At 39.0% G+C, this 998,907-nt stretch overlaps 28 protein-coding genes, 5 long non-coding RNA genes and 6 other non-coding genes across 80 annotated transcripts; 17 read left to right on the top strand and 22 right to left on the bottom strand.

Annotated features, from left to right (window-relative positions):
* Positions 1 to 63,434: 63,434 nt before the first annotated feature.
* LOC148677002 (uncharacterized) lies at positions 63,435 to 64,047 on the bottom strand. Its single transcript, XR_015929512.1, has 3 exons — positions 63,940 to 64,047; positions 63,715 to 63,832; positions 63,435 to 63,566 (listed from the first exon to the last, which is right to left on the bottom strand). It is a non-coding gene; the product is annotated as an uncharacterized LOC148677002 (long non-coding RNA).
* Positions 64,048 to 64,053: 6 nt separating this feature from the next.
* Positions 64,054 to 87,950, top strand: bcl6aa (BCL6 transcription repressor aa). Of its 4 annotated transcripts, none has more exons than XM_088616665.1 (9): positions 64,054 to 64,189; positions 81,636 to 81,807; positions 82,072 to 82,293; positions 82,565 to 83,542; positions 84,144 to 84,322; positions 84,783 to 84,950; positions 85,359 to 85,489; positions 85,748 to 85,885; positions 86,708 to 87,950. In XM_088616665.1, exons 2-9 carry the CDS (start codon positions 81,647 to 81,649, stop codon positions 86,849 to 86,851), a joined length of 2,121 nt encoding a protein of 706 aa, XP_088472791.1. In that variant the 5' UTR covers positions 64,054 to 64,189; positions 81,636 to 81,646; the 3' UTR covers positions 86,852 to 87,950. The 4 variants fall into 4 exon arrangements, with proteins under 4 accessions (XP_088472791.1, XP_088472790.1, XP_088472793.1 ...); XM_088616664.1 differs by lacking the exon at positions 64,054 to 64,189 and adding an exon at positions 75,184 to 75,342; XM_088616667.1 differs by lacking the exon at positions 64,054 to 64,189 and adding an exon at positions 75,411 to 76,276.
* Positions 87,951 to 91,883: 3,933 nt separating this feature from the next.
* On the bottom strand, positions 91,884 to 95,751 carry LOC148677000 (uncharacterized). The gene is made up of 4 exons (XR_015929511.1): positions 95,482 to 95,751; positions 94,052 to 94,111; positions 92,892 to 92,960; positions 91,884 to 92,360 (listed from the first exon to the last, which is right to left on the bottom strand). It is a non-coding gene; the product is annotated as an uncharacterized LOC148677000 (long non-coding RNA).
* Positions 95,752 to 96,240: 489 nt separating this feature from the next.
* lsm2 (LSM2 homolog, U6 small nuclear RNA and mRNA degradation associated) lies at positions 96,241 to 101,895 on the bottom strand. The gene is made up of 5 exons (XM_088616663.1): positions 101,796 to 101,895; positions 100,739 to 100,806; positions 99,925 to 99,955; positions 99,030 to 99,089; positions 96,241 to 98,247 (listed from the first exon to the last, which is right to left on the bottom strand). The coding sequence occupies exons 1-5, from the start codon at positions 101,796 to 101,798 to the stop codon at positions 98,122 to 98,124; spliced, it is 288 nt and encodes a 95-aa protein (XP_088472789.1). The 5' UTR covers positions 101,799 to 101,895; the 3' UTR covers positions 96,241 to 98,121.
* A 930-nt stretch (positions 101,896 to 102,825) lies between these two features.
* On the bottom strand, positions 102,826 to 102,897 carry trnap-ugg (transfer RNA proline (anticodon UGG)). The gene has a single exon. It is a non-coding gene; the product is annotated as a tRNA-Pro (tRNA).
* A 1,329-nt stretch (positions 102,898 to 104,226) lies between these two features.
* On the bottom strand, positions 104,227 to 104,298 carry trnap-cgg (transfer RNA proline (anticodon CGG)). Its single transcript has one exon. It is a non-coding gene; the product is annotated as a tRNA-Pro (tRNA).
* Positions 104,299 to 104,577: 279 nt separating this feature from the next.
* On the bottom strand, positions 104,578 to 104,649 carry trnap-agg (transfer RNA proline (anticodon AGG)). The gene has a single exon. It is a non-coding gene; the product is annotated as a tRNA-Pro (tRNA).
* Positions 104,650 to 104,706: 57 nt separating this feature from the next.
* Positions 104,707 to 113,924, top strand: cep63 (centrosomal protein 63). 7 transcript variants are annotated; one of them, XM_088616659.1, is made up of 16 exons: positions 104,707 to 104,724; positions 105,215 to 105,253; positions 105,522 to 105,586; positions 105,848 to 106,025; positions 106,957 to 107,052; positions 107,331 to 107,453; positions 107,862 to 107,975; positions 108,583 to 108,783; positions 109,199 to 109,344; positions 109,729 to 109,875; positions 110,053 to 110,167; positions 110,642 to 110,839; positions 110,992 to 111,078; positions 111,797 to 112,002; positions 112,476 to 112,809; positions 113,127 to 113,924. In XM_088616659.1, exons 3-16 carry the CDS (start codon positions 105,546 to 105,548, stop codon positions 113,301 to 113,303), a joined length of 2,163 nt encoding a protein of 720 aa, XP_088472785.1. In that variant the 5' UTR covers positions 104,707 to 104,724; positions 105,215 to 105,253; positions 105,522 to 105,545; the 3' UTR covers positions 113,304 to 113,924. The 7 variants fall into 7 exon arrangements, with proteins under 7 accessions (XP_088472785.1, XP_088472782.1, XP_088472784.1 ...); XM_088616656.1 differs by having other exon boundaries at positions 104,710 to 104,724; positions 105,770 to 106,025; XM_088616658.1 differs by lacking the exon at positions 104,707 to 104,724 and adding an exon at positions 104,848 to 105,118.
* Positions 113,925 to 137,575: 23,651 nt separating this feature from the next.
* amotl2a (angiomotin like 2a) lies at positions 137,576 to 152,680 on the top strand. The gene is made up of 11 exons (XM_088616654.1): positions 137,576 to 138,012; positions 139,978 to 140,732; positions 141,546 to 141,744; positions 144,114 to 144,258; positions 144,628 to 144,720; positions 147,528 to 147,823; positions 148,186 to 148,379; positions 148,735 to 148,836; positions 149,099 to 149,319; positions 149,474 to 149,635; positions 150,467 to 152,680. Exons 2-11 carry the CDS (start codon positions 140,041 to 140,043, stop codon positions 150,547 to 150,549), a joined length of 2,187 nt encoding a protein of 728 aa, XP_088472780.1. The 5' UTR covers positions 137,576 to 138,012; positions 139,978 to 140,040; the 3' UTR covers positions 150,550 to 152,680.
* Positions 152,681 to 172,991: 20,311 nt separating this feature from the next.
* LOC148676993 (uncharacterized) lies at positions 172,992 to 179,088 on the bottom strand. The gene is made up of 3 exons (XM_088616652.1): positions 178,490 to 179,088; positions 177,893 to 178,077; positions 172,992 to 175,013 (listed from the first exon to the last, which is right to left on the bottom strand). Exons 1-3 carry the CDS (start codon positions 178,647 to 178,649, stop codon positions 174,441 to 174,443), a joined length of 918 nt encoding a protein of 305 aa, XP_088472778.1. The 5' UTR covers positions 178,650 to 179,088; the 3' UTR covers positions 172,992 to 174,440.
* A 231-nt stretch (positions 179,089 to 179,319) lies between these two features.
* sap130a (Sin3A associated protein 130 a) lies at positions 179,320 to 195,686 on the top strand. Of its 4 annotated transcripts, XM_088616649.1 has the most exons (22): positions 179,320 to 179,571; positions 180,846 to 180,969; positions 181,309 to 181,568; positions 182,599 to 182,766; positions 182,995 to 183,121; positions 183,671 to 183,792; positions 184,227 to 184,351; positions 184,784 to 184,931; positions 185,068 to 185,158; positions 185,871 to 185,975; positions 186,193 to 186,337; positions 186,833 to 186,951; positions 187,150 to 187,440; positions 187,725 to 187,899; positions 188,455 to 188,559; positions 189,285 to 189,646; positions 190,126 to 190,371; positions 190,855 to 190,980; positions 191,640 to 191,743; positions 192,727 to 192,840; positions 193,123 to 193,248; positions 194,214 to 195,686. In XM_088616649.1, the coding sequence occupies exons 2-22, from the start codon at positions 180,861 to 180,863 to the stop codon at positions 194,217 to 194,219; spliced, it is 3,174 nt and encodes a 1,057-aa protein (XP_088472775.1). In that variant the 5' UTR covers positions 179,320 to 179,571; positions 180,846 to 180,860; the 3' UTR covers positions 194,220 to 195,686. The 4 variants fall into 4 exon arrangements, with proteins under 4 accessions (XP_088472775.1, XP_088472777.1, XP_088472776.1 ...); XM_088616651.1 differs by having other exon boundaries at positions 187,803 to 187,899; positions 193,123 to 195,686; XM_088616650.1 differs by having other exon boundaries at positions 190,198 to 190,371; positions 193,123 to 195,686.
* A 6,511-nt stretch (positions 195,687 to 202,197) lies between these two features.
* Positions 202,198 to 234,883, top strand: myo7ba (myosin VIIBa). Its single transcript, XM_088616646.1, has 48 exons — positions 202,198 to 202,395; positions 204,103 to 204,147; positions 204,511 to 204,612; positions 205,070 to 205,222; positions 207,983 to 208,167; positions 209,693 to 209,814; positions 209,930 to 210,072; positions 210,497 to 210,610; positions 210,931 to 211,084; positions 211,244 to 211,320; positions 212,031 to 212,150; positions 212,671 to 212,813; positions 212,938 to 213,148; positions 213,725 to 213,860; positions 214,383 to 214,546; positions 215,088 to 215,225; positions 215,405 to 215,563; positions 216,275 to 216,367; positions 216,701 to 216,795; positions 217,045 to 217,129; positions 217,428 to 217,646; positions 217,877 to 218,071; positions 218,270 to 218,479; positions 218,821 to 218,991; positions 219,328 to 219,408; positions 219,650 to 219,780; positions 220,647 to 220,773; positions 220,907 to 221,026; positions 221,861 to 222,034; positions 222,483 to 222,710; positions 222,987 to 223,154; positions 223,248 to 223,365; positions 223,727 to 223,853; positions 224,019 to 224,185; positions 224,883 to 225,064; positions 225,595 to 225,719; positions 226,308 to 226,465; positions 227,037 to 227,190; positions 229,007 to 229,162; positions 230,111 to 230,216; positions 230,304 to 230,417; positions 230,626 to 230,713; positions 231,181 to 231,287; positions 231,783 to 231,968; positions 232,520 to 232,636; positions 233,051 to 233,134; positions 233,544 to 233,663; positions 234,615 to 234,883. The coding sequence occupies exons 2-48, from the start codon at positions 204,130 to 204,132 to the stop codon at positions 234,708 to 234,710; spliced, it is 6,441 nt and encodes a 2,146-aa protein (XP_088472772.1). The 5' UTR covers positions 202,198 to 202,395; positions 204,103 to 204,129; the 3' UTR covers positions 234,711 to 234,883.
* A 5,966-nt stretch (positions 234,884 to 240,849) lies between these two features.
* gpr17 (G protein-coupled receptor 17) lies at positions 240,850 to 243,246 on the top strand. Its single transcript, XM_088616647.1, has one exon. It carries the CDS (start codon positions 240,850 to 240,852, stop codon positions 241,864 to 241,866), a length of 1,017 nt encoding a protein of 338 aa, XP_088472773.1. The 3' UTR covers positions 241,867 to 243,246.
* A 6,642-nt stretch (positions 243,247 to 249,888) lies between these two features.
* inpp5d (inositol polyphosphate-5-phosphatase D) lies at positions 249,889 to 284,594 on the top strand. 3 transcript variants are annotated; one of them, XM_088616642.1, is made up of 27 exons: positions 249,889 to 250,176; positions 254,818 to 254,881; positions 259,085 to 259,232; positions 259,647 to 259,812; positions 260,096 to 260,236; positions 260,841 to 260,931; positions 261,631 to 261,711; positions 262,858 to 262,935; positions 263,817 to 263,940; positions 264,649 to 264,755; positions 264,900 to 265,002; positions 266,137 to 266,333; positions 266,727 to 266,844; positions 267,612 to 267,708; positions 267,993 to 268,131; positions 268,915 to 269,023; positions 269,752 to 269,840; positions 270,300 to 270,381; positions 271,109 to 271,198; positions 271,870 to 271,980; positions 272,840 to 272,919; positions 275,069 to 275,156; positions 275,774 to 275,920; positions 279,398 to 279,452; positions 280,224 to 280,460; positions 281,623 to 282,107; positions 282,715 to 284,594. In XM_088616642.1, exons 1-27 carry the CDS (start codon positions 250,037 to 250,039, stop codon positions 282,762 to 282,764), a joined length of 3,417 nt encoding a protein of 1,138 aa, XP_088472768.1. In that variant the 5' UTR covers positions 249,889 to 250,036; the 3' UTR covers positions 282,765 to 284,594. The 3 variants fall into 3 exon arrangements, with proteins under 3 accessions (XP_088472768.1, XP_088472769.1, XP_088472771.1); XM_088616643.1 differs by lacking the exon at positions 280,224 to 280,460; XM_088616645.1 differs by lacking the exon at positions 254,818 to 254,881 and having other exon boundaries at positions 250,037 to 250,176.
* Positions 284,595 to 289,101: 4,507 nt separating this feature from the next.
* Positions 289,102 to 292,313, top strand: LOC148676988 (uncharacterized). Of its 2 annotated transcripts, none has more exons than XM_088616641.1 (4): positions 289,102 to 289,381; positions 289,792 to 290,137; positions 290,412 to 290,541; positions 291,111 to 292,313. In XM_088616641.1, exons 2-3 carry the CDS (start codon positions 289,827 to 289,829, stop codon positions 290,527 to 290,529), a joined length of 429 nt encoding a protein of 142 aa, XP_088472767.1. In that variant the 5' UTR covers positions 289,102 to 289,381; positions 289,792 to 289,826; the 3' UTR covers positions 290,530 to 290,541; positions 291,111 to 292,313. The 2 variants fall into 2 exon arrangements, with proteins under 2 accessions (XP_088472767.1, XP_088472766.1); XM_088616640.1 differs by having other exon boundaries at positions 289,104 to 289,381; positions 290,412 to 290,525.
* A 740-nt stretch (positions 292,314 to 293,053) lies between these two features.
* Positions 293,054 to 300,655, bottom strand: aire (autoimmune regulator). 3 transcript variants are annotated; one of them, XM_088616637.1, is made up of 14 exons: positions 300,005 to 300,655; positions 299,250 to 299,414; positions 298,535 to 298,709; positions 297,923 to 298,072; positions 297,624 to 297,698; positions 297,237 to 297,350; positions 296,939 to 297,078; positions 296,223 to 296,344; positions 295,657 to 295,726; positions 295,121 to 295,252; positions 294,906 to 295,036; positions 294,696 to 294,786; positions 294,151 to 294,237; positions 293,054 to 293,438 (listed from the first exon to the last, which is right to left on the bottom strand). In XM_088616637.1, the coding sequence occupies exons 2-14, from the start codon at positions 299,394 to 299,396 to the stop codon at positions 293,358 to 293,360; spliced, it is 1,515 nt and encodes a 504-aa protein (XP_088472763.1). In that variant the 5' UTR covers positions 299,397 to 299,414; positions 300,005 to 300,655; the 3' UTR covers positions 293,054 to 293,357. The 3 variants fall into 3 exon arrangements, with proteins under 3 accessions (XP_088472763.1, XP_088472764.1, XP_088472765.1); XM_088616638.1 differs by having other exon boundaries at positions 294,906 to 295,033; XM_088616639.1 differs by lacking the exons at positions 298,535 to 298,709; positions 299,250 to 299,414; positions 300,005 to 300,655 and having other exon boundaries at positions 297,923 to 298,526.
* A 1,702-nt stretch (positions 300,656 to 302,357) lies between these two features.
* On the bottom strand, positions 302,358 to 392,835 carry rab6ba (RAB6B, member RAS oncogene family a). 2 transcript variants are annotated; one of them, XM_088616635.1, is made up of 8 exons: positions 391,376 to 392,835; positions 349,256 to 349,314; positions 332,660 to 332,713; positions 332,201 to 332,327; positions 330,146 to 330,257; positions 317,597 to 317,690; positions 314,848 to 314,914; positions 302,358 to 306,164 (listed from the first exon to the last, which is right to left on the bottom strand). In XM_088616635.1, exons 1-8 carry the CDS (start codon positions 391,443 to 391,445, stop codon positions 306,100 to 306,102), a joined length of 648 nt encoding a protein of 215 aa, XP_088472761.1. In that variant the 5' UTR covers positions 391,446 to 392,835; the 3' UTR covers positions 302,358 to 306,099. The 2 variants fall into 2 exon arrangements, with proteins under 2 accessions (XP_088472761.1, XP_088472762.1); XM_088616636.1 differs by having other exon boundaries at positions 332,201 to 332,306.
* A 149-nt stretch (positions 392,836 to 392,984) lies between these two features.
* On the bottom strand, positions 392,985 to 426,065 carry slco2a1 (solute carrier organic anion transporter family, member 2A1). Of its 2 annotated transcripts, none has more exons than XM_088616632.1 (14): positions 425,780 to 426,065; positions 409,087 to 409,224; positions 407,221 to 407,383; positions 405,103 to 405,330; positions 404,762 to 404,860; positions 404,275 to 404,417; positions 402,568 to 402,643; positions 401,582 to 401,746; positions 400,773 to 400,980; positions 398,515 to 398,677; positions 397,484 to 397,653; positions 395,915 to 395,979; positions 395,117 to 395,240; positions 392,985 to 394,790 (listed from the first exon to the last, which is right to left on the bottom strand). In XM_088616632.1, the coding sequence occupies exons 1-14, from the start codon at positions 425,846 to 425,848 to the stop codon at positions 394,670 to 394,672; spliced, it is 1,932 nt and encodes a 643-aa protein (XP_088472758.1). In that variant the 5' UTR covers positions 425,849 to 426,065; the 3' UTR covers positions 392,985 to 394,669. The 2 variants fall into 2 exon arrangements, with proteins under 2 accessions (XP_088472758.1, XP_088472759.1); XM_088616633.1 differs by having other exon boundaries at positions 398,515 to 398,674; positions 425,780 to 426,063.
* A 5,379-nt stretch (positions 426,066 to 431,444) lies between these two features.
* On the bottom strand, positions 431,445 to 500,768 carry ryk (receptor like tyrosine kinase). 2 transcript variants are annotated; one of them, XM_088616630.1, is made up of 16 exons: positions 500,038 to 500,768; positions 466,887 to 467,008; positions 465,737 to 465,836; positions 465,034 to 465,165; positions 463,152 to 463,211; positions 461,963 to 462,107; positions 461,194 to 461,294; positions 456,460 to 456,543; positions 452,372 to 452,497; positions 448,889 to 448,975; positions 445,445 to 445,514; positions 442,389 to 442,521; positions 440,961 to 441,070; positions 440,073 to 440,232; positions 436,474 to 436,610; positions 431,445 to 435,063 (listed from the first exon to the last, which is right to left on the bottom strand). In XM_088616630.1, the coding sequence occupies exons 1-16, from the start codon at positions 500,261 to 500,263 to the stop codon at positions 434,952 to 434,954; spliced, it is 1,905 nt and encodes a 634-aa protein (XP_088472756.1). In that variant the 5' UTR covers positions 500,264 to 500,768; the 3' UTR covers positions 431,445 to 434,951. The 2 variants fall into 2 exon arrangements, with proteins under 2 accessions (XP_088472756.1, XP_088472757.1); XM_088616631.1 differs by lacking the exon at positions 456,460 to 456,543.
* A 5,697-nt stretch (positions 500,769 to 506,465) lies between these two features.
* On the bottom strand, positions 506,466 to 547,339 carry sned1 (sushi, nidogen and EGF-like domains 1). Of its 5 annotated transcripts, none has more exons than XM_088616624.1 (32): positions 546,741 to 547,339; positions 534,943 to 535,230; positions 534,401 to 534,541; positions 533,332 to 533,494; positions 532,303 to 532,428; positions 530,833 to 530,946; positions 529,898 to 530,011; positions 529,703 to 529,816; positions 528,345 to 528,395; positions 527,977 to 528,027; positions 523,352 to 523,441; positions 522,658 to 522,792; positions 522,060 to 522,179; positions 521,188 to 521,304; positions 520,623 to 520,766; positions 519,732 to 519,905; positions 519,343 to 519,456; positions 518,900 to 519,013; positions 518,188 to 518,301; positions 517,779 to 517,895; positions 516,699 to 516,986; positions 515,630 to 515,813; positions 514,870 to 514,982; positions 514,095 to 514,373; positions 513,195 to 513,354; positions 512,476 to 512,558; positions 512,133 to 512,231; positions 510,842 to 510,958; positions 510,136 to 510,223; positions 508,621 to 508,700; positions 507,463 to 507,498; positions 506,466 to 506,532 (listed from the first exon to the last, which is right to left on the bottom strand). In XM_088616624.1, exons 1-31 carry the CDS (start codon positions 546,957 to 546,959, stop codon positions 507,470 to 507,472), a joined length of 4,140 nt encoding a protein of 1,379 aa, XP_088472750.1. In that variant the 5' UTR covers positions 546,960 to 547,339; the 3' UTR covers positions 506,466 to 506,532; positions 507,463 to 507,469. The 5 variants fall into 5 exon arrangements, with proteins under 5 accessions (XP_088472750.1, XP_088472753.1, XP_088472754.1 ...); XM_088616627.1 differs by having other exon boundaries at positions 512,136 to 512,231; XM_088616628.1 differs by having other exon boundaries at positions 520,650 to 520,766.
* A 3,566-nt stretch (positions 547,340 to 550,905) lies between these two features.
* crocc2 (ciliary rootlet coiled-coil, rootletin family member 2) lies at positions 550,906 to 591,369 on the bottom strand. Of its 3 annotated transcripts, none has more exons than XM_088616621.1 (36): positions 591,002 to 591,369; positions 590,054 to 590,204; positions 587,922 to 588,046; positions 578,035 to 578,190; positions 577,517 to 577,600; positions 577,222 to 577,328; positions 575,584 to 575,728; positions 574,720 to 574,826; positions 574,009 to 574,212; positions 571,465 to 571,561; positions 570,378 to 570,467; positions 569,468 to 569,662; positions 568,849 to 569,048; positions 568,487 to 568,669; positions 567,865 to 568,009; positions 567,014 to 567,160; positions 566,192 to 566,422; positions 565,590 to 565,783; positions 565,247 to 565,374; positions 564,494 to 564,663; positions 564,018 to 564,197; positions 563,199 to 563,333; positions 562,632 to 562,775; positions 558,901 to 559,139; positions 558,034 to 558,193; positions 557,481 to 557,648; positions 556,639 to 557,023; positions 556,222 to 556,379; positions 555,827 to 555,947; positions 555,507 to 555,670; positions 554,736 to 555,176; positions 553,601 to 553,750; positions 553,135 to 553,335; positions 552,853 to 552,984; positions 552,215 to 552,406; positions 550,906 to 551,688 (listed from the first exon to the last, which is right to left on the bottom strand). In XM_088616621.1, exons 1-36 carry the CDS (start codon positions 591,056 to 591,058, stop codon positions 551,605 to 551,607), a joined length of 5,970 nt encoding a protein of 1,989 aa, XP_088472747.1. In that variant the 5' UTR covers positions 591,059 to 591,369; the 3' UTR covers positions 550,906 to 551,604. The 3 variants fall into 3 exon arrangements, with proteins under 3 accessions (XP_088472747.1, XP_088472748.1, XP_088472749.1); XM_088616622.1 differs by having other exon boundaries at positions 552,215 to 552,394; XM_088616623.1 differs by lacking the exons at positions 577,222 to 577,328; positions 590,054 to 590,204; positions 591,002 to 591,369 and having other exon boundaries at positions 587,922 to 588,043.
* Positions 591,370 to 592,135: 766 nt separating this feature from the next.
* klhl30 (kelch-like family member 30) lies at positions 592,136 to 598,005 on the bottom strand. 2 transcript variants are annotated; one of them, XM_088616619.1, is made up of 7 exons: positions 597,232 to 598,005; positions 596,722 to 596,911; positions 595,877 to 595,963; positions 595,180 to 595,335; positions 594,324 to 594,512; positions 593,537 to 593,682; positions 592,136 to 592,799 (listed from the first exon to the last, which is right to left on the bottom strand). In XM_088616619.1, the coding sequence occupies exons 1-7, from the start codon at positions 598,003 to 598,005 to the stop codon at positions 592,551 to 592,553; spliced, it is 1,791 nt and encodes a 596-aa protein (XP_088472745.1). In that variant the 3' UTR covers positions 592,136 to 592,550. The 2 variants fall into 2 exon arrangements, with proteins under 2 accessions (XP_088472745.1, XP_088472746.1); XM_088616620.1 differs by lacking the exon at positions 593,537 to 593,682.
* A 2,260-nt stretch (positions 598,006 to 600,265) lies between these two features.
* espnla (espin like a) lies at positions 600,266 to 627,582 on the bottom strand. The gene is made up of 10 exons (XM_088616614.1): positions 626,325 to 627,582; positions 624,798 to 624,988; positions 616,840 to 617,026; positions 615,508 to 615,690; positions 614,058 to 614,189; positions 604,692 to 604,853; positions 603,909 to 604,020; positions 603,361 to 603,479; positions 602,941 to 603,123; positions 600,266 to 602,386 (listed from the first exon to the last, which is right to left on the bottom strand). Exons 1-10 carry the CDS (start codon positions 626,616 to 626,618, stop codon positions 600,803 to 600,805), a joined length of 3,147 nt encoding a protein of 1,048 aa, XP_088472740.1. The 5' UTR covers positions 626,619 to 627,582; the 3' UTR covers positions 600,266 to 600,802.
* A 151-nt stretch (positions 627,583 to 627,733) lies between these two features.
* scly (selenocysteine lyase) lies at positions 627,734 to 637,623 on the bottom strand. Of its 3 annotated transcripts, none has more exons than XM_088616618.1 (13): positions 637,490 to 637,623; positions 636,397 to 636,497; positions 635,979 to 636,088; positions 634,802 to 634,902; positions 633,052 to 633,238; positions 632,176 to 632,303; positions 631,580 to 631,735; positions 630,749 to 630,855; positions 630,257 to 630,293; positions 629,753 to 629,871; positions 629,226 to 629,328; positions 628,963 to 629,038; positions 627,734 to 628,845 (listed from the first exon to the last, which is right to left on the bottom strand). In XM_088616618.1, the coding sequence occupies exons 2-13, from the start codon at positions 636,462 to 636,464 to the stop codon at positions 628,826 to 628,828; spliced, it is 1,212 nt and encodes a 403-aa protein (XP_088472744.1). In that variant the 5' UTR covers positions 636,465 to 636,497; positions 637,490 to 637,623; the 3' UTR covers positions 627,734 to 628,825. The 3 variants fall into 3 exon arrangements, with proteins under 3 accessions (XP_088472744.1, XP_088472742.1, XP_088472743.1); XM_088616616.1 differs by having other exon boundaries at positions 629,788 to 629,871; XM_088616617.1 differs by having other exon boundaries at positions 629,788 to 629,871; positions 636,397 to 636,502; positions 637,490 to 637,588.
* Positions 637,624 to 639,214: 1,591 nt separating this feature from the next.
* Positions 639,215 to 643,260, top strand: pigx (phosphatidylinositol glycan anchor biosynthesis, class X). Its single transcript, XM_088616613.1, has 6 exons — positions 639,215 to 639,496; positions 640,294 to 640,375; positions 640,572 to 640,707; positions 641,386 to 641,599; positions 642,265 to 642,365; positions 642,785 to 643,260. Exons 1-6 carry the CDS (start codon positions 639,430 to 639,432, stop codon positions 642,950 to 642,952), a joined length of 768 nt encoding a protein of 255 aa, XP_088472739.1. The 5' UTR covers positions 639,215 to 639,429; the 3' UTR covers positions 642,953 to 643,260.
* Positions 643,261 to 644,087: 827 nt separating this feature from the next.
* pak2b (p21 protein (Cdc42/Rac)-activated kinase 2b) lies at positions 644,088 to 668,212 on the top strand. Of its 3 annotated transcripts, none has more exons than XM_088616604.1 (15): positions 644,088 to 644,357; positions 658,487 to 658,714; positions 659,385 to 659,491; positions 660,004 to 660,154; positions 660,693 to 660,724; positions 661,462 to 661,578; positions 662,397 to 662,529; positions 663,012 to 663,075; positions 663,519 to 663,567; positions 663,991 to 664,103; positions 665,038 to 665,155; positions 665,511 to 665,610; positions 665,777 to 665,973; positions 666,474 to 666,611; positions 667,027 to 668,212. In XM_088616604.1, the coding sequence occupies exons 2-15, from the start codon at positions 658,531 to 658,533 to the stop codon at positions 667,111 to 667,113; spliced, it is 1,590 nt and encodes a 529-aa protein (XP_088472730.1). In that variant the 5' UTR covers positions 644,088 to 644,357; positions 658,487 to 658,530; the 3' UTR covers positions 667,114 to 668,212. The 3 variants fall into 3 exon arrangements, with proteins under 3 accessions (XP_088472730.1, XP_088472738.1, XP_088472737.1); XM_088616612.1 differs by lacking the exon at positions 644,088 to 644,357 and adding an exon at positions 645,503 to 645,524; XM_088616611.1 differs by lacking the exon at positions 644,088 to 644,357 and adding an exon at positions 649,889 to 650,250.
* A 3,246-nt stretch (positions 668,213 to 671,458) lies between these two features.
* Positions 671,459 to 677,714, top strand: rpp21 (ribonuclease P subunit p21). 4 transcript variants are annotated; one of them, XM_088616581.1, is made up of 6 exons: positions 671,459 to 671,529; positions 673,829 to 673,929; positions 675,547 to 675,647; positions 676,013 to 676,095; positions 676,717 to 676,860; positions 677,491 to 677,714. In XM_088616581.1, the coding sequence occupies exons 2-6, from the start codon at positions 673,873 to 673,875 to the stop codon at positions 677,616 to 677,618; spliced, it is 513 nt and encodes a 170-aa protein (XP_088472707.1). In that variant the 5' UTR covers positions 671,459 to 671,529; positions 673,829 to 673,872; the 3' UTR covers positions 677,619 to 677,714. The 4 variants fall into 4 exon arrangements, with proteins under 4 accessions (XP_088472707.1, XP_088472698.1, XP_088472691.1 ...); XM_088616572.1 differs by lacking the exon at positions 671,459 to 671,529 and adding an exon at positions 672,791 to 672,921; XM_088616565.1 differs by lacking the exon at positions 671,459 to 671,529 and adding an exon at positions 673,090 to 673,486.
* trnai-aau (transfer RNA isoleucine (anticodon AAU)) lies at positions 673,024 to 673,097 on the top strand. Its single transcript has one exon. It is a non-coding gene; the product is annotated as a tRNA-Ile (tRNA).
* A 2,584-nt stretch (positions 677,715 to 680,298) lies between the features above and the next one.
* Positions 680,299 to 682,994, bottom strand: aqp12 (aquaporin 12). The gene is made up of 3 exons (XM_088616551.1): positions 682,400 to 682,994; positions 681,497 to 681,613; positions 680,299 to 680,827 (listed from the first exon to the last, which is right to left on the bottom strand). Exons 1-3 carry the CDS (start codon positions 682,992 to 682,994, stop codon positions 680,664 to 680,666), a joined length of 876 nt encoding a protein of 291 aa, XP_088472677.1. The 3' UTR covers positions 680,299 to 680,663.
* On the top strand, positions 681,584 to 684,894 carry LOC148676971 (uncharacterized). The gene is made up of 3 exons (XR_015929122.1): positions 681,584 to 682,004; positions 682,861 to 683,048; positions 684,641 to 684,894. It is a non-coding gene; the product is annotated as an uncharacterized LOC148676971 (long non-coding RNA).
* On the bottom strand, positions 683,892 to 683,963 carry trnag-ucc (transfer RNA glycine (anticodon UCC)). The gene has a single exon. It is a non-coding gene; the product is annotated as a tRNA-Gly (tRNA).
* On the top strand, positions 684,319 to 684,391 carry trnam-cau (transfer RNA methionine (anticodon CAU)). The gene has a single exon. It is a non-coding gene; the product is annotated as a tRNA-Met (tRNA).
* A 4,266-nt stretch (positions 684,895 to 689,160) lies between the features above and the next one.
* Positions 689,161 to 831,497, top strand: LOC148676969 (glypican-5-like). Of its 2 annotated transcripts, XM_088616523.1 has the most exons (9): positions 689,162 to 689,847; positions 696,402 to 696,563; positions 714,295 to 714,989; positions 726,642 to 726,763; positions 728,346 to 728,405; positions 729,931 to 730,053; positions 771,044 to 771,164; positions 790,559 to 790,706; positions 825,884 to 831,497. In XM_088616523.1, the coding sequence occupies exons 1-9, from the start codon at positions 689,679 to 689,681 to the stop codon at positions 826,081 to 826,083; spliced, it is 1,800 nt and encodes a 599-aa protein (XP_088472649.1). In that variant the 5' UTR covers positions 689,162 to 689,678; the 3' UTR covers positions 826,084 to 831,497. The 2 variants fall into 2 exon arrangements, with proteins under 2 accessions (XP_088472656.1, XP_088472649.1); XM_088616530.1 differs by lacking the exon at positions 728,346 to 728,405 and having other exon boundaries at positions 689,161 to 689,847.
* LOC148676970 (uncharacterized) lies at positions 790,626 to 805,644 on the bottom strand. Its single transcript, XR_015929114.1, has 4 exons — positions 805,515 to 805,644; positions 804,381 to 804,425; positions 798,706 to 798,774; positions 790,626 to 790,766 (listed from the first exon to the last, which is right to left on the bottom strand). It is a non-coding gene; the product is annotated as an uncharacterized LOC148676970 (long non-coding RNA).
* A 3,717-nt stretch (positions 831,498 to 835,214) lies between the features above and the next one.
* LOC148676968 (uncharacterized) lies at positions 835,215 to 839,339 on the top strand. Its single transcript, XR_015929107.1, has 2 exons — positions 835,215 to 836,631; positions 837,436 to 839,339. It is a non-coding gene; the product is annotated as an uncharacterized LOC148676968 (long non-coding RNA).
* A 13,186-nt stretch (positions 839,340 to 852,525) lies between these two features.
* gpc1a (glypican 1a) lies at positions 852,526 to 939,461 on the top strand. Of its 2 annotated transcripts, none has more exons than XM_088616494.1 (9): positions 852,526 to 853,372; positions 894,417 to 894,575; positions 916,444 to 916,835; positions 926,355 to 926,520; positions 926,859 to 926,989; positions 930,255 to 930,374; positions 932,310 to 932,443; positions 932,944 to 933,119; positions 933,547 to 939,461. In XM_088616494.1, exons 1-9 carry the CDS (start codon positions 853,219 to 853,221, stop codon positions 933,756 to 933,758), a joined length of 1,644 nt encoding a protein of 547 aa, XP_088472620.1. In that variant the 5' UTR covers positions 852,526 to 853,218; the 3' UTR covers positions 933,759 to 939,461. The 2 variants fall into 2 exon arrangements, with proteins under 2 accessions (XP_088472620.1, XP_088472629.1); XM_088616503.1 differs by lacking the exon at positions 852,526 to 853,372 and adding an exon at positions 876,175 to 876,312.
* Positions 939,462 to 940,771: 1,310 nt separating this feature from the next.
* ankmy1 (ankyrin repeat and MYND domain containing 1) lies at positions 940,772 to 957,757 on the bottom strand. 5 transcript variants are annotated; one of them, XM_088616423.1, is made up of 18 exons: positions 957,011 to 957,756; positions 955,221 to 955,367; positions 954,378 to 954,844; positions 952,969 to 953,185; positions 952,534 to 952,698; positions 951,765 to 952,144; positions 951,127 to 951,298; positions 950,576 to 950,716; positions 950,325 to 950,477; positions 949,696 to 949,803; positions 948,960 to 949,091; positions 948,394 to 948,507; positions 947,959 to 948,124; positions 947,529 to 947,655; positions 946,662 to 946,709; positions 944,966 to 945,120; positions 944,126 to 944,236; positions 941,629 to 943,013 (listed from the first exon to the last, which is right to left on the bottom strand). In XM_088616423.1, the coding sequence occupies exons 1-18, from the start codon at positions 957,266 to 957,268 to the stop codon at positions 942,835 to 942,837; spliced, it is 3,240 nt and encodes a 1,079-aa protein (XP_088472549.1). In that variant the 5' UTR covers positions 957,269 to 957,756; the 3' UTR covers positions 941,629 to 942,834. The 5 variants fall into 5 exon arrangements, with proteins under 5 accessions (XP_088472584.1, XP_088472549.1, XP_088472560.1 ...); XM_088616434.1 differs by having other exon boundaries at positions 944,159 to 944,236; XM_088616458.1 differs by lacking the exons at positions 941,629 to 943,013; positions 944,126 to 944,236 and adding an exon at positions 940,772 to 941,503.
* A 775-nt stretch (positions 957,758 to 958,532) lies between these two features.
* LOC148676965 (protein FAM227A-like) lies at positions 958,533 to 970,459 on the bottom strand. 2 transcript variants are annotated; one of them, XM_088616480.1, is made up of 17 exons: positions 970,316 to 970,459; positions 968,369 to 968,580; positions 967,987 to 968,069; positions 966,763 to 966,862; positions 966,417 to 966,523; positions 965,669 to 965,812; positions 965,258 to 965,356; positions 964,433 to 964,537; positions 963,655 to 963,784; positions 963,220 to 963,333; positions 962,374 to 962,480; positions 961,515 to 961,605; positions 961,045 to 961,136; positions 960,329 to 960,485; positions 959,650 to 959,803; positions 959,127 to 959,199; positions 958,533 to 958,710 (listed from the first exon to the last, which is right to left on the bottom strand). In XM_088616480.1, the coding sequence occupies exons 2-17, from the start codon at positions 968,487 to 968,489 to the stop codon at positions 958,639 to 958,641; spliced, it is 1,749 nt and encodes a 582-aa protein (XP_088472606.1). In that variant the 5' UTR covers positions 968,490 to 968,580; positions 970,316 to 970,459; the 3' UTR covers positions 958,533 to 958,638. The 2 variants fall into 2 exon arrangements, with proteins under 2 accessions (XP_088472606.1, XP_088472596.1); XM_088616470.1 differs by having other exon boundaries at positions 968,369 to 968,502.
* Positions 970,460 to 987,282: 16,823 nt separating this feature from the next.
* On the bottom strand, positions 987,283 to 988,523 carry LOC148676964 (uncharacterized). The gene has a single exon (XM_088643372.1). It carries the CDS (start codon positions 988,478 to 988,480, stop codon positions 987,545 to 987,547), a length of 936 nt encoding a protein of 311 aa, XP_088499498.1. The 5' UTR covers positions 988,481 to 988,523; the 3' UTR covers positions 987,283 to 987,544.
* Positions 988,524 to 998,907: the final 10,384 nt, after the last annotated feature.

Below are 998,907 nucleotides of genomic sequence, written 5' to 3'. Positions count from 1 at the left end.
TACAGTAGCCATTGCTTTTATTTACCTTTTGGCTTTACCAGGTATAATAAAATAATTAAAAAGTACTGTATAGCAAGGCGCAATGTACCTGATGCAGATCATAAAATGTATAGTTTATTTTGATATAGGCTGTACAGTATTCTGTAAGATCACTGCTATCTCTTATAAAAGAACAACAACAAAAGGGTAAAACAAAGAAATTGTTGAAAAGCGTAAAATCCTAAGATCTCATACAGAAAATTTCCATTGGTGTTAGAGTACAGTTATGAAATGAATCCTGAAAAAAAGGAGGAATAAAAGTGCATAAAAGTAGACATTGAAAAAAATTCCACTGTACCACTATGCAAATAATGCAACACAGAAGACAAAGAAAAGGAGATATGAAAATATCATAGCCACGATACCTTGGGAGAAAATAAACATGAGAATCTGATATTCTGTGTTCCTGGAGGACAGCCTGAGTGGAGTTTTAACTAAGCTCTTGAGGACTAAAACATTTTGGTAAATGTAAGAATGTGAGTCTTAGATAGCTTAGGATCAAAAGTAACTCCAAGATCTTTTTTCTTGGTTTTCAAAGCTCAGAAGGATATGGGGAGATGAGAAGAATTCCTTTGCTTGGAGTCGAGAGGTGGATAAAATCAGCCAAGATTGGCTGAAGATAACTCCTGCTCACCCAGTGCTCAATATTTTTGAGGCACAGATTAAAAACAGAGGTGTGTGTTTTTAAGATGTTTTAAAGGAGGAACCTGGGCATTATCAGTTCCTGCCTCTGACAATCTGTTAAAAAACATTCAGACCTTTGCTCAGAATTCTAAACATCAGCGTGGACAGATTTGCAGTCCTACTCGGTTTCTGAACACTTCATTCTTCAGTGCTGCATAGGGGCAAGCATATTAAGTTTTATCTGCTCATGGGTGTATAACCACTCCCAGTTTTGTTATTTGAAAAGAATAGCTTATTGGCAGCCAATTTATAGCAATCATACAGTATGTATGTATTCACAAATACTTTTTCTATTCATAAAATAAAGGATGAAGAAAAAGTATTTTTGTTTTTATTAAAATGAATATATTCATCCTTTCTTGCAAGCATAAATGCAGTATTTCACATCTTGAAGTCAACCAAAAGCAAAGTGGATTTTTGCATGGTGATTCGTGACCTCTAAAATGCTCAATTCAGTAAAAACAAACAAGACTGCAAAATTCTAAAGGAGAACGGTACACTAATGTGTATCCAGAAATATAAAGAAATAAGAATATAGAACATTTTGTTATCTAACATCAGCTTTTCCCAAGAATTCACCTCCAAAACAGAATACATGTTGTATTTGTTTTTCCGATAGCCATAGCTCATGAAAAGTTCATTATGTCCTTTCAAATGAGCCGCAAATCACACTTTGTTATTCCAGTAGACACAGTTCTTAAAACGTTCATAACCTCCTCCAAAACATATTAAAAAGGCTTTTCACAAAAAGGGGTTTAATGAAATGCTGTCTTTGACAGGGAATTAAATTTACATCATTCCATTGATGGTGTTTGTGAAATGCATGAACATTAAGCAGGAGAATACAACTAACATTATTTTATTCGTCTTAAAAAACAAAACTAATAAAATCCTAATAATCCCCATCTATGAATTGGCTTCATTACTCTCTGCTCTCCTCCCCACTAATAGCTGATGTGTGGTGAGCATTCTGGCGCACTATGGCTGCTGTCGCATCATCCAGGTGGATGCTGCACATTGGTGGTGGTGGAGGGGAGACCCCATTACCTGTAAAGCGCTTTGAGTGGAGTGTCCAGAAAAGCGCTATATAAGTGTAAGTAATTATTATTATTATTATTATTATTATTATTATTATTATTATTATTATTATTAAAACCATTATTCACTAATGGAATAGGCCTTTGTAACCTTCCAATCTTGTCAGTGCTCTGATATTGTTTAGAACATATTTCAATCCATGCTTTCACAAACAACTCTTTGGTAACAGTGCCTACAGGTATGTTACATAAATCCACTGTATTGAAAATGCTGTTAAAGATGATCAGAGAAATGGATCCAAACAGCAGCAATGTTTGAAAATTCAAGAACATCATAAAATTCATACAATTTACAATGCTGTTTTGTGCTACTGTTTTTTTCTAGGTGGACATATAAAAAAATACTACACGAAGAGCACTCTTGAGAAGTATACTTCTATTTGAAGCGACAACTAAGCAATTTGACTGGAGAAATTGTCTATATCAACCTAATTACCAATTGCTGCAAGCACTTTGTAAACTACTTTGTGCTTCATGCATGAAAAACATAGTAGAAAACTAAAGATTAAATATACAGATAAAAGTGTGGTTTTCATAGTTTCTCATTTTAAATCCCCTAAAATGTAGGTTTGAGGGCACAAAGGAAAGTAATCTTGTTTGTAATATGCAACGCAACGCCCAGCTTGCAAGTTTGTTCATTGGCCCAGCTTGCAAGTTTGTTCATTGGCAAATCGTTCTTGCTTTGCCTCCTGTTACATTTCTCTTAAAGCTGCTATCAAAAAACAACCACATAACATATCCTAAAACAGCTGACATCCCCAAAGCAGATCTCTGATGTACTACAAAATTGATTTGTTTAGTTAACAGTGTTGTAGACAAGGCATGGAAAGTGAAATCTGTCAGCAGGGCTGTGACACAGCTCCCTGTCAAAGTTGTCAGAGAACTGTGAAGGATTTCGGAGCTCCTCAATGTGTAACGTTGGAGCATTTTAATTGTCATTTGTTTAGTGATATTCTATCCCAAAATGAAAAAATAACAGAGGTGAAATATAAACGCAAGTGCAACACCCCCAACCCACCCCTCCACCAAAAGCAATAAACTCATTTATTTTTGTACAAAACAATAAACCAACTAGGATGTTGTGAAAAGCCTTTTTTAGTTTACAAAACAAGGCAAACATTTCCAGTGTCGGATATCCTGTTATATATTGTATCGGTATAGATGACGCTTTTTTTTCTGCCACTTCCTCTAGGTGCCTTACACATTACTAACCACCTCATCTGCTGTTGAAAACGATACAATGAGCCACACTCACCACACTGCAGTTATTTCTGTACAGTGCACAGCACGTTTGGCTGTTGTCAGCTTTGATACAGGCTCTATAGGCCATTCCCCCATGACCTTCAGTGATGATAGTCTACGCTTCTTTCTGAGAGAAACACGTTAAAACAACTGGTTTCAAACATCTGTCCCGGAGAATGAAGGTTTTAAAATGATCCAATTTTTTTTAAAAAAATGTTTATGTACATTTATTTGAAGAGTTTCGCAGGAAAGCATTGTGCAGCACAGCTTGCTTTCAATTGAACAACACGCCCCGAATACATGTCAACCCAAAGCCAAAATCGGGGAAAGTGAAATTTTTACAGATACTTTTCTCGTCATCTGTGTTATTGTAAAATGAGTTATTATGAAACTGCACAGATAACCTGAACTGAAAGCAGAATCTCCCGGAGGTGTTAGACTATCTAAATTGCTACAGAAGTATGCAAAATTATTGTTTCCATGGTCTGTTAACAAGTGAGGACACCAGTATGTGATGAACAATCTATTGTAGTGAATCGAAGAGAAGATTGAATAGGGTAGGACTATAATATTAAAAAAATAGAAGAATAAAACAGTTCAACAATAATAACACAACCTATTGACAAAAAGGGCAAAAAAAAACTTTATTTTTAAATATGTTAAAGAATATATCTACATTTCACAAACATTAACATCAATTGCTTTGTTACATTGTGCAGAAGATTGTATACTGTATGTGCATATCTTGTTTAGCAGTTTGTTTGAAATGTCATTTCACCAAAACCACACAAACCTTCTTTTCCGGCTATATACAGGAAATTATTCATAGGAGAAAGAAGGAGTAAGCAGAGTTCATTTAAGTGCAACACAACATCATACACCTGAAACAATATTGTATCATTTCAGCATAGGTGTATTTTGTCATTATTATTTTTTTAAATTGTACTTGCATTTTAAATACAATTTGGAGGAGCTTTTCTCTGGAGATTCTGGAGGAGGGTGTTGAGTGTTGGCCAAGTGATAGGAAATAACATTTAGAACTGCAGGAATTTGCTAGGGGCATCCAAGTGCATGATGCTTCTTAGAAACAAAATCAGTCACACAGCTGTTCCAACTGTGCTTCTGCTTAAGCTTGCTGAAGTGAGTTTGGCCAAACTTGTGTTGATTTTGGTTGCTATACGGATATAAGATAAAAATCAACTGACAGGTGTACTCTGAGCTTTTCTTTATCTGTGTGGTGTCTTTTTAAACTCCGCTGAATGTTTGAAAGGCACATCTCAAGATCTGGGAATGGACAAGATTAAAAAATGAAGACTTACGTTGAAGAACACGAGTTGCACTTTCTTGTCTTATTTAACACTTTCTCCCTCCCCTCACAACCCCCCAAAAAACCAAAAGAAAAAATACATTGAGTTTAATTCAAAACCAATTTAAATTCAAAACCTCTAATCCAAACTTGATAAAATTCAAATTACAATAATAAATCTATCAGATAATACCAAGTTAATATTTCATCAGTTTGACAAATCTGTAAAATAAGTCATGTTTCCTCTATTCATGCACCTGTAATTAAGAGTGTTGCAGTGGAGCACTCCATTTTAGATTCTTTAAATTTGACCTTTTAATGTTTAGGAACATATTGCCATGGATAACTGTGGATATGTCTACTTATTTTCAGTGGAAGCAATCTACTAAAGCTTTATGAAAAGGAACACTGTGCTAGGTTATATTTCTTAGATAACACAAGGTAACAAGACCTTTTTTATCCAACTAATAGCTATATACCTGTAGCTTGTGTTCTTTTTGTCTAGTTACTGAGCACCCTGGTCTGTTAACAGTTAATGCAAGGCTTGCTGTTAAGTCTCTCACATGATGCACTTGCAGTAAGAGTCACCAGAACAAAATCTCCTTTTATTTATGTTTACTAGCTTACATGACAAAAGAAACACCAACTTTCAGAGGGCATCAGCCCCCACCATTTTATCCTTTCTGGATTTATTTCCATGCTTGCCTTTCTTCCCAAAGACATCTGGCAGTTTAAGGACAAGAAAATGGGAGATACGCTGAAGTTGTTTTTTTCCTCCTCTTTTTATGTATCCATATATCAGCTAAAGTCAAAAAATAAAAATCCTTTGTCACTGTGTACAAGCAGCTTCTGCTTTCAGATGCTGAAAACCCCAGGCCAATGTTATTTTATTTATGAACCATTTTGAGTAATGTAATCCAGCAAATATTGTCATTCTGGAAATTATTCTGGATTATTTTGTAGGTTTTCATCATAGGGTTCCATAGGAAATGTGTTTATGGCTAACAACTGAAAGAAAGTTTTGAAAGTTGAATAAAGCTGAAATACCTACAGTAACCTGCATTGACAGATATATTGACTTTGCTGCATGGCCTTCTCTCATCTGTGACACATCTGATGTTCTTAAGTCTAAGTGGCTCCTTGAATGCGCCAAGCCTTCATCATAATATACACAGAAATGGAACATTTGACTGATGAGTCTAGATTCCCTCAGTTTCTGTGTAGTTCTATTACACCATTTGAAGCCTATGATAAAAGAAAACTTTTAAACTCATTCTTCTTTTCATTTCGTCTATGTAGAGAGGAGGACATGATGGATCCTTAAGATAGGGCTGACATTTTTCTATAGCCTTCAGGCCTTTCATTTGATTTCCTTTCGTGTCCCCTGTTTTCTATCTTGCCATCGCTTGCAGTTTTGGTTACACATTTAGACGAACAGCCACTTAAGTGTTGGTGCATGTCAACCACCTGTGACGAGATCAGTGAATAAATCGCTAGAGACAGTCCACTGTCCTGCTACTAGTTAGATTATGATTGATGTCAATTATATAAACTAGATGTTCACTTTTGTCATATGCCTTCCCAGTAAAAAATATGGTTTTGACACAGGTCAGGCGTAGAGTGTACAACATAAAATACAAACGGATTTTCTTCCAACACTTTACCATTCCAGAGAGTGAAAAATATTCGTCTTATCAGCATCTTATTATGTGTTTCCAACTTGTAAACTGTGTTCTGTATAATCTGATATTGTGTATATATATATATCCCCTGTTATTTTATCTATTTCAATTATTTCTTACTTTTAATGATAGGAAACGGCAGAAGCAAAAAACACCGGGAAATTCAGGGAAAAATAATTTCCACATGTAATGTAAATGTAAGTTGTAATGTAAATATTTATACCTCCATTCATTTCCCGGGACTCAGCTTTTAGGATTCATTACTGGAGATAATTTGGTAAGAACAGCTTGGTGACATGGAAAAATCATTCTGGGCAGAAGTAGCAAACAATCACTCATAATAGACATACAGTATCATAGCAGATGTATAAAGAAGAAAAATGAATGGAAAAGTGAAATCTGTCTTTGCAAAATGCAAAGGTTACTGGAGGTAATTTTTTTAAAGATAACCTAATGCTAAACTATCTGTGCCTTTTCTTTTACAGTATTAGATAATGTTATTGGTCCACTGATTCAGTATGTTTGTACCTGAATATTCAAGGTTCTCAGATATCAGAAAGGTGTAACTTCCCCTTGGAAAGAAGTTAATAAATACATTTTTAGTTCTTACTCAATCTGACAGAGAGTCTTTCCTTGCAAATTGTAAGGCAATATTGGACTAAATGTCTTGCAGATTTAATTCTTTAATCAGCATGCCGTAAAGATGTGAATACACCTATAGCTACATAAGATATGCAAATTTTCTTAATTTAATGTTCGAAATTATGCTTTAAGTAGAAGACACAAAATCTCACAATGTGTTCTGAGTAGAGTAAGGTTTTTCTTCAAGTAACAGAAATGAAACCATCTTTATACTAATGAGTTCATTTAATTTCCATAAAGTGAGACATTGTGACTAAATATCGATTCTATAGCAGTTTTACTTGCTTTTATATAATCTGGCCTACAGTACCACAGGAATTTCCACAGACTTTTTCACAAGAATTATTTGGTTAGCAAGCTTCAGCCCCCTCATAAGAAAACCTACTGTAAATACATTCACACAGCACACGCATAATCTTCACCTACTCACAGAAGAAGATACAACAGCAACCTTAGGAAAAGGAATAATATTTATTTTCATGTACAGTTCATATCTAAAATTGTATTGGTCCCACATAACAAATGCTATAAAGGGAGAACATTCTAGCTTTATTACGCTTATAGTGTAAATATAAACGTATTTAAAATTTTATAAAGTAATAAAAATAATATTACAGACTATACAGCACATTCAAAAATCTCATAATTCTTTTTTTATTTCACTAGATTGAAACTACAATATACATATACAGTAATTTGGTGGAACACGAACTCTTTTCTTTTAATCTAATAATAATACAGTTCTAATTAATTGTATTTATTTTTATTCCACAGGATCCCAAAGCATTTTACAAAGGAAAGGACCCACTTCATCCACCACTTACATCCAGCAGCCATTATGTGCCAGCAACTCCCCAAAGCAGATTGGTGGAGGAGTGAGGAACTGCTTCACCAATTTAATTAAATGGGATCTTTGATTAGGCCAGATTGTACTAGTCCAGAGTGGAAATTAGCTTGGATACTCGGATTAAAACACCTACTCTTACAGGATCTCCTTTTAACCTTTTATTAGACCATCTTCTAACACTGTATCCCTGGTCCTTTACTGAGGCATTGATTGTGGAAATTATTTTCCAGAGGGAAGAGTGCCCCCTACTGGTCGGCAAACATAAATTCCAACAACACCTTGGAGATCTCCCTGCCCAGTACTGTCCAGGTCCAGCCTTCTTTAACTTCAGAGATCAGGCTAGAAGGATGTCATGCTACTGCCATCTAAGTTTTAGCAGTGTAGATTTAAATTTCATTGAAGCTTTCCTTTGTCTAGTTTATTTTATCCTCCTACTCTTCTAGCAAGATAAAACATTAGTTTGAAAAGGAAGTAAAGATATGCATAAAAATAAATAATCTTCTTATAAATCTCAGGATGTTGCAACAATTTAAACTGAAGGAGGACATTAAGTTCTTCTTTTCTGTTTTATAAATACATGTGGCAGAAGTGCTTGGGAGTGAAAACTGGTTTTGTAGTAGGCACTACTAACCTCCAGTAATTACAATTGTTTTTTAGCTCAACTCTGTCCCACTTTTTGTATGATGGCATGATTACAAAGGCACAAGAAGACATTTCAAAGACAAGCTCATACAAATTGTTAGCTTGGTGAACGAAACCAGAGAGAACAGTTACTCTTTTTATGAATATGAGAGGGAAAATTGTAATTTAAGGGTGTTCATTTTGTTGTGGGCATGGCTTCTCTCTGCGCTGCGTTGTATGTTAGTAAGCTCCAGATTTCATCCCAACCTGAAGTAGATGATACCACTCTTTTAAGAATATTACCTTTGTCAATAACATTATTAAGATTTTCTTTTTTAAATTAACATGTTGTTTACTGATTCCAAATCTACTGTTTGTGAGCAAGTAAAGACAATGGTGAAGACCGCAGAAAGGCCTGGTGTAACACCACTATATGGTTCACAGGAATCATGTGGTCATTTCCAATGCTGTTGAATAGGATAAGACTGCTACTATGGAATATACCATTCCCAAATTAGTATTTTGCATTCATTGTATTTTTAATATGTATCTAGAACATTTTCGTAAAAGAATGCAAGTGAAGAACCGATTGTTACTACATGTAGAACAACCTCTTATTATATTTTATGCACTGCCCTGTTATGTTTTATATTCAGACTTCAATAACTGTCAGATGTACAAATATCCTAATAGGGATTTTTGACCTTTCTTTATGGAAACAGCAACATCTCAGGCATCAGAACTCCCTTCACTGGAAGAACAAGGGCAGCGGAGAAAAGGCCCAGTAATTCACCTCCTCGAAATGACAGCAGGTTGCTGCATAACACACATAATTATAAAATGACGGATGAAAATAGACAAAGGTTTGTAAAAAGCTTATCTTTCGGGTTAAACGTGCAGAAACTCGTAGTCTACACACAGCCAGCATCAGTAATGTCCTATTCTCTCTGGCAGCTACAAGCCAGACATACAGTTTGTTAAGGGCATACTGGCTTTAAGGTGACATGAAAAGTTCCACAATTGATTGAACATATATTCATACTCTTTAGGGTTCAGACAGCTCAGAGGAAAAAAAACAAAAACAAAAGTACTCTATACCAGGGCTTCTTACACTCTTCCTCCACTTCATCCCATTGAAGTGTTTTGCATACACATTGCTTGAATTGTTTCTTGATACTGTGAATCATGGGTTACAGTATGTAATGGAGAACCTAGGCCTGTCTGAATAACACATCTTCAGTGGTGAGTCTGGAGATTTTATCTCTGGGGTTGGGTATTGACTTCAGTGTGTTCAGTTCCTTTATGCAGGGGAAATTTAGCTTAAACGGTTTTAGGCTACAGGTTATAACAAAGCTGCGGAATGGAGTGGGCTGGAAGAAACTTCACAAACCATACTCCCCTCTATTTGTGCCTTAAAAATAAACGTTTTGATTAGAAACAGTCTGTCCGAAAGCCTGCTCGCCTTGAAGTGTTGTTGGAAAGGACTTTGCACAGGCATATGCACTGCCTACAGAAAACCACAAACAAAAATGCAAATGACAGACATGACTCAACAGCACAGTCTGAAACTCAGTTAAACACTTAAGCATTCTGCCAAAAAAAAATTTCTTTTCTTTTTATGTGGTTGATGAAAACTGCCCTTGAATAAATTCTACCTCCTGGTACAAACAGGTGGACAGAAATGAAAAAAAAAAAGACAGAAGAGGTTAAAAGATCTTATCAGTAAGAAAAAGGTTGGTATTCAAATACACTGAACTATAAGATAAGATCACTTTATCAGCCATATACAATTTCTTGCATTAGGAATTTGTGTTTTCACATACCCCAGCTTGCTCACCATGAGACACTGGGTCAGAGCACAGGGTCAGTCATTTATACAGCACCTCTGAATCAGCAGGGGTAAAGGGCCTTGCTCAGGGGCCTAACAGAGTAGGATTCCTCTGCCAGCCATGGGATTTGAACCAGCAACCTTCCAGCCACAGGCACAGATCCTTAGCCACAGAGCCACCACTCCACCTTTGCTGGACAGAGCCCAAACTCAGACCAAAGAAGAGGATGAGGTGGTGCAGTCTGATATTCTAGAATGGGAACATTCTTCTGATCATGTGTGCTGCCAGGAATATACAGCAGGTGCCTGGGCTGCTTACAAAAGATTAAGAGACTAATTAGATTCAATATGTTGAGACAGGGCTACAAGCAGGACTGGAATGTCTTCAAAGTTAAACAATTTTCTTTCTTTTCATATTCTTATTCAGAATATTGTTTTATAATAAAGACCCATATCAAATTAAGCACCCGGTTTGTAATCTGTGGTTGGTGGGTTGATTTTTTTATGTAGTCCAAACCCCAAGGAAAACTGTCAGTAGCACTGGTGCAGTATTACTCCAGTTGTTTTTAAAGACATACTGGTTTTAACTTGTCAACAGAGATCATAATTGCTTAATTAAACTCTTAATGGATTTACACATCTGAAAAATGGAACCTCTTGAAATTGTTTTTGTCTCTTAAATGTCTGAAATCTGAAGCTGTCAATAATTATATTTCAGTTACATTAAAACATGCAACTGCAAAAGACACAAAAAATTGTGTAAATAATTAATTTAACTAATTAATGGAAAGTCCAGCTTTTGGAGAAGCCAAAAGATACAGAAAATCTGATTCTTCCAGTGGGCAAATTGCCATACTAATGTATTTACTATGGAGTGGCCTATTGGCCCTTTTACTCAGAGGGAAAAAAAACATTGTGTTCCTAGTACTGTGAATGGTGTAACAGTGATTCGATAGCTGGATCTAAGCGGCGATATATGAAAGGTAAATTTGTGTGTTTTATTTGCAATGTGGGAAAAGAAATAAATGCCAAGTAAAATAAAACAGTAAGTAGAAACTGATTCTCAGTGATTGATTAATTATCCTGAAAAAGGTCATTATTATAAGAACATCTCATACTTCTTTAAGTAAAATAGTACAAATAAATTTTCCACAGCAATGTCATCTGCTTGAAAACCCAATAACAATGTAGAGCAAAACTGATCTGTCACAAAAACACAAGTAGACAGCTTAGGGAATTTATATAATTTTGAAGATTCCAGACAATTATTGAACACTTTCTGAAAACTACAAAAGTGAGCATACTGTAAGTTACAAAGAGCAAAACAGTCAATATGGTCAAACACTTCAATTAAAGTAAATGGGAGTCCTACTGCTAAATTATAATAGCTTTTAAGGTAACCTCTTCACAATTATGTATCATAACCCTGATTATTTTAAACAGAAAATGAAAGGTATTGAAGGACAACAAAACACAGTCTTTCATCATGTTCACTAGTTGATCTATTAAAGGTTTTCCCTGAAATCCTTGACTAATCTTTGTTCCTGTACTTTTAAATCAAGATGTTACAATATCTCAGAACATGTCTAAAGAATTGCTAGGCAGCTTTCTGTCTGAACAATGCCCACTTTTCTGCAACTTCAATAGCAACATCTGTGCGTTATGACGCATGTGAGACATTAGGGACTCGACAGAAACACCTCCGTGGAACATTGGCTGATTATGACACCTAATCCTATTAATTTATTATATCAATACTTCCATACACTGAATCAGCCTTTTTCTGATCATCCCCGGCAGAAGAATTCCTTGGCACAGATCTCACCTGTGCATTCATTGAGAAGAGGAGACAGAACTTGAGATGTAAGCCTTTGAAGTTCCTGCAATCATATTAAAATCCTTTTGGAATCTAGTACTCGGAAACATTGCCTTAAATAACAATGGGATTTTCCAATTAAAAACATAGTGAAAATGCACCAGTTACAAGGACTTGGCTGTTGGGCACTGTTCTATTAATTAAACTTAGGCACTGAGTAGATCAAGATTTTCAGATACCTTTCTACTGCACATTTTAAACCCAATTCTTGATGGCAGCATTCCTGTGTTTTAGAAGTAAGAAAACTCTGGTAAACAGATGTTCTATGTTAAATACCAAATGATCTGTGATTGTTTTAATTGGGACCTTAGAATAACTCTTCTTAAAATAAATAAGAAAATACCACTGATATTAATTACAGCTGATTACAGGGTTTCAAAGTGAGAAGGGCCTTTTTATGAGGATCTCGAAGATCTGAACTTGCAGCATACTGTATATGTCATTTCTTTCCCTTCCTTCAGGAGAAGAAGCTTATTGTCACCTATGAGATTGCCTCTGTCTTCCTCTTGCCTGCACCCTACACTGAGAACCATCAGGCACTTCAGTTCAAAACCATCTGGTCACTGATGTGTTACAAACCCAGAAACTTCATTTCCTTGTACCTGTGGTGAACAGGGTGATTTTGGAGAGCGCATGCTGTTCTAAATGATGGGAACTCTTCTTTAACAGGAACTGTAGCACAAAGCTGAGAACTCCTAGTGTGCATTAAATGATGTATATTAAAGGATATACATTCTCTTTAATATTTCACAGCATATGTGTAAATATGTTTTCATTGACGTTTTCTAAAATGTAGCACCCACCTTTATGAATATAAAAACATTAATGTTATCACATTATCAGGGCATTTTTTGATACTCTTTAGTTATTGTTATTCTGGTGTTCTTTGTGTTTTGTGTTAGTCTCTTGCACCAGAGTTGTATTTATCATTGCATTTAAAATTCCAGAATGAAAAGAAATAGAAAAATAGAAACAAGATCTGATAAAAAGCCCATTGATTAAGTGCATGGTGAAACATTCCTATACTAAAAAAAATAATTTTCTCTCAGTTAGCTTTGAGAAATTGTACATAACTGATTTCTGTAGGCTTGATTGGTAAGCGTGGCAGATAACATGCAGCGATACACAATACACAATACAGTATTATATCACAGCCGGGTCTGCTGTAGCCTTGGCTCAGAATATGGAAATGGTGATCAAACGTTCTGAGGATGTTGTGAAGGGATAGGCTCATCAAGGATTCTGGGTACTTACCCCCTGGGACTGAAGAGAACTTTAAATAACTGAAAACCACATTTACTGTGATTGTTTTACCAGCAATAGCCTCATGCCTGTGTTCTCTTCTTATGTTTGTGTTTCACCTGTGTCTTGTGTGTCTGATACCTGAAGGAAGGATGCTGAAGTTAAGTCCAAGTTTAACCTGCTTTGAGGGCAGTGTGGTGGCTCTGTGGCTAAGGATCTTCGCCTGTGGCGGAAAGGTTGCTGGATCGTATCCTATGGCCGGCAGAGAAAGCCTACTCTGTTGGGCCCCTGAGCAAGGCCCTTAGGCCCAACTGCTCCAGCAGTGCTTTATAAATGGCTGACCCTGCACTCTGACCCCAAGCTTCTCTCCCTGTCTGTGTGTCTCATGGAGAGCAAGTTGGAGTATGTGAAAAGACAAATTCCTAATACAAGAAATTGTATATGGCCAATAAAGTGATCTTAATCTTGTTACACTAAGCTGTTAGTTCAGTGCAGTTTAATTAAGAATGTTGAATTCTACTCTGTAGTCTGCTCCAGTGCTAGAACCCTTCAGTGCCACATTAGAAAGTATTGCTTTATTTTGTTCTATATTGTGCTGCTCTCTAGCGAAATACAATCATTTAAACTACAGATAGTGGGAAAGTTTTATGGCCTCTCTGATCAGTGGATTCAAAAATTTATGGTTGAGAAAATTGCTTTAATTCCAATGTAAATAACAAGTTCACCTGTTGATCATTTGAAATCATAGATCAGCATAGATTAACAAAATAATTATATTTTCAGAACCATTAAAAGAAATCCAATGCAACATGCCACTTTATTTAACAACAGAGACCTTTGGAAAACAGAAAATTCTCTTCTTTGAGTATCTGTTCCTGCCTCCAGCAAAAGTAGAGATGCATCAGCACAGTAGATTTACAGACAAATGGGGATTTTACATAATTTCTGTTGTTGGATCTTGTGTCACATTGGGAGTAAAGAATTTAAGGGAAGGCATCTGCTACATGTGTCTAGATAGAAAATTAAGAATATTTTTAAATTCTCAGAACAATTAAGGTCATTCAATGAATGTTAAAACACCATATTCTTGTTAACAAAGACAGTTGTACTGTATGTCAATGTCAGAAGAGCAAGTACTTTATGTAATATGACTGTTAAGGAAATATGCATGTGTTGTAGGTAGCATTATTAAACAAGTTTATTTCACAGCTCATGTTTAATTGGTAGTAGTATCACAGAAAATGCATAATGCAGAAAGTGCCACTGAATTATAGTTGTTGTATCCTCTTTTACTGATTAAATTTTACACATGTTGTTGTGAATCTATTATATAAACGCATGGGTCCTTAAACTTGTCTAGCGAGTTTCCTTTGGTGGTGGCACATTTGCCTGAAGAAGGGGCAGGATCATGCCTACGTCTTTCCCATGCTCAGATCTACCGTAAGATATTGAACGTTCTACTCAATCTGTAGTCTGAGAACCCCATGGTTCAATGCAATACAACATGTGCAAGATTCAAAGAAAAAAATACTTTACAGTAAATGCAGTTAAAGTGACTGCAGCCATCTTGGACACACACTGATATTCCTGAAAACCTGAAGCCTACAGGTAATAGCTGCACATCTGTATGAATTCAACCAGTGGTGGGCCCCTGTCCTCACCTGAACCATGACTCTGGTTTAGCTTCTTATTTGGGTTGTTCCGGATTTAACGCAGTATTACTCTCAGCCTGTAAGCCACATTCTGAGCCAGCACAAAAGGGAAAGCCTGAGGATTTTAAACCTGATGTTCAAGCGCTTAGCAAGGACATCATTGCCAGCAATTAGAAAAATCAGGGGGGGTAAATTTGTCCAGCCATTGATTTATTGACATAGAGAAGCTTAAGGCCCCTATGTATTTCAAATATAGTGTATGTGTATACATTTATATACAAATATACACACACAGGTTTATCTATAGGGCTGTGTGTGGTAAGAGCCTGAGGTGAGCTAAGTGGCTAACTGACAAATAATGCCAATCAACCAGTGAATTAATCACTAGGGGCTGTCTCAATACTATTTAAAGAAGATGAAATGTTATGTGTTGCTGATCTGTCTAGATATTCCCTTGTTAGTAGTTTGACTAAGGATCTTGCACTATGGCAGGGATCTGAAAATCTAACCTTGGGCCTTCTGGTTTTTCTTCCACCCCGAGGAGACAATTAAAAAAATGAACCAAATTATTTTCTAAATTTGACATACAGTATACTTCTTGGTACATCTGATTATTTTTAAGGTTCTTTACTCTCGATTACACAAGACGTTTAGTTCATTGTACTGTTACCTGTAAATCTCCTCAGTGCCTGGTTAGAAATATTACAATTGTATTACAATTAATAATAATATTATTAATATTGTAATAATATTACAATGATGCGGTTAATTAAATAACTAGACCTGTTCTGTTACTGAGAATGTGGTTGGAGCAAAAACCAGAAGACACCAGGCCTTTCAGGAATTGGGTCTGATAACCCTGCTCTACGGCATTATCTCGTTTCTGTAAGACACATATTCACTGTATGGAAGTTATTAACTGAAGTTCAGGAGGGATAAAAATAACACATCAATCTCACACAGCTGTACCTAATCATCATCATCACCAAATTAGCTACAGACATGAACTCCCTTCGCATCCCTGCACTGTCCCATCTCCGTCTTGCAGCTTCCCCTTGATTTACTCAGTCTGAACGGGGTTCAAGCCCATTGTGCTGTGGACAGGAGACTACCTATGAACCAAGCGGGTTAAGCCATACTGATCTCACTAAGTATTCCAAGCATTCACAATGCATTCAATCCTTGTTGTGTTGTGTTGTTGTCCCAGATGTGCATAAATTATAGCAGTTAGTCTTCACACCTTCTACTATATGTAGTAGTTGCAAAAAAAAAAACAGTAATTGGACTGATACAATTCCTAATTAAAATAACTTTACTGTGATTCAAAAATTAAATGAGCAAAGCTATATTCCTGTAAGGAGACAACATATTCCATTTGTATTTCAAAGAAGCCTACCCCACAACAAGCCAGGTGCAAGGGACAGCTGTGTTACATAATTGTCACTGTCCTGCCTTGACAGTTATAACAAGTAGTATCTGATTCTAAGGATTTAGGCAAACTTAGGTAGATTAATGTTCTAGGACATTGAAATGTTTGTTGTATAAAAGCTCTGTTTATAAAACAATGTGTCATGGTTGTGTATCAAAGTCTGTGAACTGGCAGAGAGCCTGAAGTGGAAGATCTGCTCAATATTAAAAGGAACAAAGGAAGGAGCTTAGAGTTTCTGTGTGACTGGATTTCAGATTACTCCTCTTTAAAAGATAATGTGAAAAACAATGGATTATGGCACTGTCAGGGTCAGACTGATTTCCAGTTATAATATTCGTGATAAGCAACATGAAAATAAATGCACCATACAATGGAAAGATAAAATGAAAAAAGGAATATTGGTTTAGCAACCCTAATAACCATTTCCCAAACCCTGAATACAATTGTCCTCTCTCGTCCAAACCCCCTTCTCCTGCCCTAGTTTGGACCAGCCACCTGAAATCAATTTCATACTATAGCTTATGCTGGCAAATGAGTCTTCTTAAGATGTGAATCACGAGATCAGCCCCCTTACTCCCCATGCCAAGATCTCTGAGAGTGAAGAGCAGGGCTTCCGTGTCAACCAGAGGACGAGCTGGGCTTTTACATTACAGATGACACAGATGTACTGCAGGAGTCGAGCACATGCCCTCTACCAGCTCCATTGCTGCGAACTCTAGAAAGCCTCAGTCAGTCGTGCTCCATGCCCGGGAGCTCTGAAGTAAAACAGGTGAAAGCCTCCCAGTTTACACTGACTTTGCACTCCACTTCTATTCACATTTCAGTTACAGCATGATGACAACCTCACCTTACTTTGAGTGTATAGCACATCGTAAAGGATAGGCTTTAACTGAAGCGGGGGCCCTTTGTGATACATAAGAGAACAAGTAAAACCACTCTGTTTATTTATTTGACACCTCTGTCCAAAGCAACTTGCACTTGCACCCATTAATATAGCTGTGTGTTTAACTGGAACACTCCTGTTGAAATATCTTGCTCAAAGGTACAACAGCAGCATCTGACCTGGAATTTGAACCCATAATCCTCCAATTGCAAGTCTAGAGCCCTAACCACTGCTCCCCACTGTTGCCTCGTAAAGAATATAAACATCCTGTTTTGTGTATAATGTTCATAAACCTCCTCATGTAATTCACTTCCAAGTCTTTGCTGCTATCAGGATATTTTATTATACACTTTACAGAAATAACTAGGAAAACAAACAAGAGAGAATGTTTCTACCTCCTTGGGAAGTGCCATGTCTTGAATATAAAACCTTTACATGAAGATATGTTCACTGTTTCTGGTCGATACAGACTTTTAACAGTATCTCGTTGAAGAGCAGTTTTTAACAAAATGAGCTTAAACTGTGACTAAATTGTTCCCTCAAAACAAGTTTCTCATATGAATTCTTCTTTGACACGGATAATCTCAACAAAACAACTAAGTCTGAAGGAACATGAGTCAGGACAACAAAGCAGCAGTCCACTGATACAGAAGGTCGCGTATTGGGCCAAAGGTCTCATTAGTTCACCTCTGACACTTCAGATATGATTAGTTTGATGATTGCTTGCAAGGACATCTTAATCTCTGTCAAAATCTAACAAAGGACAGTGGGAGGAACACTGAGCCTACATTTTGACAGCAAGCTAGCTGGTCACGCTGTAGCATTGTCAGCTGAAAAGTGTGTGGTAGATATGATGTGACACTTGCAGAGATGCTGTGGATGCTATTTTTAAGCCCAGCCAATATAAGAGAAGGGCACAGTTGTGTATTATTTGGTTGGTTAGCTAAGTGGATTAGTAATGCAATATGCAGCCTTTCATCTTGGGGTCATTAACAGTTTAATTTAAGACCTGCATTGAATTAAATTGCTTTCCAGATTGAAAGAAAAACGTTTGCTCAGGTGTCCTGCTCTCTTCCCAGATACTGAGAAGCCACAAAAAATTTAAAACTGTTTAACTTACCTTGCACTCCAAGGGATTTAGTCCAGAAACAAAAAAATCAAAAGCTAACCTCTGAGGATGATGAATTGTGTATTCCTGTTTCTAGAATATATCTGTTTCAGCATTTTAAGGGATTACATCTGAATATATGATGTGATGGATGAGTATCTCAAACTATAGATTCATCCAATCTATTGCAGAATATGTGTGCTTGCTTTCTGTGTTTAGAATTTCAATCGATGTTGCTCTTTAGAGGAAAGACACAAAGGGGAAAAGACTATTTTTGCTTCATAACAAATATATCTCATTTTAGAGCTCCAATGTAGTAGAAGTGAAAACTGTTGTGATTTGAGCAAAGTAGGTACTCATAGGATCTTCAATGTCATCACCTTTCTTACCACTCTATTGTTTCACCGGTGAAATGGTCATTCAAGTTCATATTGATGTAGATCATTTGTACTTATTTGAAAGTGCTTGGACTGCAGTGAGGAATTTGTCTTCTCCCTCAGAGTACACAATTCAGATGTACTCAGATCTTCAGCCAATGTTTTTTTTTCCATTCTTGAATATTAGAGCTATGGACATAATTCATTTCTTCAAATGAAAGATTACGTTTCCATTAGGTAGTTTGTCAAATTCCTTTGAGAAAACAATTACCAGCTCTAATAGAGTCAAATTCCTAGCTGGTTAAGCACATAAATCAAGATATTTATTTTTAAGTGTTTTTGCTAACAATGGGACATATATCTGGGGGGCACTGCATAAAACACTGTACTGTACATTACTGCTGCTCTATAAGAGATAAGCAGTTTGGTTCTACTGAGGACAACCTAGACACTGTTTTATCAAGATGTTTTATCAAAATGTTAGAAGGTTCTGTCACATTGCATGTCATATTTTCGAAAAAACAACTTGTTCGAACAGCTGTTTTGTAATGTTCAAACGGTTCTAAGAACCCTTACATCTAAATTTAATTTAATGCTAATGTGATGAAAGTTAGGATTCCAGCCCCTGCTTGCATCTTCCTGTCTGGGATAGGCACTATGATACACTCAGAGATTAGTCTGTGCCAAACCAAAGTGCTCAAAAGGCATAGGTAACACCAGTTTTAAAATATTTGCTGAATAAAAACCTTCTACACTACCATACCACTACACTATTTCCCACTGTCACCAAAGTATTTTATGGCAATCAGGTTATGAATTTGGCAGGTTTAAAAGAATTCACTCAAATTTTTAAAAATCAAATTACTGCTTTACTATACAAAATGGTAAAACATATCTCATGAGAACCATTAAAATAACAATAAATTAGTGCTGGAACCAATTGCATTTATTGCATATTTAATGCCTATCATTAGGAATAGTGCAGATGAAATTAACATACTTTTTGCAGTCATTTATTAATATAATTTGATCAAATAAACATGCGTACTGGTTTAACGCGTATTTCTTTTAACAACTAAATTTAGCTTCATTCATGAGAAAAGGGAAGTAATTTGAACAGATCAACATCAATTGCATTAAAATCCTTTACAGGAAACTAATAAGAAAAAAACTATTAAAAGCATAACAATAAAAGGAAATGTGGGCTATCACTTTCGCTTATTTTGGTTAGTTCATATGTGTTACAATTGTCCTGTCATTCTCAGTATTCAACAATTCCATGCTTCATTTAAGACAAGCTTTGTTTCATACATTCCAAATGTATCTGTTAACTAGAGAAATATTATATTTCATATTGGAAAGAAAGTATGAATGAGAAATGTTATTTAAAGAACAGAAGATCAAACTTGGGAGGACAAATTTGAAGCGTATGGAATTCTTAATTGTCCCTAATTTCTATTGTCTTACTATTTTTTGTGTACTGTTTGTGTATCAGTGTATATCTGTGCTGTATGTCCTTAGAAGTAATATGCAGAACAGCAGTCTGCATATTAGAGTGCCTGACTTACGTTCTTATCAAACCAAAAATGCACTATCCAGTATTTTGCTTTGAACCTTACTACTAGATCATTAAAGGCACTATTCGTAAGTAGAGGAGTTAACCTCAATGTCCCGGCAAATTTCTATTCTATCCTTCCTAAAGCTCTCCCTTCCACTTGTGAAGCAATTTTTGACTTCTCTAGCTGCACTGAGGGTGCCGGTGAAGAGATACTGTCAAGTTTCTCTCAGTAGGGGGATAGAGACTAATGTACATGTGTAACATGCTTCAGGATTCTCTATGCATTATACAATTGCAAGGCATTATTAATTGTTATTTTTGCAATTGCTGCTTTGGATCTAAAGCAATAAAAGCCAACCTTCCAGTTTAATCCCTGTAAAATCCCCCAGCTCCAGTGAAGAGCTTGCCTCTTTTATCTCGAGCTATTCAAAGCACTGAGAAAATTGTTTCTTATGGAAGACTTGGAACATGAAAAACAAAATGAAATGCTTCATATTAACCAGCTCTTGTTAATTTACTGGTATTGTAGTGTGCTTGAATAGTGTGTGTTTAGCACGTGGTATCAGTTATTTTGTTTGTTTGTTTCCTTATGCTCTCTCTGCCAGTCTTGCTGTCTGTCACTAACCCTATATAATTTCTCACACATACAGACATACAGCCTTCTTACAGTATATTGTAGAAATATCTGTGTACTTTCAATACTGGTCCTAGTGGTTTTCAATATAATCAGGGCAAATTGATTATACAACACAAATTTAATGAAAAATGTCTGCTTAGATTTTCCATACAGCTCCCCAGCATATTTACATACATTTTCATGAACAGCTTTCAGTACTTCTCTATAAAGCTTGATACAACATACAATTTTCTCACTGGTTTTACAGTAATTGCTACTAAGCGTCTGTAAATAGAAGTTATCTGTTCTGCTGTCTCTCTTCAACAAGCTTTACTAGAAAAGCGTGAGCTTTATTTTGGTAAATGCCCTGTTGGGTGATGTGGCTAACGAGCTTTTGCTAACATTTCCTGCGATATATTTTTTTGAAGATTCTTAAACAGATCACTACTCTTCAGCTTGCTCGCAGTTCAGCTAGAGACACTGCCAAAATTCAAAGAGGTTATCTTGATTAACCCTTTTCCTAAATATACAGTGGTGTAGCTGAGACATGCAGGGTATCACAAATTTGTTTTAGAAGACGTCAAACAAGCCGTTTTCTCCAACGTGATTCAGTGGTATACAGTGTCAACAAGTGGAGTCCTTTAAAGCCCTTTTTCCTGTCAGTGAAAGTTCTCATTACCTTGAGGCCTACAGGTTCTGGATCATGTAAAGCAACACATTGTTCATTTAACTAAAATGAACAATTTTCCCAGTTTCCTATAGTGGAGAATAATTTAAACATATTTATTTACCTTACTTACTAACCTTGCCTCATCTGAGGCACCTAAAGGCATAATATGCAAGCATTTCTTTGTCATAATAGCACATACAGTAAGCATTCAAATTAATGTGTTTTTATAGTTATCCTACGGTGCATTCAATTACCAAACAAAGATTACTTCAAGCCAATGTAAACTGATTCTGTAAGAAAACACTGGGGTTGGTACTCAATCAGTGTTGGAAGACTTCCAGGTAAAAATCAGGTTTAAGTTTAAGCACTTCTGAAGCTTGGTAGGCTGCTTGTCTTTGAGCTAATGATTTTGATCCAGTTCTGAGCAGGATTATACAGTTTTTGTCATGGGGATTTTTAAGAGGACAGAAAACACACAAAAAAGGAATACAACTAAGTGATGTCATGAAGATATACAGTGATGTTTTTTTTTATTAATCCTCACATGTGAAACAAAGGATGCCACTGTTGCACTTTGAAGAAATGATCATGCATGGTAGTGGTAACTTCTTATAAGTAAAAGATATTATGTTTTTTACTGCTAGGGGCCACATGCAGAAGTGATAAAGCCCCTGGACTCATTACTGGGGTCAGAGGTTCAAGTTAAGAATGCAGATTGTGTTATTGCATTATCAATTGAACTGCATTTAGAGAGTTCTATGTCAAGGTGCTTGTCAAGGTGCTGTATAATGATAGGTAGATACTGAAGGTAGTTCATATTCAAGCCATTACAGCTCATCCTGGTTTCCATGGCATTCAGCACACACAAAGCATGTGACTCTGCTCCCTGGATGGGACACCAGCCCATCACAGAGCCTGCCCCCAGAAATATTGATCCCCATTCATACAGCTGGGTGGGCTGGAGCAATCAGGGTTAAGTACCTTTTGCTCAAGGCACAACAGGAGTGCTGCAGAAGGGACTTGAACCATTAATCCACCAATACTGTGTTCAGAGACTTACCCATTACTCTGTACAAGAGAAGACAACATAAAATGTTTCAAACAACATACAATTAAGCAGAAACAATAAATACAAAGATAGTACCTAGTTGAAAGATTGTGCCTATATGTCAGTCTTTAGCCTGGGTTTTTTTTAACATCACTTTATTAACCCTTTACAATTTCTTGTGTTAGGAATTATCTTTTCACATACCCCAGCTTGCTTTCCATGAGACACACAGACAGGGAGAGAGCCTGGGGTCAGAGTGCAGGGTCTGCCATTGTACAGCACCACTGGAGCAGTTGGAGTGAAGGGCCTTGCTCAGGAGCCCAACAGAGTAGGATTCCTCTGCTGGCTGTGGGATTTGAATTAGCAACCTTCCAGCCACAGGCACAGATCCTTAGCCACAGAGCCACTGGTCCGCCCCAAAGTCTTGGTTTTGTTTTTTCCCCAGCTCTAAGAAACTGTACCTGTCTTTACTGGGTGGCATTCCTGATGGCTGTATTCCATCACCACACCCAGTGAGAGTCTTGTACTATCAGTTTAATTAACCCTGCAGAAAGTGATATAATCACCAGCCCCTTGAGCTTCTTATTTCAACTTGGATACTGTACATCACCAGGAGCTCTGAATATCCTCTTATGTATCTTGTAGATTATGTACAATAAACAAACAATCAGGCATCATCTACTGGAAAGTGTCAATCAAAAATCGTAAGGGCTCTTTGGGGAAATGGAAAAGGTTTGAGCATCATGTTTATGCAAAAAAACTTTCTTTTTTTTTCACTACCTTTTTTTGGTCACACGCATATTCATGCTCAGTGTTTCACATAGGATGATTCCTGAACAGGAACAAATGATTAAACTTTCCATCACAGATGGAAAAACACTTTCACTAACTACAAGGGAAAAGGCCTTGCTGTTATCCCTTACAACTTTTTAAGAAAAATTACCTCAATGTCAAAATCCTTGTCTCCTGCATGAAAAATATGACTCGTATTCATAAACATTGCTTGTGGTCCAAAATTCAAGAATGTATAGAATCTCGAAAGCCTACTTTTTAATTGATCTGTTTCATGCAATATACACTTAACACACTGTATTGTGAAATTAGTTTTTGGTCTCTACAGCTGTTGTTTTAGTTTGAACTGAGAATTACTTAAATTTAATTGAGAAACTTACACATGCAATTAAATAATTAACCAAGAACTGGAATCTCAATAAAGTTAATAAAAGATATTCACTCTTAATACTTAATGGTATGTCCGCAAATCATATTAGATGTTATGCTGTTCTTTAATCTCACAATACACAAAATAACTATTGCAGAATAAAAAATACAGGAATCAAGACTCTGGAGATAAATGCAAAGTCTTTTCTTGCAACAGATGTCTGCTCAATGCTTTTCTAAATTTCAAGCTTCACAAAAAATGAATTTGCTAAAAGTCTGGTTTGTTCAGTCATTTGAGTCACAATCGAAATTCTTCTTATCTTTTAGCAATTTCAATTTTTTATGTTTAGCAAAAACAGAGTAGCATGCTGTTTGACGTTTCAGTGCAAGCTTGCACTGCTTCAACAGCTCAGGAGTCTGCATCAATCATTTATCTCCGTTAGCCATCTTCATTTTCAGGTACTGCATTTTCTGCAAAGGCTCACATATGGCCATTGTGACAGTTTCCTGTCTCAGGCACTCACTGCTTCCTGTTTTCTTGAAAACTTCACACATGCTCTCTCCTCACACATGCTTAACAAGCTGTTAGATCTCTAATGGCATGCACTGATGGGAATGTAATTTACAGTGTGCCTGTGGGCTAATATTTTACATTTACCTTTACATTGTATGATTTGTCCTGTGTGGATCATTGTAGCCCTCTTGGTATAGCCAATTATTATTCATTATTCATTCATCATGTTGTTTAGTGTAACATAAGAATGATATTTTTGCAATCAAACATGAAACATGTTTCTGAAATATTTTCTCAGACCATTAATGTCAACATATGAAAAATATTGGTGCATTTTGTTTCGTCTGCAATAAAGAATATTTTACAGGCAAATACACCTTTCATCTGAACCAATGAAAATCATATTAAGTCTATATTGCCTCATTCTTACTGAATGCATTAAATGTCTGAATAGATTTCTCTCTACTTTCTATTACAGATCAGAATACACTATGTTCCAAATCAGTAACTGTCATGTGACACAGGAGTTTGTAAGCTGTTTGCATCGACCCTGGAGTTGTATTTGTCTCTCTTACGCTTTCAGTAAAGGGAATAGTCCCCAAATAGTCCCTAGATAAAGATCAATTAAGTTCTCAAGGCGTCTGCTCTTTTTTTCCAAAAAATATGTCATACATCATAACCAGAAAGAGGATCCATGTGGCAGGTGCCCAATAACAGAAAGATGCAATCTGAATACTACTAAATGGTATTACTTTCAAACGACTGTATGTAATTTGTTAAAATTTTTAAGAAAAACTTTTAAGATCACAGAATCCCCCCCATTGTACGCATTGCTCACACTTTATTTTTTCCTTTGAAGGTAACAACACTCAAACTGTGAAAGGAATCTAAGCATCTTTATTGATGATCTGATACTGTTTGAAAGTTCATGTGAAGATTTTGTTTTAAACTGTGGCCTTATCTGATTGTGCAAAATATATCTCATCCGAGCTAGCTAGCATTTGCTCTACTCAAAGTAGGAATTTGTCTTGAGTCCAAAGCCTCAGTGCCATTCATGTTACTTTAACACCAATACAAACGTTTCATATTGTTACAATTGGGGGTTCTGAAAATGGTGAAGATCTGGAACTGACTGAGCGGTTCAGTCAATAAGTAAATTATTCATAACTCCCAACTAATAAGTGATTTATCCAGAATATACCTGAGCCATTGGTATAATTAGGTATAATTGTTCTCTGACACAGCATTGGTGAAAAGAGTAATAATCCAGGCACACTTGCTTAGACACACGTTTATTAACAATGACAATACAAACACTACACTACACACAACAACAACAAAATACTTGTTGTTTTGTTATTTGAGTTCTTTTACCAACTCCTTGACTTGCTGCCTTCATACATTTGTCTGATCTCACCTTGTAGGCATGTACAATCTGAGTTTCGAACCCTGCCCAAGAGTTCAAAAACCCCTGTCAACCTCTGGTCCTAGAGAGCCTCGATGGTCCCTTAGTTCAGTCTTTGACAGAGAAGAATGCAAGGGAACCAGGTACAGATCACTCAAATGTCCTGAATGAACAATGAAATGCAAACCAGAGGACACAAGTAGAAACATCATAACCGTGCACTTAAAATCAAGAACAGGAAGCACTTTTTTTAACCAAAGGGTTTGGACGTATGGAACAATCTACCCAGTCATGTTGTTGAAGCTAGTACCTTGGCTTCTTTCAAGCAATGGCTGAATGCAATCTTTGGATCAACAACTGTGTACCAAACATTCTAGATGGGCCAGATGGCCTCCACTCATTTGTAGCAATTCTTATGTTCTGAGGTTTGGATCACCCCAAAATAACCTAGGAAGTTAGTCTAGTCACCCTAAATTACCCATTTCAAAAGTTTAGAAACACTCGCCGGCAGCCATATCACCCTGCAACTCACAACTGGCAACCCACTGAAGCTCGGCAGGTGTGAGCCTGGCCAGTACCTGGATGGGAGACCTCCTGTGAAAAACTAAGGTTGCTACTGGAAGAGGTGTTAGTGGGGCCAGCAGGGGGTGCTCACCCTGCGGTCTATGTGGGTCCTAATGCCCCAGTATAGTGACGGGGACACTATACTGTAAACAGGTGCCGTTCTTTGGATGAGACGTAAAGCTGAGGTCCTGACTCTCTGTGGTCATTAAAAATCCCAGGGTTTTACTCGAAAAGAGTAGAGGTGTAACCCTGGTGTTCTGGCCAAATTTCCCATTTGCCCTTACCAATCATGGCCTCCTAATTATCCCCATCTATGAATTAGCTTCATTACTCTCTCTCCTCCCCACTGATAGCTGATGTGTGGTGAGGGTTCTGGCGCACTATGGCTGCCGTCGCATCATCCAGGTGGGTTCTGCACATTGGTAATGGTAGAGGAGAGTCACCATTACCTGTAAAGTGCTTTGAGTGGAGTGTCCAGAAAAACACTATATATAAGTGTAAGTAATTATTATTATTAATGACTAATGTTAAATTAACAATATGCTGAGCAAATATAAGAGCAATGAAAGCAACTCTGGCTTTAAGGATTGATATTTTTCGTGCCAAATGTTCTTGTAATTTGTTAACATAGCACAGGTTTAACTGACCACAGTAACATTGTTCTGTTTATTGGTAAAAACAGTTGTGACATATAATACCTACTATACAGGGACTTTCCAGGAGACTTGATGTATAATACGTAGGTACCCTATGTCAGTTCATTAACATTAATCTAGCAAGCAAAGAACCTTAATTGGGACTTTACACAAATGAACAGAGAACAAGAACAGTTAATGAGAAAAGGTACTTCTTTTTAAGTGCTCAATTCTCTGGTGTAACATAATAAATGTGGATCTTAAATGAGATAAGCATCTTTGTAAAACAAGCTTGATATACAGTAGATATGAAGTTACCCTTTTAAAGAGGGTTCCATCAAGAATACAGACAAACACATCTAACCTCATCAAACCTTAACCTTAACAGTTCTGCCAATGACTCAGCAACCCACACAGCAACTATATTAAACTTTGAGATCTTTTTTTTCTTATTCAGTGTTATTAACTGTGTTGACTTTGAGGGTCTTGTAATCTAATATATCCTCTGTCCAGTGTCAATAATATGATTAGTTCCATAATTAGGCCCTGTCAATATATAAGGATATTTGAACTTAAAGAGCAAATTTCTTCCTAAACTTAGATAATACAAAAGCAAGATAAGAACCTATATGTTGATGTTCTCAGACACTTGAAAGATTTTCACTTTTTGAAAGTTGTTTTTTTTCTTAAAGTGGCAGTGTATTTATCTACATTCTCCAGTTAAACCATACCTGAATTGTTACCTTAATATGAGCCTGCATGATTCCATTTTATTGTTTGCCTATACTGTTTATTGGGTTTGTGAAGCAAACATTGCAATACAAAAAGAAAGTGTGCCAGAAAAACAAATTAACAATATAGTCAGCAGTGCTCTGAATCCCATTTATGAAGCACAATGCCCTAAAGTATCTGCAGTGCCAACAGACAAATCTCATTTCCTGCACTCATCAATAACTTCTATCAATATGAAGAAAACAATGTTATAGCAAGCATTTGCAGGAAAGTATTACCTCATGAAAGCCAAAAGCATAATAAAGCATTAATAATATGTATATATGATATGCATATTTTGCTACCATCCTGCCAATAAGTGTTTACAAGTAGAAACAATGATTTTAAAAAATGCATATTTAGGTTTTGAAGTTGATTTGACAGCTCTATACACAGCACAGACAGAAAGCACCCTTTCAGTATGTATCCCAGAGTAGATTGCTTCTGTCAGCATACTATTATTTCACAATGTTCCCCAATTAATTTCAAACTTCTTCAAATCTGTGAGAAAGTTATTTTGTAAAAATGCCCTTTAGTACACTAAATATGAAATTCTCCCATGCAAAAAAACAATAAAAACGTGAAACTTTTGCCCACAAAGCTAATGCAAAGTTAAGTGATATACAGTATACAGTAGTTCAAGAAGTTAAGGCACATCCTTATTCCATGCAAAGATCTACCATTTATCCTCTTCCAGGGAGAAGAGTTAGTTTATTTAATTTAATACAAGCTATGTATACATGAAAAAGTGAAAAGGTGATCTGGGAATTGACTCCACTTTTAAAGACACGTAATACTCCAATAAAAGACAATCAGTCCCACTGCATCTCTGCAGGCAAGCTTTTTCATCACACATAACGTATCTCATGTACGTTTCAGGCTATGAGATCCACAACATTTCTAACACCAATGTTTAATCTTCATTTCCATTCATTTTTCTCATACTTAATTTCTCCCAAAATTGCAAATTTCATGTGAGTGATCTTCTTTGCAATGTATCCTGTGCCTTTTGAAAAAGCCATTACAAGCAACAACAGCAAACAAAAAAAATCTAAATTTGATGCATTTAGTGTGTGTGGAATGTGCTGGATTGATAGCATTGTGAACTTGAGAGCTGGCAAATTAATTCTAAGGCATTTGTCTCCCAGCTCCTCTGCATCTGAAGGCCACAGCAGGGTGCATACACAGTGGTAAGTGGAACATTGTTATTTTATCAATGCACCCCTATTCAATCCTTTCACTCTTAATGGAAGCTAAACAAGTAGCAGGATGTGTAACATAATGAAGGCAATTTTCATCGAGGTTAGGTTTGGTCAGAAAATCAAAACTGACAGCTTTCTGCAAAGCGCATGAATGTGAATGAGGATTCACTTTATTTAAAGCTGCAGAGAATTGAAGTGTTTGAAATCAAATACATATGCATGACATACCATAGACTACATGCATAAAGAAAAAACAATGAACGGAAGTGGAATAAGTTCTTGTTGCTCAACAACAGGTAACAGAATGAGGCCACGGCATTGAAAATACACTGTTGGTAAAGAAGCTGCCTGTAGCTACCACACTGAAACCCATTACTGATCAGTTTCTCAATTTCAATTATTGTGCAGGTACTTTTTTGCATTGCTTTTGAGAGACTAGAAAGGAAATACTGTAATATGTAAAAAGGGAATCCTGAAAGTCTGTGTAACAGACAGGCCAGTGCAAAGAGGGTCTGGAGAAATCCAGACACACCCTGGTAATGAGGGACATAGGTACTGTACATTTGATGGATCAAATCTGCCATTTTGAGATACAAAATGTTAGAGGAAGCAATCCCCTCAAGCTGCTAGGTGTCAATGAGTGTGTTGGGAGATATAAAGTAAGCATAAACTGGATATAACTTTCATTGCAAATACAGTTGTTGCTTTGTCATCGTCTTACATTCTTATCAAGCAATGAATAAAGCAGTCTTCATTTAATTTTTCAAGGTCTGTGCAGTAAATGAGTCTCGGCTTTATTCTAGGTAAAATGAATGACTAAGATTTCACAGAAAATGTTGCTGGAGGAAATTTCTCCCTGAAACACCACAGGACGTAAATTTCCACTCTCAGTGAAAATGGTATGGGTGCTTTCATTGATAAATCAGTATATTATCGCAAAGCAGACTAGTCCTTAATATCTAACAATTTCCCAGAAACTGCAACCCAAGACACTGGCACAACACCAAGAAATGAAAACAATTTTGATATCTGTAGCATTCCAGCAGAAAACTAGGTGAGCTTGTGCTTTCCCTCAGCAAAACTGTTATACATGCCTTATTTAGAAAGGTGTTAGATGAAAAAACACTAAATACTGGTCCTTAATCTGCCAGATGGCATCTTGGCAGGAACACTTATTAGTGTACATTGAATTCTATTTCACAAGCTTATAATTTTACATTCTTGCTACATATCCTATATTCAGTGTTGAAACCAGACATAAATCATGCTTTGTTTTCTCTAAGCTAGCCTTCAATAGTTCCGAATTTTATGTAGTTCCACCTGCTCACACCCCTATCCTTAGCACAGGCCTATATGTTGTCCTGAGTCTAGAGACTGTACAATAATAATTCTTTGAGAACGCATGACTTTGGCAGTCTAAGTTCATGTGTTGTTAACAGAGCAACTATTCATGTTGAAACTGGGCTGAATGCACATACAATAAAGGCAACATTGTTCTTCCATTGGTATTTGTATCTTGTGCAGATACAAATACAAATAGCAAGACATTAGGAAGGCATATTTCCTTCTTTGCTTCTTCTTTTATTTTTTCTGTTATGATTTTCTATACCACTGCCAATCAGTTATCATAAAAAATGATTTACATGAAAAGTTTCTTGGCTGGAGTATATAATTTTGCTTGCACAATATCGCAACTCGTATGAATTTGATGGAAGAGTGTCAGCACAGCATTTCTGTTCAATACTTTACAATATTTGTTTATGTGTGACATGACAAGTGTTTTTGAAAATGAAGTTCACCAGCTGCAATCATACATAGCCCATAGTCACTTCAGGTTTTTGCTTGTGAAAGTTTAACTGTTGACAAAAAAAAAATACTTGCTTCCAGCTCCTTTTTTTCAGCTGCCGCAGAACTGCTTGTGTCTTTCAACGTGTCTGAGGTTTTCAAGAGGTATTTTTTTACCAGCCACAGAAAGCAAAGCAAAGACATTTTTTTCATCAATATAGCTTCAGTATATAAGATAGCTTCAGATAGCTTCAGTATATAAACAAACTGGATACTGTACTTTGCACATATCCAGGGGTCTGGAGGCTTAGCATTTAGCTCTATTCTTTCAAGAAGCTTGTACCTGTTAGGTGTTTGAGAGGTTTCCTTTGCACAACTAAATTATCTCTTTAACAGATCCTTGAGTACCAGAGATTAGTAACAGTGGCCTATAAAGCATGTGTAACATAAATTAATATTCTTGAATCTTATTTGAATACTTTTTCCTTAAAGTATTTAAAACTGTATGTATTTAATTATTTCAAAATGCATTTGCTCAATGCAAGGAGTACAGAGTATATGAAAAACAAATTGACAGGAAAAGCAATTTAATAAAGTCTTTCTCAGGATCTAGGGCTGGTTAGAGGTAATTATTGTCTTAACTTATTCTTTATAAGGCAAAGGATGCAGAAGCCAACATACATGAGCATAGTCCTCCCTCAAACTTCTATAACGTGATGTGTAGACCTAGAATAAAAAGCTTTCTTAAGTTAACTCATAAAGTAAGAATTTGAGCAACACAGTACATTGCCCCATATGGACATGAACTTTAAGAAAGGTAGGATTCCACAATTTTATTCCATGATCTCTTAGATCAGCCGCTAAATTGTTTTTCATATGCAATGACAGACTATTTTTTCATACACAACTGATCTGGGTTTCTTAAATTGTACTGTATGTGCTTGAGTAATATGGCACTATTTGACTTTTTGCTTTTTTCAACATGCTAAAAATTCCATAGACTGATTAGCTTAAACAGCTATACGGCCCAAATGGACTCCTCTCGTTTGGATCCTTTCTTGCATTCCTGTTGCTGTTGTATGCAGGGAGGAAGGATGTACAGTAACTTGGTTGGTCCCTGCCAGTTCATCCACAGAAGCCAATACCATACCACTTCCTGGATCCCCAGCCAAAAATAAGAAACTTGACAAATACTTGGTTCACAGGGATCAGATATTTCAAACCACAGAATTATGTTCATCTCAAAACTAGATGTTTTGATATGCATCTGTCCATGTAGTCCCACAACCAGAACTGGCTGAGCCAAAGAGATGCCCTAAGGCTGCTCTTCACATGGTCCATAATGAGCTGAGGAGCCCGAGTGCTTTCCCCCCAGTGACAAACCCTGAGGGAACAAATCCGGCAGCCAGTCAAACACAGCCCACATGTCTTTGGGAGGTAGGAGAAAAGTGGAGCATCTGGAGAAAACCCATATGAACCACGGGGGGGGACATGCCAACTCTACACAGATGCTTTAAAATACTTGAATTAATTTAATCTATTTCACCTTTTCATTCTTCCCAATACTTCCAGAGACACAAATATAAACAGTATGCCGCCTTTGTATATATAAATAAATAGTAATTTAGCAGATGCTTTTATCCGAAGCAACACACAGAGAGGAGTGGGTGGCTACACATTAGCAGCTGCTGAAGAGTCACAAAAGACTTTGGTTTTATGTGTCATCAGAAGGATAGAGAAGAAGGCAGCTCAGAGACTAGCTGAGAGTAAAACAGTCCAAGTCAATGGCAGGGTTAAGGCTTGTACTCGCAGATTGAACAGGAGCTCTTTTGTACATACAGATTGCAGACCTACATACTAAAAATATTACGAGCAACGTTTCACTGGTTATGTATTTTTTACCTCAAAGGAATTAATAAAATATCAAAGGAATAGTGATAATCTGTTTTCCTTCACCATCATAAATAGTACTGGGAAAACTGAATTATACTAAAATTTGCTTTAGGCTATTGCAAATCCTTTAATATGCATTTTTAAGCAGATTGTCTGTTTTATTTTCTTCAAAGTAGAGAGGGATGCTTGACCAAACAAGAAAAAAAATGCTTTAACTAAAAAATGTCTTTAAGACTTAAGCAAGTTTTTATAGAGGTCAATTCATTCTGCTTACTAAACTGAAACAAAAATGTTTTATGACACCAATTATCACCCAAATCAATAATTTAAAGAAGGGGGTTTTTAAACACATTTGTAACGATGCAGATGTGCACATGAGGCAGCCGCGGTGGCTTTCAGGTTTGAATCCAAGGTCCGGGAAGTTTCGAAGACTTCTAAAGGCCAAAGACTCCACCCAAAGGTGGAGGCGTCGAAGCTCACCAGCGACAGCTGAAGGCACGATATGAAGTGCTTATAAAAGCTGCAGCAGAGACTGGCGGCGGACTGGTAGTGGCAGTAATAGTCACAGCGCTGGCAGGCTGCCAACTAGCAGTAGAACAATGTGGCCGCAGGAGTCGCAGCAGGGCTGGGGAGGTGACTGGGGGTCAGTTGTAGCAGGCAGGAGTGGCTGTAAAGGTCACGCCATAGGTTGGCTGCTGACTTCTAGCCAACTCTTGGGGCTGTAGAAGACACATCTGGCTGGCGAAGCTGTAGGAACTGGGCCCCATCTTGGATCAATGACAGAACGCTAGCTCAGTGACATTTCAGGATTAAATAGGAGATGAATTAATTTGGTCTGCTTGGAAGATTGGGTGCCTGAATGGTTGAGGGGAAGGCGGACCGAAAGGCGACAAGTCTGCTTCCTGAGAGCCATGGGATGACCATGATGCCTAATGGGAATGTCTCGGTCCCCAGGGCAACCGCGGACTGGGAGCTACCACTGGCCCAGGGGTAGCAACGTTAAACAATAGTTAACATAGTATTTTATTCAATGTACATTTTATCTTGCTTTCACCAGTCTGTGACATAAAACTCGATCTCCATGTAATTGCTTTGCCAGGTTTGACTATTTTTATAACAGAACTGTACATCTTTGTGAATAGTCCGTTTTTAAAATGCTGGCAAGCTCTCAAGGACTGTTGGATTCATGATGCTAACAACAATCTTTTTTCTATACCTGTGATTTCTGACAGTTTCTGAAAAAAAAAAGATAACTGTTTTGCATTTTCTCCTGAGGAGAATCTCATCACACAAGACTCACTGGTTCCTAGGAAGTCACAATGTACACCATTGAAAATAGAATGCAAATGTGCTTTTTTAACTTCTCAGCAGCATATCAGCATATTGCATGTGTTTCATTTCTCTGTGAATGTCTCTAATGACCAGTACATTTTATTTGCTGTGAACACTTAATGTTGTACAACAACATACAAACCAAATAAAGTGCAAACAAAATTAATTAAAAACGTAACTTGTTTCAATGCTGTGTTGTACAATAGGAGCATGAGCACCCATGGTCCTTTTTCAATTCAGACAATGAGAGTGTTTAAAATTAAAACATATTCTCTGCCACCCCAGTGACCCAGTATTGGATAAAGCAATTAGAAAATGAATGGTTTGATGGATGGATGGATGTTAAGACCAGATCTTTGTCTCAAACTATGTCATTAGAAACTGTACTTGTATAGATAATATAGAGTGTAGCACAAAACAAGTGCCTTATGCTAACATATTACAAAGGTTATTCCTCAGCTTAGCCTTTCCATACTACTAACTTTTCCAAATATAAGACAGTAGGTTCCTCAGCTTTGTGTTTTCCTTCTGTCTGCATTTCAGTCAGCTACAGTATCTGTTGAATAGCTATGCCCTAGACACAATTGTGTTTAATGAAAATGACATCACCAGCATACAGAAACACGCTTGATCCAGTGAGCTAGATATTATAAAGGCAATTTAAAATTTGGTTAGCATTATGTTGTCTCTCTCTGCTTTCTCAATAGAACTGAAGGCACCCCACACACGGATCGTAGGCGGGATGCTGTTATTAAAATCCACCAGTTTATTTTTGCTGGAGTAAATATTTTCCTTTTTTCAATATGTTGTCAGTTCTGCAGCCCCCTGGGAAGATGCAATCATTCAGGTAAACTAATGTCACCTCGTTTGAACCCTTATGAGCACCAGAGTGCATCTCTAACCCTGAGTAAGCACAAAACCACAGCTTCACTGGCACAGTCAGATTTAGACACATAGACACAGCGGAGAGATAGGCAGCAGACTTTCACTCAAAACCCCAAGGTGGCCTGCAGCTAAAGCAAGCATCGCAAAGCTAGGTTTGAAAAGCATGCTCACAGCCTGCGAATTAATGCTCACTCAGGGCTGCATGTCATATCAAACTTTGTTGGATCACTTTTGCTTCATTTTCATAGACCCATGCTTTCAGAAGCCCAATAGAGGCATCGTGCGTGATCAATTTATTCTTCCTCTGCTATGCCTGTGTAAATCTGGAAAAGAACCATAGATTTTGTCAATTCTCTGGGCTGCAGCCACGCCACCGTACCTTATTCTACTGTCCTGGGGCTTTCATAATTCTGAAAAAAAGACGAGACAGAGAACAGCAACAGGGTGTTGATTTGGCTTCCTGTCTTAGTCTTCAGCGAATCAGGGAATCTCCCAAGGTTTAAGTAAAATACTATTCTGTCTTAGTCATGAAACTAAAATAGACTGACTTCTGCTTGAATTTTGCAAAATAGACTTGTTTATTATGCAAGCAGTATTAGATGCTGTTAGTCTTTCTGTGTACATCCTTTCTTAATTTTACCTGTATGTATAAATTGAAAAAATAAATCTACTTTTTTGCCATTGCTGAAGCTTAACACTTGCTGAATAAATCTTAGAATGTCTTAGTATTTGTGTCTCTTCTAGTAGTGTCCTTGACCTATACAATATACAGTATAACATTTCTGGCCAGCCTGTTATTTTCCATTTCAAACCATTTTTTACCCTTGTTGGATTTTTAAAACTGGACACACAAACAAACAGGGGTGTGTGAAAATGTATTTTCAAAAATCGCAAGCTCACATTACATGGGGATATAAATCAGTTAGAAATGTCACACCTTGGTATTGTGTGACAATTGAGCTGGGGTCATCAAAAATTAAATAGGGAGGACATCCAGGTTTCTGATAATCATGAAGAAAACACTTGAGCCTTTTCAGACCTTTTGTTCTCTCCTGTCAAGGTGGTTGAAAAGTTCCAGGCCACTGAATGTCTGAAACAACACCCAGCCAAGACAGTCTTTTTTTTTTAAACGGGTAGCCACATGAAAATTCAGACTTGATGTATGTATTTTCAAAGAACAAAAAAAAAAATATTTCACAAAACTTTTTGTTATTTTCTTATAATACAGAACTGTTACAAATATAAGAATCTGTGCCTGTGGCTGTTGCCGGTTCAAATCCAACAACTGGCAGAGGAATCCTACTCTGTTGGGCCCCTGAGCAAGGCCCTTTACCCTAGCTGCTCCAGGGGTGCCATATAAATGGCTATAGCTCTAATTATCTTGATGCTAAATAGTTAAGCATTGATTTCAAATCCCCTACAAAATGTAACAAAAAAGCAGAAGACATAAAAAATGTCTTATCACCACGCTGAGCTAGTTTTTATTCATTTTGCCAGAACACATGGTTACTACATTTTCAAAATTTAAAGATTTGCCAAATTATTATTAACAGAAAATTATCCTTAAGTCCTGAAAACTCATAGCCTGTTTAAAACATGTTCAGTATGGTTTCATACATGCACCTATGCACGTGTACAACTATTAAACTTTTTTCAAAACACTATGAAACCCGTTGCATTAAACCTCATGAATACAAGCTCAAATGCTGCTTTTATATCTTCTATAATTCATGGCTGCATGGCTCATCTTGGAATAATTGTTTTTTCAGGTATCCCCACCTGTCTAAACCACATGGAAACACAGAAGGTAGCAGATGGATTCCAGGAAACCTGTCTTAGCATATTCTATAGTCAAGGTTTCGTGCAGAGACTTTTTAGCAAACACATACCACAAACTCTTTGTAACATTTTCTTTAATCAGTCACAACAGGTTTTTCACTCAAATCATAATTTTTCACAAAGATGTTTTTCACTCTGTGTAATGCCACTTTGAAGAACAGCTGTTACACTGGGCTCTGATGTACCAACTCTTAACATCCCTTTTTGTTGTTGTGTTCACAAAACCGTTTCTGCTCCCAAGTTCATACACAGTAACATTCAGAATGTTTAGAACGCTCAAAGAGATATATTCCATGTGTTATATTATTAACATTTGCCTACAAAATCATTTTAACACCTTAAAGCTGCTGTTACGTTTATCTTCTATTTTCCATATCTCAAAATGAGATTAAAATGGCACAGTTTTAAAAAGAATATACTAATATTTATACTAAATAAATAACTTCTAGATAGACTGAAGGATGTGGAGAACAGTTTAATCTGAAGACAGGGCATTAAGTTCAATTTGGTGTTTTGGAAATAAACTGTGGTTTTCTAGTAGGCAGTACAATCCTTCAGTAATTGCAATTGTTCTTTATCCTGACACAGATTCTTTTTGACAGATATTATCATTAATATAGGAATACAGGACAAGTGCCCTCCTCTTATTTTTTAACATTTACTAACATATATTGTGTTCATGTTCCTTCATTGCCTTTTTTAATATTATGTGCCTTGTCTATATTAATATGTCTCTAACAATTAGAAACCTACAGTTTATAGAAGGTTAACGATAATGGTTACGGCTGATTCAGGCTGTATGACACATCCATCTCACTGCAATGATCCTTTGTCACTGTGAAATGAAAATAACACTGTTTCATGCCATGTGTTATGTACCAAAAGTAATGTTTAAACTCAATCAGTTTGGTCACACTAGAAATTTAATAAACAGTTGTTCAATGAAATAGTTAAAAAATATCCATGAAAGTAAAAAACAATAAGTTTTAATATTAGGCAAAAGAGTGGAGACACACACTGTTGAAACCTGCATTGTGGCAGAAACAGCAGACCACAAGTGCTGAATGTAAGGCATTGAAGATGGAGTATGAAGTTGCAAAAGCTCCCTCAATTACAGTAGATCAAGATTATGTAAAAGCTTTCCAGTTAAAAGAAAAGTCTTAAACTCCATTTAGTATTTTACTGGAAAACAGTGCAGTGGTTGAGAAACTGGTTTAGATTTTGTGAGGACACAAGCAGCATCGTTTTGCACAGGCTGGGGCCTTTCTCCTGATTTTGTTCAGATCACAGCCCACAAAGCGTCACAGTAGAAAAAAAAAACTTACTTCTAAGAACAAGATCAACTGGATCTGATTCCAGCAATTTTATGTAAATTAAAGAGATAATGGTTTAATGGCGCTCCAAATGTAAGGCTCAAAGGTTCAGAGCACAATCAAAAGACCCTGAGCCTACTTTCTAGAGAGATTATGGAGCATTTGGATAAAATTCATGATTCTTAAGTAACTTTTCAATCTAGAAACCTGATGGTAAGAAGAAACTATCCTAAATTGTGCCATGTCAGCATCCCATTTATTCATTTTCTGCCCTTTTATCCATGACAGGGTCACAGGGGAGCCAGGATCCCAGTCCATCACAGGGAACATATAGATACAGTATACACCAGAAACAATTTTTCCCAGACACTGCTTAACATACTCGCATGTCTTTAGAATGTGGAAGGAAACACACAAAAACAGGGAGGATCAACAAACCACACACATAACACCCAGCTCCAGAATTGAACCCAGGGCCCCAGCACCGCAAACCACCAATGCTGACCACTGCACCACCCCCTAGCAGCACCCCTCATGTAAAAAATTTGGAACATCCTTGTTTTTATGGCCAGGCTGCATTACATAAGCCATGACACTGCTGTTTGACTATCAGAATTAGAAGTAAGGTAAATGTGAGTGTGATCGGCACAGACATTATATCCATCATAATGTCTCTGAAGTATGCAAGTTAAAAGTAATCTGTATTGGGGTCAGTACAAAAGAATCTCTTTGTATTTCATTGGTCATTAAGCAGAAGAAGAGACATTAATCTTGTAACGATCCTCAAAGATAGTAAACAGGAGAGGGTCTAACATAGACCCCTGAGGCACATCATTACAAACAGGTAGTGTGACAGACATATGATAACCAAGAGATCTGTAAACTGTATCCTATTCCATAAATAAGACTTCAACCAGTAGAGAACATTTTCACTATTGCCAGCTGAATCTTTGATGAATTTAAGAAGGAGGTTGTGGTCAACAGTGTCAAAGACAAAGAAAGCAGAATCCAATGCCATTTACAGATCATTTACTAACTAAAGCTATCCCTGTGCTTTGCTTTGAATGAAACACAGATTGAAAGGTTTCACATACTGTAGCTCATTTCATGCTGGATGCCTTTGTAACAAACAGACCATAACACAGGCTAAATTGTGTGTGATTTAGACCAATTTTGTGCAAAAGGTATTTTTGAGTTATTTTGTACTTAGCTACTGAGACCATTTTGATCTATAGAAGATTTCCTCCTCAACATCCTGATTTAAGGCTGAAGAAAATACACCAGAGCACAAAAATATTTATTTAGTCTCAGAAAAAGGATGATGGCTAAAGAGCACGAAGACAACAAAGGTTCACTGTTGTAGGCAAGAGATCAGTATAAGTGATTTTCTTCATTTTAAATAATGAATCAGACAAAGAGATTTTTCAACAGACTCAAAGGCCACATCAGTTGTCTGGATGATGACCTTCCTTTTGTAATAACTGGAACTATTTCAACACTATGTGGCTTCAGTGTTAAGTACGTCAACGATTCATATTACAGAAACCAATATAACGGCAATCTGAAATATTTTTCAGGAAATCTACACTGTGTTGCCATACTATTAACTCACACCTTGAACATTTTCCAATTACAGTTGTCAAAAACGTGTTTTTTTGCATAGCTTTTTAACTGATTTACATAAGGACTATGGTACACACTGTACTGGATGTTCATATGACCACACAAATCAGAAAAAAAGGTAAAAGTGGGTTGCAAACATTCTATTTCAATCAGGTCATGTGCTATGATACTGAAAGCTAGAAAGATTGCATGAAGTGCCAGACATTAATAACAGAGATTATTTTGTCACTATCTGCTAAAAAGAAATCAAATGAATGTCAGCATTCATAACGATCTTCCTGACAGTTGTTAATCTATGAAAACAATAATAAAATAATAATACACAGTTTACATAACATACAGGTTATCCTATCTTCGAATTAACCAAGAATCAACAGAACTGCAACAACATCAACTATATCCTTGTATTTAGCCCTTTAATAGTCATTGAAAGCTAAACAGCAAAACATTGTTTTTATTTCTTCTGGTACAAAATAAAACTGGCTGCAGTGAGAAACAAAATAAAGGGTTAAATAGCCAGGACTTCAGTGACATACAATTGAGCCTGACACCCATTTCGTCTGTCTCACATGCCTAGTGTTGTGCCCATGCGCACTCACACAAACACACACTCAGACTGCCATTGCTGCTCAGTGGGTCATGCTTATCACCAGATAAGACTGTGTTACAGCTGTGAATGGGCCTGCTTATCATATAAATCATTTACATACATCTAGGAAAAACCACTTCTAGGGTTTAAGTTTCAGCACAAGTTTTGAAAGCCTAAATATGGTGATACAAGGTGCTGCCCCCACTGGAAACAGTATGAATCAAGCTAGTTAGATAACTCAAGGCAGAGTTTAATCATTTGCCTGCAGTCACCTACCATTTCCTGGAGACTTTTTTACTATTGTATTACTAAGACTTGTGCATCTATTTTAATATTTATAAAACATCTACACATTAAAGACATACAGTACATCGCCTACATTGTGGCAGATGGACATATATTACTCAAACGTTCTTCCACTGAAGGAAGGCACAGAACTACAACAGAGCAGAAAGCAAGCAAACACTTCCTCAAAACAATCAAGAGATATTCTGCCAGTAATTATTTGCTCAGCCTTTGAAGAAAAATGATAAATCCTTGACCTCCACTGAACCCAAGAGTATGATTTATTCTAGATCATTAAGATCAGAAGTGTGCAGCTCTCTTACTGTATGTGATTAGTATGTGACTTCACATAGCTCATTTAATCAACATTTTTCCTTTGTTTATTTTTCTTATGCATGTGTGATTCTCAATGCAGTACCTGCATTGAAGAATTTCTTTCTATGTTATGCATAAAATGCGGAAAAGTCATACAATTTAATCAGAGGGGAAATGACACAAGGGAAGGTTTGTTGCCCTCTTGCTCTTTCAAAGCAATCATTTGCATTCACAATGAGCAGAGGGTCCTTCATAAAAACAGACATGACACACATAAGAAACGAAACTGTAACGTTTACAAATGACTCTTCAAGAGCATGAAGTTTCTTTAAGGTTTCCTTTATTACCCATGAAGCAACATTAAGACATCTGAAGACTTAACTGTGAAAACACTGAAAGGCAGGAAAGAAGAGGATCTGTTTCACTTGAAAAAAACATTGCAGTAGAGCAAAAGTAATATTGCTCTTTAGCATGATTTCAGATGAGCCAACCGACAGCTTTGAATTTGAATTGATTCCAAATTCATGATCATTGTGTCAACAAGCTTAGTCTCAAGGGTAATTGCAAATATACTTCACCCTTTTGTCTGCCATAATAATGTCACAGGAGAGGTTATAGAAGAGAGGAAGAAGGTTTTTCAGCTCATCTTACATATCTGAACTTATATACGAACAGGAGATTACCTACAACATTCAGGGATTCAGAATCTGCAATATGGTTTTGTACTTTACGTAAAGAATACCTTTTTAAATTTAGTTGTATGTGATTTTCATTATTGTTCTTTGATTTTAGCTTAGGAGTAATGTTTGAATTTTTAAAGACTAGTTCTAGGTTTGCTCATTCCACTACATTTTGAAATCTTAAACATTTTGTTTTGTTCTATAATATGTTTAAACTCCACATGTCTATTCTTATAGATATTATCCTACAGGTTGTATGGCACTGCATTGTTTCCAGTGGTTCAATATATATACTATTAGTAATGTGATGACCAGAACTACTGTATACACATTCAACATGACCTCCACCATTCTGAATTATTGTGTTTTATGTCCAACCACTTAATCTGAGGTGTTTTCTGTACATATACATATATAAAATGTGTAATACAACAATATACCTTTTATTTATTACATCAGATTATTAGTAGAGGTCAATTCCTGAAAAAATACCCTGTATCACTTAGCAACCCTGTTACTGAATGATAGGATAGATGATGTCAGGTCCCCACCCTTGTCTTTTTCAAATCATAACTTTGTTCTCTGTTTAATTCCACATATTCTGCTACATCCCTTCATTCAGATAACTGAATATCTTTTTTGAGTGTTATAATTCATTAACATTTACTTTTAAATGTTTAAACTTTTAATTTTCTCTCTGATTCCTGTGAATCAGTAAACCTTTATATATCTTTGTGTCGATCTCTCTGCCAGCTATGATTTGCAATCTTTAAGTGCTAGAACTCTCAGATGCACTGTTTCCTCACTGTACTGGGGGACTGGCTTCAATTCCAGCTATGAGTTCCTGTCTGTGTGGAGTTCGCATGTTAATTCTGTTTTTGCTGAGGGTACTGAGTTTATGTCACCTCCCTAAGTCTGGGTTTGGTGTGATAACGATTGACTGCTCTAAATCATCCCTTACCAAACAGGGTCAAAGGGATTTCATATTTAGGGAAGGGAGGGTTGTTCTCCATTACAACAGTGCCGGTTTGTAGAAATTAAAAATATATTGTCTTACAATAGAATTGGAGTAGTTAGGGGAAGTTCCTGTGTGTTTAGCAAGGGGTAGGTGAATTTGACTGTTGACCTTAAAGCCACCCACAAGGAATCTTACCTACAATTAAAGCTCTTCTTAAGAGTTATGTACAAAGATCACTTTTCTCAGCAATTATTAACATTGTCCTCTTTTACAAACCTTTACTATAGGTGTGAACTTGCCACATTCAACATATTTATAAAAGGAGTGTAAGCTCTTGACCATAAGTCAGGTCGCAGGGTTTAAGTGTTTTTGTATGCAAGGTCAAAAACAACCTTAGCTGCTGACCTCAGGAGCTGAGTAGAGGCTATTAACTGAAGAATCAAGTCATGACTCACTCTGTGAAAGTTAGACTCCCCCAGTTATTTCCACTGTGGCTACTAGGTTTGGAACAACTCATGAAAACAACAACAAAAGGAGAATAAGCCAAGGGTCTTAAGACATACCTATAGATAGAAGACAAAACAGAAAGGAGATACTTATAGATTATAGATATAGATTTATAGACGTGTGGAATTTAAAATTGGCTGCTTTAACCAAACAAATGGGGAATCAAAATACAGAAACAACAACAACATTGCTTTTAATGGATTATTAGGAAATTTGTATTTTCCAATGACCCCCCGCCCCCATTTGAATAAAAGTAGACTATTGATATTCATATAACTATTGTCATGTGTTAATGTCTAAGGTCAGACTGGAGCAAATTTAAGGGGATTTCCAATCAATTTCCCCTTTGTGTACATCTTGAAATAGTATTAAAACACTGCAGAAATTTGTATATTTTGTGAATAGCAAGGGAACATTCCCTTTCCTTTCCTTTGATTTTCAAACTACTCAATGTTTCAGTGCCACACAGATGAGACAGCCCTACGTCAGATTCACTGTTAAGTTGTCTTCGTCAAAATGCCATCGTACAGACAACTCATTTTTGTAGGTTCATTTCTATGTATAAGATCCGGTTCTGGTTGAGGGGGAACACTGGTGTGTTTTGCTGCCGCTCCTTTCACCAATTTCATCTTTCTTGTTTTCATAACTTTTGATAACTTGTTGAACTTTGCAATTGACACAATTGAACGCTTTCTGCATTGTTTTGTTACCAACTATGTTAAGATCCCTTCAAAGGGGAAATTAATCGGAAATTCCCCTGCTTCCCCATATGAGCCACTACTGGCTAATTGCATCGACTGATTAACAGAGTTCAGTTTTCCCCATGCTCCTTCACCTGAATCGTATCATTTTGGGGAGACCTCTAACCAGCAGAGATTTATGTCGCCCCATTCCTGCGCCTCATGGAAGGGGAAATTTGCATACCTATCAACGTCTTTGGAAGGTGGGAGAAAACCCAAGCAAACACATTCAAGCTCTACACAGAAGACGCCTCAGTTTGTAACTCAGTCCAGGATCCAAGAGTCCTAAACCAACCCTTAGTGCCATGCTGAGGGATTGATGTGGCCCCTTTCTCATAAATATCTTTCCGTGGACATTGATTAAAGGGGAACTGCGGTATTAAATCTCAGAAACAAAATAAATTCACTGATGATATAGAAAAAAGTTGCAAATTTCAAATTAAACACAAAATCATGAACTTTGTGAAAGTACTGTATGGCTGCCATGTTGTCGCAAACCCCTGGTCTCACCACGGGCAAGAGTGAGAGTTTGTGCAAAATTGCAATCTGAAGCAGCCCTTCCTGCTCACTAGTCTCTGTAATGAGTAATGTACTGCGATGCACGAGTGAATAAGTACAGGTTGTGCAGTAGACATTTCACCACAGAAATGGTCGAACATGATATGCATGCAGAGTTAACAAGTAAGTAGTATTTGTTGGCAAAACTGTCTTGAAATTGAGAGCAATATTTCTATTGCATTAAAAGAGATTGTATTCACAAGCCTGCGTGTTTACAAAGTAATAGGGCTGCTTCACATCACCGGATGTTTTGTTAACTTGTTCTGAATCGCAGAATATGGTGTGGCACATAAATGGAAATGTTGCCTATTTTGTGATGTAAATTGGAGGTTTTACACATTATTGTGTACATTTTACTTTAATTGTGGTTTGAAATGCATTCATCAGTGCTGATGCTTTTAACCCCAAAATAAAAATATAATACTGCACTTTCCCTTTAATAAGAGTGACATGGACAATTAATATGAGTAATAAGAATAACAAATGAAGCTTTACCTGTTCAGATAAGATACAACTGTTCAAAATACTTGGTATCATCAATGAGGTAGTAGGTCACATTTTATACACGTGAGGCCTTTAATGTAAGATGATCCCAGTCAATATTTTTGATTGCTATCATTTTAGAATTAAATCAACCTCCTCTAGCAAAAATATCTGTACAATATGTTAGTGTGCATGAATGTCGTTGGTTGGTTGCAAAAGTGCTTTCAATTAATATTTGAAACAGTTTGACTCGTATGAACCAACTTTCTAAAATTCTTAGGAACAGAATCATTTTATAATGTTTGACCTAGTTAAGCACTTAAAATGTCAAGAAGCATTTCCACACATCAATTTTGATTACAACAACAAAATAAAAGTTTATTTACAGAACTCACCACAGATTAGTCATCCTGCGTTGGTAGTTGTTAAATATATAATAAATATACTGTATGTGTATATAAAACCCTACAAGGTAAATTAATTCTTCTTTAATACTGAAGAAATGAGGCTGATGCATTTATAATAATTTCTCACACATATCTGGCACCGATGACTGGTAAAGGCCAATGGGAAATTTGGCCAGGATGCCACTGTACACCCCTACTCTTTTTGAGAAACACCCTGGGATTTTTAATGATCATGAGATTGAGAACCTTAGTTTTACGTCTCATACGAAAGACGACACCTTTTTACACTATAGTGTCCCCATCACTGTACTGGAGAATTAGTACCCACACAGGCCACAGGTGAGCACCTACTGGTCCCACTGACACCTTTTCCCGCAGCAACCTTAACTTTCCAGGAGGTCTCACATCCAGGCACTGGCCAGGCTCACACCTGTTGAGCTTCAGAGGGCTGCCAGTTGTGAGTTGCAGGGTTATATGGCTGCTAGCTATAGAATATGGTACAGAATGCAAGATACCCACTCACACGGGTACACGTATGTCTTAGAAAAACAGTGAAATCTATTGTCATCACATGAAATGTCCTGCGTGAAGGGCTAACCGTAGGACTTTTTTTAAGCCTGTTTTAGTTATATTATCTTTTCTATATTTAACATAAGAACTGTACCAGAACCATAAAAAAACAGAACCATGAACCATACCAGGACCATGAAGGAAAATGTGTGAAACGGGCCTGAGGCCTGAGCAGTGATTTTTACCCAGATGGTCCGAGAGAACAGAAAGTTTCAGAATCTCGAAAGAGGGTTGTAGAGCTTCCCCAGTGGCTAAGGCAGTGAAGGCTCCCACCCAAGAGCAGACTGAGCTCTATGTTGACAGGTTTAAATCAGCCTCCCAGAGGAAGGGTAGGAACAGCAGACCAGAACGCTCCCAGCAGGCATGCAGTGCTATTGCCACTGCAGGGCTGTGTTGCCTGTGAATTGTTTAAAAACAAGTGACTCGGAGGTGGACTAGTCAGTGGAGTCTGCCTACACCCATCTCATTCTCCCCTGTGTGCAGGGAAAAAAGCAAACACTTTCTCACGAACGAAATGTGATGGGTTTGTAACTGCCAGCCGAGATATGAAGAACACACAGCTGGCTGTTCTAATTCAGGTGGCTATAACAAAAATAAGTGGGAATCCCAAATTTAACATTTAGAAAGTTGTACAAAAACATGTACAATCTATTGTAGTTCACTGTAGTGTTTCAGATAGGTTACATAATTTGTTCTTCAAGGTTTTTGTGTATGACATCACTTCCAGGATCATGAACATCTAAATTGTAGACTTTTCCTATGATTTCTGAATATAAAGCACATTTCGTTTATCTCATTTGTCTTGGTAATTCACTATCACCTGAAACCCACAAGCGTGTATCATTTTGAGAAGGCTGAAAAAGGTTTACAGAAAGGTTCACATTTCCAAGAAAGGAATTAATGGGCAAGACTTTTGCTTTCACACCATACATACTGTACGTTTTGTGGTTTAAGATTGTGCCACTACCAAAAAAGAGGAAGAGTTTTGGAAGATTGTGATAGCTCTGATAAGTATCACTTACACCATATTACGACAACTTTGGGTCAGTAAGAGTTTTGTTTTCCTTTTAAAAAAAGCTTACAGTGGACAATATAAAAAAACAGGAAGTGAAGCAGACCTGTTTGTCTTCAGTTCCTCAGATGTAACCAAGCACATTAGCCTAGGTGCCTTTTGAAATATATTGAAGGGGCACTGGCAAATAATCAGAAAGGAATTACAGCAAACCATGTATCCTATTCTAACTCCAGCGAGCTGAAAGGTTGAGGGAGTGCAGTTCCACTTAACTTGAGTTGAGTTGTGTTCAATTCTAAGGCAACCTCTAGATCTAGAATAGTAGTAATGGAAGTAGAATTGTGTAGCTAATGTGCCGTATTTGGGGATGCAGATGTATCGTGTAACTATGTGTAAGTTGCAACAGCAACTCAAATTTTAAACCCATAAGCAAGCAATGGAATCAAATCTAATCTTATGCTTTTGCCAAAATAAGATTTTTGTTTTTGCTTAAGGAAGAGCTAATTGTTTCCTTACCTTCCTTTATCTTTCATTCAAACTCACATAACATTGGTGATCTTCATAAAAATCCCAATCTGCCAATGTGGTCCATCTGGGACATTTGTACAAACATCAAAAACATAAAGTCTGAGTCACACCCGAAGCAGTCTCCACAGCCGAAATGTTGTTTCTTTTATTCTTTTTCAGCATGAAATAAACCTATTACTTGTTTTTTTGAAGTCTGAGTTAAGACAATTGATTACGAAAGAAAGGCCGCAGCCAAAGAGCACTATACTTCAACAGCAGAGAAAGAGAGAGTGAAAGCTTTGAAGGAAGGGAGAGTTAGAAAGAGACTGTCAACAGGTATCTTTGTAGGATTATTAAATTCTTGCCCACTTGACTTGTTTCAGTTCACAGTTAAGATAAGATCACTTTATTGGCCATATACAATTTCTTGCATTAGGAATTTGTCTTTTCGCATCCCCCAGCTTGCTCTCCATGAGACACACAGGCACACAGACAGGGAGAGAGAAGCTCGGGGTCAGAGAGCAGGGTCAGCCACTTATACAGCACCCCTGGAGCAACTGGGGTTAAGGGCCTTGGTCAGCGGCCCAACAGAGTAGGATTCCCCTGCCAGTTGTGGGATTTGAACCGGCAACCTTCCAGCGACAGCCACATTGCCACCGCTCCACCCAAATAAGATTTAAAAATAACAAAATGCAGGGAAATAAACTGGGGCAACTGAGCGCAACTGAGTTGCACTCAATATCTTTGGCATGTGACATGACCAACACAATTCTTTCAAAGTGTGCAATCAGATCTGATCTGTGTGTTTCACTTTTCAACTGGTAATAAGGATTAATAGGCAAAGACTATTAGACTGTAGAAAGTAGACTGGCGTTTTGTGTGAAATATTTTTACATATACACAATTTTATGTATACTTGGTCAGTGACAAAGAAATAAATAAAATATCAAATAATGGGGGAAATGTTACAAATTCAAGACTGGCATGCATGCACCCGAGCTGTGCTTTGAGAACTAGTTACAGAGCCTAAAGCACACCAGTCCTTCCTTTATCGTGTGGGCATCACTACCAGCCTCCACCATCTCCTTTTGACTCAAACCCCCATGACCCCTCTCCAATCATCTCATTGGAGAGCAGCCCTGAATAGAGGTGGAAGCCGAGTGTGCAGCCTTTTCCATCATCATCATCTTCATCGTCATCAGCTACACACTCCTTCCATATTCATTATCTCTAGGAGATTATGGTCAGCGTTCCATGCATTTTGTTATTTTTAAATCTTATTTGATATATTTTGTATACTGTATAGTACTGTATTTGCTGTATTACTGTTTTCATAATAATTTAAACTACATACTGTCACAAACGGGGATTTATGAAAACAGTGAACAACAGGAGTTGACTGATCGGCTCAGTCAGTATCTAAAATAAATTATCATAACCCCCAAGCATGTAAATTATTTATCAAAGAACATACCCAAGTGGTTTGTATAGTTACAGGTACATGAATTCTTTATTCTATGGCACAGCTTTGGTGAATAGAGCAACAATTCAGGCACACTTGGTTAAACAAATATTTATTAACAATGACCATACACACACTACACTACATGCAACATTAACGTACAACAAGTTTACAGACAAGGCATTCCAGAGACCTATGTCTAGACCACCCAGGAAAAAACCCAGACTGCTACGAAGTATTTGGCTTAAATAATGCCTACAGAGACCAAAAGAAGAGATAAGCTGCCTCTTAAACTAAATAGAATACAATCTACGATTAATTCTCTCTCTCTGCAAACTTGGATGCCACAAAATACATGGGAGCCTATCTCCCTATTCTAAAATGCACCCACTAAGCAGGAAAGGCAGATTTAAGCCAAGGGATTCTTCACTCAGGAATGAACTCCAAGTACCCTAAAAACTACAGAATAACAAGGTATCTTGGCAAAGTTTAGATACTAAGCTCCACTCATGTCTCTTCCTATGATTTTGAACTAAGACCTCTGGCCTGGCACACGCTTCAAGTTCTCCCCTCCTATCTCCCTCTGTCTCTCTCTTGTAGTTGGTTTTTCTTTATTTTTTCTTCTTTCCTGCTTTCTCTTTTTTCTTCCTTCCTGATCTTATATGGTGTATTTTTGGACTACCGATTGACACTTAATCATTTACCCAGAACTTAATTAACAATGGTAAACCAAGGTCAACTTTAGGATTGCTTTGATCACAGGATCTGGACCCCTTACATCTCAGCAAACATCCCTTTTGCTTTGAAGCTGGAAATGTTTATAGTGCCAGGTGTTGCACACTTTATCTAGACCCTAGAGACACTCCCTAGTCACCAAAGCTGTAACAATACATACACATACTAATACACTTCTGATTGATTTTATTTTTTCATGGGAGGGGAATGGGAGGATCTAAGGTGTTCTGATTTTTTGTGATTTTGGGTCAGGAACTTACAGTAACTACTGCATAGCATGCAAGTCTATTATATTAGCAGTTACCTAGTGGGTCCCTACCCTGCAGTAGAAGGAACAGAATGTATACTGATATTTTTTCCAGCTGGGCTCTAACTCCACAATGCTAATTGATTACTTAATTGATCTGCTTGCATGTTTAGACTTTTATTTAACTTGTCTCTTTTGTCAATCCCAATGAAATCCCAATGATATACCTGAATTCAAAAATACCTCAGCGTACAGAACTTTATACAGTCTCTCCTCATCTTTTGACCATTATTTCTAAACTATGCTGGGGATCAGTTAATCACAAAGAGACTCAGGTGGGAATGATGCTGTATCAGACACGCCCACTTTGTTATCTTTTCTGGAAAAGCCCTTGAATATGCTCTGAAACTGAGAAATTGGTACTGAGTTGATACCAATTACAGATTCTGTTTGTACTTTTAAGAGCTGAAAGCAAATTTCCACATATGCTTCATATAGACATTTGAAACTAATTTGTGATTAAGAAACCTTGTGACTAAAAACTTGGCTATCGTGCTTTTCCAGGACCAGGGTTAGGACTACTGACTTAGCCACCCACAAGTGAAAGAATACAGACATGCAAATTTAATATAAACAAAATACTTTTCTGAAAATACCATGGGTTTCATTGAACATTTGAAATGACGCACCATCTTAGACATTCGCTTTTAAAAAAGAGTAAGATGGAAATCAAGATAATTCTCTTGTGAGTGCAGAAAAATTAATATATGCAGAAATTTGAGATTTAATACTTTCAGGGATTTTTCATCAGGTCTTCCTGTTATAGATTAACCCTTCGGTTTCTGTGAGATGTGGCTAAAATTAGGCTAAATAACAGACAAAGTCCTGGTACTGTATATTGGGTAGAAATATAAACTGAGAGCAAGCACATATCTACACAACTTGGAGAGGTAGCAAAATGGAATAAAAAGAGAGTAATGCAAAGATAAACTAGAACAGCAGGGCATGAGAAGAAGATCTCATCTAACACATAATGCCCTTGCAACATCACACAAAGAGGTTGCAGCTTAGTATAGAAAGTTAATGGCAAAGCAAAGCTTTAAATGTCCTGGAGATGTTATTTTGAAAAACAATCTCATACTACTGTCACTATATAAAATACAAAATAAAAATACAAAGCTTAAATGCCTTTAGTGTTTGTAAGTTGATTGTAATGATTATGCCTGACTGTCGGACATAACCAAACTACACTCTTCTTGTAATGATGTGAAGACTTTGCGAACACTAGGGTGCATAGCTCCTGTCCCAGGGGGCAGGTCTGGATTTCTTTTCATCTGAGTCCTTAAATAGCTAATTGATTTCATTATTTGTTTAAGATGCTGGAGATTTAAAGAGGCTTATAAACCTGCTGCACAGCAGACTTTTAAGACCAGAGCTGGTCTAATATAATTATACCTCTCCTTCTTCTTCTTCTTCTTCGCATTTTCCCACTTATGTGGGGTCTGCTTTTTTGCACCGATTTTTCCACTTCGTATGGTCTGCGGCGTCTGGGCAGGTGACTTGTGCGAGGCGCATGTTGTCTTTCACCCGATCCAGCCAGCGCGTAAATGGTCGTTCACGGGGCCAGTGGCCTTCCACATTCAATTCGAGGGCGGTCTTTGCCATTGATGTGTCCTTGCTGCGGAGCACATGTCCATACCATCGCAGGCCCGATTCCCTCATTTTCTCAGTGGTTGGGGCGACTTTGAGTGTTTTTCGCACCTCTCCATGACATGATCTAGTCTTGTCAAGCCGAGGGTCCATCGCAGCATTTTCATTTCCATCGTATGGAGTGCCTGTTCATGTTTCTTTGTCGTTGGCCAGCATTCAGGTCCTTATAGGGCCACTGGTCTGACCACTGAGCGGTAGACTTTGGATTTTAGGAGCAAAGGGATCTTCTTGTCGCACAGTACTCCAGTGACCTGCTGCCATTTCATCCAAGCGGCGCTGACTCGCTTCTTGGCGTCTTGGAGAGTAGTGCAGTCGGAGTTGACACATGAGCCTAGGTACTTGGTCACTTTGAGCCTGTGTCACTTTGTTCAGTTGGACCCCACCAGCTGCGATTGTGCCATCGGTTTGATCACCGCATTCCAGGTACTCCGTCTTCTTGATGTTCAATTTCATCCCGTTCAAGGCGCTTCTTCCACTCCTGTACTTGCTGTTCGAGGCCATGTCGCGTTTCACTTGCTATCATAACATCGTCAGCATACAATAGCGTCCATGGATGCCTCGGTTGGATATCTTTGGTCACTGTATCCATGCAAAGTATGAATAGCAGAGGAGGCAAGGCTGAGCCTTGGTGGACGCCAACATTGATTGGGAAGGTGTCTGAGGTTCCAGCTGCGCAACATACTGAGCTAGTGGCCTTTTGGTACAGGAGCTTTGTCCAGCTGACATAGGCTTCAGGGATGTGGTGCTGTCGCAGTGCCAGCCAGATGAGATCGTGCGGTACTCTGTCGAATGCCTTTTCCAAGTCGATGCATCATATCTTGTTCAAATAAACCAAAGTCAAAGCTTGTTTTAACAAAGCAAATTTTACTCAATACTTTCATCACATATTATAATTTTTTTCTATGTACAGTAAAATACTGTATGCATGCAATGTTAATTAAATATGCAATGTACAAAGAGAATGAAGTATTAACATCTCAGAAATCTCAATGTTTTAATATAACTTTGCCAAAAGGTATAAAGGAGAACAGAAATACAGATGTACTGTTACACACTGAAGATATAGCTTTTACAAGAAAAATGTAATTAAATTTTACAATAACATTTTTTTTACAATTAATATTTTACACTACTCATTGATTTGCAAGTATCTTTGTTAAAAAAACAAATCTCGTTATGATTTTTTTCTGTTCATTCATTTAGATTAATTGTGTTTTTCCTGCACAAAATGCAGTTTCTCTTATATAGTGTTTATTCAAATACACTTTCCATGTGTTTGCTGCGAGATAACAATGAGAGTAAATGATATTTATCAAATTCCATGTAAATTTTGCTTGATCCAAATATTCAAATTAAAACTGCTTTTGCAAAGATAGATTTTCTGATGTCTGTGTGTTGGAGATCGAACTAATCATAGACAAATTCCCATTTCTTTTCCTTCATTTCTGTAGAATTAAAGTGACAAGGTAACATGCTTTAATTAGTTCAGACAAAAACATTATGTTCTATTTGGGGAAAAAACACAGGATTTCTAAACTGAGGATTGTGCTATTAAAATATCCTACATTCCAGTCACCAAATGCTCAATGTCTAGTCCAGCAAGCCGTGTAATTCTCTTAAACTAATCAACCAACCTGAACCTGTTAAAGGAGTTAAATTGGTAAGATAAAAGCAAATTATTAGTGCCAGTACATAAGACCTTAGGCCAAATTATAACCAGATGGTCCTGTGACTTTCAAAGAATGGCACAAAGGAACTCTAGTCTGCAGGTGTTAAATTTATAAGCTACTTGTACAGCTATTCTGGTGTTGAGATATCTCACTCATTAATTTTCAAACTAAAATAATTTAACAACCTAATTAATATACAAACAAAAAAAGAGTATTGATTAGACAATATTATTCCTCTCTAAAATGGGTCATTTATTTTAGTGTTTGTCGTATAAACACAACTTTACAAAGCTTCTGTGGTAATTATCTCAGGCTTTTTTGCCGCTTTCCACAGCAGGGAATCCTAGTGAATTACAGATCTCTCAGTAGGCCCATGGATGTTTTATAGTTCTGCATTATGCATAACCATACTTAAGCATCTTAAATAATCACCAAGTCAATTAAGGCAAAGTTGGCTCCAGTCTTTGTTTGCTACTCAACTATTTCTTATTTTTGCAGAGCTGAGTAAGAGTTCATTTTAATACCAAAGACGTATTCATTTGTATTTTTTTTTTTTTTTAGGAACCAGCTCCATTTCAACATCACTGTCTCCATCTGTGCACAGAAGACAAAACAGTTTAATCCAACAAGAATTCCTTTGCACAAATGGAAAAAAAATTGCCATAAAATTGCTTTCATGCAGAGCAGAAAAAATATATGGTTTACCCGTGATTACTGGATAAACATATTTCAAACAAATGCTCTTGTATTCCACATAGTGGCAACATTTGTTTTCTCCACACCTCTGAACATCCAGATACAAGATTCTTGAAGCTCAGGCCCCTAAATTAGAGATATGCCTTTAATAGGTGAGTGCACGTGTGTGTGTGTGCTGGAGGAGAGGCAGGCTCTAGATTTGTAGCACAACCCAGAAATATTATTTCCTCCAGTAGAATGACAAAATCAAAAAGTTTCAAATTAAGACCTATGAATTATGCAAAGTATTTCTATGTAGCAAGGGACAGTCCCTACTCTGTATGTGCCAGTAAGGGATGCGATGAAAGAAGCTAAAGAAATCATAATGCCAGTATTCAGTGATGCAGTCCTAGAGGTTTAACAGACACATCAAACAAAATCAGCTGTGCAATCCAATTAAAAATGCTATTTTGTTTCATTTTTTGTTTATTTTCCGCCTGGAATTTATTTGAAAAACACTTAATTGAGGCACATTTTAAACAACTGTTGACCAAAAAAACTTAGTATTGGCCCACACCAAATGTTATGTAATGATCTGTTTTGAAATTGAAACTGTGCGATATCCCAGTTATACATAAACACACAAGAACAAAAAAAGCAGGCGAACATTATCCTTAGTATTGTGTTTAAAGCACAGCCAAATCAAGAGGCAAGATCAGTGCAATTTCTAGTATAAAGTTATAAAGGATGTTCCTCTTGTCCCGAGTTAAACCCTGCAATTTTTGTATGTTTACAGAGGAGATCGGAAGGTAACAAGCTGATGAGACTAAAACATTTTTTAGTATTAAAACAAATTTAAAAAACGGCAAAAAGGCTATCAGTTTTCTTTACATTTACTGTAATAATACTGCACCACATACAAAAGTATGTTTAAATAACCAGTGTTATAATGTATTGCAACCTGCTCTGCCTGGAGCTCTTAAATTGTGTAGCAACACATCCTGCTGCTATGGACTGGGTATAACTCACTTTGACGAAATGTGATCTCATTACAGAAAATCCAATCAACTTTCACTAAGTCATTCTATTAACTGTTTCTTTACTTGTGTTGTCTTTTGGAATTTTTGATTACACTATTCATATTATTTCCTTAATTTTCAAGTTTGACTGATTGTTTTCATTTTTATAGATAATATTTTCCAACGGCTTATTGTTTTTACAGGAACCTTTAAAATGTTAATTTGCCTACTCAACACATTGTCTCCTACTGTGTTTATACAGTAAATGCAGTGCAGTTTCTTCCTTGTTAGTTTTCTTCGATGAAACCTCCAAAACAAAAATAAGTACACCAGAAAACAAAGACAGAAATAATGTTTTATGTCTATTTCTTTGCCAGGTTACATTCCTTTATTTTTATTTTTTTCAGCAATTTCTCAGCATGACATTTACATTGGAAAAAACTGCTGAAAACCAAGAGCTATATTTAACTAAAACTGAGACTGCAGTAGTTAAAATATCTAGGTCACTTTTTTATAAAGAGTAGGAGTGCATTTCATACATTTGCAAAACTCAAAACATTTAATGTGGTCTACTGGTTTGCAGACTTCTGTTACTGAAAAATCAACTACTATTGGTTGCCCCCAAGTCATCACACCTCTGTAGGCAGACTGGAACGGATCTCACCAAAATGGAAAGGACCTGAGATTTTCAATCGAGGGGGATTACTTGCCAAGTTTTTTTAAATGTACAAAAAAGCAACACAAAATGCATAGAAGGACAGCAAACTGGAATAGAAACGGACTATATTTGGAACATTTCTTCCTACATCTTCATATCATTTAGTGAACACCAAATAAAAAAAAGGGGTTACAATGACACTTAGGACAGGTTTGCTAGTAGTTTGCGTCAGCTACAAAATAAGAAACAAAAAACCTCACACATTACGGTCCTGAACAAAAAGATCTCTGTATGGATATTACATCACTCCCATTAATTCTGACTCTCAAAGCATGACAAAAAAGTCCCTCCAGTCAGACAGTTTAAAGAACCAAACATAAAAACACATTTCTATGAAATTATTTTTTAAATGCGTGGAATACAGTGTGGTGTTTTCTGTAGATACTCTCTGTTTTTTGGGGGGCAATTTATAACATCATAAAAGGTCTAGTATATTACGAGTCCATCCCTCTCTTGAATATCATATGACTGGCTGAAGAAACACTGTGTCCATCTAAACAATTATGAAATGTTTTTGTCTGGGGTCACACAAAAGCCAGTACAGCTTTCCTGTGCATTACAAGTGTTAAGAAATCTTGAATGTAGGTCTTTTGAAAACATCATTGCATAGCATGCCAAAAACCCTCAGGAAGTACAGCTCTGTAAACCAAAAAATGATTCAATGAGAAAACACTAATCTGAGTTATCCTGGGTCCAAGGCAGGAAGGAATGAATAAGCCACACACCCATCCATTTTCTTACCACTTCGTCCAATTCAGGGTCACAGGGGGGCCAGAACCGAGCAACAGGCACAAGGCAGAGTACACCCTGGTCGGGATGGCAGCCCATCACAGAGCACACACAGACACACACACTCCCACCTGGGCCAATTTTCCCAGAAGCCAATCCTACCAGTATGTCTTTGGACTGTGCGAAGAAACCAGAGCAGCCAGAGGAAACCCATGCGAACACAGGAAGAGCATGCAAACTCCATGCCGATAGCACCCCACATCTGGCATTGAACCCAAGCCTCCACCTCCGCGAGGCAGCAATGCTAACCAACATGACATCGTGACACCCTCAGAATGAATAATCAACTCTTAGAAATGCAAATATAAAAATGGATTTCTCCCAAGAGCTAGAGGGTTTCAGTGTAAGTTGAATGTGAATCTTCTTCATGAAAGATTGGAATGAATCAGTTACCGCTGAGTGTAATTAATTTTAATGAGCAATAAGTACAAGTCATGGCCCCCCCAGCAGACTCACACACCCCCCCACCCCAACTGTGTAACTGTTGTTGTTTCATCCAGGAGACACTTCCTTCAACCTCAATGTGTAGAAGCTGTTCTTCCATTTTTTTGCTGCATAATAGTTCCCATTCTATAGCGCTAGATGAAAGAAGCATGCCTTTATACACCGTATGATTCATTCAATGTAAAGGGAGAAAGAGTAGTGACAATGAACCAAATTTAATTTCTTTCAGCCATCGAGATGCATGCAGCCAGTGACAGTTTCATTGTAATCTGCATGCACATTACAATAGAGTCAGAAGAAATGTCTCCAGTGATCCGTTGTTTTTTAAAATGTGATATTTACCTTAATTCTTCTTTCTATCCATGTTTTTTTATATGGGTCTCACGCAGAATGTGAGTTATCTGTCCATCTATTTTCTAAGCGCGGTCAATCCTGGCATAATTGCCTCGGGTGCCTTATATACCACACGTCACCCTCTCCTCCTCCTCCTCGCTTGTTTTTGCATCCCTCCTAAACCCCATCTCCACCTTTGCAGCTAATCCTTGGTCTCCTTTTTACCAAGCATGGGAGTCCTGGCCTCCCTGTCCTACAGCCAGGAGGTTGGCCCTCAGCCAGGCAGATTAAACCAAAGGTTTCACTAAATCCAAAAAACAATTCATCTGTCACACAATCCTCGGCTGCTGTCCCTCCTTGTGAAATCGAATTCAGGGTCGCAGTGGACACAATGAATTGGTTGCCTATCCTGGCAAGTAATATAATAATGGTCTGTATTATACCTAAACAGTATTTGGTGGTGGCTCTTTGTCAGTCAATTCTTTTGTTTTCTGCCCAATGGGAACCACCATCTGTAACTAGGTGCAAAAAGTGTGTGGGTATGTGGCTCACAGTTTGTTTTAACCTAGACAGTTCCACTTATCGTCCTGTCTTTTAAGTAAAAGCGCCAGAACAATCATAAAAAAAATGTCACTAAGCAGCCTCAAACCTTAATTGCACTACATTGTGTTTAATTTCACATCGACATATTACAATAAAATAAAGCTTAATTCCTGCCTTAGAACATAAGAGAAACATTAACAGTACACCACTAATTTGGTGAGAAATGGTTATGAGCACTGAGAAAAACAAGGACAAAGCAGGTCACCAAAATAAAGCAATAAAAATACTCTGTATAATCACAAGTATGGTTTGGTATAGAATAACCTTCTAAGGTCTTGCACCAGTGTGAAAAGAATTAGCATGCTCTTATTTAAGAAAAAAAGATCATCATGCATGATCCCTCTTATCTCTGCCAAACTGCCAAATGGTTCCAGGTAGCTGTTAGTGGGATGCAAAGTGTCTTGAAAAAGACATTTACTGGGTCTGATAACTGAGGATTTCAAAGGCAAATCTATGTTGTTAACCAATCGGTAACCTCAGTCAATCATAAATGTACTCATCACCTACATGGAGATGAATAAAAAGACATCATATTTTTGTTGTTGATAGTTTTAGTGCCTCTGAAAATGACGTGGTTGTCACGATTATAGTCCCTCCTCCTTAAGGGTGCTCCAGCCCTTCACTTTAGACTTTATTCTGTGCACCTGATTCCTATTCCCAGCCCACCTTAAAAGCCAGGCGCTGACGCTCATCCTGGCTCTGCATCTGGTTTCCGTACCGTGCGAGTCCGGGACCTGGAAGCGCCTGGTCACGTTAAGGTTTTAATCTCCGGTCCCGGTCCCGGTCCCGGTCCGCCGGTTCCGACCCGGTTTCTGGTTTTAATTCTTTGTTTGGATGGATCTCCTGGTTTTGGATTTGCCCTTGTGTTTTGGATACCCTCTAAGGATTATTCTTTTGGATTGTTTGCCTCGGCCACACCTTCCCCGTGCACCAGCGCACCTTGGACACGCCCCCCTATTTTCAGTCCCGTATTCCTGCATGACGTTTTCCCAGTGTTTCCCCACTTCTTCGGATTGTGTCGTCCTCATAGGGTCCGGAAAGAACTGTTCGTTACAGTGATGGTTCATATCCCTCAAAGGTTCATGTGGTATTGACAGTGCACCACATTACAAGACTTATCCGATACTCTGGCTGTAAAAGGTGAAAAATCATTAATCATCTCATGTACTGTAGAGTTCATAGTCTTGTTAAGGGTTTTTGTTTAAAATTAAATGTTCCTTCTAGATGTTTCTATGCATTCAACAGGCTGTTTTGCACTTTCAAAATGATCACATTCAGGTCACCTGCTGCCATGAAACATCACAGTTAAGCTTTCCCTTTACATCAACTAGCATCTCTTAGAAGTCTTCCAAAATCATCTGAGTCACACTTTGGCTGAAATGAAATATACTCACTCCAGGTCTTTCAGAATTGTGTGACTGTGTTACGCTCATTGTTTTCTATATTGCAGATACAGGAAAAACTGCTTTTTTCAGAAATGATAGAAGATAATTTTCATATTAAAACATCATCACATTGGATTTTTTAAATTAAAAAAAGTCATTTCCTCAGAGCTGAATTCACCATTTTTACTAGACATTGCATCACATCCACGTGATTAAGCAAAGTAACAGGAAAGCTATTTTACACAGCAAATGTTTTTCCTGCAGTACAATATGTACTCTCCTATTTTCATAAATAATCAAATCTAGTGAAAATTAAGGAAAATGCTTACATTGTTGGAATTTTCATTTAAATTCTCTTTCTTTTCCCTAATTCCTTTATTGCTAGATTTGTAGCCTTTTAAAATTGCTTTTGAAAAATATATTAAAAACATTGCTCTGGAGCAAAATACATAGATAATCACTTGTAAGTATAATACGGAGAGGGACTAACTTGAATTTAGATCATTCAAAATTTAAGTTAGTTTATTTTGGGGTCTTAAGTCTGTCTCTTTATCGTGTGTGGTGTTTCTTGAGGCATTCATTTTTCCACATGATATTCTAAATTTAACAGTGTGTATCTTAAGACTACTGTAGTTAAACAGTGCACAACTTATAATACTTTGGTCTTTCACTCAAGGAGAATGCTCTTGCTCACAGATGTGTTGAAACAACCATATATCTGCTAATAAAAGAATATACAATAGGTATTCAACAAAAATCACTCTAAGGCATTTTTAAATTGTTTAAAGTTAAATCATTATTTAATATACCTTGAAACTTACAGGCCCTGCTTCCTAAGAGAAAACAAAATGTAATGAATATGAATGCTTAATAAATTTGAAGATGTTTTTAAAATGTATTAACAGCTTCATTCATCAAACTCTCAAAATAGTCTTGCAATAGAGGCCTATACAGATGAGATTACGGCCTTCAATAGCGGGCTAGTCCTGCCTTGAGCCCTGTGAATGCTGGGATAGGCTCACCATGACCCTGTAAGGATAAAATTGTTATTGAAACAGATGGATTCTTATTGTCATATTGTAAAGTTCTTTAAATGTAATACATGAGTATGAAATGAGGACATGAAACGTTATTGTGAACATGAACATGTATAGTTTTCTCAACCAAATATCTAAGCGATAATAGTTAGTTGCCTACAGAACCCTAGCAGAGTACAACTGTCTACTTCTTACCCTTTCTATTCAAATTATCTCCAAGAGTGTATTTCTGTTGGTTTGTTATAGTCTTTTATTTGTACTGTCCTCATAAGCCCACCCTCTTATGATTTCAAGAGTGTCCAAATCACGCAACAGAGGAAAGCCATTACATCAATTTCAAAACCTGTTGTTCTGCTTTCTGTCTTAAGTCATTTCGATTTTGGAATGGAAAAGTACTAAGAGTTGTTACCAGGTTGAATACCGAACCCTTTACCTGCATGATGGGGGTGTTATATGACATTGAGAAATGGAATGGCATTGTTCCTTTGTGGATTCATCGTCTGTTTTTATTCTCCCTCCTATTTGTACACTGGATGAAATGACCCTGACCGTCATGGTACACCTCTATCTTTTGCTACAGGCACTACAGCCCTCCCCTGCCAGAATCTTCTCACATACTATCTCTTTTATGATATACCACAGATGTCAAAAAGTGTTTGTGCTTGTAACTTTCCATTTATGCTCACAGAGAACAGGTACTGTACCTTGTGCTGACAGCATTGAGATTTCCTAAGCAAAAGGAAACAGTGTAGAAGTGCATTCAAACAAAATCTATGAATACATATTGTGTAGATTTGAATACAGTAAATACCTCCTATATGTACAGAGCAAATCTTTTGTAGGATAACCTGTAATGTAAAGCAGTCTCAAATACAATAAGTATTACAATAGTAAAACAATGTTCTTCAGTTGCTGTTTCACAACGTAAAGTGAATTTAGTCTGTCCTCTCTCTGAACAGAAATTGTGCTGATGTTTCCAAATTGCATATGTGGCAATGTATCAGTTGCTGCACTTTTATCACATATTTATTAACTCAGCCTTAGATCAGCAGCATTACCATGGTGTAGCCTAATATCTTTACACCTCTAGATCACGGGCAAGGCTGGCCATAGTCAGTCCTGGTCAGAGATGGGAAATGCGTTCTAAGGTAAACCAGGTGGTAGTGGTGGTCCAGTACTTGGCACTCTTTCCAAACCAATATCCCTGTATGTTGACAAAGGACGCCGTGCCTTAGATGAGACATTGAGCTGCGGTCCTGACTACTTTTTTTTTCATAAAGATCCCACTGCTCGGTTGGGATGTCACCCTGGAGTCCTAGCTACATTCCACTCTGGTCTTGCAGTATGTGGCTTATGTACCTAAATTCCCCCGCTGAATTGAATAGGTGATGCAGTTTCTCACTTCTCTACCTGCTAGCAATAGTGGGGCTGCTAGCATATACAGCTGCCACACTCCGCCCAGGTGAATGCTGTACCTCAGCAGCAGACAAAAGGGATCCCTTCCTATATGTGAGGCTCTTCAGGATCCTTTGGCGTGAAAGTTGCTGCAGACATTTACTGTAAGCAAATGTAGTGATTATTCACAAAAAAAATGTAATCTGTTTTTTTTTCTTCAGGCTTGAGGACCTGATCCATGTTATCAAAATCCCCAAAGCCATTGACAAGGTCTGCCTAGTGGCCGTCTTCCGAATGGACAGTGAAACACAAACCAGAGGAAGTGGAAGTGCCGAGAAGAGGAGGTATCTTTTAACCCAAAGGACTGGGAAAAGCTATCCAGACACATTGTTGAAGCTGATATCCCACCTCCTTTAAAAAAAAAGGCTGGATGAGATCCTTGGATTGATTCAGGAATAACTTCCAAACAGGCCGAATGGCCTATTCTTATTTCTAATGTTCTCATGTAAATGTACCTGATACCTCTGACAAGCTTTTTGCAGGAAGACCCCGTGCACCCCTCCCACTTGCTAAACCAAAGGTTACAGAGTTGAGCCGAGCTGATGAAAGTTTAGTGCTCAAGCTTGCTTCCTACCGAGGAAGCCTCGAGGTTCAGGAATAGAACTCATGTATATAGCCACACATAACACTCCTTTATAACTCATGTAGGCAAGGTACTGTAAGTGAACTAGAAACTAAGATGAGAGCAGTTAGCTTCTGAGCACTGTTTCTACCACTAGAAGCAACTGCAGGTTTTACAACATGAGGATAGTGAGAAAGACAGTCCAATGCACTTTAAGAACACCTCGAAACAAAGCAGAATTTTATTTGAACAGACAACATCTTCAGAATTTCACATTCGGATTCTAGTCGTTCAAAACTCAAATTCTGTTTTGAATAACTAGACAATTAAATATTTATCCTTTAAACCCTGCATTGTCCTCTGCTATGAGGTAGGACTCATCCCATCACTCGAAGCTAAGGCATCTATCAAAGAAAAGCTGTTGCTTTCTTGTTGAAATTTTTGGGGACTTCAAAGTGGTAGAATATTTTGAAGTGCAAGTTAAAAGCACCTTTGCAGTGCATACCACCACACAGTCTTCTTGTTAGAGTTTGATCACAGTGCTTTTTTTCCAGAAACACCTGCTAATCAGGAATTCACATACAGTATGGGTTCACATGAGCTTTTACAGACTAAATGCAATTAGTCATTTTCTGTTGATAGATAGTCTGTGACAATATAGATTTTATGTCTACAGAATTAATACAGTGTTTTCCAAAACGTGTTAGCCCTTTTGAAAGGCAAGTGACTATAATCTAGTTATTTGCTTATCTTTTACACATATAAAATATACAACACATTTTAAAATACTTTCAATAGAGAATATTAATTTCAGGATAAATCTTCAAACAAATTTGTGTTAATGTCTTTCCTGGTTTAACTTTGCTTCCGAAACTATTGCTTCATTAACTGGAGCAACAACTGCAAACAATCTGCAGTTAAACTTGTGATTATTAAGCAATGCAGGATTTCACATGTTTGTTTTGAAACTCAACTGTTAGTGAATAAAATCTGTTTGCTTCTTCTTCTCCTTTTTTGAAAATCTGATCCTCGATAGCATAGAATGAGTAAGCAAAAAATTAGAACAATACTTACCTACACAATGCACATGGACATGATACACGAGTTATAATAATAATAATAATTGCTTACATTTATATAGCGCTTTTCTGGACACTCCACTCAAAGCGCTTTACAGGTAATGGGGACTCCCCTCCACCACCACCAATGTGCAGCATCCACCTGGATGATGCGACGGCAGCCATAGTGCGCCAGAACGCTCACCACACATCAGCTATCAGTGGGGAGGAGAGCAGAGTAATGTAGCCAATTCATAGAAGGGGATTATTAGGAGGCCATGATTGGTAAGGGCCAATTGGAAATTTGGCCAGGACACCGGGGTTACACCCCTACTCTTTTCGAGAAGCGCCCTGGGATTTTTAATGACCACAGAGAGTCAGGACCTCGGTTTTACGTCTCATCCGAAGGACGGCGCCTGTTTACAGTATAGTGTCCCCATCACTATACTGGGGCATTAGGACCCACATGGACCACAGGGTGAGCACCCCCTGCTGGCCCCACTAACACCTCTTCCGTTATTTCGGAACGATTTATTCCGTTAAATCGTTATTTCACTCCAAACGATTTAAGCCAAGTGATGAAATCTGAATAAAAATTCCCTGCAATGGAATTTCATCCCATCTGCAGTGTATTCCATCTTTCACCCACTGCTTGCTGGGATAGGCTCCGGCTCCCCTGCAATCCTATATTGGATAAAGCCATTAGAAAAAGGGCAAGTGGACAACAGACATTATTCTCAGTGTGACACTGTTCATGCATAGAATGCCATATCCTGCATAAGTGCTTGAGCAAAGTACAGTATAAAGGCTTCTGCAAGGTAATTTGGTTTACCTCCTTAATATCCTATATAGTATCTTGTCCACATTGTGCCACATGGAAAGTAGTCTGAGAAAGCACACTTAAAGGCAAATCCCATTTTGTAGCACTGGTCACAATGCTTTGGGGCCCCCTACACAAGAAAAGGAAAGAGGTTGGTTCCATATACCAGATACACGTAAAAAAAAACAGTGACAGCTCTTTTTTGTACTGTACAAAATAAAACAAAGTGTTATTTACCTCAAAGTTTCATATACACAGTATGACACAGTACCGATTGGTAGAATGGGAGGATCCTTATCCGTAGCTGTAAGGCCTGAAGAGAGCAAGATCCTTGAGTGAGGGAAGTGAGACATGTGGCAATAAGGTGGTGAGAGTGAAATTGCCCATAGACTGAGTGTAGCGCCGTCAGAAAAAGGTGGATGTTAGCAGTCTCGGGAGCGTTCCGAGAGAGGAGATGTGCGGCCCAATCCAGAGCTTGTCCAGTGAGGTAAGATACCATGAAAGCAACTCTCTCTCTCTCTCCACGGGGAAGCAGTCTGGGCGGATGTGGAAATCCATCCAACATTGAGTCAGAAAGCTCTGACACTTGGAGGAGTCCCCATCAAATTTTTCCTAAGGGAGGAGGGAGTAGAGGATTAACAGGTGCTTGAAGCGGGGGGACAAGAATGGGAAAGGTTGGGGAGGCGGTGCTTGTGCGATGTGGTCTACTAATTGCCGGACTGCCGCAGTTAGCTGGCCCAGGGTCCGGGAGTGTTCTTGGAGAATAGAAAATTGATTGTTCTGGTCAGCTGGATCCATTTTAATTAGGCTGACTATTCTGTCACAAAACTGATAGGTAGAATCTGAGGATCCTTATGCGTAGCCGTGAATCCTGCAGAATGTGAAGTAGCACAGGGACAATATCCCAAAAGATATCGTAATCCAGTCGACAGGAGGAGCACTGAGTCCGGTAACCGGGGAAATCCGAGAAAGACAATCCCAAAAGCGAAATCCAAAGAGCGTGGTCAAAAAAGGCAGGAGCCAAGATGAGGAACTGGGGGAAACCAGTCAAAAAGGTTTAGACACGCACAAGAGAATTCTACAGGAGGCTTCTCAGTAGTGAGCATGGGTTGGTGTGTGAGGGAACTTTAAATACTGAAGGGAAAGGGATATGGTTGGATAATTGGTCTGGGAGTGAGAATTTGTCGAATCTGGTGCAGGTAAGAGTGTGATGGGTTTAGTTTGGAATAAGATCGTGAAACAGTGGATTTGGGAATGTAACAGGATTTGCGAGAGAGAGTGCAGAATTCTACAGTATTTGACACAGGAGTACTGTGTTGAGTAGGTGATAATCACAAATATAGTAAAGGAACTAGATATGATATGTAGTCTTTTAGAAATTCCAAAATCTGGGCCTTGTCCTTTTCTATAGATCTGTATGTGTATTTCAAGCATGTTTGTAAAATATGAATTGTCACTATGCATCAGCATAAAAGAACAGCCTACAGCTACTTTTAAAGGTGAAATAAGAAAGGAGTAAATTTCCATGCTGTCTTTGTGTAATCAACACTTTGTAGTCACAGGAGGTCACTGGAGTTTGTTTTTAATAATTATTACTCAACCTTGGCATGACAGATATTTCCCATTAACATAAGGCTGAAAAACTGGAATGAAGTTATTTTCCACTTATGGAATCTGGTGTAGGTACTGTATCTTACTGTCTATCATGTTGGACCACTTTCTTCTCCAATTGCTCAGTATGTGGAGGATGAAAGCAAAGGAAAATGAGAATATGGTAATAACACAAAACATAAAAAAACTAAACTGTTTTAAGAGATCAGCACAAACCCAGAATGGAAAAGTAACCTGTCCAAATCCTACTATCCCCATCCTTAAATCTGCTGTCCCTTCACTTCAATCCAAGTAAAGGTTTATGCCATGCTGAAAAGAGAACAAAGGAAAGACAATGTTTCGGCTGTGGAGCCTTCTACGGGAAAGATGTTAACGAGTATGCTGACAAAAGGCCATACATCTTCTTGCCTCTAATCTTTACCATGAAATTTCTTACTGGGACATCAGCTTATATCAGGAGTGTAACCTGATTGATCTTAACCACCAGTTATCACAGGTATGGTCTGTTATTCTATGGCATTCTTTTCCCCTTCCTGACTGAACGTTGTTTTTTGACCAAAATAATGGGGATATTTAAAATTTTCAGCATGTGTGAAAAACAAACTTTATTTATTGCATTCAGAATCATTGCTAACTAAACCCTATACTTGGGATGCAAAAGCCCCTTATGACCATATTAGGGTAACTACCCTTCCCCCAAAGTACCAGGTACATATGAATGTATCCGATGTTGAAACAGGTCTGAGGTTCACCAGTATGTGAAACATTCAGTCCAAGTGTTAGTCCAGGCCAGCACAAGGCATACAAAAGCCTCATTGCTAAAATTGTTTATTTCCTGGACATTTCATGTGGCAATTCATTACCAAAGCTAGCGGCCATCTCTAAAAATGAACACCAGATACTAGACATCTGTTTGTTAAGGACTTTTCACTTTATTTCTTAATCATTTCTGTTTTTGGAAAAAACACCACAGGGTTGCCTAAATCAGCAGCTGGAAGAAATAGTTGGCCTGCTTTTGTTGACTCATCTTTATTTTTCAGTTTTTCAAAGACTGTCAGTCATACAGAAATATAAAGGGGTATTCTATTATTTTGTTCAGTTTCTAAAGGTTATATATCCTGTAGTGTTGGATATTATGATGTTATCTATCACTTTATAAGTTTTTATTAACTATACTAGAGAAAAAAGCATGTGAAAGTTTCCCATAATATGATCACACAATCAGGGAGTGAAGAGTTTTATTGCCTTCATCCACTTGGTTTATAAGCATCTGAGCCACATGTGACAGCTTTCCCCTTGACAAAACTCTATGAGTTATTTTTTTGCTGGAAGAATTAGTTAGCAATGAAAGTAAACCAAGCATAGTAAACAGGAAATTGTTTATTACATACAGTCAGATTTTGAATTACAAGAGCTGGAGCCAAATAGCCCAGCTATTTACAAAAACAATTTACAAACTTGCTGCATCAGAAGACCAGCCCCCTAAGTCAAGGGATAAATACAGTTTTCAAACTCCAGGCGAGGGATGTCACTTTAGCCTTCTCATGACAAACAATGCGTCCAGTTTCAATTGCAAACCAAATTAATATATGGATACACAAGTAACATATAAAGCAACATGGAAATTGCAGGTTGAACGAACTCAAATCCTGTCTCTAAATATGACCAGAACCCATGGTACCACTATTGCAGAAAGGTGACATTGGCACCGCATCTAAACTGTGCTGCGTAACTCTTTGACAAACACTATCTCTTCACGCAAAACTTCTCTCCTGTCTTCTGCTTCATCGTCGGCTGGTCTCATGGTCAGGCTGTTACATGTTGTGTCACAGCAAAAAAAAAGCTGCTGCTTTATCCATATCACAGCTGTGCGTTAGTGTGTGGTAATTGGTTCTGATGGGAATTAATTGCGAAGTGCTTAGGGATACTTGAATGTGATGAAAGTCAGTTTCAAAGTAGAAGATTCATTCAATCATTCAATTGAAGTTCTAAAAGAGTTTGCGTGAAAAACGCTTGCAGCCCGCATATTACCACAGTGCCTGTTTTTTTATATAAATCTGGATGGACATTATCTGGATGGTCTGTTAGTTAGTAAAAAGATCAGGATATCCTTACATTTCAAGGATTCTCTAAGAGAATGAAGAAACTTTGTTCTCATTGCATGCTTAATGCTTAGTTTTGAGATTAAAATCTACATCCATCCATTTTCTAACCACTTCATCCAATTCAGGGTCGCAGCGGAGCTCTATGTACAGTAATTCACTTCCTGTGCAATATACTTATGCCAGCATTCATATGAAGTTTAATGTTTTATATATACAGTAGCTCATAATACTATGCAAGGTTATTGGGAGGACCTGACTGGGTCATAATGTGTGCAAATGTACAGTATCTCAGGGTGCAAATGCAAGTACAAAATTCTCTTGGTCGGTCTGATTGACAGGTTTTTTTAATTTCATTAGTAGTACATCTTTAATTACTACAAATGATTGAAACAGGCTGGTTACTTTAATTTGTATTTGACTTTCATTTTCATCACAAAGGATCCAGGAGTGTTTTTACACACTGGAGGGCCTTCACTCCAATCACCACTAAGATGTAGTACCCAGCTGGGTGACGGGCCGCAGGCAGAGAGGGAAGAAATTGCTTCAACAGTTGATTTAAGGGCTGTAATTTAAGAAATGTAGGCAGGCCAGATTATACAATTCCAAAGTGGAATTTAGATGTAACACACCAACCTTTAAAAGCAGTGCAACAGGATCTTTAATAACAGGACCTTGGTTTAATATCTCACCAAAAGATCCTTTTACAGCATAGTCTCCCCAATCACTACAATCACTATACCGGGACATTGGTTTGGAAATTCTCATCCAGAAGGAGGAGAGCCACCAGCACCACTAACAGTAGTACCTTTGTTTTCCTAGGAGGTAACCCATGCCAGAATTGACCAGGCCTAAACCTGCTTAGAAGCTGATATTAGGCTACAAGTTGGAAATGTTTCTAGCTGGTGAAAATAAGGAATGGTTGATGTCCACTAGGTTGCTGCTAATACTACTGCAATGCTTTTACAGTGGCTATATTCTTAACCACTGGTTTTTCAAATGTATGATTCTAACAAAATGAGTCATACATTAGGTCTCCATTATAACTAAAAAGAAACTATCAAAAGGTGAATACTTATTACATATCCCCTAATCTTACTCTATTTACTCTATAAATACTCTATTTATAAACCATGGTTAAATAACTGAATAAATAAAATATATTTATAAAATATATATATAGTTCCTTCGTTCCTTCCTTGAATATGTTCTCAATTTTACCCTGATCTGCTGGTTTGGCAACCTGAACCTGAGAAGCAAGAACAAACCAGGCAGCCTGGTGAAAATATGTCAGAAGCTCATTGGCGCCGATCTTCCAGCCCTCTCCTACATCCATCATTCATGTTGTTTTGCATTAAGCAAAATCCATCTATCTACGATGATCCTTCACACCCTTTGTTTCTTAATTTCCAGTTACTCCCATCAGAACACAGATACCGACTCCCCATCTTAAACCAACAGATTTAAGTTCTCATTCATACCTGCAGTCATATCGTTACTTGACACTTGACTTTCTATGTAAATCTGTATGTATGTTGTTGTTCCTGTCGTTTTTTTCTTCTGTCCGTCTGCACACTAACACTGCTACTGTAAAACAACTTGCCTCCCACCCCCCAAAAAATAATAAAGATTTTCTCTCTCTATTAGTACTTTATTATGTTAGTCTGCTTAAATAAACAACAACAGATAAAGTTTTATGAACTGCACAGAAATGAACATTAATCTTCATTTTTGTTGATAGATCACTTACCATTTAGTCTTGAGACTATATGAATTAAAACGTATTAAATGATACTGCTCATTCAAGAATCTGTAACATTTCCACCCAATACTTCAACAAATCATAAGTGTTTAAATTCAAAGGAAGTGTCATAACACCATTTCCTAAAATCAGACATCTGCAAACCACAAATTATGCCTGATGAAAGCTCGAGTAACTGTGCTTATACAACCTGTATATAAATATACAGACACACAACTATGACCTTAAATCTTACCAAATAAAAAGAATAGGATAATTTCTGTTGCCTACTTGTCTCTTATGTTGTGTACATTATGTAGACCAGATCAACCTGATCTCTTTCATTCCTAGCACAAAGTGTTTATCTATGGATTCCAGGGAAAAAAAGTTTATTTTAATGCCTTCTCAGCTCACTCGAGGATAACCTATACTTTCTGAGTGTTCTTCATTACCGGCCATGGCAAGACCAAGCTGCGATGTTGTTATTTGTTGGGGGGTGACGTCTACCACCAAAAACAAAGAAACAATACCACCCTCCTTGAACAAATGTCATGGACAGGCAGAAATCTGTCTTGAATAAATTTTGATGAATCTGGCAGAACATGCCAGCTTTGGAGGACAGTCAGCTGTGCCAAACCCGTACACAACTACATTCCAAGAGTTGCAAAAACCCAGAGGGTGGATGCAGTATCACCAATACTGCCCCGCAGGGCATCAATGGCACCTTGGTCTTGCTACAGCTCTGCCCCAAGGAGCACAAGGAGGTCATCGGCACATGGCTGCCTGCCATTTGTCAGCCTTCACGTCCCAACTTCTTTTTCGCTTGGAGGAAGGGAACTTCTTTTTTGGCTGTAGGGGGTCTGAGCTGCATGAACCATTTTTTTTTTGTTTCTTTTTGAACAAATACCAGAGCGTCAACTTGCATACCTGGATCTTATCATCACTCTTCGGCTGCGGGCCGAGCTGTTGCACTTGTCGTAATATTCTGTAAAAACTAACGGCAGACGTTTCTGAACGGGCCACTGAGTCCCGACCCTGGTCCTGAATGAACACCGTGTCTTCTGTTTTTTTTTCTCTCTAGCCGAGTTCTTAATCACAGGATCATTCCTTTTAGTTTTCTGTTTGGGTTGTGTTTGTAAATGTGATTTCAGTTCTTAAACAGTCGAAGGGGATTTATAATTGGGAATCAGTGCTGTATCAATTTGCGAGTTTCAGAACGGGCTCATTCAGGTGTCTTGTCTGAATTGTGACCAGCTGGACCTCTGAAGAAGGAAAAAATGCTCATTGTGGGCATGTCTGATACATTGTCATTCCCACTCATGTCTGTCCATCATCAGTTGATAAATTGGAAAGAGATGTTTAGCTAGAAATAATTGCAAGTACGTGGAGGGCAGCCCATTTAAAGTTCTATACTGAAGTCTTAAGTATTTGTTAAGTAATTGTTTATCTGCAACATTTTGTATTCCACTGGAAATTTATATGGCTACTACGTCTCAACTGCATATGAGTTCTGTGTTGTACAGCCTACTGTACGTCTAATCTCACTTCCTTCGCTTCCTTGATATGCAGGCCTTTGAGATGTTGCATTTTTCTAGTGAAGCATATTTATACTGTGACGAAATAAACAACAAAACATCCCCCATGCAAAGGTATTGTACAAAAAAGAGAGATGAATTGCTAAAATGCATAAGCACCAGAATAAAGATTTGATCAGGCTAGTACATGCAGCCCTTTTAACCCATTCTCAAAGAGTAAAAGCAATTTTGTTCACATTTATTACAAAAACCTTAACTTATTGTATAACTTGTTGCATAACACACGCTTAAAAATAGAATTTTTACAGCTGTTTGATGCATGTTAAAAAGCACTGAATAATTCAGACCACTTCTGTACTTCTTACCATGGATGATAATTTTATTGAGTGACATTGAATCATTTTTTTGCTAAAATGTACATGCATTTGTAGGTTAAAGCCCAAAACGCAATATTAAATTCATAATGCAGTATATATTGAAATATGCACAGACATGTAATACAAATTGTACTCAAATTACGAACTAACATCAGTTTCCTACCATAAAACACTTCTTTAGTTATAAGCTCACACCGTGGACATCAAAATGAAAAGCACCTGCCAAAAATCATCCAGTTTCAAACCTTACTTGAAAAACATAAGTCATATAGGCAAAGTGTATTTAATTGGACGTATATTATTTGAACTACAGACTTTGCTTTGTATATCGCGCTTATCCAATCAGCAGTGAACTTGTGTTACCAAACTCGCTCGCTGTATCATGCTGTATTTTTTTAATGTGGCATCTGTAGTCAACGTTAAAAGTTTTTAGAAATCGCTATGCTGAAAAAAATAAATTCTTGCAGATGTATTTTGAGTACCGAAAGAAAAACGAGTTAATATTTTACGGATCTGAAGGTGATTGTTGCAATATCTGAAGTATCATCAGATGGAAGAGGCCACAATAACAAATCGCATAACGAGGTATCACAAGTCGCCATCCACCAACATCATAAGCAATTATTTTACGTCACTTCTTCAGTGCCCTTTTAACAATTTATGTACTCTGTATAGAATATTTAATATGGAATGAAAAAGAGTAGTTTAAGGTGATATGGTTTTTCTGGTGACACGGGACTTGCATTAACTATTTTTTTCTAAAGTAAGACATTGATTACAGAATGATTTTCAAAAGAAAAAAAAATGAATGCGTCGTAGACCAGGTTTATGCAAAATGCGCTGTCAACTGGTTAGACCTGAAAGTAGACAAAAGACTCAAATCAAACCTAAAAATCATTTTACAAGTTTTATTGCAATCCTCCTGTTTTGGAAATCGCGCTGTGGTCTAAATAAGAGCTCTGAGAAAATGTTAGGTTTGTATAGAATGTGTTAACGTATTTTAAAGAACCGCTTAGACTGGATAAATGGTGTACAAGCCCGACAGCGACACTACATTTAAACGTAAAAGTGTCTGTCTTCCTGGTTTTGTAGTCCGTGGGTTAACGTTTCTCTTTTGCGAAAGGAAGCTTCAGGTATTTCAGATAAGCTACTTTCCATGCGCGAATTTATGTTTACATTTATCTTTAATACTAAAACCCAACATAGGATTATTGATATTAAGAATGCTTACATAAACATATCTGTGCAATTTCAACAATAAATGTATGAATTCAGTGGTAATTAATCTATTTTACCCTGATTATACTATGCAGTAAAAAATGAAAACATTGCTCGATTTGAAATTACTTGCACATCGTCAAGCCGCGTTGACATTATTATTCTTGGTATACCTGAAGTAATCTCTCTGATTAATTGTATTGTATTTTCACCTAAAGGTTTCATTTTTAAGCGACACGTATTTTATGCCCTGTTCGTAGGTATTTGAAGAAAGTGCAAATCGGAAAAAAAAAACTTTTATCTTGGTTTTCAAAAGACGAAGTAAATTTATTTCATAAAGCATCAGATAAAAACTAAGGCAATATGCAAAAAACACAGTATTCTGTTAACTCCAATGAGATTGGCCGTATGCCAGCCTGTTAGACGTAAGAGGGTTGTATTCTCTTTGGGTTACACTGTTACCATCTACAGTAATTGAAAACAAATTACAAACTCAGTATCTATTAATGACCTTGTTCTTCAACAGTTCTAAAATTATAGACTTGACCTTGATCTTACACGTTTCAAGGGATATATAACGAAACGTTCTTTGAGAAATAAGCAGTGTAAACAGTATTGGCACACCACTCACGTGAATATCTGAAATACCCCCGCCGCTCATCGATTTACATGACAACACGTGCAATACATTATTAAAATGTAAGCCTTTAATATAGTCTACATTTCTTGATAGCTCAATTGAGCGAGGCGCCGAATCCTCTTCTTATCACCGAACACGGGCAGAAAGTTTTAATCTGCTTTGGGAACAGTTTACCCAGCATTAGGCCTGTAATACTTAGCACGTGTTCGGTGTTATGACTTTCAACACGTTTGCCTGTTACTGAAACGTTTTATGGGTTCGGTACTATCTCGAAACGGATTTATTTTTATTATTGGTTACATTTCTAAGTAGCAGTAGAAGTTTCCTTGGATGGGAGTTCCTTGCTCAGGTATTCCTGGGTGTCCGAACACTGATGAGGCACAACACAAGCAGAAGCGTAGCAGTGTGTGCACACAACATTTTTATACAAACTCAGAACTGCAGAATAAAAAAAAATTGACGCTTTGCAACAGACAATGCCCTGTCGACACATTACGATGCGTGTTGACAGCAGTGCACACTTTGACACTACAACTTCGCAATAACACAGATGCAGGACACAAGTGCTGTATTCCAAGCACAGATTTCAAAAGCTTGTAATAATACTGTCATACTCGGCAGCACTAGACCACCGTCCAGTTGCGGAAAACCGGAGTTCCACTTGTCATTAAGTCAGACTACTTTTTTGTAACGTATTTTACAAGTCACTGTAACGAGTCTTTTGAGAATTACCACCATTGAGAACGGTAATCTACGCCTTGGGCTCCAAGGTGTTACTGAATACACCTAATTTTTGCAGGGATTCCGTGTATTTTGTTTCCGTCAGTGTTTGCACTTATTTCACTAACTGTTCAGATTTGTTTTCTTTAAGTAGGACTTCGCCGTGTTTAAGCAGAAAATGCAGAGAGGAGAGAATCTAGAAATTATTGACGTAATCATAAGCCTTATGACAACCTGTAGTTTTTTAGCAGTAGTGAGTTTCAAAGCGATACCGACAAACTATCCAAATGCTCGACTCCAGTCCACGTCTGTACACCCCATAACGTTAGGCCATTCCGGGGTGACCCATTCTGACAAAAGCGCTGGTACATTACTAAGACACAACGATCAACGATATATGACGCTGCAGTGCAAGTGTACTTTCGCCACATTGGTCGTGATATTATTAGTTTTCTTAACATTAAATTTAGGAAACTTTAGATTGAGTTTTAAATTCAGTTTTAGAGTATTTTCCCCCTAGTGCGCAATATGCAGAGTTAATTTCCGCTTTACACGTAATTTTGAAAAATTTTGAAGGATTTATTTGCACAATAAAGCAGCATTATTAGGCTTTTTCTCTCACTCAGGTTTGACATCAAAGCATTTCGTGATTTGTGCAACGAATCAATAAGTGTTCGCTACGTTTATGTGACGTTTTAATAGCACACACAATATACAGTACTTGTCAAATAACATAAAACATCACAGCTACAATGTCTTTTGGAAGTCCAAGATTAAATTCAAAGCCTCGCGTATCACGATATTCCACTTACACTTGTACAGAAAAGCACCATCACCAATGACATGCACATTTTGACAGAGATTTAACCTTGCTAAGTGTAGGGTGAAAATACACAACAGACTGCATGCTGCAGCCTGTCGCTTAGGTCTTTAAAAGGGAAAATAGATGCATTTACATGTTACGCACCTTCCAAATTAAAAAAAAGAACTTTGTAAGCACAATGTTTTTTCGGCTCATGATCTCCAGCTCCAAACAAACCCTTGTAGGATGACGGGCCCAAATCCACAGGCAATGTAAGGTTAAAAACGGAGAATTTTACCCAAAAAAAATCGGCCGCAACAGCAAAAAAGGGAACACACGGAACAAAAATAAAACACACTTATAAAAGTGAACAGTAAGAACATGTATCCAAGTGTATAACCACCCCTGCTATGTTCTCTATATGTTATGGCAATCGGTTTAGTATTAGGACGGGCAATGTGCAGACACTGTGCTTATGTCACGGAATAGCAAATTAGTTCTGAGAATTTTGAGGCAGGGCTAAATTCACTGGCTACGTCGACTGTAAGTCTACCCACGTGACCGTCTCTGTCTGGAAGCGTCCACAACCAAGTGGGACATGAGTGCAAGAGCCACTTATTTTTCCCCCGTTTTGCAAAACTTAATCATAAAATAATAGGAAAAAACGTCTCTCTTTTTATGGTAAACTCTCTGTTAATTCAGTCCCTACCCGGGCCACCAAAAGCTTTCTCGCGGAATGCTGCTGAAATGCCCCGCGGAAAACAGTGATCCTCCCCCGCCCTCTGAGAATGGTACAGTCGCAAGCTCAAATTCCGAGAATTGAGCTCTTCTGATTCTTAGAACTGGGGTTCTTAGAAGTGGTGATGCAAGAAGTTTCTAGGAAAGCCCTACCAGGTGATTTTTTTAATTCTTTTTTGCCAATAATTTGGCGCGAAGTTTTACTTTTCTTTGCAGGTGGCTTGGTTCAAACACAATGTTTCTGTGACTGTGTTTTAAAAGAGGTTTCTAGGTGATTTCAAGGTGTTTTAGACAGTATTTTGTTGCGCAGTGTTCATCTTGTGTGTCTTGGCTTCTGACAGTACTCTGACAGTTCCCTCTCTCTCTCTGGTTGGTAGCTGCTGCTCCGCCGCTGTGGTGCTGTTCTCTGCGGCTGCTCTGCCTCTGTGGAGACTGAGCAGGGGTTTGCAGCGGTGCTAATGGAGAGAGACGGGAATAGCTATTCTTGTATTCTTGCCTGGTAGTCTGAGGTGGAGAGACCTTGTTAGATCGAGTGATGAAACCACGTACAGTCTCGAAGTTTATCATTGTATCGCTTGATACGATATAACCTTGTACCGTGATCTAAAATGTGTTCCTAATCGTGCTGCTTTGAATTTGTAAATGCGTGTGAAAACTGGCACTTACTGTATTTGCACATTGTGTCCATTTCTAGTTTTTTTTTTCCAACGTTATGTCCTTTATCTTTGTTGTAAGGCACTGTGCCACCTGCACAAGTAACAGTCGGTGGGTGTCTGGGTTAGTGGGCGTCTGGTACTTTTTAGTAAGTGTTGACACTGATAGGGAGGTTGTATTTTTGGAGATCTGCGTGACTCAGTGTTGGCTCTTAAATGGCAGGCTTGAGAAACAGTCACTGCTGGAGGGGATCATTCGGCACTGGCCAAGCCTGTCTGCTCAGGTTGCAAAAAATATCATATCTGTCGCTGTGGCCCCTTCGCCGCCTCAGCTCCTGAATTGTTTTTTGGCGAGCTGGTAGCTTTCCACAGTACCACGATGATGATGCGTGCCTTTGCTAAACATTTGGATAAGGTTGGAGGCAAATCTGAAATAGGTACAAGAACATGCCGTACGAAATGTTTATTTATAGATGACGGCACTGTTCTGGTGTGGCTATATACAAAAAATGTAGCTTGTTTATACAACCAATTGAACAGGTGTTTTGTTTTTTAAATTGCCATTTTAATATAAGTAACTTTTTCTGGTTTGCGCAAGTTTTCAAAAGGCATTCCTACACGCTAAAAGAACTTACATTTTTTTAGGATTCACAAAATATTTTCTCCCCAATTGGAATTTAAATGTAACATTTCTGTGTAACCAATTTAATTTGCAAAAAAGTTCTTTATTGTGACTCATGTTTTTTTTTACGGGAGTGCGGCGCGACTGAACTTTTCTGTCTAAAACAGTTTGGAAAAGTACCGCTAAATGTTGGTATACACGCTTTAGAAAACCAAAGGACTTCTGGTTGTAATAGTGTTTACTTTCATATTGTCTCTGGAGCATTCTGTTTGCCTCTTGAAAGACTTACTGCCGAGTAGCAGCCCCAGACCTCGGGTAGAGATTTATGAACCTCTCCCTCAATCCCAGTGTCTGCGCTTGTTGGACTTGCTCCACACGCTATTCTTGGATAGCGCTTGGCTATCTGTTTTCGGGTTCAGACAGTTCATTGAGTAGGGGTCAATGTTTTTCACATAAGGTTCTTGCATAGTAAATCTATTATTTCAGTTGTTTGAATAGCTGTCGCGTTCTCAAGAGAGATCATTTTAAAAGCTGTTCATGGTCAAGTTTACGGAAAACCGCTCATGATCAATTTTATATTTTAAAATGTTAATGGGTTAAGCCGGTCCCAAAACTCTTGTGACTGCATGCTGTGTTAGTATTTAATTGCTAGAATAGGAAAATAACTGATAGTGCCCATTGTTTGTGGTGGTTTAAACTTGGCATGGAATTGTGTGTTGGAAATGAACTTGAAATCGTAAAGTGTACTTTAAGATCCATTAAAAACATTAACTCTTCTGCCATAACTAGATGATTGGGAAAGTTTAGTTGCATTTAATTGCTTGTGACTTACAATGAACCTTGTCGTATCTCGGGGAGAAAAGAAAACTTATGAGCGAGGCGATCCGATTTCTTTTCATCTTTGTAAAAAAATATATAATAAGGCAAGGAAGCTCGTGTTTTAAAGAGAGCTAACTAACGAAATCGCGTTTGCCAGAGACCGTAGCGTTCTGCTCCTCCCCACTTACAAAAAGGGAGCCTTCTGAATGCAACAGAACCGTAACTTGTTTTATTTTGTGATGTGTGCGCGTACATAGATATGTTGGTGACATCTTGTGGTAATTGCTGATATGACTTGCAAGTGTGGTCCCTTAAGCTAAATTGAAATCCCTTTGAAGTACAGGAGCGGCTTGGGCTGTGTGGACTCTGGTCCGATAGATGGTGGGCTCCTGTCCCGAGTGAGTTGTTGGTGCCTGTTACCTTGAGCAGAGTACCCCACTCAGCAGTGCCCTGCGTACTCATTGGGTCTGAATTGTAATGGAGAATTTGGTCTTAAGTGACTTACAGTTGAGTAAATGATTTATAAAAGTGTATTTCAGACCTACACTGTGTTTATAATAATAATAATAATTAATAATTGCTTACACTTATATAGCGCTTTTCTGGACACTCCACTCAAAGCGCTTTACAGGTAATGGGGTCTCCCCTCCACCACCACCAATGTGCAGCATCCACCTGGATGATGCGACGGCAGCCATAGTGCGCCAGAACGCTCACCACACATCAGCTATTAGTGGGGAGGAGAGCAGAGAGTAATGAAGCCAATTCATAGATGGGGATTATTAGGAGGCCATGATTGGTTAAGGCCAATGGGAAATTTGGCCAGGACGCCGGGGTTACACCCCTACTCTTTTCGAGAAACGCCCTGGGATTTTTAATGACCACAGAGAGTCAGGACCTCGGTTTTACGTCTCATCCGAAGGACGGCACCTGTTTACAGTATAGTGTCCCCATCACTATACTGGGGCATTAGGACCCACGTGGATCACAGGGTGAGCGCCCCCTGCTGGCCCCACTAACACCTCTTCCTCTTTATCTATCTTGTAATGTATTGTGTCGTGCTTTTATGAAGTGAAGCTTACAGTTGGAGAAATTCCGATGAGAAAATAACCCCAGATCTTTTTTTACTGTATCTTCCTCCTTCAACTCAAAACCCATAGAGGTATCCAGTGAACATGTCCAGTTTAACTTACTGTATAACTTTAATTTTTTTATTAAAGAGAGTGGGTAGCAGTGCCACCTTGTGGCACACTCCGATTTCATGGAGACCCAGAGCAGTATATTCTGAAACAGAACTATAAAACGAGTAACGTTTTCAACCCAGTGAAATATTTTCTTAGACTATCATAAACGTCCAGGATTCTTCAGTTACTGCCCAATACATGTGACATTGTGGATAGTGAACTTCAAGTAAAAAAGTAGATCAGAGAAATTTATAGCTTTACTTACGTATACTTGTGGGCAGATATAGGTGTTTAAATGTCACAAGTTGATTTTTTTTTCCTTTTACACTGTGGGACAGAAAACCTAGTAATGTAGGTTTGGACGGAGACAGTATTTAGCACTGAGCTAACGCAGAATGTACAACATGCAAATAATGTTCGTAGCGGGTGAGCGCAAAGTAGTATTTGGGGCGGGTGTTTTAACTTCGCCTCTAAATCATGGATTTTGCTCATGGGTAGACTGCTGTTTTTTTTCCCCCCTGTAAACATCCACACATTAAATGGTTTAAAATAAGATGCATGGTTTTTTTTAAGCTTGAAGTTTGTATGTGAACCTGCTTTCACAGCAGTGAACAAGTGAAATTTTGACCCTTCAAACATCTGCATATGAAAGCGGTGCGCAGCTTCACAGTACACCGTTTAAGGAAACACCCGCTGGAGAAGTTTTTACTGCCAGCGGAGGAAATACATAACCGTTCTTCCTTAACAACTTTGTCATCGGTTTTATCAATACCACAAATTATGGTATTCCCGGAAAACACCTTTAAGAAAAGGATTGCTGTCTTTAGGTTCTAGATTTTACAAAACGTAAGGTCTGATAAATTCGAAAGGAGCTTGTCTCTTGTATAAGTGCTACTGAGTTAACAGTAGTCCGTGTGAGATCAATTTTGCAACCATGCAGGGAGTATTTAATCACGACATCTAGTTCACAGTAAATATTTAATATGCGTTACCTTTCCAGAACTTCCAATAAAACTGAAATACCTCAGTCTGCTTCGGAAAACAGTAATTTGCACATTTACCTTTGCAAATTAGGAAGAGCAACCATCGAATACTTGTAACCCCTAAACGAGGTTATTGTATTTATGTGGCAACGTTCTAGAGAAATTTTTGGAAGTGTGGTTTTCAGAAGTTCAACGGGATGTTTTTTTTTCTCTCAGTGAAAACGGTCAACTGGCCGGACTGCGCCGTCTACTGGCTGTAGAAGATTTTCTCTCTGTTCTACCGTGTGAAATTGTGTCGTTTTGGGGGTGCCCTCTGTTTGAGCAGGTCTTTAAAAGCAACTGCTACTGTGTTTATATAAAGACAGCGGGGAATTCGCTGGAAATTCACTTAATCAGATTAGAAGTAAGGGTTACATTTGCACTGCACACGTTTTCGTTAAGATGAAATAAAACGACGGAAAAGAAAAGAGGTTTTGCTTAGTTTTTTTTTTGAAAATGTGGGAGTACGATGGTTTCGATGCGGGGTCTCTCTCTGACCTTAACCTTTTAAAGTCCTACGTAGGACCAGAAATCGCATTTCAGATCTCTCGCTTACCCTACAACAGTTCTGAAATTTATTATAAACAAGTTACAATCCAGAAGCGCAGTCTTGAAGCTTGTTAACTCGCCAACATATGTACAGTAACTCAGGAAAGAGAGCAAGAACTTAAGCTTAGACATAACGTTTTTTAGAAAAAAAAAACCCGTGGGTGTAAAGGGGCATTTTCTTTATTGTTGAACTCGAGATATGCGTACCGAAAAGCCAAGAAAGTTTTCATTGAAAAGTCTTCTAAATATTCAAGTGATTTCCAGGAAGGCGGCTTCTGGATCTGAAGAGAAGCAGAACTGTTCTCTGAAAATCCGCCCAGGCTGCAGTTAGCATTCCCGGAAAGGTTGAATCGCTGTATTCCCTGCTATTAAGACTCAAAAGCAAAAAAAAAAATCATTGCCATTTATACGTCTTAGTTGGTTTACAACATGTTTAGACCAAACTGTAAAATGAAAGGGAGAGGAGCCTAGGAGAATGTCTATCTTCTTGAAATAAAGGTACATATTATTATTCTATTCTACATTGCAGTTTGAATGTTTATATTCTAGTTTTAAACACTACATTACGTACAGTAGCTGCAAAGTTGCAAAGGGTGAAGAATGCGTTGCTTATGGTGTAAATTCCTGCATACGTGATATATTGGTTGCATGGAAAATTACATTTGCTATTACTACTTGTAGCCTAAACTTGCTGCTTTTAAACTTTGTGACCGCAAAACGACAGACGGTGGTAATGGAAATGGTTATGGAGGGTAAGGCAGTTCTTGATTTAGGGGTGATATTTAATGGTGGCAACATTCTTGTGATGGCATGCCACCATTGTATGATTTTTATAGTGACTTAATACAAAATTAACAGTTCCTCAACCAGAACCATTGTGTGGCCACGTTGCCATAGTAACGGGAACACTAAAACTGAAGTTCACGTCTGCCTAAACGGTGATGGGATTTTTCAAAACTGAAACTAATATTGTATTTTTTGTACAGTCTTATCGCAAATATGCGATTTTATTTACACCTCTGAAGTTTATAAAAAAATAAAACTATCAATATTACTGTTGCACGGAGGTTTTAACTACCATATAAAAATAACATAATCACAGTTCTCCTACACTAACGTTAAGCAAGAATATATCCGTTAAGTGTAAAAACGCTTCTTTCAGTTCTTCAGTCCTGAAAGTAGCTTTGTCCGAAGCCTTTCTACAGTTTAAGAGACTGCTGTTATGAATAGATTTTATATGATACATGTTACTTCATTTAATGATGTCCGGGTTTAGTAAGGAAGACTATATAACTGTGAATAGCTGCATTTAAATAGCCGACACTGTGTAACTTTGAATAGTGCTGTTTGGTTTATATCGATTGAATGTTAACGGGGTGCAATAAGTAATTACAGACTAACGACACGGAAATAAAACCCCCAAAACATGGAACGATATACATTTAAAACTTAATTCCAGTTATGCAACCAGGAAATAACTGATATACGGAATACGGCTATAGACGGAATGTGAGTGGAAGTACTGTATTTGGAAGCTTTGGTTAACAGACATGTAAAAAAGTATTCGGACTTCTCATAGACTTCTCGTTTGCCTCCTCAGATCTTGACAGAATGGCATGTGCAGCTGACAGCTGCATTCAGTTTACTCGCCATGCAAGCGACGTGCTTCTCAATTTGAATCGTCTTCGGAGCAGGGATATCCTAACGGATGTCACAATCCTGGTGAACAGGCAGCCCTTTCGTGCTCACAAGACAGTACTCATGGCCTGCAGGTAAACAGACCCCCTCCAATCCTAGCCTTTGAATTTCCAAGTCTTGCCTTGAAATTCTATACATGGGGAAAAAATAACGCTCTCCACAAGACAGAACAGGCAGGGAGAAGTTTTTCGGTGTGTGCAATGTCACCACGCGGGTGTGTCACTTCTTGAATTCCAGATATTAAGACAATTTTGTTCTTGCTTGTTATTGGATCTTTTGCCAGTGAAAAGTATTGGTAAACCACTGATTATGCACTCTTTCTTGTCTTGATTTCAAAGTGGGCTGTTCTATACCATCTTCACTGACTCCCTCAAATGCAACCTGAATGCCATTAGCCTGGACCCAAAGGTGGATTCAGAGGGTTTTGCAGTTCTGCTGGAGTTCATGTACACCTCTCGCCTCACATTGAAGGAAAGCTTGATCATGGCTGTTATGAACACAGCCATTTACCTGCAAATGGATCATGTGGTGGACACCTGCCACAGGTTTATCAAATCCAGGTAAGAAAGAAATAGGCAGAATTGAACTTCAAAGCAGATCACTGTAATGACTGAGCAGAGACTCCTGTTTGAAGTTTTGTGGGTTTTTAATTAAGCTGCAGTTGAACCTCAATAACTTCCTTTAACTGTGTGGAAGACTGGGACATTCCCCACTTACACAAGTTTGTGGTTTTACAAGCATGTCTGGAAAGGTCCAGTCAATTTTTTATTTTTAAGGTATACGTTTTAACACTCTAAGTCTAATGGTATGTTTTTGTTTTGTTTTCCTCAGTGACTCTTCAGCCAAGTTGCCCAGGGAAGAGTTTTTAGCCAGTCCCTTGCTGTTGCCTCAGGATGTCCATGGCTACAGGGCCCATGAAATCGTGGAAAACCTGCCGGGCCGGGCTGCTCCTTTCCGGGATGGGAGGCCTTACGGTCCAGGCATGTTCAACATAGTGAACCCTCCGAGCAATTCCTACCACCTTTATAACCACCTCCCAGTCCAGGGGTTCCCCTATGCTCTTGGAAAGCTGCCAGAGGCCAAAAACCCCTTCCCTGACTACAGTAAAGGAGGCACCACCCACCAGAAGCACTGTTCACCCCCTGATAACACTAGCAGTATGCTGGCAGACTACAACAGGGTAGCAACCAACACCTCCTCTGCCCTCTGCCATGCCACTGCCTACCCTGCCAGGGACATGGTTGTGGATGATGAAGCGAGAAAGGAGGCCCACAGGGTTGCCGCCCAGTCCTCTGGACTGGTGTCCAGGAAGTATGCCTTCTCTTCTCTGGGGCATGAGCAGCCTGAAGAAGGCAAAGAGAACACCCTGTCGGAAGAGGACGACATGAGCCACCAGCATTACTCCATGGGCATCTCTTCTGGCAGCCGCAAAGGTCTCATGAGCAGCCCTCAGAGCCCGCTGAAGTCCGACTGCCAGCCCAACTCGCCCACCGAGTCCAGCAGTAGCAAAAACGCAGCGCTCTCTCAGACCGCTGGCTCGCCTTCCTCCCAGGGAACTCAGGACCCCAAGGCGCGCAACTGGAAGAAGTACAAGTTCATCGTGCTCAACTCGGCCAACCAGGCCTCCAAAGGGGAAGAGGGTGGCCCCCAGGACCCCGAGACTCGCTCCCCCCGTCATCTGGGCTCTCCGGCCTACCTGCAGTCCGGAGAGGCCGAGCACATGGACCTGCAGACTCCCGCCAAGATGAGCGAGCACGGCGACGACCTGCCCACCCCTCAGGCCAGCCGTCTCAACAACATCATTAACAGGTGGGCCCTGCCTTCGGGGCTCAGTGGAGAGATGAGCCCGCTTTATCGCCGTCTGGGAAATCGATTGTGTGAAACGAAATAAGAGTTCGCTGCTTCAGGATGCCGACTTTGTTCAAAAAAAGAATCTTGTGTAGTCCGATGAATAGCACAGCAAGGGAAGTATACATTCCTTGCTGAGAATGCTTAGAATTAGAAGCTCACTAGATCATTACAGATGGGGGGGGGGGGGGAGAAACAAAACATACCTTCCATAGCTCAGGATCCACGGTCTGTCGGGTTGAAGGCACAGTAAACCAGATTCAAATAAATTATTGTTCTTCTGTTGTTGCCTGTGATGTTTAATGACTGGGAATGCTGAATGCAGCAGAGTGCATATTTCCATAGCATGTTCGCCTAGCTGAATTTTGTTTTCCCTGTCCAATCCTCTTGATGAACTCTGGATTTACCGCTGAGCTCTTGTGTTTTAAATTTGTGGAAATGCCTTCTTAATTATGGATTTTGAAAAGCTCTGAAGTCATTTATTGATTTGCGATTTTTCTTTTTTCTGATTTACGAATACTCGGGGCAGTTTTGTGATGTTTCATCTTTTTTCTCCCCCCAGAACACTGGAAGGATCCCCAAGGAACGACAGCCACTCTTCGATCTACATGAACCACTTAAAATGCTCCTCCTGTGGCTCTCAGTCCCCACAGCACTCTGAAGTTTGTCCCAACACTCCTGGTTCGCACTTTGGAGAAGAGATGTCAGAACTTCATTCGGAGTACTCGGACTCCAGCTGCGGTAAGGATTCTTTTTCGAATGCAGCCGATATCAACGGGGTTTTAAAAAGGCAGATTCAAACTGAATATTGTAAGGGAAATGGCATATCGCTCAATTCTCATTTTCAGTACGTTGGTCAAACCATGATTAAGGCAGAGCTGATGTGTGATCTGAATAGTGAGCTTTATTGGTTAAATCACCTGAGGAAACCAAAAACCCAGCTATAAAGATGGGGCTGTCAGTACCCCTACTTCTAATCAATGATGAGCCGGGGAACTGCTGCAGCAATGAAAATGAGATTGAGGGAGGACGCACTGGATTTGGACCTCCCGAGCTTTTAGGTTTAAAACTGGGATAAGATGCAATGGGGACATCCAGAGATCTGCTTCTTTACTGAATAGATATTCATCTTTATGCAGCAGTTTAAGCTTGGTGGCCTTGAACCTTCCATTTATTTTCTGTATTTTTTTTTTCCTAACAGAAAACGGAACTTTCTTTTGCAATGAATGCGACTCCAAGTTCGTGGAGGAGGATGCTCTGAAACGACACACACTTCAGGTCCACAGCGACAAGCCATATAAATGTGACCGCTGCCAGGCTGCATTCCGCTACAAAGGAAACCTTGCCAGTCACAAAACTGTTCACACAGGTAAACGTCTGAACCCCCCCTCCATCCTCCATTTCCCTCTCCCTAGTGAAGAGCAGATTACTGTATTGACCTGGTAACATTCATCATGAAGTTGTATATTGCCATGATCCTCACCCCTGGCTCTGGAGAGTGACAGTGTCTTCTGGCTTACATTCAACCGTGGACTCTTAATGATTTAATTGAATCACTTATTGACTTAATTGTTCTTGATTTACAACTGGTTCTCATCCCTTATCGATTTTGAGCTGGCTTCGAAATCTGATGGGCTGTCGCTATCCAGCACCAGGAGCGAGTATTGCTGCTACAGGCAGAACATTTGAATTGCATTTAAGAGTCCCAAAAAACAGTGCAAGGCCATGTTTGGCAGCCATAACTCTGATTTTGTTTTCCTGGTTTGTCTTATTGCAGGAGAGAAACCTTATCGTTGCAACATTTGTGGTGCTCAGTTCAACAGACCAGCTAACCTCAAGACTCACACTCGCATTCACTCAGGAGAAAAGCCATACAAATGCGAGACGTGCGGTGCTCGGTTTGTACAGGTGAGTGGCGCTGCCATACAGAAGCAAGGTTTAAGTCCTAGATTTTCATATAATTTTTCCAGCTGAAATAAAACGCAAGAACACTGATACCGTAATATCCCTAGCTACATTCAAGACTCCTGCTTTTGTCGTTCTTAAATCAAATATACGAAGCAGAAATACTTCTATCATTGAAGACAAAATGGCAAATAATGCAGAGTTTAGGACTTTCTTTTTGTTTGTTTGATCTTGACATGTTTGAAATGTCTTGTCTTGCAGGTTGCCCACCTCCGTGCTCATGTGCTAATTCATACAGGAGAGAAACCATACCCATGTGAGATCTGTGGGACGAGATTCAGACACCTGCAAACATTGAAGAGCCACCTCCGTATTCACACAGGAGAGAAGCCGTATCATGTAAGCAACTTGCTGCCAGCCTGGTGTCCCTGACCCATATAGGTTATACTTAGCGTTTCATTTTCCGTTCATTTTACAATGATGTGCAATCTACACTCATTACATCCCAATTTAACGATGTATGAATTGCCATATTGGTGTGTTTTAGCATTATCAACCGATATTTAAAGTAACATGGTTTTGATGGTGTACTACATTTGTCTTTGTCCTGTTGAAAAGAACACTGTTGGACATGTCATTCAACAACTGGCAAAAACTGATACACAAACCTATGCAAACACAGCTGTGGATAAAGTGCAAACTGGAATGCGAGTTAAAAGGCCCGTGGGATCAGTAATTGGCATCGCCCGTTATCTCTGCTTCAGGGGTTGATTAGGCAAACAGTGGCTGTGATGTGAAGCAGTTTGACTTGTTTCACAATTAGTTGACTTTTAATGCCTGTAACTGGGAAATTCAGTAAGCTAAGTTTAAAGATACTAACCATGGAGAAAAACACACTAAAAAAGGGAACACCAGTTATACTATTGGGTGTGAAATTGTTAGTTTTTCACGATTATATTACTCGGCTCTTTTTTTAATTGATGCTTCAGTTGTCAGTGAGATAACAGGTAAAAAGGCAGGTTGCAGGTATATCCAGTATTTATTTAAATAATACGTGCACAGGCATCCCAATGCGAAAAGATCTAAATTTAAAACCACGAATCCTAGTGGGTTCAGTTTAACTTTCAAAAAAAGGGATCCTTCCTGGCTGCATGTACTCAGCTGTACAGGCACGTGGAGAGATTTTAACTACGATTCTCTATTTTTGTTTTTCATCTTTAGTGTGAGAAATGCAATTTGCACTTTCGCCACAAGAGTCAGCTGAGACTTCACCTTCGGCAAAAGCACGGCGCCATCACCAACACGAAGATTCAGTACCGCATGTCTGCCGGAGACGTGCCTGCAGACTTGACCAAGGCCTGCTGAGCAGCAGTTGGACATCTTGGCTTTGAAGAACTAGTGCCACACTGCGTTGAGGAGAAACGCTTGGGCAGGCTGTGGCATCCTAGACGGGTTTAATCTACATGTGAAACCATCACAAGATATGGTCTCTTATCACAGTCACTTTATTGTCTATACATAAAGATGGGAGTGTTTATAAGCTTTCTGAAGTATATAAAGCTTTATTTTGGTGAAAAAAGGATGGAATGTACACAAATCCAGTTTTTGAGGATATTTTATATAAAAGAACATACTTTTTTGAAAGTATTAAGAAAACTTTTGAAGGATGGTATTTTTTTTAGGGAAAAGGTATTTCTGGCGGATATGGACAATGAATTTGCTCTATAAATTTATATATAGATGTACAGGATACACCATGTATAATTGCCTCTTTCATGGATGTGAATTATTGCATTGGTTGCGTAGGTCAGATACCATGCTGTGTTCAAAACTGAAGGAAGCAAACTGATGACCTAAATAGGGGACTTGTTGCTAATTTAGAACGAACGTTCACTGAATGGGCAATTTCGTAACTATTCTGTGACATAATATTGTACAATTGCATCAAGACCAGATTGCTTTCTGCGGGCAGAATCCAATCTGGCGTTAATGTTGAAATGACTTCAACTGAAATTTAAGGTATTATTCTGTATAAGCAAGAAAAATATTTTGTTTAAAGTGCTTCAGATTATTTGTCTAGAAATGTGTTTTGTTTTTTTTGCAAGTGAAGGTTTACAGTTTTCTGTCTGTTGTAGAAGCTACAGTAGAAGGGTGTGATATTGTCCAGATTTTGTTTGTATGCACACTGTGTACTCAAGGTGCCTTTACTGTGGCAAATGAAAGATTCATTCAGCCCGGTTCTATTAAGGTACGACTCAAGGACAGCACTTGTCCTGTTTTTTTGTTTGTTTTTGTTTTGTTTTTTTAATGCTTTTCATCTACCTTCAAAACCTGCAAATTCAACATTGCTTGAGCTGTAAATCTTCAGGTAACTTTTGGGGTTGGGCTTCTTTGAACTGCATTAAGCTTATATTGTAAAATATAGATGTATGAATGTAAAATAAAAGTCCTGAATTTCTATGTCTATTTTTGTGATGTACTGTATGTAGGTTTAAAGTAAACCCTGAGATTCTGAGAGCAGAAATACACAAAAAGGGAGATGTCTGAGGCAAGATGCAAGATGCAGATTATAGTGACTGCCTTGGTCTAAATTTGGAGAAGGGCAGGCATCTAAATTTCAAGAGCCAATTTACTGATGTGTTTTCTAGGCCTCTTTTAATCAGCAGCACCCGATCAGCTGGTGGGGGCTGCTGATTTAGTGAAAAATGAGCTTGTAAGGAGCTGTGCTAGAGGGAAAACATCAACAGAACTACATTGGTCCCAGCAATGTCCATCAATTCCAAAAAGAGATGACATTTTAATTCCCTCCTGTCGCACTGAGGGAAATGCAAATGGTGTTCTACACTGATGTTTTTAAAACACGTTTCATGTTGGTTTTCCATCTGGCAACACATACACTCAAAACTACATTGAAAAATACTTGACATTCTCCAGTAAGAAGAGTGGGGGAAACTGTGGACAAACCAATATAAAATGACACAAAAAATAAGGGATCCAGCTTGCGAGTTATAGTAAAGAGTAATTTCCATTAAAGTGTTCCTCATTGCACCCCAAGACTACTACATGAAGCACTTAATTCAATATTTCTTTCATGGATTCACTGTACTAAGCATCAAGAATGGTCCTAATTATATTTTTATAAAGAAGATCATTAAAAATCAGGGCTTTCTATCTGGGATTTTGGATTTTGCTCATAGTAACCAAAATATGGAATGAGCTTTAGGTCTGGTCTCATTAAATGATCCACCTTTTATCAAATTAAATTCTGACATCCTATAACTCAGATTTTGTTTTCCAAAATGTTTCAGTAATATTTTCAGAAAAAGATTAAATGCAGCCTAAGGAACAACTCAGAATTCTTCAGATTTTGTTCTTATATCAAGAGCACAGGAATGAGTGTACCAGAGCATGGAAGAGTGACACTTCGTCTTTTATCTCTAATCGTCTGTTTCCTTTTCAAAGATAATTTTGTAGTCACCACATACAGTACATAAACCAGAAATGACAATTAATGTCAGCATCTGAAGCGCTTAACTGAAGTTTGGGAGGGATGGCGATAACCAAGCCACATTCATTCCAGATGTTTTAAATCATAATTGTTCCCAACATAATTTCTCAAAATCTCTCTCTATATCTTGAGCAAAATCCCTTATTTTGCGTGCTATCTCATTATTTCATCTTTTTTTTTTGTTCCCCTTGGTCCTCATCAATCATCCAAGGCACCAGTTAATCATAAAGTGCTACAGGGTTCAGTCCTGGGCACAGTACTTTTTATTATTTATATGCTTCCTCTGGGTCCGATTATATGCAAACACGGTCTCCAGTTTATTGCCACTACAGATGATACTCAGATTTACGTTAAAACTTCTTCCCCCCCGATCTTCCGCCTCCATCACTTATCTTTTATTTGAATAACATCAGGCTCTGGCTGACGTCAAACTCCCTGAAGCTAAACAGTGACAAAGTAGAACTTCTACTGGTGGGCAGCAGATGTCAGCTGGAAACAGTAACGGCGGACTGCTTCCCCATTCAGGCTTCAGCCGTAATTGGGAACCTGGGAGTCGCGCTTGATCTTTTTTTTCCTGCTTTAGAAATATTGCCTGCAGTAGGCATTTTTTTTCTGGGTGTCTGATTCATGCATTTATAATAGCAAGGCTTGATTTCTGCAACTCTGTACTCCATGGGCTCCCCAACACTCTTCCCAGTAAACCGCAAAGTAGCTTTACAGTAAGTGGCACAGTAAGTTCCAAAACTCTGCAGTTAGACTTTCAACTCACTCCAGACCTTGGCAGCATATCACTCCTACACGTAAGTCCCTACATTGGTTGCTTATAAAGTCACGTATTCAATATAAGATGCTGTTACTGACCGATAACTGATAAATAATCTGGTTTTATCGTACATCTCCAAGCTCCTCCATGCTAACACTCCTCCCACAGGCTGCGTTCAGTTGAGGCTGGTCCTTTGCCCATTGTACCCAGGACTAAATCACAGACCATTCCTTTTCTGTTGCTTCTCCTTTTTTACAGAGCGCCATTCCACTGATTCTGCAAAAGATTAGGTTTTATTTTGACCCATGTATAATTGCCCTACATTCTATCCGGTTACGTTCTTGTGTAACTTTATCATTCGTTGTTCTTCTTGTCAATATGTACGGAGTCATTGGTTTTTGGAAATCCCACTAATAATATTAGTTATTATTATGTCCTCTTACACCCCATCTTCACTTTTGCAGCTCCCCTTGGTTAACTCCTCATTCTGCTTGGGGTCCTAGCTGTGCCCTCTCTAGGCTACAGTCCCACTTTCTGCCTTGTCTTTCTGATACAGGCTCTGTGTTGTCACAGCCAGACCCTTCCTAAGAATAAGCAGCTTTCTAACATTGGATAGACATACAGACCTCTGCAGGTCCTATAATCCACCAAAAGATGTCAGTATCACACAAGTAAAAGACAACTGTTCTATAGGTTGTTTGTTGATTGTATGATTTTCACACCTTTCTGGAGGCTCATTTTTTATTCATATTATATTCATTTGCTGTGTCCAGGGTACTAAACCACTATTTTGGCACATGTACCTTGTCAACAGGTTATCGAAACCTTAATGGTAGAAGATTAATCGACCATTGCCCAATCCAGCACAGTCCCCTTTACCAAATCTGTAATGCATTACGTTCAAACCTTATGCTTTTGTGAATGTTCTGTCATTCCTACACCTTTCTGAAGGTCTCAGTCTTTCAAGCAGAAAGTACATTACCAGAATACTCCACATAACAGGTATGCAAAGGTGTGACAATTTATGAAAAAGATACCTATGTTTAATAACCCATGGGATAACCCAAAATTCTATTTTTTACATTTCCTTTTTTATGCATATGAAAAAAAACAACAATAAAATGTCTGTCATCATGTCACATGATCAAAACAAGACTTTCAGTTAAGGATATATGAGATTTTCAAATGAGAGAGTGCTATTTGGTATATCTAGATAATTTGGTAGCTAGCAAGTAACTTATACAAGGATATGATCCAGTCATTTCTTTTTTGTTGAATAAAGCAAAAGGTATTAGCTTCAAGAACATGGCTGGTTAGCTCGTTCCAGACCTCCACAAAAGGTTCAAAAGCAAATTAAACCCTGCAGGGAGCCTATTGTATGGCACTTCTTTTCTAAAGAATTAATCACAGATAAGGGAATTCTCTGCTTTTTCATCCCATATTTCTGGTTGGGTGATTTTTTCTGCCTCTAAAACAGCTTACTTAAGGAGACTTTCTATATAGTATACTCACATTTACAAATAAAATTTAGAGATCCTAGTTTTAATGGGCTATTGTATCCACAGATATTCAGATTGTTTAACTGAGCTTTTCACAACCTAAATCAGATCATTTTTAGCATAATCAGAGCAGTTGAGGAGCTTCTCTCAATGCTTCAAGTACCAATGCTTTGAAGAGATCTAGAAATCATGGAAACAGACCAGCCATTCCAAGGATAAGATCGGGGATCTCCAGGTTCAGAGACCTACAGTACAACCACTTACAGGAATGCTTCAGTTTATCAAAGGACTCTCTGCCATCCTTGTCACCAGACCAGGCCTACTGGGCTAGTCACTCAAGACGGATGCCCTGCTACACATTATCGATCGCTTTATGCACTATTTCTCCCCAAGCTTTTAAAAAGAGCAAAACGTCTCGGTCTCACTCAGCTTCAGTGGTTTCCTTTTCCACAGACAAAATTCAAGTCACAAAATAAAAACTCTTGGAAGATACATACTGTATCTCTATGGGATGTCAATCTAGAAACTTAAATTAAAGCAGTAAGTAGAATGAATCCGAAAAGGTGCACTTAATAAAAACAGGTTAAATACTGCACACTTAATATACCTCCAGGAGTGCCATTCAAAAACTTAGAACGTCACTTTAATTGTGGACAACACAAACCAACAGACAAGGTTATTTGGATTAAAATAGAACTCCAAACTGGATCATGCTTATTAAATACATTTCTGCCAAAAAAAAATAATCAATACACAGACACTATTTGTATATACATTGAAATTTACATTAGAAGTTACTTCAGGCAAACTTTTGTTACCCACGTTTTTTCACTTTTGTAAAGAACGTCATCCTTAAGTCTTGCTCTAGGAGAAGTGCTGCAACTTCACTTTACACTTTCTGCTTTTAAATAGTCTCAATCACATGGTTTACCCAACTGTGGACCTTCATGCATCACTGGACCTCTTCTCTAGATTTTGAAGATCTTCTGATGTTGAAAGCTCCACCAGAAACAGAGCACGATCTAGTCCAGGGAAATTGTACAACAGTGTCTCATTCAGATCTTCCGGGCCAAGTCTCCAGTGTCGCTCCTTCTTGGTAGATATCTACAGAGATGTTAGTTGTAAAATAACTAGCATCATAGACCTACTTTCATCCTCTCATGTGAGATTCTTATCCCCCCAAACCACTTACTCCCTATTTAAGGATCAGTTCTAGGCAATTTGTTTCGGCTCCAATAAGGATTATGTTTCTGGGTGGGTGGGAGGACCTGAAGTTAAAATATTTAACTTTTGTGAAATTAGAGACCAAAGAGAGAAAAATGTGCAAACCGTTCTTCGAATTTTAGAACATTGTACACTCTGAGCAAAGTTACCAAGCATGAAGCTCATTCAGTTCACTCTACTGCAATGCAACCCACACCTTAATTCTTATAATGATCAATTAAATATTTGATATTTTTATTGACTACCAAAATCTCTTTTGGACTGTGTTTTGTTTCTACCTGCCCTCCTAAGAGAGCAACTTGAGTGACCCTAAATTAGGTGTTTCTGCATGAAACTGGGCAATCCTGGTCCTAGGAGGGCAGTGTGACTTCAGGTTTTTGCTCCAACACAGTTCTTAAATAGCGACTGTACCTCTTCATCTGAAAATTCTTCAAAGGATGAATTGAACATGTGGCTGGTCTCAAGCTCACTTTGATCCCCCTGCGAGTATCAAAGCAATAAGAACAGAGCATTACATAAAGACAAAAAAATACTTTCACTACAAATATGCTTTGGGATTACTTTGTGCCAATGCTTCTCAATTTGTATAGTCTCAGTGGTTGTGTCTGCTGAGCCACTCGATTACAGTTCTCTATCTGAGGCATGTTTGTAAATTTGCCTTCGGCTCTTAAATGGTCATACTGGATGTTTAACCGGCAACCACTTTCTGAACTGAACTCTTTAGGTTGCCAGAAGTGTAAATTGGATCACTGCAAAAGCAAAAAATACTAATTGTGGAAGTATAATACAGAGCCATTTCCACCTATCGGTTCAACATAAGCTGATCAACCAGTTAGAGCTCTTTGGAGAAGTTGTGTAGCTTTTGATGTGCTAAAGCTGTTGGAAACAGTACCCTTGAAGTCACGTATTCTGGAAGCTGAGGGCTAACCAAAGAAAAAAGTTAAATGAAAGTCTAAACAATCAAGCAGTTGAGTCATCAATTAGCAGTGAAGATTTAGAGCTCACCACGAGTGAAAACCAGCCGGCAGCATTCCAGGGCTGTAAACCACTGCTCTAGACATCAATAATGTCTAAGTTTTACCAAGGTTTTCAGGGAAAAAAAGACATTTTGGGTTCATTTAGCAACAGGGAGAAGAGAGATGGTATTATGGGCAGCGTAGTGGTGCAGTGGTTAGCATCACTGCCTTGCAAACGCTGGGGCCCTGTGTTCAATTCTGGACCTGGAGCGCTATCGGCATCGAGTTTGTATGTTCTCCCCATGTCCATACGGCTTCCCTTCCACAGTCCAAAGACATACTGATATGTAAACTGGCTTCTGGGAAAACTGATCCTAGGTGTGTCTGCCCTGCAATGGCCTAGCATCCCACCAAGGGTGGATCCTGCCTCACACCCATTGCTTGCCAGGATAGGCTCTGGTTTCCCTGTGATCCTGAACCGAAAGAAGCAGCTAGAAAATGGATGGAAGGAACTAGTATTGCGGATAGCTTGAAGTTTGCTTTTTGCAGTCTACTAGATCCAAAAGTGTCATTTTCAACCCCAGAGTTGAACCTTTTTTTAATGCTGAGACCTACCTGATCTTCAGAAAGGGCGTCTTCCTCTGGGCTGCACTGGAGCAAAGATCCCTGATCTCCCTAACAATTACAAGTCAATGGTGACAAGTACTTTTGTCAGTTCAGTTGTACCTCTATTTCTTGGCAGCCATCTTTGATTTTTGACAGTTCATTAGAAAAAAAGATTTTGTGTCAAGAATTGATATTCAGTGGATGCTAGAGCTAACTAAACTTGTTTCACTCTAGAACAATATGTGTGGATAATTTTGCAATAGTCATTTTCATGCATTATACCAGTCACAATTTTTGCAAAGGGTGTAAATAAAAAAATAATTTTAAAAAATTACACACGCTTCACTCCTATCTTTTTAGGTTTCTGTCTCACAGTGTTATGTTCAACATTCCTTAATATCACTGTATGTTATGCTCTCCTCTTTCTGAAACTGTGAGCTATCCTGCTGCCCATGAAGCCTTGCAAACTGATTTGTTAGTGTGGTAAATAAGATGCGTGTATGCTGTGTCAGTTCTTATATTTCACCGGCTATGATCTGCATCATGAGGCAATTGCCTGCACATTACCTTGACATGTACTGTGTTTGTTGGCACAGAATGGAGCAGAATGCTGTTAATTCAGTTGCTTGAACGTGGTCACAGAAAAACAGATGATGAATAAATGACAACAAAGAACAGCCACAAAAAATTAGAACGTTTTTCCCCAACTTAGAACCAAGAAGTGGAGAAAAAAAAAATTCAGTGAATGGTTAAGGCCTACCCAAGGAGATCCCTGTTCGATAAACCAGCATTATATGGCCAGCAAAAATCATGGTGAAATGAGGGCCGTACTTGGAAAGGCCAAAAAGCAGAAGACAATCAAAACAAAACAAAAAAATCTAAAGCAACAGCCAGTACATCAGCTTAAATATAACTAAGAATTATTGCTGTAAATGAAAATGGTTATACACAGTGTTTGTGGCATTTTTCTAACAATATCATAAAATTACAAACTCTTAAAAATAGGAACACCAGATGATTCTTTTAAATACCCGTGGACAGACCTTTATATTAGGAAAGCTTGTTTCTCAGGTGTGATTGCAATCCCCAGAATCATTTTGATGGTTTGTATAACCTGTTCTTTCGATTTGTAAGCCTATTTAGCACGAACACTGTAGACATCTAAGTAGTGTTGGTTGATTGGGAGAAAAAAAAAAGTGATGTTTTATTTATGTGAATTAAATAATCAAAGTATCCTTGCTACGTCCACGCCGGATGGGTCTAAAAGAGAAATACCTTGTGAAGAAGTGAAGGCGCGGTCTATCATTTCCATTAACAGCTAAACTGCAGTTTTCATCTCTTAAGCCAAACTCTACAATTCAGCGTTGTCTGTTACTCTTGCGGTTTCTTCTAAGCATTGAAATTTCCTTCCCATACACTGCCCCTCAAAACACTTGTACCTGCTCCATGGCGATAATGATAACAAAAGCCCGTCCAAAAAATCCTCCCAGTTCGCAGTACTACTGCACGCTAGTGGCTTGCGCCATTTTAAAGGATTTCACACCTGCATCGTCGTGTCGTAAATAAATGTTAATTAAAAGACCCTGAACCTGTTTTACGTTACGTGTGAGAGGGAGACAATCTTTCTGATTGTAAAAAAATCACTTCAAAACGTTTATTTAAAAAAATATATATTTCCTATAGAACACAAAAAAATATAACCTGCTCAACCTCGATTTGGTAGTACCTCTAAAATACGGCTTAGGCAAAACTAGTGAAAGCTGCAGGCAACCTGCCTCCTGACTGCGTCATCACCTGCGCCTCATCCTCCCGCGGTCCTCACCGTCGCCATGGATGCGAGCAGGAGCGGGTTCCACATGACACCGAGACACGCCGGGACCCGCAGCGTTTCACAAATGTTTATTCCGATATCTCAGTGTAAAGAAAATAATTCGACTAACGTCACATTGACGAAATGAGAACAGAACAGGAGCAAGGTCTAATTATTGGAAACGGTAAAACAACGAAGACCATATGATTTATTTAAGAAACACCAATTAGGGGGAATTCTGTTTTTTGTAATGTATGCCAGTAGCCTGTTTCAGATGTGATGAATGTATGTTTTAATGTATACCGTATATGTTTTCTTTCACATATACGTTTTATGTTTATATGACTTAAAAAGACCATAAAACCACTTGAAAATCGGAGACCACGGGTTGGAAAAAAAAACGTTTATTTCTACTTTTTAACAAAATAGTCTCTCAGAACACACTACATCATTTATCATATCATTGTGACTCAACCAAATAGAAAATTAACCAAATCCACCATTAAGTAAGTTTAAACATACAAACATAATTAATGGAAATGGGAATCCAACTCCTATAAATTCAATGTAAAGCTTTTACATATCCACACCACTATGAGCAAAAATTTAAACTCAAAAGACACTCTTCTTACTCCTATTTAAAGGTAAAGACTTAGTTCAGAGAGACAATACAACCGTAATTCATCCAGAAACTGATAATTTGTTTATTGTGCGAATCTGATTTGATTATTCTTTTAAATTAATTCTTCAAATCTGTGCATATGATCTTTGTGGAGGTCGTCAGAAAGCTGTGCTAACCAATTAGGTGCGTTAACTAATGTTACAATATTAGAATTGCAATACACTGTGTGTACATGGTTCCGAGGAAGACCTTGTAAAAGGAATCTGAGGGCTGTTACCAATTCTGAAAAAATGCATGCACTTTTCTATTCTTTCTATAAAAATATTACATTGATGTTTAGGAAGAAGAACTGATATTTAAGGGCCAAAATGCTTCCGTTATACACTTGGCTTAATGCAGTTCCCAGGTAAATCTTTAAATGGTAAGTTTCACTGCAGTACACTACAGCCTTGATTCCCAAAACTGCTCAGTTTTCTTCAGTTGTTCATCAGAAGAAAAAAAATGGACTGAAATGTCTTTTAAATTGGTTTTGGAAGGTCTTATCAAAATTGACATTCATGGGTGTATGCAAAAACAAATCTGTACAACTTTTTCTGGTGCTATTGTTTACACAGTTTTGTTTCCCCAAAACATTTCAAATAAACTTGACACAGCACCAAAACATAACAGAACATAAAACCATAACAATTCCTACAGAAAGTTTTTTACATTTTAGTGTGCTTTATTTTTCTTTTCACATTTCTAAATTTTAAAATGAAAAATCCCCTTTTAGGATCTTTTCATTACCCAGAAGGAAAGCAGTTGCTAAAAGCTGTGAAACCATAATTAAACAAAAATCATTTGTTTTATGTCTAGAACATAATAAATATGTTCTATCTGTATGATTTATCATAAAAAACTAACAAGTCTTCCTAAGGATCTTGCACTTTTTAACAGCATTCCTTTCAGTTTTACTTTAATAAAGCAATTTCACACCTTGTTTTCTGAACACATTTGATGCCAGGCTGATTGTGGTGATGCTATATCAATGCTTAAAGCCAGGAAGGGACAGAATAACAAAAGAAACTCCTTATAGATATTACCAACTGTTGAACAGAAAAAATCCCTGCACATGCCTGCATACACACAAAAAAACTAAGCTTTTATAAGCCTGATAATACATTGTTATAGTCTTTTCTTTAATTTAAAAATGCCAAAGGTTACTTTGATTTCTCATTAATTAGAAGTACTTTGAAAAGTGTTATGTTTAAAGTTTTTTCCCCCATTCCAGTAGTAAATGGGTTATTAGCCTGCACCCCACTTCTGTTTCAAGAAAGAAGCAGAAGTTAAGGGATACATAAATAAAGAAACAACCACCCAAGTTGCCATACTGACGAAGTAGGTTTTGGCACCCTACAAATCCACACTCTACGGCTTAGCGAGGATTCAGCATCACAGCTACAGGAAACACTGAAAGATACGATCACTGAATCAGAGCACCTATTAATTACACAAAACTGAAATCCAATTAAGAAAGCATTTACTTTAATAACAAAATTAAGATGTATTATTTAGGCTATGGTTTTACACATGCTCCAGTGAATGTGTAGCCTAGGACCCTTGTGGAAATAACAACACCCCCCTGCCCCACCCCGCTCAAGCATGTGATCACTGTTTTTGTTGCATGGCTTCTTTGCGTGCGGCGTCCTGCAACAGCTGTGTGTCCACCTCATCCGCAGGGAGCTGCACATATCGCACCACTGAGCCTCGGATAAAGCAGTTCTTCACAGACAGCTAAGGGTCACAGACCAAAGGGGCAAAAGATAAAAAAAGATCAGTCTAGCTCCTCCAGGAGTCCTTGTTTTCCGGAAGGGCAAATGTCAGTTATTAAACGAGAACAATTAGATGAAATACATCCGTCTTTCTGTAAGAACTGCCATTTCAAGGGGAACCGCAATGCTATTTTAATATTTCGGGGTTAGAAAAAAAAAAAGCATTGATGAGTACATTGAAAGTAAGATGTATGCAGTTGCATGTAAAACCCCCAATTTACATCACAAAGTACTGGAAATGTTCAGGTTTGCAGAGCACCATACTCTACAATTGCAACCAATCTTCTGATGAGGTGAAACGGCCCTATTACATTTCAAACAAGCAGGCTTGTGAATACACCTCTTTTAATCCAACAGACATTTTGCTCTCAGTTAAGACGGTTTTTCCAACAAATACTACTGGTTAACTCTTCATGCACATTTCTGTGGTGAAACATCTGCTGCACAACCTGTACTACTTCGCCCGTACATCCCATTACATTAGTCACTACAGTGACTAGTGAGCAGGAAGGGCCGCTTCATGACTCAATTCACACAAACTCTTGAACTTGCCCGTGGCAAAGACCAGGGCTTCACAACAACATGGCAACTATACACTACTTTCAGAAAATTCATGATTTAGTTCCTAATCCAGAATTTGTAAAATTTGTGATACTGTCAATTAATTTATGTTACCGAGATTAAACAACCAGTCTGAAAAACTGAGACTGCAGTTAAAGGACCAGATCTTGTCAACAGACTCACCATGTGAGGGTACTTCTCTGGATCAGTCACACTGATGTCTGTTAGTTTGATGTTCAGGTACTAAAAAGGAGAAAATGTCAGTCAATAATGATTATGGTTTTCCACCAATTAAGAGTTAACTGGGTTTGCAACAAAAGCACGGTTTGAATGTAAAAGTGCAGAACTGGCAAAACTATACTGAAGTAATGAAAGTAAAAAAAAAAGTAAAAATAAATAAATATAAGTATGCTGATATTCATACTATAATATACATAGACAGCCAACCTCAATTTATTTCCTAAAGTTAAAAAAAAGATCCTGAGGACGGTTTCCACAATCCCATTCATTTCTACAGTAGCCAATATTTCTGTATAATTAATGTTGTCATGTTTCAATTAGTGGTAAGGTACGAGTTGGCAATGAGAGTTGTTGACTGTGTTGTATTTCGGGCAACTTAACACCTGAATTATAAATTAGCAGGATAAGACGTGACGTTCTCCAAATATGGTGAGAAAATGAATATGAATATCACCTGCTTCAAAATGCATGGCTGAAAAAAATACCAACTAATAAAATAAACTCTGATTCAATGACAGGGGTTTAACTGCTTAATTTTCATGGAGAATTTTCATGCAAAGCCCCATTACCGACTGCTGATCTGCAATAGCAAGAATGAAAAGGCTGCTTGTCAAACTCCTAAGCCATTTTACAAGAGTTGTCAAGAAACTATCCAGCAAGGATAGCTTTTTATCACTCAGAAATATTTTGCAATGACACTGTAAAATACAAATACGGTAAAGCTAACCTTTCACAACCTGGAATGAAAAAATGATTTTCACTATTGCCACTTTTACATTTGTGGATTTAACAGGGAGAAGATATACATAAAAATAGAATAGTGAAACAAAATACCTACCTGGTCAACTGAATGAAGTGTCCCACAGATACTATAGAAGAGCACACAATAACAAAAAAAACATTATAATTAGATCATTTGGGCTCCGTAAAAAATTGCTTAAAGGTTTTTTCCTTGTGACTTCATCTTACAATGTTTAACAAAAATGTTGCTATGGATTATGGAACATAAGCTAATTTAATTGCTGTACTGCATCAAGTTCATACTGCCATTGTTGAACTATTTTGTGTTTGGTGGTTTGCTAATAAATTTGAAAGCGCTGTCTTAATAAAAACCTTAATATACATTCTAAGCATTCATTGAAATTGGAATCTTCTTTGTATTTCTGATATAACCACCTCATTCCTTCAGGTCTTTATGAATGCCGCCCTTTAGTATTTTAACTTTCTGCTCTGACACACCTATAAGGAGGTACAAACAATATTGTACCTGGACCTTGGATTCTCTTTTTTAAAATGGATATGATGTGCTGTTATCTTCTGTCATTTTATTCTAGACATTAAGAGATCTTAGTTAAATTCATCTGAGATTACAGGCCAGTGTAAACCCCCTATGACAGAGGAGGCCGATCACAGTCCTGCAAGCCAAGTGGATGTACAGGCTTTCGTTCCAGCTTGGCTCTCGTCCTGAAGAATAAGCTCCTCCACTGGTGGCTCACCGGGACCAATCTGACAGATTTTCCGAGGTCTTGAGCAGACTGTAAAATTTGCGGACGCCGTCTCCAATTCCGGAAACTGAGGCAAAACCTCGTTTACAAATTCACCGACTGCCACAACTTCGAAATTCTCTTTCTTTTGGCCAGTGCGGCCCTCACCTTAAATCATTTTTCAGCTCCACCACGACGTCCTTCCCCACAAGGGACTTAAAAAACGAGTAGAATAACTGCAGAGGGAAAGAAAAGGATTGTGAAACCCCCTGCCAGCAATCCAGGCCAAATCACATGAGAATCTACACGGGGTCACTACAAAAAAAGGCAGACTATGAATTGTGTCTGTAAGAACATCAGTAATACTTTTGAAACATGCCTGGGATAGCACATTAATATTGTGTGATTCTTGCTGTAAACAACACAATTCCTGGATTTCCTTCAGTAAAGGTACCAAAAAGACTACTGGAAAGCAAGAGACGGTCTGGAATAAGTCTGATTTGCAGATACTGCACTGATCAAGCTTGAAATTGAATAACAAGAAGCTGGGCGTTTAAGATGCCTTTCGGGGCAACTTGTTCGGCTCAGCATCTTTCCCTAGAGCACTAAACTAGGCCTTGCCTATCCCAAACCCATGTCCTCAGCGTCTACACTTTTCGTTAGAGATGGGCTCTCCGGCGCTTTACTTAATGAATCATACCTACCGTGTGCGGGCGCTAAAAGTTCGCAAATTTTAAGTTACTAATAACAGTTCAGCTAGTGATAGTAAGAGTTCAACTGGAATATTCAACAGAGCGAAAAACGTGATCATAGTTTAAATAGCTCAAGTTATTAAAAAAAAAGCGGAATCGGAATCGCCAAGAAACATCCGCGACACACAGACCCTTCGAAACACGTTACGAGCATCTACTTAACACAAAGCTTTCCTGCGGATTAAACGTACATCCAGCTGCAAAGAGAGGTGAATGCAAACCGTACGGCTGTTCAAAAAACAAGATTTAGCTTTATTACAATGCTCTTTCAAATTTGAATTGGTTGCCAATGGATTAAAGAAATTAATTCTGGTATTTTTAAAGATATTTTGAAGAAACGTTTGAGTAATTTAATCTCTTCACGGTGCCGGTAGTCAAAACCATTTTCAAAAATTAATTTCTGATAGTGAAAAGAAATGTACACAGAAAACATTAAAAACTGTTCTCAAAATTGAACAGAAAAGGGATCTCACCATTTTCACTCACACTCGACCCCCACCCCGCCTTTACTCTCCGTTTACATCCCAACGAGAACGGGATTAGAAGTCCTACTCACCCATTGGAGCAACTTCTTTGACGTCATAAAAATGAGCCGAAATGATATTCACCAATCAGCTTTGTCCGCTGGGCGACACGTGGTATAACCATAGAGTTTATGGAAGAAAGAGTAATGTTTTATTATCACATGCAGATTGCATCGCCATATTGGTAGAGAGAATACAGGAATTGTGTATTTTCGAAGGGACCTACACACGAAGAATTATATCAGGAAGCTTTCAACAAAAGGCTTTAACTATTATGTCAAAAAGTTACCAAAATAAGTTCTTAGTTATTTTAGGTGTAGTTAATTTTGTTACTGTTATCTGTATCAGTAACTGCAGTGGTTTGTTAACCATTAATAGTCTCTGTAATTAAAGACATGCATAACATTTGAAAATTGAAAACATAAATCACGTTTGTTTATAAAATATCGCTTCTATTTAGCTTAAAATCAAATCAATACATTTAAGGTAACGAAGATGTATTTAGTATATGTACTAGAACAAAAATGTATTTTTTTCTGTGCATTTTTCACCATTAAAATATGTTTTATTTTCCCACAAATATAAAATACACAGTAAAACCTACAACTGTGTTGGTGTTTGTGCTGTGTTCTGTAATGATTTAGACCCTTTTGGAATACGAAGGGAATATTGTTATAGGTTGAGATGTTCTGCTGCTCTGCCCTCTATTGATGAACATATATACGCATCGGTGTTTCTTAAAGTTAAAATGAAAAAAATCAGTTTGGTCATTCCAGTTCTAGTTCTAGTTAGAATACCTGTTGCTGATATTATTTCTGGCGATTTTGTTATTCTGAGAAGTGTTTTCACTTAATTTCACTTACTCTTTATTTAACGTTATTGGCTTTACGTCATTATTATCGGTGCTACTTTTTTGGAATATGAGAGTCACTCATTTAATTAAGGTCGGAAAACCATTCAAAACACAGTAAACAAAACGGGGCTCGTCCGGGATTCGAACCCGGGACCTCTCGCACCCAAAGCGAGAATCATACCCCTAGACCAACGAGCCCGCTAGCGCATATTTTTCTAGAAAGCCACATATAAAATAAAATACGTTAGGTGTAAATTAATGGGGCCCAAATGATTGCACATGATTAAAACACCATGCATGGTACCATAATAATCCACATTTCATTCATATTAAAACAACAATTAGATTGAGTTATACTGCATAATTGCAGTGGATGTCTCTATAATTTATGGCACTAAAACGTTTGCAGGTAAATCGAGAGTCACAAATAAAAAAGTGAGCCGCAAAGCGTTTAGCAGCCGAAAGGACGCTAACAAAACATCAATCGCTGCATCAAAAGCCTACATCAGCGCTTTGCTTTTTATCTGAAGACATTATAACGTCTTGAACGTATGAATTATGACTTATACCATCATGAGTATTCTAAATTAATTATGACTGAGAAATAATCTTAGCTCTAAATAACTGTGTATTACGTGTCGGCATATCGGAGCTTTTACGTTACCGTAATGGCTAGGCTGTTTGCCTTAAAAAAAAAAAAAAACAAGCATAACAGAGCAGAAAAGAAGAGAAGGCTGTGAGGCTTGTTTTCCAGGCGGGATCGCCACTGTGCAACCAGATACGATCTAATGAATGATATAGCAGCTATTAAACTCCTTAATGATAGCAGCAGCTAATAAACTCTTGTATCCCTGTTTTTACAGCAGTCACTAGAGTTTGAAAAACCCCATTTTGCCCAAACTGCCAGGGTTCTTGAAAAACCGTCCAGACGAGACTCCGGGATCAATCGACTGCTTGCAGACGCAGCTGGGCCAGTACTGAGGTGGGATAACTGCGATCTGTGGTGTTCTGTGAACCAGTGGGCTGGGCTAGGCTGGGATGGTGGCACCCTCTTCCCTCCGGACCACAAGATCCACATCTACGTCCCAGTACGATGAAAAGGGACACGGTACACTATCCGGTGGCATGCTTTAGGATGAAAATGAACAAGTGAAGGTTTATTCCGTGCTGAAAAGAAAAGAGACACAACCTTTCGGCTGTGGGGCCTTCTTCAGGTGTGCGTGGATGCTTAGGATGAGACAATACACGTCTTAATGTCTTTTTATTGCACATCCCATGCCTCTGTTCGTAAGACAGTGTCCTGTCTGAATTTAAATATCGAACTCGTACGGTCTTTCCTGCTCAGGTAGGATGATAACTTCTATTTGCGCAGGAGTCCCACAGGAGCTTCAACAATGCGCAGGAGCTTCAACAATGGATACTGACATGGGTCCCCTCCTACATTTAAAGTGCTATATACCCACAAGGGATGGTTTTTATTTAAACCCGATTAGGATAACATGCCTACTTTTCATGTTTTCAAAAGTTGGGCTCGTCCGGGATTTGAACCCGGGACCTCTCGCACCCGAAGCGAGAATCATACCCCTAGACCAACGAGCCACACGATGTCCGTCCTCCTTTGCATGTATATTTTTGTTTTCTGACGGCTACACTGCACTGATTTTTTTTAAATCTAATGTAGCCAAAGAATAACATTTTAGGTGTACCAATGCAGAGACAGACTTATCTAACTGTCTGATGAACATTTGAAAACACACTTTTAGATTCTTATGAGTAGCGAAACTACTTGCATACATCTGAATTCACACAAGTCCAGTTTATGAATTTAATTCGACATCAGTAAGTATTCGCGTTTATTAGTAGTAGTTGCATAAAACTGGGCTCGTCCGGGATTTGAACCCGGGACCTCTCGCACCCTAAGCGAGAATCATACCCCTAGACCAACGAGCCTGTACAAACAGCGTTACGTTGCATCCATAAATACTAAACGTACCCTTGTCTAGAATCGCAGGAAACGTGTTCGTGGTGAGTTTTTCCAATTTTCGTTTAAGTTATTCTTTATCCTTCCGGGGCCCGGCAAAAGAGCCCCACTCAAGAGCTTATTGTCTGCTACAGAGGACAGAAATCAGCGGGCGCGACGCTTCCGAGACCCACCATGTTTTCCCATGATGCCTTCTTCGTACAGAGCTGTAAACATTTGAACTCGCCAGAGCTGTTCGGGACTGCGTGTAGCCGGATGGCAAGTTTGAGAGCTAATGGAGAAAGCCGATAACGTTTTATTCTGAAGGCATTTTTTTTTTAATGAGCACGACACCTTTTGTGAGCTGAGCTTGCGATATTGTAAGGGAGACTGGCGAAAAGAGAGAAGAAGCGGCCCCCTGTATTTTTTTAACCATGGAAACAGCTGGACTCAGTTAAGGTTTGCAGTGTGGGAAGGATGTATTTAAGCATTGGGTTTCTGTCCGTATCGACACCTTTACATTAATCTCTTTCGTTTTCCTGCGTTTTCTTCCAGACTCTGGTTGTATTTTTGACCTCTCTAAGCGGCAACCAGGTAAGTTTGCTTCTTGGAGAAACTTAAGATGTTTTTCATCACCGAGTCTTCTCCAAATCAAATCTTTTCTTCCTGCCCGGCTTTTGCATTTAGAAGAGATATTGTCCTTGCTATTCATCTTCGTACCCCCACTAGATATCCGCTTTAACTTATAAGGAAGTATGTGGCAGTCGGTAAATGTTGGATGGCGTTGTTTTATTTTTTATTTACTTTTTGAATGAATAATACAGTGTTACATTCTTAACATCATCATGTTTTTATGTGACAGATGCCCTACTGGCATTAATGTGAAATGGAGGCCTTTTGGGGGACGCTACAGGATGAAACTGCAAGGTAGGGGGACTTCACAATTAGGCTTATCATGTTTCCCTTACAACTGTTTTTCTCACGCTTAGTGGATGTGGATTTGGAGTTTGTGTTTTGCTCCGCCACTTAACTTAAGCCACTTAAGACATGTTATGCACACCTGCTTCAGCAGCAGATGGGACAGCTTGTGTTTCCACCATTGCTCCCTAGACAAAGAGGGAGTTCAGGCAGAAACCACACAGGCAGAAGCGTGGAGAGGCTGGAATCCGCGTTCTCTCTCCTCCCCAGCGCCATCCTGTCGTCGTGTGAACCGGAGCTCCAGGAGCTGATGCGTCAGATCGACATCATGGTGGCCCACAAGAGGAGCGAGTGGGAGAGTCAGCACCGGGCCCTGCAGGGGCGGCTGCAGGTTCGAGAGGAGGAGCTCCGTTCTGCCAGGGACGCTCTTGAGCACAAGCACAAGGAGGTACTGCCACAGCTAGTACTTTTGTCAGAAGTGTTTCGCGACAAGCTTCGTATTGGCGTAGTGGACCGGGTGTAGGTAAAGACAAGCTTGGCAATTTTCATATTTTGCATGGTTGTAGGAAGATACATTTTCAGCTATATAAATGTAAGATTTCATAATCCCCGTTGGGAAATTTACTCATGGTGAAGACGTGTCAATCCTGTCAGCTTGCCTTACGGGTATACTTTTTCATTAGACGAATGGGCCTGATTTGGACCTGTGTTCTTGAAGGAAAGTATAGGAGGGTGGAAAAGAGATTGATGGTCAAATCTGTGTTATTTTCAGGGGGGATGATAAGTTGGTATGGAGAAGTGACAGTCTTTGCTAAAGAGAGAGAGCTTTCACGGTGTGTTTTGTAGATCATTATGACTGACGACTAAATACTCTTTAAAAGAATTTTTTATCAAAGAATATTACATTCTCCTTTTACTCTTGGTCAGTGTTCAGAATCAAGGAAGTCTTTGTTAGATCTTCAGGACACAGCCTTTCAAGTGAACTTTGTAGAGGACATGCTGAAGGCGAGCTGGCATGGAGGTTGTGTTGGAAGGCTTTGTATGCTTGTCATCTTAACAGACTTGGTATGAAAATATCCTATGAAATGAGTGGCAAAAACCTTTTCTCGTTCATATTAAAGCAAAATCGGATTGTTATTTGCCCAGCTATCAGCCAGCCAGAATCAATTACTGGTATGCACGTGAAACTGAGATTCAGCAGATGTTTACGTAAAATCCATGAATTGTATGTAAATGTCTCTGCCAGTATGTGCCTCCTTCTTACATGGCCAGAATGCTTTCCCAGTGCTCCTTACAGCATTAGTATCCCACAGTGAGGTGGAGAATGGGCAATGGAGTCCTCAGAGCGCACCCAGTTACTCTTGTCCATTCCTTCTTAGGTGGGAATGTTCCGACAGCAGCTGCTAGAGGCGCAGAATGAGAAGCAGGAGCTGGTCTCCAAGTACGAGGAGCAGCTGCAGCGAGTTCGAGAAGAGGTGTGTCCCCACAGGTTTTCTCCGGACATCTGTCGTGAACACTCTGAGGCAGAGCAGAACAGAGGAAAGAAAAGCCATGCTGGACTTCAGCGTTTCCGTTTTGCTGTAGGGTACTAGCACAAAGGTTAATTGAATCACTGTGAAGTGCTGCACGTGGCACTCAGTCAGTTACTCGGATACTTGGCAACTGTAAGGGAAGAAACGAACTTGCGCTGGAATCTTGTGAAGCTGTGGATTAGAGTGTGGTTGAACAGGCGCGTGTCTGAACCTTGCTGCAGTTGTCCAAGCTCAAGCGGAGCTACGAGAAGCTGCAACGCCGGCAGCTGAAGGAGGCCAGAGAAGGAGCCAGGAGCCGAGAAGAAGACAGGACGGAACTGAGCAGATTAAACGGCAAAATAGAGGTGATGTGAAGCTTTGACTCATCTCCACACCACCTTCTGAATTGAGATGATCGTTATGGAAATACTGGATCAGTAAATGGATTTGACAGTATTTGGAGTTCTTCAGTTTTACAGTATTCGGGGGCTAATAGTACAACACACGCTCTTATTTTGTGTCACTGAATGATCCTCCACTTTCCTGTCCTAGGATGAGCAGTGGTACCCTTTGCCACACATCATTGGAAGTTTATACATCTGAACCTAAAAAATAAGTCGATTCCAGAACAAGTTTTTGTAGTAAAGCAAATGAACTTTCTGTCATATCATTTCCAAAATGTGTGTATCGCACTTAGACGTCTCAGAAGATAGAGTTCAGAATTTTGCCCGTCTGCACTGTGGCCTTTCCTGACTGCCTTTTGTGCTTCTCAGGAGTTCCGTCAGAAGTCAGCTGAGTGGGAGCAGCAGCGACTCCAGTACCAGAGACAGGTGGCCGCCCTGGAGGCTCAGAGGAAAACGCTGGCTGAGCAGTATCAGCTTATGCAGGTAATAATGCAGTTTAGGAAGATGGCATTCTTATTTTTTCCCCCTCTGTTTGCCTGCCTTAAGGTGGGCCTTCTGTGCAGGACGTCAGTGTTTGAAATGATTTAGAAAACGCATTCAAGCTTTGTGCTGTGAAAGACCAAGCATCACTTTCTACAAAAGAGTGGCATTAACATTTCTTTCTGCAAGGCATTCTACAACACATAGAAAGATCTTTACACAGAAGTATATCTTTTTCAAGATGTATTCTGAACTGAGTAGCATTTTGGCAAGGTTGATTTATGTACAGTATTTGAGATTTGATTTTTGGGACACTGAATTGAATGTGGAGGAAAAATGGATTCTAGCTTATCGTTTGGAGCAGCTGGAACTAGTTTTCTGCACATTGCAGCAATGTGACTGGCATTGTCTCCAGGAGTTCTGATCAAGAGGCCAACTTGCAGTGAATCACAGGCTGCACCTCCTAGAGTGGGAACTCAGAAAAGAGCAGTCAGTTTAGCTAATTTAAAAAAAATTAAATACAATTTTGTCAATCCCCAACGTTTAATTCTCAGTGGCATTTTTCAATCAGTCTTCCAAGTCTGTGAATTCCATCCCTTTTGCGGAGCAGGAGTCGGCTGCCTACCACTCCCAGGTTTCTGGCCGCCAGCAGGAGCAGAGTGAGCTGGCCATCCAGTCGGAGGTCCAGCGTCTCCGGAGCCAGCTGGAAAGAGCCCAGGACAGACTGCACGCCCAGGAGATGGAGCTAGAGCGGTTCAGCCTTCTGTGGGAAGAACTGGGAGACTCCAGGAGGGAACTGCAGGTCAGCAGGGTAGGTGCCGGAGATGAGAACGAGGGAAAGTCAAAGCAATGGTGAAAATGAGTGAAGTCCTTAGTTTGGATGTTTGACTCCCCAACAGCAGTTTTCGATGCATAGTCCGTTCTGTAGCGCTGAACCGCAGGATTAAGTAAATGGTAGTGATTCATTTCAAAGCTATTTTCTAAATATACAAACAATGACACAAGCAAAAATCAAGTCATCTGTAGTGGCAATTCATAAGGTAATTTTTCAGTTAAAAAAAGACCCAAAATGAGTAGGTTAGGAGGTCATCCTCCTGAAGGTTCATGAATTTGTGACTTAACACATTCAATAGTGAGCACGTGAAAGAATCTCCCAGCGGTTTCCATGTGATGGAGGATGTTGAATGGCTCTTGTTAAAGCTGATTGTGCTGCATTTCATATCCAGGTGCTGAGTGAAGAGAAAACCGAACTGAAGGCCACCCTGAACACACAAGATGAGTTTGTCCGTAGCTCAGGGCTCCAGCAGAAACAGCTCCGTGCTGAGCTGGGCAGGCTGTCTGAGGCCCTGCAGGCTAAAGAGCATCTTATCAGGTGTGACATCCTAGCTTTAAACCTCCTACACACTACTAACTGCAGAATTACTCCTGTTTACAGTTTGTTAGACCATTACTGTTTTCTGTAAAGAGTTACATTTAAATTAAATGCTGTAAAACCATAAGACATAAGGGCAGACACATACAGTAGGTTGTTTTTATACTTGAGTGCATTTAACATATTAGAAAATGGTATGTGTGTTATATGGTTATATGTGTACCACAACATTTTACTTAACCTGCATTATTAATGCTATTTAAAAAAAAAACATTCCAAAATCTTTAGATTAAGACCTGTACAGTACTTTCAAAATGGGTTTTCCCAGAAGACCTTATCGCAGACAGTTTCTTATTTATTCCCTGTGGGATTTTCTTTACTCAGGTCTCTTGAAAGCTGCCTACAGAAGCAGGGTATGTCTGGAGGGCTGGCACCTCTGAGACAGGATCTGGAGCAGGTTCTAATTCAGCTCAGTGCTACACGCGCATGTGAGGGGCACCTGAAAGCAGAGGTGGCTCTGCTTCAGGAAAGGTAGGAAGTCCAGAATGAAGTAGCCTTCGCCACTTTGCATGAAACGTAATTATGCTAGGTAAATACATATACTATGTGCTGTGTAGACTGTACCCTTTCTTGATGATTAAAATATACTATGTGGAAGCTTAAAAGAGAGGACCTGATATGAATCCTGAAATTTCACCTTTTTTTTAGCCTTGAAAAGATGCGCATTCAGTCAGAGGGTCTTAAAGAAGAACTGTATGGAAAACAGCAGGAACTCCAGCGGATGGAAGAGGAGCACAACCACTGCGTGGGCGAAAATAAGAAAGTAAAGGGCAGCTGTTTCATTCTTCTGTGTGTGGTACCTTCTCTTCAAGTAAATCAGCCCTGTGCATGGACTGCTTTGCAGTAGAGAACAGTCATAGGTTCCCTCTTTTTAAAACACACTTCAAACCAGAAATAAATCTGAAATAACGGAGATCGTACTCTTATTTAGTGTCAGTTTACCTAGAAGAGCTGCATTCTTGTTTGGTTTGAATGTCTGTTGAAATGTTTTATAGTTCAGTCATGTACATGTCCAGTATATGAGGGACACCGTCCTTGTAGTTTTATAAGTTATTTATCCAGAATTTAGCTTAGTCATGTAAATTTGGAAAACTAAATGAATCCAATAGAGTAGATAACTGATGCCAAGGCTGCTATAGCTCGTATGCAACAGGAATGACCAAAACCACCCAGCTTTTCAAACAGCCTTGCAGTAGCTCTTGTTAGATTACTGAACAGGTGTGTTGTTGTCACCCAGCTGAGGGATGAGCTGCAGAGGGCACTGCAGACACATCGAGGGGAGATGGAGGGCATGAAGAAAGAGGTTTCCAAGCTGACGGGCGAGCTTCACCAGAGGGATATCACCATAGCAACTCTGAGCGGCTCTGCCTCCAGCATTGAGCGCCAGCTCCGCGCTGAGGTCGAGAGGACGGAGCACAGGGCAGCCGAACTCAAGGTGCGCGTGGCAGGGTAATCGGCCCACGGAAGAGTGGGGCACCTTGGCATGCCAGCAGGCCACTGCCATCCGCGACAGGCTTGTCTTTGGACTGCAGGAATAAGGATGCAAGTCTGCAAATAAAGACTTCATTGCTGGTGTTCTCTGTGCAGGTGGCACAAGTGCAGCTGGAGACCCTGAAGATGGAGAATAAGCACCTGACTGAGATTCTTGAACGCATGGAATCCAGGACCTCTAAGGTTTGTGCAACCTCGGAACTGTAGGGCCTACAGTCCTAAACTGAAGGAGTGTTTCGGGGCTTAAATTAGCAGTGGAACAAGTAATAGGTTTATTCCACGCTGAAAAGAGAAGAAAGGAAACACAACGTTTCGGCTGTGGAGCCTTCATCAGGTGACACCCGGAGACGGCTCCACAACTGAAACGTTGTGTTTCCTTTCTTCTCTTTTCAGCGTGGAATAAACCTTTACTTATTCCTTTGCAGTCTACACATACAGACGCAGCTACCTGCTTGAATTAGCAGTGTTCTTATTCTAAGCATGTTTGTAGTAGTTGATTTGGAGGGGTGGGGGAGGAATTCAGTTTATTTAACAGAGCTGACATGGCACATTTTTGTTTGCATTAATGGAATGTGCGTACTTTGAAATCTCTGTGATGGATTGGCGTCCAGGGCAGCCATGTGGTCTTCTGTCAACCTGCCATGTGCCATATGCTTCTAGGATGGGCTCTGTGTCACTATAACCCTCTTCGGGGAAAAGTGTCTAATCAGATAATAAATGGATGAAATTTCCAATACAAAGGTCTTCACATGTGATTTTTTTTGGGGGGGACAGACTTCAGATATCGCCATGAATATGTGACACGGCCAGTCCTTGATTTCTTTTTCATGAGGAAAGACAATTAGTTACGTGTCATTTCTGCTTTCTACCCACAATGAATGATAACCGCGGTGTGCTGCAGAAGACTGAGGGATCCCTGACGGCGCTGAGAGGCGGCTACGTGTCCTCCCTGGACAGCCTCGAGCAGCAAAACCTGCAGCTGCGGAAGGACCTGGCTGAGGTGGGTGCCAGGCTGGACACATCCATGCAGGCCTGGCAGGACAAGTACGAGAGGGCACTGGAGCAGAGCCAGAATAAGCTGACCCAGCTGGGCGCTCAAGAGCAGAGGTTAGTGAGCGTAAGCTGACTGAATGTGGGCGTGAATCTAGTCCGTTCTTCATAAGTTCTCTCCTTCCTTGGATGTAGCCATAATTAGGCACCATACCATTCTTTAGAAGTCATACCAGTTTACTGCTTAGTAAATAGGTCACAGAGTTTTACACCCAGCCTTTCTATTTAGTCATCTTGTTGGCAGTGATGATGAGTCTAGGCCTGGCTGAGCTTTATTTTCTTAGATTCTTTCATTTTCCGATGCTTGTAAAAGTGAAAGAGCCACAGATATTCCGGGTTCTGGTCTCACACTTAGATGATATCCCAAGAGGCAGCTTCGAGTGTATCATTCCGGCAGAGGAGAAAAAGATGGAAATATGAAGCGATGGCCAAGGAATTTCTTTAAGTTCCCTTTATAATAAAGAATACCCTTTGGGAGGACTTCCCTGTGATTTTCGAACAGTTACTTGCAAGCCTGCAGTCTGTTTCAGGAAAGTCCAGGAGATGCAGATGAAACACATGCAGGAGCTTCAGGACTTGAAAACCAAGATGCAAGAGACTTCTATGCATTATGAAAAGGAAATTGAGAACCTCAAACGTCGCCTGCAAGAAGCCAATCTCAAATCCTTCCCCAGCCTACCAGATGGACAGTCTCTGGCCAATAAGAGTAATTCACCAACTTCCTCGTCCTCCCAGTCATTGAAAGGAGACCAGGAAAAATCTACACGTCCAAGCACAGCGCACAGCAGGAATGAGGACAGTTCCTCTGACACTGCCTCAGTAAAATCTCTTGGGTCTGTGGAACATGAGGAGTTTACATCACTGGTTAGTTGTCTCTTGAAACATTTTTTCTAGTTTTTCTAGTTATGCTGACATGTTAAACCAATAGGTAAATCAAAAATAAAATGGCACCTTTTCACAGCTGGGACTTCTGCAACCCAGAGAAAACCCATTTCTCTGTAAAGATCTCTATAGATTACTACTTCATTACAAATTTGTATTTTTTTTGTGCTTCTCATGGAGTAAAATGCAGAGTTATCCTTTTTAGCTTTCTTCGCATCAAAAAATGACCACTATGAAAACAGCCACAGGCTTTTGCGAAACATTTAAATGGTCATTTTTTCTTCTCTTTTCCTCCCTAGGATCCTCTACCTGCCTCGCCCGTGAGTTCTGTTGCCACTCGCTTCCTTGAGGATGAGAACAAGCGCTCCCAAGACCTGCTCAAACGTCTGGATGCGCACATCCAGGACATGAGAGAGGATACCACAAAAACAGTGAAAAAGTACCTGGAGAAGGAGGCTGGGTCTTCCTCTGATTAGAGTCCTGCCTAGTTGTCATTTATGTTTACCCAGGAAACCCAAGAGCACCCCATCATTGTGCCCAGTCACTGGTTCATTCCCACAGCCAGCTTCCCCTGCTGCAGTTAATTTGCCACTCTTGTTGGACTGCAAATGTTGTTCATGAAGTGATGCTATCTGGGTCTCCTACAGTAAATAAGGGGCAGGCGGCAAAGAGACTAGGGATACACATATATATGTATGTATGAATAATTAAATAAGACATCCTGTGCAGACAAACCTCTCAACGGAAGCATTGCACTGCCTCTATATTTTTATACAAAACTGACCTCCTTTACTACTTTTTAATATTATTAGAGAACAGGAAGGTAGTCTGCACCTGATGTGTTATTTGGTTTTTAAAGTAATCGTCAGTGGAGCGGACAATGTCCTGCACTTTCATAGAAGAGCGCAACATCTCTTGGAGCACTTATTTTTTTATTGTCAACTCTTGTCATGTCTGTACCTTTATTTCATTCTTTTTTAATGGTGATTTTCTCTGTGTTTTCTTTGTCAAAGGTCAGTGGAAGGTGCTATTGTGTATTAAGAGATGTGGTAAATATTTTTGTACCTGTAAATTAAACGTTTTATATGTTTCACTGATCTAATTTGAAGTCAGAAATGGTATGTTGAGGGACAAACCTTTTGGTTTTTAAAGCAGTTTATATAGAAAAGAACATGGTCATTTTTATCATGCACAACGAGCTTCTTCTAGCATCATTGATGGGCTTTGTTTGCTCCAAGAGAAAGATGAGGTGACACAGAGGGAGTGTGTTGAAATAAATCATTACCATCATCTGGAGAACCTCCCTCTGACTGTGCATTAACATCCAAATCTGCATGACTGTTGATTTGAACCACAGTGCAGAGCTGTTCTATTGTTTCATGACTGATATTCCCTCCTGGCCTAAGTACAGTTAAAACCAGGCATGGTATGTTACAATGACTACAGCATCCTGAAAAGCTGGTCAGTACAGGGTTGATTTCAGACATTGAAAATCACATTTGTGGTCATTGAAAACTAATTTTTCCCCCCAATATGGCTATACTTTATCTCCATTATCCAGGTGAATCAGGGTATTTGGCTTCCTTTTCCCAACCTTTAAACTGAATAGTTCATTCCCAGTACTTCAACTGATGCAGAAAATTATGAATACAAATTTGTAAAGTGACAAACTGAAAGCACTACAAAGCAGCATTCAAATTCCATAGATCTGAATGGCCGTTCTGAGAATTTCTCAGCTGGGGATTTCGAACCCACATCATTCCGAAGTAGAGGGCACATTCTTCTGCTGAAGCATTCCAATCTTGACATCTTGCTCAGAATTGTTTAAGTTTGCTGAAGGAATCTGGCTGTAGAGCCAGTGCTGTCAGTGTTTTCTCCTTTATGAGCTGCATGAGAAAAAGCCTGAGGAATTTTAATGTCAACCATATGGGACTCTGAAATTTGGAAAGGGAGCATCTAAACATAATTTAGATGTTCAGACGATGGGAGGATTCATACTTATCCTAGGCTGCTAATATAAATAAAAATAGAACGTTTTAACCTTCAACAATAGAGAATATCAGCAAGAAGGGTTATTTTAGGTTTATACGTTTTGTTTTTATCTTTGGAAGGATCTGTGGCAAATAAATGTAGTTATGCTAGGCTGCAAGCCAGGGTTACTGGTGGTATTCAGTTACTATGGTTACATGCTCTGAAAGAACCAACAAATAGAAATGTGAAGGAATTTGGCATAGAGGAGGTTTTCTTTTCATTGCGCATTAAAAAATGTTTTAATATTCCCAGATGTCCTGATAGTCAGCATTTGTAACCCTTTAGGGGCAGAAAAAAACATTCCTTTGAAAGATCAGTGATTGCAAAGTTGAAAACTCATTAAGATGAGCAAATAAACACATCACTATCATAGGAAAAATACTGAACAGACATATACTTAAAGCTAGTTTGTGCTTAAAGTCTTAAGGACAATGTTACATTATTCACAATAAAATAAAAACATCCTTTAAAGCTAGACAGATCTCAGTGAAAAGTTATGAGTACAAAAATAATCAATATGCATGATTGCATGGCCCGGATGTCCAAACCAAGCAATTTACAAAGTACATTTGTTCATATAATTTAACAGTAGAGGGCACTGTTACATTGACTCTCAGCTGGCATTTCTGGGACAAGCTTTCAATCACAAAAAGTAATCTATTTGTAGATTTTACTGTGCCCTGAAAACTGTTACTTAAATTTGAAAGCTCCCTTTACTTAACTGATTATTTTTATTGTCCCAGATGGTAAATTTGCTTTGCAGGCAGGAAAAAGACAGAATACACAGTACAGTTACTGTATCACAACATGAACCCATTAACAAATGAGAGGCCTGCATGTATGAAAAATAAGAAAATATAAAATAAAGTAAAATAAATAATCAGGAAGGTCAATTAAAGCTAACTTATTTCTATTGCATTTGAATCTAAGTAGACCAAATCAACACTCGAATAGAAGAAGCTCAAATTCACTGTGCAAGGAGTGGTCATGACAGTCAATGATTATATTGGCCTCCCGCACTATCTGACGTAGATGTCTGAAAGCTACAGCTGTTGTGCACCAATTATTTTGCTGGCGACCTTCACTATCCTGCTCAATCAGTTTTCATTGTGTGTATTAAGGTTACCAAACCAGGATACCGCAGTGAATGTTGTGACGGGTTCAGTGAAAGATCTTTACTGTAGACCTTTCACATTGAAAGAGTGGAGTATCCTTAGAAAGAGCAATCACTGTTGGCTCTTCTTACGTATCGCATCCATGTTTTCCTCAGAAGTTATTTTGCAATAAGCAATAGTGCCAAGATATTTGTAACTTGACTGTTTCGATTTCTTGCTCCTCATTGTATGTTGGTTCTGCAGCTGGTGTTTGCATTCTATAATCAAGGATCATGTCTTTGTTTTGTGATACTTCTAGTACTAGTAGTTGTGATACTAGTTAAAAGTAGGAGTTCTTGCACCATTCAACAAAATAATCCTCTACAGGCCAATGATCAGTGTCTACATCTTGGAGGAGATTGACAATGACAGAGCAAAACTAACAATGTGTCTTTCCTCAAAAGGATATCTACAGCTGATAATGATAATCCAGAGTAATGATGTCAATTCATAGATGGGGATTACGAGGCCATGATTAATAAAGGCCAGAGGGGAGTTTGGCTACAGTTATACCCCTACTTTTTTCAAGAACCACCATGGAGTTTTTAATGACAACACAAAGCCAAGACTTTGGTGTTATATGTCTCATCCGAAAGATAGCGAATGTTTTACAGTATAGTGTCCCCGTCACTATACTGGGGCGTTAGGACCCACACAGACTTCAGGATGTGAGGTCCCTACTGGTCCCTCTAACACATCAGCAGCAGCCTTAGTTCTCCCAGGAGGGCTCCCATCCAGCGGGCAACCCACCGAAGCTAAACAGATGTGAGCCTGGTCAGTACCTGGATGTATTCCTGGGTAAAACTAAGCTTGCTGCTGAAAGAGGTGTTCATGGGGCCAAGTAGGGAGCGCTCATCCTGAAGCCTGTGAGGGTCCTAATGCCCCAGTATAGTGACGGGGACACTATTGTAAAAAGGCACCATCTTTCGGATGAGACGTAAAACCAAGGTCCTGACTCTCTGTGGTCATTAAAAATCCCAGGGCGTTTCTTGAAAAGAGTAGGGGTGTTAGCCTGGTGTCCTGGCCAAATTTCCCAGTGGCCTTTACCAATTACGGCCTCCTAATAATCCCCATCTATGAATTGGCTTCATCACTCTGTTCTGCTCCCCACTCATGTGTGGTGAGCATACTGGTTCACTATGGCTACAGTTGGTAGTGGTGGAGAGAAGTGCCCATTACCTGTAAGGTGCTTTGGGTGGAGTGTCCTGGGCTATAGAAGTGTAAGGAAGTACTTTCAAATGTCTTAAAGAGCATCCCCTGTACTTCATAGTTCTTAGATAAGTTGTTTTAACTTGTTTGTTTTTTCCCTGATCATTTAAGAACTAAACTTTTTAAATCTTACATGTCTTTAAACTCTCATAAAGCTATATGACTCTATGCACACTTGAATGACATCTTCTTGTTTGGCAGTTTAATCAATATTTTAAATGTTGTTTCTGTGTAAGTGACGAAGCTTAGTTCCAAACTCTCCAGTGCTGCTGTAACTTAGATCATAAGAAGAGGAAGCTTTTTATTGATCTTTACAAGAGCAAAAACAGTTATAAAGATAATTCTTTTCTGGCAAAGCAGTAAAAATTGTTAGGCAAACAGCATTTTTTACTCACTATTTTCTGCCACAGTATGTTTGTCTGTACTTTTACAAGCATTTCTTTAAAAGCTCCTTCATGATGGCTTAGTGTATGTCTATACTGTCTTGACTTTCAGTGGATTAGCAACTTAATGACTTTGCAATCATCTTTTGTATTTATACCCAAATCCAACATGGATCAGTTTTCTGCACTTACAACAAAGTGTATTTGTGAATATTAGTCCCGAGTAACAGGAGTAATAGCTCTGTGGGAGTTCTGTTGGTCATAATTTAACAGTCTAGCCAGTGAGTCGACTCGTCAACCTTTGTTGCTAACGCAGATGTACGAGCTTTGATGAAACATTACTAGTATGTGTGAAGTGCATCCTAGAAAAAGTTTTGAAAGCCACATTGCGGGTTTAAGTCTGGGCGCTGTCAGTAGCCAGCTGTGACAGCACTTCTGCAGGTGCACATAAATGGCTGAGCCTCTCAGAGTTTGAGAGGGCTTGAGTCGTCCAGGCAGGATGTCCTTGACGTGCCTGTCAGTTCCACCCACTGAGTCTTCTGCTTGCAGTCATTCAGGAGAGCTGCTTCAGTCCTCCATTCAGTGTTAACTCTGCTGTTGATACTGTGGGGCTCTGGCTGTAAGAGGGCAGATGTCTTGGCAGTGCATATTTTCTAAGTATGGTAAGCACCTGTCCTGCCAGTATGATGGTTGTGATAGTAAAATGAGCTATTTAACATCCTCCAATTCCAAATCTGGCATTTGAAAGAAAAATGTGGATATCTTCTAATTTAAGAAAATACGATTTGAAAAATCTGCACTTCCTCCACAAAAAGGAAGTATAGATAAGACTAAAATCAGAGAAGTAGAAACATTGCTTCTTATGCACAACAGGTTCCATTTACTTGATTTTCCCAAGAAATATGAATTCAGGTGTGCTAAGTGACCGAGTTAAAATCGCCTTTTGCTTTCTTCTAGAAAAGATTGGTTACCAGTTGTTGTTTTTTTTTTCATTTTTAATGCATAACTGCTTTTGTGTACAAATAAGCAGGTATTACTGGAAGATTTAGTGCCTTCATTTTCAAGCATGTTATCATATTAGCACAGTTTTCTTGGGCACATAACTGTCACAGGTTTGAAAAGTGAAAATGTAAAATGTGAAATTAAATGTGAATCAGATTTAGAACAGCAAAAATAAAAAAAAATTGAAAAAAAAGCAAGGCAAGGAAAACTATTTGGAACTTGTGCATGTGTGCAAACAACAATCTTTAAAGGCACATTGGCGTACTATTGCCAAAACAAACAGACTCACTCCATATCAGATGCTTGCAATTTTTTCAGTGTTTGCATAACTTCAGACGTACCAGAAGTAGAAGTTCTTCCTTTGGGTTCTGATAGGCTCTTCTCCCGAGTTCACAATTTTTATGCTGCCTTTTTTTTTTCTCACTGATTTACAACCACCCACATAGAGTAGCCATGCCTGTTTTGCATAACTGATGCATTCCTCTAACTGTGCCCATGATTCTTCCTTAAAGGGTAGGACACCTGAAAAAACAAGTTTTTTGTGTGTGTGGGAAGGATGAGTGGAAATATTCAACTTGTGGAAGGGAAAGGGAAAAACACTCATGGCTGAATTCAAGGTTAAAAGTCTGACTGGCTTTTGTAACCATTTGAAAGGAAAGGTACCTTAATGGGTGCTTTGTCCTTAAAATATTAGATTTCATTTTTAAAGTAACGTAAGTGGGGCACTTGAAATTAATTTGAGATGTATTTTTGCATACACATAATTAAAATCAAGCCCATGGAGTTATTTTCTCCTTGTAAACCATATAAGAAAATATGTCATAAACCTGTTTAGCTTACAGCGATTATTAGATTGTAGACTAATGTAAATTAGCATCAGTACATCTGGATTTCTGTAAGATGAATTGTGTAGAGAGCTGCAAGAATTCCTTCACACATCTGGACTAATGTGGAAAAAAATGGCCTTCCTAATGCTGGGTAAGCTAATTCCTTTCTCATTTCCTGTCACATATTTTTAGTCATGCAACAGAAATTCCTTAAGATAAAAACGAGCACAGAAACAGACTTTCCCACAATTGTTGTTCCTATACGCATTTTTTTCAAACATATTTCTGGGCTTAGAGGAATGCTTGTCATATTCAAGCCGTTAGCCATTCTCCTATTCCTATTTGTCAGGCATCCCATTGTTTGAGGTCCAGAAGGGAAGCAGGTTCTCTGGCCTCGTACCTCGTAGCCCAGACATTCAGTGCCAGAATCCTGGAATGTTTCTAAGACAAAGATCACATTCTTATCAGCTCTTGACCCTCCAGCAGATGGGAGCATGTGACAGAAGGGCTTGAAGGAAAGTCCCAATTCAGAGGTGCCAGCTTCTTGCGAAATCCGAGGCAAGAATATTAGCTTCAATGATGGACAAGTTGCAGCAGACAGTTGCAGTTTTCAGATGTACCCTGTAACTAATACCTGGTCTTTAGTCTTCTTCTGTCTTTGGTAAGGGTTGGTTCTGTGCCCAGCAGATAAAGAAAGGTTTAACTGGCAGATGTTTTTGTTTTTGAAGAGATATGACATCTCCTGCAGCTTTGCTGTCCAGCAGCTCTCTCTCTGTGTTGGGTGGTCCATCCCATGATGTCTTTTAGAATCCCAGTCTAAGAGTGGCCTTATATCTCTATTGGGCATTCATACTAAAAGAAATTGCTTTACCTGGACCATATTTATTATCCTTATGCAGGTAGGTACTGTAGTAGTACTGCTGAGCCTTCAGTAATATTCATAGAATGAATAAACAACCTTATTCAGAGAATCATATGTGTTATTAATTCTGTAATACAAGTAGGAGCCTCGAATTTTCAGAGGTCATAGGCAAGCCTCTGTAATTAATACCAGTTCATTTCTGTTGATCATGGTTTTGTTGTCAAACAGAAATTATCAGTATGGTACAGTACACACACCCATTCCTGAATTTAATCTATATTTTTTTTTAGGATTTGAAATCTCAGAATAATTTTCTGAAAGTATGGATTTTCTGAAGTCTCATTTTAAGAAGCACAGTCATTTAGGTGTATTTCGATTCTGACAGTTCCAACATGTGCCTTCAATGACAGGAGGACAGCACCGTGTTGGAGAACATGCAGTAACTGACCTCTAAAAGCAAACAAACACAAAAGTCATATGACTGTTATCCAATCTTCTTTGATAGTCAGCTCTCATGAAATGTAATGGAATGTTCCTAAGGGATTTTTTCATTTTGTTTAGTTGGCTTGTTTTCACGTCTGTGATGGAGACCTCTGCTCCTTTTTACATGAGCCATTTTAGAACAAGATAACCTTGGTTATGCAAAGTTCTTTACATGACTGGTAAGAAGAGCCTGAAAATTCACAATTAATTTTGATTTACTAAAGGGAGGTTGAGTAAAAGGCTACAATATCCCCAGCTAACCACCAATTTCCATTTCCTCGCTTTATAGATACTTATTTAATGGTTCACTGAAGTCAGTAGCACCCTCTGTCTAAGGTCATGCTGTGTGTTTAACATTTCATTGAAGTATAACAGGATGCAGAGGGATCAGGGCTACCTTCTGGCCTTGTGTCCCAAATTCCTGCTTAATGGTAAACATCTCTTTGTGAAGGGAGACTTTGTGGCTTGCCTCAGGTTCATTTCCTTAGTAAAAAATGGGTTTGTGAACCTTCAGCTTTTGCGAACAGGCTTTATGGGACCAATTTGGCAAAAATACACCAGAATTAGAATGGGGAGTATTATATGGAAATAAACTGCAATGTATTTTTGAATCAAAGATGAAGCTTAGTATTGCGAATAGCATGTCAGGTCCTTTTTCGGGTTTCTCCAGCTTCATCTTTTAAATAGCTGTGACACAGCAAGGGGTCGATTTTAGGATGCTTCTCTGACTGTGATATTTAAAGCTTTGTGCAGCGGTTTGCTCCTTAAGCAACTGGTGGCTTTTAGAGAGTGGTAGCAGCCTGAAAGCTGTAGGCCTTTGCTGTCTTTGGTCTTAGAAGTTCTCAGTAGCTCACGTTGGGCTCAGGAGCATTACATCTGGGATTATTTGGTTATTGTATCATTTGTAATTCTGTAAATATTTAGACATTGTAGTTTAGACTAACGTTTATTGCACTGTAAATTGGGGGAAATCAATAGCTATCTTTCCCTATTAAAGGCAAACATTGACATTGAGAAAGTAGTAGCTTATTTATGGTACAAGCAGTATGAATGAAACATTAGTTTTTAAACTTTCACATCTATGTTTTCAACACAGAAACATGGGATCTCTGCTTTAAGACTGGTGATTTTAAGATTTACTGATAAGCAAACTTTTTATATCCTTAGGATATTCTAGAATACCTTGGCCTAGCTCTTAACCGCGATGAGGAGGTTTAGCCATGTGTTATTTTGCCATTATATGGGGTAAATTAATATTTTTATTTGAATTTTGAAAATGGTCATTTAAGCTTTTCCAAAAATCAAATTTAAAAATAACCCTCTTAAAAAATGTTACAGGCCTTCATTTCTAGTGTTAAAAATAGAATCCCGCAAATTCCAAGCATAACAATGTCTCTCTATGCTCAGAACAAAATGAGGCTTTGTTTCTTTTATTCATTCAAGAACGTTTAAAATGTTCATGCCAGCAGAGATAAAGACAATGGATAGCTATGATTACGTCTTTTTAAAATGATTTGTAGGAAGCTCAAATACAGTGTCACAGGTGTGATATTGTACAGTTTGTTTCTGAAGACTAAAACATGAGCTGAGTGAAAGAGTTACAGTTCCTCTCAGTACTTCCTACTGCCCCCCACGAAGATAGAATTATGTGATGTACCCATGGATGAAAAACCTGAGAATCTTTTGTGGCTGTTTTAGGAATAAATCCAGATATATGTTTTTTGCTAACATAAACCCAATGCCTTTACTGAAAAGGTGACAAATGGGCCAAATGTTTTCTTTTTTATATTCTAATGTACTGAACAAAGCAGACCACCGATTTCAAGCCATACTTAAACATTGTACAGTATTCCCTTGATTCCAATTTGACCATTATACTCCAGGGCAAAGACTCCTGTTTTTTTTTTACTTTCCATGATGTAAAAAACACAGAGAATCATGTAGTAAGCTGTTTACTTTTTGTTTAAATGCTGCATTTTACATATTTTTGACATGTCTGGTACAGTAGGTACTGTAGCAATGGAAAAAAAAACCTTCTTCTTTAAATGCTAAATTACTTAAGGGAGTTAATAAAGGCTTTAACCAAGCTCTATATTAAATCTTTGATCAATCCCTTTTAGAAAACATAAGTGTGAGCAGAATAGGTATTGTAGTTGATCTTTAATATTGCTGTAATAACTGATAATTGTAATAGGACATAACAAGAACTGGTAACCTGTAAGCAGTGAACAACAGGCTCCTTATACATCTAATTAGAGGTCAATAATAGGTACCCACTACTCAGATGTATTCATTTCTCAGTCTGTTTCTCCTGCCCTGCTTTATCTAGAATTTGGCAGTTCATGTCCTTTTCTAGGGGGAAAGTAGAAACATAGATAAAGGGGAGTAAGAGAGGGAAATTCTTGTGAGAAAAAAAACTTAACGGAGGGAAGAGAAAGTGGAGATGTTGTAATCGGCAGTTATGCCTCTAACTATTAGCCCTTAGTGCTATCTGAGTAACGTCTGCAACAGTAAAGTTCAGCAGGCTTGGAATGCAGTCAACACACATTAATTATCTCTAGTAGAAGGCACACCTTCTGACTGCAACCTCCCAACATTCTGCCTTATCTATTGTGAAGGCTACTGAGGTCATAGGGTAAAGTGCAGAGGACAGATAGCTGTAGGAATGAATGTTATTTTGTGGAGGATGAATGGGGTTAGGTTGAGGACATTTATAGACCTCATCACGTTTCAAAATTGTGACATAGGCATTCTGTTAAGAGTGTTTGTATTCCATTTTTAGTCACAATATACAGAGCTTTTAAGAAAGATTTCCGATTAACAGTTCAGAGTTCAGATTAACAGTTCAATTCAGGTATAATCCAAATCCAAATTCTTTTTTATTGGTGAAATAGAAAAGCTCAGATATAAATCGATATAGAATAAATATATTTGTTTAACTACATAAACGTTTTCCTTCAACCACCTGTTTCTTTAGTTTTTCAGACTGCTCACCTCTTACGTTTTGTCAAATTCCATTATGGTTTGTTTTTAAAACATTACGCTGAACCAGTAATGCGGATAAATAGATGGAGTTGTAGAAAGTGGAGTGGAAAAATCCTGTTTTCAGGAAGAAATGTTTTGCTCCAAATAATTTCCCCATGTTTGATATAAAGGGTGGATCAAGTGACATTATTTTAAGATGCTTTATCTCCCCTGGCTGGTGTCTCTGCCAGTGAGTGTTGTCGGCCGGTCAGTTCGCCCCTCTGACAGACTATCGCACGTCAGCAGACTCCACGACCCCCTACACAGGATGTTACAGGCCCAGGGAGCGGCTGCTCTCAGCTCCAGTATGCACCAAAGTTCACGCATTTCCTGCAATCTGTCTTGAAAGTCCAGGGTGTGATTTCCTAATTCATTCATTTCCACGTAGTATTCAGATGCAGAGTTCACTAAATTCTCAAAGTGTTCCAAGATGTTGATAGAGCAGAGGTTTCTCTAGAGAGGTCAGTGCCGATGTTTTTAAGCATGCCCACATGTACAGTACTAGTATAGGCAGGGCACATCCACATACAGTCTACTGTAGTCCAACAGGTTTGTTTTGTGACCTTGTGAGTCTACCGCATTAATTCAAAGATAACTGTAGAACCATGGTTGTGCTTTAATGGTTTTGTCAATCCACTCCCACAGCCCATTTGTAATGAAAAGTAGTTAGCCTCTCTGAAATCTAAAGCGCCTATACCAAGCAATCGCATGTATTAAGCAACAGTAAAACAACGTTAAGTAACATTTTTCTTACATTTAGCACTGAAATATGCACATTACATGTCAAGATTAGTTTACTTAGATATCAGGAAATAGTCAGCAATTCCGGGAATGTGAAACTCATTTAAACATCTTCTTTCATGTCTGGAATATTTTTCTGCTAAACATGTTGCTGCCGAGATATTTACTGCTCTTCTTGGATGTCCTCCCAGTTTGTATCGGTAAACAACTTTATCCATTGTCCTCTGTTATAGCAAACTTTGACCCCATTTAAATTGAAAATCAGCGATTGAAATATTCTGGGAAATATGCAGTTTAAGGAAATGTAAATAAAGTGACTTGTGTTTGCACATTAGAGAAAATTCGCTATTTCTTTTTGATCATGGAATTTGGAAGTGTTTTGACTTTAATTATCTTTTTTACGGCTGCACTGGAATGCTGTATATTCATATTTTCAGTTCCTGAGCTCTGTTGACCAGTTCTCAATTGTAAAAAAGGTGCTGGTCTCTAGGGCTGTGACAGTGTTGACTTTCAGTTAGGAGATCTACATGAGCCTTGCTGGGTTTAAATAAGGGGATTCTCAGGTATCGGAGCTGAAAGGAATGCAGATATTCCAGTTTGTCCCAGGGTACATGGAGTGGAAAGGCTCACAGTATCTGTCTATGCCCTGCAGGCTTTGCTAATGAAAAAACTGTGTTTGAAACAAAACTCTTAAGACAGGCCTTATTCGAGCTTATTTTAAGCTTCTTCCTCTTCATATTACTACTGTTACCAATACTACTACCTATTACTGTCTTTCATCTACTACTACTTGTACTAATACTAGTAGTACATTTCAGACCACTGGTAAGTTGGAGCAGTTAATGGCAGGTACATTTTGCCTGCTAAATGATAGAGACGATAATTACAGTCACCCTTATCAGATATTCACATCACATTTGAATGGCATTCAAATTGGTAGTACAATAAACAAACCCACATTTTTAATATGTGTAAGTCACAATTACTTAAAAATAGCAGTGGCTCATAAAGACAAATAAAAAAAAAACATTTTTAAGCCTAAAAAATAAGCTTAGGAAATCAAAAATCTAATTGCACAACTTAGAACTTCTTAAAATCATTTGAGTTGTAGTTTTCCTTCAGTGTTATCTGTAATGGGGTTTGTTTATACCTCTGAGTCAATGTGAACATGCGTCTGTATATGTGATTCTTGCACTGCAGAATTTGTTGCTCACTTATTTGGAATTCCTCTAGTTGTGCGTAAAACAGACGGCAGACAAGTTCTGCATACTGTATGTAGAAGATACTCCATATGAGTCACATTCTATGTCAATGCTACTAAAACTGATCAGCAGTGGAAATACCCTACATGTATGATTTAGACTAGAGTACAGGCACTGGTCTTTTTGAGATAACGTTCATTAATCAACAGGAAGAACTTAGAAATCTGGAGAGACAATTTTGGTTTAATGAAGATCTCTTACATGTGTTACTGTATTAATCGGACTCAATCTCAAACTGCTTGTTTCATTTCAATAAAACGCATTGACTATATAGTGCCAATCTCAGGAGTGGCCTTATAGGTGTGGAAGTTCATGAGATGAACTTAGATGTTAAAGTGAAATGTGGGATTTTTTGTAGGCAGTGTGACTTTCATATTTAGCTTTCTGGTGCAATAGTGAATGCCCAGGGGCTCAGAAATATCCAGTTGTTTTTGACAGTCTTCACAGCCTCCTAAGACACATGAACAAAATGGCATTGTTAGAGCCTAAAATTGCACATATTAACTTATTGTCCCTCAATATAATGTGTTTCTGTTGTGTTCTGAAACGGTTTTCTGAAACACCTAGGTGTCTCATTATCTGCACCAATGGCTTTTTAGGAGGTGCAAGAGGATGTGACATTGTTCTGTGGCCTGTACAGCTTTTGAGTTTCTAATTTGCACCTGAGCTTTGATCTTTCAGGGAAAAAAGTATGAATGTCCTCGGGCATGAAATGCCTTGATCCATCTTTTCAGGGATTTGTCAAGAAACAGGCTATAAATGACTGCTGAATCACTCTTCAAAGACAAACACCTCATTGTCCAGTATCAGATTCATGTCTTAAATACAGCCTGTGGGGGAAAGTATTTGTTTTACTCCAGTCTCGATGGAGCATGTGCTCGGTCTTCTTTTCATGAAATCTTGGTTTCCTGATTGAAGCATAAAAAGAACTCTTTTTGCTCCGTCCCATAGCAAAGAGGCATCGTTTCATGAACCAAACAACGGTGGAGTCTTATTGGACTCATGTTTGTTCAGTTACTTGTCTGTATTGAACTAGAAAACCAATCACTTCATCCTTGAAGTAGTTAATAATTAATTCCATGCATTTATATTGTTTATATTAAACACCAATAGGTGGCACTCTTCTCTCTAGCCCAGAATTTCCCAAAGAATGCCCCAGCCCCAGTATGGCGATGGGAGATTGTAGAAATCTTCCTTCTGATGAGACTTTAAATTGGAGTTTTGATTACTGGCAATTAATGATCCCATGCTGGCGTATAATGGCTGCCAGGTGTGCAGTTTTTCAGTGGTGGGGAATGTGGATCCTCTCCAATATTTAAAGTGCTCTGAGATTTAATGGGATAAAAAGTGATATATAAATGAAAAGAAACAAAATCAGGGAGAATGGTTTGGTACTTTTTCTTATAATGACAATTGCTGGAATGGGGAAGTAACTCCATATTCTTTGTTTAACAGCTGAAACTGAAATGAAATTGAATTTCTTCATTAAAATTCACCAAAATCGTTCCATATTAAATGACATTATCTTTCATTAGAAATCAATGATGTCACTACACCTCATGAAAACTTAGGTAAGGCCTGGATTGAACCCCAGTTATGCTGTATCTGATAGCTGCCTTAAGAAAGAGAGAATCCTTTCTCTTGAGTGGTAAATATGATCTCTTGGATGGTAAATATCAGTATAAGGTAAATATAAGGGTCTCTCCATAGATGCAATGAAACAATTTTAAAGTCATTAAAACTGTGATGCGAGTCTCTCAATTTTAACACAGTGTAAAACCAAGGTTTTTGTATTTGGATATTTATTATATAACCGGAGATACAAACTCCTTAAAGGCACTGTGACAAAGAAGACAGTCATAAACCTGAAAGCAGACACCACTGTATGTTCAATGTTAAACAAATATGTACAATATACTTGTTTGTTATGCATTACTGTTTTTCATTGTGGCTACTGAGAACTCACCCCAACCCTTTGCATTACTAACATGTTTTATGGTATGTTAAATGGGTCTTCCGCCGGTCTGGCCCAGAAATCCTGGAACGGCCCAGCAAAAACCAAGGACATCCGCAACTCTAGAAAGGCATTCCACATTCCTTTGCAGTTCACTGAGTTGGGTGTCCAAAGCTCCTCCTATCAGGAAGTGGGGCACAATAGAAGCAATTTGCCAGAAGCATGTAGACAGACAGTCTGGACCGATGTGGTGGAGTGAGGGGGGGTAGTGGTTCTGAGGAAGGGGGACTAAAAAGTTAGCTAAATGTTTCAGGAATCGCGGTGTCGATCAGACCATGGATCTGTGAGCGAGGATTATAGGAGATGGCAGGCCGAGATCTGTGATAGAAAATGGAGGCTGGTGTTACACTTACCTGAATGCAGCAAGTCATTCAAATCTCTTTTGTACTCAGTGTTAAGATCTGTGGCTCAGGTAACCTCTTCACAGACATTCTGTTCGATTGTTATGAAACATAGGGCCATTTCAAAGCTCATTCATCCTGAATTGAGTAGCTGATGTAGGCCTGAAAAGAGGTTTGAGCCTGTGACTTCATGGAGATGAATTCAATGCTGAACAGTAAGAAGAAAGAAGAAAAAATGCGGCCTTTTCTTTGTTTTTCATTTTCAGCAAAGAATTTACCTCTTCTCAAATCTCAAAATAACAAATACCATTATAACTAGCTGAAAATATCATAACAGTCTAATAGGTGGCGTATTCTGTAAATAACCCCATCCATAGCAGAGGATAAACACAGAGTTGAATTAAAGCTGTTACTCCTACCTTGGGAGGTCTGGACCTTTCACAGGAATGTAAAAATGAACATGTTGAGAGCTCTGTGTTTTATTGTAGTCACTCCTCTGTTTTCTGGAAAGAGGAATGGCACAGAGAAATTCTCTCATCCTCAAGAAGCAGTCTTCTCTGTAGGAAACAGGATTATTTGAATATGATAAATAAATGCTTTTAAAATGTATCTGTATCAGTACTTGTGTAAGTGAAAGGTGATGGTATAAGCTACAAATGACAGCACCATTAATATTCTGCATTATTTCTAAAAGATCTTCTAGGGTACTTTGTTCTTAAATGAAATTTTGATAGGAGCTGTTTATCACTTTTGTAGCCCTGCCTAAATCTATTAAAGTACTATAAAAATTAAGTTGCTGTTAACTGTTGGATATTTTACTGTTAGCATATTTGACAACAGGTACAGTATTGTGCTTCATTTGACAAAATTGGAAAAAAAACCCTGGGTAACATTAGCTGGACATACAGTAAGCACTGCATTGAAAACTCCCAGGGCAACTGATACATTTTGTATGGTAAAACCTTAAAATGAATCCAGAATTACTTTAGGTGGAAAAATGGCACTTTTTATTCCAGTGGACTTGGCAAACAAGACGGTCTTATGGAAAGAATTACTGACAATGCAGATTCTATCCTGAATTTATTTGACAGTACAAGTTAGGATTACTATATTACACTTGTATCAGTGTTTACATCTTGGGTAGGGTCTTATTTTAAAAAAAAACAGTACGCTTAGCTTTTAATGGATATCCTGTTATAGTGGCTTCCAACACAAAAATAAAATACCTCAGTTAAAAATACAAACATCTCTGGGTTTCCCATACATTCCTGTTCCTAAGAATTTGGTTTCATTGTGTGAGAAGCAGATATGCATATCCTCACCTTACCCATCAGCACATCTTTTTCTTCTTGTCATGATATGATCAGATAAATAAAATTCTCAAATTACATTTTCCGAGAGGTCCTGTTCATAGCTGCGATGGAAGATTGAAGAGGAGTCAAGATCTAGAATTGGATAAGAGTGTACGGAAATAAACTATTTTTCTTGTCGCAGAAGGGGGTGAATTTGGGGGTTAGAGAAGTTTTTCATAACCCTGCCCTATTAAGTAATCCTCTTTCCCCTCTGTACAAATTTAATGTTTCAACATAGAAACAATGGGCAAAGTCCCAGAATACTTTCACTGGTACTCATAGGGATATCTGAGAACTGTAAAGAGAAAAATACATTTTAATATTTTCGCCTGGCAAGGTAAGCAAGGTTGCATCTGTTCCACGTCTTGTTATCTTCAGCCCCAGGAAAGACTGTATTAAAAACAATCTGGTCTTGCAGTATGATATACCGTATTAATTACTTACAAAGGTTTTTATACAAGTGTTTGAAAGGGTAGAAAGAAATGGTGCCCCAATTATGAAAGCATTTCTATATCCTGTCAGTTCAGAAATTGAACTGTGTCTAAGGTAAAACTGCCCTGGACACAGATGCTCCTTGGAAACAAAAATAATTTTAAAAAGGAAAATGTTTCAGAACTAAAGATCCGACGCTGCTGTCACCATTACTGAAAAACCTGGGACTTTTTCAAACTTTTTTCTCCTGTATTTTTGGTATTTAATTTAAAAATTAGGGTAGGTGGACTTCTTCTTCAGTCCCAGGGCTGTCTTCCATAATACAGAATATTACTAAGGAGATAGATGGTCACTTTGTCCATCTTGCTTGTCAGCAGCTTTATGTTTCATTAATGTTGAATAATATCGTCAAAATTTTCATTTTTTTCCACAATAGTTACACCCAGTTCACTACTACTTTGTAATGGCTTATACAATTTATTTAGTTTGTTTTTTATGTTTTCCCATGATTTAGATGAGGGGCGTCAGACTCAATTACCGGAGAGCCTATTGTCTTCCAGTGTTTGTTCCGCCCAAGCCCTCAGTTTCTTGGTATAATTATTTCATTAACTGCAAACTTAAGCCAGACTCTATGTGTTTCTAATGAAGAGAACTTTTCTGTACTAAAATAGTCAAGAGGAGGAACGTTCTTTTCATGTCTAAGAAAATTATTAGATTGGTTGGAATTAAAGTGTATAAATATCCCCAAGCCTAGAGAGGTGACAAAGTTGAATACTGTAAATCCCCCAAATATGTGAATTCTATTAAATTTCTACATCAGGCTACAGGATCTCACATTTCATTGGCTACAAGAGTTGACATGTTACCATCTTTAAATGTATTGAGTCCTCTAGTTCTTTAATTATAAAAAAAAACACAGTAACAGTGATGAATTCCAGAAATAATTCAGAATGAGGTTTTAAATGTGCTCCCAACCGCTTAAAGACAGCTGTAGCCTGTTATATATTAGAGAGATCCACCTGCCTTCCAGTCTGCACCGAGACTCCTGGGTGTCACTAAGATACGAGAAAGAAGTATGCATATAATTTGAATATTGAATGAGCACTCCAGGCTCCCCAACGATCTCCACGCCCCCAAGGTCTGCCTGGGGAAACATCTTTATCTTCTGGGGAAATGTTGGCTCAGTGTGACATCTGCCAAGAGACTGCCAGGCAGAGCAGAAGGAATATGTAACCTGATCTGTGTTGTAAGGCCGGACAGATGTCAGTCCATGTGTGCTAATCTCCCCCAGACTTGTGCCCCTGCTCCATTCTCTTCATACCATAATTCAATCAGAAGCCTATTGTGGGGGACTTGCCTCCAGCCAAACAGTCAAGGTTTGTAAAGAATGGTCTCTCGACATGAACGTTGCTGATATATCATCCATGACTTCATCCCAGAAATGAAACACAACATCATACAATCACTATAAAATTTACAATAATATACTAATGTATATTTAAATGATTTTATTCTTGTTGAGAATCAGACAATGATGAGCACAGTTCACTTATGATACCCAACCCTAAGTCATATCATGTGTACAGGAAGGATTGAACACTAGAATCTCCCATATATTATTATGCTTGTGTAAAAAAAAATCATGAATTTCCAGGAACTAAAAAAATGCTTTAAATCTGTAACTTCTTCAAAATAGTGGCAAACAAAAACAAAGTTACAGTTAATGTGACTTTTGCCAGGATTCTCCATATAATTTATTGAGTATTACTAGTTGAAAATTAAGAAATTCATTATGTTTTGAAAGGCATTTGAATTTGGCCATGTTATCTCGGAGACATAATGTAATTTATAAGTAATTTCTAGTATAATTGCATAATCTTAATGGATTGTTAATACTTTGTAGATCCATTGAGATAAAGTCGTATATAATGCACAAAACTACTGCTGCTTCTATTATAAGCTGTGCTACACGGCATCTATAGGGTTAAATAAGATGTGAATCACCTAACTTCAGAACATTCATATATGGGATCAGAACAGATACGTGAGTAGAATTATGATGAATGAGGAAAGGTTATGTTTTAAAAAATAGTAAACTTTCAAATTTCTTCATGGTCTTATTACTCGGTACTCTGTTTGAAAAGTCTGGGCATCAGACTGGGAGCGTTTGCAATTGAAGGTCATCACAATATAATCATCAGGTACATTATTGACGGGAAAAGCAGTTACATATTATTGAATAAAAGGTGCTGTTCCATTCACAGAGCAGAGTAAATATCCAGAAACGCGCATGGACATGCTTATCTGCTGCTGGATGTATCCATATCTGTATGTTATGTACAACGGCCAGCCTGCCAGATGGTGAGAAGCTGACAGGTGCATCTGTTGGACAGAGAGTGAAAAAAAAAAGAAATGAGCTTTTGTTTACATAAAACAGCAGCCATTGACTAGCCAGGCTAAATCTGGCACTCCCTAACCACTCTCCCCGAACTCACTATTCTCAGGGGCAAAGACAACATTTTTGTTTTAGATATAGAAAAAACGTTTTGCATAAATGGACACTTTTCTCAAGCATATGGAATCCAGTTATGGGACAGTATTTCTCATTATTTTTCTTACAGTTTTGGTAACATTTTGGTACTTTCCTGGTTCTGTAAAACATAACATAAAACAAAAAAACACATAAATCCATTTAAAGATTTAAGAGAATTAATGGATATCTAACTCTACTTTACTCATTACAGGCTTCTAGACCAGATAACTGGTTTATTCATTCACATTTCAAAACATAACTGTGTTTTTTGTTTATGTACATGTCAAAGGAATTCTATATAACAGGGTTTTACATACAATGCAATACTAAGGGTGCTTTGAAATAATGAACTATTTTAGATTGATTAGTGTATTGACTCTTAAGTCACACCCCAAATTAATGTCAATTAGCATAATAACACTTCTAAAACTAAATCTAAAAACACCTTTTTGTGTTTTAGGAAAATATCATTTAATGCTGTATTTTTAAGATAGGGTGTTCAGATACAAAACATGTTGTGGCCTAAACAGATCCTTTAGAGAAAAAATGTGGAAATTCAGTTAAAAAATGAAATTAGCTTGTTGTGGGGAAAACAGACATTGTTTATTATTGTGATTCTGGAAACAAAGGCACGTTAAGTTCTGTCACACTTAAAATCAATGTGTGACAGAACCTGAAATTCCTTTCTGCAACATTGAAATCATGGAATGCTTGACCTTTCCTTGTTTGTGAAAGGACAAGCTTTGAATCTAACGTATAAAAGCAAATTATTTTTTGCTCTTCAGTATTCTTCCCTGTAAGTAAGCTGAAATAGGGTTAAAAAAAAGATAGTTTACTGTAAACATTATAAAATTGGCTGCGATGATTTTCTACTTAATTACAAAGAGCTCCAGAAATAGATGTAGATCATTGAGTGAACTTATTTGTGATCATCAACGCTGATAATGAGATCATTGTCAAGAAAAGGTAACTGAGGTTGCTTTAACCTGAACGCGTTTGTTTTAATTTGGCATTATTCCTGTTCTAGGTGAAATAGCTGCATGTCTGTTAAACTTGCTGCCTCACAGCTCTCACATGTATTTCCCTTCCTTGCGCAGCCTTCCTCTGAGTACTCTGGTTTCCTCTCAGCTCCCAGAAGACATGCAAGCTTTTCCCCAGTGCCCTATAATGTACTGGTGTGCAGTTCAGTTGAGTCCTTTTGGTCTCATCCTGAACCCCTATTGTTCTGGAAAAAGCATTGTTGTTCTCAAGGCCAAAAATGGATAAGAAGCCTTCTAATAATGAATTATTTCTGGTCTCCTGAGCAGGTGCTAAAGTGTTATAAGCCCAAAATCAGGAGGTCTGGCATAATTGCCATGTTACCATATTATTCATAGTGTAATTTAAATGTCAAAGTGCCTACGTTGAAGGACTGTTACGTGTTTTCAGCAAGCAGACAGTGGAGGACATTGTTCATGGCACAGAAGCAGCGTGCGCTGACGTTCAAAACCTCCTTTAGGTTTAACTAAAAAGAAAATAGCAACCTGTCACTAAGGCTGATGTCAGAAAGTTATTTTCAGTTCAACTATGGCTCCTTTAATTTAAAGACCAGACATCAGGATCAGGTCGGAGGAGACAAAGGACCTACTATTGGTAAGGTTAAGTAAAGTCCATCTTCAGGCAACACCTGTTCATCAGTGAAAGGCATCTAGAAGCCCTTGAATTGAAAATAAAATGACTTTTAAGTGTCGACTGAAAAATACTCTGCGGAGAATCTGCCTGAAAAAAAAATCAATTAATAAATTAAAGCATTTGTTTGACTAGATTTTGTTTCTTTCTACTTTAAACTACACAATGAAATTGCAGAAGTCTGAACACTTTTTACCAATTACTTGCTCTAAAACAATTTGGGAAATGATATATCGTATTTTAGGGAAGGCCAGGGCGCAGAGGGAGCCGCGGTCGCGCTGGGCCGGGTCACCGTGTCCTGCGGGACATGTCCAGCCGAGCAGCACAAAGCGGTTCAGGGCTTCATGAAGCAGATTCCCTTCTCTGACTAACGCACTGTGAAATACACATGTAGATCAGTCTGCTTGGCATTGCGCTGTGCCGCGATTTGAATAACAATTCTCTTTGAAGTTGGAAACATATCTCATTTATTTACTATACAGTATGTTTTTTTTTTATCCGTCTTGAGAGATATCTGTGGAAATAAAAACACATTTAATAAATAAAACTTCAAAGCTTTACTATGACAGCTTTTCCAATAAAAAATTCCTTTTGTCCCCCCCTCCGCGTCTTCTTAAGCCAGATGATTGCAATTTCGTGTACATTCATATAGGGTATGTGAAGGAGGCTGTGGCAGCAACGTAGCAGATGGTAACCCTCGTTTACAATGTCTGGTGTGGATTGGGGACAATGAATCTCTCACAGTTCTGATTATTGAGAGGATTTTATTCCGAAGACAGCTGGCAGGCAGCCTCCCCCACATCACCCTCTTCTTGCACATACTTCACGGCCATTGGCATTGTGCATTAGTTAAATGTTTAAAAGACACCTGGGAGCACACGGGCCTTTTACAGAAATAAAAAAAAATCACACAATGTTTCGTGTGTGGGTCATTTACAGCTCCTACTGCTGAATTTCTTTATTGAAGTTGAACACTCCAAAATTGTTGCGACTCTTCGCCTTTACATTTCACAACACCTAGGCTGTGTAGAGTATGCATTTGAATCGTTTTCTCTGACCGCTTTACACGTTTTTCAAAGACGGCGCACAAAGAAACCGTGTACAGCAAAAGCCTTCGGGCAACTTTAGAGACGTTATGGGCGAATGATAAAAACGTAATTCTCACAAATCCACTGCCTCTGTTCATTGTGTGTACGATTAAAAAAAAAAGCTTTTTTATTCCGAGAGTCATTCTTTGTTGAAAAAGATAATAAAAGTGTTTTATCAAATAAAAACAAGTTTAAACATGCTCAGTTAACCTTCACCTGCGCTCCTTCCTCATCTTGCTAACAAAGGAAGTGAAGAGTTGGGCAATTACACCAGCTACATTGCTATCAGGGAATATTTAAGTTTTACCCGTTCTGGTATAGAATGATTCTCAGAAAAGCTAAAGTTTTAATGTATGCCCCACAATATTGTAAACAAACACATCCTGTACCATTTCAGACGTAAAAATAGTTTACATTTAAAATAGTAACCAAATAACTAACCAAACCAGGTAAGATTGATCATTTTTTCTGTAATGGAATAACTCAGTTGAGTATTGGTATCATGTTCAACATATTTAATCTAGTAGCTCACCAATAGTGTTTTATTTTATTTTTATGGATTACCTAGAAGTTTATTTTTAAGGATTTGGGAAACGTGCAAGAGAGAGATAACGCGCGCTGTATTATCTGCACGCCCACTAGAGGGGTTTAGTGGGAACTGCAGATGTTTTCTGCCTCTGTGGCACGATTAAGCGCTGTGGATCTCGGTAAAGCTGCCCTCTGCCTTAAACATCATACACAATGCCTCCTAATTCGATCGTTTGATCTACGATTGTGCCGTTAAAACATGTTTTTAATTAAAACTAAATTTAAAGTGTTGGAGTGTCAATGAAGTCGCCCCACCACAGATCTGGACAAACAGGGATTCCTAAATAATTCGTTGGTGCAGTTGAAACCAGCGTTTATGCTCCTTTGGGTTCTGAAAAAGAACGCGGAGAGTCTGCTGAAATGTGTGTCTAAAATTAGCACCTTTTGACTTAAGCGTAATATAATCCTTGAACTGGGGGTGAATTGTAATTATAAATTGTGCATCTTTGTGCAATCCCATTATTTATTTCTGTTGACCCAATAGAACCCAATGATTAATGTCTTTAAATCTGTATGTACTACATATGTGTTTCTCAAATGTTTCATGTGATGAGTGTGAACAGAAAGGTAACAGGTCTGCGATGAATCTTCATTCTACATAATTTAAGAATTCAGTGATTTGCAAGCTCTAAGGATCTTCATAATAGCGGTGCAAATTGTGTTAAAAAATAATCTAGATACACATGCATATAAAGTACACACAAATATGAGCTTTATTTTAGCTTTATAGTTAATAATGAAAACATTTAACAACTAAGTTTCCACGTTTTCATAAACAACAGCTTTATAAAAAAAACAACTATTGAAAACAAAAGATGTATTTAAAAGAAAATGTGGAAGTTACTGTTTCCAAAATGTGTTTAGTCAACAAAATTATAACAGACTTATGAAAGGTTTGTTAGTATTTTTGTTCAGGACTGTTGAAATATTAAAGTCTACATCCAAGCGTTCATAGCATTAACTGTGTTGTTTTGCTGACGTGTTTTAAAATAGTCAACTCAGTACATATTTGTGCAGTACCAGGATGGACATACAGTATACTTCAATAGCCAAGTACTGTTCTATGGTTATGTATTAGGGGAGCACTAAATAACTTAATAAACATCAGTTTTTTTATCTAAGGATTTTCTGTCTTTTTTAACCTTTTAAGATTCATGTGTTCTTTAACCCGCTCTTCACCTTTTAAAACTATTAACACAGTCGCGAATATTAAGTCTCGCTATTATTTTCAGAAAATGTGTGCACTGTGTTAACTTTCACCTGATTTTTTTTCAAATGATGAGAAGACGCATCTCTGTCCATGGTTTAATAGATTCGAGACAGTTTTATCTTTACCATTAATTCATACATGCACACGTCAAGAACAGATAATCCACCTCATGATTTCAAAAGGAGAAGATCTCCCATCCCTCAGCAGACACAGAAAGCAATTAATAGCTCTTACCATCTACTAAAACAAAACAATTTAATCCACTGTCACTGTTTTGCTATAGTGTTCTGTTCGCAGCAACACTATAAAAATTAAACAGTACCAAAGGCTCCTTTAAAATAACGAGTTAATAAATAAAATATTGCTCATTTGGGTTGATGTCTCAGTGATTATTATAGTATTTCGACAAATGTTCATCTCAGGGCTTGGCGCTATTCTGCGAACTGTGCTTTCCCTGTTCCACTGCGGTCTCAGGTTCTGCTCGTCGACTTTCAGTTCAACCATGATGCTGCTGGTGTAGGAGTGACATCACTCCCCTCAGTAAAACTTCTAATATCTCAAAAACCGAAGCAGCACTAACACCACTTTTAACGACACAAACGAATGAATCGGGGCTCATTGTTCGAGCTGTTTGTATGGGGGGGTTGGCAGCTTCAACGAGCTGCTGTAGTCTGTTATTGCTTTTGATCCCAGAGGAACCTGGAGCTCTCGCATTCCGATCATTCCAGCCTCTGTGAACAATCAGCCCTCAGTTATTTATTAGCGCACTGAGCTCTTAAACTGGCTCAGTCTACGCCAGGCAAATCCACAGAGCGTAACTACACTTATTAACAGTGGAATACATACACATGGGCGAACACGCACGTATCTGAACTTACTTTCAATGAACAGATACAGGATTACTTTCAATAATCTGGAATTTAATGAACAGAACCTACACGCGTCTCCCTTCTGCTATGCATTTAATGGAACTGTGAAAGGGTGAGTTTTATTTTTATCGTCTTTCTCTTATTTCACCGGTCACTTGCGATCTTCTCTCATTTTTGTTCAGTGGTAAAACTCATTTTTAGATTTTAACTTATTTATAGCGTTTCTGTGTATCGATTTTAAATCGAACGTTATTATTTAAGCAAGAAGAACTTATTTGAGTGATTTTAGTCTCGTATTTGATGCGAATAGCTAACCTAAAGTATCCAAAGGCATGGGAAGATTGGCATACATGTTATCATATTGCAATAAATACATCTATGAGGGCCATAAAGACTGTACCATCAGTATTGTCTCCCAAAACTAAATGCGGAGACTATTGTGTCGGTTCATGTTTAATATTTAGCGATTCGAGATTCGAGACGTGAATCCGGGGAAGGTTCGCAGCTCATCTGGATGTTTGCTGGGTCGGTCCTTAACCCGATTAGACTCACTTTGAAGTCTCAGTGAAATAAACCCTTTGCATTCTCAGGAGTAAAACACTTTTTCGTTCGGCATGGGATGTTTTACAGACAATAAAAGTGGGGAAATTTGATTTTTTTCCCCATAAACACTGCGGGTGTAAAGGCGAATTAGATTGTACCATAATTGCGTTCAGTACAGTGCCTCACGCTGTAAAATTGAATAAAAAACGCGTGTTTTCGAATGAACAGAATATGCAAGCGCTGGAAACATTAGGAGTCTTTCTTGTATTTTTTCTAAACGTACAGATGTGACTGGCGACTACACTTCCCCTTTCCTTCTTCTTTTGTCGTGTTCGTTTCCCAGACTTCGGATTTTATCAAGTCGTATAGTTCGCACATTACAGCAGCACAGTAAGTTATGTAGAAACAGAGCGGCGCCTGCCGCAGGAAGCTGTGTAATGGACAGACCAGTGCCAAGACTTCCTCTTTAACAACTGCCTCCTTTGTCAAAGTGCTTTAGTATTTCAAATCTCTGTATTGATATGTTAACTATATATGTATTTTAATGTAATGAGCTGGAAATCCCAAATAAATTGTTTCAACTAGAATTGGCTGGTGGAGCCTTGAAGGGAAAGATCTCCACGTGAAAGGTTGTTGCCCACTTCTAGAGAGCTTTTACCAGTGGGGCTTTCTTGCCTTCTGAAATGTCAAACAAGTTACCTTCTCCTTTCAAGTACGCAATTCTAGTAATTATCGACACCTTCGTTTCAGTAGAAAGGTGAGGAGGATACGTTTCCCGAGTATAGTGTGCGTGAATACTGGGATAAAACAGGTCTTGGGGAGTTTTTTAAAAACATTTTGCCGAGTTCCTGGCCACGGAATACGCATAAAGCTGGCTGGGTGCTAGAGGGCTATTTCAGTGATATTGAGGTGCAAACGTGCTGTTGCTATGGCGATGCTCTCTGAGAGGCAGACCACGCAGAGCCGCAGAGCCACAGAGACATGACTGGTATGTGCCCTGTTTTTGTATCGGGGGTCCATGTGGCCAAGGGAAAGAGATTCCACAGTTTCACAAAGCACTGCTTGGCTTAGTTTCGCAGCTGGCTCTCCTTATTTCCCTGATCTAAAATCATCTGGGGGGAGAATGAGCGCAATGTGCATACCTTTACAAAATAAGATACAGAAAACCCAAAATTGGAACCCGATGTTTATTGCATTTCAAGGGACACATGCCTTTCTGTTGAAACATATGTGCCTCAAATTATAGCTGGCCTCTAGCCAGGCTAACAAATTACTCAGAATAAAGGTCCCTCTAGCTTTACTATCTTTATTATTGGTATTGATGTTATTTCATATTAAATCATACATATCAACCATTCTATAGAAATCTCATCTAGTCTGTAACTATAATATTTTGGCTACGCTCTTCCAATTTTTTTTCTACTTCATAATTTGTTGGATATACCAAGGGATAATTGAATATCTTGCAATGTTTTATTTAGTAAGGCCCAAAGGCTGCTTTTTCATAGATTTGTCCTTTTGCTTTTCCTCCCAGATCTGAGGCTACTTCTCCGATTCGTCCCCGGCCCTAACTCGCCTCGCCAAGCCAGCATCCGCGATGCGGACGGCGGAAGACTCGTCCAGCACGGTCCTGCACCGGCTGATCCAGGAGCAGCTGCGCTACGGGAACCTCACGGACACGCGCGCCCTCCTGGCCATCCAGCAGCAGGCCCTGCGGGGGGCGGGCTCCGGGAGCCCCCGCTCCTCCGTGGAGAGCCTGACCCAGGAGGAGTCCCAGTTTCTCCAGCTGTCGGCGCGCCAGGAGCCCCAGGGGCAGGAGCACCAGGGGGACTGCCACCACTCGGAGAGCTCCCTGCGCCAGCTCTACCAGCTCCACGGGGAGGAGCTGCCCACCTACGAAGAGGCCAAGGCCCAGTCGCAGTACCTGGCGTCCCAGAGGGGCCAGGGGGATGCCTGCGGTGTGATGCTGGACGACGTCCTGCAGGACGATGGTCTGAGAGACCTCAAGCGGGGGCACGTCCGGTCTCTCAGCGAGAGGCTTCTGCAGCTCTCGTTGGAGAGGAACGGCGCGAAAAACCAAATGGCTATGAGCTCCTCGCACAGCTATCCGCAGCTCTCCAAGCATCACGTCCACCACGCCCCAAGCGCCCAGCAGCACCCTGCTGAGCAGAGAGGCCCCCCACCCGAATATCCGTTTCTGGTCAAGCCTCCGGGATATATGGTTAGCCATTCCCAGGAGCATGGACATTACAACACGCCACCTCCCCCTTTCTATTCGCAGTCTCACAGGTAAGTCGCACCTGTGGGCTTTACCCTAGCAGTTGTCTTTGAATAGAACCACTTGGGTTTTTTTTTATCTAACAATGAACTATTTTATGGTCTATGGGAAGAAATGGAGCCAAGGAGAACTTTATATCCCCTGTAGCCACATACTCATTTGCTCATCTCAAAGGGTTTTTGTAATGCACCTGGGAAATGTTTTTGAGTATTCGAAGCACTTGAAGTGGAACCACTGGAAACATGTTGTTGCATATCTGTATTCTTCATGATAGACAAGTAGAAATCTTCACAAGAAACTTAGACTGGATTTCCTTTTGGCTGGTGGCACACTTAAGGAATGTTGCACTAGTTTCCTCAGCATTGATCCAGCAAGCAAAGTGTGTTGGCACTTATCTTAGCTGGATAAGTCTGAGAACAAGGCCATTTCTACTGCGTGTGTCATTATGACTAACCTGCCTTTACAAGCAGAGCAAGAAATTGTCTGACAGTGACGTAAACCTAACAATATATATTCATTTACATATAACAAAAGATATTATATGCCATCTATTTTTTTCCTTATGAAATTGTCTAATCTAAACTCACTGCGGGCGTGATTGTACCTGCTCTGTGGCTTCTGCCATTGGCATGAATTGGTGTTTGATTGCCCTAATGTGATGAGGCACCGAGAGAAAATGTAACCCATCATACTTGTATTGTATTTTTGTGTGTGTATGTGGGTTGGATGGGAGTGTGACGTGAACCTGCTGATCTTACTACTGTGGGCTGCAACTCGTGGATATGTAAAGGAGAGAATTAAATCAACCTTTCTCTTTCCTGTAGGCATCTACAGACTCAGCCACAGGTGTTCCGCCACAGTCCTTTATCTACACTGACCCCTGCAGGTGTGGAGGCCTTCATGGCCGCTCACAATGTCTCTACAAACAGCCATGTAGCCCAGATGGAAATGCTGATGAAGGAAAATGAGATGTTGAGGCGGAATCTAGAAGGCTACAGTGAGAAGGCCGCCAGGATCCAAAAGGTATAGAGGTTTGAGACCTTTCGATGAGACTTAAACACTGAGTCTTCAACCTGTTTTTTTCAAAGCATGTCAATGCAGGTCGCAGTATTTCTATAAATGAATATACCGTGATGGAAATGTGACTGCTGGTGATTCTGTTAAGAGTCAGGAGTTTCTTCCGATTTGGCCAGAAGGAAAATCCCAATCAGGAACTCATTAAACATAATTTGAGCAACCACATGAAGCCCCAAAAGAGAGACTTAATGTCATGTTTATGGAAACAAAATTGGTTTATTTCAGTATTTTGTGTGAAGTCTTTGACTTCAGCGCATTTGTGTGCTTTATAACGGGTGTGGATTTCGGAAATTAAATGTGCGGTCTTTGCCAATACTGAATACCAGAGAGATTAACTCTGAAGCCACGCTGGAATGTGCGCAGTGGAAGGATCACAGTGTTTATGACTTGTCTCCTTTGGCACATGTAAAAGCCTTTATGTTAAGTAATAAGAGATACAAAATATCCTAAAAAGACAGAGCTGCTTCTATTGTAAAATCTTTACAATAGACACTGGTACCTGTAGAGGGAGAAAGACATTCTCCCTTAGTTTATAATCTTCAGAAGACAATGATTTGTAAAGTATTAGGACATACGTGTGTGTGTATATAAATATATAAATGAAATCATTTGTATTACACAGTTGTTAAACTCAGTGCCTCAGCCCCTTAAAGGTCTAAGATCATAAGGCGTTTTTACACTTATAGCTCTCTCAGATCACTTTTTCCAATCTTCTTCCGTCTGTCGAGATCATAATTCCAGGGCTTGCATGAATCCTGAACTTCCAGCAGAGTCCAGGAGGTATGGCATCTCAAAAGCTTCTGCCACAGTGAATGCCAAGCTCTTCCAGTGCACATAAGATTAGCTCCTCCAGATATGTTCTGTAACTACTAGGGAAGAGACGTTTTAAGAATTCAGCATCTCTGTGTAGGGAGTCTCGGTTAAAAGCAGTGTCTGTATTTGAGGGATGGCAAACAGCTGTTGCCTAGGAGACTGGCTGTTTGACTACAAAAAGGGAAAGGCGGCTCAGTGTATAAACTAGACTTTTGTCAGGACCTCTGGCAAATAAGTGCATGTGCTTGGAGTGCCTGCAGATGTCACATCTAATCCAAAAGATGTCAGACTGCAGTGAAGGGTTTCTGACCTTGCCACAGCTGATGAGATTTAGGAGAAAGCAGCAGGCTGCAGAGAACAGTTGCTATTTCAGACTGAAAGGCTTCTTTCACTTTCACCCATATTACTTGCATACGTGTTGCTTCTTGTTCATTCTTCTTTTATAACAATCCGACTTGGGCTCAGAGATCCCATTGTGAATTGACGGGACAGTTTGAGGTTTGGAAAAAGCTGAAAGAGTCTTCAGACCTAGTTAAAAATAATCTTTCATCATGCTTCTAGAATTGGGGAGTTCCTTGTGGTCCCTTTGGGTAGTTAGCTTTTTTTAACAAGTCTTTATGAAACTACTGGAATTTTGTTTACAGCCACTGTAAAGTGTGCATGTCATCAGCAGTTTTTCACATTCCATCGTTTCATTTTTATTTAGTGTGACTTCACGGAGAGGCGAGCTTTTGAATAACTTAGTTTATGGGGGAAAAAGGATTACGAAAAGTTCAATTTCTAGCATTTCCTGTGTACAGCCTTCTGAAGAGTTTTCATTGTATGTTCTGTGTTGATGAATGATCTTTAAAAACATTTAACCCTGATGGTGTTCATTCAAGGGAGTGAATGTACTTTTCTTCTATTCCCCATATCCATATCACATTTTCTTATCTGCTCTGGACTGCTTCTCATATCTTTAAGTAGCAGTGTGTACGAGCATGACATTCTCTAGCTCTGACAATATGCATCTCAGTTTCTGGTTTTGCTTTCTCACATGAAAAGAATGATAATTACAACCTCAGAAATTACACAACAGGGCTCTCTACTACTGTGGAGTAAATGTGCCCAAACAGATATGTCTGAGTAATGTTCCTGCTGTGGCTGCTTCTATGGTTTTAACTGCCAGCTCTTTTCTCTGCCTCACTGCGCTGGCATGTTGCCTATTCAAAAGAACACCTGGAACTGATGTCTTTGCTGTTAGGAATGTTGATTCAAGACACCCTTTAGAATAATCTGCACCACAATTGTTCATTTGTGGACACGTTAGAAAAGTGCAGATAGTGACTTTTGACATTGAACCTGAAATGGAAAAATGCGAGGATCATGCTTGTTTGTTCAGCAGGTACTTAGGTGTGTGAAGAGGTCAGTTAACCAAAACTGTTGTCCGTTTTTATGATTACTTCATGAGAATTTTGGAGTTTGACATGTATATTTGGGATCCTTTTATTTTTCCTCTCCAGCTTGAGATGGAAATCCAGAGAATATCTGAAGCTTATGAGACACTCATGAAGGGTTCTGCTAAACGCGAGGCTCTGGAAAAAACCATGAGAAACAAGTTGGAAGGAGAGATCAAAAGGTTACATGATTTTAACCGGGACCTGAGAGGTAAGAATTAAAGTAGATGTTAAAATGTCCCACTTGGATGGTTCTTTACCTAGCACTTCAAAGATGTATGCTTATTGAGATCCAGTTTGTCAGCTTGAAACATCTAACAAATCGAGTAACTGTGAGTGATGTAAAAGTTTAGGGACTAGTCATGTGTTGCCCTTTTGAAACTGGGATCCTCACTGAAAAACAAATGTTTATGCTTTTAAAGTAAACCACAAATCCCCTAACCCCTAATCTTTGCTTTATTTGAGACATTTAGCACTAAAACCATGATCAGCCCATGATCCTGTTGGAAGTGCTATAAGAGTATCTAGAGATTTTACTAAAGAAAAATACTGACCAGCTGCTTTCTTTGACTGTTTTTAGACCGCCTGGAAACAGCTAGCAAACAGCTGGCTGCAAAGGAAGCTGCTTCTTCAGACCAAAACCAAGATGTCTTGGCCAAACTCCTAGAGCAAAGTGAGTAACTTTAGTGCAACAGTGGTTTTTGTCTGTATATTGACCTGAAGTCTCACCCATAAATACTAGATGGCTATGAACACTTTATTTTGTGGATCCACAGTACTCAATATATATGCTGTTTCATTCCTTAAAATACATCATGCTAAGTAGTTGTGGAAATGGGTGGTTATATTTTAAGAAAACCAAACTGAGGTACAATGGTGTGGTATTTCAGTTATCTGATTAACACTAGACTCTTAAGTAATTAATATTTTTGTAAATACATAGGAGAATTTATTATAAGGTCTGTAGTGTTCTTTTTTGGCTTCGGGAATCTGGTGGTTTGTCTCCTTGTTCCAAAGTCTATGTTGACACTCACTTGTGCATAAATGTTTCATTGGAATGAGAGGAAAGAAGGAACAGACAAAAAATCAAAACAACGTCCGTAAACAGCACCAAAAAGGGAGCAATTTTCTTGGGGGGTGGAGATGGAATCTTTGGAATTTCCTTCCTAGATCTAATGCCAACAAAAAGCAACACATTTTAATCCTTGAATATCTCTGTTAAGTGCTGTTAAATTAGACATAAACAAAGCATTCCTCAAAACATTCTTTATGTAAAAATTTCACACTGAATTATATTCATACATTTCAAGTATTGTTTTCAATCTAAGGTGGATTTGTTTTTATATGTGTACTGTGCTGAGGAATGGGGAAAAAGCTATGCTGTGCCATGAGAATATTCCTGAAACCTTTCCAGCAGGTTTTAGCTCTCTACTCCTTTTTAAATCTGACAGTTGTCCTGTCAGTTATGTTACCATTTCTTAACAAATAAACTGCCTTTATTAAAGGGGTGTGCTCTTTTGCACTCCTTGTACAGTTTCAACGTGATATTAAAAGCTCTTAAAACGTATGCTGTCGGTTTGAGCTGTAGTTGCAAAGGGGAGGGGAGTGTGATGTAAAAGTTAGGAGAAGTTTGAAACATTTTCTCCATTTCTAGATATGGCGTTATTCCATCCATTATGTGAGGTGGCTGTATGGCCTTTATGTAACACTCTTGCAGATCCAGCTTCATCCAACTTAAGCGTTCTGGACATCTTGTTCCTTTAAGTGTGGTTTTACATCTGCATTCTATCGATGCAGTGAATGATAATACAAATGGTGTGCACAATCGTACACATGCCAAGAATGGGGTGGGGGGGTAGGTTAATGTGTAGTCTGATCCTTCTTCCACTCCACTGAGAGCTGCTCTTGGCACTTGAACAGCAGTCATTATTCACAGCAGCAATAAATGTGGCATGAATTCCTGGAATTCCTCAGGTAATTCAGGCTGTTCCGTAGAACAGGACAGACTCCCTCCCTTCCCCTAACCAAACAGCTCCTTTGTTTGCTTGTTGGGCTGAGCTTGTGGTACTGGCTTTGACTTTCTAGCTGTGCTGTTCTTCCCCTTTTGCGTTGGCCTCCTCTTAGGTTTGTGGTCCCTGAGGTTGGGGCATTTCAGAGGTATACATGTGGATGGGGTGGGGGTGGGTTGCTGTGCTAGTTTCCTGTTACTTCCCCCTTTTAACATATCACTTCTGGCTGATGCAACTGCTTTGGCAAATAATCCACCTACTCTCACCAAATGTTTGGATATATTCTCAATTTTTACTGGTTACCTGGTTATACCTAGTGCTGAAAGAGGAGACAGGCACCTGGCCCCCTGCATGTACCCACTAATTGTTAACGTGGTGTAAACAATGTAGTTTAACTGTGAAATCACCAGGAGGGATTGTATCATTACCCTGTTTCCAGCTCTATCAGAAAGCAACCACATCATAGTGAAGTGAATCTAAACCATGCAGATGAGCAGCATTACACAATGTAAATTCCTAATCGCATTGAAATGCTCTGCTGATCTGATGCAATTAATATGGTTCTCATAGTGTACATAACGTTGAAGACTGAGACATTATAAAATAATAGTTGAAACATTGAGGCTCATAGATCATTTAGGAAAGCCAAACCTTATTTTTAAAGGAAAATACTACTGCATGGTATATTTCCTAAGGGAAATGCAATTTGCTCCTTGAAAATTTAGCAAATTGTAAAGATATTGCTGACCTTGTTCAAGCATGAAATGCAATAGATGTTTGTTCAGAAAGTCAACACCATAAAAGGTTCAGAGGAAGTCTGCATTCCCTGGCACTGTTGGAATGTAGATTGTGTAATCAGCACACAGACAGAGGTGGGGGGTTTAACAAATTTCTAACTGTTCCAGGGATTAGATATTTACCTTGACCTTTTCAAAAGAATAACTGCAACTGGAAATGAACAACTAATGTAGTTTCCTCGGAATAAGGAAAATAAATCGATTCCAGACAATTTTAAATGGATGAATTTTGTATTTCATCTGTCCGTGGGATGTTCATGTGGTTTACCTACAGCTGTTTCACTGTGTTAATTGGGCAAATGCACAATTTAGTTTTGGGCCCACAAAATGGCTACAGTATCTGCGCTGAGGGCCTTCAGGTCTCCAGCTGTGAAACTGGTGGTGGTTTCTCCCAACACGCTAGGCAGGCATGTTTCTCTAAGCGTTCAATGCTTTAGTCATGTTCTGTGGCTGAAGAGCAGGAAGCGAGACCAGCTTCCTTAGACGAAACGGCACTCAAGGGAACACCGCGTTTGTTGTTCCCCTGATGTGGATTGTCTTGCTATCATCTCTAGTTTTATGTTGAATAGTTCCTCTCAGAACAAATACATGGGAGTTATAAACGTCCTCATGCTACTGCATAATGGAAATGGGCGGGGAAAGGAACGGGTGACCTCATGCCGCTGCCCCTCCAGGTGAACGGCAGCAGCGGGACAAGGAACGCCTGGAGCGGGAGGTCTCGGCGCTCCGCGGCACCAGCGAGGACCAGCGGCGGCGGCTGGAGGCCCTGGACCAGGCCCTGAACAGCGCGCAGTCCAAGGCCGCCCAGCTGGAAGAGGAGCTGCGCAGGAAGAGGGCCTACGTGGAGAAGGTGGAGCGGCTGCAGCACGCCCTGTCCCAGCTGCAGGCCGCCTGTGAGAAACGGGAGAAGCTGGAGCAGAGGCTGCGCACCCGGCTGGAGCAGGAGCTGAAGATGCTGCGGGCGCAGCAGGTAGGATCTGCCGTTCTGGATATGGAGTGGATTGATCATGACCAACCCGACAGCATCGTTGGAGATTTTACCTCGATCCGCTTCAGCTGACTTAGTGTTTGAAAGACTATGCCGCCATAGATTTCTTCTAATATACACACACTCTAATTGCTTAAAAACACAATAATTGCACATCCTACTACAGGGCCTTAGAGTTTAATGGTTCGTTAAAACGTACGACTGAAGTCCATTTCAGACAGCAGGCATGATAGCAGTTTCTTTATTTTAAAATTGGTGTCTCCATCTAAGAAGGAGAACAAGATGGCGATACCTGAGGGGGAGGAATTTAGTATCAACCAAAATGTTTTTTCCCCCTCCCCCAGCGGCAAACCCACGGCCCGGGTTCGGCCTCTCCCTCGGAGCTCAGCGCCTGCGCCCTGCTGGAGCGCCTGCGGGAGAAGGAGGAGCGCATCCTGGCGCTGGAGGCCGACATGACCAAGTGGGAGCAGAAGTACCTCGAGGAGAGCACCATGCGCCAGTTTGCCATGGACGCGGCTGCCACCGCGGCTGCACAGAGGTGAGGGGGGGCAGGAGGCCTGGGGAAAGCGTGTGTGGAACACCCTGGAACAAATGGAGAAGTCGCGGTATCTCATCTTGTTGAGGCATGGCTCCTGAGCCGTTGAGTTCCATGAATAGGTCATGGAATAGTACGGCCCCTTTTAGGTCTAAGCGATGGGGTTAAGATTTCCTTCGGCAGTTGGGAGTTGTTAATGGTTGTTGACACAATGCTAGAATGCAGAAGCAGAGGAATGTACTTTTAACACGTCTCGTAGCAACTTTGCTTAGTATTTTAAGATAGGAGTTGGTCATGCATAGGATCAAGTCAGGAACTGTATTGCTCCTCAGTTTTATAACAGCCCTTCCTTCTGCAGGGACACTACCATCATCAACCATTCGCCCCGGCACTCCCCCAACAACAGTTTCAACGAGGACCTGCTGACTGCCAATCACCGACACCAGGAAATGGAGAACCGGTAAAGACCTAGGGTTTTAACTCTGCTATAGTAGCTTTACCCTGCATGAGCATTAGCCATATTTTAGTCACAGTGTGAGGAAAGGTCTCCCCTAGATATGCTGGCTAAGATCGATTGGTTCTTCTAAACTGGCCCTTTGAAGTAGCAGCACATCCAGGGAGACTTCAGTCATGTGCCATCTTTTCTGCTTTGCACCCAATGCTTTCCCTCACCTGGACAAGTGTCTTGAAGGAGCTGAACGAATGGGTATTTCTCTTCCCAGAATCCGTGCCCTGCATGCTCAGCTCCTGGAGAAGGATGCAGTGATCAAGGTCCTTCAGCAGCGCTCCCGCAGGGACCCCAGCAAGGGGGAGCAGCAAGGCCTCCGTCCCGCCAAATCTGTGCCATCCATCACTGCCGCTGCCAGTGCCCACAGCTGGCACACGCCAAGCCGCCAACTTGTTGCCAACAAGGCGACGGACGCGGCAAGCAGAGACCCAATAGGTGAGCGTTTGACAGCTGACTTATCTTATTCTGGTGAACTGAAATAACTTTAGGAAGCAAAAAACATTTTTGTAATTATTTTGTAATTGTTAATTATTATTGGATAGCATTTGTTTGAAACCATTAATGACCTGCTTTTCCTTCTGTGTTGCAGTGAAAAGCCTCTCGGACGATCAGACGTTAGCAGTACGGTCAACCACCCACACTAAACACTGTAGCCAAGATGGCTGTACCCAGACGGAAAACATTTCACAAGAGTCACCTGCTACCTCTGAGCTTGCTGCCACTGAGGATTCCAGCACTGTTCCCGTCTCTGGTATGTACAGCATTTGGACTTGGACACAATCCACTTCAGGGTTAGCTGTCGCTTGCTCCCAGTGCTTAAAACATTAAGGAAGGCAGTGGGACTCGTTTTTAGTTCTTGATTGTTCACTCTTTAAAGAAGGCTCTGTGCCATATGTATTTTACAAAGAGCAATTAATCCTCTTTTATTTTGAATATTTTGAGTGGATAACTGAAAGCTATTCCACAAATTGGACCACATTCTAAAAATGAACATTTTCATAATTTTGCGATGCACTGGGGTGTACTTTACAAGTACCACAGAAAGACCATAATCAAATTGGGACACTACAGAGCCATGAGATGCTGGAACCTGCATGAGTTGCATTTTGAATAACATTTGTGGTGAAAACCCAAAACCGATAGGCAGCCTCTGGTGTCGGATGTCAAATGTTTCTTTGGAAGACTCCGAAGTTCTGTCTGGATCTGTCTGGATCAGAGGATCACTGACTAGTTGCAGTCTTGGAAAGGTTCCCCCATCTACAGCCATGGGCCTCAACAGACACCAGGAGAGTTTAATCTCCAGGAATTCCAGCTATGCAGAATAGATGAGATAGAAGCGTTAAGTAGTGTTTTTAGAGGACGAGATTGTTTTTCCCTTGTAAAGGTTTTTGCAATGCACTGGGCAGACGTACACACATCAAGAATGGTATAATGCTTTAGAATTCTAGTTCAGTGGTGGGTATGCAAATATCACAACAAGCACAAATCAGAGACCTACTTAAAACACTTAAGATTTTTGAGGAGCCATACTGTTGTGTAAATATTGCTCACGTTTTTTTCCTTTTTCCTCCTCCATTTTCAGATAACGTGGAACAACTGACACCCATTAATATGTACAAGAATTTGGATAATTTAGGTGTGGAAGTAGTTGAAATTCTTATCTAGAGAAGTGATTTTCTTCTGGGGGAGGGGTGAATAACATCTCCAGGAAGGAACCTACTGCATTTTAACCAGAAACAAAGTTCTGCACTTCATGTGGAAAGAGGTTGCGAACGGATGCTCTGAACTGTGTGCCGCTCCTGGAAATGAAACAACTATGTACTTAACTACACAAAACACTTCAGTAGAAAAAAAGACGAGCTCCAGAAAGCAGGAAAAAGGACTGGTGTAGCACGGAAGAGGAGCTGAGCTTTCCTTGTGTGTTTACCTACGCTAAAAAGGACCTCTGCTTGATATACTATTTTTAATCTGCCTGGTGCAAGAGACACTGTGAATCTTTGAGGTACTTTGAACAGTATTTCATACAGTTGCAAAAAGCAGCTGACGGATTGTATAACTTGTAAATATTTTGAAAAAATATTTATAATTGCTGCTTGTATGTGTGTGCGCCGTGTGCTATCTTTGCAGTCTAGCTATTAAGTATCCCTGAATGTGTATTTTTATCTTGTTTCCTGTATGTATGTTTGTATGTAATTTATATATGTCACTTGTAAACTGTCAAACAAGCTATCTGTAGTGTTCAGGAATTTCACATCTCAAATATGTTTTCATGAAAACTTCCCCAAAAGCCCTTGTAACTGAAGTGCACTTGTTACTATCCTCCAGAAACCCTTACTTGGTTTGTGTCTCTGAGAGTGTGACCAGGCTCCATTTTGCATTTGCTCCCATTAAGCAGTAAGGCTCCTTTTTCTTCTGCCAATACACTTCATTCCAGACCTACAGCAAAAAAGAGTTCCCATTCTTGGCAAGAGGTCAAATTTGAAGGTATAGAAGAGCAAGTCCCCTTTGATGGGTGGAAAGATATTTTTACTTGCTTTTATTGAAGACCAGCAAATAATGCTGTTTCTTCACATTGAACAGAAGGAACTCCTGTTTTTTCCAAAAACTTTCTAGAACAAAGTTCTTGCTTTATCCTTGAAGGAGAAAAGAAGCTCGACTTAGGGTGTTACGTGTTTGGCCATATTTTAATCTCGTTTCCAAATTCTAAGAAATGCAGTAATAATAAAAAACCTGGATTTGAGTGTTTTTGTCTGGGGAATGCTCCTTAGATTAACATCGGAGTGTAGTCTCTGAAATGACTGGTTGCCTTTCACGAAACCCAATTGTTCAAATGCCAGGGGAAAAGTAGGTTATCATTTTCTGGTTTTAAGCAGCAACTGCCATGCATGCCTTTCCCTATTTCAGGCAAGCTGTGGCTAATCTTGTGAAATTCTTCCTCATTGGAATGTCTCAGGGGATAAAGGCTATCTATACTTTGACCCACTTTAAAGTTGTAAGCATTCTAACGAGCATTTTTTTTTTACTTGCTCCCCCTCAGTAATGACCCTGTTCTGGCCAGGGACCTCTTAAGATGAGAATTGCTATATGGCTACTCTAGTGACCCTAACCTGGTTTATAATGTGTAAGCAGCTGGAAACAAAGTTTACTACATAGAGAAAGTACTAGTAAATTCACTTGTGAAATACTTTATTTAAATAAGATTCTAGTGGTTACTAAAAAGTCCAAATGCATTTGATTTTATGTCTTCCAAATGCATCAGTTCCTGGCTTCCACAGGTTAAGGACATAGTCAAATAAGTGCAGATGGTCTTTGTACGACCTGAGCATTCTAAGTGGAAACGCAGTTTGGTCTTATCTCTAAGGGCCCCTTTGAACTGGATGGGAGAGATTGTGTGTTTTAAAATTTGGAAATCCCTTATTTTCTTATTTCCAACGCAATGCATTTGCTGGTCAGTGCTTTGTGTTGAAATTTCACATCTGCTTACTGTTTATTTTTGTTTTGGGCTTTGTTTACAAGAAAAGAAATACTATTGTGAACTAAGAGATCTTAATATATTTTGTATAAATGTATTTGTATTCTTTAAGTATTTAGTGCCATGAGCATAATGCCAAAGACAATTTGCATAATTAAGTTATAATAGAGAGAAAAAAGCAGCTTGGTTATCTGATGCAGACCAATTCTAGATGGTCTGCCCATACGTAGATGTTGCTGTGAACTTCTATTATGTGGGAGTTTTGTATTGAAATGTCAGACCCATTTCATTAATAAAATAAACATTAATATATGCATAAGCCTACATGATATTGTTTGATTCTCTTTTATATATTGTACATTGGTCTTTGAAACAATAAATCTACATGTTTGGTTTTCAATAATCCATTGATTGAATGAAAAGGTGAACTTTATAAACAACTTAAAACTTTATTACACCTAAACATATTTAAATGTCCTTGCGCTGGGTGTATAAGTGTCCCAAGACACCGTCTTAAACACTGCAATTTGCATGTTTAGTAGTTGAAAGGGGCTTAAAACTTTCCATCAACCCCATATTACTTGCATCTATTGGACACCAACATACTGTATCCCTACACCCTGAGCCTCTTCTGGTAGGACTACAGAAGCACTGGTCACCAAGCCCCTGCACTCTTGCCCTGGCCTCTCCTCTCGAAAACGAGCTCCTTTTAAAAACTTGTTTTGCTTTCAGCGAGGAAACTGTTACCCAAGTACTTCTATGTGTGTGTGTTCTGCACTATTCTAATCATTCCCAAAATGTGGGTTTTTTTTCTTTCGGAAACGGCCATCTGCTTTCTGGTGGGTGGGCATCAAACGCATCACAACCCAGAGAAGAGCTTCAAGTAAGGTTTGGAGCTCCGCAGGAGGAATCTGTCAAGTTCAAAACCTTTCATTGTTGGAAAGAGCATTGACTTCAGGTTCTGTAAAGGTTAAAGTTTGTCATTTAATTTCCAATAATGATTGCCACCAAGCCACGGATACAAAATTTACTTGTGGACATTTAATTGGACTCATTTTACTTTGCATCCGTTTTGCTATCTAATGGCATTCATGGTGAACGTGAATTCTTTACATACCTGCAATAATCTACCACTCGCACGTGCCTAAAAAATCATACACATGCTTTTATTTTTGCTTTTTGTCTCGGGCTCTACAGGTGGTGCTGCTACATCCCTCCATCATCTAACCTCTATATCCAATGCAGGGTTACAGGGGAGCTGTAGAACAATGGCCACAGACACAAACAAACTCACACCAGGGCCAGTTTTCCCAGAAGCCAATTGACCAACCAGTATGTCTTTGGACTGTGGGAGGGGACCAGAGCACCTGGAGGAAACTCACACTAAGCAGTCAGGACCCCAGGAATTGAATCCATGGCCACAGTACTGTGAAGCAGCAATGCTAGCCCCTGCGCCACTGTGACACTCAGTGCAACAACTGAAGTCAAAGTGTTAATTGTGTTCTTTCTTTTAAAAATGCTCTTTTCATTTTATGTGGCATATGTGGTAATCAGCTGATCTCAATCATAGAAATCCATATTCATTTAATATGGAATAATCTGCCAGATGAATTATTCAGAAAAGAAGCCAGATCACCTGATTTTTTAGTCTTAAGCAATTCGCTAAATAAAAACCCCTTGGAAACATTCAGAATTCCAGCTGCCAAACACTGAATTTGCTCATAAACTGGTCTGTGCTCATGCCTTGCAACTTCTCACTATGTGAAGCTGCTTTATGCTGTTCAATTATGGCATGTTCTTTATAACTTTCTTTAATTCAATGCAAGAAATCATCTTCACGATGTCTATTTAATAATCAAGGATGTAATGTAAGCATGGATCCAGATCTTGAGAGTACAGAAGATCAGTTTAAGACATTTAGGAAGAGAAAGGTTGCTTGTCCATACATTGATATGGATACCGAGACTATGGTGTTTCATTTTCCCATTACAGGAAGTTACTCTCAGGCAAACCTGAGTCTGTATTTACATTACCTTTAAGCTGGAATGTAGGGCATGCTGTGACTGTATGGTCTCCAATGGCTATCAGATTTCAAATAAACTTAGCATGAAGCCACAAGGGTGCTAAGGTCAGTTTGTGCTCTTCACAGAGTTATTGGAGGATTAGAGGAGAATGCATACCAGGGATTTTGCTCATATCCTTAAGGGGCAGGTACGACTGTAATGTGAACCATTTGAAAGGAGTGTCTTATTAACAATGAGCTTCATACCAAAGTAGTGGCTAGTGTTGCAGCACAATATTGTTTGTTTTGGAGATAGGTTGATCTTAATGGCCATGATTGAAAATAAAAAATACATTCTGTACCAATAAAAAACCCCAAAAGGGCATTTAATTTACATACTGTATCTCAATAAAGTGGAACCGCTTCATAGAATTCAGTTCTGAGATACATGAGACACAGCATGCAATAAAGAGACATTCTTTTAATCCCTAAGACAAGACAAAGACAAAAGACAAGACAAAATTCCAATGCAAGAACCTCACCATAATACAATATGTATTATTGTATATGCTTCACATTGGGCCTAACAACGCCTTTTAACTGTGACTATTTCCATGATATGGCATGACCTCTCGTGCCTTATTGCTTAATTCACATATTATCTCTCAGTCATTTAAAAGGGTGTTCTGCTTTCATTAAAATTAAGATCTTAAAAGAACTACTATTGCCCACCCAGGCACACAATTTAATGAATTCTGTCCTTGAAATTAATTGGGTTATATGAAAACCTGCTTTTCATTAGACTCAAGTGTCAATAATCTTGCTGCACCTGTTGCAGTGCTTATCCCTTCATTATACTCTTACATAACTAAGGCAAGGGTAGCATAGTGACACAGTGGTCAGCATTGCTTCCCCACGGTGCTGGGGTCCTGGGTTCAATTGCTGGGGCGCTGTCTCCATGACATTTTTATCTTCTCCCTATTTTTGTTTAGGTTTCTCCGTTTTCCTCCCATAGTCCAAAGACATGCTGGTAGTTTAATTAGGTTCTGTAAAAATTGTTCCTACTCTGTGTGTGTGCTTGTGTCTGTGTGTGCCCTGTGATCGACTAGCATCTTGTCCAGAGTATGGAGGGTGAGCTTAAGACATAGGAATAACAGGGCTCCTTGTTCATACATTGATATGTATAGCTAGACCATTGCAGGAAAATACACTCTGGCACCTGTGAATCTGTATTCACTATACCTTAAAGCTGGAATGTGGGCTATCCAAGGTGTATCCTACCCTGCACCCATTGCTTGCTGGGATAGGCTACAGCTCTCCCATGACCCTGTATTGGATAAAGTGGCAAGAACTGGACAGATGACCACTGAGGAATATAGTGTGATCAAATAATTTGCAAAACTTACAAATTGTGAGTAATCCAAGGTGTTATTGGATGGAAGAATTTAGTTTAACCTGTTTTAGTATTATGCAAGTTTGGCAAGACCTCAGCCTATTGAAGACAATAGGCATTCCCTGTTAAAACCCTTTGCTGTAGGTTGGTGGATTAGAAGAATAGGACTGTCTATATTCCTCCAAGTACTGCCAGTCTCCAGTCAAGTACTGCACACCCCTATGTTTTCCTTCTCTTGATTGGACCCTGTTGTTGATCATTTCCACTGTAATGTAACCTTAATACACAGGATGCTCTTTGTTTATAATATTTTTATTCTGATCATCATGAGTCTCCTTTGTGGTTTCAAAATGGTGTGAAAAGAGTTTGCATTTATGTGCATTTTAATATAGCACATGTATGTATGCAGTAAATATAGCACAAGGCCAAACTTAGAGCTAAATATGCGGTTTATTTCTGATTGCAGTTGTGCTTAAACATAGAACTTACATTCTTGCAAAGTTATTTTTTCTTGGGTTTGTGAACGCTCCTTTTAAAAAACACGTTGGATCTATTTGATTTACATTCCTTTGATTTATAGAAAGACAGATGTGCAATAGATTTATTTGTCCCCCAGCTTTTTGTAAAAATGTCCCTAGACTAAATGGATCTGTATGAAAGGATTGTAATGACCTCCAAAGAAAAGCTACATTCATAAACTACTGTTGCTTGGCTTTAGTGTTTACTATTTTACAAGATCCACAAGGAAGCTAAGGGCCTATATCTGACACATTTCAGTTTTTAACTACACTGCACTACTACCATTTCTTTTGGTTTCCTGTAATGTTTGTTATGTTTGTGGTTTCAGACTAGTGTAGTTGAAATGTGTGGTATGGGCTTGTCACTGACAATGGCATTTCTTTTTAATTTGTGGCCAGAATAAAGTATTTCTGGTCAAATGTTATAAAAATCTTCATAGAACAAAGGGCCTTGGTTTGGAATTAATCCTTGTAGAGCTTTACTGATGAACAGAGGGCGATCTTTACTATTAATTAACTTACGAACAATATAAACATTGTATAAGAGCTCTTTGTTCCAGGAATTGCACAATCCCCATGACTTTATGACATTGATAAGATTGTCATTGAAAACAGCACCATAAGTTTTATAGCTAGACATAGAAAAGGGCTGTGTATGGGGGGTGTTCAAGGAACTAATGGTATAGATAGATCTCTTTGTTATATACTTAAAATGGTGAAGCATTCAAATAACCTGGGAAAGAATTTCATTTCGGCTAAACATATACACAATAAGTATGTATGCTATTTTCACAGCCATTCGAGAAGTAGTATATAAATCACCAACAGGTTATATTATAGTTATGAAGTTTTAAAAGGGTTGTATTTCCATTTAAATAATTTCATGTAATCTAGCAATATCCATACCCAAAATGTAGATATTAGCTTTTCTGTCTGGTGAAATTCTGTCACTTCTGTCAGAGGACTTGGAGGATGACGTTTATAGACTATTAACAAATTTCCATCCATAGTGTCTCAAGACAGAGGTACTGTACAAGCCATTTACTGAGAAATTGCGAATGTAGCACCCATGCACAAATAAAGTGACAAAAACAAACCAAGCAATTATAGACCGTTTGACTGGATTACATGTAAAGCTAATGGAGGCAATAATTAAACTAGATCATGTGCAAGGAAATAGGTTTTTAGGAGGTCATGAACATGGATTTAGAAAAGGTAAACCTTGCTTCACTTGTTCTTTGTTGAGGTATTTGACTAGATAAAATACATTTAGAATTTTAGAAGACTTTTGATAAAGATCCACATACAGTATTTAGTCTTAATTAGAAGTGGTAGGCGTAAAATATAATGCATTACTGGGACTGAGAAATAGTTAGAGGATAAAAAATATCAGTTAAAAGGTAAATACTCCTTAAATTTAGTATTGCATAATAAGTGGAGTACCACAGGGATGTGTATTAAGATAACTATGTTTTATGTCAATAATCTAGATCACAGTAGAGTCGGTAAACGACTAAAAGTCACAAACGACACTTAAATTGGACGTTTAGGAAACATTGTAGAAACAACAAAGGAAACTCTAAAAAGACTTAGATGAAATTCAGGTTTAGGAAAACACCGGGAGAATCACATTTATTGTAGACAAAAACAAAATGTTACATGCAAAGTAGCAAAATGTAATTTACAAATAAAAGATGGAAAACAATGAGCTTGAGTCTCTTACAAAAAAGACTAGGCTGTTTATACTGATGCATTGTTTTCTTCCTCTAGGAAATATAGGAAATAAAACAGGCAAACTACATTAAGATATGTAGCAAAAACATCAAATTTAGAGTAAGGAATGTAACATTAAAATCGACATTGCATTAGTAAGATCTCATTTAGAATATTGAGTACAATGTTTGTCAACAGTTTACAAACATATCTTGCAACTCTGGAGCAGTCCAGGGAACTGTTAGATTTTTCCATAAACCTAGAAATGCATTCATGCTATGGCTATGTTTTGTAAAAGATCAGAAATATAGGTTGAATGATATGAAGGACTTATCTTTTAAGCTAACCTTAAATGGAGAGTCATAAATTATTCTGTATTTTTTTCATCATGTATGTCAGTATTATTTATTGATATTAGTTTTGCTCTGTTTCAAATGCCCTTATTTTTAAATAACCTTTTTTAATAATGCCAAAAGTCATAACAGAATATCTAAAATGTATGAAAAGACCTCTGTCTTCTAATTAAAGCTTAATCCAATAAAACTTAATTTTCTCAGAGTAAAACGAATGTGACGTAAAATACCTATTAAATCCAAAGTACTGTGCCTGTCAGAATCACCAACAGAACAGCTCCCAGTTGTTTTTAATTAAATGTGACTCAAGTTAGCATAAAACTTGCATCATATTGGAATTTTTGCAACATGGCACAGCTGTGAATTGACATACTGTACACTGGATCTACTTACACTGAATGCATAATTTCAAGAAATCTACCTCCCTAGTTTGTATAAATGCTTACTTCTTGTAAGCAGTATTGTAAAGAGAACCACTAAAATCATGTAAGTGTTAGGTACTGTATGTTGTAATGTGGTAACGTGTAAAAATAACGTCCTCTGTTGATTAAATAAATATTAGGATTCATTAACGTTCAGATGAGTGGCACACTTCTGATGTACTATCTGTATCCCAACTGCTAAACAGGGCCACTCAATCTTACTGTAAAAACATATTGACCAAATTCAGTATGTTCAGGGCTGACTAGTTTTTTTCCTGATGTTGTAACCTATCTTAAAGGTGGGTGTGGCACTGTAACTACTAGTGCTTTCTTGTGAACACAAATGCTATTTTCTGAAGCACAAAACAAACTATCAATAAGAGCAACTGTCCCCAAACAACATGAACACCCCTTCCAGGTCCTATCTCAGGACCCCTAAAACATGGTCAAACAGCTACAGAGGAGTCCCCCACTCAGCAAGACTGACTGTGTTAGCAGAACCACTCCAAATCTCCACTGTTCCATCAATGACGCCAAAGATCCCAGTAGTCGAAAGCTCCATAAAATTATATCAAGACAGAAAAGGGTCCAGTGATGCCAGAAGTGAAAATGGGGATGCTCACAACATCATGCCAACAACTTCTGGACTGCAATCCTACCTGCCAGCCACATCTGCTGTGGGAGACCTAGATAACAGTCACTGTTCAACAAGAATACTACATGTAAACAGGGAATATCCCTATTTAAAGCAGTGGACAAACAAGATGAGCCCTGCTTCTGGGACTTTACAACCTCTGGACATGCTAGCAAATGTACATTCTTGTGTTCAATTATTTGCTCAAACTCATGCTCAGCTCCTTTGTTCGCAAGACAAAGTAACTGTATTTTGCAGAAATGTGAAACCACTGTTGTGTAGTTATTAACTCTTGTTTAAAGGCATCACACTGTGTATTTCCATTGAAGTCTTTGTGTGCGTGGACGATGTGTTGTTTTCATTGTAGCCTGCCTCTTTCCCATTGCAAATATCTCCTCCCACATTCTTCTTGGCGTAGTAGGTGCAAGATAGCATTCTATAAATACTTTGCAGTTCTCTGCTTGCTGTTTACTTGTAGCAGATCGGTGTGACTTTTCTCATTTCAGCCGGGAAATCTGAGAGAAATGCCATTACAGAAATTCCTCACCTTGTCGCTGCTGTCACTGACAAGGTCAGTTTAGCACACATCAAGGTTGACCAGCAGCCTCAAGACTTTTGTCAAACTCTTGGGAAAGTAGCAACATACCTTAAAGATATGCAAGATAAATTACCCATGAAAACTACAGCAAGAAGTAAAACATCCTCAGATTTCAGTTTATTCTCACGTGTCAGAACATTTTTTTTTTCCCCAAGGCTGGGATGTTTGTGTGGTTGAATTGTTGCCACATCACATTAAAGGAGCTGAAAATATTTTGCCTGAAATGTGAAGCTCAAGATGAAATAAGGAAGACTTTGCTTTTTTTTAGGTTCTTCCTTTCCTGTGGGTTCACAGGAATCAGTTGTACTGTTGGAAAGCTGTGTGACATCTGGAGCTTTCACTGAAGAGCCAGCACAATGGTTGCCATACCTCAACCTGTAATGAAAAATACCTACTCAACTTTGAATTGTGTCACAGCCAAATGTGGGCTTTATCTTAATAAAAACCAAACTTTGTTATAATTTTAAAACACTACATATTGTGAATGGGAGACGACTACATACTTTACCTCAAGTTCAACATTATTACAACACTGACCCAAACCACTGAAAAGCAGTATGCAGATATAATAGTCAGCATCAGAATAACTCCTTACACCTCATCAGACTAGGAAAATACATGTAACATCTAGTATTAAAGCACTAAAATGCTTAAATATTTTAGTATAGTTATTGGTTGTTTCTTTAACAATTTTTTTGTGTAATTTTGTATCTAACAAAACTCTAGTAAACAAGTGCCTGATGTGTGCAGTGATGGATGAGTCTCTCAGAATATCTTGGACTTTCAAATGCATTTTTGATCCGAGTGTTCTTTGCAAGAAGTATTTGGAAAAATCATTTCCCTGAGTGTTTTGCCTTGTTTCTATGGACACCAAAAAACTTCCTGTAGGGATACAGATTTGTTGCAGTCAGGGAATTCACTTTTCATTTCATATGCCACATAAATCAGGTCTAATTTTAGGTTGGCTATTGTAGTGAACTGCTGTCACTAACCCTCATTATTAATTGATATTTCATTTTTACATACACTCAAAACGCAAAATGTTTTCAATTATTTAACTTTTGTTCATTTTGCTTTTGCTTCCTGGATTAGTATCATCATTTATACAATAGACAACTTATCTTTGCAAGCATTTATTGAAAATGGAAATTCACAAATACAGTGAATAGCTGGACTGGGTCCTCCCTCAGTGGTGAAAGCATGGAGTGGTCAGAATTAGGTTTAGAGTGTATTGCATAAAAACCATACAGAAACAGCAAGAGTTGACAAGGCTTAGCGTATTCTACAGCCTCATCAGTCTTACTGGGGGACATTTGAACACATTGCTTTGAGAGGGCCAACTATTGGATGAATTTGACAGTAAGATCAAATCATTTTGATCAGTATTCTTTAAAAGGGAAGGGCTGGATGTGGTTAACTGGTGATTCCTAAAGGTGTGTGAAGACTGAAAATGAGATTTATAGAATTTTGTAAAAGTATTCAGGCCCTTACACAGTTATCTTAAAGCGTGCAATCATCACACTTAGAAGTAGTAATTAATAGCTGCTACAGTATATGTGTAGCCTACTCCACACATTCAAAGCAGAAACAAAAATAAAAAATAGATAACTAGTATGCAAGAAAAAATTGAAAAGTTATGATTGCATAAGTATTCAAATACTTTTTTGTGGCAAACCTAAATTAATTTAGGTGCACATCATTACCTTAACAAGTCACATAATTATTTGAGTGGCTTCTGTCTCTATGCAATAAAAGTGGTTCACATGATTTCACAATAATTGCCGTCTCTGTAAGGTCTTTCAGTCAGAAAGGGTTTTCCAGCAAGGATTCAACCATCAAGACCCAGGAGCTCTCAAAACAATTCAAAGATAAAGCTGTAAAAAAAGCACACATCAGAAGAAAGGTATATAAAATTCATAAACACTGAAGATTCCTTTGAGCACAACGAATTTGGTTATTACGAAGTTCCAGATACTGCCTAGATCCGACTGTCCCTCCAAATTGAGCAGCCGGGCAAGATAGAACCTGGTTAGGCATGCAGTTGTGAGGCCAACAGTGAAAGAGCTGTTCACTACTGAGTTCAATGCCAGATATCAGAGAAAATGGTCATGATCCAACAATATCCCAATCACCCCACAAAGCTGGCCTGTATGACTGGGAAATTTGTCAAAACCAATGGGAACATAGAGGAGAAAAGTACTGGCAAAAATTCACTTTTCATTAACAATGACCTGAAGCACAAAGGCCAAAAGCTATGCTGGACTGGTTTAAGAATAAAAAATTTGATGTCTTTGAGTGGCCCAGTCAAAGTCCTGACTTGAATCCTATATATAATCTGTGAATAGACAGCTGTCTCTAAGCAATATTCAAGCACCTCGAGAGAGCCAAACCAAATCTGCAAAGAGGAATGGGCACAAATTGCCAGTGTGCAGAGCTTGTAGAGACCCAAAAACACATGTAGCTGTATTTGCTGCCAAACTTGCTTCCACCCAACAAAGGGAGTTCACAGATCCGAATTATTATGCAATCAACATGTTTGAGGTTTTTTTTCTCTTTACTTTCTTGCTGACACTTAGAGTAATTTGTCTTACACCTACAAACCTTCGGTTTGAGCAGTCGTGTGACTAAAACAAAGCTGGAAAGAGTGGGTATGCATCGTTTTGTAATTTAAGAGGGAGGGATTGAATACTTACAGTATTTCAAGACACTGTTCATGAGGTGAGGTGACACAGTAGTGTGTGTGTTTTACAGAACGGCTTAGATTTGACAGAATAACAGCACCAGGCTCATGACGTAAGTCGTGTTTGGGTGTGTAGGATTAAATACCCAGTTGGGCGGGTTCACCTCCAGGTACATATACATTCAGAAAGATTGTTTTATGTCTAGCTTTTAATTTTAGTTGCTGTATGGTGGTTATGTCATCGTGTCTGCGAGTTTGAGTTGAGTGATGGAAACATTAAAAAAAATTACACCCTGGTTGAGTCAGTAGACAGCTCTTAAAAAGGGTTTTGGTAGTCACAGTTTCCATATTGGAAAAAAAAACATAAAACTAAATGTCATTTTGAAACATTCCCCAACTGAATTTATATGACATTAAATGTGATAAAATTACTGGAGAAATGAAATGTTCTCCCAGATGCAAAGAACATCTTTGCATCCAGAATGGTGTGGTGGCTTTGTGACTAAGATCCTGCGCGTGTGGCTGGAAGGTTGCTGGTTTGTATCCTGTGGCCAGCAGAGGAATCCTACGCCGTTGAGCCCCTGAGCAAGGCCCTTAACCCCAACTGCTCCAGGGGCGCCGTAGAAATGGCTGACCCTGCGCTCTGACCCCAAGCTTCTCTCCCTGCCTGTGTGTCTCATGGAAAGCAAGCTGGGGTATGTGAAAAGACAAATTCCTAATACAAGTATTTGTATATGGCCATTTAAGTGATCTTATCTGCCTTGCACCCTTTGTAGGGAGTAGTATTGTTGTTATAGAAATAATTATATCTCTTTCATTGGCATCACAGTTTGACTGTAGAGAATTTGTCAGAAACAACTGAGGTTGGTTACAACTTTATATTGTTTCACTTCATCTCATTTTAAGTGTTACAGGGGGTCCCGTGGTGACACAGTGTTTAGCATTAATGCCTCACAGCACTGGGGCCCCATGTTTCAATTCTGCTCCTGGGGTGCTATTTGCCTGGAGTGTTTATGCCCTCCTTGTGTTTCCAAAAACATAGCTGTGGGTTAATTGGCTTCTGGGAAAATTAGCCCTAGGGGTGAGTCTGTGTGTCTGCCCTGTGATGGACTGGCGTCCCATCCGGGTTGAATCCTGTCTTTCTGGAATGAGCCCTAGCTCCCTTGCCACCCCGTTTTGGATGTAGTGGTAAGGAACTGGATGGATGCTGTTAGTAGATGGATGGATAGAGGTAGTTATAGTGTGCGCAATGAGAATGACTCTTCAAAAACTCTTTCAATTCTTTTCTCTTTTCAAATACCAGTCTGAGAGACATGTTCCAGGAGGGAAAATAACATTCATACACAGTGATAAAATAATAATAGACACTTCCAGAGTCCAAGGAGCCTTATTCTTCCTGTGTGGTGAAGAAGGTGTTCTGAATCATAACTATCAAATATTCCTGCTGCTTCCAGACCTGTTTCCAGACACAGCCCAGGTGTTACCATGGGATCTTTTTTTTTGGAACTTCCAAGTCAGACGCAAACAGCACAAACACAAGATTAATTTTTTAACAGTAATATTCTATATTATGAATCACTTATTAGTCTCATACCAGCGCATTATTACTGAAACATGGCTGACTAATGTCAGTTCAGCATTTATACAGTACATTAACATTAACAAACTTAACATTTGACATTTTTAGTGCTTTTGACTTCTTCTTTTTCCATGTAATCAACTCAGATATCTTACTTTGCCTTTGCTTTGTTTATTGTTATTAACATTTGAAGAAGACTTGCTTGGCCATGGGCGTGAGATGAACAATACATGACGCACCTTCCCAACGGCCTGTTGCCATGGGTTGCCATGTGTTGCCTCAGGGGTGTCTCATCTTTGTAGTGATATGGTATTTCAGAAACCAAAGCACAATCCCATAGGAAATACCTCTCAGATGACATACTGACCTGAGCATGACCTATAAAGGGGTTCACTACAGCAGAACTACAGAGTTCAAAGTTTTGATGCTAACATTCACAGGAAAACTTTTAGAACATTTTACTTCAGGGTAAAGATGGCACCTAATTGTCTCTCTCCACACGAATCGCCTTTTCACATTTTTGAATATGGATTTTGTCGGTTTCGTGGAGCTCTCTTTTTATAATCAGATGTGATTATTAAATAAATTCATTTCCATGAATGCATGTCTTCTTTTAAGAAACAAACATGCTAAATGGAAATACCAAGGCAATGTGTTCTACATTGCTATATCTTAATCTAGATTTCCCAGCAGTATTAAATATAACACTACAGAAAAATGTTCAATAAAGATGAGTTAGCATGTGTCATACATTTAGGGTAATGTTAGCAAAGATCACTATTGAATGCAAAACAAGATTAAGGAAAGTTCTGTAGTTATTGGATATTTTCCTAAGAATTATTTTAGTTGAGCTAATTATAATCTCTGTACTTTCAGTTTGTCTGTTCAATTATTCTAGAATTAAACATTTTTATTTGCAATCTACGGTATCTCATTTCATTCATACTTACTCATATTTGACAGATTTTTTATGGTACGGCGTTTGTAGGAATTCAATATAATTCACTGAGCATTCCATTGGTCTGAGTTCAATGTTAGCAACTACAAAACATGTTGTTGTTTTCCACAAGATTCAATTTGCGCTACTTTTATATAACTATTGTATTTCTGTTGATTCGGTTGGGAAGGAGTAGTCTCAGCTCAATGAACCACAGGAGTTCAAGAATGAATGGTATTTGTCCAAGAGTCTGAGTGTCACATTCTTTAAACAACGAAGTCATTTTATTTAGGAATTCGATAGTTGTGTCAAACAATGAAGTATGAAAAACTTCCATCACTTTTGGTGAAGGTTTGTGTCTATTTATCCCAAACCATCCTTAGAATTTGTAAAATTCTGGAAGAAAAGAACACTTGAAAGGCCAATAGGTTCAAATTCCTGTAACTGACTGTGGATATGCTATAATTTCCTTTTGGTGGTGATGTTTTTTCTTCACTTTATTTAAGTCTGGGTTTTGGGAAACTGTAGCTCTCCTATAGAAAGAGCAAGTATTAACAAAAGCAACCACCACACAGTCAACAACAAATAGTTACAGTCATAATATATTGATATTATGATATATTAAATTATACCTTCCATTTAAAGTAGTTTTTACCTGGTTTCATCTGTTGTAATAGAGTGGTTTACAACAGTTCACATTGTCAATGGTGTTGATGGACAGTAGATGACAGTAGATTAATTTCCAAACTAATTCCTTTATAAAATAATATATACATTCTTGAATTTCCTTTTAAAGAATTTGAAAGATCCTTAAACATTATCAGCACTCAGCAGGGATCATTACACAATGGATAAGGTGGAGAAAGGGTGAAGAAATTGACTCTAAATTGGAGAAGGTGTCATGAAAGTGCAAATTGGAATTCAAGTGGGGTAGCAGGGCTAAAAAACTCATCTTTTCAAATAATGGCACAGGATCTTTCAAATAGTGGCACTGTCTGGATTGTGGTTTAAAGTACATTTCCTCTAAAAGACAATGTGTTGTGGACTATAATTCTTCAGAAACACAAATGAGAGGCAGACATCCAGCCCATTATATTCATTTGGTTCTGGTTTACTCACATGAAGACGACTGTTGACAGTATATTAGGAATAATGCCACAGCATTATTCAAAAATGCAAAATGCATCCTAGCCTTTGTGTTTTTGGAAAGAGAGAAGCCATACTGAGCACAGAATGAATATGTAAACAGTACACAGACAGGTACTGTAGGTATCCAGTGCTGAAAATGAACTAAGCACCCTATAGCTGTGAGGCAGCAGCGCTGATAGAGATGGCACTGTGCTTTATGTCTTCAAACTGGGACACTGGCTTGGAATTTCAGATCTAGTGAGAGGAGTGTCATCTACTGGTCTGCCAACAGCACTGCTGGAAACAACCTGGTTTTTGAAAGATGTTTTGTATCCAGGAACTGAAAAGGCCAAGGTTTGCTTAGCCTCTGAGTTCTTATAAAGCTGCTCCTTTACGGTACAGTACTAATGTTATTTCCCATGGAATAGTAATTAGAATATGTGGTTTGAGCCACATATTTCACCGCCACTATTTGTGTTTAGGTATAAAACATGTGGATGAATGGCTCTAGCTGTATGTGTCTGACAACAAGCACTTAATTTTATTTTTATATTGTGTCCTTTAAGGGTAATACCCAGCATATCTGATGGCACGATGACATATTCTGGGAAAATTTTCTAAATTTCAGATCTGGAATTTGTAGCATTCCAGGTTAATCACAACTAATCATTTCCAAATAAAAAAAATGTAGCAGGATGATATAAAATTGAATATTAGAGAACAACACGACTCTCTAATGCTTGACTTCTTTGTAAATACCAAAATACTGGAGAAGAATTAATTTGTATCCATAGGTTTTTAGGTAGATGAACCATTTGCAGGATGGAAGTCACACTCTGAAGATTGCAGTGATTGCAATAGTTTTATTATTGAAAAAGCATCCACAAAACTGTTGACGTATTTCCATTTTTAACACAATTTACTACAGTTTTGTAAATGTGTTACAATATGGCTGATAATACAAACCCCTGTGCAGTTGCCCTGATTGTTCCCAGTCCAGAGCGAAGAAAAAAGCATGTTGTCACATTCTCCACATTCTCCATTGCCTGCTCCTCAGGCCAAATCCATTAATATTGATTTTCCAAGCATTGCTCTAAAGCTCGGGCAACGTCCTTTTGATAATGCAAAATACTTTTAATTTTTTTCTACGTGTACAGCCTGCGAGCGATTTTCAGTCTGCTAACTCTAAATTAGATTGACGTGTCCTTACTTTGTTCCATGGAAAACACATTTTATTTAGTGTTACCGACATTAGCACTGAAACTCATGAAGGTTTATGCAGAGGAACCATCCATGATTAAATGCCATTACTCCCATCCTGCACCTAATGACAGCTAATTAGAACAGCCTGATTCCTAGCCATTGCGATTTCCTCAAATGTAAGGTACTGTAAGATATCGCTAATTGCTTGAAGTACAAACATGCTTTTATAGAAAGAGTAGGTTATTTCAGTGCTTGATTCAAACTTTAATTAAGGCATAGAAGAGGTGTGCTTTGCGTATTGATCTCTGTTGGAGTTGGTAACTCACCTGGCCGAGAGGAATGGCAGCCTATCTATAAGGACAGGGCTGTCGGAACCTCCCCATACCCCATAAATGAGGAATAAGTCAGTGATCTCAGGAGTAAAGATGACTTGTAAGGTGGGAGATGAATATGAAATGCACAAACAAATAAGCAAGAAGAGTGATATTTATAAGCAGGGTGGCAAACGTTGGTGAGTTGTATTGTCATACTGTATTGACAAGGGCCTGTTAGTGAGTATAGTATAAAAGATAATGATTATGAATATACATATTTTCAAATAAGATAAGGCAATTGATGCTCATTGTAAAAATGTGTGAGGATTGTTCATGGGGGGTCATTGTTTTTTCTGGGATGCTGTTTTCACATCACCCCCTCTTCCCAAACTAATGTGTGTGTTTTAAATAACACATTTAAAATTAGTTAAAGACAGTGCAAATTCTCAACCATCATGGAATTGAGGTACATATGCATAAATGCATTATTTTTTCAAACTTGCAGCTTGAAAACGGAGCATATTCTTATTTTCATTTGTCTAGAGCAATGAAAGCAAAATAGAAAAACAGCACAGATCCCGGTCGTTCAGTAAAATCATTCGACTCAGCGAACTCTAAACTGCAGGCCTCACAAAAACAAGCAAGTTTCTAAAACTGGGATACACTGTAGCATATTCCTTGTGCTGGTCTCTCAATCCTGCATGGTAGTAATGTTTAGACTGCCATTGTCCATGATTAACAAAAAACTACAGTACATTCATGAAAACCCCTTACTTTCCAGTCTCCCAAATAGTTGTGTCTCTTTTAGGCTATATACCATACTGGTGATTTCCCATGGTAGGTATGAATGAACTGTTCTTCATTATTCTTTTGAAAACTGAAAAGGTTGATAAAACTGTGGCCTACAGCTTCTATGGCTAAGGATTTCAGAAAGTTATTTCAGCCGGGCATGGCAAAAACTTGCAGAACTACGTACAGTCAAAAGGATTTAATGATGTAAAGTTATGATCAGAACCTTTTCCAAGCTCCATGCTGTCTCCATGGAAACACTAATATTTTTATCCCAAGCGCACTCCCTGCAGTTCTAGTGATGCCAGGCATGAATTATTTTTGGAATGGGGCCTGGTTTGGGTTGTAAAAAAAGAACCTTTGAGCCATAACAGATGAGATTCTTGGAAATTCAATAACCCAAATGTAGAATGAGCCTATTTTTTGAGTCTGTATGTTATTTATGTCGGTTAAGTCAATATATTTTTCACAATATTGACTGCACAATATTCCAAATGGCATATGTATATAATTTATCATTTTTCATGCACTTCATTAAACCTTCCAAAGCAAAGTCTAAAAATTACTTCATCAAGGCAGGCTTATCTGTCATTTCTTACCAGAAATTCATTGTATTTATCAGCCTCATTCTTGATGAGGTTGATCGTGATGTGGTTTGATAATAACAATTTAACATGAACTATATGGTGATGGAAATAGATATACTCTTAAGTGCTTTTGTTTCAATAGTGCCATCATTATTGATATAAAGGTATCCCACAATATCACAGATATTTGATTTTTTCCAATCTTAATTTGCTCATTTAAAATGGGGTTAGTTTAATCATCCATTCTTCACTGATATGTATTGAAAGCATGAACTTTATCAGTGGGGAATGCATTAAAATGCAAAGTGAATAACAGAGGACATCGTTGCTTTGTAGATTTACCATCTTTACTTTACTAGACTGCCTTATGTAATGTACTTTTAGATACACATTATAATCTCAACAACAATGAACAGCTCAAATCTTATGAATTAAAAATCCATGTTTTCTGTACTTTCCAAAGATTTAAGCAAAACACTTCAGAAAACAATGAGAGCTGTGGATTTATTTCAGTAATCCCAAAGGATTCTGGGTATAATGCGTGTTGTAGGAATCAAGCCACTGATAGACTCTGGAATTGCATCACATATTGAAGGAACAGTAGAACCCTTATAAAATGAAATTGCAGGAATAACACTCACTGGAAAATAGCTGAGACCCAGAGATCGCATACAGCCAGGCCAGACATTCCAAGTTACTTAATGACATAAGTGGAACTATTAAAGATGTATGTGCCCATAACACGATGTTCATCAGACCTAGCATGGTGCCGAAGATAGGTGATTATGATCAGTTTGGATGCTTTATCCATTTTAATGCTAAACTCTGTTCCCTGTGTCTTCATGCAAAACAGTGTCATGAGGTTTTCAAGATAAACCTATCACTTTTTTGAGAGTCATTCTGAAAAGGACCACAGCGAAATTCAATGTCCCTACTTGGAAACATTTGTGGTGAGCTCTGCAGCTTTTAAAACAAAGAGCAGAAACCATCTTCTGTGAATGGAAACCTTGAAAATTACCCTCTATTCTTCGTGGTCTTCAAAAGTTTTTGTTTTAATTTAAGACACAGAAACTGTATAATTTATTCAGACTGAGCCTTATGATTATTGACTTTTTTTTTCCACGATCTTTATTTTTTAACACTGTGAATAAGACGGTTCTTTGGTTTAGTGAAGTGATAGGGATTGAGTTACCTATGAAAGGGTAGAGATCCAAAGTTTGATTTCAGGACAAATGTTAGTACAGTACTTGCAAAAAAAAAACTGTTTATTTCATGATTTTTTTTTAATGTCCTTACAAAATGGCAGTGCTGTTAAAAAAAGACAAGTTTTCTGACCACATGCCAGTTATTTAACATTTTTTCACCAGCCTTGGCAAGGTGAGACACAAATTACTGCAGTGGCTGGAATGCGCTTTCTCAAAAGTGGACTTATGCAGACCCCTTCATTTCAGTTTGAAAATTCCAGTAAAAAATTAGGTTAGCCCACAAAGTGACATCTGGATTAGAGCCAGGCATGAATCCTAAACAGAAGATTTTTCGGATACTTTCTTAATTTTAAATGACACCCATCGTAATTTAGATTCCTCATCACGGGATACTCTTTCTGACAGTTTGTTTTCCCTCTTTAAATGGTACCGCATGTGGAATAAAGCTCCTTTTTCTTATCCTTTGGCACCCATGAATGTTAACACCAGTGTTTTGGAATGTACTGGAAAGTTTTACATACTATAATTAATTACTTAGTTTAAACTGCATTTTCCCTATGCTGGTAAAAGAAATGGCTTCTGTAGGAGTCTGTGACCTGGGACACTCGGCATGAAATATGAAGTAGTGCCAGTCACAAAGTTATTTTACAACACATCTGACAAATTTTAGAGCATGAAATAGCCTAGCATTTAGTTGTTCTGGAAATTGTATTTAAAATTGTACTCTATAAGTCATTATATAAAAAAATGACAGTTTAGCAGTTAGGTAAGTGCTTCACAATTCTAGAGTCCTAAATTTGATCTTAGGTGGGGTGTTCCTTCATTGTGAGTTTTATATGTTCTCCCCTTGTTTAACTTAAAGGTGTGAGTTTTCTTCAGGTGCTCTGGTTTCCTCCCAGTGACGTGCTGTGAAGCTGATTGGCTATAGCCTGAGACTGATTGGCTATAGCTATATTTATAGCCAGCAGCCATATCACCCTGCAACTCACAAATGGCAACCCACTGAAGCTCAGAAGGTGTGAACCAGGTCAATACTTGGCTCAAAAACTAAGGTTTCTGCTGGAAGTGGTGTTATTGGGTCCAGTAGGGGGCACTCACCCTAATGCCCCAGTATAGTGACGGGGACACTATACTGTAAAAAGGTGCTGTCCTTCGGATGAGACGTAAAACCAAGATCCTGACTCGTCATTAAAAATGTCTGGTCAAAAGACTGTCTGGTTTGCTTCTGCTAGAATTCTGACCCCAATGTGCACAAAAGTGAATAAGAAAATTAAAAAATAAAATATTCTTAGATTATAAAGATCTAAGAGTAGCTACTTCTTCACATACTGTACATCTCTTCAAAAGATGCATTGTAAAGGTCCAGTCTCCAGGATATACAGTATGTAGTCAAAAGCACTGACATACTTTTAAATAATAAAGCAAGTAGTTACAAACTAAATGGTAAATTATATTCTGATTGACATTTTAATATTAAGCTTGAGTGAAAGTTAATAAAACATTGTTTACATCTCAAGTACAGGATAATAATTGTCAATAATAATTAATTGTGGCAAACGTTGTCTCACAAAACATTCCAAAAAATACAAAATAAAATGATAACCAACTGAGGTTATGCATATTAACATACAGTATGTGAAAATATGCATTTCTTTGTTAAGGCACACCTTTATGTGTTACATTAGGCATGTTTAATCAAGGCAGTTCAATACTTACTGATGTGAGGATCACTGTTTAACATCCCTGCTTTTTCCTTATGACATGTTTGGATTGGATTTGCATAGCGCCATCCACAAGTAAGATGAACAAATACATGGCTGGTCGACAAAATAGGAGAAGTTTGTGACAGTTTATTTCTCTCAATAATAAAAAAATCACACTAATACAATTCTTTACAAACAAACGCCCTGGTAGAAGAAGTATAAGGATCCATGCCAACATCTGCATTTTTTGCTTTGACAGATGCTTACATACCACGAATACTGCACATTTCTACGAAATTTAGCTTTTAAATTCCAAGTCTGAAACTTGTTTCAGCAACGAAAGCTTTCATCTGAGATGACAAAGTGTTTCAAAACTGGTACAGAGCAAGTTTTGGCAGAAGCTCAATTCTTTCTGTGCAGTTCGTAATGGCTATGCAGATTTTGTGTGAAATTCCATCCAAATGTTTGAGTAACCTGTTTATAATTGAAAATCAATCCGATAAAAGCTAACACAATTAATGGTTTAAAAGTACAATTTGAGCAATTTTTAAAAAGGCCCAAGTAATTTCTTGAAATCAATATTATATGTTGTTAAATATTACATAAAACACTAGGAATGAAGGGAGTTGGTGAAATGCTTTTTGTCAGTTTGCTACAGACCGCCATCTAGTGGCAACTATAAGTGAGTGTCTAAAGCCTGGGTTCAGAAGGTGCATTTGCCAAACAAATTCACGAAAACTGTACTCAGTTTTCAGAAGATAATTGAAATATGGTATCATGGCATAATGGAAAAAAAGGAAACTGTTTAAACCCTTTGTTTAAACATTTTGGGAAAACGAATTCTGTTAAAATGACTAATTTCCATTCAAATTAAGAGTAGGAATGTGAAAGTTTATTGAAGTAAAAAAAAAACTTTTCAACAATTTAATCTCCAATCCTTTTATCAGAATTAACAGAAGAAAGGTTATGAAACAATCTTAGATAAGTAAATTATTCAGTATCCTACATGAAATGCACTTATGACTTCAGATAATTGTTATGTCAACTGTACTAAACAAAATCACCTCCCATACCATACATGGGAAAGAAATCAGGAAGATATTTGATTAAACATCCCTCAAGTTTTGGAAAAAGTTGATAAAAAATATTTGCACTTCTTGCTCTCAGTGAACATTTACATGACAAAAACACTTGATTTCTAAAATAATTCAGCATTTCTTGTCTTTTCAGATGTCTTTGACATATAGGGCCTTATTCAAACTACCTGGGCACTTCAGACCCCCTAGAAAGCAGAAAGGATTTAAGTGCCGAAGTTTTGAACAAGGTCCCCTTATGTTTTCAGACGGACGTTCATGGCGTAAGACTGAACAGACTTTCTTCAATAACTCAACCTACACAAACACTTTGACTTACTGTAAGGGTGACACACAGCTGTTGCCATAAGTTATGACAAACATATAAGAAAGAAGCAAATATTTGACATTTAATTTGCAAAAAAAAAACATTTGCTCTTGCAGTTGTTTTCTTGCAGTGCTCCAGCCACGTTTCCTGTAGAGCACGGCATCCCAAACACATGACTGTTGCTTTCAGCAGTCTTATCCTGTGAATTTAATGGGATGATAATGGGTTAAATTAAAAATAAATATAATTAGGTGTTTTATCTTCACCTTTGCACCTTTAATTCCACATGGTTGTGAGTCTGGAAGGCAACTGTAGAAAATATAAATAGCACTGATGGACCTGCTACCACCCTCTAGTTACAGAGTTGGTTTATCAATATTCTTGTGACTGGCCATCCAGTCAAAACTGTATTAGGGAAGGGGGGGGGGGGATTTTGTTCCTGGGGGGTGTTATTGTTTGTATATTTGTTTGATTGTTCTGATTGCAAAAAAAAAAAGTCATTCACAAAAAACAAAACTGACACGGTTTTGCTGTGGTTGCATACGTTTGGTTCATAGAAGAACCATGCCTCCTTTTTTAATAAATACAAACTGCAATATTGGATGACAGGGGGGTGTAGCAGTCAGTGTGATATTGCCTCACAGCTCTGGCGGCTTGAGGCACCTTCTGTGTGGAGTCTGCATGTTTCAGTCCCATCCAGGATGCATCCTGCCTTGTCCCCTCCGTCTGCCGAGTTAAGACTCCAGCTCAGTGCGATGCTGGAACGGACGAAACGTTCTCCAACGATGAGCGGAAGACTTAAGCTACTACCACAAAACAGCTGTGTCCCCCTCAGACCGAATGATCCCAATCAACTATCCAAAGGTCCTGACCCTCCATTCCGGTCTCACGGAAGAGAGGAATTGATGAGGATGTGTGCTCGTCCCTACGGAGAAGGTGAAGTTTTGATATACGATACTGCATTGCTTTCACTCTGGGCGTGGGTGTTCGTTTTAGAAGAATCCGGAGCAATAACATGGAAAAACGATGGCGCTGGGCTGCAGCTGGCGATGACCGGACCGCAGAGAGGGTGATGTGGCACAGGGATAGGAGGCGGCTGCGGGGCTGACCCCAGCTGGACGTCAACCAAGACCTGCTGGATACGCAACCGTGCCGTTTTTTGCATTTGAGCGTCTTCCATCAGCCTGAGCTCTGAGGCTATGTGTTTGCCAAAGATGTCAAAGGCATCCTCCTGGGAGGCTAGCCTTCCCTTAGCAAAATTGTCCGAGATTGTCTGTATATATGAAGCGGCTCTGGCAAAGAGAGCTGCTTCATTAGCCTTTCGTTTCCGTTTGTTTGTCCCTCTCGCAGCGACGTGACCGCCTGCTGCGCGCTTCGTTAAGCACGGCAGAGGGTTCCCTTCTCTGCTGTCCTCCTCCGCGCCCACGTCGTTCTCATCTTCGGTCAGTTCTCCTGCGCTTACGTCCTCGACGGTCTGACGGGCACTGTTCTCGGGAGTCTGCCAGATATATGGAAACAGGGCACCTGTTCAGGCTCAGCAGGCTCAAGGGCTTGTACAGAATAGAAATCTCAGCTTTGGGAACATGTAAACAGGCAGTTCAAGTAGGGAGCTGTGTCGGCATGCCCAGGCTGCAAAGGAACAAGGAAAGCTTTATTGCACGCTGAAAAGAGAAGAAAGGAAACACAATGTTCCACACCTGAAGAAGGCTCCACAGTCGAAACATTCTGTCTCTTTTCTTTTCAGCAAGGCGTAAACCTTTACTTGTTCCAACGTTAACAGGGATGCTATCTGCATGTCGGCGTGGGTTTTCCCTCCCACAGTCCATAAACATACTGGTGGGTAACCTGACTTCTGGGAAAACTGGCCCTGGTGTGACTATGTGCGTGTCTGTGTTTGTGACTGTGACAGAGCAAGCAGAAGCTCACTTAAAAAGATTCTTGCTTCTTGGAAGTATACCGGACACACCTGTTTGCTCGACTCATTTGCCGCCTTTGGAAAACGGAATTCCACAGGCAGAAAAGGGATCAGCTGATCGGCCCTGTACATAACTGGACACTCCTCAGGAGCAGCAGCAGTCAGGTGTAGAGGGCAGAAGTGCTGCATCTAAGCTCATGCAGTTCAGGGACAGAGAGCATGTTAGCGGCACCCACATTTCATAGTGCATTTATTAATCTCCTGTTCTTGAACATCAGCAGTGAGTCAGCAATCCTAACACCAGTTTGGGTTTGAGAAGTTAGAAAGATCTAACGAAGACGTGTAAGGGTCTTGTTATGGGTGGATGTAGTTAAGAAATATGGAGAATTTAGCGGGGTGTTTTTCTATAGTGTGTTCTGTATTCTTGGATTAATTGGAAATTTTCCAGAATCTCTGTAGAGTAGTAGTCTATAGGGTTTATTGTTGGAAACTGGGCGCCTGTGGGTGAAGCATGCCAGTAGGTCTTGAAAGAAACTGGGAACTGGTATCTTCCAATGAAGGGAAGGCTGGCAGTAGAAGGGGGAGCCCAGCTGAGTGTGACAAGGGTCCCAGAGTAGGGATGGGACAGATTCCTCCCAAAGGCAAGACTGGCTGTGGATGGGAGAGCATGGCTGAGTTTGCCGGGGTTCCAGGGAATTAAAGGGGAACAGCAATGCTATTTTTATATTTCGTGGGTTAGAAAGATTTAGCATCGATGACTGAATTTCAAACCACAATAAAAGTAAAATGTACACGCCAGCTTGTAAAACCCCCAACTTACACCAGAAAATACGCCGACATTTCCAGGTGTGCGTAGTGCCGCGATGTAGGATTCAGAACAAGGCAACAAAACGTCCGGTGACCCGATGAGGGCCTATTACATGATAAACAAGTGGGCTTCTGAATGCATCTCTTTTAACCCAATAGAAATATTGCTGTCCATTTTTAGACTGTTTTGCCAACAGGTGCTACTTACTTGTCAACTCTACATGCAGATCACTCTAGCAGTGAAATGTCTGCTGCACAACCTGTGCTCATTCACTCGTACATCGCAGTTCATTAATCATTACAGAGACTAGTGAGCAGGAAGGGCCGCATCACGTCGCAATTCGCTTGTGAGTTGCCGACAACATAGCAACTTACAGTGCATTCGCAAAGTCCACGATTTCATGCTTAATTTGCAATTGGTAAAATTCTTCTATAACATCAATGAATTTATTTTGTTAATTTTATTAAAGTTCCCACACAGAGTTTAACTCACACCCTTGTGCATTCTGTTTCCACTAACCTTCACCGAACACTCCAATTTACCAATAAAGTACATCTAATTGAAACACTATTTACAAATCTGTATAAATCAATGCTGTAATGGTCCTGTTGGTGGACTTATTAGCGGCTTTTCCATTCCAGCAGCCGAGCTCTACATCACTAGTGCTAATTGATGACTTAATTGATCGGCTTGCTTGTTTAGACTTTTATTTCAATTGTTTCTTTGATCAGTCTTGAGTGTCCAAAATACCCAACTTCAAAGGTACTGTTTCCAACCACAACTTCAGCACACAGAAATTTACACTGCCTCTCCTCAGCTTGCTGGCCATTATTTCTGACCCAGCTAGCTGAATTACTAGCCAATCAACTGATGATGAAGAAACAAAGGTGGAAATAACACATCAGAATGACACTGTATCAGACAGGCCCTCAAAGAACATTTTTTTCTGCTTTAGAGGCAACACACATGTATGAGGACTGTTCAGAGATTTAGACATTTTTACAGGGTACTAATTACAAACTGCATATATATCCCAGAACAAAAAGAAAATTTAGAAATGTTCCTCAAACAGAAACCTGGAATCAATTAGGCTGCAATTAATACCTTGGCAGCAGTGAAAACCAGCACACACTGGAGTTCCTGGGTTAGGAAACACTGGTGCACTGCATGAAACGTGCTGGATTGTGGCTCTTATGGATCATGGTTTGCCATTTCTGGTATTTACTACTGGTACTGGTGTTTTGGAATTCAGCTTGTGCTTTTGAAAGTGCTGGGATCTAACACTAATTTCCACTCATTTCTGTTGTGATCTCCCAACCTATTAAAATAAAATCAGTGCAAACACTACTGTATATCTGTAATCAAGAAGGGTAGAGAAAAGAAACATTTCCAAAAGATTTCAGTAAACTTTCAGCCTCAGAACTAAAGCATTAAGTAACACCTATTTCCCAATCCTAATTCCTGGACTAGAAAAATGCAGGAAAGCATGGCCCTGAGATTTTTTTTAAAAAGTGGAGAATTACTTTACTGTGACTTACATTCTGAAGGAAAAGCTGGTAGGAGAGAAAAGAGATGGGCACCGCTGGGTTCAGTGGAAAGGGTGTATTTGCCTAGTGCTGGAATGTGCAGGCTGCTGTTCCTATTTTGCACTTACCTTTAAATTGGGTTTCGCAGCCCGTGGGTTGGATGCTATTAAACCATCCAGAAATTTCAATAGTGGAAGCAAATACCACTTAGAGAGAAAGGCTTCACCACACCCGTTCTGAGCAGTGCTTGCCTTTCGTTTCTCCCGGGCATACTGAGTTTTCAGATTTTTTATTTTTTTGAGTACCTCTTCTCCTGGAAAATAATAGATAATTGTTAAATCTTGTCTTTTTTTTTGCTTACTTTTAAGCAACTGGACAACCGTGATCTGGAACCCAGGAAACAAAATTTGAGGGAACATAATGTAATTAATGTAACTGCACGTTCCATCTTCCTATAGCCTTAGGTAAAAACAGTTTGTACAGGTTACTTAATGCAAACATAGCTACGTATATCTATATTCCAAGACTGCCTGAAAGCCTCTCACAATTTTGGCGAATGACAAAACAAGACAACGTAACATCTCTTGTTGAATGTGTTCGTCAGGAAAGTACTGAACAGTACTTCCAGTTAAAATGGGATTTCCTCTTCAACCGTCGTAAATTCTGAATTAAGTTATATGGCGCCACCTTTGGACTAGGTACAAGGTTTTTTTTTTTACACTTACCAGTGGTACCCAATTGCTGGGCAATTTCCTCGGAATCGTGTTTTCTACACCATCTGTCGTGATATTCACGGACTTTGGGGTTGTACAGAGAGGGCTTTGCTTCCCAAAGGTCACAGAGCTCCTCCAGTTTCTTACGCGTCCAGAAATCTTTCCACTCCATGGCAACAATTCTATATTGTGATTCTGTATTCGAAAAAAAGGTTCGGCTTCTAACCCTGATCTGGGCTGTGCAGCCTAGCGGGCCACCTCTTTTATTATCAGATGGATTCGGGGCTGCAGCGTTTCACGTCTGCACGGTCTTTGTTGCGCAACTTGTTTCTGTGTTGCACAACAAATGTTTTCCGGTTTGTAGTGACCTTTTGTTTCCTCTCAGTGGACATCAGAAACCCCTTTTGACAAAAAGAAAACCCAACCCCGCTAAAAAAATAAATAAAAATCTTCACAGCCGTGTTTTTGTTTTATTGCAAGTCAAAACCTTTTTTTTTTCCCGATACTCTAGCAATGGATAGAACACGCCCTGTCGACTGTAAACAGAGAATCCATTAAAAATTCACACAAGTAGACAACTCTCCACTTAAACTCTGAGCGTTAAGGAATGGGTGGGCTTTCTGTTGGTGAATAAGGGGCGACTGTATCTGCTACTATTGGCCATTTAAGTCGCAGTACATTTTCATGCGACGCGATTGGTTAGAGATGAAGGATCTGTGTGCCTATTGGCGCTTATTCGTCTCCCGGTCCTCCTCAGCGGGCCGTCTGTAATTGGCCAGGCGCTTTGCCTTCTCTCTTGTGATTGGCCAGGCGGCCAGAGCGCCCTCCAAGGTTAGAGCCTCCCCTTCCGGTGTGACTCGAAGGTGTTGTTGCAGAGACGGATGGAGAAGCTTGAACCTGTTTAAGCACGGCTATAGAAATGAGTTTAGACTTTTAGGTATTTGTTTTCAGTACACGAGTAGCTGTAGAAAGAGAATCCCGCGACGTCGTCGGGTAGATGTCTAAATTATTTAGCGAAGTGGATATTCTGTTTTGGAATTTGACTTAAGTGTATCATTTTCATAGAAGAAGGAAAATTTGAGAAAATCTGTACGGTAAGGGACTCTTTTCATTTTTGTCCGCAAATGACTTTTCTAGTGCATTGAAGCAGTATCCTAGCATCTGTTTTAATTTAGCGTGTTTGAAAATACAGGTCGGAGAAAAGCGGGATGCATGATGTTTCCTACGTAGCGTTGTCTACTTGGTCAAATTGCTATTTTTTCGGCTGTCGTCCACGCGTCATTTTTTTCCGCATATTATCCTAGAAAGACGAGCATCTCCGAATTTTTTTTTTCTAGGTTCATGACACGTACGGGAGGAAAACAAAAGAATATGTGCGCGGATGATTCTGTAATTACTGATATGGGTTTGCTTAAGGACGTTGCAGATATGACCCCACAGGAAGCGAATCACGTTTATCCCGATTGTGGAGTGAATTAAAGTGGTGTATTGTTGGTGGCTAACTGGTCTGGTACTGCTCTTTCTTCTAAGAGTGTAGACCGTACATAACTCGTATTACCTTCACCATATCGTGAATGCGTTGGTCCTCGGAGACCACTTTCTAGTATCATGAAGGGTATGATGATCTCTGTATGATTGTAAGCATTTCGAATAACTGCATAACGTCATCCAAGCGAAAACAAAGCACTTGCGCCTAGCCAGTAAGCCTTACAATTTCCCTAAAAATGCATGCCCGGTATTGAGGTATCGTTTAATACCTCGATTTTCTTAAACAACATTTCGTTGATCATACGAATAAGTAAATATAGCTTTTCAAAATGCAACTGTGAACATCTTACCTAGAAGCAGCGACGCTTTGGATATTTTATCGAGGTTCATAAACCGACGGTTTATTAACTGTTAATTTCGGTAATCGCGTGAATGAATGAAAATCCAGCCTTATTTCAACGGTGGTAAGTGCCGATCACGTCATTCATGCAGCAGGCGATTGAAGTAAAGGAGTCGCACCTTGATATAATAGAGACTATTTCGAGTCCAGTGATATGTGGGGTTTTTTTGTCTCGTTTTTCAATACAGTCCTCGTGGGAGTCATATCAATTCTCGATGAACGTTTAAGATCTTGTATAACGTATAAGATATGGTCTTGGTTTCTCAGAATTTGAGAATTCTAACGTTGTTAAAGCAAATAGGATTCCTCTGTCGAAGGCTGTCTGTTTGCGATTTTGGCAGTGGGGAAAATCTCATTTAACACCCACCAAGAGATGATCCCAGCCGGCTACGGAGAAAAGTCCATTCTTTTCATCTTTTTTTTTTCCATCTCCTGTCCAGTTGTCTCGATTGAAAGTAAGACTCTTCTCCGCATTTACAGGACCTTCGTCAAAAGATGAGCTCCCAGCAGTTTCCAAGGGCAGGAGTTCCAGCCTCTAGCCTGGGACAAGCACAGATGACGGGGGGAAACTCCAGCCTGGCTCCAGGAAACCAGACTGGCACGGGTAAAAAAAAAAAAAAGAAAGCTTGAAATAATTAAGCCTACTGTAAGGTTCAGTGAATCTGCGTAGAGAGTAATCTTTGAGAAGCGCTTTGAGTAATTTTTAATAAGCGCTTTGAGAAGCCACCTTTAAAGGCGCTATATAAAATAAAGTTTATTATTATAATAATCTTGTGGAGCAGATTTTTTGTGAGTGTCTTGTAACCAAAGCCAACCTGCACTAATAAGTCATAGAAGGACCCAAGTGTCTCGTCTAGCTCTCAAACCTGTGACGTGGAAAAGGGCCGCAGGGCCGTCGCCGTCGTCGTTTTCTCACCCTCCGAGCTGCGCGGTTGCTTCGCAGGGGGCGGCGAGGAAGGGTGCCGGGAGCCGGAGCACACTCCACGCGACCATCCGCCCAGCGGCGGGGGGGCCCTGGCCTTCCGCGACGAGAAGCAGGAGACGGTGGTGGTCAGGCCCTACCCGCAGGTCCAGGCCCACGGGCAGCCCCTGACTCTGCCTCAGCACCTCCCGCTGCCGGCTGGCCCTTCGGCTACCGTCTCGGCGGCGCCGCCGCACCTCGCCCAGGCCTTGCCGCTGTCTTTCACCGAGGCGTCCATGAAGGTAGGGCACGGCGAGGTCATGCCGTCGAATCGGTTGATAGACTCCGCCGGCGGAGGTGTGGCATGGGTTTCTTTTACCTCTAGGACCATAGCCATTTTTTCATTTTTTTGTAGTTGTTCTGAGGTTAAATCCATTTGTTAATTTTTAATAGTTACATTTTTTGAACGTAACCCAATGAACAAGACCCCGCAAAATTGCAGTTCTCCTTAATTCTAAATCCTTGTCCCTCCCTGAGCTGTATCTTTACTGAGCGGCTTTAATACAGTTGAACGTATAAATTGTGCTATTGATCTTTTCTTGTACATCATTTAAAGCAGAATGGTGCCAAATGTATTGATTTATATTCCTGACTTTCCTCTATGCCTCCGGGTGTTCTTAGTTTTGAGTACCATGTGCATAAAAGTAATAGGTGAATTGTGTGCTTGAGTGTGGAAATCATCACCTTACGATGTTAAGTGAAGTCAGGATTAAAAAAAAAGCTTTTCTTTTCATGCCCCCCCAATTTGGGTTTCTTTATGCAGACTTAAAATCGTAAGACGGGAGAGTAGGTATTTGGCTCAACCAATTTGGTTGGTTTCTAGTTGGTAAGTTTTTGAAGAACATTTTTTAAGCCTTTCAGCTTTGTTAGTCTTGACTTCTTCTATTCACTCAAATTACAAGTCGGCGGTGCTTTGGTATAGAGTTTCTGTCAATCGGAGGAGTGACGCTTCTCTTGTGGACAATAGTGCTGGCTCACTTGTGCCCTGCAAAACAGGAGATGTTTTTCTGTGGGTCAGGCAAGCAAAGGGAGGCACCATTTGCAAGCTACCTTGCCTGGCTAAGCCAGTGAGGCTCAGTTATGGATACAAATAGCCAATGGCATGGCATTGGCACTCACCAGTGCTGTCTGGACTATAGGACTCATTCTTGCTTTCTGTTCTGGACAGGAGCCTTAGGTGGTTGAGCTGCTTGGGAGGCCCTTGATCCTCGGCATGTGGCGTGTGATCTCTGCTCCAGCATCTTTCTTGATATGTTCTTTGTGCTTTTTCAGTCTGCCCTGAAGCCAGCTATGCCCAGCCGCCCCATTGCCCCAGCACCAGCTTCTAGCCAGGGTCACCTGACCGTTCCAGCCAAGGTTCCCGGTCATGTCACAGTTACTATGGAAAGCAGCATGCCTCAGACTTCAGCTATCCCCGTGGCAACCATCAGTGGGCAGCAGGTGAGAGGATAGCACCTTTCCGTCTTCTCTCAAGGGCCTTAAGGTTGCTGTGCTTCACTGGGACGTTACACCAGTTTCAAGTATTTTGGTGTTTGGATCATTTGCCGGACCTTTTGCACGTCTGCATTTTTTTTTATCATGTCGCAGACCTTTTGAAATTTCTGTTTGAGATGTGCGAATGCGTGAGCTAAGTCCTTTGCGGATGTTTCTCCCTCTCTCCCCTCTTAGGGCCACTCCGGTAACCTGCATCCGTTAATGGCAGCTAATGTGCAGATCATCCGTGGCAGCACGCCGGCACTCCAGTTAGCGTCCCCTGCGGCACCACCTCATACCTTTACTTCCCACTTACCCAGAGGTCAGCCTGTCTGCTTTTTAAAAAGGGGAACCTGTTAATCTCCTGGCAGTTTATAGGTTGAGTGTATCTGTGTTTATTGAAAAGGCACATCGCATGGTTGCTAAGATCCTGGATTTAAAACAGTCAGGCACTTCAGATGCTTCTCTGTAAAATGAAAGTATCCCTTCCAATTAATGGATGTAATTATAGCACATCATAGTTCACCTTTCAAGGTGATGATTGCATTAATTATTGTCTTACCTGGATAGCAGTTGAAAATGTCTGATGAATGAGTTCATAGCCCTTGGTTTGTAAGAGAATATAAGAAGTGTTTGTAGGAGTCAGGAGGCCATCTTACATGATTGGTTATGAGCTATTTGATATGGATATTGTAATGTATTTTGAGCCGCCTTTACTGTGGAGGCTTTCTGCTTACTCTTTTTTTTCTTCCATAACAGTTTAGGATAGTACAGCACCTAACAAAATAGTCTGTACATTATAGCATTTGATGATGTGGGTGTCGTATTTTAATAAGGAGCCGGGGGTATATTGGTTCTTGATGTTAAACAGGAGCAGCAGCAGCCGCTGTGATGTCCAGCTCGAAAGTGACTACGGTTCTGCGTCCTGCCTCTGGTCCGAGCGCCGGGGCAGTCCAGCCCACTGTGCAGCACATCATCCACCAGCCCATCCAGGTACAGAGCTTCTCTGCCGTGACTGGAACACAAGGTGTAAGGTCTCTGTATCTCGATTAGTGGTGTCTTTCTACCATTAAAGGAATAACTGTTCACTCTTCACAGATTAACTCATTGGAGTGTTATAGATGCCTTATTCTACACACAATGTCTAGATGTTATGTTTCTATTTATTGAATTTGAATAGCTGAATTTTATTTTAGCTGATTTTCACATACTCTAGCCTGTATTTATAGCATTTCTGTTTTGCTTGAAATTAATCAAGTTTTTATAGATAAATATTGCTCCTTAACTCATTGACTGTTGCCGGATGTTGCATTAGCAAAAACGTTTAGTGCAGTCGTTGGGAGGTCTTGCATGTTACGTGGCTAATGCTTAAAAAATCGGAACCCATTAAGCTTTTCTAGACTAAGATCTTCCCCCCTCTCTTTCAGTCTCGCCCCCCTGCCACCACCTCCACAGCTGTGCTTCCTACTGTTGTGGCTCCAGTCTCGGCGACCCGGGCCCAGTCCCCAGTCATCACCACTGCGGCCACACACACGGCTGAGATGATGCACGGGTGGGGACAGCAGCAGCTCTGTCTGGACAGTTTTGCATTTCAAGAATTTAGGAGAAAGTTATTTCTGTTTGATTGTTAACTTGTTTTAATATCGCATACCAATGCTGGAATACCATTGAGGTTTGGTGATCTAGTTACCTACCTGAGTCTTGTAAACGGCCCATCACAGCCGTTCAAGATGATGGTACATGCATGTGTACCAGGGAGGCCATGACATGATCCCTGTAGGCCACCATCGCATGGCCAGGGTATTGCATTAATAGAAGGCTTCGTCACCTTGATCCATCTTGGGAGTCGTTAGCCAAAGCTGTTGATCCAAGAGAGCCGTACCAATGTGTGAAGGCATGCAGCATATTCTGTAAATCTGTCCCAAGGATGCTGATATTTTCTGATCACTTGGCTTAGCTCTCCCTTTCCTTATCTGATTTGTAGCCGCCCTGCTCTTACCATTCACCAGTCTCCTGCCACCATTAGTATCCAGCGGCAGCCCCAGTCTCGAGACAGTGCCACGCGCATCACTCTGCCCTCCAATCCGGCCATCGGTACCCAGAAGCCACAGCTGCACACCATGACTCAGCAGGTATCAGAAATAAGTGGTATCTGGATGCTTTATTGGTACATAGGCCTATTGTGGGCTTACTAGGATCCGTTCAAGTGTCCATTATAAAGTGGATAATCTTTAATCAGCATTTCATTGGTATTTCTGCTTCTTTCAGAAACCTCTTTATAGCAACGTGCCTCCTGTTGCTGCAGCTACAGTAGCCCCAATCCTGGCCACGAACACAGTGGCATCGCCAACCACAACTGGTAGGTTGCAGCAATAACTTCAAGAGCCCCAAACTGCTCTCTGGAGAGACTGTAATATTGCAGATCTCTCTAGAGTAATAGTATGATGTGTAAGTGAATATTTGAGAATTAAGCATAGGTATTTCTCAAACAGGATATGATTACTATTGCAGCACTTAGGACTTAGATTAGCATTGTTTCTGTATCTAGATTCTTATGAAAACATTACTAAAATAAGGATTCTGTTGTGTATTAAAGAAAATTAGTCTTTTGAAAGTAATGAAAGCAATTGCTGCATCTTAATTACAAATGTCTCGCTATCCAGTGCGCTGAGTGAGTAGATCGTGTAAGCCGATCTATACCAGAAAATAGTGTCTCATTCTAGGAAGCAGGGACAGAGGCAAGTCTTGAGAATGAAACAAAAGCATCAAGGGCATTTTCCTATTATGGTATGAAATACAATAATGTGAAAATTGGTATTATTATATAAACTAAAGGGAATAATATAAAGATAATCAAGATGTTTTACATCCTAAACAACTTCCTGACGTATTGAGCTATATGAATTTAGGGGTGTTGTTCCTATTTTTTATGTCCTTAACAATATCTTATGTGTTATTGGCGATCAGGGTGAATATCAATATGGTGTTATTCCACCAAGACATGGTGGATAAATGCAAGGGTATTGTTTAATTAAGGAGTCGCTAATAATATTGTTCATCTCCTGTCTCAGGATCCGTGGGCCATACCCAAACAACTACCAGTACAATAGTTACCATGACGATGCCCTCTCACTCATCGCATGCCACTGCAGTGACCACCTCCACAATCCCTGTTGGTAAGAATGTTTACTCCTTCCTCTGTACAACCCCATTATATTCTCCAAACCAACCACAGTTCCGAATAAAAAAATAATCCTCATTTAAACGTGCTGTTATTTTACAAAACGGGTGCTGCAAGAAACGCAAATTGGAATATCTAACTTGGTATTGTGGCAACCATTTCTAAATGTAAATGTATGCAGTTGGAATAACAGCTCAAAATTGTGTTTTCAGCGAAGGTGGTTCCTCAACCCATAACTCATACCTCTCCACGCCTTCAGCCTGATTACCCTGGAGAAAGAGCAAGCCTCCTACCAGGCTTAGCTGGGCACAGGTCTTCTCCAAACCCAGTCACCATGGAGGCTAGGAGTGACAACAGGTGAGTGTTGCTGTTTCCGCCCTCTGTCTCTATGTGATATCAGTTCAGTATGTCTTTACATTTGTTTTTTATTTGCAGATTCTGAAAGATTATAATTTGTGCTGTGAAATGTGAAGAGAATTAATCTTTGTCAAATTTGTATTTAATTTGAGAAGCATTAGAATAAGATGTCACACTGTGCTTTAACACCAACAAGACATGTTTGGCTTCGACCCTTCTGTTTGGACTTTCAAGCTGAGATGTGAAAGTCAGCAAATGTTGGCTTGGATTTATAAAGGAGTTATTTGGATGCCTTAATAGCTTATATACTACAATGCGGTTTCTAAACAGAAGTCTGAGCTGCTATAAAAAAAAAATTGAAGAAGGCAACTGCCTTTTGCAATTTATTCTTGTTTTACTGTTTGAGATCTTTGCTCTTAAGTGAGTGATAAACCAGTTAGATATGGATTGGTTTTCCACCCCAGTATTGTAATATGCTTTCTCTGTCCCCAACAGGCAGTCTGTGCCAATGCAAATCCAGTACTTCCTGCCAACATACCCTTCGTCTCCGTATCCCCTGACACACACTTACACGCCTATCACCAGCTCTGTCTCGACCATCCGCCAGTACCCAGGTATGTCAATAAATACGATGACCAATCTGCAGTAGCCTGTAGTTTTGCATCTTGTCACTTCTCTATCCTTGAAAGTTCACATTTGTAGTTCTAATGTGAACTCCAGTGATGTGTATTCTGTTATAAAAGGAGGGGAAGCTGTGTGGTGTGCCTTTTCATCTAAATGTGATGGTGTCGTCTGGCTTTCTGTTGTACCAGTGACTCCTCAGGCCCCCAGTTCAGCCATGCCTGCTCAGGCCGGCGTCGGCGTGGCACCTACTGTCCACCTGAACCACATGCAGCTGATGGCGGTGGACCGCATTGGTCTGCAGTCTGCACCACTCAGCACGCAGGGAATGCAGTCTGCCGCCGCGATGGGAGCGCAGGGGATCCAGCCAGCACCCATCGGAACACAAGGGCTCCATACGTCTGCGCCCATCAGCACCCAGGGGATCCAGCCAGCACCGATCAGCTCTCAGCAGCAGCAGCAGACAGAGGCCAAGGCATCAGGTAACCACAGGAACGAGAAACAACGCTTTTATCTCGCATTTCTGTGCAGCTTTGCCTGATGAAAACTATTTTACAGAATTCTTCTTGCATTTTATTAAAGAAATCTTTCTTTGAGGATTTTTATGCACCAAATGACGAAATCTCTGCCTAAATACCTTTAGCGTTCTGGGGGGTGGGGGGGGGCTAATTTTCAAGTAAACAAGTCAAATTTCCTTTTGATCACAGCATATGGGTGTTCCTGTTTTGCAGCCTAATTAAAAGAACTCCTTTGCTTTGTCCCATAGTGGTTTTGGCAGATGGTTCCACTCTTGTTTCCAATCCTATTAGCAACACGTTCAGTGCAACGCAACCTGTTTCCACAGTTGCACAAACGCACCCGCAGAGTGGCAGCTCCAGCACTCCCACGCTCATTTCCTCTCCCCGGCCTAGTATTCTCCGCAAAAAGCCCGCCGGTGAAGGGTAAGCATGCCAGTGATTCCAGTTCGCACATGCGTTCTCTCCACCCCAAACTGGTCTCCTCTTCCCTTATTTTTGTTCCAAGCGCAGCTCTGTGCTCCACTGGGTATCTGAACCAGTAGCTGATGTGGGGGGGTGGGCAGGATATCCATGCTGGTTAAAGGAGTTATTTTTTTCCCCCACTGTCACCTTCTTTCTACGTCATGGCGTAGTCTCTTGACACTGCACATTCAGGACAGTTTGTGTTTAAAAGCGGAAATTCAAACATGGATCAAGTAAAAACATAGTATGAAGTAATTTTTGGAAGCGAGCGGTCTGTTCAATATGACATGAAGTCCAGCCGCAGTTTTGTTACCACTTACTGCGGTTTGGAAGACGACCACATGAAATGGCGGCACGCGTTCAGAGCTGTTGGCCGAGAGGAAAACCTTTGGGAGGTGCCATGGAAGTTTTCCTTTGGGATCGTTAGGATTTGTTCACGACACAGAGTGGTGGTGGTGTTGTTTTTTTTTTTTGCATTGTCCCGGTGCGGTATTGTAAAAGAGCTTTTGCTTTCAGCTCCGCCGTTCGGAAAAACGCTTTCCCATCCCAGGCCGCCGAAGCCACGAGCCCGCGGCTGGACGGGGCCATCAGGAGTGCGACGGGATCGCCTCGACCTGCGGGGTAAGAGCCAAGCCCTAGCACCTGGTCGGGAAGCTGAAACAAAAACCCAACCCCTAGAAAGAGAAGCCCGTTTGTTAAATTCATGCGCTGCCGTTGAGAACCCAGGACCTCTGTCCGAGAAGAACCTAGCAGTGCTGCTTTGTGCAGATCGCTTCCCCGTTAGCTAATGTAACCTGAGATTAGACGAATTCATGATTTTCGTTTGCATTTTAAAAGCCAGGTGTCTTAAGTGGTGGGTTTATAGTACCTCTGTGTGAAAACGTCTTGCAGAACACAAGAACTGAAACGCTTAGCTTCCAGATGAGTTATTTTATATGCAGTAGTCCTGCGACGACTGGTTTTTACGTTCATTTATCTAAACTTCAGATATCTTGAATGCAGTAGTTCCTGCATTCTGCATGTAGCTTCTGGCTTTTAATGTCAGGAATTTCCATCTAATCCCGAGGTTATCGGGAAGTAGTGAAGTGATCTGTATAATAGAGCAGTGTGAAGTTATTCTCTGGATCTTAATGATTAAAGCTTGCCTTGAAGAGTGGAGAACAGTATAGTGTAAAGATGTGCCCTGTCGCTCAGGAGAAGGTGATAAAATGCTTCTGTATACAGGCACAAGTATATTAAAAACATTCACTGGATTTTATAGAAATTTATACCAAAAGATAAGCTATATCTGTATCTGTCTACATCTTTTACCTTCCTTAAACTGTGGTGGGTGCCTTCGCTTGCAGAGCAAAATCGAAACCGGAGATCCACGTTGCGGTGACCCCTCCGGTGACTGTGACGGTGGAGGCCATGTCCATCCAGAGCAGCGAGCAGCAGGCAGCCCCTTCCCCTGCCCAGCATCCCTCGCAGGCGATCCCCGCCATCCTGACGGCGGCGGCGGCGGCCCCTCCTTCGCAGCCCACCGCCGCGCTCGCCGCCCTCCCGGCGGCCATGGCGGTCACCCCGCCGATCCCCGCTTCCTTGGCCAACGTGGTGGCCCCGCCCACCCAGCCGGCGGCCAGCAGCACGGCCGCGTGCGCCGTCAGCTCCGCCCTCCCCGAGATCAAGATCAAGCAGGAGGTGGAGCCGATGGACACCTCGCAGCAAGGTGAGACTTGCCTCCACGGGTCACCACTGGCGTTCGTTGAGTTTCTTACTAACACAGGGCAGTGGCCCTGTTGTGTGCCCTGGTAAGAGAGAAACAGATGAGACTTGCTGAGATTCCCCCGCCCTTTCAGAGCAATTACTCACCTGAACTTGTCACGCAGCCCTCCTTTGTCATTGAAATCATTTTGCTCGTACTGTTCATCAGAGATGGGGTGCGGGTTTCTTCTGTGATCTTGCTTGAAAAGAATTGACTGGCGTTAAGATGTTAGGGTGGTGGGAAAGTTTGCTGTCTGCACATGCAAGAGCAGCCGTTCGGTTAGCTTTTAAAATTTGTAAAATTCCTGTGTGGGGAAAAAAAATATATGAAGAGTGCGTTCTCTCCTCCTTTTGATTGTAAAGCAGTTGCAAATGAATTATTGTGTTGCAAGTTTGGTAGGGTTAGAACCGCTTATATTTGCATCTCTTGTTTGCTTGCTTTAGTTCCTTCTGTGACACCCACAGTAGTAGCCCCTGTCCTCACTCCCCTTGGAAACTCCCTGGGGCTTTCTGCAGGAGACCTGCTACCAGGAGCTTCCCCCCGGAAAAAGCCCCGCAAGCAGCAGCATGTCATCTCTACAGAAGAAAGCGAGATGATGGAGACCAACAGCACTGATGAGGAGAAGTCTACAGCTCGGCCACTCGCAATGAAGGCCGAGAAACGCAAGTCCCCTCCGAAGGAGTACATTGGTGTGTGATCCTTTCTGCTTGAGTGTTTAAATCATGGCTTGGTAGGGGTGACCGTGGAAATACCTAAAGTTCTTTTCCATTGTAAAATCCACTTTGTAGGTATGAGGTTACTTGCAAGTGTAGCAAAGGAGATTTTGAGCTGTTTGGTGCAGAGGAGAAACATTGATTTCCAGAGGTGCTTGCTGTTTCTAACTCTTGGTAGACTTTGTGAATTGTATGATTTATGAAACTATGGATTACTTTGTTTCCCAGGCTTGTTCTTGTATAATATATTGTCCTAAATTGAGCTGTGTGCTTGCTGTTTTAAAACCCTTACATTTCTTAAATGAGTAGAATGCAACTAGAAGTTCCTAACCTTGTATTGTTTCAGGGTCCTGGGCACAGAAAAAAACTTGGCCATGTGATTGATTGTTATTGGTCTGTTAGTGCTAATGAGTTTTTGATGGTATAAAGCGTTGTTAACTGCAGGATCGTTTTTTTCAGATGAAGAAGGTGTCCGATATGTTCCTGTCCGCCCAAGACCCCCAATAACTCTGCTGCGCCACTATCGGAACCCATGGAAGGCGGCTTACCATCACTTCCAGAGATACAGTGACATCAGAGTCAAAGGTAGTAACCTTTTTTCTATGTCATTTATTTTGTTTTTATAGCCAGCAGCTATATCACCCTGCAACTTGCAGCTGGCAACCCACTGAAGCTAAATAGGTGTGAGCCTGGCTAGTACCTTGATGGGAGACCCCCTGGGAATAACTAAGGTTGCTGATCACTATAGTGATGTTAGTGGTGCCAGCAGGGGGTGCTCGACCTGCATTCTGTGGGTTCTAATATAATGGGAACATTATACTATAAAAAGGGGCCGTCCTTCAGGTGAGATGTAAAACCGACTTCCTGACTCTTCTGCTCATTAAAAATCTCAGGGCGTTTTTTCTGAAAGAGTAGGGGTGTATCCCTGGCGTCCTGGCCAAATTTCCCATTGGCCCTTACCAATCATGGCCTCCTTAAAATCGCCATGTATGAATTGGCTTCATCACTCTGTTCTCCTTCCCACTGGTAGCTGGTGTGTGACCACACGTTGGTGGCGAAGAGGAGTCGTTCATTTTATGTAGGTTTGTTTTGCTATTTGTACTTTCGAAGCTTTTTGATTCCACAACAACTCGGCTTTTAAATGTTATTGATGTAGCATGCAGTCCAGAGATAGGAATACACCAATATTAAAACAGAAGCAAAATATTACATATATATCTAATATCTTTGCATTGTGATTTCAGAGGAGAAGAAATGCACATTGCAAGATATGGCTAATCAGAAGGGGGTGGTGTGCAGAGCGCAGGGCTGGAAGATACACTTGTGTGCAGCACAGCTCCTTCAGCTGGTGAGTAAATCTGGATATCGCTGCAGTAAAGACCTGCAAGCAAGTAAAGACACGACTAAAGTGAGATGTGACCAAATATATTTGCTGAATTGTCAGTGAGCAGTAGTGAAAAGTTATTGCTGGAAAAACGGGATATTGTGAAAATCTTTGATTACAGTTAACTGAATAATTAAAATACATTGAAACCACCTTTTAAAATGAGCTTGAAAAGTATTAACGTTCGGAATATTATATTGCATTTTTTTGCACGATGTGCATGGCATATGAATAGAAATTCATTAAGAATTTGAAAGGAATTCATATGTATGATTTATAATATGTACAATTATCCATTGCTAGATGGGAAAAATGTCCTTTACCACGTTGTAACAATAATGTTGTAATATTTGCTTAATTAAACATTGAAAACCTTTCATTTGAAAAGGATCTCTGTAGAGTTCAGCATTGCCCTTCATTGAATACTGTTCTGAGCGTACGTCAGCTGCTTTGCCAGTTGGTGCCCAGATCTTGTCAGATCTGCTGGGCCGGGTTATGACTAGAAAGGAAGAGCAGGTTGTTCCCAGTGATGGTGTTGACAGGCCAGTAGATGGCACTCCTCCCTCTCAACCTGAATTTCCAACCCAGGGACTTGGCATGGTGACAGGGGACAATGTACTGTTCTTACAGTGAGGAGCCGAGGTCCTGGATAGAGCCCATGACCCTTTCTGAAGGAGCTGGATGTTGAGAAGGTTACTAACCCAGGCATCATAGCTCAATTCCACTTTGGGTTTCCATTGTCCCCTACATTTCGCCTTTAATACAGCGTGTCTTTACCTGATCTGTGTGCATGAGCTGAAACCCAGCTGCTGCTCTGTGCCACCTGGGTGGTTCCTTCCCTTCAGTGGTGGATGAAGAGGGCATTTCCTCTATGTGATGTGCTTCAGGATGAAACGCGATCTCTGAATGGACGGGATTATTAACTTCTGCTGCTGCCTTGTCCCTAGACAAGCCTGGAGCGTGATGTGTACAGCCGGCTGACTACACTCCAGGAAGGCCTGATCCCGAAGAAGAAGGCCGGAGCAGATGATGATCTGCATCGTATTAATGAACTCATACAGGTGAATCTAACACTCCAGCCCTTGTGCCAGAATTACATTTGTCTAGTTGCTCATCCATGAGAGAATTCTATTTTTAGATATTGAAAGCATGCAAAGCTGTCCTTCGCATGAAAACAATTTGTATGCTTCCTTTTGTCATGAAAAAATGTATGCAATGTTTGCGTGTATTGAACACAAAAATATCACTATTAAACCTTGGGACTGATTTATTTTACTTTGTGATAGACTGCTGAAGACTTCAATTTGCCCGTTTTGTGAAATTGTCTTTCTCTGTTCCATTAGGGTAACATGCAGCGCTGTAAACTGGTGATTGATCAGATCACCGAGGCCCGTGACGCAATGATGAAGGTTCTGGACCACAAAGACCGTGTTATGAAGCTGCTCAATAAGAATGGAGGAACCAAGAAGGTATCCAAGCTTAAACGGAAGGAGAAATCTTAGATTGGGGGAGACGTATTTGGAGGATGACATGGCTGACGATCGTGACTCCTCAATCGTGGTTTGGGATTTTAGCTTAATGTGCACAATCGCTGGGCCCGCATAAAGCCAAAAGGCAAAAGACGTTTGACAGATAGCAAGAAAAACACCGGGAGGATTCTAGGAAAGGTTGTTGAAAGAACGGTAGTGACTTACACAGGAACATTTTTTGTTTTTCAGTTTTACTTTTGCTAATTCCGCACTCATATTGAATGCCTTCAAATTATATTAATGAAAGGGTAAGCAAATATGACGTTTACCTCTGTGAATATTTAGACACTGTTTTATAAGGCCAGGTTAAAGGAAATCATATTGAGATTTAGGGTGCCTTGCATTATGTTAATTGTTACATTAAGCGATGAATGCTACTGTTAAGGGCCTGGAATCCAGCTGTTTTAGTAGTGCTATTTCGTCCTGCAATTATAGGGACCAAACATCCAGACTGCCACAGTTGCATTAAGACCTATTGTCAGCATTACAGTGTTGAAAACTGCATTAAGTGCAATTAATGTAATGACTTTGGAAGTAATCTTTTACTCCACTTAAAATGGTCCCATTTTAATGTTCATTCATTGAGTTAAATATTAAAATTTGTAATAAAGCCATTCACATGGTCTGTTACAATTTATGTAGCAGTACTTGGAAGCTGATTTTTGATTGTGACAGATTTATACAATCTCAATGTGTAAGGTGCCATAGATGAAATTCTTTATTGCATTGCACCCTGTCTTTAGTGGTTCGTATTGGGGAAATTTAGAACATATTGTGTACTTCATTATAAAAGATATTGTCCAGATTCCTGTATCATAAAGTCTCTTTAGAATTAATGGTTGTCACATTTCTCATTTATCCAGCACCTCCCAAATGTATTTATAGAGCTTATTTTTTAATTGCAGCTGTAGGTCTGGACTTCTCCCAAATATTTGGAATGAAACATTTGAAGATAGTTTCGCAGTATATGGATGGCCCAAAGGCATTTCAAAGTGTATTCTTATAAATGGCGGATTATTTAGCTGCTGCTCTTTAAATGGTAAGACATTAAGTGTGTGGAGTGATGTAACGAAGAAAGGACTGTAGAGGATGCTACAGAGTTACACAAATGGTTAATTCAAAATAGATCGTTTTCTCATTGGGCACTAGACAAGCATCGTGAATGTCTGATGTGTACACACTCTTTAAAACTCGTTTTGAGAAGAAAAACTCCAAGGAGCGGGTTTGAAGTGTTCCCCATGTATTGTTCTGTGCCTTTACAAAGTTTCAGTCTTACCTATGTAAGACAAGACTGTTACGCTTTGTAATGCCATTGCTTTACTTTGGAATAGAACTGAACATTGAAGATATACACCTGTAAATGAGCCTAAGAGAGGGTTGCACATATAACTTGAGCTGCACTCAGACCTAGAGAAAATTATTTGCATAGCTTTTTAGTACAATATTTATAGGAGTTATGAAAGAGAAGTTCTTTTATCAAGAACTCAAACTGTAAGGTCAGCCCTATTCAGATTATTTTAAGACTGTCTTTGTTCATTTTAAGTTCTTTCCTGACTGCCGCAAAACTACAGGAAAGGTTTTTGTGAAACTGGGGTGGGTGTAAAATACCACACCCACACGGAGTTAATAATACATCATCATTTAATCAAAACATAAATAAAATCTGTTTTAGGCCTCCGATTGACAAAAAAAATCTGTTGTTGCAAAGTTAAGTAGTTCACATCAGCTCAGTTCTAGTCCTTGTAGTCAGGATGAGTGAAATTGAATCCCAAACTTGTGTACCGAAGTGCTTCTTGGACAAATCTTGGCACACGTTTGTGGGGGGAAAAAAAGAAAAGATTTATATTAAGTTAAAAATCATAGAACATGTTCTTGCACTTGTGCTCTTGGAAAAGACAGCCTGGCCCTTCAGTTTTCTTCAAAGGCTGTGAAAGCATACAATACTTGTAATAATTACATTAGTCTTCTACAGCTGGTGCTCCGTTTTACCTTATTGTTGCTTGAGGTTTCTCTTGCTGTGTTTTCTAAATCTGGAGATTTGGCTGGCCTTCTGGACAATAGGAAAACCTGAATATGTTTAGAAGGTGGTTTAAAAAGTTTAATTTGAAAGAAATATACATTACGAATGTTAGAATGGCCAATCCTGTTTATTTTAAGTGTATAAAGTAGATTGTTTTGTAAATTAAAATAGCTTCATTTTATTTCTATTTTATGTTTGTTTTTGTATTTTATGAAGCATTTCTCCTGTATCAGTACCATTTTGGTCGGTTGAATTATGATTTTGTGATCTATGGTATGTAATTTTGCATATAGTTTAGTGTATGGTATGTGTTGTTAAGTCACCTTAAGAAATCTTAATTAAACTTTTTGTACATACACTATTTTTGATTGTTTCATGTGAAACGTACAGTAAATGTGTGGTTGACATTTTCTGTCTTCAGGTAGTCTTCTGCTCAGCTATCTAGAACAATTTTTTCAACATCAAAATACATCAACATACAATGCTCATACTCACAAGCAAATCTCCACCCTTCTTGGCAGTAGTGGATAAGCTGGTTCTAACTTGGATCTCTCAATTTTGATGTCTACCTTCCCATACTGTATATGTACATTACGCACGCTTCACATTAATTTTCTCCAGACCACATTGCTGCTACCCATTTCTTTTCATTGGGAGCAAATTGCTAATCCTTACATTTTTCTAAAACCATACATGCATAAGAAAATTGATTTTTTTTTTTTGTGGTATTAATGATGTGAAATTAGTTTCATCAGACAAACTATTAACATGTACTGTATGTTCGGAGCAGTCTTAATGCTGTGTGAAACTATGTAAACATTCCCCATATCACCCTGCAACTCACAACGGGCAACAATCGAAGCTAAGCAGGTGTGAGCCTGATCGGTACCTTTATATGAGACCTGGGAACTAAGGTTGCTGCTGGAAGAGGTGTTAGTGAGGCCAGCAGGGGCACTCAACCTGCGGTCTGTCTGTGTCGTAATGCCAAAGTATAGTGACAGAGACGCTATACTGTAAAAAGGCACCATCCTTCAGATGAGACATAAAACTGAGTACAGAGTTATAGAGGCATTAGAACCTTAGAAACCTCACAAATCCTTTCCAGTTCCCATATCCACGTTACCTTTCTTAATGCCTTACACGATACAAAAAATAGTTTTGTTATAATGATGAATGCCAACAAGTGATACAACTTTATCTCTTCAGTTTCTTTTCCTGTTTTGTTGGGTCTTTTGTTCAGAGAACTGTGTTAGTTCAACATTTGCCTGTATTAGTCTTAGCCAGGAAAAAGCAGACTGTAGGAGACTAGTCTCACAAGAGTCGTTTGGCTGTAATAGGATTACACAGCAGGAGCAAATGGCCTCAATTACAGAAAGAGTGGAGCAAACGACGGAAAGACCAGCAGAGAAGAGTGGGGAACTTGAGAAGCCTGTGTATTGCCTCCTTCATGGATCTAAAGGAGAGAGCTGGCTGGGGAGAGAGGTAAGAAAACCGTGCAAGAAATACAAATCTGAATCCTGTGTATGGCAGGGAGATGGGGCATTTAAGATATAGAAGGGTAAACCTCCAAAAGAAGATGTATTTTCTCGAGAGTGAATTGGGTTCAAGAGCATGTGGAGTGCAGTACTGGAACAAGCCTTTTCTGATTTCTCCTGTCTACAAGTAGAAAGCACGTTCAAGCACAATTGAGCAACTGTCCCACATCCTCAACTTGGAGCAATGTTATCAGTGGGGCACCAAAATTTGCTCGGTGCTAAAGGGATGATTTCTTTTCTTTTTAATCTTGTTGCTTTATAGAGACTTCTCAAGATTAAACATGAAGTATTTTGAGATGTGTATATTGGCATGGATCCCATTTTCTTCTTCACACTTGCTCTTTTTTAAATTTAAATTCACTGTACCTTCAGTAATATTGGGACATGCTAGTGTAAAGCTATAGTAGGGAATTCTATATTTATCTTCAATGCAATTAAAACCTGTCCATGTTGGATGTAAGACCTTGTGTTTATGCTGTACAGGTAGAAAATCCAACAGTAAGAACAATAGAAAGACCTAAAACCAATTGATGCAGATTTACTACATAAATAATTCTATGTTGACCTTATTGAGCTATTGAAACAATGTCCTTAGAATTTATCAAAAGAAACTGTTAATGGTTATAAAAATTGAATTCCAGAATCTCCATGAGGGTTTTGCTATCCTTTTACATTTATGTACACAAGGAATCTGTTGTATAGAGACAATTCCACTACAATTTCAATCAATTTTTGTAGCAATCAGCATACAGTATGTATAAGCAGAAATCCATCTTAATACTTTGGTCATGTTGCATTAAATAGAATAAAACTCCTTTGAATTTTGCCTGTATGGTTGTGCTGCCCTTTCCAGAATGTAAACATTGTTTGAAATCATTTTGTATCTCTGTAATATAATACATAAACTTCAACTCATTTTACTTTTTGCAGAAATGTTCAAAGCTGTATAAATTCAGAAGCATCCATTATACAAGTTCCAGGATTAGAAATGCTACAGCTCATTTTCATCTGGACACTCTCCTAGGCATTTTTCCAAGTGATTACACCTGCACTGTATTTTCTCAGAAAGATAACCACTAAACATAACACACTGGGGTCTATCAACTTCATGACGATTACAGGGTGAGGATAATGGCACAAGCAAGGTATAGCTGCCAATCTCTGCATTGCCGTTTGGTTTGCCGCCTTCTCTCTAGAACCTTGTTTGAATATTCTTCCTTGTGAGGAGTTTTGTGTTAAAAAATGAAAATCGGCAGGGTACCTCATATAACCTGTTTCCAAACAAATGTTGCTATGTCAGCCTCCCCGAGCACTGAACCAGGGTACTTTCAATTTCTTTTCCTTTTGATGTCTGAATCACTCAGCTGGCCTGGCTGTGAACTCTAATCCCCCAGATGTTCAAATCTAACACCCTTGACGGTTTCACTCCACAATCCTCCTGTCCAAGATCTGCCTCTGAAGTGTAGTGTGTAGCACTAATTCCAATTGGAGTTGACTGTAATCCTAGGATTGCAGCAATTTGAAAAGTGTTGGAAGACTCAAATGAACAAAATCCTGCTTTATATTCACTTCTGGTCTGGGCTTTTCATCTCCTGCAACTTCTCTTGGATTTTTCACAAGCCAGCACCATTCTACTGTAAATATATGGCAACATTCATCCATTTTCTAATCCGTTTATCCAATTCAGTGTCTCAGTGCGGGGGGGGAGTCTGAGGCTGATGCAGCAAGCAGCCGGATACGGATGCGGCCAGTCTGTTGCAGGGCACGCACTCATACCTAGGGGCTTATAGAAACAAGTTAACCTACCCGTGTGTTTGGACAGTTGGAGGAAACCGGTGCACCAGGAGGAATCACAAAGACAGGTGAACATGCATACTTGATGCAGGCAGCACTACTGGAATTAAACCTGCAAGGAAGCCTTTCTAATCACTCTGCCAGCATGCTGTCCATGTTCCAACATGTAAATGCATTTGAAGTATGACTGGCTCGTTGTTTCTTACTCTAGCAATATGATTCAGATATTCTGGAGACAAGGGAACCCACTCTAGATTATACATACCGAATTTCAGTCTTCATTTTTCTGTTCTTCCATTGGCTTTGATGAAGATTTTTGAAAGTCATATAGGAGAGACACTTGCAAGCTCTGGGACTGTATGAAGGTTCCCGAATGTGACACACTATACCTTCGAAGGTATGTTTTTTTTTCCCTGAGAAGTTTGCCGTGAATATTCTACTAAAACATTTTACTTCATTGAAAATTGTTTCAAGTCAACTTAGTTGAGAAGTCAGTTAAGTGTTTCAGTTGGCTAAGTTATGTGACAGTCACTTTGTTGCAAACAGTTTCATCATGGACATGACGTGCAGTGATCTGAGGATATTAATTTACTGTAACAATTAGAAATTGGAACAGTAAATTGCGAGAGTCCTTGATGACTTTTAGAAATCAATTTACAGTCTCACACATGAATTCCAAACATACTCCATACTATTTATTGATATAACCACAAATATATGCATAACAAACAAAGAAAGAATATATTTATGGAACAATCTGCTGTGATACAAATGACTGATTATTTACTTAGGGATTACAAAAATCAGTTTAAAAAACTTCTGTTAAAATACATTGACTCGTCTAACTTGTAATTTTTTTCACACAATTACATCTGATTCAGATACTACGATACAACTAAATATGCATTTACCATTGTGAACCAAACATCAAATCTGTTTGGAATAATAATTCAACTCTTGAGAATTATAAATGAATAAATAGGATTTATACTCTACTGGTCACACATTCTTTTTGAGTTTAAACTTCTCACTGAGAAGGCGGGATGGCTGGTTTAGTCTGTGATCTGACCTAGTAGGCACTCCCTCTGTGCAGGGAGTGTCCTGAAGCCAGAGAGAGGAGAGCACTGTATCTAGTTTTGCTGAGGACAACTGTGAGAAGTTAGCATTTTTAAACTTGTGTCTTTAAAAACATGTACAGAGTTGTCTTCTTGGGGTCCACCCACAAGTTAGACAGGTGGGAGAACTCATTTCTTCCCTGCTATAGCTTGCTACTGAACATATTCCAGATGTTGACATAAGAGGCCAGCTGTATTATTTTGTTGATCAGGGTTTGCAACTCTAGATTTTTTTTGCAGAAAGATGCATATCTTGGCCAGAATTATTATGCGCTTTACTGACTCGCTCTCCCAGTCTGGCGTCTCAGAGAAAAGTACAGTATCACAGCCGGTGAGTGGTGGGGGTGTTATCAATTATAGTTCTGGTACCCACTCTGCAGGTGCCCCATTAGTGGATTGTCCTTTGGAACAGTGACCTGTGACCAGTTGTCTAGGGGAGAAACAGACTACAGACCCACCTGCCCTATACATCAATAGATGGTTCAGTATTGGATGCAGCTTTATATCTCTTACCAGAGATACATAGCCATATAGCCTCTTAGCCAAAGTCTACATTTACAGAGAGGTCCAAAGCTGCTTGCTCAAAGCAAGCAGTAACATAGAAATCTTAGATCATAGCTATTGTACATAGATGATATATTAATAGAATAGCAAGTAGAAATCTTAATGACGCTTGATTCTAAGTGAAATAATATACCTTGCCTCTACAGATAGTACACATTTCCCAAAAAAATTGTAAACAATTCCTAACATTTTGTTATTGTTAATGACAAAATTACTTGATTTTCACTCTGATGCAGTTTCCCACAAAAGCAAAACTAACTGAACGTGTTTTTTTTCATAATAGAATTTGTAATAAAAATGTAAGTTTTAATAATAATCCTCTGGAAATGCTATCTCAAAATGATAACTTCCACCAGTACAGTTTCTTAAAAGTGAAAGACATTTCCTTGCAGGCCTGGCTGGTTTGTAGGTTATTGCCTGAATGATCCATGGACCCTAGCAATGTCATCCTTTCAAAGATCTTGGACACCTGGCCTGGAATAGACAATATGAAGAATATACCTGATTTGTGGCATGTTTGTCTGAGCTAATTTCCTTTGTAGTCTCTTCTGCTACAACAGCACTGTTTTAAATACTGTTTTTAAACTAATGACTAAATTCTAAATGGAATCTCAGACAGGAAATAATAGGTTTGTTCCATCCCTTAATTCGAATGTGTCACTTCTTGTAAAAGATGGCTTATTTTTCCTGTTTCTATGTCCTCTTCTTCTGAAGTTCCTCTACCCGGTTTTAAGAGTTCTTCATATAGTAAACATTATTCTTCAGGAGTTTATAATTTAATTTCAAACAGACAGTACATTTAAACCTTTTTTGCCTACACCGAATATTTAATTTTCTTGTCCTTAGAGTACATTACAAATCTGTGAACCATACTCATCCATGTTCACTCTGTGACAATGATCTGACTGTTCTTCGTCAGCCAGAATCACTAAAGGAGGGGTAATAATTTTAAATCTAACCTTTATCACTCTGTGGTTTAATGAATGAGATACCGTACTCTCATAACCAAGAAACTGTCCCAGAACCGTAGTGCAATATGTAGTTTCACATTCTTTAATTAAAGAAGACGTAGTCTTAGTCTATCAACTATACCTTCCAAATGTAAATATTGAACATCTTCAATTATCTTTGCTATTTACAACATGATTGCTCTTAGGGCATTAGTTTAAGGAGGACTCCCTGTTATATTGTTATACTGTTATGTAACATGTTAACGCTCCCTGTCATATCAAGTCCAAAGGGTATTGCCATTTGGTTTCCGCTTTGTAAACGAACATGTTCGGTAACTGGGCATCACCTGCGTCTAATGTAAAGATAAAATGTTTGCGAGAAATGGGTTGTATTTTTCCTCCTGTGCCATGTGTGATGTTAGGCTGCCTGGTGGTGAGCTGTGAGAGCCCCTGCTAGGAATAACCCTACTGCGTAGCTCGCAGGAGTCGGGTCAGACTGCTGCAGCACCTGGTCCATCAGGTTGGGAGTTGGAAAAAATATTTTTTTTCTATTTTTACATCTAAGACAATTTAGTGAGCGAGAGAGAGAGAGAGAGAGTATATTTAACACAACATAATTTATGCTGTGCTTTTTTTCATATGGACTGTTTTGGACAGTTTTCTGTTCTGTGGTAGACTTGATGCCATTAAATCTCATACTTGGAAAAATAATCCCTTTGCTATATTGAGCTTTTTAATAACTTCAATGTCAGTGAGAGAGATATTGATCCTGATCCTTACAGAAGCCTGCTACATATTTGTTAGTGAAGGCGGATTGCTTTTAGATTGTGTCAAAATTCACCAAAACCAAACTTGTGGTATTTACTGTAGTTCTAAGCTTGAGATCAGAGATTTGAGATTTAAATGATAAATAAGCAGGGTTTCAATTTCACCAGCTTTGCTTCTTGTTGGGTGGGGTCAAAGCTTTATCCAACAAGAGGAGCAAAGTCAAAGTGCCATAAAGAGATTTTGTAAGAGCGACCTGCTTCCTTGTTCATGTAGTCTTCACTTCTCACACTGGGAGGCACAGGCTGACACTTGAAGTGGGGCAACAGAACCATCATTCTAAGGTAAAGACTCCAGTTTGTCAGCTTTTTATAGCAGCGTATATCTTAAAGTGCTGGATGACAAGGAGATTGTTAGTTCGATCTTAAGATGGTGTAAAATGACCTTTTCACTTCCGATCTTGGGTTCTTAGAGAACGTAGTCTTGAGGAAAGAAAGTAGCAATCTGTTAAATCACAATAGAATTGTAAATAACAAACAACAGAAATGTATTTTTTTAGGGTTTACAGGATGAAGAAAAATAAGTATAAATGTTATTTAAATGTGAATAATAAGGCATACTTGGGATTCATAACGATTAGGCATCAGGTACACTATGATTTTTCATACTGTTTTAATTCTGTGATATATTCTTGTTAGGTGTTTGGTTTCATGACATTCTGTTCTTAGTCAGTCTGTTGATGTTGGTATTCAGTAATATTATATTGTATTACTACACACTAAGTAAATGCTTGTTTAACAGTAAAATTCTTTTTTCAAGCAATTTCTAGTGTTACAATTATTTTTCACTTTTCTACATCATGAGTATTAGTATTCCAATTAATATTACCAATATTAATTAGAAAATGTTTATAATTAACAGTACAACTTATACTGCAAAAGTCATAGTCATCCATTGCACTGGTTATGTGTACGAGGGTCAATTAATCACCTGAGTAAAAGTACAAATCTGTGAAGTGTGAAAATGACGCATATGAAACCTTTGAAACAACCATTTCATTTGTGAAATGTAGACCATGAAACTCAAGACACATTTTGAAAGTATGAAAGAAGAACCTCCATATAGATTGGAAAACCTATTATTTCCTGGTATTTTCCCTAGGCCTAATCAGATTAACAGTGAGGTGAAAAGTGTGGCCTAAGGTGATTTATTATTACTTTCAAATGCCTGCATGTAAAATACACAAAAGACAGATCCTTTCATGTCCATTTTGTGCCTTTTTTTAATCATAAGTCTAGGAATGACAGAGGGAGCTGTCCTTGGAAAAACAGAACATTTGACAAAAGGATTACAGTAATAGTTCACTGTAACATAGTGTCATTTCGCAAACAATGGTCTCTTAAGGTCTACAATAATCCAAAACCACAAATTATATAACAATGTTTATGATCTGCATTGAATGGTGCTAAAAATGATTATTTTTAAATTAACTGACTTGCATTTGCTCGAGCATTTTTGAAAATACATCATTTAAGGTCCACACTTAATGAAAGGAGAGGAATAAAATGTCCACATTTTTTAAAAATCAAAAGTAAGTATTCTTTCATCAGCAAAATAAAAGTGTTTACAGTTCATTAACACGTAGATTGGGAAGTATACTCCATTAGAAAAAAAAACAGATTCAACACAATATTTGAATCCCAAGGGTACAGTAAATTGCAAACACACAAGATCCTTAGTGATATGAGTGTAATTAATTTTTTTAACATTATTCAGCTAAGGTTATAAATAATTTTGCATAATCTGTTAAATTATTTTCTTTGGTATTGAACATCCCATCCTTTTCTTGATTTTTCTTATTGTTTTTTATTCTGTCAGTCAAGAATTCCAGTACAGTCTCCTCTGGGGTTGGTCATTTATCATTTTGCCTCAATAGACAAATTGAAACGGTACTCAAGAATGTCGTTCCTGTTTGTGTAACAGGTATCAATAAACCGACATTTCACAGTATCAAATGTTTAAGCTTGCCTTTGTCTTCCTGTTTATTGCAGGTTACAGGGAAGAGGAAAACATTTGACATGGTTGTTTTAAGACAGGTAAGTTACTAAATATGTTTCCAAGTATATCTTGGAAGATAAAAATGACTTCTTCTTAATTACCCCTTTAAAATTTAGAGTTATTTATTGTGGAGTGGCTTTAGGCTGAGGTGGATTTTAGTTTTAGTTATGCGAATCCATAACTGGTGTAAGAAAACACACATTGTTTATTACATATCTGAATATGGGCATTTGGACAATAGACAGTCCCCAGCTAACCTGAAAACAACATAGAGCAGTTTAAATATATTTTTTGTAACAATATTTGTTGTTTGTGCTCGGTCGTGTCAGGTGAGAAATCATTGCAGATTGGTTTTTGTCTAACCTTACCATTTTGGGCTGACGTGTTTCAATGGCTGTTAGGGAGACCATGTGTGGGTGGACTCAGGAACTGGGGTGCTGATAGGAGCAGAGGTGAAGCTCTCCGACACTGGCCAGCTCCTGCTGATCGACGATGAAGGGAAGGTACTCGCTGTACTTTTTTATGTCCTTGTGTGAATCTCATGGGAAGAGTAAAACAATCCAATGTATCACAGTATACACAAATAAAGCAAAAGACTTGTTTCTGCAAAGCCTGGTGAGTAGTAGCTGTACATTGTTAAAGAGTAACAGACGACACGTTTGGTAAATGACATCAATACAAAATCATTAATTCTAAACATGCAAGTTATTTTTTTCCCTTTGTTTATCATTTTTTTTTCTGTTCCCTTTTTATTTTTGCACACGATTTTTAATTGTTTAAATTTTTAACACATTTTTTTTCCCCTAACTATATGCTAAAATCCCATGATAGGATCCACCATAAAAACTGTACTGGGGATAAGTGAAGCCAATAAATATCCAAACGTAATGAAAACAATAAATGTCCATTTCAGCGTGCAATATAGTGTACAAGACCCGACACCTCTTCATCTAATTTCAGGAACATTGGGTCAGTGGAAAAACAAAGGAGTCTATTCGGCCCATGCACCCAACTTCTGTCAAGGGAGTGGATGACATGATCAGGCTTGGTGATCTCAATGAAGCTGGCCTCCTCAGAAACCTCATGATTCGGCACAAGGAGGGTATCATATACGTAGGTTCTTAATGTTTCTACTTTAAAGTCCTCTGTTGTGATCTGCAGGTCTGGTTTTAAGGCACTGATGAGTTAATAATAAGGATCTTCAAGGAAATGTGTGGCTAAAAGAAAACACCTAATGCCTCATGACGGCAATATAGTTGTACTCAAGGAAATTCACACGTTCTTATACAAACAGCTCAATATAATTTGATAGAGTCACCAATAGAGTTCATAACACTATGTGGGGAAAGAGCCCTGAGATCAATGGGATGAATACATCTCTAGCATTACGGACATTAAAAAGTGTATTCTGTCCTAATAGAAAAAAAATCAGACCAGACACAGGCCATGTTTCGTAACTAGAGCAAATTGTTTCATTAATTAAATGCAAACATCAACAGACAGCTTGGCAGCGGGACTGCCAGTTCTCTGTTTCAGAAACAGATGCCATTTTGTGTTATCATTTCTTCATAGATTTTATCCCGGCAGCAGACTTTGCCCTCAATACTAATTGCAGTCTTTGCCATCTCCATAGAAACGAAACTGGTATACTAGATACAAGGAAATGTCCGAGTAAGAAAGACTGTGTTAGACCTTTGATATAGTAAATCCTTTATTAATCTTTACTGGGTTACATCCGTTCTACTATTTTAAGTCTATTTCGTGATACAAAAGGCATACCTTTTTTTTGTTGTTACATTTTTAACACTTTTTTTTTTCCCTTACTATATGCTAAAATCCCATGATAGGATCCACCATAAAAACTGTACTGGGGATAGTACAGTTTAAGTTAGTTGAAAACCAGTTTTCACTTACAGTGACAACTGAGAGGCTGACAACAATTCAACAGGAAACGAAAATAGTGAAAATACAGTATAAAAATTCCATAATGCAACAGGACATGGATGGCATGATGGTGCAGTGGCTAGCACTGGGGCCATGGGTTCAGTTCCAGACCTGGTGTGCTGTCTGCGTGGGCGTTGAATGTTCTTCTGTGTTTGTGTGGATTTCCTCTAGGTGCTCTGGTTTCCTCCCACAGTCCAGAAACATTCTGGTTAATTGGCGTCTGGGAACATTGGCCCTGGTGTGAGTGTGCGTGTTTGTCCGCCCTTTGGGATGGGCTAGTGGTTAGAAAATGGAAGGATGGATGGATAACACGTCATTAACTATACAGCTGAAAACACTTTGCAATACATAGTGGATAATCCTCATTCTTCTGAAAAATGTTCCATCCACTAGCTTTTACAGTAGCTGCCGTTGCAAAGTTCAATTAGATAACAATGTTATATTACATCATAAACTATCAGATGCCACAACCGTAATGCATTGTCTTTATTGGAATGTGTTTCCCAATTAAAGATCTGGGAATTATTTTAAACCACCTGTCATATGAGAGGGCGGAGCAATCCCAATAAGAAATTGCACAAGGGATACATCCGAGGGCAGAACTGAAGCTTTCCCAATATTTCCTGCAGTAAAGGAAAGTTTATAGAACACACTAATCAAATATATACGTTTTAAATAGAAAAATATCATTAAATGAACAGAAAGAAAGAGTGGAGGATAATCTTAACAAAAAACTAGGTGGAATGACAGTCACCAAGAGCTTCTTTACCCGTGTTAAACACCTCCTTATTCCTTGCATTTGTGGTTCAGCATCTCTCCTCCATCCCCAATCTCCCCCTTTGCAGCTACACCTTGTTAACTCTTCACTCTGCATGGAGTTCCTAACTTCCTTGTTCTGTTGCCAGGAGCTTGATCCTTGCTAACTGAGACAAGGTAGTTAAACCAAAGCTTTACATCTTCGTATTGGGTGCTCTCATTCCTCGGGAACAGCACCCACTGGAAACAATGTTACCAAAGTACAAAGTATACAAGTACATGGAAAGATGGCTGTTGATCCGAACCACATTCAAACGCAATGCAAAAACATTGTAGCCATAATCCTGGCACAACTATCCCTTTAAAGGATTATTTTTGAATAGCAACGGTATTTAGGATTAATGTATGATAAGCAATGATCTGATAAGACGTTCAGTAATCATTTTTTTTGTCTATAAATATTTATGGACGATGGACGGTGAACAGGCACAAGGCTGTCTCAAGGGGTGGGTTCTTATGTGTAGTGGTGGCGGCAGGGAGCAGCTTTGAGGTGATGAAATAGCTACCTTACTGGCCTGCGCAAACAGACATACAGAACCGAACATGACTACTAATCACCGTTGTTGCAAATGCTATATCAGCACCTTCAGGTGTCTCAATGCTAACATTCCTGCGTCGTCGAGATCACCACCCGTGTCCGCTTCTCCTTCCCGCCTGGTTTTTACAACGAACCTTTCCAAAGACCCTTTAAGCGCCGCATTTGCATCCTCCCTCTTCTGCTTCCTTTATCTTTTCTCGCACCCGTTGTGGTATTTTTTAAAATTTCTTCCTATCTCTGCTTGTGCTAACCATTTTTCCACCGGCAAACGTTTTTTGTCCAAGCTAGCTATGCCGTAGTAACTTCTTAGCTCGCAGCTGATGGCCTATGACGCAGCTAGTGCGGGAGACGCCTCCAGTTCTCATAAAAAGCATCTGCTCTCCCACTAACTTGAGATTTAATCTCGATTTAAAAAAAATAGTTTTGTGTGTCGCTTTATTAAAACATTTAAACATGTCTTTATATTTTTATGCGTGTGTGAAGGAGGATTGGGGATTTGGGGGGAGCCCTGAACAGGCAGTTCTGACAAACTGCGGTCCAGTAAAGATGAGTGACAGGTCCCGCTCTGTGCTCAGACCTACACAGGCTCCATCCTGGTGGCAGTGAACCCCTACCAGCTGTTACCCCTTTACACCGCCGACCATGTGCACCTCTACACGAACCGGAGACTCGGGGAGCTTCCTCCTCACGTCTTTGCCATCGCCGACAGCTGCTACTTCAACATGCGCCGCAATCGTAAAGACCAGTGCTGCATCATTAGGTAAGGCACGACTTTTCTTTCTCAATTACTCCTTTTACAATCCCAAAGAGTTCTTTATTTGGAGTGTTTTTGCTGTAGGCTGAGGTAGATATATATGCACCATAACTACTGCAGGAAAACCAAAACTTTATTTACGTGTCTGAATACACATTGGACTCCTCAACTTAACTGAGCTCAAAATAGTTCCAATATATTTTTTATGTGTTATATACTTGTAACAATATTTTTTTTTAACTGAACAACTGTGTTAAGGTGAGAATCATTGCAGCATTTATTACACTGACAGATTATCCGTATCAGCCCAATATCAATTTCTTTCATTTCTCTTCAAGAAGGCCAGGATACTTCAACCAAGCCGTTCTTGTTTTCTGGTCCTTCTGATCTGAAACGGAGAAAATAACTTAATTACAGTGAATTTAAGAACACGTGTGCTTAATTGAAAAGGCTTTTTTATTAAGGAAGATTATAGAGGAGAGGGGGCCAATTGACCCATTCAGTTTATTTCATTTCTAGTTAATGATTGGTCCAAGGATCTCTTCCAATCCTTCTTTCAGTGAACTGCACTTCCCTTTGATTTCCACTCCTGTTCTCTGGTTCATGTGGCACTGCCGATTCTGAAAAAGTCCATGGGTTTGACTTTTCTGTCAAAGCCTATGAGGATTGTGAATGCTCAAATCAGGTCTCCTCATTGTTGTCTCTGAGCTCTTTTTATCTGTCACAGTGTGACATGATCTATGTCCTATGATCCTCTAGTTTAGTTTTAAAGTTAATTACCTAATAATAATTCCTTACACTTACAGTATATACCACTTTTCTGGACACACCACTCAAAATGCTTTACAGGTACAGGTCCCCTCTACCCCCAGCAATGTACACTCACCACACACCAGCTCTCAGTGGGGAGGAGAACAGAGTGATGAAGCCAGTTCGTAGATGGGGATTATTAGGAGGCCATCATTGGTAAAGGTCAGGGAGAAATTTGGCCAGGACACTTGGGGTAACACCCCTACTCTTTTCGAGAAATGCCCTGGGATTAATAATGACCACAGAGAGTCAGGACCTCTGTTTTGTGTCTCATCAAATGGACTTAGCCATTTTTCCAGTATATTGTTGCCATCACTCTACTGGTCCTATTAACACCTCTTCCAGCAGCAACCATAGCTTTCCCAGCAGGTCTCCCGTCCAGGGACTGGCCAGGCTCACATACTGTATATAATAGAAGTGAGCTTATTGGTTTGTAATCACTTGGTTTGGTTTTGGCACCCTTTTCATGCATGGGCAATGCCATTTATGATTATTAAATAATAAGTGTTATTTATGTGAATTGCAAAAAGCGAGAAATCAACTTATGCACTTTTGAGAAGAATGATCTAAAGAGTGCTTTGACACTTTTTGTGCATTTTGTGCGTTCGAAATATTTTCATGGCTTTCTGCTTTTTTTCACTTTTAAGGCTTAGTTTATATGCGGGATATTCTTATTCAGATGTGTGGATATTTGCAAAAGTGACTCGTTTCTTTGTGCTAGTGGCGAATCAGGAGCAGGGAAGACAGAGAGCACCAAGCTGATGCTTCAGTTCTTGGCAGCCGTCAGCGGCCAGCATTCCTGGATAGAGCAACAGATCCTCGAAGCAAATCCCATTCTGGAAGGTATTGCATTCACCTGACGCTGACAGCACTGAAACATTATTCTGTGTGCCACAGCCTACTGGTTTTATTAAAATGAAATGTTTCCATCTGACATCTACTGATATCTCTCCTCCAGCCTTTGGAAATGCAAAGACAATCCGTAACGACAACTCTAGCCGTTTCGGGAAGTACATTGATATCTACTTTAACAAGAGTGGAGTTATCGAGGGTGCCCGTGTGGACCAGTACCTGCTGGAAAAATCTCGGGTGTGTCGGCAGGTAGGTGAACAGTAAGAGGAACCTCAGGTCAGTGTTCGTTAGACCGCAAAAATGCTAACTTACAGCTAAGGTGTCTTCTTCCTTTGCGACTTTTGATTAAAGATCTTGCCAAAGGTGTTAGCAAAGGTTTTCATTTACTTTTTGCCCAAATTTAGCAAAAGAAAAATGTGATGTTTTTCAAACAGTTTAAACTTATTTCCAAAAACTTTGATTTGTTTGAACAACAGTAAAGAAGATTTGAAAACTGAGACTCTCATAAAGGTATGAAAAGTAAGTAGACTAAGTACTGTAAGTATAAACAGAGCTTAGGCCTTGATAGGTAAATAATAACCAGTTCTAAAACATCTGAAGATCCATATTGTGTCCTTTTGTTGCATTTGTGGTAGAAAAACATCTTTTTTCATTTTTATTGTCATTTGACCAGGCTCCGGAGGAAAGAAACTATCACATCTTTTATTGCATGCTGATGGGTATGACCGCAGAGCAGAAAAAACTACTTTCTCTAGGAAATGCATCTGAGTACAGCTACCTGACAGTGGTAATTCCAACATCCTTCATACAAGTGATTTAAGATTTATCATTTGAAAAAGCTTGGAACAATTCCTTTTAAAAGAGAAAATTGTCTCATTATGTACTGTACATTTATACATGCATTTATTTTAAAATATTAAAATCACTCACTTGCGTGTATTTCATCACTAACAGACAATCTGGTAAAATCCTGCTGATACTTTATCTATATATGAAAAACTGGCCCTTTATCACAAAACAATAAAACACCCTTTTTTGCTTCAGGTAATGTTATACATTCCAAAATATCTGGTATCTCCAAACATGATCTATATTAAATTCAAACAGGGAAACTGCACAAGCTGTGAGGGCCGGGATGACATCAAAGAGTATGCCCACATTCGTTCAGCCATGAAGATCCTGACCTTCACAGATAATAACTTCTGGGAAATCACAAAACTGCTTGCTGCTTTGCTGCATCTGGGAAACCTGGATTTTGAAGGTAAAACTTTAGTGTCTGCATAACATTCTCTCTCCCCCAATAGGAGATGCAAAAAACACTACTGTACTTAATGTAAAAATGACATTTTATTTCCTGTTCTTTGGGTTTCATTATATATTTTCTCGCCAAATTGGTTTCAAAGTTCGTTGTTTTTTTTAGCTGCTGTCTATAATAACATGGAGAGCTGTGATGTTCAAGCATCCCTTCATTTTACCACAGCAGCCAAGCTTCTTGAGGTATAGTTTTACATTTTTATCTCCTTGACCAAATTTCTTATTGTGCCTGTTTGATGTGTACATAGTCGTCAACATGGTCATCGCAGTAGTGGGCAGCAATTAGCACTGATGTCTTGGGTTTGAATCCAAGCTGGGGTGAATTTCGTATGGAGTTTGCATATTCTAATTTGGTTTCATGCCACCTGCTAAAAATATTTTAAGTTGTGTCTTTGGTTTGTTCGTGAGTATTTGTGGATTGTCTCATCCAGGGTATAGTTCTACCTTGTGTCCTATTTTCAGGATGTCCTATTTCCCATGTTTCCACAACACTGGGGAAAAAGCATTACTGGATAATAGTAAATGCTCACGCAGTTAAAATCACTAAGGTGAATTAATGAAGAGCATTGTGATGGTTGCTGATTGAATTAAATGGACAAATTTTCATTCAGATCATTCAGTCACAATTAGCAGAGCATCACTGTCATTGGTTTGTGTTGAATGTAGTTATCTTTGTATGAAGACTTGACTGTGTAGAGAAAGAAAGAGGTGACTCCAGTCACATTTACAAAACAGCCCAAACTGATTATATTCACACTGATTTAAAAAAAGTTTATAGAATCAAGTTATTAGATTTCCATTTAGAAAACAGGGGAATATAGTGATTGGTATAATCATTTTGTTAAAGAAAAATACTATGGTTGTTTCTAAGAATAGTACCTCTTTTTCAACAGGTTAATCCAAAAGTGCTGGAAGTCAGCCTGACAAACCGCTCCTTCATGACCAACAGAGAAAGTGTCTCTAAACCCCTCAGCTGTGAACAGGCTGTGGATGGGAGGGATGCTTTTGTCAAGGTATTAGGACATGCTAACTGATTGTAAACCAGATTAAAGTTCACTCATAACAGCATCAATGCCCAAATTAGACAAAGCTGTGGAAATCTGACTTCTCTAGTTCCATTTTTGAAAAGTGTTAAAAAAAGCCATTTAAAGAACTGTGTTCTTTAATGTTTGAAAAAAGATGTTTTTTAAAAAAAATATTGCTGACAGACAAAAAAATCATCGCTAAAGACCGTGGTCCATCTTTTTAGACTAAAAGTGAAATAAGATATTAAGTAGCAATAACAGTACTGAAATAAAAGCCCTTCTTGAAGTTTGGTGATGTAAATAGCAATAAAATACATTTACTACAAATGTAGTAGAAGTATGGTAAACATGATGATAATTGTAATATACCATGGCAATGGAAGGTAAATGCATCACATACGCATGGTAAAGCAATGGAGAATAATTACTGTTTATTAAAATAATTACTAATTCCATTGTTAATTTTCATAAAGGGGTCTTTCTGGCTTATTATTGTTGTTCTTTTTAGGCAATCTACAGCAGACTGTTTGTGTGGATTGTGAATAAGATTAACTCTGCCGTTTACACGGCCCCTCCTCCTGACCCCAGTCGTGTCCGCCGATCTATTGGCCTCCTGGATATCTTCGGGTTTGAGAACTTCAACAATAACAGGTGCATACTCCTGACTTCGAAAGGATTCGCTTCCGTCATAGACATGATAGATGAAAGAACATGATGAACTCGATGAAACGTGAACCGGGCAGTTGTCCTCTTATTGCTGGTTTCTTTCTTTCAGCTTTGAGCAGCTATGCATAAACTTTGCCAACGAGCAGCTGCAGCAGTTCTTTGTGAAGCACGTGTTTAAGCTCGAGCAGGATGAGTATGCTCAGGAGAACATTGGCTGGCTGCACATTGACTTTAATGACAACCAGCACACACTGGACGTTCTGGCCAGCAAGTCCCTTAATATCCTTGCACTCATTGAAGAAGAGAGCCACTTCCCAAAGGTAACTCTCCCTATGTAGCACTGTTCTTATTGCCATGCATACTGTACCTCTTTAATTTGGTGTTATGATAATGCCAAGGTTTAGCAAGTTACGTATACAGTACCTGTATGGATACAGCCTTGTAAATTGCCTTCTTACGTAATCTCTGAAAACTAAGACACATACCAATGTAGAGGGATGTAATTGCAGTTCACTATATCTTTGATATAGCTGGCGAGATGTCCAAAGTATAGTGAATAAGAAGAGAAATGAAAATATATTTCCCTGCTTGTGAACTGCCATGATTTTCTTCTAATAATTCCTTACACTTATATAGTGTTTTTCTGGACACTCCACTCAAAGCGCTTTACAGTTAATGGGGACTCCCCTCCACCACCACGGCAGCCATAGTGCACCAGTATGCTCCCCACACATCAGCCATCGCTGGGGAGGAGAACAGAGTGATGCAGCCAATTCATAATGTGTGATTCAGGATGTTAGGAGGCCACGTTTGGTAAAGGCCAATGGGAAATTTGGCCAGGATGCTGGTGTAACACCCCTACACCTTAATGCATTGTGTGTTTTTGCTTTTTCTAGGCTACTGACACCACCATGCTTAACAAGATAAACTCAATACATGGCAAAAGCAACATCTATCTGCCCCCCAAGAGCAAGCATGATATGCAATTTGGGATCCAGCATTTTGCTGGGGCTGTCTACTACAATGCAAAAGGTATTCAGTGCAAGAGAGAGAATTAGGGCCTTTATGTCTTAGGTGGAGCCCTGATGTTTGATTAACTCCAGTAATTAGGAATTCCTATTACTTTTCTAAAGCATTTTATTTTCTATTCATGTCTTAATTTAAGATGGTAATTTAATTTAATGCATACACACTAAATGCCATACAGATAACACTGACTTTTTGAAAATGGTTGAGCTGGATTTCTTCTTTGAAATTTTTGATCCGCATAGAGGACATAAAACTATCTTTCCTTTAACAGTTATATCTACATCAGGGAATGGGGACAGGGGATGGGAAATCATTACCCCCAGAAAACCAGTCTTGTGAAAGAATAGATTTGCTTACAAAATATTCAAAATTATTTTTTCATCTCTCTACAGATAAGTAGTATTTTTGTGGACTTTTGGTTTTATATTTCCTTGCTTTGTGATCGATTGCAGTAAAATATGAAAGTCGGACAGTGCCCTTGTCTGCTTTTCTTCATGGCATGTGTTCTGTTTTCACCTATCTCAGGTTTTCTGGAGAAGAACCGAGATGCGCTAAGTTCTGACTCCATCCACCTGGTGAAGACATCCTCCAACAAACTCTTGAAAACTATCTTTGAAGCTGATCTTATTTCCGATACTGTAAAGACTGTCAATCCCAAAATGATAATCAAGCCTAAAAACTCCGTTAAGGTTAGTTGCTTGTAGATACTACAAAACAATGGTGGATTGCTCAAATCTGTTTTGGGAATTTTGTCTATAATTAATTTAACTAATGAGGAGGTACTAATTACTAACATTACTGACTAATGAGGAGGTAGGGATTATGTCTTGTTACATCATATCTACCTCTTTCAATAGAATAAAACTCTCAGGAGCAATCCACTTTGCTCAATACAATATTTGTCAATTAGGGTTTTGTGTGGAAAGATTAATTAATTTTCTTTGCTGTCTATATTGCCCTTCTTAACTGTTTTCCAAATGATCACCTAGATTTTGGAGGTCTAGTTCCAAACTCAGTTTCCCGGCGGAGCTCCAGGTCTTTCAGTAAAACACCAGCGTCACATAACATTGCCAGGCACATCCCTGCGCAAATCTCTTCTCTGACATATTGGTGCATCATCCACTACCCCTCACCTTGAATATGATGACTCAGAAGAACCGACTGCAGAAGTGAGGTGAAAGAGAAAAGTGAACAGCCTCTGGACACAGACTATTTGTGTTTCCTCGTCAGGCCACAGATGCCAGAAAGCAGGTGCCCACACTCAGCGGCCAGTTTCGCCAGTCGCTTGACTCCCTGATGAAGACTCTCACTGCCTGCCAGCCTTTCTTCATCCGGTGTATCAAGCCCAATGACTACAAGAAACCCATGGTAATTACTAACCTTTAAGCCTGTTAAAAAGGTACGAATGTGGCAATGTACAGTATGTATGACTGCAAAAAAATAACCCCCCAAAATTACTTGTCTCTTTTGTTTTTGCAATAATCCCAAGAATTTGAAGGCACTTTCTTCTGCCTATCCGTCTTACTTTCTTTCATCACCCTTTTCAGCTTTTTGATCGGGATCTATGTATGCGTCAGCTACGATATTCTGGGATGATGGAAACCATTCGAATCCGAAAATCGGGATATCCCATCCGTTACGCATTTGATGAGTTTCTGGAGAGGTACCGTGTACTTCTGAAAACGTCTGTCTGTGATCCGAAAAAGGTGAGGAATGCTTTCTATCTATCTAGAGCATGGGACTTCCTACAGATAACTAGGCTATGGTGATGTGCAACTCTATGCATCTATACTCATTAGTAAATTACCTCCCAGGTGCATTCATAGCTTGATCTTCCCACCCTCCATCCATTCAATTTCTAACTACTTTATCCAATTCAGTGTTGTGGGGGATCTGGCATCTATTCAGAGCACAGATATAAATATGAACACACTCACACCAGGACCAATTATCCCAGAAGTCTAATAACCTACCCCTATGTAGTGCCAAAGGTAATCACTGCGCCACTGCTGCCAATCTTCCCATCATCTGAATTTTAATTCACATCATTCAAGCTGCTTAGCTGAGTACTTACCTTCAATGTTGCTAGGGTTTGTAGAGTAATGTAACCTACATGAAACAGGTGCACTGATGCATGTTCTTTGGAATCTTAAAGAGCATGCAGAGTCTCTGACAAGTTTTAATTCTGTCCCTTATATTTATAGATTATTTTTCTCTCTTTCAGAATGATTTCCATATCCTCAGTATTGCTTGCATTGCTGCAGAAAAACAACCTAACACACTTCTCAAAATGTATCAGCACTTTTCTTTTTTGCCAGTTTGTCAGTTCATTATGTACTGCAAAGCAAAATGTATTTTCTTTTGCTCCCCCCTTAACGTCAACTCACTTTTAAAGGCTTTGTCTTTCCCCTGACTAGGAAACCCCTGAGACATGCTGCGGCTCCATCTGCGAATCTGTCATCAGCGCAGAAGGGGACTGGAAAATTGGAAAAACTAAGATCTTTCTCAAGGTAATGTAGAGGTGACACATGTCCGCCTTCCAATTCCATTTCCCAAGGACCACGTCAAATACATAAAACCACGGACATAAAACACAGAGCTGTAGGCATTAACTTGAGGCTATGTGCAACTAAAAAAAATCATACATATATTTAAGTCTCAAAAATGAGCAAATACAAAAATGTGTTTTCAAAAGAAAGGTTTAAGAACTTTTCTATGTCTTGTTTCTGGGTTTAAAACACACTGCACTGGATTATGCCTGAACCATTTGAGTCTGGACTAATGTAATACTTCAAAATAGTTATATGGCTTTTTTTTTGTTGTCTGTTTGTCTGGCCCTCTAGGATTACCATGACACAATGCTGGAGCTGGAACGAGACAGGGCCCTTCATGAAAAAGCTACAATCATTCAGAGAGTCCTTCGAGGCTACAAGTATAGGTATGGAAGATGATCAGACTCTGGAGACAGTTTTTTTTGTATGAAGTGTTTACGATTTCTACAGTTTTGTGTCTTGTAATTTCATACAGCACCCTTTTACATCTTTCTGCTTAAAGATATAATTGATTTTTTCCATTATTCATTGATCTCTGTATTGGACTATCATGCCATTTATATTTATGCTCTGAGGCCCGACAATGGGCTAAATTCAGAACAAGAGCAGTGACGTTGTTATTCACTGCCCCACAGGAAACGCTTTGTAAAACAGAAGAAGGCAGCCGTGGTTATTCAGAAAACCTGGCGAGGACACAAGTGCAGGAAGCAGTACAGAGTGGTAAGAAACAGAGTGCAACAACGCAAGAGAGCTGGTATCATGACATCAGGAATCAGGTTTTGTGACAAGACTGTCACAATAGATTCCACATGTTACAGACAGATGCAGTGTTTTTTTCCCCCCAGTTGTACATTTTTTTTTTTGGGTGGGCTGAAAGGAGAAATTGTAAATAAAAGTAAAATTCAGATGCTCCTAGAATTAATCATTTGTATTTCATTAACACATTATTTCATTAACAAATTAAGAGCAGGTTGGCTGGCGTGTACAGTGACCCTGGATGTGCCTCTTTGTTCCCCAGGTCCAGCTGGGTTTTGCTCGCCTGCAGGCTCAGTGCCGGAGTAGGCAGCTCTCCCACCGCTACCAGCAGATGCGGGAGGCTGCGGTCCTGCTGCAAGCGCATTGCCGCGGTTACCTGCTGCGGAAGGATTGCCGTCGTAAGAGAGAGGCGGTGGTAGTGCTTCAGGCTCATGCTCGAGGGATGCTGGCCAGGAGGTCCGTCACTAGGATGAAGGAAGAGGTGAGTTCCACCTTGAGAACTGGCCACTTGTTCATTTTCTCATTGCCCGTCCAAATAATTCAATAAGTAGTTTTTCACCAAAACACGTGTCACAAGATGCGACGTTTCTGCCGAGGTCCTGCATATTCCTTCCCTATCCCTGTTTCCCCCTTTTGTCTGGCGGGAGTGAGTATTCTTCAGAATTGTGTTGTAGGCCTCCTCAGACTGGACATGGGCCTTTCTGTCCACAGGCACACCTCTCTGCCCAGGAGCGGCTCACCCAGGAAATGGAGAGGCGGCGCCAGCGTGAAGAGGTCCTCAGCAGGAAGTGCGAGGCCAGCTACAAGTCGGAATCCATCAGCGAACAGGAGATGGTGGACAATATTTTTGGTTTCCTGCCTACAATGGTTGGAGGGCAGGAAGGACAAGCGCCTGCTGGCTTTGCGGTCAGAATCAATCCCATTTTTTAAAAACAAAAACAGTTAAAAAAAAATACTGAGTTCTCAGTAAATTGTTTAAGGTTATGACCCACTAGCCAAAACCAAAGTAAACGATACAGATTACTAAGCCTGTCTTCTCGTAGTTATCGACACGAAATCTGACATTTCATTGAAAATTCATTATTTGGGTTTTTCACCCCTCAGGACCTCGAGGGGAGGAAGGCAGACCTGGAAGAGGTGGACTTGGATGAGGTACCGATGGCGGAGACTCCGCAGGAAGAGTACGATGACATCGATGAGTACTCCTTCTCCAAATTTGCATCCATGTATTTCCAAGGAGCTGCAACACACACCTACATCCGCAAAAGACTCCGCCAACCCCTCCTCTTCCATGAAGATGAAGGAGATTCCCTGGTACTGGTTGAGTTTGTGTTTGCACCGTATGTCATTCACCTTTCACAGAGGGTTTGATTTGTGGGATGTGGGATATTTATGTACCTATTGCAGTCATAACATACTGTTTGACGTTCTCTTTCATACTGTAGTTCCATTGTTTGAAACATCTCTTTTTGTGTGTCACTAAACTGTTTGTGAATGGTACAGTAATTTCTCAGTCTTTTTAAACAAACTTTTAGGTCATCTTTTTTCGGAGATGCCAGCGTTTTGTTTGTGGTAGTAAATGCCACTGACTTCTGTTCATGTGGTGTCTCCGGTAATAAGTGATCTGCTCCCTGACCTGCCCTTGGTGTCTCCAGGCTTCTCTCACTGTGTGGTGGATCATCCTTCGCTTCATGGGCGATATTCCTGAACCCAGACAGCGGGCTCCTGAGAACAAGGGTCTTGGCAGTCTGGGAGAAAGGTCTATTCAGGAGAAACTGGGGCCACGGCAAGGGCGACGTCTCAGCCATCTGGTTGGGCTAGATCAGGTATCTTCCCTGGACTACTGTACTGTAGGTGCACAGTGTTGCATCTTGTTCCTAACAGTTAATAACTGTTAATAAAGAACAGCTACCCAGTCTTAGTTGCCTCAGATCCATCATTTTTTACCCCATACTCTCATCTTGTTAAAAATTATTCCACTTGATGCATTTTTAAGTCCATTATGGCGGCTTTCGACAAGAAAATCTACTTTCAAGTTTGTGGACAATTGTTTTTTTTTCTTCACCACACCACATTGAGGGACAAACTGCTTAATGGAAAGGTACGCCCAGTACCTGAATTTTACAATTAACATCAATATAAAAATCCAATTTGCTTTCTAGAAACTTCTGCGAAGAAACAAAAAAGCTGCAAAGTCCTCAGGCGGGACTCGGAACAAAAGGCAGTCTGTAGTGCAGGAGGAGGTGAGAAAAACGTTTTTACTCACAGATTTGATGAAGATATTCCAAAGAAAGCATTCATTATTCTTCAGAGCTGCTATTTTTTTATTTAGCTATATTATATTTTATTAGCACTTAGTTGCTGGATCTACCCTTATGACCTCATTGTTTTTCATTTTCATTTTTCACTACACTACATTCATGTTTCAGTGAAAAGGAAGAGCTGAGCATTTATGCGACAGTGACATTTCCTGCTTACTTTCAGCCAGTGCTGCAGCCTCTGAAGGAAGAGGATGATGTGCTGGTGGGAGAAGGACCTACTTTGGATCGACCAATGACTGCCCTGGAAAAGTTGCATTTCATTGTAGGCAATGGCATTGTCAGACGAAACATCAGGTACTGAACAGGAACAGTAAAAGTAATATAGGTGTACATATGTACATTTAAATGCTTATAGGAAAAAGGATAGGTTTTTATAACATATATAATGTTATAAAATATAATATCGCATCCCCGGGATAAAAAAAACGCTTATCCAATTCAGGGTCACAATAGCAAGGAGCCTTTCACAGGAAACTCTTGGCCCAAGGAAGGATACACGCTGGATGGGACATCAGTCTATTGCAAGGCACACAAAAACAGACGCACACACACTCGTATAAGGGCCAGTTTTCCCAGAAGCCAGCATGTCTTTGGACTGTGGTACGAATCCAGAGCACCAGGTCAAAACCCATGCAAACAACGGGCAGTACATACAAACACATATCACACCCCAGCTCCAGAACTGATCTCAGCTCTGCAAGGCAGCAGTGCTAACCAATGTGCCACCCTAAAATAAAATTATATTATTAGAATTAACTCACATGCTGATGCAAGTCGCTGCTTATACCTCCTTAACATAACTATAGTTAACCAAAAAGATATTATTGTTTGGAAATATTGATGTGCTTTATTGTAATAAAAACACAGGTACACTGCTGTTGTAGAAAAATTAAGATGTGTTCTGAAAGTATGGTAAATGCTGGTAGTTTGTTTAAGGGCGTTCTGCAAATAATAGACACACTTAGGGATCTAAGAAGAGGAAATGGAATTTATAAAGATGTGAGGAATCAATAATGAGCAGTATTGTCCAGACGTATTCCCTGGTTGCTGTTTTTTGGAATGAGATGGGAGCAATTGCTGGCAGAAATGGCTGACGTTTTTTGGAATAAGATATACTGTGTAATTCGTATGCTTGGAGCTATTGGATTTTTGTCTCCCAGGGATGAGATCTACTGTCAGATCTGCAAGCAGCTTGTGGAGAATGGGAATCAAAGCAGCTACTTCCGTGGCTGGATTCTGCTCTCCTTATGTCTTGGAATCTTCCCTCCTTCTGAACGTCTCAGTAAGGTGAGCTAAGGAGAGTGCTGGAATGACTTTCCCAGAATCCCGATACACCATGTTCCTATTAATCGGCTGGAGGAAAGGCTTCCCTTTGTCGGTGTTGACTCCTGGTGCATCGTTCTCTCCTGTCTGTCCACAGTACCTCTTGAATTTCATTCGCTCTGGGCCTGCGGGCTACGCACCCTACTGCGTTGAGAGACTACGTCGTACTCTGACCAATGGAGTGCGTGGTGAGCCACCTAGCTGGATGGAGCTGCAGGTAAGGGAAAGGTGTTTCTGTGTGGGGACATATTTATTTGAATTCTGGATTCTACACAGCATTTTTCAAAATATTTCTTTATTAGAGGCATCAATATCATTTCAGCGTTTTTGGTCACAACAGTTTTTGCATTATCATTTATTTCTTTAGCTGTGTAAGACCTTTTGCATATAAAAGTACATTAACAATCACAAATAAATAAACATACAAATATCTCTTCACTATCTTGGATTTCTTGGAGACTTGGATTGGTTTTAATCTGGTTTGTTGGTATCACAGGAGCAGTTCTGTTTTTTATTAATTTTGGTTTTATCAGATTTTAGTTACTTATTTATCCTTTTTTAAGTTGTAGGTTTAAATAAGTTTTAGTTACTTATTTATCATAGCTTTAACAAGAAAACATACATGTTTTTTTATTTTGTTTATTGACAGGATAAAACCCCTCGAGATGCATCATCTCATTTTCAAAGGGTTGCTTTTAGAATACATACTGTATGTGTGTGCACAAAACTGATCGACAAAATGCAACACAAATATCACAAAACAGCAAAAATAAAAAAAATACAAATTATACATCTGTCATGCGATGACAGCTGATAAGTATGATTATTTAAATTACAACAGCATTCTGTTTTTTAAATATAGAATTAGTGTGTTTTAAAATCTCCAAAATTGAACTCATTGTGTTCAGAGCTTTTTAGCTGAATTCCTTCCAACCTCATAATAGACCCGGGTAACCTTAAAATATCTCTGCTCAGACTGCGTTAAAGAATAACCTGTATTTGGTATTGACAGAAGTTCTTTTAACTTATAATAAATACATTATTTTGAAAGGCAACCAAGACCAAAAAGCCAATAGTGGTGTCTGTGACCTTGATGGATGGCCGAATGATGAGTGTACCCCTGGATTCAGCATCTACTGCTCAAGAGGTCTGCAAGTTCATTGCCCAGAAAATAAAGCTGAGTGACATCTTTGGATTCTCAGTCTACATTGCCATCTATGAGAAGGTAACATTCTTTTTTGATATTTTTGATCCCTTGGGTCACCAGCACTTATATGTCTACTCATAACAGCATAGCAGAAATGATACTGTTGGGAATGTAAAACAGGAAGTTGTAAAACAGGAAGGCTGCTGATGATTGATTCTTACTCAGTCAACAGAAAGCGTGTATTTTGAATTTTTGATGGTTCAGTTCATCCTGAAGCTTTCTAAATGACAACTAGTTAGTTGGTTCAGCTGGTAATACCTTCTTTGTAGGATTACTTTTACGTTTTAAACCAAAGATTCTTTCCATTAGCTAGCATTTTTATTGTTGTAGCATTTTGGTCTGTTCAAAGTAGAATTTTCTTAAGTGCAAGGAGTTTATTTGCACTTGGAGGTCTTTGATGCGGTGTTAAAGGTGCTCTCGGAAAGACTTGAGGACAGTGTACAGTATGTGCGTTTGGCTTATGCAGGTGTGGTCACTGGGCGGCGGTAAGGACCATGTACTGGATGCCATATCTCAGTGCGAGCAGGAGGTGAAGAGGCAGGGCGGTCAGGAGCAGCATGCCCCGTGGCGCCTATATTTCCGGAAGGAGATTTTCACCCCCTGGCACGACTGCAGCATAGATTCCACTAGCACCGATCTCATCTACAGGCAGCTGATCCGTGGCATCAGATCTGGGGAGTACCAGTGTGACAAGGCAAGGCCATTATTCCCCTTATCTCTTTTCATTTTGCTTTAGAGGTATGCAGCCTCTTTTGACAGATAAACTAAGGGCTGAGTAGAAGGTTATCAAATTAACGGTTCTGGAATTTGCTGAGCACCTAATTGAAATTGTGTGGCCTGCCGAGCAGAGGGACGAATAGTTGATATCTGATTCTAGCAATCTCAGATATGTTGTACAGTATGTCACGGAGAAGAAATAGGAATCTGGTGATTGGTGATTTCATTTGGAGAGTTTTTTGCTTTCACCCAGGAAGATGACATGGTCCAGCTTGCTGCAAAGCATTTTTATGTGCAGTTTGGGTCAGACAGTGGTGGGGACAATGCTAAGAAAGTGGTTCAGGACTGCATCAACAACTCTCTACTGGAGGCCAAGTCAGAAGCCAAGTGGATACAGCTGGTCAGTGATGCATATGCCAAGGTAAGGAATTAGCCTCCTCTGGTGTCCAACCCAACTTTTGTTTGCAATTAAAAATTTTGTAACCTGCTTTCATTTCTGTTATTTTGCTTTCAGAGCCCTTACATCAAGACAAAGATTAATCCAGACACTGTCAAAGCAGAAGTCATCGATTTTGGTCGCCACAAATGGCCTTTATTTTTCTCCAGGTTCTTTGAAGTTGTGAAGTTTTCAGGTAACTTTGAAGCCAAAACTTTAAGGAAATCTGTGTCTTTCTGCATCCAGTAAACGTAGCATGTAAAAAAATCGAAATACAGTTAATCTTTCCAAATTTGCAATTTGGTGTAACTTTACAATGTTTAATCCAAGAGGTACAAAGAGTATAACATTGAATAATAGAGTTTTTAATTATGAATTATGAACCACATTCAGTTAGTTGTACAGTATGTAGGCTTTTAAACAGAGCTTTCCCAGAATTTGAAAACTATATTTTTTCATTTTGTTTCAGCCTCACTAGAAACCTGGAAAGTAATTCTTAGATGCTCTATATCATTGTGCGCATTGTGTTATAACTCTTAATTTTCCCACTTTGCAAGGTCCTGCTTTACCTAAAAACACCTTCATTGTTGCCATTAACTGGACCGGCATATCTTTCGTGGATGAAAAGGAGAGGGTGCTCCTGGTGCTGTCTTACCCAGAGGTGGTTGGTGTTAACACAAGCAGGTATAGCAACATCTAACTGCCTGCAGCGACTTACAGGTACAGGCTGAACCACAGAAAGACATCTTGAAGACTGGGTTTTGTAATGGAGCAAGTAAAGTAAGATGAGCTGTTGACAGAATGCACATTTACGTTTCCTCAGAGAAATGACTGTGTTTTGTTGCACAGGTCGGAAAAGACACACGGACAAACAGTCACTCTGGCCACGCTGAAGGGTGATTTTGTTCTCAATTCTCCCAACGCTGCCAATATCGCAGACTTGCTGGTCATGTTTCTTGAAGGACTGAAGGAACGGTCACAATATGCTGTGGCTTTGCAGGAAGCCAGTAAGCAGGGTAATAACAACATTATTTTATCTAGTACTTTTAAAAGCAATCATTGCAAAGCACGTCACAATATATTACACCTGCTATAAAATAAAAAAATGCAAACCCAAGAAAAAAAGGAAATGTATAGGGAAGAAAAATTTTGCTCTCTTCGTTTTTTTGTCTCCATACAACCTGGGGACGACCAGGTTTCACTTGTATGAACTGACATCTTGTTCTTCATTAGAGCTGATCAATCAGTCGTTTGTAACAGAGAATCGTGAGGGAAATTTAGAGTAAAAAGAAAGGGATTTGCTTTTGAAACACAGTAGTTTGTTTTTATGTGTGCTTTTTCAGGTCATAATGATCTTTTTCTAATGACATGGGGTAAAAGTGATAAAATAATTCTGTAATCTGTATGCAAAAACAATCTTTGATCACCACTTCTATAGGCTACATTAATACAGTGCGAGGGAAAACTATTGCAAGATTCCATTTTAATACAAAGCACTCATAATAAAGCATTCAATTCCATTTAAAGTGTCTAAATACTGTGTGTTCTGGAATGGCTGTAAAATTACAGGACATGCATATTTATAATTTTAGGTGTTATTCCATTTTGGTAACCTAGATTTTCGATGCTGTTTTGGGTTTCCTGTTATGAATACCTGCATGAAGGTTTGACTGGTTTATTAATGACTTCAAATATGTCTCTCTCTCTCTTCAGATGATGCCACTTTTCTGAGTTTTAAGAAAGGAGAACTTATTGTTCTGATCCAAGACGATGAGTATTCTCCTCAGCGTGGCTGGGTTAAGGGTAAAAACGAGCGAACTGGCCAAATGGGAGCAGTCTCTACTGATGCCATTTGTATCCTACCCACTCTCATCAAACCCACTAATGAAGTTCTGGTAGGACTTAACATATGTTGTGTTTGAATAAGATGAACATAAGTAGATACATCACTTGTCAGCCATCTGGTACTGTACTTCTCCTCTAGTAATCAGAACATGTAATAGTTCCAAAAACATAAAAATATAAAAATAACACTAGTTTATTTTTGTGTCTAGTCTTCTCTGATTTTTATAAAACATTATTTGGATAAAACTAACAGCCAACATCTTGAAGATTTAACTTTGTCATATTATTCTCTTATATAACAGACCATGAATAGGTACAAATCAGACAATTAAAACAAAAGCTCTAAGAGCTTAACTGAAAATTAGAATAGTTTTATATACAATATACAGTATTTTGAGATTTAGCATACAGTCTGAAACTGACCTATTGGTTATTTTCAGTCTTCTGTTTTTTACTACTCAATTTTTGAAGTTGTTAGAAAGTGTTAAAAAAGACATAGAAAATGAATCTGTGTTCATGGGTGAGTCAGTGAGGGGCGTAGAGCCACTGCTGATGGGTTTCTCATTGGCTCTGTCTGCAGACGCTGATGACATTATCTCCAGAGCAGAGGAAGACAGTGGCTCAGACTGCTCAAAAGGATGAAGCCACTAATGACCACAGGGTGGCTCTGGTCTCCCTCAAAGAATTTTCCTTTGATTACTTCAGGTAGCCACTTTCATCAGTGGGGCTATACGGTGGGATATGATTTGCTAAGGTTGAGAAATACCGGGTTGTGTGTCCTTCTAACATTAGACATTTTAACATTTGCATTTTTTTCTGCATGGTTGGACTGGCTGCCAAAGTGGACCCTCATTCCGCATTTAATCATGGCTTACGTAAGAATAGCTATGCAGAAGTGAAAAATATGAAGTTTTCTTTTGTTTTTGTACAGTTAACCATTTGCAAGACGGCGGGGGTTAGAATACTCTTGATTTTCCTTGGTTTACAAATGGAGCTAAAAAAATACAAAATGTTCCTTTACACTTCACGGGACCTGTGTAATAAATGCATTACACAGGTCTCATCACAGGCGACAGTCAATTATTTTTGTGTGGTTTCTTACCTGCACCCAGTAATAGAGGCAATTTGAGAATATTTTACAACATTAGAAATATTGTTATACTATGTTCTCTCCTCATTGGGTAGATGAAATCCTGAGTTGACTTAACGACTTTATGAATATTTATCTCCACTCTAGGTACTTTACTTCACTATTCCATCCTTCTTCCCATTATGGTCTTTTTGCCCCTCCAGGGACCCCCACAAGGACAATATGAATCGCCCGGTCATGACCAAGAGCAGAGCGCGGGAGAGGCTGTGGGCCAACTCACGGGAGCCCATCAAGCAGCCTCTGCTGAAGAGACTGGTCGGGAAAGGGGAGGTCAGCCACCAGGCCTGCCTGTGCTTCATTGATATCCTCTTAGCCCTGCGAGACATCAGAGAGACAGCACTGCACAGGAACAGTGCTGCGAATGTGTTCAGGAATAGAGTTTTTTAATTCTCACGGAGGAGTGCGTGCTTATTTCACAGTTATTTTAGCATAAGAGCAGGCTAGTTTTCCTTGAGTGAAAGTGCAGTTCAGGGGCTCAAGAGCAGTATTCACAGCTTTTCCCTTGGACACACAAAATTCAGTTAAAGCAGGGCAGCACAACGGTTTCATTTGAGCTGAATTAACCACTTTTTGAATACCAAGTGAGTCAGGCACCTACCTTTTTCTAATGACCTGCATGTTGAACTGCATTTTGTATATCACCTAGTATGTTGAGTTGCAGACCCTGGGTAGTGGATTGTGTGGCACTTGAAGAAAACGTCATGAGGTATAAAACTAAAATGCAGCACCGACATTTTACCAAGAGGTGCTGTTAATTTTAGAAAGGAAGCTGAAACTCCTGAACTTTACTCTGCACTTCCCTCTGAGGTCTCCCCGTAGGAAGCATTTCCATCCACAAAAAGCACTGTTCTTTTCCTTAACATGTTTTCCACCCATCATGAAGTACATGGGAGATTACCCCACTAAGCAAGTCCGCAGTCCTCTGGAGCTCACAGACCAGATCTTCGGCCCACCAACACAGGACGAGGGTCTGAGAGATGAAGTCTACTGCCAGATCATGAAGCAGATGACTGACAACCACAATAGGTACATTTCTGGTCACCACATAAGCTTTCATCATTTTTGTTTCAAAAGCCCAGACTTTAAAATACAACAACACAAGCTAGGGCTTGTGTCTGGTGCCAGAGGGTTCCAGGAGTGGCAGAACAGTCTGAGGTGTGGCGATTAGTTCGGCTCCCTCACAGCCTTTAGGCTTAGATTTGATTTTAGATTGGGTCTATGTGGAGTTGTGCTTCTTCTGATTATAGCATAATGGGCTTTTTCCTGGTCCTGCAGTTTCCTCCCACAATTCAGAGACATGCTGTTCAGGTTATTTGAAATCTCTAAATGTAATCCCTCCGCCTCACTTCCCAAAAAGCGTTTGTGCTTCCATCAATGGACTGGCATCCTATCAAATGTGCAGTCTCTCCCTGTGACCTGTGTCTGGTGGGTTATGGCTAGCCTACTACGGCTAGCTAAAAAGACGAGTCTTTTATTAAACTGACGAAGATGAATATTTTAAAAACTACAAAAGTCTAATGTTCAATCAATATATCCCCAACAATTTACGACTGACTTTCAAAGAAAATGTTACGTAACACTAAGTCAGCAGCCATATCATCCTACAACTTACACCTGGCGACCCACTGAATCTCTGCAGGTATGAACCTGGCCAGTTCCTGGATAGGAGACTTCCTGGGAAAAACTAACAGTGCTGCTGGAAGAGGTGTTAGTGGGACCAGTAGGGTGCGCTCACCCTGCAGTCTGTGTGGGCCATAAACATATACATTTACAGACACTATACTGTAAAAAAGCCGGAATCCTTTGGATGAGCTGTAAAACCGAGGTCCAGACTCTCTGTGGTCAATAAAAATCTCAGGGCATTTCTCAAAAAGGGTAGGGGTGTCACCCCGGTGTCCTGGCTATATTTTCCCCCTGGCCTTTTCCAGTCATGGCCCCCTAATACTCCCCATCTGAGTGTACTGTGTGCACTTTGGCTGCCGTCACATCATCCAGGTGGATGCTGCACATTGGTGGTGGTGGAGGGGAGTCCCCATTACCTGTGAAGCGCTTTGTATTGAGTGTTGACTGTCCAGAAAAGTGCTATATAAGTGTAAGGAATTATTGTTATAACTAATGTTTTTGGGGCACAACCAAGTTGTTTTAATTTTGGCTGTGTGAATGTATGTCTGTGGTTGTATGTTTATTTCAACCTTATAGGGTTATTTCAGCCTTATTTCAGAACAGCTTCGGAAAGCTGAACTAAAGTTGACCTTAATGAATCTGAGGCTGTAACCTAATTTCCAGAGTTGTTCTATATTATTTATATAAATGTATATAAACAGATGTAATGACATTTCTCTTAAACTGCTATTGTGATTGTCAGTACTTCTAGGAAATCGTTTTCTTATTGTTTTTCACTGGATAAGTCTTCATACTTTTTAAGTGAATTCCATAAAAGGAGACAGGTCAAGAAGAGTGCAACTGTTGTGCACTTGAGCCAAACGTTTTTTTTCTATTGTTAATTTATCTGCACTTCTTGGACAGGCAGTTCAATAAAGAGGGGGAAAGTTATGTGGCAGTGTTGCACTATTTTTTCCAAGCGAGTTTTGGATACAGCACGTTTTAGGTACAATGCAATTGTGCTGTAGTTCATTTTGACAGGTCCTATTTCATTCAGCATGAAACACATAAACCTTCACTACAACGTGGCATCATGTCCTGAGATCAACGGTTCCTCACACCATCAAGCGTTTTAAAAGCTTTATTAGAAAGTACTAATTAACTAAAACATACATCTATCATATCTGTTGAGAATACAGAAATGCAGCACTGCTAACGGTCCTGTGACTGTTGTTCCCAGGTACAGTATAGAGAATGGCTGGCAGCTGCTGTGGTTGTGCTGTGGTCTCTTCCCCCCCAGCCAGGCTCTGCTGAAGCACGCCCAGCGCTTTCTGGAGTCACGCCGTAGAGAACCTCTGGCAGCAGACTGCCTGCAGAGGATGCAGGCAACCCTGAGGTAAGGGAGACACTTGTGCCACACTGCACAACTACCACCCCGCCACCGGTTCTCTTCAACTTTGAAATTTAAGGCCTGTTTCCACACGTGTTCTGATTTATTCAGTGAATTAGGGAAAAGTTTTAAGTTGTATTTGGTCATGTAAAGGCGTGTGCTCTGTTGTGTTCGTTTCTCTTGCCGAGACACTTTCCCGTGCCCTCTGGCCTGCATGTGGCTACCCATTCGGCCCTCAGAGGGCAGTCAATGAGTCATTCTTAAGAAACTGTGCTCAGCTGCGAAAGCAAATATTGCAAACTTCTTGCTGTTGTTTGGTAATCGGCACTCCACTGCACACAGCTGCCACATGCAGGTCTTGCCAGGAAGATGTCCGCCATGATTAATGTTAAAACAGTTGCTAGACGCAGCTTTCTGCAGTAGGAGCACAAATCCCAAACCAACGGTGGGATTCCCTCAGTGTAAAGAGGAACCCGTGTCTTTACCCAATCCAGTCTTTCTCTTAGAACTGCACGTGTACAATCAACACAAAATCCATTTTGATCATTCAGACCATTGATTTCACATGTCCTCCTATAGTATAGCTCTTTAAGCAGGGGGACAGGGGTGTTTGTAAAGGAAAGATTGTATGTCTAGACATGTCTAGACTGTTCTGCACTTCAGAGAAAAGAGGAACGTAGGAATTGTCAAGAACAAGAGAAGGCTGTTCAATCCCACTTTTCTGATTGGTTGCTTAGTAGCTGAATTATCCAAGAATCCCATCAAGCTGTTTTCTTAAACGGTCCCACAGTGTCAGTTTAACAATATGACCAGACCTTTGTTTCAGACTCCCACGGCCTTTATGTAAAGAAGCATTTCCCTGGTTTTGGTTAGTTCACGTAACTACAGTAATATACTAGTCACAAAGAGTGTGGTTTTATAAACTAAGTGAGCCGAATGGATTCTGTTTTGTAGGGCTGAGCCAAGGAAACTTCCCCCTCACCAAGTAGAGATTGATGCTATTCAGCAGATGAGCACTCAGATCTTTCACAAAGTGCACTTCCCCAATGACACTGAGGAGGTAAGGATGCTTATGCCCTCACAGCTGTTGAAGCGTAATGTTTCTATTCATCTCAAACTAGCCAAACTGATACCGTTTTTGTTTTAGATCTTTGAGGTTGGATCCCACACCAGGATCCGGGATCTCTGTCATGATATTGCTGCAAAACTGAACCTGATATCAGCAGATGGATTCAGCCTTTTCTTGAAAACCCCTGACAAGGTACAACAAAGCCCTTTTCTATTCTCTGTCGAGATCATGTCAAAGAACTTCTGTTAATCACTTAGCCTATCAAGTAAAGTGTTTTTGTAGATCAATGAAAAAAAAACAATTTTCTAAATTGATCAAGTTTAGAAACATTGTTCAAGTAGGCTGCAATTTGTGTCTGATAAGCCCTACATTAATGCTAGACTTTTTCTACTGTGTTCAGGTGCTCAGTTTGAATGAAGCAGAATACTTCTTTGACAGCCTGAGACAGATAACCGATTGGACCAGAAAAGTGAAAAGAGTCAAAGATGGTAAGAAATGAACTGCTGAGTTTAGAAGAAAGTTACAATAAGAGAAAAACACTAAAACAACTTGGTGTTTAGAACAAAATACAGAAAGTCAATTTCAAAAACGTACTGAAATACAATTTAAGATTGTGTTTCGCACAATTATTTTTTTTTAAATTGGGCCGAAGGAAGCAACTTGTTTGCACAAGTCTAGATTCAATACTAACAAATTATATTTATCACTTTTTTTTCCAAAAGCTGAAATGTGCCAATAGTTTGGTCACTATAGGTATATATAACACAAGACTTAGATAAGGGAAACAGAAAAACTTGGGAATCATATAACTCTTTTTTTAAAGTTTTAGCATGAATATACAGTATACTGTACATGTTGAGTGGTTATATGCTAATGCAATCAATGCAATCTACAATGCCCATGTATTACCATCCTGGTGTCTGTCTGAAGGAAGTGCTGTGTGTTTGATGTGCAGGAGGACCAGTAAATGTGCCCTACCTTGTGTTCTTTATGAGAAAACTCTGGTTCAATGTGACCCCTGGAAAAGATATACAAGCTGACATCATCTTTCACTACACACAGGTGATGTATTTAATCTTTCCTGCTACAGGTCACTGTAATGTTATGTGCTAAAACCCATATATGCACTATCTTTATATTAGAAAACAATGTGAAAAATGGCTTTATAGGGAATAAGAAAATGTGGTATTTATTTCTTTAGCAGACTCAATTATCCATGGCCCATACCATTTTTTTTTTTGATATTGACAAAAAACATTGCATCTAGCATACAAAACACATTATGAGCTTTTTTGTGAGCTGTTAACAGTCTTTATCTGTAAGATTACTTCTGGCTTAAAACATTTTGTGAAAATATTTTTTTCTCTTTTTCAAGTGTTCAGACCAAAAACAAAATGAGTGTTTTCATTCTGTGTTTTACAATTGTGTACCAAAACATATTTGTTTTTTTGCAACAAGAAACGTTTGGGTTTTATCCTTTTTTTGAATATATAAAATATATATGTATGTAAAACGTCCCTTCAGGCTGACTTGAGCCTTTTCTGTATGATTCCATAGGAGCTGCCAAAATACCTGCGGGGTTACCACCGGTGTAGCAAGGAGGACATGATCAATATAGCTGCCCTCATCTTCAAACTGAAGTTCAACAATGACAAGTCAGAGTTTGTCATGATTCCAAAGATGTTGAAAGAGCTGGTTCCCAATGACCAGCTCAAACTGATGTCTGCGGAGGAATGGAGGAAGGTGGGAGATCGGAGTTTGGTTTCTGAAAGAAACTACAAATGGGTGCCCTCCATCCCTAATTTGTGAGAACAAGTCAAACAAAAATAATGGGGAAACACTTTTGTCACTCTGTCCGTCTTGAACGTTTGACTAAATCCAGGAAGGGGGCCCCATGATATAAGTTTTACATCTAGGGTATAAGGCACATGTTTGAATGATTTTATCCACTGAGAGCTTATAACAAGTTTAACAAGGTGAACGCTTTTTTAATAAGGGAGGCACCACAACTCCTTCTCCTTGGTTCACTTGGTTATCTTTGAAAGAGGTGGCTGTTAAGATGAATGTATGCCCAGACTGAACAAGAGAATGGGAAATCTCACCATTAGAGGAATAACAAACAAGCAACCTGTTCATCTAAAATAAGCAGAATCAGTGGGTTGTGCCTAAAAAATGATTTTGGGGGGGAAAGTGATGATGTTTCTCTTCAGGAAAAATATAACACTGGGGTTTGACATACCTGCTCCACAAGCTGTTCTTTCACAATGTAAGCATGAATATCCTTATTTCTTCAGAACATAATTGCTTCCTATAACAAGCATGCTAGCCTGACTGTGAATGACACAAAAGTGGCAATTCTGAAAATCATCCACCGATGGCCCACTTTTGGATGTGCTTTCTTTGAAGTGAAGGTAGGTTTGCACTGGGACGTTTTAGATATAGCCATTGCAGAAATATTGCATTTTGAGCCTCGTTCACGTAAGGGTCAAATCAATCTGCATGTTACTTATTGAGTAGTTGACCTACATATTGAAATAGAGACAGATGCTTATGAAAAAAATGTCTTATTGAAAATAAAAATGCATCTTAGAGTAATGTAGAAGAATTTAAATGTAAAATAATCGCAAAACATTTAAAGTCTTCAAATACTTTTAGAGTCAAACAAAATTACAATTCAGATATACTTTATCCACTATCCACTGCATAGTGAGGTCGTCATCCAAAAGCCCACAATCATGACGAAGATCAGGACTATGATCTCTGCTAAGGAAAGCATTTTAATAAACGTGTGGCACAGTGAAAAATGGCATGGTCTTCTTTTTCAGCAAACATCTGAACCTGCTTTTCCAGATATCATAATGATAGCTATCAGCAAACAAGGAGTCACACTCATTCACCCCAAATCTAAGGTGAGCTACTGTTGTGTAGTTGTTTCTTAATCCAACCAGTGCATTAGTATTGGGAATTATGAAGGTCTTGTGAGTTGCAAAAGAGTTGGATATACTCTCCCTCTTTTTACTTGATTACTCTGAAGGTAATCTTTCACTAAAAGACATCTACCAAGAACACAGAATTTTATTTGTCTTCATTTTGGTTAATGAAAGTACATACTGAGCGACCAACCTGATGTATGTATATTCTTTTTATAGAATTAAGATAGAACAATGAAATACAATTATTAAATTTACTGGGAAAATAATGTATTTTGTTCACAAAATTAAAATAAAAGTCTGAGAGAATGTATAATACATTTAACAATTTCTTACACTGCATTGTTTCTTGTATGGAATCTCTTTTATCAATCTTTCTATTTTTTAGGATGTCCTGGCTTCTTACCCTTTTAACAAAATAGCAAACTGGTGCAGTGGAAGTACCTATTTTCACATGACCATTGGTAATCTGATCAAAGGAAACAAAATTCTGTGTGAGACTTCATTGGTAAGAGAAACATACTCTCGCATGCTGGTAAAATCAGCTCTACTAATGTCATTAGTGTGTATAAGGACATAGGAAAGGCTACAATGGAGTCTATTCAGCTCATCGTGGTATTTGGTTTGGTAGCATCTTATTGCAATGGTTTCTAATCCCAACTGGAGTATCACTGTGTCTTCTGGACTTTGACCTAAATGAAATCTAAATAATCAGGGCTAATTGATTACTTAATTGACCTGATCCTTGTTTAGACTTAATGTATGATTGACTTGTTTCTGTGCTCAGTCCTGGGATTCAAAAATACCTCACTTTGAGGTTACTGTTTCCAACAGCTTCAGAAACCAGAAGCTAAGCACTCTCTCCTCAACTTGTTTATCTTTATTTCTGACTAGAAATTCTTAATATTTAAATAATTTATGATGAACAGACAGGGATGAAAATGTTGACACTTGCACAATGAGTTATTGAACCAATTTGTTACATTTCAGGATATACATCTGAAATAAATTTTGAAAGTCAGAAACTGGTACCAGGTTGATATCCATTACAGACCCTATTGGACCTTTTAAAAGCTGAAAGCAAATTTTCAATATTCCCCAGTAGAAAATGTACATCAATTAACCTGTGGTGGAATACTTAAATGAGTAAAAAACTGGAAGAGACTGTGGTCCTCCAGGAACCTCTTGCTTATTGATCAAAGGATTTTGTCGACCTGTTTCTTGATAGAGCTGCTTTCATGGTTGTGAAGTTTTACATACATCCCCAAAGCCTTTTGTATGAAGAAGTGCTTTATTATTTCAGTCCTGAAAGCACTTCCTTTTGGTTTCTACTTGTACTAGTTTCACTCTCGGTCCTGAAGTAAAATATCTTGGTTCACTCTTGGTCTAGTATTGTAGCCTCTTCCATTCAGGACTAAAGATTGAAAGTTAAGTACTTTTTGTCTTTATTTATATTAAGGGTTACAAGATGGATGACCTTTTGACGTCATATGTAACGATGTACCTTAATGAGAGGAATGCTGTCCACGCCAGGACAAATCGCTTTCCTGCCTGAAGATAGAGAGACCTCAAGTCCTGCTGGGATACAAAGGCAATGACATAACACCTGCTGATGTTATACCTGTGTCAATTGCACTATTTCCCATGCTGATCACACACTAGTAAAACACCATACCTTTGTGGCTTGTGATTCAAGGCTAACTGAATTAAACCGATTGTGTGAATGTTGTTATATGACTTTTGTATAAATCACATTTAACATAAAATAACACACATTTTCACATGGCTATAAACACACATTTCTTAAATTAGAGAAAGTATTCTTATTTATTGTATTGACAAGAAGCAAAGAAAAAAATACATCTCTTATATGCAGTAGTATGTTTTTTTGTGTGTATAAAAAAGTACATTTTTTAAATAATTGACATTTTAATTTCACTCTTATGTCATAGTTTTCATGAAATGTTATGTTGTACTCTAGCAATTAAACAGTTTAGCAGATCTTTGTTTTATCAAAAGAGAGTCTCTCACCAGAACATTAATTTAAAAAATCTTAGAACTCCATCTGGATCAACATTGTTCATGTTATTTGTAATTTAGCCTTTACAGATTAATGCTTTTGAGTATTATTTTATTAAAACTGCTGTCTCTATAGCTGCTTTTAATGTTTAGTATCAGTAACCCCTTGCACATATATTTCTTTGTTCTGCATGAAATATTGTATACTGTAGTTACTCAGATACTGTAAGTACAGCCATACCTATAGCTGTGGATAGTCTGTGGCAGTAAAACATTCGGATGAGGTTAACAAATTCTGTCTGAAATAGTGGTCTTAAGTCTGACAGTTGGTATATACCTTCATATATTTCTTTTAATCCATCAAATCCTAAAGGAACTCAGTAGTGCCACAAGGAAAAATATCTCTGGAGCTATTTCAAGATAAGGAAAAGAAGCTGTTTAGGGAGTATAGGAAGAGTCATGTGATACATTTGAAGGGAAAGGCTTGAATGCCAATGTACTGATGCTTCAGATCGAGACTTCTGAATACCTGTTAACTACATAGAGGTTATTTACGAAGCTTTAGTTTTTTACTCTTATTGCCAGTTATGTTCATCTATACCATACTCTCTTCAGTACTTTACCCCTTCTCCTCAGTTCAGAACTAGTTTTATGATAATTATTTCTCATTACACTGTTCATCAAAACAATTATTTATTCCCTGTGCATATTGCTCAGTTCTTTTTTTTTCAAGGAAAAATGTCTATAGTGTGCTGTCTTACATACACTTGTGCAAATATGAATAAACATTGCCAAAAATTGATGATGTCTAACTATTGATGTATGTTAAAAAGTAAGGGTTAATTTATTCTGTAACAGAGGATAGATGTGACATCTCAAATCAGTCATGCAGCAGATACTTTAGATTTATTGATATCAAGATGCATTTCAGTTTTCTATCACATCTCTTTCGCTTCATAAAGTAGAAATATTTAGACCCTCTCAAAGAGAACATTGAAAACATTCCTTCATTTTTGTTTCCAATTTTTTTTTCTCTGAAGCTATTGAATTTTGTTATGAACTGGCTCCATAGTCTTGGCTGTACCTATCTTCTGCGGAAACACGTTTTATTAATCTGGATCACAGAATATTCCATAGTTCTTTTGCACACAGTGTAGAAATGTGCTTCTAACTAAGGGAAAAGTTTTACATTTTTTAATAATAAATTAATAATAAATTATGTTGTAATTTTAAAAACAACAAATCACTTTTTAAATGATGTTCCGGTGCAGTATGTGATCTTAAAAGCTCCTAGTTTTTTGTATTTTCCTTCTCACCTGATGACTTTCATTAAAGAGCTTTGATTAGAGAAATCTGTTAGTCCCTTTAAAAATATTACAAAATCATCTGTGATCATTCTACAAGGGCATTAGGGTGAGAATTTTGCAGCTTTTGCGTTTTTTCCTTTAAGAAGGATACAAAAAGTGGAAATCGTTAAATCAATTCAGCTTGCTTATGTGGATGCATTTTCTGTAAATACCTTTGAGTAAAAAGTAAACTTTCTAGAGCTTAAAAACAGTCCCCATTTTGTCTTAGTGGTTATTATGGTTTCATAATGGGGTGAAACATCAACACTGTTGATATTTGCGTTTTTTGAAGTTTTATCTGATGTGCCTTGTTATATTGATAAGAAATGTGGAGATAATTCAGAATTAGCAGTTAGCAGTATAGAGCCTTTACTAGCTAACTTTTCTCAGATTGTCTCAATAGAACAGTGCTTTTATTCAAGTCACTGAATCCCATTAACATAGAGATGGGGCTAAGCTGAAAAAATAAAATGAAACGATGTGTAAGATGTGCAGCTGTGATCTTCTATAAAAGAAATAACTCTGCTTTTTAATTTTCCTCCACATCTGTCTGGTGGAAATGTGACTGATTATCAGTGGCCCAGACATAAGTCCTCCCATCAGAACCTAGCTAACAGAGCCCCTGTTTCTTTCAATCTTCTTTTCTTTTTCTCTGTAGAGCACAGGGGGCTTCTTAGTTTAAACCTTCTATGAAGAGTCATCTTTGTGGCTTTATTCATAAACCGACCAATTAACAACACAATCTCCCTTCTATTTATTGATATAGAGGAAAAAGGCGTTATCACAGAGGCTTTTGGAAAAAGTCTAGGCCTTGTTGCCATGGTGCTCATTGGTATGGAAGCACGCCATTCTTTTTTTACAAAATTAAATGAATCCCTTCTCTTGACTCAGGCTATTGTCAAGCATTCAAGGCACAAGTGGTCCTCACAGGCAAAGGGATGGTGTAAAATAGATGAGGTCAAAGTTTGCATGAGAGCCCCCTTTCAAGACCTCTAATCAAATTTGAGAAGCAACAGAACATTCATAGAGCTACGGTTTCCCAAATCAGCTCAGAATTTCTTTCTTTAATGAAATTGTTTTCACTTGCTGAAGAAACTCATAGGAGGATATGTCTTCTATCTCTTGCCTTATAAACGTGATAGAACACATTGCATTTATTTCTCTCGTTGTAACTTTCCCCTATTCACAACCTCTGAGCTGCTGTGTATTATCTTGGCTCCACCACCAGCTGTTGTTAGATGAACGCCAGCATTTCGCAGTGAGATATTTACACCCTTGGAAGCTCTATTTCAGCAAAGCTTGAGAAGAGAATCATCGTGATAAGTAAGTGCCCTTGTTTGTCTTTGTAAACTGGTTAACTACAAACCTCAAAAATTAATAGAAGCTGAAACAATGCAATTTTTGTTACTAGTCCTGTGTTGTTGATATTTAGTTTTCATTTTCTAATGACTATCGAGGAGAACAACAGTAGAGTTTGCATTGAGGTGTCCTCAAAGTTTGCAGATATCTGAAGTGTGCATTTGTCTTGTTCTAATTATCTTGAAAAGTGCTTTTCTTGTCTCTTCTGATAGCTGTAAGTGCACTGTGTCATTTATAATAAATTAAACTGAATTAAATCCGTATGATTTTTCTTTCAAAATCATATTCTCAACTTTTGATAGCAAGGGAAGCAGTGAGTAAAGTGCAGTAAAATTAAAAAGTTAGGGTCTTACAGTTACTAGTGGAAAAACGGAATTTGTCAGATTGTTATGTTGATATTGCAATATTGTAACTTGTAGACTTGTGTTAATTGTGATATTTTTTACATGATCTGTTATTACCATTGGCATTTGTGCACTTTATTTTGCAGTCTAGTTTACTGGTTACCTAATTAATAGAAATTGTCTGTTTCCTCATTTACACTGTCCCTGAAAAATACAGGGTGGTTTTCATTCAAAAGGTACAGGACAGTTCTAATCCTGCTAGCTTGACAGAGAAGCTGCAGCTGAAGCACTTTGCCTTCTTACATGTAGACTTTACACAGGGAGAAGTAAATACAGTACATGCAGCAGATGGTGGTGGTGATTTTTGTATAGATGTTAATAGAATGTAAATCATGTTGTAATGGAATTTTTCATACTCCAATCTTGCCTGTCAGAATATGTTTTACAGATAGCAGAGGTAAACACTTGCTCTAAACTAGAAGGATTGATATGGAAATATATTGCTTCACCCAACTTCTTAGCCTAGCTACTGGAGTACTGCCACAATTTTACATCTGTTGTGCTATTTATGGTCTCAACAGTCTCCATTTGCCAAAATGTACAGAGAAAAAAATAAAAATGTACATTTGAAAAACATTTGTTTTAGTCAACTATTTCTTTCTTCATTTAGATAAGAAGAGTTATCTTGTATATAAAAGCTAATATTATCAGATATACTGAGAAATATGTTATTTTCAGAAAAAGAGCAGCAGCATGAGTTCTACATACAATCTTGTGTCCAGCCGATCCCTATTTTTTGCCTAAATTGTAAAGACTGTTGCGACATGTGATCCACTGATTCTCCCTATGTAAGAAGTGCATGCCCTTAAGAAAGTACTATTTAAATATTTCTTCAATGTTTCTGTGTGTCAGAGATTTTCTCTGTGGCACTGCTATTTTTCCTGAAATGTTTCAATACAATTCATGGGTAAGTCTTCGACTTCATAACTAGTTCTCTCCATTGATGTACAGTATCACTGTCTTTTGGATTATTTTTATAATCGAATTCAAAGCCAAGAACAGTTAATGTTACCCACTGTGTCTTACAAAAATAAAAGCAACACTTGAATAATACACCCTCTCCTAACCTTGAACTCTGAGGTCTCCCACCCCTGCTGCTGATTAACACCTGCAACACATAACAGACACTGCCTCCTTATTTTCTAGCCAATTTATTAGATTAAACTTAAGCTGGCTGTATTTCTTGAAGAAATAGAGGACGAAAACAATATGTTCACTGATTTTAAGTCCAAAAGATTTAGAATATGTGGTTAAATATGAATCTGGAATAAAAGCAATACTATAGTGACAATGGTGATGACTATATCAAATCTCATGAGTACCGATATCTATGAATAATAAAAAATAACAAGTATCATGCATCTAGACCTATGTGATACATAGAACTAATAATTGGACAAAAGTGTTTTAGTGCTGAAGATTTTATAGCACATTTAACATCATTTGACAGTCTGTGACTAATTATGTATCTACAGCCTTTAACAGTTAGCCACCATGAAGCTGAAACACCTTCTCAATAAACAGAATTTGTTTGGGAGCACAAATAAATCAAGCGACTTAACATCTCAAGCATGGTGAACTGTATGGCCATTCTGTTGAAAACAGAACATGAGAGAGGGGACAATCGTCTTACAAGATAGCATGGCTGACCAACACAGTATCTTATCTGCAAGCACACATCTGCTCTTCAGACATGTGTGCATTCCCATGGGGTCTAAACATCTCCTGTTACCACACTTGTCTGACACAGTGCTACACACTTTGTATGAACATATAGGCCATTACAATTAATTTAGTGTAGGTATAACTTTAGGACCATTCTTGAACAACCGTTTAATGTTACAGGAACTATGCAACTTTATTTTGAGAAAAACAAGCATGGGTTGAATTTAGATCCCAACAGAATATTTATAAGATATTTTTGGCATTTGTATCAGCTGCTAATGAAACTGCAGCTGGGAACAAGTGGAGATGTTTACAACCTCTGTCCTCCTGTGTGAATGCTCCTCCTTTGGAAAAACTGTGGAGGTCTTATTGAGGTGGGAGAAATACATTTCATGGGGATTTAAGAATCTCAGGCAGACCATAAGTTATAATATAAAAGTGAGAGTTCATAGTCAAAGTATCAATGATACTATTCATATTTCCTTTCCATAAATCAGTGTAGCCTTTTCAATTCTTCCCAATTTTCCATCTGTCCATATGCACTCAATGCACTTTCTTTATTGCAAAGGCATGTCTTTAGGTTGCACACACAGTTGTCGAATAAACATTTCTCGACCATGGTATGATGTCACTTGCCAACAAGGCTGCAGAACTATTTTTTTGGAATGCTGCAATTTACTTTTGAGAAAACTATCAATATCAGAGGGAGAGGCTAATTAGAAAGATCTTACCAGGATATCAATGAATAAAAGACACAAAATTAGTTTTGATATTTCAAATGGTTTCCATATATACGGATTTTTGTAGCTTCACATTTCTTAATTTTCAGATATTTTACTGGTAAAGAGAAGCACATTGTTTTCCTTCAGCAATTGTCTGCGTCTCATTTCAGGTAGGAGACATGAACTCCTCATCGGTGGAAATCTCATCTATGCTCCCCAACCAGTCATCTGAGAGCTGCAGCGCAGAGACGGTGGTGGAGAATATCGTATTTGGAGGATTGTACATAGTGGTTTTCCTTCTGGCGCTTACTGGCAACGGGCTGGCACTGTGGATCTTCTCTCGACAGCACGGCACTACTTCCCCCTCTAACGTGTTCCTGCTGCATTTGGCCATTGCTGACCTCTCCTACGTGGCGATCTTGCCTCTGCGGGCTGCTTACCACCTGACTGGAGGCCACTGGCCGTTCGGAGAAGTGCCTTGCCGTGTCGTGGGCTTCCTCTTCTACGTCAACATGTACGCCAGCATCTATTTTCTTGCGTGCGTGGCCGGGGACAGGTACTTGGCAGTGGTGCATGCCGTGCGCTCCTTGAAAATCCGCCAGTCCCGTTACGCCCACACCGTCAGTCTTGTCCTTTGGATCCTGGTGACCGTATCAATGGCCCCTCTGCTGGCCACCCGGCAGACCATCCAGAAGGACAATCTCACCGTGTGCCTGCAGCTGTACCGCGAGAAAACGTCACATCGGGCCCTCGTCTCCATCGCCGTGGCCTTTACTCCGCCTTTCCTCGTGACGCTCGTCTGCTACCTCTTGATCGTCCACAGCCTCCGCCAGGGGATAAGGCTGGAGACTGGTCTCAAAAGCAAAGCTCTCCGCACCATAGGCCTGGTGCTGCTCATCTACTTGGTCTGCTTTTTACCCTACCACGTCAGCCGCGTGATCTATATTGTTGTGCACGGCCACCCGGGGGTGTCCTGTCAGACTAAACGAGCCCTAATGCTGGGGAACCGGTTGACCTCTTCGCTCACCTGCCTGAATGGCGCTCTCGACCCCCTCGTTTACCTGTTTGGTGCAGAGAAGTTTCGGGACGTGTTTTGGCAGCTGCTCTGTGGGAAGAAAGCAGGGTGCTCTGGAGCTGCCAGCGGGGAAGCCAAAACGACGCACGAGAGCTCGCTGAGTGCCAAGTCCGAGTTCTGATGTGATGGACCGTGTTTTCGCTTTGCTTTCGGCGCCCTCTCCCACCCCCGAAAGAAAAGACCCCCCCCCCCCATCTCTGTGAGATTTCTTTATCCATTGGAAAAAGAAATTTGATACCATGCTGACTCAGGTAACATTGCATTAAGAATGTGTTCCAAAAAAAAGAGTCTTATGTTGTTTGATATACGTTTCTCCATTTAAAACCTCAATGAGAAGATCGCTGTAAGTAGCAATACTGATCCCCTGGTGCAAGTCAACTAAAATTGGGAAAATAGATCAAGATATTGCTGTTCTGTGTTTTGTCTGCTTCCTAGATTTGCCAGCAACAAAGCCAATCAGCTGAAAAAAACGTTTATTTCAAAATTAACAGCAACACCTGCTCATTCTTTTAGCCAAAGAAAGAGTGTTCACAATGGCAATTTCAGTCTTACTTTCTTTGTTGCCATGTTTTTGACAGTAATGTCCATCTATCTGTACATCATTAGACAGTGGATAATGACGGGTTCTTCTGCAGAAGCAGAATGTTTAGTGTGATGTTTTACCTGTTGTGTCTGAAGCATATTCTATTATTCTTATTTTTAATTCTTATCTGCCTTCAGCACTTGATTCAGAAGTAAAATATTAATTAAATCAGTGGACAAAGGGACAATAATGCATTCTCTGTGTAAAAAGCATGTCTTTTGTAGAAATACTGGATGTGGGGGAGTAAAGTTGCCATTTTGTTTTGTGAAGTTTTTCTCCTATGACTTATAATAGTTTGTTTTATCTAGTCTTGGCATATACAGTCTAATGTGAAATTAGATGAGTGTTGATGTATACTCTCTTTAGTTTTTATCTGCTTATTCTCACCTTTTGTTTTTATAACAGCATTCCCTAAAACAGTGTGGATATATCAAAGTGAACATTTATTGCAGTAATTTACATTCTTGCTTGCACCTGCATATTTAGAAATGCAAAATGGCTATTTGTGGTTACTCTTATTCCTTTCCCAAAAAATCATCTTTCTTCATGGGAATTAACAGAAAACCCAAACCCCCCAGAGGTCTCTCTCCGTGCATCATTTTCTCACAGCTACAAGTTCCAAGGTACAAACTAAACTGATTTTAAGAATATGGAACTTCTTTAAATCCAGGTGGATGCTGCACATTGGTGGTGGTGGAGGGGATCCCCATTACCTGTAAAGCGCTTTGAGTGGAATGTCCAGAAAAGCGCTATATAAGTGTAAGCAATTATTATTAATTATTATTAAATGAGATTTAAACATACTGTAGTTCCTGTTTATATTTGGCTTTACTGTGTCACCTGTTTTTTATTATTTATTTCACTTTGTCCCTGCTTTGATCACTGTATTGTAAAATATTAAATATTAAAATATCATAAGCAACTGTGTTTATATTATTAATTAATGAGCAATTTACGCATTTAACTTTGTCTTGCTTCCATTTATAAAAATCCTTGCATACTGAGACAGATTCCCTTTCTAACCCCTTGAAATAATATAAAATAAATAAACACTGCACCTGAAAAAACCCTCTTATGACCAGTAATATATAGTGGGATTAAAATGCAATAAGCAGTAGTATTGAATACTGATTGCATCTTTAATACTTTTTATCATTATTTTTAGGTAGTTCTATTTAGCAAAGCAGTCATGATGGTGGTCATAAACTAGAGTGGCTTGCAAAAGTATTCAGACCCCGTGTACAGTTTTCACTATACAAGTAGCGCTTAGTATTTGTTATATACACAATCTACACCACAAGTTAAAAGCAAAAATAAAAAAATAAAAAGATAATATAAAATAAATATGAAAGAAAATTTGAAAAATCATGTTTCAGGAATCATGTATTGAAACACTTTGCCCAAAATTCATTTGGGTGCACAAAATAATCTTAATGAAACACACAAGTGAAGCACTATGTCTATGTGCAATAATTGTGGATCACATGACAAACTCCTTATTCTTTGAGGTTACTTGGTCAGGTTGTGAGTTTCAGGCAAAGACTCAACTATGAAGACTAAAGAGCTTTCAAGGCAAGTCAGAGAGAAAGTCACCGAACAGCAGAGGAGAAGGATACAAAAATATCAAAGTCTCTGAATATCACTGTGACTACGGTCCACTTGATCATCAAGAATGAAAGGAGCATGTTACCGGCCAGACACTGTCCCTTGAAACTGAGCACCTGGGCAAGGAGAAACTAATCATTGAGGCCAATGACAACTCCAAAAGAGCTGCAGCCCTCCGGGGCAGAGATGTGAGAAAATGTGCTCAGTCAACAATATTCCACTCCCTCCACAAAGCTGGCCTGTATGCAAGAGTGGAAACCCATTTCATATCCCGCATGGGCTTTGTAACACAAGCACCTGAGTCATCCTGCAAAAATTTGGCAAAAGGTACTGTGGTCAGATAAAACCAAATTGGAACTTTTCGGTCTAAATGTATTATGTTTGTCAACAACGTCCCTACAGTCAAGTATGGTGGTGACAGCATCATGGTATTGCTCACCAGCGACTGGAAAGCTCATCAGGATTGAAGGAAAAATGAGTGGAGAAAAGTACAAGAAAATATTGGTGGAGAATATTTCAGCCTGCTAAGGGCTTTAAAATTGGGTGGATATTTACCTTTTCAGTCTGCTTTACTAGAGTGGTTTAAGAAAATGAAAGTTAATATCATTAATATCAAAATAGAAAGTTAATATCATTGAGTGGCAATTCCCAACTTGAATCCTATTGGAAATCTGTGGAAAGATTAAAAAACTATTGTCCATGATAACCTTGAGGGAGCCTAAGCAAATGGCAAATCTGCTAAGAAGAATGGGCAAAAAATGCACCAAGCCAGAGTACAAAGTTGGTAGTAACCTACCCAAAAAGACATGCAACAGTAATTGCTGCCAAAGGTGCTACTACAAAAATATTGTGTTCAGGGTTACAAAAACTCATGCACTCAACATATTTTGGTTTGTTTTCTTAGTTTTTAAGACATTGACTGTAATTTATCTTTACCCTTAGGAGTCTTTGTTTTGAGCACCCAGATTTTGAATAAAATATTAAGTCCAAAAAGATGTGTATAGATCATTGTGTAGTTTCACAAAAACAGACACCTTAGGAAGTGTCTGAATACTTTTGCAAGACTGTAGCTAAACATACCTTTTTTCTACTTTATGATATAATGTATTAAAACATTTTTGTGAGAATATCAATGTGTAAGCATACATAACAAATAGTTAATACTTACATTAACTAGTGAATACTATTACATGATACAACAACCATAGAAAAAATATGTACATTATATTAAAATACTAAACATTAAAAATAAAGTTTGCATTACATAAAACAATACAATGAAAAGCAGAGCAATGACATTGATATATAATGCAGTATGAAGAATAAAGTCTTGAGTAGGCACCAGTAGGTGATCAAACATGTTGCAGTCCTGATATTTCTAGGGATCTGGTTCCAGCTCAGAACAAGGCAAGTAAAAAGCAGGAGCAAGTGACTAGCAGAAATTGAGACGTGATAGCAGATACTGAGAAGAGAGATTGCACACAGGAAGTAGCAGACTGACAAACCAAATGGTAGGTAAGAAAGTTGACCTTAAACTGGAATAATTGAATTGTTACTGGGCTTGTTGTTTGTGCAAGTGCATGTATTTACACGTTTGAAAGGAAAATCATCAAAAATCCAGCAATACAGCAGTGCTGAATCAAATTTAAAATAACATAATGCAAAAACAAATCAAAATTCTTACCCAGGAGGTTTATTTCTCTTCCCCACTGATAGCTGATGTGTGGTGAGGGTTCTGGCGCACTATGGCTGCCGTCGCATCATACAGGTGGATGCTGCACACTGGTGGTGGTGGAGGGGTCCCCATTACCTGTAAAGTGCTTTGAGTGGAGTGTTCAGAAAAGCGCTATATAAGTGTAAGCAGTTATTATGAATTATTATTATTTCACCTTTAAAGAAAGCGTTTCCACTCCCTAAACAAATTAATGAGTCATGTACTCCTAACACCTTAGGTATTACATACTTTTTTTTTCTCAAAAATCCATTAACCATAGATAATCATAGTTATCTGCTTTATGTGTGATTTCTTGCATTTATTTAACAGATTTGCACAAAATCTTTTGTATCACACAAATGGGACATTCTGTATTCCAGAAAGAAGACCCAAAGAATATGGAGGACTGCTGGGAAAAACTTGAAGGTAATATTTATCTCTTTGATTTTTATAAATGGATCTTAAATAATCCTTATATTAGGTATTTTCTTAATTTCTTGAATTACACAAAGCTTAAAGGAGCCAGTTATTTAATGAACACTAACTCATTTCATGCTTGCTGCACACATTATTGTGCGATCACAACCTGTTGTTGTGTTTAGGTTAAATACATACAAGACTCTGACTACAAATTCATGAAGAAATCACCTTTGTTAAGTAGAAGCTTGAAGTTTGTCCAATCGCTGAGAATGCTCATAAATATCCTTATCACTTAATTTCCACTTTGCATCTTCCCCCAGCTTACAGTATCACTAAAATGTTTCTGTTGTGCAAATTCCTGCACTTGGCCTTGACAAATCTTGGCAGATGCCAATTTTATGGAATGTTTGTTTTCATGATGAATACATTTTTGGAGAAAAAAAAAACTTAAAATATGTAATATCCAGACACCACAAATTCTTGGTAAATTTATGTTACATTCCCGGTTATTTGTGCACGTGATTTTGCTGTGTATGCGATCGGGACAGCAGATTGACAGTCTACTTCCTGATATCTAGACAGAATTGCTGTGCACAATATACTGTTGTTCTGCATTGTTCGATTCATTCACTTATTTTTTTATTTTCCAACATTCAGTCCTCAAGTTTCATTTTGGAAGGTCACATTTTACAAACAGCATGATTCATATCTGTAATGCATAATCAACTGAAATGAATGCAGTTGAGTAAACTGAGCAGTCGGGAAGGAACTATTTGCATTGCTGATACTTGCTACAAAATGCTGTCTTCAGTCTGTGCAGTGGCATATTAGCTGGGACACAACACTGAGAGGCAGTGGAGGGTGGAAATCCCCTGACTTAGATGTGTGTATGAGACTTGGACTTTCTTGAGTCATGTGACTCAAAGTGTGGTATGTCAGCAGATTGGGTTTGTGCAACACTTCCTGTCCATAGCACTTTCTGAAAATGCAGGGCATCCTCTTATGTTCTCCTCAGAGCTGTGGGCTGTAGAGAGGGGGGGATCCTGTCTAAGAATACACCAGAGAATCTAGCTAAATGTGAAAATGATACATTGAACAATCCAAGCGTCTTGATATTCTCAGTTACTTTAGCTGCCACTTGTGTGAGTGGGTGTAAATATACAGGTATTAGGTATCCTGCATCTGCACCAGTGCTATTTAGTGTATTACAGAAGTCTGAATGTGCAGTGTTTATATCTAACAAAGATCCTTCCTGCAATTTTAGATTCTGTTTGGACAGTTTAGTAACAGGACAGAGTTACGTAACTCCATAAGAGTCATGTTCATATTACACATTAGTATTAGAGCTCACTTTCACAAGTTAGAGGCAAACTTGATTAAAAATGTATTTTTAAGCCACTGTCAAACCTTTAACCTTCCTCCATCACCACCCATCTCAAATTCCAAACCCTGATGCCAGGTTTCCATTGCTGAGAAGGAATAGCTCCCTTGCAAATAAAAATGCTTAAGCACGGGTTTATAATTTCGTATTGTTGGCTGATTCTTTTCTGATTTGGGCTAGAACTTAATTTTGTGATGTGATACTTACATTAGTTAAATAAAGGACAAAGTCACAAAAGAGTTTTCATTGACTCTGTCAGTTGTTTCTAATTAGAGTTCCGTAAACCGGAACACAAGACTTCTGCACAGCATCTCTTGTCACCTCCTAAGAAGGTGTCACTGTGGCTTTGAAACATCAGACAGATTGTATTTGTTTTTTGGTTTGTGTTTTTGTGATGTTTAACCCATCTGCTTTCTTTGCAGTAAATGTACATTCAGCTGAGAGTGCAAATACATACCTTCTGAGATTCTTTGCAAGGGTTTATGAAACTCTCACAATCTATTCCTGGTGAATATTTCATTGCACATTTTGTACTTTTTTCTAGATACATTTCTCGAGGCTATGACGTGTGTGCACAGTCCTCTTCCTGCTACTCTTCAAACACAACTGAAGGTGACGAACAATGATGGGTTCTGCACTAATAAAGCCATAGGCCTTCTGTGGTTCTGCACTAATGCAAGAACATTGTATAAGGTTTTAGCATTGAAATTTCCCTTTTTATGACATGCATGTTTTATATTTATCTAAGTGTTATTTTTAATTTTCTGATGCTATTTCTGTTCATTATTTGGCTTTATTAACAGCTCTTTCTGAAAGTCACATCCACTTTAAGTCATCTTAAAATTCATTTTATGAAAGTGTATTGGGCAAACAAATAGGATCTTAAAAACCTATATAGTCCATTGAAGGAGAGAGGTACAGTGGCATAAATATATGCCCCCTTGCTATTTCCTTCTCTCGAAGTTTGATAGGGTTACTAAGACCCTGCTGATTGCTGGAACTCTAAGGACACACATAGAGTAACAATATAATCAGAATTAGAAAAATAAAAGTAACAGGACATGACATATTATATAAGGTTGGCAGAGTGACATAGAAATTAGTGCTGTTGCCTCTATCATAGGATTTTTGGTTGGGTGTTTATTTTAGGCTTGCAAAGGTTTCCTCTAGGTGATCTTGTTTCCTCTTATCTTCCAGAGCTGTGTGTGGTTCATGGGTGCCTCTCAACTGTTCATGTGTATGCGTGCCCGACGATGGACTGGTGTCTCTTGCTCGAGGTCTTGTCCCACTTGTAACCTACAGGTACATTTCCAGGAGAGGTTCCTAATTGTGAAAATCCTTACCAGCAATAAGTGGCTTTCTGAAACCTGCCGAGTTGATAAAATGATAATTATAATGATATGATAATTATCGAAATGATAAAAAATACAGATATTTCGTGAGCTCTTTTCTTGTCTTCAGTTCAAGTAAAGTAATGATGTCTGTGATGGAGCTTGGATTTGAACCTTTGCTATTAAGTTATTATGTGTTGAATTTCAATAGGACATGGTAGCATAAACATGCTTGTCTGCCTTTTGAAATATTGTAATTTCTCCCACATTCCCAGTTCTGAGGTAGCTGCCGTGCTACAGAGGTACAATATGTTGTTTTAACTTGCAAATGGGAAGCCAAAAAGTTAACAGCCTCTCTGGATTACTGCTTCTGATTGTCACAAGCAAGACACTCATTATTGAAAGTAATGCATGCCCGGTGCTGAAAAATATGGGTGACTCACCATAAGACCCCATGTTTGCCGCAGAAGGAAGTGTAGATTGAAACAAAACAAATGAACAATTACATCACCAAAGGAACATTTTGAATGTTATTTTATTACCTTATTATGAACCATTATTTTTAAAAATTATAGTTTGTCTAAAATAAATAATTGAATCATCTTCATGCTCTGAGACAAGGGAGGTCTTGAAACGTTCTGTTTCACTAATAAACAAGCATGGCACAGGTGCAGTGAGATGGTGCTTCAGACATATTAACACATGGGGCACATGGCTTCCTTTTCATGCAAGAGCTGGCCTGGAGGATATTAAACCATCAGTTTCCATCATGGCAGAGACAAGTCAGTAATGTTTCATGTAAGAGTTGTTACACTCTTAGATTTCTACAAAATAATTCAACAAGCAATTGGTTTGCATCTATTTTTCTGTTGCACATCCTGTGTATGAATTGGTATTATGTGAAATAAGGCCTGTTATTGTCCTGATAGTGATAGCAGTTTGTTTTTACCAGGTATTTTACCACCTAACTGTATGCTCACACTTGTGTGAACAAGAAAGATGTGAAGCTTTGCAGCTCTTTTGCTGCTTCTCGCTCTGAACTGAGAATGAGGAAGTTCAAAATTGTGTTTGTGGCTGCTTCCTCCTCTAACAGCTTTCGCCTCTCGAACAGGAAGAGAGAAGAGAGAGAGACCAAAATGAATTCAACCAGCTAGCTGGTCTGAATTCACCCAGACGTTCTTCTGCGTATTTTGTAACCAACTTCAAAATACAAAATAGAAACTCAACCAAACCATCAGAAAAAAGTCAGAGGCTGGAATGGCAACCTTTCAGCCTTGGTACCATGGTAATATTACCCGCTCCAAAGCTGAGGACTTGCTTTCCAAAGCAGCAAAGGATGGTAGCTTTCTACTCCGGGACAGCGAATCTATTCCAGGAGCATACGCCCTCTGCGTACTGTAAGTAGTTCTTTTTTAAAGTCTATCAAGTTCTTTGCAGTTTCTTATTGTAATAGTGAATTTATACAACCCCCCAGGTGATAAGAGCAAGGGTGAGTGCCTATGATTAGTAAAGACCGACCCCTCCCTTGGCACCCATGCAATCTAGTGCCTTTTATGTTTACAGAATTAGTGATAACCCCCGGGCCGACCTTGGCATCCATTTGAACTGGGCAGACAGCTTAAAGAAACTGTTACTGACACAATATTGTGAGAGTGTTTCCTGCATCATTGACTTCAACCTTGTTCAAAGAGACCACAACCTTGTAAACATGACTAGAGAAAAATTAAGATTCACCTGTTATTAGTTTACATTGTACGCGGGACTAGATATAGCAAGCATATCTATACCCCCTTTGTATTTGGCACCAATATCTTTAATTAAAGCCATTGGATCTTCCTGGAATCTTTTGTTTTCATTGTTTTCACAGAATCACATTAGTTTGATAAGACCTGGGATCGCCTGAATTCCTCGGCTCCAATTTTTCTTTTTCTTTGCAATAATACTAGATTCCTTTATATGCACATTGGGAAGTACAGCGCAGAAAATATACCAATATAAGATGCAAAATGCACCCAAGATGGTTTATATTTTTATTTCTAAAAGGTTATGAATATGACATCAGTTTGTAGCTGGTCATTTGACCGTCAGTTTTGCATTTTTTTCTCTTCAGATAACGTTCTAACAGTGTTTAAAAGTGCACATCTTGTCAGTTGGTTTTAGCTCTTGTAAAACATCAAATATATTGATTAAATGACTGGTTTTCATGTAACACTAAAATTTTTGTGTAATGTGTTGCTTAATTAAAAAGTTCTATAGACATTTTTTCATAGTTAGAGGTTGCAAATTGCTCCAGAGTGGCATTATCTGTTGTTGGCGTAGGGGTCTGCATCAGCATGTGTAGGCTACAAAGGACCAGGTAAAGGTTGCTGAAAGGTAAAGAGAAGAAGAACACATTTCAGATGTGGAGGCTTCTTCCATTTGTGATGACACAATCAGAAATGTGTTTTTCAGCTTTTTATAAAAAGCTACAACAATTTAACTGGCAAACAGTGTCAATCAAAATTTAATTTCTGGTTGTTTTCTGTATTTTTTCAAAATCATTTGTGATTTAGTGACATTGAGTACTAGTTACAGTTACTTTGCTTCAGCTGAATACTACAAGTTGTTTCAAAATTTCTGATCATTATATATTACGTAGGTCATCTGCTTCTGAAGCCTTGATCAGAGTATAGAGCACGTTGGCTCTTGCAAACCAAAACCACAGAACAGAATATTAATGCTTAAAACCTTGACCATAGTATATAATGTAGGACATTCAGTCCCAAACGCATTTCAATTTGCTTATTCAGTAAATTCAAGAATGCATCATTCTTCTTTTAACTAAAGTTCCAACAATTCTATTATACTCTACTGCAGCCTATGGCATTAGCCAGTCAAAAGCTTCTGCTTATCAGCGGCTTCTCCCCATTCGCTTCTCTTGATCAGGAGTAATTGCCATCTAAAGTAATGAGACCTAGCTCAAAGTGCCATGGCCGTGTCACTTCAGTTTTTCACCCATAAAATGAATGTGAAGATGAGGTTCTCTCTCTGCTGTCCCTTACTAAGGTATATTTCTGGACTTCAGAAAGAGAATCATTCTTGCAGCTTGGTCCAGTGGTCTCAGTGTACTGCAGGTTGTTTCACTAAAACCTCAGTACTTTAAAGGATTTAGATGTTTAGGTACTGTATGTACCTTGGACTGGTGTCTGATCCAGGGTGTACCCTGCTTGCTGTGGTTCCCCCACATCTCTAAGCTGGAAGAAGTGGTTAGAAAATGAATGGATGGGATGTACCCACAAAGACACAAGAAATAAAGTGGTGGTATACTGTACTTCCTCATGTCTGTTGGCTCCAAGTGGTACACTGTGTGTATCTACCTGATGTAGATTCTTATGTGAGCTCCATTTTGTGCATTGGTTTTTCAGTTGTATATTTCTATGTCACAACTTCTGATTTTATCGCTGTAGGCTTTCATATTTCATATAGATATACAATTTTGTTCCATCTCATGCTCCATCTTTAACCTGATGTTGAATTTTTAACACAGGTTTGTAAAATTGTAATGCGTTACTTGAGCTTGTTGAACAATATTACATATCAAGATCTGAACAACCAATCTGACCTGAATCCACATATTGTATGCACAATTATCCATGCATGACCTTTCTCTTTATCTCTCTGACACACACACGTAAAAATATAAGAAAGGTTAAAAATGAAAGAAGGTCATTTATCTCAACAAGGTTATTTGGTACCCAGGGTCTAATTGGTTCAAGGATAACATCCAGGCATTTCTTCAAATAAGTCAGATTATAATCAATAACATGGCTGGGAAGCTTGTTCCAGACTCCCACAATACTTTCTGTATAAACGTGTCTCTCATTCTCAGTTTTAAAAGCACTTCCCCAGAGTTTCCACAACGTCCTCTGTCTCGTTTTTCGCTATTAATTCTTAACCTGCATACTGTAAGCATTCACTTCGTCAATGCCTTTGAGTACAATATTTAGAGCATATTTGAATCAGTTCTCCTTTTTCTGTTAGAGAGAACAAAGTCAAGTTCTTTAACTCTGTCCTTTAAATTAAAAATATATATTTTTTCTCTTTTTGAACTGATTCCTCAGCAGCATTTTACATGACCAAAGTTGTACACAATATTCTAAATGAGGTCATGCTAATGCAATGCAAAACTTTAACAGAAAATCCCCTTATTTAGAATTTACACCTGTAAGCTAGCCCTAACATTCTGTTAGCTTTTTATTGCTTTTCCACGTCAACTGTGTCAACTTTCCGTCATGTAGATGTGTCCACATAAAACCTATGTCTGTTTCTTAAAGTTGATGAGCAAAAAAGGATGTTTACAATGCAACCATTAAGTTTAAATTCAGTTACCAACCATGATGTTGTTATATTAAGTATTGTAAACACCTTTATGGCGTCATGTAGAAGCTTTCCAAAGCGTCTGACACACATCCAAACAGCACAATCCACTGAACATCAGGGCCCGTTTCTTAGGCTTACATTTAATAAGAACATTAGAGAGGTTACAAACATAAGGAAGCCATTCAGCACTGTAGTCCATTTGGCAGCTAATTGATCTGAATTTCTCATCCAGCTGTTTCTTGAAAGACGCCAGGCTATTGACTGCAACAATATGGCTGTTTTAGCTTGCTTTACCTTTGGGTAAAGAAGTGCCTCCTGTTCTGAATATGTTGAACAATGATGTTTTGTTCATAGAGGTGCCATGTGCCACATCTTAGCAAAGTTCCCTGCTCAGTAATCATGACCCAAAGATTGCTTTGCTAATCTCTTATATGGCTCAAATTCTTGTACAGTAAATGCACTAATGTTCTATAGTTTTTTGCTGAAATAATTGTAGCTGTTGGCATTGCAGAAACTTATATTGCTTATATTACGTTCAGAATCTTACATTATGTATATTTAAATTGGTTAAGAAGGTTTTGCTTTGTAATACAGAATGCAAATAAGAAAGGTATAGTCATGGTGGTGCTGTGTGGGCTATATTTGAAAAATAAAAGAATGAAGCCCCACTGTGTTTGTCAAAATCCAGATCACTACATCGTAATATTCTATTACCAAAATGACAAACTTTATGACTTTATGAATAAGAAATTCAAGCAAAAAAAAGTCACGTTGCAGAAATGCAAAGATGAACATCTGTAAGGTTAACCAGGTTTTTGATTCCTAAAAATAAATACGGACCTCTACATACAGAACAGCACCCAGGGGCTGAGTTTCACTAGCAGAAAGACCAGATACTATGTAGGTTTGCTCACATTTTCCATGCGGTATCTCAAAGGCTTCCTCTGATTACAAAAAGAGGATGTAACGTGTATAGTCTGAGCTGCTGGGCTACCAGGAGAGAGTGGACATTTAGACTGACACAATGAAGGGTTTTTCTTCCTCCCCTTCAAAAGATCAAGGTCAAGTGAATCAGGCACTATGTCCTGTCGGATCTGATAGGATGTCGGAACAAACAATGTGTAAAATGGAATCATGGATTTGGTTCCCTGGAGTGAGAGCATGAGTTTGCAAGCAATGTAAGAGGATGCAAGCTACGTTATGGCTCATCTTTGGGACATGCTTGTTATAGAATCAGCCCACAGACACGCCACACCTGAAACCTGAGACGAAGCCTTTGGAGGGACAAGACCCCGGGGGATATGATTTGGTTTTCTCTTATTGCTTCGTATTTTCAATTTCACTGCTGCATAAAGTTTCATTACTGTAAAAAAATGTGTGCAGTGCAGATTGCTGATTTGTTCACTTTAAAAACTCTTCAGGAATAATGAATATCCAGGGTTGCCACGATATGTACTGTACATAAATGTAAATAGCAAGCATTTTGTTCCTGTTTCCATACTTTTATATGACTGATGTTATCTGGTATCATTTTATTTATTATTTTGGTTATCTGGTCCCTGATTCCCCACATGTTCCTCATACACAAAGCTATATTTAACTTTCAGCAGCTACGTGTTAAAACTGTTTGTTAAGTATGCCATCTATTCAAAAGACCTCTTATTTGTTTATATCTATAGATATCAGAACTGTGTGTACACATACAGAATCTTGCCAAATGAAGAAAGAAAACTTTCTGTTCAGGTAAGAAAGAAGCCTTTCCACACAATTTGAAAGGAGACTAACCACCTATTCATATTTTTGACATAAAATGAAAGCTGCCTCACAGGTGCAGTTTAAGCGAGTTTGTATTTCTATTTTTAAAAACGATTTATTCAGTGTAAAAGTAGTTCTGCTTTTGCAGTCTCAAATAAAAAATCTGATAACTAAGACCGTGCTTTGCATATAGCAGAGCATCAGGCTCAGGCTGGTTTATAACAATCATTTATTTCTTAAAAATCAAACTATTCTATATGAAATTTAGAATTTTTTTTTGTTTTTTTTCACTCCTAATATATTTAAGCACTGCTAATTTGCGCGCATTGTAGTTTTCTACCAAATGTGTTTCGCTGTTATTAAACCAATAATATTGCAAAAATATGTTAGAATGTTTTAAAGGCTTTTAATAATAATCATCATCATCTTTAAAAGAAGCTTCTCAAATTGCTTTACACAGTACAAAGGTCATTCAATTTCAGTGCTTACAGCAAAAAAGTGTACCTACCCATCAATTACAAAGTTTCTGCTGGGATGAAAGAAGCCTGGATCTTCCAGAACCGGCCATAAAATACTGAGTATGCAAATTGCTCTTGGTGGATGGCTGTATTTTGATATAATCATGGCCTTAGGCTTAAAAAAAACAAGAAAAACCTATCTGAAGCAAGTAACCTTGAAAAAAGTGAAACTAAAATTGTTGCTCTAAAAATGTATTTTAACAGCATGTTAAAATGTATGTTTTGATAAACAATTATCAAAAATATAATATGTATAATTTTGACTGAACATTTTTATAGTTAATACATACAACTTGTCTGATGTTCTACCAAGATGCAAAAGTCTGTTTGGTGTGGATTATTTTGAAACTGTATCTCTGCCCATGTCTGTCTAGATTGTCAAAGCTGATGTAACAATTATATAGCAGTTTTCTGCCAAAAATCAGCTTCTTGTTGTACTGATTATTAGCAATTTGCTACAAACTTAAAAAGCTAAAAAAAACAATATTTTGTCTGTGTAAAGGATTACTCTTTATGATTACAAATAAATGATTAGATTTTAAAGGTTAATCTCCTAAACACTGCTCTTATTAACGTTGCCTCATAAAGAGATAATTAAGGGGAATCATCCTAAAAGCTGATATTTTTATTATATTTATTAATTATTATTATTTATTATTTCTATTATATACAATTCTTTCATTGGGGATTTCCATAACCCCAAAACATATAACATAAAAAGGTTTGTAAAATAAATTGCAAAGCTTTGAAAATGACTCAACCCTGTACCCTAGGGCTAAGAAAATGAACCTCAATGCATTATTGTCACTTTAAAAGAATTTAACTTTCAGCTTGATTGTTTCATATGATGTCCTAGTACAGTCTTTTTTCAGGCACAGAGAAATCTTCAAAAATGCATGCTTCTATTTTTCCAGAAATATTTTGATCCCTCAGATACAGATGTACTCTATATGTACACTACAGCAGCTGATGTAGAAATGGAAGTGATGTAATAAGTGTCCAAAACTCAGTTTGTCCAGTACTCACTCAGTGTATTCTGTGGATGTTCTGCCCATGTTATTGCAGACTACATTTTACATACTGTATATTGGTGAGTTGTGAACTTAACAAAGATGAGCATCTGAAGTTTCCATTGGCTTCCACAGAATAATAAAAGGTCATATCAGTGTGAGAGACAACTATCATACAAAGATATAAACACAATGAAGTGTGAAAGCAGACTGTCTTTTGTACATTGGTCTGTATATTTTATATATTAGAAATTGTGTAAACAGGAAACTGGTGGAATTTGCTACAGTTAATATTTGTCCCTCTGCATTTAATGCCTGTCAAATGGTTAAACCCGTAACTTAAATATAAAGTTATTTTCAATGCAACACTAACGTAATTATGTTCATGAGCTTGTTAAACAGCATCTGTAATTTGAATATTTTATTTTCTTGAAAGAACAGATAGATTTCTTTTAGAATTCTTCTTATATTACTGTACATGACTTTGCAGATGTTTTTATTGCTATTTATGGCAAACAGTATAAATTGAGGATAGTTGGGCACATTGTAAGCTAGGAAGTCTTTAGTTGAGCACATAGGGTGCAAGGACACTCCAGGGCATGCCCTCTCTCTCCAAACCCCTGCTAACACCACACCACTGAACAATTTCTTTTTTATTTAAAAAAAAAGGCAGACCTAAAAATTTGAGATTGGCCTGACTACCTGGTTCAATAAAGTGTAGGGATACACAGAAGGTGTGTTTTATGCTACCCAAGCTGAAATATATAGAATACCTGAAAAAACGTTGTTGAATAGTAGTTTGTCAATTGTAAATGTCTAATTTTAGACTTATATTATAGTTCTAATCAGTTAGAGAGACTTTTTTATTGATAAGGAGTAAAAACTGCAAATAAAACCTACTGTAATTAATTAATTTATTTGACTGGCACCTTACTGAAAAGAAATTATATTTGAAACCACTGATATAGCTGGGTGCTTTACTAAAGCAGCCTGAGCAAAGTTCTTTGCTTTACATACAACTGTACTGTCTCAACCAGGGTCAAACCCACAAGGTCAAAAGAGCTCACCATCAGTCTGCTGCCACATTCAGCTTTACGTCTATTTTAGAAGATCTCATTCCAGGAAGTTCAAGATACTTCACACAAAGTTTAAAAATGATTAATGTTTTATAACACTGGAATGTTAGTTGGAAGAACTAATACATGCCTTTTTAATGTGCAACTAAAATAAAATGCTGCCAAAATGTCTTAAACTGTGAGGAATGAATCCCACACTGAAAAAGCTCTTGAGGGATCAGTTGCAAATTTCCCTTTTAAAGCCTTTTAAACTATAAAATATTAATGGAGCAATGATACAGTGTCAATAATGTGGAAGAAAAAGTATTGTTCTCATATGTAAATATTTTAGAAATGCATGAGCAGTATTAGCATGTTGTTTGTTAAGCATTTATAATTATGTTTAACTGCTGTGTTACCTGTCTCAATTTACTGATGCGGGTAATCCAAGAAGAACTGTACCTTTTGAACAGTAGTCTTGGTGTAAAAAGAACAAGATCCTCCTTTAAGCAAAGACCTCTTTCTTTAATGATAATTACTGTATGTGATTAATATACATCTCAACATAGACTAAAGTAACAGGGCTGTTTTTCATAAAAAGGTGACTGATGTGGCATTTTTATGATACCTCAGCCTTGTTTCCACCTTATTCACTGAACATAATTAAGTCCTCTGTGCAAGAACAAGTTGATTCAGCAAGGGCTTTCGTTTCTTTTGACATCTCTGATGTTTCTTCCTCTTTCTGGTCACTGCAGTTATGCAGGGGTATTTTAAATTATCCCTCTGCGTAGGCGTCAGGAAATCCACAAGGTTCCTCTTACAGTCAGAGATCACTAGATGGAAAGTCATGCTATTAAAAAAGCTTCTAGTTCCTTACTTATTGGCCTTGCAGTGCTGTAGGACTGTCTCTCTCACAGTTTTCAGATCTGGTTTGGAGAAAACTTCAAATTAAATATGTCAATCTTTACAACAACAAACAACGCCATTACATTTCTCAGTTCAGACTGAAAATACAAACCTTTCTGTCATAAAAAGTAGCCAATTTGACATTCTCTCAAGAGGTTGGGTGGGGTGACTTTTTAGACACATCAACTGTGAAAGACAATATGTGACCTTTATTTTTTCTGCATCAGAAGCAAACTTTATTTTGTGACTTAATTTGTAAAACTCTGCTATAATGTATATGTGTCAGGGATAACAGCCTATATTCTGTGCATATTAATCTGTATTGACACTACCAACCTTTCTTAGTACAAAGCTGGGATGCTTACTATCTAAAGTGCACCTTCTATAAAAGCGTAGGTTTAATGTGGATGCTGTACTTATCCATGTGTTCACTGCAGAAACACTGCTGTTGTGCTGGAAAGAGAATTTTATGGATGAGGACATTTCAGTCCCAGTGTTTGCTGCTTTATTTGGCTGCTCTAGCTTCTACAGAAACCCTCATCTCCCTTGTATGTGCTCAACATTTGTTTTACATATTTCCCATTGGTCAGATAGCCTTTATCCAAATACAGGACATCCTGCAATCTCATGGAGGTTCAATCTTGTTTCTGGGACAGTGAGACAAGTCAGCCTCATCCGCCTGTTATTGTGCTTTATCCCAAGGCATCAGAGGGAGTGCCAATCCGCTTCTTCTCTGTGATAAGCGATCTAGTGGAGCACTACTACAAGGAGAACATGGGGCTGGTGACGCACCTCCAGTACCCCGTGCAGAAGGAGGAGGAGAGAGCGGAGGAGCCCGAGGATGAGTCTGGTAAAAATGTGCACACTTGCTTGGGGATTAGAAAACACATGAAACATACTGTGAGAAGGGTTGCAAATGAAAGGTGGGCATTGTGCCATGGAACAGCATCGTACAAGCTCCAACATTAAGAAGTATTTGCTTTTTGTGCACTCTTTACAGAACGGTGCATAAATATACTGCAGATATAAACAGATATAAGTCCAAATGTACACCTTTAAAAAATATATCATTTTGAGTAGATGTTATGTACAAATCAAGCGACATACTGTAGGTTCCTTTAACAAACGTAATGTTGCTTTATTCAGGATGTACAGGACACTTATTTTGCAAGGTAAAAAAGTTGTTTTTTAAAGCCAGTTTTTTTTAGAATTCTGAAATGCAGAATATTTGATTGTCTTAGTGTGTGCTACTTTTATTCTGCAGAGCCTATAAACATCCCTCCACAGCTTCCACCTAGAAACTTTATTGCCCTGCCATCGACCAGCGAGAACAGGGAAACTGCCAGCGATACCTCAAAAGGCTCAGAGATTGTCCGACCGTCCATTTCAGACATGTTCTTACAGAGACTGCAGCACCAGGACACCAGCAAGTTAGTCTCCAATCTTGGTCCATTACATCCATGCCAATCCATGTCAGAATGCTAAAAAAAGCCAAAGAATTTTTGTTTCACACGTATTACATATATTAAATGTACTGTATTCGTGCTTCATAGTCAAGCATCCACCTTGCTTTCCCAAGGAAAGTACACAAATGTCTAATGTCTCACATGTCTCAATGGACACAAATGTCTCCTGAGCCAATGCGATCGTTGTATTGATAACACAAAAGTTAAATTTCTTTCCTCTTCTTTCCCACTGTACTGTCAACTCCAGCATACCAGAAGAACACCTAAAATCCATCCAAGACTACTTTAAGGTTTCTGTTTGCCTTGATGCAGAACTCGTACAGAATGGTAATCCCACCCTTCCCAATCTGAAAAAGCTAACCAATGGGCTCTGTAAAAACCTGAACAGGTAATCACGTTTATCTCTTCTGTATAGAAATTTGCATACTTATAGTCCTTTTGTAACATGTGGCGCGTTATCTTTTGTCTGTTTTCTTCAGAGCAGGAAAAACGTCTCCTGCATGATCACGCGCACACTCACACGGACACATTTACAGGTTTTCAACTGCAAGACTGCCTGTTCATCTATGCAGTCTTAGTAAAACCACAGCAGGGGAAAATGGCAGTTGAGCTGAAGTAGTAAGAAAGGCTACCCACAATATTGCCATTTTCAATAGGCGGGTGTATTTATTGCTGTTTTCCACGAATAAAATGAGGTTTGCGAAAGAGGTTTCATGTGAATACCTGCCTTTTTACCACCTGTTTCTGATCAGTGGTATTAGTAGTTTGAAGTCCTGTACATTTAGAAGTATTTAGTTGAGCTTTGGCATTATCTTGCTTAATGTGAATTAACTAGGACTTCTTCCAAAAAGTAGAACCTAAAAATAGGAATCCAAAATTAAGTAAAATAATTGTTATTATTGCATTATGTAATGGATAGTGGAATATAATGGAATATAGAACACACAAAAGAATGAAGCTCCACTTACTGTATATACCTATTTCACTTACAGTGAAATTACACGCACTTTGCCTACTTTGGAGCTATTTCAGAAGGCTCTGGATCAACAGCTCTCACCTGGCCCAGGACGCTTGAGGAATCAGGTAGCAAAGTTTAAAAATGATACACACTAAAGAAAGACTTAGAGAGTTATTTTTATCATGAACTTTTTGGCAGAGTTTGCTTGTTACCCTGAACAATCAATCTTGATAAAATACAGAATGCTTTTTGGAAGGCAGTGTTTTTGTGAAACATAACAAAGACACAACACATACTGTACCAAGAAGCTGAATCAGGACAAGTGTATGATTCAGTGTATCTAAGACAACAATTAAATATCTGCAAAATAAACTCATTAAGTTATCGGAGAGGGTTAAAGAGGATCCATCTGTGGTTTAATGGAGAAATTCCAGGATTAACTCTACCATTTTGACAAACTTTCTAAAAGGCTAAATTCCAACACGTGACAACAAAGCTATCATTTACTGTATATGATTGTAAGACCGAAAAAATTACTAATATAAATTAGTGATATAAATTGTTGATGATTTCATTTGTCTATGAAGTTTTGTTTATACTGAATATAATTTTCATATTGAATGAAAATAAGTGTGTGTTGTTGCGGTGTGAAAATGCAGAGCACAGAGACATATGTGAGCCAATTAAGATATGATTTAGCTTGTTATCACAAATGCCAGAAGAAACTTGTGCCTGAAACATTTGCGATGCTTAGATATTTCAACAATTGTTTTACCCAGCATGTCAATGTGCAGTATTGAGTAATGTTTTGTTTTCAATTCTAGACCTCTTCAGATTCCAGTCTAGTGTCCATTTCTTCTAAGCTTGAGCAAATAATGAAACTGCTGAATTCAATAGAAGACAAGGTAATTATTTAAAGTTAATTTCCAGCCCTCCACAGCTAAAATGATAAAAAAAACTATTGACTGCAAGTTAAACAACTGTAATGAGATGGTAATAAACCCCAGCATAGTTTTCCATTAGAATTTCTATTCTGGTGGCATATGGTTAGACTTGATACTTTTAATATTTTTGCTACTGTTGTTTAATTGTTTATTTATTTTGTGCATGCATGCATTTCTGATTTAATTGCAGAATTAAAACTGCCTTGAATACATCAATTTAGCAGCTATGGGAGAGATACTTTTTTCCTTTGGTAAAAAATAGGGGTTATTCACCCTTAGTCTACAGTGCTGCTTTGTCAAACAGATGTTGTTTACAGAATTTATTTTGTATTGTAATGTAATGTAATGTAAATGTAATGTACATTTTGTTTTCTTTGTCTTTGTGATATGATGGAGACTACGGGAAATCATTATGTTTCTGGAATATTTATATTTAGAAAATTCTTATATATTTATATATGTAATAAATATGTATTTAAAATAAATATAATATTTTTAAATTCCTCATTTAAAAGCTGTATTTGGATAAACTGTTTAAAATATACAAATTAAACAAGAAAAGGCTGATGTTCTACTGTGGTATTTTGTGCACAGAAAAAATATAAATACCACAGAATACCAATCCTAGCCTTATAATATTTATATTAGGTCGAATAACGTTCGGTAATTCAACATTTATCTCAAGGATGTAGTTCAGGCACGCAAATTCATGAGAAACCAGCTTCCTGCTCCCTATATGATATGTAATATGTTAGACTAGGATAAGGACACATCTCCTTATGCATGCTACAGTATGTGTTCCTAATCTTCTATCATGCATGTGCTTTTCTATATTGTGGATCCTCCCTCTATAAACTGTAAAACATCTCCAAGTGCTATACATTTCACTCAACATACATCCAGAACATGTGCTAGAACGTGAAAGCTTAAAGAAAATAGAGAGCACATCAACATCCTCTTTCAATATCCCCATTTCTTAAAACATTTTAACACTGGCCCATACGAACTAAACAGACCACTACTCACTTTTATCTCACTTTCACACTCAGACTGGCCACTACAACATGCATGACACCATTCTGTTAACCTCTCACCTTTGTCCTCTAGACAAAGAATGCTGTGTTTGACTCTGTGGGATATGATGGAGGCCACAGAAAATCATTAATACCTCCTGTTACCTTTGAGGTAATGTATAAGAGTCTTCAATGATTGATATTTTCTTTTTAAAGACCCCAATGGCGATCATACCAACATCTTATTATATATTTTTGATATTTATTATTCCTTTGGAGCAGACAGTTTTAGGTGTCCATTTTTGCTTAAAGCAGTGGGCTAAGGAATAGATGCCTATTACACAGGCATAAACATTGCCTGTGATCCGTTCATTCAGCTAAGCATTTTCCTGCAAACATAAATGCAAATAAGTGGAATAAGGCCGGCTAATGTTTTGAGATATTATCTGATAAACATGAGCAAGTAAGAGCATATCATTATGTGTGAGATAAGGGAGAGATTTGGTTACTGTGACCAAAATAGCCAGCAGCATGAAAGAAAACTACATGGTTCATTTATTAAACAAAGGCCCATGTAGTGACTGTGTTTGGATTATTTCTCATCTTATTGACTTTATTCAGATATTTGTCTTCTCTGTATAATAGCTTTTCTTTTTCTTAGAAGCCAAAATATGTCTTAAACAATAATTCTTGTTGAATCATGTGGGGTCCAATAGCTTTCTGCTGTTTTTATTTCACTTTTTAATACAAAAGACCAATGTGCTTCAAAGCTGAGGTTTACGAAAATAAGCTTCATCCAGCCCAGACTATTGTTCATGGTGCAACATTGTAAGGTTCTTTGTTTTAATAAAGTGACAATGGAAAATAAAAGCTTCATGAGATTTTCCACATGAAAATTAATATATCACTCTCTACCCTCATAAAACCCCTAAAACAGGTAAGCCTATTTCACAGAAGGGGATGCCTCTGAAGAGCTTACAGCTGCATTTTCAAATTTTGGGAGAGCCTCATGAGAAATAAAGATAAGATGTGTGACCTTAAGCATTTTTGCAGGTTAAATCAGATTCGCTTGGTATTTCAACAAAAATGTACCTGAAGGTGGATGTGGAGACTGGGAAAGTGATTTTTAAGAAGTCCAAAGAAGGATCAGAGGACAAGTATGTCGTGCACAACAAAAGTAAGATCACACATTCTTATGAACATAGAAAATTGATTTCTGCATAAGCTTCATAATGTTTATTTTTTACATTTCACTTCTGTTATTCTCTTAGTAAATGTGACATTGCCATATTTGAAAGAGTTCAAACAGTAAATAAGATACCAGACCATGACTGAATGCTATGTGAAATAAGCACCTGCATCAAAGTAAAAATAGTTTCAGCAGTTCTTCTAATCCTACACAGAAGCTCAGTCTAGACCAATTTGGAATCTGGACATACACAGTAGCAGAATCATTAAAACTGGTATTTCCTTTTGAAAAATATTGTGAATACTAGATCTTAGAGCCATTTTTCATTGGTGTCAACAACATGAATCAAGTTGGAAACTTTGGGTTATTTAGTTGCTTTCAAAGGGACACTGTGGTACATAACATTTCTTTTGGTTTGTTCCCTCAAACAATTGATCGAAATAAAAAATGAACACCAATGGTCAGAAAAAACATCAATTTTCTAACTGATTACTTCTGGCGTGGGTCATTTTGGTAAGAGATTGAGCAGGGTAGACCAGAAACATTACTTAATTAAAACCTTTATTGAAAATCGAGAACAACACCATTGTTTTTCAAATGGCCTCCACAAAGTACTGTAATTCAATCTCAGGTTTTCAGATTTGTAGGACATAAACTCAGCTCATCAGGAATTTCATATCCCTCATTTATGTGCAGTCTTACAGCTTGTGAAGTCACAGAAAGTCCCCAATAAGCTTGTGATTGTCATGGAAACAGAGAAAGAGAAGATTCAAAGGAAAGAGTATGTCTTTGAAGATTCAAAGGTGAGGTTTCAATTGTGAATAGTATTAGGAGTAGTAATAAATCTACATTTTCCTTTTGTTTCTATATAGTATATATATTTATACAATTCTATGCTTCTAGTTTGATTTTTTATTTTAGAAAAATAATTGTTGTTTTTTTTTCAGAAACGAGAAGGTTTCTGTCAGCTTCTTCAGCAGATGAAAAATAAACACTCTAATAAGGCTGAGCCTGACATGATAACCATCTTCATAGGCACTTGGAATATGGGTGAGGATCTCCATCACAACTAACTACCAAATTTGTCTTTCTGCTGACAAAGCTTCTTTCATCAAAACAAGCAAAAAATTACAAGTGAAAATGTGAACCATTCAGTAGCTAGAAATGCCAAAATGTTTTTTCGCTAGGTCAGTCAAACCGTGATCAAAGTGGAAAAGTGAAGCAGAACAGAAGTGATTTGAATAGAGAGTTTCATCAGGGTAATTCACCTGGCCTAGGAACCAAAAACCCATCCATATGAATGGGTCCATCAGAAACCATTCCTCTGTTTAGTAAGGAATGAGCCAGGGACCTGCAGCATGGGTGAAGATGGAGTGGATGATGAGATGTCAAAACAAGAAATGTCCAATCGAGTAAGCTAGAAGATATTTAAGCAAACAGAAGTGGACAATATTGTATCTTGACCTGTTCCAGAACGTCTGTTTAAAATTTCATTTGTGTTTAAACATTAAAATTGTTAGGGTTGTGGACATGGGCAATATCACAATATTCGATTTTACTATGCGTTTGAAAATGTTATGAAGAACAAAAATGGTCCTGTAAATCAAAGCTATTTTACAAAAGAAAATCAAAATATATCGTGTGCGATGTCATTGTGTTCATAGCGTCTTTCAGTCAAGCATAAGTAAAATATATAAAAGCCTATTCAAAGGTGTTTAATAGATTTAAATTAAATTTCACTTTTCGAGAGAAACAGCAATGAATTCTATCAAAATGGACTGAATTATGAAATTATAGCACATGTATCTGAGCATATTTCAGCAATAAAATTATATTAACTATCAAGATTTCATGATGAGCAGCATGCAGTATAAAATGAACAAAAATGGAAACCCTAGAACCCTGGTCCAGGAGGAATATAATCTCTTCTGGGTTTTACACCAGTCAGATTCTTAATCACAGGGTAATTGCTTCCAGTTTTCTGTTTGTGGCATATCTGTGAACTTGTGCAAGCAGGTTATTTCAGTCATCCGTTAACACTTAAGATTGGGAGGGTTTATTGTATGAAAATCGTCACTGTGTTTCTCCAGGACTGTGGTCGGGAACCACTGTTCTAGAATGGTACGAAAGTGAAATTGTTCTATGTTCTGGAATGGAAATTGTATGTGAGATCACTTTTAACAGGCAATGCCAGTCCTCCTGGGAATATTACATCCTGGTTCAAGTCGAAAGGACAAGGAAAGACACGAGATGACACAGCGGACCACATCCCACATGATATCTATGTTATTGGGACTCAGGAGGATCCGCTTGGGGAAAGGGAATGGATGGAAACTATCAAAACCACCCTTAGGGAAGTCACCAGCATCAACTTCAAGCCAGTAAGATACTGTACCACTTCATGGGAACAACCTCAATTAGAACGGAATATTCTTTACAAAATTCCTGTTGTATTTTTGTTTCTTGTATTAAAAGTAGAAAGTACATCCTAAAGTGTATATATTACACTACAGATTTTGCTTAGTTTTTTATTTTTATATATTCTTCCTATTTTCTTTTATGTTGGTGAAGGCCGACTGTTCTGTATGTGCCATGCATCTTTTTTTTCCTTTGTCATAACCGAAAGTGCTTTGAGAGCTGTTGTGACAAGGCATGAGGTTGATGTGAATTGTGAATGCGCTACAGTATACATGCAAGCAGTGACGATATTTTCCCAATCTGAATGAAATCGCCCATCTGATGTGCATCTTAATCTTCAAAATGTTTTTGTTTAGATTGCCAACCACACGCTCTGGAACATTCGCATTGTCGTTCTGGCAAAGCCAGAGCATGAGAACCGCATCAGCCACATCTTCTCTGATAGTGTCAAGACAGGGATTGCCAATGCACTCGGTAAGTGCAGGTTTGAAGCTACAGAGCTTTGCTCATCTTCCTTTCAGCTTGTTGGCTTTCCAATGCAGGCTATAACATTAACCACAAATTTAGCAGAGGAATTCTAAAGAATGTGTGCACACGATGCTGTTCCAATTCTATTCAAAATACTTTCTTCATCCCCTGGAAGGGCAGTTTAAGTTTCTTTACGGTTGTAGGCATACTGTACATAATGAAAGATTTGAAAGAAAGCTCTAGATATTTTGGGAGAACTTCACAGAAACAACCCCTTAGTCCATATCTGATAATTCACCTAAGGTTAAAGTACAAGAGAAACCTGTATACTGTATTCTCACCTGTTCATTATACCTCAGAATTCTCAACAACTAGTGTTTCGGAGTTGCTTGAATAATATTTGCTAAAACAAATAGACCTCAAACACACTGAATCTAATTTTTTTTGAAGAATCATTCAATATTCTTTAGAAATGTCTCTCATTTCCTGCTTTATCTTAGATTTTCCAATTATGTACCATAGTTGATGGATAAACCGTAAGCGTGCTATTTGAGGAATTAATATTTTTATATTTTTTGTGAATGTAAACACTTGTGTACTTGGCCTAGAAGTGAAATTGTGCTTAATTTAGTTTGTATTTGTGGTTATGTTGGTGTCAAACACATTGTGACATACAACTAAAATACCCTAAAAATAAAAAGTATTATTTAAAAAGATGGCCGCTTTTTATACAGTACATACATATGTACTATTTTTATGTTTAATTTTTCCAGGCAATAAGGGAGCAGTAGGTGTTTCCTTTATGTTCAATGGAACATCCTTTGGATTTGTTAATAGTCACCTGACATCTGGGAGTGAAAAGAAGCTGAGGTAATTATTAAAGTGACTTCCTTCAATTTGATAAATGGAGCAATACATTAACTGTGCTAATTTTTCAATGTATTGCAAAAGCTAGGAAGTATACAGATGATAGTGATCAGCGAAAAAGTGTTTATTTTAAACTAGGGCAATGCTTAAGTGTAAAGGTTGGACACACAGAGAAATAATGAAATACTTCACTCTAGTTATCACCCTGACATATTCATCAAAATATTTTTAAAATGGGATCTGGTGCAATAACAACATTTTAAAATTATTTTTATATATTTTGCCAGGCGAAACCAGAACTACATCAGTATTCTGCGCTTCCTAAACCTTGGTGATAAGAAACTAAATCCTTTTGACATCACACATCGATTCACTCATCTGTTCTGGCTGGGAGATTTGAACTATCGCATTGAAATGGCATCTCACGTATGTAACACAACCATACAGTACCTTTCTGTTCTTCTTAGAGCTAGCTTATGATTTGGTATTTTTGTTGTTTAGGATATTTCCTTACACATTGGAAAGATTCTGTCAACAGTATTTAATATGTGTTTTGAAATACATTATCATAAAAAAACAATATCTTCCTGATATCTTGTTTACTGTATATTAATTCCTTACCCAATTCAGAAGAAAGACATTAAGTTCATTGTTAACTGTATGGATTAGGATTTAAACAGAAGCTTTTTTTAATTGACCTGTTATGTACTTGATATGGTTGATATAGGGGTGATACTGTTTAGGGATAGGGGTGGAGTGGTGGCACTGTGGCTAGGGCTTTGTGCCTGTGGCTGGAAGGTTGCTGGTTCAAATCACATGGCTTTAAGAGGAATCCTCCTCTGCTGGGCCCCTCAGTAAGGCCCTTAACCCCCCCTTCTCTAGGGGTGCTGACCCTGTGCTCTGACCCCAAGCTCTCTCCCTGTCTGTGTGTCTCACGGCTAGCAAGTTGGGGTATATGAAAAAACAAATTACTAATGTGAGAATTGTATATGGCTAATAAAGAGATCTTATATATAGTCTTCCACACCATGAGATCAGAGAGACATCCTTACATAGTCTCTGTAAGTGTAAAATACACAGTATTAATGCAGAAAACATGCACACGAAGAGGGAAAATGATTTCTTATTTCAGCGCACGTCATCCATTGTGCTTGGATGACATCAACAGACAGGAACAGCCCACCTATTTAACACTGCTTTCTTTTACAGGAAGCTGAAAATATTGTGGCAAAGATCAAACAGGGGCAACACCAGGAGCTCCTCATTAAAGACCAGCTCACAATTGAGAAGAAGGAAGGGAAGGTCTTTTTACTTTATGGTAAGATGGTGTTTTTAATGCATGTGTTAAAAACAACCTGGCTTTGTATGTTTTCTCAGTTGTTCAATATATACAGTCCTGTCGTTATAAGGGGAAATAATTAATACATGGTACATTATCAGAATAAAATACTGTTATGTGCTTTATACTAAAAACCAACAGTAGGACTGTATATAGTACTTTACTGTAGTCTTACAAATATATCTTAGATATATTTCCAAGGTACAGTACTAGAAAAAGCCTATACTGTATATACATATAGTTTGCATAGTTGTAGAATATGCATCGCCCACACAAAGACACAAGATGTTTTTTTCAGTATGAACTCCTGTGAAACTGACATAAAGAATAAATAATCAACACAAATTTCACACAAATTCACATGCAGTAGACTGACTTGTAACACCATGAAAAAACAAACACTGGTTTAAAATGTAAACTGAGCTTTTCATTTTATTATGCCGCAGTGACATCTATCTCTTGGCTCGGTGAAGGAGTGTAACTTTTATTGTCTCTTACGTAAAAGCACATTTTAGGAATGCTCACAAAATGGTTTGGTTTGAGCTTAGCACTGATGTTTACTTTTTTTTTCAGCGACATTGTGACATTACTCTGCAACATTTTGTTTGACGTTTTCCTCATCACCATTTTCATATGCCAGCTACCATTGTTGGGGCAGAGAGGTTTGCTTACTGGTGGTTTCTAATAACATTCTCTCTCTTTCATAGAGGAAGAAGACATTACATTTCCCCCCACCTATCGTTTTGAAAGAGACACACGTGAAAGATATGCTTACACTAAAGCCAAGGCGACGGGAGTGAGTTTTCTTTTTCTTTTCAAATCCACCCCAAACTGTATGTCTATTAAATTCATTTACTTAAAGGACTCTGATAGTATTTGTGATAGTAAATGAAAATTCATTTTTTACTTATTTTATTTTTTACATTTTAATATAGTTAGAGATGAAATTCAATTAGTAAATTAAAGTGTTACAATGTGGATTCCAAATTGAGAGGATGCGTAGCTGTTCATTCCACATTTGTAAAGGAAAAAGAAGAAAACTGAATTGGCGCCACCTAAAAAATCCAGCACAGAAACGTCTTTAACGCATCCAATAAAAACAAACAAGCAATTCGCTAAGGTCATCACATGCATCCAGACCCAGAACACTCTTCTATTCAAGGCCAGGAGTAGTGCATGAATTCTTGATTCATGAACAGGAGGTACATGATATCAATCCACAGCAAAAATTAAACTGTCCAACATGTCCTTCCAGACAAAATTTAACCTTCCCTCTTGGTGTGACCGTGTTCTTTGGAAATCGTACCCAATGGCCCATGTGGTTTGTCAGTCTTACGGTCAGTATGTCATGCTCTAAGTACATGCTATTTTTATATTGAGTTAAACATATTTTCTCCAAATGTATGGTGATATTAGCATAATGCAAGGCCACCTGATCCTAGCCAGTAAGGGCCACTCTCCTTTTTACAGATTTTGTTATTCTCTTAATCACTATCAGTGTAACATCTATGGTTGACATGTTAAATAAATCCTTTATTGAACCAAAATATCCCTTTTCCTTATGGTTTAAGATTTTGCTGGGTTTTCAAGGATCCTTTGTATTATATATAACAAATATTTCTTAACACAGTACAAAATATTACACATGATTATATTTTCACAATAGTATTTATACAGTGGGTTTGCTTTTGATTTTTAAATTGGCATTTCTAATGCTTTTGACAATGATAATAATTATAATGAGAATTATTATAATTAACATATTGATTCACTATCTATAGCCCTAATCTGCATGTCCTATGCTTATTTCACAAGTGGCAGGGTTTATATGAGTAGAAGATTACCAATATCGCCTCTACTATCAAAGTAAAATTGTAATAACAGTTTCTCAGTTTCCCATATTGTTTTCATCATGCAAAATAACCTTAGGCTATATATCCGAGTTTTAGTTTCCTCAAATTTTGCTTTCAAGTCAAGTACTGAAGATGTCAAAAACATCAGGTTATCCATTCCATGGTAGTGCTCTTTCTTTACAAAGGTTCTTTATTTATTGAAATTTTGCAGGGTGTACCACTGACATCATGACAAGTGACCATTCTCCTGTATTTGCAACATTTGAAATCGGAGTGACATCACAGTTTGTCTCCAAAAACAGTTGGTCTTTTTTTGCTTTTATTTCTCCATTACTCTTGCCCAAATATTAAGAATACATGCACAGCTGAAAATAATAAGAACCACATTTATATAATCTACTCCCATCATTTTTGAGCCCGCTGGTCATATACAATGTGAGAATATCTCATTTCTTTTAAAATCGTATCAGCAATGCTTGAGTTTATACCATTTTCTCCACAAATGATTGTAATAAAACTTCCAAATTCCTCAAGAAATAAAAAAATGAGAGCATTAGAGAAAATCAGGGCATGTTTCTCATTGGTAACGGTTTCTTTTTCAAAGCTACATTGAATCTTCTAGTGCCCCCGTGTAGACACACCATATACTTAGTAACACACTTAGGAAATTACAGATTCATCAATAAAAGGGATTTATCTGCAAGTCAAAACTTTCTGCTGCCATATACACTTTGGTCTAGTCTATTGTCTTGGGAAATGCACATTTTAGCTCCTTATGGAAAAAGCAGTCTTAAAGTAACCCGTCTGGAAGGAAAATCCCTTTACTGTTTTGAAAAGGTTTCCAATTGTATTTTACTTTAACTTGACAAATGAAGTTACCTTTGTTGAATGTCAGACTGTTGATGTGAGAATCTCTCTTAACTACAGTATGTTACACAAGTTTCCATCCATTTTTCTTTTTTTATTGTTTAGATCCTGACACTGAGTCTCTGGGTGCCATCAAATTCATGAACTGTGTGGCCAGTTTCAAGACCAAGTCCAAAACCAAATTTTTCATTGAGTACCACTCGAGCTGCTTGGAGAGTAAGAAGCTTTCTTTAACTCAAATGGAGTTTATAACGAAAGGTTTGGGAGGAATGAGAACAGTCCAGTTCCATTAACCACAGCTGTCAGTAATCGTAATCATTCCTTACATCCTTTCCTCACATAAAAAATATAAATACTATGCATAATCCCCTCCTCTTGGTCATCTTTTGTGTTTCTCCCCCACCTCATCTCAACCTTCTGCAGCTGCTCCTTAGTCACTCCACGCTCTGCAGTGTGGTTCTAGCCTCCTACTAAGGCTAGGGGTTGACCCTCAGCCAAGAGGGTTAAGCCAAAATTACTGTGATACTGCCAAAAATACTGCAGGTATGTTTCAGGTCAAATTGTAATCTTACACATCTGTCCTCCTTCATTCTTTCCTCCACCCAACTGCACACTTACAGCAGCTCCTTGGAGCACTGCTCAGAAGTGAGTGGGGTAGTAATACTTTACCCTAACTTATACACGTACAGCAGTAAAGTCTGTACTACAGTGTTTTACCAGGCTAGAGCTCATCCTTGTTTCAATTTCAGTGGTGTTGAGAGGTGTACAGAGCATGTGACTCCTGCTATACACGGGATGCCCATCCCTTGGAATTTCTGGATGAGGTGGGAGAGAAATTCTGGTTTCCATTTATACATTTGGATAGACTGGTGTATTGTGGGGTAAAGTATCTCACTCAAAGTACAAGAATTGTCTCAAATCTAAAGGCTTACCTGTTACAATGCACCACCCAGACTTATATCATAATTGCACTTTATTCCCTGTAGCTGCATTCTATTTATTTACACCTTACAGTATGTGTGTGGATACCATGAGGATGCCATATGTCACAATTATGTGTTTTTTTTCCCCTCAGATTTTGTAAAAAGTCCCGAGGGAGAGAACCAGGAGCATTCAGACGAGTCCCTGAAGGTGCGATTTCAAACACAAGTTGAGGTAAGATGTAATTTTCTATATACTGTATATATATCAGCTATATAGCTATCTGCTATAGTAACAGATCGAAGCATACAGCTTGGTTTTCTGGTTGCTTCATTCACATTATGTAGCCATAATCCTCTGATCCAAAGAACATTTTGCCCTATGTCTCAACACTTATGTGCTAGGTGTGGCTATTGCTTGTGATCCTCACTTCTCATTCCCTAATTGAAGTTTGAGACAGAAATATTTTCTGCAGTATTTTTTTACTTTCTCACTATGGAATGAGAGACTTACATATGCCACATCAGTGGAACACATAGAAATACAGAGAGCCTTACTTTCCCCATTCCTGGAGATGTTCTTTTAAAAATATATTGGCAGGACAACTGGTCCTGGATAGGGTCACCACGTCAGGGATAACCCATATTTTCCATTTGTAGACTGTTTGCCAGTGGTTGGATAGAAACCGAAATTGTTTAGAAATGGTTTTGTAACCTTTTCTGGACTGATGAGCATCAGCGACACTTTTTCTGAGGTCCTTGGAAATCTCCTTTGATCATATTTCCACTGACCTGAAGGGTAAAGACCAGACCAAACCAAAGGACAGACAGAAATTATTTGAATAAAAATAAAACATACACAGTAACATTTTGCATCACAAAATAAACAAAATTTCCAGGTAACCACGGCACCATGTTCTTCGATGGGGTGACGCATTGCGGCCTTATTACATTGTAAATAAGCAAGTTTGTGAAAACATCGCTTTTAATCCAATAGAAATATTGCTTTTGATTTCAAGATGGTTTTGCCTACAAATATTACTTACTTGTTAATTCTAAATGTAGATCACGTTATTTCACATCTCTGCTGTGAAATATTGTGAAACCTGTTCTTATTTGCTCATACATCACATTACAATAGTAATTACGGCGACTAGCTGTTGCAAGGGAATTCGAATGCGGGTTTTGCAACAACATGGCGACTTACAGCACTTTCATGAAGCTCACAATTTTGTGCTTGCTTCAAAATTTGTACATTCCTTTCTTCTTCTTCTTCTTCAGGCATCTTTTCTAGGTATCTGCCGTGTCTCCCGCTGCCCATTACAAAGTTCCAATCTCAATTCAGCTAGGGTTTGGTAGCTGTGCTGTCTCATGTTCACTGATTTGCACTCCATCACCTGCATTTTACTTCTCATTCACTTCTTTCTCCATCACTGTTCCCCTGAAACATTGTGTGTCCAAATCTATTTAATTAAATAAAGCTCAAGCCTGCATCATTCACACTTCTTATTCATTACATGCTATGCATGGATCTTCTCAGTTTCCACAAAATGTTACTGCTGAACTGACACGTAGTTAGCTCCATGTTGGAAGAACTCTGCATACTCTGCATACGTATTTGGGCAATCCTTTTGGGGGTTGTGACAGTGCTGACTTTTTGACAGCACTGCCATTGCCTCAGCCAAGCAAGTTAATGCCAACAAGTATTAAATCCACTGTCCCTATATACAGTAGTTCTCAGATTATTTAATCATCATTAGAATTTGACCGAACTACTGAAATAAATGTTATTTTGAAGGTCAAAATTAAAATCATTTGAATTGAAAGAACATTAATAAAATTCATAGAATCTTTGTGTTCCAAGCTATTTAATAAAATGTTTTTGTCTTTATGCATAATGATCAACATATCAAATTACATTATCATACTTCTTAAGTTACTCCTCCCAGTTCAATTAGTAAGGAAATATTTTTGTAATTATATAGGTACAGTATGGTAACATAACAAGGGTGAAACTGGTTGAGAAAATTCAAATAATATCAGTTACAAGAACTGGTGATGTTGGTTGGACTGTTCAATTAGACTATACTATTTGACAGATGTTGGCACTGCACACCAGTGTGCATTCATATTAAGCTTTGCAGTTCGTTCTAGGCATGCATTTCATTCTTAGAATATAAAATGCAGTGCTCCACAGTGCAAAATTAATATGATATAGTTTTTTGAATAGGACAGCTAATTTTGTCATAACCCAACATGTACTGATTATGAAGAATATACTGTTTAAGGTCAAACTGTGTATAACTGTGTAAGGTCAAATTCATAAGGTTGGTTGTTAGTGCAACCTGTTGATTGTTGATGGCATGTATCTTTTATTTTCCCAGCTTACTCCAATAATCTCAGATCCAGAATATTTATTGGACCAACATATACTCATCTGTGTGAAGTCAACAGACAGTGATGAATCCTTCGGTAGGGGCAGGAGATTTGGGTTATTTAAGAATGGATTTTATCTACATGTAATCTCACATGACTGTCCCAAAAGATTCTGTGCTGGGTCCTTTTCTCTAAGCAAAACATAGGATCAAAACCTTTACATTTATTATATATAGTCCTGTAAACAATAGTCTTGCTTAATTTCTTTGAACACTGAGAAATGGGGAGCAGCCCTCTTACATCAGCATGGAAGATCCTGTGAAATCTAGATTTAATACAGAAATAATCCAGGTTCAGTTCTCTTTAAATCCTCACTGACGCAAGACTTGGGATAGTTTTCATCTCTTCTCTCAGTTCCTTAATGATCTGATTTTTTTGGCTGTACTCATATTTTTAATTCTTAGACAATACCGTTTCTTCATGCATAAAGATTAGAAACTATCAAATAAGGTAACAAGAAGTATTGTAATTATTTAATCTCTTTTAGATTCAAGGTAAAAAAAGAAAGCAAGCTCAGATTTAATTTTGTTTTCTGTAAATGTAATGTAGTGGTAGAGGTTTTCTGAAGTGAGAATGACCACAAAAGACTGGCTTTTCAAAAGCACAACTTCTTATTTTAAGGTTTTAAAAACTTTTTTTTTACAAAACTGTAGGGGAAGGCTGTGTGGCTCTACGGTCTGCAGAGTCCTCCAAAACAGACTTCCACATCCGTCTGACTCATCATGGAGAACTGACAGGGACGTTAAGTGGTAGCATCCAGCTGCATACTTCTGAGGGCAAGCAGACTGAGAAACTTTATGGTGAGAGCACACGCAAAGCTGTTTGTATGCTTTTAGGTGTTTTCAGCTCCAGCCAAGCCAGCGCAAATGAGATTTGCATTGTTCGGCTTTTTGTACCCCTCTATCATGCAAAGAAGTACAATGTTTTTAACAATAAGCAAATGGACTTTCACTTTCACTTTAACATTGGGTTAAAGATTATGTTTTACTGTACAGTATATCTCTAATTGCACTCTGTTAAGTATTTTGGTCATACCCAGTTTAATTATTTGCATTCACTGTCAATAGCCTTATTGTACACATCCCATAAATTTGACAGAAAAACCATAGCCTCCTAAAGATTCCATACACTTGATGATGTAAATTCAGCAAAGTAAATGCAAGTCTAAATAAGGGTTTACAGTAAATGAAAAATAATACAGAAGATGTCAATAGAAGATCAGTAAAAAAAGTACACATATTTCTAAATGTATAATGTAGAATGTTAGCTGAAGCCTGTGAATATGTTTAAATAAATATATGTTTAAGTCATCTAGTAGTTGTACAAATCTGTCTGAAAGTTTGAACGGTAGATAGTACTTTCTGGAAGTCAACTTCATTGATATCTAATTTTAAATGAGACAGAAAATAAAAACTCACTACCACCATGTCACCACGAGAAAAGTCTAATCTCTCTGAAGACTGAGAAGAATTATTAACCACAAAAACCCTAATAATGGCTTCAAAAAAATTAAAAATCCTTCCCTCTTTCGATCATCAAGAAAGAAAAGGCTAATAGGCTGTAACTCCACAAGGAAGAGGACAAAGTTTCACCCAAATACTGTACGTGGTCAGAAAGTAGTTTGCGAGTCTAAAGCCGGCATCACACTACATGACTTTTCCTAGGATTTTCAATCGTAGTCTTCATTTACATAATCGTAAGAAAATCACAGCAAGTTGCAGCGCGTGCCCATTACCGTCAGTTGTGTAGTATGACACCCCCAGCGACTCAGTTATAGCCCTCTTGGTAGTAGCCCCTACGACTCTCAAACAGGTTTGATTTTCTTGTAACCAGTCACAAGTCGTAGGGGTGGGCTCTTGTGTCTGCAACAGTCAAAGCCAATGAGCGCCCAACCGAAAGTACAATTTATACAATGCTACTCCAAGGAAAGAAGGATAGCGAGTGTTTTGGACTGTGCAAATGGAGGAGAGGCTCGTCGAACTTTGGAGCCAGCACAGATGTCTGTTCAATGTTTCGTGTTTGTCGTTTCGTGTTTGTTGTTTGTTTCCTTTCGTGCGGTGCTCCCCCTCTTATTCCGGTGTGCTACACGTTGATTAGCTGCCAAAATGAGGCGATCTAGCGGCACTTTCATGGTGCCCACAAGCTTTTGGACCACGATGAAAAGTTGTGAGGGAATCGTGTAATATGTCACCCCCTGCGATTCCAAGTCATATAGTTTGACAACCTCTAGGACAGAAAAGGCAGCAAGATTCAGAAAATACAGTTGTTTAATTTGATATGCTCTCCGACTAGAAGTCGTGTCGTCCTGTAGTGTGACTCTGGCTTAACTCACAACATCATGGGGAGTGTTCTAAAGACACGAACATCTGAAATAACATCACATCTCCATTACTACCATTTGAAGTTTCCCCCATTAATCTGCTGTCTGTGGCAGAACTCCTTTGTAATGTGGAAAATGCACAAAGTGGGTAAATGGAAACTAAACTCCCAAAAGGACCATATGATGTGATTGGATGAACCACTGACTAGGTTTTTCAACACTCTCAGCATAGGTATAATTAGCATAAAATGGTGAAGCCATTGTTTAAAAAGTACACCTTCCCTGCCTTGAAGAAACAGGAAGTCTAGGGAATAGCATCTTGTGGTGCTGTGGCCCTAGTAAGCAGTCTCTAGTTGAACATTTGTGCTGAAGAGACCAGATCACAAGCTTGGACTACAAACCTGGATGGCTTGGAAAGATTCTATATAGTAGTGTAGTCCCTTACTAGAAGATAAAGAACTTTCTAAGAGGCTAAAGGAAGTACCTACTCAAGGTAAAGCCAAATGCCGATTTCCGGGATTCAGTACAGATTCCAATATTTACAGGATTGCCAGTAATTCCATTATTAAACAGAAGATCGGTCAGATTGTAATCTCACACTCTCCTCTCCTACATGGAAATACCCGCTGGCTCCCCACAAATCTGCTAGCATCTTTTCTGGCACTGAGCATTTCAGTCTCCTTGGAAACAGACATTTGTTGCACTCGGCATTACTCAGAACTTACCTTTACTCAATAGCCTCCTACAAGCTGGGACTGAAGTCACTTACTGTACTTGCTTCTTCTCGAGCAAGCAGCTCTTCGATTTCACATTCTCTGTGGAACACAGAAAGCTGTCTGCACCTATAGTACCATGCTGCCTGCTCTCTTTTTCCAGTTTTCTCCATGTCGTCAACCTTCCCTGGAGCTCCAGAACAACTGCAGCTACCCCCCCCCACTTCCTTCCACTTTTCCTTCCTGCTCACTCAGCTCTCTTCCCCAGCCCCCTTTCCTCTTCAATCTAGTCGAGTGTCCATCATATCGCACCTACGGCCCCAGCCTATCTTCGTTGTTTCCTATCTCATGTTTCCCTAGTCGTCCTTTATGCTTTCCCTAGAGAATTTCCCCCCACCATTTGCTGATGCTCACACTGCTCTGAAGGAGTTAGTGCGTGGTTCCAGTCTGCACTGGGTCTGGCCAGTTCTTGCCTGTCCTTGTGCCTGTGGCTCAGGCTGGTACAATGATGGATTTCCTCTCCCTTTATCCCCCCTTCCGCTGGTGTCCAACCGGTGGTGTTGAGCCCTTGACTCTTTCTTTCCCTTAAGCTTGCACCCACATTTGGTCAGAGCTGTCATGTCCTCAGCCAGTGGAGTTAACTCCTTAAAGTATGAAGTATTCTATTTCTTTAGATTTGTTGCTTTGTTTCATGATAATTAGAAGTTGATTGAACTACTGAAAATATTTTGTAGTAATCTTCTATTCATACTGTATTTACTGTATTTATAATTTTGAAAATGTTTTAGTTTTCCCATTATTTGTATCAGGAAATATTATATAATATTCTCAATTTCCCTTCGGGACCAACCAAGTCTTATCTGTACTAGATGGGGAGTTGTATTTATGCTAAATCAGCTTTTAGTTGCTGTCCATGAAGGCTATGAACTTATCTAGCATTAGTGTCTACAAGTGGTGAAAGGTCACACATCACAGGGAAAAGTGCAATTATATCTGATTTGCCATTTCAATACGGTTACACTTCTTAAATATTGAATAATAAGGAGCTCTTCATTTAAAGCTGACTTTGGAATTCATGAGTGGTAATCATAGACAGAAGGCAAAAACAAGCAAATAAATGAATGTTTACAGTATAAATTCAAAGTCAACCATTCAGTTTCAGACAGTTTGTCCTTAGGTTGGGATAGATCAGATCGTAGTCTGAGTGCGACCACTGTAACCAAGTATCTATGTTTATATTGTAGATTTCGTCAAGGTGGAAAGAGATGACTCAGCTTTGCCAAAGAGTGGGGCCAACAAGTAAGTTTGTTTTCGCCATGAGGAATTTGAGTTCTTTAGATGCTCTCTGTAATGTTTACTTTTGACTAATGGACACACAGAATATTTTTCATTTATAAAATGTATCCCCACAAGTGACATTCACTCAGAAATGCAAACTAAGCCCCGGGTTCAAATAGAGCACATCTGGGTTATATCACTGCCAAACATTCACCATGAATTGCGTGTAAAATTGACTTGCCGTGATTGGGATGCAGTGAGATGGGTAACTCACCCTTGGTTTCCTCATCTTGATATTAGAAAGCGACCACTGGGAACTGATAGTTGCTTTAGATCTTGTAGTGTTGTCACTAAGACATACAGTACACCTACCATCTAGCATTAATTAAAAAATGATCCTTTTATAAACTTGAATACTTAAAAAATGGGATAATTAAAATGTTTTAATTTTCTGATTGGTTCAGATGCGCAACTTTTTGAATTATTGTGAAACAAATAACTTTGACTAGATATAATTCAATTATTATTCATCCTAAATAAACTCCTAAGTGTGTATATATTTTCTTCTGGGATGGATTTTTTTTTATATTTGCTCCTGAAAAGATGAAGCAATGCAAGGTAACATTTAAGTCTCCTTAGTCTCCATTGTATATAGCATACATACAGTATATTCTTATAAGCATATATTTTTAAGCAAAAGTAACTGTACAAAAAGAGAGGGGGAAATTGCTCATTTTGAGATGTGGGATGTTTTGCACATTTCCTAGATCTCTCTCTTTCTCTGCCATCAAGGTCACCCCACTCTTCTCCGACTGACATCACTAACCCCAGTTATATGGGAGTGGGCTTAAAATCTGATGTGGTTCATCAGGGTGGCTGGAGCTATGACATGCCTCAGAAACCTAGCCCACCTGGAGGATTTGGTTGTAAGGAGTCCTCCCCTCCAAATCGCTCCCCCCTGTCTCCCAAAAAGACAAGCCAGGGAATGGCTGTTCGTAGTCCCCCGGCAAAACCACTACCTGAGCATCCGTGAGTACTTTACTCTTACTGCAATGATTGTAAATCTCTCTGGATGTATGTTTTGCTGTGAAAAGCCAGCTTTGGTTTGTGAACACAAAATAGATGCACTGTTTCATCTTCCCAGGAGTAAAATGCCAAAACCATATTTCTGCAGCACAAGAACAGACGTGTATTAGTCTCAAGATTCCTTTAGTCTGAAACATATACAGTACATGTGCCTGTGTTGTTATAGTTACTGTGGAAATTCTGTCACAGCAGAAACATTTGTTAACTCTCATGGAATTTGGTTCCCAATCTGGAAACCCTCCTGTATGTTTTGACATCAGGCTGCATTCACTGAAAAAGAAATTGAGAAATGAGATCTCACACAAAACTCTTGATAAGGGTATTATAGAATTTGGGAATGCCCCTCAGTCAACCAGATGAGAAAATATATTAGGCTAGTCCATTCTGGTAAAACATGATGCTGACTGTCATTCCCAAAACACCCACCATGTCCTTCCAAGCAGCACCTTGGGAAAGCTGTGGGAAAGGTATTTTGGAAGGTATTATACATTTAATGCATCCCACCTATCAACAATCAGTGAAGGATGTCTTTAGTCTTTACAGAGTGGCTGCTGAAGTTATTTAACATGCACATGAATTCCCTTCTCTAAGGGCAGCTGTGGGCAAAATTGTTTGTTTGTCAAAAGTCAAGTTTATGATTGATGAACGCATTGTAAGGTTAGCTAGATGAAACCTTTTGCTATGACAGAGGGCAATGGCTCAATGAAAATAGTTCTCTTTTAAGAAAAAATTGAATTGCAAATTACCGGATTTTCCTGGTTACAATCCTCAAAGCTGGAATCATTGATATTTGCGACTATGGTATGAAATAATTCTGTCCCTGTTTGCCCCAGCCATGCAGTAAACCACACAGATAAGTCCGTACAGAGGACTCTAATAACACTACAAGCTCGCAGACACCTTCCAGCCCAGCCAATGTTGTGCAAGGATTGTACTTAAGCCTAATGTTAGACGATTGAAGTAAGTTGTTTGGAGACTGTGTGATCTTATGACAGAGATCTCACTGTGCTACTGTGAAGCCCGTTTTGTCGGCCTTCTCATTGGAAGCACCTTGAGGTGTTGTCAGGCTGTTTCTGTTGATTCTGCTCTGTGTCTGTACTTGTAGGTCTGTTGCAGAGGATGGGAAGCCTGCGGAGATGTTTGATAATCCTCTGTACGGTGCCATGGGGAAGCCGAAGCCTGCCAGCCGCAACAAGGAGCAGGAATCTCCTAGAGCCAACCGCAAGGATCTGTTAACACCGGAACCGTACTTCTTTCCGAAGACCCAGGACTCGGAGGCAGATCGTCCACCCCCTGTTCCCACCCCCCGGAACCGCTCCTTCACCTGCTCTGAGACCAAGCAGCAGAGCCCCAGTACCCTCCAACCTCCTGGAATCACTAAAAAGCCAGTGGTTCCATCCCGCTCAGAGGGGGGCGTGCTGCCAAACAATCGCCCACCTTTGCCCGCCAAGTCACGGCCAGCAGGGCAGCCAGAACCTCCCATAACCAAACCGAGAGACTACCGGGACAGCTCAGAGCTCCCAGCAAAAAACAGACCACGAGGTGGAGATGGTCTTCCTTCACGACCTGCCCAGCCCTTCCCCAAAGAAGGTGAGCAGAATTCCCTGAAAACAACTTAGCGTCCTGCCGTTTCTGATGATGATTAGCCAGTCCATCGCTCAGAGCTTCGAGACAGGACTATTGGAGGTTTCCCCACCATTTTATTTCTGGATTTCTGGAGTTTTAATCAGCATTATTTAAAGACTCCTGGATTGAAGAAAAAAAAATGAAAAAACAACAGAATTTGCTTGACTATTGACGAACAGACAGTTTAAGTTTTTCTGAGCACACTTTCATGCGCATATACAGTACATACTGTACAAACGCATGAATGAAAAGTAAAGAAGGAGTAGAAATATCCTGCAATGCCAAGAACAAGATCAAGATACTTTGACACGATACAAGTATTATACCAGTGTTTAATGCAGCTCATTTTACAAACAAACCCATCAGTTCAAAATAATGAAGTGCAACACAATACTTAGTATCAAACAGACATTCTGTATGTCAGCTGTTAATGTTTTTGAGTTTCAGTTTTTTAATTTCAAATTAAAAATATTAGTTTAACATGGAAATTCTTTATTCTTGTATGATGTTTTAGACATAGACACTGTCCATTCGCAACATAAAATAATTTTCCCTACCTTTTTTTTTTCAGTGAATCAGGAAGCTCTCCAGGTTCATAAGAAGATACGATCAGTTAAATGAGCTGTGATTGTTTTACAATATTTATGATGAACTGCTGCTTTCACATCAGCTTACAACCACGAGTTGACAAGGACTGTATATATTACTCCAGGATCTGGACACACAGATAAATTTCCTAATTATCCCACATAATTAGGAAATTTACACTTTCATATTGAAATCATCACCACCTGGAGCCCTCCTTAATCCACAGCACAAGAAAAATCTTCCCAACACTGTTAAAGTAGCTGACAAATGCTGAGATTCAAGAAACATCCTGCATTCTACAGACTCCCACCAAAAAAAAAAGTGTTCAATTTTTAACTTATGGCTATAATCACTTGATCCACACCACCAGTACTGTAGAAGAATGCTTTCCTGAGGACGTTTTCTTGAAATGGTACATAAATGTATTGTATTTCAAATAAGAAACTTCATATATTCCAAATGATAATGATTTGTTTTCCATTCACAAAGTCAACAACATTAGGTGATTATTTTCAAAATAAAATGACTAAAATGACTAAAACCAAGAGTGATTGCTGAGAAAGGCATTCCTAAGGTTACAGCTTTATACAGCGCCTTTGAAAAATTTTAGCTGGAAAGTAACAGGGTGTATGAATACTGTATGTATACAAATGACTGTAAAGAATGTAAAAATCTTTATTGCAGTGTATTGCAGTGCTTTAACTAATTGTGCACCGAATGTGCCTGTTTTGTTAATTTATTTAAAGTTTTGCTCACCATTGTAATCTTTCCTGTGCTTTTCATGTATAGCTTGAGGAAAAACCATGCTGTATAAATCTAACCAACAGTATACTACTTCACACCCAGCCATTATAAACATCTGTTTTATACAGATATAAAATGCATTTTTCAAAACCTTCACAAGCAGTTTTCAAGTAATATTAGTTAGGACAGTTAGATAGGGACGCCAAAGTATTGTACAGGAAAAATATTTTTCGTGCCAGCTGCTTGCCAGGATAGGCTCTGGCTCCCCCTCAACCCAGAACTGAATTAAGTGGTTAGAAAATGGATGAGTGGATGGTTGCATATATCCAACAAGAAAGTCCTTCTAGAGAATAAATGTACTTTTGGGTACTTAGAATGAGACCATTTACAGTAATAACTTGGTTATGTAAATGTGTATACTATTGTAAGCACACTTATGGGGGAAAAGGTAAACAAATCACACAGGCATCTTGTTTTCAAGCCAGTTCAGGTTTTCACTTGTGAGACCGTAATGATTGAAGCCATCTGTTGCTGCCAGAAAATGTAAATCACCCTGCAAAAAAAAACAACATGTAGCACTTTGAAAAACAAGCATTGCAGAAATTCTTTGAAGTCACCCACGAATATTTGCTTTTGTATATGAGCATATCACAGGCAGCATGATGAGTTTGCACATTCTTTCAGTGCACAGCTTTGTACCAAAGGCATTGGGTTATGTTTGATTGTTTATTCTACATTGCTGCTCTCTCTATGGGCCTGTGGCAGACTGGTGCACTGTCCAATGTGCACTCAGGTCCGGCTTGCATACTATGCTTCAGGGATAGGCACTGGATTGCTGAGACCAAAATATGACGCTTACCTAAGGTGGATACTCATATCATATCCAGTCTCTTCTACAGTACATACTCAAAACCCACCGCTGGTAATACAGGCACTGGAGCAAAAACATTTAGCCTGAAAAATCTCTATGTAGGTACTTTCTGTAGAGAAGAGGGCAGAGAAGACTGATTGTTTTTAAAGAAATCTATTTTGCAAAAAAATTGTGCAATTCTGAAATGATTAATATCATGTTCTGTATCCTGAAATGCCTGAAAATAAAACTGGAAAAAAATCCCCAAAGATTTTCATCTCTTAATATTATAACCCTATGTTTTCGAATATGGAATGCATTTATTTTTCTAACAGCACAGTAACGTCCCTACTTATATCTTGAGAATAGTGGTTTCAGCCTGTTCAAAATGGCGTGTATTACATTCACGTTAATCTCAAAGCAAAACAGAAAACTCTTTTACTCACATCAGTTGGTGTCTTCAAAAGGACAATGCTGACTAATGAGAAATAAAGTGAGACACTGAATTTCCGTCTTATTTGTTAAGTACCTAGCAGAACAGGAATGAGACACCTGCTGACACCTGGACAACAGAGACACCCAGCAGTTTACAGTAACACACAAACAACACAGCTAGATTCAATATTCGCAGCATGGTGTCATTTCAGAGTTCCTTTACAGCACTAGTGGTGCTTTTAGATATACAGTATACAAGATATATATATATATTATCAAAGAACGGGGCATAAGTCTTGATCATTACTTGGTTTTGTTTTAAACAAAGTACAAATCATTGCAAAGTAAAGTTTAGCCATTTTGATATGTAAAATATTAAGAATATAAGAACAGTTACAAACAGGAGCTGTCCATTTAGCTCATCCAGCCTTCATTGTTCCCGTCATGTGTGAGTCTATTTAGACACAAACCAGAACCAGTCACATATGGTCAAGTGAAAGAAGCCCACTAGAGATGTTTTACAGCCTGCGACTCCCCCCTGTGGAAGATCAAGGACTAATCCCCATTTGTAGTTCAGCAAGGAACATTGAACATGTCTTTCAAGTCCCCATCTAATTTATTAAACCATTTATTATTTATTAGGCTATTTAGCACTAAGACCGTCACTTTAACAAGCAATCTGGAAAAGCAAATATCTTCCCAGAAAGTGATTATATGATAACATATGGTGTAAGTAGCCCTCTCAATAAAAGATTAACAGTAAGAGACATATTGTAAGTGTGACATTCTGACTAATACCTAATTTACAAAAAACGTGATTACCTCTGATATTTCTGCTATGAAAAGTGAAAATAATAAATAATGCCCACATGCAACCCCGGAACTAAAGACAAAAAAAGCAGCTCCTTCCAGAATACCTTGAAATGTGTTTATGTACCCAAGACAGACCAAATAGGTCTCGTCATGTAGTGACCTTCTCTTAACAATAATTTATTACTTTATTATTCTTGCTAGCAAGTTCTAATTGACAATATTTAGATGTCAAATAAAAAAGACTAACACGTCCACTGTGAAAAAAAAGGGAATTTATCCCTCAATTTGTACATAACAACATTTGGTGAGAGAATTGAGGACATTTATAAATAATATGATTTACTAGACATACAGACATAAACAAGGATGCTAAATAAATGAACGTAATGAGATTTTGTTTATACGGTTAGAAAATGTTAGCATTGTTCAGGAGATGCAACCTATAACACAATCAATCAAGGACAAAATCAAACTAGTGGCTTTCAAAAAATGTCTAGGACAATTATTTTCACATACTCTAGGTTCCAGGATTTTAACTGGGATTTATAACTATATAGCACAACAAAGATCATTTGTTGTTTTTTTTTTCAGCAGAGGGGTTAAGAATTCTCTCCAACCCAATTGGCTTTTTATTTTATTCTATATACCACCAAACACACAAAGGGACTTTCCCCTGACAAAGTTTTGGTGGCTTGAAAAAAAAAGAAGACATACATAGAAACAGGAAGTCAGCTAGACTAAGACTGCAAGTACGGGCAAGCCGTACAAATATGTAAATATGCAAATCAGAAATGTTACAGTGGTACCAGACTTCAGTGGAATTACGGTTATGTCTGTAAACGCAGTTTGAAAAGGACCCCTACGTCTGTTTAAAGAGTCGACACTGCACTTCTTTTCTTACCAGAATGTTGAGAAGCAGTTTCGCAGTTCCACCTGTTTTAGTGTATTACTTTAAAATCAATAACGTCGCAACTGAATATCCCTGCTTGTGTATGCAAGTGTTAATGATGTAAATGGAAAAGAACTGACAAAAAGCATAGATTTTAAAATCACCTTCCTAAACGTTTCTACCAGACAGAATTAATATTGAACAGCTAAGTAAATTGCTCTCTTCGCTGCACTCGGTATGATGCTCTCTAGCCTTTTCCTTCCTCCGAGCCTGACAGTCTGCATGCGGGGCTCAATACCTGGAGCCAGGCTCAAATGAGTAGACAAGAACAATGGGTCATTCTCCCCACACTAATCCATGTGGTCTTCCAGCCGGCTCATTCCTTTCTAGGGAATTTGGTTTAAAGCATTTATATGACCCTACTTAGCTCCGCGCTTGCCTTCCAGCTTGGTTCCAGGGCCTAGTTAAAGCCCAGTTTTGAGATGTCCTCACTGACAAGAAGCCCCAGGCGTTATCTCAATTGTTTGTATATTACTTTGCATGAAGGTGTTTGTATTTCGAAAGAAACTGCAGCTTAGGTGACGTTTTTGAATCAGCTGTGACTTGGAGAACACCTGCCCTTCATCTGCTTGGTTTGTGGTGTCAAATTATTCTGCCTATTAACCAAAGCCTGCTGTTGTTTGAACAAGCTTTTTGTCTATGGCCACATTATCAAATTAGCAGAGGGTGCTGTAGTTAATAGTTTGATTTGGCCTGGGAATTGTTATTTCAAAGTTCTGTTGTTGTCTGTTTTTTAAGGAAATGTTAAAAATATATTTTTAAAAAACGTGTATAAATTAAAGATCTGAATTAAAACTATTCTCCAAACAAATATTGTTGGAATATAGATAAAAACCTACCTTAATTGCAAGAGAAAAAAGAAAGGGGAAAACCAACCAATAATACTTTATCAAGTCCCAAAAGTAGGGTTGAAAAAAATAGAGATCTCATTTCAGCAACATAAATATGAATTTACAACATTACTGGTGAGTCCTGAGAACAGCAGGGGAATGAGAGATAAAAAACATTGCATCTAACATACTCTGGCACACAACATTTCAGTGCCATCTGAAAGCAAGGCTGAGCATATTAAATAAAGGTCTGACTGGGGAGCAATGATCTTTGTCCTTCATGCTTCTAGATGCTGCAGAGCCGAGTAGAAACTGCAATTATGTATTTCAGTTGAGGACAATGACTGTGGAAAAGCAGAACTAGAATCTTCCTAGGTGGATTCAGTGAAAAGTGATCTGAATAACATATTACCTTTTTTTCTGGCAACCTTTTCTAAAACAAAATTACATTCCCACAATAAAAGGAGACATCATGTTCAATCATTTTGAAAACCAATGTTATGTCATAAAAGTTTCTAATACAGAGCATACTCAGCTGAAAACTGAGGAACTAGGGTAAATACTGCAAATATGTTTTTATTAAATTTCATGGTTTGCCTTTCCTACAGTATGTTGTTTCTATTACAAACTGAACAGCTGCACCAGACGCCATATTAATCAAACATCCCTATTCCTCAAAAGGTCCAACCATACCTACATTTTAAAAATGTTATGATGCTTTATTTAGCCAAAATGTGAAAATATTCCATCTGAAAATGAACTGTGTGAAATACTTTTTATTTTGACACAGCTGGAAAATGAGTATGATTTGTACATTCTATGGAAGGAAGTGGACTGTTATACTATAGCAAGTACAGTAAATACTTTAAGATACTTGTTTTCTTTAAAATAAATTAAACCTCAGAATTTAATCTCTATTAATGATCAGTGGTAGAGATGCCCCTTGTTTATAGCTTAAAGTATCAACACAGTATTTAACAACTTCACAAAATACATAAAAGTCGAAATTCAACAAAATTTCAACAATTTTGACATTGACACCACCGACACCCTTATTGTTTCATAATTTCAATATCACAGGAGCAATAGAGAAAAGTATTACTAAACAAAGGATTAGGACAAACCAAACACATGTGGAAAGATCACAGAAAGCCATTGTTTAACCAAAATCAGAAAGGTGCAGGCAAGTGCATGTTTATACTTGCTCATTTAGGTTTTTATTTCTCTCTCTGGATTAAAATTGCTTGGAACTGGCAAAAAAAAATATGTAAACTACATTGACAGACATTGAAGCAGAAAAGCAGGCTTGAGTTTTAAAATTACATTTTGCTGCTGTCTGGTGACTCATATCAAAACATTACTCACCTTGTTAGTATACCTTTTTGTTGAACTTTTCCTCAGAAACACCCCTGTATTTCTGATACTATGTGAAGGGCCGATAGTATTTTTGTGCTTTTCATTAGAAAAACAAAGAAACTCTAAAGCTGCACTGTTGCATGATCCAGTTCATAAGCTTAGAGTATAAGTAACTCCCAGTGAAGACTGAAAATAAACTGGCTGGGACAACAAAACCATTTAGAATTAGAAATGTGACTAATTTGATGATATGGCCTAGCAAACTCTGTAGATAAGTCCTCCAGGCAGAGAGGGAATACAATCTCCGGTTCCCTTCCACCTGCTGCTGTCATGTGACCAACAAAGGGCATCTGCATAAACACAGGGTGGGCCCTCCCCTTCATCTCATTATGTGCCTTAAAATTCAGTTAGTAATCACTCCAGTTCCACAGCTGTCCTGCCAGTTTGCCTGCTTTTTCTTGCTCAAGAAGGAATTAAGAGTCCTAGTGTACTGTACCTCTCACACACATTCAATGGTTTACTGTGGAAAAGAGCTCCTGGGTTTGCTGCTGGACCATTTCTTCATTTTGTCTGAGGCTCACACTCTACATTACAGCTGGAATTGAAGAAAAAAGAAAACACATAATCTCCACTGCTATCACCAGGATACTTGGCATAACAGAAATTGTATTTCGTGAGTATGCTTTCTGCTTTTGTGGGAAAATTTATATTGTGGTCATTTTTGCAGATTTATTTTGGGTAAGGCTTCTTACTATCAAATACAGACTGTTTTTCATCGCAGGAGGAGCATGCCTTGTAAACAGATAAAAACCTTTTTCAGAAACATTAGCTTGTAAGACATTTGATTCCTTGTTTTTTTCTGTCTCTAAATATGTGTATAGGATATATACTGTACATGTGTGTGAGTGTGGTTCTGTACTTGTAGAATTGTAAACATAAGCTTTTTCACGTATTGCATAAAAAGTGCTGGACCAGGAGGATTCTGGCACTTTTGTCCTTCTTTCTGTGCAAGCATGAGACTGAGATGATTGCAACGTGCGAGTGCAATGCTTCATCGCGGTTCATCTGCGTTGTCCTGTCCAGGGCCGAACTCCCACTACACGGTCCGGGGAGTGAGGATGCTTTATGAGGACATGGAGTGCGGGGTCTGCTACCTGCCCTATTCTCGTGTGGAGCGCGTCCCACGTGTGCTACACTGCAGGCACACCTTCTGCGCTCTCTGTCTGAGCTCCATGGCCCAGTCGAAGAGTGGGCTGCTCACTGTCCGCTGCCCGCTCTGCCGCCAGATGACCTGTGTAGGCAGAGGCCTGGGACTGCAGGAAGCTCTGTGGGTGGACACCAAGTTGTGGGACCAGATACCAGAGAGTGAAGAAGACCAGGAAGTGGAGGAAGAGGACAGGGAGATCCGTCCAGCATTGCAAGTTGAATGGTAACTGTACTCTCTGGGCAAAGCACTTGCTTGTGTTCAGTCATCCTTACTGAATGTGAGTGGTTATTCTAGAACAAAACAGATATCTTTGCACTGTTGCACTGCAATTTCCCTCACGGGATCAATAAAGTATCTATCTACCTTTGATATGCAAACAAAACCTAGAGACCCGATGAGTATGTTTTCCAATAAGAAAATGAACGCTTAGGCTGACAGGAAGCCCAGCCTGAACCCTGACCATTCTTGACATCACTTTCTTCACTTTTCTTTTCAGTCCTGCCGCGCAGCAGTCCAGGCCAAAGCTCAAGAGGCTAAAAATTCCAGCCTTTCTGAAGAAACTCAATTTCTTGAAGCACCCGCAGGAGAGAACTGTGCCAAAGTGTAACGTGTGAGTTCTCTTTTATGTGAGTTCAGCATTATAAAGAGAGAGGGGCCAAACGAATCCCTGTGGCTTGAAATGACTGTAGCAGTAAAAACAGCTGCACACGGGTTAGGTGGCATTCTTTTTCTTCGCCAGCTTTCGTTGCACATGTCAATTTGTACATTTGAATGTAAAAGCCAGCAGTAACGTGTAACATGTCAATGCCAAACAAACATTAGGTTGTGAGTCACAACAAACTTACTTATGCTGTGTGTTGTGTGTAAAATGAAAACAAGAAGGGTATGGCCGTGAGAAAAACATGTCTGAACCCAGTGTGATTACCTTTCACAACAGCTACAAATTAAATTACGTACAAGTATCTGTTTTTCAAGTTTTTGTGGCTAAACTGGAAGGATGACAGGCATAAAGTAGATTGATTTCTGACAAGTGCTCGGTGTAATAGCAGGAACTTAAGGACACAAACCTATTCTGACAGTAAATCATTAGAGTGGTTCTGAGAAACTGATTCATAGGTGGAACCTAGGAGTGCTCAACTTTTCACCTTTTGTGTATGCCACTTTAAAAACCTTTGATCTCTCTTTCACTTGGCAGCGAGATTAAATCGTGGCGTCGAGTGCCAGCAGCAGAGGTATTTTAAGAAGGTGAAGTACTGTAAGTCAAGAAACCTCAAGAACATCAGTATTATACCTCACACGATTGTGCATGTAAAATAAGTTTTGTGTTATGATACTCTGGATTTTGTCAGTTTTACTTAATTTTACAAGATTGCAGGTCTTGAGGGATTGTGTGTGTGATTACAGATAAAAAAACAATTACGCCATTTTACTTTACAGTTAAATTGTGAGAGGACAGAAATTGTATTTTGATGGCATTAAAGACCACTTGCAAACAGAACAGCTTTTATCATACAAAATGTATGAAATTACTAACGGAGATGTTGAATTTTCTGAAAAACAAAAGCAATAAAATTCCATTGTTTATTATTTATCTAACTCTATGAAAACTCAGGAATTGTGCATCCTAGGAAACCAAACACATTGAATTAGCCTGTAAAGTGCTCTAATAATTCTAACACTACAGTACGTATGTTTACAGTCAATACTATATATTTTGTTATTTAAGCAAAATACAAGCAATAGAAAACAATACTTTTTATAACAATTTGTCATGTGCCCCATATGTGTTTTATTCTTGAGGATTAGTTGTAAAGATGTTTTTTTATTTTAAATACTCTGTAACCCAACAAAAATGCATGATCTTTCCTTTACATGTGTATAGCACATTAAACCAATGAAGGAAGATCCACAACATAATCATAAGAAGGTAAAAACTAAAGATGATAAAATATGAAATCTTTAACAATCTGTGCTGTCCTTCTAATAACAGTTTTCACCATTTCAAAAGAGTTCAATGCATAATTAAGTTTACTTTTTAAAACTATTGTATTAAAGGCAATTAAGCTACATAGCTGGAACCTTTTCATAGAGGAACCAGTGGAACTAATGACATTCTGTGAAGGTTGTATTTATTAGATTTATTCTATTGGCTAGTCTCTCCTTAATCCCGCGCAGCTGGTGGAATATGATTTGGTTCAGCTGTCCAAACTACTGTAGCTCCTCTCCTCCCATGATGACATATTCCTAACAGATGGCATCTTTGTGAATTTCCCTCAGAGGCTGTGAAGCAGACTATATTTTACCATGTATCCATAAAGTGATTGTGTATGTGTTCTTTTTTTTTTAGAAATTGCTTGTTTGATTGTTTGATTTACAATAAAAGTTTCTGAAGGAAGCAGATTAATGTTGTTTCTTCCTGGACCAAAATTGGCCGTTGAGAATCTTAGTTCCCGTTCAAAAATTCTAAAGTCAAATTATAATACAGGCTTTCTTCTGTATCTCATCGAATAACAATGGAATTGTCCCCAATATGAAAAGGTAATGTATTTCCTTTTAAAATCCATTCCTTTGAATAACCTACATGTAAACAGACCTACTATAACACAGTTTGCCATATTGAGGACCACTGACTGCTGAGACTACGTATGTTGAGATGAAGCCCATTGTAATAGATTTACGCCTAGGATGGCAAAAAATGCCAAATTTGTCCACAGATTACATTTAATCTCTAATATTTACCAATATTGATCTGTCAAAACCATCATATAAGATATACAGTACTAATTTTAAAAGAAGTTATGAAATAACTGAAAATTAGCCTAAAGAAGATACATTACTGAAAAAGATACATTTACAAAAATGTATATAAATGGATTTGATTGTTTTAGGCTCATTTTTTAGAATCAAAGATCTGATGAATTGTGGGGTGCAGACACAGATTGCAGAATTGTTCAGTTTGAATATGAATATCATTTTAACAAGTTTTTCAAGTAAATGAAAATTTGCCTAGAAAAGATACATTATTGAAGAAGATAAATTAAAAGCACTCTTAATAAATGGATTTGATTGTTTTAGGCTTATTTTTGGTGTAGTGAGTAACATTTTCAAATATGTTCAATGGAGAGCTTCCGAGACAGATTGCAGAATTGCACTGTTTAATGATTTTCTCCATTTATTTCCTTTATTTTTAACAGTGCTTTAGATTACAATTTGCCATCAGCAATGTTTTATTAACAACATTCAAATGCAATATGAATTTAAGTGCATTGCTTTGACAAAAGCAGACATCGTCTTTCCACTCTATTCAACAAATCACTTCTTATGTACAATTTCTTTTACCCCTCAGCAAAACTCTTCCTGTGGTTATTCTACAAGTAGACGTCAAAACAGTTCTAGTTTCTCCAAACTTAGCAGTGATACAAAGTGCTCTAGCCCCATCCTGTCACTGGAAGTAGCCTTGGCTCTCTGAGAGTGGACGAGAGATGTTATGTAGAGCCCACTGTAAGATCCCATCTATGGAACTCTGCTTAGAGACACAGAGAGAGGAGAAAATACTGTTCACTTTCATTTATATCTTATGCTTTCCACTGCAGTACTAGTCATGAGACGATGGAGCAATCTGACAAAGCCATTTTTATTAAGGCTGATATTCTGGCTTCTTTCAAAAAACAGCTGGAGGCGAACCTCAGATCAATTTGCTACCAAAGTGGCTATGTGTGCTGAATGCGCCTCTCTGGTTTATAACCTTTCTTATGTTCTTATTTAATGTAAGAATTATTTCAGAGCTTTTATGCCACACAGAGCCTGACGTCCTGTAGATTGGGATGTTCTGATGTGTGTCAGACACTGTGGAAAGCTCTTACGTGATGCAGTAAGGGTGACAACACTCGGTATCAAAACATGATGGCTGATAACTTAATTTTTAATTTTGTGGGAAGTTAGAAAATAAATCTCACAATATTTTTATGCAACAGATCACATATGTTAATGCCGATAATTGGTTCTCAGCTTTTTATCATTACTTTAACAGGTACTTTCTCTGGAGTTTGAAGCCAGGCTCACATTGGAGAACACTTAGATTATATTGCTGAACCACCTTGACACCCTTTTCTCTTTTGAAAATCAAAAAACAGATATCTGTGACAAAAGGCAACTTATATAATTTATTTTTAACCACACCGAAAACATTTTTCAAACAGTCTTGCAGTAATTTAAAGATTAGAAGCATGTCTCACCTCGCCCATAATGGAGTCAAGTTCTTCCTTACTTAACATTTGCTCAGGCAGGGGAGGCCTCTGCTCTGTGTTCTCATTTAAAGAAACCTAAAAATTATTAACAAGATGACCCTCTCTTAGTCTATCAATCAACTTCAGATCAGGAGACCAAACCTTTGTCAATATTAAATATGTACAATAATATTTGCATAACAATATAGACCTGTTAAAGTCAGCTTAAAGTTTATAATTATAAATCCCAAACTATGTTTATTTTCTTAGTCAAGGACACTCAATTAATAGGGGATTTAATTGGTATTAATTAGAAGAAATGGAAATAGAAATTGAGAATAGAAATTTTGCTAGACCATGTTAAAATCAACACAGAAGCCTTCCAGTAATCATTTAGGAAACTTCAGTCTGACTAAACTCAAGTAAACAGCAAAACAAGACAAGAGTGTCCAGAAAAGCGCTATATAAGTGTAAGCAATTATTATTATTATTATTAAAACCTGATGGTATCAAGTATGATCAGAATTCCAGGAACCCTGGAAGAAAGACTATACCTGCACCTCTCCGGTGACGGTTTGCTGTTTCTCGTTATTGGATGATCCTCCCCAGATCTTAATGCAGGATTTACATCTCATCTTCCCACTGCTGTAAAGGAAAGAAAAAACAAACAAAATAGTTTAACTCATAGGAGCACTGGATAGGTAAGGGACATGAGTATTGACAATGGAGTGACGAGTGCAAACACTTAAGCACTGATAGTATACCGGCTCAGAGAGGGGAAGTAACAATGAGTATGGAAACTCTGGAGGCACTGAGAACAGCAGTGGAGATCCCCTCCTTGTTGACACACCCCACAACTCTCCACAGTCCTCATGGACTCAGGGCCCATGCGCTGCTAAAACAGAGAGAAGTCAGTGTGTGATGAACAACATGGAGCATGAAAGAAATGAAAGAAAGTGAGACAACAGGGCCTTGTCACCTGAGTGCCAGATGCCTGACTGCTCTTGGTTGCCGTGGTGGTGGAGAGTGAAGTGGAGGTGAGAGTGGAAAAGAACGAGATGTCCACAGTGGAGCTGGCGGTTTCCATCAGTTCAGCAGTTTTAAGAGTGGGCTGTCCAAAACAGAAACAGTTCCCCAAAACAATTATCTGTGTTTCATTATAGAAATTATAGCACATTAAAAAACAATGGATTCTTGTTTGAACTTGGGCTTTCGAAGCTGGTTATCTTGGCTGAAACATAAACTGGGATAAGAGCACATGGTTTTCGGAATACTGTATGTAAAGATGGGCTGTTCTTGATCTTTTCTATATTGTATAGTCTTTAAGAAGCCATCACCAAATATCACTATAGTCACAAGCTCTCAAGACAGACTGCATGGCATGTGACAACACATGTATTGTATTAGGCTATTTGAAAAAAAGATGGCAATGGTGAATCAGCAGTGTTCTTTAGAAAAACCTACCATTCTGTTAAAGCTGAGCCATGGTAAAAAAACAGTGGAAATCCCCCTTACCTGGGCTGCTGAGTACATCATATCTCTTTCAAGTTTATTACCAATGCAGGCCTGGCAACGCCATGTTCCACTGTACAAAATAAAGAAACGGGTAGGCCAGGCTATTTCGAGTGAATAGAGTATTTGAATATATTTGGAACTCATTTTTGTTGTTACACTGAAAATACCGCAACTTTACAGAAATTTCTTTCCAAATGTTAACGGCTGAAAATGCTTTTTTGCACAACTCCAGTATGCAAGTCTTAGCAGTCCTAGAGAACCCAGGCAATGAAGAACTTTTTTTGTCGAAATCTTTTCTTGTTTCTCTTAGCAATATTTTTAAACAACGCAATACAGTAACTTGTATGGGTCTGTTATATATTGTTATCCAGATAAAGACAACACCCCCAGACAGACATTGAATGCCAGAGGGCTAGACTGCACAATGAAGTTTGAGGACAGGAAGAGAAAATAAAGAACTAAGGACCTGGAACACTGGGCCACAGAACTAAAGCGACATCCAAGGAATAGTAAGAAGTCTGAATATTTTGAAGGGTGCTTTTTTTGCTTTCACTATCTGAACTCACCTGGGAATTGTGGTGAGGGGAGGCTGCAGACAGCTGAGGTGGAAGGCTCTGGGGCAGCCATCACAGCAGATCAGCTCTCCTCCGTCCTTACACGCAGCACACTCGTCATCATTGCGTGGCACCTAAAGTCACAGAACCACGGGCAGCTGCTTAAAGACAATCAATCCTCTGGCTCTTGACATTGAGGACTACAAAACACTGTGATCACATGCTGTTCAGATCTTAGACTGCACCAGGACGTCAGCTTCAAAAGCAATTCCAGTTGTGATAAAACAAATTTTGGCAGTGCTTTTGAGAGTGCTAGAGCTTCTCCTTCCGTCTCCCTGGGACTACATCTCCTTGAAAAGGGGATTGTAGCAAAACTTGATTTTGATCATGTGGACGTGTGGTTTTAACAGAAAAAGAAAATTAAGAAAATAAGTATCAAAATAGGTTACACCTCACATGAAACCTGTTTCATTGTTTCTTATTTGCTTTGTAATCCCCTCAAACCCCAGCACCAGAGATACAATATCTTTCTTGAGATATATGTTTTAATTCCAAAAGTGTTTTGAACAGTGTTTCATGTTCTTCTTACGTATTATGCAAACCAAGAAGGGTGACTGTAAATAATACTCAAATTTCAGTACAATAAGCCGTAAATATATAGTATTCTGCTAAGGGCTTTGAGGGATTAGCATAGTAACAGCATTTGGCTCTGTATTCTTCTGATTTACCTCTGTGACTCTGGCAGGTGGCGGCACCTTGTGGCGTATATGACTCTTTGCAGCCTTTGTCTTGTTTCTTCCTGCAAGCTCATCTAGCTTCCCAGGGGAGTAAAACTCACTGCCCACTTTAATGCATTTTTTAGAGCTACCTGTGAAGTAGACAGATTTAAGGCTAAGGAGGCACTGTTGTTGTGCTCAGAGTGCTCATGGTACAGGTGTTCTACACACCTTCAGAAAAAAAGGATGTAAAAACAACGTTAGCATGTGTATCATCGTCCATCTCTGATGAGGTGACATCAGTGCTCACCGGACTCAAAGACTTGCTTGATGAGGATCTCCTCCACAGCACCACAGCTGACTGGCAGTTCGCTTGAAGACAGTGTGACTGCTCTCTGAACAGAAGTCGCCACAGCCTGAATCCCTGCCAAATGGACCATGGACATCAGCTGTGAACAGGTGTCGGCTTATTATCCTGCGAAGCTGGCCTAATTAAATAAGTAACTAGTTCAATAAGAACAAAAAGAACATTAAGACCCGTTTTCTCCCAGTGGCCAATTCACCTTTGTGTGAAAGGAAGCAGCTATGTCCAATACTGAGGTATTGCATAATACATGAGGCAAATTGATAGAAGAGGTGTTCTGATAGGGAAGAAAAACAGTGAGGCCCTAGTACAGTACCTGTTTAACATGCTTACCATTTCCCATTGGCAGCCTGGAAGCCTCAGTACCATCACTCTTCCTTAATGACTTTGCCTTGTTCTGTGCTCCTGCTAAATAAGAAACGAAAAACAAGAAGCCTATCAGATTTCTGCAGTGCAGCTCAACATCTCATTGTTGCTCCTCACACTTTCTCTGCTGTCTGATTCTTCAATGCCAGGTCCCATCAACAATGATTGTGAAAACATTCATTCTGCTTTTAGTTTGTAATAATTCACCCAAAGTGCTTCTCATGTACAGTATGTGTATATTCAGACACTCCTTTCAGAATGCTTACCTGTAGTGGTGGTCTTCGATTGGTGGGTGGACTGCACCAACCCCTCGTCCTCTGGGCTCTTCCTCTTGCTGTGATGTCCGCGAGACACTGGTGGTAGCTTTATGCCGCTCTGAGATTTTCTGCCTTTCCTCAGGCTGCTTAAAGCTCCGTCTGACAATAGATTCAAAATCTTCAAAGGCACTGACCAGTTCGAAATCTCTGAAGACATTGAAAATGTCAACCAGTTGCCTACTTCAGAGTTACAAGTAAAGATTTATTCCACGCTGGAAAGAAAAGAAAGGAGACACAGTGATTCGGCTGTGGAGCCTTCTTCAGGTGTGAAGAAGGCTTCATTTGAAGAAGGCTCCACAGCTGAAATGTTGTGTTTATTTTATTTTCAGCGTGGAATAAACCTTTACTTGTTCCTTTGCAGTCTACACATGCTGATGCAGATACCTACTGTACTTGAACTACTTCACAGTTAGTTAAGGTAATGTAACTTCAGTTAATTTAACTGTGCTGTCATATATTTTAATCATTAATACACTGTAGTTAGCATGTAAACAAGGGGAATTACTTCATCTGGTCATGGATTAACGGTTTGGTGTGGAGTGTGGAAATCACGAAAATCACCTTTGGGGAAGCTGGTGAAGACGGACTGCAGTTTGGGGTATCGCTCCAGGTTGTAATCTTTAAATAAATTGCTCCAGAAGTTCTGGATGGTAAGGGTCTCTTTCTCCAGCAGCCGGGAAAGCAACGAATACACAGCTTTGTGAATCCCCTCGTGTTTCTTCTTATCCAGAGTGTCCTGTGACAGATGCTACTTGCAGCAGTGCACTCTAAACATTGTTCAGTCACACCTCATTTACAAATTTCAGAAGTAGACTAAACAATTTCCGCAAAACCTTATAGAATTTTGCTTTAATGGGGATTCTAATGCAACCACTGTGTCGGATATTATATACCATTGGACTGATAATTTTCCCAAAAGAACTGGGGTGGTGAAATCAGCATATAACGAAGGGAACTGTCTGAGGATATAGATCTGATATGTGAAGCATTTTAATTGCTTTCTAGTTTTCTTGTGTAATTAAGTCACTCCCTGTAGGTATTTAAATTTACTATACAGTACCAAAGTTTAAGGACAACACAAAAACAGACGTTGCATTATTATTCATCCTACTGAATTTTGTATAAATCTTTACCTTTAAATACCTCTAAGAAAAGTGATAACTCTTTGAATTTTTTTTTCTTATGTGGTTGTTTGGTCCAGATCCAAATGTAGGTCCACATGAAGTAAAATAAAATTCACTTCTGAATGACACCCTACTGTAAATGAAGGGGGAACCTTGAACAGCTGCTCGGTGATGATATCGTGGTCAGCCAGTCCGTAGAGCAGTGGGAAGGGGTCGTCGATTGCCATGGCGATTTCAGTTCGGAGCATCCTGAGCTGGGAGCGCAGGTCGGCATCCTCTGAGCGGTCGACACTGCCCATTGTCTGCTGAGAGAGACACTGGGGGCGCACAAAGATAAAGAATGAATGAACTGGGACTCCTATCTCTACTACAAGAAAGGACAAAAAGATACAGCCTGCTCTGTCCTGTTAATCCATTTTAAAAGATCTGTGTAATACATGAAAGGCCTTTTAAGAGAGACTCTCACTTGGCTCCCGTAGTTTGTTAGGAGGATATACATAGAAAAACAAATATGAGGTAAATATGATAATGGGAAAACTTCAAGTGATATGTCCCAGCCTAAATCCATTACATGACATTATACAGGATAAAATTACATTTGTGTAATGCAGGTTATTATAGAAGACAGAATTAAATAACAAACAGAAAGTTAAGCAATGGAATATTTATTCCTAGTGAGCTGCTAAAATTGAATTGAGCAGCACAAAGCAAACCCCCAAAATACTGGAGATTATTCTGGAAGTGCTGAGAACCCCTCATAAATTCAGTATGAATTCTCTTTTTTTAATCACTCAATGTTGAATTGGATTGTAAACACTAATGTCTTCCCATTCATTCTCGTAATCAGTTTAAAAGCACATATAATGTGAAAAAGACTACAGAGGGCAAAAGAACAAGATAAGCCTACCTGCAACACCAGCGATATGAAGCAAGGATAGCACACTACAATCAACCCCGCTTCTCTTTTATCTGCTTCTGTGTTACTCCACGTGAGAGGAAGCCAGTTATTGCTGAATATCCTGTGACTGGTGGTTTCAGAATCATTCAGGCGGGACTTATCCTGCTACACCAGCTACACCAACAAGACCTGACGAACTTTCCTTGATTAGTCCCAGGCTATTTTGATTCCCTTCAATTTTTCATCCTGTGTTGAGGATCTTCGCACTTGTTAAGAATAAGGGTAAAATTAAAGCTTTAGGTTTAAGAGGTAGTGCTTGTATCAGACCATATTTTTCAATAACAACAATGTGGAGTTTGTTTCTGGTGTCCTTGAACCTAACGCAGACATGCAGGACGGGTTAATTAGTGTCTTTCTAAGTTGTCTTTAAGTTAAGTGTGTGCCCATAAATGGAATGGCATTCTGTCCTGGGTGTAATCCCTGATTTGTGCCCAAATTCCAGAACAGGCTCCAGGTTACCAAGGCCTGTCCCAGAAATAAATGGCTTTCCGATTATGGAATTGAGATGAGTCAACAACCCAGCCCAACATTATTGCTCTTTTGCACATGTGAAGATTAACACGTTTTTTTATGGTGACTTCTATTTTTACATAAAGAAATATATGAATTGGAAGCTATATATACAGTGGAATAAAATATGTACTGGAGATATAAAATAAACGAATTCCTCTTTTCATTCATATATGGTCTAAAAAATAAAATGTGTAAAGAATAAAGTTTTAAATAGTGATTAGATGTGTTAGATGTCCATTCGTCCATCCATTTTCTAAGTGCTTTATCCAATGCAAGGTTATAGAGGAGCTAGGGCCTAAGCTGGCAAGCAATGCAAAGAAAGGTCATTTTGATTAACTGATCATTCTGGACTGACAATGATTCATTCGAGAGCCATTGTTGCATAAGCATTAAATAATCACTTTGGTGCGAGAGTGAATTGAGCACAGGTGATGAGGCGAGTTAACCTTTCGAATGTCAGGCCTTGAGAAATCCAAGAAAGGAAAATTCAAAAGAAACCAACATGCATCATTAAGCAAGCGAACAATGCCTTTGTGCTACTGGTATTTTTGAAGCCAGATTAAGTTGTCACTGTTACCACTGTTGGTTACTGGGTAAACAGCCAGTAATTCCTAACCTGGCAAAAACATTACAGTCAAACTTTACTGTCAATGTCAGGCCACAATGATCCATGGGATCCAATGTTTTGGGGCAGCATTGTCTAGTTCACTTGTAGACTTTTACGGAACCCTAGCTGCACAGTGATAGTTTGATAAAGTCCTGGGACCTCACTTGCTGCCCTTTTCTGTAGCTTTTGAAAGCTCAGATAGAAGAGAGACCCTAACACGAGTATGACAGCACATCATACTGTATATGATGGACTAGGAAAGTTCCAAATTCAACCAAGGGTTACGTTCCACTCCACCAGATCTGAGGAATGCATGTTTGTGTCCTATCTGGTTTCATCCTCCATACAGTAGTTCCTGCCCCATGGAAACTTGTGACCTCATCCGCCATGGCTCCTATTGATAGGGGAAGTACAGATTCTGTTTGTAAAGTAATAGAACAGACAATGGTTTCAGTGTAGACTTGAGAGAAACCAAAGCAAGGTCACCATCAGAGTTCTGATAAAAGGTTCTTTCCACTTGCTCACACTTCTTACATTATGTGAGGCTTACATAAAACAATGAGTAAATGTTCTGATTAATCTCTAAAGGTAGACCAGAATGATGTACTTGATACTTTTATGCAGCACAAAATGCACCACTTCTATGCAACAATGTCAGACAGACCTCAGTAGATTGTGTCAATAGTGATCTGAAAAACAAATTAAAATATATGGAGGTACTTTGTAATACAGGTATACTAATTACACTGCTACTAAAATGTATTTACAATGTACAGTAACACGTACATATCGTAAAAGTAAACTACGTAGCTGCACAGAAAATCCTACAGAACGTGTAATTACAAGTACAAAGTAAGCTACTGTAGTAACAAAGTCTGTCTTCAATGAAAAACTTTGTGTCAAGCTACAATGAGCTTTCACTGTAATTTCATGTTTGATAAAATGATTGTATGTTTACCTACACATACAGTAATTTAATTGTAAGATGTAACAAACAATATCAGTATAGCTGTATTATGTAAGTATTGCTACAGTATATGATAAACTGTACCAAAAAATGTAAATTGAGTGGTCACACTAAGTGTAAAAGTGTTACATTTATAAATAATTTAACAATGTATGGTTATGTTCATCAATCACTCAGGAACCGAAAGAAAAAGGAAAGATCTCTGACAAGTAGCATTTTGGTAATAAGACTTTATTGATCGTTTAGACAGACATGCTAATTCTTTTTACAGTGTGAATGAAGAGCCAGCTCTGAATCTGTCAGGTCTGCTCTACAGAGCTGTAACATTTACATCTGAAATGTCCTCACCTACAGCAGAAGTGTCCAGTACTGTGTCTCCCTTGTCCCTAACCTAGTGAAATATACAGTGAAATCGATGTCGAACTAGCTCTTACAGAGTATTGTTGACAAACAGGTGGTTGCTACTCTAAAGCCTTGCCACTACACCAGCTCATTACATCTGATACACTCAAGTTACAGTAAACAAATGTTGTCCAGGTACATACATTAATCAATCAATCAGTCAATCAACAAATAAATAAAGCCCCTCCCACCCTTCCCCAACCCCTGTACACAGAGTCAATAAGCAGGTCAGCTCGCTTGGTGCATAGAGCACTCATCATGCCTAGGTGTGTTCTAAGAAGGCACCAGTGTAAGTAATTATTAATAAAACATAAAAAAAACAAAAACAAAAGCAAACTGGTGGGCACATGGTCACTAACACAGACGGGCTATTAAACTTTCCTTACTACACACGTTGATATGTTACCTGATGCTTTGCAAGGCCAGTTTGGCTGTCCTATTCTTTTCTTAGGCAAAGAAACGTAAAGGAGAAAGGTTAATATACAGCAGGTAGAAAGACAGAATAATTTTTCATTAAAGCAGATGTTTTGCCGGTCTGGAACACAGCACTGCCTTTTACAAAACAACCTAGAGACAGGCATTAAATAGCAGAAAGCTTGCATTAAAAAATAAATACCAGAATCATTTTTAATGTGATCTTTCAAGTGTGCTCTCTTTCAACAAATAAACCCTGGGATGAGGTTACTATAGAACAGCAAGCCAGCATTGACTGTTTTACAAAGTGAAAAATCAGAAAAACATACAGAACCTATATACATTGAATTTATAACATTCTTAAATAATAAGAAATATTAGCCTAACATATATTAATAGTATAGCAAACTGGGCACATCAGCTATCACCTGCAAGATATTTTTCAAATCTCAAGAACACCTATACCCTTTTATTTTCACTGGGGAACCTTGAAAAATATAATAAAGTCTGTAAAGCATTTCTATAAGCAACACTAGTAAACAAACAGGCCAATAATGCTTAAGCAGAGAGACTGCATCTTAGATTTTTAGTGTTATCTGGCTCTTAATTAGTTTAGCTATTTACAGAAAGAAGAACCTGTTTTAGAGCTTTATCTAAAACATCTATGGCATTATTGAGTATCTTTCAAAGTGATAACTGTTACATACTTCATAAAACCTATGAAACCATATATGAGATTTTTGGAGTTACTGTAGCAGTACACTGTTCAGTAGAACTTAAGGCTTTTCCTTGTACATACTCTAGATCGTTATTCTCTTTGTTTCCTAACCATTTTTCCAAGAATATCAAGAATGTAATAGAGAAATCTTTGCTCCATTGGACAACATTTTCCACTGCTCATGTTGCTGTTTTCCTAGGGTGTGAATGTACAAACAGTAACTGCCACTGAACAACTGGATGCTGTTGAAAAGGAATTCAGGTCAGCTCTGTAGTGGCTCTTTTAGTTAATTATGAATTTGCACAGGTAAAAGGCTACAATCCTCCAGGACTAATCCACATAAAAAAATACTTGGGATTAGTTGAATAATATTCAGGTCAAGAGTAAAGTGTATTGGCAAGAAGTTAAAAAATGACATCAATTTTTAGGGTACTGTGCAAAATTAATACAAAGACAGCAATGTCCTTAAAACAAAAAAGATATACAAAAAAGACAACTGAAACTGTAATATTATAACTGCTTACAATAAGCAAGTTCAATGTTAGCCTTGTAAAATGTTTTGCTCAATTAACAACACCTGCACATTCTAATGTCATACCAATTGCTGACAGCCCTGCTTTGCCTGTAGAACTGTTTAAATATTTACTGTACTTAAAATGTTGTTTTAACTTTGACATAAACTAATAAATGAGCAAACAATTAAAAAATGTCAAATACCCATAGAAATGTGTTATAAATATTGATGCAGTCTTTAGCAGAGCAATTCCTTTCATATTGATGCTCAATGATATACAGTAAATTAAACTTCTTCCATTTTGAGAACACTAAAATGTTACTTATTATTACTATGGTAATGAGTTACTTTATTTTTTTCCTTCAACTCACCCTTATCTCCAAGATACAATCAACCACAATAAAAAGAACGGTGTGACATCATTTTAAATGTGAATTAGACCTATTTTATACATTTATCATCCTTTATCAGAAATTATACAAAGTGCAAAAAAGTCTAAAAAAATAATTAAGCACTGCTGACCACTGGCCCTCTAAGATTCTTTTTTTATCCCATCAGACTCTGTGTTTAAATTAAAGTTAGCTGTTGACTTATAAAGATACCGCTGTTGTGTATAATTATTTTATTTACTTACAAAAATGTTAGTTTGGTTATGTGATGGGTCATGTGATTCTCTTGAACAGCCCAGTAAAAGCAGCAAAGTAGTTTTACTTCATGTTATTGCGATGGCCTTCCATCCTTATCACGATACAGTACAATCAAACATTGTGCATTTTTTCTACTGACTCCACTTTCTGATTCGGAATGAAGATGTTTAGAATCAACAGCTGTGTATGTGTTTACTGGCATGCAAACTTCGATGCAGTTTTTAACATAATGGCAAGGCCAGAAACTACTTTGCTCTAAAAGAACAGAGTGGAGGAGACACTGGGATTCAACATTTCAAAACAAAATCAAAATGAAAGGAAAAACAATTGAAAAATAAAATTAACAACAAATGTTTGGCTGCCCAATTTTGAAATAAAGGCCCCAATTAAGCCCTTTTAATCTGCAAAAAAAAAACATAATATCAGTTGACTGGGACTGATAAGAAGAAGGGGTGATCACAAAATACAATATTAAATACCACATGGAGTTTCTCAGTGTTCAGGAAAAAGACCTGTGAATCACCACAAGCTAAAATAATTAAAAAGCAATGTTGCAAAGAAATGGCTTGTTAAGAACCATGTCTGGCCAATTGTTCTCTAAAACTGTAAAGTTAGCAAACATTTAAACATACTATGGACTGAATACATTTTTACATTTGTTATCCCAATCCATTTTTGCATGAATGTCAAACAAGAAAATCTTCCACATGATGAATAAAATCACTTGTGGAAAATATGTTTTACAGATTTCATTTGTGTACACTGGCAGATAGAATTAATGTTTATAAACTGCTTGCATGCATGTTTTGGATATCCAATCAGGAACTTTTTTTGCTGTGTAGCAATTAAACTGCCCGGCCTAATCAGATACACATTGATAAAGCAGATGATCATGATCCTTCACAATCTTAAATAAGATGAAAACCTAGTTTGTTGGCATTATTTTAGTGCTTTTACTTAAGTATACAAAAATACAAAACAAAAAAACTGTACCATTCTAGTTTTTCAAAAAAGTTGTATACATATATTTTGAGTTTGGCTGCTTTTTTCTTTTTAATTTTTAAGACGTTTTTTGGCAATGTTGTTAGTAAAGTACATTATTTTACAACAGAAGATTTAAATAACACTAGTTCCAACCAATAGTCAATAGTCAGATGGAGAGGCCAAATATCCAATCTGAGAAATCAACTGGAAGCTAACCAATAGGAAGCAACACAACAAGCATGTGGTGTGAATGAAGCTACCCAATCCAGTACTGCGTATTAACAAGAACACCCGCCTTCGCTGGTCTGGGGCTCCTGTGGTTTGTCCAACTTGATGTCAATCACTGATGAGCAGTCTGTTAAGGGCTGTAAACTGCAATATGCATACAGACATCACAAAACAGAAAATGAGAAACTTCAAGCCAGTCATTGCATTGTCCAGACAGTGTGCAATTTGATTTTTACATTTTGTTATTTTATTGGCACCCACCCCCCCACTAGCTTTTTGAGGATATTTACATTTTAGAAAAGGCTGTATAATAAAAATCAGTTACAACAACTGGCTATGGTTTTATTTTCTCCCTTTCTCTAAATATCAAAATTCTCTACAATAGAAATTTAAACCGCACAGCCAAGTCCAAAATTTCTTTTTTCATAATTAGTTTGTGCCATTAAATAACACTACAAGAAACTAAAAGGTACTAAACGCAGAGCAACCCCAAATTCCTATTTAAAATGGCACATTAAGGAATGATTTTAGCCCTGACATTATGTCTTGTGTAAAATGAAAAAGTTATTTGCATGGAAAACACCCTTATGAGGTAGATTGTTAGGAAATATCTGTTTTATATCTGATATCTTTGCAGCCATGTTTAGCTGCTAAAGAAAACTGCTGTACAGTCTTTCCTGAGCTAGATGGCCTTCTAGATCTTTTATTCAAAGGTTTTTTATTTTTATTTTCTCTGCAGAATGTTAAATGGACTACAATTTTCTATGTACTATATATATATACACAATTCTTAGGACCCCATGAAAAAATTGCTTTACATGCACAATTTAAAAGCTTGTTCAGGGGTAACTTTGATTACATTTTCATACTTATTACTGTAATCATGTTTTAGGACTTTAGGAATTGTGATAGGGATGCCTTATTAACAAAAATAGGATATGCGGTAATGTCTGTATATTAAAATGTTTAGGAAGGCAATGGATTTTAGTATCAGATGAAAACTGATTTTTAACACTTGGAGGAAAGACGGATCAAAATCAAACTTGGTAGCTTACAGTTTGCCCTGTTTCTCGTTTCTGTTTTTAAATTAATATATAACTTGTCAAGCAGATTTCTTTCATGTTTGGCCTTTGCATGAAAGTAATTTTGATTATTGTGGTTATCACAAGTGACTATTTCCACATACAGTACAGTATATGTCCCTTGTGTATTTCTAAGATGCAAATGTTTTACTGAAGCAAGCTGAAATGTCCCTTTAGCAGAAAAAAGTAAAAAATAAAAAACAAAAGGTTAAAAACTCCTAATGGGATCTTGGGAGTGGATGAAAATATAATAATTCTTTGGACATACTGTAACAGAAAAAAACAGCAGAAAGAAACTATATACAGTATAAGCAATGTAGAAAAAACAAGACATTTTTACTTCAAAAATATGCAAAGTACTTTTTCATGTCAAGTAAAGCTAGCTCTGGTAGAAATGTATATTTATGAAAAACAACTGGCATTGAAACTGATTTGGTATGATAGCAGTGTGGCAAGCAGTTTACAATTTCAGAGGGGCTTGCATATTGATATAGGAGAAGGTTCTCTTAAAATTAAACATGGAATGGGAAAACAAGCTGCCACTTCTCCGATTCTTCTGTCAACACCAATCGCATTATTCATAAGCATATTTAAAGACTCCTGGCCTCTGTTTGAAGTGTTAAATGAAGTGGTGAGAGGTGCTTTCAAGGATCTGTAGCTAGCTGAGGGGAGGAAAATTACTTGAGGGCAGTGGTAGTTATGGGAATGACAAGGCCAAAGCTTATTCCAAATATTGTCAAGCCCATCCACAACTTAGGCATTAACTCCTCGGCTCAACCTGCAGATTAAAAGTGTCTGGGAGAAAGCAAATGTACTAAAGTGCAACTGTTGTCCACTGAACTCCATGAATAAAAGCACTGTCAGGTAATTTAGAACTCCAGAATAGCTTATGAAAAATCCCCCTCTTCTCCTTCCCATCTGCTGTTGGTTTATTAACAGTGCAGAAAGAAAAGTTCAATCATTTTACTACGCTTCTTTTCTGTGCAAATCTGACTCAACAAATATCAGGAACCTTATTATCTGTCATAAACTGTAATTTGATTGGATCTTTTTGTGCAGCTCAACTTTTCATAAAAGGTGCTGTAGTACTTTGCTCTGTGGTGACAGAAGAGAAGATAAACCAAAAATCCTTTATACAGGGACCATTATCAAATCACATATACAGTCCCTGTACACTTGCCTATAGAGGAAATATTGAACAGTTTCAGTTTTCTACTAACATCAGTACATGACTTGGACAATATCTTTTTGGACCTCATGGCTCCACTTTGCAGTGTAAACAACAGGCAAGGTCAGAACTTATGAACAGCCAAGAAAACAATGTGGGTTTGGATAAAGGAAACCTTGACATTGCTCATAAATCAGTGTGGCTTTGGAAACTGGGAATGGTCTTCCCCCTTGGGAACTGGCAATTACAAGACGTAGCTCTCATAAATTGTGTCCAACATTCCTCTACTATATTTCCTGCAACACGTCAGGTTCAGAAATAATGACAAAAATCAACACAGTTGGCAAATGTCTGACACCTATAATAAAACAGACAAATAATCCGTCAGTTTATTTGTTTCATCGCCATTGTATGCCTGTCAGCCCTGTTTCACAAAAGTAATAGTTGACATGCATTGGCTGACGACACTTTGGCATACAAACCTCCACATTTAAAGTCATTTAATTGTTGGAAGTGCACATGACTATTGCTAGCTGCCATAGCTGCATATCAATCACACACGTTTACAGAAAGCAATCCTAATTTTCTTCATTTTGCACAGCAGGACTGTAAGCCTCCCAGAGTCATTAGCTTTAATTAAAATACAGATAAAAAAGCTGGAAGAAGGAACAGAGTAATTGACTGAGCTATTGCTAGACATTACGATGCAGGCTTTGGAAAACATGCCAAATTGGAAGGTCATATTCTATGAGCATAAAGCCTATTTGTTAGCAGTTCATGTTCACAACACTGTTGCTTTGGCTGAAGGACCAATAGAAAAGATAATTAAAAGGCTTTTTACAAGCCTTTTTACAAGTAAGAAGCAACTCTATAGTTGAAAATATACCATAAATGAAAGTGAATACAGAATGAAAGGCAAATGATATATAAATGAGTTCCAAGGCCAAGACATCACAGGGTAATGTATTAATCCATTAAATCTCCACCTCTAGGGGTTTCTTTATATCGTTTCTTTGACCATTGAGTTTAAGTGTGACGTCACAGGACACCAAACCTGTGACACTGTGACCCTACTAAGAACTTATGTGTCTCTCACTGTCGACTCTAGCACCCAGGCTGGTATTAAAGCGCACACATAACTGCACCTGCAGGAATATGAACAATCAAAGAGGGCATAAACAAACATAGCTAAAACGGGCAAGGAAATCTTTAGCTTTAATCTTCGGTTAGCAGGCTTAACACTGCCAAGGGAAATGTTTCCTTTCTGTAGTGAAGCCATGCACCTCACATTTATAATGAGATAAACAGAAAGCAAAGGATACATACATATAGAAAAAATATTTTTCTGCTTCTGTTGTTGTCAAGGAAATTGTGTTTCCATTGAAAAAGAAAACTGACAGCAACAGTCAATTCTCTCTGAGTAAAGTAAAAAGTATAGAAAATAGTACCATCAATTACTGTGAAAAGAAGGGTGAAGGTTAAACGCTCTTGTTTTTGTGTGGGATTTGTTATTAAACAGGGAATGTTTGAGCATGACCAGCTGCATAAAATATCCACATTAAGTGGAGAAGCATGCTCAAGGGCACTTTTCTTTAGTGCTTATCATTGAAGCATTTCTGTAGAATATAAAACACAAACTTAACCACAGAAATGTAACTGGCAATAAAGATGTATCTCTTGTTTATAAATGGAATATGTAAAATATTTAAGGGGATGGCACGTTCATAAACAAGTCACTGGCTTTTAAGTGGTAGGTGAGTAACAAATAATTACTCTTGAAAATAATAATCAGTTGGCACAGATAATAATGGGACTGTCCTCTTAAAGACCTGTGTTAACCTATTAGAAACACTAGTTGTTAGAACTGTGTCCAAAACTAACACAGAAGTATGACAGTTATCTTCAGGATGTGCCTCACATACACTTGTTGTAATGCAGTCAGCAATTCTACTATTTAGTGTTAAAATGAACTGGCGCTATCTTTCCAATGGTGACAGAGACTGGTTTAGTGCATCTGGCCTGAATCGCTTGTTTGTGCTCCATTTGTTTGACTGATGATGAGTGCATTTCTTGAATGTTTCCAATGCATTAACTCTGCAGTCTTATTTGGCACCACTTTCAAGATGAGGCCATTCCCCTTGGAGATAAGTGAAAGGAGAAAATCGCATGCCGCTGCCATTTAATCTGAACTGCTAACTGAAGTTATGATCAGATTACATGTACTTCTCAAATGAATTATCTGTTTCTTGTGACAAGTATGGCTATTGACCAAATTGCCTTTCCATCACACAGCAAACTGTATGTACTGTAGGAACAATAAGCAAAAGTCTCCTTTTTGGAAAACTTACAGCCAAAACATACAGTAACTACAATGGTAAAGATTAAAGACATCACATGAACTTCACTGCTGTTCTGAAACAGATCATATTGACACTACACACAAAAAACACCGAGGCACTGCTGCCTCACCAATTAGTATTTTTTTAAATTTAATTCAACAAATGTATCTTAAAATGCATGAAAGGAGACATTATTTTAGCAGATTTAATGGAGGAAATGCATCAAGGTGCAATACAGCCACTTAACAGATATCCTGTCCTCTGTGATGTTATTTCGTGTATCCACGGCTTAATGGAATGGAACACTTTTACATCAAAACCAGAAAGAACGTTAATGGCTGCTCCCCTTTCAGAGCTTACAACATGTGACTGACAAAACAACCAGCTTCACTTAAGACTCAGCAGAATCCAAAATACAAGACGCAAGATGAAAGTAAAAAGAGAAAGATTTGGATTTAGAAAAGAAAATCTTAAGGCATGCATGTACAAGCAAACATGTAAATCCATGGAATTAATAATCCCACAAATGGTAAAAATCTATTTAAACGAGCCCATTAACTCCACAGAGTAGGATGAATTTAATCAACCAGACGACCTTCTTGTGTTCATAACTTTACTTAAATAGAGTCTGAACAAGTGAAAATAAAAACTGAACAAATGAAGATGAGATGCAGATCAGATTCCAGTGTCACACAACCATGTGAAAAGCTATACAGCTAACACACTAGCCTGTGCTGTAAATAAGGCCTGTGGTCAGAGATATTGCCCATCACAAACATAATAAATTGGACAATACACAAATCAGCTTTTCAAATTTTAGCCTTATAAATATACAAGAACTCCAGTCCTCAGTGTCAACTAGCAGGCAGGAGTTGGTAAGCAGAACTCAGACCCCAGCTGGGATAAAAAATAGACTGCAAATTCAAGGTTGCCATTCTTTTGATCACTTTTTTGCAGAGCAGAAGTTTAATAGATTCACTGCCAATTACTGGAGTAGCAGAAAAACCCTGTTGCAAATCAATAATTAATTTTCTGATTTGGATATTATACTCCTGGCAAATCTTTAAAAATGTTTTTTTTTTACAGAGATCTTGCAATACCTACTGCACAGATCTTTTGCAATAAGGTTTTTCTTTTGTAACTGAGAGACAGAGAAGAGTGAACAAAAAGTAAAATAAATATGAAACATCATATTTAAATTCTGTTCTGTAACTATTTCTAACTTATATGGTGTATCTCATGCATTGCTTTTTTATACTACAAGCTGTATAGAACAAATTCTCAGTTGTGAGAAACAAATTTTAATAACATTTCTAAATGTTGCTGAAAGACTATAGTTAAATTATGTTGCAGAAGTGTTTCAGCAACATTACTGGAACATTGTGGTCTGGTTATGTTTAAGATTTACACATACTGTAGCATTGTATCAGTGTTACAATAACCTAGGACAATCACATTTATATGATTTTTAGAAAAGTAATTTGGGTTGTTTAATACACATTATGAAGATATTAGAATATTACAAAATACTAAAATGAAGGGTGGAAAGAATGTTTCAGCAACATTCCCTGGAGTCTACAAATCTGCATTACCACAACATTTATGCACAAAGTTACAACAATGTATGATATTTTTTTTAGCTAGGAGACATCTATAACCAGAAGGTATACACTGAAGTGTTAAAAATCACACTAGCTCTGTTTAAACACTCATACTGTACGTAACCCAGTCATTGGGAAATATGTCACATTCTACAATGCTTTAGAAATTAACCCTGGACCAAATGGGGTGGGGTTTTACAAAGAGAAACCCCACGCCCTATACAGTATGTCATCTTGATATCCATCTTGAGGGGAAGAAAAAATTTATGATTTCTGATATGGAGGGAGGAGTGGAGGTATTTCATATTGGTGGAGCAAATGCCAGACGTAAAAACAACTTTCATCTGTTCAGAACTGCTTTCAGCACTGGAGAATAATTTCCCATGTCCTCCAGCAGTGCAAATGCCATAATCTGTGATTACAAAACATAATTCACTGGGTGGTCTGAGCCTAGCTGTTAAACGTTAGTTCAGTTCAGAGCTGTGATAAATTGCAGGTACTGTACCTGAACTGACAAAGGAACCCTTGTGGAAGTAATTATTTGTAGGTAAATTCTAATTGACCCTCATCCCCCATGTGCTTGCCACACCACTGCTACAGAATCCCAACAGTTCCCAGAAGAACAAGACTCAAATAAGGCCTGGGGTGCAAAAATGAGGGGAGTTTCTCAAGGTAACTGATGGGTGACCGATATAAGGTTACAGTCTCTACATTTTAAACAAAATCATATTTCATCCAAAAGTTCAAACTAAAAACATCGGGGGTTTTATTTTGTCATTGAAGCTAACTTTCGACCCCATCGATTTTAGTTTTCGACCTTAGTGTCTTTCCTTTCAGTTCACTAATCACTTTGATTACAAAGACAAGCAGCGCGCTGAGCTTTACTGCTGAGCGCGAGGGAGGAAGCGGGGAAAGAAAGTCCCTAAAGTTCCAGGATACAAAAACGTGCATATTTCTGATGGAAAAAAAAAGCTTTTGACTGAAGACCTGCATTATATATTTTAAGTCTGTTGTGTTCTGCACTCAAAGTACTACTAATTAAAATTAATTAACTGTGCTGATGATTTACCATCTAGTGTGCATAAGAAAGTATATATCTTTCTGGTAATATAGATTTTTTTTCAAGAGATCCTTCTTTCTTTTACTTCATTCTGCCTTAGATCCAATTAGTCAGGCCTTTGACATACAAAAAAAAAATAACTATAAGGATAAATTATTAATTAAGCTTACCCTCATTTTTCTTTCAGGCTAAACTTCATAAATTGAGTCTTTTTTTCCCCATTACAGATTAAAAGAAAGAATCCCAAATGTACCTGCAAACAATTATCTGATATGCAGATTACTTAAAAAATACAGTCATACCGCGGTATCTGAATCTAATTCGTTCCTGAAAATCTGTCCGGAAGGCGGCAGATCGTAAATTGAAAATAAAAAATGCAATTTCTTATGGGGAAAATTCCACCCCGTTCGCTCAAAAACCACCCTAAACATATTGTAGCACCCTCGCCCGGTGGTGAGGAGGAAGTGCACCCAGTCGCTGAGGGTATCGCAGAGCCGGCTGGGAGTTGTAGGCGGGGGGGAGTCCGTCGGTCCGTAAGATGACCAGCAACTGACCCAACTTATGTAAATAGGCCTGCGTCAGCTAAAGTGTTCTCTGAAGCTTTGTGTCCCATAAGGTACGTGTGTAGAGTCTGTTAAAGAGTTACCACCCTAAAACTGTGTACGTGTTCAGTCTGTCCCCTAATGTGTGTGTAAATCCTGGTGTTGGTTTTGTTTTGAAAAAGAGAATAAGAACAAGTGCTTGTGTGCCTGCATGGTCTCTTCCTGTCCTTGATCCTGAATGAACCCATAGTTGTTACAATATAATACCATTACAGCAAGCTTAGTGAACAACGCAGTTCTACTCAAATAGGCTAAGTATAGCTGTAAAATAATTAATGATATCATAATTACATTTTTCATTCTTTCCTAATAGATCGCTATCCAAGCGATCGGCTAGAACGATGTGCATACTGTTGTTGACTACTAGGTTAAAGAATCTTTTTCTCTTCCTTAAGACCTCATAATGAGCAGCAACTACAAAACACAAACCCAAAAAAAACACTTTAAAAAATGAGAGCACAAGCTTTCGCTGTGATCGTAAACAAAGCGCCGCTGCCTCCCTGTGTCCTTACCCACAATGCCTTGCGCACGCTCAGTAACAAACCGCTCTTCGGCGGCGCTGAGTTCAACTGCTCGCAGGTTCTCGGCCAAAATCGGTCACTTCGAAATTCAAAATTCGGATTAGCAAAATTTCGTTCTTGTAAAAAATTACAAGGTACAAATTCTTCATGTTCAGATTAGGGAACATTCGTTTTTATGCAAGGGTATGAGTGGATTTTATTATAGAAAGTACACATGCTGAGATGTAGCCATCAACAGGCCTGTACGTTTTTGTCATGGCATAGTTCTTTACTTTTCACACTTTGTCTTATAGATACCGAATGAACCAACCGTGGTACAAACTCCATCAGTCCCTTGTGTTTTTTTATAACATTCTTGACTGCCTTTTTTACACGAGCAATCAAATCCTGGGCCAAGTGCGTGTTTTGTCTCATTAAAAGGATACTGCCTTCTTTGCTCGTCTCCTGCATGCTCTCCATTCCGGGGAGTGCTGCTGCCACACGTCGGAACAGCTGCCAAACAGAAGGAAAGAGAACACCGTCACTCAGACACCCACAGAGACAGTGACGGGTGAATGACTGTACCTGAATCCCTATTTAAAAAGGTTTCATCTTTGGTGGCTGGCACATTCAAAGCCCCCTGTTAGCAGTGCTCAAAGAGAAATGCACGCCTCACACCATTCAAGATGGTGCTATTCACATTCAGTTAATCAGTCTGATCAATTCATGTTTTGCTTGATAAAGAAGAACAGACAGTGTGTCAGAAAACACAATGACATCATTTCAGGAAAAAGAACTCAGGACTTACAACAAGCCCTTTCCAGGCAATTAGTCTTCAGCTACTAAAGGCACTGGAAGGACCGTTAAAAACACTCAATTACCCTAAGTGGTTCATTTCCCAAAGGGAAAGAATTTCAATGACAAACAAAACAAATGACAGTGAAAATGGTTTCATGCGCCCATTTTAACAGGCCAGCTTATGGAAGCTGTTAACACTGAAGGGTCCAGATGGGATTCCCAAACTGTATGGAGGACATGTTAATATCTCCAGATCTCCATAATCTTTTTTCTTTCACGGTTGGTTTTCATTAAATGCAGCCTTTGTGTTGCCTTGAAGTGGGGGCACAAGGTAACAGAATAGTTAAAATAAGTAAATTATTTCTAGTTGACTTGCTTGAAACCTCATTTAAAGTTTGCAGGTCCCAAGGCATACTGTAAATGGTTGCAGTCTAAACCTAAAATGGGACCAATCTCTCAAGAGTGCAAAGGATTGTATTTGAGATGTTGTTTATTTAGCTAATTTGTTCTTCAGAATCATATTCCCTAAGGTAGTACTGAGCAAAGGTCTGCACTAAAACACTTTTCCCTATAATGAACCTGCTACTTCAAAACTATATGAAACAGCACAAACATGTATCAGGACCACTTTTTTTGTTCTGTTTGATTAATCATGCTCTCCTACAGAAGGTATGTATATATGATTCACTGACCTATTAGAAAGAGAAAAAAAGCCATTTTTTTGTTTCCTTCCTGCAGTGCTATTAACAGAGGGAAAAAAATTATTTATAAAAGAAGGTGTCATTCAATTCAGTTGTAAAACACATTTGAAATAATTTGGGTGTTTCCTTAATTTTATTTTTTTAATTCAGATATTTTAAATCTCCCAAATTTGAGAAAATGCACTCCCCTTAAGGAATATTTTCTTTTACAGCTGCATTTATTGTCCCAGGATATTGCCTTGAATAATGATACTCTGACAGAATGCAAGACTGAAAAAACCTTCTTAGCTCTGTTTCAAGTCTGGTTTTCCCCCACCTCTGTAAGTATTCAGTTTCCACAAGCAAAGGAGAGGCACAATCCTGCTGTGAGAGCAGGGGAGCCATTAGTGTCAGGATTATTTCCACTGCATTGTGCACTTCTGCTCCGGCCCTTTATCTTCCTGTCCCTTTCCTCAAGTGAAGCAATTAAGCGATATTACTGGCCGTGTGTTTTTCATACTGCTGACAAAAACGAGCAGTAACTTTGCAGCACTCACCTTGGGAATGGTTAGTTCAACAGAAACAAAAATGACACTGCACTGCATTCTTCCATTGTCATTAGGTTTGTGCTCCACTGGTCTCACAATCGCACACACTGTAGTTACAGCTACAGTATACCAAACAACGGCGTCTGTAGGCCAGTTTGTTATAGATGCAGTCATTGCATGCAAGGCCTGGCTATTTTGGCTTAGAGAATGCACAGTTATCAAATGCTTCCCTTATCAGAGATTTGCAGACCTGAGTCTGTGTTCAGCAAGGAAAGCACAATAAATTAAAAAAGCAAATAAAAAAAAACAGCTGTTGGGATTTTGTTTCTAGACTGGAACTGCAAGACTACATAGTTTGTGCTGTGGGCTGCACTTCCTCTCTGGCTGACACTACAGGCCATTGTTTCTGTTACAATCAAGGGCATCACATGGAGCTGCAAGGTCTGCAAAGGGCACCTGCCAATAGCCCAGAGCCCGCAGGTGGCTAATCAGGACATTGTTTTTAATGGAAGTGGAGTCTCGATGCACCTTGTTTGCTGCCAACCAAATGTCATTCAATGCAGTACAGTATGCCACAGAGCCTCAGAATATCTGACCCCTGGGTTACACTGCAGAAAGTCAGAAAGGGCCCTCTCCATACACATCCCATGCCAAAGAAGTTCACAAGAAGTCATGAGCCCAATTACACCAGCAGTGTGAATTACTTTTTGGGAATGATGCACAGCTCAGTGGGCATACCAAGGCAAATTCTACACTCTGCGTTCTTGATTATTTCACTCAAGCATGACAAGCTGAAAAATCATTGTTAGTACAAAAAACATCCTGGAAGTATGACATACCATGCCCAAGAATTTTGTTGTATGTTTTTTTAATTGTCATGAATTTAAATTGTCTGGTACTCTTTGGTTGTGAATACCAGGAAGGAATAGCCTCTGACTCAGCAGTCATTTGTCTCTGCTTTATTTATTCAGCTGCACTTCTGCATCAATCCAATCATTCAGACACTTAATCACAGAGTGTACTGCTAAACAATTAGAAATACCATATGTTGTGACAGGATGGTAAACTCGGCTGTATATAAATATATATATATATAAATGTCATTATTTAACCTATTTTAATTATGTAAATTTATATTAAGGAAATATTAAGAACATTGTTTTTCTTACCTGTTTAACATTGTAGCCTGTCTTTGCACTGGTCTCAATGAACATTACATTCAGCTCTTTGGCTCTCTGCTCTCCTTCTTCAATTGTAATTTGCCTGTTCATAAGAAACAATAGGTTTTGTGTTGGTCAGTTTTAAGTGAAAACTGCTAATGCATTTTGCTCTTGTAGCTTTCTAAACAGTTTACTGAATAAAACCATACTGGTATTTTTTGAGCTGAAAAATACTTTTCTAAAAATATAAATGGATGGGCTAAATGGCCTCCTCCCATTTTCAAACTTTCTTATGTTCTTATGTTCTTATGAATGTTACAAAGAAGTATTCCTTCTTCTCTCTAGAAATAGAAAAGGAATTATGTCTCTTGCTAAAACCCAAATAAAATCAAGCAAAACAATTTTAGACAAAGGTTAGACAGCTTTTAAAGGGGAACTGAATGACTTGACCAAGGTCAACATTTCACTCTGCTTCCTGAGTGCAGCTGGAAACGGCTCAGCAAATTTGTCAAAACCAATCTGTCTGATTTAGTTCTCCATTTTACAGGAACAAGTAGAGGTTAATTCCATACTTAAAATACACAATGTTTCGGCTGTTGAGCCTTTTTCAGGAAGAGGGTACAGAGATATAAAGCGAAGGAGAACACAAGGCAGAGCAGGTGAGTAAGAGTGTCCAAACAGATGTAAATCTTGGGGGGGAAATGAAAAAGTGAAATTTTTAATTGAAAGGAGAAGTTCTGAAAAGAAATTAGTGTTTTATTGAGAGCTGGTGGTACAGCAGGTGTGGTTTCCCTCCCTAAACTTGTTTTCTGGTGTTTTTCCAGAATAAGAGTCCTGAAATCCATGTAATTGGACTCAGATTACCTATGTTGTACAGGTATGGCAAAACATATTAAACAAAAGACAAAGCTTCATGCACATCTCAGTGTCTGCATTAGAAACAGAATAAAGAAGACAAAAACAATTTGGGAACCTATGTCACGCTTTCCTCGAAGTGTTGGAAGCCACACTTTCACTGGATATTTGAAGTGATATGTACTGAAATTTAACTACAGGTACATGTAATTTAAAACATCAAAATAAAATAGATCCTGCAGTTTGTTAACTCAAACTCCATGACAAAAGATGAATGAGGCACCAAAATTGCTATTACTTCTACTTATTTTGCACCCTTAGAAATATTCATATGAATTTATGACTGTGTAGATTAGAAAATTTTGCCATAAAGCAGACCACATCACACTTTATCTGTCTTCAATTCCATCCCACTCTTCATTGAAAAGAGTCTGTGATAAATACCACCAACTCCGTGAGAAACTAATTCTAATCTTACTTCTACAGAAAAGAGACCAGGAGGTTCTGCAGTGAAGATGTCAAAGGGTACACAAACCATTTATGTCCACAAATACTGTTTCGCTTACACTGGTGGCCCCGAATTCAGCATATCTACAGGATTTCTGCATTAAATGTTTTTATTTGACATTTTTTTCAAAACAGAACAAATAAGTTTTTTGTTTGTTCTGGTGCCAATGGAAGTAGCAGAAATGTTATGAAATCACTCTTTATTGACACTGATTTCTAACCATTTTTCTACAAGGTTCAGTTGTTTCTAGATTAGGCAACACAAAAGACCTCAAAATAACTCTTCAGCAAAAGCACTTGGAAATACTGTACAATGAGGAGAGGAAAGAAGAGGTGCACAAAGAAACCTGACAAAATTGAAAGAAGGTAGTTCTTTATTTGAAAGCTAAAATGTGTTAGCACACACCCATAAACTATAATGGACTCACATTTATTTTGTGCAATCCAAAACCAGGCTACTGTATGAGAGTTATTATTTTATTTAATGTTTACTTAGTTCATTTAATTACTTTTAATTTTTTTAAAGAGTGTGAGTGTGAGTGTGAGTGTGTCTGTCCAAGCCTTTTGACTGATCTTCTGTTACTAATCTTTTACTCCTGCCTTTTCACCTCACCTGGATTTTGTCTTTTGGATTTCTCACGTTACCGGACCCTTTCCCTCCCTAATCGATGAAGCCTTTGGATTGTCCCTTTGCTACTCTGTGTTCTGTGGGATTCATGGTCATGCATAAGGATCCTCCAATTCTACCTATAGGTTCCCTGACAGTATGACCTCAAATTACAAAGATAAAAGTATAAAAGATAAGCAAATGAATTATCTGTCAATTAAACTCTTACCTAAGCTAATACTGTTTATAAATACAATTTTATTACAGATGGCATTTTTAAGGATGGAATTTAACTAGCACATTTCTATTAATATAACAGTTGTCTGCTTTCATTGCTGCTGTTAACCCAAGCACACACCCAAAGACATTTTAAGGAATAAATGTCTTACTATATTTATATAAGTGCTGTAACTGCTTGTTCAAAAGTACAACAAACCTGCAGCCATTTAGCATAATTCAGTTTTGTGGAGAAACTGTTCAATGCAGAGAGATTAAGACAAGTATTCAAAAAGGACTCAAATTTCTAAATCCTGAAGCTTGTCTAAAACAGTAGAAGGGTTGAAGAATTATGTTTAAAAATTAGTAATAAGGTGCAAATACATTCTACATCAGGTATTACATGCAGCTGAAGTCAGAGAAATAATGCTTATTTTACAGAATTCAACTTCCAAATGAAAAACAATTACTATTCAGCTTGAGTACACAGGCAGTATTCTAAATGCATATCTTTAAAAGTCCTATTTTGAATACTTGAATGCTCTGAATACAAAATGAATGCAAATTACCATTACAGCTAAGTTTACATGCAGCACTTATATAAAATGTTATTACTTATTTCTCCTCAATATACAATTAATTATGCACTGCTGGTAAGACAAGAAGATGGTTTTAAAATCAGGGTGTATTAAGTGTGTTAGAGGAATAATTATAGACTTGGGACAATGGAGGAAGAAAGAATAATACATACAGTACTGTATATACATATACTGATGGGAAAAAACAAATCAGACTTGTATTAGGAGGAAACAATCACATTTTACTGCCAATATCACCAATGCAAAGATGGTCAAACCTGTAATAAAAATAATTAAAATCAAATTAAATAAAATTACAAATGGAATGTTGATGCTTTTGATCCAAAAGGCATTTTCCTGTCATTCACAGGGTGGATATTTCAAGCAGAAACCATTATTGGATATTTGGAATGCAGCAACACCATCTGCTCCCATTTGTTTACAATACATACGTCTTGAAAGAGAGCTACCACCAATATTGACATAATTGCTGTTACATGCATGAGAGACAGACTGTACTATAATCAGCACATTAAAAGAAAATTGGCTTAAAATGCTGTATGCATGTTTCACCTGCTGCAAAATGAATCATACTGTGAATCTTGGCATAAGGACTGAAAATAATTCACAAAAAACATTAACTGGTCTTAACACACTGTAAGACTGTAGCAAAACTCAGTGAAAGGATAGTGCTGAATGAGTAACAAAACGTAAGCCTTGCACACAGTGTGCTCGAGTTCACTTCATTTAACATTTAAACAGTACATAAATTCTTCCGATCAATCTGAAAGAGAGAGAATAGGCTACGAATAATAAAATAATGACAATCTATTTGTACACAAAGGTGAGTTTTGGTGAGGTTTATAATGGTTCAGCAGAGACAGATTCCTGTAAGTGTAACAAACTGAGTTGCTTCAAAATAAATGCGCACTACATCCCGAACGTGCATAGACTCAGTTCATACAGTGTGTGAACTGCAGTAAATTAATGGAGTAGAAGGACATGATGGAAGGTTCACTCATATTGCAGTCCTCAACAGACTAGGAAGAGACTTAGTACTGTCAGGCACTTGTGCAGATATCTTACACCTGAAGGACAAAGACGTTAGAAGAAAAAAGACCCATGTCATAGAGTACACTGAAGGTGCCAATAAAGGACAAAATGGTGGTTGGTCACAAGATTTTAATAAATGCTACAATCTTTAAGCTTATTAACATCTGGGAACACCTGCCATTTCTGTCTCTCATTAAAATACCACGGTCTCCTGGTGCAGTCCTAAACTCTGCGATCAGTTTTCCACAGCTGTTGCACCTGGAAAAGAAAGCTAATTGACTGATTGTTAGTCCGATCTAAAATTGCCATCCCAGCATTTTCATGCCCAGGAATCTGTCGGTTTTCTTCAGTTGGAGATGGAAAGCCTGCCTGTGAGAATTTCAGTACCAGCTGCTACCAGGTTATAAGGCTGTGATTGTAATTGTAGCCAAATTCTACCATTGAGTGATTCAACTCATGTTTTGAAAAATGAACTAGCATTCTAATCTCATGTTTGAACTCTTATTCCTCATACTATGTACCATTATATAGAAAAGAAGAAATCTTTTTCTAGATTAATCACATCGTCTATTACAAGGGTTGCTCCGGTTTTAATTCCAATTAAGAACCAGGCCCACTGTTGCTTATCCACTGTCAGCAATGTATTACTATCAGTTACTCTTGTCAGGAATACTCTGTACTTCATTCTTTTAAAAAATTAAATATACTTAATTTGTAGCAGGTCAAGAAGAAAGAAGCGGAAAGAATTAGCAAGAAACAAGACTCACATTCATTAATAATTCATTGTCACTAGGCACAACAACATCCAAGGATTGAATGCTTCGTGAATGTTTGGAATACTTGGTGGGATACAGTAAGTTTGGCTTAAGCGGGTAGCCTACTGGCCACAGGACAAGGAGGCGCGATCCCCTTTCAGAAGGAGTGATCCTATGGGGGGCTGCAGGTGGAGATGGGATGCTTGAGACAAATGTGAAGGGTCGTGTTTTCTGTTTGATATTTGATATATATTCTATATACAGCTAATTTCGTAGTGATGGTAACTAGGAACAGCTGCGGGTGATTGACTTGTTATCCCTCCCTAACTTCAGTTAATAACTTCCATTTAACGCTAAACAAACTCTTTCTGTGAGAGAGAAGGGATTGTAATTTAATAAACAATAATAAACTTTATTTTATAAAGCGCTGAACAGCATGACAAAAACAATTTTAAAAAAATACACAAGATGCGCATAAAGAGAAAGCACAAAGAGATGAGACAGTAGATGGAGGTACTGCATACAGCAGGAGCAGAGGGGTAAAGAACAGAACCAGTTCAGTAAAGGCTCTTCTAAAGAAGAAGGTTTTGAGTTTGGAGAAGAGTTCTGGGGAATAACAGGAGAAGGCCCTGTCACCCATAAAGTGTAGACAGGCATAGGGGACAGATAGGAGACCAGAAATAGAAGGGCAAAGGTTGCGAGATGGGGAGTAGCTCAGACAGGTACTGAGGTGCCAAGCCATGCAGAGCCTTATAGGTGAGCATGAGGATTTTGTTATAATTGATTTTGTTATTTAAAAAAAAAGCTTAAGTTCCTAAAAACTGGAATTTTTCTGAATAAACACATTTTTTAGACCCTGCTTTGTAGATCTGACTCCTTTACCCGCATAGGCAGAATGACGACCATCGTGCCTAACATGAGAGCTGGCACTGTTTGGAGGAGAGACGCACGTCTCAGTGAAATCGCTGCAAGCCGGTAGGCTGCTGGGAAATTGCAGGAGTTGCTGTTTCACTGAAAACTAAGAGAGTCCTGGCTGACTGACACTTGCCCAAGTCCGCTGATGCTCTATCAGCTGTGTGCGTGATGCATCATTTGGAATCTCAGTCACGGTCGGTGAATGATCCAGGCTGGAGGCAGCAATGCCTGTGTCATAGGGCTCAATATGGCCGCCAAGTAGGTGCTGTCACTGCAGAGCCACTAGCGAAACAGCCATAAATACATTGCTCTTCTAGCCACTAGTTAGTTCTTTGGCAGCACTGCAGAAGAGTTCAGTTCTATTTTAAACATTATCCATATTTTTGTGTTACTTCATTTTGTAGTGTTTTATGGTCTTGGAAACTTAAAAATGCTGAATATTCCCATGATGGGGGGACTGTTCTTTTTGTTTAGTGGAATTTGCAGCTTTTTGAAGAAAGTGAAACTAAGGCAGCAATCAAAATGAGTAAGACAAGTATGACAACGCTTGTTTGCACTTACATTACCCCCATAATCATTCTATAATACTTTGCTCTGCCGTCCATGGGACATAAATATTTAACATAAAACAATACAGGACAATGGTATAATTTGCATACAAAATAAATGGGAAATGTCAGGAACCACCAGCTCCTGTACTACTTAACTCACAAGAAGAATTCAGCTTTATTATTAAGCCTTCAGAAAATTAAACTGTTCTGTGTAATCTTCAGTGGGTTCTGACAACACCAATTCAATCATTTCTCCTCCCCTGAAGCATTAATGTAGGAGGTATACTGTTAGTGCAACTGATATCTATATCTGGCTATATGACAAAGTATGCCTTGTGTATGACTATAATTACTGAATATCCTGTAAAAACAGAAAACCTTTAACACTCTTGCAATGTAAACTCTTTGCCCCTGAACAGTACTGAATCCTGAGTTTTAATAAAGAAAGTACATTGTTTAAATTCAATAATACTTCAGAAAATATGAGAACACAATGAGACATGTGGGATAGTTTTTACTTCTCAAAGCTACAGCACAACCTATCTATGTGTTTATCTATTTCTTCCTTTAGTCCAGTAGTCCAAAGATGAGTAATATTCTGCATAGCTGCACCGGATGTTTGAGGTTATTTGTCTGGAACAGGTTTCTGCTTCCCCAATGGAAAATGACTCACATTTTTATCAAACTGAATCTGGAAGAATGTGAAACAGTCCAATTAGCAAACTCCCCAAACTATTCTTGTCACCATGAAGCAAATTAAATTTGGACTGACAAGATATCATTCATTACAGTCTACATTTCAATTGATCAGATATTTACAAACAGCACTTCAAAGACGTCTTACTTTCATCACAGCATGAGGTCAATATTTAACTTCTCTACTTCACTATCTCTTTTTCCACAATCAGGTCTGGACAAATGAAGGAGATATAAGAAAAATCAGCAACAGAGCATCACTCAGAACAGAAACACAATTAACCTAAGAAATTTAAACCTATACTGTATGTTAGATTGAACATGTCTGTATTATTAATTTCGCAGGAGGGCAGCGCAGTGGTGCAGTAGATAGAGTTGCCACCTCGCAGGACTGGGGTTCATTTCCTGTTCCTGGGGTGCTGTCTGCGTGGAATGTGTATGTTCTCCCTGTGTTTATGTGGGTTTCCTGCTGGGTGCCCCGGTTTTCCTCCCTCAGTCCACAGACATACTAGTAGGTAAATTGGATTCTGGGAAAACTGGTCCTAGTGTGAGCATGTGTGTGCTTGTGTCTGTGTGTGCCCTGCCATAGACTGGCATCCCGTCCAGGGTTTATCCTGCCTTGCGCCAGTTGCTTTCCAGGATAGGTTCTGACTCCCCTGTGACCATGTGTTGGATAAAGAGGATAGAAAATGGATGGATTAATGTCACAGAGCTCCCAGTGCTACTTAAGAGCTCATTGTGTAGATAAAGACAGGCATGACAAATGCACAGTTAGAAATAATATGAACTCAATAAGATTTATTTACTATGGTGAGTGCAAAATCGGGTAACCATCCAATGGTAAAGGTACAGTATATACAGTTAAGGTAGCTAATTTAAGCAGGCAAAAAACAAGTCATTTTGATAAACAAAGATAAATGTATTTCCTAGCAAAGTTTAAGCTACTATATACAATATCCTCAAAATCTGAAATACCTATTCTGATGTAAGAATTCAAGAGACTGTGTGTCTGCCTCCTCTGAGCTCTGTAGTTAGCTCTACTACCTGAATCCTCTGAGTCCAGAGCAAGCTTTTTATCTGAAAAGCTCCACCGTACTTTGATAATGACCAAATAAATAATACTAAATACTACTACAATGTACAAACCTTTGTCACTAAAACTGATCATGGTCAATGGCAATTACTTTTTTTCTATTGTTTATAAATTGAACAATGCAATGAATGTGATCGGTATAAAAGATGGATGGGGAGACTGGCTTCCCTCCAGGCCTGAAGATGGCACTGTAGCACTGCTTTAATCAGGAAACAGACTGCCAGTAGTCCAGTGTTTTTTTTTTAGTAGTCCAGTGTCTGGTCTCCTGATCTGCCACTCTATAACTGTAGTTTGGTCATATAGTTAGCTGGATAGCAGTCAAAAGTACAAACACAAATTTCATATAAACGATAACTCAACCTACCTATATTGGGTTAAACAGATGGAATTAAGTGCCCTTTTCCCCTGCTGTGACTTAATTCATTATGTCAATATTATCTGTTAACTTCACATATAAATCATTACAGTGTGTTATATTCAATTACTGCATCTTAGAACATATTACGTACACTGATCTAGTCAGAAACTAAACATTTGCAGTTATTCTATCAAAATGATTCAATATTGATTTGACATCTTATTATTAACAGGTGTTGTCGCAAAGGCAGTATGTTACTGTACTGTAATGGACATTGAAAATGCTATTATTGCTGTAGGAAATTTAAAGAACTTATATAAATATATGGTGTGTTTTACCTTAGAATTATTGACAGAATCACTGTCATTAAAGTACAACTTATAAAGTACTGCATCACACTGCTGCATCATTGTTTAGGATAATGTATGTAATGCATATCAAAGATCAGTGCAATTTGTTCAGTGCTGACTGAGTTATAATAAAAATTTGCATTTTGAAAAAACAAAAAGCTCCCTAAGGACAGTGTAAAAAATTGATTATTCTTTAAAACATCTGTTTGTATTTTGCCTTCAGAGATTTCACATAAACATTCTGGGTTTATAGTCCAATGTCACATAAGTTATCTGTATTGCCTCTGTAATTGCGTGAAGAAATTGTAACTCAAGTAAAGCTACTATCATCGCACAGAGCATCCTCAACCATACACCAAATCCCAAAGCCATCCCTTGCTGCATTTTTCTAAATGACCTTCTCACAGGCTGTTAAACTGTCAAACACCAAAATCATGCAAATATAACTTGCATTGTTCAAAGAAGGGTAAAATAGCCAAAGCAACTTCCAAATTGAAATTGAGCTTGACTCTTCTCAACTTTAACATCAGCAGTATCACTCTGTTGTTTGCAAGACAGCACAGTGACTGAGCAAAGAAACGTCTAATGATATCTGGCGTGCTTAGTTCATTAGCAAATTAACAATGACGTTTAACCGCATTAAACCCTACACCTTACCCAGACTAGGAATACAAATTCAAAAACACAGAGAAGAAAGCACTAACAGAACACAAAAGCAGAAGACTGGAGTAATAACAGCCAACCTCAGGGGAACCTGCAAGAAAAAGCTTATGAGTGAGAATAATGATCAACCGAAGCGCAAATGATTTATTTATGAAGACAAACAGGGAGAGGCAAAGATCAAACAGAATTCTGATGGGGCAGGCAGGGGCCCACGGAGCTGGTACTCCAGTGTCAAAGGGAGTCATGGTTGTGGACTACTCCTCGGCATCTGTGATCGTACTTCTTGGGAAAAAAAGCAAACGAAAAATTATGATAACTGCAAAAGACTTCTTTAGACTTCAGAAAATAAGACAAAGATGTATGTCTTTAAATTACAGGAGTACAATGATCAGGAATGCTGGCACACTTCCAAATACTTTTTTATACAAAACATGGGTGGCCAACAGGACATTATTTACAGACCATAATAAAATAACTAAGCAATTGCATAGTGTGTCTTGTATACACGTATATTAGCGTATTTTGCAGTTTTAGTTCCATTGGTATAGTTACGATAATCTATTTGACAACATGAAGAAAAATGTATCTAAATTATATAGACTTGAAATGCGTAAACCTATATTTTTATATTAGAGACATGTTCATTATCTTGACGCGAGTTACTCATCCCATGATTACTCCCTGATTTAGAGTCAGACACAACTGAAAATGCACTCGTTTGTGAAATACAAAACAGGGCAATAAGAGAAAGTGAGGTCATTTATTAACATAAGTAAAATCTCAGGATCCCAGGGGAAATTTATATTACAAGCTTTTAGCTGCTAGAGGAGAAGCATTAAGTGTCTTCACTCATATCTAATAGTAAAAAAACAGACAGTTTGCCCCAGTAATAGTAAATGTAACAGACACTTGTAAAATTACATTAACTGCTTGGAAATGAATGATGACCAACAACACTAAATAGCAATCTGAACAGCACACTTCTAAACTAAAATTCTAAAATGAAGGAGGATACTGCTTTTTGGCACACAACAGGAATTCTAGTGATTCTCAGGAGGACCCTATGCAGGACAAGATCTGGTCATAAGAAACCTACAGAGGTCATCTGTTGTTATGATTGACCATGGACATTCTTGGTCTCAACATGTACGAACATCTCCACTCTCTTGGAAATATTCCCAAAGCCTCTGTGTGACTCAGTGGCCAATATCCAGTTCACAATACCAAAACTACTTTTGCAGAAATGAACAGGTTGAATCTCAATTTATCACTGAGATGTTAGCCTCACATTTTTTAAACTGAAACCTCATTTTCTCTAAGTGAAATCCTCTTATACTCAGCACTTTGCTTCACAACATTATTAATTAAAGGATGACCACTAGAAGCAGAAGTAATTCTTGAATTTTGTCACAGTGGAGCCCTGAGTATTACATGCTGTGATATCATGGGATTCATAGGATGTGCAGTTTAATTCAGATGGACTTCTACAACCTTCCCAGCCATTAATTTATGTGTCTTTTTTCATTCTGCATTCTGAAGAGCTACTGCAAACCCCTCAGTTCAAGAGCTCTGTACTTAACCTCACGGGCACCGATATTGATGCACAAGTAATATAACACTTATATGATATACTTGTATTTGTGTGGTTAAGTAATTAAGATTTTGAGAAAACCTTTTTAAAAATTTCACAAAGGGCTACATGAACATATGATGAAATATGAACAGCTCATTTACAGTAGGTACTACTCAAGTTCCGTAACTGTGGTAATTTATCCAGTTCAATTGTATTAGTTGTTAAATGAAATTAGCAAAAACAATGATAAAATAATATTACATTGTGTTAAATAATTGGAACAATTAACTGTAAATATGCAGCAAAATATACTTCAGCAAAATCAGTTTGCAAAAGACAATCACCTGTGTTTAGTATTTTATTCATACAGTTTCACCAACTAGTATTTCTGTTAAACCAAGAAGTCATGGCTAAACACACTGAGAATCTTGAGAGTCTTGAGAATATGCCAAAAAGTTCTCTTAGCCGAAATAGTTATGACATCACCACTGGTAACATTGGGTCAGAGTAGAAATTCGGTGGCTATAAGAAACACAGGGTTCAAGAATGACACTGAGGATTTAGGTAGAGAAGGAAGGAGAGAGAATGGTGGAGTCAAGAGACGGTTCACAGAAGAAAGACAAGAAGAAAGAAAGGAAGGACAGGAAAAGAGGTGAGACTTTGGACAGGTTTGAGATGATGGGCCTGCAGACAGAAGGAGATGACTGAGATGCAGGCGTCAATACAGGAGGAGACAAGGATATCAGCGCCAAGGAAAAAAAGATCACAAAATAATCTTCATGAAGGTAGTATGAAAAGCCATGGCAGGAGATCAGAGGTCCAAGGGAGCAGGTGTAAAGAGAACAGCAGGGTACCCAGCACAGAGCCTTGGGGAACACCTGTGGAGCATGATTAATACATACTGTAGAGAGCAAGCCTGGCCAGGAGACACAGTAAGTGCGATGAGCAAAGTAGGAGGAGAACCAGGTGTTAGTAGTTTCCACTCCTGAATGGAAATTCTGAAACATTATATATCCAGTACTGTTAATTAAGAACTGATTGGGAAAAGGTCAGGCTTTTAAAGAAAAGCTTTAGTGGTATACTTTTAATGCATTATCCACCTTAAATACTTTTGCATCTAGTGCATTTATAACTTGTAATCAAAAAGCTCTTATCCCCCGGAGATTCATTTTAATTAAACTGTAGCAAATGACCAGTAATTGAACTGCATCGGTTATTTGCCTGAGGCTTCAGTTCAACATTAACGACCATTTATAAGCAGTTGAAGGGTTTTATTCCTTTTTTCTGGGGTTTATATTAAAGAATGTGAAAAAATAAATGTTGAATTACGTTATATTCTATCCCGCATTTCTACTTCTTTGTAGACTCAGCTTTCCTAATACTAAACAGATTTATCAACATGAATATGGATAATATGACAAAGATTCTGTATTCTGAGAAAATAAATTAATGCAGTAACTAGGTTTGTCAAGTTCTATTATGTTTTCCACTACGCTCAACCACAACAGTGTCAAGAGGCACATACTGTACTTTTAGACAGTTTTACCTTCACTTTAGACAATACCTGAAACCGTGGTATCCATAAGCCTCATCAAATGCACAGGAATGAACCATTTCACACAGAGGACTTGAATTTGTCTCTATTCTTTTCAGGATTCACCTCGCAGTATGTCAAGAAAAGATGGACATAATAGAAAATGTATTTTGCGTGTGACAAGCTTGTCCTAAAACTGAGTGGGTAACAGAAGATCCATTACACTCATCACCACAAACATAAAACACACTCACCGTTTATCTGCCAGGTCTGTTTTGTTGCCCACTAACATGATGATGACGTCACTCCCTCTTTCTGTCCTGACATCGTCTATCCATTTGGAAGTCTGCTGGAATGAATTCACATCTGTTGAGAATAGGGGACACATTACAGTGTCAACGACCCACATAGGAAAACACGTGCATGACTGGTTTTAACTTACTTGTCTCCAGTTTCAATAAAGGAGCACCCTGCTGGATTAAAAAGATTCAGATATTAACAGATCTCCACATTGAAAAGGGTCTACTTTGTCTCAAAGTCATCCGTGTGGAACCATTATCAAAACCCATTACAATCAAAAATACTTGAACAAACTTCAGAGACATACAGGAGGAGGAGGAGACATCAGTTCCCAATAGTTACACATTAAATATTATGTTTCTTAGTGTTTTGACATGACCTGGGAAGAGTCATACAAAATCATATTTGGTATCTGAGGATCTGAGAAATTTGACAGGGATTAGTGATTTTGGAATTTGTTCAGAAGTTTTCCTACTCCTTCTGCTTCAGTGTGTCTCAATGTTCATTTAAAATTGAGTAGTGATGAAATACATTTAGCATTTAGAGAAATGTAGTAAATGTCTTTACTCTTGTATTTTTGTTGCCATTACCAACCCATCACCTTGGATTTAAATCAACAGATGATTTCACAAAAGCCAAAGCCTTACCTTTTTACTAAAATATCAGTGATGTTTTCAAATCATTGTACATGCTTGAAAAGACTTTTGTTACTGATGGGATTTGCCAAGTTTTCATTCAATCAGTGCGGCTACTCATATATCTTTCTGTCACTATTTTTTAATTAACTGTTAAGGATCTCTTAATCATTACAATAGCATTTGTTACTGTTAAAGATTTAAAATTCCTTTTAGGAACAAAATACTGAAAGAACCTTTGTCCAGATGTTACAAAGCAGATTAAACATCTCCATTCCTTGGGTAGAACGATAACCATCATTTCTTTTTTAAGAGACCCTGATTTCTTCTGAATTTTCTCATATATAGTACCTACATATTTACATGCATGTGAAGGGTTGTTTTGTTCTTAAGTGGTTAGAAAAGAGCTATATTTTATTTAAAAGTGAACATAAATCATCTAAGCACGCTGGCATTGTTTTGCGTATGAAACAGAGTTTGCAGTTCATCTCCTGGGAGCCAGGATCCTTATGTAGCCCATTTCTCTTGCTTGGAAACATATTAAACTCCAGCCCTGATCGCTACAGTGGGATTTCAAGACAATGAAACTGTCTACTTCTTTTAAAAAAATCTGAAAGGAGCCCCACTGGGACAGCTTCATGGTGTCACGGCATTAGGTTCTAGTTGAATAACAAAACAACTTGTGAACACAGAATGAAGGATGATTTATGAAAAACTATTTCTACAACAGTAAAAAAGACAAGCAAAAATTGTATAATAAATCCTGCATACCACAGTGGCATTACAAGAGGAAATTATAAAGCTATCTTACGGAATTTAACTGATTACTTTTCAATGGCTGTTTATTACAAACAAAAGGAAAAGAAACGCCTGTCTTTTCTCTCAGCTTCCTAGTTTCTAAAGTTTCCAAACACTGAAGCCCATTTTTCATGTTATCATAATCCAGGGTGCACAGCAAATAAATATGTCATAAGGACTTCTGAGAAATATGGTACAGTATATTGCAGAAGGTTAAAGAAGTAATCTCTTCTCTTGGCTCTGAGATCAGTATGATAGGTGTTATTACAAGGGCAATCTGTATTCTGGGGAGCAGCAAAGGTGGTAAGAAATGTTTATACCATCAAGAGGAGGCCTGGAAATCAGTAAAAGTTCAGAGGTAACTACTTAAAATAGCTGATTTTGTTTTGGACTCCTGTACTAGGGAATAGAATAGGAAGTGAAGAAATACTATAAAAGTACTATAAAAAATGAACCACGAACTACAAAGTCCTTTGCCAGTTTTTGCAAAAGCAGTCAATACTAGTGTATGAGACAGATACATTTGTAGCATTTCTTTACTAGTTACCTTCAGAAATCAAGGAAAACCACACTCACTTGTAATGTCATAAACCACCACTGCTACAGTTGAGTCCCGGATATAGCTGGGAATCAAACTTCGGAAGCGCTCCTGGCCAGCTGTGTCCCACAACTGCAACCTCACCTGGAGTTCAGAGGAACAGGGCTAAGCAGGGTGAGATCATTGTTCATTAATCCGCAGCCTAAGCAATGTTCAATCCTCTTAATAAAGTCAGAGAGGGTACTGTATAGAATATACAGAAACTGTATATAATATATACTATAAGTGATGTTTAAGAAATGAACATCAATATAGAATTCCTCCTTTTAAAGGGAAAAAGAAAGCCTTTATTTGGGGGTAAATTCCTGTATAAAAATAAGGTGTTCATAATGTGTTGTCACAGTAAGGCTTATTATATTGCTAAATCGATTATTTTTGCAAGACAAAACATTTTGATGACACTCCATGTAATAGAGGGAAATGGCATATTTACTTACTGTTCGGTCTTCTAAGTACATGGTTTTTGATAGAAAGTCAATTCCAATTGTTGCCTGCAATGAACGTTAAAAGAAGAGTTAAGAATGAAAAATGAAAAAGTATTTTTCTAACAGTCACTGCAGAAAAAAAACAAGCATTATTAAAATGTTTTTTAAAATCACATTAATTTAACTAGATATCTAGATTTTAATCAATGCACTATACTTCAATTTAATAATACATTGTCCTTCCATCTTTGTGCTGCAGGGGAGGGTGCTGGCAAGTGCTGGACATCTCCTGCACTTGACTGATCAATAGTAGTCTCTATTGTATAACACACTGGACCCTGTTATCCTCTAAATGCATGAAGGTCAAGTCTTTGACAAGGCTACACCATAACTTACAAAGCATTAGTTTGGCTCGAGAGAAAAAATGAACAAAACCTTTCAATAATTGCCCCTTCCTTCTGTGAATACATAACACTCTTGAAATATAAGATCTTGCAGCTTACTGCAACATTAAATAAGATAAGATCACTTTATTAGCCCTATACAATTTCTTGCATTAGGGATTTGTCTTTTTCGCATACCCTAGCCTGCTCTCCATGAGACACAGACTGGCAGAGAAGCTTGGGGTCAGAGCGCAGGGCCAGCCATTGTACAGCACCCCTGGAGCAGTTGGGGTTAAGGGCCTTGCTCAGGGGCCAAACGGAGTAGGATTCCTCTGCCGGCTACAGGATTTGAACCGGCAACCTTCCAGCCACAGAGCCACTGCTCTTCCCCTGAGGGTGGAGGGACCCAGACATTATGAGGGACCCAGACACCTTGTAGTAGCTAGGAGAGTCAACAAATGTCTACAGTTCCCACAGTTAACCCTACGAGGGGCAAAGGTCACTTCGGGGGAACAAAGCAAGAAGGACTCTATGACCATGAGGCTGTGGAGAGGCCAGTATGAAGCTATATTGTAAGTATGAACACTTGTGTTGGTTTAGTTTATAGGTCAGACACAGAGAAGCTTCCTGGATGTTTCAAAAAGAAATTAAAGGGTATTGTAAGAGCTCCAACACACTTAGGTTATGGTTTTGTGATGCCCAGATGTGCACACAATCCCAGCAGGATTTAAAGTTCTCTTTGGTGTCAGATTCATGCTAGCAGAACCGAGGAAACCGAAGAGCTGGTCAGGCTACTATAAGGTCATGCACATTTTCAGACACAGCATCTAAACTGCTGTTGAAATACAGTCACTATAATCCTAAATGATGAAAGAAGGGAGGCCACAGGGTGGCAGTAAAGTGGAACAAAGAGGCAAAGTGTTTATTTAACAAGATAAGCATTATAGCGTCATACCGTATAAACGGGTATACAAGGCAAAAGGATGCTTTTCCAGACAGTGATTTTTAAATCAGACAAAACATGGCAGGCCTGATATTGATGAAGAAAGAAGACTTTTTTCTAGTTATTCTCTTGCAAACTGACATAGCACTTTATGACTCCTCATACAAGCACCAAAAAAATAAATCCAAACATATTTGCTCCATCACCTTAGTGCACACCTTACAAGGAAGCAATTCAGTGTACCTCCAGACTTGGGAAGTGTCTACAATCATTCTGGCCCGTTATACTGTTTGTTCAAAGCAACTTCTTCCAAATGCTTTCAAAGTGCTTCAAGTGGGGCTTAAAATGTGCATCAGCAAGTATCAGTACAGAACAGAAAGCCTATGGCTTAATTCTTTTCCCTTCTCGGTGGGAGCGGGCTCCATCATTTTAACTCAAAGAAATAAGGAAGAATGAAAAGAATAACGGTATTGATTGAGATCCTGTTTACAGAGGGAGTCAAGCCAGTGAATTCCCCACAGCAAATAACAAAGCATGCCAGTCATGCATGTCAGTTGCAGGAATAAACAGCTTTTGTGGATAATCTTGTCAAGGAAGATAAGGCCTGCATCTGACAAACACAATTACTGATAACAACACAAGGGGAACTTATCCAGGGCTGCAGGAGTTATCCATAAGCTGTCTGCCAACAGAATACCAGTAGAATACAGGAAGAGGGAACCAACTGGGCTCTCCACCAGCACAAGCATGACAGAAGTCTCATATTGTAAGATGATATTTAAATACAGCATGCATAAAAAATATTAATATGACTTAATCAATCAGCCTTTGCATGGCTTGTATGATAGGATCTTTGGTATTGGCCTATCTGCGTAACCTATTGATGATCTTGTCCTTGAAAGCTGGATTTGCTTCTGTGCATATTATAATAGTTTACGTATATAATATGGCATTGTCAAACATAGCTTCTCTCGCCTAACATTTAGGTTTGCAAAACTATTATATGATATATCATTTAGACTACACTGGTTTGGCACATCACAAAAATGAAACAACCACATTGTGTTCAGTCATGAATCAGTCAAACTATGTGTATGGTTTCACTTAGGGAATAATGTTATTTGGAAAATGGCCACAGTTTTTTTTCGGTTGATTACCAACGTTGTCACAAAAGGTCAGTATGCTACTATGCGAACTTCACCCCTTTAATTTTTTTGTTTTATTTTGCTCAAGTTATATAACCAAGATTCAAGATTGAAAATTCAGCCTTAGGATAAAGTTCAAATACAAGACACGGTATGCAGACAAATGTTATATTAAAGAAATTCTGTTTTAACCATTTTCCAATTGATTTTGCTCAGGCCTGAATTCCTGTTGAGGAATATGTGTGTTAGAATCATATTTAATGTTTTTTCACAGGCTGCCCTACCAGCCAAGGCTATCCTGAAACATGCATGTTATATCTGAAAAAATTTACTTTGTTAAAGTCACATGAAGAAAACAAAGCGATACGTGATGATGCAGGCATCGCAAGTAGACACGTTGATATTCCCACAGTATAATGTACAGTATCTCCACACTTCTATTGACATTTGTCAAATCAGTTTTTGTGAACAAGATAGGGAAATATCTGTTACATGTTGTCCTCAGGTCAAAATGAAATGCTGTGGTCACTACATTGAGGTACTGTACGCGTGTGTCTCCTTCTGAAAAACAGTATAGCAATGCTGGACTAACAGGTCGTGTGAAGAGAGGTGTGAGAGCACTAGGGGAAGGGAACGGAAACGAAAAGCACTTCAAGAAGCCATGAGGGAATAACAACATGGTAAAGCTCTTCATCTATGGAGTGGAATGTTTGTAACCTCTTTATGTGGGTTTTAACGATCCACATACCCCAAAATTTCAAAAACCCAGAGAACAATATACAGGTACATGTACCTCCGGGTCAGTGTGGTGGCTCTGTGGTTAAGGATCTGTGCCTGTGGCTGGAAAATTGCTGGTTCAAATCCTGTGGCTGGCAGAGGAATCCTACTCTGTTGGGCCCCTGCGCAAGGCCCTTAACCCCAAACTGATCCAGGTGTGCCGTATAAATGGCTGACCCTGTGCTCTGACCCCATGCGTCTCTCTCCCTTCATGTGTGTCTCATGGAGAGGAAGCTGGGGTATGTGAAAAGACAAATTCCTAACACAAGAAATTGTATATGGCCAATAAAGTGATCTTATCTTATCTTAGGTAGCCATCAAGAAGAGGAGGTGGGAGAATAGCAATTGTTTAAAAAATAATGAAGAAGAAAGAAAAATGCATGGATGTATGCATATTAAAACGGCAACAGAGAATGTTAAAAAATATTGCAGGATCAGATGACATTTAGTGAATATTCCCTAGTTCTGAAGTCTACACTTGAAGAAAGAATCCTTGAGGGTATTTTCATAGGATAAAAGCTGCAAGCAAAACAAGCTCTTTTGGAGCCCTTAATCAAAAAGTTTTTTTTTCTTTATCTTCATGTCGTTTTATGATTGTATAAGAGGAAGGGATAGCAGCAGCAGGTCACAACCAGGGGCCATGCTGTATAATTTCTGGAGTTGAATCACATTAATTTCAAAGCTCCCTGCCAATGTGACTTGTTTCTCAAAAAGTATCTGTCTTTGATCAGTTACACTAATGAGAATAAATGTACTGAGCATGTTACCCAGAACATCACCCTTTTTACAGCTGTGCCATTAATAAGGACAAAAATAGAGTTGTTTTCTACAAAAAAGAAGTAGATCATAGGGCTTTTATTTCTTGTTTCTGTTCTAAGGGAAATACTTGAACTGTATAGTAACAATTTCAGGTAACTTCAAAATTCAGAAAACATGTTAATTCTGATTTCACACAAAACTCCTCATACTTTCTTGTCCTTTCATTTTCTTTTATAGAAAATGCTCTAAATGTCCAAGAGTTTCATAATGTGTGTTGCACATTGGATAATAAAATCGAGCAAAGCCTCCCTCAATCAAAGACAGATTCAAGGAGAGTTAAATATTACAGCAGAATTAACACTTTTTAAAATCTGTTTTAGCTATCCATACACACTGGGTGAGACCTGTGTTTAACAGCAATGGTTAGAAATTTGAATTAGCTGAGAAACTTGATGCTATAGGCCAACAAGACTGAGAACATGTGAAAAGGGAAAATCACTGTTCAAACATGTAATAATGACCCATGTCCTTTAACACAACCTCCTACTGTAGGTGTTTCTCAGATGAAAATGTTCATGTTGAAGGGAATTCTTTGCTCTATTGACAAGTGCGTCATCCAACCTAAATATGAACAGTATGTGCAGCAGGTTATGACAATAATATTCTTCAGACTTCTATGGTCGAAATTTCAGTTCTTTTAAGAATGGATCTTATTTCGTCACGAAAACAGCATGCAAGCAACTGAGGCTTTACTATGGAAGAATTTAGTCAGAATCCTTAAGTCAGAAAACCTTAAAAATTGATCGGCAAAAGGAAATGCATTTACACGGCACAGAATAACTCAAGGATATTTTTGCTTTTCCCTTTTTGGATATAACTTGCATTTCTTTACCCCTTAAAAATGCTCATAAAGGTACATTTTTGTATTTGCCAGAAATTTTCCAGGTATGGTGGATAACAGGCTCATAAAACTAAAATAATTTGCTAAGCAGGTTAGCTTTTTCTGCAACATTTTTCCCCCTCACCAAAGTGTTGTTTTTCTCCATTAGAGAACTCGGTCTTGTTTTAGAGTCCTATTACAAAGGCTCAATCTGACGACTCAGCTCCAATTTTTCAGAAACTTTGCACCAGTACCTTCGCACTCTCAGGCTCTTTACATCAGCCACCCAGCAGGGAGCTCTGGCCTGCCTGCTGAATGTATCTAGAATCTGCATCTCAAACACGCAGGCTGCGCTCTTGGTTTCCTTGGCAATGAGGGCTGCCGCAGGGAGAGCACCACTCTCTGGCACAAAAAAAGAGGTAAGACTTTGTTCTCTCAGAAAACAACCGCTTATCTCTCCAAAAATTCCATATGAACCAACTGTTCCTGTCAAGACGTGACTGGGTGAAAACCCCTGGAATCCTCAGCTACTAGCCACCAAAACAGGCTAAACAGGTCTAATGGATTGCTCTCGTTTGTGATCTTTCGTATGTTCTGATATGCGGATATTCCAATACTGCTCTCTCTATGGTGTCACAAACGCTTGAGATGTAAATCCTGATCAAAGCTCTTGGCAACTTACTAGTGTGTACATAACACAAATCACAAACTGCTGTTATGAGTAACACCCCTAAGGTCTAGGTTTTCCAAGTCTTACAAACAATTCCTAGCGGAAAATTATTTTACATATCATGCTTTACAGAATATTATTAAGATAATTGGATATCATGGAAAAGGTCAAGGCAACTAAGATGGCTGTTATTCCTCGCCCCCGAATATTTATTTGCATTATCATGGGTAAAAAAGGAAAAATATTTTGTTAAGAATTCAACATGTCACACAGTCTTGCTAGAAAAAAAAATGAAATAATGCGTTGGGTGTGGATTTGCAGATGAAAACACTAAGATGGCACCGCATGATCACTTGGTGCAGAAAACAAAAATATGGGTAAGACTAAAAACATGTAATTATTCACTTCAAAGATTCTGAAAGGACTAATCTTCTAATGAAAAATGTGGTAGTGTTCCAGGAAAGTAGACTCACTGTGATATTTCATTAAAATGGCTCTATGCCTCACAGTTGCACCTGTGACAATGTGGCTGTAGAAAACCTTGCCTGGTGGCAGCTCTATCTAATTTGCATTCCACCACCTCTTTTCAATGCATCTGCTGCAGACAGAAAGCCCTTGTGTTCTTCACCAGTCTCTATCATCTGTTCCTACAATACCTAAAGCTGTCAGGACGACCTTCTAGCTTAAAAACAAAAGAAAGGTGATTTATCTCCTGCTCCATGCCATCAGAAAGGAAAAGAGAAGCTACATGACCAGCCAACATTTTTAATAAGGTGCCTGCAGATCTACCCCCACTCCTCTCAGTATCTGCCAGCTCTTGACAAAAAAATAGTTTCTTAGAGAGGGGGAAGAGGATTACAAGGAGACGAAATAATGGGAAACTGCCATAAACTGTAGTTCATTTGATCCACAACAGCTATCACTAACTCACTACTACATAGTATCACCCTTTGTCTTTTTATTTAATCCAGTGTTCTTTGTCACTTGATTCTGCTTTGTAAGAATGCAGTACAGCACGTTTACAATCTGCATACTAAACTACTCCAAACCACAAATCGATGGTCGTGGAAAGGTCATGGAGGCTATTTCTACAGCAGTCGTATAACAAAAAATGTGGATGTGGCCTTCACTTGCGCAAAGCAGAAATCAAATACTCGATTCACATGACTGGTGAATACTGGCAACCGGTTTGTTCCAGAGAAATAGTCAAGGACTGAAAAAATATATTTTCTCTTGCTCCAATTAATTAATTAGTTTTCCTAATTAATGCCCATATTGAAATAAAACTATTCATAGATTAAATGATACAGAAACCTCATTCAAAGTCACTAAAATAAAGCTTTTAATTTACAGATAATCTCGTTGCTTATCATTGCAGTGACTTGCTATGGAGCAGCATGACTAACTAGCATTAGCAATGTGGCACGGTGGGTATAGCTTATAATAACTCTACTTCAGATTCCACAATAGCCTAAACAGCTATAAGAAATCTGTTGAATCTGATTTAATGACAACACTCAAAAACACAAAAAGTTGCATCTTCCATTTTCAAACCCACCCCTTTTAACACTCATTCAGCACATAGAGGGGCTACTACCTCAAAGCTGATGAACAATTTGAACTGCAAAGTGGTGCTTTTATGATCAATGAGTCCTTTCACACCTGTTCAGCAGACATACACAGTTGTTTAAAGACAAAATCTTCAATTTGCCAGTTGAAAACCCAATTAAACGTGTCTTCGGATAAGATGATTTACAGCCGCCATAAAAAAAAGAAACAAAGAGAGGATTGTAAATAAGTAGGAGAAATAAGATGAGTGTTCCTGGTTACAGGCTGCTCAGCCCGCCTATCATAGTTACCACATTACTGAGACCTGTTTTAAAATGTAATGCATTTCTGACTTGCCATGTTTCCATGTAATTACATACTGTACAGTATATAAATACTGAATGTACAATGATCTTTATTGTGTACAATCTAACATCCATTCTTATGTTAGGAAACCTTTTACATGTATTTTTAATTTTCCATGAGTTGCGAAAGAAATGAAATCTCCAAAGCAGGCCACAACTTTTGCAGCTAAAGCCTAAAATGAATACATTTAAAGGAAGACATGCAGTAGTGTGTTGGTGATGTCACCGTTGGCAATTTGCCAATAGAACATCAATAACCCATTTCTTTCTGGACCGCAGCAAACAACCTGCAACAACTAATTAAACCCTATTGATTAGATTATAATAGTTGAATGTGGTCTTTTTAGTGCTTTTAGAAACATAAAATGATGCAGAGCATTACATCTAAATGTTTTGTTATTTGTACCTTCAAAGTGACATGAGAATGTTTCACAATGCTCCTGAGCTCTACAGATTTTATTTTGCTCTAAATCTTCTCATGACATATCAGGGTCAAAACAGGGCACATTGATTGCAGTATGGACAGTAGAGACATGCCAGAATGACACTGAATTAGCTCTTCCTGACTGAGACATCTCGGGGTAGTGGCCCAAGGCTGACACAATCAATGAGAATCTTTCCAGACAAGCTCATTAACAAGCAGCTTCAAGCAGCAATGCAGGTAAATCCTACATGTGGAGGCAAAGCAGAAATATTCCTAGGGAGCCACATCTAAGGAATCATTTTTTAAAAGAAGATTTGTATCAATGGGACATTGTGAATGAATGATAAATATTGCAGGTGTGAGGGTGTAACTATTTAAGCTCTTTCCACAAAGAGCAAACAAAAACACACATTACTGTGAATAGCTATGAGTTAAAATGTAAAGTTATGGACTAGCACGAATCAGCATGAAAGCACTTTTCTTTGCATCAATTAATTAGTCACACTGTAGGAGGTCCCTACAGCACCTCAACAGGAAAGACACTGCCTATGCAGTTTAAAATCTAATTGTCCAGGTGGATCAAAGACTTACCGGGCGAAAGAAACAGAAACTTAAAAGCCATTTGCAACAGATATTGTGGTTTAGGTGCAACAATTCACAGGTGCTGCTATTAAGTAATCCAAGGTACTGGCATTGAACACTTTAGCATTACACATGATATACAATTGATAACTAAAACAGATCAATCATCAATGTGAAATGGATCGATTTAGCGTTCGGGCCTCAAATCTGTGCAAAGCATGCAGGGATTCCAAATCCTAAGAGACTGGACAATCTGTTTTTTCTCTCAAGGTCTCAGAGACCTTTAATATGTGTAGAAAACCAAACAACGGTCTGAGCAAACCTTCCAGGCTAGGAAACAAATCTCTGCAGTTGCCATTAATCCTGCCCCCCTGTCCCACAGGGGTTTAGTCAGGGGATGAGGACGTGGGAGCACAGAGATTTGTTTCCTCTGCATTCCTCTGGAGCTGCTGTAATTATTCACACATCCCTATGCCAGTCAAGTCAATACCTCCTATAATCAGCCAATTACCCACACAATCATCTCTAAAGGAGATAAGAGGATAATTCAACTCCTGGCCAATTTCCCTTGTAAATGCAGTTCTACAATCAGAATTATTGAATGGATCTTGGCCTCAGTATGCACCAATCGTGAAATTAAAAAAAAAAACATTTCAGAAATCCACTTACATTAAACAGGTTTATGTCTATATCTCTCTATGGTCTTTACAATGAATAAAAGAGCACATTTTTCATTTGCACATCCTATTCAGAAAAAAAAGTTATCATAATCAGAAAATCTGTTAACTACAATGCAAAACAGTAAGACAAACACTGGTAATATTTTATAACAGCAACAATTCCAATCTTACTGAATGCAAACCAGCAAAAAAATTAAAATTAAAAAAGATTCCACTCCACAAAACGCATGGTGGACCACGAAGGTCTGTCCATTTAGAAGCAAGAGACATGGAAAAATACAACCTACTGAGCAGATTATAGATGAGAAAAGATTGATGCATCCAGTTTTTTGCACCATTTCCATCTATAATCATGATCTACTGTACAATGGTGAGAAATCTGGCCCACAACTTTTATAGATATAATTCACAAACCTCCTTTGTGCCTTTGAATCAGAACACATGTGCAGTGACAACATTAACCATGCAACACTAACGTTATGGATTTGCTGCTGTGTACAGTTGTTAATTAATGTCTGGAGGCCTCAGGAGTCCTCCCAGAAAGGCCTTTCCTATTAGTTACACAGCTAACTGTCAATGAAGGATTTCCAGAAAAGTAAATGACATTAAAATCTCATCGTCTGAGGAGACAACGTCTGTTCTGTATACAGTATACAGTACATTATGATGCCTGGTTTGTGGACTCTGTGCTATAGCCAACAAATACAATCCATGTAACCTAACCAAATCAGGAATGTCTGTAATCTCAACAAAACGGAAATGAAGGTTGTGAATCCGCAATACTTTTCTCAGAAGTTTTACTGGTATTTTTCTTTTTACCAGAGTTACATAAGGTTATCAACTCAACTTATACTTAACACAACGAAGATTTAATGTAGACATCCAAATAATGGCAGCAGGAATAACTGAGACAGGAAGCGTCCAAGTGGCAATGCCTTCTGACTAACATATTTCACTCATTCAATGCTGTATATTAGGTTGATGAAGCTCCAAAATATATCAACTTTCATTAACTTTCAATTCAACTAATATATGGAGACCTTACATATAATATATTAAAACTTGTTTTTCTCAATGTATTTGTGTAAGGGCAAAACACAAAAATAAAAATTTCATACTAGCATGGAAATTTGCACTTTATTAATTTTCAGGATCTGTAATTAGCTCCAGAAGTTGACAATACATTCTCCTATTGGCAGGGTCAAGAGGAAGTATACAATGGCATTTAATATTATTTAATACCAATTAATACTTAAATGGTATTTAAATTTCACCCATCCACCAGATGGAAATTCTACCTGTTATAGAAAAGAAGAAAATATCTCTGCAGAACACTATTTTTAAGAATACAGTATTAAACTGATGTATATTGTTAAACAGTGTTGGATCTGCTACTTTTATACAGTAGGCACATTTTACAGCAGCCTCCATGTTGTCTTTGATAGCCCAGTAAAGAAAAGCCACTGTAACCAGGCATATTAATATTATCTTATACTGTATCAGTTCAATACACTGAAGATCAGCATACTGAACCGGCCAAGGAAAAAAAAAGGGTAAAATTCAAAGTGCAACATGAGCACTCCCTGCCCATTTCTTAACTCACAGGCTGATATTATTATTCCTGTTTAGCTATTAGATTCACCAGGGCATAGACCTGTACAGATAAATAACTCACTGTTTCTGGAGAGACTAGATATCCCCAGAGGGACTTCTAAAACATTCTGAACCGTGATGTACTTTCACGTTCAATGCCTCTTGTTTGCCAGGTGTGCCGATTTGTCACCTCAACAGACAAGCGTGGTGATATTTAGGGCAACACACCGTTGTCATCTATACCTGCCCATCTGATCACTGTCTGCTGAGTTCACCATGCTGTTGAAAACAAGCAGCCATTGAGAAAACCTCCAGATGGCTTTGGAAAAAGGATAAAACATTTAAACCATCAGTAACTACTAATAATCAACTGAGCAAGATGAGACCGGTGGTCTCCTGTTAGTCACCCTATAATTTTATTTGATAAGGAAGCGGGCAAATGTGTTAAACCACTCCAATGAATAACAAACCTCCACTTTTTTAGTTACACCATTCTCCACACTTGCCATATTTGACATTTTTTGTTTGCCTGAGAAACATTTAAGATTGTGAAATTCTATTTAAAACAAAATGTTTTTCTTTTTCGTTTTGATCACACAAGGGATCTAGAAAGCTGCAAAAAATAAACCTTTAAACCTGCTTATCACATGAAAGAAACAGTTGTCCACCCTGTGGATAGCTGTGCTTATCTATGCACATTAAATAAAACTAAAAGCGTCTCTCCTCAAAGGCAAAGTAAAGGTTCTAAACATAAACCATTAAGGCTTCATGTATGTGGCGCCTCCAAGTGGTGTATCAAAGGCGTGCAGTTTTTGGCAGATGTATGAAATAGCGGTCAGAGCTGTGGGCTGTAACCCAAAACAGCATGGAATACTGCTTCTGTACCCTGGAGTAACTTACTTCATGTCAGTGAAATGCTATGCAACCAGATATACATGAGTATGCACCTAGCTGTATTCGCACAAAACAAATTGGTTTATACTCTGAGAAGCAATAAAAACACAACAAATAAGTATTGGGAATATTGAAAATGCTCTGCTGTGTCAATCTCTCAAGCAATGTGATGTACTGTGCTGTGACAGACTTTGGCAGACAGCCATCATTTCTGTCCAAATGACGCACAAAGACCCCAGAGTGCGGCAGAAATTAGTTTACAAATACAATGCCTGGCACACAACAAATTCCACTATCATCAGCATTAAGGTGCATGTTTATTAACATGTCAGCTTCCTTTGTCAAACATTATACAGTATATATTTCTGTGTACTTCTTATATCCTCATGCATTCTCTACTTTAGAGACCTCATGGTTTGTACCTGTGTATACCAGGGTGTAGTAGTTGAGAACTGAGAAAAACGTGTCCGTGCCGTAACTATAAAATAAAGGTCAAAGAGTTTCAAAGCAGCCCTGTATTAGTCTTAGTTAATGTGTTAAGTAAAGTCTTTGGCTTTAATCTGCTTTGCCAAGGGAATAAGACCTGGCTATATAATGAGGTGCCTGGCCTCCTCCAAATACAGCGAACCAAGAGGCTGGCGCAATGACATTGGAATGCAGATGGTGGAGGGCTGCTGAGCAGTGATCACAAGGGAGGAAAGCCTGAGTCATACTTACAGTAATGTGGCAATGTGTGTGCATGAGGGAAAAGGGGCATTTGTCTTCCACCAGAACTTGCGTTATTGCCTCCATTAACTGGATTATTATTCAATGTGCAAATTAGCTGGCTAATGCTTAATTACTGAATCACTAATCATTTAATTTTGCAGCAACAGACATGCAGGAAACTACCTGCTTTTTAAGCCACAACGGAAAGATGGAAAGATCCTATATGTAAACAAAAAAAAAATACGAATACTGAATAGGTTATCACTTTTTTTTAATCTAGTCCCCTTTCCTCAGCTCACTGTAAAAACTTTGATGTTCACGTTACTTCAGGGCACCTAATGGAAATTTAATGGAAAGAAGTTGCTGAGTGAACAAAATTTGGAAAGGAGGCCAGATCAAGGAATAGAGTCCTTAGAGATTTAGCATTTACTTCTCTAAATACTCTTGGACACCATATCACTCCCAGCTGGGGTCTTTCGGGCCTTTCAACATCAGACACCCTCTCCCAGGTGAACAAGCTGGGAGTGATCACACCTCAGCTTTTGGCCTATTGGCAGTAAGGGTCACTCCTTCTGATCCAGAGACCCTTGGACGCTTTCTCTGCAGCACGTTTGTGACCTTACAGGTTCTTCTCCTGTTTGCCCATGATATAGCTAACATACAAAATCCCCTTCAGCAATGGGCACACAACTGGTCTTCCAGTCCTGCCACTTGCAATCACTGGCCAGTTCCTAATAGTCATCTTCCTGCCATTCTCTTCCTCCAAGCAATTCTGTCAAGGCACTGTCAGCTCATGCATGATAACCTGTTTCATTGTGCCTGAGACCAGTACAATGTCTGGCCAAACAATAGTATTTCTGATGTGCTCACTGACGTTTAACTGCCGTGTCAAGTCTACCATCATGTGCCAGTTGTTGTAAGGAGATCTGTAGTTGGTCTGGATGTTTGCCTCAGCTGTTCTCCAGCTCTATCAAAAGTGAAGGCTTCTGTGGTGGGACATTAATGCCTACTGCCTCCAGTCCCTTTTCAGATTGTGTCTGCAATGGACTTAAGGACCTAGTCATGACATCAGTGAGTGACCTTTTCCCAGCACTTTTGTATAGCTGCTAAGTGTTGCATTCCCTGGCCACAGTAGACAAGTAGGTGTCACCACTTCACATCCCCCCAAAAATACTAGTACTATTACAAATAGGGGGTTTCAAAACTGGTGAATATCAGTACTGACTGAGTAAAATAAGTAAATCCCCAACTTGTAAGTGATTTATCCAGAATATACTGTTTATATAATTAGAGGCACGTGAGTTCTTTGTTCTCAGTTTTGGTGAAGAGAGTAATAATCCAAGCACATGTGTTTAAACAAATATTTATTATCAATGACAATACAAACACTAAACTACACACAACACAACATACAAGTCACTACATTTACAGTATGTTAAGGCGCTAGTACGTATTGAACTCTTAAATAATGCCTACAGAGGCCAAAATAAGAGATAAGCTGCTTTCTTAATAAATGCAATATAACAGTTTAATCTCTCTCTCTCTGCAAACATGTATGCCTTAAAATAAATGGGAGCATGTTTCCCTATTCTAAAAATGCAGCCACAAGCAGGAAAGACCACCTCTAACCAAGGTATCTTTCAATTAGGAAACCCAAGTTCTCTAAAAAAGACAGAATAGCAAGTTCTCTTTAGCAAGGATCAAATACGTAGCTCCAGTCAGGTTTTGTTTGGATGATCATGAAGTAGTGGCTCTCCCCTGGCACAAGCTTCAAGTTTCCAACTCCTCTCTTGTGGTCTGACCTTCTTTCTCTCCTCTGTTCTCTCTCCTGTCCTCTCTGCTTCTGCTCTTTCTTTAGTCTTAATGTGATCTCACATGGTGTGTTTCTGGACTGCTCATGGACAACCTTTTATCCACAACTTATTTAACTAGGTGTGTGTGTTTAGTCGAGTCTGACTCTTCGTGACCTCATGGACTTTAGCATGCCAGGCCTGTCCGTCAACAACTGCTTCTCCGAGCCCTTCTTCTTTTCCCTTCAATGTTTCCCACCATCAGAGTCTTCTCCAGTGAATCCCGTCTTCGCATTATATGGCCAAAGTATGTGAGTTTTAATTTTACTATCAATCCTTCCAACGAAAAATCTGTGTTTATTTCCTTGTGTATTGACTGATTTGATCTTCGTGCAGTCCAAGGAGCTCTCAACAATTTTCTCCAACACCACAGTTCAAAAGTATCGATTTTCTGACGCACAGCCTTACTTACCGTCGAACTCTCACATCCATATGTTACTACAGGGAAGACCATAGCTTTCACTATACGGATCTTTGTTGACAATGTAATATCTTTGCACTTTAATATCTTATCCAGATTTCCTCCCAAGAAGCAAGCGTCTTTTGATTTCATGGCTACAATCACCAGCTGCTGAGATCCTTGAGCCTAGGTAAACCAAGGTACAGTATATCAGAGGAGCCCCTACATCTCAGCAAACCTCTCCTCTGCTTTGAAGATGGTAATGTTTACACTGCCAGGTGTTACATTTAGAGACATTTCCTAGTCACCTACAGCTGTAAAAGTATCATTATGTTTATGATGTTAGGTTATGAAAAACAGAATTTCTCCATCATTATTAAGATAAAGGGGTATGTACAATATGTAGGACTGAGATAATGTAATTTTGTGCTTTTGCAAACCTGTATTTGGGGAGTATAATTCTATTAATATCAAAATAAAACCTGCAACTAGATTAGATTTTGTATGAGTGACAGTAGAGAGATAGTAGGGAGTTTAAAAGATCTGTATTATATACTCCCTATTTGTAGTTTGTTGTTTTTAAATGAATAGTACATTGTCCCAAATAAGAGGAAATAAATCTATTTACTGGAACAAATTATTATATGCTGCTTAACCTTCACGTCGCCGTGAGGGAATTTGCTGAACTCTTTCCTGTTCCGAAGGAGCTGTACAGTTTTTGACTTGTTTTACAAGTAAGGCTGTCAAGTTAATGAATCTGGACAGTTTGCACTTCCTCAAAGAAGCAACACAAACTCTCAGGGGATTATCGCTGGCAAAAGATCTTAATTAATGTCAAGGAACGCAGATAACATTCAGGTACAAAAACCTGATCTGACAGGAAACTCCAAGGTATAGATGACAGTGTTAAGACCCTTTAGAAACAAACAACCCTCCTAATTAGAGTCGGGCTTATTTTCTGAATGCACAACAAGGGACATAAGCAATGCTTTGTTGTTTATTTCTTGTATTAACACTTAGAGCAAATTATACAACAATGGTAGGGTGTAAATGAAAAAGTCACTAGTTATGTATTATACTGTGGGCTCTACTGTGGGGGTAGGAGCCTTGTAGGTTGATCGGTGTGCATGTCTGTTCAAGTACTTTGCTTGCCATATGAGTTCTGTAATTTCTGACTCTGTGATTAAGGCCCAGGGAGGCACTTACTGTACAGTATTTCAACCTCAGAACCCAGTGAAAATTCCAGCTACACTCCCTTATATTAACACAAATTCCTACTGTACATATATACAAACACATACTGTATAGATGTCTATATACAGTAAGCACAAATATGTATTAAAAAGTTTGGGAAGTCCCACTTAATTTGGCAGTTTCTTTATTGTTTTGTTCTCTCTGATTTGGCTGCTGTGCTGGAAAATACCTACCATGAGATCAGTGGGATCTCCAGTGCAGACATTCAGTGAAAATCACACTCAACTCTGCTTCCTGTTTACATCAGATATATATTATTTTGAAGCTGTTTTCAGGATGAAAGGAAATAAATCTTGAGTTTGTAAGTCGCTTTGTCTAAACACTGCCCTTCTCCTTTAGCCAGAGAAATGCATGGGATACGTACATGCAAATACCTTCCTGCTGAAGCAGCTTTCGAGTGCTTGTAAACCCCAGACAATAACAAGAAATGAATTTAAGCAGTAGGTTTCCCCCAACCTGCCTCACATGCTGGTATTCCAAGGAGGTTCCAGGTTCACAATTTAGTCTCAGGGACGTCAAGTTTTAGTGGTTTTATTATTGGTTGGTGATGTTGAGAAGTCAAACAGACTGGTCTCAAGTCAAATTATCTCTAGTTTAAAAAAACCTAAAACCATGTATGTATTTAAAATACCTCCAATAGAAGATAAAGGGAAATCTGTAGATGAGTTCAACGTTAAAACAGATGATATTTAATTAGTACAAAATGACATTTTTACTACTGTACATTGAGCATAAGAAGTAAGGAAAAATTACCTGATATGTGTTGTCAAAGCTGTCATACATGAATCGTGTGATCAGAGATGTCTTTCCGACTGCAAGGAAACACAAAAAACAGGTTACAGACGGCACTGTTTCAATTAAACACACAGCTGTATTTGTCTACACATCCAATGCAATAAATGTTAACACTTCTGGACGTGTAAGCAGAAGATTGTGGTTTTAAATCCTGGGTAGGACACTGCTGTCACCCTTGAGGCCCTTATCAGGTACTCAAGCTATTTTCACAAAATGCCCAACAGCATAAATCAATACAAATGATTGATTTAATCAGGAAAGATACTTCATTTTGTGGTTCTATATTTTACTTGTTAAGCACAAAAATAATTTATTATATTTGACTGAGGAAGGCTTTAAATGATTGTACAGCATATAAGTCATTCATATCTGACTGTAACGCCCCAAGACACACCAGGGCACTGTATTCTCCAATTACTTTTAATATCTGCGATACTATATTAACCAAAATAAACGGTGTTCTTACAAGCCTCCTCCCCTAAAAGTGTGATAAAAGGAAGTATTTTTTTAATCATTTAGATTTAAAAAGATTATAAAATAAGTCAAAATGTAAAAAAACCCAGTATGTCCTACAGGTAGAAACCCAATTCATTTCAGAATTTCCCATAAATCTATAACTCTCACAGCATGGGACACCCAAAACTCTGATTACTACTGCACTGCAAGGTGTTTTTCTATTTCCTTCACGGTTTTATGAGCACTATGAAAATGAAAGCTAATGTCAGGGTGACTGTGTGCTATGGGTCTACCATAATTTACATAGCAATACTACAATAGGGAGGTCTACGTAGTCATTTCCCATGAATCTGCCTACATTTGAATGCATGTTGGCGGTCTTGAACCAAAGATAAGGACTATAATATTTCAAATCATTCTTACTGTTTTCTTTTCATTGACTTAAGAGGATCTTCTTCCCACTCATTCCACTGATCAGTACATAAAAACAGCCACCTAGTTCACAGCCCAGTGGACTAGTTTTAGTACAGCTCTCATTCACACAATACACAAATCCATAGTGAGTCCTAAAGTTGTTTTCTATATGAATTTGTTTTATTACCTTTTGATCACTTCAATCACTGTGTTCAGATTGAATGTCAATGTTGTGTGAAGTACTGTAGGTATTGTATATCTGTGCACTCAGTGTATTCTCTAAAATAATAATAATAATAATAATAATAATAATAATAATTGCTTACACTTATATAGCGCTTTTCTGGACACTCCACTCAAAGCGCTTTACAGGTAATGGGGACTCCCCTCCACCACCACCAATGTGCAGCATCCACCTGGATGATGCGACGGCAGCCATAGTGCACCAGAACGCTCACCACACATCAGCTATCAGTGGGGAGGAGAACAGAGTAATGAAGCCAATTCATAGATGGGGATTATTAGGAGACCATGATTGGTAAGGGCCAATGCGAAATTTGGCCAGGACGCCGGGGTTACACCCCTACTCTTTTCGAGAAACGCCCTGGGATTTTTAATGACCACAGAGAGTCAGGACCTTGGTTTTACGTCTCATCCGAAGGATGGCGCCTGTTTACAGTATAGTGTCCCCGTCACTTTACTGGGGCATTAGGGCCCACATAGGCCGCAGGGTGAGCGCCCCCTGCTGGCCTAACTAACACCAGCAGCAGCCTTAGTTTTTCCCAGGAGGTCTCCCATCCAAGTACTGACCAGGCTCACATCTCCTTAGCTTCAGTGGGCTGCCAGTTGTGAGTTGCAGAGTGATATGGCTACTGGCATCAAAATACTGATGGAATGTTGCAAGCACAATATTTTTGATTTCATCATTATGTTACATATTCCTTAATTAAGAAATGCCAATTCACCTATGTGAATTACAGATTTAAGTGCAGGTGGCTTATTCAGAATTGGCAGAAGAACATGCACAGCAGTATTGATTACTGAGCGCAAGGGGGCTATGACAGCCCAGTGGCGGTTGTGTGAGATATGCCTGAAGCAAGTTATTTAAATGCAAATTTCCCTGTAGACAAGAGTCAGTTGAATTTTACAGTGAAAAAGATTTAAATTAATAGGGCTCATAAGGCCTTATTAGAGCCTGCAAATAAATGCAGAGCCGTATTTTTTAGACTTTTTATCCCACAAAAAAACTGCTTCATCGCAAGGTCTTCATTGCTCCACAATCATCTGGTCTTCTTCAAAATGTGAGGATATTTTAAATGCACGAGTACAGTAGACCTTGTGCATATCTTTCTCCTCCCCCATGTTGCATTTGAAATGCAGCCTTATCAATGGGACCCATGGGGAAATGTTGATGACTGATGTTCACATCTGTCCTGTCTTTCAGTCATTTAGGCAGCTGCTCTTTTACCTGATGGGCTCTTGTTAGGAAGAACAATTTCAATATACAGTAGCTGTTCAGTGCCTGGCCTGCTCAACAAGACTGGGTCACTTTCATCCTGGTTTTCTCTGGTTGATTTTCAATGGCACATCCCCCCTGACAGAGATGCGCACAAAACTGCTGTCCCTTTCTCCTCTGTCCACATCTGAATGCAAGCCGTTAGGTCTGATGCGTATGTTATCTTGCTAAGGAGAGAAAGACTGTGGGGAGGGACTGTGCTGCTCACTTTTGAAATCGAATTTGAAATCCTCGCTTGCTTAATATAGTCACAACCCACACCTGATGAACATCCTTTAAGAGGAAAAACTGTCCAACTCTAATGAGAGACCCATCAGCAGCAGAATATCAGCACAAAATGTACTCTGTTTTCTAGGCAACAGTGCATCTGCAGATGAGGTGTCAGCCTGGCATGCATGTGCAAAAACATTCACCTTTGATTAAAGTCAGTTTCCTGCCTAAGCTAATTCTGGACTAGCTCTCATGTGGTATCTGGGTAAAGTACGGCTAATGTGTTTTATGCTTCAGTTAATTGGATGGTTTGCCTGGGACTATAGTATAACAAAGATACACATTTTTACTATATATGTCTTTTTTTTTAAAGGTAACATAAACAGTAAGTGAAAGTTGATAAAATCATTGCAAAATACAGTGGTTTCTCTGAACAGATGTACACAGCTGTTTTCAGTATATCAGTATCATTTTTAACCAACTTTAAACCAACTATTAACTGATATTTTTATATGTAAACAAATTTATTTTCAACAATATTTATGTTTATTCTATTGATCTATTGATATAAGCCAACATGTATCATTCTTGAATAATGTTAACAACTTCACCTGAGACCACTGCAATTAGTTTGTAATAATTATGAGTAACACTAATTGAATGGCAATACATGCCATGAATAGCTGATCGATCTATCATAATTGTATTATTTTTTTCTGGAGTTGCTCAAGCATACTGTATGAGTAGTATTGATCTCTGCTCTTGGTCTTGTACCTTCCATTTACAAGGGTTATATCAATTAAAACTGTTATTTTAAAAAACAAGAACCTTTTTCAATCAAACCATAATCTTGTGTCAGCCATGCCTTCACAAAAGCACCAAAGTCTACTGGAAGTCAGCTTCATAACACAGTTTGTATCGGAAATGCGAAGTCATTGAGAAATAACTCTGAGAACGACTAAATACGTGAATAAATATACTGTATAGATCTAATTCAGCAAATGCCTGGGAATCAAATGCTTTTGAGGAAAAGTAGAAGCCCTCTTTTCTTTTACCGATATCAATGATATTCGTGTACAACAAACAACTACAACAAATTTCTTTCTGAAATAATCTGGAAATGAAATAAACCCTCATTTTGATAAATGAAGACCAGCATAGAAGAATCCAAATCAAGCAAATGATTATCCCACATACATCAATTATCAAGAACAAAGCCTTATTATGTAAACTGTTTAACACTATCCATGGAATACATCTACTGCATGAGGACTTGTGTGAGATATGCTTTTTCATAGTGAGTTTGATAAATTAATGACAATGTTATTTCATTAAAAGCCACCATAAAGCCACAATTATTTGATGTTCACCCCTTAATGCTAAAATGTCCTAATTATAATTTTGTTACGAACTATAAATTCACACATGTGAAACAAATGACATTGCATTTTGCATGTCAGCCCTCAGAAAGATGTGAACATTAAGCAGCTTTAGCTCACACACTGAACTAGAAGCATTTTCTTGCCAGTGGAAGAGGAAGACTAATTAGTTAGCTTTACTATACTATCCCAGAGCCAGCTGCCTTGGGCCTCTCCTAGGGAGTTCTTGTTTTGATGTCAAGTTAGATCCATTCAGCTGAAGTTTATTTCCTTCATCCTCCTGTGAAACTGCCATTTAAGTGAAAAATCAGAGCTCAAAAACCTTAGTCTTATCTAGTTTGCTAATCAATCCTACAACACTAAGTGTGGATACTAGGCTACTGAAAACCCTGCTTAGAATATGACACAGTTACATGCAACTCTTAGGTGTATCAGTCATGTTTGTACTTGCCTTGACGTCCTTATCCTAACACCAACTGTGGTAAAAGAAAATAAAAACTGAACTTTGGACATGCTCCACATAGAGATGGGGCTGCACTGTTATGGTTTATGGGTTTGGTCAATGCAATGATGTCTGCTCAGCCTTTGTCACATGGTAACGTAATGTAATACACCAACAAAAAGTAAAAGGAAAGAGGAAAGCCTTTCCAGCACAGATGGTCCTCCTTTGCCATCTACCAAGGTGGGTAATTAAAATGTTTCTGTGATGTACATGCCCTTAGGCCAAAGATCATTCAGATCACAAAGAGAAAGCATAGGATTTTCATAGCACCCCGAACAGACAGCTGCTAAGACTGTCTCCCTAATCCCTGCTTTATTAAAATGAAAACAACTAAATACATTTATCATCACCAGAGAAGCTCTTCCACAAAAACATAACCACCTGCAGCGTTGCAGATGTTATTCCTTGTTACTTAGTAGTTCATCAGCTAAATGTTCCCCAGAAAGAAGCTGTATCTCCTCTTTGCTGGTACTACCCTCCCCAGTCTTCCTAAAACATGGAATGCAAATTTCATTTTAATTCTGGGAATATAACCAATTACATTCCTCCATGACAGAATTCCTAATACTTTAAAAAATATATTTTATGTATTTTTTCACATATAATGTTCATTGGAGTAAGCATCAAAATAAACAGCCATACAACTGCAACAGATTCACAAAGTTCTTCACAAAAGCACAAGGGCTTGTAGCCGTTGCAGTGTGTGTCCACCACTGAAAGCATGTACAACACATGCTCTATACCAGGTTGCAGATGATGTCTTGTGATTCTGGCTCATTCCTCTTGTAAAGCCTGGACCAGCCTGTGCACGTTTAATGTGATGCACAAATCATCCCAGCTCATCCCACAAATGTTCATTGTGGCTGAAGTCAGATGAGAAGGGTATCTACAATCAACTGTCTCATTCTCACCTCACAAGAAAGCTGCTGTTAGACAAAAAGTATGAAGACGTGTGCAGTTGTTTTGGAAGACTGTCACATCAAGATGAACCCTCAGGTAGAGCAATAGGTGAGGTCCCAGGAATTGATCAGTTCATTAGTTGGGTCAGTTTTTTCAGTCTTTTTGAGAGTAAGTGCTATAATTTTCGAATAGGTATTAGATATTGTTTAGGTATTACCAAAAACAAGTGAGACTGTTGAAAAAGGTTAAAATTGATAAATAACATCTCACATTTCCTTTAGTACAAGTTGTACTGTAGAACACCATCAGGCCTCATAGATGTTTATTTAAGGTGCGTCTAGGGCTGGTCACACTTCTGCCTCCTCTGCGTAAACTCCATTTAATGTTGAACTTTGTCTTTCCTCAGCCTGAGGCATGGTTTCCATTTTTTTCTGTAGCAAACACCTGAGGGAAACATGCTCTTGTTTTTTCTATTCATATCCCAGTGGTGTTCAAAGGCCAATTCAGTGCAGATGCAGGCAATTCCTACAATAAGATGGGTAGACTGGAATGATCACCTTTTAATATTGTAATTTGTTCTGCAGCTTTGATAAGCCTTTGATTCACGTAAAACAAGGGAACCCTAACTAGGAAAAAAAAAACATAATTCCTTGTCAGTTTCCTAAATCAGGAAGAAAGGCTGCTTTAGACATCCACAATACTGTGCTTTTCACTTCAGTCGTTTATTTTGATCCTGAGGAGAAAATGCTAATTTTTGTATAGTTCTCTACTGCTGAAAATAGCAAGGCCAACACAGAAATCGGGTATTGCAAATGCTCCCTGAAAGAAATCCTGTAATAATTTCTCTTTTGGAAATAATGTTAATGGATCTCCTTTTCTAATTTTAACTGTCCCTAAAAAAGCTCCCCTGTTAGTAATAAATTCCTATGCAAAGGGAGCTTATTAGATAATTATCTATCATAATACTGTCATTAGCCACCCATATGAGTCAGAATCTCACTGAAGGTCTTTAATTAATGAATCAAACAGCTGATTAGATTACCATATAACTTCAAGCTTATTTTATGTTTAATTTTATGAATTTCTTAGTGACCTTTTTCTTTTACCATCAAATACATTCCTATTTTCATTTTTGTAGCAAGACAAGCTCTTTTTCAAATGGTTATTAAATTATTAGGCACTCAATCATACCAAGCAATGTGGACTGTTGCTACTGTACCTCATGTGAGAAAAAGATAAAGAGAAATTTTCTAAAATGTTTGACCACCTTTAACACTTTCTTTCTTAACTTAAACCACTCTGATAAACAGCTGTTCGTTTTTATGTTACTGTTTTTATTTTAGACCTAGCTTTAGTTTACTGGATGTGTAAAATATATTCAGTGTATTACACGCGTTTTAGAGATTTCATGCTTGTAGTAGTTATTGTTGATTTCATTTTAGGTTTTTATGAGGGTTTAATGGGAAATGGATTTTAAAACCAATTCACACATTATAAAGGTGTTGTTAATTTATTGAATGAAAAATAGGTACTGATTTTACTGTGTAGAATATTCCTGAATTTTAAGACAAATTCACCACATGCAGACTGACAATTTAATTTGTGAGAAGAGATGTTTAATCGTTTAGGAACAAATGGAAAATAACAGTAGTGGACATATATTTAAGTTAATTTTACAGTCCTTGTCAATTTGTATCATAATGAACAAAACCATTAAAATATTAATATTAATATTTATCTTATTTCAATTTTCTCTAATGTAATTAGACTCTGTAGAGTTAATGGGCTTTTTAATTTATTAAATTATTCTGCAGGCTAACATCTGGAGACCAAAGAAAACCAAAACCAGAGGGATATTTTATATGGATGTGAAGTTTTCCATGCATCATAATAGCAACAAATATAACACAGCATAACAATAAATAAATTGTTAGTATTATTTAATAACCTTTTTTCAGGTTTTGATATCAGAAATGGACTGATTGAAAAATAAAATAATACTTTATTATTATTTTATTATTGTTGATCCAACAATGTTTAGTTCGTTAAAAATAATATGTATTTTCCTATTATCAAGAAAATAAAAACATAGCGTTGTTATGTTTTTTATTAAAAAAAAACATTTTCTTTGTTTCTAACAGGAGTTGACAGACTCTAGCAGGCATAACACTCGATTTCTAAAAAAATAATTGAAAAATTCTCCCATCTTAGTAACCATGGAGATGGCTGCATAGCTGCATTTTATTTAAGAGTCTCAATGAAAGAATATTGTGTTTCAACGGTCCGTCTTGTCGCCCATATTCTCTGCTTCCTGCAAATCCCATTTAGGAGAAACAGGGCATAAACAATGATGAGGGCAATTAGAGAGTCATTAGCCCAAGAGCCTCTTCAGTCAGCTGAATAAATATAACAGGATGGCAAAGTGATCTAGAGGTTAGTGGAGAAGACTGAAGGGCTTTCACAGCCAATATGATCACTGACTCATCCAGCCATGTTGAGTTACTGTACCTGTAGCAAGGAACTTCCACTGTAAAAAAAAAACATAAAACACGTCTCACTGGTGCAGGGCTTGTCCTATTATGACTTTATTCTCCCCTCAGTTGTAATCACAGGCTGTAGTATCATTTACGGTCTGCGTACAAAATGCCTCCATCCGTGGAATGTCAGATATGTTTTTTTTTTTAAAAACATTTATTTGTTCTGCAGAACACACTTTACTAAGACCCTTAGGGTTCAATCAGGCTTTGTTACAACGGTAACTCCACGATTAACTCTAAAAATGCTTCGCAAGACTTACGGGGATTGTCCACATCAGCACAAATACCGATAATAAAATAAAAGGGAATTTCTAGTAACTCAATACCGGCACCATAAAAATGGTTAGGATTAATGGATTAATGCTATTGTAATACTGTGCTGAAAATGGCAGCTAATTTGAATCTCCTTCAGCGACAATTCCAACACAAGTACAGTACAAATCCCCCCCAAATATCTATATCTATATGACTGCATAAGAAAAGCACAATGTCCCCTCACTTAGTATGCACATTTCTATTTGCAAATGCCATTGCACCTTTCCTTACATCTCTCACCTTTATAGAACAAAAAATGAATAAAAAGCTTCACAGAACAGCGAACAATTAACACCATTTACAAGTTCATCAAGTGTAATAATAATGACTAAAGAAAAGAAAAGATACGTCAAAACAGCTTATCTCTGTTTGGCAAACCTTAATCCTGGCAAAACCATTTTATCCTCGCAGAAGCCTGATTAAATTATTTTAGCTCATAGATGGAAAACTGTAGCAAGACCAATATTAATTAGGCACCACAAATTAAAAATTAATCTGTTAAACACGAAGACACCTGCATTGAAGTAACTCCTTAATAACTTCACATTACCTAAAGACCTTTTTTTCAATGAAAGTATGGGTAGTTAAATCACTAAATGACATCCTTATCACACAGGTAGTTCTTATTTTATACAGGAGATGCGTTCCTGAGTAGGTCCTGTAGGTTAGGTCCCCTTTTCAGGCCATAAAGGCCTATGGAGGGATGGGGGCAAGGGCCAGCACTTTCTCAACCCTCCAACACTGGAGGTGGAGGTGATGTGGTCAGCATCGCACTCCAGCTGGCCTATTACCCCCGGAAGGATTAACCCACGGTACTCGTTTGGAAAGCAGGCTGAGTGGACCTGGGAGCCGTCTGGAAGGAATTAGAGCGAGCTACACCGCTTGCCCCTACCTGGGATTGAACCCGGGACCTTCCGATCAGGAGCTAGATGCCCTTGCCGTCTGAACTACCACGGCTCCCGTTCCTGAGTTCCATGTAATTCAAAAACACATACATTAAAAGACAAAGTCCCCACAGAACGCAAGGGAAAAGGAAGGAATGTGTTCTGGGTCAATTCTCAAACACATTTATTCATGTAATATGTATATTTAGTTCAGGTGGGCAGCTGCGTCAGCATGCGTAGGCTGCAAAGGAACAATTAATAGGTCTATTCCTTGCTGAAAAGCGAAGAAAGAATACGATCACACCTGAAAAAGGCTCCACGGCCGAAACGTTGTATTTTCTTTCTTCTCATTTCAACATGGAATATACCTATTATATGTATATGTACTGTATATGTCTTATACAAATGAGATCACCAAAGTAGTTAAAATTAAGGTGTACTATTATGCCGTACAATGCCGATATTTTTATAAACAGTCTGACTGCCTCTCTAGCTTTACTTTGGAACTCATGAATGTACATATTTATTTCCACAGAGCTAGTACACATCTGCTGTGTCAGGTCTCCCATGGTTTATTATCCAGTTTCTGCTTTGATTTCTAGAAACAACACTATTTCAAAGTCTCTGAACACAAACTGGGCCGACCTTTATAGCCAGTTATACAAAGTGAGAATTACCAAGGCAGCATGGGTATATTCATGAAAGAGAATGTATACCGATTTACAACTAACCTTCACAACGGGCACTTATTTTATTAATTCTAAATTTAATAAACAATGTATATATAGCCAGCTTGGAGGTCCCAGTGGGTCAGAGATTGGCTCGTACAGTTATCAGTTTAAGTGGTAGTCTGGATTCACAGAGTCTTTTCTATGCTATCTAAGATGTCCTCAGTAGCTTAGTAGCTCAGTATTGATTATACAAAGTAACACATTATCTACTGTGTCAGGAATCTTACATAAAGCTGCACTGAAATCACCACCTCTGTTGAATATTTATAGGTGTATGTCAGTGTCTAAAGCACTCTTTCAGAGTGAAAGCAAATGTAAAACATCTGAAACTATGTAGCCGAAGACATAATTTTTTTGCCTTTTGCTTCTAATGGAAGTCACACAACATTCTAGATTCAGGTTATGACACCTGAGTGAATGGGACCATACTAGTCCTATTTATACATTATACCATCAAGGATTATTTCATTATTGATGGCAAAGTATAAATGAGTTTTTATCAGGGCAAAGCCTTTAAAGCTATTTAAACACAATATGTCACCTAATATTAATTTTTTGACCCATAACATATGGGTCAAAATTTCAAAATCACCATTTAAAGGTCAACCAGATAGTAACGCAGGAGATACACGTTACAGTGATTACTTTCTGTCTGCAAAGTTTGTCCTTTGAATGAACCAGAAAGTTAATTACAATGCTGTCTTCCCACTAACATCAAATCCAAATTTGATCCTGAGGTTCCAGTCAAAACTTTAAAGAAATGAAAAACATACTTGCCAGAAATACACAAAAGGCAAATGTTACTTTATACACGCGTAGGTGTTTTCCTACCTCTCATTTTCCACCTCTATTCAGTGTGGGAAAGCAACTTAAAAGGCAAACAGAAAGTTAGGATATACAGTATACTGTATGGTTAAAAGTGTTTAAGTGTTATGAACTTTAAAACAAGGAATGGTTTCTGAAATCTGCACAATGCATAGAATATAGAAATAGAAAATATCAATGAACAGGCTCACATGTGGGCACACATGGTAGACACAGTTAAATTAAAAGCTGTTTAATCAGCGTGTTCTCTTTCTGTTTCTACACAGTCTCTGTCCTTGCGGCCGGTTCACTGTAGAAAACTGTTTCATCTTGACATCTGGGCTAATCGATACAGCTTTTTCTTCAGGGTCCAGCACCTATCGATTGCCATTAAACTCTAATTAATGTGGAGAGGTGCGTGTGTTATGTTGCAGACACAGAAACTAAAGAAGGTCAGTTTAACGGCGCTCTCAAGATGGTCGCGTTACAAAAAGATTCCCCATCAAAAGCGGACTTTCGTAGTTCAGACACAGTGTCTTAACTTGAACGCCTGGCCTCATGCAGCAGCCTTTCGGGATCAAGCTGTTTTGAATTGGAACTAAGGTTTAGTTAAGCTTTTATGACAGTAAATAATTATGAGATTAAATTTGGCTTGTTGTTTGGCTGACTATGCATTTTCTTTATTCCTTTTTTTCATTTGTAGCAGCAAAAAAATAACTTGAAATCGGTATATTTGATACATTCTGGGAACGACTGCTTTGTTGATCTGAGTAACAGCAATTTTAATGTTGAAGCTAAAGCAAGCATCCTTTGCACTTTCCGATTACTTTGCATTACAGGAGATTGGAGCTCAGGTGTTGGCAACCTATGGCACGCACTAAGATTTTGCATGAGACGCTTAAAGCAACCAAAAAATTGGGAACATTAGATTTTTGTATTTGGTGTATAAATATCCGGTGTATATGCAGCATTGTCGGCGACGTACTGTAGTTAAAAGAATAAAACTGGTTCTCAATTAAAGGTGAGGTTTGTGATCTACTTGGCGATTAAATACATTTTTATAACACATTTATAATATATTTTTGTAAATCGATTAACCGTTGAAACCACTAATAATAGTACATGGCGCGTTATGTTTCTCAAATTTAACCGCGGAAGACGTGACACACGATACCTCTGCTCTAGCCGGTGTAAACGGATTGGCTTCCATTGCTCTATTCCACAGTGACAGAAAAAAACCCAGTATCCTACAGTGCTTTCGGTGCCGACAGCCTACAGGTGATAGTGATATGCTAATGAGATATTTTCAGTGTTGGTTTAATTAGCTCCTCTCCCTGTCATTGCGGGGACATTGTTTGTTGTGATTTGTTAGTATTACAGGGATGGCTTAATTGCGTTTTCTGATAACAGACAGCTTGGCAAATGTAATAATGACCTGTAAAATGACAATTAATTTACTTTTGGATGAGCTCATATGAGCAGAAGTTATTATCTTGATCCAGTGCTGGGTTGTTTCGTTTTTGTAGTGCTATTTGCTTTCCCTTTGTGTAAAAAAAAAAAATATTTCACTATCCTTTGATTTTTGAAGTTTGATTTAAAAATTATTTTAAATCTTTCAGGAGTTTCAAAATTAAGGACTTTCAAAATGTGGTCTGTTTTATTTCTTCCTCATTTCCAGACACCAAATAGATTTCAGAGTTACTGACAGAGATCACGTTATAGGAAATGGCTGGAAATGAATTTATGGCACAAATTTTCACCAGATATAGGGAGTCAACATGAGAAATTAAGAACCCAGGAAACTACAGACAATAAGACATTTAAGAAACTCTTAATGTTAACCAGGCAGTCCAGTTGAGGTTACAGTAGACCAATAAAGTATGTAGATGCATCATAAACAATATGACATATGGTGAAGTGTAACAGTCTATTTACCGGATGCTCAGTTAAAAAGAGGATTTTTTAATTCCACCTACAGTATTTCAAATCCACCGTTGTTCAAAGACATGCCAATAAATAATACCACGAGGAGTAATTAATAAAAGGTAAAACATCTGCCACTAATGGAATCACACTGTGCCCCAAAGCCCAAATACAAAATACTTTTTGTGGAGTCAGTGAAGTTCTACTTCTTGCAAAAGAAGCTTCAGAAAAAAAAAATATTCAGGTAATTAAAAGTTATGGGGAATCCCCAAGCAATGAGGCACTGGGGTAGGGTGGGATTAGTTGGCCTAGGCTATACTGGATCTCAGCACCAGTGCCCCTTTCAGGCCTCCCAGGCACTTGCAGTCTCACCTCCAGACAGGACTGCATAGCCTGGTGTGTGTTAAAACACAAGGGGCTCCAAGGTGGAGGGGGGAGGTTGGAGCAGAGTTCATAGCAGTGAGTTGAGATGTGACAAAAACAACAACATACAATTGACCAGATCAAAACCAGGAGGTTGTAAAAAAATAACTGATGATCCTAAATTTTAACAATTATCAAAAGTTGCTAAACTGTTTTGTGATATTCATGTTATCATTTTATTATTGCAACAGATATTGGATATTACTGTATTTTGGCTGCTTTGGTTTCTGAAATCTTCTCCAATGAGTAAGAAAGCCAGGAATAGCTCTTCTATTCTGTACTCTACCCTTTTTGTACTGTATATAGCTCCTTGTATAATGACATTGAAACACTACAACAGAAGATTCCGTATCAAGCACTGTTAAAGTACAAAAGGAACAGAGCCAAACCTGAAAATATTAACATCCAACACAAAACATAAAATTATGAAAACTGTAATAATAACGAATAACACAAAAATGTATCTTAAAAGATTAATGGTACTGTATACTCTACTGTTGCAGGCATATTTTAAATGAAGCAAAATTCTAAATAAAATACCATATGGTGGAAGTTCATTGCAGACGGTTATTGTTCCCAGGGGCAATGGCTGGATTGTCATAAACTTCACATCATTAATTATTCTACACATAGATAATAAACTAGTGAATGTGTGCAATGGTCCCCTCTGTGAGGTGTTGTGTTGTTTATTATTGGATTATTAACTACACAAATAAAAATATTATATTTTACTCATTAAATGAGTCATCAGGGTTTAAAGAGGCACAGTAAGCCCTTAGCATTATAACAACGTTTTAATTGGAAATGAAAAATGGTTAACAACACTCCAAGGTCAAGGATATCAATAGTACAAGCAGTGTGGTAAAAAATGTGCAGCTGTAAAAGAGACAAAAGAGGATCACTATCTAGCCCATCAGTTACACAGGAACAGTGGCCAACACAGAGGTAGGCCCCCAATAAAAAGTTGCAAAGGTCTTGCGCCAGTCAGCCTTTTTATGGTTTCTCAATCCATCCACTGTCAGAAAGTCTCTTTATTCCTGGTTAGCTCAAAGCCTACCACAGAAGTATCTACTCCACCACGGGTGACACGCACAGGGTCAATTCAGAGATATCAGGTAACCTCACCAGCATCTTTCTGGAAGGTGGGAGGTAACTGGAGCACCTGCAGAAAACCCACCTCATAGATCCGGCGAAGAATAAGCAAACTTCACACAGAAGAAACGCCAGTCAAGAACTGAACCCAGGACACATGCTGTGTCCTCCTACTCAGGCATTGCTTTGGCACATGACACCAATCATAAGGGCATCTAAATAAAGTTAGACTAACCATGCATCTTCTGGGGAATCTTTTATTTTGGATTACAAAACGAGAAAATATTCTCTCTTTTAAGTAACTACTACATTGAATTTAAGAAACTTTCTGGCATTCTGTGGCATAGAAGTAAATGCTTACTGAATACAGATTGCAATATACTGTATATACAGTCCAGTACATCCACCCACTAATTTTGTTGGTCAGTGCATCATTAAAGACATCTTTGGACTAACTAACAACTGGCAATTGCCGACACGGAATAATAACACTGCATAGATGAGCCTTGTGTCTGAAGGAAAATGTATCTTTTTTTTAAAAAAAAAGAAAATGTTTTTCCCCTTCTCCCTCAGTATTCAAGCTCTCTGACTGGCAAAGAAAATGTGGTGGCTCCCAGGGGGTCTAACATCTTGCAACACCCCACAGACTACAACAGCCAACCAGCACGTAATGTTAAAGCTTGGCTGGATCTGACCTGCCAAGCGAGGTCTAAAAATAAACAGCAGGCACTCTTCCCTGTCTTTGCATGGTGCAGGAACACGGGGTGGCGTGATGGAAAGAGGGAAACTATCAAATATTTAAGGGCAAAAAAACTCTGGGGCGACTAAGTGGTTATTTATGATGAGGATCTTTTAAAGAAACAGAAGAGAGACTTGGAATGACTGGAGTACAGGAGAAAAGTCACGAAATCTTACGACAGACTTGCACAAACTGCTGGGATACTACAGTACATCCACATACAGTAGGAGAATGGTAATTTGTCAGTCACAAGACTAACGGAGAACTGAAGGAGTTCCATCTATTAACAGCAAGATTTCAATTTCTCTCCACTTCCTTAGCATCCCTTTGACTTTCTGTAATTTTTAAGTGATAAACTGTATTTCTTCAAGTAGTCAAATATTCACAAGGGTATCAAAAACCACAAAACAAACATGTTCTTTTACGGCAGTTCAAAATTGTCTTCGATACTGTACATGAGCATTAGGTCTCACAACACGTAGACCACTGTGAGTGAAATTCCCACAGCAGCAGCATGAGTTTTTATTGCACTTCAGCACAAATTATGCATCTTGCAAATGTGATTTTCTGTGTTCCCTGTCATCCATGTTGAAGAGAATAACATATTAAAATACAAAATATAAATCGAAAACACACAATACCGCGTAAGCTTCACATGTATTTAGATTTTCCCAAAGTAATTTCTAACAATTGTGTTTTTTAAGTGGATGTATGGATATGAAAAAGTTATTCTTGAAAAAAAATCTGAAACAAGAAGAAATCCAGTGATAATTACATTACACAACATAAATTTAATGTGACAATTTTCTATATACAGTACAGTGCATGAAGTAAATGCATTTAGAGTTAATAGTGAATATTATGTTTAATTTTTCCTAATTAATAGTCTTAACTTAAAGATGTAATACCAAAAACACACAGGAGTATATTTTTCTTCCCTATTATTTTTCTTACAGTCCAAATGGAGGATCCTGTTGGTGCAACTGCAGCTCAAAGGCAGACTAATAGAGCTTGAAGCATGTAAATCAGACTGCAAAACCAAATGATGTCTGACAGACATAAGCCTTGCAGTTCCCAAGTGCAAATTATACATTTCGGTTCCATCTGCTATATCTGCCTTCTCAGATGAATCTTTAATGGAATGCTAAAAGAAGAATTTATCTGAGCTCTCTTGAACATACACATGCTTTTGCTTCTCAATAATGAGCTTTTTAAAAGAAATTATGGTATCCACATTCCCATAACTAATACTACAGCCACAATCACATTTAAACCTCAGAATGCTTGTCCTACACTTGGGCATGGCTTAAAACCAAAACGTCAGTCTCGCAAGCCAACTGCAAATTACTAACCCCCATTGCTCAGTGGCGGGTTTTCATTGGAAAGAAGGGAAAGCCTCTGGCAAATAAACTCCATAGTCTGTGATTTGCAATGGGCAGACAGTTGTGCATCTTGAGGCAATCAAGGCCTAAGTGGTAATCCAAAGAAATCAGGTTACATTCTTTATTTAAAAAGGAAACAATTGTGTAACACGAGTTACACAAGCAGAATCCATTCGGGAAATGAAAAACTTACAAATGTACGGTTTATCACAGAGTTTGGTGACAGAATATGCATCTCCCCTTTCCAAATGTTAAGACTGGCTGAGAGCTGCTTTTTAAGCTGACAGTAAAAATAACAATAAAATATAGCTCCTCTATCAACTCCAACCATTAAATTCTCTCTACCCATTCTCATAAAGTATGAGATGAAGTATTTGTTTTCTTCTTTTATGTTAAAATACTATTGAGAGAATGCGGAATAGTGCTCAGCCAGGGGAGGAAATCCTCTTCCAGTCACAAAATCAAATGCAGCACTATACTAATGTGCTGTTTTTTAGAAATCAATTAATAAAGATCAGAGTAAAGGAAGCTTATTTTCCATTTGTCAAGGCATGAGGGTATGGACAGTCTCCACCAGTGAGATCTAATTGTGCCCAGTAAAAGCATGCCACCATGATAGGGAATTCTCTTCCTGTCAACATATACAGTGTTACTACTGTTGCAGATCTCCATCACATTCAGGGAATGTCTTTTAGAGGAAAAAAACAGCCATTTTGAATTAATAAGGAGACATACAGTATGTGTTTAATCACAGATATAATATCTTACATATCCTCCTCAGTCCTTGGCATATTTAACTTGCTCAGGCATAAAAGAGAATGGAATTATAACTCCACATCACAAGAAATACATATTGGAGAGACTTCAATTAAGAAATTTGGAAATCAAAAGCAATTGTTAGGTTCCAGTTGCCGGGCAGTAACCACGGAGACTGACAAGTCAAGGTTTGAAAAAGTTCTCCTTTTTTGAAGTATGATTCATGCTGACTGGTGAAGCACAATTATAACTTGTGAGAGTTGGTATCTAGCACCTCCTGTCTAATAGTGTGCAACTTTGAATATCTGTGATTCCGCACTAAAGCAGAAAAGATGCTTTTCTTCATGCTAGCTGTATGTTTCACACTTAAAATGTCAGCTGGCCTTGCTTCTTACAGCACTGCTCATTTTCCTCATTTTCATTTTTAACTCATTTTCAAGTTCTCATTTTCCTGGGTTTATTTATTACCCACCGAAGGCAGATTAGCATAATTAAAATTCCCAATAATAATTATCACGATAGATGCACAAAAACAACCAAATCTTCCACTACTCTTCAGTTTCTGCATATAAATCTCTCCATTAACCATGCACGACTCTCACCTTTTGCCTATTACAAACCCACTGATTAACACAGCTACAGTATCTCCTGTACAGCCATCCTTTTTTGCCTCAGGCTCCTCAGGCAGTGATAACATGGACTTCCATGACCAAGCCCTCAAAATACATTCTTTTTTTCATTAACAGAGGATACGCTATGCGTGTTATTGACAGGGCCCTCACCTGAGCCAAAAATAGCCTTCAGATCATCACCTACTGTATATAGGAACTACCAAACTCAACCTCATTCCATTGGTGATGCCCTACCACCCCAACACCTTTTCTATCTTAGGACCATTAATAACCACTTACCCATCCTACAGGATGACCTCTTAATTCGTACCCTCTTTCCTGACTGCTCCATCATCTCATATCACCATGTATTGCCAGCAACCTCATGTACTGCATCTTTAGCAGAAAATCCCCAGCCATTTGCTGGTGAGGCAGGAAGAAGACGTGCAGATCCGTTCTGGGAACATGTCAGAGTTGTGAAGATCCAAGATGTCTCCAAGCCCATAGTACCCCATTTCACCTTTAAGGTCCACGATCATACTTCTCTCAGTTTGCGTCCTTCATAGCTTCAGAGCTTCTATCGCTGAAACCAAAATTATCCTGAAACTTCCAACATGGCTTCCTACACACCTGAAGAAGGCTCCACAGCTGAAATATTGTGTCTCTTTTCGTTTCCCTTCAGAATGGAATAAATCTTTACCTGATCCTATGCACCCAAAAGAGCCAGTGTTGCAAGTGTATTTCTCTACTTCTACTGAAAATAGAACACCTCGATGAAAAATACTAAAGGCATAAAGGAAGCTTTAAGAATAGTCCCCACATTGCATTTAACTGTATTTTTTAACACACCTTACAAAATGTGCAATATTAGAAAAAAGATCAATATCTACCATACCACTCAGATCTTTTCATGTTTCTAATATAAGCCATGTCACTGAGCACAGCTGTGGGGGAGTTGGAAGCTTATCCCAGCAAACAATGAGTGCAAGGCAGGTTACACCACCTAAATGCCAGTCCACCGCAGGGCACACACAGACACGCACACACTCACACCAGGGTCAGTTTTCCAGAAGCCAATTAACCTACCAGTAGGCCTTTGGACTGTGGCAAACCCACATGAAGATGGAGAGAACATACAAACTCCACACAGATAGCACCCCAGGAATTGAACCCAAGGCCTCAGCACTGCAAGGCAGAAGTGCTACCCACTGTACCATTTACAGTTTTCTTTAATTCAAATAAACTTTAAACACCTTTTTCTCCCAGGCACATACAGTCTAGGATCCAATTTTAAGTATCAATCTGAGGAGAGCTGAGATTAAAAAATGTATAAAATGTAATATACAGTCACGTGCTTTTGGCAATCAAGCTGGGCCAACCTTAACCAAAGCAAGGACAAACCACATTTTGAGCCAATACGCAGTATTTACTGAATATACTACAGCAGGACGGATTCCTGCATTTTGATTGGTTAACGAGAAGGCTTCAATCCATAGAATGGATCATTATTGTACCTATAATGATATAAGTAACTGTTCAAAGCCACTTCACAAACTCGTAAACTGCATAAATTACCCAATAGAGGAATATTACTTGTAAAAATGTTTGTGGCGGCCCAGCCGGAGGGATATATAAAGTTTCAGTTGACCTGCCCCTAGAGGTCTCTCAGGCATTTATTACAGATACATAGATTCATATGTGGTGAATTAGATCATTAATAGGTTAATTGGTGAAGGGTGAGATACACATTCTCACTTGTGTTTTGTTTAGCCTCGGTTGGTATATAAAGGGATTCACAGGAGGTTATCAGAGTGTTTAGAAGACCTTCATTAAAAGAGACCCTTGTGAGACAGAATTCTTCTTTTTATTGTAGTTTGTCCCTGTGCTCAGGCTACATGTGCCACAATTTTGCTTTGCAAATCTGTATTCGAGTTTGCAAAATATGAAGATTTTAGTTAGATGCCTAAAAAGAGCATTTAGCAATGTATGATCCAGGGTTAAGTTTGAAAGCCCCTTCTCTTGATTCTCAAGAGATTTCATCATAAACGTATTGAACAACATCCTTCATCCCTACACATGTTTTCTTATATTCTACAGCCAGGTCTTAATGGAGAGGCTTTATATTCCAGCTTGAATAATTGCTTTCCACAGTGTTTTTAAATATCCCATTAGCTGCTGCTTTTTCATCATACATGATGATCAATAAAATCCTACTGTTATAAATTGAAATTCCACAGAATGTTAATAAATCATCCTGAGATATTCAGTATTGATTATGGTGAGGTTCAGGATAGTGTTAGTGTAGAGTTAAGATTAAGTTTAGGGTCAGTATAAATCTCTTTCATAGATGCTTTATTAACAACAGAACCTCAACAGAAGTTTAAAAAAAAAACTATCTATTAAACCCTTTTTAGGACAACCTAATTTAAACTGTTACCCAAAACAGAAAACAACTAAAATGAAATTATATTCTCTTGCGAATTTCTAATATATAATTCGAATTATTCTAATTCTATTCAATTTTATTTTTCAAAAGCTACAATTAAAATCTCTAGTTTATTTGCTGAACTATACTGATTCTTGTTTTGCGTGTTCTGCTTTTCTTACTGCTTATTTAGTTTTTTTTTCTCCAAAACAGTCATAAATAATGTAAAGCTCATAAATACTCATTAAGCACACAAATTGATTACTGAAAGGAAATCTATACTTTTTTTCAGCTGTTGCTTAGTTCATTTTAATACAACACAACAGATGTGCTAGACTCATTCTCTGTACATGTAGAGTCTACAGTATATTTCAGTACTAACGTGGGAATATACATGGCAATACATATCTCAGTGCTTTGGTGGAAGAATACATTTGAAAATAAAATAAAACATGAAAATAAGAATAAAAAGAGGTAAATATAGATGAAAGCTCTCTGTGGTATATCACTAAAGAATAAGTGTTTGACAAAATGCTCCAGATGGGGCATTATCAAGTAATAGTGACTAGTCAGCTTTTACAGGGCTCTCAATTTTAGTTTAGTCCCCATAATCACTCAAGCAGTTATACAGCATACCCTCAGTTTTGGGTCTTAATTCTTACTTTGCTTTCTCACTTTGTTCTCTGGGAAGTGTACTTTCTGGGGCATCAGAAACAGAAGGAAAACATTTTTGTCAAGAGGTACATTATTTTAATATTTGTAGATTAAAATTAAAATAGTTTTGTCTAAATATAACATTACATAAATAAATAGGGTGCCTACAGAAGTAACACAATTTGTGGCTTAACGGCCTTCTTAACAAGAATTTATTTTACCTTTATTGACAAAACCTTTATCGAAAAAACACACTTCCTCCAAGCCAAAATCAAATACTGAAACATTCTGAAAAGTAAGTACAAATGAAAACCTAGATTTAGTTCCTCTGCCTGTGTCCTGAGACTCATGTGCTTGGAGTTGATACAAACCACAATCCTGGGGCTGGCACAATATCAATAGCCCGGTATAACAAAACTCCTGCCTCTGGTCTGAAGTACAGTACATGAGGTGGTGCAGGAGGTAATGGGTTAAATTCAGCTACAGTATGTGGGACAAATCTATGACTCACAAGAGAAAGAATGAAGTAAATCTATGAGACCCAAACAGATAACAGAAACAAGCATTCTGGTGTGTGAAATCATTGAGAAGCTCAGAGGTCCAGTCAGAATAGCTGGAGGTTTACCAAATAGCAGCCTCATTCTCTCACCCATCTTAAGAAATTCAGCTTTAGCATGAATTTAGATAAACATGAAATGTATATAAGCAACATAAAGTTTAATTAATTCTGATTCTGTAGCTATGCTGCAGTAACTCCAGCGTGTTGTGAAACTTTCATATTTGAGATAATAATCTCTCCTAGCGAAGCCTGGGGGATGAAAAACCCCAGGCTTCACTATTTAAGATGTCTCTACAACAAGTGCAGTGAATAAAGTGAAAGATTTTTGCTATTCCCATGTCCTGAGAGTTAATGTTAATGTGTTAATGTAATGTTAATGTTTCTTTATTAGCCCTATACAATTTCTTGCATTAGGAATTCATCTTTTCACATACCCCAGCTTTTCTCCACGAGACACAGATGGGGAGAGAAGCTTGGGGTCAGAGCACAGGGTCAGCCATTGTACGGCGCCCCTGTTGATACCATTTTCTTACGTAAGATTTCAAGGTTCTTATATAAGCCACTTAAGGAGGCAGCCATAAAAATGTAAAGTTCTTCAGAAATATATAGCATTTGATTTAACCAAACACCTGTGCTTTTTGCATGAAAAGCAATGCAGTAGGGGACATGAAAGTAGATGAAAATGCTGAAAAAAATTCAAAGATAAGTTCGCAGTAATACTAAACCTTGGACTGATACTCAACATTTTTTATAAAAATAGAAGATACAGTGATGGAAACATAATTTGTAATGTACAAAGTTGAAATCACATTTGCTTTCTCATTCCTGTATTAGACTTTTTTTTCCTATTGCTGCCCACACATCAGATGCAACTCTGATCAATGTGTGCGAGAGAGCTCCATTCATCAAACACACTCAAACTGGAAAGCTCTAACATGTTATTTCAGACTCTTCTGCAGCATGATGAAGTATTGTACCCCCACCTCCACCCAATGAAAGCAATATGAGACTGAAAAAAACCCAGGAGTAATATGTTTTGAAATATATAACTCCTCAAGTGACTTTGACGGTGTCTGGAGAAAAGGGTTAAGCCACGTGACTAAAATGGAGACTGAGGAGACAGAAAGATGGTGGCTGATGTTTAAATGGTGTTTAAATTAGATTTCTTTCATGGCATAGTGGGTGCCAGAAGCCTAAAGGACTAAAACAAAAGCCTTTTGGTATATGACCCATAAGATCATAAGCTGTGCACTGTTTTTTTCATGAAATGACTATAGGATATGACTGCTCTTAGTGGAGACGGCAGGAGGCAAATGAAATTGCTAAGAGCTCGTGTTTGGTGCTGTAGCTCATTTCAGAGTGGTTTGATTTCCCAGAGGGTATCCTTTGAGAGGAAAGTGTTAAATCCACTCTGTTGTATTTTTTCCCTACCACAGCACTGCGTTCCAATTCACTTATAAAAACTGCACCATGCATACCAAGACATTTGTGAGTAAATAATACATTAAACACTGCAAAACAGTTGTCCCGTATAATTATCATTAAATATAGACAGTGTACGTGGCAAAAAATAGCCTGTGAGGACACAACCTTATTTAAGTGAAAAGAAGCACTTCTTGCCTACACAACTGACTACTTTTAGGAAGTAATACTCTTTTTTGTCAGCCCAACCAAATAAAGTATCCTGATCAGGCATTAGGAATCATGAGCCATCATCTTTAAAAATGATGCAGAATTAAAAGAAAGCACCTGGCATCTCTACTGCCTCTCCATCTCCATGGATTCATTGTAAGGTTAGTGCAAGTAAGCAGCAGACAAATCCCTTGGGAGAAATGGGAACATACAGTACACAAACATTTTAGCCTCTGCTAGGCCACAGAACATAATCCCTTTATGGAAGAAATACAGCATTCTTCTAAAACACAACCAGATGCAAGACTTAGAGACTTGTTTTGGAATCAGGTAAAGGATAACCTTTAAATTACTATGATGAGAACCTGCTGTATAGTTCACTATGCTAAGACATAATTGATCTTTCTCTAATTTAAACATACTTAGAAGATTCAATGAAGAGTCTCCTATGAAGACCATTTTAATTAACTACAATCAAATGGCAAATCATTGCTGATTTGATCAGAATCAGTAATGTGCAAATCCATACAAATAGTATGGACATTATATAACACAACATAGACAAGAAGTTTCAATATTATTTTTTAGAACTGGGCAAATATCATAGGTAACTTTTTAAATGAATGTATTTAATTGCAAAATGCACTCTCTACTAACTTACTACTTCAATTAATCCTAAAAGAAGGAAATACAATTGTAAAATGGCATACTGGAAAATAAAAAGTATATGGGGTATGCTCAAAACTCTTGATTAGCATTTTCTTTGTCACAGACACATTAAATTTGAAGCTTATTATTTATTTCATTCTATGTGATGTTAACAATAAAAAAATTAAAGATCAGAAATACTGTGCATATCTAAGTCCATTTCTAGATTCTGTGGTTTCAGCAGTATGGTATTTCCAGGGATGTTTTAATGGGTGATTTCATATGAGTATCAAAGGAATTATTTATTTTTAGGATCCTGTATTTTTCAGCGTATGATGATATTAATATGTTGCAAGCACTTTCATCCAAACTATTTTTCTAATCTGTCCAATTACAACAAGAAGGAATCATTTTAAATTTAAAGGTAAATGTTAAACATGCTCGAGAACAAGTGGACACATCATATTAGTTTACGGACCGTTTCATCATGTTATAACATTTTTCAGTAAAACCCGAGCATTCTCAGCTGCAATGAAACTCTCCATCTTGCTCCCACACTGAACTGCTGAAATGGTATGCAACAGCATTACAGCCTGCGTATGAAGATGTCCGTTAAGAAGGCCTATAAGCTACTGGCCCCAGTCCAGGCCTGAAATGACATCCAGTTTCCCAACACACTTCTGGCCCCATCTGTCCAACTGTCATAGCTTGTCTGCAGTCCCATTATTTGCTACTTAGACCAGACTCGGGGCAGTGCTTCCTAATAGTTCCCTTTCCATGATTTTAGCCCCAGAGGTACTCCTATATTAGTTGTCACCATCGCTTGCTATTTCAAGTCTTCATAACTCTGCTTATTGTTCCTAAGGTGACCCAGGTGCCAATGTAGCATCTGTCAATCTCTGAGGAAAACGGCTGTTATTGAAGGTCAGGGGAATCAGTAATATTTATGGTGTCAGTTTTCTTCAAAAGGGTGGGACCTTCTGCTGGATGTCAAAAAAAGATCAACATCACCTGGATTGCCTTCAGTATCATCCTCAGTAACAGTCAAAAACCCACAGCAGCATCTAACTTTTCCTGCAATATATCTAAAATATAACTGTTAACAAGAAATCTGTACTCAAATACTATATGCTGCATCCTGAGATAGAAGGTAGAAGCTCCTGAACTGCTAATGTTGCATTTATCAAGGTACAAGACACCTCATTGCCTACGACACAGCTATCTGTTAGGACTGTGTTCTTCATAGACTCCTATATACTATTTAAAATGAAAAGCAATGCAGTAGGGGACATGAACTGAATATATTATAGAAAAGATAACCATCCTATCAGTTTTTGTCAGTGACATCTCAAAGTAGATGTACTACTATAAAGGAAGGTTCCATAATACACGGTACAGTACATTGTAAACCCTAACAAAATCATATATTTTGATTAGAGTAGTTTACACAAACAGCCTATAGCTTTTAATGCAATTATGGTAAATTAAGTGTACAAATACTAGTAATTTGATTCTGAGCAATTATTTGTGACACAATAACCAGTAAGATTTAATGATAAGCCCCTCTATATAACTATCTATATATTATTTGTCTTGCACAGGTAATCATCTGCTTTAATGATCCTGAAAGACCTTGTCAATTATAGTAAACATTGGGGTCAAATTTGTAATCACCCTCTGCCATTTTAAATATTGTATTTAATGCCATAGAAGCAGCCATTCTTTCTGAGGTTCATCTAAAGCCCTCAAAGTTCCTAAAATTATGGGTTTCATAAAGATGCCTCCACGAATGCTCCATTCTTTTAAAATTCCTAAAATTGTTGTTTACTTAAATCATCTTCCCATCCGTCCAGCCCCTCTCTGGGATTTATGAATATCATGGATATAGAATTTTCAGTGTAATTACACGTTGTTCAGACATACTGTATTAGTCTTTTAGAACTTTCCTTCAAAGCTTCAAAATCCTATACACCCAGCTTTTCAAAGCAGGTTGATATTACAGGTTAGTATTTCACCTATCTACTGTAAAATTATTTTTAAAAAATAGTTGTACTAAGTGTGAAGCTGAGTGTTGGTGTCAAAACTTAACTGATACAGTATTTTAATGGTATATAAATGCACATTCAAAAATTAACATACTCTATCAGCTTTACAAACAGATATGCCAGTAACACATTTAATCTTATCATGACATTTAAAGTCTGTAACCTAGAACATATAACTAACAGGTCAAAGGGGTTTATAATGTGCAGAATAAGCCTTTTCACAAGTGATCTGAATGATTTTGAGAAAAAGCTCTGTTCAAAGTTCAAGACAAAAAGTATAAATTATTTTTTTGTTTTAACTATGATATTGTCACAAGGGATATATTGATAGAAAGTATTAATTCTTCAATATGTATTCATGTGGACTGATGTACAGTATGACACTGAATAGTTCAGGAACTGGTTGAGAATATCTAATACTATATGTTTCTGGCCGTAAGGTACCAGTGATGTAAACAAACTTTATTTTTATTATCACACGTGAATGTTATCTTATATTTTAGCACTGTCAAGAAAAGGCCACACAGATATAATGTGAATATATACAGTAATGCGCCTCCAAATGTGTACAAGATGTGTAATTCTGCTGTAGATATTTATTGTATATCTTGAAGTAGGCTAATTCCTTACAATAGTTAACCTACAGTAAATACCAGTAATGTTCTAATAAAACATTACTAAAAGGACCTGCCATGTAAATCAGTAATACAAACAAATTGATGTCGGACAAAATGCCAAGCTCTATGAACAACAAACGCATGAATGAACCATCCATCCATTATTAGAAAACTGCTTATTTCTAGAAAGGTTCCTGGCAACCAGAAAGCACAAAAGGCACAAAACTAAACCTTAGATAGAACATTACTCAATTGCAGAGTGCAAATATACCCCCTACACAATATATGTCCACAAAACACAAATTGACACACCATGATCCAAATTGTATCTGTATCGCTTAGACTACCTATGACAAATAAAATTAGCTGTACCTCCTGTGCAGGTAATCTTTGGCAGATTAACCTAATAGACACTCTTGACAGTGCATTTACCTACAACCCCGGGACAAAATGCTAGCAATATTGTTTGTATTCATCATTACAGTCCAAATGACTTTGGTCTTTTTTTCATTTTTTTAAAGTTGATTGCAACTTTTTGGAAAACAAAATGTACCACATTTGGTAAAGAAACTGTCCACTTTATGGCTCAATGATACACAAAATGTAGACAGTTTTTTTTTCCTGAATGCAAAAAAGGAACAAGAAAAAATGTAAATAGAGACAATAGGTTTATACGGGGAATGGAAAATGTTCTAGTATCTTAAAAGGGACCCCTAGATGAATGCTTTTGTATCCTGTATCTAAATTCTCAGTAAAACAAGCCCACAGGTTAGCAATTCTTTTCTTATCTAACTATAGATTTTTCTTATCGTAATGACCGACACTGTATGAGCTGAGTGAGGACATTAAGTTACATTAAAAACTGGTTGGCTTCACAGTGATATGCATTTACTTCCTCCAGATAGTTACATGCGAGTCCTTTGATTTTGCCCATTACCAAAAAAAGTTAACAATTCAGCTACAGTACACTTGCTAGTGGATGACTTTGTCCTTTTTCACCCCCAATGTCTCGTTCTTCTTTTTAAAAGAACAAATCATGGGGCTGCCCCATCAATGCTTGTGCCCTGCAGTGATCATGCACATTGTCAGCTTTGGTAACTAGTATTTCTGTCTGGATCACAAACCGAGGTAAACTAGCAAAATCCCTTCCATGCAATATCCTCACACAGTGTCTATCTGTTAAGGACAGCAGATTGAAAAGACGAACATCAGCTTCACTGGAATGACAGTCATCTCATCACTAGACATGAGATATCATCTGTGATATTGCTGCTCAATTAGGTTAATGGCAAAAACAGGAATGAGTTTAAAAACTATAAAACGTTAATCGTGGGATCTTTCACAGCCCAAGAGCAGCCGATTTCACAGTTTCTACATTGGTGTCGCATCTGGCAAAAAGACACTTACAAAGGAAAAAACAAATACTTAAATTATATTTGAAAAGTAAGCCGAAATCAGTGGTGTGATGCAACTCTTGCTGAGAAAATGATAGCATTTCTCCACAGTGGGATATGCTACAAGCTATTCAGCTGTCTCCGAACAACTAGAGTAATTTTAAAGGGATTTATTCTTTTTCAACCAAATGCTCTGCAGAGCTCTATGCAATAAACATCTGATGTTTAATCTGTTTGCTCATTGCTACCTTTTTAAAACTGGATAGCACCAATTATGTTTCTGTTAATATTTCTCCTGGGCCTTGGAATCAGCAATCACGGATTAATTGGACTTGTGGCCACAAAAGGTAAAGAGAAAATGCAGCACATGCCTACTCTGAAGCATGCACTGTTCGGCCATGCGCAGCCTGTTATACTGCAAGCTCACAGCACACCCAGCGGGCCCAATGCCTCCAACGGAGGTCTTAAATTGCACTCACTGCACTTAAGACAGCCACAGGGGGCGCTGTTGCTGATAGTTGCATTGCACATGCCTACAATCTACTGATGTTATTTTATTCTCATTCTCCTAACATATGTTGCTGCACTGCACCATGTAGCAGCCCCTGCAATTAAGTGAATCATCTGCTTTTGTGGAATTGATTGCTAATTAATTCACCCATGTGAGACTGTATAACATATATTTAGTTCTACAGGTGGATACTGTATTTGTCAGTTAGGAAGTCATCTTGCCTGTATTTAGGGAAAACTAATAATATTTCTGTCTCCTTCTCACACAATGAACGGCTGCTGCAGGGGGTAAATGTTTGAGATTGTTTTAGATTTAAGGTGTCATAAAAATAACTTTTTAAAAGGTTTTACTGTTTTACTTCAATTAAAAACTAGAATCCACTACTAATTAGTATATTAGTAACTTTGTGGTTCAGTGTAGATAACAATTATTCTAGGAATGACTGTGGATGACATTAGCAATCTGGTTTGGATAACATCCAGAAGCTGGTTTATCTGTAGAGGGGAAAAAAAAGAAACTTATTAAAGTAAACATGACAAAATCTGAATTTCTTAAAGCCCCATGATTCCTCATCAATCTCTTGATCCCACTTCACCGCTGTTGCTCAAGAATGATTGTGCATTGTACACTGCACAATCTTTATTGCAGTTAATGATTTTTCTACATTAATTTTCTACATAATATTTTATAGTAAATCTTATTTTTAAGTGATATAGCTTTAACTATTCTTGTTCTAAAAACCTTAACTCAAAAAAGAACAAATTTAAAAATCCATCATCATTAAAACATATCAGTTAATACAAACTGTTGAATTCCTTTGAAATTCCTATTCAGTCATTCCACCAAAATTTATAATAAATATATATTACTTATGGGAACTGATTTTTTTTTTGCATGTGCAGTGTTAACCTCTGAATAAGTTCAAGAACAACAGTCCTGAAGTGATAAACATTAATAAAAGACCAGAGCAAAAAAAAATAGTTTTCACTTCACACTGTGCCTCGAGTTCACATTGCCTAAAACTAAAATGTGGCACAAAATGAATATGCATACAATGTAGCATAGTAAAAGCCATTTAATATATTTAAAAATATATTTATATTTTAAAAAATGGTTAAACTAAAACTTCAGAAAAAGCTGTCTTAGTGTTTTTAAACATTAAATAATCTCTCTTTGATTTCTTTATTCTTAATCCTTAACTAGGTCAACATACAATGACAATGCTTATAAATTTAAGTGGTATTGTATGACTGCACATTATTTTAAAACTTCCCTGATGAAAGTCCATCCCTTCTACAATATCATACAATGCAAAGCCTAAACAGAAGACTAAAAGACAAAAATAGCTTAACTAAAATACATTAAACCGGGAACAACATTAGAATTTGCTTTCACTAAAGTAGGTTCTTCTCAAATAAGTCTGCATTGATAATTAGTTCAGGGAAGACAAGGACTCATCATTTACATTTTGGCAGAACAGTATTTGCGTTCTGTGATATGTGAGTCAGATGTACAAAAATAAGTTTCCAGGTTAGTGTCTGTATTCTATTTTAGTTACAGAGCTATTAAATTGTCTTCTTAGCAGTTTTTGCAGTACTGATCAAGTGCTCTGCTATGGCTTTCAGAGAATCTACAGCTTCAATGCACTGACTCCCTGAAAATGTTATCCTAACAATAGTATTGGATTTATAACCCCATCCTAGCAGTGTAGAGAGATGATGTGACATGATCCACTGATAACATCTACTAAACAATACTGCAGTAGCCAAACAAACTCTGCTTAGTACAGTATAGCTCTGCTTGGTTGACCTTATAAGAGCTGAGAACATAAATATAAGTATGCATCTACCATATGAAAAGTATATATATATCATCTATGTATTTAGAATAAGTAGCTGCATTTGCTGTTTCTAAATAATAAAGTAATCTGTCTACAGTATGATTTGTCTGCATACTTATTGTGTAGTGTATTCATTAAAAACATTTGATTTAAGATCATGTCATTTAAAAAGTAAAGACTGTTTTGAAAATATTGTTCACCACCTGGACAAGCTTCTGCATTTGCTAAAACAGATAATCTATATACTGTACTATACAGTACCTTCTTCAATAAACAGCAAGAAGGTAGTAGTATTTTATTTAAGGCAGAGATGCCCACTTTTCTCCAGATATGAAATTCCATGAGGTTTGCCTAGACTTTGCCCTCAGTGTTTCACAATTTTCACAAGTTTCGAAATCAGAATGCAGCACTTCGGTGCTCAGAGTTAGGCACTCCTGTCTGAATTACATCGATGCCTTCTTGAACACACCGTACACCACAAGGCCAGGGAGGGGCTGTATGGCATATGATCAATTACCCCCATTACTGCCCAACCAGCCTAATCAATAGCAGATCAAAGCTGCCAGGGAACTGCTTCTCCCAATCCATCAGAGGCAGGGAGCTCTGCTGTAGAAAAGTGCAATGAGATGTGAAATGAAAAAGACTCCAAGTTATCTTTAGACGCAGCCCAAGCACTCAATAAAGTAACAAAGCACAGGAACGGAATCAAATCCAGCTTCCTAGCCACAGTCTCACTTTTGTCCACTTTTGTTCACCAGGACTCCCTTTAAGCGAGGACAGGGGGTCTTCCGTGCAAGTTTTTCGCTTTGAAAATTCAATTTTAAACATTGAAGATGAAAAGGCTTCCTGTATACGACAGCAAAAAAAGGTGTTGAAAAGGGATTTCATTCACTGGTTGTAAAATGTGATTCCCGAAGGAGGATCACTACAGACTATTCAATTCCAAGTTGAATGACAAAAGAAATCAAAGAAAAAAATGACACGGAGATTTTTCTGCAGTATATATTATTTAAAGTCTGTCTCAGCCTGGGGAACACTGAAGCCTTTTTCTGGATAAGCTTGTACAACATTTGATTAAATTTGCTCTCAGTCCTATGCATTTATGTATTTTGCTATTGGCATTTAGCAGTAAATTAATGGGAGAAACAAATTTTACTGATGAATACAATGAACTAAGCTAAGAAGGCTATATTCCAGTAATTATTTTCCTTGTTTATGGCATAGCTATAAATACACTCAGAAAGCTTATTAACCACATTGCAGAAATTAGCATTAAAAGCTTTCTGCAGAAGCCGTCTCAGATGGGTCAATGAAGACTCAATGTCAGCCAATGAAATTTAGTGCCAGGATATTTTCATAATGTTGCACTTTTCCAGAGTGCCTTATTATGGAGGAGATAGATAATCAATATTTTAATTGCCACAGAAATGCAACAATTCACATTTTCACTGCTGCTTCTACATTGATGGGAAGTACAATGAAGGACAAAGCACTGTAAAAATAAAGAATATTCTTTGCTAATGAAACCCTGTATTTTTCTAATTCAGTCCTCTGAAAATGGCTGCCATGTATTGGGTCAGCTTTTCTCATCTATGACTTTTCTCTGCAGCACTATGATGTGCCTTCAGACATTAATTGGTGTGCTGTAGATTTTTAGAGTCACATAGGTGAGATATTAAAGAAAGGACTGAATTAAATATTGTTAAGGCATATTAGTTCTGTGGTGTATCCAAAGTGTTCGGTTGCATATGCACTGTATAATGTGTATATTATAAGATGTATAATAAATAATGACGTTCAAAGTTTTTCAGGTCTTACAAAGTTTTTCAGGTCTTACAGTTTTATCAGCATAAAAAATAAAAACAGATCACAGATTCCACTGTCACTCTGCCAGAATAAGATGACTGTGCACTTTTAAGTCAAACTCAAATTAAACAGTGACAGAAGTTTTGTTTTTGACATTAATAATAAGGTGCTCAGGTTGCTGATGTGCATGTATGTATGTAAGGTTGGAAATGTGCCACAGAAAGTTCTACAACATTGAAAAGGTAGAGTAACGAAGCATTAGATAATTCAGCTATTAAATCAACACAGATTCACAAAATTCCATTCGATTCTTTCAAACTTTTTTTAGCTTTTCAATGTCAAGATTGAACAGCATTGCCTTTACTCAGCAAGTCATCTAATGTTGTCAGCTACAATGGCATGCGCACCATCTCAGGGTAATAAAACCTTAATCACAGTATGAGCATTTTCTGCTCTTGCGTTCCAAGCCTCTTGCAAGACAAAGCCCTCCGGTTAGAAAGATCTGAATGGAAATCTTTATTGAAGTAATATCTAGTCGTAGCACAATGCAGATAGCCAAAGTTTTAAGAACATGAGGACAGTTACAAATACGAGAAGGCCATCTGGTCCATCTTACCTGTTGTGAAGTTATTAATTGATCCAAGATTCTCATCCAGCTGTTTCTTAAAAGACACCAAGGGATCAGCTTCAATAACATTGCTGAGTAGCTTGTTCCTTACTCCCACTACCCTTTAGATGATTAAATCACATATTTTATTTTTATACTGTCTTTCCTGTATTGTTCCTATGGAATGAATTATCCAGCTTAAAAAGGGGTTTTGGTGATTTTGAATTCCAAGTGTCAGCAGCTGTCTGCGATGATCAGCATAAAACTTTCTCCACATCTGAGCATTCACAGTTGCAATTTCAATAAATCTCTATTTTAAAAAATATCCAGTTCCCATTTTTTTGTTCACTGACATGGGAAAAAAGATTGAAGTATTAAAGCAAATGACATACTGTAAATACAAGCTGCAGTCCCAGCTCACACAATGAGATGAATAGTTGGCTTTTTTGATTAATGTAAGAAAGATATTGCTAATGAGCTCTCAGGGAATGAAACTTCTTTCTATATCTCTGTGATCCTACTGTTGCCAGAAAGAGATAAGTGCAGAAGATTTTGAAAACATAATTTTGTGACCTGTAAAACAAATAATGAAACTGGGAAAGAACTATAGGTTATGGTTAATGGTTCCCTTACACATGAACCTGCAGTAATGAATTTATGGAGCACTTCAGTGTATCTGGTATTTAATTAGTTTGTAACCTGCTCTTTATGCTAGGGAAATAAAACAATTTAATGTGGTATGCAAACAGAGCCTGCAGTCTTCTCTATGTAAGGCAGTTTAATGCATGAAAAACACATTGCAACCAGTTAAAAGGAGAGTAGCTACTATCTCAAAGAGGACTGTAATTTTCAGACCACACTTACTGCTTTCCTGGTGTACTTTACTCTTGAAAGTAGCTCAGCTGAATTCAGAAATTACTAGGTAGCCCATATATTTTGTCCAAGGTTTAGTGAAACCTAGGTATTTGGAACATAAACCTTTTAGAATTAAACAAAATAACAAGTGTTCATAATCTATCCATCCATTATTAGAAAGCTGCTTATTCCCAGGTAGGGTCATGACATCCCAAAAGCATAAGGTATAGGGTAGGACTATACCCAGAACAGGATGCCAATCCATCACTGAGCGCACACACACAAGGACAGTAAATAAAGTGTTTGTTTTTCCTGAAAGGTGCAATGAAACTGGGGCACCAGGAGAAAACCCACAGGGATATGGGCAGAACATGCAACGGGAGCATCAGAATTGAAGCTAAGACCCAAGAGCTAAAGAGCACCAATGCTAGCCTTCACACCAGTGGGCCACCAGATCCTGCAAAAAACGGTTTTACACTGAACTGGCGCTGCACATTTCAAACAGACGACACGTCAAATGCGACAAAAAACACCTCGAGTTGTTTTTCAGTGTGTTTTGATTAAACTATTCATTTCGGCTCAAGGCGGTTTCCCACAAAGAAAATAACAGGAGAGCAAATGAAAGGTCAGCAAGCGAGAGAAGGCCATCTGGACCATCTTGCCCGTTTAGTATTGTAGCTGCAACGGCTATGAAAAGTTTTCACCCCTCTTGGACTTCTTCACATTTTTATGGTGCAATATGGAATCATAATGTATTTCATGGGATTTGTTTGCCATTGACACAAAACACTTTATAATGTCAATATAAAGACACTCATTACGATTCCTTATTGTAACACATTGAAATGTGAAAAAAACCGAGGGGGATGAATAATTTTAATTCTAAAATGTAATCCAGCCATTTCTTAAATGTGCCTGGAGTTTGAGCCTTACCCACATGTCTGGGAAGCCTCTTTTAGATACCCACAACTCTTGAATAAAAAAGTGTTTCAAGTTCCAATTCTGATCCTTTCTCCTTGTCTCACTACTGAGTGTGAAGCAGCCCCCTGGGTGGAACCTGTCTACGCCCTTTAGGATTTGATGTACTGGGATCAAATTTAGCTCCCTCATCTTGTCTTTATATGACAGTCCCCTGAGAGCAGGAATTATTTCTGTTGCTCTTCTTTGAAACCCTTCTAAGGCGTTATAACCAAAACAGCAGTTCATATGTCATCCTCACTTACTGTATATTGAAGTACGCTTAGATAACAGAAGATAATCTTAATTAATTTAAACACCCATTTCAAGGCTTTAAATAATCATACATTATCTTACTCAAAATAAGTCTGTTCAATCAGTTTTACATTTTAAAAAATTTCGCTGTTCTGCCCACAGAAACAGGATACAATTCTAGTCTTAAATCAAATACAAAAGCCGGAAAAAATCTCCACATCACAATTTTGTGAAAAGGGGAATTTGATGGATGTTCTAAAGCTACACTGAAGACAAAGACTCTACATCAGCTGTTACAACAGCATAGGGAGTTCCTCCAACAGCAAACATTTAGAAAATTAAGTCAAGTTATTCACTAAGACATGCAGTCAGGGTAGGTAAGTCAGACACCCAGTCCCCCCTGTGCTTCTCATTAAAACTCAGGTGGAAGTTTAAAAAACCCAGTCCAATCTGCCTGAGCCTGGAACCTGACAGCAAGAGCAAGAGTTATTCTAAACCCTCAGCAAGTCTGATCTATAATTAAAGACTGCTTTCCAGCTCCTGTTGAGAGAATACCGCATAGTCCGAACAAAAAGAAGAAAGGGGGAGAGAAATGGAGGACAGAGTTAGGTATGTGAAGCATGTGCCATCTTATGCAGTACAGACTTGACTTCGATCGAAGAACAGCAGGAGGGTGGTTTCTGTTGGCCTCTGCAGACAAAAAATGGATCAGCACTCAGGCATGCCTTGGAGATTTTCCCTTCGATACATATTTTCTAGTGTGAATTGCAATCCCTTCTCCATGTAAAATGCAGATCTTGTGTTGCACGAGCTTCGTGCTCTTTGAATATATAATCCTTTATTACCATTTGCAGTCGAATCTGTGTTATAATGCATAACAACATTTTCTTTGTTGCAAGAATAGGTCCCATCCCACTGACATAAAAAATAGATTCTGGAAATGTCATAGCCTGCGTACGCAGATGGTTGTTTGGGTAGGAGCTCCTGTTGTCCACCACCTGATTTGCTCCTTTTATTATAATATTGCTGTTGCTTTCAAAATGTTGGGAGATACAGACAAAAGAGGACTCTTCTCATCCAAAATGAAAAAGAAATTCTAGAAATTCAAATAAGTGCTTAAGCGCTTTGAGAAGCCACCTTTAAAGGCGCTATATAAAATAAAGTTGTTTATTATTATTATTATTATTATTATTATTATTATTATTATTATTATGGTGCTATCTGACAATCCCAGAAGGGTGAGAGTAAGTCTTACATAGGGAACTGAGTGAGATCACCCATCCATATGGATTCCAGCTCTGCTAGAGTAGGACTGGGTGGTAGACAGACTGCAATGTAGAGAATGCACAGCTGTTCCTGAAGGAAAACAGGGGATATGGCACAGCACAACGATAGACCAGATAATAGCACATGCCTCTTGTATAGTGTTACCCTTGCTGTGATATCCTGTTAAGGGGAATGGTTAGCTTTCTCATTTTATCTCCATTATTCTATCTCTATGCAGAAGATATATTGTTATTTGTAGTCAATGTCTCCCAATCCTCAGAGTCATCTGCTAAGTACTTTTAGTTATTTAGATGCTCTATTAGGAAATATCATTTGGTCCAAATCTGCATTACTGCTTTAAATTTAGCAACGCTATTAATCTTGCTGGTTCACCTTCAGTTCTGCCACTGGTCAAGTACTTCAGTACACTTGGTAATTTACTCTTATTTTCATGTTATCCAATTCCCTTCAAGTTTGGTCACCATAACAAACTAGAATGTAATCCTCACGTAATAAATTGTATGATTCTTCTTTCGCCCTCCTTAGGGTATTGATATAGATGATATATTCAGCCTTCTTAATTCATATGAGAGCCCTGAGATGGGCTGGCATCCCATTCAGGGTGTATCCCACCCTGTGCCCTTTTCTTGCCTGGATAGTCTGTGGCTCTCCTGCAGCCTTGAACGAGATGGAGCAGGTAGAAAATGGGTGGATGGAATTCATATGGAAAGGGAGGAGACAGTGCATTCAATTCTCAGGTCTACAGCACAGAAGGTCTACCAACCTCTCAATTGTATTTCTACTCATTTGTTTTGAGGCCATTTCCCTGGGTGTGTCGCAATGCATTCATATGAAACACGTCCTTTGTCCCTTTGCCCACTCTCCATTCATGAGGCACTGTAGACATCTTTGTTAACACAAGCTTTGGTGTCAACGAGATGTGGTTACATTTTGGTTTCTTTTTCTTTGTCTGCTGTGTAAGAATATTCATTGTTCTTAAATGTTTTATATACAGAGTTTTCTATTGTCCAGGTTCATAGACCAAGGAGGAAGGAAGTTATATACGGTTCTAAATATTTCAACCTTCCATAATCATCTTGAGAGTATAAAATGTTTCTACTCTTGTTTTGGAGGAAAATAATTTGGTTCATAGGTCTAAATGCAAATCAATAATCGACAGCACAAGTTGATTCTGGAGATATGCTAGTGCTTAACAGTAGCACAAAATATCAAAAGACTGTTCTGACACTATTGTAGCAGCACAGTCTAAGCTAATGTTACTTTGCAAATAAAAAAATAACTCTAGCAATATGTTCATGTTATTTCCAGTTACAGATACTGAACATACTGTAGCAGATACGGTATAATTTCACTGTAGTGTCTGTGCCTCAATATTGATAAGTACCAAAAACCAAGCTTTTTCTGCAGAATTTCTTAAAATTTTCTTCTCTGTTGTTCGAGCTAAAACCGTAGTTGTAAATACAATAATATACTCAAATAATACACTCGTTTTCAAGCAAACTGTTAAACATGAAGATCATACTTAAAACAACTTGAGCACCTGAGCATGTAAAAACTGCAGCTAAAGGGTCTATGCCTTACAAGGCTGCCAAAGAATACAATACATATTAGTTTGTATGAGCCCCCATTTGTTTACATTTAATCCATTACTTTGCCTCAATAGACTTATCAATTCTTCATTGGTAAATTAGTGTACAACAGCCATGTCTTTGCCTATCCATGCATAGCTTCTATTTAATCATGTGCAAGCTATTAAAGATGTCAAACAAATCAGCAGCCTTGTGAGTGATTTATTTGTTTGCTTGTCACTGTATTTCAAGAACTAAATTACCTCAAATAAAATAACTGCTATCAGCAAATATGTAATTAAGTAGAGGAGCCCACAGCCTCCCCCCAATATTCAGTAACCCTTTTGCAATTACAATATGGCTGATCAGACTGAATGGAGGTGATGTGAATATTGCCAGACCCCTGCCACTGCAGGATGGTTGCCTTTTAATAAATGATAGCTCGCGGACTGTAAATCTAGCCAATTAAAGCGCTCATCTGACTGCTCTGCAAGCACACTGCTAGAAAGGCTAATGCAGACTGCCTCCCAACAGGCAATGAAAGGACAGCTGTGAACCAGCAAGGAGAGAGGCCCTGACAGCTTAGTGAATACTCTCCCTGCATGAAAAGGCACACCCTTTAGTGAGATGAGATATACTCTTATATATACACGCATATATTCTGCTCCATCACTCCCTTTTCTCACTAGGACACCACTGTTCTTTTTCACACTACAGAGGCAGAAATGCAGGTGCTTACAAGACGGTCACCCTAGTTTTAAAAATACACCACAAATACTAACCATACTTCAGGCTACTTAAGAGGTTTATTTATATGCACATGCAAGTGAAGGCATTTTAAACATCAAATAAGAAGGTGAATAAGAAGGTGAATTATGTTGCACAACAGAAATGAAACATGAATTATCTGAAACGGAAATTCAGAACTTATTAGGTCCTTGTATAATAAATGCACACTTCAGTATATTGCCATAACGGCACAACTCCAATCTCAAAATCAGTTTCTGATCATCATCAAAAACCTCTTCAGCCAGATGCTGCTCTTTTGCACTACATGGAAAAGCTATTGCAATTATATGTTCTAGTGCATCCAGGCTTAGTCAAGGATTTATACTGTATATACACCTACACTGTAGTCCTTTACCTCAGGTAACAATGCTAGCTGAACTGTACTGTATTTACCAATCAAGGACAGAGCATTGGAGATTAAATCTTGGGTTTTCAATGACTTGAAAGAGGTGGTGTTTCAACACAGCACTGGGAATGGACAAGTTTCAACTGAAGCACACAATTATTCTACAGTGAGCTAATACTTTCTGAACTGCAAGTTGTCTGATTTCTGTCTATCAAAGGATTTCCACTTTCAGATGGTTATCGGTTGGTATGCAATTTAATTAACATTTATTTTTTATTATGAACGGGATTTCTAAAGCACATCACAAGCATCACCCAGACAGACCTTATTTCTATTACTTGTTTCTATTTGATATATCGCTGTTTTATATAGAGGGAGTAAACAAGAACTTCACTGGACAGCATTCAAATTTGGCTTTATGTTTCGTCAAATTCCTGTGTCATGCAGTATAATGTCTGACAGCTAAAGAGCCAGTATAAATTTTCCTTGACATTTCTTGCAGCAGCAGGAAGAAAGTTTTCAACTGACAAGTAAAATGAGTGAGAAAGGGCCAATGATGATCTTAAGACAATGGAGAGGTTAGCTGGAATAAACACATACTGTACGGATACACCAGCCAGGTGTAGAGCCCAAAGCCTCGTTTTGTTTCTGAAGCAGCCTTGCCCCCATCACCCTAGACAGCACCTTATCTTGCACATTAATAAATGACAATGTTGGACCTAGCGAGGATTCATGGCTGCCTAAGCACCAGCTGCAATTACAGGACATGTTGAGGAAGATGATTTAGTCAATGAAGCTGATTAAAGTAGGAGCCAGGCAGCTGCCTTTGTCTCGATCCCCTGCCTGCAAGATTCTTCAGTGCTGTCTGTTTTACGATAACAGTGGCAAGTGTTATCTCAGGCAGACTGGCTCAAGCAGACTGAGATCACAATGTTCTTACTGACTGATTCCGGGGAGCTGCCTTCAAGGTGACAGGGAAATCAGCACCATGGACAGCATCTAAAGCTTCTTCAAAAGCATTTTACTGTAAACCACAGGAGACAAAAGCTGTACTGTTTTGTATAAAACTGTGCTCAATCTTAAAAGCAAAGTAGTAAACCTACAGAGCCAGACATAATTAAGGTTTCAATCTTAATTCAATTAATTTCTTTATAGATGTTTCCCTATGTTAGTCAACTTATATTTCCAGAATATATTTCGAACTTTTGCATATAGATTTGTTAATAATCAGGTTAATAAAAGCACTGCCAGGATAAATTTAATATAAAAAATAATAGAGAGTTACAACAAACATATATAATATAATTCCAATATCTTGGAATTAAAAAAACGTAAAAACAGCTCCTTAAACAAAGTAATAAAAACTGTATAAACCTCTAATTTCTGGATGTTAAGCCAAAATATTAATAAAATAGAACAATTTCTACCCAATAAATTTTCTGTTACTCTTAGAAAAGTGCAAGATTGCAGACCTACAGTGCAGATGCTGAATCTTAAAAGGAAACCAATCATACCCTCACAGAAAGTAATATTTTATTTCATTAGCTGAGCAGCAAAAGAGCCAGTAAGGATCAGATGCTATCAGATGATTGGAGACAATGAATTGCCCTTGCTTTGAAAGAGGATCTCTTAGTCGTATACTGTACATATATATAAAATCTCAGTAAATAAAAACAGGACAATTCTATTCTGTAATATATGCATATTTAAGTGGGTAGGTGAGACATTACATGAATTACCAGACTTATGTAATCTACCTTACTGTCCGTCAATACATTTTTTAGAGCAGAAAGAAGTCTGTGGAGGCCATACTGACCCATACATCATGAGAGTCTCTTGGGAGTTTGTAGGATGGCAATGTCGGCAGAAAACAATCTCCAGGAAAGTGGATCATGATGGATGGAGCCTATCCGTGCAACATGTTGCCACACATAACAGACATGCGACAGTGACCCACACTGCATAAGCCTTTGACCTTGGACAAGACAAGCTAGTTTCTGTCTGAATAACATTTCAGCAGCAACATATTGTGTGCTTTCAGCACAAAGTAGAAATGCAAAGAATAACAATACTATTGGTTATAGACTGTGACGAATGATTTCCTACTCTATGCGCCTCTAAATTTAAGGAATCAGACCTGCTGCCCTCAGTCCAGGATCAATTGTTATTGTGTGACTTTCTATGTGCTGTGCCATTCCAAATACATCCCTCAATGCTGCTTTTGTGACCACTACAGGACATACAGGGCAAGAATGACATCTGTCATACCAATAGATTTCTGGGTTGCAATGAATAAGCCGCTTTATAATAACAAAATAAAGATTTTCAGGGGTCATGATACCTGAAATATTTTACCTAGAATGGTGCAAATGTAATGGAAACTGAACCACAATCAACCAGTGAGTACAGTAAATGAACTGAGGAAAATGTAAAACATCACTTGCAAGTATTGCAAGGATTTCTGTAGCCAAAATAAAGTCCCTGCAAGATTATGGGACTGACTTTTAATTCAAGTTTTTTCTTTCAAAAAAATTAGAATGATTTGAGTTGCGGTTATATTTAGGAGATGACGCTTTTCAATGCCTTTTCTTCAAAGTTTTCTCAGATAGGAATGTTTGTTCCATTCTAGAAAAGAGATCAGTTAACATACAAGAACGATCAGTATGCTCTCAGTCCAGCTTTGCATGTTTTGTTGTTTATAATATTTGACCTGTACTGTGTACACTAAAATCTGCTTGTAACAAGATCGGAATTAACACTCTCTTGGAAAATACAAGAGCTAGGCCTTTTAGAAATCTGCTTGCTCAGAACCGAACTCTACTTAGATAATGGAACAGTTACCAGTAGTATTCCATGATATACCCAGTCTTCTCATACATACATACAGTATAGTTATATACATGTGTGTGTTACGTACATAAATTAATGAATACAGAAAATGGAATACAAACACCAAAAATCGTCTATGCGCTGACGTTATCACCAGATGAAGAAGAGACGCTGTAGCTTTACGCCTGATTGCAAGTTATTCCACAGACAGAAGCAAACTGGGTGTGTCTCAATGCACACAGCATTATTTTTCATTTATTCAAAAATCAACTGCTGCTCGCTGAGTAAAAAAATTAAAAAACTATTAAGCAATCAAAATCAAAGGGACATTATATGATATAGTGTTCTATTTAATTTTAAAGCAATACATTTCGCTAACAATTCATAACGTTAAAATTAGATGAAATCTTAATACAGCAACTCATATCGGAACAAATTACTATTGCATAACAAACCGAACCAAAATATTAAGTGAAAAAGACCATCTCACAAAAATATTTTTTTAAAAGTATAGTTTTAAAAGATATGATAATGATGATTTTGTGACCAACATCAATATTAAAAAAAACATGATTTACACTTAATATTTATTTAAATATAGATTTCATTTACTAAATTTGGGATTTTAGGGATTTCGGCATGATTTAATTGCTTTGCTCCTTACAGTAATAAGAGTACAAAAAACTTGCAAAACGCAGTATATCGAGAGGATATTTCCTTATTTACCGATTTTTTGTGTAACTTTTTTTTAGTCTTATTGTAGGAATTTTAGAGGTATTTTTTCAATTTTGTACAATTCGTGATTTCACCAATTCGGCAAGTGCATGCAGATTATTTTAGCAGTTGGGCAGCTAGGAGAAGAAAACAGAAGAGGACTCACCGCTTTGCTCCCCCAGAAAAACGAGTTTGAATTTTCTTAAAGGGTTCCCAAAGTCGCCACCCACGGACATGTTTGGGCTGATTTTTTTCTGGAAGTGATGATTGATATGCGATCTACCTCTTCAGGTACACTTGCAGTGGATGCTCGATGGGTAAAGATACGCTTAAATCCGCTGAACGATGAGAATGCTGCACTGCCTTGCCTGTCAGTTTCAGCAGCCTGTGCGCCTGCGCGGCCTCTCCTCTCTGTGTCTGCTCCCCCCCCCCCCTCTCCTATATGACGTCATGCAAGTGATGTTCAGGCAGTGCAGAAACATACCCGATCACATATTAGCAAAAGTAACGTCTTCCTGCTTTTAGTTTTTATAATAACCAGAAATCGAGTACAGTAACTTGAAACAAAAATTAAATTTCGTTGAGCAAATCACAACAAAATGCCTGTCGTGCTCTATTCCTTGTCTTCCACTCACGACTGGCAGTGCTCACTGCTTAGTTTGTTGATAGGGCGTATCTCACTGCAGTTAAATGTGATTTCAAACAACAACAAAAAAAGGGTTTTAAAAATACTGTAAACCATAATCCTTCTGTTACACTACAGCTATAACCTGCCTAAATGAGAAACGTTTCACTGACAGATGGAAAAATCACTTTTTAATGGCAAAACCAACCATAGACTGATCATAAACAAACCAAGAGAACCAAGATCGTCTTTAACTAATGGAAAAGTTGCATTCTCTTTTGTTTAGAGATCACAGACTATGTGCTTCGATGTAACTGCTACTTTGGTTAATATTTTCAGAACCCTAGCAGTATTACCAATTACATGGTGATAGCAAAGGTTTGGTCGTAATTGTGCATTTATGAGGTACCCTTTTCTCCAAATGTGGACTATGAACTTCAGTAGAGCAAAGGTGTAACACTATGACAGTCATAATCTTATATAACTATTTTTAGAAAAGAAATATCAGTTATATAGGTGTTTGTGACAAATCAACCCCTACAGTAATTCAGCTCCTGATTCCTACCACCTATCCAGACCCTAACAGAAACTATGATTTCTGCTGCGCTCCGCTTCGAATGTGCCTGTTTACATCTTTTAGAACAACTACGGTTTCATACGTACTACATGCTCTATGACGGAATGAAGCAGACTACATAAAACCACATTCAAAGCAGTAAGGTTTGTTTTTGCGTTTAGGCATAAGTGATTTTAAAGCCAGCTCTGAGACTGTTTGCCCCCCGACCAATGTTGTCTATTCTTGACGCTGAAAATGTGATCAAACCAAAATCTGTAAGGCGGAGGACTACCTCTGGTCTGCCACTAGGTGGCGCTGTCTATTAGTGATGTAATCACATGCCTTCACAACTGCTCGTACGCCAGTTAGCCATTCGCCCTCCTGTACATATCTGTATACCTCATTTGTCCCCTAAAATTCTGAAACAACCATAAATGTGTTTCAATTGAACTTTTGTGGAAGTGGTATGACGAAGTTTTTGGACAATTTCAGTAGGTTCACACATGAATATAATGGATTAAATAGCTTCTTCTGATTCGTGTTCTTATAGACAATATATCATGCTATCAAGGAAAAATCCAGTGAGACACAAGAGAGCATTTTTATATTTATTATGTCTTTTCTAACAAAATATATCAAAATGGCATGATATCAATTTGCTATAGACATACTGTATATTTTTAATGTTGTACATTAGATTAAACATTTAAACCATATACAGCTTCTAGATTAAATCTTTGTGCTTCTGATTTTTGTCACACAGCTGTGATCTTATGTAAACTGTAGGTTGATGCTAAATACAAAAATTATGATGTGTAAACGTAAATGAATCTCTTGTACTAGGAGTAAGCAGGAGGATTTCAAAAGTGTCTGTAGTCTTATACACATTTTCCCAGTGTGAGATGTTTGATAACAAAACATTGCTTCTTTATTAGGCTAAAAATAACTCCTTAAAACAAATACAGTACAATTAATTTAATTTCAACCACATTAAACTTTACTCTGCACCAGGGGAAAAGGGAGGTCTACTTTTTATTTAGAGGAAAACCGATATTGTGGCAATGTGACGTTTTAAAAATCTAGCTGTCTGGAGAAAAATCTCAACTCTTGTGTAGCTATTTTTAAAATGTCTTTATTAAAGAAGGAGCAAATACTTCTTATGGTGTTAAAGCCAGCATAGTGTTTCATCTAGTAACAGTCAGAGCTATACTTTTTTAAAACTCAAACCTTATGAAATATTACATTTTTGACAAAAAAACAGTTTTTCAAGTGAGGAATCCAATGATGATACATTAATAAAATAAACATATACTACTATAAAACCAAACTAGATACTTGTTACATTACATACAGCACATACAGCTTGTACTTCACCCTTCTTTAAAAAATTCAGCCCCTGTATTTTTGGTTTCCACTAATTCACATTACACTCCCTTTGAAAATGGGAACTGTTAATCAATCTGATTCGTCATTGACAGTAGGGTGGTAATTTTTTGTATATAGTGGTGCTGTCATAAAAAAAAGTGATATATTTTATCAGTTTATTTGTTCAATGTTCGTCTAGAGTTAACAAAATTAAAATATGGTAGACTTAGTTATATACAATACACAATATAACAGGCAATTAACAAAAATATAATAAGAGTATGTTAAGCTCATTACGCTAGAGCCCACAGTCTAAAATGCTTCTGCTTTATTCATATTCACTTCATACTTAATTTTTATTACCTATGTAGCCAAATGGCTTATTAGCAATCAATTAATTTCTCATTCCTGATGTCAGTGCGATTTTACCTTGAGGGAAGATTCCCCAAAACACAAAAAAAGTGATTGTATCAAGAAGTTCAGAGTAAAAGAAGAAAGGATCAAATGTAAAGATTATCTCTTTCACGCCTCCCAGAAAAGCTAATAAATAACAGTTGAAATAGCAGAGCTTTGAATCTGTAACATTTATCAGCACTTGCTGTCACTACCAACCATTTATTAATTATGAAAAATAATCATATGATGTCCAAACTATTCCCTGAAAAGGGAATGGCTTTCTTAGCAAATGAGTAAAATCCAACAGAGGGTGGGTAATATGAGGTATTCCAAGCTTGGCGATGTCAAGAGCTCTTGTGCTGGAGTGTTTAACTTTCTTCCTTCTTCAGCAGAATGACCATTTTAAAGGCCCGGAAATACAATGTCACTTTCAACAAACCGAAATGAAAGATGAAATCATGCAAACCGACTTCACATTTAGTTTTTCCGTATGTACTGCGGAAACAGGAGCACAGATTTCAAACAGGCCCTTCGGGTCTCTTCTGAAAGCTGTAAGCATTGGTTCGATGCACTTTCCACCCAACCAGAGCTAGCAAAACAATCCCCATGGCTTTAAATCCAACTTGTATGCCCAAGTATCTGCAGAACAAAGTGATTGGATTAGAACATTTGAAGCATATCTCATCAAACACCATAATTAGCAATTGTGTGGGAGATGGTGTAAGAGGCCTTTCTTTCCTGATGTGTCAAACAAAGAGAATTTACATGCTAAAGAACTGAGGAAGAATACAGTATGTTGCTGTGTGACGTCATGTGACAAAAACCCTTTGTTCCCAAACAAACATCTTTTGATCAACAGCAGGAGTTAACAAACTCAGTAACGGAGTTAACAAAACCCCCTTTCCCAAAACCTGCAGATACTTAAAGGGTAAAGAGATATAACAGATCAAGTAGAATGTTCCTACCTGTTCCTAAGGAGGTTGTTGTCATAGTAACTGCAAGCTCCAGCCTTGTTTGCACATATCTCTTTCCACCTGATGCAGGAGGAATCAATCAGCACTCCAAATATGGCTGGAGCTGGCAACCAAGCTGGGAACGGAGAGAGGAAGAGGTGACAACTTCTACACAACACTGGGGCAATTTCTGTTCAACAGAAGTGGTGATGCATCATAGTTGTGTCTGTTTCTGCTGAAATCTCCTTCGAAAGAAATTCTTAAAATGTTCATTAAATGTATGCTTACTCAGAATTAAATTCTAATTTCTCTCTTTTTAAATGACCTATTGCTATTACTTAAGAAATACGTAAGAAGCGTTTCCTTTCTGCGACATTTCAAATCTGATGTTTTAAGTTTTGATGCAAGTCCCACAATTTTTGCTTGCACTATCATGCTTAAATTGAACCTACAGCAGCTGGGGGCGATATTGGACTTCATTTAAATCACAGACACACGAGAGGAAAACAAGCCTCTGCTGCCTGTGACTGGTGAGCCAGTATTTTACACATAAACACTTAGGCTGTCTCAGAAACAAAAATACAGAGTACCAATAATATTCAAGTATTTTAACAGGATATATATCTCAGTGTCACTGGGTCACTGCACCATACCGTTGCTGATATTTTGTGTGCTGCAAAAGAGTGTATTTCAAAAAAGCTCAAGGAAATTAAAAAAAAAACTAGGAAAAGTTTATTCTTCTTAATGGCTGAAGCAAAGCTTTTCCTCCAAGGATTTGAGGAATTCTGAGGAAGATTGCTTCTCACTTACCTAGCACTCTCATCAGCAAGAACTGTACTCCAATGGCGAAAGATTTTTCTTTCTGGTCCACGGTTCTAGCAAGGTAAAAAGAGAATGGTTAGAAAAAGAGGATTAAAGTGACACAGTCTTTAAAAAATGCTTGAAGTGTAAATCATATCAGTTAAAAGGGAACAATATTGTCTTTAAGTACTAGCTAGAGTTCTTAAACATTAAGTAAAAAACGTTAGATATACAGTAGCTTAGGGAATAGTTATAATAAAAAATTTCATTATAAGCAGCACCTTTAAAAATAGCTTCTGAAAGTGATTTACAGTAAGACAAAAAGGAGAGGAGAATTAGAGAACAGAATTAGAACAATTAAAAACAAGGGTTTAGAATGCAGTAGAATATGCAAAGGGGCAGTTTTGAGTCTGGATTTGAAAGCACTCGGGGAAGGTGACTCTTTGAAATCCTTGGAGATAGAATTTCCAGAGCTGTGGAGCATCACAAGAGAAGACCCTGACACTCACAGTATGTAGACAAGCTTCTGAGGAGGAGAGAAAGAGGACAACCAGGAGACCAGAGTCGAGGAAGGAAGGCAGGTTCTAAGGTGCAAAGCTATTTTGAGCCTTTCAGGTGAACATGAGGATTTTGAAGTCAACTTGAAACCTGCTAGGAAGCCAGTGAAAGGACAACAGAGCAGGGAACACTGAAGTTTGTTTAGTTTGTGGATTTAGATACCCCAGCAAGTAGGGCGTTGCAGTGATCAATTCTAGAGAAGACTGATTTGACCAGCTTTTCAGTTCCAGTCAAAGACAAAGACATAGTTTGGCAATATTTCTGAGATGGAGGAATGATGTTTTTACAAAATTTAGCATATGTGGGTCAAAAGTCAAGTCTGGATCAAATATCAACTCCAGGTCCTTAAATTTAGATTGAAATTCATATACAATGTCGTCCACTGATAGGGTTACTTCATTAACTTTACAGAGTTCATGGGAGGTGCCAAGCAGCAGTCTCATCACAGTTTAAGTGAAAGAAGTTTTGCGTCATTGAGCAATTAGACAGTGCGGAGATAGCCATTTCAGTGTCAGGTTAAGTATGGACGTAGATTTGAGTATCATCAGCAAAGACGTGATAATTCATATCATGCGGTTTTAATAGCTGACCAAGTGGGAACATGTAAATGCTGAAGAGGTCTACTATTCAGCATTTGAAGTAAAAAAAAAAATCATATTCTAGTTTTCAGCCGTGTTGCTTGCGAACTTCTTTATGCCCCATCACTTTTTATTTGAGTGAAAATCCATTTCATTTTCACTCACTGTCAAGAGGAAAAAAGCCTCTTTTCCTGTTCCACTAAATTAATGCCACCACTAACGCTCCGCTCACCCTATCAATTAGGGAAAAAAAAGTCGATTTTCGCTTTCCTGTTTTCCCATGTAGTTTGTGGTGCATATTCAAAACTGCAAGCTGAGCAGTGAAAGTGCAAAGCATGAAAGAATCTCAGTGTGACAGGCAGAGCAGTGTTTTGGGCTTTTAATGCGACTTGTTTCTGGACTGCAAAAGCTTTAAAGGCAACAAAGAGAGCAAGAAACCAACCTGAGGACCATCATGTAAACAGGGTTGTGCGAGAGGCTGGCTATGAAGCTAGCAAAGGAGATGAGGAACATGACTGGCAGGAGGAAGCGGGGGCAGCTGTTGGCACAGGAGCCAGGGCTAGCCGAGCCAGGATCCTCTCCTTCACCAATGCAGCTGCAGTTGGTGTAGTTCTGGGAGAAAGAAACAGATCCACAAGTAAAACAATTATCTTACCTTTATGATCAGATTACGATGAGACGCTAATATCAATTGACCTTAATGTTTTCATTACTGAAATGTTAAGAATTCTTTCCTACATGTTTGAAAACATTCAGTGCAAGCAAACATTGCCTCATATTGTTAAATGTATGTCAAAAGCACTCATTTTTTTTCCATCGAACCCTTCCTACTATTCCTTTATTACATATTTCTGCTTATTTTGGCTATTTCAGTTCATGTTTGGTTAATAAAAGTACTTCAAATAATTATAATCGTATCATCTTTTCCACCTGCATCCTCAATGTCTTTAAATGTTTTTAAAAGATAAAAAATTAGCAATCTTGTCAAAATCTCAGAAAAATGGCCCATTATGCTTACATGAATTTATATACACAGACACACAAAGCTTCAATTATCTTGGGCGACTGACCGTTAATCCAGCATAGATTTTATACAGTAATCTGTGTCCCGATTTAACTATTTGAAATGGTAATCAGATGAAGAAAAGTGTGGTTGCTTGCAATAGCTTCAACCTGGGAGTCTGACTCTGAACACACCACAGGCATGAGGAATGTCAATTCTGGGAACATATAGAGGGAACAGTTCACACACGACCCGTGCCAGCAAAAACAAGGTATTTAGATATCTGCAATGCTACAGTATTGCATGTCTGTCCCCTGGCCACTTCAACTTCTCCAAGTGCAAACAGTGTTTATTTCCAAGCTATTAAAAGGCAGGAGCATGAGTCTGCTGTTCCCAAGTGTCTTTATTCTAACCGATTATTGAAGAGGAAATTCTTAATCAATTAGCATTTTTAATCAGTTAGCACTCACCTGAACCCTGCTAAACTCAGAGTCAAACACAAAGCTGGTACAGCCAGCATGACAAGGCGACAAGTACTCAATGTTATCTGAGCCACAGACAGGGTGGAAGGCATTCTGAGGGCAGGAACAGTCAGAGTTGCACTGCAACTGGGAACGTGAGGACTGGAAGCTGCTGAAGAAAGTATGAAGACATGAGAGGGGCTTTCGAAAGGTTTATCAGTCATAAGTGACTGCTGACTGTATGTTCCCCCTGTCTGTCAAAATCTGAACTTGCTGCACTACCAGACCATATAAAATTACAGAAAAGTGCTGGAGATAATGTATTCCACAAGCAATGCACCAAGAAAGTCCACAGAAAATGTGCTCAATGGTTAGTGAAAATCATGGTAAAATCATGGAAAATCAACCCACCAGATTACGTGTTTTATGGTCTTTTTTTTCACCTTATCCTTCAATGCTTCCCTCCCCAAAACCAACTATATATTGTAATTTGCCAAATGTACTTTATGATACATAAATGCTTGCATGGAGTCAGGCACTGCTGACACTTTACAAAAAATAGCAGTGGTGGCAGTGTTAATAGTTCGGGTATATCAGATAAGATCATGGCCAGTATGATCATCAAGTACTGTACTGTATGACCCAGAGTGATCTCAGTGTCCTTAGTAGGAGCATTACATACTGCACTTAGAAGCAAAGATACTATCCCTATGCACACTGTGTGAAGACCTATAGATCTTTTATGCCATCAGTTTGGAGATTTCTAAACCATCTGATCAACCTGATAACCCACATTTCTGAGAATCGAGTGTAATGTTTTATTTCCAATTGAACATACTTCACCACATATTACAGTTTCTTTTCACTCTGACAAATCTATAATTTCTTGGATGTATCCGTCATACAATCTTTAATTCCCTTAATTAATGTGTGCTGCCCATTATAGCTCAGAAACTGCATCAGAATTTCACTTTCTCTATTGGTACTACAGCAGCTCCCTTAAGCTAAACTCTTCTGCAGCCTTTTAATGTGAAATAGACTTTCTAATTTGTCATCAGCATTCATTCTCACAGTCATTAAAAACCCATCCTTCATAGCCAATGCTATTTTTTCAGTCTTGACCTCTTTTAACACAAAAGACAGACAGAACAATTACTGTACCTCACGAGAGATGTTGACTGATTAAAGAAAAACTTTATTTTTCCATATCATTTTTTGCATGCATCACATCTGACCTGGCATTGTGCCTCTTTTTCTTAAATGACTTTACCGTACAGACCATGTTGGAGTATTAGTAATTTGACTGGGATTTCCATTAGGATTTTACTTCAGTAAGCTTTGAACACTTTATCTTTATGATTATGATTAATTCTGAGTCACACAACAGTTGATCATGTTTAAATTGGGCATTGTTAAACAAAGTCCATTTTCGTAATCTCATTATGTACAAGACATCTAGTTAATTTTACTAAAGGAAGTGTCTTAGTAAAATTAACCATGTTCTAACTTAAAGAACAGGAAACACTGAGCTGCTCTCAAATCAAGCAGTTGATTTATACTGAATGATACTAGGAGTCCAGTACATCACGTCCAATTTGTAACATGTACAACTTCATGGAAAGTGTATATTTTTTTCTTTCCGAATCCATTTCACAATAGAAGATAATGTTGCTGAACTGCGCAATGAATATAACTAAATAAGGTAAAACATCATCAGTTGTATCCATTCTAGGCACATGTCATTTTTTTACTCTAAAGTGGAAACAAACAGTACACACACAAAAACAATAACAAAATGAGAATTGAACTGTATGTTCTCTCCCATTTCCTTTCGGTATGTAAACAGCAATAGGAAAATGCTTTTTTGAGCTATGTTAACCATTACGTAATGCTACAGAAAATGGCAAAAAATGATGACATTTCATTGATTGATTGACGATTTAACCTTAAGGAATAATATGCTAAAAAAATAAAATCCGTGCCAGAAAAGTGCATTGTTAACTGCCATATGCAGTAAATGCAACCTCTTTAACAACCATCTTCCTATCACTGATTGTGGGAGAGGAAAAAAACAACCAGTGTTTTAGAGTCTGGGGCAACTCAAGGAGAGACAGACAACAGAAGGAGAAACTGTAATCCGAAAACTCTGAGAACCGCCAGTCTGGACTTATCTGGACAGGATGACACTTGCATTACCAGAACAACATACAAAAAAGCTGACAAAACATTCACACAGCAGGGAGAAAGGAAGAAGGATAGGAGTTTACCTGCTATTCGAGAGTCTGTAGGGAACATTGACCCCCGCAATGTTCTGTGTGGAGCAGCCCATGAAAAATAGGGGAATACAGAGACAGATAGAGATGAGCAGTATAACGCTGGAAAACTTTGGGATTCCTTTAAGCGACAGACCACCCCGCTTCATGATAATCCCACCCAGCAGCATTCCCACAGCAGCTGCTGGTAGGTTAATGGAGCCTGAAGAAAAACAAAACTGTTTCAGGGTGCTTTGAAAAGGGTCCTGTGGAACAAGAAACTAGCTTAGGTGTCTGATTGTATTTGCAGTATGAACTGTCAAGGAAATGCACTCTAATTTAGGTGGGGATTAGGGAGTTCGCCTCACTACAAATCAAATATATCAAAGATAACCTATGCTAAAATTAAACAGAGTAGCAAAGCAATATTATTGTAACTCAAAACAAGGGACTGAAAGAACAAAAAGTCCCATCTAGTTGTGAGAAATGTAGCTCATGTTTCTTGAGTGGTTTTACTGTTAATAAGGTAGGCTTTCAACTCATATTTCATTCATGCTTTATTTATATAAAATAGAAACAACTGGATGTCCATAGCAGGAACCCAGAACATCATACAACAGTCTCTGTGTGCAATAAGCAAATCTATTACATACAGAACACAGTTCTTTGCTGAGCCCATGAATTCTGTTCTTTTAAATGTCAAACTTAAAGCTGCTTCCGAAAATTGATGTTCAAGCCAAGGTTTTCTGAAGATTCTTCTCTCTTGGTCTCTAGGGTGGGGCTAGCCCCATAATCGATCAGTTAAATCTGGCCTGTTCACTCACCAATGAGAAGGTTGGCATGGGCAGTAGTCGTGCCATACTGCTTTTCCAGGAATTTGTTCAGGAAAGTTGCAAGGCCAGCAATCACGGAGGAGAAGCAGCACTGGGCCAACACCAGCAGCAGGAAAACCTGATTTAGCAGCAGCTTCACAGTCATTCGTGGAAACTCTGGAAAGAGGCCAGTGACGTATGCAGTTATTAACGGAGCACAAACAGTAACACAGAAAGTAGTTGGGCTTTACCACAGGAGGTGTCTTGAAAAGAAGGGCAGCTTCCTAAAAAATTACATTTTTAACATTTATCGACCATTAAACTCAGGCCATGCAGGAAAGGGAAGAAAATTACCACACATCAGTCTTCTGAACTTTGCCTTGGCACTCTCCCATTAATTATTATTAATTGATTAATATGATTAATTATTATTTTAAGCAACATCTATAAAACATCAATACACCTAAAAAGCTATTTTTCTTTTTCTCCAAGTACTCAAATGCAGAAAATATATAATGCTCAATCCACAAATAGTGGGAGAAAATGTATGAAATTATTAACATTCAGAATAGGAGCCTATAAACAGACAACCACATGTCCACTGTTTACTAAGACTTCTTCTTTTGGAGCTAGTGGTCTGTTGTTATTTTATAGTTATTAAAGCAACAGGCCCTGTTCATGCTCAGTAAAATGTCTAACATTCCTAAGCTTCATCTTAAGTTTATTTCAAATAATCTACTTGGACAATGATTGTTTGCTACATACTGTTAGGAAGTAGCTGTTAATTAAATATTTTCTTTAGACGTGCTGATTTTTTCCACTATCCAGTTCTTACTCCTTGCACAGAGCCAAAATTCAACAAAGACTGGATAATAAACAGCAGTTGTGCCAAATTATGTAAAAATTAATTCCAAGAAATAGCAGTTCATTTGGCTCCCCACCCTTAAACACATGGGTTTGATCACAATGATCCACTTTAGCTCCAAATCTGAACTTACTCTTAAGAAAGTCAAATAGTGAGATTTGGTCCTCCTGCAGGTCCTCTTTTAAAACATCAGCTTCAGTTCCGCTTACCTGCAAAACAATTAATTAGCATCTACATATACTCCAAATACGGCCATCTACAATATACTGTATCTCAAAGGCCCCTTGTGGGAACCAATTAGCTTCCACATAAAAACTAAACTAAGACCATGGTATGAATTAGTCTTCAATTTCCTCTCCTCTGGTACATTAATTTAGTGCATATATATACAGTATATATTGCACTGAATAAATGCAGTTATTGACTGAAAGTGAGAAAACATTAAAAAGTTCAATAATCAAAACTTGACGAAGGGCAGAGAGTCACCAAATGTCTGTCTCCTCGTTTAGAAGCAAAACGTATGAAATTATCATTATGACCAAATAAACTGCAAAATGCTAAAAAATACTGCATTTAATCGACATAAAATGTCAGCCCTTCAGTGCTGAATCACTGCTGTTGTTTAAGAAATGGGGTTTACAGCAAAAGTTCAGGAGAGATAACAGTTGAATCAAGTTGAACTTTGCCTCAGCTGCCATAACACATAGTCATTCTTGAAGTCATTGCCTAAACATAAGCTCCCTCACATTAGTCTTTGGCATTCCTTCTCCACCCCACTGCCACCTGGTTGTAGCCCCCATTTCAGTCACTCCTCAATATGCATGGGAGACCCAGCCTCCCACAGCCAGGAGGATGGCCCTCAGCCAAGCGGGTTAAGCCAAATCAAACTATGACTCAATAAACATTTTCAATACATTTAACTCTTGGTGTTATTTCTTGTGAATCAGAAAACATTAGAAAGTTGCCCATTCGATCAAATGAAAACGTGTATTCAGTTGACACAGCAACATTACCTGTACAAACAGCAGTGGAACCTCAATATCTTATGATAAACCATCCCCTAATACCATGCAGCACATAAGCTTCTACACTGCCCAGCACACAACAGATTTAAAGCGAGATCTCATCTCTCATACATCACCATCTTACCTCAATTCAAAATGAATGAATCTTCAGAGTCAAGAGTCAAGAAAGGGTGATATGTCAGAGACACAACAACAGAACAAATAGACAACAGTCAGAAGAGACAGGAAGAAAAGTGGCTCTGATCATTGGTGTGGAAAGGCAGGATTTGAGGGTCCTGATTGTATTTATATTTGCGAGTAAAGTTAGACCGGATCCAACTTTCAGGGAAAGTACTTGATCTGAGTCTGAGTCTCTTAAACTCCCACCTTTAGGCTGCGTGCTTTTCTGACGTCAATCCAGCACCCCTTCAAAAGAAAGTTTCCCTGCTAATAAAATCTGTATACTGTATCATTACAAGGTAACTGAGTTTTTATCTTTAAATGTATCACAGTCCAGTTAATTGCTGTGTGTCAGGCACTGCTCATAATACAGCACATTAATCAGGAAAATGTGTGCAGTGAAAATAAACTGCTTCATCTGAGAGCGCTGTGTTATTTCCAAACAAACAAAATGGGTCTCAAAATATTGTTTTCACATTGCTTGTATTTCTAACACAGTTCCCTGACATCCATGTTACTACAAACAGCCCTGGATTTCCAAAGCAGTGGCGTTGGAGGAAAGCCACAGTGTTACATTTGAATAAATAAGTATTAAGAAATCTACACTAAAATGGAAATGCATATGAAGAAATAACATGAAAAGGAAACACAGTCACCTTGCTGGATTCTCCTTGCATTTCCCGGGGGAAAAAGAAGTAAGGTATAGAGGTGACAGCCAGGCTCCCTGCAGACACCAAGAGCCCCATCCACCATGCCCCTATCCAGCGAGGGTCAGAAGCGTTTAGCTCCAGCTTGCTGCCTTTTGGAGGTGGGGGGCAATCAAAGATACACATGTTGAAATGTAGAGCTGAGACATGCAAGAATAAAATCTACTCATCCTGTGACTCGTTTATCTGAAGTACCAATAAGGTTGGTAACACCTTCCAAAGAATGTGTCCAAAGAGATGACAGAGGACCTGTAAATTGTTATCAGTTGTGATAATGTAACACTCCACTACCCTGAGTGGTTACAGTTGATGCACAGTAAAGTGCGTGTTAGTGGCAAAGGCTAGGTTAAGAGGAATATAGCTGTGTACAGTTTCAGGAGCTGGAGTGCTGGTCTTACAGGCGTCCAATATACAGGGCAGTGGAAAATCTGCTTACCTGGATTGATTTTATCCACATCAACATAGACTCGAAGCATCACTGAGCCAAGCAGGTACCCCAAGGCTGGCCCAAACACCGCCACTGCAAAGAGAATGGCTGGAAAAGAAAAGATTTCCAGGAAATGTTTTTAGAAGCGGACCCTGCTGAGATCAGTCTTATCCAATACAGGTTCCAGACACTGCCTATTGGCTTTGCCCACATTTTGGTTGGAAGACAGAATTGGGCATTTTGAGTTCAGCACGAGATATGGTACAAGGAACAACCAATTTATACATTAAAAGAAACAACACTGCTTCAGAAGATGAGGGCCAGTTCTGAGCCAATAAAAAGCCTTTTACCTATATAAATTGGGGAATTTCCTGATTCTGCAAAGTCGTCCACGTAGGAAATGCCAAAAGGCTGAATGGGCACTGAGCCAACCCCAAACAGCAGCTGGGCAATTGCCATCAGGAGCCACAGGTTGTTCGTCTCGCTAAGCTGCCTGGAGTCCCCATCACTGCAGTGCCCAGTGGGAGGAAGGGAAGAGGCATTGCCCTCTGGGAGGCACATGTCTCGGGATAGGTTTCCTAGGAAACAGTGAGGAACAGGGGCTTTATTAACTGTGAGACTAAATACAGAGTGATTTACTAGACAGGCAATTCAACATTTGCATGTTTCTGGCCTTACCTCAATGTGTCTCAGTACACACAGCATATTGTCAAGCGCTAGCTAGCATGGAACAATCCGTAAGCCTGATTCATTTGCTTATCTCTGATGCATCGTACTGCCTTGATGTTGACTGTGAAATGTATACATATAAATGTATTCATAAGCACACTGCCCGGCCATTCATAAAAATGTTGCACAGAGAAACGAAACAACAGCCCTTTAGCCTATTTGCTGCAGCCATGCAATTGAAGAAGTCTCCTCCAGGCTCCTTGTACAATACAGACCTCTGGTTTAATCAAGGCGTATACTGTAACATAGTCAAAGGTGACATATATGTCATTTGCCTATTTGAAGTGGTTTCTAGTGTGCTTCCCCAAGTGGATCCTAGACAACATCATTAATATGTTACTGTAGGTAAAATATTGTTTGTAGGGTAAACATTTCTTTCCAGATGTGAAAAGGTTTTTCATTTTTTAGGATGTTTCAAAGTATTGTATGACATTCTCTTAGGATGGTGCATTATTCTTTACCATAAAAAGTCATGTCATTATACTTTTATTTCCAAATGTTTTTGTGGGGTTATATACAGGCATCAATACCATTGTGCTGAAAGCAGTTTACTATACCAAAAGTGAATTTCCACACGAAATTCCTTCTTTAATATAAGAAAGTCTGTGACTCGTTGGCATGTCAAGGAACACGTTGAGAACAGTCCCAATTGACCCCCCAGTATGACATTTAGTTTAATTAAACTACAAAGACTTTATTCTGTTATGTATACCTTTGTTGTTTAGGGAATACATTTAAGAAAGAAAGAAGAAAATTATAAAAGAAGAGCATTCCAGTATAGCTTCCGTTCACATTAGAAAAAAACACAAAATCTTATGAGATGAATCTTATGAATTCATGAACGCTGAATCTTATGAGATGATCTTGTTGCATAACCGCACTGCCTGTGTTAATACTAAAAAAACCCTGTTTTATTTATTTTTGTGCATATAAGGTACTTTGCTGGGTTAACACTGAATTCCGATCCCTGTCTAACTGATAAGCCTTAGAAATCTCCTCTTACATGTTGTCCATGCTTAACAGTGCAGGCCTAACCCAGCACTTGGAGGGAACTAAACAGTAATCACTTAGGTACAAAATTAAACTCTTAAGACAAACAATATATCTAGAACTGACACTGCGTTTTAAGATGAGCAGAGTTAAGCAATATGCATCTGCCATCTAATGATCTCACTAGATGATAGCTCAATTAAAATCAACTCATGTAATAGGCTGTTAAAATCATTGGGAAATTAACCTTAACAATTTGAACTCTGCCTTAAAGCTAATAATTACCTGCTTGGCTTTTCTTAACCACAAAGGGATTAACTTATAATGTAGATTTATGTAACTGCTTACAAATGGGAGATGCTACAGGGCTTTGAAAGCAGGCAGGATACTGATTTGCACTCAGTAGGTTTATTGGGCAGCAGTGTCTTATTAAAGTCTCACTTAAAACTGAAGAGTATTAAAACAGAACTCAGAAAGCCCATTAATTAATTTCCTGTTACCTCTAAACCATAGAAAATCCATGCATTCAAATTTCTATTAAAGCTTCAACATGTTCAGATATGTCCTGGTTTCTCATTGTTTTCTAGAGTCTCTGTAAAACCTCAGTGATCAAGGTGGTAAACTGCCCAAGGGCTGTAGTACTGAGCTCCAACAATGCACTTTCTTATTGGATGTATTATGAGAGCAGAGGTGAAACGTACAACAGTTCAAAAGTATCCAGAAGAAAGGAGTGGACGCAGTGCTCTTACCTATCAGTACGGTGGAATATTCATAAGGCTGAGACAGGAAATGGGGCAGTGTCAGTATAAGGGCACTAAATGACATTAAGATCCCGCCTAGTCCAATCAGCCTTGGCCTGTGAACACGACTTCCAAAGTAACTCACAAAAACAATAAGGACTGTATTGCTGATCTGGAAAAACAAAACAAAAATGTAATTCTAAACATTATGCAGTGACAAGAATTTTTGGCAAACCAAAAAGATATGAATGTACTTTCACATTAAAGGAATTTTATAATTTCTTCATATGGAACTAGTAAAGGTTTATTCCATGATGAAAAGAGAAGAAAAGAAACAATAAGTGACAGAAGTGACTCCACAGCTGAAACATTGTGTTTCTTTTCTTTTCTTTTCTTTTCAGCATTTATTAAACCTTGACTGGTTCCATTGCAGTCTACGCATGCTGATGCAGCTACCCACTTGAACTAATTGTACAGTATACATATATGTATAGAAAACCCTGTTAACATTTATGGTTTCTGGCATTTCAAACAGAGAAGACAAAACAAACAAAGGAGAATCCAGAGTATGCTTTTGTATTTAGAAACCAATAGTTAAATCGATTTTTAAAAATATCAAAACATTACACCTTAAGCATTTTTTTCCAGTGCAAAACATATTGGATCCATAACAATTTATTTAGCTATTTTTCAATTCAGTGAAAGCAACATTTCTTACTTATGCAATAGAATATAACACAAACTGTTGCTAATTAAAATGCAAATATCGAAAGAACACAGCTGTGCTAAAATATTATAGAAATGTTGTACATTATAAATGCATTGAATATAATGTTTACTGAATATGTAATGAGCATTTATAAACATATCTTAAAGCCCAAACAAAATCCAAACTTCTACCCCTACACCTCAAAGTATTACATTTATTACTTGAAGGATGGGAGCATGGACAGAACCAAGAGGACAAAATGCAATCCATCATCAATTATTGCACCTACAACCTACAATTGAAAAGCGGAACCAAAACTTCAAATTGGTTCTGGTCTAAATATTTTAGATCTTTACACACATAACAGAATAACTGTTCAACATTCAACATTTGCAATAGGTTCCAGTACTCATTTGTTGTGTTTGTTATGCCTCTCAGAGTAATTTGTCACTTTTAAGAAATGGTTAGCATGTTAAATGTCTGCTATTATTTCTAATCCTCATCCCAACCTCAGTGCCTGATTTCCATTGGGCACAGTAGGCACAGTGCCTAGAGCCTACAAAATTTCTAGGGCCTAAGAAGGAGGGAAACACTAGTGACTAACGAAAAACAAGCTGAAACAACATGCTTGCGATCGACTCTAGGTGCTCCAAATCAATAATCATAAGCAATCTAGCTGCTGTTCTAGAAACTAGAAGTATTGAAGTGATGGTCACTTGATTCGCTCCATCAATCATATGGTTTAGCACTAGAATACTTTAAAGTGCATCATGTCAATCGACGTAATTCATTTGGGGTTTACCCCTCTTTTTGCACATTTCGGAGTGCCTAGGGCCTATGTACACCAAAATCCAGCCCTACCCAGCCTGTCAATATTCTCATTAATAGCTAACATTGTTATAGGTTGTTTGGTTGGGTACCTTATAACATGCCTCTAAGCTAAAATATTTCCCAAAAGTGTCAGAATATGCAAAGATCCTTTAGTCCATTTAGTCCACTTTGATCTCTGAAAGTAAGTTTGAGGTAAACCTCAGGATAATGAGCTACTCACTCCAAAACCTGCTTTGCAAGTTAATGGTTTTCTACAGAGGCAAACAAAAGTGCACTAGGTCAAAATGTGCAGCAAAGGTGACATAACCTGCTAAGTGGATTCCATACTAGTTTACCTCATGTAGGCTGGAGATGAATCCCGATGAGAAGCTGTTGAGCCCAAAGCGTTTCTCAATTGTGGTGACGGTGCTCTTCACGTAGGCGCTGTAGAGCAGTTGGGTCAGCTGCATCGAGCCATGACACAACACAAAGAACTGAGGGAAAGCACAGAGGGGCTGCAGTCAGTACTGCGTTACTCAGCTGGAACACATCTGGGCTTTCTCTCCCAGAATGTTAACGTTACTTATTAAATATTGTGTTTGTTTACTTCCCACACCTCGAAAACAACACTGGGAAAACAAGAAGGAGGGGAAGCGAATATAACTCACAGGAAGGTTACAAATCCAAGCAGACCATTGTGCAGTCTGTAAGGGTGCCTTACACTTTCTGTCTTCTGGTCTTTCTTTGTGTCTTTGACCATAGTGTCAATCACATTACAAATTCAACCCTAACCAATAAACCATTTCCTCTGGCTCAGACCTACCTTCAAAAGAAAATGTTGCCCTCCTGGGAATAAAATATACCACCTAAATAATCCCTATCATATGATTTTAACAAACGAATCCTACATTACCAGTGTTATTTTTATTGTTATTACCATATTCGGTACTTTCCAGCACTGACCTCTGAACTCTGTCATTACCGGAGGGATACATTTCCTGTCATTTCCTCTTCTAATGCTTTTAAAGTGGAAAAATTAAGCTTTTACTGCTTTTCTTTGGAAAAAAGAGTTACCACACACAAAGGCACAAGGCATTGAAACTTAGTACAATAATTTAAAATGAACACAGTATTCATACTATCTTTATTATTACAAGAGGCACAAACTGTGACCTAATGGCATAAACTCTCACTATGGCAGAAATCTGACAGTCACATAACTAAAAAGTAATGCCAATACAATTAGGGAAATATCCATCTCGTATTTCAAATACAAATGGGAGAATGTCTAAACTACTGTAAGTATTCTTCAAATAGAAACTTCACATATTTTACAAACCCTATGAGCATACGGTTTGAGGATGCATAAGTTCAGTAAATCGAGTTTTTAGTTTCTTTCTTAGGCTGGCATGCACTAATGAATTCATTTAAATAGCACTATCAGTGAATCTAAACTCATTTCAGTAGCTCAGAAAAGCACATCTGGCAACAGCAGCAAGAAGAATTCAAAAGAAGCTGGTCAGACAACAAAATGTTAATTTATCTACTGTAGTTTAACACTAAGTCTTTTGTGTCCTTTTGTGTCGTTGTCTATGTGTCTGTATTTGGTAACAATGCGCTCAAAGAAATGTATATTTGAAAACAACATTGCAAGAGAAGAATTAGCTCAAGCCGAATTACAGAACATTTTTCAACAGTCAACGCTGCTGGAAAAAACAAATTTAATGGTGTCTAAGATCATGACCAGGTGTAGCACGAAATCTACAAAATAGGAAATGGAAAGTTCCCTTGAATTTGGGAAAAGCAAGGTGCGTAGATTACAAAACGTGGCTCATTACAAAGCTACGCTTCTTTCTATTTTGACACTGTGTCAAGCACAAAGCAGTTTCTTTAGATAAGTAATTTAGTTGAAGAGAGCTGGTGTCCCTGTTATAAAAGCTCCAAAGGAATGGCTTTCATCACATTTGTAAATTGTTTAGATTTCTGCCCCTGAAAGAACACCAATGACAAGTAACAGAGGAGGTCAGACAGAGTCCTTCATGGATACGGTTTCAGCAGCCTGGAAGACAGTTTGTCCCACTTTAGGTAGCTGTTAATTCGGAAAGCATTTTGCCAGCAGCGAAGTCCTTGAAAACCTTCTACCATTCCTATCGAAATGATCAAGAGACAGACAAAATTTTAAGAATTCAATGTTTCAAGAATGTAGATAAGAAAACAATTGCAGAATATTTTCCCAGTTTGATGGATACGCTGGTTCAGCTCCAAACATACGCAACAGTGTAGCCAGTTTTTTTCCTCAAAAGTTCCAGTAAGGCAGCAGCAAATTCAGTTTCACATGTAACTGCAGTGAAAGGAAGCAAATTATTTCCTTTTCTTGTTCTGCAAACACTTATTTTTTGACAGAGCACAAATAATTTTCACTTGGCATGAAATACACTTTCAATTTCATTGACCTTCTTTGCCAATATGCTGCTATCATTGTTGTATCTTTTGCTGCTTCGGCAGAAAGATGTAATGAATTCTTGCAGCTTTTCAGCAGTAAAATTTGTCAAAATAAAACTTAGGTGTTAATATTCTTATTGTTATCCAAATTTCCAAACCACCATTTGGTTTTGGTGAGACCACCATTTCCAATTATTGTGCAGAGAAAAAGACATTAACCTTTCACCACCTGAGTACTGTTTCATTTAGTAAACAGGTGGCCCAAACCTTTTCAAGTGCTTATTTAAGAGAGCCTTTGAAAAGTTTTTTTAAAAAAATTTAAGAATGAGTTTTTCCTCTTTTTTTACTCAAAAACGGATTAAAAACTGATCTTACATATAAAAAAAACTTTCAGATAATGATTTATAAGGCTTATAATGCTTTTCAAAAATGAAAGGGTTTTTGCCATGAAATGATGAAGGACCAACAACATCAAAACCTCAAGCCTACTCACACTTCCAAACTATCAGTCATGTCATGTTGTCACCCTGTGGGTTATTGGGAAAGAGTGTTTTGAAAACCTCATCTTTTGTGGTTATTGGTAATGGCTATGAATCTTCTGGCCTGTCTGTCTACTTGTGATGCCACAGTCTGTTGTTTGGAACACCTTTCTCGGCAAAATTTCAAAGACAAGACTGACTCATCAAGGGATATATTTTGCAATTGGCTCTGCGCATTGACACAGGTATATAATCCCTCAGTATCTGACTGTGAAATACAAATCAGGTGCAATTTTAGTACTTGTGAAGAGTATTTACGTCATTGAATATTGTAGACAAGTATTTTGCAAATACATGTAAAACCACAAAGCTTTAGGTACTTTTTGATAGTGCCTGAGGAGATTAGTACAAGCGGCATTAATAACCTATAATGTCTCAGATTTCGTAGCTCACATGTAATTTTCAAAGCTCTTAAATGTTTTAAACAACACTGTCACTGTTTTAAACAAAACTGAAGAGCTTTATAAATAGGTAATAAATAATTAATTGGACAATGTATTTTGAAACACTCAGATTGTGGCAGGAGCATCAGCTGGGATCTAATATTTTTAATAATCAATATTAAAGATATTTCAGATCAAAGAGAACACATTTAGCCATCTTAGCCTGTTCATCACCCTGGCTGCTTTATCTTCTTTCATTTACTTAAGACATATTCACACTGTATCAGCAGTTTAGATTTAGCTATCAAAGAGTCTTTCAAAGAGACCACTTCAAGAAAATCCATTTCAATGGTGAAGCTTGTGCCTGTCAACACATCCATCAGAGCTCCATCAGAGAATTAATGAAACATATGGGATTTATACATCATCGTTAAAATGTATGGTTACAGGCAGGTGTACAAGGTACCAAGATGCACTTAAATGTAATTATTTATCATTTTAATTTTTAAATAGTCTGTTTTATCTTAATGTGGCTAGTGACTAGCACTTCCATGGGAATCAGAAGATCCTCTTTTTAAAATCCCCTTCTTAGCCTCCCAGAATGGCTGACATTCTTGTTTTGTTTTCTCCACCAGGTGGCTTTGTTTTTTGTGGCCCATCTGCTTCTGTAGAATTCCTGCTTTCCCCTGGTGCACTGTCTTCTGCTACAGAAACGCCTCGTCCTTTGCTGTCTCACCACTCTTAAATTTTCCACGACAACCTGTTATGGCATCTATAACACAGGTTGGTCTTGTATTTGTAAAACCCAGGAAAGAAGTGTAAATGTGAGTTCTGGTTTATTTTGTAGTTATAATGCTTATTAATAAATTACAGAATAAAGTGTCAGGAAGGATTTTTAGTAAGCCCTCTCTGTGGCCTTGACTATAGTATCCCTGCTGATTCCAGCCTGAAGAAATGCAGGGGAGAAGGGCCCTCTCTGATTGTCAGCATATTGAAGTCTGTGATACAGACCAGGACACTGTACACTGGTTCATTCTCAACCTTCCTAAATGATGAATGGTCCAACACAGCTTGTCCTATTATCGTCTCCCACTAAGGGAGACCCTATTTACTAAAACAATGGGTCAAAGAACACAGTCAAGGCCATCCAAAAAATAACCAACCAATAGTTAACCTTGCAAGGTGGACAGAAAGACAACTGTGCATCTGATGACATCACATTCAACTACCAACCATGATTTCCTGGTTTAAAAGGTACTGCACGGTTTGAGTCTGCTCGGAATCTGGCAAGTTGACAACAAAACCCAATACTGCAACCGCTGGTGTCCGAACCTCCAGACTTAAACTTCTGTCTAAGCTTCCAGATTAAGAGCAAGGTGGTAACAGAATTCTGCCCAAGGTGCTCTCTACGCAGTGAGACCTTGCGACTAGCTAGACAGCCGTTATTATGCTTGATCAATATGGTTGGATTTTTCTCAACAGGCCTGAATATACTTATTTTCATTGGTAGTTGCTATACCTGGAAACAAACCAACTTGCTCCCTAACTCTCAAGGACCAGAGTCCGGCTTTGTGCCCCAAATTTTAAAAAACTAGTTCAGTTCAATGCTGGCAACAGAATCATCTCCCACTTCTCCCCCGATTCCAACATCACTACGAGTGGACCAGCCCAGCAAAAGGATTGGACATCGCTCAGATGAATCCATTCAGCTGTCTCTTTTTCTTGATCTTGAAAATTAACTTGTTAAAATTATTTACTAGTTGTTGAATATCTAAAAGTTGAATACTTGGAAATTATAGTTGATGTTATATATAGTCGATATATTGTATACCGTATCTCTTCTTAATATGTTATGTTATGTTATGTTATGTTTGTATCTTGATAACCCTCAAGTGAACAATAAGACATTTTGTGTCTAGCCAAATCATTAATTTACATGCTTATTTGCATCAATAAAATAGTACATTATGTTTTGAATCTGTGTACAAACTGATTATTATCCTGTCGATTGATTCCTAATAGCCAGTAAAAATCTCACATAGTTTAATGTTACAATTTCTAATTGTGCCATTAAATTCACACAACACTACAATTGTGTATAGACATTTGGCTCATCTTTAACAACTGAATACCTCAGTGAAAACCTTTTGCAGGTTTACTCAGGTTCATCCTTTTGCAGGCTAAAGAGTTCACGTGGCTAAATGTCTTGTTTACTTTTCCTCTTTGTAATGTGCCCACCAAAGTAGGATACTGCTTTCTAAACATGCCTAGAATGCATCTTCATCATGTCTCTGAAGTTTGTTAAAAGTATCCTGTACAAATGCCCGCATAACACACAAATCCTCAGAGAGGTTAAGAGACAACAGGGGATCTACAAATTTCTTTCAGTGGCAGATGAAAACTGAAATAGCAAGCTGTCCTGCTCCACTAGTTCCATTCTTAAAAACAAATAGGTCAAGTACAGCTCTTTTCCAATAGGTAAGCTTAAAAAAAAGCCCAAAAGCCCGATGCCACTCTTTTGCCTGGAGAAAGCACACGTTATAAATAAGCAAACAGAAAAAACTTTAAAAGGAAAAACAAACGAAGTAAAAATATAATTCAGAGAATACTAATTACAGATCTCTATTTATAGCATAAATACTGTAGCTTCTATATATTGTGGACTATTCAGAGTGAATCTTGTATACTCATTACTTTTACATCAGATTGAGCCTGTTGCAAAATGTATGAAAGTCAGTTTGAAAATAATTTCGCTCCTCTTTAATTAGAAAAAAATAGTTATTTCTTTTCAACAAAATGTCAGAAAATTAAATAAACTCATAGATATTCTTTTTCTTGGACAAAAGCTTTGTTTTGTTTTATTTAGCCAAAGCAGAGCTGCAATGCAATATTTCGGATTTTGCTTAATAAAAAAGAGCGTGACAGAGAGCACAGAGTTATCATTCTTGGCAGACGTGTGGCTACTGTTTCCTACAAGACACGCTTTTGAGTTCATTCCACCGTCTGTAAGCAGACCAGAAGTAGTTTAGGGGAGAGATCCTACAGTATGCTTGTACAGCGTGTTGCTTTTTTGGTTAAATCTAACCCTCCAGCTGAAGAAAAGAAGAAGAGATCAAAAGTATAATGTGATGTAAAAATACACTTCATTTTGTAAAAGAGCTCTGTTTTTTATTGAAGTGATTAAAAAGAAAACATTTTTTTTTAAATAATAATCTCTCAGGAATACAAAATGTCTACTTTAGGCCAGGATACAAAATCCTGACTTTAAAGCACAGGAAGCTCCCTATCCCAGGATTGTTCCCCATAAATAAAAATAAACACATTTCCGAAAAAAAAGATTCTCTGCACAAAGAGTCCATGATGAAAGCTGAGTAGGCAATGCTGTCTTCATGCACCAGCAGCATGCATGCCCTGCATGTTGTCTACCTTTCCTGGTTTTTTGTCCTACAGACAGAGCCAGGAATGCAATTATAATATCATTTGAGATTCTCACAAAGGACGGCAGGATGATACAATGGTTAGCATTGCTGCCTCATAGCCCTGGGGCCCTAGGTTGAGTTCTGGATATAGGGTGCTATCTGCGTGGAGTTTGTATGTTCTTTCTGTGTGGGTTTTCTCCTACAGTCAAAAGACATATGGGTACTGTAGATCAGATGGCCCTGGTGTGAGTGTGCGCAGGTTTGTGTCTGTGTGTCTGCCCTGTGATGGACTGGCGTCCCCTCCAGGGTGTATCCTGCCCATTGCTTGCCAGGATAGGCTCTGGCTTCCCCTGAAACCCAGTATGGCATTAAGCAGTTATTAAATGGATGGACAGACTATCAAAAAATTCAAAATGTAAGAACAGCAGGAACTGCAAAAACTCGTGAGAAAAGTTACAAGGGAGAAAGAGGCCATTCAACTCACATTTAGCTCATTTGGTAGTTAAAAGGCTCTCCCCAGGGGCTCTGAACAATCATGCTGGAGGAGTGCAGATCTTTAATCAAGGTCTTTAATCCATTTGACCCCCCCCCCTCATTTACATAGACAGAAACTGAAACATGGGGTCCTTCTTTACTAAAGAGTTGTGGGGGCATGGAACAAGCTACCCAGTCATTTTGGGGAAACATGGTGAACCGATATCCTGACATCTTTCAAAATGGCTGGATGACATCCTTGGATCAAATCCAGTCTTGGTGTGCAGCAGTGCCTACAGGTTTGCATTCCTCCTGAAATTAGCCATAGCTTATTTATTGATCTAATTAGTCACTTAACTGGCCAATTTAACAACCTTTACCCGTTCCTCTTGCATTGAAGATACAAAACGACCTATAAGATCTGCTAGAATACAATCTAGAATACAAATCAGCAGGGGAGTTGTGCATCCTTTCACTAACAAATGCATTGCATTCATTACTGTGCCTCACCTGGAAGACAGGAAATGTGAAGGCTGCTAGATGAAGGCTCAGTGTAATATTGGAAGTCAGTAGCAGAGCCAAGGCTTGAAATGGAAACCTCTAAGCTTTTGTCCTTGAAGCTGTCCTCATATAACATAAAACAGACAAAAGTTTATTTTCATCTACGGGTATTTGAACTGAAAGTTTATCCTAATTTTATCCTTAGTATAAAAGCCTCTTTCAATTTCATGTCCTACACTATCATTTTATTACTTGATAAAAAAAAAACAATGACAACATGAACTACCTGATTGCAAGAGAGAATGATGAATGGTAGGAGTGTATAAGAACACTCAGTTGAGTGAGTTCTTGTCTAGGTAGGACAGAAGTATAGGGACACACCCTTTGCATCCCCTACTCACACAGCTGACACACGATAAGATTCTTTCTAGGAAAAGAAAGATTTCTAATGTTGTTATACCTCTAACATTACATAGACAGCAGCCATATCACTCTGCGACTCACAACTAGCAACCCACTGAAGATAAGTAGGTCTGAGCCTGGTCAGTACCAGGATGGGAGATCTCCTGTGAAAAAGTAAGGTTGCTGGTGGAAGAGGTGTTAGTGGGGCCAGCAAGGGGTGCTCACCCTGTGGTCTGTGTGGGTTCTAACACCCCAGTATAGTGATGGTGACACTATACTGTAAACAGGTGTGGTCCTTCGGATGAGACGTAAAACCGAGGTCCTGACTCTCTGTGGTCATTAAAAATCCCAGGGCGTTTCTCGAAAAGAGTAGTGGTGTAACCCCGGTGTCCTGGCCAAATTTCCCATTGGCCCTTACCAATCATGGCCTCCTAATAATCCCCATCTATGGATTGGCTTCATTACTCTCTCTCCTCCCCACTGATAGCTGATGTGTGGTGAGTGTTCTGGCGCACTATGGCTGCCGTCGCATCATCCAGGTGGGGCTGCACACTGGTGGTGGTGGAGGAGGGGAGTCCCCATTACCTGTTAAGCGCTTTGAGAGGAGTGTCCAGAAAAGCACTATATTATTATTATTATTATTATTATTATTATTATTATTATTATTATTATTATTACTTTGTGCTATAAATAACAACAACATTTTTTTAAACATAAGCCTTCATTGGTTTGGTTGATTTTCTATAGTGAATTACACCCAAAACAGAGCAATATAATTAAAAACCTTCATTTTGTATTGAGGTACTTTGGAAAACTTTTTATTGATAAGACAACTTTATTGGCCATATTCAATTTCTTGTATTAGGAATTTGTCTTTTCGCATACCCCAGCTTGCTCTCCATGAGACACACAGGCAGGGACAGAAGCCTGGGGTCAGAGCGCAGGGTCAGCCATTTATACGGCGCCCCTGGAGCAGCAGGGGTAAAGGGCCTTGCTCAGAGGCCCAATGGAGTAGGATTCCTCTGCTGGCCGTGGGATACAAACCCGTAACCTTCCAGCCACAGGCGCAGAGTAAACTGGCTAGATAGAAACCAGCACAGAATTCTGCCCCTTGCTGAATATCAGGTGCTGTGGCTGAAGTGTCTCTTCATAGAGAATTAACACATCAGAAATGTTTGTGAGGCCAAGACTTCCTGAGATGTGAGTAATGAAGTTCCTCTGGTGGAACAAAAATCTTCTTGTTGTAAAATACCAGGATGCCTTTCTTTACAATAAAGCAAGGGCATTACAAGTGCCAAAGCCATAGCTCTAAAATGCAAGAACTGATAAGCATCTAAACAGACTCACTGTTTAGAACAGGCATTACAGACTGAGTAGCTGGGAATTGTATTTATTGGACGTTGATTGTCACAACTTTAGTTTAATGTGTAACTGTCTCATCCTCGCCTGCCCTACTGAGGATTAGCAGAAAGCATGAAACCTCATTTGTAGTCCGGAAGAGAGCAAGGAGGAGAGAAAGAGCATGACAGTTTTTAGGATGGACTGTTTGGTTGATATGCAATCAAAGTGGCAGTGAGATTGCTCATTTGTAAAATCTGAAATATTTCTTCAGCTGATAGATTTACTTTAGTTATTTCCTTTCCAAATAAGGTAGCTATGGTGATACTGTCATAGGAAAAGAGGTCGTTCTTCCATTGCTCGTGATAAGTCACAATGCAGCTGAAGAAAAAAGCCAGACAGAGGCTTGAGTAGCAAAGCAAAACTGTGCCCTGAAATCAAATGTACTTTTTTTGCGCTATATGAGAAGCAGAAATATCTTTCTAGACTGACTTTTACTTACCTGTCTAGCTCACTTGCTTGCTCTGTCTCTTTTCCTTATTTATGTCCTTTTTTGAAGAAGTTGTTATTTAATGGCTTTATAATGTATGTGTAATATGAAATTACTTCCCATTATTTTAATGCATGAGTGGATTCAAAAGGAGATTATGTAATTATATTTTCATTATAATCACATAATTTAGAACTACTGCTGTATCAGGCACCAGCGGATTCCTGCATAATCATGAGATTTATTCTACCTTTGTAATGCATTACTTTAAAAGCCTTTGTCTGCCTTGCACATCTAATGAATGTGTACAAGAGCCAGATACAATTATTTACGGGACAAATTGCTTCATTAGATATAGAAGTATTTGCCCTCAGCAATGCTTCTGCTGAGGTGGCATGGTGGCACAATTCTTCTGGCTGCTCTGGTGTCCCTCACCACCCTGGCTAGGTTTAATTGGCCATTCTAAATTGTCCTTTTCTCTGAGGCCCCGAGATGGGCTGGCCTCCCGGCCAGGGCGAGAGTAATCACGCCCTTCCAGATCCATATTGCCCCTTAATCTTCCTGGGCAGGTTCTGGCCCGCTGTTACCCTCCTAAAGATAAGTGATTTACTAATAATAGATAAATGGAACTTCTCAGCTTGTTTTTGTAGACCCTAGTACTGAGGAGTTACTGTGGGAGTGCAATAGCAGATGTCGTCTTACATTAAGCATAGAACTTTGAGGAGGAAAATATAAAATGCCCAAACAAAATTAATTTAACTTCCTGGGTAGTTCAATTCGTGATCAGATTAACTTATTGCCGCAATCCTCGCACCGGGAGTTCCCGTTTCCCTCTATATAACTGGGAAGCAACAATCGCTCTTTCCCTCCTCTGACTCCTGAGTCCGGTGGTTGCCTGCTTTTTCTCTGCCTTCCTACAGTAGCTTTACGTGCTACTGACTTGTACGTCCTGATGCCGTGAAAAGAGCAATTAGATGGTCAGTTTTATGCCTGTTAAGTCCTCTGCAGCCTGTCTAAGGTATTTCCTTAATGCGAGATTCCACCAATTTTCAATTTCGTATTTGTCTCTTTATATCAATTATTCTGTCAGATGTATCACTGGCCATTTACAAGGCACAGCTCAATAATAATAATAATAATAATAATAATAATAATAATAATAATAATAATAAACAATTTAACATTCCAGAATAAAATAAACCCACTCACCAAGTCACAAGATACACACTGGGCTTCAGCCCAAAAAATACCAAGATATGTTCTATTATGTGTTTGGTTTTTAGAAGCAGGAACTGTTTTAAGCAGTCCGTTATTTTAATCAAACAAAGTAAGTGGAGCAAGAGGACAATATTACAAGGATAATAATGGACAATAAAACTGGCACAGCATTATGAAAAAACGCAAGTAAGTAGTAATAATGCAAGATAATTCTTCTAATGCAAGCTCTATTACATCACAAAAATAAATCTGACATCATAAATGTCAGTGAGATGAAACTATGCTTTTGACAGGGTGCTTGATCTGATGAAGTAAAGTCCACACCTGCTACTCTTGCTATGAGAAATCCAACCTTTACCCGACAAAATGAAGTTTTAAACAAAAGGCTCAATGCAACATGCCGTTATTCAAGCTTTAATGGTAACTTTTAAGTCCCAGTGCAGAAATCGTTACACGGTGCATTCCCCTACCTACCGAAACAATGGCTTAAAAGTCAACTGACTGAGAATGAATCCAACACTCATGGTATTGCAGTTACTATGACTCATGATACACAATCCATTGCAGAAACTTATTTTTGTAAAGCATTTGTAATATTTTTGGAGTAATTGAGGTAATCACAAAGTTGTAAAATCACTTCCAAGCTGACAAATGAGCATCATTTTCATTATCATTATCATTGTACAGCTGCTTCAGCAACCAATGGAAACAACATGTTATAAGAATGGTCTGTAACTTAATAATTCTGCATTTAATTGTATTTGGATACATTACATAAAGCATTTGTTTTTCAAGCATGACTTTTTTTTGTTTCACTTGCTTGAGAATCCAGAGCACCCGTAAAATAAAACCGGAGTTTTTTAAAACTCACACAACATCGTTTCCGCACACCATTGCCCTGTTGCAAATCCTAAAAGAACTAAACTCGTGCCGGTTGTGATTGAGCAGAAGGTACATAGTGTACTAACGTTTCAGGAAATCGAACTTCGTGGCAAAGATGTGCTGAGAAAGGGAGGATGACTCAAAATTGGGGTGGATTTCAAAATGTGTTCAGATGTGTGGTACGTGCAAGCACCTTGGTCTCTTTCTTAACGCAGCGATGAAAGCGCTGCTATGACAAGGAGAGGCATTCTAAAAGGGATGGTGGTGAGTTTTGCACTGAAGAAGATAGAGACGGTTCTACTGCCTGTTGTCAGGCATAGAGCCAGCTGGCAGACAGCACATCAGCTGTACGGAGTTACACACTCTCTGCCACACACTCCTGAACATTTGCCAAGAAAGCCTGCTGCATAGTGCTGGGGTTATATACAGTTTTATACTACAGTTTTCTTTTAAAGAAACAGTAGTAAATACCTATTTTCCCAACCAATTTACATTTGGATGCTTATATTCCTTAAGAACATAGGATGACGGCATCTATACCTGCCTATTACTAATTACCTAGAATCAGAATCTACTTATTGACCTCATACAGTGAAAGGTTTCCTTTGGCCTCACTGAGACAACAATAAAAACAGTGTAAGACAGAATACGTAAAACATCCAATGGATTTTGCAAGATGTGTACATAAATACTGTAAATAAATAACATTACAATAGAACACGAAACACACATAAGATTCAAATGTGACATATACAGTATATGGTGTTTATACAAGCACACTGAAGGGGCTCAGTCATCAGAGTTTAAAAGAGTGATGGCACTCTGAACAAATTACTTCTCAGTTTGTAACCTTTGCTACTCTTAAATGTTGACCCAATGGTAATTGTTCAAATGGGAAGTGTTGTGGGTATGAGGCATCATTTACTATTAAAATTGCTTTCCTTTAAACACTCCTAGTATACATGTGGTTGAGCTGATTCTGTTTCCGCCCAATAATTGTGCTGCCTATGTTTAGAATCCTTGAGGACTTGGCTCTACCCCTGACCAGATTCCCACACCAAGTGGAGGTGTTACAAGAGAGCAAACTCTTGACTAGACTTGTGTAGACCAACTCTAGGATGTGTTTGCTTACATCAGAGGTCCTCAACCTTCTTAAGAGAAATAATCTATACATGGTTTCATATTCCTAAAAACAAAATAAGGGAAAGTACAGTTAGAATGACAATATACTGTAGTGAAAATGACTTAGGAATAATGGTACAGTGAAGTTACTACACAACAGGATACTTTCTCTAAGTAATCACACACGAGGAGCATCACTGGAGACAATGCTGGCCTGGTTTGCTAAGCTCTGCTTGAAAATTTAAGCAAGAATTATTTTGTTTAAGTAACCAAACCCGATATGCTATCATATGAACAAACATTCCATACACAACTGAATATAACAAAATAAACCTGTAGAATGGTCCTTATTCTCAAAATATATTTCTACACAAAGGTAGGTAGCACCCACTTTTTTTTAGCCTCACCACTTTCCCAGGCACCAAAGATTAACTAAAATGAAGAGTGCTAAATTTACTTTAGTTTTTTTAAAATTATTTTACAGGGGACCTACTGTAGCTTTTTCACTTTGCAGTAGAAATTCAGAAACCTGACTACACCAACACCAACTATTGTAACAATCTGTTCCTTCATGTCCTCTGACGTCAGAAAAATAAATAACTGCTTTTGTTGTTTTATCAGCAACAATCTAGACCTCAAAAAACAGCCAGGTGGTAACTCCAGTAATAATATTGCCTCCCGCTCCAACACACACAAACTGACTAATTATTTGGCTTTATTTTTTTAACATTTTCTTAACAAAATAGTGTAACAAAATACACACACATAATGGGTTACACATACTGTAATTTATCTACATTCCTTAAAACAAAACAGGCAAAGCAAAACAAGGCCCAAAAATTCAAAACAATGCAAGTCTTGTTATACTCTCAGTGCTAATACATTGTCAAGTATAGAAAACAACATATTTGAATATACTGTACTTCCTGAACATGTTCGTTCAGAGTCTCAGAAAGAATTACTCTACTAATACCATCAACCAGCTAAAAAATACTTTCTGCACGTGCTCCAGCGTGATCAAGAGAAACCTGCAATAATATCAAACAAGCTCATACAAATGCTGCTACTTTGGTTCTCCTGCATTCTTAAAACAAAGCAGTAAGGCAAATGCTATGCAGAGTGCATGTTTTATGCGTATCTGTCCTTAGGTATCTAAAACAATCACCTGAGGTCTATAGAACACTATAGTGAAAAATCTGTTTTACAGCTTTACAGGGCTTGTGAAAATAACATTTCAGATTTAATTGTCGTTTACGCCTAAAGTGCAAAATACAGTAGTAAGGATCTGAAAGTTACTGATGACGTTGTACAGGTGTTAGTTATTATAGTTTTGATCTTTCTGTTGTATGGCATACAGTATATAAATGTATAACAAGTGCAATTTTGCATTCAGATAGTTAAGACAGATAATTGTTTCAAGAGCCAAGTAATTATTATACTGTATGATTAATTATTCCAAGTATGCAAAAGGTGACATGCTGCCTCTTATCCATGCTCATCTACTAGTACAGTTTCAGTACCAGGACTGACCTTTACACAGTTGGATTTTGCATGAAATATGTTGATTCTGTATCGGTGTACCATTTAGGGCAGTAGTGCCTAACCCTGGTCCTAGGAGACCAGTGTGTCAGCAAATTTTCATTCCTGCTCAGCACTAAATCTCCAATGCATATTGATGCCTTTAATTGGTCCGCTTGCTTGTTCAGAGTTTGGTTAACTTGACTTTGCTCTCAGTCCTGAGTTTCAGAAAAACTTCAAGGGTACTGTATCCAACATCTTCTGAATACAGAACTTTAGATAACTCAACTTCCATGCCTTAATACCAATTAAACAGCTATTAAGAGGTGATCAGTTTATGATGAACAGGGATAGGTGGAAACATGCCCCATACTGTAAATTCCTTCTGTAAGCATTACTAAACTGTTTCAAAACACTTAGGCCATAAAAATTATTAGTATAGATGTGGTCTGAAAGAAATCAGAAAAAGTTATAAATTCCCTAGAATCTTGCATTTTCCTATCTATCTTTAGAGATTTCAGTACTATACACCATGTTTAATTATACTGGGGACAATCATAATCCTAAGGTATGGACTTTAGTATTATAACTCTGTTTTGTACCTTAATTTTTTTTTTGTTATCTCAAAGGTTTGTAAAATATGGTCCTGGAATGTGTTTTGTGGGGGGGACGTCTGCCCTTTATGGAAACATTTTATGAGAACATTTGACATCTGAGAAATCTTCATTCTTTTTGAGAACAGAGGGGAATACCCACATGCTGCACTGTGCACTACAACTCCTTGTCAAACTTAGAGCATGATGCTTAATTACTAGAGAGGTACATCTTGGCACCACGCATTCCAGTGTTTGCTCAGACGTGCCTCAGTAACCTGGCACAGAAGTACAGTGCGTGAAATTTTAGCTGTTTTGAGAACATCTGGATTTTCTTTAAGACGCTGCTCTAAATTATGAATTTAGGTGTGCAAATCATCATTGCAGGTTATGAATATAATTTAGTGCCACTGTATACATGTCTGTTGGTTAGCGTGAAGGCTACTGTACTATAAATGCAACAAATGCTCTTGGTTCCAAGTGCCTCTCAGTATATATACTGTATATATAAGGCCTGCTTTCAAGGAAAGAGGAGGTTGCTCGCCCCCTCCACACCTCCCTGGTTGTAAGGCCAGTAGCAGTGAACATGAAATTGAACCATTTTAATTTACTATACAACATCTAAAGATAGAGCAATAATTATTAGACTGAAAGACCAATAACTGATTCCAAGTCGCATCGTTTTAAATGTTGGTTTGCATTATAAGGAGTTTTCATCAGTGTGTCGTTACTTCTTAGCTTGTCCAACCCGTTGAACAGCATTGACATGAGACCACTAAAATATTTGTCTCGTTCAATCCTACCGAGGTAGATTTTCGGTAAACTGAGACAGGCATACCCAGCTGAATATACAGCAGATAACACACTTGTAACATCACCTTGTAAACTACGTAGGCATGTTAATTGCAACTGCCTTCAACATTTCGGGACTTAAAGGAAATGTGACTTGCTTAAGAGGAGACACATTTTCCCCAAGGTGAAATCCCCTTCATTGACACACGTCACGTAAGAGAACACACGTGATGTTACAGAATTGATTTCTGTATGTGTATGATTACAAAACGTGATTTTTCCCATCAGCAATTCTAATGCAATTTTATTTATAAGCACTTTTCTGCGACGCGTATACCCAAATCACAAGCTACAATTCCATCGGAAGAATGACCTAACATTTGCAAGATATCTATACATCAATAGTAAGAGAACAGAAGGACACGAATGATGTATTACATGCATTTTGTGACGAGAGAATAGAATTAAAATGACTTTATCCCTTGGACAAAGTTGTGAGTTAAATACATAAATGTAGCAAGGAAAATAACCTTTTCATTTATTGTGAAGAAGGATTTTTTAACTAATATAATGTTTAATTTAAACATTATATTAAACAAATGTTTAATTTCATAAACGTAGATCCCTTTCCAATGAGAAGCATGGCTAAATAATGGATCTCAGGTGAATAAAGTTATATCCCTATAAGGAGAGAGTTAGCAAATTAACAGTTCTCGCTTTACGGTTTTAAGGAAGCATAATTTAACAATTCAGGTACAGTTAAGTGGACAAAATCTCATAAAGGGTGTATTTGACACTTCACCCAAGAAAGAATACTAATTTTAAAAATTCCAACTAACAATTCAATAATCTTTGCATTCTTAAGAAAAAACTTTCTTTCGAAATCATTAATATTAATTTAATAGTAATGCTAAAATAAGTATATAATAAAAGTACCTTAATGTTGCAAAATAAAGAGGCACTTTTGGCTTGGGGTTTCTTCGTTTCCTTAAGATGCATTTCCATTTTGAAAAGTGACCCCCTCCGCGGAAACAAAACAAATTTCCCTCGTTTGCTGAATTTCAGGCAGTTTCTGGTGACTAGTTACAACTCGGGAGATGACAGCGTTTCTCTGGACTCCTGTTATCTTACTCGGTGTTTTATGCGTTTCTGTGATGTAATGCTGACTCTGCCCACAAACCTTCAACTCCGCTGCATATCCACGCTTTTTAATGTTTTGAATATCACTCACAGAGACTTTGACACGTTTTGAAACTACAGATGCTACGTTTCTAGAATTTACGTAGTATTTGATGTTTTTGTTAATAGCACCTCCAAGTATCTTACTCAATGCATGGAATTTGTGAATGAAGAAATGGTCTTAAGTATTATACCTCGAAATTGGCACCAGCAGCAATCTTATCTCCATGGGATGAAACCATTAAACTTATCGATATGGGTGTGGTGCAGCTGGCTGCTCTTGACGTTGAAAACGTCCTCCTTAAAAAATAAAGTTGCCAGTTTATGCGTATGGGAGGTGAAAGTATAATCTATCAAATTTTCCCTCCGTTTTCCATTTCAGAGTGTTGAACTAAGAGTGTGATGGCGGAAACCTGCCCAATAAATAACCAGCCTTAATACAGCGTTTATTCAGTGCTGAAATACATTTAAAATGTGATGTGGGTAGTTGCAGAGGGACTGAAAGATGATTTTGAAATTGGAAAAGGCTTTGTAGAAATCAGCACCACAATAGGTGAAATTATCTGTATCTGGGCACAAATGAAGTTAATTTAACGAGAAAATACTTTTCGTTGAAGATTTTGAAGAGCATAGTTTATGCGCAGGAGCTAACATTACCTCCTTGATAATTTACGGATGATTCTATTAACGTCAGAAATCGAGTATCATTTGGACGTTGGACTGGTTTTACCACAATCACCTTCTATGCAAGCTAGCCGTATACTGTACTATGGTTAGCTTCCAAATAACTAGGCCCACGGAAGGCGATGAGAGTAATTTACAGTGATTAAATGTTAATTACTGTAACAGAAAATATGAATCACGAGGATTTAGATAATGTCCAGACGTTGGCATTTTCATGTCATTAAATATTGAAGTTAAAATATATGTTAACAATACAGACTGTCCGTATAATACGTCTAGAAAACATCTTCCATCGATAACATTGATTCAGGTACTCAAAATAATGGTTTTATTACAAAAATAAAAATATAGGTTCTGCTTTACTGCAAAATACAGCGTCCTTTAATCAACGACAACACCCGAAGGTGTAGTCCTGCATGGCAAACTCCGTCTCGCCTTGACTCTGAACTGCAGAAGTAATCCGATTACAAAATGTAGCTCTGAACTGCAATGGAGTCACTGTGTGGAGTGCTCCCCCTGCTGTCACCGTTAATGTTTGCTTTTATTGGACCATCGTTCCACGTGCCGATAATTGCCGTCAGGCACTGTTCCATTTCTTGGCTACACTGTAAAAGAAATTAAGGCCACAGTGTAGAACATCTCCGAAGTGCTTAAGGGCAGATTCCAGGTATTTACAACCTGCTATAAAATAACATTTCTATTAGGCCGATATTGTTTTATATGCAGAAAACAATTGGTCCAATAATTCATAAAAGACGTACATGGGATATTTGCTTTTTGCACAAAAAAGAACCAAGTGTTTGCCTGCAATTTCTTCTAGTGTTTTGACTAGGAGCTCACCGAAAAAAGTTTTGATTTCAGAAGAGGATGGTTTTGACCAACGCTTGTAAAATAACTTTTAACTTAAAAGGGGGTTTTCATGTAAGAACTTACCTATGGGACTAACATAAGGGAATTTTGGGTTATGAGGTATAAAATCCTTGTGATTTTTACCAATTTTTTCAACAGACGGTAAATTGGTTGTTCTGGTTATCCATATTGTGAAATAGAGGCTCAAGTCTGGGGTGTTGTCAAGATGTGGTGAACTCTTCTGTGTCAAGTGGCTAGAACTTGGGCTTATGGGTATTATAGACTTGCCTGACCTGAGTGTAAGCATTGGTGTGGTTTTTAAGCTGAGTAATATTGTTCTAAAAGAAAAAAAAAGTGTAGCACATACTTGTACAGGGGGTGTACTCCAGGGTTATGGGAACAACGTAGCTTTTGGTAAACAAGCCACCCAGAACACACCTCAGCAAACTCAATTTTCATTTCTTCAACATCACGATTGAAACAAAAAAAAAAGAACACACTTTACGATAAGAAAACAATTAACTAGTACTTTGTGTGCTCAGCTTCCCCCCAACCCTAGTGACTTGTGCTTCAAATGGTTGAAATCAGTCTTTATGGTGCCGTAATCTACACAGTATATTGGTGGCACATAAGGAAATGTATTAGTGCCAAAGTGAAGGCAGTTGAACAATTTGTTTAGGACAAAAAAAAAACCCTCAAGTCTTGCTTTTGGAAGATGGCATTAGAAAAAAGGTCACAGAGCAGAAAAGTTTAGACTCCTTAAAATTGTTCAGATGTAAGTTTGGTTAGCCCAATTTAGAGGGGAGCACAGAAATAAGAAATGCTGAACAGTAGCTGATTGCTCTTTAAGCAATTTCAGCATTCAGTAGGCTGAACTAGTGATCACAATATGGGTTTTAATTTATTTTTTTAAGTTGTGAGCAAGGAACTGTAGTATTCTCTGATCAAACCTAGTTAAAAAGAGGGCCAACGTTTAAATTCTACTGGACAAACATGAATGTAAGTGTTCACTTCAATTTTAAATGACATTGTAACTATTAAAGTAAACAAAATTAACCAACCTACAAGGGTTATAACTTTATTATACTGAAAAGCATTAACGATACTGTTGTCATAGGTTCCAATACTCATCTGCTGAGTTTTTAATGCCTTTCAGTATATATTACTGCACTGCATTTAGTCTACAGAATTATGTGAGTGGTTATATACTTATCTAGTGTCTGTTAACAATAACCTTTGTAGAAGAGAGCTTTGATCATGTGAACCACAATTTACAGCTTCTGACTGTTGAAGGCTCTCAGTTCATCCGATTTTCTCCGTGTTTATATCGCTGACATCTTTAAACCTGTAAAATCTATTAAAATGGCCTTATTAAGCACATGATTAGGTAACAAGTAAAACCTTTGGCAGAATGATAACCGAGGAAGAATGTAGTCCTCCTAAAGTGAAGCTTTACACTATGGAGTTGTATACTGTGTTCAAAGTCAATTATCACAAAATCTCAGCCTTATCTGACTGCAGGCTTTCACGAGTCCGTCATTATTCCAAAGTTCTAAGCGTGGAATTGAAACAAGTCCACAAGAGCAAAGAACACACTTGCACACTCTGCAAGATGTGGGATCTAAATCAGTACCTGGCAGTGACAATCTGTGTTAATTGTGCTTTATGATTTCATTAATGTGTCCATGCATAAAACCTTACCTTCTCACTGCAGAATCATACTATTAAACAGATCAACATCCTAAGTATTGATCGTACTAATAAAATTGTATGTTGTTGCACCTATACAACGCACCAGGGACAAAGGCCAAAAAAATAAAAATTCTTTTAAGTGGTTCCCACTAACTGCAATTATTCCTTTTTATTTAGTCTAAACAAATTGTCTTCTTTCATGTACTATTTCCAGGCAGAGGGTTTTAGTTTTCCCATTATACCCACCAAATCAATCTCTCACTACCTAACATCTATTTCAAACGGCACATTCTTTTCTTCTCCCAAAGTACTTAACAGCTGGGTGGCAGTACACTTGTGATGAAGACAATTTACAAAATATTTCTTCTCAAGGCAACGCATTATTTAAGAGTGCTGCAGTTGTCCCATTACCCCCTAAGGTTGCCCTCTTATTTGATTTCTGCCACTGCACAGGCAGAAATATTCCAGAAAGAAAGGAGAGAATGCAATTCTAATGTTTCATTTCTTGTCATACATTTGTTCTGTCGCTCTTTTTTTGTTCTGCGTGGAATGATGCCTGAAACATTAATTAACATGCCAGCAGCTCTTCTGAAGACGAGTCAAAGCTTGTTTTTCACGAAACAGCTCGATGACATTCTCAGATCAACAGGGAAACAAACCGATAACTAAAAAGAGGTGAAAGGAAATTCTAGAATTGGTTCTGAAAATGAACACCAGCTTTACCACCTTATTAACTAAAAATCTGGTCTACTTTTATTAAATTTTAACACTTAAGAACACTTTATATAGTTTTTCTTGACCTTTGGGGGGGGGGGGGGGGGATTATGTTTATTACCGTTTCTTGAACGAGACCCTTAATGTTCCTCTATGGGACAATCATGGAAACATGATTTCAAGTAATTGTCGGTAATTTTACAAAAACCCTTATGTTTTTAATTTCAACACGTGTAGCGGATCACCTTAACCCTCTCTTTTACATAGTAACCTGCATTTGTAATGTACACTTCAGTTACAAACCTGTAATCAAGAGAGGCCTTCTAGCATATTGTTATAAGAGTAAAAAAATGTCAAAAGGAGCAAAAAAAACTACTTTCAACAAGCAAGAAGGCAGGCAAAAACACATTCCTTTGCATTCCATCTGTCAGAAAGTCCTTCACCTTTTCTCTTCTACACTTCAGCCTGCAGGATTTATAGATGCTTTTCGTATTTAGAGGTATGGTTTCAAATCACTCTGAAACATCAAAGAAGATTATTCACTGTACAGATCATTTGGCTAATTCTCTTTTTGTCCTGCTGTGCATTTCACGTACGTGAACTGAGCTGACCCGCATTCCATGTGGTTCAAAGACAGTCCACCTCTGTCCCATCTATTCCACCATCCACAGCTGCACGATCCTGAGGGTATGTTCTGTTCCTTGCTTGGGAAATTCTTGTTTTAAACCACACATTTCTCAATCGATAATCATTCGTGTTACCTTCATATCATTAAGAAAATAACCAAAATCAAAACCAGCAATTTTTACACTACTATTTTTACTTGAGAGAGTGCACAAGAATTGAAATCAAAATGTAAAATTCGGTATATCTTTGGTGTCTTCTAAACCATTTCTAAAACGCTTTGGAAAGGAATATATATATATATTTTCTGGATTGAATTACACTTCTTTTGATAGGATAAAAATCAAATGCCTGCAATGAAGGGAGAGGGCCTGCGCTTGATTTATAATGATTTCTTGCTATAGAACTAAGACTTCAGGAATAGAGAAGTTATATTTCACTCACAAATTTCACAGAAACAGTAATGCAAACTAAAACAAGCATAAAAATTAAAAGTTTCACAGCTCCTGAGCCATTCCGGCTAAAAACCTCAAGCTCTAGCTGTAAGACTGCCATGTGAAACTGTCTGAAACTTCTCTTTCCTGTAAATGGGTCCATTCAAAATAAGTTTGCTTTGTCATTTGGTTTCATAGATTAACTTTATGGGGGAAGTACAGTGTTATCAAGCTCAGACAACTTATTAAAACATCCATATCTAAAAACTAACACTACTTTGCACTGCAAAGCTAAGTATTTTGCTTTCAAACCTTTAACCGAGAAGAAAGAGCTGTGAGACAAGTAATTAAGTGCTGCAAGAAAACCCAAATCCATTGTCAGTAACCAATGGCTGTTTAAAAATAATTTGAAGTCAACCATACGGTAGCAACGCAAATGTTACTTCTGTTTTCTTTATTGTCCTTTTCTTCTCCTTAATGTACACAGATCAATGAAAGTTGGCAACATCCCCCAAAAAACAAAAGTACAAAGCATATCTTTTGCAAAATATATACAAAGTTCCAATTTACAATTTTTGCTTTCCTTTCAAAACCAATGCCGTACCGCTTAGCAGCAGATATATAAAAAGAATTTCGTATACTATACTCCTAGGGTGTCACTTCACATGGTCAGTGTCTGAAAAAGCTAGGATTTACAAATATTTACAGCTCTACAGCTGCAATACTGAATCACAGGGATGCCCTACTCTTAAGCCCTGAAGAATCTAAGCATTAGCGTTTAAAAACACAGGAGTCTATAAACAAATTGGAAAATCACCCCCTCTAGTTTAAATTTTTTAAAGGCACCTTTGTGAAACTTTGTGATAATCATAACATGTCCACTGTTCAAGCAACAGTGCCCACAGCCTTAATTTAATAAAATTTCTTTATACCGTTGCACAATGATACACCTGTACGTTCTGTGGCTTGTTCAATTTTTAATAGGTGTTCAACTTAAAGAATATGACAAGCTGCTATTCTGAAAAAGTGGCATAAGATGTTCGGGTACTAGGTCTGAGGATTAAGTCCAGTGGTGTTAATTCTCTATTAGTAATTAAATTACCAAGAATGCATTAAAATTACAAGGCTTGGTAAGCAAAGGAACAATCCCATATGTAGAAACTGTAAGCGTATTAACACAAAGCCTAACCGCTCCTTGACTCATCTTTTTATTTGAACTAATGCAAGGCTTGAGAACCTGAAAGCATTCTTACAGCAACTACCATTTCTTAAACTTAAATAAATTACACATTTCTCACAGACCCATTTCTTACATTTTGCTATAATAGTAGCTGCTGGTAAAAAGAGGTAGAAAAAATAAAATGGAAGAAAGCTTGGGATACTTCAGGAAATAAAATATTTTGCTAACATTCTGCAACATCAACACCCCACAATGTTTGCTTTTTCCTTAAGATACAGCACAATAAAACTTCTAACTTTTTATTTCTCTAAAGCTAATCCTTCCTTATTCAGAATTCAGGTCATTATGAAATGAGATGCCATTAAATAAATGCATCACAGACTTGGAAAGACAAATGATTAGTGAACACAAGGCAATTTAAAAGTAGCTGACCAAGTGACATTCAAAAGAGGCAACTCGTTCCTAGGATCTGTCTTCAAAGTCTTAAAATTTGACTTTTCATATGTTAAATCTGATTTCCCAGCTATACTTAAAATGTTTCATTTGCTCTAGTACATTTTAAATAGATTCACAAATACTGTAGCTTAAACCAAAGTGTACAGAAACAGAAGAATGTTCCATTATAGTAAATTCTGTGATTTAACCTACTAGTTTTGAAGAACACAAATTAATAAGTTACTTGTAAACAGTCTAGATTAAAGCCAATAGGAAGATCAAATACACAGTGAAACAGTGACTTTTGCAACAATGATGCAATACCTCAAACTCAGTACTGAAACTCTCAAAAACACTTCTGCTTTTATTGTTTGTAATTTCAGAAAAAAAAACAGAGAATCTCAAACATTTAAATTACACAAATCAGTGAAGTTTTAAGATAAATTACTAAGTCTTTTGTCTGCTTCTCCTGTTGAGAATTTAAAACTTTTCACCTTAAGGGTTAAAAATCACTAAAATAAAACTCGTATGGCAATATGTAGTTGCTGGCAAGCCCCCCTTAAAGCAGATTTTAACAGTTTGAAAGATTCTGATTTAGGGAGAAAACTGCCTAACCATTTTAGTTCCATATTAGAACAACCTACTAAGAGCAGGGAAAAAAAAACATGAAAAAAAACAAAACAATAATCTTATCAGTCTCGTTGACCTCATTTCAGTTTTTTCCAGCTTTCAACTGATGTTAAGAGAGATCAAATGACTGACATCTGCGGAATTCTGCCATCTCTTTTCAAGCGTGCTCCCGATGACATGAGTATCAATAACAGGTGGTTATCACGAACATTCAGAAGGAAGACAAACATCCAAGTCCTATCAATTACCTGCACCCCCCTTCACATAAAAGACACCCGATGTTCACTCCTGAAGTTCCCTGGCCAGCATCTCTCCATCAAGTCCTTCTGTAGTAGCCCCTTGGCTAAGCTCACTCAAGGTGGTGATGGGAATCAACAACCTTGTCAATGTCACCAGTGTGACCAACCAAATTGAAGACAAAATCTGCTCATAGCATTTGCTTACTGTGTAACTCATAACTGTGTGGGGGCTTGTCTACACCTCCTTAATTAGGGCTTGTTCCGAGAAGAAAAAACACCAAAGTGTACCAAAATGCGGATTAAAAATATCTGAACACGTCTTGGCTCTTTCCTGTGTTCTGCATTAAAAAAAAAACACTGCCGAGAATAGTACAACATATTCAAATAGCAGCATTTGTTAAAGATATCATTATTATTTCACTATTCGTGCTACACATTCACTTTTCTGTTGTTCATCTTAAACGTAAAAAAACAAAAATGCTTCTGCAAAATGCCCCCTTTAAAATGACATAAAAATGTTAAGTAAACAACCTTTGTCTTTCTGATTGTAAAAGTCACATTTGAAGAATATTTTGATTGTGCAATGTTAACTTGCTTCCCCATGACACTATTTACAAACCAGCTTTGAGAAATGTTTGCAGGAACACTTTTTTTAAACTGGGAAAGTAACTGTAATATATCAACTTGGAGCAGGATATTCAACAGCTGAGAACTGATAACACCGGAAGACGGACAAAGAAACCCTCCTTTAAAAGTTGATCCGGATCTGCACTTGAGAAGGACCTTGAAAAAACATCTGTCATATCTCAGCTCTCTGGTCATTATGTTCTCTTGCATGAGAGCAGACATTTCAGCCAACAAGTAAACTTCGATTTTACTTGTTTTCGCATTATTCTTTTTCACTCTTACAAATACCTCAAATCTAAAATATAAATAAACGTCAAACAAAATTAATTTAAAATATCTGCATTTATCCAAGGAGACATCAAAATGTATCAGGTTATGATATAAAAATGCTATTTGCAGTAGCTTTCTTGTACTCTGAGCACTGGTATCTTACAAACCTTTAAGTGTGCAATTAAACTTTTAGGTTGTCAAATCTGTTCAAGGTCCTGATCAAAATCAAGGAATACTTTCGCAGCACAGGAAAATAAACGTGACCTCTTAATGATAAAGTTTCTCAGTTGAGATTCCGATCAGCCGCAGGTATTTCATGGGCTTTGTTCAGATCAAGGAAATACCAAACATTTCACTGAAATGAAATTTCAGGCAGAGGAAATTTACGGAGATTTCTGACACTACAAAAATTCAGAATATTTTACAACATTAAAAGCTGTCCACAAGTTTTTATATATATATAACAAGGCACAATTTTTTGGAAGATAACTTCCTTATGTGTAGTGCTGATCACCAGTTTTGCAGGCCTTTCTTGAGCCACAGGCTGGATTTCAGACATATGCCCCAAGAGCTGCATGGAACTCAGTGAGGCACTGTACCAGCTGCTGGAACTTAGGCCTATCCTCAGGATCAAGGGCCCAGCAACAGGCCATCACTGCAAATCTGAAACAGTAAAAAATATAACATCAGTATCACTTACTCAAGTAACCAATTTCCCACTCATGAAGATTTAATTAGTACAGCAACTGAATTAGCTACATTAATAAGATGTTGAATTGATAAGCATCCCACAATTACAGGGAAAAATTAAATATTTGCCACATAATTTAATATTTATTTTAAGATCTGCACCCACTACATTTGTTTCTGCAACCTCTCATGCTAACAAAACATTACATTATTCTTACACAATGATCGTCATTTTACTTGCATTGTATTAGCATTCTTTGAAAAATGCTGCTTCCTTCCCTTTTGATCTCCCACTGATATGTGAAGGGTGTTTTTTAAGGTGACATTCTGTCTCATATTCAACATGTAATGCAGCTGTAGTTTAAATTGTTTATTAATACAGGACATTGATAACCTTTAATGCTAAAAATCCACATAGTAGCCACTAGAATTGTAAACTACAAGTTCCTTGTATTTTCTTTCAAATCTTTTTTGCACAAGATAACAAATTTCGTAGAATCAATATCCAAACCAAAAATATCTTGTCTTCTTTATTTAAACCTCCTAGTTCAGCAAACGTATCACAACACACGACATCAAACAAAAGCACAAACCTAAATCTGGCTAGAACTTACATGGACTTGAGATAAAGCAGAATTTAAAAAGAGAAGGACTCTGGAGTGGCTTAACCAGCAAATGGAACTGTTCAGAGTGGAGGCTAAAATTCGAGCTGGTGGCAAGTAACAAGCTGACTGACTGATTCCTCAAGCAGCCATGGTACTCAATTGGCTGAGCACCTACAAGGGTTAGGGAGGGATTCGTCACCCTGGGCTCTGGGCTCCAGCAACCCCTTTAGCAGGATCGCAGTGGACCTCTCCTCCAATTAAGTGCTGAACCTCTGTTATAGGCCTGCGTAGGCCATGGTGTGTTACAAAACTAGTGGCTCAAAGGTGGGAGGGTATGAATCTGCCTGTGCTTCTTCCTTCTCCCCTGTGTGCGGTCACAGTGCTCATGGCTTCGAGCCAAAGTGCAAAAAAAAACAAAACAATTGGCTATTCCAAATTGGCAACGCTAAAAAAAAAAGAAGCAGCAGCCTTGGAAACTAGACAAGATACTACTAAAGAAAATGCAAAAGTTCAGTGACAATACCAACGGGGCAGAGTGTATTTTTCAAAGCAAAGTCATCCCTAACAACAGTACACAATTCAATTAGGAAAAATTAAATCTGGTCATTTGCAGGAGAGAACCCTGAGACGCTCAGGAAGCTTTGACTAACATTCTGATGTGCAACGAAATCATGAAAATACCATCTTTCCTGGTTGTGTGCCAATTTACACCGAGGCCAACAGATCTGTGGAAATCAGCAATTTAAGGAACAGAAAATCCTAAAAGGCAGATACTCACAGTTCATCGGGGCAGTTGATGGGCTGTGCTATTCTGTAGCCGTCCTTCAGGTATGCGGCCATCTCGAAAGGGTCTATGTCGACATAGGGAGTCTGTCCCAGAGTCATCAATTCCCACAGGGACACGCCAAACGCCCACTGCAGAACAAGAAAGCAAGATTACATGCCTCTCCCCAGGGAACTGGGAAAGTCATAATACCGAAAGGCTAGAGAAAAAGAGGATGGGATTTTGAAATCGGAGAAAAGGCACAAAAGAGCAATGCTAAATTACTTAGATGATAATTGGATCACAATATTATGGAGGCTTAAAGAAATGGTAGATTAGGAAATTTTCCTTTTCTAAATAGATTATGGTTAGTTGCGCTGAAAAATTGGAATTGTCGTTGTACCAACACTGTTGTAATCACAATTACAGTGTACTAGAATGAGCTGAGTTTTAGGATAGCAACAAAGTTTAAGTGTCCATCTTGGGAGTCTGAGCTACTTTTTTCTGACATCAATATTTTCAACACACAATTCTCGCCAAAACACTTTTGTTACTGCATGAGCCATCTTACTCTGTTTTGTTACTAACAGGGTTGACTGAAGAATATCTGAATAAGTTAGTCTGAATGCAACTCTAGAGTCCTCATTTGTTAGACTCATTTGGATTAGATGCATTTTTGTAACTACAGAATTGGCCAACCATACATGACAGAAACATAACTGCTGTAGTGGCTTAATGACTATATTTTTGGTATTAAGGATGTGTTAAAAGCTAATGCAATTTCTGGGCATACATATGAAAAACATATTAAACCATTAGTCTCATTAGATATCTTCATAATAGTTATAGGATAACTTCTGTAGTTAATCTAATCACAGGCAAATTTGCCAGTAGAAACTAAAGCAATGTTATAAGAAATATTGTAACATGAGATTCAGAAAAGATCCAAATGAATGCTTTGTTAGGGAACAGTTAATATTTCAGCTTGACAACAGCTGGTCAAAATATAAACTCTTTATGAGGTGTGGACCCTTCTTAAAAGCCAGAAGCTGTGTTAGGATCACTTTAAGAGCTCAAGCAGGTAGTGACAGAAATCAAGACCTCTTCTCACTCTTTTATTGTTATTCTGTTTAGAGAACGGTCTATGTCCAGGTCCGATACAGAGTTTAGAAATACAGCACGTCTCTTTATTTGCCAGTCCATCAGGTCTCCCATGTAAAGTTTACCCCATTCTCCATTTTTATTTCTACTCATGGGTGTGGAATTTAAAAAAAAACAATGCAACAATATTGCAAAGATCACAACAAAGGCTGCTTTGTCCAACATCTGGTTAAAGTTTATTTTTACTCATGATTCTAAAGAACTGCACTTATTCTCCTCCAGTCAGCAACCTAAGCACATGGAAACTCTGTCAGTTACTTTAGGGACAACTTCAAGAACCTGTTGGCGCCACTTTACACTCTGGGAACAGAATATTCACAAGCAAACAAAGCAAGGAAATTTATAAAGTCACTGGGTTATTTTTTCAGCATGGCTGGTGGCAACATCTTTACTGAATTAAGGACCTTTTTGCTGATAAGAGTTTGATTATTGTGCCTGTGTTACTCTGTTCCACTTCAACTAAGGCCGTATGCCAAGAAAGCACAAATGATCACTTTTATTCCCTTTGCTTATCTGAACATTTTGTCCTTAAATAACCTGTTTTAGTCAGATTATTACATTTTAGCTCAATAATAGTACATCAAGTAAAATTCGCCCAGCACTTATGTTAAAAACCTTCATCAATATTAGCCATAAACACTTTTAATCAAAAATTGGGATATGATCTTTATCATGTAAAAACAATTTTAGTCAAAATGTGCTTCATGTCTAGATTTTAAGCACATCATGGTGCACGGAACAGTTCACAATTCGTGTTTTTTAGAAAGCCGAGGAATTAAATTTCAACATAATTTTTGGTTTTCAGTGTTGAAGTTTAAAGCAATCAACAGTCTATGAATTGGGTAGCAAATATTCTGTCAGACTTCCTTCCTCTTTCCACTGTCTGAAAGCAAAGAAAAGATAAGCAGAACATTCCGTAGCCTGGAGAAACATATATTCTGATGTTATTCAAACATACAGAAAATAAAAAATTCCAGTTGTTGTCTGGCAATGTTTTTTGAGCATGTTCGCTTTCTTCATTTGTCTGTAAAATGAATCCACTTTTTACTATGGATCTCACAGTCGTGTGTGAAGCTAAAAAAAACCAACATTTGCTTGCCACCACGACTGTTTCAGAAGACAGAAGACTAATCGGTAATCTCTGCTCCCGATAAATCGAAAATAATATATCGACACTGTCATGCGTTGCGAAAGTCATCCTCACTGTCTCAGTGACGTAAAACAGAAAGCGCTGCTCCCTCTGGCTGTTTCACACAGCGCAATGGACAAAGCAAAAAAAAAAACCCCTTCAAAGCCATTGCCTGATTTCCTGCAATACCGTTCCTTCCCCTTCGGTGACGGCCACAAAAAGAACAAAGTGTTACCACAAGATTTCACATCACGTCCACCATACAATTCCCCTCATTGTTTTAGTCAATACGTGGCACGGCTTTTAAGATATGTCAACTTTCAGCAGTAGGGAAAAATTAAACCATGACATTTAAACGTGATACAGAACTCTTTCCTGGGAATGTGCACCTGCATGCCTCTGAAACCGAGGGCAGCAACAGGATCTTGGGTTCAAACGCGGTTTCGGGCTGCAACAGGCAGACACTCGGCAGTCTTGTCTCAAGTAGAAAACTAACCAATCAGTGATTTTTCATATTAGCAAAAATAACAAACAAAAGGACAATTATGAGATACAAATGAAAACAACTGAAAACGGATGTTTTTTAGTAGGCAACTTTTGTCACAATGGGATTCAATATTGCTGTTTTTTAACCTAACTCTGTTATTGTAGCATATTTCTTTTGGTGCTAAGTGAACCAAATCAATCCATTCTGCTGCGGTAACCGAGCCAGCTGTGCTCAGTCTGCAGGACTCAGGACTTTCTTTTTTTTAAAGATGCAGTCTGATCAATATTCCATGTGCGAAGTGTGTAAGGTTAAATGCAGGTTTAATATTAGCAAAAGAGGCACACCTGAGTTTTAACAGCAAGAGAAGGAAGACCCACCAGCTGAAAACAATAGGAAAATACAGCATGTTTGCCTCTTTGGCTGAACCCAAAATACAAAAGCCTGTTCAGGGATGTTCACTGACCCTAAAGCTTGAATTAGCAGCTACAGTGAGTGGACGCCTAACTGTACAGAATGGAAAGACATATATTGATTAGCTGTCAATGTCACCAGACAAAAACTGGGTGAAACGCAGAAAGGACAGGCTCATACCAGTGACAGCAAGCATGTCCCAACAATTCATTGCAGTGAAACACAGCTACTAGATTCTTTTAATTATTACTATTTTGGATAACTGCCCGTTACATTTTCAAAAATACAATTACATGTGACAGCAAGATAAAATCACTTGCATTTTTCACGTGATGAAGGCGCTAATGCATTTTTCAACACCTGAAATGTCAAGGCAAGATCTGAAGCTCTTTAACACGGCATCAAAAGCACAGAGAACCTCCTTACCACGTCACTAGCACTGGAGAAGTCATTGTTAACCAGGCTCTCCAGAGCCATCCAGCGGACTGGCCGGTTCTCATTGTCCCCTAGGCAGTGGTAGTCCATAGGGAAGAGGTCCCTGGACAAGGCGTTGTCAGTGATCTTCACCTGCATTCCATCATCGATGCTGCAGGAAGCAGAAACAAGCTTCATGATTCAACACTAAAACACCCAACAGGAGCCTGCAGAGTCACACACACCCCTCGGGACAGGCATGACGTGTGCTCCTGACACGGTTGAACACATTGAAGATGAAAAATCTAAATAACCTGCAATGGACTGACAGCACATTAACACAGTATAAAGTAACAGAGTATTATCCTCACTTGGCACTTGTCACAGGTGTGTATTAATAGTATTGAATTAGCCCTCTTTTGGTCTGCATAGTACCAAACGTGAGCCGGTACCCGTTAACACTTTAATGAAAACAGGATGTAAAATAATCACTATACAACAACCCATAGGCTGCTAAACATCAATTCCTTTTGCGGGTGGTTTTAATAGTAAAAAACGGACCTAATTTTTAAAAACTTTTTTAAAACCAAAAACTCTTCCAGACTAAGCCCTGAAACCCCATGTCTAAAACAAAGTAACATCTTTCATCACATTATTAGTACGGTTTTGTCAAGCAATGAGACACAGAAACAACTATGATTATTGGAAGGATCATAACCCTACGAGAGTCACTAAACAGTCTAATTTGATCTATGATGTACTGCACAAGTTAAAAGTCATGGAAAAGTTCAAATTTGTATTTAAAATACAACAAACAACAACATACAGTTTAATAAGGCTTCTTCTTTATTGTCTAAACCTTGAATTTTGAATCCGGTGCTTATAGTACACTGCACTTACACACAGTTCCTGGCTGCTAGGTCTTTATGAATCACTTCTCGTCTTGCAAGATAGCTCATCCCACAAGCAATCTGAATGGCCATATGCACCAGGTCTTGCTGGGAAATTGCCTGCATGGTAAAGTCAGAGAATATGGCAATTGTTTTACAGAGGAAGGAATGAAACCAACAATCTAACTACAAAAAGACAAGCAAAAAGTGTTTAACTGAATAATGATCATAAGATATCCATACCTAAATCAATTACCTTATGCTCAAATGTGTTGTTTATCATTATATGAAAATAATTTAAGCTTGCATGATAACAGATGACAAACTGTCAACTGTCCTGCAGGACAATCCAAGTATAGAACTGAGATCTATCAGGTTAATTATTATGCTATATATTCAATATGCAAGAAGTGGGCACTAGCACACAGAAATTTGTTTTGAAAGATGGCCTAGCTATATGTACGTTACAGCACAGAGTAATCTGAGATACAGAAGTTTTCGAACAAAACCTAACCTAACCATATGCAAGTGCTCTTTAGAACATCATTGAAATTTACTGTAAAACCACTTCACTGTTCAGGAAGTCAGGGCCAATTTTAACCAGGTAGAAAGAGTAATACTGCAAAAATAATAAGCAACCATAAGCAAGACTGGGCAGAAACACATCGGAGCGAGCAGAGTTTTGACAGAGCAGAATAATAGTGTGGGACCCCTCCTTCCTTATGTAATGGACAATTTAAAGTAGCTGATCAACCCACCCAGCATGAGGGAGAAACACAGAAAACCCTGTACAAACATGTGAATACGTGATGAACGAGCAAAGCCCACACAAGCAGGAGCCTACTGGCCAGAATACAACCCAGGAGTGGAGAGATGGCAGTGTTCATAGCCACTGTGATGGCCACCTTTAAAAGGCATGTTTTCAACGAGCTGGTGAGACTATGTAGGATCAATGAATAAACACGGGGATAAGCATGCTGAATACATGAAATGTATCAAGGCTGGGAAATAGCGGACAATCGCAGGTATCTTCTTAACGCTATCGTTCTGATTTTCATCCCAGGGCACGGTGCAGCACAAGCAAGAGAACTAATTCAAACGTTAAAGCTCTTTTGTGAGCTGTGACCGATATGTGAAGTACTTAACAAAAGAAATGGAGCACTGAAGCACGGGGATACCTTACTTTCAATGCCAGAAGATTCTATTCAAAATCTTATCGCTTATAACAAAATCGGACCCGATATGGAATTCGGTTAAGTTACAAAGGCAGACTCAAACCACAATCCTTAACTTTGATTGAAAGCACGATCAATTCCAGTTAAACTTCAAAGGGATACTGGGAATCAAAAAACGAACGAGTAGGAATGAGTAGCAGGTTCAGAGCGCCTCTTCCTTCGGGCTCCCGCACAGCTCTCTGGAGCTCGGCGCCATCTTCTACCTGTGGGTTGTTGGCCTCGGCCAGTTTGCACTGCCGCAGGAAGAGCTTGAGGTTCCCCCAGTTCATATAGGGCAGCAGCACCATGGGCTTCTCCCCCTCCTCTGTGCACACCTGGCTGATGGGCAACAAGTTCCTGAAGGAAACAAACACAACAGTGTTGGGACTCTGGTTAACTGGTTAACTCGCCCGAAGCCACATCCAGCCCCTCAACGGCCTCGTCAACATATCTTCGCTCTGAAAGCATTTAGAAACTCTTTTTTTTCCCCTGCATTAGCTGTTAAAATGGGAATCAGAGGAGAGTTCCTGGAAAGATTCATTTTCTGCGGATGTGTGCAACTCCTATTATTCACTCAAGCAGTCAAATACATTAGAAGGAGGGTGACAACCACCCGTGCTTAATAACAGTGATGGTGAACTATGACACAAAAAGGAAAGGAAAAAAAGTGCCGTAAGAAATTACGTCAAGTAAACCGTCTACCATAGGCATAGCATGCACTGTGGATGTTGCCCAACACCAAAGGAAGTGGAAAACATTGGTGCAGAATGGGTGCAGTGTGTATTGCATCAGTCTGACCAGTCACAGAACATTTTAATACTACTCATTCCATAACAAAAGGGAGGAAAATACAACTCTTGTAATTCATAGCATTTACAAGACGTCCTCTGTATTCATTAAGGGCACCGCTGACACCATTAAGCAGGTGTGTGCAAAAATGAACATGAAACCAAGAACTATAATTTGCAGCACTGGGACTATGTTTGCTTAGAATACCTGTAAACCAGGACTTAAGATTTCCAACTCAGTGGAGCTTTTAGGTTTCTTATTTGATTAGCAATTTAATTTTAAACATTTAAACAAGACAGAGTAAGAACTTTAAAACTGTTATTAAACTAGCCTAACTAGGGTAATAATAATAATAATTAATAATAATTGCTTACACTTATATAGCACTTTTCTGGACACTCCACTCAAAGCGCTTTACAGGTAATGGGGACTCCCCTCCACCACCACCAATGTGCAGCATCCACCTGGATGATGCAACGGCAGCCATAGTGCGCCAGAACGCTCACCACATATCAGCTATCAGTGGGGAGGAGAGCAAAGTAATGTAGCCAATTCATAGAGGGGGATTATTAGGAGGCCATGATTAGTAAGGGCCAATTGGAAATTTGGCCAGGACACAGGGTAAGGTTCTGTGATCTCAGAAATGTGGGTTTTGACAGTGCTCTCAAAGAAACATACATTTTCACAAACTGAACTGGCAAAGTCTGCTGCAGAAGATGCAAGCAGTGGCAAGTTAGACACAAACTGTGCCACAGGACAGCAGTCATTACAGAATTACACTCTGAAGAAAAAAGGACAGCTTCAGGGAGCCAAACTGAAGACTGAGAGGCATCATTGTTCCTTTTAAATAAAAAAAACAACAACATGCTATCATTTGACATCACGGCCCGTGATGAAGCAAAAGCACCTGATTTTGTGATGAACGAGTTCAAGTTCTGTAAGTGGAAACTGCCAGGAGAGGATCCAGACATACGATCCCTTTGCTTCTCAATGGCTGTGCCATTGCCTGGGCCAGGTCAGCTCACGTTTACTTGGGTTTTAAATTTACTGGTGGGTTATAATTTCAATCTTGTCGAGGCCACGTGCCAAAAACTGGAGCTGTGAGAGCGCGGCTATCTGGGGCGAGACAGCCTATTTGCTTAAGGGCCAGGAATACGAAGTAACCGACCATCAGGTTGGTTTAATGATCTCTTAGCGCTGCTGGTACCATCCTGTCTCGGTGTTACTTCTGTGAAACTTCTGTGAAACACGAACGTGTATTGCACCAGGGGCAGTGTGCTGCAAGGGCTCGCCTCCCCCAGAGTTGCTGAACAATGGTAGTGGTGGTGGGCATCATGCCCGTTTAGCGCAAACTACTCCAAGGCACAGCTGCAGAGCCAGAACCCAGCCATTGCAAATCCAGGAGCTCATTTCAAACCCCTTTCTTTTTCTCAGATTTTGGAATCAACGCAAAAGTTTGCGTGCTACAGTATTGTGGGTGAAAACAAAGATGGAAACAGATCCTGTAAGGGTGCAGATTTAAAATTATTCAGTTTTAGAACCTAACAGCGACTGAGTTCAAAGAATAACACCATGACAACTTACTAATTATAGATCCTAAAAGATTCTTAAAAACATTGATCTGTTGGATACAGGGGTTGTTACTGTGTACAGAAATATAACTCAAGAGACAATTCCAAACTGGGCATGTATAATAATATAATAAATTAACTGCAGATGCTAAATTAAAAAAAAAAACAGCACTGTTAAGCAATGACGAAATTAGAAAAAACTAATCCAGTGAAAAAACAGTTAAATATTTAAAATAATTTACAGGATGTTTATGAATTTCAAATAAGTTAAATGTGTATTAACAAGCTTACAATGCAAAAAACCACAGGGTGAGAGTTGTGAAATCTGTCCTGATCAGAAAGAGGGCTTTTTCTGAGAATCAGGCATCACAATGCTCACACAAAAGTAAGAAGTAATTGTAGCAAAACACCGGATTGAATAACTAGACAAAAGGAGGCCTTTAAGGACTTGCCTCTGTCGTTACACCCCAACAACTACTTGAGAATGAGAGGAGCATTTTATTCTATTATTGTATAAGTGTGATTTAAGTGGAATGTGATCGACTATAAAAATAAATAGGGCACCAGACTTAGTTTTGTATCTTTTTTCCATAGGCCATAAGATGAAGTCAACGCGTGTGTAATGAGGACTACTTTTAAACCATCCCTCAGTGACATGTTCAGAAAAAAAGAGCAGTTTACAGCTGTCCCTAAGCAAAACAAGGCTCAAACTGTGACAAAATACATACAACGTCTAGAGACTTCTTTACTTTTCCCTTCCAAGCAATAGCTTGAGAAAGTTTGTGCAACAATCTACTAAGAAAAGGTGTAGCCTGTGCAGTATTAAAAGCCTTTTTCACCTCCTCTCTCCTCTCCTTATTAACAGAAGATGTCAAACCCTGCAGATGCAGTCGACTGAATTGTATCCTCAGCTGACTCACCTATGATGTAGCCCTCGGAGTTTACAGCTCTCTGTCAGCATCATTGTCACTTGAACCTCCGAGGCATGGTCTACAGAAGTAAAAAAAAAAAAAAAAAATCACTTTTAAACAGACCTACGAGAAGAGCAAATCGATACAAAGAATAATCCATTATCAAAATTTCAGTCAGTTAATTCAACTGAACCCATTTGAAATACATGTCTTAAGATAACCCGGTTTCCTTCATAACAGTACTTCAGAAAACAGGCCTGAATGCAGGAAACAAAAAGCAATCCACAGCATTTCACCTTGGTGATGTCAGAAGCAGTGAACTCTAGGCACCTTTTGTATTTGTACCATACCCGAATTAGGAGTATAACCAGTTGAAAAATGAGCTAAGTCTACAAACACAGAAAAAAGACAGGAGCAGTAAGAACTGTTCCGTTCTTGGATGCCATTATGGCCTTCAGACTTTACATCTGGTTTGTAAATAAAGACGTGCTACAGAGTAAAGGCAATCATGCGTTGTGCCTCTTGCTGTGAAAAACCTGTCCCCACCCTTGTTACCATGAGCCCATAATCAGCTCATAAAAGCAATACAAAGCTCCTGATTTAATCGTTCGGTCCAAATGAGCCACATAAGCCAAATCGAAAGGCATATCGCTGAACTACAATCATGAAAAGTGCAAAAACCACACATACTGGATTTGCGATAAGACTCCGGGGCAGAAACCTTACTTCCTCACAGTTTTGTTTATTTTCTTTTTAATTTAAAAAGGAAACCCAGTATTTTTGATTGACTCTAGTCTAGTTCATATAAATGCATTTTATCTCTATACCCAGATTTGGCATCCGCCTTGTGTTTTTGTAAATCTGTATTGTTTCCTCCTTTGTGTAAAGCAGCGAGGAAGTTCATGGCTGGTTCCATACGAGAGTAGTGGGGCAGTACCAGTTGACAGCAGCATTGTTCATGGACCACAGGCACACCCTAAGAGCCAAACACAGGAGAACCCAAGAGTCTGGGTTCCTATCAGCCTTGGGTGCCCCTGGGACTTCTGCACAATTCCTAATACTTACAATTGGCAGTTCTTTATCGGTAGAATAAAAAGATCATTGGTTTCTGAACAGAAAAATAAAGCAGCTGGTAACACATAGCTAACAACGAAATGGGAATTAAGTGATTCACTTTCAAGACACTGCTCATAGTAAAGCCAAATTCACATTACATTACAGGAATAGAGCCGTTCTGAAACAATCTATTCTGGTAGCACAGAGCACCTTCGCTGCAAAGGCACCACTGAGTGCAAACTAGAACACAAGAAATGGCCAAGATAAGCCAGGTGTTGTCCTCTCGTGCTCGAATGCCACTAATGACACTAGCCGCACTGATTTCAGCTGCTACAACTATGCAGTGAGTCCTGGATTCTCAATGCAATGCACCACCAAACCTACAGCTACAAGACATAAAATCAATATTATTTTACAGCAGCATATTTCTCAAAATTTCTTGTTCCATATGTGAAAGATGCATTACTTTTTAGGCACAATCTGGTCCTATATGCTGCATTTACACTATCTGCAGCACTACCTGAAGTATTCAAGGCAACCAGACTCAGGTTCACAATCAGATTGTTAAACACTGAAAATAAGTGGAGGGAAGGACACGGACTGTTGGTCAAAGTTCTAGGCATAGTGAGCACCAAAGTAGCATCCAATACTCAATTACTACACCACACTCCCTCACAACCAGCTTAGAGGCGGGGTTTGTTTTAGAAGCTTTCTGCTGGAACAAATGGGTTGAACACCGAGAATAATGAAATCAGACCGTAAAATGGGAAAGAAAAGAAAACCGTAAAATTCAGACAATGCAAAGTACTTTATGTTTCAAAACTTCAGATATTCACTGTTCCTCCTGCAAACGGACACTCTGTTCCCAGCAGTTGTGCCACACACAAAAACAAATGTTGAGGGGACAGAGGAAAGACGTCAAACTTTTGAGACTTTAAATTGATACTGAAATTAGTTTAATTTAAGAGCAAACAGCTGAATACAATTGATATTTTGGCCATTTTGTACCTACTCTGTTTTAGGCCATAAAAAATGCTCCACTTATTATCGGTTGCATGAACTACATTAATCATATTATCTATAATTGTTCCTGTTCCCTATGACTGTGTATATTTTATCACATTCTTGTTTAAGTGTACAGCACACAAGGATAAACTTGGCTGTTCATGTTTTCTCAAGCTTTGAGACAGTATTGTATAATAACACATATAATGTACATGCTTACAAAAACCTTGCTCTTTATCTGAGCTTCTTCACACACCCCTTTTTTCTTCTAATATGTATTAGGACATCACCTCATGAAACTGGTCATTTATAATCTGCTTCTATTTTTCAAAATAATATGCCAAATTTTTTTAAGAATCCAATCTTACTTTCTTCTTACGTGCCATTTCTGGACATCTGTAATGTTTTTGTTACGTTTAAAAGCAAAATAATTAGCTATTAATAATTCTATCATTGTAGCCTTTTGACAAACTAGGCAAGGTTCACATCTGGAACAGCTGCCTGAACAGAGAACTCTTGTGAAAGATCAGAAAACATCTATGATGTAAAATAGCCTAAGCAATACACACTCCAGTCTCCAACTGGACAACCTGCAGATGTGCCACTGTGTGTGCAGTGCTGCCCCTGCTTCACACTGTAGAGCACTGGTCCCTGTCCCTGTAACTCACCACCGTAAAGTCACCAGTTTCTAAAGACACGGAGCAATTAAATTCTGACCAATTGAGCACGTGATTTGTTATACTAAATAATTTAGAGAGGACCAATAGCTGAGCACCCCCAAGTTCCAGAGACCTCTAACTTGAACAACTTACCTACTTAATTCATCAATGGCATCCAAATGTCACCAATCTGCGGATAATCTCTCTGACTAACGGGACTGGTCCTCTGCAGGGTGAGGACTGCAGACCCCTGCTATGCGTTTTAAGACTGAAGTTTCGCTTTAAGATTAACTCGGCTCATTTCAGAAAGTGCCATTCATAGGATTCCTGGAAGCTCTCCATTTCTGACCGCATTTCTCCCATGAGACCAAAGCTTGTCCTTTCACTTCCCTTTTGTTGAGCATCAGCACACTTGGGAGTTCCTGAACATCAGACAAAAGGCCATAAACTCATGGGTTTCGCACGCGCTGTCTTTGCAGCAGTCTACTCTACTGGAACCAGTCCATGTGAACAGAAAGCCAAGGAAAAACAAAACACCAAAGTGTGCAACTCGCTTTGTGACCTAGAGAAACGTGCTGGCTCTTGTCTCTGTGAAACCATTCAATAAATTCTACAAGATATCTTGACATTAATTTCCCAAGCAAATCTTTCTGCTCTCTTTGGCTTCATACAATAACTTGGGCTGTGGGATGTGCGGAGGTCACATTGCTGCCACTGGGAAAACATCACTCACCTTTCACCGTTTTCACAAAGACTTGCTTTTCCTTGCTGGGATCCTTCTCATCCAAAAGAACGCCATGAAAAATGCGACCAAATGTACCTGCGACACAAACATGTGTTGATTAAAGTCAAGTCAGAAGGGATCTGATTAAACGTTTGAACTGAGGGCGATGAACAGACACAGGCACAACACCATTCACACAAAACACCATCTAACCTTTCAAATTACAACACTGATCTAAACAAATGTCGGCCAACTAAATGAAGTGATGGACACCAACACAATTTCTGCTGACTGGTATTGTGACTCAAAGGTTTCGTGCATGACTTCCTGGAGACCGAGAACTGCCATCTTCATTTCTTTAACAAAAATACATACTGCAGATATATGCAGATAAATAAAATCATAATATACACCAGCAAATTCTGTTCTTAATAATTTCCTCTTACATAGTTGTTTTTCTAGTCAATTGTTCATGGGAGATGTATCTAATATATTCTCCTGGTTTAACTCTCTTCATACTGACACTTTGTGGTGAGATTCATCAAAATGAAAAAAAAAAACTAATTTTTGTCTAACATTATTTAGATCCATGATGTATGTGGATAAAATAATGATAAGGATCCTTTTCCTTTAGAGTGAAACAGACAGAATGAGTAACCTTTGTGTTAAGGTTCCGTAAACAATATATTCAAGAATCATTATATACCAAGAAACATTAAAAACAAACAAATGAGTACTGGAACCAATATCATTTGATGTATGTCTTAGAGCCTTCTGGTGAACATAAATAATCTTGGATTGCTTCTGAAAAATTCAAGGAGAGAGGTTATATAAACCAAGCTTGCACAAATTGGGTTGTATTGAGCCTCGTGAGGCTGTGGATTAATATCTATAAAACATTAAAGGTACTGTAAACATTACATAATGCTGGCACCTGTTCCATTGAATCAGCAGGTCATCAGTGCTGTTGCTGAATGAATATTTCCGCACTAATCCTTTCTAATGTGTAGCCTTATTCAAGTGGCTGTAAATGTCATGGTTATGAACTGGAAGCAATTCTGAAATAATTGAAGGGAACCAGTATCACACGCAACAGAGTTAAAAATTAATAGATTAAGGACCTTTCTCTAATCCAAACCTGCTGAGCGAAATTGCAGTTAACAACCTGTGGTTCACCTGCTTTTTTTCTGGATCAAGAGCTATAATTTGTCCATTGTTCTTGCCCCACACAAATGAAGCAAAGATAAGGACTCCATATTTCTACCTAGAACTCAGAGGTTCACATATTTCTATTTCAATGACCAGCTTTAATAAAATTAATTAATTCTCCTTCAATATTCAGGTATTTAGAAAACTGCCACACAACTTAAACCAGTTATCAGTGACAGTAGCCAGAACATAAGATCCTGAAATTTGTGACCTAATCAAGTAGCAAACTTCATTTAGGTGTTTTTTTTTTAAATAAATCTCTTTTTTCTGTCTTTTCAGTGTCATGTTTGATGACATTTAGTTTCACAAACTAGCAAATGTACCCCGACGCAAACTTGCAGTGAAAGAAGAAAAAAAGATCGCTGGCAACACAGTAAGATGGTCTTTTTTCAGCTTTGTTCTCAGAAAACAAGATGTTAAACCTCTCAGGGTTTTGGCTGGTTTAAATATCCTTTACATAAATAAATCACTCTTCCACAACATTTACGTAAACTAGAAAATCCATCCCTCGGGGCCTAGTCGTCCTCTTCTTGTGTTTAAACAGGAGATTTCTTCACGGATTACTGCAAAAGGCCTGCGTCAATCAGCGTCTCCTGCATGAGACTCTTCAGTTGCTTGCCAGTGCCTGCCTGGTTAATCAGCAGTGCTCATTTAGCAATTTACAATGTGCAGATTTCATGAGAGACCTGTCTGACTTAATTCGCTCTGCCCTAAAAACATAAATCTTCCCAACATCTGTCAAAAGCATACCACTTTGGCTAAACTACAATAGTGCTATTCACATTCTTCAGGGTAATATGCTGTATGATAAAAAATACCTCTGGTGTACAGCTGCAAACAAAAGCATTGAAACCCTGTTTTTGTAGATAAATTTACAAGAGCATCTTTGCTTGTTGGACAAAGATGTACTTACAGGAGATATCGCCTTCAAATAATACCGATTAACAATCACTGTTGCACTTAATACATTAGTCAACAGCCTTGTTTCAGAGTGGCATTACCTCTGTCTTTAACTGTTAAATTCTGGAATCAGGTTCTTCTCTTTTGTGAGCTTATTTTCACCAGTGCACCATATAAAAATTGATGTAAACTATTCAATTTAAGATTAAAAACACCATCCATATTTCAGGCTTTTACCTTTTGATTAACTTTTCTCTCTGCTGAAATTGTAGGCATTTTGTGAGAGAAGAGAAGTACTTAGTACTTGGTCACAGACTAGACATTGGAAATAATGCAATAAAGCAGTCATTAAAAGAGCTAATAACAGCTCAGCTGAAGCGGAACTACCAAACATCTTTAAAGGTAAAAAATATCTTTAATCCCTATTTTTACTTGAATATGACTGTACAATACAAGTAAAAAGCAGCTTTGCTACTGCAGTTGTGACAATATTTTTTTTAAAGTACAGGATGTACTAGTTTTCTGCCAAGGTCTGATTACAGAGCAGACTGTTAAACACCGCTTGCGCTAAGACCTACCTGCTTACATTCACCCATGGCTCTCCTGACTGGAAAGTGCTAAACCATGCCTGGATTAGAGATTCTTGGAAACAACTTAACCAACGTGCTTGTGACATCACGCTTTTTACACCTCTGGCCACACTCAGTGTGTTCTCGGAACACTGATTAACTTCATGCTTATAAATTTTCTGCAACCAACACAAAACCCGCCAAATAATAGTCAAGAAACCCTAGGAATGTTTACCATGGGCAACGTGCACCGTAGCTGTGCAGTTTTACAATGGCTTCACCACAACCACACCAATGCCTTACTCTTCGCTAGCAGTTTTCCAGAGCCCATCGTGTTTTGTTTTGCTGTGCTTTACAATTCCGTCACCACAATGCTTTTAGTTTATCATGGCACACTGCAATAACATAGAATAGAACAATAGGGCAATGCTTTACTTGAATGAGTCTAAAAAAAGACATCATAACGTCTTCAAAACATCTACACGGCACAATGAAACAAGCATACATAAAAACTTATAGTAAAGTAATAGTCATATAAGCCCACCAGGACCACTGTTACTGATCTTCATCTGCAGAAAAGTCATCATCATGAACCTGACATCTCTCTACCTGTAGTTCTGCTCTTAGCTTTCAGCTGGAACAATGTCTCGTTATGATGAAGCAAAACATTCCATCGGCCGTCATGGTTCCTCAATACTTTTCAAAGCTTTCAGCCGGGTGTGTATCCACATCTACGGCCAAGCGCTAACTGAGCTCCCGTGCAGAGGCACAGATCCACATCGGGAAGATTTACTCCGATTCAAAAGCCCCGTACCTTCCTGTAGCACATCACGCAGCGTGACCCTCTCTCGAGAAATTGCGATGTCTTTCACTTTGGCCTTGGCTTCTTGCAGAGTCACACTTTTCAAGTCATTCTTCTCAATGCGCAGAGATGGGTAACCTGAGGTGTCAATGGAACCAAAAATGTATATTACATATAGTGCATTATGCTCTTCGTGTCCATTTAAAATTGTGCTTAGAACTCAATAAGAGGAGTTAGGACAGTCAGACTGAATTCGTACAGTATAGCCGTCATGTTATGCAGTCTGTATATCCTAAATGCGAAAATAAGTGCCTCTAAATTGTGACAAACAGAGCAGTCGCTTCATGAAAATCAGATGATTTATAAAATATAATGAAACCATCACTTTTAAAAGCACAGTATTCTGCATAGCTGGAATACATCTAATACATGAAGACACACTGTTTAATTGTGGCTCAAAAATCGGGAACATTTCCATTATGACCAGTTAAATACAATGCTATAAAAGTCACCACATTTTGCAATTTTTTTCAAATTGTTAAATTCTTCACGTTTCCTAAATTCACACAAATAACTACTAAATCTATATATTTTTTAATTTTGTAAGAAAATGGCAAAAAACTTTTGTTACTTTTGTTCTGTACAATTAGCATATAATATTAATCACCTACAGCACACCTTTGTGTAATCTCTGGAAAAAAATGTATATTATACATAGCAAATGTGAAAAAAGACAAATGTGCACTAATTAAGTTTTTTTTCAGGATTTGGTTTTCAATTTTTTTATCATTTCGGTTTTCAAGTTTTTTGATTTTTTTTGTCTTACCATCTGAAACAGATCACGTACAGCCTTCCAGACATGGATATAAAACATCAAAAAGTCAAGCAAGAAAATAGGTCTGGTCGCACCATGTGAGAATTTAAATCTAATTACTCAATCACTTTCTTGACAGTATATATATACACGTCTATACAAACACCTCAGGCAGGCTCCAGAGCTGAAACTCGATTTTTTCCTCTTATCCTGCTAGGGTGGAATTAACCTCCACTTGTTCTTTTACACACCTATCTTGTATTTGTACGGTATGGCAATTACAGAAGATGACTATTGGTGATTCAGACCTATTTTACTATAAGATCAAGCTCAAAAGGTTCCCAAAGTAAGACATTGTAGGTAGTACACTTAGACCAGAAAATGTTAAATGATGCACTACTAAGTGGAAGGTGGATGATTGTGAACTTGCTAGCAGAATGACTGCCTGGCACAGTCCTTAAGGGAAGCAGTGTAAGCATTGAGCAGCTACGTAAGATATCACATCATGTATCCTGGCATAAGCCTTCGGATTTAAAGTGATCACGCTCCCTAACTGCCATTAGATTCTGACAGAGGAGTTACTAGAATAAATCTTGGAAAAATACATTGTTTTTTTTATCTTTTAAGTTGTCCATTTGCAAGTATTTGTCGTACTGCAGGCTGTGACTTCATGATACAGGACACCCATCACAATTATCATGTAAAACTCCAGGTAAATAAAATATAGTTCATTTGCATATAGTAAAGAAAACCATACTTGTTTATCACTGCATCAGAATAACTAGCTCAATATAATGTAACAACACAGAAGACTTTTAATCCACAGGAAAAGCATTACAGCACACTGCATCCAAGTTGCCTGAGGGTGCAACTTAATTCTTTTGTGCAGGTGAGCGGTCTTAAAACATTTAATGTGCAAAATGCGGTTTGGGGAGGCTTCCTCAACTAAAGAATGGCAGAGCAACAATAAAAGACTTGTGTGCTCTTGAGCATGTTTCATGGCTCTGGTAGACCTGGAAGCTAAGCCAGGTATTTTAAAACAACACTCTGATAGGTCTTCACAAAGGAGTGCTTTAAGCTAAGCATTAAGGTAAATTTCTGATAACTTAGGGGCCAAATTCAACCCCAAAAATAATTCAGAAGTACTGAAAATATTAGACTTCTTCTAAAAACTGAGTTCAAATATTTAAGCAATATAATAAGACTATCCTAAAATGATACTCATGGACATTAAAAACAAAAGCAGTTTCTTAGCAGTGGAGTTGGAAGTTTTTAGAACTTCAGGATTCAAGACATCTTAAGGTTTAAGTAGGGAAAATACAAAGTTAGTAAAGTTCAAAATGTACTCGATTCATTTTGAAGCAGTGGTTAACCATAAATGTAAGCAGGCAATCTGTTCTGTATTAATATGCTTAAAAATAACTCCTTGTGATAAGGTTTTTGTTTTTCAAAAGAAAAATTGATGTAAAGGTTTCTCATAAAGTCACATCACAAGTGGATCACACAGAAGCTGTGTGAATTAAATTAAATTATTGGTACTATTCGCAGATCTCTTCTCAAACTGTTTCACAGGCGAAGCTCTTCAGTGACACCCAGTGCTCAGTTCAAGAATTGAAAGACCTATGCCACCCAATAGTCATAGCAAGATTTGTTGCAAATAGAAAGTCTTAATAATGCAAACATTTTTTTAGCTTTCACTCCATGTTAACAACATCCCAAAGAACAGAAATGTTGAAAATGCAGCATGGAGATCTGGACTACAATTCAACACATTTACCTTTTTACTAAATATGTAAACAGACAAAAAAAACTGGGCCTAAACATCAGACCAAAAATATCTTTTTCAACATTTTATATGTTGAAAACACTTTACAGTTTAAATCACATTGGCATACATCCAAATGACTGACGCAGAGATTGGATTCGACTCTGGAAAGCTCATTATGGATTTCGGTCATCGGAAGGTCCAAATAAAATTCTCGGGACCTGGGAAACGGGTGGGCTGCAAAAATAATGTGAATGTTAAAAATATGGCAAAAGGTATCAAAGAGCATTTAAAGCGCACAATCTTGTACAAAACAAGAAAATTAAAGCTCAGATTTCTTGGGGAAAAAAGGGTTGTGAGAAACAATTACTTCTGACAGTTCAAAAATGAACACTGAACGCCAGTTTTTAAAAGCATGGCCTGCTTTGATAACTTTTAATGAAAGAAACTGTCCTGCAAAGTTTATCTGTCTTTACTACTTCTACGTGGCAGTCATACTGTGATGTTAAACAGCTTCAGATCTGGGAAGCCTTGCAGTTTTCCCAAATATTTTCTGTGTGAACTTATACAATTTTTTCTGTTGTTAAATAATAAGTCTGTCAAGTCTTAATTTAGTTTTTATTTTCTTTCCAATGCTTAAAGCTCAAAGGAATTTGATATCTTCACCTTTAACTTACAGACAAGCTGGCCAACTGGTGGATAAACTGTGACATGCACAGAGTTTTTTATTTTTACAGATTAACACTTGTTAATTTACAATTAACAACTGAAAGTTAACTGTTAATTAACTACAATTAACAATTTGACTTATGTGAATATAAAGTTTCTGAGATACGAACTTCAAAAAGTTACTGATTTCTGAGTGAAGTAACTGAACTTGTGCAGTTTATTCTTTTCACCAGGAAAGGGGAGGAGTTGGTACCCCGCATTAAATGGGTATTCTGTCAAGACAGTCACCTGAGGGTATATCCCAAGTATACAGACTTATGTTATTTAGAAAAGCTTCATTGCGAATATTGCTGATGTCAGGAGTAATGTCGGGTTCACAAAGGAATTTCCCTGGCTTACAAGTTTCCTGAACATATTTCTAAAACCAGTTAGTCTGACAAAGCCATGCCTATGAGCACAGTTATTCACCTATTCCTTTGAACGCTCGCCTTCCCTGACGAAAAAGAATCGGATTCAACCACATTTCCAAGTTTAAAGAAACTCGAAAGTTATAAAAAAAAAACATCTGCAATTAAGCAGAAGAAAAATGAAAGCTCCCGCTGGTAACTGAGCTGTGTAAGAGATCTGCAAACACATAGCAAAGGCCGAAGGGGCAGCCTGAATTGCTCTGGGATAATTCCCAAATTACAGGGTTCACATCACATGAGGATTAGCCCACATGTCCCGACTCCTGCGTGTGCAGATAAATCACAGCTGGGACGACAACGGACTGACGAGCCGCGAGGCGATGGCAGCGCTGAAGCAGAGGGTTAGTATTTGGTTGTTCTCCGAGACACTCAAAGATGGACTTACTTTTGGTTTCGTGGGAAGGGGCACCAGAGTTTGGGAAGGAGGCAGCAGCAAGTTGAAGGATGGGAGCAGAACCGGGGTGATTGTCTGATAGCAAGAGGGGGAACAGTAATAAACAAGGCGCTTTAAACCAACTCAGCAAGGTGGAGTTTAATTAAGATATTCAACCAGCTACAACAAAAACAACAACAAAAAACAGTGCAGGAAGACACAAACACTTGTGAAGGTGCCATTCTTTGCAAAGCTAAGGTTTTTTTTTTGAATGCACACCTTTTACTTCTGAGCAAAGGGAGGACTGAAGAGACGAGAGGAGGGCATTTTGCCCTCCTAGTCCATTTGTGAATAGGCTCCTCTCGTTTGCAACCTTTCTTAAATTCTGAATCCTGAATGAAACATACACTCATTTACAATGACTAATAAAACACATCTTTCCCCTGGCCGAGCACTTTTGAATGCTTTTAAGAGACAGACTAGCAGAAACCAAAGCAGAAACTCTGTCTGCTTGTCATGGACAAGCAGAAATCAAAGTAAAACAACCAGACTTGAACAGCACAATTCTAATACTGTATACTTTGTAAGAAGGACACAGGCTTAATTCTATGTACCTAGAGTAAATCTTTTCTTATATTCTTTACAAAACTTTAATTATTTTATCATATATCCTCCCAATTTTGAATAATAATTTGTCTTTTTATGCCTCGATTTACAATAAGTTACACACAAGTTCCTCAGACATTTCCAACTATCAGGGCATTCATATTTCAACCCTACAAGCTCGTAAGCAGTATAAAGGAGGCTTAGCATCAAACGGAGGAGAGGTGTGCTGGTCACATATGTCACTGTGAGCCTGCAAAAGCCTAAGAAGTCACAGATGCCCCGTTTCTCTGGAAACCAAGGGTGCCTTAGCAGACTAATCCAAACCATAACCGCAGCCTGGATAGTGTAGTTTCCCCCTGCGCCTGCCCTCAGAGCTGGCATCTTTATTGTTTCAGGTTCAAAGTCTTTTATCTTTCAATACGATCATAAAAATGGAACCATTTTCACCAGGGTTTTTCCAAAAGCAAGAGTTCAAAACCAATACACCATAAAGCTTTAAAACTTCTCCCTTATAGGTATCACACAGAAGACATTGAGTCCTTCCTCTATGACTCACGTCAACTACTGTGATTGTTCTACAAAACACGAACAAACCATGAAAATATCTGTGTAACACCAATTTATTATCCTGAAAATTGTATATTCAAGAAATCCAGAAATTAGACAAAGGATGGCATAAATGTTCATATAGATTTATCGTCTTTTCCCACTGACTCCATTGTGTTCAAAAGAGGTGTGAAAAATCTACATTTAAATCATGTTTTTATTGGCTGCAGAAGTGAAATCGCTCATGAAGATCTATGTGTTTTCATTGTGCATTAGTATTCATTTTACGTCAGTAGCTCATTAGGCACACCCATGTTTTCATTTACATATTAAGTAGCGAGCAGTTAGATTTGCTACTTGTTTGAGGAATATTGTTCCTTCGTAGGAAAAAAAAGAGACCGATCTCAAAAAGCCATGACTTTACATTGCCATCGCAAGACGGGAGGTTGCCCGGCTGTCCGATTATAGCTGCCACGACTGACAGAGATTCTGTTGGAGCAATCAGACTGGTCCAGAGAAACCAGGATGCAAGCGTTGTGAGACTCACCACACAAGATCAGGACCACGTGATTTGCAGAACGTTTTTTTTTTTAGCTGCAGTGGCTACAGCACAAGAAATTCCAATAAAAATAACCTATGCATCAGCAGAATGACTGTAGCTCGCTGTTTGCATGAAAATGATCTGCAGATGGCAGTGAAAAGAGGATTTTACTCACTGATGGATACAGTTTTGTCCTTGGCAGTCCCGATGGAAGACAATGTGTGAAGATCATGGGAAATACTTTGCTAATTGTAGTGGCCTTCATACCAACCGGAGGGGAGATGTTATTAGTTCTGGTCTGTACTTACTCCCCTGTGTCTCTTGGCTTTTGGTCCATCTGGACCTTTAATCACCAGTGCTCATTGGTTCCTGCAACTGCTCTTATTGCTGCTTTTCTTAGACATTTTATTTAGGCCCAAGTGCAGAGCGAAGTCCAAAAGAGGACACAAATCATTCACCAGTAGCAAGTGGCAGATTAGCACACAGTTGTCCAAATCCAGAAGCAGATCAGATCTTTGTATGGTAGGATTGTGTCAACGCCCAGAGATGTTGTTCCCACTATTAACTTTGTTTTCATTTTTTCAGTCTGCCACAGTGTTTCATAGGTCTTCAATGTGTTCACACTTACTGTGATTTTTATATCTACTTTCTGCCGGTTTGTGCATCAGTAGATTTAAATAATTTAAAATGTGCTTTATTAAATCACAAAGAAAATGAATTTAAAAAGAGAAACACACATAGCAGTATTCATCCCATTTAATCATATTGTGAACAGTATAAAGTATAAAACTGTGACTATAATGTTCTCGTTATAATTGTGATTTCTCATTTTAGAAAACTGCTTCAATAACAGCTAGTCGCATACAGAATTTCCAACTGATGGTTCAATGGGAAAATATTACAAAATGTTAAGTCAGCTTTCAAAAAATAGCACTGCTTTAAGTTTCACTAGATGGCAGCAAAAGACAGAAATAGCCTAATTCTTTTTATTTTGCTTGGTACTTCTGTTGATTTTCTTGGTTGGAAAAAATGATAAGCTTAAATGAATAATTTTAAAGGGAAAGACAGACCAAGCATACTTCTGAAAATCAACCATGGTAGCTCTCATCATTACACTACAATGTGAAGGTGACAACAGCCTCAGATTAACTCTTGTGTGTTAATCTGAACAAACATGAATTTGTTCACATAAATTAAAGAAACAGAACGAACATTCTGAGTTGGCAGTTTTTTTGCAATGTTATATTGTTCTGTGGAGTGTTTATAAAGAGGTTAAATGTTTTTTTTTACTATAGTAAAGTGTTATCATATCTGATATGAAATAATTAATAGATGGATACATAAATAACCGCAATCCTGGCAGAACACTTAGTGTGTGTCTAGACAACAGAACAAGATAATGAAAGCTTGCGATAAAAGAAGACGTTTGTAAATACTACACACAGTATGAAGGATCACTCTTTAAGGAACGCAATCCTTGAGAAACAGACTTCTCTCTTGGGTTTCGAAAAACAGTAACAGCAGTGACAGCCACAAGCAAAGAATTTTCGCTCATTACTGTGACCTTCTGATTCTACTTTAGCTAATAAGATTGCATGTAACCATCTTATTTGGGGAAGGAAATCAATACGTGGATTAAATGTTGGTACCGAAGAGAAAAGAAGACAAAATGCGGGAAGGACTGAAAGTGTTGCTTGTTTCTGCCACACAGAGTATGAGTTTGTTAAAGGAACCATAGAGGATTTTTTTTATGAAAGCTTTTTCTAAAAATGGAGGCTCTGTGGCCATCAGAAAGAATCAGTAGCAGTTAAATTCTTTAAGTTTCCTTAGCAAAGTCCTCAGCAATATATCAGTGGCTATATTCTTAATTTAACAGCTACTCATGATGTACTGTGAATTGTATTGCAATGAAGCTTGCTCAGACAAAGACGAATGGTGGCACATCCAGTCATAATGTTACATCTACTGTATGTCTTAGAAAACAGCATAACAGCTGTTAACAGAGTTAATATCAACAGCAACAGGTAAAATAGACATTGAGATGTGATTGCTGGATTATGCATGATAGTGCACCTTTCATTGCCTGCCCAATATCCTGTCTAAAATATCCAAACTGAACTGCAGGATGCTCTGAATCTTAACTGTGGCATGGGCATGTCTCCTGCAGGGCTACAGGGTCTTGGAAAGGTAGTTCTAGCAGCAGGATCTACAAAGGTTTCTCTTTATGTGCCTTCAGTTCTCCCAGGCTGCTTCATGAATACTGCACTGCAGCAGGCTGATTCCTACTATACAAGCCCACTCCTTCTAACAGTGGATGTGACCGAGGAATTACCAATCTCCCTCTCATCATATATGATCACGCACAGAAAACGTGCATGCAATCACGCACACGACTAAAATTAACATTTTGACTGGAAAAACAACTGCGTTAAAAAGCTAAAGTGTAGTGGCCAAACAGGACCCACTTGAATGACAGCGGTTTAAGCACAGGCCTCTCACATGACATGCTTGATTTTCAAGCAGCACTGTTTGCCCTTTTTCCCCCATTTAAACACACAATGCAACATTGGTTTCCACACAGGTTGGGAATAAAACATGTCAGAAGATGTTTCTATTACATCATCACAACGATAAGAAAAAAAAAGAAAATTGCTCTCGTGCGCCATCATTTAGAATGTACAGCACTGAAAAAAACAACAAATCGCTGGAACAAAGCTACAACTATAATTACAAACAAATAAACTTACTTAGGGAGTAAAAATTCTAACGAGGGTTAAGTATTTTTGGGATAGAGAATCTTAACACAACGGGTTATGGCCATGTGGCACAACCTATAAGTCATAATGTGGAAACTTAAGTACTGGGATTCTGTAAGAAACGGTTTGATGTGGTTTTTGGATCGTTTAAGCTGCAATACACCAAATATGCAAGATGGACCAAACGACTTCCTCTAGTTTTTATCCTTTCTGATGTTCCGTACTCTAATATTAACACCAGGAAGAGAAACAGATCAACCGCACAGGGAGAGGGGCAGAGCGCACAGAAGCTCTTACTTGTCACGGGGGTGGCGTTGTTTGGGGTGTCTGCTCTCAGGTACTGTGTGGTCTGCGTGGACGGCTGGGACAGGCCTTGGGAGCTGCCACTCTCACTCACGCTGCAGAACAGGACACACAAGGGGTACACGCACACAGTCAGCGGCGCGGCCCATCCCAGCTGCATGCCCACTGCCGAAATACCGAGGAGGCACCAACGCTGGGACGAAGCGTAGCAGTGCAGTGTGAATGCACCCTGGGTGGACAATGCGGTCTCTCACCTAAGACCCAAGCACAACGGTTTTCTGTCTGTGCTAAAGTAACAGCATACACTGACCTTCGCTGTTAACACACAATTAAACGGAGCTTAACGGGATACAAAAACACACTGAAAAGCCTAACTTGTCTGGTATCTGAACTTCCACGACGCACTGATATAATCCAATATGTTACGAAAAGGAGACACTAGGTCTGACCTTTTCCTGGAAAACAACAATTTCAACAGGCACCTGATTCTATGATGGAACCTTTCATTTTTGACTTTCTTAAAAACAAAATACAGAACACGTGGAAGGCTAGCACAGAATACAGGGCCTCAGGGTAGAAAAACCTCGACAAAACGGGTTCATTTCTAAAAGCATGTTTCATGCGGCCCATTTCGTAGATCACCTCTTCTTCCTGCAATGAAATTAAATCTGAACAAGGGTTCGTGCCGAGATCAGCCTAACCAGCTCACCACAGAATTCCACAGAAACCTCCGTCGCCACTGAGGCAACGTCAGGCTCCTTACCTGTCATCTAGCTCCACTCTCTTCATGCTGTGCAGGTGCAGCACTGCCAAAATAATGGCAACCAGGAATATGACTGCACAGCAGACCCCCACGCTGATGTAGAACACGCGGGCGGATGTGGTCGGTGTCGCATTGACGCTCTCGTCTGAAAAACAAGAGTCGTACAAGGTCACTAGTGTACAGGGAGCTCATCTGTCCTGAGCACTGTAAGAGTACAGCTCAGAAATTCCATGTGGTTTCACACTCCATAAGCAAATCCGAATCCACGCAATGCTTGTTCTACCAGTAAATGTTTGATTTTCCATTCCGACTGTGAAATACCTCGCTTAGGAACAAGGACAGCATACCTGCTGTCAAGGTGTAGCAGATGAAAACATTTGGTAACCGTTCTTCGAAATTCTGGAAAACGTAATTCATGTTAAAAACTACCATACTGTATAAGACAGAAAAAAAGAAAGAAAAAAGTTCTAAAACTTGAGTTGTTTAGAATTCTCCTAAGGTGTAAAATGTTTTTCGCTTCGTAGGTTGAACACTAAGAAAAATGAGGAAAGTACATCTACAACGCATAGCTCGTAAAACATCAACTCTCTTATAGAGTTTGAGATTAAAAAAAAGTAAGCCAGCAGACTGAACTGCACAACCTCAGCCTGATAAGGCACTATAAAGCTTGACACAACATGCTACTCACAGTCAAAACAGTATGCAGTACTAACATATCTTTTGTTTTTCACTTTAATGTCTATTATTTCTTTGGCTAATTATGGCTATACATGTATAGCATCTAATTTGGGGGTGTACATTTTATTCTGGCAGGATACTGTATAATCAGCAAGAAGCAATTCCACTTAAGGCTTTGGGATATACTGATTTGTTCCTGCAAGCTTCCAGTCCAGACAATCAGTTCATTCTGTGTCAGCCCAATACATTACAGGAGGCTTTCACTCTACAAATTAAATTCTCTGGTGTCCAGTGATTGAAATCCAATGTCTGCACCCGATTACATTCACAAATATCATATTATACAAAGAAGACATTCACCGAGACAACCAATTACTGAAATATGCTGGTTCTTAATGCATTAAGCACCAAGTCATTAAAAAAAAAAAGAAAATTGCAGAGATTCAAAGAAAAGCTCTTCTGAAAAACGAACACGCCGTGTCTACCACAGCGAAAGGACAGATGAACTTACAAACAGGCCTGTTGATGCTCTTGTTGGAATACTGTGGAATCTTTGGTTCCTGCTCAACGCCTACAAATAAGAAACAAAGAATAAACATTGAAGTAATTTTCATTTTGCAGTTTTAGAGATAGAGTAATAGCTATAAATCATGGCATTATATAAAATAACAAGTAATAGGTTTATTCCATGCTGAAAAAAAGAAGAAAGAGAACACAACGTTTCGTCTATGGAGCCTTCTTCAGGTGTGAAGGCGGCTCCACGGCCGAAACGTTGTGTTCTCTTTCTTCTTTTGTTCAGCATGGAATAAACCTATTACTTGTTCCTTTGCAGCCTACGCATGCTGAAGCAGCTCCCCACCTGAATTATATAAAATACCCTTTTAGTGACTTTGGCTTCTTAACAACAACCTGCAATGGAAACCTGTCATGAACTGGTTCCTTATTTTGCCAGTTAGATGGTTTCATATTTTAACCCTTTATTATTCCAGTGCTGCTCTGGTGGGGTCTGCGTCTATAGTTTTGGAGTAGTCTTTCTGTTATCAGTAATACGCAGTTCAAATTTAACCAATGAGCAAGAAAAGAATATCTGATGTCTAAGTTTTGATAGTGCCTTTGTCAAAATGGGAAACATGAGGAGGTGATACTTTACTGTCTGTCCATCCATTTTCGAACCGCCTCCTCCAATCGAGGATTACAGGGGAGCCAGAGCCTATCCCAGCAGGCAATGCAGGGTACACCCTGGACGGGAAACCTACTGTCATCAGGGCTTAACAAATGATCTTCTAAAGGATGGAAGGACCACCCTTAAAAGGATGGACTCTATGCTCAGCACTTACCAACATATGGAAAAAAGGGAGACACGTCGCAAGTTATGAACTAAATATCAATGTACTGTTCATCTTTCGGATGGCATCTGACTAATTATAGGATCGAACAAATAACCTTGCTCCTTTCAAATAGAGGCACAGGCCAAAATAATCTGACCTAGATAATGCTGGATGTAGACCCGGGTAAGATTTTCTCTCAAGGAAGAGCTCTACCTTGTTTTGTGCTGGACTCTATGTTATTCCTATTATGTGGAAATGGACTGCAATTGGGAAATAAGAGATTGTTCAAATGAAAGTACACAGGCCCAGGGGTTGTGCCTCTTCAGATCTGGAAGAGATGTGGAGCTGGGAAGCTACATTACATAGCCAAGACATTTTAATTAGCAATACTGTTGTAAACTGAAAAAATAAATAACACATTCCATTTCTTCAGGGTATAACACTTTTTCTAATGGTTTTAAAACTTGTTGAACTGGATGTCTCAGAAGTGGGAAGGAGTAATTCTAAGGATTTTTTAAAAAGATCTCAAGGACTTTATTGTTGAGATCAAACCTCAGACTATTTTTATCTTAAGAAGAATGAATTCAGATAATCGTTTACAGCCTGTTGCTTAGAAGCAACTAAAACGCCCTTAACAGCACTAATGATTTAATGACGTCTCACTTGAAATGTCTGATTTGTTTTTTGAAACTACTAATTCAGCTCACATGCTGAAAAAAAGCAAGCAATGAATTTATTGTTGGTCTCCTTCAACACAGCATAATAAACCAAGCATGACGACCCAGTATAATTATCCGCTGTCCCAAACTGCGAGAGCAGAACGAAAAACATATGACCGGTGTAGACTTTGTTTTCACCCGTCTGCCAGGGTGCACCCTTACGACCAGCTATCTAGTGCTTTTATTAAGAAAAACCGTAATAAAAATATACGAGGTAATCTTTTGAGTAAGCGGGTTAAGATTTCTCAAAGATACTTTCAAAGTGATTAACCTTTGTTACACTTCAGAGAATGCGGATACCTGCAGATCTATAAAAAACATCACTTTATCAGCCCTGGAACCTTACGTTGGTAGCACATTTTCCTCCTCTTGAAGTTGAGGACTGTGAAGTTATTGGTGTTAAAGGTCAGGTTGAGTTGCACAGTGAGGATGACTTCAGCATCCACTTTCCCCGAACACAAAAGGTCCACTCGGAAAACTAGGCAGAAGAAAAACAGCTCTAGCCTCAATTCTTACAAGGTGAGTGACATGCAGCACCTACAAAAGCAGGTTCCTGCTTTCAATATGGAGAAGAGTATACAGAAAAACAAAATGCATAGATCCCTATTCACCTCTTCCATTCATCAAAATATAAAAACAAAACAAATTGGAACAAACTGGAATTAAAATTCCAACTCAGACCCTTGAACAGTCATTTAGTTATGTTCTTTCTCTGAAAGCTCCTTAGAAGGTTTAACATTACCCACAAAGAAAACAACATCATGTGCTAAGCGTTTGTATAACTCTCCCTAGCTAACCAACTGTATTATTAAAAATTACAATAAAGATCTATATATCAGGCTAAATTTCGTGTGCAAATTAAAAGTTTTTTACATTCAAAAGTTGTATGTAGCTTAATGATTCAAGATGTTCCCTGTAATACTGCTGTCAAATCTTTTCCATAATGTCTTTGTCTGTATCCGATAATTTTGTTCCATACTGCATAATTTTCATACAATTACTAGAAACTGCCTCCAAGAAATCAGGAGAAATATCTAGTGTCTGCTGACCTGAGAGGGTCCGAGGTACCTCGCCCTGAGCAGAGATGTTGCACTGCGGTAGGCTCATGGCTGAGGGATTGTCCACTTGAAACCCAAGCTTATAGTCCACCTGGGGTAAGGACAAAGGCAATTCAAATATTTACAAACCACTGAAGCACAATAACCAAATCCCCTTTCCCAACACAAAAAGTAGCATGCCAGGAGCACATACCAACATAAAACAGGTATATGGTGGCAGAGGACTACAAACTGAAGATCTGTCTTTACATGCTATGAGATCTCCACTGACAAACTAAAGCCTACCTGAGGCCCCACCACATTTACTCCTTTTAGCTAAAAAAATATAATAAAGACTAGTAGTCTAATGTGGGCCTGTTATTAATCTAGACTTTCAATCAATCTGCCAATCACAAGTGTTGGGAAAAGGTCATTTTTAAAAGTAATCTATTACTGTTGCAAGATAAACATGTAAAGGATTGCTTTTTAAAATTAACAAGAAGCTGGGGGAAATATTTTTTACTAGTTATCAGTTATAGTAGTCCTTGTGGTGTCTGTGTGTAGCTATTAGGCAAAGTAACAGCCTTTTAACAGCAAACACCAAAAATGTTTATTTAAAAAAGTAATCCCTTAAAGAAGTAATCAGTAATTGTAATGGATTACTTTCCCACTCTGATCACAAGTTCCAATCTTGCCTCTGGATGGGAGGTTTGTTTGCCTAAAGGTCCACACATTTACAAAACAGAAATCTGCCATTAAACGCCGGAGTTTTATCATTCGCATCTGGCTGAAGGATGGCTGAACGTTTTGATTCACAGTGTCTTTGGCATGGGTCACAGTGAGACTACTTACACCTTGATCACTCAAAGAGGAGGCCCAAACCCCAAATGCAGTAACTCCGAAGGTGCATGAATGGAAATGTTACTTTCTGTGCACATCGACCATTTGAAAAGAAAACCGTGCTCTTTCTCGTGCACTTTCTCGTGAAAGAAAACCTCGTGAAAAAAATACAAGCAGCGTGATGTCTATGGTCACGTAGGCTGTGGATAGAAACGGTAGCACGAGGAGCAGTGGTTCACAAATGTTCACAGCTCACTTCTCCCTACAGGAGGAAACCCTGCCCTCCCTCGTGTCGTAAATCACCGGCAGCCCCGCGCCTCACCTTGCTCTTGGAGTGCCACGTGAAGTGGAGGCTGTTGGTTTCGCTAGGCACTGGCAGGACAAAGGAGAGGGCGTAGTGATTGATAACATCATCCCTCACGTAGTACAACTCGGCATCGAGACCTAGAGCAAAAACAGAAGCAAAGGTTCAGCACGTCCTGCCCACCAAGCTGGTCCGGCAGCCCCTCGTCCCCCTTCCACCATGTTTTTGAATCGAGATAACACACCGCAACCCCTTGTGAAGAGGCTCCTTTCAAACAGTGAATTCTTTTCTTAAAATATTTTGCTCGGCCATTCATGTCGTTGCAATGCTAAGGCCACTGAAAGACTCCGAGCAGCTTCGCAGAAACTCAAGAGACTGAACAGCCACCAGCTCAGATACTTTGATGCTTAATCATTGACATGAACTTGGGTTTCAGCAAGACAAATATTTAGCATTAGGTTAATTGTGCACTTCGTCTGCCTTACTTTGTGAAGTAGCTACATAATCTATACTGTTTTAGGATCAGCAATCTGTTCCTATACATTAGACAATCTATACACAACATAGGAACAAGTAATAGGTTTATTCCATGCTGAAAAAATTTTTTCAGCATGGAATAAACCTATTACTTGTTCCTTCGCAGCCTACGCATGCTGACGCAGCTGCCCACCTGAACTATACACAACATATCACTGTATACAAGAGAAACAGTCAACTGTGCAACTACATATAGGCTAAATATTACAGATTCAATCTATATCTGAAACTTTAATACCACGTGTGCATCGAAACCAATTATATGAATATATTGTAACCTGAAGCCAAATGCCTGCTGTCTTGATGTAGCACATGATTTTTTCATGCTTCCAATTTTTTAACAGACGTAAAAAAAGTATTTTGAGCAAATACTGTAATACTTGTTTCATTAGAGCAGAATTTCTGACATTCATCTTCTGAATAACCGAATAACTGAAGCATTATAAAAAATAAAGACAAAACATGATAAATGGAAGGTAAAACACCTGCTCTTTGAAAGAAAGTGTCTTGATCCCATTAATCAGATAAATGAAGGTGGAATCCTATTATATTCCCATCAAAGGGAAACTGTGATTCCAGAACACTGAAAACATACCGGTTCTCTCCTGAGCTCTCAAAGAGATAAAAGCTGCCTGATTAACCTTTCAGGCAAAACACTGTACAGGGCATCTCCTAACATCAGCCCTGCAAGTGTATTAATCTTCATAAACCATGTTCAAAGCTTTTAAAAATGATCAGGGAATTTCCCACCTAATTGCCTGTAGGCAATTATTCTAAAAGGACTAATAGATTTCTTTTTAAGTTTCTACAAGTGAAAACATCAATAGAAACTCTAAGAAGCTGTCAGGCATTTTGAAAGCAATCAGTACTGAACACCTTCAAAGGCATGAGGAGGCTCGGGTGTTTTTATAAACACAGGTACTGCCCGCCTTTCAGGATAGATGAAATCCTAAACCACATTGGTAAAAATGCTTTACTTTAAGTACATAACACCGTATGTAGTACAAACCTTCAGATTTAGGTTAAAGATCCCAATAAATCACATGCACATTTAGCAGTACTTCTGGTAACGATCTCAAGATGGCTATGTACAACATTCACCCAATCACTGTACTTCTCAGAGTCAAATGAGCTACATTTCCTTTTGCTGGGGAATTCAGATTTCTTCTGGGAACTGTTAACACACACAAAGCAGACAGAAGACTCGTGACATAGACTGATGTATCGCAGAGGACTAGCCATGACTTTTCACATTCCTACAGTGTCCCGTCATTTAAAAAAAAAAAGTTATTTTTTGGCCTAGGACATTCCAGCTCCGCACAAGAAAGAGTACGGGGAGCTCACGGAGTGCACCATTACTTGCAAATGACAGCCACCCCCCCACTCCCATCCAAAACTCTTGATTTAATTAATCGCCTACCTCATGTTCTGCTTGGCATGGCTGTTTTTCTCCATCTCCGCTCGATGGAATCGCCAAAGCTTTGATATTAATTGAGTTTAGAAGGAGGGGCAAACAGTGAAGGGCTGCAATGGGAGATTCGGAGAGGGAACAACTTACTCTCCATTTCTCGTTTCAATCCTGCCAAACCCTTAACCCCGCAATGAAGTAAACAAGGTACTTGAGGAAAAACCCGAAAAATCTCCAAATATTCAAAGTAATTAAGAGCAACAGCTAAATCCCTGGAAGCCGCAGGGTGAGATTCACGTCGCTGATAATTGATTGTGCCGGTAGCGCCCCTCAGGTCTCACCCCAGCTCCTCGTCAATCTGCACTGCTCGTTAATTCTGCCTCCGTGTCGCTGCCCCAGCCCCTATCACCACTCGGCTCTCAGCTTTCCAAAAGGAGCAAAGGTCAGCCTTTTCACAAAGTAGAGACGCAGTGCGGAGAGTGACCCCACACCGGGAGCTGAGCTCACCCCTTAGAGAAAGGGCAGCCTTTTCATACTTTCTCGATACCTGGGTTCCTGACAAATTATCATGGGATTGGTAAAAACGCATTTACAGGGTTCCTCAAGATTTTATCTGAGGCAGAAGTACACTGCTTGAGTTTGACTACGTGATCATGAAGTCCAAAATAAACTGCAGTCAAGAACCAATTCTGATGACCTGAGCTTTTTTTTTTCAATTTCTGACTTTTCGCAGGATGTTTTTTTAACAAGCCATTGCCAGAAAAAACTATATTACAGCTCCTAATATCGCTTACTTATGCAGACAAAGGATACTGTAGGTATGCTTTAGTTTAGAACTTTTTAAGACCATTTTAATTCTTCTCACTTCAGTTGATAAAAAAAATTGGCTTTCACCACATAAATTTAAAAATGTCTTTTAAACACTTCCAATCCTTAAACCTGCTCTGACATCTCAGTTTGAGTGCCATAGGTTTCAGATTTCCGCCTCCTTCTGAGCTAAGCAGCAGAGCAGGATACAGTATCCATGCAGGCCAAGCCTGGTGGTAATTAAAGAACTGCAAGCAGAATCTAATCCTGATCACTTTCCTATTGTGCACTTTTGCCACCTCATTTACAGGCAAAACCTGAAATAAAGGAGCCATTATCCTGGAGCTAACTGTGTGAGATCAGATATCATTCCATACAGCCCCAGTGCTGAAGCTCTTCAGTTTAAAGCCAATCAAGCACAATCATTAGACCTGTCCTTGAGCTGTTGAGCACAGGAAAACCACTCATTTCAGAGGCGCTGCATACATGAAGCAACCTGCACTTCACTTGTAGACACAGCAGTTTCCTTAACTGCACACCTACATGAGGACTCTGGAGGGAGTTCCAGAACAACAGCAGGGCCGTGTTTTTCCCCTCCCATATTCAATAATACAGGACCAATCCACCCATTATTAGAAAGCTAATGCACAATGTGGGATCACACCCTGGATGGGACAACAGCAAAAAACAACTGAATAATATACATTCAAAACCTTCACTGCCATTGTTTGCCACTGCTTTTTTAGGCAACAGTGCTCTCGAAAAACATTTTAAATTCTTCTGAAATCCTTTGTGTCTCTAACCCATCCCTCTCTAATTTTCCATTCTCGTCTGCTCGTTTCTTTGTAGTGGGAAACTCCCAAAGTGTCCCGAAAGCCACTTTCTCGCTTTGTCATTTTCTGTCATTTATAAACCAGAATTTGTTCTGTCCTTTATAATTAAAGGCTGAGGGACAACCGACACTAGTAGTTAAAAAAAAATACACAGTGAACGTATAAAACTGCCTCACACCACTGAGAGCATACCACATTAAGAAACGGAATTTCTCTTTACAAGACTTGACCAAAACATTAAAACACTACAGGCATTGTTTGTTCGACCATGTGGCCTAAGGAACATTTGGTGTTTTAGGCACTACCAGCTTACTAGAAGAAGAAACCGTTTCAGCAGCTTAAAGAGAAAACTGCAGTGAAAAGCCAGCCGATGCCAGCTGATGTTGTAGCACCACAGAGTAAAGGAACGGCCTTGCAGGGCGCCAACTGCTCCTCTCGGCCTCATCAGGAGAGACTGAGGCAAACCGTCTGCCAGCGCATCCCTGTTTTGTGTCGCTTCTCTGCAGACTTTAATTCCCTTTGATGACTGCCTGCATGGTAACAGAGCAGTTGTGTACGGTCTGTCCCACCTTGCGCCATACACAACCAGGATAGGCTCCAGACAGCCTCACTCCCTAACAGCGACAAGATACTTTCTGACAACAGTGTGGAGGAGTGGCTAGGGCTCTGGACTTGTAGCTGGAAATCCGAGCAAAGAAACTAATGCCGGGAAGGAACACCTTTAATCAAGTACTTCACATACAAAGGTTGTGTAAATGGGTAAGAGCACAAGTTACTTCAGCTGTAGCTAAAAATACTCACTAAATGATTTAAATCCTCACACTACTTGGAGCACATACCACACAAAGAAACAATTTCTCTTTACAAGCCTTGAGCAAAACAGTGGATGGATGACTGCATGACAACACTCCTTGGAGACACTGAACAGAAGGTGGCAGCATTGCAAATCATGCCACAGAAGTCAACATGCTGTAACTCTCAGCTTTCAACCTCCGTTCTTTACATACCCAGACATTTATTAAAAATAAGCCTCAATGCTTAGCTTAATGACTGTAATAAAAATTCTGCCTTACAAAACACAAAAGACATAGCCATTGGTCATCACAAACCCTGGAGCTCTCCAGACTGCAGAGACTAGGAGAATATATCAATATTTCCTGTTGAAAACAATTCTGTGCACAGATCCTTTCAGAGCTAAATTAGGGGCTTGCAGCATTCGAAGCAAACCTATACAGTACAGCTGTTAACATGAATACCTGCTGTATCAATCAAACTAAGCGGAACAATTAAAACTTTAAGTTATGTTATTACACGTTACTGTTATTGTTATTGTGTTACTGTCTATTGTCTTATCTTCTGTCCTACTTATATACTGCACCTGAGTGACTAATGAGAAACACTTTTCATTATACTATGCACCTGTTTTAAGTATAATGACAATAAAGTTGAACTGAATTGAAAGTTGAATTGAAAACTTTAAACCAAAAATTAGCTGTATCATTAAGCACATGCTAAATCATTAAGCCCTTATTTTTCAGATGTTTTGGGAGGATCACTGTACATTATTAACCGGCTATATACATTTTTGATGCATTATATAGAATAGATTTCCAAATGATCATTAAGAAATATTGCCAAGAACTTAAACAACTAATTACATTAATTTCTATTTGAGTAGTCTCATCTACCTGTTAGGCGAAGCTGCGCAACATTGACTGGTGTAGCATTTCAAGAATAAAGCTTTAAATATTTAAATATTCAACTTAAGATTATGGAAGCAAATAGTAGGATTCTAGACATGTCAGCAAAAACAAAGGTATATTATTGAGCCCCTATTTTACTTGACTTAATGCCTATGTATAGAAACAAAGACATCATTGAAAATCTTCATTTGTGCTCAACTACTACACAAGCTGTTTAACTGAAGGACAGCATGACTAAGTTTGGAACGGGACAGGGTTGACTGTTTTCTTTGGATCTAGCTTATGAATCAGAAAGATTAATGTCTTCCAAAGAAAAACTCTCATTTTTCAAAATCTAGAAAAGCCAAGAATGTCTGCTGGAAGTGCATGCTTACAAATGCCACAAATCACATGACAGGAACCCAGATTCACTTCCTGCCTTGACGTTGAATCAGCACAGTTCTCCCAACCACCACTTCATTGGAGTCAAAATCAACTGGAGAGACAAAGAGACTGAGCCCAAAGATCTGCTTTAAATAAAAACTAAAGCACAACCAGTACCATGCAGCATGCCTTTCCTTTCCATTTTCACTTTCCAATTGTAATATGAGCTGGCTTCATAACTCCCCACTGATAGCTGATGTGTGGTGAGCGTACTGGTGCACAATGGCTGCCATGGCATCATCCAGTTGGGGCTGTACATTGGTGGTGGTGGGGGAGTCCCCATTACCTGTAAAGCGCTTTGAGAGAAGCCATAGGTATAAGAAAGTGTTATTATTATTGTTATTATTAAACAGTGCAGCCGCTCTGAAATCAGTCCAGAGAAGAGTGACCAGAGTTTAAAAGGATATCCTACACTGAGTCTTGAACAGAGAAGACTAGGAGAGGATTTCATTCAAGTCTTCAAAGATGCTGACAAAGCCAACTCAATATACTGCTCCAGTATCACCAGTCCAAGCCGAACCAGGGGACACAAGTGGAAACCACAGAGAAGCGCACTGAAAAGTCAGAACAGGATGTACTTTTTTTTTTTGCTCAAAGGGAGTCTGGAACAGGCTGCCCAGCTATGCTGTCAAAGCTGATGCTCTGGTTTCTCTCAAGAAGAGGCTGGATGAGATTCTTGAATTGACTACCTACTAGCAACCAGAAGAGCTAGGTAGGCCAAATGACCTCCTCTCGTTTGTAACCTTTATGCTCTTACGAAACATTTTTGGACATTAGACACAGAAACTAGACCAAGTTTCTACTCATCCAAAAAAAACAAGAACAAGAGCAAACAACGTACTGTAATGAGGCACTGTTCGATATAGTGTACATCCAACAATGCTGGTCTGGACAGACCAGAACAGAACAAACAGCTCAATAGGTGTACAATGATACTAGTATCACTGCAAAGAGTACCTTCAGAAGAAAATTAACACTATACAGTTTACTTAGTAACTAATATAGCCTTCATAATACTATGGCATTTTTAGGACCAGAGAGATAAGAACCCCCTGCATCCTGCAATTACCGGTTATACCATACAGAACATAATTAACTCAGATAACATTTGATCATTTAAAATGCATGTCAAATTTCACTAAAAAGGAGTTGAACAGTGAAAATATATATCTTTTCTTAATTGTTAAAACAAATGTGTTAAAACTGCTGTGTTTGAAAGAAACGGTTGGGCAACAAATTTAGATGAAACTATCACAATGGCACACAAGCTAAGATAAGCTTTTCTAACGGGAATATAATGCGATAACTCCAACATCAACCAGGAAAACAGGAATAAATAATTCCAGCCCAGCTCTTCAGATAATGGCAGTTCTCTCCTACACGAGGAGAGATAAAAAGCAACCGGCACAGCCCCTGAAGGAACAGGCTCTTCTCCACAAAAGCCTCGGAGCAGATTCAGCCACTGCTCTTAATAACGACAGCTTCTCAAAGCTTTAGAGTTCTTCCTCCCACAGCAGGTCCTATACTTACAGCCACTCACTCATCCACAGAAACACCGCAGTTAACTACAGTTTAATTTTGTGAAGACAAATTCATGCAAATTGGACGTTAACCTGAAGAAAAGGAATTAAGATCCACTTCCAGCGCATCACTAACAGCCCCAGAGCCTGTTACTCCACACAAGCCCTTTAGTTAAGTGATTCGCTATTGTCTGTGCCTGGGCTGCATACTACCAGGAAAGCATTTTTATGTTTAGCAATAACACAATTACACTACGATTTTAATAATAAACTTTATTTTATATAGCGCCTTTAAAGGTGGCTTCTCAAAGCGCTTTACAGAATGACAACAACAATAAATAAAAAGAATACATAAGATAAAACGCAATTACGATATACAGAGGAGACCGTGAATGGTGGTACTAAGAAAAGCCGAGGGGTGAAGAATGGTTATTTAAAAATAACAAATATAAAAAAAAGACATCCATTCACGTGTTCTTAAATTTAATTTAAATGAGGTTTTTTCAGTGCTCACTTGCAACGTCTCTTTAAGCTTCAGTCATTCCGCTCCCGCGCTAATTCGGGTTCGATTATTCTGAACAGATTTCACAAATACACCAATGAAAACTCGTGTTCACAACCCAAAAATAAAAATCACGCAGAACCCTCAAGGCAGATCACAGCAGCTTTTTTTCTTCAACAAAAAAAATGATCCAAGGGTTCAGTCAGGACCGCAGATGGACAGTTTTGAAAGGAATAATGTGAGCTTGTGGAATTTTGGGGTAAATACAAAAAAAAATCTATGAGAGGAACGTTTTGTGGAAAAACAAAGGAGCCTATTGAAGGTGGAACGGCTTGCTTAACCAAATCTTAAGATAATGCGCGGGGAGTTGAATAAAGGACACTGAAGAATGGAGCTCCCATTTGAATTGGAAGCTCTGAGAGCTGAATGGCAGGAACCTTTTGTTTAAGGACAAAATGTGTTTCAATGAAAGGAAAGCTGAAAGCAATTGATGATTATCATTCCAGAACAGATAGGATTTTTTTTACCTTTTTTTCCTGACCTGCTTTCAGCTCAACATCACACTTTTTTTGGTGTGTGGAGCATTTTGTTTCTCTATGGGCACTTTTATAAAATAAGCATAATGGCTGGTTTACTACTTTACTGTTTAGAGCTCCATCGGTCATTTCTCTTAAAAATCTGCAGTCTAGCAGTTAATGACGGTCTTGAATGAAAGGACACTGAATTTTAAAAATATAATGAAATAACTAGGGTTGATGTGTAGCCTTAGGAAATTCTACTTTTATATTTTGTAGTATTAAAGATAGTTTTATCATTCTGATACACGTCACTAATTTAATTATACCAGTGTAGTCTTTATTCTTTATTACGTATTGATCTCACATGACACTCAGTTGGGGTTGAAAGGAATCTATAAATAATAAAGTGATTGTATGTTTAAAAAGCATAGTTTTTTTTTAGCATTTCCTCTGATTCCATACACAGCTTCTGTGTATACGCCGAGAGTATCTGTTACAGATAGTAAAGGCTACTCAGCTCCTGCTTTTTAATCTAGGAAGTACCTGCTCATCTACTTCTATTTATTGACCCTAAAATCTAAGGAATGGCTTCAAATGTAAAATAGAATGCTGCAAATCGTTAAATGACAGGCAACTTTCATTAACCAGCTGTACTTTCGGGATTGCTGAAAATCTCACCCCGACTCCAGCATGTTAAAACATAATGGCGAAAATTGCCCCTGATGCACAATGTCCTCATGGGCCAGCCCCCTCTTCGGTAAAAGGTTCAGATTCAATCGCAGTTGGAGGCTGCAGTCAGTGATCCTCTCTTTCTCCCTCAGCCTCCCTATTTCTGCACTGTCAGCCAGGGCCTGTTACAAAGGCGACCGCTTGATGCAACACAAACAGCAAGTGAGAGAGCCCTACTCAGCTTCTGGGATACCTCTGTTTCCAGGGAGCCTTACCTGGGGGTCTCTTATTTCCTAGGGCTCAGGGCCTCTCAGGGGCCAGGGGCCACAGCCTTTCTTCAGCTGCATGGATAACCAGGGAGGGAAAGCTGTGCGTGGGCAGTGCCCAGAGTCTCTCTCCACCCCAGGGACTGGGAGACTGGGAGACTGGGAGACTGGGAGACTGGGAGACTGGGAGACTGGGAGAAAGCCTGTTGCTGGTGCCCAGCACCGCTCTCTGTACAAAGGCCACAACCTTAACACCACGGCTTCTCACCACCCCGGGGCCTGGAAGGGTGAGACAGACTGATCCTGTAATAACACAACAGAGGCTACAACCAGAGCAGCCTCACTGACTTCGGTTTATTTGTTTCGCAGGCCGCCAGCAAGCTCATTCAGCATCTTGCAGCAACCCAGCATGAGTGAGGCAGCAGGTAATGGAGGGCAATTAAGTGAACAATAGATTCCTGGAAACCAGACGACACAGCTGCCCTCCAGGACCAGAAGTGATTGTCACTGGTACAAAGAGAGATGACGGAGTGATTTCACCGGGAGAACCTATCCACAAACAAGCCTGGGACGAGCAGTTATTTAATACTGGGGGAGGAGCCAAAAGACCCCCCCCCTGGGGAAGCTAAACGATGACACCCTCCCCCCTCCTCACCACATCCCAGCTACTGCTCTTCCACAGGCCACTGCTGAAAGGCATTTCACTGCCTGCAGCCACTGGCACCCTGTGGAGTCCCAAGTGTGACTGCTTAACCACCTCTCCATGAGGAAGCAGCACTTTATGGTCTCCCTTCAGTGCAATAAGGTGGCTTGTAGGCAGCATTCCTGACAAGACTCCCTGAAAAGTCACCGACAATACTGACAGGAAAAGAGTTTCACGCCATGCAATCCCACCTGGATCTTCATACAACCATTCCAGTTTCAAGACATCAGAAGTGGTGCTGGTTAGTAATTAAGTTAATACAGAGAAAAAGCAAGATGGCCAAGAAAACCCATCACTACTTTACCGAAAAACATCAACTGCATGCTCTGCTCTGCCTTCGCAGGAACATGTGCAGTTCTACACAGGGAAACCGTCTCCCCTGAAATCCTATTTTAAAAATCAATTTACTTCCCAGGCTGGAGAAATCTTTGATGAACTATGCTATATTACATGCAAAATGAAATACAAGATAAAAGATGAAAAATGCCATTAGGCCATTTATTCTAAGATACTACTACAAATAAAGATCGTATTGGTAGCTACCCTGAAAACATAAATACCAGAAATCATAAAGTGGTTTCTCAAGGGTCAACTGTGGATTAGAGTAGATTTAAACCTATTTAAAAATACCACACATATACCGTAATCCCTTTTAATTATTTTGTAATGAAAAATATTTCTAGAGCTCGCACATCGTGCTTAACGATGGGTTCTGTAAAGATTAATACATTGTTTTCAGCTAGACAATCTCTAAATTTCTTCTACAGATGCCTTCTGTAACTCACTTCACTCTTCTGAGTGACTGCATTGTTTAACTTTCCAGCTTAAAAATATCCACTGGTTTTAATTCTATGAGAAGATTGTGGTGTTTTGTTTTTATACTCCATGAAATCTGGCAATAATAACAGACTTCTTTTGCTGTGTTACTCTCAATACTGGCGCTCTCCAAACCTGAAGCAAGGGTACTGAACTGTAACAGAGAACAAAGCTTCCCCTCCCAGCACATTCTGGAAAAACTGGATACGCTGTTGCTCAGTTCAGAAAAGATGGAGACGCTAGCGAGTTTACTTAGAATTCAGTGTCCGAAAGCTAAAGAAAAAAAAAAACAACTGCTGTGAAGTTTTGTTGTAAGCTGTAAGCTGGCCTCAAAACCAATTTTGGGATCATTCGTTTTCTAGTAACTAGTCGTACTCTCAGCTTTCATTCTGACCTCCCTTGTTACTGGTCTGCACACAAGGATTTCGCTAATTTCAGGAGACATCCACCCAAATTGCTCACTGACTTCCCACAATGTTTGCATTAAGACTGCTCTCTGAAAAGGCTAATAAGATTCCTTGTGCATGCCTTCGAAGGCAGTTCGGGGGTCTTGCAACGCGCTGGGTGATACAGGCATTGTTATGACTAGATGGAACACCGAAGGGAAGTCCCGCAGGGTCTGGGGCCTACAGTCTCTCCCCAGGTCACTAATTAACGTGTGCTGAGCCTAGCAAGCAGAATTCAGCTACTCCATTCCTGAATGAAGGCTGACTGATGTCTGCTGCCTATGCTGACCCGAAACCTTACAATGCTCACCTTGGACAATAAATCTTGTCGCCCGAGTGTTAAAGGACGCGTTAAAGAATTTAGGTGAAGAGTTTAAGTTGCTGTACTTTGTCTTTTCTAGGAAACTCTTGATGGATATTAATGGAATACAAGGATGTTAACAATTTATCACTTATGTTTACTCAACACCCCTGAATCTAGCTGCCTTGGCACTCCGTTTTCACAAGGTCTTAATCTTGAATGCTTATGTAGCCAGAGAAACCGTTTTTTACCCTTTACATAAAAAGTATTCTGATGGAACTTCATACAAAGTGTAGATGTCTCCTCTTTTTTTAAAGCCTCCTTACATTTTCAAAGACAGGGATTTAAACTTAAACAATAATGCCTCCCCTTGTACATCCTGACCTCAGTGTTGCTGTAGATACAGCTGTTCAGAGACAGAAGCATGAGTTCCCTTTCCATATGTGAAAAAAAACCCGAGTTCTCACTACACAAAACTGTTATTTTGTGAATTCAAAGCAAACATTATCAAGCCCGTTTGATTCATTTGACAGTAGCACGCTCCCTGGAGAGGCTGAGAATTTTGATGAAACACAACAGAAGGTTACGCATCTTGCTTGGCCAATCACCATCAAACTGGCCCGTCCTCAAGGACAGACTGCTCTATCAACGGGGGGAAATCTCTCTCCCCTTTCCAGCTCACTGCATCAACAATTGTAAAGTTTTATTTTTACCGTAACTAGCTAAACTTGCTAGTTATGGGTTATGTTATGAGTTTCTAAGGCAGTTGTTAACCGACCACATTCTGCGTGCAATGGTTTAAGATCCTCTCTTTTGTGTCTGGTTACACATTTGTCATAAGAACAGCGAGCTTTAGTTCACTTCCATTAGCAGAAGCAATGAAATTGTAGCTAACCTGGAAGCTGTTAACCCCTCAAGTCCTTTACCTTTACCGCAGACTAATTCTGATGTTTTCCATATGTTTATAATGCCACCAAGTGAGGTTTTGATAGTAAATGTATCACTGTGACAAATCCAAGTTCCACACCCAGGTTTATAACCTCCTGGCTCCCAGCTAGTGCCACTGGAAGCAAATCCTAATTTGTTCGTACTGTAGTTTTAAACTGCATTACAGCTCATTTAAGACCGAATCAAACCACAGGTGGTGGCAGTTTAGCCTCACCAGAGTACCCATAAACAGCAACTGAAAACATGACAAAGGCGACTTCAAAAATATGCCCCAAAAAAACAAAATGCTGCGATATCAGAACATATTGCTTCTTTTATCTCAGCAACATCCCCAAAAAATCTATATTTGGGGGAAAAGACCTGGAGCTCCCCCACGCAGGCCTTTGTTGCCTAAATGTGGCAAAAATAACTAAAATTCAAATTTCAGCAGGGGATAATGACAAGTTGGGAGACTTGAAATTAAAAATGTTTCAAAACCATTTTTAATATTGGTCCCTAGAGTTCTAAAGAATACTAAGATTTTAGAAGCCTTATCCCATACAAGGTAAGATATAGGGCTCAAATGCAAATACATTTTGTCAGTTACCCCTGCCAAAAGTGAATTAAGAGTTCCTGAAGTTCTTTCAGGAAAACTAATTGAGTTGAATACTCATACACTAGCAATGGTATTATCTACGCTGAGCCCACGGTGATATTTCTGGTAAGAATTACATTCTCAGTTTAGGTTGACCTCTGCCAAGTCACAGGCCGGAGGGGAAACCTTTTGATAAAATAATGACAAACATTTCTGAACTCGGAGGGGCCAAAAAAAAGCCTAGCTGGATTTTTTTTTAGGAAACTGAGAGACTGTCAGGCATCAAAATACCCTTGTTCAGGTTAGGCTGGTGTGGAATGACCCGTACCCGAAACAAGTGAGTGACACACAATAACAGCCTTCTTTCCTAGGCATGAACTGCAGCTTTTATCTCCTCATTAAGTGGAGACTGTTTATTTAAGCCAGGCTGTTCCCCAGCCTTGTACCTGTCGATTTTCCTGTACTTCCACAAGCACACAGCCTTTACAGCATTGGTATAAAATCCGAAAGCAAGTCCCATCATGCCGGGGAAGAAGAGGCTACTAAGCAACTCCTGCTTGGATGAAAGAGTTAACTTATGGAGGGGCGGATGCAAGCTTTTCCGAACACAACTTGACAAGGACCGTGATGTGGAGCAGCTGGAATACCTACTGGCTTTGAGATTCTGAAAAGGATTATTACTATACTCTCCTAGAGGCACACTTGAGCAGTGCTGTTAAAACCGCTGTCAAAGAAACAATTTTCTACACGAATACTGGCTCGCGGCAACATAACGGTCAGAAACATTAAATCTGAGAAATCCGAACAGCAGCCACTAGCTTTCTCATTATTTTGATCCACCTTCATGTTTACTGCAGGTGAAGCTTTGAAATTTAGGCTGTTTTGAATATGCCTCTAGCCAATTCTGTCTGGAGTCTACCTAGAAACGTTTTTGATTTTCTGTGCTGCAGATTAAGCAAAGCAGCCAATTTTTTTCTCATATGTAAAATCAATACATTTCCAAACTGTGATCAGGATGAACTAACAAAAACAGGTCTCTTCTTCCCTGTAATTTTTTGGCTCAGGTCTGTTTCTTCTGCAAACAGAGATAATCATCGCTGACTACTGTACCAAAAAAAAACAGTTTTTCCTCTGTCCCATGTCTGGGGCAAAATACAGACCCAAAATGAAATGAAAAAAGGAAAGTTTTATTTTTCAGTCACTTTGGTGTAATACCCTCTTCATTATACTTCGAACACAGAGCAAAACTGGCCAAGAATAAGAAACTAAAGATAAAAAGCCTTCTTAACAAATCATTAGACCCTGATGTTTAAACTTCCCAGGTTATAAAGAATTAGTTATTAACTTCATGTCCACTGGTTTATGTACTGAACCTTCAAGGTTAACATTAAAAGGCACAACTGTATAAACTTCAAATTAAACCTGCTTTGCCTTTGACTTATTTTCATTAATACTGTAGCCAAAAAATACAAAACATCCATGGGGGGAAATGTCAAAAAGTCCAGATGGCAAAATAATAAAACTTACAGCAATGCAACAGCCACAGATTACGAATTTTATGTGCATCTTAAGACTACTTTTACATACAATGTATTTCGCTACCGCACTAGCCAAGTATACTAGATAAACCTTGAACATAATTGGAATTAAAGTTGTTTATTGTTAGTTGTTAAGTTGTTTAACTTCAGGACTTCAATTTAAATTTAAGTTGAATGTTTTCAGAATGGGATTATAACTCTTGGCTTTCCATCTTTATTTGAGATGTTATGCATTTAGGTCTCATTCTACACAGTTCAACTTTCAAAAATGGTTACAGCTGTGTTACTATAGCTTAATAAAGGAGAAGTTCTATTTTTACCACACAGAGCCAGCACAAGTCGCTGCTTTCACTAGCACCCTGGTTATGGAAAGATCACTTTAGAAAATGCCTTTCAGGACAAACTGCTCTAAGGAAGTGGTGGTAGTGGTTTGAATTAGGCAGTCAGGCAAGAGGAAAGCATAAGCTCTGAGTAAATTGACAATATCTGCAGGCTAAAGGCAACTCACTTCTTTTTCATTTACTGTTCTCTTTGCCCTTTCCACAGCTTACTGACCCATGCAAGACAGCCCTTATTACAGCCCTGGGCTCCCCATAGAGCAGGGATCTGCCCTTGAGTGGTACTTGTAGTCAAGGCCCCTGCACTGGAGACCTCTAAAATGGCTTTTCACTGCTGCCCCGGAGGTGTACTTTTCTCCACCAGCCTGAATTTCACAGGACTTCCTTCATTTACTGAAAAGCACACAAACCCAGCCCTCTCCTTGCTTGCAGGATTTGCCTCAGTTCTGCTCCTTCGCCAAACACTGACCAGGACTGACAGAAGCATGAATAATTCAGTTAACAATCCTGTACAAGCCCTGCCCCCTGCCCTTGATTGGCCAAATTTGCAAATTATTTTATTCATCCCTACTCGCAACAAAGGTGCTATCTCATAAGCATCTTAAAAAATTTAAGGCATACATATGGATAATGTACACACCTGCCTAAGGCAGCAGCCTTAGCAGCTTCCAGCCCGATTCATCAGATCTCAGAAGTTCACAAAGGCCAGGACCTGGTCACTACTAGCATGAGAGATCTCTTAAGAAACACTAGGCTCCTGCTGCACGTGGCACTGGCAGACCAATAGGTGGCGCTTTTACAAACCAAACCCCCAGTGACACAGTGCTGCAGGATGTGTCATCCTTTGAGCGAGTTAGACCAAGACCAAGGTCTGGAAAACTTGACCATTAAAGATCCCACAGCACAAATCAGGCGCTAACCACAGTGTGCAGACCCAATTTCACTCTGGGTTTATACTATCTGGCCTCGTTTAAGTTCCCCCTTAATACAGATGGGTAATGTTCCATCCTCTTACTTCTCTACCTGAGCTTCTGCACATCATTCAGGTGGGGGATGCACTTCAGTGGCGCAAGACCCGTGTCCCCTCCTATACATATAAAGAGCCATGCGATCCTTTGGGACAAACAAAAAGCATTATGGGCAGTAGGAAGAGTAGCATTACATGTTCCATTGAGGTTCCATTGAGGCGGAAACACCAGGTTCACAGGCTCTTTACACACTGAACTTACACCAGCAAAAAAGGGGTGCTGTAGGACCAAGTGGTAGAAATGAAAAGGCAGATTCATGGCGAAGACACAGTTACATCCCCACAAGCCGTGATTTATACTATCACCCTCCAGCCACAGTGTCATAGCAACGAAAGATAAGAGGAGTCTTGCCAAGCAATGGTAGTACTCCCTAAACTTTTTAAAGCAACATTCCGGCCACTTGCTAATGAGCTCCGAGATAGTTTCCAAATGTGGGAAAAGACATGTCAAGACTCAAGGTCACCAGTAAGAAAGGCAATTCTTTGTTCAAGAGCCCGCGTGCGCCAGAGAGCAAGACAAGGCGAGACAGCAACGTCCTAACTCCTCACAAACATCTGGAGATTGTACCTCACTCCTTCTCTTAATGGACTCTTAAGCAATCTGTACATGTTGTCTGAGGGAGTACAAATAGACTCTATTAATCTGGAACTGCTGAAGGAAAAAATAAAAACATGACAGTGCATGAAATCACAAAAAGACTTATCACTCTACCAAGCTGAATAACTTGGAAAGGGCAAGAGCTGGATTCCATCTCGAAATGCCATCTTTGAAGTAAGTTGAAGACAATGAAACTGAACAGAAAAAAAATCATTCTTGACTTTGCTAAAATGCGAAAGTCGACTAAACAGTTGTATGGAGAACAGGGTAAAACATTAGGCTTGAGGGGAACTTCGAAACCACTGTGGAATGCATTTGATATAAAGGGTTGCTTTGTAGACAGAACAAAAAATGAAACCATAATTAAAATAACAAAATAATACATGTTGGGCAGGAACACAGCAGCCAGAAACTTTAAAATAACAGAGAAAGTAATGCATGAATAAATAATTGTAAGTCGTCAGGGTTACGTGCCAAGAATGCTAATCGGATCAAAGTTAATCTAATTGGCAGTTTTAACACGGAGGGTAGATTTCTTTCTATTCCTCAACCTTTTTGCTGTGCTGTCCTTTTGCTCAGGCTCACGCCATTTCCTCACCTCACGCTAAGGGTCCAGGATCCACGCAAGGCGTGGGTAAAGCAATACCTGGCCTTTCAAACACACCTGAGGGGCTGTTGTGCATATCAGTGTGACAGGACAGTAGTACCTCTTTACTACAGAGGCAGCTTGGGTTGCACACAGTACTTGTACAGATAAATAAAAATCTAGCAACAAGCGTGTACTTCTCCAACCATTGTTCATATACTAATGTTTAATCAGTATTTAATTAATAATTAAAAATAATTGCATATACTTATATAGCGCTTTTCTGGACACCCCACTCAAAGCACTTTACAGGTAATGGGGACTCCCCTCCACCACCACCAATGTGCAGCATCCACCTGGATGATGCGACAGCAACCATAGTGAGCCAGAACGCTCACCACACATCAGCTATTAGTGGGGAGGAGAGCAGAGTAATGAAGCCAATTCATTTGTGTTTCATTGCCATCTTTTGACTACCAACTCTAGCCATTTAACAGTTCTATTTTCCTTTGGGCTTGATTAACGCTTACCTAAAACATCTCTGTACTCTGTAAGCAAATAAAATGTGGGCACAGATTTATTCAGCTTTTGTATTAGTGTGGAGTTACCTAATAAACATCATAAAACACCCCTGTGCCTTTTAACTCCAGTTTTGTAACTCTAATTAGCCAATTAGCCACAAATAGCAGGACTGCACCTGCTGTAACTTCTTTATTGATTGCAGCCTTGTGCATCCTGCGCACTATTCAGACAAATACAATATTGCATATAATTCAAATAAGCATGACCCCTGATTGAAAAAAAAAACGGCAAGTTGTCCAAAGCCACAGCCCAGCCATTCAGAGCACAGTCTGCACTCCAAATAAGCACCTTTACTGGTTAAACAAAAGTCCGCATCATGTATAAGTCAATCCCACTGCAAAACTTCTGGGTGTTGTGAAATCTAAATGACTTTGTCCACAGGAGAGGGGATAAATTACAGCAGTGCACCCTGTATGGGCATTTGAAAACTCGATATACATACCAGACTTATTAGAACATCCCAGTTTGTATCAAACACACTATTTCTGTCATAAAACCTCCATTTGAAATGGAAAAAAAAGGAAAAGCAGAACCTCAGGCGAAGCCCTTCTAACACAAATACTTATTCCCATCCACTCCCAGAGGACAAAGCGCAGAAAAGCAAGACTAACCCCTGTGCCCTGTCCAGAGTCTGTCATCTCCCTGTACCACTGACACCCAACAAAGAGAGCAGGCGCACTGGGCACCACACCAACAGTCACACAAGTCTTAGTCTCTGTTCTCTCATGTTTCTGCGCTCACAAAACCAATCAAACCCACATTACAGACCACAGAACCCTGCAGCTTCAGTACATAGCAACATGCAAGCACGCAAGCACCTCAGCCTGAGCCTCTTTTCTCACCTCACGCACACTTGAAACGGTGAGGGAAGGATCACCGCCTTTTATCTATAAAACGGTCTGGACACCAAAAACAGACGTTGCATGCTGGGAAATGCGGATGGGAGAGGTGGGGTAAACTAACTGAAGAGATAAACAGCCTGCCTGGGAGTATTACGTCAAGAGAAGGAAAAGTGCTGGAGCTGTCAGGCTTGCGCCGCAGAGGGTGGTAAAAGAGATGACAGCCATACTTTATCTGCGGCAGTTAAAGGGAATGCCAAGGGGAGGAGCGTTTCGTAGGAATAAAAAAATTTTCACCACAGCAGACGAGGATTATCTGCCAATGTCTCACACTGGAAGTCTGAGGCACCACACTCCCAAGTGCGGTTCAGAGCCGCTGTGCAGCTAACGCTAACACTGCTCCACTCGGCTGCGACGACATGCAAGGCTGGTCCCTGTGCCCCTGGCCCCACAGCTCCTCTCCCAAACCTGGTGCTGTTTCCACCGGGCCTGCAGAACACAGGACTTTTCATCCTTCCCTTTGGCACACAGAAACCGGTTTTGGAAGCCTCTCCGTTACAACTTGGAACAGAAAGCAGGTCATAGGAGGCTACAGGACCTGGCACTGCTCATTCTGTCATTCAAAGCGTTCGCTCAAAGTATTCACTGATTAGCTCACTTTGTGAAGGATCCAATAGATCTAGCTTTTACAATAAAGCTACACAGCCCGGGTTCTCAACTGCATTGAAGGTCACAGTTCCGAATTTAACAACTCTCGCAGCCTGTGTGGATCAGGGCACCTAAACATGGACTATAACCGATACCGAAATAAAACTGATGCAGCAAAAAGATGCCAAGCGCTCTATTTAGTTTTTAGGTCTGTTGAACTGTATTGTTAAAACCATTTCTTAACAAGCATGGCAGACTGGCCACAAAGTCGAGATGAAGTGCTGTTCCAAGACCACCAGCGGGGGGCTTGTGATGGTCTGGCGACTGCCTAGCCTCTGAAACGAACAATCAGGGCATCAGGGTGCGCCCTCCCGCACGCATTTCAGCAGGTGGCCAGAATCAAGTGGGGAGGCTGAACACAGCCGTTGCTTATTAGTAGACGTGCCTTTAGAAAGAGACTGTGGGGAAAAGCAGTCGGTCTGTTTTATTCAAAAAATAAAATGTAGTCAGGATGAAGGACTTGAGAGGTAGCCAAGTCTGTTTGAGGACGTGCAAGAGGAAGAGTCGGATTAAATACTCAGAAGGCAGCCAAGTGTGAATCAGGGACTTACAAGGTATAGAGACAATCTGTACTGACCCCAGACTTGGTGACTGACAGGTTGCCTGTGTTAAGGTAGCACCTTAATGGGTAGAAACCAAGTTAGCTCCAAAGTAGAGACTGGAATAGGGAAGTCAACAAGCCTTGAACGCAATCTCTCGGAAGGCGCTTTATTGTATATGTTGCTCTGAAACATTGCTGGTGAAGCCAGGAAAGCCATGAGAATACAGAGAAGGCTTCAGTGGCTCTATAGGATAAACCAGAGAGTTCACTCAGCAGAAGAAAGTCAAATCGACTGACCAGCTGCTGTAATAGAAAATAACAGGATTATCAGGCATGTAATTTCACAGTGGGAACTGTAACAGCTATAATAGATTAGGAAGGACCATTTGCTGACCACAGAACATAAGCTGTAAGGTAACTTAGTGGGGGGGGAAAGGATCAGGATACTAGACGTAGCCACACAATCATACCATTACATGTAGCTACAGTATGCAGCATTTTCCAGACCATGCTACGTTTCACTGAGGAACCTCCACACAAGGCAGTCTCCATACTGACAAAGAATGGCCTGTCATCTGTAAACCTTATGATCATCTGCACCAGCAATTAAATCCATACAGGGCTGTGTAAGGCTTCCTCAAGACAGGGACACTCAAGGCCTGAGAAAACTAACCCCACAGCACATGACCTTAAAAAAAAAAATCCCTTCGGGGTCTGGCCCAGGCAAGAGAAAAAGAACAATAACAGAACAGACTTGAATGAAGCTGACAAAAAAAAAACCTGCCACGGCATTTTTAAGATTGCACTGCTGTTGAAGAAACGCTGAGGTTGGCCACAAAGCCAATTACGAGGCTCTCTGCAAGAGGAAGATGAAAGCTCCTGCAGCCTTCTGCCGAGCTCTTTAAAAGGCTTTGCATCTCAGACCCGCATTCACTCAGAGACTCGCTGTTACTGCACTCTCCAGCTCGGGGCTTGTTGGAACAAAGCATGTGCTTTACTTTCAGAGCCTTTTTTCTGCATTTCCCCATATATAGGCAAAGGATCATCCCGTACAAACTCTGACAATTATTTAAGCAGGCTTCGTCTTACAATTCCACCCAAATCAGCACTCACATGTCGGCTTTATTCCAACGTATCGTCTCAGCTCAATCACGGCATAACAACATCAAAACAGAACAGGATTATTTCATGAAAATCAATGTGGCCATTTACTGTGCATTAAATTTCCAAACGAATCTGAACTTCATGAAAGTGAATGTTTCATTACAATGATGTAGCTTTTAGCCCAACACAAAAGGAAAGAGAAAAAAAAGTTGTCCAGTACCTTAAGTAGAAACTGGAAGATATATTAATGTTAAGCTACGCTATGCTACACTGTAGAAAGAAAGAGTCAAGCTACTGAAAGGGTATCAGAAACCCTGCTATGAATACATAACTTTTAATTGAACACACTTTGTATGTTGTATTGTAAGTTGTTGATGTTCTAGAAATGATCTTCAAGAAAGTCAATAAGATGGCAAACTGATCAAGGAATATACATCACCCTGGTACTGAACCCACGCAGAGCAGGTGTAGAGTCCAACAGTTGTTTAGGTGTTTGGCATTTCTGTATGCCACTGAAATACACAAACCTCATTTAAGTGACAATTTTTAAAGCCTGCAGTACACAACGCCCAAATACAAAATAAAAACACTTAAGTCCCGTAGTTTCACATAAAAAAACATCCCACAAACAATCATGAAGCAATTAGGCAAGCCTATGGTACTGGCTAAACACGTAACTTCACATACAGTATGACCATATGTACTGCAATCAAACCTAACTAGATAAATATGCCTCTTATAAGCACAACTCATTTGCAGCTACCAATGCAAAAACAAAACTTAAAGGGTGTCCTATCCTTAGCGCAAACTTAATTTTCAAGGAAAGGAGGAAAAAAAACCCATTAATTAGGAAACTAAGAAAAAAAAACAGGCTGCGCTTTGCTACAGTTTAACAAAATTCAAACTGGCAAAAAAGGCAGCTCGTCTCCTGCCCCACGGTTTGAGAGTTAGAAGAGCAGAGAAACCGAGGCAGATAAAGATCTGCGAAAGGAATCACAGTCCCAGGGCAAGCCCCAGAGAACCCAGAAGGAAATGGCTTGAGGATGCTGAAAAAGCCTTAGTGGAGAGAATGGACGGGGGTCTTCCTGGAGGGCAGGGTATAGCTATCTTCACCCCCCAGCCTCAAAACACAGGCCGCCCTTGAATGGAAAAGGCTCCAGCCTGAGTCTTCCACACCGCTTTCCGAGAAAGACGATAGCTGGTGCCTCAGTGGCGACAGTGATCAGCCAGAGCTCGAAATCCTGACAGGAGCATTTGCAGTTATTGCAAAACATTAATCTAAGCATGCCCATCCTGCGGGGGGGGGGTTCCCGTGGGATGGCCTATGTCAGCTCGCCATGCAAAGAATCCCTCAGAAACCCAGATAAAGCATTTAGAGTTCAAGTACTTACATTTCTTACAAAAATCATTCACAAAAAAACCTACAAACCCATGCTGCAGGCGCTAGCACTAATAAAATCTACTAAATATCAAAATGAGATTTCAATTTCTGAAGATGCTGCCAGCAGTTATTTAATGAACCATGTAATAATACCACATTAGATACTTCCGGAAACAAAAGCTGCACAAAAAGACACTAGGGCAGGTACAGAGCAGCGCACACAGTGGCAATAACCTGCTGTAGGAATCTCTGCATCTTTGGCCTGGACAAAGTTAAAGCCTAAAGAAAGTCACAGTGTTTATAACAAAGATAGTCTTCCCTATGCTAATTAACTCTATTAATAAATGAGAAAATCATGCGAGGAGAGATTATGTAAACAGACAAGCTCATAAAGGGAATTCCAATTACAGGAGAAGAAGATGATGAAATTACAATCCCCGAAAGTATAGTGGTAACATACTCTACACCATTAATGTGGGATATGATAGAAACTGTTTGATCATTTTTAATTCAATTTCAGCTTGTTCAAAACCGAACAAAACATATCCACCTGTTGGAAACTCATCACTCACAAGCTCTACCAAACAACCCCTAAAAGGACGTCCACACCCCCGATACCCCTTTCCATGCGTATCACTGATCTGAGCAAGATACAGCTCCATGTATAAAACAAATTCTCCAGATAGCTCAGGATTAAATGGTGTACAGCAAGAGAAATCTAAGGCAAATCAACACAGCAGCACCACCTTCTTAATCAAAGAGAAAACCAGCCCTTCTGTCACTGCGAGAGGCCAAGACCACATGAGTTAGCAATGATTATTCTTGCATACAATAACGGACAAAGAAAAAGAAACCAGTTTACAAAACTTGGAATTTGTTTTAATTCGTTAAAGACATTTCTAAATGTTTCAAATCGTCATAGGAACACTGACCAACAAAATTATCTTCAGGTATTCCAGTCTCCTCAATTCATCACATCAGAACAGATACTGGACTTTTTTTGTTCTCCGAGAAGAAGAGGCTGCCACATTCTAACACTAGTAAATCCACAAACCTTGTCTTTTTGTTACAAATGACACATACTGTGATGACAACACCGACTTCTTTGTTGCAAACAGAAAGCAGCTGGTTTTGTAGGAGAATTTAGCTCAGTCCAGGACAAAATGTGAACATTATGGTTACCAGAGACCACGTCTGATGTCAAAGAGCAATAATAAAGAATGCGCCCTAGCTTCTAAACAAGAAGGAAGAAACAACTGATAGAAAGACAATCCTTTTTTATTAAGTATGTTTTTCCTCTCCTGTTTAGGAGTAGGTTGCTGTTGTAGGTGGGGATGGGTGAAGAGTAGAAAGGGGTGTTTTGATCTCATTTCTGATTGCTGTTTTTTGCTCAGTTCTAAAAATAAAAAATATGGAAAACAAAATTAAAATTGTTATCCTTGCTCTGAAACAGGGTACCGCCCTCCCCAGCAACAAGAAGAGGAAACGCATACCCCCAGAACACTAAGGAAGAGAGATGGCACAGCAGTACAAACATAATAAAAAGACGAGGCAGACAACAAAAAGCCAAATATGAACTCAGGCAGCTGGAATGCCAACTGAAAGTTACCATCCTGGCATTCCAGTCACGTAGATGATCCAATAACTCACCGTATTTTGCAGACGTACTGTTGTAAGCCCAGTGCTAAAAATAATTGTTCGTTTTTACTATTTTAACTAACAGAAACACTTCTTGCATACTGTGCAAAGCAGTTTAACCTCAAAGCATTTTTTTAAGATTGTCATCTAAATAACTGTGCATCCCCTAGAGGGGCTGGCAGAGGTCTGGCGCGTTTAATGCCAAGCGTGAGCATTTAACAAACCTGCCAGCCTCCCCCCTGGGGTGGACTGATTCAATATTATTAGTAGTCATGCTTCGACAGGGAAAAAATGTAAACTGCTGCACAGTGCTGTTTATTCACCTGAAACTGGAGTAAAAGCCGTGTTAATGTGATGTTAATACTCAGGAGTCAGGTAGCACGACAACACAATACTGGAACTAACATATTTATCGACCACAAATGATGGATCCCAAAGAGGGTGGAGTATTCATAAGAAGTAAAGCTACACTTACTTTTTAGAAATGTTTTATAAGCAGCACGCTGAGAACAGCACGATGGTTAACTGGTTTCTTTCTTTCAAATTAAAGTTTTCCATGTAAGACTATAACAGACTGGCGTCCCATCTGGACTGCATCTTGCTTTGTGTCCGTTGTTTGCCAGGATAGTTGTGACACCTCCTGCAACGGTGTACTGGATTAAGGGTTAGAAAATCCATCCATCTATTTTCTATGTCACTTCAATTTGTATCATTTGTGGCTATTTTGTGCAAAATCCCTCCTATGCTGAAACCTAACAATTAGCTCTACTTTAAAAGACAGGGGGAAAATATACTGAAACACTTTGGTAATAGTTACCTTGATATTGCATTTTTGACCTGCGTAAATTCAAAAAACTTTTTCATGCTTTCAAGTATTAGCAGGCAATTTACATGTATTTTGTAGTCATGAAAGGATGTAAGCAGGTACCGCACATCACTGAATAGTCATTTTAACCCACAGAGGTCTTTCATGTAATAAAATCAAAAGCAATAACAAAAAGCACAAATGGCAGTTTGATTTCTGCAGTCATCGACAGGTTCCCCTGCCATAAATCACAGTTCCTTGTTCCAAACATTAAAGCACATAAAAGGCATTTTATTATATTGCCCAAGGTCATATTTTTTGACACGGGCAAAAACATTTCCTGCCAGGAACATTTAATGAGGATTCCCCCTAGGAAAGAAGAAACTTAGTATAATGTTTTTTGGAAGAAGACAATATCGTTTTGAAGAGTTCCTGTGTTCTCAAACCAAGTGCCCTTATTTCATTCCTCCTGCTTCCAGTTATATTACTAGTGTCATTACATATCGTGACATTATTCAAAATTTATCAAACATTCATCCAGCTTGATTAAATGGTTTCCAATTCCACTAAATAGTGCTTACCCACCAAACAATTTCATAGGGAAAAACAATTTTTATAGGACTTCCTTTAAATGCTACAATTAACATAATGTTTACATTCGGAAACTGCAGTAGTTCTGTAACTTGTATACTGTTTCTGTACAATAACCTTATTTGTGTCCTCACTTTGTATAAAAGCAGCGGGTAAATAACTTTAATGAAATGATGGAAAATACTGATTTGAGATTTAACAGCATCTAAATTACACTGGCCACATTAACTCCGCAAAAAAAAACAAACATTTAGTTTCAGTATTATATTTCAAAAGGACAACTAAAACAATGTTTTTACAATGTTGTATGTGCCCTACAACAGATTGGCAACCCATCCACAGTGTGCCCTGCCAGGATAGGCTCCAGCTCCCCCGCTATATTGGATAAAGTCTCTAGAAAAGGGATGGATAGCTGTTTTTTAGGTCATATAATACACTGCACAGTCAGAAAAAAAACACGTTTCATTTCCGTCAATTATCCCTGGTGCTTTTGTGCAGAATCATCATAATCAATATCAAATACTTTATCTTTGACTCCCAAACTAATGCTGAATTACTGAGTGCGAATCAGGTGACAGTTTAGAAAAGCCGTAATATTATAAAACGTCCTCACACTCACATAGCATTTTTCATCCCAAAGGACCTCAAAGTGCTTTGCGTATCGGAGAATCTATTCATGTACCACAGACATGCAGTTTCTGCATGTTATAATCAACACCCATTTTGCACCAGTAGCCCCAAAACAAAACAGATCAAGCAGCGAACTGAATTATTATTTTACCAACTGAATTAAAGGGGGGGGTGAGGGAGGTCAGACAGCACAGGTCCAGACTGGAATTAAGCCAGGACACTAGGGTTGAAGCTGCTGTTCTTTAATGACCTCTTACAGCATGGCGCCCCCTTTCACCCTAATGAAGCACTGGTCTGCAAATTTTGGCACTGCCTTCCCGTCCTCTAGCTACAACAGCATCCCGGTTTTCAATGGAGATCTCCTAACCCAGTACTGCCCAGGTCCAGCCTTGCTATGGATCCAAGATCTGACCAGATCAGGTGACAAGCTGGCCACGTCACTAAAGCTCAAACTAACTTTAGACCTAACTCTAAAGGTATTTCTATCTTGGATAATTTAGCAGAACACATTCATATGAACTCAAACTTCATAGAAACTACTACTTGATTATCACTACTATGCTTTGATGCTTTTTTACAGGAGATTTGATAACAACGTGAAAAGCTGTTACACTGAATCCCATGTGCATTAGGCAATGAGATCTAGCCCAGTCCATCACATACTTTGTTTGCATCTTCTGTTCACCTATTATCAAAAACCCTGGTCAAGTTTGATTCCACTGCAAACACACACAAGGACAATTTAGAGACACCAATTAACCTCTAATCTGGAAGACAGGAGAAAACGAGCACTCAGGGAAACAACAGTGAACACACGCAGAGAACAGGCAGGTCCACACAGAAGATACTCAAGTCCAGGAATTAATCAGGTCCCACCAAGAACTGTGAGACAGCAGCACTGCCACGCCACTCTGACTCACAGCTTGCATCCAACCTCCCCACAACAACACACTTAGAACTTCTATCCATGGAATGCGCTCTGTAAAGACTGCTCCTTGTCATGCGATACTCCAGGTGTCTAAACTCCGAGAGGTTAGAGTAGATTCTACAGTCCAGACTTTGACTTCAGTGTAAGAAAATTTAAGATGCGGACAGATCAAGCAACATGATTAATAGTAGTCTTACAAATGGCTCACTTAAAAACTCACATTACAATTACCAACAAAAATTCTTTGAGATATAAAGGGAAACCACCAATTTACAATACTCACCCAAGGTCAACAGTAAGATAATTAAACACTTCGCAAACAACTTTCAAATCCCTGCTCAAAAAAAGCTATGTTAGAACACCTGCCCTTTGAAAAAAAAAGAACCACGAGCAGGAATACATTTTGGCAACAGTGCTTGTGTTACCCTGCTTTCTTTAATCAAGCATCATCTGTCAAACTTCAGCAAATAATTTACAATATAAGATCTCTCACATGCCATGTTGATACAATAGACAATGATATTCTAGCCAACTTTTTGCCGATCTCCAGTTCAGCGCATCTTAATGAGCCATTACAGTCACTGCCCAGAAATAAAATGCCAAGAGCAATTTCAATCATTCCACTACTTGAAGAGTACTATAGATTGAATGTGAATTGCTGGCATAGACAGACTAGAATCTGGTAGAGCTCAAAAAATTCTAAAAGGCCTGATGGACTGGGGAGGAAAAACAACCTTATGGTGACTCACTTCATTGCATGCCAGCTCATATCTCACTCATAGTCAAGCAGAGATCACTGAAATTAAACACCACTACAGTCGTGGAGTTTTTCAACTGCTCAGTGTCCTCTGACTGAGCTAGGTTGCACATTATCAGTCCGCATTAATGAAGCCTGATGAATGGATTTTACTTTAAAAATGTTTAAAAACATTCACAGTCACACTTGGGCTTTTTCCATGCATGGCGCTGTTCTTTTGGAGCTCAGTGTGGACAGTAAAAGTCCGACTGCAAATGAAACATACTAAGCCCACCCTGGATACGGTCTCGATGGACCGATATGGTCTCGGCCCAATTTCACAAACAAACTGGGTACGGCTCTCTTTATAAATGGGACCGTGAACAGAAAGGAAAGGAACTGCATGATTACAGCACCGTCAGGAAGACTTCCTGGTACCACAGCAAGCACAGGACACCACAATGTCCAGGGGACCAACAGGGATGGGGACAGAGGACACGTTTTAAGAAAGAGAACAGAAAAATTCAGAAGGATCGTGATTTAAGTGTTTAAAAAAACAGAAGTATTCTTTTTCTTAGCGGTTTGAGCACAAGTGGTTTAGTCAAAGCAAAACACTATGCTCCAAAATACACTTCAAATCGAAAGACAAACAAAGGTAAAATTATGCAACAGTGCTTGATGCTGCTCTATATTTTCAGCGTTTTTTTCATCACATGACCTATCTTTAAGCTTATCTTTGGCCAGCTCTTTTTTCCCACTTCTCTTTCCCACAAACCTAAAAAACTTCTAATTAGAAAACAAAATGCACTCCTTCTTGCATCACACTGGAGCTGCAGAGTGCTTTGCTTCATCTGTCCTTCAAGCATAGAGTACGAGTGACACTGAACGATCCCTAATCCCACAGCCATCCAGTAGCCCGGGCCCCCAGCTTCCCCAATTCAAACCTCCTTTAACTCTGTTCTCGCATCTTTATTTTCACCAGTGGTTTTCATGAGAGATCTAGGCAGACAGTTTCTACTGATCTACTGAAGTGGGCACAAGTGAAAAGTGTGATAGCAAAGATAGTTAATAATAAAAAAAACACCTTAGATCTAGAGGACAATGAGTACTTTTCAAGGAGTAAATCGGAGATCTAGGGATGCCCGTGAATAACTGCTAAAGGGGAAGATCGTGAGAACATAAACCCTAAAACTAAAAAGAGCCCAGCAAATTTACCACACAACCCCGCCTACGTTATGATGCATTACCTAATATTGCAAACTAACAATGTAAACATCTGGTCTAAAAGGAAATAACTTCACAGTGAACACAGGAAAACTGGATCCGATTAAATCTGGGAAGTAAACCCAAAAAACTCTAGTTCGCTTCCAAATGAACACAGTACAGGTGGACCAAGCGTGAACAACCGAACATGTTCATCTGAAGTGAGCCCGGCATGGATACACCCTTAGAACATAGGCCAACTACAGAAACATACATCATAAAAAAGTGTCACCAGAGAGGTAACATTCTAATTAGGTGCTTATTTGGTTCATAGAAAAAAGAAAAGAGCTGGTATCAAAACACAGAAAAGTGAAAGGTGAAAACCACCCGATAATTAATGAAACACACAGCTATTAGAGACCAAGGTATATCTTTGGAATTTCCGCTGTGAGAGATTAATCTGCTGGCGAGGCCCTCCTTGCCGAACCCAACCTGACAGTAACAAGAGCAGGCCAGAGCTAAAACCTCAACCGTCAGCTAAGCTCACAGTACTAAATTACAGGCAGGGTCAAGGCGTCACAGCAATCACGGCAAGATAAACTGTAAAGTAAATGTTTTAGATAATTCACTCCTCGGCTTAGCTCTTTTATTTTTCTAACCCGACCTGTCTTTGCAGCACACATGGGTCTGCAGAAGGAATGCTCACAGGCAAGTGGCTCTAGTATACAGTACTGCTGGAAAGAAGGGCCCTTAAAACAGGCTCCCTTCGGTGACGATGGGTATATTAGCACAGTAATCAAAACTTCATGACATCACTCCACATATGAGCTTGACCATGTTTTTTTTCCCCACTAGCAATAAAGAAACAATACACATCAATGAAATAAACACAAAGGATTGCTAAATCTAAACCAGAGACTCAAATGATCGCCATTCATACAAATACCACATAATGGGGTTTTTATTGTACACTGTATTGCTGCCAGGGTATATTTCTGACCATTTCAACTTCTTTTTTTGTGTTATACTCTGCGTATAATTCAATCTGGAAATGTATTCCCCTGTTGGTATTAATTAAGGTACCTATACAGGCAGCCTGGAGGCATAGGTTTTGTTTTCCTAGTATAGCAATGACTACAATTTTTCTCAGTTATTCAGAATCATGGGTTGCACATGTAAATTAGTACAGGCCACTCCTGTCTTTTTATTTTACCGTTAATTCCCAATCACAAACAGCAGAGATTCAGACCCTGGAGTGTTTGATTAAGTTACTCGGTAACGATCACTGATATAGAGGGAAAAAGACACCTAAGAAGACCCCAAACAATGCACAAAACAAAGTATTTAAGATTCAAGACTCAAACTGACTTTCTTTTAATTACACTGTGGCAAAACATAACACTAAATGGGCACAGGGAGCATGTATCATTCTCAGTAACACCAAAGTAATACAAAAACTTCACTGAATTACGAGGAGCTGGAAGGAGTATATCAACTGTAGTCAGCTTAGATATTCTACCCTTCAACAGCTGAAATAGAAAACATTTTGTGGTACTACCAGCACTGGAGAGATCTTCACCTCTTTAGAGCTGGTACTTCCAACTGAGCCCACCTCCACAAGGGCTGTAGGTTCTTAATGACCCCAATCACATCAGTATTGGCTTATTTTAATCGATGCAACAACTCATTCCTGTCCTCGAGGTGCTTGAGGCAAGAAACTTAGAGAACCCATCGTTACACCAGCTATCCAGGATCAGGACTGGGCCTACCTGCTTCAGGGTGTCTAGAAATGGCAGGGGTACCAGTGCTTTTGCTACAACTGTGGACGCAATTTTCAGACACTAGGCTCCTGAACACCTAAACAGCAGTGGGCTCTTCTGATGTTTGGTCTGCGCTCCAAATCTTCGCAGCACCAAAACACCGCAGTGGTTCTGTGGACCGCGTCTCATCGGCACTTGGATTGAACATGAATGACATGCAGAACCCTGAGGCATCAGGACATTGTTCTGTCCAGGATCGTATCTGGACATCCTCCACACAGCCTAAAACCCCACCATCAGCAGAAAATAACTGCTGACCAGACCTCCGGTTTTTAAAACTATCCCAAGTAAATACAATTCACTGTTGATCACTGTGACTTTCTTTAATTTCCACAGCAAAAGGGCATCACAATAAACTTGCCCAATGAAAAAACAAGGAGATTTATTAAAGTCAGTCAATATATTTTTAATACTGTATTTGGAACTAGTCCATTGTATTCTGGTTAGGCGATGTACTGTAATTTAAAGCTGAGATTTTAGATAACGATTCTTGGCTGTAGACACACATGTATTTATAAAATCCCCAGTGGTAGTTAATTTGGCTTTCAGATCTGGTAGCAAGATATTTTCATCTGTGTTCAGATGGGTCACTGTCCCCAGTTCATGTGCTTCTTATTAAAGTGACAAGTTGTGCCTATTTGAAGCACAGCTCAAATAAATGTTACCAACAGATTTTATTTTGACATGACTTCTGTGACATGACAGAGTGGACTGACATGTTTTCTATTTCAAAATGCTCTGAGTTACCCTAAGATAAATATCTGATTAAATTTAGTCTGGAAGAAAATCCCTTCCTCGTTTCCTTTCCAAGTTCAAGGGCAAACGATACAGCACAAACATCAATAAACAAAAAAAAAATTACAAAACAAAACTTTAAATATGTTTTGTAAATTAAGAGGAAGAAGTCCTACACTCTCAACAGGATAAAAAAACATTTTCATTCAGAGCCCTTTCAATACTTATAACTGAAGGATGTAAATCTAAAATAAGGAATTTGTGGACAATTAATAACATAATCTAAACCAGCCTTTGTGCAAAAACTAAAACTACATTATACCAGAATAAAAGAAGTAGCATTCGAAAGTATGTTTGTGAATGACAGGTAGAAAATATTTTACCAATGACAATGGGAACATATGACTCAGGTGTTTAAAATAATGAACACAACCATTTCTTCACACTCAACAAAAAATAGACCTAGAGGGCACAAATATGAGTTATGGGCCAGAAGATTAAAAAACTTCAGGTGCTTAGACAAGCCAGGGAGGTTAATGGCCGCTGTCACGATGAAATCATGAGGCTTCTGCCTCTACTGACACCACGCAAAGACCCGTTCAAAATCGATTAAATACTTTGTAAAAATGTAATGTAACTGATTAAGAGCTGTCAACCCTGAAACACGACTCAATAAAATATACATATACTTCTTGTGTCTGGGCTGCTGGCGCCACCCACTCATCACAGTGCAATGTTTTTTTTTTCTTTTCTTCCTTGTTGACTACTGAGCGGAGCTAAAAGAAACCCTCACCGTACTTCAAAGTGTAAAAAGCATCTCAACTCATTTAAAAACAAAACAGCGGGTCGGGGCAGACTACCTGCTAATAACCTTGTTAGACCAGAAACGCTCCCACCTGCGTTCCAGACCCACTTAAAAACAACACGTGTGCTACGGGAATCCCAACACAACACCCCCCAAATCTTCATGAACCAGTATTTAATGCCTCGACACACTCTGCGCCCCAGCAGCTCCGGATAAAGCACCGTGTTGTTAAACCACTTTGAATGAAACCTGCCTCTTGAAATCACGCGGCGAAAACAAACGCGCCTTCACACGGGACAAGTTGACGCGTCCGAGTAGGTGCATTTCAAACTTCTCGCACCATCGCAAGGTCGCGACATCTGCTGCGTTTCGGTCGTGACAACGGATCGGTTCTCCCTGCCCATTGCGCTGGGCTAAAGCTTTCGTACGTCACCAGATTTTGCCTAAAAAAAAAAAGAAGCAACCTTCCCCTTCTGCGAGACCGCCAGGTTTAGACCACAAGTGGCAGGGGATGTGTTTACTATTTCTACGCGAGGCTTGGAGCAAGTAACACAAACAGCGTAACTAACGCTAGACGTGAAACACTCCACATTGCATCCTGTTAATGACCACCCCTTCCAAAACTGCAAGGCTTTTCTTTTTTTTTTGGAGGGGGGGGGGGGGGGGAATCATGCTTCAAATTTTCTAAATACCTGCTAATATTTTCCACATAAGGAAGTTCAGCCACCAGAATGGGTCCAAGTCGCTTATTTCCCGACTTACTCGCACAGCCCTCTAAAAGCAGGCTACACACACGTTACCCATCAAATTACAAGCCAAGGAGAAAAAAAAAAGGCAAAGCAAGACCTGTTCAGCTCGGGGGTTAAAAGCATGCGGAGCGACCGAGAAGCAGCGCCATCCGAGCGATCCGAAGTTGGTGCTTCTGTACGACCTCGCTCCCCCCCCCCAAAAAAATCAAAACAACGCAGTGCCAGCCTGAGTTCTCTATCACCCCCCCACACACACACACCACCACCACCACCACCTCGATATTAGCCCTGTCCTCTTTCCGCTCCGTCTCACCTAGCAGCTTCTTCACCTCTTCCTCGCTCATGTAGACGTTGACACTGGGGCGATTGTTGCTGCTGATCCCGGGAGCGCTGGGGTTGGCGAGGCACACGGCCGCCGCCTCCAGCAGGAGCAGGACGAGGAAGCCCTCTCGCCTCCAGCGGAACAGCTCCGACTCCGGCCAGCCCCGGGACCCTGACCCGCCGCCGCCGCCGCCGATCGCCTCCGCCAGCAACAACATCGCCCACGACAGCAACAGCAACAGCAACAACAACAAACAAAAACAAAAAAAAACAGCGATCTCCTGAGAGGAGGAGGAGGGGGGGGGGGCTGTTTCGATGCAATTCCGCCCTGATCTCTAGCGTCTCGGATCCGAGTTTTTTCTACTCTTGATCTCCTCCTCCGAAGCGAAAGTTTGCTCCTAAAAGAAGCATACTGCTTGATGGCTCACCCCCGTCCCTCTCCCTCTCTCTCTCTCCGCTCTCCACTCCACTCCTCTCCCGGTTTTTCTCTTGCGAAGTTAACCTAGCCCCCCGCTAAACGTGCGGGGGAGAACGGGATTGTAGTATAAAAACGCAATCCCGACTTTCCTTTCCCGTTTATGGGTATTACTTCAACGTTGCACATACATTCCTAAAGCTTCGCCTCCATGTAACCGCACAGCATTTTCCTTTCATCGTCTCTTCTTTTTTTTTCTCTCCCCGCAATCTCAGCTTTCATTAAAGGGAGGGGGGGCTCCTCGGGCCACGTGTGCGCGCACGTTCCCTTGACGGGGGGGACCGACGAGCGCGTCCGTGCGTCGCTATTTCGAGCGCGTAACCTCTAGTTTTCCTCGCACAGGAGCGCGCTTGGAAGTGGAAGGAAAGTTGAGATAGGAGGCCGTGGTGTGAACGATGAATGAACTGGAGTGAAAGAGAAGCAGAGAAGGCTGAATTGTTCGTTTCTTTTTACCCAGCAGCGGTGCAAGTTAAACACGCAGCGCCTACAGTCCTTCAGATATATTGTTTTTTTTATCGCTTATCATCGGGTTCTTGGAAGGATTTTTCTCGGACACGAGGGCTAGCCGACAATGCGTTCAACTCTAAATATTTTATTCAGCCCCAAGACGGTAATTTAAACAGCAAGCAGTGCAACATACAGCACACTCCGAATACAACTGGTAAAAAACACAGTATCACAACATTTCGAGGAAAAAATAAACACAGAAAAAGGTCCATAAAATGATTATGACACCATTTTAAGGAATTTGTCCTATACTACAAAATAACAATAATCATCATCAGTCTATTAGACATTTAAAAACATTAAAGTGCATGTACATTGCAGAGGGGGCTCTAGACAACTGTCCAGCAAGGATTGTCCTCAGTTCTATGTGTATATGTAGCAACTGTAATTATTCTTTTCTTTAGTTTTAGACGGTACTAATATTTGCACAAAGATAAAAATCTTTCGTTTCAGATGACTTTAGATTTCAATTGTACAGCTAAAGATAGAGGAAACAACGATAAAAAGAAAGTCGCATGTTAAGGGCAACGAGTGTGAAAAATAACACTTCTTGCTTAGAACCTTTACCACAAAAACACTTTTTGTAAACACAACACCTGCTTCTTTGGGGTTGTTGGAGCTGATTTTTCAATAACAGAAAGAATACAATAAATACCTAATTGAAATGCACTCTATAAATTCAATGAAATATTATTATTTTATGACAATAATCCACGCAATTGCTAATGGGGAAAACTGTACATTTTCTGTTTAAGGTGAAGCGCTGTTTGCATTTCTATATTTGCAATAGCCTCAGAAACGTGTTTCGATTTCCATTAGCTTGCACAATCTAATCTAATATGCCTTCACCATTAAATATGTTGCTGCGTATTTGTTAAACACGTTTGTTAAACACAAGGTAATCTTCGTTTTAACTATGGCTATTTAGATCCAATCCAGCGATCACAAGATTGTCCAGGTGTCTTTCATAAAACCCATCCCACATTTTCAGGTTTGAAAAAATCTGAAGTCCAGCTCGGCTACCCAAATTAATAGGGACACCTAGTGGTTTATTATTAGAATTGCAGTTCGTTTGCTTCTTCGGAAGTGATCCTTGCGCAACAAGTACAGTAGGTTTATAAGGAACAAGTGATAGGTTTATTCCATGCTGAAAAAAAAGAAGAAAGAAAACACAACGTTTCGGCCGTGGAGCCTTCTTCAGCCCACACCTGTTTTCTTTCTTCTTTTTTTTCAGCATGGAATAAACCTATTGTTCCTTTGCAGCCTACACATGCATAGGCAGCTACCCACCTGTACTACAGTAGTTTTTTTTGCCTGTTTTCTCCAAATGCCTGTTGACTACTGCGGAATGTCAGCCACCTTGAACCCTCAGGGCCATGTACACTCCTAGTGTAAGTTGTCCGATTAGCAGAGCAGCGTGTTGAAGATCTAGAATTCTCCTACAGCCAATTTCCTACAGCCTTGCATTATGTGGTACTGTACATCACTGCTTTGAGAAAATTCCACAGTGAGAAATCTTACCTTCAACATCTGAGTTTCAAGCTATCTTACCTTCTCTCTCGACATTTACTCCATTAATATTAATGTTTTCAGCCGGCTGAACCTTGCAGTTGATTCTGTGCTCTAGAATATTTGTGTGTATTTCTGACACGCCTTACAGTTTACTAACAAACAGCTGCTTTTTAGGCTCTTCTTTTCCCATGTTCAGGCCTTGCAGCATGGTGACTGACACATTCTCTGCATCCACATCACACATACTTTGCATACCAGCCTTTTAAAATCTGTTTTCATCAGAGGAACCTTCTTTACTTCTTCTTCAAAATGCTCTATTATTTAGAATCGGGTATGTCATTTTGATATTTGTTTTAAATGAACTCTGTCAAATTCACCTCTCTGTCTGGTCTTACCTATGGTACAGTGCATGTATTGATGAGGGTTCTCTTTAATACGGAACAGTAGACAGCTTGTGAAAAATAGCAATGAATGCTACTTGTTCATAATTGTGTTTTTAATGCCTCTCAGTATATGATGCCCACGAACAACCAGGACACAACATTTGTTCTGGCACAAACTCAGACTGGTAATGGATCTACAGCAGGGGTCTCCAATCCTGGTCCAGGAGAGCCTCAGTCTCGATACTCCTATAGTTTAGGTCTCTCTTAAAGTAACTGTTACCCAATGACTAGGAAGACTTGTTTAATCAATTCAGAAAGTAATGATTTCAGTGAAGGGAACACTGGTGTCTAAGGAATGAAGGACAGTCTTGTGTTCCAAATGATCTCTAAGTTACTCAATTGAACACACCGCCTGTATAAGTGACCATGGTTAAATTATTCCAGGTCTTTGGAAAGTAATGATTTAAAGGCTCTCTCCAAATCCTGCTGGATTACACCCCTCACCTGCAGTGTTCTGGTACATGCAAGCAACTAATTGTATGTTCATATTCAAATTCTTGAATTTGTCTTTACACATACCCCAGCTTGTTCTCCATGAGACACACAAGCACACAGACGGGGAGAGAGAAGCTTGGGGTCAGAGGGCAGGGTCAGCCATTTATACGGTGCCCCTGGAGCAGCTGTGGTTAAGGGCCTTGCTCAGGGGCCCAACTGGCCACAGTTTTTGAACTGGCAACCTTATGGCCACAGGCACAGATCCTTAGCCACAGTGCCACCGCTCCACCTGGTATTAAGTACTTTGTTTACTTAATACGTCTAATACAATACAGAAGGTAAACACCTTTTATGTTTCTAAAAGTGATTTTATCAGTTTTAAAAAGTTATTTTTTAAGTATTAACACCAAATAAAAGATCCTTCATTTACCAAAACAAAACAGAACGGTACACAAAAAGCAAATGTTTTAACATTTTATTATTAAAATATTCACCTACAAAAACAGCCTATAAACACTATTTACATAATAGCTAGAACAGACGGTTTGTGTTGTTTTTGTTTTTTTTTTGTTCTCAAGGATATAAAGGCAGTGAGATCAAGATATCATTGAAGTTTCTTCTAACAAAGAGCATCTGGACTAAACAGCAACCAAAGTACAAAGTTTTTTTTGCCAAAGGAACATCTCCGCATTTCATCTAGTAAAAACATTTCCATGTGCTCTTGTTCTCCAGTGAGCTAAGGGCAATATAAAAGTGGTGGTGAGGTGCGGTTGTTAAGCAGAGGATGGGGAATTTACCCAGCCAACTACTGGTTCACCAGGTACCTAGGATCAGGTGTGACCACTTGTTCTCTATCCAGTAATGATCCAAAGGAGCACACTCCATGTAGTGTTGACACCATTTCACCTAAAATATAAAGCTCTTTGCTGCTTTTCTATTCTGTCCCAAAATGTCTAGCCTGCAGCTGCCTCTTAAGGTTGCCTTTCCCATTTCAGATCCCTTCTGCCAGTCTTGTCCGTTACTACTGCTCCTCACACGTTTTCTAGTTACTTCAGCTCTGTCCCAGTTGCACTATGTCTAAAAGTAGAAGTGTCGCCAATCCTAGATTAACAGGCAATGTATATTTTCATGTAAGTAGACCAAATGGATGTTTCAGTGGAACATTGTCCGGGTTTTGTACAGTACATCCCAGTTATGTCAGTTTCACACCTGATGTTTCTTTTATGGTCAATTGTCTCTTAACAGACAGAAGACGCTGTGTGCTGTTTTGTATACAGATTATAACTTTAAAATCAGACGCCTTTTATTTAAAGGCCAGAGTAGTAATTTGGAATTGCAAGAAATTTCCTTTTGAATGTTTCTGCGCTTCATAAACTATAACACTTAAATCATATTTACTACTGCATGAAAGCTGTATATATGCATAATACGTTTCAGGTATTACATACTGTATATGTAATCAATGTAATATTAGTATACACCGTTTTCAGGTGCTACTCAGTATAATAATACAGATCTAAAATGCTTTTGCTGTTTGAAATAAATTTTATTAGTCATAAAAAGATGGTTCTTGGTGGTTTGGAATTCATAATACTTCTTTCATGAGTTTTATGTACATAAGCTATTGTCTAAGAATAGCCTGGCTTAAATATTAGATGTCGTCAGTATTCACGCAGTAACATGCTGCTTTCTGCATAGCAAGAACGTAAGCACTTAAACAAAGATTAGATTTTTAGTTCAAACTAAACCTGCGTAGATTCTTGCTATACAATTGAAATTGTTGATCGTACAGTGGGAGCAGCATTCAATTCTATTAAGTAGTTCTCCCAATTTAAAAAATACCCTTCTTTGGATTTTTAGTAGTATGACTACTAAAAATACACATTTGTCTTCGCCAATAGCTTTATTATATTTAATATTATATACTGTACATTCTCCTGCATCACTGAGTCTCAAATCAGCTATCATTTAGCATTTTATTGTTCACTAATATTTATGGAGCTAAACATAAAGTCAGGGACTTATGATTTACAAATGTTCTTCTATCGTGCATGAAAACTGTTGCTGGCACTAACACAGGAAAATATCAAAAAAATTTATCAAAAAATGCTTCATAACCCATAACTGAGAATCTTATTATTATATGTTCAGCATTAAAGCACTCCTTAAAGTGCTTATTTTTCCATCTACTTGGGTAGGTGTTATTTTAGGTACTAAAAAGATTAACTGGACTATTGATGTGACTTAATGAGATATTCCAAATAAATTCATTTGTGGTCACCGGCTAACCTGCTCAACCTAAATTCCAAATACAAAGATCTTCAATGCTGATCTGTGGTCTGCTATAATATTATTGTACTATTTGTGAGTCGTTCCACAAAATGTTAGAATGGACTAAATACTACTTCTTCTGCGCGATCTGTTTCACATGCTTTGCAGATTTAGGGTCATCCAAAATCTAGCAAGAAAGGCAAGACCTGACAAAAAGGCAGTGTATTTAAAGAGAGTGCGTAACGTGAACAAGCTGTTCATGTCAAGATGATGTCACTCTTAACAGATGGCAAGTCAACATCCTATGATTCTAGTGGGACTGAAAAGAAGCTCAGGGAAAGAGCGATGTGTCTTTTGCTGTCCAGATTATTTTCTTTTGGCTTCTGGGATTCCCTCTTTTGAAAATGTTCTGAGTTTTCGCTCTCTTTTAGGGAAAGTGTGACACTGGGTCCCTTATGAACATGTGGGAACCCCATTTGGCCCCCTAAACTATTGGCCAAAGGCACTGATTCTTTTAAGATGCAGCACAGTGAATGGGGGAGGAATGTCTCAAGAATAACTGAGAATGTGAAAGTAATGAACAGAGTGTACACAGCTGGCAAAACATCAAGGAAAGATAACTTTTGATGTGGTCTCCAGCAGCAAACGTTGTGATGACCCTATCCTAGAGTTACTATTCATTGAACAGCTCAATTTACATTGACTGGCAATGAGTGTCTCCTAAAGCTGGATTTTTTTTTCCAAATGGCACATGGAAACTCTCTCAGGTAGAAGTCATCAGGGAAAATCAAATTTATCCCCTGAGATTCAATCCCGCAAACTGGCCTTCTGACAAAATGGCTACCTGCAAGAAAAAGAATGAATGAAAACTAATTTGAATTTTACTCTGCAAAGCAACCTCCTGTTTTTTTTTTCTTAGCCGTCAATAGGATTATTTGCCTCCTGCAACACAGAAACATGTTCACTGGTTGATCAAACACCTCATTTAGGGTTTCGACTCATAGGTAATCTTGCGACATATGCCTGTCTGGCCAGAAGAGGGCGCACTTTACACTGAAATGCAGAAAACAAAGCTACGTCTGTTTCATCACCCAGTAGGTCTTTTGCAGCAATAATATACAAACCATTACTGCTCTTTGCTTAAAGGGGTTATTAAATGACCCAGAGGTCAGAAACTAATTTTTGCATATTTTACATTAATTTAGCAAAAAATAATTTTTGAATAGTACCAATTTGCCAGTTATAAGTAATTTTCTTGCATGATGCATAGGTATTTTAATTGTTTTGTTCAAGTATTTAACTCAGCTAAATCATTTGTCTTTATTGCCTTCAAGTATTTGGGAGAAAATTAGGTTTCAAAAGGAAAAAAAAACTTTTTCAAGTTAATAGCCATATACAGTATGTGTTGAAGAAAAAAATCCTAATTTATTTTTCCAAACCAATTTATGGCACCATAGGTACAGATACTGTGCTTTCCCATTCCTTTTTTAATACTCTTTTAGAAGTTTAAAATTCTAATTTTAGAACTAAAACTATTTTAATAGTCCTAGGCCAGTGGACACAAGTGTTACGGAGAGAATGCATTCAGTGTGCAATGATTTTCTAATTATAACAACTGACAATATATCTCCTGGGACTGAAGTTGTGGATGAGTCTTACAATATGTATTCGTCCATACTTCTGACCACTTCACAGATTGTTTTTCCAGTGTATTTACTGTATTTCTAGGGACAGAAAACATATTTTCTGTAAGGCCAAGAAGAAAACGACTAACCAAAGTTTCACTGCAGTCTGTGAGTCCTTCTGTTTCCTGTGTTGGAAGCAAGAAAAAAGGAAAATTAAGAAGAAAATATTTTATGACTTTTAGATGTATATATATGATGTTTACATTAACTGATTCATTTAATGGTTATTTATATTTCACAAGGCAGTTTTCATGTAGGAAAAAAAACAGCAGATGTTGTAAGTGTAGATGACAGTGAATGGATGTCTACTCTTCGTTATTGTCAATACACTTCCTGTATCTCCTACATGCATTGTGACTGAGAACAGTTTCTATTTCATCAGAAGGAATACCAGAGAAATTTGTTTTAAGACACCACTTTGTTCCTGGTTATGATCAGCTGTATGACACGTTTTCAAATTCAAAAGGGATTTTTGGCCACACTGATCTAATACTCTCTTGCCCTCACTTTTTATTTAGCTTCTTCACAGACACAAAGTACAAATGATGACAATAAGAAGAACAAAACCCAAACGTCTTCAAAAAAACTTCACATCTCAATGGCTTCATAATATATATAGAATCAACTAGCTTGCTTATCAACAATTCAAGCTGCAATGAATACAGTCACTACTCAGTGCTTGCTGATAAATAACAACTGAAAATATGTAAACGACTAAGCCTGCTTTTTTAATAGATATTGTAGACTATACGAAGCTCAGTTACCACAACTCAGGACCTTCACTCTTCAAATCAGATGCTGATTGAAGGTCCCTGGCTTAATGTAATTAAATTAAGTAAAGATAAACAAAACCTATATATAACTATGCCCAGAGACTACCACATGCTACTGCAACTGCCTGTCTACTGACATTCCTCTTCTACCTATTCCTTGCTAAATTCCAAACTACACTCAGAAAAAAAACATCCACCACAATCTTTTATACAAATAAGCACCATGCAAATTCCTGCATTTCAGTCAATCAGTAATTAAGAAAACCATGAAAAGGTAGAGCCCTTTGCAAGTGACCACTAGTGGCAGCCCCTTGTCATTACAGTCTTCTTCCTAGGCACTATTAAGGATTGGATTAAACATTACATATGGGTTCCAAGACTAATGAATGACGCATGCATAAAAAGTTTTTTGTCTTAAGCAATTTTTGTTTGAACATGATGATGTGATTTCAATGCATGCTAGAATCCACTTACTTGGAGTCTTCTTATGTAGAAGTGGCTCGCAAATCTCCCTGTAACAAATGTCTTTGTGGACTTTGTAGGTTCGTTTATACCTGTATGGTTTGAAATAGAAAATATAGTATGTGGGTACCACATGCTTGAAAGATAAACGGAGTTCGTTTGAAATGTATTCAGGCCTCTGTAAAGTTTCTGCTCTCTTGTATTGCTGTCTGAGCTTGTAATCATGACACACAAGTAAATTAGATTATTCTCAAGTACATAAGTATCTGACCCCTTTTCTATAGTGATCTTAAATCAGTTTATATGCAAAAGAATAGTCTGAAATATCAGTTTTATGGTCTCTGTCTGTGTATAGTCTAAGTGGTTTATCTTGACTTCAGAGCAAATGCATTTGTGTAATTAAATTCCGTTCGATAGATATTGAATTTCAAGCCACAATTCATAGCAAATATGACAAATTAACCATGGAGACCAGGGAGCTTTTGAAACAAATAGGGGATAAAACTGGTAGAGAGAAACAGACCAGGAGAAGGTTACTTTTGCTTCTGAGTGCAGTGACATTCATCATTAAGAAGTCAAATGCACATCATAGCGGTCACTAACTAGATCAGGCTGCCCTTGAAAACTGAGCAGATTTGCAAGCAGGAAAGTGTTTAGGAGTGCCACTGTCAAATACTGACTTTGAAAGATTTATGAAGTTCTAAGTCTGACGAGAGTCTCTAGAGTCTCAAGCTGACCTGTATGGGTGAGTGACAAGAAAGAAGCCCTTTCTGAAAAGAATAATCCTACATTTCATGTGAGATACATACTGCAGATACATGTACAGTATCTGACATAAGGTTTGATGTTCATATGAGACAAAAATGTAAAATTCTGTCTTAGTGCAAAAACTTATGGCAGGTACAAGCCCAGCAGAGTATATGCTCTGGTCAAAACCATCCAAGGTGTCAAGCGTGATGGTGCCAGGATGGGGATATTTCTCATCAGCAGGGACTGAGAATCTTGTCATTTTTGAGAGAAAAATGGATAGGCCAGAGAACAGTTTAATTCTTAAAAAAAAAACCCTGTCTGACTCACAGAGGATTCTAAAATAGATTCAATCATTTATGCTTGAGCAAGGCAATTACCACACTGAACTGGTCTAACAACAAGAGGTTGAATGTGCTTGAGTGAGCCAGTTAAACTCCTGACTTGCACAAGAACATAAATTACAGCCCCCTATCAGCAATTACTCTAAAGTTTTCAAAATACCCCCTTCTTCAGAAAATAGTTGGCTTATGTTGCCTTCCAATAATTTTAAGACGAAAAAACACAGATAAAAGGAATATTTTAATTCAGTACAATGTGAATGAGGAGCACCATGTGACTGGGGAGTCTAGCAAGGGAATTCTAAAAGGATTCCGTTAAACAGGCATTCCTGTCTGTCAAACTGTCTAAAAGACAGTCTAAAGGTTGATAAAAGCATTTATAAATGAGTTCACAAAGTGTGTAAGAGCACTGTATCCCAGTCTTCCAGACTGTACTCACAGGTAGTGGCAAACACCTCCCTCCCAGACTGGCACTGTCTTTGTTTCAGAGTACAGGCGGGTGCAGGAATGAGGAACTCGCTGACAGACTGCAATTAAAATCCCCAGAAGGAAATAAGAACACAGTCCCTAAAGAAATAACATGAACGTACATGACATGTGGCACCTCAGAAATGAATGATTGTGTCTTCATTATTAAGCTAAACAAGTGCCAGACAAGTGGAGATGGAGGATTTGAATGATCATTGATAGTGCCAGTGCTAAAGATATAATGAGGAATGTTGTTTTTTTTTCTGATATCTGAGTTCCGTTCGTTGGATATTGAATTTCAAGCCACAATTCACAGCAAATACGATAGATAGACCATGAAGACCAGGGACCTTTTTTTAAACAAATAGGGGATACAACTGGTCAAGACAAACAGACCAGGAGAATATTACTTTTGCTTCTGAGTGCAGTGACATTCATCATTAAGAAGTCAAATGCACATCATAGCAGTCACTAACTAGATCAGGCTGCCCCTGAATAATGACACTCAATAATGAGTGTGTGAACCTGGTTAAAAATGGTCACTGATGATTAAGTTGCCATCACTGAGGAGATATCAGTATAGTTTAAACATTCTAAAAGACGTAGGTTCACCAAAGATCAAAGCGTTTCACTTCAGTTTGAAGAAAAAGATTGCAGCGACATCAACAGTTACTCACAGAGCTCACACTGTCTTCCCTTGAATCCCACGCTGCAGTCACAGGCAAAAGAGTCAGTCCCTTTCACACAAGTTCCACCGTTTTGGCAGGGGTTTGTCCTGCAGTCTCTTGGAGCCTCTGGAACACAAGTACCATGAGCTCCAGTAAAGCACTGCACAGGATAATGCACCCCATGAGATTTCACCAAAATATGTAAAATTTCTGTCAATCTCAAGCAAATGCAATTCTTCCTTGACCCTGCTAACTCTCCTACAGTAACACTAGCATAATGAATTTTCTCTATTTCCTCTGAAGCTGCAGAAACTCTGAGGCATACTACAAATGAATACATCTCCAAGACTAATCTAACAATGAAAGATCTTTTTTTCCCCCGAAAATTAGTGTATTTAAACACATGGAAAAAAAGAACACATTAATAATCAATTAGCAGCATACATGTAAGAAAAACCTGACCAAAGATACATGATTCGTGTCATTTTCTGTGTAACTTCTAATGGAAACAAAATGAATAATTATGAATCAAAGCAATAAACCATTTCTAAAACTACTTAAACTACAGAAAGTAAAAGTTTACAAGACATTAAAGAAAACATTTACAAACACAGAGGGCATCAGAGCTTTAAAACAAAATGTATACCCATCTTATGTCCTAAGCAGGCTCAATAAATTATTTCCAAAATGTATTTTTTATCTATAATCAGTACAAATCTTATGTTTTGTGTTTCACATTCCTGTCTCCTATGTTTTGCTACTCTTTCTCTTTTTCTCTTTTTTTTTGCTTACTTAAGTCTCTGCAGTAGTCCTTAATTATGATTGTTCAAATATACTTGCTAGGAAATCAGATTTGTCAAATTGTCACATGTGCCAGGTCATGACTGGTCAGTTAGCTGTCAGTGACATGGACGTTAAGTGCATTGTGGTTATGTTCTAACTGAAAAAAAGGCAGGAGCTGATGTAATGCAATCTCTGATTTCTGAGTCAAACTTTTTTATTAATAGCCTTCTGCAGCCTTTCGAGCTGAAAGCACAATTGTGCTATGCTGAAATGTTCATTCATTAACACAGAAATCATGCTGTTTTCTTATGAGCATTAATGGAAATTGGCAATTTTTCCAGATCATGTGGCAGTTCTTTAATATAAACCGTCGTCCACTGGGGGCCATTAGGACTGAGAACACATTTCGGAATAATACTGTAAAAAGAAAACCGAAGAAATATAATTCAGCACCCAGGGGCCTCATGGTGGCAACCTTTCAACACTAATGTACAATCATGCTTTAAGGAGGGCCTACCACTTTGTCTCCTGGTTCCTTCCTCTGGAATTTCCAGTGCAAGATTGATTCTGTTGGTTGTTTCTTCTATATTCTCCAACTTGATCGGTGACTCAGGTTCTAGAAAATAAAACAGCAGTGAGTGCTGCCCTGGAGCAGGCACCGTCCCCTGTCATAGCCACGCCATGCTAAAAGTGTTCTCCAAGAGCCCACAGCTTCTGAAATTTATCAGCACCTCAGATCAAGCAATGACTTTGGGACCAGTTACCTGCGGGGTCAAAGCCTTTTTTTCCCAAAAGGGCTATTTTTTCTAGAAAGGGCATGTCAGGGCTCTAGTCACCACTCTCTTAAGCTCGATACCTACTTGGACGGTGTGTGATCTCCTTCCCCGGCAGGTTAGTAAACTTGGCTGTTATCCTCCCTCTGCCGTCAATGAGCTCAGTGTATCTGAAGTCGGAAGGGAATCAATTAGAGGACGTTTTACTACCTCAATTTTAAAATGCGTTAATTCACTTGCAAATAGAAACAATGCTTTTTCTCCATTTCCTCTGAAGCCGCAGGAACTATAGACAAAATAAAGTGGCGAAGCTTGGACAGCATGAGGTCCTCACAGTTCGCCTCCATTCTACCACTGGAAAATGCAGGCATTAGGCCCTCCGTTCACCTTAAGCAAAGTGGAAACCTATACATTGTGTATCCCAGTATAATATTCTAACAGGAAGCAAGCAGAACTGCCTCAGTGGGCCGTGTGGTCCTGTTCAAACTGTAGCAAGTCAGTCTCCACCTCATCTTTGTTTGATGTCTTCAAGTTCCAGTTCATAGTTTCATGATTATGAAGTACAGACAGACATACACCTGGCTCTAAATCATTATGACATCATGTAGTTTTTCATTCATGGCTTGTGGAATACGAATAGCAAGAATGGCCTGTCTACACCAGTTCTGCTGCAAACTCTAGGTTACAAGGGAGTTGCAAGGGAGTAATTTTGCCCCTGCTTGCAGTGTAGTGATTTCAGGCATGTCTTTATTGCCTGGGGTCAGGGTGAAACCCTGACTACGTCTTGATCACCTCTTCCTGCATACCTGGGCAGCTCCTCAAAACTGTCCCGGTCAGTGACCAGCGCCGGGTCGTGCTGCAGGGTGGCGGAGAGGTGGTGGCTGGGGCCGCGCCGGGGGCTCACCTGGAGCTCTCGTCCCACAGTAGCGGGCTTCTCTCTTTTCCCAGCTCTCTCCTCTGACATCACTGCCGTCCCCCCCAAGGAAGACAAAGGCAAACAGGCTTATGCCTAAAGGTACGTATTTAATCAGAGAACTCTCTAAGGACTTGTGTTATTCCCTTTATTTTTCTTTCCCTCTCTTTTTGCTGAAAAGACAATTTAACCAGAGGTTTCAGGCTCAAAACTGTTTAAACTGACAAAATATATTGAACTCTGCAAACAAATTGCAAGGTATTTTAGAGGAGGTGAGTCTAAAGGAAAAGGACCCTTTTTGTCCAGTAATTAGCAGCACATGTGTAACATATAAGCAGAAATTTCTTAGGGTTACTCCTTAGCTAGGCCTAGAGCCAGAAAAGTGGGCTTAAGAGTTAATCACATGGCATCATTGCTGAGGGGGATGTTGCCAATTGAAGTGACATTCTCAGCCTTTAGAGTACGGGGTATGAAAAGACCCCATTGTTTAAAATCAAAAGCTAAAGGACTAATGCCAATGATTCTAGCTTATAGCAATGACTGATGAGGATATAATAACAATCTAGAGCAAGTTATTGCATGAGGCCACCTGGAATTGCAGGGAGCGTGTGCAGACATGGGCTCAGTAAATGTGAATCACTTTTCCACCCAGCTTTTCTGGCCAAAAGTTGAAGAGTTGCATGTTTTAAGAACCTTTGATATGCTTGGTAGGGAGAAGAGGTGCACAGTTTAGTGTCAGGCCTTTGGTTCACCTGCTTTAACAGTGAGTGAGTGGGAATTAGCAAGTACTCACGGGCAGTGATGGCAAGCTGCTGTGGCAGGCTGTGCATCTGTTCGTGCTCCGTGTTGCGGACGGCGGTGATGGAAAACCAGTACTGCTGTCCAGGGACCAGATCTCGCAGTGTGTAAACTGTCAGCTTCCCATTGGGTAGGTACCGGCTCTTGGTGTTGAGTCCCCGTGTGACATTGACCACATAGCCATCCAGGGATCCTCTGGGAGGCCGGGCCCAGGTTACCTGGGCTGATGTTGCAGTAACGAAGGCCAGAGAAAGATTCTGAGGAGGGAGGGGTTCTGGTGACAGAAACAAAAAGTGTCCCGGTTAAGGAGGTGCCTCACTATGTACAGATACAGATATGTACAGATATCTACTCACAGGGAACCAAAAATAAAAATAATTTTAGAAAAACAAGCCCAAACAACAACAAAAACTCTAAATGACTTATGTTCCCTGTAATTCTCTTTAAATGATCCTGCTAATAACCTTGAGCTCAGTAGGACCCCCAGAAATAACAAGAAAAAAGGGTAATTTGGTGAATTTCTATGTCAGTAAAGTACAGCTATATCAAGAAATTGGTTTCAAAATAAATGAATTTGACAAGTAAAGAAATGATGAAAGGGCCAACAGTCAACATGATATGCCAGGACCCAGGGTTTCTCTGGGTGGGCCTGACCACAGCAAATGCAATTTCCTTTTCTTGGCTGGATTTCGCCTGTAAAACACTCTCTGTCGAGTCTCTACAGCTCAGAGCAGGCATCTGAGGATAACATGAGCCCTTGACTGACATACTGGTCCAAACGTGGAGGGGCCCAGCAGAGTGGCTGAAGGAGGGCAGCTCGTCTGGTTTCTGGCCACTCTGTGTCAGCACATCAACGGTGTACATCTGACCTGGGAGCAGGGAACTGAGTACCAGATGGGTAAAAGACAAGCAACATATCAGTCAATATGAATATTCTCCTGACAGTCAGGTTCTGTGCTTATTGAATGTCTCTTGTATATTTATACTGCTGGTCAAATAGTTGGTAACGTATATACTGCTGTACAGAAGTCTTTTCATGTTTCACAGTCTTCTAATTTTTTCACTCAGTGTTTCTCAACCTATGAAACACAAGCCTATGGCAAACCTCTACTGAATTTCTAGCTGCTTTATTTTAAGACAGCCTGACACTTGATGTATATTTTGTAGTACAAAAAAATTGCCCTCTAGATTTACAGATTTGTTGAGAGGAACAAATTAGGTCAATAATGAGGAACACCTGCCGATAAGTCAGTTAGATTCAATGGATAAATGTCTCCCATTACAATCTCATTACAATCACCATCTCCCCTTTACAAATATGCAAAACAAGTTGACAATAAAAGAGTAATGAACCCCAAATGATCAGTTCTACCAATGGGGAGGTTATGAGAGTGTTTCCTAATGAATTAACTTACTGTATTATTCATAAAACGTGATTTTTTTCCCCCGATCAGGTAGAAAGATTCTCATGCTGAACATGTCCAGATAAAACCCAGTCCCACTCCTCAATATCCAAGTCGAGCTCCTCACCTGAAGGTGTGCTCTGAGCTGCTGCTGTTGAGCAGGACAGACTCTTCCCCTTTGCCGTCAGGTGAGGTGAGAGACACTTGCACCTGGCTGACCGAGGCATGCCAGCCTGGGTGCAGACTCCACCTCACTGACACCCGAGAGGAGGACGCGCTGACCACCTGCACGTTCTCTGCCCTGCGAGGCCCTGAAGAGAACAGAAAAGTTGCCTGAAACACCGGAACGACATCTTTCAAGTAACAAATTTCAGAGCGTAAAAGGGGAGACTATTACGGTGACATCACTTCCCCCCAGAGAATCACTGGCCGGTTAGCGGAGCAACTTCCTCTGCCTGTGTCCTGTGCAGAGCTAGCAGATGCCTGAACAAGGACTGACAAGGACTGGAACTCTGACACTTTACTGCACAAATTCTTTTAGACTCACTTTATTAGCAGCAAATATAGAGATCAGTTCTCTTCCACTACCTCTGCTTACAATGGAAGCAACTGATTTGACTGAAAACAGAAAAATATGGGCTCTCAAAACCCCATTTGAGATTTTATTTTTCTGGTGTTTTGCCTTTTCTCCAAATTACTGACAAACTGACACCCCATTGCTTTGCTTTAGACACCATGATGCTTTTCATTTTAAGATCACTTTATTGGCCATATACAATTTCTTGCATTAGGAATTTGTCTTTTCACATACCCCAGCTTGCTCTCCATGAGACACAGACAGGGAGAGAAGCTTGGGGTCAGAGTGCAGGGTCAGCCATTTATACAGCACCCCTGGAGCAGTTGGGGTGAAGGGCCTTGCTCAGCAACCCAAAGGAGTAGGATTCCTCTGCCGGCCGCGAGATACGAACCCATAACCTTCTAGCCACAGGCGCAGATCATGAGCCACAGAGCCACCACACCACGGTGAAACCATATATGGCCAATAAAGTGATCTTTAGCAGGCTGGCAAATTTGGAACCACAAAGAATTTGAATTTAACAAAACACTCTGATTGTAATGCAGGGAGTGAGGCCATCCTTCCCTCCTCTTCCTGTCAGTGAGAGAGGACTCGTGAGCGCAGTTCTGCCACCACTCACTGGTGCGTGTCAGGGTGGTGGCAGGCAGGCTGATGTCGTTGTTGTGGACGTTGCGCTTGACCGAGAAGGTGGAGATGTTGTAGAGGTATCCGGGCAACAGGGAACGGAGTAAATGGGAAGAGTGCTGCTTGTCTAGGAAGTCGGTTTTCCGGACACCTCTTCCCACGGGCACATAAGTGATGGCAAATCCGCTGATGAGTTCCCTGGAGCTGTTGGGCAAGTTCCAGCGCAGCTCCACCTCGCTCTCCTCCACCCGCAGCACCTGCAGGCCTGCAGGGGGCACTAGTGCTGTGGGCAGAATGCAGAGATGCAGAGAGCTGCAGCATCTACAGTTTGTACATCCCATCCCATAACCTACCCTCAGCCTCTTCCAGCAGTAGACATCAATCTTCTTAGTAAAGTATCTTTTCATAACACAGAAATCTGACATTTAATTTTATAGCTGATAAAGATAAAGTATCTTTCTATTGCGTAAAGATAAAGTAGTACATTGGTAATTTTTTTTTTTTACTTTACAGGTAACTGACTGATCAGGCTGATTGTGGACACAATCTCCAAATGAGAAAGGACGAACTGGATTATTGCTGTTCATAGACAAATTAGACTTGTTCTTCATTTCTAGATCCTAGATCGAGAGTTTCTCTTCTCTCAGGGAGCTCAAGATGACTTCTTAACAAGGCTTGCGCTAGGATTCTCTCTTATACTGGATCATTTCAGAGTTTCGATTGCGAACATTGATCCTTCATCCAACATGAATCCTGAAAAGTGCTTGCCAGTACCTTTCAGGAAGCGTGCCGAGAGAACATTCGACAAACCAGAGCACCAGATATTAAGTAAAAACAAAAACCTCGTTGCATGAAATTGTGCACAAGCAATAAATGCAGAGTGTCAATCAATTACACAAGTAGAACAAAGCCGTACAATTTGTCTTGTAATTTGTGGTGCTCCATTTCATTATTTCTCTATAAAACAAAAGATTAGAACAATTTAAATAAAAAATAAAAATAATGTAAAAATGTAATTAAAAAGATCTTCCAGTGACTAATCGGCCGTTTGTATGCATGCAATGCAGACACTAACCTTTCTCACAGTTTCTGCCGGTGTGGCCTGCTCTGCAGGTACAGCTGTAATTCCCCCTCCTGTCACTGCGGCAGTACCCTCTGCTTCCACAGGGCTGCAGTATGCAGGGATCTACCACTAGAGGGAGACAGAGACAGATGGATTTGATGGAAAGCTCTCAGCGCACATACAAGTGGTGAAATAAAGGAGGTCATTGTTTGCTTGTATAACTTTACAAACAACGTACACAATGGGGTAAAAGCGGTTGAGATTGTTGTTCTAGCTCTACTATAATGCAATTCATAGCTCCTACGCTGGATTTTGCAAGACCAACACATACAGTGAATGGATTCAGTTTTCTGCCTCTTAGGGCTTTAGAGTTGCAGGCAAAGCACAGGGCTCCACACTGAGAAGAAGGTGCTCCGCATACCTGTCTGACAGCGGTCTCCTATGAAGCCCTCCTTGCACACACACAGGTGGCTCCCTCTGTAGCCTCTGCACACTCCGTTGTTCAGACAGGGGTTTGATTCGCACCCATCCAGCTCTGAATGTGAGGAATCATCAGGAAAAACACATTCAAACGCAAAGAAACTAAAAGAACATTCATGCTATAGAGATGCATTGGCTTGTTCTAATCATGAGTCTGGTGCAACTCTAGAGGTCTGAGTCCGAAGCTCCATCAGAGTGTAAGTATATGCTGTATACTTCAAGCAGCATCTTATACAGTAGGTAAACACTAGTTCTTTTTTAAGGCATTTTCACTTTTTTCTCAGTGTCCTCTACACAGTACAGAGTTTTGTTTTACAAGTACACTGGTTTTGCAGGGAAAATGGACCGATGTTAATTATTCCAAATCTAACCAGACCACATCTGTCTCATGCCTTTATGAAACTGGGCAAAAGGCCCAGCAAGGCATGATTTTTCTTTAATACTTGTAGCCCAGACAGGTTTAGAAGCTAGTTCAGCATCTTGAGTAATGGTTACTACTTTGAATTAATTTTATGAGCCCAAGTTGATTGTAATGATCAATGCGATCTTTATTCATGGACACAGTTTGGGATATTGATTGAAAATTAGTTCAGCCTTATCTGGTTATCCCTTTGGTCTTCTATGGGTTATTTGTCTGGTTGCTGGGCACCTACGTGTTTCACAGTCCTGGCCTACAAAGCCCTGTGGACACTGGCAGAAGTAAAACCCTCGCTGATCCACACAGCTCCCTCCGTGTTTACAGGGCTCGGACAGGCACTCGTTCAGTTCTGGGAAGGCAAGACAGATGCTTCAGTTCTTTGTCTCTGAGACAGGCAACAGCTGAGCACCAAATACATTTGAGATAAGGTCCTGGTGTAGGAACACAGAAACAGCTGAGGGATTCACTAGAAGAAACAGGGAATATGAAGTTTGATTCGAGAGGTGACTCAATCACGTGTGGGAGAGGCGAAGGTAGGATGAAACTATTTTCCCTTTATCCTCCTCCTCCTGGGATGCAGTGCAAGATAACACCATTAAACTCTCTCAATACACACCTGTTTAAAAACGTTAAGAAGATATGACACTCTAATTGGTAAGAAAAATGCTGCCTTCTTACCTATTTCACAGCGTGTTCCAATGAATCCTTCCTCACAATCGCAGAGGTAGGTAGCAATCCTGTCTCTGCACGTCCCACCGTTGAGGCAGGGCTGAGACAGGCATTCGTCAATCTCTGCAAATTAGGGCACAGAGAATGGAACAGAGTCCTTCATTGTATGGTTTTAGACAGGCCTCCTAACCACCTGCAAATCCTAGGAAAACATCACAGGTAAAATAACAGCAAGTTTTAGCCACGTCATCATGATTCACATATCACATTATCTCTGCTTTACTGCAAATTCAATACATTTACTGCGGGGTCCCACTCTTTACCACATATTCTAAATCACTATAGCAGGAGCTATGGCAGAGATGCCAGCACTCGTGTGGGATGGCTGTGTGGCTTACCCTCACAGACAGGGGGCTGGCTCCAAGACCCCTGGCTCCCACAGATGCTGTGTGTGGCCCGGGGCAGTGGGGTATAACCGGCGTGGCAGGTGTACAGGGCAGTGGAGCCGGGCTGAGTCGAGGAGTAGTGGACTTCGGCATGTTTCACCTGCACGGGCGGGCCACAGTCCAACTCTGCAACAGTGTCGCTGTCAGAGACTGCCCTACAACTTTAAAACCACCGTGTGGAGTGTCTGTAGGCTGTAGCTTGACGCTGCTCTTTCACATGCAATAGGATCAGCATGGACCCCACCAGGGAACATTGCCTACCTACTGTAGGTATCTTCATGTTTCTCACAAGATTTTTTTTGTTTGCTTTCCATGCTTTAGCTTATTCCACATCTACCTACAATGTTCACAGTTACTTCTCACTTATTCCTAAGAACAGAAGAGCATTTACAAATGATTGGAGGCCCCTTTGACTGGTCTAGCCATTTGGTAGTTAGTAGTTTATGATCCAAGGATCATCCAGCTGTTTCATTAAAGAAGCTTCAACAACATAACTGGGTAGCTTGTTCCACGCTCCCAGAAATTCAAGTTAAAGGTTTATTCTTTCCACCTGTTATGTTCAGTTTGTTTATTCTTTCCACCTTTTTGTGCACTTCCCTACTGGTTAACTACTTTTAAGTAGAACTATGCAATGATTGTAAGGTTGTACTTCAGATCACATACAATAATATATAGGATTAGTGCCATCTGTGAGTTCAAAAAAACAAGTGTGAAAACGGTCAAGGAGCCTTTTGGCTTACATTACTTTCTGTACTGTACTTTAGTACAGTAAAATATCATTGGTACAGTAATATGTAATGAAAACAATCTAATGAAAGTAAAGTAGAAGTTAACCTTGTGTACCTGTCTGTGTTTGAGCAGAGCCCCTACCATTTTCACAGTGTCTCCCGCTGTAGTCTTCAGCACACTCACACTTGTACTTTCCGATGTAATGGAAACAGGTCCCTCCATTCAGACAGGGGCTGGATGAGCATGGGTCAGGCTTTCCTGAGACAGAAACAGCGCAGAACTGAGCCTCAATGGAAAGAGAAGTGTCACCCCAAGAGGCTGACTCCCTTCGTTTCCTAGTCTTTGTGAGTACCAGAGTTGTTACTGAGATAAGATCTGTACATGATGGGTTGGCTCACTCGTTATTTGCACAGCTAATTATTTTGGCTTTACTTTGGAGCACAACATAGCAATTGTTGCCAATGCAACCTACGCAGTTCAGAGTGGAAGGAGGGAAAAAAATCAATGCCTGGATTTCAAAGGCGCCAAGAGTTATTATAGAAGGGTAAGGAGAGATTTACTGAGCTGGGCACTACATGGAAGAACATCACGATGGAAGCCCTGGGGTGGTGCGTTACTCTGTACTTGGTTATCTGATTTAACTTTATATCCCTCGGAGGACTGTGAGATCCGGACTCACCGATTTCACAGTGCCTGCCGGTGAACCTGTAGGGGCAAGCACAACGATACCCTCCTCCTTCTTCCCGACAGGAGCCGCCATTCCGACAGGGGCTGGACACACAGACACTCAGCCTGACTGAGAGGAGACAAAGGGACGTCATTCGAGCAGAACACTCTCCTTCACACACAGAGTTTGCACTGCAGCACTAAAAATGAATGTGAGTACGGCATGGCCTGCTGCTGTTCCAGCCCAGAGGAATACTGCTTCACATGAAGATTAGGACAAATATGAGACGTTCCTTTCACGGAGTCTCTTTCCATTGCATTCCAAAGTCTAGGAATTTTTATTAGGCATCCAGTGCTGGATAATTTGCACAACCTGCTAGTCTGTCTCACCCAGCCTGCCATTTGTCTCCACCTCCCCACTCTGGTAGTGGCAATAGATCTAATAAAGCAATCAGGTTTTTGTCTCACAGACATATGAATGTTGCCACCCAAGAGCCTCTATAATTATGCTTGCGGCAGCCCCTAAGTATTTGCAAAATAACTGCATACAGTATGCAGTGTCATCTTTATGTAAAATCGTCATAGTGAATCAAATAGTTGTCTGTAACATTAGAGCAAATTCCTTGAGCATTCTGTCACTTAGCAAATACAGTATCTGATCTGTGACAGACTCTATTGTGCTCTGACATTGTAAGGCATTCTGAGGTATAACCCTCACAGGAGAGCACTGGGATACAAGTGTTTATTTCAAGTCTTATGAAAGATACTTTCAGAAATGATAAGTCCTTCTGGAATTCCTCATTTTACTGAATGTTTCACAGCGGTTAAACTGAAAATTTATCTGGCCCCTACAGGAGCAGGACAGATGCATTATGCCAGCCTTACCTTTCTCACAGTGTTTGCCTCTGTAGCCCCGCTTGCACTCACATGTATAGCCACCATCTCGCTCATAACAGAGGCCACCATTTAGACAGGGTGAAGAATCACAGACCGATCGGGGCTGTACTGAAAAAAAACCCATGCACAAAAATCACTGTTTTCCACGTCACTGAAAGGACTGTGGTTGCTGTTTAAACTCTGAATGTGCAATTATGAATTTCTAATTATCTGGATAAGTTACGGGAGAAAGCGACCGTGGGAAAAGGAACATAATGAGAACAAGAATCTTTCGGGTTGTCATGACAAGAATATAGGAACAAGTAATAGGTTTATTCCATGCTGAAAAGAGAAGTAAGAAAACACGTTTCGACCGTGGAGCTCCACGGCCGAAACATTGTGTTTCCTTCGTATCTTTTCAGCATGGAATAAACCTATTACTTGTTCATTTGCAGCCTACGCATGCTGACGCAGCTGCCCACCTGAACTATAACAAAAATATTACCCACTGCCTGAAATGAGATCACTGGCATAGAAAAACCCAATGTATCTGATATACTTTTTATATGAGGTTTATCACTTTCTAGGAGGTTTATCACATGCTTACCAAAGGGATACAAATCACTGGGGTCAGCCTCAGCTATGCCAGTCTGACAGGTGCACAGGTAGGTTCCTCCATACTCTAAGCACGGTCCGCCATCAGGACAGGGTCTGTTGGAACTGCAGGGAGTCTGGGAAACTTCTAAAGACAAGAGTGCCCTCTGTGAAACCTTATGACTAATACAGTTGTGGAATTTTGGGCTAGAATGAGGTTGGAGCTTTATTGTTCTGCATGTAATCAGTAGAGCTTCCCTGGTGATGTATGGCTTTATTTTGATGGATTATTTTTATATCAATATTTGTAAATCTTGGAGGACATTTTACAATCAAACTCTAACAGTGCGATGAAAGAGAAAATTAAATGTTATGTCTTTGTGTCCTGTTTGCAACAGGAGCAATTAGAACGTCTCCTGCAATTACATTTTGAAGGGATACAGGTACTATTGCTGAAATAGTGAAAGGAGACATTCCTTTATGATGCCACATGTGCAAAAGTCTTGCATGTAAAACATTGATATGCATTTTCTATTAACAATTATGTACTGATGTTATTACCTGTGGCACTGATCACTTTGTCTTGGGTTTATACATTTTATCATTAAAGACAGAAAATATAAAACTAGATGCAAATTTTAAAATTTAAAGGTGAAATTTAAAAGTTAGTTTCCTTCCAGTCATAGATGTATCAGACAGAAACTCACCAAACTGGCAGTAGTCCCCAGTGAAGCCTGTTGGGCACTCACAGATGCCATTGCTGTCCACACAGGATCCTCCATTCTGGCAGACACACTCTTTTACAAAGACAAGAGAGCAGGACTGAAGATGGTTTACCTGTCATTTCTATTTCACTGCTCAGAATGAACAGGGATGCCAATCAGCATTGCCAACAACCATTCCAAAACTGTCCTTGCAGCTCAAACTCAGTGATTCCCTTCCAACGCATGGACAGGGGCCTAAATCCCATTCAGAGTAACTCAGAATGAACTGCTTAAAGAATTCCAGGGAACTTAAATCTGTTATCGGTTAGCACAGGATAATTTTACTAGGGAACCTGTCAGTTCTGTTGTGTTCTAGATTTCATGTGTGGCCTTGGCTACAATTATAAACAAGTGGTAGCATGGTTTAATTATTTCCATAACTCAGTTTTATAAGCTTGATTCATTTCCATAGCTCAGCTTTATAAGCTTGATTCATATTCATATGTATCAGCCACTTGTGACCAAAAGCTTTTGTGATCCTCCTTTGTTTGGATTCTAGATCATCTATTTTCTAATCACTTCTCCCAACATCTGGGAGACATCCACAGTACTAGTACAATTGTGATCTGTGGGAGAAAACATGCCAACACAGGGAGAACATACAAGCTCTGCACAGACAGCATCCTAGAAATTGAGCCCACAGCCCCAGTGCTGTGTCGCCATTGTGCTGTTCAAGTCTTAAATATTTTTGCAAATACATTTTTCTTAGCCTGGTACATACCTTAAGATAAGTGGATTTCTGTAAATGTGTTTTACTGTATTTCCTGCTATATAGCTACTGTATATAACTAAATATCACAAATATTACCGTGTGGGTTTTTGAAACAAAAAAATGTAAGCATGTTTATGGGATGCAAATCTCATGTTTCTATTTTGATCTCAACAACCATCAGATCAAAGGCAAATGTAATATCAGCATAAAATTGCTTACTTTTGAAGTTTTGGGGCCACAAAAGGATATTGTTTTTCCAATAATATGGAACATGTTTGTTGATACTGATAAAAATGTATAGCCTCGGGTAATTGATAGATTGTTAATTTACTGGAGACACTTTAATTTCAGTCTGCAAACATTTTGCTTTGATCTTGCAGCCGATTAAACAGTTGTGTGCTCTGCGTGTGCAGAGCTACCTTTTCTTCCTTGGAGTACTGTATGTGTTTTCCACTGCCCTTTCCAAGTGAGCAATGTAGGAAGGTATTCAGCAGATTTAAGAGAGCCTATATAAATGCTGATAGCTATGTCAGCTTAAGGCAAATTTACAGAGGCTCACAGCCCAGTGTAAAGAAATGAATAACATCTAACAGAGGTCTCCAACAGCTGAAAAAAAAGACAAATATAGTAAACTAAATAGATAAAGGCAAATGCCATTTGTCTATTCACTTCTTCCAGTTCATATAAAGATGTTTAGACTAATCATTATGACTGAACTTACATCTTCTTTCTTCTTTTATAAACCCCAATGTGAAATACCCAGTTATACATTTTTCATCAACAACCATTTTTTGTCTGGGTTTTTCCAGATTATTTGTATTTTGAGATGGCTGAACATTAACCATGAATTAATAAGTCTAAAAATCATAACTAAATGTAACCCAAATTTTGTTTACATAATGTATTATGCTTAAGGTTTTGCCGACCCTTCATGCTGCTTATTTTTTTGTTCAAACATTAGCTTGCTCACCCCCAGAATACTCTGAAGTCTAGACAAGCATTTCCTCGTTGGTAAACTAATAAAATGCCAAATTAAACAATAATTTATTGCCGCCACATGATCTTTTCCCTTTTCGGCATTTTGTTTGAGTAGTCCAAGGATCCCTCAATAACAACTTAACCTTTGTAGGCTAAGCAGCATTTCACATTCATCTTCCACATTCTCAGGTTATCTGTTATCTGTCAGTCTTCATTGGACCAATAATGCCAGAACTCACAATTTGTGAGGTCTTGTGATTTTTGAGCATTCAGTGAACTTAGAAGAGGTATCATAGCTCTAGCCAGCAGCACAGTCACCCTGCAACTCACAACTGGAAACCCAATTTCGGCATCCTGGCCAAAGTTTCCCATTAGCCTTTACCAATCATGGCCTCCTAATAATTGACTTCATTACTCCATTCTCCTCCCCACTGATAGCTGATGTGTGCACTTTGGCTGCCATCGCATTATCCAGGTGGATGCTGCACATAAGTGGTGAGGGAGGGGAGTCCCCATTACCTGTGAAGTGCTTTGAGTGGAGTGTCCAGAAAAACACTATATATAAGTGTAAGTAATTATTATTATTAATCATTAATATTGATTATATGTAGTTATTAGACTTCTGAATATGTCTTCTCTCAGATATAAGGTTGTAAATATTAAGACTATACGCTATGTTCTTATACAGGACAGAAAATGTAGCTAAATAATGACAGACTGTTCTGTCTTAAATGTATAACACATACTTAAGTATTTTATTTCTCTGAGGTTTTTTATCACTAGAAAAGTCAATAAATACACATTGAGAAAAGCTACCCAGCTGTGCATGTTACTTTGATAGTTCCAGCCAGAGTAAGCAGGTACGCAGGAGCAGGAGCAGGTGTCCTGGCATGATGTACATACAGACAGATCTGTAATTCAGCAGTCAGAGTGCAAAGACTTAGTGAGATTATCTAAAAACTCATCTTATCAGAAGGCGAAAAACAGGCCTGAACAGACAAAAGTTTCAAGTGAGGAATTTGGTGGCATTTTTAATGCAATGCTTAAGTAATAAATTTGCTTCATTTTAAGATATGGAAGAAGTGTGACATCTTTAACCAAACTCAAACTTTCTGTGGGTTGACTGAACTTTACAGTGCCTTGCGAAAGTATTCGGCCCCCTTGAACTTTTCAACCTTTTGCCACATTTCAGGCTTCAAACATAAAGATATAAATTTTTTATTTTATGTGAAGAATCACCAACAAGTGGGACACAATTGTGAAGTGGAACGAAATCTATTGGATTTTTGAAACTTTTTTAACTAATAAAAAAATGAAAAGTGGGGCGTGCAAAATTATTCGGCCCCTTTACTTTCAGTGCAGCAAACTCACTCCAGAAGTTCAGCGAGGATCTCTGAATGATCCAATGTTGTCCTAAATGACTGATGGTGATAAATAGAATCCACCTGTGTGTAATAAAGTCTCTGTATAAATGCACCTGCTCTGTGATAGTCTCAAGGTTCTGTTGAAAGCGCAGAGAGCATCATGAAGACCAAGGAACACACCAGGCAGGTCCGTAATACTGTTGTGGAGAAGTTTAAAGCCGGATTTGGATACAAAAAGATTTCCCAAGCTTCAAACATCCCAAGGAGCACTGTGCAAGCGATCATCTTGAAATGGAAGGAGTATCAGACCACTGCAAATCTACCAAGACCTGGCCGTCCCTCTAAACTTTCAGCTCAGACAAGGAGAAGACTGATCAGAGATGCAGCCAAGAGGCCCATGATCACTCTGGATGAACTGCAGAGAACTACAGCTGAGGTGGGAGAGTCTGTCCATAGGACAACAATCAGTCTTACACTGCACAAATCTGGCCTTTATGGAAGAGTGGCAAGAAGAAAGCCATTTCTCAAAGATATCCATAAAAAGTCTCGTCTAAAGTTTGCCACAAGCCACCTGGGAGACACCCCAAACATGTGGAAGAAGGTGCTCTGGTCAGATGAAACCAAAATCGAACTTTTTGGCCACAATGCAAAACGATATGTTTGGCGTAAAAGCAACACAGCTCATCACCCTCAACACACCATCCCCACTGTCAAACATGGTGGTGGCAGCATCATGGTTTGGGCCTGCTTTTCTTCAGCAGGGACAGGGAAGATGGTTAAAATTGAGGGGAAGATGGATGCAGCCAAATACAGGACCATTCTGGATGAAAACCTGTTGGAGTCTGCAAAAGACCTGAAACTGGGACGGAGATTTATCGTCCAACAAGACAATGATCCCAAACATACAGCAAAATCTACAAAGGAATGGTTCACAAATAAACGTATCCAGGTGTTTGTATGGCCAAGTCAAAGTCCAGACCTGAATCCAATCGAGAATCTGTGGAAAGAGCTGAAAACTGCTGTTCACAAACGCTCTCCATCCAACCTCACTGAGCTCGAGCTGTTTTGCAAGGAAGAATGGGCAAGAATTTCAGTCTCTCGATGTGCAAAACTGATAGAGACGTACCCCAAGCGACTTGCAGCTGTAATCGCAGCAAAAGGTGGCTCTACAAAGTATTAACGCAAGGGGGCCGAATAATTTTGCACGCCCCACTTTTCATTTTTTTATTAGTTAAAAAAGTTTCAAAAATCCAATAGATTTCGTTCCACTTCACAATTGTGTCCCACTTGTTGGTGATTCTTCACATAAAATAAAAAATTTATATCTTTATGTTTGAAGCCTGAAATGTGGCAAAAGGTTGAAAAGTTCAAGGGGGCCGAATACTTTCGCAAGGCACTGTACATAATATGAATTGAGAGCATTTGTGATAACACAAGTTATACAGCTTAAGGGTGATGTGTTATTTGCTTTTTTAATACCTTTCTAGAACAAGGAAAAGAAGCAATGTATTTACCAGTTGCATTGACAGAATCCGTGAATGAGGAATTCGTCAGCTTTTCAGGATCTGAAAAAAATTAAACATTGGGGAGCTGGGTAACAACAGTATTTGGCTCAAAAGGAAACCAAGAATCTGGGTCACTACGTAGAACATTAAGCCACTGGGCTTCAGCTGAGGAAAATGAGGTACAACCTTACTGTTCCCAAATCAAGTACAGATTCAAGTTTTAAAACATAGCTGGTTTCTGCATGTATTTTGGAAAATTATAATTCTTAGATTGGCAGAAAAGTAATGGTCATGTTCATTACTGTACATTTCAATTTCCTTTTGATAAGAAAGTTAGTTGGTCAAGGATAAAAAGAAAGAGAAAAAATTATACTAACCTGTTTGTTTGTCAGCGTCAGTGAAGGAAGAATTTATCAATGTGACAAGCTCTGAAAAAAACAAGTTCCGAAAGTAAATGGCTGAAAGAGAGCCATGCTTGCTTTAAGCCCGTAGGTCATTGTGCCTGGCTTCCTTTCATCAAGCAGCTTGGTGAGTTGAAACCGTGTTCATTATGTTTTATTTGAAGTTTGTAAGTGGCAGGGCCACCCTTGGGCAGTGTACGCCCCTGGAAAGGCAATCAGGGAGGTTGAATGGCTGAGTAAACTAAATGACGTGACAACAAGTGAGAGCTCATTTCACTCTCTGTACACATTTCATTCATGTACACGTCTTTTGCACTCTGCTGATGTCTCTGCAGCTCCAGACACAGTCATAGCCTTTATTAGACTTTTTGCAACAATGCAATCATGGCCAGTTCTACAGTATGGTGATTATGTAAATATTAAAAACCTGTAACTCCCCTTTACACCCTTCCTTTTCTACTTACAAAGAAACCAGAAAGGTGGACTTTTGAGAATGTCACGAAAGGAATGTGTATCAGCACAGAACAGCCTAACTGCAAAACATCTCATTCACTGGCTTCTGAGGATGATGCAAGGTTCATTTGCTTCCTGAGCAAGTAGTTCTAACAAATCTGTAACAAGTCTTTTCAGGAGCTGCTTGGATCGTCACCAAAATGGTTTTGTAATTTGTGAAAAGCCGTCTTTGCTGAAACAAAAGACAAAGCTGTGTTGGACACCTGTGATGATACAGCATATAGAATTCTCAAGAGAAGGAACTACAAGAGACTACAAACGCGATGCAAATTCACAGTTTAAACCTTGGTGATCTCTGCTCCCTTCATTTCATCTTCACACCTCAAATAAACCAAAATGAATTGTGTGAGCCTTTATTTCAGACATTGCAAATATTACAATGTTGGGCTGTGCACGTTTTTGTTCCTTGATGGGGTAAACTCACCCTTCACAATGTCAAATGAATTACAAACTGCACGACATTAAGGGACTAAAAATGGAAAGAACTGATGAATGCACTGTACATTCCAGGTTAGTCCAGCCTGTAAATATAAGTCACAGTAAAAAATATTCTTCAGTATATTTATGCTGTTTTTCTTGTCTCATTTGGAATGACATTACATTATAGGAAAATAAAAGGATAACTGAATAAATAGTTGATGTATAAAACATGTATTAAGATACAGAGACAGTGGAAGCAATAATCTTATACTTCCATACCGAGTAAAGGGATAAATACTGTACAGTATATTTGTGGAATTGATCTTTTTATATATAAGAAACAGGCTATTCATGGTACAATGTACCTATAAATGAGGTACACATGTACATTTTTCTCTCACCTGTCTCACAATGCAGTCCAGTGAAGGGAAGAGAGCATTCACAGGTATAGCTGTTTGTCAGGTCAACACATTTTCCCCCATTCAGACAGGGCTGGGACTCACATTCATTTATATCTAAAAAAGAATGGACATATTTAAGACAAATGAGGCACAGTTTGCACATAGAATCGAGGAGGTGAGTGTGAACCTACTCACCTGTCTCACATACAGACCCAGTGAAGCCTGGTTCACACTGGCATGTGAAATTGCCAACTCCTTCAACACACACACCTCCGTTTCTGCACAGCCTGCCTTCACATTCATTGATGTCTGCAGCCAAACACAGGCCTGATGTTATTTACTCAGCTGAGCAGTGCGTCCGTGATTAAGTTTCACTGCTGTTGGCGATTGCTGGGAAAATATGCAGCACTAACAGTGAAACCTTTTAATGTTTGGAGTGTCTTAAATGTCAGCGTCTGCAAACATGTCTAACCGGAAATAATGCACAAAGAAAAGATTTGAAGCTACAAAACAAACTTAAATTTTTGTTAATTTTATATATCTTTCTTCTGGTCACACCTGATAAACTGCCTGCTTCACTGTACAGGGATTGAACTGGTAATTGCCAACCAGTTCATACTGGCACGTAGACTGTTATTTAAAAGCTTTTTGTTGCTACACTTTCTCTTTCAACACATCGCCCATAATTGCCCCTTGTTGTTAGGAAATATTACATAATTACTAGTTTTGTGTTAATTGCTTAATTCCCTGGATCAGCTAAAGGGTTGATATTAGATTCTGAGGTGTTGGGCTGAAATGCAGGTACTGTAAATTAAGTTATTCTTGTCTGTGCAATAAATTTAGAGTGCCTTGAGAATAAGTCCCTGAATTTTTGAGTGACTGTAGCTTCCATGCTAATCTAAATTAACTACTAGATAAACCTGACATAAAGAATTAATTGCTCACAAGTCTGCGAGACTGAATTTTGGAATGGGGGTAAATAACCAACAAAGGTGTCAAAGACGTACAGCTCAGTTTAAAGGAGGGATAAGTCAGTCAGTGTGACAAGGCAGTATAGTCAGCTCTCATACTGATCAATAACAACTGTGGCATAAAGCATAGACTCTGGACAGAGCTGGAAGTCATAGTACCTGTTTCACAGAACAGTCCCGTGTAGCCAGGGTGGCAGTGACAGGTAAAGTTGTTCTGCCCATCAATGCATGTCCCTCCATTCTGACAGGGGTAGGAGGAGCACTCATTGACATCTGAGGGAGATAATCAGGAGGGAGAAAAATGGGGAAAATACAAAGTTCTCATGGCGAGTCTGACGCTGACCTTTCCTTTCCGTGCACTACCATGTCCGACCATGACATGGATGATCTACTGAGCTTGACCTACAAAACAAATGTAATGAGTCTTGTCAGACTGAAAAGCAAGCAGCTTTTCACACCATCAGAGCTCGTTAATGTCTGCGGAACAGGCATGATAGAAGATGCATGCTGTCCAGATGCAATTACAACAGGTCTCAGGTTGTAAAATGAGAAAGTTGCAGGAGCCTCATTCCACAGGCTCTCAATACTGAACAGACATCCTACAGCAAGGGAAACCTTGGTTTCACTGTAACAATAATAATTCAATTACACTTGTATAGTGCAATTTCTGGACACTCGATTCAAAGTGCTTCACAGGTATTGGGGACTTACCCCATTACTCTACTCCCTCCCTCCACTACGAGCTATGTGCAGCACCAACCTGGATGATGCAATGGCAGTGCGCTCGGCACACACCAGCTATCAGTGGGGAGGAGAGCAGAGTGATGAGGCCAATTCATATTAGGAGGCCATGATTGGTAAAGACCAATGGGAAATTTGGCCAGGATGCCAGGGTAACACCCCTACTCTTTTCAAGAAACATTCCGGGGTTTTTAATGACCACAGAAAGTCAGGACCTCGGTTTTACGTCTCATCTGAAGGACGGTGCCTTTTTACAGTGTAGTGTCCCCATCACTATAATGGGGACATTAGGACCCACACAGGCTGCAGGGTGAGCACTACTGGTCCCACTAACACCTCTTCCTTAATTATTCCCAGGTACTGGCCAGGCTCACACCTGCTGAGCTTCAGTGGGCTGCTAGTTGCAGGGTGATATGGCTGCTGGCATATGGCTGTAGTAGGTTTACACTTGCCTGGGCTGTGGGAGAGTTTTATTTGGATGTGTCTGAGACACTTGAGTTCGATTCCAAGGTCGAACTGCACATACTTCAGGGGTGCTTTTCCCCCTATCACTGTGACACATAACTACCATCCATCCATTTTTGAACCGTTTTATCCATCCTACGAATGCGGGGAACCAGAGTCCAGGCAAGCAATGGGTATAAGGCAGGAGTTAACTACTAGTCACTGAGATTTCTGGCAGCACTATACAGTAAGAGAGAAATGTGGTGTTTTATGAAGGTTGTAACAAGGCAGTGACCAGCCCCTCTTGTATACTGGACTAATAGGTTCTTTCTGTTATTTCAAGGAAGAAAATAGACCACAGGCTTCACATCCTTACAAAAAGAGTCCGGCAGAGTTTGCTCTAGCGTTTTGAAGTGGAGAGGCCGGGAGGAAAGCAGAGCTAACCTATCTGACATCTCCGGCCCGTGTAGCCAGTGAGGCAGGAGCAGGTGAAGGAAGGGTGGCCAGTGATGCAGTCGTCGATGCAGTGCCCTCCGTTCAGACAGGGGCGCAGGTTCAGGCACACAGAGGCTGGGGCAGACACACACAAAGGGCTGCTTTGGATCAAAACCGTTACCAGCATCAGAACATTCACATATGTAGCAGATAACAGGCCTTTCTATTTCTCTTGCTTTTATGGCAGCTAATAACTGAGTAGAATTCACTTCTGCTGGTTATGTTCGGACATAAACAACATCAATACCAAACTAACAAAACGTTTCTGTCTGTCTCTACATATACATATACAAAATGCATCACTTAAACAGTTTATTTTAATTTAATCAAGTCAAGGCACTGATTCTCTGAAAAGATCTGTTTGTTTTTTTTTATCTTGGTCCACTTAGAACTCTGCTTTTTGTTGGTTATATAACAGCTTTTTTGCTTACAAACTATGGCCTCAAACAGACATTTTGTAATTTTATTTCTATTTTATTATTTCTAATCTTTGATACAAATTTACACATGCCTACTGTACATGTGGAGTTTAATTTATTTTCCCCCTGGATATACAGAGAACTGCTGAAAGATTCTCAATGCAAAAATATCCACCATTCCAACTGCAGACAATTATCTGTATTCTCTCTCATAGTCACTACTTGTAGTTCTATTGATCACTGGCAATCCATACAAGTTTAATTTACATGGTTAGAATACTGCAAGTGAAACTGTACATAAATAAATCTATAAGCAATATTCTTCATGTGTATAATGAAGTCTTTGATTTAACATATATTTTAAAAAATTTCCTACTGAGCAATATTTCATCAGAACACAATTTTGGTAGGCAATACGTACCTATAATAAGCTAAATCAGACCAAAAAGAGACAAAATTAACTTGCAATAAATGCATCAAAACATCTGTCAATTGTTTCTGAAGTGCCGTAAAGCCACAATACTGCTGCCAAGTTGTGAGGGAAGTCCTGGGTTTGTACCTGAGTCATTGCAGCCTCCCACCTGCACCTGGGCATCATCGATACGGAAGACCCAGCGCCCAGGAACGCCAACATTTGTCGTCTCCTCCACATCCACCACATCCTCAGTGCGGGAGCCTGGGATGTTGAAATAGCGCCTCCCATCGCCTGCATTAAAGCCTGCCTGGGAATAGAGCAGGGGGACTCACGAATGGAACAACACTTCTCTCCTTCTCTAAGCATCCCTGGGGACGAGGAAAAGTATTAAGTATACAGTAAGTACGATTTTACTGTCTTTGGTGTTTGATCAGCTCCTCTTACTGCTTGAAATGAATTAACTACACAACGGCACATTATGCTCATAAACACTGTATATCTGTGGTTTATATGGATAGCAGTGGCTTAGCAGTTGAGGTTACCTTGTTTCTGAGTCAATAATTAGGCAGCACGTTAAGAGCTGGACAAGGCATGAAGCCTGCTCTTTTATGAGGAAAAATGTTAAACTGATTCCTGTGGATTTTCCAGGCAAGGACTCAGAGTAGTCCACAAGAAAGTACAGAAATTGAATTTTTGGTTATTCACTTATCATTTGGTTTTTGCTGCTGAAGATTACAGTTGTTACCCTTTTAACGTATACTGCTTCTATTGTATTCTGTACTAATAATATGTATATTGTTGCCAACTACAAGTTTATGCATATGGCTGCTGCTTGTAGTTTATACTGCTACTTCCCGCTTTGTTGTTAGCACCCACATTATTGTTTTAGGTTCTTTTCTCAAACAATGCATGAGGTCACTTATCATGACATGTTTGTTATGTGAGGAAACACACCAGTAAGCATTTCAGTGTACTCAGGTACATACGACAAGAAAGTTGAAAGTTGAAATTTGAAACTATCAAAGTCACCACTGCTCTACTAAAAGTAGATTTAACCACTCACAGTGTCGGACACTTAGGTGATAGATGCCGAAATTCTGTATGAGTGCCCTTAACCAAATTCCAATAAGAGCTAAAAGCGTGCCCTGTTGGGAAATACCATTCCACCTCGTGCTCTGGGCTTGCAGCGCAGTGCTGATCAGACACGCTGTACCTGTGCAGCGATGCCCCCGAGCCCCGCCAGGTCCCCCCCACTGCTGGCGTGCAGGCCGGTGGTCCAGGTGATGTTCTCGTACTGCAGGATGGTGAACGAAAGCTCTCCGTCTGTGATCAGAACCACCTGGAATGTGTTAACCTGTGGAGCATACAGCACCACATTAGGAAAATTGGGGTTTTCTAAGAATTTGGACTGTGTTGATCCAATTAGCTTTTTCCCATCCTTATCGAAACATTTCAGTAAGAAATGAATGCAACCACCAACTTCAAGCCCCTGATATCAGGCTCACCCAAACTTTCAGCATTCTGACTAAAAAACAACTAAAACACTGAAGCTGAACTAATTGAATACATTTTTATTTTGATTTTAATACAGTCCTAACGTATAGCATATGTAATTCACACATATACTGACCAAATTCTGAATCAGTATAAAGCCTCAGGTTTAGAGCAAACACAATGAAGTTCTGCACCGAGATTAAAAGACACAGCGGCTCTGCTTCTTGCCAGAGAAAGAAATGGCAATGAAGGAGTTCTTACTGGCGTAAATGAGCTACCCCCGAAGAACGTGACTTGATGCCAGGTGGCGATCAGGACCCAGGAGGTGGTGAAGCTGGGAAACTCGGGAAAGTAGCGACGGGCATCAGCAGTGGCTCTCTGCAGGATGGCGGGATCCTTGCTCTCCCTGTAGAATACCTGCCCCGCCCGCCGGTTGTCGACATCGGCCCAGAAAGGTGCCACAACCCGTCGGTCCCCAGCAATGGGAAATGCAACTGGTGTGAACTGAGACACTTCCCGTAAAAATGACACCAGTCCGTTGTTGTTCACCTGAACACAGTGCAGAAACATTATGGGTCAGCGATGGACTCATACACTTGCACTCAGCCTTAGCTCCTTGTCTTTCCAATATAAAAGCTTATTTAATCTTTACACAGACATATTATTGTCTGTTTAAGCAGGGAAAAATAACAGGAGGCATCAAAAACTATTCACATTATCTATAGATACAGGGTATATATTCATGTCTGAATCATACTGCCATCCCTTTTCTGCCAGCACCTCTCTCCCTCAATTATTCATGATCTCCAGGGCCTGCACCTCTCCCAGACATGTTAACTGGTCCACACAGTGCTTCAGAACAGAGCCCCCATCTTCAGAGGACCGCAAGGCTAATCTTTACTTATCACTTTACAAACTCATCATTTTTTGACTCAGTGTCATACAAGCTCTAGGACTGAGTATCCCATTGTTTTTCTCAGAAATACCAGGAAAGAACCATTGTTATCCCTCCTGTCTTTTACAAAAACCAGACCAGCCACAAGATTTCTAAAGGATTTACACTGACAAGCCAGATCCCCAACTCCTACACTACTCTGATGTGCCATTCAGTGATGCAGTCTGGTTAAAATAAACTTGACTTGGTGAAATTCTACTTGCTTCTGCTGCTGGTCTGACTGTACATCAGCACCTACTGACTTGTGTTTTTGGAGAAGATGGTCAAGTGACTGCATGGGAGATAAACTGGGATTCTTTCTGGTGGCATACTGTGTACCACTGAAAGTGCCAATATCATTCACACCCCACTACCCCCAAGAATGGAGACCAAGATGCAGACTGCATGTTTACTAGGAGCAGAGTCCTTGTATTCAGGAGAACAATTCACTGTGTTGCTGGAATTCATCTATCAGACTGTACACAAATATAGCTTCAACCTTAGCCTATGCTCATTTAAAGTAGATTTAAGGTACTTGTGAGGACAAGGTACAAAGTGTGGTACTGAGTCTGTATGGAGAAATATCTTATTACACTCACTCCTAAAGGATTTCCTAGGAGTATTGTAAGTGTATTACAGAATGCTATACACTTTAAGAACCACCGATAGACAAAATACGACAATAGTGAGTAAAGTCTCATCTGATCTCTTTAGATCTCAGACGCTCAAGAATGGGAAACCTCTAAGGAAACCAGTTGTGGTGGTTTTCTCTTTGGATTAGAATTTCAGAATAAAACAATTGGATGCCTTGAGAGACCTTTTACTGTAAGAGATACAGTACCATTGTTTGGTTGAGAGGTTAAACTGAGTCCCTGACTACTTGATAGGAATTTTAATCCCTGTGTCCTGCCTAAATTTAATTTTGGGTTTACACAATCCGGCTTCCCTAAAGTCCCTCTTTGATTTAGTTGTAGTGACTTAATTCAACTCTGTAATGGGGCTGCCAGTGTCTAATGGCTGCTATGTGCCACCTAGGTAATGGTAATGGTTGAAAAGGTGGGTCCCCTCCATTATGTAAAGCATTTTGGGATTGTTTAGGATGAAAGAGCTATAGAAATCTATCCATGCATTTTCTCATCTGCTTACACAGCACAGAGTCACCAGAGCCTAACCCAGAAAGCAATTCATTATTAATGAAACCTTAGAAACAAACTCAAATACAGAGAACACATTCTATTGCTGCTGTAAAAGCACATCTAGAGTGATTCACAAGCTTGAATTATTTATCATGCCAAATGTTCTCAAACAATAAGTTGTGTTGCTGTGACATCAACACATAAGAGACACTTGGGAAATTATTGGAAGCATAAGGATGTGATTGGCACTCAGTTTTGTAGCTCAGTGAATTGAAACCAGTAAATACAGTTATTGAATTGTAAGCATTCCAGCTAACGTGTTAGTAATTGAGTCTGAATAGAATATTTATGGAAAGAAAACTGTTTCAAAATGCAACATGTGTGCACCTGTGTGCCCACATTTCAATGCCTAGCATGCAGGCTGAGGTTTTGCAGTCCTTTGCGAACAGCACGTCAATTCACAATGTGGGTTTTATATAACACAGGCCTTTGAGGCAGGGTGTCAGCTGTGTTGGCGGGCAGTAGCAGGATTTCATTACCCTCTGTTTTCCACACGTTCACAGCGCTTGTGGTTAAGAAGTATTCCCAGGAGGGTTCGAGATCTCCTTGATATTGATTTCGCTTCCAGTGTTAGGTTTGTTTCAGTTAATTTTGTAATATCCTGTAAGAGATACGGCTTATGTAAAGTGTTAAACAGTAGGTCAATACAGTGATTTTTTTCTCCAGAGAAAGACGAACATGACAAACTGTACCTATTGAGGACTGTTAAAAAAATGTGAGCTAAACACACGCTCACTTGTAAGCGTGTAAAGAAAATGGCACAAAGTATTAGTCTGACTGAGGCATGAAATAGAAAAAAAACTAAAATCTGCAAAAAGTGTGCAGAAATAGGTTAGCGTCCTGTTAAGAACATCCAATTTAGATCATGATGAAATATTGAAAACATAAAAATACACAAATGCTTTGTTCCAAACACTGTGCAGTAAGTTCTTTAAAACTCCCCAGACAATAAGCTGTAGGTTTGAATTTCTGCCCATTTCAATATTGTCGGCCTCCAGACCCTTTCATTTTTTTTTTTGGCCTTGTGAATTCATGGGAATTAAATCATGACAGAATACAGTTGAGGACAGCACTTTGGATGCCGACTGTACTTCAAGATAAAGCAAAAACGAATGGTTTTCATGGACAAGTGGATTTCATCTCCTAGTTAAACTTCTTTGCTGCCTTTTGAGCCCATTAGGTGGGGTTACACTTTCTGTGTTCACGGTCAACACCACGAAACTGGTACAGGGTGGAAAAGGAAGAAAGCAGCTGAAGACTAAAAGTTCAAAAATGTACCAGTTGTCACGCTAAGGCCCAAAAGAGGAAGACGATGATGACGGTGGGGTGGGGGGTTTGGCTGGTGAAGAGGTGGCAGGAGGGCTGTGTTGACAGTCTCAGAGGCCAGTGTCAGAGCAGGGCAGGCAGAGTCTCACAGCGGATATATCCTTTTCCTCGCCGAACAAACAGCTCCCTTGTTCTCCCAGACAGGAGCAGCTGAGAAAACCTCAGTGCTGCACACCTGCCCTCGGCTTTGCAGAGCGGTCTGCCGCTGCCGAAGGAAGTGGGTTTTTAAGAAGGGCCTTTAAACGTGTCTCTAAAATCCCCAACCCACTGCTGGGGCTAAACTAACCAAAAGAGCACGAACCTCAGATGGCCCTCAATCTTATTGGCTCATGTTTACCTGTGGTAAATTAGTATTTGCAAATGTTTCTCCCTTACAAGTGCATATTTTTCTGCAAAAAGTCCCTTTTAATATGAGAGGACAGTGACATATTCATTATTTAATATTTTATAAAATAGTAAAACATTGCAGCATGGTTTTGGGACCAAGTTTTATCTTTTTAAAAAAAAAACCCAATGTAAGGCAAAACAAATGCAATAATTCCCAGACTGAAACATATTTTATATTGAGAGTCCTCTTGCTGAGATTCGTGGATGAAAATCCTGTACTAGGTGGCTAATGCTCATGTCATCTGGAGTTATGAACCAAAGTAACTGCTGCTACTGCTGTGAGACTTCCCTCATGAGGTGCCTATCACATTTCTTATGACTCCGGTTAGATCTTTGCCTGTTTGTATAGTGGATCTATAGTGGAAATACATTTTTTAACTGGGCTGAATGCCTATTTCCTACACAAAATCCTGATTGTTGTAGACCACTAAGCCGCCTTATTTCTAAAGAGGGCATGCAAAATACAGAGCAAACAAAACATATGAAATTAACAACCCAGACACTTGAAATAAACAAGGAAAGTGAGACTAATGTATATGTTTCAGAGGTCCCGTGGAAAATAAGACCCTTAATGTGTATAAAATACAGTATACAGTAAGAAATTCAAGAAACAGCACCTTACCACCATTTCCCTGTAGGAATGTCAGATTGCCTTGCAGAATTATTTTTCTCATGCATGGAGACCATACCTTTGGGATTTTTAAACAACAAAGTTTTATTTGGCTTTCCACATGGCTCATTTAATTAGCAGCCCCATCCATTCCCTCCACTACCGTGGTCTTGTGAGGAAGTGGGTGTTAAAGAGGGAATTTCAGGCTTCTCTTGGAAAGGCTGGAAAGTGCATCCATGAAAGCGTGTGAAACTATATATTTAACAACCAATTAAAATAACTGAAGCCTTAGATTGCAGCTAATTATAATTACACAAGAAGAGAGAATAATGCTAATTGGCCATTCCATTGGAAGGCCTGAAAAATAAGGTCAACTGTACAAAGAAGTACTCCAGTGTCTAACAGAAAGGCATGCTCCTATGTTCACAGACCTGGAACGAAACTAAGCCTTTTACTTTGGGACCACTGCAACAACTAACAAATGCACTTTAATAACTTGTCTATGGAGGGAGCTGGATGTTTTCAAACTCTCTTTGTTATTGTTGACCCCCAAAGCAAGTCTTATTTCTGGACTGGAATTTATAACTGTACCCATTTTTTTTTCACTATGCGCTAATCTTGCTGTACAATGTGACATTTTTATGGCCTTTTCTTCCTGCTGCTACATCAAACAAATGGATATCACGCCAGCTGTCCTTTGATTCCAGTACAGGGATTTCAAGCCCCCTGGAACTATAGAGTAAGTGTAGGAAATCATTCAGAAAGTTAAATTAGTGATTATACACTAATACCGGAATATGTTTTGGCTTTTAATCAGATCACTGAAGCATCTGGAACAAGTTAAAGAGCCGTTTTCTCAATGTCCAAGTATTTTATACTGAGCTGGTGTAATTCAGAGAAACCAGAGCTCAAGAACAACACCAATTTGCTGAACCGTATTACACATACCCCGTTCTCCACTCAGGTGTTCCAAAACCAACTGCTTTATTAGAGTAAATACCAACTTTGGTTAGCTTTCAAAAAGCTCTTACTGTAAATGACTGAGGAGCTTGCCAACAATCAGAGTGTGTTTTCTGGTGGGTGCATTTTGTGGCTCAACAAATCAAAATTTAAAAAGTTAAAACTTCCTGACAGCACTATTTAAGATACCAAGACTCCTATGACCCTTATTTGTTTCCCAATACTTCCAAAAGACTAAAATCATCCTAGATTAAGTAAGCACATCCATGGTTCTTAAGCAGTAATGGCTCCTTCTCACCAGCTCTTACCAGGCAACGCAAAATTTCATAATTCCAAGACTTGAACAGTTCATTCTACGTCCTCTTCTATAGGAAGGTCTACATATGGGAACTTTTCTCCTTGGGAAACAGAATAGATTTTATTTTTCTCTCATGTAATGTCAAAGTAAACGTGAATAGTTTTCAAAAAGGTTTTTTTTTATTGAAAAATGTTACGTTAGAGCACATAGGTATCTCTTAAAAGTGTAGGAAGTTGGTCTTTAAATATTAGGGTATAAACTGCTTATAAAATGGAGAACGTTGTAAACATTGATCAGAGAACAAGACCAAAGTTAACACTGATACAAATAAATTTGAGAGCGTTTGTTGTCAGTCCATGTCTTGGGAGGCCACTTTGTCTATGAAGACTTCACTGGGCTGCCAAGCAGCCTCTATTGTCCGTGGAGCAACTCCACTCTGAAATGTAGTGTGTTATTTTTTGGGAATTCTTGCCGGAAATATCCTGGGTTTTCCTTGGGTAGTTTTCTTTGGAGCCAAGTAATTTACAGACTAAAATAAACTTTCATCTGGGAAACCTCAGGCCAAAATAAACCCTGCACATAAAAAAGGTGCCCGAGGATCAGCTTGAGAAAACATCTGACTTTCCTTGTCACAGGGGAGCCTTCACAGACCAGCTTGCTCATCCCGATTATTAAATTAAACCCAGGAAAGTCTAGAGAGGTCTTGGCACGCTCTGTGGCTCAGCTGGATCCTGCCTTGTATCAGCCAGAACTGTCACCCTGTGTCTTAGAAACAGGAACAAGAACCCTAGCCTCTACATATTAATTATTTCATGAAGTACCTCTGGTGCAGTCAGTGAAAAATATTTTACAAATGCATTAAAGCAGAAAAAAAGATGCTGTAAAAATGCCCTGGGAAGTTTACCACATGTTTGAATGCAATAAAATATGAACCAAAAATTGCTTACACAGTGACATTGAATTGGCTATATGTTGTAATTAAAAAAAATAAAGTACAACTAGAAAAACACTATAAATCAGTGTAAAGACTAGTTAATAAACTATATAAGAAACAAACAGCCGGAAGCCCAGTTATCCACCTATGTGGATGACCACAAAGTGGGGGAGCAGATTTAGGCTTGACAAAATAATGAGGGACAGGAGGGAGGGGGTAGCAGCAGGTGGTCTTTATTTTACCCTCAAGAGGGCTCATGGGTAATTTTGGGAAGGAGGCCATATTTTAGTAGAGCCAGTCTTTGGTGTTGGCTTTGCCACAGGATTGACCTCAGAAATGATCTTGAACAAGCTTTTCTGAGTCTCTAAAAATCTTCCAGTCCAAATTTAAGATCTTCCATTTGGTTATAGGTTATAACCTACACCGAGAGGACTAAAGAACTGAATCTTTTTTTTTCAATCTAGGACAGAGAAAAGTATGAGGGGGATCCGAATCAAGTATTGAAAATCCTGAGGCACTGACATAGTTAACCCAGTGGAGTTTGTCACTGCTCTTGTCAATGGGATTTGTCAAAGAGATACTGCAGGAAAGGGCAAAGCTGAGAATGGATGACACAAATTTTGATAATCATCAATGAGCTACAAACTCATGGCACGAAAGAAGCCAGCAAATACCCTGTCTTTTTTTTTTTTAAAACCCTTGGTTCAATTAAACACTAGTGGCTGAAGGAGTTAGATGGGCCAAATTAGCTTCTTTCATTCTTTGTCTTTGATGGAAATCAACAGTGTGTATAATTATTTATTTCCTATCAAAATGTCTTAGTTCAGTTAACATTCTTACCCACTAAACAATTTCAAACACTTCAGTTTTCAGTACTTTGCCGATGCTTTATTACTATTAGAACTACAACTAAAACAGCACCATAAATAATGTCTGTGAATAGGGCCAATACACTACTGCAATGTGGCAGAACTGAATGAGACAGGTAAAACATAATTCATAAAGAAACAAATATCTGCAAGCTATATTAGTAGTCAGCCTATAGATGGATACATAGCTCAACATCCCCCAAAGCTATAAAAACATGGTGCCATTGCCTGTAGATTGATGCTGATGCCCTTAATAATGTTGCACTAAAGTTCTCATTTCTGATGACTTTGCAGATTCCCTTACAAGAGTTAAACAAAACATGGTCTATATGTCCTGGAAAGAGTTCTAATGGAGCTCAGCAATTCAATCTGAGCAATAAACAGGCTATTATATTTGACCATTTCCCTCTTCATGATCTCTCAGTTCAAAGCTGCATTTTCCTTCTGCTTGTTTGATTCAAATATCACTAAGCTCTTCAAAACAATGGTGTGCAGGCAAAGTTTTGTCTGACCGTCACGAATCTGGTGCTTGCAGTTAATTGAAGCAACTGGGTCAAGGGCGAAACTGCTGCCTCACATAAGTGCTGCTTTTCATGGCCAGTTCTCCAGATTCTGCCACTCCAAACACAGCTAGATAAAACACCGGCGAAAACCGTCCGAGGAGTAGCTTACTGGACCGTTTTCTTTTTTTCTGGGAGCTACCGGTCATTCATTTTTCTAGCTATTTCTATCTCACTAAATTTACAACATTTTAAAGTACTACAGTTACTTAAACAATAAATCTCAAATTCTGCTTCATTTCTGGAGCCAATTTGGAAAGGACGGGACAATTACTTCCAAGACTCATCTGTACTGATGATTGCCTAACAGGCGCAGTCAGCAGAAATAATACAGTAAACAGCTTCCATTAGGACAAATACAGGCCATTCTTCAGTGACTGAAAGTGCCGAAGCGATGCTTGGCTGTTCTGTTCCATTCAGAGACAAGCAAAACCCTTAACTGCTGAGGGTCTTGTGCTTAATGACTTCAGCACCCGAGGTCATCCCAGAGGTATTCAGTGGGAGCCATGAAACACATGCAGCCAGAGACAATAGCATTCCCATAAAAACAGACCACAACTGTAAATATTGGATCAAACTTTAAGTGTACCATTCTACAGCTGGAGTGAAATGTGGGCTAAATATGACCAGAAAAGATTAAAAACATCCAAAAAGCAACAGACAGTGTTTTGTATCTTCGGCTTTATTTGTCAAATAGAAAAAGAACTTTTTTTTTCTTTCCTGGCTGTGCAATATAGACCCCCACGTGTCAGGCAGAGATTCATTAATCCTGTTTGTTGCTCCACAGACACTGTACAGATGTGTCTGTGTTCTGTTGAATAGCTGGTTCGCATTTGAGACAGAAACGCTATGTGGTCCAGAGGGAAGCCCCCCCCCCCTTCCATGATCTAGAGTGGGAAAAGGGTTAAAAATATGGAAATGGGAAAAACTGGGAATCCGGGAAAGGGATAGCTTCTCCTAATTTCTTCAGCATTCAAACCCGAATGTACATTTTATACGAGAGAACCACAGCACGGGTCTCCAGGGTCGTACTCCTGCTGGTCTTATAAGTATTGTTAGTAATGTCTTATGTTTGCAATTAGCAATGTCTTATGATAGAAAAAAAGACCATGAGACTTCTTATCCAAATATTAATTTCAATTAATTAAGATCAGAAGTGGGATGAAAGCCAGGGGTCCCCCAGGCCTTTGAGAACTTTTCTGCCGACACAAGGATTTCTTCTTTTCTCTCATCTCTGTACCCCTTTTTTACATGTGCTTGAGAACATCAAATCTAAACCAAAATCAGATGTAATTCCAAAGGGCAGAAAACTCTGAACACAAAAGAGAGGACACTTCTGTACTGAGGAAAAACCCGGTCTTCTTTACACTACAGATTAAAGTAAAATTCTTCAGGGCAAGTACCCCTTGTAAAAATCTCAAGGCTTGTCATTTAGTTGTGTGACCACCAGAGGTCGGTTAAACACAAACTTGGACCATTGATTTCAGCAATCAGCTTGTCACCAAGGATAAGATAAGGCAAAGATTAGTTTGGCTCATGTTACTTTTTCATCCTCAAGATGACATGAAGGAATCATTCAAGTATTCATTTACAGTGTTGATACCGTACAGCTGATGTCTTCTCACACTGACTGCCAGAGTACAGTTACAACACAACAGGAGCCGCCACATTGACTTCATTTTGAAAACAAGTGAAAAAATATATTTTTCATCCTTCGTTTCTTCCACATTGAACATTCTGTGTGCTCTCTGTGGGCCCCCTTCTTGTTCAAAAGTTCTTTTGGAGTCTGGGTCTGTAAGAGTTAACTACATTTAACTCATTTTACATTTTAGTTAACTTAAAACGGATGTCACAGTTTGTAAAACATAAGTAGATTACATATTACATACATATGTTTGATTATGTCACATTTTCCACTACAGCTGTGTGTTATATTTTAGTACCATGTGGGAAGATGCATGATTTTCTAATTGTTAATGATTTTTATCACAAATGTGGGTTATACTTTAGTATAGTGTAGCATTTTAACTATTGGAAATAGTGTGAGTAACAGTATTGTGCTACTCTCATGAAAGTAAAAAGATGTTCATCTAGATATGCCAACAGCTATTTTTAAATTGGAAGTTACTGTCATGGAAATTACACAGAAAAAACATGTACAGTATACAGTGATACAATATACTGTAACATTGGTCAAATCTCCACAGGTGTTTTAAACACTATTGTAATATCATTGTATGCATCTGCCAGAATGAAGGGCTTTGGTTAAGCACTTCTGTCGGAAAATCTCTTTTTTTCTACAGACCAAGTGGCAGGGCACAGCATAATTGCAAATTTGTATTTATGTAGTCTGGCTCCTAGGCTGACCATACGTGTTTGAAAATTAATATGAAACTGTTTGACCTACTGTACCTGTTTTACACCATGTTGTGACCCAGGTCGAAGTGTTAATGTGAAAGGGCCTCAAGACTAATTCATCTTGGTATATGTACTCTCGTCCTGATGCCTCTTCACTGCTACCAGTGAAGTATCACATTCATTATAAAATCCTTCTCTTAATTTCTTAATTAGATTGGCTTCAAATGTTCCCTCTGACTTAGTTCCTGCTAATACTGTCTTTAAGAATGTGGCAGATTCCTAGAGCCCACCTCAGTTTGTGTTACTAAGCCTCTATGGCCTGGAATGCCCTCCCTGAAGGAATTAGATGTGTACATTATATTCCACCTTCCCCTACATTTGCTTTTGGATATTAAACCTGTTTCATGTGCGCACACACATAATTCAGAGAGAAGTGTGCATACATAAAGGCTCCTTTGACTCTGTGATTAGCTGATTCAAATTGACAGCAAATGCATCAACAACCTAACTTGAGTATTTAAGAACTGAGCCAGTTAATTATTAAATTAAATAATTCCTAAGTGTCCTTTTGTTCAGATCCCACAGTTTTTGAGTTAAGCTGTCAGGCAAACAGTAACTGGAATTAAATAAGTATCAGTGAACAACTGGCCAAGCACCACAGTAATTGGATGGAGTTTCAGCACCCCAGACATCCTAGGACTTGTTTTGTGAAAAATATTTGATGGCTCTGACACAGTGTGTGGTTTGGAGGAAAGTATGGTCTTTTACTCAACCATCCCATATTGGTATAGGGATTGTAGCTTCCAATTTTGTATTGCAATAAATCCTGATTTCGAATATAAAAAATACATTGAAAAAGTTAAAAAAAAAGTGTTGAGTGCTTTCCAGTGTCAAAGTATACAAGAATATTTCAGACAATGTAACTTTATGTTTTTCTTGTCAATTAAATATACAGAATTAGGATGTACATGATGACGATACTTCCTTTTGCTTAACAACTCTTTATCAGTTCATGAATTTTCCAGATTTATTGCTGCCATAAAACTCACACTTTTGGTTGTACACATATTTACAAAGTTGGATTGTCTAGACACAACAGTGAAGAACCTTCATCTTCTCAGCAGTTTGTTCCTATTAGATGTTTCACTGTACTTTATCCTGCCCCAGCTGAGAGCAGATAAGCTCTATTCTTCCTCTCGGCTAAAAATTGCAATGAGATTTACCACCTCAGGTCTTACTGAATAAGCATGTTTCTCAGTGAAGCTCACATCTTAAACTCGCAAGGGAACACAAACGAGTTACAGACCTGGTGTCTTGTGCAGAGACCATTTTCATAAGTAATTGTCTAAAACGTAATTGTTTTGGACCACAACTAGCATACGTTTTGCAAAGTAAACAACAATTTACTTGCTATTATCTTCTGCTCAACTACAGTGAATGGCAAAATCAACATTTGTGAAGCTAACAAACCTGTAACACTGAAGCACACCTGAATCAATTCCCTTCTTCTGAAAGGGGGTTTTCTGGGATGCAGGGGTTATAAGGTATAATGACATCCATACTCTAAGTCCCCTGAAAACAAAATGTTACAAATACTAGCAGAAGTAATGCAGTATGTGTTACTCACATAGAGCCCCGTGTGTCTGTCTCCAAAGAAAGGGAAGGCTACAGAGATTTCCACCAGCCCAGATCCCCCATCATCTTGCTTCATCGTCTGGGTGTCCCCATGGTCTTGTCCGAAGGGGTAGAAGTCCCGGAGAGGTACAGCTAACTCCACGACAGCCAGCAAATCCAGAGAGAGCAAAGTGCAGAGCCAGGGTACGAGGGCTCCAAGCCCCATCTCCATAGCTCTGTGTTGAGGGTTCAGATGATTTGCAAGTTCTTGGGGTTCAGGGGGAGGGGAAAAGGGGTGTGTGCAAATTCGGGGTACTGAGAGGACTACGGTCTTAACCACCTTAACAGCTGCCCTTTAGCACCTTCTAGCTTTTTTTTTCCTTTGCTTTTTGAGCGTTTCCCCTGTTTACTGGGGCTGATAATCCGAGACTGGGGGGCAGATTCCTGGCATTCTGTTGGTTCAGTGTGCTTTGCAGCTTTCAGAATCTTAGAAAAAGGAGAGGAAAGAAAGAATGAGAAAAAAAAGAGCAGAGCGATTCAGCTCTGAAAATTTTTACAATCCAGCTATTTGGTCCCTGATGGTTAGCTTAGAAATATCCTCAATAAAAGCTCTATTCTGCCTGCCAAAAGAGTTCTTTCAGTCCCAGCACCACCCCTCCAGGGATTCGCTATTTTGCATAATTATGAATCACGGCCAATCACAGAAGGGAGGCCAGTAACTAGATAGTTACTGGGCGGAGTTATGATAATCAAAGGGCTGCTTTAAAGAAAAACCCTGACAAGACTCCCTCCCCCAAATCTTAACCCTTGACTTGATGGGACGAGCTAAACAGTCCAGGCTCAAACAAGCCAGCATTGTGGTAACAATGCAGAAACGTAACATAGCTATGTATTAAAAAGCAAATGAATGAAATTTTAGCAGGTCAGTCAAATCAAATGTAATACTTTTATAATAGAAGACAGTTCTGATGCTAGTGATCTAAATTAAAGCCCACATAAGTGAGTAAAACTTAAATATCTTTGATATCTTTGAAATTCTGCAGTTCATAATGCTTAATAAAGTATAAATATATAAAGGGGTTCAATATCTGTGGCTAAGGATCTGCACCTGTGACTGGAAGGTTGCCGGTTCAAATCCAGCGGCCGGCAGAGGAATCCTGCTCTGTTGGGCCCCTGAGCAAGGCCCTTTACCCCAACTGCTCCAGGGATGCTGTACAATGGCAGATCCTGCGCTCTGACCCCAAGCTTCTCTCCCTGTCTGTGTGTCTGTGTCTCCATGGAGAAAAGCTGGGGTATGTGAAAAGACGAATTCCTAATGCAACAAATTGTATAGGGCTAATAAAGAAACATTATTATTATTATTATCAGCATGAAGTAGGACCTTTCATAAGCCGTGTCTATCTTACAGGTTCATACAGGGGGGTACAAAGTTCAGGCAGTCAAAGCTGACTTGAATAAATCCTGACACTGTCAGTACTTCCAAAAATAACAATATTTGCAGTTGAGGGAGTTTGTAGAGCATTTAAAGAAAACTGGTGACAAGGAGACTTGCAGAAGTGTCTGACTACAAAGAAGAAAGCTTGTTGAGAAGACAACCCCAAAGACTCAGAGAAAAACTCAAACCACTGCTGTAAAGAGATGTATCTTGAAGATAATCACCAGAAAATTAGAGCCTTTAATATATGCAATTAATCCGAATGCACTCATACATATAATGCATTGATATGACATGGGTGATAAGTGTTGAAAAATAAAGGATGGTATAATCATCCATGAATATCCTCACAAGACCTATCAAAACATTCTTAATTTCTGATTTAGTCGGTAAATGAATTATTCATATACAACTTAATCTTGCCATGGCACAAACAGTGACAGATATGATAGCCGAAATGATGGCAAGTAAATAACATTCCAGTGTTAAGTCACTAAAAAGAACAATTCAGCTAACATTCTTTCATTTGAAGAAATGAGAAACCTGTTGTATTTTCTTGTTGAAGTTACTTTCTTAACCATCTTTAGAGACCCAACTCTGATCTCTTTAAAGACACCGTTACAAAATGACCGATTTTTAGAAAATCCACCCGAGCGGTTTGTGTGGCATGATCTTTATTTTGTGCAAATTTCATTGATTCGTACCAAAAGAAAACATTAAAGCCCCAAATCCTGCACCACTGGACTGGAGAAAGAAAAAGCAAAATTCTAGATCAAAACTAAATCAGCATACTTATTTTAATTTAGATTTACTGTGTTATTTATTACTGCTGAGGAAAAGTATGACTCCTGGTGTACAGAATCTTCAAAGTGTCATCTCCTGAGATGATCTTTGTTTTGGGAAAAGAGACAGTTAAATGATGTTATGTTGGTTGACTATAATGGGAACATGTCAATAGACCCATACTTTTATAATATACTACAATTCTTTCTTTCGTCTTCAAGATTGTTTAATTAGATCTCTTTGATTAGCCTTTTCACTTTTTAGATCTTCTGAGCAATAATTTTACGTTTTTTACTGCACTGTTCATTTTATTCTAACACTTGGAGGGTTATTCATCCATTGTGTGTTCACATACCCTCATCAAAAACACTTTTTTACCCTCATTCATAGAACCACTGTCTGGATAAATAATTTGATGGTCATGTTGTACTGAGATGTTAAAAATGATGGAAAATTACAGGCAAGTGTCAAAGCAACCCATAAACGTCAGTACACAAGCAAAAGTGACCAGTCTGATGATATACAGTAGGCGATGGTAAAATGTGCTGTGGTCATGGCGTGTGGAATTCAAATTTAGATGACACAGAGGCAATGGAAGCTGAAATTCTCCACTTAATAACATATTATTCTGAAAGAGGAGCCTAAGTAAAAATGGCTAAATTATCAGTAAAAGGCACTATATTTTGCACAGTCTGTGCTGAGATGCGAATTTGGTTGCTATATATTAGCTAAGTGATTGGAAGATTTATCCCAATAACTATGGAAAGAACAATTCAGCTGTGGTTGGGAAGTTTGCTCCAGACATTCATAACTCTTTGTGCCAAAAGGATAAAGAATAATCAGACCAGAAAGGAAAAGTAAAAAAAAAGTCATAGTACAGGAGCCACATCTGGGAGTAAAGGTGGATTGGGTACAATTCACCCATACACTTCAGGATTATCTATGCAACTAAAATGGAACCTATTATATAAACTGGGCTAAAAATTAGTTAAGAAATAATAATAGGTAGTAATGTGCTATATGATGACAAGTAAACAAAATGGCATTTAGAATCAAAAGCAATATTACTAACCTGATCAATGATTTGAAAAAGATGTACATGTACTGTAATAGCCAAATCTATAACAGGTATAGGTTGTCACTGAGAGCAGCAGACACGTCAGATCTTCCAAAAATATTGACGATAGGCGTATCCCAGAATGCACTTATTCTAAAATAGCATATAATGTTTCCCACTGACAAGCTCATTCTATTACTGCCAGCAGCAGAGTACGTGGTACTTTCCATGCCAGTAAAAGCCATTCGGCGTCGTCAGATTTTTTAGGAATCACTTTTAGTATATGCAAATGATGGAAAAGGGCTGTTAGACGTTATTGCCTCTCATCATGATAATGTAGCTTCCATACCAGCAAAACCCTGTCATTGATGTGGAAAAAAGTACACTGAGATGGTTACTGTCTTAAAAAAAACAGTAGGTTTTAGGAATAGCCTATCCTTTTATGTTAAAAAATATGAAGAAAACGCCCCCTGGGAGTTATTCTTCTCTGCCAGGTTTTGCCATTTTTTCATCTTGCCATATGAGCTTTTCCATATCTTTTCATTTTTATTTTAAAAACTTAATTGAAAGGCTCGTTTGCATGACAAATTTAACATTATAACAAATTCGTATAATTCATGATTCTAACTTTCATGATGTAAAACAATCACACAAAGGCTGTCTGAAAATTTTACAGAAATTCTTTTAAGGATAAATGTTAAAATGTAGCAAAAATCTTAAGGAGGTAGTATCTATATAGGAAATTCCATAGTTACAACATTGTTGTGGGAAATATATATACTTCTAATGAAATTTAAAAGTCAAACAATAAAGACAGTTATATCTAAGATCAGTAGCTGTGTCATTTGAAATGTAAGTATTTGCAAATGCAGTATTGGAAAGGGTAAACTTTCAGCAATGAAGTAGTTAGGAGATGAATTTTAATTTAAGTTCCCAAAGTTTGATATAATCCTCACAATTCTCACAGTTTGTCTCGTGCTGATAAGCAGCAGTATTTGAATTAAAATCTTAATTACCAGTTGATTTATGTCCCTGGGATACATACTTATTTTGGACAGCACACAGAACACAACACATTGGACATCATAGCTCATTTTTGTTAACATAATTTAGAATGATCAGAGTGTATAACTCACTAATTAATTTAAAAGATTTCACTATAACTTTTAATTAATTCCACTTGAATATCTCCTCGGTCAAATCGCGTGTGAGGAGTATACAGACAAATATTCAGAAATATTGAGAGGGATATGGTCGTGTACTATTCTATTTTCTAAAATCCATGGAATGTAAATATTTGGAGCATGTCAGTTACTTATGTTGATGAAGAGAGAAACAGATATGAACACGCATAGATATTCATTGACTCCAAACCACAGTTGTCCCTGAGATCAACCAGTTCCTGTGGTTTTTAATATGCAGTATGGCTATGTATCTGCAGTTTACAATTCTTTCCATCCGTGAATGGCCCTTGCACAAGATCATAGATGTTGAGCAAATGGTATAAAAATAAATGGTCTAGGATGCTTCCAGATGGGTTTTGAAGCTGTTTGAAAGAATTGCTTTTCAGCCTTCCAGGGGCCAAAGTTTGCCTGTGTCAGGCTATACTGCAGGTCTGAGCATCTGATTGACATAGGCCTGTCGACGTCTCATCTCCTGTTCCAGCTGTTCCTTCAGTGTCGCCACCTGGAAGGGGAGAAAACCAGTCCTGAGAACCTCAGAACATTTATCTCTCTGGGCTCAGACTGCCCACAGACAGCAGTGTTTTACACAGCCTCTATACTGTTTCCCAACCTTTTCATAAAGGCCTGGCTCACCTCTTCAGCTTTCCACAAAACTCCCATTTCTTTCCTCTTTAACACAAGCAGAATGTGCTTCTCCATTACCTGTACTGGTCAATTAAATGTCAAGTGGAAAACACACAAGATCTTTCATCCCCTCAGCAGGTGCTGATTTTCGAAGGAATGAGGCGGATATGGGGATCAATATTACAAATAGTCCTGTATTCAACTTTTATTCAACGCTGAGAACATAACAACTTTAAAAATGCTGTATGGACAGAAATAAAAGGTTTACTAGTTTTTTAAACACCAGTCTTGATAGCTGTAGGTCTCATTTTGTACTTTTTAAGAGTGTGTGCTTCCAGCCTGAGTGAAGAGATCTGCTCGCTTCCTGTCCCTGCCCCCGTTCCTCGCTGCGCAAGGGAGCTCACCTGTTCCTCCAGGCCCTTCACTCTCTGGCGATGGGCCCTCTCCCGGGTCTCCAGGGCTCTCTCGGCCTGCTGCTGGGCCCCTCGGAGCCTCTCGGTCTCCAGCTCCAACTCCTGCCTGTGGCGGCCTGTGACCTCCAGGAGGCGCTGTGCATGTGCCCGTTCCAGCTGGGAGATCTGTGCCTGGGGCCAGAGCTGCCTCGTCAGTGGGGACGGCAGAATGAACTGACTGTAACCCCTTCCACTGCGTCCTATTATCTCTATTATTTTAACTTACATTACATTCCATAATACTGGATATGTGAGGTTAAATCTACAGTTATTATGGTAAGGCTTTATTCCTTAATACAATTACTTTAAAAACACCACAGTACAGTAGCACCACACTACAGTAGCTTACAGACTTTTAATTGTACCCAATTTTACTGAATTTAAACACCAGTTACCAGCCATTGCATTTAAAGGAAATAATTCTTATTACTCTTTGCACAGATACAGATTAAAACTAAACGTTAATAATTTAGAGTGGATTAAGAATTAGATTTAATAATTCACACTGCTTGCATCATTTTGACAAAATAAAGAGATGGTAACTAGAAAATGATGTCTCGGTGAGGTCAGGTTATTCCACTAGATCTGACCTGAAGCTGCTCGATCTCTGCCTGTAGATCAGCCACCTCCTGCTCCATGCTGCTCATGGTGTGGTCCAGCTGTTCCTTCTCACGTCCCAGACGTACAGTTTCCTCCTCTTGCTTCAGTTTCTCCAGCTCCACCTGCCATTGAAAACCACAACTCCGTTTCAAGGCAGTGCGTGGGTCAAAATAATTCTAACATGGATACCCGGAACCATGCAGGACAAAGAATTAGAAGGCCTAGAGCACACATGTAAGCATTTAAAGCAAACTTCTGAGCTAAAAAGTCACCTTGTCCAGCGCCCGTCTCAGGGAGGCCTTTTCTTTGTCCAGTCGGGCGACGGCTCTCTCCAGTTCGTTCCGCTTGCTCTCCAGGTGCTCAACAGCGTGCTGCAGGGCATTCACCCTCTCCTGTAGGGACTGTCTCTCCTCCCGTAGCTGCCGAGAGCCATCCAGAGCCTCCTGCTCACTGCCCTGTTTCTGGCGCAGAGTCTGTGGGCCCGGCCATCACAGAGAGCAGCTGTCAATGCCGTGATTCTCCATCGCAAGCCCTCCCACAACGCTGTTTCCTCCCTCTCATTGCCTCTCCCTCCCAACCTCACCTCACCATCCTTTCCTTCTCCATTTTCCCTCTCTCCACTCTCTCTGTGTTTCACTATACCCTGTCAAGCAAATTATTTTTTTTCCCCACTGTTCTCCCAGGGTATGATAGTGCAGTGTTTGGAGCTGTCTGTTAGATCACCCCCTTCCTTCTGACCTCCTGCAGGCTCCTGGCCTGGCTCTCCAGATCTCGGCTCCTCAACGCCGTCTCCTCCTGGGCACGCTGCAGGCTCTGGACCCTCTCTGTCAGCACATGGTTTTGCCTCTTACACTCCGAGAGGGACTCCCTCGCAGAATCCAGACGCTCCTAAAAAAAGTGCCAAATCAGGATAACTGGGCATAGACCACAAAGTCTGTGTCACACCTTAACAAATGTGAGAAGAAGTTCGTATTTCTTTTATTGGCATCATCTGACATTTTTCTTACGTGAACAGATTTATAAAGTCCTGTATAGGCAGTTTTTGTTTACACAGCATCATTCAATTCAGCCCCGGTCTCTGAGCCTTAAGAGCCCTCTTGAGGAGCCTTTGGAAAATTAATGAGCTAGCTTAAAGATTTTATTGCCAAGTCACAGGGTTCCTTTAGGGAAATAATTGGATCAGAGGTAAATAAAAAAACGACAGTACTGGTGCATTAAGATAAATTAAGCAGCAGAAATATAAATAACATAATTCATTATAGTTAGGAATTTCAATAAATAAATAACAGGAGGATCAATTTTTAGACAAATCAAAAAAGTCAGCATCTTTCCACATAAAAAACACAGCACTGGCCCTAACCTAATAGTAGTGCCTTAAGGGAGACATTTATTTTAAGTTTTGGCACACTGTTTACAAATAGCTGAATAAGCCAGTTATAGCATTCATTTTCAAAATGCCTTTAAAATTCATGATCAATAATGACGTTTGGACTTGATACACCAACAAGATTATGTGCCAGGCACCTCTGACAGTCAGTAACCTGAATCATTTTGCATACAAAATAGTCTGCCAGCCTACTCACTTCGTCTGTGGCAATTAGGGAGCAGAGGATTTTGCGGCTATACAGAGCCCTGGTTCTGCACCGGGAACATAACAAAATAATATACATGTCCAATTTTACCATCATTTTTCAGGACCTGTGGTATAATTATTATCCATCTGCTGGCGCTGAATGTTGCATGAGGCCAAACAGATGCATATGTGTTTGTATTTGCATCTGTTCTGTGCATTTTGTCTGTTCCTTGCTTTGCCTCGGTGCCAAAGCTACACATTTTATTTCGGCAGCGCTCTGCATCTTCCAGGGAGACTTGCCTGTAACACCCGGCGGTCCTGTTCGCTGGACGTCAGGGCTTTCTGGAGCTCGGCGACGCGCTCCTGCAGTGCCCCGGCACTGGTGCTGCTGTCGCTCAGAGCGCGCGAGAGGCTCTGCACCTTGTCCTTCAGCTGGCCCTCCCCTTCCTCGGCCCGTGCCAGGGCCACACTCAGCCTCTCCGAATTAACCCTGAGAGCCGCCCCCCGGTCCTCGCTCTCGGCAAGCTCCTGGCGCAGCCCGGCCAGTCTCTCCTGCAGTGTGGCCACCTCTGCCTCCCGTTCACTGGCCGCCATCTGAGCCCGCTGCAGCTCCCCCTCCAGGGTGCGCTGGGATATCTCCAGTCGGCTGCCCCGTGCCTCTGAGGCCTCGACTGCCTCCTTCAGCCTCCGGCGCTCCCCTTCCAGTCTGCTCTCTGCCGCCTGAGCTCGGGCCAGCTTCTCCTGCCAAGACCAGACACCCGATTGGCAGCTCCTGTAGAGCTCCCATGACAAATATCACACACCCACCTGACAAAATTCACAGGATGTGAGTCTATACAAAATCTCCCCACTGAGTCACAATTAGTTGCCAATGTTATAATCGGAGGGGCACAGCTGTAAAAGTAACCGAACTTCATCCACTGTAATTATACATTTCCTGTGTTGCATTTCCAACCAAACATGTCAAGGGAGTGTGTAATGCCCTTGCCTTGGAGCATCACACAGTTTGAAAAAGAAAAATGCATCCACAGGGAAGAAAATCATGGGAATGTGTTTCGCTCCAGTGCCCACCTGCAGGGTCCTGTTGTCTCCCTCCGAGGCTTGGAGACTACGCTCCAGTGTGGCCACCTTCTCTACTAGGGCTTTCGTCTCCCTGTCCCCACGCTGCTGGGCTTCCTCGTGAAGAGCAAGGGCTGTCTGAGCTGCGCTGAGCCGCTGGTCACCTCCCCACTTCCCTGGGACAGCACAGCAGCCCATGTTAATAACTGTACTGATTTTGTTTTACCTATGAATAGAGCGCTCCCCCGGCCACAGTTAAGAACCTTCCGACTCATCCAAGGGAAGTTCCCCACGACGCCAGAAAGGTTTGTCATCTGTAGGAAGGCGCTCACCTTCCTCCAGCTCAGCCAAAGATTTCTGCAGCTGCTGTACTCGGCTGTTGGTTCTGTCCCGGTCGCCCTCCAGCTCCCCGATCTTGCGGGACAAATTGAGCACTTGGACCTGAGCTTCATCCTGCAAATCAGGCAAAGCCTTTTTAACAATACTTCTCAAGCAAGCAGTGAAATCTGACTCCAGATGTGCCCGACGCTGTATCCAGAGGAGATTCACAAAACAAAACGAATGCGTGAGTTCTGAATAAAAATCTAAAAAAATAAAGGGGGTTGGGTTAGAGGAGACGCAGAAGCAACAGGGGTGACATGTTGACAAGGCACTAGATGTCAGACAAATGGCAATGGCAAGATTTGAACAGAAAGCACTACCAGTTGTCCCTGTAGGCTGTACTAACCCGATCTCTCTGAGCCTCCCTTAGCTCCTGGATGAAGTCACGCAGCGCTGCCTTTACCATGTCCAGGTCCAGATCGGTGTCCCCTCCCCAGGAGTGCAGAGGAGACCCACTGACACTGAGGCAAGGTGTGGAGCAGCGCAGGCCGTCCCCACTGTCACCTTCTCAAGAGACACAAAGTGACAGATGCAAAAAGTGCAAATATGATCAAGCTTCTTACTGATGAACTATGCTGTGTGCCCTACTTGACAATTTTAGTGTATCTGTCTTCCATTCTTGATCTAACCAGTTCAAACTGATAGCAAACAACCATTAATAACCCGCAGTGCCCTGTAAAAAAACAACATTCGCTGGCCACTGTAAAGACACTGCAGTCATGAGTGAGATGTGCTTATGGGTCGAGGCAAACCAATGCCTAACCTTTCATTGGTGACAGGCTCCTTCTGGGTGAGGGGCTGCGCCCATGTGCCCCTGGGGTCTGTGATCGCCCTGTGCGGGTGATGCCCAAGGTACGGCGCAGGATTGACGACAGGCTGGTCAGTCGCTGCTCGAGATCACACTTGGCCGAGTCTGCCTGGCCCAGCTGCTCCTCCAGCTCCTGAGCCCTGCCCTCGGCCACGCTGAGCCGCAGGGTGAGCTCCTGCAGCCGGGCCTCTGCCCTCTGCCGCGCCCCTTCCTGCTGCTCAGTGCTCTCCTTGTGTCGCCGCCTGCTCTCCTGCAGCTCCCTGGCACGGCTCTCAAGTTCCTCGGCCTGCAGCCTCTGCTGGGTCTCCATCTCCAGCACCCGGCGCTGCAGCCCAGCCACCTGCCAGGGCACAGAGTGAGCAGAGCCAGAGGGACGGGCAGAGAGCACGAGCTCAGCCCTGAGCGGAAGAACGTCTTGTTTACACAGCTTGGGACACCGTGTTGAGGCGAGCTTCAGATGAGGTCACTCAGATCAAAAACCTTGTTCTGTACATAGATTATGGGATGGGAGCTTGCAACAGGGGTTTATATTTTAAAATCCGTGCCTCAGTTGTGTGCTAAACATTTTTAGGGTTGCCCTAGTAATACATTTTACAGAATTTAGCAAGAAGAGTAATGCCGTGATATTCCAACCTTTCACCTCCAAAGCAAAATGCCCACTTTTTCCATGCTTAAGTTTTTCTCAACTCTAGGATACCATATTGTGCTAAATTTCCCATTGACAGACATGTATGCTTGCTGTCAGAACCAAAAACTTTAAAATTTGCTCATCCTTACTGAGAGATGACCAGGCATACCTCTTTTAATTCCGCCTCCTTGCTGGCTTCGCCTTCCAGGATCCTCTGCTTCAGACTAAAGATCTCACGTCGCAGCTCGTCTTCTCTCTGCCCATCCTGAGCCACGCGAGCCCGCAGCTCGTCGAGTTCCTTGCGGCGCTGCACATTCTCACTGTCAAGGGTCTTCACCTGCATGCCAAAGGGGGAGAGAGACAGGTGTGGTGTCAGCGGGAAGGGAAAGAGAAAGGGAGGGAGACATGGAGGTGTAAGGGTGTGACAGGTGAATACGGAGAGACAGTCAGGAGCTGTGAGAGGGGGAAGTGGAGCTGTGGTATGGAGACAGAACACCTGATCCAACAGAGAAAGACAGAGCCGTGGACTAGAAGTTTTATTTTGATAGGGATAAAAGTGCTCTCTATGTAAGTATTTCTAAATTCCTCGGAAAGCCATAACCCGGAACATTTCTTTCGTTTTCAAGCAGTAACGGGCTTGAACTCGGTGAAACGTTTGTGTTGGTCGCTTGTGCAATCGTTCCGTTGTTTTCTAAGCGCAAACCCTTCAGGTCCTTTTTCACCTGTCTGCGCAGGTCCTGAAGCTCTCGCCGGGCTTGCAGCCGTGACCTCTCCAACTCCCGCAGGCTGCCCCTCAGCTCCACTGCCTCCTGCTGGAGGGAGGCTTTGCACTCCTCCAGCACTGCCAGCTTCTGCTCCTTCTCCTCATTGGCCCGCCTCAGACTGCCGAGAGACAAACACGCTGGTGCTCCATCACACACCGAGATCTGCAGCCCTGTAACGCTGAAAGTTCAGCTGTGCCCCTGCTGGGGTCTCCATTACAGTCTCACAGACGCGAGAGCATACACAGTGCCACTCTCTAGACGGCGGCAACCTCCTCTACGCCTCGGTCTTCTACAGTGAGAAAACCCTGCACTGTCTACATTTCATGTGGGTCGCCTCTGTAACATGCCGAGGGCCACTGAGCTCTTGTACACAAGGGCAAGGAAAATTGTCAACGAAAATCTTGCCCAGCTGTGAAAACAACTCCTGGCTGGGCCAAACCGCAAAGGCATCTTCTTGATTTCATAAATGGTATCTTTGGATGGTATCTTTTGAAGTGTGTTTTCCAGAGCTTTCCCCCTCTTTCTTTCTTTTCAGAACAATATGCTTAATTCTATTTTCCGCTCACCGGTAGTGTCCGTGCATAAGAGAAGACGGAAGAGCATCCATCTGATTCTATCATCTCATCTGATCTGGTCTATCTGCTGGCCAACCAAATCCGTTTTTATTAGAAAGCTAATGAACAAAAGAGGATTAGGCTCAATCACAATCCAAAACCAAAGATTGAATTGCAATCTTCTTTAAGATTAAGGAGCCATTAGTTGCCAGTTTGGGATTCATTTCCAATCTTGAAGTGCACATCTCCAAACGTTAGCAGTGTGCGGTACCTGTTCCTGTCACTCTCTGCCATCTTGACCGCGCTCCTCAGCTCTTGATTGGAGTTCAGGATTGCCTCCTTTTCCCGGGTCTCATCCGCCAGGGCCCGCCGCAGCTCCAGGACCTCCTTGCGCTGGGCGTCCCGTTCCTGGGCGCACTCCCGCAGCTCGCGGTGCAGCTCGATCAGCTCCCTGCGCCCGCCGTCGCGCCCTTCTTCCGCCGCCTGCAGCTCCGCCTTCAGGCGCTCCACCTGCCCGAGACAGAGGAAGGCCCACTCGTTCTCACCTCTTTCTTCCTCACGGCGCTGAAGCACGTAAACACCCGCCATTCAAGGCACCTCACTGTGTAAAACAGACGGAAACACTTCCACAGCCAGTTGAATGTTTTTGGGACCAGGGAAGGGTAATGCTCGAGAGCCTGCAGGTCCTCAGCTGGATTTTCGTTCCACATCTGATTTCATTTGCTCAATCAGACTCATTTAAGCAGATCAAAAGTTAACTCATCGTCACTTAATCAGTAGCCTGCAGTGCTAGAGGGCTGACGCTGCACATCCCTGATTTGGACTACGGAATACAGCAAGTCCCTCTGGAGCCGGGGCATGTTCTTGATGTAGACCGCCTCATCATTTTTACTCTCAAAACATAAAGTGACTTTTTTATGTATGTAGAAATATATCTGACAAACATTCTCGCATACTTAGGAAAGTGCGGGACTTTTTACATGGCAGAAAATAAGGTAGGGTTGGCCAGCACTGTGATAAAACCAGATAAAAGCCAGAACGATTTTGTGCAGAGCCAGGAAGATCACACCACTTCACCGGTTATCCACTCCAGGGTCTCAGTAGCCCAGAGCCTATCCCAGGGCGCAAGGTGGGATACCGGACACCAGCCCATCGCAGGGCACACAGACATGCATGCACTCACTCCAGGGAAGGTTCCTTCAGTTTTTTTATCTGAACACAAATGCATGAAGGTTGTCCAAGAGCAGTTCACAGCAGTCTCATGTGGAGAGTCCCCACTGGGCTACGGTGATAAAGTCTGCTCTGCAGAAGAGCCGAGTAAAGTGATCTCGTGTGGGGGCCACACAAGATGCTTCTTCTCGCCTATAAATTTTCATGTGAGAAAAACAAGCCTGCATAGTTCCAACAAACCTGGCTTTATATTTTTCTAGCCAGAACATTAGAGAATCAAAAATGTGGCATTGTTCTTTATAGATTAAAAGATACCACTTCAACCAGCACTGTTTTTTTCCCAACGTTCACAGAAAAATCAGCTTCTCGCTGCTGTGCAGGAGAAAATAAACACTTTAGCACAAGATTATTTATTCAAGGGTTAACCTTAGTTTTTATTCAATATAATGAAGAGCTGTTGCTTACCATTGACTGCCCTGGTCTGCCATGGTCTGACAAAAACACATTGAACTGGAAATTATTAAAATAATCAAAAGCAGAGCCTTTGCCAAAATGTGGTTAAGAGAGGACACACAGACCGCTTACCAGGATATCCAAACCCACACTGCCTTTCCCAGGCACTCGATAGGATCCCTGTCTCTTTTTGAGTCTTTAATATTATTATTAATAATAATCAATTACATATATACAGTGCTTTTCATCCCATGGGATACCAAAGTGCTCCCAAACATAGTAGGAAACACACTTCATCCATCTCTGAAGTGTGGGTGATGTCTGACAAAACGACATATCGAGAGTGGCTATACATTTTTTTTTTCATTGAAAAATTGTTTTAGCAACTGAATTAAGCAGAAATGTCAGGAAGGACAGATTGTACAAGAGGAATCTATCACCAGAGTTAACACCCCTACTCTTATGAATAGGGACATGGGATCTTTAAGGACCAGGCAGACTGAACCACAGACGGGTTTAACATCTCATTCATAGGACAGCACCAGCTCCTCATATAGCACGCTGTCATCATACTGAGGCATTGGTTAGGAAATTCTGGTCCAGAGAGAAGAGTGACACCTACTAGTCCACCAAAACCACCTTTTAACAGTATCCTGGCTTTCCTTAGAGGTCTCTTATCCTAGAATTGACCAGGTCAAGCTTTGCTAGCTTGCTTAGCTTCTTTGATTTAACAAGACCGGGTTACAAGGGAGTAATGCTGCTGCCTGTGGGCATGTTACAGCAGAAAAAGCTACATGTTAGCTCTACCTCTAGACTTCACAACAGGTTTCACTGTATGTAGTTTATTGCTTTTTGTGCACAGATCTTATGTTACAGTGTTCTCCTTCCTGTCTCTAGGGCTGCTGGGAACTATTGCTGAGGAAAGGTACTAGAAATAAGGTCACTTAGATAAGGTAAAGTGGTTCGGTTCATGGTTCGATTCAGGGTTTCGATTCATGGGCTTTGTCTCTAGGATGGGTATTGTTTTCATATCTGCTAAAATGCATTTTTAGTAGATGTGGCTGATGAAATATAAAAATGTATTTCATTTTATTGAAATACTCTAGAAAGTTATTGTATTTTTTTCCTATTTACGTAACAGTGAGAATCCCAACAACCATGGAAAAGCAGGTCACTGGTATCACACATGTGTGGGATTCTGGTTTAATCCGGTTTAAACTAACCAACACATGATAGTTATAGAACAAACATGAACTACTTGTATTGTATGAACTGTGTTCAGAATCAAAACTGCTGTTATCCAAAGTCGGGGATGAAAAGTGTGAAACACCATAATTGGAACAATCACAGCAGAAGAAAAATGAAAAAAAGTTTTCTGAATCCACTCTTGAGAAAACATCAAAGATTATGAAATAACAACGGTATGTTATTTATCCAATCAGAGGAGTAACACATCGTGTTAAGCCAGAGATGAGTCTCTTAAGACTATTTTGTCTCTGCAGTAACATCTGTGCATCTCTACACTGAATGTCTATCATCAGCATGTTGAAGAACAGGGAGGGATGGGGGGAGCTGCAGAATCCTTGAACTTTTGTCTTGGGGGAGGAAATTTGACTCTCCGATCTCGCCCCGCCACCCACTGCGGTCTGCAGCTGGTGGCATCCTGATGGTGCTAAACCGGAGAGCCCGTGCCAATGTAAACATGGCGTCATGCTAAATTGCTCTCCCCGGCACTGGTACTAATTGGTACAAACTGGACTCTGACTGGCCTCACAGCACTGTTACAGCAGGCGTGCCCTGCCAATGTAAACAGCCTGTCATGTTAAATTGCCTGCTACCCCGGCTTCACCCCTCTTGTCCATCTATCTTGTGACAACCCCCATCCTCCCCCCCGACGCTGCGCTTTCTCAGAGATGCCACCCGATGGGAAACAAACAAACCGACATTTCTGGCAAGAGCGCAAAAGAGCCGAGGGGACACCGGGGGCCTAGGTACCTTCCCCCGCGGGCTGTGAAAACTTCCTTCCACGGAACAAAGCCTTTCACCTTCCTTCAAGGCCAGCGAGCCTCATATCCATCTCGGCAAGCGCGGCGCGTGCTGTTTTCCTAACGCACCACACGGCCCTCGATTCCTCCGTGCAGCGCAAAGCCAAAAGCCTGTCCGAACTCCCGACTTCCTCCAGACAGGACCGGCGGGCCTGAGCAAGGAGGTGTCAAACTGAACCGGGGGTGCGGCCGAAGGCGTCTGAATCATTTCTATGTGACAGAGCCGTGCCGGTCAGCCCAGTGTGAGGAGCAGCCGTGCTGCACAAATTGAACAGTGGGAGCAGCGTGCTGTGCACTGCTCGGCCTGGGAGGAATGTGGGGGGGGGGGGCTGACCTCTTGTAGGGCCTCCTCTCTCTCCTGTGCCAGCTCCTTTATCCTCTCATTCAGGCGGCGCACCTCGCCCTCGTGAGAGCCCAGGGCCTCCTCAAACTGCATACGCAGAGCCCGCAGCTCGGAGTTCAGCCCATTGATGGTGTCCTGTGGTGGAAAAAAAACAAAACAAAACAGGGAGGAACGAGAAAAATGGAACTTATTTCACATCTGAACAAAAGTGCAAGGCTCTCACATTGTTCTGTATCTCTTGTGTAGTTGTCAATATGGCTGCACTCACTATTTTTTACGCTGTGGAAAGCTAAAGAACTTGCTGATCCAAAAGTCTTATTTTGATTTTTACAGCTCAAAAATCCTAACGAGAATTGAACAACTAACTGGAATCAAACATTCAATGCTGGCAGAGAGAGGACAGTGTCCCTTGAGCTGCTATAAAACACTTCAGCATGGTAAATCATTTGATACTTTTAAAAGGGTGTTTAACGTTGCTGACTGCACAACCAATTGTAAAGAAGGGCTTGCTATATTATTGTGAGGTTCATTTAAAGTGTGATTCTAAAAACCGCTCACCTTGTCTTGTTCCTGGCGGCTCAGGGCCTCTCTCCGCACACGCTCCATCTCCATAGTGACGTTGACCTGCTCCTGCTGGGCACTGGCCAGCTTTTCAGCGAGAACTGCCTTTTCGGCCTCCTTCAGAGACAGAGCCTGCAGAGGCGCAGAGTGAAAGTCAACACTGCCCCAAACAGCACTGTGTGTGTTGGACCAGATAAAACAGTACAAAATAGCACACAGAATAGAATAATAATACAGTAAAAGTGAAGCCAGATCCACCAGAGAACAGTGGGCAAAAACTGCTTGGTACAACACAGCGTATCCCTCTTCTATATAGGACGCAGAGCTGAATGTACCTTAAAGTCTAGAGATCACTAATTCAATTCAGGTTTGTGCACTATTATCAGAGACACACTAGAATTGTGTAGGTTGCTGACTGTAGAATTATTTGAGTCATCACAAAACAGAGATACAGTAAGTGGTAACTGTCCAACAATAAACTTACCGTATGAGCCCCCATTCCATACTATTTCAAAACCGGTGCTTGTTAAATTACTTTAAGCTTAATGTGCGAAAGATGGGTACTTTTAAGTGCTCATGTACTGGGTGCGCACATGAGTAAACATGCATTTGAAAAATGATTTGAAAAACAGGCTTATGAAACAGATGGACATCTTTTGGGACTATTTTATCTTTAAAAAGGGTAAGCAGGTTTACTTCATTGGAGCAGAAGAACGCAAACTGCTCTGGGCTCCGTTATGAGAGGAAAGAGGTGTTCTTTGGCCCTGTTTTGTGACAGTAGCAGCAGTCAGGCGCGGCGTCGTGCCGAGGAGAGACCTGCTGTTTGTGGCTCTCTGCCTGCAGGAGGCTGTCGTCTCTCTGCTGCTGCAGTCTGGCCAGCTCTTCCTGCAGCTGCTGCTGCTCCGCCTGGCCGCGCACCCTCAGCTCCTCGCACTCCCCTCGCAGCTTCTGCTCCGCCTGCTCCCTCTGGGCGCTCAGCTCGGCGCACGCTCTCTCCTGGGGGGGACAGAGAGGCGGGACGGAGGACAGCTGAGGGCACAAGTGGACGGGGCTCACAAGCCCAGGGCAGCCTGATTTTAAAAAAAACAGGAAAGGGCTTCTCCGTTTGTTTTTAAAGACCTTTAAGCTTCGTGTAGGTTTTGTTTTTGTGGAACACTCTTTACGCAGTTTCCCATGCTGTTTTCCCCCAGTCAGACATGGCAAGGTCAAATTTAAGATCAAACAAAAGGACTGAACTCTTCCCGCAACACTTTCAAAGGCACATATCCCAGTGTACCTTTGGGCAGCCCCACCTTGTCTTTGTGCTCGCGCTCCAGCAGCTCTTGGTAAGCACGCTCTGTGCTGCTCAGGGTGCTCTGGGCCTCCCTCTCCGTCTGTGCTAGCCTGGCCTCCAGCTGCTCCCTCTCCTTCCCCAGCCTGGACACCTGCAGCTCGGCCTCCCCTCTGACTCGTGCCACCTCCCCTGGACAAACACGCAAACACAAAAGGCCTCTCACTGATATGCCTCTTTCTGTCCCAGAAGCAGGTTCTGTCCTTGTACTTATTAATGTAAGTTTCATTTAATAAAGTCACTGGAGTTCTTGAATACTTAATGATAATACTCTGCAGCAAAAGACCAAATTATTATTTTTCTCTTGCTACAATAAGTTACCATGAGTTATTAATTAGAGCAATGTCACTGCACACTGAAGTTCAAAATGATCTTTCTCAACCCCAAATTTATGTACAAAAGTGACACGGGAATTCATGTTGTCAACCATTATAATTCAATATGCTGTGAGAAAAATGCACTGTTAAAATTGGTTAATTTCTATCTGTCCAAGGGGGGTGGACATAAAACTTTGTTTCATTGATAATTTTTTTCAAGCGCATTTGGCCAATCTATTACCAACCCTTCAGCACAGCTGTTCTGGAATTCAGGAATAAAACATTGCTCTCTGGTGTCCTGTTTAAGAGGCCATGCTGACAGCATTTGGCAATTTAAAATGAGACAGTGCGGCCTGTGGGCCTGTGATTGTCAGGCTTGACAGAAGAGAAAGACTTACTAGTGAGGCTCTCATTGGCAAGTTGCAGGTTCTGCTGTTCCCCCTCCAGCTGAGTCCTCCAAGCTTCCAGCGCCAGGATCTGCTCCTGAGATTCAAACAGTGCTGTCTCCAAGGATTCTTTCTCTGCCCTGAAACACACACACACACATGGGCTCTACAACATAATCGCTGGCCCCGTAATAAACGCATATATCCTGTAACACACATACATTCACTCATTCATTTCATAACACCAACCCAATCACCGCTCAACACACTGGTTTCCCAAACCTGCTAAATAAACACAAGAATGGCCGTACAAAGACAGGGTTATGTACTATGACTGTCACTGTAGCCCACGCACCTGAGAGCGGCCAGCTCCTGAGCCAGTCCTCGGGCCTTGCGCTCAGCGGACGTCAGCTGGACACTCAAGCCAGCCTTGTCCTTGGCCAGCTCCTCTCTCTCCCGCACACTTCTCTGGAGGGCCGCAGCCTGGCTCTCCACCTCCCTGCGGCTCAGAGCCAGCTGATCTGACAGGGCTTGCCTCTGTCTGCTGGCCTGCACAGACACACACAGAGGTGCCGGGTTACTGGATCCTTTGTCCAGGTTTTCTTCGGAGAGGAACCCACCTCTTGCACAGACATGCCAAGACAGCAACCACAGCTCAGTCACCACGGCACACAATCAGCCCGGTTAAGTTACAGACGGCAAAGATAATTTAGTCTCGGTGACATAAAACCACAAGCGTTTTTTTTGTTTTTAATTTCACAGTCAGTACATGAGCACAAATCAAACAAACATTTGGATACTTCTATGTTGCAAAAAAACGGGATTCCAGAACTAGAGATGCTGGGAATGATATTTAATTTCCTGATGGGAGGCGAAGCCATCAGGCTTTTGAACGTGTTACTGAGGTATATAGAACTCGTCGTTAGCAGAGCTCAGGCCTGGCAATGTGGGGCTGACCTGTGCGTGCTGACCCAAGGCTTGGGACTTTTCCTGCCGGATGACTCTCAGCTCTTGCTCCAGGCTCTGGCAGGCTTCGAGCAGGTGGGCCTGCGAGACCTCCAGGGCCCGTTTCTCAGCCCTCAGGTCCTGCAGCTCCTGTTCCAGCCGGCTGACCTCCTCCCTGCCCGCCGCCCGCTCCAGCTCAGCCTCCCTCCTCCGTTCCCCCTGCTCCGCCTTCTCACTCTCCATCTGACGGCACACACGGGACACCGGGCTCGTGAGGGGCGGCATGGGTGTACTCTTTCATTCAGATCGGGGGATGTGTGGGGCCATCACGTGCTGCAACAATACACTGGCTTTCGCCCTGCTGCTCATTGTGCTTGTGTGGAAAAGACACCAGCAGCTAACAATCTTGTGACGCGTGTGGGGTGAAAAAAGCAAAACAGCAGATTAAGTTTTTGTTCATCCTGTGCCACACGGGAGACATAAAAGGCAGTAAGCAACCCACAGTAAATGTTGAGAAGGATTTGGAAATCTATTCAGAAAAAGTATGTTTTTATAACATAGCATTTTCACACGTTGCTTCATTAAAAAGATTCAAAATTAAGTATTATATATTGTGTCAGTATAGACATACCTGTAATTGCGTAAATACATTTTATTTGGACAAATATGTTTAAATAAGCATAATCAGTGGAAGTACAGTACTGCATATTAATCAACAATGCAGCATCACATGAATTGTAAGTGCAAGCTGAAGCCTGACTCTTGGGGGAACATACTGTACTCATATAACAGCGCAGATGTTGAAATCCAGGGTAGCTGATAAGACAGACAGACCTGCAGGATGATGCGGTTGAGCTCCACCTTGTCCTTGGCCAGCCCCTCACTGAGAGCCCCCATCTTGGCCAGAGAGTCCCCGAGGCTGGCCTCTTCGCTCTGCAGCTTGGCGAGAGCCAGCTCCTGCTCTGCAGACTGGACCTCCACCTACGCAGTGCAGGCAGGGTGACCACCGTGCTCTCACAATCTCCAGCACATTACTGATAGACCTCAAGCCTCCATTCCCACATTCTCTGCCCTTTAGTGTCTAATACCAACATACCACTGAGACTGTGTAAAGCAATTCATTCACTTTCACCCTGGCGTCTGACAACAGCCGCTGCAGAGCTACCTCTGGGTCTCTCTAACCAAAGGCAAAATAAGAATCCATCCATCCGTTTTCAGGAAGATCTGCACGAACCTGGAAACCTTTCCTGGAAGCATAGGGCTACACCCTAAATAATTTACCTGGCATCAGAGGGTACTCAAACGGATAATTAAAGGACGCCGATTAACATAATACGGTATGTCTTTGGAACATGTCACAAAATTATATTGGAAAATAAAGTTTTTTTTAAAAAGATCGTAAATAAAAGCAAAAATTCATATAGATAGGAACAAGTAATAGGTTTATTCCATGCTGAAAAGAGAAGAAGGGAAACACAACGTTTCGGCTGTGGAGCCTTCTTCTTTTCAGCATGGAATAACCCTATTACTTGTTCCTTTGCAGCCTACGCAAGCTGACGCAGCTGCCCACCTGAACTAATTCATATATATATATATTTTACTACAGGCATCTTAAAGCAGATGTGTCCTTTGACACAAGCTGTATCTGGTTGGAGTGGACGCACTGGTTCCGGGTCAGGGCTCACCTTGCTCAAAGCCTGCGCCAAGCTGGCCTTCTCGTCCTCCAGCACCTCCTTCTGCAGAGTGACCTGACTGAGGGCCTCCTTCACCGTCACCAGCTCCTTCCTCAGGCTGGAATGCTTCATCTCCAGCTGCTCCAAACTCTTTTGCCTGAAGCACCCACACAGACATCTTCCCATATGACTTGACCTCTAGTGCTTTTACTGTAAACATGGAATACTGAAAATCTGAAAATCGATTGCAATGTTTTACGAGGGCAAGGGTTTTGTATTTTGTACATCACCCATGCTATTTGATTGTGCCATTATTTGAACTCCATTTTAAATTATTTGAAATTACTGTTAAATACTTTTATTTTAACTTTAAAGACATTTAACATTTTATTTAAATACTAATTGTTATTATTATTTCTTCACAACTAAAATGAATCTGAGAATTACAGAAGGTATATTAGGACCCTAGAGACGTGACATGTAACTGGGACTCTAGCTTGAATCCACACAGGACAGATATAATACTGTTCCAGTTTCAGTCTGAAAGGCTGAGCTCAGAATCAGGCTGAGCTCTATATTTACAAAGCCAGAGACTTATGTTCACTTCCACAAACTCCCTTCTCCTCTCCCATACCCTCTCTCCATTTCCTTGCGCCCACGCTCCCTCTCTCTCTCCAGATCCTCCCGCTGCTGCTCCAGGTGATCTCGTTGGCGCTGAAGATCATGGTTCGCGCTCTTCAGCTTTTCCATTTCAGCCAGCTGGGAGTCTATTTGTTGGTTGAGGTTGAGAATGAGTTTCTCCAGATTGCCCTTCTCGCTGTGCAGGAGAATAAACACAGATTGTACCCATTACATTTTAGAGGCTGCACACAGGCTGTAAACATCGCATCCAAGATCATAATTGCCCAACCTGCAGAAAATCCTGAAAACTGCCTACCAGATAATATGGAAACATCCTTTCAACAAGACTGAAAAGGGGGAAAAGAAGACATATACCTGGCAATAACGTCCAGAGAAGAACGGTATCTCTGGGCATCTCTGCGGCTCTCCTCTCCGGACAGTTCTGCTTGCTGTCTCTCCTGCCTCAGCTGCTGGACTCTCTGCTCCAGGGCCCTGCGCTCTGCCTCCCCGTCCAGCAGCTGTTTGCGGAGAGTGGCCACCTGCTCTTGGGCCGCCTCCAGTCTGGTACGCATCTCCTGTTTGAGCCATAAAGACCGGAGCCCCACGCTTACACACCTTGCTTTCAGCACACCTTTCCAGTGCTAGTGCCCTCTTACTTCACCGACCTGTAAACCTGTTTTAATAGTTACAAGTGGGGGCAAAATGCTGTACATCGCAGCCGAAAGTCGTGAAGAAAGACAGAAACTTCATCAGGAAAGACAAATTCGTCAGGAATTTTTCACCAAGCTAAATTTGGCACTTTTTTTCCCACAAAGAAATAAAGGACCTGGCTAAAAAGTTTCTTAAATTAGCATCTCAAAAGGTGTGTGTGTGTTATCGAACAACCTAAAATATGTTCTGAAGAAAACACAGATGTCAGCCCAGTAGTGGTGGTTTGGCTGAAGATAGGCAGGGCGGATACTGGTGTCGGGGGGGGGTGGGCTGTGCCTCTCACCTGCGCTTGAAGTTGGCGCCTCAGCAGCGCGCTCTGCACGGCATTGAGGGCGCGCTCCTGCTGGGCCGGGGAGCCGCTGCGCAGGGGGGAGCGGGCGCGGCTGGGAGAGGCGTGCCGAGAGGGCGGGGGCCTCAGAGAATCGGCCGGCTCCGAGACGCCCTGGGAGCCGGCACTCTCGCTGTCCCCCCAAGCCACCTGACGAACACAAGCCAAGGGAAGAGATCCCATCTCACCAGCGGAAACACGATGCAGAGGAATACATGAGCAGTCACGCCATTCATACCACCTCTGGAAAATACTGCTTACAGCCCATAGTAGGCATTTCAGTATTCCTACAGTACATGGCACTGAGAGGTGTGAGAGTAGCTTCTTATTTAAATGCATGTCTGCATATCGGGGAGCCTCTATAAAAAATGTTTGGAGTTTGGAGAAAAAAACTGCAGAGCCTGTTTTGGGAAAGTGTTAAGAGCTGTCTTTTCAAAAGAACAGGTAAAGGCCTATTCCATGTCACACATGAAGAAGGCTCCACAGCCGAAATGCTGTGTCTCTTTTCTTTTCCTTTCAGCATGGAAGAAACTTTTACCTGTTCCTTTGCAGCCTATGCATGCCGACGCGGCTCCCCACTTGAGTCTTTTCCAAAGACACAGAAAGTGGTGCTTGAAAAGCAGAACTCAGAAGCTCCTGGAGGAGTCCAAGGGCATGAGGGTGAACACGATACTGCTTCAAAGGCCAGAGGCAAAATGTGCATGGTTCTCAGGACTTCTTATCGTGATTTGTGCATTGAAAGGAGTAGTAAAGTTTCTTTCCCCTGTAATCTGGAAATCACCTTGGATCATCACAAACCTTGTACCAATAAAATGTAGTAGCAAGTAGCTTTGACACTGTCTTAATGTCACCCCTCTGTCCTCACCTGGGTGATATTATGGAGAATCTGCTGCAGACTTTCAAAGTCCTGTCTGAGAGATTCCTTCTCAGAAGCTTCTTCTGCCTTGCTCTGCTCCTGTCAGAGACAATAAATCACCCTCCACTGCTTAAACAATGGCTTTCACAAAGCACAGAAATATTGTCAACAAATGAAGCAGAAAAAGCGCTTGTGTGCCTGTGTGTGAGCACCAGTCCCAGAGCAACTACCCATGACCACATGAGTCATGAGATCAGGACAAGCTGTACACTCACCCCACACAATGCGAGCACAATTGGTTCCAACATTTCTGCTCTTAGGAGAAAAGTCGTAAAGGCGACACTAAATTCCTACTAAAATACATGTATTGTAAAACTGTGGTTCATTCCCAGTGCTTGAAATAACTTGATATAAACCAGTAAAGGTTAGGTATTTTTTTTAGGTTTTTGAATAGTTTTGTACCATAAATTGCTAAGCATATGTCACAATAAGTAGAATTTACCAACACTTTTTTATGCAAGCTGTTATGTTTCAATGTATTATGCGGAAGTTATGTACAGAAACACATGAACTCTATAGTATACATGAACAACAAATATGACATGAACTAAAAACAAAATTTACACAAACAAAATTTCTGACTACACAAAAATGATGTATTATGTTATTTAACAGATCTTGTGACATTAAAGAATAAAACCCAGAACTGTAAAAGATCAACAAGCTGTCTAGAGGTTATCTACTGTATATTTTGCATTCGTAGTGTGAATAATCAGAAAAACAAAAATAAAACATTTAATTATTTAAAATGTTAAAATTTGTGAATCAGTTTTCACAAAATATTAGCCTTCATCATTAATAGTATAATACCTTTACAATTTCTGTTAAGATAGTCAAGGCAACAATAGCTGAGAGAGAGCAATGATAAATAAAAGCTTTAGAATGAGTTGCACACTTGGAGCTCATATTACAGGGGATGTTCACTCATCTAATGAATGTAGGTCTGCAAATGCATCACTTGTTTTAGCTAGGACTCGTGAGTAAAGTGCTTGTGTCTAGTGAGGGATGAATGTCTTCTAAAATGTCTATATCTCACCGTCTTGTCCAGGGCAATCTTCAGAGCTGCCAGGCTCTTCTCCTTCTCTTCATTCTGCCCTCTGAGCTGCTTCACCATCTCCGTCAGCTCCAGGATCCTGCAAAAAACAAACAAACAACAGAGCTGTTACAAACTGGGCCAGAACCGGATTAAAGCCGTACAATATTTTTGTACAAGGACCCACAGAAATTTTCCGGGATTCATTTGTAAAAACTACTGATTAGCGCAAATGCTATCAGTTACAGGGCTTTAATCTCAAAGCGCTTTGGTAAAATTGATAGGACAAGACGTGCCTAATTGACATCTCTGTATTACACAACTGGAATATAGAAGATGTATAACTGGAAACAGATGTGCAAAATGGAAAACAAATGTTAAAGCTTCCACCACAGAACACTAAACATTAAAACCATCTACAATATAATTGTTAAAATAAATGGAGGGACAAGGAAGCTAATCCATCCAAATATGGTACAATAAACACGTTTAAGCACGTAAACAATTGTTAAATGTGTTTACAAAGATGGTGAAAGAAGCTGCCACTATAACAGAATTTTATTGAATAAAAAGAGGGTGTTAGGTAGCTGTGCTTTTTACATAAAACCAAGGTCAATAAATGCCTCACAAAACTTTAGGTATATTTTTTTTACCAAATTCAGATGTTGAGTCTAGAAAGAAATACTAGCTTCACACCTATTGATTTTTTATTTTCTTTGAAATATTTTGCAAGATTTAACTTCATCACAAAGAGCCTAATAATGTTCTTTTTTTATACTATACTACCGTAACGTGGCATTTCTGTAATGCTAAAGGTTTTACAACTTTAAAAGACACTTTCAAATCTATGTTTTGGCCAAAGAACACACAGAATCACAGATCTTTGTTTCAGAAGCATGGAATTTTCATTCCTGTAATATTAACTGGATGTAATTCATACTGAAAGATCAAATAGGCCTGGAGAACAATGCACATGTCACCTACTTCAAACTTCATGAAATACCCATAAAACAGTGTTATGACCAAAATGGTAAGATCTTGTTTGATAAGCCTATTTCCTTATATAGATGTTTTAAAAAATCCCAAAAGGCTGAGCTTGATGCATCAGGATTTTCAATTCCAGACATCAGTTCTCAGACAAGCAACAAAATATCCACAAATCTGTGATTGCAAAGTTATTAACTAAGCTGTTATATTATCAGCCTTTCATTTGCAACTTACGCATATTCACAAAAATGTCCTGGTTAGTTATTTCCTCTAAAGTCAGTGTAACGTAAGCGTTCTTTCAGGACCCTATGCAGAGGACACAATCTGGGGAAGAGTGAGGAAAACACGGGGAAAAAAGCACGCAGGGGTCAGGAATGAAAACAGGGGGCGTGTCCATGGTGCGCAGGTGATCGGGGGAGGGGGACAAGTCCAAGGCAAACAGTCCAAAAGGGAGTCCAAAGGGAAATCCAACACGAGGCAAAAGTACAGAGCCGGGCGGTCCATCCGAGACAAAGACAAACTGGAGTGGGATCCGGTGGAGGGTCGGGGGGAAAAAGTGGGGGAACGGGACCCGACGCCCCTGGTCCCGGACTCGCCTGGTACAGGAACCAATGCAGAGCCCGGAACAGAGTGAGCGTCTGGCTTTTTAGGTGGGCTGAATAGGAGGCTGGAACAGGGAGCAGGTGCACAAAATCAACTCAGAAGTGAAAGAGCCGGAGCGCCCTTAAGGTTGGAGGGACTACAATCGTGACAGTCAGGACCACTCTTCTCAACCCTCCCCTAATGCCACAAGTTACTTGAAATGGGCTAGACGGGTAGGTGGCATGATGGCTTGCAGTTACTGTAGCTGCTTCTTCTGTTTCTTCTGTGCATAGGCTCCAGACTGTTCCATACCAAGAATAAGTGGCTTTCTGATAATGTATAGATAGATTAGGCCGGTGGGAGTAAATGTTCAGTACAATTGTTATTACTGAATGATATAAGATATGGGTTGCAATAAAAACTGATTCACGGCTTCCAAGGAAACAATATTCTGTGTGATTAAGGTGCCAGTACTGTGAAACTAATTCTTTTGTTCTGGATCTTGAATGTTTTGCTTCCATCATAAATTGAGTCCATCAGGTGTTCATCATTAAAATGACACCTATGTGGCTTGAGCATCCAAACAAAAATCTGCCATTTCTACTGAAGCAAAGAGAAACTGAAGTTTCCAACAATTTACCTACAAATGGTAGATTTGTAAGGCCCTTACCTTGGAAGTATCATATTTTATTTTATTTCATGTTTTCATTTTTGTGTTCTTCAGTTTAGATTTATCTACCTTCAATTTAAAAAAAACATTAAAGTACATACTATGCAGTGACTTTCTTCACTGAATCAGAAGCTTTGATAAGACAAGTTTAGACAAATTTGACTCGAAATGACCATGTACTGTATACAGTATAAGTGTTTGAGTACAGTAGCAACAATGAAGCTTCATCTATGGTACAAATATTACTTACAAAAACTGTCTATATGGACCATAAGCTGAGAAATAAACACACACAGAGGCAGACGGACCTGGAATTAAGTTCCACTTTCTCCCCATCCCAGCGACTCTGCAGCTGCATGGCCTCTTTCAGCTTTTCTCTGAGCTGCTGCTCCAGTGCTGACACCTCCTGTCCTGTAGGCGTCTGCTGAGACAGACAGGTCTCCAGGCTGAGACAGGCCGCATGCAGTCTGCGGCTCACATCCACACAATCCACTCGCATCTCAGAGAGGCTCCTGGAGACAAAGCAGATGATGTCAAAGGGACCTTATGGGGCCAAGGTCGCCAGTTCGTTACCTCCAGGCAAGTCGGTTTAGATGTTGCTAAGCTCTTAGCCATCTTTATACTTGTTGTCTTAATTAATTACCCCTAACAGAGGGACCCCCTAAATGTATCCTATTTCTTAAACATTTCAGACTGTATCAATGTGTGGAATAACCACAGCTGGGCAGGTTCTTTAAATTAACGGGCAACAGTGAAACACAAACTTCTAACAGACTCTAAACGGACTGGAATACCAAATGGTCCATGTTTCCATTTATTTGGTTTCACTAGGATGTCATCAATTATTTTTCAGCTGAAAAAAGCCGGGCGCTAGTCACATAATCTCCCAGTTCATCTCGTCCTAGAACTCTAATCACGGAGATGACTGGGGTGTGTTTCTGAAAGGAAGAAAGAAAGTGAGACGCGTCCCGGGGTGTCGTGAGCGCTCAGCCCCGGCCCTGGCAGCGAGCCATGGCTACCTGTCAGCGGATGCCCGGAGCTGGGTGACGCTGCTCCGCAGGGAGGCAGCCTGGCGCCACAGTGCTAGCACGCGACTCTGCTCGCGACTGAGGCGGGAGGCGGATGTCTGTGGATGGAGACAGAGGGCCTGTTATCAACCAGACCTGGGGAGAGTTCCCACAGACCAGCTGTCCTGGGAGCCGCTGACAGTCTCGTAGCAAAGTGCAGCAGCAGGGCTGGATACATCAGGCAGGCCTCACAACAGCGATATATTAACCAGTGCTACACTGTACATTATCATTATTATTTTGCCTCGCCTTCATTTGTATGTGTATGTTTAGGCAACTGGTGGTTCTTTATGTTGCATTAGTACATTAATCCCACTAGGTGATTGTGCAGCAGCATTACTGTCTGGCTGTAAATTCATTTTTATGATGTTTGGGGGGTTTTCATAGAAAACTACTACAGGGGAAAAGCCCCCCCCCCCATCACACACACACACACATCCCCTCCCCTCACCCCCTCTATCCCCTCCTCTGGGACTTTACACATAAGTCCAGAGGATCCACTTAAAACTGAGCAAGTTTACATGATGAAAAACCCTTAACAGACCACTAAGACCAGAAAAGCAGATTATTCACACAGGCATTTATTACAGAGTTCAAGAGTCATATTTAGAAGGCAAATTCCACGGCAAGACAATTCCTTGTGTGCTCTTTTTTTCCCCTACATTTAAAAAGTCTGTTAATGGCTTGGGTTTTAAAGGCTCCTCAAGCCCTTCAGAAAAAAAATGTCGTTCCACTCTTAAACATCAAACATAAACAAACAGCATAATTAAATACAGTATTCGAGCTCTGCTTGCCCTGACGCTGATGAGCTCTTACCTCCTGTTCGCGCCGCAGTCTGGCATCGTGCTGCTCCACCTCCTCCTTGGCTCTCCTCACACTCTCTGCCAGCTTGTAATTGGCAGAGCTGGTCTGCTCCAGCTGCTCACGGAGCCCGGCGTTGACCTGGGCGAGGCTAGCACACCTGAGACGCAAACATTGTTACCACTCCAAAATGTTTGTAAGAAAACAGTGAGCACGGGTCTGTTAGTATGCTTACTATTTCATTAATTTATACTTCAGATGCATGTTTCTAACTATGAAGTATGCAGGTAAGTAAATCTGAATGTTTTGTAAAACTAAAATGTTACCGCTTAATGCAATTCACTTTTTCACTGGGAAGTACTGCTGCACCATTTCAATTGAAGCCCCACAGCTTCATAAAACAGCCTCTTTTAAACACAAGCTTCAGGTGGTAAGGTCAACCCACCTCTCAGTGTGAGGCATAATAAAAATCCCTTGGAAGAAGGACCTGAGAAAGTTAATAATAATAATAATAATAATAATAATAATAATAATTCCTTACACTTATATAGTGCTTTTCTGGATACTCCACTCAAAGCGCTTTACAGGTAATGGGGACTTCCCACCACCACCACCAATACGCAGCCCCACCTGGATGATGCAACGGCAGCCATAGTGCGCCAGAACACTCCCCACACATCAGCTATCAGTGGGGAGGAGAGCAGAGTGATGAAGCCAATTCACAGAGGGGGATTATTAGGAGGCCATGATTGGTAAGGACCAATGGGAAATTTGGCCAGGACGCCGGGGTTACACTCCTACTCTTTCCGAGAAACACCCTGGGATTTTTAATGACCACAGAGAGTCGGGACCTCGGTTTTACGTCTCATCCGAAGGACGGCGCCTGTTTACAGTTTAGTGTCCCCATCACTATACTGGGGCATTAGGACCCACATGGACCACATTGTGAGCGCCCCCTGCTGGCCCCACTAACACCTCTTCCAGCAGCAACCTTAGTTGGCTAATTAACTGCATTCAACCCAGTTTCTTTTAAGGCCAGCTTGCTACTGTACATTCTCTCATGGACACGTGTCAGACAGAGAAGACAGAGAAGCACCGACAGGTACCTAGTGATGCAAATTTCTTAGAAAAACAAAGTGTTTTTTTTTTATTAAGTTTTTATGAAGTTTTTGAATTCATGTTGTAATTGCTGTTATTTTGGCAGCCTAAATATCTTTCAAATTGATTTCCTGTCTTTGGTTTATGTGTTTTTTTAATGAGTTAGTGCTCATAATTGTAATTGGAGTATCTGCTTGTTTCATTAGATGTGTTTGTGGATATTGCTGTGATTGGTGGATCAATATCTTTGCATAAACAAAACTACAAAATAGTTTTATTATTCAGATGTGGCAAATGAGAATGATAGGCTAAAAAGCTGAATTAAGAAAACTATGCAAGGTTCCCCAGTGAACTGCTGCTCTATGTTATGTTGTCTGCAATAAAAGGTTCAATTCTAAATACCTAGTAAGTGAACAGATGTGATTGCGTGAACATGCAGGTGAAGAAATTCTTTGTATGTCCCCTTATAAATGTCACACTTCATTTTCAAAAAGGCACCTGCTGTGTCTCCGTATCTACCCTCTCAAACACTGCCTAAACTCCACGGCCGCCCACCTGCTCTGCTCCTCCTCCAGCTGCCTGAGTGTGTTCCCGAGGTCTGCACTGTGTTCCTGCTCTGCCCGGCGGAGACGAGCCTCGGAGGAGTCCAGCTGAGCCTGCAGCTGGGAATCACGGGACAGAACTGCTCAAACGCGCAATACCGCGGCTACAGACACGCCTGCAGACTCACTGTGTGTGCCTTCTTTTATACGGTAGCATGTTTTTCAGACAAACGCCTGAATGAGACTTAGGCGTAGCAGCTCCGGTGACAATGAGTACGACAGGGTGTGCGCTGTTGGGGCGGGCTTACCGAGCTCTTGAGTTTCTCTGACTCTGAGGTCGTCTCCAGCACCTGGTGCTCCAGCTCCCCACATCTCTTTTTGTACTGCAGCACCTGAACAGAGGTCACCCTTCAGCATTGCAAACGTAAATGCCGCCACTCTGAATTAAAAAAATGACTTTCCACCAATTGCCGCTGCCACAAGTTTCTCATAACAAATAAATCAACCACATTCACTCTATTAGTATCCTCCTGGGGTTCTACTTAGTCCACCCTTCCAATAGCATGAGGACTTGGTTAATATTACAGCAAAGGTATCTGACACAAAGCATGACCAAAAAGGGTTTTACTGACTCCAACAAGTGAATGTCTACAGCTGTGAAAAATAATTTTTTATTATTATTTTCTCTTCGACAAACAAACAATACAAAATGAAAAAATCTTCAGCATACATAACAGGTCTATTTCCTTTCCATCGCGGGTATGAAAAAACAAAGAGTGTAATGAACCCTCCTGGGACTAGTAAAGCACTGCTTTAGCCTCACTACCTTAGTCTGGAGTTTCTGTACCAGCTGCGCCTGTCTCTGCTGCCCATCCTGATAGGCCTGCAGCTTCTGCTTGTAAATCCTCTCCTCCTCCTCGAACCTGCGCCGCTCGCTCTCCTGATTCTGTTCACGGGACTCCAGGAGCTGCATGCGCTCCAGCTGTGGGAGAGAGCAAACAGGCTGACCAGGGAAGAGGAGACCCCTGGGTGCTTTTATCCCAGTCAAGCTTTCACACACTTAACTGGATCCAAACCGAACTAACACGTGGCTTATCTGGAACCTTCAGAGGGTTTTCAATCACGTGAAAGTTGGACTTTTTAAGTTTCTTTTCAAATAAAAGAGTTAGAAGGATGCCACTAGGTTGTTTAAGAAATCCATTAAAAGAATTAAATAGTTCAGTTTAACCAGGTGATACATGATAAGACAGGGGGAGTTGCAATTACTTTAATTGGAGGTCCAGTTACATCAGCGCTGAGCCAGAGGTGAAAACAAGAGCGGGTGTCCTGAAGACTGAAGTGTAATGTAAAGGCCGCAAAGCGATATTGTCTTTTACTGTCACATTTGTTTCGATTTTTTTTCCAGTACGTAACGCCTAATCCACCTGTTATTGTGTTTGCAAAAGTTATTATTCAAGAACAAAAAAAAGCTTCCACAGCCACAAAGAGGCTATCCAGAGATAATACTACCCTCTGAAACCTTCCAAAGTATCTTTGCTGCCAAAGATCGTAACCCCTAAGCAAATAACACTGCAAGCATACAAATCACTTTACACAACTCATTGCTGGGTGGGTGAATCAATTTTCAGGCACTTTAATTGTTTTTGACAACAGTTTAAAAGATAGGGAAGCTAAATGCAACTTTTTAAATAAATTCCAATCCTGCATTTCCTTCACATATTTTTGTAGGCAACGGTACTGCTCCATCTACTTTACACTATCCCACATGGTACAACCTCTTGAAGTGACAGACAACAGTTACACCTCTAGCTCTGCAGGCTGCCAAATCCCGATAGATGAAGTTTAAAATGTACCATATGTCATGAATAATATTGATTCATGAAGAGTGGATAATCACTTCTAACTTCGGTAGTGATTGACTATTGAAGATGTTTACTTACACAATCTAATCTTCCGGCCTCTATCCCCTACCCCAAATTTCATATGAACCCCCCCTTCCCTCTCCACCCACTCCCTCTCCCGGTGCCAGACTCCCCTATCCTCACTAACACGAACCACATGTTGAAAGAGCACTCACTCTAACGCTATGAGCCAGTGATAGCGCTGGCTGCCTGTTACCTCAGTGTAGAGGAAAAGCATACCCCCTAACCATACAATGTGCACCCCCCCCCCCCCCAAACCCCATCTCTATTCCAGCTGCTTAATCTCTCCAGCAGGCTCAATCAGCTTCAGGGACAATGGCATCACTGTTGCTCTGCTGGAACCACCCGCCTGCTCTCTATTAATAACATTTTAAAATAGGCCTTTATTTTTTTTTTACTCAGAGAAACGCAAAAACAAAGATAACGTGCGCCCCACTGAAAGCTCTGAGCGCTTGGCTGTTCGGGTCTTAAGATGGAGACAATGGAGAGGTTTTACTGCTCATGACGAAGGTGTAAATGGATTAAGGCAGGACTTAAAAACAGAAGCCAAAAAATCAGAACTGCCAAAGCATATCTGTGTTATAGTGTTGTGCATTGGGTTTGGGGATTGGGGACATAATTATTGTCAGTAAATGACAAAGGCACAGCAGCCAAATCAAAGGAGCTGATTGGAGTAAATAGTCTATTGGAGGCTTTCTTTATGTTCTTCAGGCTCTCGATGTTCATGATCCAAAGTCTTGTGCCCTTATGTAACTGTATTTAAAAGGTCAGTTGATCAGCGGATGTTTGCTGGTGAAGTGGTTAAGAAGGGCTTGTAACTGGGAGATCCCAGGTTGAAGTCATGGGTCTACCACTGATCTATCATTCTTTGCTTGTTACCCTGAACAAGTACACCCATTTGCTCTTTATTACCTTCCCACTGTGTTTTGCATTAGACAAAGCTGAGAGCCTGTTGTCAGTCTGTCCTCAGTAGTTATTGATGATTTATAGTTTAGCTCAACTCTGTTGTTTTTAATTGATAAACATTACCTAAAGTGCTTAATTTAATAATAATAATTACACAGCCCCTTAAAGGTTAAACTACCAAAGACCTATGTATGAACTGCAAAATAAACATGCATAGCCTTAAAATTGTAAGACCTTCATTTGCTTAGTTAAAGGCTATTTTTTCTATAACTATTTTTATAGCCACCAGATGGTGCATGTATAACCTCAACTGTTGTGTGTGTCATTCTGTCAGAAGATGCTTTTTATTATGAGAGCACCTTTCACACTCCAAGATAAACTTGATAACAGTCAAAATGACAAGCAGTTGCTTGACTTCCCAAAAAGAAACTTTGCTATTAAAGGATAACACTTTAATTAAGGGCTAAAATAATCCATTCTGTAAAATAAACGTTTTCTAATTATAGCTGAAAAATGGCACAAATACACTTACTTTGACAAAAGGCCCAGTTTAATGTTTAATCACTTACTGGTGGTCTGACATAAATTAATGGAAACCCAGCCCAAAGGAATACTGGTTTATTCTGAATTACACTAAGTACTTGCTAAATAAGACATGTTAACTCTGCATAATGTTGCCTGTAGAGACAACATTATTGTAGGGAGTATTGTAAGGACTAGGTTCAGCAACAAATCTTCATGATCAATACTCATTCTTGTTGCAGAATCTGTATGCAGGATCTGAAAAGTGTGTTTTCACAGTACTCTGTCACAGGAACAGTGTGGAAATTCATGGCGCCTACGCCTCTTTAATGGCCAGGCCAAACAAGAACCAAGAGGCTACATGTCCCTCTTTCCATCCTTGTATTGCAATGGCGAGCTAACATTCGACAAAAATAAACACCCTTTTTAGACTGATGATCGGACAAGTCCCCTGTGGAGAACTAGGCTATGTTAAATAAACAGAGCACTCTGTTACACATAATGTTGAGGAACAAGAAGTTTAACTAGTGAAATGGCGTAAGGCCCTAACTGAATGTTTTGAGGACTGAGCACTTCAAAACAGTCGTTCAAAAAAATCAAATGTTTAGCACCAGCGAGGCACATTGTTTCTATTTTTTGTTGACGCAGAAGCCCACTCAAAAGACCCGTCACCTCTGTCCCCTTACAGACACGCCCAGCTTCTCAGGATGTTAGCTAGTATATCACTGCGCTCTCTGCTGACAGGGTGTTTAGTGGAAAACATTACGTACTGCAGAGTACGGCTTGTTGAATCCACTCCTGTCCTGTACCTCGCAGAAGATAAAGTTCATAGTCATATTTATAGCACGCATGTACAGAGAGTAATTTGTGTCAAAATGTTGTTTTTTTCGGCCAGTTTTCTTTTCCTGAAGAGTTATACTGAAAGGGGGGGTTTTATGGCCGATCCCAGGCCTGCAGTAAAGCAGGAGGCCATGGCTGGAGTTGATTAGCCATGCTCTGCGGAGGAAGTCCCGCGGGGTGCCGTGACGGCCCGGTCTTGAGGTTCCCTTTCTCTCTACTCGCATCATTAAATTTAATCACCAGCCTCTCAGAGCTCGGCTCGGCGCGGCCCATCGCTCTCCTGTACGCTTCCACCTCCAGCGACTTGAAGCCGCTCGGGGCAGAATGTGTAACTGCTCCTTTTTTAATGTACCTTTGAAACCTTCGTTTCGGCTGCTCCTGTCGTCCTTAAAGAGGAAAAAAAAAACTGAAACAAAATCCTGTAGCATTCCTGCCCACTGAGGTTGCATGTTGGCACTGGCATTAAAAGTCAAAATGCAATTTACACTAAAAAGCAGACTTCCTGGGCGTACCCTTTACAGCCATATGGTTTCTACAGGGCTCTCCTGGTATCTGGGTTTTAAATTCTAAAAGCTTTGAAATACTGCAGTAGCAACAGAGAAATTGATTGAACAAAATTACAGGTTCCTTCTAAAAAAAAAAATCTAGATGAAACAGCAATTCTTAACTTACAACAAGTTCCTAAAACCTGATATAAAGCAAACAAGTCTCTAGGTGCATATTACAGTTTGATGGATACGAATCCACTTACAAAGCTCTAAGAAATATGCTTTTTGTTTGATATGTCACAGAATTAAAGATGAAAGCTCAGCTTTCACCCTGGCATTTGTAATATTTAATATACAAACTTTTTTTAATAGAACCATCATTCCACTGCAATTAGAAAATTACAAGTTGTACAAGTTGCAGCCTGGTCAGGATATATATTTGGTAAAACACCTTGAATCAGACATACTGTACATCTGACGTCTGTATAGATTTTATGCCATTTGTGTAGCAAATGCCTGAACGTTATTAAATTAAATCTAATTTGTAACAATTACAAAACTTCTTTCATTAAACCAAAGTGTTGAAAGTTACCCTCTTTGAAGATCACAAACTAGACCGGAAGAGTCTGGCATCCCGTTTCAAACTGATCGGCACAAAGTGCTTGGAATACAAAGTTAGCAAGCGTACACCTGCAACCTCACAGCGACAAGACACCTGGCCTGGTCTATATACAGCAGGGAAAGGGTTAAAGGATGCAGTATTGTCTGACTTGGCTCGGGCCCAGAGGCTCAATACAAAGAATTAACAGAAAGCACTATCTGTCAGATTACTAAACACAGCTGGAGTGGATATGCAACCCCTCTCCTCTGTACCTTACTATCCCACTTGAATCATAGCTTCAACCCCCACCTCCCACTGGTGCTGGCTTCAAGAGCTAAGCAACTCCAGCTGACTCTTAAAACTGTTTATATAGGCTGCTTACACAGTGTGGGCTGAGAAAATGATGCTGAAGAAGAGCTCTGAGCGATGCATTTGTTTGTTTTGTTCTCCCCTGCAGAAATACTCTCTGTATTTTTTCCACTGCAATGTCTGAGGCTACAACAAGGATCATGCACCCGCGCTGTGACACACTGAGAAGACAGTTCCTTCATCTCTGGGTCACAAAGAGAAAGTGACATCTTGGAGGTTCCTGTCCATTACCGTAGTTGATCTAGTAATTAAGTTAAAAAAAATATTAGACTTAATTCTAAACGGTATTTAGCAGATGTTATTGTTTACTTGACAATATGTAGTTGTGAGCAGAAGTCAAAGGGTGATAAGCTTCTCATAGAGTACACCTAACCACAGTTTTGAGAGGGGAACCTCTCCAATAGTAGACTACAGAGAGGTGAGCTGTCTGTTACTGTGACTTAAGTGACATTTCTTTTTTACAGTCCAATGACTGATGTTTTTTCCAACAAGCTGGATTGTGAGGTGATCATTGCCAGTGTATGTTTGCGCTGTAAAATAATGGTATGGGGAGGCAGACAGATCATTCACAAATTCATTTTCATTTCATTCTTCCATTCAGTCCAAAACATTTTTAGTGGCATCTACAGTATCATATCCCTTTTTTGGCATGTGTACCTTTTATATATTTACCTTGTGCATATACAAAGAGAGTCAAACTGATATTATTTGTTTGATCCCAATACATGGCACTTACATGACACTTAATCAAAGAAAATTGAGTGACAGGGTACAGCAAGCATGCAGAAAGGACTTATTTTAGGGGGACAGAGCAGCACACTGGTATGGCATTTAGTTCTCCCGCTGGCAGCCCCAGAAACCTACAGTAGGTTTAATTTCTGCCTGTATGGAATTTGTCTGTTCTCCCTGTGTTAATTTAGATTTCTGCTAGGTATTAAAGTTGAAAAAACAAGTGTTTGAGCGAACGCAGAGACAGAGGGGTGTGGAAAACCTGCCTTCATACCTGTGTAAAACACATATTTAAAGGGCATATGACAAGTTGTTAAGAGAGAATCAGGGTAGAAAGCAATTGTCTTTCTCAGGCTTGGGTATAACAGTACACCTGCCAGGATTTAATCACTGTCTCTCGTGCAACACACAGAGCCACTCCCTAGACAGCGGTGAACGACACTACATCACAGGCCCAGGAATCCTTCCCTGGGGGAATACTACTGTCTTGGTTTCAATAGGATCACATCACCTTCTCTGAAAGCTTTTGCAAACTGAGTCCAGGTACACTTACAATCTGAAAGCTTGCTACCGCACAAAGAGTTATGGCAAAATGCATGTGTATGATTGCTAACACTCTTAAAGACAGATAGCTTTGGTCATAGTTAAAATGATAAATATGAGCAGAGGAGATGGGTGACCAGGTTGTATGAATAGCAGGAAACAAGTAGGCTAAGGTAACCAGAGAATGGTTAATAATAACCATTGAATGAATAACAATAAGAAATCCAGGAGGACAAGAGATGTGGCTAACCACATTAAGACCTCAATGTGTCTCTATAAAGCAAAGAGCATCTGGGAGACTCGCATCCAATATGATTCACTAACTTCAGTTGCACCTAGTATGATGCATAGCTGGTTCTTTACAACAAGCACTGTTTGCACTCGTCACAGATATTTAGAAGGAAAGAATAAAAATAACATTGCGTTTCAAGTATTAATAAGTGTTTCATTTCATACCCTAAGCAGAAGAGCAGATCATCTTCAGTGATAACATCTAGAAACCTGTCTAAAATCTCAAAGATATGCACATTACAATAGTATACACACATACAATAAGTTACCTTGCATGACTACCAAGTTTCTGCAGAGCCTTTTGTTTGCAGCAAATATTTGTCATAAATAACAAAACATACTGAACCTGGATTCATCATGCATATTCATTATGCCGAATAATTTGTCTTAACTGAAATGATGCTTTTTGAGGCCAGTATTTAGAAACAAGTGATGTATAACACATGGATCGTGTTCCTGTGGGAATGATGATTTTATCTTCATTATTTCTTACACACTTAAACTTCTTACATACTGAATATTTTAAGCTTCTTTCTAATGCCCCGTCTTGTCCTCGTGCTGATCTGAAGCTGTGCAATGTATACATGCACACCCACACTGCCTGAGAAAACTGCAAGCTGGTCATATTCCAAAATCAACAAAAAGGTCAGAGTTCACACTGACTTGCTCTCTAATCTCCTGAGACAATCCAGCTTTGCAAACTAAGTCAGAGTTCGCCTGGGTTCATGGGCAATTTCCATGGGTCACATGGAGTCACAGTAACCTGATGGAGAAAATTTTAAACCTGGAGGAGATTATATCTATTGTATAGATGTAGATGTGTATCTTTTACCTACTGTCCACCTATAGTTTCCACACAATTATCCACAGAATGTTATGCCAATTCTTCACTAAACTCTGAAACTTCATATTACCAAAGTGATTCCGCTGAAACTGCATGAGAGTTGAAAACACCATACAGACCAGTGCTCTCTGTTCAAAACATTGCTAAGTCAGGAAGGAGAACAAATTCAAGAAACTCCAGAGAGAATTTATTTCAACATCTGGTGCAAAGACTTCAGTTCTTCTGCAGGAACAACCAGTCAACAGGAACAAACTGATTTACTGAAACTAATCCAATTCTTTTAAAGTCTCCTCAGTCCATTAGGACACTCTGTGGGGATTAATGCAAGATGCAATGTGTGCAAACTGAAGACAGCCATAATGATATGTTGCTCCAAAATATCAGCTATGAGCGTGAGTCAACAATAGCAAAATAAAGTATCTGTTTGCCAAAAGAGATAACCAGAAAATAATTTGTAGCAGACTGGGAGAAAAGAGAATCAGGGAAGCTCATTGGATCTGGATGCCATCAAAGAGCAGCTCAAGTGTGGTCTAATAGTAAGGTCTTCTAGTTCTACCACATTTTTTTTCTCTTAAGAGTTTAATTTATCATTGTTAAGTCATTTCTATTTATTATCTTAAAATTGAAGACATTTTCAAACTGCGAACTGTCAACCTTTTGCAAACAGAAAAAAATTAGGTTGGCCAGTTGATTTGGCTACTTACACTTTGTTTTTATGTGGCTTTTTAAAGTCACAGCTGCCTCACAACACAGAGGATCTTGAAGAGTTTATTTTGGTGCACTTGTTCGCTTTTTAATCGTAGAGACCGCTAACTCCTTCAAAATATTTACAAAATAAATAAATGTACTAAATATATCACCCTAATTAAGTTTTATTTATAGTTGTGATTTTAAATAAATTCCAGTAGTAAACCAGGCTAGAGGAGTTCATTAGTCTTGAGTCACAGAAAGAGAGCAGTGTTATCACAAACGACGGCTTTGTATAAGATGAAAAATGGGCCTTTTCTTCTGGAACCTCTGGAGAGCAGGCCGCTGACCTACTAATTTTCCCCGAAAACAGCAACCGCTAGCTGTGGAGGGGGGGACCCCATGAAAGGTGAAGCTGGAGAGGGAGGGGTGTGGAATTGATGTGGGCTGAAGGGACCACAAGGAGATCGTTTGTGCAGTTTTCTTCTCACGAAAACGTATATTGACCAACTTTCCGGTAATTTGCTTTCATCTCACACAAAATCCTGCTGGCTGTTTTTCAAAGACTGCGCTCCCGAAAAGGTTTAGCCAGTTTTAACGCTCAGGTCCTTTTTTAGCGAACACTGTGCAAGCAGATAAGTTAACCACTAGTCACAGCCAGAGGTTAGCCGCTATTTGGAGCAAAACAAAATACCTCAACTGAAATTTTATGAGTTTTTTTTTCCTATTAATGGTTATAGAATTTGAAAGTTCTTCCATTCCTACTGTAGATAGAGCCATACACAGATCTTATTCTCAGTGGGGTAATATCTAAAGACAAGGTTCATTCATACTCATTGAATATAGCAGTGTTAAGCCATCAGGTGCCTGGTGCAACACCAATGGAGGTTCTGAGCTTCCACACACTAGAAACACAAAACTATGCACTTGACAGGGAAGCCCTGCTTAGTTCTGCTCTGGAAATGCTGATGGGTCTTCACCAGGTCACCAGGGGTTACTTTATCCTGCGCTAGTATATCCAATATTCCTGACATCTGCATCATTGACCTTTTAAGAAAGCAGAGGCACAGTAAAGCAAAAACAACCCTGTGCTATTTTCATCTGCAAATTACGCAGACGCAGCTACCAGTTAACAGTCACTCAGGCTAAATTCAGCAACCAGATATAATCACTGCTATAAATCAGAAAGAGCAGTGATCCTAATACAGAAACCTGTGGTACTCCAATAACTGAATCACCCCAATTTGAACATGCACCCCTTATTATTACTTGTCAGCTGAATTTTGAGCATTAATGATGAGGTCATTTATTAAGCACTTTCTGAAAATCTAAACATAACATATGACCGGTGTGGTGTGGCTTGTGCCCATTACTGCTGCTGCTTACTCAAGAACTCTGAATTAGTTAAGTAAGACTTGCCCATGCTATATGTATGTTGCTTATCCCATAAATCCAACTGTCCTCTCGTTTAGTTCTTATTATTATTTCTATAATCATGCATGCAATAGACTTAAGGCTTATTGGTCTATAAGTACTTAGTCCAGTTTTGTCAACATTTTTAAGACTTTTTTGCTACATTAGCAATTTTCCATGCAATTAGGAAAACTCCTGTGTTGTGTTTTGCTAGGGGCCTATGAATAACATCTCTTAAGTACAAGTGACTGAATACTGTCAGGCCTTGAAGATTTGTTTATCTGAAATACTTCTAGTAACTATAACACATCTGACCATTTCATGCTAAAACCATGAAACGTATAACTTTCTCCTTAGCTGACCTGTGGCATATTGTCAGTTTCCTCCTTCATGAACATGTGAGAAAAAAAGTCCATTCAAAAGTATTTTCGTCCCCTCTCTCTCTTGAGTTCAAGTTTTGTGCTTGCAATTTATCGAGGCGTCGTTAACCGTGACCCTCTCCTTTCTTTAAGTCAGTTTAGCCTGAAGTGGAAGTGCTGGTGTGATGGAGGCCCATACCCTGTCTGTGAGGACTTGTTGCTTGAGCAGTAGGCTGTCCCGGTCAGCGCGCGTCTGGGACAACAGATCCTTCAGCAGCCTGTTCTCTTCCTGGAGGGAGCTGCTGGCGCCCACTTCCGGACTGCCTGGAAGAGAGACAGACACGTCCGTGCCTTGCAGGAGTCCCGAGCTTGCCTTCGAGTCCTGCCCCCTGCTCCATTAGATCTGAGCTCACAGAGGGCTGCCGGGGTGTCTAGTTTTCATCTCTGCCCCCAGCAGCCCCCTTTTTCATGAAATGATCATTTCGAGAAGATAATCAATAATGCATTGAATTAGATCATCTACATCAATGTATCCATATCAATGATCGTCATTAGCACCTTCATTACCAATCCATCCATCCCTTTCACTAAGGGTAATGGAAAGCCAGAGCCTAGTTTGGGAACAAAGACTACAAGCTGGGACAATGAGTGTCTGAGGTCAGAATCGAACCCAAGACTATCCAGCAAAGAGGTAGCAGTGCTCACTTCTGTACCGCCCATCAACATGATCTGACTGTCTTGTGCTCCCTTCATTGTTTTACAATGGACTGAAGACACCACTGTGACGCACCTACTGGACACAACTTGTCTCGAGCCGATAAAGTCTCTCCCTCCCTCACCTTGCCCAAAACTTTACAAAACACTCAAAGCCGAAATTCCTTAATTGTGGTTCTCAATGCTGCAATTACGCATTTTTAAAAATTAAACGTCATGCTTTGATTTGATTTATGGATATATCCCCCCCCCCAAAAAAAAAATAAACACCAAGAGAAAAAAAATCAAACTGAACTATACCAAATACTGCTAAGGAAATAGATTTCCTCCTGTGCATAACTTAATAATCTTTGACTCGAATACCTGTGAATACTCCACAATGCATATACAAATCAATGCTACATTTTTAAGCAAGTTCCTTTGGAAATTACATTATTACTTTATGGTTTTACTTGTTTAGTCCTTTTTAACAAAAATAACAAGTTTGCAGTTCATCCATAACCATTTTTACGCATTTCCACGACAAAGCGACTCTTTATCGTGTGTCAAGCAATTCTACCCTCTGCTGGTGGAAAAGGAGAAAGGCCGACAAATCATTAAAAAATCCACAATCCTCCACTCGTCCTATTACAAGTTTTCTGAGCACTTGAACTCCGACAAGGCGTGAAGACACACGGTATCGTGACGAACTCGCCCGGGTTCAAGTGATATTATTTTCTGACTATAGGAACTATAAAGCAATTGGAGCTAAACTAGAAAGAGACTACGTTTTTGTTTGCGTTTCATTTTTTTTTTGTTTTGTTATTCTTGTTTGTGTTTTTTGCGTTTATTTTTTAATTGTTTTTTTTTAAGTTTTCATTTGTTTCCGCTATCTTTCTCTTGGCATTGTGCACTTCAAAACCATAGTCCGTCAAAGGTGTGCGTTGACAAATTCCGACTCATTCAAGCAATCTTTTTTCCTGACTCCAAAGCGCAGAGAGCACTTCAGATTACGGACCTGCTAGGCCAAAGGTGGTAAAACTCTACGTTTGTCCACAGGATGTTCGGGGGGTATGTAGAGCTATGTAGTCTATGCCAGAGTTTAGCTATGGGAAAATAACTTGATATAGATTTGATTTTAAATTGAATTGAGTTACTTTTCAATTCAGGGACACTTCACAGAATGATATTGGTGGAATGTTTGAGAGAGTCTTTTGACATTACATTAGTCAAACGCCAAATCTGTTCCAGTTCAGTGCTTCCGGGAATTTATAAAGTTACTTAAAATGTCCGTGTTCTGTTGTTAATTTATTCTTGGATTATTTATAATAAGTTTTCCTATTTTTCACTTCAAACCGCACACTGTACACAGTAGTAACTGAAAGGGGGTTTCTACTGTGACACATTTTTAAACCACACAGAAAAAAAACAAACAAACAATTCAGTTCTAAAGGATGGTTCTGTTCTCGAGCTCTGGAGATCGATGTTCTAAAGTGATGGAACGTGTGGAACGGAACAGTGGAATGCAGAAAGGAGGATTGTGGGATGATAATTTACAGCGAGTTTCTGTAGTGTCCCATTTACCTAGTGCCGTGGCGCGTTGAGGAACGGGCTTTGGAAAGAGAGGAGGTACCGTACCTGCTGCCGGCTGGTCAGCCAAGTTGCGGGTGACGATCTGACGGATGCGAGCTGCGACTGGGGTGGCCGGACTGTCCCTCCCGTGGCCCCGCAGGGTCAAGCTCCTCTCATCCCCGCTGGTGTCAGGGTTCAGCACCGACTCCTCCAGCTTCTGCGGCGACACAGCCAGAGGAGCGCCGTGCTTCAAACGCGCTCCATTTTACCGTTCCGTCAACTCAGACCTCTGAGAGGACCTCTCGCAGCGAAACACGGGGGATTTCTTTTGATACTGTCCAATGGCCCTTCAGAGCTGCGCGCCACACTTCAATGGCTACAGAGAGCTCATCTCTGAAGTCCTTTAAAGTGGACATTTTGTTTGGGAAAATTGGGTAACAGCGTTGGACGTGGGTTTTACGTTGAAGTGCCAACAGAAGTCCGTGCCCAACGCATAGAATCTGGGTACTAAAAGATGCATGCTTGTACATTGAGTTTCTCCCCTTTTGTAGCTGTTTAATAAGGTATTTTAAATCTGCTTCCCCACGTGTTCTCAAGTACTACACCCACATTCAGGGAATCTCCTGTCCTGGCTGCACCAGTCCTTATATCATAGTGTGGTATCATGTGTAATAAGTGTTCCTGTCCTTTGTCCTTTGCACTTCATTGCAGTTTTGTAGAGGAAAATACTGCGTTTGCAAACAGTGAAGTTTTCGTAAACCCTGTCCTCCACGGTTGCGATTGTCCTGATCTAACTACAGTGGAGGAGGAACGGGCAGCGTCCCCTCCAGAACAAAACAATCTAATTTCTTCGAGCAAAAACTAAGGCTTCGACAGCTAATTAAAATGACGACGACCTCCAATTTGGGATAGACACAGCTGCTTTCCCAAATTGGAAGAAATGATCTCACCGTTTTGGCACAAATCAAAATCAGTTTCTTGCCACCCCCAGTTTATAAACGCCGAGTCCCCTACCTGAATGACAGCCTCCAGTCCCTCTGCTTGCGTGCTTTGCTCGGCTTCTGAACTCATTGGAAGATGCACACCCGAAGGATTAGTACTTCTTGAGTAAAAGGCGGTTGTTAGGTACGTAAATGCTACAGTTCTCCTGTTTCAGAAGTAACAAAGTGTATGGCTAAGCAGGATGACAATAAAGTTTTTTTTTTCTTATGAAGAGGGAAAAAAAAGGATGCCTTACGATAAAGTTTTCTGCAACGTTTTTAACAAAAAAAGATTCATTCTAGGGTCGAATTGATTTTCACCAGAATCTGCTACCTGGGCTTTTAACTTCAAACATGCAAGTGCAGTGCGCGAGGCAGGTCTCAGCGTTGGTTGCTGAGGAAGCTCGACGCTTTCTCCCGATCGTTGTCATAGAAATAGAACGCCAGCCGGATAGTTTCCATAGCAAAAGGACGCAACAGGAAACTCACTCGACTGGGCAACTTTAAAAAAAACGAGTTGCTGCGAACCCCGGGCGTGTGATTGTCCATAATGGTCATCAGTATTCGCGTTTGGCAGGACAGGGGCGGCGGGATAACAAGAATATACAGCGGGAGTCGTGCTTTCATTTCTGGCAGCATCCCTTTATAATCCATTAATAAAGGAGAAATCGACAGTGCTATCGCTCTACATCGCATGTTAGGAAATCCACTGCTTTCCTTTCCTCTCAGATCCATTGTTTATTTTGGCAGAGTGTCAGCTTATACTGCATAAGAGCATTATACCTCCAGGTGATCTGTTCTTTTAATTCAGGAATGCGGTGAGGAATGCAGAAAAACCTTAGCCTTCTACGTGCAAGCAATATCCTTTCAGCTTGTATAGAACTATTTCAGAACTAGACTGACAAATCTTTTTTAAAATGAAAATGTGTTACAGTGTCACTAACGTTTATATTTCTGAATGCCATTATAACTAATGGGAGGCGTTTTTACTGCTGTATCTAACCTAGTGTACGTATAGTTGAAAATCTTTTTTAATCTTTCCTTTTCTTATTGTTTCCATTTCATTTCCTATTTCTTATAGCCTGTAAAAAAATACTTGTTCTCACACAAGGCTCCTAGATACTGTATTTGACGTTTATTCTCTGACATTCATCAGTCAAAACACGAGTTCCAGTCTGTGAGATTTATTTCAATTTGGAGTTCATAACAGCAGTAGAAAACCGTCAGTAATACTAAAATCCTAAAAAAAAATCTTCCTCAGGCCTTCTGGAAATAGCCCTAGTTTATTTTAAATGTTGGTTATTCAATAACAATACCAATAATACAATAATATCAGGATTCAAGGATAAAACAGAAGTTCTGCATGCTAAAAAACATTCAATATGTCTGCTCTAGATGTCTAGAAATCAAAATGAAAACCAAATAATAAGGTTCTAAATAATCCATTAGGTGTTGTACCTTTAATGCAAGCAAAATGTTTATAATCTCACAAAATAAATGGTGGAATCGACAAATGTGATACAATCGCAGCATCGCTCAGCACGGATTCTGGCGCAGGTTCTTGCCAAAGATGAGCTCATCCTCTAGGTCTCATCAGCTGGAAAAGGCTCTGTCCATGGAGAGGGGTCTAGAAAGATGGCGCAGGAGCCACTGTAGAACCAGAGCCTAGGCAGGAAGCTCTCCACATGCCAGGCGTTGGAGGCGCAGTTGTATACCTCCATCTCCACCCGATACTCCCCCTCCATTCCTTTCCAGTGCCCACCTGTCACATACAGCTGTCCGCCCAGCACCACCAGGCTGCCATTCTCGTGGAGGGTGTGAAGAAGCTGGACCTGGGAGCCAAAATTAGAGAGCAAGAGAGAAGGGAAACACCATTTCACGTGTGTGGAAGAGAGGAAAGATTCACCACCCTGCAGAGCCAGAAAGAACAACAGCACTGTTGAGTTAAATGGGGAAAAAAGAAAGGGAAACAGAGACAGATTCAGAAAGAAAGATGTATACAAGCAGACGAGGCTACAGAGAGCATTTTCTTTCTCTGCCCTTTGGTTTCATTGTTGCTGTCACCCATATTATTTTCTTAAGTTTCCTTTGCGGTTCTTAAGTGCAAAAAATGAAAGTAAAGGTTTCGACTTCTATAGCAAGAGCTGCGTGTCTTCAATACCAATGGATTAGAGAGGATCAGAGAAGAGAAATTCAGAAGTATTTACAAGTGTATTATGAATCAAGAATATGAAGCACTCCTTTACCAAGAGTTAAGGATGTACAACACTCTAGGTTTCTGTAAAAACAATAAGCTGTTAGCAAAAGAAGAAGCAGGAACAGCTTGTTTGGTTTTATAGTTTAGAAATGGTTCATGTCAGCATGCGTAGGCTGCAAAGGAACAAGTAAAGGCTTATTCCATCCTGAAAAGAAGAAAAGGGTGACAACGTTTTGGCTATGGAGCTTTCTTCAGGTGTCAGAAGGCTCCACAGCCGAAATGCTGTGTCTCTTTTCTTTTCAGCATAGCTTAGAAATGGAACAGTTCAAATCTGCAAAGGTAGTCCTCTTCTTTGAATTGAACAGTCCTCACCTTCTGCCACATGTTGGCCTCAGGGTCATATGTGTACATCTTTTTGGTGTTGTCCCCTATCAGGTAAATGACTCCGTCCACAGAGACAGAGCGAGGGGCCGACAAGTATTTGGGGATGAAGGGAGAGGCAATGATACTCCATCCATCTGTCAGAGAGAATGGGACAAAAGTCAGCAAACTGAAGGACACCCAAGCAGGATCTGTCCTGAAGGTTGTCTGAAGGGACAAACCGTGGAATGGCAGGAAAGCGGAAAAAGACCCTATGCGTAGCGGTGAGACAGGGGTTAGCCCGGGCTCAGCTGTTCAGGAAATGCCATATAGAAACCTATTCCCTCAGGCCACGGACGTGGGGCGACCTGGTGCTAGGCGGGTTTCAGGACATTCGAACCACAATGCTGAGCAAGGAGCAGAGCAGAAGCAGGAAGTAAATAGGCTACACAACAAGACACACCAGAAAGACATGAATAATCACAGGGAACTAGGAACAGAAGAGAAGTAGAGTGCCCTCTAGGTGTACTGGGCATGACAGGATCACTAAAACACTGTAGGTAAGGCTGGTGTCATAACACTTCTTTGACAAGACTAAAGTAAATAATGGGAATGACAGATCATGGATTTGTGCTTTTCATACTGTAGGTCCAATCCACCATTGCTCTTGGCCATGAAGGTTTATAAGTGAAGAGATACTCTGCCCTTACGGCTTCCTAAGGACACTGTGTATATTTGTGCAGAAGTGGCAAAGAAGGACCACACAGAAGGAGATCAAATAGCTTTGACAATTACTTACCTGTTACAGGATTGTAGCACTGAAGAGTGAGAGCGTTGTATTTGACTGCGCAAGAGCCAATGACGTACAGCTTGCCCAGACAGCCAGTGGCAGCGAAGTTAGTGACGTATTTCAAAGTGGGCCCAGTGAGAGCCCAGCTGTCACTATAAGGATCATAGTGTTCCACCTCCACAAAATCCATACTAGTGCCTGAAAAAAAGGGTTGTTGTTTCAACAGAGCAGGACACTTAGGTTTCTTTTTAGAATCCCGGACCAGTGACATCTGTTCTAGCAATCTCAAACCCTGGACTCTCTTGTCTCCTAGTTCCACTTCCCTGACCTGCATACTTTACTTGAAATCTCTGACCAATATGCTGTGAGGAGCCAGAACAATCAGAATAAAAAGTAATAACTGATCTGCTCTATTCTCTCGAGTCAACTGTTTGGTGTTATAAGACTGACACTGTAAATGCAGAGACCTTTGGGTACTGGAGAGATTTGATTTTCCTTGTGATGATAATTCTGCTAGACAAGAATTCAAGACAGGACATTTTCCCAAGAATATACTTCACACATCTTTGCATTGATGGATAAACTGAAGAGGCCATGTCTGTTGCATCTCTCCCACCAAAAAAAACAACTAAATAAATAAGAATCATTGAAGATTTGCATGCAGAACCGTTTAATAACATTGTTTCAATTGTTTTGTTACTACTGGAAGAGAGCAAATTATCACCTTCATATCTTTCAGCAGTATCCTTCCCAAATACTAACCCTAACACAGATCCTGAGATAGGCACATGGTATTAGAGACACTCCCAATCTGTCTCAATCTCCTATGGGGCCTCAGATCTATGTTTCTTTCTCTCCTTGTTACCTCCAATGACATATATCTCCCCATTCAGTGCAGCTGAGGCATGATTGGTCCTGGGCCTCAGCATGGGAGCAGTCATCACCCACTTCCCCTCCCGCGTGATGTACTTCCAGGTGTGGGTGGTCGACCACGTGTTGGTACGAGAGCCCCTGGAGCCTCCTGAAGGGATAATTAACAATGTCAGTTGGGCTTTTGCCAACTACTATCACAATTACCTGAACAGAAGCGACTATCACATTCTCATATTCTACCAGCACAGTGCAGAGCTGAACATCAACAGACGTGCTTCACAGTTGTAGTTAGAAGCTGATATTTTTATTTTTTATTCTAGCGGTTCCTATCTCTGAATTGTTGTTTGCTATGTGCATGGGGACTGAATACTGGTCACATTCCAGTCCAGGAGTTCATGACATTCAGACTGGTATTGTTAGTTCAGTGGGGGAGTCTCTTTAAGCCCCTTCAGATCCTTGGCTGTAAGTGAAAAGCACATGCACTCATTTATCATTCACTTCACATCCTTGCAGAATAAGCACAAAGAAGGCGACATCTTTCCAAATTTGGGCACTGCTTTAGTTAAACTATATTTATAGAACTGGGAAGTATGTTTTTTAAAAAATTGTAATATATGAGATGATGATGGCTTTACTTTTAAGTCCTCTAAAGTTACTAATGCCAGGGATTTACTTTAGGTGCAACCCACCTGTGACGTACACATCATTGTTCAAGGAGACCACAGAAAAACCCCACTTGTTGTAGTCTGGGAAGTCAGGGAGCAGAGTCCACTGGCCTGTCAGACAGAAATAGAAATAGACAGAAAATTACTTCAAGCTGCCAAGCTCAACAGCTTCATGTGATACCTAACAATAGCTCCCACTCACTCACTATCAAGCTTTCTCAAAGCACTGCTTAGGAACTTGTTGACCACCTTATGTGGGAATGGTCAATTACAAAGCCTTTACTACGTCCCTACTGTGTCCCTGTAAACACTGCTTCAGTGAACTTTCAATGCTCACAAAAGTATTTAAAAAAATGAAAGTGATATACAGAGAATGCAGTGAGTCTGTGCATTAACCCCTATTATTACTCATCATTCCCAGTTTCATTTTCTATTGCAGTTTGTATTGTATAGAAGACTGTCACAAACAAGTGCTGCAACACCACTACAAATCAATGGATGTAGTATTCAGATTTCTGCACAATGTCAAGGAAAAATATTCACCCAAGAAAGTCTGCAAAAGATGAAATACATATTAAGCTGCTACAAGAAACGTAAATGGCTTTTTTCCCCCCCAAATAGAAACCAAAAATTTCCCATTCTGTTATTTGGGAAAGCTAAGCAAAATGTCATGCGAGAATTTTTTCTTCCAAAAACATTTATGATAATATTGTGGTTTTACGTGGTCCAGTGACTTGGAATAGTAAGAACCTTAATCCAAAATAAGGGCTGTGAGGTGTGTTTCATGTTTAAATGGTCTGGTTACAATGGGAGTCAGCAGGGAATTCCTTTAACTGGTAGATTAATCGGAACTGAACCTGGGCACTCACTGGTTTTTGTGTTATAGAAGGCTGTGTTCCTGTGCGCAGGCCTCATTACTCTCCCTTCTTCCTGTTCCTCCTCATCCTCATCATCTGAGTCATCCAGAGATCGCCCCCCTATCACAAAGAGCACCTCCTGCAGGTTGGGCTGGGGACTGTGGGGTTTACCATGCGGTACGTCTCCTGGACCCATCTCCAACTTATAATAACATCAAAATAAAAGGCACTTTCACGTGGGTTGGAATTTTTGTACATAAATTACAAAGACAAACAGTATCAGCACTGAAATGCTTACCTAAACTGCCTGTAAGCAAAAATATGGGATGAATAAAATGTCTCCTTTGCTCACTTTAAGATATTTATGAATATAAAAGTAAAATAAATGTACTTTCACAGTACCAAATAATTTAAAGTACGTAAAAAATAGGGGAAAATAATCAATCATTAGAAAGAGCATGGCCTAACACCAAAAAGAGAGCTGTAGAAATTAAACCTTTAATCCCTGTGCCTTGTACTGACCTCTCTGTGGATCTTTTCCACAGCCTCCCTGCAACTTTGACACTGCTGGACGAGGCTGTCCTTCAGGAGGATGTCAGTCAGGTATTCCCGGGGCAGGAGAGACAGCCGGGCCAGTCTCAGCAGCTCTGGGAGGTGGGGGAGGCGAGTGGCCTCGTCTTTCCTTACCCAGCTGAGGGCTGCCTCCACCCGACTGCGCTCATCCCTTATCTGGAGCCTGTCCTCCGAGAGGCAGCTCACCAGCCTCTCCATCTTCAGCAGCAGGAATTCTTCTTCCTGGGCCACGGCCTCAAAGTTCTCCACGAGGAACCCACTGGCTTTGGCCACTACCTCCGGGCAGCCATGTGTCTCCCCAAATTCCAGGATACCTAGGCAGTTGGTGGCATCAATCTGGTGCTGGAGGTAACGGCTGCAGACGGCACGGACTGCCCCAAACTGCAACTGGCTAGAGGTGCGGATAAGGCCCTCCACGTTGCCCTGGTTGATGGTGAGCTTTCCCGTGTATGCGAAGTCAAGGAGGGTGGCCAGGACGTCAGGGTCCACGTCGTGCAGCTCCACACGGGCGGCGATGCTCTCCACAAAGTTGCCCGAGAACATGGTTCGGAAGTAGAGGCTGCAGAGGGCCAGGACGCTGCGGTGACAGGGGAACTCGCGCCCCCCAGCGCTCAGCGTCACGTCAAAGAGCTTGGGGTGGGAGCACAGTGAGCGCAGTCCATCCAGGATGCTCTGTGGATGTGAGGAAAGGCAAAAGTCCAGGTCGTCCACATTGCGCACCATGGCTTCCTTCTCTGTGACCAGCGACTACAGGCAAAGCTTGTTAAAAAGATTCTGAGGTAGCAGAAGGAAAAAACAAAACGAAACAACAGTTAATCCGTCAGGCCATAATTTAATTCCAGCCGCATTTCTGGTTATGAAATTCCAAAACAAGACAGACGAACGCACAGCCAAAGTTGCTGAGGTGCTGTCCGGGAATAAAGTCAGTGAAAACAAAAACTAATCAAAAAAATGTTTTTATGAAGTGCTGTCTATTTTTGGGGAACCAAGGGCCTTCAATAGGACATAAAAACATTTATTATAGTAGACTAGTTATACAATTCAACACTTATCATGTGGAGACATTGTAACTAAGTGAATATAGCTTCCTGAAATAATTTATACAATACCTCCTGTCACTGAAACTGCAACAGAAAACGTGGCCATGCAGTAGCACTCCAAACTAAAAATAGTTTTGGTATAGATGCACTGAATCCAGGTATGAATTTTTCAGAATCCATATGAGTCAAAATCACAGTTAAATATTTACAGACCAAATGAATAGGCAAATGGTATGGCAACTAATTTGTATACCAATAAAATCTCCTTTGAATATGTGTAAGGATATGGAATTTATCAGAAATGTATCAGAAATAAAGAGGAAATCATAACTTTGAATTATCTATTAATAAGAAAGAGAAATGATTGAAGTCATTAATTACCTCTGATTCTATGGAGACATTCCAAATCATAAAGGATTCAAAAACAACTTTCAAAAGTCTCTCACTATGCACTTTCTGTGGATTGAGTATTTTTCCAGATTAACATCATGAAAATAGTTGTTAGTTTTTGTGATTTTAATCATGTTTTTAATCAAGTCATTTAAAAACATATCAAATGCCAAGCAATTTTCAAAACCTATTGTATCTATTATGACATGCAAACAATATTTAAATAAAATCACTGATTCACTAAAACAGGCAAACTGTAATACAGAGAGCAAACAATGTTCATATAAATAATTTGGGTATAATACTATTTTTCATGGCCACAGTATATCAAAGAGAACATAAGAATATATACCTTTTTAATAGAGGTAACACTACTGCTATGGCAGAAGTACTGGCATCTTTGGTTGTTGTTTTTAGTTCACTAGAACATATCCACTTTCTTACGACTGTGGTTCTAATAAATGTGTTAAGTAAAGTTTAAATTAGAATAGATATTATTTAGAAGAAGTATATTTTAAGGTACAATTTTTGGACAGTTCTGTTGTCTGCTTCTGTTGAAGTTCTATTGTCTCATTTGGAAATGTTTTCTTAAATATGAAAGAAATACTGATTTTCCCTTTAGCAGGAAGATTAGATTGAAGAAGCAAGTTGTACATTACAATCTCAAATGCCACCTATGCATTTATCTTACGAGCTCATAGGCTTGTCTTTCAATAAAATAACGACTCGAAGCTCAATATAAAAGAAACAAAGCAAGCTGTTAAGCTGGTATAGAAGGCCATACCAGTTAAGGTTAAAGGCTGCACAGGATCAGGACTAATAACACTTCACAGATTTCAAGCGTACCTGAGAGATGAATGGAGGCAACTTTACATCTTGAGTAAGTAATTTGGAGGACAAGCAAATTGTTGGTAGAACTTGTGTGGCACCATCTCGTAAGCTTGTGCAGAGTCATTTCGACACAGTCCGCTTGTCTTTCTCTCTCTGCTATTTTTAGTTTCTTCAGGGACTTGGGACTAACGTCAGCTTCCCGCTGGGAAGCAGCTGAACACCTGCTCTTAAAGCAGCATGTGCACAAGAAAACTTTCCTGATTACCCTCTTTTCGCAGAAGGAACTTATTATTTTTAAAGAACAGACAACTTTTAGAATGAGTTGAAGAGTCTTAGCTTACTGTCTCTTCATCAACACATATAACTTTACACAGAAGCAAAGCAAAAGAATATATGAGCATTTTTAAGTATCAATAATATACTTGTTATATGCAGATACTCGTGTTATTACTATTCAATGATTTTTCTCTTTAGACAGAAGATGGTGTTTCTGTAACAAATGCCCTGGTGGTTTCAGAAAAATAAATAGGCTGTCAAAAAATACAAAGTAGTTATTGGACTTCTTGGACTTCAGTAACTGGATTATTACTAAATACAAGGACTATAGTAGCAGACGTGTTTACTGACAAGCTGTGTTTGACATCTTTTAAAACTTTATTCTGTGCAGAGGAAAGGGTTAAAATGAGGAAAAACTAATAACAAGCCGTGACATTTTAACAAAATTTCCCTTATAAAAAAGTTTATTGCAACAAATTAGCATCATTACGCAAAAGGCAATTACATTTCCTTTACAGTATTTTCTCCATGCATTAAATTTGTTTTCCTAACCTTTCCCAATGGTTTTACAATTTATTTTAATGAGTCATATTTAGTATTGGTAAAGTACTAACAGGAATTTGTACTGAAATTGTTTTAGAAATAAATCCGATATGGTTTTTATACATCAGGTACATTCAACATAATATATATTAAACTGACCTATGATTCCAGAATGGAAACAGAAAGTGATATTAGATAAATACTGTTGAAACTGTTTTATTAGAAAAGTGTATCAGTGCATCCACTGCCCTCAAATGTTCTCTGAAAAGATAATGCAAAGCCACACACACTAATAAGGAACATGTTTTCAAACTCTTTGTCTTACTTTTTACACAGTCCTCCACAGCAAGGCTCAAAAGGCAGAAAAGGCACATACAGACCTTCAAACTGATAAGTAATATATATATAAAAATATAAAAAATATCACAGTCTCCAGGTAACTATTCCTCAAAATCAAAAATCTCAGCCTCTTTCTCTTTCCAGAAAGCAAAGCTACGGTCAATGTATTTGCAAATATCATCGTTGCTGAAGCTGGATATATCTGTGCCACCCTTCCTCACCAAGTCCTCTTCTTCATCTGGTGTGGCAGTCTGAACAATGACTTTGGGCACGGGTCTCACTGCTGCCATGGGCTGCTTCCCAGAGTCAGACATGGCTGCAGGCTGGCTTTGAGAGTTCCCGAAGAATTCAGCCTTAATGTCTTCAAAGCCGTCCTTCCACTCCCTGTTGCCAGCCTCAATGTCCTTGATGACAGCCTTGTGGAATTCCCGAACAGTCTCCCATGTAAATTTCCCCAAATGATCGAAGACCTCAAAGCAGAGCAGGTGCCTCATTTTCCTCTCGTCAGCGGGCAGATCCTGTTCAAGGATGTGGAAGTAGCCGAGCATGAAGAGGTCAAGGGTCAGGCTGTTGTAATCAATGGGTGCCCCATTCACCCGAGGCAGGAACTGCTCAGGGGAGTATGTCACTTGCTGGCGATGCAGACGCCTTATCTGACGTGAAGGGACACGAGAGATGATATTTCTCCAGTTGCCGATCATTTTGTTAATGGCGCTTCTCTGCTTGAAGAAATGGCCCAGGTTGCCATTCTCCATTGACTTCTTGGAAGGAGATTCCTTCGGTGCTTCACCTGTGCTTTTCTGATCAGTTGGCTCCGTTGCTCCCTGCTCTGCCAGACTCTGTTTTCTCTGAAGGTCCCTAATTTTCAAAGACATAGTGTAGGCCGACTTTTTCCAGTGACCCAAGAATAAGACCACGATACGTTCTTTACGCAGGCTTGTTGATTCCTGGAGTGGAGAAACGTTTGCCCCAACAGTTAATTCTTCTGAACCAATGCCTGAATCACTGATTTGATCTGCAGGTTGGTCACTATAGGCAGAGACAGGGACCCCCTCTTCCAAAGCTGTCCGTTCACTCAAGAGGCTATCCTGCCTGCTGTCCACAGAGTCTCCTTCATTGTCTTCAAAGTAAGGGCTTGGATTCTCCTTAGTTGGGCTTTGCCTCTCAAAGTTTGACCTCAGGTTGCGGACTGACACTCCAAACTGCTGAATCTCCTTCTCAACCTTATCTCTCATTCCTCTGGTTGAATTCTGTCTTTCTGGCTTCTGGGAGAAGACAGTCGCAAGATCAGTGTTGGGCATCTTGGAAGTGACCACAGAATCACCCCGTTCCTTCTCATTGATGTTTGTGAGGAGGAGAGACATGCTCTTTACAATGCCTGATATTCGGTTGCACCACACTGGTAGAGGCACTTGGCCTTCATTCCCTGCATTCTGATGCATGAACTGTGTGTTGACTGTGATGTTGACGATGGGGGCTGGCAGAATGGTTCTGAGCTCTTCGGCTAAGCGTCCCAGCTCAGACTCATAGGCTTGACACTTTTTCTTCATCTGTAAATTCTCGATCTGCTTCTCCAGATATATGAGATCGTCTTCCGTCAGCAGCTCACCAAATGGGCCTAGTATTGCATTGTGAGCTTGAGAGTACCTCCAGCCATCCATCTGAATGTATTTGCTTCCATTTTCCTGTTAGAAACACAAACAAAAGTTGTAGTATATACCATTAAAGAATGCTGACCAGAATTATTCCCAATCTGAAAGGTATGTTAGGTACAGAAGGATTAAAATAATCCAATATTCTTAGCCCAGAAAAGAGATCTTATTATGCTTTTGTATCAGTATCCAAGTACCTGACTTGTTTTGTCAAAGTACATCCAAATAACTATTGTAGTAAAAGTTTAACAAGAAAAGTAATACCAAAAAACTATTTATATTTATATATATTCAAGTGCATTTAGGGCTGAAAATAAAAGCTGTCCTTTCATACAGAGTAGTGAGTGTCTAGTTCATGCTATACATCCAGCTAATTCACTGTGACCCTAATAAGAAGCAGTTTGAAGAAGTGCTAGGAGCAAAAGCAAACTAGCCATTAAACCACACATAACATTTTTGCATATAAAATAGCCACCACTACAAACTAGTCCTCTATTATCATCTGCTTTCAATGAAGAGAGGAGCTACATACACCGATGGAAGGCTCTTTTAGACAGAGTGGACCAATATCATCCTCAGAGCAGTACCTTCCTCCTCTGATCCTCCTCATCCTGCCACCGTGCCTGCAGTTTGCGAACCATCACCTGGCGTTTCCACTCCGCAATGGACCTCCCCTTCTCGTCATGGGTGGGCACCAGTGAGTCAATGTCAGCCAGAGACACCTCCTCTGTGGGCAATGCCACCATCCCATTCTGCTTGGTTTCAGATTTCTGTGAACAGCAGGGTGGCAGTGATTGAACTGCATTGAACTGCTGACATGCTTACTTACTGTACCTGCACACCTGTTCATCTATTCTGCACAACATGGTTTACTCTCTTATGTGCGTTAGATGAACTATGAAAAAGGAGAACTTGCAGGAAGCTACAGATATGCATGGGCCTTGTTCTACAAGATGCAGTTTAGACAAAATGAAAAAGATCAAATTTAAGAAGACAATGGGGCCTACCATTTGTCCAGTAAGAACTGCAGTTATCCCAGCCTGTTTCAATGTCTTAATAGTCTTCATTTCAGCAAACAGGTCACAGTTCTTCAGGCTGGGCTTTGCCATGTTGAAAGACTTTACTCCTGTAATAACAGTAACAACCAGCCTGTTATTGTCCTGCAGTCCTTCAGTATAAGATAATTTTACTTTAAATATAAGAAAGTTGTTTTAGAGAATTACATAAGCAGCCACCTAAAAAGAAAAATAAATATTCCAGTCAACAGCAGTGAGACACATGGTAACAACTCAGAGGGTGCAATCTGACAGCCTTTATGAACCTCGTTAAATTATCAGCATCTTAAGACAGGGCAGCACTGTGAAATTGGTCAGTTTAAAGAAATAATGAATTCAATGAATTAAGAGTTCATTAGTATGAAACATTACATACATTACATACATTAAAGATTAAAGAGTAAAGAGTAAAGAGTTCATTAGTATGAAACCAAGAACCAAGAAGCACCCTGGTGTAACAGTGCACTCAGTGTGGCTAGGCTGAGAGCCATGGATCTCACCAGAAGAGGCCTGCTGTGCACTGCCTGCAGTCTGCCTCTGAGCTCCAGCTGTGTTGGTTTCTGAGGTCTGGGCTGGCGGTAATGGAGGAGCTGGGGGAGGGGGAGGGCAGTGCTGTGGGTGAGAAACGGCGAGGCTGCATTTGTAAAGGAAGAACCGTAGACTGGACCACTTTCAAAAACCTATCCAGAGATGAAGTGAGCATGCTGCACATTTTGCTTATTTCATAGAAACAATGGGAGGAAACCAAAAATGTGAGGCTTGTTCCTGGGAGGTCTAATGTTAAGATCCTAAGTCGGAAATTATTTACAGAATAATGAATACAGAAAAGTCACTGTGGTAAGTTTGATTTAAGTGTTGTAGACAGGCATCAGGCAAGCCCCTGCAATGAGAACACCATGGTGGTGGAAAGCAGGTTATCAAAACACATTACGTTGACAAATCTCTAAACAAATGCCCAGATTTTAAACCTGAGAGTAATTTGGGAATGTTCGTATTTGAGCCAAGCCCATAAAGAAGCATTAATCAATGGGAAAACAAGCTTTAGAAACAGTAACACATACAGTCAGTTTTATAAGAGCTCCAAAAACTGGGAGTGTAAAATTCAATATAATTATCCCCTTCCTATTTTTTTAAAAACTGTAGGAATTAGCTAAGAATATATAGCAGTTAAGGAGAAAGCCAATGAAGGCCTTTAGTTAGAATTTTCCTAAGATCTTTCTCAAAGCTTTAGGCATCGACAACTGTGTACCAGCTGAATTCCTCAGCAATGGCATTACAACTACCTTCCCATTCTCCATTCCTGTGCTGCTGCAGGAATCTCTGCGCCGGTCGTTCAGGCGCCGGTAGTAGTCTGCACTGCTGGGCTGCCAGGATACTGCTGGTTTTCCTCTCTTCTCTGCCTCGTTAGTGCTGATGGCAGGCAGGGAGCTGTCTGCTGTAGAGGGCTGGAGAAAAGAGCACCAAAACTATATTGTGTTCATTGGGCCCAGGCGGCAAAAAAGGGTATAGATCAAGTAACCTAAAATGTATTTGTTAGAAAATCCCTTCTAATGTGTGATGCACCTTCTGGGTGGATCAAGAATGCTAATTAAGTATACACTTTTCAATAAAACTGAGGTATATAGCCAGATATGTATGTTTTTTATATAAAAAATTAATTGGTCACACAGAATAAAAACAGGAATTATGTGGAAAGGCTGCTGAACTCATAAGGGATTTTACATTGCCACTAACCTGACAATTTGGAGAGACACATACAAATTAGGAATACTGAGGTGATGCATTGAAACTCACACAGGAGGTGCTGTTTTTTTCTGGAATGCTGTGCAAGCCCTGGCGAATTAATCCTTGTTCTACGCCGTCTTGACAACAGTATCCTGACACACAGGCGTGCATCAGAGGGAGTTAACAGTGGTTTTCTAGATACCACCTGTTAACTGTATTGCAAAAGTATCTCTGTAGATTATGCACATGGGTTAAGAAAAGAGCTCTCTCTTTCCTAGCGTTAATCCCGCATCAACAGGGTCCGCTTGTCGGCACGCCCATCTCCATTTGGTGGTTTGAACCAAATCTTTGAGCTGACGTTGCCATTAAATGCGACCGAGAATACTTCCAACCGGCGCGTCGCTCCACCTGCCGTCAGAGTGGGGGAGGAGAACAAAGTAATGTAGCCAATTCATAGAGGGGGATTATTAGGAGGGATGGGAAATTTGGCCAGGACGCCGGGGTTACACCCCTACTCTTTTTGAGAAACACTCTGGGATTTTTAATGACCTTAGAGAGTCAGGACCTCGGTTTTACGTCTCATCCGAAAGACGGTGCTTGTTTACAGTATAGTGTCCCCGTCACTATACTGGGGCATTTGGACCCACATGGACCCCAGGGTGAGCGCCCCCTGCTGGCCCCACTAACACCTCTTCCAGCAGCAACCTTAGTTTTTCCCAGGAGGTCTCCCATCCAGGTACTGACCAGGCTCACACCTGCTGAGCTTCAGTGGGTTGCCAATTGTAAGTTGCAGGGTGACATGGCTGCTGGGAAGAAGAGAGCTATACAGTATATGGTTATAAGATAAATAATTTGCTAACACACAAAAAAAAAAGTACTTGTAAGAATTGTAACCAGGTTCCGTCCAGGGAATAGTTTTCAAGTCTCCAAACCTCATTTGCCTATTTTTGGATGGCAGAAGGAAATAAAGCACCCTGTGAAAACACAGCAAGAATACCCAAACTCCTCAAAATCAGACCCGGGACCCTTGATGTGTGACACAGTAGTACAAACGACAACTGTGCTGCCCATTAAACCTGAAGCTTAGGTGGAGCAGAAGGATGTTTCACCATCTCTAAGAATACATTCACATTTGTTTTGTTTTTAAATGGGCTCTGAATGCCTGCCTGAGCTAAAAGCAATTAATGAAACATGTGAGCTTCGAAACCGGAATAGAGCCAATGTGAAAAACGATTCAGTTGCTATTTTGTTCTTGAGTCCCACTGTGTTTCCTTTATATAGCTGAGAATAAAAGATGGTTCGACATCAGATAAAAGGTAGTAATTGGATAGGGGGGTTCAGATGACGTCCCCCAGTGCAGCAGTGATTTGTGGAATGTTTTTGTCTTTGAGGACTGAATGACAGCCCTGGTGCTGCTCATGCTATGCCAAGTAGATACACACTAGCAATGACAGATAAAGTCACCTATCGAGTCTGTACTGGGTGAGTTTTAAGAAAATAATCCCATGCATAGTTCACAGAATTTCAGCAGTGGAGGAGATATAAATCAATATATGCAATGATGAAATCCTTTGCTTTGAATACAAACCAGTCTAAGCATTAAATATATTAGTTGTAGGTATAACTTTAAACAGGTCCTCAAACTTTGAGCATTAAACTCTCATCTTTACCCAAAGAGGCGCTATGCAGCACAGCACTATCCTAAATTGCTATATTATGACCCCTTCAAGCATAGAACAATAAATGAATAAGAAAATGAAAGAAGTTAAACCTTTGCGCTTCTGATCAGCAATCTGCAGAAAACAAGGTTCATCCTCCTCTGAGGTTGTGTAGAAAAAGCAGATGTTTAATGCCGAAAACATCTACACCAAATCCAACTCTCTTTATATCTTAATATTGGTATAAGCTGGATCTCGATCTGCTATAAAAACAATAACAGATAAGCAGAAGTCTAATTGGTGCATTTGGCAGAACTTGTAGAGGGTTCACAGACTGCAAGATGTTACTAGTAGACTGTATTGCAGTCCAGCCTAAGGTATTAGAGCATCACATTCAAGCCATTACCTGGTCAGTTACTGAACAGGAAAAGCAATGAAAACATACAAGCCATCTTTACTTCAAGTTTGTCAAAAGCATTCAGTAAACCTACTATTGTCATAAATTGGCTTCAGTTCCACTACTTCTTGATTCGGTCCTCGTGACGTGTAATTTGTCACAAACTTGCACAAAGCTAAGGGTAGCATAGCAAACATTAATCACATCTCTTGTGAAAACTCCAGTCCTTCAACACACTGGAACCCAATCTGAATATCCCACATTTCACACCAGTGAACTACAACTTAAGGAAGTAACAAGGAACAGTAGTCCCTAAAATCACTGAGCTGCAGATCAGGCACAATTCCAGTTTATGGTGATTAAAGTGAGAAAAAAATATAAATTGTCAAAGTGGCATGTCTGCAGATTATCCTAGAGGTTCTAATTGTGAGTAGGAGTTTGGGCAGGCACAAGACTACCACTACCACAGCCCATAATGCTCATTTGATTCCATTTTACTCATAACGCAAGAAGTGCTCTCTTCCCTCAAAAACAGGACAGAGAAACTACTCAAATCTAGCTCACATGTCTCTGAGGTAACCAAAGCATCCACCAAAATCTCATAATAATAAAGTGAGAACATGAAAACTCTGCTTGAAAAAGCACTCAAAGACAGAATCAAATTCAGGACCCTTAAGCTGTAAGTCAGCAATGCTAACTGAACGAGATCATGCAGCTTAAATGGTAAGATCATCCAGGATGTGGACCCTGTCCTCACTGAGAGCCATGTCACTTCCTCATTTGAATTCAACAGAAGAAGCCAAAGTTATAATATTGTTCATAATTGTGTCAAAGCATCTGTTTAACGTTTGGCATGTCTTTAACACGGAACAACATTACTACTTATAACTTTGCAAATTGTAAAATACTAATTAAGAAAGCTACAGTAAAAAACTGCAAACTGAAACCTTCTCTTAGAACTCAGGCTAAAAAATTCTCAAATGGTATCCAACTATGAACATAACCAGCTGTGAACTGTTGGTACTGGCACTCTAAACTCTAAGGATGTATTTTTGTGTATTTTTCATTTTTATTCTGTGTAACCATAGTCAACGACTACTCAGACACAATTCCACATACTAAAAGCAGACCTCTTTAACATTGTTTGTTGCGCACGTTTTTTATCTGTATGACTTATACATTTTTCAATACATAAAACACATAGTCGACAAATATCTAACAGGCCATGTAAAAATAAACATAACGATTTCACTTTCTTGTAAAAAGCCCATCCTGCACATACCTAAGACACAGGTAATAAAAAGTCACTATTCCACTATTATAAATGCTCATACAACACATTTGACGGGACCACACCAAAGTAGTTTTCTATTGGACAATATTTTGTAAAATATACATACTTACAACTTTTATAGCCTCTTCCACATCTCATCGATACCTGTCTTAGTCACCTGGTTTAGGCCTCCCCTTCAGAAGACAGCATGCCAGCTGAAGCTCAAACTACCTACTACTTGACGACACTGGTCTTGTCTTTCCAGCCAGTGGCCAAAAGCCCAAGGATCAGCAGATAATAAACAATAAACTCAGATCGAGAACTTCTTAGAATGACATTCATAATTGAAGAAGAGGATTGGATAGCCAGTGATGTCACTGATGCAGGGGTGGAGACCAAAATGTGTTTGTTCAAGTGAAGGAGGTGGGGGGCTTGAGATAAGCAAATAAGGGACATTGTATCCTGCACGCTTGGCTGCTTTTCCATGCCCCTGCAGGGTATGAAACAACAGGGTAGTGTAACAGAGATTTAGTCTTGTCCGTCTATAATCCTGATGCACACACCGGCAGAATAACTTGGTAATGGATCCATCCATTCAGCCATAGTGATCGCAACAAAGGCAGAGATGCTAACAGTCACCTTAAACTGATTTACGCCTTGGTGACACTTGTTTCCAGGTCATTGATCAAGTTTTCCCAGTTGGACGTGATACACAGTGGCTTTACGTCTTGCTTACAAGATATCTATCAAATGTCAGAACTGCCATCACAGTTCAGGTTCACCGGGAATAAGTAGGTCAAAGCCAAATGGCACAGACTCATATTGTGATGAGAGCCAATCACTTCTGTGTGGAGTTACTACTTGCTCTCCAGCTGTATTTTCACTGTGGAGAACATTGATCATAACTGATAATAATAATGATAATAATTGCTTACACTTATATAGCGCTTTTCTGAACACTCCACTCAAAGCGCTTTACAGGTCATGGGGACTCCCCTCCACCACCACCAATGATAGGTTCACAATGAGCCACACAGGGATCTAAATTCAATCCAGTCAAAGTGTGCAGCTTTCAGCTAATGCTGTGGAACAGATCTGGTGAGATGTAATGTGTAAGGGACTGCTTTAAGAATGCAATGCAGATTTACCATATGTTTAAGGACAACAGACATTGTTTGTTGGCTCCTGAGTGACTAAACCAGTAAAAACATTTCTCTGTGGAGCCAATCCAATCCTGTGATCTAGACATCACCTACAAATTATGCTCCATTTACTTCATTTACAGGTGCAATTGCAAATAGAAAAACAGAAACAAAGTGAGAGAAGAATCAAAAAGTGGTCCTGGAACCCCTGTTAAGTGGGTGTCTCCTCTGGGAAGAATGTTTAGTGGCAGAGAAATTATTTAAAAAGCTCGGAAACAGCAAGGCAGAAACAAGAAGGTCAGCTCCCTAAGCAAGAAGATAAAATGTTCCTGAAGGATCCCATCTCGTTGGCCATTGGTGGCGATGGGCAGCTGTGGAAGACTCCTAGAGGGTCAAGGTCATGACCCGACATGACATGACCCGATTTCTGTCGGGCTGACATTGGAATCCCTGTGTGCTAATTGATGCTCATGACAGACTGCACTCCAAGGAAGCCATCAACCTGCATGGGTCTCTTAGAGTGACACTCATTGAAAAATAATTTAACCAAAAGCTGCTGCTGTTGGCTTCATTTAATAGTGTTCTAATCTTCTCTCTAGCCACGCTTTATAATTTCAGCTAAGATGATTCAATATCGCCTGGCACGCTGGACTAGTGTTTTATCGTGGCCGCCTGGTGGTGCTGGGGCCTGGCCCTCCGTTCCAGACCTGTGGTGTTATCTGCTTAGAGTTTGAACTGTATGTTCTCCTTGTGCTCGCGTGGGTTTCCTCTGGGTGTTCCAGTTTCCTTCCACAATTCAAAGATATACTGGTAGGTTCACTGGCTTCTGGGAACACCGGTCCTGGTGTGAGTGTGTGTGCCTCTCTGTCTGTGTGTGACCTGCGGCAGACCCTCCAGGTTGTATCCTGCCTTGCAGCCATTCCTTGGTTGCTGGGCTTGCTGCTCTGGTTCCCCTGTGACCCTGTACTGGATAAAACAGTTAGAAAATGGATGAGTGGATGATTCGCTAGCCACAAGTTTACTTTAGCTCTTTGTCTTGTTCCCCGAGAACAGAATTCTTTTATCTTCTCTGTTAATATTAGCCAGATCCTAAGACTCTTATTTTATAAGCTAGTCTGATCCACAGCCCAGAATTTCATTTATTCTAGTTATATCTTGGTGTGCATTGGCTTCACTTACCTGTGTGGTAAGTGGGGTTTCTGAGACATTTTAATTTTACTTTTAGTCCAAAGCATGTAATTTATGATCTGTTGATTTTAAAATGTCTTTTAAAGCAGTTGACTTTACAGCTCGTGTGGGTTTTGAACTCCCTCTAAGTGAAGAATGCCAAGCCACTATTACGTGCGGAAGAACTGTGACAGAAAAGGGTAAGGACGTTTCAAACTGTACTTTAGAGCTGGCCTCCCACTCCCCCTAGTGGTTGTTTATAAGTGGTATGCCACTAAAGTTCCAGATTTGCTGTTTTGCATACAGCGTTTTTATATATTGCGATAGAAAAATGAAGACTCTGGAATAAAGACTTGAACTGTATAAGGAACTAGCCAGTATGAGACATTTCTTCTTAAATCTTCTTCAGTGCTAACATCAGTAAGTCACATCTATGCTGATGTGACAGAAATAAAACATCGCTCATACCATTTTTCTTCAAATTTGACTTTTGAATATTTGCAGCTGTTCTGCTTTTCCAGAACAGCTCAGGGCTGTCAAGACTATTGTTCACACAATAGGTTGCTCTGAATCAGAGTGTCCCATTTGGGAAACTGCCAAGGGTGAGGTGTTTACAATGCAGTTCCTTGGCATGGATCCCAAGTAATCCATTTAAGGGCTCAGTGAGGATTTTTTTGGGATGGGGAGAAGCAGAGCTTGCATGGGAGAATAGTTAGACAAACAACATGAGTCAAAATAAGCAACAGTACAGGTAAGTGGAGTTAATGCCTGTTTTCACGAGAAGGTATCACTAAAAAAACACCACTTGAAACATTGTAATTACGTCAGTTTGAGCAGGATACTTGTCACTTTAGCTGGAAGGCTTTCAATAGCAGAAGTATGCAGCCCAATGTTAATCAGTAAGTTACCCGAGGGAAACTTCATGTTCCGTTTTAGAGAACACAATGCAGGAAAAGCCCTACTTTTTAAAACATTAAAAAGCCCTTCACAATGCAAGGACTAGTAAGTCTAGTGAACAGCGAGCACAGCTTATAATGATTAATTAATTAAAGAACTTGATGATCTGGAAACTACATGCTAACAGTAAATGAACAAGTTTAAAGTTTTATTTAAGAAATACATTTCTCTCCCTCCCCTGTAAGCGTTGGACACTTTCAAAGTGGCGCATGACGAAGACATAGAGAAAATGGTGCCTGGCAGCCTCTGAAACTAAAGCCTGAGGATCTCATAACCAGCTCCATCCCTTCCATCCGTATGGATGCTGCCAGAGAAGAGTAACTGATAGTCTCTTATCCAGCACTGGGGAGGTAAACTATTGCACCTGACTCCACCACCCTCCAAAACCAGCAATTAGGCCCTTTGTTCAGGGAACCTTTCTAATGCAGTTCACTGGCCCAGGCTAGCTTCATTTCCATCAGCCTCGGTGCATTAAGATATTAACAACGGCGATGTTGTTACTTATTTATAGATCTTTTGTTACTGCAAGCGGTGGCACGAATGTAGATACAGCACAAAACATGTGCTGAGTGATTCTAGTTAATAGGGAATCTTAATGAAACAATAGGAAAAAAAACATCTCACATGTGAATGCTTCGGGCTATGTACTGCAATGGATTCGTTTTTCTTTTTTTTTCACCTAACTTCTCGAAGAGCATAGCTTACTATCCTGAGTCACATGTGCCAGTTTTCATAAGATGCTGAAGACATCCTTTTGGAAAATAGACACGTCTAGCATTTGACCTGCATGCGGTTATTTGGCTTTACAAGTAGTTACTTGTGATGTAAATTAACCATTCCACCAAAAATAAAAAAAATAAAAATCACAGGAAAGCCTCAACCAGTAATTTTGACAGTCTGAAGCCCTGTTTTGGCAACAATGTGCAGTGGAATCAGTCAGATGTGACCAGGACACCCCAAGTACTGTAATGGTGGATAATTGGTGAAGGGCTGGCTGGTTTTATAGTTATTGAAGGCATCCTTGGTTCATAGAGCCATAGCTTTTGCTCTGGAGTTGGTCCTGTGGGCATGTACAGTATAAGAGGAGTACTAGAGGATAGCCTGACAGGCATGTTTTGGAGGGGGAGACACACAGGAATGTCGTGATCATCTTTCCTGCATATGTATGAACCAGGCTAATGAATAATTGACAGCTCTCAAATGAACTTGATATCAAGTGATATATTAAAGCACCTTACTGAGGCAGGCCTATGCATCTTTAAACAAAATTAGGCCCCCCACATATTCATGGTGTCTGAACCATCTGTTTAGAGCTCTAGACTCCAGGATGTGTGTGATACATCTGTCAAGAAAAGACATTTGTAACTAAGCGCTGAAAGAAAATATACCATATTCTCTCAGGTTCTTTAGGTTCTTGATTCATGGCATAACATTGGTTTGTACACCCTTTTGTCTGACATGGTGTGGACCATATGAGCAATCTTTGGTTAACCAACTGAAACTAAAGATGCATCAAGCTGCACAGCATTCCTTTTTTGTGACCCACATTAAGATTGATCAGGATCTTCTTCAGAGAGAATGGAGAAAGAGAACAGTATGCAGAGCACTAATATGGCATTAGTACTGAAATATTCACGCAGACTAAAATATATATATATATATCTTACCATTCCATTTTTCTTGAGAACTGAAAACAAAGAGCTTAGCCAAAATCCCCGGAGGCTCCAGAATCTTTTTTAGAAGCCACACAAATAAATCACGAGCTTGTGATTCCAGTTTCTGTTTTTTTGGAATTCTGTACTCTAACACAAAATTCCAATGTCAACAGAAAATTTTGTTTCTGGAACACCCAGAATATAGCTTAAAATAGCTAAGTATCTGAGGTTCCAGAGGAAGAGTGCAACCACAAACAGACTGACTGTGAAGCACAAAGTACTTAACACTCTGTTAACACCTATTGCTTCCTGCGTGGAATTTACACTCCTGCTACTCAAGCATGTGTTAATTGGTAGAACTATCATGAACTATACTGCCATCCATTTATTTAAATTCATGCAACCCAATGAGACAGATGTTAGTGAGGGGTAAGAATTGGACATGTCTAAAATCCCATTTGAACTGGGCTGCTGTGCTCAGATACCAAATCTTGAAAGGCGGCAATCGTAGCTCTTTTATAATGAAAAAAGACATAATCTCTGGACAAAGAGAAAACAAATGGATTCATTTTCCTCATACTTAGTTTTAAGGTGGGAAGCTACATGTGCGTGGAAAGCCCCCTTTCAGCAATTCAGACTTGGAGGTGAAAAAAGAAAACAAATCACTTCACTCACACATTCCTCCACGACCCTCAGGTAGTTGGCACAGTTATAGTGCCCGTTGTACTCTGCCAGGTCAGCTGCAGTGTACCCGTCTCTGTCCTGCGTTGCAGGACTCACCTGGTTCATCAGCAGGATTCGACAGCACTGGGGGAAGAATGAATCACTCCACTTTCAACAGGTCTGTGACAGAGCAATGCCGTGCACTCTAGCTGCATGACTGTGGTCTCTCGTAAGGCTTTCATTTTCAGTATCTACTGACCTGTTATCTTTGTCATTTCACATCAAAGAAATAATAATGTTAATGCCTATATCTTTACATTTGTAAATACGTTTTGTGAATTTATTATAGGCACTACCAATTATTTGCCCCGCCATTCTGGGTCCGAGTTACAAACCCTGACTCACCCCTGGTTTAAAGGGAGATTTATCTGTCCATCAAGAGGGCTGATGAAGTGGATCTTAGGGTGATTAATGTGGGACTCTTGGTGTAGTTGGATAATTTTGTCTGTCTTTGTGGAGTATCCTTGGCTCTGTCATTATAGAGCAGGATTGATTGCAGACCTGTTGTTTGGAAACTACTCATTAGAGTCTGGAGAAAGCACAGTTTATTATTATTAATAATTATGATTTATTATTTTTGTTTAATGTATTTTTTCATTTTCTTACATCAGAGCACTTTTAGCAAACAGACACTATTTGCACTGTTATTTGTCTGGCCTATGTGTTTATGACTTCTGTGACCACACCTGGACCACCTGGCCAGGTGGTTTAGTCACAGGATCTTTAACAAGAAACCAAACAACAAAGCTGCTGGAACCCTACATTTACTGTACAGGTTGTCCAGTTGTGTCAGATTGAATGTTACACCAGCACGTGGTCAAAATAATTATGAGCTGGGCCATTCGGAGCAGGTGAATTTAAAGGATGCTCTATATTTTACTGTGAGTCAGTGTCATCTACAGAGAACTGGAGTGATGTACTGAATAGTACTTATAGTTATCACTCAAACTACTGAATTCTGGACAAGTTGAGATATATTTAAAACTTTGGAAGGAAGCCAGGTGTTTAAGGTATTGCAGTGGTCTTATCTTCATGAAATAAAGTCAATTATCATTTTTTTGACAACAGAAAGGTAGAGCAGGTCTAACAACATTAGACAGGTGGAGAAAGATATATTGAGATGTTTGTAACATGCTTCAGATTACAACAAAGGGTTTTGTTAAATGTCAGATTATAACAAAATGTTTTCTCTGGATGTGCTAGGTTGCATGGGATGAAATTTGATATACTGGTTAGGACAGGTTTCCTCTAGACTGCTTAAAACAAGATGTTACATTAAAAGACATGGCTGCCACAAGCCAGTGTGCTAAGTATGCATATTTGTCATGTGTTGTGACAGCTGTGCATCTCTACTATATTAAACAGAGTTTGCAAACCTGCCCAAATGAAAGGTAGCCCTCACCTCCAGCTCCCCATTCTCAGCTGCATCATGTAGAGGGGTCCCACCCCAGTAGTCCTTAATAACTTCTGCTCCCATGCGCAACAGCCGTTCCAGGATGCGGTGGTGCCCCCCACTGGCTGCAAAGTGCAGTGCAGTGGCCCCCTCGTTGTCCTGAGCAGAGAGGCTCATGTCTGTGAAGGAAGCCTGTAGTGGACAAACAACACCAGTCTAAAACATCCAGGGTCCTGACACCAATAATCAAGGAGAAGATCAAAACAAAAAATGGCTTAGTAGTTGCTTTTTTTTCTTAAATATGATTAATTAAATAATGAGTAAAGAAAACATTAAAGAGCATAGGAAAAATTTCACCATGCTGAAAAACCATAACAGTGGTGCGTAATAATATTCAAGTACAGGCACAGAAGGAAAGGCATGAACACATACTGTATACACAATGCTGTGAATGAGAGCAATTTACACAAAGTCTCCATGGGGGTTTCTGTTATTTTAAAATATTTGGTATTAACACTTAGTCTCACCTAGCTTAGTCTGGGTGAAAAGAAATCATGCTGGCCATTCAGCACTCTTTAGTTCATTGAGCACTGGTCTGAAAAAACCTCAGGTAAACTATATATGTGGGATTAATATGAAGTGTTGTTTCAGGTAATCTATTACAATTGCCAGTGAAATTTAATTGACTCCTTATCAAGTGTCCCACCATACATACATTACATAATTTATTAGTGTCTACATATCCAAAGCTAAAGGACTGCTTTTTGTTATGTAAAATGCAGATTTATCAGCATAACTTTAGCTCGAAGACTAAACTTTCTGAATAAAATTCATCAAATTGATTTGTGCTTTGGTAGAAATATTACAATAGCACTAAAACTGAGTGAAAAGAGTAGAACAAAGCAAAATATATTAGACTTTTGCACAGCTGTGTAGTAATACTCTGTTACTATACAATACTGTTTTCTGAAAATACTAAATGTTAAAAGCACCATTGTTTTTGCAAAACTAAAACCATTCATTTTAAAGGTGCCATTTCACACCTACACATAATAATGAACCAATTCCATTACTAATGCCAGTTCAACATCAGGGAAAATGGGACTTACTTCATCCTTCCAAATTTCTTTGTTACCCTTGCCCACTGCTTAAGGTTTTCTATCAGTATATGAAAAATTGGAAATCTGTATAAAAACTTAGAAACCGGATCCTCCTGACTCTTGCCCCTTAGTAAAAACAAAATACCTTTCTGCTGTGGTTCAAATAAAGGTCTTTTCCTTTCCATTTCACTGATGTCCTACACTCGTGCATGATGGGAGGCGAGCTGCGGGCTGTACTCACCAGCCAAACGACCAGGGCGTGGTGCCCCATGTGTGCCGCGGCGTGCAGAACCGTCATGCCATCGTGAGCTCTCAGGTGGACACTGGCACCACAGTCCTTCACCAGGAACTCCACTACGTGCAGGTGCCCCTCTTGGCAGGCCAAGTAGAGAGGGGTGGCGCCATTCCTCGTCTGGTGATTGACGCATCTTCAGAAAGGCCGAGAGAGAGAGAGAGGGAGAGAGGGAGAGAGAGAGAGAGAGAGAGAGAGAGAGAGAGGGAGAGAGGGAGAGAGGGAGAGAGATGGTCAGGCAGATCGGAGCTTCGTGAAATGTGCAGCAGCTTAAGTGTTCAGTCGGACTCCTCAGATTCTTCACCCTGACCTGCCGTGTCCACCCAGAGGTACTCCAGTACTCAAGTAGTTCTCATCACCTTATTTCTCAGCTGGAGCCTCCATCTACCTAGCAATCCTGCTATCCAGGGGAATCCAGCGAGACAGAACATTCTTCCGGAACTGGAGGTGCAATTCTTCTGCTAACAAACTATACCAAGAATATTTGCGATCGCTGCACATGTACTGTATACTTGGGAAATGAGCAAACCTTTTATGCTGGCATTTTCTTCTGGTAAAAGCTAAATACCATTGCAGATCATGTTTTTTGCTGTGTCGGAGCAGAAATGTACAATGTACTGAAGTATAATTAAAAAAATAATCAATGATTTCAACTAGCAGAACTCACAAGGACATATATACACATACAAGTAACCATGGCTTCTTATAGGTCTATAATATCATGGGACATAGGCAGCAGTGTGGAGTTGTGGGTCAGCTCTGGGCACCAGACGAGTGGGTAGAGGGTCAGAGATCATAAGTAAAAATAAAGGTACTTAAACTGCTACGGTAATGCCCTGCTGTACAAATGTCTCTTCATGTTGTCATTGTAAATGAGATTTTGTTGTCTATTGCCTTTTCTGGCAAAATAAAGGAACAAAAATAACTAGGCAATTGGTTCTTTTTATTCCAGGTTTACATTATCAGGCTCTGTTCATTTTCAGTCGAGAAAGCCTCCTCTCATCTGTGGTCACTTTGATTTCTTAGATGCCTCTGCTTCATTTCTTTTACTTGACTTGGTACACATTGTCTAGTTTAACAATGGCTGCGAGTCACAGGGTTGTGCATCATAAACATTGCCACTAGGTGGAACTATAGAGTATATTACTAAGAGAAATACTGACCTTGCCTGTCGGAGAAATACTGCACTACTGTTTGTCATGGCATGTAAACAGGAATTAACCAGCAGCTTCCTAAATGCCAGATAAAGCTTAAAAGTGCACATCAAATAATGACAGGGTAAACATGGATGTTATATAAATAGCAGGGACTTGTTTTGCTCCACCAGCCTGCAAAGGCCTCACTAGATTAGCTGAGTGTTTTCACAGTAGGTCCTAATCTTCTAATCTTCTGGTAGATGCAAAGGCATTCTGCAATCCTTATAAACCTGTATAAACCTGTGCAGCACTGCTGTTCCTTATCTGTTGGAGAAGTAGTGGCTCTCATGGGCATGACCCTTCTCAGTGTTTTGATTTTGTCATGAAGAATAAGTCTGTATGACACTGGCCTTTCCTGTTTTTTACATTTTCCAGGCTTCAGCCACAATTCCGCTGTAAAATTTTGGGAAACTATACACCGGCTTTCTTTTCAATATGTATACTATCTAATATTATAGCTGCTTACATGAAGCATATTCTCTGAAATAATGGAAGGGGTATCCATGTCTTGTAAAAGATGTGGAATCTCTTAAAAAGTCATGTTCAATGTGAAGTCGGTGCATTAATTTTGTAGCTGTATGACCCTGGATTTTCTTCCTTCATTTTTTACACATTTGGACTGAACATTTCTATTGATCTCTCAACCAAAATAGCTTCAGAAGGCCATTACAAAACTGCAAATATACAGCAAGGGTAAGTGATTACAGCAGTGCACAGACATTTAACAAAAACCTGTGAATGCCTTGTTCTGTCTTAACGACATCTGGTCAGGTTAAAACTGTACTGGGTCACCACTGTTTGTTTCAGCAGCTCAAGAATCTGACAGGATGGACAGGTCCCGACTGGAACTGATCCCTGGTAAAAGTAAAAAATATCATCCCATGTTACAGTTTATATAAAAACCCATAATCCTGTAATTGACCACTGAACCTGCAGGGGGCAGTGATCCAGATTCGAAGAAGGAACCTTATGGAGGAGAAGACAGGTGCAAACCAGGAAAGCCGGCGACAGGCAGCAGTGGTGTGGGAGCAAGTCGCAGGCAGGGCAGGCAGACGCGCAGGCAGCATGCAGCATGCAGCTGCGCAGACATTGCAGAGCTGCAGGCAAGCCACAGAGATGAATACAGGCAGAAGCACAAAAGGGGAAATCCAAGCGGGATGACTGAGAAGGTGAGAGGTCCAAACACTGGAAAGGGTTCACAAAGTCGAGCAATCTGGGTCGACGACAGGAATTACATTATAAGCAAAGGAAGATCCAGGAAGCATGGTGAAGGGGACAGGTGTGGAGTTAAACCAGGCAAGAATTCCAAACACGTAAGAAAACAGCAAGAGAAACGAGCTGAGCCACAGGCTCTAGTGCTAAAACTGAGCATTGTAATCCCGGTCGAGAAGGAATAAATACCCAGCTGGAAAACAGCTGAGTGCTGTTTAATTACAGGCAGGTGGGACTGACAACCTGCCTGACCAAGTTGCCAGGCTCAGTTGTCCAACCTGCAGATCGGACAATTGACTCATCGGTCATGGTGTTAGAGGAGCTCTAAAACAGCCCTGTGAATAACATTTGCACTGAACTCCTTCTCTTCGATAATGAACTAATAATAAAATAACTTCAATAATGACATAATAGACTTTATTACTATACCTCCTAAAGTTACATGTCCATAATGTTCATATACTTTGGCACAGTGGTAAAGATGGTCACAGCAACTAATGGTAATAAAGATGGACAAAATGGATATCACCAAATTAATATTTCTTATCTATCACCACAAAAGTGTTTTTGGATCCTCGTTTCATCTTATGCCATTACTGAAGGAGCGAAACCTTCTTGTTTCTTTTCCATTCTGTAAACCAGTCTTCTGCCTGCACTCTCTAACTCTGAACCCTGACACCCAATACACTCCAGTGGAATCTTCATTAAATAAAAATCCCAGCCTTCTCTGGCGGATCTTGGATTCAGACCCAGAATCCTGTAGCACTGTCAACATTAGTCTCCAAGGCAGCACTCTGATTGATTAATAGAGCCAGAGCCAAATAAATCCCACTTTTGAAATCCTATGCAAGTATGTGCCACTAATCCTCGCACTGTGGTGTATGTGTAACACAGCCCACTTGGTCCTTGGGCTTGAGCCAGTGATCTAACCCTCTAAACAACCTCAAAACCCTTGAGACCTCAAGCAATGCTGGGGCAGGCCTTTAGGTATAGGTAAGTTCACAGCTAAAGGAGGAGCTGTGTGGCTCAGAATGTGCAGATATCTGAGAGAAGACAAATTCGAGTTCACAAGACATATATACAGCTCATATTTACAGTGCTAGAGACTTTTCTTTTCACACCTCACATTGACTGCATTAAGTCATGAACACACAGCAGTCCATTTTTCTGCATTCTAGAACTTATGTTTTTGGAAGAATTAGCTTTTAAACAATTGTTAAACAAACTAATACTATTAATTAATGCAGCAAGTTTCAGTAACAGATTTATCCTTAGAAGGTTTTAAAGCAACAAAAAGTGAAACCTATACGAGGGTCAGAATACTTTTGCTAGTACAAGTACAGTACTTTTTGTACAGTATACTGAACCCCCTTCCACAGAGGGGAGCTTCATTCTGATACGACTGAAGAACTGGACGTTTGCCGAGCTGGAATTCAGCCAGCTCGTGACCACAATTGGTGCGGTCTTCAAAATGATGGGAAAGTGAGTAGTCACAGTGTAATGCATTATTCTTTTGAAAAGCCTGCAACGAATTTGCTGTGCTTTTATCCCTTGACATCTGTCAGATACCACAATCCAGTGTCCCATCTATAATAGATGATGTCTGTTTAGCTCCCACATGTTGCTGCTCTGGTATTATCCTCCTCCGTTTCACTGATAACATTCAGTCTTCATTCATCTATTATCTTCAAACATTTTTGTATGTATTGCCGGCTTGCCACTCTCGGTAAAAGAGAAACTTAGGCCGTTTGTAAGAAACTAAAGAAAGTGATAAGATTTGATGGTGTTTCATGTTCCATGTTTCACGTTTTCCCATTTCAACAGAGTGTAATATGTTTTTATGGAATAGCTCCGGAGTGGAACCTTGGTCTTAAGACTGGTTAGACACTTTAAAAAAGACTGATACACTATTGAGAGAGAAACTAAATTTAATTATCAATATTGCTGTGGAAGGCCAGTCTTTGAGCGGATGTTTTTATCAATCAACCTGCCACTTAAGGCTCTGGGCTCTATTGCCTGTGAATAGTCTCATTGGATGGCACATAATTAATTCAATAATTGTTGAAGAGTTTAGAAGTAAAATTCTCACATGGGGGTCAATTAGTAATGTTTGGCATGTAATGTTCTCTCATGGTATTAGCGTTTATTGGGTAAATTTAATAGCAGAATGAATGTATTTCCTTGGATATTATCATAAGACTTTTTAACTGCACTTCCTTAGTTACTGTGAGTTCTTAATGTGCACAGAACTTAGGTTGGGGCCTGTCACAATCAAAGGCTGATATCCCATCTTGTGATTTCTATTCTTGTGATGGATAAAAACATTATACACTGTATTTAAAGGATACTAGATCCTTATGTTTTAGCTGTTGATTGTTTTGATTTAATAATAATAATAATAATAATAATAATAATAATAATAATAATAATAATAATAATAATTGCTTACACTTATATAGCGCTTTCCTGGACACTCCACTCAAAGCGCTTTACAGGTAATGGGGACTTCCCACCACCACCACCAGTGTGCAGCATCCACCTGGATGATGCGACGACAGCCATAGTGCACCAGAATGCTCACCACACACCAGCTATCAGTGGGGAGGAGAGCAGAGTAATGAAGCCAATTCATAGATGGGGATTATTAGGAGGCGATGATTGGTACAGGCCAATGGGAAATTTGGCCAGGATACCGGGGTTACACCCCTTCTCTTTTCGAGAAACGCCCTGGGATTTTTAATGAGCACAGAGAGTCAGGGCCTCGGTTTTACATCTCATCCGAAGGGTATTTAAGGGTTTGTCTATGAGATAAACATTGCCAAATAACTGGATGTAAACAATTTGACAGCTACTTAAATACCCTGATGCCTGATCCCTCATCAGAGTTCAACGTCTTGGTATAGCTGGGCCCAGACAGTACATGAATGAGGAAGATCTGATAGCTTGCTTCTCTCAGGTTTGTTGTTTGAACAGTAGGTGGCAGACTCCAACCGGACCACACATTCAAAACTAATTCCCTAATCAAGGATAAAGGCTTCTGCATTGTAAATAGTGTTTTCTTTCTGCTGAATCCCGGTCCACAATGTAAACATCGGAAAGTTGTGGGAGTCTACACAGTAGTCACTGCAAAACACAAACTGACCTTGCCTATTGTTATTTCTTCCACTAGGAATGTTTATTCCTACAAACCCTGCCTTGGTCTCTCTTGAAAAAGATATCTTAATTCAGTCTAAGGAGATATCATGCCTTACTCTGTAGCCTTTATACTTGTGCAATCCATACACATTTGAGATTTAGCTCACAGCAAATGATAACCAGGTCATCCTAACATCATTTCTAAGGAATATAAATACAAAAAAGAGCTCATTTCCATCCAAAGATGATAGAAAGCATCTGGATGGCACCTGTTTATAGCAGGTTGAGTTTCCCTATGAAACTCATACGATTGGCACAGTTCTGTTACCAGCGATCTGCAGGTATTTAAGCCTCAGTATCGAGCCCTGATCTGTGTGACAAGCTGTCTGTCAGAGCTGAGCTAATAATAGACCAGCACACACCACTCTCTGCCCTGAATGCCAAGGCGCCATGGATCTGCGTGCTTCCCACATGCTCCACAATACAGCCATTGTCAACAGGTACTCAGCTGAGGCCTTTCTCGACCTCTGTGAGAGGGTCACAGAAGGGGTTGGGAAAGGATCGGAAAAAAAATGACTCAACATCTTCCTTTTTTTTCCATCCAGCACTTCAGCATGCATCTCACTGGTGTTGACAGGGTTCAGAAAAAGTGTTTATTGATGGTTGGAACTGAAACGGTGTTCAATGTAAAAGCACCATTAGAAAGCACAATCATTTAGACAAGAGATCTTTAACAGTGCGTTCAAGTGCTGCCCAAACGAAGATACAAAACTAAAGATCTAGTGACAAGATGTTCATACTTCCGTAATATCGTATGCTGGTTATCATCAGCGTATATTGGGGCAATCTAAGAAATACAAGTGTGGCACCACTATTATCCTTTGTTTTAGGTTTGAGCTTCAAACACATCACTTGCATCAGTTTTACAGTTTAAAAACAGTCCTATGGGTTCGCCACTCTCCAATGAAATCAATGTTACCCTCTTCAAAAACCACAGATTTTCAGAGAGCTTACTGATTTTTAATAAATTGCAGCACTTACGAACTGGTTTTCCTTTCACCAAATGTTTCTCCAGTTGGCTTTACTGTAAACACAGCAGAGCTCTGCAGAGAAGTTCCCTTTTGACCTCTGCATACATGCCACATAGTTCTTTGAGCTGAGCCTGAATTAAGGTTTTAAGACAATTCCCCACTTAAGTGAAAGAAAGAAGCAAGAAGGAATCTTAATTAAAACACAAGACACGAACTACAAAAAGGTCAAGCCTGGGCTATCCATAAATAATAAATACACAGGAATACAACACTAATCTGCCATCTCTTCAAAACTAATAAAAGTAGAAATAAAAAATTAACAAGCACATAATACATAACATGCAACATAAGTGGTAGGGTTCATTTTCTTTGATGCTATGTTTGATGTTTTCAGTGTGAAAGAATGCATTTTAAATATGAGTAGAAAGGGTTGAAACAAATTCATTATTTATTCTGATACTGATGTTTTTAGGTTTAGTATTGGTATCCAAGGACTAAGAATCAATAAATCTTATAGCCTTTAAGAGAACACCACACAAAACTGACAGTAGTAATCTCACCTGTATCTCAGCTCACCTACTAGTGAGAAACAGATTATGATCTGTTCAATCTCTCAATGTAACTGCAATAGCAGCAGGAATGGGCTGCTGGCAGACACAAAATGGGCTATACTGGGGTTGATAGTCCTAGACTGTTGTCAGTCTACAGCAATTAAGCGTTATCTTTCACAGTCCCATAATGAATAAAATGTAATTATTCAATTGACCCTTTAAATTCTTAAAGTCACTGACTGATCGCTTAAGAGTTAAGTCTACAGTGGAGGCGGGTAAGGTTTTGCTGATTTACCCACAAACTTTCAAGGGCCCCATAGTACAACATATTTGAGCTCCTGGGTTATTTGAAGCCCATCTTGGAAAGCAAAGGCACACTCAGATACACAAAGACTCACACCAGGGCCCGTTTTTCCCAGAAGCCAAACAACCTACCAGTATATCTTTGGACTTTGGGAGGAAGCCGGAGCACCTGGAGGAAACCCATCTGAACATGGGGAGAACAAACAAACTATACCCAGGTAGCACCCCAGTTCTGCAATCGAACCCACTGCGTTACCCTTAAATAGCATAAAATGGAACAGGTAAAGGTTAATTCCATGCTATAAGGAAAAGAAAAGAGACGCAATGTTTCGGCTGTGGGGCCTTCTTCAGGTGTACCTCAATAAAATGCAAATGACATCCTGTTTTCAGGGAACACGCTCTCAGGGTTTGTGATATTTGATGGTGTTTGGTATGAAAAGCACCTGCTGTTGCTTGTGTGTGATATGCGGAGATCTTACCCTGGTGCCTGACTGAGCAGCAGCTTCAGACAGGTCAGGTCCCCCTTGGCAGCAGCATAGTGGGCTGGCAGTGCCCCACAGTTGGTCTCCACGTCTGCCCTTCCTCCTGCCGAGACCAGCCACTGGACCAGCTCCACTCGGCCAAACCGTGCCGCCAGGTGTAGGGCGGTGGCCCCTGCACTGTCCCAGTCCTGAGGCACACACAAGATGCCCTGAACGATCACAGGAAACCCACCTGTCCCATGTGCCCTTCCTCAGCACAGAGCTCAGCTATGCTCCAGCTAACACAATTGCAGCATTGCTCTCTTTCACACTCATTCACATCATACAAGAACCGGAATCACAATCCCTCTTGCCACAAAACGCCTGCTGTTACGGCAGTTTTATTCAGCTAGAGAAAGGTACGCTTAGAGAATTCTCCTTTTCAGCTGTCTGAAAGGAAATGCTGCTCATGAGATTTACTTTTGACTGAGATGGTATTCTCACAGCTCTTCAAAAAAATACATTGTGGTGGTAAATTGCAATAATTTAACAATGGAGGATAATCTTTTTAAGGCATCCTAACTAGCTCAGGCAGTCAAAGGATCACTGATACAAAATGGTACTGATGGAACCACAAAGGGTCAGGGACATTACTGTAAATAAAAAACAAATACCTGAGAATTTCTGAGTCTTAACAATGGACAATCATTTTAAAAGATGAAGACCAAAGCTCTATGGCTACTGGCCTCATCAGGATTGAAGCCAGTGAGACAAGTTTCATATAATAAGTTTTCTACCAAAATATACACGATCATCTTTAATACATCCAAGGAAAAAACAAGCCAAAAAGACTAAAGCAGGACTTGTGAACTTCTGACACAGGTAACACAATTTCAAAGTGATTAATTATGTCAAGATCTGACCCCCAAGTATTGTTTGTATTCAACATATTGTAATCCATTTTAGAGCATCATGTTCCCTGTGGAAAAATACAGACCAAAGGATCCTTTCTTCCTTATAAAGTGTTAACTCATTAGTTAATTAGAAAACCAGCTGATAAAAAAACAGCCTAATTGCCCAGGTGGAATGTAAATGATATCTGAAGCGTGCCTTGAGTTAATGAAGTCTCCATTACTGTCACAAATTCTAGTTTTTCTGAAACTGTTCGGGACCCTGAAATGATGCCCCAGTACAAGCATTGCATGCAATAGTGTTAAATACACATTAACACCCCTCAGAGATGAGATGAACTACTTGAAACAGTGTGCTACGTGCCCTTTTAATGTACTGCAATCTATAGTGTGCAGTCCTTTACAAACGCGATGTGCAGCAGCTGAAAATCTCCTTATTACTCCTCATACCAGAATTGACTGAGAAAAAGCTGGAGCAGTAACAATGGGTAAAGAGAAAGAGCATAACGATTCAATGATATCCTTGCAAAAATGAAGTTATAAAGTAACGTTCTTCGATAAAACAGTCACAGATTTATTTCACACATTCAAGGAAAAAGACCACCTGTCCACCCCTTGGCCAGGCCTGCCTCACCTCCAAGTTGCAGCCTCCATTGCTGACCAGCCACTGCAGCTCCTGAGTGTGCCCAGTGGCCGCGGCATCATGGGCAGGGGTGGCCCCGTTGCCCGCTCTCGGGTTGCCGGGGAGATGCGCCTCTCTGACCAGGAACCGCAGGCAGTCCAGCTGGCCGCAGCGGGCGGCATGGTGCACGGGGGAGGCTCCCAGGGGGTCGGCGATGTCGGGGGTCAGGCGGCCGGCGGCGCACAGCTCCTTCAGGGTGGAGAGGTTCCCTTCGCGGGACGCCAGGATGGCCTGGTGCAGCACCATCTTTGCCAGTCTCTCTGGGTGGCCTGTGGGCAATGGGTGTCGATTCTGATCTCCCGGTGTGTGTGGCTCCGTCAGAGGAAGGACACCTGAGAAGCAGTCGGATACCGGAGCCACGTGACGAGGAGGAACAGGTCAAGGCTGATGAGCAATAAAGGTAATGAAGGCACTTGGTGGCACAAAGCATAGTGTTTAGTATCTCCTCCCTTACCACGAAGCAGTCAGCTATGACCAGAGAGCCTCTGTTGTCTTTATTAAAACACAGTCACACACAGCACACTAGTTTAAAATTACACACAGCCCCGTATCACAAGATACACACACGACCGGAACACAGACACGTATAGGACTTGGAGATACTAAGGTAGCTCTTAGACTTGGAGATACGTACCGTCTAAGAGCTTTGTGGGTAAACGTAGGGGCCAAAACAGTAAAATAGGGGTTATTATCCTTCTTTTGTCTGAATTTGTGTTTCTAAATATAGTTCCAAATAAAGGTGCATCTCAGATCACAGCAGGGTATACTGCAAAGCTCCGCTACTTAGTTCTTACTGACATGAATCACTACAGCCGGAACGCAGGTCACTGAGCTACTTGTATTGTATTATAACATACAAAGTCTGGCGTTCCAAGGCAACAAGAGGAGACCAGCTCCCGACATAAGTTTAGGACACCTGCCAATTAAAATGTCAAATTGAAAACAATATCCTCGGCCCACCAGAAAGTTGGAGTGGTTATAGTTGGCATGGTTTAACATTAATTAACTTTAGGATCATTCTCAACCGGTTCATACTTTTGCATAATTTGCATGTTTTCAAAAAATATTCATTATTTCAGGATAACATGATGTCTGTTAAGATTAAAATAATTGAGAATTAAGATTCAAAGACAATTCAAAATACTGTATGTGTTTTCTTGGAATGGGACAATGGTAAAAATAATATGTATATGTGTTCATTGAATCTGATGGAGCACCAGGTTTAAACATAGATCTAAGGAAGTTTCACATTACATGTGCAGTCTACCTGTTGTTGATGCTACCTAGGTTTAGTTACCTTTAGGGTTATAAGAATTCATGTACAATTGTTTTTTTTTCCAAATGAAAGATAAAACAAAACATTTTTAAGTCTTCTTCAATGATTGTTTTACTTGTATAAAAATGAAAAGCTGTAAACATTTTCTTTTCCAAAACACATTCCCTTCAGTAGGAATTAAATGCTACACAGATGTCACACAATCAGATGTTTATCACCAATGGTAAGAAAGACAATTCTGGTTTCTTGTTCCATGTGCAAAAGGAAGTTGTCAATAGAAAGCGATTATAGGCCACCTGACTTAGCCCAGTGATAAAAATGTTTTAAAAAAATTGTGTAACAGCTTGTCATTTCCCTGCAAGTTAACAAATTAATGCTCATCTTTACTCTTTAAAAAATGAATTACATACAAGGTTTAGTAAGCAAAACTGTAAAATGCGCTTTCAAGCAGCAACACTGATTCGAACATAAAACAGCATGCTGAAAGGCTCATTGCAGAAAGCTGGTGCCTGCAGATGCAGCTGAGCTGCGTGGTGATTCATGCTGAATGACGGCCAGGGGACCTGTACCAGCAGACACCTCAACTCTCCTCCTTCTTGCCAGGTGACTATAAACAAGCACAACAACTAGAGCACTTCTTGCTTGAACACCATTGCTTCAAGGCACCCACTCTGCACTCAACCGTTCCAACAGATAAAACAAAGGACCACTCAACAATTCATCATAATAGTAAGAATAAATTAAAATGCAAACAATACACTTTGAATTCAAATTTTACATCAGTTCCACAAGCTAAATAAAGAAAAAGTGCTGTGAGAAAATCTGACCCTTCACAAACAGAGAATAAATGATATTGCCACAACAAAACAGAATGCAAAAATGTGTTTTCTTTCAAATGTCCCATTTTTTTAATTGTCCCAGTGTTGTGAAGTTTGGCGTCCCAGTTGCCAGACCCCAATCCCGTTAACCAGGCCTCTGTGAGATGAAGTGAGGACGCCTGCTCTGCCCGGGCCTCACTCCTGTCTCCTCTCCCACGGCGCTCGCTAGCAGCCCCCCTCCAGCTGGAGCACAGCCTCCCTCAGGTCCTCCACAGCCCGGTCGACGTCCTGCCTGGAGGTGCCCCGGCCCACGCTCAGCCGCAGGGCGTTGGCGGCCACGGTGGGGGGAACACCACAGCTCAGCAGGATGTGGGATGGTCTGTGGGCCGGAACAGAAGGGCGAAGATTAGGAAAACTAGCACAAGAACCTCCGACACACGTCATGCCAGGCTGGGGGCTGCCGGTCGTGACAGGCGGGGAGACAGGTGTGTCTTACCTGTCCCCTCTGTCCGAGTGACAGGCCGCTCCAACACTGGCCAGCAGCCTGCAACAACGGGACAACACCATCCGCCCTGCCCAAGACACACGGATCCTTGGTGAATTTCATTTCAACCTGATCCATCAGAAAACAGATTCCTTTTTCATTTACTACTAAAGACTTACGTTTTAGCCCAGTGCAGCATTTTTCTCCAAATAAAAAAAAAGCACACACAAAAAGAACGGCTCACATTATTGCACAGGCACTGTCGTACAACTTACCTTGCAGTTTGGGACCCAGAAACGAGACATTACAGGTGTTTGGCAGTATCTGTGTGCCTTTGAAATGGCTGTTAAAGTGGACCTTCTCCTTCCCAAAGACAGCCTGAAGTCCAAATGATAGAGAATAAATGTGAGAAAAAACAGATCAATTATAGCAAGCATAAAACATAAGGACATAAAGGTTATGAGATGAGGGCATTCGGCTCTTCTTGCTTTCTTGGTTACTAGCAGCTAAAGGGTCCAAAGAGCACATCCAGTCCTTTCTGCAAAGATCCAATGCAACCAGCCTCCACAACATGGCTGCTGCTGAAGCTGGATCGTGATATTTGTCCAGTTAAAAAGGCGCAAGCCGAATGCTGCATGATACTGTAATAAATCAACATACTCTATAGTCCTATGAGGGTCTAATCTAGTTCTTTTGTGATCCGTACACTCCCTGACAGAATATCCATCTCCCTGCCTGAGGCAGATGGCAATGAGGCACCAGATCAAATATCTAAGACACATCCTCCATGTGTTGCACTGACAGTGCGCTACACTCTCCAGCTGCAGGCTGCGTCACCTCCAGGCGCTCCTCCAGGTAATCTCTGGTCGCACGCAGGTGGGCCTCGTACTGATCCAGGTTTCGGTTCACCAGCTCCGCTGCCTGGGAGAGAAACAAAGGCTCAGCCTAAACCTCACACAAACTCAGGGGCTGGTCTATAAAAGGTGTTGTACGCATACTGGTAATTCGTTCACAATAGACTACAAAAATGTGTATTAGCAATATTAAAAAAACCTCATCCTGTCTGCTGCGAATCAAACGGCTCTGTTAAAGTATGTTTCTAGTTTTTATCTTGTTCTTAAAATTTATATCTAAACTTTATGTGTATTAGACTACGCACGCATTTGAGCCCAATGTGCTTTGGGTATGTTTTAAATATAATGTAATGTACATCTCAATAGAACGTTAGTCCTCAAATAAAACCTCTCAAGTCCGAAAATAAACAAGGAAAGTGGAGAAGATGATATGTTTCTGCAGGGCACATTACCTTTCCAAGCCCAGCAATCATTGGCGTGTTCTCTGTCCTGAAAGAACACAAAAATAACACAGTACAGTTTACACATTTATCTTGGAAGAATCAGTTGGTTGTGCTTAACATTATCTTCAGCAGGAATGAAATTTCTGAGATGCTTTGCACTGAAGAGAATTCTTGATAACTTCATTGCCAAATAAAGCTGATTCTTTTTGCTTCTCTCTATGAATATCCCAAAGCTCCTGATAGATATAGGCAGGACTTAGGTTTTAATTGTATCCCTGGTTAATTTTTGCTTTTGCCAAAAAGAAAAACAAATTCTCTAAACCTTCCAATTGTATGCACAACCTGATAATATTGTCTTCAGCAGCAGAGTTAAACGGATTTCCATGTAAACCACAGTTTCCCTTATGCAATACAAAATGACTGATGTAAGAAAGGAAAGGATGCAGTGTTTTTTGCAAACGAGCCTGAGGTTTTTCTGAGGGCAAAATTCCAAAAACCTACCCTGGTCTGAAGTTCCTCTCCTGCCCTCCTCCAAAGAACATAGGGAATACAGGAGATGTGCTTCCTGGACCTCTCACATATAGTGCTCCAATCCGTGGTGCATAAAACTGGAAAAAAAGTAATTCCAATAAAAACGAAAACATTGATTTGGAAACTGTAGGCATAAGCGGTGTACTCAGACTCATGAGTGATATTTGGAATTGTTCAAAAGAACTGCTGTCCTTGGTGCCCTTTCTCTGCTAGGTGCTCAAAACCAGTGTTAAGATTTTTTCCTCCTGTATTTCTGGCGATAGGTTCCTACTATAAGATTATATGCAACTCACTCAGAGATCACTTCACCTTTCATTTATTTTCATCACTTTCTCCAGGCAGCACCAAAGTTACCAGATGAGACACTTCTCAGTGGCAAAGAGATGCCATCCATCCATCCATCCATCCATTTTCTAACTCTAATCCATCTAATTTTCTTCCATTTCAGGCTCCCGGTGGAGCTGGAGTCTATCCCTGAAAGATGTGATACCCCCTTGACAGGACTCCAATCCATCACAGGGAACATAAACACACTCACTAGGCCAAGTAACTTGCCACCATATCTTTGCACTGTGGGAGGAAACCAGGGCGCCCGGATGAAAACCATGTGAACATAGGGAGCACGTACAAATTCTACCCAGATATCCCAGATCTGGACTCGAACCCAGGGCCCCAGCGTTGCAAGGAAGCAGTGCTAACCACTGTGCCACCATGCTGCCCGACAGCACCCCTCTACTTTCCTATTGTTACCAGTTAGGAAGGCTTTCAAGAGCAGCCAGCCATGAGCATTTTATTCCTTACCTTATGGCCAACGATGGTGAGGTAATCAACTCCAAGTTCCTGAGTGTTCACCTGGACTTTGCCAATGGCCTGTGCTGCGTCAGTGTGCAGGAGGATTCTAGGTTCCAACCGGCGCTCTGTCAGTGCCTGCACTCTCCTGCAGATCTTGCTGATAGGCTGAGAGAAGGGAGGTACAGTTGTTCACACTATCCTGCCATTAACCTGCATTTTTTTAACCATGTTTTCTCCCATGCTGACTTTTTGTGCTCTCTATATTTTCAACACATCTCTCTCTCCTCCTTATCATCTTTTTGCCATGGAATGGTACCGTTGAACTTCACTCATATTTTTCTTAGACATCTTACAGTATTAGATCATAATATTGGGCAATAAACAGCAACAGGCTTTCCGTCTGCAAACTGTGCTGAAAAGGAATATTCATATTATGTTGTAATGTCTGTCTAGGAAAAGGGTCACTAGTCTCAAATTAAATTCTGCAGCTTGTACAACCTGAAGTGGATCAAACCGCTATGCACTGGGAGTCTTATTTGATTCCCTGATGCACTAAGAGCTGTTTCTGGGTTTGCACATTGGGAACTGCAGCTTCCCCTCCCTACCATCAGGACTCCAGTCTCGTTGTTGGCCAGCATAATGGAGATCAGACAGGTGGTGGGCCTGATGGCAGCCAACACGTCATCAACTTCCACTCGCCCTGTCACCTTGGAAACCGGCACAAATGTGACTTCTGCAACAGCAAACGAATCAGTCCGACAGGATAGCTCTCACCCCAGGGAAAAAAAGATTATAAGACTCTATGGGATTAGTAGCTTAACTGTTTTTATTACTGCTGAAGGCCACTGACCTTACAAAGATTTCCATAATTTAAAAAATGTACACAGCTCTGACTTTTTAACTGTAACCTAGTTATTTTACAGAGTCTCTTCTATCTTTTAGACATGAACAGGAAAAATACTGCAAACTGGAATTTACAGGTAATGGGGACTCCTCTCCACTACCACCAATGTGCAGCTCCCACTTGCGACAGCAGGTAAAGTGTGCACTGTTCGTGCACCACACATCATCTATCAGTGGAGAGGAGAACAGAGTAGATGGGGATTATCAGGAGGCCATGACTGTTAAAGGCCAGGGGGAAACTTGGCTAGGACCCCAGGGTTACACACCTACTCTTTTTGAGAAATTCCAAGAGATTTTTAATGACCATGGAGAGTCCGCATCACTATTCTGGGGCATTAGGACCCACACAGACCGCAGAGTGAGCACTCTCTGCTGATTCCACTAACACCACTTCCAGCAGCAACCTTAGTTTTTCCATGGAGGTCTCCTGTCCAGGTACTGGTCAGGCTCACACCTGCTTAGTGTCAGTGGGCTGCAAGTTGTGAGATGCATAGTGATATATCTGCTGGCTTGAATTTATATAGCAATGTCTTGTTTTCACAACAAAACTGGGGTGTTCTGCTCCAGACTTGTCTCACCTGCTCTCTTCTCCTTCTGTAGATTGTCTGCTGTCAGTTTGATGGAGTCATGTTCCACATTGGAAGAGATGATGTGAGGCAAGACTCCTTCTGCATTTAGATGCCCTGTCTTTCCTCCATTCAGCCCAGATTTCCCCCATGTGTCCCAGAAATACTTTATTGCCGTGTGGAAGACAAAGTTATTTGCCTAAAAGCAATAAGAGAGAAAAAAAAAATGAAACTGAAAACACTGTCACTACACTTGTGTTTGTTAAACAGGGCACATGACATTAGAACATGGATCAATACCAAATTATAGTGTTTTGAATTTAATTTTAGTTTTGCTTGTAGCTCAAACGTGGTTCAACAAGAGCTGCTGCTTTTAATTGAAAAGATTAAGTAGTGTGACATTTTACCCTCCTCAAGTACTGGTAGTAGGCACTGACAGGTTGTTTTAAATTATTTCCATTTCACTTTTCCAGACTTTTCTCTGTGAATTGCCATTTTTTCTTGAACCAACTTGTATTTTACGACCACCAACAACAGACTTTTCCCCAAGCTATCACCAAAAGGCCAGTCAGATTCTTAATCTACCTGTCTGTCTAACCACCCGTTGACACACTGTCTTCTCTACGTTCCGAAAGATCTAAAAGTCTACCAGGAGTCTGGCTCATAAGAGCTCTAAGTCTCCCCACAGACAATATTCCCATCTTTTGTATTCCAAGCATTTGATTCCGATCATCCTGTATTGAAGCGGCTTCCAGTTTTTACATTCCAAGTGGTCGTCCTGTACTGAATACTGTACTAGCCTGAGTGTTTCAGGTTTAGATTGTATTTAATACTGAAGCTTCAGCAGGAGGATTGGTTCCTAAATTGTTTTGGCTCATAAACAGCTCTGCCTCATCCCTTAGTTTGTCTGTCATTTTGTCACAATAGAAATTTACAAATGATTTGCACAGTCATTGTAAATCAATATTACTTTCATGCCTATTTACATCTCTATGCCACTCTGAGACTGAGACCATCTGGTACTCCTTTCTAGGTGAAAAATGCTTAGTGTTTGTGAAATTCAGTCTTATCATTTCCTCAAAACAGCACACTGAACAATAGAACAATAAAAGACAAATAACATTTATTGATGTTTGCAATTCGAATTACTAGCTTTTTTTAAAATCAAAACTGTCAAATCTATGTGTGTTACATGGTGCTAACGCTATTTTTTTTAAACAAGAAAATGTTTGTCTAAATATAGCAAGGCATTCAGTAACAGGCCACAGTTAATCAGTTTGCATAATCTTAAAGGGGGGCTTTATTCCTAACACTGCAACCAACCCTTAACAAATTTTGTCCTCTTGGTACAACTGAAAAACAAAAAATGATGACTCCTCTCTAGTAGCTACAGAAGGTTACTAGGAAAACAAGTATTTGGGGTTAATTTTAGTCAATCTTGTGAACAAAGCGTAAAAATAATTTATTAGAAGGACATGCTGCTCTTGATCCTTAACCACAGCTGGATACTTTCACACAGCCTTGAGTGTTTCAGGTTCATGCATAATTTACAAACCCTTTTCTAATTACAAACCCAGACATGACAATGTCACACTGCAAAGCAAAGGTTAAAAAGAAGACGTTTTCACTTTTTACTCCATTTTATTGACTAGGAGACGAAGCATGCTGATGCATTTAAAAAAAATATCTCCATCTTTTTAACACTCTTCGGTAGTGGCACTAGCAATCATGCTTACAAAAACTGAAACTGAGCAAACGTCACCTCTGTTCCACCGGACATAAGAATGATGTCATCGGCTTTACCTCCAACCATCTTAGCAATGTTCTCTCTGGCTTGGTTAATAATATTTTTGGCTTTGGTACCTGAAAAACAAAACGAATTAGTCCGCTCGAGGATTGTGGAATATCTTGGAGTTGCGCTGCAGTAGATGTGGCAGAGATTTGAATAGCAGGTGAGGTGCAGTGAACATAACCCTTTTGCATCCAGAGTTGCCTGCACTGTTTTAGGTTTTATTGAAACAAAGTCTGCATTTTTGGTGTTGCCCACAGAATTCTGTACAGATGCCGACATAAGAAATGGCTTAATTTCAGCTCATCGATGTTAGTTAGGAAAACCAAAGGCAACATAAGAGACATTCAAGAGCCAAACTAATCAGATAAAATACCGTATATACTGCCTGCACTGGCTCCAGTTTTTTGGCAGTATTTGTATAGCCCTGCTGGACACCCCGCAGTGCTGATTATACAGTCAGCCCATTCTGTCCTCCTTGATTTAAATAGTCAGGCAAGACTCAATTAATTAATCCTTGGATGAGGATCCACGACCAGCACTGCACTAGAAAAGCTGCTGTACCAGAAAAAAAAATTAATCAGCAATGAGACAGGATGCAAGACACTGAAAGAACGTCCCCTCTTATTAACAGTGTCATGCCAGTTATGGGGGCATTTGGATTTGTCTTAGGGTTAGACGTAGTAGAATTCCTATTATATGTACTCTTTCAAAAGTAGTAGTTACTCTTTAACTAAGTTTATTAATTACTTACGAAGTTCCAGAACAACTCTGGGTGATCCAGATTACATATACAACCAAGAAGGCATATTTTACAGGTATCAATCACTGACACTCCAAAACATCTTGTTTTATTATTATTTTTAAATTCCCAATGCAGGGCAGTCTAAAAAATTCCATCCCCGCCTCAGACTGTCCCCGTGAGGATGGAGACAAATCGTCTGCTTAACTAAGAGATGTCGAAGTGAGGTTCCCTGTGTGTTGAGGTTGTGGAAAAACCCATTCCCCAGCCCTTCAGAGAAGAGCACACCCCCAGTGTCAGAGCCAGCCCCAGTGGGGCTCTTCTGAAACCTGGTGTGGTTCGGCGGGGCTTGGCTAGAGCACAAGAGCGTTTTCGCAATTCCGAGCTGCACTGGATGGTTGCTCTCACCAGGCGGGTAATTGCTGCTGGGATTCCCCCATGCATCTTGGAGAGCCTCTGTGATGGCCTCAATGACTGCAGGCTCCAGGGGAGTGGTAGCATTGCAGTCCATGTAAATCCTGTCCAGAATAAAGACGTGACATGAATGGGGCCCCACCCAAGAAACAGGGAATCAGACTTTGATCAGTCCTTGTAGCAAATTCAAAATCAAATCCAACCAGCTTTGTTGACATGACCGATGAATTAACAGTGTTGCCGAAGCCGGTACACAACATAAACACAACATTTACAGTGCAAAAATATTATTGCACCCTTACATTCTTCACATACATCTCTCTTTCTAACATATCACATAAAACCTCTCTCTTTTCTCTGTGAAAGTACAGCACGTCTGAGCGAGACGGCAGGAATATTTTTTACCCCTGACCTCTCCTCCTGCTCCACGCTTTGCAGTGAGATCTGATCTTTGCTGGGCGGGTCCCCCTCTTCCTCCATTGGCAGTGAAATTGCGCTCGACACTCTAAAGATCTGGGCTTGTCCAATAATCCAAACAGAAGGTTAGTGTTAGTCCTTACGGGTTTACATGCTTGTCATCTAATTATTAACAATTTCTCTTCTATACTTAAAACACATTCAGTGTTTTCCCAGTACAATACAGGTTTAAGTGACGTTTTCCTAAAAGCAACTACAGTATCAGCAGCCTATGTCCTGCGAGAACTGTCAGATTCAGACTAGAAGCCCCTTCAAAAAACAATCTACTGAACTGAGCTGACTCACTTTACAGATTGGGAAAACAGGGAGGAGAACCACCCACAAACTCTACAAATCAAAAAGTGGTTCAAAGTTTGCTTGTTGGCTGACTGGAGTTACTTAGGAAGAGCAATCACTTGGAAGGGTAATTTAATGTCATCATTTAATTTAATGGCGATTTTATCAGTCAGAAGGGTAAATACCCAAAACACAAATGATATAAATCATTTATATAAAAAAATTGCCAGTGTTCAACTCATTACTTTTAATAATTAGCATTTATGTTATTTTCTCAGTATGATGAGGTTTTTATTGACACATGATTTTTCCTAATGAAATCAGTTATATAAAGACTATTATTTAAAATACTGGGGATTTTACGTTTCACTTCAGCAATGAAATAACATATAAGTCAGACTGAGACCAGTAAAAAGACGGTGTTCAAAAAGCATTGATGCTGCTACAGTCAAGTGATATTACTACAGCAATCTACATTAAGTCCCAAGGTCCTATACAAAACCAGCCGCGAACAATTCACGGTTTTTCCCCGACAACAATGTATCCGCATTTAAGAAACATTGCTGTATTGTTCAGTGGACACCACAGTCCGTAGTGCTTGTTTATCAACACCTTTAGAATAATTAAAAACGTGCGTCGAATTATTGAAATCAAGAACAGGCGAAACAAAAATTACGATGCAAATGTTTGTAAATGATCAACAGTTTATTGCTAGTTAACGTGTGATGATACTTTTGAAATATAAATCTCACCTTGTTAATAATTTACGCTTCTAAAAGACGCGTGGCAACACAAGCAGGAAATGCTACTGTAAAATCGCCCCGGCTCAATCCCTCCAAACCTGAAGAGGGCGCAGACGTGCAGAGAGACCTCAGAAGAAAAAAAAAGGCAAAAGCATTTCAGGGTCAGCTTTCGCAAGAGTAATGTGCTGTTTCTTTAGCTGTGTTCGGATGCCAGCTGAGGGGTAAATGTCTGTACGGATTCTGGCTGTGTCCACGGCACCTTTCTCCCACCTGGAGAGTCACTGAGAGTTTGTTTTGCTGCCGAGAGTAAGGGTGGAGGCCCAGTCGGTGCTGACAGGGAGCGCTTATCCAGTGGTCCCCATGTCGTGCCACAGAGTCCCCGGAGGAAACCCATGCGAACAGGGGCAGAACATACAAACTCCATGCACATAGCGCCCCAGGAACGGAAACCAGGGCCCTAGCACTGCGGGCTAGCAGGGCTGACCACTATGCCACCCCGCTGAACTGCAGTCTTCATAAACACGTTTTGTTTGGACTTCGGAATCGGCCTCCAGTGCTTCTGAAATGACCCAGCATGGTCAGAATCGAATATACATTAATCGAACCTGTCACGCTATGCGATAAGAACTTGTAAGCAGTCATGGGAATAACAGATTCTAGGTTACACTTCCTCAGAATTACACAGCGGGAACCTGCTATCACGACTGGTCTCTGTCCCTTTTCAGAACGTATAAGGGAAATAGATTTGAGGTCAGGAATGTACGATTTCCTGTTCTAACAACTCATACGGTGCTTGCTCAAGTATGCGTTTCTTGTAAAACATTTCCATGCTCAGTCAACTTCCCCCCCCAAAACTTGTAGCCCTAGAAATGTAGTTTGGAGCTAATCCCTTCATTTCGGACGGGACTAAGAAATCTGAGCTCGCTGCGTTATGTGTCGGCTGAATTGCTGCTCTTTCCAGTGTGTAGCGTGCAATGGTGCACTGCGCAAATGTTTTTATAATCCACTTCACAGTTACACACATCTGTGGATATTCCACCAGCTCATATGATTGTTCTACCACCCTCTGACATTCTTTTACAACATATTTTGCATTACATATAATAGGTTTATTATAATTATATTATACCTGTCTATATTAAACTCGTGCATTGACAAACACTTAAGAGATTATGTCTTTGTAAATACAATTTATGCTTGTATTACATACAAGGAAAACATTGCCGTTGTGCACACATGCATAGATTAATATAATACATTAATGTTATATAATGTACAGAATTAATGTTGCATAGAATTAATATATACCATTAATAATAAAATTTGTTGTTATTTATTAATAATTTTATATTGATATTATATAATCATATATAATAAGTACTAAGGAACAAATAATAGGATTATTCCATGCTGAAAGAAGAAGAAGCCTCCATAGCCGAAACGTGTTTCCCTTCTTCTCTTTTCAGCATGGAATAAACCTGCCCACCTGTAAGACGTGCTTTTATATATTGTAACGAATTGATATCTTCATTCGCAGGCGTTTTACACCCCCTGCCTAGGTGGCGCTAAAAGGGTGCAATGGGGATTTTTATCCTGCTACATATACATGTCTTTGTCGCCACCGCTCCTCGGTTGTTTCTAATCCGCAGCTGCAGCAGCGCAGTGCCCGTCGAGCGGCTGCGCGGCTGCGCAGTATCTTCAGCCAGAGGACGCGTGATCCGAAGGCATTTGTGCCGTCTGGGTTCACGCAGCCTTCGCACTTGTGCAGATTTGCAGAAGAATCCAGCAGATTTTGCGCAGATCGCTTTTTTTAGTGTGTGTCGTGGTCGCAGCGCTTGTTTGTCAAGTTTGATGCCATTCTTTTCCGGGATGACAGTGTTTAATAGACCATTTTTTGTGTTTTCCCTTACTTGTCGTTTATCGTTTATTTTCGTGAATATGTATACGCCATGAGAATAGTTTATTTAATTGCATTTCTTTTAGCTCCAGCGCTCCTTAAAGCAGTTTTACAGTCAGGTAAATTCACTTTTTTTTGGCAACAAGATAATCAGACTCGGTAGTCAGAGAAAGAGCGAGGTCATGGAGAGACGATGAAATATAATATTCAGTATAAATATCGGGAAATTCTGCTACTAATAAACACGATCATGGTACTTAGTCTATACATAACATTTAACATTTTAGCATTTAGCAACGACCAGTTATTAAAATGAATCCTAATGTTTTTTGTACCTTGTAAAGAGAACCCGCATGTGTATGATTTTTAACAGAAGTTCATTGAAGGCTCTTTAAAAACACGACAGATCGCAGTTCCAATTGACGTGTTTCAAGACGCTAACGTTGTATTTGAAATCGAGAAGTGAATTCTTTTGCTCCTGAGACGCTGAGTCTGAGTTAATTATACCGTCTGATCTGGATTAATTCTGCCCCAAGAATATAGTCTACGTGTTACTCAAATTGTAGTTATAAATCAATTGAATGTTCTCGCTTTTTTTCCCAATTTTAGTTACATTTCTGGTATTATTAAAAATCCAGTAGATTGAACAGCCAAGTGAACTGATTTCACAGGACATGAATTTGACAGCATTTGTTTTCACATTTGCAGTGAATGCATTGACAGTATTTAAGTTTATTTTTATTTATCTACTGGGAAGCAGTTTTAAATATTATATTCAAAGTGATACACCTTGATACACAGATAAGCTCATACACTTTGATCACCTGCTTCTTAGCATAAAAGATTGTAAACAGAAATTAATTTGAACTTTTTAACATGGGGTTTTGGGGTATGTAACTGGATGTCTGTTTTGCAGGAGAAGAAAGATGTGGCTTCACAAGGGAATGGCTGGAATCACTCACAGTGTCAAGGGAACTCAGGAAAAATGGTTTTCACAGGTGATTGCTTATTGTGGAAATACATCTTTCAGTTGCCTATAAACACAACAACACAGTGCTGTATTGTGAGCCACCTGTATTGTGAGCAGGGAAGTGAGATTTAGTCATGCTGTTTCATTAATGTGCCGTGGGCATTATGGCTCAGTTTCAGTAAGCAATATGTGTGAAATATTGAAGTCTGTGGCTCTATATTTAGGGAGCTTGTGACCAGTGTATGCTGTGGCCTGGGGTCTCCCAAAAACCTGCATTTCCTGCTGGTGGAGAGGCTTCCCAAAGGAATCTACATTGACCCTTACCAGCTAACATCAGAACAACACGACACTGGCTTTCAGGTAACAGGCACTACAGGAGTAGTGAGAGTAGGATCACAACATGGTAACCACAACTTGCTGCACCAAATACGGAGTATAGAGGATTTTCTTTGTCCTGGTACTAGTCTGAAGTTTCATCTTCTTTCCCCTCCATTTCAACATTACAAGGAAGCTATTGCTTGAATTTTTTAGTCTTTTTGAAACAAAAGAAAAAAAAAACATGTAATCTGTGAAGCCTCTTTTTAGGGTGGGGGAGAGGTAGAGCCAAGTCTAAAGAAACCTCCACAGCCAAAATCTTTTCCTGTTTTGTTTTACTTTTCAGAGTGGAATTAACCTCTGCTTGTAACTTTTTTGCTGTGCCTGTCACGGTCTGAGTTTTACACCAGCAGTTCTTTTGGGCACATGCATTCATTTCATTTTAAGGACAGTAGTTTCTTGCATAAGGTAGGTGAGCTCATGTCAGGTGATTTCATAAAAATGCCTTGGGGGTTAGTGCTAGTTAATTGAGCGATTTAAAAATGCCAAATGATTAAGAGTCTCTTTAAAAACAACAAAAAACATGACCATGCATAACTATTTTAGTACATTTATGTCACATTAAATATCGGAGATCTTTTAGAAGCCCCACATTTTTCAAAGAGATCAGGTGGCAAATTTTACAGTTCTTTTGGACTGACAGGGTTCCATCTCCTTGTGCAGGTGCTTCTGGACACAGAAATTGATGTGGAAGCCCCGGCGTATGTTTCTTCTGCGTTTCCTGCCCTAGTTTATCCCACACGGGACCCTGCATCTCCTGTGTGCTTGAAGGCAGTTGTGCCAATCCATGGGCGCTATCATCGTCCTTCAGATTCCGGGAAGAGAACTGCCCTGATTGACATCGAGAACCCCCACCTGCTGCTCCGAGCAGACTCCTGTGACTCCTCGGGTCTGTGTGTCTGGCAGCACTTTCTTCTTGATATAGTGACCTATGTGTGTCAGTTTGCAAAGCAGTTTTTTTTGCCTTTATGATGTTTCACCAGGGGCAGACTAATAACATGTCTGTCTCTGATGTTAAAAGCTTTCAAAGCAGGAACAGAAGCCTTCTGGGGTAATTTCAAATAAATGCATGATCCATTATCACCTTCAGAAAAATATGAATCGGTCACTCCAATCAAATTACAGAAAATTGAAGACTACAGAAATGGCTCAGCTGTGGAGCCGTACTCACTAATAAACATGCTTTTTGGGTAATTGTCTAATTTCTTGTTTGCCTTGTCATCTGATGATGAAAACACATCTACACATACAAGACAAGTGCTTTTCCTCAACAATATAAAATACAAATCAATGCTTTCACTCATTATATAATTGCATTTCTGTTTTGTGCTTTGTTGGTTTGTTCTTAAAGCTTACTAGTAAGTAATAAGTGGGAATTAATACCTTACTTTGCATTTTGGAATACGTTTTTAAATTTAAAGATTGTACAACATCCTGTACCTGAAAGCACATTACTCCTTGTGCTGTTTACTGTTTTGTAGTATTTTCAAAGTACAGAAAAACACGTGCCTCTTAAAGCAGACCCTTTGTGCTTTTTTGCAGGTGATCTGCCTCCAAACTTCATCCCTTATACACTGACGGACGCCCCCTGTACAGCTCTTAATCACAGCATGTGCAGATGGCTGCAGATACATTCTGCACAGGTACGCTGTCGCCGGTCTGTCTCTGTGGTCCTACTGCTGAGGCTAAGAAATGACTATGCATGTTTATCCTCTCTTACTGGGTGTGCTCCAGAGATATTTTTAAGTTTTAAGCATGGGATATGTTGCTGCCTGCAAAATAGGAAGGTCTCAGAAAATAGTTACTGTCTCGGGTGCTTTGGTCATGGTACTGTCCTGCCGTCTTGATAATTTGGGTGTGACATTGGCATCTGTTTGATGAGCTTCAAACCTCTCATATGGAGACCGTGACCAGGGGAGGCCATAATGACTTGGGTTCAGTTACCAAGAACTCTACCAATAACGATTTCCTTAAAAAAAAAACTGTTGATGTCTCACTAAGAAATCAGGTCTGTGCGGAAACTGAAATAAATTTCGCTGCCCAATCTTCTCACTCTCTTCAGGAGCCTGGGCCGCTGCGCCTCGAGATCCCCGTGGGGGACATGCGGCTGCTTGGATTCGTTTCCGCTGCCACCCTGCTCGTGACCCTGCTGAGCTGCGGCTACCTTGCAGGGGCCGTGTGGAGAAATGAATTCCTCCAGTCTCGTCCCCCTGTCAGCCAGGGGACCTGACGCCCGGTCCTCAAAGGGACTTTCCAAAGTGTTTGTGATTGCCTGGACAAAGGATTTTAAACATTAGATCTGGCTAAGATGTATAATAATTTATTCTAAAAGCTTCATATTTATATCATCCACTTAAATGATGACAGAGATATGCAAAACTACTACCACTACTAATAATAATCAGCCACTACATCTGGTGTGAATTTGTCTTTTGGGCGTGTACACCACATGTTTGCATGGCATTGGGTGGACATATCCCTGCCCCAGGAGTTTTGTATTTGTCAGAAAAGTAAATAAAAACTCGAAAATGGTGTCAAGCTTTGTTGCTCTTTATACATTAAACTATCCGTTTGCTCACAGCTGAAGAAGGCCTCAAAGCTGAAGCAGTTTTTTCCCTGTCTTTCATTAATACTCTGTAGCATTTGTAGGGAAAATTGTTTTGCACCCTTGCAACTGTGTTTCACATTCAAACTTACAAAAACAAAAAGTAAAAATATGCATTATACTAAAAATGTAACATTAACGTATAGAATCCACGTCATATTCACCTTTAATTTATTACGAGGTGGAATTAATGGTCATAGGGGAATTATGACTTGGAACAAAAAATCATGTTTATTTGACTAGTGTTGTGCCATCGGTAATGATCATGTGCAGGTCCAGGCCTAGTATTAATTCGTTTCTACGTTACTATTGTTTTTTGTAGAACAGTTTGGAATGCTTTTGGTGGCACTTTAACATATTGGAGCTGGTATATAAAGGTTGCTTCGATTTAATTGTGAAATTACTTCATTCTAAAACCATGCCCTGCACTTGTTGTACCACTCTGAAAGAACTACAATTCCCTTTCATACATCCTACACTACTCCTTTCTCTGTATTCCTGGGAAAAGCAGTCCCGACTCCTTCACCGCCCTATTTCCAGAAAACGCTACGAGAGGAAGAGAGAACTACATCTCCCATAGTGCTCTTCGTGCGAAGCGCTGCAGGGACCCGCTGTCTTTGTTTTCTGAACATTAGTTTTTTTTTACAAACGTGTGGGTTTGTTTCAGTGAGCAGGCAACACACGCAAATAAAAAAAAAACGTTAAAAATTCCTCCTGAAGAAAAAAACACAGATTGCAATTAGATTGTAATTTCTAATGTTATCCGACACTGGGTTGGGTCGGTAGTTCCGCTTCCCCTCCGCCATTGCGGGTTTGTCCCGGTCTAAGAAGATAAAAGAATATAAAAGGAACGCAAGAAAAAGAAAGAAATTGCTTGGATATTGTATTGGCAGAATTTGGGAAGGGGAGTGCACTCAAATAGTGGTATTTTTTAAAAACGATATCTGAACTCTTGATTATCGGTTCTCGTAGGAGGCGGAGCTAGCATCTAAAGAGTTTTGTGGAAGTTTGGAGCTGAGAGTTTCGCCTGGTGAGTCCTGAAGTTAATTATTTAACTTTCTTTGGTGTTCGTATATTTTATAAATTGGATTGTGTAAGTTTCGAAAATACTATGTTTGCCGAGAAACTGCATGAATGTGATATTTGGCAGGACACCGGTAGCTTCTTTATGTCGGAAACGTGATATAAAAAGTTTTACAGAAGAGTTGAAATCGGTGAAAAGTCTCGTATTTCATTGCGTATTTTATTGTTGCAAGTAGTCTTTGAATTTATTTAACAGACGACAAATGTCACTGGCATTTATTTTAGCAGAAAAAATCGGTTATAGTTTATTTTGTCTAAAAAGAACAATACAGGTGTATGCTCTCTCAATGTGAATTTGCACAAACAGGATTTAAAATAATTTAAAAACACTTTTTAGTGGAGATATTTGGCATTTTTCCTTCCACTCTTGTTTATGTATCACCATTGGAAATTCTTATTATAACAGCACTCACGATACGACTGATTTAAGTTATTGTAATATTGAATGTGACAATGAATGTTATCCGTTTTTCCATTGCACTTTACACCGAATTGCAGTTCTTTGATTTTACTTTATTAATCATACTTTCAACTTTATTTTGTGAACTATAATACAGGATGGTGGAAATACACGAGAATATTGACTGGTACAATAAGTCATTCCCCAGTCCCTCTTTTTAATACAGGAAAATCGTAAATAATGGAGGAGAGCTCAGAAGACCACTATTTCATATAACTTTTAATCCATCTCTGGTGTTCAAGGTGCAAGCTCTAATGAGAGTTAAATATTTATGGCCCAAATTGTATATGTTCAGCCACGAGAGGTAATGTGTTTTTTTTTTCTAAGAAAAGAAAACATTCTTGGTGACCCATGTGAGAAGACAGCTTGCAAACCCCAAAACTGATCAAAGACTGTTCAATCTGAGTTTTATCAGCTGTTCAGTGCAGTTTAACAAAAGGAGTAAGTCATAGATTTATTCCATGCTGAAAAGAGAAGAAAGAAAACACAACGTTTCGGCTGTGAAGCCTTCTTCAGGTGTGAGAAAGACAGCCGAAATGTTGCAGAAACGTTGTTTTCTTTCTTCTCGTTTCAGCTTGGAATAAACCTATTACTTGTTCCTTTGCAGCCTACGCATGCTGACGCAGCTTCCCACCTGAACTAGTTTAACAAAAGGTTTGTTTTGCGTGTTTCTGATGTTTTGCTGGAGATTTAGTTAAGAAGATTGGCAGATAGTGCTTTCTTGACACTGCAGCACTGCATTCGAATACCTCATTATGAAAGTCATGTGTTTAGCCACTAGCACAGCACAAAACCTTTCATTAGTGACATTTTGAATAAACAGTTTTAAGTTTTATGTCCATATTTGGTGTCCTGCACACCTGGCCAAATGTTTTTGTGTTGAGAGTTTGAAGTTTGTTTTTTTTTTAATTCAAGACACAGAGTATGCAGAGTTCCTAGAAGAAAAGTCATGGTTGCTTTTAAAAGTTATAGGATTATTGGCCATTTTCTTTACAGCTGAAGCAGGTTATAGGTATGATGTAGTCTTGCCTGTCCTGTGTTAATATTCCCACACACGGTGTGATGTAATGTTTGTATAGATGGTTTGAAATTAAGCCCACTTGAAAATACTATCCTTGTTCAGAAGAAGGGCCCAATTTCTCAGTGAGTGGAGTAACCAGAGCTCTTAGAAAAGAGAACTTGCCAGTTAAAACCACACTGGCTATATTGCATTACTTTTCGTTTTTCAGTTTTTTCACTTGAACTTGAATGTCTGTAGCATAACAGTATAGTACATTTCTATGTTATAGGGAACCTGCTTTCTTTTGGATAGGTAGTGTTAAACGAATAACCTCTTCTGTTCAGCCAGCCCATTGTAACCTTGGTGAAAACAAAAAGCAATGTACTTTTTTTTTTTATCATGGCAGTGTCTGTTTTCTTTTCATTACTTTATTGAAAAAAGGGAGTTCCTGGAGTTTGTCGCCACACAGAGCCGAGGTAAAACGTTGGGCATTGATTGCAAAAAATGTGATTTTTTTTTTTCCTTGTAGATGTTTTTTGAGAGGAATTGGAGGAAATTACGTGAGGGATTGGTGGCGGTGTATCCCGGGTGTGAAGCAATGCAGAAAGCTGATGGACAGCAGATAGGCTGGTACACACACTCCATCAGTGAGAACTGCCCAGGGAGCCTCTGGGTCGAGTAGTAGTGTCATGTGTCTGCCGAGAGAGAGACCGCGCTGTTTTCACCAGGCACCAAGGGGAAATGGGACTCGCAGACAGAAAGGAAGGGGGCAGGTTACCTCACACCAGGAAGCACCGTTCAGAATTTCCTTTTATAGACTGCTGCAAATACAAAGGCTCAAAGTCCCCTTTTCCTGTAAACAGTCACTCTAGTGCAGGCTTTGTGGCAGGCACACGGGGGGGAGATGGTCCTCCTGGAAATGAAAGCTGGCCTCATCGGCTTGTAGAACATATCGCCAGGCTCCCTAGCCGGCCAGCAGCTGGCTTTCGAAAGTTGGCAGATGACAGCAGCTGATGCTAGGTGCTACACAACACGGTAGTGCTCTCCAGCTAGTGCCCCTGGGTTCACAGTTCAGACATTATTACAGCCATTCTGCTCTCTGTTTGAATTGTAGTAGAGCACCTGTTGTGCTGTAGTGGAACTTCTCTTTCATTCGTTGGGGGAGGTTTAATAAGGACAGACAATGTCAGTTTTTGTTAGTATTGTGCCACTTACAGTAAATTAGAGGGTCCCATGGTGCCCCAACAACCACAAGCATCAGTTTAATTTAAATGCATTGGTCAAACCATCACTAAACAGTGGTACTGCTGCACCAAACAGTCCTGTTTAAACTGCACTACATTTTATTATCATTACTGAATTCAGGGTTGTGACATGTATTTTGATTCAGAATGCAATTTCCGTGCTGCTCCAGAAAAAGGGAAAGGTAAATGATTCCTTGGTGTCCCAAGATGTTACCTGCATAAACAACTGAAGATGAAGGCCTAGGGTGTATTGCCTGTGAGATGTATTTAATTTTTTCTTCTGATGAACCTTTGGGGGTAAATTTAATCTCTCAGCTGCACGAGTCCTTGTAACGTTAATCTGTTGGTAAAATGTAACATCGGTCACTAGGATCTTCTGTTGTGGGTGGCTTTAAGCCATATAACCAGCCTGTCACAATTTTTGAATTTCAAACAATCTTGGAAAGTAGTACAAACCCCTTTCACACACCGTGGCTCTACACGAATTGTTTTGAGATTTCAGAAATTAACTCTATAGGCTAGGACAGACTAAAGCATACAGGCCTATTTTGACACTGCAGCGATCCATAAGCTATGAAGTAGTCCTCCTGAGCTGTGGACTTGGTAGTCTTAAGTTTTCAGAATCACAAGACCTGGCCTTTTACATTCCTATGGCAGGCGTTATATGCTGGAAGCAAAAGCAAGTGCAAGACAACACATTTCAGCTAAAGAGAAATAGGAGTGACTAGGGAGAGATATTTGATCTGCTTCATTTGTGAATGTCTCTCTTTTGAAACCTTACTTTGCTATGGAAGCAATAAGCTGATTGTATGTATAATTTATAAACAAACACAATCATGCAAATGCTGAATGTAGTGAAAATATGTTTTTCACCATTATCTGCTGAACCATTTGTTCAATAGATTGACTTCGTACTCTTCATTTTCTTACAATTCAAGACCTATTTAAGCAGGGTGATTATTTTGCTGTGGTACTCTCGGTTTTGTTTCCTAAATGTACAAGCAATACTCAAGTTGTAAACTTGGACGGGTACGAGGGTGTAGTGCAGGCCTGTTTGTCCTCTCCCATCTCTTTCAGAAGCCGATCCTTCTCCTATGATGGGGTGGACAATCAGAGAAGCAAATTCTTTGTACGACTTGTAGCGAGGGGAGCTCTCTGCTGTCCTGTTCCCTCACAATTTAGGCCTGGCCACAGGGGTTTCTAACGTTGCCACCTTGTTATAGTTGCAAGACCTGCTGGAACAAGTAAAATAAGGTAAAAGTGACATGAAGGGGTCACCATAACTTTAAGTATCTTTAGGAGACAGCTTTAGACTTGGAGAGTGACTGAGGTGGAAGGCGTATCCTAGGGTTAGGAGGCAGGCTCATAATTTAATTTGGTGGAAGGCTGTATGGGTCAATAAAGGTCACCGCTTTCCTGCAGCTCAGGATGGTGCCAGAAATCGTGGATCCATCTCGCTGCTCCCCTTTGCGAGACCTGAAGAATTCCTGTGCCTGCAGTGTAGGTTTGTGTTTCTCTTGTCTGACAGATGCACACTCATCCCTGGCTGTGTCATTTTATTTCATGTTTCTACTTGGCTGCTCTTCGTTCGCAAAGGTGTATCCAAGCAGGCATTAAGGGAATAAGCAGTGGTATGCGTTTCTTCTCCAGACTGTTCCTAAAGCTGCACTAGATCAGTTTGTCTGATCTTTTTTTGGGTGTGTTATGTTAGCTTTTGTTTTATTACCATTTCAATCCCCAAAGAATGCTCTGGAGTGATTTTAAGAAGTGCTTCTTTATCAGGATTATCAATGCACATGTAGGATACACATAGAAGCCTCTTACTTTTCTGTGGTATTCAAGCTTTGTGAGATTCTTGTATGCAATTAAAGACCTAAAATAAAGACCATGTTTTAAAACACTATGTCAGCAGTGTACATCTCTAGTCCTTGAAGGCTGAAGTCCAACGGGTCTTTGAAGTCTCTTCATATCTCCAGCTCCTTAATAACTGGGGAAAGGTGTTACTTTGATCTGCTTAAGCTAATAATTAGACCACTTAGCTTGCGCATTAATTAGGTCTCATGTGCTACCATTTCTGAAGGATCATCCTGATACGATTACATTCCTACAGGACAATGACCATCCTTGTGCTGCTTATGTAATAACGGCCTTATTATGAGATAAAAATGTGAGTTATGTCCTACTCGTCGGACTTTAACCTTAACGAACATTTGTGGGAAGAGTATGGCATCTAGCGGTTAGAGATGAGTGAACTTGGACAGGAATGTCCAGGCTCTACATCAGTGAATGGCACAGACGTCCTCAAGACAGGAGAGCATACAGACTCCATGGGCGGCAATACTTAACCACTGTGCCTCAGTGCCACCAACACCCATTAATCACTTCTGTCAAACGTGAATCAGCGTAACACATTTACTTATGTAGTTTCAGTGAAATGTTGGTGCACCTGCAACAGAAAAAAACGTTTTTTCTGTGAATAGCATTGTACACTTGTTGTAGTGTACAGGTATCACTTAAAAGTGATGGAGACCTGCACATCTTTTGACGTTCCCTGCAGATTGTCGGGTATTCTTTTATTTTTGAAGTTCGTTGTTATCATAGAAGACCAGAACTTCTTATTCTGCATTAAAATGATTGTGTTGAAAGAGGAAATGTTATGAGTTTAGTTGAAAGTACTTCCATGAGTCACTGCAAAACTGAGAATTGGAGAACAATCTGAAGCCAGTCTAGCAACAGGACTATGTCATTACAAGGAAGAGCTACGATTGCAGTGTATCCTCCACATCAAAACCCCTTTTTAAGAGGCATCAAAACCCCTTTTTAAGAGTCGGACTTCTCAAAGTGTCACTCTTGCGGAGGGAAGAGTGTTTTGGATCTAAAGAGCAAGGCAGCACTGTGTGCTGGTGCTCAATGCCAGGCGTGACTATACTTGCAACTTTTGATCCTGCAGTGGAATGAGATCCGCCTGTGTTTTTCTGCCTGTGAGCCTGCCAAGACTTGCACGCTTGCCTGATGCTGGGAGAGGAGGTCTGCCTGCCACTTCCTGAAGCAGGCAGAGGGACAGAGTAATTGTGGATCCTAGTGGAGCTGACAAGGTTGTGGGGGTGTAAGTGCAAACAGGAGAGGCTTCTGAAAGGTAAAGTAAAACCTTGTGATGTGATTCTAGTAATACAGCTAATATTACCGGTGTCAATAGTAGTGTTTTCACTGTTGTGTAGAATCTGTCGCATCTCTTGCTCTGTGTATTAAACAGTTATTCATGTTGTTATAGACCGCCTAAGGCTGCCTAAAGTTCTGAGATCCAGCCCTGGATTACAGTTTTTACAGACAGTTTAACCTCATGGATCGGGTTTTCTCCGTCACTGTTCTTGTAACCCATGTCTGCTGGGTTTCATTACGTCTGCTTGAGTGAGCCCTGAAAAGTGTTTTCTTTTCTGCATGTCATAAGATGTGTTTTTTCTAATATGGTTAAATTAAATCTAACTTATTATACATTTATTTTCAAATCTTTCTTGGTTAGTGTTAAATTTCAACACTAACAGAAGCGGATCTTGAAACTAAAAAAGTCTGGAGCACATTTCATTAAATGATCGAGAACTCAGTTTGAAACCAGCACAAACTAGTATCCACCAGACCTGGGTTTTAAAGCTCTGACCCGAGTAATGAGAAATCATTGTTTTGGACATTCATTTGAGAAAGAAATGAATGAACATCCACTAGGCTCTGTGTTGGTCCCAGGATTAGGCCTGTGAGCAGAGAATTATTTCTTGGCGTGGCCTGGCAGGATTTCTTGAATAGATGATCTCAAGCAAAAACATTGTTTGAGTCAATTGATTTAAACCCAAGCAGAGTGTGTTCCTGTTGCTGTAGCAGCTGAAGGGACAGCTGCAGGGAACCATTATATCTCGTGTTTCCCCAGTACTCACAAGGCTGAAATATTTCTGACATTCTGCCATTTCAGTTAGCAGCAGAAACCCTGACAGTCAGTGACTGGTGCTGGAATTGAATTGGTAGCTCTGTTATGTGATAGTTGTTAAACATTTTGTATATAATTTGGAGATTTATGGTCGTACTTCTCAGAGGACAGTTACAGAGCTTTAGCGGTTGAGTGATCAGTTAAGTGATGATCTATTTCAGTTGCATTTTATTTTAATTTCTGTTACAGTTTGAGCCATTTCTGTTACAGTTTAATCAATTGACATCTGGTGGTTAATGAAGTTAAACTCCCTAACTGTGCTTTCCTGTTGGAGAGCCGAATGTTGTAGATCACTGCAAAAAAAGCAAAGGCTTGAAAACTGCAGATAAAGAATAGTGACCACTGAAAACTGACCCCTGTTCTTCGATGATATGGCTTACACGCCATTGTAGTGTGACTGGAAAATGTGCTGGAGTGAAAATTCGAAATCACTTTCTAGTGTCGTCAGTATGATTTGTATGCCGGAGAGCCCACAGCAGCGACAACCTTGAAATAAATGATTTTGCTGGTGACCCATCTGCATTTCGGAGAAACTTTGATGTCGCTAAGTCTGTTGGGACTTGCCACACAGAGAGCAATCCACAGCCAAATGCTGCTTTTCAAGATTGCAGCAACACTTCCCCAGCTGATTGCAAAAGATTGTCAAAGAAGTCTGATAACGGGCGAGATTAGATTTTGATGATTTTAGTGGTTTTCTTGTGTGATATAACCCTTTCCTGGTGAGAGACTAATTGACATGCCGTAATTTGGGAGATGAGTTCAGCCTGTGCAGTAGAAAGCTCGCTGGAAAAGAAGAGCTGACTTGTGCTGAAAGAAAGGAAGTGTGCTGAGGTCTGAAATGCGCCACGTCTGTTTGCTGATTGTGAAATGTCATTCAGCCGGCCTGGCAGGGGGTTTTCTCTCTATGTAGGTTAGGATCGTAGTGTGCTGTTGATTTCTGTCTGTGTCCAGCGTGTATGTGGTTAGGTGGCGCAGATATTTTCCTGCAGGAGTTTAGCATTATCCCTAAGGCCATGCAGTAGCTGGTCTGTGTCTTCATGTTCAGTCTTGCTCTTTTCGTGTTGATGGCTGCCCCGTCTATGTCCACCGCACTGTTTCTTAAGGCTGTGGCTCCCTTGTCAGCGTCATTACTTGCGCCCGCTTATCTGGGGAGTGAAATGGGTGCGGTTCTTTGGATTTCACAGGAGACTAAACCTAAGAGTACTGAGTTGGGAATTTTATCTTGTGCATGAATGTCAGGAGAAAGGAACTTTCTCATTGTCTCAGGTATATCAAGACAACACCTTGGACTTTGATTATTAGTTAACATTGGCTGGGTCTTTTCAAAATAATAGGCAGTGAGATGAACTCTGGCCTTTAATGTGAGAAATTTCAAATGGATTTAAACCCTCTTTTTACATGCAACATCTGTTCTAGTTGATAAAGTAACTGTATAGTACTGCTCAGTTTACTGTCCTTAAGAGCAGAGATTTCACTTACCATAAGGGCTAATGTCACAACACACAGACACACTTTCTTCAAAAACAGGCAAGATCGCAAATGCAGAACTCAGACATATTGAGGTTACTTGTACTTAATATTTACAGGTTTTTCTTTTTATTCTTCATGAGGTTTTGCTTCAATGCAAAACTGCCTAGCAGCATTCAGTCTTGTCCTTTGGAGGAATCATTTAGAGCAGAGCTGATGCAGGATTTGTTGTTGTTTTTTTTTTTTTACTCTTCCTTTGGTTACCATTCATGCCACAGCTCAAGGAAGGGTTCTGAGCGTGTGAGAAGGTGGAGCCGACTTGGTGTTAAGAGAGAGGTGTATACAGCCCTGGGTCCTGATTGGCTTGGGAAGTGTCTTTTTGGTAATGAGGAAGAGAAGGAGGCTGAGCTGTGGTCAGAGGCCTGCAAACTGTTGAAAACGGAGCCGTGAGCTTTAACCTTATTAGGAGATGCATAGTGTCACTGTCTCATTCTCATGCTTCATACTCGGCACAAAGCAGGCCTACCTCAGTGCAGTGATTACCTACCAAATCCAGAACCACGGCAGACTTCAAAAACAGGGCTGTTAATTAGTATTGTGAAAATATTCACCAAAGTGGTTAAGTTCTTCTGCAGTAAAGAGTGAATCTAACTATATAAAATCGCTTTTGTTCCCTGTCACCCTCTGCACTGCAATCTGCTTCACAGTTCTTTTTGTAATTATTCCTTAGTTATAGGCTTTTATTGTAGAGCATGAGTGTATCGGTGCGGTTATAACATCCACTTTTTATCGGTCGCAGAATTTTCTTGAATGCTTTTAAATGCAATTCTTTCATGGAGCTAGGTAAATCTAACCACCTCAAGCAGTTTATGAATTCGGGAGCATCTGTGGTAAAATTGATTTTACATGTGAAAAGTATAGTTTTGTATTAGAGGAAAAACAGTTACTGAAATCCTTCACTTCAGTCTGTGCTAGTGCTTCTGTCTACATGAATATTGTGTTACTGTAAAAAGCTTGTCTTTCAGTTCTTAGTAATGCTTTAAACTGACAGACATCCTGTTTTGCAGTCATCTGGTGACCTATTAATGAGTGAGCATCTGAAAGTGATAATTATCCTAGTGATCCATCTGAGCACAGTGATAAACCAGCATCCTCCAATATCTGAATCTCAATTTTGTTGTATTTATTCTCATATTGTTTCAAGAAAGGTGTTTCTTTTCATCTGTAAATATGGAAACAATCGGGAATAATTGCAGAGGGACTGAAAGCACTCTATAGTGGTGTTTCCCTCTGTTGTAGGTTACAATGGGACATCCCAATGCAGAGATAAGGCCACCCAAAATGTACATCCCCACCACACAATCTGTTTAGCTGAGGCCTTAGTTTTAGATTTTGTGCCTTTTAAATTTTCTTTGTTACGTGACCCCCTCCCCCCCACTGTATTGGGCATTGCTAAATTCTGCCCTATATTTTCATGGTATTTTCATGGTAACCCCCTATTCCACATTATTGAACACTGCTCCCTTTCTAAATGTCAGCTGTGTGTTCCACATCTGGTCTTCCAAGCCTTTCTGATCAAACCTCCTGAAAGGTGATTAATAGGAAACCTAAACCTGCCTAGGTGTTTGATACATTATTTTCATATTCTCTACACACTGTAGGGAAGCAATATAAAGTGCAAACTGAATATGCTGTTCAAATGTCGAATTTGATGTTACATAAAAATGTACAAGGCCTCATTTTAGATGATTGTGTACATTTGTTGTCACTATATTACAAAACATATTGTTGCTCCACAATCAACCTACAGAAGTGCCAACGGATAAATTCCTGGGCTCAAAGGAATGTACTGCACTAACCTGCTGAAAGAACTCAACCATTATAGTCTTGCAAAGAAGGGATTATGTATTGATTCAAGGATTCAAAATCCTCAGAAAGATCAATCAACCCAAAGAACATCTTCAGAACAAACACTGACTATATACCACTGGGCAGAAGTGTATAACAAGAGGCACTTCAAGATGAAAGACTGAGAAAATAATTTAGAAGAATGGGTCATGGTCCTGCACTTGATTTCCAGTGAACTATTAGCCTGTAGTAACTGGACATTAGACTATTGGGAACTAACTGTTACTCGAGCTCTGGGTTTTGCAGAATGGGACTAAGAAAAGAACCTGAAGTGGTGTCACAAAGTATATAGCTTGTGTACACATTTCTTATCGGAGAATCCTAGCCATTTCCTGGAACTGTAGGTGCTAATTGCCTAAAGTTCAGGGGGATTTAGGAAGTGAGATTGCATGGAAAGCCCAGAGACAATCAAAAGTTCCAAGTTCATTTATAAGGACAAACTTTGGGAAACTATATAAAATTGTATAAATAAAAAAGTATTTAGAAAAACTTTTGGAAAGTGATTGGACCACTTTTGCGAAAAGAATTCTGTGGAATGATCTTTAGAAGTCAAACAAAAACTACAATATTTTTCTGAATTTGCTAGTGAAATGTACTTCTTGGGTCTAGTCTGCTTTATTTTTTTCTTGCTGGTTTGCAATACGGTAAGTTTCATTACATTTTTCAAGACGTGTTCTTTAAAGCATTGCCTTTATACTAGACGTTAGCAGTGACAAGTTTAACTTTTCAAACACTCTTGTGAGTGATGAATCTTTCAATGGAACTGTTAAATTTCAGCTTTAAGCTGCACATTTTCCCGTTCAGCCACATTCCTGTTTGCTTGAACTGTTCTGGTAGCATCTCCAACAAGACAGCCCTTTCTTGTGAGAGGGGATGTATTACTAAAGGTTTTTGTGCAGGTGAAAGGAAACAGTTTATGTGAACCACAGAGCTCTTGTTCATCAGAGTGGTGAAAGGTGCCTTGAACATTTGCAAGTTAGTCTTTTGCGTCAGAGAAGACTCATTTTCAGGACCGTTTGCAAGAATGAGCTACAGTTTTCATGTTGCACTATCCACTCCTTCATTTGGTGAGGCCTGGGCTTGTACGTCGTACACACTTCCCTTCTCTGCTGCTCGAATGATTGTATGTGCAGTGTAGTAGCAACACTGCTGGCAAAGTGTGACCACAGGAAGTAATCTGAAAAGGGTTTTATTTAAGTGGTATGGAGCCACAAAATAGATTTCTGAAGCTCGTAACTTAACTTGGACCCCTCTCACTCCTGTCTTATGCTGGACCTAGGCCTCCTAAAAGCCACCTTTTCTCAGGTAGGATTGCTCTCAAAATGAAAAGGCATCTCTGGGATGACCAAAAAGTAGATCATATTTTTGACGTGGCCCAAGGCTGGAAAGTGCACAGCCGGGGTTGGCCTAATGTATATGTGAGCACTCCGCTGCTCTAGGCTGTCCTCTCCCATTGTATTACTAATGAGAGCATGTAGGTAGCAAGTCACTTCCGGACCTGCTGACAAGCCAAACAAGAAAACAAAGGCACTGTTAACAATAATTACACTTATATAGTGCTTTTCTGGACACTCCACTCAAAGCGCTTTACAGGTAATGGGGACTCCCCTCCACCACCACCAATGTGCAGCCCCAACTGGATGATGCGACGGCAGCCATAGTGCGCCAGAACGCTCACCACACATCAGCAGTGTGTGGGAGGAGAGCAGAGTAATGTAGCCAATTCATAGAGGGGGAGTATTAGGAGGCCATGATTGGCAAGGGCCAATTGGAAATTTGGCCAGGACACCGGGGTTACACCCCTACTCTTTTCGAGAAACGCCCTGCAATTTTTAATGACCACAGAGAGTCAGGATCTCGGTTTTACGTCTCATCTGAAGGACGGTGCCTGTTTACAGTATAGTGTCCCCGTCACTATACTGGGGCATTAGGACCCACATGGACCTCAGGGTGAGCGCCCCCTGCTGGCCCTACTAACACCTCTTCCAGCAGCAACCTTAGTTTTTCCCAGGAGGTCTCCCATCCAGGTACTGACCAGGCTCGCACCTGCTTAGCTTCAGTGGGTTGCACCTGGGCAGTGCCTTGTTGACAAATTCAGTGTCCATTTTAATGACGGCTATTTAATGTTGATTTTTGCTCAACACTGATTAACAGCAATTATTTGAAATACTTCACGAAATTCATAGTACACTTCATTCATCAAAATTCAAAAAGTGACATGGTTGATTATGCCATCTTGCTGAATAGATGAGTGATCTTGTCTTCTAAATCGAACTTCTTCTAAATTTTATCTTCCTGATAGGAAACGATTTGCTCAAATTGATTCTTTATTGGAAAAAAAACCCAAGTTGATCAAATTGGGTGTCCTGAGTTCCTTTTGGTTTCTATTTGTTACCGCTGAATCAGATTCCTCGTTTGTGTGGCGTCATTTCTGCTCTTACGATGCATCATTTTGAGTTAATTAACCTGGGATTAATGTCGGGTTTCTTTTGGTCTGCCTGGTTACACTGGTTAGATGGTATTAAAAATGATTGCAAGACGGGTATTAAAACTGTATCAAGACATACGTAATGGTAATTAGTCTTCCTTATCGGCTTCTCAAATGTCAGCTTTAGTTTTGCTATTTATAGTCCTGGAATCAATCCTAGTATTAAGGTGAAGAATCATTCATTTTTGTCCCAAGTCTTCCATTTGTAGCTTCATACACATCCTTCCCAGTCTAATGCAGAAAAGCTACTGTATTATTTTAGCTTCTCCAGGCTTCATATTACTGCTGTATGTGTATTCAAATGTTCTGAACAGTTTGCCACATGTTCAGAACTTAGTTGATCTAATTTAAACCAAAACACTGCATGACAGTGTTTTAGCTCTTTAGCACCCACTCCCTGTGGATTTCAGAGTGAGATTCAAAATACAGCTTCAAAATTCACTTTCAAGGGCTTTCAGCACTTCCAAAACTGGTCTTAACACATTTTGTGTTTAACCATTTATTTTTCTATTGATACAATGTAGTATACATCATCTTGAGATAATGTACCATGAAAGGCACTATATAAAATAAAATGGGAATGAGCAGTTAATTATTAGATTGAGATGGTAAACGTGCACACCTCAGAAATTCTATTCTGCTTCATTTTCCAAGAGTTCAGAAAAATACCATTTAAAAACACCTAATGATACAATGATTGATCCTTTAGATCACATTTTTTCATTTTTTTTTTTACTTCTAAAGGTTTAACTTTGAAAAGAATTGCATGAATCTCCACTGCTAGAAAACCGTTACCTTTTGAGATTATGTGCCCTTTGTTTGGTGAATATTTTGAATGTGTCTTGTGAATCAGCAGCAGAGCGTATGTGGAAAGCTTGCACTTGATTATTTTGGCTGCGAGTCCTGTCAGGGTGGAGGTAATTCCAGTGTGACTACTCTAGTGCAGACCTTTGAAGACAATGGAATGCTGACTGCTTGCCAAAAAGAAATAACCCTGGGCTGTATTTTCCTGTGATCACACTCCTCTTCATTTAGTACATTAACAGTAGAGGGGCTTTGTCTTGTATGTTAGGAGATTCATTCCTTCAGAGGTATCTCGCTGTAATTTGAATTCTCACGTTCTCTAAAATCAGAAGAAAAAGAATTCATACAGTGTCATTGTGTCAGTGACTGAGCACTTGTGCGTTTGGTTTACTGGATGAGAACAGCAGATGTTACCAGTTTTAGGGGTTTAACAAAGGTAAAGAGTCTTGCAGTTCTTTTTTTGAAATTTTCAAATAAACAAAGGGTATTGAACAAAATAAAAATGTTTACTTTTCCATAGAGGCATTTAATAACGCCAGCCTGACCTAGACACCTTAAAGCAAAGCATGTCCTTTCAGTGATGAAGAAGTATAGTGCTTCATGAAACTGTAAGGATGACAGCTAGCCTTTTTTATATACATCACTGCATTTGTAGATTGAAGGGAATTGGAATGTATTATCTCTGAAGTGCCATTTCTAATGCTCCTCCTACCTCTCTGCCTTTTGCAGGTCGGTCTCTGTGCCCCTCTCTCCCTCCTGTGTGTCCCCCTGTCATGTCTGATAACGGAGAGCTGGAGGACAAACCACCCGCACCCCCTGTCAGAATGAGCAGCACCATCTTCAGTACCGGTGGCAAGGACACTCTGTCTGCCAACCACAGCTCCAAACCCCTGCCCTCAGTGCCCGAGGAAAGGAAACCTCGCAACAAGATCATCTCCATCTTCTCTGCAGATAAAGGTAGGCCCGGGGTTCTGGGGACTGGCACAAACGCCCCACCCTGGTCCTCACTTTGAAGTGTCTCTCTCCTCGGAGTCTGAAATAACTTTGAGCTGTTCTGCAGTGTCTCAGGGTTCTTTTTTTGCCGTTTTAGAGTGGACTAGGAGCCACAGGTTTCTGACTTTGTGTTAAGAAGACTAAGGAGGGGGAGGGGTACCTTCACACATTACAATTTCATGTAATGAAAAAGTGTTTTCTATATTAATGATCATGTCTGAGGAATGTAATAGGATACTTTTTACCGTCTCCACCATTAAAAGCTGTTCATCTTTGCCCTGCATTTGAAAATAAAAAGGTTAGTCATGATAAGTAAAGCGAAGCTGTCTAGTATTATTAATAACCTTTCTACTGATGTTAAAAAGATATGGCGAGTCATGGGAAACCTAGCAGGCTGTGGATGAAGCGCAGAAAAGCTCCTAGAAGTTAGGCTTTGACAGTGTTCTGCTGGGCTGGATTGTAGCTGCATTCCAAGAGATCAGAACAAAGAAGAACTAGTGGAGGGGCACACGTGACCCTGTCCCCAGTGTGTTGACTGTGCTGCTCTGTGTTGATCAGCTGCCCCAGTGTGTTGACTGTGTTGATCAGCTGCCCCAGTGTGTTGACTGTGCTGCTCTGTGTTGATCAACTGCAGGCGGTAGGAAGAAGGACAAGGACAAGGAGCGCCCTGAGATTTCACCCCCCTCAGACTTCGAACACACTATCCATGTGGGCTTTGATGCAGTCACAGGGGAGTTCACTGTGAGTTCACACACACTGGTTCTATGCTGCGTCGTGTGTTCCCGCCTCACTCGTGTTCTCTGGGTTTTTTTACTTTGATTTTTTCCGGGTGTGTACAAAACTAGGGGAACAAGTTCCGAAGAGAATGTAGAAACAAAAATGTTCATACCGTTGCAAGATTCTAGCATTAAAAATGGTTTGCAATAAACATTCCTGCAAATAGTCTTCAAAACATCACACTGTCAATTTAACGTGACCGGCTGTGAGTTCTGTTCACAACGCCTTTATCATTCTAGTGTAAGAGCTTTGTATTCATCTTCCATTGTCAACTTTTTTTAAGATGCGTTACGCCTAAAGTTATTATTTGTTGAATATTTAATATTTCTGGGTTCTAAATAAGGTGAGACTGGACGTTTCAAATGTTTCAGATTTCTGTGTGATTTCTGATCCTAGTCCTGAGCCCTCTCTAGAGTGTGCCTAGCTCAGCCCTCCCACCCGTGTGTAGTGTGTGACACCTTCCACTCTGCTCTCAGGGCATGCCAGAGCAGTGGGCAAGGCTTCTGCAGACTTCAAACATCACCAAGTCCGAGCAGAAGAAGAACCCGCAGGCCGTCCTGGATGTGCTCAAGTTCTACGACTCCACTGGCAACACCCGGCAAAAATACCTCAGCTTCTCGTCTTCAGGTGAGGGCCTGCCACCGCTGGCCAGCTGGCTTGTTTTTGCCTGCGTGTTGGGATGCAGAGCTGGGATCCGATCCCACTGGAGCTCTGTGCTTGCTCTCGGCCTTCGCTCAGGTGGACCAGCAGCTACAGAGAGATGTGATGGCGGACAGAGCGGCACAGTAGAGACTAGATGCACGGGATGCATACGCATGGTGTCTGGGCATGTGGCGTAGAGCAGCAGTGACCCTTCATTTTTCGTGTGGAATTACTATCAAGAGGATGTTGAGGTCAAAAAAACCTCAACAGAAATTGGACTGTACAGGGTACACATCAGAGTTCAGCCACGTTATTTGTTTGCATTATTCAGACTGATTCAGAGAAAGGGAAGAAGAACTGAAGAAGGAAGTTAAGAATTGTTCACTGTGAGTGCTGAGAGAAATAACTTTTTTTTTTCTAATTCTGGTGTAATTGTACTACTCATGGTTGCTTTGGCCTCCGCAGCAGTATAGCAAGCTTGTAATTTAAAGCCTGGTTCTAATCTGCACCTCTTTCTTCACAGAAAAAGATAGCTTTCCATCAGGAACACAGACAGTAAGTATTGAGTTATCGCTCTTTTCATTGATATTGAAATGCATACAGACTTTTTACTGTAGAGCTAGGGATTATTTTCTTCTGTACCTCTTAATTGTTTTACACAGTAGTTCTTGGCATAACTGTAAACTACAGTGTCTGAAAATAATTTAGTACACTTTAAGTGATCATATGAATTAAAGGAACAAGCAATAGGTTTATTCCATGCTGAAAAGAGAAGAGAGAAAACAACGTTTCAGTTGTGAAGCCTTCTTCAGGTGTTTTCTCTCTTCTCTATTCAGCATGGAATACATGTATTACTTGTTCCTTTGCAGACTACGCATGCTGACACAGCTACCCACCTAAACTATTATGAATTAAAGCAAACTTTAACGCATTTATGCACAACTGACAGGCATGGCATTTTCTTTTGTGTCTTTGAACTGGAAGAGTCCCGGGCAAGTTTAAAAAATCTTTCTAAAATAATGAATAGGACTGTGATGGTTAGTTTACAACGAGTAAACTTCACCATTTTTTATTTTCAGCAAAATGCAATGTTGAAGTACATGCCATCATTCTCCAGGTTAGGACTACACTTTTGGCAATTGGGATAGGTGTGGAAGAAACTGGAGAAAAAACAATTCGATCACATACTCATGCACTATACATTGATGCAAATCTAGGTTTATTTTCCCTGTTTATTCGGGGCTGTACTGAAGTGACAGAAATGACTTAATCTTCTCATGTCTCTTTTTCAGCCTGCCAAGAAGGGCATGGAGCCCTCGCCAGCTACCACACTTAAGGAGATTGATGATGATGAGGATGAGGAGACCCCTCCCCCTATTGTGGCTCCACGACCTGAACACACCAAGTCTGTGAGTGGATGACACGTCTGCTTTCACCTCGGCTCACTGCAGAGGGACGTCCTTATCCCCAAAACAAGGCCATCCAAAATCTTCACATTGTTTTGACCATTTTTTTAAGCCTTTCTAGAGCCGAGAGATTAAAAATGACTGCTTAATGGCAGTAGAACAGCAAATTTAACTAACATGAAACTCTTTTGAACTCCAAAATCCATAGAACTGGCAAATACACATACGCTTTTTAGTTTTACATTTCTTTGAGCTTCACACAAATAAGTATGCAGGGCTTTGCTACGGCTGTAGTTTCAGGTACGTTGCTTTATAAACGCTTCAGAATGCCTCTACCTTTGACATTTAAAAATCAGCCTTTTGGTGGCCTACATTGCACATCCAAAAGTATAGTGGACAGCTTTTTGAGAGCCTTGGTCTCTGTTTGTTCCTACTGATATTTAATAAGCTCACTTATTCCTATTGTCTTCCTAGCTGACATAAGCTTTTCCTAGAGTTCTTGAGCTTTATATTTTTAAACCACGTCATTTTATTGAGTATTTGCCCTCACTCAAGGCTGCTAAAATGAAGATGAGGGGGATTGCCTTAGAATCCATTAGAAGTCGAATTCGAATCCAGCGAGGTCTTAGATCAGTAAACAAAAGGTCGTCTGATCCAGTACCAGTACAAATCCCTTCGTGAAAAGGGCAGCCATCAATCACATTTCTGAAAAGCAGCTTTAACAGCCTCTCAGGTGTATCGGAGCCATTCCAGATGAGCGGTCCGGGTCTGTCTCTCTGCAATAAGTGTATCCTAACCCCCCAGTCTCTCGCCATCTCCAGGTCTACACCCGCTCGGTCATTGACCCCATCCCCCCGCCACCTGTCAACCCAGATGGGGATTCGGCCTCCAAGGCTGCAGACAGACAGAAGAAGAAAGCCAAAATGACTGATGAGGAGATCATGGAGAAACTGAGTAGGGTTCTTTCTCCTTTCTCAGGCTTGTTATCCTTGAAGATCTGTCTGCTTATAGGTGGATTTGGGTACTGGGAAGCCTTGAAACCGTTGTCTATGTACAGCATTTTGCAATCTGTCAGTCTTAAGGAGTCAGTTGCTCAATCAGCAGCAGGCCGTTATGCTTGTGTATAACCATTTGCTTAAAAAAGCGACTTCTGTTTCAGAAAGTCAGGAAACTTCTTCCTGGTAAGATTTAGAGTAGGGAATAGAAACACTGCATAGACGATTATGAAAATATTAACTGTTTAACCAAGGTCCGTGTGAGAATTGTAAACCACATGTAAAGCCAGGAGCTGTGGAATATTTGGAGTACCTTTGGAGTTGACTAGAGAATCTGCAGTGTACATTTGAAAACATCTCCGTCCTGTATTTATGTGAAAGAACAATTACTTTTAATTAAATATTCTTTCCACACTTAACGAGAATTTATTTTTATTTTAGGAACCATAGTCAGTATTGGAGATCCTAAAAAGAAGTATACTCGATATGAGAAGATTGGACAGGGGTGAGTGCCTATCATGAAGAAAGATCAGGAACAGTGACCAAAAAAGAAATCAAGCTTATATCTTGAAATGCATCTTCTTACATGCTCCCCTAAGTCCACAATAACGCCAGCTATTTCTGCCAACAAACAATTGCAAAGAATTATCAGTTAAATTGACACTGTTACGCTGCTTGTAATTAATAACCTCCTATAAAAGGGTAGCAGCTGTATTTACAAATTGATACTAAAACAAGAAACCCATCTGCTAATACCAAAAGTCCCAATGTAGCCAATGACACCTGCAGGAGAAAGTAACAATATCAAATGTTTAAAGAGCTAACTATAGTTCATATTGATAATAATGCATTATTAAAACCAATCACTCTTAGAAACCTATATGAAAAATCCGAATGTGTAAAATATAGTGCAGTGCACACAGTTAGTCTCTCTCTCTCCCTCTACAGTGCTTCAGGTACAGTTTTTACAGCGATTGATGTCGCCACGGGACAAGAGGTGAGCGTCTGACATGTTCCTAATTCCAGTTCTTGCACTGCCTTTCTAGGTCAAAATACTGCATGACACAGGCCAGAAATGGCATTTCCACCAGCCCTCTAATGACAACTGGGGAATGTATTATTTTATACAAGAAAATGAAATCATCTTCAGTCTGGTTTCAGTGTTTCTGAAATCTTTCTAAAGATCATTTTCTTGTAATTGAGTAAGTTGTTTACTATTCTTAAACTTACTTTTGATACTCAGTTTTGAAATTATCCAGTATAAAGCTGTTGATACACATTTTCAGTGTGCTACAGTTAAAAATGTAAGCAATATGTACATTACTGTAGAGCTATGCATATTTAGCCTCACTGTACCTGCCTTTAAAATAACTTATGTCTGTGACTTCGTACTTTACCTGACATTATTTTTGTTTTCCAGGTGGCTATTAAGCAGATCAACCTTCAGAAACAGCCCAAAAAGGAGCTGATAATCAATGAGATCCTGGTGATGAAAGAGTTGAAGAATCCAAACATTGTCAACTTCCTAGACAGGTACTGATCTTGAGCCATTGAATAAAGACACCCAATATGTAGGAAGTCTGTCATGAATGGGTTTTTCCTTTGTGTTCCACAAGTTACTGTCACTCATTGCATCTTAGTGAAAAAAAGTCTGCACTGACATTACAAACTCAGAACATTGTATGAACTGAAAGTATATCAACAAATTAATGCTCTATGTAAATTGGTCAAATCCACAGGATAATCTTGATCGTGGTTTTTGATCAAGTTATATAGTTATAGCTTAGTGCTTTGTCCTATAAAATGCACAGTGAAGTTACAGTATATTACTTTGACGATGGGTCAGTTTTTTTGTATGGAGAATTTTCAATGCTGTGATGGGTGGCATTGTTCTTTTAGAGAGCAGTGGTTGCTTCCCGGCTATTCTCCCATGAAAACCATTCCCGTTCAGTCTTTTATTATAGGTTTAGCTATGAGCACTGTCGCAGAGAGATCAGCTTGCAGTTTCTTGGATGTGACCTTAGGGTTTTTTGTAACTTTCTGGATTTTGCAGGACTGGTCCTAGGCAGTCACTGTGGTCTTGAATATTTTGGTATTTGTAGACTGTCATGACAGCGGGTGGTTGCAGGTGTACATTTAGAAATGGTTTTGTTACTGGGTCCAGACTGATGAGCATCAAGTCTTTCTTACAAGACCAAACTCGCAATGTTTCTTGAGATTGCCCTGATGACAGGACTATCCAAACTGTTTTCTTATCCATTTATGTAACCACGTGATTCTAATTACCTGTTAATTGTACTAACTAATCTAGGTATTCACTTATTATTTTGCATATGGTAACTAATATGTTTTTGTTATCCACCACTGTCATGCATAACATTGAATTGGTAACTATGAAACTTATCTTGGGCTGGAGAACGGTCATGTAGTTCTGGGTGCACCAGTACTGACAGCTGTTTGATTTCAGTTTCCTGGTGGGAGATGAGCTCTTTGTGGTGATGGAGTACCTGGCAGGTGGCTCTCTGACAGACGTGGTGACGGAGACGTGTATGGATGAGGCCCAGATTGCTGCTGTATGCAGAGAGGTAAAATCACCACAACTTTCTTGACATAAGCCTGATCTACAAAGCAATGAAGATTTTATTCTTTATTGAAAATAACTAGTTAAGTTACTTTTTGTATGAAAGGAATTCATTTTCAGTTCCAATCGGAATAACTTGTTTGAAACTGGCAAGAAAAGCAATATAATAGTCTACTTAATGGCTTTGACCTGATCGACTCGTTTGATACGGTAATCATCGAATTCCGTTGCTTTTTTTTTTTGAGGCTGCAAAACTCACTTTTCTTGAGTTGAAATGCGGGGTTGATATTTAATAGTTCCAGAACATAGGTCCTATGAAAGCTGTCTCATTTGTAACCACTGTCCACTCTCATCTGCAGTGTTTGCAAGCACTGGAGTTCCTGCATGCAAACCAGGTCATTCACAGAGACATCAAGAGTGACAACGTGCTGCTGGGGATGGATGGCTCTGTCAAACTCAGTGAGTGTGCTTTCTTGCTCTAGTCATGCCTCTTTCGAAATGTACTGGTATATTTAGCATAATGGATGTAATTCTGGATTTTGCTTTTTGACTTCACATGCAAATGGGTCCTCTCTATTGCCCCCTTGTGACTAGTCAACTGATAACATCTCCCTCTCCTCTGCAGCTGATTTTGGGTTCTGTGCCCAGATCACTCCAGAGCAGAGCAAGCGCAGCACCATGGTAGGCACCCCATACTGGATGGCCCCTGAGGTCGTCACGAGGAAAGCCTATGGCCCCAAAGTGGACATCTGGTCTCTCGGCATCATGGCTATAGAGATGGTAGAAGGTGAACCTCCCTACCTGAACGAAAACCCACTGAGGGTGAGTGAGTGAAACCCCAGCAGATGTCCAATGGGCTCCGTCACTGCAGAACTCGGGTTACATTCTCTGAAGTGGCACCTGTGATGCATCATCTGAAAATACCTGTAGAATCCAGGCTGTGCATGTGGAAAACCAGAATCGGGAGCTCTGTCAAGAATTCAGTTGTTGTAGTTTTCACATTTGGACACAATACAGCTGTACTTCAGAGAGCTAATAGGGTTAAACTTTCAAAGTGGAACAAGTGGCCATTTGTGTCTACAAACATTTTTAATAGAATGTTGTCATAAGGAACATTGTTGCATTTCCACTTCAGATTTTAGAAAAGTTACCTGAAGGTTCAGATGGGTATAATTGTCAGAAATTGTTCATTTTCCACAGACTTAAGACTTGTACCAGCTGACAAAATGTGCATTGCATTCATACTGGGGAAGACTGATGTTGTCAGTGAGGGAGTGACTTCTACACAGTAATCAATTGCTTTTCCTTGGTTTCCCCAAAAGGCACTGTACCTAATTGCCACTAATGGAACCCCAGAGTTACAGAACCCAGAGAAGCTGTCGCCCATCTTCCGGGACTTCCTGAACCGCTGTCTGGAAATGGATGTGGAGAAGAGAGGAGGTGGCAAGGAGCTGCTGCAGGTTAGCCTTGAACAGAACATCAGAGCCGGGTCACTGAATTACCACTGTCGTAGTCCTCTTTAGATTTAAACAAGATTAATTTTGATTCCTGCATGAACTGTCACTGACCGCCATCTTTGTTATAGTTGACTTACTGTGATTTTATAACTTGGTCAACAGAAAAAACGGTCTTCAGGAGTTAAGGGCAAATAGAATTTGATGTCATTAGACCTTTTCTTAATTTGCTTGGATCTTGTTGATTGAGATAAAAGGTTTGCAAAAAATGTACCGATTTGAAGTGCATGAATCCATTTTCGTTCAGCTCCAGAAACGTTAGTTACCAAATGAACAATGTACCAGGGGTTAACCTTAAGATGGAAATGTGGTAAAGTGTCGCCAGGTGTATTGAATCCCTGTGTCTCTTGCCTCTTCGTAGCACCCGTTCCTGAAGCTGGCCAAGCCTCTCTCCAGCCTGACGCCTCTCATCTTGGCAGCCAAGGAGGCCATGAAGAGCAACCGCTAGCCTGTCTGCACTGCTGACATGTGCCAACTCCCCCACATCCCAGAGGATACCCAGCCCTTCATCTTTGTGCTATTCACTGCGGATCCTCCCCACGCAAAGAGAAAACCACACAGCCTGATAGACACCGGGTCTGCACTGCTGGCCTTAATGAACTTTTCTTTTACTCTCCAGCTGTTAGTCTGGCCTAATGAACCTCCTGTGAGCTCACTGTCTGAGGGCCGGATTCTTAACTCATAACTGGCAGGGAGAATTGTGACAAGGAATGAGAATATATTTTATTTTTGCCTGTGATGCTTTCACTTGATCAGAAATCTCCCAATTCAGTGTTGATTGTGAATTTTTATACATTTATATTTTTTTTTCTTCCCTCTTTAAATAAATTCACTTAAACTCATTCCTCTCTCTGTCCCTCCCCAGTTCCACTTAGGTATCTAAATACTTGAATCTCAAATCTCAGAAATCCTTCACGGATTAACTCTTCAGTCCATCACTTGTCAGTGTTTCTTTTATTTCTTCCTGGTTTGTTTTTAACAAAAAAACTGTTTACTGTACAAGAGTAGTTCTTTCTCTAATTCACTGGGACTTAGGAGGCTAAACCTTCAGATTTTTTTAATTTGTTTTAAAATTTTTGTATATTATGTACTTAAAAGTGGAAACCACAGACTAGAAATCAGGACATTTTGACTAGCTGTTTTATATATATGTATATGTATACTGTTTATTTTGTTTTTAAACTAACAATCTGACATGACGGTTTAGCAGAAATTTTAAGTATTTGCAGTTTTCTCTTTAGGTAGTTTTGATGTGACAAATGGTCATCACTGTATTTCCATTTACATGGAATCTAACTTTTCATTTTTGAAAGTAAAAGCCTCATATTGGCAAGATCAAAGAAAAAAAGCTTTGGATTCAAAGTTTTCTTCCCCTCTCTTTCAGTAATTTAAGATTTAAATGTTCAAATTATTTTTTATTTTGGAGACTGGAAACTAAGCAAGTGGATTTGCTGAAGCCTATTCCAAAAATGTATTTTCTATTTTATTTAACTTTGGATTTTTTCAGTAATGGTTCAGTTCCATAAAAACATTTTTGGAGACCGTCATCTTTGTCATTCTTTTACATGTTTTTTTATACAAGTACAGTGAAAGAGTAACTGGATACTGTAGTCAAACAGTATGTGCATAACATTTTTAGACTTTTAGTTTTAGTTCAAATGTAGAAAAGTGGGCAGAGAGACTGATAGAATCACAGTTTTAATGGGTAGGTATGTCACACCCAAGATACAGTATTGTAAGGCACGCAGGCTTCTGTCCTAAGACACAACGGGGACAGAAGCAAACATTACCACTTGAAAGTGAGAGAAAATGTAGATAGGTGTCTGTGTGTGTAGGTACTGTATCGGCTTCAAAGAGGTAATTCTGACATAAAATAGTCAACCTAGAAATGGTATTTGAGATCTTGACCTGTGGTCCAGGGTGTACTGTTGAAACTACTTTCAACCACTTGTATATATACAGTAAGTAATGGCAAAGCCTGGCTCAAGAGATTGGCTCAACTGTAAGAGGTTTTAGAAGTGCAAGGAGTCAAGAACAGACCAATTGAACATGAAAAACAGGTCTGGTAAAATGCTGTTTAACTTGACATCTAGGAGGCAGCAGTCCTACCAGTGACTCCAAACAGCTTATAAGACACACAATTCAAAGGGAAGAAAGCAAAGTTTGGGATCAGGGATGTCCAATCCTCGTTCTGGAGGGCCAGTATGTCTGGAGTTTTATATTTACAACTAGATTCCAAAGAAAACGTTTATTAAGCCTCCCCCTGAGGCAGCTAAAACTAAAAAGAAATCTTTTTTTGTGTCAAAAGTATGCGTGATAAATGTCCATGTAGCCAAAGAGACTGGATTTTTTTATATCTATTTCAAAATCTATTACTTAAGTTATTTTAACACTTGGTTTAACCCATGGATTTGCAAGGCCGCATAAAAATGCATTTTGTCAGACTGTGTATGACGGAGACGGGGCAGACAAGGTAGTAGTCATAAATTTACACTAGCACTTTCTCGTCTGCCATCTTTTGGCTGAGACGTTAGACCGAGGTCCTGACTCTCAGTGGTCATTAAAGATCCCCGGGCATTTCTCGATAAGAGTATGGAGTTATCCCAGTGTCCAGGCCAAAGTTACCCCTCAGCCTTTACCGTGGCCTCCAAATTGTCCCAATGTATCTATCAATAAAGTATCTATCTATGTATGATTGGCTTGCATTGGCCCTGCGATGGACTGGTGTCCTGTCCAGGGTGTACCCTGCCTTTTGCTCGTGGCTTGCTGGGTAGCTCCGGCTTCCTGCAATACTGTATGGTATAAAGGGTTGGGCAAATGACATGACTTTCTCATCTGCTGCCTGACTTTATTTGCTGAAAGTTGTAGAAATTTAGGTAACGTAAAAAGGAATGCATTTTCAAGAAATATTAATAGCATGGTATATGATATTTGCAGAAATTTAATGAAATCACCACTTAAGCATTAAATTAAGAATCAAGGATTCAGCACAGCAGCTAAAAAGACGAAACAAGCACCTTATTTGAAAATTAACAGTGTTATATGTGCATTTCCGTGATGCTTTTCGCCCTCAAGGACTCCAAAGCGCTTTACAGGAGAAAATCACTTCTCCGCCACTGAGCAGCAACCATCTGGGTTAATGTGTAAATGAGGCGGCATCTCCACAGTTTGGAGAAATGGAACATTTTTTTTTGTTTGCAGGCCAAATGGTGCAACCCCATTGTGGAATTAAGCCAAAATACAAACGGTGTCTGCTGGGATGGGATTTGTAATAACTGTAAGCAGGGCTGCAGTTTAATGTCGCTCGTTCCTTGCCGGGTAGGGTCCGGCAGGTCGGGGCGATCTGGCGCCTGTGTACCGGGGGCGTAGCCAGGAATTGATTTTTGGGTGGGCCTGGCTCTAACTGACCGTCCTGCCAGCATAGGAGCACCCCTCCAATTTACAATGCAATCTTCGAGCAGTATAATCAAACAGCGGAATTAGCGTAACCTTATATATACATACTGTCTCTCACACACACACGGGTTAAGCAACAATTACCTGGGCTGCCGAACGCTACTGATTGCAAAACGCAAGATTTAAAATCCGTCCGAAATATTGTATTTAAAATGCTGAAAAGAGAAGAAAGAAAACACAACGTTTCGGCCGTGGAGCCTTCTTCAGGTTCTTTCTTCTCCTTTCAGCAAGGAATAAACCTATTACTTGTTCCTTTGCAGCCTACGCATGCTGACGCAGCTGCCCACTTGTATTTAAAATACCATGCAAGGTTTACCGTGACCTCCGTGAAGTTTGGGGTCGTGACGTCACTCAGCCCCCCTACAATGTCGTAGGGAAACCATACCGGTCTCATTCGTTAGTGCTACGTTTGTGCCGGTTTGTTTTGTTGAAAATAACTTCCCGGCTTCTTTCTTTCCCGAGATACAGTAAAGCGCCCTTTTGGGGGGGGTGAGGTCACTCAGTGAGAATCGACACTCTGATTGTGCAAAGCGCCACAGCGGAAGTTCCGAGAACGTGTAGATACACAGGTGATGGATGTTTTTCTTGGTCCAAATACTGTCGCCCCGGTTAAGTGTGTGCTGTATGAGCACGCTGGATATACAGTAACACATCCATTGGTTTCCAATTACTAATCAATCTAAGCGAAGTCGCACTGAGGTCAAAACTGAATAGCAGACAAAGAATGTCTTGGCATCCACAGCGCGTTCATGACTCCAATAGCATGTCAGGATAGGAGTGCGCGCATCACGATCACATCGTGATAGCCATTGCGACTGGCGCGACAGTAAGTCCATATATCGCGATATGACATACACCGACAAAACGCCCCCGCCCACATATCACGATATGACAAAACTGCTATGCTTATGTCACGACATGAAAGGTCCTATATCGCGATATGACAAACGCCCAACCCCCCATGTCGCGACATGAAATGTCCTATATCGCGATATGACAAACGCTCACCCCCCCATGTCGCGACATGAAAGGCCCTATATCGCGATATGACAAACGCCAACCCCCCCATGTCGCGACATGAAAAGCCCTATATCGCGATATGACGAACGCCCCCCCCCCCCATGTCACGACATGGAGTCCATTTATCGTGACAATGACAAAGACTGTCACTCTCATGTTGCGACACGAAGCCCATATATCGCGACACATCCTATCTGGGTATATTATGTTTTGATATGAGACCTTTGTTGCGACAGCGATGACAGGGTGGCATGGAAGCAAGGCGCCAGTTGTGATATACACTGCTGCAATATACATGCGATATATATGTGGTCCTTATCATGACATGCTGTGGAGGTCTTGTCGCGGTGGTATCCCACAGTTAAGCGTTTGGCAACAGCGTGTCACGGTAGGGAAAGAAAAGGAAAATGTGCCTTAGAAAATAAAAACTATAGATCTTACAATCACGGTGATTTTACGTACGTTACAACCTTAGGTTTATGTCATAGATGGTTAACTTGTTGGAATGCGTCATGTGTTAGTATTATTCACATCTAAGGAGGCTCGACCCCGAAAAAACAAGGCGCTATATCTCGGAAACGAAAGCAACACAAACGCAGTTTTCAACTGCACAAACGTAGCACTAACGACTGAGGTGGGTTTCATCGTTCGTGCTGTCTGTAGTGGGGGCAACTTCACGGAGCTTTTACCTTGCCGTTAAATATTCAGCGGACTTCAGCATAACATACCAGAAGAGCGTGCACGCACGTATGGGTTTCAGAGGTTGGAGTAAATGCATCGCTCCAAGGGTAATATCGAGTGAGGCGCCATGAGAATAAAAAGGTATTAAAATATTAAGTTCTGAGGACACCCAATTTGGAAATTCGTGACTTCCAACAAGACTCAACACTGAATCAATTCATAGTACCTTTAATTGCAAGAATAGTCTGCTAATAAAAGCGTCAAATACATACTTTGGATGTATTTTAGCTCTGAAAACGTCGTTCACTTAAAAATACTACAGGGCATTTAGAGGCGATCTGAATAGTTATCAGTTAAATGCACACTCGCATCTATCCGTCAATAGTATCTTAATGCATTCCAAAAATTGTAATTTGTTTACAGGAGAAATTTTTAAAACCTCTTCGTGCTTAACTCCTACAAGTCGAGCATGTATCGAGCTGCTACAAGCAAACGCGTTCGGGAAGCCAGGCTGCACTTCTTAAAATCCAAGATGCCTGTAGCATCTCATGTGTCTTATTTGTTTCGGGACTGGTCTGGTCATCTACAGGCTGCTTTTTGAAAAACGTAGATATATGCATTTGTTTTGCCATATTGGTTAATAAACCCAAAACCTAGCGCCAGATAGCTCTTAAGAGTCTCTGATGACAACGATAGCCAATTAGGCTACGGCTACGCATGCACCGCCCCACTATATTTACATAACTGTCTTATTGGCCACAAAAGATACCGCGAGCCAATAGAAAATCACCTTAGAAGAAAAAAATAAAACACGTAACATTAAAAAGCAAATCATGTAACGCAAACAAAGGGAAAAAACATATTTAAATTACTTTACACTGATTGGGTAGAACTAGGATCAATCAGGGTGGCCCACCCGTGGCTACGCCCCTGCTGTGTACACCGGTTCCGCCATTGGTAAGCTGCACTGGGCAGATCTGCACTCTCATAGTCCCCGCCCTGGCCACCACTGCTCCCGTCCTGTCCCTCGCCGGGCACCCCAGCCGGGCGCTCTTCGGCCGCAAAGCCAAGCGAGGGTGTTACAGTATAAAGCGGTTCGGTAAATGAAATAACATGACACGACATGATAAATTAATCATTTGAAAAACATGATGTGTAACTTAAAAAACAAGACGCTCACCAGAGACCCGGTTTGTCGTGTGGCCGGTTAGCTCAGTTGGTTAGAGCGTGGTGCTAATAACGCCAAGGTCGCGGGTTCGATCCCCGTACGGGCCAGTTCTTTTATCTTGTATTTTAATGTTACATTTGTGATTTGTTGTTGTATTTCGTAAATAATTTAACCTGATGTTTAATCTAACCTGCTGACTGCTACCAACGCATTAAATTCCTTCATGCCATTACGACGTTCAACAAAGTACCACCTTGGCACCATTTTTAAAACGCGTTTTGCGTTTGTCTATACAGTGTGTCCTTATTTGCTTACCATCCACTATAAAACTTTATTTATAACACAAAACAGTATCTTAGGAACATCTTCAATTGTTGTTCATTGATTTTCATGTGTTTTTCTGTAAATTAGAAATTGTGCATGATTGGATTGTTAAACAGATGTAAACTTACTTTTATCAACTTCTGCGATATATGATCGACCTCCGGTGGTACACGTGAGTTATACTGTCGCAAGTTTACCTCGGAGAATTCAAACTTAACGATTTTGTCTTTAAAAACGATTTACGGAAACACCGCTGAAAATGTATTATCCAACAGATTTGCTGAGGAAGAAAAATTGATACCACTCATGTTATTTCGATGGCTTATACTGTATCCAGTTATGCTGAATGCAAAGTAATCAAAACAATAAAATACACACTGTTTTCAGAATCAAATGACAGTAACAAAACATCACATATAACAAATACGCTTAACACAATGAAAGATTAAGTTTGGGAATTTACGTTACGCTTATACGAGAATATGACTAAAGATCGCTTTATATCCACTCCTAGATTGTCCTGGATCGTCATTGGTGCGTCACAGACAGAACTCCAGAATGACTGGCAACATCAAGGATAAAGAAGCCTTTCAGAGACTCAACTTTCTTTACCAGGTATTATGGTTTTGCCCTGGAATGGCAGTGGAACTGCAGTTTCTATATTTGTTACAATGCAGTTTTGTATAATTTGCAGACCAAACTGTGCTCAGTCGTAGCTGACTACTCCAAATATCTCGAAACTCATGTGCATGCTAAATATAAATATGAATACTATGCTGCACTGCTCTTGATTATATATCTTCTAATCACTTTTTTGATAATTAGCCACAGTGTGATTGGATATGCTTAATTTAGGTTAAAACTATAGAAAATCTACCATACATGAGACGCATAAAGAGAGCCTTTCTTTGGCAAGCACTATTTTCCACAAGAAAGCATTCAGATGGAACCTTATACTGTAGAATAAACTCATAATTAACAAGTACTGTAGTCCTCGAACCAGCTACAATGTTGATTTCATGTAATCTCATTGCCCCTTTGAATAGCAAAAGGATAGTTCTGGTCTAAAATTATAGATGTTTATCAACACCTATATCTGGTCTTTCCAACATAGCCTGTTGCAGTGAAGGAACATTTTTGTGCAAAATAGGTCGGGCTTAAGTTTTATTCACTTTTGTCTCTGATGCATTAAATACATTCAGTGAGGGACTGGGTATGTTTTTGGTTGGAGTTTCTGGAAGGAATATATTTGATTCCATTATATCAGGGAGGTGTACTGATAATGGCAAATAATGTTGATTTGTTTGTGTTTGAGAAGTATACTGAACATCAAATACACTTCTTACATTATAACTGCAACAAATTCAGAAAGTATTATCAGGAAATACACCTTTTTGTAGGAGGTGCACTAATCTTTTAGAGAACAGACGCAACAAAGGGGTTCTTCTGTAAAATTGCAGCCTTGTGTCACCACCTTTGAAAACCGTAGATTTCTGATACATGTTTTGCAGCAGGTTGCAGATACTGTCTTGTGAGATTCTGTCCTGTTCTTCTCATAGAATGTGGACAAACCTGTGTCTGCTTATCTCACAAATTTTCAGTGTTGCTCATACCTGCTGAGCAGGGCATCCACAACATAACTCGAATTTTCTCGTCTCACGTGAGAAAGTTGTTCTTACCTGATCCGCAAGAGGACACGTTGTTCTGCAGGAATGTCCTGACAATAGGATTAGTAGTGAGTGAAGCCCCAGGAGTCATGATGTCAGATTGCCATCAGTCATTGCACGAGGAGTTTTGTAGCAACTACACACACTGGTCCAGACTGTCACTCTTGGAATTGTTCATTGAGTTTGGGGAGGTGTCATGACCTCTGGTTTCACACATCGTGGCTGTCGTTGACGAGCTGTTTTCAGTTGTAACATCTGGCCAGATTACAATCACCAGGCTGTGAGGTTTGTTTTGGTTTTCATTTTTGATTCTCGATAGGCTTAACATTCAACAGGTTGAATCACTTTTCCAGTGACCTGTGCCCAATCAGCTTTCACTAATGAGGTGACTTAGTATTTAAACAACAGTCACCAGAATCATGAGAGGTCAGTGATCAAAATGATACCAAAACATTTAATCAGTTTTCCAAAATCCTTTTTTATTTTTCTAGGAACATGTATGCATATAGAGAAGAGGTTCCTTTTAACATTTGGTGTATCACTGTTTCCTTTCCTCTGTGCACAGGCTGCACACTGTGTCCTGGCACAGAACCCTCAGAATGTGGAACTGGCCCGATTCTACTGCTTCACTCAGAAGACCATTTCCAAACGCCTCGTTCTGAGACAGTACGTTCATCAACCTTACTCAGGGCCTGATGTGTCCTTTCAATACCTGATAAAGAGCTGTCCAGAGTACCACATACAGACATGGTTCTGTCATTTTATCTGAATGGAACAGAAATCAGTTTTGTACCGGTGACTAGTGTATTGCTAGGTGTTTCTTTTTATGTCCTTATTTTACACACCTCCTGGCAAATACTCTCTGAAGTATATTACGTAGATTAAGTATGCTAATCAAATTTAGTTATGAAATTAGCCATAACCTTTCCCATCTTTGCTTTGGATGGTAGACATAAATAGGCTGACTAATGTTTATGCACAAGCCTGTTCTGAATCTGTTTTGGTAACCTGATGGTTCACATTTCTTGCAGGGATCCCTCTGTGAAAAGGACACTGTGCAAGAAATGCTGCTCTCTCCTGGTTCCTGGAGTAACTGCAACAGTGAGACAGAGAAGTAAGTTTGGCAAAGTGCATTAACAGTGCCCTCCAGGTGTATTCACACCCCTGAAGAAATAGGAACAAAAAAACAGCATAAAACAGTCAGATCTACAGACTAGATAATGAGCCCTGCTAATTGCTTTAAACACTACTGAAACCTTAATTGTATTGCAGAGAACAGAGTCATAATTCTAAGAAATAACCGAATGAAGAAAACGCAAGGATCTGAATCCTATTTGAAGTATTGGGCTGGCTGTATTACAATGCTCTCCCTATGTAGTCGAGTTGCTCAACATTTTTTCTGCTGTCGGTAATATCATGATATCTAAATGGTTCAGACGTAACACGGGAAATTCTGATAATGTGATATTTTTTAACACCACTTAACTTTTTACTGCCAGGAATCCATTGTTTAAAGCCAATTCAACAGTAAGAGCTCATCTTGGAAATGTACCTTTCATGGATTAATTTTATTTCAAAATTAATCTATGGGCGAGAGTCAGAGTTAAAGGGACGTGGTTTATACAGCTGACTATTCCATCTTTTTCCTTATGGGGGCAGTGTGCCATCATACCTCAGGCTTCAGTAGTGATAAACTGGGATTGGTGCTGTCTGATAGTGTTCATTTTGTCCTCAGGGTGTAGTCGGCGTCAACGAATGACAATGGTGAGATGTCTTAGCTGTGGACAGACCAAGCGTTTCCCTAACAATCCAGGATACCAGCTGTGGGTGGACCGGCCTGAAGCCCAATTAGAGAACCAACCACAGTTGGATAATACAGGTAACTCTCAGGTGACATTGCCTGCACAGCTCTGTCATTACTGCACTAAGGACTTGGAGAGCATTATATCCCACCATTACCAGACATTAATCTGAAGTCTGAAGGTAATGTGACGGCAAGATGTCATTAGGAAGTTCAAGTAGGTAGCTGTGTCAGCTGCAAAGGAACAGGTAAAGAAAAAGAAAAAGAGACACAATGTTTCGGCTGGACAATTGTGTTTCTAATATGTCATTATGTTTTTAGTGGTGGAAATTTGTCTTTGATCTACAGTACCTAAACAGACTGAATTAACCAAAGATGAGCACACCCACCTGTTTCGTGAATCGACACACCACTCTATAATTAAAATAAAGTATGCACTTGCACAGGACTGCAATTAGAATTCCCTCCGCCCACCATGATTTTTAGTGAAAAAGTGTTAATCCGAGATGAATTCAATGTTTGTGTAGCCCCAGAAGACAGAAGCACACAGGAGAAGCATTTCATTTTTTAAAAATCTTTTCCTACAACTAAAAGGGGAGATGGCAAAATAAGTTAATTTGGAAAAAAAAACTTTTAAAGAGCGACTGATTGTAGCCCTCTGGTTTAGGAGTTCTGTGTTGTCCAAGGTGTCCTCTGACCTATTTTTAGCTCAAGCTCTTCGATGGGTCTTTGTGTCTACAGAACACAATCCAGGGACAAAGTCTCAGCAGAAGGGAAAGCCCACCAGTGGCAAAGCAGGGCAGGATCCCGGCCCTGCTGCAGGCCCAACAGCTTAATCTGTCCCCTGATCCTGCTGGAGCAGCTCGCGACTCCCTGCAGTCTGCCTGAGCGCAGCAAGGCTGTTGCAAGGGAGTCGTTTCTTGAATAACAAAGACATTAAGTAGAATGTGTAAGATCAGATTGAATCTACCCAGAAGGCTAAGACATTCTGCCACACAGCGCTGTCTGCTTGTACAGTTTTACCCACTCATCTCAATGAGCAAGCATGTGAAGTTAAAATATTACAAAAGTGTTGGTTATGGAAGACTACTGTAGAAAAAAATGGAGGACAAAATGCATTATGCATGGGAAAAAATGCTCATACTACATTTAATTTTTTTTTTAGTTTAAATACATTTATGATTTTAAATTGATATGATGCATCTTTTTTGTAATGTGTTATTGTTTTTTACAAACAATTCCTTGAGGGTCTAGTGTCTTCAGGTCTTTGTTTCAAACTGAGTAGTCAAAACAACCTAATTATTTTCTCGGGTAGACATACAGCACATAACATTTATTAAGGTTACTGAACACATTCATTACTGTACACATTACTGAACACATTCTTTGAACACATGAGCCTGCTTAAAATATTACAGTGCTGTATTTCATAAATATTTAGACACTCTATGAAGCAGAGATCATGTAAAACATAAAGAAAACCAAAACAGCTTGTCCCGGAGTGGCCAGCTCTGGTCCTGGAACACAACACTCCAGCAGATTTTACAAGTCTTCAATTTCCCAATACTTTGAACAATTTCCTTTTGACTTCTTAAGCAGGTTATATGTGCAATAAAGTGGTTTAGTCTGTATTTAAAATTCCAATTCCAATACCTTGTATGTTAGCTGGGACAACAAATGGCTATTTCTGACCCAACTGAACCAAAGAACTGATCACAACTCACAATGTAGCATGTCTTTAAAAATGGACGATTTAAGGGTAACCTACTATATAAGTAACCTACATATAAGGCTTGTGGGCTTCCCAGGAATAAGGCTGACCACCCGCATTTGAGACCCCTGTTTATAGTGAAGTTTTTTTTTCATGCAGTATCCTAAACTGCGCTCTCCACATCTTTGTCTTAATCACACTCTGTCACAGTAAAACTATTTGTTGTGTGGTTTGTGGCTAGATTAATACTTTATCTTTAGCTGACCCTGGTTCAGGGGATCCACAGTTTTAAGATTACTCTTCAAACAGCAGTTTGTAAAGACTGTGAACACGCAAGTTGTGATCAGTACAAATGAATTGGTTCAGTCAAATCAGAACTGGCCACCTGTGGTGGACAGCTAGTGCAATGCTACCTGTACTTTTATTTTAAATAATTTTGAAACTAACTGATTTACTTACCTGCTTAATTTTCCATACTTAAGTTATTGAAAATACTACTCTTTTCAAACTATTGCTTTAAGAGGTGACACTTAAAATTTTAGGGATTTTGTCTGACAGGAATCAGAGTGGGACATTCATTTCTAGAGAGTTTGCTGGAATTTACTTAGTTAGGACATTGTTGTAAATCAAATACTGTTCAGTATTCTAATCATGTAAATTGTTCTTTTAAAAGTTTGAACACTTCAGAATCATTTAGCTTTATACTTTAAAACCAGATTAAAATCAGTCATTTCTCTAATATTTAAGATTTAGAAATGGTAACAATGGTTTGCAACATTAGAACTTAGTACTGTAATAGTGATAATGATAACGATAGGATACCAGATACTTGTTGTCAGAGGAATTCAAATTTTAGAATAAAAATTGTAACAATCTACCTGTTCTCCGAGAGTTCTCCTATTATCCAGTAAGCTTCTCAAATCCTACAAAATAGTTACGAGTATGTTGATTTATGGGGGCAGTCTTTTTTATTTCGGTTTGTAGGCTGCGGAGTCAGTTCAGCTGTGTTCAACAGTGTGTTATTGTTAGCTCTTACATTGGGAGAGCTGTGTACTAACTGCAGATGGCTGGAGCCAGAACAGTGGTTCAGTCTGAACTCCTGCAGCTTCTCCACGACCGTGATGAGATCAACAATTTAACCCTTCTCCCCATTACCTGCGATTTCCCAATCCATTACATGACTGCTGTCTTCAGCTGGATGCAGGAAGCAACGGGTTAACAAAGTCAGCCTCAGGTGTGCCGTTGATAAGCGATTCCCCCCAGTGTCGGAGCAACCTGACACTGCAACAGGTCGGCTTTCACCTTGCCTTTAATTTGGAGCAACATGCATTACAATACTGCTGTGTTATGTGAAATTAGATGTCACAAAATAAAGTTAAAATTAAAAAAAGCATGTGCCATTTATCTGTCCTTTTATTTCCTTCATTGAATCATTTTGCACTCATTTGTATTATGACATCTATTAAGGTGGGCAGCTGCGTCAGCATGGGTAGGCTGCAAAGGAACAAGTAACAGGTTGATTCCATGGTGAAAAGAAGAAAGAAAACAATGTTTTGGCCGTGGAGCCTTCTTCAGGTGTTAGCTTCTTCATGCTCACACCTGAAGAAGGCTCCACGGCCGAGACGTTGTTTTCTTTCTTCTCTTTTCAGCATGGAATAAACCTACTACTTTACATCTATTTTACTTACTGTTAATTATTAATAAATCACCCAAATTCACTGAAGCTCTGAATTAGGTCAATAATGCAGGTCGACTTTTCCAACCATCTGACCTGTAGAACGTTTGACAGACACGATTAAGCCAGATTGTTGAATGGTGCTGCGTTTATGCCAGGGCTCAGCAATGAGCCTGTACAAGGACATATTGTGAACACGACAGGAGTTATCGGTCTGCATGGCGGAGTACAGCATGTGCTTTTCTGGTACACGTCCACATTACCCTCTCTAAGGAATTCCGAGTTTCAGAACTGTACGTCTCATTTAAAAAAATACTGTCACTTGGAATCGCAGCAAGCCCTAAGCGATTTAGTTTCGGTCTAGAAACAATACGGAAAGCTCATCCTGCCTCGAGTGCCCGGTTAAATCTGGGTCCAGTCGCCAACCCCGATCAGGTGAATCTGCAGCCGAGTGGGAGAGACGTGTCCACTGTACGCAGCGCTGCGGTTTGACGTTCACTCCCTCTTCTTTTCTTGCTCCGCGGTGCCAGCTGTCTCTGTCCGCTTCCGGGTGCTCTTACCTCGTGGCACTCTGTACCGGCTCTTCTGGGAATAAAGGAGATTCCTAGAAAAAAGTCGAGGGATATGTCCCACGTACAGGAACAGAGCCATGGCCATTCCTGCAAACAAGACAGATTTTGCCTGGTCAGGATCATCAGGCATTTTTTTTTTAATGGAGGTTCATTTTTAGACCCTTCAGTGTAAACTTTCAATGGTAACTGGTTAAAAAGATGAATAAATTGTACTGGTTTCTCAGTGCTTTCCAAATGGGGTTCCTCTTAAACTATGGAGGGCTGTCCAGAGAACAGGAGATATTTCAATTCCAGTCAAAAGGAAATGTACCACATCAGATCAAAGGAATGCACGATCATTAACTGAATTATCTTGAGTTTTTTTTTTCAGGAACCAGCATATTGTTAATGTAAGACTGTTGTATTTAAGTTTGGTGTCTCATTGTTGAAGGACAAACAGAAGAATTGAATCATCATGCTCTATAAGTCTGGTCTAGTTGCAGTTTTTTGGGATCAAGTCGGTGACTTTTTCTGCATGGCTGTTGTTTTGCCTTTGAAATAACATGTCAATAAAGGCAAGGCAATCGTAAGAAATCAGCTGTGTTTTTTTTAGGCGTCGTCTGTGTTTCCAGAGCCCTGGTTTCTAACGTCTCGGGCTACTCATTCACACTCGGTAGGCGTGGGAAGACCCACGTCTCAGAAACACGGCGAAAGGAGAACGGACTGGAAGTGCGCTGGTCCACAACGGTACGCGTGTCGGTGCGCAGAGCGCCTTACCGGCCGCAGGCCCGAGCCAGTACGCCGCCGCGTACTCCCGCAGGCTGAACCCGGGACAGCGGAACGTGAGCGCGGCCGCCAGCGCGGGGTTCAGGTAGCCGGAGGTGTAGCTGCCAGCTGGAATTAAACACACAGGTGACTAGGTACCCCAACATAGTTAAACATGTACAGAGTGTTTACACAGGGGGGGAGAAAATCCCATACACATCGTCCTTTGCACGTGTCACGCGTTTTATTTCCATGAAACTCAAGCGGGCGATATTACCAAAACGAACTGCACCACCCGCCAAAATGCGATGACCGCCATCATGACCGTTCTGGGAACTCCCTGGAGTCCCCGGTTTAAATGCCGGTGAACCAGTTAACGTCACCGCGCACCTTTTCAAATGAACCGTAATCACGAGAAGGAAGCTTCGTTACATTCGTTTGCTGATTGCAATATATACCAAATTGAGAGTTTGGATGGACTTGGATCGATCTGCAAAATGTTATTGTTAAACATTTCAAGGTAAAATGTTACATTTCGAGATTCTGATATTATTTTATATTTTGTTTGACCTGAATTGGATAAAGGATATGTTTGTATTATAAATCTATTCATTATTTTGGCGAAGTACTTAATCCACAAAAGTAAAGGGTCTTTAAATACCGCTCCCTCTCTTAATGCTTTTAAGGTGGAATTCCATTTTTTTTTGTTTAAATTCTATTAAAAATGTAAAGAATCAAAGGGCAAGACAGTGGAAGCATGAAGAAAGCTGAATTTTCAGCTTTTAGAATTGTGAAAAACCGATACAGAAATAGAAGCGCTTCACAGCCGGAGGAATAATGTTTTGTCTCCTTTTTCGCATTTCTGATGTTAACTGTATCCTTAAAAACGTAAAAAAAAAACCTTCTTCCACTCACCGACGTGAGAGAGCGCCGTGAGCGCGAGCGCGGAGAGCAGCACCCGAGGGAGCTCGGGACTCCGCTCGAGCCGCAGGGCGAGGAGGTGCCAAGCCAGGGAGCACGCGGCCTCCGTGAGGGCGCCCTGCAGGGCGGGGACGCGCAGCGCCGGGCTGCACTCGCTCGACATGAGCTTCTGGATCAGGTGCATGTCGGTCAGCTCCAGGGACCAGTAGCAGGTGGCCAAGCCCAGCCCCAGAAAGGCGCCCGCGACCTGGCCCGCGAGGCCGGAAAGGGCGGCCGGGGCGGAGGCGTCCCCGAGCAGGAAGCTCCGCAGGGTCACGGCGGGGTTCCCCGAGGCGCCCGGCGACACGAGGCCGTGAGCCACCAACGTCACGAAGAGGACAGTCGACGTGACGTCCTGACCGTAGCCTCCGGCCCACTGCCCCAAGTTTGTGATCGTCTGCACCTCCGACCAGCAGGCCACCAGCATGAAGGAAGCGGGCAGCTCGGCGGAGAAGTGCCGGAGCGGGCGAAGCCTGAGCAGACGCCCCCCGACCCCCGCCAAGACTGCGACTGCTAAGAAATATCCGAAGGAGACGTTGAGCCCCGACATTTTGCCCAGACTGGCCGATGTAGAGCCACACCTTTGACGGAGGACTGGAGAGAGGTAAGCGTTGAAACCAATAGCACCTAATAGATCTTTCTGCAAACGTGGCACAAGAGGGTTATTATTTTTTTTTTAAGGGAGGAAGGGGTGGGGTGTTATCAGACAGCTCCCGTATCGCCCTGTATCACCACCTGGCCAGGACACACAGAAAGTCAAGGACGGAGCGGGAACACCAGCACGTGGGCCTGCCGGGCGCCGCGCGCGGCCTCGTGAGAGCAAGGGAGCCCGTCGGCCGCACGCGCGGGCGCTGCGCAGTTCGGCTGGGGCGCGAGATCAAAGGGACAGGCGAGTTAAAGATTTAAGGAAGACTGATTTACACGGATGAACCTTCAGTTCTTAGGAGACATTTTCTCAAATCGTCTTGTGGTATTTTTCATTTTGGTAAAAAAAAAACCCCAACAACTATCGTCACATTGTGTTTCCAAGGAGAAATAGACACAAGATCCAAGCGCTTGTGAAACACGCGCCGGCGATACTTTTCCCAGCTGGAGCAGGGATGTTATGAAATGCACTTGACCAAAGTGCAAATGCATTCTGTAGAAATAAGTAGTCATTATGCAAATGTGACACAATGTGAATAAATGCGGACACAGCGCGGTCTAACTGATACACGTGAATAATGATATGACACTTCGATTTTCTTTTTTCAAATTGAACATCAGCCGATTTCGGGAAGTTGAGGTGAATTTGAGTCCCCAGCCGGAGGCGCTGTTTGGCGTAGATTTTGAGCATCAGAACAAAGTACAGTAATTAAGTTTCTGCAGTCAAACTCCAGTTCTCCGGCATTTTATTTATTAAACTGTGTATTTCGTGCCGACCCAGAAATTGAGATAAAAAAAGACTTGCGTTGGCCGGGAATCGAACCCGGGTCAACTGCTTGGAAGGCAGCTATGCTCACCACTATACCACCAACGCTGTACGGATGGAGTACTCGACATATATGTACTGGACCGCTAAAAAACCCATTTGCCTTTACTAATATTTTCCCATAAATTAAATAAATACAGGATTGTATAAAGATTACACATCAGCGCGTATATTACACGAGGAGGTCTAAGACAAGTAACAGTTATAGCTCCGATTAACGAAAATAACACTGTCTTGATAATCGTACAGTTTATCTCTTTATGCAGTTAACATAACACTTCGCTGACGCTTCTAGACATTTACAAAATATGTGTCCGTCCCCATTAGTCCGTGTTGTGTAACGCGGAGCACAGATTTCTGGAAAGACATATTTATATCCTGTACTGTGCGTGGTCTTCCCAGCGCCTCGTTAGCGCAGTAGGTAGCGCGTCAGTCTCATAATCTGAAGGTCGTGAGTTCGATCCTCACACGGGGCAGAGCTTTTTGTCCTTTTCCTACAGACCTGCATATTTCTGTATTTCGAAAGGAATCTCCAGGATTAAAGCTGCTGGGCAGTTCTAGTGATTCTCTTGTAGTATTATTATGTGAAACTCTGATTAGTAATGTTTAATTTTGGAAGCTTGCAAGGGCTATTGTATTAGAGTGTATGTACCTCAGTGAAAAACGTCGGACAGCACCTACACCTAGTCGTTTTCTGGTCAGCACTTCCTCTTCCTCTTTCCCAGGTTGGAAGGGAGTTTCCAGGTGCTGAGTCCCTCTTGAAGATCTTGTATGCCTCAGTGGATGGTCATAGAGGCGATTTGTTGTCAAACTGCAGTATTGGAGTGGACCTAGTTCTATGTAACTTGTTTACCCCATGAGATTATTTTTCAAATTTTTCGTAACTAAGCCATATTTATGGTAAAATGTGGTAATGAATTAAATTCTGTGTGAAAATGTTCCTTACATTTAATTAAATAAAGGATTAATTACAATTCAAGAGATCTGCATGTAGGGAGTTAGACTAATATATTTCTGTAACATTTCTGAATTCACTTAATATTGTATTATTTACAGGGACATTAACAACAGTTAGGTATTTTAACATTAGACTGTTTAATTTCAATGTTTTTGTTTGATTTAACTGAGCATATTTTTTATCCTTTTAAACTTAACTTCTTAGAGGTAACTTACCAAGAAAGTACGTTTTGCATGTAGGTTTGCTTTAGTTGTAAAGCTACATCCTACCTTTGGTGCAGATACTGCTTCTCCTGCTCTTGTTTGCATCAAAAATAAGATCAGTCTAGGGTGTTTTTTTTTTGTGGGGGGTAAACTACAGAATGTGAGAACAAGGTTTTCCACCAGTTTGCGGATGTAACTATAACTTAATACTTTATTTCAAAGTATTACAGTATGGAAGGAAAACTGCACCTCTCAACAACTTTTAGAAGTAACCCCCTTATCAAAATAGTTTGATAAAGTACATTACTACTTACACCCCTTTCTGCAGACATCACTGATCTTTCCCTCAGAGACGAGTAATGTTTATACATGTGGGCATCTGCAAAGTGTTACACAATTTCTCTTAACCCATTTGCTCCAGTCCACCCAGCTGTTTGAGTGTGTGCCAGCCCTGCCACTTTCCAGCAGGAGTGACAGGCTCTCACAAACATACACAGGTCCACTGAAATCTAGTCAAATCGGAGAGAGGCTTCAGTCTGATGAGGCCCTAGACTTGAATGTGGACTTTTTACTACAATTCAGGACTTGTCTCTGTAAGATCTTTTGAGGACTTTCTTCTGAACTGTCAGCAGGGGGCAGTGTGCCCTGAAAAATCCCACCACAAGCCACAGTGAGAAGAATTTCTGTCTGGCAGTGTGCAGTAGATAAGTGTTTCAGTGTAATGGAAAAAATAGGTGAGAGAAAAGAATAATTTACCAACCTTTCATCTGTAACAGTGAGTCCCAGTTAGGGCAGTGGCTTTAGGCGTATCTTCAAATGTCTGAAGACCTAGGTTTAGTTTATTTTGACCACTTAAATGAAATAATGGCTAACTTGAGCCATAAAGTTTCAAGCAGAATGAATGCCACAAGTAGTATTGGCGGTGTACAACTGGGACTGATCATCACAATCAAGCCCCATGCCATATCGCCCTGTCTATGGGATGTCTGATAGATTTTTTCCATTAGTGAACACCGGAAATCTTCGTGTTTGCCTTTTATCTAGACTCCAGCGAGCTACAATGATTTCTTCTGAACTATTTGTTTTTCAAACACTTAAAAGAACAGCAGTTAGAAATAAACATTAATATTCTGTTCTCCATTCTAATTCCGTATATGTAGGGTTTTTGGAGACATGCTGTTCAGAAATGGATATTTCCGAGTGACATTCTTTATGGAGCCGAAACACCTTGGGATACCAACATGATAAACAACTTTGTTTAGACATATGATGACTTTGTCAAAGACAATTTGGCGCAGGTCCTTGTGTTCTACAGTTTAAAATATGATTAAAAAGATTCACAAAGTCTGGTGAACAGAGCCTTTAACACGTCTAGTAGTCAGTCTATAGAAAATCGGTATTCCAACTGTTTAATCTATTTATTTAAATGTTTAATCTATGAAGTTTAGAAAACAACAAAAATGTCTGGAAGCAAAAACAGTTCTGTTTCTTTCAAAAAACATCTTACTTTCTGAATACTTGTTTCTTGTTTCTGACTACTAGTTTTTTTGTTAATCAAGTATTCAGTACAGTACTGTCTCAGTATTAGTATGAATGCTAAATTCTGAGTACAAATGAATCCTATGAGAACAGTTTTTGTTCTTCAATGATCTGAAGTATCAGTAAATAGAGGGACATACTGCAGGCCTTATGAGTACTTTCCTCATGTAAAAACATGATTGTCTCATTAACAAGACTGTGGACAGAAAGAACAGCCTGTCACTTCTGTTCTCTGAAAATAAGCATTTTATCAGTACTTGTTCTGAGAGGTGGTAAAGTAAGGCTTTCTGCGAAGAAATGGGGGGAAATTATTCTGTTTAGCTAGATAAATCTCAGTTATGAAAACTATGGCATTTTTCATCTTCTTTCTTGGGTGGGGGGGGCTGGGGGATTAGGCTAATGCAATCAGTGTGCACAGCTACATTCCAAACTTTATGAACCCGAGTCTCTGCTAGAAGCACCAGGATCAGCACATTCAGCTGAAGCGCATCCCATTTCCAAACAGCTGAAGAGAAGATTGTTTTGTGTGTGTGTGTGCTTCAGCATGTGTGAAATCCAGCATCGAGAAGACATAAATCCAGTTGCTTTTGTAATGTAACTTTTTTTCTTCCACATTTCCAATAGAAATTGATTTTCTCAATCAGCTGCAAGACCAGGCCAAGAAAGTGAAAATGAGATCCAGATGGAGCTGGAGGTAGAGCAGTAATTTGCAGCAACTCTGAACCTTTAGGGACAAGACAACCACTGGAAGTATTTGAAATTTGGTGAGAGATGGGTAGTTGTTGACTGGTAGCCTGTGCAACAGACAAAATAACCCACCTTCCAGAGTTTCCTTTTCTTTCTTTTTCAAGGATCCAACTTTCAGTCATGAGCTGTCCCAGAATAACCTCTTCTAGTCGTAATCTAAAATAATTGCCCTATACCTAGAACCCTGTGTTCATTCATCTATTATCAGAAACCTACTTATTCCTGGTAAAGATCACAGCAACCTGGAGCAAATCCCAGAAACATAGGGCACAAAGCAGGGCTGAATCTAATTATGTATGAGAAAAACTTGTTCGCTTCTGTCTGATTTGTTTGCTTGTAGTATGAACATACCCCTTGGGATGTTTGAGAAGATCATGACCTGTCTAAGGAAGATCTCTGGAGTAAAGGGGAAAACCAAGAGGAGAGCTTGATTTACTCTTTCTTCCAAATTATTGTCATTTCCTTGACAACCCACTTCAGAAGATCCTTTAGAGCCGAAGGGCTAAGCATTGTCTTCTATTCTACAATGCATAGAAGTAGCATGAAGGCTTTAAGGCCAGCTGTCATGTGCTTTACACAAGTGTTTTTTTATTTTTTAACAGAGGGGGGAAAAATACTAGTCACTTCCTACTGGCTTTGACCAATTAGGATGGGTGATTATTCTTTTGAATGCAGATTATATAATGTATTGAGTTAAATACAGTTTATAGTTTTCTACCTACATCCCATTGTCAATAAGAACAGGACGGACAGTTTATGATATCTGAAATATTCAGTAGAAAACCTGTGAATAAAGAACAATCACAAGAGCTTCAGAGGCTGTCGGTGTGTTCTCTTCTCTCTCCGCCAGGCAGTGTCTCATTGTAAGTCATTAGCGAATGACCCACTCAGTGCAGTTCCTCAACCAAAGCTGACCCATACACAGGGACATGGGATTATTGATTGTGCAGCCATTAGCTAATCATGTGGAGAAATTTACAAGCCTTTTAACTCCAGCTCCGGGGTGACAGCGAGGCCATGATCGATGTCCCATACCTATAAAAGCACCCTTGATGATCTACCTGCTCTTCAGTTCAACTCCTGGGCTTTTGTTAACATATTTGAAATTTCATAGCATCTGTCTTTTATTTCCCTGATTTTGGTGGGATGGCTATGGGGTGATTCTGTCTGTGATGGGCCTCAGTGGATGCCAGTTGTTCTTGAGGGCTGGCTGAAAGGTTCCCCCCACCGTCTCCTGCTCAGGGCAGCTGTGTCATTACTCCTGCTCCTATGTGAAGGGACTCCCTGACTACACTGTCTCGGTGAAGCTGCTCCACACAACAGCCCGCATCTGGAGGGGCGGGGCATTACATACAGCATTGCACCCAAACCACAACAGGAATGGGGATAAACAAGAACACACGTCTAAAATATTTGCATGCTTTTACCAAATAAGTCCCCCCCCCCCCCCCCCCCACAACACCACCCCCTTCTGTGAACTCGACTGAATCCACGCCGAGGCGGCGTCCCGGTAAACTTGATAACCATTTTTTTAGTAGCTGCGATAAGGTATACGACACAAGATGATTATTATATTTTGATGATAATTTAAGACGATATAATATGATAATAAAGTTAACAAGTTAGTGAATTTTAAAAATATATGAATGACTTACAGGCTACTAAATAATACATTGACGTTTTCTTCTTCTTATTATTATTATTTAAATAGTTAATCTGTCCTATTTACAAATAGCTTTGTACTTTTTAGTTGAATATTTTTTAATAAGGGAGTAACGCGTTGCGAGTTACATGAATCTAGAAGTGAACTGCTCATTCGGGGACGTGTTCCGACTCCCCCTTACCGAACGCAGCGGAACAGTACGCAGTTGCGGGACATGTGTAGATCTGTTGCAGTGAGTGTAGCTTTAAATACGAGTTCCCCAGTGTCAAACTAATTATAGAGGAAGCCAATAATCTCAGCTGCTCTTTTTCAAACACTTTCAGAACAGGGAGAGGGAGAGCGAGGGAGCAAGGAAGCATGTCAGCAGCGAAGCAAGCGGACTCTTGAAAGTAACAGAAACTGGACTGCGAAGAAGTTCAGTCTTTGATTTAGACCCGTCTTGCTTTTTTTCCACTGTGCGCTCAACCTGTCTCAAGTCAAGAATGTGAGAATCTTTCGGAGACATCGTTGCGTATCCGTGACTTTTTCAGTTACTGTACACACTTTTGTTTTATTTATTTTTTTACAAAAACAGCGTCTCAACGTAAGACAACTTCAAAGGGGGGGAAATCACTACACAATTACCTGGATTTTCTGTGGATTGAGATGGTGCAATGTCCCGAGGAATATTCTCACGTGTTGTTTTTTGGTGGATTTTGGTGGCAGTGGCCCTGCTGACCGAAGTCTCTTCTTTAAGGACACCCAGCTGCCATGAAGTGAAAACAGCCTTTCAGCTTCGCCACATCGGCCCCTTGAAATGGGTACCCGAAACCCCCGGAACAGGTCAGAGTACACCAAATGACCAATTCAGATTTTTGCATCTTATGTTTGCTTCAGCGCGCTAAACGCGCACTGCTTACGTTACTCGGTATCAGACACCTGCACGTTTCTAGGTTTCCTCTGTTGTAGTACATTTTCCAATCCCTCCCATAACAAATTTGTAGTTATCGTATTGCGTGATTCTCCAACTTTGCTCATTTTCTCTCTGGGCTGCAGCGTTTGCGATTTTTGGAGAACACAGTAGCTGTTTAAAACGAAAGGGAAAAACAGCCTAAATCATTTAAAACGGTGTAGTTTGTAGAACTTCATTATAATCGATGACAGCGGCTGTCTCAAAAACAGAATACAAAGATTAGTAAAAATCAATGCATTCCAATGCAGCACTTGTTTTTGTATAATGTATTTGTAATTAATAACAAAGACACCCCGAAGGGGGACATTATACACCCGGATGCGTAATTTTGTACGCACAAGATTCTAACAATATGTTCAAGATGAACTTGTATCCACAGCGTAGAACATCACCTAGACCCTTACTCTTTATTTACTGCCTGTCCTCTTTGGTGCCGTGAAATGTCAGTTCAGTTTTGAAAACTACCGTGGCAGATCATGACAGTGGCTCCGCCGACCTGAAATAAGACTCAGCGACGAAAAGCGAGACGCTGTTAAGTTAGAAGACATTCCCCCATTGACCTCCCCAATTTTGCTATCCGTCTCAGACGAAAATGCCCTTTTTCATTCCAGAAAATACAGGAGAGTCAGAGGTAAATTAGAAAATTGAAGAGGCTGGTGCTGGAAGCGTTTATAGCGTATTAGAATAACCTGTATTTAATGTTCATGGAACCAGTTTTTAAGCTTACACTTGAACGATCCAGTAAGGGCAGACTGAAGTGAACATAAAAATATTTCGATGTGGTCGCATTAAGATATCATAATACTGGAAAACAGTTTTCAGCCAAATTCCAGAAGCGCCCTGTGTCGTGTTTTTTATGTGGAAGGAAGGAAAATATTAATCCACTTTTTTGTAATACTGATATATTACATGGAAAATATGGGAAAATAAGAACTAAATAAAAAAGGGATATTACCAATCACGTCAGATACAGTAATTGCAGGAACTGTGTGGTTGAATCAGTCTAAGAAGTCCAGTTGCTATGCTCAGTTAGAGCAGAATACAATTGCTGTTGTGTCTTTAATGATCAGCAGAAAAGGGATACAACATAGAGATGTAAATCTAAAGATTTTTTTTTCTGTGAAACATTTTGTATTTACATGCGATTTTGTTGCTTGATTCTCATTTGCAGCCATATGCCTCTGCTTAACCCCCAAATGTTAAACTGGAACTCAGCAGGAAAACAGTTTTGGATACAGTCAGCAGTAAACTGCCAGGAACATACTGTAGTTAACTTGTCTAGAGAGAGTATGATGTGCTGGTCTTACAGTGCCCAGCGCTTACAGTTTGGCAGGGTATGATGAAAAATATTAGTCTACGCCTGCAGTTGTCTTGTCAGCATTTATCTGCAAGTATTACCTTGGTCCCTGCAAACATTCAAGACTGCAGAGATGCTGCGGAAGAAAGAGTGAAACAAATAAACTGGTGAAGTTAAAAATGGAATGTCAGACAATGAAAACCAGAGGACTCGGGTGCCTCTGAGGACTGACATCCAAAGCCATTTCTTTAACGTAGAATAGTTTGGCTGCCTCTTCACACTGCAGGAGAATTGCGAAATAAAGATCAGTCAGCGTTCGGAAGCTGCCCGAGTTCTGGTCAGCGTGCTCTGTCCAGAGAGGTGTCCGTGTGGACAAACCACTGCTTCAGAGAAGATGGCAGCTTGTCAGCTGGGAGCTCCAGCCCAGGGCTGCGCGCTGTGTAAGAATGTAAAGTGTATTGAATAATGAACATCACTGCGCGGAGCCAGAGAAGCCTGGAATGAGACCAGGTAAACTTAGACATTGCCCAGTCCAGCATCTGTACCAGTCGGCGAGTTGAGAATCCTCCTTCTCACTGCTTCACACGCTGAGCAGACAAGCTTGTGGCTGATACCCATCCAATAGAGTAATCGTCTGGAGACCCCTGGAGATCACTCCTGCAGACAGCTAATTTATCATTACAACACAGTTTTTCCTTGTTTGTTTCCTTTATGCAGTCGCCAAAGGGTTGTTGAATCATGTTCTTTAAAGTACAGGCTTGAAGATGGGTGGGGGGTGGGTTGGTGGGGGGGACTTAATTTTGCAATGATTTCAGATCAAATGCCAAGCAAAGCAGTGTCTCATTCTGAGCACAGAAATAAAAGTCCGCTCAAAAGTCACGTCGAACTTTGCTGATCTGCGGGCTGAGGGGCGAGGGAGAATGCAGACGCAGAAAAGGCTTTGCTCAACTGTATTTGCATTATTCAGGACCAGAAGGGTGGGTCATGAAGCTTTACTTTTCCAGCAATTCGGCCAAGGACTGGTGCTGGCTTGTGACACACGTTATTACAGTATACTGTAGTCTAAAGGAAAAGCAAAAATCATAGAATTTCTCCTTTTATTTTCTTAAATGGTAGTCTATTGCCTTGTATCCTGCTTGCCTAAATGTTTTACATAGAAGGGGTACATAAACAGTGTAATTGTATTATTTGTAACGTGGATGATGAATGCTAGTTTAATGCAACCAGCACATCAAAATCTCCTCTGATTTGCTCAATTAGCTGAATTTAGTGTGATGCAGTGCACGTGTGTGGTGTAACAAATTGCAGGCTCTTGTAAATGTGATAGGAAATCCATTTATAATGAAGAACCTGAAAAGGGTAGGAATTCTATTACTGTCATGTTTGCAAGATTGCAAACTATTTTTAAATGCTTCACACAATGAGCTCCTGGAAGTTTTCCTTGGCTTCTTCTGTCCACTTCTCCTCCAAGTGCGTCCCATTAATAGTTTGTACCACGGCCAATAAGTACATTGACAAACCAAAAGAATCAATGAACAATCAATCAGTAACTTGCTTATGCTGTTATTATTTTGTAAAGGTCTGGCTTCTCTGGTTCCGTCCTGCCTAGCCAAACATGCCATCTAGAAATTAAATGCTGCTGTTTTGTGTTTGAATTTGTCAGTTTCATTATATCTATTCAATTCCCGTTTATTATCTTATCTCAAGTCTAATTGTGGGATCCGTCAAGGCTAGTTTATTCACAAACACACTTCCAACGTCAAATTTGGAGATTTCTGTGAAAAGGGTGTGTTAAATAATGGCACTTGACAGTTTCACTTTGTAGTCATGTATACTGTATAAACAGCATCCTAACTGAGCAGATTCCTTTCTGAGGGGGTTCCACAGCTTCACAGGGCAGACGCACTAAAGCGTTTTGTACTGAATTGAACATATGGATGCCTTTTGAAGTTCTGTGCAGTTGCTTGTGCTCTTTAACACTGCTGTGTTCTGAATGCTCTCCCTAGAGGGGTGTGGCATGGTGATGTGAGCATGACACCGCTTCATGGGGCTAAATAAAAAGCACCTCATGGGTGTGCTGTAGTGTGTTTGTAGTGTGCAGGCCAAGTGAAGCTTTCACATGTGTGTAGTGGTCCAGGCTCTTGCAAAGTGTGCTCCCATGGCCCCACATCCTCCCCACTTCACCAGTTTCAGCCTGTGGTCCCTTGTCTGTCTGGATTTCCCTCTGCTCTCGCTAGTGTAATCCCCTCTCGGAGAAATCCGCTTAGGTGTCTGGGGATTTCTTTACGATAGTGTTATCACTGGTGTTCAGAAGTGATGGGATTGAGTGCGTGTAGGTGTGTTTCATGTTCAAACTCAGGGGAAAGAGCCAAAACCCTTTCCTTTGCCTATAAATTGTTACAGGACAAAAAGTGCCAAGTGCCATCCTTGGGTAACTTGTAATTGAATCTTATTACATCTTCGGTTTCAAGAGAATCCCTTGTTTCTTCCAACACTTAGAAAATTAACTCCTCAATGTGCCGCTCTGATATACTGTAGAGTGACATCCAGATTTTTGCACATAAAGTAAAATCTGTGCTCAGTTGAGCGCTTTAATAGTGAAAATTGTATGAGAGGGAAAGGTAGGCTCCTCTTGGCTCCTGCAGGGAGATGGATGTCAGTGCCCAGGGAGTGGGCAGACCATTCCCGCCATGTAATTACCTTTCTCCTCAGGAAGCCAGAAAACCACAGTCTTGCTCTGCTGGCTATTAACCTGTGCTGAAAATGTATTCAACCTGGCAAGTGTGAGGAGCAGAAGAATCCATGTATGACCTGAGGTTAAAAAATAAACAAACTGTGTATGGTGCATACATTTACAAAGTCTGTTTATTCAAGAATGTAATTTCTAAATGGGACAAAAAAATGAGTGATAATCCTGTGATTCAGTATCGTGTAGGGTGTGTGGGTCCCTGAAATATTCCAGCAAGTGAAAAACACACTGTAAATGTGAGTCCCATGCTACATATTGCATTCATTTAGGTCCAGATTAATGGATGAAGTTTAATTGCACTACATGTCGTTTTCTTAAAAGTCAGTTTTCTTCCTGTGTAAATGTCTGCAAATAATGGAAGCGAAACAGAAAATGTTGAAGTGTAAACAGTGGCATGACTGTATATATTTTTTAAAGAGACATTATAATTAGAATAAAGAAATTGCATGTGTCACCAGTTAAACTAGAAATGTTTCATACCTGTGTGAAAGCCATCAAAAGAAACCTTAAGTTAACAATTGTTTGGTAACTAATGTATTTGTCAGAACTTATAGGCTTGTTAACAGCCTGCTGTGTTTTAATTCAGTCCAGTCAGAGGATTTAGAGAGATTGCTCTGCCTTGTCTTTAGAGTCAATTGCAAATCACATTAAGACATAAATAAGTGAGTTATACTACCACTTTAATTAAAAAAGGAGACTACTTATTTCTCCCTTAGGGAAGTATGTGATTTGGGACCATTAGTACAATTCCTGTACATTTAATGAAAAACTGTGAGAGTGATTTTACAGAGTAGAATTTACTACTATTAAGAATCTAATTAAACATTTTGAGAGATAAATCTGGTAAGAAAACGCAAACATGAAAAAGAGAAATAAAATTGACAAAGTTTTTGATGTTTTAAGGGTTTTACTTTTCATTAAAAAGTGAAAGAGATGTGGGTCATGTTTCAGTTCATTAATAATTGGGTAAAAGCTTGACTTTGCATACCATAAATATTCTCCCAAGTGATGCTATTCCGAATCAAAACAGATTCTTGAACTAAGCATGGGTTTTATGTAATAAAAAAATCAAACTCTTTTTTAGTTAAACCCCCAAAATCCCCCCAAATTTATTTTCACAAAAATAAATAAAAACAACAAAAAAGATCATACATGCATAGATTTATTATAGCAAAGCTAAATTCCACATTTTATCATAGATGTTTATACCTGTTGTAGCCCAGTAGTGAAAATGCCCAGGTAATGACCGCTGTTGAGAGTATATGGTTACATGACCTTATCCATCTCGTAATATAACTCCATGTAATGCTCTGATTGTTCGTCTTGTCAGCCCACATCTATTTTGTTCTAATTTTCTCTTCGTTCCAGTCTAGCTGGGCCGAGATGAACTGTGGCTAGAGTCCCTGTGTGTTATTTTCATTTCAGAGATAGCACTGAGCACGGAGCCTGAGAGAGCAGGGACAGAGGTCAGCTCTGACTTCATTCTAAAGAGATGAACACAGCTGGTACTCGTGCACAATCTTGTTGGCTAATTAAGCGACAGCAATGCAACGCTAAAACAGGTCGAGGGAGCAGGCCTGAAGTCTTCAGGGACTGATACGGAAAGGGAGGCACAAGTTACTTTGACTACGGGGACCTGCAGTGCTCAAGTTTCATTGCTAGCAATATTTATCTAGTGAAAGTCAGGGCTGGGTTGCAGACTGCTGGTTTCCAACACTGCACTTTCATAATTTACTTGTTGGTATGATATAGTGCTAGAAAAAGGCCTTATCAGCAGAACATGTGGAGAAAGAGTTCCAAAAGCCTTTGGATTCGTACCTTGTTTAGTAAACAAGTTCCATGAAGACTTTTACACACACTATGCATCTTAGGTGATAAGAACTGTCCACTGGCACACAGCTCACTGTGAAAAATGGTTGTGAAGTGGAGGAGGTAAGGTACAGTGGTTAATAGAGGTGGCTAGTGAAACCCCCGACTTCCTGCGTGACCACCTGATGCTGTGTGTGTGAAGGGGTGGGGGGTGGGATGAGTGCTGTCGAGTCAGTATCGACTCATGGCAACCCTGTGGATAGTTCCCCCATCACTATCCATAGAGTTTTCATGGCAAGATATGGAAGTAAATTGCCAGGCCTTTCTTCCTCACAGATAGTGCTAGGTTTGTTGCTGTTGTCATGAAAACATGAGCCTCCACTGCCAACACTGCCCCATGCTGCTGCTGCCCAGTATGGGTTATTAGAGAACCTTGTGCCCAACATGGGACATGAACCCACTACCCTGAGATTATGAGTCTCATGCTCTACCAACAGAGCAAGCCAGGGCACGTGTGTGTGTGTGTGAAGGGTTGGTCCTAATTCCTGTTCTCCATCTTATCCTTCCAGTCATGGACCTGCAGGTCTGCAAGAACGGCGGGCCCACCTGCTGCACACGCAAGATGGAGGAGAGCTACCAAGCAGCGGTGCGAAGAGAGGCCCTGCAGCACATCCGCTCTTACAGCTTTGAGCTCAAGTACCTCATCATGGGCCATGCCACAACCTTGCAAGGTAACGATGTCAGAGGATGGGGCAGTTTAGTTTGGGTAAATAGCATAAATGAGCTGGCCAGGCTCCAGAGACCCCAAACAGACTTATTCATTCCCTCAGAAGTGTTTGGGTAGATGGCCCCCTTTTCTTTCAGCAAACTTCAGTTCCTCAGGTTGATTATTTTCTTGTATCGTTTATTCCTACTCGTCCTACTGTCGTTGCTTACATGATTCTATGATTGCCTTGTGGAAGCTCCTTGAATCCTTTAAAGCATATGCATTTCTGATTATTTAAAGCTATTCAACAGGTTAATATGTCTATATGTCTGAATCCTTGCAATGAAGACACTTAAAGTTTGTTGAAGTGTATTTCTTCAAAAAGTATTTTCTTTTTTCTTTCACCTATCAGAAGTCCGTGAACTGAAAATGAGTAGTCTTGGACTACTTTCCATTTAATTTTCCTGTTTTTTAACATTTCTTGTATTTTTGGGATGTTCAGTTAATTGTGGGTTATAAAAGAATAATGAACAATGCTCTTGGTCAGTCTACATATGAATGTGAAAGCAGCTTTTACATCTTTATCCTGCCATTACATTGTGAATTGGTGCTGTTATCATTTACAAGCAGGATGCGACGCCCATGAGGCTTATATTTAATTGGATCCAGCACCTTGTTGGACCAAAAGGAAAGGCCGTTAAATAATGAAACAATCAAGTCCATGCCTAAAACAGGAGCAGGCCCCCTCTGGGCCTGTCTACTCCTTCTTACTGCCAAAAACAAAATGTTAGTCACAGCTCTGAGCTTACAGGGAAACTCTGACTCAAATCTGGTTTGTTTTTTTCCTAACATCAGTTTATCAATTGATTTTGTTCCTATCAATTCTTTTTTATTTTGAGTACAAAATGGATGTACAGTACATGCATTTTTTGGACTGAATAAAGCTCTTTCCTCTGGAGTTTGTAGCAGGCTGGGAGGGATGCAGAGCACATAAAAGATGGTACACTTTCCCATACATTGACCTGTGCAGTGGAGGTTGTATTGGTTGCTATGGGAACAGTTACCAGGCCAGACAGTAAAAGAAGGGGACAGGGTGCTTCACCTCTTGGGGGAATGCTAATATGCTTTGAATTCATTAAATTAACTAAAAAGCCTCCTAAATGCAGTTTTAGAAAAGTGAGAAAAGTGTGATTGAAAACAATCATTACGTAAAAAAAAAACATCCAATATAAGTTATTTTGTGTAAGCTGCTTCATTTTAATTTGACTTTTAAGCCTTATGTAGTAGTTTTATGTGTAAAAGTTACTGAGTTACAGGGCCACATTTTTACACATTAAGTTACTGGATAAGATTAGGTTACACATATCAGCGTTCGTAATTAAGTGGTGTTTAATATGACACCCTTAGTTAATGATTAGTTCGTGGGCAACATGCTTGCCAGCGTGGTCCGGGAAAACCTGGTATTTAGGATCTGATCCTATCTCTGGGGCCTTCAACAATGTGTAGGATAGAGATGCATCCCTATTTGACATGTAGAATTACCGAACAATGCAGCACTTTATTATGGATGAATATTTAAGTCATTGATTGTCCAAAGAGTCTTAGGTAAATTATTACTCACACTCTCAAAGATATAATAGCAGCATAATAATAGTGTGTGGCTGTATTCCTTGCATTTTGTTATAGCTCAGTCACTGCTCTACAGATTGATTAACTATCCAATCGAACTGAATCAGGATCTTAGTTAATCTGGATCATAGTTTTTGTGATTCAGGAGAAACTGCAGTGGCTACATTAATAGGAGTGGCCAGTGTAATAGGAGTGGCCAATCTAATAAACTTAGATACCCAGTTTATTTTTTGAACTGGTATTTCTAAATTCCTGTGAAATAGTTTTTTCTGGTTTTAAAGCAGTCAGTATGTGTGGTATGTTATGTGTTCCAAACCAGTTTACTTAAAAATGCAATGTTGTGGCATAAAAATATTGCCACAGTGTAAAGGAGTTTCAAACAAAAAACTTTATTTTCCTGTACTGCAGATATTGCCTTGTCCAGTTTGTCTAACGCTATTTGGGGGAAAAAGAAAGCAAATTAATGTGGAAAGTATGAGACTATAGATTGCTGTGCAGTGCAACATATTAAAGATGCCACTTTTGAAGGGTGCATATGTTATAATTTAACATTAATTAAAGTGACTAGATTCTTTCCAAACCTGCTGTGTTTGCTTTGACTGTGTCCTTTCTTAAAGCATGGTGCACATTGAAACCAGGTGCTAATATGCTGTAGTAAAGGCAGATCCACTTTCCAGACGTTCCTGAAAATATACTTTACAAGCCAACTTTACAAGAGGCATAGTATTACTGTCTGCAGTTATCAGTCTACAGAAGTATGGTGAACAGGAGTTTAGAAAGAAGAGACTCTGCAAAAGGACATTGCCCATACTCCATTTTGTTTGCATTTTGGGAATCAACAAAATGACTAACAGCCAAGTGAAAAAGAAAAAGAGAAAAAACTTTACATTCACGTAGCCTTGGAGATACTTTAACATTTGAATTAGCTGCTGTGATTAGATATTTCAAGGAAAAGAAAAGCTGAGTTGTGAGTTGTCCACTTACATTCAGATTCCTTTAGGCAAGTTCTGTAAAGGAGTTGGAGGGACAGCTCTGAACGAAAAGACAAATTTCGTTCTTTCAGTGTATTATTTGCATTTGAAAGACAACAGATGTCAGTGATGTGAATTCTGGTGGCTGTGAAGTACTGGTAGACACTACCATCTTTAAAGATACTGATTTAATGGTCAATTTGTTTATTTGAAAATTTTAGCGCTTCCAATACAGTCCATCTCCCAGTTTCTATCAAATATAGTTTTCCAATTGTACTGCAACCTTGTGGAATACAGCCATCTGCAACATACTTAAATGTGTTGTTTAGACATCAACCATCTCCACCGTAATCAAATAGACCTACCACTGCAACATCCAAATTATAAATGGTTTTGAATGCTCTGAAATACGTTATCCTGGGGCTCCTTAGTAGCTCCAACAGTTAAGCCCTACCATTTATGATGTGTGTTATTCAAGCTTGGCTCATGTCATCAGTGAACAGTTACCAGGTAACCACAAGCGCCAGAACACAGTGTGTCTGGGAATATTTTGTCTTTAGTCAGCGAAGTTGAGGCCTGTAAGGTCTCTGTGAGTGTACATTGACATCAGTGAGAGACCCAGAATTCCTCTAATCTGTACTCACTCTCCTATAAGGAACTCTGTAGTTCCCAGTGTGTTATTATTATTATTCATAATTATATATTATTCAGCTATATATATCCCACATATCCTTTATTTATCACTGTGTAATTGACCATCGGACAATTCAGAAGATTGTTGTTCATCAGGAGAACTCTGTTGCTGTTTCCTATAGGATGAAGAAGTGAGCCACAGAGCATGTCCAGTACTTACTAGCTCTGTTCATATTTCAAGACAAAAGCAGGTGTATTTTCCACTTTGGCATTGGATTATGAGCGTCAAGAATTATGGGCTCCTTAACCATGAGCGATGGAGAAATCCCTATTGATTGTTTCACCATGACCGATGGAGAAATCCCTATTGATTATTCATATTCTCTAGAAAAAACAAAACTCCCCCCAGGTTGTGCAGTGCAGTCTTTATTTGCAGATACTGCCTGACCTCTGCAATTCGGGGTTGTTTATACCGTGGCAGCATGCTCCGAGCACACACAAGGATTTCTGGTGCCCCGTGGCCCACTCCCTTTGGTTAGCCACAGGCCCGTATAGGCTCCATGGGCCCTGGACCAATCCCACCACATGCGGCCTGAGAATTCTTCCACAGCGAAAGACAATGAACTGGTACTCCCTTGCCAGCAACCACTTCCCCTCCAGTTTCCTAGTGCGGTTGAAGAGGCGTGACAGCCTCTCAGGGCACCTAGCCACGGGTTCCTGGAGCGCTGGCTATCAGCAGCTGTCTGCTCCTGCTCAGCCGCTGCCCTCGCCACTGGCAGCCGCAGTTTTCCTGGAGGCCGGGCCACGTGCGAGCCATTGTGAGTGCTGCGGGGTCTGTTCATGCAAAAAAATCTACACGACTGTTCCGGTGTAACCCTTGTGAAGAATAGACGACGCAAGTCAAGTGAGGGGCTGTGTCAGTTGGCAAGTGGAAGGAAAAAAAAATAGAGGTTAATTTCGTGCCTAAAAGCAAAAAAAAAAAAAACCCAACATTTCAGCAGTGGAACCTTCATAACCCTGAGAATGAATATGTAGACCACAGAGGAACTGATCTGATTGACTTATCCAGACACGAGAAGAGTTCAGTCACAGCTGCATTTTGTCAATTTACAGTATTTTACATACCAATGACTGTTTTTTGGGATATGGATACTGTAGGTGCCTGACACGCCCTTGGAAGGTTGCCCTGTACTGTACAGTCCTTCCAGTTGGTGAAAGTTAAATTGAATTTTAATTTCAGTTTAAAATAGGGTGGTTTTATTATTGATCCTTTTCAGGTGTCCTTATGGCATTTATTTTTTCAGTGGTTAGCCGGCCTTTGTCTTTTCTGAGATAAAGCAGGCCACAAACTATTCATCATTGACTCCCTCTGCTGCCCAATATTGAGGAGTGTTCCGGCTCTGGTCTGCATCCTCTGAAAAGAGCATTGTAATCAAACCTGCAGTGCTTTAGTGTGAGATCCCTGTGCTTTTACAGATGTGTATGTTTTGTTTGCACTTGTGTGTATTTTAATAGAGCTGCACCCTGTGATGCTCTGTAACGAGGGAAGAGGAACTGTAGAAAACTAAAATAAACGTAGTTCTGTAACACTGAAAGAGACAATTCTCAAAAGATTTTTTGCCGGACCTAGGTCTAGCTCAGTTTTCGTAAAATGATTTCAAAACTGAGTGCTTCAATTTATGGCTGGAGTATTTTAAAAGAATTTAATGTGCATTTTTGTAAGCCAGACAAAATGTCAAATGCTTTCCAATGTAGTCTGAAAACACCACTGAATGACAGTAACTGCATTCTTTACTATAGCTAATTAGCTAATTATATGTATTCAGTATGAAAATATCCTCTGGTTAATGCTGGGTCTAGTATTACTTATGTCTTGTAAAAAATCATTAAGGGAGGGAGCGAAGGATGAAGTAAACAGGCAGACAGCATAGTCAGTAAACAGCACTGGCGTGAATTTAATTGTGGCAAAGGACTGCACCATGTTTGGCTAATTGTGAGTGAACATCCGCTGTAGAACTGGTGACATAACCAGTTTTGGCTTTATCCTAGTCTGAGCTTTTCCAGATTAAGAGAGCATTAGGGAGGTTTCAGAAAAGAGTCTTGTCAATTAGGGTCATCTGGCCAATCTGGAGTAATCACACCTGACATCCCGCCTCTAACTTCCTGAGAGCAACTGAGCAGATGGCCTGTGTGTGATGCCTGTGGCTTGTGCCATCTCATAATCCGGGACCCACTGGGGCTTTGTTGTTGCTCCAGAGTGATCTGAAAATCTGTCTAGTCTGATTCCACGTGCTGTTAAAAAAAAACAAACGAAACAAAATAAAAATATTTTTGGCCTAATTAGATTTTTAATCTAATGGATGCATTCTGTATCCAGTCCAGTATACAGTTATTTTTAGTGGCTCAGTGAACAGGGAGTACAAGGGTATAAAGGAGAAATTGTGCTTTACTCACACAACTGCTGTTAGAATTCCCAATGATGTGAAATACAATGCAATTAATCTGCTCTGGTTTAAAGAGAGTGTTAGGTTCTAATGTGGCTTCAATGAGCATCAGTGGTATCCAATGATTAACTAAAGCTCTGAATGCTGATAAGGTACTTTGCTTTTGTTTTTCAGCCCATCTGTTAGACTAGTAACACTAAATGTGAGAAAGCACTGTAGTAATAACCAAGCAGAAGAGAAAATATTTGAAATGTAAAGGGAGGCCTTTAAGATTATTTTTAATGGAGAGAACACTTTAGAGGTGAACAGGGATGTGCACACAGGTGCTACATTGAATAAACATTTGTTAAAGATCAGTAGACAGATATTTAAACACATGATTATCGTGCAATAATTACCCACACTGACACTTAAACTACATTTAAATAGACCATAGAAACACTGTCCTGCACTGAAGTGTGTATAAAGAGACAGGCTGACTGGAAGAGGAGCCTGTTTCTGCTGCAGAAATGGATAGGTAAATATTATCCTACCAGTACAGTACAGAGTGCTAAAGAAAATGGAGTGATATCGAGCTCGCCATTAAAAATAGAAAGAGAGACTCCTTGGTGGCGAGGGGCTGGGTGAAGGGGGTCACTGGTAGAGCAGTGGATGGAGGTAGGACACATGGAGCTCATTACACATGTTCTAATTTGGCTGTGACAGGCCGTGGCCGGCTCTGTCTGGGCTGTGTGTGGAGCGGGTCTGTTTTTTCAGTCAGCTGTCGCACACAGGGCTGGTTTCCCTTGCCCCCTTCGCCGTTGCCAGCAGAACGCAATCGCAGCCGACCCTGGCATCTCATGAAAAGCTCAGTAATCCCTCCTGCTACCTGATGCCCGTGCGTTTGGTTCTGTTGCTAGGACCCACCCTCAAACACAGGGGAAGCTCGTTATAGTAGCAGGGTTTCGGACGGAAGCACATCTGAAGTCTGGGTCCAGGTTCTCCTCACCCCTATTAGAGCCCAGTACAGAGGTAACAAAGAGAGCCGTGGAGAAAGTGACCCCTCAAGTCAACCAACTCTGACCCCAAAATTTATCTCATGGTTGATTACTAAATAATATACCTTATTTTCCAAAATATTGCTATCTTATTTTTAATTTTTATTAATTCTGTTGACATTTCTTATGTAAAATTAATAATACTTTGTCTTTATATACGGCCTAACTGAAAAGCCATTCTGCCGCACCAGTAGAAAGCTGTGACATTTAGAGGGAGAGCATATTATAATGTTGAAGAATATAATTTCATTTATGCGCACTTTTCAAGAAAGAGATGTAGATCAGCGTACGTCTAATGCACTTTACAGGAGTGAATAGAAAGAGGAAAAAAAGTCCCAGTAAACCAACCCTGCAAAACATTTAAATGACATATTCAGAACTGGGATGAAAATATACATCTTTCAGCGAGTTTTAAAAATGCTGACCTTAGCAGATTCTCTAATGGATTTTGTCAGATATCTCACAGCCAAAAGCAGTGCATGGCAAAGAGTACGCAGCAGTGATGTCCATGCAGGGTTGGTGGTAACAGTTTGTAGATTCCAAGGCAAGGAAGTGGGCAGTTGGATCTACAGCTGTTGCCTGAACAGAAACACAAAGGCAAGGCAACTAGTAGGTGGTCAATGATAGCCCGGCCCTGATGAGTACAGGTGCCTGACTGCATCACATGGGAGGGCGGAGAAAGATTGGATCAGCAGGGACCCACAAAGGGAAAGCAGATGACGCTGAGTGAAAATTGTTGATGAATGCGGATTATTAAGCCTGCTGTAGGTTTGCTTTCTAACATGCCCTTGTGCTAGTTGATTTTTGATGTTTTAAAGAAAAGAAATTAGTGAAATGGATTTGTACACATGTTTAGAATGATTATAATGTATGCTTTCCTCCTGCGGTATTAGTTTTGGAAGACAAAGAACAATTCAGGCTGAAATTGTACTGACAGAATTTTTTTTAATAAGCTTTATCTGTGCAGCCCATTTAAGTCTATGCAGAACTCTCTGACGTCTGGTCATAATGTTAAAGTTGTGTTTTAAATTACACCCAGCTGGCACTCAGGCTATGGTGATTTCATCACATCTAGCCCAAATGGCACTGTGTTGACATAGGGTAGTGTTACACTCAACAGTCTGGCCCCCACCCTCTGCATCACTCTGTCTTATGGTTAATTTGGAGAGACAAAATCTCAATGACCATTGTACTTTTAAATATTCAATGTTTATTAATAGACATACCCATTTATCTGTTAACATGTTAGCTGAGTGCATTAAGAACTGCAGGTGTTGCTTTTTAAAATCTACAGATGATGCTGTAATTGGGAAAGCGTTAATACAGTGTAAATAGTTTTTTTTTAAGTTTAATTGTGAGCCATCTGCATCTGACCCTCTGGGATCACACTTGGAGCTAGGAACGGCACGAGGTTGACCTCTAAAAATTCATCAGGATCAGGAAAAATGCCAAACGTATTGCCAAATGATAAGTCAGCCATTCATTGCAATATAGCTTTTCAAGTTCTTTTTCTACATTTTGCTTTTCTGTGGACTGTTGCATTACCTAAAGCTCTGATGAATCAAGTGGTCCATCCTTCCCCAGTGAGTGACTGTTGAGGAAATCCTAATTATTCAGTCACTCATTAAACATGGTAATTCTTTAATTAGCGACGAGTGTTTCTCCTGGACACAGCATACTGTACCTTGGGTTTTGTAAAATGCATAACCTCATGTGACAGATGTTTGAGGCTCTCTCACGTGTGTGACCTACTAGACGGCCGTCAAGCCATTTGTTTTCTCCTTCTTTATTATGAGAACAGCTGTCCTCCTGGCTTCCCACACTTCCTGCATTGTCCCAGGCAGGACTACTGGGAGGCCTTGTTCAGTTGTCTTCCCCTGTTTCGCTTTGACCATTTGTCCAATTCCAGCTGACAGAAAGTACTTTTCATGTCAAACTCGTGCATGTTTTCCTTTCTGAAAAACATGGAGCTAAAACTATTCTTTTAAATTATTTCTGTTTAGCTTAATTACATTGGTGACTTTTCTTGACTTTATCTGTCGTTGCTGGTCCAAGTGACCTTTCTTTTCTATGGTCTGATGAATGATGTAGTAAATACCGGATTGTATTGGCCTTTGAAAATGCAAACCAAGCCCTTGCCATTTGCTTGCTTCTTCGCCTGCTATATTCTGTTTTTTATTAAAGCATAACTGTAGTGATTTATTTGATGACACAACAGCGAACAGTAAACATTAGTAAACAAACTGTAAAAGTAGAAGTAAATACAATGTTTACAAGGTGATGGGAAATTAATAACAGGAGACGATGAAGAAACAAAAAAACATGCTAAATGACTGTTTCACACAAGTTTTTAAAATAAAAGACATCAATTCAAGGCTCATTTTTGTAGAAAGAACTTCTTCAGTACTAGAGACTTTTAGTTTAACATTGTTTGGGTGGCTTAAAGCTAAAAAATTGCTGGCGCTGTGGTATTGTCCTAGTCATGTATAAGGAAATAAAGGTTATTCATAGACTCTTAGCTACAATATTTCAATATTCACTAGATGTTCAGGATGAATTATTGAATGAGATCCTTGGATAAATTAACCACTACTAACCAAGCATGCATGAACAGCCAAACAGCCACCTCTTGTTTGTTTCGCCTCCTAGTTAAAAACTGCTTTCCAGCATTTAAAAAGCTAATTACCTCTGTTTTGGGGGGTATTTCTTGTGGATGTTGTAGTTTTTAAATAACGTTATAAATCTGCACCTTATTAAAAGTGGTTTCATGAAGGTGGCCACACATTCCTCTGTGCTTGTTCCTGTATGGTTGGAACACCTCTTCCCCTTGTAACTGGAGAGCACAGGGCCTGGTGCCTGGCAGACTGTCAGCCAGTCAGATGAGGGAGTGGGTGGTGGTCAGGGGAGGCTGGTGCATTGTCCAGGACCTGGCCTGATAGCTAACGGACGGCTGGGATGGCCAAGCCTCCTCAGGGGGACCCACTTTGCTTGAGAAAAAAAGTTCGTGCTGCTCGGTCAGAAGCCCTGTATTCCTGTAACGAGAGCAAGCTGGCTGAGCCGAGAGCCGCGCCAAGTGTTTGCTGGCTCAGTGGGAAAGCCTTGCGTCTCAAACACCCACCAGCTGCCAAGACTGCATGCTGAAAGAAGGAAAAAACTGTCAAACAAATTCTTTCCTTTGGTTCTGGGCTCCTTATTTCTCAAATATTATCATTCTTTTATTTACCCCCCACTCACCCTTCTCCATCTCTGTAACTATTAGTCTGCAATCTAAAGATGAGGGATCAAAAAAAGTAGATGCAGCCTATGTATATATTTGCCTGTAATTATTTTGGGTGATTTTGTCATTGACTTCAATTGCTCCTCCTCACCCTTTCGATGTCTTTCAAAAACTGTGAGTTTTCTAAGTAGGTTCTTGTGAAACAAAAGAATGACCAGGTACTGTAGTGTCTGATTGTTTTCACTCACAGATGTACTTTCTTGGACAGATTGCCAGCCTTGAGTTCCTTCATTGGTACTCTGTACTATATAAGAGTTACTGAAGGGTATGCATTTTCATTGAGAGAGTAGTGTGATCCTTTTCTGCATGCGTGTACTCCTCCTGTTCAGGTGGGCTTTCTCTATGTGGTCTGTTTAATTCCCACCTTGCAAAAACATACAGGCAAGGCTAATTGTAGACTCTGTGTGATTGCATGCGTGTGCTTTGTGATGGACTGGAGTCCAATGTGTAGGACTCCAGTCCCTACCTTGTGCTCTGTGCTTCCAGGCTAGGCTCTGGGTTATCACAACCTTTACCAGGCATAAGCAGCTTTCTGGCAATGGATGGATGGAATGCGATATTGGAGAGTGTGTGTGTGGGGCTTGTGGAACGAGGGTGTGTTTGGTGACATAATACTTCTCTACCACAAGTTAAACAGTTGTAGCTTGTTAATACTTTTTACAGCAGCTTTTTAACACCTTTTTTTTCTCCTTTTTTGCAGACCCTAACATAACTGTAAAACATATATTGCAGGGCACAAGTAATTGAACCCTGTTCGGCGGCACTCGTGACCAGTGCAAGAACACATGGAAACACATGGAAAATGAGCAACAAAGCACAATGTGGCCAAGGAAGCTGTACCTCTGAATGTGGTGTTTTACCTAGATTACTCTTGTAAATCCACTTGTAGAAATGGATACCAAAATCTAGATGTAAAATCCAGTGATTTCCTAATTACTTTGAAAGCAAGGCCAGACAAATGAAGCAGAATTACATGGTAAGCTGTTTATTGACAGTTGTGTGCCTCCTTGGAAGAGTACCAGAGGATGATGCGCATGATGGAATCTGCATATTTCCTCTGACCTCTTCAAGTATATTGTGCTTTATTGCTTTCAGTAGACAAATCTACTGGGTTTTAACTCTTCAGATGCTTCGTCTTTTTATAACCATGTCTTCAGTACTTTGACTAAACTGCTCAAAGTTGTTTTGATGATCTGAATGCAAATATTTCTGCTGAGATACTTCAGCTAAACCAGGTTTGCATTTGCTCACAAGACCAGATTTCTAAAGCTTTCCCAAACTGTCACGTCTCATTTTCTCTCACTCTCTGACCCATTTAAAAGCTGTGCTTTCAGATTATCTCACCTTTTGGTTGCCTCTTTAAAATGGTCACTGTTTTTATGTAATAAATATGGCACCAGGCCACTGGTTGAACCAAAGAAAGAGAAACAATATTTGCATGTATAACTACCTATTTAAGTGATTATTTAATCATTGCTAAAACACATTTAGTTCCAGTATACCACCAGTGCACTACAGTGAAGTGCGACTTTCTGTCAGTTAATATCTCAATAAAGTGTATGGTAATCATAACTTACACTGTGTTCTTTTACGTAAGGTATTTTACTTTGTTGAGGATAGAAGCACATGAAAGGAATCAGTTTTTCAAGTAGACCCCTTCCTGGAGTTATTCATAAGGGTTGCTTTACGAGATTGGATACAGACACATACATGACAAATCGTCGCCGTAAGAAGTGCACTTTGGAGAGAAGGCGAGGATCATGCCTGGTGATCATGCAAGCATGATGTAAGCAGAGTGGGCTGTTTGGACCCTGGAAGGTGAAAGGGAGTGTCTTGGTCTCGTGAGTGTCATTGCTGGGAGTTTCACACGCTAGAGTCTCAGATCCCTGCTCAGGTCTGTTCCCAGGATAATCGGGGTGATTACTCAACTATTACCTCAGCGCTCCCTCAGCTGGTAGTCCTGGCTGACTGACTTCACACTCAGGAATCGTTTCCTGATTAATTCTTCTGGTTGTGGTCCTCCAGTGTGCACTTGCCTTCGTAATTTTAAGAATTATTAAAAAGCTGTTAGTATTGATTTACCATCTGTGTTTTGCTTTTTCCAATTCTGGTCCTGAGAAATATCTGGAAATCGCAGTGTGTGATCTAATGTGATCACCCACTACTTTAAAGAAAAGCTTATTTTTGCCTTGTGCCTCTTCTGATCAGGCACCTAGATTGGTAGCTTTTCACCAGAGGCGCGCTAAGTAATACCTGCTATTTACTTTTACAAAACCAAGAAAGAACGAAACTGCCACTAGCTCCACTGGATGGAATCTTGAAATTAGATGCAAAACATTTGTACACACAGGGAACGAGTCCTGCTCTTGAGCCCGAAACTCCCTTCAGGAAGGCATGGTGAGGAGATTTCTGAACAAAAAACCTTGTTTGTGCTTCTTGTTGAGGATTTTACTTTCAAGTGCCATCTACTTTTAAATTACTGCAGAAATACACATCTTTCGAATATGAACCTTCTTCTTTCTTGAAACACGCTAGCTGAAAGCCAAGTGGCTGATATGGAGGCCCTGGATTCTAAGAGTTCTACAAATAGAATACAGATATAAAAAGAATATAAATAAAGTTCTACATTCTTACAAATTACAAATATCCTGCGTGAGCAGCAAGAAGAAAAAAGGAAAAATAATATATTTACAATAAATATAATACACGAAGTGTCAAGAAAAATTGGTCACCCAGTCATTTTCTAACTGCTTTTTCCTATTCAGGGTCCTGGACAGAACGAATCCATTAAAGGGCAGCCACAGACACAGACATGCACACATTCGCGCCAGGGCCGGTTTTTCCAGAAACCAAAAATCTATGAAATACAACAATTAGGAAAAATCAGCAAAATCTACTGTGATCCTCTGATGCTATCTCCATGACAGCACCTCTTGATAGGAGTTCAGTTAACAGTTTTCAGTATTTTTCTTGCTCTTAAAAGGTTTCTTATCTCTTATTATAGACGTTTGCCTCTTAAGCTTAATGTTCCCATTTTTAGAAAGGTACTAGCTCCCTTTCATCTTTACCTCTGCTGAAGTCCTGCGGTTTGTGTTTTCTGCTGGGGAGAGAGACTGCAGGAACATGAATGGTTTTATTTATCAGGATTAATTTTATTCGATAATGAGTGGAAGCAACATTTTAGGTGGATTGGGAGGCCGGTTGTGAATATAAGCCACGACAGCCCAGCCAAGAAGTCCCATCATTCATGGTCTTCTAGACACTGATGTCGAGACATCCCCAGTGGACCAGCTCCTAGGTTCTGGATTGCTGAGGATTTTAAGCTCTAATTGGCAACTCCTTATCTTCTTCCCAGCTGGACAGTGGTTTCAGATCCCTAGCTTGATCGTGTTCCTCCTCGATCAGATCATCATTAGACTCCGGCATCCCTGGAATTGTTTGTCTTGGAGAGATTTGTTTAAGATGGACTGCCATCTTAATTACAGACATGATGATAGAAATATGGATTGCACATTCTTGACTCCCCGCATCAACACTGCCCCTGCTCCCACCTGTTAACCCCTGACAGCGCCACAACAGACTTGTTTAATGCAAGCAAGGGGGCAGGAACTCTCCAAGGGACCAATGTAGCAATGTTGTTCTGATCCACAGACAACGAGATGGATAGAAGGGAGACTGTAGCTTTATTATCTCAGTGGCACCTGTTTCTGTGAGATAGCCTGATGTGGAAATGACAAATACTGTACATTCTTTCGTCATTCATTACACAGTACTTATGTTATGCATCTATACTAATGTGAAAGTCCTTAAAATGCAATATACCATAAGCCTCTGTTGCTTTAAGATATGGTAGGCTTATTTGAAAGTAAACTGAAGTGTACACAGTATCCATCGACAAACTTACCCTGCTCAGAATGGACTAAGTCACAAGTTATTTATATCCTTTAGAGGTGCAGAGACCAGAGACTCCTTGCTTATTGTCATCCGCAGTGCTGCTTGTCAGTCATTTGGTTCGTGCCTGATGTCAGAGATAAGTCTGCCACGTGGCTGGGTTCAAGACCAAATGCATCAATGCTGCTGAAACCCCTCTTGTGGTAATTTAGAGCTGCTCATGCTCTCATTCTTGTGGTAACACCCTGGAAACACTAGGGGAGTTGCACATCAAAATGTCATTTCTGTGGTGGAGCTGTGGAGATACCACAGCATTTCTTTTGAAACATTTTGTTTTTGTGGTCACACTGTTGTGACACTTTGGTCATTATTGTAAAGCTTTTAGCTGCCATACAAGACTGAATTGAAAATAACTGCAGCAAATACATTTCTAACAGCTTTGTTGTAGCATTTTTAAGAGGTTGTATAATGTCCCATTACAACACCATTAACTATTGCCCTCTGTTATTCGGTGTCACTGTTCTCCAATGATATAGAACATACTACTACACATTTTATAACACTTGTATGTAGTGCAGATCCCATATGTATTAAAAGAGTGGTGTCCGCAAAAATGCTGTAGTGGATGGCTGTGGTTAAGTAAAGCAGAATATCTCCTGCAATCAGAAGCAATTCAATTCTCTCGTAATTTGCTGTGTAGTTCTAGTAAGACTGCCATGGTGCTGCTTTTAATTCTGCCTTGGAAGCTGAATTTTCCCTGTTTAACTCAATTGAAGGTGGAGTACTAATGAGAGTTAGTGCAAAGGAAAATGTTCAGAAACCACTGGAATTATTTTAGTGATACATACTGTAGGTCATAGATGAGTAATGTCTTAAACTTATTAATTTATTTTGTTGTTACTTTTCCAGAACTCTTAAAAAGTCAGTAATCATTGTTCCATACATATGCTTAATTTTTTCTGCTTTTCCCCGCTGGGAATTTGTTCATCAAGAGCCTTCATGGTTAAGACCGGTGATCTCATCATGGCAAAGTTTCCTTGTCAGAAAAATATACTGTATATGAAAGAAACACGCCTAAAATCAGTAGTATAAGAAGTTTTACAATGTACACAAAATGGCTCAACAGATAACGTTCAGAGTAAAGGATGAAGTGGAGTTTTGTTTGAAATGCGTCTCTTTTACTTCATTAAGATACTGTCCTTATGTCATTACAGACCTTCCCCCTGCTTCAATTTAAATGTGTTCCTGCAGACTGTTTTCTGATGCAAAGTTTCTCATTTCTCATAGTGACATTCTGTCATTAGAGGTATCTGTAGTGCTTCATTAAAACTGAAATTAAACCCTTATAGTTTCTGGATTATACAGTATAGTGTCCTATATAAGTAATATATAATCCTTAAAGTGGAGCCTTTCTCTCCTAGAGTACGTTCACTTGTGTTCAACATTGTAATAAGACAGAAAAAAAGACATATATACGAACTATATGAAAGTTTAGCTTTAGACATTATAGCACTGTATTTCTGCACTTTTGCCATGGGTTAGCCATTTGTTTCCATTGGTTTTTACATGCCTTAGCTATACTACAACGGACCATTACAACACATCCACCAACAGGATCGTTGTCTGTCTAGGGTATACAGTGAAGCTGGCACTGTTTAAAGGCGCTTTGTGTGTGCCCGTACTGACTCTGCAGCTTGTCTGTAGGGTGTGCTAACACACTTAGCCCCTCAGGCTCAGTTTCCACCACAGTTGCTGCTGCCCCTCCATCTGTCAGGATGCCAGAGGGCTGACATCAGTGCCTGAGGAGGGCAGCCTGGGCCGGTGCGAAGACTAGTGGGCTTCAGGTTGACATCACCCCTGGCTCTGGGGCCAGGCAGGGCAGGGCACTCTCCCCTTCGCAAATATCATCGCCTCGCCAAGCTTGTGGTCACAACGGCCTTAGCATGTAACGTTAAATATAGCACGAAGCGTTCAGAAGGATTTTCTTATAGAATTACACATACAGCATCTGCCTGTCCATTTAATAGTTATTTCCCGATTACAGAGAGTCCTTTACCTCTCTCTCTTTGTAAGCCTGCCCTTCTGGTTTGCTCTCTTAATGCCTTTTTTTAAACACCCTGGCTGTGAAATGACATTGTCACTTCTACCTATATTTTGCGGTACGTGTAAGTACATACTGTAATAGAAGTATAGATATTATATAATTTCGTTCTGTTATGTGTTGTTCTTTTTGTCTGCCTCCTATCCTAAAAGTTAACATATTCTATTTGTAACGCTCAAATAGATGTTTTGTCTGCTCGACCGTGTGCTTCTGGGTGGCACTGAAGGGGGCTGTTTCACAGAGAACATTACAACCGTTTGTCTTCACCAGTATACTCGTATTTAGATTTTAGTAGTGTCTAAAGGGCAAACACCCTCAGATAATATCACCCTCCTATCATCTCAATCAGATTAGCTAGGATTAGTCAAATAGGGAATGTTTTTTACTTGCAAGAGGCGGGTGGAGGGGACAGGAATTGGAGAGTGAATCATCAAACATGTACTGTACCTGCTTAAGGAAGGTTATCCCTAGTTCTTCTTAACCTATGGGATAAGTTAAGAAGGCTGAAAAGTTGTGTTGCTCTGTTTATGTCAGTCTTTTGCTCAGCTGTACCATTCAACAAAGGGACGCAAGGGAGAGAAAGGCTCTCTTGACGTAAGATGCTTCTTTCTCATTCAGACACACAGATCCTGCTGCAGAAATGCCTACTGTATATGATTCAGAATCAACTGTAATAATTGAATACACAGTGGCCTGCAGAATGCCCCAAAAAGTCTTATTGCCTTACATTGTGTATTGCAAGACATTACAAGAAAGCAAATTTTGTTACGTTGGTTCCTTTCGAGTAATTAAATTAAATGTGAGTTTTGAACCTTTAGGTGGAATTGGAAACTTGTGACCTTGTGATACAGCGTTGAGCTGCACGCAAGGACAAAAAGATGCCGATAGGAACTTCTCTTTGAGCTGCCCATAAACAGCAGCAGCATGCTGTGTTTTACTGTCCACGTGCACCTCCACTTACACACAAAGCTCAGTTGTCTGAGGGAAGGCGCTAGAGAGGGCAAACATGGGGAAGAACTGATGAATAGCTGAAAGCTTTATGGTGCTCTCTGCCCCCTTCCCACACAGTACCTTGATAAACTGAAAGCGGAAGACTTATTTTATCCAAGGGAGGTATCCCCAGGGGAGAGTGCAGCAGTGAGGATAAATCACCGCTGACTAAAAGCTTCCTATTCGGCCCGTTTTCCTTCGAAATAAGGCATGAAGGAGCCACGAGAGAAGCTCCCTGCCTCCTTTTCTAGTCAGTCCTTTTTCCTCAGCAGGAAGGCAACACTGAATTATTACCCTCCAAAATAAATTACCCCCAGCTTGGCTTCTGCTGGAATGGAGAGGTTTAAAATTATAATTTACAGTTATCAGCAGCTTTCGAGTGATCTGCTTCTGTGCGAGTCAGACATGGGATCCGGAAGAAGCTGGATTCCTCATCGCCAAGTCATCTCCAGCCTGGGTGTTAAATCATCATTACGATGGAGGGATACTTTGTCTAAAAAAGAGGAAGGCACAAGGAATCCACAATCGAATCCTTCCCTCTGCCTCCTTTAGATGTGCCGTAACTACAGTCAAAGATTTCATCAGTTTCCAGCCACCATCATTACATCCTGAAAATACCACATCGTACAATGCAGCTACAGGTATCCAAGCTGGTAGCCACGTCAAAGTTACGCATTTACAACTATTCTTATTCCTCAGGCTTGTAAACAAACTGTTATTTGTGAAATCCCCCCCCCCCCCATCCCTAACCAATACAATGCGATCTGTCTTTTCTCTCTGCAGACACTTTCCAGTCTCTGATATCCTTCACCAGGAACCACACCAGCTCTCTGTTCGACAGTGCCTATAAGGCCCTGGCGCGCGAAGCCCGAGCCCACGTGACGGAGCTCTTCACCGACCTCGCGCACTACATCCTGGGTGCCAACAGCACCGTGGAGTCTGCGGTGCAGCGTTTCTACGACAACCTCTTCCCCCTTGTCTACAACCGCCTGATCAACCCGGGCATAACGGAGCTGAGCCCCCAGCGCAGCGAGTGCTTGCGGATGACCAGGCAGGACGTCAACCCCTTCGGGCCGCACCCTCACGCGCTGGCCCAGGACCTGGCGCGCTCCCTGAGGGCCGGGCACGCCTTCAGCCGGGCTCTGAGCATGGGGGCCGAGGTCATGAACAAGACGGACAACATGACGCTGACGCGGGAGTGCGGGCGGGCGCTGGTGCGCATGCAGTACTGCTCCCACTGCCAGGGGCTCACCCTCATCAAGCCCTGCGCGGGCTACTGCCTCAATGTGATGCGGGGCTGCCTTGCCAGTCTCTCCGAGTTAGATCAGCCCTGGCGCAGCTACATCGCCACCCTGGAGGACCTCACCAATGCCATGGCCGGCGCGCATGACCTGGAGTTGTCATTGCTGGGCATTCGCAACCAGATCAATGATGCCATTCTCTACACACAACTCCACGGGCCGCGCCTCACCGCCATTGTAAGTGCCCTCTTCGCTCTGCCACACCCACTGTCTGTGCGTGTTTGTGTTGTATGACGGACGTGTGTACTAGATAGGCCAGTGGACAGCTTTCCAAGGTTTACATGCATGCAGAACCATTTGAGTTAAAGAAAATAGAATAATAATAAGAATTGCTTATACTTATATAGAGCTTTTCTAGAAACTCCACTCAAAGCACTTTATAGGTCATGTGGATTCCCACCACCACCAGTGTGAAGTCCCCACCTGGATGATGCAACAGCAGCCATAGTACACTCCCCACACATCAGCTATCAGTGGGGAGAAGAACAGAGTGATGAAGCCAGTTCATAGATGGGGATTATTAGGAGGCCATGATTGGTAAAGGCCAATGGGAAATTTGTCCTGGATACCAGGGTAACACCCCTACTCTTTTCAAAACACACCCTGGGATTTTTTATGACCACAGAGAGTCAGGACCTCGGTTTTATGTCTTATCCAAATTATGGTGCCTTTTTACAGTATAGTGTCCCCGTCACTATACTGGGGCATTAGGACCCACATAGACCGCAGGGTGAGCGCCCTCAGCAGGCCCCAACAACACCTCTTCCAGTTAGTTTTTCCCAGGAGGTCTCCCATCCAAGTACTGACCAGGCTCACACCTTCCGAGCTTCAGTGGGTTGCCAGTTGTGAGTTGCAGGGTGATATGGCTTCTGGCAATCCTTGCAGAATTCCAAGTGTTATAAGAATAATTCACGTTACTGTATGTCATTAGATCATTTCAGCTGCTGTGAATGGGTAGGTATTTTATGTTTTAAATTTTATGTTCACCTGTATTTCGCATTTTGATTTTTCAAAGTCATTGTATTGCCATTAATAATACATAGAGTTGAAATTCAGGTACTGTACACACTGGCTGCTAATCAAAACTGCACATTGTATGAGACGCCTGAGTGCACTAACATAATAAAAATAAAGCACAGCAGGAATGAAGCTCTCAGAGAGCCCAGTGGTTATAATGAGCAATGAGCACCTCCTCTCCCTTAATCACAATTTAAAAATGTCAACTGAAAAGTGACAGGACCCTCTCAATACCTGCGTAGTTGTGAGTTGAAAGCTCAGATAAACGCTGTTTTAGAAAATGAGCAAAAATGATTGAAAACGAATCCCAGGAACAGAAATAACTTTAGGGATTGCTAGGTAGCCAAGTGAAGACTTTCAATGTGATGTCTTAGGAGATGTAAGTTAAGCTATGATGTGAGCCGGCGTGTTGAGTGCTTATTTTAAATGTTTATGAATACTTACATTTCACTTTTTGGCTCTAATAAGGAATATCAAAACATTGTCTAAGACTTCCATTCCATCTCTGTGCCTCATGCTGACCACCGGAAATGGTTCTCTTTGTGACTCTTCACCCTGCCCGCTCTCCAGCACGATTACCATCCCGGCAGCCGTCCGCCGGCTGACAGATAGATGTCGGTGCTGACTATGACAATGTACTGACGTGCGGCAGAGAAGGCTGTGCTCTGGTTTTACGGGTTGAGTGAATGTGTTGGGGTTGACGAGCAGCCTGGCGTGGAAGGCCGGGATGTGTTTGCATGTGGCTGTGGTAGATTGTTGGTTCATTGGCGAGCTGTGCAATTGCAGCAAAGGGGGTTGCCAGGCTAGGAGGCAGGACTTAGTGAAGTATGCACATCCTGAGCCCAGGCTGGCAGGCTGCTTGGTATTCATAGAGCAGGGCTTGGAGGAGAAGAGAAAGGGACATGTTTGACAAAGCTGAATGGGTTCTAGTCAGCCATACAAATGCAGCCCACTGATGTGGAAAGAAGCAGAAAATTGTTTTTGGCAATTGTGGGACCCTGATGGGGTGCTGCTAGGTTTTCAGAGTGGGTTTGGGATACTCAGAATTTTGAATGCTAACTTTAATACTTAGTGTTGTCTTTGCCCTTTTCAGTGTTTAATATTGTTTTGTTATACTTGTAATGAAAACAACAAAACAAGGTACCCAAATGCAGTTTGCTCAGGCATTCGTGCAGCTTTTGTATATGTTTTCCTTAAGCTTCCTATGTATTTTTTAAATCCTCTTTGTAACATTTATAGTCAGCATAAACACGCAGGCAGAAAAAAAACAGACAAAAGGAAGAGACCTATTACGAGACTAATTAATTTGTAAATTTCGTAACTTGAGTATGTTTTCCTCATGTCAATCAAGTTTCATATATACATGTCATCCTGTAACTTACAATTGGCAACCACTGAAGCTAAGCAGGTATGAGCCTGGCCACTGTCTGAATGGGAGACCTCCTGGGAAAGTTAAGGTTGCTGCTGGAAGAGGTGTTAGTGGGGCCAGTAAGGAGCACTCACCCTGTGGTCTTTGTGGGTCCTAATGCCCCAGTATAGTGATGGGGACACTATACTGTAATGAAGGCACTGTCCTTCGGATGAGAAGCAAAACCAAGGTCCCAACTCTCAGTGGTCATTAAAAATTCCAGCGTATTTCTTGAAAAGAATAATAATAATTGCCTACACTTATATAGTGCTTTTCTGGATACTCCACTCAAAGCGCTTTACAGGTAATGGGGATCCCCTCCACCCCCACCAGTGTGCAGCATCCACCTGGATGATGCAACGGCAGCCATAGTGCGCCAGAACGCTCACCACACATCAGCTATTAGTGGGGAGGAGAGCAGAGAGTAATGAAGCCAATTCATAGAGGGGGATTATTAGGAGGCCATGATTGGTAAGGGCTAATGAGAAATTTGGACAGGACGCCAGGGCAACACCCCCTACTCTTTTCGAGAAACGCCCTGGGATTTTTAATGACCACAGAGAGTCAGGACCTTGGTTTTACGTCTCATCCGAAGGACGGCACCCGTTTACAGTATAGTGTCCCCATCACTATACTGGGGCATTAGGACCCACGTGGACCGCAGGGTGAACGCCCCCTGCTGGCCCCACTAACACCTCTTCCAGCAGCAAACTTAGTTTTTCCCAGGAGGTCTCCCATCCAGGTACTGACCAGGCTCACACCTGCTTAGCTTCAGTGGGTTGCCAGTTGTGAGTTGCAGGGTGATATCACTGAGGTGTTACCCCAGGGTCTTGGCCAAATCCCCCCCTAGCCTTTACCAATCATGGCCTCCTAATAATCCCCATCTCTGAACTGTCTTCATCACTCTGCTCTCCTCCCCACTGATAGCTGATGTGTGGTTTGAGCATATTGGCGCTCTTTGGCTGCCGTCGCATTATCCAGCTGCACATTGCTGGTGGTGGAGGGGAGTCCTTGTAAAGGGCTTTGAGTGGAGTGTCCTAGAAAGCACTTTATAAGTTTAAGGATTATTATATTTGGGTAATTGAATGCTGATAAGTTACAATAAGATTGACAATATACATGCTGTTTCCTATTACTTGATCTTAGGGGCTATTTGTAAAGGGTGATACTGTCTAAAGTAGATGACCAAAGAGTAGAATGACTAGCTTTACCACAATACACCTACTACTCAATGAGAAAACAAGTTCATAAGGCTGAAGACACCCCAAAAAGCTGAAAACACCAATGAAAAATTTCTAGTTATAATGACACAAAGCTTCTATGACAGCACAGGTCATAAAGCACACAAATGGTGTGGATCCTTGTACCTGGTGTCTGATAATCATTAAAGAAACATATCTCTGGGAAGAAATACTGAATCACTCTCCCATCATACATAAGAAGTCCATGGTCCAAAAGACACCCACAGCAACAAGTACTGAACATCAGCTCCTGATTCTGTAACAACGCAGTACTGGATACATGAAGCTGAAAGGCAGGCATTGACAGTTATGTGGAGGGATTAGGTTTTAGCACATTCTTGTTTGTGTCCAAATAGATTGGAGAGGGCTGGTACTGTTAAAAACTAGGTGTTCTTTTACACCTCCGCCATTCCAATGGGGGTGTTTACAGTGTGCAGTGTAGAAGATCGAGTGTTATTCACATGGCATTTATACATGGCTGAGATAGCTCAGGGTCACTTTACCCCCATCCAGAGGCATTTCCAATGGAGAACTGGAGGCTGAACTCAGGCTCCCTGCACTGTGACACGCACAGGCCTCCTGCCTGCCCATATACTTCATCTCCCTGGAAGGAGAGGTTGGCTATAACTGGAATGACATCCACGCTCTTGATCCTGTCTTTAAAGACGTGGCTGTGGAAGTCGTCTATCAATAATGTATCGGACAGTCCATGTTTGCACTTTGGATCAAACAGAAAAAATAATTTAGTCATTTGATCTGTACAGGTGACACTCTATTTCATCTCTCACCCCATTTTCCAAAATAATTTATGTGGTTCTTGTAATGCAATAAACGTGGGCTTGAGAGTAAGTGACTGAAACCGGCAGGAAATGTCAAAGTTGTTGTTCTCTGTCAAATTCAAACTCTGTCATACTCGTTCAAAAGTAATACATTTTGTACATATTACAAGTAATTTGTTTAGTTGTAGTAAAATATTCAGCTTATTTAATTCAAAAAAATTGTAATAAAAAACTGAGGCCAAGTTTAAATCTTTTTTTCTGAAAAAAAAAACTAGTTTAGAAATAATTGGGAGAAAAAAAAGACTTGTGCTATGACTGAAATCTGAAATGTTTCAATACGAAGATAGTTTACTTTGACTAAGACTGAGAAAATTTAAATGGGAGCAGAATGTACACTTCTAAGGTTTTATGAAAACTTCCAATTGGATTGAGTCAGTATGTTTTTTTTCCTTCAAGAAAAATCCCAGTAACAGTTTTCATTTAGATAATGGAAATTGGAACATAGTGAAGAAAATAAATGTTTTGGCAGTTACTTGGTTTGAAACAATGCCTTTCAGATGTTGTGCGGTTTTAAAATAAGGCCAGTATGTGATGGTGTATGTTAAGTGGTACAGACCCAGAAAAGATGCTCAGAATGTGCAAGCCAAACTTCCCAACAGTGAGTTTGCTTTCTCCATCTATATAAGGGCCCAGGTTACTTCATATGATGTTTTTAATAATACGAATATTTAAAATATTTCTGAACTATTAAGAGATACAAAAAATATCCCATTTTGTATTCCCAAATTATTATTATTTACAGTTTTTGGAAAGAATGTGAAGAGCAAGAACCAGCCACCGAGACATTTAGGATGAGCATAGGAGTATCTTTGCATGAGATCCACAAAATCAGAGGTTTATCATGACCACATTTCAACAGCACAGTTGTCTTATTCTTCAATAGTAGATGCTCAACTGTAGGTCAGCTCAGGATACCAAAGGCGCTTCATGACATGTCTGGGCAAGAAACCTGGGACAAATATAGCTCAACACAATTTAGCAATGGCTTCTACCAACTGGAGCTGGGCATTTCAAGGAGAGTCTTGTGCCTTGATGAAATTCCCCACTGCCATCAGCTGTTCAGATCAGCAAGAACTGTGCTGCTGGCTTTTGTGCACTGCTCCTATAAATGAATAATAAACCTAATGATAATGATAATATAGAACTGGCATATGCAATGTGTCATAAGGACAAATTTTCCAAAACATACACTGTGATCTGGTGGCTCATCAATAAGAAAAGACAATACTTTTAGCAGCCATACAAAATGAAGGAGTTTCTTTTTATTGTGGATTACAGGCTCAAAACATAGTTTTTAGATTTGTTTTAGACTGATTTGCAATATTTGTTGCCAATGTCACCATTTTTATTATATGGGGTTTCTAAACTGAAATAAAATGAAGAACATTTGTAGATTGGAACTTGGGAAGTTTAGTTTAAAAAGTCTACTTTGAAATCAATGTCAAGCAATTAAAATATGACAAACTGCAATTGTGGTTTAAAATGTAATAAACTAGTGATTACATTAAGCTAGTGGGAAGTAACCTGCGTTTTCCATAAGATTCTTTTCATTCCCTTTTCATTCAACCACTTTGATTACTGTTTTTTTAAGATTTAAAAAATCTGAAATTAATTTGGGTAGGTAGTCATTGGGTGGAAACCATCCCATTGAAGCAAAAATACTTGGAATTAACCAGTATGTTAATCACTGGAACATGACAGGAAGAATTAAAAGTGGAAAGCTGTCAAAAAGGAAATTAACCAAAAGCTTCTGAACCACAGTTTAGCTGAGAAGAAGCTGTATTAGGAAGATGTCAGAGGCAGGCTATTGTCTGGCAGTCAGATGAAATTGGTCATCAGTAGAAAATATTGCACAATAAAGATCAAATTGTCAGCCCAGTCTCTTATTACAGGAATAGGCAATTTTGGGTTGCCCGTGGTGCTGTAGGTTTGGATTGTTAATTGTTCTTGATCGAAATAAAAGGACTGAGTTAAACTTCACATGTTTTATGACCAAAGGGTTCACGGAACTGATATTTCACTTATTTAATTAATCTTTGTCAGGACAACGATTATTTTGCCATAACTTTTAATTAAAAATAAAAGTGTCACAGTGATCGCGGTACCCTAGACTGTTTAAGTGATTCGAAGACCTACAAAATCCCTGTAGTGTTCGGTCACCGTTAATCCCTTTACACATCAAACCAGGAGAGGGGCTTTAATGGCGGGCATTCAAGTCTCCAGACATCTTTTTCTTAGTTATTGAGCTCATTAAAAGATAGATTGTAAACAACAAAACAATCAACGTGTTTTCTTTGCTTCTGTAGCATGTGTTCAAAGATACAGTGAATAAACAGGACGGAGTGCATCTTGCTCCTTTTATTTTTATTTCTGTATTAGATAAAACTGAAAGCACAGTTAGGTATGCCGAGATGCTGTAGCCAAAGTTTAGACTCACAAGTTAAAATCTATAAATGGGTAATTTTTTAATCTCTTAGTTGTTAAAACTGAACAGTGTTCCAATTTTTCTTTTACACTGGCCATTTTGCCTGTGATTCCTGCTGCCCAGGGAATTCTACGTAGGTCAGGCTCAGCACTTGGTCTATGGGACAGCCTGCAGTACGTCACAGGATATGAAATGTTGTGTTTCTGTCAAGTGGTGTTTAGATCGATATTGCTAATAATCTTAATATGTTATTGATTCCTCTTCCACTTTAGATGACTAGGTTAAAGTTTCAGCCTAAGAAATACACTGTCTCTGGTAGATGGGTTCTATGATGATTTACAGCTATTCGGTCACCAAGGCTGGTGAGCACTAATGAGGTAATTCGTCCTAATGCTCAGGCTGCTTATTTATTAGTACACCCTCTTATAATTGAAGAAATACATCGTGGTCTTCTATAAATTGGACAGTGAAAAGTTCACTAACGTACCAGTTCTGGCTCCTAAATAGAATAGGACTGTCTGTTCGGGATATTAATGAGAGTTTTAAAAAGTTTGTGGTGATGTCCCAGTTTTATATAAGCACCTGCCCAAACTTTCAGACAGACACCTCTGCTTCTCCCTGCATCTCACCGATTGCCTTGATATTCCACTTCTGAATCCGTGTCTGAAACCTTCCGTTCCCACTTGTCCTGTTGGTGTGGGGTTCACCGCTTGTTCTTTGAACATTTGTGCCCCGCTGGAGAGAATCTTCGCTCGGACACTTTGGTCTCTTGGTGTCAAGCCAGCAAGAATGCAAATTGGGCAGCAGACAAAGGGTTAGTGCTGGCAATGGATCTGCACTCCTTCCCAGGATGCATAGCAACATGGCCAAGAGAGTGTTGAGAAAGTTCCTGTGATTCTGTGGCTAATCCTTGGACAAATAAACCTCTTTAATGGACCACCACTGGTAGCTGTAAGAGTATATTCCCACTGAAGGCTCTGGCTTGACCACTTCCTGTCCAGTTCCCTTGCTCTCTGCGCTCTTCAAACTTTTCATGAATAAGAGCACGCATACACACACATTGGCAAACATAGATATGCACACATAACTAGATAACATAGACCACAGCTAGACAGTATACGATATCTTCCATACGCATAGACATCTGAGATGCCCATATGACACACACTAAAACATACTCCAGGCTACACCCACACACATTGGAAGTTTATACAATAAAACAAGTAATATTTAACATTGTAGAGTCATGTAGAAAACATACAGTACAGCTAGATGCTCAAATTATTGTGAAGTTCAGGTGCCCTAAACTATATCTCTTACTGATAGACACATACATACACATTATTCAAAGATTTTGAGGTCTTCTGACTGTCTCCTGGGATATTATGAGCATGAACAAATTAATGATAGAAAGAAAAACAGATCAGCACTCACATCTCTTAACAAATACATACATCATATTTAAGTAAATATATTTAAGAAAAAGAAAAAAGCAAATCTATTTCTGCATAATTGTTTTTAAAACTTCAGGCTTTGTGCTTCTTGTTTTATTGGTATACATTACCTATTGCATATTGATTTTAGGAAGATCAGCATATAGATGCAGCATGTAGCTGTACGTATCAATGGGGGGGAATGACAAAAGACAAAAAAACACATTTTGGTCTCACAAGTGTGAAATAAAATACATATACACTGACAATGTGAAGTCACTGTAAAAAAAAAAACCCTAAAAGTTGAGCAATTCAATAAAGGCAGCAGATTTTTTCTTAGATTTCGTGAATACAGGATGCACAATTATCTTGACTCCTATAGGTACAAAGTGCTTACAAAGGGAGTGTATTTAGAATACTGGGTCATGAAAACTGTGCACAATGCAGCAATGATATCTGATACTCACACATAAATGTGACCACAGGGACCACGACAATGACATTGGGCTGCTACAGTATGTACAGTGTCCTTTAACGCAACAGGGCAATCACAGGCACAACTGTGGTAATACTAATTCATGTGCCCTCTCCTACAGTATGAACTACCTTTATAAGCACCACGTCCTCGTGTTTTGGGGCATTTTGCCTGTGTTAGCATGAATTTCTTTTATATACCCTGACATGGTAAACCCCTAGTGGTGTCATGCTGATAGCGGCCTGTACAGATGCAGTTGCTCTGCAGGCAGAGGGACGCTCCGCACTGTGATGACAGCAGCTCGAGCGCCTCTGAAGGTAGGGGGCCAGGCTGCAGCGTGGAATGCAGCAGCGCTGAGGACTTCTCTTAGAGGCAGGTTTATATTTTTCCCGCCGCCTGTGTGTCTGAATGCCTGTGTGGGAGCGCCCAGTGGTGGCATGAGGCAGCGGTTTGATCGGGGTCCAGCCTGTCTAGCTGCTACTCCCCCGGACTCCAGGCTCGGCTTCTGAGGAATTCCCGCCCACTAATTGCTCCGGTTATTAATTCCAGTCTTCCCCACATCGCCGCTCCGCACAATATCATTGAACGCAAACCATCTCGGAGGCCAGCCGTGGCTCCAGTGCCCTGAGCTGGCAGGGAGCACTGTCTGAGGAAGAGATGAGATATTCCAAGGTGAAGAAAAAGAGTGGTGGAAGTATTTTCACGAAGACTCTGTGGGAGTTAGCACTCTGTGCAGTCTGATTTTGCTGAGAAATGACCAGACTGGGTCCCACCACTCCTCTCACACCTCCACGAACATGCGATGGGACTCATAAAAGTCACAAAAGCCCTTTTTGGTTTCTGCTGTTTTTTTTATTTTCCAAAAAGCATGGTGGTTGGGGATTCCCTAAGCACTTAGGTTCCTTTTAGGAGTACAGAAAACGTAGAAAAGTATCGAGCAATTTGTGAGTATGGCCTTTATTCTCGTATAAAACTGTGATCAGAAAAGGCTGTAAACTAAATGTTTGCTACCAGACCACAATATCCTTTCCTAAGCCACAGCTCCTCCCCACTTACCCCCCACAGTTCTTTGATGGTCAGAAAGAAGCAGCATAGTTTTATGGGTCCAGTGAGGCCTAAGGTTAATACATCAGCACAGGCAAACTGGTGCCAAGTACTGCATCCCATTTTCCTTACAGAAGATGTTGTTTTGTGCAGTTGTTAATGAAAATGAATGCATGCTTTGTTAAGTGTCACAATAGATATTCTTTCTGTAGGCTCTTCTTTTGCTTTTGCTACTTCAAAGCAGGAAATTTATTCAGCCTTGATGTGTTTGTTATTTCGCCTGAGGGCTTCACAGTTTTTTCAGATTAAACTGCACACATTGGACTGGTAAGGACCAATTTGGGTTATTTCGAACCTTTTCCCGAAAACTACAAGCTCCCCTTTAGTTTTCTGTGGAAATACGTTATTTGTGAAACTTTAATACACTGTAGGTGTTAAATACACAAAAAATGCTTTATGTATAGGTGTAAGAGAATAAAAAGTGCAAAAAGCAAATGTTGTCATTTGCCAAGCAGATTTCTTTATGAATATATGATTCCAAAGTCATCAATACCACTTAGTAGCCAAAGGCCTCGGTGGGCCTTACCAACTGGTTTCTTACTGTGTAATCCCCCTCCACAGTGTGTTTTCATTTTGAGAGACGTGTCCTGTTTTGAAGACTCATGCAGGTTGTTTTGAAACCGCAGTTTTCGAAATGTTTGTAGACACACTGGTAAATAGGCAGCTTTCACAGCAGGCTAAAGCAGGCTACAGCAGGCTAAATAATTTTTAGCTTTGTAACATATGGGTTTCAACAGAATGTGGTCCAGTAATTGCTGTACATTTTTGCTCTGCCAGTCAATTTTTCCCAGTGCCCTTTCTTAGGGCAGATAGGGTTCATGCACCAAAAGCACTCATACAATTTCAAAATAGTTTTGAAATTCAAGCAGACGGTGACGACTAGGGGTCAACTTTGGAATTCAGTATTTCAGTAACAGTTTAATTACTGTAACTATGGTATGTAACAGATAACTATGCAATGTATCACCTACATTTTCTAAAAATAAAGTTAAAAATGCTCAAGATATATAAAGTACAAGAGTTTATGTGTAAACCTTTGCATTCCTGCTAATTTAGGCAGTTCAGACAATTTTAAAGCATTTATGTGATATGAGATTAAAAAGAGAAATCAGACAAAAAGTGCAGACACCTTTTGAAGTACCAGCAGTTAGCCTACTAATTTTGTGTCTTCCCTGTTTGCTTCAGTGGTTCACATTTAAAGTTTTAAATTCCTACTCAAAAACATCCCCATTAGCCAAACACTAGAATGGCTGTAGTGTCCTTCATTTCCCCCTGGAATAAGATGAACAATTTAGGGATACACTTAGGGATATTCGAAATGGATAGGATGATGATCGAGAGAGCCAAACTCACCCTGTCCAGGTACCTATTAGTAAGGTTTTGACTGATTGAAGGCCACTTAATAATTTCAAGTGCTCTTAAGCATATGAACCTGCATTGATTTAGAGTTTGGATCCTCATTGTTTTTCATTACCTGTTTGGGTTTTAATTAGCTGCCCTCATTTTTTATCTAACAATCTGTCAATATTTCAGCACACACACTGGTCATGATTAAGAAGGTTTGATTGTGCTAATCCCATTAATGAAACTTTATGGCTACTGTCAGGGGATTAAATGTCACCCTTGTGACTTCACTCCATATGTCTTTTTCTTCATTTCACCAGTCAATGCAGCATGTCTTTGCTACTGTTTTTTTTTCTCATGATCTGTCTTTCTCCTTCACACGGACATGTATGAAAAAAGTAAAAAGTGTAGTATTAGGAGTGAGACCCCACGTGTGCAGTTATCTCAGATAGCCCATGTGTGTGACATATCCATATAAATTCACAATATTTTGTTGTGGAAGAGATGAGAACACAAGACTGTGTGCAATATTCTCTCCCCTAGGTGGACAAGGTGTGTGGCTCTTCTGCTGAGGGAGGTGTGCGTCCTTCCCCAGTGGTGATGACTTCTTCAGACACACCCGAGCCTCCAGCTGAGGGCCAGTATGGCCATATGGCTCATTTGAGGTAAGAGGTCAGAGATTAGGAGAGTGTTGCACCAAAACAGTGGGTATAGAAATTCATATGGAAAGGCTCTACAATAATTAACAGGTTATACAGGTGATAATGTCAAATGTCATGTATTATTCATAATGTAGGAATTCATATTTTTGGGTATTTAGGATTGAAGCAGAATTATGAAGAGAGGGTCTCACGTATTGGGCTGACATTCCGATATTTGTGTCTTTGCTTTTGCACGTGTGCCCAAAATGCAAAAACAACATTCCTTCCAAATTAAGCATCCTAATTATGAAAGGCTAATGTGTCACATCTGGCCCCCCGATCAACACTGTGCTGTCCTGCTCCAAACCAGCCTGTGCCCAGTCTCTTGAGCTGGCACATGTGAGGGTGTCAGTGACATGGGGAGAGACAAGAGAGAAGTGTTTTTATTAATCCGGTTGTTAGTAGTGTAAACCCATAACATCCTGTGGCTGTTGGCTGGCCTCTTCTGCCATTCAAATACAATCCAGCAACCAGTGAAACAGTTGCTGTAGTGGAACTGGAAATTGTGTTGCAATGCAGCCACCGGTGGAACTGCTGTAAGATGTTTTCTGGAAGAATTGCTTGTGATATAGACTAATTGAGGAACAACCTACATGTTAATAATCATTGTAGCATGCAACTATTGGAGTGTAAACACACTTTACAGTGGTAACTGCTCAGAACCTGATGAAATTAAACAGCTACAGACAGTCAGGCATTAGTAGAGTGTAGACGTTTCACTCTCTTTGTATCATTGTTGGTTGCGTAGTTTCTCTCAAACTTCTAAACCAGAGGTTTAGTCCTCAAAGGTCAGAAGTACAAAGGCAGCCACGTCTGTAGGATATAATTTGAAGGACATGACTCTTCTACGGTAGCTTCCAGCATGAATAAACTATGGATACAACAGGTTAGTCTCTTTATTTGTCAGTTTGCGTAGAAATCTGCTGTGCTGTTTTAGGCTCCTCTTCAAAGGCATCATAGAGTTTATTTATTAAGCATGATGGAGTTATTCTCAGTTGTGCTTATGTGTATGAAATCAGATGTGGTTTCCCAGCATTTTCCCTTTTCAAAAATGCATGCAGTTCAGTAGACAATTTAACATACTTTTACACACTGTAGTGATAGAAAGATGAACTGTTATTTTAGTTTTTTTGTGCATACTGTACAGTATGCTGCACCTGTTGATTGCCTTTATCTACCACAGGATGTAGATGAGAATCTTAGCTCTAAAAACAAAGTCCTGGTGAGTTGTATGTACTTTGGCTCTGACACTTTGTGTCTTAGGTGTATCTTCCTGGGAGAGATGTTGCCAAGAGGCTGATTTTGTCTCTGATGGCTTGGAATAAAATCTGCATGCTATCCTCCCTGGGTTTGTTATCTTTGCATGTGCATGGTCGGTTTTTTTAGATTAATGGTTTCACGTTTTTTTTTGTTGTTGTCCCTTTTTTGTTCTCTCTCTTTTATTTTTTCCTCTCCTTTTCTTCCCCCCTTCCTCCTGCATCCCTCCTGCTTGCCATCGACTCCCTCTGGAAACCCCCTCTCTCCCCTGGCGTTTGACCATCCTTAGTTCCCTACCTCTGAAACCTTCCAAGAACGATAAACCTAGAAGTCTGAAAAAGATATCTAGGTAAGCATGGATTCTCTGAGGGAAAAGTCTTTCGCTAACCTGTGATGTCAGTAGAGGGAATGTGACGTGTGATTGGCGCTGTGTTTGTCTCTGTCCTTGTCTGTGTTTGTGCTCTGTGAACAGTTGAGTTTCAGGGTTATTTTTAATTCAGCTTTCCCTTTGCTTATCCTTTCCCATTTGGAATATCCATCTCCAATTGAATCCCACAAAGGAGAGTGAAGGATTGCAGATCAATGCATATTCTCCTCCCTCTCACTTCCTGACCCCAATTATTTTGATCAGTTGATATTGCCCAGTTATTGAAGCCAGGAGGCTGGAGCTCAGCCCAGATATTCTCTTGTTGGCCTATACAGAAGCCTGTTCATAGACTTTTGTTGGCCAACAAACAATACCATTACTGCAGAGGAGAAGAATTGTGTTTTTTTTTCTGCCTTAGAGGACTGTACCATGCTGACTCTACCATGCACCACATATGTTTGAAAATGATCTGATTGCAATTCATAACCCTGGCGTTCCTCATAGAGCATATGGAAAGGAAAGGTTTTTATTTTCCAAGTTTACGTTCTCTTCAGATTACCGTTATTCCAGTGTTTGTAAAAGCTGACATTTAACGTTCCAGCTGGATGCACAGGAAGGAGCTGAATGCATAGGAAACCCTACTAAACCCTACTTGACGTATCTAAGTATGTTTGTAGTTGTCTCTCTGACTGCTGGTGTTTGCTTGTGTGTATTTATGTGTGAACAATAAACAAAGATGACAGTGCTTTAACCATAACAAGTGTTGAAATACTGCAAGATACAGTACATAAAAAGCTAGACGAATCTGACAGCCTTTTGTGTTCTTGCTATCTTGCATGTCATGTAATTAAAATCTAAAACATTGATACTATAATGCGATTAAAATATGAATAAAAAAACAAACATAATAAATATTTTGTCAGCTTCTCAGCACTCTCGATCAACTGCCAATCACACCATTGTTCATGGTTGCATTTATAGGTCTACTGACTTCCTTAAATTGAAATCTTAATTTCGGTTCTGTTGTCCTTGCTGTAATTATATTCCTTTTTTAATGATACAGTCATCTCTTAATAAAGAGCAGCTGTGTGGAGTAGTGAATAAGACTGGACCTATAACTGGACAGTTGTGGGTTAAATCCCAGGTGAGACAATGCTGTACCCCTCACCTGAATTGTTCCCATGAAATACCTGTTTGTATAAACAGCTGCAATTATAAGTTGCTTTGTATAGAAGAATCAGGCAAATAAATATAAATTCTAAGGATGTTTCCCTTGGGAGAGACCAAGTCTGTGTCGTCCAAGTTATAGTCTCACTATTACTTTTCTCAAACACTTCTCAAATGTTTTCAACAGTTTGTCACTCTTTTATGTGATACTTCATAATTCAAATACAGATGAATGGTACAGAAGCCGAGAGAAATGCATAGAAAGTAAGGCTTGTTTGGAGGGAAGTGGCTGACCTAACCAGTCCTGAGTGCCTCACCTTGTGTTCGTGCCATGTTTCAGGGAGTTTATGAGCTACATGCAGCGCTACAAGTCATTCTTCGCAACATTGCCTGAGATCCTGTGCGAGGGAGAGATGGTTCAAGATGGCTTCACCTGCTGGAGTGGCGAAGATGTGGTTGAGAGGTAGGGGGAGATTTTTCTTGAGGTGTTTTTTCTCGAGATGCTGGGAAAGCCAAGCACTGTTTCCAGCTAGAAAGCTCAGTCCTGGTCCTGGAGGGCTGTTGTGTCTACAGGTTTTCGGTCAAGCTGGGCTCATAACGACCTGAATCAGTTAATTGGTTTAAATGGACAGGTTTAATAGCTTCTCCCAGCTGGTGCTTCTTCAGTTGCTGGTGCTGCTACAAAACCTGCAGACACACGTTTGGACACCCCAGCTTTACAGTTTGATGACCCGTAGCAGAGTAAAATCACGTCCTCTTGTTTTGAAACCAGTTGTAAATAATATGAAGTTTCAATATTTGCAGAAGGCAAATGACAAAAACACAGAAAAGTCCATCAAAGTTGTTTTTTTTAAATGATCTGCATTTAGTTTGGAGAAGAAGAGCAAATGTAGGGAAAAATGTGTCCTATTAGGCAATTTGGAGGAAATTGAAAAGTCCTTGTAGAATCTTTAAAAAATATGTAGTTTCTAATCTCCGTACTGGTATTTTTTATTCTGTATTTCATCGCATAAAGAGGTCTCTGGAGAATTAGTTTTATTGCCTGTAATGCTCTTTTCTAAATGTCATTTCTGTACTGTATCAGAAAGTCTTCAGCTCATTTTGTTTAGATGCATTTAGTCTCTTGGTGTTAGTCAGACATTTTTTATGCCATTCTGAACAAGAAGGCAGTTAAATTTAATGCACCAACTCAGATGATGGATGGATCACACACTGTAGCAAATGTCCGCATAATAAACCATATTATGTCATCCAAATACAAGTGCTCTTAGAGTTATATAACTCTTTAGAGTTATAATGTATTTATCACAGACTAATGAAAAAAGAGTGTGGAATGTGAATAAACATGCTTGCATGAAACTGGGTTCAAAGAGTTATGTATTTCCATTAAATTTTAGATGTTAGTGTTTATTTTTCTTTCTTACTTAAAAAGAAAACTTAATGAGAACCTAAATCTCTGATATTCGCCCTAATAATTGTTTCAAACCCATTGAAACAATTGTAGTATTTTTTGTCAAAATTGTTTGACAAAAAGGAAATAGAAAAGCAAAAATGTCTTTGCTGGCAATAAAAAAATAGCAGATATATTTGTACAATAGTGAATAGAGCTCTGTGTGGGAGAGATTCATCATCTGCTATATACCTGAGACAATGTTTGTAAGACCTTCAGGTCACACAGTTATAAAGAAAGCATGGGAAATGTTTAAACATTATGTGGATATTGTTTTATATTTCTAATCATAACTACTGGATACAGCTGAACTTTGATGGGGCACAGGGTATGTTCTTGTTCTGTTTAAGTAATCTAAATCCACAGTATAAGTCCCTCATACTGTTTTGTTCACATCTAACTCTAAACTCATCAATTCAACTCAGCAATTGTGATCAAATTTCATGAGTTTAACTCTCGTCCTCACAAGGAGGTTATTTTAGACCATCCAGTTTTACTTATAGTGATACTTTCTGTGTCAAGTTTAGCCTTTGGTGACTTTGTCAAATCCAGCAGCAATAATGAGTGCAAGAGACATTGATGATGTCAGCCCAAGAGGCACTCAAATTTATACTTGGAGGGTCTACCCTGTGCAAATAAAGTCTCATTGACCCTTGTGAGAATGGAGGATAATCTGATAAATCTAGTAAGAAACATTCTTCTTTTATAGAGCCACATCTTTTATAAAGAAGAGACCAACATTTTTGTGTGGAACTGCATTATCAAATTCGTGTTGTTAGATTTTGCAACATATTAATTTCACATATCAAAGGTGTCAAATATTCTTCTTTGGTTCTATTCTGCGACCCTGGCTCCATTCATGAGAGAATGGAGACAAGCTCCCTCACATAGTCAATACAATTTTGAGTTTGAGTCTACAAACTGCCCGTTTCCCTGGCAACCACAGTCAGAAATAAATGAAAGTCAGCTACATTCATGAAATACAAAAACAAACTTTTTTGTGTTGTTTGACAATGTGATGTTTCTGTCCCTACGTGATTATATTAATCTATTTGTTTTCGGGGTAGTGTTTACATAATGTAGGTAGCACTTAGTCTGGACATTTTGTTAAGTGCTTATAAAGAAAGCAAAAGAATCTCCATTTCACCCCCTGGAATCCGTCCTGTCAGCTGCTGGTTAAATGGGAAGGCGAGCTAGTGCATCCCTTTCCAAAGAGTCTCAGGCACTGCATGCCTCTTGTTATAATTCCAAGAAATCTTTCTCACAATTCTGTTGTTTTAATATTAACAGTCTCAGAGTCTAAAGCTATTCCCCCAGAGCAGGAAAAAAGAATAAACAGAGAGTGTTTGCCTTTTCTACATTTGGCATTGACAGGCATGTCACTGGTCTCCTCCAAAAGGATGTGGTGTAACTAAGTAATTCTAAATTGGTATATATAAGTATATACTTCTGTCTGATAGTTCTGTACAGCACACATGGATAGTTACTATATACATAACTAGCAAATAACCTGGTGATCATTAGAATATAGAGGTTATTTTAGTCACAGTTTGTCTTGGTTTCTCTCAGAAACCCTACTGTGCGAGGTGGTTGTATGTGTTGTTAAAGCCTTGTCTCCATAAACATTGGAGCCCCACTCTACATTTTGTAGAAGTGAAGCCAGTTTAAGTGGTTGTAATTTCCCTCTGAGAGATATCTGTATTCTTTTACTCAAATAGCATCTGTGAGCCTAGGACACTGCAAGAAGCACTTATAAATGGCATACATAACTGAACTTCTTTCTCATTGAACCAAGGTGAATGCGCTGGCTGATCATCACTTCATTCCAGTTTTATTGAATACTGTAGCTAGTCTGAATGACCTGTTTGGAGTCCAAATTATCACTCATTGTCCTGGGGTTTTTGGAGAGGTGAGAAAGACCCTCCAATCTCTCCAAAGTTTATCGAACTGGGGATTGTCCAAGAAGAAACTGGTTGGGTTTGTACCCTGTCGCACAAATCCTGATGCCCAGAAACCTCTTGGCCAGGTGATCCACATTCTCATCGGGTTCAAGTTTGAACTGGGCTTTTATATGTCATGGTAAAAAAAACCAACTGATAATTATCTATATATGTGTGTAAATATAATGGATCATTGAAAGAGGAAGGTGAAAGCTGCATGTGATTGATCCTCAATGATCCTCATCTTATTCTCCTTGCACCTATTATAAAGTATTTGCTCCCTAGTCAGCAGCAGTACGTTTTTGGATATCTGCAACCATCTAAAATAATTTGCTTTCCATAAGATTTTATTTCTGAGTTGAGAATGTCTGAGTGTGCAGAGAGATAATGTAATACAATGTAATACAATGTAGCCTTATTGAAATATGCAACTAGAGTGATGTTGAGTTTTCCATCAACATCGTAGAATGTGGGTAAGCCATAGGATGTGAGGAAGGAATCTGTAGATTTGGGATTAGAGAACTGTGGGGGGAAGATGGCCTGGTTCCGGTCTTTAAAATGCTTTGAAACATTTTACTTCAACGTCTGAGCACTGCGTTGAATGCATGGAGTGCACAGATTGGCTGACAAAATTTTGTTTGTAAAAATCTGTATAATGCATTGTTTTCAAATTTTACTGATAGTAAACAGGAATGGGTTAATATAGTAATCAAAACAAAGAAGTTTAGTTCAAAAGTACACCCTAGTTAGAGAAAGGCTAATTAGAAACTTCACCAGTGGTTATGAAAATAGTTAAAACTTCGTAATGGAATAACTGAAATGAATTTTGGCAAAGCTAATTATAATGTCAAGGGTTGGTAACAACAAATTTACTGGCATTGTGAAGGTATTTACTCTATGAACATAAATATTTGTGTGTGCTGCAAGTTCAGCTGTTGTTTTTACTGTCCTGTTTCAAAGTCATCACATTTTTTCACTGAAAGTTGACAGTATAGAATAATATAGTAGTTAAAGAATAATTCCCCAAGAATTCATTATCAGGAATAACATGAATAACATAGGAGATAGGAGGGATAAGAATACCAATACTAAAAATAAACACCCAAATTAACATGTTTAAATTCCCATGTAGTATTAGAGACGTATGTGTAAAAAGTAGGAAGGTTTATAGCTAAATTTGTGGAATTGTGTTCTCACTGATTTATATCATTAAAGTATTTCACTGAAAGACATAAAGAACTTATTGAACTTAATACCATGTAGCACATTTGGTGTGCCTCAGTCTTGTTAATTTAAAGTCGCTGTTTGGTGAACTCAATGTAATGACATCATTGTGGATTAATATGTGGTTTTGTGGGCCCTGCCTCAAACTAATGACATTTCGTACTTTTACATTCTTACTTATTATCATTTAAAATTAAACCCTGCTGAGGTGGGGAGTTTTTTTGTATTTGTAATGGGCTTGTGCCTTTTAAAGGACAAAATAAAAGACTCAGTTTGCCTGACTTACTTCTGTATTTCTGAATATGCATTTGATTTGTCAGATGTACTATTTATTGTACATTGTACAGTGGTGAATTGAAAGAACATGTCAGTCTTGTCTTGGAGCTTAACATCCTCAACACATGTCTGCTGTCCTTCAAGCCAAGGCTTGACAAAAATGACACCTTTGAAAGGAAATAATATCTAATGGGTTAGCTTTACATCAGTTTCGGATCCAGTGCTCGGTTTGTAATGAGAAAAGGTTATGGAGCTTAGGCAATCATTTAATCTTAATCATTGAATTTTAAACTTGCTAGGACTGAATTTGAGGCAATAATATTAAGACAATAATTCTACTGTAAGTACTGATGTTATGTTGACAAGCACATGTTCTATGAGCATATTATATAAAAAGTAGATGGTACTAAAAATAATAAAAGAGCATCTGCAGGACAAACAGTGCTTGAATGCTTGAATATATACTCACCCCAGCTATTACCTCTCCTTTGTATAACTTCTGCTCGGGCTTTCAAAGAGAAGTCCAGCCGACCTGCAGTCTTCATAGAGGTCAAACAATTGACCAAAGGCTGAACAACCCAGAGATGTTGACATGAGTCTTCTGCAGTTTGGGTGGTGCTTGAATCTGCTAAGCCCACTGAAGAAGATTTTGTTGTGAATTATAAACAAAGGAGTCATACAAAAACAAAACTTTCTTAACAGAAGTGTCAGGCTGAGAGGTGCTGGGACCATGAACCTTCAAGGCTTGACATAGTGGGGCAAAAGCCCAGTGCAAATTAAGTACTGGTCCAGATCACATTTTCTACCTTGAGTATGCCTTTCCTGTATGAAAACAGGAAAATGTATAACAGAGCAGGGAACCACATTTGATGGGGATGACAGTTTTAATAGATACTTTATTCACTACTCTAATTTGAATGAAGTAAGAACTTCATGATTAAAAACGAAAAATAAAAAGAGACCATTGTTTTAGTGATCGTACTGCAGAATTGCACACATCTTGAGAGCTGCAGTAAGCAGTGTGTCTCTGTGGTGTAGGACATGCCCTTTTCTTCTGAGTGTCTTCAGTGGCATGCTCTTCTCCTAGTGTCTTTCGGCAGTGAGGTGTGGCTGTGAGAATGCAGTGGAAGAATGGGCCATTGTAGGACCATCACAAGGCCGGCCGGCTAGGGCACCCTTAAGTCAGCAAACAATGGTTTCCCTATTGAGACTCTGTGGGAAAACACAAACCTCTGCCTCCAAGCTGAGACAGGGAATGTGCCCTTAAATGGCAGAGGCCTTGGAGAGAAAGTAAAATCCTGTAGTGAAAACTAATCTCTGAGCATGTGTGCAAACAAAGGCCGTGGTCTGGCATACTGATACTGTCAGCCATTCAACCCCCCAGGCCCTGAGGAGACAATGCATACCAGCAGTCCCAGCTTACAGAGTGCTGCTATCACTCACTGACTGTCCTCATCTTTCACAAGCGCCTATGAGATACATTTAAGGGTGCTGACATTTATTGATGCCCTATATTTGAAACAGCATTACTTATTAACATAGTTAGGGTGTATTTTTGTAAATGAAGTTAGTGAAGCTATTATCCTCACATTTTCTGATTATTTGTTTGTTATATTCAAGCAAGCTGTATACATTATATTTGTATAGGTGTTTTACGATACACCATACCAATGATATGAATAATTAAATGATTTAAGTTACAGAACACCAAATCATTTTGAATAATAATAAATAATACAAGCTGGAAATGGCGTCAGCATGCGTAGGCTGCAAAGGTAAAGGTAAAGGTAAAGTAAAGGTTTATTCCACACCTGAAGAAGGCTCCATAGCCAAAAAGTTGTGTCTTTTCATTTCAGCATGGAATAAACCTTTATTTGTTCCATAATAAATAGTAGTCATTATGAAGTGATTTAAGACACAGGATACCAATACTCATGTCTTTAACCCAGGACTTCTGCAGTTGTAAACTTGTTAGATATACTTGGTGTTTTTTTAAAAAAAGCTTTCTTTTTGAGTTACAAACAGTGGTTGCTCTGTTTAGTATAGTGTCCGTATTGCGTAGCTTGAAGATAAGTCACAGTGTGAAGGCCAGTCACAGTGGCAAAACAAATATGCACAGCCTGTGCATGCTGATGCAGCTGCCCACTCAGACTTCATGAAATGAATATGTGTGTATTTAAACACATATTGTCAGAAACCCTTTGAAATTGAAAGGTTAGATTAGATAAATATTGAAGGCAAAGTAGACAGGATACTCAAACATCACCTCCTTGTCCAAAGGTGAGGGAGCAATTGTCTTAGTTGAAAAAGCTATTTGACAAAATATCCATATCTATTTTGTTTTTCAGCAGAGGAGTGAGTACAGTACATGCACACAGACACACCTGATAGCATTCAGGATGTGTATGGCTACTTTCTTGACAATTGCTTTATAGCATTTAATGATAAGTGGTAAATTGCTGCCTGAAAGTGGATTTGTGTTATTACAGGGATGTAGTAGCAGGAATTAACAATCCTGGCCCAGGAGGGCTGGTATGTTTTCAGGTTTTTATCCCAACACTGCTCTTAATAACATAAATTGGTTAGCCTTGAAAAAACCTGGAAAACTGGCAAAACACATATACATTGTTGTATATAGTCTACACCTGTTGAAAAGAGTTCACTTGAGATATATACCTGGATAATTGATTATAATTGTAATTATTGAATGCATGGAATGTTCAGATTTTCACCAGGGATTTGTATTTGTATGAAAGGGAGTGCTGATGGTTGGTGGCTCGGCCTGGAATTGTACTTTATGTGAATAAGACATATGGCGTTTTGTTTGTTTGTTTGTTTGCTTGTTTGTTTGGATTCAGCTTTAGTAAAGAAAACTAGGCATGGGTCTGTTTGCTTTTCCATCAGTGTCAGAATGTTTGAATGTGCAAATGTTTCCAAATGTCCATCCTGAGGTGGGTGTAGTCTACAAAGGGTATGGAACATAATTTAACTAAATTGTGACAAGGTAAAGGTCCAGATACAGTATGGCAGTGAGCCATTTCTTAAATGTTTCCATTAATCTTTCAAAGCAATCTTGAGTTAAGATAATAGATTAATTATGAATTACCAATTAAATGAAACTTACTGGGCAACTTGTAGGTTTTCCTGAAATATAAAAACAATTAGAGGCAGCACATTGTAAATCACACAACCTTTGACACTTTGAACTACCCATTTGTAGTACATCTATACTGTGTGAATGTAAGTCTGAAAGGTGTTCCTTTTATGATGTGTAGAAGCCAGTTTATCTTGACAAACTGTCAGTAATCATCTATTGCAAAGACATTCGAATTTCCCCATCTACCTTAAAAAACCTGGAATCCTTTTTTAGATAATAGAAATATAGAGCTATGATTTGAATAGATAAATATTGGCTGTAGTACACTATCAAACATTTAACATTTAATTGAGAGTCTGTAGGCTGTCTTGAACCATTAATGATGCTCAAGTTCTTAATGATTTGACATTCCTAAAATTAATATTTTACCTAACATATTACACATTTAAATGCACCTTCCATGCATTGTTACACAGTACAGTACTTGCTGACAGAAAAGCAAAAGAACAGGTTGACTAGAGTCTAGCACAGGCAGTGAACCTCAGGTGTCTTGTGCAACTTGGAGGGTTGGATTACAGCGAGCATGCTTTTGTGTGCGTGTAAGGGAGAGGGATTCTGGAGTGGTGTCTGATGAGCTTATGGAGGGCAAGGGAGGGCACCCTACTGTCAGGAGATTGAGCATCATCTGGTTCTTCATACTGTTGACTTTCACAAGGGCCATTATGGCCTGTTAAAGAGGTACATGTAGATAGATGACAAATGATCTCTGTGCAGTTGTTTTAGTATGTGATACAGGGTTGCCGGAAGTCAACAAAATAAAGACTTTTGAATAGATTCAGCTGGAGTTTGTGTCCTTGAGAATGAATAGGTTTATGAACATCAGAGCTTAAAAAAGTGCAATTTAATCAGAAAGATTTGTGTATATAAGGCTTGCCACTTTAAGAAAAAAGCTTTTTTTTTCAGAAAAAAAAGTTTGTCTTTTGTTGGGTTCTCAGGGTCTATGGAAAACATTGGCATATGTTCATTGTAAACTTGACAAAATTTCTTGCTGGAAGTGGCAGGACTTGTACAGTATATTAATGATGTGCACATAACAGGATAAACTTTATTGGAAATTGTTTATGCTCTCCTAGGTCTTGAGAATCAAATGCAAATTTAGTACTCAAGCACTTATAGCATTGATAAGTAATGACTGATTACTTTTCCACCTTATTGGTTACGCTAACAACAGTGTACCTGAAGCATTATGTATTTATAATGCTCTAACAAAATATTGCAAATCAGTATTAGAAAAGACTGACAGACCACAAGCTACAAAGCACAGTAAACCGACTGGATATTTTTTAAACTTAATTTCAGCTATGATGCCTTAGGAAAGGAAGCAAGTTGTTCTGAATTAAGGCAATGTGAACACTAATTAGCTCTGGCTGTTGCACAATGCTAGAAAACAGCTGTCTATAAAGACTCTTAATTCCATTTTGGATTAAGTCAAAAATAATTAGCATTTCCCTAATTCATACTGACTTGCTTACTTTAAAAAATGCACCTGAAAGGTATTCCTTATAAGATATTTGAATGTTGATTTCCCTGATCAATGTGTAGACGTGTTGATGAGCCCTGTTAAGTGTGTAACCGCACCTCATGTCTCTAGCTTTGATTTTATAAGAGCAAAATAGACATCAGGAGACTTCTTCTAGTTTTGTGAAAAGACCAATAATATGAACTATTAATATTCAAATTCTTTTAATATCTATATTGTTTCTATTATATTCATCTACCACCAGCTGTCTATGCTGATAACTTCATGCTCCAATTAAAACCCCTTTTTGGAGCACGGTCTCAAAATTCATCTGTTAATAAAAGAAGACAATGAGAGTCTGACACAGCCTCCGAATGCTTCACATTTTTATCAGGTTATGACAATCCATTTGTTTACCGCAGACATCTGGAATCTATTCTGATGTTGAAGGCAGGAGGGGGGCTGAGAATAGTCTCTCAGAGCTGATCTCAAATCTTTCTCACTTGCACACGCAGACTTATAGCCTTGCAGTTACACTCCTCTGCTCTTAATTCAATTCACTTACATATTAGCATGCACACAATCACTGCATCTCAAACAAGCTTTCACATACACATAATCATGCATTACTCTTAAGTACAGCACAGTTAACATAAGGATCAAAGTTAATCCTTGCATTCTCATGCAGAGAATCGGATATAGTCATGTGTTTGGAATTTCACAATTATTGAAAGTAATTGTGGTAAATTTGCATGGTATTTTTGGTTTTTCTCTGGGTGCTTAATGCTTAGACCATGCATTTACAGTACTTTGCTTTTCAGTGGTTTTTCATGGTGTGTATAATGTTTTACCATATCCGGGCATCTTTGTCCGTGATGCTCTCAGTGTTAAGATACACTTTATTCTGCTTTTACCATGGCTAGTTAGAGTAAGCTTTTACAAGCTGCTACTGCTGATTTCACAGAAAATTGTATTTTTGCCTTTCTCAACTGTTCTGTATGTCTTGGCAGACTGATGTCTCAGATTGTTGCATCTGTGTTCATGTGGCCTTTCGACATAAGATCTGAGTTTGAGGGCAGTAACTAGTGCATAGGTCAGAGAGCAATGTGCATGTCTCAATAAGACAACAGTGTCCTGCTTGGCGAGGAGCTGACAGCCTGGTTGCTATAGCTGCTTCTATAGCAGCTCTGTGAGTGCTGGCTGTGTGGCTGGTGGGAGAAAGTGAGATCTGGCACTGGAGTGTACAGCCTTGGAAGTCACTGAATAATGGGAGAACACGACTCTGCTGTAATGATGGTGTCTCTGCCCTCTTCCTGGTGGTATGTTGTGGCCCTGGTTGTTTTCTTCTCTAATCAGCGGTCACTGATTTTGATGTACACCCTGTAAGAAGGCTGATATGGGCTTGACTAATAATTTAAAAAAAAATGTGAGGACCTGTGGCAAAAGTGATTTAATTCAGTTGAGATGAAAGGTCAAATGTTAAAAAGGGAGGTGTGGGTGATCTTAAAATGGTACAGCCTTGTCACGATCTTCACTCGCAGTACTTTCCAGAAAGTCTGTTCTCTTGATGAAGTTGATGTTTTTGCTGAAAGCCCTGAAGTCAGTCTGTTTTTCTATAATGGAAGAATTCAGCAGGAGGTGAGAGTAATTCTACCACATGGCCTATTCACATCTAATGCATCATAAAATGAGTGAGGAGACAAGGGTACACGTGGGGAGAAGGAGTTGTCTGTGCACTGTTCTGCCCTGCGTGTCAGCAGCCACAGGGCAGATATCCTGCCAGTACCTCGCTTTATTACAAGCATGTGGCTGACATGTTTTGCTGACATTTCAAATTGCAGTCTGCCTTGGTCATCACTTGCTTTTGCAAAGCATTAACCTTCGCTCATTAGCTCTTAGTGATATTCATTGTAAAAAAATAATTACGTTAATTAAAACAGAGGTCGGTGGGGCAGTATTTGTACGAAGAAAGAACAGTGAAAAAGCTTTGCCACGTCTTATTCCAGATAAGAGACAAAACCCTCTCCACCCTGTGCCCCACTTCCCCCTCTGCCCTTCTGCTGCATTGACTGAACTGATGGGGAGCCCTTTCCTTCGGCCCATGTGCTGTGGGTATCCGTTCTGTGACTCGGGATCCTTCCTGCTCTTTCCTTGCACAGCCCCCTGGCCCTTGGACACAGTTACGGCAGTAGCAGGGAGAAGTGTACTTCGACACCCCAGTTCCCACAGGACACAGCTCTTCCTACTAATCTGGAACAGAGGGTATTCCACAGCTATCGGGTTTCTGGTGTCCGGAGCTAGGCTCCACACTTGACAGCCTTGACTGTTTTGTAACAACAGGCTTCTCTGCGTGTGCTTGGGCTAATAGGCGTAGCCGGTGCAGGCCAAACACAATGGAATGCTTATCTCACTGCGTGAATAGTGTTTATGTATATTCCGTGTCTCTTCCATCTATTTAGTGTAACATTTGTGGGGTAAGAAAAGCTCAGCAATAAAGATGGCCAAGCTCCAGTGTTGAACTGTCATCAGATTTCCACTGCAGGTTTTTATAGCTCCTGATCTATACATTATATACTATACCTTGATATTCTGTATAGAGAAATTTGTGCCTGAACATGTTAGTCTTTTTATTAGAAACATTTATAAGATTTTCTTATCCTGAAGAAGACCAATGAAAAAAACAGCATATTGTCTGAAGTGTTGACTTTGAAGTGAATCACTCCTTAGCGGGAACAACATTACGTACTGTTCAAGTGTCTGACATTGTTTTCAGTTGTCATGCCAATTGATAACACCATTTAGAACAAGCTGTAGAGTAGGTGCACAAATTATATAAAAGAATTGTACAGATTGTCAAAAGGATACATTTTATCTTTTGATTTTTTGAAGTGCTACCTCACTTACAGTTGAGATTTTGTTAATTGTTTTTAAGGGGTAGTTTCTATTTTCTATGGGCAGCCCATACATATATCACAAAATTCCAACCAATCATCAGTTGTCAGAATTATCTGCATTGTAAAAGATTTGCATGCTAGTTTGGAAATGATTATAACTTTCCCTGGATTCTCCATCTGTATAAGTGCCTGCCAAATCCTGGACCTAGTAGAGAGATTAAGTCACACAAACGGAGCATATGACCATTATAAATTAATGTACTATTACCAGTCTTGTCCCAAACGGCCTCAGTGTACAATCCAGAGGAATACTGAAAAAGAATATATTTCATTATTGATGACAACACTTTAAAAACAGTGAGTTCTTTTTTCCTCTGTCCTCTATGTCATGCGAAACGACTTCTGGAGCAAATACTGGTGCACATGTGAGGCAGTTGATATCCTCTCTTCAAGTCTTCACCCTTAGTTTCATTAATCTATTCAGTCACTTTTATCCATCATGTTATTTGACAATAACTCCAGGCATGCAACCTCAGACAGGTGGCTACACTAGGATGTTAAACAAATGTTTGAAATGGAGCCTTGTGCTCCGTTGAAGTAAGTGAAAGGCAAAGACCTGTTTTTTTCTTAAAGGAATTGCAACGTACTAACCTTTATGAGACCAGGATGAAGAGCTTAGTGATTGAAGGTAAAAAAAACTTCCGCTGTATTCTTCTCAGGATATGTTTCTCAACTTCTTCGTAAAGTGTTCTTGAGAACAGGTGTCCTTGAAAGACTAGCACAGGGCTGAAGAGTGAGATTTATAGCCCCAAAGGCAGTGTCAATGTTTTTGCTTTCTGGGGCGTTGGAAAAGAGTTTTCCCTCACAAGGCCTCATCCACTGGTTTTCTAGCCCCCCTTTGCAACTTTTACTTTCCTGGAGGTGATGGTGGTCGGGGTAGGGGGGTAGGTATGATCACAATTTATGGGATTGCAGGGGTTCAGGGCCTGAACCAGAGATAACATGTCTCACTTGACACTTGTCTTGTGGAAAAGATCCCTCATGTGTAGCCTGGGGCTGGAGGTTGAAGTATTTTCTTCTTATGATGTGGAAACCCCCGAACTAGAAGGTTGGCTTGGTGGAGGGATGTTTCAGATTGAAGCATGGTTAAAGTGATCTAGTGGAATACTTTATTTTAGAGAAAAAAATGAAATCCTATATAGAAGGATGAACAGTTATACTGGTAACCGTGGCAATACTCAGCACATACAAAAAAAAAACAGCAGCAGCAACAACAACATCAAAAAAGGGAACCTTTGAGCACTTAAGTCTGTAGAGCCTGTAAACACTGGTCGTCATGGTTTCTGGGAGCATGGTCCGGGCTCTTCTAGGGAGGGGGCCGAACCAGAAAAGCTCTGAGCCATTGTCATGCAAATGGGATTCCAAGACATATCTCAAATACATGCACAGCGTATTTGCCCCTTTTCCCCTGCCTGCCAATGTCTCTGTGGCTTTTTTCTTCTGTTGCCCGGTTGCACAACATGGAGGATGCCAGTATCACATGCACTGGGCTCTTTTGAGCAAAGTGGTAAGTGCTGCCCAACTCTCCTTTGAACTTTCTCTATGGCTGAACTTGCTTGCTTGGCACTTGCTTCTTTAGCAGAGGCTGTGTTTAATATACTGAAAGGGCTGCAAGAGACCCCATTCTGAGATCCTGGGACTTGTACAGGTCATGGAGATGAAAAACTTTATTAATATGTTCCCTGATTGTTTTCCACTCAAATCAATCTACAGGGAACTATAACTATACTGGCTGTCGAGGAGAGCTGGCAGATGTTCTGAGCATAAAGGATCTTAGAAATGTGCATAAACCTTTTTATATAATCAATTACAAATTTTATTATCTCAATGTATGCACGCTGTTTGAGCTATAATACTTATTAGAATGACTTGTGAGATTTTAATTTTTGGCACTCAAAATGCTGTGCATTAAAGGGCATACTGGGACATAATTAAGGAAAAAATGAATAACAGATCCAAGCATGGTTCAGTAATTTTTTGTTTTTTTTCCACATTGCTTGCGTTTAATCATGTCCATTTCTGGGTTAAGAAATATGTCCCTACTTTAATCAGAGCATCAGTTAATAGGAAGACAAGTCTGCCAAATCTCTCACATCAAATGACTTTTTAATGTCATGTCATGCTCATATGCTAAAGTTCTCAAATGTATTTTCCTGCAGTCATTCAGGCATCGCTTTCTTTCAAGAGGGATAAGGAAAAAATCCCCCCTCAAAGAGCCAGTGCTTCTCAACATATTACATTTTTCCTTTGAATTTCCCTCTTAAGGATTGACAAACTTCCTGATTATTAAGAAGGTACGTTACTTAATCTTGTTTTGGAATGTAAAGTCTCTTACACTCACTGAAACGCAGCAAACTTTTTTAAAGTTGCAAGAAGACTTAAGCGGTCCGTTTGATTAAATTTTATGATCTGTTAAATTGTGTACTATACAAACAGTGCACTCTTAGTTAAATGGAATTGAGCTGTAACGTAATAAAGAAGCATCACCATTGATAAATAGGATATAAAAAGGATCTATTCTGATTTATATGCAATCAGAACTTTTTTAAATGTTCCATGTAAATGCAAAATAACACTGCAGTCACCAATCATTAAGATATAAAACTGCATACAGGTATATATTTAGTGGTGTTCAAATTGTGCTCAAGGTGGAAGAGATCCATGAATGATGTACAAATGACCAAACAAACCAGATGGGACAAATGGTCTCCTCTGTTTTATATTCATTCTTATGTTCTAAGTGCCACCTTCTATGAGCTCTCAGCAGTGTGGCTCATGACGTGATACAGTCACAATGCTTCTTAAGTGTCTTTGCACTATATACCCTCCAATAAATGACCTCCTTACAGTATCTTACAGTACAGGCAAAACATTTTCAGTGAAGATTCCAGCAAAACTCAGTCCTTCCCCAATCTGTGCACAAGACTAACATTGCTTCGCTGCTTAGAGCGTATGAGGTTTTATGTCGTCATTTCGGTTTCATCTTCTGGCACGTAGATTTCAGATTGGCACGTAGGACGGGCAGGTGGCTAGACAGCCCCAATTCCCATCCCTGCCAAACTGGGGCTTCTACATGCCACTGGCCCACCGCGCCGCCTGCCCACCCCCACGTCTGGAACATGGATAGGCCCTGCTGACTGATGGTGTCGATGCCCACACTGCTGCCTCCTCTGATGAATGATTCCAGGGTGCCTCTGTTGCTGCCAGTCAGTCCTGATAGGGCTGTGGGGGAGAGCTACTGCTGGGATTGAATGTTTTCCTCTTCATGTGCTGCTGGGCTGTTCCACTGTACTCTACTGTGACGGCCATCCCCAGACGTACTTTAATGAGTGTGAAACAAGGGGTTTTTGAGGGACCTGTTCAGATTTTAACTTATCAAAAGGGTAAAAGAATCAAGTAGACCTTTAATTAGATAAATATGTACTGTTACCATGTACATTGTAACTTTCATTCCATAGTAACAACAAAGCCTGAAGCTGTGTTAGTTTCATTTTATTACTTTAATCTATTATAAAGTGCTAAATGTTACTAAGAAAATTTTAATCAGCTATCCATTACATTACCCAAATATGTATATTATTACTATATGAGGCTTCCATGAAATTTGGCTTTTTTATCCAATATCTTGTGAAAGTTTGATTATTCTTTTAAACCAACGCAATTGCAATTATTATTGATACACAAGTGGTATTCCTATTACAAGACATTACAACATTTCACTTTGTATTTTAGGAATATATTTAACTTGGTACTTTAGGAATGTTTTTAAGGTGAATTTTCTGTCTACTTTTTAAATTCAAGTAGCAGTCCATCTGGTAAATTCAGGTTACATAGTCTGTAACAGCAGCACATTCCAAACTCCTATTGTCAGTATGTTTTTACTGAAACTCAGTTCCACTTCAGACCTATTCATATCCCAGGTGCAATAGGAACCAAAACCATCTTTTAACAGAATGAGTCATGGATTACATCTTGTTTCCTTAAAATCCAAAATTGTTACACACTAATCATGATGGTGTAGTGGTATTCCACAGAGCAAAGTCATATTTCAGTAAATAATTGTGAATAATACTTTTCGATTAATAATTGAAGTCCACTATATAGAAGGGTCACATTTATTCACATCTTCAAGTATTCCTTTAAATAAAAGCTATCGCAAGGTGGCACAGTGGCATTGTGGTTAGCATGGCTGCCTTGCAGCACTGGGTTCAATTCTGGACCGAGGGTGCTAAGACTTCATGTTCTCCTTGCAATTTAGTGGTTTGCCTCTGGGTTCTCTGGTTACCACCCACAGTTCAGAGATATACTGGCAGCTATGGTCTTCGTGAACAATTCGCCCCAGGTGCAAGTGTGCGTGTTTGTGCCTGCGTGTACACCCTGCAATGGACTGGCATCCTGTGCAGGATAGGGTTGCAGGGGACCCGGAGTCTGAAATTGGATGGAATGGTTTAGAAAATGGATGGATGGAAGGAAAATCCAACACAAATCTTAGCTGAGGAGGTCTGAGCTCTTAGGAAATGATCAATTGGGAGATGTAGTACAGTATATGTTCTATGAATGTCATGCATATATGGAAACATAAACAGTATACATATATAAACATATAGCATATATATTATTATATCTTGTTTTATGAATATTAAGAATGGTACTGTGAGGGGGGTAGCAGCAAATGAACTGCCCTATGATGAGCTCCTGTACTGAGCTAGAGGGTATTCAGAGCCTAAACTGCCACCACCTGTGAACCATTACTTAAGGTGGGGTCTCGTGCCCTTTGATCTTGCCTACCTCTCCCATGTTCTTCTGTTTCCTGGCAATACCTCAGAGCTCCACTCAGAAGCTCAGCACTTCACAGGAACAGTGATCCTGTTTTCTGGCCATCTGCATGGTTGAAACACACATGCCAGCGAATACGATTCCTGGGAAGTATCTTCTGAGCTCGGGGAGGAAATGAATTGTTGTAAGAATACCTTTATTAAACCAGCTTTACTGCCTACTGCATGCCTTTGGATCTTGCAGACTCTACCATGTGGTCTTTTGTGTTCGGATGGCCACGGTCCTTTGAGAAAATCATCTTGAGCTGATTTTTCCCTTCTTGCCAGAGGGAATGGAATTTCCTGTGCTCCTTTTGGATTCCCAGCTGACATAATCACCCAGGGTTTAAAGCAGAAATGCTTCCAACACGAGGCTTCAGCATGAACACAAAATGGAAGAACTTTATTTACCATTCACTTCCCAGACTTATCTGGCTCCACAGTCGTCATACTGCACTTTCATTACCCATTTAAAATAAGTGCTTTGTACTCTTTTGTGAAGCTGTGTCAGTTGTCTAAGGATGCTGTGTGCCCTTAACCACATTAGAGATAGGCCTTATTTTGTGAGGCATTCAAACTGTCAGGTTGCTCTGAAGGACTCTTAGTTTTACTGCCTAGCTTGACCCAGTCCACAGTAATCTGTGTCTTCTTGGCATGTTAGCCAAAGGTCTCAGGGACTATGCAAAATTAGCCTGAAATTCCTTAGCTTGCCCCTTCCCTCCTGTAGTTGCAGTAGTGGAATTCTCCTGCTCTTGAAGTGTCAGGCAGGTTGCGTGTGTTAAGAGCTTGCCCACTCTTCTCTGCATGTCACTGCCCCAAACTTTTCACCTCTGACAGTTTAGCGATCCATCTGAAAGCTTATTTAACACTGCCACCTGCTGGACACTGTGTATTGCATACAGAGCTTTTCAAGCTACTTGTGACTAGTAAGACTACTATACTGTACATGTGGCGTGAACTGTACTCATTATTTTTATGTTAACTAATAATGAGGATTGCAATTAACATCCCAGTATTTAACTTTGACAACAGTACAGGATCCTTTGAAAAAACATTTTTCCCTTAATCATTATTCATCATTATTTTTTCTTTTGTTGAAGACTCTCCATTTCATGAGTGGACTGTCACAGCAGCCTCATGAACTGTACCCGATTGACCTCAGTTTCACTGAAGACCGAATCACTTCCACAAAGTTGCATTTCATTGTCTTTAATGCTCAAAATGATGCAGTTTCTTAGACTGGTGTGATGGCAGTGTTGAGAGATGCTTGTTCTCATTTTGTAGGCCTCTTTACTGGGAAGTTTAATTGCTTAAAATAAACCACATTATTGAATCATCACATATCTGTGCCAAGCCTCGTTGAACATAACATCCTATTTATAAACAATAAGATGGCCATTCTGCCAATTTAGCTGATTTGCTTTATAGTAACTTATTGATCTGGTCAGTTTTTTTAAAGAAGTGGTGGCAACAGCCTTGGTGACATGGATGGGTAGCTTGTTCTATACTCCCACATCCCTTGTGTAAAAAAAGTGCTTCCTGTTCTGTTTAAATGCACTTGCCTGTAGGTTCCAGTTGTGTTGCCTGATTTCTGTATGACCCCCAAATATTCACTGCAGGCATGGTGCTTAATTTATTTTACTATTTTTAATGGCTACTTTACATCTCTCATAAAAGTGTTAAATAGAAAGAAGTGTGGTTATTTAAAAATCATCCCTCTTACAGAAAGGGTATTTAGTTTTAGAGAACATCTCCTGAGGTTCCCTTTACTTATTCCCTCATTCTATCACTTTACTCCCTGTTTCAGTATAGGTTTTCCATCCCCACTTTATTAAAATTGATATTTAAAAGTATATCAGATAAGTATGTATAATAAGAATGCAGCTCCATTCTTGAGTCCAGAATTCTTCTGTTTTGCTTTTGTTTGTTAAAAGTTAATGCTTTTCTATAAGTACTGTAGGTGTCCACTACACAAGAAGGTGTTTACGTCCAGATGCCAAAAGAAACTTCAACAGATTTTTCTTAGTAGTAATGGAGTCTTGAGCAAGCATATACAGTACACAGTATATCCTTAGTTCACTCTTGAATGGACAGCTGCTTGATAATATCACATCCACTTCAGTGCTTCAGAGATCCATGTGCACTCTGCTGAAACAGAGTTTGTCTTAGTATGCTGCAGCTGTCTCAGAAATCTGAGAATGTGCCATCTTAATCAAGAGGTTTCACAAAATCGAAATGCATTTTAGTGTTGTCCATGTAGTATGTAGGCGAAAAATATTCTATATTTGAACATTTTAAGAAGTAAAGGTTAATTCCTTGCGGAAAAGTAGAAAGGACAAGGAAACACAATGTTTCAACTTCCTCTTTCTACTTTCCAGCGTGGAATTAACCATCACTTATTCCTTTGCAGCCAACACATGCTGATGTAACTCCTTACATGAACCTAAACATTTTAACTATTCAAGGGAATTTAGCTCCTTATTCAAGGAGTCAAAATTGTAGAAGATTCTGTTGCAACCTTCCCTTTTTCTGGCGGAAAAAAATATTTGCACATAGAGTTAACGTAATTTTAATGATAAATGTTCAGTTAAATTATTCGCATATACTTTAAGGCCACTTATAGGTTAAATTAAAGCCCCTGGTGGCATAATTCTCCCAGCGGCTGTTTGTTTTATCTCTAAATCATTTCCACATGTTCTGCTTTCCAATTTCTCTTCTTTTGAGTAGAACATACTGTAAATGGTGGAGCAACACAGCTTAAATTAGACACGTTTACTACTTTTAAAATGGACACTTCTGTATGAGAATTTTCACATTCATCACCTAGTATCTTTCTACTATAGCCTAATTGAGTATTGCAAGATTCTAATTCTCTGTGGTGTGTTGTGCAGAATAGTTTACTGGTGGTCCAAATCTAATATAGTGCCCTTAAAAGGGAAATACGCCTGGATGTGACTTGAAATGCAGTTTTTATGTACAGTTAGAATCGTATAATTATGGAAGGATGTACAAAGTAGTGAAATGGTTACCAGTAAAATCACAGAACTGCAGTTATTGTATGCCAATTATGATTGATTTAACCCTCAAGCATGTGTGTGCATACTTCCAATCTTTAAAATCATACTTTAAAGTCACATGTCTCTCAGTCTGATTCTGTTTAGGACTATGAGTCTAAACTGCAGCTCCATGGTGTCTGATAGTCTGCAATCTTAGTTCATTCCAAATGTTTCCCACATTTCCACTGTGTGGGTGCATGGGACTGATCTGACGGTAGTGGCTTTCTGCCTCTGCTGGTATAAATATTATTGCAGCTATTTCCTTGTGGGCAGGGCAGTGTGTTTCAGCTGGTCCTCAGCTCAATAGCCAGACTTTAAATGCTGTGGTTTCCAACAAAGAAAATTGCTGCGTGTCAGGATACAAGCAATGATGTTAGCAAAATACTTCCGTCATGTGTTTCCAGTCTTGGAGCTGTGGTGGGGCCAGGCGACAGGACTCCTGATTGTGCTGATTGCTGTTGTGTTAAATGAATATTTCGCTCAGGTGTTTACCAAGCAAGGAAAAGATAACATGCCCCGGTCTTGTTCCTCTGGAAAGTTCCACATTAAATAATATTAATGTAGAAGAGGCTGATGTCTTAGAGGTACTAGATCAGATACTGTAAATCACCAGAGCCTGATGATTTCCATGACTTTCGATCTGTACTTAAGGAAATTAGATGTTATTCATAGACTAATAAAACTCTTCCAGAACTCTCAAGACAGAAGTAATGCCCACTGGCTGGAAAATTTCTAATATAGTGCCCATTTATTTGAAGGGTAGTAATTATAATTATAGACCAAGTAGTCTGTCTTCTATCATAAGCAAGATTATGAAAACAGTAATTAAAGTTAAAACAGTGGATTATCTGCATGGCAATAGGACTCTAAGAGATATCCAGCTTGGCTTTTGAAAAGGTACAGTAGGTCTTGCTGTACATATTAGAATTATTTGAACATGCAACAGCAGAAATGAATACAAACACAGCTTAGGATATAGCAGATGTATAGCATATTTATATTTTTAGAAGGCTTTTGATAAAGTTCCTCACAGGATTAATTCTTAAACTGCAGGCAGTGGATATTCAAGATAATTCATGTACTGGGATTAAGAAGCAGTTAATGGGCAGGAAGTTTTTGTACAGATAAGAACTAAGTGCTTGAATTGGGGTGATTAGCGATGTATCACAAGAATATGTATTTTGGAATGATCTAGAATGGTATACTAGCAAACCTGTAAAGTTTGCAGATTATGCCAAACAATGAGGATTAACAAACACTTTAGAAATGACCAAATAAATTCATAAGGATTTAGACCACATTCAAGACCACACAAACACCTGACAGATGATGTTTAATGTGGACAAGTACTTGGTGTTGCAAACAGGTAACAGAAACATGAAGCACAAAACATGAAAAAGAGCTGGAAGGGGCTACATATGAGAAAAGAAACAAGTAATAGGTTTATTCCATGCTGAAAAAAAGAAGAAAGAGAACACAACGTTTCGGCCGTGGAACCTTCTTCAGGTGTGAAATGAGAAAAGAAAGATGTTTGACCCTTCATTTTATTGTTTGCAATTAAAAGGCAAACAATGCCAGGATATATAGTTAAAAGAGTGGAATCCAAATCAACAGATGTTATGTTAAAATGGTACAGCACCACAGTGAGACCTCATTAAGAATACTCCTCATGGAAATGCATTTCCTCCTGAGAACAGGAGGCATGTCTTTACCTAAAGGGTTATGGGAGTACGGAACAAGGTATCCAGCCAAGTTGTTTTTTTAGTGATGATCTAATGTCCTTCAAGAAATGTCCCAGATGAGATCCTTGAATCCATTAGCTACTGAAAAGGAAACAAATGAGCCTGATCAGTGCAATGGTCTCCACTGGTTTCTGACTGTTGTTTGATGATTGGTCTAAAAGACACTGTTGCTGTGCAAATAGTTTCCACAAGGGGGAGGTCAGGGATAGCTGAAAGGCACTCTAAAGTCCCAGATTGAATGGGCACTTTGAATGAGAGAATGTAAACTAAATTTATAAACGGACCAGTAATCCTTGGTTAAACTACCTTGGTTGCTTAATCGCCGCAATGCAGTTACAGCAGATTAAAATTCTTACCTAAATATTCTATGTAAATATTTAGCAGATTTTTATCCCAAGCCAGGAATATTGTTCTACAGTTTAAGTGCACACCTTTAATGACAAATCACGCAGTATGTGGCACTGGAGACATAGACACATTTTAAAGATTATAGCTGTTGAGATGGAGTGTAATAGCTCAACACGTCTTTGAGGTAGGAAGGAGCCTGACTGCTTTGTGGTTTGTAGGGAAGGTGAAGGATTCTGAAGTTAAACCTATTTAACACGAGGAGTCAAAGCAGGGATGCTTGAACAAGAGTAACATTCACGTGGGACTTGACTGTTATATGTTAGCTAAAAGTTTGCAACAAAAATGTTCATCTTCATCGTCTCAGATTACTGAATTTCAGTGTATGAGCCACTAGAGAAATCATTTTATAAAGTCTAGTTAATATAAGGGCAAATGGTTTCCCAACAAAGACCCTGTTCACAGGATTTTGCCTGGAAGTTTATGACAAAAATATTTTTTTTCAAATAAAAAATTCTTAAATTAATAACTTTTTTAAGTTAAATCAAACGAATCTATCTATTTATTTATACATTTCTAATTATAGATATTACTGTATTTCTGAAGAGCTGGTTATTAACTACGTGTAAACAAGTGAACTGTGGATATTAACCCTGCTCCTGAAATTAGTCTCCAATGACCTTCATGATAAAACAAACAGCACTGTCGTTTACACAAGCTTTTTAAATGGCTAGATCGGTAAACCCTTTATAAATAAATGAACAGGGTAACGTGAGGAGTTACTGAGATTATGTATATGGTTACTTGTTTCTCACTCTTTGATGTGAATCATATAAAAACAGGATGTTGTTAGTCACTCTGTGAACACTTGAAGTTCCTTGTTGGAAACGAGATCAGTGGCTTAGAGTTACAGATGGGGAACGTGAAGGTGAACTGTCACTGTAGTCTGTCTTTCCATAGTGAAGACTGTAACAAAGGAGCAGAAGGAGTGGTTCTGTTGTGTCTTCACTAATGGCAGATCTCTGATTCCTCTATCTCCTGGTGCAGTCCCCTCTCTCCCTCCCCACTCTCTTTTCACTTCATTAACTTAATGCTGAATTGCAGATATTCTGTAACTGCTGCCCTAGGAGCTGCCCAGAATGAACACAGAGACATGCATGAATGATGTCAGTAAAGACTGGCTGGGCCCATGTCTTTGCCCATATAGAATGGGCACAGTGACAATAAATAGCCAAGGTTTTTGGCTTCATATCAAGGGTTGTGGGGCACAGTTATGCAAATCTCAGGATATGAGATCAGCATGATTGCCTGGACCGGAGTAATTTTTTCCTCCTTCCAAAGCAATGACAAAATTAAAGAACTATCCTTGGCATTCAAGGAGCATTCAAGGGGCAAAAAATAGACTAGATTCTACAACCTACTTGGTGTTGTGCACTTAAAAATTGATCTTAATTTCTGAAGCCTCTCCTTTATATATTTTCAGGCTTAGATTTGTTTTTGCTTCCTCGTATTGGTTTTGAGGTGGTTGGGTTTTTTTTTGTGCAGGTTAAATTTAGGAAGCTTGGACAGAGAAAACATTGCAGCTTATCTGCACAGATGTTCGTCATCTGTCAGCAAAGCTTACAAAATCCTCTGATGCACATAACAGCCAAAACAAAGTCTTCTCCCTCACCGTGCAAGTAGTTCAGACTGAATGTTTACACTTTTACTTATGTAAACATTAAAATTCTCAGGCAAGACAGAACAATCTTTTAGTTGCAAATAGATTTTTAGTACTTCTGTTTGTTAATGTGCAGCATGTCTTTACTCTCAGAAAGAATAATAAACTAATTCTGTGGAATATGGTAATAGAAGAAAACCTGTTCACTCATGTTTTAGCAGGAGTAGGCTATGAATACCACTAAGCACTGTGCTAATTTGTTGCTATGCACAACACTCCTTTAATTAGTGTTGCAAAGCACTGGGATGAAGCATGCTTATGTTTTTCGTGCATCTAACTGCTCTGAAGCCTTTTGTCAAACCACTTGTCATCTTAAAATCCATTTCTTTAGCATGCTTGCTCCAACGTGCCTTGCCTTGGGGACCCCAGTGATGATAGTGCACTATTATCCTGCTGAGCTTTATAACCTGTTTGTAATTATAGAGCAGAAAATCTGAACAAAAGGGATTACTAAATATGACTTTTATGAGCTGTTTTACAAGATTTGTGTGCATTGAAACTTTAAGAGACATTGTTCAAAAGTTTTCTCATTAAAAGTTAGATGTACACTGCCTCATGTTTCTGTATCAGGGATATCCAGTCAATAAGGAAGAGACTCAGCTCTGGTAATCCAGAGGCTGGAGTTGTTTAGGCCACAGCTCTGGCAAAGATGGAAATTCAGCTGCTTAATATGGTACAAGACACAACTCCCCCTATCAGTGGATTTCTCTGTTTTCTTCACGAATGAAGGTGGATATATCACAACAAAGTACTTTATGTGAGAAATGTCTTAAAGTAATTAGTTGGCACCACTGAATAACAGTTTTGTTTCACTGGGAAAGCTGGCTTTCAAGCCTGATATGTGAAGAAAAAATGATATGGCGCTTATTGAATAACAATTGAGTTTGTTGAATTTTAAGTAATTAAAGAGGACTTTCTGATTATCAGTTCTTGATTTTCTAAATGTAATGTTCAGGAAATGACAACTTCAGAAACAGATGGACTTCCTTAATAGAAAGTCAGATAGAGTGATGAGCCATGACAGACTGTTTATTTTCCTGAGCTGAGGGAGTGGGTGGGGAGCTACTTTGATAGTGTTGCAAGCAGCACAGTTTGTCTCCCACAGAGCAGGCCCCATCTCCCAGGTGCTCAGCCATTGCCGGAGAGGCTGGAAGCTGCACTGTTTGATATCAAACCTTGCAGAGAGAGGAATTAGGCACAGCAGCAGCACATTCTGCATAATATCCACACCTTTATTAAAACATACTGTAGCTCATTCAGGCATTGTGAGGAAACCAGCTGAATGTTTCATAAAATCACCTTGTCGCAGTTGGTGGGCACTAGTTGAAACATGAAAACTTACTTTAGATTGTTTCTGCCTAAAAGATATCTCATGCACCTAAGCCTTTTACCCTGGTTCCCCACTCCCTTCCCCTGCAAATTATGCTGTGAACTTCACCTCCTTTTGTAGACTAGTATGTCCTGAATTGAGATGCCTATTAATCGTATTCACTGCTTGCCCTAAATCATAAATCTCCACTAATCCAGCGTTTTCAAAAATTGTATTGTATTACAATTTGAAAGGACTTCATCATCTAACAGGATGTTTCCAAAGATCTCATCCAAAGTGAATAGAAATGTAAAATCTTTCTGTGGGAGACTCCCATTAAATTTAAGCCCATTTAATTAACTCCACTCAGAAAGGCAGGCCTGTGTTTCAATGAAGACTAGTTGCTTCCAGAACAGGCATGCATTTGGATTCTACAAGAATTAGAACTGAAGTTAACATCAGGTTAGTTCGCTCATCAAGAATAGCCCCTGCGGCATTCAGGTGTGGTAATGGCACAAAGACAAGCAGCAAGAGAAAGATAACTGGCTTGAGAATCTGTGGGCAGGGCTGTCAGAGATGGTCTCCTCTCCAGCCTTCACTCTGGGATGCTGGCTGGGGGCTTTCAACTGTCAGGGGTGGGCGAGATTTGCAGTGTTACCCCAGACATCTCTTCCCTACAGTATGTCAGAAGCGCTTCAACCACGAGGCCACCCTGCTGCCTTCCTCCTCTGTGATGTAACCCCAGCCCATGCCTTTGTGCAGGATTGGTAATGTAGTGGAAAATTACAGAAGGAGCCAACCCTAATTCCTTATTCATCACCGCGGTATTTATATGAAAAATGGTCATTTCAACATTCCAGTTTGGGCTGTTCTAATTATTAACTATTATAATCTATTCTAGGACACAGGACTGCCATCTGGAAAAGGTAAACAATTTTCATGCCTTAGCTTGATAGTCACAGATAAACTTCACCTCCTTTTATAAGCTAGTGAGAGAAAATAGGAATTAGCTAGGGAGAACCCTTCGTACTGTAGGTGCCTGATGGCTTGCAGTGATGTCTGCAGGAGATGGACTGCGTCTCCAATCTTCACGAACTATTCTGCATATGGAACTTGGCAGATTCAGGGAGTACATCTATTTCTCTGTTTCTACAGAGATGACATGCAATTCCAAACTTAGTGGGCATATAATAAAAATATATACAAAATGTGATAAAGAAATTGCCTTTTTCTTTAACACTATGCTATGCATGACAAATAATCGATTCTACTGTCACACCACTACAGATCTTTAAATACCTTATTTAAGAAAACTGCCAATTAATTTGTTCACAGTTATTAATGTCTAATGCTATTATAAATCAAGGGCATCCCGAGGGTTTGTCATTTTTATTGAATAATAGTATAAGGTTCAAAATATGTTTCTTTTCAAATAAATGTACAGTACATTCTGGCAATGAATGCATGTAGCTGACACGAGAGCACTGTTGTTCTGGCTGCTGTTTGACAGTGTTTTCAGCAATGTATAAGCTTAATTTTGCAGCTACAGTATGTTTGCATCTGTCTTTTCTGATAGTTTCTCCTGACCTCCTGGGGCTAACAGACTGATAAAGATCAATACTCTGTGTGTCAAACCTAACTACTACCTTGTAGACATGGATGAAGGTAAATTGACCAGCAGTCTCTTTCCACTCCTTGCCTATTGTTCCATTCATGATTTGAATAAGCTTTAATGAGTTCAGCAGTTTCCTGACACTACCCATTTTCAGGACGTCATGTTCAAAAAACTGTAAAATGAACAAAGACAGAAAGAAAGGAAAGCAAAGGAACCAGCCGGTAATCTCAGCCCTGGACACATTGAAAGACTGACCGCAGCTGCCACAGCTAGAGGGCGGTGTGGTAGCAGAGCATGTTCTCTGGCCTTTTCCTTGTGATCAAAAAAGCAGCAGGTCCTGCCAGAAAGCTGTACCATGTAGTTGAGGTCTGACGTTTGCATTACTCGTCGGTAATTTAGAAGTGTTTTTTATATGCGGGTTCGGATAAATTTGTACCGGTCGTGGAGACTATGGCAGTGAAACAAACAAACAAAAAAGGGCTCTTGCTTTCCGTTTTAATCCAGACATTCCAGCATAATTGCCTCCCTATCGTGCTTGGTTCCCACAGAAAGTGAACTGGACTGTTTTGTTTTTGTTGTTGCATCATGAGCAGCTGATTCCAATAAAATGTGTTTTTTTGCAGGCGTTGGGTCAGTTTTAGTGCATGACCCTTGGTAAAGTATTAAAAACGTCCACTTCTCACTTGTGGAAGGCCAGAGAAAAAAACCTCCCTCCTTGTCATATCCATTTTCTGAATAAGGCACGTTTTTATATAAGGTTTTATACTTGTATGTATGATTTGGGAGTCCCAGAATTCCACAGGTTTGATCATTTTCCAAGGTCTGAAACAGCATTTGGTGGACAGGCAGGTGGCATTTTTTTTTTTTGTTCTAACCCAGAACTGGCAGGGGGCATTTTGTTGTAGAATGTCAGATAAAATATTATGCTAATGTACTATAACTGCTGTGGACATGAAAGATCCCAGGGGCTTTTGTTTATAGCTTTCTGACGATGGATGAATTGTAAGGAGCAGTGATGGGAGCAGTAACTTGGTCTTGATATTTCACTTTAATTGGTTTCATTCCTCTGATACAGTGAACCAGATTTCCTAAGCTCAGCAGTGTGAGAAAGTTTCCCCCTATGTTTTTTTAAAGAGAACATATAAGCTGTCCTTTGTTGCAATGCTTGGTGTGAGTGACTCAGATGTAATTAATATTTTCACTTATTGGCACGAAGTTCTGGAAAATTGGTTTCTTTTAAATTCCCTTCTAGAAAAAAAGCCGATGGGAAACTGTAAGCATGTGATTTCGGGGGACGGGTTAAATGTACGTAGAGCCCTCAGTACATTTTGAGAACTTAAATGTGCTGTATACAAGACAGACACCTCTTGTGCAAAACAGGGATTTAAAACGACAATAAGCAAATTAATGAAAGTGCCACTGTATCAGACATCCGCATCAACAGGTTTATAATATGATTTTAACCTCAGGAGACACACCTAACAACTCATGAATCAGGGTAGGTAATTAAACAAGGCTAATGATGGGTTATGCCATGAGAGGGAATTTGTTTGCAGAGAGTAGTTCTATCCCTGTAAATTCTTTAACTGGAATACATGCAGAATAACAGCCAAGGTCTTTGCAAGCTGTTTCACAATAATGAGGGCAATGTTTGCTCTGGTTTTAAAAATACATCAGTTTACCTTGAGACCTTTTCCTAGAATTGCATGTAGTAAAATGCTCCTTTAGTACACTGCATCCTTCCTCTGGTGCTGTCTGCCAGTTATTGATAGAGAAGTTCTCCTTCCCCTCTCCTTCACATCTTTATTGAAGACACCTTTGCTCTCTCTGGGTTTGACTTAACAGTTTGCCTTTAAAACTGCTGCGATTGCACTCAATATGGCTACAGCTCTGGTTTTTCTTACTTGTGAGCCACACTGTTCTTTTTGTTCTGATTTGACTGAATATTTAGTTGCAATATGTTTTCAGTAAAGGCTCAAACTTTAAAGTGCTTTTTTATTGATGCATTTATTGACGGTTTGTTAGCACTGAGCTAGTTATTTAAAACTTTGCTTTTATATGGCCCTATTGTGAAAAATAAATGATTGGTTAATCAATTTAGGTAGCGAAAAGCATTGCTCCGTTGTTTCATTATGTGGTCTTGTCACATCCAAGGTATTTTTTTGCCTCTTTAAAGTACAGGGATACTGTGAAATTAATAAGTATCCATTTCAAATGAGTTGCTTTCATCATCGATTTGCACCAAATGCAATTTAGAAGGGAAAATGAGAGAAGGCAACACGCAGCCTCAAATCTTTGTGCCCAAGTGTAGACGTATACATCTAATGAGCCAAATTATCACAAGGATTTGGTGCTCATTCCCTGGTCATTGAACTCTGCAGGTGCAACCTGTCACATCGGGGGGTTCTGACAGCTTCGTCCTTATAAGTCCAAGGAGGGTTTTCTCGAAGCATGCCTGCAAACATTTTCACAGTCATACTCATTAACCCCTGTTATGTATTAAGGACTGGAGTATTACCTGAACCTGCTGACATATACAGTCATGTAGTCATGTCGAGCCTACCTCAGCTTTCTATTAATCGATTTTTGGAACCGACATGGAACTGCAAACGTAGAGTATATCTAAAATATTAGTTAGTTGTATTAGTGCATATATCTTTCTCTCCTGGGCAATGGAACTTCCTGGTGACTCTTCTTGTAGGAATGTGCTGTCGCTTCCACCAAAGAGACATGTGTTTCGCACATGGGTATCTGTCCCTATCCCTGGTCCCGGGACACTCGTGATGCTCTTGGAGCTTGGCTGTGCTGTGATTGCCTGAGTTCGGTGTCAAAAACCCCTTTGAGATGTGTCCCTACCCTGTACTGCACCGTAGACATACCAGTCTGCGTCTTGCACTCTCTCTCTTTTCTATGTTCATACCTTAGCTTCTCCATCTGGTATTCTCAGTTCTAAATTGATGCGATAAGTCGTTAATAACTTAAGATAATCCACGACAAAGAAGAAAGAACAAATACATCTCAAACTCAAAAAAACAACAACAAGTGCATAAAAAAATAATCAGAAACGTTTCTGAAGTTTTTTGGCGGGCGGTTTTCTTTATCTTTGCCATTGCTTCAGTTGCTATTCATATGTGCCTTGTGTAACGATGGGAGTGTGTTTATCTTGTGTTTTGGCAGCGCTGCTTTTTTATGTGTCTGACTTTGCCCACTGTTGTTAACTCCTCCAGCTTTCGGTTCCCATAGAGCTGTCGGAGTCTGAGATCCTCCCTCCCTCAGTTTGTGGTCAGGGGACTGTCCTGTGTGAATACCCAGCACTCTGCTGCTCATTAAACAACAGCTGTGTGAATTGTGGTCATATGCTTGCACTTCAAGGGGGTAGAGGAGTGGGGATGAATGTAGCCACTATTAAATGACCCAAGTTCCATACTGGAAAGGACTGATTTAGATTTGATAGCAGGTCAATTAATGGTTATATCCAGCTGAAGCTATCATTTGACTTTTTTCAATTACAGCCATTGTTTGAATAAGGTGCAATTACAGAAAGAAGGTGAGCAAAAAGCATACATTAAATAGAAAGAACACATGCTTTGTCACATTCCACAGACTTCAGCTGCAAACATGACCATACTCCTTCACCAAAGGTGTCAGTGCAATATGGTCATATCATATTTCGTCATACTTTTGAGCGAGTCTAAAATATCCTCTTTCTGTTACCACAAACACTTATGAAAGCCTTTCATAAAGGGTGGCTTCAAAATAAAGACATTATAAAGGAAATCACACCCATTTTGCAAGTTTACATCATTGTTTTTCATTTAAGCAAAACAAATGACTTATATAGTAAGATTGTATTGTATGACATCATTTAGATCATACCTGATTTTGTTTGCCTTAGGAGGAAAGTGTCATATCCTTCATACATGAAAGAGTGACGATTTCCAGAGTGACAATTTAAGAATGCTACAGACTAATTTATAAATAACTTCTGCACAACACAGCATGTTATTTTTCTGTTAATTCTTCTGAGATTTATTTAATCACTAACTGAGTCATCTAACAGCAGCGATATTTGTAACTGAATTACTGAAATACTTTGGAATGCTTTGAAAGGGAGAAATATTTATTGATGTACTTAAACCACAGAGATAACAGGACATACCTGAAGCAGTGTCAGATCTATGGTACATATACCCACAGAGTGAGGATTGTATGCCGTTTTAAAAGCTATTTACAAATATAATAATATACTATTACTAAAATCTACATTAGTTTTATTCCTAGCCTGTATACATGAAGCTCTTCAATGCAAAGAAGACCCTATATTCAAATTACTTATGCAACTACATACTAATCTAAAGGGGTTCCAGCATGCATGTATTTTAAATATAGGTCCCTAGGCTTCTAAATTATTGTTATTGTGTAAAGGATATCCCTCAATTTTCCTTGATACCTTTATTATGGGAAATTGTAGCACATTAATAATATTGTGCTTGTGGGAATGGTTATTGCCCTGAATTCAGTAAAGAGGACATCATTACTAAGGAGGTATATTTCCCATTTGGTATAAAATAACATGTATTTGATTTTTGATGTTCAGGAGAATGAATCAAGACACATAGGAATCATAAATGTGTGTCTTCTCAGGACCACGTAAATTCAGATTCCTGGCTCTTGAGCCCCCAGAACCTGGCTGTTTATGTCTTATTGGTTCAAATGGCAAAAGTGCACTACACCCTTTAAATCCTTGTTTGTTTCACAGATATAAATCCCATCCTGCTATTATTCCACAATTAAGAGCCTACAGCATGAAGCAGAATGCCTGGTTCCTAGCTGTGAGATCTGAGAACAGAATCAAGTGATAGTTTGTGGGACGTCCACCTTGCAATTTATTTCTTCCCTTACACTGTATTCAGCAACAGTCTATGTGCAAGGCCTGTAATTTCTAGATTTGGTGTGTGTATTCTAGTGGTTTGATTTTGTTTTGTTTCTTTCACCCCATCAATTACAGATACTCTTTCAGATTTAGGTTTGATAATGGCATTTTTCTTTATCCTCTGCCGTTATTCATTATGAGGTTAACCGTAGGTCTTGTGGGAAGACGTGGTTGTAGTCTTTGGAAGCTTCTTATATTTATACAAATCTATATTTTCTAAGTGTCGGATGTGTTTTGGTTTATACCCTTATTATTCTGTCGACCCCAGTATAATATATAGACTTGGAAATTGTTGTAATGACATAGTTCACTGTAAAAACAAAAAAGAGTGGATTTTGTATTTTATAGAGATGAAGACCTACATGCATTTAAAATTCGAACCTGGTGGTAGTATTAAGCTACACAACAGAATATTGTGCATCAGATGACCTAACATTCAATTCAGGATCCTTATGTTCTTAATATTCCCTGAGGGCCAGAGCGAACCAACTCATTAGCCTCCTTTAGAGCTTGACCTGTTAACATTAACAGTTGTAGTTCTGCCAGCACCTGATTTTGTTATCCACACTTATATCCACAGTACTAAAATCCCCTCATACAGTACATGGAGATGGAATCATGATGGTTAAGTGCTTTTTGACCATTTTCTACAGGACAAGAAACACACAGAAAATGATTGATATTTTGATACATTCTTAGATTTTCTTATGATTTTCTAGTCACAAAACAAAAGGTATTTCAATCAACAGTGTCATCTGGACTATCTGAACCACATGCCATGTACGTGTATTATTGAGATTTGATTTATATGTGGTCTCTTGTTCTGGACTAGCCAGGATTTTACAGTTTGAGAAGTCCCTGTTGTCTAGGAGAGATGCTCCCTGTGCAATTTACAGGCCCAGGGACCAGAGCTGCTTTTCGTGGCTCTAACAAGAGCAGGATTACAGGACAGAAGATTGTTTTATCACGCACAATATTTGTTTAAATTATTTTTTAAACCAATAAATGTTGCAGTATCTTTATTTCCTTTGAAAAGGATGGCTGAAACATCAGACATGCTGTGCTGTGTGTGGTTTTTCTGCAGGATATGTCTTGCACAGAGGCAGGTCTGACATGCTCGGGCACTTTTGCTCTCAGCAGATTAAATTACAGTCTTTGCGGCTTTTTATAATGTTTCCTGGTCTCTATGTAAAGATTATAAAAAATCAATTTTATTTTTTATTTTTGGGGGATTTTCTTTGTTACTGTATATCCATCCAATTCGGAAGTGCCAGTTTTTGCCTCAAGTCCCAGCAGCATCGCCTCTACAGCACCAGGACAATATGAATGTGCAGTCAAGCTTCACAATGACCATGGGGACTTGGATTATGGGGCGCTGATTGGATTATGGTGCCTCTTTCGATGACCTCACCACAAGCCTGCAGGCATCTGGCAAGTCATAGAAGTGGCTCTTTCATTGAGAGTCGAGAAAGCCCTGCCCAGCTAATCCCAACCCTTCATCTGGTGGCACTCCAGCAGTTGCACATCACCGTCTGGGGACTCCTAATCAGTCTGTGCCATGACCCAGCCTCAAACTTGCAAAGTGTGAGCCATAAAGCTGTGCTTGGTTGTGCCACTTGGGAGCTCCTATCAGAAATTAGATTTGAGTAAAAAAAAATCTGTGTTCTGCCTTCATTACAAACATGCTAGTTTAGTTCCAGTGGGAATATAACCTGTATGTTGAAACTAACGCTAAATAATTAAAAACAGCAAACAACAAGTTTGTTTTTCTATGGCATATCAAAAGGGGGCTTTGTGTATTTTAGGATTTGGTAGGACAAGTTTCTTGAATAGTATTGTCTCTCGGGTGGCTGCCACTGCGTACAGCTGGAAAAGAGTATCTTTTGAAAAGTCTGCCTCAGTAGTTTATGTTGAGACTATGCTGCATTAGATGCAATCCCCTTTCCCTGACAGCCTGCCTGCCCAATGATATTGCCCTTTTAATGAAATCAATACTGTCTATTGATCAAAACTGTCAGCCTTCTCATATTAAGAGCCTTTTGAAGATAACAGTTGGATACCTTCCAGGCAACAAAGTGAAAACAAAATGATGACAAAACCCCCCAAAAAAGCAACAAGAAACAATCTAGTTCTTTTAAAACAAAACTTTTAAAAGTTTGGTTCACGTTTTTCACGGTTCAAGTTCAGTATTGCTGGATGGAATTTATTTTTGCAGTCTAGTTAAAGGTAATTTAAAAAAATAGAATATTCCGTAATTTACATTTTTCCATTCCAATTTGTAATGGGTTGTCTTCCATAGTGTGCTCTGTGAAGCCCTTCTCATTTTTCATACTGCATATCCCACAGAATATAGCCAAATGGTGTGTTAATGCTGTTCTCATTGATACCTTTGCAAGTTCTCAGAAGCCTACGAAACTGCAGGGGTTACTACTGTGCAACCAGACAAAGATACCTTACTGGACTTGTATCCACCCAGCCATGCTTGATTAATTTCTCGAACCTGTGTCACCTGGATTACAAGTTTAGACATGCACTGCAAAAGAGCACATTTTTGGATGGGCCATGCAGTAGCCCCCCTTTCAAGAACAATAGGGGGAGGGAGAAAGAAATCAGCAAAGAGAGATATACAGGGAGTACTCTCAAAAAGGGGGAAGAAAAACATCAAAGAACCAGGCAATTGGATCGTTAAGCTTAAGAGTATTAGGAAAACAGCGCAAAAAACAGAAGCTACTGCATTAGCAAGGCATTATGCCATAATTCGAATCGTAGAAACATGGCTAACAAAGTGGTGAGGAATCATGGAAACAGGGCTAACAGGAAGTAATGGTAAATAAGTGTGAATACATTTAAATAAATGTGATTAATTACTTCGTGTTCTGGAGAGGCAGGAAAAACGGAAGAAGTGGAGGCACTATGTATCAAAACACATTCATGTACAGGTACACATTACTGCACCCAGAAACTATATGAGTCAGAGTTTTAAAAGTATAGTGGTGTGGTGTGCTCTACAGATAATCAGATCGATCAGTTATAAAACAGTCTTATATAATGCAGTCGGGATCATACAGTATATGTAATGGAAGAAGGAATCTTCATGGGAGATTTTAATATTCCTCACAAAGAATGTGAATAATTAGTGGCATCTGAAAAATGAAAGGTTTTGACATGGCTAGCTATAGACATTACCAAAATATTAGGTGACATTTAGAATTATTCTGTTTGGTGCACAGAATACATCAATCCTACAAGTGAGTAAATCAAATTAAAGAAAACAGTGGTTGAAATGGTTAAATAAATCAATTACAATGGGAGAAAGAAAGTACTTTATTCAATTAAACTGAAATGAAAAAGAATAAGATCCATTAAAGAAAGGGAATATGATTACAAGAAGATAAAATAACATTAGAAAGACCCAAAGAGAATTAGTAAAGAACATTGCAATGAAAAAAAAATGAGTTTTTTTAAGTATTACAACAGCAAAGAAACACATCAAAGGAAGAAGTAAAATTTCTTAGAAAAGATAAAAGGAAACTATTGGTGTTGACAAAGAAATTAAAAACATGCGTCATATTGAGCAAATAAATATATCTATTAAATCTAATAGCCAAAGCCTACAGTAGTTGTAATTTGCCATTTGCACTTAAGGAAAAGAGATGTTATCCATAGGCAATTAAAAAAACTCTTTCAGCAGTCACTTAAGATAGGAACTAAGATAGGATCTATTGTCTAGACAATTGCTAACATATCATCCATCTGTATAAAAGTGACAAAACTGAACCACATAATTATAGACCAATAAGTCATATTCCAATTACATATGAGGTCATGGAAATTGTAATTAGGACTGCTTTAGACTGCAGTATGGCAAAAGAATTCTAGAAGAGTGTCAACAAGGATTTAGAAAAGGTACTTAGCTTGAGCATTTCTTAAACAATAGAAGCAGTGGATACAAATAAGAGTAAATCATGTGATATATTTAATATATTGATAAAGTCACTCATTAATTCTTAAATCATAGGTGGTAGGCATTGAAAGAAATGCATGTATCTTGATTTAAACATAATAGAAAACAAATGGGACAGATAGAGAATACATTTTTAAATTGGAGTGATGTAATTAAGAGGAGTACCACAGAGGTCTGTATTTGTACCAATATTCTTCCTAATTTATATCAATGACTCAGGTTATGCTTTAAGTTTCGAACTAGTGAAATCCCAAGATAAGCTACCACTTTTAGGTGCAAGTCATTTATTTTTTATGCTGTTTATGACTGAGACATCTGCAAATATGAAACTATGCAAGTTAATATCTGAAGATATTTTTAGTTGTATGATTAAAACTTTCCGCCTGATATCTTGCACTGCAATGATATGTTTCACTTCACATTTTGAGGACTGTTCATTGCTTTGTTTGCTTTGTTTCACTGCTTTATTTTCAGTGTAACAATGGTGTATGCCTCTTGTCTAGGTTTTTTATTGTAAATAAATCTCAACTTATCTGGTTACATAAAGTATTATTAGTCAAATTCTCTGGTTACCTCTAAAAAGCAGGACTGTATAAGCTGCAAAATATATTCAAAAAGATTTAGAAAAAAGTCTGGGAAAACACCTGGCAGATGATGTTTAATGTGGTCAAGTACAAAGTGTTACATGTAGCTAGCACAACATAAAAATAAACAGAAGATGGGGAAGCTCTGAGCTTTGAGATGCTACTTAAGAAAAATACTTTTGTGTTTATGTTGAAATAATTGCATCTGCTAAACAAAGTGAAAGAAGAAAAAATAGAATCTGATGATATATACTGTACTAATTGAGAGCAGGAGACACCTCCTGAGGCAAAGGATCTGGGAGGAGGAGAGCCAGCCATGTTGCTGAAGCTGATACTGTGACTTTTTTCAAGAAACAATGGTAGCAGCTAAATGAGCTATATGAGCCAAAACACTTCTTCTCATTCGTCACCTTTCCTATGTTCTTGTGGGTAATTTTGAAAATGCCTTGTTTAAGGAAGGGAAAGGGAAAACTTGTCTTTATCTTACAGCTTACATTTGTTGTGTTTTAAAAAGCAGAGAGTAGAGATGATGATTCAGACAGAAAGCAATGGCCTTCTCATTTCCATTGGATCAAGCATGTTGTGCTGTTCAGGTTCAGGACTAGTTTTGTACACTTGATGCATTACTGGATTACTACTGGGGAATTCCAGTTTTTACTGCACCATTTCCATCTGGGTCATCGGGCAGCTAGGGGAGAAAATTAAACTCTGTTAAGGTATACAAAGGACAATTTCACTGTTTTCTGCTATTTAGTTTTTCTGTTAATATAGCCATTAGAGTTACAGTCTCCTAGTACCACATTATATAACTCACCTCATTAATGTACAGTACCTCTGGGGTTTATCGATGTTGTATCACGATGTGTGTGGACTGTTAGCAATGGACAAGCATGCTGTTTTCTAAGGCCTGATGGGGATGATTAAGTGGCTCCTACCAAGCCCTGAAACTGAAGTGATTAATCTGAGTTAGCTTTGAAATCTGTGGTCTAAATACCCTGGCTAATTAAACTGAGCACTACAAAGAGATCTGTGCAGCTTCAAGAGGTTATACTTCCAACTTGTTTTCTCTTTTGCTTCGCAGTGGCCTATTAAAGATACATTAACAGGGAATGCTTTTGACTTAGAGGTGACTCCCTTTGTTGCTTTTATGTACACTACTGTATGTCTATGTATTAGAACAGGTGATACTGGCAAGATATACGTGAGGTCGATTTTGTGAATAGAAATCAAGATTATATTACCCTTTTTTATTACCCAATGATTTGTAATCCTAAAGTATGAACCGATCAGCTCCAACTTGGGAGGAAAAAGAACCGAGGGAGAGGTTGTGAAACTGAATTGACTAGTACGTTACCTAGAAGAAAACATAAGAAGAGGAAGAGTTAAGTCTGGTTTCTGAGTTTTTGTCATGGCTTGCCTTATCTGGCTTTCTTGTGCAACCCAAACACAAATCAGCTGCTTTTCCATACACAGTGCTTCGTCATCTATAATTAGGGTGTCTGTAAACTGATATTAGCTAAAGTGGCAAGGTTGTTAACTCTTCCCTTGCACACCAGACTAACAAGAACCCAGTGGCTTTGCTAGAGATCCCTGACAGCATGCTGTCCTGCCCAAGGTACCATTACGTACTGTATAACAGACAATTACACTTCTTAACAAAGCTCCTGCTCATAGACTCATTTTTCACAGTCACTTTGCTTCTGCTTGCAGGCAAAATACAATGAAATGGTGTACTCCGAGGCTGAAATAGTAGCTGAGGTGAAGTGTGGTGTTTTGTTAAGGGCTGATAACTGTCATTTGTCAACTGGAAGCCTTGAACTGAACACTCCGTTCAAAACTGAGGTGCCTGTGTTCAGGTGTGCCTGGTTCATTTTTGGATATGAATGCTTTTAAGATTATGTATAAGAAATGGTGGCTTAACTGTAGAATTTCTAAAATTACAAAACATTGTAAATGTAAAGAACATTATTGCTGTTTATGTAGTCAGAGCAATCTTTTTTTTTATAATTAGGAATGCATTAAATGTCTTATTACAGTACATTTAAAATTTGATGTCAGCTATTTGTAGGGGATCAAATGCAACTCGTTGTAAGGATAACAAAGTAAACAATATAAATCTATGAATTAAATCCATTGCAGTCTCACACCTAGTTAAATTACAGTGATGGCAAAATAGGCGAGCTTGTCCTACAGTGCACTCAAGCACACAAACCCTGAAAAGAACTCCTTTATTAAACAGCTACTGTATTCTACTAATGACGTGCAAGTGCTGAGAAGTTCTTCAAATGATTGTGCATAAGCAAGATCTGCTGTTTTGGGATTTAGTTATTCCCAGCAATGACTGCTAAAGAGGCTTTCACACCACTTCCAGCATTAAACACTACAGATAGTGGAGAAAATGACTTATTTCAGTGATTGGGCCTCCCAACCACTTTTAGTTTGTTTAGGCTAGGAAAAGCTATCATAAGTGTACACCAATTAAGTACATGAAAGGATTTCATTGAACTGTTTCATTCTGTATATGTACTTTTTCAACGGAAACAGAATCTTTAAACAATCAGAACAGAGAATTGATTCAGTTTTTATGTATTTTAATGCCCACATGACACACCTCAGGCTTTTCAGGTCCCATTATTTGTCTCCTATTTTTTAACTGTCAAAAATATAAATATTCAGCACTTGACTCTTCTGTGCAAAGGAAGTCACAGATAAAGCATTGAAATACCAAGCCTAAAACCAAGACACCGCTTAAGATAAGGGCAACATCAAATACGTGCTGCTAAATGCTATGGATTGTTGTTCAATTGCAGTCTAAGAGCCACTTTCTCAGTACAAGGCTTTGCCTGCATTGACCTTCTGTAGGCTGTCTCCTTGTATATGACAGCAATTAAATCCTTAGACAAGTCAGATACTCTTAATTAGCTCTCCACTCTGTACAGTGAGATTCCTCTATTCCATACCCCGAGCTATAGGCAACTCAAATGTGGACCAAACTGGGTTCCAGCTGGGCTTCAGGGCTTTTAAGACCCAGCGAAACCATGGTGGTGTAAATACTGCTTCAGGGTGAAGCAATTTTGCGCAAAGCTGGGGCTTTGCTTTATATTGCAGTCACTTCAGCTGCATGTGTTCTTCCACCTACTCCTGAACCCCGTTCTGAAGCAGGCAGACTGGAGGGCCAGTGGCAATTAACAATACGTTCCTGAACATATTGATTATGACTGCTCTCTGTAGGCTACCATCAGAGGCACCGCTGAGATGATTAGAATTTTTATTGACTTATTTTTCTTCTAGGTGTCCTTTTTTTTACATGGCCATTTCGAGGTCACGGTAATCAATAGGATTTTAACGACTCCTGTACAGAGCCTCTACCAAGACACTGAAGTCAGACTTAGAATGTCACCCATACATGCGTTCCCGCATTTATAATCACCAGGGGCCTTCTGGGTCTCAGTTATTAAATAGAGTGAATGAAGAGAAATGCATAAAATCACTCTCATGCCACAACCAGATCTGGTTGAAAGGGATCTTGATGTCTTTCACCGTTGTTGTTTTTTTGGGAGTATATGGTGTCTATCACCAAACCTGTGGCAACTATTGTCTCCCTGTCCATCAGAGCACCAGTGTGTGTGAGCCCTGAAATCTAGTATCGCTGTAGGGCTAACACTCCATACATAGAAACCCATAGACTGGTTAACCCAGCTCTAGAAAGGAACACTCTTTTTTGGTACAAAGTACATTAATCGATGTTATCCAGTGAAGATAGTTGACTTTAGTTCTGCATTTAGATTGATGGCTATCAGTTGGAGATTATTCGGATCATTTGAAGTGGATGTTGGCTTATTAAATGTTGTGGGGAACAACAAAATATTGTATGCCATCACACTGAATACACTTGTATATATGAATATACAGTTATTGGTGTATTTCTCATCAGATGTAATTGGCATCCTTATGTCAATGTAAATGATTAAATAAAAAGTCAGCTAGTGTATCCTGGTTGAAAGGCAGTGGCATCCTTTCACTTCAGACTGCAGTAATGAGCTATCAGAGCTAATGGTCAATGATTTTTCCTTTCTTTGCCCTAATAAACAAAGAAAAATCATATAAAAACGTAAGCTCATTACAATGTGCAACAAAACATGCCAGCTCAGTTCCCAGAGAACAAACTATTTGACTTTATAATTAATCATTTATGTTGGTGAAGTCGGCAGTGCAAACTTTATTGATCGCTTCTTCTACACAGATATGTCCAATTTTGCTTAAATATATAATGGGATGTCAAGCACAAAATACATCACTTTAAATTGAAAAGGATTTTTCCTGTTTTGAAATTATAAGGCCAAACTATTTATAATTAACATTTAAATGTTTTATCATTAGACATCTTTGTAGCCTGTGATTAATTTTCTATAGAATTGTATTTAAAATAGTTATATTTCAGTAGAATATGTTTACAAATCTGGAGTTTTTTTATCTTATTCACTTGCAAGATGTATTTCTGTGTAACTGTCATAGCAATGAAGGAACTTACTCATAATGCACCTGCCATGGCAATTATAGCTCAAACAGATATCCTCAGGAACAGTCTCCTTCTTTTTTGTTTATCATGAATTGAGGAAGATGTGTTGTCTTTTCTGTAGTCTGGGAGATCCTACAATATCTTAGCATGGCTGCTGCCCACTGCTGCCTCAGGTGTGCACACTGACATGATTTTCTTTTGCCACTCATTAAACATCTGGAGACAAACTGCTGGATAATACCAGAAAGGTGAAAAGAAGTGTGTCTAAAATTCAGCATGTGAACTAATCGCACATGGGAAGCGGGATCTTCATGTGCCAACGTTTTTCCAACAACAAAACAAGAATAAGAGAGCTTCATCTCTCACTCCCTCTCTCTATTTCTGTCCCTCAGTTACACGGGTCGACTTGTTGGCAATGGCATTCTGGCGCAGAAGCAGAATCCAGAGATGAAGGTCAGAGGTCCCGATCCCATGCTCTCTGAGCTGAAGGAGAGGTTGGAGCACTTCAACCAGGTGAGGCTCACTGGAACCTGCTTTTGAAACCATACTATTCCGACTTTATCACTACAGCAGGGGCCAGACGGATGTATGCACGTTTCTGTATCCCAGAGCCATAAAGATGTGATGTATATTTTCGTGCAGTGAAACAATTTGTGTGGAATCCTAAACCCTGGACTGTAAGGCATTGCATGAAATGTCCTGCAGGGTTGTGGCCTATTGATGGTGCTCCCACTCTCTCAGATAATTAAATACAATGATTCTCTCCACTGGCGTACTGTTGGAAAGAACTGGATATACTGTACTGTAAGTGTGGCGGGCGATGACAGTAACAGATCATCGGGGCAGCTCATGTGCGTCAGTGCAAATAAAAAGGAAACAGATCCTGGTGCTTCCAGGTCTGCTGAAAATTGCGTGGCACTGGAGAGTTTGACTGGCTGCAGTCAGGTGTCAGTGTAGAGTCTGTGTTTCGTATTTTAGCTTGCATGGAGTTTCTGTTGGTGAGGGTGAGTGAATCAGCAGAGACCACATGATCACGCGCTCTCATATGAGTCAAGCATGGAGAACAAACAAGGTCAGTGTGCACCACTGTAATCAAGGGAAATATTAGAGGGAATATTACCCATGCAATAATAAGATTCATTTGCTGAATCTCTGTTCCCTTTTATTTTACTTGTCAGTGCTTACAATTATTTGAAATATCTGTAAGGTAAAATACAAAAATATGTATGAAAAATACAGAGAATAATAATATTAATGATAATAGTTTAGTTTTTGTTTCTGTATGTAGATGTCATTCTCAAGTGATTCTGTCCAGCGTAAACACATGGAGTAAATTCTTCTTTGGCTTGTTGAAGAGAGTGCCAAGTCATTTCATGGAATCGATTTTTTTAGGATATCTTTCCTTTGTCTAATAGGCAGATTTTTCGAAATAGACTGTCTGCTTCCAGAATGCATTTACTATGACTTCAGTGACCCAGCCACATCAAATATGAGAGAAATCTACAGATACCACAGTTCCCTGCAGTTACTGAAAAGGGAAATCAAGTCAAAGTAAAGTCTGACTAAATCATAATGCATCATAATGCACAAGCTGTGCCCAGAAAACAATGATTTAGTTAAATGCCCACTGACTATTAATTTAATGCAATCTATTCTATTTAGTAGTTCCCTCCCCACCTCCAATGGCTCTTCTGTTCAAATCAGGCAATTGTGTCTGTCTCAGAGGACGAGGTTTGTACAAACAAGATTATCCTTCCATAAAAGAAACGAACCGCATCCTCTCTGCTGATTGTCTGTCCATCGCTCAGCCTGCCAGCGTGCCTACAGAACTTCAGTCTGCAGCCATTACATGGCTGGGAGGGCACACCTTGCTGACTGACATAGCAACCCTCGCTAACCCCTCCCTACACACACACATCTCAGCTGGCAGCTGTGTCAAGCTCATGAACCAAACCCCCGCTTGTTGGCTGAACACGGGCTCCTGACAGGGAGAAGCTGCTGTACAGTCAATGCACTGATCCAGCACACGGCTCTCTTCCTGTATTAATAAGAGCCTGTCAGCAGCCGAACCCTGGGGGAGAAAGTAATATCAAAACTGAAGCTCATCGTGATTTTAGTTGGGTTTTTTTTTCCAGCAGATCAAGGCTTCCCCTTAGTATTTAGTATATAAGTATCCTAATTAGTATTAGGTAGGAATTATACTTTTATTAAAACTGTTTTTGCTTCTGTAGCATTTGACCAGCTTCCTTGGTGACAATAAGAGGACAAAATAAAATGACCAGACTGAGATCCTTGGACAGCTGTGAGGTGTTACAATCCATGGGGCATTCTACAGGCAGGAAGAAGTGACTTGAAGAAACAGAGACCCAGAACCTGAAAAGCTCACTGTGAGAGTTAGAAACAGCAGACTACTGTACCTCAGCTGCCATGGGATTTTAAAAGCACGTTATGATGAAGCTTAAAATAATTGTCTTTTTATTACTTACTGTATTTTCTTACATGTTCCATGTCATGTTGCATGCATAGGGATTTCTTTGCTTGTCTCGGTTTAGATTGTTTGCCTCTCTGGGCAAATATTCGAGCTATGTTACCCTTCTTAAAAGGTTCAAAAGGATGGAATGTACTGTAAGGAAATGAGGTGAGAAAATCCATAGTCCTCAGGCGTGAGTGCTCAGCGCTTCATTTGTAGGGTACAGACTGTCTTTTGCTTCTCTGTTGCATATAAATCAACCTTAAAAAGTCATTTCAGTGGCTATTTTTCAAGAATAGCTGTCAGGATAAGAACAACCCAAATACACATAATGGCACAAAATCACACAGAGCATACGTGGTAGGATATTGAGAAAAGAACTCCGCGCAGATGAACCAGTGCTGTTAAGAGTGATTGAGGGCATAAGAGAGATTCTGTTTCTAATCAGACAAAAATAGAAAATGTGCAGAACATTTTGATCACTTGGTATATTTTTGGAAACTGCATTAAGCAGCATGATACAGTATGGGTCTTTGTGGCAGACATGCAGTATGTCTGTGCTTATACATATATTTGAATTTGACCAGTAAAGCTTATTCAGCCTTCATTCAGCCCCCAGGTTTATTACTAATTATAATGATTTGTCCATTTCGGGAATTGACATAATCTGTAGCAGGGTGACTCTGTTACTTTCCTATTACTGTACCTGCTACCAGCACCTTCCAAACACCTGGGGGACAAACCACCAAAACAAGTCTGTAGTAATTGTAACATTAGTAGAATTTTGAACTGGAGTAATCAACAAGTTACTGTACCATCATCTAAGGGTTCTATAGAAGGCATGCAGTCCAATTTTCTGGCTCCACTTTGTTTAATTGTAACTTCTAAAGTCAGGTGGTGCCCTGCATTCTTTCCTTATGGCCTCATTTCATGCCTGTTCTACAGTTCAATGTTAAGACTCTGAAATGCTAATGGAATACGAATGATCCTTGGCCTGGTACATTTTAATGATCCGTGGCTTGCGTTTGATGTGAATGAAAGGAAGACAGAAACTTTAATTGTACATTTCTGGAGCCTGAAGAGCAGAGGCTTTGATTTGGGCTCCATAGAATGAGTTGATTAGCTTGACATTCAGTCCCAAACTAAATCCAGTGTTCCAGTCACTGCTTTGAAACTAGCAGCAGTATTTGTGAGAGCAACAGAATAGACGAATGAGTGCATTCTTTAGTTGCTTCCTCAAAGTGTGTACCTGTTCTGTCTTTTCCTTTGTCTTATTTGGGCCGTGTTGTTGTACAGGACGTGTTATGCGTAGTTCTTTGTACACAATTGCTTTTGAAACTGTTTGAAAGATCATTGACTGGAAGAGCACAAACTAACGCTGCAATGACTATGAAACGTTTCTTGGTGCACCACTTTCCTGTGCTTGTTAATCTTAACCGGTTTTCAAACGTCTTGCCACATGCAAGCCTAATCTACTGTATGCAGGCAACATAGAAAATAATCTAAATTAACAATGGGTTGTGTAGCATGGTAGTAGATACTATAAATCCTAGAAACGTGTGTTGTTGAGATTATTTTTGATCCTTCTGGAATTAAAGAACTTTCTCTTTAGACAAGGAATAGAGCTTTAGTTCTTTCTGCTCACTTTGGTTTTATTGTTTTGAGAAGTCTGCCACGTGCGCTGAGGTGTCTGGTGTCTGGCTTATCGCCATTTTGTTCATTGCTATAGAAAAGAAAACTGTGAAGAGCTCATTCATTGTATAATCACTACATTCATGATACTGCCTTGAGGCAGATATGCCATCATGTATCATGCAAAATCATTCCCAAAAAAACTTGAAGCCTTTTTTTTCTCTCTTTCTTATAATCTAAAAGACTTTGAAGTTACCTACAGTATATGTAGGTTTCCTGTCAGTGACAGACCTGGTGCTGGAAGCTTTGAATGACATCAAGTGTGTTCCCCCTGCAGAGTGTTCTGGGGGCTTGAGGTTTGTCACCAAGGAAACCGAGAAGGAGCAGCAATCTTGTTGACATTTACGCAAGGATTTTCCTTTATTTGGTATCAGGTATGAAATATTTAACAAAGCCTCCATGAGCTTTTGTGTTTGCCAAAGATAAGAAGATGGCATGACCTGATCATTGTGTCAAACAGTTTAGTTTCTCTGCTGTTGTCCCAGATATTCTGGTTTTAAAAAACAAAGATGTTTAAATATCATGTATGCAGGCTCATCATTTTAGGGATGAAATAACCTTGAGGCAATTTCAAACGTTCATGGGGTGTTTTTTGTTCAGCAGCTAGTCTTTACTATAAGAAGGGCTAAAATGGCAAGACCTTACAAGGGAACTTTGTGGTTCGTCTTCTCAATACCTCTCTAGGTGTTTAGGAATTAGTGTTGGAAGACTAGTGCACAACAGTGTTAGATTATGGCCACTCAGTAGACAAGAAAGCCAAAGCTTTTGTTTTTATCTGAAACACTTTCACCATACTAGACTTTAAAAAAATAATCTATAAGCAGCTTTCTCAGACATATTCATGAGTTTTGTCTGTCTAATTCCATAGAATTAAGTAAGAAGTAAGAAGCACTTAGGAGGCTGATAGTTTCCACTGTGGGGGTACTGCAAGTGTCTGTCTAATTTGTTCACTATGGTGTGGAAATTTAGCCCACTTTAGAAAATAACTATTTAAGATTTTAGCTGCAGTTAAGTTAAACTAAATTCTGTATTTTTTCTATTTTGTAAAAGTACATTAATGCCTGAAGTATGAATACATTTAAGTCAAAGTAACTATGAATGTGATCCAATTGTATTTTTACACAATGACACCACACAGCAATATAAATATATGGAGTCTGAAATGGAAATATTAAATCAGGAATCTTGAATTTGGGCCATTGTTGCAGCTGTTTCTGGGTGGAGATGCACAAAGCCTGTCTATTCAGTTGCAAGGATTCTTGCTTGTCCTTTCGAAACAGACATTTGATGTTACTGTAGATCTGCTTTGGATCAAGCAAAAAAATATATAATCTGCATCTGAGTTCAATAAATTGGAAACAAAGTATCTCATATCATAAAATCATTTAGGCCAAGCAGTGGCAAATGTGGGCCTAACAGTTTAGTGGATGAGAACTTAATATGTCTAATGGCCTGATGGCCGTGTAAAATTGAAAATATTTTCTTATCCCTTATTTGTTGTTTTGTCCTATGTTCCTTGTATGTTTTTTTAATTTTATTTGATCTTGCGTGTGATGAGTAACCTTTCCTGGCATCTGCATAACCTTTGTCCTTGGGCTGATGCAGAAAAATAATGAGTGATTTTATGATGGAAATAAAATGCCAATTCTTGGGTCCTGGTACAGCACATCCCAGTAGAATTTACTGCAGACTGTAAAGGGCAGGGAAGGGAAAAAGAAAGAAATTACATTTTTTTTTATATTTATGCATTTGTTTGCTTGGCCTGTGTAGACCAAAACCATAGTCAATGTGAGGACCAAAGTTTTGTCTGGGACAGCTATGTGCCCCAGCGTGGTCTGGAAGGAACTCGTTTCCTCATCCATTTAAATACACTGGTGTCTAACCAATATTCCATAAATCACGATATTTACAGAAACAATTAGTGTTAGGAAAATATAACACACAAAAATTGTATACAGTATATGTATGGGTTACCAGGGGTGCTAACAAAATTAAAAGAAGACTCCCATGCCACATAGGAAATACTTTAGCCGAACCCAGAGACAGCAGACCATTGTGACATGAAGAAGTAAAAATAAAACAGGCATCTTAATTCATTCCTTGGGCTGTGTCTGTTGCTATTTTTGCACTGCAGAATGGGCCCTATGACACTTCACTTCAGGATCTCTGTATTGCAGCTTTTTGTTTCAGAGCTATTACGGTATCAAGCACAACTGAAAATGGTCTGGAGATGCACTTGAATATATTATTAGAAACTGCAGCTCTACAAAGCTAATTTCAGCAGGCAGTCTGGAGGTGGCTGGTTAGGTGATTCCCATCATTTCACTGGTTTCAGTGGAAGATTCTCCTTCGTGGGCATTACCTTCTTTTAATTGCTTTGTTTTTTTTAGAAAGCTACTATCGTCTTTAAATCCCCTTGGGGTCTTTCTTTTTCTTCAACCCACTTCCTTTTCAGAGAACCCGCTCCGCAGTTTGAATACCAAATATTGTCATGCTTGGCTATCGTGAAGATAATGTGCAAAATGGTATTAAAAATGCCACATTTTGGTATTGGCTGCTAGTTTTATGCTATTCATTGCCAAAATAACATCATGAAAAATGTTTTCTTTTTTCTTAAATATTCTAGCTGGTTATCACTCAGTGACCTTTTTAGAAATGAAATGTTTTGCAGACATTTGTTATCTAACAGACATGTGGTTAGTGGGTGGAGCACTTTCTTTCCAGTTGAGCACAATTAACCTTGAGGCCTTAGGAGTTACTGTTATTGAATTCTGAAGTAATCAGGAGCACTAAGCGATATATTATTAAGTGAGCATAATGGTTTAGGAGTTTAACTAATGATACACAATGCAAGTTTGTAAAATACTAAGAAATTTTAAATAATACCAAGATAATTCTGAGAATAGTGTTGTACATTTCTTTAAAAAATTTAAAACAACAAATTTGCAAAACCTAGATGTTTCTAGAGAAAATGTCAACTATAGCTTATTTTGATAAGGGTTGCTACGGTATACGCAACTAAAATTGAGTATACTGTTTATCCAGAGAAGATCAGCCCATGACTATGCATTTACATCTACATAAATGTTTTGAACTGTAGTCAAAAGCTAATAAAAGGTAGCCCAGTTCCAGTATGGAAATATTGTACCCTTTCCTATGGCTTCTTTGTTTATATAGGGGGCTCTCATTTAATTTATCTGCCCTTAATTAATAGACTCCTAACAGTCTGCCATCAGGAGAACTTGCACGCTCATAAAATTTCACAGATGAAATCTTTTTATGACTATTATATCTGACTGCTGCTCAATTAATCATTCTGATTGAACAGCAAATTGTGAAGTGCTTTCTCAGCAAGGCTTTCCAGTTGCTCTTATGTACAGTATTTGTTAATTTATTTAACTCCTCCCCATCCAACAAAGTTTGCTTTATGAAATCATTGTGTCTCAATGTCAAGAGGCTCTCTGTTAAAATAACATCTCTGAGTCCAACAGTTGTTGAAGTGCTTGTTTTGTTGCCCAGAAGAAAAGGCAATTATATTAATACTGAAGTCAAATGTGGAAATAAAAGACCCCCCAAGGCCACTGATAACTGCACTTTGTGACTCAGCTGCAGTATTTTATATCAAAGGCAATGTTAATATAATGCTCTTTTTGGGATTTGGGTAAAATGTTTGAAGTCACTAGTGACATTTATAGCTAAGAAGCATTCATATTCCAAGCCTTTGTTTGTTCTTAATCTCACGCTACAATAAACAGAGGTTTACATCATTGTTATTTAATATAGAAAGGATTATTTATGAAAAATGTTTGTAATAATTTAATTAGAGACTAGGATTGAAGCCAGCAAAAGGTTAACAGTCCAAACATTAGCAGGGACATATTAGCCTTCTGAAAAAAATAGTTTTTTTCTTAAGGTTCTTTGATCTTTAAGACAAATTTGCCTCAAACTTTGTTCAAATGGTTTTGAAAAAAACATATTTGATGAATGTATCACAAAATGCCTTAATTCCGAAATGAAGTCCAATGCTGGTGTCTTATGTAATTCTAAGAAATACTTTTGTACAGTATACTGTATGTGGCAGCAGTGGCCTTTGAGAGGACTTTTGTAGTCACTCACTACAGGCTGTTACAGGCCTGTATTATTGTAAGTAGGCAACCTGGATGATGATTAATTAAATCCTACATTTTTAAATGGGAAAAGATGGAGTGGCAACTTACTACTGTTTTATTGGATTAGCTCCATGATCTTTGGAATAAAGTTCCCTGCACTGTCCAGTATTGTCCAATGTGAGTTTCAAGGCACCTAGATCCCTTGAGCCACTTTATTAAAGACTTGGGTCTCATTAATAGAATATTTTCATGTGGATGGTATAACTGAAGCAACAACTGTTTTGTGAATTTATCATGGGAAAGGTTGACAACTTTTTGGAGAGTGTCCCAGGGAACCCTGTCAGATGGGCATCTAATCTTTAACATGTCTGCTCCTTTTTCCAAAGCAATAGTCTGGGCAAAGACAGATACTTGATGGGGGTTTCCTAGCCTTTTGCCAGAGTTTGCCATTAAGCTTTTCTTTGAATTATATTTGAATATTTTCTTTGAATATTGGGGAAGTCAGGTGGTTTTCTGTTCTACCAATGGAGCTTTCTCTATTGCTGGTTTGTCTTCCTGAGAATAATTCGCTTTACTCCAAATACGTAACTGCCTTGATATACTGTAGCCGTTGGTTTAATGAAGCAGATCAATCTGTATTTCATTTCACTCTATCAGTAACTTGCTAAACTTTCTAGCATTGTTTTGAATATATTGAACAACATTTGTATTTTTAAAGAAATGACAGTATAAAGTCTATTACAACAGTAACACTCTCACAGTCAGGCCACCAGTCTCTTTAATAATAACTGTTGAATTAGTAAAAAAACATACACATCTTATAATCGTCTTACCAATAGTCCATTGTTGTTGGTTTATTGGTCACACCTACTTTTGAACCGATTCCAAAGGTGACAATGGCCATTTGTACTGGATTTTGCTGAAACAGGCACTGCTTTTTTATTGTGGAATTAAATCTACTTAGGTCTGGGCAGAGACAGCTGTGGTTAGTAAATTTGTCACCTAAGCTGTGAAAGGAAAGTAATCCTTAAAATTAAAAACAAGTCTTGACATGTGGGTCCAATCCAGAGGATAAAACTGTAAAATAGTTGTCCAGCATAATAAGCGTTAAATGAGGAGATTACAAAAACTGCATGAATAGAAGACTTTAGAGTCGTCAGCAATCCATCAGTATTTAATCATTTAGTTGCAGAAATTAATTACTGTGCATTGTCCTGGGACATTTATGAACGCAATACATTATTTACAGGATCTTGTATCCAATGTAACAAGTTTTTCGTAATAAATGTCCCTAATGACGGTTTGGGCATTTTACAACATTAATCTAAGGAACCTAAACACAAAATTTAATTATAAATTGAACACTGGGTCTCAGAGGTTTCCCTGAGAATTGCAGTGGCTCATCCCATTACAGAGAGATTGCATCCACAGCAAATTTGTTTTTTTTTCATATGCTCTTGTCGGTACAGACACAGGCTTTGAATCCTGGTATGGAGGGTTAAGATGAAAGCATTGTTTTGTGTATTTACATATAAATTGAAGACCTGGGGTCCAGAGTCATTTACCTCTCTTTACCATATTATACCCTGCGGAGAAGAATAGGGAAGCAGATTTGGGCCTTAACTTTCATCATCAACAAAAAAGTAGCTTCATATGCTGAAATGCTTTTTCATTTATTGTTATTGCTTGGGAAGAAAAGGGCCATCAGCATTTGCAAGACTAATATGAGCCTCTTTATTATGCGTCAGTGAGAGACCACCCATTGCAAATGCTATGCTCCTTAACTTTTCTTTGCAAATGAAATCACCAGAAGATAATATGATTTTCTATTAAATGTGTTTACAAGCTTGGAAAAATAAAGCATTTTGCCAAGTTACTCATTTCAGATTGCGGTACTATGCCAGTTTAATCTCATGGGATTCTCCCAGATTGAGGGAGGAAAATTAATTAGCACGGGCATTCCACAGCCACCTAAGGACTGTGTTAATTGGCTTGGCTGTATCCACTGTTATCAGGGTGTGAGTAGAGGTCACTATGTTTTCATTCACCTCTTGCAAAAAGTGGACTTTAATGCTTGAATTAGATGGAGAGTCAGATTTGGGTTCATGAAAAGAAAACAAGAAAAAAGAACAGCAATATTGTTTCGTGGCCTTTCATAGGCGTTGAAACATTTCTTTTTAGCTATGCTTTGTCTAATATGTCAGATTGTTCCTCTTCTAAGCAGCTCTTTTAGTTGGCACAAGCAATGTGGTCTGGGTTGATGATGGGATGAACTGTACTGTAATTGCTTGAGACCTGTAGGGCTGAGCTGTGTCAAATGCTTGATAGGGCGTTTTTCACGATACTCTTGTGCTCCGTGACTCTCCTCCTAAGACCACGAAGTACAGCTGGTGAGATGAAAAGGCTCTTTTTTCAAGAACAGAAAGAATGGAAATAAGAAACAGTTTGCAAAAGAAGAGTTATAAACATGTTGTTGTAATAAAAGTAATGACTTAAGGATGTCTTCATGTGCAGTTTGGCTGCTGATGTGCCACTCTAGTGCTTCTAGTCATGAAAAATGGAGCCTTTTGTTTCGTGCTGGAATATAACCTTTCATAGCCCAGCTCCAGTGGGCTTTTTTAGAGCCCTAGAGAAATGGATTCTCATCATGAAATCATAGTTTTATTTCTAATAAAGGAAGAATGTGTTTCGGACCCTGCTGTGGCAATTTTAAATTAATCAGACCTCCCTTCCCAGTTGCCCCTGTTTCAGTCTTTCCAAAACGCCTGTTCCACAATAACATTCTGACAGGGCTGGACAAAAGTTAAGAAGGGATTGGTTTCTCTTGGCAACCCGGTAATTCACTTAATAAGATGTATTAGAGCAAAGAGAAATTAATCAAATATGTTTCAATGAGTTGCAACTCAGAACATAAAAATAAAAACAACAGAACAAAAAGATATGTATTACATATTTGGAGAATCAGCCTAAAGAAAAACGTTATGAAAATGAATACCTGGTTTGGGATGCGAGTACTATAAAACCTGTAGTGTTTTTTTCCCCCTTTTTGGAAACTGTATCAGCAGGTTCACTTTTCTCACAAGTTCAATTGAATGTGACTGGGTATCCATAGCAATGCACATGTAAACACTGAACAACAGAAAGAGCAACTTCAGCTTCAGTGTGGGAAAAATGGTCACATGACATCTACTAAATTAGTGTAGAATTGAATAGGAAGAGATGGTAAAATGGATTTTGTAGAAAAAAATGTGGCACCTTAATAGTCTATCAGTAGTTTTTTTTACTAAATCCTAAAAAGGAATTTAACAATTTAATTGCAGTTTATTGGCATTACATTTTAAGATATTTGAGCAGATTTTGCACTTGGTTTGATCATTTTTTATATTCATTGCATTCCTTGCATTATCTTATTATTGTGTCTAAGCTTAATTTCTATGAATACAGAACACAAAGCTCGTAACTGTAACAACAGCTGTTTAAAAACATTTAATGAATGAACTTCAAACATCATTTAATGGTCTTACCATTAACATTTGGTACACTTATGTTCATGCATACAGTATACCAAGACAGCCGCGTTACTGCCATATTGTTTTCATAATCCAAACTTCCTCTCTCTTGGGTACCACCACACCAAATGAATCGACACTTGTGAACAGTCTCTTCAGTTCATCTTCTCGGTGGCACAACACAAGCTCTTATGCAAACTATTCCTGTACAAGGACTGTTCGGTCAATTAATTCTAGTCCTAGTAACTGCCGTTCTTGTTGCAATAAAGTTAAAAGTGAGAAGGGATTCATACATAAACTACAAGGGCCATCTGACCTGCTGTTTTCAAATCAAAATTGAGCTACCATTGTCTTGGAAACCACTACATCAAGTGATTTCAAATGTATAAGTCTTTCTTATAATGGATGGATCTGAAAAAGATTTCCTTGCTGTAAAAAAAGACACCTATCAATAGAGTCACACTGGAACACTAGCTCTGTGGCAATTAGGCAGTGTACCATGCATTAACTTACAGTGATTCACTGTGTCCAGACTGAAAGCAATTTACTGAGTTACCAACAGTTATTAGTAATTGATCCCAGTACACAAGCCAATGCATTCTGTCAACCAGATAAACAATTACAAAGGAGGGAGGTACAGTAAGAGAGGTAAAAAGGGAACAGTATTTTTCATACGTCAATTTAAGTTTGCTCCTACTAACAGGGAGGTTTTCAGCTTTTCTCAGACTTTAGGTTATTACCTGATTTGAAGTCTGTGGATAAGGCTGGAGTGTTCGGGCTTACAGCTTACATACCCCTTTACCTCAGTACTGTACCTGTAGATTTAAATGAGAAATAAAGTTTGGAAGGTGCAAGTTAATCATTATGTACAGTGTAGACAAGACATTTGTGTCATTTCTAGTCTTTTCTACTGGAGGAGGGTGCAGAGTTAACTGGTAATTGGGTTATGTCTGTCTGTATCACTATTTCTGTGAAATACGAAAAGTGGTAAGATGCACCTTCTTCTGTTTCAGAGTTCAGTGGCAAGGTACAGTGAACTAAATGGAGGTTTCTGCCACTTAGCAGCCCCATATGCCTTATTTCAGACTGATTCTCTGACTTGATGGGAATATATGCTTTGTATATTATCTATATCAAATATCAAGTGTTTCATAACTGTGGCAGGCAAGAAATATTGATTAGATCAAATTTAAGACTTCCATTTGGACTAACTCCAATATGTTGTTGAGGTACAGTATTGTGTTCTTAATTTCAGCAGTACAATACTTTATTGGGGTCCTTTCATAGAATGCCATGTGTTCTTCTTTGATGAAATGGACACTTTCTTCTTCCCCTGCAATCTGATTTTTAACAGATAGCATTGGCTTTACAGCTGCCTTTGTTAATACACCTAATAGCAAGCCCTATTAAAAATTAAAGATTATAACTTTGTGTTCAAATTTATTTGGACAGACCTATATATTGTTTGACACCAAAACATGAAATACCGTTGATTATCCTGCTTTTCACACATTTACTCTTGCTGTGATCCTACTGGGGTCACATATGTGAGATGGTCATGTTGGTATTGGCAGCAGACAGACATGTTTTCTGCTAAAGTTGGTATAACAATGTCAAGATCTGCTTACTCAAAACAACTTGCACAAAATTGCTTCCTATTTGTATTTTTCCTTGTCTGGATATGATTATTGTAAAGTTTAGTCTGGTACAGATTAGTTATTGCCTCAGTTATTGCATGTTTCCCAGTGGACAATGATTCTAATTCATAGAGTGGTGTCCTTAAGTAATCTGTCTGGTAAAGTACTACAAGCATCTTGGCAGCACTCCTCTGTGGTGCTGTAGGGTCTTTTCTTGGTCTACCTTTGTGCACAATTGCATCCACCTTAATTACAGTTTCAAGCAGATTAGTTTTGAGCCCTTCCTGATGTGGCAATATGATAAACATGAAGGAACAATGGTGTCTAATAGTCTTGTTCAAATATTGATGTTTTTATTAATAGAAATGAAACTTCAAGCTAATCCTTTCTTTCCTTTGAACTGTAGTGTAGTTTCCCTGTAATTTATGATGGGTTGTGGAAGGAATCTTCTCCACCTACCCTTAAAAAAATGGATTTTTTTTTTACGAGCACTCATTAATGGCCTATGGCAGGCGGCTGTCTAATTTGCCTCATGTCAGTGAGCCCTGATAATAGCGACTGCCATTCTGGGCCTTGTGCTCCTCTTGCTTTAATCTCCCGTTACGCTGCCTGATTGTTTGTGGTTCAGATACCTGTTTAATGAGAAATGCAAACAGCTTTTTTCCTTTCAAATTTACATTTTAAACACTTTGGATGAAAAGAGGCACTGGAGCCTGAGTCTGGAATAGCACTGTGGTACAGCCTCCATCTGCCATTAAGAGATATGGCTAATGAAGCCAACGGCCCAGCGCTTTTCCTCCCCTTTGTATGGTCCTAGTGGAACTCAGATGTCAGCTTTGCTTTTTACAACTGCACCCTAGAATTAACAACTATCAGGAATGCAGCATTTTATCTCTTATAAATAAATTCTTTTAATGTTTTTGAAGTTACTTTTCTGTGAAATCTGCAGTGGCCTTTATTGGTAGCTGGTGCTACCAATTTTCTAGGGATTATTCTAGGCTGCAGTCCAGAGGAAGATCATTGCTTTGAAAGTGTGCTAGTGAGGACAGTAAGGTGTACACTCTGATTTAAACCACAGTAAACTGTTTCTGTTTTCTTGGATCTGACAGAATGGGTTTCTGTAGTGCAGTGTCTTTGCGATTCAAAACCTGAAATCGTTTTGGTGGTATTCCTTCTTGAAAGCCACTTGTTCCTAAAGTCATACTAATTGACTTGCAACATTTAATTATAATTAAAAAGGGTTTAATTATCGCTGTAAGAATCAGTGTAACGAACCTTCTTAGATGAGAAGCAAGCAGTAAAAAAGAATACCTTGTGTCAATCTTGGTATTTGTTTTGATCATTGCGTGACATTTAACATTCAGCAAGACTGACAAAGCCTTGTGTTACCCTTTAACTGTATCTCCATTCTCATACCTGACTGTCAAAGAGTTAGCTTTTAACTGACTGTACTGTAGGTAATTGACAAAAACATAAGAACTATCATTGCAAAAAGCAGACCCAAGCATGGCCGATATATGTTGTTGTCACAGCAGAGAAGTGACATTAATTTTTACTCATCTGTTAATTAGCCAAAATTAATAATTGATGAATATGGAGGTCATTGTGTAAACCAGAAACAAAGCTATATTCTTCAACCCTTAATTGACTCACTTTTCAAAGTACTATTATTACATTTCATTAGTAATATCTGTTAACTGGGCATGCACAAGTCTGAAACATTAAAATACTGGGGAAGATATAGAAGACCAAATACATTGTTGAAGCTGAGTATGGGATATAGTAATTAGCTGCAAACCGTGTTGCTTGGGATGCTCCTTGAAGATGTGGAAGAGAAGTTTACAGCATTTTGTCAATTTCAGCAGTTTAGGGCTCCTTTCCCAGTGCCTGCTTTGACATTAGTAAGAGATGGATTGGGATCCTCTCAGACCTGACTCTCCAGCAGGGCACTGTGGGGCTTGTAGAACATTGTGAGAGGACAGGCTTTGCCTGGTGGGCGTGTCAGAAGATGAAGAGAAAGGTCCAGATGAGTATCTAGAAACAAGTGAATCTAGATTGGGTTGGTAGGTTATTTAATTAAAAAAATCATTGCTAATTTCAGATTTATATAAAAATGTCTCTTTTTGCTAGTTATTGTGGGATTTGTCCTGGAGAACCTGAGCATGGTTATTTAATATTTAGTGATGATATTGGGAAACCTTTGACCTTGAAAACATTACCTGGGGATTAGGAATTCAAGGAGATGCTTAAGTTTTAAATACAACCTAACATTTCATCAGTCAAAATGGCTTAATATATTTGTTCTGTATTAATATCTGTTAAGGTACTGAGATAGATAGTGAAATCATTATAATGACTAAATAAGGATAGTTTGAATAACCTATATTCCAAGCCTGTAAACCAGTGTAGCTGGGCTCAGCTTTTTCATCCTGAAGTTTAGAAAAAAAAATAACAAGGGGGGAAAATAGGTGGAAAGAGTAACTGCCTAGCCAGCGTTTTGATTAATTTAAAACATAATGCTGATGCTGAGTATCGTGGAATGCCTTATGAAAAGATAATATTTGCTCAGGAAATGAAACCATTAGTTTTGTGCCGATGGAGCATGTGTTGCCTGTATGACTGCCAGCAAGAGATGAAGGACATGCATCACTTGATATAACAGGGAGAGTCGAGTCTTCTATCTGCATCTGTGTTACAGGGACGGGAAAGCAGAGGGTTCAGGCAAGGGAACGTGGCCAATTACAACCACTCCCATTGACAAATAAGGCACTGTCATTGCCGTGCCTGATATCGTATTGCCTGCCTGATATTTTATTGCCAGTGTTGGGCTTTCAGATGAAACATTTGTCATTGTGAGAAACTGAAATGGACCACAACATGGACTCTCGACAAATGGAAACGATACAGCCAAATGTAAAAGCTACATTAGTCATGAAACTTCTCAGTCATTTAAGTCAATCTGCTTTCTTTTCAGTTAGAATGAAATGAAAAGGGAGTACAGTGTTATACCTCAATGGATCAACAAAACATCTACAAAGGCCTCCCATTTACTGTATGCTTATTGTATGTACTGTATGTTTATTTATGTCATATTCCGTCTTGATACCTGCTTTCTGTATGGAACCTAGTTCCTTAAAAATGATTTGGGTCATGGTGGTTTGTTTTCTTTAATTACCTGTTATTTCTTGTTCCCTTAGTGTATCTAAGCTGCTGTCAGTGTAGGAGTTATTCTATGATCTGTGTTGTGTTTCCTGTGTGATTCATTGCTCTTTTCCACTGCAAGTTTTCAGGACGTTTGACTTGCGGATAGTATAATACTCTTATTTAGTAAAAAACAGAATAGAACTGAATAATCAACTTCTGTGACGGCCACCTCCATGATTTCCATTCACACAATGCAAAGGTTATAGGAAAGGTTAGTGATAATTATTTTGAAGTGGTTCTGATTACTGTCGGCACTACGTAATCATATGAACATTCCTCGCAGAATGGCAGATTTCTCCTACTTCATGCACAAAATCACCTAATTTTTGTTGTGACTTTGTGTCCCCGAATGTAACAGAAGCAGAGCAGTCTCTTTTGATCTACAGTTAGAATGCTGTAGGGAAGAGAACAACAGACATAAATTATCATTCTCTTACAGCATGTGCTTAACGTTTCTAAAAGTAAGTACATGGCCAAGACAGCAAATGAACTTCAGCACAGTCATTCACAATATTCCATCCCCTTTCCAACTGTACAAGAATGGGATATTCTTTACCTTGTTACATAAACTCCAGACAAATTAATCACATTTCTTGAGATATAACTAGCTTCTTAAATCAGTTAACTATAGGTACAAAAATGCAAATACCTCCACATTTCTTTAAATTGGTGGAAAGTTAATGTCACCTGCAACTTTCACTGCACTTGATAATTAATGAAGGTATTTAAAGCACTCAGAAGCTTCTTTGACTTCTTTCAAACAGTTATTTGAGGCAAGGCCACAGATGGTTGCTGCTCTTTGCCATTTTCAATGCGACTCATTGCCCGTATATATTCCTTATTGGTGCTATTGTTGTGTTTGGTGTTTGGGATCCAGAATAGTACTGTATATTACGAACGCATGGTGACACGATGCACTTGCGCCTCTGCTTTACCTAATCAGATTCTGACAATGTACTGTAAACGTCAGAATGAGGAACCGAAATGCGTCTGTAAAATGTAGTGGAGTAAAAGTAATGTCTTTTCTTGACCTTGTCTTTTCCAACCTTTCTTAACCTCAACCAACGTACTTGAGTAAAAGTGAAAGTATCCCGAAAATAAAATACTGAAGTCCAGTACTGATCTCTGACAAATGTGTAAAAAAGTGTAGCAAGGTATTTTTAATATTTACTTCACACCCCTGCTAATTATCTTAAGTGGTTACTATCTTATTTTGCATTCTCTTTATGGTAAGGTAGTGATACTTGGTTACATTTGGCCATGAAGGACACGAAGAGCATCTCTTTGAAGTTATTTTTGCCTCCAGCTGATAAAGAACGAATTATACACCAGTTGCACTTTAAAGACAAAGTCTGAGTTGGGAGCTGCATCATCAAGTAAGCTGCAAAGGAACAAGGAAAATGAATTCCATGCTAAAACTGAAAAAAAGAAAAACAGAGCATTCCTTCTGAAAAGCTCAACCGCTGAGAAATTTTTAGCAAGATATCATTGTAGATATAACATTAAAATACTCTAAGAAGTGAATATTGTACTTTGTAATACATGTATTGAAAATTAATTGACAAGTATAATTATTGTTTTAATATCTGTAATTCCTTATAAATACATTATTATTCATATTATTATTGTTATTAGCATTATTTTTCAGTAGTGTTTGAGGGAATTTCACTGAATGCAAATATACTTTAGAATGATCTGTCATTAGAAGGTCCCTTTAAAGATAGGAAGTGCCACCTTACAGAAGGATATTACAATCTTCATTTTCATCCGTCATCTCATTTCTCTGTTTGTTAAGTGTCAAGCTTTCTTGTAAGAGTTACATGCAGGTTTACTGTAAATGTCTGTTATTGTGAATAACTAATAAATGGTAATAATGTGCTGTAAAAGTACTGTTGTTGTAGAGTACATGAACTAAAGTGTTCTCAATGAATGGGATGCTCTCATATGTTGTGGGTTGTTTTACTTGTGTATCTTTGAAGCGTGTTCGAGATGATAGTAATCAGTTATATTGATTTATTGCCAATTTGTCCTTAGCCTTCTTAGTTCTCTACTTTGTGATACAGCCCTTAAAATATATTACTTCTCATTAATCTATTATATAAAGAATAATGGTTCTACAAATTCCTTGACCTCTTCATGGAATTATTGCATGCATAGACGCACATTACAGATAAATATTAGGAAGTCTGCTTTCAACAAAGAACGAAAGTAAACCAACTAATGTAATCTCTGATACTGTTGTCAAGAGCTAAAAGCTTTTTAAATAAATTTCTCATTCTGTGCTTTTTGTTATCAAGTAGTTGTAGTGGCTTATTTCCAAATGTTTAATGTTATGAGTATTGCTACAATTTTGTTTTCAAGAGAAAAACTCTAGAGGTTGTCCTAAATTAGTGAAAACCATTCTGAACTGAATTTTATCAACCATACAAATCACAGAGTCATCAATGCAGACAACATGAAACTTGGATGTGTCAAATGCTTTGTCAATTCAGAATATTTTCCCATTCTCCCTCTTTTATAAAATACGAATTTCTTGAAATTATATGAAATGAGGAAAGAAGTTTAACTTAACTATATTGGTTACGATTGTTGTAAAGATCATACATTGTTCAATGGTGCAACAGTTTGGTTTATTTTTTAATATATGTGTAGTACCTGTTTATCACAGCTTCAGTAATTCCAGTATATGTATACCAAATGTAAAAAACATAAAGAAATAATAGCATTTTCAAACGTATAGAGAACACAAGGGATTTGGTAGCTACTAGGTACAAATAAACTCCATACAGTATATACCAAAATGTTATATGCATCTTCATATGCTGCACAAACAGGATTCAGAGGCTATTCTTTGCAAGCTGCAGTGCTGCTATACATGTCATTGAATTTACCTCATTTACATCTCAAAGCATTCAGTTATAAAATGAATTTGGTATACCAGGGAAGCCAGTCAGGAAGTACAGTTCTTGTCATTGAAATCTTTTGGTGCCACACTATGTAACATGGGCTGTATTTGCGGAAATGAATCCACTGAGCGTTATAATTGATGCTCTTTACTCTCGATACCCGTTCAAATGTGTTTAATGGAAAGTAAAGAGAAACGGAAGAAATCCCATTGCTTCTCCAACACCCCTCCAGTCTTCCCTCGCTGCGGTTCAGACAGGGAGTCACTCTCAAAGCTGTCCCTCGTTAGCAGGCTAACTGATGCGCTGACGGGGTCCTTTCATTAGCGCTGTACTAAGGCACACGGATCCTACTCATTGTCCCTGCATTTGTCGCGTTGCAGAAGCTGCACGGGAGGACCCCCCGCCTGCGGGTGTGGGCGGAGGCGGGCAGCGGGACGCAGGAAGGCAGCGCCGACTGTGACGATGAGGATGGCTGCCAGGGCTCGGGAGAAGGGAGCAGGGTAGAGAGCGGCGTCGTCCCCAGGATAGGTGAGTCCCACCCCCTCCTCAGGCTCGGGGTTCCAGTGCATAACCGTACGGACTGTAGTGCTGGAAGAGACAGGCTTTCACAGCAACGTAATGCACCCAATAAAAAATCAATCCGGCCCCATGTCTGGGAGCTGGCAGCTCTAGGGCAGACTTGTCAGGGACACCACTGTTCCCATGACTCTGTGTTTTTCACAAGGCTTACCATAATCTCCTTGAACCAATAAGAGTTCTTTTTGAATTAATACTTGTTGATGATCAGAGGTATAACCGATGATAGTTTGAGAAATTTAAACAGTGCAAGATTTAATTTAGGGCACAATTTGAAAAGTAGTTTGCCTACCGTACTGATAATACTCCATCATGATGGAACACGTGCTGCCACATGAACTGTGTTTAGAGGGCATGAGTTTTGTTTGGAGATTTGTCTCCCTCCTCAGTAATGCAATCTGGACCCTTTAAAAGTCACACTGTAGGAGCTGTCCTAGTTTCTTTCATCAGTCTTGAAATATTGAAATTCTACCATTGTCCTTTGGTTAAAATATGGCCACAGTAAACCAGGTCATCAACAAAAATGGTTAATGCCGCAGAGAGAGTCTTAGTAGGCACAAAACAATAATGCAGTCTTCACTAATTGCCACTCAGATGCTTTGTAAATCTGACTCCTATTGCTTGCAAGAAGCTATTTCACAAACTCCATTGTAAATGAAGAATCAGACAGTGTGTGTTGAAGATAATAGAATTCTCTTACTAAAGGATGTACAGCACAGCCAAGGTCTGCTGTGAATTGACCCATACTAGCACTTATAATGATTCTGAAAGGATTTTGGATTCTTATCTGTCAAATCCCTATATAGCTGAAAGAAACAAATGAATTTTTAAAAAGCTGTGCAACCCCTTTCAGTTTTCTGAAAAAAATTTAGGAATACATTTCAGGGAATGCAGAGAAGAAGCAGAGAACTGGGCTACAGTGTGGCCATTGCCTGTGGAAGATCTGTGTTTGAGTGTCTCAGAAGTTACAGTCTCTTGAGATAGATTAGCTGTGTGATTAGTTCGGTGAAAGTGGCTCAATCTAGAGAAAGCTCCAGACTGCAGACTGGATGAAAGGCTGATGGGCTCAGTGGCTCTTGTGCTGGGTTTCAGGGTTAGCCGTGCTGTATGAGACCTGTCAGTTGAGCTCCCTCTGTGGTACTGCATCAAGGCCAGAACACTTCTGCCTCAAATGCTAGTAGGATTTATACCTCACACTCCCTCATTCCTTTTTTATAATCTTAACAAGAAACCTTATTATTCTACCTTTTAATAGCAAAAATGGCCTCATCTGACACAATTTGCTTTTATTTCTCCTTTTTTAATTTCCCCTGGAATTCATTTATAGCTCATCTACCCTGCTGGAATATTGATTTGTAGCCTAGAGTTTCGGTGATGAGGTCATGACCCTGCTCCCCCCTTTCACACACTTTTTCATCGACCTTGGAAGCACGTGCCTGTTGAGGTGTTGCCAAGGAGATTCTGGGGGATTGATGGGACATATTTGACAAGGTTGCAAACCTGCTCTGAAAACACATTTGATAAAGCTAGGACCTTTGGCCTAGGAGCCATTAATTTGTTTAGAGATGAATCTGAAGCATTATGCAACTGACAGAAGTTATTTAGACTGCCCTGACTATGTTTCCAGTACGTGCTGTTACCTGATTTGACCTCAGCTTAAGGGTTATATTTTTCATTAATGCAGACTAATAATTGTATTCATGCAGGCTGGATTCTTAACCCTTCCAATAAGCAGGTGAATTGATTTCTACACATCTTCAGTAGGAGGCGATTGTTTAAATTTAAATTCTGAATTCAATGTCTGTTTATTTCTAAGGGTGGTTTTGAGCTGTATATGTACTGCAACAGAAAAAAGCAAACAAATAATTGTGTGAAAGATCTCTACATTGTGATTAACAGTTATTGACTATTGCAATAATATATTTCTTCAATCTTTTTTTTAATGATGAGTTTTTTGGTGCTTAAAATACTCAGGACTCAACTGTTCAGAAGTATTTAAAGTATGACAGTTATTTTCTGAACAACTATCCATCATTATAGTAATGATGATGATGATTTGCAGATGGCTGATGAAGTGTAAAAATGCCTGACACTTTGTTAAACTACTAACTTACTACTACTAGCTTCACCTGTCTTCTAGCTGAAATGTGAATTACTTTATGTTAACATTGGTAAGTACATTTACTTTAATGACTCTGGATTTTTGCTGTAGAAATGTTGGATGTGAATTTAAAAGGTAAGCAGACAATGAAAAACTGGTTTCACAACTATCTGAGGTATATTTTTATGATTATGCCCATTATTAAATCTGCTGTTTAAATTGCTATCCATGTTTGAAAAGACCTGTCCATCACTGCACAATTGTGACACAGAGTGACTTCAAACGTTCTTTAAAAGTCGTTCTGTCACAATGTTAAAATATTTTTTCATGTATAAAATTCTTTTAAACTTTAAATTAGGTAATTTTTTTCGAAGAGCTTATTTTCCCTCTGAGTCATAATTGACTCATATAAAAGCCTGCTCAATTGAATGGTTTTGAGGGTCTTTCACTGAAAATCGGAGCAGTAAGATATTTCCACTGTATTGTGGTATGTCTTTAAGAATATATTCCACAACTCAAAATTGAAGCATATCTGAGCCAGCTGCAGTTTCTGAACACATTTTACTGTCTTATAACCTCATATCCTCATTTTGTTTCTGTTCATGCTCCTACCTCTGCCCCCACTTCACCCATGACCTCTACTGATATTACATGAGACTTCAATACAGTGCTTGCAAAAACTGCTGTAAGAAACATGAACGCAAGAAAACATGGATAACAATTAGATTGTCTGCCTTTGCACTGTGAAATACCTTTCCCTTTCTTTTTTCAACTTCAGTGTCAAATAAAGTATGTATCAAAAGAACTCAGGAGTCATTTCCATTTCAAACACCTCATTACAACATATCAAGCTGTATGTCCCATTTTGTTGGTACCTAGAGCTGATGAAGTGAAGTACCACAAGATGGATTGTACTGAACAGCAGCAAATCACTTGTTTCCATCCCTACCAGTAAGCTGGCAAGCTCCCCCTTTTTCTTGTTCCTTAATTTTATTGTAAAAGTTCACATTCACTGGCAACCCAAGCACTGGATCGCACAAGAAATACCTTGGCCACAAAATCTAGAAGAGGGTAGGTAGGCATTCTGGGCGTCTCCTAGCAACGAGAGGCATCGTGGCAACACAGAAGAAAGGGGGTAGTGAAAGGGGTTATGGGAAGTGAAGAGCTCAGTGGAAGTGGGAAACTTTGCCTGCTGCACACACACAAAAAAGTGAAATTAGCATAGGAAAACAATGTTTCAATCCATTTTGTTCAACTGGCCCTAAAATAAAAGAGATTCCTGAGTGTGGTTCTGAGTTTCCAGGCGAAAGAATTGTGTACCCTGATTTCCTATAAGGTCCTGTTGCTTTTTCTTGATTTCTTTTTGGGATGGGGGTTAATTTCCTTTGGGGTACAATTGACTTGAGTGGGAGCTAATATGCTGATTGGTTTCTAAAAGAAACACATTGAGACCACTGACTTGACTTCTGCATAAAGGGTTGTAATCTGGGAGAAAAAGAACCCTGTGTCTACATGCTGAAAACAATACTTGGAAAAGTCTGTCTGAGCACTCTTCTATACCGTGGGACAGACTACCTTGCAGGTCTTTTTTGAGGGTTAGTGCTGCTGACAAAGTAAATGAATGTTAGTGAGCAGTTATCAAATGCCATTTCTGTTGGATGTCTCCAAAGACAGTAGTTTGTTTTGGAGTTTTTAGCAAAAGTTCAGGGGGGATGACTGCAGCCAAATTCTCCTTCAATTCTGATGCTCTAAATTGTAATCCTTCATGACTTTACCGGAAATGCAATAAAAAATCTCTTTCTCTTACATTCACTTTCTTTTACATCCCTTCTCACCCTGTCTCCAGTTTAGCAGCTAAACCTTGGTTAATTTCAGTCTTCATGGGAGTCCCAGCCTTCTCATCCTATGACTTGGATGCCAAGCAGCCAAGTGGGTTGAGCCAAAACACCCCTGTGCTTAATCTTTCAACTTTTCAAATAAACATAAAGTATATTGGGTATGTCAAGTGCTGCTCATCAGTATATATTCTTTTAAGGGGTTTGTCAGTGTGATTGAGATACAGGTGTCTGTTTTGTCTTTAAAGTGTTGAGTGTTAGTACAATATTGTCACCCTGTGTCTTGAGCAGTAGTCACTGCTTTTACCCTCTGTACATTCAACAGTTCCTGTATATTGCTGACAGATGTACAGTACATGCGTGAATTGTGCAGTAAGTCAGAAGCGAGGACTGTAGTTCACAGGTATTGCAGGAAAAGGGGCAACGACATAACTGCATGGATCACAAAATGAAACTACCCTTTTCAATTTAATGTTGCAACTACTATTTATTTTAAAGTGAGAAAACACATGTATGTAGAACATCACTTATTCATGTTGCCATGAATGAAAACAAATTATTCATACAAATATAATGGTTTATATTAAAAGACTATTCTTCATAAAAGCAATATATTGAATAAAAACATATAATAATTATGGCTTAAGACAGAAAGTAAGAAAACATTGCTATGCCTAGTTAGTCTTTCATGCCATATTTAAAAATGGCACTGGTATAAGAAAAAAGAAAACAACTTATTTTAAACTTTACTGGTAATACATGGCTTGCACCTGTTTAACTATGCAGACTTTTTAGCTGATTAATTCATTATGGGCTGCCATCATCGCAGGCCTCACAAGCAGTTCAGTGCAGAGCCCAATAGAGGGCTGCATTAAATGGCTTTGTGGCCCATGAACCATGCTTTTGGTACCCCTGCCATAGGGTTAATCAGTGTCTCCTGCTGTCGTAGGCATTTGTGACATAAGGGTTGTCTCTATTCTGTATTTGTAAAGAAGATTCCTTTAATTGAATACCACTCTACTGTGCCCTCATAAATATGACGAAGTATGTGTTGCAAATTTCACTCTGCAACTGCAGTGAACTTTCTAGGGGTTTTAACGTGTTGTATTACTGCCATAGAGGCATTTACACTGCTTTAGTTTTGTGTTCCATGATGAATGACATGCACCTGCAGTTTGTACGTGTAACTAATAGGAGTAGTATTTTTCTTTTAAACTGAAGATGATGATTCATACTGTAGCACTGCAAATTAAACCTTGTTCATCCGTGCCCAGAAGTAGCAATGGAAACCCTTTTGAAACCAATGGATGACAAAATCTAGAATGATTTTTATGAATTGGTGTGAATGGTAAGCTCACATATAAATAAAATGCTAGCTCTGTTCAGATATTGTTGACAGGATCTAAACTGTTGTTTTCTCAATGAGAAGATTCAAGGTCCTATTGATGCCACTAGGAAGTAATTTTAGAAATTACTCATTGAAATTACTTCCCATTTCACCTTTTCAGTCGGGCTCTAAAGGAAACAAAGGGTTTTAGGGAAGCAATTGAAGCACTGCCACCGTTTTGGTTGGTAAAAGGCATGCAAGTCATTTGTTAAATTGTTTATAGGATACTTGTACATTTAAATATACTTTTTAGAATAGGCTTTAATAATCAAATGTTCTGTCCCATTTCTATGATCATAATTGGCTCTCACTGCCTTAAATTTTATAGGACAGACGTAGAGATGAAAATGGATACATATCTAAAGAAAAGATCTGTGAATGAATTGGAGAATTAAATGGAATTTTGTAAATCCTATTTGACTTTTTCTCGTAGTAGTTGCTTGATACTGCATGTTTACACTAAAGATTCTGTTTCTCGTCTTTAAACCTGTTTCAATTTTCCAGATATTGTTTGCTTCATCAGACAGACCAAGAACGATCGTAGACGCCTGTATCATTTGCAGCACAGGTCATCCATCCTGTTGTTTATTTTCCCAGGCTTTGAAACTATGTTCACATAAAGTTTACATTTGTTTGACAAAGCAAGATAATTTAATAGATTTTTCTCCTACAGTACTTTGTAATTCATTTTTATCTGAGTTCTAACTAGAAGTATCTATGAAAATGATGCCAAGTGCACAGTAAGCAGCAATTCTGAGCTGCATTAGTAAGTACAGATCCATGGTGACATTACAGGCTGTAAAAGAGAAACAAGGTAGGAATATATTATATAAGGTGCAAATGAGATAAAAAGCACTGCCTGAAGAAATAATTATTTGTTCATTTTTCTTTTATTCATAAAATTAATACAGTAGCTTAATATCTTATTTTTGTTTTTGACAAGCAATTTGACATTTCAATGTTAATATAACGTAAATGATTATTCTGAAGGTCACAAGCTGTGGGGAACGTGGAAATCTATGTTTAAGATGTATAGCCAAGGAACCTCTGGGGACTTCATCTTAAAATTTCGAGTTCATCAAGTCCTGTCAGTGACAGGGAGGCCCAGTTGCGAGATAAATCCTAAATCCCTCAGCCTGACCTGCTCAGTCACATCTACTGTAGCAAGTCTCAGCCAGGGTTGCTGTGCCACCTGATGCTGACTTCCAGATGCTGTTCGTGAGTGATGGAGGGTTTTACCTTGAGGAGTCACTTGGGGGGTCCCCCTCAAGAATGCCATTTGACAAGTAATTAAGTTCAATTACTGGTTCCAACCTCTGTTCTCCAAAGGTCATATTTATAATTCCATTTGTAATTGAGCAAGGTGTGGGTGGTGATAACACATGGTGTGGATTAATGTGCTCTCATCTATGCTGTAAAGGTACTGTGCTCGTTAGAGCCAGATGTTTAACACTAATATACTGTAATGCTTTTTTTTATTGAGCATCTCCCTCCAGAAAAACTAAAGAATATTGTAATAAAATATGCACTACATTAAAGAATTAGACCTGACACCTCATCTGAAATAAGATGCACAACAGCATTGCCAAGATAATTAATCACCATTTTGCTTTGCCCACAGGATGTGAAGGAATGTCAGAACAACACATTCCAGCTGTGGGGGGATTCAGTTGCCATTGTTTTTCCTCATGCACAGTCACTCCTCTACTTGTCACCCTTAACTGCTTCATTATCATAGTATGAGGAAAGGGGAATGATGTAAATTAAGGCGCACGTCTCCTGTGCAGAATGCCTTTGCTAAAATGATAAAATTGACTTTCACATGGCCTTTGGAAATGAGGTGCTTTGAAAGACTAATATTGCATTGAACACCTCATTTAAGGGCATAGATCTACAGTGAGAAATACCTGTGTAGATATTTATTGCAAACCATGTAGGCTGGTGCACATCTATCTACCTGTCTGATTTTCCAACATACCAATAGCTCAGAAGTGGAGGAAATACTGTGTATTAATACATGTATTTTTCAAAGACGCTAAATATTCATGAACTTGTTTATACCATTGAGTTTAGTTTCCTCCCAGTAATATCTGAAAAAGGCTTCCTGGCAGAGGTCTATGATTATAAACTGTATAGTTTACACTCAAATGTGAAAATAAACAAAAATGCAAAGCCAACCAAGTGTTTCAAAATGAGCAGGCAAGGTTTTGTCCATCAATTTCATCTAGTCTGGAATTTTCTATGAGACTTGTGTTGACTTAAGTTCTTCCGGTTATACGCTGTAAAGCAATTTAGAAAGGAAAATGTTTTTACAAAGAAAAAGGTTAGTTTGCAAAGGGAGTCTGTTGCTAACACTGAAACATAAAAGTTTAGAGGCAACAAGATAGTTTTCCTGCCTCCATTAGAAGAAATCCTAAAATCAAACTGACATAATTGTAGAATTTTAAATTAAGGCTGATGGCTAAGAGTGTGGAAGTGAGAAGTAACATCTAAGTAGTTGCATGTCAGTTACATGTTTCTCCCAGAACACAGACGTGAATATTAAAAGGTGCACATGAATCCAGTGCACTGGAGGATTGTGGTGGATCATGGCTGTATATAATGGAAGAAAGAGTAGACAGTTCTTACTTTGTAGGCTCCAGAATCCCGAAAGATCCTAGGACTGCTGTTCATGTCTTGTAATCCCAGCACCCAACACTGGGAGGAAGGAAAAGGAAAATCTTAACTACTTGGTTACACTTCTGGGTCATATTCAGTTGAATTCTGTTGCTGGTAGTATAACGTGAGAGAAATTGCATTGTCTGGGTAATGAATGTTCACAGGTTCTCAGACTGGCCTCTATTTTGATGTTGCGGAGCTCTTTGCCAGCTAACAGGTGTATGGGAGGAGCCAGAACACAGTATCACCTCACGAGTGAGCTGAAGAAAGGTGCTATTCACTCAGATCCTTTAAGATCCTTTTACAAAGGTGCTAGTTATTCAAAACGCACTCACAACATCTGTATTCAGGAGAGGTCTTCCGAACACTCCATTGACATGCAGTTAGTATTCAGAATACCTCAGGGAATTGGTATTGTGTTTCAAATGATGTGTACACATGGTGTGGAATTTTTATTAGAACGCTCCGTTCAGCAAGCAAAAAAGGATCAACCTTTCCTGGGAAATTTGCTGGAAGGAAAGCCAAAGAGCTTGTGGCGCAGGTGAAAAGTATTGTGGATCATACTGTATGTATTTTTTCCTATGGAATCAATTTCATTTTATTGGAAGATGTGAGGTCACAACATGATTTCTTGTTAATAATTGAATACTGTTATTTTCCCCTTTGCTGTAGATCATGAGAGGTGAGGAGAGGTGGGCTCTGTTTGCTAAGTTGAACAGCCTTGGCTTCACAATATGTTTCTTGACCCCTGGAGAAGACATTTTATATCTGCCATCAGAATAAGAACAAACCTGAGTCACAGTAATTTAAAAATAGAAGGTTGTGATTGGGAATCATCTAATCAAAGGGAAGAAAATAAAGTGCTAATTATAAGGGTTTTGTACAACAACAGAATGATAATTTCTCTGGTCTGGCTTAATTGTGGCATTAATTATTTAGGCAAGGATTTTCGTTTTCACCATTGGTCGATTAAGAGAACATTAATCAACTTAACTTAAGCCTGATAAAATATTAGCAATCAATGCTCCAGTTTTGCCTCTCCAATATAAACAACATTATTAGTCACAGATATGCTACAAACATTGTAAATTGTAAATTGTAGGTTATTTTTTCTCTTCAACTAGAATGCATTAGCAGGGTTCTCCTATGCATTGGTTAGTCCTCGCCTGCTGTAAACCCAGATAATTGCACAAATGTGCATATAGAAACATTGAGAAACACATCAGTCCTATTTTAAAATAATTTATCGTGACTCTACTTTATGTTCTTTGGAAACATCTCTGCAAGGACACTCAGAGATTTACTGTACCATCAGTGATTTTTTTAAAGTCATTCTCATTAAGAACTTTATATATCTTGCTAAAATTGGGAAACTGCACCTATTCTTGATTTTGAGCAAAAAAAGTATATTTTAAAATAAAATATGTGCTTGTATGATGTAATGCAGTATATTTGTATTCTGTTCTTATGATTGAACATAGTTACTGAATTATTATTTTTCTCCTGGAACATAATATAGTTTAGTTGTTTTCATTTGACAAGATGTAAGGTAGTCTCATTAGACTGTTATGTTAAGGCAGTGTGAAATAAATTCAGATGTTCCCTGTCTGGGCTGACTTTTTCTGAAAACCTGTGTTGGCACAATGAGGTCTATAAACCCTTTCGTTTTACAGTACATCATCCATCTCTCCGAGAAACCTGCCAGTGCCTGCTGATTTCAGCCATGCTGTTATCGGTAAGGTTTGCCGCTTGTATTATTCCTCAAATTGATTTGTCTGTATATGTTAGTGGAGTTAGTGGTGATTGGAAGGTTCATAAGACCTTTATTGGCCATATACAATTTCTTGTATTGGGAATTTGTCTTTCGCATACCCCAACTCGCTCTCCATGAGACACACAGACAGGGAGAGAAGCTTGGGGTCAGAGCACAGGGGGTCAGCCATTGATACAGCGCCCCTGGAGCAGTTGGGGTTAAGGGCCAGAGTAGGATTCCTCTGCCGGCCGCGGGATACGAACTGGCAACCTTTCAGCCACAGGCGCAAGATCCTGAGCACAGAGCCCCCACTGGGTTATGTTTGCTCTGAAACCCATAATGAAATATGTAGGGGTGGTTTCAATGACATGATTACACCTATTGGGCATCATGAATAAGCTTAATACATTGCATTGGAAAAGAAAAACCTTGAATGGAAGGTTAATAATAATATACATCACCTGTCATGGTCCATAATGCAGGATATGTCCCTAATATTTCAAAACACTGAGTTAGATGGTAAATTAATCGACCACTAAGCAATTTGATGCACAGTACAACTGAATGAAGTGCTTTTAAACGTTTGATTTTGTTATGCTCATTTCTTTCGATGAAACATTTTATTGCTAAGTTGAACAGCAACATGTGGGTACTTCCACTTATTTGTTTCGTCGAAAGAACTGAGAAAGTTCTGGCATATCCCAAGTCCACTTGGCGAATTATCCAAGTGTATTTTTAATATTTTTTGCATCAGAGGTAGTATTTCTGCCTTAAAACAGTGTAGAAATTCTTAGTTGTGTTTCGGAATCTGCAAATGATCTGTCTCCAGCTGCCATCTGTTCTTAGAGCAAGGCTAAGATGAGGTACATTTTGTTTTCGAAAATCCTTTGTGAGATGTTTTTTCAGGTATTATGTAGCTCAAGAGAATCCAGTGGCTGTGAATTATTCTTCTTGATAGTCTAGCATAACTCCAGTTATTCATGTGCAGGCTTCCATACACACCAGTCTCAATAGCTTGTTTATAAAAATAAAAGGAGTCTTCCAGTTTTGCTGGCTTGTTATAGTAAATCTGCCTTTTTGGCAGGAATTCTTATGCCTTCACAGATCTGTGTAAAGAAGATCAGTATCCCCAATGCTTATGCAATACATTTTTCAATAATGAAGGAATGTTTTCTTTGCTTATAAAATAATTGGGTTATGGAGGAATGTTCTGCCATCTTGGCATTCTGCTAGGAAAGCCTCCACCTGTCTTCTTTTCAACAGCATTGCATGGGAATCAGGATTGATTTTCCCCATGGCTCTGACCCATCTAAATAAACACTACAGTGGTTACACTTTGTAAAGTGTCAATAATGTTAATTTAATTAGGTGTGGGCTAATATAGAATTTCCTGTGAAATCCCTATCAGTACTTGGTGCAGTGCATCACATTTCTTTCTAAAACAACTTAAAATGGTTTTATTTCAAGAAGGGAAAAGCTATATATATTTTTTTCCATCTAACTCTTCATGTTCTAGGCTGTCTTCAGATGGTTTGGAGAAGACATTATAATGTAGGCAATTTTATTAGAATTTACTTGTAATTTCATGACTTATAAATGATCTTTATGAACTATTTTATAGCACTCTGTAGAGCTTTCATGGTCACTACATTTGCCTGAGTGCTAGGTGCAACAGTTTCTCCCTGCGCTCCAAACACATGCTTGCTACTTTAACTAGTTTTTCAAAATAGTTCTGGTATATGTACCTTGCGATGGACGGAGAGTGTAGCCCCATCTTACGTCCTATACTTCAGAAATGAGCTGTGGTTTACAGTGACATTCCTGTGTCATATACTGTACCTGTAGGTTTAATATTCCAAATAGTCTTTCCAGCTAAAATGTATGCAGTTCAGTACTTTGTCCTAAATGGGGACCCCTGATGTGCAGTTTATTTATTTTTCGACAGCCATTGGCCTGCACCATGACAGGTCACATCTAGAGGTTTTGGGTATCACATCGTTAGAGAGTGGCTCATATCTTTGGTTCATGGGTGATGTGTTGGCTCTTTCTTTTTCCAGATTTCTATGCTAAAAATGGCAATAGATGAGGAATTGTCTTGAAAGCTATAATGTGTGAGGTACTACCCAATCACAGAAACATGACACTGGAGCCCAGTTTGAAAATGATTCACTATTACTTGATCTTTGGAAATAGTGGATTCAATTTCACAATACACTCTAACTTTAGCTATTAAAATGAAAAGTGAATGTACATGTTAAACTTAAAAAAACTTTTCATGCTAACAACTGCTTCTAGTACCTTCACTTAAAAGCATCAAAAGGTACACCATAAACATTTGTTCTGTTATGAAAAAATAGGTTAGACATTCAACCACTCTGAAATGATACATTAAAGGAAATGCAATATAAAAATCTAATTTACTCTGAATACCGATGATGAACATGAAATGTACTTCTGCTAAGGTTTCAACAGATTAATTAATTTCTCCAAACAGCCTAATTGAAGGGTGTCAAGGAGAATAGCACATTTTTGGGAACTCTGCCACTCCTCTAGGCTTCAGAGAAAGCCTTGTGCATCAGTCAGGTGTCCCTTTCTTATCTAATGGCTCACACCTGTCCTGGCTGGCAGTGTGGGCACTAATAAATGTCTCTACCTGCTCACTGCTGTCAATTTGGCATATGTCCACCTGCTGACAGTTCTGTGGCATGAGAAACAAAATGGGAAGAGATCTTCTTCTCTGTGTAGCCTTGTCAGCAGCCCAGAGAAGAATGAGCCTTCTGTACCTCATCTGGGGAGCAGCTGAAGGTGGTTTGATAAAGATTTCAAGCAGAAAGACAAAAGGCTTCTGCCGACTCCTGTATAGAGAAGGCATCTGTGTGCTCGAGCAGCTCTGGCATAACATAGTTCTGCAATCTCGCCGTCTAAGTAAAACACCAGATAACTTAAATCTGATTTTTGAGCTTATGAAACTAAAGAGAAGGCTGGGCATTGATATTTATGTTAGCTGTGGTTTAAAGCACACATATATATTCTTAAAGCCAAATATCAATGAAAAACCAAATACATTATATACTGTATTTACCAATCTTCTCACACAAATATGCTGATATGGCTAGCAGTCATATCACCCTGTGACTCACAACTGGGAGCCCACTGAAGCCAAGCAGGTGTGAGCCTGGCCAGTACCTGGATGGGAGACCTCCTGCGAAAAACTAAGGTTGCTGCTGGAATAGGTATTAGAGGGACCAGTTGGGGGCGCTCACCCTGTGGTCTGTGTGGGTCCTAATGCCCTAGTATAGTGACGAAGACACTGTACTTTAAAAGACCCCTGTGACTCTTTGTGGTCATTCAAAATCCCAGGGTTTTTCTTGAAAAGAGTAGCTGTGTTATCCTGGCATCCTGGCCTTTAACAATATGGCCTCTTAATAATCCCTATCTATGAACTGGCTTCATCATTCTGTCCTCCTCCCCACTGCTAGTTGATGTGTGGTGAGCGTACTGGCACACTATGGCTGCTGTTGCATCATCCAGGTGGATGCAGCACATTGGAGGTGTTGGAGGGGAATCCCCATTATCTGTAAAATGCTTTGAAAGCCCAATTTCAACATTGGAGTTTTCAAGAAAAGTGTTATATAAATGTAAGAAATTATTATTATTAAGCTTTGTCACAACTTGTGCTAAATGCATATTCTAGAGTCTTTACACAGACAACTTTCTCAAGATCTCAAAGATCTCATACCCCTTTGCCACTGGCTTCCTTGCACTGGCTCCCAATTCAAAATAGAATAAAGCATTGAATAAAATGGCATCAAAAGTGCTTAAAAGTGTTATAAAGGAAAAAGTAATAGGTTTATTCCATGCTGAAAAAAATATAATGAAGAATTATAAATACCTTAATCTTAACAATGTTCCTTTGTTGTACTCCTGGAGATCAGTTCTGTGGGAGACGTACAATAGCATGAACAATCAGTATAGCACTCCGCGAGAGGCAAGAATTTGTGACAGCCTTTGAAATACACACCACAATACTGTATGTTACCTTAAGAATGAGAAATTCAAAGCATCTCCTTTCACTAGTGTAATGGATCTGGCCCTTCATGGTGAGAGTGGGGAGCTGTGCAAATAAGATGGCGCTGATGTATGGAGGTTTAATCAGGTAAAACGGCTATTAAGCTGTTCAGGGACGGTGGCTATTTACAGGCAACTTTTCTGTGTGCAAGGGAGGTGTGTCTGGGGTGGGTGGATTGATGGGCAAGGCACATCATGTCAGGTGCATCAGCCACAGAGCAGTCATTTCACATCTGGCATCACTGCTCCCCTGGCTTCTAGGTGATAAATACAGTTGTTTGGAACCCATCCATCTCTATTTGTGGGATAGGTCTGCCATTTATAATCTGGGATTCATAAATCCGGCACTGCAGCTCTTTGGAGAAGTGGGGGAGGGGTGAAATGTTTAAGGACAAGGAAACAGACAGATGATACACTGTGTCTCTTAAGTTGAGGAAAGATACAATTTTTTTGGCAATGTTATTCCAACATGCAGGTTTTCCCATACAGTACAACGAGATAAATGCTTAAATGAGGGATACAGGAAATAATTTTCTCAAATGTACATTTATTTCAGCTCCTAATTTGAAACGGAACAACAGTTATTCAGCGTTTGAAGTATTTTGTGTAGTGCATCAATGGCTTTTTTTCATAACTTTCTCTTGTTTGTTTGCAGCTTGGTAGTATAATTTATATCAAATACCAGTATGCAACAGAATGTTTGAATTTTCCAGGATTATGATGGAAGCCAGTTGTGAATACAACTCTTCCCCCCATTTCTTTGTACTTAAAGACTTTAAGAAGATGTAGAGGAATAAAATGAGAAGTAATTAAATGATTTCAAGGCCAGGTGATTTTACTTTTGTAATGCCATAAATGTTAATATTATATCAAATTTGTTAAAACTTGAGGGTAAATATACAATGTTGCCCAACATATTTTCGATGTGAAACTGCTGATACAGATACGAATCACTTACCTGATAATTTAGGATGTGTGGGATACCGTTTGAAAGCCAAAGCAAAATGAGCCATATACAGTATATAATTGATTGCAGTTGTGCAGGTTGTGGTTGTCATGCGGCTTTCTTTCTTCAGTCTCAGCACTCTGGTAAGAAAACCACAAATGAAAGTGTTATTTGATTTATCAAAATATCATTGTGGAGGGACTGAAATGAGACTTGAAAAAATCCTTTATCAACCCATATTGGAGGTAATAGAACAGTTTTTACCAATGTCCCCGATGGGTGCCTGTCAGAGAGTACGAAAGCTCTTCAGTTGAACACTGACCTCTCATCTTCAGACTACTCTGAAATTTGCAACTGAGTTCCTTAGCAGGTCTTTCAATGTGGTCTAATGGCAATGTTAAAGTAACGAAGATGTATCACAGCTCATCTTGTTTCCATCACAGAGTTTATCCATAGTGCTCAACTGTTTTGACCCATCCTGGTCCTTAGCAGTGGAGTCTACAGCATAATGAGAACAGTTTCAGAAACCCAGTGATTGGAGAAGCAGTGACTCTAGAATCCAAGATGAAGAAGATGGGAAATGAAAATGTCTGGTAGTAATATCCTAGTGAGAAGGAACATCTGGTCAGCAGTTCAGGCCATAGTTCCAGTTCAGTTTACCCCTCAGTAGGATTATTTGCTCCGGCAGGGCCTGCCTGCTTTAATGCTGCTGTTCTAGAAGCTTTGTACATGAAAGGCAGGTGCGTGATATGGAGAATGTTTCTTTGGTACAGATTGAGATCCAGTTTAATCCCAGTAAAACCAGAGCAAGCTCATTATATCCTGTGGAGACTGGCTCGTCTTGTTGGAATGCGCCCCACATGCCAAGAGAAGCAGCCGTTAGGCACCTCTGCAGTGTTACCAACTTTGCTAAAGAGAGCTAGGGGATTTTGCTTTTATAGATATTCCCTTTTACCCTTTTCATTTCCGGCTTCATTTGTAAACTAAAGAAGATCCTTGAAAATTATATTTTTCTAAACCTAAAATGCATTTTTGGATGTAATAACTTCATATTTAATCTGATTTGTCATGTACCTTTTCTTAACTTTAGTGTTCCTGCGACATAGTGTGTTTTTCTCTTAAAATCCTACATACTGTAGTCAAAAAAGGTACTGATAGGTTTTCGTTTCACCCCAAATGCCCTCACAAAGACCACAGTGCTGCATCTATAGTATCTACAGATGACAACAAAAACTGTATTGTGTTTTTGCTGTAGCACCAAAAAATCTTTGGGTTTTCTGCATACTGAAGCATTTCTTTGCAAATATTGTGCTTTCCACATCATAGTGTGGAGCATAATGAACAATATAGTCACAGTCATGTTTTTCCATGACATGGTGATTTAAGAAATAAAATAAGTTTCTGGAAGTGTGTCAAGTTGAATGCAGCAGCTGGAGCTACACTGTGGCTTTACAATGTCAATAATCAATATTTTTGCACCGCAAGAATGCAGTTCCCTTCTTTCAATAATGATGCCTACTAACTACACTTTTTCTAGCAATTCAAAAGCTGGATTGTTTTATTCCTGTTATAAATTATCTGCACATATGCACATTGTCTTACAATACTACTAATCTCTTCAGTTTAAAAATAATTGGTCCAGTTGAACTTATTCAGTGCTTTTGGTGTATTATTTGTTACTAGTTTTTATGGATTGCATGTACTTTCCTAGAAAATCCATTGAGCTTCAACAATCAGGGCAGAATGACATGAAGTTTCTGTTCTACTGCCATGACATTGGTTTTTGACAGTCTAGCAGGCAGATGGGTACATGCATGGTTAGAGCAATGCTGTAAGGCATAGTGTCAGATTTTATGTCCTCCATCTGCTATTTTGATCCCATGCATCATGGGATCAGTGACACAGTGGCCCTGCTTCTACATTTCACTCATCACTTGTCACCCACTGTGTCTAATAATTGGTATAATACATATACAATAACAGGTACCACTATAATAATTATTTTAAAAAGCATTGCACTACACAAAAAAGAGCAGGAACTGGAATTTTCCATTCTTAATGCTTTTACACAGGTGCAAGATCATCATAAGTGTCTATACCTCAGAGAATTCTTTGTACTCTGTAGCTTTTTTGTAGAAACCCATTCAAAACATCCCATGGAATACGACAGGAAATAAGATTTTTTATATGTATTTTAAACTTATACTTGCCAAAGCCTGTGGTATGCATTTACACTTATAGTCCTTATGTTCTATTGTTAAGTAATATATGGGGTTGAAGACAGTTAATGGAAAATTCAGTTGAAGTCCTTAGTATTATTACAATACAAATTTGCATACTTTTTCATGGGGAATTTTCAAATATGAATGATTCCAGATGTCAGGCGGAAAAATTATATAATGAAATTCAGTAATACCTCAATGGCAAACCATCCAATTCTTACTTAACCATTCTATTCCATTTAATACTGTACATGCAATTGAATAGGCAGTTCTTTTAAAGCCATTAGAGGAGATTCAGTTGCAAGCCATCGATATACTGTAGCTCTGTTTTGCAATACTAATACAGACATATACTGTAAATATGCTGGGCACTATCCGTGAGGATGATCAGAGACTGTTTTCTTTTTTGAATAATGTGCATGGCTCAAATAATAGATTGTCTTTTAGATTTGTACAGTTTTCTGTTTTAACCCCGACACCTGATGAATGAATAAACTCTTAGAAACCAAAAGACCTCACCTTCTCTCGTTAGTAACCTTTCTTAAGTTCTTGTGTTTTTATGTCCTTGTCTGCCTCATAGGTTTGTAAGTGAGTCCCATGGCATCTGTACTAGGGATATTGTGATAACATGTACAGTACCTCACATTCTCTCGTGAATATTTATGCTATCTACTGCCTAAGATATAATTTTCTATGGTCTTTGTCCCTGACAGGTGATGATTTGCCGAAGGAACTGCCTGGCATTCATAGGGCTTTTAATTGTGTGCTGTTATCATGGCAATTAGTCTACTGTATATCATTTTAAATGGCTGTACTGATTCCTCTTTTTGGATGTTTCTTCTTCTGGAGAAGAATTATTATTATTTGTTATGATGATGAGCCAGGCAAGAATAGGTGGTTAAGTTTTTTTTTTTACTCTAAAACAGTATTATAATCTGAAAATTATACATGCTTTGCTTACTTGTTATTTGAATGTTATTAAGATAATTAGCTTTTAAAATTAATAGAATTGCAGCCGTAATTATCCCATTCTTTGTGTTTAATAACTTACATGCATGCTACATAATTGAGAGCATTACCTTTAATGCATTGCTCGTGAATCCCAGGAGAGGAAAACTAACACTCTTTAAAGAATTAGAGATTTATATTCAGTTTTATTAGCATGGTATCCCATGCGTTTTGAGTTGACACCTGATTGTTGAACAGTTGTAATTGGAAACCAGAAACAAATAGGATGTCATTTCCCAGTAGTGACCTTTTTGGACCGTACTGAATACATTAAAACACCCAGAGGGTCACAGGGAGGGAATCAGTAAATCTACATTGTAATACATGCAATACAATAAGTGTTCAATATACAGTACATGGTAATACAGTTTTCAGAAACAGAAATGTCTTCAAAGGTGTATGTAAGGTCATTGAAGATGGAAGCATACTGTGTGCATTGTTGGTATACAGTACAGGGGTATGTTATGAGTTTTGATCTGTTTTCACAGTAAGAGTGAGTTACTCACGCTTTGGCAACTACAGAAGAATGTCACATTGAATATTGCATTACACCTCGATCAGCTGCAGACTGACACTGCGAGAGTATTGTCAGATTCATAGTGTGTTGTTATAATAATAATTGCTTACACATATATAGCACTTTTCTGGACAATCCACTTTTCAGGTAATGGGGACTCCCCTCCACCACCACCAATGTGCAGCATCCACGTGGATGATGCGACAGCAGCCATAGTGTGCCAGAACGCTCACAAAGTACTGGCCCGTACAGGGATCGAACCCGGAACCTTGGCGTTATTAGCACCACACTCTAGCCAACTGAGCTAACCAGCCAACGCATGTTGCAATGGCAAAGGTAGTGAGTCACACAAACTTAGCCATCATTTGATGTTTACTCTTTGTTTTTTTTATTTGCTTCTTCTTTTAATTTGTGCAGGAAATAGGCACAACTCAGATTGCCATTTGGCAATAGATTCCTTTCCTGTAGAGACAGATTTCTCTCCTGTAGAGATAAAAGTCACAGAGGGAGAGGAAAGGGAAGGAAAAGCTCAGGTGGAATTAAAAAGAAAGGAAGTGCAAAAAGAATTAACCAGAGAAGCAAAACTACAGATAGATATTGTAAGTGGTTGGACTGTTGTCACAGGAGCATATTCAGGTCTCAGGTCCGCAGAGCGCAAATGAACATGAAATCCACTATGCCAAAAATGCAATTACTAAACGTGTGGAATTTGGACATAACAGTCTCCAAACAAGGAATAGAACATTCTTAATCACCTCAATCTGACTTTCTCACATTTCCAGACCTCTTTCAGTATCAGTTTTACTTGGTGTAACTTGGGTACTCTGTGGAACATAAAGTGTTAATTCAGAATATGAACTCTTTCTACACTTATTGATGAGCTGCACTGTTTCAACAATCCGATACAAGGAAAATAAAGCATAACTACATTATTTCCCAAAAAGCGTTAATGCTAAACATCTTCATAATGGTCAATAGTCTTGGCTGCCCTTCAAAGATCAATTAGGCACTTAAAAGTTTAGAATTATTTTTAAAGTACAACAATTAGTGATCTACAAACATGATCTAGAATACTATCCCTCAAAAAAGAAAATAGTACAGGTACTGGTGAGACAAAACGTCAGACCTGTTTCAGAAGTGAAGTTAGTGGCCATTTTTCATTTAATATGATTCCGAATACTTCAGCTGCCTTGCAATGCTCAATTATCAATGCTTGTTTTTTAAAAGTGGATTAAACCTGCCAACAATTTCCCAGGCAATTTACAACATCTGCCAAAATATAAAAGCCTCCATACCACTGCTGCTGTAATTAAGAAACTCCAGAGGAAAGCTTTTCTGAAAAGAGACTTGAGGGAGTCTTGCCAGGGCATTTAGGTACACTAGACTTTTTGTCAGATTCTGAGCCAGAATTAATTCTGCTGGGTGGATTTGCAAGGTAGCTCACAGGAAGATAAAGAACTCCATGCTTACTATTTAAAGTTTGTTTTTTAGACAAAGTAAGACATACATTCATTATTTAAAGATGGTTTTACACCAGAAAAGTCAAATCCCAGTCATAGCTGAAGTCTGGTGTCCCTAATGATCTCATCAGTTAGAAAAAAAAATATTCTTATGAGTTTGAGGTGATCTAAATTCTCACTGTTTACACCTTTCGCACTTTTTTGAAACAGTCGTCTTATTGTCAGCACATTTTCTCAGTGTAACCCTAGAGATGAAAACCACATCCTACGACTGAGGCATGCTTTCTCTTGATGTCAAGTTGACAATGTGTGTGACAGCTGAAGGGACAGTGCAGTGAAAGCAACACAAGAAACTAAAAACATGAATAAGAAGATGCTTGAAATCTGTTTAATTTTGGGGTAATGCAGACACCCTGTGTTAAAAACCCGTCTTTGCATTACATTAACTTTTCACTGACTGTATTGTGTGCCTCGAGTTATTTATAGACTGCTTTAGGGGCTGATGCATTCTTTCATTCTCAGCAACATGATGTGAATTGATGGTCTAACACAATCAGGCACAATTAACAACAGCATGTTTATCTGTCACAGTTGAACAAGAAAAGCTGTTACCTGAAACACATTGGCAATGCATAAAAGATAAGATTAGTGTTTTTAGAATTTAATGATTCTGACCTGTTAAATTAAAAGTGCTTCCTTTCCAATGCAACTGAAAATGTACTAGACTCAGAACAGCACAACCAGGATGGGAATCCAGTGTTCGTAATCTGAACTGCAGGGAATGATTTCAATATTTAATCTGTAACGTGATATAAAGAAAATGCTGCAGTCTAATATGCAGCACTCTGCCAGTGCACTTTGCTGCCAGCATAATCCAATCTGCTGTTCCGAAGTCTTTATGGGACAGTCTTATATCACAGAGGTTATGCCCAGAAGATTAATGTGCTTATTATCTGTTTAATTAACTTGTTCCTGAATGAAGATGGAAAACTGAAGGTCAAGTCCTTTTTCAGAATCAGCCTGGTCCATGAACCCAGACTCCAGCAGGGAGAGGAAACCACAGAAGAAACTGCTCTGGAGTAGCAAAGAAAAGAATGGACCCAGAATTAACAGACACAGTTTTCAGTCTCCTTGTTGAAGGAAGACTTCCCTGTTCTTAAAGGATGACTGGTATACTTTGGGAGGAAGGAGTTGATGTGGTGGTGGTGGGGGGGGGGGACGGGACAGGGAATGAGATGTAATTTAAAATGTAATAGGTATTGATTTGTGTATTAGCTCTCTGGCTCTTTCGATTGCTTTTCTGCTGCCATCTGCTAAAACAGTGCCAACATTATTCACCATATTGACAGAACAATGAGCCCAGATACTGAGTTTCCTCCCTGTTTAGCAATATGACATGATGCCGTGCCTGAGATATGTTCAAGGCAGTGATGGCTCTTGTGTGTACGCATGCGCGCCTTTGTATGTTTGTTGAAGAAGTCAGATCACTGGCATAGCTGAGTCAGCACCTTGATTCTGCCTTTAGCCTGGGGAGTAGGGGATTTCATCCTGTGGAGCATGATAAAGAACAGGGATTTTGTATTGCTTTTTTACTTGCTTTTAATTAAAGGCCTGTTTCGTGTACCCCTCCATTTCCAAAACAAATATTGCATCAGAATTTTGCAGGAACTGTGGCTGTATCTTCTGTACAACTGCCATCATAAATATGCATCACATGCATACACAGTACAGTACATATACAGTATACGAGGTCAATTTCTTCCAGCAAATTTTAGATTGTGAACACAATCTTAATTGTGTTTTTCCCTTGTTTTTTTGTGTTTTTCCCTTTGGGTTGAAGTCAAGGTTTACCTTCACAAAGCCATAGAAAAAATATAGGAGCTGATCACCACTAAATACACATTTTCAAATATCTGTAGAGTTAAATATCTGGAGACTAGCTCCTTGTTTTTACGGAGTCTTAAATCCAAAATATTCCAAAGATACTGTTGACAGCTGTGATTTATTGAGAACTATCTATCAATATGAACAACAGGCCTGTGTGTGTCGAATTATGCTCCTCCCTTCATCTCTGGGTCTCTATGGAAGCTAATGAATATGGCATAACAGAGAAGATGCTTTGCTTTTGAATCTAACCAGTGTAAGTCTTAATGATATAGCCTGTAAGTCACTGAAAGATATTGATTGGGACACATAACCCACAACAAAGCTCACAATATTCTGTTCAGGGATCCACCCATAAAAATATGAAATCACAGAATGGACACATATGCAAGATAGCCCCCTCTGCCCCTTATCTTTGGGTAGATTTGGTAGAGACGTGTCTGGCTATTGTTAGATATATAGATGGACTGCTCATTTTTTATATTTTGTTATATGAAAAGGCTCTTGTCAGCTTGTAAGGGTCGCCATTCTAAATCTTTCATCAGGTAATGACTTTAAAGGCTAATGAAGTGCTTGTTACTGATTGCTGCAGATTACGTGAAGGGATATGTTTTGATCTGTCTGCCAGGGCTCAAGGTCAACAGGCAGAGATCTTGTGTGCTGCAGTGGGCAGATCACTGTTTAACCGCAATACACTGTCATTTCCACTGGGCACAAAGAAATCATTAGTGTTGCACCTGAGAACTGTAATTTTATGCGAGATTAGTTAGGCTCCTGAGGTTAAACACGGCCAGTTCTGGTAAAGTTTAAGTGAAGGATCTGGGATTTATAAAAGCGTGTACAGTAAAGAATGATAGATATGTGTAAGTGAGAAACAACTAAAAATGAATGAGAAACAATATCCAAAACAATGCAGAATTCATTTACAGATTTATCACATTTTATATTTATATCGTCAGTTTAATAGATTTGTACAGTATATATAAAAATGTGTTAGTAGTGACTGATTTTACAGATCAACCCTGTGGGTTGGAACCTTTGGAGGTCAGAAGTAGCAGATGAGCTTCTACCTACAGTACATGTGCAGTATGAGTAATCTTTAGTCTCTCATAAAGACCCTGCCACTTTAGCTTTGCTGGAAGCCTAAACATCCTGCTCTTGACCTGACCTCAGCTGTCTGGCTCTTGAACTCACTGAGGAACTTCACTGTGAGAGCAGTGTATTTCATATGAGAGGTGTGTGTTTTCATTACTAAAAATTAGTCATTCCATCCCAGTGTTGCACTGATGCCCGTTCTATGAGTGTTTCAATACCCAATCTTGAAACTCTTTCTTCGTTCCTCATTCAACAATATGCTTCCAGGTATGAAACAGGTCCCTTACTATCTTGATCATAGTCTGTGTAATACACAGTGAATGTGCAGGAGCTAGGTGTGTGTGAATTAGCCTTTTCCTAGTCTCTCCACTGCACAGTGCTGACTATACTAAAATTACACTGGAGAGTCTATCACATGGGACATTTGTGATTAGTTACTTTTAAAGTGTGTTATGCCAGTAAGAACTGCATTGCTGCAAAGGAATGTATCGGTTTTCTCTAATGTGTATTAGAAGACAGTTTGACTAATATAGATTGAATAAAAATTGGATTTAGTGAGACAATTTTATTAATCTAATGAATGAAGAGTCCTGGATGTCCAAACTTAATCTCTGAGCTGTGAGAGTCCTTGGCCCATCTTTTGCTTTCCGTTAGTGATTCTTTATATGGACAGTATTTCTGCATCCCACCATTCTTGTCTGAAAGAATTCTTAGGGTCATTGTGACTGAATCATACACTCACTTGCAAGTTTCTCCTTTTTTTCGGTCAGCTCATAAGGAGGATTTTTGAAAAGACGGACACAAAACTGTGTGTTTAAAGGATAGATGGGTTTCAAGTAATGTCAGCATTCTGTACCCGAGGACTGTTATTCATGCCACATTTACCATCATAGAAAAATAATTCTGGTTACTGTCTTGGAATTAAAACCATAACAATTTGTGGTTAGTCTACACATAGTGAGCCATATACATAATATTTTTCTGAGAGATTTATGTTGTATTTCCCGAACGTACCTGAACCTGAACCAATTACCTTTTATAAATGTATATACAGTATAATGGTTTAAAGAGTTATTCTCAGATGTCTGTTGTTTCTGGGTGTGTGCCTGTTCACCCTGAGGGACAGGAGTGGGTTAATTGTTGGTGTGCTTGATGTTTTTGGCCAGGAGGAACAGGTTCCTTCGTGATAAAAAGCAAAAGCCCTTCGGAGGTAACGTAGTAGAGAAATGGGTTGATCCCGCCTCTTACCCTTGAGAGAGAGCTGAATGACAAGATCTGCAGGGAGGATAGGCTGTTGTGTACAATGGCCTTGAGAGGACAGTGACTGATCCGCTCTGTCTGGCAATACAAATGGGTCTCTCTTTCTCCTGAACACCTCCCCATAGGCCAAACCTAAGCAGCGCTGCTTTATTAATCTGAGCAGAGGCTGTCCCACTGTCCCACTGCATACTCAGGCCTCTTCTAACCTACCAATATAAATAGTAATGCACAAGTATGCAAGTATTTATATAGAAATGTTCAGTTTGATACTAAAGAATGTGTTATCTTCAGCAATCAAATTGTTTTTGACTCATAATAAATATGCTGTATAAGAAAAGAGTTAATTTTATGTTCGTAGTAGAGTTTCTTGACAAACTGATATAGTTTCTGATCCAATGTTGGTCTCTATTTTCACTCTTTTTTGTTCTTTTATAGACAAATGTTTTTGTTAAATGTAATTGATGCAAATATGATTCATGTAGATTGACCAACTTGATTTTAGTTTCAGTACAATATTATCTGCATTGTATTATGGAATACCATTTATAATTTTAAATACAATTTACTATTCTTATTGCATTTATTAATCATTCTTTTTGTTGTTTTAAATTTTTAAATGTGAGTTTCAGCATTTAGTGTACCAAAAGCAGGTCTCATGAAGAACAGTAGCTGTATTTAAGTAATTCATTTGTAGGCCTCATCTCCTCCCCAATTATACCTGAAGACTTGCGTGGGTGACAATATTCCAACAATGTATTAAAAGAACACTAACAATCAATCTGCTAATCAGATCTGTAATAAGTCAAACCTGATGACACATGGATTTTCAACCATGGAAGAGTTTGTTGCACATATAAATCCTGTGCATGTGTTTTCAGGACTTTCATGATAAACTGCGATAGAATCCAAGTGGTCTGAGCGTATGGCTAATTTAAAAATCATACACTCCGCATTGTTCTCCATTTGCACTGAAAAGCAATAATGATTTTCATGATTTCCAGAAAAATGAAAGGTTTAAGAAAGTACCAAGCTCACACTTATCTCACAGAAAAGAAAATTGAGTAATAAGTAAATGGTAATAGAAAATAATGCGGAATGAAAACATATGTAAACCAAGTTATTGATACACTGTTGTAATAAAAAAAAATCCAAATGTAAGGAGAAGTGTAATTTTACAGAGTACAAATATGGACTTACATTAGCCACAAATATTTAACCCGTGCCCCCCATGGGATTAAACAGCTAGACCTCCATTGCAAGTTTTAATGACAGCATGCTTCCTAATTATGTGTATATTACATATCTTGCAAGTGAAGCCTTTTTTGAAACCAAGAAACAAAGTGGAGTATCGATTGTGATATGTGGATCTCATTTGTACTGACTTTGAATAATTTGAATGCGTATTAGAATTTGGAAGTGATAATAACTGCATCCATTGGTTTTTTTGCCAAAAGGCCTCAGAAAAGGCCATTTGGAGTGCTGATTATGGGAAAGGCTTTCTGTTTCTGTGGACAGATACACAGTACGTAAAGCTGCCTCATATTTTTTGTCTTGTAAAAAAGAAGTATGTAATTGCATTCTTTGCTCAGTGTTTGGAAATCCTACCCCATTATTTATTTTGCTAATGCATAATTCAGTTACATCTTATTGATTACATAATTATCTGCAGTGTCCATAGTCATGTCACGCTGACATTGTAAATAAAGTTATGCAAATTCTTCACCATGTGCACAATTGCAGCTGTACAACTTTCTTTTGTTGTTTAAGAGAGGATTGGAAATTGCAAATGCTTAGCTTTGAGAAATTGTTCTGTACGGTGGAACCTCCAGGACGACTGGGCATCAGTGAATTTCTTGACTCATATCAACAGCTTGCAAATACAGTCTGCAAGATAGACAGCCAACCTAGCAATTATGATTTTCTCTCTGGATTTCAATTACTATGGTCCACTGATTACATCCCAAACCAATTTTATTCCCATTCAGTTATTGGCTCATAAGTGATTGCCTTTTACAGAGAGGTCAGAAATGTTCCACCGAATATTAAATTTGTTATGGAAGGAATAATATGGAAACCAGAATGTTCTGTAAAACTTTCTTTCTTCTGTTAAGTCTGGTGAACTTCTACATGCTTCAGCAATCATGGAAGTGAAAGTAAGCTCTCTGGTATTGATTAATTCTTAGTGCTTGATGATACAGTTTGTTGGAAGAACTGTACAATGTATTAGACATCCACAATTAATATCATCCTAACTTCTATCTGTATTTGTTGAGGTCTGAGAGAAATATTTGGGTGAGATCCTGTCTGGTGATGAATTTCATGGCTGAACAAATGCTATCTCAAATACGGTCATGGGTAAAGACCTTACACTGTAGACAGCAGCACCAATTTCATTAACATCACTATTAAGGACACAAAATTAGAAATGGCAAAAGAGTCCTAAGCCAGCAGTTCTTCGCAGTGCTACCCCAACATCTTTGTCCTAAGCCAGCAGTTCTTCGCAGTGCTACCCCAACATCTTTATCATACAGAGTGGGCAATCGACGAACATCAAAGCTCAAAAACTGTACTAGGCCTGTAAAAAAGCAGAAAGTAGATCAAAGCATTTCACTTCATGGATTATTTTACTGTGCTTCTTTTCTTCTATGTAAAAATGCTACAGTAGGTATGACATACAGTATAGACAAAAGAACAAAGAACTGGCAAAATTCAAAAACCTTTACAATTCGTAGATAGAGATGCTGTGAGCTTTTTAAAAACTTCTGAAAGCGGATTTCAGATGAAGGTTAAACACGGGTTTTCTATTAGAATTGAACACCCAAAAAGTTAGTGGCACTTTGGCATGTTTATTTGTTTTAGTTTTGATCAGTGATACACAAACAAGGTTGTGCTAGAATCTGTTTTTTCATATTTTCTCACCAGAATCTGCTGCTGGCAATATTAAATTTAATTGGAAAATGAGAATGATAAGTAGACATTGCATATATTTTTAATTTCATTTTAGTAGTATTGGTATACAGAAGTACATTTAAGCAGTGTACCAGATTTCAAGTCAATTGGCACAGCAGTTTCCAAGACAGCAGTTACAGTAGTTTGAAGTTTGAGAACCAAATGGCTGTGAAGTGGCAATTTTGGTTTAAGTGGGAACCTCAAATCTCACATGCTAGTTGTAAATGTCTAGAATGACGATGTAAAATTGAGTATAGAGACTTTTAATTGATTTTTCTGCACAGCACAGGAACAGTTTGTGGTACTATACAGTATGTGCTATACAGTAAATGGCAAAAAACAAAATGCCAGTCAGGCATATACAGGTATGTACAGGCACAATATTTTGCTGTATTTTAATTCAGTTGTCACTAAAATGATACCTACAGTACCAAAATATTGACTGCATCAGTGTGCATGTGTATGGTATACAACAAGAGTTGCACAATGAGAAAAAAATGTTAATAATTAGGAGTGCAAATAGAGACCTACTAAATCATCATTATAACTATGCATGAGATTCTTTGCACAATATAAACAGTAGTTCATCCAGCAGGCATGGATATTTGAATATCCCTTCTAGTACATTTATTATTAATCAGGTAAGTTGCATTATCACATGCAATTTCTTTCCAAACCAAAACTGCATAGCAAATCATCTCCTGAAATGGAGAAGCAAATATGAAGAGACAAGGAGTGGGGACATGCCCAAGGAAATTTTACCTATATAATAATAAAAATCTGAAATTCATGTTTTGGTATCTATGGCTGGATTGAATTAAAGTGTAACTTTCAGAAAGTGTTTGTATAAGCTTGATACATAGATGTAAACTAAACCTAATATAAAAAACAAAAGTGTTCATTTCCAAATGTAAATGTCCTAATATAAGCAGAGTGTCTTTGTCTGTTACATGGCATATTTGTATACATAATGAGAAATTAGGAGTACTTTTAGATTATATTAGCATTTGTGTATATTTGCTCTTCTACATGCAGTACAGTACTTGTGTTAGTATCTCCAAGTGAATGTCCTACAAATAACGCGTTTACTATTATAATAACTATCTCCCTGAATGTGTAGCCATAACTATTGTAATAACTTTCACTATAACTAACTGATGTCCACAAAGGAAAATACACACTGCTGACTAGATGCAACCACAAGTAATGAGTCTTTGTAGTGTATGAATACTATACTGTAGGTAAAAACATTTTATTTTTGGATAACTTTATTAAAGAGCAATATTTTTAATTATGGATGTATTATAGCGTAAATTGGAAGAGGAGTTCAAGGTTAATGGTACACAATCTGTACTAGCATTGCAAAATAAAATTGCCATGTGTTTTTTTTTCTGGCTTTGCTACAAACTAAGAAGCAGTACCATATTTCGAAGTGAACTATGCATGCCAACTTCAAAGCAAATTTAAAGCTCAATTAAAATGCTTTTTAAGCAATGAAACGCTGTACTGCAAATTGAACTGGAGATATAAAGACTTCATCTGTAATCCATAATTTCCTTGTGTTTATTTTTAAATGAAAAGCTAGCAAAGGAAACAATTTACAATATAAGTAAACATTTTATTTCTGTAATGCACTCTAAAATCCATTGCACTAATGTATTTTTTAATGCAACACTGCTTTAAAGCTCTCATCAACTGTTTAATGATTGGTTAGACTTGATTTCAGAGGACAGCAGTCTTATGGTAGAGAATTTGTTCATCCAGTGTTGGGAACAAATTGATGAGCCCAGTGATTTATGTGAACACTGTATTGTTAGGCATTACTTTGATATGAAATTTAGACTATGCCTTCTAGGCAAAAAAAAAGTCTATGACACAAATTGTCCATATTTTACAGTTTACATACTGTACATATTCTAAGAGCAAAATAACGGCTTTAGTTTTCTTCTTCCAGAACTCTGGTTTGAAAAACAATTGTGACTTTACAAGTAATTGTCCGGCATTCACAAGCCCTGTTTTTGAGTCTGCTCCTCTTTTGTAAACGTATTACTGTATTATACTCTTTAGGTCATCTAATATGCAAGCGGTCTTTGGGTTAGGAGAAAGTGCTGAAGGCTGCTTTGATTCCCAGGTTGATAGTGTCTGCCTTGGAGCTGTGATAATCGCTGTGACATGCTTATCACTGTTCCTGTGGCTTCCTCATCTCCTGCATTCAAAACAGTCCGCTGCTTAATGAAAAGGTCAAAGCCTTCCCATTAATTGTGCTAGCGTGTCTGTTGTCATTAAAACGGATGCGCAAGAGGGCTGAGTCAGTGTTCATGAAAGAAATAAAAAGAAGAAGTATTTTTCAATAGATGATAGCAACAGCTAGAAGACTGTTCATTATGGAGCAAAGGCTAGGAGCCTCATGGCACTGGAGCCCCTGAGTTCCATTCCAGTCCTACAGTGTTACAGTATCAGTGTGGCGTTTGTATATACTCCCCCAGTTTGTGTGGGTTCTCTCCAGTTACTTCTTCCCACAATCCAAAAACATACTGGTAGGTTAATTGGTTTCTGGGAAAATTGGCCCTGGTATGAATGTGTGCATGTTTGTGTCTGTGTGTGCCCTGCAATGGACTGGCATCCCATCCAGGGTGTATTTTGCCTTGCACCCATTGCTTGGTAGGATAGGCAATAGCTCCCCTGCAACCAAGTATCCGATAAAGTGATTAGAAATTGGATGAATAGTGACAAAAACACTTTGTAGCAGCGATGCAGTCCACACATACTGCATTGATTCCCCTCTGTTCTTTTTTTATTTGTGTGATATAAGACATTTTAAAATTCTCTTTGTCACATGATTTCCTCATTCAGGGTTCAAATTTAACTTTCCCAGCCAAGTAAGTGACCCCAGATGTCCTTCACAGCCCTTGTGTGATTTGCCTCCTCAGTAAGGGGTCTCTATTAAACAGAAAGCACGATTTCCTCACAGGTTTTGATCTCGGATATGCGAGAATACCAAAATCCATTTTCCATTCCCAGTGATATTTTAATATCATTTGGCACCCCCAAAATCTCCAATGAATTCCATCTTTTATTTCTTTCTATCAACAACAGCATCGGGCCATGCTGTGTTGGCCTGCAAGAGCTTATAATCAAGAAAAGCTGCTGACATGGCTGAAATTCTGAAGCAGTTAAATGAGTCCTACATGAAAAAAATACTAAAAGGCATAGTTTTGCACTTTTAACTCTTTGCTTCCAATGTTTATGTATGGCTCAGAGTGGCTTTTTTTCCGAAGTAAGGTTGCACACTTCAATCAACATCAGTCTGAGTGCCGGTGAGTCAGACATTACCCAGAATTCCCAGGTGGTGACATGTAACTGCCCTACTGCAAGACATCCAAATCCTGATGCAATTCAGACAGACACGTTCAAATAAGCATATTTGAATATGTAATTGTACTAAAATTACTGTTGATTAGACTTTTTCCATTGTGTGCTTAAAAAGAAATCACAGACTTCCAGTTATGTATTGTTATGGTTAAATTGTAAGTTATCTTACAGCAGCAAAGTCGAAAACAATTCAGAAAATTGCAGTTAGTAAATTATTAAACACCAGGTTCAATTAATTAATCAAAAACTCAAATGAAAAAAACACAGCAGGCCAGCGGACACCCGGGTCACAAAGACCAGGAAAGCCTAAATTAGTACCTGTTCTACTTCCTGTGCAACAGAGACCCCTGTGAAGTGCTGAGCATTAGTGAGCCCCTGGTATTATTGGTGAGAGCTTTATGAATGGCCTACAATCCTGCCTAATCTTCATTCCATTCGAGCTGAATTATCTGATTCAGTCAATAAAGCCATGATTGAAGCCTTGATTGACCTACAACTTGATTGTAATATTTGCAAGTTTTTTTTTCTCCTCAGATGTTTGGTATTTTATTTAACTTATAAAATGCAATTGTTAAAAGACATCATCCAACATGTTTAGAAACTTAAAACATTCAGACACAGTTCAAAATTAATCCTATTAAGTCAATTAAGGGTTAAATTGTTTTAGTGAGAGCTGGACTGGAACACAAACCAGCAGATGTGTGGGCCTCCAAGACTAAGATTGGGAACCCCTGATCCAATTGATGATAAATCCACTTTGGACAGGGTGGGCTGTAAAATACTGGAAGTCTCAGCAAAGGGGATTGGACCCTATGCGGTGCTTAGGAAAAGATGTTAGAGAGAGATTAAGTGGAGAGCAGAAGCTGGGTCTACTTAGCCAAGTCACATAGCCAATATTCATGGTCAAGAGGAATCATGAGTCTAGTAGCCGTCTCAAGACGGAGCATTTGTCAGGCAAAGGGAGCTCTATGAGGATTAACTCAATACTGAGCGAGGAGGAGCAGGTGAGCAGCCCTTAAGTAGTGGGTTGCCGGGAGGTGTGGTGCAGGACGAGGGATGTGGTTGGTCAATTAGGATGAGTGTTGGCGTTTGTGGGAAATAGCAGGGGCTTGTGTCTGATTAGTGCATTTGCATAAAGCATCAGGGGCTTGTGTCTGATTAGTAGAGGCTGTGACATGGGCTCTTAGTGTGAAAAGTGGCATATTGCTCGAACAGTCTACATTTTGGAGTAAAGTGTACGTTTTCCTCACCCCTTCTGTGCTGGTACTGTATGAGGGTCTTTTGCTGCAAAACTGATTTCTCCACTGGGGGAGGGGAGGTGGAAGTGGAAACCATTTAAATGGAGGTGGAGGTGGAAACCATTTAAATGAAAAACAATAAGAAATTCCAATTTCATTTACTTTAAGGATGGACCATTATTTTGGACCAGAAGATTGTTAGGTATTGTTTGCCTTAAAAGATTCCAGACCGACTTTTTCTAAATGAATTATTGTGGTATATCTAACATATCTGCTGCATCATAATAAACTATTGTATTTTTTTGTGCTAAAAAAATCGTGAATTAGTTAATTTCACTGTGATGGACTGGCGTCCTGTCCAGGGTATATCCTGTCGTGCACCTGTTTCTTACTGGGATAGGCTCCAGTTCCTCTGTGACCATGTACTGGATAAACCAGTTATAAAATGAATGGCTGGATAGTTAACATTATTTAAAAAAATATATATTTTAACATATCCCACCCTGTTCATATATTGTTTTCATTAGAGAAAGCAGATCTATGCTTTAGACTGTACGTAGCAGTATTATATTTTCGCCATAGTTGTGTGCAGTGCAGGTTAATGCATCAAAATGAAAAAGAATAATCTACAGTGTCATACTCCAGTGTATGTATGGCGTCATCTGGTATTCTTTACCTTTTAAGTTCTTGGGTACTTAATTAACCCAGCCATTTACATTTTTTGACACATTTAAGTCTTATTCAAGGTCTTTTGCAGTTATAAAAGCTGCTTTTCATTAAGGGTATGGCACCTACAAAACATCAGGAGACCTGGGAAAAAGTGTTACATTTCTCAAATTAATCAGATAATTAGATCAATTACGAAAGTGAGAGCACAGTTGGAAGAACACTGTATCCCTTTAGGAGCTAACTTTAACACCTCGCTGCATCATGTCTTACCCAGGTTGACTTGAGAAATTCTGCTAAAAACTGTCATTAGACACAGTTGTAAGCACTCTACAGAAATAATTACAGCCAATTATAATATCAAGCTTGAAATGACACATTATGTGCTATTTAACTTGAAAAGAAGTGTGCTGATTGCTCTGCAAATATTCAAAACGGGTATCAGATCATTCTTTCCTTTTGCTTCCTTGGCTTGCCTCCATCCATTCCATTATTTGTATTATAGAATCTGCTCAACACTGACTGTGCACAAGAAAATCATGCTGTTTAATGCATTGAATCAGAAATCCTGGTAGTTTTCCACAGCTAAATCTTAATTTAAGGGCTGATAAAGAGAAAATGTCTTAATTGGAAGGAAATGTGTGGTTATTCAGGCCCTTTTCATTTTTGAATTTTTTTTATTTAAAAACAACTAAAATCATGGGCACTGTACTCGATACTGTGAGTTTTTCTCACGATGGGGGTCCTAGTGCTCGAACCTTGTTCCTTGCTTTTGTTATTTAGACTGTTCTTGAGTTTCTCTCCCAGACCGGATTCTGAAAATTGTGAGCAAGGCCTGACACCATGAGTGGGAACTGTTTTGGATGACAGTGGAATGGTTTCAGTTCCTGCCCGGGGAGCATGTTAAAGCTGATCGATTTGGCTGATTTAGAGTGTCGGACGGGCTGACAAGGCAGAAGATGAGGCTGGGAGGGGGGAGAGAGAGAAGGATGAAGGTACCTGAAAGAGGTCTTAATTCAGTGTGGGCTCGCTGTGAGACAGCTGAAGTCAGCAGGCTGCTTCAGCACAGCAAGGAGGGGGTGGGAGAGGCTGCAGTTAGCAGGCCCGGAGAGACTGACCATTATGAAAGTGAAGCTTGGACTCTGTCTGCCTGCCTCCATTACAGTGATTTATTTCTAATTTAGTTTAATGACATTCTGAAGGTTGTCTATTAAATGCCCCCTGGTTTAACATCCAAGGCTCACAGCACTTGAGAATGAGTCACATTCCTCTGCAGAAATGTATCTGGGGTCGCCAGTTCAAGTCCTGCCTGAAGGCAATCTGAACTTCAGTCAGTTGACACTCTCCTGAATAGGCAGCTTACTCTTTCTGTTGCTGTTTTGTAGGGTTGACCAAATTCTGATCCTATATCCCATACTGACCATTAGTGGGTACTATTTGCTGCATCTCTTAGCCATAATCAGGAGATGAAAAGACCTTCTTTTTTCCTTACACCTCAGTTATGAACTATAGTACTTGTATTTACTTGAAATGCAATCTTATTTTGGAAGTCCTTTATAGTTTACTCAATATATGTATATTACTTTAGTATCTCTAATGAAATATTACACTTTTTAGTCTTTGAATGTACACCACCTTGAAGTAACATTCCACGTTACATTTTCCTGGGGTGTTTAAGTAGTCTTTTCGAAGAGATTGCAGTTCTTGATTCCTGGAACAACATCATATGCCTCTCTTCATTTACTGTAATCTGTGCTTCGCAACGTACAGCATTTACAATAGCTTTTAATTGTATTTGTGCCGAACTGAAAACTTGGTTAAATGAAGAAAATGTAGGTGCACATCAAGATATTTCCATACTTATGGAGTAAAATATGACAATTATGTGCTGTTTGAAAAAAATGCTGAATATATTAATAGTGATGTTAAGCATTACTTAGTACTTTAAAACTTCTTCGCACTGTAAATAAAATTCAGATTTATTCATGCTCTGTAAATATGTTAAATACATGCTGTAAACCTAATCGTCTAATGTTTAAAGCCCTCAAGTAGTTTCACAAAACCTTGGAATGTTTCTAAACTTTTGGAAGTCAACTTGACTGCCAGTGGGTATTTCAAAAGGCTGATCACAGAAGCAAAATACTTAGTGCCCTCTCATCATGGGGCAAATCAGAGAATTGTCAGAAGGTCTAATGTAAAAGATTATTGATCTCAGCAACTCTAGTGACTGCCATAAAAATTTCATTAAGATTATGCAGTTTTGACAGAAATTTCATTAATCGAGAAATTCAAGGCTAATGGAATAGTTGTTACACCACCAGGAAGAGGATATAAGGAAACCTTACCCAAACGCACACTCAGAAAAGTGAGATTATATTTTTATGTATCGGATATGGGGGAAATGTGTTTTGTGTTTGAAGATTTCAAGATTTATCTAATCTTAAACATTTTTATATTACTTTTTTATATTTATATTTTTATTTATAACACCATTACATGATTTTCAACTGTTCTGAGGTAACATTGGCTAAAGAATGAAGGAACGTCTGAAGTAATGTTCTCATGAGCCGTATTACTTGGATTGTTCAATGCTGTGGAGCATTTGATACTCTGGCTTCTTTCAAGACAGGACCCTTGAATCAATTCGCTATTAACTACCCAACTGGCTAGATGTATATAACAGTAGACCATCCTCATTATTGTCTTCCAGGCAAGAAGGAGAAGAGTGAGCAGCCTGACAGAGAGACGTCCCGAGGGAGGGAGAAAGGAGAGGAGACCACCCAGCGCACTACCACTCTTCGTACACCCAAGATAGCTGCCAAGGGAACCGCCTGCTCCCACAGTGCCAGCCCACTACTGCTCGGTGTTCTCTTCCTTTCAGCCCTGGAAAGGCAACTGCACCTTCTTTAAGAATGTCCCTCCAGTCTCCAACACCACAAAGCTGTATATACCATGCCTTCAGAGCTCCAGACAGGAAGTGGGGGAGGAGTGAGGAAATGGTGGAAGGGGTGGGGGAGTGGCCTCCTTTGGGTCTCTGTAGTCAAAATGAGGTGTTCTAGCTCAAAGGCCAAGATGATTTAACCTGCTGCTTCTCAGGCTGCTCGGCACTTGCTTGACAACAGGTGGCTTTTAGGCAGAAAATAGCATTTTTTGTACACTTGAGCTGCTGTAATTCCTTATTCCAAAGGGCTTCCTGGTAGAACTGTCTTCCCCCTCCCCACAGGTGTGTAACTGGAGCTAAACTTCGCCAACATACCAAGTTAGCACAAGGCTTTGTCCTTTGCACTGGCTGCCAGAATGGCAGAGAATTGGTTTATTTTATTTTTAGCGTGTTTCAGATTTCTATGATCCCTACTGTACACGTACAGTGTGTGTAAAAAATGATAACACAAAATTAGCTTTGAAAATTGGGATTCCATTACACTTGTGGAATCAGTCATCTGTCAGTAACCCATTTAAACGCCACTTCTTCATTCTGGTCTACTCTTAATTTAGCTGTTTTTTGCTAATGTAGGAAAAGTGAGGCCATGCAGAAATGTTATCCAATTTAATCTTTATATTTGTCGAGTTTTGTGACTTATTTTTGTTTGAGAATTGCTCTTTAGTAAAGCCATACCCGCTCGTTATATTTTAATATGTAGCAACCAGTTTACAACCTGTTGCTCCCTATCTTATGCCTCAATACCACAATCTGCTTTGAAAATTGGGATTGTGGTAGTCAGAGAGCATTTCAGTGTTACAGAGCACTCTTCCATTGTCACCTGAACACCGTGGCCTGTGCAGGACCCCGATGTTTTTACACCTTCATAGCTTTTTTATGATGCAGCTGTAAACAGTCTGACGGGACACATTTTTGGTGCTTGAGCAGAGCCCTGTCTTCAGTCCAGTATCTTGGTACCACTTTGCACAGAGCTGAAACAGATTTTAGTTACTTCCTGTCTACAGTAAGGCACCTTTTTCCTCACTGAGCAATGTCATTAAAAAAGCTGTTTTAGGGATGTTAAAACCACGCTAGATCTATCTGCTTTCTGGTCGTCCGCAAATGATACTTCCCTTCTTTTGAGCAACTGAGAGCTCTGTTTATCCTGGTGTAAACTTTGCAGTCAACTAACACTGATAAAACCATTTCCAGATGCAATGTGATCAGCAGCAGTGGGTTGATTTTCCTCTTTTGTGCTGTTGCAGCGATGCTAATGCTTTATCTCTGAACTTGATACACATTATTGCAAATATAGTATGACCGAGATCATACAGTTACAGAAGGTATGCTAGTGGTTTCCTTGTTAATTGGTGTTCCACTTTGGCACTCTCAATTTTATATATACAGCTAGGTAGCACAATTTCATTTATTGAAATGAATAGAACTAATTTTAATATTATATCATTGCCAGCACTCAAAGATGTTCTTATTGTTTAAGACTGGTGTCACCAGTTTTGCTAACCCACTGATATTATCTTTAGCACAGTGGACTAATGAAAAGGGAAGGCTAATAGTGTTGTTTTTAATGTCCTGAAATTAAAACAGATAAACCTTTTGTTGAATCACTGCCCATTATAAACTGTATTGAGCAGGTCTAACTGGACTACTGGTAATCTCCTAAACAGTTTTCAGGAGGTATTACCCAATTGTGGCCAAACCATTGGTTTGAACATAATGTCTTTTTGCTATGCAAATCTTTCTACATTTTGCTCTATTTAAAAAAAGGATGGCAGATGCATTTCTGCAACATAATTTTGAAATATGATAAGCAATTGTCTGTAGTCTGCAAAAGGTCACGGATTGCCACTGGTTCTAGAAAACAATAAAATCCGCCTGTCTCACCTTTTGACTTATTTTTCTGTACTTTAGCACATACTGTAGGTAACAGCTTAAGAAATTTAGTTTCCTATGCTAAGATGTTGTTTGTGTAGAATGAATTCAGAAATATTTGTTACAGTGAATTGCCTGCCGCATATCCATCTGATATAAAAGTCTTGCAGCACTGTTCTGCAGGCTGCATTGCTGACCTTACTTTTTAAAGAATGGAGTTTGGGTGAATGCTTTTAAAGGTAGACTTAAGATCCACCTTTCTTACTGGCTTTCAGTTAAGGTAGGATAAAGGAAAGTTCTTGACAAAGCTTTTCCAAAGTACTGTGACTTCAAAAACTTTATGTATAGTGGGCATGCAAATCGCTCTGTATGTTATTAAAGCAATAAATGGGTAAACCTAAAATGATTTTGCTTGCACAAGCAAGTTTCTCTGTAAATGTGCTTGAAATATTCCTCACTAAATCCTTTACCATGCACCTTTCTGTGCTTTTTTTAACTACAGTATGTGTTATCATAGTTTTCATCCGAAAACATTTTGTATTTTGTATTGTGATATCTGGATGGGATGCACTTGCTTGTTCTTTATCTTACAACTGCTGTGCTTAACCATGCATTTTCCCACTATATGATGTTATATTCTTCTCTTTGTGGTTTTCCTTCTTATGCATCTAGTATCAGTAGTTTTACGAATATTTTTCTGCGATCACATTTGGCATTTCCCAAATCCTATTCAAGTAAAACACTGAGTCCTCAGGGCTCTTCAGGAATGTATGAAGTGGGGAAGTACTATGTATAAATATTAAATATGTTTTACAGTAGAACACCATTCCAGGGGATTTTGGGAGCATTTCAGATTTCCTACCTCACGCCTTTTGATTTCAGTCCCTTTTTAGAAGCCTGTTTATTGTTGATGGACTTCAAATGACACATAACAGTGGGAAGAAATAAATTAGAAATGCACAGTCCACACAATTACTGTTGCACAACATCAGAAATATATCCAAAAACTACATATATATATAGACAGGACATATTTAACATGTTGCTCTGTCATTACTACTGCACAGTTTGGGTGTTATCCTTTTTTCTAACCTATCTGCCACAAAGTGCCCATAAAAATCCAAGTAAAAAACTCCAATCAGTCAAATCACATATCAAAATATGTAAAAACAAATATCAGATTGTTTTAATGCCCATTTTTATTTATTCCCTCCACAAATAAGGAAAAGGATAAAAAGAGAGAAAAAAATAATTTACCTTTGCTTCAGGTACTTTGCAAAAATCTCTCCTGTTCTTGGCCGTTATATACAGTACAAATCTGTTATTTGTCAAAAGTGAAATGATTCTACCTTTGTGGCACGCAGACCTGCTCCTTTAGCTTATATAGTAATTATTACTCCTATAAGGATGACATGAGTGCATTGTTATGTTTCAGCAAAAAGTCTTCGCAAAGCAAAGCAACAAGTATCATCTTAAAAATGCCATTGCCTTTCAGATACAGTATATTTTCCTTTTTTTCTCTATGTATGTTTTGTATTTTAGTTGTAATTCATCTTGTTTCACAATGAGTTATCTTAAAACCTGATTTCGTTTTCTGTGTGCTTTGTGCACTTGTCTGTAACACAGTGCCTATTCTTTTTAAAGCATGCTAGAGACTGAGTGTAAGCTAAGTCAAATATCACTGCTCGTACGAGGTTATGCAACATTTCTGCTTAACATTTATTCAGACCCCTTTCAAAACTAAAAAAAATTTTTTTTTGAAAATAACATTCTGTGTACTTAAAAGGTTCATTTATAAAACCCTTTCTGGTGAGGTATAGGTCCATTTCATATATTACATGATGACTATTTTGTGTGTTTTGCTTTCAATGTGCTATTTTGCAGTACAGTGTAGTATAATTTGTTCAGTCTTTGTAGCTAATATAGTACGGTGGATTTATTTTTAGAAGATGTATGTAAATACATATATTTATATATACAGTATAGGATGACAAGGGTTTGACCTGTGGCTAGTGTAGGAACAGGGACATTTATGGTTTATCTTGTGTTTTTGCTGGACTATGCAGATGGGCCGACTTGTAGAAACAATTTCTTCTGGCAAGCTTTCTTGGCAGGTTTGTACACAATGTTGAGAAAATCACAAATGTTTTTTGATTCTTTTCATATACATCCTAAACACACATTGAACGTGCAACTTATATAGCATGTGTATAAATGTATATATTTTAAGTTACTCACCATTTAAAAAAAAAAACTAAATGAGGAATGTCTCCTGGTAAGGCTTTTTACAAGTGCCCTCTGATTTTTCTTAACTTTTTCCGTGCCTCTGTCAGGAAACCAGGGAGGTTTTTTAGAAAATCTTTGTGAGAAGGTGGATTTATACGCTGTTCCACTTTCCTCAGTATCACTGTGTTGTTAATGCAAATAAGAAATGGGTCTGAAGAATAGAATAGCAGTTTCTGAAGAATATTTCAGTCAGGCTAAAAGGACGATTACCAATTTCCAAATATAGCAACTACTGTACAGTACCATAGTGCTCCCTGTGTGTTTGAATTGTGTGTAACAGACTAATCTGCTTACATTACAACACACAAGGGAAAGACAAGAATTGGAAACTTTAAAAATTATCACATCACAATGTCAAAATATTCATATACTGTATGCATATGAGGGTTACATTTATGTGCTTGTTAGAAGCCGTTTTTCCTTTGGATGTGAAAATCCCCTGACCTACAGCTCACTGGGCTGTTCAAATATATTTTAAAATGTATTTAAAAACATCCATCCATTATCAGAAGAATCTCTTAATCTTGATAAGGTTCACAGCAACACTGAGCCTACCACAGCAGCAAATGAGCTGGACATAGAATGATTTCATATTGACAGCACTATAGTTTTGCAAAGTTATTTTATATTAAAATGTTCTTTTCACAATGCCTCATCAGTCTGTATCCATTTGTTTGAAATTTATTTTGAGAAATGTTCCATTTAGGTATGTTTCTTAAAGCATTGCGATAGAATCCATACACATGTTCAGTTTTTTAACAAAGCCAGATTTGAACTGGTCATTAACTCTGTATAGAAGTTAAAGTGTGGTCCAGTGGAACTGAAATATAGCTGTGAACTGTCCTTGTATTATTATTGTATTATCACAATATGAGTCGGAACTGAGATGAATTAATCTTTATCTGACCAAAGTGAAGACCTCTGTACACAATTGAATAAATCTTGGTTGTTGCATGAAACTGGAGGCTTTCATAAGCAATCAATTACATAAACGTTTTGACAGCATCTTGGATGGTAGGATGCATAATACTTTTCTTCTTTGTGTTTGTGGACTGCCTCTACCTTCACATTCACAGTGAGCTGAAAGTTCAGGGGACCTTTTAAAGAGCCTTACCTGTTGAATTGTTTGAAATGTGAAAGGGTTTGAATTATTTTGTTCTGAAATGAATGGAAGTAGCTTTTACTTCTAGGTTTTAATTGGCATTTCAATAAAAGTCTTCAAAGGGTCTGATTGATCTTGTTTTCTGCCTTTTTCAATTCACTAATCCCTATAATAATAATTTCTTACCTTATGTAGCACTGTTCTGGACACTTCACTCAAAGCTCTTCTCATGTAATGGAGACTCTCCTCCACCACCACCAACATGCAGACCAGTGCATAACACCAATCAATCAGTATGTGCATAACACCAATCAAAACCAGTCACATTACTGGATAATGTGACTGGTTTTGATTGGTGTTATGCACATACTGTGTTTTCTGAACATGTTGTTGCTTACTCTTTCACCTTAAGAGCCTTTTTTGGTATTTGTCCTAATTCCCAAATAAAAGGAAGTTAAAAATGTTTTCAAACAGGGCAGGGGTGTACCGTACAATCACTTTCATAAGCAAGTTGGTGACCATAAAAAATAGCAAAATAATCATGCAAATCTCTGTTAAAAGCACTGAAATAAAAATGGATGTCCTCATATTTTTGGGGTGACTTGCTTGCCACTTAATTCTGTGTCAGTCAACATAAGCAGAAATAAGCAGAAGCAGACACCTTCTTATTTCAAAAAGGAAAATAAGTTAAATAAGTTAAGCTTGGTTATGGTCTAGGTGCTCTTTAATCTGAATACAGAAAATGGCACTGCCTGCCTGGTCTGCAAATATATGCACTCAGCAACTAGTTGCCACAGTCTTTCAGGCTTTTGAAGGACTGAGGCAATAATTGCTGCTGTCCCTGAAGAGTTTTCAAACAGAAGGCACATGTGAAGGGGAAGCAAGAGAGAGCGGAGTGCTAGCAGTCTGCTGGCAGCACATACTGTAGCCCATTTTTTCCCAGCTCTGTGGGAAACTGCACCGCTGCTCCTGAAGGCCTGGGTGTGAAGTCTCATTTTCGAAACTGTGTCAGACAATTCGCATCGCTTATGAAAATCCAGACTTTTACAGTATTCAATTTCTTTTTTTGGGTTCAGCACAGGGTACTTCACGGTCATTTCTGTGACGCTCGGCAGGCAACTTTACTTTTTCATTGTATTTTTGTGCTTTCATTAAAAAAAAACTCTTCCTCGTGCACAGTATGACTGATGACCCCCTGCCCCCTTTCCTCCACCACAGCTTCTGCCTTTTGCCACATTGGAGAAAATATTCAGCTGGAAAGGACCCTGATGGATACAATTCTAGCCAGCCTGATTAAGAAGCTATGAAGTATGTCATACTGGAGTATGACAAACGTGGACATACAGTGAATCAGCCTTCATTATTGGACTAATTTCAGTGTTATATTCATCTTTATCCAACTATCATAGACCACTGAATCCTAATCTGTTTGATAATTAACATAATTGACTTCACTCTACATCAAAAAAAGACCCACATGTGCTGTCAATCACAATATTTGCTCTGTAGGCTTTGGAGTGATTGGCAGTTCTCTCTGAGTTTCGGGAGCTGTACTCAATCTTGAATTAACAGAAGTGACCCCCCCCAGCCCGACCCCCAAGCCATTTTAAAATGGAAACGTGGCAAGGGATGGTTTTCAACACACTTTAATCAAATTCCCAGCAAAAATAAAAGGATACAAAAAAAACAGGAGATGTAAGACAAAGATAATAAACTGGAGTCCAGACTTTTAACCGGCATAAATTTAATTTGAAAAAAGAGACACTTTTTTTTTGTGGAGATGGGGGATGGGAGATTTTGTAGTGATTGTTTTCCTCACTGAAGAGAAACATTTTTCACGTCACTCTAAGTACATTTCAAATATCTCATTCAATATATTGTTAAGGAAAGAAACCTGGTGTGTAGGAGCTTGAACTTCAGTTCACTGTGTATTAAAAGACAATCAGAGCTGCATGTTAAGGAGCATATGCCAATAGATATTTGGTGATGATCGAGACAACACTAACATAATATTCCCCTGGGTCTTGCCCAGAATAAAATTTATGGAATTAAAGACTTTCTTGACTTTTAAGCTTCCAGGTATCATATTTTGAAAGAAAAAAAAAAGTTTTGACCTCCATCTTCTCTGGGGTTCTGTTCCTGTATTTCCCCCTTGTATTAAAATAATACAGCAAAATATTATATAAAATGCGGAAAGTGGATTTCTCTGAGGTAAAAGTTGGGGATACTTGCAGATTGAGATGCCTGTCATTCCACAAACTTGTGTAGCAGGGTTAGCACTGTAAGCGGTCAGGAAAGACAGCTCTCTGGACCCTGCCTGTACCCTCCAGACACCTCTCTAGCACTGGAATGCTCACTACGGGCCTGTTATTTCTGTAGCAGGGGCGGCCAGATGGTGTGTCTATCCCCCAGAAGTGCTGACTGGCGAGACAGCTTGCCCTATGCCAGCTCAGACAAGAACGAGAGCTAATTGAGGACCCACTGGTGCCACCCAAAAACGCTGATTTGGGGGCAGTATTAAAATAGAGCAGAGAGCAGCTGTGCCTGTGGGACGCACTCAGATCTTCTGGGGGAAGTATCAACTGGGCTGGGGTCAGATCACATTTTCTCTTTCTGTTTCTTTGCTCCTCACTGTTGAAGGGGCATGAGCATTTCCAGGGGCTGATCCCTATGCTGATACTGAGCTGATACTGAGAAGTCTTGGGCCTATTGCAATAGCAGTGGAATCTATTTTAGTCTGATTCTGATAAAGAGTAGGATGTGGCTAGGTTTCCTGGTAATTGCAAGCGTATTGCAGATTTTAATTTTATGCTACAGCATTTCAGTAGGAAGTCAAGTTAACTTTGTCTGTGGATTTAATTTTTTAATTTAAAAAAGCTGATTGGCATACACCTAAAAGTGTACATTTATAAACCAGCCTTTAAATTTTATTACCCCATATCGTATATTAGTCACACGCGGCAAGAGAAAATGTAATTGTTTGTGTACTGGTGTAAGTGAATGAAAAGAATGCATATACTGTAATTAGTGTGAATTTTTCTGGCTGGTTTGTTAACTCCACTAAATAAAATGTTTTTTTCTAATTTAATTCTTAACATACCGACATTAACATCCAAAGGGGTACTGCATCTGAACAAATGGTTTATGTATATTTTGTAGATTTTTCTTTAACAAGTTTAGTTTTTTAACTTGTTTTCTCTACAGAGAGGTGAAGTTGCTCAAGCCATCGTCTCTTCAGAACATGTGGCAGCCCATCCTCAATTCCACTGAAGGCAGAACTATTACAAAGTTACTCTTTCACAAATCCAGGCTTCAGCTTGAACTGGTGAAGTGTTTTTGCCATGATATGTACTGCAAAAGTATATTTGAATGTCCTTTTTCGTTAGATGTTAGATTAGCAATTTGCATCTTAAACACACCTTAGAAAAATAAAAAAGTTTATTTAGACAAAACATCAGACTGAAAACAGTGTTTTAATTATCAAATAGAAATGTGAGGTGTGTAGATTGATTGTACCACCTCACATGATTGACATGTAGGCTGCAATTTTCAGGTAATGTATTTTGTCCTTCTTTGTCACTGTATGTGCGCTCTGTTGTCTATTGTTTTAGACCATTGGTTATCCCACTAGATTCTCAAACTAGAAATTAAGCTCAATGCAGGATTTAAGGTAAGTGATACATAATTTGAATTTTATTTTTAAATAGCTTTGTTTTCATACATTTCTGATCTCTGTATAGATTTGTTTAAAACAATTATAGGGTTTTAGTTTTTAGTTTGCATATGAATTAATTAGAGGACAGATAGCAATGCACCATTGTTCAGAAATCCAGTTAATTGATTATAAACGCTCTTTTTACTAATCTTTAAACAAATCTTTATTGCAAATTTCCAAGATGCTTATGTGGTGCCATTGGAAACGTTTTCAAAAATATTACCAGAAAGCTCATACCTTGCAGGTACTATTCCCATACACTGCCCTTTGTGTGAAGGTGTGCATCTGATGACTGAAGCTGCAGTCCTAGTCAAAACAGCAATGAGATCAGTCATGAATATGTCTTCTAAAGGCAAGCAAAACAAGCCCTGTCACACTGTCTGCAGGCAGATTGTGTAATCTTTCAGATTTACATGATGACAGTTTGGCACTCAGTATTCCTGCAGCCTTTTCACATTCCTTTAGTGTCAGTCTCGGAATCCAGTTATTTCTCTTCTGAACTGGAAAAAACTGAAAAGTTCAAACAGCTTCTTGGTCTGAAATCCTCACATGCATATGAATCAAACCGCATGCATGCTCCGACAATTGTCTATTTGTCTACATGGTAGAACTTTCTGTGAAAAGCAGAGTGTTTGCCTATAATCAAGGTCAGTCCATTCATCCAGTTACATCATGTCATTTCTTTTAGTGAGAGTCGCATAAAACCAAGGTCATATTAATAAAGACCCACATAATAGCTCGGCACCATCACACATACTATGTATATTCAATAGAAGTAATACGAGGTTGTTTGCACTAACTAGCAGTTATTTACAGTAGTCCAGGTTTTGAAAGAAAGAGTAATGGAATCCAATTACACTATCACAAGATTTTGAGATCCAGTTAGATACATTGTACTTGGGATCTGTGGTCCTTTCAGTATACTGCAAGTTCCCTTTTAGCATGAAATGAATATGAGTCATTAAATCTTTGGGTGTGTCTTGAAAATCATGTATTTCTCTTAAAGAAAATACAAATGATTTGCTGCGAAGACATTTCATCTTCTACGATTTCATAATTGCTTAAACACCCTCATTAAACATATATCTAATGAAATGTGCAACATACAGTGTGGATGTAAAGCTTTAGTGTATGTACTGTATACCTACAGAATGTGCTGTACAGCATAGATCCTAGGGGAAAAAAAACAGTTGGCTCGAGCTGGAACAGGCAGACGGAGATGATAAAGACACGTCATCTTTCTGGGAGGATGAAGCTGGCACTGCAGTGGCAGGAGTTAAGCTGGGCTAATTTTCGATGTACGTATTGCTTAGTAATTATTTTCCAGAAATAGCAAAGATTCTCCAAGGAGGAGCCATATCAGCTGAACAAACTGTGCCACAAAGTCTATTTGGGGAGCAGACACGCACATACCAGATGCAGTTCTGTTCAAGAACAAGCTGATAATGTTTAGCCAATCGCTTGCTGGATGCAAACAAAGAAGGCCAGTCTCAAGGCCAAAAAGCACGGACACAGACTCTACTGCCTAGGGTGGAGATGTCTGTGGTAAGTATTAATAAAATAATTATAACAGAATAGGTTCAGGCGTGACTGTGGGAGTCGGGTTCGGCCTTTAAGTCTGTTTTTAACCTAGAACAATCTAGTCAATCTAGAGAAGAAAACAATCCCAACACAAAGAGAGGAAAAGCCTGGTTCTGAATTTGGTCATTTAAAATGTGGCTTTTCTGGATACCAGACAACATAAAAAGCCATGGCTGTCCAACAAAATTAGTTTTTCATGTAGACAAGAGTCTGTGTACTGACCTTCAGGCAGACTGGAGTTGCCTTTTAAACATTTGATGGAACGTCTATCCAGACAATATGGTTAAAAAATATGGTTACAAAAGATATGCAATACAGTGTATAAATAACATCTGTACACAGTAGCCAAAGGTCTGAAAAACAACATTTTCAGTCTAGATGAAAAATATATTAGCATGAATGGTAGCATGCCATGCTGTTGAAAAATGACTATCAAACCATGTAGGAATTTCTCATTTAAAATTAAATTTTCTAATTCTTTTCTATATACAGTATAGCAATATATACTGTACCAGTAATCAACATGTCTATTGCAAACTTGTTGGAATCTAAGAAGAGAATGTGAGCGAATTAGCAAAAGAGACCAACTGATATCTTTTTGATATACAGTATGTGACACCAAATTCGATTTTTAAATCTATTATAGTCATTAATTAAATCAACCTTTTTGGGACCAATCTAAAGAACTTTAGTAACAGCACTCAAGCTTTGATAATTAAAAATGAATTCTGGATGCGGAAAGTGTTTTTATATTGCTTTGTTTTGAAGGGTTTGTCAACATATTGCTCTGCCTTCACGAAAGTAAAACAGTGGAAACCTGGGAGGCTCACAGGAGTGTGGGCGCTTGTGCTGCTGCCTCACAGCTCGCGGGTCCTGGGTTCCCTTCTGCTTTGACGTGCCTTTTCTCTGGACGTTGCGATCAAGTGCCCGAGCCCCTAAAAACTAAAAGATCTCAAGAACAGCCATCAGCTTAGAGGCCTCCTTTTTGGCACATCACCTAGTGCTTATTAATAAAAGACGTTGGTGGGAGAATCTGACCCGATTCCAAAGGCTCAGCGTGTGACACCCCAGGTAGTGGGGCTTTCAGAGGGCTAGTATAATTCCCAAGCAGGCTGCGACAGAGAAACGCTGAAGTAAGCTACCTTTAAACCCCAGTGTGGATGCAGTAATCTTGAGATGATTTAAGATTTTTCCTTGTCATATTACTTTGTTATTGTAATCCCTTACATAAGTAAGTTTTATATTGTTTTTAATGCTTCAAACTATATATACTTTAGATAAGGACTTTTTGTTGTCTTTTGTGAGGTGACATTTATAATCCATGCACTTTTTATGCCATTGCCTACTGATTTATGTTTTAGCTGACTGAAATGTTTAAATCCAGTGTTCCTTTCCCCCTTTCCTGCTGCTGACTTGTCAGGAGAATGTCGAGAATGTTAAAAACACAAAGAAAGTTTTAAGAAAGGTTGCCTAGTGCCACCATGTCTAACACTGTATACCAACACCCCCTGGCAAGTAATTAAAAAGCCTTCAGCGGAAAAAAGCTACAAAAATGTGGAGAATCTGGTATTTCTAATAATACTAAATCCTTAAGGAATTCAAAGTTATGCTCTTTTTATTAAATAAAAATAAAAGGGCACGAAAGCACTCACCTCAGAGAGCCAGGACAGGAAATAACGTTTGAAATGATCATTTCTGAAGAGTGATGTGCTGACAATTTTGCCATCTCTGGCCGGCTGCAGTGCAAAAGAGGAGATCCCCCCTTGCACAAAATGTCAACTACAAAAGAAAGATGGTGGCTTTGCTGAAATTCCAGGAGGGGGCGTCCCGATTATGTACAATTGAGTTCTAGGTGGGGTGAGGGTTCTCCTTTCTTTGAAGCCTCTGGGGAGAAAGGGGGTGGCGGCTGCTTGTGTGGGAATAATTTCCAGGGGCCACTTGGCACACGGCACAAATTATAGGTGACTTTTGCTCTGATTGCTCCTTCCAGTGTATTGGAGATGAATCAGTAAATCCTGTAGATTTCAAGACACTCCTGCAGGGTCAGCAGCCCTATTATATATGGACATGCCAGGTACAGATCAGACCTATACCTGGAAATGTTGGGAGGTTAAGGATTATCTATCTAACCATTGCAGTGGTTAAGGCATCATACTTGAATCTAAAGACAAAACAAGACATGGGCATTTACAGTATTTGTGGACAAACAACCCAGTTTGAAGCCTGGTAAAACCCAATGACATGATCAGTGTACTTTCACTGCTGAATTTCTAACTTACATGACTGAATTATAGTTGACCTTCACTATTGTTCCCAGGGCATATCCCTTCATATTTCATAACTGTAATCTTATAAACCCATACTACATGGATGTCACATGGTACAATCTAATGTATTATCAAGAAAATGTATTGTTAGGAAACAATTTCAAACTGTGAAATGTTTTAAAGAACTCATGCATGTGGTTTGCAAGGAATGTGGTTTTCCGAAATTTCAGCCATCATAAAAACACATTAGCAATTCCATCATTTGATGGTGTAAAGAACGAACTGTGGAACTGTTTGTACAGGAGAAAATGCAATTAAATGCCTGGCTGCATTATTTAAGTGTCTGCATTCATTTTGGCACAGTACATAACTCAATCTGATTAAATGAAATACCATAGAATAAAAGCTTTGTGGTCTTCCTTTTTAAATAACTTAATTTGAATGTCCCTGTTATGGCTTATGAGCACATTATTTACTTTTGGACTTAGTAAAATAGCTGTTAACATAGTTATTTATATTCTATTTCATTTGCACACAAAATCACACATGTACTCCATTTGGAAGTTTGTTTGTGTCCTTGTTGTGTTGGTTGTCTGTAATTTTACAAACCAAAGGTGAAACTTTCCTACTCGTATTGTTTTCTCAAGTCTTAAGAATTTCCTTTGGTTAATCTTTTTTTGTTGTTGTTTATTAAGGTGATAAATAAGAGAGTTTAAGTTCTTTGTTAAATGTGGCTGAATCTATGAATAAGTTATTCAGATAAAAGCAGTAACATTCAGCATATTCAGTATCAGACATCTTCCATCACTGAATCTGCAGGAGACAGGAACGTTCTACACAGTTACAGACCATCAATACGGTCAATCTTCCTTTAATTCCACCACAATCCACTGAATTTCTCTTCTTAACGCACACAGGGCTAAAGCAGCATAGCTAGCAGAACATGTACCCATTGCTGATAAGTGTTTTAAATTTTCACATCAGTGGACATAGGAGAAGGGGATGTTTGAGGCTCCTGTGAGATATCTCACAACTTTCATCTGGTCTGCGACATGTTTTAAGTCATAGAACAGAAGGCTTCTGTTTCACCTCTTGCTGATCAACAGGAGTGGAAACATTTTAGAAAGACTGCTGCCACTGTTCCCAAAAAGTGATACTTTGATACTGTATTTAAATGTTTTCAAGCAACATTATGAACCTTCAGCTATAAATAGCTTTGATAAAGTTCTGTTAGTTGGTGATTCATTTTATTTCTAAACATAAGCCAGAAAAATTAAACATACTGCTTAAGAGGAGTTTCACTGTTTTTTTTTGTTTGGCCTTAATGCCAAAGGTTTCTGTCTTCTAATCATGATAATATTCTTTTACTTGGGGGATTCCGATTTACATATTGCTTATGAATTTGACTCAGGGCACAAATTCCTTAAATCTTTTGGAATGTGTAAATTTGATTTGGCATGTTTATTCTAGGCCCACTCATGATTACTTTAGATCTTGAAACCGCGCAAGGCTTCGATATCTAGAGTTCACCTGTACAGTAGCTGACATTGGTGTTTATGATCACTTATTTAGTTTATTGGCATATGATTAATCATGAAACAACTAAGCCCTTCTCTGATGTCATAAAATCAGGTTTACCAGTATAAGCACATCTGTTAAATTGGAGGAACATTATAATTATCGTTGCTCATCAACCTCAGATTCGGTTGCAGCAATCAAGAAGAGGTCCTCAATCTGTAAGTATACAGGCCAGTAAGGCTCCTTGGATAAACAGCAATAGTTTCCAAACGAAAAGGGAGTCTTGAAAATTAGAGTATAAATGGAGATCTCCTAAGATGCAGATTTACTTTGATGTGCCGAAAATGTCTGAACAGAGACATGAAGCTTTCCAGTCTATAAATGTCCATCTATTTTTCTAACCACTTTATCCAATACAGGGTTGCAGGGGAGTAAAATAGAGCTAATCAGAAAACATCTTCCTACTAGTGCCTCTGACTTAAAATTTCCCATAGGCAATGGAACCTTCTTTTGAAACTTTGTCCTTGATCAGTTCATAGGAAGTAAATTTTATAATTATACAAATGAAGTTTGTTAGTGGGGCCCTATATCCTATCTCTGCTAAATTTTACAAGGATGCTCTACATGACCTTCAACATACTGTTCTTGAGTTATCCAAATCTGCTGGTAACTGCAATAGTACCTCCTCTAAAATCTGCCTTTAAAAGGCTTTCCCTCAGGAAACCTCACTTGCACTGTTAAGTTCAAAGGTGACTATAAATTGAGAAAAAGATCATCCTGAAAAGGGAGTGGGTATTTTAGGCATTGTTTGGAGAGGCACTGTTTTTCTGTGATTCTGTTTCACGATTTTCAAAATATTACCTGTATAGTCCCACAAGGCTCTTTTTTGGATTAATACTATTCTCTTTGTAACGTATGTTACCCTGAGGCCAAATTATTTGTAAACACAATGTAAATGTTCACATCTATGCTGATGGCATACAGCTGTGTATTTCTTTGAAACTTAATTATAGTTCTAGTATATTTAGCTTTTTAAATTGTTGCCAGTATCAAATTATAGATGTTTAAAACTGTTTTGCAAATAAACTGTGATAAAAACTGAGACCTTGATCGAAAGGGACTATTAGACACAGTATAAAGGCTGGATTAGATATAAATGTTTTAACTTCTAATGGGATGTCTGAATTAAGAAATGTAATGTCTTGGATAAAGGACACTAGGATGCTTTGATTTGCACTACAAGACCGCCTTTTCATCACCTCAGAAAAATTGTTACAATATTGTTTGAAATTTTGTATTGTTACAAGATTGTTTTTATTGTCTGATGCTGGGAAATTGAGCCACTTTTATTCAATCTATATGGGATCAGTATAACGTTCTATTTAGTGGTCTTTCCAATTAAGTTTTGTCCAGCAAGCTTTGGTACGGCCAGCAGCCATATCACCCTCCAACTCACAACAGGCAGCCCACTGAAGCTAAGCACATGTGAGCCTGGCCAGTACCTGGATGAGAGACCTCCTGGGAAAAACAGGTTGCTGCTGGAAGAGTTATTAGGAAGGCCAGCAGGGGCCACTCACCCTGCAATCTGTGTGGGTCCAAATGCCCCAACATAAAGATGGAGACACTATACTGTAAAAAGGCGTCGTCGTTCGGATGTAAAACAGAGGTCCTGACTCTCTGAGGTCATTAAAAATCCCAGGGTGTTTTGCGAAAAGAGTAGGGGTGTTACCCCGGCAACCTAGCCAAATTTCCTGTTGGCCTTTAACAATATGGCCTCCAAATAATCCCCATCTATGAATTGGCTTCATCACTGTGTTCTCCCCACTGATAGCTGATGTGTGGTGAGCGTACTGGTGCAGTATGGCTGCCATTGCATCATCCAGGTGGGGCTGCACATTGGTGGTGGTGGAGGGGAGTCCCCATTACCTGTAAAGTGTTTTGAGTGGAGTGCCAAGAAAAGTGCTATATAAGTGTAAGGAATTTTTATTATTAAGCCTTGTCACAGCTGTAACTTGTGCTAAATGCAAATTCTATGCAGACAGGCATAAGATCTCATACTGCTTTGTCACTGGCTTCCCAATTCAAAATAGAATACGTTACAGAGCTGCCTTCCCCCTGTGAGATGCAGCATGTCTTGTGGTCTGTGCTGTGCTTCTTAACATTGGCGAGATCACAGAAGATGAGCGAGACCGCAGCCTTCACACCTTGACTGTGTTGTCAAAGACTTCTTTTTTATAGGTTCAGACTAAAAACATACTGTTACAATTAATGTTTTTTTTATACTTAATTCAGTTTTGATTTTGTTTGGTTCCTATGTCTCAATTTTAAATGATTTGAAAGAGGCCTTATGTCATCACACATAAGACCTTAGCAGTTCAGACTGTGGCTTTTCGGGATAGTTCTAATAATCAGTTCTTAAAATTTCTGATCATGAATCAGATCAGTTAATTAAAGATTTGCCTGCCATGAGCCATGAGCTGGATAAATGTGCTGTTGTGTAACCCCTGTAACAAGGCTTTAAATACAGACAGCTCCCTGAGCTCCCCCTGAGGAATTCCCAGTGTCCTGATGTGTCACTGTGAATGAAAGCTCTGCGCTCCTTATCTTTCTCATCCTCACACTCTCCCCCCCACAGTATCATCACAGGAAAGACTCTAATTAAGGTCCATTTTCTGCCTAGAGAGGCAAACTCTTAGGACTATCCAAGGCCTAAGAAACTCGAACCTATTGATCAAGTGCAATTGAGAATTCAGCATGTCCTCCAAAAGCAGCTGCCAGCAGGAGCCCCAGTGATAGGAAATCGATGCTACAGGAGATAAACAGACATGTTGTATGGAAGCTGTATAGCTTCTCAAACAGCAATATGATTGTTAAATCTTTCCATGGGACCACAGTGGTTTCTGAAAAAAAGTGAATATTCTTCATTCAGTTTGAATAGGAACTATGTTTTTTGGGGGGCGATGGCAGTATTTGAGGTGGTAATTGCTTATAGATTTTACTCTTTTTCTTACAGGTTTTGAGAAAACAAGATAATAATAGTTATTTCTACAGTAATTTAAAAAATCATCCTTTGGATAAATAGAGTTTAGTATGGTGGCTTTGTACACTTTACACTTTGTAAATGCTGTATTAATAGACCTTTACTTTGTCCTGGAGTTTACTTTGTGTCTTTTAAAATGGTGAGCAAATGAAAACCCACAGCAGTCCTGCTTTTCATAATTGCTGAAATGTGAGTTTTATTTTACCTTTTAAAGAAAGTGATATCTGCCTTTGGCGTCTAGGTCTTTTCATTATCTGTGACAGAAATTGTTGTATGTTCCATAATAATGACTCTTTTTTCATTTCAAAACATACTGTTATCTGTTTAGTCTTTGCATTCATTGCACTGTAATTGTAATGTACTAAGAGAGTTGTTAAGGAATAGATATTTGTAACATTTTTGTCAAATCTCTTTTGTGTTATGTGTTCTTTGAAGACAGCTTCTCAAGAAAAAAAAAAATGTTGTTATATTGCTCCCTCGCACTGCTTGAAGGACTGTGCACACACATCGGCAGTTAAATCCAGAGGGGAGTTTCTGACGTGCAATGCTATGCAATTAGGAATAACAGAAATGCAGGAAAATGACCTCTGCAAATGTAGACCTTGCTTGCACATATGAAAAGCTGTGAGGAAAGTAATTATTGAGGAGTGGAGGGTGTCAGATAGATAAAGAGAACAAACAAGAAGCATGATGTGAATCCAGACAAAATTTAACAGCTCCTGTTTACAGGTAGACAGTGCGGCGTGCATGAACACATATCCAGAGAACAGTGGAAGAAACTTTCCGTAGTTGCAAGCTTAAGTATTCTCATCTTGCATCTTAAATTACCAGCAGATAATTCACTAGATATCTCAACCACCACTTCCTTAGTCTTCAATTGTCAGATAAGAATAGTTTTGGACAGGTTTATGTTAAGCTAATATCTGGAATATAAAAATGAGCAAAACATGAAATAAGTGAGCGCGTGGAGCAGATTACCTTTTTTAGTAATTTAGATCACAGTCTGGATGAAAACCGTGAGGTCCTCAACCCTTATGACTTTGAATTGAAGGTGCTTGTCTGTCCTTGCCAGCAGAATACAAACCACATCGCAATATGGTAGTAATTGTGTTTCAAAAACATTCTCTACTGTGACAGTCAACTGCTTGTGGGGAATTCAAACCAGATCAAGTGATTGATTAAAATATTTAGAACATAAAAGGCACATAACTAGAGACAGAATTAGAAACAAATTGGCTTAGATTTGTACTTACAGAGAAAAACTGTCAGAAAAAAAATGCCATTTACTCCAAACAACATTTATCCCCCAAAATGATTAGAGACCCACATGAAAAAGCTTTAGTGCTTTAGAAAGCATAGCAATACCTTAAATGCATTACCTGACAGTATTCTCAAGCACAACTTCATAACTCAAATAGAATAAACTTAAACTGGGTGGCTTTTGAAAATTCATAAAAGGTTCACTATTATATTAGAAAACAAATAAAGAAGTAACCTACAGCGAACAATTAGAAGTTTTCAGTCATCTTATTTACTGAATGGCACTAATATTTGATTTAAGATTTATAAGGTTTTGTTTCTCTCTTCAATTTATTTTGATACATTCCTAAGAATGATGATAAATTGTGTTTTTGTCTGTAGTAATGTTCTGCAATAACATTTACTGGGCAATACTGTTGGACTGGAATGAGGAGACCTGCTAATGTACTGTAGATATGTGCAGTTTTCATGCAAGCCAGTTATTAGTAGATAATAGATTAAGTTCATTTGGGTCATGGTAAAAAATAAACCAACGCAATACACACATGCAGAGAATTAAAGGAATGTTAGAGGATGGAAATTAATGTGAATCCAATGATAAAACAGGATAGGAGGTTACATTTTTCAAACCTTTAAGGATTTAATTTCTACCAAAATATTGTACGTTCCAAAAAGCTGAGTTAGAAAGAATGGCACCTTCATTAAATTAGTTTTCATTTCACAAAAACTGATGAAGGCATCTTCCAAAAAAATAATTAAGATGACGCATGAACCTAATAGCCTGGAAGCATTGTCACAATAATGGAAATGAGAGGGATAAATGACCACGTCTTGGCCGTCAACAGCATGTTCATGTTTAACTACAACCAGCAGATGTTGTGAATGTGATCATTACGGCAACATAAAGCATTGGGCTACAACTCTAACATGTTCAATACATTTATTAGCCCCAGTGGCAGTTCTGCTTCAATGCAGACAGTAGGTAATTGGTCATATAAGCACAGACTACACCAAATGAATACAGTAGAGCATCAGACAGGACATCAAAGGTCACAGCTATCTATACAATTAGACCACGCAGCTTGGATCCAACCTTCATTAATGGCTCACAATGCAATCTAGAAATGAATCTACAATATTTCCATTCGTGAGAAGCACCTTGGTATTACCATTTTTGAGCTTTAGTCTCTGAAAGAGACACTTCTGTTGATGGTGCAGCAATAGCATCGGCAGGGATAATCACAAATACTCCAGTTATTTTTGCTTCCAGTACTGGCAGTGCACGGGCTGTACTGTGGAATGCCTGCTTTTCAGCTTAGTGCTTTTTTTATGTCTTATGTACTATGTTGTCTATTATTAAAAGCTCTCCTGAAAACACTTAAATATGCCTTAAATGTGCTGATCTTTGTGTTTTGTGTTCAGATTACATGCATGAGGGAGGCAGTCTGAATATAACATAGGTCAGCTATAAGACACTTATATACTTGTATATGCCTGTCCTTAAGCATGTTTAAGAATAATGTGTGTGTGGCATTTGTTTCGTTCCAAGCCTCTGTCTGAAAGGGGTGTCTTCTGAAAACCTAAAACTAAGCATATTCCCTGTGGCAGACAATCACAAGTGTGCCTAGAAGTGAAAGTCTCAGTTGGTTAGCACCTGTCTACTTCTGTCAAACAGGATTTCTGGACCATCCCTACACACACACACACACACACACACACACACACACACACACACACACACACACACACACACACACAGTAGGAGGACCAAGGTTGTGGGGCTGTTTTGTATAGTATGGGAATCACAAAGTGAAACATTCAATATGGTATATTATTTCTTCACAGTGTCATTAAAATGTTTGGCATTCAAAACAAAAGAGGAATGTACTATATAGCCAAACTAAGAACTAAGAAAAACAAGAATAAGGAATGCTGAATTTCACTTATTCAGCAAATCAGTCTCTAATTTACTTAATTATAGTTCCTCAGCTAAAAAAGTTATTTTCTCATTTGTTGTAGAATGCAGCTTACTGATTTAATTTGTTTAGTTTTCCTCTCCAGAACATGTTTTTCTATAAATACTTCAAGCCTGTAGTATGCTAGTGTGGCATCAGTAAAATACCTACAGTATATCCTGCACAAAACTATTAGAGGTGGAGATTCTCATTTTCAGATTAGGAACTCGGAAGAATCTCTTTTTTATATACTTTTGAGGACCCTGCAGATCTAGAGCCCTTGTCTTTGGTGTCGGTTTCATAAAAGATTCTGGAATAGCGTCCCACAGCGTGACAAAAGGTCCATTTGATACAAAGGCATGGGAATTGAGTAAATGCCAAGTCTGGAAGAATTTCCTAAACGGTATGAATATTTCCAATATCTCTGTTACATGCTTCCATCCTCATTGCTGATTCTGTTTTGTAAACAGTAATTCAATCCTTCTTGCACCTTCATGTTCATATGAAGTATTCCTCATTCCTCACTCAGACATTTTGTTTTACCATGCCTCTTTCTTCCTACTTAGTTACAGTCTAACATCGCTCTTTATGAACAGCGGCATCAAGCTGGCAGAAACTTGGTTGGTACAGTATGGCTCTGCCAGCAGAAGCGGCAGATGTTTTTACATGGAAGTCTTGCATGCCAGCCTCAAACTTTTCTATGCGTGTACATTTCGAGCATATGTTAAAAATATCAGAAAATCACTAAAATGAAACATAGATATACTGTATCTCAGGGATACTTAATAGCCATATTGCTTATAATGTTAATGGGTCTATGAAGGAGAAGTGATAAATGAATAATACAATGTAATGCAATATTTTGGATAAAGTAATTTTATTGTAGTCGCACTGAATAAGTAATGTGCAATTCTACTGCTGTAAGTAAACCACTGCCTGGATATTCTTACAAGAGATTCTTTGATGGCAAAGTATTGTACCTTGCAGGTGGAGGAAAAGCAGGAAGATAAATCTTTGCTGTACCCCAAACTCATCAAGCACTCCATTCTGTGTCTTCTCTGTCTTAATTGCTCTGTGCCCTCAGCTGCCAAGATCTGTCTCTATGAGCGTTACTGATGTGCCAGGCATTTGCCTCCCTTTTCTGTCTGTGAAAACTGACCTTCTTTCTTCGCAGTGTGATGCAATGAAACTCTACTGGGGATTTTGTGTGTACGAGAGAGAGTAACGGCTTATTTTCACTTGATAATTAATACGGATACACATTAAATCTCTTGCACTTTCTCTCATCATATCAGCGTGCAATGCTTTAATTCAGTTTAAAGTGCTTACGAAAAGTCTTCTTGATTTTTTTTACCCTTCTATTTTGTTTGTTCATTGCATTTTCCTTGCTTTAGAACAAAATTCAACACAAGATGTATACAAATAGGCTCTAAAAATGAGGAAATAAAAAAAAAGAAAATGAAATCTTTCTCAATGAAAGTTTAGGATAGGCAAGCTTTGTCTGCCACAGCAGATCAGGAGACCCTGAACAGTCACTGTAGACGCAGGACGGTGTTCTAATTCAGACTGTGGTTGCACATGTGTGGTTAGGAAGCTCTTTGTAATTATTGTGCATATTTGAGCTCTTTGCTCAGTGTCGGAAGCTGTTTCTAACGCCAGGAACGCTACGCTTATGGGACACATATGGCTGTGTAGCCCTCTTATCCCCTTCTGCCCCGAAAGCTGCACTTCAATCACAACCCGCTCCCTCCCCATTGCTTATTAAAAGTCATCCCTCTTTCATGGTTACATTCTATAAAACCCTGCCTGAAAAAATGTGAAAATAGCATGGCTCTTTAAGTGGCTCTTTAGGTTTAACAACAATGGCAGTTTTTCTATGTACTGTAGTTACAGTATAGGCAAGTTTCCACACCTATTTCTTTATTACAATTTGTTTTACTCCCTATGACATTATCATCATTATGAAAATCTACACCAGCACTTCCAAAGCCCGTTCACATCAACATGTTTCTTTATCCAGTAGAATTATTTTATGAATGCCAAATGTTCCTTGATTTAATTAAGCTTTGTTAATGAAAGCTGTCATGATTTGCGTATGAGCTTTTTTTTCACATTCTGCTTTGCTTCATCTTGGTTCTTTTGTTGTGGTTTGCTATGCTATTGCACTTTTCTGTCTGGAAAAATATGGGGTTTAGGGGGTTTTCAAAAAAATGAGAAAGAGATGCGAATAAAGTATACTAAAGTGCTCATATCCTGTTTCAAAACTGTGCTGGCAACTATTTTCAATAATTTCATTATGCATGAGCCATGCAATACTTTGTGTGGATTGGTTGCCTACTTTAAAAAGTAAGGAACAAACATATTGATAACTACTACATGTTGTGCATGTCTTTCAGTAGCATTGAATTGAGAAGTCAATTTGAAAATGACGTATAAGTGCTGCAAACCTTGTGGTAGCCCAAATTCTATAACTCATGCTCATCATGTGCTTCAGAACAGCAGACAACTTAAGCTTAGCAAAACATACTGTAGTGTTCTATTTTCATGGAGAGCAAGCTGGGGTATGTGAAAAGATAATTCCTTAAGCAAGAAATTGTAAAGGGTTAATAAAGTGATGTTATTATTATTTCCTCAGGAATGAATGTGCTTACTTTGAACATACTCCACTTATTGTCAGCATTGTTAAACATTCCATCCATGGCATAACATAACAGGAGATTATGAATTGGTTATAGTACTGAATGATGAAGAGCACATTGAACAGCTAAATATTAACATGTGGTAAAGTGAATTAGTTGATAAGTTGCAAAACTACTAACAACTATGCTTTTCAGCTTCTTGGGTCTATTTAACTGACATTTGTGCTTAGTTTACATCAAGTACCTAAATTCTGGTATAATAAGAACATGTATTATATTTTCTGGGAATTAGAAAGCTAGACTCTTGGTGGTGGTAGCTAGTAAACATCATGAGAGCAGATAGGAAATGCAAAATGTTGTTGTGCCGAAATCCCATCACACACAGAATGTAGCTCATTAGTGGCATATTCCTCTGTGAGATCAAATCAAAGTCGAGCTCTGCCACATGTGGATGTACAGTAGAATGTTGTTTGTTTGAATAGAATAGTTTCAGGAAATTAAATGTAATAGCCAATACAAAAAAAAACAAGAGGTAATGTTTTTTGTGAGATGTGTTTTGTGTTTTGTATTAAGTGTTAAGTGTCTTGTATTAAGTTCTGTTGTCATATTGGCTTAATCATAGTCTCAGATACTTACTTAAATCTTTAAAGGCTAAAGTCCCAACACACATTGCTTTGTCAGTATTAAATTACTACTGCTACTTCATATTGTTTTTTTACTACAAAGTGTTGTCAAATCACCAGAAAGAATCTTATAACTAAAAAAAACACCAAGGCTTCAGAGAGACCTAGTTGAAAAGAAGTAACAATTTTACAAAAGTTCATAAGGAAATAATGAGGGAATTGCTGCATACTGTACATAATATACATTTCCCAGGACATTCTTCACTCACATTCTGTTCAGAGCTCAAAGTTATAAATGAATAGTCCATAAAGATTTTCAAATTCTTAAATTAAGACAGCAAACGTCAAATTACATTTTACGCTGAGTTCTTTGTATAGAATGAGATATTTTAACTTGAAACTGTACCACAGCAAATTCATTATATTATTCTTTTATTACCAAAGTTGAATATTTAAAATTTGGGATAATTGCTTCACATTACTTTACAAACACTAATTTACTACTAGACTTTCTGAACTACAGAAATAATTTCTTCACAACCCCTACTTAGAATAATCAGTGTTATGTGCTTCTTTTAACTCTCCTTGTATGGTTTTATTAAACTAGTTGATGCTTGTTTGAAGTCTCTAGACAACTGCCCATGCTCTGCAAATATGTAGAAACTTGAAAATCTTCCTGTTGAGAAAATCTTTCACCAGCATGTCACAGCTTTGTGTATTGTGTATTATTTCAAAGAAGGGAAAAAGACACTTGTTAGCTAAATACATATACACTATATTTTCTATCTCCTAACTTACTATTATGTCATGCTATTCTAGTACTATGAAACCTCTAACTTTATCTTTCCCAAGTGAGTACACAGACCTGAGAAAATGTTTTTTTTTTTATTTCTGTTTCAGGCTTCAATTTGGAATGACACAAAAAGCAAAATGTATTTGTTCTGAAGATCATTTTACTTGTTTTACCTAAAATCTGGAATGTTTGGTTGAGCCAGAAAAAAGAAAAAAATATTTAATTTAAAAATAAATTATTTCATGATGTCTTCTAAGTCTTCTAATGTAGACACTTGCAAACAGCACATACTGTAGCAAATAAACTTCAGGGAGGCATTCACTGAGAAGAACAAAACAGATAATCTCACTGACGAATAGGATGTTAACTTTCTTCACCCATTACCTGACTTGCTAAAACTGAACAATAATTTTAACTTTAGCTTTTGTATTGTGAGGTAGCAACAGAAAACATAATCCATTGTCTGTAGGTTTGGGTAAGAAATGTTTTTGTAATGAACATGGATTGATTAGCTTAACCCTATTACTAGTATGCCCCAACAGTTTCCACTCTTATTAATGAGAATTCTGTGGGCTGTCAGGAATCTAATGAATTCTATTTAAATTGTGGAAACTCCTTGTTTGTTTGGCTCTGTTTCTAATGAACTTAAATCATGACAGCTTGGCAAAATGATGCTTATCAATACCTTTGTAATGTGGAACATCTTATGAATAAAATGTGTGGCGCTGAACTGGATGGCTCCCTGTGGGAAACCGATTTAGGTGTTGTAGTGGATTCATCACTGTCATCTTCCAGGCATCGTGGAAAAGCAATTAAAAAGGCAAATAGGATTCTTGGGTATACTGTATATGAAAGAATGCTGAACACAACTCCAGAGAGGTTATGATGAATTGCACATGCTCCACTTAGACTAAGACGAATACCGCGTTCAATTCTGGCACTGCATCATAAAAAGGATGTCGAAGTCTTGGAGATTTTTTAATGACGGGCATCGAAATTGATTTTGAGACTGCAAGAAATGAGCTCTATTGAAATATTGGGAAGAACTTATTTTTTTATCCAGAGTCGGCTTGATCAGTGGCAATTGGTCTAATGTCTGTGAAAATGTAAAAGAAACAGTCTGATTTCCTCTTTTGTGTGGCTTATGTTTGATCTGCTAAACAAAGTAGCATTAACAGCCTAGAAGTGAATCTAGAACTGGGCGTTTAAAATGGTTTCAAAGGTTTAATATACATTTTGAAGACTAAAGCGTGCTGTACAGTAGGTAAACAGCTGCTTCTAATAATAGTTACGCTCATACAGTATATTTTATGTATGTAAAAGGAATACCTTATTTATTCCACTAAATGACAAGACCCGACATCCTAAGAAATGAAACCAATTCTTCATCGCGGATTAACCTTTTAAAATAAGCGAATATTTAGCATTATAAGCACGGTGAGCGATGAGTGCGCACCTCTCAAACATTCATGTTTCTCACACCGTAGCTCCCTGCTTTGCTCAGTCCTGTATGTTCCGGCCAGAGTTAAATATCGTCTTGTTTGAAAGCATTGATTTGTGTTCGCCCAGCACAGTTAAAAATGAAAAACCGAGGGATTCCACTGAATCAATCAGCGGTTGTGAAGACAAGCTGAACTGAAAGAGCCAAGGCAAGGGATACATAAAAAGGAGAGACTGAAAGAGGACGAAAAAAACCTTACCTCTCGCCATTGGTCGAGGCTGTAGTTTGATGCAACATCCTGTGGGTAAGATCTGCTGCAAACGCTTAGAGAGAGAAACGGACTCTATGCCCTGCCTATGGTGCTTTCCCCAGTTTCTTTCAGTCATCGATGGGGCTGCACTGGGAAAGCATCACCGCTATAAAGTCAGCTGGAGGATTCTAACTACAGCAAAACATATCATTCTCGCATTCACATGGTTTCACCGCAAAACGCTGAGTCCTGCGCTTTTTTTTTGTAATGTCAACATAATTGCCTCTTTAGTTTTCTATTTTTTTTTACATTGGTTAAGGCTCGGATAATGCTTTGATTTTTTTTTTTGTTGCAAATGAAGTGTTTTTCCTTTTTTTTTGTTCCAGTGATGATTTTTGTTCCCCCACACAAAAATGAAAAATACTAAAAAGGAACTGTAACAGACATTAAGGTTAAGATCTTCCCTTTTCTAAGAACAAAAAAACAGAAATAAAACTACCTTACTCTCAGCAAGAAAAGCAGAATCAAATATTGCGGAATATTATTGGATTTAAAAAATTATTTCAAGCTTTAAAAAAAAATCATAAGACCGGTCTAAGCATCCGCCGGCGTCTCGCAAGCACAGCTGAAGCGTGTTAGAAAGATAGCAGACTAGTGGAGAAGTCAGGTGGATACCTGAGCTAGTGTAGGACTTTGGTGATTTGAATTCACTTGGTTTTTGGATTAGACATTTTCCCGGTGCTGGATTCTTCGTCTGCCTAGAAAATGGATTTGCGACTGAGTTTCTTCTTTTGCTTTCTCGCCACTCCGATTGTCGGGGAAAACACAAGCGGTAAAGCCCGGAGTTGTTCGGATGTCCGACAGTTTTACAGCGGCAAGGGCTTTCACTTGGTCGGAGTCCCCCAGACTGAAATATCGGGTAAGATCTACGCTCACGCTACTATAGAGTACATTTACTGAGATTCCTCTTATAACACGTCGCCTGAGCATCAGTTATATAGTGTAAGACTAGCTGTAACTTGTGCGTGCATGGCGATCGTGTTTTGTACACTCATTTAATGATTTCCCACGTTTGCCGAAGACAGTTCAAAGAAGAATACATACTGTATATACAGTATCTAACCTTATGAAGTAACTATTCCTTTCCCGCTATTAAAAGGAAAGCATGTACTGAAGAGTTACGAATTCAATGCAGTAGCCTTTAGTTGCTAAACAGAATACTGTATCTATCTCTACTTTCGTCCCATTCGTTCTGGATATTTGTTGACTACATTTGGTGTTTCGGAAAGGATGTATAAATAATCGAGACGCGTGGCGCCACCCATATATATTGAGCAGTTTTTTGAATATATATATATATGCTAAAGAAATCAGTCGGGGATATGAATCTAAATCGCTTATAAACAAACTGGAGTCATAACTACTGTAGCTCCAAAGTGCCATTGATCCGAAAGATGTGCTGTTTTTTTTCTTTGAAGTTTATACCACACTTAAAACTCTTAAGATCGAAAGCTTTTGAAGTAAAAGATTTGCTTTATTCTATGTAATTACCCTTTCGACTGAAAACATTCCTTAAAACAGAAGGACTAGTACAAATCATGAATATACTGCAGAATACAGATTGTATCCTTTAAAGAAAGCAGTTATGATTTATGCACAAATTTAAAGTATTTTTTTAAATTCTCACGCTTTGTTGGAAGATGAAAACGCCAGGCTTGGTCTTGCTCCCCTGGAAGACCTTGTGTTGAATATTTGCAACAATATGAAGCATTCAAGGTGTACTGTACCTTACTGAGAAAGTATCTAAGCTCGGGTCTCGCTGGCTCAATAACTCAAATTGCGTGCTGAAAAACGTTGCACGTTTACATTATCTGAAGTCTTAAGTTAGTCATTTAGCAGTTGCGTTTTTTTTTCGCCTAAAGCTTCACACCAGACCTCTTCATAAACGCCTGTTTGCAATGACCTTTTGCTAGTCTATTATTAATACCAGTGTAATGTCAAATTTAGCCACCCACTCAGATGTTACGACCTGCAGTCTCGGAATATAAACATTCAAGAAATGTATCTTGGAACAGATTACGGTAGTTCTGAAAGACGTGCTTTATAACTGGAACATGTTTTAGTCTTATAGTGCGGAAAACAATGTAACTTTATTTTGAGGATAATATAATTACAAATAACTATTAATATTTGGTTAAAACACAGAATGCTTATATTAAACCATATACTTTCGTTCACAAAAAATAATGCTTAAGCTATTTATGCAATAGAGTACTGAAGCAATAGTTGTTTGGTTTGAATCTTCCACCAGAATGTCCTGTCTTTGTTAAATCAAGACTATTATAGGAGTTGTAGGAAGGAATATATGAAAATATAATGGATGTTGTCCTCCTGTCAAAATGTTCTTTAGATATTAAATGCAACAGAATTTGATGCCTGATAATCCTCTGTCAAAATGTCCTATTTAGCAAGTGGAACGTTGTGGCAACACATGACAGCTGTTGATCTTTCATTTTTTTCTACCTTAGCTATTGAATGGATTAGGGTAGCATATTTGTGTCTTTTTCTGTATGTGCATGGCATTAATGCTGCAACGTCTTGCACGCGTAATCAACTGGCACAGTTTTTCGACTTTTTGTAAAGCCCATAGTAAAGTTAAGGCAAGTAATTCAAATGTTTAGAATGTTTAGGCCTCTGTAACGCAAAATGGACTTCGATGCTATTTCTGTATATTTGTATTGTTTATACAGGCACGACGAACTGTGAGACATTGTACACTCACTGTATGAGTGTGTACACATTTCTATATTTTGGAGCTCACACAGATAAATGATAAAATCACCAGTGTATGATAGTGTTCATCCATTATTAATAAATCATCCGCCTATATATTTACTATGATACACTGTTTTCCAAGTCTTTATGTGGTTGCTTGTATCTGGTACCCTACTCTAGAATTGATTGCAGTCTTCTTCGTGTTTCTCTGTATTTTAAGTGACCATAAACGTCCAAAAAAAGCATTAATGCTTTGATATAAACTATATATGACGACTTTACCTTCTAGGATCAAGGGTATCCCTGTGTTAAAAAAAAAGATTTCTTCGATTGGTCCGAATCTTCCGTCGAGATGGCCTTTTGCCATTTTGGGAAGACTCATACAGTACTGTATGCTGTGCCTTGACTCCAGCGAGTCATTGTCCTGAACAATATCTGCGTGCCAGTAAGACCTAAGAATGTTTATGTCTGTCAATCTATGTACAGTATTTGACCAATTTGTTTACATGTACTTAATTCCGTTAATGTTAAATTCCTAACTGCGGGGGCGTTCTAATATTACACTGTATTTAACTTCACTGAGTTGTCGAGAAAAAAAAAACATTACGCAGGTGAAACTACAAAACACTGGGTTTCACAGTAAAAGATAAAGACTTCTGGATTTTTAAATTTTCATATAAAATATGCCTGCCGCTGTAGTACTTTAACTGAAACAAAGTGCAGTGCTCCGCAACCCTCTCGAGGAAAAGCGGACTGAAACTGGATGGATGCAGTAGTATGATCTAAAAATAAAACACCTGCTTCTCTTCCACACTTTGGACGCAATTTTGATGCCCTCTGGGAATCTGTAAGGGGAAAAATCGAGCATGCGCAGTGTACAAGGTTGGAAAAATTGACGAGGAATCAGAAATTGATGTTACTGTACACGTTCAGCTCATTGCTAAGTCATCCGAATCAGTTTAATAGAATATGTGATGATAAATGAGAAATACAAAGGTTGAATAATGTCTTAAACACTCTTAAGCTTACTGCACTGATACCAACTTAGTATATTATATTGTATATTCAATATTCAATATTCCATCATACTGTACACTGTCCACAGTGCCCACAAAAAAATTACAAAGCGCAAGAATTGACATGTTTTGGTTCACTTTATAACTATCATGAACTCTTAGCTTAATTTAGGCACTGTAGAAGTCATTAGGGTTTAGTCATTAGGAGGTGCACTACAAACCTTCTTACTGTACTAATTATCCAATGATACTATGAAGTGAACTAGTAAAATTGTACTTGGCATCATTGAGAGGGTGATGTATGGATGAAGTACTGTACTGTTAAGCAAATCTTTTTTTTTGTCTGCTGTCACGATTCAGATTGTATAAAAAGCTTATGTATAAGGTGCAAGGAAAGAAAAAGGCAGTTTTTAATAAGAGGGACATTTTTTTTCATTTTAATTGCTTCTTATTAGGAGTATTTTAGTGGTTCATTAATAAAAAGTTTCTCTTTAGAGGCTAATATGGATTTTCTCTAAGCAATTTTCTAATCTGTACTTAAATATAACTGTTTTACTAATAGCAGTTCCATTGTATTTTATATTTAACATATACATTTTTTTAAATTCATGGAGAGCTGACAAATGTGTTAATTGCTCAAACCCACCCCTCAGGTACTGTAACCTGGCAATGGTTTCTTTACCCTTGCCTAATTTAACCTCCAAAAAGAGCATTTTTATCTTTTGGTTATTTTTGTCATTAGAATCTTGAGATTTCATCACATATTTAGTGTAAATTAGCAACAAAGCGTGCACTTTGACAAAAATATTATTGTTTTTAACAGTTTATGTTTAAAACAACATATCAAAATTCACAAAGGGAATAGAACATTTTCACATAGAATATGCAGATTACTTGATTTGATAGAGGTTTGATGGAGAAAGAGATAATAAAGGTCAACCCTTTTATCAATACAGCCAATACATGTTTCAGCCATTTTTCACTATAATAATAATAATTAATAATTATTGCTTATACTTATATAGCGCTTTTCTGGACACTCCACTCAAAGCGCTTTACAGGTAATGGGGATCCCCTCCACCACCACCAATGTGCAGCATCCATGCAAGCTTTTCACAGAAGAAGCAGCTTTCACTGCCTTATCAGTGATATCTTAAAAAAGCTGTCATACAACAGCTTTTCTAAAGTGTAAGTACATTCATCAAAGTACTGTTTTAAATACAATATTTAGGTCCACCACAGCACTTGCAAGAACAAAGATCTCCAGTTTGTCATTTTGATATTTGATCAAGAAGTTTGTTTGTGTATTTAATTTGCCACAAATTTAAACACTGCACATAATTTGCAGTTGCTCTGAGGAAAGACTTGTAATAGGTGTGATGCCCTAATGTGATGTAAAACCATTATTTACTGTATGGGTGGCGTAGTCTCATCAGAGTCTTTTAACACTGAAAAGGTTTCTTTCAGTGAAGATATTCAGGATGCCACTCTACACCCTGTTGTGACCAATAGCCAGTTGCCTGTGCCCTTAATGATTGGGAGGATTGGAGGCGCTTTGTGCAAGTGATGTATTCATGTTGGCCCTGTATGATCATGAACCGCTACCCTAGATTCAATGATCACTGATAATGTTTGATCAAAATCACTGATTATGTTTACAGAAGGTCGTTCTACATGGGTCATCTGGCCATTACCTGTTTTGAACTCTGGCAAAGCCATTGGAGTGCCTTTGTAAAGAATCACCATACATAATTGCAGTCATCATCAGGTCTTAAACAGAGCCAGTATATCTGCTCTTAAATACAGTATATTCTTAACCTGTTTGGAGTAGACATTGATTCTTAGTCTGTTTTAATGGATGATAATGCTAATTCTTATTGAGCCAGACTGTTTGGAGATGCCTATTGTCGAAGAAAACTCATTGCTCGGGTTAGATGTGTTTCAGCAGAGTCCTTTATTCATTCACATGGAGAGGATATAATCATACAGATATGAGAGAAGCCTCTGACGACAGTCACAGGCAGTGGTTTTTATACAGCAAGTTCTGTAGTTCTAGCTCATTCTAAATTTCCATATTAGGAGTTGTGTTTCTCTACAAATTCTTTGTAATTGGCCACTTTATTCTTATGAAATGAAATTCGCCTTTTGCTTGGTGAAAAGGATATATGCAGATAGAAGGTGTGAAATTTAGCTAAACATCCTTTGGTTATAAAATTAGCATCAAAAGATTAAATAATGTGCCTGCAATTTATTCTTTCATACTGTTGCTAGGTAAAAAAGGCATGTTAGCAAAGACAAATAGTTACTATCTTGTACATATAAGAAAGGTAAATCCCACAATTCATCCTCAGTATGCACTGTACAGAATGCATACATAGTATACTGTACTGTATAGGAGCTTGAATTTCACAGACTGGTAGCACTGAACAGATTTTCACTTCACTGTACTGTGCATGTTTTCTGTGTAGTGTTTAACAGTAACTGTGAATTGCTCAGTGTGATAGTCACACTCAGTCATTACCATTACATGCCCAGCACCTACTGTACATAGACAAAGAGCATATATCCCATCATTAGGTTAGTCACCTGATTTGAAGAATCTCTTTGAACACCAATCCCTATTTCTATTTTTTCTTCTTTTTCTAGATTCGAGATAATACTCCAAAGTATTTATCTAAGCTCATTACTTTTGTCAGTGTGCAGTATTATTGGTAAACATAAATAAGGAGACTAAAATTTATGAACCATAACATTCAGCAATAAACTCCTAAAACTAAGAAGCATTGAAAACTAAAGAGCATTGAAGTACAGTAAAAGAGGACATAGAACAATGTGAAACATAAAACTTACCTAATGTGTGAATACTACATACAATAGACATTTCGGGAATAAGCGTTTTGTTATTATTATCACTTGATGATGGGAAGAATGAGGAAACTGTGATGCATTAATAATTCAGGATGCTTAATCGAATTTGTTAAACATTTTAATCAGCAACTAGAATCAGTGCCAACAAAGGTCTCCTTGAAGCCCCCACATACTCAAAACCCCTAATCTATAAAGCATTAAAAATTAAAAGAAAATGTCATAAGTTGTCAATGTCATTCTCTTTCTCTGTTTTTCTTCTTATAAGTACTCAATATATTAGAGTTTCTACTAATAAATTCTCTGGAGATCATTTCTTGTAGCCTCCAGACCGAAGCTTAATAGCTGGCATTTTTTAGACTCTGATGTTGCTACTGTTGTAATAAAGGAAGAAAAAAAATCTTATTAGCCAATGCCAACTGAAAGCATTGTTAATTTGCATTATTGAAAGCTAGTTGACTGCACTGAAAAGGAGATTATGATGACTTATTTTAAGAAAAGGCTTGTTATAGTCAATCAAATTGAAGCAATGAAAACATACATGTCCTGCAAACCTTTAAATGGTCCTCATAAAATATTGAAGCCTGACATCATATTTTATTTATCCTTTGGCGCAATATGTTTCAAATTGAGGAGAGATGTCTGGTTTTTAAAGGAAGACATAAAAGCACTGTGTGCTTTTGTCTTCCTGACTGTATGTTTTTTGTTTTACCCAAAGCAACATTATCATTAAACATTTGATATAACTCATTTTAAAATAATACCAGGGCAATATGCCACCGCTTATTGTCTGTAGGTATCTTCTGTATGCCCTTCATAAGACATGAGAAACAAGTCTTTATGGTTCAGAAATATAATATTCTATCATTATACAGTAGCTCAGGTAGACCCTACTCTTACTTGCACTAGCAAGAATTTGTTTTGAAAAAGTGGCCTCAATAACACTACAAACAGATGAGTGCTGCGATTTATCAGGAATGGACACTAAATTTAACCACCATCTATTGATGACTGTTATATACTGCCATTGATAAAGTTTTGATTCTGGAGTTTGACTGCAGTAGAATATAAAGTATGCACAGTATATATGGAATGTATAGTAAATAATGTGCACTGACAATGGTGAGTTATCACATTAACACAGAGTTAATGTGGCAAGGAAAATACACTCAGGTGATGTTCCAACAGGGGAGCGCTAACATCCAAATACATTTCTTTATTATATACCCACGCTGTCCGTTGTTTTAAAATTTGTCTCTCTGACAATTTGTCTCTCACTCTCTGACAGTGAATGACAGGAGAGTGAGTTCAGTAACATCATTGCAGCCCTGCAGTTTCCTGATAACTTAAGAATTTTTTTGTAACACATCATCACTTGAGGACCCTATGAACTTTGTTGTCTGGTATGTAGAGGCTAATAGCATCTATTTGGGATTAATAAAGTGACTATGCACACAATGGTGAAAAAACGCTTTGTAGAAAAGAGAACTTTCAGGAATGTACGGAGCTTTTGCTCAGTCTGACATTTTGGCAAACAGGTAAAACAATTCCTCATTGTCTTCTATTACTTCCTGCCTTATTGATAAACAATCTAATCACAATAAGTAACAACAACCCTCCAATGCAGTAAGTAGCCCTGACCCTGGAAAGGATAACTTTGACACAGTTAAGAAGTTGAACTACTATTGACTGGGGTCTTTTGTTTCTATCTGAATATCTGTTCAATAACACCTAATTGCTTGACAGAGTACACTGGCTTTATAAGGTATAATCAAAAATGTACCCCCTCCCCTTTTAGAAGCAACTGAGTCCTTCTACCAGTTAAACTAATTATACACCTTATGTTACCAGAAAAGTAGCCCTACTGGGTGCTTTTTTATATACCAGGTTGCCTCACCAGTGATTAGCCAACACTGATTTTTGTAAACAGAAGATGGCTCTTTGACAGGTAAGAGGCTTGCTTACAGGTAGTGCTTTCTCTAAATAAGCATACTTTCTAATCTATCAGAAATTACCTCTGCAGGGCTCAAGTATCAGTGTTGCTGTACGATTTTTTTATATATATTTGTCTCGTCCAAATTCTTGAAGTCACTCATCTCAGTGCTTTTAACATACCATGCTCATATGCAGAGAACATAAAGCAGACCACAGATTGTTTGATGTGTTTTAAAAGCATGCTCCAGCTCAACATGCTAACCCCTCAGAACTCAATATTCATTAAGGCATGGTATCACTTATAACTCCAGGGTGGCATTGCTGTGTGACCATGTGTTCTTTTTCCATGTGCTTTTTACTGTATGTGTCCCTGAGGTAAAAACACAATCGGTTAAAGCAGTGGTGTGACAGAACTGTGGAAAGGTTCCTCAAGAGATGGGCCTGGGCCATAATTCTGACAAACACTTTTTTTTTTAGTTTTCTTTTCTGCTTGTGATCTAAAAGATTGAGTTTGTACGTTTTGCTGACAAAACGAAACTTATTTTAGACAGTTTTATCCCCAGAGGGCTACAGCTTGCTCTTTACTTTATAAGAATACTTTTGAACTTAAACCTACAGTATATAGCCTAAAAAATAACTTGCCTCACATGTGCCGTTTTGGCAGCAAAAGGGTCTGAGTCATAAATAGGTACAGTACATAGCCTGAAATGTATTAGATTATACTGTTGTGATTTTTTTTCTTTTCGCTCTCAGTTATTGGTGTTGTATGTCTGCATAAAAATGGAAATGCAGTTTCTTTTATGAAATCCTCTCCATTCATGGTTTTGCATGAGCCTTTTTTTTGTAGTTATGTACATGTACCTAAGTTGATAAGGCAAGGCGCAGATAGAAAACAAGAAGCAAATGTAAATTCTCCGAACATTAAATCACATCTACATCTATTCGCCTGTTCTATATTTAGAGTATATTTTAAAATGTGCCTCTAAACATTTTAAAAGAAGTGATAACTTGAAATGACTGTTTAACTGGTATGAAGGTACAGTACAAATGACGCACAAGTTTATTTTTTGCCTCAAGGGACAGCAAACAAGATGAAATCATTTCAAGAGATTTACATCAGCTATGCTTTAACGTATGTTGAACCTGTCTTTCTTTTTTTAATCCAAGTGAGGTGCACAGAGATGCTCTGAAATGTTTTTCCTGGTGTATTTTGACCATTTAGGCTTTTCTTCATTTACAGTATAAGATGTTGTTTTTTTTTAATCAGAAATGTCATTGTTCTGCACCTGTGTCATTAAGTACATTGATCAGCTGCAAAAATCGGATTCTGATACCTGGTCTTTTCTGTGCATTCAAAAGGTTGGGTTTAAAAAAACAGTGGGAGAGAGAAGGGGTGTCTCTGTGGCAGGGCCATAGATCAACTCAGGCTTCATATGAAGTTAATTGGATTTACAGTGTGATTTGATCAATAAGTGAATGGTTCATAGGTGCTGTGGGGCTGGTGACAGGATGATAGAATAGATTTGTACCTGATCCCAAAGGCAATTGTTATTGTAATTTACAGGTTGAGGTAAGATGGGACATGGTGTCTTTTTTCCTGTGAACTTCATTCTCACAAAATGAGGAGAATTGCTTTGACTCATAATCACTGGGCTTCAGCACATCTTTTTCTTATAGCCCTTCAAAAAATTTTACTTGAATTCTTCTGACAGTGCTGGCTCAAGTAGGACCATTCCTAATATCCTCGGCAATATATTCTGGTTTCCCTGGAACACCTCATACATAAAAAGTTGTGCCGTTATGGGTTTATTATTATAATTCCATTGTCATCTGTTTGCTCTTCCTTTTTATTTATCCTGTTTTTTTTTTGCAAAACCTGAATTTATAATAGGTTAGACTCTGCTGTTCTCATTTTCTTAGAAAGGACAGTCATATTGTCTTAGAGGCAGATCAGTGTCTTTTCTCAGACATGACAGTGTTAAGGTTCTTAGGGGCAGAGACAGAGTTTAGCTTATTTTGAAAGAGCTCATGTCTGGAAGATATTGCCCTTGTTCTAGGCACATCCCTTCAATACATTCTATGTCAAGACTGAGGAACTTTGATGTCAGATGTTATGGCTGTACCTCAGTTTAAAAAAAATGGAATGTGACCGATATCTTTGAAAAAATATACAAATCACAGGAGATAACAAGAGGTAGTGGTACAGTACGTTGTTGTTTTTGTAAATTTCCTATTGCAGTCTACATACCTTGAAGATTATAAAGGATTATAGAGGATAAACAATAAAGCCCAGTTAAATTAATGATAAAATATCTGTTGAATGGACCTACATATCTAACATCTAATAATAAGAGAAGTAATGGCAAGTTACAATAAGTATGAATTAATTTAACTGTAATTGATTTGTCATATAATTTAAGAAACAAAACTACTTTTAATTGAGATTTTAGAAGTACTTTAGGTTTGCAAAAATCATAATGTGTTAAACTAGAAATTATGTTTTTTTTATGATTCATCCAATAAGCTGTTAACACATGGCTTAGAGTTTGGAAAATTACTTTACAGACATAAATAAATGTGTGGTAATCATTTCTATATGTTCTATATGAATCTACTGTGTTTCCTGTGGATGGTGTAGGCATTGACTATTTTAAAATATTGCTATCAAGATGTTTTCAACTAAACCAAAGATAAGAAATAGTATTCTTTCAATTATTACTTAGTTGATAACTGAAGTTTTTTATTTTTCATTATGTTTCCCTATTTCCTCTTATGTGACTGGATCTCATACTTTGTCAAATTACATTTATTCTGGTTTAATTTTAAATTCTGACCTGTCCATTTTTTAATTCTGTCAATGTCCATTTTTGTGTGCAGTTTGTGAGTGTACAGCAACCGGCATATAATGATCATATATGTCTTCTTACTTCACATTTTTCTAGACATTATAAAATGACAGGACATAAGACTATTGAATTGAATGTACAGAGAAATTTGAGATGCGTCATAATGTAACTGATAATTATAAGAAGAAAAAGCCCTTTTGACAGATAAAATCACTTCATAGAATTTGCAATTCTTTGTTTCAACATAGTGTATACAGTGTGTTCTTTGTTGTGTCTGGATAGACCACAGTGCTACGCACAGTTCCCAGCAGCACTCATTTGTGAGTGCGACATACAGTAGTTGTTGCTGAGGGTTCAGGTGGAAACCACTTTGCTCATGATGGTTTGGAACATTCTGGTGATCTACATTTACTGGCACAGTTAGCTGACCTGAACTGCGGCCATTTTAAAAAAGGGCTTTCAAAAGATGGTTTTGGTGGACTTAAGGTGGTTTGTGGTATTGTATACAGTAGTGTTAAGAACAGACAGGTCATAAATGGAAATACCAGAAAAATGGCAGTTACAGTATATATTCTTCTCTTTGGTACATTTTTCTACAAATACCCTTAATGTTATATTTTGTAGTAATGTTTTTTTTCTGTGTTTATGTGATGGCAATTGCAAAGTCACGCACTACCAACATCTGAATCTGCGGGCTACAGATTGTATTCTTTGTTTGATATTCAAAGAACAAGTAATATAAATGAGGCACAGTTTAACAGGAGCTTTTTCATTCAAGTCTCTTATGTGCAGGTTGGAGCTTGAACACTGGTAACTTAGGACTCAGGGAAGTTGCTGTTCAATTAATACATTGCTAGTCAATAGCATGTCTGACATTTAGATTTTTGGAAATTTAGTGTATTGAATAATTTACGTGGACTATTGGCAGCAATTCTCTTTCTCCTCAATATTAATTGAGGTTTCAGAGCAATTACAGATGAATCAGCTTGCAAAGAATTGCAATTGGAAATTAGTTTAATTAATGGCAGCTATGGGGTGAACACTGTCTCATTGCCTATAAATACAACGAGTGCTGCAGTGAGTGATAACTCTGCGAGTCAGAAAATCTGATTACACTTGATTAGAACATTAACATACTGTACCTACTAAAACTGGAGCATTATGACACAAGGTATATTAAAGGTATACTAAAATGCCGATGAATCGCCATTGTCTTTCAAATTTAATCTGTAAGAACAGATTCTCAGTCAAAGAAATCATGCAGTCATTTTAAGATCAAGTGAATGTACTCTAGATGCCTTTGTATGAGATGGATATCTAAATAATGATACTAGGCAGTTTCTTAAAATTTGTTAAGAGGAATTAAAGATGCAACAAATCAGAAATTAATGAAAGCATTTGTTGTGTTTGTAATGTTTCTCACAGAAAAAATGCACAGCAAAATTATGATTATTTTGAATTTTAAAAATGGCAGTATAATGGCCATATAATCATATACGTACTAACTACTTTCTTTGCTTCCATTGATAGCTTTGGGTCTTCAGCTTTGGCCATGGTCTGAAAAGATCATCACTTGAGAGTCTTCATGCTCATTAATTCTTATTTATTCACTTTACCTGCATGTTCTGAATGCAGCTGTTTGCGTTTCTTAATGGGTGATGGAAGGGAGCTGCAACTGTAGTTCTGTAATACTGATGATCCTGGTATAAAATTGGGTGGCATGGTTGCTTGCCTGTAAGTGCAGCCGCCTTACAGCTCCCATTTCTTGGGCTCAGTACTGTCAGGTATCTGTCTGTGTGTGTAGCTTTCATGATAATCCATGTAGGTTGTTGTCAGGTGCTCTCATTTCCTCCCAACATTCAAAGACATGCTGACTGTTCTAAAGTCCCCCTTTCTCTTGAGCCCCTCAATGCAGTGGTGTCCCATCCAGTGGAGAATTGGTCATTTGCTGTCAGTTGAGCCTTGTGCCCAAGGTTTCTGGGATAGGTTTCAACTTGCTGCGGTCCTCACCAGGAAAAACAACTCCCTAAGGACAACTTCTGGAGGGTGTATGGATAACGATTTAGATATAAAATGCATTTCTGGGAACTAGTTGTTTGGTAAACTGTGAAATAATACCACCTAGTAAATAAAAAAGCTGTAATTTTTCATGAGTCACATTAGAATAGCATACTGTAAACACAGGAAGTGGTGCAATGGAAAGGAATATGCAATTAGTTTGATTGGCAGTAACTTGCTAATCCCAGAAATTTACCAGCTTCTTCTTGAAGTTCCCCTTCATGTCACATTCCACCGTTCCACCTCATGTCTAATTTGTTTGAGCACCCACATCTCTTTGAGTTCAGTTTTCCTAGTTTCAGTGCTAATATACTTTCTCTTCACAGACATTTGTGTCCTAGCTTCTGTGCGAGTCAAATGATAGTGAAAACAGACCGTATTGACCCATTCTTGTTTGCATGAGTTGATTTCAGACAATCCCAGAAGAGACAGTTCATAGTGTCATTCACAGCAAACTGTGATTACACTGTAGTTGTCTGCACTCTTAATCCCTGTGTCAACATCATGCTGTTAAGAATGTCTGATCTACTTCTAGGCCTCCAATACCGTTAACTTCTGCTGGGTCAGTTTACAGTGGAGACAGGCCTCAATGAGACCAGGATTACTGTAGGATTAAAAGCGAAATCTTATCCCAAACCATGATGTGTGTATATATACAGTACAGTAGGTCCTGTGCACCTGCTTCCTCACCATTTAGTTTACTGTAAATATTTCATTTTGGTATACACATTATTTCCTATAATTTCATATGAGGGGTTCCAAATGGCATTTACTGTACATGTGCAATATGTTTGTAAAGAATTAATAGAATGTTATCATTGTACTGTATTACTAACAGGCCCCACCTGTCAATTGGATGTTAATAACAAACACCTAACAATATCCTGAGCCATACAACAAACCAAAGGATATGAAAGAGTTATTTAGTAATTCTTTTCTGTTTAGAACATTAGTCATATGTTGACAGATGGTTTATAGAAGTTTACTAACAAATACAAACATGAGATGTTACTAATGGAACCCTATTAGTAAAGCCTCTATAGCTGTGGCAGTGTTTTTCCTTTGTTTTGGTCTCTGCAGAGGGAGAACAGTGAAGTGAGAGAGGTTGACAGAGTGCCTTACAATTCAGTGAAGAGCAGACTCTTTCATTGTGCTGTTAGATTTACCAGACCCACCATAAGGAACACAGTGACACCTGGCATAGGAAGTGGCCAATGAAAGGGTTGTAGGCATTTACATTGACCCTTCATTATCCTACTCTAAGCAGGGTGAGTGAAAAGACCAGTAAAAATGACAGGCTGGAAAATGTAGAATTTTAAATCGAGCACTGTGATTTTAAGATCATACAAAGTCCTTTTTGTAATGTGTTCATAATAACTGACTGTGCAAGCATACGGAAATTCAGTTAAAATAACCTGTCGGTACATGACATTTCTGTCAGATAGAGATGATCATGAAAGGGACTTGAGGGGAAAAAATTTTAATCCTGAAAAGAACTTACATAATCAACCCAATTGACTACAGGTTTCATGTCGATTTCAAATTCCTGATGCTCACCTTCAAGGCTCTGCATGGCTTGGCACCTCAGTACCTGTCTGAGCTACTCTCGTAGTTCAGGTGGGTACAGTAGCTGCGTCAGCATGCGTAGGCAGAAAAGCAACAAGGAAAGGTATATTCCATGCTGAAAAGAGAAGAAAGGAAACACAACATTTCGGCTGTGGAGCCTTCTTCGGGTGTGACACGTTATACATCAGCGTGTAGTGATAAAATATCTTGGAAAGACCAAAGCTCAGCCACAAGTCTTTTTTTATTATTAAAGGGTGAAGTATTTACCTCCATACATCCTCACTGACCTGCCATTAAAGATTAAATCTTTGTCCATATGGGCCACAAACAAACAAATCACATCATCTAGTGGTTTATCTGTTGTCCCCAGTGCAGAAAATGCAATAGGGAATGTGGAACTCCACAACATTATAACGACAAGTAAGCTACAAAGTACAAAAAAATAGAACACTCTGACTACAGCTTTGAAGCTGAGCAATTGAGAATATATGAAAATATCAGCTATTTGAAAGGAAGTTGTGTTCACAACATGGTCTGTTTCACAAGATGGAGGAATAACCCACCCATGGTAGATACAAGAGTTTGCTTAAAAAACAATGTTAGTTTTTCCATTATATTAATTATCAGTCTTAAGTAAAATTAAGATGCGCCAAATCCTTTTAAAAATATGGGTGGTGTTTTGGTATGGAAATGTGTTCATACTCTCTGGGTGTTTTTCGTTCCTTAGTGGTGAACTTCAAATAAAGTAATACTATACTTGCTGGTTTTTAACTTGTCACCTGACCAATGATCTTCTTCCAGCTGGTCAGGTGATGATGCATGCCAGGTCATTATCCATGGGTTCTGGGGAGGGAAGTTGGGGCAAGGACCTCCCATAATGCCTGCACCTGTTGCTTTGCTCCAAGTCTACTGTACTGTACACTGCCCCAACGTTCCAGGTAATAGAGAATTCCCACACAGGCACACAGGTTTTTCTCATGCTCGCTTGACTTAACCAAAGGGCCCTCACTGGGAGGAGGTGGCAAGAGCAAAAGCCAGCTTGATCCAGAAGATCGCTGCTTGTAAACAGAGTGTTTTTCCTCCAGAGGCCAGTTATTTCTAGTAATGATCTGGCAGGTGAAATCCCTAGGATCTTACAGTAGAAGATAATTACAAGGTTAACTTTCTCCAGCCCCTGGCAGCCCAGGTAGTGTGATCAGGGAAAGAAAAATAGTGATTCAGGCATCTTATCAGAGCCACTGAACGTGAGCATGCCGGCCATCCTAAAAACCTTAGACCCAAATACTATACCTTGTTTAAGAAAGTACCAGCTGCTTACTGCAATTGAGATTTTATAGTGTTTATCATAACACATCTCAAGTTACGGATATGTCCATACAGTATTAATAATAATAAAATGTTAACTTCAAAGAGAAAAATGCTATCAGTTAGGGAAACCAGAATGCGAAAGGTGATTAAAAGGTCAAGAAATATTAGATTATTAATATTACATATTAGATTAGTCTACTTCTTATAAGATCCCGATGGCCTGAATGTAATCTTTTCCCTGCGATATGTAATCTTCTTTGCTTTAATAATAATTTATACTTTATTTTTTATGTTGATTTTTAGCATACTTTTTCGTCAGACTCTTATTTGTCTGTTAAAAGCCCTTAGCTGCATGTACAAGAAGGAGAGGTGATGAAAATCCTAGAAATCAATTAAAACATTTAAGTGATAAAACATTTGCAATAGCATCTTTTCTACTTTATTATGAAAACAAATAGATCCTCATATACTGTAATAACACTGGCAACTGAAAGAACAGTAGAGTGCATATCCTGTACTCTAGTCCTTGAGCATTCCTGGAATGTGTACAGTAGATTTGTCTGAGTTTGTCCTAAATTGATCAAGTGTCTTTTGACTAAGTAGACAGCCTTTGTACCAGATTGTCAGCATTTATTCGGTCACTGTTTTCAATCATAAACTGAGAACCTTTAGCAGTTTTCTTTTAATGTGTACCTCATAAATAATATATTTGTACAAGTGCTTATCATCATATTCATTTGATTCCTAATTTTAGAATCTGAAAAATAAAAAATGAAGAAGTAGATTTGTTTTGTCATCTTTTCAAAACCAATTTAAGTTTTGAAATGTGGTCTGTGCCTTTCTGTGAGTTTTGCAGTGTCTGCTGTTTTTTTTCTTGAGACTGTAGTTTGCATTTCATTTTCTACAACGCAAACAAATCAACATCAAAGCTTTATATTTATATAACAAAATAATAGATGTTAAAGAAAAGTCTTGCCTAGGCATGCATTGTAAAGCATTGAAAAGTAAGAGCTAGGATTATTTTACCCTGAATAAATAAAATTTTTGCAATACTCTTTTTGTTGAGGAGCAAAAGAGAAGTTTGACATGTACTTTATGGAACATACAATAGTACCATATTTACAGAAATTTTGCTGTTTTTTACACGCTTTGTGAATGATATTTAGGTTTTAGACAATACTTCTGTCTCCAAAAAAAGTGTATGTATATATTTAGTTAGGGTTTTCTGTTCTTTTGTAATGAAAAATAGAATAGCATTTAAAACAAAGGTTTCAGGCTTGCTGTATTGTTTCAAAGCTATTCTAGTTTTCATAGTAATTGGTCTATGTATTAAGAAGAGAGCCTTCGGGGAAACACAATTGTATTAAATCAAAAACTGTAGCTAAACATCGCTTTTTGAACTAAAGGGCTAATGGTTGCAACTACAAAAGAAAAAAAATCAGGTCTTATTCATAATTCACATTATGGAAATACAAAACTACAAAACGTAACTGCAGCCCACTTTCAAAAGAACTTCACTTTCCTAATGTTTTTCCTTCTGTTTTGTTATACGTTTAAATTTCTAAAGATGAGTTATCTTTATGACTAATACTGTATGTCTAATAGATTACTAATATGATTGATCTTTCCAACACTAGTGGTACTTACTGTAGATATGCCCAACTTTGTTCTAGAGTCCTATGATGATCTCACACTATAAGTCATATACTGTACCTTTTATTTATACTGTATATTGAAAGTCTGTTTTTCCTTGCATTTCAGGGTTATCTCTTGCATTGCATGGTGTTCTGTCAGAAGTATATATACTGTATATAGCTTTGTAATCACATGTCTAACATTGGAATGCTTTTAAATGATTTTGCTTTTAAAACGGAAACAGGACATAAGTGTACCCTAGTTTGAAGTAAGTGCCTGGAAAGTATTTCTAAATACTAAATTTCTAAAATAGCAGCACAGATATTGTGTCTCTCTTGGAAAAAATATGGTAAAATTGGGCTAATGAAAGAAAAAAGGATAGTGAGGTTTTTCTCAGACTGCTCAGCTAGGATACTGGATACTGTGTCTCTGTCTCTCTTTCTGTCTCTTCCTCTCATGCCCCCTCCCTTCTCTAGCCATGCTCATGAATATTTTACACCACTTAAACAAACTGCTATGTTCCAGAGAGGGAAACAGGGGCTGATGGAGAATTCCTCAGCATTACAATTTTTCTATGTATTTTTTTTATTTTCAGCTTGGTTTACTGGCTTGGTGTGCACAAAGATTTTGGACTGCAGGTTGTGTTAAAAGCTGATTGCTCTAAATTTTTCATGTCACAAGCACCTCTCCTTTTGGACAGAATATTGCTCTTGTATCAGACAGCACTTTGCCCCCCATTGTTCATTTCTTTTTTTCTTCCTTTTCTTTTTCTGTACTCTCCCTATCTGGTTGGCCTTTAAATTTGTCTGTATAACACGATCTGTCCAGAAGAGAGAAAAATAAAGCCTTTGTCAACATTAGCATGAAATAGAGCTTACTTGCTTTAAGGTTTTGCACCAGCTGAATTTGTTTTATTTATTGCTTAGTGTAAAAAATTAGTTGTTGCTTCAGCCTAAAATTGCCAACACTTGCTGTATTTCAAAGAGGTATAAAGTACCGGTAATATTTCCAATGGGAAGCAGAAGAGCCAGAAGAGGTGATGCTATCATCAAAAGAAAACAAATGAGTGTGGGGAAAAATGGAACAAAGCTTTTTTGCAAAAGTGGCTATATCATTTTTTACTACATGAAACTGTTACAATGCAGTTTTTGTTCGTATTGTAACTAATTCTTAAGAGACAGGGTTATACAGGGAAAATGAGCTAAAGAATTTCAGTCAAATCTGCTGTAGAAAAAAAACAAGATGGAAAGCAGTTTTGAAATTAGTTGGGTCCTGGCAACAGAGCAAGTTTCATGAACCAAATGCGTTTTGGCGGACTTGCAGATCACCTGTGATCAAATTTAGTTGGAATGCATCTCGCATTGCATGAATTCGTCGCATAAAATGAACTGGAATTGAGTTGACATTGATTCATTCATCTTCATCATTTAATTTAGAATAAATGCTTGCCGACTCTTTCTGAGGTTTTAGAACAAACAAAGTTGTTGGTTTTGGTAGTTTCTTCAAACGTGGATTTTAAGGTGATTAATTGATTTACTACCGTGAAAATTTTGCTTGATCAAAACAGCCAACTATTTTTAACATGTTGTACAAGTTGTACTTTGTCATACTTCTGAGCTCATTTTTTATTTCCAAAATATGCATCACAGTTTTCGCAGTCACATCATTCCAGAGATGTAATATTTCATCTCATTGGCAGATTTACAGCTTCAAATAACTTAATAACATTTTGTTTCTTATCAGGGATCTCAAGTATGCAAATATGATTCTTTTGTTTGGCAGCAGGGTATTGGCAGATGAGATTTTATGACCTGTATTTAAAGTGTATTCAGCAGCAAATGATATCTGTTTTGGTACATCAAGTTCTGAGCTGAAAGAACAACAGAAACCACTGCAAACCACGCAGAGACACACAATAGCTTATAGACCAAGAATAAAAAGAAACAGTTGAAATCTTAAGCATCTATGAGAATGACTATTAAAGTAATAGACCCTGACCATGGCAGTGGTGCTCTCAGACAGCACTCTCAAGAACAACTACAGATAGAACTGCTTGACCGCTTCTTCCTGACTTGTGAGAAACGAGCTCTGATGAACGCTCTTAGAGAGTGGCAGGCTCACTGGAGTACTCATTGCCATCAGCAGCACTGGAGAAAGTAGCACGTCAGTCAAGCTATTATGGAGACTGGGTGAGTGGAGATGATATGTGGAGAGAGATAGAAGGCTGACAGCAAAGGTGCAGTTCAAGGTTCCCCTTCCCTCCTTAAAAAACACAATGGTTGCCTCCCATTAATCATTTCTACTAATTCACTAGAGAAGCACAGTGGCATCAGAAATGATGGAATTTAAGTCTCTTTAGAAATCTGCTTTTCCCACTCCAAATTCATTGGACTTATTTTTATGCCAAATTAAATAGAAGCTCCACTGCTCCATCTCCGCTAAACTGAGAAGAAAATAAAGGAAGAAGAAAAAATAATACTGACATAAAGGCAAGGTTCAGCTGTAACAGAAGCTCCTTGATATAACACAACCTGTTTTTTTTTAAATGAAATATAGCCAAGTAGTTTATGATGATTCTTAGAATTAAATCCTGCCAGCTATCCACTTGATTTTTAAGAAGTGAGAAGTGAAGGTAATCGTGAAATTGTGAAACAATTTGTGATCGATCAATGTGAAACAGTTTAATTAGCTAATTAGCTCCAAGTTGAAGTGAAAGTTCATCTTTATACCCGTATGACTCTGCAGCCGCGACCAAACAAGGCCATATTATCCGCAAATTCAAATGAGGCCAGTATATTTTGTTTTGTTTTAAGAGACTCTGACCTTAGTTGTGCTGAAAAAATCTGTGTACTAATATATATATATCTGCAATTGTTGGGTCCTGTAGGTTTTTTTATCTGTGTTCAACTACTGACATTTAGCAGCAATTAATGTATTCAGCTGAATATTCTAATTTTTATTTTTGCTTATATTATTGCACTAATGAGTTTGATTGCTGTATGATAAAAATTCTTTCTATGGATCACGTCTGTGTGGCCATCTGATCAAGGAAAGTCAAAATGGCATGCAATGATACTAAGAATTAGTAACTTCTTAATCGCTCTAAAAACATCTTAGAGCTGCATGTATTAAATTCCATTGGGAATTTAACCATTTTCCCTTGCCATTCTTGTCAGATGATCTAGCTTCTGGCTTACCAACCATTCTAAAAGTTTATATTTAACAGACAGGCGCAGTAATTACAGCTGATAGATCCATAGACACCACTGGACAAACAATGTGCACTGCTATTTGGAGTGTGAAACCAACCATAGAGTTAACATGTTTATAGTGATGCTGACAAAATATGTGAACGTTGGGGCTCCTGTGTTTTGTGCTAAGAATATAACAAGATTAAGTAGGTTTTAGTGTCTTTTATTCTTGGGATTACAAATGCAACTCTCTGTTTTAGTTGTTTATAACAAAGAATCTTATACAAAAATGATAGAATAGAGTAATGTGTATAGATTTAGGGCCAACATATTAGGGGGGTTTATAAAGTGAATTTAGGTCAGAGATGGAGGACTTTGACACAGAAAATAATTAGTATATAGCAATTGAAATGTCATGGTGCTCAAATAGGAAATTGCACAAGAAATCTGGTCCAATTAGTTTTGAGATGGAATTAATATAATGTGCAGTCACTCACCCCACTCACTGACATACTGAAGAAGATGGAAGTTATAAATATCTCTTGGCTTGACCTAGTCTCAGTTTCTTCCTCCTTCAAAACAAAAGAAGTCCCAATAGGTTTTTAAATCAATCTTGTCTTATCTTCTTAACATGCCAACTGTTGCATCCCATCAGTGTGGCAGAATGTAACATCTAGTTATGGCCAATGCATAATTAGCCTTGGCCTAGATAGGAGGAAAGTCTCATTTTGAGCCAGGGCTGTCCATCACTGGTTGAGAGAAAGAAACATCACAAGGAAACAAAAAGAACTGTACAAGGGCTTGGAATATTTTTAAGATTTCCACAATTTGTGGCTGACAGTGACACAGCTGTGCTGCAAACACGATCATTAATCTTGCCAAACTACTTAAAGCACTGTATGTTTACTGTAGGATTAGGGAGTTTTTAAGACATTACCTTTACAGAGAATTTCAAGATCGTAATCCTATTTTAAGCCAAAAGGGCCCCAGAGATCTTGCTCAACAAATTTACGGCATACTGACAACAGTCTTTTCTCAGCCTGCATTCCTTGACTGAAACATTTTATAGAACTAGCAAGGGAACCAAAAATGAAAACAAAATTACAACCAAATAACGAAAATGGCAGTACCTTTTAATTGTTTGGTTTATTACAGTATATTAAACTATGTTACTTTTTGTTTTCTGAGCAGGAGCTGTAGATAATTTAAATGATTTCAATCAACAGTTTTACTACAATTTATACAGTAGTAAGCTATTTAGGTATTAAAATAATCATCAGTAGGACACTCTGTTCTCATTGAATATGTTCTTCAAGGCCTTCAAGGTTTTTGACTTCTAAACACATTTTGATAGAACTGGATATTCCCCTTAAATGTTTTAATTTGTTGGAATTTTTTGTTGTATTTAGGTTACCCACAATGTCTTAAATGTGTATTGGTGTCTGATAAATGTCAATACAGCCCCAAAGCACCCGTTCAACTGCAAGGGGGTTTAAGGCTGGTGTCAGTTTATGTATGCATTTGAAAGGTGTGAGACAAATATCTGTGTGTAGGAATTTTTGTAGCTAGTGAGTCTGTAATAAAATGTACGCTTTGTGGAAAGCTCTCAATCAGTCAATGAGTACCCATTCCACCTGTGATTTTAAGCCAGTTTGATCCTTGGCACATACTGTACATTAGGAAAATCTAATGAACATCATTTTTTTAGACAATATAGGTCAAAGCAAAAGTTGTTGTTTCATTCCAGTATGACCTAGCAAAAAGGTGTTTATACAGTATGTTCAGTTGTCTGATTTTAAATTGGGTGATTAAAATCAAATAACCTTTGACAAATCCCAACTGCTCTTTGTTTCTTTATTCTGAACTTTCAATATACAACTTTATATTTTATACCTATCATCATTATGATAGTACAGTATGATCAAACTGTGTGGTAAGACACAGTAAGTATGAAAACCTGAGCTACACAGTGTAGATTTGACATGATTTAAATTAGGCTAAAAGGATAAAAACTGGATGAAGAGGAGCCTTCAATGAGATAGCCTGGTCCCTTATCCCCTTATTGGAAAATAGATCATTTCTAATTCCACAAGGTCCAGCCTATAAAAGACAAAAAGTAATTGAGTCTAAAATTCAATCGGAGTTTGAATACATTTCCCAATGTGTTCTTTTTGAGCCTTAAATTGTACACTATTGATGGAAGTCTTCGAAACAGTCAGCCAGGGGGGAAACTAGTGTGTGGAGGGGAGCCTTTTTGCAGTTGCGTGGTAACCTGCATAAACCTGTATAATGTCAGTATTTAAACTCTGGGAGTCCATTTGAGAGTCTCATTTTATCTTATGAAGGCGATCCAACACAGAGGAAGCTTTTGTCCGGCTTGTGTATGGGCTGGATTCCCAGGAACTAATTCCCATCTCTGTAGTCAGGACACAGCCTGCGCCACTCATACCATACCCAGCTGACCGAAAGGCATGACGTCTCCAACTGATTGCACTGCGTGCTCCATTTTAACGACACTGCAGGACACAAACAATTGAAGGAAGCTTTGTCATCATGCTTTCATATGCCATCCTGTTTTTGCCGAGTCCTTTCGCTTTCCAAAATGATTTTGATTGACATCATACTTTGGTGCTCTTCTGCAAAATGTCTTTGTGCAGTTCTGTGGTAGGTGAATATCTTTTGCTCAGTGAAAATGACACATTTATACCTAAATTGTGGTACATGATAATTCTGCAATGTTTCCAAGCAGATATTGTAAAAACTTGCAGGAATTTCACCGGTTGTTGTATGATATTTAAGCATTAATTTCCCTTAGGTTTGCTGACAGTGGAATGAAAGGGTTTAGCACTATTAGCATGTACTGAAGAGAGTGGTAACAGCTCAAATGTTTAACTTGTACACTTGAGTCCTTCATTGCTTTTACCATGCAAGATGTATACTACAGTATGTGCAGATATGCCATCATACCTGTGGATGGTCCCACGGTACCCACTTGAAGGCCTTTGTATTTCAGCCTTTTTAATTGTATTTCATCTGGTGTGCTAAGCCTTTTTTTAGGTAGCGTGACAAGTGTGAAGTTAAGATCTATTAATCCTTGTATTGTAATTTACAGACTGTACCCTTCCTTGCTAATGGTGACATTGGTAATTAATTGCCACAAGGTTAAATGCAAAAGGAAATTAAGTAAGAAAGCAGATACAAAAACCTATTTACTTTTTCCAACAGATCCTTATTATTTTAAGCAGACTTAAGATATCATATAATTTCATTTCATTTAGCCAGTGGTCCTTGCCGTTTAAAGTCCAATTTAGGTCATTAATGGTGCTTTAAATTGTATGGTGTGTAACACACTGTCCAATGAAACAAATAGTTTTTTTAAATTGCAGTCTCAAATTACAGAAAGTGACCTTTTATTTAAAGTCTTTAAGGACTTCAGAACCATTGGCCCTGTTATCCAGAAAAAGTAATTTCTTACATTAATCATATAATCTTCATTTGTGTAGTTATTTGTGGAGAAACACAGATGGAAGAAAAATATTTGCAAGTGGGCTACATTTCCAGATTTAGGGTATCTTTTATTGTTTGAACTTGTGGAGAATTATCACACGACTATTACCCATTCGCTTTTAAGCACAATGTTCTTTAATATCAAGTCAGGACATGTGGTTTAATGCTTTTGAAGTCTGTAAATCTTATACCACAAGAGACAGAGAGAGACACACACAGAGAGAGAGAGAGATGGTATAATAAATACTTTTCATTAAAAGGGGAATAACTCAGGAAACTCCGGATTATCTTGTCGTCTTTATTCTTTTAAATATCTGAAGTTATGTGATTTGACTTTTTTAATTTGGCACAAAATATCTTGACTGGCAGATCTTGATTTAATCAAAAGTGAGCCTTTGTCCATTCATTTCACCTATTGTAGAATGGATGGGGGTTGCGTGGAATGGTTTACAATAGACAGCTTTGTTGTTAATGTGACTAAGAGCCTGAGTGAGATTACAGCAAATGAGCACTGGCTGTGAATCCCCCTGGCCAAGTGCTCATTGTGCAGAGCTCTTCAAGACAATGACTTGAAACTGTCTTGGGATGTCATTGTATATCACATTCACAAGCTGACTGACACTGTGTTGTTATGGTCCTTGTAAAGAACATATTCTTTATGACCATGTATTATCTATGGATCGGCAGTTTAGAATTAATAAAATTATACACAAGCACTAGGGAGTAGAATATTGCTTTAATGTCTGGTTCACTAAAAGCCCCAGCATCTCTGAACAGTCTCTTTTTTAAGTTATGTGTCAAATGAATTAAAAAAAATTAATAACACTTCAAGAATAAAGTTTTGTGACCAGTAGAACAGTGTTCGCCACAGGTATAAATATCATACCTCTCAAAGAAATGCTTTACAAATGAGACAAACCCCTCGCTTTCTGACAAATTGCTTGGGGTGCTGTCATATTTTGGTTCCTTTGAACAAACATACCTTTCATGTTATGCAGAATCCATTGCCAGCCAGAGAGGCAAAATGAGCAGGAGTTCCCATCCCTAGTACTTTAATACATCATTTGTTGCTTCCAAACATTTGAGCTGCAATGTTTTTTTTTTCTTGAAGATTTAAGTCTGTTTTGCAGGTAAGGATACATGTCTGTTTAGTTGTTCATACCTCATTGACTTAGACGCTGCCTGCCAGTAGCGAAGTTCATCAGGTTGACAGATGAAAACCGCAGTTCTTTTCTGCACTGTACCTCAGACGTGGCCTTCAGGGAAATCGTTCTACACTACTCCATAAAGGAGTTGGGGAGAATTTCTATTCTGAATGCTTTCCAGGCCTCTCTCCACACTGCAATTCTATCTCATCAAGCCTCATTAGAAGGGACAACTCTGCTGGTTTGGAGTGCTGAACTACTGCTGGACATTACAACTGGTGTGCAGAAAATAGGAAGTCAAACGTTGGACATACTTTAAGTGGGGACACTCTTGTCTAAATATGCCACAGGATTTCTTTTATAAAGAAAACTACAAAAGAAAATGCTATGCATTGCATTATTTTATAAATATAACTGCAGTTCTACAATCTTCAGATCACTCATTTTTAAAGGAATCTTCTTTTAAATGCGAGAGGGATTAAATATAGAAACATATCTTAGAAATATTTACCATCCACAGACAAGATAATGGTTATTGAGCAGCAAGATTCCCATAAGCGCATTTTAAAGTACTGTAGATGATATTTAATTGTGAAAGTATATTGAAGGAAGTTTCATGGCACTTCAACTATGATAGGATGCTGATGCACTGTTGCAATGTTAAAGGCGCCATTCTGAAGCAGTAATGACTGTTTAATAACATACAGCATGTGCAGTAATGCTAATTTTCAGTAAAAGTGAATTTCTAAATTATTTAGTGGATTTCTATTGCCTGCTGTACCGCTATTTATTAAAATGAGATTTAATTCTCCAATATACTATCAACAACGTATTGAAAGCCTTCAAAGTAAATTAGTTATTTATAAAGAAAAAAACGTAGATGGGTATTACCTCCTGCCATTAGCAGATACATTTTGGCCACTTGCACAAATCTATGATTCGGGCTGACTATACAATACTGATTTTTTTTCGACCAATTTTAAATGCGGATTACATTACCCATAACAATTTAGAAAAAAACAATTCTTAAGGACGTAAGAAAGGTTACATATCTAAAGGGCTCATTTGGTTCATGTAGGGTTTTTTGGCTCAGACACATTACACTACAGTATATCACAAATAAAGCAGTCTTTATAAACGGTATCAGTTTCATTTCAGTGTCTATACATCTGAGAATGTTAGTATGAGGAGCAACAAAACAGCTCACTTGGTTTATCACCCAGTTTCTGAAGAGATAGATATCGGAAGGATAAGAATTATGGCCGGATTTAAGGCGACATCTTAGACAAAGACTCCTTTCCCTTCTTTTCTCTTGGCCTTGTTTTTTTTTTATAGCCAATGAAGATAAAACGGAAAGCAGCAAATGAGTAACTTGTGCAGGGCCTTGCTTCATTATTAAATAAAAAATAAAGAGCACATTTACACTGATTAACTTGGTCTTTGATGTACAGGGTTTCCAAATTAGAACCCAGCCGTGTGATGGCAGTGAATCACCTTTATAACTAAAACTTGACGGCTTTATGCGTCCTGGGCTGAGAGGTCAGGGGAACAGAAAAGACGACTAGTTCCTATGTGCCACAAAAACTTCCTGCACCTAGCTTTCAACTAGCTCTTACTCCACGGGGGGTTAGGAGTCACGGCATAAAGATTTGCCAGCTGATGCTGTACAGAGCTAGTGCCGCAACAACGAGAGATGCAAAAGCCAATTGGGAATGGCGTGTTGATGATTAGAAGCAGAAGACTGGAGTTTACCTAGATTCCAAGCAATAAAATTAAATATAGATGGGGGGAAAAAACACTTGTAGGATGGGTTATCTTTCCATCAGATTAGTAGGTAACCTCACATAAAAGAAGTGAGAAGTTTGTCCTTCAATCACCTTCAGAGGTATGGGTTAAAGCCTGTGATCATTTCATTTTTTTTCTTTAGAAAAGTAGAAGGTTGAGGAGGCTTTTACAGTATATTTAGCTTTTAAAGCATACTGTAATATAGTATACACCCAATAAAGTGTATTACTTGCTGTGCATTTGGTAACATACTGTACAGTATATATTATGCAATTCTGCAAGATTTTTCTGGCTTTTTGTGGAAAATCTGAGTCAGTGTTTCCTAGACTTTTTCTGCTTGCCTTTTCCCTTGGGAAAGCCGCCACCACAATGGAATCAAAATAGGCATCAATTTTAAGAAAATAGCAACTTTGAGCTGTTGTCTTTTGTGTTTGTGTAAATATGTCAATAAAGCAAAATGACTGTGCACAGCCCTTTCAGTTATTGCTCCTGAATAACAACATTGCTCTGTGTCACCATTTATATTCCAAAGCTGTTCAGATGCCATTTTGTGATTGTCCTACACACATTTGACAAGAAAAGACTCTAAACCATGCGTGAAAAATTCACATTCTGTCTTTTAATTTGCAGGCTCATGCATACCCCAGACTGATGTCAATAAATAGATTTTATTTCTCCTTTCTCCTACGCTGTGGGTTTTAATGTGGGTTGTAGCTTTGCTGGCTCCATAACGGTAGTTTAAATCGTATAAGTCTTCTGTAAGATCCACCTTACTGTGATGTCTTTATTGAACTTGACAGCTGTGAGATCTCTACTTCTGAATTTTCAATGATGGCTCTTCCTTCACTTCCAGAACTGAAATCCCTCTGCAGCATTAAATTTGCTCAACTCTCAACTCCGGTGAACTTTCCTTTAAAAAAAAAAACTTGGATTTACTCCCTCCTAAACTCTGAACCAGATTTTTTAGCTGTAAGACCTGCTGAGAAGTGAGATATTAGTTTTGAAATCGGAAACTTCAGGTGTGAACAGTGAATCTTACATTTCCAAACAGAAGCCAGCTTTCTCAGGAACATCTGTTCCACCAGCCTATCTGTATTTCTAGTGCCTCAGAGCTGCATATCGCATATTCATCACATTTTCATTTGAACCAAATATGTCTAAATCCAAGTGAAGGAAATTAGGCTTTGAACAAACTACATTAATATAATTTTTGAGGAACCTTACTTGTGCCAGAAATCTAGGAGGGCTAAGGCCTGCTTTCCATTCATAAGCGACAGACTTTTAGCTGCCTCAATCTGGGACTCTGTGACAACGATATGTATGGAAAAACTTGCCAAACTGTATAACATAGGCATGAACAGGAGAATTCCTAAATATCTTGAGATGTGAAGTCAAAGGTGGATAGATATGATACAGTATATCTACACTCTTATACAGGTCTTTCACTCCCAGCCTGGGTATAATAACAGTGTAGTGTTATATCATTTCCGTGTGTCCAGAACCACTTACGAGCTCTAAAAATGTAATCAAATCAATTACATTTGGACCTGAGGTGCTATCGATGTTCTTCCCGTGTTTGCGTGGGTTAGTACAACCAAAAGGATGAGTGGTTAAATGATGCTTTTAATGGGAATAGAGTTTATCATGCAACATGGTTATACTAAAAAGGAAGAACCAAGACCAGATGCGTAATTTGATCAAGCAATGCATAATTTGTGATAAAGGAAGAAAATAAATTCCTATAGGTTTTGCCACTTTTATCAGATGGGCTGCCCAATACTAATTTGCACCCGTTTACCTAAAGGTCACTGTCATCATTTTGCCATTTTATTTTAGTGCCGGTGGTAATCCACAGTTCCTGAGGCCTGGGTTTGATTCTGGCCTTCAGTGCCCATGTGGAGTCTGTATTTCCTTCCTGTTCGTGCAGTGGGTTTTTCCTCCCACCCCCAGAGGACAAGCAGCTAAGGTCTGATTGGCTAATCTGAGTTGCAGTCCCCCGCGTCTAACCCCAAGAGTTTTGATCCCTTGCCTCTCTGAAGAAGTAAATGGGCTTGCCCACCTCATTACTCAGCCATGAACTGAGTGGTCTTGGTGTCTCTCTCCCCTTTGTTGAGTTCTTGTTATGGAGCTACACAAACAGACAGCAGTGTAGTCTTTGCTTTAACAAAATACACATTAAGTTATAAAACATGTATAAATAAATGTAAACATACATTTAGTTAAAGTTATTTAATGCTTAAATTTAATGCATTTTAATAACAACACGTGCATGAAAGACAGCAAACGCCTATCTTTTATTTTGCTTCCTTTTCAGCTAGGGTGTTTTTATTTTTTATTTTGAATGTGTTCAACCTTACCAGTCAGGTCTTGCTTGTCTGATGATAAGCTTCAGCAGGCTTAATTCTGGGAAGTTTCATTAGCAGATGCCATGCGGATTGAGTGCTTTGTGTGTGCGAGTGTGTGTGTGTGGACACTGTCCCTCATTCCAGGGAGCTTGACTGCTCTGAACACACACGTTCTGACTTGCCTAGGCATTTTTAGTTGTGCACTAAAAAGACAGGTTTACCCTTTTAAAACTTGAGCAGACACAATTGGCTTCTTTAGGTTAATATTTTACAACTGCAGAAGGAGTAGTTTGGAGAAAAATGATATTGTCCCATGATTAAATTAAGCCTTGTTGTCTTATGTTTTTGTTTTTTCACTTTCACTTGATCAGTCTGTGCCACATGTACAGTACATTGCCAAAAGGAAAACCTGTAAGAAAACATGATAAAAGTGATGTACTCACATTAAAATCACTGCTCCAGGTTGTCTACTTTCTGGACAAATATATTTATATATTTTGTCATTGACCTACAGTGAGGACTGAAAATATTTGCTATTATGTGTTTTTCTACTTTGTAAAGAAAGGTTTGTGTGTAATTATACAGTATAAGTGTATGTGTGTACAGTATTTTTAAATTAGAGAAATATTACCTCTGGCAAGTGACCCACCATTGAATGGAAAATGCAAATAATATCTTCAGAAGAGCCTCTATAATATGCAATTCCTGATAGAACATTAAGACTTTGGTAAGTTATAGTGGCTGTGGCTTTAATTTCTTATTCAAAATTAAATAATGAAATGGAGGAAAGAGGTTTAATTAACACAGAGAATAGTTCAGTTTCCTGGGAATCTGAGGAATAGCTGCCGTTACAGTGTGGAAGAACTAAAAAGATTGAAACCTTGGGGCAAAGGAAGAAAGAGAGATAAAGAAACATCTGTCCTTTGATCTGTGTTAAAATTATAGGTGTCTCAGCCAAACATGAATCTATTTAGCAAGGGGAGTTACTTGTGAGTCATCACGCCTGATGATGGATGACTGTGGCAACTTTACAAAGGCTGACGACAGGCAGGTAATGGAAGTGGGATTAGCCAATATCACGGGATTTATATCCCTTTGTGTTCCTTTTGTCTTTTCTTAAAAAGAAAATCATTCCACCATCACTTTTATATTGTTCATGCTTACACTCTTGGAGCACTGGATCCTTAAGAGTGTCTCAGCTGTAAAAGCAATGGCAATCCAAAATTAACAAAGCTGTGATATTAGGAAATGGGTAGACAGACAGTTTTTCTAGTGAATTTAAGTGCAGTATATGAAAATAATGTTCAGTCTACAACCTGAATATGCTTATGGGGTCTTTTAGGTAAGGGTAACTCCTGCCATGAAGATAAATCAAGGTTTTCTGGAATAGATTTAGTCTCTGCTGTCCTTTGCTTAATTTAAAATACATTTATTAGTGTTATGCAAATGTATTTGTGCCTGCAGAGAACACAAGAAAGTTTACAAATGAGAGGAGATTTTTCACTAGGGATTTGACTATCATCGAAACCAATCTAACAAATAACATGAATTATTGAATACATCTTATGTGACATTCATCCAACAGGGAATAGAGAAACAAGGTTGCTGCCTCTGTTTTTCTACCACTCCTTTAATTGATCATATACTGGAGAATACTTTGTACCCTGTCTGGTTTCTAATTGTAAAGCCCAGAAGAACATCTGGATTCCTGGTCTCAATTACTGGAACTGCACATTCCTGCCTACTGGTCTCGGAGCTCACAGGCGATTTAACAAATCTTAGCTCTCGACATGGAGTGTCTAGATTTTGCTTTACCAGGCAGGAGAACAGACATTGTTCTTAAGAGACACTGCTTTCATGGGGTCTGCCCACTTCACCCTCCTTTCAACAGTCCGGGGACTGTTGGATCGTGAAGTTGAAAGAGACACGAAAGGCTGTAGCTTCAGATTCTGAAAGGGGAAAAGGTGCCTTTGCTTGCACACACATGCCTTTTTTGTGCTCTGTTCACATATGGTGACCCTGAGAAAGGGAACCCAGGTCAGGGCACACAGATTGGGACCCTCTGTAGCAAAAGGTCCTGACAGCTCCCCGCCACCTCAGCACTTGTCTGACAGTTAAATATGGGACCCCTCCGGCACTGCTCTCTGACCATTTCCACTCAAACCAGGATAGCCGGCTCAGCAGGCCTTAGTGCATGCAAAGTAGACTTGATTCCAGAGATAACAATCTAAAACCCATCATTATAAAGTTTTCATCTGTGGTTTTCATGTAATACCAACCTCAATGGCTTTTGTGTGCTTGCATGAGTGTGGTCAATTCAGAAAAGTTTAAGCAAAAACAATCAAAATAAGGATATTATGACTTCTTTTTTAAAATAGCCTTTTAAAGACATTTAAAGCACTGTTGCCATTGGATACCTTTATTCTTAAATGAGCAACTTTTATCCCAATAAATTAAATTGAAATTAAATTATTTTCACACATTTGCTCCATGAAGTCAAAGCAACGACAGTCTGCAGCAGTTTGGGTTCTGTGGTTTTAGGAAAAGAGAAATGGCTTCAGAACTGCTCACATCATTGTCAGATCTTTTAAAATATAACTGTTTTAAATATCTCTTGCTGTTGAGAGCTTTAATTAAAAATACCATTGAATGTTTGATTTTATTTTAGTCTTAGTAATAGCGTTCTCTGCTTTTTAAAACTTGGGATAGATGCTCTTTGTGGCTCTACAGATAAATATAAACTAGTATAATAAAATTTGCAGCTTGTATTTATAGACAGGGTTTTAAATAGGGCGGGGTTATGGGGGCAGCTGCCCTAGGCAGTGCTATGCAGGGGCACCAAAAATAGGTTTAGTACAAAAAATTAGAATGGCGTGTTAGTTTGTGACATATTAAATAATTTTAGAATAGGACCCGCAAGTTGAGGTTCACAGTACAATGAGTAAGAATGTTTGTCGCATGGTCATTCAGAGTGCTGTCTGCCAGTCACGTTTGTAGTGTGACATTGTGCTCCATTTTATGTGTGGTAGAGGAATTACAGAACGCCAGCTAGTAAACTGTTGTCTGGACTAAGCTTGTGCCCGTTTTAGTCATGCGCTCTTTTTGACCAAGGAGCTTTACTGTATATCGAGAAAGTTAATAATTTGATAAGTTATTAATAAATGGTTCAAGTCTTACCTCACTGATGGCTGTCACTTTGTCTCTCTTAATGGGCATAGGTCTGAAATTGGTCTTGTTAAGTCTGGTGTTCCTCAGGGCTCAATACTGGGCCCCTTGCTCTTCAGCATTTACATGTTTCCACTTGGTCAGCTTTTAAGATCACATACTGTAGCCTCAGCTATCATTTCTACGCTGATGATACTCAAATATACATCCAAACCAAACTTCACACTGATGTGGCTGTGTCTATTCTAATTGCATCTCTGACACAAAAACTTGGATGACTCAAAATGTCCTTCTTCCTAACTGTGACAAGACTGAAGTCATGCTTATTGCCCCCCCCCCATCAATTTCGTAAAGCCACTCCTGTAACCCTATCTGTAGATGGTTCTGTACTTGAGCTTCAGTCTAAATTGAAAAACCTTGGTGTGATATTCGATTGTGGATTAGCATTCGACCCACATGTGCAGCATATTGTCAAAACATCTTTTTTTCACCTCAGAAATACCATTCGACTGCGCCCTATGCTTTCACTAACTGTGGCTGAAAAGCTGATCAACATATTTGTGTTCTCTTGAATTGACTACTGTAATGATCTACTCGCTGGGTATCTAAATCTGCTTTGAACAAACTGCAGTGTGTCCAAAATTCAGCAGACAGAATCTGGACCAGGTCTAGTGCAAGTGATCACATTACTCCTATCCTGGAGTCCTTCCACTGGCTTCCTGTCAAATTCCGTGTTGACTTTAAAATCCTCATGCTCACCTATAGTATAAGGCTCTGCATGGCTTGGCACCTCAATACCTGTCTGAACTGTTATCGCCCTACTCCCCACCTCACAACCTTCGCTCTTCAAATTCTGGTCTCCTTACTGTCCCCCAAGCCCGTCTACATTGTATGGGTGACAGGGCCTTCTCCTGTTATGCCCCTAAGCTCTGGAACTATCTGCCCAAGGATATCAGAGAGTTCTCTAAACTCATTCAAATCCAGACTTAAAACCTTCTTCTTTAGAAAAGCCTTTACTTAACTGTTCCATTCTTCACCCCTCTGCTTTTCTTAGTACCACCATCCATGGTCTCCTCTGTATATTGTAATTGTGTTTTATCTTATGTATTCTTTTTTATTATTGTTGTTGACATTCTGTAAAGCACTTTGAGAAGCCACCTTTAAAGGCGCTATATTAAATAAAGTTTTTTATTATTATTGTTATTATTATAATTTGCCACAATTGGGAAAGCATCTAAAAGTTATTTATGCATGTACTATGGTGAAATCTTTCCAACGTACTGTATTAAGACGTACAGTTTTATCCATTTGTGAATTCCCACTTTTGTATCCAAGGCTCTGGGTACACATTTTTTCAGCGCTTTGCCATGTGCTGATATTAGCAGATTAAAATTGTGTCACACAGAATCAGGGTCATACTTTAGCTTGACTGCCCCATGCTGAAATGACACCCTCATTCTTCCTGTTCTAATTTCCACTAATCTGTCACAGTGCATCATACAGAATGACAGAGGATTACGCTGAACTGGAGGAACAGATTTGTTTTTATTTCTTTATTTAGGCCAAAGAAAATGGAAAATGTGTTTGTTATTTATCAGCAATTAACATAAATAATCGATGAAGTGGTCCTACTTCTGCAAAGTAAACCTGATTGTGAATTGTCACAGGAGGGTTTCTCGTATACAGTAATGCTTGGAATTAACAGACTAATGGGAGGGAAATGCTGCCCGTTAATAGTGGATGTCTCTTAAATATACATATAGTATATGTATACATATCTGTAACTGTCATTGAACTTAAAGCACCGCTGAAAAGATTTATTGCAGAACAATAAACCGGATATAAATGGAACATTCAACAAAATTACAGCATACAGTGCAGTACATGACATAGAATCCTGTAAAAAGAGAAGAAATAATATGTTTTGTTATAACATTTTCAGTTTTACAAATAAAATAATGTACTGGAAAACAAACTAGCAGTAAAACTGATATTCCTGTGCTTTGCAAGCACTAATTTGCACACCATGAACACACTACTGTACATACTATTTATATACATCTTCTTCCAGTGGTTCATGACTTACCACTTTCATACTGTATGCTTTCTAGCACCAACAGTAGATCAGCTCCTTGCAGCCCCCACATCAAATTTTAATGAAATTTGCAACAGCTTTGCTCTTTTTTGTATCAGACGCAGTTAATTTCTTCTGTCCCATAATTCTCATGCACTCGGCGGTTTTACCTGTTTCAAGCTTCTTTATAAGTTCTAGTTTCTGACTTATGCTCAAGTTAACACACTTTCTTTTCTCAGCTAGAAAAGGTGTATGTCTACGATGAGAAGTGAAACTAAAATACATAAGTACTGGCTGTGTCATGACATTATATTATAAATTCCCATTTTAGAGAAGATTTTGGAAGAAAAATGACCCGCTCCGTAAGTTCTCCAGGACTAAAATACTGCTTGATTTAAGAATAGAAAAGGGTAACAATGGCTGAATGTACAGTATTCCCCACTGCATATATTCTTCATTTGTCCCTGTGTATTATTAACACAACTGTGAAAACCCTTCTACTATGTAAAGTACAGTCAACCTTCGCAAGTTCATTGCAAATTGTATGATTTTTTGGCTGGGCTTTAAAGATGGGCTTTTTTCCCCAAATATGATTTTTTAAGTGGATGGTTTGGTCAGACAGGGATTGCAACAGATGAGATGAAGCAGATAAAGTGGACCGTTAGAACAAGCAAGCAGGAATAAATGTTGGAAAGAGCAAGAGCTTAACATGTTCTCTATAATGGGGGACCTTAGAGAAAGGGAAACGAGGACAGGGCCACAGCTCCAACAGCACAGACATTTTATCTGATGACATACTGTATACAGGGCTTGCTCTCAGAGGTTCTCCAAGGTACATATATGGGGTTCCTTTTTTGACACCAGAGATCTCTTTATATTCTGTTCTATTTATTTATCTTCCCCTCTCTGTGCAGAAAAATACAAGGATGCAATAAAATCTCTAATTTCGATGTTATGCAAGATTCAAGATGCGTTTATGTATTTCCTAATAATAATAATAATAATAATAATAATAATAATAATAATAATAATAATAATAATTTGGTTTAGTTTGGCATTTCCCAGAAAGACCAACAAACCTAACTTAGTAGTTTTGGCTCCCTGAGATATTTAAGTATTATAAAATGTGAGGAAAGAGGCAAGGAATATTTCAGCAAAAAAAAACCTCAAAATGCAATAGAATTTGCTTACCACTGTAAAGGGCTGGATTGGTTTCCTGGACTATTTCAACAATGAAGATGAACAGAAATCCCAGCAGCTGTTCCTCGGTAATAAACGATTGCATCCTCCAGATTCCAGTGCTCTAATCTCTCCAAGAAACATAGTCAGGACAATCCCATTCATAACGTAAGAGTGCCACTTGGCTGCAGAATGTACTGTACTTGTATAGTCAGTTGGCTTTGGAATATAAAATGTACATTAAAAGAAGGAAGAGGACAATTTATTTTTAGAGCAGGTTCGCTGATGCTTTATTTAACAAACACAAAATGATTAATCAGCATAATAGATCTACCTCTTGCCACGAACAAAGTTGATCAACAAGGAGGTCTACTGCAAAGATCATAGGTTTACAATGGTTATGGCCACAAGCTGTACTTCTGTGATGTATGCTTTGAACCAGGTTGCAAATATCTTGTGGAATCCTGTCCTATTCCTCTTGTAGTGCCTGGACATGCTTGTGCCTGGTTTCTGACCCCTAGATGCCACATGTCATCCTAGATCACCCCACAGATATAGAGTGGAGATCTAGCTTGGCAGTTCTGAAAAACAAAATGCCGTTGCATGAGCACGATGAGTGGTTTGCTTTCCTGGAATCTTGTCATACTGGGATGAGCCAAAGGAAGGGCTGCAAATTAGGTCCCAGGATTTGCATAGTTTAGAGCTGTGCACTCAGGTGGCCTTCAATCCCTACAAATGGAGTTCTGTAGTAACAAGACTGGTCTTAAAGACTATCACCCTTGGAACTCAACATTGATCTTGGGGAATGTCATGACTCTTTTGCTTCCAGTGTTCTATCATTGACTACAGTGCCTTGATAGGATAGAAATTGCTCACAGTGAACACCCAGGGTAGCAAGCAATAGAGCTCTAACATACACATCAATAGCACAGGGACATTGTTCCCTTGATACATGGGACATATTTGTTCTTTTCTTTTTTTCTTCTTGTTTTCCAGAAGGTATGACAGTGACATGCAACAGGTTAAATCATGTCATCACCAATGCCTTATGGGTTTTCTCACTAATGAGGTGAATTAGTTGCTTGTGCAGCAGTCAAGGTCTCTCAGGTGTATAATGGTCAGTCATGAATAATCAATTAATCAAAATGACACCAAAAACATTTAATCAATACCTCAAATTTGTATTCACTAGGAATGGCAACATTCAAGAATGAGGTGTATTAAAAGGTTTATTGAGTGTATCAAATTGCAGTAATCTGTCTTAACCCGCCTGGCTGAGGGCTAATCTCCTGGCCAAAAGACGCAGAGAGGAGTGGCCAAGGGGCAGCTGTAGAGATGGAGATGGGATAGGGGTAGGTTGCAAAAGACGAATGTGAGCAGAGAAGGGGATTATGTGTAGTATTTATAATGTTATGTGAGGAAATGACGTCAGGATTGATTACAAATTACAGACAGCTGAGGCTGAATGAACTTGGCTGTTTATCGTCCCTCCTGAACTTTCACTATAAACTCAATTTGTACTGTATTTTCTTAAAAACATACTTGCATAGCAATATGTTCCTTTGATGCTCAGTAAATTTACTGGTTGAAGTCATATTTTTAACAACATCCGTACAATTGCCTTATAGGGCTATTGAGCAACTCTTAGCTCTTTTGGCATTTTGAATCACACTTTTAATCATTAAGAAATGGAAAACAATGTTTGACATCTGCAGAGGGTGCATTCAAGTCACAGGTTCCTTCAGTGATTTCACTTTCATACTCTTTCTCTCAATACATGGTATTTAAGAAGCATACGATATGAGCCATATACCTTCAACAATACTAATAATCATGTCATCCATGAGCAGCTACAATACATCTCTGGGCATCAGACATTTTTGTATTTCATTCATCAATAAATATTGAGCTGAAGAACCAACAGATAAAGCAAACATATGGAGAACAATCTTAATATTCACAAGACAATCGATTACTTGTTGTTAATTTAAAGGTTTTATTATACAGTGCACAGTTGCCTAAATGAAAAAGAAGCACTTTCCATTGTAATATGCCAGTCTGAAAATAAAATCTTTTAGGTTTAAAACAAGCTTATGGCTTACAGTATGTCATGGAGCTCTATTTTTAGTTCTGGTCAGTCATGCATGCATTATAATTCTGCACTTCCCAAACAGCATTCTGTCTGCACGGCTATGCATGGCTTTACAGTATACAGTAAATGTCAGATGGATTTGTGTATAACGTATGATGATGGCACTAACAGTCCCTGCTTCCTTACGTTTTAACTATAAAGTGCGTTGCAGTAGGGAACACACTGCTCATCTTGTACAGGGAGATAGATCAGCTGGTGGACTCTTTTACTGTATGTGAACAGACGGAAGAGGGGGAGGAACTTTGTTAAAGGATGGACATGAACTCAGAAAGTGGACATTTTAAAAAGGATTATCAGCTTTAAAGGTGTCATAGCAAGGGTTCAACTTACTGAACTGTTTGATTTCTATTAAGGAGTCTGTTTTGGTATTTTATATTTGCTTGGGGTGTCATTGCAAACTGTTTTAAAATATTGATTTACTTGAATTTCAGTACATTCCTATGGAAGATCAGTTGTATTCAAACTAACCAGTAAGAATATATACATACAGTATATATATATAAAAATCATTGTTATATAAATACAGAAGTTGAAAGAATGGAGGTTTGACTGGTTTATCATACACTTCTGCTGCTGAACCCTGCCAGGGAGTGTTTTGGGAATTAAATTGCTTGACTGGTGGAAGCGAAGAACAACTCCAATATGGCTTGGATTCCATGTACAGTATTTAGATCTGTCCTGCTTTTGAAAGATCACAAGAGGGAAGTCTGAAAGGTATCCAGGGTGCACAGCAACAGAGCACCAACAAAGCGGTATTTTATGCACCATCGAGTAATGTATCTACACATTGATAGATGTAGTTTTCTTCTCATAAGATGAAATAGATTTGACCAATGAAATAGACCCCATATCTCATGAAAGAAAACTGTGCTAGGTTAGAAACAGGCTTAACCTAAGCAACAAAGAGATTCTGCTAAATGGTAGTATACTGTATCTTGGCTACCCAGTCTGTAAATGGTTAAATGTGTTGTTTCTATAGTAAAATGTCTTTCCGAGATTCCAATATTTTTCTTCAACCTGCAATATATTCTTTAAATTGATTGGTATTAAAATTCAAATGCTTTGTTTCCATGTCCTGCAGTTGGACAATATAAATCACTGTGATTCAGTCTGTTCTCGAGATGTTTGCCACCAATGTTTCAACACTGTTTTCTTAAAACTGTTTTTTTTTTAATGATTCAGTAAACGTACAAGGTTAACTTCATAGGCCGAAGATTGTGGGTTAAAAGGGGAATTTTGACATTTACTTGTTAGAAAGCAGTAAAACAGCCTAGATGCAGCTGTGCCAGTTTGAAATTTATGTTTCCTGAGAGGCTGATATATGTAGGGGGCAGGGGAGGCTGGGGATAACTTTCATCTCCATTGATTCTGCTCAGTGTGGGTTAATGATTAATACAAAGGTGGTAACTGGGACCATAAACTGGCTGCTCTGACTTTGTGTTAATGTCTCCAGTCATTTATAGATGGTAATAGGCCTGGTCTGGCTTTGATTTAATTAGGGTGACATGGGTCAGATGGATAGGGTCTCATTTCCAACTGTAATCTCTGTCCATGATGTGAAGCATCCAGCCATGCCAAGCTTTCCCGATAAAGTTAAATTGGCTGCCATTATTTCACAGGCTGATGACTGTTTTTGTTGTGGAACAAGGTGCTGATTCTTATCTCAGCAATGAATCATACTGGGTGAAATCTCAATCCTATTGCAAATTCCCTGTTTATTAAAGCAGTATGTATGAGCTTTATTGAGTGCAAGTACAGCAAGATACTGTTTATGTGTATAATAAGAGGTAATAACACTCTGCCTGTAATACACTTTTTACAAGACAAATGTACACTGAATGTTGTTTTAATCTAGTAACTAATGAATAAATATCAAGAAAACTTGAAAGGGTCCATTTCCCATAGAAACAGCATCCAGATAATTAAGTATAAATCTCTGTGACTGTCTAAATTAAACTGACTCTAGGTCACATTTTAGTTTTCAACGGACAGACATCTTTGGCAAGCTCTAGTTGCCTGTGAAGACCTCTTGTTAATGTGATCAGCATTAAGATGCGATCCTCCTATTGAGGTTTTGTCTCAAGAAAAAGGAAAGCAGTACAAACAGCACAGTCCTCTGAGATGAAATGAGATGAGATTCGCCAGCACACCGTTCAGCGCAAGGATGTATTTTGACAAGACATTTAATGACATTTAGACAGTTTGGTCCCATGTGCTGCATGCAGCAAAAGTGGCAAGAAATCTGATCTGTAGAATTTCTCTCTAAGAATTTCACGTGTCACTTGACACCTATTACAACTTAATTAGATCTCTTAGCGGAAATGATTAGAGATTCTGCATTACAAGCATGGCTCCACTCTGAAATAAAAAAATATATATGCATGAGGATACTGTTACAATTACACTGTGAGGATACATTTTAAAGTATGCGGGGAACACTACAAAATAAAAAAGAAGTGAACATCACAAATGGTGATCAGTGATTGTCACTTCTTTTTTATTTTCTAGTGTTCCCCGCATATATTAAAATGTATCCTCGCAGTGTAATGGTGATCATAGTGATCATTGTTTTCTGTATTTGCTGTATATTCATACAGCTTTGCTTTAGGTTTATTCATTCAAAGCTAAATTTGTAAAATTCCTTTGTAACCTTTGGACACATTTAAAAAAATATGGTGAAAACCTACTGTGGTAAATACCTCTCTAGAGTACTATGAATTTCTCAGCAATAGACCAAGAAACAGCCACCTCCTCTAATGTGCATTTTAATGTGATAGAAGCCCTGTCACATGCACACTGATCTTTTTGATTTTTTCAATTATTATTAACTGCTTCTTAATTATGCTGCTAAATTAAACTCCTTGGTTCCAACAGCAGTAAAAAAAAAAAGGCAGAGATGTTTCTCTTGTTTGTTTCATTCTTCTTGGGCTTGTCTGAGATGAAAATGCCAGGCCTCTTTATTATATTGTAATTATTACTTAGAGACTTAGAAAAGAGAAATGTAATCTCATTATCGCCATGTTCCACTTCAAGCCTAATAGTCCCTAGTGTGCTTAGTGAAATCCATAATGAATTTGACGTCCTTCCTTTTTTAATCTGTCGGTGCAATACATAGTTCTCATTTAGATTCCATGGACTTTCTACTTGTCAGTAAAAAAATAAAGTAGTGGGAAAGGTATAAAGGGCACAGTGACCTTTTTTCTTTTTGGCTGGCCACAGATAAATAGCTCTTTCTGCTCTGAGGGATGTTTCTTGAGTGTTTATGAGAACTGTCCCTGCCAGAAACCTTGCCCATGTCTTTAGCATTGCGCTAAATCCATAGATCGAGCTCCAGGTACAGTAGCTAAAGGGTTAAGCAGTTGGTGTGGTGCACTAAGCTTTTTTTTTTCTTCCCACTGTGTGCTGAATTTTCCCAGGCGAACACCTGCGAATCTGCCCCCAGGGCTACACCTGTTGCACCAGTGAGATGGAGGAGAGTTTGTCCACCCTGAGCCGCCGCGAATTCGAGGGACTAGTGAAGGAGGCCGGGCACTCACTGCAGCTCTCCCTCACCACTCAGTACAAGAGCTTTGATGGTAAGTTTCGCCTGCCAATGTGTCAGTGATCAACCTTCCCCATGAGCACCAGCCTCTTCCTTTTATCCTCCTCATCCTTCTGTCTCCCATAGTTGTGCAAAATCTTTCTTAACCCCCCCCAACTCAACCACCAACATTGTCCTCCCTCTGCACCAGCGTGTAGTATACAGTCTATCATTGAAAATGCCATGTTGCCAGTATAGGATGAATCTGGCTCGTTCAACACATGTAGTCAGGATACTCTTGGTGAAAAAGGATCTAGCCATCCTGAGAAGATGCGAAAGCACCTCAGTGCCAGGAAAAACTCAATAGTGGAAAAGAGGAAGCTCATAATTCAATTCCACACCCAAGGTCAGTGAGTTATCTTCCATTGCTAATGTTATTTATATGTTTTATTTTATTGCCTTTGCATTTACTGAGTTTTTTAGAGGGAAAACTGGTACAGTTACAGAATTACTTAATGCTGTGTTTCAAGACAACTTTCTTTGTAGTCTATATAAATACCTACAGTACTTTTAGGTGTGTGTTATTAATAATTTCCAAAGCTGTTTCCTTTAATTTTGTAAAAAAAAGAAAAGAAAAGGCCTGAGATTGTGTATAGTTCTCATGCTCAGACTGTCAACTTGTTATATATTTTCAGTGGGAGTCCTATTGTGTAAATGTCTGCTGAGGAGTTGTGTGCCAATTGTGACAATAGTGAAGACTGTTATTGCGTAATATTGTAATGCAGAGAGGCAAGTTTGGAAAATGAAGAGATGGTGTAAAGAACTGACGTGGAACCACATACTTGTTAATTCTTAGTAAATGTTTTTAAACAATAATAAGACTGTTTTCCTAGCGAAAGTGTGTTTTGTTTTCCTCAGGTGACACCATTCAGGACATTTGTGTTTAGATGCTAAGAGAGTTCCAGATAAAATCCTTTTTGCTTTTGAAATTACAGTATTTAAAAGCCTTAATGCATACAGACAGTGCAAAGCTTGAACAGAATACTATAAAGATAAAACTCAGTGATCCAGAAAGTAGGCCCTGATAAAGCACATTAAGGTAGGTGAAGCTTCAGCACAGAGCACTGAACATTGATAAAACAGTAGAGTAAATATGGAGTTAAAAAGCATATTTAGCATGCTAAGTTTTTGCAAGAGAGAGAGATTTTTTTGAACAGCCTGGCATTTCCCTCCGCCACTCTGCCTACAGCTCACTTGTGGGTGTGCTCTGTCGAGAAGTATTGTAATCAAGGACAGCTTGTATGAATGGTACTTTACATCATGGCCCTTTGGCAACACACTAACCCAGGTATAGAAAGACAGTCCATTTTCCTTTTACTGACAGGAGGCTCCCCACCACACAGGCTGTCGTTAGCCTTCTCATTTAAACCAATTCTTAACTGACAGGCTCCCTTTGTGTGTCTTTCTTTCACTATATGTAATAGAATGATGAGAATAATTTTGCAACAATACTATAGACCAGTCTTCTTATGTCAGCTCTGTCAGACCATGTAAGCACCATGTTTTGACACTGAATACTTAAACAGACCTACATATTTTGAGATTGTATGGCCCGAATTTCCTGGTATTGATGATTTTTGTTAACTTTGTGTGTGTTTTGTACCCTGTTGTACATTTCCCTTAAAGAGCAAGAATGAAAAAGGCCCTTGTCATTTTGCAGACATCCTCACTGTTCTGTATAATTACCCAAAGAGCATATAGCATGATAGTAGTGGGCAGTTCATTCTTAAATATAGAATTGAAGACTTCAAATTTATGGAAACTGGGTGGAAAAAGTCAAGTGTAAGTCTTAAAGTCTTAAAAATGGTTTATAGCCTCTGATCTTGTATTCTCTGCATTTTACATCTAAATCAATTCACAACTAAACCAAAGTATTCATGTAAAAATGGTAGAGGTACTGTAGTTGCTGATGAAGTCAGTGAGTGGTTTACAAATAACATTTTTCTGTTCTATCTAGCTGTTCTATATAGTTACACTTTAATAAGGTTTAAGACTTTATTCAACATACAGTACTCTGCAACCTACAGTAGTTCTTTTTGGTATCTTGTTTGCTGTGCCTCTTTAAATAAAGTAATGCTTTGTTATTATATGGGCAGATGCACATCATACTTTCAAACACTAGTGTTTCCACTTAATGTTCATTGTTGGGTAATTGAACAAACTTGCTCACTCATTTGTACAAGGGGACAAAATGATCTCTACTGGAAGTTCTTGTGAAGACCTTGAGAAAACTAGCAGTGAAATAATCCAAAGGATGAACTGGGAACTGTATAGAAAGTATCCAAAAACTGAAATTACAGCTTTTGAAATGTGTGGTTGCATACTTTTCTAATGAATATTTTCCATGGGGTGTGGTTGAAAAAAATATTTGGGCATTTCTTAATTGTTACTCTGTAGCTCTGTGGTGCACACTGCTTTCTGCACTTTTCAGGTTTGGCACTGGTTTGGTGCCCGGTGCTCTTAGACCTTGAAGATTTCCATTAACCAGTAGGCTGGAAATTCTTATGTGGCAATGATGAACATTCATGAAATCTGCATTCTGGTACGGTCACTTACGATTCAGATCTGATAAATGTACATTCGTCAAAATTGTTTAAAACTTTGGCATACAAGGTGGCATGTTTTTACAATGAGATGTAATTTCTGATGAAAAGTTATTGATTTGTGTTCTTAGCGGGCTCTGGTAAAACAGGAACGTGTTGGTTTGTGGAAGGCTTCTGCTAGTACTTTGCAATGTGAATTTGAGTTAGTTTGATAACTGTATATTTTTGTTGAATCCAGCTATACAGTAAATGTTGCCGACAGCTAGGACATGTCATCCACTATCAGGTTGTAGCCCAGCTATGATGAGCTCTGGCTCTCCTGGTTCAAAGTACTTTCTGGTCTTATATTGTAGCTCCACTCAGCTCTCAGGTTGTCTGTTATTTGATTTGATAGGTTTGTACTGTATATTTGAAGAATAAGGTTTACATTCTTGCACGATTTATTTTATTGACTTCTTATTTTCTTTAATTTCTTGCTGTGTATTGTATGTTGAAATGTGCACCCACAGAAAACCTATAATGATCCAAAATATAACCTAATCAATTAACCACATGGTCATGTAATTGAAACTTTAAGCCAGGAAAACCTACAACAATTCCTTTTGTCATCTTCCATAATAATTTAAGATAAGCTAGTGCCAGGCCTGTCACTGTACTGTGTGACAGGCCTCTGAACCAAGAACTTTCTAAGTCAGTCATAAATGATATTTTTTCTTGTTTATTATGGTCTTGCAGAATATGGAGGACCAGGGTAGAGACTTTGAGGCTCTCTGATTGTAGCAATTAGCAGCAGCCATAATTAGTCGTAAGTGTGTATATCAAGATTTAATTGAGGCCTACAGTCATTAAAAGGGTGTTAATGTGTTTGGGAAGCTGCAGTGTGTAATATAATTATACAAGACCCCTTTCTTCGTAAGTTATAATAATAAACTTTATTTTATATAGCGCCTTTAAAGGTGGCTTCTCAAAGCACTTTACTGGATGACAACAATAATAAATAAGAAGAATACACAAGATAAAACACAATTACAATATATAGAGGAGACTGTGGATGGTGGTACTAAGAAAAGCAGAGGGGTAAAGAATGGAACCAGTTAAGTAAAGGCTTTTCTGAAGAAGAGGGTTTTGAGTCTGGATTTGAAGGAGTTTAGAGACGGTGACTCTCTGATATCCTTGGGGAGAGAGTTCTAGAGCTTGGGGGCATAACAGGAGAAGGCCCTGTCACCCATACAATGTAGACGGGCTTGGGGGACAGTAAGGAGAGCAGAATTAGAAGAGCGAAGGTTGCGAGGTGGGGAGTAGGGCGATAATAGTTCAGACAGGTACTGAGGTGCCAAGCCACGCAGAGCCTTATAGGTGATCATGAAGATTTTAAAGTCTACACGGAATTTGACCGGAAGCCAGTGCAAGGACTCCAGGATACTGGAAACAAGATAAGGAGGACAGAACAGAATTTGCAAACCTTGGGTGATCAATTGATCGCCAGTTGCAGAAATTTACAGAGCGTGGGGGGGAAGTGTTGGTCTTCGTAAGTCATTTTCCTTGTCTTATGTATTTTGCCCTTCAAGCTTTGAATAGTTTTATATTTTTTCACCTTTTGTGCTGCTGTCACATCTTCCTGTGGTTGCTTAATGCTTTTCCATGCTCTGTTATCTTTGACTGTCTGTTTGGATCCTTGACTCCCCATTAATTTTCAGCTCTGTTCTCAGCAGGAACTGTGGTGACACATGAGTATTTGCACCCTTACTTCTTAAATGCAGGCACTTGTCCTAGACTTTGTAACAAGTGCCAGATTGTTGCTCATTTTGCTGTAAGCTGATCTAAACTCTGTAAATACTGTAATATGTAATGAATCAACCTTTGTATATTTTAATACATAAGACAAGCAAGAAAATATAATGTCCAGGAATATGTCACACTTATACAATACATGGTTAATCATTGTGATCTATTGTGTGCTCAAATTCAAGACTTCCTTGTGATACAGAAAACATTGAACATTACAGTATATGGAAAAAAAGAGAGAAAGAAACAGCAAGTCATTCATAATTTTTAATGCTGAGCCAATAGACGGAGTTCTGTAACAAAAGGCTCACCATAGTATTGGTATACATAATTATACTGGATTTAGTCTGATTGTTCAATTTATGATGGTTAGTGACAAGACAATTCAAGGCATTCCAGTGGAATGCTATATACTGTGCATAGAACAGTAGGATGACTTTCATTATGAGACAAAGCATGATTCATTGTCTTTGCTGTGAAATGTCATCTTTGAGTGAGCAGAGGCAGGAAATGTGATGGCAATGGGATGCTGGCTAGAGAGGGGTGGGACTGCTGCCCATTTCGGGACACTAATGAGGCTGTAATCTGCCACAAGCCCCCATGGCAGGGGAGCATGAAATCAGATTACCGGCTCCCTCAGGCAGGGCGCGCTGCCGGGGAAATGAGCGTTTGACCCTCCCCGACCCCCGAGCAACTGCGGGGTGATCAGCAGGCGTCCTGCGTCAGTGCGTGTTAGGGACAGCGGGCATGCCATGGGAAAAGATGCAGGCAGACAGGCATTCACCCAGATGTATTGGAGAAACAGAGAAATATAGAAGCCTTTTATGCTTGGTTTTGACGCTTTGCTAAAAATGTTTACTTTCCTCTAAACGCAGTCAACCTGAAGATGTTCAGCAGAGTCGTTCTTTCTCATTTTAATTTTATAAGCTGTGTGGATATTAGTCTGATTTAAATTTCTCTTGCTTTTTGGAAAGTAAAAAATAGACTTCTGTTACTCTTCTGTAATTTCCTATCATGGCAATCAGCAAGTGTCACTGGGGATCACTCTTTTGCTGTACCACTGAAAAAAGACAGAAGTCCATAAATACAGTACCTGTCTCTGCAGGGAATACAGCATTAAAGGAAGATAAGCATTAATCCAAAATAATATTGTATTTAAGAATCTGTTTCTAATCTGTTTTTTTTAGGTTTCTTCACGTACTGTAGGTTCTCCACCTACATACAATTACATACTGTATAGTGTAGACGACGCATAAAGAAAATTAAAGGAATACTTTAATTCATCAGCTTTTACTTTGTCCGTATGATTCTGTTCAGCAACTGGTGCATAAACCACCTTAGAATTCTAAGGGACTGTTTTTGAAGATTTAGGTAAGAGGCTCTTCTTCAGCAGGTACTACTGTATCCAAATAGAGCATGTTAGAATTTGAAAAAAAGAGACTTTGTGTGATGACCATTCTTCTATGCAATTTCTGTGAATGCATTTTAACTCAACTGATAGAATTTACACATGAAGTGACTGCCTGAGCCGGGCTTAAAACAAATTTGAAAGGCTGGTGTGTGCCTTGAAATTATTCCAAATGGAGGACAGCATGTGATGGAAAAGACTGTGCTATTTAAGCTCTGCTGAGTACCTCCCTAGCTTTTGAAGGTGGGCCAATTTAGTTTTTTACCAAATTGAATCAGACAGCCCATACCAAGGAAAAAGGAGGTTCAAGCACATTCCCTGTGGTTTTCACCCAGACCACTGCTGTGGCTTCATGATTTATGGTGCAAGATGAAATCACTGGGTGATGTCATATTTATCCAGCAAAAACAGCCTAGCAACTGGACTGGTTGGGTACACAGAGAAGACTGGCCCAGGCATGAACAACGAGTGATTTGCTTGCCAGACCTGAGCATTCCCAGCTGCGTCTTCACATTTGCTCCTGTTTGTTTTGTATTCCATACCATGGCTGTGGATGTCATTTGGATCTCTTCCTAATGACAATCCAGATTGCTATGGAATTTTAAAAGCATTAAGCACCCCTGGATCAATGTACTGTAGCGCTTCTCACTCAGTTAACGGAAGTGGCACATTACAAGGAGAAGGGTAACCGCAAACCTCATTTCTTCATTGAGCAAGCCACCTAGAAGAAAATGTTCAATAATATTGGGATTTGGAATGCCCTTCAAATTGCCATTAGTATCTTTGCTTTTCTAATAAATTGTTCAATTCTGTGGAAAGTACAGGAGCTTTTTAAACAGTAATGGTTGATTTCTATATTATATAGAGAGATAATGGCTGCCATGCCAGTTATAGTTATCAGGATAACTAATTCTGTACGTTATTGATTTTGTTTTTTCTATAAGATGTGGTCAGCATTATTTCTGCGAGTGGATACTAATTATGAGTTTTTGAAGCTACAAAGTGAAGGCATTTTGGAGTTGTGCTTCTCTGTGCTTATTGCTATCTAAACTGCAGCAAGCTTTCGTGTATCCAGTTTATTTTTTCTTGAAGGAGTACAAGCCTTAGTCTTGTTATCCAGACTGCAATCGGCTCACTAGGTGAACCAAACTAACAGTGGTTTCCAAGGTACTGATCCCAAGAGAACAGGCTTTATCTCAGTTGTTCAATGCTTAGCCTTTCTGGGCATCTTATTACAAGTTGATGTTGCAGCACAGAGCACTAAACCAAGCATAAAGGATTTTGTTTTCTTCTGTGCCAGCAGGAAACCAGAGCCCAATGTGCCACTGGGTCCTATGCCAACCTAGTCAGCTAAGCACAGCTGCATAGTTCTTCATTCTTGATGCTGCCCATTCTTGGAAACAAACCTGCTTTCTGCCTGTTTTCACTTAAAAATGCCTACATCCTTCTACTCTGTTACCATATGCCTTTGGATATTGCGGTTTTGTCTCCCTATTCAGTTGTTCTCTCAGCCGAAGCAGTGAAGTTTGCAGAGAATCCATTGAGACTCCTGAGATTATCATTTGACCTATGTGTTAATAATTGAATTGAGTTAAACACTACAGTCACACAAGCAGGAGCAACTACAGACAGGCCTCGTGCACATCTGGCACAGTTTAGTTGATGGGTGTGGGCCTGATTTAAGTGTAGGGTATTACTTTTCTATGATGCATTTTTAGAACTAAGCTCTGCATTGCCTATCACACAAAGATCGAATACTTGATGGACAAGCTCCCTGATGTAACCTCTGTACAAGGATTAGGGGTTCATTGAGGGCATGAATGAAGTATATTACCATGGAATTCTGGGAAAGATCAATTTGGGTTGTATCTGTTCTGGAAGTATACTGTACATCAATGATATGTATGCATTGTGGGTCTGGCTCTGTCTTTGCCAAGGTTATTGCACAACATTTCCTTATTTCCCCTGTGTAACTCTGGGGTTCCTTGTGGATAGCATAATGTTCACAATGGGGATATTGCTCCTTAACTCTTTTTTATCTCATTCAGTTCAAGATATTTTCAAAGTATTCACATGAGTAAATCGTGTGAGTGCATCCTCATTAGCCCATCTCCTAGCCCCCTAGATGCTCTTATTCATTTTATTTTGTTTTGGGGACTTTAGGTACACTATACAGTAGTTTTCCTTTCCCATACTCTGCACCCTAATTGGAAAACTTTGCTCCAAGAATCCACTTGATTAAGGACAGTGTTCACCCAGAATCAAGATCATATCTGTAGTAATGGTTCCACGTGTGGTCTCAGGTAATTGTAAATGAAATAGTTTTTTATTGATTTTTATTTCCCTGCCACAATTTCTGAGTATGCTTTAATTCAACGGATCTGCTTCAGCACGAAGAACGCAGAGAATTAGATTCTCCTGGAAAGAGTTACATGGATGAGACAGATACTGTATATAATGTCCCTTATAATGGCCACTGAATTTACTAGGCCATCGGATCAAAAATGATGACCAAAGTAGAAAATACTGTGTTCCAAACTGGTAATAGATTCTGGTTTGAAGTAAAAGTTGGAATATTTTTGCTGTTATAAAAGTTAAATAATATAAAAAATAAGAGATCTGGGTAATGTTATTATATAATGTTATGATATTATCATAATATTAAATCATTGAGATTGGGAAGTTGTGAGGGGGAAAGGTTATTTACATATTTTTATTTATAGTTATACCATGTGCTTCATCTTATTTTATTCCCTTTTACAAACAAACCTGTGGTATGAATATTCTCTCATACAGTTAAGATACTGTATATGTTTATCATCTTATCAGGCTGAAAGGTCTGTTGAAGACCAGTCTTTGCAGCAGTGACGTCCAGTCTCCTAACATATTCTTTCTAGTTTTGGAAACTACATTAAAACAATTTAGAAATGATATTTATTTCAGACATTTCGACTTTGACATAATTTCATGATCACTTTATGATTCTATCGGTTGTCGTCATGTTTGTCAGTTTCCCATGCTTCCCAATCACGTTAGCAGCTGTAGTCGTGACTGTGCAAAATCAATCCCTCTGGTGGCTCTTCTTAGATCATTACATGGGGATTATCCATCTTGTTTAATCAAGGGAGCTTTACTTAGTTGATGGCATTTCTGGAATCTAGTGCTGGTGGATAGAGATGTCCCAAAAAATCCTTGCAATGTTCACTCAGAACATTCAGTGCAGTTACTGTAGTTGTAATACCATCATTATCATTTTGTTATTATTATACAGTATAATTAGCATGTCCATTTACCCAGAGTAGTCACCATACTTGTATTCAAATAAAAAAAACATGGACCTTTAATCTTATAAACTCAGGACTTATTAAATTATTATATTCCTCCAGGTTTTATAGGGAGCACTAAATGGTCAATGATTAGAGGTGTGGAAAGCTTGTTAATTCATTTTAATTAGGTAACTGATTGATCTGCTGAAGTACTTCAGAATTTAACTGGGTTGAATAGCAGAATTCAGTAGGACTCTCCAGGATTGCCGATCCCTGGCGTATAGCATCGTACAAAAACATGTTAATCAGTAACAGTTGCATAATTAGCGATTAGGAATGAAAATATACATGAATTTTCTATATAATATATAAACTTTATTTTTTGTAGGAACAGTCATTGTACACAAAGTTGAAATGTAGGAAGTCCAGGGAATTCAACAATGCATTCAAATGTATTGACATGTTATACATACAGTAGAAGTAGGGAAAATATAGATAATGAAACCTGACCCCTTACAGTGGTTCACATAAGGCTTCAGTATTTTATCAAATCTTACCAGATCTGATTGATCTGTGTGGATGCTGTTCTTGTGGATTCAAAAGTGTTTTAATCTGTGTAAAGATTAAATGTACACTGACATTAGACACGTTAATATTTTACTAATTCTGGTAGTGTTGTTTCCCAGATTTCTGCAGAAGCAGTTGAGATGTGTTCTGAAACAGTGAGATTTTGTCAAAGTGGCAGAAAGGATTGAGACATGGATTAGGCTTGGGAGCATTTCTGAGTTTTTTAGTTGTTACCAAAATTAATTACATAGCACCCATGCTGCTAGAAGACGCTGCACTAACTACTGTGGAACGTGTGGAATGTGAAATCTCTTTGTTTTCTAATTACAGTGCATTGGGAGAAGCCCTGGTGGAGATGATGTGATTTACACAGGATTTAGTTTCTTCTAAAGTGGATCCCTGTCTTTAGTTAATCACCCCAAAAGGCAAAGCTAGCCGATCTGCTGTCATTTAATCCTTTCATGGATGTAAGATATCCGATTTACTGTGGCTGAGGTTCTGTCCTTGTTTCCATCCATGCATTAATGACCTATTAACCTGACTAAGCAGTCAATTTAGCCCTGAATCCCACTGGCATTCTATGAAAGACATTCGGTTGATGGCAAAACCTGAGAGGGCTTCCTGAGAAGAAAGGAACGTCTGTCCTAAGCTGATGGAATGATGTCTACTTACAGTTGACTAACACTTTTTGGTATTGTGCTTTACAGACTGTTTTGCTTAAGACAGCTGTGTTAAAATCTGGTCCCAGAGGGCCGCAGAATTTTCTTGTTTTTATGCCAGCTGAGCTTTTGGGTACTTCAGTGAATCAGTGATTGTCTTAATTGCTGCAACCTAACTTTCTTCCCGGGCTTTGTGTAGCTAACTTTAAAGACAGGCAATAATATTGTGCAATTGAGGCACTCGAGAACTGAAGTTGTGGCGTAATACCCTGAAATAATGAAAAATTGATCCAGTTAGGTAAATAATTTGAATTGGTGAGCCATGTGTACCAGTAAAACAATACACCATGTGTCTTTTCAGTGTGTTGAAATGCATAGAACACAAAAATAGCATGCAGAAAAACGCAACTGGAAACCAAACCAAACTGGACCAATAGAAATAGAAGGGAGATTAAGCATTGAAAATTTTATTGAAAATTTATTGAGATTTTATTGAAAATAAACGTGATGTTTGAACTGGGATGATAGAGCAGGTATTGTAACCTTGCCACACCTGGAGTTAGTTTGCACCTACTGAGAATGACCTGGTGCCCTTCAGGCTTCCCACTAATCTCCTCTGCCCTTTTTTCTTCTTCTTTTAGCTGAAGTGACTGTTCTATAAATTCAGGAACTCTACTGCTGTAGGCCTTATATACAGTACAAGATACTGGAAACAAATCATTTGCTCTTATGCTAAAATAATGATTTAGAAAATCACTCAGTCCTCAGACACGATGATAATCATCCTTAAGTCAACAAAGCAGATCTTGGACCATTTTACTTCTCTAGCTCCAGAGTTTTAACTTCAACACCCGCCCCCCCCCCCCTCCACCCCCAATCTCTCCTCTTCCCTCACAATGCTCTTTTCTGTTTTATCTAGCTGCATTTCTCTCCTGTCAGCTGTTTTACTAGTGCATGCTCTCCCAGTTGGAACAAATTAGCTCAATTTAAGCGGCTCTTTATTGGTGATGGGCGCATGCCAGTTGCTGGGGGCGCTTGGTGAGGTTTGGCCGCCAGTGCCTGCTGAGAACAGCTGTTTGCGCTGGGTTGGTAAAGGGGAGGGGGCTGGGAACGAGGTGGAGGTGGTGATGGTGGGAGGGGGGTGTGGGAGCTAGGAAAGAGGGCAGAAAGGGATCAGAGAAAAAAAAAAAGATGCTGTAGGGAGACATTAAGTGTCTCAGAAATGAGCTGGACCATAAACAGGTGCTTAAGCCAGAAGGTATTTTGTTTTTGACAGGTGGCAACCAGAATAATAGTGTTTTGCTTGGCATCTGGATGCTGCCTTGATGTCTTTTTGAGATTTGGCATTCAGTGTGTGTGTGTTACATATGCATATACAGTATATATTTTTAAATACTGCAAGGATTTGTACATAAAATATAAGGAACGCTTTTTTTTTATTTGTAATCTCTTGTTAGTGAAATTAATGGACCTGTCTGCAGCCTTTTCACAGTGTGCGTAGGTCCAATTTATTTCACTAACGACAAATTACTTTCAAACAGAAATATTTTCTCAGAAATCTGCTCAGTAAACTGTATGTGTGATCACTGTATTATCATATAACCTTGTTTATGTTTGATTTCCAATAGTGTAATACTGACCTTTCTTTACCTTTACATTTTTAATCCAATGCACTGAAAACATGCAACATGTCTACTTATGCTTATACTTTATGCATGGTATCCTAGATAACGTGAAAAATCTCATTGCCATTGGTGGGCTACTTTGTGACAGCAAAAATAATAATGAAGCAAATGTTTGTTGCAAGACAAAGCACATTGTGCAGAAAACCCACTTATGAAGCCTCATAAAAGCAAACATGTGTCAAAGATATAATCTAGAGCTGCTGTTCATACCAGATATACTGAATTTGCATCTTTAGAGTAGTTGTCCTGGGCTGCATTTGAAACCATTGAAAAGTAACGTTCAATTAAAGATAAAATATAAATTTTCACAGTAACACATGTCTATCAAACAGATTTAAAACTTTCCGTCACTTATAATGGTACTGTAGCTGCAGATTATTTTTATAACAACTGAATAGAAAACTGTGCTGTTAAATTGACTGCATGTGTGTTTCTGGTGCTTTTACCATCTTGCTTGTCCTACAGGTTATCACAGGTGTTCACAGACATCCAGAAATTCACTGAGGCATTGTCCTGAATGAAAATGGCACAAATTCCCCTCATATCCGCTCCGATAGTGAGGGACTATTGTTTGTCTGAATATATCACTGCATTTTTATCTAATCTGGAATGATTGGGTCATGCAGAATGTAACATTTATTGTAGTTGACTGCTACAATTTTTTGAAAAGTAGTTGTTCATTGAAGTAATATATCCATTCATGGACGGAAATTAGCAAAATTGGTTTGGCTATATGAACTGAGTTAATTAAGTCAGTTTAACTTAACACTTAAAATCCCATGATACTCTATTACTCTATATTGTTATATTGTTAGATGGTCTATCTATGTAATTTTGTAACATAGGACTTATAGTAAAATATACTTAGTCTATCAAATGTAATTTTATTCAGCATTGTACATGCCCATCGTGTGAGATAGGAACATACAAAATTAAATTCTTCTTATTATAAAATGGGCTATTGTTGGTGAAGTTTCTGAATCCAAAAACTGAACAAAAGGCTTTGATCTCATCTGGTACTTGACAGATTTAAATAGGCTTGAATCCAGTTTCAGTGATGCATGTCAGCATAGACAACTTTGAGGAATTTATAAACAGAAATTGGTCAGTAAACAACAGCTCAGAAGTCAGAACCTTGTCAAAGCATTAAATGAAATTCAGATTTTAACTTACGCTTTCTGTGCTCTCACCTCCTCTCATCATATGATTTACCTCTATGTATTTTCTTCTTTGCCTCAAAGTATTTACATTCCAGAAACGGGTTACCAAAATTTCTGCCACCTTTTCAGTCATGAGGATGAATACACTACACTGCCTTGAGCCTCAAGTGTGAATGGGCGGCTGGGAAAAAAAAATTGGATGTAATTTTGAATCGGGTCTTTCTCTGCTGTTTCAGATCACAACCAAGATATCGGTGTGTCCTCTGGGCACAACATGCAAACATGGCACGGTTTGTTTGCAACACAGATTACACTGTGGTCCCCCTCTGAGGAGCTACCCGGGAGGCTGGACTTTGTATCTATGAGTTCCTGAAGCCAGAGAACTTGATAAATAGCTGCCTGCATGCTTCAGTAGTTCACCTTGGCAGCCCGGCACACAGCAGTGCTACAACAGGAGTGAACGCTTCCCCAACAAATTACGCTGTGCCCTTTACTTAGGAAAGAGCTCACGGAGGAGAGGTGCACTCATGGGAATTAGAATATGGATTTTTAGAATGTTACCCACAGTCATCTTGTTGCTATTTTTATTTGTATATCTTTATTCTTCCACATTAACTCAGTAAACCACACTCCTCAAATGTATTCATTTAGAAACAGGAATTTCTGCTCTGATGGCAATTCATGTTGTGTGGCTCAACAAGAAGACCTTTTGGGATTTGTTTCATTGAAAGCATCCTGTCAGGTTTCAAGAGGACAGTGTTATTGTTTTATCATTAATAGGAGAAATGGTTGCCGTGACAGAAGAGGTAATGCGTCTGTCTTCTGCTGAAGATTAATGCTTACATAGTCTTTCCTTACACATCACTTTTTCTTCAGCCAGAGCTGCGCCTCCAGTTTGAGGTTTTCCTTAGCAATGGTCAGCTGGATTTTTTTTCTCCCATCTGCTTTTGGGCAGTAAAGCCATTTACAGCTAAGTGAAAAAGACAGCTTGCTCATGCTTGCATCAGCGGAATAATTTAAAACTATTGCCATTTTGTGACTGCCACAGAATCCTTCTGCATTTAGTTAATTCAATCTGTCCCACTTGTCAAAGTGAACAAATATAATTACTGAAATCAAATCTGTCCCTTCCCCCACTGCCTGTGCCCACTTTCTCCTCTTGTATCTCTCTATCTCTCTATGAGTGTCTATCACTGGCCTAACCGCAAATTAACAGTACCTCCAGCAAGCTATGCTGCCATTAATGTCATTACATTTCCACATCTGTCAGTGAAAATGATGGGCTCAGTAACATGCACAGCTGAGAGGAAAGGGAAGCTGTCTCAGGATACAAATGCGTGAGCTCTCCCTTTGCAGACTCCACTTTTAACACAGAATGTACAGTAGGAGCTGGGGAGCACAGAGAATATTCCATTGAGTTATTTTCTGTTTATCTGTTCATACCAGAGTATCAGTTAAGATCTTATGAATACACATACTGTATATATGCATTTGTTTAAACGTAAACACTAACACTGTGGGCAGCTGCCTAAACTAATTTCAAAGGAATTATAGCAGCTTTGTAACAGTGTAGCATTTAAGACATTTAATGTTGAGGGATGTTGTAATATCACTGTTGTATGGGAGAGATTGACAATGTCTCATTAGGGTTTCACAGTGCTGTATCTTCAAAGCAACGCATCTGAAGAGAGACATGGCATTACAGGCAGTGTAATGCAGTCCAGTGAGTTTGAGAGAAAGCAGTAGTCAGAGCTGAATAACAAGTATGAACAAGCTAGTATCCTGATAATACCTCTTTTCAGATGCAGCAGGGGGCATTCAGTGAGTAAGCTTCTGTTTTGTGTTGCATTGGTTTGGAATGCCATACTTGTAGAATGGTTAGGACATGCATTACCATTGCTTTGTGAATTAACTTCTCAAGCCTTTGTGACTATTAGCCATCATCCAAATGCTTGAGTCCTGGAACTGTGGAATTTGGATCCTCTGTTACAGCCACTGTGAATGACTCGAGAGAGTCTCTGGAGACATTTCCAGTAATATTTACACTTTTAAATTATGCACAATAGGCTCATTTCACACATTAGAGTTAATAAATCCAGGAATAATGGCCCATTGTTTTAGTGTTTTTGCCATGAATAACTATCTTTTATTTCTTTCACAAAGATGTGTTCTCAAAAATTGACATTTTGAAAATTGACATTGTAATTGATTTTTTTTGCAAGCACTAAAGAATACATTTTTACTGAAATTAATATTCTGCACTAACCTCAGTTTGTCTGGTGAATTGAAATATGTAAACTAACTGGATATACTTTTCATTTTGTGTAGCCAGTTGCCCTGGACAGGTATGTAGCTAAACCAATTGCTCCTGTAAACCCATGAGCAGGATCCAGATATTTCTGCCACCGTCTTCAAACTGAGCTCTTAGGAGGACTAAGACAAAGGGAACATTATCTCAGAATTGATTATATTCTTTCTGGGAGGTTAGGGGAGTGAAGCCTTCCTCACAAGACTCGCTTCAATAATTTATTTTGTACTGAGTACTTGGATGTTACTCAGTGTTCTATATTCAGCGGTTTCATGCAATTCTGCTAACTTGCATGCTGTGATAATATGACTGCACGCCCTCATCTGGCTGCAATGCAGATGATGAGGCTTTTAGTACAGTATGTAACACCATTGTCTTCTGAAACCAGTCACGTCTTATGGCAAAGCCAAAGTAAACATGGCAAAGGCAAACATTTGAAATGCAAGTGAAGTATAACAAGGAGAAGATAAATCAAGATATCAAATCATTACTTTTTCCTCTCTCACTGTTGCAGAAAGTCATTAGACATTCAGGCACCAGGCTTTTTTGAGAAGAGGTAAAAAGCTCGAAAGAAATAAGCACCTTGTTAGCTCCACTCACATGTTTATTCAAGTAGTTCAGATATCAGTAATTGTTTGTCTTGGTACCATTTCTAAGTGTCTACTGAAAACCACAGTGGTCCCAACTGTTGGAATGTGAAATTTCTGCACACTTCGTTACATACAGTACACAACATTTTGTAGATATTTAAATTTTACATGCTGAAATGCTCTGTTTGCACTCAAATCATATTATAATTGTGATTTCTTCTTTTTTTGTGTAGATGTACTGTATCACTATAGGGCTTGCCATGGCAAGGGGATGTTTTAAGGTTTCAGCTCCATTACTTTCACAGATGATCTCAGGGTGTGAAAGTGAGAAAGAGAAAGAAGACATCTGAGAGCCACAGTGTCAACACTTGATGAGAGAAAGTTTGAACTGTCACCACACAACAGGGAAAGTAGTAATTGAGACTCTGTTCAAAGTATATGGCCACGTGAATTCTGTGCAGAGGAATTCGATTTCATCTGCCTAAAAACAATACCACTATGTTTTCAATTGTTTCCTTGCACGTACAGTATCTCGCACTAGAGGGTGGCCAGTACAGTTGGCATTTGTTAAACCTGGGTCAAACAGTGGCTTGGATGTTTTTTTTGTAAATCCAGATTAATCTCTTTATACAACACAGTGTATTATATAACATGGTGTGTGTGTGTGTGCTGTATCTTCTGTATGTGTGGAATATCTTGTAGTGATTCTGTTTAAAGAATATTGGAAGCAAACCATTGTACAACATTCATGAATCAAAGTGATGCTCTCATCCATCACTTTATCCGTTGACATTATGAGTCCACAGATATGAGTCCTCCAGCTGCCAGTTTTGATGCTTTTGTTGTTATTGCTTTATTTGTGAATTTGAGTAGGAAATATGTCATGATTGGTCAGTTTTATCTTGCGAACCAAAGGCCAAACTGGATCATACCATACGGAACCTGTTTCTAATTGGACAGAACTGGACAACACATAATGATGTGCCAAATGGCCTCTTCTCATTTGGAACCTTTCTTATGTTCTAACACCTCATTACATTTTGAATGAAATCCCCAAATGTTCGTCAAAGGACCAATTTACATGTTCATTCTGTTTGTAAATGGGTTACCCTCATTCAGCACCACAGAAACCACACAGTTGTGTTAAACCTTAGACGCTGCCTGCCTGATAACTGTATGTTCTCTTGTTTGTTTAAATCATGATTGCGCTAAATTGATTTTTTTTCTCTTTAATGCATTCTAGAGATGGATTTGACTTTGCCGTTTAATTACAGCTTTAATGTACTTTTAGTTCCCTGCTCTAGGTTTCCGGTGTTGAATTGCCCATGCTCTACTTTGGGATAATATTAAAGGGAAAAAAATCACCGGACCCCACTTTTGTCATTATCAAGGATGCACAAGGACACAGGATTTATGCTTCAGCAAACGCAAGCTGGGCTACAGTTCTTTATTGGCAGATTTTACAGTTTTTACAGCTGCATGCAGTGCAATAGTTATTTATAAGGATAGACTAGTGTCCAGTGTAGTAGATTAACCTCTGAAGACTGTGCTTCATAAGGCTAAACATTTTTTAGTCATGGTAATAAAAGAGTGTTAAGGGCATGAAACATTTTTTTAAATATCTGTTTCCCTGAAATATACTTAGCCTTTATTATCTTTTCTATACAGTAAAACCTTTATCCTGGTAGCATACAGTACACATGGTCCCATCTGTAGTTCACTGTTACTCAGTCATAAAGACTGGGTGAAGGTGATTTCACATACAGTACCATGCCTCAGTCTCTGCAACGTGTTGTCTCTGATAGGGAAGAGCAAAGTGCCTGAGGTGTAAGTCTCTGTGGCGCAATAGTATAGCCACATGTTGTGATATGGTTCATGGAGCAAGAAGGAAAAGAGCGATATGTGTAGACTTGATCAGGTGATTTCAACCCAAGTAAAGCCTAGATAATGTGGACCATTCATGAAATTCAAGTTGCATACGTAATTTTCTTTGGATCAAGTAACACCATGTACCTACTGTATGTTCTGATATATACTGTAGATTTAACCTTTATAAGTCTTTTTACTTTGACTCAAAATTAACGTGCTCTGCAGGCACTAATACCTCTGAACAAGACAAAGCACTGAAAAACACATGGGTTTGTAAAGGTCATTGCCTCCTCCAATGCACACATACCGTTTAATAATAGTCACTCACTAAGCTATTCTTCCATTACAAAGAAACTTCCTCGCATTGCACTTATAACTACCAGTACACACACTGCCTGATTGTTAATCTAAACAAAAACACATTATTAAGCCTTTTAAGTATCCAGTGCTGTATTTTAATAACCTAAATCAATTAGGCATCTAAAATACAGACTTTTTTCAATGAACCTGGGACAAATTCTAAAAGCTGCCTTGCAGATTTCTTGCAAAAACCTAGGCACTTTGTACTTACAAATAGTAGCAGAAAAAAAGAATATATTACAGAGTTGAGTGATTCACCATCGTTGTAGTAGTACAAATTAAATGTTCAAGGAAATGCGTCATGAATTGAAAGTTTATTTTTGTTTTTAAGATAGCTATGGTGTTCTGTAGTACTTTTAGAGAAGGATATTAAGGAGCTGTCTGTGTTTCTGTGGGTCTTATGTTTATTCCTGTCCTAGTCCCTACACTGTTCCTGCGTATGTACAGATGGTGTCTAGCATGTGATATTGAGCTCGGAATTCAGTTTCCATCAAGCTATTTTACTGTATAAAAATCCTTTTGACGTGCACCGCTTTTTAACTAATTCAGTCTTTGACCAGACTTGAGAAGTTAACATTTTTCTACTCCTGCCTTTGCCCACTTTAACAACTGCAGGGCCATAGCCAATTAGGAAGCTCTAGGCTTTCAGAATTGTAGTATTAATACTGAAACCAATGAGTGTGTCATCAAGGTCCTTCTCAATCTGTTAGGCTTTTCCAATGAAGTCTGTCACATCTGAATGAATTTCACACTTAAAAAATGACAAGGTAATCGTTAGTGTTGTGTGGTTGATCCAGAGTCATAGGCAGAGCATGATGTACTGTGTTGATTGACACTGAACACAGTCAGGCTTTATCATGAGTATCTTTCCTCTTGCTGGAAATACAACTCTGAGTGTGAAACTGAAGTCTTGAGATATTATATTTAGTGTAACTGACACTTTTTTATAGTAAAAACAAGTGGTCTTCCTGTAAAGTGCTGAAAGATCACAATAAACTTACTGTAGATGTTACATAGCACATGAAAGAGTTTGCTGCTATACAGAATGTAAATACTGCTTGTCTTACATATATCTTTGGAGACTATTTGAGTAAAAAAAAAATCTATTCAAGTTTTTAAATTAAAAGTTTTAAAATTATACATGTTGTATAGAGAAGTAGGGTCAGGGCTCTTTTGTCATAATAGCTGAGTCAAATGCAATAAATACACCCCAAAGCTGAAATATAAAAACCTATGGATGCTTGGAAATGGGAGGAGACCATGTGCCTGTCAAACTTGCTTAGCTTTTAGTAGCTGCAGTAAGTGGTTCAAAGATCTCAGCCAGCTGTTCTTCAAAGAAGACATGGTATAAGCCTTAGCAACATATCTGAACAATCTAACCAGCTGCCCACAATCCTAAGCTTTAAAAAGTTTTCTTTTAAGTTTCCTTTTCTTAGTTTTTAAAGCACTTCGTTGTAGTTTCTTTTGCGTCTTCTCTTTCATATTTTACACTTGATTTTGAATAAGTCCATAGGGTTAAATATAAGGATTTTTAATTCTTGTATGAGGTTCAGGTGTGAGCCTTCCTCACACCTGAAGAAGGCTCCACAGCCGAAACGTTGTGTTCTCTTTCTTCTTTTTTTCAGCATGGAATAAACCTATTACTTGTTCCTAAAAATAATGGAATGCACTGAAAGCATGATAATGCCTACAGAAAGTGATTAAAAAGGCTTAAAAAAGTTAAAGATCAGCGACTTGTAGTGGGTTCATGTGGAATGACACCAAGAATTGTTATTTATACAAATGAACACTTTGTATTAGAATGGTCTCATTTTCAGTGGGATAGTCCTCAAAATTAGAAATTAGTTACTATTCAAATGTTCAAATTATAACCTTTATTTCACCAAATTTATATTATAAAGGCAAATGCTCCCTGAGGCTTGATTGCTGTCGTAGCCACATGAATTGTTGACGAGTTTGGTCCCAATGCCATTATCTGATACAGATATATGTTAGTGCTGTACATTGTGACGTGAGGGTGCTTTTAAAAGAATGCAACACATCAATGTTTTAAAGATTACAGGCAGAGATAAACTGGAGCAGATACAGTATGGCCGTACGGTTTAAGAGTAGGTTATATTAATCATATACAGTAATACTAACATGTTGCATAATTGAAACGGCTGGGGTTAACTCTACTAGTCGGAAGAAATATCAGGATTACCTAACCACCCTGTAAATGAAAGAATTTTGGCTTTCTCAAGGTGTCCATCTAGACAAAGATAATGTATCTAAAAGCAAACAAGGTCTTATACAAGGAAAGGATTATGAAACTTCAAGTCTGTGATGAGAAGGTCAGATGTTTTTCATACACTAAAGAGGTCAGAGTACTGTGCTCCTTTTTTCTTCTTCCAAGAAAATGAAGCATACAGTAAAAGACCAACAGATTGCAGGGTCATGCTTCATGACTAGCTTCTGCGTCATTTGTTTTTTCTTCGTTGTGCTCGTATTGGCTTAAAGCATCCTTTGTGTGAGCAAGCGTGAGCATGTTCTGTGAGCATTTGAATCCATAGATTAGCAAAGCAGCATCCACAAAATCTCATGGATGTAGGAATCTGTTTTAATTATTTACTAGAATTGCCTACATTGGTTTTGCATAATGTATACATTTACAGTTTCATGTAATTGCATTATATTCATTTGATATACTTATATAATTATTATAATAATTTACATTTTTTATAAATTCATCATTTATAAAATATGTTCCTCCTTGCTCCTTACAGGAAAATATGGCTATACTTCCTCCAGGGTTTCCTTTAAAGCTTTGAAATGATATAATTTTATTTTATGCTAGTGCAGTTCCGTTTTTCCATTATGAATCAGAGTTTCTAAACATGTTTGACTTGATGTTACTTAACTCATTGCAGTATAAGCAATTATGTAGATACTGTACGTATTGTAACCTTTCTCCATCACCAACATGCACAATTGCTAACACGTTTGTTAGAGAGAGCAGTGGATTAACCAGGGTACAAATACTGGCCCAAAATACACTGAACAATGGGTTTAAAACTAACTGGCCCCAGACTTTGTGTGGTCAAAGCTGAGTCATGCTGCAGGGCATTGTGGGAATGATGACGGGTGACTGTCATATGACAGTCCTCTAAGTCATACGCACTGTGTTATTAATGGTCAGTTCCTGGGAGACATGGATGATTTTCTCTTGTCTGCACAGAAGGAAAATCACAACCAAATGTAAATATTGCCTCCATTACTAGACCTTGTAGACAAAAATAAAAATTATTGTTCATGTATTACTGATTTGTACAATTTACTTTGCCTGTAACTTTTAATGTTTGAAAAATGATGTGCTAAGTGTTAATAGTCCAGTTTAATAAACAATGTTGATGTCATGTTGCAAAAGCATACTGACTAGATCAGTCAAATCATTGTTTGTCGAAAAAAGTTTTTTGGCATGCAGAATGTTAAAAGTCATTGTGGGGCTCATGTATTAATTTATAGAAAGAAATGGTAACTAATACATCTCTTGCAGTTACAGGTCGTTATTAGTTATATGCTTTGCTTGTTAACTGTTACAGATTCATCATTCTTATTAATGTGTTATCAGAAATGTTCGTTTTTGCCTTTTTGTTCATTGTCTTCCTTTTCATCTCCCTGCAGGATACTTCCTGGATTTGCTGAACCAGTCAGAGCGCTCTCTGCAGGACTCTTTTCCAGCAGTGTACGGGGAGCTGTACACGCAGAACGCCCGCCTCTTCAAGGACCTGTATGCCGAGCTGCGGCGCTACTACCGCGGCTCCAACATCAACCTGGAGGAGGTGCTCAACGAGTTCTGGGTGCGGCTCCTGGAGAGGCTCTTCAAGGCCCAGAACCCCCAGTACGTCTTCGGTGACGAGTACCTGGAGTGCGCCGTGAAGCAGACGGAGACGCTGCGGCCGTTCGGCGACGTGCCCCGCGAGCTGAAGCTGAAGGCCACGCGCGCCTTCATCGCTGCCCGCTCCTTCGTCCAGGGCCTGGGGGTCAGCAGTGAGGTGGTGCGCAAGGTCTCCCAGGTACTGGATCTGGCTCTTTCAGTGACAAGCTCATCTCCACTGTTTCCTTTTGTGTCCCTCTGTCCCGTCTAAATTCAGCATTGCCATGGGTCAGACATGCACTTAGCACAGCCAACTACACATGTTATCATCCTTTATTGTCCTTATAATCATGGGTCATGTTCTATTGGAATATGGTCTTATGTAGCCAGTATAACATATATCTTCATATAATGAAGGCTGCACGAGGTGCTGTAACAACATTCACTGACATTTATAACTGTTGCTTCAGAAGATGTAACAGGGACAATAGTCTTCCTAACAATACATAAAAGTTGTTTCTGCAGAGGTCATAGCGTGTGTTAGAGTTAAGGTTCTACTTAAGACTGACGTTAAGGTAATTATACTTACCTGTTGTAAATGGTTATTTAATCATTAATAATACTATTTTAGTGTAGTTATGAGGCTTCTATAAAAAACAGATTCAATGAAATTTTGCTATATTAGATGCATTCAAATGCTGGTATAAATGACAATCTAAATCACTTGAGGTTTCTGACAGACGTGAAAAAAAGAGACATGAAACACTGTACCAGGAGCTATTGTTATCTGAAACGGCAGTCTTTTTCGTATTTACCTGGCACCAACATCTGTTGGATAATTGTTTTTCCTCATTTTGTCATGCGGAGATAGCATGATGATGGAAACATTTAAATTCTCACTAATGCTGAAAATGAATGTTTTATACAGTATGCTTTCAATTAGAAGTTTCTTAAATCTTGCTTGAGAACTTTTTAGTACAGTGCTGTCATCATGTTACTCCCACTTCTGCATTTCAGATCCAGGCTTTGGTGACACAACATCTGTCTCTCCGCAGAATATAAAAACTAAAGCAAAATAAGAACACTTTAACATTGAAAAGTACAAGAAAAACCAGGTTTAGTTTGTCCATAAGTTCCTGAGCACCTATTTTACTGCACTAATTACCATTTCCATTCACATGAGAGTACCATATTAAAAATCCTGCTTCAGTAATGTAAGTTTAAGTGGGTGACACTAGGAGGCTTTTTTCGGCAGGAGGTCCAAGTCTGAAAATCACAGCCTTAAAGTAAATAGAATAGGCCATCTGTAATATGACTTACTCCCCTAAAATGAATTCTAATGAATTATTTGTGAAGACATTTTATCTTGTCCTTTATTAATAGAATGTAATAATGAGACAAGTTATTATTATATTCATTCTGTATAACGATTTTCATCCCTGAGGTTCTCAAATTGCTTTGAATACAGTATATGAAGGGTCCTGCTTCATCCACAGCTGAAATGCAGCACACTCCTGGGTGACATGTGGCAGACATTATGCACCAGCTGCCCCACTGCACAGCAGATCAGGTGGAGAACTGAGAAATTGCTTCATCAGTTGAATTCAAGGATGAATTGGCTCTGTATCTACAGGACAAGAGAGAGTCCAACATGAAATATTAATAGTCCCTTATCATCTACATCAGATGTTTAAAAAAAAAACAGGAAAGGTGATCTGAATAAAGAATATCACTCTGAAGCCTAATGACTTTGATGTACCTTACTTCATTAACCTTGTGGAGCACTGTTAGAATATTTTTAAATTGCGTTAACAGATTCCAACTTCTACAGCACTTGAACATGTTCATTAAGTGCTGTCTTTACTGCCTCAATTGGGCTACCTGTCCTCCCTTTAAAATTTTGAGCTTTATTTGGTATTTCTCATAAATGGATAGCACATTGGATATAATACCACCCCCCATAAAACATTATGTTTGAGCTGTGTTTTTTATAAGCCTGGCATCGCATACCTTGGTACCTTAAACTCATTTAGCTAATTATGGATGTTACTAATGTTACCTGAGACACATTAACCGTAAATGGGGCTCAACAGAAATATAATTAACATTATATCATTATTTTTAGAGATATATATACTTCAGCTGTTTTTATCTGTATTTTTTAATGAATAAAAAAAAACATTTTAGCAATGCAAGAACAAAAATAAGAAAGAACACAGGCATACAAGCACTATTAAGCAGTAAGCAGTAAAAGATGGAATCGATGCACTCTAAAATGAACAGTTGCAAACATAAACCACAGCTATAGGGCAAAGCAATCAACAGATGCAACTGCAGTTAATGTCATTGTGCTGTGAAGAACGTTCTGGCCCTTCCTGCTGTGAACTCAAGGAAATTTGCCCAGAGGCAGCTCAGACCTTGGAATGAATCAATTATAAAAAACATACTATAGATCTTAATTGAAATGCTGATGGGGAGAAAGGAAAGCGAATTCTAAAGGTAGACTTACTTGGCATTTTAGGAGATGGTGTTCATTGCATTTATGCACATTACAGAAGTGCTATCGGTGACACTAGGATTATTCCCAGTGTGAGCAGCAGATGCTTTTAGTGTGAGTGTTTCTAATGTGTATTTTTATCGGGCTCAGTGAAGTTAAAGGATACCTTTAATCGGTAAAAACAAACGTTTGTCCATTATTTGTCACATTGGTAAAAAGAACAGAAACATTAACAGCAGGAAATGCTGTCCATAATGAGAGTTGTAATAATGTCTTGTATCTTGTTAGATTAAAACAATATACAGGTGTGATGATAATGTTTGCTGGCCTCCTTGATCAGCCTACTTTTTAAATTGAATTGGATTTTGTTACTTATCCAAAAGAATACATTTCCATGGACAGACACAAACACACCAGAGGACACTAAGGTTACCAATGTGTGTATACAAACATCTTGTTTGTAGGTGTTCCATTCTAATACAAATGGAGCCTAAAATGTGAAATTGTAAAATTAATAAATCTAATGAAAATGTTTAGATTTATAAAAATAAAAAGGGTCACATTCTAATGGCAGATGACAGGGCGTTCCATCAAAAAAACTTTATACCAGGCTGTCTTTTTTATTGTTTGCATCCCGTTGTTCATTTCCTGGCTCCCCCTAACTGCACGATCTGGACAACATACAGTAATAAAAAACACTTAATAGTACTTTTCTGTGCAAAATATTTTATGTACTGTACGAAATGGGAGAGCAGACGCACCAACATTAATGTAGACTCCTAAGCATGCATTACAAGCACTGTAGCTGTTATCAATGGTTAAGCTCTCAATTTAAGACTTCGGAAAGTAAGTATGGAAAGCACCATTTGTTTTACTCTGCTTGACAGTATTGTGACTTACTGTATATGGGCAACAACATATACATATAATGTTGCCTTTATTAGGCAAAGCAGGAAAAGGGGGTCATTTTTTAGCTAAAATGCAGGTGCCTCAAGGTCAGTCACTGATACCGTATTTTCTTGGCATCTATGGATGCTGAGTTCTTCAGTTCTGCAGTCACGTTCTATGCTGCTGGCTAGAAGTGTTTTCTGAGGTGTGTGCTCTGTATAGCGGTTATCATCTTCTCCATTAGCTGCAGGGTTCCCTTCGTGTACTTTATTTGCCTTCGTAGTCAATTTATGTTCTGTATTTTGCTGGCTCTAGCTGCCTTTCTGGTTAATATTAAAATACTATAGTGTACTAGGAGCTGTGTGGAGATGGATCTTCAAGGTGCTCTTAGGAGTACAGTAAATTTGATTTCCACCAGTGGCCAAACAGTCCTTGCATTTAATTGTAGCAAAAAAACATTCAAGTGATTCGATTAGCTTTTTTATCCTCAGAAGTAATGCTCTATATAATCAAGATAGAAAGTCTGTTGTTTTTTTTTGTATAAATGTTTGGAATTGTGATCATTTAAGCTAAAATCAATATGATTTCCTCCGGTGGGAGAAAATAAGCGATTTAGGAGGAAAGGGTACTCTAAAGGGAAGGCACAGATCCACACGTCTAAAGAAAAGCCACATTTTATAGCCCCAGTGCCATTAAAAAGGTATACAGTAGCCAAACTCATTGGCCAAGAATGTGCAATTGAACATGAAAATCTTGAAAGCACAGCCCTCCCAATGCTTCCCTCAGATGAACTCCTGGTGTGTGGACTGACAGATGACGAGGCGCAGTTGGTGTTATTTAAGAAAATAAAATTGTCCACATAGTGTACCTGCAGGAGCTGGGTGGAGTAATGAGCACGGTCCAGGAGACTCTGCTCTCTTTCTTCAGCCTTAACAGCCTGCTTGCTGTCTGATTGACTCGGCAGGGGGAGAATAACATTGAGGATGTAAATTGCAATTTGGTTTAACAGCCTGATGTACAGCTCCCATGTGCACCGTCTGGCATTTAACTCAGTCTGGGTCTCCCCCTCGGTCTTAATAAGCTTCCTTCATCGCGCATGTTGTGAAGCATAATAGGAAGCTTATTGCTTTGCCTCCTTCTTTTATTTCTGTTGTTGTAAAGATTTATGAGCCAGGGCTGGTATGCTACCCCGGGCCGTGTGGATGGTCTGAATTCTCCACACTCTATCCCTTTATCTGTAATTGATTGTATTTTTATGTCACTCTAATTCTTAATTATATCCTGCTAATTGCGAAATGACTAAGTGTCCTCACCACATAGAGTTATAATCAGTTGTTATGGGGAGTGGTGTTTTGAACCAGAAATAAGACGAAACGCTCTTTGCCAGCCATTAGTAAGCTTTGCTCTTCCCGGTTTAAAGATTGTTTATTGGTTTTTAAATATGGTTTGTGGCTTAAGCTCTCTGGTTTGTGAAGGAATATACATTTGGAATAAACTTTTTTTATTTCTTTTATATGAATTCAAATGGAAAGCATTTTAAATTAAATCAGAACCATAGTAAAGTATGAACTCCTTTTTTGGCACTTATAAATCTCTGAATTATTCAGTCATTCTTCAGACCATTCATCCAGACATAATACTGTGTAATCCTGTAAAAACAATGCCCTACTACTTTCACAAAGCAGGCTAATTAATTTTTGTAAAACAAAGAAAATGGGTTTGATGGTGATCTCTGATGTGTTGTTCAGCTGAGAATTACATGGTGTTCCTATAAAGCTGGGAGAGAAAGCTCTCACTGTGGCTGCTGGCTCCATGCCTGACTGTACTCATTGCCATTGTTTGCTACCGTTCAAGAACGCTACATTCCCAAGCATTGAATGAAAAAAAGTAGGGCACACACAAAATATTTCAGCTTTAGAGGCTGGAAGTCTGAAGAAAGTGAACAAAGCAGGGCAAAAGAAAAAGGCAATATTTTTCACTAATTGCAGAAAGCGTGAAAGAAAGTGGGTGTTTGTTTCTTCCCAAGCCTTTGGGGTGACCTTCTTCTATCCCCTCCCCCCACCCACAAAAACCACAATTCCAAAAAAAAAGGCAGCAAAGAATGAAAACCTATGTTCACACCAAAAGGGACCGACTGAAAGACAAAACCTTCTTTCTCTGTCTTTTTGCCCTGTAAAAGAAACTCGGAAGGAAAAATAGACATTGGTGTCATTTCAGTGCCGAGGCACATTCTCCACAGTCCTTTAATTAACAGAAAAACAGGCAGCATGGAGCTGCAAGCTAGCAGGCAATTTGTGTTAATCTGAGCCAGCAGCAGATATTACTTGATGATGTTCCACCTGGTTGCACATTGGGTCATTATACCCACTGCAATTTATAGAACAATCTCAGACTTTGCACCTTGATCTGCTATTTATTTATTAATGTTTAATAAACATAAGACCGCAATCTCACATGTGCAGCAGGTGCGCCAGAGTCATGTGATTGTCTTTCTCTGCAGGAATATTTCCTCAGGTGAAAGGGTAACTTCTATCCTTCCTGTATATCTGAGAGTTTAAAGCACCCCTTCACGAGCAGTGTTGATATGTCTAATGCAATGCATTTCACACCCCTTTATTTGGAGGCCAGGTTAATCTCTTTTCTGACCTCTGTCAGATTTTCACCGTTACCCACTGTTTTATTTGTTTAAGCTAAGAATATTATAGGCCCATACTTGTGATCAGTATAAACACTGCACTTGATTATACAGACACACACAAAAAAAACTCATGGCTACAATCATTCTGTACTGTAGCTAGCAGTTGTGGAGGTACCAGGAGGACAGGACTATTTTTCCCGATTACTTTTGTACAGGGAAAGTAATATTCTATTAAAGAACAATACGAAGAACTTGAATATAGCATTAATTTCTTGAACCATTACAACATGCTTTATTATAAAATGCACAGACGATATTTAAAATAATACAATTGGTGGTAAAAGCCATGTAAGCAGTAATGCTAAATTAATTATTGAAATAACATTATAGGGTTTCCTATAATAGCTATATAGCAGATGGTAATGCATTGTGTGTTGTGCCATATAACAAGAATGTCAGACTTAATCTGCTACAGTCAGAATATTTCAAGTTTAGCTGGATTTGTGGGAGAAATGTTGCTTTAATGCAGAACACTGAGTATGTTGCTTTTTAAGAGCTTAATTTATAGTGAATAAAATTCATGCAAGTTTCTGAATACTTGCCTTGTCCTCAAGCTCATTAATGTTCTAAGCTTTTCACGTTTCACACCATATCTGACTGTCCTAGACGTTGCGGCTCCTGTCTGTAGGTCAGGTGGCTGCGAGCCCAGCCATGTCTGTTTGTCTGGTAGGATGATGTTTGCCCGTCTCAGTGGACTGATCGCTTGGCTGGATGCACAGGGAGCTCTGCCTGCCGACAGTTCTGTGCAAAGGAGCTGTGGCACTGGATTTATGGGTTTTACAGGGAAAAATGGTGATAAGTGTTTTATTCCCCTTTGTAAAAAGCTTGCCTCCAGGCTCTGGGCTGTGCGCTGGAGTTTAATGAGTCACAGATGCCTTGCCACTTTGATGTGGCTTAATTTGTCCATTTAGAATCTCTCTATTAAAACAAAAATCTCTGGTCGGAGGAATAATAGAGCTGAGAGAAATGAAAGGCACACCATGCCGGTTTGGGAGAAATCCTGGAATAATGTTTATAGCTTCATAATATTTAACTCTTGTTTTACAGCTTTATTGGAACACCATAGTGACTGATTGCAGTTATTACATACTGTATTCTGTGTTCTATTCTCAATTTACCAGCATACACCAATAACATACCAGTAACATTGCGGCAATTAGCAGTAGATGTTAATGTTAAAAGATCAATTTGATTTTGGAGATTAAGAATATACATACAAATTATTTGATTATATCTGACATGATGTCAGTATTTGATTGCATTAACCCATTTCTATCGTTAAAGCACAGGGTAATAGTTCTTTTATTGCACTGAATTCAACATAATAAGAATTATTGTATATAGTGGACCCTAGGCATTAGTCATTTGTGAATTATGTTTGAATGCATTAATTATTTCCTAAGTAAATGCTAGAAAAACTACAACTTAACACCGGTGTATATACTGTATACTACAGTAAACACAATCTCATGAACATCAGGGAGAAAAAAATAGCTCCCGTTTTATATGCCTTCAGCATATTTTCCTCTGAATCTCCACAGGGTTTCACACTGAGATGTTGCTGTTAAGGGATTTGAGAAAAGTATTGAGATGCATCTCTGGAAATCCAATCTTTTGTATGCAGATCTTTCCCAATGGAAATATTTCAAAACTGCTGCTGTGTGTTATGAGATGCAGTGTTGAATTTGCTGGGAACAAGAAATAGAAAAGGGGAGGCATTCCACTTGGATCCTAGAAAACATCCAATGGCATGGAGTTGCCTCTTTACATTGCCTGTTCGACAATGTGGTAAATAACGGAGAAGCTTTATAATTGCTCCACAGGCAGGAGTACAAAGTTAAAATCTGTGTGCAAGACACTTGAAAGCAGTAGCACTTATGGGTGTCAATGCTCAGCAAGATATCCAGCAATTTGTTATCATTAGCTTTATGCCCACATGTAACACTTGTCTGTAATGCTGGAGAAGCTCCAAAGTGCTGTTATATCACAATCCATTTTCTGTGTTCTTGAATATTGAGAAACACTTGGGATCGACCGCATTGTAAAATTAACTGATTCACAGAAAGGTACATGTGATGGCTGAAAAAGAGAAGAAAAGAACAAGATACTGAAAATAAAGGTGTGAAAGTAGATAATGCACAGTGAGTCTGTACAGTATGTGCTAAACAGAAAAGCGTGTCTGTATGTGTGATGGGAATTTGCTTTACAATGTCATTTTAAACAGTTTTATAAGATACAGCTCTGCAATGTACAGGTTGTTCTCAGGACTCTGTCCAAGGTCCTGAATGTCTGATTTCAGTCATACTCTTTGTGATGATTAAGAGTGTCATTCCCATTTGTAAGGCCTACAATTTAAAATGTAGACAATGAAGAATATTGATGTTGTAATTTGAATTATTTAAGCCAGCAGAATGGGAAATTCTGTGAGAATACTGTCCTTAGACCACTGTGTTGGGAAATGAAATGCAAAAAATAACTTACCTGGTGTAAACATACTTAAGCACAAAACAGTTAAGTGTTTCTGAGAATTGTCATAATAATAATTAAAACTATAATAAGATTTCTTAAGAATGGACTAATTCCTTACCCTTACACATCCTAGAGTTGGCCTACACATTCCTGGTAGAGAGTTTGCTCTCTTGAAACATCTCCACTTGGTTTGGGAATCTTGGTGTCAGGGGTAGAGCCAAGTTCTCAAGGATTATAACCTATACTGTAGGCAGCAAAGTTATTGGTCAGAAAAAGAACCAGCTGAACCACATGTATACTCTGAGTCTTTACAGGAAAACAAATTCTAATAGTAAATTATGCCTCACACCCACTACACTCCCTAGTACCATCTGCTCAACATTTTAGAGTACCAAAGGCTACAAAATATCACATTTTTAATAAATCATTCGTTCCGAGTGCCATTAATCTTTCAAAATCTGATGAATGAACCACTTCAGAGAACTTAATTGACAGTATATATACATTATATGTATGTCACACTGAATCTTGTGTTTTGTGTACTGCATTCCATTGTTATTTATATTGCATTGATTGTACACATCTTGTAAAATCCACTGGTGTTTTATGTACTCTGCATTACACAATTTTTATTGTTGTCTCAGTGAGGCAAAAAACGTTTTCTACTGTACTGTATGTGGGCAATAAAGTAGATTTTACTCTTACGAGGAACAAGCAGCTTTTTCATAATGGATGAAAGGAAAAATGAGTTTTATGAGATGCTCTTGAACATTAAATTAAAGAGGCTGATGGTGTTAGGGATGGAGGTGGAGGATGGCAATTTAATTTCTTAGACATCTTTAGCAATGAGCAAAGCTTGGTGACATTATAAACCATTAGTACCCTGCAGATACCAGTTAACAAGATCAACAGAATACATTCCATAAGTCATATGGGCCATAAAGGACAAAATCGAGCCAGGAGCTGACTGTAACATAAATTCCTCTGGGTAGGGGCAACCTGCACACGCAGAGCTTACTGGGAATGTGACATGCCTCTTGTTTCCACAATAAGGTGATGGGCAAAGGCCACTGGTACAAGAAACACACAATAATAAAACAAGACACAAAACTATCATCGCAATCATAACAATTTGCTGTGAATTGAAGTCGTGTTGTATTCTGCAGGTCCCACTCAGCCCTGAGTGCACCCGTGCCCTCATGAAGCTGATGTACTGTCCGCACTGCAGAGGAATGCCTTCCGTGAAGCCGTGCATCAACTACTGCAGGAATGTCATGAAGGGCTGCCTTGCCAACCAAGCAGACCTGGACACTGAGTGGAGGAACCTCATTGGTGAGTGGAGCTCAGTTATCTGCACAGACATACTGTAAAAGTAGATATGACCCCTCTGAATATTTTGCTTATTAAAGTGTCTGTACATTTGTTTTCTCCTGCTTCCTAGGTTGTCTTTATTGTTTATATTGTATAGAGAACAATTAAGCTACAATAGCAATAAAAACAGTAAAAATTTCTACTTCCACTCTTCCTTTCTTGTTGTTTTCTGATTTTCCTTTCAGAAAATGGACACCAAGAAAAGTGCCCTCAATGCCCAGATATTAACTTATTATGTTGTAAGTGTCACCCCCCTCTCCCCTCACCAAGGCTGTAAACCCTCTCTCCGCCCTCTCCAGACTCCATGCTCCAGGTGGCTGACCGTTTCAATGGACCGTCCAGCGTGGAGGTTGTCATCGGTTCCATCCACACCAGGATCTCGGAGGCCATGGTCAACATGCTGGATAACAGTGCACACTTCACCAGCAAGGTCGGTATGCAGCAATGCCCATTCCTAGATCTAGCAGTTCTACTCTCATCACTGCAGTGACTCATAAGACAAGGTTCCAATGCAAAGTGTCTGCAAATCACACCACTTCCCTGTGAGGGTGCAGAACCCACTCTCAGTTCAAAGGAGCTGTGACTGAAAAACACTGGCACATGCCAGTATTCACCAAGTCTGAGGAAGTGTTAGGTGTGGGCTATGAAATGATTCACTCTAAATGTTTGTTTCAATTTCAATCATTTCAATCATTCTCTGTGCTTTAAGGTTTAAGGATAACATTAAATAGTGCAGGAGACTCCTAGAATTAACCTTCTTACATATTTCTAACACATCTAACATTCTTACAAATGAAATTTGATGTGCCAATTATGAAATTCAAGTTCAAATTCAATCAAAGGAGTATCACAAAAACTTAAGTTATGTTCCAACCTTCTTTTAATTTTTTTTGAATGTATGTACTGTACTTGTTTTTCTAAAGCCTTTAAAGCTGTGAAATACAATTTAAAGAAAGACAAGGCAACCTGGAAAATATAGCATAGATCACTCTCTTGAGGCTATTATCCCTTGAACATACAGTACCTAGACACTGAGTTGTGCGTTTTTTAAAGACATAGAAAAACAAATGAAATGACAGTGTCCCTTCTACATACTGTAGTGACAGCAGAGCTTATAGCATGTTTGCCAACAGCATACATTACACAAAAGACCGACAACAATGCCCTCTTTATTAAGTGTGTAACAATGAAAACCTGGCCAAATTCATTAGGGACGATTTTGCCAGGAGGTAAATCTTTTATATTATAATAGGTGGACGTGTGAGGTAGGTGTAACTGACAAAGGTCTATTGTTACTAAATGTGGAAGGTAGTTATACAGAAGGAAAAGTTGTACAGCTGCCAGGTTTGTTCTTACCTCCAGCCAGCAAACATGTGCTTGGATACAGACATGATGGTTTTTAGTGACTTGCACTCATCGGCAGGCACTGGGACAACTGTTTGGTTGTAGAATGGATTTTTTCCAAGGGTTTCATTTTGGGTAGTGTTGTAACTAATCATCTCTGTGGTTCAGTGAAAAACATCAAGCACATTATTGAAGGGCTTTGTTGTTTTGCAAATGTGCGAAATGAAGGAAAAAGACCAAAAAAGGATGGGAAATGCCCAGATTAATGAGCAAATACTATAATTATGACAGTGCAAATGCTGTTCAAGGAAATCAGTTAAGGACTGAATCATAGTATTTTCTCATTATTTTAAGTATTGTACAAAGACAGGTTGGCAGACAAAGGAGGTGGAAGAATGCTAGTCTTACTGACTAAACTCAAGTTCAAGTTCACATTTATTTGTCATTCCAGCCATAAAGAAGTATCCAGTGGAATTAAATATCGTTCCTCCTGGTCCACGGTGCAAGACAGGACAGACAGGACACCGATATAGACATTGTAGACTGGATACACATAGTGCAAAGTGCATGTAGTGCAAATTACAAGGCAAATACATAATACAATATACAGTATACAACATACTTGGGGTCGTAACACCCTGTTTCTGGAATTGGAGTGGGTGCAGGTAGATTCCAGGGTGTTGAGGAGCCTGACAGCCTGTGGGAAGAAGCTGTTAGAGTCTGGTGGAGCTGGCCTGTACACTGCGATATCTTTTCCCAGATGGTAGGAGGGCAAAGAGTTTTTGGGAGGGGTCATCTACTATCCTGGAGGCCCTGTGTAAGCAGCGTTTGTGGTAGGTGACAGAAATGGAAGGGAGGGAGGCTCCAATGATCTTTTCAGCTGTTTCGACAATTCGTTGCAGGGTCTTGCGGTCTGAAGTGTTGCAATTCCCAAACCACTCTTAACAACCATAAACTGTGGTCGACAATTTGATAAAGCATTAAAGAACCAAGGCAGAGAATTAGAAAATTAATTTTTGACAATATATACAGTATATATTGAAATTTAAACGTTTAAATGTTTTTGTCAGGTCAATTCTTTATTGCATGTTGATGAAATTTAAGGCTCTAATTTCAAGAAGACATTTCTTAGTGATAGAGCTGTATACAGCCCTGCTTATTAAGACATAACACTACTTAATGATCCTCACCTAATGTAACTCTACTTAAGCTTCTCATTTAATATTCACTTTATAGGACAGAAGTGACAGTCACTATCTTCATTTTGCTGTCATCTTCTTTGCCTCTCCTTTCATCTGTGGCGCACAGCTGTCTCTATGAACCCTATTCATCTCACAGTATTCAAATTTATGGACACTACTGAAATACAGGAATAACCAGAACTTCCTCTTGCATCATAGAATATAGACTTGTTACATTGGTTATCAATGAAAATTAAAATATGTTTGACAAATTTACAGGTTATCGATGTTCATGAAATGCAGGTACACAATTTTACAAGTCACTCTTTATAACAACGTAATGACATATTGTAAAGTAAATGACAAACTTAGAGAGCATGTGGAGAATTGTAGATGCTTCCACACATTGCATTGTCCCAAAGCCAGAAAAGTAAAATCACAAGCACTATGCCTTTTTTCTTGAACACCTGAAAACAATCGTCATAACTGAGCAAAGGGAAATTACTCTGAATTCCAGTTTTCCTTTTTCTTTCATGAACATAGTAGAGGGGTACATGTGGTTTCCCAGTAGTTTTGTATAGTTTCACAAAAATAAAAAAATGTTGGAATCTAGTTATGATCTGAAAGCTGTTTGGGAGCCTACAGTAGATGGAACAAAGGGATGCACATAGCGTAAGTACATATTGAATAAGGACATAGTCAGCTGTTAACACAACCACATTTTTTAAAGAAGAGTTTTTGCTATCTGAGATTTCCTAGCAATTCTTTTGCCGTGCTCCATATTGTATTTGAGCTAGTGTGGCCCTGTAGTCAATTTTAAGATATTTTATAATCATGAAAAGTGGTTGCTCAAAGTGCTACTATAAATGTAATGAAAGGTAGCACAGTATGATTTATTACTGCAACAAAAGTTTGGTATATGCTTTAAGAAACATGGTGCAACATTAATTTACTTCCATGGTTCTTGCTAATCATGTTTGTTATGACAAAAATATCTGTCAGAGAAGCAAAGAGTAATGACAACAGAGACTCTTATGACCAAGAGCTTGGAGGAAAAGACAAAGGTTAAAAACTACTCTCTAAACTGTTTTATACATACAGTGTGAACATAAACAATACCGATTGCAGCTGTATGCAAAGACAATACAAAACGGTTTCCTTGTCTTCTAGGTGTTCCAGGCCTGTGGGACCCCCAGAGTAGGAGGCACCCAGATCTCTGGGTCTGAGGACAAGAAGAAACGTGGGAAAAGTCCTGTGGATGAAAAAGCTGGGCTGGGCTTGGAGAAACTTGTAAGTCTTGCTCTGTTTCACAAGTGACTCTTCCTAGATGCAGCAATCTGCGTTTCTCCCAACATGCACCATGTTCAAAACCTCCAGTTTACTGTTCCCAATGCCAGCTTCTCTACTGTCTTCTTAAGACTAAAGAACCTATTCATTCACGTAACAGCCCGTCCATATCCTCTGTTCAATGAATAACTCCAATTAGTAGACATTGCTGAGCTGTTGAATTGAAAAGCTGAGACAGCCTGGTCTTCTTGTCAGTGTGGCATGGGGAGGGACCGCAGGGGACTGCCATATACAAGTAAATAAGAAGCATGACTGGGGACTTTGCAGTAGGATATCTCAGTAAACTCTGTTTGCGTACACTATGTGAGAATTGTGCTTGTTTCAAAGGATGCATCTCTGATACAGTAGCTTATCATCTCTTCACTTATTAAGGGTGTGATACTATTTAGTATAATTCATATACCGTCTGTGTAATTAATTCAGTATAGACACCCATTATACAGTAAGTGGTTCACTTATAATGGTTATAAGTATTCAAAGTTAGTATTACAATTTAGGCCTCATACACACACCTTGAATGTGAATTCAAGTTTACCCTTAGATCTTAATATGGTTGATATTCTGTACACATAGTTTGGTTACAAAGTGCAGCAAAAACTGCAATTGCTAATACCGGAATGGGTATCTAGTGTGGTTATTGATTCAGTTTGATTCAGTTAATGTGCACTGTGTGCACATTATTAATGGCACTAAAGGAACTGCAGCAGGTTCTCTGTGAATTGCCATGCAAGAACCAATATCAGCTTTTAACAGCTTCTTCCATTCAAGTAAGTCATTTGGATAGCGCTGAGGTCATTCTCATCAGCTTTTTGGTTGAAAGAGCACACAAGCGTTTTGCTCTGCCATCATGATACTGCAAATAGTTGCTATTTCACTTAGTGCAGCACAAGTAGAAAGGTTTCTCCTCTACAGTAGCTCTGCAATGAAGAGCATTTCTCTTGTGACAAAACTCTGTACTGATTACTGGCATGTAATGTACTGTGTGGTTCAAAATGCTAAAGCAAAAACACAGTTGTTATCACACACAAACCTCACTATTGGTTTGTAATGGAGGTCTAATGCATTAAGATTCAATTATTTGTTTAAACCTAGAGTGCACTAACTTCAGCAATGAAATGAGTACAGTAGGTACACTTTGTAAATATGATTATGTTAACTGTGATCTACATTTACATTGCCTAAGAGGAAATATTTGTAAGCTAACAAAGTGTTGTTTTCCAGGTCTTATTTTGGTACGATTTGAAATCAATGCTACAAAAATGAAATATGCCTGCGTTAAAAGAATTGGGTGGTATTTAGATGCATCTGTGCCATGTCTGTTGCTTACGAATGCCTGAAGTACTTTAAAGTAGTTTACTCAAGAAATCTGTTGGAATTTATTTAAATTTCAGACATGGCATCAGACACTGCCATCATTATTATTTACTGATTTTATTAACAAACCTTTTCATATTTTCCCATGAGTAAAATTTAGTTTAACAGAGATAGCAAGTATAATATACTGTACCACTGTATGAAAAGATATTTTGTAGTCCCCTATTTCGTACTGTAGCAATAAAGCAGGGAGTTTTAGGAATAATTTTTCCTGAGTTTGGGTGAGCTGTGTCTGGATTGTTGTTTAACAAATGGCATTTATCTGACATAAAAATCTGTATCTCTACTTACAGTTTTCTGTATGCTTCAGTTCTGCAAAAATGACACAGTGTATGGAACAGACTGCTTTTGCGCATAGATTTTTCACCTTTGGTTTCAGTTCTATAAAAGCAAACTTCAGCAAATTATATGTCTGCCTCTGTACGGAATGCAGACGGTGATGTATTTTGCCCATCCATTCTTTTCATGCTGTAGTGCCCTGACTCTATGTGCTGTTTCTGGCAGGTGTCTGATGTGACTGGTAAACTAAGGGAGATGCAGCAGTACTGGGTACAGCTGCCCAATGCTCTTTGTACTGACAAGGTTTCTGCAGCACCAGCCAGTGAGGATAAATGCTGGAATGGCATGTCCAAGGCAAGGTAGGACCATTGCACATATTAATGTACTCCTTAATCAGTGTCTATGGGATATTAGCAGGCGCTGCTTTTACAACTCAACAATTACTGGGAAAGGCAATGCTTTTGAATGTAATGCATGTTGATTTCTGGATGATTTCAGTTCTAATCACCTTCCTTTGCTTCTAAAACATTGGGTCAGCTGTTGAATCATGAAGTATTTCCTATAGTGACAGTGTTTCCTGTGAAATGGGATTTCAGTGACGACAGCAGTCATGTAAAAAGAAGACACTAACCTTTGGTAGAGTTTAATTAAAGTTGCAAATATGAAATGTGTACTAGGACTGAAAGGCATAGAAAAACGTACTAGCAATGCTGAAATGAGCACTATACTAGAATTAAGGGTAACTGTTCACGTAATGTTAAATCGTTGAATGTTCACAGTTGTTGCTTTGTATGGTTGAATGTAGTACAGTTGCATGAATGGACCTCAGATGGAAAAGTCCCGGGATGTGTCATTTCAGTTATCTCCCTGAAGTGATGGGTGATGGCCTGGCCAGCCAGATCAACAACCCTGAGGTGGAGATTGACATCACCAAGCCAGACATGACCATCCGCCAGCAGATCATGCAGCTGAAAATCATGACCAATCGGTTGCGCAATGCCTTCAACGGCAATGACGTGGATTTCCAGGACACTAGTGAGTGAAGCAGGCACAGCTGTCTACAGGACAGCTCTGATCTCGTAGATGACGACATTTCTTTTTTTTTGTCACTGATGTATTGTACAGTATAAGCAGCCCGTGACTAAAACAAAATGCAGTGAATTCATGCATTCTCATTCAGAACATGTAGCGCTTGTCGCACAACAGATAAATGAAATAACAGGAAATAGCAGATGATAAAACAGTTGCTCAGTACAGACTGAATTTCGGAATTGCTGAGATTCTGCTGTTTGGTTCATTTCTTAACAAATCAGTTGTAGAACAGATTCTTTTAAATTGCAGATTTTTATATCAACACAGGTAGAGAAAAAGGCACAAGCCTTCTGGTATGTAGCTATTCAAGGGGATATCATTATGTGTAAATATACTGAAATGAATTTGTCTCTTGGCTTCCTTTTTACAGGTGATGATGTCAGTGGCTCGGGAAGTGGCGCCTGCGTAGAGGAATTGTGCCCCCGTAGCACAGATCGCAACACCATCCCCAACACAGACCAACCGATACAGTACGCCATTCCTGCTGAGAACAAGAAGGTCGTCAAGGGCACAGCCAGCCAAGCCCTTCCCCACTCCACCCTCCTCCTGCTCTCATTGGCTGTGGTGCTCTTCAGGCGGTAATTGACAGGCTGTGTCACCAATTGGGACTGAGTTCGGGGGACAAGGGTTGGGGATGGGAGAGGGGGAGGGGCAAAGGTTGAAGCCGTTAACTTTGCCAAAAAAAAGAAGCATAAATGAATGGACTATCTTTTATCTTGGAGGAAAAAAAGGAATAAAAAATTCTTAGTTTTTTTTTTTTAATATATGGCACGATTAGAGCTGGTCTTTGGCATCTTTTTATTTCCGGTGTTTGGGTTCTCTGAAAATTCTGTACCTCAGAAATGTTTTAAAAATACTCTATAGATATATATATATATTTGAATTTTGTTCCTGGAAGCATCTGATCTCTGAGCTGGCTTTGAAGTAGTGCTGAGATAAACTTTTGTTTTTCCACTGTTTCAAACAGGTATTGGGTATATTTATTTATTACAGGAAAGGAAACCCATTGGGGGAAAAATGTTTTTGAGTAGTGAAGTGAACTGGCCAAAATACTAAGTTTCATATTATAACCATTTGATTCCAAATTACTTGCATACTTATCTTTTGATACATTGCTAACCTTGTGTTTTAAGGCTATGTTTATTGTAAATGAACCATGACAAATATTGCCTATCCAGCACATTAGAAATGTTTTCAGCACACTGTTCTTTTACAAGAGAACTGCAAAGTTAAAAAAGATCAATGCTCTTTTTTCTGATTTCCCTCTTTTTATTAGGACATGCAGAGTGGTGTATGAAATGTTGAAAATTCAAAGTTTTTGCTCAGCCCTACTAATTAGCTGTGGATAAAAAAGAGATAGAAAGATATTCTCCCAGGATCTTACTTTTTAATGGATTATGAGATGCAGAAGGAAAAATGTTTGTTATCCACTTCCTAGGGGTTGCATTTGAAGACCTAAACATTTGGAGATCTAAATCCATTATGTCAGATTCAAGTATTAGCCAATAACAGGAATCAAAAGTAATTTTCAGTGCAGGGAGGCCATAAATACCTTCCCAGTTTTTAGTTTTTGTAAACAAAAAATTTGTCAACCTGTTTAAAAAATCCTGCATTTGCAAGCACACTTACAAAATACAAGCTGTCCATCTGCTTCTCTTAATTTCTCATTTCTTTAGAGATGTTAGGCTGGTACTATAACAAATACTTTAGACATCACGCAGTCTTTGTCTCTGTACAGTCTATGATGTCAGTTCAGAGAAGTCAGTGGATGTGTGAAGCCTGGTTTCTTTATTGTTAGTCTTATCCGTTAAACTTCAAACCGGCACCTTCAGGTACGATGAAGAAGATGGAATAAATAATGTATACAGATCGTTTCGGTTTTGTTATTTTTATAGAGGAGTCTTTCCAGATCAAAAAAGAATTGTTTGTTGTTTTTTGTGGGAAGTCTAGATGAAATGTGAAAGGGGTTTTTAAATATTTTAAATGTTGTCTGGCTTCTGAGTACTTGTGGCACTAAGACAACTGTCACCACATCAGACTTCTGCCACCTTTAAAATAGAAAAAAAAAAGTGTTTTAATACTATCTAGAAAATGAAGTGTGTGATATGGAGTACCAATACATTCCCACAGAAAGCTGCCCATTGTACTAAGATGCCCTTACTATCCCTCATGTGAACACGCAAAACAGAAATTCTAACTGAAGCCTTTATATAGTTTACAGTATGTTGCCTTGGTGTGCAGCAATAGTTTAACTGTTTTGTTTTTATTGCTGTTGTCTGCGATTGCACAAAGAAACTTGAGCAAAAGGAGTCTGATTCATCCTTAATATTTAATATTATTATTTAATATTAAATATTTACTTAATGTTTTATGTTAAGTGCTCATTCTCAGTCCTGTATGTTAATTAGTACCATGCTTAGAATTGATTTTATTTGCACACAGACTCTCATCATTTTAATAATCTTAACTTCTGCACACAGATCTCCAGACATAAACTCAGTTTCAGTAAGCAAACATTATATCATGCTTATACTAAGAAGCAGCATATACTAACAAGCAGCATATCTGTGTGAGAAATATGTACAGTAGATACTGTACCTGCCACAAGTGGGTAAATCTGTAATACTATATGCTAAAGACAAGAGTTATATACAGTATATTTAGCCTTTGGAGAATGTCAAAATCAATTCTGGAATTTAGATTATGGTTTTGTCATTTTAAAATTCTCAGTTTACAGATGTGATAGGACATTGCTTTAAAGGAGAATTAGAATATATGTTTGGTGCTGTTGTTCCTAAAACCTTGTGTCAAATGTATGTGAAAAGTCTTTAAAAATGATTGTGTCAAACCTATTTCACATTTTCCTATCTGTTATCATTACACCAGAGAAGGACCATTGCCAATCCTAAATGTAAGAAGGAAAAAACAAAACTTAAGATCCTGAACTTATCTTTCAGGAAAACTAAATTTCTGGTTAATTTAAAATCTGTATCAGTTATGTGATCAGCTTACCCCTTTTGATGATTATAAATCCAGGAAAACAAACAAAAAGGACCCTTCACCCAACACATTAACATCTGGGATGCCACTCTTCTGTGGTTCAGAGGACCATTGTGGGACAGATTCTGCTGCACATTGTTCAGGGTTTATTATTTCAAAGATTCAAGAGAGATAGAGTATTGAGTATTCAGAGTATTTCGTCTGCAATTATACAGAGAAATGTTTGTTCTTTATCCCGGCGTTATATTTCTTAAATGCGCAATCCATGTCGCTAAAACACCAAGGCCCTTCACATCCCAATAAATTTAGTAAGAAAATGAAAAAATCAAATGTAAATCTTGAAACATGATATCCAAGGTCATTTGATTTGTAAATAAATGGGAAGCAAGCCATATTAGTTTAATAAATTAAAAAAATAAATTCAATATCAAGGAGTGCATTAAAAGAATGTTGTCTTCCTGCCTCCTGTGGCTGTAAAAGGGTCAGTGTTGGCAAAGGAAGTAAATAAGAGCCCTATTCAGCTCTGATCTTACTGTTTAAGACACAAGGCTGCATCGTTTCTCACATAGTTTGGGTTTTGTTCTGCCTAATGTCTTGAGATTGTACATTCAATCTGTTCAAGGGGCAAGTGTAATTACTGTAAGTTAGTATCACTCTGTTGTGAAGAATGTGGAGATATAGGATGTAGTGAGGATGTCTGTGGCTAATAAGTAATTCACACTGAGGTACTAAAAGCTCGGCTTTATTCCTGCCCTCTGGGAAAGTACTCAAAGGTACTGATAATTGCTCCTATAATGAAGTCCAAGTCAGTGTTTACACCTTAGTTTCTCCCTGTTCAGTCTTGTCACAACTTGCATTTACATCTTTAGGCAACACTGATGTAAACACGTCAGATGGATCACTTGAGGAATGGCTATTACAGACGCAGACATGAGTGATACCCAAAGTGCTATGCAATCCTGGAGGTTTCATGCTTCAGAGGCTATGTTACGTTCTTTGCCCAAAAGTAATTCTCTTTGAACCAATACTGTTGGTTATTTGGTGTTTCAAAGAAAAATGCTCTTCAGCTTGAAGAGAAGCCGTCAGGCCTCCAGCTTATACAGTATGTGCATTGCGCAATGCTGTGATGAAGCCTATATTAAAGTAATTGAATTTTATTTTCTCGTATCTGCAAATAACCAGGAAAAAATGTGATTTTTATTATTGAAGTAGTTTATTTACATAGGCATGGCATCGGTCCTTTCCACCCAAGTTTGTCTGAAATGAAAATAAATGTTTATAAAGGCATTTGAGATTGAATTACCATAAGCAACTACCTAACGGAAGTTAACCATTAATGAAAGAAGAAAAATCACCATTACCTCCCTATCTGGATTTGTACCTTCTTCAATGGGTCTGAAGAATGCATGGAATGTAGGGTAGTTCCTGTTGAAAGTTTCCATCGTCTGCTACAACTAAAATGGCAAAAACAATGTTCGACATCAAAATGTGAGTATGGATTTTCATAACTGGCAAACCCCAAAACCTATTTCTTACTGTGTGATGTAAATGTATTTCTGAGCAAAGCCATAAGTCTATGCTAACTCCTTGTGCTTGTGTTCCCTCACTCGTGTACAACATCCCACTGTTCATTGCCATCAACCTACAGTTTGAACAGTTGGTTCCTTCAGAAGCTGAAACAGTTCCACTCTGTGATCCATTCCCAAGGTATTGTAAAAGCTGATTTCTTTCAGTAGACAGCAATATTAAGTACACTTTCCAGTCATTAATATACTTATTAATATGACAGTGCACTGTGGCCATCAATATGTCCTCCTGTTTTCTCAACACATGGTATAGCATAGCAAACAGTTGCACAAAGAGTTTGTTTAAGCCCTGAAAGTGTCAATGGGTTTGTTTGGTACACCCATGCCTTAAGGTGACAAAATTAAACATAATATCCAGTGGAGCTGTGTATGTTTTATCTAACACTGTAATAGGAGTGAGGTTTTCCTTGTGCCTCAAAGTGCTTGTTTGGCTGTTGTTTGTTTTTAAAATGTATAAGGAAATGTCTGTAGGGACCACAGCAGACTATCAAAACACTGTGTATCAGTGGGTCATAAAAAGTTTAACATCACTAGTATTACAGCACTCTTTCAGGTCTTTGTGTTGTGTATGACAAACAATGTAAAATGAAGAGGCATTTTTCTTCTTTCAATAATAAAAATTCCAACATATATCCTGAAGAAATGTATACATTTTGGTTTCTAAACATATGGGGGTTTATTGTGTCAATAGCTAGTATTGTTCACTTTTCAATGCTAGTATTTATTCATACAGAGCTGTATGCAGGTTTTCCAACAATATCTTTTCACATCACTGAGGAAGATTGACTTCCCTTGAAGTGATTCTGTTGCTTTAAAGGAAGGAAATTAAGCTGCATCACACCAGAAACAACTGATTGAGAAATAAAGTCCATGCTTCCTTTACTGATCTAAAGTCATGCCTGTAAATGACATTGAGTTAACATGGTGTTAACCATTAAAACTGTGTTATATGAAAGACTGATAAAAGTGTAAAGGATTGATGTAGTTGCAGGTATGCTCATACTGTATCTGAAATTTCAGAAGTACTGCTTTTGGACATGTAAGAATATAAAAAAGATTCTAAACAAGAAACAGCTTTCTAGGTTTCTAGGTTGTTTGGTTGCTGGTAGCTAATTGATCCAAGGATATGATCTACTGTATCTGTTTCTTAAAAAGTCATGGTGTTAACATGAAGGCTCAGCTCCTAGATTTCCCCCTGTGATTGTGATAATGGTTGTGCTCATGAGTGAAATTGCCTGGGAACATCATTGGTTAGTTGCACAAGTCTTTGGATCAGAATTGTTTTACTTGTTTCTTCCAAGAATACAGTGATTATGTTTAAATGGTGAGTTGGGCATTCTAAATTAGGATACATGTGATTGCACATGTGAAATTGTAGATGCAGCACTCTAAAATAATTTAAACAAAATAATGAATTCTGACTAAATATAAAAAATGCTTAATTATTTCTGGCACTTCCTGTGAAGACATTCTTGTAATGTGTGACTTTTTTCAGATGATCACTGATAGCCTCAGATTCATATGAATACTGACTGGATAGCATATTAAAGTTATGCCATTTCTGTATAAAGAAATAAGATAACCTAAGGACATTTACCAAGATTATACTAACATCTGCTGAGTATACAACAAGGCAACAGGATTTATTTCTCTATTTTTTATATAATATTTCCATTTCAATAAAGCTTTTTTCTCTCCATCTGTTATCCTGGTCTTTTTGAAATCCCTCTACCATCGTCACCAGTGCTGCTTGAAGATTAAAATTAGAATGCTTTATTATTTATATCTTAATATCTGTAAGTTGCCTGGCCAATAAATCTTTCTTAGACAGGTGACTCAGCTCAGGGAATATGTAAGAATGCAGAATGTGTTCCAAGGGTCCAGCACACCTTTGAGGAATGCAGTACAGCTAAGACAGAAAAACTGTGCATGGCAAAAGAAACCGTTTCGACTCTGTGCTTTAAAGTAAGGGTCTGGCGACTGCTACTTCTTTTACCAATTAACAGATTGTAAACTCCCTTAAACATGAGAAGCATCACAACACATGTTTTTACAAGCATTGATTAAATATCACAAATATCATCAGTTGACATCCTACAGTGTATGTTATTATTCAGCAAAAGGAATATCTTCAGCTTGAAAAATGTGAGCCCTAAAGTGCTTGTTGGATGAGAGGGAAAAACAAAGTTTCATTTTTGCAATTCTTGTAAAGAATTAATTGATGCTTCAAAATACTGTACAAACTTCCAAAATGTTTGCATTCAAAACTCAAAAGTTTGTATACTGTACAGTCGATGATGATTCCTCTCCACTACTTTCACTGTATAGCAAAAACATCCTTTCTCCAAGTGACACAATGACTGAATTGCTGTGGTAATGAGTACAATGATACGAGTGTTTCTTCCGAGACATAAACGTTTTTTTTGTCAAGAACCCAAGCACAGAAAAAGAGTAAGCTCCTAAATCTGCAAGTGTATTTCTTCACAGCTGAAAAAAAAGGATACAGCTGTTCATGTCTGTAAATGCCAAAATTATCCTAAAGGCTACCTACCTGTTTACATATTGAAGACACCTATTTAGTGTAAAAGGCGGTTATGTACAGTATATATATACACACAGTATGTCCAGATGTTGGGACAACAACTGACCACAGAAAAGCACTGGTATCATCGTTTAAATGAGATGACGTATGATAGTATCTACCTGATCTATCAACAAAAAAGAAGAAGAGATCTCACCTAACAGTGTTTAACCATTTCAGGTTTAATTTTATTATAGATGAAAAAAAAATAAGGGTACTTTTTCAACTATCTGCTATTGTACTACACATGATGCCCTCAAAATAAAATATTGAAAGATTTTTCAGTTGACGTGTTGTTTGTAGTGTGTATTGTTATGAAATGCATCACTTCCTCTCAGTATTTAGAAATTAATTGCAGAGCATCTGGTAAGTTATTTGTGTTCTTTGGGGCATCCTGAAAAAAAACAAACAAATTATCCACAATAACATCTTTTCATCTGCACTGCCTGTGCAGTTGTCAATTTAATGGGCCAATCAGTTCAAGCAATTTGAATGTTCAAGGTTATTAACATTTTCAATTACACCATTATTCTTTTTTTATTGACTTTCAAAGATGACAAAAATATAAGCACAAACAGGTACATCTAATTGGCATATGTCTGCTCAAGTCTCTTAATGGGATTCAGATAACCTTGAAAGTCACATAATCACTAGTTCATTATACTTTAGTGACCACAAAACTTTGCAGGTACTGTATACAGGTGGATTTGTCTTTAAGTTATAATGCACTTTCCTTAAAGTAGAGGCTCGCCCAAATCATGTTTTACTGTAGAACACTTCATACAGATACAGTATTTGAAGTTTTCCAAGTGCCTAAAGCTTTGTTCTTAAACCCATATTGTACAATAAGTGATATCAGTCACTGATGCTGATCAAAACCTTTTTATGAAACACATTTGAAATTTCAAGTCTAAATGAAGGGACTAACTGCTGGGGAGCAGCAGTTACCCCATTTTAATTAAGCGATCACATACAGTACAGTACTGCATGGCATGGTGGAGTGGTGATTAGTACACTAGCTCCAAAGACCTAGTTCATTTCCACCTTGGGGTTTCTGCAGTGAGTACTTTCTCCCGGTATTCACATGGGATGCCACTTCATGCTCCAATCTTGTCCAAGACTTTTCTCAAAGACAAGCAGATCAGATATCATAAGCAGCTCTAAAATACATAAAATATGTACATTGATCAGATGTTCATGTACTGTAGCATAATCAATGCCAGGAACACTGAATGTCTGATCATAATTCAATGTGCATAATCATTAAGCACCAAAATTATGTAATGCACAAATATTCCATAATTTATTTTAGTTTCAGTGCAAGCTAACAAGGAGTCATGTGCTCACCATACCTGACTTTGATTATTAGTCATCCTAGCCTCTAGTTGTATACTTTACATACAGGGGTACAATCAGACGTGTTTTTGATCTTTAGCCATTGTAGATTTAAAACAATCTTGCTCCAACACAACTATGTGTAGGATCAGATACTGTTATCGTATAGCAACATTGTAAAAAGTCACTCTCTTTTCAGAAAGTAAAGACCATTGTCTTAAAATAAATTGCATATTCATGTGGAGCGCATGTTACTAATCCATCCTATTCATCTCTGTATAATTAGAAGGATTGATAAAGTGTACTGACAGACTTTAAAAAGGGATAAGGAATTACAGTATATCAGGTTCTCCTGTGATAGTAATGCCTAAGCCTAAGACAAACAAAGTCTGAATCTCACCTACAGACCAATATTAATTATAGGTGTATGATTAGCAAAAAAATTATTCACACACACTGGACAGGCAGGCTTTAAAAGTTTGAAGATGTAATTTAAGCAGTCTACAGTACTTGGAATGGGTGCATGTCTCATGCTGGGGAGACATTAACAAAAGTATTGAACTAACAGCTAGTGAGGTTGCTGAGTGTTAGAGAACAACCTGCAAAATCCTTTTGTGTTTCTTTGTTTCTTGATACCCACTGGTACGTTTTTAGTATAATTAGTGTGCTGTGAAAATGTGCACCATTTAGGTAGCGCCTGGGTTATATTGGGTTCTGCTTTCATTTTATTAGCAGAAACAGTACTAGAAGAGGGATGGACTTCAAATTGTTTATTAATAACAAATGGCAGAAAAATAGTTCATCTAATGTGTATCAAATTACTCTTTGAAAGAGTGTAGAAATCTTTCTGTAAATGTTATTCAGAAGAATATGGTCTGGTTTCATATTCTGCATGCAAACATTAAGATTTGTGTAAATGCTTTGGCACAACTGTAGATGCTTGTCTAGCCATTTTAATATAGTAAATTAACAAAACCAGTACAATAGTTAAAGATAATGGTTTCCCATAAATGTGGTTCTTTAAAAAAATATTAAGCCACATGTGCTGTAGAACAAAAGTCTCCAAGTGAGCCTAGATACACAACTATTCTTAGTACGGTATTTAGAGTTTTCATGGACAGTTATTGGAGAACTCTTGCAGCGTTCACCCAATGATTCAGTTGAAGCTGTAGTTTTCAGTGATGCCCTCTGTGACCAGTGTCTCTCCTGGGCTTTTCTCCATCCTGTGGCTTTCATGAGTCTTCCCCTGACTTACTGGCGTATGTGCATGATGGGGGTTTGGCACCTGAGATGTCTTCAGTTTCTGAGGAGGACTGCATGCTTCCCTGGTCTTACCTACAGATAAAACATGATCCTTTAATCTCCGCTGCCTTGAATACTGGCCAACAGTACTGAAAAACCTCCTGGTTTGCAAGAGTTGCTAAGAAATGTTAGCGAACCACAGATCCATTAACAGTGTTCCATAACTTTATAGAAATTGAATAGCCCTTGTTTCGATTACAATAGCTTAATATGATGCAATTATGCACTCTATCTTTCAGCAAACAAAGCATAAAATATAATGCATCCTCTGTCGTACAGTATGTCTGAAGGCCCAATAGGTTATAAAGTTATTCCTGTAACAATCACGTTTGTATCCATCATACTTGTATAACAGAGTTAAAGACTAGTAATGAGCTGTACTTCCTATTTAGAGGGAAGAGTAATAGAAAAAACAAAAAACACATAGTACTAAGCTTATTAGTACAAATTAGATGTGGATTAAGCTACTTCACAGCACATTAATTGGGCAAAACCATATTCCATAACCTCCCATTATAACACACCAAGATCCTTTATCTCTCTTGAATGGATTAAGATGGGCTTTTTAAAATTTGAAGTGCCTCCCAGCTCCAAATAACCTTGGAACCATCTGGTCTCCTTACATAAGGAAACCTAAGGTTTTTCATTGATCTTCAATACCTTAGTCTCTAAAGGCCACTATTTCAATATGTCAACAGGGGAAATGTAATTGCCTTACTCCTAAAATGAAATTAGCTGGCATAGTACATAAATGTGTGGTTTGGAGATGTGCATGTTGATTATCAGCTGTATTTTGAGGTAATGTGTTTTATTGATTATTCAAACAACATACTGTGTACAGCCCAAGAACATTATATTTTCCCAGCCCCACTCACCCCACCCTTCCCCCATACTCCTCGGTGGCATGTCCCTTCAAGTATCTACATAAGAAACCCTAAAATCTGTGTGAATGGCGCAGCCCTGCAACAAGGCTTTGACTGTGTCGGCAGCAGTATTCCACGCCTCTGCCCTGCCCTCAGCATCACCATGGATCCTAGTGGTCAAAAGCACCATATAAATCAATCTCTTCTCCGTGCTTTTCACTAGGCACTACAGTTCCATTCTAAACACACTTTTTTTCTTAAACATTTTCAAAACGCTCCTACAATAGGCGAATCCCATGCTCCTTCTGTCCTTACTCTTTTTCTTCCCTGCCTGGTCCTTCAGTTGGGATTTTCCAAGTACTGCCATGCTATCTGGAGACTTCATTAGCTGCTCTACAAACAACAGTAGTGTTACTATAGGATGGTCATTACTGGCATTCCTTTAATCAAACTTGAAACTTCTCCCTTTTAACCTCCTGTTAGGTTAAGTATCTAAATGTATTTGTCTGTTAAAATACATTGCCTGTTTTACCCTGTTCTGTCTCTTACTCTCCATTTAAGTTTCAATTTCCAGGCCTGTGGTATTTTCTGTACAGAGAAAATTGTTACTGGCACAGCCTGGAAAGAAGCCACATGCAAAAGCCCACTGCTATGAGCCACTTAGCAAATAACTGGTTTGCTTGGCTCAACAAGGTAGATTTAGCCTTTCCTCAAATTCTCTACTTCCAAAATAAATTAATTAACAAAGTCCAAAGCTGTGTTTTTTTTTTTGTTCATACTGTCAGCAAAGCACTGCAGTACGTTTTTCTCCATTACTCATTTTCTGCTGGGGGGGCCAACATTTCTGAGTGGATGGGAGGATAAAAGGAACAGTTCACAACGGACTACAAAAGGCCTTTGAACCCAGAGTCCAAATTTAAATACATATCCTGTAGAGGTCATAGTTTTCTTAGAAACAGTTTTTCTCCAGAAGACATTACTTCATATTCCCAGGGGGTCTTGGTGATATATGAACAATAACAACCTGGCTACAAGCTACAAGACATTACAGAAGACATTATAGATGGTTAAGCGGAGACTGAATTGTTTTTACAGCCAGTACCCCTCCCCACCCCACCCCACCTGTGACTCGGATGCACTCCTCCTTGTGTCTCTCATTCCAGGCTTTCATTTTACAGGTCTTGCTGCAGTAGAAAACCTCATGACATCGGCTGCATGGCAGCAACACCACTCCCACTGTGCGCCCGCACTGGTAGCAGTACCTGAACAGGGGTCTCCTGGAGCCAATAAAATAGCAAACGATGAAAAGCATCTTCAGTACATACAGAAAGAACGTATCCAAACAAACATATGGCTCTATGAATTATGCTCTTGGCAAAATAGTGGATGGATTCTGGATGTTGATTAATTGGGTTCAGCACTTGTTATTGTCCCAAAACACTCACAAAGCGCATCTGACACATTAGCACTAAACCACCTCATTAGAGACTTAAAGGGCCACAGGTTATGAATTGTTGAAGTGTTGAATGTCACACGGGGTTAGATTCTGGAAAAAAAAAAAAACATGATAAAGAACCAATATGTCCCATTGATCAAAAGAACAATGACTGCATGCCAACAGTATATTGACGCAATGCCTTAGGTGGGCTTGTAAGCAGAGCACCTAAATCTTTTTTAGTAACAGATTGTGGTTTTGTGAAGACCACCCTGATGGAGATTGGAATGTAAGGTGCAGATGTGCGGAGCAATCAGATCATTGTGGTAAACAACACACCACTCAATGATGAGGTGTAAGTGTGATGGTCGTAGCAGCAGTCTCTTCGCTTGTTACACCTGATGGGAACCTGGCAGCACAGTACTACAATGATCAAGTTCTGGCACCTCAATTGCTACATTTCCCAGGAGATCTGCGGCTCATCCTAATGTGACAGCATTCCAGCTGGACAAATCATGCCCTCATGCTGGTCTTGCAAGATGAAAATGTGATATTTGTGCAAGAGATTCCCTACTTGCCAGACTTAAGCCCCATCTGTAGGCTCAGCAAAGATGACATGTGGCAGAGTTCAGAGATCAAAACCGGCATATGCTTGTCCAGGTTTTATGAGGGCTCTACAGTGTACATCTTCTGGGAAAATGTCCCACAAGATAACATCTACAACCTAGTGAAAATTTGAGCATAAGCATGTACATTAGCTGCTAGGCTTGGACTGTCACAGTGGATCCCGTATTGATCAACCTAGCTGAAAAAATGTTAATCAGTATTTTGAATTTGCCTGTCATTTCTATTCAGTAATTTGAATGAGTGCACCTACTAAAAAAAAGTAATAATTTTCCCAGTAATAGCATAGAATTTGCAGTCACAAACCTTTCAATGCTAATTATATACTAAAAAAATACTAAAACTGTTGTGGAGCAAAAGAAATCCGCAGGTTGTATTAAGAATGATTATTCACTGGTTAGGTGTGAAATGTAGGACTGTCCAGAAACAGTATAATGCTTACCAACCAAGACAGTTTCATTTTGCTAGAAATGTGTTGGTCTCCATCTAGTGGAAATGTATATTATTGCATGTTGATATTTGAAAGTCTATTGCACTCATATTGGTGAAATTTAACATAAGAAAAGCACTAAACTCAAAGGTTTAACACACATAATAGCATTTAATTGGCTTATATTTAAATACATGGCTGAATCCAACATCACAAAACAGTGACTGCATACATAAAAATGCCTTTACTTATTTCCTTAATGTACAGTACATCATGTACTGTACATCAAAATATTTAACTTTCTTCAAGGGTAAATAAGGTTAGAGTACCTGATCTTCTTCTCGGTCTCCTGAACATGTTTACTCTCAGTTGCCCTTCTGGAATTAAAATGGCAGTATAATGAATATACTAGATTAAACATTTGACTAGGAAAATAGATACCTAACAGTTTAATGAAAACGCCTGAGATCTTAACAACTCAATAAATCATCTTACATCTTTGCCTTTACCTACTGTAGGAATACCCAGGGATTCTTAAAGTCCACTAAAACCAATAATGATAATGTGGATGATGTCAGCTATAGGAACACTTCTGTCCAAGATGTGTAAGAACGCTATAATTACAGAAAATACACTGTTAGGTTAGTCCTTTACATTGGTTTCTCCGGCCCTCAACTTCATCTCTTTTCAGAACTGTGCAACACTTCAGACTCCATTAGTCTCTCTATGTCACTGTTTCTGAACTGTGGAGCCTTCTTCAGGTGTGCTGACACAGCTACCTACTTGAATTCTTCTAAATATTCTTCTAGTGACTTGGTAGTGCAGATCATTTCACTATTTTAGATCATATTCAAGACTGCCTTTTCAAAATGAATAAAATGCTACTTTTTACATATAGCACCCCAAAAGTTAGGGGGATCACGCTGAGTTTCCTAATCCTATAAAAATCATTCTTATGAAATATGACTATAACTAAGACTGGAGGAGAGCTTTTACATGCTTAATATCTTGCTGGGGCTTTATTTTCATCTAGTGTACCCCATGTATAAAGGAAACCCAGTAAAACAGCAGTGCCTTAGGGAGCATTTTGCACCCACAGCTGCCTCCATTCCAGGTTTATAAAATGGCAGATGCGGCTCTCACTTGATCGTACGGAGTTACCAGCCTTCCCCACAGTGAGCAAGTGCCCAGAGTACCTGTGCTCCAGTAAGGAGGTCACGTCTTTGTTGTCTTCCTGCTCTGTGATGGCTACTTTGGTGGTCTTGGGCTGTGGTGGGGTGGCACCTGCCCCCGTGTACACAAACTTTTCCCTCGGGCTGCAGCCTGAACACAACCCAGAAACAAGTGGCTTCTTAACATGTCCCACATCCACATACTGTACTGTACTGACCTCAACTTCTTCGGCTATTTAATGAATTGGGCTAGTCGATTTGAGGTCAGCATTTACAGGATGCATTCAAGATTGACTTTGCAATTCACAAGGGGGAAAAATGATGTTTCTTGTTTTAGTTAACACCATTTATTCCCAAGTTATAATACCAACAGGAATCTACAGTGTTTTGTTTTCTGTAAAGTCTGAGTTTACACCGTCAATGCAAACTGCATCCTTCAGTATGGGATACCCACTCCTTATTCCCTGCTGCAGCTCCATCTCCAGCCTCTCCCGGTCTTTCTTCACAACAGCCTGACGCAGCAGGTCCCCCATCAGGAAAAGCAGCTGCCTGCGAGCGTTGTACACTTCTCTTTCTTTGGAGGTGAGAGCATGATACGGAATGTGGGCGATTCGCCAGTCCTGAAGACAAAAAAAAATGGCCAAATCATAAATTTCCTAAAATCATCATTTCTTTTCAAAGATACAGCGCAAATGTGTACATCTTCCTGGAGACATGGGACAGGGGTATTAAAACTCCAACCATAACAGCTCCAGAGTCATGGGTCCATGCTATTTGCTAAACTAATGTTTTAACTGAAAATATTTCATACCTGGCAACTTTAAATTCACTCTTCAAGCAAAAAGTTATTTTTTATATGTTTGTATGGTTCTTAAGGTTGTATTCATACCTGGTAGAAGGTATAGTAGGCATAATCTACTGCAGTGCCCATTGCTGTCTTTTTTCCTTCTCCAATCATGACAGGCATCAGTATGTTGGCACCAGCGTTAATTAGTTTTTCTATCTAAAAACAGCAAATACTATCACTTAATAACGCAAAAGAATCATTTGTGGAAATCATTACATACAGAGCATTTTTTCTTATCTTATTAGCTTATGCTGAAATATGAATTTCAGATCCTCAACCACCAAATCACAAGGAAAGTCTAAGGATCTGACAGCAGAAAACAAACACAAAAAAACAAACTAAATGGTGGTGTGATGTTTAATTTAACAGGATTAACCTGATTTGCAAATACACTCACCAGCTACAAATCTTTGTATCAACAGTTGACAATGACACCAAAAACTCTTTGTGGAAGGATTTTTTTTTCTGTTTTTTGGTGTTTTCTCAGAATCAGTTATACTTTCATTTTAATGTGTTGCGAAATACATTCCTAATGATCTTGCAGAGAGATGTGCACTCAAGGAAAGAAAGCTCTGTACCAGTGCACTCAAGGAAAGAAAGCTCTGTACCAGTGCTGCTTTCTGGCGTGCGTTGTGGCAAGAATCGTAGGAGATGTTGACTGTGGCACAGAGAGCACTGCCCACTCGGCGCGTTAGGGGGAGATTGGGGTCTGCTCCCCCGGCCAGCAGCTCATCCACGGCCTGCGGAAACATGGGAGGGAAAGGGGAATGACAGCTCTTAACCCCACTAAATCTCCAACTACCGAATCTGCTCATGCAAAAACTGTTTTTTTCATACTGATGTTCCACATTCTAAGGTGGAATTTGGTCAAATTAGGCAAAACATTTAATTTCCTAAGAAGCATTTTAAAAGGAAGCTTGTTTTCTGTTTCAATTCTACAAAAAAAAAAACGTCTTCAGCTTTCCATAGTAACTGTGATACCAATTCAACATCTGTTTTCCATTGTGTACGAAAATGTTTTGATTCTAAATTATAATACAAGATTATACAAAACAATAATGAAGAAAATTATATTTTATCCTATGAAATTCCACCAGACTCCAGCAATTTAGGATATGATGTGTGTTATTTGTGGGAGGAGGTAGAGATTTCTCCAAACACACAAATTACATTTGCGTTCTAACTCAGCAAGTAAATATGCTGAATTCAGAAAGTTTTTGCATGCCAGGAGATCCACAATACTGCATACTGTATCAAAAACTGCCATGGGTCTTAATATTCAGTATGCTTTAAGCTCTGCATCTAATTTGGAGATGGTACAGAGTATTTTAGCTGCTTACTTACATAGTCATTGCCACTAGCTATAGCCAAAGACAGTGGAGAGTGGCCACTCCACAGCAAATTGGGGTTGGCCTTGTGGGATAATAACAGGCGAACCACATCCTTGGCATTCTGAAAAAGAACATATATTAGAAACCCATCATTATTTTTTTATTAATTACCCAAGTAACTTTAAAAATTCTTTAATGTATAATCTTTCAAATTATTCCTGGAAAAGCTCTAGATCTGTATAGCGTTTCATTGAAGTCTTATTTTTGCACTTCAATTCAAACATTGGTGCTATGAATTAAGGACCTTGTCCTTTGATGTTAAAGTGAATGAAAGTAATGCCATACCAGTCCCAATTACTGTACATGTAATCCATTGAGCATTAAAATGAACTTGGCATTGAACTTGGCAAGCTTAAACAGCTTACTGTCTAATGGAGAAACAGCTTCATGAAGTGGAAAACATTATATCTTTAACTGTAGAGAGCATTTTTTGAAGATGGTGGATCAACAACATTTCTCTGAGGGAAAATAGTGTGTTCAAACTTCAGAAAGCAGAATGTCACCTGCAGTGGATTCTTAAAAGAACTATGTAGCCAATGCACAATGCACCTTACACTGAGATAGCAAAGCCGTAAAACTCACAGTGTGATTGTTGTCTCGCTGACAGGCAATGTGCAGAGGGGTCCTGCCCCCCTCCTGAGGAAGCTCACTAGGGGGAGAGTAGTACTGGATGGGGGGTCCGATTGGGCTGGAGGTTTTCATACTGAAGCCAGGTGGGGAATCAGAATTCAAACCCTGCAGAACAGGAAAGTATCATTTATTTTTACTGGAATGTATTACAATAACAAAAAAGCATTAGAAGAATCAATTTTTAATCATGACATCAAGGTCACCTTATCAAGCTCATAGACATCATCTGCATCCTGAGCTCGTAGATCTGGATCAGATACTGCATGCAGCAACAGCTCTGTGATCCTAATCCCTTCTTTTCCTGGCAGGGCAGCAGCAATGTGCAGAGGATACAGCCCCTTTCTCTACACAAGAACAAGGAAATAGGAAGAACTACCAAAAACAGTGCTAAAATAATTCCACAAAACCATGCTGATTGTTTCTGATTAATTAGTGACAGAGACTGGGCAGAAATCAAAGACAATAGAGGAGGCAGAATTGTGGCTATGTAAGGACAGTAATGTAAATAAGACATGTCTGAAACTATATATAAACAGTAGACCGTTGTGGATACACTTCTGCTGTTTCACAGATGTATACAGTACATATCCAGAGAACTCCAGGTTTATCACGTAAAACATTACATAATTTTATTGCCACCTTAAGCTAATGAGAACTGTATCTTTAGCTAACCTTGGTAGTGATGAAAACCTGTTGTATACTGTTCGAGAAGCAAACCCTTACTGTAATGTGATACTAGAAATTAAAATGCTACCTTCTCTGGCAAAGGTATGTCTGTCCTGGCTCCACACTCCAGAAGGCGACGCACAGCCTGAGTGTGTCCAGCCTTAATGGCCAGGAAGAGGACAGGCATGGGCACAATGGAGGCATTGGGATCAGCCCCCCTACATAACAACAGCTTGATCGTCGCCCACCGGCTCCTGTGTCTGCCAATACCAAGGCAAAGATATTAACTAGTTTTGCTCATTCACTAGTAACACAACCCCCTTCATACACTCATTCACACAGAAATATTTGATATAGGTGCAGTTTACATGTTCTATTTCGTTTGGAACATTTTCACCGTACCACATTGATCACCTATAATGTTGTATAATAAGTATCGCCCCAAATAAAAAAAAAATTCAGCCTCTGAGAACCTGCATTCTGTCTTTGTCAAATCCAGATATCTGGCTTTGGATGTCCATAATACGACCAAATTCTCACTTCTCTTCCAGACATCTGCAATCTTCCAATCAATATCATTCACTGACTGAAATGCCAACTTATTTCCAAATAATAATTGACTTCCAAAAATACCACAATGCGGAAATAATCAGTGAATACATGTTTCCATACTACAGTGCTACTATGTTCTCATAAATCATTTTAGTAAAGAAATTTTCCTCTTACTCGGTTTTCATGAGGGCCATTCTCCTGGCAGTCTCCTCAGTGCCACTGGACTGTACCAGACTGTTGCGGCTCAGGGCCTCGGCTGTCTGCTGCAGGGCGTCTTCTGTCACATCAATGTCAAAGCTGGCCAGACTGCAGGCTGAGTCAAAGACAGTGTCTTGGCATCCCTTCACATCATCGTCTCGCGCTGGCCCTTCCCCAGAGGCTGCAGGATGGGACTCAGGCCAAGAGACAGACCCCAGCTTAATTCGGCCATCTTGCACCTGTATAGTTCGTGCTGTAGGCACCATGTTTGTTTCAGAATCGGTGGCATTGTCAGCCTCTTCATGAGCAGCGACTTCTACAGTAGTCTCTTCACAGTTCATAGCACGTTCCTCCTCCTGCACCCCAAGCATAAAAACATCACTTCATAGCCGTCAGGGTTCTACAAGATCAAATGTCAAATTCAGCTACAAAGAGGTGGATCTGCAACTGAATGATTCTAAAAATGTATTTTCTCTCCAACAAGTACAATGTTGTTGCAATGCACTCCTGTAGAAATAGGAACATTGGGAAGTCTATGCCTTCAAGGCCTAAACCAGACGAGTCACACATGATTAACATTTGAAAGTGCTATAACTTATCTAGTTCAAAACAGGCAAACTGGAAAATCATCAGTCTTTAATCTGTGACTGTGACATCAAAGGGACTTAATTACCATTAATGTTTTTCCTTTTAACAGTTTTGATCTTGTACCCTGTCTTCTAGAGATTACAGTGAGATCACCCACCTGTGGTTTGCAATCCATCCCTTCAGCCACATTGAGCTGGAATGTTTGTGAGGGATAGTACAGCGTGTGGGACACTGCCAGTGCGGACAGCCCCTCACTGTTCAATTTATTTACATCAGCTCCTCTGTCCAGCAGGAGGTTTATCACTTCATTGTGGCAATTCACCTGAGAGACAGGAAAAAGCTGTTTTCCTCTTTGTCTACATACTACACATCTCCACAGCTTACTATAATTTAACTCTCAGGATGTTAATCTCAAATCATTACATTGTTGAGTAAAACAGACTGAAAAGCCTCATATCTGAAGGTGAGAAGCTGTAAATTATTTTTTTGTGATTTCTCTCATACACTGTGCTCAAACCACTGTTAAATATGTGAATGGAATTATTGTCTGTGTCGTCTGCATTTTCTGAAAGCTCCTAGCCAGTCCTCTTACAGCTGCTGCAATCAGAGCAGTGTGGCCACTGGCATCACCGACATCCGCGTGTGCCAGCCCGTCTTGCAGGATCCTATACACATTCTGGGTGTTCCCCTCTGAGGCTTCCTGGATCAGCCGCTCTGAGTTCAGCTCCTGTGGGCCTTTGGGTCCAAATCCGTCCCGCCTACCTGACAGCAATGCCTCTATATTCCAGTCAAGCCCTTCAGCGCCGTGCCTACCAGAAAGATGCAAGCACAGTGATCAGATTGATCTGGCCTTCAAGGCAGGAAATCATTTCACTCTGTGATTGTCTCTCATTTTGCAGAACTAACAGTAGTTCTGTCCACTCCCTTCATTATCAGAACTTCATTTCATTGATGTTAAAAAAGGAGTTATTTAGTAAGAATAAGTTAAGAATAAATTGAATAGATACTGTATGATTAGTTCTCTCTTCCAATCAGACTAAAATTTTAATTTATATATGAAACAGCAGGCAGCATGGTGATACAATAGCTAACATTGCTGCCTTGTAGTGGTGGAGCCCTGGGCTCAATTCCTGGGGTGCTATCTGACTGGAATTTATATGTTTTCCCCATGTCTAAAGGGGGTTTCCTCCCACAGCCCAAAGACATAATGGTAGCATAATTGGCTTCTGTAAATTTGGCCCTGGTGTGAGTGTAAGCATGTTTGTGTCTGTCTATTCCCTATGATGAACAGGTGTCCCATTCAGGGTATGCCCTGCCTTGTGCCTTTTGCCTCTCGCATTATGTTCTGGCTACCCATGTGGCTCTGTACTTGATAAAGAGGTTAGAAAATGGATGGACAGAAATTGTGACAGACAGTATGCTTTAAATACAAGCGATTGTCAGTACCGGAGCAGATACAGTATGTGTGAACAATTTTGTTTTCAAATGACTGCATCACCATCCTGTAGCCTGATCTCATCAGGTCTCAGAGGCTGAACTTATCCTGTGATGGGAGACCTCTGAGTTCCTAACCAATGCCCCAGTAAGATGGCTGGGGATACTATGCTATAGAAGGTGCATTCCTTTGGACCATTAAAGTTCCCATGGCACCTCCCAAGGGTTTGATTCAGTCACCTGTCTAAATCCATTCTGTTCTTTTTCTGTTTGTCCTACTAATAGTTACTCCTTTATTCACTTTTAGTTTTTCACTTTTGAACATGATATATTTAAGGTTAGGTGAGACACAATAGCCGCAAGAATCTCCGGTAAGTGCTACACTTCAAAGGTAAATGAAGTGGCTCCCCTCCTGCATTTACAGTATATTATTCTTTAATTAGGATTACATGAAAAATGATAATAAAGTTATAAAAACACACAGGAAATGTTCACTTCATTCATGCATTCATGCTAACTGGACATTAAGCAATGTGAAGGTGGGTGAATTCGAGTACTGAAAATTACCTGTGTCTTTGGATGTGCCATTGCATGCGATGAAGAAGGGGCAGAGAGTTAGAGACAGCTGACCTTTCTTCTAAGTTGTAATCCTGCACTTTAAAAAAGTGCTTATCCAGCTCCTTCCTCAAGGACTGGGGAAGGGGCAGATGGTCAGAGTCCGTTGAGTAGTTCTCAATTTCAGGTGGTAGTATAAAGTGCTCATCCTCAAGGAGTTTCCTATAGTCATAGTAGAAGGGCTCAGCTGCTTTCTGGCTCTCTGCATCTCTCTTATTTCCTACCCTTGCCCCCTGCGCCATCTCCTCCCTGGGCCCCAGACATTCACAGTATTCAGGGAAGCCACGGAGAGTGAAAGCTCCAGGCAGATGAGTGCACAGTTGCAGCAGATGATCCCTGTGCCACAGGCCCACATCCTGCTGCCCATCAGGGTATGTCGCTACACCTGGCCCAAAACGCTCGTCTGCATGGTACAGTCCCTACAGGGTCAAAGATCAAGAGTTACTGTAACAAGAGGAATCAGATATGACGTATAGACAAACAAGCCTGCACACTCTACAAAATGCCCGTACAGCGTTTGCAATCAATTAAAAAAATATATTTCTTGCAAAGTGTCTAAATCACAGAAAATACAGTATCAACAGTAATCAAAAAATGAAAAGCAGTAATTGTGATTATTTTTGTAAAGAAATGGCTCATAGCTGTATCAATTTTGGGCCATGACTAAACATCTTTTTTTCTAACCATTTTCTCCCATTTCATTGACATGTAAATATTAGCTTCATTTTGTAAATGAACAATTTGCAGCCTAAAGGAAAAATTACACTAGCAGCTCTGTTAAGGGAGACAAATTACCTGAAAGGTAGTGCCATCTGGAAGGTGCAGGGCTCCATAGCCCTCTTTCCGATTCAAGTAGAACTTTCCAATGAATCTGGAGCCCCCAGGCCAGGAATATGTCCCATCACCATGGCGATAATCTTTATAGAACTCCCCGCTGTAAACCTGATTCACCAGTATTCATTTACTTATTTAAGATTGAATAATAGGCTTACTACAAAATTATACATGATATAATGGCAAGTATAAAAAATAAAAAAATGCTGCATACTGTAAATCAGCAGCCCAATCACATTTCTTCTCTACGGGTGGAGAAGAAGTATTGGCAGATAACACAGTGTGGCTTTGGCACACAGCCTGCTGATTGACATGCCTTGCTTCAGATGGCAGCTGGCTGCCTTTAAAATGCTTTCTGTACATAGTAATATTGTATTTTCAAGACACTCGAGAAAATCAAATTGAGCTTTTAGGTACAGCCATACAGTATATCATGTTTGTTTTTCTAGCAGTGCATTAGGAAGTGCTTTGCCAACTGCAGTTTAGAGACACTATATTTCTTTCTGATGAAGTCAAAAGGAAGAATAACTAGCACATTAAGCCATAGCTTTAAGGTAATGCTAATTGCTTTAATCTTCTAAAGCCCAAGGCTTTTCTCTTTTGATTTAGCCATTTCAATAGTAGTTGATGATCTACTGTAACATGTATTTCAGGACATGTGCACTGTATTTTGGGGTGATTCTTTAAAACTCAAACAGACAAGATGTTGTGTTAGGATTTTCTTATTTGATATTGTTTTCAAGGTTTGTGCTTTTTTCCCCAACACTGTATGCATTCAAACATTTTGTACTTTAAATAATAAATGTGCTGTGAAAATAATCAGGTAGTATTGCTGAATTTCAAACTGTGCTGCTATTATCTGTAGCGCTTGAGCAAAAGGTGGAAGAAATGTGTGAGAAAAGAAAGCACTAACAGCAGCCGATCCTTGCCTCAGTATTTTGTAAGAGGTAATGTAACATTATAACGTTGAAGAGCTTCAATAGCATTTTTGTTGTCGTTTGCGACCTTAGCTTTGGCACAGAATTCATTCTAATGTAAAATGTAAAATTTTGCGGAATATAGGATCCTGCATTTTAACAGAAGCATCGTGATTTATCTTGACACGGTTCACTCCAAACACACGAAGGTTGTGAAGAAAGTTTAACAGATTTCCTACACGGGTCATTATTATTTCTACTGTAACTTGTTTCGGTTGCCTGTCATTTAGGCGGTTAAATTGCACTGTTGTTCAAACCTCCGTCTAGAGTTTCTGAACAATGGCGAGAGTAACTGGAAACACCCTGGGAGATTTACTGTTCCCATGGTATCATCCCGATTTCTGGATGATGTTTTTATCCAGAGCTGTTTCAGCTCCTAATGCCTATATAGTACTTAAAAACAACCAAACCGGGTAAACCTTCAACAAATAATTTGCTCGTAGTGAATCGTATGCATTAACTTTGTTATGATTACAATTTCCACAGCACTAATTACCAGTTAACTAATTACTAGTTATTCAAAGCAACCGGCATGTTTTCAATAGGCCAATCAGAATTCGTTAAGATGTTTCAAACGCAGTAGTAGCAGAAATAATCATTCGCTCAGTTCGATCCCTTCTCCCTGTTGATACAGTGTAGGTCTCTGGCAGTTGTTACAGTTCTTAAGAAAAAATAATCATCTGCATGGTTTAACAAATAATAATGACGAAAACACGCTAACAATCACAATGGTTCAAAAAAAAAGGAGACGACTTACGCGACGGAAAGACCCACCTCTCCATTGGCCCAAGTGAAAACCCCTGAGCCATGCTTCAGGTTGCTGACAAATTGCCCCTGGTAGCGGGAGCCATCGGGCCAGTGCTGTACACCCGTCCCGTGTTTCTTACCGGCCACTGTCTCACCGGTGTACCAGCCCTGCGCGGTCTCACGGCACTGCTCGGCTTGCTCTGCAGATGCGCACTCGGCAGGGCAGACACCGGCAAGAGGAGGCGAACACGTTGGAAACGTTGTCGCTGATGCTGAACTAAGCATCTCCGGGCACAAGTGTACTGCTTTGAATGCGTGTCTTTTGCACAGTCAGCAATTACAGCTCAGAAGATTATTCTACGGTATCATTTGTGAACTCCCAGCGCTACGCTGAACACTAAGAAATAGAACTAATTTACGCACTTCCACGTATTACGTTATAAACATTTCTACGCCGCTATACTCCCGATCCATGTAGACGACTGTCTCCCAATCCGTTTAAGAAAATAGGAAGCATTTTCTATCAGAGCCAAGTGAGCCAAGTATAAAACCACTCCTTTTGTAACAAGCTTGCTAGTGTATCTTGAAAGTTTAATTTTGTCCAATATAGAATAATATAGCTACTGTATGTCCTAAGCAATTTTTAGTATTCCAAAACCAGATAAGGTTAGGTTATCTTTACAGGAGCTCATTCGCTGACGCTGGCGGAGTCCGGGTGAAAGATTTGCCAGGCTTGGTTTCCAAGACATTATTCGAACTTGGATACGAGCGCTCCTTGACGACAGAAGCGTCACTCGGTGTTGCGTGTGTTCGCTGAAGTAATGGTGCAAAGTACTGTACTGTATGTCTCCCTCCTCTTCTGCTGTTCAAACCACAGAATCTACACATTACCACCAGCAGATTTGTAGACGGATTACTCTAAAGTTGAACATTGATTAAAAAAAATACCAGGCTAAAATGCACCAAGATTTTTATAGGCTACCAAATATAACATTTATAGAGCTTTTATACCTCAGGAAACTACCCCACCTCTAAAATAATATACAGTAAAAAAAAAATACAGGGGGCATTGATGTACAGTACAGTAATTACCATATTTAGTTTTGTTCCCACATTCTCCCATATACTGTATATTTAATATTATCAATATACTGTAGTTATGAATCTTTCAACAAGTAGACCTCTATCAGGTCTAGTAAGACAGAATTTCTGGAATTTTAAATCACAATACAATCCCATTACATATGAAGACAAGCTCAAGACAGATTATTTGATTTTGTAATATGCACATACATGCTTATTCAGTATATGCTTATGGGTGCACATAATAATCTTACCCATTTAAAAAAAATCCGTAATTTAATAATTAACTTTTATAGAAGTATATAGAAGTCAACTTTTCTAAATTCTGCCAAGCTCTCGTGTCCATTTTGCTCAGTGCACCATTAAGGGATAATTGAAAACTCTTCCTTTCTTAAAAAGTATATTACAACGAAGTTATTTTTAGTCTGTGGAAAACAAACGCCCTGTAGCAATAAACAACACAAAGAAGGGGCACTCTTATTTATTTAAATGAACGTTCATTGCGGCTTGCTTTCTTCATAGTTACTAGCGCTGCTCAGGAATGCTTTCCCAGCTTGCCCCAGACGAACACGTCAGTCCTGGGCCAGGAGCGCGGCTTCAAATGCCTGGGTGACTTCTGACTTTGTCTTCACCGGTTCATTCATCTGAATCAGAATACAAGCTGCTCTTTGAGACCATTGTACAGTTCAGAATTTAAAGATTTGTAGTCAAAATGTTATTTTCGAATACATTCCATTAATTTGAATTGTTTTTGGTTTTGCTTTTTTGACTTTTTACATATTCTTAATAGACTATACTTGATACCAGACTTGCCACACTTGCATATTATATTTGTTTCTCAAAATTAAGTAAAATGTGTGAATGTAGGTACTCTGTATTACACGAAGACCTCCACACAGATCAGAACAATATTTTTTGCACATTACTTTGAAATGTTACAACCATGATGCAATTCAAGTATATGATGATTTCTGTTGATACAATTCACTTTAAAATAATATCGTAAGTGTAATGATGGGATAATATACTGATATTTCTTGTAGTTATTAATATTACTTACTTTTTTATCTGGGACCAAAAGCTGACACATTCTTTTAACAGTGCGCTTACAAGACAGTAATTTCTTCTCCTTCCTGTGGAAATGGAGTAGTGATGCATTAGGAAGGAGGAGTTTCCACGGCATTTTTCTGTTATACGAATGGCCATATAGTGCATGGCAGTAATGTACTGGTTCAAGTCATTCCAAAGTCTACAAAATAATATAAGCTACTGTTTGTGTACCCTCATGCCACTATTCTCTGTAGGAAACGACATGGGTTTCTGGCTTTAATGGTAATGTTTTTTAGTATATGAAATACCTTTCCATAAAGAAGCAGATCAGCCTAAGTAAACAGAATGTTTATAAAACTCAGACAAAATGAATTTCTAATAAGTTAAATATATTGTGAATGATTTTTTTAAACTTTAAACGTTAGTCTTTTCCTCTCGTGTTACATAATGGTTTGCTTGCCTGCCCACTGTGATCATGAGTATCATCCTGCATTATGACTGGGTCATTATGTTGCTGGCCCCACACTGCGTACCTGATGAGCTCGTGCCACTCTGACAGCTGTTTGCGATGCATGCTGGCCAGGTCTCGTGCTTGTTGTGACTGCAGGGCTCCAATAACTCTCCTCTGAGCCTGTATTTGCTGGTGAGCCTGGCACACGATCTCCCAGTATGTGCTGGAGTCCGCTGTGATCACAGAGGGTCAAGGCACTATAGTCTGAATTACATGCCAATGGAAAGCAGACAATACCAAAATTTGACTATGCCAAACAAACAGCCTGAGTCCTGTGTGGATCACCTGTTCTCTTAAAACACCTGCAAGCAATGCAAAGATCGAAACAAAACAGCCTAAGGGTCAATTTTGAGAAAGACAGCAGCGCTCAATCAGCTTGATGCTATTACCAGTATACCAGTGGAATAGACAGGTTGGCATAGTCCTCTGTCATTTGCATAATGGGAGGCATTCAGCCTCCTTCACTCACGAGAGAAGCATATCACTGACAGTGTGAATTTAGGATTATGATTTGGGGAGAAAACCTGGGCCACAAATTGTGAAACCATGTCACTATTAAATTTCTGCAGTGGGCAAAACATGTGTGTCCCTTATTATTTCTATAGAGTTTCTACAAAAAAACTGAAATTGTCCCTCCATTCAGTGCAGCATATTATCAACATCTGGAAAGTCAAGACAGGTGTTATGAAGTGAAGGATATGGAGGAAGTTGATGAATCTCTGATCTCTGCACCAGAAAGTCCAGGCCTGCCTGTGTGTCTGCTTGGCGTCTCTGAAGGTAAAACTGCATCAGAGGGCTGTGGCCCCAAAGGTTGAAGGTGCATCTCTTGAAATATGGCCCAGGACAGGGAGGGTGGGACTAAGAGACAGTGACAGAGAAGTTGACAACAGAATACATCAGCAGACTGCATCTTTGTTTTGTTTTGACTTTGTGGCTGGAAGGTTGCTGGTTTGTACCCCACGGCCAGCAGAGGAATCCTACACCATTGGGCCCCTGAGCAAGGCCCTTAACCCCAACTGCTCCAGGGGCGCCGTATAAATGGCTGACTCTGCGCTCTGACCCCAAGCTTCTCTCCCTGACTGTGTGTCTCATGGAGAGCAAGTTGGGGTATGTGAAAAGACAAATTCCTAATACAGGAAATTGTATATGGCCAATAAAGTGATCTTATCTTATCTAATCTTGTATTATTTCCTAGGTTGTGTGTCATTTTAACAGCTAAATCTGGCTTTTTACACTATACTGTTTTGAAGTTAAAAAATTTGAACAGATGTGCTAAGGAACATACAGTACCTTACATTGTGAGTTAATGTCTGCCCTAAGACTTTAAATGATCTTTGAATTTAAAGAAGTGTATATGTAGGATCTACGTTTCCGGTGTTCAGACCCTATTTCAGGAGAGTTTTTCCCCTTTGCTGACCTCTCTCCTAGGGTGGTAATAGGTCCCATCAGCCTCTGAAGAGAAAACCATCAATTCTGCCCCAACCTTTTTGTTCTGGACATCAGCAGGATCTAATAAAAAAGATACTCATGTGGTTTCATGTCTAACTTCCATTACCTTTTTAGTTACTTAATAAATCAGAAAACAATCATCTTTAGGGCCATACTCCTACTGTATACTATGTCTAAATGTGTAAAAAATATATATTTTTAAAGTGTACTTGTGGAAATATCACAACACAGAAAATAATACATATATATATACCAGATACAGTACTTTACTTTGGATTAATTGCAGGATGAACTGGGCTTAAAATAGAAATGTTAGCAAAATATGTATTATTTTGCTCATTAAACTAACCAGAAGTACACTATCCGCGGAGTTTGCATGCTTTTTAGTAACCTGAGCATTGCTGAATGTAGGACGGACAAACTATGGGTTGAGCTCACCTGCTGTAACAGAAACATAGCTGCGGGTTTTCTGCAAGCCTTTGGAGTGCACACTTGCAAGACTAGGAATGCTAGTAGAAAAAGGGGAACTCTGGAACACACAAAGCCTTACAATGTATACTGATAAAGCCTACATTATATAGAATTCAAAACCAGTTCATAGCTCACACATCCTTTTGTTAACTCTGAATCAGGTTAGAACAAGCTCTAATCCTAAAACAATTCCTTTTTTTAGCTTTCTAACTTTTCTAAATTTCTAAGTTTTATCAAAAATGAAACAAAACAGAAGTTCTCTTTATAGTAGAATCTTTCCCATCAAAAAAGAAACATATTTGGCTTGTTTTATGATTACTTAAGTAAAGTTTTGCTTATAGTGTCAAGAATTTGTGGCCGCATTTGTACTCAGAATCTACGCACAAAAATGAACAATTGAAAAACTGTTTTATTCACTGCATGCTTTCTATACTATCCATTTGCTTTTAATGAGTGTAGACTATGATGTGTTTTCCTGTGTAAAATGTTCTTATACGATGTTTGGTCTTTTACAATTTGTGGTAAATATAGGTTGTTTGCTTAAAAGACGACGTTTAAGGTAACACAAAAGATTGGTCAAGTGTATAAAATACCCAATCTACTAATTCTCCCACTCTGCTCTGAGACACATGTGTATGCTGGGTTCTCTCTGTACTCTCCAAGGGTCCGTGTAAAATAAATGTATTTCAAAACTACACTGAACTGTGCTGTGATGTCTTGCTTCCCTACAAGTGTACTGCGAAAAACCGTTATCTGCAGACCAAAGCCTTAGAATAGTCTGTGAAGTGGAAATAAAGCTTGGGTACTTGGGCACCGTGGAACTCACTCTGCTTTTGAACCGTGCCGCTGTGAAGCTAGGGTGACGACTGCATGATGGAAGACAGGGCACACAGGAGCTGGACGAGTAAGCGTCCAGGAAAGACAAACTTGAGCCTGTGAAAAGACAGCAAACACACACAACTTGCTCTGTTATCCATGCCTTTCTCTTATAGAGAAAACTACTGAATGACTTGTAATTGACACACCCATCTCAGCACAGACAAATCTATTTACTTTCCCTTATATAGTTCAATGATGTGTAGTTACTGTTTGAAATATGAGATGAAAAAGGTTATCATACAATTTATGGAGTGGATGGGTCAGGAGAAGAGAGAACAGAAAAGGCCAAGAGTTCAGGCAAGAAAGGATCCAAGAGTGGAGACAGTAAAGTCTGCTGAGAGAGTGAGAAATAAAAAAGGATGACTCCATTCCATATAGGTCTGTGTGGACCTACAGTACAGACCAGAGTAGGGATGAAAAAACTCACAAGGTTCAGTGTGGTTTTGAAACAAGTTTAATATGAACAGCCCTCCAGGAAGCTGAGGAGAGAGACACCTGCATTTTCGTCTTCCATCAACTCTAGAGTTAAGGCATTTCTACTGTATGTGCTTTTTACACTATTGTAAGAGGGCACTGGGTCCCATTTAGGGTATTTTTAACTTAGCAACTTGCAGGAAAATGCACTTTTGGTATTTAATGTTTAGTGTAGTTATATAGTCCTTTATTGCATTGATCCTCACCTGGATAAATATGCTACTGCTCTCTTGTATTGGATTTTTGTGTTGTAAGGGTAGGCAGACAGTTTCTGAAGCCAGTCCCAGAATTGAGATCACTTTCCATTAGAACAGCTCACCCTTCCTCTTCTTGTTCTTGTCACTCCCAGACATCAGCTCCACCTTCCGCGCTTCCTCGGGCTCCAGAGATGAGAAATCCCACTGGCTGAAGACCCCAGGGGTGGGTTGGGTACCTGAGGAAGAGGTTCAGATCTCCGATACCGTTAACAAGGCTTCCTCACTCTTACTATAGCCACACATAGTTACAGTATATCCCAGCGAAAACATAATCTCAGGATTTTAATAAACACACAAATCAACAAATGTTTTTTTTTTCATATTCAACTACAGTATTGAACAGACGTTTACATTTTTCACCTAATGGAAAGAAAATTAAAACAGGGTCAAAATCGTTCTTTGAGAAATACCCATTAAATCTGCAAAAAGACTACTTGTTTTGCATAATCAAAGCTGGCTGCTGGTGGCAGCCGTCTCTGGTCTGAGTGCAACCTCACCTCCAATCCACTGGTAGGCAGTATTGCACAGCTGCGAGAGAAAGGTGTCACAGTGAAAGGTGCTGCAGGACTGAGGAAAACAGCAGCAGAAGCAGCAGTACAGTATCTGACACAGAGTGCTGGGGAACTCCTGCAAGACCACACAGAAGAAAAAAGTGGAGCATGACTCTGCTCCTTAAAACTACACTTCTGTAAATCAGAGAGCACCATCCAATGGACTAAACTAGCTATTGAGTCAGAACACAGCACTCGGCAATGTACTGAATAGTGATGAACCATACACTACAGCACTAATAGAATATGATTACGTGTTGTGTATGGGCATGCAAAATTAATTGGAGGAACTGGAGCAATATACTGTAACTAATCAAAATTTTAATGCCATACTGTATATTACAAAAGGTAGTCAAGGCATACTGTTCTTATCAGTCCACAAAGGTACAGTACAGTACATACTGTCTTTATTGTGTGTGAGTCATACAATTTATGCCATGATGGCTGTAAAAGTACAATTTGTTGTGTTTTACATCTAATATTTTAACCCTTAAATTTCAGTAAATAATAACCCATCTTTAAAATGTGCTCTGTGCTGATAAGTAGCTAGTGCCCAACAAAGGACACCCAAGTGGAGAGACTCAGATTCAGTCATAATTTCACCTTTTCTGTTATAAACCATGGTTGTTCAATGTGAAACGCTGATTAAATTGTATTGTTTCAATAAAACTCTGAAATGTTGTCATTTTTTATCCTCATCCTTCCTAGCTCTTCTAGGCTTTACCTTCAAGAAAATGTCCCCATAGCGGGAGAACAAACAATGGGTCAGAAGCTGGATGTAATTTTCTGAAAGTCGTGAAAACAGCTGATCCTGAGAGTCTTGTTCAGGCTAGGAGAGAATACAGAAAGATGTACATTAAATGTTGAAAACTAAACTTAACCCTGCCTTAATTTAGCTGCCAAACCCAAAAGGAAAGTCAGAAAGGCCTTTGCAACACTAAAGACAGAACATTATGATGGTTTTCAATACTTTGTAGCATGTTAATTCTCCATAGGTATGGTAAATAAGTAGGAACATAAATTAAGTAGTAATTACCTGGACATAAATAAAAAATGGACATTTAATTACAATTTTCATTGCAATTCTAAACTAAAGTGTTATAGGACTGTTGTGTAAAACTTATATTTTGACAGGAAAAAGTTTAGAATAGAAAACAGTTACTGTATGAAGAATTTCTAATGTAGGTGCTGTAAGAGATGCAAGAAGTACAAGTTATACACCAGGTGCAAAAACAACCACACTGTTTATATGTGTATTTTATGTCTCCGTTTGTCTTTTGTGTATTAACGTTTGTTATCACAGGAGGTTCATACTCTTCTATTGTGCATTTTATGTCTCTCCAATACAGAAGAAATTATTGTCCAAGCTATTGCATGGCGCAATGAGAGTTTAATGGATGACACACCAAGCAAATTCCTTGCACTCTAAACAATTTTCCGGGCAAAATTATTTTTTAATTATGACAATTGTACTTTAAAGAGAGGGGGCTAATAAAGTCTTCACTTTTTTCTGTCAATCTTTTAACATCTATCATCAATTTTCACTCACCTGATAAGTTTGAAGAAAGATAAACCAGAAGGAATCCAGCAGAAAGTACTCCATGACTGGCAAGGCCAAGAGACTCCGAAATTCTGCTTGGTATCTATGCTAAAGTGCACAGAGCTTCTGGGATCAGTTAAAATGCTCCTTATTTAATCTTCCCTATCTAATATAGATTATACAATTAAACTACATGCATTCATAAAAGCTATTAGCAAAGAAAACAATAGCAATGTCTCTCATGACTTTGGAGAGCAAATATACATAATTTATCATGACAAACACACTAGAATTTTTTTTTAAGTTGCAGCAACCAAAGCAATCTAACAAAAATGAATACATCCTATTAGATTTGAATGCTTCTGGAATAAACATGTAATTGAAGTAGGTTATCCTATTAAGAAAAGAATAAACCAGTACTTTTCTGGCCAGATGACTCTGGGCTTTCATCACTCGAGAGATGATAGTGTCGAGGGTTATGTTGTTTGGCAGTAGTGTTGGCATTTCATTAGAAAAGCCAGGATATTGATGAAGTTCCACCAGCTTGGGTTTGTCTTTTTCCATCTGAAATAAGGAAACACAGTGGAAGAATCAAACTGGCACCACATTTTTGCTGCCATAATTTCTGAAATTGACACAAGAATCAAGGAATGTTCTTTAACAAACCAATTTAGGACCATACAGAAATAAACGAAGGATCTATTGTTTTGGTCAAATCCATCGTTTCTGACTTATTTATTTTAATCTTCTTCTGAAGGCTGAACGAAACTTTTAAGTATGGTTTAGAAAACACCAAGACCATGGTGAAAATACTCATGCCTATGTTTGTACAAAGCCAGTTCGTCCTATGAAATTTGTTCAAATGTTGTAACTAGCCTGGCCATGAAAAAGTGCTTTGCAAAATGAATAAAGCATATGAAAAAAGACCACAATAAAGTATGTCTACATTGTGTTCATTTGTTCACAAAGGCCATTCCAGTTTGGGGTCTCTCTGAGATACTGTATCTTCATAGCTTACTGTGGTTTGTATAGTCATATAAATTTATGAAACTACCAAATATGTGCATATTTCACTATTGACAGTTATGTAGGTGTACAGTGGCTCTATCAGTGTTCATTTAGCCCATGCTGAACTCATCCCTTCTTATCTCGAGCAGTAGGCTCTGACCTTTTCAAGACACGAGTTGCCCTTGTGTTGCCTGTCCAGCTGCAGGGAATGCGACGGATGTTCTGGGGAGACACGTGAGATCTCCTGCAAGTCCTTCTCATCTCTCTCTGTAATAACCAGGGAAGGCACAAGAAAAGGAAAAAAAGTTGAAAGTATCTTCTGTTCCGAAAGGCTATGGATGCCTATGGACTGCTACAGAATGTTGCAGTACACCTTTACTAGTCTGCCTGCAGTCTTGGTTGAATTTCAATGTCTCTGTGCTGTGTTAATGTTTTGTAATCTAGCACAGTAAACAATGTGCTACATAGTGACCCTAGATGTACAACTGGAGTTTGTCCAACAGTACCTTTGCACTTGAGTACCTGGCATCGGACCTCCTCATTCACCTCTGATTCAGGAGTGAAGCCCATCTGCCCCTTTGGCCTTTCATATCCATTAAAAGTGACCTGAAAGATGACGTTGGTGCAAAGTTACCACAGAAAATTGCTATATCTTCCACTTTGAAAAAAGATGACACAGTCAACTGAGATGTGCAAGTGAACTAATATCTAGCTGAAGCGTGTGTTTGACTATTTGTGGAGTAATGGTCTATAGCTATCAATACAGTTGTCTTCTAAAAGAGTCAACTCAGAGCAGTTGGTCTCAGTCCTGGTCCTGGATCTTCTGGTTCTGCACCAATTCAGCTTTTAACCAGAGGCTAATTTGGGTCAATTTTCTATTTGAGACCTTATTTTAACTTTGCTTTATACTCTTAAAAAGCTGAGTCAGGTTTATAATTGGTATGAACTCCTTTATAATTAGTGAGATTCAGGATTATTCTGATTCAGGTGTACCAACTGAGATATAACCAATTCGATTTAAGCAGAGCGAAAAAACACTGGTGCACTGTGGAAGTTGCCTGATACAAAGTAATGTCTGTACCTGTGTCTCAGTGTACATCACCAATCGATTACCTATTAAGATCTGTTTGGATGTTCAAAATTAGTAAGTTCGGAAGACACTGCTTAAAGTTCTAAAGACTTAAAATGTTCAACCTGCAATCAGATCATTTACAAGTTCCAATAAGTACTGGTGATTAAGAGCTGGCTAAAACACAAAACAACGTCAGACACAAGGGTATGTCCAGGACCAGGTGACAGATGAAAGTATGAAATCTTCAGCCTGCAGTGTGTGCTTTTATGACATTTTGTTTTATGATACTCTACACCAACTAGTTCTTTTATATTTAAATGCATTTTATGCAAAGAATAGTTTCCTACTTCACTATCAGCTTTCAATGAGGCTGGGCTAATTGTTCACTTCTTATGGAGTACAGGGTCTACATGTGTTCTGGTTCTGGTTACTGAGTCCATTTAATATGTTTATTTTTTAAGGTCTTCAACAATTGATTTTAAAGCTTAAGTCAATTATAAAAGTGCTTTACCTTGAACTATTTTAATACTTCAAAGGAAAAAATAAATTTTGGAATGAATCCAGCAGTAAGATTAAATTGAATTACATGAGTAATTACTTTTTGTTACCCCATGGCTAGAGGCTAAAGGGCTTGGGCAGTAAGGTCCAAGAGACTCACCGGCCTTTTACCGTACTGCTGTAGATCAAGCTGTAGATGAGTGATTTTCTTATTTAGTTTCCCTATGGAGCCCACCAGGCAAGCTTTCAATCGAGAAGTTAAGGAATGATGCAACAGTTTACAAAAGCATGAAGGCTACAGGGATAAAAAGTGCTGTTTTATTTTCCTGTAAAAGCAATCCAATCATTTCACTGTATAGCCTTTCTCTGTGTCTTAACAAAACTGTTGAAAGAACGAAACGATAAATGGCAAAGCATGACGTCACTCATCATTTGAAAATCTCAGATGTGTTTGTGTCTTATAGGAATTTGCAGAGATTGGAATTAATTAAAAGACTGCCTATGCATCACGCCGATTGGGCTGGACAGGCTTGGAAGGATACACACTGGGGACCGGGTCGCTTCCTGTTGACTTTCCCTCTTCCTCTGCGCTGTAACTGGGTTCTCCTTCACATCCTCCTCATACACCGCCACTGGAGAGCAGAGACGGTTAATATCCGCCATCTGCCCCTCGCACCTGCCACGGAACAAGCCAACTGCTCAGCTGCAGCCATTCTGCAAAGTGCTGTAGACGAGTAATTCTTGTGGGGTTAGACTGAGAAGAAGTGGGATTATATAGAATTAGAGTAAAGTCTGTGCATATGGTTTTGTACTGTAGCCCTTGTTCAATTGATCAATTACACCAGAACTGACATGTATTACTTCATCTATTGACTTGCTTGACAAGTGAGACTTTAGAAAAGAAAACATTTTGGGTCACAGGCCTATGAATGTTTAAAGTACTTTAAACTTTAAATAGATTTGACATAAGAAAGGCAATATGTGCTGCAGCAGGATGTACATAACTTCTTGTTGATTTAGTGTTGGACAGATGATTTTAAAATTCTGGATCAATAAATTATGCAAGCTACAGTAGTTATCATTTTCAACATTTTTGTACTTATTGAAATAGGTGTTCAAGTGATCATCCATAGTTGCACATAACCATGTACTGTATAGTAAGGTAACCAGTATATTTTTGTTATGTAACCTACCTCTACCAACTAGGGTTAACATGCATTTAACATATAAGATTACTGCTGTGTTTTGAGTGCTGAAATGCATTTAGCCTAAGATCCCAACTCCTATGTTGTGGAAAACAAGTTCTAAACATGTTAACTAGAGCAGTTTTCCTGATCTTTTGTCATTTCCTTTGCACATACTGTAGCTTTAGATGAATGTAAGGGTTTTATTTCCGCTTTCTAATCACTAATCACCCATTGTGAAACAGGTTAGTACAACTATAGCTGACTGATGATGTGTTGATGCAAATAGAAATACTGCTCAGTACGAGGTAAATAAATGAATGATTGGCAGTATCTGATGACTACGTGGACGTTAATAAATTAATTTTGTCTGTATTTTGTTTTATTTGTTTTTTAAAAGGCAGTAGGCGGGCTTGCTGCTTCGCAGTGGCTTTAAATAGTGGTGGAACAATACAGTACTGTATGTAACAAACTATTCTAAGATGATTCCAAATTCTGAACAAGTGACGTTCTACTACTATCCACATTTTAAAGCATTTTGACCATTTATACAACTCCCGAATCGCCAGGCTTATTTCATTTGAAATGAAAACATTTCAGGTTTTTAAGCGTTTCTTCGAGAAAGTCTCCCTCTGTTATACGATGGCTTGCCTTAGTAGTGTTGCTGTACAAACGAAGGCGCAACACTACACATACAGTACCACCTCGGGGGGGAAATGAAAAAAGGTACAGTAGGTGGGTATTTCGTAGATTCCTAATCAAGTTTATTGTTTTAAATAACTATAAATAACGCGGAGATACTGTAATGACACTCAAGTCGCCCTTAATTTCGTCCTTTACCAATTAATGATTTGTGGTTACCGGAAATCCTACTGTAAATTCGGTAGGAAAAAGAAGAAGAGCAGATTTGTCCCTTATTAAGTGAGGAAACTCAGATCAACACGTGAAACAACAAGCAAATGGCACAATCATTATATACAGTATCACCTTCAACGTATTACTTGGGCAGATTGTCTCATTGTATTAAGTACTTCGGTAAAATAGGTGGTCACAGAATGTACTGTATTCTAGCGTATTCGTGTTCACCAAAGTTTGGTTTCCGAAGTCCATAGTGACCTCTCAAGTAGTATATTCTATATTCATCTAAATGTAGCTAGAACAGTCTAGCTACAATCAATGAAGTACCGTACAGCGAAGGTGAGGTGAAAAGACAAAAGCCCGAAAGTAATTTATCAACGAGAGTCGCTGCCAGCTTGTTCATTGCTTCTCTTGTAGTCGTTAAAAGGTCCTAAGAGAGAATTTTACCCAGTGTAATGACCCTCCGCGTACGGGCCCCCACACTAACAGGTGATATCCCCAGTTTTGTTCTCTTCTCATCAGTCGCTGTTTCGAGTTTCCAAGTGGATACAATACAGGTCTGAACGATATATACAGTGTAACAGCAGCTGCGTTCCTGTTACTGCGGAAACCAGGTGACGACACACAACAGAGATAAACTCAAGCAAGCGAACTGTTGACAGCACAGGCTAGCTGAACATTTCTACTTAACATTCTATAACCATTATCTTAATTAATTATTCTAATCATGCTGATCATCATAGAGTGAGCCCCTGTTTGCGTGGATGATGCATATACAGTACAGTACAGTAGGTAGCCAATTAAATTGATTTATGGTGTGTATATGCTGTATACAGTACTGGCTTTATTGCTGTGAAAACATTAGAAGCAATCTGAAATATTGGCATGGAGTACGATGTTGTCCCCAGGAAGGTTTTGTAATGTAGGGTGTATCCATCCATACATGGCCAGAACATCACAGACAAACCATCTGTTCAATTTGCGCTCCATTGCTTTCCTCTGGTGTTTCTATCATACATGTATCATTTGTATGCAGGTGTTTTAGATTTTTTCAGTAATCTAGCCTACACTCAGTCTGCTATTGAAATCTCTATGATTGAAACAACGGTGTCCTTACTAGCTCCCTATCTGAAAATTTTTTCCAGTCTTTATTTTTAACCTTTCTCCCACAATAGATATTTCTGTGGAGCTGGAATAACTTATAGAGATAGATAAAGGCAGGTTGTGGTTTAAGCCTGTTTAAACATTTAATACATACTGTATACATTATGCATACTCTCTTTTTAAGCACTTTAATGATTTACACATCTGATTTTTTTTCTAAATCAAACACACCCAGCAAAGATGTGTCAGTTCAGTGAATATACAGAAAAAAACAAAATGAAATATCAGTTTCATGCCTGTCTGTCTCTCTGCACAGTATATGCATACTGATGATGATGTTTGGAATGGTGTTCCTCTTTGATTGTCTGTAAAAACAGAATCCTTCACATGCTGGCTTGCTCATTTTCTGTGTCTCAGACAAGTGACACACACTTAATGGAGACACAAAACTCAGAGAAGATGTTTGTATCTTGACCCTGCAAATACTATTTTTGTCTATTGCAAGATAAGACATGTGTACTGTAGTCCTGCCTAACCCCTGACCCCCGTCAATTTTAAAAAGTCATCCTTTAAAAAAAAAAACATTACATGGAATGTATAGCCCCCTGAAAGCAAAAAATAAAGTCTGCCAAGTATCCCCCCCCTGGCTGTTCATTCAATGGAAAACAAAACAATCTGTGATTGGAAATCCACACCCATGAGGTATAAATCCATAATTACTTCAAGACTCACTGTAGGACTATGGAGAATTCAGGCCAATGAAAGGGCAGAAAAGGGGAGCTGTACTGTACATCACTGGAGTTGGATTTATTTCAATTATTTGACATCTCGTTATGGCATCTAATTGTTTCTATAAAAGCATTGATACCATTTTTGAGGCATGCTTTCACTGTGACTACTGTATGTTGTGGTGAATTACCACTCCTGTGTGGACACTTCAGCTGTTTTCTGAGGATTATTGTGGTCCACCTTCCTGAGACAGGTTTCTGGAAGGAACGATACAGTCACTTACACAGATCTTAGATGAGCAATGACTTCAGGTTGCTCAGGTTAGAATCTGTGAGGACTGGTAAATTATTTTTATCCCAAGTTTTGCAAATATGGTTCAAGATTTGCTTTTTTACAGTCTGCTCAATAGCTATTAATAATTTGATAGTCCTAGTATTAATAGTTTTATACTTAAAAAAAAAGACAACAGAAAAAATTCTCCGGGAGGCAAATAAATATAATTATTTTTATTGTTCGGAGAACATTATTGCCATTGATGTACATTTCAATGTAATACTGTCAAAGATATTTTATAGCTTTGAATTGTCCAGAAGTCTGAGAAAGATATTTTTACAAAGATATGTGGAAATCAGACAACAGAGGAAAAGTTACAAAATTGTCTAGTGTTAACATGTATTATGTATTAGTTCTTTTTCAGTCCAAAAAATGTAATTTGATTTATTTTCCAGGAAGCTAAAATATGCTGGTTTTACTTACAGTATGTAGCCAAGAGGTTCAAAGGTAACCAGGAAAATAAGCAGGTAAGAAGGGGGAAAGGTGTTTTACAAAAGCAGAGATGCTTAGTCCTTGCTCTCAAGGTAACATATACAGTATGTGCATATGTATATATTAACTAATTGCTTAGGGTGAACAATCATTCTAAAAAAAAAATTGAATAGATGGGTTTTTGCTGTTTTTTCTGGACAACCTGGAAGGTTTTATGGAGTTAGTCTTTGTCCGATTTTGAAAGCTGTGTATGAGAAACTTCTGATTTCTCTTTGAAGGGACACAGCTCTGGGAAAGAGAAACAACAGTTTGTCATTAATTCTCAGTTATGTGCCAGCAAAACAACTGGATTTTTCTACATACAAAATTGTGTTTTACATTAGCAATAAGTGTTAACCCTGTTTCTGCAGTAAGTTATGTACAATAGTATCTTTAGCATTTTGCATCCATTTCTCGATAGCCTAATCCTGTATGAAAGCACATGTGTTTTAGTAGATGTCAGTGTAATATTCTATATTAAACGGTTATGAGTACACATGTTCGCTATACTATATGTGCTATACATTCTATAGTAATTCACCAGCAGTTTTGGAGGATGGTTAAGTTGTTGTAATATCAAGTTCAATAATTTATTTTTCAGTACTACTTTAGGGTGGAGTTCTTTATGACTGCTGTCTTCTGGACTGATTCAACTATTCTGCTTAACTCCTTAGCTGCTAGTGATGTAAAAAGAGATAAACCCTGCTGGACCTTGCTTCTGTAAAACTTGTATTGTAGAACTTGGTTTGAAAAGATTACCAAGGTCCGACTAACCTCTCTTCACCAAAGGTAGAGGGAGTATATCATGTGTTATCTCACAGGACCAGCATTCCTTTGGTAATTTTCAAGGTCTGCCATTCAAATTCTATCCATGATATTTTCTTCTAAATATTATGATTCTACAGTGTAGTGTACTGTATAATACATCCATCTACAGGTATTTTCAAACTGTTTCTTCCAATATAGTGTCGTGGAGAGCTGGTGCTTATCCTGGTTTATAACAGGCACCTTATAACAGGCACAAGGCAGGGTACACTCTGGACAGGACGCCTAGTAACAGGCACAATCACACTCACACCAGAGCCACTTTTCCCCAGAGCAATTTAACCTCCCAATATGTCTTTGAAGACAAGGTAAAAACAAGTAAATTCCACACAGATACAGTAGCACCACAGGTCCAGAATTAAACCCAGGACCCCAGTGCAATGAAGAAGCAATGCTGACCACTGCGCCACAGTGCTGCCTGTGTGTAATACACTAATATTTAATACAGCTCACCTTTCCCATGATCAAAGAAATCTGGTGGGGGTAATCCAAGGCACTGCACTTGCTTCTGGTACTCTTCAAGGTACGTTGCATTAATCTGTCGTGATCTCCCTAAAAATGTATATTGTTGTTAGAACAGTTGTCTCCAAGTTACAGAGAAGATTAACCATTGTAATGCTCTTGTCCTGCATGAGGTACATGAGATATAAAATATACCAAGGTGAGATTATGGCCACAAAAATCTGGTAACTAACATCATCTTCTACAAATTCAACCAAAACAATCATGCCTTTTGGTATGTTTGGGCTACTTGACACCATCACGCAATGGGAATGTGTTCCAAAATTGTACTGTACATTGTTCCTTGATGCAAGAATAGGAGAACTTACCAAACAAATAAAGAATGTGTATCAGCTGCTCTTCTTCCACGCTGGTTATGTTCATCAAAAGACAATCGGGGAAGGTCTCCAGGAGTGTAAAACTGATGTTGTAAACTAGAAAAAAATCAAACTGGAGATGAACTGGTAAAATCCTTTGGCTTTTTCATGGCATTTGTCTGTAGCTATGTAACAGGTTTGTTTTATACAGTACTTGTTGTCTAAAGGAATTGCTAAGGAAAAACTCAATCCACTCTATATGTTATTCATTGTAAATTAAATACTGTGAACATTTATATACCAATGTTTAAAAAAATGTTTTGCATATATTAATCAATAAAGAAAGATAATTTGATTCAACGTTAGGATGTAAATTTCCAGTTAATTAGAGGAATATTCCATATAATTTGACATATGTAATTTGTCTTTTGTGTATTATCCTACATAATAAATACTATGTACTGTATATATTATATATACAGTATACTGTATATATTATAATATATATAATGGCCTAAGATATACCTTGAATAACGGTAAGATTTCCCATACTTTTGGCATTCTTCCACAGTATTTGAAAATGTCTGTGACTGTAAAAATCCTGTACGATGTCTATCGATGTCTATATAAGTCTCTATTGACTGTTGGGACTTTCTTCTTGAATTCTGATTGTTTTCCTCAATAGTATTTTTCAGCCTGGTTATTAAGGCAGGGGTTCAGGGTCCACAGTTCCTGATGGTTTGTGTTAGCTAATAGTTAGCTAGCTAAACTATTACTGAAATAATAATAAAGTTTTGACTCTTTTAATTGTATTTGATTCCCAAATGCATAGGACGTTTCCTTTTATTTGTAACTTCCAATCTTTGTAGTAAATGAGAACATTTTTGTAACAGATGAAAATAGTTCTAGTTAAGCAACATATAAGCACAATTATGCAACTGAGACCCCAGCTGGAAAGAAATCCAATTAGTCTGGGAATCACTCTACAGAGCGCTCTTTCTGGAAACTGGATAATTTAATTCATGCTATGGTGCTGACGTCACTGTTGCTTTGTTTAAAAATCCTATTATTCTAACAATAAACATTGGGAATGCCTTTTGTTTGATCAGTGAAGAAGCTGCAACATGAAGTAATGTATATACAAATAATTTGTATTTAATTATTTAATCTGCTTGGTTTGTGGTTATTTTTCACAATTAGTGGTATCAGAAATATTAGTATCAGCTTTATACAAGAGGTGTACACATGGTACTGAGTTCTGATTTCAAAGGACTGCAATGGGTTACATGTTTTAAGTTAACAAAGCCTTAGTGCCTCTGAGAGTGTAAACTTAGATTTATTCAACATTCTATCATATCAATAATAGTCTATCTTTTTAGCTAAAAATTAGAAAGCCTTATAGCCTTCTGTGATTCTGTTAGAGGACCATGAAATAAGTTCAATTACAAGAGCTTGGCACAGGGATACTCAAATAATGGATCTTCCAATACATTCCATTACAAACCTTTAGTAAAACCTGTTCTTTAATTTTGGAATTGTATGAATTATCCATTAATGAACCTTTTACCAAGCCATTTGTGCCAAAGTACTTCAGCAGTAATAATGGGACTGCTTTCTAATTACCCTGGCATCATGTTTTAGTGAACATCATGCCTCTTTCCCCACACATTTCAAAAAGGGAATTTTGTAATTCATTTTGTATTGTATAACATACATTCAAAGAATAGAGTTCCACTTTCGTCTTTCAAGTTCATGTAAGAAGGAAGCCAAGTACAGTTCTTCCTGAAATGAGAAATAAGTTTTACATAGTCACACAAGGCAACTGTACTTTATTAGTAACCACATCCCTAACAAAATACCCATTAACAAACACTGAACAAATTCCAGTATGTCCAAAATTCTGCAGCGAGAATCCTGACCAGGTCTAGAGCAAGTGATCACATTATTCCTATCCTGGAGTCCTCACATTTGCTTCCTGTCAGATTTGTTGTTGACTTCACAAATATCACTAAGGTTTCTTCAAAGCTATAATTCCAGTGTGTACTCAATTTCTAATCAAACAACAATATGGCATATCAGTCACTGTGAAACACAGGGGCTAACTGCTATTTCACAAATAATTGTTATTCAACGTAGTGTTTACTGCTGCAATGATTGTGTAAGAACTGTCATAGAAAAGTTCTAAGAAGGAAACAATAATTTGTTCTTCCTTTGCTGAATTTTGCACCTACTGTATCCTCTGTTTACAAAGTAAGCCAAGTGAGAAAAGGACTCATCCTTCTTCCCTTTTTTTATCTTTTACACTATAGCTGTCATGGCGTTATCCCAGACAACCAGCCATCAGCTGGGCTCATTTTAAATTGGTTTGGTTGGTAACTGGCTGCAGTAACCACACTAATTTATGGTTATTTGTAAGCAGTCAGTGTTAAAATCATTACATTGATTTAACTCCCGAAGTATAAGGATGATAATACATTGTTTTTCTCTTTGTTGTAAAACCTAAAGAAACGCTGGTCATGTTCAATACGGTTTTTATTTGAGGAAAATATTTTTGTAATCAGAAGGTCTTAGATACGGATTTAGATTTATAACCCACAGATGTATTTCTTTCTCCATACCATGTTAAAGATAATGTGTAAGAAAGAGAAACGTGGTCAGAAGACTAAAATAGGAACGAACATACAGCACTTTTACATTATATCTTTTTTAAGATTGCAATACATCGTGCATCACACTAGGTGGCAGGATTGGAGCTTTTCAAAAACCACCTTTATGAAAAGATTGGATTAGCAAGAAGAAATTCAACTTTTATTTTAAAAAAGCCATCAGAAAATCAACCAATATTTGCCTCTGTATGACGAGCCTTTAAGGTGTGCTGCTTCATCAGGATTATCATCATTTTTATTTTTTATAAGCATGAGTCTCAAATTGAAGTTCAAGGTAAGTGTTGTCAATTTATTGTATATTTATCTTAGCTTAAATCCCAGTCCTCACGTCAGAAAGATTTGTTTTTGTGCAGAGTAAATTTTCAGTTAAACATTGTACTTGAATAAATCAAAAGGTAAGGGGTGTGTGTATAAAACGTACATTTCATTTCTGTACCTGACAGTCTAAATATTAGTCTGGAACATATAGAGCTTGGAGAATCCCATGAGGGCACCACATCAGAGTGTGCAGATAGCAGAAGGAAGGAATGACTTCTTCAAACTGATTGCTGGGAGTTTGCCTTTCACTGACCTGTCTATAATGAACTGAAGGGTTTTATTTCTGAACCAGTCATAATGTTGTTTTTTTTTACCAGCATCTCTTATGAAGTCCCATGTTTGTGGCTGGCCAGAATGTACAGAGGTACAGAATTAGAAACAAATTCAACAGCTAGCAAATGGAAACAAAAACAGAAAGCAATTGTTGTTGGTAAAAGGAAGGTGGCACCTCGAGCCCATGGGAATATCTGAAACTGTCAGCACGTCTTTAGGCCGAAACCTGAAATGTGAAAAAATATTTCATAGAATTTCATTTGAATTGGTCATTATACTGTATGTAACTAAAGCAAATACCTGTTATTAGTACTCATAATAATTGTTTAGTGTAATAAATACAGCAAAATTCCAATCTAATTTATACTGAGTTATACAGGTACATGAATAACAAATAAGTGCTTGTGAAAGTGAAAGAGAAGCTCCAAAAATGGGAGAACTGAAGACATTTATTTTGTCTTTAGTAACAATGTATTTTGATTGTAGTTTATCACTTACTATTGATTAGCTTTAGGTCTGAAGTCTGTCTAGTAAGTTTTGATGATTAAGGAAAGGGCTCGCACTCAATCACAGCCTCCAGCACATTGTCATAATTCAGTGATCATTTGCCATGAAGTATTGACTTACAGTACATATTGATCCAGATCAATAAACTGAGTAATCTTAAAGCTGGGGGGGAAAGCCTTTTGACTCTTTTTTTACTGTTCTTTTCAATCTCACCTGAGCAGTGATCAGTGAAAAAGGGCAGGTCAATAATCTATTAAGGCAAAGCAGGACGAGCGATGAATTGGCACCTGGAGAATTTTGTTTTTTAAAAATGTTGGTTTTCCTTGACTAAGGATGCATGCTGTGGCCATTCCAGGGAGATAAAAAGGTTGTGATCAATATATATCTTTTCTGTTAAACATAGAACAAAACATTTTGAAGATGGTTGTGTTGTTTTAGTATCTGCTATGCTCTGAAGGTCATTTTGTGCACAGGCATGGCAACTTCCTCTTTACAGTGCACAATATTATTAGTTTACTATGGTTAGTTATTGAATAGTTATCATGCTCAGCAAGTAAAGAAAAAGATTATTCTTATTAAAGTCATTCTAATTTTCCTTCCAAAGACATGCCGATTAGCTTAACTAGTGTCTCTAAATTGTCCTTGTGTGTGCCCTGTGATGGAGTGGTACTGTATCTCATTCAGGATACTAAGCTGCACCTTACTCTCTGCGCTGCCAGGATAGACTCTGGAGACGGTCATCAGGAATCAGTAGCTTTCCGATAATGGATTGATAAACACAATGCATGAAAATAAATAGTGAATATTCAAAGCATACAACAAACAACAAAATATTCTATCTTTGTAGATTTCTAATTTCCTTTCAAAAATGAAAATGAAATAATCACAAGAATTTTTCATTCACATGACCATAATATTTGCCAGTATAGTGTTATGCTTTTGATTGTGGTTTGCCTAAAAACCAAAAAATATTTGCAAGCTGAGCTTAGTGAGGGAAGTACTGTGTTTCTAATGTGTGCAGAAGATGTTATAAAAACCCAACCCAGGCAAGATGTGCTTTCACATCTGGGTATTCATTTTGCATTTACTAATGTTCTGTTTACTCTCCTGATGCCTACAGCTGCCACAAGCCCTGTAAATATTTTCTACTCCATTGTCCATAATAAGCTTTCCTGCTGGTGAGGTATGGATCACTGATTATACAGGTTCAGTGCCCGTGCGAGAGATAGTTTACAGCCTTTCTTACAAGATCATGCAAAGCTATCCATCATCTCTTCAACAAGTGAGTAAAGAAAATGTACTGCAAATGAAAAATCATTGACTTCTAAACGTTTAAGTAATGGGTCCTTACGAATATTTTGTTTAATTTTTGGGATAGAGAAATCCAAATACATAAATACCAACTAATTGTTGTCTCTGTCCATTGCTCTCATCTAGCACTTATTATTATTATTATTATTATTATTATTATTATTATTATTATTATTATTATTATTATTATTATTATTACACCCTCACACCTGAAGAAGGCTCCACGGCCGAAACATTGTGTTTTCTTTCTTCTTTTTTTTCAGCATGGAATAAACCTATGACTTGTTCCTTTGCAGCCTACTGTATGCATGCTGACACAGCTACCCACCTGAACTTATTATTATTATTATTATTATTATTATTATTATTATTTTACCACAATCAAGATTCAAGCTGTGAACAACTTGTGAATATTTACACATACTGTAAAATGGTTCTCAGTTGTTTATATACTGTACTTCCCATTGCTTCCACTGGTCCGCTATTTTTTCTGTAGACATCCATTGGGATGAATTTGTCAGTGTCTTTGAAGATTTACAATACTTGGATCAGGATCCCTCCTTTTCTCCCCACTCCAAGACTAAACAGACATTTATTTTAAAAAATGCCTTCATAAATCAGAGTATGAAACTAAATGTATAGTTTTTACTGGATGCCACAAAGTCAGTTTTATTCTAACAGAAAAAAATTGTCAATGCCATCCTCATGCATCCACAACCCACATGTACAGTACCTCCCAAAAATAGCTGGCATTGAAGGTCTGCTCAATCTTTCAGAAAGCAGTACACAAAGGTGATCTTCGTGAGTACTTCCTGAAAAAGCAATTAACCATCCATGAGACAGCAGTTCATGAGTCCCTGCTGTTTCTCTCTGAAAAAGGTCTCTGATTTAAGTAAAAAACAGTACAGTCAAGGGCAGATGAGTAGAGTACGAAATTTTACCATGAGAGGTTCCATGTAGCGCTTAAAAATGGAAACTCATGTGGAGACATTAACAACATCATTGTGAGAAGGGACATTTTTTTTCCAGAGATGGAAGGTTTCTCTTTGTTATCCAGGGCAAAAGTACTGCCAGAAGCACATTATAAAGGATAATTCTTCTAGCAATAATTCTGATCACTAAAAAGCATCAACCCTGGGACCACCACTGAGTGAGACCAAGTCACACAATGTCAATGAATGGCCAGTGTTCAGTAATGCCAATTACATTCAGCGATACTACAGCATCAGTGGAATCATCTGCCAGCAGCTAACCAAAAGCCATTTTAAGTACCAGCCAGCACAAAAACACAAGAAGAACAGAATGAAGATTTACTGGGAGAAGCCCATTGCCACATATTGCAAAGTAGCATACAACTATCTGAACATTTTTACTCTGAAATGGAAGAACATGAAAGTCTGATGTACTGTAATTAATGTTGCTGTACCCCTTGACAAAGACCTTTTCAGTGACCTGAAAAACATTTACCACCTTGAGGGTGTGTGGATGATAGCAATTATCATTTCAACAAATAGTCTTACTTCAAAGGTGTTGCATCAGAGCCTCAAATGCTGTGTAAGAAAGGCACAAACTTTGGTAATGACTCACATTGTGAGAGCATGATGTAAATGGTGGACTGGCACAGCTCACAATAGTGCTGTTACCATGCTAAATCCTTTTTTTGGGAGTGAAAACAACAAAAATAATAAAAGAAACTACTTGATGGAAAGCCAGAAAAAGGGATGAAACTAAGGATTATGAATTTAACAGTTATCCTGCTCTGCAGTACATACTTTGTAATTATGTACAGAAATCCTTACTGTTTTTCGGGTCTTTGGGAACTTAAAGTAGGTATAAAATACCGGGTATAAAAAATATTAGTTCCTAAAACCAAACACCAGGAAGACAAATTTGGCGTAGACAACACACAAAATTCAAATTGTATTGTAAAGGTATTCAATCATGAATATCCTTTTTACATGTCCTCCATCATTTTTTATGATGAAGAATTCACATTTATTTATCATAGAATAGAGATTTAAATGAGATTTCTTTATCTGAACGAGCTGTAATTTAAGGATTTAACTTTTAAACGTTACATACTGCCTGACTGGATTTTGATTGCTAACAGGTAATGCAGAGACTCTGCATGCACTGCACAATGTTTTTAACTATTGAAATTAAAAAGGGTAAAACTGGATCTGAAAAGGGATTCACAAATAACACTGTGATGTACAGAGCTGTTTCAAAATGTATGTTAAGAATGAGAGAGAAAATACTTTTCCCTAGTGTATATAAATACTATGGATCACATATTAGGTTTTAGAAAGTAAACCATCCTCATAGTATCTCAAAGATAATTGAATTGAAACCTTATTAAACATGCCTTATTAAACATAAACTTTACCATTCTAACTTCAATATACTGTACAGTATATTCATCTGGACCGTATTACCAGAAATATTTACCCATCTGGATGTTGACCAAAATGTTTTCTTTCTAAATTGTGAGAATCGCTTAAAACTGCTGGCCTGTTTTTCTTATCTTATGAGTGTACTTTTGTTGTTTATTCATGAATGGGTTCTTCTTGTGTTAAATGTATTATGTAGGGAGTAGCAAATTTATCATCTATGACAATAAAGGAAGTATATATATACATCATTGTATTGGGATTAATTTAATGGCATGGCCTAAATACCTGGGGAAGTGGGTTTATCTGAAAGAGTTGTGCCCTTATGTCCACTTTCCAGTGCAAAGTAACGGAGTTCATTGACTGCTTCCAAAAGCCCTATTGCATAATATGAATACATGACAAGAAAATGGATTGACAGAGATATACAATTAAATAGCCTTGCTTTATTTTTTGAAGTCTTATCTTTAAGTAGATAAGATCTTTAAATATTGATTCAGATCAGAACCCTGACATTAAGTTAATAATGGCAGGCGGTCAATCTGCACAAACAACCACGACATCAACAGGAACACAAAAAACATGAATATTGAAAACAGCTACTCTTTTGAAAGCCTTTAAAGATGATAATTAGAATTAGCCTGGTGACTTTGTCCAGTGTGACATACTAAAAACAATTTTAACATCATGTGAGAATAATACGTTTAGCGTAATATCACCTATAGGTTTCTTAGATGGCAGAAATGGTACAATAAACAGAATGTAACACAAGCACAATGGTATAGAAACAGTACAGCAGTCTAGAGATCCAAAAGGAAGATCAGAAGATCAAGAGCAGTCTGTACAGATGGCTGATGTTTAGCTGGTCATAGCACCAGGGGATGTTACTAATCTGTTCAGCTGCAATTATTTAAAAACAATTATGCTCATGACAGACATTTCTGGGATTTGATTTTGTTTGCTAACAGAAGCTGTTATCAGCAGCCGCATATTTACTGGCATTTTGCAGGTAATGATTAACAGCAGAATGCAAACATCCAATGTGCACAATCAGTAAGGAGTGAAGTATATTAATCCTGCATTCTCTGCAGAAGCATCAACATACAGTACAAAACCAAATAAACTTTGGCTCTCTATGGTAATTGTTACTGAGGCCTAAAAAACAGAATGGTAAGTGCTTTGCCTCACCATGTTACATAGACAAAGTGTCCTCCATTGACAAAGATGAAAGGATTCTCCCTGCTGTCAGCTTAAAAGACACTTTTATCAGTCACCTGTCATTAGACTGCAGTATTAGCTTGAAGCACCATAATAAGGATGTATAGAGCTCCTTTAATGCACAGGAGCTCAACTGTTACACAGAAGATCCAGTTTCCATTTTTGATGCTGCTTCTAAAATCTGTTACTACAGTGTGGGAGTAGTGGGTCTGGCTTTGTCCTCATTGTTCACTGTCTTATCATGTGTGTCCAAGCCACTTGTGTCTGTGACACACAAGGCCTACAGCGTATTTGTGGAAGAGAAAGTAACCAAAATTGGGAGTATGCCCCATCTCTATGAGCAAAAGCTGAATTTTCAAACGACCAATGTCCAGAATTCCACTTACTGTATGAGTAAATGCAAAGCTTTGAAAGATTGAAAAGCTGATCATGTTGCATATTAGTTGTCAACTGCTTGTTCCTGTTGTCTGTTTCATACTGTACTGAATGTTACAGATCTTATGCATGTTCTTAGTTTTTAGTTTTAGAAGAAATAAACTGTGGAGTAGCATTTAAACCTGGGAACAGGAGGCACTTCTTTTATGGAAAGGGTTCTGGGAGTAAGGAATAAGCTACATAGTTGAAGCTGAAGCTGAAGTCATTGAAGCTGATAAACAAGATTCCTTTACACAGCTTGTGGATGAGATTTTGGATCAATTAGCTCATAACTACTTAATGAGTTCGATAGGCCAAATGGCTTCCTCTTATTTATTTTATTCTTAAACCACTCTTAATAATACTTTAGCATCAGTGAGGTCAAGTGCAGCAGTAAAAGTCGTAATTGTTAAGCCAACTGAATAATTAATGAATACAATTAAATTTGCATAACATGCATTGCAAGTAACTTGTAGATTAGCACTCTAGTTTTACTCTTACTCTAAGTTTTACTCTAAGTTTATCCACAATAGTTTCTTTATTTTGGATTCCAAAAAAGCTAATTGACTGACACTAACATGTATGCAATAGGATGCACTTCTTCATCACATAGTGACCTGGTGCATAAGTTCCAGTATAAAACCTGTGGCCAGTAGAAAACACTATAACCAGTCTTGTGAAGAACGCTCTAGCTTTTGGACCTCTGTCACTGGGGATCTATATGCACAGAATTGAAATAAACTCCTGGAAAAGATAACAAATCTAAGTACTAAGCAGTCAATGAAGGATTGACTCTAAAGACTATACTGGTGTTGCTTTCTACCTGTTTTACAATCCACATCTGGAGCCAAGCACCTTTCATTTCTTTCCGTATACAGTATAAAGATCCACGAAATGGAGCAGTTTATTTTCAAATGGAGGAAATGCATTCTTGTGGACAGGGATTGTGTTGAAAAGTTAAACCACATACTGTACATGAGATATTGCCATCCATTTCTTGCCATTTTAAATAGGTATTAGCCTGATAAAACATTGGTACTTTACTTTTTGTTTCTTTGGGGTGGGATAAGTCACTAAACTAAACTACATTTTGTTTCAATAAGGAAAGCCTTCCCAGGATAACAAAGGCGTCATTATGTTTAAAGGGAATAGATTGATTTTGCTCCTCGGATCATTTTAGTATTCACATTTAATCTGATCTGAAGTGGCGCAAAGATGGCTTTGATTGCTTAAGCTTGGCAAGAGATTGTACTGCAATTTCTATCAAATTGAAGAACATAAAATAAAATTAGGAGATAGTGTAAATTAAGGTGGAAATTTACAAATATTGCCTTGCATAGAGCAATGAAGCATTTACGTGCCATTGTCAGTTTAAAACTTCTCATATCTATCATATTGATTCTGTGGTTTGGTAGTACTGTATGTTTCAGTTCCAAGAATTAATTGCATCTTTATTACTGTTTATGATCTGGCAGTATGAAATACAGATAATATCTTGAATTTGTGCTAACAGCTTTTTCTTCTTCTGTATGATGTCTTATTGAAAAGAAGAATCCAATCACAGGATTAAGCAAAGCCATGAAATCCCTAAGTAGTCCTATGTACAGTTTATTGTTGATTTAACCAACTAGGCCTACAAGCCCTGCACTGCAATGTGCTTAAATGATTGCATCTTTCTAATCTTTCTGTCTTTCACTGCCAGCAGTAGCTCTGTCAGGATCCTCTAATTCCTTTAATACAAAGCTCTGCAGAGCTTCAAACAGTTTAAAAACAGAAAACCACCTCACCCCTCTAGCATGGCTAATTATCATAACAGTATCATTTAGAATGATACAAACGTCTATACATTTTAAGAATGTGCACTTTACTTGTATTTTTTTTAATAACACTGAGTTATTTTCCCCTCATACAGTATGGGTGTAACTACACTCCAAACCTTTTCATAAGTGGAAAAATATCCTCCTCTAGAGGGCGCTCCGACCTTTTTGTATTTGAGTTTCTTTATTATGTGGACCCGTCTCTTGTTTTCCTGTCCCTACTTAAGTTTGGCATCTGCAGGCTTCAGGGCTTGGTATTGGAAGATGGACGCCACAAGGCCTGCCTATTCCCCGGGCTTGCGGATAGCTGGAGGGCAGGTCTTATTCCCTGCCATCCTGACCATCTTAGTCCAGAGCTCGGAGCACCAGGCTTACGTTACGATTTTAACTTCCTTGTTCCTGATTCCTCGTCCCTGTTCCTGTCTCTGTATGGATGGATCTTCCGGCTATGGGCTTTTGGACTGCTTCCTGGTTTCCCCTTTCAGATTGTTTTGGACTTGTTCGCCTGAGCCATGCCCCCCGAGCACTAGAACATTGCCGTCACCCCCCCAGTCAGTCATCCCATCCTGATCCTGTCCTGTTTCCCTGTTGCCCTTCTCCAGTCTCTTCTGGATTTTACCGTCTGCATAGGGTCCTACTGTAAATACACACTACGCTGGAGTCTTTGGAAATGGATTGGTGAAGGAGCACCTCTGAGATTAAGGCTGAAACTGCCCCAGGTCAGGGTTTAGCTGCTTTATTCTGTGGATTATTACAAAGAACAAGAGAAGGCAGCAGTTTTCAGGTACTGCAATTATATGAGAAGGCCTCAGGCTCATAATCCTTTGAATTCAAACACTACCTTTGCTCTTCTCTAAATCCTACATCCACCTTCTACTATACACCTCTGATTCTTAATCACTCCTTCATATCTAACTAACCCCTGATACTATAACCAAACTCTCCCTTTTGGATACCTCAGCCAATGGTGGGTTGCTCTTCAATGGTGACAGCTGCTTATCACAATGACTTGTCAAACTGTTGTTTGTAGAGTAGCAGGTTCCATGCTCAACCTCACAATCAAGCTTGTCTTCAGCAATTTTGTCTACCACCTACCTCCAGCCCTTGACTTGTTACATTATAATTAAGGAAAAAGGGACACAATTGTGTTTTCTCATTAAGATAGGACCAGGACAGGGTCACATGAAAGAAACCTTTAAAAAGCCTTTTTTAAAACCTTTAAAAATCATTTTTCAGGTGGCTATATGAGACTTTTTGAACAATGAAGATGTTTATATCTGGGAATGTCAGAAGACACTAATCAGTGTTGCATGGTTGCATATAAATTCATACCTCAATGAGCATTCAATGCCACTATATCAAAGCCCTTCCACCAGACACCTCTGCTGTAGTTCTGAGGTAGCACAAAGCTCTGATAATGTGTTGGTGAGACATCCAATTGCAAAGGTTTTGACATTTATTGTTTTATTTATATCCCTGAGACCTTTGCATATTGTCAACGAGCCTATTATCAGCAGATTATGTGATCCCTGGCCATGTTATGGATACTGGAGTGCTCATGCAGGAACAATCATCAAAAATGTCATTGCTGACCTCAGAAGGTCAGTGTGATAACATTCTGCCCATCCTAATCCTTTTCTGTGGTTCACTGTGCTCTTAATTAATGTGGCCATCGCATGCCTTTACCAGATGCATCAATTAGTGCAGAAGCTAATGCGACTACTCTGCTCTCCTTTATTACTAACAGTCCACATACCCTGTATTCTGCAAGTTTGTTTGTTTTTTTTACTTTTCATTTTTTTTAAACTTGGATTAAAACACATGCATAATCAGAGCTCAGTTCACATTCCGTTCTTTGCTCTGTTTAATGTGTTGAAGTTTGAAGAGGAGGAATTACCTTGAGTTAACATTGTACTCACACTGACCAGATGCAACTTAATTTACGATTGTGATTTTTGACCCCTGTCATATTCACTGGAGTCAATTGGCATTAGAAGAGAAGTTACCGTAGTTTTTGATAGCGGAAACGGCAATAGGTTTTGGCTTACCAAGCATGATCAATAATGTTAAACGCGGTGTCACTGACATTGCTTCTTTTACAGGAATTGCTGTGTTTTTGTCATTTTGTTTTGCTTACACAGTTTTGGCAATGCAGCAGACAGCCAATAGAGGTACTGTATGTCAGTAGGAGAAAAAACATGAGAACGTAGAAAAACAACACAGAGAAAATGTCACTTTAATAGTACAAAGAAATTAAAGATTGTTCTACTTTTAATTGGTTACTACTTTCTTGCTGAAGAGAAGTGTATTTTAAAAGAAAATTGAAACACATTTGAAAAAGATTTCACTATATTTGGCATTATATTAGAGCTTACATTGATATGACAGTTTTTTACATGCTACTAATGCATGACATAGTATAGATTAAGATATGAATTACAATATCAAGTACTTTTAAAAGAAACAAGAAGTTCTTGGAAATTCAACTTTGAAGGAAAAAATCTTGATGCTGGTTAATAAACTTATTCAGATTTTGATATGTGGTCTCAAAAAACTCTTTTACCTTTGGCATCTGTTGCTTTTCAAGGATTTTATTTACAATCTCATTCTCAATGGCCTTGGATGCACAGTTCTTATGCTGAATATTATGAGAGAGGTTTTTCAAGGGTTCAATTACTAAGACACCAATTCCAGAAGCCTGTTGTCTTTCCATCACATGCTTTCTTAAATACTCCTCATACCTGTTAAACAAACTTGTTAACATCTCTCTGTAGGTAGCAATTGTTGACTCTGTTCTTGCCCTGTTTCCTGCTCCAATCCTTTCAAGATGGATCTGCATGTGGGTGTGAAAGGCAGCACCATTAATCCATCTTTTCATGGCACTGGAATCCATGTGTCCATTCATAATCATTGCTGTATAAGCATGGAGCAGCATGTCATTCAGCGTGTGTTCATAGCGACTGGTTTCTTCTTTCATCTTCTGGGGGTCATCCATGATTTCTGAGACTTCAGTCAGGTACTTACGTATCAGAGCCCCCATTTCTGATCCAGTTTCCTCACCAAATGTGCCTTGGAGTGGATGCTTCACTGTCTGCATTTTGAGCCCTTGTCGCAGGAGGATTTCAAACAACAAAGACAAAGTAATGGCAATGATTCCCACGCCTCCATAAGCTATTTTAGTGTTCTCCTGAAAATGGGAAGCCAGCATTTTTGTGAAACTGCTGAACTGATCTGTGCTGAGGGAGCTCTGTATGTCAGCAAGGTGACAGCTGAGCTGTGCAGAGGAGTTCATGGAAAGGTATTTTAAGAGAGTACTGTCTATAGTTATGTCAGGGAGAATCCCTGCATCACTGGCAACATAGAACAGATCTTCTACTGTGTCCTTGGATGGATGGCAACTGCTGCTTCCTCCTCCCATGTTTTCTTGCTCTCATGATGGATAATATCTGTTTAGTGGTTGTATTTATATTGTCTTCTTCTAAATGTGCAGTTCATACATTTGCCTGAGAGCCATTGCCCCCTACTGAGTAAATATTTAAAGTCTGCACTCCCAGAGAGCAGTTTTCACAAACAAAAACAACATGAAGAGGAAAAAAAAAGGAACCATAATCAGTTGTCAAACAAATTCCTCTGCAATCTGGTTTTCTAATACAATACTAGAAATCTTTCACAAAACTGCTGTAGTTTGGTTTGTGTGTCTATTTTTTTAGAAAGGTGCTCACAGATTCAATCCTCTGTAACAATCCTCTGGAGCCACAGAGGCTTCATTTTAGGTTTAGACTTCATAATGTACTGCAGCACTTTCTAGAAATATGATTTGGTGCCAAGGGTTTAATCAAGAACCTCTTTCATTTAAAAAAAATATTTTGTCATGCAGGCGTCTGTAACATTTCCAATTAACTCCTTGGTCAGAAAATGTAGGGTAGAACTTGACATTTTTGTTGCTGAAGTTTTATTTTCCCCACTAGTAAGCCTTTTGTTATTTTCATTCCCGTCAAAAAAACATTACTAAAGACCGTAAGAAACATTAGGTCTACTGTAAGAAAAGCAAGGGGCTGTTTTGACATAAGTGAATATTTGTTCCATTTTGTTAATTTTTGATGTTTCACTTTGCCCTCTAGTTGTTTGAATCTGTTCTGAAGAGGCATACTTTCTCTTTGGCTTTTTTTATTGAATCTGTTGCTTTTTACTATTGCCATTGTGACATTTGTCCTCTGAAACGTGTTCCTCGGAATCCAGGTCATCACCAACTTCTCTTCCTGTAATTCATGCTCTTTTTTGTGTGCAACATGTCCTTGTTTAAGAATTTTACAGCTTCTTGGACTACAGAAGGTTTGCAATAATTCCTGATATTTGTAAACAAAATGCATTGTTCTTTATGGGTTATATACCCTCCATCCAAATTATTTTATGATGTATTGAAATTCAACTCATTTATAAATTCTGCAATATATTTGTGTTAATAATTGCTGTGGTCTGTTGTATCCTGAATTTGTAAAACCATTTAAGATGTTGCTCACAAAGATACGGTGCTATGCCAAATATATATTGATTGCTGTCCTGTTCACTGAAATGTCAGGTTAACAGGTTGGGAGCAATTATAATGCAGCTCATTAACTTTGCTTTTCCTAAAAAAAAAATATTGTGTTACAGAACTGTAAGTGAACACCACTGGAGTACGTGTGGCCTCTTAAATAAAATTGCTCATTTGTTTGTATGGTTGGTTGTTATTTTTCCCCCGACAGCTGCAAAGAACAAAATTTGGTAATGACAGGGTGTAGTAAATAGCATTCTGAATTCCCTGTTTTATTTGCTCAGGCTCAGCAAAGAGACCATATAGATTCTATTTAAATAACTCAGTGACAGACTCCTCACACACAGATTCATTTTTCATTTTCATTTGGCTTTAGTGGACGCATCATTATGGGAAATATTTCACTAAGCCAGTAAGTGACAAGACAGTAGGTACTGCATTGTGAGGGAGTGTTAACATGCCATGTCAGACAAGCATAGAAATCCACTTAAATTAATCCTCTGTGGGGAGGTGCAGTAGGAGCTCTTTTATTCCTGAGAAAAATTGCTTGAGCTGTGCAATAGTAAACACAGAGCATGTTTCATGTCAGATGCAAGGCAGACGCCTCAATCTTGGTTAATGCCCAGCCATGACATGAGGTGTCATAACTAGTCTGCAGTAATTCCACCAGATTCATTCAAGATGGCTCACGTCCAAAGTTTATTTGTCATTTGTTACAGTATATGGGAATTATAAATAAAAATGTAAGCCAATAGTAGAAAAAGACTGCGTCATCTGTATATAATATAGTGTATGATACAGCATCCAGTATAGAAAAACAATATACAATTTACAATGTACAATAGTTAACAACAGTGTGCAGTATGCAGTGCGAAAAATACAGCATTTAACAGTCGGTGGTAATGGATAGTGGTTAGCCTGGTGGGCTGTGTTTTGATTCTGTGGTACCGCCAAACAGACCACAGAGATGAGAACAGTTTGTTTCTGTGATGTATATGATCCTGTTGATGCTTTGATCCTGTATTATGGCACAGGCTTTATTTAGCTAACGGTTGATGTAGATCTCTTCAAATGATGGTATGTCAGATCCTATGAATTTTTATTGCAGATGTCACAGCGCTCTGTATGGCCTACCTATCCCGTGTGGTTCTGTGGCCTTATCTTATGGTGATACCACCAGTCAGGACACTCTTAATGGTGTAGCAATAAAACTTCAAGAGTAACCGATTAATCATCCTGCATTTCCTCAAATGCCTCAGAAAATGGAGTTGTAGGAATCTGAAACATCTTACAATTTCCACTGATGCTCCATTGATGCGGATCAGAGTATGGCTCTCTCTGTGTCTCCTGAACTCCACAATGAGTTCTTTTGTCTGGGTGACATTCAGGGCTAGGTGTTAGGGCAGAGCAGTGGCACTGTGGCTGGAAGGTTGCCGGTTCAAATCCCACAGCCGGCAGAGGAATCATACTCCGTTGGGCCCCTGAGCAAGGCCCTTAACTCCAGCTGCTCCAGGGGCGCCGTATAAATGGCTGACCCTGCGCTCTGAATCCAAACTTCTCTCTCCCCGTCTGTGTGCCTGTGTGTCTCATCGAGAGCAAGCTGGGGTATGCGAAAAGACAATTTCCTAGTGCAAGAAATTGTACAGTATATGGCCAATAAAGTGATAAAGTAAAGTGAAAAGAAACCAGTGTTGATGGGGACTAGCAACGGAACTACAGTATGAGACGTGGGATAAATCCACGCTTTGGGCTAGACAGCTGACAGTACCAGGGAAATTGCACACCAGCTGACTGGGGAATCTGCTCAGCAGCACACAGTCAGAGTGAAGCCGAGCAGCAGTGCATGCACACAGGGACTGAGCTGAGCGGAAAGCATGCACACTGAGACATGAGCTGCAGGCTGTGTTGCATTGAAGGGAACACTAAAGAAACAGCAACTAGCTCGAGGGGGAAGATGAAAGATGAAACACCTGAGCAGTGCCAGAGCTGTCCTGAAATACTCTGTCCTACCTAATATGGTTGTGTACATTTCTTGCAGGTGATGCAGATTTCCTGTTGACACCATGGTAACCTTTACCGAGAGAAAGATGCATTGCTGGTTATGATGACAAACGCTAGCTCGCTCCTCAACCAGCCTTTGTTGTCTATCTTTACCACCTATGATCTGCCATTTTGGAGAGAACAGTTGTGTTAATGCCCGCCTGGAATCAATAAATATCATTCTGACATAAAGGCAGATATCCTGCCTGTCAAAGTGTTTAAGGATAATGTGTAGGACCAGAGAGATGGCATCATCCACTGACTTCACCACCTAATTTCCAATTGTAACCTTTAGCTTGTGCTTTACTGTTGATGCTTAACAGTTAATAGTTAATTGTCTGGGTTGACTTGGCCAGTGACTTGGAGGATTTTGAATACTAGTATCAGGTCCCCTCATAGTCTTCTCTGTAGAAGATTTTGAAGATCCTGGTCCTCTAGCCTGTTAGTGTAAGACAATCCCTTAAATCCAGAAATGTATCTGATTGATTTCCTCTGGATTTATCCCCAGAGCATCAATATTGTTTTAATAATGGAGTGACCGAACATTTAGAAGGTACTGCATTTTAAATGAGGCTTTATTAGTGTATTTTATAATTGTAAAACAACATCCTTTTATTTAAATTCTAAGCTTTTTTAGCTACAGTTTGGATCCAAAGATCGTTTGCTTTTTGTATTGCTTCCCTCATTGTCTAGAATATGTACTGTAAATGATGTGTGAACATTAACACTTAAATCATTTTTATGAATAGCCTCCTTAAACCCAAAATTTCCCATTTTGTACGTATGGTTTGTTTTTACTCTGTGCAGATAACACTCTGCACTTGCCTGTATTAAACTCTATCTGCCTAACAAATCTGCACACACTGACAAAATCTGGGACTGTAGCAGGTACTACAAAGCCTTGATAGGCGTCTACAACATCAGCAGTGAGACACGAACAAGGAGACACAGGCTAAGCTAAGGGGAAGTGCATTTATGAACCGGGGCACAAAGGGCTTATGGGTAAGCCACAAGTTTACACTTGAGATGTCAGGAACAAGCAAAGTATAAGTCTAGACAAATTATTAAGGTGATATCTATACTTTCATCAATGGATCCTCCGATCATTCATGTAATAGCAGCCGGATGCATTGAATAGTCATTCATAACCTTTCTTTTGTTCTTATTCTTGCTAGCCGTCCACTGGCATACACTCTTCATTTATGGACTTGAGTATCACAACCAGAAGATTAATTCAGGAAATGTTAGAAATCACTGAGTGTATGAAAAGTACGAAATGACAAATTAACTTTGTAAAAGAGTTCAAAAGGCACCAAAGTAAATAGTGGGGTTTTGGTATGAGACTTTTTTCACCACATATTTGCAGTTCATATTTAAAGACCAGCACAAGTCAGCCTAAGAAAATGGTTCACCCGCAATCATTTGTCAGATGAGATCACTGCACTTTTGTATCATTTATCTTGTTCTTTGTGGAATATAATGATCAATACTATCCTCCATTAAAGTTAATGATGTTCTTATTTATTCATTACAATAGGAAAAACTCCACCGTTCCTAGGCTGATATATGTTCAGTTTAGGTTAACTTTCTGAAAAAACACTATAAAGATTGTTGAATTATTTATGTATTACCCCCTTCCAACATACATTCAAGTACATCATTATTAAGCCATTTACTATTAATAGGAACACAGATGGCTTTTCAAATTTTGAAAAGCCATTAACTTTGTAATGTAGCATATTTCTTTTTCTAGAAATTCCTGGTCAAGTATTAAAAGGCCTTTGAAACTGCTGTAATGATTTGGGACTTCAAATGTAATTTAACAATCAAGTAACTTAAAAAAATAAGGTAAATTTGCAATTTCCTAATCACAACACATTTGTTGATCTTTGCATAAGAATCAGATTTTTGACAAATCTCTGCAAAATGTCTGACACATGTCATAATGAGAAACTATTTTAGAAACAGACCGCACTGTTGTTGATTTTTTAGCAATTCTGATTATTAAGAAAGCTTAAAAGGCACTTTCCCAAGACAGATTTTGGAGTTAAAAATACAGCTTGAATCCCCATCCCTTCCTGCTTATGAACGTTATTGAAACTGCTTAATTTTCCGAAATGTGAAAGTCCTTTGAAATGACAGATGAGTTTATAAATGATTTGGGTCTATTGATGGGTTTTTAAAAGTAACACTAAAATTAAAAAGCATGAAAGTACATGAATAACCTCTGTAGTGTTCCTCAAGTAGTGGACCAACAGATGGGGGTTTGAATCACTTCCTCTGAATACGTTACAGGGAACAGAGCGTGAATTGTGAAATTATTGATGTTTTCTCTTCCATGATAGTTCTACAGTACACTGTACCTATAGGTGGTAAATGATATTGCAATGTACTGCCCACCCTAAGGGGGGAATAAGGGAAAACTGAGCAAGGAACCAGCTTGTTCTCCTGGTTGGTTCCACTTTGTCCCTCACCAGTATACATGGCTGTGGCAAATTTGGTAAATGCCCAAAGCACATGATGTTCCTACGAGTGTAAATCATGGGCTTCATCTAAAGGTTCATTCCACGCTGAAAGGTAAAGAAACACTATGTTTCAGCCACGGGGCCTTCTCCAGGTATCACTCCTTCTTTATCTTTCAGCGTGGAATAAACCTTTACCTGTTCCTTTGCAGTCTATGTACTGTATGCTGATGCAGCTCCCCGCTTGATAGATTTCACCTGACTTAGGTGGGCTAAAAGCAACAGACTTCCAGAATTTACTACAGTATGTAGTGTAGTGACAGTATTAACTGTCTAGCTAGAGTAGAATATTGTCAAAATGCATTTAAGGTAGTAAGGGAAGCTTCTTCCTGGCAGACACAGTTGTAGGGGTGGTGGGACCATTAGACCCATTCATGGCTGGTGGTAGGGAATGTAGCAGTAGGGTGTGCTGCTACACACGGTTTTCCATCAACATGGTATACAGATAAGGTAAACGTCTGAAAATACAGATTCTATTTTAAGAATAATTCAAGTACCTGCAGGCTGTATCTGAAGGACGAATGTGAAAGGACATCAAACCAATGAATTCCTTCTAATGTGTTTAACACAGGCACAATTCCTCAATCTAACGATATGAAAATGATCGTGATATTACTGCTGTGTGGAGCCCCAGTGCAATTGTTCATAATGACAATAAGGAATTAATCACAACACAGTGGGTCGGGAGGAACGTAGGGACAATCATTCACTCTGACAGTGAGAGATTAATGGCCTTGCCACATTTAGATCAGGCTTCTTTGATGCTTTGGTACAGTTTTTAGCTGTATGTCCAAATCTTCTTATAATGGGTGCAAAATGTAAAGAAAATCTAGTGATGATGATCTTTCTGGCCAGTCTAATTTGTTTGTTGAGCTTACTGATCAAGGATTCTATTTCTGCAGCTCTTTGAAGTATTTGAAGTATTCAGGTGCATATTTTACTTATATAGCTGTACAATAAAACAATATTAGTTAATATATTGGCCTGTTACATGTCAATTTAACCTTTTCTACTTAAAAGAAGTAAGAAAATTTAATTATTCCCACAAGTGTACCAGGACACCATAATGTTTGAGATGGATAAAATGTCATTTATCGATTTACTCTATAATTTTTATCATGCTTTTATACTCTTGGAAAAATCCAATGTCATGTGAGGTAACAAGTACTGTACTTATTTGACAGAAAGTGGATAAGATGTCTTTTTTAAAGTTAAACTAGGTGCAGACCAATAAACAAATTTTCATCAGCACCAGACCTGAACACACTCTACAGGCTAGCTGAAAATTTCAAAACTGACTGATGGACCAATAAGTTGTTTTTCCCTTTGGGCAAGAATTAAAGAACACTAGGACGTTGTTTTTTATTAATTCCTTTATTTCCCTGCTGACAGGGTATGAGGATTGATGCTCTCCACGTTTTATTTTTGACTCGTTTTCTCTTTACAGAGGCCCTGCTTTTCACATCTCATTTGATTAATGTCGGCAGTCAGGACCATTCCAATGGGACTATGAGAAAATGGTGCTGCTCAAAACGACAGTACACACACAATCTACCCTTGAAGTGCAGTGGCTAATCTCTGGAAGCAGCTAAGACTGTTTCAGGTATAAATCCTGCAATTAACTTCAGAGGTTGAGGCACAGTCATGTGATGCTCCAAAGTTTGACTGTGTTGGTGTGCTAAGAAACCCACTTCTAGCTCAAGTCAATTAATCTACTGGCACAGGAGGAAGGCCTTTTGGGAATATTTCAAATTGTGTGCAATAAGCAGTGCCAACGTGCTGCAATATTCATTTTGATTCAATTATCACATTGTCAATTAAGTCATGTTTCAACCTTAATGCTCCCCTTTTTTCATTTCAGTTTTGCATCTCTTTATTGAATACATTAATCTTTTGCCCAGTTGTGATTTCCGACTTGCATTAACTGAGTTCTCTCATACAGGTGCTTAGTCATAATTTAGGGTAGACTATCTCTTCTGGGTAACCTACTAGACAATTTTGCTTGGGTTTGGCTTGAGCTCAGAAAGTGCATGGTTTGTCCAATTGACTCGAAATCCCACTTTGCAAGTTCACGCTTGTTTCAGAGATTCAAGACACATTCTCATTCGATTATGATTGAATGGATGCTTGGAATTACCAAAAAATAAAATTGATCTTATATTGTACATAGTATACAACATCCATATATCACAATTACAAATTTGCCTTCACTTGGCTGTATTGATACCTTTAGAGGGCACTGTTTATGTGGTTAGTAGAGCAGGACAGAGAATATTTCTTTTATACTAAAGCAAAGGCATTCGCTAGATGGAACACTTTCAAACTGGTGTGTACACTGTTTGTTGAGACTCTAAAATATGACAAGCGCTAATCCCATGAATATAAAGAGTGTATACAACCACATCTAACACTCTTAGTTTTCTAGATCCTTATTTTCTTTTACGGCTGCAAGCAACAACAACAACAACAACAAAAAACAACATCTGGACCGTTAAAAAAATGCCGGATGGAATTTGAGCTTACCGGCATTTTAAAACTGACAGCTTGACAGGTTCTCTCTTGGTTTTCTTTTTCTGGCATTTTTTGAAAGCTGCATTCTCACTTCAGTGGCTAAGAGCTGGATGCTACGGTTGTTGTCAGACAAATCAATTAAAAGGCATTTGGCATGAAGTACAGGCAAGGCAGCATGGCCTGATGAACTGTTCTGCATTCTGAGCTTTCCTGTCCAACGCATGTTTTCTATTTTGACACTTCTAAAATGCTAAAGTGCAAGTGCAATTCACTATCTATGGTATAATTAATTTGGTGCTTGTTTGTTTAATACTGGGATTTTGTATTAGTTCCAATACTGGTCATGGATGCTACTATCCTGTAAATTTCACAGTAGATCCCCAGCTGGTGATGCATGTTAATCAGCAAAATAAATTTACCTACAGTATATGCCAAGCCTGTTCAATAAAACGTCACCACAAATGCTACAAGAGTCATTCTCCTGATTTCTAAAGAAAATTCACAAATATTTAAAGTAACAAGTTTATTTGAATGTAAGTTATACTGTAAGTGATGTTGCAATATACTTAATTTCAACATATCAATAAAATATAGTGATGCTTAATATACATGGAATTCTGTGGTGGTAGTTTGCAGTAAAGTAAGACCTTTATTTGTCACAGTTATTTTAGCTTGTTATACACAGTGGGTTTATAAACTCTAAGATTCTAAAAGCATTTTTTAAGGATTACAAAGCAGTGGGACACATAGGAAAGGTAATATGGTGAATCCAGAGTCTATGCCTGTACTTCACTGCAATTTCTACATTATGCAGGAGCACAGGTACTGTAATAGGGAGCCCTTGTTATATATCATTTTATAATATTATGAGCTACTAATACCATTACCACATGCCAGTGAATAGTCTAGATTTGAGCACATAAACAAACCAACAGAGAAAATTGGAAATGGAAAAACTGCAAATTGAACTGATATATCAAACAGGAGGTCACTAGCTACCAAAGGAGTCAGACCCCCTGTAAAAGACAGATGATGGGCTTAACAACTGGAAAGCAATTAAGATGTAAAATACTGTTGTATCTTACATAAAATGCTTGAACATTCATTTACTTTAATGGCACAATTATTGGCTTAACAGGGTGGCATTTCCTTATTGCAAGAACAGTTAGCAGCACTGGAGACGTTTGAAGAAGACATGATTAAAGGAATACGGTGCAGTTATTAACAGTATTGTTTTATATGCACTTGAGGCTTCCTGAAAAAGAAACCTGGACGGGCGTGACATATTGGTACCAAAGGCAAGTCTGACCTTCAGAATGAACATATTTGGCTGTAGAATATTCACCTCCTGCCAGTCAGGCTCTATACTGTACGTTTTGCTCAGCCTTCCTCTAAACGTCTAGGTGTCTCACGCTTCCTTTAACTGCATATGCCGGTTGGGTTGCTTTTTTTCCCCCACATCTCAGTATTTTTTTTTTTTTAGACCACTTGACAGAAAGCTGAGCAAAAGTCTGCCAGAGATGGTCCTGGATGAGCGTTATCTGACTCCAGCCTTCCAAGAGGCTGCGACGCGGCTGTGGCCTCAGCCGTGATGCCCCGGCCCAGTGGAACAGGAGGAATAATTGAAAAGAAACAGGTGTAGGAGCTGCTTTATTGATAAGCAAATATCAGCCCCTGTCAGCAGCCCTGTGTCTGCGGCAAGTCTCCAAGGATGGGGGGGGCCATTGTATCTACCATCTGTTGAAGCAGGCGGCCACAATGGGTAGCAGAGCAGTGGGGGAGGAGGGGGGCTCAACCCACAAATATCATTATGAAATGTACATGTAATGTCATATATTTGCAAGGCAATTAAATGGCATTTTAAATGCAAATGCAGCTCTTGTGTGCTGATGAAGATAACAGTCCCCATCCCCTGCATCCGCACGGAGTGAACCTCTACAGCACGATGCCCAGCAGAGCGAGTCTTTTTTCAGCGTGATGCTACAAAGAGCCTCCCGCAGTGCCCTCTTTTCCTGTGTGCCAGGACTCGAGGAGGGGAGGTCCGTTACCGGTGGCCTGAAAAACCCACCTTAGTAGGTGGGCAGATAATTTTAAAGCAGTTACGGTGCAACACATTTAACAGTGGGCCAACTTGAAAAAAAAAACACATTGCAAAGCCAATTTAGTCCACGTGTCCTCATATTTCTTTAATTTCTACTAGCACATTTTAACATATTTCCTGTTTGACTTTCTGTGGAT

The sequence above is a fragment of the Lepisosteus platostomus genome, chromosome 2 (assembly GCF_059453375.1).
Source record: "Lepisosteus platostomus isolate fLepPlt1 chromosome 2, fLepPlt1.hap1, whole genome shotgun sequence".
NCBI classification, from domain to species: Eukaryota; Metazoa; Chordata; class Actinopteri; order Semionotiformes; family Lepisosteidae; genus Lepisosteus; species Lepisosteus platostomus.
This window is presented reverse-complemented; position numbering and strand designations above follow the sequence as displayed.

Excerpts from the sequence above, each read along its gene's own strand:
- LOC148676988 (XM_088616640.1), top strand. The coding sequence starts at position 289,827 with ATGCTTTATGAGGACATGGAGTGCGGGGTCTGCTACCTGCCCTATTCT. Across the intron at positions 290,138-290,411 it reads CCAGCATTGCAAGTTGAATG|TCCTGCCGCGCAGCAGTCCA; the intron begins GTAACTGTACTC and ends TTTTCTTTTCAG. Across the intron at positions 290,526-291,110 it reads ACTGTGCCAAAGTGTAACGT|CGAGATTAAATCGTGGCGTC; the intron begins GTGAGTTCTCTT and ends TTCACTTGGCAG.
- myo7ba (XM_088616646.1), top strand. Across the intron at positions 210,073-210,496 it reads AATCTCGGGTGTGTCGGCAG|GCTCCGGAGGAAAGAAACTA; the intron begins GTAGGTGAACAG and ends TCATTTGACCAG. Across the intron at positions 230,418-230,625 it reads TCTTGAAAACCCCTGACAAG|GTGCTCAGTTTGAATGAAGC; the intron begins GTACAACAAAGC and ends TACTGTGTTCAG.
- gpr17 (XM_088616647.1), top strand. The coding sequence starts at position 240,850 with ATGAACTCCTCATCGGTGGAAATCTCATCTATGCTCCCCAACCAGTCA.
- inpp5d (XM_088616642.1), top strand. The coding sequence starts at position 250,037 with ATGGCAACCTTTCAGCCTTGGTACCATGGTAATATTACCCGCTCCAAA. Across the intron at positions 254,882-259,084 it reads AAAGAAAACTTTCTGTTCAG|GCATCAGAGGGAGTGCCAAT; the intron begins GTAAGAAAGAAG and ends CTTTATCCCAAG. Across the intron at positions 266,334-266,726 it reads CCAGCATCAACTTCAAGCCA|ATTGCCAACCACACGCTCTG; the intron begins GTAAGATACTGT and ends GTTTTTGTTTAG.
- aire (XM_088616637.1), bottom strand. The coding sequence starts at position 299,396 with ATGGGCAGTGTCGACCGCTCAGAGGATGCCGACCTGCGCTCCCAGCTC. Across the intron at positions 294,238-294,695 it reads CCGTCACCGGAGAGGTGCAG|GTTTCTTTAAATGAGAACAC; the intron begins GTATAGTCTTTC and ends AATAATTTTTAG. Across the intron at positions 293,439-294,150 it reads TTGACTCCATTATGGGCGAG|AGTTCCATAGATGGGATCTT; the intron begins GTGAGACATGCT and ends GTCTCTAAGCAG.
- pak2b (XM_088616604.1), top strand. The coding sequence starts at position 658,531 with ATGTCTGATAACGGAGAGCTGGAGGACAAACCACCCGCACCCCCTGTC. Across the intron at positions 660,155-660,692 it reads CCTCAGCTTCTCGTCTTCAG|AAAAAGATAGCTTTCCATCA; the intron begins GTGAGGGCCTGC and ends CTTTCTTCACAG. Across the intron at positions 663,568-663,990 it reads ATGTCGCCACGGGACAAGAG|GTGGCTATTAAGCAGATCAA; the intron begins GTGAGCGTCTGA and ends TTTGTTTTCCAG.
- bcl6aa (XM_088616667.1), top strand. The coding sequence starts at position 76,219 with ATGATGATGCGTGCCTTTGCTAAACATTTGGATAAGGTTGGAGGCAAA. Across the intron at positions 81,808-82,071 it reads ACAGTACTCATGGCCTGCAG|TGGGCTGTTCTATACCATCT; the intron begins GTAAACAGACCC and ends TTGATTTCAAAG. Across the intron at positions 85,886-86,707 it reads CAGGAGAGAAGCCGTATCAT|TGTGAGAAATGCAATTTGCA; the intron begins GTAAGCAACTTG and ends TTTCATCTTTAG.
- LOC148676965 (XM_088616480.1), bottom strand. The coding sequence starts at position 968,489 with ATGGCGGATATTAACCGTCTCTGCTCTCCAGTGGCGGTGTATGAGGAG. Across the intron at positions 964,538-965,257 it reads TCTTTCTTCAAACTTATCAG|CCTGAACAAGACTCTCAGGA; the intron begins GTGAGTGAAAAT and ends ATTCTCTCCTAG. Across the intron at positions 963,785-964,432 it reads ATGGGGACATTTTCTTGAAG|GAGTTCCCCAGCACTCTGTG; the intron begins GTAAAGCCTAGA and ends GTGGTCTTGCAG.
- lsm2 (XM_088616663.1), bottom strand. Across the intron at positions 99,956-100,738 it reads GAGCTGAAAAATGATTTAAG|TATCTGTGGGACACTTCATT; the intron begins GTGAGGGCCGCA and ends GCTCTTCTATAG. Across the intron at positions 98,248-99,029 it reads CAGAGAAGTACCCTCACATG|CTGTCTGTGAAGAACTGCTT; the intron begins GTGAGTCTGTTG and ends TGTGACCCTTAG.
- sned1 (XM_088616624.1), bottom strand. The coding sequence starts at position 546,959 with ATGGAGATGGGGCTTGGAGCCCTCGTACCCTGGCTCTGCACTTTGCTC. Across the intron at positions 535,231-546,740 it reads ACAGACACACGGGGCTCTAT|GTGAACAACAACGGACTGGT; the intron begins GTGAGTAACACA and ends CACTGTGTTCAG. Across the intron at positions 517,896-518,187 it reads AGGAGACCGCTGTCAGACAG|TGGTAGATCCCTGCATACTG; the intron begins GTATGCGGAGCA and ends GTCTCCCTCTAG.
- rab6ba (XM_088616635.1), bottom strand. The coding sequence starts at position 391,445 with ATGTCCGTGGGTGGCGACTTTGGGAACCCTTTAAGAAAATTCAAACTC. Across the intron at positions 314,915-317,596 it reads CAGGCTACAATGTTAAACAG|CTGTTCCGACGTGTGGCAGC; the intron begins GTAAGAAAAACA and ends TCTGTTTGGCAG. Across the intron at positions 306,165-314,847 it reads GGAGACGAGCAAAGAAGGCA|TGATTGACATCAAGTTGGAC; the intron begins GTATCCTTTTAA and ends ACTGCTCATCAG.
- gpc1a (XM_088616494.1), top strand. The coding sequence starts at position 853,219 with ATGGATTTGCGACTGAGTTTCTTCTTTTGCTTTCTCGCCACTCCGATT. Across the intron at positions 894,576-916,443 it reads TCAGTACAAGAGCTTTGATG|GATACTTCCTGGATTTGCTG; the intron begins GTAAGTTTCGCC and ends ATCTCCCTGCAG. Across the intron at positions 916,836-926,354 it reads TGGTGCGCAAGGTCTCCCAG|GTCCCACTCAGCCCTGAGTG; the intron begins GTACTGGATCTG and ends TGTATTCTGCAG.
- cep63 (XM_088616656.1), top strand. The coding sequence starts at position 105,546 with ATGGAGGCCTTTTGGGGGACGCTACAGGATGAAACTGCAAG. Across the intron at positions 106,026-106,956 it reads TTGAGCACAAGCACAAGGAG|GTGGGAATGTTCCGACAGCA; the intron begins GTACTGCCACAG and ends ATTCCTTCTTAG. Across the intron at positions 110,168-110,641 it reads GCGTGGGCGAAAATAAGAAA|CTGAGGGATGAGCTGCAGAG; the intron begins GTAAAGGGCAGC and ends GTTGTCACCCAG.
- aqp12 (XM_088616551.1), bottom strand. The coding sequence starts at position 682,994 with ATGTCGGGGCTCAACGTCTCCTTCGGATATTTCTTAGCAGTCGCAGTC. Across the intron at positions 681,614-682,399 it reads CACGGCGCTCTCTCACGTCG|CTGGCAGCTACACCTCCGGC; the intron begins GTGAGTGGAAGA and ends GTTTAATTCCAG. Across the intron at positions 680,828-681,496 it reads CTGGCTCGGGCCTGCGGCCG|GAATGGCCATGGCTCTGTTC; the intron begins GTAAGGCGCTCT and ends TCTTGTTTGCAG.
- scly (XM_088616616.1), bottom strand. The coding sequence starts at position 636,464 with ATGGAGGAAGAGGGGGACCCGCCCAGCAAAGATCAGATCTCACTGCAA. Across the intron at positions 633,239-634,801 it reads TTATGTCCGGTGGAACAGAG|GCAAATAACTTTGTCTTCCA; the intron begins GTGACGTTTGCT and ends TATTGCTTTTAG. Across the intron at positions 630,856-631,579 it reads TCACCATCGTTGGCCATAAG|TTTTATGCACCACGGATTGG; the intron begins GTAAGGAATAAA and ends CTTTTTTTCCAG.
- LOC148676993 (XM_088616652.1), bottom strand. The coding sequence starts at position 178,649 with ATGGAGTGGAAAGATTTCTGGACGCGTAAGAAACTGGAGGAGCTCTGT. Across the intron at positions 178,078-178,489 it reads CCAGCAATTGGGTACCACTG|GAGAAGAGGTACTCAAAAAA; the intron begins GTAAGTGTAAAA and ends ATTATTTTCCAG. Across the intron at positions 175,014-177,892 it reads CTGCGAAACCCAATTTAAAG|ACTCCCGAGAACAGTGCCCG; the intron begins GTAAGTGCAAAA and ends TATATCTGGCAG.
- rpp21 (XM_088616581.1), top strand. The coding sequence starts at position 673,873 with ATGACTGGCAACATCAAGGATAAAGAAGCCTTTCAGAGACTCAACTTT. Across the intron at positions 673,930-675,546 it reads GACTCAACTTTCTTTACCAG|GCTGCACACTGTGTCCTGGC; the intron begins GTATTATGGTTT and ends CTCTGTGCACAG. Across the intron at positions 676,861-677,490 it reads ACCACAGTTGGATAATACAG|CTCAAGCTCTTCGATGGGTC; the intron begins GTAACTCTCAGG and ends ACCTATTTTTAG.
- espnla (XM_088616614.1), bottom strand. The coding sequence starts at position 626,618 with ATGGTGCTGCACCAGGCCATCCTGGCGTCCCGCGAAGGGAACCTCTCC. Across the intron at positions 615,691-616,839 it reads ACGCCCTGGTCGTTTGGCTG|GCTTCCTTCACAGACATGAG; the intron begins GTGAGTACAGCC and ends TGTCCACTACAG. Across the intron at positions 614,190-615,507 it reads CTGAGAATGGGGAGCTGGAG|TGCTGTCGAATCCTGCTGAT; the intron begins GTGAGGGCTACC and ends TTCTTCCCCCAG.
- crocc2 (XM_088616621.1), bottom strand. The coding sequence starts at position 591,058 with ATGAGTTCAGAAGCCGAGCAAAGCACGCAAGCAGAGGGACTGGAGGCT. Across the intron at positions 588,047-590,053 it reads GGCTGACCAGCCGGCAGCAG|GCAGTCCGGAAGTGGGCGCC; the intron begins GTACGGTACCTC and ends TCTCTCTTCCAG. Across the intron at positions 556,380-556,638 it reads GAGCCTGTCACCAATGAAAG|GTGACAGTGGGGACGGCCTG; the intron begins GTTAGGCATTGG and ends TCTCTTGAGAAG.
- ryk (XM_088616630.1), bottom strand. The coding sequence starts at position 500,263 with ATGTTGTTGCTGGCGGAGGCGATCGGCGGCGGCGGCGGCGGGTCAGGG. Across the intron at positions 465,166-465,736 it reads GGTACCTCGGACCCTCTCAG|TTTTCCGAGTGGACCTTTTG; the intron begins GTCAGCAGACAC and ends TCTTCTGCCTAG. Across the intron at positions 448,976-452,371 it reads GCGTGATGTGCTACAGGAAG|GTACATTTGGTCGCATTTTT; the intron begins GTACGGGGCTTT and ends TTTGTGTCGCAG.
- ankmy1 (XM_088616423.1), bottom strand. The coding sequence starts at position 957,268 with ATGCTTAGTTCAGCATCAGCGACAACGTTTCCAACGTGTTCGCCTCCT. Across the intron at positions 948,125-948,393 it reads CCTACTATACCTTCTACCAG|GACTGGCGAATCGCCCACAT; the intron begins GTATGAATACAA and ends TTTTGTCTTCAG. Across the intron at positions 946,710-947,528 it reads ACCTCCTTACTGGAGCACAG|AAGGGCAACTGAGAGTAAAC; the intron begins GTACTCTGGGCA and ends TTTTAATTCCAG.
- sap130a (XM_088616648.1), top strand. The coding sequence starts at position 180,861 with ATGAGCTCCCAGCAGTTTCCAAGGGCAGGAGTTCCAGCCTCTAGCCTG. Across the intron at positions 183,793-184,226 it reads TCATCCACCAGCCCATCCAG|TCTCGCCCCCCTGCCACCAC; the intron begins GTACAGAGCTTC and ends CCTCTCTTTCAG. Across the intron at positions 186,952-187,149 it reads GACCATCCGCCAGTACCCAG|TGACTCCTCAGGCCCCCAGT; the intron begins GTATGTCAATAA and ends CTGTTGTACCAG.
- slco2a1 (XM_088616632.1), bottom strand. The coding sequence starts at position 425,848 with ATGGAAATGCATCTTAAGGAAACGAAGAAACCCCAAGCCAAAAGTGCC. Across the intron at positions 402,644-404,274 it reads TGCAAGGAGAATCCAGCAAG|GTAAGCGGAACTGAAGCTGA; the intron begins GTGACTGTGTTT and ends ATTGTTTTGCAG. Across the intron at positions 395,241-395,914 it reads CTTGCTGATGAGAGTGCTAG|CTTGGTTGCCAGCTCCAGCC; the intron begins GTAAGTGAGAAG and ends CTCCGTTCCCAG.
- klhl30 (XM_088616619.1), bottom strand. The coding sequence starts at position 598,005 with ATGGTGCGCAATGTGGACGACCTGGACTTTTGCCTTTCCTCACATCCA. Across the intron at positions 595,964-596,721 it reads CTTCTATAACACAAAAACCA|GCCAGTGGACTCTGCTCCCT; the intron begins GTGAGTGCCCAG and ends TCTGTCTGACAG. Across the intron at positions 594,513-595,179 it reads GGAGATATATGTCATTGGAG|GCACTAGTATGGATTTTGTG; the intron begins GTAACAAGGAGA and ends CCTTTTTTTCAG.
- amotl2a (XM_088616654.1), top strand. The coding sequence starts at position 140,041 with ATGCGGACGGCGGAAGACTCGTCCAGCACGGTCCTGCACCGGCTGATC. Across the intron at positions 144,259-144,627 it reads TTTTAACCGGGACCTGAGAG|ACCGCCTGGAAACAGCTAGC; the intron begins GTAAGAATTAAA and ends GACTGTTTTTAG. Across the intron at positions 149,320-149,473 it reads GGCAAGCAGAGACCCAATAG|TGAAAAGCCTCTCGGACGAT; the intron begins GTGAGCGTTTGA and ends TCTGTGTTGCAG.
- LOC148676964 (XM_088643372.1), bottom strand. The coding sequence starts at position 988,480 with ATGGGAGGAGGAAGCAGCAGTTGCCATCCATCCAAGGACACAGTAGAA.
- pigx (XM_088616613.1), top strand. The coding sequence starts at position 639,430 with ATGAGAATAGTTTATTTAATTGCATTTCTTTTAGCTCCAGCGCTCCTT. Across the intron at positions 640,376-640,571 it reads AGGAAAAATGGTTTTCACAG|GGAGCTTGTGACCAGTGTAT; the intron begins GTGATTGCTTAT and ends CTCTATATTTAG. Across the intron at positions 642,366-642,784 it reads TGCAGATACATTCTGCACAG|GAGCCTGGGCCGCTGCGCCT; the intron begins GTACGCTGTCGC and ends CACTCTCTTCAG.
- LOC148676969 (XM_088616523.1), top strand. The coding sequence starts at position 689,679 with ATGTCCCGAGGAATATTCTCACGTGTTGTTTTTTGGTGGATTTTGGTG. Across the intron at positions 714,990-726,641 it reads GGCCGCGCCTCACCGCCATT|GTGGACAAGGTGTGTGGCTC; the intron begins GTAAGTGCCCTC and ends TCTCTCCCCTAG. Across the intron at positions 771,165-790,558 it reads GGTTGGAGCACTTCAACCAG|AAGCTGCACGGGAGGACCCC; the intron begins GTGAGGCTCACT and ends GTCGCGTTGCAG.